Genomic DNA, 931,584 nt, shown 5'->3' with positions numbered 1-931,584 from the left:
GGGTTCTGTGCTCCCAGTGCCTGGCTCTGCCTCTGGTGTGATTGGGCTCCTCAAGGAAGGGGGGCTTCCTATCCCCTCCAGCGACCCTCAGCCCTGTGACCAGGTTTACTGTCACTACTGCTCATGTGAGAACCAGTCTGCGCTGCAGTAATAGGAAAAAAGTTGGCAAGAAGGAGCCAAATGAGTGAACTTGCTGCCAGGCTTTCGGAGGGATAGAAGAACAAACACTCAGGACAAAATAGACTGGGAGAGGGAAGCCTGCCCTTTTGTTTACTGACACACATCTCTGCTTCAAGCTCTTTTGAAAATGACTATTTTATTGATAAAATGAATGTGATGAAGTGAATGGGGGGAGGTGATAAAAGAATGAATGGAGATTTACCTCTGAGCATCTCTGTAATTGAATGCTGATCTGCAGGATGAATAGTGGAAGCAAATTATCCACCACGGGCCAACTCTCTGCTTTTCTTAGGGCTGTGCATTCTCTTCTCCCTGCTCAATAGGGGCCGTTGTCTGCTCCACCAAATTAGCCAAACACAGATAATGTTGTCAAAGAATGGCTCCATTAGATTCCCAGACACCTGACACGAAGACAAAAGCCTCTACCCTCACAGCTTTTCAATGTCAATTTTTTCCTACATGACTCAAAAAATAAATTTGTTTTGTGGGGCAGAGATGATGAGTTTGACAGGTTTTCAGTATAGAAGATAAAAGAGAAGTTGGCCGTATTGGCCGGGAGGGATTCTAGCCAATTTCATTAGGTGCTCCACTGTACACAGGTGCTGTAGGCAACTTGGTGACCTGGCAGGGACCTTCCTCCTGGGGGAAGGGCTGGGGGCCTGGGCTCCAGTCCCCACGGTGATGTTACCTTGGTTTGTGCCTTCTGTCCAGAGAGGATGCTGATGATGCTGAGATCTGGAATAGGGCCTCTGAGCTCAGAAGTCTGGTAGGAAAAAAAAAAAAATAAACAAAGAGTTCCCACTGTGGCTCAGTGGGTTAAGAACCTGACTAGTATCCATGAGGATGTGGGTTTGATCCCTGGTCTTGCTCAGTGGGTTAAGGATCTGGCATGGCTGTGAGCTTTGGGATAGGTTGCAGACGTAGCTCGGATCCCACATTGTTGTGGCTGTGGCTGTGGTGTGGGCTGGCAGCTGCAGCTCCGATTCAACCCCTAGCCTGGGAACCTCTATATGCCACAGGTGCAGCCCTAAAAAGACCAAAAAAAAAAAAAAAAAAAAAAAAAGAAAAAAAGTCTGGGAGGGTTGGGAAGGGGCTCCACTCATAGCCTCCACGTGGTTGAGTAGAACTCCGAACAGGGCTCAGATAACAGTGCCACAAAAGACTCAAGTTCCTTGAGAGAACTGAGCCAGCAAGTAGGTCACAGGGTCTTCTGGAAGTGGGACAGCTCTTCCCACGAGGAGAGGGCAGGAAGGCACTGCTCCCACGGTACTGTGTGCATTAATTTCAGCACCCACTGAAGGAAGGCCTGAGAGAGCTAATGGTCTCTTTATACTTTTCTTTGTATCGAAACAAATCTTATAATGACAAGGAATCCTAACAATAATAACTCCATCATTTCACCACCCTGATACAACTGTGAATATCTAGTCTCCTTTTTTTCCCATGTGATGTGCGGAAGATTGGTTTTTCTGCTTGTTCTTTCTTCGCCTCTGGCTGGAGCCTGGCCCGCACCTTCCTTACGGGGCATGCGCTGAGTTGGGAGTCCTCAAAGGGGAGGATGGGGGCAGAGGCTGTTTCTGCAAAGAGGGTGCAGGGTTATGCCCAGGGCAGACTCCGGCCCAGTGGGGGCCTTGGTCTTTGCTGGATGTTTGCTGGAAAGACCAGGCTCTGCTTCATGCTCTCCCAGGGCACCTGGCTCTGAAGCCTTCTCGAGCTTGATGGGTAGCAGCCAGGGAGATGGGGACGAAGGGGACAGGATGATGGCATATTAGTCTGAAGACCAAGGGGCGGAAATGGGGTTCTAGGAGGGGCGGGGAGAGGGAAGTCAGAAACCCAGGAGGCGGTGGGGTTGGCGCTAGAAGAGGGGCAGGGTTAGGAGAAAGGCTCTCTGCGCCTTATGAAGAGTGTCCCAACAGGAGCAGTTCTGAGGATCCAGGGAAGAGGTGGGAGACCCCTGTCTGGACAGACTCTACCCAGATAACCATGGGTGGCTGGTGGTGGCTGATGATCACTGATATGGCTCCCCTGGGCTCCTTTCTAGAAATCACAGGGCTGAGCAGTTAATTAGAGATCAGACTGTTTTATTCCTGTTATGGATTGTTCTATCTTGCCAATTGATCGATTGATTGATCGATTGCTTCTTTTGAGGGCTGTACCTATTGCAATTGGAAGTTCCCAGGTTTGGGATAGAATCAGAGCTGCAGCCTCCGCCCTCTGCCACAGCCATAGCCACAGCCATGCCAGATAGGAGCTGTGTCTGCGACCCACACTGCAGCTCACGGCAATGCCGATCCTTAACCCTGGACTGAGGCCAAGGATGGAACCTGTATCCTCGTGGGTACTAGTCAGGTTCATTACCACTGAGCTGCAATGGGAACTCCTCTCTTGCCTTTTTAGGGTCTAGTGGAAGGAGATAGTTTTACTGTGTGTGTGTCTAAGACCACTAGTCTAAGGTCACCTGCCTTTGTGTGGTGGGATCCGGGTTTTCCGCAGCCACATAATGTTTGGCTGAGCTGACTCCCCGCAGTGTACCAGGTACAACACTAGATCCCCAGTCTGGTGTCGGTAGGGTCTCGAGGACAGCCAGACAAGGCTTTAGAGACAAGGGCTTCTCTCGACTGTGCCAGGACAGGCCAGATCTTTATCTGGGTGGCTGTGGGCAGCCTTGGTCCTGCTGCCTTCCCCTAGGATGAAGGTGGGGTCCTTGAGGGGACCAGAAAGCAGGATCCAGGTTAGGCATTTTGAGCAGAAAGTGACTGACTGCAGGGATTTAGGGGGTCACTGTTGGAGGTGGGGTGGGGGGAAGCAAAGGTCAGAAAGACCACATGCAGGAAATATGAACATATAGGAATCTCAGGAAGCCACAGAGGAGGAACTCCGCCACCTGCTGCGCTGTAGTAGCAGATTCTCGAAGGGAACCTGGAAGCTACTGGCAAAACCTCAGATTACCTACTCCCAGCTTCCACCAGAAAAGCATGGTGTCTGCCTCTGCTTAGCCTTCCAGACCTCACACAGTGGCTCTCACTGGCAGAATCTAGCTGGAACCCTGCGGGCAAGGGACTCTGGGATTCTCCTGTGATTCTGTGCAGAAGGGGCCACAGTCATATCACAAAGATGACAGTCAGTTTGGTCCAAGGGGCTTTGTAGCCCCAAAGCCTAGCATAGTGCCTGGCACAGGCTAGGAGCTAAATGTACATTTACTTGAAGAATGAAGCGTGGGTAGGTAGAAATGCTATTCAGAGGGGCCTTTCCAGTCCACCCAAAAAGACCACGTTTCTGCTGCCCAGGGAGGAGTGAGTGGTTGGCTTCCAGAAGACTTGTTTCCATTTAGAAAGGGAGAAGGGCTGGAACTTCAGAAAGTACTCCTGGGCCTACATCATGAAAATCACGGCTCTTGCCTTTAGAGTTTCTTAAATCCAGAGTGGAGAAACACAAGGCCTGCAGGGTAGGTGTGTCTCTGGGGATTGGGTGGAGGCATAGAGCCTGGACTCAACTGGGATTTCTCGTTTCCTGCCTACCGGCCAGGTATGGGCAGATCTTACACACAAACTGGCATCTTAGACAATTGGCCAATTGGCCTGGAGTTGGAAGAGGCAAGTTTGCTCACAGACCCAGAGCTCAGTCTTGGGACAGCCCAGTGATGAGGGTTGTCTTTATCTAGCCTCTTTTTTTTAAAATTTTTAATTAAAAAAAATTTTTTTGGTCTTTTTTTGTCTTTTTAGGGCCGCACCCGCGGCATATGGAGGTTCCTAGGCTGGGAGTCAAGTTAGAGTTGTAGCTGTCGGCCTGCACCACAGCCATAGCAACGCCAGATCCATGCTGCGTCTGCAAACTATACCACAGCTCACAGCAACGCTGGATCCTTAACCCACTGAGCAAGGCCAGGGATCAAACCCACAACCTCATGGTTCTTAGTCAGTCCCCTTTCCACTGCGCCACCATGGGAACTCCCATCTAGCTTCTTGATTGTAAATAACAGACAAACCCACTCAAGCCAAAAAGGATGTTTACTGACTCACGTAGCTGAGAACTTCAGGGGTGTTGTGCCTTTGGGCGAGGCTGGATTGAGCAGCACACATGACTCTCTTTGTCTCACTTTCCCCTTCTCTTGGCTCTGCTCTCTCTGAGAGTCCTCAAGTGTGGGTCTCCTCCTTTCCTGCTTCCTGCCCGGAGTCAGAGAAAATAGAGACCAGAAGCTTCAAACTCACATACCCCTAGCTTGGCAAGTTAGTGGAAAGTCAGCTTCCTCTCCATGTGTGAATATATAAACTGAAAACGATTGGCCTTGTTGAGTCAAGTATCCACCTGGACCATTTGTGCTCTTCAGGGAGACGTGGTACTGTACTTGTTTCTACCTGGCTCACCTGCTCACGTCTGTGGCCACAGGCTGGGGCTGGGGGGGAGGGGAAGGGTGATGGGGAACCTCCCAGGACCACATGGAGAGCAGGAGCGATGGTTCCTCAAAGGGATAGAAATCGCTGCAAAAACAAATGTGTTTCTAGAATGAAAGAGAAGAGCAAGGGGCCTGGGCTAGGATGACGGTGACTCCAGGCAGAGAAGAAATGCCATATACGAGCCCTCAGCTTGGTCAGCATCATCTTGTGTGGCTCTGAGAGCTGGCAAGTGTCCTGCAGGTGGGACCACCCAGCAGCTGGACTTCTCCCTGGGATATTATAAAAGTTCGCACTGCCCTCAATTAGGCCACATTTGCCATGAACTTGTGCGTTTGTTTGTTTGTTTGTTTTTTGGGTTTTTTTTTTTTGCTTTTTAGGGCCACACCCACGGCATATGGACGTTCCCAGGCTAGGGGTCAAATTGGAGCTGTAGCTGCCAGCCTCCGCCACAGGCACAGCAATGCCAGATCCAAGCTGTGTCTGAGACCTACCCCGTAGCTCATGGCAACGCTGGATCCTTAATCCACCTTGCAAGGCCAGGGATCGAACCTGCATCCTCATGGATGCTAGTCAGATTCATTTCCACTGAGCCACGACGGGAACTCTGCCATGAATTTATGTTTAAGTGCTGTGTCTGGTCTTCTCCTGGACACTGTGCTGGAGGATAACTAGACTTTGCGGTTGCATGAGTGTGGGTTTTTTTTTCCTTGATTAAAATCAGTTTATTTTCTACAACTGAAATCTGCCATACAGTGTGTCCCCGCTTGACAATATTTTCTGTAGAGAAAAAGATTTTCATTCCACGGTGAGATAATTAACCTTTAAAATCTTTTTATTGATATTTAGTTTTATTGATTATTATCTTCAGCTGCATGAGTTTTAAGGGGAAATGTACCCCATTTAGGAAGGAGCCACAGGCTCTCCGCCCTCTCGTCTTTCTGTCTTGATTCCTTGGCTCCTGGCAACCTCCTACCTCGGAATGACAGCATTAGGCATTTATTCAGTCAACATTTACAAAGAACCTACTGTGTGAAAGGCTCTAGGATCAACCAAACAAGCCCCGTCCTGGCCCTTACAGGGTGTAAAGACCAGCAGAGAAGTCAACCAAACCCAACCCAACGCAACCCGAAACAACAGCAGCATCGTCCACTTGGGAACGCATTAGTCGGAGGTGATGGGGTAAGGGCTCCAAAGGAGAGGTGATCCATTCAGGACGGATCCAGCTCTGGGGCAGGGGGGTCTCTTGAGAAGGGGCTGCTAAAATGAGAGCAGAAGGATGGCTGGAGTTTGGATTTGGATGAGGCCAAAGGGGTAGAGAACGGGGGAAGTGAGTTTGGATGCCAGGGCTCTGCGCAGGGGAAGTGGGGCCCCTGCCTGGCGGGGCTGGGAAAATAGGCTGGAAGGGGCAAAATCTGGGGGTCTGAATGCCATGTGGGGGTCAGGGTCTTCACTGCCACTCCTGCCCGCGCCCCCGCCCCGTGTGCCTGTCAGTGGGACCTTGGTTCCATCCCACCAGAGCCCTCAGCAGGGAGGACAAGGGGTCACTGTTCAGCTCCCTCATGCCCCCTTGAGGTTCTCCCCACCCCCACATCCCCTGGCAGGCCAGTGGGCCTGCCCCTAACTGCCCTTGAACCTCTCAAGTCCGGGCTGGGCTGGCCTTGGGGTAGGGGCGCTGCTGTAATTATGCTCACTGTTTGTCAGTCTCCCCGGCTGCATATGAAGCGGAGCAGGAGGAGGCTGGGATGTTGGGTGGGGAGAGAAGGGGGTGCTTGGAAGAGGCTGTAAGCAGTGGAGGTGGTGCCATGTGTTGGATTCAGGATGTGGTTGGGAGGTAAAACCACGCAGCCTTCTGGGTGGAGTTGGATGGGGTGTGGTGGTGAGGAGGAGAGAAGAATAAAGATGGTTGCAAGGCTGCAGCCTGGGTGGATGGCAGTGCCATTTGCTGGGGGCGAGGAAGGCTCGGAGGAAGCCGACTGGGAGGAAAGGAACACAGGCACACACGCTCTATCTTGGACATTTTGAGTTGGAGGTGATGTCAGCGCAGCATTTGGAGGTGATGTCAGAGAAGCATTTGGATACAGAGGTCTGGGCTAGAAACGCAAGTGTGGGAGCTCTCAGCACAGAGATGGTGAGTGACGTTGTGGCCGTGGGCGCCTGCGTGTGGGCTTGGGGGAGACCAGGCCTGGGTCCCGAGTGTCTGGAGCCTTTGGAGGTCAGTGGGAGGAGAAGGAAGCAGAACACAGATAAACCCGACGGGGCGCAGGCAGCAACCTGCCTGTGATAAATCATGCCTGGCCGCCCAGGCTGCAGATGTGCGTTCTGAGGACCCCCCTGGGCACCAGGGGCCTGTCGCCGGGTGATGGATGAAGGCTGCTCCCACCCACCCGCCTCCCGCTGGCACATGCTTCCTGCCACCACCAGGCAGTCCCTCGGGAATAGAGAAAATAGCTGAGCAGGCTCGCCGTGACAGCCTTTTAAAAGTGACTTTTAAAACTTCTTATAATTGTTGATTAAAAGGCCCATTGCTTCAGAGGCTCTGTTTGTGGTGGGAGAGGGAAAGTCATTTCAGAAGGAATTTCTGGGGAGGTGAAGCGTTCTAGCAAATTGGCCAGGCGGTGTTTGTAGCTCCAGGCTTATATTTCAAAAGCCATTAAAAGCCCCTCAAGAAAGTGCTGTGAAGTACTCATTTTGAGAAAGGGAAATATTTTTGGGGTTGTGGTGGGGGAGAGAAAGTGCCAGCTAGGGGGCTTGCAGTGGGCAGTGGGAGGGGGAAGCCGAGGCCCCCGTCCACTGTGGCCTCGGGGCAGGACTGGGCTCCCAGCTGTCTATGCCGTCCGCTCTCCTGACCGTCTACACCACTACCTCTGCGCCCTGGCTTTTACTGCTGGCCCATTTGGAACAACCACTACTCGAAACTGTCCAAAGTTAACACATTTTGTGGATTCCTTTCCCTAAATCTTTCTGGCTTCCAGGATTCCTCGCTGACCTCCTGTGGCCCATGACCTCTGCATGGCACATGCGTGCTCATGGCTAGGGACCCTCATCCTGCTGGTTCATGCGTGTTTCCAGCTTCCCCTAGCAGGCTGTGTATATGGAGAGAGGAGGATGCTCAGGGTGCTGGGCTGAATCCTGCACAACCTCAATGGCTCCTTTCCCCCTCGTTAAGTGGCCAGGGTGCTGTGGGGATGTTGGTACTCGGCAGCCATTGTGTCTCTGTCCTGAACCCTGTTATGCCACGCATGGGGCTGCCCTGGCAAAGGCAGGAAGGGCGAATGCATGTGTGAGTGTGTGTGTGTTCTCAGCTTTGCTGTGGTTGTCAGGGTCAGGGCAGCTGGCCAGGATGGCCAGGGGAGGACCTAGCTTCACTGCCAAGCTGACATAAAGCCATGCCCAGCAATCACATTCACCAGAAAGTCTCGTATATTTACAATAAGAGAATCTGGTGTTTCTAAAAACTTGCTGGGAGTTCCCATCATGGCTCAATGCTAACAACTTAACTAGTTTCTGTGAGGATGTGAGTTTGATCCCTGGCCTTGCTCAGTGGGTTAAGGATCCGGCATTGCCATGAGCTGTGGTGGAGGTAAGAGGCCTGGCTTGGATCTGGTGTTGCTGTTGCTGTGGTGTAGCCAGGCAGCTGCAGCTCTGATTTGACTCCTAGCCTGGGAAATTCCATATGCTGTGGGTGTGGCCCTAAAAAGCAAAAAATCAAATAAAACAAAACAAAAAAGCAAAAAACTTCCCCTTGCGGATGCCTCCTCTGAGACCTGCTGCTACCCTCAGCCCCCATAAGCCCGAGTTTATTCCTCTGGGAAATGAGGCAACTGGATTGGCTAAATTTCATATGGTAACATTATGAACAAATCCTTTTATTTTCCTATTGCTTATATATTTTTAAAAATTTTAAAATGATTCTTTTTCTGTTATAGTTGGTCTACAGTGTTCTGTCAATTTCTACTATAAAGCAAAGTGACCCAGTCACTCTCTCTCTCTCTCACACACACACACATAAATTCTTTTTCTCACATTATCTTTCATCATGTTCCTTTACAAATGTCTAGATATAGTTCCCTGTGCTATACAGCAGGATCTCACTGCTTATCCATTCCAAAAGCAATAGTTTGCATCTATTAACCCCAGATTCCCAGTCCATCCCATTTCCTCCTCCTTCGCCTTGGCAATCACAAGTCTGTTCTCCAAGTCTGTGAGTTTTTCTGTGGAAAGGTTCATTTGTGCCGTATATTAGATTCCAGATATAAGTGATACCATATGGCATTTATCTTTCTCTTTCTGACTTAGTTCACTTAGTGTGAATGTGTCTAGTTCCATCCATGTTGCTGCAAGTGGCATGATTCTGTTCTTTTTTATGGCTGAGTAGTATTCCATTGTGTATTTATACCATATCTTCTTAACCCAATCATCTGTCGATAGACATTTGGGTTGTTTCCATGTCTTGGCTGTTGTGAATGGTACTGCAATGAACATTCAGGTGTGTGTGTCTTTTTCAAGGGAAGTTTTGTCCGGATATACACCTAAAAGTGGGCTTGCTGGGTCATATGATAGTTCTATATACAGTTTTCTAAGGTCCCTCCATTACTGTTTTCCATTGTGGTTGTACCAATTTACATTCCCATCCCAGCAGTGTAGGAGGGTTCCCTTTTCTCCACATGCTTTCCAGTATTTGTTATTTGTGGAATTAATAACGGCCGTTCTGACAAGTGTGAGGTGGTACCCCATGGTAGTATTGATTTGCATTTCTCTAATGATCAGTGATGTTGAGCATTTTTTCATGTGCTTGTTGGCCATCTGATCAGTGATGCTGGCCACATTTTTTCATGTGCAGATGGCCTGTCTATTCAGGTGTTTTGCCCATTTTTCAATTGGGTTGTTGGTTTTTCTGCCACTGAGTTGTGTAAGTTGTTTGTATATTTTGCAGATTAAGTCCTTGTCAGTTGCATTGTTTGAAACTATTTTCTCCCATTCTCAGGGTTTTTTTTTAAATGGTTTCCTTTGCTGTGCAAAAGCTTGTCAGTTTGATTAGGTCCTATTGGTTTATTTTTGCTTTTATTTCTGTTGCCTAGGGAGCTGACCTAAGAAAACATTTGTATGGTTGATGTCAGAGAATGTTTTGCTTGTGTTCTCTTCTAGGAGTTTTATGGTGTCTTGTTTTACATCTAAGTCTTTAAGCCATTTTGAGTTCATTTTTGTGCATGGTGTGAGGGTGTGTTCCTGTTTCATTGATTTATATGCAGCTGTTCAGTTTTCCCAGCACCACTTGCTGAAGAGATTATCTTTTCCCCATTTTATATTCTTGCCTCCTTTGAACATACCTTAACATAATAAAAGACATTTATGACAAACCCACAGAAAATATAATACTCAGTGGAGAAAAGCTGAAAGCCTTCCCACTAAAATCTGGAACAAGACAAGTTTGCCTACTCTCACCACTTTTATTCAACATAGTGTTGGAAGTCCTAGGCACAGCAACCAGGCAAACAAAAGAAATAAAAGGTATCCAAACTGGAAGAGAAGAGGTAAAACTGTCACAGTTATGCAGATGACATGATATTGTATAGAAAACTCTAAGGACTCCACATGAAACTACTCAAACTGATCAATGAATTCAGCAAAGTAGCAGGATACAAGATTAACATTCAGAAACCTATTGCATTTCTGTATATTAACAATGAAATATTAGAAAAGGAATACAAAAATACAATACCTTTTAAAATCACACCCCCCAAAATTAAATACTGAGGGATAAACCTGACCAAGGAGGTGAAAGACTTACATGCTGAGAACTATAAAACATTGATCAAGGAAATTAAAGAGGATTCAAAGAAATGGAAAGATATTCCATGCTCCTGGGTTGGAAGAATTAATATTGTAAAAATGGCCATACTACCCATAGCAATCTATAGATTCAATGCAATCCCTATCAAATTACCCATGATATTTTTCAAAGAACTAGAACAAACAATCCAAAAATTTATATAGAACCATAAAAGACCCAGGATTGCCAAAGCAATCCTGAGGAACAAAAACCAAGCAGGAGGCATAACTCTTCCAGACTTCAGACAATATTACAAAGCCATGGGAATCAAGACAGTATGGTACTGGTACCAAAACAGACATTCAGACCAGTGGAACAAAATAGAGAACCCAGAAATAAACCCAGACACCTATGGTCAATTAATCTTCATCAAACTCATTTTTTGAATCCCATTCCTCCAAGAAGGAGGGAGTCCCATGATGGATGGTGTGGGAAACAGGCCTGCAGGTGAGATGAGGGCATGGCAAGGTGAGACAGCAGGCCTGCTGGGCTGCCACTGGTTTTGCTTCAGCTCAGGTGTTGCTGGGGTCCCACGTGAAGGAAGAGCTTTGGAGTCAGCATGGTCCTTGGGTGACAAGCATGTACTGGGGGAGAAGTTTGCACACCTGGCCTGTGGGTGTGTGCTGGGTCCTGGAGGTTGAGTTTGCAGAGGTTTGCTGAGAGTCTGTGGGAAGACCCATTGACTGCTGGCCATATTTGGGGAGCACAGCAGTGCCTAATGGGTGAGGGCTGCTTTGGGCTCAGAGAGAAGGTGTGAGGGGCTGAGCAATGAGGGTTAGAAACAGGCCCAGGGGACAGACAGGGCTGGCACTGACTCCTAGGAAGGGCTGAGAGGAGGAAGTGTTGTGAAGGGGACAAGGAGTCCTGGGCTCCACGCAATTGGGTCTTTAATGGAGAGGGAGTGCGCACCATTAATTCCTAAGATTTCTCAAAGTGTTTTAGCTTTGCATGTTTATCTGGTAGCGCGGGTTCATTTCTCTGTGGTTGGGAGAGAGACTTGTGGCTGATTTGATAGACAGCTGTGTAAGGACATGTTGTAAGGTGGCTGGCAGAGGAAGGAGTTGGTAGCAGGGAGAGATGGGGAGGTGCCTGGGGCAGGGTCCTTGGGGATTCAGGAGCATGTCAGGGTCTTTGGTGCCTGGGGGAGCCTGGGTCTCACAGAGAGGACCTCGGGGGACTCCCCTCCCCTCTCTTAACTACCTTCACATGCCTTGTGTCCATGTGGATGCCGGGCCTGGGCGGTACACTCCCCTTATTTATCGGCGGTTTACAGGCAGGGCTTTAGGCCTCACAGAAGAGGCAGCAGTGTTTCCTAAGACCTCCTGTGGACATCTGTCTCTCTCTCTAGAACTTTCTCTAGATACCATCTCTATCCATATCAGAAGCTTCTCTTGGGTACTAGCTCTGAGAGATGCTTTGTTAAAGCTGCCTATGGCCTGCTGAGTAATACTGGGGACTACCCCCTCCTGTGCTTCTTTCTTGAACATTCCTAGTCAACAGGAGCATTGCATAGGCTGGGAGAAGTCCACTGCAAAAGGATTCTGTTTGACATTTTTTTTAATCCTATGTTTCTTAAACCCATTTGACCACAGATCCCTCTTGCTACAAAAAGCCTGTTAAAGTCCTTTACAAGTCCCCCTGCGTCCCCCTACTCCCAACGCACACACCCAGGGCCCTCTGATAGCACCGTATTCTCATGCTACCTGCCTCATGGACTCACTTGCTCTGAATTTCCCCCATGGTGAAGACAGGCAGGGTGTTTATCATCTGGCCTGCTGTGGCCTCCCCCCCCGAGCTTGGAGCAAACCCTCTAGAGCCAGAGTACAGATGCCTCTGTGCACTCACTCCGACCACTTGGCCAGCCCCTTGGCCAGCTTGAGTTTGTGGACCGATTACTTCTTGGTTCATGCTTCCTGGTTCATCTGTAGCATTTAGTCCATTGGCTGGTCTGTGTGCTCACCTTCATGGCCAAATGAAGCTCATGGGGGCCCAGGAGGCTTGGTGGAGGACCGGACGTGAGCAGAAATACTCCATCTGCCAGGTCCCCCTGCCCTGCAGCAGTGCAGGCCCCGGGCTGTTCTGATTGCTTGTTTTGCATAAACTAATGAAATATTAAAGGAAATTCTTCCACTTCGGAAGACCTTTTCGTCAAGGCACGGGGCAGACTGAACTTGTGATAGAATTCCCCTGAGCCTTGAGAGAGAAGCAGAGGGAGATAGAGAGGAGGCAGGAAGCACTGCAGAGATTGGCGCTCCCCTGATAGGGCCAGGAATGGCTCACGGTGGCTGCCTTCTCCCACCTTGTCCCTGCTCAAAGTGGGCACCGCTGACCCGGAGCCTAGGAGGACAGTGTTCTGGCAGGTGCTGGGGTGGAGTCATGGAGTGGGGTGGTGGTGGCTGGTAACATGTCCTTGGGCCTTACTTGCCCCTCTCAGGGCTTGGCTTTCTTTCTCCACCTGTACCACTGCGTGGTACACCAGATGCTCCTGGGCTTTTCAAGGCTTAGGTAGTGGGATTCTGCTTGGAAGCTGGTTTGCCTGTTCACATGTTTGTGGTTTATGTTGCCTTGATTCCTAGTGAGACACATGGGGCCCAGTGGCTGTTCCGGATTGGAAGGCTGCACCTAGAGTGCCTGGCCACACATGCCTGCAGACCCAGGCTTCCCGCTCACCAGGCAGTTCTGGAGTTGGGCCAGCCATGGCTAAGAGTCCATGTGGCACTGGCCACATTTCTGAGCTGACCTCCTGGGGATGGCTCTATGACTTGCCTTCTGATGGGCGTTCCCGCCGTGTTATGTCTGCTTCCCTGTATGTGTCTGGAGTGGGGTCTTCTCTGGGCACAGACACTGGCAGCCTCCTGGCATTTCTAAAGCAGAGTGGCAGCCTCTCCAAGGCTATGCCTGGCCCTCTGTCCTGACTCCACTGCCCTGGCCCTTGGCTTGGACAGATCCAATCTGATCCCAGGTCAGAGTTGACCCTGGAATGGCCAGAGCATCTGCAGGGCCTGCATCTGTGTCTCTTTGGCCATGCAGCTCCCATGCTCAAGGCCACGTGCACACTCATCTCACAGGGAAAGAGTGAGCGGCCCGCCTTGGATGATGGATTAGCATCATGTATTTCCCTTTGCCAAGGTGTCTCAGAAGCACACAAGCAGATGGCTTCTTGGGGGATTCCTCCAGGGAACTGAATTTCTACAAATCCAAACAATGTGTGGAAATCCAATATTCAAGTGAGGGAAGAAGTTAGGAAAGAAAACACGCTCTTCCCCTCCCTTGCCCCCTCCCCCCAGTTAAAACCTGGCTATAGAGCTGGAGGGGTCAGAAACAGCTTGTCCTCACCGGTGGTGGTTCCCTCTGTAGGAGGAGAAACACAGACCTGGGGCTGCTTCTTACCTGGCCAGGTGAAGAGGTCTTCAAAGGGTTGCTGCCAGGATGTGTGTGTCTGGGGACGTGGACTTCAATTCAGATCATTGGGCTTTGCTTAAGTGACTGCTGTGTGCTAGTCCCAGGCCTGGTGCTGTGCGGAATGGGGTCTGATAGCTCATGGCTTAGAAAGCACTTGCCATGGGCCTGGATTTTGCTCTTGGCTCTGCCGTGTTCCAGTGGTGAGACCTCAGACCAGGGGCTTAGGTTCTCCATCTGTACAGGGGACTCACGGTTCCTCTCTCAAACGGTTGTTCTAAGAATCAAATCAGTTAGGGTGTACAAAGCGCTTAGCATGGCCCTGGCTCACGACACCCTCTCATTAATCACAGACGCTCTCATTAATCACAGGGCCCCAGGTCCCCACGGCTGGCAGAAGGGAGGGGCCTGCCTTAGAGATGACAAAGCAGAGGCTGAGAAAGTTTGTGTAGCTTTTCCTAAAATCACTTGGGTTGTTACTGAGAAAGCAAGGCTAGGGCCAAGGTCTCTCAGTTCTCCAGCAGAATGCCCTGGCCCTGCTGAGGGTCCTTCTTGAGGTATCAGGGGTTAGGAGCCCACCCTGTAGCTGCTGATCTTTGGCAGAGGTTGGACCATTAAGAACTCTGGCCATTAAGCCCTGAGTTCCCGTTGTGGCTCGGCAGAAACAAATTGGGCTAGTATCCATGAGGACGCAGGTTCGATCCCTGGCCTCATTCAGTGGGTTAAGGATCTGGCGTTGCCATGAGCTGTGGTGTAGGTGTAAGACACAGCTGGGATCTGGCATTGCTGAGGCTGTGGTGTAGGTTGACAGCTAGAGCTCTGATTAGACTCCTAGACTGGGAACCGCCATATGCCATGGGTGCGGCCCTAAAAGAAATAAAATTAAAAATAACTAACTAAATAAATAAAGAACACATCTCCAATTTTTTTTTTTTTGTCTTTTGTCTTTTTAGGGCCGCACCCTCGGCATATGGAGATTCCCAGGCTAGGGGTCCAGTCGGAGCTGTAGCTGCTGGCCTACACCACAGCTCACGGCGACACCATATCCCCAACCCACTGAGCAAGGCCAGGGATCAAACCCACAACCTCATGGTTCCTAGTTTGATTCGTTTCCACCACGCCAGGACGGGAACTCCCACATCTTTGATTATAAGTGTGTTTTTTTCCTTCCTGGGGAAAAGTGTTTCTAGAATTCCAAGGACTTAGAAGAGCTACACAGCTCATCCACCAAGCTGGCAAAGACAGTTCCTCTGTGGCAGGAGAAATCCGAGGTCCCCCTCCTCCCCCCTGCTGCCGGAGTCTGACCTTCCCCACTCTGCGCCTTGCCCGTGTTTTACAGGGCACTTGCTCTCTGGCATTTGGTTTGATCCTATTAACGTTTTGAGCAAATAAAGCTTGGATTGCTGCTTTGGGCTGTGGAATCAGTGCTGATTTGGGGAGGGATGTCTAATTTAACATAATCCCGCTCCTTGGACTTTTCTGCGGCTTCCACTGGATTCCCCTCTGGGAAGATGAGCTCAGGGAGTGGAGATGTGATTAAAGCAGGGGCCTCGCCTCCTCTCCTAACCTTGGCACCATCATTCTCCTGGTAAGGATGGGATGAGAACCAGGAGGAGTGTTGGAAGCACAGATACTGCTTTTATGTTAATTCCTACGTGGAGATGGATGTGTATGGATGAGCAACCTTCGGGGGGACACTTGAGCTCTGGGGGGTCATGGGTGAGGTATCAGCTGGTTTCCCACAGAATGAGGGCAGGACTGGAGGGTATGTTTGTTTGTTTGTTTGTCTTTTTGTGACTGCACCTGCGACATATGGAGGTTCCCAGGCGAGGGGTCGAGTTGGAGCTGTAGCCATCGGCTTACACCACAGCCACAGCAACGCAGGGTCCGAGCTGCATCTGCGACCTACACTGCAGCTCATGGCAACACCGGATCCTTAGCCCCCTGAGTGAGGCCAGGGATCAAACCCACATCCTCATGGATACTAGTTGAGTTTGGTAACTGCTGAGCCACGACGGGAACTCCCATGGAGGGTATGTTTTTGATCACATGCATGAGGATTCCTCCCCCTTCTTTCTCTGAGCAAGAAGTTGAACAATATAACTCGTTACTTCAAGGATAAAATCCAGTTGAACTGGTGTGTGGGGCCACATAGACCCCCCATGTTTGTCCCAAAGGTATCATTTTTCTTTTCCTAACTGTACAGAGTCTGATAGGGGATTTTTTCCTCCAAGTTAATGGGCTTGAAGGGGCAGTATTGGTGGGGCCAGGGTGGGGCCGAGGGGACAGGAGGGCTGCATGGGTCACTGCAGAGGAGGAGGGGCTGCTCTTGGGCTGATTATGGAGACGCATCTCCAGGAGAGGTGATGGATTCCTTCTGGGGCTGTTGACAGGGCTGGGAGCCAGGCAGGAGGAAGGTAATTATATCATTTCATGTCACTTTTGTCTCAGGGGGTCAAATGAGCTGACTCTCCAAAACTAGGGTTTACGTTTGACTTTTTAATTTACGGGCTGATGCAGATGTATGCTAGTGTAATCCTTAATTTGTCTGGAGCAGCTGAGGTGTGCCTGGCTCAACGGGCAAGAGAGGAGTAACATGGTGGTGACATGGAGGGTCTCAGCAGTTATCGGGGAGCGTGGGACAGACTGCCATCTGCGATGATGCCCAGCAGGATGGGAAAATGGGCGGACGAAAGGCGGGGGGAGAGTCAAGGGCAAACACCTCCATGCCGGCTGTAAGGGCTTTATGGAGGAGGAGGGAGAGGTGGCCTTTGGAAGATGGATGGATGGGATTTCCATGCGGTGGAAAAGATGGGGTGAGCAAGGCCGCAGGAAAGGTCCCCCCAAAACACAGGTATGGAGACAGAGATGAGGGCTACTTGGTAAGAGGTTCTGCAGGGGGACCTTCTGAAAGTGGCTGGAAAGGTTGAGGCCCTAGGGCGCTTAGAAGATGCTCAGTGGGCATGTATTGAATAAATGTGCAAGATAATTGGCTGAGTCTTCATTCACTGACAAGTACTTACCGAGTGACTACTCTGTGCTGAATACTCAGGGCTGGATATGCAGCCGGGAACAAAACAGAAAAAAGTTACTCCTTTGTGAGTTCATGTTCTAGCAGAGGAAGGTAGACAGTAAAGAAATAAATATGGTATATGAGTCATCAGTGTAGTGTGTTAGGATGAGGCAAGTTCAAGGGCAAAAAGTGAGAAGAGGGTGGGGACACAGGGGTGTCTGTGTGTGTTTGCGGGAGGTTGCAGTTTTGACAAGAGCTGCAGAAGAACCTCTATGAGAAGATGACAATTGAACAATTCGAGACGGACAGCCATCAGCCAGGAGGGAATTCCCATTGTGACACAGTGGAAACAAATCTGACTTGTGTCCTTCAGGATGCAGGTTCGATCCCTGGTCTCAGTGGGTCAGGGATCTGGCCTTGCCCTGAGCCGTGGTGTAGGTTGCAGACGAGGCTCAGATCCAGCATTGCTGTGCCTATGGTGTAGGCCAGCAACTGTAGCTCTGATTTGACCCCTAGCTTGGGAACGTCCATATGCTGCAGGTGTGGCCCTAAAAAAAAAAAAAAAAGAAAAGAAGATGAAGTCAGCCAGGTGGATATTTGCAGGCAGAGCCTTCCAGGCATCAGTGCCTGAGGCAGGAGAGGGCCTGGTGCTTTAAGGTGGGCAGGGCAGGGAACAGCAGGAGGGCCCTGTGGCTGCAGCAGCGTGCCTGGGGACAGTGGTACAGGATATCAGAGAGCCATAGGGCCCTTGCAGCCCACTGTCGGGTTAGGACTTCACCCTTAGGGCTGTGGGGATCCCTGGGGCAGAGCTTTGAATAGAGGAACAATGTGATGTGACTCCTGTTTTGAAACTATCGTTCTGTGCGTTGCAAACCTGACCTGAAAACCTGGACGCAGGGAGACCGTGTGAGAGACTGCTGCAGCCCTGTGAGAGGTGACAGTGGCCTGGGTGGGAGCCATGTCCTGGAGGTGCTGACAAGCAGTTCCATTCTTGGATGAATTCTCAATGGACTGTATGTGGGTGTGGCAGACAGGGACAGTCCAAGATGAAGCCACAGTTTCAGGCGGGACTGACCGGGATTGGGAAGGCTGTGCGGGGAGCAGGTTGGGATTGTCTTAGGAGGTGTTTCAGGCATGACAAGCCTGAGATGTCTATTGATCTCTGTGCAGAGATGTTTGGGGCAGCTGGCTTTCCGCAGAGAGATCTGGAGAGATTGGGGCAGGAGGTGTAAGTTTAGGGGCCTGTAGATTGTCATAACGCCACGAGGGAGGCCGGGATCACTACTGTCATTAAGAGGGTGTCAGGAGCATTTTTTGAGTGCCAGGCATTCTCTTAAGCACGGCCTGCATTCCCTCTCTTTGTCTCTACCACAACCTGATGAAAAAGGAGCTGATATTTTCTCCCTTTCACAGAAGATGAGCCTGAGGGTCAGAGGTGTTAAGTACATGACTCAAGATCACAGAGCTACTGAAGGTCAAAGCCAGAATTTGCATGTTGGTCTGTCTGACTCCAAATTTTCAATCATTGCAATCATTGTGACTTTCTGAGTTGTGGACCTAATTCTGTACGTGGGAGGGGACTCACTGAGGTGTTTTGAGCAGAGAAAGGACTCAGAGCTGGGGGTTAGGAAGAGGCATCTGGAACCTGGGGGCCACTGAAGAAGGTACCAGGGAGGTGAGAGATAGACACCAGAGGCAGGGAATTTTGGGAGGGTTTGGACTGGCCGGTGGGGCTTGGAAATAGAGCTTAGAGAAGGGATTTCCTGAGACAGGGAGAAACCAAATCATGGCAGATGCAGTGTTATGAACTGAGTTGTTTATATCCTCCTGGAATTCACATGTTGAAGCCCTAAGGCCCATGTGACTATTTGGAGATGGGGGCTCTAAAGAGGTAGTTAAGGTTAAGTGGGGTCATGAGAGTGGGGCCCTGGTCTGATAGGATTAGTGTCCTTATGCAAAGTGATTCTGGAGGCTCTCTTCCTCTTTGTGTGTACCTGCACTGAAGAAAGGCCCTGTGAGATCAGAGGACAGAGCCAGGGGAGGCCGTGTGCAAGTCTGGAAGAGAATTCTCACTGGAAACTGAATCACCATGGCCTTGATCTTGGACTTCCAGTCTCAAAAACTGTAAGGAATAAATGTTTGTTGGTTAAGCCACACAGGCTGGTGTTTGTCTGTCTGTTTGTTTGTTTGTTTGTTTGTTTTTAAGCTGGCATCCCAAGCAGAGTAACACAGCCAGACTCTTTGGTATTCTGGCTTTTCCAGACCTGTGTCTTCTTGCCAGGATGCAGGGCCTGGCCTTTTGGTAATGGGTCTCTTAAGGAACTTCTCTTTCCCTGCTCTAAATATTTCTGAATGGAAGAGAAGAGTCATTGAACAATTATCTAGTGATTAGCTTCGTTGTGGAGACCAGAGAGTTTCTGGAAGAAAATTGGTAAATTCTTTTCATTCTTAATAAAGCCTGACATTATCTTGCTAATGCCTGATATTAAGAGTTCAAAGTCATCTCTATACTACTGATCTTCAAAGGAAAAGATTTCCTAATTTGTTTGACAAGTCCTGCAGAACTGCAGGTGAGGTTCCTTTCAGATGGGAATTTTATTTTTAAAAAATCTTTTAAGCGTTTTTGTTCAAAAAGTGGTGTAGCTTTTTTTTTTTCATTAAAAACACCAGAGTGTGGGGCAGCAAAGCAAACAAATAACAAAAAGGATGCTTTTATAACATTATTATCACTGTTGAGAAAGAAGAAAATCATTCCAACAGTATTGAAAACTCCAAAGATGAAATAATTTCATTTTCTTCTCTAAAGGCTTTAAAAGGCCCTGCCTGTTTGTTCTATCTCTCATATCCAGTGAAGCTTGTTACTTTGCAATGGCCCAGGGGTTCACTATTGCAGAAAGATCAGGCCAGATTTCTGGGCACCTGGCTTAAACAGAAAGGTGGAAGCATCAAGGGGTTAAAAACCTTTCCTTACAAAAGTGATGTGGGCAAGGAGACCCTTCCCTGAGCCAGAAAGAGGAACAGGGTACCATCCCTCCAACTCAGAGCAGAAGATGGCAGAGCCCTAGTGTCCCACTTCTGCTGCCACTCTCTTCCCAGAAGATTGTGAAAAACATCAAAATGGCAGGTCTGTGAAGAAAGTACAACAGGAGTTACCATCATGGCTCAGCAGCATAAGAACCTGACATAGTATCTGTGAGGATGCAGGTTTGAATCCTGGCCTTGCTCAATGGGTTAAGGATCCAGTGTTGCTGCAAGGTACGGTGATGGTTGCAGATGCAGCTTGGATCAGGTGGGTACAGCTGTGTTGTAAGCTGGCAGCTGCAGCTCATATTTGACTCCTAGCCCAGGGAATTTCCATATGCTGCTGGTGTGGCCCTAAAAAGAAAAAAGAAAAAAAAAAAAAGAAAGTGCAATATGTTTAGAAACACATGCAGAGGGAAACATCTGAGGAGTAAGAAAAGCTTTGACTGTAAGTGGGGGAAGAAGCCATCAAGGAGAGCCCACCACCAGGTAAGCAGACTTCCCTTTTCTGGAACTCCGGTAGTCTAGGAGGTCAGGTTCAATTTCTCTTTCCAGTGGATTGGACTTTTAGATAAGGCATTGTGGCTGCCTATGGCCTCAAAGCACTAGACCACAATCTAGGACCCAATTCCAGCTATAAAATCACCCTAGTGTGGTTGGTAGAGGCCAACTATTAAATTTAGAATGGGTAAGCAGTGAGGTCCTGCTGTATGGCATGGGGAACTATATCCAGTTTCTTGGGACAGACCATGATGGAAGATATTGTGAGAAAAATAATGTATATATATTTATTGAGTCACTGTGCTGTACATCAGAAAGTGACCCAACACTGTAAATCCACTATACTCCAATAATATTTTTTAAAAATTAAAAAAAATACCCCTCTGCCAACAAATGATGTGATGGTAATTCACATCCGGTGATTGGGAAATTTTGCAATATTCCAGCTGGGAGTTTTCAAACATTAAATAAATTGGCATCACAGCTGACTCGTCCCTACCTCTCTTCTACTTCTTGCTCTTGGCCTCCATTGCATCCCTGGGTTCAGTGGCAGCATGTGCATCCCTGAGTATTCTGAACCCAGTGAGGGGCAGAGACCCTCATTTCCATCCCTGGTCTGGAGAAAAGCAAGTTCTGCTGCCGTTGGGGCTAATTTTCAAGGAGGCACAGAGAGGCATGCTCAGTGTGGTCAGCCTCTTGGGAAGCGGATGTTTCTGGGATCTTAATGTTTTCTCTCCTTTTCCTGCAAAAACCCTTTCTCAATAAAAATGAGTTGTCAGCTGCTCTTGAGACCCTATAAATTGATTTTGGCTCTGTCCATTACAGGTAGCTTCTGTGAGAAGCACCTGTATAAATCTTACTCAGTCAGGGAGTGTTTAAAATGGCAAATTTCAGAGTAAAGGTTTAACCAAAACCATAAATAAAACTTCAGAAGTAATGGAGGTGTTTACAAGCATCTGTGGAATTCCGTGCAAGAACAACGAGCGTGGTTCCAGTGCCAGGAGATTGACTGAGGTGCTGTGTTTGCCACGCGCAAGAGCGAATATCCATCTTTATTTGGTCTCTGCTCAGGGAGGCTGAACTTAGAGGTGCACCGACGTGGGCAGAGCTCTGTGGCCAGGTTCTTGAGAGAGTTCATCACTGTCAGGGGCTGAGGCACGTCCCGGCTCGGGTGGCTGCCAGTGGGAGAGGAAATTTCCAAGGACCAGGGCCAGGGCCAGGGCCTCAAGTCCCAAGCTGCCAGGCCTACTATGTGCCTGTGTGGTGGGAAGGTACTAATATCACAGTGACAGCATAATCCCAGCAACAGCCCCTGTGCCAGTTCCCATTTTCCAGCTCAGGAAACCGAAGCAAAGAGCGGTTTGTGACTTGTCTAAGTCCTAAAGCAAGCCATGGGCAGAAGCTGAAACAGAGCTGGTGGCTCCCAGTACCTGGTCCTAGTGGTCCCAGGCCTGCCTTCTCCCTGCCACGTTTCCTTCTACCCCATCTTCCCTCCACCTCTCCAGCAGGCAGCACTGAATGTGCTCCACTCCAGGACCTGGGCTGGTGCAGGGGTTGTGGGAAGACACATCAGTGTGCAAGGGTTTTCCTTCCCCTTCTCTGGCAGACCCTGTGTTCCCTTTGCTGAGAGCTGCACATACAGAAGACAGTGTATAGGACAAAGCCTCAGTGACTATCATGCATTCATTCTTCCATTCAGTAAGCATCTATTGAGCACCAGCTGTGTCCTAGGTTTTATGCAAGGGGCTTAATATACAATAAATATTCAGTAGAAGGGAAAAGTTTTAAGGGTGGCTCAGCAGGGGTGAGATGGCTCGTGGGTGGGTGAAGCCTTCCTGGGAAGGTAGAGCTGTGCCGGACCTCAAAGAAAGGCAGGGCTTGGGGAGGACAGTCAGCTTTCAGGTTGGAGGGCAGAATAAGCAAAGGCTGGGAGGTATGAGCATAGGTAGGCAGTTGTGTGGACTTGGACCAGCAAGGCAGATGGCAGGGGGTGACTCCTGACCATGTCCCCTGTGGGGTGGGCCAAGCCTTGTTCTCCTTCGGGTCTTGTAGCTCTGGGTGTAGACTCTGACCTGGGGTGTTTGCAGGGCTATACCACGGAAATGCAGGCCTCCCATGCTGGGGGCGGGGGTGTGTGGTGGGCATGAAGCTCCCCTTTCTTCCCCTTCTTTCTCATCTTCCTCCCATCTCTGGGACCAGAGCAGGTGCCTGCTCCTCCAGAAAGCCATTCCATTGTAAACCTCTGAGCCCCCTTGCCCCAGTCCTCAGCCCTCTACCAGGAATATCTGGACCAGACTGTGACCTTGTCCATGTTTGTTTCTTGTCCTGGTGTCCATCTTATTTCCCAGACCCCCTGGGTTCTCTGAGGACCGTGTCTCATGTCCCAAAGACCCCAGCACAGGCCAAGACACCTGCTGAGAGCTAAGAGGTAACACAGAGGATATCCAGTTAAATGTGAATTTCGAATAAAATATAAATAATTCTTTCAAATAAGTATGTCCCAGATATAGCATGGGCTATTGCATGTAATGTTTGGAATGTAATTACACTAAAAAATTATTTATTGGTTATCTGACATTCAAATTTAATTGAGTCTTTTTTTTATTTGAAAATAAAAGCTGGCAATGCTATGCTAAAAGTCTTGCTGATTGGTTATCGAAACTTGAGAGTTTCTAGTTTCTGGAGCATTCAAGTCTTAAGATTTTGACTTATTGGAGTTCCTGGCATGTCTCAGTGGTTAATGAGCCTGAGTAGCATCCATGAGAACATGGGTTTGATCCCTGGTCTCGCTCAGTGGGTTAAGGATCCAGCATTGCCATGAGCTGTGATGTAGGTTGCAGATGCAGCTTGGATCCCAGTGTTGCTGTGGCTGTGGCGTAGGCTGGTGGCTGCAGCTCTGACTGGACCCCTAGCCTGGGAACCTCCATATGCTGCAGGTACAGTGCTAAAAAGACACACACAGAAAGAATTTGACTTGCCTAGAAGTAGAGACTAAAACAGAAATTAGGAGCCTGAGTGCCGCATCGGCCTGCTCATGTTGGCAGCCCATTTTTCTTGTTTGCCAACTAGGGGGTCTCGAGTCAGCTACTTCCCTCCGAGTTTCATACCTGTGAAGTGAGAAGGGTGATAGTCCCTGCCTTATGAGTGAGGAATGAATGAGGCCATGCCTGGAAAGTGCTAGCCCAGTGCCTGGCCCTCAGTGTCAGCAGAATGGGGTCCATCATGACTATTGAGTGACTTTTCTGGGGGCTCCGAGGTTCCCCCACGAAGTCCCTGCTCCCCCACCTCCTGCCTCTCCTCCTTGAGGCTGGCCTCTCTGGAGGGCCCCCTGACCTCTGAGTCCCTTGATCATATTTTCTAAGCAAAAGCTCTAGATTTGCTTAGGCTCATGCAGCTCTCCACCCAGGGCAGCTTGGTTTATAACCACGGATGGGGGTTGGAGAGCAAATCCTTGGGTAGACTTTCTAATGGGACACAGATCATTACAGATGGGACTCAGGTTTTACAAAAGAGTCTAGGAGGTAGATAAATTAGATCATGAAAAGTGCATAAGGGACATCAATTATGCAGGAGGCAGAAGAATGATTATAAAGTGATCTGGCCTCAGTATGGGCCCATGAAACATTTACCCGCGGCTCTTAGAAAATATCCCTTGCTCCCTGCTTCAGAGAAGTGGGCTGGTGTGGGAGGCGGCTCTGCCCAAGGGAGGCTGTAAAACACATGACACTCTCCTTGGCTGTGGGCATCTGGGGGTCAAAGGTCAGCTGGGAGGCATAGAGCGCTGGACCTGGGCTTATAGAGGGAGAAGAGTCCTGGGGGCGCTGGGAGCCCAAGGGACCAGGTGGGGGCTCAGCGGATGTGCTTCCCCCTCTCCTGACCCAGAACACAAAGGTGCACACCAGCTCATGATGGGGGACTCGTTAGACACCGCGTCCCCTGGGTCCTCCCAGATCCCCCACCGTTGTCATGCTTGTCCGCCTTCCATCCAATAGCAGCACAGACCTGGCTCTCGGTGGGCTGGCCTCTGCCAGACTGCCCTGGCCTGATGCTGCTGGTGAGCATGGGCATCCAGGGAAGTGGGCAGGTGATCCGGCATGTTGCCTTCCTCCACGAAGTGTTACCCAGCATGGCTGGTCCCATGATGTCTCTCTCTGCAAGAACCCACACCTTACTCTGAGCCATACGTGCAGGCTTCCTTGAGGGTCCGTCCGCCCTCCCGGGACCATGTGCTGTGCTTCTGGAAGACAGCCACCGTCTTCCTCCTTCTCTCACCCCTGGGGGCTTTGGGCTGGGCACGTGGTGTTCCAGCTGAGCCTGGTGGGTGTGGGGAGGGTTTAGTTACCAGCTCAAGGGATCCTGACACACCCTCCCAGGCCTTCCTGCCCTGTGGCAGGTCACCCCTGGCCATTAGCCTCTCTGGGATTTAGGGTATGTTTCTACCTGGAGTCTGTCTCTTTGCTTTAAACCCCCATCCCTTGGAACACGGTTACCAGTGGCCCTCAGGAAGAAAAGGCAGGTGACGGTGGCTGCAGGGGTGCGGTCCTCAGCAGCCTGCTCTCAGTGGGCAGAGCCAAGCAGGGTTTGTGATGAGTGTGCTTGGTGAGCTGAGAGCTTTGTGCTGGGAGACAGAGTGGGAGGTGCCCAGGAAGATCTGTTCCTGCTGGAGGTCAGAGGTGAAGGGGTGTATTCCTTGTCAGCTGGGTTGTCATCACCCCCCTGGCCCTGGTCCCCTGGGCCTCTCGTTCTTTGTCTCCAAAGTCACCATTTCACTGAGTCCTGCTTATTTTTACCTTGCTGCTGGGCCAGGATAACAGAGGGGAGATAATAGCGATGCTTATCACACTATGCATCTAAAGAGAATTCTCTGACAGGTGCTGGGTAACGGAGCGGCGACTTCTCCCCAGGGTGGAGAGGTGGGTGTGGGACCGCTAGCCCTGCTTGGTCTTTTAGAGGTTGGACTTGGGGGGCAAGCACTTGGCCTTCCTGGTCTCAGTTTATGCATCCTTGAAATAGACTTAGGCTGTGGTCAGCTGAGCCATGAATAACAGCAAGTCAGCTTTTCAAAGGGCAAAGCCATTTGTTCCCAGGGTATACCCTGCTCATCTACTCTCATTGGGTCATTAGTATTGTTAATGACAAGAGCTAACCTTTATCTAAGATTTCTCATGGTGCAAAGTCTGGGCTAAGTGCCCTGCGTGTGCTCTCCCACTTGAGCGCGCCACTCAGTGGGTGATGGACCTGAGGTCTAGAGATATTAAGGGACATTCCCAAAGACGTTCCAGTGGAATCAGTGAGTGATGGAGGCAGGTTTGAACCCGAGCTGTGAGCATTTGGGAGATTCTGTACTTGGGTTCTTCCACCTAAAGGGAGCTTCTAGAGTTTTGGGGATCACTTCTCTAGCTCTAAATTTTGTCATCTTTTGTGTCTGGGGGGGTGATGGTGAGGGCCTGGTTTCATTCTCGCTTTGGGCTCCTAGAGTGGTCTTTGTGACTATGCTTGGAATGCGAGTTCAGGCAAAGTGCCATGATTTCTGAGGGTGATGGCTTGGGTACCTGTTGGTGAGTTTGACAGAGTGTGGTTACCGCTGGCTCTCCTGGCTTGCATCTTGCAGCTTGGACACCAGAGAGGGAATGAAGACATTCCTTCTGTCTCGCACTGGAAGCTCACATGGAGGTGTCTTCTTGGCTTGTCCTGCCCTGGGGCAGTGAGAGGGCCTAAGAGGTGCCTGGTTGAGGTCACAGCTCCGAATCTGGCCATGTGCAGTAGCAACATAGCAACTCCACTTCCAACTCTATGGCTGCAGATGGGGAGGGTGTCTGGGGACTGATTCCTTACAGGAGGGGTGCCTTTTCTAGAAGAGGGAAAGAACATGGCTCAGAAAACTCCAATGGGCCAGCATACATTGTAACCACCAGCAGCAGAGGTATAGCTGACAGTTTGCGACAAAGGAACAGTGTCTAATTTAAATGTGTATTTCTTGATTATTAGTGAGATTTGATGGCCATTTTTATTTCTTCTCTTGTGAATCGCCTGTCAGTCTTTGCCCTTATTTTTTAAATTTTTTTGTAGCTGTTGCTGAGTATTTCAGAGGAGTATGGGATATCTGAGTTTGCTATTTTCCACCGCTTTTGGTGTATAATTATATTGACTGTTTATTCCTGCCTAGAGAAAAAAAAAAAAACAGCTGAGTCTCCAGGAAACCACTGTGGAAATTCACGAGAAATGCTCTCTCCTTAATCAAATTTCTTGTATTAGGAGAGGTCATTAAATATTTTATGAGTGAATTGTAATTGCTGATTAGGGCCAGTATCAATAGCCTCAGATAATCAGTGCGTGGACTAATTAGAAGGTACTGAGTGGCTCCCAATGAGTTGTCCATAGTGATTTGGGAATTGCTGTAATTGTTGGCAAGCTGAGCTGGGGGTGGGCATGCTGGGCCGGGGGTGGTGCGTGTGTGTCGGTGTCAAAGCCGACTTGATGGGCAGGGTAAATGCAGTGTGGCAGGAATTGCTCCTGGTTTGGAGGACTCCCTGTGGGTGAGCTGTCTTGCCTGGTGGGCAGCCATGGGCTGGACCGCACCATCTCCAGCCATGGTGTATCTGGATTAACGAGGTCTCACTCTGAATGGTAGGTATTTCCAGCCTGAGAGGTGGGACATCCCATCACTGCCTCATTCATCTATCTGCTTGTGTATATGTCCCTCCAGCCCCTCCTACCTCTTCCAACACACATGCGTGCGTACACACACACCCTCACTTTGTGAGAGTCTTGTTCCACCTCTACCTTGGAGGCAGCTGACCATGCTGTGGTGAGAATTACTGGCTGCAATACGTCAAGATCATATTAGCAACCCAAATCCAGCCATCCAACATGTGTGGCTGGTGGGAAGAGGGAGGGGACTTGGGTCCTGGGGCCTCCCGTCTCAGGGGGAGTCACGTTGAGTTAATCCCTCCTGGAGACCCCCTCAGCCATGGGGTACTGCTTCCTTCCTCCCCGGCGAGTGGGTGGGCTAGAAATCCTCAGAGGACCCAGTGGAGAGGGCTGAGACTGTGCTGTGTGGAGCCACAGGTGGAAGGGTGGGGTTCAGCTCGTGCCGCCAGTGGGAGTCCACTCATGGCAGCACCTCTGTGAGGCAGCTGGCTTAGGGGTCAGAATCCCAGCCCCAGCTCCCACCAGTTCCGGGAAAGTCTCGGCCCCTCCCTGAGCCACGGTTCCCTCTTCTATAAATAGGGGATAAGGGCGCCTACCTTGCGGCTGCTCATTTTAGAAGTGGTGCCACTTCTGGAGCCACTTGGACGGCCTGGCTCCCTGTCCACGTCTCACATCTGTGCAGCCGCTGCCACAATGTTTAACCTCTGAGTCTCAGCTTCCTGACGTGCGAAGTGAGGATTGTAACAGTACCAACTCCCTGGATTACTTGGAGAATTAAATGAGTTGTAAGGAAGCAGGAACTGCTACACAAGGGCTTGTTAAATATGAGTGCAAGTTGCCCAAGATGTGCCAGGCAGCACTAATCAAGTGCTCACGTGCCCGCTGTGCTAGATGCTGGGGACACGTGTGAAGAAGCCAGACCAGATCCCCCCAGTCCAGTCAAGGGGAGACCCGGAGACCAGCCAGGGAGCGGGAGCATGGCACGTGGTGGTTTGGGCCAGGACGAGGAGGCAAGCAGGGTAAGGTGGAGGAAAGACGGGATGGGAGAGAAGATTGTTTCAGGGAGGCGGAGCCCCATGGAGCGGACACCTTAGTGAAAGCGGGAGTGAGTCAGGGGAAGAGGCAGAGGGGAGAGTGGGCAGAGACCTTGAGCTGAGGCTGTGACCGCTCTGCTCCATCCCTCTGCGACCCTTCCCAGGCTCATGGTCACTCCTGCCCTGTCCCTGTGTGTCTCCTCCCAGGCTCATGGTCACTCCTGCCCTGTCCCTGTGTGTCCCCTCTCAGACTGGTGCACACTTCTGCACCTTTCCTCCCAACTGCAGTGCCTGCAGCTTTTGGCTGGCAAACTGATCTCAGGCTGCTGGGGATTCTTTTGCTTCATGGTGACAGCAGAGGACACCAGGGACTTTTCATCCTCCTCCACCCCCCCACCCTGCAGGCAGCCTTTATTTTTTTAATTTATTTATTTTTTGCTATTTCTTGGGCCGCTCCCGCGGCATGTGGAGGTTCCCAGGCTAGGGGTCGAATCGGAGCTGTAGCCACTAGCCTACGCCAGAGCCACAGCAACGCGGGATCCGAGCCGCATCTACAACCTACACCACAGCTCATGGCAACGCTGGATCTTTAGTTAGCCCACTGAGCAAGGGCAGGGACCGAACCTGCAACCTCATGGTTCCTAGTCGGATTCGTTAACCACTGCGCCACGACGGGAACTCCAGGCAGCCTTTAACCACTGACTGCTGGGTGCAGGGGTGCATCCTCCAGCCCCTCTGCCCCTGATGGAGAGTGACCTCTGCTGTTTCCCTGGCTCCTTAGGGGTGTTGCGTCCAGTTGTGGGACTTGGCAAGATGGTGCTCGCTTGCCTGGCTTCGTCCCCTCCCGATCCTCCTGGCTCCCTTCCTTACTGGCTTTGTGGGAAAGCTCCCCTCATAAATCACTTTCACTTGAGCCTCCTCTCAGCTTCTGCTTCTGGGGACCCTAAATCAGACCCCGAGTCAGAAATGAGAGTGACATGCTGAGGGCATAACGAGAGCCCGGCAGAAAGCCGGGGAAGCCTGAATGGAAGAGAGGCTGCAAAGGTAGGCCGGCTGGATCCTTTGGGGACTTGTTGGCTGTGATAGATTTGAATTTTCTCCAAGAGCAGTAGGAAGTTATCCGAAGGTTCTCGGCAGGGGAGTAACATTATACAATTTATTTTCTAAGAAAACATCTCTCTGGCTCCAGTGTGGAAACAGACTATTAGGGGACACAGACAGAAGCAAGGAGACAGTTAGGAGGCTGTGGAGTCATGATGGCCTTGAACTAGGAGGGTGGCTGAGGGGGTGGGTTTGAGATTTGTCCTGAGGATTGGCAGGTGATTGGCCACTGTCATGTTTAGACACATGGGTTCAGTTTATAGTTTGCCCCAAGTCTTAGCAAGTCTAAGAGTTCTAAGTGGGGGCTATGGGCTGCTGGTATTCCTGCAATGTTTCTCCTCCATGGGTCATTTCCTGCTCCACCGTGGACACGAGACACAGACACAGACACCGCTCCTTCCTCGGAACGCAGGAGCCGCTGCTGGAACCTTCCCCATGTCACTGTGTACCATGCAGGAGTCAGGCAGGAAGAGCCCTGGGCCAGAGGCTGAGGTCAGACCCTGCCCCTCTCTGGGCCTGGCTCCTTTGCTTTGATTGGAGGGAATCAGACATGGGAGACCCTTCTGAGGCTCTTCAGAGGCCTTTAAAGGGAGGTTTTATTGACAGCTCACCTGCGATTGGCAAGGCCGAGGTGGCCCCTGCTGACACCCCACCTTTGTAACATGGTCGGAATGGACTGGGGTGTAGCCCGGCCTCCCACAGACCTTCCTGGGGACCCTCCTTTAAGGGGCAGGGCTGGACAGAGGCCACCTGAGCTGCGATCACATTGAGCTGGAATCCATTTTGCTTCTGTGCATAGAGACACCATTTCCTCAGAAAGCAAGACAGTCATTCTGAGTTATGCTTCTTCCAGGTATTAAATATCTGCAGTATGTTGGCTTGGACTTTCAGACCTCCAGGGGACCTTTAGAGGAATAAACTCCTTCCTTTACGAGACATAAAGTTCATGGTGGGCTTTAGAGGGTGGTGGGCTTTCTTTGAGAAACCTCCAGGCTACACATCTTTCCATTATCTGAGTATGAACTAGGTTGCTGCAGGTGGCTGGAACCAGGCAGAGTCTGTGGTTGGGTCTCCAGGACACATCTGGAGGGCACATGTGGTGAGTCTGTGTTCCTGGGTGCTGGGCAGTGCCTCTGTCACCCCATGGACCCCTGAGAGGCTAGGAAACCCCAGATCTAGGACCCCCTGACCAGCCAAGACCCCACTTTCCCCAGAAGTAGCCAGCAGTGTCAGGGGATCTGATCTGTCTATGGGAACTTTTAAGATTAAAATATCCAGGAGTTCCTGCCACGGTGCACTGGGTTAAGAATCCGATTGCAGTGGCTCAGGTCGCTGCAGAGGTGCTGGTTCCATCCCCAGCCAGGCACAAAGGATCCAGCACTGCCACAGCTGTGGCGTAGGTTGCAGCTGCAGCTCAGATTCCATCCCTGGCCTGGGAACTTCCATATACTGGAGTGCAGCCATTAAAAAAAAAAAAAATCCAGACCTTCAATTGGAAATTCCACTTCTTAGCATCTACTCTAGAAACAATCCTAATATGTGCAAAGAGACATTTATTCCAACTTGTCTTTTTTACAGTGACAAAAATGGAAAGAAGCTTAAATGCCCTGAAAATTACTTACACTATGAAATAGTCACATTAGGACCTACTATTAAAGGTTAAAATTTCTTCAGCTAGATATGTACACATGGTTCCGTAAAGACCCCCAAACTTTATTACTAAGTGACAAAAGTAAGTTGCAGAATAATTTGTATAACATACCATTTATGTTAAAATGCTCCCATAAATGATAACTTCAGTTCTCCACATACATAAGAAACTAGACAAGGCAAGCTGGAAATTGTGATTATTTTGGGAAGGGGCTGGGATTGGGGTGGCATCCTTAAGGAGAACTTCTGTTTCATACCTACAGTTGAAGTATTTTAAAAATGAGAATTTTTTTTGGGGGGGGAGTTCCCTGGTGGTCTAGTGCTTAGGACTTGATGCTTTCACTGCTGTGACCTGGGTTCAATCCCTGGTCTGGTAACTGAGATCCCATATAAACCACTGTACACTACAGCCAAAAAAAAATACATAGGTATATTTTTCAAAACTGCTATTATAATTAAGAGGGTTAAGACAGAAATAAAGTAATTGATGCCTAAATAAGAGCTTTGTTAAATACAGTGAACTATCACCTTGCGTTCCACTACTAGCATTTTGGTGCATTTTCTTCCAGACCATTTTTCCCTTATGCATTTTGACACAGTCTTAAGCATATCGTACAGCTATCATTTCGTACCCTGCTTTTTCCTCTTAACATTTTGTTATAAACACTCTGTACTATTTCAGACTCTCCCTCAGTGTCTTTAATAGCTGTGTAATTTTCCATTTGTGCATATATAGCCATTTCCTATTTTCCTTCCCACTTTTTTTTTTTTTAAGCCTGCACCTGCTTCCTGGGCTAGGGGTCTAATTGGAGCTGCAGCTGCTGGCTTGTGCCACAGCCACAGCAATGCTGAATCCGAGCCATATCTACAACCTACACTGCAGCTTGCAGCAATGCTGGATCCTTAACCCACTGAGTGAGGCCTGGGATTGTACCTGCATCCTCAGGGATACTATATTGGGTTCTTAACCTGCTGAGCCACAATGGGAACACCCTTTTCCTTCCCATTTTAAAAGTGATATTTGTTTGCCTAGGAAATCTTCTATCAGTTTATGAGACGATTAAAGTCATAACTGTTCCCATGCCTGGTGCAGTGCAGTACGTGGAGTGTGATCAGTGTGTGTGTGTGTGTGGGTCTGTGTGTGTGTGTGTCTGTGTATGTTCGAGAATGCACACACGTGTGTGAAGGAGGATGATGGGAATCTGAGTCCCTTCCCGAGAATGGACCAACCCTGGCTGTCATGGGGTAATTCAGGCAGAAGAGGCTGGGCCACACATTTGAGCCAGAGTGGCAGGTCAGAACAATGGTGGCTTTTGGATATACACATCTCTTCTATGAAATAATGACAGCAGATGGCATGGGAGCCTTCCACACTGGAGTCCTGGGCTGGAGACTAGCTCGGCACTAATTCTGTTTCCTTCTCTGGAAAACATATTTTATCAGCTTACAAACTGTTTCATGATCTGAATACGGACAAGGAGATTTTCAGAGGTGTGTTCTCTGCATAATTGTGTCCAGGCAGACCCTGGTGGTTTGGTTCCCAGACAGGATCTTGGAGGCAGTCAAGGAGCCGATATGCCCATCCCTCTGCTTGGTCTTTGTTTTCTGCCTGAGAAATGAAGATGCCTGTAGCAGGAAAGAGACATGAAACCCAAAGGGAAGTTTAAGAGAGGTTAGGAAGGCACCCCTTACAATGAGTGGGCTGGATGAAGAGGACCAGTGGGGCTGGTGATGCATCTGGGTGTTGGGGAGCTTGCAACTGCCTCTCCAGGAAACCATTAGAGCTGAAGGGAGAGCTGAAGCCATAGGGAGAGGCTACTGAACAGAATCTGTGGCCTTAAGCTGGTTTATATACTGAGATTTAGTTGAGAGGGAGCTCGGAGAGTCACCCTACAACCTCTTTCCTTCAGTCGCTCCATCTCCTCCTATTGGCAAACCCAACCAAAGCCAGAGGCAACAGCGGAGCCTGGGTCATGTGGTCCGTCAGGCCAGCTACCTGGGGCACTGAGCAGTGTTCTACTCCTTTGTCAGGGAAAAAAACTCTGGCCCCAACACCACGGAAAGACAAAGTCCCAGCAGTGATGTGATGAGATTGATCCAGTTTTACTCCCACTGGGAATCCAATTAGAACGTTAGTCTCTGCAGCTGTGCTTCATGTAGAGCAGTGGGGAAAATGAACAATTAATTAGCATAAAACATAGGAGCCATACCTTGCTCTGTGGCTTGTCATGAAGCATGAGGTGACAATCATAGCTTTGGATTTTCTTTTCTTTCTTTCTTTGTCTTTTTAGGGCCACACTCACGGCATATGGAAGTTCCCAGGCTAGGGGTCCAGTCGGAGCTGTAGTTGCTGTCCACAGCCACAGCAATGCAGGATCCAAGCTGAGTCTGTGACCTACATCATAGCCCATGGCAATGCTGGATCCTTAACCCACTGAGTGAGGCCAGGGATCAAACCCGCGTCCTCATGGATTCTAGACGGGTTTGTTGACCCCTGAGCCAGGACAGGAACTCCAGCTTTGGCTTTTCGCCAGCCATTCCGTGTGCCACTCACTGATGCTTGGCCAGTCAGTACCTTGGCTGGTTGGTTTAGCACTTTTTTAACTTTGTGATTAGAACTTTACACGCTCCCATTGATCAAGTGATGAGGTAACTGGGAAAATAGGTGACTGGCATACGCAAAGATGGTCGTTTCATCTGTGTGATTACTGAGTCCCCTGACGAGGACATCTGTGGGACATGGACAGTGTCACGCATACTCAGCTCACTCTGAGTCGTCCTTCCTCATCGGTGTCTGTGTCACCCATATTTCATTTTTGTTCTCTGTATATTTCTGATAAGCCATCTACCTGTTAGTGACTGACCGGGATAGATTTACCAGGCTCTTTCTGCTTCCATGTGATGGGGACAACAAACATCTATTTCTCGAGTTTCTGCCCATTGGAAGGGTCTCCCCTGCCCTTGACTTTCAGGGTCACCCTTGAGTGGGATTGCAGTGTCTTGTCTGTTCACTTGGGACTCGGTTCGGCATACTGTGCAAGTCAGCAGTGAACCAGGCCTGTTTTTCCCTCTTTACTGATTGGAGGGAGCTCCCCTTGAGGCATGGGTGTGGGGGGAGGCAGATGTGCTGAAGTGTGGGAGTAGGTACCACGGGAGTCTGAGCCACCTGCTTTCTGATCTGTACAAGCTTGATCTTATATATATACCATTTCCATTTGACAGTGGAATTCCGTTCTGGGCTTCCAACTTTATAATTCAGCAGATCACACGTACCTCAGGTCAGGATGGGTGGTTTGTATCACAAAGTCACTTGCTGTCCTTGGTATGGTGTTCAGTCTTTTCCATGGGTTAGCAGGAAGCCAGAAGCTGCTTTACAAATGGAGCACTATTACTAGCAGAATTCCTGACTCTGGGATCTGTGCTTTAATTTTTATAGTAGGGCTTGCTAGGGGCTCTATAAAACATTTCTATCTGCCAAAGATATTTCTAGTGCAGTTGGAGGTACTGGCTCACCACGTAACAGCCCCAGAGCAGCTTAGAGCTAGAACCTTCTGTGGAAACTTTTCCTGATCCAGAACTCACTCAAAACTGGACGGCTTACCAGTTATCCAGCCAGAAGTCAGAACAAGATGTGCCCAAGGGTGTTCTATGTTTCCTCCACAATCCAAAGAGGCTGGAGTAAGTATTATGCTTTCCTTTGCTGTGGATGGTGGAAAGAAAGCAACATTTCTGTCACTTTAGCAGGAATATACCTATGTTCTGGATGACAGCATCCTTAGAAACTTTACTTATATGTCAGGCCCTTGAATTTTTGCAAGGCTTATCACCTATTTTCTGATATGCCTGTGTCTTATTAAAATATGTATGGTGCTTATTCATTCCTTCTCAGCAGGCCCAATTAGCATAATTATTTCAGTGTAATAGGCTATTATGATTTTCTATGGGATGCCAAGAAGTTAAGACTATACTGTGACAGAGAACAGACTACATTGTAACAGATAAGTAGATTAGACCTAACTTTAGGCTAAGACAGTGAAGGTATACTGCTGTCCCTGCCATGTGAAAGCAAATTGTTTCTGATTATTTTTAGTGACAAGAATTTTTTACATCACTGACTTCACCTGAGATTTTAATACAAGGGAAATATGGTTTCTTTGTATAAGGATGAGGATCTACTTCAACCAGCAAGGACATTTTGAGAGAATTTAGGGGTTCAAATTTCTCAACTACCCGAATTTCTCTATTCCACATACAAGGTCTTTATCTCCCCAACCAGTGCCCTTAGCTTAGCACAATGTTTTTCAGCCTCAGTACTACTGACATTTGGGGCTAAATAATTGTTTTCTGGGAGTTCCTGTCATGGCTCATTGGTTAACGAATCTGATTAGTATCCATAAGGATGCAGGTTCGATCCCTGGCCTCACTCAATGGGTTAAGGATTCAGTGTTGCTGTGAGCTGTGGCATAGGTCACAGACTTGGCTTGGGTCCTGTGTTGCTGTGGCTGTGGTGTAGGCTGGCAGCTACAACTGTGATTCGACCCCTAGCCTGGGAACCTACATATGCCACGGGTGCAGCCCTAAAAAAAAAATGTTTTCTCTGTGTGTGTTCACATGTATGTGCACTTGTGCCTCTGTGTGTGTGTGTGTGTGTGTGTGTGTGTGTGTGTGTGTATGCCTCTCTTGTGCCTTGTGGGATGATTCCAGCATTTGTGGTCTCTATCCAGCAGATAGCAGTGGTACCTCCTACGGTTGTGAGGACCCACAATGTCTTCAGACATTGCCAAATGTTCCCTGAGAGGCAAACTTCTCCCAACTGAGAGCCACTGCCTTTGCATAAGAGACCTGGAGAAGCTCCATATTCATGGTACTCAAACTCTGTGATGCTTATGCTTAAGCTTTGTGCTTGATCCTTAGCCATATCTGCCCTGCACTTATAGAGGATGAGGAATTCTTTCAGAAATTACCATGTCATCTTCCTGATTTTCTACTTTTTTTTTTTTTTTAAACTCAGGAACCTAAGGTCTTCATCTTGTTCTTTCCCCATGTAGTCTTCCTACGGTAGTCAGGGCAGTTGGCTCGTTCCAGGGTCTTTTTCATCACCATACCATCTTCCCTTAAAACACTTATCATGCTCTTATCAGATAGATGAGGAACACAATTGCCAAACCCTGTTGTTAGTGCCTATTTTTCAGGGTTCTTTCTTTCTTTCTTTTTTTTTTTTTTAGTATTTTTTCTTTTTTATATTAAAGTATAGTTGATTTAAGATGTTGTGACAATTTCTGCTGTACAGCAAAGTGACCCAGGCATACATATATATACATTCCTTTTCTCATATTATCTTCCATCATGTTCTGTCTTAAGAGACTGGATAAGTCCCTTGTGCTATATAGTAGGCCCTCCTTGCTTACCTGTTATAAATGTAATAGCTTGCATCTACTAACCCCAAACTCTCAGTTCATCCCACTCTCTTGGGGCCATTTCTAATACCCAGTGTTGTTAAAGTCAAAAGAAAAGTGGCACACTCAGAAGAATAATTAAAGAGAGGTTAATTAAAGAGCTACTTATAAATGTGTGGGCAGGACGAAGGGGACCAAAGCAGACAAGGATGGTGAAGCACTTGGTAATGAGTAGGAGCAGTAAGTCATTCTCTTCTCTGGACTAAAGAGGAGAGGGAAGGAGCTGCACCTGGAACCCAGTTGAAGCTGAAGACAAGGGAGAGGGGTCTCAAAAGTTGTTGTAGTCTTAGGTGGAAGTGTAACTCCTGTTTTTTTTTTAATAATTTTTATTTTTTCCATTATAGTTGATTTACAGTGTTCTGTCAATGTCTACTGTACAACAAAGTGACCAGTCATACACGCATACATACATTCTTTTTCTCATATTATCCTCCATCATGTTCCATCACAAGTGACTGGATGTAGTTCCCTGTGCTATACAGCAGGATCTCACTGTTATCCAAATGCAATCGTTTGCACCTGTTAACCCCAGACTCCCAGTAATTGGGTAGTGACTGCCTGAAAGGAGAGGGGATGGGGAATAAGTTCTCTAATTTCCTTCTCTTCCTGTCCTCTCATCTCCTGGTGCATCCCAGTGATTGACCTAGAATCCAGGGGGAAGGAAATCCATTTATGCCATCTAGGTAGGTCAGCCTCCTGGGGCACAGAACAAAAGCAGAGAAGACTGGACAGGAATATGGCAGATAAACCAGGAATATTGCCTGAGTCATGGTTTGTTTGATTTTTTTTTTTTGTCATAAGAACTTCTAATACAGTAATTTTATCTCCCTAGTCCCAAAGGAATTTTAAAGATCACTTAATCACTTTTGAGCGGTATATAATGAAGGCACAATTTTATTAATTTTTTAATGTCACAATAAAACTTTATTGACAAAGCAGGAAAAAAAACAAACAGGCAGTGGACTGGACTCAACCCACAGGCCATAGTTTGGTGACCTCTGAACTATAGTATGATACAGTATAATATCTCTTAGATATACCTTAATTTACTCAACCATTTTCTTGTTTGTGGGCATGTAGATTATTCCCGCAATTTCCTTATCCTAATGAAAAATTTAAACACATGTCTCTATGATTATAATTCTGTGTGCATTTCCAAGATTGCCCTTAGAATAGATTCCTAGAAGTAGAATTTCTAGATCAAAAGCTACAAATGCTTTGAAGACTTCCTATTCTTTTGCTACTTATGGGGGGTATAAATTATTGTGTCCTTTCTGGAAAACAGTTTGGAAATGCCTAATTGATGCCTCCCAAAGATCTTACTAGTTCTAAATGTGATTGTTGTAAAGGAAAACAAAGAAAGCTGAATGGATTTATGTGTGTATGTTTTTTTTAAGTTTTGTGTGTGTATATCTGATTACAGAAGTTCAACTTGAAAAAAATTTTATTACCAATTTGGATTTCTTCTATTTCATAGTTTTTGTTTATAGCTTGGCTCACTTGTTTCTTTTCTTTCTTTTAATCATTTTGTCTTTTCCTCTCCAATTTTGTTTCTGTGATATGTATATTTAGGTAGTAAAAATCTAAGAGCATATGATCTAAAATCAGACTGCCCAGGTTCATATTCTGATTCTATTACTTCTGGCCAAGTGACCTTACTTAAGCTTCTTATGCCTCAACTCTCATATTTCTAGAATGGAGTCAATATGACATCATATTATTGCTTTGAGAAAAGTATATAAAACACTTTCTGCATTTTTTAGTACATAGTAAATGTTCAAGAAGTACTACCCATGACAATGATAACGAAGACACAATTCTCTCATTACCTAAATGTTCATTATCTGTCTGGTGATCAAATATTTTTTTTTTACCTCTATTTTCTTTTAACTTTATTATGGTACAAATTCCTTGGATGTTATTTTGGTATAAGGTATGAAGACAGGCTCTAAATCATTTTCCAAATAACTGAATAAATATTCCAATATATTTTATTGAATAGTACATGCCTTCTTCCCTAGTGTGTGCCATAAGCTTTATTACATATTTTCCTCTTACACATTTTAACATCTACTTCTGGGAAACTTAGTGCTTTAAATTTATCTGCTGTGTCATTACTGACATAGTTATAATGACTACAACATTTTGAAAAGCAGTAATGCAACTAACTTGCATGACTCTAATTTCTCATTTTTCTTAAATATTCTCATAAAATTACTCCCCCAGTGGCATTTTATAGTCATGCTGTCAATTTCTGAAAAGAATTGCTGTTATTTGAATTCAGATCAGAAGTAAATGATACTTACAGAATAACTTGAGAATTGACATTTCTATAATAAGATTTTTTTCCATCCTGAAACATGATGTGTATCCTCATTTATTCAATTCTTCTTCCATACTTTTCATGGAGTTGTTATCATTTCCTATATCATGCAAAAATAGATAATACTGAAAATTAATTCTGTGTGTGTCATTCTAAAAAATCTCCACGATGAATACACTTAACTCTTAAGACTGTAAGAGAGAGGTTTGCCATTATACCCATTTAACAGTTGTGTAACTGAGAATCGCGGATGTTAGTTGCTTTGTCCCTGATCACACTAGGTCCAAAGTCAAAACCAGAGTCTGTCTCCAAAAGCCCATATTCTTAATTGAGTAAATAACCCTGATATACTCATCATGTATGTTAGATGTTAAAAAATTCTTTGGGAGTTCCTGTTGTGGCTCACCACAAACGAATCCAACTAGTGACCATGAGGTTGTGGGTTTGATACCTGGCCTTGCTCCCTGGGTTAAGGATCCGGCGTTGCCGTGAGCTTTGGTGTAAGTTGCAGACACGACTCGGATTCCACGTTGCTGTGGCTGTGGCGTAGGCTGGCAGCTGTAGCTCCGATTATACCCTTAGCCTGGAAACCTCCATATGTCGTGGGTGCAGCCCTGAAAAGCAAGGAAAAAAAACCCTTAGAGATATTATATGATTGTGGCTATGTGAACGAGTTAGTTTTCCCCTCCAATATTCCTTTTAATTGGTTACTGCTAACACAAGAAAGAAAAACGATTGCCTATCATTGTTGAACTCTTATAATTTGTAAGTAAAATCTACTTTGAGAGATTAAGAAGAAATACATAAAATTGTGTACAGATTAGATAATTTTAATTTAATATTAATTTTAATTAAAAATTAAGATTAGTATTGTTAAAGTTTATATTATCAAGTTTATTCCACAAATAGCATTTAATAATATTAATTATGTTGGAATAAATTAAACTTTTTCCCATTTAACAGCTGATAATAATTTAATAATAATAGAAAAAAATGGCTGACATTTATTTTGTGTTTTCTCTATGCTAGGTGCTATAGTGAGCACTTTGCAGGCATTAGTTAATTTAATTTCTTTTTAATTAGTTATGCAAGAAAAAGCAGCTTTGCCAACAAATAAATATGACATCTATCATGTTTGTAGGGGACTGAATATATATTAAAATGCAGATTGAAATTTAATTATGTGATTCAACATCAAATAGACAAAAGCTGCTTTTATGACCTGGTGTTTTGGATTCTTGCATTTTGCACGAAAAAACACAAATGGTTTATTTTGACTATGTTTTAAATGACAAAATAAGAGAGATGGCCTCAGGCTGTTATTTGTAAGCATTTTGTCACAAATAACATACTGTGTGTATGGGGAGTCTTAATTCTCAACAAATAAAAAGCCAAATTGGGTATAATTGGCACTGTATTTTCTTCCTAAACATTCAGTTTGAAGAAGTAGAGATAGCTGGATGTTCTGTATGTGATCTCTGATCAGATGGTGCAACTTCCTTATCTGGCAAAAATCATCCTCGGGTGATTTTGCAGAATTATTGTCATTTTTTATGGTCTTCATTAATTTGTTGTATTTTAGCATCAGTGTCTCTTATGCTTCCTGATTTTAACCAATGGCCCATTATGAATATAAGTTAAATAATGTATAAGAATAGGACGTTTAAGCAGAGTGTAATGATCACGCCCTCTATCGCAGTTAGCACTTGTTCAGCTAGGTTCCAAATCGATTAAGAAACTGATTTGTTAGCAGATTCGTCTGATCTCCACTAACTGCCATTCTTGCTGTCTTAGTGCACCTTAAGGAGTTCTTTAACTTTCTTTTCATTGAGGTATAGTTGACTCACAATATTACATGAGGTTCAGGTGTACAACCTAGTGATTCTCAATTTTTCAAGGTTCTACTCTGTGCATAGTTATTATAAAACTTTGGCTGTACTCCCTGCGCTGTACAATAATATGTCCTCATCTTCTACATGGTAGTTTGTACCTAGGAGTTTTTAAACTTTTGTAATTGTTTTATGTTCCTATTTCTTTGAAATGGAAATGGAAATCCTTGTTCGTGGACTTGGACCCTCTCTGCCATCTGTAATCCTCCCAAAGGTTCGTAGTTTCTCGTTGGGTCAGACAGAGCAGGAGGCACCTTTGGCCCTGCTCTAGTTTTGCCGAGGGTGGTGCTGTGGGGGTGCAATAGCTTGCAGGAGGCAGGGCTGACCAGGCCCCAGGAGTGGGGAGGCAGCCCCCAGCAGGCCACGCGTCCAGCCTGTGAGAGGTGGAGGCAGCATTGCAGTCGTACTGAGGAGGAAGCAATCCCAGAGATTTACCAGCTGTGATGAGATCAAGTGCTGTCTTTTCTCTCCTTACAAATGATTCCAGAAAAGGTTTGCTGGGGAGCACAACCCATGTCCCTGTCCCCAGGCATGGTGGACCCTCCTTTCCAGTGGCAGGCACGATAGCTTTTCCAGTCAGCTGTGCTGAGTGGCCTGCAGAGGCTGGGGGGAGGAGGGATGACAAATGGGCATTTATCTCTGGAGTCTGGGAGTCATTTCAGATCCTGACCTCTGCTGTATACCTGGGACCTTGTGTAGATTTAGGTATATGTGATTCTGTTGTGGATTTAGAAAGCAGACACCCAAAGAAGCTTCCTTGAAGCCAGGAGCTGCTGTTAAGGCCAGTGGAAGCTCAAATATGCAGGCTGTGTCCCACTTGGAGAAGCAGTGTGGCTTCCCACATGATGAACTCTGTGACCCGAGGACAGACCCAGAGAGCCTCGAAGACCTGATGTAAAATGCAGCAAACAACTGCCATCTTTCTGGAGCATCAAGATGCCCCCAGCAGTGGAGTTAACTTCCTTGCATTGAAACAGTTTTCAAAGCCTTTTAAATTGGAGCTTTATTCTCTTTCCCCTTTTTTCCATAACAGAAGGCTCTCTGTTCTCTGAAGGAAGATTCAGGGTAATCTTTTTGCTGGCTGGTGGCTCTGTCTGCAACCCTGCATAGCAGATAAGCCAGGATGGCAGCAGTTTTAAGGCAGACATAAGAGCAACCTTGACACCAAGAAGAAACTCTTTCTGAAGATGTGCCTGCAGCCACGACAGGTCAAGTGTTTTGGTGCTGAAGGTTTTCTTCCACAAAGCATAGGGAAAATTCTGTTCCCCAGCATTCAGGGAGGTGAGGTCTCTGGTCTCCCTCTTGTGACCTCACTGTGGATAGAATATGAGCACCAGGTGGCTGCTGCCGCCCTGGCTACTTGGAGCTGTGATTCTTGTCTTTTGTGGGTTCACAGAGCCCTCTGGGAATCATTGAAAGTGATAGGTCAGCTCCTCCAAAAAATGCCTACTGCACAGACGAGCTGAGTTCTACTGACATTTTAGTGGTGGAGGGGGGATTGGTGTTCACAGACTATCCAGGAATCCATACACCTGAAGTTCAGGATGCGGAGGTTGACATCTGTGGTCCCGTGTGGTACAGGGTTGGACCCATCACCACCCCTACCAGCTGCCTGTGGAGAGATGGGTGCTGACTCGGTTGTAGACCCCAGCTTATGTCAGGAAGATTCAAGTGCAACAACACATCCTTTGGGTGTTTCTCCCTTGGCTTCTTATCTTTTTTCTCCTGTTTCACAGACTCACATTCTCAACCCAAGTATTTGTCGAAGTTCTGATCGGAGGCTTTGTCTCTTCTCTCTAGAGCCCCTCCCTGAATAATCTTGACCATGACCATCGCTTGACCTTTTGGCCATTGATTTCCCGGCTGGCTTTTCAGTCCTGTTCTCTCTCGAGCTCACCCTCCTTTCCAGCTGCCTTACAGATGTCTCTTAAAGCCAACACTCCTCTGGAGCCCCCACCTCTCCTGCAACGCACCTGTGCTTCTTTCTCCATGCTGCGCCTCCCAGCTGCCTGACTGCTGGAACTGAAACTGACAACACTTGTGACTTGAACCTTGCCAGATCCCAGATTGGGACTTGAACCCACGGTTTTTAAATTACAATCATTCACCTGATGTCTGGCCTTACTGAGGTTCAGGTTCTTTGTGCCTCTGTGCAGAAGGAATTCAGCGAGAGACAAAGTGATAGGCAAGAAAGAGATTTATTAAGATAAAGCACTTGTGAGAGATGCAAGCAGGCAGGCAAGCAGGCTCTGCCCAAGGCTCAGGTGGGCTACAGTTTTATCTTCCAAGGGAAGTGGGGGTGGGAAAAGACCGCCTCTTTCTCTTTCTTCAAGTAGTAGCTCCTCCTTGGTATCTGGTAAGAGAGAATTTGACCCTTTAAGGTCAAACTAGGACTGTCAGGGTGCTTCAGCAGATCAACAGAAGGGTGGTCCTTAAACCCCTGTCCTTGGTCCTAAGGGTGATTGTCTTCCTTGAACTTGAATGCAGCCTTGTTTTCTCTTTCACTTAATGCCCTGAGGCATATCTCGTGCCTTTATCCCTGGTTTTGTGGTTAAGCAAGCCTGCTTCATTCTGCAGGCTTTCTGGAGCGACTGTTAACTTACAGAGGTCTTCCAAAGTTCCCTAGGTTTCCCTGTCTATGGTCCCCTACTGGGACTTCTACAACTACTGTATAACTGTCCTACTCCATCCCTATCAGAACCACGGGCACCACCACTGATGCCCTCCAGGCTGTCCCTGCCTGTGTGTTCCGTTCTCTCCATCCCAACATCATGGCGTGGTTCTGGCACCATTATCACCCTTGGGGAGGTTACAGAATTCTCCCATGAAGTTGCCTATCTCACTGGTCCCTTGAGTCAGATTCTAAATAGTAGCCATGTCACCTCCAGACTGAGCAGCCCCGTTTGGTCCCCATTCCCCAGAGACCTGTAGATCCATGACACAGACGCACTCAGGCTCACACAAGCAGGACCCACCTGTAGTAGATGTGGCTCCTGTCCTGTTCACACACATCCTTAGGTCTTAGCTTATTAGCATCCTCCATCTCCCAGGACCTGCAGCTCTGTGCATGAATATTGGGCTCTGGCAGCAGAGCCAACCCTGCCAGGGCACTGGAGGGACTAGAATCACCAAGGAATTAATGCCTCCCTCATGTCTGAGAACGATCCTCAATAAATAAATGACTGATAGGAGCTGATATATCAATGCCCCAGCTTCCTTGTCCCTTGGGTGCGGTAACTCTGTGGTGCATGTTCTGCTTTGTCTCCCTCAGGGCAGGTGTTTGCTGGGACCACCTCCCAAATAGCTTCTTAGACTCAAGTTTTTATTTCGGGGGCTGCTTTTGGGGGAACCCAAATTAAGTCACCAATGGGCCTTTTCCTTCTCTGTACCATTACCAGAGGCTCTGCCTTCCTCTACCTATCTCCTGGTTCCATCCAGCAACCTTTGTACCCTGGCTTAAGACAGGAGCTCCATCCAGGATGTGTCCCCATCTCTGCCTTCTAGACTCCCGCCCTCTTTAGGTGAACCTGAACGAGGCCTCTGCCAGGAAGCCTTCCCCAGGACCACTCCCAGCACTCTGCTCACACCTTCTGCTGGTTCCCCTCTCTGCCTTATATCATTGTTTATTGGATTCGGTGTCTGTCTTTTCTGTAGGAATGAGGCCTTTCTAAATATTTTGATCCCCTACAGCCCTAACTCGGAGCTTGGTACTTGGACCTTCAACCAATGCTTACTGAATGAAACTCCCTTAGCTCCTCCAAATTATTGTGACCCTCTCCTTACACCTGCTTTGCCAAGACATCCATCCTGAGACTTGGTTGCCTAGTGCATTCTCTCCTTGGCAGCAAGTTGAGTCTCCTCCTTTGAACTGTCTTCCAAACTAGAGGCCCAGGGGATGTCTTAAAATTTAGCAGGCGGCTATTATGTTCTGGTAGTGAACCATGTGCTAGGCATAGGGCCTACAGGGAGGAAAACACAGGGTGAGTCTTCAATTCACAATGCTTATGGTTAGGCCATTAATTCAGGCTTGGCAAACTTATTCTGTCCTTATTCTTCTCCTCCCCCTTTCCCTCCCTTCCTTCCTCCTCTTCTTCCTCCTCCTCTTCTTCCTTCTCCTTCCTTACAACCCTGGAAAAATTTAAAACCATCCTTGGTTCTCAGGCAGTTCAAAAACAGGCAGTGAGCTCCCCCCTGCATTAGTTCAATAGTTCACCTCAACAACATTTGTTAAGCGCCTTGCCTGTGCCTGGCACCTCTATGGCAAAGTTACTCCTTCTGATGGGTCCCCTCCCAGGCTGGGTGCATGTCTGGCAGGTTGCGAAACATTCCTGAGAGGTTGAAATGAATGGACCACGGTGCCGACCGTAGCCCTGGGCTGGGTTCCTTTCCTGCCCCCCTTGCTCCTTGCCTGCAGGGCTGTTCTCTAACAACCTGGCTTTCTTGGCTTGATTGTAATTTTAATTTCAGCTGCAGGTCAGCTGTCGCTTCCTTCCTCGGTGGCTGCCCTTCTTGATTGAATTTTCTGTGTAATGGCCTGATCTTATCTCTTGCTTTTCTGACTCCATGTTAACCTCCTACCTGGCCCCCATCCTTTACCTCTTCCCATCACATTGGTTGCATGCCCTTCTCTTGTCATTACTGCCTCCCTCCTCCGCTATACTCTGCCTCTGGTTTCATCCAACTCCCTTCCTGACTGTCAGGGACCTTCCCCAAGAATTGCCGATGGCCTCTCCTGTGTATAATCAATGTCTTCTATGACTGGTCTGCTCTGCAGGGGCCCAGGTCCTGACATCAGCCTGAGGTCACAGCCGGTCAGTGTCTGATGAGATGTCTGTTTACTGGCTGCAACCCTGCATGCTTCATCATGGTGGTTGGCTCTGTGATGAATTCAATCCCTGGCATCCTGGCCCTCTTTGTCTCAAAGGAGTTAGCCTTGCCCTGGTAATTGGGTCTTTGCAATAGATAATAAGAAAATAAATAACACTTTCTATGAAAAAGCCTTCTCAGAGACACAGATAACAGTAAGTCTTACACCTTAATCTGTTCCCCTGGCCCACTGGCATTCTTCACTTGCAGTTACCCTTTCTACAGAAATCTGCTGCAATGAAGAGGAGAAATTATTTGCACATTTCCAAGTTTCCTTTGGCTTGCAGAATTCATTGCCAGCTTTTATAAAGTGGTGGGCTCCCTTAGTGCATTGTAAGTGGTCTTATTTGCAAGGTTTTGATTCAGGTATAGCTTTTCAGGCGCGTAGGGAGTGCATAAAGCCAGACATAGTCATGCTCACCTGGAGAAAACTGTTACCCATGTATGCGAGGAGAAGATCATCTGCAAGTCCGATGTGGATGTTCTACCCCCAGTCCCACAGGGCAGTAAGTACACATTCCAGAATACAGATTTCTCCTACTCTTTATTCTTAAGGAGCTCACCTGTAAGAACCTGTCTTTGCAATTCAGGAAAGTCAAGATCTGAAGCTTCAGGTCGAATGAGATTATGATCCATTGAAGGAATTCATGGTGGTATTTAAACAGACCCCTCGGAGTGCGCTCCCCACTGATGAGGGCCTTGTATCAGCCTCCTCTTTGCTCAGAGGTTCCTAACCTGGTGTTCTCAGCCCTCTAGAAAGGCCTGCAGTTTTATGTGTCTCTGCTTCTTTGCATAGTTCTGGGGAGAAAGTCTAGGGCTTTCTTTGGATTTGCTCAGGGTTTGGGACCCCCAAATCCTCACCCATGGCCTGGTCTTAAGAGTTGAGATGCAACATGAGGTTGGATCCTTTGGTTTCCTCTTTGCTGGGTACCAGCTTCCTCTGGAGCATTGCCTGGTGCATAGTTGGTGCTCCTTGTATATGTATGGGTTGGATGTTCAATAAGTGAGTGACTAAAATGGCTGCACCGGGACTTGAACCTGGGCTGCTCTTATCCCAGAGCACTCTGCTCTGCATCCTCCTAAAGGAAAAAGGCTACTCAGTGTTCTATGAAGGCCGGGCTGGGAGCTGAGCAAGAGGGGGGGGGGAAGGTTATATTCACCAAAAACCCAACTTGTGAATCAAAGACCCCCATTGCTGCAAAAGAAATCTCCAAGCAATAACCAAAGCAAAGACTGCAAGAGGAAAGACAAATTGGATTTTCTGAGGTGTTCTCTTGGAGCAGTTACCTCTGAGCCTCAGGAGGGTCTGGGCTCTTGCTTCTGAAACAAAGTGCTTCTGAGGTGACCGTAGCAGGAAGCAGCTGTCTCGGGCTGGCTTAGGCTCAGGCGTTAGTGAGCAGAACACGGGCCAGCTGCTGCCACGTTCTTTTCTGTTCCAGAAGGACTGCCGGGAGCTGCTGTGGGCGCTGAGTGAGGCAGCTCACTGAAGGAAAAGAGGCACTGGGCTGAGGGTCAGAGGGCCTGGACGCTTGGCACATCTTGGATCATCTGCTCCCTGCTCTGGATTTTGGTTTCTCTCTGTAGGTTTGTTCACAGTATTTGTTTTCATTCTTCCCAGGATTAGTTGGGAGAGGCAGTGAGGAGGTGTGGCTGGGTTTTACAAACTATAAAACACAGAAGGCACGTGGGGAAACAGAGACCCAGCTGAATGTGCTGGACAGGGTCCCCTATTTGGGGTCTGGGTTGGGTGTGTTTGTGCCCTGTAGTCAACTGGTCCGGCAGATGCTCCTGGTGAGCAAGGGCTCTTGGGAAATGTGTGGGGTCAAAGTTGGCAGGAGCCTGGGTATTCAGGGAGGGGGCTTGGAGGGGATGTGGCCCTGTCACAGGACACTTGTTGGCCACTGAGGTGGGTGTGTGAGGAGAGTCATTTGTCAGGAAAGAGGAGGAAGGAAGAGCCAGGGCTCCATTTGTGCCCTAAGCTGATAATCCGGCCTGTTTTAGAGTCAGTTATTCAGCCATTTAATTCATTCCAAAATGCTGAACTAAAGAAGACAGGCTTAGCCCACCTCCAATGGCAGAGCAGGTGCTGGCTCTTGTTGAGGGCAACCATGGCCAGTGGTCTATCTCAGAGTTATGTTCCAGTTAACAGAGAGACTTATGTCCAAAGAAGCTGGGGATTTCCTGATTCAGAATCCTGGATGGGAGATAAGCGATTCTCAGCATTTCTGGCACTCCTGAGGTTTGGTTTAGACTCAATGACACTGCAGATAGTGTGCCTGGACCCTAAGTCTACTTCCAAGGGAAAGGGCAAAACTCTCAGGAATGGGATGGGGGCCCATTGAGTTGGAGGTTTTGTGCCATTCTTCTCAGAATCAGAAAAAATGATCTTTGTGGTTGTCTTGTCAGCATCTACCCACACTTCTCCTGGTCTAGCAGCCTCATGGTGTGAGTGGCTCTCATTGGTCCAAGTCAGTCAGAGAAATCCCACTCCCATCTTGTGGAGGGTTGGATGGAAAGATGGTCCAATCAGAACCAAGCTTAGGGCTTTAGGTTTGAGTTCAGGGATCCGAGAAACGTTACTCTTTTTCCCTCTGGGTGTGAAAAGTGAAGCACAAAATCCTGGGTGCTCTTGGCAGCCCTTTTGTGACCATGAGGGATGCTGATCTGAAATTATGGAGGGCAACTGAACAGAAAGGATCACAAATGGAGCTGGAGTTTCTGGAGATACAGATCCATAAATCTGTTTTATTATTCAAGTCAATTTGGGTTGGCTTTTCTGATTCTTTTTTCAAATTGATGTATAGTTGATTTACAATATTGTATTAGTTTCAGCTGTGAATCACAGCAAAGTGATTCAGCTGGCTTTTCTGATTCTTGCATCAAGTGATTTCTATCTGACATGAAGAACCAGCTGTTCTCAGCAGCCTCTCAATCCTAGAAGTTAATGATTTTCTTTATATTTTACGCCCTGGGGCTAGAATCCGAAGCAGGTGGAAATGAACATTTGAGGCTAACATTCTCCTTAGATACCCTGGCTTTGTGTTGGAGATTGGGATGCTGGAAGCTGATCTACACTGGCAGCTCTTTGACCAGGTCAGCTCAGATCCCTTTACAGGCATGGAGATGCCCTCTTTGCATTGTTGGGGCACATAAGTCTAGAGGCTGGTCTAGCTTGTGGTTTGTTGGGGATTGGAGGCGGTCTAGATCTAGATGAATGCAACTTGAAAATTGTTCTTCAAATGGTCTGTGGATTGGAAACTACTAATGAACTGAGAAAATGGCCTCTGCCAAGTTGTGTTCTTACCTCCCAGAGTCAATTACATTAAGTCTTAGAGGTCAACCTTGTACTTAAAATTGTACAGTTCCTAAGCCCTTATGTCAGGGGAAGCTAAACGAACAAGCTTCCATTTTACAAATCCTCAGACGTTTCTACAAAGGCTCCCTTCACTGTCTCCGACAGTAAGAATATTAGTAAATGCAGCTGACAATGTGCAAAATGATCATGTGTGTCGAGGTCTTGGAAGATGTTTTCGCTAGAAACGACTGGTGTGATGTGGACTAGTAGTGCTAGAGATGGAGGGCTAGGAAGCCTGCCATGGGTTAAATGCCATCATTACTGGCTCTTTCAATCAGGAAATAGCTGTCAGTCATCTGCAGCCTGCCCCACACTGGGCTGGTACCCAGAATCCATGTGTGCTGGATGATGTTAAAAGGGGAGAGGAGCATCCTTTGACCTTGAGGAGCTGCCCTGTCAAGCTGGGAAGAGAAGGCACATATACCTCCCAGCCAAGGTGCATTTTGCAGATGTCTATATTCTCAGAAGCCTGGGAGAAGGAAACAATGGTTGGGATCTGAGCTTTCTCAAGGGAAATGGGGCTTGAATTAGACTTCAAAGGAATTGAGCGAATTATTATTTGGACTGGAATTATGTATTATTGAATGAACCTTGAAGCAGCCATTCACTGGCTAGGGCTTGGAGATTTTTATTTACTGAGAATGTTGGAAAAAAATTTATTATAACAAGAATTGGCCTGCCCTGTATTTGTCCTATATTTAAAACATGTAATTTTTCAAAGTAACAGCAGAGAACATGAAATTTAAATGTAGGCTTCTTTATGAAGTCTTGGAAATGACTTTTCTTCCTGGATGGAATTGGACTATTGACTGTGTTAGGTTTGGTGGTGATTGAGCAAATAGTATTTTCTATTTGATCTTATTATATTTTAATCACATTGCAAGAAATGTCAGAATAGCACAAAATGAGAAACTTCACAAGCTCATATTTCATTATGAAGTCGGTTTGTACAGAGCTTTGGAAGGGACCTCACTTGCATTGATTTGCTGCGGTGATCAATTGTGGCTCAGCTCTAACAGGCTGGAGCCAGTGAGCCAGGAGCTTCTGCCACACTGAGCCTGAAGGTCGCATCTCCACACCTCTCTGCTTAGAGCCAGCCATGCTGTTCGCTCTTTTACGGTGTGCCTTGAATCTGGAGGTCAATGGAGGAAATGCCACTTGCTGTGGCTCTGGTTTGCTAACACATCAGGCCCTCATGGCTGAGCAAATACTGCCTGTGGGCTGAATTGCATTTTTGCGATATTCATTTTCCTTTCTACCCCTCCCCACTTCTTCCCAGTCGAGCAGTTAGGAGCTTGGGGCTTCATTGCCTCAGTGGAGTTGCATGGCCAGGCTGCAGGCAGGAGTTGCCTGTGTGACTTGTTGGCTTTTATTTTCTGCGAGCTCAGACTATTGGTGTCAGATGGAATTTTTGGAAAAAGGCACAATGCATAGGAAAAGCAAGAGGCAGAGAGGTTCTGCTTATCACCCTTAAGCGGAGATGGTCCTGTCTCAGCACCTGAGGATGGGTGACAAGTCCCAGACTTGATGCCTGTCCAAGGATGGAGCTGAAGCCCCAGCGTCCCACATCCCTGGGCAATGGCATAGAGGCAGCCGAAAGCTGCAACTCATCAGACAGAGGAGGCAATGAGCAATTCAGTGGGCAGCTAGTGATTCCAGAAAGTAAAGTCTCAGCCCCATTTCTGGGTACCACATAATTCTGATGGGACTACAAGAATAGGAGCCTCAGGCTGACCCCATGGACCCTTGATGTCCAGTGACTCTTTGGTTTCTATTCACCACTGAAGAGGCTCGTGGCCAAGGCTGACCACTCTGGTGTCCTTGGTCTGACTTTACTGGGGACCTGATACCTTCTCAGGATGTAGCTGTCGCAGGTCTTCTACACTCTGCCTGCCTCTGCCAGCGCCTGCCATCTCCAGGAGCAGCCCTTCTTTCATCCTGCCCTCTTAGGCTTTCTGAGGGGTCCAGGGAGGCTGAGCAAGGGATGGAGGGGGAGTTGGAGAGGAAATGCTCAGTCTGTCTAGTTCTTCCACAGCAGCCCAAAGCAAAATACATCTCGGCATTTAATGTTATTTTTTCCGCCATGCTAATTAAACAGAAAATCATAATGGAGAACACAAAAATCATCCTTCAGCCCATCTACAGGAGAACATAGAATGTCCTAGTGTTGAAACTGCCAATCAGCTCAAAGTAGCAGTTCATGTAACTTCCAACGATGTTGAGTATCACTGTGTTTCCCTTAAGTATTAACAATAGCCTGTAGCTTCCTATGAGTTTGCTGCAGTGCCTGGGGGTGTCTTGGTGTACAGTTTGAGAATCATAATAGGGTTCCATTGCATATAAATTGCATATACTGTTTCAGACTTTGACTAATTGCATGGTACTATATTTGCATATACCATGTATTATTGGACCCTATTGCTGGACTTTAAGGCCATTAACACATTGTATCTATTATAAGCGTTGTTACAATAAAAAGCTTTGTAGGTTAAGCTTTGAGCACATTTCTTATTTATTTATTTATTTTTTGATTAGGATAAATTCCTAGAATGGAATGGCTTGGCCAAGTGTAGTCCCATGTTTAGGGCTGTGTATATGAATCACCATCTTTCTCTGAAAAGATTTACAAATGTATACTCACATCATATATCAGCTCGTTTTCTCTACCACCACCAACATTAAGAAGTGTCATTCTTTTAAATCATCTGCTTAGTTAATTTGCATTTCTTTGGTTATTAGAAAGTTTGAATTTTTTTACATGTGTATGAGCCTTTTCTGAATTTCCTGTTTATATCTTTTTCTCATTTTCCTATTGGAGTGTGTGATGGTTTTTAAATATGCCTATATATTCCTTGTCACTCTTTTTCTCAAAAGGTAGAGCCCAAGTCCCATCCCCTTGCATGTGGGCTGGACGTAGTGATCCCCTTCTGGCAGAAGTGATGGTGTGTGTCTTCTGAGACTTAGCTAGAAAAGATATTGCAGTTTCCACGCACTGACATGATTTGCTCCAGGGGAAGTCAGTGGCCATGTTGTGAGGACACTCAAGGAGCCCATGAAGAAGAAGTGAAAGCCACGGGGAGAGGAGCTGAGGTCTCCTACCAACGGCAGTACCATCTTTCCAGCACATGAATGAGCCTTGGAGGTGGATCTTCCAGTCCCAGCCAAGCCTTTGGATGACCACAGCCCTAGCTGACACTTAACCACAATCTCATGGGAGAGTAGTTTAGCTAAGGTCCCAAAGGGGAGAACAAAACTTTGTCTGCCAAGTACTTCACATTCTAAACCAAGGGTTAGGCCTGTGCCATCAAATATGGCAGCTACCAGCTACATGTGGCTAGTGAGCACTGGGCATGGAGTACAAACCAAGAGGCCCTGCAAGTGTAAAATACATGCTGAACTCTGGAGACGTAGTATGAAAAAAAAGAGGATTTCTTTCTTTCTTCTTCTTTTTTTTTTTTTTTCTAAATGGGAGTTGCAACATTTATTTCAGGTTGTCTTGTGTTTTTTTTTTTTTCTTTTTTTGTATTTTTTTTTCTTTTTTGCCATACAGGTAGTACGTGAGAATTCCTGGGCCAGGGATTGAACCTACGCCACATAGCAGCACCCAGAGCCACAGCGGTGAGAACACAGGAGCCTAGCTCATCAGAGAACACCCCAAAAAAGGATTTCATTAGTGAATTTTTGTATTGATTACACATTGAAATAATACTATCTTAGCTTGGTTGAGTTACATAAATCCAGCAGTAGGGTCTAGTGATATGGGGTATATACAAATATAGCAAATACTTTTTCTTGATTATTGATAAGAGTACCTTAATAATAACTTAAAGTTGATGAACTCAGCCATACACTGATTCTCGGCCTACCTGTGTTAAATTCTTTGAATCTTAGTGCCCTGCCTATAAAATAGGGATAATAATATGATATGCTGTGGTGAGTAGGTTATAGGATGAAATTAGACCACTCAAGGAAAGGGTTCAATGCAGGACCTGATATATGTTGAGTGCGTCAAAAATATTTGCTGCTAGGGAGTTCCTGCTGTGGCTCAGCGGTAATGAACCCAACTGGTATCCATGGGGATGTGGGTTCGATCCCTGGCCCTGCTCAGTGGGTTAAGGATCTGGTGTTGCCGTGAGCTGTGGTATAGGTTGCAGATGTGGCTCGGATCTGGCATTGCTATGGCTGTGGCATAGGACGGCAGCTACAGCTCCGATTTGAACCCTAGCCTGGGACCTTCCATATCCTGCAGGTGCAGCCCTAAAAAAACAAAAAAAATTTTGCTGCTAGTGTTTTCACTAATACTCAAAGGAGGAAAAAAACCCAAGCATCACCCACCCTGACTTCATTGATTCAGACTAACCAAACCGTGGGTTAAGAGGCTGTGCACACAATACCTTAATGAATTGTTTTACCAGCTCTGCCAGAGCTCCAGGCTGCCCTCATTCCACAGAGGTGAGATCTGACTGCCTTTCAGATGTGTCGCCCTTGGATTTGAAATCCCTTGTATGCTGTACAAATTAGTTAGCTTTATTTTACATTGTACACATGTGGAGTTACTACCTCTTGATTTCAACATTCAAATTTATGTGGAAATCATGCAAATGATGCTTGTCTGTATCAACTGGAGCCTTGGGTGTCTGTCTGAGCTCTGCACTGCCGCACATAAGGCTCTTTGTTTATAGTTTCAAGCTCGGCAAAGGCTCAGGGCACCCCAACCCCTCTCCCCCCAGATCCTGAGCCCTCCTGGAGGGCGGGGCCCCTGGGCTCAGTTAGCTCAGCAAACATGTGTAACACGATGCTAGACACACCTTTTCCCATGATCTCCAAGTTTAGCGAAGGCCCCAAAGCTGGAGAACACAGGACCCCATACACTAAAGCGAGGGGTGAGGCCTGGGCGGCTCAGTGAGGTGGCAACATCCACACCGGGCTACTAAGCACTGGACGTATGAGTCTAGACTGAGAGGCCTGTCAGTGTGAAATGCACAGTGGATTCCAGGCACTCAGGGATGTAAAATTGCCCATTGGTAAATTTTTATATTGATCACACATTGAATGATAGTATCTTAGCTAGATTGGGGTAAATAAAATACACTATTAAATTTAATGTCATCTGTTTTCTTTTTGCCTTTTTAATTTGGCTACTAGGAAATTTAAAACCACACCTGAGGCTCACATTATGGTTCTTCTGGACAGCACCAGGTCAGGCCATCTGCGTGGGTCTTGCCAAAGAAGGGGGTGTGTGGGGAGGGGCTAGAGAGTCTGGAGTTGTGGGGGGCGCTGGCCATGATTCCTATGAATCTAAAAATCCAGATGGGACTCCAGTCAAAAGAAGAGAGTCAGAAAAGAAGAAACCCAAGAAGGATCCTGCCTAAGAGCATTGTCTCCAAGGGGTGAGCTGAGTCTGCCTCCCATGGGTGGGTGTGGACAGCAGGAGGAGGCACTGTCCCTGCCAGAAGACTGCAGGTGACAGACCCCCTCCCCCAGCAGTGGCCAGAAAAGATGTTTCTGAAATAGAGAAGTAACCCTGTCCCAAAACTCCCAGAAAGACTCAGCATTTAGGACTTGTTTTATCCAGACAGCACCACTGATGTATCACAACCCTATGTTTCTGGCCTCTAACCTCTGCTCCCCGCCCTCATCTCCATCCTGGAGGGTGGGATGCTCGGTGTGGGGGGAGGTGAAGAGGAGGATGGGTAAAGAGGAGGCTGTGGCAACCCCTCGTCCCTGGTGGGCAGGAGCTCGAGAAGGGGTACCTTGAAATTGGATGAGTTTGTTAGTGCACCAGTTTGTTTGTTTATAAACCTGACAAAAAGAGCCTATTCATTGATTATTCTGTGATCTCTTTTTTTTTCTGTTGGCTATAACTTTATTTTTTTTTCCCATTATATCTGGTTTACAGTGTTCTGTCAGTTTTCTACTGGACAGCAAGGTGACCCAGTCACACATACATACATACATACATTCTTTTTCTCACATTATCCTCTGTCATGCTCCATCACAAGTGATTAGATATAGGTCCCAGGGCTATACAGCAGGATCTCACTGCTTATCCATTCCAAAGGCAATAGTTTGCATCTATTAATCCCAGATTCCCAGTCCATCCCACTCCCTCCTTCTCCCCCTTGGCAACCACAAGTCTGTTCTCCAAGCTGTGATCTCTTCTTAACCCAGCAGCCAGAGTGAAGCTCTTAATAAGTGAATTGAATCAGGTCCCTCCACTGCTTGGACCCTTCCAGTGGCTTACCTGTCAACTTGGATTAAAAGCCGCAGTTCTACAACAGTCTTTAGGGCTCTCCCTGAGCCAGCCCCTCCTGACCCTCTGGGCCACATCCTCCACTGCCATCCCATCGCCCCCATTCTTGCCACACAGGCTCCCTGCTGCCCAGGGCAGGTGCCCAGCCCAGAGCCTTGTGTCTGCTCCTCCTGCTCTAAACGCTTTGACCCTAGATGTCTGTGCAGCTCAATCTTTCCCCCTCTGCGTCTCCACTCAAACTCCATTTTCTCAACCAGACAAAAATGCTAGCCACACTCTTCCAGGCTGCCTCATCCTTTTTAACATGCTCTGTATTTTATTGTTTATTGTGGCTCTGTCCCCCTGGAACATAAGCTCTCTGAAGGCGTTGAGGTGGTTTTTGTTGTGATGTGTCTTGCTGCCTGTTTTGGTCATTGGTATATGGATGCATCATAGGACATAGCAGTTGTTCAATATCTGTGGCGTGGGGGAATTAAGGTGATCAAACTGAGGTGAGATTTGCCAGAGGTTTTTTTATTTTCCAGGTCAGAGAAGAGGGACTGAACACAGAGATGATGAAAAGAAACATTTGTGAGAAAGAATGAAGTTGTTTTCTGCTTGTACTCTCCTAGGTAGGATGCTCCTCCTGGGGTCCAAAGCATTGTGGAAGGGTGTCTCTGCCCTGAAGGTGCTGATAGCACATCAACAAGGAGAGCACAAGGGCTGTGACTATCCAGGAAGGCTGCTTTGGGCAATGGCTGGACTTTGAAGAAGCAAATAGAAGCCCATGAGGTTAAAAAAAAGGGAGTGCACATTTTAGAAAGGGATGTGTGCCCACTTTGAGATGTGCTTAGGTGTGGGGTGTGGTCTAGGGTGTGTGCGTGAGGGCAGGTGGGCAGGGGAGGAGAGGGCCTGAGGGTCTGATGGGAGGGGGACTTGTGTACTATCGCTTGGGGTTCAGGGCCATTTCTGAGCCCAAAGAGCTAGTGGGGCAGATCACAAGGGCATCCAGGGTTTGGCAGGTGGAGGGACGGGTTATTTGGCGCAGCTATTGTCCCAAACAGGCTCTTGGTCATTAGAATATTTAGGGGGAGTAAGAATTCTATTTACAGCCAACTGGGACAGAATCAGGGTGCTAAGCTGGTGACAGTTCTCCATCTCCAGGAATGAAGATCAGTCATCACAGTTTAGCACCGAATGGGGTCCCACTGGGAAGCAGTGGGGATGTGCTCACTCTGTTGGTGGATGTGTTGTGGGCTTGGTGGTACACCAGTGAGAGTCTGACTGTTGAGGCCCAAGGAGGGGTAGCCATCCCCTCTTCCTGGCCTGGGACATTGGTGATGGGTTTTCTCTTGTTTTCACATCCTCATTGGTGGCAGGCATCCCACACCTTTATTAGCATATTCATCACATTTGCAGATCCCTATATAAGATAGCACATTCTCCAGGTGGACTGATGGAAGAAGAAGAAGAAGGCGGCTGTCAGGAGAAGGCTGTGTAACAAACCTCTCCCCATACTTGGTACTTGGCAATGACAAATGCTCTCAGGCTCAGGAATCTTCAAGTTGAATGTGGTTCTGCTCATATCCTCGGCATGTGGCAGGGTGTGGGCTGGGGCACTCTGGGCTGCAGGTTGGATTCCGGTCTGTTCCGTGCATGGTCCTCCTGGGGCCCAGGATCCAGGGGCAGTGGCCAGCCAGAGTGGGCTCTTCTCCTAGTGGGTACAGAGCACGTGATCCAAGCAGAACCACACCCGCATATTTAAGGCCTCTGTGCCCCTCTCTTCTGCTAACCTTTCCCTGGGCAAAGTGAGTTACATGACCAAGCCCAGCACCAGTGGGGCAGGGGCTCATGGTCTGCCAAGCGTGGGTGGGGGTGAAGATGTACAGCCACACGACCACAGGCTGCAGTTCATAGAAAAGCATCACTAAGTTTAGAAAGTGGAGGTTTGGTCTTAGGCATTAGCAAGTGTCTTCCTCAGAGTCTGTTGTAGGCTGGATAATGGCCTCCTAAAGTGTCCTAATCATTAGAACTTGTGAATATGCTGTGTTCCACGGTCAAGGGGACTTGGCAGATGTGATTAAGGATCTTGAGATGGGGAGATACTGTCCTGGATTTTCTGAATGGCTTGATATAATCACAAGGGCTCCTACAAGAGGGAGGCAGGAGGAGCAGGGCCAAGAAGGACATATGATGCCAGATCAGAGATTGAGAGAGGAGTAGCCAGGCCACTGACTTTGAAGGTGAGGGAAGGGGACGCGAGCCAAGGAATGCAGGCAGGCTCTAGAAGCTGATGAGGAAACTGATTCTCTCCTGGAGCGTCCAGTAGGAAGCAGTCCTGCTGACACTGGTTTGTCTCTGTGGGGCTCATTCTTCTGACCTTCTGACCTTAAGAACTGTTAAGAGAATAAATTTGTGTTGCTTAAACCCCTGAGTTTCTGGTAAGTTTTTGTATTTCAGTAAGTTTTTTGTGTGTTTTGCTTTTTTAGGGCTACAGGTGCAGCATATGTTAAGTTCCTAGGCTAAGGGCTGAATTGGAGCTACAGCCACTGGCCCATGCCACAGCCACAGCAATGCAGGCTCTGAGCAACATCTGTGACCTTAACCCACTGAGTGAGGCCAGGGATCATACCTGCGTCCTCATGAATACTAGTTGGGTTTGTTTCTGCTGAGCCACAGTGGGAACCACTATTTCAGTAAGTTTTAACTGACTCCAAGCCTTGAGGATTCAAAAAAAAAAAAAATTCCTGAAGTTTGAGATACTGTGACATTTTGCTGGCATATTTGGGGACATGTTCAAGGTGAGGGGCGTGGCATTTTCTCCCGGGTCACTCTACCCAGGTGTGCTGTCCTGCTCTTGTCTGCATCTTGCTTCCTCCTGCTGCAGGTGTGGAATAATGCCGTCTCTCAAAGGAGAGGGGGCTACTAAGTTCTGTTCTGTTCATGATAGGTGATTGGCCATAATTTTGCTTCTTATTGGTGGCTGCCATGAGCTTAAAACCTTATTAGGTTAAGAATTCTACTAGCATTCCTACTTTACCGATTATATACATACCTGGAGGTAGGGTGATGCATTAAGCCTTATCTATGGGGGAGTGTGGATAAAGCAAGGGGACTATTTGTGGATATGACTCAAGAGCTGGCTGCCTCGGGAAGGGTGGTCCTTGGTCACCTCCAACCACATATGCAAAGGAATTAGAAGCTGACCAAAACCTTATGGGGTATTCTTACTTCATTCTTCTTCCTTCCTTTCCATCCCTCCCTTGCTTACTCGCTTCCTTCCTTCCTTCCTTCCTTCCTTCCTTCCAGCATGGGATGACATAATCAGATCTGTCTTTTAAAGGCTGGGAGTTCCCGCTCTTGCACAATGGGATCAATGATGTCTTGGGAGTGTTGGAATGCAGGTTTGATCCCCAGCCCGGTACAGTGGGTTAAAGATCTGGCATTGCCACAGCTGCAGCTTAGGTCTTGACTGGGCCTCAGATCTGATCCCTGGCCTGGGAACTCCAAATGCCATGGGGCAGCCAAAAAAGAAAAAAAGAAAAATTAGAAAGCTAGCTTGCTGGTGACTGTGTGAAGGATGAACTGGAGCAGGTCAAGTCGACCAAGGTTAGGAAGTGATGAGAACTTCCACTCGGGCAGTGACAGCCAGGAAAAATGTGAAGTAGAATGGTCAGGACCAAGTGAGTTTGGAATTGGACCTTCTGGGTTTGAGGCGCATGGTGGATGTAGCCTGCCCTGCTCCCTCTGGGCCCTTCCTTCCCCCAGCTGGCCTGACTCTAGGTGGATAATGGCTCACAGCTGCATCCCTTCCAGGGCATTGCTCTTGGCCAAAAGGAGCTGCATTTCCCAGGGAGCCACAAACTCAGGAAGAAGTGGTTACTGGGAGGAGAGCGTGGTGGCCAGGGAAGGCAATCTGAGTTTGCCTTGGCTTTGGCAACACAAAAGTCATTGGTGACTTTGGCAGCAGAAGTAAAAGGAGAGGCAAGGTGTGGGGTGCAGTGCCAGGAAGACTACCTGGGAGGCAATGAGGAGGAACTGGACCTGGGTCTTGAAGGAAAGGTAGGATGTGGGGCATGGGAAGTCCTGCCGCCAGGTGGGGAGGACACAAGCAGAGGAACCCACTGCAGCTCGTGGAAATGCTGGATCCTTAACCAACTGAGGATTAAGGATCCTGGAGAAGTCACCTAGTTAGACTGGAGGGGGAGGGAAGGTGGAAGAGATGGCTGGAAAGAGAATGGTGTCCAGGCACAGCTGTCTTAAAATGGTCGGCTCTGGGGAGTTCCCGTCGTGGCTTAGCAGGTTATGAACCTGACTAGTATCCATGAGGATGGGGGTTCGATGCCTGGCCTTGCTCATTGGGTTAAGGATCTGGCGTTGCTGTGAGCTGTGGTGTAGATCACAGACATGGCTTGAATCTGGCGTTGCTGTGGTTGAGGTGTAGGCCAGCAGCTGTAGCTCTGATTTGACCCGTGGCCTGGAAACTTACCTATGCTGCAGGCGCAACCCTAAAAAAAGAAAAAAAGAAAAAAGGAAAAAAAAAAAAACCCCAGAAAGAATAAAAACTGTCAGTTCTGGAGAGCAGAATCAATCAGGCTGTCTCCATGCAGGTGCCTAAGTTCGTGGGTTTAGGATACTGCCCACTAGTGGACACTGGGCATTTCGCCCCTGGGGACCTGACTGTTCACAGGGATGTTTAGATGATGTATTTATGAATGCGGGTGTAATGAATTTTCTGAAATGAGTTCCATTAAGCCAGTTTAATGTTTGATCACTTCCCTCTCCTGCCTAGTAAACTTGTTTCTAATCCTTTTATTTTAATTTTACTGAAATTATTTTCAACGAATTTAATTTTATGTTGTGTAAATTGTACAGGAAGGCTTTAATACATCTATCAAATTGTATCCATTATAACTTGTGACATTATGAATTTTCTTTTGTGACCATTGCTTCTATCAAATCCAATTTTCCTGGACAAATATTTGCAGGCCTAAATTTTATCAAGACAATTTGGTATATATATATACCTCTAACAAATTGTGCAGTGTGAAGTTTTAACCATTAGCAGTTCTATTTTGAGGAGATTATTCCTTCTAATAAAATTCATTATGACTAGGATAAAAGATGAATAGTTTATACTTTTTTCTTCACTAGTTTATTACAAAATTATAGTAGACTCTGTGAGATGCTTCTGGTTGGTTATCTTGTCCAGGATTGGGTGATTGGACTGTGAAGTGTATTCTTGTGTTTTTTTCTGATTACTCAGTGTGCTGTGTATAAATCCCCCCGCTGGCAGCAGCACTCATTTGGGCTGGGGTATCTTCAGGGCAGAGGCAAGCAGGTAGCGGGATGGGGGGGTGGGTGTTTCCTCTCAGCTTTGCATCAGTTCCTGGCAGAGCACTCATTCTGTGCGGTCCTTGTGCTCACACTTTACAGACATTGTCTTATCAAATTCTCCTTTCTTATCCCATTTGACAGAGGTGCAGACTGCAGCTTAGAGAAATTAATGGGCATAATTGGGACTGAAGCCCAGGTTTCCTGAATCCAAAGGCCATCGTTAAAACAACCGGGTTAAGCTGTGTTTCACTGTATTTGTGTGCTCAGCAGACAACATTTGCTGCCTGATGCTATTTTGGGGAGGGGGGAATTGGGTTAGTTATGACCATAGAATGCCTGGTTCAGACCCTCCCCATCATCACAGACAGATACACACACACACACACACACACACACACACACACACACACACAGGCTCCAGGAGAGAAGTAGTAGTCCCAGAGTCAAGTAGTTATTGGGTGGTCTTGCTGGCTAGAACCCAGGCTTCTAGCCCCCATGCCAACCTCTCGTGGGGGTCTCCCTTTGGCTTAACTCAGCTGCAGGCACAAATGTCTTCAAATCTTGCCCAGTTTCCGGGTGGCCAGTTTGATGGGGACAAGGCAGTGTGAGTTTCTGAGCGGGGACTCCTGGATACCAATTTCCAATATCTCAGAGAAGGTGGGAGAAGATCCCCCAGCGATGGGGACTATTAAATCACTACTAGAAGTGACCCGTCTGCCGGTGCCACTTGGCCACCCTGGGTCCTTTGGGCTCCTGGCAGGGTCTACTTTCCCCATTAGAAGGAGCCAAAGGGGGTCTCTAGATCACTGGCGCTATTGGTGGGACACTGAGCAGAGAGCAGAAGGCAGGGGGCTGCCTCTTCCGTTCGTGGATCTTGGAAACTCAGTTGTCATTTTGGCCGCCATCCTGAATAATGCACTGAGGTATTTCTGGTCCTAAAGGGACTGCAAAGAAAGCTTTTGCTTTGCATTATGATAACGTACTTACTTTTTCTGATTATGTAAAGAATGCTGGTTCATGGTTGTGCAGTATTCCTTTAAAGAGGTTATTTCATAATGACCATCACAGTTAGAATTATAATAATAGGAGAATTAGAAAGCGGTCTTGTTTTTTTCCTTTATTTCTTTCTTTCACCCAAAGAAAGGAAGTGTGGAGCTCAGAGCATGAGAAAATAACTATACCCACGACAAAATTAGACGGAGAGAAGCTGAGTGGCTGCTGGCAGGCTGGGGTGGAATTCTGGGGGATGTGTGCTGGCAGCAGTGACCCTCAAAGCCCTGTCCCTCACCACCTGCACCGGTACAAATAGTCACAGTTCCATATGCAAGGGAAGAGGACGTCGAAAGCCCTGCATCTCAGTTATTTTCCACGGACGCTGGAAAGGAAAGTACGTGAGGAGAGGAGGAATGTGGCTGGGGGGTCCCTGGGGAAACTAGTAGGATCAGCCAGGGCCTCCTTTCCTTAGCTGCCCTCCCTGTGCTCCTAGGAGTCTGGCCAGGGCTTAACCATAAGGTGATGACTTTGCTCCTTGAAGCTGGAGGTGCTCCTACTGTTTCTAATATTCCACCCCGAAGAGGTGGTCCCACAGCCAAGGACTCTGTTCTGATAGACTATTTTTTTTTTGGTCTTTTGTCTTTTTAGGGCCATACCCGTAGCATATGGAAGTTCCCACCTTAGGGGTCACATTGGAGCTACCGTTTCTGGCCTATGCCACAGCCACAGCAATGTGGCATCTGAGCCGTGTCTGCGACCTACACCATGGCTCACAGCCCCGCTGGATCCTTAACACACTGAGTGAGGCCAGGGATTGAACCTGCATCCTCATGGATACTCGTCGGCTTCATTAACCACTTTGCCATGACAGGAACTCCTCTGATAGACTATTTTTAGCAGGTCAGACAAATGCAAGCCCCAAGGCCTCTTTGCCAGCCTGCCTTCTGTGTCGTCCTCTCTGGGGCCCTATGCAACCTTCATGGCTTAGCGTCTCAGGTGACCAGTCTCAGGGGTGTGCCTGGGAGGGCGGGACTGGCAGGATGGCCACGTGTCTGGCAGCCCTTTGCCACCCAGAGCCACAGCCTCCATTAGCAGCAGAGACGTAGAGCGAGGTCCACATACAGACCTGCCGGAGAGTCTTCCTTTGTTCGACTCCATTAGCAACGGTGAGATAAGAGTCCCAAACCCACCTGTGACGCCAATCAGCTTTCCGCAGAAACAGGTGGTCTGCATCCCTTTCCTAGAGAGTTTGGGGCAGCAAGAAGCGATGGCTGCTGCATCTCCCAAAGCATTTTCTAACAGGACCTTTTCTTCCAGGTGGTCTCTCTGCCGCCTGATACCTCTCAGACAGTCAATAATTCCAGTTTGTTGATGGTTATCCTGGCTCCCTCCCCCTCCATCTGCCACCAGTGTTCGTGCCTCTTGTGGCAGCCGCCCCGCAGAACGTGGAAGCATCTGTCTCTCTAATGACTGGCCGTGGCAGTCCCAGCCGTTCAATATGGCGCGATGAAGAAAACATTGAATTTCTCCAATACGGGGCCCTCCCAAGCCAGATTGGACAACTGTTCCTTTGGACGCTTGTGTGTCACCCTTTCCTTATATAACCAGGAGAAGCAGTTCTTATTCCCAGAGGGATTATATTTACAAGATGGGAAGTTGATAACCAGGCCACTACGATGACCAATGGTTCTGAAATACACTGTATTGGCTTGGATGAACCTATGCTGCCTCCTGTGAGAGGGAATTCTTCCAGAATGTCCTATCCTTAGCCTAAAGGGCCTGTAGAAGTCTGAGGGAGAAGTGGGGGCCTGAGTCCTCTTCCTAGGGTTGTCTTGGGGTCCGAGAGAATGAGTTTTGGGGTGAGGACCCTGGGGACAGACACTGAATGACAGGTAGGGGCTCCGAGGGAGGGTGATCCCTGAGGCTGAGGGGAAACTGGGCCCGCAGCAGCTTCATGGAGAAGGGGGGTCCATGTAGGTGGTGGAGGATGGGAAGGGCCTTGGTAAGGAGGGAACTGGGGATTCAAGGGTGGCACAGGTCCGCAAACTGTTGGAGTGAAAGTGAAACGTGGTGTGTGGGGACCTGGGTGGAGGGAGCCCCTCTGTGCATAGGGAAAGGGCTGTGCATGCATCCTTAGTCTTCTGACCTTGACTGGGCCACATCAGTCTGTGGTCACGTGTGCCAGCAGGGAGGAGATGTGCCTCCTGCCTCAGCCCCATGGCCCAGGAGGGAGGGGTCTTAGAGATAAGGACTAACAACTGGAGGACTGTTATTGAGGTGCTCTGTGTGCCGGGCACTGGGCCCAACACCTTGGGGATGTTTTAGCAGAAGAGTCACAAGGGCTAACTGGAGTGCTAGGAGCCTGCCATGGAGAGGTGGCCAAGCTCCTTGGATGCCCCTGGAGGTGGGACCCTTACTCCCATTTTACAGACCCATTCTGCCTTGTGCTTCTCTCCTCTCATGGGCCAGGACTTGGACCCAGAGCGGCACAGCTGCCTTTGCCTGCCCACAATGCTTCTGCTCAAGCTGAGCCCGCTTGCCCTTCTGGGGTGACACATTGGAGACCACGGCTGTGGTGAGAGGGAAGGCTGGAGTAAGAAAAATCTCCTTTCATGGCACAAAAAGGCAGACTGTGTCAGGGTCTAGAGCAGCAAGAAATGGGCCCAGAAGTTGTGCAAGGAATCTCCAAAGAAGCACCTTCCACCACCATGTTTTTTCTTTAATTCCTCCTGCGTTAGGCTTTTATGAATAATTAGTTGGAGGGGCAGGCTAACACCTGGATTTTTTAGGTAATTAGTAGGTGAGACACCTGCCAGAAAAGAGGATTTCTTGGGGTCCTTTGGGGTCCTGTGTCTTCCCAGTATGGTCCCCTTCTGGCCCCACTTTGCGGAAGACTCAGCATGCTTCCACTTTCTTCTTGACTTGGAATAGGGGCCTGTCTCCAACCCCCTTCTCCACCCCCACTCCCACACCTCCCAATAGTCTGTAGGCAGCTCTCCCCATGGTGGAGTGAATCCCTGCAGAGCTGGACGAGGAACCTCCAGAGAGAAAGAGGATTGTGTGGCCCATTCTCCTTTGCAGAACACACTTAAGAAGCAGCTGGATTAAAGGAACTTTGTTATGAGATTTTCACCATGTCTTTTGAGCTGTTACAATACCAGGCTTAAGTATTTCTCCCCTAAACCCTACGCAGGTCACTTCTCAGGCTCAGGGTAATGTAGTGATGATGTGATGCTTTTGTTTTTGATACTTCCACTTCGCAACAGGGCTGAGAAGGGTGGCAGGGACTGTGGGAGGGAAGAGCTGGATTGTCAGAGACAGCTGGTAAAGATGGTTCCCAGCTCTGGCCTCTGATCAGCTCAATAGGCCAGTGAGCCCTGCTGTATGCCCTCCTCAGGAGTCAAAGGATGGGCAGCTTGGGAAAGGGCAGGATGTGAACTCATTCTTAGGGATTAGGGTCATGGGGGTGGGCCTTGGCCCCTTGATTTCAGCCTTTGGGTGGTATTTCACTTACTAGCTGGATGCTTGAGCAGGTTGTGTACTGCTCAAAGGTGCTCAGTAGAAGGAGCAAATAGGGGCTGAAATCTAGTCTGCACTGTGATACCAACCTGTGTGTCCTTGGGGCTGTGTCTGCCCACAGGGGCACATTTTCTCATTCATATGAAAGAAGAGCTGGTGGTGGCACTGGCTAGGAACCCTCAGGCTGGTCTCAGAGCTTGGCCTGCTCATTCAGAATCCCTCCAGGAAAGAGCACCCTTGCCCTAACTCCATCCTCTCTGGCTTCTCATTTGCTCCTGCCCCTGGTTCCTCTGAAGTTTAAGCACTATTGCCTTCCTCAAGGTGCCTGGAGCCCAGCCAATGGTCTCTGCCAGGCAGCCAGCTAATGGAGAGAAGTTCCTCTGGCTCGCTGCTACCCATGAACAATGTGCTCACAAAGAGGTTCCTCTGCCTCTGACCACCATCTCTTTCTGCCCCGAGGCCTGGCCCTGGCACCCATCATGCAACCCTCACAAGGCCCAGGGCTCTGGTCCCACCACCTCATGCATTTGTTTCCACCCGTGGCCTCTAAATTTGCATCTTCAGCTCCAACTTTGAGAACCTCTCACCCACAGTCTCAACTCTCTCCGTTTCTCCTTTTGCCTTTTCCCCATAGGGCTGGGTAGGCAGGGCCTGGGGCTGCTGCCCCCATTTCAGAAGGCCTGACTGGGTCATGATCTTAGGTCTGTCTAAATTTATGTAAGAATGCTTTTGACCATCTCTGTTGCTTTCAGCCCAGAGCAAAGCCTCTTTCTACCTAACCTGTCTGTTTAACGACCTGAGCTGGGGATGCAAATACCGAGTTAGCTAGTTAGAACCTTGTATTGGTCTTCTACGGGTAAGCTCCTCCCAGAGATCCTCGGGGGCAGGAAACAATTTATTGAAGGCAGAGTTTAAGGGCTTAAAACGGTTGCTCAGCCATCTAACTGCTCTTGGGACTCCCGACCTGTTACCCAGCCACCAAATCAGTCCACCTAAAGCCATTCTTTGGCTTCAGTCCACTACCAGCCCCATTCCTGGCTTTCCCCAGGCCCCAGGCAAGGTCTGAGCCAGGAAGAAGCAGGAGAAGACAGTCAGGAACACACAGAATTTTCCCAGCAGCTCTTGAGGTGCATAATCAGAACAAGAGAAAAATTAACCCAGACTCATTCTCTAATCGCTAGATCTTATTAGAGCCTGATTACATAATCTATCTTGGTTTGTATTCTCTCTTAACCTGTTTTTTAATTGGTGATAATAGAGCTTGAGAGTCTCGCGTTGTACTCATGCATCTGGCTAGGGCGGCTGGGTGGAGGCAATTTATTTTAAGCATAATTCTGGGAGGCCCAGAAGTCTCTGTGCGAACCAGAGGTTGTTAGTACTTGTGGTTGCTTTGCGTTGTGGGATTTGCCATCAGGATCGATCAGCATTGCACTAAATTACCGAGTGCCAGAGCTTTGGCAGAATCATTGGGTTCAGGTTCTCTGGGGGTAGTCCTTTAGCTTCCATGGACCTTACAAAGCTCGCTAGAAAAAGTTGGGAAGGGGAAATTTTATGTGTTTATAGAATAATGTGGGAGGCACACTTAGTGTATTGGTCTATCCCTGTTCCCCCGAGTTCAAGGCCCTGTTTTCTTTGTTCCCACTGCTGCAGATGGCAGGAGACTCTAGTCACTAAAGGAGACCTATGAGAGAAGGTCCACATTACACAGTGAAAGCAACTGGAGGGCACAGGCAAGGATTCTCAGCTACGTGCCTTATGGTCAAAGAGAAGCTTCTAATCTATCCTCACAGCGCCCCAAGTGGCCAGGAGGTGTTAATGGAGCATTTCCTCCAAGCCCCTTAGGAAGCTTTGGGTTGAAGTATCTTTTATCTACTCCCTATTTCCATAGCTGGATGAGGTCGTTTAGCAGCTGGCAATGATCCATCATTATTATTTTCAATGCCTAGTTTTGACATTTTATTACCTAATGTCTGTTTTTTTGTTCTTGATGAAAATAGAACACAGCTCTTTGCATACTGTCAATATCTTTTTGCAATGTCAGTTTTCCTTTACACTGGTTCTTGTTCATTTAGCATGGAATTAGTGTTTCATTTGGTTACCACTAGCAGTTTGTCTGGCCTTTGGGGAAAGAAATGGTTTTTTTTTCTGCCTGGGGGTAAAATGTCACTATATTTGGAAAGCAATTTCCCCAGATTCAGGAGCCAAATTTATAGTATGATTCAGATATTAAATGCTTTCTTCCCCTCTTTCTTTCTGTCTAATTTTCCTTTAGAAGAAATATATGAATGGCCATTTGCTTATGTCAGCCTCAAAGGACAGAGCTATGTAGGTTCATGAGCTTAAATTTATAATCTATAGCAGAATAAAAAGAGAAAAAGAGCAGGAACCACACACATGCATAAGTCCTGCTTGCTAACAATGTGCTCCTGAGAATTTTACATACACATCCACACACACACACACCCCCACACACACAGAGTACAGTTTGGAATCCATGATTTGTCGATGTCAAATCCTTTGAAACAAAGAGTGACAAGACAGGCCTCTAGTACAAAGCTTTATTCTGAGTGGTTCAAGGATAATGGAGTGGTCTCAACTAAGTGGAGTCCTTAATATTAATTTCCTTTGCCTTATTTTTTGAGGTGTTAAAACAACTTGATTTGCCCAGTATATTAGCATTTATTTCTAGGCTTTGAAAGCTAATCCTGCTTTGAAAGGAGAGTTTTAAATTTGAAATATGAGGCCTGTATAACAGTGCCTTGAAATCATTAACTGTCCCTTCAATATTAATTGCAGGCATATCCATCATGGGGACCTGTTTGTCATCAACGTGAGGGGAATGCAAAAGCAACAGCTCCTGGAACCCCTCCAGGGGTAATGTTGTCACTCAAAACTTTGTTCTGGAATCGATCTGACCTCAGAAATGGGCTGTACCTATTGACAAAACGACAGTTGGTAGTTTTAACAAAGCTGACGAGCGGCAGTTCTCTCAAAGGGAACAGGAATTGGTTTGTAGATGAATCTGCCAGGCAGTTTTGGCCCTGGTTTGGCAAGGTTTTTCGTGAATGAGTCTGTTGAGCCTGAGGGGTCAAAGGGCAGGGCACCTTGGAATTGGTGTTTAATTCCATGTTTCTGCCAAGGAGATGGCTTATTTGCAATGCAGCCCAGCTGCCACAGGCTTGGTCTGCTTGGCAGAGGTGACATTTATATTTATTTGGGCTCTGGCTAAAGGCACATTAATCTCTATATATACTATCCTTGGATATATATACATTTTAACCACTCCCCACGTTCCCCAAGAGCCTCCACGGCTTGCCTTCTTAGGTGCTCATTGACCTGTGTGCTATTGATTACTTGTTGGGGCTGATGACTTTTCACCCTCTTGCTCTTACTCAGCAGTTGTGCCTGTTAAATTCTAATCTGGGTCTAAAACATCTTTCAATAAAGCCAAAGCTTGAGGATCATCCAGTTGGAAGGGAAGGTGGATCCATAGAGGGCCCTCTGAGTATTTCCACTGAAAGGGCCCTGCCTCTGTTGAGGAGCAAGCCCCGCACTCTGCAAACCTTTCTGGTCATGGCAGAATGGGCCAGAAGTGGGTGTCCCTTTTTAGATCTGAGTTTTGGTTCTTACCTAAGCTACTCTGGTTTCTTACACAATGCCATCTTCCTGGTAGAGATGGGGAGGGAGGCCAGAACTGAGTCCTTGCCTGAGAGTCATTCCTAAGACTGAGTCATGCCTAAGAATAAATAGTCTTGACCCCATGGCGGGTACAATTTCCCAGCTCTCAGCTTGTCCCTTTGCCAGGCCAGGGGATTTTCTGGGGTGATGCAGTCCAGGTATGGGAATATCCCATTCACTTAATTCTTCAATAAATTCAATTTAACAAACACTTATTGAGTGCCGGCTCTGTAAAATTACCATGGAAACCCAAGTGGAATCTTTAAAATCCTCTGGGGGAGTTGTTCAGAGTTCCCACATCCACTGGCACTTCAGTCATCAGGGAGGGTGCGTTCTGGTCCAGCCCATGCCTGGTTGTATGCTTGCATTCAGCCTGAACAGCAGAAAGGCGAGACAGATGGAGGAAACTTTGTAAAGCCAATAATATGGCTTTTTGTCCCTGGCGGTGTAATGTTGGGCTCCCGGGGAAGAGAGGTGAGGAGCCAGGGCTTTGATTTCTGTTAGAGCAAAGAGCTAGTTCAGTCACAGCTGCCTCTGCTCGATAGTGTCATCACCCCCACTCTTGACACCAGGGCAGGACCTACAAAGCGATGTCTCTGTGCCTGGTGACAGCCTCATCTGTGCACCTTGCAGAACAGCGGGGGCTGTGGCTTCACAAGATCAAAGCCTCGATTATGTGAGCCACTTGTCACACTGCGAGAGCAGGGCTTGTCTCTGACAGAGGGCTAGAAACCACAGCATCATGGTCCTGCTGGGGTCTTAGAGGAACCAGGAGACCCCTTGCTGTTTGTTCTTAAGAAGACAGTAGTTCCACCTGTGCTGAGAAACATTCCAGCTTAGAAAAGGGGAATGTGAGGTTTTGACATTTAAGATCATTATTATGATTATAAATCTTTGAGTTGCAAGTGACCAAAAAAAAAAAAAAAGAAAGAAAAAAAGAAAGAAAATTAAAAATTAAATTGGCTGAAATGATGGAGGAAATCTGGTATGATTAATGGAAAAGTCCAGATGTAAGTTCAGGTGAGGATGAATCCAATAACTCAATGTCATCAAGGACACAGTTTCTTTCCATTTTCTGTGCTACCTTTTGACTAGTTTCCTAGAAAGGCCCAAGCTGGCTACCAGCAGTGCCTAGGGCAGCAGGCTTCCTCCTCCATGTCCTGCAGGAAGTACAAACTTCTTTGCCTTGACTTTCCAGGCTGTCCTGATATTCACCTTGATTGGACTGGCTGGGCTCACGTGCTCACTCCTGAACCAATCAGTGGTAGACAGGGGGAGCTCCCAAGATCCACCCTTGGGATACATAGTCATCTTTTTCCCAAGTGGGAATGAGGAGCAGTTGAGGGAGTTTAGGTTCAGGGAGGCAGACAACTAATGTTCACTACAATTTCACAAAGGGCATGACTTCAGTTTACCTATATCTTTGCCCGCTAGTATCTGTTTACAGATAATTAAAATAACAACTTAGGTTCACAAATGTTGGCAGCTATCATTTATTTGGGAATTTTCTATTAGATCTAAAAGAATCCAATATGCTAAGCACTTCCCATGATTTGCATTATTTAACCCTGAAATTATGATCCTACATCTTCATCAATCCTTTTGTACAGGTGGGGAGACCAAGGCACAGAGAAGTGAAGTGACTTGTCCAAAGTTACACAGATAGTAAGTGGCAGAGACAGTGTTTGAACTCAGGTGTGACTCCAGAGCCCATGCATTTAAAGGCAAGATGCCAGAAGCACTAAATTATACACATTCAAGGGTGTTCTCTGGATTCCTGAGTTCTAGGCCTGTTATTGCCCCTGACCTGCCCTAAGACTTTGCTTGGGTCTCTGCCTTCCTCTGAGCTTCAGTCCCTCACTTGGAAAAATGAGGACTTGAACTGAATGGTTTCTTGGGTCATTTCCAACTCAGAGATCCCAGGACTCTCTGAATCTGAGCTGAGCTTGGGATTCTTTGTTCCTGAGAGGGAGGGATTGTTTTCTTCCTGGTCTACTTCTTTCTTGAGAGAGATGATTCCTTTCAGAGGCTCTTGTTTTTCCCCTAAATAAAAGGAATACTCAAATATTTTCTTTGCTGATCTTAGCGCATTTAAAATCAGCAAACAAATCGCATCCTGAGATGAGTTACCAGTGGGTGGTGGTATATCCACTTGGGGTATGTCACTTATTGGCCAATGGATCCTGATCTCCTCTGTGTCCACCCCATCATCATTCAGACAGGCTTCCTTCATGGTGTGCATAATGTTCCTTCAGGGCCTCCACAGAGCCCACGGGGCCTCAAATTCACAGAGTCCAAATGGAAGAGCCACCCCCCCCTCCCACTCCTTCCATCCCAGAGCAGAAAACTTTTAATTTTCAGTAGCTCATTGTGCCTTTCATCTGGTTTTGCCATCATGATGTCATTTTCCACTCTCTGCCTCCTGGGAGACACCCCTGAGGGCTCAGGGACTCTTACCATCCAGGTATAATATGTGTCCCCATAGGTGGGTCTGTTGCTGTGCAGGTACCAACTTTGGATTCCTGCCTAAAATCTGCCCAGTAGCAATTGCATCTGAGGTTTCACCTTTCCTCCATCTGTGTAGGTATCTCTGCCATCAACCTTGAAAACAGCTTTTGTTTTCTGATATATCATGTCTCTTTTCTTTTGATGGACATTGGATTTTCTTCTCTTGGGTCAGTTGCGTTTGTGCTTGGCTTGCGTCTGTGCGCCATGAGGCTCCAGGGGCAGGAGATGGCACCTCTGATGGTGGATGGGTGGGGCCAGCCTTGACGATGGCCTGCTCGGCGCATTCCACAGAGCAGCCCTGCTTCTGCCTTGGCATTGTGCGGGCCAGGCACCAGGATGATTGACTGCATCTGTGTTCAAATTAATGAGCTGCTTTGTCACCATGTGGACCTGCTGGAGATAAGAGGGTGCAGGTGTCCATGATGCTGACGTAGTGACCCCCAGGCACCCTGGCTCTGTAGACAGAATGCCATGTTTATGTTTCCCTTCCATAGGGTCCAGAAACAGAAGTTGATGCAGTGTGGTCTGTCATGATGTAGAGCTGTTTGTCCTAGAAAGGTGATGGCTCTGGGTGACAGAGAGTGATGGAGTCTTCCAGAGAGGTCAGAAGCCGACTCTGAGCTATGAAGCATGGCACTGAGTGTCTTCTTCAAGACACAGACTTCTCCTCAACTCCATCTTATATCCACCATCCATCCTCACTCGTGGCAGCTGGAAGGGAGGTCACATTGGCTCCTTCGGTCATCCTGGGTTTGCTTTTTAAAGAATGACCCGTGGCAGAGGAAGTGCTTGAGAACCCTGTACGGAGTCATGGGTATGGGTCTTGCAGTTTCACTGAGACAGCCTGAGCCTCAGACTTTCCAGCTGGGGAGAGAGGTTCTGTGGTCCCTTCGGGCTTCCTGGCTCTTGAAATCCATTACAGGGCATCCCAGGTGCTCTCGGCACCCTGTCCCGACCCCTTTCTCCCAGTGCTCCCATTCCCTGGCTACTAGGTGCTGTGAGTTCTCTAGGAATTCTCTAGGAATTGCCCTACGCTGTATGGGAGCTACCTCACCTAGAAAGTTTTGTCACCACACGGGGAACAGTGACTGACTAACAAGGGGGTATGAAAGGCCAGCCCCCATGCCTCAAGGTGGGGCCAACTTCACGAGGGCGGTTGGTGCTTTTGAGCATGCCACAGTGTCAGGCGGAAGCCTCATTCCAGCTGCAACCACAGGCTTGCTTGCTCCTCCATCTCCCGAGTATTTGTTGGGTTTAATAAGTATTCTGGAGAATGTTTGCTCAACAGATCACATGAACCCAAATCCCTGCCTTAGTTCTTGCTTCTAGAGGCCTAAGTTACATGATCACCAAGAGCAGGATTGTGTCATCAGCATAGGATTAACGGGTGGCACGCCTTCTAGTCCTGCAGGTCTGTCTCCTTCTTTGCCTCCCCCAACTCTGGCTCTCTTTCCCCCTCCTTTGCTGGTTCGCATACCTGCACTCAGTCACCTTACCTACTTACCCAATTACCTATCCATCCACCCTTCTGCTCGTCTGTCCACACATCCCTTCATCCAGAGACTGACATTCAAACCCTCCTGTCTGGGGAAAAATCCAAGATTCAGACTCTGCCTAGGTGAGACGGCTTGGGGTCATCTATTGCCTCTAGGCTGGGCTTCATTTCTCTTTCTCTAGAGGATGAATAAATCTTGGAAAGGAGAAGCAGGGGGGTGCCATTGCTCCCGGCCAAGAACACCCATCCAGAAGTGGGAAATGGCCTAGCCTGGCCATCACGACATACCTATAGTATGTTCTCTGCCACTTCGTGAGCTTGTTTTCCGAGAGGCTCACCACCTGGCCCTGGGTCACTGTAGAGGTAGGAGAGAGATTGCTTTTCACTTACAAATGGTGTAGAAAAAAATTGAGCTGGAATTATCCAGCTGCTGCATGAGTGCTTTATTGATTAAAGAGCACCAATCAAATTAGCTGTCAGAAGAGAATGCAGATGGCACCATGTGGAATGGATTTTCTATATCTCCTAATTGCATTATTTCAATCAGCGGGTGAACATTGCGTGGCCTGCGGTGGGATTTGGGGGGTTTGGGGAGAGGGGGCGGATTGACACATGTTGTCTGGGCCAGGCTGAGGATATGGGTTTGGTTGTCACAAGCATTTTCATATCAAGATGAAGCTTTTACAAAACGGATCTGGATTGCTTTATGGATTAAGGCAGGGCAGGGGCAGGACTTCAAGCCTGTGCTTACAGGAGAAAATGCTTCCCCAATCCTTGTGGTTGGAAGATGTGTCAATCCTGGTGTAAGTGGATTGAAACAACGCTCTTCTACCTTTGGAAATGGCATTGCTTAGCACTTAAGAGTTCAAGTTCTGGTCCAAATCCCAGTTCTATTCCTTACTTGTTGAGTCAGTGTTGGCAGGCTACTGAACTTTTTCAGTTTTCAGTTTCCTCATTTGTAAAATGGGGCTGATAAGTGCCATCTTCATAGAGCTACTATGAGGATCAGAGGAGATTAGGAAAGCAAAGTGTTTAGCAAAATGCCTGGCACATGGTTGGTGCTCAGGAAATGTGAGCTCTTCCTCCTAAAGGCCATTTGCCTTTTCTTAGGGCACTTGGAAATTTAGATGGATTCCTAGGCCTGTGGAATGGCTGGTTTAATGATGGAGAAAGACCTAAATGCGTGGATTCTGCTTTTCTCAGAAATTCTTTATTTATTAAGTTTGTATCCTTTTATTAGTTCTTCTTTGGATTTGCCTCTTCCTCTGATGGGGCAAGATAAATATGTGAGCTCTTCCAGCCTGGTGGTGGCGTGGTCCTGTAGCTGGTCCTCAGAGGCTCACCACCTGGCCCTGGGTCACTGTCGAGGTAGGAGAGAGATTGCTTTTCACTTACAAATGCTGTAGAAAAAAATTGAGGTGGAATTAGATGGAATTGAGGTGGAATTAAATAGAGGTCCTCATCTTCTCTCCACTCTCCAGTGCCCTCTGGCAGGCTCGCTGCCCTGCAGATGCTATGTCTTCTCAGTTACAAAACTGCTTGATGTTGAAAAACTCACCAAAGCCTTTATTGGTTATATAGGCTCTGTGTGGCCCCAATTTTTGGATTACCTACAGATTGGGATTATGTGTGGTCTTCCTCCAGGCTAGGGTGTTCTGTGTAACTTGGAGTGTAATAAGAATTTGGATTTGGTGACTTGCAAAAAAAAAAAATACAAATGTGTTGTTGGCTGCTCTATAGCCATCCTGTTGCTGACAGCCATGGGCTGAGGGGCACTTCTCCCTCCATGGTGGGAGGTGCTGGCTGAAGGCAACTGCTCTGTGAACTGCAACCCAGTGAGACCCATAGCGGCAGCAGCTTCTCTCTGCACTGGGACTGCTGCAGCTCCCAGCTAAGGACCCCATAGAGTTCAGGGTGGAAATAGCTGAGCAGGAGTGAGGAGGAGAGGTAGGTGAGATATGTGGGGCCCCTGTCTAGGCCCTGATGCCTCACTGAAGTAAGAGCTCTATTGATCATTAGCCTTGGGCCTGGAGTGGCATCCATGACTCCTATACCATACTTGGTGCCCTGGGATTTCTTTGGCTCTTCATGTTGTGGTCACTTGCTCTTGTTTTCAAAAATCCTCTTTTTCATCTCCCATTAAAGAACCTTTTCCTTTCTTTGGCAATTGCATTACCTCCCCCAAAAGAAAGGAGGTCTCAGTAAGGGACAGCCATAAGATGGTGTCAGGGTCCACCTTGCCATTTGGAGAATAAAAATGTTCTCTGGGCCAGAAGAACAGTTACTCTCCCCTCCACCACCATGGCCAGGCAGAGTGGCATGATACGGGCAGAGAAGGGAATTGGGAGCTTTTTCAGCCCTCAAAGACACATTCACATGAGGTCCATCCTTAGGCATTGGGGTCACAAACAGGACCTTTGCCAGATCTGTCAAGGTCACAGGAGGAGAGAGGAAGTGTTGAAACCATATTCTCATTCTACATGCTTCACAGAGGGAGACCAGGGTTTGCATTATAGAATGTTCTTTGTTTTATAAGAAAACACAAATAAGAAAACTCCAGTGAGTTCACAGTTCAGAGTACTAAAATCTTCCAAGAGAAAACCTCAAGGAAATCCAATTAGGAAGCCTTTAAGCCAATAAATCTGTGTGCTCTGGGACTGTGCATTGTGAAGGAGAGCAGGAGAGACTGGGAGGAAGAAGCCCAGTGACTCTTTCCATCTCACTTGGCAGGAACCCTGGGTGAGGGCAGCCCAGCCAGGATGCTGATGAAATGCTTCTACTCAATGAACCGGTGACAGGTTGAGCATGTGTGAGAGCTGTCTGGTTACTCCTTCATTCTCCATGGGATCTCCCCTGGGTCATATGCCACTGGAATCTTGTCTGGACTGTGATGCTGTGGCCCACTCATTGTGTATCCAGGTGGGTGACAAGAAGGGCCATATGTAATGTACAGCTGATAATAACTAAAGCACTAATGTCTCAAAATAACTTACCTTTTTATTTCAAGATTAGTGGACTCAAGCCTGCTGTTTTAAATCTGATTTTCCTTATGCTATTGAGAGGTGCCATTACAGAGTTTGGGGAGTTGCATGTGACCCATGGATTCTCCCACTGACTTTGAAGCCTGTGATCTGGAAATAACCATGGGAGTGGGTCAGACACTTTTACACTTCTGGAATTAAAGTAATAATTGGACTTTACAACAACTCCTAAGAGGCCTTCTTGCCTTCAGTCTTGCCTCCTCCAATTCATCTCCCACTCTGTAGTCAGAAGGATTTTTCTAGAATGCATCTGAGCTTGTCCTTTGCAGTTTCCTTTTCCCAAAGAACAAAGCCCACAATCCCTAGAAGCCCTGTTGGCATGGCCTGAAAGACCCAGCGTGATGGTTTCCAAGTCCCTAACCTCCAGCCACAGTTCCCAGGTAGAATGAAGGCCAGGGCTGGTTGAGTGTGGGTAGCACACAGCTCCAACCACTAGTTGTCTTTCTCTGCATTTCCAGTTCTTAAGACCTGTCTTATAGAGTCAGAGGATTGGTGGTAGAGATGTGAATGCTAGCTTTGGTGATTCTGTCATGACTTAGTTTGGTTTCTCTCTCCCTCTTTCAGGTTAGCTGGAGCATTAGGGCAGGGCTTCAGGAAATGTTTTTCTGATCCTTACTAACTGAGGGGTGGGAATAATAAAGTGCACATTGCTTTGAAGATGTGGGGCAGCTCTTCAGCTTGCAGAGGCCCCAGTTTGCTTGTGAGAAAATAGACCTACACTGGCAGATTGGCAAATGCTTTTCTGTTGCTGTCACTGCAAAGAAATCTTTAGACCGTAATTAATAGACTATGACTCAGAGGCAGGAAGGGAGCAGCAGAGATTAAAAATGGCAGAGGTTGTTTTGGGACAGATATGTATTTTGGCAAAGGAAAAGAAAAAATATAAAAAGAAAGAAAAAAAGCCAGCATGGAATATTACTCTCACACTCTTGCTGGTTTGCTTAGCATACTGATCAGCATACACACAAGGCACTTTCCCTGAATGCAGAGGAGTCCAAAGAGGGAAAATATAGCAGACAAAGGGAGCAGAGGGTGGATGCATGGATAACTGGGGCTCTCGGAGAAGAGAGTAGAGCAGGTGAAATAGAAAGAATAAAGATATCATAGAAGAAAATATTGAGCTGAGAGAAAACCTACCTAACATATGCAAATTGAAAGGGCTCACCATGCTCTAGGTGAGATGAGTGGAGTGAGATCTATATATAACTATAGCTTGGCAGCATCTTAAAATAATTATTTATAATGAAAATATCAAGCATACACAAAATAGAGAGTATGGCAACCTCCCTGCCCTTGTGCCAAACACCCAGATTTTAAGAATTACCAAAATGTTGCCACACTATACCCCCCATCCCACTTTCTTTTCTCTTCTTTCCTTTTTTCCCCTTTCTTTTAATTTTGGCTGAAGAATTTTGAAGATGATCTCAGACACAATACCCTCCTCTCTACATGTTTAGTATGTATCTCTAAAAATGTGGATATTTTCTCACATAGCTACAATGCTATAGTCACTGTACTATAATTAACAATGATCTTTGGCATTGTCTAATATCCATCAATAAGAAAATTTCCCTGAATATCTATAAAGCGTCTTTACAATTGGTTTGTCTAATTATGATCCAAAGGTGACACATTACATTTGTTTGCTATGGTGGTTTTACGGTATGTCCTCAAATTTTTTGCCACTCTTCTCTTTAAAAGACCATTTCCCCTTCTCTTGAATGTGGTCTGGATTTAGTGACTTGCTTTTAACAAGGAATGTGATAGAAGTAGCTGTCCATGACTTCTAAGGCTGGGCCATAAAGACATTGGTTCTTCCACCTTGTGCTGTCTTAGAGGGTTCATTGTGTGGGAAGTTGGTTGCCACATTGTGAGAACACTCAATATCCTGCAGAAAGGTCAACATGGGGAGGCACTGAGGCCTTCTGCCAACAGTGGGTATCAACTTACCACCCAAATGAGCAAGCAAATTTGGAAGCACTTCCTCATTTCCAGGCAAAACTTCAGATGAGTCCATAGCCCCAGCTCCCATTCTGACTGCAACCTTATGAGAGACCCTGAGCCACCACCACCTAGCCAATCCATTTTTGAATTACTGATCCACAGAAATTGTGAGATAATAAGTATTTGGGTTTTTTTAAAATGTCTGTTTAAATTTAAGGCATACCTCATTTTATTTCTTTTTTTCATGCAATAAAAACTGAGCTAGATATTTTATAGAATGTCTCATCATCCAGATTTAGCTATTAACATCCCTCTGGTGCCATTTAACTTGTTACTCTGTTTTCTTTGTTTGCTGCAAATGCAAGTTATGTCTAGAAGCTTGATTTTGGTTCAATATTTTTGGCAAGAATACTTTATGGTGGTGCTTTTTGCATGAAATGATGAGCACCTGGAGGTATCTAATGTCTAGGTGTATCATGCTTAATAGTGTTAAGACTAGTCACTTAAGGATTTAGGAGGTTTGGCTGCATTTTTGAACTCCAGGGGAAAAGTGAAAAGTCCTTTGTATAAGCACATTGTTAGAAAAACTAGATTACCGACGATAAGACACAGTTGGAATCCAAGAATTTTATAACCAATCAAGCTGATCTTGATTTCTGAGTAAAGACAGCAGAATGACTGATTCTGACATGCAAAAGTTCAGAAATACATATCAATCACATATACCTCTTGGGGGAAAAATTCCTTGAGGATGTGTGTCATTTATTCAGGCATTCATTTATTAATTCATTAAATATTTAAGAACATTTCATGTGCCCAGGCACTATACTGGGTAGGAGCTAGAGCTTAAACTGTCCAAGAAGGAATGAAATTAAGGAGTTGAGCACAGAGAAGCCATGTGTGGAATGAAGCTTGAGCCACGGATGCACAGTGAGCAATCTAAGAAATCATCTTTGATCTGATTGTAAACTGTCCAGGTTGGGCTGTTGTTCCAAGCCAGCTTAGGTGGGTCCTTCTTCAGGGGTATCTGATTTCAGGTGGGAATGGAGAGCTGGGGAGCCCCTGGGAGGTGGGTGTTGCAGGCCGAGGCTGCATCCCACTGCTGCCTGAGGATCTGACGTGTGGAAAAGGAAAGAGCATCCTTGTGGAAAAGTACAGGGCAGATAGCAAGAACTGAGTGCCTGACTCAAAGCAAGAAGGGAAGCCCAGGAGGAAGGCTGTGCACAGGGAAGGGAGCAGCGCTGCTGTGAGGGTAGTTCTGCTGGGCACCATTTGGGGGCCAGAGCCTACAGATGGGTGGGCTTTCTAGAAGTTTCTAGTCCTGTTCCTAGGGTTAACCCTGTTAACCCTGTTCCTGGGCTAGGGATGGGAAGGGACATTAAAGGGGATATGGAGCAGATGAGCCCCAGAAATATCCAGAGAGCAATAGAGATGGCATCCATTGTCCCCCCGGTTCTGCCTGCTGTCTCTTCTGTCAGGAGTTCCAGTGTGGAGTTACCAGTGAGTGTGGCCTGAATCTTTCTCGGGCCCATGAAGCAGTCTCAGCTATAGTCAGGGCACTGGTTTTGACTACCACAGGCTTCCTCTCCTTACAATGGCAAGCAGGCCCAGGAGAGCCCTGGGTGGTCACAAACTGCCTGTTGGAAGGCTTTCTTCTCCTTTGCCAGTGGGCTCTGGATTTAATTTAGGAGGTTCCACCACTGGCTCTTAGCCCAGGTGCCCTGTGGGGAGCATGTGAGCTGGTTGTATGTCAATCACTGGGTACCACACTCTGCTGGGGTGAGATACCGTGGGAGCTGGGGTGTCTCCTGTGCTCTGGCAAAAGGGGATGGACGATGCTTTAGAGAAGCTGAATCACAGAATGAAGAAGAAGAAGGCACTCTGATTTTAGAGCTCATTAGAAAGTGACTTCTTTCTCTGTTTGGAAATCTCTGAGCAGACTTAAGGGGAAGCACAGGCATCTTCATAGGCACTGCCTGTCTGCTTTCTCCCTGGGTGAGCTTCTCCCCACCTTTGGGCTCTACAACTCGGTGGGCATCCCACTGCCCTCCAGCCCTCTTTTTGTTCCGCTTTACCTCTTTTCCTTTTATCTTTATTGCTACTCTCAAGAGATGGTATAAAAATAACTGTGACCCCATAACTACTCTGGCCCCCTATCTTAGCTGAGCTCCAAGTCTCCTGTCTGTATCCCACCCCTCCCCCACAGATGCATAAACTCCCAGCCTCTCAGCTCTCTGAAAATCCTCCCTTCCACTTCTAGCTGCTGTGTACAAAGAGAACAAAGCAGATGTCAGAGTGTTTATGGGTGAGATTGCTGTGTGTCCTTGGAGTGTCTCCTGTGATGTTTGCATCTTTAGCCTGCTCTCTCTCCTGTGATGGGTGCAGCAGTGCTGATTAAAACAGTGCTTTGAACCCTCACCAGTGCGTGGATGACTTCCTTTGGGTCCGTCCCTGCCTTCAGGCCAGGCCTCATCTAGCCCAGCCCCCAGTGTGAAGGAGCTATTGTTGGAGGTCCTTGGACACAAATGATTTGATCTCAACCTCCCTGAGAGAGCCCTCCAGTGTGGGCCTCTGTGTCAGGCAAGAAAATTGTACTCATGCTAAATTGGGCCTGTTGTTTCTTCAGCCCTTGTCTCCGCTACTTAGAGAGTCAATTCCTTGCATGAAACCCCCACCCCTCACCCCTGAATGCCTGGGGGTCCCAGCAGATGGGGGTCAGAGCAGCTCTCTGGAACTGAAGTGTCCTAGTTAGGGCCATAGTCAGTATCTCCATGCCCAGGGTCCTCCCATCTCTTTTCTTCTCTGAGACACATCCAAGGCATCTCACATACTTTTCTTGGTCGTATTTCCCACTCTTTTTTGTTTGTTTGTTTCATTTTCTGCCTTTCAAGTTCTACTGTGTTCATTAATTGCTCCAGAAGCCAGACAGATGGACTAATTTCTTTAGCCAAATGAAATTTTAAAATCATCTCAAAGTAAATGGGATGCTCAGATGTTTCAGCTCACTTGCATGTCTCTTCTCTATGGCTAGTTTGCCATCACAAAAACTTGCTGTTTTTCCTGTTTTTAATAAGCCATCTGGGCCTGGCCATACCTCCCTCCAGAAGGTGTCTAGCAGCTTTGCTGGACTTGGCGAAGGACACTGTTGACCAGAAATGACCAGTTGGATTGTGAGTTCCCCCAACTTGTGTAGAATTGGGCATGATTCAGGCTGAATAAGACATGCCAAATCATTCTATCCCACTCCATTGTGTGGCTGTGGGACCCACAGCCTTGGAGGGCAATGGCCCAGGATCACACAGCTGGGAATAAAAGCTAGATCTCCTGTCTCCTGGTTTAGCTATCTTTCTTTCACCTACGGAGCCTGTCACAGATAAGGAGCTTAGTAAGGTGTTAATTGGAAGAAAAAATGGGTGATCTTCTTCAAGAGGAATATTAAGAGTCTTGATGAGGTGGGCATGATTGAGAGACTTTGAACTCCTACTCTCTCCACTATGGAACTCGCCAGCCTTAGAAATAAGAAACAAATCAGACTGTATCTTCTTGTACCACTTCAAGATCTGGTCTTTAGTCTCATGCCCCAAGGTCTCAGTCTGTTCATATAAAGAGAATTAAATCCTATAAAAGACTGCTTTAGTCAGGCTAACCTCGTATTAACTTCATTGAGATTTGTACTATAAAAGTCAATTTACAAATTGTAAGTGGTCTACCAGATGACCAGGTGGTCATGTTGCTCTGCTAGAGATTGTTGGAGGCCATGGAACTGCTCTGATTATCAGAATGTTGTTAGTGAGCACAGAACAAAAGCCAGGGGGTGTTGAATGTTCTTAGGATGTTGCCACTGAGCTCACCCCTCTGTTGCTGAGACGCCTTCTTCCAGTGCCTAGGGCCATTGGAACCAGACATCCATCTTTTCAGAAACTGACATCCATCCCTCTGAATTGGGGAATGGGGTAGTGCAAAGAACAGTGTTCTATCGCTCCTTGCTTTCTAAAGCATCTAACTTTGTTTTTTGTTTGTTTGTTTGCTTTTTAGGGCTGCTCGCATGGCATATGGAAGTTCCCAGGCTAGGGGTTGAATCAGAGCTGTAGCTGGTAGACTATGCCACAGCTGCAGCGATGATGGATCCTTAACCCACTGAGTGAGGGATTGAACCCGTGTCCTCATGGATACTAGTTGGATTTGTTACCACTGAGCCGCAATGAGAAACTCCCCTGAATCATCTAATTTTGAAATGTCTTTTCTTTTTCTTCTTCCTTTCTGCCGTTATTAGTTGGGTGTGTTGGTGGTAGGTAAATTTACCATGTGGTCTGTAGGTGGTAGAATACTGAGGTGGGAGAAATGAACATTATCCAGAGATCCTGGGCTTGAAGTTAGATGCGGTAACTCGATATGACTTTGGGCTGTTTCTTTTGAGAAGGGATGAGGTGGTGACACGGTGTTAGCTGGAGGAATTAGAACAAGTGTATGTGAGAAAGCCTCCACAGTGAGCACTTATTGGTCTCTTAGTGGGTGCCAGGCACAGTGCTAAAACTTCACATGCATTATCTGTTTATTCCTCCCAGCAAGCCTGAGTAGGGCTATTATGCCTGTTTTACCAATGAGGATATGGACACAGAAGTTTAAGTAGCTCTCCCAAAGTCATGTTTTGGTCAAGAAAGGACTCAAACCTTGACAGTCTGGCTCCAAAGCCCTAAGTTATGTGGCTGTCTAGATAAGTGTGTGTGTGTGTGTGTGTGTGTGTGTGTGTCTATGTGTTTCTGTGTCTGTGTGTATGTGCATACATGTCCATGAATCTACACATGCAGGCATTCATTTGCCAATCAGCCAAGAAGTTGTGTGTGATGGGCTACTTTTATTATAGCTACTTGGCTTCTCCTTGCCTTTTCTGCTAAGTGCCCCTCTTGTCTTTTGGGGACCTTCCTCTACCAAATTTCAGGGACCACTGCTCACAGAGCTATACCAAGGGTGGCCACATGGCTGAGCTGGGTCTCCTGGACACTTTGCCTTGGACTTTGAATCTGGAGGGAAGTTTTCCTGAGCTCTGTGCCCTGAGGAGATGGCCTGTGACTCCTGTCATGCAGGGCACTTCTCTGGCTGGTTAAATTCCTATCCTTCCCAAGCCCTTGGATTCTCTGTGCTTCCCTTTAACTGTCTGATAAATTCCTTTCTTTTTCATCTTTTCTTTTCCCAGGATCTTTCCTTTTCCGTTCTTTCTTTTTTCTTTTGTTTCTTTTCCCCTTTCTGTCCCTTCCTGGCTTCCCTCTGATAACACAGCGCTGACACCTAAAGAACATCTGATACTCTCCCTGTCCCCACCTCCTTTTCTCCTCCTTAATAATTCACTTCAGTTGCAGACCATTCTGTCTCTAAGTCGCTTCGTACCACATTGCAATTCCCAAGAGGAAATTGACCACACCGAGGACAGTTGTAGGTACATAGGGTGATTTTAATTCTATTTAACGAAGAAGTTTTCCTTCAAGGACCTAGGAATTGTAGCCTCCTTCCTGTTCCTTCTTTTCAGTCCTACCCCGCCTGCGTCTGAAGGTATATCTTGCTTAGGAAATGTGGAGTCCTGCTGCTAGTGATAAAACTCAGGGTAACTTTCAGCACCTTGTTTCCAAAACATACGGTAGTAGGTATCCTTTCTGGGAGGTTTTTTGGGGCTGGCCCCCTGGTTGAAGGTACCTAGATTCCCAGGCATTCTAGCTGCAGAGGCTCTGACTTGAACACCTGGGGTCTCTGCACCTGCACCTGGGAGAATTGTGCTCCAGAGACTCTCATCCTTGATCCCTGAGCTGGGAGGGCCATTTGCAAGGTTGTTTGCTGAACAACAGTCTGCTAAGTGCTAGGGAGGAGCCCTCTTCTTACTCACTTCTGTATCTCAAATGGCCACTCCCAGGCTTGGAATGAGACAAATCTGTTGAGTGAATGTTAAGTACAGCTCCTTTCATCAGGTGGGGATGCCATCTCCCTTGCAGGCTCTCCCCTGACTCTGGGACAAGCTGTGGACAGAATATCCAAGAACTGGGTGTTCCCCTCACCTTGGCCCCTTTCACCTCCCCATTTTTTTTTTCCGCTTTTTAGGGCTGCACCTGTAGCATGTGGAAGTTCCCATGTTAGGGGTCGAATCAGAGCTGCAGCTGCCATCCTGCACCACAACCACAGCAGTGTGTGATCTGAGCCACATCTGTGACCTACACCACAGCTCACAGCAATGCTGGATCTTAACCCACTGAGCCACACAGGAACTCCACCCCCGTTCATTCTTTATGTGCACAGAGGGCTAGAAAAAGCTGTCTGAAAGCTATCAGTGCTTCTCTCTTTCTGTCCTTTCCCTGCCAGACCTAAAGTTCCTGATGGGACTTCAAGACGTGGCAGTGGGCTCCCCCAGGCCAGGAACTGCCCCTGTCGTCTTGGTTCCCCTAATTCAGTCCTGGATTTTTTTGTCCTTTTCAGCCTCTGCCTGTTCCTCGCCTCCTTACTATGTTGTGGTGAGATTCCAAGGGTTTATTTCAGTTCTACGAGGCAGGATGATCTCTGCATCATATCAGAACTGCCCTTTTTGAACTAGTGCAGAATTGTTCCAGGGTCCAAATTTGAGGAAGGAGTTTATGTCCTGCTTTAGGATGCTAAGACGTTGGGTGGGTCTTCACCTCCTGGTCCCTTACAAGACCTCCTTATCCCACCTCCACCTTGTAGGGCAGGCTTTCTTGGTGCTGGGCTCTTAAGGGACCATCCTTTGGCTTGTTCCTTCACAGCCAGCCTCACCCCACAGCCCTTGGTGACTGTTCCCAGTGTCTGTTTGGTGGGAAGCTGAGTAAAATGTTGATAAAGACTTTCTCCTGCAGATGGTAGGGATGCATTTACTGCACAGATACAGCCCATCAATGGAAGAGGAGCTTGTGATGGCCTTTTTTTCAGCAAAAAGTCAAAACTAATGTTCTCATCTGTCTGCTACAATTTCTTAGCCCCCCAGGAAGTAGCCATCTCTATTTCAGTTTCCACAAGGGTCAAACTAAATCTCCTTCTAGTCATTAAAATGCTTTTCGTGGTTGCCCAGTTTGCTGCCTGTCGGAGTTTTTCCATTTCATTTTCTGTCTCGCTACTTCTGAAAGTTGATGGCTCTCTGGGTCCCTGTACCTTCTCTTTGTCTGGGACATAGTTAGCACTGGAGGTGGGATGTGGTTTGTATAATGCGAAGATATGATTGAGAATAAAGTGATGGCTCCCCACCTGCCACCCCGCTTTCGAATGTATAGTTAACACACCGACACACCACTGGCTCCAATTTGCAGCTCGATAATAATTCAAACATTAACATAGGAGGCTCTGGACTTTGAAAAAAAAATGAGACTGCTTTTATATGAAACAGTGCTTTATCTTGCATGTGAAGTGGTGATATGCCTTTCTTAATTTCGTTCAGCAAAGGATGGGAGCAAAAGAAAGAATTGTTCAAACTGGCTTTATTTTCAATATTTGAAGTCTGATTGGTTTTACACATTGAATCCCTTCATAGTTTTTTTTGAAGCTGAGGGTGTATTATTCAGCTGGGATCCTCTTCCTCTATTCAGAGCCAACTGCCCTGCCTCCCTTTATTATTTTCAGCGCATACAATACTAAAATATGTTAAACCCTGCAACTGTAAGACATGCCCCTTGAGCCACAAAAAAAAAAAAAAAAAAAAACTTCTGCTTCTTATTTTGGCTCATTCATGGGGATGAAGGAAATTAGGATAATTTACACAGCAGCATTTCCTGCAGGAGAGGGAGGATGGCCTTGGTACGGTGAGGTGAAGCTGCCCTTCCCTATGGGGTGCATGGGTGGGGCGGGGTGGGGACACACCAGCTTCAGGACCACCTTTGCAAAAAGCATGTTTGCAGGCACTACCAGCTATGTTGTGCTCAGGGGTGGATGCCATCTCTTGCTATCAAGTGTCCCCATGGCCCCATGGCCCCATCTTGTCGTCGGTGTCCAAGATGAGAGCCACAGGGTTCTTGGTAAGGTCTAGATGAGTAGGATGGTCAGGTTGGGTCATGCGGTCACTTTTTGGCCTGGTGTCCCTCTTGTATGTGTGGGTGAGGTGGTCAGGCATAGGAATACTGACTAGTTCATCTGGGTATCAGTTCTAAACAGAGATGATGACATTAGCCACCTCTTGATGTCTCAGCTATCAGCGAGCTGATCACCCAGCATTCTGGAGAAGGTGAAAGAAATAAGTATGGTCTAATGATGACTGTGTACCTACTTTGCTTCATCTGGACTCTGGGCTTCAGAACAAAGATGAAGGGAGAGAAAGGCTGGGGTCCTTGTCCTTTAAAGTCTAATCTCATGCATGCCATGGACACTCACACAATTTCTGACCTGGACCATATCCTCTTCATTGTCCCCAAATACATCTCCCCGGCGTCAACAAATGGAGGTTCATCTGATGCCCAACAGGAGGTAAAGTGCCCTCTTCTCCTGATTGATGCAGTTTTGGAGTCCTGAAGATAGCTTCGTCCCTCGCACCTGGACACCCTCTTTTGAATATTAGGAAGGTTACTGTTAACATCAACGCTTCATTGATGTAGACCTGCATCCTTCTCCAAGTCTCCATATCTCTCACAGTGTTTTATTTTCACTCATCACCCTCCTGTGAGTGCCAGGGTGCAGTCCAAGCCAACTCACCCAGAGATGACAAGACCCTGACTTGTAACCCCAGGCTGTCAGCCAGGACTTGGTGAAAGGCAGACGGAGGCAGAGGCAGGATTTTGAAGGCTGATTGTCTCTATGAGTAACCATTTAAAGGCATGGCATGTGTGTCTGAGAGATATGTGACTCCTAAACAAAACAAATCACAGATCTGAGGAGTGAGTGGCTCGTCTCTGCTGGACCAGTCATTTACTGACGGATAACGTGGTATCTTGGTAATAGGCCATTTTCCCCATCACCGCACAGAACTAACCAACCTCCAAGTTGCATCTAAGTTTTCATCTCTGGATATAGTTTGAGCCTTTTTCTGGCAAAGTCAACACAGTGAAACACTGCATTTTGAAATACCCTCTAAAGATGATCTAAATTTTATATAAAAATGGAAAGGACCTGGAATAGCTGAAACAATTTGAAAAGAGAACGATGGTGGAAGACTTACACTCTCTGGCTGTAAGACCGTAAAGCTGCAATAATCAAGATAGTGTGATATTGGCATAAATGTAGACACAGAGATCAATGAAACAGAATAGAGGCCAGAAATAGACCCTTGCATATGTGGTCAATTGATTTTCAACAAAGATGCCAAGTTAATTCGATGGATGAATGATAGACTTTTAAACAAATGACGCTGGAACAGCTGGATACTCATGTGGAAAAAAAAATGATCCTCAACTTTTACCTCATGTTATACACAAAAATTAATTCAAAATGGGTCATAAACCTAAATGTAAATGCTGAAAGTATAAAACGCCAAAAAAAAAAAGGAGAAAATCTTTATGACCTTGGGAAACACAAAGATTCATAAGACACAAAACCCACACACCAGGAAAGATAAAATTGATGTTTCATTTCATCACAATTAAAATAATCTTCCTTTTTTGAAAGCACTGTTAATGCAGTGAAAAGTCAAGCTGCAGAGAGGGAGGATACTTTCAATATATATTTCTATTTTTTTCATTTTTGAAAGTTATATTAAAGTATAGTTGATTTGCAATGTTGTGTCAGTTTCTGCTGTACAGCAAGTGACCCAGTCATACGTATATACGTATATATATATATATATATACATTCCCTTTCCCATGTTATCGTCCATCATGGTCTATCCCAGGAAACTGGATATAGTGGATATAGTTCCCCATGCTATACAGTAGGACCTCATTGCTTATCCATTCTAAAGGTAATAGTTTTGACAAAGTTTTTTTATTCAGAACAGACAAAGAACTCTTACAAATCAGTATGACAAACAGTCTAATTTTTAGAGGAGCAAAGGGTTAGAACAGATGCTTTACACACAGAAAAATCTATGAGTGGCCAGTAAACATGTGAAAAGATAATCTGCATTGTCTTTTACTAGGAAAATGCAAAATAAAACCACAAGGAGATACCACTACATGCATATTAGAATGGCTACAATGAAAAGAATACCTTGTTGGAGCAACTGGAACCCTTATACCCTGTTGGTAAGAATGTAAATGGTACAACCACTTTGCAGAATAGTTTGTCAGTTTCTTATAAAGCTAAGTATACACTTACAATAAGACCCATCAATTCCACTCCTAATTTATTTACCCATGTGAAATAAAGACATGTTCATCCTAAAATGTGCACATGGAAGTTCATACCAGCTTTATTCACAACAGTTAAATACTAGAAGAATCCAAATGTATACCAATAGGTGAATACAAATTGTGTTACTTCCACATAATGGAATACTACTCAGCAATGAAAAGCAATGTGTCACTGATACATGTATAGATATATCTGATGCTCAGAAACATTATGCTAAGTGAAAGAAGCCCAGACACCAAAGAATAAATATTTTATGATTTTATTTAAGTTCTAGAAAAGACAAATCTAATCTATGGGCATAGATGGCATATCAGTCAGTGTTTGCCTGGGGTTGGTGGGATTGACTGGGATGAGGCACTAGGGAACTTTTCACCCTAAAGGAAGCTTTCTGTATTTTGACTGAGGTTGGTGGTTGCATGAGTGAACAAATTTGTCAGAGTTCATCAAAACATGTTTAAAATGGTGCATTTTATTGTTTGTGTGCTGTAACTCAGTAAATTTAATTTTTTTAAAATAATGTGGTACAAAGCACATTTAAAACAAGTCAGCTTGTTTCATTCTAATGAAACAATAGTGTTATTCTGAAAAAAAAAAAAAAAAAAACGGTGTTTCCCTCAAAGGCCTCTTTTTAGAATTTCTAAAGTTGGTGCCCTATCAGAAGTATTGTCCATGAGAATGAACCCTCAGGTCTTGCGCTCCAGATGGGTGTCAGAGAAACCATCTATAGGCTATCAAATAGCTGCCTGTGGGGTCATTCTGTCTGGGGATGATCTGACTTTCAGGGACCAAGTAAGGGATTTGCCAAATAGCCAACTGGCCAAGGGACAGATACTTACACTGGGTGGAATACTCATTTGGAAGATCTTAGTCTAATTCAGATATTTAAGAAACACTCTATCTAAAGTTTCCTTTTTAAAAAAATGGAATTGGGCTTTGTGGTCCATAAAAGTTATTATTTGGTATTGATTTCCATTTGATGTAAGCCTCCTAAGGGTAGGGACTCTGCTATTCTTGCCTACTGCCGTGTTCCCAGTGCTTTGTGGAGTGCTTGGCCCATTGAAGTTTCTTAATAAATATTTTTTGGATGATTGTATGAATGTATAACATTAGACTTCAAATAATAAATAAGTCTGTCCAATGTCTTAGTCAAGATAGGCTAGGTTATGCTGCAGTAACAAACAGCCCCTAAAGCTCAGTGTGACTAAATGACAAAGATTTATCTTTCTCATGGAACTAGTTACATGGTCCAACCTGACTGTAGGGCAGCTGGGAAACAGTTTCACATGTTCCCAGAGACAAAGGAATGTGAAGTGAGATTTGGTGAACACATAGCATTGCCTCTGCTACAGTCGGCCTAGAATAGGTTAAGTTTACAGTTTGAGTGATGTGAAGAGAAGTCCTCTTGATAATCCTCTATCAGATGCCAGGATCTCTTATGCTTTTCTACTTCAGCTTGGAATGCCCTCCATTTTGTTGTTGGCTGAGCTGAAATTCTGATCCATTCTTAGATGCTCAGTTAGGAGGTACCTCTTTCAATGATCCATTCTTGGTCCATGGCCATGATTAACTGCACCTGCATTTGCATGTTTAACTGCACTTGGTCCAGCACTTGGGTACATGTAATCATGTGGTTTCTTTGTTTTTTCTTTTTCTTCCTTTTGACAGCTGCACATACTATGTATCAAAGTTCCTGTGCTAGGGGTTGAATCGGAGCTGCAGCTGCAGGTCTCTGCCACAGCCATGGCAACGCTGCATCTGAGCCACATCTGTGACCTGGGGTGCAGCTTGTGGCAATGCCAGATCCTTAATCCACTGAGTGATGACAGGGATTGAACCCACAGTCTCATGGACACTGTGTCGGGATTTTAACCCACTGAGCCACAATGAGAGCTCCATCACATTGTTTCTGATGACACCATGTATCTAAGGATTGTCTCCTCACTTGATTGGTAAGGTCTCAGAGAATTAACACAGTGCTTTCTTCTGTTTCCTCTTCCAGCAGAGGACTGAACCCAAGGTGGATGGTCAATAAATTTGGATTTTTGATAGACATTGGTTGAACAAACCAATGGGAAGCACCCACTCTGCAGAGCTGAGCAGCCCAGGTTTTGTACATCTGGGCTGTGCATGCATCTCCTTGAATGGTTGGGGCAGAGCTCTCAAGGCTTCCCACCATGTGACGTGGGACTGGTATTTGTTTATCTGGCCCACACTGCCCAGTTCCTAATGAGAAATACCAAATCAAGTGAGCCCTGAAAAATAGAATCCTGTGGGCTGTGACTGCTTGTCCTCTGAGAGATTTAAGAGCTCTGGCCCCAGGTCCCTTCATTACCAGCCTAAGCGACATTAATCTCCCCCTTTCCCCTAAGTTGAGGCTGGAGCATAATGAACAAAAGGCTTAATCACTCTGGTATCAAGATATTCCTTTCCATCTGTGCAAATGTTCTTGGGTGTGTAATGTGAACATGCTGCACTCATTTGGAGCCATTGTTCTCTCTAAATGAGAAAATGCAAATGAGGCACTCAGGGTACCACGCCATAACTCGCTGCATAAAATTCTTGACATCAACATGAAGCTACTTAGCATAATTTTCCTGTTAATAAACTGCCAATTTAGTCATTTAGGTTTCAGCTTCTAAAGAATGCAACAGCATCAGGCTGGATTTTTTTTCCCCCCATATATGCCCGAGTTTATTATTTTGATGTTTATGTTAAAACATAGGAAATTGCAGTTTATGCGATTATTTGGCGATCTTCTATCCTAATTTGTTTACTTTCATAATTCAGGGACTCTTTGCTCATTTGAAAGGCAAAGCATAATTTTTCAGAGCATTTTCTTCTATTCAGGACAAAATTTCCATATTTAAAATGACTGAGGAACATTTTGAGGATCTCAATGAATAGAGTCTATCCTGAAGGCATCTAACCAGGGGGCCATGCTTGCCCTGGCCCCATGATGGGATCCAGAAGGAGACAGGAAACCCCAGAGCTTGATGGAAGACTCGGAGGGGCCCAGGGTTCTCGATCAGTGTGGAAGCTTCATGTCCAGGGGTCCCCACCCTCCATGTTCTCTACTTGCCTGGCCATGGCCCAGCCATGGTAACCACTTGTTTGTCATTTACCTCTTTATTCAAGGAATATTCATTGTGTGCCTATTATGTGCCAGTCACAGAGATGCTGCTGGAGTACCCTAATAGGGGAGATAGACGTTACTTAATGAATCATATGACCACAAGTTCAAGTGCAAAGCAGGAGAGCAAAGCAAGGATCTGGATGAGGTCCTGTCTTCAACAGCTCACCGTCAGGATTTACTCACCTAATTATGACTTGGCCAAAGTTTTATGAAGTTTAAATTTTCTGCCAAATTTTTCCACTTCTCCAAAAAATTGTGAAGTATAGATACAGCTTACCTATATATTTTTTGATCACCTACCCATGTCAGATAGCTTCTCAGCTTCCCAGTGAGATGGCTGGAAGGCAGCCTGGTCTGGCCAGTAAGAGCCTGGGCTTCTGGATTAGGCCAGCATCAGTTAGAATCTGTCTACTTCTCAGGCGTGCATCTCAGTGCATTCCCAGTTGTAGAATGAGCAGCTGAGTCCCAGCGTTGTTTGAGGATTACATGCAATGGTGGAACCTCTATAAGTCATGGTTATTCTATGTTCCTGGAGAGGAGGGATCGTGCTGGATAAGGGCCAAGTCTGGTATTTTTGTATCTCTCCTGTGTCTGGGCCAGGGGTGAGTTGGAGGGCTGTCCTTGCAGAACCACCTCTGACCATTTCATTATTGTGTGATTGCAACCTGGAGCCCAGATGGGCCTCTCCTCCTATTTCCAGCTTCTCACCTCCTCCTGGGTAAGTGGGCCAGGGGCTGAGAGAAGCACGCCCCTCCTGGCAGGCTCCCTGTTACTGTGGGGAAACCAGGCAGAAACCGGCTCTGGTTCTCTACGTGGGTCAGCATCCACTGTGACCTAGTGTTCAGGGCAAGGATGCCCTGTCCACCACCGTGGACTAGGAGGAGCAGAAATGGCTTCACCTGGGCTACTCCCCCGATTTCAGTGCTGGAGGAAAAGAAGAGATCGCATCTCTCCTAGTTGGGTTGTTTATCTTCTCTGAAGTCCTCAGATCTTACTCTGGTGGGGAGATCAAGGACTCAACCTGCTCCGCTTCTCCCAGCCCCATCTAGGGCCCAGCAACTTGGTTTATACTGCCAGACGAAAGCTGCCCGGTGAGGGGGTTTGGACTGGACCAAAGAGGGGGGAGGATGGAAGGATCCCCCAAAGCCGTGTGATAGCCAGCTGGAGCTCATGGTTGCTTGAGTCATTGCACATACCCTACGTTGCTGGGAATTCTGCGGGCTTTTGTTGTCTTTCTTTTAACCCAGGTCCTCTGCATCCCCTTTCTGTGCTTACTTCCTATGGTGCAAAGGCAGCATCAGTGGCTCTGGCCCTCCAGGGAGCATAGCCCGGAAGGCTTAGGGCAGCAGAAGCCCGGCGTGGGAGGAAGATCCTGAGCTATTTCCTTCCTCTCAGGTCATGCTCTGGCTTTGTTTCTTTATGGATCAGTCCAAAGCAAAGGTTGGCATGATTATGCCACCTTCTCATTTATTCTTTGTTCATTCTAATAAGCGGCAGAGTTGCAGCGATCACAATTTGAAAGATAATCTAAAAATAAGTATTGTCTTTATAGTTTTTAGTTTTAATTTTCATGCTCAAGTCTTGAAATAATAAAGCTTTTCTTCAGTCCTCACTGCGGACTTTGTCCCTATTTCAAGTGGATTCACACAGGCCTTTGTCTCTGTTACCTGTTATCCCTGGGGAGCAAAGACCTTCTCATGGATTTATTTTTAAAACATCGATTGAAATATTGATGTGACGAGTAGAATGGAATTCTAGCCTTTCCAGCAAAGTTCAGACACTAGGTTCTTAGGCACTTATCTGTCTTTAGCCAGGGGCAGAGAAAGAGGTGGAGCCACTGTGAGAACCATGTGTGACCCACAGGGCATGTCCTCATGTGCCTGGTTGTCCTGTGGGCAGCTGTGTCTGCTGGGGCAGAAGCCTGGCTGTGCCCTGCCAGTGGGGTCCATCCTCCCACCCACCTCGCGAGTCACCTGCCTCAGACTCAGGGGCATTGAACTTTGAGAGCCCTTTGGGGGAATCCTGGCCCTCGTGCTGGCTGGGCTTCAGTGTTACAATCTGCCTGGAAGGACTCTGGGACAAATCCAAAGTACTTCTCTCATCTATGGTCTACCCAGGCCTTTTGTGTTTCTCAAAGTGAAGCTTTAGCTCACAGTCAGGCAGAGTACTGAGGGCTTTATGCATGATGACTCATTTAATCCCCATTCTATGGATTTTGAGGCTGAGCCCCAGAGCACTGCAGTAGGTTGCCAGGTCACACAGCTGATGGCACTAGGGGCTGGGATCTGAACACAGTGGCCAAGCTCTGGAATCTGTGCCTTGGGTCCCTTCGGCTGGAGTACCTCCCGAGGGGAGGGGTGCTGTTCCCACCAGCAGGGGCTTCGCAGACAGGCTGCAGCGAGCAGGCCAACTCAGCTCCTCTTTCCAACCCCGCCAGGCCTATTTAGGAAGCGCCACAATTGCCATATCAATACTGGGACGATGTCATGGATCTCAGTGGCATTTAGATCACAAGATCCCATCTGGAGCTATGCCCCGAGATTTATGTTCCCCACATCCATTAGAGCTAATGGGAAACGTCTGCATAAATCTTGAGCAGTGATGGGGAGTTACGACTCTTGAGTTGCCCTCACTGCATTTTAACCACTGGCTCTGAATCTGAACGCTCAACCTCTCTGGTTATCACATATCCTCTTACACCTCAGCTGTTAGTTTCTGGTGTGTGTGTGTGTGTGTGTGTGTGTGTGTTGGGGAGAAAAGTCCTGAGCGCTGGGCTGGAGATTTTATAGCTGTGTGACCTCCGGTAAGTTGCATTGCCTCTCTGATCTGTCCTCAGTTTTCGCACCTGTGAAATGAATAGAACACCTTCATCTGCTGTTTTGAGGAGTTAAAGCCCTAAGCTCAGGGAATGCCAGCAGCCCCTCCCCTTTCATCATTCTTCCTCTCAGCACAGGGGACCCAAGAGAGGCTGTACTGCTTTTGGTACCTAAATTCTCTGGCTGAGAGGTCTGCCAGGTGTTCACACTGGCCAGAATCTGGAGAGGCTGCAGAGCTCAGAAGCCAGCGTGGCTCCACGCACAGAGGGCAGAGAGAGGCCATGGCCGCTTCTGTTCACTTGCTCACTGGTACTTGTGTTTGTTCAGTCATTCATTCCAAACAAGTTTCTCTTGTTTTTAGCAGCATTTATTTGAAGTTTGGGGACAGAAGTGAGATAGTTGTACCCTGATGATGTGACAGGTCGATGGTTCCTCTATGCTCACCTTACAAGATTGTCCTAAGCTACTCAAGTGCCTTGCAACCCACAGATGCTAAAACTGGTCCTTTGATCTTGGTTCTTTTCCTGTTTGCTTGTGCTTTTACCACCACCACCACCCCCCCGCTTTTTGTACAAGCCAGGAGCCTGTGTCCAGGTCATGCTTCTTAACCAGTCTCTGGATACCACTGTGTGGTCAGGCTGGGGCTGAATTCTGTAGAATAGGTGGTGGATGAGGAAGAAGTGGTGGCCAGCACCCCAGGAATGTGGGCTTTGTGCGCCTGAGCTGTGTTCAAGTTCATGTGTGTCTGATGAGGGCCCCTGAGGATCCAGGCTAAGAAGAAAGAGAGAAATTATGGCTGTACAATTTATCATCCAAATGGGGACATTTGAGCGACCTTGAGTGCTATTAATAATCACAGTGGACAAGAGGTGTCCACCAGGCAAACTGATGCATCTGGTCTCCTGTCATGTCAGGCTGGGAGGAGATGGAAGGGTTGATGAAGAGGGGAATGTGGGCTGAGCTCCAGGGAGGAAAGGGTTTCGTGTCCAGGTCACAACCCCCAAGGAAGGGATGGTTTGGTCAGGTGCAACCAACCATCCTAAAGGTGAGTACTTTGGTGCATCTGGCTTTCCCTTTTTCCAAGGAATGGGCATCGGGGAGGGCTGATGGCTGACAGTGGCCAAGAGGACTAACTTCCTGAGCATGGGGCTGGAGTGTTGGCCCCTGGCTCCTGGGCACTGCTATGGGAGCCCCTCCAGGTCAGCCTCTATTCTGCCTTGAGACCCTGGATGCAGATTTCCTGGACTGCAGAGCAGGAAAAGGGGCATCCCTAGGCTCTGCAGGCTTGTTTCCTAATCTCCGTGTCTGGTCTTTCTGTCAAGCATGCTCCAGGGAGAGCACATTGCTGCCACAGACTTCCCCAGATGGGTCAAAGCCTCCCCAACTCCAAGACCATGAAAGTAAAAGTGACCAAAGCTCCTGTTGTGGCTCAGTAGGTTAAGAACCTGACATAGTGTCTCTGAATAAACAAGTTCGATCCCTGGCCATGCTCAGAGGGTTAAGGACCTGGCGTTGCTGTGGCTGTGGCATAGGCCTGATTTGATCCCTAGCCCAGGAATTTCCATATGCTGCCGATGTGGCCTTAAAAAGGAAAAAAAGTAATAAATAAAATACAATTTATGGCCTTCATGAGGTGACTAGTTGGCCATCCTCCTTGATGGCTCTTTTGAGCTGGTGGGGGAATGAGTATTGCAGATGGAGCTGCTGAGTCTGGAATCCATTCATCGTGGGATCTCTGGCCCTTCAGGTGGCTTGAGACAGGGGCCCCTGGGTGGGTTGGGGGGAGAGCAGAATGAAGGGACAGTACGATCAGGGCAAGTCACCCTCCCGAGAAGGCAGATGCAGGAGCTTCTACCTTCTCTGAAATACTCCAGAGGCCCAGGCCATTGCTCAAGGATGCCAAGTGTGGCTCATGGCTGCATCGCTATATTTCATCAGGGAAAATAAACCATCTCTAAAAGTGCCCTTCCTGCTGCTGAGGAGGAATAATAGATGGAGGAAAATATACTGATGGAGCCAGTGTTTTTAGAATAAGTGAAGCTGGTCCTTGTAGAGCACATATCTCAAGCAGAAGTCAAATGTGGAATTGGTACATAAGGGAGAGAAAGCGGTTATCTGACAAAACCGCCAGCTGGTGTCTCAAGATTGGAGCTGATTCTAGTGAATAAATGGGCTCTTACTTGGACGAATGTTTGGTCCAATCGCTAGACAAACCCTCATTTGCTCCCCTGTCTCCCCAGCATCTCCTAAAGTGGTCAAAATGGGTTTGACATGGGTTGTCTGTAATCTGGGGAGATTCTTTTCAGCCTGTTGGTAACAGCTGTGCCTCATGTTGGTAGTGGCCATGTGCCTAAAATGCTGCGTAGAGAATGATTTGTTAGTTGCATCCCTTTTTCACGCTCTGGGGAAGTTTGTTATGGATTGATATTAACATCAGTAATGACAGCTAGTGTTTATTGGGGGACCAACTGTGTGCAGAGGCTGCCGGGGGCAGTATGGCCATGAATGTGCCACCATCAGAGCCCCTTTATTATCAGGGATGGGCTTTCTCATGGAGGAGAGGGCCATTGCCAGTTTTCCTTCCCCCGGAAATTAAGGCTGGCTTGGGTGTTCCCCAATCCCATCTCAGAGACACCCAGACCAAGGTGACAACCCCCACCCCCCACCCCCCGCCCTGCTGCTGCCTCATGTTTGGGCCAGATGGACTGGTCAGTTCCAAAATTTTAAAAGGAGAGAATAACCAGCAAGGATGATAATGTCAGGACCCAGAGCTGTAGCTCCTTGGGCTGTGGGTTTGGGGAACACATGGTCAGGGGCTTCTGTGGTCCTTTGTCTCTCCCACATGACAGGGACCATGAGCTGGTGGTCTTGAGCAGCCTGTGGGGTGAAGGGTGTTGCTGCAAAGGAGCAGGGCAATGCCTGGGCCTGGGAGGGACAGTGGTCAGGTCCATGGGTCTGGTTCAATGTCTCAGGTCCAGCAGTGAGGCGGCTGGCAGGTAATGGGGCACAAATCCAGGGATGAGGCCACCTGGGACATGGCCCTACTGTAGCCCCTCCTATTTCAAAGTAGAGCAGAGACCCCCCACAGGTGGGGGTGGGTCAGAGCAGGGAACCCAGGAGAAGAAAGGGACAGTGCCAGGAAACTTCCCTTGACACGTCTGCGGCCAGGGTCCAAATAAAAGCAAACCATTTTGAGGGGATGGAGGCCACCTGGACATCACCCTCACACCTTCCCCCTTACTTCCTCCTTTCTTTCCTCCCTCCCGTTCTTCCTTCCCCCTCACTCTCCCTCTCTTCCGCTTCCATCTTTTCTTTCTATGCCACCTCTTTTGACTGACAATATTGGGCACCCAGCTCTATTCTAGGCACAGACCCTGATGTCTGGCCACACCTGGGGATGTGCTGTCCTTGGTCTGGGGTGTAGCCTGAGCACTGGGCATTTTAACAGACCCTTGGGTGATTCTGCTGCTTCTGTTGGATGCCCAGGTGGGAGCCAGTGGTTTGAGAAGGACTGAAGTTTACGTGAGTGCGGGGAAGTGGGAGAAGGCCAGGGCTTCTGAAGAAACTGAATGGGGTGCAGAGAAGGAGAGTGAGCCCCAGGAGAGGAGGCTGGGGACTGCGAGGTGAGCGAGCAGACACTGGGGGCAGGGATTACAGTGGACAGAGTCCTGAGGCTGCAGTAATGTCCACAGGGAAGGTCATGGTGTGGAGAGAAGACAGTGGCCGCCTTGGTGTGCTGAGAGAAGACCCTGAAAGACTGTCAGATGTGCTCAGATTGGCTTCAGGAACACCTGCAGGGCAGCCCCTTGCCCTTGAGACCCCCAACCTGGTGCAGCTTCCAGGGAGGGGGGACAGCTAGGTGAGAGATACAGGGCCCAGGCCCGCTTCATGTCGCCTTAAGAAAGGGGAACTGGCAGGGACGATGTGGTGGGTGTAGTTCCATGAAGCAGACAGCTGCCTTTCCCTTTTTCTGGTCCAGGGGAGACAGAGTTGCTTGGCTGTGGGCCTCATGGAAAACGGGGCTCAGTGCCTCCTTATTGCTTGTGAGGTGGTGTCCCGCCCCCGATCCCCATGAGCTGTGACCTGCTCAGGGCTGTCTTTGTACACACCTCACAGTGGCTTGGAATTACTTCTGGACTCTTGGTCTTTCTCCTCTGGAGAAATTTGTGTTAAGTTCTTGCAGCAGAACCTCCCTAAGCCATCTCTCTGCATCCCAGAGGCCATGAGCGGGGCAAGGGTTCCCTCAAGGCCAATGGCAGACAGTATTTGAAACCCGAGTCTGAGACTCCAGGGCAGTCTGTGGAGATGTTTTCTAAGCCAATTGCAGCCTTTCTTCTGCATGCATCATTTATTTCCCTCAAGTGTTTGGTGCTATTTGGTTTTATTGTTGCATTTAGGTCCTGGGAGATGATTACGTTCCATGAAGTAGCGTGATTGATTGACCTTTTGAAATGTCAGCAGTCACTCCCCCGGCTCTAGGGCATTCTGTGGGCTTCATCAGCCCTTGCCTCCTGGGCCAGGTGAGCAAACCTCTTTTATAATTGGCAAGACAGCCGTGAGAGGGGGGCTTCCAGTGGGGCAGGAAGCTTGGCGTCTGCTCATGGGCCAGATCCTGGGGGAGCTGGGGCACAGAATCATCCCTGTTATTTAAACAAACCAGGATTGGGTTGGGAACAGGAGAGCAGCAGTGGGGAAAGCCTGTGAGTCAGCAAGTCGCCTGGATCTGAGTCGGCGCTAATTTAGTCCTCTGACACCCTCCTTGTTGTAGAATAGGGGAGTTCACCTAAGTCCTGGAATTGTCATGGATGCTGAGCTCCTGCTGAAAGGAATGACAATGTGCTTCTGAGAGAAGGATGATGAAACATGGGAGAGTCTTTGTGGGTGTGGCCCCTCCTGCGCCTTCTCACCCCATCAGGGAACTTGGCCCACCTGGTGTGGGCTGTGGCCTCCTTGAGGCCTAAGTGGGGTGTGTGTGATGGCAGCCAGAGGATCCTGGAAGTTATTGTTGGGCTGGGGCCCCTCTGTGTGCCCCGCTTCAAGTTACCTCTTCCATGCCATCCTTGCCCTGAGCAGCACACCCAACGCTGTGTTTAACACTGAGGGCTCTGGCTCAGCAAGACAGAAGGATGGGATTAAACTATCCTATTTCTGTCGTGTTGGATGGAAGAGCCACATGTTTGTTGGAAGAGCCACGTGGCAGGGTGCTGGCTGGAGGTAGACACTCATGATTATTTATGTCTGTGCAAGTCTGTAATTCACACAGTAAAGGTTGGATGAAATCTCCTTCCAGCCATCAGAAAACCCAGTTAAGTGGCACTTGGGAAATTTCCCTGCACAAAATGGTCAAGATACTCAATGCTGACTGAAAGCCTTATGAGAGTCTTAAACATCTTCAGATTCATCAGTTGTTAAGTCGTAGTACATGCTATATTATTCTTTGAAAAATTGGCAGTTCCAATATGGCAGCTCTGGTAAGTTTCTTTTAACCTAGATGGTTAACTAATCAGAACATTGTATTCCTAACCCGTTAGCAAAAGAGCTTAGTAAAAGAGATATTATCAATTAATTTTCTGTTATTTTAAGTTTCATGCCATATGAATGATTCAAACAGCTGAGAGGTCCTAGAGCCGCTTGGGAGTGAGGTGGGGGGAGAAAGAGAGAGGGAGAAGTCAGACTTTTTGGAAGAGGACCCTGAATAATGCAAAGGAGATGATGAGGAGATGGGTGAGGCTCTGGCTGGGTCGGAGGACCCATCATAGGGAGGGAAGAATAAAGATGTTATTCGGACAGGTATTGTTTCTGTGAGTGCTGCCCCACATCCCTGGCTTGCCCCTACTGAGCCCCCCAGCAGGGACCCTGCAGGATCAGAGGAACACACAAGGTGAGCCTGGATCCCGTAGTGGTTGGAGGGGAGCAGGGACAGAGGCCTGGTGGTGGCCAGGGCCCAGGACAGACAGGGGCTGGGTGTTGGGGAGGAAATCTCTGTTCAGAAGGAGGTATATGGAGTCTGCAGGCAGATTCTTGTCATTTCTATAACCGTGGCTAGAGTTAACCTGTATAGTACACAGTGCTCTAACCTTCATGTCCCCTCCCAGTCCCCTCGCTTGAGCCAGTATCCACAGTGCTCTAACCTTCATGTCCCCTCCCAGTCCCCTCGCTTGAGCCAGTATCCACATAACCTGTGCAATTTGACTCCAAATAAATATATGCATTGTCGCCTCAAGTTATAACTCGCAGAGGGTGGGGAATGCCTTTTCATGGTCCTAGATCACAGAAGAACCCTGATTTTGTTGGCCTCCCATCTCAGGCCAGCAGTGGGTGTGTCTTTAGGATCTACCATGTGACCTGCCTGACACTGTGCCTGGCACGGGGTGATTCTGGCACTGGCGACATTGAGGGACCACATCCAGCTGGTGATATTTGTGGAGGAAGGCAGCCCTGAGTGCCTGTGAATTTGGCTCAAGAGAAGCCCCTAGCTCTATCAGAGAGTTACCTGGGTGCTCTTACTGTATCAGAACACAGTCAGTCTTGCACCTATGGCCCCCTTCATGGGCATCCAGGGTTTAGGACCAGCGTTCAGTGCCCCTGGCTCAATCTGAGCTAAGGCTATGGGTCTGTCTCTTGGCTGAGGGCCCGAGTCTTCATTTGTAGGGAGGCACAGGAGTCATGAGGTTGAAGTCCTGGTCTCTGCTTATCTGCTTTAGGTCTTTACTAGAATCCCAGAATTGACTGTCAGTTTCATGAAGCTGTCAGTTACACCAATTTTTAGGCATAATTAACCCCCAAAAAATCAGATTAAAAAAAAAAGCCATAATAATCAATCCACCGACCAAAACCCTTTAAAGAAGTTAGTTATGGGACTGGATTTCCCGGATTCCCATCCATCATGCAGATGGAGCTATTTCCTGAGCTTGCCTCTGATTTCCATTCATCGGCCTCACCTCTGTAGGCTCTGCCTGCCTCGGGGGTTGTGGCCGACTCAACCTGGGCACGATGCTTTGTCTCCAGGTTGGTTTCCCTTCTTGCCAAACAGGCACAGACTCTGCAGCTCTTCCCACCGCCCACCTCCCGCTCCTGCAAGGGCTCCTCTTGGTGCAGGGCAGAGGCTCTGCTGTGCCCCCACCACCCCACAGTCTGGCCCACACCCGTGCTATAGGTAGCAGCTGTTTACAAGTGTGATTTTTCCTTGGTACTCTTTTCCTGTGTTGTCTTTAATGGAAATTAAGGACCGCTAAGCTCTGCATTGACTAAGGAGACACTCTTGCCATTGCACTGGTCATGTTTCCTGGAGAAACTGGGACTCTGCTGGCCCCAGGCAGCTTCCCTTGCCCCATGCTTTGTCTGGTCTCTGGACGTGCACTGGGATTGTGGTCCATGTGCTCACATCTGAGCCCTCAGTGAGTCCCTGGCTTTCACTTCCTGCCTGGCATCCCTCAGCATGTCTACCTCATTTCCTGCTTCTGTGTCAGGCTGAGTCTAGGGCTCTGAGGTCTTTCAGTCTCCTCCATCTCCTCTCTGGAGGTTTCCCCAGGCACAAAGTCCTTCTCCATCCCATTGGCCCCTTTCTTTGGCCAGGGAAGATTGTGGTCATTTATACGCCTTGTCTCGTGTCCTCCAGGTGTCTGGTGTGGAACAGTCAGCTGGCCCGGCTGCAGTGATCATGAATGAATGGGCGTATATGGATGGAGACAGTCCTGGGGTGTAATCCTGACTCTTGCCTAAGTGACAATCCGTGGGCGAGGAGAGCCCCAGGAAGCTGTGGCTCAGACTCACCCTGGCTGTGGAACTGTTTTTTCTTCCCCGGGTCCTTAAAGCTGATGTCTACATGGGAGCCCCTTTATAATAATCTAATTGGAATGGTAACGGATGTAGCTTTCTGCCATGGCTAACAGCAAGATTGGAATTTGAGGAGATGCAGAGACAAATTACCTCTGAATTTTCTTGCAGCCATAAAAGCTTTTACTGTATAGTAATTTTCCATTTTTGCTGCAGGCATATTTGCATATTGCTTAACAATTTATCTCCTGTCATTTGTCAGATATTATCCATCTCCTGTTAATAAGCTAAGACAGGCCATATTAAGACTTTGCAGGCCCGCCGTGCTCGTCGTCAGCCCAGCTCTCCTGCCCACGGGGCCTCTCTTCTGTGGGAGGGGACGATGTGACAGGACTGTGACTTGACTCTGTGTCCGGGCTCTGTCTGCTGCCCCTTCCATTCCTGTCATGATGTAGAGAGAAGACAGCGCCATGGCATGGTGTGGCCTTGCTCCTCATCTCCAGAGGAAGCCCTGGTAACCCAGGTCTCCTTAAGCAAGAGCTGGACTCTATGTGTGAGTACAAACAGCTTTGCTCTGGATTCTAGTCTAGCTCTTACTCTCATTCTCTTTAAGATTTTGCCTCTTTTCTCTCACTGGAACTCAGTTTCCCCACTTCTGGAGTAAAGGTTCTAGTGAAACTGACAGAACTTAGGACTTGAACCTCGCCAGAATCCAGATTGGGACCTGAACCCATGTACCGGGACTCGAACCCAGCCTAAAGCCAGATTGGGACTTGAACCCATGGTTTTTAAATTAGAATCACTCACCTGGTGTCTGGACTTACTGAGGTTCAGGTTCTTTGTGCCTCCACACAGAAGGAATTCAGTGAGAGACACAGTGATAGGCAAGAAAGAGATTTATTGAGATAGGATGTTTGTGAGAGATGCAAGCAGCAGGCAGGGAGGCTCTGCCTCAGGATCTGGTGGGCCCCAGTTTTATCCTCCAAGGGGAGTGGGGTGGGAAAAGACCGCCCCTTCCTCTTTCTTTGAGTAATAGCTCTTCTTTGGTATCCGGTAAGAATTTGATTCTATAAGGTCAAACTAGGTCTGTTATGGTGCTTGTTCAAGTCAGCAGAAGGGTGGTCCTTAAACTTCTGCCCTTGGTCTGAATCTGAATGCAGGCCTCACCCCATCCTCCACCCAGTGACCTGAGGCAGATCTCATGCCTCCGCTAGTCAAGCCCGCCTGCCTCATTCTGATGGGCCTCTTGAGTAGTTACTACCTTACAGTGATCTCCCAAAGTCCCCTGGGTTTCCTTCTCTCTCTGTGGTCCTTTATTGGAATTCCATCCCTATCACTAGGATAGGGTTAATTAACTAGTTCTTCATCATCTTCCTCTTCCTCCTCCTCCTTCTTTAAATATAAAACTAATAGCATCCTTTTTTTTTCAAACTAAGATTTCCATGGAACCTCAGTCATCTGTAGAACAGGCACTGTGAGCTGTACTGGGGAATGAAGGGAGGACAAGTCCTGTTTTCCTATTTCCAATGACCTCTCTTGTGTCCCCACACAGAACAGGCCCCTGGGTTTCTCCTGGATTCATGGGATCCCGTGGAGCATGGGAGGAAGATGCCTGGTAGAACACTCTCTGTCCTGCCTTCTGCCCTAACTCCCTTGGGCTCTGGGGTGATCAGCACCTGTCGCTGTCCTCGGTCTGTGCCTGGGCTGAGGAGTGATGCATTTTCCAAACTTTAGATGCTGGGCTTTTGCTCACTCTGGGCCCTGAACTGGTAGCAGCAGATTCAGCTGGCCATTGGTAGACAGATTTTGAGAGGAAAGAAGAATGGTTTGATGCTGAATATATGATTAGATTTGCATAATTGAATTGAAATAGAATTAAAGGGTCATATGTTTACACAGCGATGCCTAAAATCAGATTGCAGTGATGTGTGCTCAGTACTTAAATGGGATCCTCAGGGACGTGTGGCTCTCGGCTTCCCAGAATCTCTGCAAGAGCCGCAGAGAAATTTCTGAGGGGGTGGGGAATGCCTCTCAAGGGGTTAAGGAGTGCTAGTGACAACAGTCGTTTGCTGAGCACTTCTGAGTGCCAGGCCATGTGCTAGGAATTTGGATAGATTTCCTTGTGGGATTCTCCTATCTGTGACATTGGTACTATTACTCTTTGCCTTTAGCTGATAAAGAAACTGAGTCTTAGTACACTTAAACTCTTAAGAGATGGAGGTACGACTTGAACCCAGATAAAAAAGCCGTAGGATCCAAGCCATTCTCTGCAGAACTGAGCGGGTGGGCGCAGGCATTCTGTTGGGAAAACATGCAGACGTGTCCTACTGTGCACTTTTGGTGACTGACCCTCTGCCTTGTGCTGCCATTTCTATTTAGAGGTTTGATCTCTGCTCTTAATTTTGATCTGAAAGGAAAATGTCAAAACATACCAATCAGAGGACATGTTCGGGGAATGAATGATGAGTGATAAAGAATAACGGATGCCTGTGCAGCAGCGAGCTGGGTCCTGCAGCCGTGGTGGACTGGCAGGGCCTGTGTGCAGGTTCAGAGCCCCAGGCTGTCCCCTTTTACTGTGTATGTTTTTCTGACTGGGTCCTCACCTGGTTTTGGTATTCAGCATGGAACATCCTCCCTAAGGCAGTCCACCTGGCCAAGGCTCGACATTTGGCATCATCATGATTGAGAGACTGACATCTCTCAGTCACACAAATGTGCCTCAGGATCAGTCTCTGACTGAACTGGCAGAGAGAGGTCTGTCATTGTCAAGGTTGTAGGGCAGCTCTGTCTTTTTGTCATTCTGGCTTTGTCTATGTCTGGAAGAGAATCAGCACCCCGTGGAATTTCCAAATGAGAGCTGGGAGAGACTTTGTTCAAAGTATCCCTGGATCCACTCAAAGAGCCTTCATACCATATCTCATTGGAGTCTTACAAAGCCCAGCAACATGGGTCATGCTGTACCCAGTGTGCAGATGAGAAACCGAGGCCGCAAAGTGACTTAATGAAGGCCACACAGTAGCTGGGATGGCATAGCAGTGAGAAAAATGGGCCGTCTGGTTCACCCCTTGGGTCTGCCACTTGGGAGCTGTGTGATGGTGAAAGATTGGGGTGTTGTCTTGGGTTTGCACTCCATCCTGGAGTGTAATTATGCATCCAGGTACTTATATAGGTGGGGTACATTTTTCCCTCTGCATGTCAGGGATGCTCAGCCACAGAGATGTTAGTGGACCCAGTGTGAGCAGAGACTTTCAATGTGCTTCTTTGGTTTGGCTTGCTCTCCTGTGCTACCTGATGTGTCCTTTATAAAACTTGCCTGGTTGGAATTCCCGTCGTGGCGCAGTGGTTAACGAATCCGACTAGGAACTATGAGGTTGCGGGTTTGATCCCTGCCTTTGCTCAGTGGGTTAACAATCCGGCGTTGTCGTGAGCTGTGGTGTAGGTTGCAGATGCAGCTTGGCTCTGGCGTAGGCTGGCAGCTACAGCTGCGATTCGACCCCTAGCCTGGGAACCTCCATATGCCATGGGAGCGGCCCAAGAAATGGCAAAAAGACAAAAAAACAAAAACAAAAACTTGCCTGGTTGGTGAGGGGCTGCTGATCCTTCAGCATGGACCACAGATAGAAGACCCAGGGGCAGACATGAACCTGATGAGAAGCCTGAAGTCCAGTCTGCTGCAGCTAAGCCCAGATTAGATTAGCCAAATGGTAGCTGACCTGCATACCTGGAAAAGAAAGATTTATTACATAAGGCAGTGAGATGTATGAAGTTATTTGTTATGCAGCAGAAACTGACTAGTGCAATGTCCTTGGGCAACCCACTCTTTGGAGCCTCCATTTCTTTATGGGTAAAGTAGAAACATCAATATCAGCCTTGTAGAGCTATTGTGAAGATTCCGGCAGGTTTGGTCCTTCCTGGCTTCCCAGCCCCCAGTGGGTCTGTCTGGCTAAAGCAAGTAGAATGTAGCATGGATTCCTCAGGCCCTGCCCAGGACTCAGCTTAGTCTGAGTGACATCATGGAAAGTGTCATGGCTAATGCATTTTCATCCCTATTATTTGTTCTAAATGTTATGCCCTTCTCCTCAGAAAGTCAAAGGCTGACAGAGGGCTGGAGACTGGAAGCATGGATCTCAATGGGGAGTAGGCCTCCATGACACCACACCACTGACTCCCTTACCTTCTGGCTGCATTAAGATTCTATCCCATAAGGTGCTGGCCTTGTCACCATCATCCAGAGAAGGAGAGGTCAGTGCAGTGGATGCCTGGACCTCTTGAATAAATCTCTCTTTCTGAAGAGAAGGCAGAGACTCTCTGCCTGAGGGCTGTGGATTCCTCTCCTTTGTGGAGACCCAAGGGTCTCAGAACCATGGCTGGGCTCTCTCGGCCTCATTATACCTCCTGGTCATTAGTCTCTCCAGCCCAGGAGGGAGCTCTGGCCATCACTGTCAGTGGATCTGAAGCTCAGGCTTCTTGAGGAGCTTTTGAGGATAGACCCAGACATTCTCCCTTTCCTGGTAGTCAAGCCATCTCCCACACATGGGGTGCTGGCTCTGCGGGCCTCGTGCTGCGGGTGTGTTTGCATGCTTGCCTGTGATAGTCACAACACCGTCATGCAGTACTAGTGCCATTGCGTTTTTACAAAAGAGGAAATAGGACAAGAGAGGTAAAGGGTCCTTCCCAGGGTCACCAACAGAACTGGGATGTGGAGACATGTCTGTGACGTCATACTGTGCTTGTGATGGCCACAGCGATTGTCTTTGGCTGGGTCTCTCTGTCTTTCTCGCCCTGGAAGCTGGCATATGAGGCCCAGCCTTTCAGTACAGATACTCTTATGTGGCTCTGAAGTTTCTGGCTTCTGGAACATTGTTCTGCCTGTTCCCTTGATACCACCTGAGTGCTTTCTGAAAACTCCCAGGATATGAGTTTGAAGTTAGCTTATCAAGTTGTTTTCTCTGCATGGCTTTGACTTTGACAGTCTGGGTTCAGAGACTGTTGCCCTCTTCGACTTCTTCCATGGAACCACTCACAGAATGGGCTGGTCCATCCCCACTGACTCAAGTCAAAAGGAAAGAAAAGAGACTGGCCTCAAGAAAATTCTTAAACTCCATTGCAAGTAAAGCTGTTATGCTGATCATTAAGGCTTGGAGATGGGCCCTCAACTATTGGAGTTGTCTTTTTTAGGAAAACCCTTCTTCCGCTGGTGGCAAGGATGGACACTGGGAGAGGGTGCTGAGGCAGGCTTCAGGGACAGGGATGGAGCTGTCAGAAACTTCAGTTGTCCTGGCACCTCAGTGGCTTTGTGAGGCTTGGCTGGTAGGTGGTCTCACAGCTTGGTCAGAAGCTGGTGACCCTCTCTGGGGCCACGGGCAACTGGTCTTCACTTCCCTGCACCTGAGGGCCTGGCACGCTGGTGCCTCGGAGAGGATCACTGTGTCGTGCTGGAGGGGACCCCTTTCAGATTGAGTTTACACCTTCAGGCTCTTAAAGAGGAAGGGATTCGGACAAATGGGGCTTCCATTTTCCTTCCTCATTTGTTGTTGATGTGCCTCGGGTTTTCGCGGTACAGTCATGTGAATGGGGAGGCGAGTGGAGGCTGTCTTTTCTATTGCTTTTAAGGGTGCAGGTGTATTTTGGGGGAGGGGATGTCAGCATGGTCTGGGGCTGAGGGTGGGATGCCCACTGATTCTACTCTTTGCCTGCCCAGTGTCCTTGGGGAGTGTGCAGAACTGGGGGTGGGTTTCAGCTGGGGTGGCCTCAGAGGAGGACCTTGGCTCAGGCTGTCGGAGCCCTTCCTCATGGCAGTGGGGGGCGGGGGGAGCAGGATTCCTGCATGGCGCCTCCTGGCTCCATACTGACAGAGAGCACATTTGCTGCTTATGTAATCCTTGGCTATTCACTGGCAGGGACAAAGAGGGGAGCCACACAAAGGATGTACCCACAGTTGCCATGACAGTTCCAAGCCCCTCCTCGCTGCCCTCCGCTAATTCTCCCTAATCATCCTGTACTTCAGGCACTGCAGCCGAGGTGGCTGCATTTTCCGGCCCAGGATCTCACACTAGGCATTGGAGCCCCTCTCAGCTTCACACCTCAGTAATTTCACACTGGGGTTTCAGACCCCCTTCTCCATGTGCATGCATGCATGCCTGTGCCCATACTTGCTCGCACACACACACACGTGCACACCCCTAGTGCAGGGACCCTTGCGGGAGTACTTACCCCCAGGGGCTGCCAGTTGAGGCTACTCCTCCCTCTCCACTGCCTTCTTGCCTAAGCCAATGAATTAGAGCCATGGGAGGAATCCGTCTCTGTATCCATCTTCTTGCCCATCCACGTGTATAGCCATTCACTCAACAGTTACTTTTTTTGAGGACTGGCCACTTGCCAGGGGAGTGTGCACCCCAGGCTGGTTAGAGTGGACCTTTTGACAGAGGAGATGCACATGAGTAATCGAAACGAGTAAGGCACGGGCTAAAGGGAGAGAGCAGGTACAGGCTCAGACCCAGGGACAGAAACACTCAGAGGAGCCCCGGGGGCAAGGGGATCATGAGAGGGATCACTGCCACCAGAGGTGTGGCATGGGGGGCTGGGTCTGTTCAGGGCCCTGGAAAGGGTCCTGGGGGCCTCAAAGTGGCCATTGTGTGGAGCAGATCTCCAGGACAGTCACCAGGACATCAGTGGGACCCTGAGGAGGAGCTGGGAGCTGGGTACCAGTCCTCCCCTCTGAGATCCAGACAGAGTCTCCTCTGCCCCCAAACCCCACGAGTGAATGTGGGAAGAGGGGGAGGCACAGTGGGGAGTTAAGAGCCTCTGAAGGCAGGCGGAGACAAGTACTGTTCCCCATGAACTAGGTGTGTGATCAGAGTCCTGCCTTTAGCTTTCAAACCTCTGTGTCCTCCCCATGGTGAGGGCGACGTGCCCACAAAGATTAAATGAGGCAGTAGAGAGGGCGCTCAGAGCACAGACTCTGCCACTGTAAGTGGAGACAGAGGATCGGTTGAGGTGTGGCTTTACCTCCAAGCAGAAGAGATGGAGAGAGAGGTGGTTCCAGGACTGGTCATGCAGAGAGCCATCCGAGAGCCACGCTGGGATCTGGTCTCTGTTTCGTAAGCAGGATAAGCCTCCCAGGCTGACTGCACAGTCTTGACTCCCACCTTGTCCCTCCCTTCTTCCCACATGTTCTGTTCACTTCTGGTTTCCAGGGAGGGGACCCCTTTGGTGTGAGGCTCTCCTGACTCTGGCTGGAGCCTCTGAGGACAGGATTGGTGCCAGGCTCCTGCTGAGGATAGGTTTTGAGGGTGTGGCTGAGGCAGGTGCTGCACTTGCATTTGGTGGTCCCCAGGACCTCCCTATGTAGTCGCCACCGACTTCTAAAGCCCCGGCCGCTGTCATGGCCTAGCCTCTGTCTCTTCCACCTCAGGGGACAGGATGCTTGGAGGGAGCTACATGTATGTACAAATCCCTTGAAAGAAGTGATAACATATGGAAAATAAAAGTCCTGCCTGCTTTGGGAAGCCTGCATTTCCCTCTGCTGTGTGACAGCAGGGCTGTGCCTCCCTGTGCCCTGAGCTTGCTGTGCGGGGTGGTGGTGCTGTGGGTTGTGCTGGGTCCTGGGACTGCAAACCTGGTATCCACTGTGATAGTCATAGTCTGGAAGCAAAGGGGAAGAGGAGAATATGCTTGCAAAGTGACTTGCTGGTAAGTGCTCGGGAGCCAGTAGCCTTGAGATCCTCATGAGCGAGAGGGGGAGGAATAAAGAGGGCCAAGGCCAATGGCACTGTCATAGCAGGCCTGGCAGGGCCTCTGTGTTCATCCCCATGGCTGATGGGATGGACCTACGTGGGGTTCCGCCACAGCACGGGTGACTACAACAAGATGGATGGTAACAGCCGGAGCAGAGAAGCCAGACAAGGAGCGCTAGGAGGGCCCTCGGTTGGGCCCAGGGCCATGCATGTGTTTAGGGCAGTGCTGAGCAGTGCCTGTCACCCCTGCTAGACTGAGCTCCAAGAGGGTAGGAACCAGGTTTAGTTTTCCTTCCCATCGTGTCCCCAGCACCCAGCAAAGTACCCGCACATAGTGCATGCTCAGTTAAGATCTGGTGAATGAATGTTGCAAAGCGAGTGGACAAGGCTGGGGAATTTCTTTGGGGTGGGGTGGGGGTGCTAAGGAAATTGTGGATCCTTGAGGCAAAGGTGGCCTTAGGCCCGAGGTGGACCTGGGCCTTAGCAGCGCTCACAGATGAGGCCCAGCCAGGGACAGTGTGATGCAGATGTGACACCCTTTGGAGGGCAGGTCCTCAGACTCTGCTTCTGGGTTCTCCCCCATCCCAGGCACCGGAGCAGCATGCGATGGTCTCCATGGCTTTGCAGGGGACTGGAGGGGATGCTTGTCCAGGTCTCGGCACAGAGCTTGGGTAGAGCCTGTGGTGTCCAGCGCAAGACGTGTGTGTCCAGAGCAAGGTGGCCATCAGAGCGCTTGGGAAGACAGAGCCAGGGCAACTGGGTCAATCAATTTATCAATAAAACATGCTTGCTGACTTTAACCCATGCTGATCCCCCTCCAACTATCAACTATCGAATCAGAACCCCCCTCTTCCCTCTGGGTGGAAACAGAAATGAAATTTTCCTAAAGAGATAGGTAGGGTGTTTCAATTTGGGAGGATGCAACAGATTTTTTATAATTGTATAATTTGTATATAATTCCTTGTAATAAAGTGTGATGATAATAGTTCTGTTCTCATAAAAGGCTTCCTAATCTTCTAATTATGAGAGGATGTTTTCTGGGCTTCAGAATAGTCCATCTTTAGAAGTTTTTTTATTTTTAAATTTTTTTTAATAGAAGAGTCACTGTCAAGTTTAGATTCTGCTGGCTCCATGCTCTTCAGTGGGTCCACATTTTCTGAGTAGAGCAGAGACCATGGCCTTGTCCAGCCCTTGGCCCTGTCTCCCAGAAAGTTGGCCAAGGGGAAGAGAAATTTCTCACAAATGGAAATCTTTCCATATCTGCTAGAAGTGTTATCACTTGAGACAAAGTACGCAGCTGACTTTATTCTACATTTATTAAACACTAACTGAGCACCTACTGTGTGCCAGGCACTGTTGTAGGTCTAGCATGATGGAGCTACCTACATATGGGTGAGAGAGAGACATGAATCGACTACTCTAAGGAATGTGACAGTGCAGCTGTGATCCGGGCTGTCAGTGTGAGGTGCACAGTGCAGCCAAAGTGGATGATGGTGGGCCTGACCTAATTGGGGAGATGATGTGGGGGGTAGGGGGGAGGGTGCTGAGAAAGTGAGCTTTGAGTTGGACTGTGAAAGATAAGTGGGAATTAAGTAGATAAAGTGTGGGTGCTCCAAGCTAAGGGAGCAGCATGAGATGGAGGAATTTGACTTGTTCTCTTCTCGCACTTGAGTTCCTCCCCTGGCCCCCCACCAGCCAGAACAGCAGCTTGGAGAATGCAGAGCTTGTGCCCCTGTCTGAGAGGTCAGAGCCCCTGAGTGCCTCTCCCATCAATGTCCTTCAGAAAGGTTTCTTTTGCTTCAGCTTGTCCACTTGGCCTGCAGCCTCGGCTCTGTGGACTGAATCCAGCTGTTCTGTGCAAGTCCAGGCCACTGCCACCACCATCTCTCTTCCGTCGTCCACCTGGATTGCCAGCAGCTTCCTCACTGTTCTTCACAGCCAGAGGGATCTCCATGTGGGACAGATCTCATCACATCACCCCCTGCTCAAACCCTTCCGTGGTTTCATCTCATCAGTGGATGGAGTCTACACTCAGTCCCTTCTCTACCCTTTCCCGACTCCCAGTTTGTCTCGGGCTCGTGGATGAGCCCAGTTCTCCCTCTCCTCAGGGTCTTTGTATGTGTCATGTACTCCTCCTGTCCCAACCCTCCAGCCCTATCCCTTATCCATGGGACAGATTCCTTCCCATCCTTCACTCCTGAGCCTGAAAGTCACCTCTTCCAGGATGTCTGCTATGACTCCTGCTGCAGCCCCCCTCCAGCTCCTGGATCTAGTTCTCCACTCCACTTTGCTACAGGTGCTGGTATAGTTCTGCTTTTCAACCCTCCAGGCCGTGCATCCCCAGAGAACAAGAACATGTGTCTCTTCTTCACAGCACAGGGTGTCTTCAGGGTCTCCACTCATCGGCACACAGAGCAGGCTCAGTAATGAGTGACTGGTGAAGTTACAGCTTGGTGGCCGGGCCCTGCTTCTTCCTTCTCTCTGGGAGTGTTCATCACAGCCCCTTCTCCCTTCCCAGGCTCTGGCTTTCTGTTGACATTGACTGTGGAGCATCTCTTGGGTGCTATTTCCCTGCTGGTTGAGGGAGCTTGTCTGGGGGACAGACAGCCTGCCCTGCATTGACCCCCAGCTTTGAGAGTCCAGCCTCACTGGGATGGGTGTAAGCAGGTTTCCTTGGAAGACCTGGACTGGTGAGAAGTTCAACAGGAGCTCTGCCTCAAATCCTTTCTGGGACAGAGGGGAAAAAAATCAGACATCAGTGGGGAAAGGATGGGATGGGTCCCTTCCCGCAAGGTCTCAGCTCTGGACAACTCAGTTAGAGCTCTGTCTATGATCACTGCCGACTCCCTGGCAAGACAGGCCAGCTGGGTGGGCCATCCATCTGGCAGGAATCTGCCCTGAGTGTTGCTAGCAAGGCAGACCCCTGGGACGAGACATTAGAGACACATTGTTTCCGGAGGCTGCAACAGAGTATATGGCTGGCAATTATCTATTTCTGATCCATTAAAGAAAGCTTTGACATAGGAAATACCGATTAGGAATGAAATTGTAATACAATCAAATTGCATTTTTATGGAAAGTACTACATTTTTCTCTAAATAAAATTCAGTACAAAATTTTATTTGCTTTCCCCCCCAAAATGCCTTTCCAAATTGATTTTTTCAGAGAGACTGTGAAAACCAACATGGTTAAGGGAGAAGAAAGGTCTAAATCAGAGCCCTCTGATCTGAGCTCAGCCTGGCTGATACAGGTGAGCTCAGGATACCTTGGGCTCAGGGCTTCCCTGATTCCCAAAGCATTTCTAGCTAGTTAGCTCATCTTTCATGGGGTGCTCGGGAAGATGGCACAGATCCTGAGATACCCCCGCTGGGGTGGAGGAAACGTGACAGCAAATGATGGCTTGTTCTTTCTGAGTCATCCCACAGTAATGGAGCAGCAGGCAGGTGTTCAGAGACAAATTATTAGAAGAAGCAGATAGGAGGTTTAGAATTTGGAAATTGCTAGAGAAGATGTGCAAATTACTCTCTCCATGGGCAAAGGTTTGCAGAAAGGATTTTGAGCTGTCCATGCATACTCTCCCAAACTTCATATGAAAAGTCACAAATTTGGTTCATATATAAAGCGGAAAATTCAGGGCCACTGTTTGCCCTGCATTTTTATATTTGGAAACAGCTGGCTTATCATTGTCATCCACCCAGATGCTTGATATTCCTTACATGGGACCAGCTGTGTGCACACACACAGACATTGCAAGTGGTTATAATAACTTATAATAACTATAATTAGCCATTAGGCTTTCAATAACTGTAATCAATCATCAGATATTTATTGATCTCTTCTGCTAGATGTATGCAAGGTATGAGAGACATAGGTCACGTCCTTTACTTAAGGAAAGTGACATCTCTTTTGAGAGACAGGCTCAATAAGCATGGTATGCTTCGCTCTTGGTTTTCTCTCTTGTCCTTACGATGACGTTCTTCCTGGGTCTATGATAGGAAGCAGAGAAGGCTGGGCAGCCAGGAAGGCTTCTTGGAGGAGGAAAACTAGATCCACATCTGACTTTATGAATGGAATTTAAGATAGTAAATGAGAAGAGGGGATTCCCTTAGGTCGGGGAAAGAAGATGAGCATGTTCACAGCAGGGTACATGAATGAAAGTGAGGATGAGTTGATGGAGAAAGGGAATGTGGGTGGGGAATTTAAAGCACAGAGACCACTAGCTTGATTGTGACTGTGGGTTGAATTTTGGGGAGCAAGCAACATTACACTTGACTCTATGGGGGTGGGGCCAGAGGGACAGGAGCTTGAACCCCTAATGAAGAATTTCCCTTTATTCAGGGAACTGAGGTTCCCAATGAGGGGTGAGAGTTTGTGCAGGAGGGCATGGGGGTGGAGGGGGGGCCTTCCTCCCACTGACATGCCCAGCACAGCACTGTCTTTAGATGGAATAAATAATGGTTTTTACATAGGTACCCACAACTTGCTTGAACACACTGAGGTTGCTGTGAAAAGAATGTGATTTCATCAAAAAGACGCACTAAACTTGAAGTCACTGTGTGGCACTATGGGTTGTCTGGAGCAGTGTTTTCCAACCTTAGATAATTACTCTCAAGTTGAAGGCATTCATTTTGCTGTTAGGAAGAGGGCCTCTTGCCTCCACGGTTGGGGACCCCTGCCCCAGGTGGGGTCAACCTGGGAGGTGTTTGCACAAGGGCAGGTGCTGGTTCAAGGTGGGCTCTGAGATGATGGTTCTGGAGCTGAGTCAAGGGCAGATTGGAGATGGGGAGAGAGGAAACCAGCTGACCAGGAGGGCCATTAGGGAGAGATGGAGAGCACGGGGCTAGGAAATTGGGGTGCAGGGCATGAGAAAACCTCAAAGGCCATAAGGAAGGGTGGGTGGCAAGGGGGCCATCTGCAGTGTTCTGCTCCCGGAGGCAAGCAGGGGCCTCAGTGCCACTTTTCTTCCTGCGCGGTGTCACCTCCCCTTAGGGTTCCTGTCACCTTGAGGGGACGGCTGCCACCCACGCCAGGAGATAAAGGGCCAAGCAGTGTGAGGAGCCCACAGGGTTTGTTTTCCAGGCTCTGAAATTTGATTTCTCCCCCGCCCACCAAAGCAGAGTGCTGGGAGGCTGGCTTGGGGTGACAGCTGATGGCATCAGAGGCCTCCCGAGGAACAAAACAGAAAGTCAGGGAAGTTGACAGCGAAGCACTTGTTTCTACCCTCAGACCATCCTGAGAGTGGGCCCTTAGTGTTTGCCATCAGTCACGTGTTTACCCAGGAAGTTGGAGTAATTGAATTTAGAAAAAAAAAAAAAAAAAAACACGCGAGTCCCAAGTCAGGCTTCTTTATCCCTTGAAGGTTAAATCCAGTTGTCTGGCTTTTGTGTGAGCTCTGTCTACAGAATCTTCCTTCTGTCCTCAGAATGACACGGCTGAGAAAAGAGGAGAGCAGCGACTATTTGGAGGCTAAGTCAGACAGCATTTTCAAGTCAATGGCAAAGCACAAAAGCCTTTTTTGTTTTGTTTTGTTTTGTTTTGGACAGGGAGAATGAGTTGTCCTCCCCAACATACATTCTTTCTTTAGAACTATCACTTTCCAGCTGGCCCATGGCTGCATTTCCCAGCCCCTCTGCCAGCTGGCTGTGGCCTCTTCCTAAGAGCTGGCCCATGGAAGGTGAGCTCAGAGATGTGACCAACTTCCAGGATGCACCTTTCAATCGTATGTTGTAATTCCCTCATTTTCCCCCTGCCCCTTTTGTCTGGATGCAGACATGATGGGGTGAGCTGTCCAGGACCCCAAGAAAAAGGCATCCCCCTTAGGAGAGTGGGACAATCAGATGGAGGGACACTGGGTCCCTGGCACTGTGGAATCACCACTCCGGCCTGGACTGCTGACAACTGCACTGTTGGGCAGGAGAGAAACAGAGTCTCCCCCTTTATATTTTTGTTCTTTTAGGGCCACACCCATGGCATATGGATATTCCCAGGCTAGGGGTCAAATTGGAGCTACAGCTGACTGCTTATGCCATAGCCTCAGCCATGCAGGATCCAAGCCATGTCTGCAACTCACACCACAGCTCATGGCAATGCTGGATCCTTAACCCACTGAGCGAGGCCCGGGGTTGGACCCGCATCCTCATAGATACCTGTCGGATTCATTTCTGCTGAGCCACAGGAACTCCCAAGTCTCCCTTATTGAATCTACTCTTATTCTGGCTCTCTCTTCACCGCACTTAGACCTGGATCACCATTTATAAGTTTTTTTCCTTTGAAAGTTGACTGTGTGATGTTGGAGAATGAGGAAGCTCTATAAACAAACCACTTTGAGGTTTTGGCCCCTCAAACGTGTTTGGATGTTCTATCTTGGGGCATTTGTTTGTGAGAGGGCAGAAGGAAAGCTTTTCTAAAGACCTGCCAGTTGGCAGTGCGTTTTGAAAACTCACCATCCTGGGAAGCCCCCTTGGCTATTCTCCAATTTCATTCCAATTCTCACCACCCTGGCTCAGAAGTTCATCGTCTCTTATTGGACTGAAATGGAAACTCCAGGAGAAGAGGAATTTTTACATTCGCTGCCTCTCCACATACTACAAAGAGCATCTTGCACATAATAGGTGCTCCATCGTTGCTGACTGAATTACCACACGTGGACCTCAAACTTTGTCTCCTGGCTTTGGAGCTCACTGTTCTCTTCCCCTAGTCTAGTCTACACAGGCATTTTCTTAATCTTGCTACCATGCATATTTTACTGCCCAGCCTGCCCCTTGTCCCAGCCTGACATTAGCTCCCTGCTGGATAGCGTTATGCATCTCAAGTTATGACAGATAGGGCTCTGTTTCTCCTACATGTGCTCTTGGGCCACAGGCTCAGTCCTTGTAGAACTTGCAGCATCCAGCTCATGGTACCATTGCCTACATCCATATCTCTCTGGTTTTGCTGCCTCTACTTATAATGCCATTCCCAACCCCTTCACCTGGGGAGCTTTCCATCTGCTAAGATTCAGCCCTTACTGGATGGCCTCTTCCCACCCACCACTGTCCTGCAGAGCTGGCCCTCCCTGCCCCATGACACAGTCACACTTCCTTTGCAAAATTTCCTTCCACTGAAGTCAGCTCTCTGGAGTCGGCCCATCTGTCACTGTGGCTGCCTGAAGGCAGAGCCCAGTTAAACTCCAGCTTAATTCCTGCCTCCTAGATCAGAGTAGACATCAGTGAAAGTAACAAGTGAGTTTCGTCCTGTCCTGACTCTGGTTCTGTCCTGTCCTTGTAACCTTGAAATTGTTGTTTCTTTCATCCTTCTGGCTTTAGTCCCTTTGTGGGTGAAATGGGGGTAATTACTGTCCTTCTGCTCACCTCACCTGGCCTTTGTAAGGTTTGAAGGGACACACATGAATAAGTGTTCCCTTCTGCCCGGAATGGACAGACACATCCGTTCCTAAGGCCTGATCCTGAGGTGGCTTCTGAGCCACATCCAAAAAATATGATCAATTATGGCACTGAACCAACTAAACTGCTCACAGGCTGGGGCTCATTTATTTGTACAAATACTTGTAAAGCACCGACTATGTGCCAGGCACTGCTTAAACATCTTATTGTATCATATATTCCTATCTGCCACTCTCAGAGGTGGAGACTTCTCTTATCCCCATTTTTCAGATGGGTAATAAGCTCTCAGAGAACTGAGCGCTTGAAAACACTGAGGGCTGAGTTAGTGAGCAGAGCTATTATTTTTCCAAAGCCAGCAGGGGCCAGAGGGCTGGTAGCTCTGTCATGGCACGTGTGTGGGATGGTGATAATTGGGATTTTCATTTGGCATCAGAGGAGAAAAGGGAAACCCCCAAACAGAGTCTCACGTGCTGGCCGCTGGACTCCCTTCAGACACAGGGCCAGTGATCTCACAGTAATAAACGCAGACCTCTTAATCAGGTGATCTGACAACTGTGCCATTTGCCAGGGAAATTATGCCCCCTCTAAAAGTAATTGTGGGGAGAATAAGAAAAATAAATGAGTTGGGAGTATGTCAGAGCTGATAAGCCTCAGGGACATGGCTGGAACACAGTGAAGATGGGCTTCTTAAAAGCACTTGCTGGCAAAGCGGTTGGGACTGATTTCATATACATCTATCACCGGGGAATTGCGGCCAGCTTGCATCTTGCCAGCACTGGTCGTGAGCCTACATCCTCTGGCTCAAACCTGGCTAGGTGTCTCAGACTTGCATTACTGTTATGACTGGCCCACAGTGGATGCCTAATAGGGCTTGGATAATTCCACTGAATCATCTGTAGGTGAAAGGAGAGAGCTGAGGCAGTTCTAGCTTAAGATAGAGCTTGCTGAAGTGCTGGAAAACAGCACGTACATTACAACTCTGTCTTGTAGTCAGAGCCACAAGGAGTAATTATATTAACACAGCATTCCACAGTTTTTGAGTACGTGCACAGCTCCTGTTTAATCTGTTTTGTTCTGCACTTCTAATTTGTGTGTGTGTGTGTATGTGGGCTCACATGTAGATGTGCAAGTACTGGGCTCTTGGTGACCACTGCCATTTGTCAGGAATTTTATTCTTTGGGCCATTTTAGCTTCCCCTTCCCAACTCAGCCACCCAAGAACCTTGGCCCCGTGTAAGATGCTGTGTTCCTTTTGAGATGCCATATTGAAAGCCTACAGACTTTGAACTGAATTGGGGCGGGGGGGGACAGGGTTTGCCACCTTCAAGCTGGATTTCTAGCAGAAGACAGTGTACTGTCTGGAAGAGGTGCTGAGTCCTTGGGGGCAGCTTCCTGACATCAGAGGAGCAGTCACCCTTGCCCTTTGAAAATCAGAACTGTGTGTTTCTGTTACCACTGGTTGGCTGACCTTGCTAGGGCTGGACAGGCCCCCTGTGTACTTGATCAGGAGTTCAATGTTGGCAACTATTTGCTAGAGAAGAATTTATAGGCTCTTTGGAACAGGTCCTCTGGGTATAGACTAAAGCAACGTGGCTGCCATTTAAATCTTGTCGCAAATAGATCTCAATCCCTGGAGCTTCTTTTTGGGAAGAATCAGGATGCCTAATAAAACAATGAATAATAATTGGGGGAATGCTCATTATTTACAGCTGCCCCGGGTCATCTGTAAATTATGCAGCCTGCAATTACACTTGATTTCTTCTTTCCATGGAGCCATCTCTCCAGACTCCCTCACTGTGGGTGATATGTGAGCACCAACTGATTGTACTGCGAGGGCAGTTTGCCGTTTCTGGAAATGCTTCGAGTCCCCTGGTTGAATGCGTATGTTCCACAAACTCTGTATCACATCGATGAGTCCCTGGATACTTGGAGGCAGAGAGGGAGATCAGGGCTTAGGCTTGACAGACAAAGCATGCACCTCTCTCCACCAAGCCAGAGAAAGGCTTCAGTGGCTACCCGGGGAGCAGCAGTGGCCTGGGGTGAAGGAGGGGTCAATGCCAGCAGTTGCCTCTCTGAGCTGCAGAAGCTCAGGGTAGCTGAGAAGCAACAAGTAAGGGAATGGCAGTGGGGATGCAACACCTCTCAGAGGCATGCAGCCAGTTAGCGGAGTTGGGTGTGAGCCCCGCTCTGGGTGGATGCTTCCTCCTCTGCATCCACTTGGTTGATCAGGAGGGTGGGTGGGTGCAGAGGCCGGCAGAGGTGGAGGTGCAAGGCAGCAGCTGGCCGGGCAAGGTGAGCCTCCCCTCTTGCCTTTTGCTTACCCGTCACTTTCAGCTCTGTGCTTGGCATGTAACTGAAAACAAGACCTTTCCCTAACGCGGAACTTAATGATCCCTTTAATGTCCGAGTCGTAGCATCGCTTCTCTCTCTCGCCTGTTCCCTGTCAGCCATGGGGCATTACACCGGTGATAAAAATGCCTTTTTTGTATGGTCCACAAACTCACCAAGAGGCTCCTGGTAGCAGTATAGCCATCCAGCATGAAATCAAGAGGCAATCACCGCGGATGAGGCGAGATGAGCTCTGCGCGGGAGCAATTAGCAACGCAACGCATCCTGGGCCCCGTCCTTCACCATCTCCTTGCGCGCGCACCCCCACCCCGCCGCGCATTGGGGGGACAGGGGCAGGGACAGGGAGGGCGCCCACCTCCCACCGTGGAATCCCGCTGCCCAAGTCCAGTTCTGAAGTCACTGCTTTGCCTTTTCTGTCTGCTTGCTGGGCAGCGGCAGACGCTGCTTCATCGCATCTTTAATCCAACTCAGTGCAGCATTCCTGACCCAGATGGCCCCTGGGAACGAATGTCCTTGGTTATGTTTTTAATCCAGAAACTATCAACCACAAAAGAGGTATAAAAAAAGGGAAAGAATTGACCAGTTATGAATATGCATTAACATGGTGCTGCGTTTGGAGCTGGGAGCAGGAGTCATTTATTTTAAGCAAATCGGATCTTGATACATGGCCTGAGAACGTGCCGACCGCCCTATCACGCAGACACGCTGGGCGAGTTTGATTTATATGGTGTGGCTGGGAGAGTTTTTTCCCCCAATTAAAAACGAACTGAGAAAAATCATTAATTTAACTACTGTATATTAAATTTGCATTAAAACATCCGTTTGTCTATATTTATATGTGAGTTATCGAAAATGTGAGCTCATGAATTCTAATTTTTGAGATCACATGCCAAATATTGAAGATAAATTTTATTTATTTCTGCAATTAATTCTATGAGAACAAATAGCTCTAATTTAGGGGGTGGCAGATGTAACTGTCCGCCGGTGCCCTCCCTGCATAACAAACATCACATTCATCTTTTCTCATTAGAGTTTTCCTGTGCCTGGTCTTAAGATATGCAAACCTTGGCTATCTTTCTGTACCTTGTGCTTCCAGCCACCCTCGGCAGACATGCCTAGAAAAGACTTAGGAAAATATGGATGATGTCAAAGCTGTTTCTTCTGCTTCTCTGTGATGTGCAGACACTTCAACCCCACCCCAAAGGCTCATTTCTTCGAAGGATAGCTTGGTGTTAGCCACTTGGGTGGAGGAACTTGTGGCCTCAACATCAGTACATGGATGGTGAGGAAGGGAGGCTCATCCAGGGTCCCCCACCTGAGCTCCAGGACCTCAGGTTCAACTTAGGACTTTGCATTCCCCCATTCTCTCTCTGCAGGAGGCCACTCCTCCTCTCCCCTGCCCCCAGCTCTCTGCCTTTCCTGGGTTGGGCTGTGTGTATTGAGTATTGGAGACTGCAGGGCGGTCATAGCAACTCAGGACACACTGCTTCTCAGGGCTCCAGTCACACAGCTGCAGTGACAAACTGCACTCCAGATGTGTTGTTCTTAGCTCTGTCCCACAGCATCACCCAGGTGCTTAGAACAGGGAGCGTGTTTACTAGAAAGGCTTTCTTTGGGTAGATGGCTGCACTCATGGCCAGCGCTTGTGTTAACATGGAAGTACTCTGCACCCATTGAGTTGTACACGCGGCTTGTGCCATTTTTACCATAAGTTTGAGACAGTTCCTACCATCAAGGAGCAAAACAGACAGCGACAATGCAGTATGAGGGGTGCTGTGATCAGGGCCAGACCAAGGGTGCTGGGCACACAAACTGGGAGGAGCCTGGCTTCTCCTTGGGAGGCTGCCAGCTGCTTGGGGGAGCTGAATTCCTATTTTTGTCCTTGTAGGGTTTTCAGGGCATCACAAATGGCTTGGTTCTACTATAATGGTTGTCATGTCCATACAGGGGCTGATGTGTTACATCTGCTCCCTTCCCAGTAGAGTGCGCTCGGCTGGGCTGTCAGGGTGCAGGATGATGGTTGGGCCAGGAGGAACTGCCACACAGCAATGGGGTCTTTCAATGGCAGCACAAGACACAGAAAGCCTCATTTGTCCTGCATCTCTCTACAAGCAAGGCCTCCCATACCTCCATGGATCCCTTAACCAGAAGCCACATTCTGCATGCCAGGAGTTCATTTCCTGAGTGTCACTTGCTGATCTCATCCCCTGGACCTTATTCCAGGGCATTTCCAAGGGCAGTTTTGGCCTTGGCCTCTACCGGGGCCAAAGGGCCTCTCTCAGCAGTGTCCTCTATACAAGAGGGACCCATGGCCAAGTTGGAATTGCTGGACCCTTCAGAGACCAGGCCTGTCCTGCTGTCAGTGAAACAAATGCTTTTCTAACCCAGGAGCTTCCAGCAGATGGAATTTCCTCTGGCCTTCTCTTCCTCTCTCTCTTCCTCGGGAGACTCCCAATTCCTCCATCTGAAAATCACACTTGGTAGTAATCGGTTCCAGGAACATGCAAGTCAAGTGCATCGCATTATCAATGTCAAGGTTTTCATTTTTTTCTTTTCCCTCAGGAACAGGATGATCAGACAGTCTCCCCTCTGATTTTCAAAGTCAACAGCACTCTTAGATTCGGCTTTAGAATATATTCACATATCCAGAAATGAATCACAGACTCAATGGGGCTCCAGCTGAGGGCTGGTGGCTCCAGATGGGGAGCATCTGACTCAGGGCTGCTGGAGTCAGGGCGGGCCGTGACACCACCTTTTATTTCTCTGAGCTTGGAGAACATACACCTGTCGGGCGGAGGTTTGCCCTGCCTCACTCAACAGTCCTGGCCTGAGCCTCATTAGCATTTCATGGCAGCTTAGGAAAAGCAGAAAGTGACCACTGGCTGCAGTCTATCCAGGGCCTTCCCTCCCCAGAGAGCTGGACAGATGGACACAAAGCCAGAAGGAGGCTAAAGCTGGGGCAGGTTGCCCCACTCCAGGCGGCTGGCTTAGTACTACAAGTGCAAATCACTGAGCATGAGAATTACCTTAGGAAGCTGGCCTGTCAAATATGCCTGCGCCACTCTGCTCTGCCGGCCCTGGCTATCTCTGCTTCATCCAGACATCCAGGCCTCAGCAGAGTGGCCACAACACCAAAGCTCCAGAGCCCTACGGATCTGAGTTCATTTTTAGCACTGCATCCCCTTGAGCAAGTCATTCCCCTGCTGAGCTTCAGTTTCCTCTCTCTTGAAGGAGGGATCATGAACAGTGTCTACCTGAGGACGACAGGAGGTCATGCATGGGACTTTATCAGCATAGGACCTGGCACCCTGTAAGCTTTGCAGATGTGGCTGCTGTGATGTCAGTATTTATCCTGCTATAGCCAGATGATCGCACTACTTTGTGTTCGCCCTTCTTCCCATCCAGAAGATGGAAGGGGTGCCTGTAAGGAGGCACTTCCTCCTGTGGGCTGATGTGAGGTTTTCCTTTGATGATTGCGTGTTGAGGACTCCCTGGGAGTCAGGCTTGCCTGGAATCATGAGTTGTTTCTTGTCCTTAGTGACATTCCGGAGGAGACCACAGGGTGAGATTCTGTAATCCTCTAAGTGGGCCTTGTGCTATGGGAACTGTGATTGCTGTAGGTTGAGAGGAGCCTGTGAAAGTCTGCCTGGAGGAGGTGGCGTGAAGCATGGCTGGAAGGATGAGGGCCACCCCTTTATGGAGAATCCGGAGTTTGGAGCTATACTTATGGCCCCTAAGCTCGGGTGTTGCACATCTGGCAAAAAGCCTTGGTTCACAGGTGTGCTTCCTTCAGCTGCTTGCTTCTGGGGGTTGGGGGAGGGTGGGATGGGGTAGGGATGAGGAGAGGATGGTGTGCTTCTTGTATATCTTCAGAATCCAGCACAAGGCCTCATAGTGGGTCTTAGTAATGTCGAAGAAGTGAATGAAAATGAGAGTGAGTGAATGAAAGAGGAGGCATGAAATATCATGCCATTCTGTGGAGTGTAATCTGGGATTTACTGTATAGACTTTGGGATGTCAGCAAAGGTTTTTGAAAATGATCAGATTTATGATTTATGGAATCAAAGCAAAAGAAGACAATTATCTGCCACTCTCATGGTTGATCTTATCTCTTCGTCTTGACTTTTCTGAGTTCTTTCAGAGTCTTACCCATGATTGTGCAGGTATCTTACCTATTGGGGTCTCCCTAGGGGAAAACGGCTTGGGATGGTGGAGGCAGGAAACTACTTGGCTGGAGGGAGAGGAAGGCTAGTACCCAGGCTGTTGCCACAGTCTGGGGAAGGGGGACCTAAAATCTGAGTGGACCTGGGGCAAGAGACAGTTAGAGAAGCTAAGGGGCAAGCTGGAGTTATAAGCTAAGAGCTCCTGCCGAGAAGGGCAGCTCCCAGCCCACTCAGGACCTGAGAGATGTCTGTCTGCTAATAGGTGACAACATGGCCTTTTTGCAGCCACTTCCAGGGAGTTTACATTCAGTAATTCCCATGTGAGGCTTGGAATTTATCCAGCCAACTTTTCAGCTCTCTGGACCTGTGTCCAGGAGGTCACCTCTTGGCTACCCAAGTGATGGGTTTGTCTCCTGGGACTTTTCAAGAGTTTAGTACCCAGGTTGCTAACCAATACCTCAAGACCAGCATCTAGTCCTTGGATGTTCGAGGGGCCACAGATCCCTCTGTGCAGGAAGGAGAAAACGTTCTCCTTGGACTGCCAGCCTTAGAAAAGTCACCCTGCACCATTGCACTTGGCTGGCGTGTGGGGGATTGGCTGGTCAGTATTTCCTGACACTGATCTGAAACTTTTCCTAAATGATAAAGGTGGCTTATTCTGCCCAGACTGTACAAAATGGTTTGTGCTGAACCCCTGCTTTCCTTCTGGGGGTCAGGAATTTGGGTACATGCTAGACAGAGGGTGTCTGTGTGACCAACTCAAATCAAAACCTTGGTCTTAGAAGTTCCCATTGTGGTGCAGCAGAAACAAACCCGACTAGTATCCATGAGGCTGTGAGGTTGATCCCTGGCCTCGCTCAGTGATTTAAGGATCCAGCATTGCTATGAGCTATGCTATTGGTCACAGACATGGCTCAGATCTGGAGTTGCTGTGACTGTGGTACAGGTCAGCAGGTGTAGCTCCTTTTTGATCCCTAGCCTAGAAACTTCCATATGCCGTGGGTGCAGCCCTTAAAAAAAAAAAAAAAAAAAAAAAAAGGGAACAAAACAAAACGCTGTTCTTAGCGAGAATGTTTGGAGCTACATCATTGACATGACACTGCATTTTCCTTACTGAGGGAAGAGTGAGCTCTGCGTGATGCCTCATGGGATGGGGAGAGCATAGGAACGTCTATACACACATTTCTCAAGGAATCTTGCTTGTGCCTTTCCCCTGAGGACCCAACAGTACAGCTTTACCGTTTTACCGAAATACCGATGAGCTCTGAGTCCAGCTCTATGCTGAGTATTCTAGTGAATCCATGTGGGGAGGGTTCATGGGGGCCTCTGCCAGCCCCACCATATTACCAGTCTCTCTTTCTCCCAGGCTGTGAGGACAAGAGGCCAGCCCCACACTCCTCTTGGTTCCCTCTTCCCTTCACCTGGCCACACTTGTCATCACTGCCCGTGGTGCCTGCCTGGATCTGACTGCTAAAGACCAGTCAGATGGCTCCGGGAGGTCTCACAAAGAAAGTCGTCATCATCATAATAGCAATAGAAACCATTCTCCTTTATTGAGCATCTCCCTCTGGAAAGCACTGAATCAAGCTCTTTTCCTCCAAACTGCAAATGCTGAGAGTCAATTCTCCACTCTCATCTTTTACAACCTCTGAGTGGCATTTAATAAAGTGAATCATCACTTCCTTCCATCAGAGTCCAGTCAGGAGGCAGTCAGGACAGCAGAAAGTATACCAGGCATTGTGATTATTTGGTCGTTACTGATCCTAACTGCACTATTACCCCATGGCCCGGGAGCAGAGGGAAGAGGTTAAGATTCAGACATCTGAGCAGAGGCAGCACTCAAGGGTGCTAGACCCTACTGCCACTGTCAAGGTGAAGACCATGGCTGGGGTGAGGCTGACAGGATCAAGAAGCTTCCTCATCTAGGCTTCTCGCTTCCCTCTAGTACCTCAATAGAGAAAACCTAGCAGGAATCCAGGTGGCCCAGGAAAACTAAAATCTCAAGTTCTAGTCCTGGCATCCCAGAGCAGAATCTAGAATAGAGGTTTGGGGGCTGAGAGCCAATAGCTTTTTCACTAGCATGGTCTACCCTTGGATTGTTCATCATCCACACATCCACTGCCATGCACATAGGTGAACTTCCATACACCTTGTGTGTTTTCCTCCTTTGGACAGATGAGGGTGCTTTCCCCTAAAAAGGGAAGGCACAACAGCTCAAGAGTCCCTGTATCCATACCTGGTGAAGCCAATCTTTTAATTCAGTTCTGGTTCCACACAACTATCTGTAATGTAAAACTAAATTGGAAGTTAATCACCACCGATAATTCCTCATATCCAATATGGGAAACAAGAGCAAGGAGAGATGAAATTAAGTGATTATATAGACATATAAACAGGCAGGAAGGAAAACAGGCAAAGCTGCAACAATCTGGGCTTTTGTAACAAGTCAAAAGGCTGTAATTAATACAATTTTTTTCTCTCACAGCCCATTCCATATTGTGGTTCTTTACTGTTGGGGTATTGCAAACCTTCATGCCTGTAGGTCTTAATCCACAAAGGTCTTGTCTTTTTTGGTTGCAAGGCTTTTCCATTAAATTGAGGTGGTCCCTACTGGATTGTACATAGTCCTCCCTGGATTGTACATAGTCCTCCCTGCTCCTTCTGTGCAGCTGCAGCCCAGTTTGGGCAAACAGGTTGTATAATCCCAGTCCTCTCTTAGTTGCAGGAAAATCTTCACTGTCCAGGGAGCTGTCTCAGCTTCTAATCCTGTGGCTTCCTTTTTGTGCCTACCTATGGTGATTCTTCCCTTAAGTTCCAAGATTTCTGAACCAGGAGAGACCACATTTGCAAGGATGGAAAGAAAAATTCTGTGAGTGGATTATTAGCTGTAATAAGAGAAGCCATTTCCACCCTTTGATTCCAGACCCATGTGTTTTGGCTGTGGGGAAAATAGTACAATGTGTTGGTTGCTGATCTGGAGCGTACACTGCATCCTGTAAGTCAGAATCCAAGCCTTTCCAGATATGGGCATAACTGATGCCATACCTCTGGGTTTTCCAGTCTCTGACCCCACTACCCTAACCCTGTCTTGCTGCTTCTTCTCAGTCTCTGTTGCTGGCTCCTTCTCTTCTGCCAGCCTCTAAACATTGACTTATCCTTGATTCTCTTTCCTTCTGCATCAGTACTCCACCACAGATGATCACATCTAGTCTCAGGGCTTTATGTACCTTCTATAAGGTAATGATCCCCAAATTTATATTGCTAGCCCTACTTCTGCCCCTGAAATCCAAACACGTATGTCTAACCATCTACTCAATAGCTTCACCTGCATGAGAAATAGGTATCTCAAAATGAACATGGCCAAAACTGAACTCTTGATTTCCTCTCTGGGCACCTCCCCCCCACCCCACAGCCCACATACTCATACAAAGACCTGCCCTTCCTCTATGCTTCCTTATGTCAGTTACTGCTCCTGACATGCATATTGTTGCTGTTCAGATCTATAGATTTGGGATTATCCCTGCTTTCTTTACTTTATTTTGCTTCATCTCCAAGCCCTCAGCAAATGCTGTTATCTTCACCTTCAAAATAAATCCAAAATCTGAGTAGTTCTTGGTGTTCTACTTCCAATGCCCAAAGCCATTATTATCTTTTGTTTGATTGACTGGGTTGATTTTCTTCTTTTTAAAATGAAGTGTAGTTGACTCACAATATTATATTAGTTTCAGGTATAAACATAGTAATTTGATATTTTTTATAGATTATGCTCTGTAAAGAGTTACTTTAAAATAATTGACTCTATTCTCTGTGCTGTATATAACATCCTTGTAATTTATCTATTTTATACCTAATGGTTTATGCCCCATAATACCCCTTACCCATTTTCCCCCTTCTTTACCCCTCTCCTCTCTGGCAACCACCTGTGTGTTATGTCTGAGTCTGTTTTTGTTTTGTTAATTTGTTAGTTGGTTTTATTTTTTTAGATTCTAAAGATAAGCAATATCTTTGATTACTGTAGTTTTGTAGGGTGGTCTGAAGTCAGGGCTTGTGATCCCTCTAGTTTTGTTCCTTTTTCTCAGAGTTAGTTAGGCGATGTGTGTGTGTGTGTGTGTGTGTGTGTTTGTGTGATCCCATACAAATTTTAGGATTACTTGTTCTAGTTCTGTGAAAAATATCATGGATGTTTTAGTAGGGATTGCATTAAATCTGCAGATTGCTTTAAGTAGTCTGGACATTTAAGCAATATTAATTCTTCCAATCTATGAATGTGGGATACCTTTTCATTTCAATGTGTCATCTTCAATTTCCTTCTTCAATGTCTCATAGTTTTCAGAGTACAGGTCTTCTACCTACTTGTTTAAATTTATTCTTTTTGTTGTAAATGGGATTTTTTCTTGATTTTTCTTTCTAATTGTTCATTATTAGTGTATAGGAATGCAACAGATTTTGGTATATTAATCTTGTATCATACAACTTTTCTGAATTTATTTACTAGTTCTAATGGTTTTTTGGTGGTTTCTTTAGGATTTTTTATATATAGTATCATGTCATTTCCAAATAGTCACAGTTTCACTTCTTCTTTTCTGATTTAGATGACTTCTATTTCCTTTTCTTGTCTGATTGCTCTGACTAGGACTTCTAGTACTATGTTAAATAAAAGAGACATTCTTATCTTGTTCCTGATCATTGACAACAAGCTTTCAGCTTTCCACTGTTAGGTATGTTAGCTGTGGGTTTGTCATTAATGGCCTTTGTTTTATTGCCATATATTCCTTCCATACTAACTTTGCTGAGAGTTTATCATATACAGATGTTGAACTTTGTCAAATACTTTTTCTGCGTCTATTGAGATGATCATATGATTTTTATCAATGATTTTTATCATTATGTTAATGTGGTATATCACATTGATGAATTTAAGGATATTGAACCATCTTTGCATCCCTGGGATAAATTCCACTTAATCATCATGTATAATCCTTTTAATGTATCATTGCATTTGGGCTACTGATATTTTGTTGAAGATTTTTCATTTATGTTCATTGGGGATATTGGCCTGTAATTTTCTTTTTCTTTTTCTGTGGTGTTTTTGTCTGATAAATGTTTGGTCAGATTTCCCTTGTGAAGCCATCCAGTACTGGAATTCTGTTTGTTGGGATTTTTTTTTTTTTTGATTACTGACTCAATTTTAATGCTAATAATTGGTCTGCACAAGTTGTCTCTTTCTGATTCAGTTTTGGAAGAGTCTATGTTTCTAGGAATTTATTGAATTTGTTGTTGAACTTGGCATATTTGTAGTATTTTCTTATGATTATATTTCTGTGATATTTCTCTTTCATTTCTAATTTTGTTTATTTGGGCCCTGTTTGCATCATTTATTGCTACAGCCTTCCAACATTTCTTCTCTGCTTCCTTTGAGTTTGTTCTCAACACAATAACCAGTGTGATCCTTTTAAAAGTACTTCATTGTACTTGTCACAACCCAACATAATCTTTGTCCATTTGTTTACTATGTGTCTCTTACATTAAATATAAGCTTCATGACAGTCAGGACTTTATTGGTTTGTTCACTGCTATCTCTTCAGCATCTATAGTAGTCCATGGTTTTCAGTGGTTATTTGTTGAAGAAATAAATCAATAAACACAACATCTTATTTAATCCTCACTATTACCCTTTGTTGGAGCATATTAAAACTCAGAGCAATTAGGTAACTTGATTCAAGTCATTAAGCTATTAAGTGGCAGATTTGGGATGTGAATTCTCTTTTGAGTCCAAAGTTGTAGATCTTAATATTCTGCCAGACACTCCCCTATTTATGTCTACTTCCTAGTCGGCTCAGGCCTGATGAGAATATTTTCCTAGGTCAGAAATAAAGGATGTAAATCTCTGTGAAGCCCTACTTTATTCATCAGCAGGATATATATCTCCCAAGCCTTCAGTTAGTGTCTTCAGTGGATTGGAGCCATCTTGGTCCTTAACTCTACTCTAGAGTCTCTCCACTCTAGAATTTTCTGGTGTCTAAGCAGACCCATCCCTCTGAGGTCAAAGTTGGGTAGAGACCTCAGATATCATTAATGTACAGTCTCTGGTCAGTGAGGGTAAAAGGTGTTCCTGATTTTGTATCTATGGCCACACAGGGGCCAAATCAAAGATAAAGCTGCCCAGATCCTATGGAATTTTGCTAAATGACCTCCCAGACTCAGGACATAGGTCCTTAGATTCGCATCTTAGGAAAAGAGTCCTAGCAGAAGAATTTTTATTTGAGAGGAGAGTAAACTTTTTATGGATTCATGCTGATGTGTGTGAGAATGATTCTCTATTTGAAGATTTCAGCTTTTAAACGGAGGCACAATTTGTCAATTTTGGTTTCAGTTTTACAAGCACTATCTTTTCCGAAGACTAAATTTGTGTGAGCACGAATATACTAATGAAACATGACATTTTCCTCTATTAAATGCACCTTCTCCGGGGAAGGGTTCTAAAAGAGTTCATAAAACTTCTCATGGCATTTGGGGAAGCACATCATTATATCTATAGATGTTTGAAAGCAGAGCTAAAGCCCTCGTGGTGGAAAAGTACTCAGAGTAATTTAAAGTATTAACATCAAAAGACTAAACAGAATACGGAATTAGATGAGAGAAGTATGGGGATATGCACGTTTTTCCCTTCCACTCTCTGATAAGAGACTGGCTTGCAAATGTAAGAAATTTCCATTATGACAATATTCACAATTTAATTTTCAGGCTGACACAAACTTGACTCAATTCTATCCTAAGAAGCCCTGAAGAACAATCTATCTTTTAAACATCTGAGCCTGTAGATTTAGTCAAAATCAGAACCTCGTGGTGTTCATGCATCTTCCTGTGATAGAAAATTGGCAATATTAACACTAAAATTTTTTGCTCTTAAACTCCAAACTGGTTATTATTCAACTCTTTCTAAGCCTAAGGAGAAGGCATTTCTAAGAAAAAGAAAAATGCAGGGAGAACAATTACATTTCAAAGCATTTTTGAAGAACTGGAATCTTGAAAGAAGAAGCTAATTAATAAAAAGTCTTGTTAAAAGCAGGATTACTTTCAGAAAGCTAAGAATACATGGAATTTAAAGTATTCTTGACAAAAGGTATTGTTATAAGTTTTCTCCATCTGGAGATAGTTGAAGAGTAACCAGAAAATCCCAAGGGTAGTGCTAGTTGATGGGGTTACAAGATAGCAAAAGCAAACAGACAAACAAAAAAACCCCCCCAAAACCCCTTCATTTTTCCAGCCTAATGTTAGTATTACACTGTTTTATTAAAAAAATCCTTAGGACGAGATACTTCTTAGAAAACAAATATGATGAGTAGATATTAATCCTCTTACCCACTATTATATTTTGCTCTGGTCTCTAAAATGCCTCTGTATCCTCTAGTCCAGTACAAATGACACATTCTGTTTAATCGATTCATTTATTTGAGGGTTCCCCCAGTCACTTGAGGTTTGGCCATGGAGACTGGGGTGGGGAGGATTGTGTCTGGACAGACGTCACCAAGGACAGGGCTGGGGAGTGTCCCAGCTGGTCCCAGGACCTGTCTGACTCCCCCAGGGCTGATTGCCATCCTGAGAGAGTCCGGGCCTGAAGCCCAGGAAGCAGGGCTTCCCACCACTGAGGATGTCAGGAGGTGGGGGTGGCTTCTTCCTGCCCCTCCCTAAGATGTTCACTGAGATCCACCCATGAGAGATAAGGGGGCTGTGCTCACTGCCTCCTTGAATTTTTGTGTATCCCTCATTTTTGTGTATTCCTCATCTTTTGTGTATTCTCAACCCCAGCCAGTTGAAGGTGATGCTGATGGTCTTACTGTGCAGCCTCTAAGGGTTAACTCTCAGGTCCTGAGGCCAGACCTGGCAAAGGACCCTCACTTGGCCCAACAGGTGTCCATGACCCTCCCCCCTTCCTGCCAAGAGGCTCTGCACAGTACGAGGCATTGACAACAACCAGCCCTAACACTGACATATCGCATCGTCTCATCTGATCTTCGGAAACACTCCCATGGGTCAGTGGCACTGGCCTTCTTTAGACGGAAACAGGACAGAGTGTTGAGTGGCTTGCCTGAGGCCTACAGTGAGCAGGAGGCCCACTGCTCCCTACCCTCCCACTGCCACCCAGGTTACAACAAGTGGATGGTTTTAGATTCAGTGACTTCTGCTCACACCATCATGTTGAGACTGGGAGACAAATATCACTGGCAACAAATAACACTTTTTTTAGAGTGTCAATTTAAAAACATCCTTCCTGCATTTTAAATTATTCCATGTCCCCATTTCCATTCCAAGCGCTTTCTCACATTAGACCCTTTGTGCAAGCTGTTCCTTCTGCACTAATGCTTTTCCTTTAGAACTTACGGAAAACAAGTGCTTCTCTTTCTTGTCTCTGTTTAAATGTCATTCCTCTGAGAGGCCTTCTTGGACCCCCGCCCCCAGTCTAACCTACTCCTGCAGGCACCATCGTTTCACTGTTCCCTTTTCTTTTTAGGACAAATCACAACCTGATTTTAAAATGTGCTGCTTCATTGTGTGCATCATCACTAGAAGGAGGTCTCCAGGCAGGCTTGTTCCGTGCAGTGAGCCCAGCACCTAGACTAGTGCCTGAAACACAGCGTGAATTCAACAAATGTGTAGTGAATAGATTTCTTGGCCAAATTAATGAATACGTGATGATAATGAGAAATCTGCCAGCATATGTCGAGAAGAATATTTAATTTTCTACCCTGATGCCTATGAGCAGGTTCTCTTCTTTACCCACACAGTTCAGGGGATTGCTCTAATTGCCTTCAGTTTGCATGTCTTGAGCACCTACTGTGTGCCAGCCATGGCGAGCTGACATACCCCATCTGTGATCTCCAGGCAGTAGAACAAGAAAGGGCTCTGCTAGTTTCTAGTAACCCACATACACACCCATACGGAAGCCTCCTTGGTCTTTCCTGCCTGTGCTTTGTCACGGCTTCTTTTGTTTTAATGGGATCCGAATCAGTCAAGTTTTGCCTCCCTTATTTATGGCTGTATTCAGGAAACCTTTTCTTCTTTGGGTTACTTTGTGTGAAGGGTGGCTCCTCGCGATGACCGGTAGTGTTTGAAAGGATCCTACTCCAGGCCCCCCATACCTGCAGTCCAGAACTGCAGTGACTGCTGCCATTAAGAAGACAGTTGAAAGCTTTGAAATGAATGGAAGTATCTTCTAGAGGGGAGGGTACTGTTACTCAGCTGATGCATTTTACTTCGCGGAAAACCAGAACAGCCCTAAGCACGGAGACCATTGTGTGTGATAGAAGCAGTGGTCCACAGATGTTATTGTGCAAGCCCGCCACTCATGGAGGGAGACAGAGGTGCCCTCAGATGATAGAGCCATCTGGAAGCTCCCCCACACAGGCTACCACCCTTTGTACTGTGGGGCCGCCGTTGTTGCTACCTCCCTGCCTTGCTCTGTAATTATGGTTACAGCGATTACAAACATTTAATTAGAGTCCCAAGACTGCTCATTATGGAGGTAAAACCAGTAAGAATTACACTGTAGAAAAATTATAGTAAAAACACAGAGACAAGTAGAGCCTGGCGCTGACACGAACTTGGAGAGCTTGCATCTTGCTTGCTCTGTTTTCTTGTTACCTTTGTCCCTCTAATACAGCTCTTATCAACCTTAGCCTTGAATTAAGGCCCCTTTTACTTACATGTTTCTCCTTTACTAGATCATGAGTCCCAGGAGGCAGAGAAGATGTTTTATTTATTTCCTGGCCATAGCTCTGTGCACAGAATCGAGCCCAGATAAACATTTGTTGATTTGCATGGAATTAAAGTTTGCTATCTGGAAAAGTCACCTAAATTGGAGAGTTTAAAATGGAGGCAGACAAGTTAAATTGGAATCCACACTTGCTGGTGGGCTTCCTGACATGTCAGATTCAGGATGTGAATTGACTCATCAGATGATCTTGGTTATTTTTGTTGAAGGGGTTGGAGTGACAGGAGTGCTGAGAAGCCATCCTAATTTGAGGGGAAGAAGATCCAGCAGTGAGCAGCAGCCAGGGAAGTCGAGCCAGGTGGAGATGCCCCCTTCTCCAGGAAAGGCTCTGCATGGCCCAGTATGGAGTTGCCCTTGGGTGGGGTCAAAGCCAAGGCTACTAGCCCACAGAGACCAGAGCTGGAGTGACCTCACCCATGCTCATGGCTACCCTGTTGTACCTGCTTCGAGTTGATTCTTCTGAGAACCTGTGATGGGAGGTACAAGCCAGCTCTCTCCTTGGCCCCCTGGGCACAGCTCTGGAGGGCTGTGAGAGAGGGACCTCATTTCCACACCCCCTGGATGCTGGCTTTGGCTTCACTTTGAACTCTGGACAGAAAATTTGTTCCTCTGACCTCTGCTGTCTCAATTGCATTGATATTTTGTCTTTAATCTTTGTCTCTCATTTCAGTTAGCATGAGTTGTCCTTTGGACAAAAATCATTTATCCAGCCATTCATTCATGAATAAGAGCATGAGCTTTGGAATGACACAGATAGGAGGTTTATCTGGGTCCAGCTGCTGTATCAGTCGGGATGGGCTAGGCTGTGCTGTAGTGATAATCACAAATCTCAAAGGCTTAAGCCAAAAATGATTCACTGGACTGAAGGGGCAGTCACACTTGGTCCATCACCGAGTGTGGCAGCAAGAGGGAGGGAATGTGGCAAATCACGTTTTTCTTTTAGAGTTGTTCTCCCAGAAGTGACACACGTTGCATTCACCTAAGTTTTTGTCCAAAACAAGTTCTAAAGATCTGCTCAATTTCAGTCTCACCAAGTGTCTGGTTGGAGAGCCAGAACCTTGACCCATAGCTCTGATGACTACAAAGCCTTTTGCTAGCTTCAGGATGTTGTGAGATCTGCTCTAAGCCTTAGGTTTTCCTATAAAATACAGGTAATGGCACCCTCTCTGGTTGTTGTGAGAATTACAAGAGGTGATACACATGTATTAGTTATCTAGTGCTGTGTAACAGACTTCAGTGGCTTAAACAACAGGCTCACATTTGCAGTCTGACAATTTAGGTGGGTGTCATATGGACAGTTTTTTTGGTCTTGGCTGGGTTCTCTCACCATGTGTGATTAGCTATAGGTCATCTGGGCAGCTCTGCTGTTGGAGGCAATCTGGCTGTCAGCTGACTTTCACTGAGGTCTTTCATCCTATAGCAGGCTCACCCAGGCTTATTCTCATACCCAGTCAAGCAACCCAGAAAAAGAGCTGGAGAATTGAAGGATCCTTGAAGCTTAGACTCAGAACTGGCAGAGCATCATTTCTTCTGCATCTTATCAGCGAAAGAAAGTTCATAAGGCAGCCTGAGTCAGAGGGTCTAGAGACAGATTACATACCTTTTTTGTTTGTTTGTTTTTATTTTTTAGGGCCGCCGTACCCATGGCATATGGGAGTTCCCAGGCTAGGGGTCAAATCAGGAGCTACAACTGCTGGCCTACACCACAGCCACAGCAACGCAGGATCTGAGTCATGTCTGTGACCCACACCACAGCTCATGGCAATACCAGATCCTTAACCCACTGAGCGAGGCCAGGGATCAAACCCACATCCTCATGGACCATAATCAGGTTCGTTACCACTGAGCCCCTGTGGGAACTCCAGATTCTACATCTTGATGGTTAGAGCTGTGAAGCCACACTGGAGAGACTGTAGACACAGAATTTTGTACAATTGATCTGTCAAGTAAAAGAAAAAATCTATGCAGGAGGCTGCACACAGAAAAGAGTTTATTTGGGGCCTGAAGAATTGCAATTTGGGAGATACAGAGCTAGGTAACCCCTAAAGAGTGTTCCAAGGAAGAGAATGTATCAGAGGCTTATAAAGACAAATAGCTGTGAGGTTGTTAAAAGTTGCCCAGTGAAAATGGAGACTGATTCTGATGTAAGTCAGCAAATATTTGCCCTTGAGGAATCACAAGGTGTCTCAGGGCAGGGGTCTAGAGTTTCTGGCAGGTGTTCTGGATGACTTCATCAGGTCAGTAGTCTGATTGCATTCTGGCTGAAATGAGCATAAGTCATACTTCCTTAATGGCCTCCTGGCTCCAGTTTAGAGCGCTTTCTTAGCAGCACCAACTCTATTTAGATTTTCCTTCCACAGAGCTTCCGTAGTCTGTCCTCTGCCAGAATGATTCACTCGTCTTTTCCATGCAAAATATATCTATCTCCTCTAAAGAGCCCCTACCCCAAGTTTTATCCAGTCATGGAATAATTTTTCAAAATCCAAGGTCATGTAATCTGCATAAAATTCACATGTAACACTTCTTGATCTGGAAACCTAAAGAACAAAACATACAAGTGATCTGTCTCCCACTCACCCAACATACAGTGGTGAAACAGGGACAGCCTAGTAGGATAGCATCATAGCAATCAATACTCCCATTTGATACAGTTTAGCCACTAATTCATAATAATTCGGAAATTATTATGCTGGACAGAAGGGGTGCCTGGGCTTCCCACTCTGGGGAGGGAGTGCTCCTTGATTAGACCTCAGTTCTGCTCCCTGGAAGTGATGCTCTACCTCCTTGTTTTCTCCAGCTCTTGGCTCCATCATTTAGGCTCTTGGCTCTGCCCTCCTATACAAGCTTCCTTTTCCATCACATTCCATGGCTACTTCTAAAGAAATGGTTTGTGTTGGTGGCTCAGTAGCTCTCTCAGCTTGTTTCTGGCCATAAAATATTAGGGATCAAACGTCATTTTGCAATTTGGACAGTCTCAGTTCTTTTAGCCCAGGCTGACAACACTTTTATTAGTACAACTCACGTTAGCAACATTGTGGAGTTCCTATGTATGTGATGATTGCTCACTTCATGCTTAAAAAGCCACACTCATTCCACCATTATTTCAATGGGCACCTCTCTCTTTAAACTTATTGCCGTGTTGAGATTAGGCTTTTGTGGAATATTGCCCTAAGCTTCCTAAATCCCATTGTTTCATTTGGGAACTTCTACTGGGCAGTGCATTAATTCTTTTACATGTCTTAACAAAAGACCTGACAGCCACACACTAATTTGATCTATGGACTCAGGCCACATTATTTTTAACAGCATTATGGAGAAAAATTGACAATCAGATGCACATATTTGAAATCTAAGTTTTGACATAAGTATTTACCTGTGACACCATCAATACACTCAATATAAAGAACATATCCATCATGTCCAAAAAATTTTGGGGACCATTTGCATTTTTCCCTCCCACCCATGCTAGCCCCTGCTCCATCCTTTGCAATTACTTTCTGCTATAGGCCTCTATAGGTTAGTTTGTATTGAACAAATGGACCACAGTTGCGTTTCCTAGAATTTTAGATAAATGATACAATATATACTATTTTTTGTTTAGGTTCATTTGCTTAGCATGTTTATTTTGAAATCATTCACATTACTGCATTTATCAATATTTTATTCCTGTTTTGTGTTGAGGAATATTTCATTGTGTAGATAATAGTAAAATTTGTTTGCCCATTCATCTCTTTCTCCCTCTTTTTTTTTTTTTTTTTTTTTTTTTTTTTTTTTTTTTGGTCTTTCTTTAGGACTGCACCTGTGGCATTTGGAGTTTCCCAGGCTAGGGCTCAAATCGGAGCTACAGCTGCCTGCCTACACCACAGCCACAGAAGTACCAGATCCAAGCCACATCTACAACCTACACCTCGATCATGGCAACACCAGATCCTTAACTCACTGGGTGAGGCCAGGGATTGAACCTGCATCCTCAAGGATACTAGTCAGATCTGTTTCTGCTGAGCCACAACAGGAACTCTGCCCATTCATCTCTTGATAAATATTTTGGTTGTTTCCAGTTTCTGGCTATTACAAATAAATCTGCAATGACAATCCAGGTACAAGTCTTTGAGTGGACCTGTGCTTTCATTTTTCCTCACTGAATACCTAGGAGTAGAGTGATTGGGACATATGATGGATATATATTTAACTTTGTAAGAAATTGCCACACTGTTTCCCAAAATAATTGTACACATTTATATTCCTCCCAGTAACCTAAGAGTTGCAGTGTCTCCACATCCTTATCAACACTTGGTATATGGCAGTCTTTTTAATTTTAGCGATTTTATCAATGTGATGTGGTGTCTCATTGCGGTTTTAATGTACATGTCCCTAAAGACTAAAGATGTTGAATATCTTTTCAGCGTTTAATTGCCATCCATTTTCTTTCGTACATGAGTGGACAAATATCTCAACCATTTTAAAATTGAATTATTTGAGAGTTTATAGTGAGAAGCTTTTCTATATTGTAGGTACAAGTCCTTTATCAGATACATGATTTCGTAGTTACCTATATTTTCTTCTAGTCTGCGGCTTGTATTTTGTTCTTTTAACAATGATTTAGAAGAGCAGAAATGGAGTTCCTGTCATGGCGCAGTGGTTAACGAATCTGACTAGGAACCATGAGGTTGCGGGTTTGGTTCCTGCCCTCACTCATCGGGTTAACAATCTGGTGTTGACCATGAGCTGTGGTGTAGGTTGCAGATGCGGCTCGGATCCCGCGTTGCTGTGGCTCTGGCGTAGGCCAGTGGCTACAGCTCCGATTCAACCCCTAGCCTGGGAACCTCCATATGCCGCGGGAGCGGCCCAAGAAATAGCAAAAAGACAAAAAAAAAAAAAAAAAAAAGAGCAGAAGCTCACAATTTTGATGAAATCCACTTTGTTCTTTTAGGAATTATATGTATGTTTACCATTGTATTTAAGATCCTATCTCCCAGGCTCCCTAAACATCACCACCACCCGTTTTCAGGCTGCCCACTCAGGTTTAGCCTGGATCCTCATTTCTTTAGACTGGCTCACCACCAATATAAGCGAAACTCTCCAGTATTATATTAATAATCTCCCATTGCATAGCATTGAAGTGTCAAAACTTTACAAAAAGTCACAGTCTGGGAGAGCATAGGTAGACATAAATAGTGCATCAAGCGGAAGAGTTCTTTCTTCCCATCTTCAAGATAGAACTAAGATTCAGTGATTTTAAGGAATTTGCTTAAAGGCACAGAGCTGTCAGTTTGTTTTTTAAGGATCATGTATTTACCATTGTAGCTAAGATCTATGCCTAACCAAGGTCATGGAGCTTTCCTGGTATGTTTCCTTTTAGAAATGTTGTAGCTTTAGGTTTTACACTAGGTCTATACTCCTTTTGGCTTTTTTTTTTTTTTTTTTTTGCATGGTGCATGGTATGGATCAAAATTCTTTTCAATTTTTATTGATTGATTGATTGATTGCACATGAATATTTAATTGTTCCAGCTCATTTACAGAAAGATAATCCTTTCCCAGCAAATTGCCTTTACACCTTTGTCAAAAATCAATTCATTGACAAGAGCACTTCCAGGCTGACAGAGGAAGGACCTCTGAAAACCCCCTCCTTCATAAAAGCAATGAGAATGCTGATAAAAACCTGTCAAGATTAACTTTTTCAGAACTCTGGAAATTAACCAAAGGCTTGCAACAATATCAGGAGAGTTTATTAAAGAAAAACGTATTCTTGGTAGAAAAATCAAGCTTTCTTGCATTTTAGCTTGCTCTTTCCCCTCTCCCTTTTTTCCATCCCATCCTTCAGGAGCAGGACGCAGGCCGCAGCTCAGGTGACTTGGAGCCCAAGATGGAGAAGGTGTGGCTAGCAGACGGGGCGGGGGAGGGGGAGGGCATACAGATCCCTAACAGTGTGAGCATCCTGCCAGCTGTGCTCGTAGCTGGACACAGGGGCCGTGTGGGAAGGTGGTGAGAGGAGGCCTGAGCCTGGGAAGGACCCAGATCTTGTATAGCTCAATAGACCAAGCCTGGATGTGGGCCTTTTTCTTGAGGTTACTGGGGAGCCCATGATGACTTTTAAGCTGAGAAACCAGAGCAGTTCAGAAGTCCCTCTGGTTGCTTTGGGGAGATTAGCTTGGGGCTGGGAGTGGGTGGGACCATAATCCCAGGAATAAACTACCTTCCCTGAGATTCACTGTTGAAAGTAGAGGCCCCGGGACTCTCAGTATTACTTCTTACTCTGGGGCTCATCTCCTTTGATCTGCCTTGTTACCAAAGCGTGAGGGTTGAGGGAGGTCCCATTGTGATTCATTGGGAATGAACCCGACTAGTATCCATGAGGATGCGGGTTCAAGCCCTGGCCTTGTTCAGTGAGTTAAGGATCCAGTGTTGCTGTGAACTTTGGTGTAGGTTGTAGACTCAGCTCTGATCCCGAGTTACTGTGGCCATGGTATAGGCCATCAGCTATAGCTCTGATTCGACCCCTAGCCTGGGAATTTCCAAATGCAGTAGGTTCGACCCCCATTGTCCCCCCCCCCAACCCCTCAAAAAGCAAGCATGAGTGTGGATATCTTAACAGAATCCTTTACTTGTTCCAGAGTCTCAGTAGGAACTTGCCTGAAGGGAGGCAGGGGGACCTCGTGGGTCCTCAGATGCCCCCAACAGGTGGATCGGCTCAGAGGGCAGGACACATCCGAGCCCTTCCTGACCCCAGACCATGGTAGGTCTGTTCCCTGGCTGAAGGATGTCCCACTACACAGGTCCTGGTGTCTGTTCTGTGACTTTACAGAAATCACTGTCCTCTGGAGCACTTTTGTCCTCAGCAGGAACAGGTCCCTTTGAAAATGCGCTCAAGGAGAACAAGCCCCCTGGGGTGCACGGCAGATGCTTGGTGCCTTACTGCCCACGCCCATACTTTGCTTCTGGCTGGCATCTGCCCCATACACTTGCCTGCAAGAGCAGGGCCCAAGTGGCTGGTACCCCAACCCCTGGGAACGTGTATTTAGAAGAGGAACCCAGAAGGGTCAGCTCCGTCCAGCCCTCGTGGGTGACCTCAGGCTGCTGAAGAAGCAGTTTGGGAAAAGGATTTTTCTGGTGCTCCTTAAATCCTATCAGTGAGGCAGCCAATTATGCTGCCTCTATGAGGCTCTAATTATTAAAATATCCTGAATTGTGATGCTAATAGCAAATTTGCTAAATGGAAATGAATTTTTAATATCATAATTCGCCTTTTCCTCTTCATCGGATTCATTTTCTTTCTAGATGTCACTTCGTAAGAGCGAATGAAACTTGGAAACATTTCTTGCCCTTTCTGCTTGTGACAGATTTAGTTAGATTTCATCACATCTTGGAATTTTTCAGGACTTGTTAAAAGCAGCATACCCAATGGGTCCTGCTCATTTATTTTAGTGATGACTGACCTCACCCCTAAGAATCATTCTGCCTTGGGCAGCCTCCCCTCCAGCTGGATGGGACCACAGGGCAGAGCATCAGGGATGCAGCAGAGCTGGGGAGGTCACCCAAGAGGGACCCTCATATCCCCAGGGCCAGCCAGTCTGTGGCTGATGATGAGGTCTTGTTTGTTGCATGTCTCAAATGCCAGGTGGTCTTATGTGACCCCAGCTCCTCGGGCTCTGAGTCCTTCTTGAATGTTTTGGAAGGTTCCTGTGAGTGCTTCTTGGACTCGTGCTTGCAGCTCATTTGGCCTGGAGGAGAAGGATATCTGTGGTGGAGGGGAGAAATTGCTTCTCATTTCTTTGTATACCTGTCTGCAGGTAGCACTTAGTGAAACAAATTCATATTTTTCCTTATAACAGTCCCCTGACCAGACAAAGGTGTTAGAGAAAATCTGATTTCCTTACATCCCTGTGGCTCTCTTCAGAATCACTCCTACCCTGTGACCCCTACAGCTCTGTCTTCTTGTCAGATGGGTGATCTTCTGGGGGTACCTCAGGCCCTGGTGTGACAGACAGCAGAGCGCCCCACCCCCACCGCCCAGTCCACAAAGATGCCTGCAGCAACTGACCCTGGGCAGGGAGCCCAACTCAGCAGTAAGTCCTGTGTGTGACTTACAAGTATATTCAGATGTTGAAAATCATCCCCCCAAGCTTTGGTTACAAGCTTAGCATCTGCTGGACCTGTCACAGGGAGCCCCTTGGCTAATCATGGGTTCACACACCACACATGAGTGAGTGAGAAGTGTTAGCAGGCATGAAAGGTGAGGATGAGTCCCTAATTTATCCAAATGTGCTGAATGCATTTCACTCATTCATTCAACAAATATTTGTCATGTCCGCTGCATGTCAGTTACCATTCCTGAGTGAATGGACAAAGCAGTGAAAACAAAACGGGAAAGAATCTCTGCTCTCATGAAACTTACATCCCAGTAGAGGCAAAATATGGGAAGTATAATGTAAAGTATGTTAGATGCAAGGAATAAGAAGGAAGATGCAGCAGGGAAGGGAAAACAGGCTGGGAGTGAGATGCTGCAGACACAGTCATCAGGATGATGATGGAGCAAGAACCTTGCACATAATTTGGGGAAGAGCATTCTCGACAAAGGCATCGCCAGTGCAAAGGTCCTGGGGTGGAAAAAGACTTAGTGGGTTTGACAAGCTAATGCCCTCAGCTGGAACTGAGTGAGTCAGGGGAGAGTTGTGAGAGATGAGGACAAAGGGCGTTTTATGGGCTATCGCAGTAGGACTTTGCTTTGACACTGGGCAATATGGGAGGCCCGGGAGGGTTTAGAGCATTGAAGTGACATGATTCTCTTTATGTTTTCAAAGGATCATTCTAGCTGTGGTGCTCAAATTAGATTGTAGGGGGACAAGATTAGAATCAGGGCGAAGACTAGTGCACTAGATGGCAACACATGGTCTCATTCTAGACAAATTTGGAAGATGGTGCCAATAGAACTTAGCTGATTTATTGAAAGTGGACTGTAAGTAAAAAAGCAGAATGAAAGATAACTGGCAGGCTTTTGTCCTGAGAAACCAGAAGCACAGTGCTGCCCTTTCCTGAGAAGGAGAAAGTGGGGGAAGGGCAGGCTTGCAGAAGATCAGGGATTAGGTTTTGGACATGCTCAGCTGTCAATGCCTATGATAACCTAGTGCGGAGATTACATATGCAGTTGGCTATGGGAGCTAAGGACTCAGAGGTGGATACAGAAAGGAAGATCACCAGCATTTTGATGGTGTTTATGGCCAAGGGACTAGAAGAGAATATAATTCAGATATTGGGGAAAATCATGATGCTTTAAACATACATCTGTGGCAGTGTTTTCAGCATATAAAGGACAAAACTTAAGATACTTTTTTGTTATGGGGACAACTTTTTAATTTCTATTCAGTTTCTTTGTCCAATTGTGTGTTTTGATTCTGAATAAAAGGAAAAACATTTTCACTGGTTTAAAAAGAGGTGATTAATATAGCATTACCTCAGAATCAGATTCAAACTGTGATCCCCACTTGAGGTGTTTCAGGGAGAACAGCCCAGGAAAACAGCATTGCATGAGACCGTGCTTCTATGCAGTTATAAAAGGGGGTTAAAGCTACCAGAGTTCTGCAAATAGATTTTTTTTTTAAACTGTGAAGAGTTGAGAAAAAGCTTTTAACATTTTAAATGTCCTTTAACCATGGATATTTATTTCTGTGCACTTATTTGCATATAATTAGAATACCTACAGGTTCTAAGGGGAAAATACCTCCTTATTCTGAGCTATAGAAATATAATGTTGGAAGCTTTTCACAGAGTAGGGAACTAGAAAATAGGAGAAAAGTATCAGAGTTCAATTACTTTTATAATTCACCAATATTTTCAAGGTTTCCAAATAGATTTTTTAAAAACTAGCTATAGGGAAGTGGTTCTAGATTTTCCATCAATTTTCCAATTAAAACAGGAATTGGAAGGGGAAAAAAAGCACTTTGTTCACTGAGGTGGTTCTTTACATTGAAGATGCTATAACACGAATCCCATAATAGTACAATATAATATCTGAGCAGCTTGGCTGGTTCACTTGCAGATGAGATTCTGCTGCATCTCATAAGCTATTTCTTGAGTGATTATCTTTTTTTTTTTTTTTTTGTAATTGGCACAAGAGTTATGATAGGACAGTCCCATGGCTGACTTTTCTGTGGGGGCGGGGGACTTTGGCTAGTATTAATCCAGTGAGGTCAGGGGCCATAGAGAACACCACCCCTGAGCTGCCAGTCTTGCACGGCCAGGTGTGTGGTGCTCTTAGATTCTGCATCAGCCCAGCTCTGCCAACTTCAAGTTGCCTCGAGGCATAAGGAGGAAAAGGCTGTGCAGAGGCATGACTGTGCTCATTGCTCTGCATTTCCTTGCTGGCTGGGTGTTTTCAGATTTGAATGCAGAGGAGGAGGAAGAGACCCCTGCAGCGCCCTCATCCGCCTTCTGATGTGCCCTAACTCAGCCAGATATTTCTGGGTCCAGTGCATCTAACTCCTGATTTTGCTTCTGGAAGAGGATTTCTGAGCTGTGGTCCTAGTTCTTCAGTCACAGGAGTGTAGCTGCTTTTGCAGTCCAAACTTGCATATCAAAACAAACTTGGAGGTGCTGAGAAAGCCATTGTCAGGGGTTAAGCCTTGCAATAGAGATGTTGCGTGCTTTCCTGAACTCCCAGGCGCTCCCTTATTTCTCAGACCTTGCTGTCAGGTCCTGGGCTTTGTCTAGTTCTGGCTGGTGGGCTGTGAGTAAGAGGAATGGATATCAGTTCCAGGTTGGGGCATTAAAAGTAGGTGGATATCATCAGGGAAATTAAGATAAGAAAGCGATACCGCTACACAGCTATTAGAATGAGCACACTCTGGACACTGATAACACCAGATGCTGATAAGGATGTAGAGCAATGGCAGCCCTCATTCATTGCTGATAGGGATGGGAGATGCTACCACCACATTGGAAGACAGTTTGGCAGTTTTTTATAAAACTAAACATACCCTTTCCACACAATCCGACAACCACATTCCTTGGTATTTACCCAAAGGAGTTGAGAACTTATGTCTACACACAAATCTGCACACATATGTTTATAGAAACTTTACCCATAATTGCCAAAAATTGGAAGTAACTGAGATTTCTTTCAGGAGGTGAATGGATAAACTGTGGTGCATCCAGACAATGAAATATTAATCAGCACTAAAAACAAATGAGGTATCAAGCCATGGAAAGACACAGAGTAGCTTTAAGTGCATAATACTAAAATCTCAAAAGGGTATGCATTGTATGATCTCAACTATATGGCATTATGGAAAAGGCAAAACTATGGAGAAAGGAAAATATCACAAAATATTCGTGTCCACCAGGGATTGGGGAGGAGAGATGAATAGGCAGAGGACATGGGATTTTTAGGGCTGGAAAAATATTCTATGAGACTCTAACATGTCATCATGCAATTGTCCAAACCCATGGAGTGTCCAACATTAAGAGAGAACCAGAATGGTAACTATGGACTTTGAGTGATATAATGTGTCATTGTAGGTTCATCAGTTGTAAGGAAGGTACCACTACGGTAGGGGAATGTCAGCAATGGAGGAGTTTATGCATATGCATGGATAGGAACTATATGCAAAATCTCTGTACCTTCCCTTCAGTTTTGCTGTGAACCTAAAATGCTTTAATAAATAAAATCTTAATATGGAAGAAAGTGAGGGAGGAAGGGAGGAAGGGAAGGAGGGATGGAAGGATGGAGGAAGAAAGGAAAAGTGGGTGAAGTTCCTTATTTTTTTCTTCCTACTGTAACAAGATGGAAGAGGACAGAACTGATTCATAAATCGCCATGAGATGTGGCCTGACCAAACCTCAGTGGATACCTGATGAGAGTGAGAAATGAATATTTGTTGAGTTAAGCCTTGGCAATGTAAGGGTTTAGATGTTCTCGCAGCATAATGGAGCTCATCTTAATTAGTACAACTCCTTTCTCAAAGCCACTCTGACACTTCATGGAGTCTTCATCATTGGTGTGGTTTGGGCCCAGGAGGACATATGCTTTGGAGAAGGTGCCTCAATCCACTCTGTTTGGGACAATGATAACTCTGTGTGTTGATGACAGATTTTCTGAGTGGCCGTAACCAGATGGGTGTTGGAGTTAACCTCTTAGCTCCGGCCAAATGGATGCACAGGTAGGTTGATATGCTTCACTTTTCATAATTTGCATGAAATTAAATTGATCTCAATCCTAATCAAGGAGACATGACCTTCAGTAAAGAGAACAACATCTCATATAAAATCGTGTATATTGGGTCATCGTTCATCTACCTTTGAAGTGATCCATGGCTCTCTAAGCTAATAAAACACCTTGCTAAAATCAAACGATTTGTCCAAGCAAATAAAAACCCTGACAGAGTTACTGTATGCCATTTCCTAGGGAGCTATAACTATGATAGCTAGTTCATTGAGAACTAAGTAGAAAACCCCAATACTGACAAAGCTGCAAAGGAGAAATGAATCACCACTGGGGGGAGTCTGTGCCAGGAACCAATCCAAGGTCATAAAATATATGGACTCTCAGTGCAAGAGGACTTCAGTGGGCAGCGAGGCTGGTTTCTTGCCTCGGGTGTGCCAAAGCTATCATTCACTCGACTTCACAGGTCGACAGAGCTTCCCTTCTGCTTCCACCTCATGCTGGGCTTTGTGGGAGGAAGGAGTAGGGAGGGCTGTGTCTCTCTTAACTGGAGATCTGGAGGGGAGGGGAGATGTATTTTGGAGTGTGATGGGTTTGGGAAAGCAAATACATAATAATGAAAAATTAAAAGGGAGGAGCTACACTGGATCTTATCTTCAGATCAGGGTCCCCTCCCTCCAGTGTCTTCATCATCGGTGTCATCTTCTTGACTGGGGTAAAGGCCTCAATGGGGTCCCCTTAGAGCATCTTTGACAGGTGGTCATTTGATCTATGTCCAAATATTTCCATTGTCTGGGGACTTATTACCTGTCAAAGAAGGTCTGTTGGACAATTCTTTATAAGGTTGAAACCTGCTTTCATCTAGCTTCCACCTGCTGATATAAGACCTGCCCTCAGGAGTTCCCATCATGGCTCAGTGGTTAACAAATCCGACTAGGAACCATGAGGTTGCAGGTTCGATCCCTGCCCTTGCTCAGTGGGTTAAGGATCCGGCGTTGCAGTGAGATGTGGTGTAGGTTGCGGATGCAGCTCGGATCCCGCGTTGCTGTGGCTCTGGAGTAGGTCGGTGGCTACAGCCCCCATTTGACCCCTAGCCTGGGAGCTTCCATATGCCGTAGGAGTGGCCCAAGAAATGGCAAAAAGACAAAAAAAAAAAAAAAAAAAAAAAAAGACCTGCCCTCAGAGATAACATAGGGCAGATCCAATCTATCTTCACACAACAGCCCTGTAGATATTTGCTTGTGGCAGCCAGGCCATACCTCCCCAAATATACACATGGCTCTACACCTTCACTCCAAAATGAGCATCACAGCTTGAATCGAAATCACAACAGGGCTTCTAGAACCCTCACCTCCTAGATGGCCTCTCTGACTTGCTTTAGTTGTCAAAGGCCCTGGGGAGAGCCTGGCTCTTTACATTTGGCCTGGCCGCCATGCTGCCTGAAGGCATGATTCTAGTCCATAGCAGGTGGTGGAACACTTCTGACTTTAAAAGTCTCACTGCTCAAATTTCCCTGTCCTACAGCAAAGTCACTGGAAAATCCCATTTCTGGCCTAACTCCTGCATAGTTCAACTATGGCAGGCAAGCAGGCTATGCTATCGAAATGGTGTGTGTAAGAGCCAATCACCACTCCCCTCATGCTGTAGGTAACATTAGTAAGGCCTGTGTGAGCCCTCTGTTCTCCAATGAAAAAAGTTATTGTCTTGGCCCCATGAAAAAGTATCGGTGAAGAATGGTCCATTGATAGCTTTTCTTCTTCTTTTTTTTTTTTCTTTTTTTCTCTTGTCACTTTAGGGCCGCACCCTCAGCATATGGAAGCTCCCAGGTGAGGGGTCAATTGGAGCTGCAGCTGCCAGCCTATGCCACAGCCATAGCAATGCCAGATCCAAGCTGTGTCTGTAACCTACACCACAGCTTATGGCAATAAGCAAGCCCAGGGATGGAACCTGTGTCCTCATGGATCCTAGTCAGATTTGTTTCAGCTGACCCACAATGGGAACTCCTTGCCCATTGATATCTTAACAAAATTAAAAAAAATAGTTTAAGACTCTCAAGAATTTGCAAAAATAGTGCATAGAGTTCACGTGTGTTCTTTGTATTGCTTTCTCCAATGATAATTACACTACCCTAGTACATGGTCAAAGTCAGGAAGATGGTATTCGTACAATACTTTCTCAACGGACTTATTTGCATTTTCCCAGTTTTAACATGCATTCTTGTGTGTGTGTATGTGAGTGTGTGGTTCTGTGATATTTTATCACATGTGTAGATTGAGTAACTGTCACCACAGTCAGGACACAGAACTGCTCCACCACCACAGTATCACATTAGTTGCTCTCTAATAATCACATTTCCCCCCAGTCCTGGCAGCTTCTGATCTATTTTCTATCCCTATGATTTTGTCACTTTAAGAATGCTGGATCAATGGACTTGCACAGTGTGTAAGCCTTTGAGATTGGCTTTTTGCACTCTACATAACACCCACGGGTATCTTCTGCTTATATGTACCCATGGCCCGACATCACTGGATGGTTTTATATTTTTATCCTGGATGATGTGGCAAGGCCTCCTCAATGCATACAGAAGAATAAGTCAACCGATGGTAGAAGAATGACTCATGCCCCGTAAGGCCCGTACAGGGAGGATTGGTAGCATGAACTGGGTGACCCCAGGGAGGCTCCCCTGGCACCGCACAGCCTCTGCATTTGAGTTCTTTACTTCCTCTTCTAACTATCTCTGTGCTTGAAAACACTAATATTTTTTTCATTGCTAAAGATTTCAGCCTTTTCAAAAGGTGAATATGAAAACTAAAAGTAATGTCAACCTATAGGTTTTTTTTAGGGAAGCATTTTAGCAGGGATAATGGCTCTCATATTGCTAACTCCCCCCATGGTGTATGCCTTCAAAGTTTGTATGTACTCTGTGATTGCCCGATCCGGAGAAGGGTTGTAAACATTGAGATTCCAATCTGACTTTGTTGAACTCAAAAATAACTAGCCAAATAGTGAAAATATCCACAATGATTTGGCAAATTGTACTCTTGCTGCTGAGTGTGCCAACTGTAGATGAAAAAGTAAAGTATGTCAAAATTGAGGATTAGATTTTAGGAATGAAAATGACTATTTAGCTTATCTATCTACAACATTGCAGTAAACAAGAAATTTGGGTTTTTTTTCTCCCTACCTTTTGAGAAATCTGGGAGGTTTCATGGAATGAAAAATTTCTGAAGCAGTTCTCAAAAAGTCAGAATTTATTGGCCATAGATTAGCTAATTTGTTTCAGATGTCAAGCAGAGTAAAACTCAAGACATTTTATAAAGGTAATTAAACACATATATATGGCTGGATTCTGGTAATACAATTATTTTTTAAATTCAGCAAACATTTACAGATGCATCTTGTGCAAATGCCTCTCTGATAGGCATCGACCAAATATTTGTTGAATAAATGACAAATAAATGTATGAACAAATGAACAAAGACAAGTTAATAAGAACGTAACTAGATGTGGAGTCTTAAATAAAACATAATGCAAACTTCAGTATAACACAAAAGTCCATAAAGAATCTGAATCCTTTTACTTAATAGTACTTAATAGCAGTATTTTTATAAATAGAGCTTTGTATTTTGTATAAGCCAATTATATGAAATGATTAGTAAATATTATAGATGATGTATTATACAACTACCAGAAATCACTTCCCATATTTTCTCATCAGAGAAAATAGTGATATTATTTCCTTCATTAGTACTCCCAGGTTAGGTTGTGATAGAGCAAAACTCACTGTAATACTAACACTAATGCTAGTACTAAGTAATTACCTTTTTGAGTCTTTGTTAATACTAGGCTCTGTGCTAAGTATGTCATGATCCTGGTACTGTTTAATCTTCACCACTTTATGAAGCTATAACCAATGTCCTTACAAATGAGTTAACTTAGGCTCAGAGCACTTCAGTGGTGATCCCAAGGTCAAAGTGACAATAGTGGTAAAATCAGGGTTTGAATATAGGTAATTGTCTCCAAAGTGTGAGCTCATAATCTCCTCTACTCTTCTCATACTCTTTTGTGTCTATCTGTTCATTAAAGCCAGTGTGAATGGCATTTGAAATGGACCTGGTTGGATATATAGTAGCTCCTTAGAAGCAATAATAATTGCTTTTCTTCCTTCAAGTATTTCCTAACTCAGACCCCTTCACTGATGCACCTAAGTTAGTGATTGTGGCATGAAGCAACTGTGTAGGCAAGCTGCACAGAGAAGTGGTTGGCCTAAGGAACCAAGTGGTCACATTGACGCCAGTTTCCACCACCTGTTGACATAGCTCAGGGAGATGAGAGAGGATGGGGGCCTTGAGAATTCTGAGCGTGTGAACTGAGAGGACCTGGGCTGTTAATAGACACATGGTCCCATGACAAGTGTAGCCAGTGTGGCCTTGACCACATGGGTATGTCCTGCCTTCATCCCCATAGGATGCAGAGGACAAGTGGCCAGCAGCAGGGCAGCAGTTAAGGCCAGCCTCTGCCCTTGACACCCACTAGTGGAGGAGTGATGCCTTTCTAACCTCAGCTTAGGTATCACGTCATATGGAAGGATTTCCCTGATTCCCATAGACCAGGTTGGGTTTCCCTAGCTGGATGCTCGTGAGGCACCTGTATTTTTCCAATTCACTTGTAATTGATTTTTAAAACTATTTATCTGTATTGTGAGCTCTAGGAGAGCAGGAAGAGGGTATACTTGTTCACTGTTTTCTCCCCAGTCCTGTCAGAAGGCCTTGAACACAGTAGGCTGCTTGGTAAATAGTCATTAAGTAATTTGTAATTGTTTCCCAAGCAAGGGAAGAAAGGAGTGATCTGCGGACATTGTATGAAAGGAATGATGGTGCCTAGAGTTTTTCTCCCTTTCTGAATTTGAGCATCCTGAGTGAGCAGGACTCCTGGCTTTATTCCCTCAGACCCTAACTCTTTTTGTTGACTTATATGTTTATCTCTTTTTCCCATTCCTTGTTGATCTCTTGCTCTCTCATTTATTTTTTTCCTTTTACCTTCTCTCTGTTATTTTGGTTTGGTTTCATCTGTCTGTTTCTCTGAAAATCTTTCTGGAGGAAAAATATTATTGATAGCTTAGGAATTGATAGGGTAAAAGATACTTTTCTCAATAACTTAGGGACAACTACTAGAAGAATAAAAATAGAATGTACAACTTTCGTATCAGGAAAAAAATTCCACCTACTTGACAGAGTAGAGGAAAAGAAGGAAAGATAACAAAGAAGGCACAGAAAATTTGGAACACACACAAAAAAGCAGAAATAATTACTGATATAGAGGAATTACAATAAAAGCAAATACTTAAAACTCTTCAAAGTGTTAAGACTCTCTAATTGAATTAAAAAGATAAAATCAAGCAATATATTACCTCCAGAATACAAACTGAACACAAAAACTTAGAGAAAGGATAGATAGGAAAAGGTTCATCAAAAATAAGATAAAAATTAGAAGAATTAATATTGTTAAAAAGACCATGCTACCCACGACAATCTACAGAGTTCAATGCAACCCCTATCAAGTTACCAATGGCACTTTTCACAGACTTGGAGCAAAAAAATTTTTAATTTGTATGGAAACTCAAAAGACCCTGAATAGCCAAAATAATCTTAGGAAAGAAGAATGGAGAGGGAGGAATAAGGCTTCTTATCTTCAGTCTATACTACAAAGCTATAGTGATCAAAAGAGTATGATACTGGCACAAAAACAGACACATAGATCAATGGAACAGGATAGAAAGCCCAGAGATAAACCCACACATTTATGGTCAACTAATCTACAGTAAAGGAAGCAAGAATATACAATGGACAAAAGACAGTCTCTTCAATAAGTGGTACTGGGAAAACTGGACCATTACATGTAAAAGAATTAAATTAGAACATTATCTAACACCGAATATAAAAATAAACTCAAAATGGATTAAAGATCTAAATGTAAGATAGGATACTATAAAATTCTTCGAAGAAAACATAGGCAGAATACTTTTTGACATAAATCACAGCAATATCTTTTGGGGTCTGTTTCCTAGAGTAATGGAAATTAAAATAAAAATAAACAAATGGGACCTAAATAACTTGAAAGCTTTTGCACAACAAAGGAAACAATAAACGAACACAAAGGCAATCTACAGACTGGCAGAAAATATTTGCAAATGATGCTACCAACAAGGGCTTAATTTCCAAAATATACAAATAGTTCTTATAACTTAATATCAAAAACAAGCAACCCAATAAAAAAATAGACATTTCTTCAAAGAAAACATGCAGATGGCCAACAGGTACATGAAAAGATGCTAATTATTAGAGAAATGCAAATCAAAACTACAATGAGGTATCACCTCTTACCAGTCAGAATGGCTATCATCAAAAAGTCTACAAATTAAAAACATTGGAGTGTGGAGAAAAAAGAACCCTCCTACTCTCTTGGTGGGAATGTAAATTATTACAGCTACTACAGAGAACAGTATGGAGGTTCCTTTAAAAACTAAAAATAGAGTTACCATACGATCTGCAAGCCCACACCTGGGCATACATGTAGAGAAACTAATTTGAAAAGATATATACACCCCAATTTTCATAGCAGCACTATCTGCAATAGCCAAGACATAGAAGCAACCTAAATGTCCATCAATAGATGACTGGATTAAAAAAATGTTATATTTTTACACAATGGAATATTAGCCCTCAAAAGAATGAAATAATGACGTATGCAGCAACATAGATGGCCCTAGAAATCATCATATTAAGTGAGGTAAGTCAGACAAACACAAACATCATATGATATCACTTATTTGTAGAATCTAAAAAAATGAACTTATTTATAAAACAGAAATAGACTCATAGACATGGAAAATAAACTTATGGTTACAAAGGGGATAGTGGGGGAGGTGGAGAGATAAATTAGGAGTTTGGGATTAACGAATATACACTACTATGTATAAAATAGGTAAACAGCAAGGACCTACTGTATAGCACAAGGAACTATACTCAATATCTTGTAGTAACCTATAAGGGAAAGACTCTGAAAAAGAATGTATATAATATATAATTTATACACACACATATAGGTGTGTTTTACCAATATATAACATCTTTATTTTTCTCTTAATACTTTATGCTTTAAATTAACATCTTTCATATTACAATTTTTATCTAGACTTTCTCTTTAGCTTCTTAAATTGAGGTATAGTTAATTGAGGTATTGTGTTAGTTTCAAGTGTACAGGAAAGTACAGCAAAGTGATTAAGATATGCATATGTATACACGTATAATAATCAAGAAATATAGTAATTATGAACATGTATGTCCCTGACAATATGACATCAAAATACATAAAGCAACAAGTGACAGATCTAGCACAGAAATAAAAAATCATAGTTGAAGATTTTAACATACCTTCTCAAAAACTAGTACTTGAAGCATATGAAAGTAATATAACTTTTCTGCCCCTGTCTTTCCCAAGAAAAAGTATTTTCTTTTCATATACACATGGATATGATACGCCATAAAAGACACTTTAGGAAATTTAAGTCAGTCTCATACACGCAACACAATGTTTCTACCACGGTGCAATTAAATTTAAAATCTCATGTCCTAGAAAATTTTTAAATGCTGGTATATGTCATTTGACTATAAAAGAAATAAAAAAGAAACTATTAAATACTTACAGGTGAATGGCAAAGAAAGTACCACATGTCAAATTTTGTGGGTCATATTCAGAGCAGTACTCGGTGGTAAACTTATAGATTTAAATACGGCAGAAATTAAAAAGAATGCAAACATAGAGGAGAGATTTGTGGTTGCTAAGGGAGAAGGGGGAGGCATTGGGATGGACTGGGAGTTTGGGGTTAGTAGATGCAAACTATTACACTGAGAATAGAGAAGCAATGAGGCCCTGCTGTAGAGAATTATAGCCAGTCTCTTGGGATAGACCATGATGGTAGATAAGATAAGAAAGGAAATGTGTACACATGTATGACTGGGTCACTTTTTTGTACAGCAGAAAATGGCACAGCATTGTAAGTCAACTATACTGCAACAAAAAATTTTTAAAAATAAGTTAAAAAAAAGAAGAATGCAAACAAGAGAGTTAAGCTTTCTGCTTACAAAGCTCAAAAGAAATCAACTCAAGTAAGATGGGCAGAAACAAGAATATAGGCAGAAATCAATAAATATAGATAAAAACAAATAAGATATTAACAAAACTGAAAATGTCTTTAGAAAGACTAACAAAATAGATAAGCCTCTGGCAAGATTCATGGGGGAGAGTGAGGGGGAAGGAAATATGAATAAACAAAATATGAGTGAGAGAATGTTATATATATATATAACTATACAGTAATAAATTGGATACTTAAATGAACAAGACAAAGTTCTGAAAAAAATGTAAAAATGCTAAAAGTGGCCCAAGATCGTAAAATTATAACCCTTAAAGAAACTGAAATGGAATCATCACCCTTTTAGAAAGAGCACCAGCCCCCCGTAGTTTTACAGCTATGTTCTGTAATACTTTCAAGGAAGAGATAATCCCAACCTTACAAGGTTGCTGTAGAAAAAGAAAGAGAGGGGACATTGTTCACACTGATCTATCAGGTTAGTGTAACCTTAATTCCAAAACTGGACGTAAACCACTCAGAAAAAGAAAATTAGAGCCGAATTTCTCTACGAGCATAGATGTGAAAATCATAAATACAGTATTAGCTTATGAAATCTAATGGTTTATCATTTAAAACAGATACAGTCAAATTGAATATATCAAAGGCATTCAATAAAGTGTAAACATCAGAAAATCTACCATGATGCCATATATCAATGGAATAAAAGAGAAAAATCTCATGATTACTTCAGTACATGCAAATGAAGCATCTGATAAAATTCATTGTCCATTCATCACTTTCAAAATACTCTGAGAAAACCAGAATAAAAGGAAAATTTCCAATCTTAACAAAGTCTATCTGCCAAAGACTTATTCTTAAAAATATGGTTTCCGAAGTTCCTGTTGTGGTGCAGCAGAAATGAATCCAACTAGGAACCATGAGGTTGTGGGTTCGATCCCTAGCCTTGCTCAGTGGGTGATTTACATGTAGGAATGCAAATAGATCTTAATATAGAATTGAGGAAAAGGAATGAAATTTATAATCTTAGGGTTATATAAACAAACATAAAAAACAGTAGATTTTTTCATAGATATAGACATTTATGGCATTGATAAATGTGGTAAAGAGGGGACCTATGGGCAAAGAAGAATAGCTATGGAAACAGGGAACTAGGGGAAATAAAATACAAAACCTATCATAGGTGGACCAATGGAGACTTTGCATCGAACTGAGCAACAGGAGCCACTCAGCTCTGTACATATGTGGGCCAGAAGAGTGAAAAATCTCCCACCTAACCGATGTAATGAGGTAACCTGGGTGCACCCCAGAATCTCCTGGGACTAATTTTTCTCCTGGATATCTCAGGCTCAGAGCTACCAATCTTGCTACAGCACAGCTCTCCACTGTGTTTTGGGGTCCACCATCCCTCTTCCAAGCTGTGTGAGCTTTTGATACCCTCGGCTAGGTACTGCCCCAGGAGGGCTCTCCTGGAGGTTTAGAGCAGTGGAAAGGCAAAAGAAGTTGGTGGTGGTCACAGCAGAGCATAGCACATTAGCTAGACTCCCCTTCGAGCTCCTGACTCGTATATGTAACTAACGGACACTTCAAACTTATAAATGTCCCAAACTGACATCTGGGTTTTTCTACCCACTTCTCTGAATTGGTGCCTCTCCTGATTTCTCCTTCTCAATATATGAGTCTTCTCTTTCATACTCCATGACCATTCCATCATCAATTCTGGTCAACTGTACATTTAAACTATAGCCTGAATCCAACCACAGTTTAAATGCCACCCTAGTCCAAATACCATCTGTCACCTGAACTGTCCTAACCTCCTCACTCATCTTCCTCCTTCTATTTTGCCCTCTATTATCCATCCTTCACCCAGCAACCATAATGACCTTTTAAAGATATAAAGTCACTCTCCTGCTCTAAAACATTCTGTAGCTTCCCCATCATGCTTAAATTAAGATGCCAGTTCCTTATCAGGATTCTTCAGTCCCCACCTGGTCTAGCCTCTGGCACCCTCTCTGGCTGCAATTCCCACCACACTGCCAAGGTCATTCATCTAGCCCCAGCCTTCTCTTTGTGGCTAGAGGGCAGCACTACTGCTGTTACCTGATTTTACACGTTGTCTGCTCTGCCTGGAGTGTCCTAGCAGCTGCTGGTGGTGCCTTGACTGTAGCCCCCTGTGCCACCAGATAGCTATGCACACAGCCCAAATTCCACCTGCCAGCATCTGCTTCTTGTCTGGGTACTCTGCCTGGAGAGAGCCTCCTCTGCCTCTGCAAATGGCCAGTCAGAAGTTCCGGAGAACTACTGCCCTTGAGAGCGGCCCTCTACCAATGAGATGGGAGTTGGTGTATTAATACCCCAGCTCCCTCAGACCTTTGAGCAGGAAGGAGATTTAAAGGCATGTGTAGTACACTGGACCCCAGAGGTCCTCCTGCAGGATTGGACTCCATCTGCCCACCGTTGGGACTGGCTTGATGACATACCCTTTAGAGGCTGCCATCCCTTCTCTCTTTCACTTTCCCACTCCTTTACCAGGGCTTCATTGGGTCACCTCTTAAATACACTACCTGCTCGTGAATCTCTGGCTCAATTCTGTGCCTGGGAGAACTCAAACTGCCAACCCCAACAAGCCTCAGTTGAAACATCGCCTTCTGGAGAAGTGGCACAGCATGATGCTTAGGAGAGTGGATTCTGAGGTCAAGTTGCTGGGGGAAGAGCCTGGCCCCACTGCTCATTCACTCACATTGTGGACTTAGGCTCTTGTGCTCCATTTTCTCAGCTGTAAAACAGGAGTAATACTAGTAATGAGGCCAAGAGCTATTTTTGTTGGAGTGTTCAGAGATTGTAAGATAACATTTATTGAATGCTTACTGCATGCCAGGTTATGTTCAGTGCACCATATTAATTAATGTATTCCATCCTCATAGCATCATAGCACTATGTAATATTACAGTCCAGGGTTTCCGTCGTGGCTCAGTGGTTGACAAATCCGACTAGGAACCATGAGTTTGCGGGTTCGGTCCCTGGACTTGCTCAGTGGGTTAGGGATCTGGCGTTGCCATGAGCTGTGGTGTGGGTCACAGATGCGGCTCAGATCCTGCATTTCTGTGGCTCTGGCGTAGGCTGGTGGCTACAGTTTGGACCCCTAGTCTGGGATCCTCCCTATGCCACGGGTGCAGCCCTCAAAAAGACAAAAAGAAAATAATATTGCAGTCCATTCTGTTTGTTCATTCTTGGTTTTCCGTCTCCCTCAACAGGACCCTTGGTCCCCAAGCACAAAGACTCACTGTGTGGCTCCCCACCACACATCAAGCTCCTGGTACAGGGCCTGGCTCAGTGTTGGTACTCAGGCACACTTGTTCAATAAATGACTCTTAGTCAACACCTTTCTTAAAAGGCCCTTGAAGAGTTCGCCCTGTACCTCTCACTGGACAACAAGATGGCATGGTTTGAAAACTGCCGCTGAAAGCGTTGTGTGCATCGTGGTGGGGGTGGGGGGGTGGTTTTGCAGTGATTTGATTCAGCATCGAGCTTCCAGAAGCTCACTCTGGCAGTAGCTGTGGATGGACCCTGTAGCTTGGGGCTGGAGAATATGGCTTAGCCCAGGGAAGGTGACAAGTGAAAAGACGAGATGTCCTGAGATTCTGGACACAGACAGCCATTGTGGGGAAGGAGAGGAGGGTCTGGTAGGAGAGGGAGGACAAAGGGAGAATCCGAGGTCTAGAGCCTGGTTCTGGACTAGATGGAGAAGGAAAAGAAACAGGGGAGGAAACAGGCATGGGTAAAAATGGTGGATCTAGTTTGAACTGTGTTGGGTTTGAGAAATGCAGGTCACCTGGTGGGGATAGGCATTGATGCCCAGTTAGCTGTACTGGCCCGCTGCTTAGGACAGAGGTAGGACTGGAGACAAAAATCTGTGGATATGATGTTTCATGGAGAAGGTTGAAGCAATGGAAGGGGGTGTGATCATCAATCCCCATCCAAAGAGAATCCCAAGCAAACCGGAGGCCTCTCTGGAAATCCAGATGGGCCAGGGCAGCCCTGAGACCCGTGTTCCACTGGGAAAGTCCTGACTCCTGCATCCCCATGGATTCCTTTGCATTTGGACCAGCAAAGATGTTTGTTGTTCTTCTCCCTTCCCTTACCTGGTACTCCTGTGGCTCTACTCTCAGCCCCGAAAGGACTGAGGCCAGGCTAGGAGAAGCTCCTTCCACATGGAGGAGAAGCCCAGGAGGAAGGAGAGCAAGAAGACTTCAATCAGCAACATCAATGAACTGATGGTGGAAATGGGAAATGCAGGCAGTGACCACTTGTGACCCAATGCTGTCTGTAGAGTGAAGTCTGTCCCCAGAGTTTGGGGGGCGGAGGAAGAGCCTGGGCTCTGCACTCCGACCATTTTGGCTTAGCATCCCTGTTTTGCAGCTTAGCAGCTCGAAAATCCTCGGTGTTACTTCTCTGACTCCGATTTGTAGTGTGCAAAAGAGCAAACAAGTCATACTCACTCTGGTGAGGATTAAATAAGATAACTCATGCCCAGGACGCAGTCTGAGTGCCCAGTATATAATATGTCTCAGTGAATGGAGGCTGCTATGACATCAAGCACCTCAGGCTATAGAATGGGAACTGGTTGGCATAAGGCTACTTGACCTGTGAGAAGCAGAGCTTGGGATGTTAGAAATTGCCTCAAATACAAACTCAGGTTAATTATTGCTGACTTTCTGCCTAGAACTTAGCAAATTAACCCCCCCCCCCAGGAATATTCTTCCTGCCTAATGGGAGAACCTTTTTAGCAAGTCCAGAGCTGATGAGGAAAGGTTAAATGAGCAAATGAGTGAAGGCATGAAGGTATCCCTTCACAAAGGAATAATGAACTTTCTGTTACGGCCTTTCAGCTCTGACCTTTCTCTGATTTCACACAGCAAATTGTTGGAGTCACATTTGAGCTGCAGTCTGCTGCGTTCTCCCATTAGCTGGTGTGTGTGCCTGTGTGTGTGTATGTGTGTGTGTGTGTGTTGAGGTTAACATAGGAATAAATCACAGATGTTGAATCTTCTTGCTCCCTGACAGGCCAGTTAAGCAGAAGTTCTCAGAGACATAATTTAACGTGCACTTCTTTTTCAGCTTCCATCAGTCTCAGCCTGGACAGTGGTGGACTGCAAAGTGCCTCATGAATTAATAAAGAGACATCAGCTTAGCCAGCCTTCACTGCTAGAATGACTTCATTTTAGGACTGGACCGCAATAAATAGGAAAGAACTCATTTCCCGTCCAAGACACAACATGGTTAATCCTCCACAGGAGAGAAGGTTCTAGTCAGGGCTTGCGGTGGAGTAGAGAGGGGTCCTTTCCTGAGAAAGAGATTTTCAGAGCCAGTGTTCAAAGAGTGTGGGGTCCTGGTGGTGTGGGGTCCACCAGGTCCACGTGCCTGGTGGTGCAAGCTTCACCTTGGAAAGTCTGTCTCCTGAGGCGATGAGGCCCTAGGGACCAAATGCTGTGTGAACTACATAAGTCTGCATCAGGTGGATGGTGTTTGAACTGGAAGAGATTTTAGGATTCCTTCTTCTCCCATTGCCTGAGCTGTCCACTCACAGAAGGAGGAACCTGAGCCCTTTTGTTGCTGAAGGACTTTCTTGCATTAACAGCTCCCACCTTGACTCAACATGTGTGTTTTCTGGGCTATAAACATGCGTGTGTGGTGTATGACTTGTTTTCTGAGGCCTAAGGATGTATCACCTGACACTCACAGGAAATGAGCATGCCTGTACATGGTCAATTCCAGGCTTGCATGGACTGTGGATAATTTTATAATCAAAGTGAAACACTTAATAGATGGGAATTGGGCAAGGGATGCATTGTCACCATATCTGTGGGTCCCTCTCCTAACTGGCCATTGTCTCAGGTGTGTTTACTTAATACATGTATTGGAATGTTGTCTGGATATCAGCATTCATCCGAACAAGTGTGGATCCTTATTTCTAATTTTATTTATTTATTTATTTATTTATTTATTTTTGCTTGTTAGGGCCACACCCGTGGCATATGGAAGTTCCAAGGCTAGAGGTTGAATCTGACTGTGGCTGTTGCATCTGAGCCATGTCTATGACCTCCACCACAGCTCATGGCTATGCTGGATCCTTAACCCACTGAGCGAGGCCAGGGATTGAACCTGCATCCTCATGGATGCTGGTCAGGTTCGTTAACTACTGAGCCACCATGGGAACTCCCTTATTTCTAATTTTGAAAAGTCAGCGCTGAGCCTTTTCTCAGGCCTGCAGTGTCAGTGCCCAGAAGACCCCTTGCGGCCAGGAGAACTGTGGTTGATGAGTACCCCAAGACTCAGCGACATGCTTGGCTTCTTCCAGGCCTAGAATTGTGCGGGATCCACCACGTGTCCGAGATCAATGCCTCCTTGGTAGAGTTGATATGTGACCCTTCTTTCTGGAGGTCAGGCTAGAAAGAAAGGGTTCACTCTGGAAAAGGCTGGTCCTGACAACTTTAGTCTGTATTGGGATCACTCATTATTGAACCATGCAGCCATTCATTCTGTGCTGCCCCGAGGTTTACTGAACTGAGTGGGATTGTTTGCCCTGGTATTATTTGTGCCCAACTTTCCCCTTATTTCTGCTTTTTTATTTCTCTCACCTCCTTTGTTCTTATGCTTTTAGCTGCCATTCATTGGCATATACTTCGTTCTAGAATTATCTCTCTTCTTTTCGTAGTTATTGCTGCTAATTTCTTGTGAGTTGGGAAATCGGGTCATTTAGAGTGTTGAAATTGAGTATGGCCTTAGAATAAGAGATTAAATAAACCTGAGGTGGGCAGAGTGAAGCTAGAGTGAATGGATTTTTGATTTCTAATGAGAAATATGCCTTATTATATTAAATATAATTAAATATAATTATTATACCTTTGGTTAATGGCACATGGCCATATGTTTGTATTTTGCTTTCTTCCTGGATCTTAGTGGTATGCTATATGCTAGAGAGGAATGAAAAAGTGACTTACATACAAATTTGGGATGTGATTCTTCAGATTCTTTTTCCAGAAAGATTACCATCTAGGATTTTAATACAAGACTTCGGCTGTTGGGCAGGCCCTCTGCTGTCTATACCACAGTAGGTTTCCTTGTCTCTGTTCCCTGGAAGGCAGGTGCAAAATTGAGGAAGGTTTAGACCATGTGGACATGCTATTCTTTTATAGGGTAATTTTCTCATAATCCTTTTTCAGAGAGAGGGTTGGGAGAAAGAGTGACTTTTAGAACTTAATATACTGAGGTGATGTTGACCCAAAATATGAAATATTTAAGGGAGTGTTTGGGGAGTAGTGGTGTGTTCTGGTATTCAGGATGTATCTTTCGACTGTTTCTTCTCCTATATCTTCTCATGACCAAGGGATTAGACCAACAAGGTCAAGACCAAGGGATTAGAAGAATCAGTTGGATGGGGTGTAGGTGTTACTAAATTAGACACCAATTGTCGGAACCCTTGATTACAGTGGACCCTTGATGCAGCCGGGACACAGGACATACATCTCCTTTAGAAGACCCCACTCCCTACTTCTGCTGGTTTTCTCTATGTGTTGTGCTGTGGATGGTATTAGGGGATTAGATCTAGGCGACTGATGATCTTACCACCGCTTTTGCAGAAGCCAGGATACTTTTCCTTGGGTCCCTAAAACAGGAACTGGGGTAGTTTTCTATATCTCAGAAGACTTTGCTAACACTACAAAGGGAGTGGGAGACCACTTCCCAATTGCATCCCTCTCCTGTTGTCCTCTGCATCCCCCTCATCCTCTCACCTCAATAAATGGCACCACATCCACTTGGCTCCTCAAGCCTGAAATCTTGGTGTCATCCTTAGGTCATGTCTTTCTCTCATACCCAATATTCACCAGTTCTTGACATGTCTATCTCCAAAATATGTCTTCAATCCATCGCCTTCTCTCCATGTCTAAGGAACCACCGTCCATCTTCAGTGTTTTAGTAGAAAACTTTAAGAGTCTACTAGCTGGTCTTCTTCCCCTTGAGCCCCCTCCGAGCTACTTCCCACCAATAACCTCAGGAATTGACATAAAACCTTAAATTAGCTCATGGCATCCCAGTGCTTTCAACCATCTGATGCCTTTTTTTTTTTTTAATCTTTTTGTCTTTTCTAGGGCCACACCCACAGCATATGGAAGTTCCCAGGCTAGGGGGTCTAATTGGAGCTGTAGCTGCTGGCCTACGCTACAGCCACAGCAATGCTAGATCCAAGCCATATCTGCAACCTACACCACAGCTCACGGCAACGCCAGATCCTTACCCTGCTGAGCGAGGCCAGGGATCGAACCCTCAACCTCATGGTTCCTAGTCAGATTCGCTAACCACTGAGCCAAGATGGGAACTCCTGATACCTTTTAATCACAGAATAAAAGACCAAGACCAAGACCTAACCAGGGCCCAGAAGCCCTGTACATCCTGGCCCTCCCCAACCCTCTGACTTCATTCCACCTATACTAGTCTTCTTAGTGTTTCTAGAACATATGAGTCTGTTCCTACCTCATGGCCTTTGGCTCGTTGTATCTTCTGCTTGGACACTATTTCCTGAGATCTTCTGTCAAATCCAAGCTCAAAGGTTACCTCCTAAAAGATTCTGTTCCTGACCTCTAATCTAAATAGAGTACCCCTCTGCACTTTTCTCTAAGTACATTGTTGCACTCATCATAGTTTGTAATCACTTACGTTTGTTCATTGTCTGTTTTCTCCCCTAGACTGTACATTCTAGGAGGGTAGGGATCATGAGTGTTTTGTTCAATACTGTATCCTCAGAACCTTGTGTCTTAGTTTCCTGGGGTTGTTATTACAAAGTGCCACCAACTGGGTGGCTTAAAACAAGAGATATTTATTCTCACACAGTTTTGGAAGTCAGAAGTCCCAGCTCAAGGTGTTGGCAGGGCCATGCTCCCTCCACAAGCCCCGGGGGGGATCCTTCCTTGCCTCTTCCAGCTTCTGGTGGCACCAAGTGTCCCTTGGCCTATGGCTACAACACTGCAGTCTTTTCCTCCATGATCACATTGCTTCCTCCTCTTCTGTCAAATTTCCCTCTCCCTCCGCCTTATAAGAACACTTGCCATTGGAATTAGGCCCCACCCAGATCATTCAGGATAAACTCCTCTCTTTTGCCTCTGATTTTGTCATATCGTTTGTCATATAGGATCATATCCACAGGCTCTGGAGATTAGGACATGGACATATTTTGCGAGGGCACTAGTCAGCCCACTGTACTCAGTGAAGTTTCTGGCACCCGGTAGGTGCTCTAAAACACTTCATGAGTGAATGAATGAATCATAACAGCTAGGGCTGCTGTGATCAGAGAATCCAGCCAGTTTGGCTCAGTGACCCTCATCCTTGATTAGAAATATTTGCCTTCAGGCATCTTTTCCAGGTGGTTGCTGGGCCTGCATCATCAGCACTTGCCTGTACACCTGAGCCGTGTGCTTCCCCCATCATTTGAGTACCACACCTATCTCTTGGGGCTTCTCTTTGCTCGGAGACCTTCTGTATCACCTGCTGGGGAGGAAGAAGCAGAGTCCCTAAAGCAAAAGGATGGCAGAAGTATCATTTAAGTTTTTGAAAGGAAACAATATCCACTCAGATGGGTCACTTGAAGAGACTTTACTGGGAAGACTACTTATGCGAGTGTGGGCTAGGGGAAGGGAACAAACAAGGGATGATGCGGATCCCAGTGGGGAGGTCTTATCACCCTTGGGACAAAAGGGATCAGGTGAAGAAATATTGCTAAAGGAGCCCCATGTGAGCTAAGCCATGGAGCTGTCTGGCAGGAGCTATACTCGTAGAGAGAGAGGTCAAAGCTGGGAAGGAGGAGGGAGAGAAATACTCAACCTGTCTCTCCCTCCATCCTCTGATCCCCATGGTCTATAGCTGTCAGCCTCTGGGGCCCAGAGCTGGGAAGAAGACAGTGTAGATCTGGAGGAGAGGCAAATGGAAAATGACCAGCAGGCTGTCAGCAATGACTCTTATTTGAGGCAGTAGGCAAAAGGGACTCTTGCTCATTCGAAATAAGAACAAGTAAAAACTTGGGTTGATGGCTCCTTCTGCCCCTCCCCCGCCATCCTGCTCGCCACAGCCCTCCGCCTTGTGAGCAAGGCGACCACCTCAGTGGTTCCAACAGTTGCGACACTGTTGCTGTCACACTGAAGTTTGGAGATAGGAAGAACCCAGCTACTGAGTCACATTTGTCAAGGGCTCTGGAGGGTGACGATGCTTGTGGAGAGCAGGGACCAAAGCCCAGTGAGACTTCACAGTGGGCAGGGAGAGGATTTCTTTAATTCCACTGTGGGGTTCATGGGTCAGTCCCAACCCGCCAAAGGGTTAGAAAGAAAAAGAGAACTTTTAACTTCTGACGTGGAAGCTGGAACCAAGGAACGGATGAGAACTGGAGTGGTCTTTCAGCACAGAGGCAAGTTTGAACCTGAGCCACCGGAAGGGCTGCTCCAGCTGGATGCAGATTCCATATCTTTCCTGGACACCTGGGTGTCCCAGCTGAGGGAACCCACTTCCTCCAACAAAGCACATCCCTGTGGCTCTGCAAAGGGCACATTTTATGAAGCCCAACGCCTTTACCCTTTTCTTACCATTTTATTCTGTTAGCCACTTGAATTTAGGAAATCCTTTATTTTTTTATTGACTGGAAGAATAACGGGAGTATTAGAAAGGGTAGAAAGGATAAGCTGCCTTCCTGCAAAGCAGTAAGATAAGAATAGCTGTCTTCTGTCCTTGGGTCTTCTTTCCTGCTGTTTCATATCTTCCTGAGCTGCCGCCGGGCTCTCCCCTCTCTCCTTGTAAGCAGGGGGCATGCTGGCTTCACTCTGTTTTCTCTCTGATCCTCGTGAGCTCTGAGGCTCATGCTGCCTTTGGGGCAGGATCTCACTTCATTAAACGGAACAATCAATTAGTCTTATTCACTCTGTGCTACGTTGTCGGGCAGCTTCTTTTAAGATAGGGCTTAGTTCTTGTGTCTATTGACAGTATTATGGAAGGAGCCCCTGTCTGGTGGATGACCTGCCCTGCCCTGGATGGTGGTAGAACACTCTGTTCATTGTGAAAAACTCCAGAGGGCCACGAGGAGAGAGCTTGCTTACCCCCTAATTTTAAGAATCAAGACCCAAGGGGCAGACACGAGGCCACACATCAGCCTGAAGGAGGGTCTGGAAGGTCTCCTGAGGCTCAGGGTCTAGGGTTCATCCCTACGCAATGGCCCTGGGTCTTGGAAAACTCTGATGAGCTGTCATATTCTTTCTTCACAATGGAAATACCTTTAAGGTTTTTGATGATTATAGCAGTAAGTAAAAGTTGCTCATTGCCACATTTCAAACAATTGAAGGCTGTGTGAAATTGCCAGTGAAATCCCTTTACCCTCACAACCTACAGAGGTAACAAGTTTTCAGAGTTTGTAGGGTATCATTCCAGATTTGTTAATGTTTATGTCATTGTTTTAAAGCCAGGGTCAAACCTTTGCACACTTTATTCTACTTAGTTTACTTTAGAAGGGATGGGCAGTTTTGCTTTCCACATAATGCCTTTCTGAAGAGATATTCAGAAGTTAAATATGCAAAGGTCAATAATGGACATATGTTTTCTAAGGTAATTGCAGTCTCAAGAGATCTGAAGAATTCTGGCATCTCATTCACATTCTTAGAATCTGTTCTTCTACTTTGCAGTTGAACACAATGCCTACAAGCTTTAAGTGCATGAGCAGCAAATCAAAGCTTTCTCCTTGCATTGGCCCAGTAATTTCTTTGTTTCAATTTTATTAGGCATGTGAGACCTTGTCTTCTTGTTGTAAATATCAACATTTTAATTTCCCTTCTTATTATTCATTTTCATAAAACAAAAGAGCATGATGCAAGAAAATATGCACGATAAGTACAAACCTGCCTGGCCATACTCCTTAACCTGGTTTGAGGGCAGGCAGACAGTACCACCCTGCTGATCTCCAAAATGCATCCTTCCGGTGAGTTCTGAAGGTCTAAAGCTGGATTTGAGTGGTGGCTTAGCAGTCTCCATGTGTGGTATACATAAGTATGGGTTATTCACAAGTTGAAATTACAAAGTCAAGGGTACCTGGCTTGTGGGTGTCTTTGCAGATAGTGGAAGCTGACTCAGCTCCTTAGGAAGAAGATGAACTTGCTAAAAAGACTGGGCAGCTCACTGAGGGGCTGGAGGCCAAAGCATAGGTCCAGAGCTCTGTTTTGAGGAATAATGGCCAAGCCCATGATATAGAACTGTGCTGATGAGACCATGCCACCAGGAAGCCCTCGGTGTTGTAGCTGGCTGTGCTGGGACCTCAGATTTGCTAAAAGCACCCTGCCATAGCACTGATAGGATTTCTGTGTCAGAAGTTCAGCCTTGCAGGTCCTAAGGCAGGCTGTTTCAAGCATGCTTCTCACCAGCAAAGGGCTGCCCCTCTCTGAGCCTGTCTCCCCACTTTCTTTTTGAAGACTTGTGTGGTGTGTCTCTTTGGTAAAACCAAAAGTGTTACATCCATGTGTCCCAGATATGGAAGAGGCTGGGAAGGGGATTTCTGCTTCTGCCTGTAGAGAGGGGATCATAAGACAACTAATTCCCCAAACATTAAAATGGTGTTCAAGGAGTTCCTCTTGTGGCTCAGCAGGTGATGTACCCAACTAATATCCTTGAGGATGTGGGTTCGATCTCTGGCCTCACTCAGTGGGTTAAGGATCTGGTGTTGCCACAACTGTAGTGTAGGTCACAGACTCAGCTTGGATCTCGTATTGCTGTGGCTGTGGCCGGCAGCTGCAGCTCCGATTTGACTGTAGCCTGGGAATTTCCATATGCTGCATGTGTGGCCCTAAAAAGCTGGAAAAACGTGGGGGTTGTATAAAAGCCACTGAGACTGCAGGGAAAAAAAAAAAAACCTACAAGCACAAATAGCTATAGTGGATTATTTTAAATCTGTGTATTGCATTTTATTCATGTAATTCATTTAGCAAATTCCTTATTAGCATGCATTCAAATAATCTTTATTTTTGCTGTTAAAAATCATACTAAAATGAACATGTTTGTATATGTGTGTGTAAACACACACATGTGTACAGAAATGTGCAAATATATTTGTATGCATTAACTTATTTTTGTAGGATTAATTCTTAGGAGTAGAAGTGCTGGTCACAGGATATTTAAAATCTTATATTTTGATACATATCATGACACTGTCTTTGTAAAAGCTTATCAAAGTGCTTCTCAACAAAGATAGGTCATGAGCAAAGAAGCTGCCAAGTTTAGAGAGTTTTAATAATATTATATAGATACATATATAGTATTCCAATGTATGAAAAATTAATCATTAGCACATGCAGGTTTCCACATGCTAGCTTTATTAACCAGAATATCTAGAATAAATAGAACAGCCTCTTGCTCTACTGAGCCTAATAACAGAAAGTTTACTGTGCTGGTAATTTGTGGGTCTAAACGTGGATTTTTCCAGGCTATCAGTGTGAGCACCGTGTGATGACTTCTTTGTCATTCATTTCTGCGACCCTCTTTGAGCCCTTAGGTGTATTTAACTCCAAGTTGTTCAACCAGCCCCAGGGCTGCTGCCTATGGTTGTGCAGAAATGACTTTCTGACTCTAGGAGGTGCTATTTCACAATGTAGCCTATGGAAATTGTGCCCTCCTGGAATTGTGCAGTAGATTAACCGGCACAACAGTACATGGCATCCTCTCCAAGCTAAGCAAAAGGAGTCACTTGAAATCCTTCCCATGCTTCTTTTGGACTTCTAGTTCATTTGTCAAAGGCAACCAATTATAAAACATTAAGCCCGTTTCCTTTCCTGAGCAGCCAGGTGACAGCTCCTAAATACATAAGAAATGCATCTTGAATTCTGTGATATTTTACATGCCCCGCTCTGCCCAGCAGCCAATGGTTTCTTCTTCCAAGTGACATATTGGTGATACATATATGTAGGGTGACTCTGACTGTGTTCAGTATCTTGAGCTCATCATCTGTTATTCCATTCTTATTGTCATCCTAGGCCCAGACAGTATCAAATTGGAACCAGTAGTGTAGAAAATTACAAACAAATCAAAAAAGACTACAGCTGTGAAATGAATCAGGCCATCGCTCCACATTTAGTATTTTCCCTGATGTAAAGCCCCTGCTTCTTCCTTCGCCCTGTTAGGAAGTCTCAGAGCCAGGAGGGTGCTGTGATAATTAGAGCTAAACTCTGACCTTGCTTTGGAATCGGGTACAAGGTGTCCCTGAGAGCATCCGATTCTGTTGTCCTAGAAAACCTGTCACATCTTGGAGGCCGTGGGGTGGCTCACCAAAGTGTGACAGCGAGGAAACGGGGACTGACATGTGGTGATTTATGTGGCTATGAGTGGCAATTTCACTTTTACGGGGCACCGGGGATAACCCGTTCCCCCAGGTTTTATGAGATTCTCATTAATCACACCCCTCCAGGTGGATTTGTGACCAAGGGGATAATGAGAGGATGCCATGTTGCTAGTTGGCATGAATGTAGGCGCAGCTCTGTCAGGGTGGATAATTTCATGCATCAGCAGAGTGAGAAGCCTTAATGAATGGCATGTGGGCAAGGCACACCTTGTCACCATGATAACTGTAGGCTCCTTTGTCACTGCACTGTGCCCGTTGTCACTTTTATGTTTGCTTAACACACCTGGGGTGGAGGTGAAAGGGGCCCGCCTTTTAATGTGAATAAGAAACCAGTGCAAATTTTTTCTTTTTCTACAAAGTCCATTCTGACTCTTCCTCCCACCACCCCCCAGGCTTCCTGAGAGTCTGGGCAAGGAGATGGGGGCTGGTGAATGTCCCTGTCTTGGGTGCTGACCCTTTGAAGCCTGTGGGACCGGTCACAATGGGTGTCTCCTCCCCAGGCTCGGCCCTGGGCTGGAAGCACACAGGGTGGTAGAGAAAAGCTTGCTTCTTCCACTTGCTGTGGGACTCCCTGAGCCTGGGCGGTCAGAGGTCACATGGTAGAGGAGGAGGGAAGCCCTCTGAGAAGGTGGTGTTGGAGGCCCTTGTCCATGCAGGCTCCTCTCTACCCCTCTCTGCCCTCAGTGGGGCTTCCTTGGATGGGCCTGGGTGAGAGGGTCCTCCCCTTCCTCCCCCAGGGACTCTGCCCTGCCTAGAACTTGCTGTCTTGACCTAGACCTCTGGGCTTGTTTTGGAAGCTCTGAGGGCAGGGCGGGGGCCTCTCTCAGGGTTGGGGCCGAGGCTGCTTGGAATTGTGCCTGGGAAACCTCATCCTTCTCCACGGCCACCCTAGGAGCTTCACACTTCTCTGCTGACTTGGGGCTGTGGAAAACCTGGTGGTTTGGTCACAGAACCTCCCCTCTCTGACTCTCAGCATCCCCGCTCATGTACTGAATTATCCAATCAATGGCCACTAATAGATCTATTGCTGTGTGGGTCTAGGAATTGAGGACATAGTAATGAACCAAATAGATAAGCGGCAGCCCTCGTAGAGTTTACACTCCAGTGAGGAGCGAGAGACAAAAGCAAAATATAGAGTATGTTGAAAGAAATTAAGTGCTATGGGAGAAAAATAAAGCAAGGAAGAGTCACGTTAGGATGGGAAGGAGTTGAGGTTTTAAGGCTGATCAGGAAAGGCCTGGTGGAGAAGCAGAGTCTTGTGGAGGAGGAAAGGAGCCCAGGGTATCTGGGGAGGAGTCCTCAGGCAGGGATGTGCCTGGGGGGTTCAAGGAGGCCAGTGGGGCTGCAGCTGAGGGAACATGGGGGAGGAAGGGAGACACAGAGAGATGATGGGCTGATGGTGTGGGGTCTTAGAGGCCCTTATGAGGACTTGGGGTTTTCCTTGGAATGAAATGAGGAGTCCCTGGGGGAGGATGTCAAGAGGGGGAGTGATATGTTCCAGCTGGTCCTGAAGAGGAATCTCTGACTCCTGGGTCAAGAATAGTCCCTGGGCGGGGCCAGGTTAGGGGGAGGGGAAGCAGGTGGCCCTGATATGGCTGAGTTGGCGGTGACCTGCAGCAGTGCTGGCAAAGCTGTAAGGACGGTGACACGCTGTCTGATTTTGAATCCATTGGGAAAGTGAAGCTGAAAAGATTTGTTGGTGGATTGGGTTGGGATGTGAGAGAAAGAGCTGTGGATGACTCCAAGGTCTTGGACTGAGCAACTGAAAAGATGGTGCGGCCATGATCGGATCTGAGGATGACTGAGTGGAGCAGCATTGGAGAAAGAAAAGGCAGGAATCAGATTGGAGCTCATTCAATCTGAAACGTCTATCAGCTGTTCAAGGGGAACTGCTCAGGGTGGTTGATACAGGAGCCTGGAGTTCAGGAAGGAGGTCCAGGCTAATGACACAAATTTCAGAGTTGGCCTCTTACACAGGTAATAAAAGCCATGCAGTGGAACAGCTTCTAGATATAGGAAGTAAAGATACGGAAGAGTAGAGATCCCAGGACTAGGACCTAGATCATGTAGATGGAGGAGATGCAAGTAGGATCCAGCATAGGAGATGCAGCAGGAATGGCCAGGAAGGGAGAAGGAAACCCAGAGAGAGAGTGTGACATCCTGGAAATGGGAGTAGAGGTGTTAAGGCCAGCAGGTGATCGGCTGTGTCCAGTTCTGCTGATCACTGGACTGCAAGTTCACAAGCACAGGGACCTTTTCTTATAGTATTCTATGCTTGATCTCCAGACCTAAGCTGGGACCTGGCACAGAGCAGATGCTCAACAAATAATTTGTTGAATGAATAAGTAAGTCAAGTAGGATGAGGACTGAAAATTTGCCATTGGATGTAGCAGCATGGAGGTCACGGGTGACCTTACAAGAGCCACTGTCATGGTGTGGTGAGGACGAAAGCCTGTTTAGGATGGGATTCAAGGGATAGGAAGGGCGGGCACAGGACAGAGAAAAGAGAAGTGAGCTTATTGCTGGAGAGAGGATGGCATGGAGTCTAGCCTGTCTTGTCACATCATTAATGGGGTCATTGCACTAAAGCATGGCTTTCACCTTGTCACTGCTGTCCCTCATGCCCCCACAGAATGAAGTCCAAACTGCCCTGCCGCAATCCAGCTGCCATCCATCTTTTCATCCCAGCTTTTTGCTATCCCTTTAATGCTTTTTGCTATCCCTTTAATGCTTTTTGCTATCCATTTAATGCTTTCTATTCCAGCCAAACAATGTAGGTCCCAGCCTCCTTATGAGCTGTGTAATCATGAGCAAGTCACTTAACCTCTCTGATCCTCAGTTTCCTCATCTGTGTCGTAGGGATAGTTACTATATTTGCCTCATGGGGTTATTAAGGAAATTGAATGCTAGTATTCAGTTGGTATTCAATAAATAGTAATCATTTTTATTCCTGTTTTTGCATTTTTGCTTTTGCTAGTTCCACCCCCACCATAATCCATCTATTAAAATCCTCTTCAAGATTCTACTCAAGACTGTCCATTCATTTATGAAGTTAATAATAACAATAACAGCATATATTTATATAGTGCTTAATCCTTATTAAATGAGTACTTTGTATACATGAGCTCATTTAATTCTTGGAGCAGCCCTGAAGGGTAGGTTGTGTTATTGTTCCCCCTTTGTAGAAAAGGAAATCGAGGCACAGAGTGGTTAGATGCCTCGTATCAGGTGGCTCAGCTCTTAGGCACAAAAGCCAGATTGTTTCATTCCTCTGCTATCCTTTAAACCTTTATTGAATGTTGACTGCAATCCAGGTCCTGTGCTGAGGGTTTAGAAATGAAAAAGATTTTTCTGTGTCCTCGAGGAGCCCACAGCATGGTCTTTCTGACCATCTGGACCAAGGCACCTCTGCTGAACTCCTGCAGCCCTTACTGCCTGTCCCACTCACAAGGTGTGAAGGCTTCTGAGTGTTACCCTGATGCATGAGCCTGCAAGCTTCTTGAGTTCAGGTTTCTGTTCTGGGACCTCTGAGTCTTGGAATATTAGTCTTGTCTTACATATCACCTGGTCTCAGTAAATGTCTTCTATGAAATGGCCGTTTGTCCTTACAGCCTCTCAAGGTTGTTCATTCATTCATTCAACCTTTATTTATTGAGGGACTATTATGGACCAGGTGCTGACCTGGGCCCTGGGGATTTAGTGATTGACAGGACAGAGTTGCTGCCTACGTGGTGCCATGCACTGTGAGGTGGCATCATACTGCGGGGTGACTTCCTCCTCCCTCACTTGGAACAGTCACACCCACAGCAGGACTTCTTTTACCATTTGACTTCAGTTGGACTCACTTGGGTTTTGCTGGGGGAAGAAGGAGTAGGATTATTTTCACTGTTTGTCTCTTCAAAGTCAGGAAGGAAGAACCAGGGGAGTTTCAAGAAGCCGCTAGTGTTCCTATCACCTTCCTATATACCAACAACAGGAATATGTCTTTCAGTCTTTTCCTGATTGTCAGAGCAATTGGCTTACTTCATGTCAAGACCACTGTTACCAACACAGGGCCCTTTGAAGGCCACCTTTTCTTCTCTGACCATAGGAGTCCTGTTAAGTTTTTGGCATTCGCTCATTTGGCAGAGCCCCTCAGAGTACATCAGCATATGACTCATTATTGAAGCCTCCTAAAACCAATGAATCCTCCCTTCCCAACTGCCTTTATATGTAAAACAGCAGGTGAATGCTTTCTGCTCTAAGTTAGATGTAACGAACAGATGGGATGGAGTATGATGTCTATGGTCTCTTTCCTATGTTTTTTAAAAAAGAATAAAATAGATGAGATCAATAAAATGCCAACTACCTTTACTCTCCACAAAGGATACAATAAATGAGATCCCAAGGTAAGAGTCTCTCTCTCCCACCCCTCCCCCCCAACACACACCCCTAAGCTCTGGGTAAAGGAGGCAGTGCTGTCCGTTTCCTAAGGGAAGTATGTTTTCAGACTGCTTGCTGCAGAGTATGATGGTGACCTCTAGAGAAGGTCAGACCAAGAATGTGGAGAAACAGGCCACAAGGACCCCTCTGTACAGTTCTTTTCTCTCAGTAACATGTCTGACATATTACAAATCTCAGCTGCTAGCATCTGTGTGAACACCTCCCAACTGTGGTGTTCCAGAGGATTCATATTTTTACTTAAAAAATTGACAAGTCAACTTCTACTTCCAGAAAGATGGAGCAGAATTTTTCCCTCTTCTTCCCGCTGAGTACAACTAGAAACCCTAGACATTACAAATATTAGAAGACTCTGAAAGGTGAAGAGAAAAAGGTGGACCCAGTACAGATTTCAGGACCCAAGGAATGTCACAGTGGTGAATTTTCTTTTTGCCTTATGTGTGCTGGACTTGGAGATAAGAAGCCAGAAACCTAGAAATGTCACCAAGTACAGACAATAGAGCCCTTAAGTAGCCTGTATTCTCTAGCTAACAGTCCAAGAAAGGGAAAATCAAGCAAGACAGAACACTTCTAGATGATAACCATCCTCCTCTAGGCACACACCACAGCAAAATGATTGCGCTATCCCTGGCTACATCAATAAAGGCCAAGTGGGGAGCCTCGATCTCCACATTTGCCAGGCTGTAACAAGGTGCCTCAGTCTCTTTACCAGAATGTGTCAGAGAATTCGAGTAGGGACTTCCACACTTGTCCAGCAGGAACAAGGAACTCCTCCTCTTTCTTGCTGTCACAGGAGGCCTAGTGAAGTCTGGACTTTCAGCAATGCCTCTCTTGGTAACAAGGCTACTCTTCCTCTACTTCTCCCCACCCCATGGTGTCAGTGGAGGCCGTGTGATGACTAGGAATGAGGCACTTCTTTCCTTCTCTGCCAGGGAGGTACAGCGAAAGCCTAGTAGGGAGATCAACTGCCTTCCCTACCCAGGAGCAACAAGGAGTGCCCCTGCTTAGGTGTCAATGGAAGCTGAGTAGGGATTTCTATCCCCCTTGGCAGTAACAAGAGGGCACTCCTCATTCTTCTCCTACTGGAGCGATGTCAGAGGAATCCAGCAAGACAGATTTTAATAAGATCAAGCTGTGTTAATTAACCCAATTGTGGTAATCACTTCACAGAGTATACATATGTCAAATCATCATATTGTACACTTTAAAAATACACTGTTTTAGGAGTTCCTTTTGTGGCTCAGCAGATTAAGAATACAACTAGTATCCAAGAGAATGTGGGTTTGAGCCCTGGCCTAAAGTGGGTTAAAGGATCTGGTGTAGCTTTGAGAGCTCATATCCTGTGTTGCTCTGGCTGTTGTGTAGGCCAGCAGCTGCAGCTCACATTCAACCCCTAGCCTGGGAAGATCCATATGCTTCATGTGCAGCCCTCAGGGGCTAATAATAATAATAATAATTATAACGGTAAAAAATACCGTTTTATTTTTCAGTTATAACTTGGTAAGGCTGAAAAACAAATGAATAAAATCCAGAGTCTCAAAACATAATATCCAAAATATCCAGGTTTCATTAAAAAATCTTTCCTCATAAAAAGCAGTAGGAAGATCTCAAACAATGAGGAAGATCATAGTTGTTAACTCTGAGAAGAGTGAGATGTTAGAATTATCTGATAAGATTTAAAAGCAATTAGTATCTCACTGCCTCAGCAAGCAATTACCACACTTGAAACGAAAAATTGGAAAGTCTCAACGAAGGAATAGAAGATATAAAAAAGAACCAAATGAAAAATTTTATGGAAAAATTCAATAACTGAAATAAATTTAATGGATGGGCTCAGTAGTAGAATGAAGAGGATGGAAGAAATAATTAGTGACCAGAAGATTTTCCAATGTGAATAACAAGGAGAAAAGTAGGCAGAAATTAGCAGAATATCAGAAAACTGTGGGACTGTGACAATATCTCTAACATTTGTCTTAGGAGAGTCCTGGGAGGAGACGAGAAAGAGAACAGGACTAAAAATGTGCTCTAAGAAATGATGGTGAAAAGCCAAATCAGGTAAAAGACAATTTATAGATTCAAGGAGGTTAGTGACTAAAATAGGATAAATCCAAATAAATCTACACCAACATATTATCATCAAACTTCTGAAAACAAAAGACAAAAGATCTTGAAAGCAACGAGAATGAAAGGACTCTTTACATGGTAAAAACAATTTGAATTATGGAGGATTTCCCATCAGAGACTACAAAAGTTAGAAGGAAGTAGCAAAACATTTTTGAATCAATGGGTGGTGGGGGGAAAACCTCTCATCCTTAAATCTTACAACTGGAGAAAACATCTTTAAGGAATGAAGGAATAACCAAAGTATTCTTAAGAAAAGGAAAACTAAGAGAATTTGTCTCTAAAGAACTGCTCTAAAAGAAAGTCTAAAGGAAGCTTTCAAATAAGAGAATAAAAAAGGAATTTGGGAACGTCAGGAAGAAAGAATGTGCAAACAAAAATATGGGTAAATTCAGCAGATTTTCCTTCTCCTCTTCAGTTCTCTAAATTATGTTTGATGTTTGAAGCGAAAATCATAACACTGTCTGATGTGGTTCTAAATATGTGTGGGGAAAAGATTTAAGACACTATAAGTGGAAGGGTAAAGGGATTTAAAGCAAGATGAGGCTCCTTATACTTGAACAGGTAAAAATTATGAAGCCAGTAAACTATAATGTTAAATAGAGATGATGTAATACTTAGTGCAACCACAAAAGAAACCCTGCATCGATGTCAATATTCTGGTTGTGATGTTGTCTGATAGTTTTGCAAGATGTTATCTTTGGAGGAAACTGAGTAAAGAGTACACATGACTGCTGTGTATTATTTCTTACAACTGTATGTGAATCTACAATGAATTAAAATAAAAGGTTTAATTAAAAACCCAGCGAGTGCAACAGCATTTAATTTTTTTCCATTTAAAACAAAAAACTGGGAGGCTGTTGGTGTGTTACAAGTGAGCACACACTGTGGCTTCGGGGGAGGTTGGACGAGGTTGCTCATAGTCCCATCATTCAGGTTAGCCCTTCGCTGAACAGCACTGATTGCTGGCATAGTCGAGACTGTTACATTTTAATTTTTTTCTTCTTTGTCAAAATATGTTTGATTTGGGCCCATAGTAGATGGCGTTTAAAGACTAGAAACATAAGGAACTTGAAGATGAAGTACAAGATAATTAAGAGCAAAAAATGGCAAGACTGTACTGCTACTTCAAAATTACCTTCCCCCATCTGTAAATTGCATTCATCTGATTAAAAAAAATCCTTATATAGAACATCAAGATGTCTTTGGTACTTCAAAAAACAGTGTTAAGAAGAGAAAATAGAGTGACAATTATATCCAATTTGGCTTTTCATTTATTGAGAATAAAGGGTCTACCCACACCACAATGTGCTATTTGCAGAGTGCTTGCAAATAGAGGCCTGAAATCTGTCCCCTCCTGCCATTGATAAACAAAGCATGGAAATTATAAAAATAAAACAGTAGTGTTTTTAGCATAAAATTCCATGATTTCCAACATAAATTCTTGGAAAACAGTTTTTTCTGCTTGTACTGGTGCTATGTCATAGAGTTAATCCCAAAGCATTTTTAGTATACATATAGTTCCCAAACCAGATTTGATACATCATTTTTTTAGTATATATATTTAGTATAACTTAGAAAATTTTGCTTTCTATTATATCACTTTAAAAAAGTTTAAGGTGCACTTGTTGTTAAATGACACAAAGTAGAAATTTGTCTGTAATGACTGTATGAGTATTTTTAATGAATGCATTAAAACAAACTATAGTATACATATTTAATGATACTCTTAAATAATTTGTTTGAAAGTTCAAATCACTTCTTTGTCAGAGACCACAGAATAATGGCAAAACCAGTTTAAAATTTTTAAAGAGGATAGTAGTGAGAGGCGTTTGCAAGTCACACATCTCTGGGCAGTGTGGCGGGTGTGCATGCATTTGTCAGCTTTAAAGCGTCCTGTACACATCAGCTGTTATGTGCCCACTGGCACTTATCTAGGACAATTAAGAAATAAGGGTCCTTGTTAATGACATGTCCTCCATAACTGAAAATTACTATATGTCTGAGCACTGGATTGGTGTCAAGAGACTTCAGCCTCTTACTAGCCAGGGGTTCTTGGACAAATAAAGTGGGATGATGACAATACTAATAGATACCTCTCTCCCACAGTGAGCGCCTAAGGGAAGTCAAATCAGCATTTTATTTACATTTTAGCTTCTTTGTCCTTTGGTATGTTTTCTACTCCAAGTAACAGAAAACCCCAGTTCAACTAGTCTAAATCATGAGGAAAATAGAAATCTTGTTAGGCAGCTTCAGAATTAGTTCTTACAGCAGCTCATTTCATCAGTTCACGAAGGTCCTAGGTTCTTTTCCCTTTCTGCCACCATTCATGGGTCAACCTGGCTACTCTCAGCATCACAAGATGGTGACCATGGATCTAGGGGACCCTATGGTTAATGAGGGTATCAAGAGAGAAAAGAGGCACCGTCTCTTCTGGTGAATGTCTTTATCTCCCCAGCGAATTCTCTCTCACCCCTCAGCCAGCTCCCAGCAGGGAGAATGGGAGCACCATAACTGACTTAGACCATGATGAAGCAACTGACATCCTACAGGTGGAGAAGAAAGACTTCATGTTTGCTTTTGATATGACAAGGTTTCATGAGGAGGACAATAAGATAAACATACCGATAGGTTCAGAACAAAAAGTTTTCCAGGTACTAATTTGTAGAATGTGACTTCTGAGATCTGGACTCGCTGCCCCATACCCTATGGAATTGCATAGTGGTCTGGAAGGCAGGCTCTGAGTCCCATGCTAGTTCTGCCATTTGCCTGAGATAAGCTGTGTAACGCAGACCTAATGACATAGTTGTGAGGATTAGGTAAAACAGTTTCTATGAAGTGTCAGGCCCAGGGCCCAATGCAGAGTTAGCAATCCGTAAATTGGTTCGATGCTGGTATGAGGCAGTGATGATGATAATGGGCTAGTCATGACCTTGGATCTCTCAACAGGTGAATAGCTGTCTTTCCTGCTCTCACTCTGTCCACCAGCCACCATCCCCTCTACCCAACTATTCTCCACACAGCATCCAGAGTGAACAGTTAAAAACACAGAAGAGACAATGTCATTCTTCTCAGCAGCCTCTCATGGCTCCCACTACACCAAAAATCACATCTGAAGTCCTTATTCCTCACAGTCTATAGGGCCTGTGTGGTGTGGCCCTTGCTCAGCTCTCTGCCTTCTTCAACAAATCTGCCTGGATCCTTCTGTTTGCTACATTGGCCTTGGATCACATCAAGCCAGTTCCTACATCACATTTTTTATGCCTGTTGGGGTTTCAGCTGGAACACTCTCCCCACTGGATTGTCTCATATCTTGTCCCTTCATTCATGTCTGTGCTCTGAGCACCTCCTCAGAGAGAACTTTGTCATCTGCCCTCTTAAAAATAGCAACCACTCTTCCAGTTACTCCTTCTGGATTGTCTAGAAAACAACCCGAGGCAAAAGCTTACATGCTGTCACTTGCTGGAGGAAGAATGCAATCCCAGGGAAGCAAGAACAAGGAAGAAGAAAGAACAAACATTGAATGGGCCCTGGCTTTGTAATCAGTGTAGCCGAGGGCTCAGTCTCCAGGGATGTCTAGAGACAGGGCAAAGGGAGCTCTGCATCTCTGTATAGACCATCCAGGGAAGGAAGGGAGACTTGATCTGCTGGCTCCCTCCTCTGCCCCATCTCCCACTGGTCAAGGCCACTCTTCAGGTAGGAAATCCCTCCACTGCCACCACGTCTTTGATGTAGGGAGTAGCCCCTCCAAGCATCCTCTGGGGAAGCCAGAGCTGCAGGGGTCCAGTCTGATCGATGCGTAGGGATGGAGGTCAGCGTCTCCTTGTCATTTGGTGACATATGCAGGGCTTCCTGGTCTGAGCTGGTGGCATTAACAGCAGAGGGACCTGGCTTGAAGACTGTGCAAATAGCACAGAACAGTTGATGGGGTCACGCCAGCCAGGAAGGAAGGAAAGCAACCAAAGCCCTGGGGGATGGGGGCAGAGAGGTCAGCGTGGCTGCTCAGACTTGGGTGGTAGATAAACTAAGTCCGGCACCGTCTAAAACCATCTAATACATCCTCATCTTGCCTGGTTCTCTACATAACACTGAAGATGACCTGCCGTAATACTGCATATTCATTCAAATGGAGTGGACATTCACAAGAATGGACTCTCCCTAAGTAGGAGCTCATCTTTTTGAAGGTTCTCTTTTTCAGATTGTCATGCTCTTTGCCACTCTTTACTAATGAGCTGGAAAACAAGGTCAGAACAGAAATATCCCTTGTGATTAGAGGAGGGCGGCCCCTCCCTTGGCTGTCCTCCTCCTATGTTCCCTCCTTCATTACTCTTCCCACTCCCAGTGTGTGCTTTGGCCTGGCCTTCTCATCCCAGATTCTCCTTGTGCACATGGAATTCTGAGAGTGGCTGAGCTTCATTTCTTCTCATTACCAGGACCATGAATCTAGGCCCTGGGAGTTAGATGGGATTTTTGTCTTTGGAACAGTCCCAGGCGAAAGGGTTTGGTTGTTGATCTCCCTCCTCGTTCCCCATTGACAATTCCCTCTCCATCACTGCATCTCCTCATTTATCCAACTTCTTAATTAAAACTTCTACCCTATAGCACTTCTTCATGGCCTTGAAAACTTTCCCAAATCAGTTTTCTCTTGAATCAATACCTTAGCTCCATACTGGCTCCTCTTCTCCCTAAATTAGAGTTAAAAACACTCATTTCTGAGTGTGATTTTATTTTATTTTTATTTTTGCTTTTTAGGGCCACACCCGTGGCATATGGAGGTTCCCAGGCTAGAGGTTCAATTGGAATTACAACTGCTGGCCTATGCCACAGCCATAGCCACAGCAACACAAGATCTGAGCTGCATCTGCAACCTACAACACAGCTCACGCAACGCCAGATCCCCAACCCACTGAACAAGGCCAGGGATCAAACCTGCAACCAAGTGGTTCCTAGTCGGATTCATTTCCACTGCGCCACGACAGGGACTCAGTGTGACTTTAGGTCAAGGATTTTGAATTTGTTGCCTCCATTGCCTTGATTTCTAGATGAAAACGAATCATCACTTAAGAAACCAGCATTGATATTAGCCTCAAGGGAAATCCTTAACATCAGAGCTCTAGATCAGAGGAGCCCTAATTTCTAGCAATAAAGGCATCGACTTGCAGAATTGAAAATGACCTCAAAAGCTCATTGAGGATGACCATTTCCCTCCACCCATTTCCAGCCTAGCCTTGAGAGATGAGGAATTAAGGCCCAGAAAAGGTGGGACTCAGCCAGACTCACACAGCCAGAGAGGGGCAGAGGCAGGCGAGGGACGCAGGCCTTATGCCTGTCTGTCCAGGGCCCTCCTAAGATCCTGACTGCTTCTTCAGTGACCTCATCATGTAGTTTGAGTAACCTCCGATGCGGCGCAGTGGGTTGGGAATCCGACTGCAGTGGCTTGGGTTGCCGTGGAGGCATGGATTCAATCTCCAGCCTGGCACAGTGGGTTAAAAGAACCAGCATTGCCATGAGAACTTCCATATGCCACAGGTGCAGCCATAAAATACGGCAAAAAGAGGCTCATAATGTGGTTGAAGATTTACTAAGACATTTTTGGACTGGCAGCAGAATGTTAAGTTATGGCAGCCAAGGAAGACAGCTCCGTGTCTTTTCCCACCTGATCATGTGATCTCCGAGTCTGGTTTCTGAACAGGTATTTCTGGGCACTGTCTGATCAGCCCAGGGTGGACCTGACCCACAGCTAGTGACAGGGAAACTTTGGGCAGAATCTGGAGGAGGTGCTTTGCTGCCTCCTGATCCCCACGGCTGTGTGTTACTTCTGAGTATCCTGACATGCACCTGCAATCTGAAATGACTTGTAGGAGACACATCATTTGGCAGCAGTTTTTGGCCTTATGGTTATGTTTTTGGTAAGATCAGAAAATGAAGAGTTTTAAAACTGATCAAGTTTTAAAACTTCTTAATCTTTAAAAATACATTGATTGCCTTCTTTGTGTGTCTCTGAGTTTTGCCTGGCTAAATCACTCACCAATAACTTACTGCCAGGGGCAGTAGTTTGAATTTATGTTGCTTTTGAGCTTCCTTCTTTCAAACTTACTGAATTGTATGATTTCAAAGCTTAATCAATTTTTTTTAAAAAAAACTAGGCATCATAGTTGGCTACTGAGAATCATCAATATGCTCGTGAGTTCTGAAGCAGGGTTTCAGGCCAACTCTGAAATTCTCTGTGTAAAATCTAGCCTACTTTCCAAGGTGGGAGTATTATTAAACCAAGAATTGCCCTGAGAGGTGAAAACACAGAGCAATTCAAAGAGGTGTCAAGGTCTGCTGGCGTCTGATGCTGCTTCCCTGCAGGCTTGTTTTATTTCGTCATTCACACTTCATCTTTTTTATTCCAAGGTGACTTTTAATTCCAGTCTTATTTTATGCACAGTGGTCACAATAGCTCACTTTAGAGGTTAGCATTATCTCAAAGGGATATTTCCTACATCCATTTTGCAGCAGCTACGTTTCCCCCTTCTTTGGAAAGCAGAGAAAGTTTGTGAAAGTCCAGTGCCTTTCCTGCATGAAACAGAGCTATTTCTGATCTTGGTTGATCCACAGACCCTGACTTACATGTGACCCTGAGTTATTAAAAACACATACCCCAAGGCCTGCCTTGGTTATGTAATAAGCCATTAGGCTGACTCAGGGACTTTGTGCTCAAAATTGAGAACAGAAACCAGCTTTTCCAAACACCTCTAAGTCTGGGAAGGGAGCTGAACCCAGCCTTCGAGCTGTGAGGCTCCATCTTTATTTATTTGGCTTTGTAGAGCTGTACCTGCAGCATATGGAAGTTCCCAGGCTAGGGGTTGAATCAGAGCTGCAGCTGCTGGCCACGGCCACAGCAATGGAAGATGCGAGCTGCGTCTGTGGCCTACATCACAGCCTATAGCATCTGCTGGATGTGAGACCCCATCTTGATCACCAACTTAGAATTAAATTTCAGGGGGAGGCTCAGCATGTTTCCAAACTTCCCTGCTTCTTTTTATGCCCGGTCTTTCTTGTTTCCAATAAGGAAAGTGCCGTTCCTTTCTGGGTCCAGCGACAGAGAATCTGGCCTCAAGCCAGCCTTGGAGGTTCAGTCATGGGTGGCCTTGGCAAAGATTCATGGTCAGTTTTGAGAGAGCATCCTGCCTGCCAAGGCCAGGAGCACTGAGCATGGAGTAGTCTTTTTATCCTTTTGAGCACAAATCATGGTACCCACGGGGAAGTCACAGCAGAGTGAGACCTGGAAGTCACCCAGGTTTCTTCCAAGTCCTTATTTTACAGATGGTGAAACATACCAAGAGCAGAAATATGACTGGTTCTCTGGGTTACAAGCTGAGCGGTAGTAGCGGGAGGATTCCAGGACGAAACCCATGTGAGGGCAGGGACCACGCAGGCCCAGCCACTGCTGTCTCCTCGGCACCTAATACAGGGCCTGGTAGACAGCAGGGCCCGATAAATATGCTGAAGGAAAGGACAAATCTGATACCTCTTCCTCCATGTCAGCTCTCTGAATTCTTCCTCTTCTCCTGATATTTAACTAATCTTAAACTTAGAAACGCCGCTTAGCCCCTCCTCCAAGCCAGGAAAGATTACAGGGACATGGACAAGACACTGTTCCCCTAGGCCAGGAAGTCACCTGGTGCCCACACAGCCAGAGCAGGAGGCTTCCCCAGAAAGGACCTTGCAGATGACTAACCACCAGCCAGAAGTGGCTAGAGTCTTCCTTCTAAGTTTGATGCCAGGTTGGAGCTACACTATGGCCATTTGGGGGGGCCCTGTTGCTACCAAGTTGTTTCCAGTTTATTTGGGCACCAAGACTGATCTCTAAGCCAGTTAATAAATAAAACCGTCCCTGGGATGTGGGTTCCAAAAGTTGTGGATGTTGAAGGGGGATCCAGAAAGGTTTGGGAGCCCCAGGTTTGAGGGTGAGGTCTGGGCCTCACGAGGGGTTCTAAGGAATAAGAAGGGACCCTCTGGTCATAGCTTGGCCAGGCTAGGCAAATGTCACCTGTAACGGCCCCCATATGCCCAGGATTGCATAAGATTCTGCAGTGGGAGAGAGCAGATTCGGAAGACAGAAATAAAAACTGCTCTTTCGCAGGTTGTTAGCCCTCAGAGAGCAAGAATGTCCCTTGACTTTGCCTCCAGGGACTGCTCTCTTGGTGCGGTGTACTGGTCACCCTCGGCTCCCCAAGCTATGGCAGCATCTTGATCAGCGGCGCATCTTGAGAGCACAGCCTTGGGGAACCCTTTCCCGGGAAAGAGCCAGGAGGAGAGGGGAGGAGGGGTATGTGGCGGGGTGGGAGGACACGTTGCCTGCCGGGCTCCACGCGAGCCAGGCCCGGGAGCGTACCCCCTCCCGCGCGGCTGCAGAGATCGCCCTGGAGCGCCGGGAGTCCTCCCGCTCCGCGTGCGCGCCCGGCCGCTCTGCGCACCTGCCGCGGGCCCCGCGCGGGTCTGAGCGGCGGGCGGGCCGCGCGCACAGGTGGCGGCGATTGGGCAGGCGGGGCCGGGAGGGTGACGTCACGAGCTCCGGTCCCGGCGGCAGAAATAGGGCAGCCGCGGCGGCGGCGATGCCACAGCAGCGGGCAGCGGCAGCTCGGAGGGCTGGAGCCGCGACAGCTTCCAGAGCGCCCAGGACCCGCCGACAGCCGGAGGGACCAACCGAAGGACGCGGGGCCGGGTCTCCCCCTCTCGCCCGCCGAGTCCGGCCACCTGGTCTTCCTCTCGGCCCCGGCCGCCGCAGGTACGCGGGCGCAGCTTCGGAGCGGGCGCGGGGAGGGTGCCAAGCCGCCGCCGCCACCAGCCGGTCCCGCCGCGCTCCACTGGGGTCCCGGCGCACGCGGCCCCGCTTCTCCCTGCAGGGCCCGGCCGGCGCTAGCTTGTCCTCACCGCTGCGCCGGGTAAGCCAAGTTTGCCCGCTTGCCGGGAGGCGGGCACGGGACCCCGGGACCCGAGCTAGGCAGGGCCAGGACTCGGGGTAAAGGCTGGGGCTCCGAGGCAAGTGGCCCGGGTCTGCAGTGAGGACCGAGTGACCGGGCTGGCGCGCGAAACGCCGCGCAGAACCTCTCGGGCCGAGCCCGCAGCAGGCGTCGGTCTCTGAGACCCTGCAGGTGCAGTTCTTGGGCTCTGGATCCCCAGCGGCCTCGGCGAGCCGGGCGAGCGGCAGCACCTGGGCTCGGACTCCTACCCTTGGCCCGGGCTGGAGCGCCAGGCGGGCGTCCTCACTATCCCTTTCCTCCAGCTTTGCAGGGAAACTTGCGTCTGCTCGCTGCAACCAGGAGGGCCCGCGGCGCCCGCCTGGCCCTCACAACCCCGAGGGCCGCTGCGCCCAGAGCTGAGCTGAGTGCTTGGACTCCGCGGAGGAGGCGGGGGAAGTACTCGGAAGCCCACCCGGCTTAGGCAGCTACCAGATCTCGTTCTGCCCGGCGACCGCTGTGTCAAGCCAAAGGCCGGTGTTATCTGCTCGGGAGTCACTAGTGAGCAGTTTGGGAGATGTTCAGGCAGGGGGCTTGGTCCTAAGAGCTTGTAATGTGGGTGTTCTCCGCACCTCTCTGCGCCAACCAAAAACCCGTTCCAAGTTTCGGGGGACCTAGGCGACTCGGGCAGAGCGCTCCACTTTGCGGGCGCGTGTCGCCTGGAGTTTGGGGGCGAGCTTGGCGCAAACCTTAGGGCCTCCCTTCAGCTGACAAAGTGGTGCCCGGAGCGCGTTCGCCCGAGGCCTGCCACCTGAGGACTTAGGCGCCCGCCCCTCTTGCAAGAGCAGAAACGAGCTGGAAGCAGGGTTTCCACAATGCCCGGAACGTGGCGAGCATTCCGTACAGCGCGTCCATCCATGGAAGTTCACGGAGATGGGCAGAGTTGACCCCTGCTAGGTCTGTATCCAGCCCAGAGAGTTGGTCCCCATGCAGTGCCCAGCCGACCTCGCTCCAGATAACTGTCGCCGACATTGATGAATAGCGCTTCCGCAGCTTCTCCTCCGCTCCCCTCTAGGTGTCGCTTCCGCAGAGGTTTCCGCCAAGGTTTCCGGCGAGGGGAAAAACGATGCCAGAAGCTCTGGTCTGTTCCCTTCGTAAATTTGTTGCAAACCTGTGCACCAGGAATTGTACCAGATGGGCCCCTGAGGCACAGACATCCCTCCCCATTCTCTGCGCCAAAAGGAAACCGAATCCTCTGTAGGAGATGGCACGGTGACCTAATAAAAATGTGCTCCAAGTATGGGCCTGTCTCACAATCCGTGAGTGGAGTAAAGGGATCAGGAAGAAAGTCGGATTTTTCCCAAAAGTCCCAAGTTTTTTTTTCCTACCACGAAGGTTCGGGGAAAGCCAGAGATGACTATTGATTGACTCTTGATGTCCCTGAAGACTGTGACTCTTAACAGTTCCTCTTAATCCTGGAATGGTCCAGCCAGGCTCTGGGACTGGGCATTGATCACGGGGAGGGCTCACCCGGGAAGCAAATGGTCAGGGGAGTGAGCGAGGTGGCTTCTCTGACTCCAGAAGCCCAGCAGCCCTCAGGCAGCAACTAATGGAAGACCTGGGCTAATGCCCCACAGGGCTCATGTCTGCTCCCTGTCTTAGTTCTGTAAGAAGACACTGCAGCATTACTAGATAATTTCTGCTCAGACACACTCAGATAAATGTTCACTTTCTTCTCATCCTAGGGAAAAAGCCTTCTCTCCAAAGACTTCAGACTGAGCCAAAGGCCATGTAAGAAAATAGTCTTTGATGTAGTGTATTGCAGTTGCTTAATAAAAATTGTTCCGTTGGCTTTTTCTCTCTTCAGAAAAAAATTTTTTTTTATCACCCTCAGTTGTTAATTCCAGGAAAGCTTTTTGTTCCTGAGAGGGGCTCGCTTGTTCTGGGTATCTGGGAGAACTTTAATACCTTTGGCTGTATCCTGGAGGTGTTTGAAGGAAGGATAGGTTGGATTTTGCTACCTTGACCAGCCAGCCACTTAGAATTATTTTCCTTCTAAAGGCTGCAGACTTTTTTTTTTTTAATGATTTTCATGATCTTTTGTTTGACAAGATTGTATTTCAGAAACTGGCATTGACTAGTCAAGATTCTCTAAAAATCTACCTTAACGGCTCCTTTGCCTTTTTTTGTTTGTTTGGGTATTTCTTTGCAAATTCAGCATCATGTGATGCTGTGTGCTTACTAATTCATCAAATTGGGCAGTTATTTCAAGAGCACATCTTTCCTTACATTTTCTATCTCAGTGCATAACACAAGGCATGAGACTTCAAGTAAAACAGAACTTCAGTAGAGAGAACGTGGTACTTACAAGGTACGATCCCAATATTGAAAGAGTGAGGATTTCTGTGTGTGAATTTCATGGTAAATAAGAATGTCAGAGATTTACACATTGCACATAGAGTAACTTAGACATCAAATTTATCAATGTTTAAAAAATTAACCTGAAGTATAGAGTAGGTAATTAATGGGAAATGCAATATAGCTTCATTATGGCTTGCTTTGGGGAAGCTTGATATGTTTCCACGCCTAATTTCCCTGGGTGGGTATGTTAAGGGCTATTTTAGGAAGATTGAACCCCTTTCTTTTTTTCCTAAAACACTCACAAGTCAAAATTGAAGTCCTATACCTTTCAAAAGAAACTACCATATGGCCTCTTGGTGTTAGGTTGAGGTTGATAGGCCTTTTTGTCTGTGACCACTGGGCAGACAGATAGAAGAGAACTGTGGGGTTTTTGTGGTCCCTAGTTGGTTTCTATTTGTTGGCTGCCAACATTGCTTGTGTAGAATGCAACGCACCTAAAAGTAATTGGCTAGAGCATACACTTTGCTGTTAGAAAGGCTGGAAATTCAGGTGCCCCAAAACCACAAACCTTGCCATTCTCTTCAAGATTGGGAGTTGTTGCTTGGTTCTGCCAAATCATCTTTATAATTTCTGGTCCTTTTGGTTATAAAGAGAAGCTATTTCTGTGTGACTACTCCATAATGTCTGGTTTGATAATGTTACCATATTCCGGGAGACAGGATGAGAATGAACTGGTGAATAATCTTCCCCAAAGCTCCGAGGGTCAGAATTCTCACTCTTGGAGTTCCTGCTGTGGCAGAGTGGGTTAATAATCGGGCTTGTCTCTTTGGAGGCACAGGTTCGATCTCTGGCCCAGCGCAGTGGGTTAAGGATCCAGCATTGCCACAGCCGTGGTGTAGATCACAGCTCTGGCTCAGATTAGATCCCTGGCCCAGAAACTTCCATATGCCACAGGTGTGGCTGGAAAAAAAGCTTCCCATTCTTGCCAAGCAAGGCTGATTCCTGGAGGAGGAAAGAGAATTTTGTATTTAATGTTGGTGCTTCTCTCTGGCCTTGGACCTTGTTTGATAAAGAGCTTACATGTTGGCGCATGTTCCCTGTTGGGGTGGTTTGGAATTTACATAGTCATACTTATTTCTCCCTGACCATTTGCATGCTATGTTACATTTTTTCTAGTTTCTTCAAAAAGCAAGTCAGTATTTGGAATGTTACATTCTACAGATTTATAATACCTCTATAATTTTAGATGCAAATACAAGGTAGTACAGATATCAGCTTGTAACACCAGAAAGTCCTGTGGTTTTCACAATAGACGGGTAGATGGTTGAGAAGGGCCCGTCCAGAACTAAAAATGCAAAATCAATGTCTAAACATCAAATGCTTATAGTTCATACGTAAGTTTGTGATAATGTAAGGAATAAAGTGATTGCCTAGAGGTCAGGATGCCTGGGTTTCTGTCTTGGTCTGGCCACTGAGCTGATCTCACATGTTGTGTGAGTTCCTCAACCTCTGCTGTCTTGTCTGTGCAGTGGCCAACCTCGCCCCGATTCTCCTGAGCATAGGGAGACATGAGACTCAGGTGGGAAACCCAGCAGGAAGCAGTGAAGTACTTCTCTTGGAAATGAGCTGTCTTAAATATCAAGTGATGGTGCTTTATGAGTTGTTTGAAAGGAAAGGGAGTGCCAGATCTTTTATGAGAACAGTCTCAGGTAGATTTATGACCAATCTTGGGACTCCAGCATGGATAGAATGAAGCTTATAAACCTCAATTGATTTCAAAAGGTTGAAAAAGAGGGTTTGTGACCTTACTGAGGGTGCCTTCCCATTTCTGTAACAGGAAGATTATTTTCTTTTGTCTGAGGGCCGGTGGGGCTATTTTAACTTGAGAAGTGATTAATTTTTACACAGGTCCCCTTCCCCTAAAGTGACTGTCTACCAGCCTGGCATGCTCCATGCCTGGCATCCTTTGCATCTCCTCACAGTTTCTTTATTTCAACCACATTCCTTCTCGGCCAATAAAGACAGCAGCGATGAGAGCTGAGGGGAGCATGCTGAGTGGTCCTATCTGGGGTGGGGTGTAGACGGGGGCAGTTTGGCTTCCCCAGCTCTGCTCCTCTGGCCTTGCCATGAATGCTGGAGGAGCCCTTGGCATCTTTCAGAGGAGAGACTTGGAGTTCATGCCTCCAATCTTGATCTACTGAGAGTTTTTTTTCCCCCATCATCTTAAAAACAACTATTCATCCACATAAAACATTGCTAAGAAGCAGCAGAAAAAAAGCAAAACAGCAGAGGGCGAGGATTAAGAGTATAGACATTGAGTCCTTCTGGCTGGCTTTGAGTACCACCCCTGCCACTTATTTGCCACATGGCAGGGTCCTCAGTCCTGTCTGTGACCCATCTCTGTTGTCTGACCAGGGGCATAATCACGGCCCTCTTCATGGAGTAGGAGTGAGGATTGTGAGTTAATACCCGTAAAACATTTAGAACAGTGCCCGACACATAGTGATTGCTGTATAAGTGTTAGCCCCCTAGATAGTCTCTCTTTGGTTATTAGACAGATCATCAACATTGATTTAGATGCAATATTAATTCTTTTTTTTATGAACCAAACTGTCATAAAACTTGAGTTGTAAATTTTGAGGCTGTTGCTGCTGTAGATGGAATGAATTGTCAATCACCGTGTGTGTAAATGACATCTAAGATGCATCCGCCGTGCTAATAAAGTTTGATCGAGTGGTGGCCAAGCTGAAATAAACTTGGCAGAGAGGTTGCCTAGGAATATTTCAGGAATTAGCCCGGCTCATTTGTTTCCCTGTCTTCCAGTAAAACTATAGGAAACTCAACACAAATCCGATAAAATCAGACACAACTCCAGGTGCTGCAGGTTTAATGGCAGAAGTCTGGGCACAAGCTTTTTTTTTTTTTTGGTCTTTTTAGGGCTGCACCCACAGCATATGGAGATTCCCAGGCTAGGGTTCAAATCAGAGCTGTAGCCTCCGGCCTACACCATGATTCATGCTGAGTCTGTAACCTAAACTACAGCTCATAGCAATGCCGGACCCTTAACTCACTGAGCAAGCAGGGATCGAACCTGCATCCTCTTGGATACTAGTCAGATTCATTTCCGTTGAGCCACAGCGGGAACTTCTGGGCACACCCTCTTAAATGAAGTGATTTGGTGCTTGCCAAAACAGTTGAAATGGATGGAGTTTATTCTTATGCTATCCATTAATAATAAAACATCAAAAATAATTGGTCTTGGATTACTAGCCAAATTGAAATCTACATGCTAGATATTGTGGCTTGACTATTTCATAACTCCAAGAATTGACATCTGTATGTTATCTAGGGTTGACTTTAGATTTTCTTGCTGTTTTTAGTTTATCTGGGCTTGAAGGCATGCCAAGGGAGACAAGAACACCCTTTATTCAAGTGTTTACTCCCTGAGCGCTGTTCATTGGAGGGTAAGCAGGGAAGAATTAGTAATAGTAGTATAGGAAGCGGTGTCTTTCTAGTTTGAGCTTAAGGTACTGTTGCTGGTTTTAAAAAAAAATTCCAAAAATCTAGTAACTGCTTTCTGCAGGCTCTGGAACATGGCACTGTACTCAGAAGAGAATAATTTATAGAGAGTGGGGAGTTGGCCTATTTATTTTTAGAAAAACTGGTTGCAGTTAGGGGAGTCATTTTTATTCTCTTTTAGTCCTGAATGTGATTTTTCCCTCCTCCTCATCCCTGTGGGAACACACACCCTAGCTGGAGCCCTGGATGGGGGGCGTGGTGCTGGGTGCCTGCTGACAGCTGCCGCCCTCTCCCAGGTGGTGGCGGAAGCCACACGTTCTGCTGCTCCACTCTGCCTTCTTCAGAGGGTGCTGACTGATGGTGCTGAGACCTGACCTTCAGATCTTAGTCACCTGCCCTATGTCTCTGGTACCTCTAGCTTTCCATTCAGAGGTCAAAGATGAACGGCTGAAGAAGCAGAGGTAGGGGTGGGAGCCTGTGAACCCTTAAAAAAAAAAAAAAAAGAAAAAGAAAGAAAAAGACACCTTCTCTTAAAAGACAGTCATAACGAGGGTGGGGAGTTCCCGTTGAGACGCAGCAGAAACGAACCTGACTGGTATCCATGAGGACGCAGGTTCAATCCCTGGCCTTGCTCAGTGGGTTAAGGATCTGGTGTGGCCATGAGTTGTGGTGTAGGTCACAGACACGGCTCGGATCCCACGTTGCTGTGGCTGTGGTGTAGGCCAGCAGCTGTAGCTCTGATTCACCCTCTAGCTTGGAAAGAAACCCTCATAGGCCACAGGTGCGGCCCTGGAAAAAAAAAAAAAAAAAAAAAAAAGGCATTCATAACTTAAAACCTTGCCTTTTCATGGGTCAGTGTTATGTGCCCGCAATTTTTCGTCTGACTTCTCTTCCTGTGGGCATTTCTGTCTCAAGTTGGGGACGCAGAGCAAATCTGGTGCAGTGGCTCTGTTTGGGCCTGGAAGGCAGCCAAGGGAAACTTGGAGTGTGGCCCGAGTGTCTTTGTTTGGCGGCCCTGCCCCCAGACCTGGTGAGATCTCCTCTTGGGTAAAGTAGGGATCTGCCAAAGCTGTTGGCTTTGGGGGTGAGCATGCATGGGCCACCCAAACAGGCTATAAGGTCTCTCAAGTAGCTAATCATCTCTGGCTCGGACACTTGCTCTGGACCGTCCTGCAGCCGGGTCACGGGGGGTGCTGGCCTCCAAGATGCTCTGTGTTTTCATATCCCCAGCCACCATCAGGATGCAGTGTGGACCGCAAGCAATTAAGCACTAAATTGTGTGGTGCGCTCAGAAATCAATAACCCTTAAAGTTTCCTCGAGTAAGAGTTGTAAATTCTGCCTGATGAGTTCTATCTGGCTATATTTCTTAGAGATAACTGAAATTAAGTTTGGGATATGTTCACACTAGAAACCTGAAAAAATACGTTTAATTGGACGATAGCAGTCGTCTGTGTCTTTCTCCCCTTAACACAATATTTCCAGCACATGATAGGGAAATGAATTTTTATTATAGCTGATCTTCTGGTTTTGTTTTGTTTTTTTTTCACCCATGTAATTCTTCGATTATTTTCAACTGCCCATTTCTTGTCTTCTAGGATGTTAGACAGTTGATCAAGTGAACCTCAGGGAACACCTTAAATATTATGGAAAATCCTGTTATCCATTGGATGCTTGGATTTTGCTGCAAGAATGACTGGTCTTGAAATGAAAATAGTAGACCCTTTAATGCCATTTTGAAGTTCACATCTTGTAAATAGAGGTATTAGCTACAAAGGGGTCCTGCAGATTTAACATGATTGCTCATCAGCATTTAATGAGCGCTAGTTGTGTGCCCAGCTGCAAGTGCTTTCTGCAGAAACTGAAGCATGGACATATGGTAACCTAACAGGTGTCTCAGCCTTCTCGCCCTCATTTGTTTTTGTAGATGTAGTGGTAGGTGCATTTCAGGTGGGTTTCTACATACCAGCTGGCATTTATCCACTTCTTACTCTGTGCCTGACATTGCCTCCTTCAGTCCTTCCAGCAGCTCTATGAGGTACATACCCATTTTAGAGATGAGTAAACCAAGGCTCTGAAGTAATAAGACTTCTCCACAGTAGAACAGAAGGGCGGGTGCCAGGATTGAAACTCAGGTTTATCTGATTCTGGAGAACAAGTGCTCACTAACCACCCCTTGACTTATATGTACATTTTGCAATGCTTCATTCTGAGCATTTGTCACTTTCTTAACAGACTCCACAAAATGAAACCAGGACGCTTTTGGCTGCATCTCACACTGCTTGGAGCCTCCCTGCCTGCTGCTTTGGGATGGATGAGCCCAGGAACCAGCAGAGGACTGAACACGGGTGGGGGAGAGTCCCCGGCAGAGGTATAGTCACATAACGGCTGACATGACATTTAAAACTCATTGCTTTCCAATGTTACAGCATCTGATTTCCTTTCCACCTTTAGTTTCTATTGCAGTAGAAATTAAAATCCTACCCCCTTTTTTTGGTAGGAGTCAGAAGGAAGCCATGTGTGTTGATATGGAGGGAGGTTGCTAGCATGCTGGAACTCATGGTTTAAAATCTCTCCAGTGCCGAAAATGCATCCTCACATCCAGCTGGGGTTGCATGTTTTGTCTTCAACACAGACCCTCCAGAAAGTGGCCTTTCTCTGTGCTTAATAGCACTCGGAAAGGGTGACCCATTGGAGGAGCACACCCATGTGAATTAATGAAGTCTTTTAATTATAAAATATGATTCCAAAGTAATAGACTCCTTTTCACCTATTTAGATGAAAAGAACCAGGCTGAGTAAGAACCGGCAAGTAAAAGTCCTAAGGGAGGCAGCCTTAATGAACAGATAAGAATGATTAATGGCGGGTTAGGTATATATAAATGCTTCTAAAGTGCTTGAAAAACTTGTTCTCAAATACCTCTCAGGAGAGCCTTGCTATCCTGCTAATTGCTTAGTGAACTCTGGTCTGAAATAGGAAAGATGAGCCATAAGCTGCATCTAGCCCTGCTCAGTTAGTAGGTCTCATGCATTTGGGGCTCGTGAGGGAGGGAGTTTTTCTGCAGGAAATGGTTCCTCTATGCTGAACCTTAAGAAACGACTACAGCTTTTCATTAAAACTACCTAGGAGTTTCTTGATGATGGGGTGAATACTAATTCCTACCTGAGAGCTTTCCAGGGCATCTCAACTCCCATTGTTTTCCTTGATGGACACCCCTTCCTTTTCTCTGTGTGTGTTTCCCGTCCTGTGGAGTGAGGAAGAAAAATCACCTCAAAAAGTCAACACTACCGGAGAGTGAATAACGATACACAGTGGATGGCAGGATTAATGTGTTATTTGATCAAAAGACATGATTTCTCTTTCATTATTACTTAATTGTAATGCAATCCCAAACCTACAAGCCTTAATCTTCAGGGAGCTTCAGAAGTAATTTAATGTGCACACTTTTCCTGCCGAAGTTAGCATGGCTTCTTTTTGTGGTGAGCAGATGATTAAATAGAAACACTATCTCTCCCATCTAAATCCATGAAGGACACAACTTAATGCTCTTTTGAAAGAGTCTGAAGGCTGACTTGCTAGCGAGCACAGCATTTCCCAATGGGAACAGTTTAATTGTTACACTCATATCCATACGGAGGGAAAATGATCCCTTAAATCCTAGAAATATATTGTTGAATATGTAATAGCAAAGAGGCAAACACACAGGTATGTGTATTTCGTCTTACTATTGGGGCTCATTGGCCCACTGTTTTAAATCACTTATTTCAATTACAAGTTGAGCCAATTAAGGTGGGATTCAGCTGGAGGGAAGCTGAAGGTAAGTTGATAGCAACGTAGGGCTTCTTTGTTTTACTTGCACCAACAAGAAAGAGCAGATGCTGCTCATCCTCAGGAAGCAAGGCTTTTTGTTTGGGGGTGCTGTTTTGGTCCCACATCTCCTCCCAACTGATAGAGCCCCAGAGATGCCGTTGTCTCCCAGGTTTGGGAATTTTACTCCTTCGGGAAAAGGAGATGATGCCTCTAGGGACTCCCGGAGGCAGGAACAACTGCCCCATCTATCCAGTTCTCTTTGCTGTAGACTGAGTTTTTGGGAAGTGTTGTAACTTCTGCTCATCGAGTCTGCTTCTGTCAGCTGTTAAATGAAGCCCACGACACAGGATAGCCTCCAGAATGTTCAGAGAGAATGAGCAGAACATGTATTGTAACTGGCTGGTCTGCTGGCCTCAGGCATCCTTGATACATGGCCCCTCCCTCGCCAGGGTCTTTGTGTCCTGGTGCTGTTCCTTCTTTCCACAGAGGAAAGGAAATCAGCCCCTCTTACGAGGCCCAGCTCTGGTTCTTACCTTTTCTCTAGAATCTTCTTTGACCGCTCTTGATCAAGTTTGCTCTCTTGCTCTGAATTCTTTTACTAATCTTGCCTGCCTTCTTTCAAAAACAAAAACAAACAAGCAAAAACTCTTCTGTTTTTATTTTAGCATAGGAATGCAGGCTATCTTCTTCATCTTTCAGTGTGTAATAATTTTATGAGGAAAATAGAGGCTTATTGAGTTTCTGAGTCAGTTGGTATTTATTTAACATTTGGTCCTAGGCATGAAGTCACCTTGGTACTTTCAAAATTCAGGCTGGACTATCATGTATTTAAGTGAGTTTTTCATACCGCGTTTCTGGTGGGTAATGAATGGGCCCTCCAGCAAACCTTAAGAGGCTTACGGGCCAAGCCAAGGTTGTATCTCCTCCACATCCAAGATAGACCTGTGTGTTCTGGGTAGTTTCTTCTTTGAACTGTAGCTCTGAATATATCCAGAACTCACAGCCCAAACCATATTAAACTCCTCTAGTAGCTTCTTCAGTCTTTATTTATTTATTTTTTTTACAAGAATCAAAACCAACAGAGTTTCCTGAGACTCAATACATACATCCAAAATCCTATCTAGGAACTAAATGGTAAAATGTTGGTGTGTGTGTGTGTGTGTTTTTCCTGAGAGTAGTGCCTTCCAAAACATTCATTGACTTAAGATTTTTGAAGTACTTGGAAAGCATTAATAAGATTTGGTTTGCCTTTCAAGTTATTATGCCAATTACTTGAATGTCCTAAGGGTAAATAAGGACTAAATGACCAATGTGTGCATGTTTGCACATTTTTAAAGCAATGATAACAAATGTGAATTTTGTTAAATTATTGTTTTATGTACGAAGACTGCCGTTGAAATAGCTTCAAGGAGTTTAGCATTTTACAAACGTAGACAAAAAGAAATGTAGCGGGGTGGGGTGCCTCTTTAATAAGAGTTGAGTAGCAGCACATGGCCTGGAATAGTAATGCAGTTCTGAATTCAGAGGAAACAATTCTGGGAGATACAACTTATTGAAATTCTGAAACTGAGTTATATTTTCCCCTTCTCCCTCATACTCCGGCCAAGATAGATACAGTAGTAAAATCAATAGTGATAGAATATTATACTTGGGGGGGGGAACCAGGAAAGGGAGAAGGGATGTGATAACAGTCCCTAGGGACCTTCCCCCTCTTGAGGGGCAGGCATTCGTGGGAAGGTCCCCTTTCCCTTGAGCCCTGGAGGCTGTGTTGCCGTCACTCATGGGGCTTTGGGATTGGATGATGGCTGTAACACAGCCTTACTCATCCTTCCTGATTTTACTGAAATTTTCCTAAATTACTCTTACTCAAAGTTTCCAGTCATGCACCAAAGAACTGTAAATATTAATATTGGTTCCATTTAATATTGTTAGCTTTGTATGCCTTGGTGCTTGCAGAACGGAGATAGGCTTTTGAGGTCAGAAACCATTTGTTTTCAGTGTGTGCGAAGAATCTTTGAGGACGAAACACCAGCGGTTAGCAATGGTATTGGGAGAAAAGGTGCTTGCCATCCTCCCTTGGCCCAGGGCTCAGCCTAAGAGAGCAGGATCCCACCCTGGCTGGCGGGCCCTCCCCTTTCTGCAAGCGTTGGCCCCAGATGCCAAAGGCGCTCCTGTCCCTGTGAGGACAGCTTCAAATTCCAGAGAATTTAAATGCTCTGGCTTCTTTCTGCAGAGTTTGGGCATTCAGGAGGACTCAGGCTGCTGAGACTAGGCATTATTCTATTTTATTTTTTGTCTTTTTAGGGCCACACCTACAGTATATGGAGGTTCCCAGGCTAGGGGTCAAATCAGAACTGCAGCTGCCAGCCTGTGCCACAGCCACAGCAACGCGGGATCCAAGTCATATCTGCGACCTACACCACAGTTCATGGCAACACTGCTCCTTAACCCACTGAGCAAGGCCAGGCGTCGAACCCGCGTCCTCATGGATACTAGTTGGGTTCGTTAACCACTGAGCCACGATGGGAACTCCATCATTTTAAAATATTTTTATTCCTTAATGTGTCCTTGTTCTTACGCATTTGATTCAATTTAAGGAAATACTTCTCTACCCTTTCTAGTGCAGGTCGCCCCTCGCCCCTAGACTTCTTTTTGATTGATAGCTGGGGAGAAGAGCTGACCTTTGGTGGGGTTGGAGGTCTGCCCCTTGGCATCCCGACTTACTCTGGCTCCTCACTCTACAGGCGTGGAGAAAACCAACTCCCTTCTCCCTGGGAACAGACAGGGTTCGGGCTGGCTACTCAGCAGCTTCCAAGCCTCGTCTGCAGTCTAGGCCTGCATGCAGCTCGCAGCTCTCTGTTTTCTGCAGAATCTCCTCTCCTAAACCCTCCCTGGTGCCAGCTCTAGCGTTTGATTCGCTTTCAAAGACAGACAGACCTCTGGGAGAGGTGTCTCAGCAGGAGGCGTCCTTGGGCCTTTCACTGCGTGTGGTGCCCTGGAAGACAGATGACACCCCTTCTGCAAGAATCGGGGCTTCTCCCGCAGGGGCGGTGCTGGCGGCTGGGGGGGGTGGTGCGCCTCTTCTTTGGTCTTGTGAACCCCCAAAGGCCTCTTCTTTGGTCCTCAAACTCTCGGCCATGGCTCTCTGCTTACTACTGTATGTCAGAGGGCATGGATATTAGTTTCTTAGCTAGAATTGGGAGAGCACAATGTCCCACCTGCCATTGTGGTTAAACCCATACTTTTCAAGGTGATCGGTGGTGGCAAATACTCTAAGTCCCAGGGGCATTGGTTGAGCCATTTCTCAGCTCCTTAGGAACTTTACTGGGCTCTGCCTACTCCTGCCCAGTGTCTCTCGAGCTTCAATGCCCTTGTGAACCACTGAAGGCCTGTTAAATGCAGATGCTGAGGCAGTCGATGTGGGGATATTGAGAGTCTGCGTTTCTCCTAAGCTCCGGGTGAGGCTGATCTTTCCTGTCCCAGAGGACACTGGGCAGAAAAGCCTTAGAGGTGTCCCCTCCCCTCTAGAAGCACACCCAAGAAGGAGGATCCAGCTGGTAATGAACTCTGGCCTTTTTCAGCTTCTTGCTTACGTGATGATGCTGATGGCAGTCAGGAACAGGAGAGAAATACGCAGGCTGCCGTCATGTGGGGAAAGGAAATAGCTTGTCATGAAATTGGCTTGGAGGGAGGGGAGCCGGGCAGGTCGGTGAGGGGAGAGGTGAATGGAAGCAGCCTGGGTTTGCAAGTCATTTTCACCTGTTTTCAAGCAAGCAGGCGGATAGGTAAACTTAGATCTCTGAACCCAGGGTTCCACCCTGGCTTACCTGCTGGTAAATCCGAAGCCCATCATCCTATGCCCTCACCATTATCACCTCTGTGCCACCCATCCTGGTGTCCTACCCAGTTTCTGTCCCCAGCGTCCAGGCAGGCTGCTTTGAGGAGCACGACTGCTGGGCTGCTGCAGTGTTTGGAGTCTTGTTTTATTTTTATCCCTCAACCGGGAAGTCACTGTCCCTATTCCTTGTGTGGGCTCTTGCTCCTCTCTCGCCACGCTCGGCACGCCTTCTGCTTTGTAGCTAGTGCTCCGTGTGCCTTTTGAGTATTTTGAGATCATAGTTGACAGTGTTTTAATTGGCTCTGAAAAGCTCTGCGACCCAGGAAAATAAACATTTATGAATTCACAGCTAACCGTTATTCTTCTTCCTCTTAATTTAGCATTTACTCATCTAACTACTTTATTTATGCCTCTGCTGCTAAGTAATTGGTGCTTCTCTAGGAAACTCCCCCCACCACCCCGTAATCAGGACATGAGGCCATGCATTCTAAATGGGGCTCTGATTCCCATTTTTCGGGGGAGTTGGCAGCATCAGCTCTGCCAGGCCCCAATCATCTGCTTGATTTGTCCTCAGTGACTTGGGGGTTGTCTCTCTTGTTTCCCATTTGGAGAGAAGTAAAAGCCATGTTGGCATCAGACAGGCTCTAACAGTCCCCCATGCGTGGGCTCCACTTCCCTGTCCTGCAAGCCAGGGCCATTGTCCTTCTGCCTCCACTGCTGTGGTTTCTGCTGTGAGGCTCCTGGGCCTCGTCTTGTCACCAGTCCCCTGGGAGGGGGCCGGTACTGGCACCCAGGGCAGGGGGCGAGAGGGCCAAATGAGAAAACCATGGTGGGGCTGGGGGTGTGCTGTTGGGAGAGGAAGCAGCCCTGAGCTGAGCCCCAGAGGCTTTGAAAAAGCCATCTGCCTCAAAGAGGGCCTGGGCCTTCTCTTGTTGGTGGCCACTGGCATTTGCATCTTGGTCCCAAGTGTTCCTGGAGTCAGGAGAGCTTGGATGCAGGAAACCCAATCTCTTCCTCGTGGGATCCTGGTTCTAGAACCTCAAGTTTTCTTTCTTTGACTACGTAAAACCTGGGTGTCCTCATTTACTCTTTTGTGTAATGGGGCCTCCAGCTCACCCTGGGGACCGAGCTCCAAGCTCTGCTCAGGTGTTCAAGGGACTATAGTGAAATTCGGAAAATAAAATTAGGAGTTCCCACTGTGGCTCAGTGACAGTGAACCAGACTGGTATCCAGGAGGACGTGGGTTCCATTCCTGGCCTCGCTTAGTGGCTTAAGGATCTGATGTTGCCGTGAGCTGTGGTACTGGTCGCAGATGTGTCTCGGGTCTGGCGTTGCTGTGGCTGTGGCGTAGACCGGTGGAGGCAGCTTCAATTTGACCCCTAGCCTGGGAGCTTCCATATGCTGCAGGTGTGGCCCTAAAAAGCAAAATAAATAAATAAAATAAAATAAAATACATTTTGCTTCAGCTTAATTTTAACAAGTCTCCCTGACGGCGCTTCTGGGCTAGCAGAGAGAGGTGACACAGCCCCCAGCCTTGGAGGGACCCCCGCGAGGTGGAGAGGGGCAGAATTCTGGTGGGAGGGAGGGGTGGAGGGGCAGGGCAGCTAGCAGTTTGCCTGGTGCTTCTTCCTCTTCTCCAAGGGATGGTATCACGTACGTTGCAGAGGAAATACTCCCCGAGGAAAGAGCCTGGGTGTCGTGAGGGAGGTGGGAAAGAAATGGGGGGGGGGGTGAAGCGTGACTGTTGGGTTGGTGAGTAGAAGCGCCCGGCTCTGGCCATTGAGTTGGGGGTGACATGGGGCATAGGCCAGATGCTGGCCGTCCACCTGTGCTTGCTAGCTCAGCCTTCTCTCTGCAGAGTAAAGCTGTCAGCCCTTAGACCCGCTCCTAAGACTTGCAAAATGACCCACTGGGGAGAGCCAAGATGGGCCCCTTTAGCACCCGAGTAGCCTCTAGGTCAGAAGTGCATTCGGGCCCAAGCCTGTGGGTTTCAGGGTGGGAACACGGGACGCCCCCTCCCCCGTTTGGGCTGCACATCACAGCTGCAGCCTGGCACAGCTAGTTCCGTGAGCTGCTCCCTCCGCTTCTCTGGGCTTCGTTTCCTCATGTGGAGACTGAGGGGTGCTCAGGAGGCCAGCCCCCATCCCCTTCTGGTTGTCTTCATATCTGAATTCTGTAACTGCTGGCTGGGCCCCTTTAAAACAGGAGCAGAAGCCTCAAAGTATCCTTTAGGATATAATCCTCCTTCTTTCTTGATCCTGTATGGCCAAGCAACAGGTGTCAAGTCTGAAAGTCTGGTCCTCCTTGCCGTGTCTAAAATCTCCTTGCCTGCTCTTCTGGGCAGAGCAGCAGGTGAGGCATTCTCTGTGGGGCCTGTGGGCGGTGGAAGATGTGGGCTGTTTGACCAGAAATGTGCCCCTGTCCCTCCCTCAGCACACACCTGGGTTCAGAGAAGGCTCCCCCAGGGGTTGTTCTGATGCCACAAACACCAGCAGCCTGTTGGTGTCAGGGAGAGGAGTCCTTGGGCTGCTGAGCTGGAAAGGAACTTGAACTGACCGTCTTCTTCAGTGTCTAACAAGGGCCAACCATCTGCTGGGTGCTGGGAGGGCTTCCTACACCTTTTGACTTTGCAGAGCTGAAAAAATGAAAACTTTTTTTTTTCTCCTCACCCTTTGTTCTGTTGCAACATGAGTATCTAGACAAAGTTCTCAATGCTATTCAGCAGGATCTCCTTGTAAATCTATTCTAAGTTGTGTCTGATAAGCCCAAGCTCCTGATCCCTCCCACTCCCTCCCCCTCCCATCAGGCAGCCACAAGTCTCTTCTCCAAGTCCATGATTTTCTTTTCTGAGGAGATGTTCATTTGTGCTGGATATTAGATTCCAGTTATAAGTGATATCATATGGTATTTGTCTTTGTCTTTCTGGCTCATTTCACTCAGGATGAGATTTCCTAGTGCCATCCATGTTGCTGCAAATTGCATTATGTCATTCTTTTTTATGGCTGAGTAGTATTCCATTGTGTATATACACACATCTTCCTGATCCAGTCATCTATCAGTGGACATTTGGATTGTTTCCATGTCCTGGCTATTGTGAAGAGTGCTGCAATGAACATGCGGGTGCATGTGTCTCTTTTAAGGAGAGTTTTGTCCGGATAGATGCCCAAGAGTGGGATTGCGGGGTCATATGGAAGTTCTATGTATAGATTTCTAAGGTATCTCCAAACTGTTCTCCATAGTGGCTGTACCAGTTTACATTCCCACCAACAGTGCAGGAGGGTTCCCTTTTGGAAAAATGAAAACTTTTTAAAGAATAAGTTCAGCTCCCTTTTATACCTTTATTTATACTTTATCATTCCTGAAAAATAATGAAGGCCAGACTTGCAGAACAAAGGGTACTCCTTCCCACGCAAGCCTTCTACCGACACTTTCTATGTTGTCTGTGCCAGGGTGTTGTGTCTGCGGACCAGTTTAGAACATAACTGTGAATCACAGGAACAATGGTCGAAGGTCACAGAAGCATGTGGTCATGTGGCCTTGGATTTCCTGGTGAGCTGGAGGCCCGGCCCTGATGAGACACTAGGTGGTAGACTTAGATCCGTCGCCGTTCTTAGCAGTATCTCTGCCCTATTTGACATCTAGAAAGATCGAGCTCCAGAGTCGATAGGTTAGATGCTCGTCCCAGGAAGAGGCCCCGGAGATCTGTGCGCAGGTGGGGGAGTCACCCTGCAAATAGGTTTCCGTTGTCACCTCCAGCGCTCCTCTCTATGGAACTGACAGATGTGGCTGTTTGAAAAGGGAAGAGGGGTGCAGGATTTCTTGTTCCTGGTCTCAGAAATTTCCTGCTGTCTCTTTCATCTGCTCATCGAAAATGACATACCACTGCTATTTGGTTGGCGGTTTCTTCTTCCTAATTAAAGGCAGTCTTGTTTTACTCCTAGTCGGGGAATAAGAAAACACGGGAGCGTCTGCTCTTGGCTGGAGTGAAGAACGAAGAGTGAGTGGCCTGTGGAGCCAAAGGGTGCATTTCGGGGAAGAAGTGGAGGAGTTGGTGCAGTGGGTGCCTGGGGTTGACCTGCAGGGAACTGCCATGGCCTCCCTCTGGCTCTAGGAAGTTCTAGGGTGGCACCTGGGGGCTTGATTTTTCACCTGGCGGCTGAGCCCTGATTTTCTCCTTTCCTCCAAGAGGGGCTTGAGTTGAGATGGAAACCTTTCTGAGGCCTTAGTTGAAGAGGAAAGCTGCCACTGTTACTTTCATTAAAATACTTAAAACATTAAGGGTCTGGATTGGGAGAGAAAATTTGTGTGTGTCTATTTTTTTGAGTTGAGAAGGAAGTCATCCCTGTAATTCTCAGAAAAGTCCTTTTCAAAGAATATTATGGATGACCAGCAAGCCCTTAATGGAGTAGGAAGTGGCTTAAAGAACCACGTTGGCTGGTTCCCTAGCCAACTGTGAGGGAATTGGCAGCTTGGCCCAGCAGCAGAAGTGGCAGATGCCAGCGTAACCAGCCAGGTTTTGAGCCCCAGTCTCTAAAGTATGACCTTCTTTTCTGACCACACGTCTCTCATCTCTCTCTTTTCAGGCTGAGGGTCCTCTGTGCTTTTGGTGGCTTGTTGACTGGTGGTGGGCAAGCTCCTAGTGTAGACAGCCTGATGCAGGCAGCTGTCCTGCTATGTCCTAACTGGATGCTGTGTGTCCTATTTTTCTTCTTTCTCCTCCATGATATTCATTGTTGCTTTTCAACCCCATAGTTGGTTTCTCCAGCTGGGACCCAATCATTGGTGCCCTGCCTGTCCGAGCTGCTTCCTTAGTAATCTCCAGGTCTGCTTTGACTCAGGGTCCCTTCGGGCTCAGGGGCTCAGATCTGCTTCTTCCCATTTAGCTGTGTAGCTGAGGGAAGTTCCTGGCTCTGTCCGACCTTAAGGTTAGAATCAAGTAAAATGCACGTGATACCAGCCCTGATATCAGAATTGTTACGAGGACTGAGATGTTGCACGTAATACTTGACAACTTGCTTTGAACGTGCAGGTGGAGCTGTGTTTTCATGCCCATGATCTCAGAACCCTGCTAAGTACCCACCAAGAAGACTGTGTACTTCTCTTGTGCCATAGCCTGGTATGTCATCACCAGCTGCAGGACTTGTCACTCAATGTTTAGCAGGGTGGCTCTTGGGGTAGAGAAACCTCTTTCTGGTGGAATAGTACATAACCTGGAGTCTGGACACCCTGGGTCCCCAGTGTCTAGGGGAGCTTGGCACACAGTAGGATATTCATATATTTATAAGTGAATGAGTCAGTCATCTCTTATTATTTGTTTTAGCATCATGTAGGGATTTAGACAAGGGGACTTGGGTTTCTAGAACTCCTTACAGAAGAAACCCCAGGAGGGACCTGACTGTTCTTTGATTTCCACTTAGAGTAGAATCCTGCCAGTTTCAAATCTTTCCAGTATCCTTAGTGAATCAGTAGATGCTTAAGATAGTCCTAGGGGCTGTATTTAGGGGATGGGAGTGGAATTCCTGTTCATTTGCTATCCCCTTCATCAAGTGGTTTTGAGGCTCACCTTATTCCTTCTGTGAAGAGGCCAGCATACCAGGCAGCCACACTAGACCTTCACCCAAAATGGGAACCCAGAGAGTGCAGTGCAAACTCAAATGCAGGATCTTTTGTTTATGCTTCAATATTCAGGGTCAGCAGAAATAGTCTGTGGCTCCCAGTGGGTGGAGGTGGCCGCCAACTGTCCCTACAAAGGGAGGAAAGGATTGAGGCAGTGAGAACAGAAGTTATCTTTGGGGATGTGGTTCAGTATGTGTAAGACTCTGGACGGCTTTTCTTGATGCTAAGTCTTAGGTCATTTGGAGTAAAAGCTTGCTTAAGCTGTTCTCTAATTTAAAGCTTACTCTCTAAATAAAGAAAGCAGAACTCTTGGTATTTATTTCCCTTTCTTGCCTTGCATTTAAAACATGCTAAAAAGCATCCTCTTGTAGGAAAGACCTCAGGTTTCTGTGGTTCTGCTGATGCCACATTTCGTGCATCCATTCCAGGGAGGTAGACTTTGATGTGGAGACACTGGGAGATATGACATGGGAGAGGCCTGCCAGGTGATGCTCTAATTGGAATGCTTCTAAAGTATGCCCCACTGTGCCTCCTCTTCCTCCTTCACTCTCTTCTGCTTGGTTGTTACATATGCTTCTGTTTACACTTCTGCATTTGGCTGTGAAGAATGGGATTCTATGCCTCATGCTTGGGTCTTCAGCCTCTGGCAGGATAGCTTAAGAGCATGTCTTTGTGTCCCAAAGAAGAACTTCCCACCTGACCTTCTCAGGATGCTGGGTACATCCTGATATGGACCTTGGGCTATCTGGGCCAGCTGGGACATGTGATGGTCTTAACACATAAGTATCCGTAGGTGTCCACTGAGCATCCACTGAGCACCCCGCTGTGTGCTTGGCTTTGTCTTAGGGCCAACTGGTTGAAGAGAAATGGGATTTGTGATTCTACTCTTGGGGCTTGAGGACCAATGGGGCATGAGGGCAGGGTAGGGAATTGGGAGGGTGATGGAACACGTGGTTATTGCTGAAAAGAATCTGAGTTAGCAGAAGGAATTTAACACCTATGTCACCCTTTGCTTAGAGGAGATGAGGTATCTTTATTGAGTAATAATGAGGAAGTAGCTCCTGTCTTACATGGTTCCATTGGTCCTCCCCTGACCCCAGAGCAGGATGCCTTTTCTCACAGTCCAGACTTTCTCTCTCCAGAGGGTTTGTGGCAAATGGTGGATCCAGTGTCTCAGGTCCACCCCGGCTCATGACTCAGCTGCTCTGGAGCCCTCAGAGAGTTCGTTGAGGGCTGGAAGAATCTGGCATCTCAGAGTGTCACCTCCACAGGCTGAACACAGTGGTGACTGCTGTAGCTGATGATGTTCAGGACTCAGAACCTCAACCAGAGCCCGTCACCCCAACATACACACACACTTCCAGAACTTGTCCTCCTGAGCAGGGCCTGCACCCCTCTGGGCTCTCTCCTGAGGTGGTTCTGCTTGATACGACCTTGACCTTCTTGTTGGTTCGGAAGACTTTGGCAATGGGAGGGGATGGCTGCTTATCATTGCTCTGTCTCATCTTGCTCACAGTGCTGTGGCATGTGACATTGTCACCTCAGTGCCCAAACTGTCATACCTGGACATCTTAGCTCTTGCTTTCAAGTCCCATCTTGAGATGGGTGTCCATTCTTGTCCAACTGATTGTACCAACTGGGATTTGGTAATTTGTAGGAAGAAAACAGTTCTATGGCCATTCTGACCAGGACAAAGTTAAATGTGATTCATTATATATTGGAGATGAAAATGCAGAATAAAATTTAAACCTCATCTCATTCAGAATGACTCTTCTTGGGTCAAGAAAGGAAGGTCCTGAGGTCCACTATGTAGGAAACTCGTGTGTGTGGTGGGCTGACGTCTCACCACAGGATTGAGAAAGGAAAGGAAATAATCACAAACAGAGCTCTAAGAAATCACCTATGCACCTGCACACGGTGAGCATTGAACGTGGTAGGGAACACGTGTTCAGTTAGCAGTGTGGGCCCAGCCATGGGTACACGAGAGTTGAGGCCAGAGAGGCACTGGGTGGGAGGCAGGCTTGGGAAGGACCTTTTTGAGGTGGAGGGCCTTGGAGAGGCTGGCAGAGATCTGGGTATGGAGAACAGACAAGTATTTCAGGAGGAGGCACCCTCCACGTGTTGCTGTGGGCTGGGGCAGGACTGTGTCTGAGGAGGGGCGAGGAGAACACAGACTGGTGGGCGTGGATACCGAGGCCTGGCGGCCGAGTGATGCATCAGGGACCTTGGTGGCCACAAGCAGAATCACCTTCCCGTGTGTTTGTGTACAAAGAAGGGTTATCCTGAGGCCTCAGAGACACTCTGCAGCCCAGCAGGCTGCCTGGGCGGGCACAGGGCAGAGCGTGGTCAGGCAGCCCGTCCCCTGTGTCCCCTGTGTCCCAGCTGCATCATCTCTTGCCTCTGCCTCACCTGTTCTCTCTGAAGGCCAGCCTTTCCGCAGACCTGCAAATCCTGTCTCACAGCCTTTGCTCTGTAACATGAGTCCTGTGGTGCTGGCCCTGGCACTACACCAACCCCCAGATCCAGGGCCCAGGACCACCCCCTCAAGGTCTCACTTCTGTGAACCTGGTTGGCTCCACTTGGACAAGCGTCTGCCGGGGTCCCATCATCTGTGGCCAGCTCCCTGGAGGTGAAGTTACATTCGGGGGCTCTGAGCAGAGGCTGTGGGTGTGGGCCTGGGAGGCTGTAGTGAAAGCGTGAGAGAGCGGTCATCATGGGTGAATGGGGCTGGTGAGGCCAGGAGCCAACCTCCCTCCTCTCGGAGCGCAGAGTGATGGGTGCTGTTTTCAGAAGCGTGGGCCCTTTATGAAGCTGAGTTTTCCCATCTTCACGGCTGCGGCGGGCGGGGGAGGGGCGGGGGGGAGCGGTCGGAGGATGTGGTCTTAGATCTCTCTCCAGCTCTGTGTGCCCAGTCCCCTCTCCCTGTCTCACCATCACCACACTGCCTGGCCTGTCTGCCCCTGGGCAGCTCGGAGGCCTGCCTGCCCCTCCCTGGGTTATGCAGACAGCCAGGCTCTGAAGGATGCCTGACTTCCATGGACTGACTCAGGTCATGCCAGCCCCCGTCCTGACCACCACCCCCAGTCCTCCTGCTGCCTGTGTTCACACCCAGCCCCCTAAAGGGGACTCAAGGGGCACAGGCTTTGGGGACGGGAGGTGGACATGTGACCCCAGAGCTCGCATTTCTTGTAGGGCAGGACACTCCTTTGTTCAGCTTTGACATTTAGCTGGAGTTGTTCTTGGGAAGAGAGAAGGATGGCACAGGGTGGGAGGAGGGTGAGAGGATGGGGCTTCATGGGTTTACCAGATGTCTCTTTTTAGAGGGTCCACCACCCTGTGGAGTCCAGGGAACAGCATCACCATTGAGCTGCCTTGGGATAATTGGCCAGTCATCACGGAAGAGCAGACATAGTAGGTGTCCCCCCTCCCCCTTCTGGGACTGAGCTTTGCTCCCAGCTAGGTGCAGAGTCTTGTTTCGTTAGGAACGTGGTTTTGCTATCATGCCTATTTCTGTATAACCAAGAGTTACAGAGTGTTGGGGAACCGAAGATACCTCCAAGGTAGGGGATGTCAGAGCAGGGTGGCGTCAGGAGCTCAGAGCTGGGAGGAAGTTCCTAGTAGGAATTCTAATTCCTGGTATAGCATCCTTTGAATTCCACAGCTGTTAAAGTGGATAACATTGATAAACAGCTATCATTTTGTCAAAGGTTTTCCTGAAATAAGAACACGACTTCATCAACTTCTCAAAAAGATCCTGACGTCCCATTACCTTGCTTATTTTATACACGTGGAAACCAAGATGATGGGTGAGTTGTCTGAGGTCTCCCATGTGTTGAGTGGTGGAGCTGGGCTTCGCACTGGCTTCTGACTGTCCTGCTGTGCTTCTCACAAGCTCCAGCTGTGCTTTTGACCTCCCTCCCTTACATATGCTTAAGGCTAAGGAAAGGACATTTGATGATGATGAGCTTTGAAGGCCAAAGCCGACATTATCACATCAGAGAAGGTATCCCCACCTCTGAGAGGGCAGCAGAGCTTGAGGTAGCCTCCTGGGGCCAGACCGTGGGCAACCTCTTGACCTCGTCCCTGTGGTGGGTGTGGCAGAGCATGCTTTGTCCATATTTGTACCCAACACACGCACCTTTCTCTTCTGCCACCATGGGAAAGGGCCTCTGGGGCACCGTTGAACCCAGGAGAACTAACATCGCTCAGTCAGTTTTCTTCTGTTTTTCAAGGAGGCCTGGTGGGACTTTACAGCTACTGTCCTGTGGGGCCCAGAGCATCTGCCCTCAGGTGGGGCAGAGCCTGGCCAGGCTCCCCCGCTATGCCTCTGCGCATGGAGAGCTGGGTGTCTGGGCTCCTGGTGGAGACCTAAGCATGATGGCGCATGATGCTCTCTGTTTCTGCTTCTGAGAATTGGCCTTGGAAAGCGTCTAAGGGTTTATGAGTAGAGTCTCCCTTTCAGAAGCTGGTCTCCAGGACCATGACTTTAGGGAAGAGGCAAGATTCCCAGCATCGGCGACCGAGACGATGGAGGTGGTTACTGTCAGATACCAGTTTCTGGAGGTTCAGGAATCCTAGTGGGGATATGGTGTTTGCTGACTCTTCTACCAGCCAGTGGAAGAGAGCAAGGGGGTCGGTGCTAGGTTACAAGCTCCCTCTGGTCCTGCTGTTGGGGGGCTGTCAGTGAGAGCAGTCCTCTCTTTGCCAGCAGTGGGAGCGCTAGGGCAGCGCCAGGTACATGGAGTGCTGAGGTTGGCCAGCTGTATGAGCAGATGGTGGCACCTGGATGCTGACCTCATCCAGGTAGGGGAGGAGGGCAGGGCAGCTCTGGGGCGGGGTGGGGGGTGGAACACCGAGGGGAAGGAATCCCAGCATTTGATTGTGCTGGGTCCGGTTATTCAATGGGCAGCCCCAGGGGGTCAGAGACAGTCAGAGAAGACAGCCTGGGTGGGTGTAAGAAGAGGGGCGAGGGGACAGCTCTGGCCGGGTGTTGGTGGTTCATGATTGACATTGTGCCAGCTGATGGACCCGTCCGTCCATCCTGTCTCTGCCCATCATTGCCCACCAGGGCAGCAGAACTGCTGGCCCCTCCCTGCTCTAGACGTCTCGAAACACAGATGAGCACCTCTTCAGTTCTGGGCACTTTGCTCGGGGCTGGAGGCAGAGTGATGTCTGACAGTCCGCCAGATGCTGTGAGTGGCACCTTGTCAGTTTCAGCAGCCACCGAGCACCCTGCCTCTGTCAGGCTCCTGGCGGTCTTACAGGCGCTACCCTGAATCCCACCTGAAGCTGGGGAAACTGAGCTCAACATCAGCCCCTTGGAGCTGGAGACTCAGGGTGCTGGGGCCCAGGTGAGCACTTTAACGGCCCCTCAAAGCCAGCTGCTTGGCATCAGGACAGTCACCTCATTCTCCCCATCCCTGGGGAGGTGCCCAGCTCTGGCTGCCCACCTGTACCCAGTGGCTGCTGAGATCTGCAGAGATGTGGATGCTGGGGTGATACTGATCCCCAGGGAAATAGAGCCCAGGCCTGCCCAGCCATCCCCCCGCTTGACTAAGTCTTGCTGGGAAAGAGAAATGGGTGCCACCGTGTACAGTGTCTGCCTGGGAGAGCCCTGCCGACCCTTGCAGAAGCCGCGGCAGTCCAGCAGAAACTGGCCGGTGCCTCCACCCAGCAGAGGGAGGGCCCCATTCTGGAAGTGCCGCATTCTGGGGGAGGGAGTTTGTAAGATACTTGGTTAACCCAATGGTTCCCAGTCACGCCCACACAAAGGAACCTGCTTTGTAAAAATACAGACGTGTGTGTCCCAGCCCTGGAGGTGATTTAAGTGGTCTGGGGTGTGGCCTGAGCTCTGGGTTGTTGAAACAATCCCTGTTCAGAAACCACTGGATGAGCCTTCGGAAGAAGTGCAGACAAAATGCCCATTTCTCTCATCATTGTCCTCAGCAAATGCTCTTCAATGGGGGAGATGCACCAGGCTGTTGGAAAGAAAGCTCCCAAGTGCGGGGTCCCTCTGGGAGGCCTGGGTGGCTAAGACGGGCCTGGCTTCTGGCCTGGCTCCTGACCTGGCAGGTGGAGGGCGGGCATCTCTGCAGCCGAGAAGTGATGTCTGTGACCTTCACACACACCTTCTTTTCCCACAACCACCTTCCAGATAGCACCTTGGAGGTCATCTCTCAGCAGGTGCAACCTCTCCACTTGGGTGCAGCAGGAGAAGGACAGGGAAAAACTATCGGTTTGGCCTGGGCCTCTCCGAAGGGCCAGCCACTAAGTGATGGCTGACCAATCAGTCCAACTCTGCTGACCAATGAGTGCCTTTCTGTCTCTTTGACTCTGTTATAAAAGAAAATTGAAAAAGAGCCTTATTGTGCCTTAAAGGCTTTTTAATTATATATAACTCATTTAATTTAAACTACTTTAGGTTCCATTTTTAATACAAGTTAATAGTGGTACAATGAAAGTGCTTTCGAATCAAAGTGTGTTTGTGGATTTATCTCCCTGTGCAGAAGCAGATACCCGTGGGAGCCTGGGCCAATTACTTACTCAGACAAGAATCAAAAGTCACCACGTCCTGAGTGGGAGGCATGGTGGGGAGGCTCTTGGGAGGGAAGAGGCATCGGAGGCTCCTCGGGGGGGGGGGTGCCGTGAAGATTGAAGGGGGTGGGTGTGGAGAGGGCTCTGCAGACAGAAGAGCCATTCTGATGCTCACTGCCATTTCTGAGTCATAACTGCTTCCCTTGCTGGTTGTGACAGGTGGTGCCGCAACTATGGATGATGAGATGATGATGGAGACAGGGGTGGGGGGGTGGCTCCAAGGGATGACTGAATGGTCCTGATCAGGGGACAGTTGCACTCTACACAGCAGGGGACACGTCTGTACTCAAATAACAGCCCCTGGAGGGAGGCTGTCTGACCACCTCATCTGAAGTAGAAAACCCTTTCGCCTCTCATTCTGTCTCCCTTCCCTGCTTGCTTTTGACCATGGCCCTTCTTACGATGACATGTTCTATACCTTTCACTTGCTTGTCTGTCTGCATGAGATCATAAGCTTCATGCAGACGGGGGCTATGGTCATCTCGTCATTGCTGTATCCCCAGGATGGTAAATATTTATTGAATGAGCAGCTAACATGGGCAAATGAAGGTATGAGTAAATGAACTGGGGAGGAGACTTGGCAGGAGCCTGGCTGGGAGCCCTGGGTGAGGGGCTGGGCGTCCTGGGGAGAATCACGGTGATGAGAAGAGCAGGAAAAGGCCTGGCAAAACTGCTTCTGCCAGGGTGAGCCTGCAGAGGCTGGAAGTAATGAATGAGGATGTGAAGGAGGACACCCAGGAGGACAGAGGGACCACTGGGCAAGCAGGAGGACCAGAGGGGACATGTTTCTGGGCAAGATGAGACACTCCAGTTGTGACACTTGGACTAAGGGCTCTTTACTATTTATTTTGGGGAATGTGACTGTGCCTGTCCTTAGACAGCAGCCTCTTTGGGTGTTTCTAGGCTTATTCCTATCAGGACTGCCTGGTCCAGCCCTGGCCTGTTCTGCCTTTCCTGGTTGCCCATCTTCTTACCTATTCCAACCTCTTCTCTTCCTCACTTGTGCCCATAAAGAGATATGTCTGTGCTGGAGACTTAGGTTCAAATGAGGGGGGGCATTAGCCAATGACTAATATCATTTTGGTCTGCCACGCAAATTTCAGCTACCCTTTCAAACTCAGCTTCTCAAACTGTAAGCCTGTGAGCGATGCAGAGAATGATGGACAAGCCTTTTAGAAAATAGGCAATGGACAACTTCCTGGTTACTTTGCTAATGTGATGGAAGGGGCCAAATGGCAAATGAATGAATGTAAAAAAAAATACAGCTTGATTGTTTGTCACACATTTATTATTCAATAAATATTCTCTGGCTGGGGGGAGGTGAGCGTAGAACCTCACCATGGCCCTGGAACTTTTTGTGCCTTGAAGTTAGATCATGTGTCTGTGACCCAGCCCCACTCCATGTGTAAAACCAAGAATCAAAAATAGACTCAGACATGAGAACTGCACTGCAGGGCAGCTGTTCTTCATTTGTCTTTTAATTTTTCAGACACAGGTTATTCTAAACCTCATCGTGGGCTTGCAGCTGGCAGAAGGACAAAAGTAACAGATTTGAATATCACATTAAACAGGTTGATGCTAAGTTCCATTACCTATTGGATGGTACCTGAAGGGGATAATGAAAAATTACAATGTAAACTACTGTCCCTTTTCCTCCCAGAGGCCCTCTGCCCTCCCGCAAATACTCACAAGATGGTCTTAATTGTCGTGTTGCATGTGGACGGTTGGAACAGAACCAGCACAGGACAGGACAATGGGTGGATGCGAAGCTTCTCAGAATGAGGAAGGCATCCCAGGATGTCCCTGATTCTGTGGAAACTTAGCCAAAAAGGGAAAATAGAGAAAGTCAGGCTTATGAGAGTTAGTGTGTTCCACCAGCCTAGAGGGGAAGCTCACTCACTCTGTGATCTCCTCAAAAGATCATGACATAAAATGATTTCATCCTTGCATCCTATTCATCTAGGGCCGGGATAGGCCAGGCCCTGAGCTGGGGCAAGAGAGGAATGAGATGGGGCAGTGGGGAGACAGATGCTTCTCCAATGATGACGGTCTTAGGTGTTGGGTGGCTCAGCTCTGCGGGTGATGGGCTGGGCTTTGTGGAGCCTTCCTGATGTCTCTGGAGGTGAGGACCTTAACGGAGTGGTCCCTGGCTGCTGAGTTAGAGCCCCAGGCTGCTACTCCTGCTTGCCCCGTGCTTAGCATAGTCCTGCGTGGTGATGGCTTGTTCTCAAGCTGAAATGTGGATTCTTTCCAAATCAAAACCTTAGTTTGTAATTGGTTGGGTTGTCAGAGGAAAGAAACTGGAAGGTGCCCCGTCTTTCCCTCTTGGTCTTTTCATCTGGCTGTGTGCAGGTGGTTATGTTTTAACAAGGTGAAGTGATCAATTAGTCACTCACGTTTATTCCATCCAATGTAATTTAATGTTTTCTCGTACTGTCACCTTGGTAGATTCGCCATGGAAGACAACCTTACATTCAGAGCCAACTTTTCTTTTTAATTATAAAGTAATAACCTTTACAATATAGCTTTAAATAATACCGAGAATTTTAAAAATCCCCAATTCCTCATGTGATACTCTGTTCATTCTTTATTTTTAAAAACAAGAAAATTAACACCCAAGTCATCTTCGTTTCTAAAGGCCTGGTGAATATCCTCATCTGTTCTTTTTTCTCTGGTGTCTTGTAGTCACCGTTCTATCTTTCTCTTTAGAGGATCACACATTTGTCCTCGACAGCGCCCCCTCTATTCCGCACCAGGAAGCACTGAGCAGAACTGCCTGTGGGATTCTGCCTGTTTCTGAGTTGTCACCTGAGTCACCCTGGCTGGGTTGGCTGGTCCCCCCCTTCCCAGATGGGTAACCTGGAGTGGGAGGAATCTGGGTGGCTCCCTCAGGGCTGCAGCTGGTGGAGCACTTTGCCAATAAAATCAGGCCATTCAGACCTCCTGGAGGCTGTGAGGGTCTTGTTTCAGTATCCCTCATGAACGTAATGAAATTGATGTTCCCACACATGTGCCACAGGGAGGCTTTCGGTGGGTTTATATCAACGACTTTATGTGATTATAGTTGATTTATAATGCTATGCTAATTTCTGCTGTACAGCAAAGTGACTTAGTTATATACATATGTGCTTTTTTCCAGTGACTTTTTTTTAAAAAGTACCTTAATCATAAAGAGATTCCTGTGATATTTTTTCAAAATTATCCATACATAATCTCTTCCATTTGTCTTGATAAGCCTCTGTTAAACACTTGTGTCCTGTGTAAACACCAGTTTGCTTACACTGATCCATTTATTGCTGGGCAGGAAATAGAAGGGGCGCAGCACCTGCTCACTGTATGGTCCACGTTTCAACCCCTAGAAGGTCACTTGTATCACCTGTGTGGTCATGCCTCCCCACCCCTACCCCTACCCCTTCCATTTTTGGTGTCCTGATAGAGGCCAGGGAGGCCTCAGTGGATGAGCCAGCCTGCGGGCTGAGAGGCTGAGGGTCCACGCCTGTACCTAACTACCTAAGCATCTTGAGATATGGGGCTGCCTGCTGTGCCTCTCCCGCCTTTAAGGCAAAAAGGCAATCTGCTGGCAAGGACACACACCTCTCTACCCACATGGCTCCCAGCACATGGGCTCTTCTCTGTGAGATGCGAGATGAGCTCTGTCTTCCTCAGGGCCAGCAGCCCCTCGTTGGTAATTTCCTTAAGTGCTTGCAGTGGACTCCACTTGACCAAAACTGATGTTCAGACTGCTCCTACGCCCCCTGGAATTCCTGTTATTAGCTGGATTATTCACCTTGGCTCTCAATCTAGCTCTTGAGTTTAGGGTTAATCCCCTAACCCTCTCTTCATCTGGCTTTGATGGCCCTGACGTGACGTGCTGGGAAATCTACCAGTGCAGTGGTTTTTCTCCTGCCATTACCAAACCATTGAAAAGAGATATAGTGTACAGATGCTCAGGGTGTGCTCAGTTAATGGGAGCCAGGGATGGAATACATGCTATGTAAGCCTTCGCTCTGTTTAGCCGTGTTCTGTCTGTCCAAGCGAAGGCTTTCATTGCAAGATGGTGACTTGCCAGCAAAAACCAAAGTCTTTAAGAGTCAAGTTTTTAAAATTCAGATGAATAAATGAAAAACTGGGGAGAAAGGTTGTTAAAGAAGCATTAGTTTTAAGAGCATCTCAGATGGGAAAACCTTAGACTTGAGATGTCAGAATTTCAGTAGTGAGGAGTGCTGTTGGCAAAGCTTCCAGCCCAACTGTACCAAATGGTTTAGCAATTGGGCTTCTCTTGGAAGCTTCTTCAGGCAGTGGGAGGCTGAGGAACTGTGAGGCAGGGGGCTTCCTCAGTTCCTCTAATGCCGAACTGAGGTGCTGCCAGTCTTGGGATCAATACCAGGACATTGGCAGGGGCTGGGGGCCCCGCAGTGGCCCACCTCAGCCGGCTGTGCCCCAGCTGTACCTGACTCACCTCTGCCTTGTTTCCAAAGACCCGGCCATGTCAAGCTCTGTTCAGCTTGTCGTTTTCATGGTCTTCTCTTCTGAGGAGTGGGTGCTTGATCCCCACTTTGCTAATCCACAGAACCAGTTATTTTTCCAGAAGCCACTGAATCCCATGACGTTTCTAGTGACAGACTGAGACCTTCTAATCAAGGAGATCAATGGACGAGGAGGGGTGAATCTGATCTGTGGCTGAGCTCCAACACCCTTTTCCTGAACCTCATGTTCAGCCTAGGATCCTGGCCATGGCCTGCGATGGACCAAAAGGATCTAGGCACGGAATAGGAGCATCTTCATTTGTACTCTTTTAGCACCTCTCAAACTCCTTTTTTGGTAGCTGAGAATCCATAATAGATTTTTGGATTATGAAAAATATTACTCAGCACTCACATTATATTGATTCAAAAATAAAGATTATGCAGTTCTGCTGCACGATAAAATACAGCTTTATGGAATGGTAATTTTTTACTTAAGTTCTTCTACATTATAGTGGAAGATAATGGATTCAGGAAGGGCACAATGAGGAATAAAGCTGTTGTATTGTATTGGTTAAATGACATTTTAAATGATTTGGCTGTCAACTTCGTGGAAAGGTTATGAACAGTAAATGAAAAATCTAAAATTAATTCCCTACTTCAAGAAAGTGTGATTTATACCATAATAAAATTAGATTTTTAGTTAAGGAAATTTAGTCATTAAGTAATGCCCATGTGCTAACTCTCATTTATAACCATCTGGTTTGAAGCTTCTGCAGAAAATAATTTCTTCCTTAGGCAAAGCATCCGGGACCTTGGTGTCATTTCTGTCAGTGAATTCTGTTCTGTACAGGTCTGCTACAGCTTTTGGGGGCGTGCTTTTTCAAATACTGAGAAGACATTCTTATTTGGCCACAATCATTGACAGAGACTTTGAGATTTTACCATCTTTCTCCCTTAGTAGTAGTTACCTTCATTAGTGGCAGTAAAGAGGGTGATGGCCACCATTTAGGGACCTCTCTATGCCAACCACCATGCTAAGCATGGTACAGGTTTATTATTATTTCATGAAATCATCCCAACAACTCTATGAAGAAGACACCATGTCTGCCCTTATTTCACAGATGAGCAAGCTAAGGCTCCAAAGGTGATGGGGCCTTAGCTGTCGTGAAAGCCAGCATCCAGCCCAGATCCATCTGACTTCAGAGTCCTACCTTTTAGTCCCTGACATGTGTCTCATAAATATTCCCCAAGTATTTGTTTTGAGGCAGCAGGGAGTCCTGGTAGGCTTTCTGAGACTTGAGCCTAACCTTGACTTAGTCACTTAACTACTCTGTGATCATTCAGCAAGCTACAGCTTTTCCCTCTGTAGAAACTCCTTCACCTATAAATTAGGGAGTGCGATTTGTTCCTTCTAGTCAACAAGTTTCTGCTGTATACTCTTGGGTGTTTGTCCTATTATATTTTAAAATAGTTGATGGAAGCACATCAAATATATTGGAAAGTGCACACATCTTAAGTGCAGAGCTCCATTCATTTTTACAAAGTGAACACACTCAAGTAACTACCACTAAGATCCTAATTTAGAACATTCACCACACCCCAGAAACCACTTTGTATCCCTCTGTCATTATCCTCCCAAAGGCGACCACTCATCACCAGAGATTGCTTTGCTTGTTTCTGAAATGTATAAAAATAACAACCTATACATTGTACTGTTTTGTATCTGTCTTTTTGTGTGTGTGTGTGCAACAGTATGTCTGCAGGGTTCATTCAAGTTAATGCATCTTAATGAGTCAGTTTGTTTGCATTGCTGTGAGATTTCCATTGTATGGCTATGCCAAACTGGATCCATTCTACCATTGGGGGTCATTTTGGTTGTTCCCTGTTCTTGGCTGTGATCAGCATTCTTATACATGTTTTGACACTCAAGAGAATGTACTTAAGTTGGACTTTTATCTGGAAGAGGAATTGTAGGGTCAGTAAGGCAGAAATAGCACTACTTATTTAAATAAATTTAATATAAGGAATTGGTTAACAAACATTAAAGGGTTAAAAAAGGACCACTTTATTAACTAATGTTAACTAAGAGCAATAATTGGAGGAAGCAGCACTTGTCTCCGGGGGAGGAACCCCGGAAGCCTGAGGCTCAGGATAATCCTGCTGGTGCTGGTTCCTCCAAGACTGTGAAAACTGTAGATATTGTATTATATTAAATTATAAATAATTATAAATTATATAGCACATACAAATTATGTATATTATATATAATATATATTATAAAATATATTTGTATTATTATATATTATTAAAATTGTAGTTATTTTATAGCTCTGTATCCTTATAAGCATTTTGTGTTTATTACTGGTTTTGCTTTGTTTTATTATTATTTTTTTCTAAGGGGTGTAGCTGTATCCCATTGTGGTTTTAAGTCATGAAGTTCCTATTCAAGCCTTTTGCTCATTTTTCGGTTAGGTTATTCGTATTTGTCTTACTTGTCTGCAAAAGCATCTTCTATATTCTGAATGAATGCTTTGTTGGGTATATAGATATATTGCAAATATATTCCCTTAATGGCTCAACTTCTCACTGTCTTAATCATATCTTTTAAGGAGCGAAGTCTCCATTTTTAAAGAAGTCCAGTATATAATTCTTTGCCTTTATGGTGCTGCCCCTCACATCCCAGATAATGTGAGAAAAAAAGGATGTATACATGTATGTATAACTGGGTCACCTTGCTGTACAGTAGAAAATTGACAGAACACTGTAAAACAGCTATAATGGAAAAAATAAAAATCATTATAAAAAAAGATTTAAAAAAAAGTTGAGCCTCAACCTGGGAAAAAAAGAAAAAGAATATCGTTAATGTGCTCTATGTGTCAGAGTTTTAAAAGTACTTAATCATGATAGTAATCATTTATTTATGCATCTAACAAAGTTATTAAAATGAATGGATGTAAAAAAAGAAATTTTTACTCACCTAAAGGTCATGAAGATGTTCTTTCTCTGTGTCTTCTAGAAAGAAACGTTGTTATTTTACCTTCAACGTATAGATCAAGAGTCCACCCAGAAATGGTTTTTCTATTTGTTGTAAGGTGGGAAGTCTTTTTCTGCCTGTGGGTATCCAGTAGATCTAGCTCGGTCTGTTGTCAAGCTGCTCTTTTCCATTGCATTACGTGGACATCTTTGTCATAACCCCAGAAAGTGGATACATGTGGTTTCTTGCTTGACTTCAGATTCTGTATACCTTTCTTCTAACCACCATCCCCCCTTTTTTTCTTGATCAGCTTTCTTAGGGATCGAATTTATTAATCTTTTCAGAGAACTGAATTTTAGGCTTATTTTTTCATGGTACAATTATTTTCCTCTGATTGATTTCTGCTCCTGTTGTACCTCTTTCCTTCTACTTTTTTGTGGTCCTAAATTGGCCTTTTCTAGCTATTAAAGATAGAAGCTTAGGTCACCTTATTTTTTTTTCTAACATAGGTACTTAAGGCTATCATGTTCCTTTAAACACTTTAGCCACATATCACAATTTTTAAATGCTGTTCATTCATCCGTCATTCAGATTTCCTTTGTGTGTGTGTGTGTGTGTGTGTGTGTGTGTGTGTGTGTGTGCGCGCGTGTTTATATCCTTTGAGAATTTTCTCTTTGGAAATTATACAATATACTTCCAAATCCATGAGTAAATATTTGAAGATTTTTCTCCGTATCTTCTGTTAACTTATTTCTAATTTAATTTCACCTTAGTCAGAAAACAATGTGTGTGTTATCTATGTGTTTTCATAATTTGAAACTTGTTGAAACTTCCCAGGTGCTCAGAATATGGTCACTTTTTATAAACATTGGACACTTGAGTGCACATCAACTAGATGAAGTTTGTTATTTATGAGGGTCAAATATACTATATTGCTACTGTTTTTTTCCTCTACTTATTGCTATCGTTTAGTGGCAGAAGTTTTCTTAAATTCTCTGATTATTGTGAATTTGTTACTGTGGATTTCTTCTTTTAATTTTTATTTTATTTTATTTATTTTGATTTTATTTTTTATTTTTTTGTCTTTTGTCCTTTTCTAGGGCCATACCCATGGCATATGGAGGTTCCCAGGCTAGGGTCTAATCAGAGCTGTAGCTGCTGGCCACATCCACAGCCACAGCAATGCCAGATCCTTAACCCACTGAGCGAGGCCAGGGATGGAACCTGCATCCTTAGTTCCTAGTCAGATTCATTTCCACTGCGCCACAACGGGAACTCCTAATTTTGATTTTATATATGTTTAGGCTGTGTAATTAGGGGTGTACAAGCTTAGCATTGCTATTTATTCTGTTAAATTGTCCTTTTATTATTATGAAGCATCCCTCTTTGTCACTGCTAATGATTCCTGCTTTAGGGTCAACTTTCTCTTGGCTGGAGTTCATTGGTTTATCTTTTTTTTTTTTTTTAACATTTGGCCTCTGTTTTGCTGATAGGCAATGTATAGTTAGATATTGCTTTAACTATTGTGTCATCCTTTGTATTTTAGTTGGATTATTTGGTCCACTTTTACTGTAAATGGGCTAAATCTAACACAATAGTCTCTCTTCTTTATCCGCCCCCCACTCTTTTTTATCTTTTTTGGATTCATATTTTGTGATCCCACTTCTTTGACCTCATAGCCCTACTTTCACCATTTTTTTTTTGTTTGGATCATAAATGATTATAGCACTTAAATTCCATTTGACCTTCTGAACTTTTGTGGTCATGTCGTCATGCATTTTTGTTCTACAGATAGTATTCCCTTTGAGGGCATTATTATTGTTGTGTTAAGCCGCCAAAATTAGACTATTCATTTTTAACCCTTCCTGGTTTTCTTTAATCTTTCTTGCATAACTATGCATTCATCTGAAAATTTTTCCTTTTGTCCAGAGTATTCCCTATATTGTTCTTAGTATTCTGCTCGTAATATATTCTCTCAGCTTTTGTCTGTCTAAATAAATCTTTATTTTACCCTAAGACTATCCATGTGTTCACTGGATATAAAATAATGAGTTTTTTTTTTTTTCAGAATTTCAAAGATGTCATTCCATTGTCTCCTGGTTCCATTATTTTCTCCCGAAAAGTTGGCTATCAAATGTCATTGTCACTCTATTATAGAGTAATATGTCCTCTCCATCTCCCCCACCTGCCCTTTGGCTGTTTTAAATGTTCTTTTTTTGTCTTTGAATATTCAACTGAATTTCCATGAAGATTTAGGGATGGTTTTCTTTGTGTTTCTCTTGCTGAGGGTTTGTAGATATTCCCAAACCTCTGGCTTGATACCTTTCATCAATTTTGGAAATTTTTTGACCAGTGTTTCTTCAAATATTGATTCTGCCCAATTTCCTCTCTCCTTTTATATTGTAACCTCAATTACATGCTTGTAGGAACTTTTTTACCATGTCCGTCATCTCTCATACTCCTGTGTCCTGTCTTAATTTTTTCCTTTCAGATTTTTAGTCTGGTTATTTTCTACTGACTTAGTCTCTATCTTATTAATCTCCTCTTTAGGTGTATTTAATCTTCTGTTAAATTCATCTCTTGAATATTTCACTTATTTTTCAGTTCTAGAATTTCCATTTTCTTCTTCTTCTTCTTATTTTTGCTTTTGGGCTCTCACCTGTGACAAATGGAAGTTCCCAGACTAGGAGTTGAATCAGAGCTGCAGCTGCCAGCCTATGCCACAGCCAGAGCAATGCAGGATCCAAGCTGCATCTGTGACCTACACCACAGCTCATGGCAATGCTGGATCCTTAACCCACTGAGCATGCCAAGGGTCAAACCTGCATCCTCATGGATCCTAGTTCTGTTCATTTCTGCTGAGCCACTATGGGAACTCCCCAATTTTTATTTTAATTTTGATTTTATGGTTAAATTCAACATCTTTTATTTCCCCAAACCTATTGGTCATAATTATTCTAGAGCTCGTGACTGGTGATTCTAAAATCTGGCTAACCTATGGATCAGTTTCTGCTTTGTATATTATTTACTGCATTTTAATCATTTGCTTTTGTTTCCCTCTATGCCAAGTAATTTTGGATTGGATGCTGGAAATTATATGTTGTGAAAATATTCAATAAGCAGAAACCTCAGTTAAATAGAGGTGGGAGACCAGAAAGAGAAGCTTTCACTCCTTGTGATGATTATAGAATCCAAAAGGAAGAAGAAAGACTCCTTTTATTTCCTGGTAACAGCTCAGCTCAGCTCAGCCAATGAAAAGCCATGAACTCTATGTTTACTATGGCCCTTCCCAATTTATATTTCCCCTCTATAAAAGAGTTTTCAAAACTTCCCTTGCCATGTGGGGACTTGCACATGACTCTTCCTGGTTGTCATGGTTTCAGATCCTGAGCTTCAGTTCTCTGCTGATCCTAAATAAACCTTTTTTTTTTTTTTTTTTTTTTTTTTTTCTGGCTAGAGAAATAACTGGCTGTCTGTTTTGGGTCAAAAATATGAAAAATTGTAAAGTCTCTGGATGACTTTATTGTCTTTCAGAGAGGATTTAATTTTTTTTGTTAGCCATAGAATCCTGGCAGATCATCTTGATCTACTCAGGAACAGAAATTCTTTGAGAATAAATGATCTTAACTGAAAGTCAGCTGCATTTTCCAGGACTACTCTGTCTTCAAAAGCTTAATTTTTGTCTTCCTAGGACTTTAAAACTGTCAAAAATCTGTGCTTATTTTTTTAGCCTGTTTGAGGCTGATTCTTTGCTTATTTCTCAACCTCTTGCTCTTTATATGTTCAGTTCAAGCATAAGAATTTAACTCAGGAGAAAGCCCTGTGCAGAATATAGGGCTCACTTCTTTCTGATTCATTTTTCTAGGATTGGAGACCCTCAAGTTCTAGCTGCTTTTGTAGATCCAACTCAGTAACTCCCAACTCAGTGAGACTACTTTCTCTTTGGCTTCTATGCAAAACCACACATGCCCCGAAGGGAAAATCTGGCATTAGATATTTGGCTCACCTCAGTAGCCTTTTCTTATCTCCAAATACTGGCTAAGTTCTGTCGGTTTTGTTGCTTTCATGTGCCTTCAAAAGCTTTTTTTTTTTTGTTATTTATCCAGCTTTTAAAGTTATTCTTAACATGAGGATCAGTCTAATACAAGCTATTTTTTCAATAGCCTGAAGCAGAAGTCTATTTCACCTAATTTTCACACTATCTTTATGAATTAAGTAGAGATAGAATGTTATAATGTGCATAAGCTTTGGAATTAGACTTTGGAATTTAAATCCTAGCTGCTACTGACCAAAATGTGGAAACTTGGACAACTTTTAACCTCTCTGACCCTATAATTCCTCCTCTTTTAATAAATATCTGAGAAATGAAGTTGCAGAAACTTTAAAGATCAGGTAATCACACTCTTTTTTAAACTATTTCAGTGCATAATAAAAAGAAAACTTCCAAATCCATTATATGCAACTGGTATAATTTTAATTCCTAAAAGTGAGGAAAAAATGACACCTAAAAATTATAGACTAATCTCACTTATGAATATTAATGCAAAAATGTATTTAAAATCATAGCAAATAGAATCAAGCAGCATGTTTTTAAAAATTCATCATGATGAAGAAAAACTTATTCCAGAAATACAGAGATAGTTGAATACTAAGAAATCTACTAGATAAGTCATCAAATTAATGGAGCTAAAGAGAAAAACATCATGCGATCATAAATGCAGAAAAAAGTATTTGATAAAATTCAACACACATTTGTTTTATTTTCATTCAACAAATATGTATTGAGCATCTGCCCTATTATAAATAACACTGAGGATGCAAGACTGAAAAAGATACTGGCCCCATCCCAACTCATATTCCAGTGGAGGGAAACAGCCAATAAATAAACAAGTAAGAAGCCAAGCTAGAACATATATTTATTTTAAAAACTCAACAAAATATGTGTAGATTCCCCTAATATAATAAACATACTTTTGGCCAAAAGCCAGTTTTTACTTAATTGGGGAATGCTAAGGGTTTCTTCTTAAAATCAGAATCAAGACCAAAATATCCCCTATGTTCACAACACTTAATGTTACATTGAGGAATTAGCTTAAAGAATAAAACTAGAGGCAAACTGGAAGAAAGAAAGAAAGAAAATCACTGCCCCTTACAGATTATATGTACAAATGACCCCAAAATCATCATTGGGAAAACTATTATAAACAATGAGAAATTTAGTCAAGTGGTTGATAATAAAATCAATATATAAAAATCACTTGCTATCATATATACAAAGAACAGTTGTAAGATAAACAGTTGAAAGATAACTTCCATTATGATAACCAAAGATACGTAACAAAGAAACTTTCTGTTGTACAGTAGAAAATGGACAGAATACTGCAAACTGCTAAAATGGAAAGAAATAAAAATCATATGAAAAAAAATTTTTCAAAGTATGTACAGGCAGAGTCCCCTGGTGGCTCCTCAGGTTGCGTATCTGGCATTGTTGCTGCTGTGGCGTGGTTCAATCCCTGGCCAGGGAACTTCCACGTGCCATAGGTTTGGCCAAAAAAATAATAATGAATAAAAAAATAAAACTTTCTTTTATACACACACACACACACACACACACACACATATTCAGGAAAATTATACTCTTTTTTTTTTTTTTTTGGTCTTTTTGCCTCTTCTGAGGCTGCACCCATGGCAAGCGGAGGTTCTCAGGCTAGGGGTCTAACTGGAGCTGTTGGCACTGGCCTACACTGGAGCCACCGCAACGCCAGATCCGAGCTGCATCTGTGACCTACACCACAGCTCATAGCAACGCAGGATCCCTAACCCACTGAGCAAGGCCAGGGATCGAACCCACAACCTCATGGTTCCTAGTCGGATTCATTTCCACTGTGCCACGATGGCAACTCCTGGGAAATTATACTCTTGAAAGAAATAAAAGTAGCTGGGAACAAAAATTATTTAAAATACCTTGTGCTCAATTTCCCCTGTGGCACAGTGGGTTAAGGATCTGGCATTGTCACTGCAGTGGCTCAAGTCACTGCTATGGTGTGGGTTTAATCTGTGGCCTGGGAACTTCAACATCCTGTGGGTGAGGCAAAGAAAAAAAATTACCATGTTTTTAGACAAGGAGATACAACATTATATAGAAGTCACCTTCCCAAAGTTAATTTATACATTTTATGCAATTACAATAAAACCTCCATTAAGTTTTTTTTTCCCTAGAACTATAACAGTTGATTCCCTGTTCCATTAATATTAGTTATTCCAGGGATGGAGATGCCTGCCCTTAGAGCAGAGAACCGAGGAGCATTGTGGAAAGAACTGGGTTTACTTTGTGTAAGATGTGCTTCATGGCTTTTGTATCTCTCGTTACAGTTACTGGTCTCCAAGCTCCCTCTTGAACATGGAGCTGCTGAGTGACTCTTCTGAAAGCAGCACTCCAGAAGCTTGTTTGATTAATTGTGTTGTGCTGATGTGCTGCTCGTCTATACCAGTGTATCTTCATTGGTCTCCACTTGGGCTTTTGACTCATTGTAGGACGTGGCATTTGTGTAATTAGAACTTGACCGTCTTTTCAATGCCTCCCCAGGTTCCCCTCTGATATTGCCTCCCCTCCTGGCCCCATAAGAATGCTAAGCAAGAAAGCTAAGATATGGGAGTTCCTGTTGTGGCTCAGTGGGTTAAGAACCTGATGCTTTCTCTCTGAGAATGCGGGTTCGATCCCCGGCCTCACTCAGTGGCTGAAGGATCTGGCCATTGCCACAGGCTTCAGAGTAGGTCGCAGATGCAGCTCAGATCCAGTGTTGCCATGGCTATGGTGTAGGCCGGCATCTGAAGCTCCATTTTTTGGGGAAAAAAAAGAACACTAAGATGAGAAAGACAGTGTCATGTGTTTAAAAAATGCTGGTGCCGAATGATCTTCTAAGTGTTTGTGTTTGATCTTTTCTTCTTCAGTTGCTAGAATGTATTTTCAGCTTATTTTCAATATTAGGCTTTTTATCCTAAACGGATCATTTATAATGGATTATAGATACTAGAAACTTTTTTACTAGTTATGAAACCAAAATACGTTTCAGCCTTCCCCCCCTGCCCCCGCTCCCCACTCCCAAAGGTTTCTCACTGGGCTTTTTCCTGCTTCCTGACCATACCCTGTACTTTTCTGCTGCCCTGCCTTTCCTCAAGCCTCTCTCTCTGCCTGGCGCACCCTCCCTCCCTCATTGTTGTCTGAAAGCCTTCCATTCTTCAGTGCTATTTTCAAAGGTTCTTAAAAAAAAATACCAAAAAACAAACCCCCCTTTTCTCATGTTTTCAGTTGAATGTGAATATACTGGTGTTTATCAAGGCAAAATCACCCCTTTTTTTCTCAGTGATTTGTATTTGTTCTGTTCCCTTCTGTTCAATTGTGAATATTTTTAATGCAAGGACTCTGTTTTGCCTGTGTAATTTTTGAAACACTTCGCTTGTTATTGCAGGAACATGAGATTGAATGAAAAAAAAGCCAAGGGCCTAATTTAGTCCAGTGGCGTGGATGGGCTACCCAAATTGCCCACACTGTCCCACTCTTTGGAGACTCTTAATGGGCATAACCAGTCCCCTGATCATGCCAGTGACTCACACAGAAGCAAGACTGATCTTTCCCATGACACCACAGATCAGAGCCTGATGCTGCTCAGACAATTCTGGCCCTGACAACTTCTTGTCCCCAGGCCCTATAAGGACCTGCAGTTGAGGAGGGTGGGAATTCAACCTGGAACAAAATCTTTCCTAGCAATTGGTACCAGTCCAGTTTCTACATAAGGAAGACTGTGAGAGTTGACTCTGCTCATTAAAAACTGCATGATTAACAGTATTTTCTGCTTAAGCCACCAAAGCCATAAGTAGTTTACATTCACAGATAGGTGTGTATGTTGAGAGTGCAGTAGACCCAGCATTGCCAAATTTCTTATTCTTATGAGATTGTTCACCTTTCTGTGAATAAATGTCTAACAAGAGGTGCGATATTTGCAAGTATCCCTGTATATGAATTATCCTTCAAAAAACACCCTATCTTTCTTTTCTTGCAGAAATCCAGAAGCTTTGAAGTCACAAGAAGAGCAGGTAAGGAAGATGTGTTCATACCCATTTTATTCTCATTGTTGACATGTTGGACGTAGTTTGTTGAAGTTAATATGAACTCTAGACTGGGGGCAGCCTGTTCCTTGAAATTTCATGTGGCCTTTTCTGGGTGCTAACTATTTGGCGCTTGTCTCTAGGGACTGCAGGAACTAAAATTTTCTGGTTTTCTTACAAAACCTACGTCTTCTACCTTTACGTATTGGAGATGAGTCTGGGGAACTGGTTTATTCATGATGATGTTTACAGTATCTCAACAGAATCCTCATTTGTGAGTGCAGTTTGAAGTAATTATTTAGTCCCACCCAGTGAAAAGAACATTAACAACAAAAAAATGGCTTATGGTTTGAGGTATCTAAATATCTGGTAAAAGGTGCCCCTGTGAAAAATATTTCTGATTAGATTTTTACAATTTAGGTTAAACTTAAATATATAGAAGCAATTGATTTCCCTTTTGAATACAAAGGTTTTCACCTTAACCACACCTCCTTCTCCGTGGTATTGTCTAAAAAAGAGGGCCATTCATAAAAAAGTGAGCAAATTCCATATTGATTCCCAAATCTAAAAATCTTACCTACTGGTTAGTTTTTATTTTATTCATCATAACAAAAGACACAGAATGGCCATGTTGCTAAAGTGTGTTTCTAGAGCTTGGAGATCTAAACCTTCCATACTATCTATACTGATGGATTAATAGGCCTGGTTTGTGCTGCTGTCCATGGTACTGGAATCTCAGTTACAAATGCTCTGGATAATCTAGCTCGAAGGATGAACTTTCTGGCTTTCATTCATGTTTGCCATTGATTCTTGTTTTGGACTCAGTATCCTCCGAACTGCATGCGTAGGGCAAGCTGCATTGTTTGGACATCAAAATTAGATGAGACTCGATGAAAGTGCGTGGGGCAGGGAAGGCATTTTTCTTATTGAAAGTTGTGTTTGCAATGAGTGTGATGACCATGTAAATTGGAGAAAAATAGCCACTAGGAGAGAAGCTGGCTTAACTTAACTTTAGAATCCTATTCTATTCATGTCACTACCCCTAGGTGTGACTGCTCAGAATTAATTTGCATTATAGAATCACATATAGATTCTCTTGGAATCTTCCTGTCCTTGTGTTAGAAATGTCTTTAAATGGTAAGACTAGGATATGCGATAACTATGTGCATTTTTGCTCAAAGGCATTAAAAGTTCTTATGTTACCAGATATTCCAATTCCCTAGATGACTGGGTGTCTGAGGAGGGCAAATGCATGGTCAGGTTGTGTTCTGTTTATCCATAACCCCTTTCTCTCTTAAGGCAGCATCTTTCACAAATAGCTGACTGGAAGCATATGCCTTGGGGTGGTACTGGGAAATTTGTCTTGACATAACATAAAATGTTTTCTTTCTGTTGTGAACTGGTGTCTTTCTTCCTTGTTTCTGTCAAAGTTGAGTGTTCAAGAATTCCTGAAATAGACCAGTGCCTTAATGTCAGTGCTTATAACCCAGCAGGAAAGAAGGAAGATTGGGACCTTGCATGTTGGTTCCAAGTATTTTTGAGCCTGAGATTAATTGGCTTTGGTAGTGGGGTTGTTAATCTTCTCCAGAACAATGTATGGTATAAAAATAGTAGAAGCACTGTGAATATTTCAATAAACTATTATTCCTACAAACACAAATAAGACTTTATTGTCTAGCAACAAGCACTTAAGATTGGTTTCTGGGGGAGTTCCCGTCATGGCGCAGTGGTTAACAAATCTGATTAGGAACCATGAGGTTGCGGGTTCGATCCCTGGCCTTACTCAGTGGGTTAAGGATCCAGCGTTGCAGTAAGCTGTGGTGTAGGTCGTAGACACAGTTCGGATGCTGCGTTGCTGTGGCTCTGGCATCGGCCAGCGGCTACAGCTCCGATTAGACCCTTAGCCTGGGAACCTCCATATGCTGGGGGTGTGACCCTAGAAAAAGACAAAATAGAAGAAAAAAAAAACCAGATTGGTTTCTTACCTTTGAGTTGATCTGAAACTGAAAGAGGAGCAGTAGATAACACTACATTTTTCTGCTCTGTTTACCAGGCCCAGGATATTCTAGAAAGATCTAGAGAGGTAGCCTCTGGAACACAAAACCTAAGATACTTGCCTTTTTTGTTTTGTTTCATTTTAATACTACATCTGGTTTAGGATATCAGCTCCAACCAGGTTCATTGCTACAAATGGATGACTAATTGCACCTTCATACTATATGACTTTTGCACACTCTTGATCAAGTCTATAAAGTAAGGAGTGAGGGCGCTAATATTAGTGGTGGAAATGGAGTCTAGACTAAATCCCAATTGGGTTGGAGAGCATTAGAGTGACATTACTGTCCTGTGCACCTCAGACCGGTTCTCTGCCTTATTTCCCCCTGTGCCCCTCCCAGCCGTGGACCCAGTGATGTCATGGTTCCCAGATTATAGCCCATTATTCTTGCTTCTAGACTTATACTGTTTCTGAAGCCTGCATGCTCTTTGTCCCTCTTGTCAGTGAAATGCATCTGCCCCTTACCCCTTGCAACTCTCTTTCTGAAGAGTTTTACTTACCATACTTTATCTGAGAATTAAGGGCTTCAAATTAGGTCATTCATTTCCTTAGAGCAGACACCCTCCCCTCATTCATTCCTAAATTCCTCAAGACCCTAGCCCAGGGTCTATAGTTGCTCAACAATTGTTTCTTGAATAGAGTGCAAATTTAAAAATTGCTTTGTGTGTTTACTTTTCACTCCGACCCTGTCCTAGTGACAGACAGGTGAGGCAGCGAGTCATTTGGTTCTACTAAGGCACTTCTGGGGAGTGTTCTGTGGATACCCAGATATTCCTAGTTGATGCATTGATGAAAGTGCTCCCTGCTCAGATAAGGGGATGTTATAGACTGAAAATTGCATCTCCCAAAAAGATACGTTGAAATCCTAACCCAGAACACGTGAGTGTGACCTTACTTGGAAATATGGTCTTGGCAGGGGTGTGATTAAGTTAAGATGAGATCATACTGGAATAGGATGGGCCCCAATCCAAGGAGTGAGATCCTTTTGAGAAGAGAGACATTTGGACACAGGCACACAGGGAGAACAGTATGTTTTGATGAAGGTACAGATTGGAGTGATGAGTCTGTAAGCCAAGGAACACCAAGGATTGCTGACAATCACCATAAACTTGAAAGAAGCGAAAAAGAGTCTTCTCCTAGAGCCTTCAGAGGGAGCATGGCCAGGCCACCACTTTGATTTCTGACTTCCAGCCTCCAGAGTTGGGAGAGAACAGATTTCTCTTGTTAAACCACCCAGGTTATGGAACTTTATTAAAGTATCCCTAGAAAAATAATGCACTTAGTAAATACTGGACTCAATCTCAAGCTTGTCATTTTTATTGCAGATCCTCTCAGGTCTTTAAGATGCAAAATAGAACTTTCAAAAGGGGGTGTAATACGCAGCATTTCCCTAACTTAGTTTCTCATGGCATCTTGATTTGTTGCTTTTAATCATCTCTGAGTTGGCATTTCATGTAGTGCCCTCTGCAAGCCCTGCTCTAGAGCGTCCATGAAGAGGGACAGCTTCGTCAGAGCCCAGGATGTGCCCCAGCACCAGCACCTGTCTTCCAAGGACAGTGCATGGAGAGAATGGGGCCATAGTTATAAAGATAATTACATCTTGGTTGTTGTGAAGTTTTCAGAGAGCTTTCATGTTCTTTACCTCCCTAGACTCAGTAACGAGTGATATGAGCGGAGCAGATAGCACCTTAGACAAGACTCCTTCCTTTCTGTGCTAATTTTAATAGGAATAAAGTCCCTCTGGGCCCATGTCCATCTAATACATGGAACTGATCTCTAATGGGAAGGGGAAGGGGGCTTCCATGGCTTGATATCGCTTCATCATCCAAGGATTTCTAAACATACATGGCCACTGCCAAGCCCAGAGAGCTGAGAGGGACTCTTGGAAGAAAGCTTTGTTTCTCATTTGGATTTATGGTAAGGACTCTCAGGGGAACCTGGAGGGAGAGAGTGTCAGAGGTTGTGACAGGACCGCAAGACTGGCAGGATGTCTTTGAGGAAGGGTGTACCTACCCCAGCGGGACCTGCTTCCACCTTCAGAGCAGTCCTATGTTATGCTCCTACCTTGGGGTCCACCTCTGCCAGCTGCACGGTGAAGGAGAGATGGCTGCTTCTTCATCTGCTTTCTAATGCAGGTGTTTTTACACCTCCCCTAGACACCTACAATTTAATTTCAACTTTTCCTGAAGCTTCAGCAAAAGGTGCCAACCTCACCTCTCTGAGACACTCCCTTGTCCCCTCTGAGAGCCAATGCTGATCATGACTGCCAGAATTCATCTCCTCAGACCAGTACTTTTCTCTAACTGATGCCATCACATCGAATTACAGCCATGAGAGAACACTTGAGTGAGCTGAGCAAGCAGCCGGGATAAGTCATCCCTTGTCAGCCATCCCTTACAGCATGGGGTTATCCATACGCTATTCCAGATGTCTGTGATTGTGCTCTGATTAGAGGCTATGGGTTTGGGGGTGGGCACCAGTGTCATGTTGCATTACCCACCCTCCCAGCGATGGCTCACTCACACATTCTGGTCTAGACCAGCCTGGCTGGCTTCCGGCAGGGCTGTGAAGGAGACCTGGGCGGAGAGATGCTGCTGTCTTCGTGGAAAAGGAGAGGAGCGTGACAGTCACACAGCCAGGGTGGCTCTGGCTGCTTAGCAATGCAAATCTTCTATATAAACATAACCTGCCAGTCCTGACTGTGTAACTAGAGCCTCACTTTGTGAAAACCCTTGGAATTAGTCCCTTAATTGGCAGCTGCCTCTAATCGCCCCTTTATAGTTCTGTGCATCTGGGTGAACTTCAGCTATCAAGAATTGCATTCTGTTTACCATTAATTTTGATTTTGTTTAGCAGATGTTTTCTGGATCTCTCATTTGCCCACATAATCTATCTTGGTATAATGTGAAGTGGCTGACTCTCTCTGATGAAACACATTAATAAACTCCTGGCTTCTTTGGGGGTAACTTCTTTAATGGCTGCAGATGAAGGGAATTTAAAAGGAAGCAATGCAGATTTGATAGTGCCTGGGGTAGTGGGCCCTTTTCCAATCAAGACTGCCATCTGGGGAAAGAAATGAATTTTCTTTCCCCATCCTACCCTCACTCTGTACAGTGGAGCTTGCTTGTTCTCTCCTGAAGTCACTGGACTCCAAAAAGTTGGGCGTGACATCTCTCTCTGACAATTTTTAACCCCACAAAAGCTGACTCTTGCTGAATAGTGCCTCTGTTCTTTAGCTTCTGGAAAACTGTATTGCACCCAGTTGCCCCAGGTGGAGTGGGGAGTGGGTGACACAACTGGCTGATGTGTCCTTGTATATGATATGGTTGTATATGATAATTTGATACGTGGTTTTGATCATGACCAATTGGCATTAGAATTACACCTCTTCACTTACTCACAGTGTGACTTTGAATAAGTTACTTAATCTTATTTGAAAAAAAAATGGGGCTAGGAATAAAACAGACTATTAGTCCCAACTCTGGGTTGTAAAAGCCCAACTTGCACTGGCTAAAGAAGCTGCAGCGTCTAAGGGTGGATCTGGCTTCAAGAACAGCTAATATAGCATTCTTACACTTCCCTCTCCTTCTTCCTCTTAACATGTTGGCCTCTTCCACACAGCCTTGCAGGATGGCTCCCAGTAGCTACGGCTCGCAGAATCCTGACTGCTCACCATCCAACAGATGAAACTGCTTTCCCCAATATGACAAAAAGAAAAAAAAGTTCCAGTCAGGAGTCTGATTGGCTGGCCTTGTATCATGACTCAAGCCCTAAACCAGACACCGTGGCAGGAAAGGGTTGGCATACTGTGATTGGCCAGGCGAGATCACATGTTCTCCCCTTGGGCTTTGCAGTATGGACCACACTCGAATGCTGGAACATGAGTACAGGTTTGGTCCACAGAGGATGGATGCTAAGCAGTAGGCATTGATGGACATATTAGGACACAGCCTCCTGGACATATTAGGGGAAGGATTCAGCATGAAGAGCCCTTGGCACTGTGTGGACAGTAGAATCAGTACCCAATGAACTTGGTTGGTAGTCCCACTATGGCTATACTCATGCTATACCTTCAGATCTGGCCTTAGACGTAGAATGAAGAATGCCTCAGTCACCAAACCCATTCCTCTATCTCCAAGCCAACTTACAGGTGACCTTACATGTTGAAACCTTCTGACTTTGCCCATGAAGGATTTTCTGAAATTTAGCCCATTCCCATCCCTCCCCTCCGTCAGAGTCTTACTTTAACTTTCTGCTCCAATTCTCTTATTCTGGAATCAGAATAACCAAACAGCTCTCTTCTTGAAGATGTCTGTAAGAACTTAAGGAAAAAGACATAAAAACTCGTCTTCCTAGATTATCGGTTTTCTGGGCACTGAAGTCAGAAAACGCCGTGAGTATCACAGTTACTATACTCGGCATATTTCCTTTAAGTTACTTCAGTGTAATAAAGCTCTTCTAAATACAGACAAGGGCCCTTCACAAGGACCAAGCACAGCCTTTAGCCAGAGGATTCTTGGGCTGTGAGTTACCCCAGGCTTCTGCTCCCCAAGCTTCGCCAAGACAAATTCTAAGAGTCTGGACCTGAGAAGACCAGCCATGGACTAAGACAGCCTGAATGAACTTGACTTCTCCCTACTGTCCCTTACATGTGGTCCCTTAATCAAAAGTCTTCCTGGCTCTGCGTGAGTACCTGTTCTCTCCTATCACCTGGCTGATTTCAGTTTTCTCCAGTGATTTGGAAGAAGCAGGACCTTGCTGTGTATATGTGTATACCTCAGGGCTGATGATGGGAGCCACTCATGCTGCTGTGTGAATGTGTGTGACACCTCAGCTGGAGCCCCACTGCCACACCATACAGCACTGGTCGTTGTGGCCTGTGCTCTTGGGGCTGCTCTCACATCTTCACTTCTCATAAAGTAAAATTACGGGTGTAGGGGCTGCCAGGTTGTTTGTTTGTGGGACCCCATAGCTCCTGGGCACCCCAGTCATCTGTTATGCTCTTCTCACCGCTGCCCTTGGAAGGGCTCCCTCTCCTTCATGACCATGCTCAAGGAGCTACCCCACTCTCTTGGATAACTTGTGGGTCTCCTCTGATAAAAAGTCCTTGAGGAGTTCCCGTCGTGGCTCAGTGGTTAACAAATTTGACTAGGAACCATGAGGTTGCAGGTTCAATCCCTGCCCTTGCTCAGTGGGTGAAGGATCCGGCGTTGCCGTGAGCTGTGGTGTAGGTCACAGACGTGGCTCTGATCCCGTGTTGCTGTGGTTCTGGTGTAGGCCGGCAGCTCCAGCTCCAGTTGGACCCCTAGCCTGGGAACCTCCATATGCCACAGGAGCGGCCCTAGAAAAGGCAATAAAAAAGACCAAAAAAAAAAAAAAAAAGTCCTTGAAAGATACTTATGCAAATGAACTAGCTTTCTTTTTTTTTTTTTTTTTTTTTTTTTTTTTTATTATTATTTTCCCACTGTATAGCAAGGGGGTCAGGTCATCCTTAGATGTATACATTGCAGTTACAGTTTTTTCCCCCACCCTTTCTTCTGTTGCGACATGAGTATCTAGACAAAGTTCTCAATGCTATTCAGCAGGATCTCCTTATAAATCTATTCTAGGTTGTGTCTGATAAGCCCAAGCTCCCGATCCCTCCCACTCCCTCCCCCTCCCATCAGGCAACCACAAGTCTCTTCTCCAAGTCCATGATTTTCTTTTCTGAGGAGATGTTCATTTGTGCTGGATATTAGATTCCAGTTATAAGTGATATCATATGGTATTTGTCTTTGTCTTTCTGGCTCATTTCCCTCAGTATGAGAGTCTCTAGTTCCATCCATGTTGCTGCAAATGGCATTATGTCGTTCTTTTTTATGGCTGAGTAGTATTCCATTGTGTATATATACACCACATCTTCCGAATCCAATCATCTGTCGATGGACATTTGGATTGTTTCCATGTCCTGGCTATTGTGAATAGGGCTGCAATGAACATGCGGGTGCATGTGTCTCTTTTAAGTAGAGCTTTGTCCGGATAGATGCCCAAGAGTGGGATTGCAGGGTCATATGGAAGTTCTATGTATAGATTTCTAAGGTATCTCCAAACTGTTCTCCATAGTGGCTGTACCAGTTTACATTCCCACCAGCAGTGCAGGAGGGTTCCCTTTTCTCCACAGCCCCTCCAGCACTTGTTATTTGTGGATTTATGAATGATGGCCATTCTGACTGGTGTGAGGTGGTATCTCATGGTAGTTTTGATTTGCATTTCTCTTATAATCAGCGATGTTGAGCATTTTTTCATGTGTTTGTTGGCCATCTGTATATCTTCCTTGGAGAAATGTCTATTCAGGTCTTTTGCCCATTTTTCCATTGATTGATTGGCTTTTTTGCTGTTGAGTTGTATAAGTTGCTTGTATATTCTAGAGATTAAGCCCTTGTCAGTTGCATCATTTGAAACTGTTTTCTCCCATTCTGTAAGTTGTCTTTTTGTTTTCTTTTGGGTTTCCTTTGCTGTGCAAAAGCTTTTCAGTTTGATGAGGTCCCATGGGTTTATTTTTGCTCTAATTTCTATTGCTTTGGGAGACTGACCTGAGAAAATATTCATGATGTTGATGTCAGAGAATGTTTTGCCTATGTTTTCTTCTAGGAGTTTGATGGTGTCCTGTCGTATATTTAAGTCTTTCAGCCATTTGGAGTTTATTTTTGTGCATGGTTGAACTAGCTTTCTGATGGGCCTTGGTGAGCCTGGGCAGGGTCAGGAAGACAGGTGCATTAGCTGTGTTGGCAAGGAGTTTCTTTGGGGCTTGCCATTGCAAAATTTGCACATGGGTCCTATCTCGAATTTGTGGGGAAAGAGTCATGTTCTCTAAGGTGTCGTACACAACCCCCAAAGGATATGAACCATTGCAGGTTCATAAGGACAGTATGACGAGCCCTTCGAGAGACAGCGTTACCTCAAATCTCACTGACCTTGCCTGTCAAGAGCCAGAGAGGAAGGCAATGGCTCCCCTGCTAGACCTGCCGAGGTCCTATCCTGCCCAGGGCATCACCTCTCTCCTCTGAGATCCCAGCACTGAAGGCTGATGTTTGTCATCTTTGTCCCTTGCCTGGCCCCCAAGCAGAAGAAGTTTCTCGGCTTTTCAGGAACCTTTGAAATGATCTGTTGCATATAAACACTGAGGTCCTTTTCAAACTCATTAAGCCATTTGCCCCAGCAGTATTAACGTGCCATCAGTGAGTCTCTGGGGTTAATTATCTGTGACTTAAAAATCATTTGTTTCTGTCTCTTTTATCTTATTGCTGCTCAGTGAGCTTTCTTTCCTAGGAAACAAGGTACAGAATTCAACTGACCATTATGGTCTAATTCCTTTCTTGTCATCAGAATTAGTTCATCTTTTTAAAATTCTTAAAACAAAACCCGCCGCCTTATTCTCAGATTGTGTTGTCTCTTAACAGCCGGTCTTTCATCTCATTTTCAGCGGGCACAGAGCCAAACAGGGCATAGTCTGTAAGGTGAGACATCTCATCCGGAGGAGTGAGGCTGGTGCTGTCTCTCCTGATGGGCCCCACTCGCTTCTGGGCGTTTACCGCTCCTGAGCCATTGCGTTCTTTCTCCCTGTGTACACGCTGTGGCGAAGGTGTACACAGTGGCCATGGTGAACAGGTCATGTGCCCCTGGAGGGCCCTTGCAGACCAGGCAAGCAAGGTCCAAGTTCCTGGGCATTACAACCCACTCAGTGATCTTTTGCATACTCCTATTGTGGTTATGATTTTTGGCCAAGGCTGTCGTTGGGTTCTAAGAAACGCTTCAGGGTTTGTGTATGAAAAACTTCTTGCAAAATGTTGAATTTTGCATGAAGTCACATTAGTGTGCAAGAATCCTGGGTCACAGAAATGAGCAGGTGCAGAGCAGCCACTGGCTCTGAGGGATGTGGACAGTGACCCATAGCCTCTGGGAAGTGAGTACACTCAACAGGGGGTGGTGTGGGCCCGTGTGTGAGTACAGTCAGCATCGTTGGATGGCGCATGGCACTAGTTCACCCAGGTACCTCAATCGGTCATTGCCTACCCGTCCATTCGCTGGAGACCTCTGTGGCCTGTTCCCAGGCCTTCGTATGCCCCCCCCCCTAGAGTCTGGGAACCTAGTTTGATCACAACCACTTCTAAAAGAGAAATAGCTCAGGAGGAAAAGTAGGTGCCATTCTTAGGGTTTCATGAAGGTTTATTGGGTGCTAATGAGAGTTTCCTTGTGTGGACTGGAGTTTGCTGGGTGTGTGGTGATGACAAGGCACAGCCCTTGCTTTTACAGAGCACGTGTCCACAAACATGCCAGTTGAGGAGACTGCAGGTGTCCTGTACACCAAAGGGCACCTGGGTGGCCGGCACCCTGGCCAGGCGCCTCACAGCAGGGCCGAAGCCCAAGTGGGAGAGAATTTGCAAACCAGCTCAGGGGCCCCGGCGGAATAGTGCTCCGAATGGCCTGGTGGTTGTGATGTCTCAGGGTCTTCTCTCTAAAGGATGGTTCTGTTGGCAAAGTGCCAAGACCAGCTCAGCAGGATGTGGCTGAAGAATGGGTGCTGTGGAACTTAAGGAAAAAAATTAACATAAAACAAGACACAGAGACAGTAAAGGTGGGAACCGGGGGGGATTCAAGGTCTCAGGGACCAAGAACCCTGCCTCAAGAAACCACACCGCTTTTATTGTGCTCTTTTAGATGAGATCAAGTGAGGAGTGGCTATGGGTGGATGATACAGGGTTTGTTTACTATTATATAAGTTCTTTTACTATATCAAAAGCCACTTAGCTGATAAAAGGTTAAGCTTTTACTCTGACCTTTAGGCACATTTCTTAAGCTTAAGTCATTTACCAGCACTGTGACTGCTTTTCCAAGCAGGAAGATTGGATAAAGTAAAGAATGAAGATGGGCTAAAGTAAAGGACAAGACGGAGTCTTCAAAGAAACATGTCTGGCAACAGCAGAGGGTCTCCTTTGGGGCAACTTGATTTGTGCAGACGTTTTGGTTGTTGGAAATAGCAAAACACTCTAACTAGCCCAAACACAAAGAGGACCTCATTGGCTTAGTTAGCTGGACAGCTGGGCAGGGGGTGGAGGGGCAAGGGGTGCTGGCTTCAGGAAAACCTAATGTAGGTACCAGGACCTGGTTTCACTCATCTCACCCGCTGCGCCAGCCTCCCCTCCTTCCAGCTCCCAGTCCTGGAGAAGAGGGAGAGCTTCGGGTCTGCTATTTTCTGCAGAAGTGCTAAAATCTGTTTAGATTGGTTGCTCTGGGGTCACATGACCCCTCCTGAATTGGTGCCTAGGGCCAGGGAGGTGCTCCATGCTGCTGGGTCCAGCAGTCACCAGCCGTACTCTGAGAGTGAGAGGGAGGCAGAACTCGCAATGGCACCTGGGACTCTGCCCACCCAGAGGCCAGGATGTAGGAAGGTGCGTATTGTCAGTAACTTGGTTATTTCACCTCCATCTCTACATCCCCACCCCGAAGGGGCGACAAGTGCCTGGCAGGCAGGCTGAGCTTCAGCAGGCATCTCGCTAGCATCTGGGGAAGAGCAACTCTCCCCTCTTCCAAGAAGGAAACAGGCTGAGAGCACTGGTGAGCTGGGGTCCCAGGAGCATGTGAGGGAATGTGGCTTGGAACCCAGATCCCTGAGACAAATACAGGCATGTTTGGTTTTTTAAGTCCTGCAGCAAGAGCATCTTCTGCTCCGCCTCCTCCTTTGACAGACCCCATGGCCCCATGGGGTGCAGGGAGGCTCCCCTGGGCTGACCCATGGGGGTGTTACTACATGTAGGGAGCCTCAGCATGGTCTTGTTTCTTTAGCTTTTCAGCCAAAGGATGAAAGGATCAAAAGCCAATGTGCTGGGAGTTCCCATCGTGGCTCAGTGGAAACGAATCTGACTAGCATCCATGAGGACGCAGGTTCAATCCTTGGCCTTGTTCGGTGGGTTAAGGATCTGGCATTCCCATGAGCTGTGCTCGCAGACACAGCTCAGATGCCACATTGCCGTGGCTGTGGTATAGGCCAGCAGCTACAGCACTAATTTGATCCCTAGCCTGGGAACCTCCATATGCCGTGGGTGCAGCCCTAAAATGACAAAAAACAAACAAATAAATAAAAAGCCAATGTGGGGCCATTTCGCCCCCACCTTGGTAACTTCAGTACTTACCTCCACGAGGCTTCCAGAAACTTTATTTTCTGTTTTTTATGAGATCACCTTCTTTATCAGGAAGAGGTGGTGTGGGCTGTCTGTTGCTGCTGCTTCCTCATGGGAATTATGTGGCTGGCGGGGACACAGACGGGGTGAGGAGACTGGGCCTTATAGAAAACCAGTCACTTGTTCACAAGCTGCTTTTAAATAATCAGTTTCTCATTTGTCCATACATTGATTTGGGGGCAATGGCTTCACTTTTTTAATGTCAATTCCTTACCTTGGAAGAGTTCTGGATGGAAACATTTTCACACTCAGTCTCTTATTTAATCCTTATAAACCCCCTTTGTAAAACTGCAAAGCAGACTTGGCAATTTTATTTTATTTTTGTCTTTTTAGGGCTGCACCCACGGCATATGGAGGTTCCCAGACTGGGGTCGAATCGGAGCTGTAGCTGTTGGCCTACGCCACAGCCATGGTAATGCCAGATCCGAGCCGTGTCTGCAACCTACACCACAGCTCACGGCAACGCTGGATCCTTAACCCACTGAGTGAGGCCAGGGATCAAACCCACAACCTCAGGGTCCCTAGTCGGATTTGTTAACCACTGAGCCACGATGGGAACTCCACAATTTTATTTTTAAATAGAAGAAAGTAGAGGACCTTTGGAATGCTATGAGAAACTGATCAAAGAATTAAAATGGGCTTGACTGAGGTCATTCAGGAAAGCACGTTTTTGATGGCCACGCAGCACTGTTTGTACGGTTCTGAATTTGCAAACGCGAATTCATCATTCCGCTGCAGGATTAGGGGGCTGAGAACCCGTGGGGCTGCTGCGACCAAAGTTGAACCAGAGACCTCCATGGTCAGAAGAAATGGGCCTGAAAGGAGAAAATCACAGGTCTGGAAAAAGAGTTGTGGGAGTGAAAATACATTTCAATCTGTTGGTTTTACTAATTTTAGCAGTTATTTGTGCTCTCTCTTTGCTGGAAGCAGCATTCCCATCCAGCTGCTTGGCTGCTTCATTTGAATTTTTATCATTTGTGTGAATCACTGCATATTTGGATACAAAATGGGAGTCCTGTGGCTAAGAGGAGACGTTTATCTGACAGGGTCAGATCTAATCTCATGCTTAGAATCTTCAGTTGAAAATAAAATGAGTTGAGGGGTTTTTTCTGCTTTTTAAAAAAAAAAAAAAAGATAGCGGGTCTGTAAAGCTGGCTAGCATATCATTTACCCCCCTTTATACAAAATTTATCTTATACTTGAATAGCGTGACCAGGCTGCTTTTTGCTCTCAAAGAGCTTTTTCGTTTGTCGCATTTCGGAAAACCTGTGAGTTGGGTTGGTGAAGATATTATCATTGGTAACTGACCGACAGGGGCATTGATACGAAGAGGTGGCCAGAGACTTGTCCCAGGTTACACACAGCTAAGGGAGGCGGGGCTGGAGCTGTGACTCTCGGCCCTGGACTCCTCCTACCAGGCTTCCTCTAGGAACGTGAGTTTACAGCAGAAGTTTTCCAATTAAAACCCAGTGGGAAGGCATGGAATTTTCAGTCCTGTTTTGGTGCTTTTAAAAATAAATTACTGTGAAGACAACTTTTCTTATCTGTCAATGTAATGATCCTATACCTTGGGGATTCAGAATATTCAAAATGTGTATGGGGGAAATGGTAAAAGTTAATCATTTTCACAGTACCTGTCTGTGGTGAGGTTTAATTATCACTTGACATATTTCATGGTTTAAAATGATGACAGTTTAAAATAGAGCCAGGGAGAGCCAGAAAATCCATTCATTATCAAGTGTCAGTGCTGCCTTAGGGTAACCCCCAAACACAGATGCTCCCCACACAAGTGGTGCTGCAGCCTGTGTGGGTGACTGCACATGGTCCCGGAACTGAAGCCCAGGTCGGGAACTCCATTCTGACCCTGCTGTCATCATCCAGGAGGAGCAGGGCCAAATCTACCAGCATCATTTGCTTCTTGGATCATATTCCAGATGTGAACTTCCCTGGTGCTGTCCCAGCCCAAACCTGTCACTGGTCTTCTGCAGAATTTTTGATGAATAAGACAGTTCACTGTGATGTGTGCTTTGAATGAACGAATGAGATCTCTTTTGACGACAAGGAGAGACAAACATTTCCATGCCTCTCTTAGGGAATTGCATGCCTTCCCAAGATGAGAAGGATGAGAAGCAGCTTCCTGTTGTGGCGGTTGTTTAATAAGCTCTGCTCTTTGTCTGTGTCAGCAAAAATTAAACAATTGTTTCTTACCTGTGAGATTTCTGTAAGAAGAGCTATCCCAAGTGGACCTGTCTGTCCTGATCTCAGATTTCACACCGGAGAGTCCTGAGAAAGGAAGCAGATGAAGCCATCTCAGAAATGCAAATGCTGCTTGACATCTATTAGCTCAATGCTTATCCATCGCTGACAGCAGGATCCATTAGGATGCCTGTGTCACGGATCAGAGATACTTGGAATATAGTGAGAGACAAGCCACTGCCGGCTGAGCCCTGTTGAGACGATCCGAGAGCACGCTGGATGTGCCGAGCATGCTGGTCCAGGCACCCCTCTTCCTCTTGTCCCGCATCACTCTTTGGTTTCCCAGGCCAGCCCCACAGCCCGTCTTCATGGTTGCATCCCCCTCCCCCACTGAGCAGCTGCCTGGATGCTCTGTATGGCGGTGGTCATGCCCTCTTGGGAAGTCTAGCTCTCTTCCTGGCACTGCCCTTCATGGAATCATTCCAGTGATCCAACAGTAGATCTGGAAACCCCTGCAGGGTCAATCTGTATCTTCAAAGGGTCTCACACACATGTCAACAGGGGAAGTGACCAGACCTGAGGTCTTGAGGCTAGTGAGTAGCCCAGCCCATGTGTGTAGACCTCCGAGCTCTCTGTGAGTGTTTTCTTCCTTTTCAACCCTTTCTTCCTACTCTTGGAGTGAGGCTTTCCTTCCTCGAAAGGATGGCTCAGGGTCCAACATACCCTAGGTACTCAGCCACCATTTCCTAGTGATGCGCCTCTTGGTTGAGTTTCTGGTTTAATTCTCTGCTCTGACTTTTATTTAAAGTGTTTCTAAATAACCTGGTTTTCTGTTGAGGGAGGGAGACTATTGAGGATGGAACACGTGGCAACAACGGTCATTGTTAAAGCCCCACCCCCGCCCCCGTAACCTTTACTGAGTTAACTTGTTTCTATGCTCAGTAGTCCAGTGGGGCTAGCCAGTGTGACATAAAACATTATGGGTTAGTGATCTGGCTGGGTGCTTCAGTTAGTAGGCAGTCCTTATATTGACCCTCACTGTAAAAGAACATTCAGAATCTGTCCCTGTGTATTGCTGTTGTGCCCGCCCTAGGATCCTTGTCCCATTGACTCTCAGCTCTAACGCATGTCCCCAAATGCACTTCTAAATGGCCAGCCCTTGAAAAGCTTAAGAAGAACAGACATGGAGTTCCCCTGTGGCTCAGTGGTGATGAACCTGACTGGTAACCATGAGGATGCGGGTTCAATCCCTGCCCTGGCTCAGTGGGTTAAAGATCCAGCATTGCCATGAGCTGTGGTGTAGGTCACAGACACACCTGGGATCTGGCATGGCTATGGCTGTGGCAAAGGCTGGCAGCTGAAACTGCAGCTGCAGCTTCAATTCAACCCCTAGCCTGGGAACTTCCATATGTTGCACCTACAGCCCTTTAAAAAAAAAAGGGAGAGAGAAAGAGCAGACATCTCTGTGGCTGCCTCAGGTGGTAGAGGTAGCAGCATGGAGGACTGAAAGGGAACATCAGAGGGCAGACACTGAAGCTCTGAGTTGAGGTGAGGATGCCAGCCCAGGCTGTTGGTCTTGGACAAACCAGGGCTTCTGTCCTCTTGATAGAGATAGTGAACAACCACTGGGTTTTCCTTCCCCCACATCCCAGGAGGCTGGAGGGAGAGCATTTTTCGGCCAGAAGACCTGATGACAGAGATGAAAAGGCCACTGTGGTGGGAGCACAGGGGCGTAGGAGCAGGAGACTTTGCCCACAGACTGCCTTGCCTGGCACCCAGTGGGTACCGGCAACTCTGTGGCTCTGCTCATCTCTTAAAGGGGCTGGAAAGGACTTTGGCCCACACATGCCTCTCCTGCCTCCTGGCTGATACCCTAAACCCACAATTACGGCTTCAGTCCCTCTTTCCCCATGAACATCTTAAAGTCACATTGGATCCTGAAGGCGCTGCAAAACTTCCCGTGAGCCACAGCATACTTTGGAGCCTGTCTGCCTCTTTGTAAGAACCAAACAGAGGCTTTTCCTAAACCCCTGAGCCCAGTGTCTGATCCGTATTTATTCTGTATGACAGGTCTCAAACTGGTGGTCTGTGGACTGGAATCAGCCAGTGGCCATGTCGTTTGATGTACATAGTGTTGACCTCCAGGGGTGGTTTGTGTTTTTATCTTAATGTGAGTAAGTTGTCAACTTTTAAAAACAAGGATGCTTTACTTACAGATCCAAATAGGCTGATGATCTTAGAAAAGTGAAAGGCTTTGTTAGCTCCAGACCATGTGACTTCATGGCAAGAACAGGCTGGAGTCAGTAACCATGTCCTTCGAGCGCATACACACTGTGTTTTGCCACAGTCTGCAGTCCTCCCTACTGCCTCCTTGATACTGAGATGGCGTGTCAGAGGCAGTTGTGAAAAATGAGTACAAACAAATTGAAATGCCAGAAGAACCATGCTCATTAAGTCACCCGAGAGGCCTGTGTACGTATTTGAGTTTCAATCCCTGTTTGGTACACATATACAGAACTTATTAATAGCAGCACAGGGGAACAGATGTTGGTAAGGATGGAAGCAGGGAAAGAGAGCAGGAAGCAGGGAGGAATATAACGTCAGGCCTGGAGGAACCCTTACCTACTTACTCTCCTCGAGCGTCTCCGGTGAAGCTGCTATCTCCAAGTGGGTCTTTGGCTGAGGCAGTTAAGGCTTCAATTAAACTATTTCATTTTCTGATATTTATGCCTCAATTTGTAAACATTAACTCCAGGCTATACATTTGCAAGTGAGTTTCCAGCTTGGTCATTAATAGTTGTGCTTCTTTCTGTAAGTTATGTCTTTAAAATGAATCAGTTGCTTTGACCATTTAAAAAACAGTCCACATAAGTTGTAAAGTAATTACTTTCCAAAGATATTTCCCACTGATATTTTGTTACATCTAAAAATACAGTTTCAGTACTCAGTAGACCAGAATAGTTCTGATTTACGTATTTTGGTTCACTGGGTTAAAAAAAAAATGTTTTAAAGTATCTTTTAATCAATGTATTTATTCCAAAGATTCTCTTGGCTCCTCCGGAAAGAGTCATATGGTGTTAGAAAAATAACAAACATGGTGTGTTCTCTGAGCTGATTTAGAATTTAATGAGAGATAACATCACAGCCTGATTGTGAGCATGGCTAACTTTTAATCTGGGCTGTGAAGTGTCCTAGAGCTTGAAGGAGTGGAGGAGCATATTAACCTCCTCTGTGTGATTTTTCTCAATGTGCAAAATTCACACGATAAACAGTTACTGCCCTTGTGTGGTGAGAATTAATGCTTGCTGAATAGCAAGTACTGTTTTCATGAAATAGTCTTAATTGTTCGCCTTGTACATTTTCTGCTATATAATTTTTCTTATTTTTCTTGCCTCTGTAATTGGTGGTTATTGGGTTCTCATTATTTCTGTAATAGTCATTTTATAAAAACTATCTTGTGATTCATCTTCCCTCTTACACTTGTTTTCCCCCAAACATCATTAGCAGAGGCAAGAAACCGGCAAACATTGCTCCCTCTAACAGAGTTGGGGCTTCAGGCAACTTCTCCTGGCTCATCCCTTCTCTTTAGGAGCAGTGATCCCCAATTTGTTGGCTGTCATGCTGTGAAAGGACTTATATGAAGCCAAGGAAATTGACTAGGAAAACACCGGAAGTAACAGAGGGCACAATATAGGAGGAGATGTGATAGCAAGATGTGCACGGCCATCGTAGGTGTGCAAGGGACCCCACGCATGGCCTGGATCTCTGTAGCAAAGTGCAAGAAAGCAGACACAGAGAACAGACGTGTGCTTGTCAGGGGGGAGCAGGGAGGGAATGGGATGGACTGGGAATTACGGGTTAGTAGGTGCAAAGTGTTATATTTAGAATGCGTAAGCAATGAGGTCCTGCTCTATAGCACAGGGAACTATATCCCGTCTCTTGGGGTAGATCGTGAGGGAAAGTAGTGTAAGAAAGGGAATGTGTGTGTATGTATGTGTGTATGAATCAACTAGACTTCAATAAAATATTTAATATATAGCTATATTTTATAACATATATATGTATTTGCTCTGTGTATATATATATATATAAGAAAGTCCATTCTGTACATATAAGAAAGTCCTCAGAGTCCATTCTGCCTGTAAGTTGGCTCCTCTGCAACATTTCTTACCACCATTACCTGGGGACTTGGTCTCTCTCTTCTTCCTCACACCAGCTACTAATCTCACTGTGTGGTTTTTTTAAACTTACATAGCCAGACATTCTGAGTGTGACCCAACTTACTAGCTCTAGCTATTACTTTGGGCAAGTTGCTTAATCTTCTGTGCTTTGCTTTTGTCCCCTCTAGACTGATAGTCATAATTCCATCTCATATGGCACTTGAAGCAATTAAATACATATGAAAGAAGCTTAGTATAGCACTGGCCCACCTTCTGAGAAGACCCTGTATTTGCCATCATTGTTAGCTGGTATCCACCCACCCTGGGACTGGGCTTGGCTGGGTTGTGTCTTGTAATGCTAAGTGAGCCTATAGTAATGGAAGCTAGGACATCTGCAGTGAGCATTTGCTGAAAGAAATTGGGTTAGGAAGCCTGAAATGAATTGTGGAATTTAGAAATAATTTAGACCAATTTATTGTCTTTCTTAAATGTTTTCTTACTACTTAAATCTACATAATCACATTTTCCCACTCTCGGGAAGCGTGGACAATGAGAAGGTAAAAAGTGTAGAGCTATTTGCGCAGGCTTTTGTTTCTGGTTGTGTAGCTAGATTCCTTAGCTGACTCTCCCACTTAAAAAATTTTAAATGATGGACAAAACATTTAAATAATCTTTTAGTGACATCAGCGAAACGGCAGGAAAGTGAAGATTTCCTAAGAGATGAGAAATTCAGGGAAAGTTGAAAAGCAGGGCTCTGAAGCAGCCTTGTGCTTTGAGGGTATTTGCCCAATGAAGGTGACCCTGAGTTTTGAATTTTTATGAAGTCAAGAGATAGGGGGGACAGGAGCCAAGCCCAGGACATATCAGTCTATCTGGAAACCCCATCCACCTAAACAGGGCTCAAGAGGCTCTGTGTTTAGTGTGAGGGTGGAAGATAAACACACCTGTCTCCATTCAGGGATAAGTGAAGAAAACTACCTGCTCCCAGCCTTGGTAGCAAGTGGAGGTCAAAATATCTCCTCTGAGAACTAGAACCATGAGCTGGGTTTCAGCTAAATTCCTACAGCAGACTGGTCTGAGAGGACCTCGGGCCAAGAATTTAGTTCAAAGTTGTCCGGGTCAGCAGTGCTCCAGGCATATGGTAGAAGAAATGCAAATCCTGTCTAGAAGAAACCTTCTTAGCAGAGGCCTCGGGTGCTTTTTGACAGGTTACCATCCAAGGAACATGAGCTCACTGTCCAAAGCCAAAACTCAATAAAAAATAATAAAAAAGACACGAAAGTGAAACCAGTAAAGACAGAAGTTCAGATATCGGAATTAACAGACAACAGCATTAAAAAATAATAAGGTTGGCTATATTATAAAGATATTAAAAAGGAAGTGAGAGTAAAGCTATAATCCCTGACCTTGATTATTTGACAAATAACCAAGTATAATGTCTAGAAATGAAAAATGTAATTGAAATTTTAAAAACCAGTGGGTGGATTTAAGAGCAAGTTGGACGTAACTGAGGAGAAGCAGAAGGAAAGTCTAAAGCCATGACCCAGATTGCTCACAACAAGTAGTAAAGACGTACGTTCTTCATATGTACATGGGAAGTTTCAGATTCTTGCCACAAGCTAAACCACAGAGCAGTTCTTATAAAATTGCTGCCCTGCTGCAGATAAGTAAGAACTCTAAGAAGGTGACTAGAAATACTCCCACACATTTGAAGATAAAATACTTTTCTAGTTATTGCATGAATCAAAGGAAAAAATGAGCATTTCTAGCTAAAGAATAACAAACATTATGTATTGAAATTTGTGGAATGCAGCTAAAGTAGAAATTGGAGGGAAATCCATCATCTTAAGTAATTCCATTAAAGTAGAAGGCAGTCCCAAATCAATGAATTAAACACCTGACTCACGAAGGAAGGTAAAGACTAGCAGAGGAAACCCAAATAAAGGAGAGGGGAGGAAATACCGAAGCACATCACAAAGGAACCATGAAATTGACACAACAAATACAACAGAAAGGATAGAGCCAAATTCCGATTCTTTGAAAGGACTAATAAAATGGGCAAGCCCCTGCAAGAGAATAAAGAAAAGATGGAGGGAGGGGAGAAGAGAGTATAAGTACATAATAGGAAGAATAAAAGGAGATGTAATTATTAAAGCTTCAGAAATTAAAGCAGTAATAGGTTTTGCCAGTACATTTGAAAGCTCTAATGGTCAAATTCCTAAAAACAAACAAACAAACAAAAAACAAGAATAAATAAAACTGCAAAATTTAGAAATTAAAACCTAACCAGTTTTATGATCATTAAAGAAATAGAATCAGACTTCTTAATTTGAATTCTTCCCTCGAAGATGATACCAGATCCACATACAAGTGGGTACTAACAAACAATCAGGAAATAAAAATTTCAATCTCACATGAACCATTCGAGAATGCAGAAAATGTAGGTATAATTATGAGGCTAGAATAAACTTGACACCCAAACCTGGCAAGAATGGTCTAAAAAAAGAAAGGCAGGCTTGAAACATAGCTGTGAAAGCCTTAAGCAAGAATTAGCAAGCTAAATTTAGCAGTGTGTTAATAAAAGATAATAAAACATTATAATTGGGGTTCATCCCCTAAATTTATATCTAGGTCGTCACTGGAAATGACCGGGTGTATTTCTCCACAGCAACAAATTTAAGGAGAAAAGGCATATGATCATCTCACTAGACATAGGAAAAGCATTTGGAATATCTAATATTATTTCAGAAAAGAAATCATTAGAAAAGGGCTAGAGTAGATGGGAACTTATTTAACTTGATAAAACATAATTTAAAAACTCAGCAGTATACCATGTGATCCAGCAATCCCACTCCTGGGCATCGATCCAGAGAAAAGATACATAAAGAAGATGTATATATATATATACACACACACACACATACACACACACACACATATATATATAAATATATATGAATATTACTCAGCCATAAAAAGGAATGAAATAATGGCATTTGTGGCAACATGGATGGGCCTAGAAATTTATCATGCTAAGTGAAGTTAGACAGTGAAACACAAACATCATATGCCATCACTTATGTGCAGAATCTAAAAAAATGATACAACGAACTTCAGAAACTGACTCACAGACTTTGAAAAACTTATGGTTACCAATGAAGATAGGTTTGCAGGGGGAGGAACGGGCTGGGGGTTTAGGATGGAAATGTTCTAAAACTGGATTGTGATGATGGTTGTACAACTACAAATATAATAAAATTCATTGAGTTAAAAAATATAAAAACTCAATAGCAGACAAATGAGTGAATATATTGAGTATAATGAGATTTCTTATTGTTTTTCTGAGAAAACTGTTTCCCTGTTAGGAAAGGGGGTTACAGATATGAAAAGAGGTACATCTAGAATGTAGCCTTTGTCGTTGGGTTGGGGTTGGAAATATCAGTGAGAACTCAGAGTGTGTATGTATGTGTATGCCTGTGTGTGTGTCGTATTTCCTAGCTTTCTTTGCCTCAGATGGGCCAGATGCCTGATACCCCAATAGCAATGAAAACTCTTAATGTACAGATTCTCCTCTAAAGGGAACCAGACTTTTTAGATAAATGCCTGATTCCACTGATGGAGCAGAAAAGGTACACAGTGAATCTGGAATATTATTTTGTTCCAGAAAGTAAGGCAGTAATCAAAAAATCATGGAAACTTGTCAAAAGCATATATTTGTCAACTTGAAAAGGTGCACACTGGCCATATCTGGACAATTTGGGCTTAAAAGAAGGTAGCAATGAATTTGTGGCAGATTTTCCAAAGACGGCCACAACAGTATTTCGCATTTTGTATATTGTTCTTACAATGAGCCTTTGAACCCCTCTCCCTGAGGGGTGTAGTCTGTGCACCTTCTTGAATCTGGGAAGGCTTGTGATTTGATTGAGGTGATGCTGTGTGACTTTTGAGCCTAGATAATGAAAGACATGGTAGCTTCTGCCTAGCTGGCTGGAACACTCTTGCTGGAGCACTGAGCTACCAGATAAGCTGCGTCACTATCCCGGGATCACTATGCTATAAGGAAGCCCAAACTAGTCCATGTGGAAGAACTACATGGAGGGACCCTTGGACCTCATGAAGAAAGAATAATGCTCCCTCCGTCCCCAGTGGCTTCAGCTCACCCCTGTCGTAGCTTCAGCTACCATTTGACTACAACTACATGGTGGTCAAAACCGCCCAGCTGCACCCTTCCCAAATGTCTGACCTACAGAAGTAGTGAGAAGTAATTGTTGTTCTTACATGTCACTGAATTTTGTGGTGATTTGTTGCTTAGCCATAGTTACTCATAATAGTTTTGGAGACCTGGGTGTGAAATGGTGCCACAACAGAGCATCAAAGCATGTGACACTGGTTTGGGACTGGATGGGAAGATGAAGCAGGAAGGGCCTCAAGAGTTTGCTGGTGAGAATTTAAAGGCAAGAAAGGAGAACGTGATGAATAGTTGGGTGAAATAGGATGGTTTGATAATGCCATCACCTCGGCTAATACAAAATAATAGGAAATATACCAAATGAACTCAGTGATTCGGCTAAACAGATTATCAGGCAAAATATCAAAAGCACCCCCTGGCTCTTGCTTGCCTGTGTTAAAACATGAGGAGAGAAGTGAGCTAAGGATATAAAGGAGCCAGGACTCATTGACTTTCAAAATGAAACTGTTCCTTATTCTGTCTCTTGAAGATGGCAGCAAAAAAGTGGCCAAATTAAGAAAAGATTTCAGTACAAAGGCGTGTAAGAGTCTTTTTTAAAACTTCAGAAACATTTATCATAGATCCTTGCAACCAGATTTAAAAATTTTTCAAGTTTCAAATTTTTTTAAAAAGCAATAAAGAGCTCTTCTAAATATTTTAAGAATGGGCCTTTCTGTTGATGAATAGGGCTTCCAGTATCTAAAGAACACTGGCCCATAGTAGCCTCACACGGGCCCCAAGATCCAGAAGGGTTTATCTTAAAGAAATTTCTGGGTTTGGCTTTTTACCAAAAGAATATGTGTTATGTTTCTCCATAGAAATGGAACCAGCAGGATGTTATACAGAAAGAGATTTATGTTAAAGAGATTTATGTTAAGGAGTTAAATCATGCAATTATGAAGGCTAACATCTAAAATTTGATCATGCAAGCCAGCAGGCAGGAGACCCAGAAGACAGTTGTAGTTTGAGTCCAAAGACCATCTATTGGCATGACACCTTCTTCCTCAGAGGAGGTCAATTTTTGTTCTAGTTAAGCCTTCAACTGATTAGACAAGGCCCACAACCTTGTGGAGGGTAATCTGCTTTACTCAGAGTCCTCCAATTTAAATGCTAATCTCATCTAAAAAACACCTTTACAGAAACATGCAGACTGACCAAAATCTTGGCACAGTTGCCCAGCCAAGATTATTTGATACATTAAAAATAACCATCGCATGGTATATTATAAACTGACACGTTAAAAAACCACTAGGGGAGTTCCCGTCATGGCCCGGCAGTCAACGAATCTGACTAGCATCCATGAGGATGCAGGTTCGATCCCTGGCCTTGCTCAATGGGTTATGGATCTGACATTGCTATGAGCTATGGTATAGGTTGCAGGCCTGGCTCGGATCCTGTATTGCTGTGGCTGCGCTGTAGGCCAGCAGCTACAGCTCCTATTCAACCCCTAGCCTGGGAACCTCCATATGCCATGAGTGCAGCCCTAAAAATCAAAAACAAACAAACAAACAAAAAAACAAACACAAGACTTTTTTAAAAAAATCGCATGAATTTGGATTGAAAAGGACAGAGACAGTATAAGATGAAGAAGCCTGTGAATGCTGTAACTTCTGTGGGTAGGCAACAGTCTCAAATAACTAATCAGCTACAAACATAGGCTATTTTTTTTTTTTGTGGAAAAAAGAATACTTAACCTGCTGAATTTTAGAACTACTGTGAACCAGTGATTGAAATGTGCCTCACAATTTTTCTTTTTAAATGGAAATATCTATAAATATTACCCTATGCTTATCTTATTATTGTAAGTTGGTATCTAGAAGGGTGGTGGAGATTATGTGTTGCCTTAGTTTGTAGGACTTCAGATTAAGAAGAACAGTAGTCAAAGAGCTGAACCAAGGAATTTCACCTGAGGATCTGTAACTGAACCTGAACAGGATCCTGGATTTTGTGTTGATGCACTAATAGGCTTGGAGACATTAGGGAGAGGATGGCAGGTGTGCACCTAGGAGGTATGTGAATTGTTGTAGTCAGAGGGTGGAATATGGCAGACAGTATTTTCCAAAGATGTCTGCAACAATAACTCCCATCACATATCTCTCACAGTGTTCTTTGACCTTTCTTCCATCAAGAGATTAGATCTATTTCCCTTCCTAGACATAGATCTTGGAAATTGATCTGGGCAGGCTTCTGACTCTGAAAGAAGTGATGCTACATGACTTCTAAGGCTTGATGATAAAAGGTAACAGATCTGCCTTGCTGGTTGGATCACTCACCCTAAAGCCATGAGCTATCATGTAAATAGTCTGATTATTCCAAAGTCATCATCCTGTGAGGGAACCCAAAAGAGCCAATGTGGGAAGACCTCATGGGGAGACTCAGAGACTACACAAAGAGAGATGCTAAACAAGCTCCCAACAGTTGGTCATTCCCCTACTGCTCCAGTTCCAGGTGTTGTCTGACTTTAACCCCATGAGGTACGTGAGCCAGAATCAGATTTCCAATCCACAGAGATTGTGAGAGATAATGAAATAGGTGGTGTCGGTTCAGCCATTAGATTTCTGAATGATTGGTTACACAACAACAACAAAATAACTAGAACAGGATTATAACGCATTGAATGAAGTAGGAATCTGTGAGTCCATTCTTATATAATAGAGGAATAAATAAATGGGGATAAAGGAAATCTCTTCCTTCCTAAAAGATGCCAGATAAGAAATACAGAAGGAATGATGGGGTTTGTAAAGTCATCAGTGGATACTGACAAGCAATAGCCAAAATTTGATGAAGAACAGAATATTATATATTCTGAAAGTACTTCTTCACCATTGTTTTTGCTTTTTTGAGGGGGCTGGCCACACCCGTGGCAAGTGAAGGTTTCCAGGCTAAGGGTCCAATCAGAGCTACAGCTGCCAGCCTACGCCACAGCCATAGCAACACCAGATCCAAGCCGCATCTGCGACCTACACCACAGCTCATGGCAATGCTGGATCCTTACCCCACTGAGCAAGGCCAGGGATTGAACCCACAACTTCATGGTTCCTAGTCGGATTCATTTCCGCTGCACCACAGTGGGAACTCCACCAGTTTTTTTTAATTGCAAAGGGAAATTACTAACTCTCCTTTGGTGGCATTGGTTGATTCCACCTTATCCAAGTGCCTGAAGCTAACATCACTGGTACAGGGACAAGCTAAAATCAGGAGCCTTTTGATATGATGTACTGAGAAGGACAAAATGTCAGATTTGTAGTATTCTAGTGAAAATTTTATAACATGAATCTTTTCATGAGGAAGTATAAGACACATCCAGGTGGAGGGATATTCTAAAAAATAAGTTGCCTGTACTCTTCAAAAATATCAAGGTCAAGAAACACACAGAAAGGCTGAGGAACTGTTCCAGATAAAAGGAGACAAAAGAAACATAACTAAATCTATGATCCTGGTTGAATCCTAGAGTAGGAAAGAAAATGGTTGAATCCCAGAGTAGGAAAGAAAATGGTATAAAGAACATGACTGGAACATTCAACAGAATTTGAACATGGATTATAGATTAGATAACAGTACTATAGCAATCCTAATTTTTATAATTATAGAAGGATATTTTGATCTAAGAAAATGTATGCTTAGGGTTAAAGTCACATGATGATCACAAATGGTTCCCCTAAAAGTGTGCGTGTGTGTGTATGTATCTGCGTGTACATGTGCATGTATATGTATTCATTTATTCACTCACATATACTCACAATAGTGTGTGTGTCTGTGTATATATGTGTGTATATATATGGAGAGAAGGATAAATAATAATAGGGCAAAATGGTGAATCCGATTTCTTAAAAGTATAGTATTCTTATTCTATTCTTGCTGTTTTTGAAATTGTATCAAAATTAAAAGCAACACAACTACGGCAAACACTGTTCTTAATAGAGAAATATTGGAAGCATTCACTTTAAGATCATGAGTACGGTAAAGTTCCTGCTATGTTTCTTTTATTGAACATTGCACTGGAGTGTATAGCTAATGCTATAAGGCAAGAAGAAGACATTAACAGCATAAAAATTGCAAAGGAAGAAACCAAATGGATTATTCACAATGATATGATTATATGGAGAATCCAAAAGATTGTAAATCAATCACTTATTAGGATTCACCTGTATATTTCAATAAGTTTGTTAAATACAAAATTAATATACAAAATCTGGTTGCATTTCTGTACAACAGCAAGAAAAAGTTTGATTTAAAATGATGCCAAATTACTGATATCAGAAATAGAAAGTTTCTAAGAATTAACATCATGAAAATAATTAAAATATATAAGATAGTCATGGGAAAAAGGACAATTTCTTGAAGGACCCAAATTCATGAGTAAGAAGGTTCAGTATTGCAAAGAAGTTTATTCTCCACCAAAGGGATCAGTATGTAAACTTTCTATCAGGTGCATGTGAATGTTGGTATGTAATTTGACCAGGTGGTTCTAAAATTTATATGGAAACCAAAGAACCAGATACAGCGATGGCTATCCTGCAGAAAGAGCACACAACAGGGGACTCTAATATATACACTGCTGGGGAGAATATAAATTGTTTGACTCCTTTGGAAAACAGTTTGGTCTTATTTAGTGTAGCTGATTATGCTTCTTCTATAGGAACCGGACATTCCACTCCTGATATATATATATATATATATATGTATATATATGTATATATATCTGAGAATATATATATTCTCAGAATTTCTTGCATATTTATGCTGGGAGATATGAATGAGAAAGTCCTAGCAGCTTTGTTTATAATAGTTCAAAACAGCGAATAAAGGAGTAGCAACAGAAGGATGTATAAGTTGTGATGCAATCTACAGGGATGCTATAGTGACCTGTTCTCTAGTGATATATAGAAATATAGATAGCTAGATGGACAGGGAGTCCGATACCTAGTGAAAATGAATGCATCACATCTACATGCAATAACATGACTATAACATTCTAAGAACATAATATGGAGCAAAAAGAAGCATCATGAAAGTATGTCTTTATATTAAATAAAAGCTATATAGTTTACTCTGTCATCATATTGTTATTTTATATGCCCCATATATTTTATAAGTACTTTGTTTCTTTTCAGGTGTTAATTTGAAATTTTAAGCAAATTTGAAATACTTTATCACAGCATCAGTCACAATAATAAATTATCTTAAACTGAGAAAAAGCAACTGAGTAAAATAGTTATGATACATCCATGCCATGGCGTACTAAGCAGCTATTTAAAACAATGTTGTACAGCGATGTTTGTTGAACGAGAAGGTGTTCACAATATACTGTTAAGGAGGAAGAAGGCAAGTTATAAAAACAGCATATACTGTTGGATTCTATTTTGTAAAAAAAATATATATATAAATGAGATATACAAGTATATAGAACAAAAAATCAGAGACATTTCTAAATAGGCTACTTGAACATTTTTTCTTAACTATCTATATTTTCTTTTTTTCTTTTTTTTTTTTTTTTTTAGGGCTGCATTTGTGACACATGGAGGTTTCCAGGCTAGGGGCTGAATTGGAGCTGTAGCTACCAGCCTACACCACAGCCACAGCCACACCAAGTCCAAACCATGTCTGCAGCCTACACCACAGCTCACAGCAATGCTCAATCCTTAACCCACTGAGTGAGGCCAGGGATTGAACCTGCATCTTCATGGATACTAGTGGGGTTCATTTCTGCTGGGCCACGACAGGAACTCCACCAGCTGTATTTTCTAATTTTCTAGTATTTTCTCAGAAAAAAAAAAATGTGTGTAAGGGAGTAAAACCTGCTGTGAAACAGAGACTAGTGTGTGAGAACGTTTCACCATGTGCTCAGCTCTTTCATTCATGCACTTGTTCCTCCATCATCCATTCACTGAGTCTCTGTTGTGTGTGTGAGGCCTGCTTCTTGCCACTAGGAAAAGAAAGATGAGCAAGGCATAGTCTCTGCCCCGGAGAAGTTCAGTCTGTGTATAAATATACAGTGACCTATGTCCTATAATGACTCTCATTGATACTCTCATTAATACTAGAGCGAATGCTACCTCTTCACCCCTTTCAGTCACAGAAAGTCCCATCTTTTCCAACCCAATTCCTATCGCTTCTGTTCTCCTTCCTTGCTTAATAAGAGGCAGTTTGGTCCATGCATTAAAAGGATGAAGAGGTGGTTGCATGGAGGAAAAGCCAGGGCAGCTGGGAGTGAAGAGGTTACAGCACTAGTGGGAAGAGATGCCTGGGAAAGCTGGGAAAGGAAAGAGAAAAAAAGATATTACCATCATTTATGTGTGTATATCCCAGTGGCTATGTTAGAAAAAAGCAAGTAAAGAAATTGTGTTATTTATTAAAATTATTTTTGACCTTGGGGTTATGTTCCTTCAGCTACATTATTCTTCCAGGTCTGGACCTATGGGTCTGGATTTAATGGTTATACCAGAATTGTAGTAATGAATACAGAAGGATGGAGTTATCCAAGACTTTTATCACTAGGAATAAAAGCAAAAGGGGAAGGGAGAAGAAATACATCAGCGTATAAGGAACTCATTACTGTAGTTAAGTGTATTAGATGAGAGCAACAATAAATTTTCCTTGCAACTTACCCTGAGGCTTGCTTCTTCCCTGTGCCTGGACTTGTCTGTGTTTGGGCCAGATTGTGGAAGGCAGAGCAGACTGGCTGGGAGACAGCAGAGGCCTTATTGACTGACTGACCGTTTTTGAAACTCAAGAGATACAGAGGCAATTTGCATCGACTATGACATTTTGCATGGATAAGCGTTGAGGTCCCACTGTGCAGCACAGGGAACTATCTCCAGTCTCTTGTGATAGACGGTGATGGAAGATAATAAACAAAGGGAGTGTAAACAGACGTATCACTGGGTCACTTTGCTGTTCAGCAGAAGTTGGCATAACGTTGTAAATCAGCTATGCTTTAATAAAAACATAGTAAGAGAAAAAGAAATAATTTGCATCTCATAGTTGAGAATGATTTGTTAACTTGAACATGCAGACTCTTATTTCATTGGAGGTTTTAATTTAGGAAAAATTTTTTTATTTCTTTTTTTGTTTCTTAGACTACAAACCCATTTATTCTCCAAAGTGGCTTGCTCTGGCCTGAGGGTCTGCTGCAGAGGTGTGGGTGAGGGGGCCACAGCGCTGCTGCCCTGGACGTTCTCCCTGCTGAGGGAGGAAAGGACTGGGGAGCCTCAGTGGGGGTGGGGGTGGCTGGAGGTTCCACAGGGGCAGAATGGCTGCCCTCTTCCTCAGTGGGGAAGCTCTGAGGTGTATGCGCATGTGCAGGATGACATCTCTAACGTGAGCTGAAGTCGATGATGAGGCTCAGTCCTCCTAGCTGGCTTTGCTGGAAGTCAGTCCTGCCCAAAGTGGGGTGGCAGTGATTGTGTTCCTGGAGAGCTCCTGCATTTCCTGTCCCTGCTGTGACAAATTGCCACCTACTAGGTGGCTTAGAACAGCACACATTTGTTCTCTTGTAGTTCTGCAAGTCACAAATTCAAAATCGGTTTCAGTGGGCTAAAATCAAAGAGTCAAGCCACATCGTGACCACAGGGGGTGTTTGGGAGAGCTCCAAGTCCATGATAACCTCCCCTCCCCAGGCCCACTTTCATGTCCTGCACTAACTCTTTGGTTCACGAGGTGTTGCTTGTTGCTGGGCAGGAAGTCCCTTGAACCAGGGCCTGGAAATGTCACAACAGAGATGAGGTCTACAGGGTTTGTCCCTGGTGGGGTTGAGGGGTCCACTGGTCCAGATGTGCTTCGGGCTCTTGATGGCTGCTTCTCTCCAGGAGTTCCAGGGCCTTGGAGCAAAGGGCAGAATCAGGCTTGGTATCTAGGAGGCTGGTGGGCCAGCCCACCTGGGACCAGCCTCTCAGAGCCAGGACAACTGCAGGCGACAGCGCTGCTATGGACATTAGTGAAAGCTCTGACCAGGGTCTTCAGAGCAAGCCCAGCTGTGTTTTGCGTGCCCGGAGGATTTTTGCCCTCTTGTGTTTGGAGAATCAGAAGTCCCCCTGGGGTGGATAAGGCCTGACTGTGGAGCCAGAGTCCTGCTAATGATGGCTGGTGGGAGGGGTCTTGGTTCTCCCTAGTAAGTGTCCCTTGGGGGCTCTTTCCGAAGCAAGACACCCCCCTCCCTGGCCGTGTTGTATGGGAGGCTTTGTTACTTGACTACACACCTGCTCAAGCTCAGACCTGGAGAGTATATTGAATAAAATTATCTCACTATGAATTTATAAAACACGCAGCCTGGAGGGGATAAGGTGAGGGGCAGTTTGCTGTGGTTGTAGATTGCTGGAAGGTTAAAGGTTGCTTGGTCCTCGTGACCTCCAACAAGCATGTGGTGATGCTTCCTTCTAGAGACTCTAGGGGAGAATCCGTTTCCTTGTATTTTCAGCTTCTTGAGGTTACTTGCCTTCTGGACGCCGGGCCCACCTCACTCTGACTTCTGCTTCTCTTGTCACATCTCCTTCTCTGAGCCTCCTGCCTGTGCCACTGTGGTTGTATTGGTGTCACTAGGATGGTGCAGGACAATCACAACCGCGCCCCCATACCTTTAATTGAATCATATCTTCAGAGTCCCTTTGCCACGCAGGGGGCAGTTCACAGGGTCCAGGGATGGGGCATCTCTAGGAGCAGATTCAGCCTCCCACAGTGCTGGCTTAGGGACCACCCCTCGTTCAGCTCCCCGCCCTGGGACGTTCTTCCTTTCTCTTCCCTTGCCAAAAGGACACGGATTATTGAAGTGTTACATACCGCGGTGATGGATGCCGGGAATGAGCTCACTAGACTCCTTTCTACTATCAGTCGTCTGCGAAGAGGACTGTGACGAGGCAGCTGATGACTGCCATTCCCATCACTAACCTGTGATTTTGTAAACTGAAACTTGCCAGGCAATTTGGAAAGGATCATCTTTCCTTTTCTCATTTCACACTGATTTATTTCAGGTCATAGCTCCTAGTCTTAGCAAACAAAATGACTTGCTGTTTACTCTATCACTGTACATTGCTCTGAGTTGAGAGACCTCCTTGAAACAATATTCCTTTAGGTAACCAGTTCAGCCTGGAGGGGTTTGAGGTCTGTCTGCAGGGAGAGCCACGCCCCCGACCAGCTCAAGCCCTAGCTCTTCCCGGCTGGTCTTTAATAACAGAAGCAGGATGCTCAAGCCCTCCTGAGCCCCTAGGAAGAATAATTCTGAAACACGCCATGTGGATCTCTCTCTGGCAAGGGGACCACCAAGGTCCACATTCCAGCCACTTCATTCCTCTCACTTTGCATGCCTCTCACTCTGGAGGGCAGCCCTTTCTCCAAAAGTGGTATCTTGTAACAATTACATAAGGGAATACATCACTGAAAAGGTTGGGGAGATTTTTGATGGAGAGATGTTGAAAAAATAACAGTATGAAGACCAAGTCACATCAGTGGCCCCCAGAGAGACACTAGGAGAAGTCACAAAGGCTGGGGCCCATCCTCTTTTGCATGAGTTCTCCTGGCAAAGACCATTGGCTCCACCGAGGGCCCAGCTTCATCACCAGGCTCATCGCCCAGGTGTTGGAGTCTGGCCCAGTGTCGGTCTAGGCACTGCCTGCTGTGGTCCACACAGTGGGCCTCGGGGCACATCCTTTTGTTGTATCTTTGCTCTTGCAGATCAAGTAAGTGTAGCAAGATCCAGACCCAGGTCTCACCTGGGAGCTGCCTCAGTCTGAATCTCTGCCCAGCTCCGCTTGCCAGGTCTCTGCAGTGGGGTGTGGGGCCTGCGTGCAGCTGTTAGCAAGGGGTCCTTGGCTGTCTTCTGCCAAAGTGTCTTCTGTATTTGGAGACTTTGCAGGGATGGAGCACTGGGGTCAGGATGGGGTACCTGACTCTAGGTCCCTCTAACAGCAGCCCAGATGCACAGCAATTTCTAAGGGATGGGGTGGAATTCTGTTTCTGTGTACACTCAGTCTTCTCTGTGACACAGGAGAGCGTATTATGCCTGTGTCTCACCTTCCTGCTTAGACTGCCATGTCCTTGAAGGCAGGGATGATGTTTTTGCTTAACTTGTGCTTAGAAGGTGCAGGGAGTTCCTGTTGTGGCGCAGGGAGTTCCTGTTGTGGCGCAGTGGAAACGAATCTGACGAGTAACCGTGAGGATGTGGGTTCGATCCTCCCTGACCTCATTCAGTGGATTAAGGATCCAGTGTTGCCATGAGCTGTGGTGTAGGTCACAGATGCAGCTTGGATCCCACGTTGCTGTGGCTGTGGCCAGCAATTATAGGTCCGATTTGACCCCTAGCCTGGGAACTTCCATGTGTTGCAGGCGTGGCCATGAAAAGCAAAAAAAAAAAAAAAAAAGTAAGGTGCCTAGACTAGTACTGAGTACAAAACCCCATGTCGGAGTTCCCATCGTGGCGCAGTGGTTGACAAATCCGACTAGGAACCATGAGATTGCAGGTTTGATCCCTGGTCCCTGGCCTTTCTCAGTGGGTTAAGGATCCGGCATTGCCGTGAGCTGTGGTGTAGGTTGCAGATGTGGCTCGGATCCTGCGTTGCTGTGGCTCTGTCATAGGCCAGCGGCTATGGCTCCGATTCAACCCCTAGCCTGGGAACCTCCATGTGCCACGAGAGTGGCCCAAGAAATGGCAAAAAGACCAAAAAAAAAAAAAAAAAAAAAAAAAAAAAATTAAAAAAAAAAAAAAAAAAAACCATGTCGTGTAACCTGGGATCGTAGGTGCCCCTGAGAACTGCTGTGTGAGCTGTCCTCGAACAGCCAGCAAAGGGCGGGGAGAGGAGGCAGCAGCTGGGAGACCTGCAAGGTGGTTTTCACCTGCTCTAACCTTGAAATTGAGTGTGAGCAGCAGCTGCCGCACTCTCTGGATCGTGCTGCAGCTTTGGAAGATGCTGATGCACTAGTATTTCCTGCACCCTTTTTTCTCTGTCAGAGCAGTGCTTCCCACCCTCAGTTTTACAGCACCCCAGGGTGTCTCCTGTTGTCTCAAGGGCTGGCATGGGATTCTCAAAGCCATTTGCTTCAAAATAAAAACACATATGCAGAACATAGCAGTTTCAGCTGAGTTTGGAGGAGGGGAAGGAAGAAATGTCCCATAAAATCCAAATAAGCAATTTGGGTTTCATACTCCAAAAGGTTGGATTTTGCTGCCTGAGAAAAGAGAAATGGATACACGAAGCTGGAGTCTTCTCCTGGTGCTTTGGATCCATGTTTGGGAGCTGCTGCACAAATGCTGCTGTACAGGATTTGTTAAAAAAAAAATTGACTGCTTGATCTTCCTTTTCTATAGAAAGTAAATATTATTATAGGTGAATAGTGTTATACAGAAAGCCATTCAACAGAGATCTGAACCAGCAACTCTGAAGCAGCACTTTGGTGAAACATAACATCACTATTTGCTGTGCCTCATGGGCTCAGGAATGAGCTCAGGACTAGAAATTCTCTGACTGGTGTGAGGGGTTTCTAGCTACTTGATTCATCACTAGGGAAGCAGTGGTACCTCAGTGTCCTCCTTCCTAGTGGAGATGCCAAGAATAGGTACCTCATGAAGTTAAGAGATGAAATAAGGGTTTGTGAAAACATTTGAAAGGAGCTTGGCACCTAGGAAATAGTATGTACGTGGGTGCAAAATAAAATATTGAGAGCCTCCTCTGTACCAGGTTTGGTGCTAAGTTGGTGCCTAGTAACTGATATACAGTGGAGGAGACAGAAAAGGAGACAGCTGAAACAAAATACCCTGTGATGAATGTAGTTTAGCTCAGAATTGTGGGAAGATCTTTCATTAAATCCTGGATTCTGGTGCAGGCATTTGTTGTTAGTGTTTTGTGGAAATCGTTGATCTTTTCTGAGCCTCTGGATATGTGTTACAGTATGCTGTGCTACAGTAACAAGCAGGCCCCACAGTTTCAGTGCTTTAACACAATGGACCTTTACTTCTTGCTCCAGGAACAGCTCTGGGCAGATGTTTAGATTGTCAGCTGCCCTCCACGTGGTCATTCAGGGACCCAGGCAGATGGTTGCCCTGGGCATCAGTATTCAAGCCAGCCTGTGAAGAGGTGGAGGCCCACCTATGGAAGGTCTCACGTTGGCACCTGGAGGACACTGTCACTGCCCCGTGCATTCTGACAGGAGGGCTCATCCATCTCACTGTCAAGTCTAATAGCAAGAATGGCTGGGAGAAATCACTCAGTCTGTGTCCATAGAAGGAGAACAGATTTTAATAGACATCTCAGTTTGCTCCTTTCTAAAGCAGAGGGTGATGTCCCCTGCCATGCTGACTCATGTTGGGTGTCGAGTCACCTGAGCTGAAATGAACCAGCTGGACCCAGGCACAGAGGCCTAGGCTCACCTAGCAAGGTGGCTGTTTAGCCAGCATTTCCTCACAACTCTTGTGCTATCCCTGCCCAAATCAATTCCAGAAATGTTCACAAAAGTCATGCGTGCCAGGCCCTGCCCTGGGCACTGAGGACACAGTGGCCACATGTCAAGGGCAGATGTGAAATAGAGCCGTAGTACAGGGTGACACCCACTGTGAGAGCACACATGGAGTGTCTGATCTGGACAAGGTAGTCATGGCGTCTTTCCCCAGGACGGGACATCTGCCAAAGTGCAGAAGCAGTTGCCCTGATAAGGCCAGGTTGAGGACGTGTGTCTAGAGTAGAGAGAATCGCAGGAGCAAAATCCTGGGGGAGCAGGAGGACAGCTTGGGTGAGGAATGGCAACACAGCAGGGCCAGATCTTGAGTCGGGGAGGGGAAGCCAAGGCCAAGGGGTTGGTGGCAGTGCAGAGCTCTGAGGGTCACGGTCAAGCCTAATGAGTAGCTCATCTTTCTCTGGGAAAGGCCCCTTCACGAAAGGTGACATATTTTCTGGAGCTACAGTGATGCGTGTCAGGAATTATTACTAGAACAGCTTGAAAGCATGTGGTATTTTACCTGCCTCCATGGCTCCAGGACCACCTTCCCCCTGTCCATGATGGACACATCCAACCACACCCCTGAGCTGAAGTTTGGCCCTTACCAAGGTTATGCTCTGGGGCCTGAACTAAGCTTGATGGGCAGGGGTCAGCCTTCTTCCCAGCACAGACTGTCTGGGTTGGGGAGCTGAGTTAATGAGATTTATGTCTTTATAGACTGGTAGGTGAGCACCAGTGCTCCTTGGGGCCAGGAGATGCAGGCCAAGCAATGCCAAGGCTGCACTGCTATGTAGCTGACCCCAGGCCACCGGTGGGGGGGAATGTCACTGGGACCCTCCCACCTGGGCCAGAGCCACACATACCTGGCTGGGCCTCGAGCCCTGCTGGTCATTAGCCCACAGTCCACTCAGTCTGTGCACACTTGTGTTTTATTTTGCACCTTGAGTTTTCCCAATAAGGAGAAGAAGTAAGGAGGAAATCAATACAAGGTGAATTACTCTTGGTACCCTGAGTTCCCGCAGCTATTCAGTCTAGGGCTCTTATAGGATCAGTTCTGGCCTGTGTTTTCAGAGATGATTCCTGGTTGTTTAACAGCATTATGTGCCTGGAATGCTTAAAACCCTGGTCAGTATTGCAGTGAACACACCTATGGACACACACGTATGTGTGTGTGTGTGTGAATGTGTGTGTGTGCTGGGGGGAAACCGGGAGGGTTACAATGGAGAGGGGGAGAGAGTGTGCACAGCTCCCTGCTCCCCCCTGCCCTGTATGGGGTTGAAGCCCAGTTTTCATGAGGCATCAGGAGCAGCTTTTGGTGAAAGTGATGTTTCTCTCTGGGGCATCAAGCTGCATCAGTCCTCCCAGAACCTTGACTAATTCTTGATTCTCTGGTTCTCTTAGCCTAGCATTAGACCAAGTACCAAAACATACCCTTCCATTTACAGAAAAGTGGAAGGTGCTGAGACACAGAATAAAAATAAAGGATAATTTTTCATCTTCCATTGAAACCTCTGGTTTTCCAGCAGCATAGAAACACAACAGGCTGCAGAGGGAGCATGCGGTGACTGAGAAGTGGTGTGTTAGCCGTCCTACGGGGACAGTGCCAGGGGTGCTGAGGCTCTCTGGACGCCACTGTGCTTATGTGGGCACTCACAGGGCAGTGTGCTGGCTGGGAAGGAGGAGGCCCGGGACACCTGCTTCTCGGGTCCCTTTAAAGATGAAGGAAGACCAATGGCATCTCCAGCCACCTGAGTGCACAACCTTACAAGTCCCCTTGCTCCCACATCGGCAACATCTAGGTTGGCCACCAGTTCAGCTCCTTGTCCTCCTCTTCCAGGTCCAGTCTTCCTTGGCCCTTCTATCATCATCTCTGGTTCCCTGCATGGTCCCAGTCCAGTCTGCCCAGTCCACCCAGCACAAATCCAGTACTGGTCCATGTTATCTCCTCACACTTGGCCCGCTTGGTTTGGGGGTGGAGTGTGTGACATAAGCGCATTCTCATGGAAGGATAGATGGCTGGGAATCATCCCTGCCCCTCTGACCAAATTCCATGGGCATCTTGATCTGTCCTCACCTACATCTCCAATGACGAGTCCCACCCCCAGTCCACTCCCAGCTGTAGCATGCTTCCTTTTTCTGACTATACCCTTGGACTTCTACCTGTGAATACATTTTCTATTTCCTGCGAGATCCAGCTAAGATTCCATCTCAATTCCTCTCTATTCATTTACTTTGTCCTTATTACCCCAAACCCACCCCTCATTGTCCCCTGATTGATAAATAGGCTACTACCCTGGGCTTATGGATCACCTCATCTCCCCAGTGTGTGGCAGAGAATGAAGAGAGCTACAGCGTATTGATCACTTATTCTGGGCCAAAGATGGGGCCAAGCCCCTCTTAAATGTCACTGCACTTAATATGCTCAATAGCTCTGTGTGGTTAGCATCAGGGTCTCATTTTAGTTAGGAAACCCCACTGCCAAGAATCAAAGCCATTTACTTGTAAAAGCAATGCCTCACTGTGTGTGGCACATAGTAGGTGCTCAGTGGATAAGTTAGTAAAAGAATGAATGAGCCATGTTCGCTGTTGTGACTCAGTGAGTTAAGGACCCAACATTGTCTCTGTGAGGATGCAGATTTGATTCCTGTCCTTGCTCAGTGGATTAAGAATCCAGCATCACCACAAGATGCAGTGTATGTAGGTCAGAGATGTGGCTCGGATATGGCATTGCTGTGACTGTGGTATAGGCTGCAGCTGCAGCTCTGATTCGACCTGTAGCCCAGGAACTTCCATATGCCATAGGTGTCCATGACTATAAAAAAATAAATAAATAAAAAGAATGAGTGATGTCTTCCCCAGACCCTAGAGCCTGGCATAGTATGGAGCACATAATACATGCTCAACCAATATATCTGTGATCAACCTGTTTGAAAGGGCAAAGAGGAAGGGACTACGGCCAGCTCATGCTGGTTGGTAGAGTGACCCAGTGCTTCAGCTGTCAGTCTAGAGACGACAGCCTCAGGCAGAATTTCCTTATCTGTATGATGAGGGTCTGTGCTCAGATCCTGTAAACGATGAAATTCTCAATGTTTTTATTTTCATTCCCTAAAGAGGTTAATTGGGCTGCAGTGCTCTTTAACTGGCAATTACACAGCTGAGACATAGCTTGTTAGCAAAGACGCATCACTGCCAAGGCCGGTGTGGTTACTGATGACCATTCGCGAGTCTCAGGAGAGCAGAGACTGGGAGGGGATGGCTTAAGATGAATACAGATTCTCCCCCATCTAACATCCAGTGAGAAAGCTATGGCTCCAGAGCTGGGAAACCTTAGTGGGCAGGATGTGTTAATCCTCCTAATTTAGCTCTAATCCTCCCCAAAGCATCTCTTCATTCACCTTGTGAAATACGGAGCTGCCTTTGAGTGGGAGCTCCGCGTTTCCTCACGAGGAAGCAGGGACCAGCTAAGCAGATATGGACACGGGTGGTGCCAGGAGAAGGAATCCAGCTTGGCTTGGGGTTGGAATGTGCATGATATGCACATGGAGGTCTAAATGGCTGCCACGGATCATTTGCATTTTTAACCAAAGGGATTCATAATTAATGGAAGTCCTCCAGTCCTTCGGGTAGACTTGGACTTACTGTCCCTGGGGCCATTGTGCCAGAAAGGCTGGAGCACCAGTCTTGTGGGAAGACTCCACATGGCAGCTTTAAAAGGTGGAGCCTCAGAGACCAGTTTGATCCTGGAGGGTTTTGTTCAAGGGTTCCTTATCTAAAGCTTATACATGCCAAAATAGTAAGATTAGGTGTTCTAGATGGCTCTAAAGGGACTGGGTACAGTGAGGTCAGTCCTGAAATCTAATGGTCTGAGCCAGTGCTCAGGGGGTGGCGTCCTTCCTGAAAGGGGGTGTCTTAGGTGGGACAGATAAATCCTTGTGTGCAGAGGCGATGTGTTGGCGTGATCATCCTGAGTCCCACTCTGCACTCGAGCTCAGGATCACGTGAGCCCTCTTAGGGAGCACTTCTGCAGCGGCCTCTGTGTGCCAGGACCATGGCAGCGCTCGTGCAGAGTGTCGCGGGTGGGAGCAAGCACATTTTCTCTGGTGCTCTGTCTGCAGCAGGCTCATCTATGCCAGGTGCCTCTCGACCTTTATTCCCCGAGTTACAGCCGTCTGTGACAAGGCGAGGTGACAAACGGTGTGTGTTCCTCATAAACTCCTTGGGGCTGACACCGCTCTGACCCTTCCCGCTTCTGCTGCCAGAGGCTGTGACTCTGGTTTTTTGCCCTTCCGTCATCAGAAAGCCTTTTCCCTTTACATTGTCAGACTTTGGAAAACCCAGGGTAATAATGATTTATCTTCTTAAACCTTCCAATGGCCTTCCATTATGCTTAGGCTAAAATCCAATTTCTTCCCAGAGCCGACAAGGCCCTGTATGACCTCAGCCCTGCCTGCCTCTCCTCCTCATCGCCTCCCTCTCTCCCTCCCGCACCCCATGCTCTAGACACAGTGATTTGCTCTCTCTCTGCCCCTCACGGAGAACAACCTTGACTCTTCCCTGGGCCCTTGCATTTGCTGTTCCCTCTGCCTGGAGAGTCTTCCTCACATCTTTCACAGCTGCTGCCCACTCCCCAGGCAGTGTCCCCTCAGAGGATAACTCCCTGGAAAGGCCACCGCTGACCTGATCATCTCATGGAGCCCCCGTTTCCCTCCACTGTCCATTACTTTTAGTTTCGAAACAGCAGTTATGATTAGTCAAAGCCATCTTATTCACAGTTTACTCTCTGTCCATGTGCTAGAATGTAAGGTCCAAGGGGAAAACATCCTGCCATTGTAGCTGAGGTGCCTAGAGTATTGTTGAATGAGTGAATGAGTCAATGAATGACAGAAATGATGGTAGCAGCGACTATGTATTGAGCATCTCTTATGTATTAGGCTGCATACAGTAACCCACTTAATCATTATACCGACTGCAATTGACCAGTGCTGTTACCTTCACCTTACATACGAAAAAAAAAATCAAGATTCATAGAGCATAAGTCCATTGTCACGTCTATAGGAAACAGCATCACCACGATTCAAACCCATATCTGTCTGGCCTGGAAACACTATCTGTAAAGAACAAGTAGTAATTTAGTCCCTTGTCCACTGTCCAGACCCTGGCACTCTTAGCTGACCTGGACTCAACTCGTTAAGGTCCTATCTCCAGATAAAGTCACATGAAGGGTTAAGACTTTAACACAGGGATTTGGGGGAGATGCAATTCAGTTTATAACACTTTCCATGGAAAACATTTTTGCAACTCCTTCGCTCTACCCAGCTGATTAGAATACACAAATTCCCAAATTCCCAGCGGTCGCCTCAAAACAAAATACTGAAATATGTTCCCTGCCCTCAAGGAACTTAGAGTTTCAGATGATCAAATCACTGAATGGTATGCTCTGCTAATGATAATGGGCCTTTAGAATGAATTCTAGACACCCCTGGCGAAGCCCTTGGGCTCTGAGAGGTCACAGGGCAGATACATACTGAGAACATGTCAAGTGGATAATTGATTACCGTAATTTAGAAAGTGGCAGCCACTGAAATATTAAATGTGAAAGATGCGACTGAAAATTGTTTAGGCTGCAAGTCACATCAGAGAGCTGTCTGCATCAGCATTATGCCATCGGCTTTGGCCTCCAAAAATTAGGCAGAATGTGAAAAAGCTGGAAGGGGTCCAAGAATGAACAACAGAGGTGAATCGAGGGACAGAAAATGATGCTGTGAGGGAAAGCGATAAGAGCTGTGTTTTTTAAAATTTTAAAACCCCAGTGCCCGGGAGATTATGGCCAGTGGGTAATTTACTGTCTTCGAGGGTGGTTAAAAGAAGAATGCTGACCAGCTGTTTAACATTTTCTTGGAAGATTTAATAGGAGTTATGGGCTCAAGTCCAGCCAAAGAAAGGTGGAGGAGGCAAAGAAGGGATCATTTTGATTTTAACTGTGATTAAATGCTAAATTAAACAAGCAAGAGAAGTGCACAACCCGGTGCACGTCCCGGTGACTCTATGTCTATGTCTTGAATGGTTACTGTGCAAGTAAAAACTCAAGGCTCTCTCTCTTGGTGGAATTCTCACTACCCACTAACAATTTCCCCCACAGTTGTATGTGCCTGTGGGGACTCTAGGGGCCTGGGGACCCATAACCTTCTCTTGCTTTGTACAGTATCTTCTGAAATGTCTGCATCTTTGTCATAAAGGGAGCTTTACATCATCTCACTCTGCCTCTTGGCATCCCTCCTCCCCTGCATCACTGTGCTCATGGGCCACCCCTGCAGTTTATAAACCCAGCTGTCTGAAGGCAGGAGATTAAGCCAGATGACCTGTGAAATCTCTGTGTGGCCAGAACATCTAACTCAACAATGGGAATGGTATCACGGTTGGCCACACTGCCTCACCATGAAAGGGAATTTACTAAATATTCTTGCTAAGACATTAATGGCCATGCAGAGTTAATAGGGTCCCTCTTGGGGAGTTCATTTAGGAAGAGTTTGTAGGATAATGGGAAGCAAAATGGAAAAGGAAATAATGTTTATTGAGCATCATTTTTCTTTTCAAATATAGTGTCCCTGCTTGTATCATCTTGTCAGTGACTCCACAAGGCTTTGGGGAGCCAGCTAGATGCAGGACACTCAGAGGTGCTGAAGAGAGGGTGGGAAAAGGGCAGAGATCCTGTCATTAGGGAGCTTGCCATTCCTCCTCAATTAGGATTTAAAATCGCAAGTGACAGAAATCCAACCAGAACTGTCTTTACCAAGAAGAAAGGGCTATGTAGTCACAGAGGCCAATGATAACTGGCTCCAGACAAGACTGGATTCAGAGCTCAGTAGGGAAGCGAGAGATGACCCCTCTCCAGCTGCTTAAACCAAAATCCTGAGGTCTCCTCTCACTGGGCCACCTTGCGTCTTGGGCCCATCCTCCAACACCCATTATAGAGGAGGCAAGACTGCACCTCAGAGCAGCTGGAGACCAGCCACGCCCCCCTGCCCCCCTGTGCCGGGGATGAGGAGAGTGTGAGCCAGAGTGGGGCTGGGGTGGTTACTCTACAGCTGCTTCAAAGTTCCCTCACCCTGGGAGTTCCCGTCGTGGCGCAGTGGTTGACGAATCCGACTAGGAACCATGAGGTTGCGGGTTCGATCCCTGCCCTTGCTCAGTGGGTTAACGATCCGGCGTTGCCGTGAGCTGTGGTGTAGGTTGCAGATGTGGCTCGGATCCCGCGTCGCTGTGGCTCTGGCATAGGCTGGAAGCTACAGCTCCGATTTGACCCCTAGCCTGGGAACCTCCATATGCCACGGGAGCGGCCCAAAGAAATAGCAAAAAGACAAAAAAAGAAAAAAAAAAATTCCCTCACCCTAAGAAGGAACAGTGGGTGCTTGATGACGGGGCGGGGGCGAAAGAAGCAGTTACTTCTCACGACAGCAGAGGAGGAAACAAACCACAGCAAGGTTAAATGATCCATGCATGGTCCCAGGAAGGAGCCGAGCTGGACGCTGAATCCAGGGTGTTTCCTGCACTGTGCTCCTTTAGGATGTAGCCAGCAGTATTTCCCCAGTCCTCTCTGCAAAAACAGTCTTCCTCCGTATCAGCACCCCAGATGGCTCACACACCCCTGCCCTTCCACCCATCAGAACTGATCTCACCCATGTCTCGTTCTCCAGCACCTAGCTCTTTGTTTTCCAAAACGCTGCATGATTCTAAGCTACTAATTATATATAATAAAAATATACATATATAATACACACGCACACAGGACTCATAAAAGCAACCCTGTCTTTTAAAATCCCTTCACTGAACACTTTCCACCTTCCCCTCCTTCTGACCAGCACTTGAGCTCAGCATTACTCCTCTAACAGCAGGAACCAAGCAGCTCCCTGATCTTAGCACGTGAACACCACGCTGGACATGCGCTAGATGCCCAAGAATGTTTGCTGCCTGCTGGAGGGGCTGTTTTCTCCTCCCAGAGTATTGTGCTCCCCTCACAGCTTATTAGTGTCCTATGAGAGCTCTGCCTATTACCTGCTGCCTCAGCGTCTGCTAGCCCCGACTCCTGTCCCCTGCCACCGGGCACCCCAAGGGGCAGCCCTGGGCTTCTCTTCCTGGTGCTGCCCCAGCACATGGAGTCTGCACCCAATGTGGGCTAGTCGACTGGAATGGCTTCCTTGAGGCCATGCAAAGGTCTGCAGGGCTGCAGGGAAAGATGCAGGCACAGCACCTGCTCTGTTGCCCGGGACTCTGCTTTGAGGTCTAGTATCTGAGTAGCTCCTGCCCATCAGCCTTGACGCTGTCTTCCCCTCAAAGCCTGTATGTTTTTTGGTTTGTTTTTTTTTTTTTGTCTTTTGTCCTTTTAGGGCTGCATCCACGGCATATGGAGGTTCCCAGGCTAGGGGTCTAATCGGAGCTGTTGCTGCAGGCCTACGCCATAGCCACAGCAACGCCAGATCCAAGCTGCATTTGCAACCTACACCACAGCTCACGGCAACGCTGGTTCCTTAACTTACTGAGTAAGGCCAGGGATCAAACCTGTAACCTCATGTTCCTAGTCGGATCCGTTTCCTCTGCGCCACAGCAGGAACTCCAAGTCTGTATGTATTTTTAAGTACGTGTGTAATACAGTCACATTGCAAGCAGGAAATGGGGAAGGATGGAGGGAGGGAGAAAGAGGAGAGAAAAGCAGAGGAGAAGAGAGACGAGTGAAGGAGAGGAAAAGGAAAATTGAGAGAAGAAATATGGACAGCCTCTTCCTATCGCCTCTTTGGTTTATTTCCTTCCAGGGTCTTTTCATGTACATCTGGTTTATATTGTTACTTTTTTTTTTTTTAATGAAGTGGTGCCCACAGTCTAATTTAGCTGCTTGTTTACCCCAAGTCATTTTATGTAATTTTTTTCTATAGAAAATTTACTCTCAATCTTCTGTAGCTCCCCTTGGCGGGGCTAACACCCACATCTCCTGCCTAAGTGTCGTAATTAGACCCAGAATGAATGTATGTGACTAGTGGGGTCGCTGGCCCTGCGCCCTCTCCCTCTGATTAGAAGATCTTAGAGATGACTTATTTTTGAATTCTTGTTCCTGACTGCGCCTCTTAGAGCAGAAATGATTCTTGCTAAACAACAACATTCTCTATAAAAGGCAGCTTGCTGGGGAAGGAAGGATAATATCTGGTTGAAAAGCATAGCTAGTTATTGCATGAAAAGCAGCAGAGGGGCGCATGCAGTGTTATTACTGCCATTGCCCTGCTCTGAAAGGCATGTGGCCGCCCAGCACCTGGAAATGGCCATGGCCATTGGGCTGTCCTTTGCTCCTTTGGGGAAAGCCGCCTGCAGGAAACATGGCCCTTGGGGACTGGCGACACAAGAGCCCCAAGGCGCTACCCCGCACAGGCTTCCTGAGGTCAGCTAACCTCCTCACAGGTCCCGGGTGCTGGGGTGCATATGTGGGAGGGAGCCAGCCATAGGGAGACTGTTGGTGCCCACTTCGTCACTGTGGGTCCAGGGAGCGGTGGCATATTCTGGCTCAGAGAAGGGAAGTTCTGGAACAGAGCTGCATTGTGGGTTTTTACAACAATGCAAACAAATGGTAGCCTTTCGACGGTGCCATAAACAGTGTTAAATGGTATAGACATGCAACGGAATGTTAGGGACAGAGGTGAAATGAGGACCCCATCCTTGCTTGGGGCGCCTTGGTCCCTACCTGCTAAGTGAGCCTCAGGACCTAGAGCTTGATTTTGTGAAAATGCTGTATTCTCTCTAGGTCTCAGTACTTTTATTTGTAAAGTGTGCTAATAACAGTCTTTCTTCTCTCTCTGGTTTGATGAAAGACTCAAAAAAGGACTAACCACATACAAAGATTATTAGTAATTGTGTTGCCTCCTTTGGTGGTCGGGGCATAACAATCCTTATAATTGAGCTTTGAGAGAGCTTTTTGTTTGTTTTCCAAAGTGATATATCTGCATTGTAGTCATCTTGGAAAATACAACAAAGCGCATAAAAATATTTTTAAACTACCATCTGGACATGAAACACCACTGCTGTTTGCATGTACATCCCATCAGGCTTCTTTCCTATGCACAGGTTAGAGCAACAAGTGTTTTGTGTCTTTGTCCTCACATCCTCCTCTGTGTGTTGCCAATTTTATCCTTAATGTAGAGTTTTAGTAGGGAAATTGTTAGACTTGGAGCATCAGGTATGTAGAGCTGGAGAGCTTTAGAAACATAATGTCAAATTGCCATTTTGAAAGGTTATTTTAATTCACATCTCCAGCAGAAATTAAACATAATGCCATTTTCCTCTTATCTGTCCTTTGCTAAGTGTTAATATTTTTAAAAAATCTTTCCTAATTTGATAGGATAAAAATGGTTTCCTGGTTTAATGTGCCTGTCTTTGATTGCTGGTGACAGTGAACCTTGTCTTCGTCTAGTTATCAGGCCTTTGTATGGATTTCCCATCAGCTTGACTGTTCCTTTGCCTTTCTTCTACTTACATATTTTTATCTTCTTCTTACTGATTTGTAAAATAATATTTTAGTGTATTCAAGACATTGACTTTTCAGCATATATTTTCAAATGTTTTTCCAATTTGCCATTTGCCTTTTAATTTCGTTTTTGATAGGTTTGGCAGAAAAAAAGGGTTTTTTAAATGTTTATTTAGTCAAATTTTTCATTTTTTAAAAATAGTATCTGCATTTGCTTATTTGCTAGGAAGTCCTTCCCAAACCACGGATGACATAAATGTTAAGTTGTACTTTCTTCTAACATTATTATGATGCCAGTTTCTACCTTGTTTTTTAGTCATTTACCTTGAATTTAATGTTTGCTGTGAGGCAGAGATCTAATTACCTCCCATGTGGTTAACTAGTTGTCCCAACCAACTCTGTAAATTGAATGGAATAAGCCTTTCTTTTTGCTTGGAAATGGCACCCTTATCATGTATAAGTTTTTCTTTCTGGATGTCTTAGTCTCTTATTTTGATCTGTCTGTTGCTACTCCCCTGCTCTCCTGTTTCACTTTCCCTAGTTTTACAATGCAGTTCAATGTTGGATCAGTACACTCCATACTGCCTTTTCAAAATATTTTTCGTGAATGTTTTCCACATGCATTTGAATAATCTTTTTTATGTTCCCCTGTTGGAGATTTATTGGAATTGTGTTAATATAGGTTAATGTAGAGATAATTAAAATTTTTACAAAATTCCATTTCGTTGTCTCTTATTTCTCTCAATAAACTCTTGTCCTTTTCTTTGTATGGGTTTTGCACATTCCATAGTCATTTCATATTTCTGATTGCTGTTGTAAACTGTATTTTTTGGCCATTATATCTGTTTATCTGTTAATCTATATCATAAACAGTTGCCTTACTGCTTAATATTTTCATTTTACTACTTTTACTCTATTACTTCTTAATAATTTCTAATAGTAATTTTTTGAATTGCAGATTTTTTCCGGAAAAGAGGATTAGTTTGCTTTCCTAAGTTTTTTTTAACTGCTATTTTATTTTCTTGTCTAATTGCCATGACTAGACTTTGCTGGAAACAAAATCATAACATATACTATGCAAGTGTCTTAATTCTAAAAGCAAAGGCAATGCCCCTAAGTAATTCATCGTTGAAAATGTTGGTTGGTATTTTGAGGACAGTAGTATTTATCATGTAGAGCAGGCATCATATTCATACTTTTCAGTAGCAGCTTTACAGTAGGAATGATTTGGGAACTTTGTCATATGCCTTTTCTACATCTATGAAGTATTTTCTCACCTTTGGACTGTCAATGTGTTAGCAAAGACATTAAGAATGTGGTTCTAGATCTAAATTCCTCGGTAAAGATTCTGGCATCCTCAATTACTAGACGTGGGGTTTTGGGCAAAACTCTTAATCTTTGTGTGTCCTAGTTTCCTCACTTTTAAATTGGGATAATAATAGTTCTCAGTCAGTATTGGCCGTGAGCTGTTACTGCTATTATTACCAGGAATATGATATCCATTCCCCCCAAATAATCACCAGATTCCTAGTATTGGTGCTCCTTGGTCATGATATGTTCCGTAGGGTTTTTTCTTTGCATAAATATTCATGAAATGAAGCTATAGTGTTCAGTTTTTGTGTTTTACTTCTCATGTTTGTATCAGTGATCACTTACTTTGTAAACAGATAGGAAACTCCTTTTTTTCCCCAATATACTGAACTATTTAAATACTATTTGCCAGCATATCTACTCTCTGTCTGATGTTGTTATTAACAGCCCTGCTTTTTCGTAAAATGGTTTTTCTGATACTTATTTATCCAGCAAATATTTATGGAGTGCATACTACGTTTAAGCACTGATTTTTATTTGTCCATCTTGTAATCTTTCTGTTTTATATGTTTTGATTATTTTTTAAAAATGCAAGATATTATTTGTTGAGCCAATCTAAGGCTTTTATTTTATAGCAAGGGTATTTAATTTATATATGTTTATTATATATGTTGTGATTGGAATTACTTCTTTCAGTTTATTTTGTTTTCTGTATTTATGCTTCTTTTTGTCTGTTTTTTATATTTTACTCAATGGACAATCATTATTTTATTTTTGTGTTTTATTTCATATGTTCTTTTTGTAGTTTTTTAATTAATTAATTAATTAATTAATTAATTATTTATTTATTTGTCTTTTCTCTTCTCAAGGTCGCGCCCGTGTCATATGGAGGTTCCCAGGCTAGGGGTCAAATCGGAGCTACAGCCACCGGCCTATACCACAGCTCACAGCAATGCCAGATCCTTAACCCACTGAGCAAGGCCAGGGATCGAATCTGCAACCTCACGATTCCTAGTCGGATTCGTTAGCCACTGAGCCATGATGGGAACTCCCAGTAATTTTTATTCCTGTTTACCAGTAAAGCTTGAATGTCTTTCTTTACTCTTCTACAATGTAATTCCCCCCAGTTTTATTGTGATGTAATTGACGTATAATACTGGTAAGTTCAAAGTGTACCCTGGGTTGATTTTGGTACATTTATATATTGCAAAATGATTACCAACATAATATTAGCCAATACTCCCATCCCATCACATAATTAGCATTTCTTTTTTTGTGGTGAGAACATTTAAGATAAATTCTTGTGCAATTTTCAAGTATATAATGCAGTATTATTAGCTATAATCACCATGCTGTGTTTTGGGTCCCCAGAACTTAGAGACCTTATTAACTAGAAGTTTGTGCTTTTTGACCAGTATCTCCCCATTTCTCCTTCTGTCGCCCCCCCCCCCAATCCCTGGTAACCACCACCACCACTATGCTCTCTGTTTCTCTAAGTTTAGCTTTTTTAGATTTCACATGTAAGTGATATCATACAGCATTTGTCTTTCTTTGTCTGACTTTTTTCACTTAGCATAATGTCTTCAAGATTCATCCAAGTTGTTGAAAACAGCATGATTTTTTTTTCTTTCTCATGGATGAATATTATTCCATTGTGTATATACACCACAGCGTCTTTATTCATTCATCCACTGATGGACACATAGATTATTTCCGTATCTTGACTATTGTAACTAATTCTGCAATGAACGTGAGAGTGTAGATATCTCTTTGAGATTCTGTCTTCTATTCCTCTGAGTATATACTTAGAAGTGGGGTTGGTAGATTGTAAGTTACTTCTAATCTTAGTTTTTTGTGACAGTACATATTATTTTCCATAGCGACTGCACCAATGCATATTCGCAGTGTAGGAGGGTTCGCTTTGCTCTACACTGTCACCAGTATGTTTCCTGTTCTTAAATTTCACACAGGGTACTCTTAAGTTTTTGAAGCATTTTAAATTCATCTTTCTGTAATCCATTCAAATAATGTCTTTTGAATTTAAATATTAATTAATTTAAATAAATTGTTAAACTCCTTTCTGTTTCTGGTTTCTTTCCCTATCTCTCTTCTGCTTTTTAGTTTCTAGTATTATTAGGGATTTGGAGCCAAATCAATTTGTTAAAATTCTGGAGTCTTTCCTTTCAAAAAAAGTTGGCATTTATGAAGGAAATTGAGGACAATACAAATAAATGGAGAACCATCCCATGTTTATGGATTGGAAGAATTAATATTGTTAAAATGTCTTTACTGACCAAAGCAATATTCAGATTTAATGCAATCCCTATCAAAATATCTATGACATTTTTTGCAGAACTAAAACAAATAATCTTAAAATTTGTCTGGAACCACAAAAGCAATCTTTTTTTTTTTTTCTTGGCCACCCTCTGGTATATGTAGTTCCCAGGCCAGACATCAGATATGAGCTGCAGTTGTGACCTATACCACAACTGCAGAAATGTTGGATGCTTTGACCCACTTTTCCATACCAGAGATAAAACCTATGTCCTGGTGCCACAGAGATGCCACTGATCCTGTTGCACCACAGTGGGAACTCTTCACCAAAGCAATCTTGAAAAAAAATAACAAAGTCAGAAATACCATGCTGCCTGGCTTACAACTATATCACAAAGCTACAGTAATCAAAACAGTATGGTACTGACACAAAAATAGATACAGAGAATGAAGAGTCCAGAAATAGACCCCACACACATATGGTTAATCTATGTCAAAAGAGAAAAATGTGTACAATAGAACAAAGACTGTTTCTTTAATAAATGCTCTTGATAAAACTGGACAGCTGCATGTAAAGGAATGAAACTAGAACATTTCCTCATACTATATACAAAAATAAACTCAAAATGGATTAAAGATCTAAACGTAAATATAAGACCAGAAATCATAAAACTCCTAGAAGAAAAAATAGGCAGTGCACTCTTTGGCATGGGTCTTAGTAATATCTTGGGGGTTGTGTCTCCTCGGGCAAGGGAAACAAAGGCAAAAATAAATGAAACGTCCCTAATCAAAATTAAAGTCTTTTGCACAGGAAGTAAACTACTAATAAACAAAAAGACAACCTACCGAATGGGAGAAGATATTTACCAATGGTATGTCAGATAAGGGATTAATATCTGAAATATAGAAAGAACTCATACAGCTCATATCGAAAACACAAATGACGTGATTTAATATTGGGCAAAAGGAGTTCGCTCAGTGGTAATGAACCCAATAAGCATCCATGAGGATGTAGGTTCAATCTCTGACCTTACTCAGTGGGTAAGGATCTAGTGTTGCTGTGGCTATGGCATAAGCCAGCAGCTGCATCTCTGATTCAACTCCTAGCCTGGGAAATTCCATATGCCACAGGTGTGGCCCTTAAAAAAAAAAAAAAGCAAAAATAAGTAAATAAATAGATAAAATTGGGCAGAAGACCTGATTAGGCATTTTTTTTTCATACATGAAGATGCTCAACATCTTTATCACCAGGGAAATGATATCAAAACCACAGTCAGATCTTACCTTATACACATCAAAATGGCTATTGTCAAAAAGACAACAAATAATACATGTTGGCATGGATATGGATAACAGAAAGCCCTAGTATACTATTGGTGGGAGTGTAAATTGGTACAGCCACTTTGGAAAGCAGTGTGCAGGCTCCTCAAAAAATTAAAAGTAGGAGTTCCCTGGTGGACTAGCAGTTCAGGATCCAGCATTGTCATTACTGTGGCTCAGGTCACTGCTGCTGCATGGATTTTATCCCTAACCTAGGAACTTATGTATTCCTCAAGCGTGGCCAAAAACTAATTAAAAATAGAACTATCGTATGATCCAGCAATTCCATTCCTGGGTATATATCCAAAGAAAATGAAACTACTAATTTGAAGAAATAAATGTACTGCAATGTTCATAGCAAGATTATTTACAAAAACCAAGGTAGGAAGCAACTTAAATGTCTACCAATAAATGAATGGATAAAGAAGATATGGTGTATATATATTATATATATAATGAAATATTACTCATCCATCAAAAAGAATGAAATGTTGCCTTTATTTTTTAATTACTCAATGAATTTTATTACATTTATAGTTGTACAATGATCATCGCAACCAAATTTTATAGCATTTTCAACCCAAATCCCCAGACCATCCCCCCCCAACCTGTCTCACTTGGAAAGCATAAGTTTTACAAAGTCTGTGAGTCAGTATATGTTCTGCAAAGAAGTTCATTGTGTCCTTTTTTTTTAGATTCCACATGTAGGTGATAACATATGATGTTGGTGTCTCACTGCCTGACTGCCTTCACTTAGCATGATAATTTCTAGGTCCACCCATGTTGCTGCAAATGCCTGTATTTCTTTCCTTTTGATGGCTGAATAATAGTCTATCGTGTATATGTACCATGTCTTCTTTATCCACTTCTCTGTCAATGGACATTTATATTTTTTTCCATGTCTTGGCTATGGTATAGAGTGCTGCAGTGAATATTGGAGTACATGTATTGAAATGTTGCCATTTGCAACAACATGGATGAACTTGGAGGGTATTATATTGAGTGAAATAAGTCAGACAGATAAAGATAAATACTGTATGTTTTCACTTATATGTGGAATCTAAAAAATCAAACAAATGATTGGAACAAAACTGAAATAGACTCACAGATACAGAGGACAAATTAATGGTTAACAATGTGGAGAGGGGTCAGAGGAAGGGCAAGAAAGGGGAAGGGAATTAAGAGTTACAAACTTCTAGGTATAAAATAATAAAGATACAGATGTAATGTGCAGCACAGGGAATATAGCCAATATTTTATAATAAGTTTAAACAGAGTAAAATTCACAAAAATATCAAATCACTGTGTTGTACACCTGAAGCCAATATAATATTGTAAGTCAATATTCAGTTAAAAAAATATGTTGACCGTTTTCTCATCAACCAATGTAATAGCATATATTTAGATTTATCTGTTGTTTATTTAGTCACATGACTTAATGAGGATTCTTTTATGGTTTCAAGAGATATTAACTTTTTCTTCTAGGTTAATTGTCTTAATACTATATTTTCAAGCAATGCTTTTGAATGAAGAGTGCATGAATATTCTATGATCTGAAATGCTGCATATCCAAGAAAATAAAACTTTATACATGAAAGAAAACATCTTAAATAAAATTATTTACCCTTACAACTATATAGACATTGCTCCATCATTTTCCAGTATTTTGTGTTTTAGAATAAAAAATCTAAGGGAGCCCTGATTTTGTTTCCTTGCAAAAAAATCTGTTCCTTGTTCTTTATTTTCTTATTATAATCCCGGAACCACTTGTACTTTATTTTTGTCCCTCACATGTTTTATTTAGAAAGTATAGGTATATATTTCTTACAATTTTTTCTCCTTCTGGAACATAGTGAGCATTTTTATTTGGGCTTTTATCTTTAGAAAAAATTTCATCAACTATGTCTTAATTATTCATTCTGGTTTGTCTTTCTGGATTACCTGTGTACATGGATCTCTACTGCCTGTCCTTCTCCTCTGTTCTCTCTCTTCTCTGTGCTCTTAGAAAGCTTCTTCATCTTCTGCACTGCTGATTTAGTTTTGTATCATTTCAGTTCTGCTCTTTACTGGCTCCTATGTGGGTGTTAATTATACACATTCACTTTTGGCTTCTTGAAATCTCCCTTTTTTTAACCTACCTCATATTAGACTTCACTTTGCCCTCCATCCCTTTCTATTGAGTTTTTGATTTACTCTCTTGTCTTTTTACCTCTTCCTCCGCTATGAATTTCTGCTTCTTTCTCAGAAACCATGACTTTTTGAATGCCCCCGAGGTGCAGAGTTTTTCATAAATTTTCTTCTCAATCCTAAAATGGGCTATTTTCTGATATGATATTCTCTTTATGTGCAAATACCAGCCCTACACTCATCCTTTCTCCCTGGCCCCAAGCTTCCTGCTGGGTTTAAATCCTTTACTCATCACTAAAAGTGGAACAATCCATTCCTACTTTTTGTTTGCCAATAGACAGGGTGTTTAGATGCTCATGTCCTTGTTGTCTGCAGACATGAGTGGCTGGACACAGGTTTACTAGAACCCAGTTCCACCTGCAAGTTATAGGAAGAATTCAGCTCACCGTAAATGTTAAAGCAAGTACTAGCAGCTCCTCCAACAAGCACTGGACATATAGATGGATGCAGGACCAACTGCATTCAGAGTTTACTGCTGCTAGGCTCTCTGCTCTCATGCGCTGTGTCAAAATGAATTCAATGTATCACTGCTTGCTTTAGCAGCAAGGCTTCTTCTCTGTAGCCAAAGGACACAATTTACCTTTTGTCCCCTATAGGAATTAATAAATCATTTTTATTTATGAAAAAAAACAGTTCTGCCTTGTTAGACTATATGTGATGTGAAAATGTATAGGTGTGTGTGTGTGTATATATATATATAAATGTGTATATATATAAATGTATATATATATTTATGTTTGTCTATATGTGTGTGTATGAACACACACACAAATACATGGCACACTTAAATTTTAGGATTCAGCATCATCAAAGCAAAATGCCCACTCCACATTGGCTATCAGAGGTGCAGCTTTCTGAAGGAGATCTGTGAGATTGTGGGAAATCATATCCATTTTCTTGGCATCACCTGTTTAATCCTGTCTCTGTGTTGGCAACTAAGGCTCTTATCAGCATCGTGTGCCAGAGCCATTGCTCTTCTTCCTGAGTATATAGGTATCTAAGTGTGTGTGTGTGTGTGTGTGTGTGTGTGTGTTTATACATACATATATGCGCATATTTATCTTTTTGCAGTACACAATGCATAATTTATGATACAGGGTGAAAAAGGACTATAAAACACAGGCATGCTGCCTGCCGGAAGTGCTGTTGAGGATATATAACAATATAATTGAGTGATATATATGGTAAAGATCTACTGTATCAAATTCTGGGGAGAAGCAGCACATTATTCTGTGTCGTATTTCTGTATTAAAAAATAAATTGAAAAAAAACGTATTGGACAATAGCCAATTTTAATCTCCAAATATCCAGTCTGGTTGGGATGCAAGCCCTCTTCGTAAGGCCATAGATCTCTCTTCTTGCATGTCTGTTCATTACCAGCATCGTTTGCCAATCGGCTGTACTTGTCGAGTTCCCAGGAGAGAAGCCTGTGAGCTGGGGGGACACCTGTGTTATCAGAATTGAGTCTCAGCCTGTGCTAGACTGTGTGTGGCAGAGAGAGCAATGACAGGGCCTGGGAGCACTGGAGCACTGGGAGAGAGCATAGCCAGGCAGAGAGCACAAGTGCTGTGGGTCTGAGGCTTTGGAGGCCGAAGTAACTGCCCCCCAGTGCAGGCTCCCGCAGCTGTTCTCACGGGTATCCTTGGCTCCAAGGTCAGTCTTTATCAGTCAAGCTTGATGGATGAGGTCGCTTGAGGGGAAAGGGGGATGGCAGAGATCTGGCAGAATGCAGAGAACGGCAGACTTGGTAGGAACCCAGAAGCTGGCATTGCATCTGGCTCCCGGCACCTGGCTCCCGGCAACCCTGTTCCTGCTCCAGCTCTGGTTCCTCCTCTTCACTATCCCTCCACCTTGAGCGACACTCAGTTCCACCTTCAATTCTCCCCCATGTCGTCTTGGTTCACCCACCACTGTCACCGCCAGTTGGCTGTGTCCCCTCAGCCCTGAAAGTTTCTCTGTCTCATGGCTTCTGCTTCCTCATAAGTGAGGTCTTCTCTGAGGGTCTAAGCCTCTCTGGAGTCTTATATTAATGCTTCCTCTGAGTCTCAGATCTGGGACAAACAGGTTCGTGCACTTGGTAGCTTTTTTTTAGTTTAAATTTGTAAAACAGAGACTCCAGTTGACTGAGCTCATCTCTTAGGACATGTCGCTGGAGAGCCTTTGAATTTGTTGCCTTTGAGTCATGTGTGCTCCCTGATCCAATTCACTGTGGTCATGAGAAGGCACAGGGAACAGAGTATGGCTGCCTAGTGCTACCCTTTTAACTGGGTCTGCGGTTGAGACAGTTTTCCTTGGGAGGGGCTTTGAGTGTGGTAAGAACAGTAAGTGACAGGACGGATGTCATTGGGCTAGCTACTGGGAGGGAGGGAACTGGGGGCACAAATGTGTGAGTCCAGGTTCTTGTCCTCAAGGACTTGGTTAGAAAGAAGATCACACGCAACTCCAACAACCAGGCAGGTCAGGCTTCCAATCATGTCTTGTGCCAGGGCCACAGGCCCCTGGTAGACCACCCATGCTCCACAGAGATGCCAGCCTAGCTCATGAGGGTTCAGAGGATCTTGGCCCACCGTTTCTTGGCTGTGCTTAAGATGTCCTTGAAAGTGCAGTCTCTGACCTTGATGGAACTTAGGAGATAAGTCTCAGGCCCAGTAATGGAAGCACAAACCCTCTAGGAGGTGGACCTGAGAGATGACCAAGCACCAGTTGCTACAGAGGCATTGTAGGAGGGGTTTCTAAAAGGCTGCCACCCCCAGGGCTGTGTGGAAGCCTTGGGTGAGTTGCTGGCTTTCACATCCCCCTCTCACAGCTGGCTTCCATCTTTTGCTCTGATCCTGATTTTGGAACCAGTGTGACTCTGACAGGGGCAGGAGGACAGGGACATAGAGCTTCCTGCCTTCCAGAAAGGTCCTCCCAGGGCTGCTTAAAGGCTGCACCCTCGGTAACTCGCACATTCAATTTTGTTGCCATTTGCCTTGAAAATGTTTTGTTTTCTCCCAATTCTCTTGGAGCAGGAGATAAAATCTGGGTAGGGAGCGGAGTCTGTGGTTTTTCCTTCTGCTGGAAAAAAATGGATCTTTCAGCAAGCTTGTGTGGCCTGTTCTTGGGTAGGGCCAAGGACATCACTGGACAGGGACCCTAATAAACTCCAGAGTCCTGAATTCATCATGGGAGCTGACCGGAAAGTACCATCTGGTCAATGTGAAATTGCAGCCCAACCTGGGGATATGCATGCACAGTCCTTGGGGTTTGAAAGGTAATATTTTCTAAAAAAATCAGTAGAATCTCATTTGACTTACCACTTGGTGTTTTGGGGTCAGTGGCTTTTATTACTGTATGATCCCAACAAACTGTTTTGTAAAGAACCATTGTGTATGGGTGTCAATATAGGCCATAGCCTGTTGGGAGGAGTTCAGCTGGCAGGGGGTCTGGCAATGTAGGTTGCATGATCCGGCTGTGCCATTTAACTTGTAGCCTTAGGCCAGTTGGTTAACCACACTGAGCTCAGTTCCCACTACTGTAAAATGGGACTAATATCCATGCCTGCCTCATAGGGCTAATGTCAGGATTAAAGAAGACTACACACACACACACACACACACATATACATACATACATACATATATATATATATATATATATACACACACACACACATATATATATATACACACACACACACACACACACACATATATATATATACACCTTGGCACAGGGCCTGGCATCCAGTGGGCCCACAAAGCTTAGCTGTGATTATTCCGTGTGAGTGAGTGGACCAGATCTTTTGCTTGCTCTCCATCTATGAACTCCAGATCTTGTGCCAAACATTGGTCCCCAGAGCCTCGTAGACCTTTGACATGTACACGACCTCAGAGGTCCTTGCCCAGGTTCAGATCAGGTGCTGCAAGGTCAAGGCCCTTGACCAATGGGCACCACCCCCAGGGCAGCAGGAGAGCCAGGGCTAGCACACCACACAGCTTCAAGCTGGCTTGGTGTCTTCTCTTTTCCTGGTTGCTAACATACATTATCATATTAGGCCTATTATCCATAATGAAACAACCCAGATGTTTAGCCCACCCAGATGCTGGTGCAGTCCTGCACCAAAGGACTCTGTTGTTATGAAAGGACTCCTTTCCAGAAGAAAACAAGTGAAAGTTCCCATGGTCATATTCCTGGGCTGAGAGCAATAACTGTTTGAATCATGAGAGCGAGGACTCAGTGGTCCAGCCCCTTAAAAGATTTTCTCGGGAGAAACCGAGGCCTGCTGAGTGATAGGCATCTCAGTGCGGGTATCCAGACTGCTGGCAGTAAGGAGCAGGGAGAAGTCAGGTGTCGGACACCAAGACTGCTCTTTGATAAAGAATCAGAGGAGAGAGAATTAGGAAAAGAAAAATCTAAACAGAACATAGAAATGAGGAATGGCGAAGGTTGGTCAGGTCTTCGCTGTGTGTGAAGAGTCGAAGCCCAGAGGAGAGGTGGCAGGGGTTAGGGCAGCAGGGGGGCAGGCAGCAGCCCTGTGGCTCTGGCATATGCATGGGAGAAGGGCTCGCCCGCCATTGCAGGGGGCAGGTCTCCCGTGGTCTGAAGGAGGCTTCTCCATGTGGTAGGGTGGCAGGAAAGGGCCTGCGTGTTGAAAATATTTGCCAGATTTTTTGTTTCTGTACATTGTAGTTACTTTCAAAAGGGAGCATTAAATCATTGAGATGGTAAAGGCAGTGTCTGAGCTAGTTCCAAAGCAGCCTTCTGAGCGGCCTGCAGCAATGACCCAATGGGCCCAAACTCTTTCCAGCCAGCTCAGGGAAGCTATAAAGAACCAGGACAGCATGCTGCTTTGTTCATGGGTATTAAATTTCTTTTTGTTATTACCTACTTTCTTAAGGTCCAATCTAATTTATTTCAGATGAATCTTGCAGAAGTACTTGCTATTTTTTGTTGATTCAGCTGTTCATTCCTCCAACAAATGTTTATTGAATGACCCCCCTTTATGCCAGGCACTGTTCTGGGCCGTGGCACAACTCTGCTTTCAACCTGATTCTCACCTTTGTGCCCTGCCTCGGCCCTCAGGTTTGTGAATATTTCCGTCACATCGGCTCTCTCAACCATGCCAGGTGGATGATACCTCTGCCACACAGGTGAGAAAACAGACTGAGCATGATTGGTGGTTGTATGAACTGCCCAAGTCAGTGCTGAATCAGAAGCCAGAGTTTTCATTCTGCCCAGCTGAAGTTCCGATCTTTCCTCTCTCCCTCCCTGTTCATCAGCTCTTAACTGTCCCATCCTTCCTTCCTTCAGGGTTGAGCTATTGACTTTGCAGGGTGACAAGTTGATGGAAATCAGCGCCTCTGTGCTAATGGGTAGGAAGCGATAGTAACTCCCTGTTATCGTGTGTGTGTTTGCCTTACTACCCTGTGCCATGTCTCCAACTTGTCAAACTAACCTCCCATTGTCAGCTCCGACAGACTTTGTGTTAGCTAGAGTTGGGGATACACCTGGACTAAAACTTTACAACCAGCTAAGGCATTTTTCTGCCGTGTCACAAATCCCTGGGTAACCAAATGCATTGACAGAGCCTTTATTTTATTTTATTTTATTATTTATTTATTTTCATTTCCCCAATACATTAATTTTTTTCTACTGTACAGCAAGGTGACCCAATTACGCATACATGTATACATTCCTTTTTCTCGCATTATCATGCTCCATCATAAGTGACTAGACATAGTTCCCAGCACTACACAGCAGGATCTCGGTGCTTATCCATTCCAAAGGCAATAGTCTGCATCTATTAACCCCAAGCTCCCAATCCATCGCACTCCCTCCCCCTCCCCCTTGGTAACCACAAGTCTATTCTCCATGTCCTTGATTTTCTTTTCTTTGGAAAGGTTTATTTGTGCCATGTATTAGATTCATACACATTGGAATACTACTCGGCCATAAAAAGAACAAAATAATGCCATTTGCAGCAACATGGATGCAACCAGAGACTCTCATACTGAGTGAAATAAGTCAAAAAGAGAAAGACATATAGCATATGATATCACATATCAGAGCCTTTATTTTTCATCACATAATTGGCAGCCTATTCTCTAAGAGCTGGGTTTGGGTGACAGCTCTGATGATACTGATGAATGGGGACTCCCTGAAGTTAAAGGTGCTTCCCCAGCTCTGAGGAGACCTCCCCCCCACCCTCCCCGCTCCACTTGCCACTTTGTTGGGACTGGCAGGTAGCCCCTTGCTCACTCTCTGGGATTTTGCAGTTGTCTTGCCTGAAATAACTCTACTTGAAGAATATATTCCTGGGCAAGTGGGATGGGTATTTTTTGATGGGGGTGGAGAAGAGAGGTAGTTTATTGGATTTTATCTTGCAACTGATTTGTTTCTGCCAGACGTTGATATGCAGCCTGATGCTGTGATTTCAGGCCTCGGGAGTATTAACTTTATAAACAACCTTCCATTACTTCATCTGCTAGTAGGAACCTTAATTTATCACGTACATGTTAGAGTTGCAGTTTCTCATCCAGGAATAAGGAGAAAAAAATCAGCAGCTATAGGGAATACATCCCCTCTTTTAAAAATTGGTTCTAAGGAATAACAGAGAATTTATTCTAAAATATCTTCCTCCCAATGGAAATAAAAATTCTGCTTAATGGCCAGGAATCTCCCCTGGGCTTTGATTAAAAAGGAACTGTGGGAGTTGCCATTGTGGCTCAGTGCATTAAGAATCCATTTGGAGTGGCTCAGGTTGCTGAGGAGTTGCAGGTTTGATCCCCAGCCTAGTGCATTGGGTTAAAGGATCCTGCGTTGCTGCAGCTGTGACTTGTATTCAGTCCTGGCCTGGACACTTCCGTATGCTATGGGTGTGGCCATAAAAAGAAAAAAAAAAAATGAAGAACTGCAAACATGGGCATTTCTTCTCTGCTGGTCTTCTGAACTAGTCAGACTTCAGGAAGAAAATCTTGTCTTAGGTTCTCAATGGGGCAGGGACCTTCTAGTACACAGAGCCTGTGAGAGCCGGCTGCAGCCAAGGGGTCCTTTGGGGATGCTCATTGGTTCAGAGACCTACTGGGGACCAGAGATGGAGCAGCAGGGCAGGACCCTCCTTTGATCTTTAACCTCAGACACGATGCCCCTCCTCCTGCAGTGTTCTTATGTTTAAAAACAATACCCTTCATAGGTTTTTTTTCTCATTATAAAACCAGAACATGTCCTCTGTTTAAAAAAAAAAAAAAGAATATATCTGTAGAGAGGGAGACAGAAATTACTTGTAATCTCACCACCCAGAGATGGTCTCTGTTATCATTGCGATTCATGTCCAGCCTATTCTCTTTTAACACATTTCTGTTGATTCCGCAAAATTGGGATCTTTGTGTACAAGCTACTCTGTAACCTGATTCTTTTCATTTAACACTGTAGTTTTCATTTATTGCTATTAAAAATACATATTCTTAATCACAACCTTGTGAATCAACTATAGTCAATAAAACTATTAAAAAATAAAATGAAGAAAATGGCAAATGAAAAAAAATAAATACATATTCTGTATCTCTCCACCAGGAGGTCACTGTGGCATGGTGATGAGAGAGCCTGCAGGGACCAGCCCTCACTGAGTGCTCATCCAAGAGGGGAGAGGCATTAAACAAATAATTACTCCAATAATCATTTGATTACAACCATGCTAAGAGCAAAGAAGGAGAAGGACAGGGGACCGTGGGCACCTGACCTAGTCTGGGCATTAGGGAGGCTTCACCGAGCAGGGGGCATGAAGGCTAAGAGCTGACAGCTGAGGAAGCGCTGGGAGAGTGGGAGGGAGACAGGAGCTCTGGGGGAGCTGAGAGCAGCCTGGGTAACTTAGAGAGTGAGGGAGCAGGTAGCCCAGAAAGTCACAGGAGAGGTAGGCAGGAACCTGATCCCCCAGAGCACCAGCTAAGGATGTTGGGTTTATCCCAAGAGCAGTGGTAAACCACCAGTAGCCTTTAATCAGGCATATGACTTGATAAGATTGGCAGTTTTAAAGGATTTTTCTGTTGCAAAGAATGGGGACCCTGGGGCAGCAGTGAACGCTGAGTTGGGAGGCTACTACGATAACCTGGAGAGCAATGCTGGTGCTTTGGAATAGAAGGATAGCGGAGATGGGGAAGTGGGTGGGTCTGCCTGTTCTCCTTTGAGGAGTGCACTGATCAGATGCGTGACTTACTAGATTGGAAAGCAAGGAAGAGTGCGGCAACCAGGACGCTTCCTGGATTCCTGCCTTTTGCAGCTGGTAGAGGCACCAGAAGCTGAGACGGGGACCTGACGGAGGACCAGGATTTGGGGGTGGATAATGGACTGTGGTTTAGACAAGCCAAGCTGGATGTGCCTGCCATACAGCACACAGGCTACTGGCTACCTAGCACTGGAATGAATGCAGGAGGGTCCTGGGCAAACATAAAGATGTTGGAGTCATCAGCCTATGGGCAGCAAAAGAAGCCATAACTAGCTGAAAATGTCTGGGGCCTGAGGGTGGAGTCTGCACAGAAGAAAGCCTAGGACAGGACCTGGGTGGCCCGAGCCTTTGGGCTCCTCTGTTGGAGGGTGGATTCCCTGGGGGCTGGGCCTCCTTTGCTCCTTTAAGCCAAACCTCACCCACCCACCCCCTCCTGACCTTGCCTGCCTTCCTTCAAGACAACATTCTGCTTTGTGAATTCAAGTGAAGCCAGTCCTTTTGGTTCCTGAGAGCTTTTGTTAAATTTTCAGGAATTTTATGAGCCGGTTGTTTTAAATTGGCCATCACAGGAGCACTCCTGAGAACTCCCACCATGGAAATTGGCAAATGCTACAAATTAGGGCTTTTCTTTTCTTTCTTTCTTTTTTTTTTTTTTTTTTTTTTTTTTTTTTTGTCTTTTTCCCTTTTCTAAGGCCGCTCCCATAGCATATGGAGGCTTCCAGGCTAGGGGTCTAATTGGAGCTATAGCCACCAGCCTTTGTCACAACCACAGCAACACCAGATCCAAGCCACATCTGCAACCTACACCCCAGCTCACAGCAACGCCGGATCCTTAACCTGCTGAGCGAGGCCGGGTCAAACCCCCAACTTTATGGTTCCTAGTCAGATTCATTAACCACTAAGCTACAATGGGGAACTCCTAGGGCTTTTCTTTTTCTTGCCCCTTTCTGGAGAGCTGGTTGTTAAACATTGACCAGCACACTACTCTTTATAAGCACCTTTGTTTCTAGCGCTGTTTTGGGAGTTATTCCCCATGGAGTATGAGAAGGAGAGTTCTCTCTGATGGCTTTGATACCTTTCCCAAAAGTCTCTGATTTTGTCCTAAATCACCAGCCCCTTTTGCTTAAGAGGGAGTGAGTGATGTGTTTAAGTAGAGAACTTCCCCTGTCTCTGTATCAGTTCTCTGTTGCTGCTATAACAGATCACAAACCTGAAACAGCACAAAGCTATTAGCTCAAGGTTTCTCTAGGTCAGGGGTCCACCTTGGCCTGGCTGAGTTCTCTGCTGAGGGTCTCACAAGGCCAAAGTCAAGAGCTTGGACAGACTGGACTCTTGTCTGGAGGCTCTGGAGAAACAAAAAACCCACTTCCAACCTCATTCACATTGTTGGCAGAATTCAATTCCTTATGAAAGTGGTGCCGAGACCCCTGACTTCTTGCTGGCTGTCAGCTTGGGGCCACCCTGCTCCTAGAGGTCATTTGCATTCCTTCCCCTGTGGCCCCTCCATCCTCAGGTCAGCCACAGAACATCGAGTCTTTGTCACACTTTGAACCTCTGACCTCTCTGCCACCCGCTGCAGACAAGTCTCTGCCCTTAAGAGCTCTTGCCATTAGATCAGCCCCACCCAGATCATCCACCCTTCTTAAGGGTAACTGTTCTGTCTTGGTTTCCTAGGGTTGCTGCAACAAAGTACCAGCAACTGGCTAGTTTAAAACATTGGAAATTTATTCTCACAGTTCTAGATGCCAGAAGTCCAAAATCAAGGTGTCGGCAGGGCCATTCTCCCTCTAAAGCCTCTAAGAGAACATTTTTCCTTGCCTCTTGCAGCTTCTGATGGCCCCAGGCATTCCTTGGCCCTTGGCTGCACAGCTCCAGGATCTGCCTCCATCTTCACATGGCCATCTTCTCTCTGTGTCTCTATTCTCCTTTGCCTATGTGTCCACGTCCAACCTCCCACTTCTCATAAAGACAGTAACCAGGTTGGCTTAGAGTCCACCCTAATGACCTCATCTTAACCTGATTACACCTGCAAAGCCCCTCTTTCCAAAAAGTCACATTCACAGACACCAGGGCTTAGGACTGCAGCAAATCTCTTTGAGGGACTCAGGTCAACCCATAACAATGCCATGGACCACGTAAGAGAATCAGGACAATGGGACCTCCTCACGTTGGCACGTTCCAGGAATTAGGGCTGATATGCTTTGGGGATGGGTACACTTTTAGCATTCTGCCCGCCACAGTCTCCAAAGCTGCCTTTAAGGAATTGTCTCATTTGCTGGCTCACCTAAAAAGAGATTCCATGCCCCCTAGGACCCTCCTTGGATGGCCTCAGTTCACACCTTTTCTTCCCTTCTCCAGTTTGGGGTCTACCTTCCAGAGAGGACTTCCTTATAAACCCTCCTGCTCTTTTCTTGAGACACCCTCAGGAGAAACTGACCACCTGAGCTGATGAAGGGGGTTAGCACAAGACCTAGGGATAAGAAAGAAGTCTCTCATCCTTCAGCAAGACCAATTTTGTGCTGTACTCATCAGCTAAGGAAAGCTGGCTCTTGCTTTTTATTTTTGATTTTTTTCTTGTAATTGTGGAGCGTGTCGACCTTGCTCCCCATTTTCCCTCGTGTGGTCGTGGTTGGAGGTTTTCCTTTCCCCGGCCCCCTCCTCACCCTGCTCATCTCCCGCTGGAGGTGCTTCTGCGCCGGCCGGAGTCCTCCGCCTGCCCACCTCTTTGCGTCCTGCCCTCTCTTTTCATCTTCCCCAGGAGCACCTCTCCCGCTGTGAGTGATGACTGAAATTACACGGCACTCAGAGTCTCCCTTTATCTCCCCCTCTCCTAGATGTCAAGCAAATTCAGAAGTGAAAGCACATGTTTTGTGAAGCAAACAGGACCTTGGCAGTGTCCGTGTTTTACAGGAGTGTGGAGAACCGACCGGTTTCCCACTGTGTGTCCAGTTTGTTCTCTTCTGGGCAATTTCCTTTGGAGAATTTAATTATGCTAAGTTATTATGATCATCCGCTCTATCCAGAAAGGTTAGCGAGGAGAGTTAATCATTAGGAAATCCTTTCTGGAAATGGGCTTGGTTGTCTTACCAGCTTTTATAGCTTCAAAGGTTAACACACTAATCAGTTCGATTTTTTTTAAAACATAGCTATTTTGTAAAATAGCCTCAGATTGTGAGCTTGGAAAATTAACACCACTGTTATTTTGTGTTTTTGCACACTGACCTTTGCTCCCTAAGATGATGTGACACGCCCACAGTCAGGTGCCTGGGCCTTCTTGTTCCCGGGACAAAGTTCCAGGCCTGTGCATGCCGATCTGGACCCCTAGGGCTCAAAGCTCTGCATTGTAGGCCATTGTGTGAAGAGAGCATGATGAGGGCTTCTTCTGAGGAGGGAAGCGAACTCCCGGCCTTGATCTCCTTGACTTTGCTCACTGTCAGAGTCAGCAGCATGAACACCTGAAGACCAGGGCTTTTTCGTGTGACCAGGGTCTGCTCTGAGCCTCGCTGGTCTCTGAAACCGGGACAAGTTGATGAACCCACCGTGAACAGCGTGTCCTTCTCTGCAGAGTGTGGGTCCACCTGCTCTTGCAGGGCCATGGGGAGGGTCGTGTGAGTTCACAGAGGTGGACATGGGCTAGGGGAGGGGAGAAGGAGGATAGGGAGCCTGACTCTGAGTGAGATGAGAGACTCCTCAATTTAGAGTGGAGCTCAAGATGGGCTCTTTGGAACTCCCTCTTTCCCCTTCAGCAGAACAAATATTTATTCAACACTCCAGGTGTTTATAAAGCACCCCATACTCCCCTGGCTTTGCTGGCCCACAAGGGATGACAAAAAGGAAGCAGGCAACATTTTGCAGCCCCTCATGTCTAGTGGTAAAGATAAGGCTTGTGCAGAAGTGGGCTCTAAATATAGACTGGTTGGTTCAGTAAATGAATGTCAAGCAGAATTTGAGTCCTGCCTTTCCAGGATCCCAGTATCAAGCTAAAGTGTGTGCTGTGGGGGTGGGTAGAGGTCATTGCTGCCTCAAGGACCCCGAAGGGGTGAGAGAGGCATGGGGTGGCGTGGCCACGGCTGTGCAGCAGAGGCGCCACATCCCCAACACAGGGTGACCCAGTTTAGGCCGTGCCCAGCACAGAAAGAATTTAAAATCAGGAAAGAGTGTGCTTCCCTGAAAAGAAATACATTTTCACTGTTATGAATAGCAAAGTTTAAGGTAACTGAAACTCTTGGAGGTTGTTGTATTCCTGGGTTTGAACCTGGAGGAGCAGTTGGCAGTTATAATTTGTGCAAGTCTTTGCTGGAAACTCCACCCCCATAGCCCTGATCACGGATGTCTGACTCTTGTATCCACTCACAACAAAGTGAGTCTTCCACCTGTGTTATTAGGGGAATACTGCCAGCCTCCTGGGCCCCTCAGGACCCAGTGACCGGTGTCACCAGGAGTAGCCTCTATAGAAATGGTCAGATCCCTCCAGAGAGTTCAGCAAAAACTTGGCCTCTGGTTAATCTTGGAGCTGCTTTCCTAGCGTTAAACTGGCCATCTCAGAACCAGGTTAGACAGGGAGAGAATAAGAGCTACTTCGCAGATCTCCTATGTGTGAATTTTTGAACATGGCCATGAAAAGGGCTGAAGTTTAGCCAAACTGCAACCATTTGTCTGAACGTGGCATTTATGGCTGGGATCCATTCTGAGTGGTCACTGCTTATGCCACAACAGTTGTTAAATATTTGGAAATTACCAGTGGATAGAAGTAGTGGGTCCAAGCACTCTGTGTGTGTGTGTGTGATTTGTTGATGGTAAGAATGTGCTCAGTTTGGGGAATCTAAGGAGTTCCTCTCTTCCCCATCAGACTTCCATGTGCTCATGTGCTGTTTGTGTAGACATTCCCTCTAAACACAGAAGACACATGCTGCAGAAACAATGGAAACCTCTTCCCCGGGACTCAGCCCCGCAGGCACCACCACTGAGCCCAGCTCTGGGAATTATCCAGGACTTCCCCTTCCCCTCTGAGGAGGAGCTCTCCCTGCATGGAGGAGGGCTTACTTGGCACTCGGAACTCAGACCCATGTGAGTTCCAGTCCCAGGTCTGCCATTTAGGGAGCTGTGTGACTTTGAGACGGTCACCTTCCTTGAGTCTCCCCTCTGACGAGATGGGTATAATTAAGCCTACTTCGTAGAGGAGGTATGGAAATCAGAATAAGTCATATAAATCCGTGGGAACACTGCTTAACACAGTACCCACTCAGTACATGGTAGTGATGGCTTCTGATGTTACTATTGTTGTTTGTCTGAGGGGCAGAAAGCTCAGCTCCCTACTCAGGCTCTTTACCCCATTCCCCAGGCCTCTCCCCCTGATATCCAGATGTGCGGGACAGAATGCCCTTGACCCAAGGAAAGAGCAGACTGTGTCTTGATCAGATCCAGAATCTGTAGTGTCACATACACAGAAGGCAGCAGACGGGGTCCTGGAGCTGAAAGCCTCTGACCTGGCACAGGGAGGCTGGAGTGCACCCGCAATGTGCTGACATCCAGCATCTTTGATGAGCCTGGAATATGATTCGACCGAGATGCATGAACTTGCTGCTCTCAAATGTTCCCTGGGTCTGCCTGTTCTGCCCACTAACTTTTTGTCCTTGCCCTTTAAGTGGAAGGCAGATAGAATGTAGTTCTATAATTTTATTTTATTTTTTAAGTAGGAAATACTTCCAAGAAAGCCAGGATTTAGAGAAAGATTTAGAGGAAGGAGATTTGCAGGACCAAATTTATCCAGAAGGTGCTTCTGCAGAGCCCACACCAAGTGGTCTTTGCAGTGGGCTTGTCTGTGACTTGTGGGGTCTGTCTCCAGGCGTGGCATCAGCCTCCACACTGGGGCACCAAGGGGCTATGGAGGGAAGGCAGCAGCTCCCCCATAACATTTTGCAACACGTCCCTCGAAGATACAGACTGATCAGAGCAGTGCGTGCTGGGCAGATGCGGCTTCAGGATAAATCCCTTCCCTCTGGGGCAGCTGACATGCCAACCCTCCTCCTCAGAGCTTCCCGAACTGCCAGTGGTGTTTGTCCTACCTTCTCTCATCTCTTTCTTCAGTCAGGTAACATGTGAGAAAGTTTTCTGTCCCCAGTGCTCACTCTTCGGGGTCTTGCTTAGTAAGAATCGCAATATAGATTTTGATAAGAACTGGGATTATTATCACAGACTCTGTACATCAAAGTTGTCCTTTTACAAATAATATACCTTTTAAGGTTTTTCCCATCTTCCCAGAGCCTTTTTCAAATTTCATAAATGGACGTCATTCTTCCCCCCCAGCCCACTGCACTCAGTCCACACCAATGCATCTGCAGTCTATTGAGCACCTGCTGGGTTGTCTGGTGAGGTGCTGCTCTGGCAGAACCAGAGCCAGAAGTAGGTGTAGATACAGCCCCTGACACCACGGAGGCTCTTGGTATCAACACAGTGCGGGGGGAGGGGGGAGATATAGGCAAGAAGGAGATGTACCCATGGGGGCAAGAGACCCTGGGGCTGCAGTGGGTAAGGCAGGCCCCCTGCAGGGAGAGGAGGCAGATTGGTCCAGGTGGACTAATGAGGGGAGAGGATTAGCTTAGGGCCCTCTGAGACCATCATGGGGGCAGAGGAGGGTGTGTGAGAGGCAGCAAGGAATCGGGGCCACTGACACCAAGAGGTGTCTCTGGGTGGTCCTGGCTGGTCCCAAAGGGCAGTGGACAAGTGCAAGTCTAGGTTCTGAGTGGGGCAGGCAGAACAGTGAGTGCTATAGGCTGGCTGAGTGGGAAAGAGAGTTCCCATCGTGGCGCAGTGGAATGGAATCCAACTAGGAACCATGAGGTTGTGGTATCAACCCCTGGCCTTGCTCAGTGGGTTAAGGATCCAGCATTGCCATGAGCTGTGGTAGACGTTGCAGACCTGGCTCAGATCTGACATTACTGGGGTTGTGGTGCAAGCCAGCAACTCAGCTCCGATTAGATCCCTAGCCTGGGAACCTCCATATGCCGCAGGTGCAGCCCTAAAAAGGAAAAAAGTCCAAAAAAAAAAAAAGAAAAGAAAAAAAAATGATTTTTGTCTCCCTTGGACTCGCTCTCCTCCTCTAGGTCAGCTCCAATCTGGGAGGCAGGCAGAGGTGATGCAGGATTTTCTTGTGCCCCATCCTTGCCTGTGTGTTTCCTGTAGAGGCCTCACCCTCACTTTCATCCCATGTGAGAGATGGTGGGGGGGCCATCGCTGGGTCCTGGGTGGATTCAGAATCTCATTCGGCAAATGTAGGCCTTTGCCTAGGACACAGGTTTGGGGGCCTTAAGCCTCCTCAGGTGGCAAGGCCTCATGGCCAGGTATGGAGGAGAAGCCAAGTCCCCAGTGGCTTTTCCCCTTTGAGCTTAGACTTCTGCAGATCCGGGCTGGGAGGGGTTAGCCTGAGAGAGCGCTGAGTTCCAGACCCACGGATAGCATCTTAAAAGGCAATCTGTATTGTAATCCCCAAGATTGCCTTGTTTGTTTGTTTAAATGTTTCACACTTGCAGAAGGTACACCAGAAATACATTGTGTATAAAGAACCTGAATATTGATGGCTTTGGATTTCAGGGCGTAGCTGTGGGCTTGATGAGTGGTCCAGAAGGTGGTCCTTCCACACTTGGAAGCAGAGCTGCCACACAGCACGTCTGCCCCTTCTCTGCCCTCTGAACCAGAGAACCCAGAGTCCCCCAAAGACCCCTACGCTGACCCTCCTGAGGCCACAGCCTGTGCAGATGCTCTTGATTACTTGAGAGGAGCATCTTTCTCAGAGCAGGCAGAGCCCGGTGACTCCCGCTTTAAACAGAATTCTCACCACCTCGATGATGTTTCATAGCCCATGAGCAATTAGAAGCACAAAAAGAGCTGCCAGAGGCAGCAGGTTCTGGCCACAGTGCAAGGGACAGATGGCAGTCCCAAAGCCAACTGCACAAGTTGACAGAAGGTCACCCGTGTACTCGGAGTTGGCCCAAACGTCCCTTCAGTACCTCATTGGGCCCTGGGGTGGCCCTGGGAGCAGAGATGGGCCTCTCATTGCCATTTACCAGGATGATCTGACTTCTCCATAAGCCCCCAAGGCCTATTCGGTTCTCTCTTCTTAAAAGGACTGGAGGTGTGGGATGCCCTAGAGAAGGGACTTATCCAAAATGACCACACTTAGAGTAGAACATTTTTGCCATGCAGAGGTCTGAAGTGCCGTTGTTTGGATCGTTTCCTCATTTGCTTAGAGCTTTAGGGTGTGATGTGTAGCCCTTAATATTCCCAGGATGCATGTTCATTTTTGTTTCGTTCTCCTCCCTATCAGGGAAGACGATTGCCTTCTAGGTATGACCACTGCATCTGAGACCCTTGCTCTTTGACCTGCAGTCACACGGAAGCCCTGGAAGCTAGCTGCAGAGTTGAGCTCCCCCCAACCCCGACCCCCGACACACACACACTTTGCCCACAGGGGCCTGGGCAGGTCCCTGCCTTGCTCATTAGTTGCTTGCGTCTCCCACGTCTCGCATCAGCTGCCATCCGTCAGCCCTGGCCAGTGTGTAGGCAGACCTGCATGTGTGTTTATCCTCTCATAGACGATTCTGGTGTTTGTGTCTCAGACTGATTGCTGGCAGGATGCTACAGGCCCAGGCAGGACCCATCCTTCCTCTGTGTTGGTTCAGCACGGATATATTTGGTTTTCTGCCTCAGGATGAAGACAATTGTTTGCAGCCTCACCAGTCAAAATATTTGCTAAAAGTAATCTGTGATTCCAGGGTTGGGAGGAGGAGAGAAACACCGTTCACCTGCCAAGCTGATCAAAGCCTTTGCCTCAGATGCCTTGGCACACGTGTCCCACGACTTTCTGTGCGGGGACATTGTGCTCACACCAAAGTCACACCAGTGGGTTTTCTCGGGCTGCGTGCCACCTTCTTCTCAGTGTTGTAACAGAAAAAAAAATGCGTGCCTAAACCAGACCACGCTCTTCAAAGGGACGTCAGGATTTCACAGTGTTTCAGATACAGTGTGGTCCCATGGAATCCAGATTTAGGTTGATCGAAATCTGTGTTCAGAATCCTATCAGGTCTAAGGACGCAGTTGTTGAACATTTTATCTTCAAAAAATATGACTACAGTGTGTATTCTGTGCCAGCAGGATATCCAAATGTCTGTGAATGTGTTTCAAGTGTGAGAGTCCGTGTGTGCTCACGTCTTCCGTGGCATTAGTAGCGGCCCCAGCCATTCAGTGCACTCACTCCTGTGCAATGCTGGGTTTGGGATGCATTCAAGGAGACTAAATTACACATTGGTACAGCACAATTGTAAACAAGATAGCACCACGAGTATCATCTTGGGCAGGATAACCCAGCATTAAACCCTCAGAGGCAGGTAATCGTTGTGAGACTATCACATATGAACTCCTGTATCGTCGTGGCACTAGAGAAGTGGAAATGTCCTGCTTGTCTTCTTCGTGCTGTTGTTGAGATGTTGAAACAGCTGCTGTGCTTAGCCTCTCTGTTCCTCAGTGTCCTTCACTGTGAAATGGGTCATAATACCTTCCTCCTAGGGCTATCTTGGCGATCACACATCTCAGTATAACTAACGTGGATAGAAAGTGCCTGGCACATAGTAGGTCTCCTCTTCTTGTCACACACTCTAGAGTTCTGTGCTTCACTGTCAGGGTTTTCTTTCTTTTAACTTTGTGTAGTTTGAAGCCACCATTGGTTGGAGGCTCTTTTTTTGTTGTTGTTTTTGTTTTTGTTTTTGTTTTGTTTTTCATTTTTCTTTTTTTTTTTTATTTGTTTTTTTAACCCCAGAAGAAAACAAATATTCAAGCAAGGGGCTATAAGACTCAACTTTCAGAAGGATGATCTGAGTTGACACTATCCCCACTCTTAATGTGTGTAAATGCTGGATAAAATATTACTGGGGGAAAGAAAAAGGGTTGGTTGGTATTCTAAACAAGTGGCAGAACCTGAAGGTAAGGGAAATTCCTAGGTGCCAAAATAAACAAAGAACTCTCAAACATAGTGGTTAGTGAGAAAGCCATGTGTCAAATCCAGGCATAAGCCATGAGGGCTCAAAGCAAGGGCTTTAACATTTATCCCAGGACAGCAGATGCGAGCTGCCTGCACAATAGAAAAAGGCCCCTACATATGACCAAAACCTCGAGGATTGCCAGGGACTGAAAATTTAACCTGCTGGGCTAGGAAAGGGCAAGTAATTTGTGATCTGCTGGGGTTTTCCCACATTAGTGTGAGTGTCTGCATATGCACCATTTATGTGGTGCTAAAATTCTAAACCTAGGAATTAACTTGAAGTTATGTCCCAAGATCAGTAAATCTATTAGGGGTCCTAGAAGAAAAACATGTAACTGCATTTTTAAGGAAATAGCTCTACACCAAAATGTGTAGGTTTCCCAAAGTAAAAAGAAAACCAAAGCCTAAAAATACAAAATTGCTGATCATGAAGAAGCAATTTTCCATGAGGAAGAGCTAACAGACTCAGCACACTAGAAGATTAGCTATTCCAAAATCCTTAGATAGTAAAATAAGATAAAGGTAATTATTTAAAAATTTATGCTTGAAATAATTAGAATAATAAAAAGAGAGAGGAGAATTATAAAGGCAGAATTGTAGGGAAAAAAACAGGTAAATTTTAAAAGATAGAATTTTAAGAAATTAAAGTTATTAAAATTGATAATGATGGATGGGTTAAAAAGCATATTAGGCATAGCTAAAGAGGGAATTATTAAATGGAAAGCTAGATCTGGGAAAATTATCCAGAAAAGAACTCAGAGATATAAAGATGAAAAATGTAAAATCGATATTGAGAGAATATTAAGACCTTGAGATATTGTTAAAAAGATACTATTAAAAGATATTTTTGAGATTTAGGAAGAGAGAATAGGGAGCTCCATAAGGAAAGTATGAAGGGAATGGGGAAGAGGAGACATTGAAAGTGAAAATGGATAAGAATTTCCCAGAATTAAAAGAAAATATACATTTCTGGACTGAAGAAGCATACCAAGTCTTGAACAGGCTGAGTACTGGGTATATCACAGTGAACTACAAAATAAAAAGCAACTAGAGAGGAAAAAAGATTAATTACAAAGGAACAAGTAGTGACTGCAAAACTTTTTAAAACCAGCAACACTGGAGGCCAAAAGGCAATTGAACAACATCTTCCAAATTATGTAGGAAAAATAGTCAACTTAGAATTCTGTTCAACAGTGAGGGTAAAGATAGTTCATGACAAATATTTGAGAGGTTACCATTCACAGACCTTCTCTGGAAGAACTACTAAAGGATATACGTTAGGATGAAGGCAGCTGAACCCAGAAGATAATAATGGAATACAAAAATCAATGGCAAGAAAGGCTGATAGGCAAAAATATGGGTAAATACAAGTAAGCATTGACTGCAGAAAAACAGCAATTTTAAGATGATTAACTAGGGGTGTTTAAATATGAGATGGGAGGAGATAATGATGACCAATATTAAAGCATTTTCTAATTATTGTGTTAGAAAATGATAGGCTTCACTGGACCTTGGGTTTTTAAATCAAAATTAATATTGAAAATTTAAAGATAACTTGTAAAAGAATAGAAATAGAATGTAACGTCTAAACCAGAAGGGAAGAGTGGAAAGGGGGTTTGGTTAAATACTCTCAAGCATTTCTTTTTTTCTTTTCTTTTTATCTTTTTAGGGCTGCATCTGTGGAATATGGAAGTTCCCAGGTTTCCAGGCTAGGGGTCAAATTGGAGCTGCAGCTGCCTGCAGCCTACACCACAGCCACAGCAATGTAGCATCTGAGCCGCATCTGCAACCCACACCACAGCTCAAGGCAATGATGGATCCCTAACCCACTGATAGAGGCCAGGGATCAAACCTGCATCCTCATGGATACTAGTCAGGTTTGTAACCTGATGAGCCTCAAGGGGAACTCCCTAAACTCAACCATTTTTATAGGATGCAAGAAAGTAGACAAAATGAAGGAAAGTAAAAGCATAATAACGTAGTACTAATATGCGACAATAAAGAAACCAATACATAAATTACAAAATAAGGTGGCAAAAATAAGTCTGAATATATCAGTAATAATTATTAATGAATTGGATTGATCTGTTAATGAACAGTGATTTTTAGGTTTAATTTTTAAAATCTAGAGATTGCTCCTTAAAAGAGTCATGTCTAAATATAGTAACACAAAATTTGAAATGAAATCTCTGAAAAAAGGTATATGTGCTAAAATAAGAAACATACTTTATAGTAGCATTAATATAAAATTATATTTTTAGGCACAGACACATGATTGGGTTTACTGCACACTGACAAAAAAACAATTCACTGTGAAGACGTAACAATTATGAACCTACATGCACTTAACATAGGTGCTAAACAGACAGAAAGCAAACCCTAGAAACTTCCAGAGGAAAATTGACAAATCCACTATCATGATGGGATATTTTAACATATGTTTCATAAAATAAGGCAAGCAAACAAAAATCCATTAAAATATATATATTTTAAAATATAATTAATAAATTTAATCCAATCACTATATATAAAACTGTACACCTAGTGTGCATACTTGCATGTACAATTTTAAAAATTAACCACAATTTAGGCCACAAAAAAGCTTCAACAAATATGAGTAATTGCTAGACCATAGTCTTTGACTAACATGCAATAAAATGATAAATCAGTTGCAAAAAGCCCACTACAAATACATACCTTTAGACAGTTAAAGATATACTTCTAAAATAGAATGCTGTACACATACAACTTACATAATGTTATAAATGAATGTTACTTCAACTAAAAAATATGTATATACTTCTAACTCAAGAGTCAGAGAAGTGGTCTTAATAAAAATTACTAAATGTTTAGATTTGAACAATAATTAATTTATTATATATCAGGGTGTATAGGGTGCTGCTAAAGCTATACTTGAAGGGAAAGTTATAGCCTTTAATGTAACATTAGAAAATTAGAAACGCTGAAAATTAAAGAGCTGTGTTCAATTCAAGAACTCTGAAAATAATAAAAATAAGAGTAGAAATTAATAGAAAATAAAGAATCAGTTGTGATGATCAATGAAGCCAAAATCTGGCCTCCTGAAAAAAATAAAATAGACTACATTAAACTTTGGAAAGACTGATAATAATAATGTTCATATGCCAAAGATTTCCATGTGCCTTTCGCTTAATTTATTTAAAGGCTAAAACAACCTAAGAGACAGATAAGTGTGTGTTTTACCACATGACTATCGGTGCTCCGTGAGGCCCAAGCAATACAACTCCATTGTAGGACGGTCCATTTGTGTGTGTGTGATTATTTTTAAAAAGCAACAAAACAAAATAAAATCACAAATGAGGCCAAAAGGATGGGAGGTGACTTATGAGGGAATATACATAATTATGCATAATTAGTAGGGCAGGTAAAGCGAAGCTTGAAAAGGAAAGAAAGGAATTTGGCAAAGTGGAGGATGTCTGACGCTAAGAACTTGAAATGAATTGATGGTTCCTGGCAGGCAAGGTTAGCATGATATGGGCTTTTCCTGGCAAAAGGGATGAGCTGTAGGAGATGACGTCATTGGTGGCAGTGTTTGGGCTGGAATCTTGCTTTCAGGGCCTTTGGCTTGGCTTGTGAACATGAGAATCTATTCAGATGTCGGCGATGAGTGGCTGCTTGTCCTTTGTCAGCCCCCAGGGAGGACTCTGGGCCATGCAGGCGGTCAGGAGCCCCCTGGGATAACATGAAGCTGAGAATGTAGGGTTATTTAGAGAGTGATGTATTATGTATTCATTACCCAGCCAAAATGGGCTGTGCGTGCTCTAAGAGGGACTTTTTCTCCCCAGAACCGAATCTGGTCCTTAAGCTTGTGCACGCTTTGGTAGTCTCAACCTCAAGCTCTCCTTAGGGTCCTGGACAACATCTGAGATGATAGAACCTCCTGGATGGGCCCTCAAAGACCACCGAGGGCTACTCCCTTTGAAATCGGAGGCCCTCCCTCATGCCACCTGAGGTAGTCACAGTGACAGTGCCTTGCGTCACCCACCACGTGTATAGGATGGTTACATGACCAGGTTGCTGAGTTTCCCCCTCACTCTGTGTCACAACTGGCCCTTCCCAACACACAGTGCAGTGAAAGTTTCTGAACAGAGGCCAGGTTTCCATGGTGGGCTAGGCTGGGTGGATGGTCCCCAGAGGTTAGCTAAAAAGCAGGTTCAAGCCCCCACCCCCTCATTTCAAAAGTCTAGACTTTGGTGTTTCTCTTAAGAGTCTTAGATGCCCCTGGGCCTAATGGGTAGCACCCTGTGTCAAGATGGATTCAAAGGAAGACGGGATCAAGCTTCCAGTGGCACAATTTGTGCTTATTAAATGCCAGCTGTGCAGCCCCTCCCGGTGCCTGACCCTTGGCACCAAGAGGGCTTGGTGAGATGGCCTTTGGGGCGATCCTACAGCAGGAGCTTCTGGGCACCTAGGCTCTGTGGATCTGATGGACTGTGTCCAGAAGGAAGATCAGAGGCTGGAGAAGAGGGGTAGGGGTCCAGGGGCATAGGAGGGATGAGGTGCCTCCCTGGGAGATGGGGAACATCCTGGCCCCTGTGAGATTAGGGTGAAGGTGGATCCTCCGAAGCACACCTGGTTCATTCACAGCCTTGCACGCAACCTCCGCCCGCCACCTCCCCAAGGAAGTTCTTGCTTCAATGTTTTCATTTTCCTCAAGGATGAAAATTGGCAATGGTTTGGAAGGTTTTCTTCCAAATACACATTTTTAAATAACATTTATAGAGGAAAACATATGATCTCCACTCTGCACATGGTGAGAAAGTCTCCATCATCCATCTGTATAGGTTTCTTTAAACAGTGATTGTCTCTTTTCTCTTAGGCTATTTTATTTTGTTTTATTTTCATTCTTTGGTATCTTTAGGGCTGCACCCATGGCATATGGAGGTTCCCAGGCTAGGAGCTGAATTGGAGCTGTAGCCTCTGGCCTACTCCACAGCCACAACAACAGCAACGTCAGATCTGAGCCACATCTTTGACCGATACCACAGCTCACGGCAATGCCAGATCCTTAACCCACTGAGCAAGGTCAGGAATCAAACCTGAGTCCTCATGGATGCTAGTCAGACTTGTTTCTGCTGAGCCATGATGGGAACTCCAGGATTTTTTTTCTTAAAAAAAAAAAAGAAAAAGAAAAAGAAAGTAAGAAAAGGAGTTCCCATTGTGGCACACTGGAAGCAAATCCAACTAGTATCCATGAGGACTTGGGTTCAATCCCTGGCCTCACTCAGTGGGTTAAGGATCTATTGTTGCCATGAGCTGTGGTGTAGGTCATAGATGCAGTTTGGATCCTGTGTTGCTGTGGCATAGACAGGCAGTTGTAGCTCCTTTTCAACCGCTAGCCTGGAAACTTCCATATGCCGTGGGTGCGGCCCTAAAAAGAAAACCACAACAAAAAAATCCTAAATAGGAAATTCCCATTGTGGTTCAGGAGGTTAAGAACCTGACATAGTTTCCCTGAAGATGTGGGTTTGATCCTGGGCCTTGCTCAGTGGGTTGAGGATCTGGCATTGCTGCACGCTGAGGCTTAGGTCACAGGTCAGCTCACAAGCCTGTGTTGCTGTGGCTGGCAGCTGCAGTTCTGATTCAACCCCTAGCCTGGGAACTTCCATTTGCTGTGATTGTGGCTGTAAAAAGAAAAAAAATCCTAAATAACATATTTGTATCAAAAAATTGAAATTATTGGAGTTCCCGTCGTGGCGCAGTAGTTAACGAATCCGACTAGGAACCATGAGGTTGCGGGTTCAGTCCCTGCCCTTGCTCAGTGGGTTAACGATCCGGCGTTGCTGTGAGCTGTGGTGTAGGTTGCAGACGCGGCTCGGATCCCGCGTTGCTGTGGCTCTGGCGTAGGCCGGTGGCTACGGCTCCAATTCGACCCCTAGCCTGGGAACCTCCATATGCCGCGGGAGCGGCCCAAGAAATAGCAAAAAGACAAAAAAAAAAAAAAAAAATTGAAGTTATTAACAGCAGTTAAAAACTATGCACATGCATACCCACAGTGACAGATACTCTGGTTTAATACACCGTTGCTTAGGAAATGGTCTGACTGCTAGTTCCTTAACTGTCTTTGTGTGAGACAGGACCTCTTCCCTCGGGGAGCACCCATTGTCCTGAGTGTGAGAGGACAGTGCAGGCGAGACCGTGGATGTTGAACCTCACATCTGTGTTTGCTCCTAACAGTGGGGAATCCCAGGCCCACAACAGCAGAGTGGGAGGTTGGAGACACAGGGTCCAGGATTCTCTGGAGGTCAGAGGCAGCCTGAGCTGCTGGTCCTTTGCTGTGGTTCTGCAGAGGGCTCAGCAGAGCCAGGCGTTGGGGTCCGCTGAGGGAGAGATGGCAACAGAAGGCACCTGGGGCTCCTGCTGGGTGTTGAGCCCCCAAGGGGGTCGTCCCCCTTCCCTGGCTGACTCTCCTTCACTGAGTGGGGACTTGCTGGCAGGCTCCCCGGCACTGAGCTAACACCTAACACGTTCCCACCCCAGCTCAGTATACACACTCCTCACGCCCCGATGAGATAGGAATTCTACATCTAATAGTGAAAATCTGAGGCTCAGAAGCAGTCACTTATCTGAGGTCACAGAGGTGGACCCACAGGAGAAAGGTCCACCAAGACGGGGACCTTGCCATCGTGTATCTAGGGCCCCCGGTGAGTGATGCTTAACCTCAGAGTGGCTCATGCTCCATCATGTGCAAGGAAGGATGGTGACAGCTCAGACTGCGGGAGGAGGAGAATATCAAACAGGCAGCAGATAAATCGTGGGCGTCGGCACCCCTGGGAGTGGCACGTGCTCAGGGCCCAGCGCAGCAGGATGTCAGCGCACGATGTGGGCACCGAGGCCACGTGTCAGTCCCGCTGTGCTCACATGGTGAAATGCCCCCAGGGGAGCATCCTCTGCATTCACGGGGTGCTTTTAAAAGGTGTCATTCCAGCCACTGACAATGTGGAACCAAGGAAGAGTTGGTCTGGTTCATGTGGAGCATGGGGGCTGTCATATTAATGAAAAAAAATCAGTGAAATTTTTCCTCTCATAGATGGGAAATCTGACACTGAGGAACTCAGAGTAATCTTCTCTTGCTCCCATACCGCGAGAGTTAGACATCTTGGACCAGCACCGAAGTTGCTGGATTCCTAAACCAAAATGCTATTTCTGCACCAAATGCTTCCCCTTGACGCTGGTGAAATGCACCAGAGGTCATTGCCAGTGGAGAATATTCAAATAAAGGAGATAAATATGAATTTATAGTAGATAAGTACAAAATAAGTATATTTGCTTTTGACGGAAATGATCCATAAGAAAGAAAAAGGCCGTGCTTGCTCTCCTGCTCCACCCAGCCTCTGCCTCTGCTCCAAGCTTGCTGGCGTGTTGGGTTCCAGGGTCAGACCTGGTTCCCTGCCCCGGCTCCTGTGCAGGGCAGTGTCAGTGTGTGGAAATCTCTGACAGAGCACAGTCTTTTCCTCAGAAGGTGGGAGAACTGCAGGAGTCACGAAGGAGCCCCTGATGCTCCTCCTACCACCTGAGCCTCCATGTCCTCATCGGTTAAATGGGGATAATATTGCTTTGTGTGCCTTTGCGGAGTTTCACTACTTAAGCAGCACCGAAGTGTGGTCTAAAGCTCTCCCTCCCACCCCCCGTCAGTTCTCAAGCTCAAACCCATGTGAGCCCATCTCCTGGCTGTGGGCCTCGGCTTCCCTCTGCTGATGATGAGCTGGGGGAGGTGGTCTCTAGACCCTTCCAGTAACACGTCACTCAGCTGCAAAGCGTCACCTGGGTTGTTTTTGCTTCCTTGGTGCCAGCCAGGGACTGGTGTTGGGTAATGGATTTTTCACAGGGAGACACATTTTTCTTGAACTTAGCTCCTCAAAAGCATTTTCAGGCATGGTCAATGATGGAACTAGTTTTAAAGAAACTGAAGTACAGAACTTGCGGGGATTGGGGGACCATGTGTGCTGGAGTTCTGCCCCTTGCTCGCATCCCTTAGACACATCAATCTCTTCCTCTCCTGGGCTCTCCTTCAGCCTCTCTCTGTCTCTGTGCCTCTCCAGCATCCTCTCGGTCCCTTCCTGCCTCCCTGTACCCCTCTTTTCCTTCTCTCCCCTCTTAGGTCTCCCTCATACTCTCAGAGTCTCTCTCCCTCACTCGCTTTCTTGGTCAGTCTTTCTCCCCATCGCTCTCCGTCTTCCCCTGCCTCCTTCCCTGTCCCCCCACTGTCCCATCTCTGAGCCCTTCTCCCCCTGACACACGCACACACCCACAGACACACACTCGGCTCTCTCTCACTCATTGGTCCTTCTCATCAGAAAGACATTCTGATGCTTACAGGAAGGTTGCCTTTTCACGAGTGTGGGCTAATCCTGCTGTGGCTGCTCTATTCCCAGGGGCAAGCCCTCCCTGCTCAGGTTGGAGATATGTCCATTTACCAGTAGGAAAACAGCCTGGTCCAGGATTGCAGAGAACCGCTATTTACCATTCAAAGGAGAATTGGCTTCTGCAAGAAGCCCATTGCCACAACTAGTTGGTTGGGTTAGAAGGAGGCACTCGCTTGGAGAATGGTGGCTCAGGACTACCATGTGCCCCTGCACAGTGGACCTCAGCCCCTCAGCCTCCCTCATCCTCCGTGTCTGATAGCCAGGGACTGGCTGACTTTTCCAGGGAGAGTGTGTTTGCTGAGAACCTGGGCCTTGGCTGCAAGCCCGCAGCAGAGCCTGCGGCCTGCCTGGCCAACCCACTCAACACAACAGCTTATTTGCAGCAGCCTGCATATTGGCATGGGATGTGCTGATTATAAATTATTTACCTCTTATAAAGTGGCCTTAAAGGACCTCTGCAGAGCAGCAAATCCTGGCCAGGCTTTCTACTTTGAATTGCTACAAAACTGAAGTTAAATTAGATTTTACTTTCAATGTTCCCAAACGCAGGCATTGCTAAGACAGGCTGGCCATCTTCCCAGTTAGCCTGAAGTGCTGAGGTTTGGCTGCATGGGAAGCGGTGCCATTATCTGCCCCGAAAAAGGGCTCACTCCTGCCTTACCCATGAGTCTCTAGACAGACGTTTCTTTAGCATCAGCTCTCAAGAGCCAGCTGGGACTGTGAACTTAGCCTCCTAGCTTGTTCCAAAGCATGTTCCCACAGTGCAGGCTGCTGTAGGGTCCTCTCGGCAGCCAGGGAGAGAAATGCTTGCTTCTCTGGAATGTCTCAGAAATATTTTTTCTCCTGGGCAAAGAAATGGCACGACCCAGGGCAGTCGCATTTCATTTTTAAGCCAAAATTCATGGCTCTTGTCAAGAGTAATATAATCACATTGAAAATCTTGACAAAGAGTTCAAAACCAGAGAAGATCATGGAAAGTTCTTTGCGTGAAGGTCAGATCATGCCTGAGTTGAGCTTTAGCCTGAATTGCATCTTTCTGGCATCAATAATATGAATTGTTACTTAATAAATAAATACAAGGTACTTGCATTTTTTTTTCAGTTTTATTGGAGTAGAGTTGACTTACAGTGTTATGTTAGTTTCAGGTGTACAGCAAAGTGAATCAGTTATACATATCCATACAGCTCTTCTTTTTTCCCGCGTAGGTTATCACAGAGGGTGCTTGCCTTTAGATAGTTCCAAGCTGTCACATTCACGATCTCAATATATCCTTATGATGACCATGTGAGGTAAAAGGCAAGGCAGCCCTATTTGATAGAAAGGAACACTGAGGACCTCATGCTGACATCAGGTATAGAACTGGGGCTAAATTTGAAGTGTCCTGAATGCTGGCAGCAGGCTCTTGTCACGTTGTTATATTGTCCCTTAAGAGATAGTAGACACTGTTGCTGAGCAGCGTGCAAAAAAATGTCACCACCAAATGCACATAAAGCCATGGAGGCCTAGAAGGTAGAATCTGTCTTGATGACCAGGCAATAGTAGGATAAGCATTCTCAGATGGGCTCTTTTAAATCTTATACAAAACATGTTTTTCTTTGACACATAATGGTTCTTCTAAATGTAGGAGAATATGGCTCTTCTTACAAATAAGCTAGTAAGTAGCATCTGCTTTTGTACTTGGCTAGTCAGGAAAGTGGGGTTTGAACACTTTTTCTTAAAAAAAAAAATATTACGTCCTATTTGTGTAAGTGGCTTCTCCTGCAGTGTCTTCAGCGTTCTATGCAAGAGGCCTTTGAGTGAACTATCCTTCTCAGAGAGCTTTTGTCTCCCCGCATTTCCATTTTCTGCAAAGAGGGGGCTCAGAGACAGTGATGGTACCACTTCTGCTGCTGCCTTCCATCCACTTCAAGGAGATATGCTGGGGAGATGAAGAAATTGCCCAGTTGGCTATGTAGCAGAAGCAGGTGCCACACCCAGGGGACAGAGACCCCTCGTGGATCCATTCCTTGAGCAGAGGGGCATGTAGGGGCGAGTCTGAGCTCAGGGGATGGCAGGGCCACTTGGGACACTGAAAGGCAGGAGTATGTCTGGAGCTGGGACCTGGAGATTTGGAGTGGGGAAGGAAAGAGAGACCCAAAGAAAGAAAATGCGAGTGGACATCCTTGCTGGAAGGCCTGGCAGGCTGCAGGCAGGAGCTGGGAGCTTTGCAGCCAGCACCTCTAGTACAGACTCTAGGGAGACTTGCCTGGGTGAGGGAGGCAGGGGGTAGGTCAGCAGGAGGACTGACATCAGAGGAGGATTCACCTTGGGCTGAGCTCCCCTCTGCCCCTGCTCCTGTCCATAGCCTCCCACCTGCCCTGGAGACCTCCTGGGGTCTCTCACTACCATGCCCAGTTACCTTGCCAAGCCACTAAAACTGGTAGTGAGAAGCTCTGTCAAATAGTGGCACCACAAAAAAAAAAAAAAAAAAAAAAAGCTTGGCTGGTGACTTTGCCTGGTCTTCCAGGTTAAATAAGGAGGCCAGGCTGAGTCCAGGACGGGTTATCTGTGGTCCAAGAACAGGTGATGGCTAGCCCAGCCCTAGGGGATTTGAATGGCCTTAGAAGGTCTGGCTTTAGAGAAAGTCTAATTCTAGCTCCAGCTAGTATATCCTGACCCTTTTGCTGGGGTGGGCCCTGGGCCTGTGCTCATGGCAGGGCACACAGGTGGAGGTGTGTACACACAGCCGCTGAGCAGAGACCTGCCATTGGCCACACACCTTTTCCTGAGGGCATACACTCTCTCTGATGATGGCTTTGGCCCATGAGAGCCTGCAGGCTCTGTATAGCTCTCCCACGTGGCCTGTATCGATCATCTGCATGGGGTCAGTGGTGGTCACTCCCAGGGACACAGAGCCCCCTGGGTTCCTGCTCTGAGCTTCCCTTCTCTCGTGGAAGTGCAGCTGCCCCTTGCCCTGGCCAAGGGATGATCCATGAATCTCTTTCCTTCAAGGAGGCCTGGGGCCCCCCACTCTCTGGGGCACTGTCTCTTCCTCACCCCACTGCTCTGCATCGCCTGACTGTGGTCCTGCTTATGATTCACAAATGGTTTTCTTTCCCACCTGGAATCAGCTGCATTCTGCAGCTCCCCTCCTGCTTCTCACAACAGATCGGCCCCTAGAGCAGAGATCCCCTTCTCTCTGCCTGATCTCCTGGGTTTGGCGCTGTAGGGGTCTCTCTTAGGTGCCAACGAGAGGAGCCCAAAGGATATAAGCCCCACATTGTCCATGCCTCAGGCTGCCATCTCTGGGAGCAGAACCTTTCCCTCTTGGTTGCGGATAAATTCTGATTACTCCCCACAGGTAGGGACTGTGCTGACTTTGTCACCCTTGTGAACCCAGACAGTGGCACAGCGCCTGGCCCACAGTAGGCACTCAGGAAACATTGGCTGAATGAATGTACACATAAAACGTTCTTTTGAGCGGAGCGGTTGACCACCTGTGTTGAGTTCTTCCCATGGTGATGCCTGGTAGCTCATGAGTGATCAGGATGAAAAAAAAAAAAAAAAAATCTCCGACCCAGCCCCCAAGCAGGGCTCAAACATCTGAAGGCCAGAGAGACCTGGACCACACACCTGCAAGCTTGTGGTGACACCAGCATGGACCCCAGCCCCTGGTGGGCTCACTTATTAGACCAACAGCCACTGTCCCTCTAGCCTGGACCCCAGAGGTGTTTGGGATTGCCAGGACTGCGTCTATGTCACGGACTGGCCCATCACCACCCCCACCCTGCCCCAGGTCCCAGATGCAATGTGCTCAGTCAGGAGCTGCTCCTTTTCTTGAAAGTGTTGCAGAAAAGCAGGTGAAGTCTTCGGGAGAGAAATCACATGTTAAAATTGAGTTTCTCTTCCTGGGAAAACAGCGGCCCATCACACAGTGAAGCATTTCTTCAGGGTCATGCGGAAGGTCATTTGAGAGCAGAGGCTCTAAGGATGAGACGTGAGATTGTGAGGGAGCAGCTGACAGTACCACCTTTTGTTCACCCATCCACCAGTTAAGGAAGATCAGGGTGGTTTTCTCCCTTTGGTAGAAAAAGAAACTGGTTCTCAGCTTGTGCCCTTGTTACAGCTCCGTCAGCAGCGGAGTCAGGGAGACTCAGGCTGGTGCCGCCTGGCTTGTTCACTGATCCAAGGAAACACTTATTTAGCACCTTCTGTGTGCCTGGCCCTGGGCTCGGTCCTGGGAGCCCTGCAGTGAGTAAGACACACAAGGTTCCTGCCTTCATGAGACCTTCTCTCTGGTGGACAGAGACTGTCAGCAACTAAACCAACTTAAAATTTTGAGTGTTAGGTCGTAATAAGCGCCACGAAGGAAGTAACATAAGATTGTCTGAGAACATGTCATGAAGAGTTCAGAATTTTTTTCAGCATTTTCATTTTAACTTTAACTTTCATTTTAAACTTCTCTAGATTATTTCCCCCCAGCATTTGAAGTATCTATTTGTTGTGAATTATCCAAATAAGTTCAGTTTGCATGGAAAATGTTCAAAGATTGGTGCAAGAGGCAATTGTTTCTACATGTATACCTCGGGACACACCCATGGGCTGCCTTGGAGGGGGGTGGCTTCTCTCCACACTTTACGGGGTCAGTGCACACCAGAGTCCCCCTCCACACCACCCAAGGCAACAGTCTTTCCATTCCACAGTCGGGGGCAGCTCAGGGGCCTCAGCAGCCTCCAGCTGAAGCTGCATTAGTGTGTGTGAGCAAATTACCCCAGTTATCAGGCCATGTAGAAAGCTACAGTTTTGCTCTTCATGAAAAATTAAAATCTTGTCCTGATCTGATGGAAGGAAACGGATGAGGCAGCTTAAGTGAGCACAGCCATTGTGGATCAGGCAGAAGATAAACTACGCATTTTCTTGACTCAGGGGATCAATGGAGAATCTTAAAGAGAAAAATCACAGAAGAAATTAAGATTAAATTTGCAAGCCCGTAATATTGGGAATGCATTGTGAAACTGCAGCAAAAGAAGGCTCTCCCCTGGAAATGCATTATTTATCCCCTGCCTGTTCCTACAGTTACAGATGCTCCTTCCTGTAGTGTGGACCCTAGTTGGTTATAGAAGCAGACCAGAGACAGATGACTTGGAGCTCACCAGTAAAGTTAGAATTTCAGATGAGCGGTGGAGATATTTTTAGAATGTTTGTATGTACAGTCGCATCATAAATCGTGAGGATGAAGGTAGCTGTGTGAGTCTCAAGCCAATTGGGGCCACAATGCGGGTTTTGTACAGCACACATTTTATTAAGAGAAAAGTCATGGAATTGGTTATGTGGTTCATTCCCACATGTTTTTCATTAGTAAAATCTTGGAGGAACATCAAAAGTGGTTTGGGGTTCAACGGGGACCTTCAATGGAAGAACATAATTTGCTTCCTAATGAAACTGGCTCACACAATGATATGTACTAGAGTGAGATTCAGAAAGAGAAAATTGTCCCACTGGTGTTAATGGATCGGCATCTGCCTCAGATGTCATCGCTGTCGAAGTCACACTGGCCAGACAATGAGAACTTTTCCGTAATTGAAGCATAAAGTAATATGAAATGTCCCCAATGAGAGGCGTGCCTCTGTACCCATGAACTGAGTTATCAATTATCTGGGCAAACTTCTGTCTGAATTCTCTGGGAAGCTGGCACTTCTCAGGGAAAAAAAAAAAAAAAGGATTTTGCAGAATTTTGAACATAAAGTTTGAAGAAGATCCTTTCAGAAAAGTTGTTGCGCAAGCCAATTAAAATTTCAGCAGGTTTCTTTCTCAGAAGAGAAGCAGACGAAACATTAAAGGGTCACATCTGTCGCTCTGTATCTTTCTGAAAAGAGAAATCCTGGGCCTTGGTGAAGAGCAGAGGTCTGGGAATCACACAGAACAGGACCGGTCCTAAGCCAGAGCCTTGGGCAAGCCGCGCATGCTCTCCAGCTGTGGTGCCCTCATCTACAAGGTGGAGCATCAGAAGCCCTATCTCCACGGGTTTGCTAGGAGGATCCAGTGAGATGTGTGAAAATCACTGAGTGAAATAAGCAGCCTAAAGTAAATGCCCAACAGGGTGGCCGTCTATGGAAAGACATGGAAGGAGTGGAATTTGTGAGAGTAGCAGAGAGAAAAATGGTAGAACAAGTTATTGATCCTTTAGGAAAGATGAGACTTTCTTCCTTGAGAAATCAGAGCAATTTATTCTTATAGGCCAATGAAGCTATTAGCAAATTTGGGGAATGTATTTAACACCCTCCCTCCCCTGTCCCTTCCTTCCTAGATTTTTTCTCTCGCTGACTTTGAGTCACTTGAGCAGTTATTTTGAACCAAACTTTAAACATAGAAGGTAAACATGTGCGTATCAACGATATTAGTCTGTTGGCTCCTTGAGCAGAATGATGATGGTAGAACACACAATTATTTAATAATAAAATGATTTACTAAGCACGTAGTACGTACCAGGCACAGCCCTGGATTTTCGAACACTTTGCCGAAGAGGCCAGGTTCATGGGTATAAGCTTCAGATGGGTGAGATGCTGATCCTTCTGAAGGATCCTATGACTCCAGCCCCAGCAATGGAGTATTCTTGACACAGACTTAGCTTGGTCCCTCATCCAGCCATTCTCCAGGCTTTACACTGTGACAGTTGAAGGATCTTACCAATTCATCTTCCAGTTATAGTTATGATGTACGTATGTAAATCTGAAGATCACTCAATGGGTATCCCACTGACCTGAGAACAGTGGATTCACTCTCCTAGAAAGGACTACCTCTGGCTGCTGAATAGAGGAGGTGCGATAGGTGGGAAAACGAGGGCTCGGGACCACACGGTAGAAACATTAATGAGACAGACTTCTCTTTCCTCAGAGAATGAACACTCATTGGTGAAGATGGTAAATTTGACACACCCGATGCATATTTTTCCGAGTCAGTGTTTACCACGGAAGAAAGTGGCTGGGCTATAAAAATTTCACAGAATCATTTTCTCCACCACGACTTCTCTCCAGCTAGCTTTCCTATCACTCATGAATATTTATGCCTTGTCTGCCTAAAAATGCTTGGAAGGGGAAGAAAAAACGAAGTTTGTTCTCCATCTCCAATTTTTCTCAGGTATGAAAGCATTGGTATAAGATAGTAACAACGTACGGCTGAATCAAGTGCTTAGACCAATGTTCATTTAAAGCTGAAGTGTGCTGTGTATTAACACCGAATCGTAATAAGGTTTACGGGAGATAAGCACATGGAGCAGGCGGGATAAACATGAGATCTATCAGCCTCCGCTTCCTTCATCTTTTTAAAATCAAACTTAACGTAATTTACTTGAAGCTGAGTGATGAAGCTTCGAAAGATTTGAAGATGGATTCCATTTGGTTCAGATACTCATCAGGACGCTTATCTGGGCGCTGTGATCTTGCTTTTGCCCCATGAATTTACCTTCGCACACCTTCCTCTGCCCTCCAGGCCCCTCCTGCCTCCACTCCTTGCCTCCTCCACCCCCTGCCCCCTTCTCCATGGGCCCCAGGAAGCAGTCCCTGCCAGCCCAGACAGTGCCTGAGGATGGATATTAAAAAGGCAGTTCTAGAGTTCCCGTTATGGTGCAGCCAACATGGATCCGACTAGGAACCATGACGTTGCAGGTTCAATCCCTGCACTTGCTCAGTGGGTTAAGGATCTGACGTTGCTGTGAGCTGTGGTGTAGGTCACAGACGTGGCTTGGATCCTGAGTTGCTGTGGCTATGGTGTGGGTGGGCCAGTGGCTGCAGCTCCAATTGGACCCCTAGCCTGGAAACCTCCATATGCCACAGGGTATAGCCCTAAAAAGACACACACAAAAACAGGCAATTATGCCATTTTCTAGAAAGAGTGGACTATCACAGACACAGGAGAGTGGGATAGCAGAAGTGGCTGGCAAATGCACGTTCCTTCTCAGGCAAATTTTTGGAGTGGGGGGCAGGGAGCTGATTATGCAAACCACTCCAAATTCAATCTTCTGGTTTATGTTATTGCTGGAGCCCCTGATGGAAGCCCTGCCCAATAATTCAGACTGGCCTATTACTTATTCTTTATCCAGAGGAAATAAAGAGAAACAATTACCTCGGTGTGACATTCTGCCATCTCTACAAAGCCACCTGCACCTGCGACTTGGCCAGCCGCAGAAATAACAAGTTAAATGCTAAATATTTCATAGAGAAGAGCATAGCAGGGCTATTGAAAATAAATTTAAAAGACCTTCCTGTATTCTGGTCCTATATCTCTGGCGTAAAACTTCTTCAGGGATAAAATAGCTTTCTGACAGGAGGGTTGTGATGGGAGAGGGGTTCGGCCCTGTAAGGGGGTTGGAGGGGGCGAGGAAAGTAGTTCTAGAAAACCCACACAGCTTGCTGTTATCAGACACCGCGCCCCCTGGTGAAGGTGTCTTGGAAAAGATTGAAGTCAGACTATTACTGCAGAGTCCTTTGCAGTAATGAATTTGAAATCATGAATGACATGTTGTTGTCTGCCCTTCTCACCCACCTGTTGGCAGGTAACTGGGAACCTTGATGCAAGTGTCTAAAGGGAGCAAACTTTTGGGAAGTTAAGCCTGGAGTTTAGTTTCCATTTGTAGCTGAGAACACTCCCCGACTTTAATGTCTGTCAAGGCCGGGTCCCGGGTCCAGCCTGGGCTGGACGTGAGGCTTATGGCCCCCTTGAGACAGGTGGCCATTCTCTTTTGGTCTCTTGCCACTGAGGCTAGGCTGTGTGGATGTTATGAGCTGCGTTAGGATGATTCGGGGCCATGGGATGATATAGGCTGCGGGAGACCTTGTGAGGCTGACTTCTGCCCATGGGGTGGTGGGATCATGAGAACCATCAGTTAAAATCATAAGACAGGTTCCCGTGTAGTTTTGCGTTCCAGTCAAAACCATGAAGAAATTACTACTTGTTGCCCTTGAAGAGTGCTACTAAGACAGAGGAAAGATAATTTAAGAGTGATCATCCACTGACCCTGGTACTCAGAGTGTTCTCTCCTTACATCAACCACTCTTGGCAATTAGATGTGCTTTCCTTATTAATGCTGGGGTAGGGAAGCAGAAAATGAAGGTCTTTCTTCGCAAATAGCTGCTTAATGTTGCAGTGCCTGCCTATAAGTCATGAAAGCCATGGAGGTTTGCCCATCCCTGAGCAAAGGATGCCCTTGATGACAGCTTTAGAAGAGGATGAGTAACACAGATGAGGAGGTTCTGGCATCACACGCTCCCCAGTGCTACCTCACGTGGGCTGGGGCAGAAAGAGCCCGAGAGTCTGAGTCTCCACCCCATGTACAGAGGTCCCACATTCTCTTGCTGAGTCTGAGCACCTGTGCTTCTCAGCAGATCCTTGGCTCCTTCCCCGCTTTGTCCTTCCCCCTCAGGGAACTGATTGGAAGAAGCGCAGGCCAACCACTGGGACATTGAATGTGTGTGTCTGTGCATCCCATTCCCAGCAGTGCACTCAAGACACCACCCTAGATACCGTGCACCTCATGTTGCAGTTTCCCAGGGAGACATAGTAGCCCTGAAGATGGGGACTAGCTCCATTGCAGCCTCCTCCTGAACCTGGGAAGAAGGTTCAGCAGGAAGAGTTGAGGTAAGATCTGCCACCCCTGGGGTGCGATTGCTCTAGAAATTCTATCTTGGTTATTAGACCTTCCTAAATTCCTAAATGCAGAAGACAATCTATGGAAGTGTATGTAGGTTGTGGCCCTGGTCTGGGGGGAGAGGATGGGCCTAGCTGACCTCTTGACCCCATTACCACTTGGGCAGCTGTCACATCCAGCCGCTGAAGGCGGCCTTACCTCAAGCCTGATCTCAGACTCATAGAGGCCCCAGGAGGGACACTCTGGATATGACTAGGAGCCACCCTGTCCAATCTGGCAGGCCACGCAGGGTGCTCCATCACTGGCGCTCTGCAGACCAGGAGCCGTGGGGCTGCTTCCTGGCCAACTGCCGAGCAGCTGATAGGCTTTGATGTGTCACCTCTACCAAGCACCACTGATTCTATTTTTTTCTTTTCAAATCAGAGCCTTTCCAGTAGCATCCCGAAAACTAAAGGAAGAGAGCACTAGATTAGAATGTGTCAGAAAGGCAGGTTAGCTTCTCTAGAGAAGGAATTGATAGCTACCCCTCCTGGGAGGGAACATGTCAAAAGGAACAGGGCCAGGAAGTCTTCTCAGAACTGGAGTGTGTGATAAAGTCCAAAGCCGGGTCACAGGCACAAGCCCCCCTGCCCCTGCTTGTGGGTGGTGAATCCACGCAGGTAAGCAGGGCATGAGACAGAGCATAACGAGCACAGGGGCCAAGGCTGCTCTCCTCCAGTCCCTGCTGCCCCTGAAGGACCTTGGGAAAAATCATATCCCCATTTCACTCCAGTTTTATTCATCTTCAAAGATGCAGGTTGGATTCAGTGGCCAAGATCTGTCCCTGACGTGCCAGCACTTGGATGGCCTCCCATCCTTCATCTCTAAGCTGATTCTAAAAGTTGAGGACAAATAAATTACCTTTATATTATCATAACAATGAAATACCGTTGCCTGGAGAGTCAAATCATATTCTAGTTTTTCATTTTATTCTCTATACCAGCCTGTTGGCTCCTGTGTCCCTCCGTGAAGACTTTTTTCTGGCATCTGGTTCAGATAGAGATTCCTTTTTCACCTTCCATCAGTTGCCTTTCACGTGTCCTCACATGCATTCATGTCCTCTCTTGCATCATCCGTTGTCTCTTTTGGCTCAAGTCCTCTCTTTTGGAGTCACTTTTTCTTGCTCCACCCTGGCATGTTATTTCTGCTTGCACCATCTTTCCGGGGATGACGCTTCCCTTTTGCTGGAGTACACCCTGATGTAACTGCCCCAGGAAGCGTGTACAGGAGTTCAACTTTCTACCCCTCAAATGTCTGAAAATGCTTTCACTCTGTCTTTGGAGTCAATAAATTGGGTATAAAGTTACACGTTGCAAATTTTCCTTCTAATAGTCAAGGTAGGTTAACTCCAATACCAGTGGCCTCACAGAGCTGATTATAAGCTCACATCATAGTCTGCTCCCTCCTCCAGAATATCGGGTTGTTCTCTCCATTCAATGAAACTAGAAAGACTCCTTCTGTGTCGTAGCCTCCAGGAGCACTGCAGACAAGGATAAGAGAGGACGGAAAAGGCCCGCCAGCTCATAGCTGACCCTAGAGGGGTAAAGCCTAGAGGTGACATACCATTCTATCCCCTTCTCTGCGAGAACTAGTCAGATGGGCCCATCTAGAAGCAAGGAGGATGGGAAATGGAGTTTGTTTAGGCTTGTAGAGAAAATCACAGTTCATACTTTTAAAGACATCATCTTCAAGTAAGCGATGTCTTTGGTAACAAGCCCAGTCCAGACTGATTTTTGTTCCTTGTGAGTGACCCTGTTTTAATCTGTCTGGTAGCTATTAGGATAATGTCTTTGTCTCCTCGAAGGTCCTTGAGAGTAGGGGCTTTGTTTCACTAGTTTTTCTGTAGGATCTCTTGCTGGCCTGTAACAGAGTTGGGATTAGAATGAGGCCATTGAGGACCTCACTTCTAACACAAAAACTCAGTAATCAAGATATATACATTTAGGGCCATACCCATGGCATATGGATGTTCCCAGCCTAGGGGCTGAATTGGAGCTATAAGTCGCTGGCCTACACCACAGCCACAGCAGTGTGGGACCCGAGCCACATCTGCGACCTACACCATAGCTCATGGCAACACCGGATCCTTAACCCACTGAGCGAGGCCAGGGATCAAACCTGCATTCTCATAGATACTAGTTGGGTTCCTTAGCATTGAGCCACTGTGGGAACTCCCAATATAAATACTTAATGCAGTATTTTACAAAGTAAATATTATTACCAAAAATCCTTGAAGAACAAAGTAATATTCTTGGTGTTATAAAATTTTGCAATGATGTGTCTGGCTTTGTGGCCCTTTCTGTGGGTTCTTCCATCTAAAGGTACATAATCTTCCTCAAATGAAAACAGTTGTAATTTTTTTTTAAACAATTCCCTCTTCTTGGTTTTCTCTTCTGTCTTTCTGGAAATCTTAATTGGATATGTGACCTCCTAGATCAGTAATTGCTGTCATACTTTTCTCTCCAAGTTCCTGTTTTCATATATTTTATTTTATATGCTGGAAAATTTCCTTGGTTTTATCATCCAATCTGAGCACTGACCTTATTTCAAGAATTGTGCTTTTAGTTTCCAAGCATACCTTCTCATTCTCCAGTTTCTACAAGTGATAGAAACTCTTTGAGGCTACTAGGTTGGTAATTTTGGGTTTTCTGTTTGAATTCTGCTTTTATGTTTCATTTTCTTCTGTCATGTGCAATATTTCTCTGTGTAGTTTTTTCCTTTTTAGTGCTGGACCCGCAGCATATAGAGGTTCCCAGGCTAGGGGTTGAATCAGAGCTATAGCTGCCAGGCTACACCACAGCCACAGCAATGCAGGATCCTTACCCACTGAGCAAGGCCAGGGATTGAACCCACAACCTCATGGTTCCTAGTCGGATTCGTTTCCGCTGTACTACAATGGGAACTCTGTGTGGTTTTCTTTAATTGCCCTTTTTTGTTGCTCTGTTTTCAGGTTGCCCTGTCAGTTTGGGGTTGTGGGTCTGGTGATTCTTGGTTGATCATCCATATATACCAATGACAAAGTTACAAATGCTGACAGGAACCTCTGGTTCTGGGCAGGCTTGTTGGCTGATGGTTCCCCTTGAGGATGAGCAACCTATGAGCCAGACAGACCTTGCTGGGTGGCCCCAGGTGTCAGAGTGAGGAGGGTGCCAAGGTTCACGTTAAGTGCCATGGTTCTCCTCCGGTGGTTTACGCCAATGCTTTGGAGGAGAACCCTCTGGGTGTTTTCTGCAGGAGGGTGTTTCCCACACACAGATTATCTCAGCCGGGCCCCTGGGGGAGGGAGAGGCTGTGCAACTGCTGCCCTTCTGCACATGTTCCGGGCTATGGGCTGAGCTGCCCTCCGCCCAGCTCACAGTGAATGTGCTTCAAGAAATGTCATTACATCCCTCGCTCACTGAGGGTACCACTCCCATTCTCTTCTTTCTTTTTTTAAAAATTTTTTTAAATTAAAATATAGTTGATTTGCAATGTTTCTTCAATTTCTGTTGTACAGCAAAGTGACCCAGGGGCACACAGTTCCCTGGCTGTACAGTCGGAGCCCACTGCCCACCAATTATTACCATTCTCTTCATTTCTGTGATTTATTCTTTTAAGGTCACCTTAGTCGAGTCTCTGGAGGAGAAAAGGAACAACTTGGGTGCACCTCCCCCATCATTGTGAGCCATTCTCTGTTGTTTCTGACCGGTTCTGGCGTCAGCCCTTGGCAGCTCAAGCTTAACCTGCAAAGCAAAGCAGACCCTCAGACGCATCTGCTTCTCCTCCAGCCCCACCCACCTTGAGGAACAGCCCTAAAACCCACCCACAGGCTTCAGGGAAAACTGAGTTGTCTGTCTGCCGTTCCTCCCTTTCCCATCTCCAGCATCGAGTCCACTTCGCTCTACCTTCTGTGTTTGTGTCTCACATCTGCCCACATCTGCGGCCCCACCGCCACTGCCCTAGGCCAGCCAAGACTCTCATCCCCTGTGTACTGGCCCCCCTCCTGTTCCTCCCACCCCCTCCGCTGCCCATTCTTCCCGAGGCAGAGCAATCGACCTCAAAGGTAATTCCACTTATCTCTCCATCGCCCTTTTCAGTAACATCCAAACCCCCACAAAGCCTGACTGCACAAGCCAGCTCCTTCCCACCTCCCAAACTGTCCTCTGCCGCTGGCTGCGGCCACTCTGGCCTCCTCCGTGGAGCCATGCTCCCCTGCCCCCAGCCCTCCACACAGCACCCACTTTGTCCCCATCAGTCCTGCTCAGGGTCCACTCCCTCTAGGTAGGTTTCTCCCAGTCATTCTTTTCTTATCCCTATGCCTATTCCTTTTCTTCACAGCCCTTATTCCAATTGATATTTACAAACAAATGTAAATATATCATGTTTGATTTGCTGGTTTATTGATGGATGGTGTGCTGGATTTCAATCCTACTGGTTTTCTCCTCCAGTGTATACTCAGGACCCATGGTGCCCGGGGCAGTGGCGCTTAGCAAAGTTTTGATGGTGGCTGAGAAAGGGGGCAGGTGCTCAGCACACATGGGTCTCAAGCCAGCATTTGGGTTATGGGCCTTTGTCTTCTTTTGGGGCTGATCTTTCTGGCAGATCTCCTGACTCCGTTGCATCCCTGGTCCATGCAGCTCACGGTTTTCAGAGCTGGGGGTCGGGGGAGACGGCACAAAAAGGAGAATCCAGCCCTCCCGGCCGGCCCTCCTGCCTCTCTCAGTCAGGGCCTGAGCTGTCTTTGCAACCCTCCATCCCTCTGTTCTCCTCTGCTTCCTGCCCTCTGACCTGGTGACACCACCAGCCACCCTCAGACCCATCTTCTGCCTCCAGGTTATCTGTGCCTTTGTTCAGATCCCCTCTGTAGCAGACCTCTTTCCAGTCCTGTCCATCCTTTTGAGCCTGGATGAAATGCTACCTCCCATGGAGAGGTCTTCTCCTTCCCTCACTGGTGGGGACTCCAGCCCTTTCCTGCGTCTTGTTACAGCTCGCAGCTCACCTGGCCCTGCACTCAGGCCTGGCTGGGTAGGTGGGTGAGTTTCCCCCGGTGAGCTGTAAGATCCGAGAGCTGATGTGGGTCATGGCTGGCCTGCCTGCTGAGCACCCCTTGGTGGACACTGCAGCACAAGGAGCAGGTGAGGGGAGTTCACTGGCGCACAGAGAATCTGCAGCCTGGATGTTAGGCCTGCGTGTATGGCTTCCCGACTAGCCAGCCTGGTACTTGCATGGGCCCATTTCTGTTAGGAGGCCAGTGTGGCGAGAGCCCCAGGAGGCAGTGGTCCCACACTCCGTGCCCCTGCCTTAGCAGGCACCTCTAGTGTGACTGTCCGAGAAGCTTCCACGTGACTCCGTGAGAAGACAAAGGTGTGGCAGAGCCACGTTCCCCTCTTACATCCTTAACTCAGAGTCATCCCTGTACCATTAGCCACCTTAGGAATAAACCAGAATGCAAACAGCCATGAACTGAGTCCAGGCATCATTCCCAGCTGCCCAGGATAGTGCTTCCAGGGTCTGGTCTACTCAGCAGATGGCAGCATCTGTGGTCCATGCGTGACTCTCTGGGCAATAACACCCATGTGGCACTGAGGAGGGCTCAGAGTGCCCTGGGGTACCAGAGGTGGTAAGGGAGGTGGGTGAGTACCACTCATGACTCACCAGGGTAGGAAGGAACCCCTTATTGTCAACTTTCAGCAAGAGGAACCGCCAAGGGGCTGCAAAGTGAGACGCCTAGCACCCGACACACCTTTCTCCTGCCGAGACACCTGCTTGTGGCAGGACAGGCAGATTGCTCCATAAATGATGCGCCTGGAAGCAGTCTGCCAGGCGCAGCCTGTGTGGCGTGGAGGCTGTTCCCTATGAGTGCCCCATTCTGAAGGCAATTAGTCTAATTGCTTTTGTTATTTCAGAAAACAAATTAAACCACCCAAGTGTTTCAGGGCAGAAAACTGTCTGCAATGTATAAGAAACGTTTCAGGAGCGTTTCATTCACATTCAGCAGTGTCTGAGCAAACAGGCCTAAGGGGTGCGGTGATCAGGAGGTCGGGACTTTTGCGGGTGAGCAGTGTGCCCCCTGGGGCTTGAGGTCATGGGGCGGGGTGCTCTCTACCGCTGGCCATCTCTGAGTGTCCTTAGGTTTTCTGCTGAGGCCTGGGAGCCATCCTGAACTCCTCCCCCACCCCCACAAGTTCTGTGAATGCTGGGTCCTCTTTGCTTCCCAGGGCCCAGCCCCGCCCTTTGCAGCCAGGATCACTGAGCTCCCATCTTCCTACCATGTCACAGCCACCATGGGGGCTGCCTGAAGCACAAGTAATACCAATCAGATCCTAAATTCCCACTTCTGAGTTAAGTCCCCAATTCCGAAGCTCTGTGGCTTCCTATAGGCCACAGGAAAACCCTTAGCATCAGGGAGCTAGAGGGCCAGTCTCCACCTGAAGATCCAGCTTACCTGCAGGTCTTGAATAAATCATCTTGTTTGATCTTGCTTTTGCTCTCTGCTTCATGCTCCTCCTCCTTTGTCCCAGTGGGGTTTGATGCTCACATGTACACACACCCCCACATACATGCACTCTGACCACAGACCGCTCCCCATTCCTCAGCCGACACCCCGGGCATCCTTGCCTTGCGCAGCTTCCCTAATGTGGCGTGTGGAGTTAGGGCCTTTCTCCCTGTGCCGTGCTGGGCTGGGGACTCATCACACGCTGATGCTGTGCAGCATCCATTCGTCTCTCCACTGCTCTCATCAGGCTGTGAGCAACTGAGCAGGCAGGGACCCTGCCTTGTCTGCTTTCTGCTCCTGGCAGGTGGCGAGAGATCTATCACTTGGAGAGAATTCAGTCCATGTGGGATGGATAAATGGATAGACAGGTGGATGGATGGATAGTGGGTTCATAAGTAGCTGTGAGGACGGGTCAGTGCTTTTGTCCCAAAGAGTTCTCCCACCTCAACCTACCTCAAAATCAGGACCTACCTCAGGGGAAGAGAGAGAGATGGATTGACTTAGGGACTCTGTTCTTCCCTGGGTACCACCGTTCGTGTGTGGGGAGCGGAAGGTGGTGAGAAACTTGTTCAAAGGGCGGATCCGCAGTTTGCTGATGGAAGCTGTATCCCGTTGGCTTCCACTCGGAACCAAGTGGGGCTCACAGATGAGCCCTTCTCCCTGTTCCACGGCTAAAAAATTGAGCAACCTCCTGCTTAACCTCTCCCTGAAGCACTGGAGCCTGGTCAGCATAGGGAGGGAGCTCTGGTCTTGTGGACAAGCTGGCCACCCCGTCTGTGTCCCTGTAGGAAGAGTCTGAAACACAGATACACCCATTCAACACCCATTCACCTAACGTTCTCCTTGGTGATGTGCTGGGAAATAGAGGAGGATGCAGACAGGTCTGTCCTGTTCTCGGCACTCACATGCTCTGCAGTCCAGCACACAGACCACACACAGACTACCTGCACCACGATCACTGGGAGGGTTTCTTTTCTTTTCTTTTTTTTTTTTTTTTTTGTCTTTTTACCATTTTTTGGGCCGCTCCCACGGCATATGGAGGTTCCCAGGCTAGGGGTCAAATCGCAGCTGTAGCCGCCGGCCTACACCAGAGCCCCAGCAACGCAGGATCCGAGCCGCGTCTGCAGCCTACACCGCAGCTCACGGCAACGCCGGATCGTTAACCCACTGAGCAAGGGCAGGGATCGAACTCGCAACCTCATGGTTCCTAGTCGGATTCCTTAACCACTGCGCCACGACGGGAACTCCTGGAAGGGTTTCTTAAAATCAGCTTCTGGGCCCCCCTGCCAGTCCTGCTGAATGAGTTTCTGGGGGTGAATCTGAGACGGGGATTTTCAACCAGCGCCCCTGGAAATTCCTATGCGAGGGAAGGTTTAAATGCCAGAACTTGCATCTCATACATTCTCTTCCCTCTTAGGCCCAGGCCTGGCCTTCTGGAAACCCGTCTGTGGGTTCAGCAGCCTTCCCCTCTGCTCTTTAATCTTCTTCTCCTGCCTCTGTAGAAATACATCCTGATCCCATCTCCTAAAAAGCTACCTTGCATCTTCAACCGTCAATATAATTACTTGGAAATACCATGCCCCAGAGAGAAGGACTTTTAGTCACGCTTGTCTGCATACCACTTCATCAGATGCATCATTAAGGCTTTTTTCTTCCCATCACAGTGTTATCTTTCATTCCGCTCACACTGGGTGGTCACAGGTCCCCTGCCAAGGCCTGGCTGGAGGTGACATGCTCCCTGGAACAGCAGTGGCACCTTCCCCAACACGGCTGAGCCCCTGCCTGTGCTCCCAGTGGGTGTGATCTCACCGCCCCCTTCCTAGAGCAGAGACCGGCTGGTTCTAGGTTATATGCCTCCTGGAACTCAGGCTCTCTGTCCCTGCTGGTTTGCCCCTCTCTAAATCCTCTGCCCCACATGCTCGAGCCTGCACCATGGGCTCAGCACCTGCTGGGGGCCTTGCAGGGCACATGGCTTGGGGCTGCCTCGGGAAGCTCACCACTCTTTGGGGAGAATATGTCACAGGGGAGGTAACAGAGAGTGATAGCACGGGGTGCCTCAGGGAACTCAGAGGAGACAAAGGTGGGCCAAGCCACATAGGAGCGGCTTTGAGAGGCAACCAGAACTATAGCCCAACTTTGATGGGTGGACAGGAGGCAGAGTAGGGGCTCCAGCTGGAGGTGATGATGGACATAGGAGCGATCGGGCAGGGCAGAGGCTGGGCAGGACAGCACGGTGGCACCTGTCAGGGACTGGCAGTGAGAGACCCAACTGTCCTGCAAATGGTCCTTTCACCCAGGGCAGGGGAAATGCCGACAGGTGCACTTTGCTCCACAGAACGTCCAAATGAAGGCAGGCCTGGAAAGATCTGGTTTATATCACTAGTTCACTCGGTGCCGTTTCATAGGAAAAGCATAAAACGTAAGAAAACAGCCTCTGCTTCCACATTACCTTTGGGAATTTCCCCCAGCAAACTTTGCAGTTGGGGTAACCTTGACCCTGGCTCCCAGCCCTAAAGTCGCAGCCCCCTGCTTCCTGTACCACAGCTGCGCCCCCTCTTTGGGGGCTGAGACATCCATCCTGCTGTGGGAAGGGGGGGCTTGTGGCCAGAGAAGGGCAGGGAGGGTTCCTGCTGCTTCGGCCACAGCAGTCCAGGGAGCTCGCCCACCAGCCCGGTGATGCTTTGCTGTAAAACTAGTAAATGCTTTTCTTTTCTTTTCTTTTTTTTTTTTAACATTGTAATAAAACCTTTAATTATCTGATGTTACAGATAATTTTGTGGAAGAGAAACTATTTCCTTTGGAGCACTTGAACATTTTAAGCCCAGTTGTGGGTTTTGGGGGGGTATTTTTTAGGATATCTGGTGTTGGGAGTGGGACTATCTTTCTCATTATTTCACCAGAAAAACCTGAATATAGAGTCCACCTCTAGAAGAATGGTTTGTCACTGGGGAAATGCAGCTACCCCAAAAGGTAACTTGGGCTGTTTGGGGCTGGGACTGAGGTGCCCTGTGCAGACGGCGGGCGCCCTGTGCAGAGGGCGGGCACTCATGGTGGGCACTCCTGGCGGGCACGTGTGTGCTGCCAGGAGTGGGCTTTCTCAGACCATCTGGGGAGGCCCTGAAGATGAGAGGGGGTCGTGTCATGTCAGTGAACACACACTCCCCATTCACTGTCCCGCGGGGAGGTGAGTGGACCCGAATGTAGAATGACTCAGCACAGATGCGATGGGATTATTTTGTGCAGGAAGGTGTAGGGCTGCCCCTCAGCCTCCACCTGTCTTTTCAGTGCTTTCTGTCCTCCAGGTGCTCTTAGCCCTAATTGATTAATTCAGTCTTGTGGCAGCCACTTGGGTTCATCTGCTCTCAGCAAAGGGTATGAACCATTTACAGTCTCAGCGTGTGTTACGTCCAACGCCTTGACGCAGGATATTTGCACCTTACACCTTAATCCCCGTTGTGGTATGGAATGCTCTGTCCCCTATGTATGTAAAGATTTTGTACCAGGAGGTTGAGAGGCCAGGACGAGATGAGAAAGGAGATGGTGCTTTGGGTAGTGGGCCTTTTCCCACGACTTGTTTCCTGGGCTTGAACCATCAGAAAGCAAAGTGAAGCTTGGAACGCTAAGGGTAGTGTTCAGGAGGAGTTATTCTAACACTAGTTAAAAACAGCAAGGAAGGGAGTTCCCATTGTGGCTCACTGGGTTAAGAACCCAACTAATAGCCATGAGGATGTGGGTTTGATCCCTGGCCTTGCCCAGTGGGTTAAGGATCCAGCATTGCTGCAAGCTTCAGTGTAGGTCACAGATGCATCTTGGATCCATGTTGCTTTGGCTGTGGTGTAGGCCCCAGCTGCAGCTCTGATTCAACTCCTCGCCTGGGAACCTCCATATGCCGTGGCTGGAGCCATAAAAAACAAGACAAAATAAAACAAGACAAAACAAAAAACAGCAAGGAAGATTTTATTCAAGACTATTGAGGAGTTCCCTGGTGGTGCAGCAAGTTAAGTACCCCGTGTTTTCACTGCAATGGCTCAGGTTGCTGCAGGGCTGCAGTTTCGATCCCTGGTCAAGGAACTTCCTCATGCTGCAGGCGTGCCCCCCCCAAAAAAAAGACTGTTGATACACTCACACGTGGTGGAATACTACTCTGCCCTAAAAAAGAATGAAACGTTGTCATTTGCAACAACATGGATGGACCTCGAGGGTATTATATCTAGTGAAATAAATCAGAGAAAGGTAAATGCTATATGTTATCACTTATATGTGAAATCTAAAAAGTAAACTAGTGAGAATAACAAAAAAGAAACAACTCCAGCAAATAAAAGTAGTGGTTACCAGTGGGGAGATAGAAGAGAGAGGGGCAATATAAGAGTAGGGGTTTAAGAAGTACAAATTATTATAATAAAATAAGTTACAAGAATGTATTATGCAATACACAGAATATAGCCAATGTTTTATAATAACTAAAAGTGGAGTGTAACCTTCAAAAATTGAGAATCACTATATTGTACACCTGTAACATATAATATTGTACATCAACTATGCTTCAATAAAAAAAATAAAAATAGGAGTTTCTGTCAATGGCTCAGCAGAAACAAATCTGACTAGTATCCATGAGGATGCAGGTTCGATCCCTGGCCTTGCTCATTGAGTTAAGGATCTGGTGTTGCCATGAGCTGTCATGTAGGTCACAAATGCAGCTCGGATCTGACCTTGCTGTGGCTGTGGTGTAGACCGACAGCTGTAGCTCCAATTTGACCCCTAGCCTGGGGACCTCCATATGCCACAGGTGTGGCCCTCCAAAGACACAAATAAATAGATAAATACAAATAAAAGGAGACCAAAGAACAGGAAAAAAAATATATATATATATATATTTTTTTTTTTTTTAAACTTCAAAGACTTTTGCACTAGGGAGTTGAGTGACCTCAACTCCACATCACCAGGGACTAGGAGGGATTTATAGTGAGCAGGCAGACTGAGGGAGGGAAGGAAAATTGCTAAGACCACTTTGTTTAGGTATCAAGGGTGCGGGGGGACCCGAACTTGAAAGAATGTGAAGAGCTGGGGGACTCTGGATTAAGTGGCCGACTGGGATTCTGTCCTAAAACTGGGCTCAGCGTAGTGGAGAAGAGGACTCAAAGGAGCCTGATTGAAATTTCATCAAATCCTTGTCACCATGTGTTCAGTGATCATGAGTCCCAGCCTGCTGTCACAAAGGATGTGGAGTGGCTGCTGGCTGTGGTGCGTTCTTGTAGGTACCACATGTATTCCTAGCAGAGACAGTTTAATTCCTGCAATCTACGAGAGACCTCGCTTGGTTTCCTCAGCCAGCCTCAGGAAAGAAGAGGCCACACCCTGTTTGCTTCTGAGCTCCAGGAGGGCGCAGGATCCCTAGAGCATGTCTCACCTCCGTGTGCCCCTGCCCTCTCCGTGTGCCCCTGCCCTCTCGGGTTACAGAAGGTCCCACTGCAGTGGCTCAAGCACTAGGCAAAGATATGTTCACACCTCTCTGTGGGTGGGAGTGGCCCCAGGCTCCAAGCATCAGTGATGTCATCAAGGACCAGGCTCCCTCACCCTGCCATCCTCCAGTGGCCAGCTTTGCCATCCTTCTGGTCCCTGCTGGAAACACACACCAACATCATAACATCCACGGAAAGAAAAGGCTGCCTCTTGATCCTTAACTGCTAGGAAGACTGCCCCTCACACTTCATTGGCTGAGATGGGATGTATGTCCCTTTCTGAACCAATCATTGGCATGGAAATGGGATTTGGGGCGTGTCCTTAATCACGTGGCGAGTCAGTCTCCGCCTCCTCACCTGTGCTGCCCAGAGTCAGCCCTAGGCGAATGGAATTCTGAGCGACAGAATGGGGTGGGAATAGACTAGAAGCTCAGCCAGGACGGAGTGAGAGAGAAGGCGAGCCTGGCAGCACAGGGGGGGCTTGGCAGTGCTTTTCAGGGACCCCCCCCCAGGTGTCGGGGAGAAGCGAGTGCGGAGGCCCAAGCCATGCCCCCTCAGGATGTGTGTGAGCTCCAGGTCAGCCCCATCCCTGGCAGCTGTCACTCTGATGGTTCTATCTGCCCTCAGAGCCTCCAGGGCAGGAAGGGACATGCAGGGGATCTGTCAGTGGCTCTCTGGCCCCAGAGGGGAGCCACATCTGCATTTCCCCATGCTCACCACCCCGTCCTGATGACGTCTGTGACTGTCTCGGGGTGAGGCCAGATGGCTTGTGAGAGCAGATATCCTTCTTCTGGCCTGAGACACTTGTGTACTTCTCCCACGGCGGCTGGCTGGGGGTCATATGCTTGGCAGGACTCTTCCTCCAAACCCACGGTAGACCTGGAGCTTTCCTTATTCTTGCTGGAAGCTGGAAGGTTCTTCGGTGTGGCTGTGTGAATGAGTAAATATCGTCTTACTGAACTTCCTAGGTCAGTTGGTCTTTTCTTTTTAAACATGTTGGGGGCAGGAGCCGGGCAGAGATCCCAGATGAAGGAAAATTGATGAGATTTAGGAAGTTCCTGTTGTGGCTCAGTGGGTTAAGAATCTGACTAGTATCCATGAGGATGTGGGTTGGATCCCTGGCTTCACTCAGTGGGTTAAGTAAGGATCTGGCGTTGCCATGAGCTGTGATGTAGGTTGCAGATGTGTCGTGGGGTGGGGTAGACTGGCAGCTGCATCTCCAATTTGACCCCTAGCCTGGGAACTTCCATATGCCACCCATGCGGCCCTAAAAAGCAAAAAAAAGAAAAAGAAAAAGAAAGCAAAAAAGGGAGTTCCCGTCGTGGCGCAGTGGTTAACGAATCCAACTAGGAACCATGAGGTTGCGGGTTCGGTCCCTGCCCTTGCTCAGTGGGTTAAGGATCCGGTGTTGCCATGAGCTGTGGTGTAGGTTGCAGACGCGGCTCCGATCCCGCGTTGCTGTGGCTCTGGCGTAGGCCGGTGGCTATGGCTCCGATTCGACCCCTAGCCTGGGAACCTCCATATGCCGCAGGGGCGGCCCAAGAAATAGCAAAAAGACAAAAAAAAGAAAGAAAAAAGAAAATGTATGCAATTTATTACCAAGGCTGATCAATGGAATAATAAATTATCTAAATGGTATAAAATGCTTAGATTTGACTAGCGTACCAGTGAATGGGGTTGAGTGCCTGATCCATCTCCAAGGGTGCTGGGGTGTCATACATGAACCCCCATATTTATTTCACTCGTCACCTGGAGGGTCTGTAACTTGTAACTACAGTAGAATTTCTTTGGCATTTTTTTTCATGTTGTTGTTTAGAGGGAAAAACAATCAAATCTGCATTCATCTCAAGATGTTTCAAGGACAGATTTGCAGCAGCAAACGTTGGTGAGCTCCAACTAGGAGATGACACTGCGGCGTTGGGCTATGGGGCAGGAAATTCATAAACACCCCAGTAAACAACTGAGGGATTGAACTAAGTCCCTTGCAAGAGACCAGACTGCCAAGAATGTGCGAATCACCCGTTGTTCTTGAAGAACCACTTCTGAAGGCAATCAGTCTGTTGTGACAGGAGAGGATGGATGGCAGGTCCCAATATTGAGACACGGATTGAAACCCACACTAGTTATGGCATTTTCCCTTTAGATGGGAAATTTTCATAGCAGAGCAGTGTCGACAGATGGAATTTGAGTAAGTGATTTGCAAGCAGCCCCCAATTCACAGGAGGGTTTTGTTCCCAGCAGTCTGGCGTCTGGTGTGAGGCCATGGTTTGGACCTTTGGAAACGAAAATGCATTTTTTTTTTTCCACAGGCATTGTCCCCAGAATGGAGGTTGATTTCTAGACGAGTCTCCAAAACTTGATTTAACCCTTGCTGTAGCTCAAAAGATCATTTACACGTAATTACTATCAGGGGCCCCCTGTGTTATAAGTAAAATGGTACCATTAAAGTGGAAATTGGGAGTTCCCTTCATGGCTCAGTGGTTAACGAACCCAGCTAGGCTCCATGTGGATACAGGTTCGATCCCTGGCCTTGCTCAGTAGGTTAGGGATCCAGCACTGCCGTGAGCTGTGGGGTAGGTCACAGGCACCGTGTGGCTTGTATCCCACATTGCTGTGTCTGTGGTGGGTGTGGCCCTAAAAAGCAAAAATAAATAAATAAATAGATCGGTAAACACGTGAATAAAATAAAGTGGAAATTGGTTTCTTTCTGGTTTGCTGTAACCTGAAGAAGTTAACCTCATGCACGAGTGGGAAGGGTTTGACTGACAGTTGGATTCAAGCCCTCGTTTTGCCAAATGAGGACAATGATGCTCAGAGAGGTGCGATATTTGACCTGAGGTCACACAGCCACGGAGCCTAACACCCAGGCCTGCCCTAACTCAGTGAATAAGGCCTATGGAAAGTTTTCATGGACACTTAAGATACATTCAGGGTTTCCCAGATTGCATGGGGCCCCGCTGGAGGGCTGTCGTTCCGTTTCCCTGTAAAATATGTCCTGTTCCTTCTTTTTTAAGTGGAGATGGGGCCTAGGACTATGATGAGGCTTCTCTAGGAAGAGAGGCCTGAGGCTCACAGGCAGGATAAACAGCGGAGAAATGAACAGAGAAGAACAGCAGGGTGAATGCGAGGAGCTGGAAACAGCAGGAGAGCAGGACCTGGGACTGTGGGGGGGGGGGCAGCTCAGAAGAAGCCTCCAAGAGCCTGCAGGGGCTGGCCAAGTCCACACCAGGGGGCGCTGTCAGCCCCATGCAGCTTTGTTGCTGACCTCATTGAGCTTCGTGGCATAGGGGACTCTGTCCATGGCGGGCAGGGGAGAGTTCTCCATAAGGGAAGAGGAAGATGGTCAACCAGAAACACAGCTCACTGGTCAAGTGTGCATAGCCCAGAACCCCGCAAGGTAAAACAAGAAGGGGGTTCCCCTTGTGTCTCAGTGGTAATAAAACCAACTAGCATCCGTGAGGATGCAGGTTCGATCCCTGGCTTCGCTGTGGGTTAAGGATCCGTGTTGCCGTGAGCTGCGGTGTAGGTTGAAGATGTGGCTCGGATCCTGCGTTGCTGTGACTGAAGTGTAGGCCAGCAGCTGTGGCTCTGATGCAACCCCTAGCCTGGGAACTTCCATATGCCTCGAGTGCAGCCCTAAGAAATAAAAAACAGTGTATAAACAACAGCATCGCAGAGCCTAAACTGGCATCCAGTCCGAGCAGAGGCCCTATTGTCCTCACCAGGCCCTCAGTTCCAGAGGCAGCCTCAGACACAGGAGCCCGCCTGTCTCTTCCTCGTCCGTCTAACCCATTGCCTTGGACTGTTCTGCTTCAGCAAAAGGACTGTTTTGTTTTGTTTTTAATTCTCCACAGTCCCCTCAGCAGATGTTTGATAATATCTATTGATTGAATTTACTCATGTTTATAGATTTCTGAGAGCAAAACAGTATTTTAAAGGTAATTCAATTTTAAATTTACACTTGAAATTCCAGACAAATGTTTTTTTAAAATCTAGAATTTAAAGATCTATTCACATTGGGTTGTCCTGCGTATTGAGTGATTCTTGCTATGGTATTAATTCCACATGCAGGTTCTTGGCTGGGGGGTGTGCTGATGGGCAGTCTCCCTCCCCATCCCTTGCCTGGATCCCTGGTTCCCTCCCCATCCCTTGCCTGGATCCCTGCATCCCTCCCCATCCCTTGCCTGGATCCCTGCATCCCTCCCCACCCCTTGCCTGGATCCCTGGTTCCCTCCCTACCCCTTGCCTGGATCCCTGCATCCCTCCCCACCCCTTGCCTGGATCCCTGCATCCCTCCCCATCCCTTGCAATGGGAAAGATTTGGGAAAGCACTCACAAACACTTTGTGGGTTTGTGTTCATCCTTGTTTCAGCTTCAGAGTAAATTTTTTGTGCCCTTTTTGCATTAGCCTCTTAGGCCCAAGGAAATGGGAGGAAACAGTGAAATCCCCTCAGTGTCTGAAAGTCTGGTGGGTGAAAGTTCCCCTGGAGGGTTCAGCCCAAAGGTCTTTTTCAGGGAAGAGGAGTTGACAATGCCCCTCCCCTCAGGCCAAGATCTAAGCTTTCTGTCCCTCAGCAGGAGCCTACTTTCAAGGGGAGAGAAGCTGAGATGCCCACTTCCCCTTTGGTTCTCCTGACCTGCCCCTGCTGGTGTGTGGCGGTGGCTGGACCTCTCCTCCATCCCCTGCTGGCCTAGCGCATCATCACGATGTTTCATATCCTTCCCAGGACACTGGCCAAGACCTCCGCACAGGCAGGTTGTTCAGCAAACCCTTGCAGAAGTCATCTCAAAAGTTGCAGGCTTCAAAGCGCTGGACTCTTCCCTCCCCCACCCCACCCTGTGTTTAATGACAGTGCTACTGGCACAGACAGTCATGCCATCCCTTCCTGTCCTCGGGGGCCCTTCTAAGTGGCCAGCAGTTGCCCATCATCCCAAGGCACACCCCAGAGGCCGGGTCCGCCCCACTTCTCAGCTGGGGTCAGACTCAGGACAGAAGTCTTGCCGATTGCAAAGAGGCCTGCTTTCCGACCCCAGGGAACCTCTCTGGAGCTGCCGTCAAGGAGAGCCTATGGGTCCCTTGCGAACTGTATGGGGTGGGACACTGCCTTGGCCACTGCCAAAGCTAGCGTCAGGCTGGGGTACAGACAGGCTGGAAGCGGGAGAGCCGTGGCTGTGTCTCTCCAGAGCAGGCGGGGTGACGGCTCGCACGTGTTCTCTTGGACCGCGTGGACTGGTTGGGATTGTAAAACCCCACACAGATATTTCAAGGCTTCCATTACGATTTTCTTAAGGACAAACATCATTCTTTTTTTATTATTATTATTTATACATAAATAACTGTTTTCTTGAGCAAGCCCAAAGAAATGAAGCACAGATGGCGATAATGCTGCAAGTGTTTACCGCTCTCCTCTCCGAGGACATCAGATTAGCCTTTCTCTGGGCGGAACGTGTAATCTGCTGGAAGACAATATCATCCTTTTGATCTTGCAATACATTTTTCATATCTTTGCCGCAAAAGCTGATTATTATCGTGACATTTTTAAACAATGACTGTTCGCCGTGCAGAACGGGATGGGGAAGCTCGGCTGAACGTACCGATGGATGGATGGATGCGTGTCGAAGGCCAGGGTGTGGGAATGAATTTTCCCGGTGTTTCTCTTGCTGGGTGACATCGGCGTTAACCCCTTCCTCCCGGGCCGAGGTCTTGTGCGCTAATTGGAATCTGATGCTCAGCTGTGCGAACTGGCCTCCCCTCACTTGCATGCGAAGCCCGTTGATTAATGGCCTTGTCCACTCCTTCCAAGGTCGCTGTGCCCCCTTCTCTTCTGGAAGTTAAAGGATTCTTGATTAAATGGCAGAAGCAGATGGAATTGGGGAAATGTATGAGGAAGGGTTTTTATAAGCCGCATAGGGCAACACAGACCCGAGACACTGATGATTTCTTTGTAGATGGAGGCGCAGGCGACACAGGCGGCTGCGGAGCGTTTGATTGGCCCCACTGCCTGGGCTCGCTAACATGGAAACTGACATTTCTGAAAGGCTCCTTCGCACTGCTCCCTCGCCTCCCTTCAGGGCTTTACAGCATTTCAAAGGGAAAGGCGTTGGATGAAGGGAAAAGCTGCAGAAGTGGAAAGGACACAGATTCCAAACCTGTTCTGTTTCATTTTGGCTCCAGAGAATTTTGTTTGTGCGGGGACTGGGGCGAGTCGGTCTGAGTCAGGTGCACCCACCTGCATGGCCCAGGAGGTAGGTCTCTGATGTCCTGCCCAGTTGCTGAGATCAACCCAATGCCAGGCCAGAGAGCAGTGCAGGTGCGAGGGCTGGGAGCAGCAAAGGACAGGTGAACGTTGCCCAAGCTGCTTGCAGCTCCGTGGCATGCAGCATCTCACAGCCAGGCCATTTTGCAGCAGAGTTAAAATTCCCCTGCAGCCACAGGGAAGGAACAGATAAATCATGAATGAATTTGAAATGATATTTCTTTCTCTTAGCTTTCTGGGTTTTGTTTTTTTCTTTCTTTTCTTTTTTTCCTTCTCTACCTCACTGCCTGCCCAGCAAACGATGTTATAGAAAATTGTAGGTTGTAAATTCCACCCAGAGCATGAAGCTGCATCCTTGCTGAGGGTCTGTAGAATGGCATATCCCCAGGCCTGTTTCCTGGGGCCTGGCAGTGGGTTCCTCACTGTGCAGCTCTCTGCAGAGCAAAAGCAGGAAGTCATTGAGATGGAAATGGGTCAGATGGGGGCAGAGGGCAGGCATCCTGGGCAGGGGTGTCCTCCCACCATGGGCATGCCAGGTGCGCATGCTCTGCTAGCATCTCTGCTTAGAACCTTGCGTGTGACAACTGGACCCAATGGAGCCTTGTCCCTAAGCTGGGCCAGAGCTGGTAAAAAAAGATCTCAGGCTTCTGGGGCCTGTTACTTGTGCCCAAGGTTGTTTTTTATCAAAACAAAACCTGGTGTGATTTTGTGCCTTGACCATTGACAGCTCTTTCTAGGGAAAAAAGAGAAAACTGAGAGCTTCCTACTCTTGGGTCCTAAGCCAGAGTGTCAGTGATCACCAAGGACCACCAGCCTGAGCAGGGGAAGCTCATCTCTGGGTCTTAGGAGCGGGGTCAGGAGGCAGGCATTAGGTGCTCAGCCGCATTTGTAAGCTGCACTTGACTTCGTTTCTCCCCACCGGGGGGGTTTGGTCTGGGGTGTGCGCACGCATTTATGTGAGTGTGTGTGTGTGTGTTGCATGGTGTGTTCCACATGTGATGGAGAAGTCCAGGCTCCAGCGGGTCACCTGACGGCCCTTGGGGTCCTAGAAGAGAATCACCTCTGAAAGCCTGATCCACTTAACTGAAAAACCTGAGGCTCTTTGCAGGAAACACCCAAGCTACTAATGTCCCTGTTCCCAGAGGAATGACCCCTCCCGCACCTCCGCCATCGGCAGAGCTTGCTGATGGGGAGACGCCAGGAGGGCTGGACCTGAGGAGGAGGGCTGGCCCCCCAGCCCCTCCGAGGGCCTCCCTGCAAATTCAGGACAGTGCCCAGGCTGAAGGGCCTCCTGTCCTGCCCAGGGAGTGGGGACTGGCACAGCCTCACAGCCCGGGGGTCCCTGTCCACAGGTCGGGGGTCATTGCGGGTACCAGGCTAGGAATCTGGCTGGCAGTTCCCGCCACCAACGCTCCACCTTTGCCTGTTCACTTCTGTCCCAAGACCTTTGGTGTCATCTCGTGCTATGGAAGCCTCCTTGGTTCTGGTCTCTGTGACACAGATCTGCCCCCGCTAGACTTTTCTCTCTTACAGGCCTCCTTCAAAGACTGCCCTCAGCCTCTACCAGTAACATCTCTGTGCCTGAGCCTTTCTGAAAGGGCAAATTTATTTATTTATTTATTTTGTCTTTTGTCATTTTAGGGCTGCACCTCCACCATATGGAGGTTCCCAGGCTAGGGGTCAAATCGCAGCTGTAGCCGCCGGCCTACGCTACAGCCACAGCAACGTGGGATCCGAGCCGCATCTGTGACCTACACCGCAGCTCATGGCAACACCAGATCTTTAACCCACTGAGCGAGGCCAGGGATCGAACCTGTGTCCTCATGGATACTCTTCAGGTTCATTAACCCCTGAGCCATGGTGGGAGCTCCTAAAAGGACAGATTTTTTTTAAAAGGCCATTCCAATAGGTTAAGAAATATAATCAGTAAAGTGCATGTACACACACGTTTAAAAAACAAACACTGGAAACCATGTCTAGTCACTTATGATGGAGCCTGATAATGTGAGAAAATAGAGTGTGTACATGTATGTGTAATTGGGTCACCATGCCGTACAGTAGAAAAAAAAATTGTTTGGGGGAAATAACAATTAAAAAAAAAAAGAAAAAACGAATATCTTTTATCTTTCGCTGTGTTGGCGGCAGTGGCAGCGGCAGCCTCACCCAGGGGCACCATGCCCACCCCGTCCCATTCCTTCTTTGAGGTTAAACATTCCTTGCCTAGTATTTTCTTAGGAAATCAAAACACTTCCCAGGATTAATATGTCTGGCATTTTAATGGATTGGTTTATTCTTTCGCTGTAGCAGAAAAACCAGGAAATACCTGGAGAGGCGCCCAGGGAGGTGAAGGAGCTAAGAGGCGTGGGGGCCAAGGGGGGAGACCGCAGGACAGGCCATAGGCAGGTGTCCCTTTCTCCCTCGCCCCCGAAGCTCTGGAAGCTTCTCCAGGCAAGGGCATCTCTTGCTCACTTCTCTGCCCTCCCTCTAAGTATGGGGCCTGCCACTGGGCCTTTAACCAGTCACGTGGAGTGCGGCTTCTTGTGCGGGAAGTGGCAAGCCGGGTCAGGTCAGACATGGACCTCTCCCAGGGCCCTCCAGTGTATGGAGGCTTTGGGCAACAGCAGGCATTATGCCTAAAACACCTCGAGGAGAGCCCGGTGATGGGCAGTTCCTTTGGAGCCATCACTTCTTGTGGTCTCAGCGGTCGCAGGCTCAGTCTGATCACCCAGGGACTGAGGGCACTAAACCAGAGCCTTCACACCCCAGCCAGCGACTGGCATCCATAACAGCTCAGTTCCAAGCTGGCAGGATTTGGATGGCTGCTGGTGACGGGGCATGGCAGCCGTCTTGCCAGGGCTTCCCGGGCTATAGGCTGTGCCACCTTTGGGGTCAGAGAGATCTTAATTGTCTTGGCAAATGTTTCCTATGTCTGAGCAGCCGTCTGCCCTCTGTGTAAGTCTATGAGCTCCCGTAGTTCCTGCTACAGGTTTGAATTCAGGGTTGAGGCTGGCTTCATGGATTGGATGCGGAGGAAGGGATTTCATTGGTGGGGACCCATCATGAAAGAGAATCCGACTCCTGCACCCTTTCACACGGGGCCTGCCCAGGAATTCCTTCCTTGCCAAGCTTCATTTTTCACAGCTCTGCAACTTTACTTAGATGTATGTGTTTTTGCTTTGTAATCAGATTTTCACCAAACTGATATATCATTAAACCTTTGTTTTTACAATACATGCTTTATTGCAAAACCAATTTCAACGAAGTATTGCAGATGCAATGTAATTTTTATGCCTTAGTTATTTTTTTCTTTTTTTTTCTTTTTTGGTTGCTAGGGTACCAAACACTTTTGAGGAAGTAGCTTGATAGTATCTATAATATGGTGGTTTTCTGGATAAGGGATTGCATTATCCCCCTGTAATACATTTGGGCAGACTGTATCCATCATGGCTTGGGCTAGATAAATAAATTAAACCTCGCTGATTGAGGAAAGAAATGTGCTATTTCTCTTGCTGAGAATGGTTTATGCTTCTCTTCTGACAGCTGCTGTGTTGCTGGTATACCCTCATCTCCACCAAACTTAGTCACTTCCACTCCTTATGGAAGATTAAAACGCTGCAGTGGCTTTCAGACTGTGACCGCCCTGCCTCTGAGGCTGGTGACCACCCCTACCCTGAGGCCCCAGCCCCTCAGCCCTGTCCCTCTCCCTCATTAGTCATGAGCTGAGCCTCGGGACTCCTCCTGGGCACTAACCATGAGCTACACATGGTGGGGACCACACCCTCGTCCAGGCCCAGACTGTGGCTCCCAGCCGTGGACTCAGAGGGGTTCCTTCTCTCCCATCTCCTTCCCCAAGTTGGCAGCCTGGGCAGGGCAGGTGGCAGGGCCAGCCCAGGGTCTGACCCATTTCAGGCTTTGATGCCCTAGGAGAGCCCGGAGGAGTCAGAGCAGAGTCCCCTCTGTGAGGCGCCTATGCCAGGCACAGCTAGGAGCTGCTCCCAGGCACCGATGCCATCACTTGGGGAGGAAGTGCACATGCAGCCAGCCTTCTGGTCTCCGTACCTGAACTTGGAAAGCTCGAAGCCGATGACTGTGCGCTCAGAGTGTTGTCACAATGAGGCCGTGGGGATGCTGATGACACAGATTGCAGATCTCAGGAGAGGGGGCATCAGTTAAGTCTTTAGTGAGCATCTCTTTCTGGGTTCATCCCTCTGGTGAATGAGGCTTCCTTGCAGGAGAGAGAGGAGGCGTATGTCCTTTCTGCTCTCTCATTTGTTGTCGCTGGATCTGGAGGAATTGGTTCACTCATTTGTTCATTCATTTTTTCACCCATCCGTTCATTCATTTTGGAGCTCACATGTGCTCTGGGCACTGGCGTCTATTCAAGTTCACCAGGCACTGTGGGTGTCCTCCCACATCCCTTCCCCTCTGCCTCCCAGGCTTGGCAGGAGCATTCAATGGCGCAGTGCCACACAGTACAGGGAGAGCCTGCAGTGGGGAAGAGCATTGCCACTGTCATGCCCGTGGTTTTTAGATGAGGTCAGCAGAGCTGTGTCCTGTGTGGTCTCTCTAGGTGGGAGTAGCGCCAGCACACCTCACTCAGCCCTCAGGGACCTGGCTTTCCCAGGGAAAGACCACCAACCCCTTTTTTCTGTATAAGAAGGACTCAGCATTTGCAAAAGCAGGAGTTCCCTTCATGGCTCTTCATGGCGGAAACAATCGAATCTGACCAACATCCATGAGGATGCAGGTTCGATTCCTGGTCTCACTCAGTGGGTTAAGGATCCGGCGTTGCTGTGAGCTGTGGTGTAAGGTCTCAGATGCGGCTCGAATCTGGCATTGCTATAACTGTGGCTGTGGCGTGGGCCAGCAACTACAGCCCCCATTCGACCCCTAGCCTGGGATCCTCCATATGCCGCAGGTGCAGCCATAAAAACCCATTAAAAAAAAAAAAAGAATGGCAGAGCATTTCCACTCCTCCCTTTTAGAAAAGTCCCTCTCTGGGTTCTGGGTTCTTTCTGAGATGGACTCCCAAAACTACATTGAGCTCTGTTGAAACTCACTAAATAAATCCCTCCCAGCTGGCTGCAGAGGTCATTGGAATTGTGAGCAGTTCTTGTGAAAGTTAATTTAATGCATTCACTGTAGACCACTTGCCATTCCTGGCACATTCATGGTTAAGATAGTGGATTCTGGACCCAGACTGCCTGTGTTCAAATCCTGGCTCTGCTATTTATAAGCTGAGCGATCTTGGGCTAATTGCTTAACCTCTCTGAGCCTCAATTCCCTCATCTGTAAAGTATACGTAATAAAAGTACGTACTGCACAAGGCAGTTGTAAGGATTAAGTGAGTTAATACATATAAACCTCTCAGAACAGTGCCCAGCACCTAGTCAAGCAGTGGATGTGTGAGCCATTGTTAGTGTTTCTGAAGGAATTTCCATTTAAATGAGAACTGTCTACAGAAATTGCCTTCACAGAAATCTCTTAGCTCAGGAAGATTTTCCCAGCTGCAGATCCCACTAAGTATTCCTGTGTTGTTTTCCTTTTCTTGTTTGGTGCCACACAAATACCTTTGTCATCATTTAAAAATCCAGTTCTTTGGTTTGGTCCTTGAGAGATACGAGCAAAGGATGATGGAAACCGAGCAGTCTCTATCTTCTTAGACAAGCTTCTTCCCGGGTAATCAGACAGGCCAGGGTGACTTTCAGCAGTGCAGCTGGAGATTTTATGTTTTAAGGGGCGCCGGGCCAAGCAGCGGACCCCAGAGACTGCTGACATCTCTGTTTCCTCGCCACCTTGGTCTGCAAGAGTCACGGCCCACCATTCTGCCCTGGTCCTGGCTCTTGGCCCCAGGGGTTTTGTACATTCACAGGCTGTGGCCTCCAGTGCGTCCTGTGGCCCCCAGGTGAGCTGATATGAGACTGACCTAGAATTGGGGACCTGGGCTATGTCATCAGGGGCCACGTGTGACTTGCACGATGAACGCCCGCTTCTCTGCAGAGTTGGGGGCTCCATCCCCTGTGCTCCTGCAGCCAGTGCCTGGAACTGTGGAAGCCCCGGGTGCTCAGCGGGCCCGCCTCCCAGCCAGGTGTGGAGGAAGAGGGACTCTGCCTCCTATGTCTACACCCTCAGTGCCTTCTGCTCCTGACCCAGGGGTGGGGGGTGATGAGGCAGACAGAAGGCAGGACGCGTGGACCTTCTCTTTGGCTATAGCCACTTTGGTGCTTGTAGCTCCTGGCAAGCTCAGTGCTCTCTTTCCAGAGCTCAGTGCTCTCTTTCCACAAGGAAGGGTTACATCAATTTCACCGCCAAAGAAATAGAGAAATCCAGTTCTTCTGCCTGACTCTGTTGATGCTGCTGCCTTCTGAGTTGCCCCTGGGGCATCAGAGAAACCCCCTCCCCTTTAAAGTTTCTGGTTCTTATCTGTAAGATGAGACCCTCTCTCCCCAGCGTGGTGCTCCCTGGAGCCTGGCCAGTGGCTCTGTCCGCAGGTGTGTTTGAGCCCTGTCCCCATTCACCACTGTTGACCTTCTCAAGTTTTCCTTTTGTTGGAAGGAGACCCTCAAGAGACGTCCTGATTGACATGGAAACCTTGACCCTCAGCCAGTGCAGGTGGAACGCGTCAGCATGTCCAGTCCCCGCCTGCCAAGGTCAACTCAACCTGCCCTCCAGGGGCTTTGCCGAAATGTGGGGGCGGGGGGAGGGCTTCTCCTTCCAAGTTGCTCAGGCTCCATGCCGGCTCTCTCTCCGGGTTCCCCTCTCTCCCTTTCCTCCTCCTCCATCCTCTGCCCCCTCCCCCCCGCTTTCCTCCTCTCCCAAGCTTGCCCTCCACTGGCCCCATAACCCCTAGTGTGAAATGCCAGGCCACCCGGAATCCTCAGAGTCCAGATCTTGTCTGGCGCGCACTAAGTGCGGGCGTGGTCGGCCTCTCTCCTCGTCGGTCTGCAGCCTGCTCTCCTCTCCTCTCTGAATGCCCCAGCTTCTTGATGGATGCGATCTGAAAAGCCAACTGTAGACTCCTGCATCAAGTCAGCTGCTTGTGGCACTGAGATGACAGGTGCGATGTTTTCCTGGGGATGCTGAACTGGGAAAAGCACCATCTCCCGTCGTAATGGAGCTAATGGCGTTCCGCTCAGGACAGCTGCACTTACATCTGGTGTTAAACCACCGTTATTTAAACTTTATGAAGCGAGAGGATGCCAGCTCGGCCACTTGCAGCATATAAATTATGTCGATTGCACATGCACTTTTTTTAACCCTGGTTCTCCTGAATTATGAAAGACAGACAAGACCGATGATGGTTCTCAGGGCTCCCCTGGGCCCCGAGGGCTGTGTGTGCAGGAGCCCTTGCTTGAGGTGTGAGCAGATGGCTAAGTGGAAGTGGCAGGGCTGGAGCCCCAAGCCGCCCCCATCCATGAGGGCGCAGCCCTGGTGAAGCCCATCACTTCTGAGGGGCCCATGACTCTGGGCTCAGTGGGTCCCCTCAAGGGACCTCCTTTGCCACCTCCTTTTGGGGAGACCCGGGTTGTATGTCATAAGGAGAATGGAGGTTACAGCTGGCCTACTTGTCAAAGTCTCCAAGACAGAAACCGACTTCGTGATGGCAGGTTTGCCTCCCGGGTTTTTTCCCCCAGAGCGTAAAAACAGAGGAAGCTGATATTTGTGTTTGGTGTAGCAACTGGGTGGGCTCTAAGCAGAAAGGAGCCTCTCAAAGTCAGCTGGGAAGAGGTGTTCTAAAGCCACTGGGGTTGTCCCTGCCAAACTCAGAAGACCTTTGCATTTCTAAGTTGAACTTGACCTAAACCCAGAAGGAGGAGCTGGGACTGCGACTCTAGCTAGACAGCTGACCTCAACGCACCCACCATAAAGGCTCCGTGGACCCCCCTCTAGAGCAGAGGGCCTGCGGAAGAATCCTTGCAGATCCCTTTTGCTCAGGGGAAATGCAGTTTGCGCTCCATCTCTTTTTCTTTGAATTGCCTCCGTTTGCCGATATTTAACAGACCTGAACGGAAAATGAATTGATCAGTGATGCCGGGGGAGGGAGTTGAAAAGAGAGTGCCTGTGGGAAAATCAGCCGTCTCAGAGATGTCGGGGAGCTTTCCTGTGGACTTTGAAATATTGGAGAGAAGGCCGTGGCTAGGGTTACCCTCACCCTGTGCTCCACCTGGGCTGGAAGCCTGTAGAAGGCCCCCTCTGGACCCCTGCTCTCGGCTCTGCTTCCCAGGCTTTCGCCGTGTGGGATCACTCCTGATTACTTTATTGGGTGACAGATGCCAGTCTCCTGGCCCCATCCCCCTGGATTCGAGCCATAAAACCTGCCTCTCTCAGGACACAACCCACCGCCCGGGACTTTAAGAGAAATCCCACATGTGTCCCAGACTATTTGGCAATAATTCCACGGGACCCTATCCGTTGGCGTTCAAATGCCCCCCAAACAAGGCATCAGGCTCAGGCCTTTGGCAGAGCACGGCAGGACCTCATCACAGTGCCCACTGTCCCTCTGGCAGGGCTGGTCTAGGGCGAAGCGGTGAGGTGCCTGGTAGAGCAAAGGCACAGCCACTCCAGAGCTTCTGCGGGGTGCAGCATGGAGAATGTACACTTCAGAGGAAAGGGCATGCCAAGGGGATCCAAGAGGGGGGAATCAGGCACACCCCACCCCTTTTCAGAGTTTGCCTGTGTGCCTAAAGGCCGCCGCGGCAATGTCATCTTCTCTGGGAGGAAAAACCCGTTCAAACCATTGTCAAAATTACCTCCCTCCCCAGGATGAATTCGTCAGTTGGCCATTAAACATCTGGGTGTGAATGAGTCCATCACCTGAAACATTGGTGGCCGCTGTGGTTTCCAAAGAGCATTGGGTCCGGGGACCTGAATTTAAATCCCTGTCTTATCTCTGTGAGTGGGTGTCAGGCTGTTCTGGGTACCTGGGGAGGTTTCTGGGAAGACAAATGTTCCGAGCCCCCCAGCCTGCAATCCTGAATCAGCAGAACATTTTTAGCAACTGCCGCAGGAGGTCGGGGCCACCGTTTGAGAAACACTGGCGGATGTCTGACCTTGGGAGTTGGCAGCAATCTTTCTCTGCCTCAGCCTCTGTGTCTAAGGCGGGAGTGTTGATGTGCCCCCAACAGTGTCACTGGGAGGAGACAGAGAAAGGCCAGCACCTGGGGTGGGGGAGCTGTGACCCCGGGGAGGTCTGACCTTGGGGTGGCCCCACTGTCAGCCCCAGGAGCCCCTGAAACTTACCCTGTGTGCTGTGAGGCGTGCACACTTGCATGTGTCACTCAGGGCATGAGCACAGTGGGCGGGTGACAGGAGTGACACCCGGGCCACAGGCTGCCAAAAGCCTTCTGCACACCTGAGCCCCAGGTCATAGAGCTGGCAGCCAAGCCCCTGGCATACGACCCTGGCTTCTTCTCCCCTTCAGACGGTGGTGCTGGCCCACTGCTCAGCTGTGTCCCTGAGGAAGGTCACCTGGCCCTCGGAAGACAGAGGGTGTGGAGAGAAGGTTGGAAGCCGTGACTGTTGCAGAGTCGATAGAAACTGTCGGAAGGGCAGCCCCGGGGAGGGAAGCGGCATATGGCTTCAGCAGGGGCAAATTAGTGCAGTGTTACCTTCCTGCTACTTTACGATCCCTGTTTACTGAGAGTGCTTAATTTAAAGTGTCTTCTCGGCATCTCAAGTGTGAGCAAAGACGAAACACAGCTACTTTCCTGCAAATATAGGAAAGGCGGGATACTCGCACATTGCACACACAGCGTAGAAATAACAGTGTCTTCGTTGACGTTATTTGAGATAAAAATCTTGCCATCTGTTCCCAAGAAAGCAAAACAAGTAAGTTCTGTTGAAAACTTCTGCTGTTTCCGCCAGCACGGTCGCTGGCACTAAAATGGTGTTTAAAAAATAATAACCCGGGTACATTGTTGCTCCTGATGCTTTATCCAGTTTGAGCGGCAGGAATCTTGACCGTGGCTCTCACCGGGGCTATTGTCTTTTCCCCTGGGCAGCCAGGGTGCTACGCTCAAGCTCAAGGTTGGAATTTTCGAGGCGATGCCTTTTGTCCTGCTTTGATTTTTCCGGTAAAGGGTGGCCTTGAGAGAAGTCAGAATAGCACCATGGCTTTGCAGGGAACTTGGGTTCCCGGTGGCTCCACGGGGCCTCGGGCAAGTTCTTCCCTTCCTCTGTGCCTTGGTTTCCCTAACTAACACGGAATGGTCAGGATGCCAACTTCATGGGCATGCTTGTCACATGCCCAGCACACAAGTTCCCTGGTGTGCTGGCCATGACTGCCCCTCCTTCTGCCCCAGGCACACCTCTGCTGTCGTGGTGCACACACGGGAACTCCATGGAACAGCCAAAGGAGCCCAAGATGAAGTGTCTAGGTCGGGTCCTGCGAAATCAAAAGGAAATGGGACCTTGATAATAGGAGCCCCCACCCCCACCCCCCATCCCTTCACCATCCATGAGCTCCTTGGTCTTCCTGGTCTGAACGCTGTAGACCTGTGCTCTCCGCATCCTGTCTCCTGACCCCACCCTACCCCTGCTGCTCTGTAGCCAAATGACTGGTGGTCAGAGCACCCGGCGATGAAGGTCCAGCAGGGGCCTGGATGGGCTGGGCCACACAGCTAACGAGAATGGGGTCAAGCCTGGAACCTGGACCCAGCGGGGCATGGTGGTCCCTGAATGAGTAGACCCATCCCCCAGGGGGCTACACTCAGATGTGCAGCTTCATGGAGGACACTGGGGTGGGGCTGCGAGATGGGGCAGCTGCTGAGAGAGAGGCCCATCCCCGGGCTCCCACCTGCTGCAGGCCGGGAGGGGCAGCATGGCGTGTCAGGACCAGGCTCTCCTGATGTGGGGGTGCCCGGAGAGGGGGGGCAGGGCTCATGCAAAAGAGTGGAGCAAACTTCAGAGGAGAGGGGTGGGGACACGGGACACATGACGGCCGTAAGTTCAGGAACAGAAGAGGGCTGCAAGGTCCTGGTCAGGTTGCCCTCAGAACCTGCCTGCGGATGAGGGTCTGGGGGCCCTGGTGGGCTCTGGGGGCCCCTGGAGTAGGGCTGATGCAGGAGGAGAGTCACCTCCGGCGGAATGAAGGTCATGACTGGTAGCATTTTTGTGCCCTGCAATCCATCACTCAGAAATCACTGGCCCTTGAGTTTACAAACCACATATAAACTTCGAGTATCCATTAAAAGAACTGCCGCGGGACACGCGGTTTGCCTAGAACAGCACCCCGCCTGCCATCTGCTCCCACATGTAAATTATCTGTGTTTTATAACCCTTCGTGGAAGTTGTTTAAAAATGGTTGTCTTTTTTTTTTTTTTTTCTCTCCTCTTCAAAAACTCACGCATAAATTCCAAGCTCGATTAACCCGGCCCCAAGAATCTCCCTCTGTTTTAATGCTGCCGCACCCGGGCAGGTGAACACACAGATCTGCCAGAAGAAAACCCCAGCTGAGGAGCAGCCTGATGCACCCCCAACACCCCCGTCCGGTCGGCACTGGGGGGATCTGCCTGCCCCCAGCCGCTGGGGTCTTAGAGACTCTCCAGCTGGGGCTGCCTGGTCCCTGGGGATGCTCCTTGACCCCAGGAGTCCCTGGACAGAGGGGCTGGCTGAGATAGTATGCCCAAGACAGTGGGCACCAGGGCAGGCAGAGCCTACCCAGGTGGGAGAGGAGGGGCAGAGGGAAGCCCCGCCCACCTGCCTGCCTTCACTTAAGGCCAGCGCAGCTCAGGGGATGCTCTGACCCCACCCAGGGAGACTCACCCAGCAGGGCCCTGTGAGTTGGCGTCTGCCCCTCCCCTTCTCTGATTTTTAAAGGCGATGTTAGAGGAACGCGGACTTGCTCTTTAACTTGAATGTGAACCCTGAATGAAGTCAGAACAAGAACGGGATGGCCGCGTCTTCAGACCAGCCTTCTGAGAGGGGCCTGTGTTTTCTCACGCGCTCTCTGGCCCCAGCTCTCCTTCTCTGCCCTCCATACCGAGCTCAAGGGCAGACTGGGGGACAGTGGGCTTGGACAAGGACTCGAGGCAGCCAGGCGTCCGGCTCTCCTCCCTGGGGCCCAGCAGTGGAGGCTGTGCTGGAGGATGCCATGGGCTCAGTGGCGCAGGGAAGGGACTGCTTGTGACCTCCTGTGCCCTGCAGGAGCCCTCCTTCACCTCGGCCCCTGCCCAGGCCGGAGAGCCCGTAGGCTAAAGAGAAAGGACCCAGAGCCCAGGAGCTCCAGCTCGCTGGGTCCTGGCTGGCCAGGGCAGCAGCTGGAGGCAGACAGTGATCGAGCAGGAGACAGAAGACCCAAGGGCATAGCGTAGACCTTCCTTGATTGCCCAGAGTGGAGCAGGAGTGGGAGCAGAAAACCCATGTGGTCCCTGAGAGGGAGACCTGGCCACACTCTAGCTGCAGGTGGCGTGGGAGTTGGAGCCCCGGAGCTGGCTTTGCTGGTGATGGGAGTGGAGAAGCAGGCGGCCCATTTCGCTCAGTACATCTGACCACCCAGGCAGCGTGCAGGGCAGGCCCTCTCCTGGGGGCTGTCTCAGTGAGCTGGGCTGCTGTAACCAAAGACCACTGATGGGCAGCTTACCGCAGACGTGTATTTCTTAGGCTTTGGAGGCTGGAAGGCTGAAATCAGGGTGCCAGCATACTGGGGTTCGGGTGAGGACCCACTTCCAGGCTGCAGGACGCCAACCTGTCCCTGTGTCCCCGCATGGAAGAAAGGGCTAGGGAGCGCCCCCAGGCCTCATTTATAACAGCAATCATTCTCTTAACGAGAATGGGCCCTCGGGACCTAACTACTCCCCACAGACCCCACCCCTAATACCAGCACCTTGAGGGGTGGTTCAACGTAGATATTTGGTGGGGGGTGGAATATTCAGTCATAGCGGGGGCTGTGAACAAAAAGATACCTCCCTGTCTGTCTGTCTTAATCTTTTCCTTTTCGTTTCTCCCTTCCTTTCTTCCAGTTGTTTAGTCATTTAAGAAACACTGTAAGGGGGAGTTCCCACTGTGGCTCAGTGGGTTACGAACCCCACTGGCATCTATGAGGATGAGGGTTCGATCCCTGGCCTCAGTGGGTCAAGGAGCTGGTGTTGCCGTGAGCTGTGGTGTAGGTTGAAGATGCAGCTCAAGTCCCACGTGGCTGTGGCTGTGACTGTGGCCGGCAGCTGTAGCTCTGATTGGACCCCTGGCCTGGGAACTTCCATATGCTGCAGGTGTGGCCCTAAAAACAAAACAAAAACAAAAACACAGAAACACTATAATAAGCTGGGGATAGAGAGTCCCCAAGACAGACACGGTCCCCCTCCATATGCCCTGGCCTGAGAGCCGCAGCCCGGCGTAGGTGTCAGGCAGGAAGAGGGGGTGCTATAGGAACATATAGCAGGGACCCCAGTCTCAAAATGGAGAGGTAGGAAACTGTCTCAGATGACGTGATGTCTAAACGGAAAGGCAAAGGTGGGACCGGGCGGGGTGGGATTCCGAGCAGACAGAAGGGATGTGCAAAAAGCAGGGTCGGGGAGCCTGATACAGAGTTGAGGGGGGGGTTGTCTTTAAGGGCACTGAGGTCTGGCTGGCCTGTGGCACCAAGGGCAGAGGTAGGGGTGGGGCCTCCCGTGAAGCTGGAAGGCCCTGGGGCAGGAATTGCCCTACCAGTGCCAGAGCCCTTAGACCATCAGGCTGAAGCCACAGAGGAGCTGGCCTGGGAGGGTGGGATTCCTTAATGATTCCTGGGGTCCCCACCAAGCACCACCCCCCATCAGGTCCAGCACTCAGGTCGCAGAACGTTATTGGGAAAGCCTAACACCCCTGTCTCCAGCAGGACAGGTCCGAAGGGCCTGGCACCTGCCTCGTTCTAAGGAGCACATTCAGGGGCAGAAAGGGGCAGGGACTTCCCCAAAGTGGGTGCACGTGGCCCCCAATACCAGAAAGTGTGAGAAGCCTGTTCGATCTTGGATGTTTAGATCGTTTGGGCTTTCCTTTCCCAGCTGGGAACCCTTAAATGTTGCCATTTCTTCTTTAAGGCACATGAGAAGAATTGAACTCCCCTTATCACTCTCTTGCACCTGGAAGCATCTTAGATGGGAACAGTTGGATATTTTTGGACCTTGAATGAATGTAAATTCCACATTTAGACTCCACCACCCATGTTTGATTTCTAATTAGAATGTCACACTTACCTTATGAACACGAGGTGTTGTGCTGCAATCCTTCTGCGCAGGAGGGTGGGGATGGGCGGAAATAAAGGTGGTCCATATGGAACCGGAGTGATATTTCTGCAGGTGGATTTAGAGGTAATGATCTCTGATAAGCTGAGTCTTCAGAAGTACTCTTTAAAATCATCCTATTCGACTTAATGTGCTTTGTTCACATTTCACAAGATAGGCAGGGTACCTCTTGTTGCTTTTAGGAAGGTACAACGTATGCGATTATACATGCCAAAAGGGGACATGGTGCATAAAGCCTGGAGATATTGGTGGTTTGGGCTCAGTGATAAAATGCAACTTAGTCACTGAGTGGCTTTGTCTGGGTGACCATGAAAGCCTCATTGAGCCTCTCTGACTCAGCAGAAAGAAGGACGTGTGTTTGGGGTCCTTTGATGGAGGGTCTTTGCACAGATGCCTCTGTGGCTTTTACCTCTTACTTCTTCCACCAGAGTTCAGGATGATATACCATTGCATGGAAGCTTTTAACAAAATAAATCAAAGAATGACACCCGTGGTGTATTGTATTGGTTTTGCTAAACATGCTTTTATTGACTCTGGTCAAAAACAGATGAGGGTTTTTTTCCTTAATCTTGATAAATAGAGGTAGATAAAAAGCATCAACATCACATCTCTCAAGAAAAGCTGCGGAAGAGGAAATTCGATAAAAATGGATCTGACTCTGTGCTAGCCTAGGCTGTTTAGCAACTTTCATTCTAGTGACTTAATGGCGAGATCGCGCAACTGTACAATTAGCAACAAAGAGAAATGACTGGGAGCTGAAAGGGACGTCTGTGCTGTCAATTTGCAGTCCTGCTGCATCTTCTCGTAACCAAGTAGAGAGAGAGAGAGCTGAGATCTTGTTACCCCGTGGCACGGATAGAGAGCTGTCCTTAGCCAATTAGCCGGGCGGGGGGAGCTTCTTGCCACCGGACATCAGCAGATGAGATGGTTGCATGGAGATGCCTCCTCGTTTCTCCTGGAGGATGTTGCGTGGCCCTGCCTCTGATGTGCATGGCTGGAGTACTTCTTAGAATTTCCAATCTAGGGAATGCGACTCCTGCAGGCTCTGTGTGACAGAGCGGAGGCAGGTCTCTGTCCTCATGGACCCAGCATCTCCCCATCAGGGGGTGATGCCAGAAGCTCACTAGTTGACTGGCATGGCGGCCCACACCCATTCAGAGACACGATGCTCCATCGTCGAGTACCCCCCTGTCCCGGGCCCTGCCACCCTGCACTGAGACTGGGCACAAGAGAAGCTGGGCTCGCCAGATAGACAGTGGCCGTGACTGACACTGCTGTCAGTATGGATTGAATCAGCCAGTCTGACCACACCGGAGCATGCCTCTGGGAGCGTGTGATGCGGCATTGTGGGCTAGGCATCAGCAAAGCTGAGTTCCTCAGTCCTGACCTTGCCACCAGCCATCTTTGCGTCCAAGTACAAGGGACTCAATTTCCCCAGACCTATTCCTGAGTCTCTTATCCCTGTCTGTCACAGATGCTTGCCTCAGGCCCCAGCCCAGCTCTCCATCATTTGTGGTGACAGATTATCCACCTGTGACCCTCTGCCTCTGAATCTGCTTATCGTCACTAAATAGTTCTTGGTCCCTGAAGCAGACACCACCAGTGCCCTTAACCCTGGCTTCTCACAGTTTCCTATACAATGAAGGCTTCTCCTGGGTCCTTGCCCTGGATGCCGAGATGTGCTCTGTCCGTGCACAGGGCAGGCCAGAGGTGCTGGGATCGTAATGTCCCTGAGAGCCACCTTCAGCCAATGGCGAGTGAGAGCTGTTGGATAAGGAGCAGCTCTGCACCCTCAGGTGGGACCTGGAGCCATGCCCTCCCTCCGTCTCCCAGAGGTGCCTCCCCAGCCGGTGTGAACCCCAGTTGCCCACGGCGATAACCTGCTCATTAACGTTCTCTGCCCTGGCTTCTGTCTCTTCCTTGCTAATTTCCTTATCCCCTATGAATGCTTCCAGGGATCCTCTCCCAATAAGCTGTTTGCACTTAAATCCTTGCCTCGGGTCTGCTGCTGGGAACCACACCAAAGCAGGCACCACCTACCCCAGTTCCAAATGCCTGTGCTGCGTAGGCCCTGAAAACGAGGGTGTTTCCTTCTTTCTCCTTGCTGTCTTCTGGAACAGGGCTGACCTCGTCACAGAGACAGGAGGCCCAGGCCAACAGGGAGTTCAGGTGCACACACATCTAGCCACTAGGGCACGTGCCTCCTCTCTGCGGTGCCACGGTGGGCCCAGCAGAGGCATGGTGTGATGACGAGTGGGGGCTGCAGTGCGGTTCTGAGGCTACGCCTGGACCCCTCCTCCATGCCAGGCCTTGGCTGCATTCCCTGCAGTCTCAACTGTCTCCTCTCTCCTTCCAAGCTCTCAAAGGTTGCGTCTGCCAGTGGAATGAACCAGGCCACTGCTCTGGGTGTCCCACCACTTGGAGACCCATCCCACTCCTTGGCATGTCCATCCGGTGTTCTACAGGGAAGGAGCTGAGGCCAGTGCCCACCGCTTCCTAGATGCAACAGAGGTCTCGGGTCAGCCTGGCATTGCCATGAGCATCTTTGTCGCCCAGGCAGATGGAAGGGCTCAGAGCAGCCCCAGTCCCCGTTGGCTGATTGATTAGGGCTCCACATGGGCCTCTGGGGCAGACTTTGATCCTCTCCACAAGCAAGTGCAAGTCCAGATCCCTCCCCCACATCGGTCTAGGAGACATTGTGCAGGAAGCCTTGAGCTGCCCACCACTGCCAAGGTGGACAGAGCTTGTTTCCATACTCCCACCACGCCCCCAAGGCCCTTGCCCCCTCATCAGTGCCCTGGAGCTGTTTAGTGAAAGAGGGCACCCCTGGCACCCAGAGCTTCTCCTGTGCCACCTGCTGGGCTGGGCCTGCGGTTCTTCCGGGGCCAGCTTGCTCTTCCTTTCCCTCCTCCCACTCCATCTGTCCCCCAGCTGCAGAGCCCTGCTCTCTAAGAACTGTGGGGCCTTAGAGTGACTGAGCACGTCATCTTTGCTTACAACCAATAGATCAACATCTAAATACTCCAGGGGAGGGGTGGGGGGCAGGGGGCGGTGTCTGAGCCCTAATTCCTATGACTGAGGGAGTAATTTCCTAATGAAGGGATTTCCACCAGTGATGCTGCTGGGCTTGGGAGTGGGTGAAGTTGGGCCAAGCACCCAAATACCCTTGAACTTGCCCCCTTCCAGAGAGCTTTCCACACAGCACAGCCTGCTCTGCCCATGTGCATCCCAGGCCGGCCACACGACCAGGTCCCGGCCTTCTTGGGATAGTGATGCCGTCTTGCAGTCATAGACACCAGGGCCAGAGCTGGAATGCCTCTCATTCTAGACCTTGCTTCAGAGACAAGGCAGTTTCAGCGCCACGAGGAAAGGGACCTTCCCTAGGTGTCCCAGGAGTCGGCACCTGAAGCGGATGCACGAGAGAAGGAGGAGGAGGCAGGTTCTCCAGGTCCTGTAACCTCTCCCTCCTGGAGGGGACAGTCAACCTCCCACCCGACAACAGGCTGTAAATCCTCCTTCTCACCCGGACCCCTGAAATAACTTGTACTGATTTACAGTAGAAACCCCCAGAGTAACCAGATGTTGGCAGATCTGGGCCTGGTCATGTCAGAAGGCTTAGCCTTTGGGATGGTTTAGCAATGGGATCCTGCTGTATAGCACTGGGAACTCTGTCTAGTCACTTATGATGGAACATTTAATGTGAGATAAAAGAAGGTATACATGCATGTGTGACTGGGTCACTATGCTGTACAGTAGAAAAAATATATAAATAATTGATTTTAAAAAAAGAATGTCTTATGTAAACGCAAAGGGTAATAGATTGAAAGGGCTCACAGAGTTCTAGAAAAAAGGAAAAAAAAATTCGAGGCAGTCTTGTTCTCCGCCCATCAGCAACCCCCACCCGACCCAGAGGCAGCCCGGATCTCCTGGACATCAGCCAAGGCTGGGAGACCAATCCCTTCAGCGCCAACATTCTGCTCCCAGGCGTCCCATCCCAGGCCACCAGGGGGTGCTCGTTGCCACTTCCCTGTCTGACTTGCCTTCTCCAAGGTGACAGTGTGACCTCACAGGTTCATGACTTACATCTACACTGACTTTTACCAGAGTGGGCAGGAGAAGTAAAAACGGTGTGTGGGTTTTCAGCAGCTCTGAGCATCCAAACTCATCCAGCCCTTTTACATGTACTATAAATCATTGCGCGTAAACCGCGTCCTTTGCCTGCAGCCCTCACTCCTCTTCAGATCTTCCCCAAAGGGGGAGCTAACTAGACCAGTTTTGTTCACCTTCTACATTTCATGTACTTGGGTTGCATGTGGTTTTCTTCATTATAATATCCTTCTCATATGGTGTAAGCCCCACTGCCAGGACACTTAGGATAATGATGAATTTGCCCTTCTGTCTTTCCTGAAAACTTGCCCCCGTCAGCCTCCCTCTGTTGCTCACTCATTGCTTGTGATCCTGTGAAGGCACAGATTCTGCAGCTTCCCCCACGGCTGCCTCTTTTCCGCACCCCCATATCTATTTCTCCACCTCGTCTTAGTGACTTGAACGTATGTCCCTGACTTCAGGGACTTCGCAAATTCTTTTCTATTTATAACCCCTAATATGTTTCTGTCCAGTGGTACAGTATATTCTTCTTCTGATCAATACTGTCTAGCCCATAGACGTAGCCTGCAAAAGGTTGTGAGATATATAGACACAAAAATTCTGCTAGCATCCAGGAAGAAAAAAATCAAATCAACTCATGACTTCTTGTCTATAAATACTAAATGCCAGAAGATCATGGAGCAGTGATTAGAGAGTTTTGAGGACAAATTATTACAAGAAAAGAATTTTGTGCCTTGGCTAAGTATTGTTCATGTGTGAAGACAAGAGACAGGCATTCTCAGATATGTCATAGTTCAAAAGCAGAGCACGTCCTCCTGCTTTTCCTCATTAAAAAAAAAAGTGCTTTGTCATACTCCATCCCATTGATAAATGAATCAAAATCAATATTCAGAAAAAATAAATTGTGTCCTAAAAGAATGGGTGATGAGATTCCAGATGAGTTAATTACAGAATTAAGTGTATATAATTAGAGTAACATACTGATAATTCAATAATAATAAGAAATAGGAGTTCCCATTATAGCACAGCAGAAACAAATCCAACTAGTATCCATGACGATGCAGGTTCGATCCCTGGCCTCGCTCAGGGGGATAGGGATCTGTCATTGCTGGGAACTGCGGTGTAGATCACAGACATGGCTTGGATACTGCATTGCTGTGACTGTGGCGTAGGCCGGCAGCTGTAGCTTGAATTGGACCCCTAGCCTGGGAACTTCCATATGCCACAGGTGTGGCCGTATAAAGCAAAAATAAAAAATAGAGGAGTTCCCGTTGTGGCTCAGCAGGTTACAAGCCTAACATAGTGTCTGCGAGGATGTGGGTTTGATCTGTAGCCTTGCTCAGTGGGTTAAGGATCCAGCGTTACTGTGATCTGTGTCAGAGGTCTTGGATGTGACTTGGATCTGGTGTGGCTGTGGCTGTGGCGTTGGCTGGCGGCTGCAGCTCTGATTCGAACCCTAGCCTGGGAACTTCCATATGCCACAGGTACAGCCCTAAGAAGAAAAAGAAAAAAAAAAAAAGGAAGGAAGGAAAGGAGGGAGGGAAGGAGGACCAGGAAGGAAAGAAAGAAAAGAGGAAACTTGGCCCATGGAGCTGAAAAATGGAAAATAATAAAACAAGGAAAAGGACAAAGGAAGGAAACATGGATAGCAGAAAAGGTGAAAACCATGTAAAAGAACAATCTTCTCTCCCGATTCTATATTCAAGTCACTGCATCCATGCTCAGAGTTTCAAGTACCAGCCAAGTGCAGGGACTCACCTTTATAGCTCCTACTTAGACCTCTGCTCTGGTACCCAGGCCCATAAGTCCACCTTCCTGCTTAGCACCTGCACTTGAACATCTCAAAAGCAACTCAAACGCATAACCTCCAAATCTAAACTCATCATCTTTCCCCATCACCAACCCTCCTGCCAAAACAAAAGCAAGGTTTTTATATCTCAGTAAATGATACCACCCTTCATGCATGTACAGAAGCCAAAGATCTGGGAACCAACTCCATACCTCTTTAACCAATAGCTACCCAATCCATCCCATCACCACATCAGTTTGGCTCTTGCCCTATATGTCTCAAACCCATCTTCTCCCCATCTCCATTATGAGCAGTCTATCAAAGTATGGTTACTTCTTAACCAGACTCTCATAATCACACCAACCAAACTCCCTATATAACCCCTCTTACTTCCACTCAGGTACCAGAGTGGTTTTTTCCAAAATGCAATTGGTAATTCTCTCAATCAGTTATGGTGCAGGTAAATGTTTATAAGTAATTCTCCAGGGGGGAAAGCCCTAATATGTAGCATTTGCCAGTTTCCATGCTGTGGCATCTACCGCTGTGGGTGATTTCAAGTGACCAGTTCAGTGCTGTCACTGAACACAGAGCTGGGAAGTGATACGCCCAGTTCTGCTCTTGTATGCAGAAGTCTGCAGCACATCACCACCTGTAAATGCTCTACTCATCATCTTTCATGACTTTTCATTGCTTCATGACTTTTCATTGCTTCTGGAATGAAGGCTCACATCCTCAGAAGAACCTACAAGATGCTTCATAGTCAGAGTCCATGGACCTTTCCAACCTTGTACGGTATTCTCCTGGTTCTCTGCACCTAGCCCCACATGCTGGCAGCTAGCTCTTTCCTGCTACTAGGTCGTCATTTGTCTGGAATGCTCCCAGTGCCCCTGACCCAATCTGGTTCACAAAAGATCCTTTAGAGCTAAGCCTAAACGTCTCTTCCTCAGGAAAGCCTTGCCTGATCATTCCCCCAAACTAAATGAAGTCATTCCGTCACAAACTTTCATAGCACTTAGTAACTCATAATGCCACATGATATAAAACATATACCACCATTATCAATTCACATATACTTAGGAAATTATCAATTGACTAATGTCTCTCTTTCACACGACACTTTAATTTCCAGGAGGGCAAGCTCTGTATTGGTTTTATGATCATCATTGTATTCCTTAGTGCCTAACACTTGGCACAGAGGAAGTACTCAATCCATTTTTGATGAATGAGAGAATGAAAAGACATATAATTAAAATCAAATGACACAAGGAGGTTAAAGGAAAAAGAGTAGGCAAATATCCTTTAGTCAAAAACATGAAAGGGAAGGTAGCAGTTTTATAGGCAAAGCAGATTTCAAGGTAAAAATGTTAAATGAGTAAAAAGGATGTTTTATGGTGATCAAATCCACAAAGAAAATGCAGTGGTCAAAAAGTTTTATGTACCAAATAATATCAGCCATTAATGCTAGAAATAGAAGGAAAAATAAGCTGTAGTGTGAGGCTTTGACATACCAATAGAGCTGAATTGAAGGGCCAGGAACAAATCTTAGGACATAAAATAGTGACATAAAGACATTATTTCAGAACCGTGAGAAAGGGATAGGTTGTTTTCCAATGGTGCTGGGACAAATAAGTGTTTGTTTTTTAAAAATTGAAATTGCTCCCTGCTTCTAATTAGATTAAATGGCTCTTCTAAAATTTGTCCCAAAACACTCTTATAGGACATTAATAACTACAACAGGAAAAAGGATCTATAGTCAAGTAAGTCGGGAAACATGATATGCAAGGTCAGCATATCTCTTTACTGCAAACATTTCAAAATCTCTTTTGCTACTGTGAACTAGATAATTTCAAGAGAGGACCAGAGTACACACTGTTCCCAGAAGTAATTGACCACAGAACATTTCACGAGACTGGTATTTCATGTTCTTCAGAAACCACTTGGAAAATGAAATGGCAGCTTAAAAAGTAAATAAAATGATAAAAGACCTCAATAAGTATACACAGATTTTTATATACTTTTATCAAGGTGAATGAGGATCTCCTAAACCAAACAAACAAACAAAAAAAAACAAAAAAAAAAAAGGAAGACACGTTTAGGAAAATGGTTGATGTATTTGGTGAATATCATAAGCCAATGAAAATTTGACAGGAAAAAACTAGTTGGAGTTAAGAATGACTTTCCTATGTAAAGAGTTCTAAGTAACCAATAAGAAAATAGACTACCATCCAAATAGCAAATTTGGTAAAGAGCATGCATAGAAAGTACATACTTGCATTCACCTCCATCCACCAAATATGCATGACTGTTAGATATTAGAAAGATGCTTAACTTCACTCATAATCAAAATAAGGCAAATTATGACAGTATAGTATGTTTTTTTCAGTATTAAGTTGGCCATTTTCAATGATAAAATTCAGTTTCAGCAAGGTAAAATGAAATAAACACTATCAAATACAGCCAATGGGAATACAAAATGATACCAACCACCTCTCTTGAAAGTAATTTGGCAGTACCTATTTATCAAGTCTCTTTTTCCAAATGCCTTTGATTCAGTAATTCCACTTCAGGCAATTTATTGCAAAGAAACAAAAATCAGAGATTGCCTAAAGATTTATGTACAGGAATGTTTACTGTAGACTTGTTTATAATAGCAGAAATATTGGAAGCAGCCCAAATGTCAAGTGTTGATTGGTTAAAGAAATTATAGTATGCCCTATATGATGAGATATTATGCAGCCATTAAAAATTATGGCTTGCAGAAATATTCACAAAAAGAACATTAAATTGAAAGGCATGATGTAAAACTCCATCCAGATTCCAATTTTATAAAAATGCATATGTATGTTTATGTAACTGGAAAATACTAGGGTGAAATACACTAAAATGTTGAGTTATTCCCTCTGAAAAACATTCCATTTATTTTCTAACCATCCCCACATCGCTACATGCAATCCATCAACCGAGTCTTAAGAACACTACTTCCAAAGCAAATCCTGAGTCTTGCCGACTTTCTTCATCCCCAGCACCGTGCCCTGGTCAGAGCCACCAACATCTTTCACCTTGACAAACAGCGCAGCCTCTCACTGGCCTCCCTCTCCACCCCCGCCCCCTTTGCCCAGTTATAGGCCAATCGCTGGGCTGTGCAATAGCCAGAGTAATCTGTTTCCAGGGGAAATCAGATCACATTACTTCCTGCTTAAAACCCTCCAGAGTTTTAGGCTTCTTCCTTTGCCAGGGCCCAGAGGCCCCTTAAGGTCTTGGCAGGCCTGTCTGATTTCATCTCAAACTGCTCTCTCTTCGCACTGCACTGTGGTCTCTCTGGTCCCATCTCTCTCCCTCAGGTGCCCCGCCCTGGCCTGGTGTTTGCTCTCCTTCTGCCTGAGATGCTGACCCCTGCCCTTTACAGTTCCTTGCTGTTAAGGCTCAGCTTAAATGTGACCTCCTCTGAGAGGCCTCCTGGTCAAATCCATGTCTTTTATTCTCTTCATAGCGTTCACGACCGCCTGGCTTTTTCCTTATGTGTCTGTCTGTTTGTGTATTGTCTACACTTCCCCTACTAGAATATAAACTCTATCAAAGACTGCTGTATGTCTTTAAGTCACTTAAAACCCTGCCTTAGTACGGAGTAAATGCTAGCTGAATGCGTGAACTAGAAAATGAAAACAAAAACATTTCATCAAAACCAGAAATAATGCCATTTGCAGCAACAGGGATGGAACTTGAGATTCTTAGCCTAAGTGAAGTAAGTCAGAGAGAGAGAAAGACAAATACCATATGATATCACTTATATCTGGAATCTAATATATGGCACAAATGAACCTTTCCACAGAAAAGAAAATCATGGACTTGGAAAACAGATTTGTGGTTGCCAAGTGGGGGGTGGAAGGAGTAGGATGAACTGGGAATCTGGGCTTAACAGATGCAAGCTATTGCATTTGGAGTGGATAAGCAACGAGATCCTGCTATATAGCACTGGGAACTATATCTAGTCACTTGTGATGGAGCGTGATGGAGGATAATGTGAGAAAAAAGAATGTATACATAGGTACGTGTAACTGGGTCACTTTGCTGTGCAGTAGAAAACTGACAGAACACTGTAAACCAGCTATGATGGAAAAAATAAAAATCATTCAGGAAAAAAAAAAACTGAAAAAGTTAAACCATGGCGGGCTACTTGACCAAGAATCTTAAAAATAAATAAAATAAGGGTTCCTGTCAAGGCTCAGCGGTTTGATCCCTGGCCTCACTCAGTGGGTTAAGGATCTGGCGTTGCTGTGAGCTGTGGTGTATGTCACAGACATGGCTCAGATCCTGAATTGCTGTGGCTCAGGCGAGGCTGGCGGCTGTAGCTCTGATTCAACCTCTAGCCTGGGAACCTCCATATGCTGCAGGTGCGGCCCTGAAAAGACAAAAAGAAAGAAAGATAAATAAATAAATAAATAAATAAATAAATAAATAAATAAATAAATAAAAGTTCTCTGGAAAACCTGCAAGTTGAAGGGGGCGTCCTCTCTTCACATGGGTGCCCTGTTGCCAGAAAGTGGGAAATCCCTCCCCTCTCCTCTCCAGCCTCCCAGACCACAAAATGACATTAATATGTGTCGGCAGGTGGAATGGATTTGTGGTGTCCCCTGCTTCAGAAACAAATAACACTATTAGGCTTTTGCAGGTCTCTGGGGAACTTATCCCGGCTTGGGTGAATTCCAATGAGCTCCAGTTTTAAACATGTAAGATTTCACCTCTGGCTTTCTGCTTGCGAAAGAGAGAGCAGCTTAGGTGTGTGCTGGCCTCTCAACTCCAGGAATTTCCCTTTCCGAGAGTGACAGCCTGGGAGGTCAGAGGACTTAGCGGAGTGCCCTTTAAGGAGGGAGGACCCAAGGAGCGCTCTCCCCTCTTGTAAGCCATTCCTTAGGACTGCGTACAAAACGTGGACCATGACCTCACACCGCACGGCGCTGGAGCATGTCGAAAAGTTGCCAGATGTATTATTTGTGGTCTTGACTCTAAAAGTCCCCATGGGACACTGATGTCTCATGTTTCTGCGGAATCGATTTGAATCAAGTGTCATCCAAGGCTGCCGTGTAGAAACAGATTGCTTAGCTAGTGAGTGGGCCTAACCAGCCACCCAGCATCCCATCCTATAGAGGCTCCCACTTGGCATTGGAATATAAGGTCTCTGAAAGGCAGATTTCTGCCATTTGGTTCCCTACTGAATCCCTTGTGCCTAAAACCTCACATGCACACAGCAGATGCTTAATCATAGTGTTGAATGAATAAATGAGTGATGGCATTTGCCTCTACTTAGTGAAAACTCCCTGTGTGCCCTGCCCGGCTCAGTTCTCACAGCAGCTTGTACTCGTAGTCCTCACACCACTCCCACGTTATGTAGAGGTTTACCTGATACATTAGCAGTTACAGATTTCTGGTGTAGCACAGGCTCTTTGAAAGTTAGAGTTTATTTCCTTTGTAAGGATCCTATCTGAGCCTCATTGTGTTGAGTGGATATTGAAACCAGCCTTGCCCAGCTCTTGTGGGATATAGTGAGGCACCAATGAGGAAAAGGAACGATTGGTTACCTGTATAACCCTTTACTAGGTTGGGTTTAATCCTCAATAAGGTGAGTCCATCAGCATTTAGCCCAGTTTGTGGTGGTTTGGTATGTATACTTGGGTACTTGGGGAGATTTTGCATGTAAATGAGTTATTCCATATAAAATGTTTCCAGAGTTGCCATTGTGGTACAGCAGAAATGAATCCGACTAGTAACCATGAGGTTGAGGGTTGAATCCCTGGCCTCCCTCAGTGGGTTAAGGATCCGGTGTTGCTGTGAGCTGTGATGTAGGTCACAGACACGGCTCGGATCCTGTGTTGCTGTGGTGTAGGCCGACAGCTGCAGCTCTGATTCGACCCCTAGCCTGGGAACCTCCGTATGCCATGGGTGCAGCCCCACCACCCCCCAAAAAAGCAAAATAAAATAAAATGTTTCCAGGTATCTTGCACACAGAAAGCACTCAATAAGTACCAGCATCGCTATTTGTTACTGGAAGAGCCCCCAAAGACTCTTGTTGGGCCCTGAACACAAATTGTAATCTGTAGCCATGGAGGCCAAAGAGTTTTGCTTAGTGTGGTGTTAACAAATTACCCCCCCAAACTTAGCAGCTTCAAAGCAATGACCTTTGTATTTCGGGTCATGATTCTGTATGGAATTTGGAAAAGCTTCAGCTGATGATTGTGTTTGCCTCAGGCAGTGATGAGAGGTCTCCTCGGTGGCATTCAGAGGCCTGCTGGGCTACACTCAAGGGTCCTAGCCAGTGTCACTCAGATGTCTGGCACCTTGGCAGGGTCAGCGGGACCCCTCTTCTCCTCCTACGTTGTTCTAGAGCATTTCCGTGAGTCTGTTCTGCAAGACAGACCTCTTGCGTGGTGGCCCAGGCCTCCAGGACACCCTTGTGGAACCATCAGGCCACTTGGCCTCAGGAGTCGCAGTGGTGTCTGATACCTTCTCTTGGTCAAGCTTGTCACTGGGGATGGACCAGATTCGGGAGGAAAGAAATTAGCCTCAGCCTCAGAGAGGCAAAGGAGAATTTGCTGCCCACTTTAATCTGTGCTCTCTTGGTAGCATCTGCCTGGAGTGATGCAGAGTGGAAGGGAAGGCCATGCCTGGCTTCCATGGGCAAAAGCATGGGGTGAGACCCACTGTTGGCCTCTGGAGCGGGGACACGGGAATGTTGGCAACCGTGACTACACATCCCCCTCAGAACGTGTACCCCATGCCCTCGCTATAACCCTCTTTTCTTCCCATCAACATTTTGTTCCAATTGTATTTCACTCTTGTCTACCCAAGTTCCATTGCAAATTTGTTCACTATTCCTTGGCAGAAACGGTGGGGCCCCAGCCCTGTGCCAGGGATTCATTTCTTTAGTCGATGCCCTTTTTCTCTCAGCCTTGTCCATGCCTTCTTGGACAAGCCTTCTAAGGACTCTGCTGACCACTCTCGATAGCTTTCCCAGGTCACAGTTAAGCAAGGCCACCAGGGATCTCTATGTCTGGTTGTGGCCATGTCCTTTAAGAAACAGTGAGAAGGGAGTTCCCGTGGTGGCTCAGCGGAAACGAATCCGACTAGTATCCATGAGGCCGTGGGTTCGATCCCTGGCCTCGCTCAGAGGGTTAAAGATCTGGCATTGCCATGAGCTGTGCAGATGCGGCTTGGATCTGGCACTGCTGTGGCTGTGGTGTAGGCTGGCAGCTGTACCTCTGAGTCAACTCCTGGCCTGGGAACGTCCATATGCTGCAGGTGTGGACCTAAGAAGAAAAAAGAAGACTAGAAAAACAAATGATTGTGTTACTTCTAAGTCTGACCAGCAGACTCCTACTGAAAAGCACATCAGGAATTTGTGGAAGGAAGAAAAAGAGGGAGGGGAGAAAGAGGGAAGGAAGGAAGGGAGAGGAGGGAGGGAAGGCAGGCTGTTTATTATTTTGGAAAACCCTATTGCATTCTTTTGTTCTGTACAGTAAGATTTTGATATGATGAGTTTGCCTAAAACAACGCCTGCAGTGAGCCGAGGCATGCCCGAACAGTTATTTCTTCTCTTCTTTCGGGAGTTCATGAACGCATCTGTAACCAAACATCTAAGTGTTCAGCCTTGTCCATCCCTCTCCCAGGTCCTGCTGAGATGACAGTGATGAACTGGAGACTTTATATTCATTTCCATGGCAACAAACATCCCTGTCCCAGGACCACTTCCCAAAACCTTTGCAAATGCCGCTTTTCCATTAAGCCCAACCCCTGGGAGATAGCAGAGTGTTTGCAGAAGCAGCAAGACCCAGCCCACAGTGCCACCGTGGCCAGAGCAAGAAAAGGCTTCAGGAGAAAAATACATAGCTCCGTGTACCTGGGAACAGCAGGTGAAACAAAGACAATTAACTAAATTGGTTTTTCTCCAATTGTTTCTTCTCTTGTAAAGTTTGCCCCTAGTGTGAAAAAAAATCTCACTTCCAACTTTCGTTCCACACACACAGGCAGCTTTATATCTCGAGTCTGGAAATTTCCCAGACAAGGAAAAATGGTAGCTCACGTTTCCCTAGTGCTGTGTGTATCTGGTGGCCACCCAGTCTGTCTCCAGGACTAATTATGAGCGTTTATTTACAGCTCACGCTGCAAAGGCCGACGCTGGGCACTGTGCGTCGGTGACCAGTGACCTGCCATTAATCAATCATCAGAGTTCTAAAAACAAGGGAATGTGAACTCGGTATAGACCCAATTAACCTGAAATAGGAGAGAAAGGACTTCATGCTCTGAGTTACCTCATGGTGTGGTGTGTGCCAGTGGCTTCTGGGAGGTCACTGCGGGACCTTGACTGCAAGCTGAGAGCCAGCGCCCTGCAAAGAATGGGTCCCAAGCTCCTCCCACTCCGTCCTGCTTCCTGCAGGCCAGCGGGAATGTCCAGACACCTGTGACAGCATGGACCCCGATGGCCTAAAGGGGCTTTAAGCTTCAGAGTCTCAAGTGCCATACACCCGGGACAGACCTCATTTTGAGCCAGGCAGGTTCCGAAGGAAAACGAGCTTGGACTGAGCCCCCACCCTGGACATCTTGTGTCTGTGTGATACTGTCACCGCTCCCCTTTCTTCCCATTTCCCTGGATGCTGGTCTGAGCACGCGGTCTGGCCCCAGGCACTCCCAGCAGAGAATCCTCCCTATCTGTTGGCCGGAACACGGGAGAACGAGACCCACCCTGAGGGCTCCATCCTCGGGCAGAGGAAACGAGGTCATGCCCAGAGGCCAGTAGGCTCAGGGCCCGGCACACAGGACAGCCATCCCACGAGGTGCCATCACCGTCGTTATCCTCGCCACCGTCTGAGTTGAGAGTTAAGGGCGAGGCTTCTGGGCATGAGAGTCTCTGTGCGTCATGGGCTTCCTGAGATCAGGTCTCCGCTGACACGGGCCACCCAGGGGTATAAACCAATTGAACGACATCCAGGACCCAGGTCAGGCCACTGCCGGGACCAGCTTTCCTCCTTGTTGTGGCATCTGTAGGATTGAATCCCCCCTCCATCTGTGGGATCCCTAAGAGCCCACCTCCAAGGCAAGAAAGAGAAACTGAAACCCCTGCCTGTGGACAAGGAGGCGCTCACCCGTTTCTGAAAACCACAGCCAGGCCTTAAGGAGGCAACTTAGAGTACTGGTTGCCTTTAACGTGGTCATGGAGCAGGTGCTGCTCCTGTATCACAGTTACCCCCCCACTGTGAAGTGAGGGGCGGGGGGGCCTTGGGATGGTCCATTGCTTGGGCCCAGCTTGGGCTCCTCAGCCCCTGTCTGCACCAGGCTGCCCATCACTTCCTGTCTGCACCAGGCTGCCCGGCTCCCAGGGCCTCACGGCTGTTGCCAAACAGAGATGGGCACAGCGTCCCCCGTCACGTGTCTCTCATGTGAAGAATCGTCTGGGCCTCCCTGTGGATGCTGGAACCTGGAATGGCCCTCGCCAGTCCCACCTCCAGCCCCACCTGCTGCGTTTCCTGTTTTGTTGGCTCTGGGCAGGGTGCTCCCCGCAGGGGTCCCCAAGGCTCCAGTCAGCAGTGGTGGCCAGGTGAGGTCAGCAAGGTGCTGGCTCAGAGGCCCTGGGACAAGACAGACAGCCACAGACCCCAGCCCAGGCAGCACAGCAGGTCCTCCTGCAGCGATGTGCTATGAGTTACACCATCATCCCGCAGCCCCTGGCACGACAGACCAGAAGCCCTGCCCCATTCCACACATGGTGGCCGTCTCTTTCACATACTCCCCAGGTTTTCAGAGTTTGTGTATGTAACCATGCGATTGTTATAAGGATTAATGAAATCCATCAGAATGCACTATCTTAAAAGAATCTCACTCCCCATTGGCACACGTCAGGCACTGTTATTCACACGTTACTTGCAACCTCACAACTTACAGAAATTGACATCTGGTGTCAGAGGGTGATTCTTCTCCCATTTGGGGCTTCGGCAGAGACCTTGGCATAACTGCCTCCCCAGCTCTCGCTTTCTCTCACCCTCTGGGCACACCCGACTTTCCAGAAGGATCTGTCGAGAAAAGCACATGTCCTCTGTACCTCTGCTGAGACACCCACACTTCTCTGGTGCCACGTGGCCAGGCGAAACCTCTGAGTAGGTGTATTACCTTGGCACAAGCAGGGCTGCCGCCCAGGTTGGGGCAGGAGGGATCTGCCTGGACGCAAAGCCTTGTGTGTCCCGACTGCAGAAGCTGGGGCCCTGCGGGACTTCTCAGTGTGGTTCCACAGCTTTGCACCCTAACGTCAGCCTGGGTGCAAAAAAAGATACATTCCCAGGCCCTGCCCCCAAACTGCTAAATCAGAATCTCTGGATGTGGAATCCAGGAATTTTCAATTTTACCCTGAATACCCCCGCCCACTGATGTATTCTCCTGGTGGGGAGCACTGGTGAGGAGTGCTCCTGCTAGCTGTCCCCTTGCATCCCCGCACCATGAATCCAGTGTCTCAGGGTTTGGGGAGCCCTAGCAGAGGCAGCAGCCCTGCGGATGGCCCCTGAGATGCAGAAGGGGGCTCCGTTCCGTCAGGCTTCCAGTTCATCCCTTGAGAACAGGGTCGGCTGCAGAAACTGCTAGACCAAGGAGCCCTTCCAAGTACTGAGAACCTTCCAGTGGCTCCACGCTGTGCTGGGTGCTGTATGTGGGCCATCTCTCATCCCCAGACTAGTTGTCATCTCTGCTCTACAGCCATAGACACTAAGGTTAAATGACTAGTCCAAGGCCACACAGCTGGTCAGAGCAGAAGTAATTGTAATCCTGGGCCGGCTGACTCTCTTCAGGTGACACTGCTGGAATCTTCTGGAGGAGACAATATGAGACAGGCTATAAAAAGGAACACTGGCATAGTTTCTGGTTGAATACAGCCAGAATTAGGGAGTTCCTATTGTGGTTCAGCAGTAACAAACCCAACTAATAACCACGAGGATGCAGGTTCAATCCCTGGCCTCTCTCAGTGGGTTAAGGATCCAGCATTGCTGTGAGCTCTGACATAGGTCACAGATGCAGCTCAGATTCTGCGTTGCTGTGGCTGTGGGGTAGGCCAGCAGCTGCAGCTCTAAGTTGACCCCTAGTCTGGGAACTTCCATATGCCGTACATGCAGCCCTAAAAAAAAAAAAAAAAAAAAAAAAGAATAAGAAGAAAAAGAAAAAAGAAAACCAGACTTCCCCTGAGCCTTTGAGCTCAGAGATAAATGTTGAGAATGCGCCAAGACAGGCTAAGGCTGAGGTGGTTTTCGGACTCAAAACATCAGCTAGCTCCTTCCAAAACCTGTGCTGACTCTGGAAGGATGAGATCTTTTAGCTGGAGTTTGGACTCTTGCCTTGGGGTGGCAGCGGTTTTGTTAAACTGAAGCAAGTTCTCTGTGTGGGTCATTAAGGCGGGGATTGGCAGCATTGTCTACCTGAGGGTCAGGGCACAACAGGACGATGGGCACTGAGGTACCCAGCCCCCAGGCTGCCTTTGCCACCCCTTCTGCCACCTGTGCCTCCACTCCATGGCCACCCACTGTCCAGAGCCACGTGGATCATCCCCCAGCCTGTGGGGCAGCACAGCCTCCTCTGCCGCTAATTGGCCGTGGAAGCTGTTTCGAGTAATCAGAATTGCTAGCGGCTCCCCTAATGGTCTCTGTCAGGAGACCACCTTGGAGAATTCTCCAATTAGGGAGCAGCCGAGCCAGCAAGGCAGCGTGGCCCGTCTGCCCAGAGCCCCTGCGCGTGACAGCGGCTCGTTACACAGGACACCCAGGTCCACTGGTCCCGTCGGTCGGCACAGCCCCACGGAGGGGCGGGAGGCAGGTCTCCTCCTCGCATCCTTAGGCTCCCAGCTGCTCTGTGCTCCCCCACTTCATGAGCTCCCCCTGTGGCCCAGCATAAAGGGCCACGCTCACCATCCTGCTAGCACATTCCACGTTTCAGGAATTTCTGTCTGAAAGAGCTGGTTTCTTTTGAGATCAGAGGCCCGCTTTTTAAGGATGGTGGACCAACTTAGGGAAGATGTGAGCTACAAGGGAAGTAAAGAAAGTCTAGTTCCACCTGTTCCTAAACAGCAAAGGAGGGGGGCGAGGCCAGGGAAAGGAAGGGCTTGCCCCGTGGGGTCCTCGGTCCTGGACAGGAGGGCTGGAGCCCACCCAGGTCACTTCTGCTTCCCTTCACCCCGCCTTCAAACACAGACCCTCTTTTTCCATGCCTCCGTCCTCACAGTCAGGCCTGGCTGTGGGCCAGCAGGAGACCCCTGCACATACCACCAGGCTGTGGAGACATCCGTGATACAGTCATGGCCCTGTGCTTTTCAGGAGCATCTCTTCTGGAGCCTTCATCTATATCAGAATAAAGGTGCCCCTAATGGGCATACAGAGCCCTATGGGGTTTTGCCTTGGCAAGTAGGTGACATCTTTGTGCAAAGAAAAGAGTGTCCCTTCATCCCAGCAAATTCACCCCCATACCCAGAAATACAGATTCTGAACTAGATTCCCGCCCCGCACTGGACATATTTTTTTTTTTTGTGCAGTGTGCCACCTGCACCGCTGTCTATGGTAGCCATAAGCTTTGAGGGCCGTGGCCATGTCTGTCTTGTTCTCTGCTGTATTTATTCCCTGGACATCATGCCCAGTCCATAGTGGGAAGACACAGTTATTCAATAAGTGAAGGAATTCATTAATGCTTTCACTTAAATTTCAAACTTACACTTTCAGAGAGGGACTCAGAAGGGCCATTCCAAGAAATGAATCTCCAGCGGTGGAGATTCAGATGTCATCAGAGTCTTAGGAGGTCAGTTGGGCCTTAAATCTTTCCTCACAGGAGTCTGCTAATTACTTTGCCAGGTTTTCTGCTGAACAATCTAAACTCACATTCAAAATAGTTTTCCCTTCTGTCTCTTTCTTAATATCTCAGCACAGCTCCTGCTGTGGACAGTTGTTCAACCTCAGGCCTGGCAGTTGAACGGCTCCACCACCCAGGCAAGAACCTCATCTTATGTGTGCCAGCAGGAGGTCCAGCCTCGCTCAGGGTCTCCTGCCGAAGGGCAAGACCAGTGGGACAGGCCATCCGAAGACCTTGAGAATAACTTTGGGGACGGATCTTGGTTATTAGCTAGAGCTCACTCTTTTTGGTCACTTTAATGAAATTTTCATATTAAAAGGATGCACAACCTAAAACCTGTGTGGCAAAGTGTTTTTAAAAATTGGTAACACCATCTCCCATGAAGAAAATCTGCATCAAAGCACTTCTGGTGCCTGGAACATAATAATGCTCAATAAATGGGAGCCCATAAATCTTTTATATCAATAGCCACTTGAAATAGGTTAAGCCACAGTCTAAAATTCGGGCACAATCGGATATAGATGAGAAATTTTGCCATGCAAAGGATCTTTTGATTTTTTTTTTATAGATTTCCTCTCAGTAGAATAATCTCTTTTTATTGGGAAAGGAGACAACATCTAGCATTTTCAGCCTGATGTGAGCTGGGGACTGTGCCAGGTTTTAAGTTCACCGCTGTATTCTCTGCCGGACTTAGGGGAAGGGTTTTTCCCTCCCGCTTTCCAGATGTGGAGCTCAAGGTTGTGGATCCCCAAACCAGCATCCTTTTTCTTCTCTGGTGTTGAGAAGTGAGCCCAGAAATGGGAATGGTCCATAGTGAACTCAGCCGATATGGCCCACGTAACCACATGGTCAGGTCACGGCCAACCTCCCTGTGCAAGACCCGCCTTCCTTTGGCCTGGGATGGACAGTGGTACCTTTCAGAGACTAGCTTCTTCTAACCCATCCGTATTGCAGCCTCACCAGCAGGGAGGCTGTGTGGACCAACAAACAGAAGGGAGGTAGTTATAGGGGACCCAAGTCCCCCTGAATCTTCTAAGTATCAAAACTGAGTGGCTCCAAACTCAGAGTGCTTCAAAATAGGCCATTTCCTTATCTCTAATATATTGAATGAAAATACCTCTTCTCTTCCCCATCTCCAAAACATTTCCATCAGGTTGTCTATTTCTCAAGTTTTCGGTGAATTTGCTGCATTGTCAACTGGTCCCGGGAGAGTGTTTTCATCCTTCGGACATGATTATTGCATAAGATTTCCTGGCATGGCCTCCTGCGTGGCACTCTGTCTCCACTAGTAACCAGAGGGGATCCTTCTGCACTGACTCTTGGAACCGCTAGGACCTTGGGGGGCGCCATCTGCCCAGAAGCGCTGCCTGCCTCGGGTCCTAGCCTGTCCTGAAACCAGGGGCACAGGCGCTCCCCCTAGTGGTGTCACGCAGAATGCCCTTTCTCATGGGCAGCCCGTGCGGGTTTCACAAAGGCAGGTGTGGCCCCGCTTATTCCCGAGTGCCCTTTGCCCTGGAGCGAGTGGTGACATGATGGGTGAGTTAGGTCAGCTGGTTACCCGCTGGGACCACAGCCCTGTTCCCCACCTCCACTCTCGGCCTCAGCACATGGACTGGGAGTGTGGAGCGGCTGTCGTCCTATGGGCATCCAGCCTTCAGGGGCTCTTTTGTGCTCCTTTGTGAAAAGGTTCAGACCCAGTCTGCTCAGTCGTGTCTTCTTCCCGCCCTGTGCAGGTCCTGTGGCCTCCGTCGTGAGTCATTTGGGGAACTCATTCTCAGAAGGGGAGAAAGCAGTCTGTGTTTCTCAGCATCCTTATCATCACCGCACCCCACTTCCCCCGCCTTCACCGTGGACCACTTTATCTCTACCATCATCCCACTGCTACTCAGTCCCTCCACCAGCCTCACTGCACCACTGTCCCTGCCTCCCCACCCAAACCACATCCCCATAACAGTCCTCATTCAAAGTCTCCCTCCATCTCTCCGACCCCCGACCATCGCCACCCCCTTTCTGGCACACGGCTGTTTGGAAGCTTCTGTTTGCCGTGTGGCGGGGCCTTAGTTCCTTGTGTCCCAGAATCAGGAAGCATCCCTGCTTCTGAGGGTCCAGGACAGAGAGGTGGAGCATCTCTGTGGGGAGCACTGTGTGTGGTCCCTTGTGGATGCCGGTGAGGATGGGAGGTATTGGGGCAGAAGCCTCCGCGGGGGGCGGGGGGTAGATACACATTCTACCTCCTGAAATGCAGAGGGGCCACCAGGGGGTGCCCCCTGAATGGCTTGAGGACTGACATTTCTGCTGATGTAAATGAACGCAGGTTTGGAGAGCAGTGCTGAACAGTCAAACAGGATGCACTGCCCAGGAAACAGGTTGCTGCGTGCACAGGCAGCCTGAGGACAAAGCAGGCTTTCTAGCTCCAGCCTTTTGTGACAAATGCCAGGGGAACTTTCCCTTTCCCCTTTATGGTCCAGTATAGAAACTTCACAACTGGAGCTTGGCTGCCTGAAAGCCATGCAGCTCCGGTCTGTTCCCTGTTCATTTGGCCTCAGGCTCCCAGGCACCAGACTGGGAGTCTGGTTCATGAGAATAATAACCTCAGCCCTGAGGACCTTGAGGGGGTATTTCTAAGCTCTAACAGCTTGTACAAGGAAAGGAAAAATAAGTTTGGTGAGAGCGTCTTTTAAGGGAGCCTAAGGAACCTAACTAAACACATCATTTTCAAATGAAACACAAATGTCCTGATGCAGAGGTGGAATTGTGAAATTTCACAAATTTCCACAGTTGAGAATTGTCTGAGAATAATTCTTCCAGGCTAACCCTCGTTTCTTCTTTATCTCCTCTCATTTCCCGGGTGATGTCATCTAGTCCCACGATTTTAAAATCTTTCTAGTCTCTGTCTCCAGGTCATTCTTCCTTCCTGATCGCCAGGCTTACAAAGCCAGGTGCCCCTTGATTTTCTCCATTCAGACACTTCATAGACACCTCCGCTGTAGTGTCATGGGAACAGATCTCTTGATTTAACCCCCAAACCGGATCATCCCCCATCTCGTCATCTCAGTGACTCGTAAGCAGCCCTCACCTGCTTACTCTTGTTACTATTCAGACAAGAAACTCAACCCGTTCCTTCGCTCACAGCATCGTCTGCTGTATCAGCAAGCCCTGCCTGAGAACACAGACACCCCCCACCCCCACCCCACCGTTTCTTCCCCCAGTCCCACCCCAGTCCAGGCCACCAGCATCTCTTGCTGGGGCCACTCCAGCAGCCTCTAAACTGGACTCTCTGCTTCTCCTTCGTTGGAGCGCCTTTTACTTGGGTTCACTTACCCTCTTACCCTCTTGGATAGCTGGCTGATGCCTTTCAGTTTGGTAAACTTGCAGTCAGTATCTTTTCAAACACTCCTTCTGCTCAATTCTTTCTCACCTTTCCTGAAACTCCAGTTACAGGTATGTTAGTCCTCTTTGGATTACCCCCAAGCTCTTGAGTGATCTGTTCAATTTTTTTCATCATTTTTCTCCTGTGTGCTTCCACCTGGGCCTTTTTTTTTGTCTTTTTGCCATTTCTTGGGCCACTCCCGCGGCATATGGAGGTTCCCAGGCTAGGGGTCCAATCGGAGCTGTAGCCACCGGCCTATGCCAGAGCCACAACAACTCGGGATCTGAGCCGAATCTGCGACCTACACCACAGCTCACAGCAACGCCGGATCGTTAACCCACTGAGCAAGGGCAGGGATTGAACCCGCAACCTCATGGTTCCCAGTCGGATTCATTAACCACTGAGCCACGATGGGAACTCCCTGGGCCTTTTTTTTTTATTCTTGACTTGTCTTGGAGTTTATGGCTCTCATTATCTGCTGTGCCCAGTCAGCTTATCTTGGTAAAGTCCAGTTAATAAATCCTTTATTTCCCACATTGTGTTCTATTAAAGGCTTGTTCTTCTCTGAATTTGGTTCACATAGCCATAGATTCCTTCATGACTATGACATGACTTGAAAAAAAGAGAGAAATTTTAGTTCTTCTGGCTTTGGGGGTTGTTATCATGGGAACAGCCATCTTTGAGAACTTTCTCTGGTCTCAGTATCATTCTGCCTGAAATTTTAGATGCACTATTTTAAAAACTAGTTTCCTTATTACTGGAAAATTGTAAGAACAGTACAAAGGACTCTCATACATACTTTCACAGAAGACTCCTCTCAAGCTTCACCACCGGCCCTACCAATGTCATTTTCAGTAAGAGAAGTCACACCAGATGATCCATTACATGGACTTAGCATCTGTCTGCTGCCGGCTTCAGTTCAGGGCCGTTCTTCAGTCCTTCACATTTTTTAAGATTATAGGCCAGTCATTTTCATAATGTCTCTCAAGTCAGGTTTGTCTGATGTTCCCTCATGATTATACGTTGAGATTATACATTTGAGGCAAGAATATAACTGAAGTTACAATAAGCTCTTCTCCTGTGTCCTGCCAATTAAGAATTACTGTCATCTTGTCCTGCCGCTGGAAATGTCACCTGGTGTCGCTTGAATGGGGGTGGTGTCTGCTGGCTTTCTCCACTTTCAAGTTGTTCTGTTTTCCCTTAAAATGAATAAATGTTTTCTGCTGAGATGGTTTGAAACGATGGCGACATCCTGTTATTCCTCTTTCATCTACTAATTTGAGCATTTCTTGATATTTTTTGGTCTGAAATAATTAGTATTATGATTGCCAAATGAAATTTTTCTAATTCCTTAATGTCTTCTATTTGTATTAATTAAAATTCTACTCTAAGGAAGAATTTTCTCTTTTCCCCCATTTATTTGCCCACTTGTAGAAAATCAGTGTGGATTTGTAGAGTTCTGGTTATTCAACAGGGCATTATGTGCTAATATCTTTATTTATTTTCATGCTAAAAATGTCCAAGAGTTCACCAGTGGGAGCTTCTTCAAACTGGCTTCTGTGTCCTTTGGTATGTCGCATGATTTGTTTAAGTTTTTCCTTACTTTCTGGCACAAGGTATTCTGAGCGATTCTTACACTTTGCCTGTCCCTTTCCTGGAATAAGCCATCTCTTCAAGAGCCTTGGTTCCCATGAGTGGTGAATTGCATTTAGGAACCAAGACATGAGAGTAAAATGTGCTCCTTGCTGTTGGGGTTTTGCTGCTCCCAGATCATCTCAGAGCAGAGACACAGAAAGTGCGTGCGTGCGTGCGTGCGTGTGGTTCATTCTGCAGGGTTCCTTCTAGCTTCCCTCTTTTTATATTTGTAACGCTCCCCTTCAGTGAGAAACCTGGATCCTATTCTCCTCAAGGTATTCATCTATTGCTGGGGCCCCCTGACCCCACCTTCTTCTGCAGGTCCTGACCTCACCTTGCCACCAGCCAGTGCAGCTGCCTATCAGAATCAACTTGGCCATCCTCCTCTGGTCCCCTTCCTTGTGGTGCTCTGCCCCCACGCGGCCACCATGATGCTCTGTGGCTGACCTCTTAACCATGCGTCTTTAAAGTTACACTGTCAGGAGAGTTGTCTCTCCTCGGAATAAAAAAAGCAAAACTCATTCTGACCTGTTTAAAGTTCAGATGATAAGTATACTTGTCACAACTCAAAGGTAATTTTGTTTGGGTTCATAGGACCCACTTAGAAGGATATTGTGATTTTTCATACCATCTAATTTTCGCACCATAACTAAGATTGAGCCCATACCTGTTACAGAATGTCTTCTGCCCAGGCTTTAGGTGGAAATGTGTCAATGAAAGTAAAACCCGCACTTTTTGATGCTGCTGCCTCAGGGGAGCAGAACTAGCCAAAAGCAGGTTTGTTCTGGTCAATATGAACTAGAGATCAGATGACTTTATAGGTCAGAGACCCACACTGTGCCTAAAGGCATTGCTTACTCAGAAGATACTTTAAAGTCAGTCTTTTTTATTTCTTTATCAGAAGTGGTCCAAAAGGGGCCAGTCATTGACCTTGTACTTGTCACCAGCTGTATCTATATACTGAGGATGATACTGCTTCTGAGAGGCCCTGTGCTGGGCTTTGAGGTGGGACATAGGTTATCGGTGACCGCTGTGTCCTTTTTTCCTCCACTGCATCCCATTCATAGATGTCTCCTTATTTTTTAAATTTCTGGTGATGGAAGAGCTGAAATTTGCTTTAAACATGCAGGTGGACTCAGGAAAATTACAGTAGATTATCTGGCAATGACCCCCAGCCTTTGCTGAATCTCTTTGGTGGCAGGAACAGTTCTCAGCCACTTTCCAAAGAGCTAAATGGTGCTGTGTTGAAAGTCATGTTCATGTATTTATCTCAGTTTTTGAATTGTTATGTAATATTTTTAAAGTCATAATCTAACTTCCGCCTCTGGCAATGTGGCAGAGAAATATATTTTTAAATCCTTTTAAGCATTGACGTGCTGGTAAGAATATAAGAAATAGTTAGAGACTGAAAAAGCAAGTGAAATCTGGAGCCTAGAGAGGTAATATAGCCATGAAACCGGCTTTACCCGGAGGGCTTTTGCCAGACTGGGGGAACCTCAGCTTTGGTTTGCACACAACATAATTTGGTCTATCAAGGACATATCCCAGGGTCCTTCTAAGGTGACATATTTGGAAACAACCCCCCCCCCCATTATAAACCTGGGATTCCAAGGAGTTATATCTGCAGTGGAGAGGTAAGTAAGAAAAAAAAAAACACCTTGTCCCACATTTGAGACAAATATGTTTATCTCAAATCTGGCACAAAATTAGAGAGTGAAGAGGGGAAAAGTCCCATGATAACACAGAACTACATGCTGACTTCCACAAGAACCTGTAGCTCAGATACAAACTACCTAGGTAACCTGCAAAACTCAAACCTAAAATTGAGTTTAACCTAAAATGATGGGGCCCTGGGGGTACCTAGCACAATCAAGATGAGCCCATCTTCAAACTGCACCCAGAATTTTCACAGATCAACTTTCAAGAAAGTGAGCTCATTCTTTTTTTAAAAAATTGTAAGGAGTTTCCGTCGTGGCTCCGTGGTTAATGAATCTGACTACCATCCATGAGGACGCAGGTTCAATCCCTGGCCTTGTGCAGTGGATCAAGGATCCAGCATTGTGGTGAGCTATGGTGTAGGCCAGCAGTTACAGCTCCCACTTGACTCCATATGCCATGGGTACAGCCCTAAAAAACAACAAGAACAACAACAAAATTTAAATACCATGGGGGAAGCACCATGTAAAAACCAGTGTAAATAGCGAAGTCACACAGAATATGAAATATATATGTTTAATATTTTTTGAAGATTGAAAAAATCAAGAGATTCCATAAATGGCCAATCATTTTTATGAAGAACCAAGAAAAAATTGTAGAAAAAAATTTTAAGTTAAACACTCAGTGGGAAGGGTAAGAGTAGATTAGAGAAAGCTGAAGAAGGAATTCAGGAGCTGGAAGATGAATTTGAAAAAATTATACAGAATGCAGCACAGAGAAACCAAATGTGGGAAACCTGAAAGGGATAAGAGATACTGAGACAGAACAGAACTCATATCATGTGTCTAATCAGAATGCCTGAGGGGAAAAAAGGAAGAAAGAAGGGAGCAGAGATAACATCTAAAGGAGGATGGCAGTGAGTTTCAGGAATTGATGAAAGACATGAATCCTCACTGCCAGGAAACCCAGTGAATTACAGGTAGAACAAATGCAAAGAGATATGCATGCTTACATCATAGAGAAACTGCAGAAAACTGAAGAGAAGATCTTCCAACTATCCAAAGAGAAAAGAGAGATTACCTACCAAGTGAAAAGGATGTCACCTGACATCTCCACAACCATGGAAGCCCAAGAGCAGGGGAGTAAAATGTTTATTGAGCTGAGAGGAAGATCTTTAAACACAGAAGTAATTCCACAACATAAGTGACTCTTTAAAATGAGGGTAAGATGAATATTTTAGACACACATACCTAAGAGCATTTGAGGCATGAGAAGGAATTATGATGAATAAAGACAGAATGAATATATACTGTTATCATATATTTAGGTCAGGAAAGTAGTGAGTGGAGTTCATGTGCTCTGAGGTTCTTCATGTGGAGCTTAAATTTATTGGTTACCTTTAGATTTTGGATTAATTACATAATTTTTAATTGATGGAATTAAGAGTAGAAGAATAAAAAGAGTATATTTAATTTGTATGTGAGCAGAAGGGGAAAAAAATGAAAAGGGAAGTATTCGATCTAAAGTAGGGAAACAAAATAGGAAGAGGACCGTGGCAAAAGGCAATCAGCAACCTAGTAGGAATGCAGAATGTGTAAATAATGGGGTTCCATCAGTAAAAAGAATGAATTTCAGGTCTATGCAAAGATGGGGATGAAACAAACCATAGAGCAGGAGCAAAAGAGGTAACTCGGGTAAACAAATACAGCATGATTCATTTCTATAAAGTTCAGAAACATGTAAGAAAAAGCAATATGTTGCATAGAAATACAAAGATGAGCTCAAACTATGAAGAAAATCAAAATAATAATAAACACAAAATTCAGAATACTATTTACCTCTGAGTGGAAACCAGCAAACAGAGTTGGAGGGGGGAATGAGGAGAAATTCGAAACCCATGAAACTGTTGTCTTTAAATGGCCTCTCTCTCTCTTGAAATGGGTAGATGAGTACACAATTGTTTATTGCACCGTCACCCTTGGGCTGTCTGCAGAGTATTTAAGTATTTTTTATACCTACTCATTATTTAATAAGAATAACTTAAACATCTACAGTTATTTTAATTTGACTTTGATGTGGTGTGAACTAGGGAGCTGATGTTATTTTCTTCCAGGTGGATCGCCAGGTGCCCCAGCAGCATTCGTCAAATGATTGTCATTTTCCTAATGCAGTAACTACTCTTGCCATGTATCGCATTTTCAGATACACGGGGATTTATTTCTGGACCCTCTCTTCTCTTTCATTGCCACCTCTGTGGCCATTGATCTGTCTGTTCCTCGGTCGTTATCTTATTGATTTGATCACAGCAGCTTTCCAGTTTGATGTTCCGACATCTGGAAAGGCACGTTCCCCCTCCACTACTCTTTCTCTTGTTTTTCTCAGTTATCTGGGGGCACTTATTCTTCCAAATGAACTTCTCGAGATTGTTTTATCCAGGTCCCAAAGGACTGCATTAAATTTGTAAATTTATGGTAATGTCTTCCCAGCAAGAATAAGAAATGTCTTTGCATTTGTTCAAATCTTATTTTATGACCTTCAATAAGATTTTATAGTCTTTTTCATATCAGTCCTATGGCTTCCTTGTTAAATTTATTCATAAATATTTTATGGTTTTACCATTATTATGAGCGGACTGTTTTCCATTTTCTATTTCTAATTATTTTTCTAATGAAGAGAAGAATGGTGAATTTTGACATATTTATCATCTGTCCAACCACCTCATCATAATTCACTTAAAATGTTCCTATTTTTTCACTAGAGTCTCTTGGTGTTCTAGGCGTACAGATATACCTTCAGCCAAAAGAGATCATTGTCAGTTGCCTTTTCCAAATCTGTACTAGCATTTCATTTTCTTGTCTTACTATACTTCCTTTTTGAATAAAAATGGTGATGACAAGTATCCATGTCTAGCTCCCGATTTCCATTGAAACAGCGATTGGCCATTTAAGAGGACATATTGAGACGTTTTCCTCTATGCTTTGCTCCTCAAAGTTTTCGTTTGGCATGACTGCTGTATTTTAGAACTTCTTTTTCCTAGTTTTGCTCTGGGCTTTGCGATATATACTCTACTTGATCTCGGACGTGACTAATTTGCCTGTCAATATGGACAATTCTGTTCTTAAAAATCCTCTGATTTTCTTTTTAGTTCAAGAACCATGACTCTCTTGCAAACCCTCTTTGCACAGTACACAGTTCTCCTGGCGTTTTGCATTCGGTTGGCTCCATTGAGGTTGTCATCCTTCTCCTCCAATAACTCTAATTCTGTGGTTCTTCCTCCCACTGGAGGCTGGACCCCCAATGTAGATGCTTATGGTCCACGGCCTGCTTCCTGGAGCTCAAGTTCAGATACTGAAATGCCAACATGCAGTCGTGGTCTCACGACCAGGCCCCTATAGTCTTGAGGGCCTCTGTGTGGGAGCATAGAGGTGGCCAGGACTACGGAGACCCATGAAGGAAGCCTACTGCTCTGTGGTCAGCATGTGTCCCCCTAGTCTCAGGGACACATTAGGCCAGGAAAGCCCACCCATTAGGCCAGGAAAGCCAGCCTCCCTGAGCCCTTAGGCCCACCTGCCTGAGCCTCAGCAGCTACTGGGCTCATGCAAATCAGAGGAGCTACAACATTATCTACTTGGTACTATTTCTTAAGCTTTATTGGACATTTTCCAGCTCCTGTTTTTATGGCTGCTAATCCCACTGAGAGAAAAGGGCAGACCTTGGAAAGGAGAAACTGACACCCTTCTGATTAGAAGATACTACATTTTTCTGTGCTAATATTAGATACGTTCATTGAGCTCCATCTTTTTATCTTGACAAGAATAATCAAGAAGCACGTATTAGTCTCTCTGGTTGTGAGATACACCAATGACAGGTGCTCTGCCAAGGTAACGTGTCGACTTGGAAGCAGCACTTATACAGCAGGTAAAGGACCCTAGAAGGATTTCACCGCATACCCTCCGCACTCATAAGTCTCAAGTTTCCAGGAGCATCCTGGTGGCTCACGCTGTGCATCGCCGTAATAATCCTGCAAATAATTGGAGGCAGCCAGAGGTGTCACGGCCTTGAATCATGAGCTGGTAGAGAAGCAGGAACAAACCCACATAATGAGGCATCAGTGAGAGAGTGAAGTCCCATCGAGAACAGTGAAACCTGGCCCCTGAAAGCTGGAAGATGCTGGGAGCCCCGAGCAGCTAGGGAAAGTGACAAGGGAGCTTGGTACCAGGAGGACACCTGAGGGCTCTGGTGGCAGAGAAGAAGACAGAAAGACAGGTGCAACTTGGAGAGGCTTCAGGCAAAGAACCGGAACTTAGGGGTGGGAATGGGAGGACGTGCTCTTAGACAAAGCTATTTTGGAAAAGGAAGTCTCCCAAGGGCAAAACACCTATTGAGCGTCACATTTCTATGCGGCTTTTTTCCCAAGAATGTCTCTGGAATAACCCTTTATAGGGCAGCTGAGATAACTCCATAGGTGAATAGAGGCAAAACGGAAAAGAAGGGCTTGTTATCGCGTTACTACAGCCTAAAGATGTTCCCGTGAAAGCACAGGCTCTCCTGGGCACCCTCACCTCACAGATGTGAGCTTATGTTTCAGAATCAAGGAATTTCTGAACAAGCCCCTCCCGTTACCAAGAAGGAAACAAAGGCTCAGGGGTGAGATTGACGTGCTTTGTGGAGGCCAGAGAGAACCCAAGTCTCTAGTCTCCCACCCTAACGCTGCCCACGGCCTCCACACACTACCACTCGTGGTGTCCCTCTGTGTGTTTCTTCAGAAGCCTTCATTTCTAATCGCTCAGCTCTCTAGCCTGCCGTCGAGGGTCTCTGCAGTGTGCTAGCCAGATTCCATATTTTACCTGGCATCTTCCCCAGCCTGCTCTGTGGCAGGCCCTGTGCCAAGCTCTGGCCATAAGAAGCAGAACCTGGTTCTTGGTCCTGAAACCAGAGAGACCCCCCCCCCCGGTCCTGCCTGACCCTGGAGCTCTGAGCGGCTATGAAGTCTGGCTCCCCGGGCCCCGCACCAGGGCCTGCTCTCCTGTCTGGGGAGCCACAGTGTTGCTAAAATATCAGCTACCTCTGTACCCTGACGCCAAAGAGAAATGCAGAGATAGGAGTTCTCTTCATGGCTCAGCGGTTAATGAACCCAACTAGGATCCATTAGAATGCAGGTTCGATCCCTGGCACCACTCAGTGGGTTAAGGATCCGGCGTTGTCGTGAGCTGTGGTATAGGTCACAGACTTGGCTTGCATCCTGTGTTGTGGCTGTGGTGTAGGCTGACAACTGTAGCTCAATTCAACCCCTAGCCTGGGAACCTCCATATGCTGAGGTTGTGGCCCTGAAAAGAAAAAAAGAAAGAGAGAGAGAAAAATGCAGAGATAGAGTTGGAGGAAACAGGAAAAAAAAAAAAAAACAGCTTTAATTACCAGGCAAAGAGGGGAACACAGCAGGCTAGTGCCTCAAGGACCATGCCCCCTCCTTGGAGGGTGAGTTTCCCAGTGTTTGAGGAGCAGGTGAGATAAGCTCATGGACATTTTCCTGATTGGTGGGTGGTAATGTCACTGGCAGGCAGCATCATCAGCCTCCGGGTTCCAACTGGTCTGGGGTCTACATGCTTGTGGGTGGCATCCAGTTGACTTCCTCTACCCAGCGGGGGCTTCAGCACCTGCAAAATAGCTCCAAGGACATGGCTCCAAATATTATAGTCTTTGGAAAACCAAAGGTCCTTGACTTTGTTGAATGGCTAAATTATTATTACTGTTTTCCTTTTTCTCATTATTTTCTCACGTCTCTGGGTAAATGGGTTTTTTGACTATCGATAAAAGTCAGGGGATGGGTCGGGGTCCACTCTGGGAAGGGGCCTGTTCGGTCACAGCAGAAGCAGAGGGTCCCCCCATTAGGGCAAGACGTGCTAGGTGCTGGCAAGCCACTGGACAAAGCTCCAGGCTGCTTCTAAGTGGAATATGCCCGCGGGAGGCCTCAGGGAGAAAGCTCTGGAAATCACGAGTTGGGCAGCTTTCCTGTCATCCTACGATGCAGTGGGAGAGATGACAGAGCAGTGCAAAGGGCTCCCAGAGGGAAGAGAAGCACCAGGACTGATGGAGGTAGGTGGGGGTGACATTGGCAGGACCAGGGCCCAGGTTGTGGTGGCCTCTGAAACTGAGCTCTGGGGCTCACCTGGCAGGTCAGAGGCCCTGAGGGGATGGGTAGAGCCTGAAGAGTTTGGGCTAGAGGCCACTTGGTCACTGTGCCCTGAGAGTGTGTGATTTTGGATTCTCCTGGAAGCTGGGCAGGCTGTACACGGGTCAAGCAAATTCCTGATATAAGGAAAACTGCAAGGGAAGCCTTTCCTAAAGATATGACAAAGCGTGTGCTATTCTAAGTCTGCATTTTAAAACCAGGGGATGCTTGGGAGTTCCCGTGGTGGCTCAGCGGAAAGGAACCTGACCAGCATCCATGAGGACGCAGGTTGGATCCCTGGCCTCGCTCTGTGCATGAAGGAATTGCCATGAGCTGTGGTATAGGTCGCATTCAGGGTTCAGATCCTGCATTGCTGTGGCTGGGGTGTAGACCGGCAGCTGCAGCTCCAATTAGACCCCTAGCCTGGGAAGTTCCATATACTGAGGGTGTGGCCCTATAAAGCTAATTAATTAATTAATTAATTACATAAAAATAAAAGTAACCAGGGAATACTTTTGATATAAATATATACCCCTTCTCATGAAGGCAGGCCTCCTGAAGACTGTAACTAGCCCACGCTGTGTACACTCACATCAGTAAAACCAAATGGCCTTATTTTTTCGGTCCTCTTCATTGAACCTCTCGGTCATTCCAAATGCCTCAATGAAGCACTTCCTGGGTGCCACGCCCTTCATGTGAATTATCTTGTTTGATCCTCAGCCCTGTCAAGGACAAACTACTGTTACCCTCACTTTTAGGTGGGCAAGTAGGCAACTAGCCTGGAACCACACCGCTAACAGGGCAGGGAGCCTGGGGCTGGGTCAGTGTGAGGTTTATCCATGTGTTGCTGAAAACCACACGGGGGTTCGGTTATGGGTTCACATGAGCCCTAGGGTGGGTCTAGACGCAGCACGCACAAGGGGAAGCAGAGCCGTGTCCGCACATACGCAGGCAACTCCAGTTCATCCTCCAGCTCCCTGCCCGGTGCCTTTCCCACGGGAGAATTCAGCAGAGTTGAGCTCAGAGGGTTGGGGTCTCGCTTCCTCTCTTCTGGGGTCTTTGGGAGTCTGGGAGCTCCAGAGGAAGGAGAGGCCCCAGAGAGGCAACAAGGACTCCGATGACATCTGTCACTGTAGGCACTTTGTGTCATCAGGAAAATTATCCAAAACTTGGGAATTAGGCAGAGGGAGAGTGACAAGATCTCCCAGTATCACTTTGGAACATTTTTAACAGGCCCACCTAAAAGTGTCTACTGATCCGTGCTGGGGAGTTACATCTTTGCTCAGCTCACTGTTTTGTGTTGATTAAAGGCCCGGGCTATGCAGTTACAGATTTGTTTCCAGGAAGGATGTGAGCTTATTTTTTTCTGGTGGAAAAAACTTACCCCCAATGGCTATAGTGTCCTTGCCCCTAGGTCATCCCCCAGGTGTGTGCCCCTCCTGGCCGGCTCGCCCCACCTTCTCTCTCCAATGCCCCAGACCTCCTCCAGCCTTCCTTTGAACCCGCCTCACGCTCCTGCAGGTCCCTCGTTACTGAGTTGGGTAAATCTTTAACGCTTGCTCCCCTTGTTCTCATCAATCTTTGGAAAGTGTATGTGGGCATCTATGGTCTTCATTTCCGACTGCAACTAACCACCTCCGGAAGCCCTGCCTGGGGCCATTGGACCGGTGTAGCATCCTAGTCTGTGCTTTGGTTTGCTACTGAGTTGGTTAGAATCGAACTCCTTAGGCAGAGTGAGAGCCCACCGGGAGCTGACCGTCTCCCATCCTTCCTTTGACTTAGGGACGTGTTTTGAGGCCAGTTTGTCAGAGCTGAATTTAGGATCGTGAGCGATCCATACCAGTTATGGTACCTCCTGGTGATGGGTAACCATATGTTTCTGCTAAGCTTTGGGACCTGGAAAATCGGTCGAGTGCTTCCGAGCTGGTTAAAGTTCTGCTTTCATGAGGCACACGGTTGTCTCGGCTGAGGTTGTGTTGTGCGGTCACGGAGAGCACATCACGTCTACCCACCAGTCACCCGAACCATTTCAGGGGAAGAGGCCAGGGGAGCGGGGCAAGGAGGCACTGAAGGTGGGCGGGGTGGGGCGGGGGTACGGGCCAGCTGTCTGTGCGTGACAGCTGAGTGACTTTGGGATTCGATGAGATCCAAGCAGGACGCCCTCCTGTGACACTGACAACCTCCAGCCCTCAGAGAAGTTGCTCCATCAGCTTCTGAGCTGTATGTTCTTAGGCTGTGTGAGCAGCAGAGAGCCTAGAGGCCAGGGCTCCTGATGTTGGCTTATGTCAGGATATTGGAGAAGCTCAGATTCTAGACATCTGTACCCTCCTGGCCCAAATGCCTTGAGGCGGGGATGGTCTTCCTGGCTGAGTGGATTATCCCAAGTCCGAGGGATCTGGAGTGGGACTCATTCAAATCAGGCAATACCACCTACCACCTACTTGCCATCTGACCGTAGGCGTATCACTTCTTGACTCTTCTTTTCCAGTCTGTAAAATGGGCACATACATGTGCCACAAATACATTCAGAGCGAGGCCTGGGTGTCTGCTTCCTGGGGCTGTTACGAGGATTACATGAGGATTAGATGAGCTGGTGGAAGTATCAGGGACGTGCCTGGCCCTTAGTGTGCCTTGGTGACAGGACTTTACCGTTTGCTCAGTGAACAGGAGTCCCTTGAAGCATCAGCCTTTCTGGCTGGGTAGCAGAAATCCCATCTCCCTGGGAGGAGTTGCACATTTTCTTTCCAACCCTTGAGTGTGCACGAGACTTTGCAGGGTGCAGGTGGAGCGGGGGCAGCCATAGCACCCAGGGCCCCTGGAGGGTGTGGATGTTGCCACTCGGGGGTGGGGAGGCAGTGCTAAGAGCCCAGGAGGGCTTCTCTCATCCCCATCAGCAGCCTGGGAGGTGCCAGGATGGAGCCTCCCTCCAAACTCAGCTCCTAGGAGCTCATCGAGGTTTCCAGGGAACCAGAGCCACCCCACCCCCCAGAGGTACAGTATTGACCACAGCCTGGTTCTGGCCTAGCGAGGTCTGCGCAGGAGCCATCCTGGCCTCTCCTTGTGCCGCCCCTTGCTCTGCATGCGGGGCTCTGGGTCCCCAGGCTGCTGATCTCCCAGGCTTGGGGCTCTGTCCCCTGACTTTCAGGTCTCAAGTCAAATCTCACCTCAAATAAGTGTTTTTGACCTCTAGATTGAAGCCGGCCCACTGCAGCAGCCTGTTTAACTCCTTCCCAGCCCTTTCCCAGGCCCTGTTTGTCGTGTGTGTGTGTGTGTGTGTGTGTGTGTGTGTGTGTGTCTGTGTCTGTGTCTGTGTTTTCCTACACTCTAAGTGCCCTGAGGACAGTGTCCCAGTCTGCCTTGTGTCCCCAGCACCTAGAATAGGATCTGGCCCACGGGAGATGCTCCTTAAATATTTGTCGGATGAACAGGCAGATGGAGAGCTGGCCAGCGGGGCCCTCCCCGAAGGGCCCCGTTGTGAGCACCCATCCTGCCTGGTATATAGATGTGCTCTGGCTGAGGACCTGGGGCGCCGGCTGGCTCTTTTGCACAAACCCAAATTCTGCAGCCACTTCCAAGGCACTTGGGTCATCTCTGCAATGACAGAGTCAAAGTTTACCAGCCACTCTATCCCTGGACCCCCTTGGGCATGTCTGGGAGTTAAGTTGTCTTGGAAAGAGGAGGCACAAGTCCCGGGACCACTCCTCCAGCCCCAGGCTGCTGCAGCCCACGCAGCCACGCCGCGGTACACACACCACGCTTCCAGAGGCAAGCCCTCGCTCTGGGTCTTTAAAACACTTGGCCACGACACAGGATAAGGGCCGCAGCTCCCTGGTGGATCGGTACTGATGCACAGAAAATAAAGCGTGTAATCCGTGTGTAAAGCACCGTGTCTGCCAACAGGTGGGCCCTTCATTCCTGTACAAATACCTTCTGTCTGCAGAAGCTGGGGACCGCTGCTGTGCCAGGCAGGGATTCGCAGCAGGCAGCAGGGAAGCCATTAGCCTGCAGGGCAGCTAATTCTTGGGGCTGAGCATGCTACCTCTGGTCTTCCACAGCCATATCCCCCTCTTCTTGGCCACCTTGGGCCCTGCAGAGCATGCAGCCACCTAGAGGCAAGCCAAGCCTCCCTGTGGCTTTGGGATGGGGTGGGGCAAGGAAGTGGGGGTTTCGGCCCCAGCCCTTTTGCAGGGTGACTGAGGCCTGCCCGAGGGGGCCTAGGCAGTACCACCCACGGAGACCTGAACAACCTCTCCAGGCCAGGTAAGGGGAGGGGGCTCCCATCAGTAGGCCAAGGACAAGTTCTCAAGGAACAGTGCCCTGGGCAAACACACCTGTGGGCACTTAGCATCCCAAGGTGGAAACCTACAGATTTCCCCTCGAGGGCCATTCAGGCGCCAGCCCTGAGAGAGGAGCGCTCCTTGGTTCACTTTGCGCCAAGGAACCAGTTACAGAGACTGAATCCGCGTTGAAAAGCAGTGTGATAACCAGCTTGTCCATCCTCTGCGCTGTGGTCAGAGGTGACAGAACAAGGAAGGCGCTTCCACTCCTGGTCAAGCAGGAGGCTTGCACCTCTGTTCAGTTCTCCCTCTGACCCCCAGCCTGGGGTCGGTGGGCTCACCTGCGACCTGCTAACCTCCACGGCCTCCACCTGCATCCTGAGTTAGCAGTCCCGAGTGTGTGGCAGTCAAAAGGAGAATCCTCATTTGAATCGCAGAGGGAGGCTTGAGCCCCGACTGATACAAATGGACTTGTTTCTCCTGCCACCATAACGTTCATGTAACAATTCCCATGTCTGGCCATGTGCAGTAAATTTAATTAGGGTTGAAAAGCAGCTTATTTGGTGAGATGATCAGTTTCCCACCTGGGAAAACGACTTTCTTTATGACTATAAATTAAGCACATTTTATCTTTTTCAGGCATCATGGTCGTCCTCGTAGATACTGTAGGCAGTTGCTGGCAGTCTCACTTGGTTACCTTTCCCATTACTGTTTTATCATTGTCCTGGTAGGACTGGGAAATTCATTCTGTTTTCATAACAAGGAGGAAGTGGTGACAAGGGGCCCATTTAATGAAACCACGCTTGGCCGGTGCCTTGGTGCCCCGGGGCCAGGACCCCTGGCCACCCCTACGCAAAGCAGGCTCAGCTTGTTTTGGGGCCCGCTGGCCACAGATGGAAAAGGACAGGTGCAGGGCTTTCAAGCTCCTTTGGTCCTAATTGCAAATAATTAAGAATCAAATATTTGCCAACCACCTGTTTCCATGTCAGAGAGAACCTGAGGGTTCTCGGCATCTTCCGTGAACACAGATTTGCACAAGCGTTTCCTTAGCGCTGACCCCTCGGAGCAAAGCCTGGGGGAGGCCCTCAGAGCCACACCCCGGGCTAATCCATTGTAGGCAGCCGAGGTGCCATGCACAGTGCTGGTCCTCAGAGGTGATGGCTGCAGCGTGGTGTCTCGGAGGAGATGGGTCAGCAGGGGGGATTCTGCCGGCCCCCCGCCACAGCGGCTGGCTCTCCTTTGATGCCTGGGCTGGGTTAGATGGTGGGTTAACACCTTCCTGCTGTGCCACGCAGGTTCTAGTCCTCTTAACCTCAGAGAAGGCCCAGCTTCGCGGACAGTTACCTCCCCTTCACACCTCCATCCTTCTGGCTCCCCTGCTGGAGGAGGCAGGGGAGATGCACCCCTGAGCAGATCACTGCGTGTGAAGCCCCCTCCACCCTCCCATCCCAGCCCAGCCTCTAGCCTGGAGGTTGCACATCAGAACAGAGCTGAAGATGGGAATCTATGAGCCTCTGGCCAAGACAAGCATTCCCAGACCCTGATCATCACCCGCCCCTTTCATTGTAATGCCGTTGCCCCTCCTTGAGCACCTTGGTCACTTCCTGCTCCCTCCTTAGGAAGGGATGCGGCCCACTCCTCACCCTGCCTCTCTAGGGCCGATAGGCACAGGCGCAGGTACAGCATCAAGGGACTGCGGGGGGGAGGGGGGGAGAGCTTCCTCATAACCTATCCCACATGCAAATGAGGTATCCTGCCCAAGGCCAATCAGAGGCCTGAATATGCCCCTCACAGAGACCAATCAACATTCAGCCCTTACGCAGGCGCTGTGGGCAGGGGCGGGAAGAATGGGGTTCCCACTCAGGTCCGCAGCAGGGGACTATCAAAGAAATCCAATTGAAAGCGGGGCCAGTCCCCACTCACAGGGTGGCCCGCTCGGCCCCCGAGAGTGTACTTTCGCTTGAATAAAGTCGCTGTAATGCCAAAAAAAAAAAAAAAAAAAGACGGTGTCTTTGAAACTACTGTGTTTCTTAAACCCTCAGTGTACAGGGTGGTGGGGGATGAGGGGGATTGAGGAGCAAGGCCCTCCCCCTGGGGGGCCTCCTGAGGCCAAAGAGTAGGGGCAGACCCTCTCAGGGTCAGGGTTTCAGAGAGGGGCCCGGGGACCAGAGGGGGCAGCCGACCCCAGGGGTGAGTAGGATTTGATTTACGCAGACAGAGAGCCCAGTGTGGGCGAGGGCGGAGGAACTGAGACCAGAGGCTCGGAAACGAGCGCCGTTTCTGCAAAATGGGGCAATTCGTGGGTGTCCTTCTCATCACGCAGGGAAGTTTATTAAGGTGATACAGTGCCAGTGCTTGGTGGCCTGGCCTTGTCTTGGGAAAGAAACAAAGGCTGATATTTTTAGAGCTGTGTTAGTTACTTCCAGTAGCCGCCAGCACTTTCCAGGGTAACCCATTTTCCAACGACCCAGGAGAATCATGCTAATCAAACACGCTCTGTGGCAAACCAGCCATAAACACGGGGAGGGGGAATGGAGCCCTCAGCCTTGACAGGAGGGTGCGAGCTGGGGCCCATGAATGCCACCGAGCCTTCGCAGTGACACGCCAACAATTAGAAAAGTGGATAAAAGAAATTCACATGCCCACTTAGGATCTGCACTTTTACACTGCTCAGAGATATTTTGACCTTCTAGTTTATTATGATTCAAGAAAAAGTCAATATTTCTTAGCTTGCCAAGGCTGGAAGAATTTAAATGAGTTATTGAATCAGACAGTTAATCTACCAATAACTGATTTTTTTTTTCTTTTCAAATCTATAATGATGAAAAGCAGACCTAACCAAAAACAAGGGAAGGAAGTTGTGGGTTTTTTTGTTGTTGTTCCCCTTAGGCGTTTTAATCCCATGGGGTAGGAGTTGAGGCTGAAAGTTCAGTCTTGACTGCCAGGGCCATTCTGTCTTGCCAGCGTTTTGAAGGAGATTTAATTAAAACTTTAAAGCAAAGACTTCTGTGGCCGTAAAATCTGCATGCGTTTTAATTATTTGTGTGTTGATAGCCCTTTTATAAATCTCAACTTCCTGTCTGTGGCCACCAATGGCACGTGGCACTCGTCCAGTTTTCTGGACTCTTTGGAGGAGTGTCATGTTGGTTGGCTGCTTCCACAGAAGTGTACCTTCTCAACAAGAAGCCCCTCTCCCAGCTGCCCTGCTGGGTGGCATGTGAGCTCCGGGTACCACAGCCTGAGATCATTATGGGCATGTGATGGATGCAGGAGACACATAGCAACACGGCATGTGGGAGACCCAAGGCATCATAGCAGCTGCTCTTTCCACGGTCTCAGCCTTCTTGCCCACAGCAGCAGCATTGTGCTACAAGGACTAAGCAGTGGACAGAGGCTGCTGGTGCCACCAGTGCTGTTGGGTCCTGTGAATCATATTCTCCCCAGAGAAAAAGCTCAACCTTGGGGCTCCCTGCCTTGGCTGCCCCCCCCCCGCCATGGCCCCCCGATCCTGAACACTTAAGAGTGCTACTTTCTCCTTCCTCCACACTTCCTCCCTAGACTCTGCAATGGCTCCCCAGTGCCTGAGTCTAATGAGGCAGAACCACGCCTCGCTACCCCTCCCCCACCGCCACCTGCCTGCACAAAGCTCCTCCCCATGCCAGGGCTCCTCCCTGAGGCAACACAGGCTCCCTGCCCTGCCATCATGGGAGCCTTGGCTCAAGCCCTCGGTCCCTTGGAAAGCCCTCCTTCTCTCCATCAGGAGAGCCCTTTGGTACTTGGCTGCTTCCGTGTGGTCCTCTGTTCCCGCCTCGCTCCCAGGATGGGCAGCGGCTGTGTCGGAGTGTTTGGTAGGAGCCAGCTCTGCACAGCAGGGCACTACTCGCAGCACCCACAGCCAACTCCCATTGGGCGGGGTGGCAGGGGCTACCTAGGGAGTCCCAAGCCCCGAAGCCTCAGTTTCACAGGCAAATGGAGCCTCTGCTCACTTGAAGGAGCCATAGATGTGGCCCATGCACCCCACCCCAATTGCGCGAGGCTGACCCTCTGTGTTTGGGTTCCTGGCAGGACTTTCCGGCCACGTCGGGCTGCCGGCCTCCTGCGGAAAGATGTTCTGCAGCCGTGGGAGCAGGTGCACGCTCAGCAGGGAGACGGGGGAGCCTGAGTGCCGGTGCCTGGAGGCCTGCAGGCCCAGCTACGTGCCCGTGTGCGGCTCCGATGGGAGGGTGTATGAAAACCACTGCGAGCTCCACCGTGCTGCCTGCCTGCTGGGGAAGAAGATCGCCGTCTCCCACAGCAAGGACTGCTTCCTTAAAGGTAGGAATGGCTCCCTGCCTCTGTGCTTGGGGGTTTGTCGTGGATTTTCTAATGCCTTTCGGACCAACTGCCTTGGTGCTGAGTCTGCAGGTTAAATGTGTTTTTTAAGAAATAGACTAAAAGGGGAGTTCCCATTGCAGCTCAGTGGTTAATGAACCTGACTAGGATCCATGAGGACGTGAGTTCGATCCCTGGCCTCACTCAGTGGGTTAAGGATCTGGCATTGCCGTGAGCTGTGGTGTAGGTCACAGACATGGCTTAGGTTCCATGTTGCTGTGGCTGTGGTGTAGGTTAGCAGCTATAGCTCCAATTCGACCCATAGCCTGGGAACCTCCATATGCCGTAGGTGTAGCCCTAAAAAGCAAGGAGAGAAAGAGGAGGACAGAAGCCTTAACAAGATGGCAGCAGTGATGTTTCATGTCTGCTATGTCCACCTCCAGAGCCCCGTGCCCTTGGAGGAGATCCCCTGGGAGAGCAGAACCCAGGGAGACCCCGCTAAGCCTGGGCTGATGCATTGCACATGTGCAGTAGGAACCAGCCCGCAGAGCACTGCCCAGGTCTCTCATGCAGGGTGGACCCTGCCAGGTGGAGGCAGCGAGCGCACTGGCCCCTCTGGACCATGGCTCATGAATCAGGAGGCCTTGCTGTGCATAGAGTGTGGCCAGAGAAACCTCAGCACAGTGGTTCCCAGCTTGGCAGGCACTGCAGCTGTGGCCTCGAGGGGTCTCCTGACCTGACTTCTGAGCAAGACACGAAGTTCTGACGTGGACATCAGAATATGTGTGTGGAGTTGGGGCCAAAAGTTCATGCTCTGGTCTGGGCTAGAGTGAAAAGGGCTGTGCCACCTCCCCAGAGGTGGCAAGAGCCTTGAGGGCAGGGCCTGTGGCTCCTCGTGTAAGAATATATTCTCAGCAGGTGGCTCAGGGCCTTGCACCCGGGAGGTGTCAGCAACACACAGATGTGAGAGTTAGACGGCAAATTCCCATGTCCCTGTGGCCCCAGTGAATGGTGCGTGCCACAGCCCGTAGAGACATTTGCCCTCCTGAACCCAGATGGCTATATGGGAGTAAAGCAGGCGGTGTGAGACGGCAGGTGGGCACAGGCCCACTTGCCTGAGCTGGGGAGGGGGCACTGGAGGTGAGGAGCCACCAGTGGGCTGCACGAGGTCTGCAATGGAGCCCCCCCGGCCCTGCCACGTGCTTGCGACACCAACAGAGCAGGGCTTCTGTGTGGTCACAGCTCGCACAGAGCAGAGAGCCGAGTCCCAGCCTCACCCTCACAGGTGAGGGGGCCGCGTGATGGGAGGGTTCACAGTGGAGGAGCCCAGGTCTGTGGCCTCCTGCCCCTACCTCGCCTATGGGCCTGGCCAGTGGGGTGGGGGGCGGTCGTGGAGTGGGCGGGGCTCCAAAAGGTTGAGGTGCTCCTGTGCTGGGAATTGTCTCGGGACCTTTCGTGGCTGTGCTTATGACACGAATGCTGGGGTGCTTCAGAAGGCATGAGGCCTGTTAGGGAAGTGAGGCCAGAATGAGCCCATGAAAATGTCCGTGGCCTGAAAGCAGTGCCCAACCTGGGCCAGCTGATGCCTCGGCAGCCGCGAGCTCTAAACACTTGACCGCTTGCTCCAGCTTTATTGGCCATGTTGCATTTTATAGACTGATGTTCCATTCTCCCGTTTCCAATATCCCTCAAATTGCATCTTTCTAAAGGTTTTTATTTCTGCATCAGAGTGTGCACAGCCTCCCTCGCCATCGGTTATTCAAACGGCGTTTCTCATTTCATGCGAGAAAAAATCAACCACCACAAATCCTGCCTTGGTGGGGGTGCCGGGGGAGCACTGGAGAGTAGTGGGGGGGCAAGCCGACTGGGTCTCCATTTCTGCTTCATGCTGATTGAATTTATCCAGCGATGCCTTCCGAATCTGAGTTTTTCACCGATTTTTAAAATTCCCATCCATTTGCTGTGGCAGAGCCGCTCTCTGAAAGATCCCTTTTTGGTGGCAAGAGGTACCTGCAAGGTCCCAGATGGACCTGGGCTTGCAGCCCAGCCCTGTGACTTTGGGGGCCTGAGCCCGCCTCTCTGGGCCCTTTCCTCGGCTCAAAGAAGGGGCTACTGGCAGGTCCCTTCTGCTCTGTGGAGGAACCTTGATGAGATGCCACACAGAAAGCACTTAGCACGGATCAGGTGCATGACGCGTGTCGGGTATCAGTAACACCTGTTGTCATCATTGATCTTATCCACCATGGCCTCGGGCCTGGAGCAGGGAGATGCGCAAGCCATGGGGGGATGCCCGAGGATAGGAGCTCTGCCAGCAGGGCCCACGCCCAGATGGGTGGCTTCCTGGCAGATGGAGAGGGAGGAAGGGAGGCGCGGTCCTGGGGAAACCCACCTGGAGCCAGGGCTCCCTTTCTGCAGACTTGGCCCTGTGGGTCTGCACCCCTTAGAGAAGCCTCCGCTGCCTTCTGCTCGGGTCTGCTCCAGTTCCTGGAGACGGGAAGGTTGACGGGCCTCTCCAGCGTTGCCCCAGGGAGTACCCCCACTGATCCCAGGGCCTGGGCTGCCCCGGAGGTAGGCTGTCCCCAGGAGGGTGCTCAGGGCATGCTCTCGTCTACCTTCTCCAGGACCACGGCTCCACCTGGGAGGAGGAGGTAATGGATTGATGGGGGCAGGTGGCAGGGGATTTTTGGAAGAAAGGAGTGTGGCTATAAAGGGCAGCTTCTTGCAGTCCCCACCCCAGCGTGGCAGCAGGGTATCCAGTGACCTCAGAGCTCCACAGATGACAACCCTCTTTGGTCCCACATTTGCAGGGAGTTACTGATCCCTAAAGCCAAAAAACACCTTTTTTGTCCCCAGGCAAAAATTTTGAGACAAAAACTCTGAAGTCATCTATGTTTCATGATCTTGTGCTACCACCCTGGACAAAGAGAACTTACGACTTTCTTCTCTGGGGCTTCCGCTGCCCCTAGAAGTCACTGTTAGGACAATGCCTATGGGGCCAGAGCATGTGGAACAAGGGGGGACATGGTGGTGGGTTCCTGGGCTGGGCTGCCACAGTTCAGAGCACATGTTCCACCTCCAGAGCCCCTGCGCCTTATGGGGGGACTTCCTGGGGACACCACCCGGGGGTACACAGCGCTCGCCCCTCTGCAAGGGAGGAGAGGCAGCATTCGAAGCCCATGTATAAGAAAACCAGTGGTATCACATTCCAGTTGCTATGGCAATGGGATTCCATGTGAATACGGAATAAATACATCATCATTTAGGGATCATTAGCCTGTGAGAAAATCAGAACAGAACCCAGCAACCTTGCTTCAGGGGGTGTTGGCAGCTTTGACGCCACCTCTCCTGGAGTCCCAAGCAGGGTCTCTCTCACTGACAGTCAGGGGGACGAGGGAGGCAGATGCTGTCTCTGTTCCTCCTTGGGGCAAAATTAGAGTCACATTTGTCCTCCGCACCAAACGCCACCAGTGAACACCAAGATCGTGGGTGGATTTCTCTGTACCTTGAACTTCGAGATTTTGCATCTTAAAAGTTATCTTGTGACTTGGCATTCCTATGTGTGTACTAGTTGGCACTTTTAAAGTGATTTTTCTGACTCAGTTCTGAATTCCTGCTTTATCTCCTACGCTGTTGGAGAAGACAAGGTCGCCTCTCAGCCCGTCATCAGCAGCCAGGCTTGTATTATCCCAGATGAGGCTGTGTCATAGTCGGGCAGTTTTCCAAACAAACCATGAAATTGTGGAACAAAGGAGCCTGGTCGGGGTTCACTTCTAAACAGACCCTTAAGCTTCCTTATCCTCCATGGAGTTTGTGGGTGTATTTCGTTGCCTCAAAGGTGAATTCCTAGGCTTCTGAAATCAGAGGAAATAATTGCCTTTTTTTTTTGCCTTTTGTCTTTTTAGGGCCACACCCGCGGCATATGGAGGTTCCCAGGCTAGGGGTCTAATTGGAGCTCCAGCTGCCAGCCTTTGCCAGAGCTACAGCAATGCCAGATCCAAGCCGTGTCTGTGACCTACACCACAACTCACAGCAACGCCGGATCCTTAACCCACTGAGCAAGGCGAGGGATCGAACCTGCAACCTCATGGTTGGTAGTTGGATTCGTTTCCACTGCACCACAACGGGAACTCCAACAAGTGTCATTTTTTAAGAATTAAACACACTATATGCTCATACTAAGAACCTTTTTTTCTTAAGTGTTGCTAAACACAGGAATAAAAACCCAACCTTCTGTTACAAGTTAGCGGCGGATAGATCTGGTTGCCAAAGACTTCTTTTCTTCTTACTGGTATTTAGAGGCTGTTACTTTGCATCTCGTTGCTTTAGAAACGTAAGTTGAGTGCCACGCATCCAGGGTATTTGCACACTTTGGCAAGTCTCTTCTGCCCTGCCAGGGAGGCTGCTCACATTAGCAGCTGTCCGCGCAGCCTCAGCAGGAGACTCCGCTTCCCAAGGTGTGGCAGTTACAGGTGCAGGGTCGTGGTGGCAGCAGCCATCCTGGGGGATTTGGTTTGACTCGGCTGGAGCAGGTCCCTACAGCAGGGAGATGCTGGAGCCAGAGGGAGTATCCCAGGGGGTCCCCACTGAGGGAGCAAGTGACCCAGGACCAAAGGCACCGCTTTGGTGCTCCATTCCACGCTGCCTTGGAGAAGGCACATAAGCTCTCCTGGTCTCACTTACTGAGTCTATAAAATGGAATGATGACCACGTCAACCTCACAATGTCATGAGCAGAAAACGAGCAGTGCCAGTGGCGAGTGCCATACTCTAAGTGGTATCAGCAGCACTCAGGATGGTGGAGATGTCACTACAAACCTCAGGGCACAGTCCAGGGACAGATGCAGGAGGCTGTAAGGATATGCGCTCAGAGAGCGGGGATGTGGCTGCTCCTGTGGAGAGGAGACTGTTGGTCCTTCACGCTTGTTTTGTCACTGCAACTTGACCTCCAAATGATCAAACTTCTGTCACCTTCTCCAACTGCCTTGCTTTTGGAAAGGAGATGTAGTGTCATCCAAGTTCACTCTGTATCTGATGGAGAAGGAAAAGAAGAAGAGCTCCCAGTTCTAGATCGAGAGGAAGTTTCTGGAACACATGAAAGGCTCTTGGGAACTGTCCCCTGAGACTGAGAAGGGGAATATCTAGAGCAGGAGCTGGAGAAGAGACATTCAAGGGCCTCCCAGGGGGTGCACTTGAACTTCCTGCTGATTAAAATGCACCCCATCCGGGAGGTAGGGGGGGTGCTGTGGGTGGATGCAGACAAGCAGGTGGAGGCTTGTGTGTCTCCCCAGGTCATCTGAACTCAAGCTGACTGAGTGAGTGTCAGCTTAGCTACTCCAACTTTCCTGCTGCCCAGATGGGGACCCTGGGGCCCAGAGAGGGCTAGTACCTCCCCCAAGTCGCACAGGCTCTGCCAGTGTAGCCCACCCTTCAAAATCACCCCCAGCTTTGGGGCTCTTTTTCATGAGGTCCCCGCATGGCTTAGTCACAGCAGATGTGACTGCTTTATCCTTTTCCCCCAGAACAGTTTGTGGAGGGAGCTGCTGGGCTGGGCCTCTGTGCTGTGCAGGTGAGCAAGAAGCCAGCTGGGAGCTTCCCCAGGAAAGCTGGCTCATCATCCCAAACTCACGGGGCCTCCAAGACCACTCTCCACCTCTAAGGAAGGAGGAGGAAACAGCACCTCCCAGAGGCTGCAGGAAGAGCCTGGCAGCCAAGCAGCAGAGCCTCTGCCGTGTGCCTTCCTCTAGCTCAGTTTGGCTTTTTGGCCCTGGCCTCTGCTTTCTCTCCAACCCCACTTCCTGTTTCCAGTTTCTTCCCGTTGTCCTTCCACCCCTGGCCCTACCCTCTTCTGTCCAGAGACCCCGCTCTTCCCCCAGCCCTTGCGAAGGGATCTCTCAGCACCCTTCCTGGCCTTCACTTTGAGCTCCACACCACACCGCCCGGCTTCACAGATGTCCTTGAATGTCCACTGTGTCACTTGACCGTGACCCCAGACCTGCCCTCATGGAATTGACAGCCACAAGAAAGGTTGGGCTCCAGCCCCCATCACCCTCACTTTCTGTGCCATCGTGTGGGACTGCTGTAGCCTGAGACACCCCAGGACCTCAAGGAGCAATGGGAATCTTCATGGACCCCTCCTTGCAGCCTCTCCTGTAGGTTCTGCCAGCCTCAGTGCATCGCCAGCAGCCTTCCAGCACAGCAGCCCTCAGGCCCCAGGCATCTATCTATAGTATCTGCTTCCAGGATCAAGAAACAGGACTTAAACATCTGTTCTCTGGATATTTCCCGTAGGTTTTATGCAAAAGCACATGTCACGGTGTGAGCACCCTGCCGTGTGCAAGAATTCTATCAGTTCAGCACGTGCGGTGTGCTTCCCAGAACGACCACACTTTGGATGAATTAATTATATCCCAGTAATTAAAAATTGCTAATAAGTTATTGAGCTGAGAAAGTCTCGCACTGCATTGATTCCGCTTATGGAAACAAGTAGCAACCTTCTGGACCCCCACAGCGTGTCCTGTTCTTTCCTAGCACCCCCCCCGCCCCCCCCCGCTTCTCTCTTCAACCCCTCCTTCCCTGTGTCCGCTGACAGGCTCCCACTCTCTGGCTTCATCCCTGCATCCTTCTAGGTCCCATTTCTCCTCTCCCCTTCCCTCTCTCCCAGGCACCCAAAGCCTTGCCCACCCTGGCTGCCCCCACTTCTCCTGCTCCCCCTCGCTCTGCCCACCAAGGTCTGTGCCTGGCTCCTGTCCCCATTAAGATCACGGTGTCCTTCTAAATGCCAAGTCCAGGTGGCACTCCCCCCCCCCCTGCCACCGGAGACTGACATCTTCCTTGCTTCCCTCTTGCAGCTGAACCCTGCCCAGTTTACTCCTTGTTCTTTCCAGATTATTCACTCTTATCTCAATATATTTTTGATTGATTACTGTTCTCTACCTCTTTGCTGTCACCCACACCCATCCTACTATCACCTTCTACCTGGACCACCTCTGTGACCCCCTCCCCAGCTATTCTCCCTGCACTCGATCGGATACTTCTTCAAACTCACCTTCCATGTGGCTTCAAGAGTGAACCCTCCAAGAAGAGCTAACTCTGACCATGGTGCTCTCCTGATTGAACCCCTCCATCCATCCATCCATCCATCCATCCATCCATCCATTCAGCGACCATACACTTCCTGTGGGTCAGGTCCAGTCTGGGCTGTGGGGATGCAACAGTGCACGGACAGGACTCCTGCCTGCGTGGCTCACAGACAGTAAACAAGAGATGAGGTATCTGGTGGAGAAGAAGAAGGGAAAGGTGTGAGTGAGAGCGTCTAACATGAGAAGTGACTTTCGAGCAAAGGCCTGAGGGAGGCTGGGGGGTTAGGGGAGGCATTTGAATATCCAGGGTGGGGAAGAGCATCCCAGCAGCAGGAATAGCAGGTGCACAGACCCCGGCGTGAGGGCTCTCCTGGCATGTTGGGGGATCTCCTGGCCTGTTTGGGGATCACCAAGGGGGGCAGAAGGGGACAGAGGTCAGAGGTCAAGGGACAGAGCATCCAGGTAGGACTTTGTCAGCAGTGAAAGGCTGAGCTCGTGGTCACCACGCTATGTTGTCTTTCTCGTTTCTTCCACACCTACCCAGGGAAGGCCTGGAGGGGACCTCCCTCTTCACCCCCACCCCAGGAAGCTGAGTGGGGTATCCTGTGGGCTGGAGCTCATCACCAAGCATTTCTAGCTTCACCCATTAACTGAGATAAACCCACAGGGCCCGGGCAACTTCCTGCCTAAGCCCGGGACTGACCAAGGTGCCATGAGCTTCTAACAAGAGCAGGTCCTCCCTCTGCTGTAACTGCAGCTTCGCTTGCATATCTTCCCATGATCCTGGGTGTCCTTACCTGTAGGGAAATGGGATGAATCTTCCTTTCCTTTGCTTGTTGGAGAGCTTCCATGGGTTTCTTAGATGAGTGAATGCACAGACTGATGATTCTGTGTTAAGTGAATAGGACTCATGCCGTCCCACGGAGGCGCAATGCGCAAGGACAGGAAGCCCTCGCCCTCCATGCGACACAAATCACGGGTCCCAGCAAAGGAAGCGGTGGATTCATAAGAGCGATCCTGCTCTGGGTGGGGCTGGGGGTGCGTATGGAGAGTGTTGAGGGAACATGAGGAAGGAGGGGCCAGCAGGACATGGGGTGGGTGACATGGAGCCTCCTGCCCCCGCAGCTTCCATGCAGGAGCTGCTTGAGGAGGGCCCCACATGGACAGAGAGAAGGGGGACCCTCGGTGCAGACTGCTCAGCACCATTTAATGGAGCCCACAGCCCACACTCGGGAGGCTTTGGGTGATGATCAGGAGTCAAATGTTTAATTACTGGAGCGAGGAGACGTTGATTTGGGACTTCTTTAAGGTTCTCCCCTATTGCGCCTTCAATTAAGATCAAGGCCCCCGTGTAGCAGCCGCTAAATGACACCACATATTGAATCTCTGTGCTCAAGCAGTTTATCTAATTATCTGTGTGACAAACTCAGCAGCTGTCAGACCAGCCACAACTCAAATATGTTGACTCTGGGTCCCCGCCTAAAAGTGTTTCCTGCTTACTAACAGCCTGAAGGGAAGGACTTACTTGCTCTTTAGTCCATGTGGAGTCCCTGGGGCTTCCTCTGGCCCCCACCCCCATAAGGGGCCCGTGGCTGGGAGGACAGTGGGCCTGGGAGTCCAGCGGTCTCCATGACCGTCCTACAGGTCAATCTGCTCTTGGTTCTTTTTTTTTTTTTTTTTTTTTGCCTTTTTGCCTTTTCTAGGGCCGATCCCATGGCATATGGAGGTTCCCAGGCTAGAGGTCTAATCAGAGCTGTAGCCACTGGCCTTCGCCAGAGCCACAGCAACGCGGGATCCAAGCCGCACCTGCGACCTACACCACAGTTCACGGCAACACCGGATCCTTAACCCACTGAGCAAGGGCAGGGATCAAACCCTCAACCTCATGGTTCCTAGTCAGATTCGTTAACCACTGCGCCACGACGGCGGGAACTCCTGCTCTTGGTTCTTGACATGCCCTTACCTACAGCCCCAGCGGCTGCCATGGGCACCCAGAATCCCTGCCTTCTTTTCTAGACAGGGAAGCAGAGGACCAGTTTGGGCCATTTTTTTTTCCCCCCAACAAGAGGGAGGTGCACTGATCACTGTGCCAGATTAACTGAACTATACTGGGGGCTTTGGGGGACAGACCCACAGAGTGACCCAGGGAGAGGCAGGAGACTGCTGGCCGCCCCCAGCAGAGCAGGCTCATCAAATGCACGGATCGGGAGCAGGGAGTGAGTATGTGTGGCAAAGAGTTCCTGTGGATATGAGTCCTCAGCCGGGAGAGCCAAGGGGCAGAGCTACGGAAAGCTGGGGCCCAACCCCTTGCAGCATCCTGGGGCGTGGGAAGCCCCCCCCGCCCCGTGGTTCCTGTCGTGGGTGGACTTGGGCCGTGCCCTGTGCCAGGTACCACGGGAGAGCGGGGTCCACCACACAAGGTCTTCCTTCTCGAAGCTCATGGCAGAGCTTCCCAGTGGTCCCTGGGCTTGGGCCCCTCGCCCTGCAAAGCCCACCCTCTGCCTTGCTTTTTCTTGTGCTCACTTCTGCTTTGATGCGTTCCGATCACTCATGAATGAAGGTAATTGGAGTGAAACTGTTTTCTAAAAGCTCTTCTAAATGAAAGTAACAAAATCGCTTTGCTTGCAAGCAATTAAAACACCAGACGCCACGAACTCTGTCCAGTTGCAATGAGCAGGAGTGGAAGCTGTGCATTTCTCTGTGTCTCCGGATGGAAGGGCTCATTCAGTGACCCAGCAGGCATGTCTGTTTCCTGGTCTTCCTCAGGGAAGTGCCCTCCACTGCCTGTCCCTGTGTCCACCGCCCCCACACCGTGGTCCCCAGCAGGTGCCTCTGTGAGCCCTGCCTGCCCGGCCGTTCTGCTCGGCTGCGTTCTCTGATCCTCCGCTTATGCCTCATTTTCTCTCTCACTCTCTCTCTCTCTCCCATGTGCGTGGCTCACTTACTCTTCTTATTCAAGTTCAAGGTCTTTTTTATGGGCTTTGCAGAGGCCTTCACCTCACCCAGGCAAGTGGAGCTTTGCACACCCAGCTCTGCGTAGACCCTCGTAGCTGAGAGTTTCAACTTCTCCCCATCTGAGCGTATCCAGTGACTTCGGGGACCCTAGGTCAGAGCGGCCCCAGAGAATGATGGGCCTGATTGCAGAACCTTCTCCAGTTGAGGGGTGATGGGCAGGACAGAGGGGCTGAGGGGGGAGCTCTTCCCCAAGCTGCAGAAGGAGGGAACCCCAGAGTGAGGAGCACATTTCCAAGTGGACACCAGGGGAGCCGGGGAGGTGGTGGCAGGAAGGTAAGGTTCAGTGACATCGACCCAGTTATGTACATAGTTATCTGAACAAAATTCCAGATTTTCTTTTTTTCTTTTGTCTTTTTGCCTTTTCTAGGGCCACTCCCACGGCACATGGAGGTTCCCAGGCGAGGAGTCTAATTGGAGCTGGAGCTGCCGGCCTACACCACAGCCACAGCAACATGGGATCCAAGCCTCATATGCGACCTACACCACGGCTCACAGCAACGCCGGATCCTTAACCCACTGAGCGAGGCCACGGATTCACCCCCGCAACCTCATGGTTCCTAGTTGGATTCGTTAACCACTGAGCCAAGACGGGAACTCCGTGAACAAAACTCCAGAGTTTCAAAGGTGCCTCCTCACTGGCCACAAGTGCTGATTACAAGGACATTACAGCAGCTGCAGTTGTGGCATTGAGTGGCCGTGACACAGCGGGAGCCATAATTCCACAGTCGGACTGTTTGGCCAGGGCCACTAGGGGAATAAACGGAGGTGAAGCCTGCACAGACCCATTTGAACATTAAAGAGAAGTTGGCACATTGACGCACACTCCACTTTAAACCGCAGTGGCTGTCTCCATGGGGTGGGTGCCACAACCAGTGTCGTGAGCATGTTGCAAAGAAAAGCAGTCCTGCTTCCTGCCACCAGCGCCCGCCGGCCCTGCTCTCAGGGGAAGGACGTGCCTGCGTCTCTGTGCCTCCCTGGGTCCCCTCCGTCCCCGTTGTGGTCGCCTGTGTTCCGTCTCACCCCACCCCCACCAAACTGTAGTAGCCTGAAGGTTTCGCTTACATGCCACGCTTGTCTCATAAACACACTGCTCACGGTTTTAAAGGAACAAAGTTTCCATTTTAAAAAGTTTTGTGGCTCTCAGGTGAACAGTTGTGTGCATCTGGCCAACCTAACAAGCAGGAGCATCCGTAGGGAAGGAGGCAGAGCACACTGCTGGGAAATGGGGTTTCTCTCCTGTGTGAAATGCCGACAGGAGCTCAGGTACTCATTCAGAGAAACAGGTGGCTGGAAACCAGATGCACCCTTGCACGCGCCTGCCTAGAAAGCTCAGGAAGAATCAGCTCTGGGTCCAGCGGCGCCAGGACTCAGTTGGCTCCAATTGCAATCATCAAGATTTGCAACACATTCGATTTCTCACCCTTTGGGGAGATTGGATGCAAGGGAAGGTGGGGTAACAGCTAACTGTAAGGCGTCATTCTTTCTTCACTCTTTGTCATCGGTGTCACACAGCCCTCCCTAGTAAGGACCATTATTATCCCTAGTTAGCAGATGAGGAAACCAAGGCTCAGAGAGGTTTAGTGACTCACCCAAGACCACCCAGCTGGTGAGGGTTAGAGCTGCGATTCAAACTCACATCTCTTGGACCTTTTTATTTTAAAGCTTACACGTTGTCTTAGCTCCCCGTGCCCTGCCATGTCTCTTATCCCTCGAAACGATTTTTATTATTCCCGAAGAAAAGGGGCTTTCGAAATCATCAGACTTCGAAAGCACCTGAAGATGTCACTCCCCAGCCTGGCAGATGGTGTAGTCACATCCCACTCTGAGGGAGGCATTTTTCGCAAAAAGGATCTGATGGTCACCTTGCCATAGCCACTCACGCCTCAGCAAGGAAATGGCGATATTTTAAAAAACATTTCTTCCTTTGCGATCTTTGCTCCTTCTGCTCTGCCTCCTGTGTATGTGCTGGTGTTGAGAAATAAAAAAGAAAGGAGACGTTGCAGTGAGCCCCGCCCGTCTGGTCCTGGGTCGGGATGAGCTGGGAACCCTGTGTATGCTCCTCAAAAAGGCTGCTGGACAGAATGGGCTGGAGGCTGAGCCGACGATCAGACCTGCTGCCCGGTGCGGTCCCGGGGGGACCAGGAGCCTGGGGGACGGCCCGAGATGGTGGCCCTGGAGAAGGGGATCGAAGCGGGTTTGATGGGGGAAGGGGGACATGCCGCAAGGTTGCACCCACAGCAGCAGGGTGCGCCCTGACCTCCTCCCACCTGTTCGCTCACGTTCCTGGTGCAAGTAAAACATCGGGCCTGGTCCTCAATATTTCATGGACTGAGTTTCACTCTTAGGTTTCAGGATCATTAGGAAAACATCTCCGGTTCTTACATCGAGCCATTCATGACTTGACAGGTCTCAGCAACTCAATGTTTTCATTTTTTTTCCACAAGCACTGTGCGTCAGGGCCTGGGGACTCAAGAGGGGTGTGAAGCTGCCCCAGCCCTTGGGGAGCTCATAACAGAGACTCCAGGTGGGGAGCACCCCAGTGGGGGACCTCCATTCTCTTATGGAAGGAACCGGGAGGCCTCCTGGAGGAGGCGCCATCCCAGCTGAGTTCTGACTATCAGTAGAAATGGGTTAGTCAAAGGGACGGGAAGGGGCTTTTGAGGCCGGGGGTTAGGTGTGAGGGCAGTATGGGGAGCCACAAGCCGCCTGCTGTTCCCCCAAACATGAAATTCAAGGTGAAAGAAAGCAGCCAGAGCCAAGTCTGGGAAGCAGCTTTGGCCAAGCCAGGGCTAGACCTTGAACGTCAGGTGAAGGGGGTGGGCTTTGTTTTACAGGCACGATTTAGGGGTTTTAAACAGTCTGGCCGGTGTTGAGAAAGATCACCCAGCCTGGCCATGGGGAGCTGCTTGGGATGGAGTCCAGGGTGGAGGCACTTAATGCATGCCGCAGGGAGCTCCGGGAACCTGAATTCAGGGAGTGGCCAGACTGGAGAACTCTTCAGGAAAAATAAACACAGCAGGACCAGGGGCTGGATGAACACACACAGGGAAAAGGAGGTGGGAGCATCGTTGAGGCTCTCGGCCCGGGGATGCCTGGGGACTTCTGGGCGAGAGCTGTGTGAGGGAAAGACTCACCCCATCTGCTGTGACTGTAGGGGGTCTAAGGCCCTGCGGGAAGACTGGCAGGAGAGGGTTCCGTTTATATAAACACCTGCCCTCTAGACTTTAACCGTTCCTGCCTACAGAGGCTCTCCCGCATTTGGGGGATGGGAGAGGCAGCCCGCCTCCTACTCCTACTGGGTTACTCAGGACTCTGCAGACACAGAACCAGGAGGGCGTGTGTAGAAAGAGATTTGCTGGAAGAAATTGGCTCATGTGATTATGGAGGCTGAGAAGTCCCAAATATGCAGATCGGAGACCCAGAAGGAGCTACGGTTCTGTTCAAGCCTTAAGGCGGCCTGCTGGAGAATTCTGTCTGACCTGAGGGATGGCTGGTCTTTTTGTTCCACTGATTGGATGAGGCCCACCTGCACTGTGGCAGCCCATTGGCTTCACTCAGAGTCCACTGACTTTGAATGTTAATTGCATCCAAAACACCCTTACAGAAACACCCAAATAATGTTTGACCATTAACATGGGTGCTGTGGCCCAGCCAAGTTGACACATTAAATGAGCCACCGTCTCCTCACCCCAGGACTGCCCTACCTGCCCTCTTCAAACCTTAGCCAGTCCTTGTCTAACCAGAAGTACAGGCCATTGCTGGGTAGGTCTGTATGAGGTTCTTCGATCAACAAGAGCCAAGCGTCCCATCTGGGCCAGGACCTGAACAGCCCTGCGAACCTGCTGGCCCTTGGTGGGGGGCGCACCCCATTGCCACCCCATCTGGAAAGCAGGGCCCTGGGTTGGAAAAGCAGCCTCGCTTGGACAGCCAGGGAGAGGTGTGCGCCCCAACCCTGGACTCAATCCATGTCCTTGGGCTATAGATGGAGCGTTGAGTCTCAGGGTCTTTACACCTGTTACCCCTGAACTGCAACCCAGCCCGGCACCCAAGAGGTCCACAGAGGGTGGAGGAGTGGCACCCACCCCAGATGTCCCCACTGTCCCACAGCCACCAGCCTTAGAGGTGCTTTCTGTCAACGTCCGCTTTCCCAGTAGCATTCTTCTCTCCCACGAGCTTCTTAGTTTAAACAATAACTGTCTGGAATTATATGTCAACACTCATTGATATAAGACGCAAATTTGAGGGGAGAAAAATCAAAGAGGAACAAAAGCATCAGATTTCTCGGAAGACCGGGGAGGTACACAAGTGGCTGGGGACAGTGACAGGGCACAAAGGCTGCTGATCGGGTCCTAAAGTGGCTCCGTTCCAAGGATACCTTTTTCGGGAACCGCAGACCTCAGCCAGGAAGCTGCCTGTTCCGAGGAAGAGGAATCACGGTATTTAATCAGCTGCTTTGGTTGACTGGAGCTGTGGGGGGGAGAAGCGGGAGTGGTGGTCCCTCCTGGAAATCGACAGTGAAAGGGGCAGCAGGAGGGCTGCCTCTGAATGAGACGGCGACCAATTAACAGAGCAAATGTTTGAGGCGGCCCCGCTGAGTGATGGGAGGCCTCGTCTTCTCCCAGAGCCCCAGGAGCTGGTCAGGCAGACAGACAGGTACACGACTGAAGTTAATTGGAGAAAAATGCCTTCCTGGGAAGTGGGAGCTGGCTTGTCATTTACTGGGACCCAGGTTTGGTTTGGACAAGTATCTTTGCTGGATGTGAGACAGGCCCTGTGCTTTAGGTAGGCTCCGTGTCCCCTCCACTCAGCACCAGAGAGACTGGGCAGCTGGGGTTTCTCACCACGGGAATCTCAGAGCCAGAGGGCAAGGCTGGGCATCTGCGCATCTGGAGAAGTTTACGGTAGAGGGCTGTGCCTGGCTCCCCTCCTCTGGCTGGGCTGTGTCCCGAGAGCTCCTGTCAGGAGTCCAAAGGGCCTGGGCCACAGGGATGAGCGGGAGGGAGTTCAGAAGAGGCTGTGACGAGGGACGTTTGAAGCTCGGGGCCGGCAAATCAGGGTGGGCTGGGCTTGCTCTGATGGGTAGGCTCATGCCAAGGAAGAGGGTCATTTCCAAGTGGGCCACATGGACACGGACTGGCAGCTGAAGTCAGAGGCCAGCCAGAGTGGGGGATGTTGATTGAATCCCCCCCACCACTGGGCAGGTGCAATCTCCCCACACCCCACTGTCGCCTCCCCGCTGCCCCTCCTCCAACATCTCACTCCCCATCTCTGCTTCCCTTCGCCACTCCTCTCCCCCAGGATTCGGACCTGAGTGCAAGTGGCTGGAAAATTCCACGTTTCTCTGTGAACTGGGAGAAACTGGCATAAGCAGTTCTAATGATTTAACCCGTCTCACTGCGTTTAGACGCAGTTGCAAGCCTGAACTGTCGGCCCTGCCCTGAACATCATCACGGGCATGGGCCAGGGGGTGCAGCCCCTTCCCTGGACCTCTGATGGCTTGTGGATGGCATTGACCCCACGTGCGCCCACAGGGTTATCTTTGGTTGGAGGAATTCTTCTCTCCAGTTTCTCCATCACAGTCTAGATTGTACATAAGTGACAAACTCGGCAAATGCAGGAGTTATTTCTCAGTGTTCCTGCCCCCTCTTTAAAGCAGGAGGAGGTGGGGATGGTGGAAACTAACCATCAAGGGGGCAGGGGCACGGGAATCACCCCTCCTTGTGAAGGGGATGCTGAGGCTCCAGAGACCTGCTGGGCTCTGCAGCAGCTCAGCAACCTACAGAAGGGCATGTCTCACCTGCACCATACACCCAGCATGGGTCAGCAGCGCAGCCCAGCGCAGCCACACAGACCCACCTCAGCTCCGGCTCCCCCAGCAGAGGGGGTGTAGACAGTGAGCTCAGCTCTGGCCAGGCCATTCTCTGGGGTCCCCCTCACACTTCAGGTCGCGTCACGTGTGGGATCACACCTGCAAGTTCCATCAAAGCATGTTCCCAGGTGGGAGCATGCTGGAGAAGCAATGAGCCGCATTCCCCATCGTGTCCTGGCCCCTCTGTAGTGCTAGGGACAATCCAGACAAAGAACCTAAATCCTGAAAGTGGAACAGAAGGGCTGATGAGTTTCAGGGCAAAATTCGTCTCGCCGTATGCATCAGAGGAAAACAGTCTCCTTAGACATCGTTTCCGTGCCTTCTGGTTATGAGAGCTACATTGAACTTTTGCCCACCAGGTATCCTGAAGAAGCAAACAGAAACGATGAAGCCCCAAAGAGAAACCGTTCTTTTCAGTTTCATGTCAGAGCCGGCTGAAATGTTTCTCATAACAAAAGCAATTACATCCATCATACACAAATTGCCTCCTAATGACCAAATTGTACATCCCTGAAGCCTCCGGGTGTTTAAGAATATCCACAAAATTAATATTTTATGGCCAAGAATCAGAGACGTCACAATGTTTGCCAAGGTTTCTGCATGGGGCCTGAGGATGAGCCTGGTGTAACCAGCATGAGTTTATAAAGCCTCAGTGTTCCTCTGTAGCCCTTGGCATTGTAATGATCAATTAATTAGGAGATAATAGGTAACATCGTCCCTCCACTGAACTGCAGAGACCAGGTCCGCCTTGCTCACTGCAGTATAGCCTGGACTGGCGTGGAGTGCGCTTGCCATTAACACCTGCTCAGGAGAGGGAGGGGCTGTGGGAAAGGGACCCTGCTTTTCATTCACCTTGGTCAGCAGAACAGCAAGCAGTTGAGGGTTACCAAGCTGAGAAGGGACTGGGAGACCCTCGATGATCAGGACACCGTCTGGTACTCACACGACAGTGTCGCCTCTAGCAGGATGTGCCCAGGCGGCACAGAAGTGCTCCCAGGCCACGCCCACTGCCGCAGGCTCACCTCTCCCTCCAAGGTCAGGCTCTGTGAGGCTTGGCCATGGCAGGTGTGCCCATGCAGTGTTGTTCCACCGCACATTCAAAGGACTGGAACAGAGGCCACTTGGTGAAAGTGGAATCTTTTTCTTCATTTTTTATAATACACAGCATACAGACAGAAGATGCAAAGTGTTCAGATGCCATGAAATAATCCTTGAGACGAGCCATGCCTTAGGAATTAGGCTTTAGAAACACCCCCTCTCTCCCGCCCCGCCACCAAAACTCACATCTTCCTCCCGGCCCTGGAGGTGACCGCTGTCATCTGACATCTGTGATCATCATGTTCCGGTTTTTCTTTATAGTTGTCTCCTCGAAGGATGTGTGGAGACACGGTTTGCTTTTCCCCCGCTTTGAACTTCATATAAATGGAACTGCGCCGTAGGTGTTCTGTTTTGATTTGTTGTTGTTTGTGGTCGTATCTGCAGCGCTGATCCATACTGAGTATAGCTGTGGCTTGTGCGTTTGTGCTGCCGAAAACCCTTTATATGAATCTACCACCATGTATCTGTCCTGCTGCTGACAGCCACCATCACGTCCCATTTGAGGCTATTCCAGGCAGTGCTGCTGGAATCGTTCTTGCATCTGTCTTCCACTGCCCAGGCGTGGAGCTTCTCTAGTGTATATACGTGGACAGTGCATTTCTTTACCCTTCTTACACATTGTCATGCTATTTTCCAAAACTGTTGGCCAGTTTTACCCTGAAAATAGCAGCATCTAAGAGTTCCTGTCCTTCACCCAGCTGACACTTGTGACAGCTAAACCTGTTGAATGTTTGCTAGTCCGGGAGGTTTGAAACGCTTTCTCATTGTGGTAACTGAGATTTTCCGAGTCACCAAAGAGGCTCAGAATCATCTCATTTGTGTAGGGTCCATTTTGATTTCCTGTTGCCTTAAGTATCTGCCCAAGTCTTCTGTACATTTTTCCGTTCATTTGTTTGTCTTTTTTTGTATTGATTTGTGAGAGTTCTTTATGTATTCTGGGTACTTATTCTTTATCGATTGTATTTATTACAAATATATTCTTCCCATGGTGGCTTGACTTTCCACACTGTTGTGGTTTCTTTTTAAGGATGGAAGCTCTTCATGTTGATATAGTTGAATTTATCAGACTTTTCCTTCATGTTGCAGTCTATAAATGTAGCAAATCAACTTGTACCAGTTAAACATAGACAATACGACATGTCAATTATATCTCCGTTAAAAAAAACTTTTCCACCATAGTTAGTGGCTTTTGTGCCTTTTTAAATCATCCTTCTCTGCCCCCTAAATTATTCTGTATCATCTTCTACTTTATAGTGTTGCTTTTTGCATTTTTAATGTAATACTTTTATTGATCTGTAATTCACTTACCATGCAATTCACCCATTTAAAGTGTACAAATCAATAGTTTAAAATATATCCCGAGAGTTGCACACCTATCATTATAAACAATTTTTAACTATCTTCATCACCTCCCCAAAGAAGCCCTGAACCCACTAGCAGTCACTCTTCATTCCTCCCTACTCCCATCATAACCCCTACTAAGCACAATAATCTACTTTCTTTTTTTTTTTTTTTTTTTTTTCCTTTTTAGGGCCACACCCATGGAAGTTCCCAGGCTAGGGGTCGAATCAGAGCTGTAGCTGCCAGCCTACACCACAGCCATACCAATGCAGGATCCAAGCCGCATCTGCAACCTACACCACTGCTCACGGCAACACCGGATCCTTAACCCACTGCGAGAGGCCAGGGATCGAACATGCGTCCTCATGAATGCTAGACAGATCCGTTAACCACTGAGTCACGAGGGGAATTCCCACACAATAATCTGCTTTCCATCTCTACATATTGGCCTATTCTAGACATTTGAGAGAACATGTGGTCTTTTGCGACTGGCTTCTTTCACTTAGTGTAATGTTTTCAAGAGCCACCCATGTTGTAGCTTATATAAGTATCTCATTCCTTTTTATTGCCAAATAAAATTCCATTGCATGGATATAACACATTTATTTATCAGTTTATCAGTTGACAAACATTTGAGTCATTTCCTCTTTGGGGCTGTTATGCGTATACTGCTATAAAGATTTGTGTACAAGTTTTTGTGTGGCGGTATGTATATATATCTCCACACAAAATAATATATGTATCATTTACATATATATATATGTATATATATATATATATATGTAACCATTTCTTTGGTTATTTACATAGAAGTAGAGTTGCTGAGTTACAGCTGAACTTCTGTGTTCAAGCTCTCCGCTGCCAAAATGTTTTCCAAAGTGACTGCACCGTGTCTCCTTCCCACCAGCGGTACACGGGGATTCCAGTTTCTCCTTTGCCAACACTTGTTATTAGCTGTCTTTCTAATTACAATCTTCCAAGCAGGTGTGAAGTGGTATCTCATGTGTTTTTGATTTGCATTTCCTTGGTGGATAATGATTTTGAGCATCTTTTCGTGTAATTATCGGTTATCCATGTATCCTCTTTGGAGAATTGTCTGTTTTTATCTTTTTTTTTTTTTTTTTTTTTTGGTCGTTTTGCTTTTTTTCTAGGGCTGCACCTGCAGCATAGGGAGGTTCTCAGGCTGGGGGTTTAATCAAAGCTGTAGCCGCCGGCCTATACCACAGCCACAGCAATGCGGGATCCGAGCCATGTCTGTGACCCACACCACAGTGCAAGGCAACGCTGGATCTGTAACCCACTGAGCGAAGCCAGGGATCGAACCTGCAACCTCATGGTTCCTAGTCGGATTCATTAACCACTGAGTCATGATGGGGACCCCATCTGTTTTTATCTTTAACCCATTTTTTAATTGGACAATTTGCCTCTTCCTTATTGAGTTGCAAGTGTTCTTTATATATTCCCGATACATTTCTCTTATCATATGTATGCTTTGCAAATATTTCTCCTTTCACTTTATGTTATCTTTTGAAGCCCAGAAGTTATCCATTTTGATGAAGTTCAATTCACCGATTTATTCTTTTGTCAGTTGTATTTTTAGTGTCACATGTAGGAAAGCTTTGCCTAACCCAAGACCACAAAGACTTACTCCAGTTTTCAAAGCAGCCTTTACATTTAGATCTTACATCTTAGCATTTACATTTAGATCCTGTATTAAGATGTTAAGTCCGGAGTTCCCGTGGTGACTCAGTGGTTGACAAATCTGACTAGGAACCATGAGGTTGTGGGTTTGATCCCTGCCCTTGCTCAGTGGGTTAACGATCTGACGTTGCCGTGAGCAGTGGTGTAGGTTGCAGACGTGGCTCAGATCCTGCGTTGCTGTGGCTCTGGTGTAGGCTGGTGGCTACAGCTCCGATTCGACCCCTAGCCTGGGAACCTCCATATGCCGCGGGAGCGGCCCAAGAAAATGGCAAAAAGACAAAAAAAAAAAAAAAAGATGTTAAGTCCATTTTGACTTAATTTTGCATATGTTATAAGGGTCCAATGCCTTATTTTTACATGTGAATATTCATTTGTCCAAACACCATTTGTTTTAAAGACTCCTCTTTCTCTTTGAGTTGTCCTGGCACTCTTGTTGAAAATCAATTAACTGTTACGGTAAGGACTCTTTTCTTAGAATCTCAATTCTGTTTCATTGATCTCTGTGTCTCTCCCTTGGCTAGTACCACATTGTTCTGATAATTGCAGCCTTGTAATAAGTTTTGAAATCAGGAAATGTGACACCTCTGACTTGGTCATTCTTTTGCAACATTGTTTTTGCTATTCTGGGTCCTTTACTTTTCCTTATGAATTTTTGGGTCAGCTTATTAACTTCTGCAGTGAAGTGAGCTGAGATTCCGGTAGGTAGTGCTTTGAATGAGCAGATCTATTTGGGCAGTGTTATCATCTTAACAGTATTAAGTCTTCTGATCCATGACCATGGGATATCTTTCCATTTATTTTGGTCTTCTTTAGTCTCTTTCAATATTTTTGGTAGTTTTTGGTGTATAACTTTTGCATTTCTTTGGTTAAATTTTTTCCTAAGTCCTAGGTACTTTATCTTCTTTGGATCTGTTGTAAATGGAATTGTTTGCATACTTGCATTTTCAGAGTGTTTATTACTCATGAATAAAAATACAGTTGACTTTTGTGTATTGATCTGATACCCTGTACACTTGCCAAACTTCTTTATTAGTTTTTATAGGTTTTTTGATGTGACTTAGCATTATCTATATATAAGAATGTGAGTATAAATATAGTTTCACTTCTTCCATTCTAATCTGGATGTCTTATAATTTTCTTGCCTAACTGCCCTGACTAGAACCTCCAGTACAGTGTTGAATAGAAGTGGCAAAAGCAGACATCCTTGTCATGTTCCTGATCTTAGGGGAAAGCATTCAGTCTTTTGCTATTAAGTATGATGTTAGCTGTGGGTTTTCCATAATATTTATTGTCAAATTGAGAAATTCTCTTCTATTCCTACTTTGTTGAGTGTTTTATTACAAAAAGAATGTTAAATTTTATCAGAGCTCCCACTGTGGCTCCTGGAAACTAACCCAACTAGTATCCATGAGGATGCAGGTTCTATCCCTGGCCTCGCTCAGTGGGCTAAGGATCTGGCATTGCTGTGAGCTATGGCTATAAGCTGGCAGCTACAGCTCCAATTAAAAAATAAAATTTTATCAAACATTTTTCTGCACCCCTTGAGATAATCATGTGGTTTTGTTCTTTTTTCTGTTTATATTGTACATGACTGAATTGATTTCGTATGCTAAGTGAGATTTACATTATCTGGATAGATCCCATTTGCTCCTGGTATATAATCCTTTTTATGTGTTATGGAGTTTGGTTTGTTAGTATTTTGTTGAGGATGATATTTTTGTACCTATAATCATAAGAGATAATGGTTAGCAGTTTTATTTTCCTGTTAACGCCTTGTGTAATTTTAGTATCAGTGTGATACTGGCCTCATAGAATGAGTTTTAAATGTTTGGTAGACTTTATCAATAAATCCGTCTGATCCTGCACTTTTCTTTGTGGTAAATTTTTAAATAGTTAATTAAAGCTTTACTTGTATAGATTTTCTGTTTTTTCTTGAGTTGGTTTCAGTAGTATGTCTATTTCTACAAATTTATCCAGTTCATCAAAGTTATCTAATGTGTTCGTACACAGTAGTCCACTTTATTATCTTGTTATCCTTTTTATTCTGTTAAGTCTGCATAATGTCCCCTGTCATTTTTGTTTTTAGTAATTTGAACCTTCTGTATTTTTTCTGATCAGTCTAGCTGAAAGTTTTTTCATTGTGTTGATTTAAAAAAACAAACAACAATGGTTTGTTTTGTTCACTTTCTTTATTTTTTTTCTATTCCTTATCTCACTAATTCCTACTTTGATCTTTACTCTTTCCTTTCCCTACTTGCTTTAGGTTTATTTTGCTCTCCTTTCTAGTGTTAGGTTATTGATTTAGGACTTGTTTTTTCTTTTAATAAAGGTGCTTACTGCTGTAAATTCATTCCCCTCTAAGCACTCCTTTAGCTGCCTACCAGAAATGTTGTTGCATCTTCATTTTCACCCATCTCAAAGAATTTTCTACATTGCCTTGTAGTTTCTTCTGTGATTCCTGGGTTACTTAGGAGTGTGTTGTTTAAGTTCCGCATGTGTGTGAATTTCTGAAATTTTATTTTTGCTATTGATTTCTAATTTTATCCCATTCTCGTAGGAGAACATGTTTTGTTTTATTTCAGTCCTTATAAGTATATTAAACCTTATTTTACGGTGTAGACTGTGGTCTATCCTAGAGAACATTCTCTGTACATTTGATACATATATGTATTCCGTTGTTGGACAGAGAGTTCTGCAGAGGTCTCTTGGGCCTAATTGGTTTATAGTGTTGTCCAGGTTTTTTCTTTCCTCGTTTATCTTCTCTCTCGTTGTTCTATCCATTAGGAAAAATGGGTATTGAGTCCTCCAGCTATTATTGTTAAGCTTTCTATTTCTCCCTGAAATTCTAGCAGTTCTTGCTGCCTGTATTTTGGGGGTTCTGTGGTTAGGTACGTATGTGGCTATAATCATTACATACTCCAGATGAATTGATTCTTGTATCAGTATAAAATGCCCCCCTCTAGCTCTAGTAACAGTTTTTTTGTTTTAAAATCTATTTCGTCTGATATTAGTACAACCACGTCAGCTTCCTTCTAGTTCCTTTTCCCATCCTTTTTCTCTTGACCTATTTGTATCTTTAATGCCAAAGTACATCTCCTGTAGACAGCGTATGTTTGGATCTTATTTTTTTTAAACAGCCACACAATCTCTGCCTTTTGATTGGATTGCTTAATACATTTACATTTAATGTTGTTACTGATACGGTTGTATTGGCAGTCGGTATTTTACTTTATATTTTCTATGTGTCTGTGTCACTTTGTTCCCCTATTCCCCTTGTATTACTTTCTCTTGAATTAGGTGATGATTTTTAGTGTAGTATTTTAAGTCCTTTAGTGAAATGTTACTATATTTTTGCAGGTCATGGCTCAGGTAAGGCTCTCACTGTTCTTACTGAAATTTAGTAGGTTTTCTTTTTTTACAAAAAAAAAAAAAAAAAAAGTTTCTTCGTATGTTGTATACCCTTAACACAATGTCTAGGCATTTTAAACTGGTTTGTAAAAATCATGTAACCAGTATGATTGTTTCTCTGAAAAGCCTGTACACAGAATTCTTCATGCCATCATTCCAGAGATAGAATCCCATGGTTATGTTTAGCCTACTGAGAAGCACATTTTTTGTGAATAGTATAAAATGCATGCTATTTTCCCCACATGGGTCCCAACTTGTGCTTACGTAATGTATTAAAAAGTCCCCATCTGTTGCCCCCAGAGATCTGCAGTAACACCCCTGACCTATAGCAGATGCTTATGTTTTCAGGGGCCTATGGCAAAACCCTTTCTTCTTTTGAGGGATTCTTACACCAAGAGCACACTGTCTCAGCCAGTGGAGTTTTGTGATAGGTTTTGGTATCTCATTGGGCAAGCCCTCGTTCATCCTGTTTTGGAGCCCTTCGGCTGTCCAAGGTCCTTTCCACCCATCAGTAAACTGTAGACTCCGTTTGTCAAGTGTGTGCCCCCATGTGCAACTACACACGTGCATGGCTGCACACACCCTCTTGGAAATTTGATTGTTTTGCTTTGAATCTATGGGTCGTTTGGGGGAGATCTGACATCCTTACACAACTGTATCTTTCAATCCCCAAACCTACCATATCCCTCCATTTGTTTCAGTCCAGCTATCACTTGATACTTGTGGCATATCTGCTCTCCAGGCCTTGCTCACAGGGTTAATCTCACTTTAAATTATATCAGTGGGAGGAGTTCCTATCGTGGCGCAGTGGAAATGAATCCGACTAGTAACCATGAGGATGTGCATTCGATCCCTGGCCTCACTCAGTAGGTTAAGGATCTGGCGTTGCCATGGGCTGTGGGGTGGGTCACAGACGTGGCTCAGATCCTCCGTTGCTGTGGCTGTGGTGTAGGCCGACAACTGTAGCTCCGATTCGCCCCCTAGCCTGGCAACCTCCATATGTCTCAGGTGTGCCCCTAAAAAAATAAGTAAATAAAATAATATCAAAGGGAGAGAAACAAAATGAACCTTAAATTCTGTTACTGATTCAGATGCGACAGAAAGCCAGATTTCCAGATAGGTAGATGTTTGGGGAGCTGCCTCTAATGGATCAACTGTACCAACAGAAGCGAAAATAGAGGAAGGTGCATTTTTGTCACAAAGAGGAACTAACTCTGAAGCTCCTCCACCACTTTCTCCTCACCATTTTGTTTCCTTTCATGCTTTCATCAACATTCCAGCTGTTTTCCGACAATAGGGAACTAGCACGGGGCTCTGCTGTTTCAATCAAGGCAGGAAAACCTTGATTGGGGTTTTTTTTTTAAGTAACCTCTGTTCCTTTTTTTATTGTTGTTTTCTGATTACAAAGGTATTATGTATTATTTGAAGAAAATTGAGGAAATACAGAAAAGCACCAAAGAGAAAAATCGAATGTATTTACAGTCAGAGAGACCCATGTGTGATGGGCTGGCGTATTCACTCTAGAGGGTTTTTCTTGATATGTGTACACGTATATACACACCCATGCACACGCTTTTTTTCCCTCCAAAATAGCACTTTAAACATGATCTCTTCATTCAGGGATAAATCAAACCATCTCTCTCTTAGGAAAAGCAACTCCAGCCCAGGCGGGGGCGGGGGCGGGGATTCAGGAGTTCATTGCAGGTTAAATGGACAGAGAATTCCTTCACGAGAGGCTTGGTTGGGTTATGTGCCAGCTCACTCTTGGCCCTCAGCCCACTCAGTTTCAGATGGTTATCTTCAGATTTTCACCGCCTCTAGGTTTTTTTGCCAACTCTAAGATGTCGGGATTCCAAGATCTCCCTGCCAGAGGCCTGAATGGTTGAAATGAGGATATTTTGTTTAATTTCCCACCAAGAACATGATTGGAAGGGCCCGTATTTGACCAGAATTAGGGATGCTGTTGTTATGTCCACCTCGAAGGGAATTACCAAAAGGGCGTTCCATCTGCCCAACGTACTTGTTCAGAGAAGATACAGGATTCAGAGCCTGTCTCTGGCAGAGCGTCTGTGTGCCCTGAGCTCGGGCCCCTTGGCCAGACCCTGCCTTCCTCCCTCCAGCTCGACCACTCTCAGAAGCCCTCCCTAAATAAAGGACCTCAGTGTGAACAAATGTGTCACTCTGGAGAGTGACTCAAGAGGAGACATGTGTACACCTGCCTTTAACTGTAGAATAAACTCATGCCCAGGCCGATAAGGCTGAGTGTGGGGGCAGCTGGGGACCTCCCCAGAGCCTGTGACATCGCCTTAAGATACCACCCCCCAGGCGGGGGATGGGGGTGGAGGCGGCGGCTGCTGCTCAGGGTTCCCTTGACCACCGACCTCCAAGTCAGGTCTGGCGGAGGCACGTGACTGGGCCCTTCCATTTGGGCTGCTGTCGTGATCCCTGCAGGAGGGAGGCAGAGCTCAGGGGGAGGAAAGTCTGTGCTTCCCCAAGGGTGGCGGGTAATTTTGAAGCTCTGCCAACAGCTCTCTTTGCGCTGCAGGGAGGAGCGCATCCCCTGTCTGCCAGATGATGCTTTGCGCTGAGAGCTGGAGGACTGGCCACTGCCACCCACTGTAGTAAACCCCACAAGGGGACCAAGGCATACTGTGGCCCCATCCCAGACTACCTGGCCTGGGTTTTGATCAGGGCTTTCCATGCAGACAGTGTGGGGGCTGTGGAGCCTGCCCCGGATGGTCACTCCGTGTGGGGCCAGCATCCCAGACGCAGTGCCAACCTGCTTAAAGACTGTTCCAGGCTGTGTCAAGTCATTAAGGCCAGTTATTCATCCCCTGAGAATACTGAGACCTCTCAGCTTCTTCAGGCTCCCTGGGGAGCCGTGGCAGGGAAGCCTGGGCAGATCAGCTCAGCCCCAGGAGCTCTCACGTCCTCGTCCTCACGCTGGTGCGGCTGCTTATTCACACCCATCCCCTCTCGCACGCACGCAGTGAGTCTCCTCTTCAGACACCTCGCTACACAGTCCTCCCGCATGGCGCTGTCACCTGTGGATTTCGCATTATCACTCTTGAGATGTGTTTCAAGGTGGAGTTAATGGAACAAGCCCTCCCAATGCCCATCACTTCCCTAAGCCCAGGATTTAAGGTGCCTGTCCCCGTCAGTGCAACAGGGCGGTGGCTGGCACCAGAGTCAGTGCTGGATCTCTTCCTGCCCTGCACCCGTTCCTAGCAGGTCGGCCACAGTGTTCCCACCAAGAGGCAGCCAATAGGAGAGCCTGAAACAAGGCTCTTCCCTCCCTCTGGGTGTGGCTAGAGAAGTGCCCTCCTTGTCAGCCTCATGAATTCCTACTTCTCCCCCTGGAAGCCCTGTTTCCACCCTAAAATGCAGATTCCTGGAAACCTCCAGGGGTCTGGAGGGCCGTGCTGTTCGGGAGGGGTCCCCCTTCACCCCAGCTACGTGGTGTTCACACTTCACCTGACTTTCCTTCCGGCTAATTACTCACTTAGAGCTGGCCCAGAGCACAGAGGAACCTCTGTAGTTGCCCTCTTGGCTTTGTCCCACGTTTCCAAGTCCCTTCATGGAAGCCTGGCAGTGGGGCTCCAGGAGAGGATGTTGGGAAACCTGTCAAAGTGCAACCGGGCGGCCTGAGCAATGACCCAGTCCTCAGGGGCTCTCCAGGGAAGGACACCCCACGGAGCCCCAGCGGGACCAGGCTGAGTCGCGTGTCCCCGCCTTGGCTTCCGGTGTTTAGGGGAACGACACGCAGGCAGCCTCCAGGGAGGGAAGGTAGGACAGCACCTGCTGTCTAGAAATTCTGTCCCTTGAGACAGTAAAAACCGCACTGGGGGTTTTCCCCAGCCGTCTCCAAATCTCAGCATAAAGTATTGTCTCCCTTGTAAGAGAAATGAGAAAAGTCTCCTGGAGTGTGAAGTTTGATGTGGGCCATTGGGACCTCTGGCAGGTGGACATCGGGCTTGTGGGTAGGGGGCAGGGGGGCAGATTTCAAACTCTCTGCTGGTCAATGTCATGCAGCTCCTCTCCTCCCCATCCCCCACCCCCGCCTTCTGGTTCCTAAAAGGGTGAGCCTTCCAACAGCTGGGGCTCTAAGTGCAGCAGGGGATGGGGCCTCCCATCCTGGGCGGCCCCTCCCGTGAAAGGGGGAGGACCAACTGCCCTGGGAGGGAGGCTGACGTTGCCTGGAGGGCCCTCCAGCCCGGAGCCCAGGCGTCCATGTGCTCCAGTAGATGCTGCTGGACTCCAGTATTTTCAAAGCCCCAATCCGTTGATTAAATGATATTCCTCTAACAACCAAAGCCCAGTGATTCCCTGCGGCCATCTTTTCCCATCGCCCTTCAAAGGGGTCTAAGAACAAAGGAGACGGTGACATTTCCTTGTCGTCCAGCTGAAGTTTATGCACGTGAATCAGCTGCCACCTTCTGTATTAGTCTGCAGGCTCATCACAACAGATGGGAGGCTCCTCTCACCCCCAGAGGGCTTGGGTGGTGCAGATAAGTGGCAGTGCTGCCTTAGGGACACCCAGGCAGCTTCCCCCCTCCCAGACAGGCCTCAACCTGCCGCCGGTGTCCCACACGCGACTCAGGCCTCTGAGGTCACGCTACCTTTTCACTCACGGGGGCTTTAGGGACACAAACCAGCTCCAGCTTTAAATTCCACGAGGACCATGTGGGAGAAAGGCCTCAGGAACAGAAGTGTTCCTTGTCATGAATGTCACTTAGCGGGGGTGTGGTGGCGGTGAGACAGCAGAGGCAGCTTCCAGGCAGCCCTGAAGCCCATTCAGCGCTTACTGATTAGGGGTGCTGAGGTCCAGGCTGGGGGCTCATTTCACTCCATCCCCAGGGCTGGCCCATTTTGGTGGCCTCAGGTAGCCCCCTTCTCACTGCCTTGTGGCCCTCGGGCTGCTAGGCCCCCTCCTCCATGGGCCCATCTTGCCCATTGTTACTCAAGGCTGCCCGAGAGCCAGGCCTGTGCTGGGCAGGGAGGCAGCTGCAGTCTCTCTGATCACAGGCCTTGTGTCCAAGCCCACAGCTGCACTGGGACCCGGTCTGCACCAGTCATCTCATCCGAGATGGAGCAGCCGCCTAACCCGGGTTGACTTAGCACACGGCCTCCCCTTGGCCAGCCCTGACCTGCCTCTGTCCCTCCGGGAGCCAGAGGCCCCAGACTAGGATGGGCCATCCTTTGAACTCTCCAGCCTCTTCCTTCTCCCCCCTCCCAGCCCCACGGCTCCCTCTGGGGTAGCCTGGCCCAGAGCCTTCGCTGGCTCCCTGCCCCAGCTCGTCCCTCCTCCCTCTCTCCTCTCTCCCTCAGCATCACGTCCTCTCTCATCTCCCGTCTCGAGCAGGTGAAACTATGTATCCAAACCCTCGTGCCACCCACAGAGCCCTCCTTGGCCCACACGGCTCTCTCCCCAGCCCGTCCTCAGGTTCAACCACCGTGGCTTGCCCTAGACACAGACCTGTCTGGATCTCTCTTCCAGGCTGGAGCAGACCGTCTATTCCTTTGAGTCTCCTCCACCCAGCTTCCTGCAGGGCCCAGGGCTAATGTTTTTAAAAATTCAAACTACCCTGGGGACAGACTCCTTAATTGACCCAGATGATTCAGGCTAGTGGGACAGGTCCCAGGGGTCAGATGCCAAGTGATGGAACCCCTCTGGCAAAGAGGAGTCTGGGACAGGCTCCGCCTCTGTCTGGCTGTCCCCCGCCCATCCTGCCAACCCCGGCTGCGTTATCCAAGTTGCCTTGGCATTCTCTGATCCATGAGCTGAGCCCTCCTGGAGGCAAATGGCTTGCTCCTCTGCCCCAGAGAGCTCAGAGTCTCCTCGTGCAGACAGAAAATAACTAGGGCGCGATCCAAGAGGATGCTCGCCAGGACAGGGTGTGGGGCTCGGACCACACGCACGGCAAGCGTTTGAAGGAGATGGAACAGTGAGCGCTGGGGGGCCTGGGGAAGCTTCCTGGACGAGGCGGGATTGGAGCCCAGCAGGATGGTCTTGGGCCAGAGAGATAGAGAGCCAGGCCCTGCCTCAAAAAAGGATATTGACCAGCAGGCCCTCGCTGTCACCTGGCAAAGAAGTGCTGCTCCTCCACCTCTGTCAAAACCCTGCCGCCCTGTGTCCTTGCCACCCTGGTCCTATGCCCGCAGCTCGGAGGCTCTGGGGCTTTGGAAGGGGGGAGGGGAGTCACATGAGTTCACTGCAGGTTCACCTGCTGATGCCAGGTGACCAGGTGACTAGGAGTCCACCCATGAGATCGAATGACACGAGTGCTATTTAATGATGCCATTTCAGCCCCTCACGCCATGTGGGGTCTCCAGAGTCTCACCACGTAGAAGACACACACCTGTCAGAAAGGGACCCACCTAAGCTGAGCTTTTGTGGAGAATGGGAAAGCACCCTCCTCCACCAGGATGGCGGGACCAAGGCCTGGGCCAGGCTGGGCTGGTGTTTCAATCTCCTGGGGTGTGACAGGGGAACAGACCTGGTCCCCTCCCTGGCCTCTGGCAGTGGCTTCACTTTCCCCTTCCGTATCCTCGGGGTTGGCCTGATTATTTCCTCTGTCCCCTTCCCATTGTGACATTCCGTGACTCTTCTGTGATGGGCATTACAGGTCTCAGTGGGGGGCTCAGCCCAGGTCCTGCTCAGGAAAATAGGAGCAACAAGCCCCAGGGAGGCGGCTGATGGATGGACGGCTCTTGCTGTGCATTAGCAGGATGCCGGTTGTCAGATGCAACAACTTGCATAATTGGCTTCTTGTTTTAAGAGGCATGATTCTCTTCAGCCAATTCTTAAATGCCAGATGTGCACTGAGCTTTGAAAGGTATAAAGAGATTAACATTATCAAGGAAAGGGCAGACTTGGGTGGCTTGGAGGCTGGTGGCTTTCAGCAGACCCCTTGCAGGCCTGCTTGCCAGACCCCGTGTGGTGCTCAAGTCCACCTGGAAGCTGGCGTCAGCAGCTTCTCCATCTACTGGGATGGCTTCTCCATCTATCAGATGGTCACCTGTATCTGGCTCAAGACTGGCTTTTCCCACTGAAGTGCCACCCCTTTTGTAGAAAAAAAAAAAATCAGTTGGCATCAAGAAAAATTGTGCCCTGCCAACTGATCTTCATTCAGTGAAATACAATGATTAGAAGGGGCCAGTTGACAAGCCAGCATGTCCACAGTTGGGCCACCAGGAAAGGACCGAGTGGACTTTGGCTTGAAGGGTCCAGGTGCATCTGACAACAAGGCCAAGAGCACAGATGAATATGCTCGGCCTATAGTTCTGTTCTAGTGCATGCTTGTCTTCTAGCTCAAGGCATCTGCGTGCCACACACCTCCGGTGCTGGGGAATGAGCTGGGTGGGAGGCCCGCCTTCTCTTCTGGGTCTGCGTCCTGCTCTCTGGACCTCAATTTCTGCAGGGTTAGAGAGGCCCCGAGACCTCCCTAACCTCAGATACCCACAGCAAGTTTAGGAGTCCCAGGATCACCCTCCTGTTTGATCATTTGCTACAAAGGCTCATAGAACAGAAAAGCCTGTACACTCATGCTTATGGTTTATTATGGTAAAAGGATACAGATTAAAATCAACAGAAGGAAGAGCCACAGAGAGAAAGTCTGGGAGGCTCCAAATGCAGAGCTTCCTGTCATCCTCCCCCCAGGAGCTGCCCACACATGCCGGCTTCTCCCAGCAAGACATGTGACAACACATGCAGTATTGCTGGCAGAGGATGCTCACCTGAGCCTTGGTTCCAAAGACTTCACTGGGTCAGCCACATAGTTGTGGCTGACTGCCCACATGGCATGATGAGTCTCCAGCCATCTCAGAGGTGGGGGTGATGCCATGTAGCCCATGGCCCCCATCCAAAATCGCATTGTTAGCATAGTCTATCTGATGTGGCCCAAAGCTTGCAGGTCAACAAAGACACTTATGAAGCCAGATATTCTAAGGGCTTAGCCGTCACTTCCCAGGAGCCAGGGGCAAAGGCCAGACTCGCCCTGGATGAGTCTCATTCTCTACTTCAGTGTCCATCTGCATAATGAAGGGGTCCCCTAAGACCCTGGTCTCCTGGTTCCTTCAGGGTCTCAGGCTCTGGAGTCTTGATGTTGCCTGCGGAGCCTGGATTTATCAACAGCAGAGCATGCAGAGCAAAGGTGCAGCCAACTAGCCAAATGCAGTGAGACATTGTATCAGGTTTCTCTTCAGGTACCTCCCGTGTCACCTGTGGAATTGCGTCTGATTTGTTCTCTCCCAAGGATCATAGCTGGCAGGCCCTTTAAAACCATTAGCTTTAATTTCCTTTTCTACTCTCCTGATCTTTGATTCCGTACTCCTGGTGTGGCCACTGCAGAAAAGCCCACAGTGGCAGGGGAAGCTGCTTCCTTGAACTTGCGAACGCCTTTCATCCTGGAGTCGGAGGGGAGCTGAGGGGAGGGAGCGTGACTAAGCCGTGTCTGTTCCGTGATTCTGCTCGCTGAAGGTGTCCCAGAAGAATGTCCAGGCCACGTCGGGGAAGCCTTTCCACATTATTATCTAGACACCCAGGGGCTGCCGGGAATGGAGTTAAAGCAGCACAGGCCCGTTCTGTGAGGCTTTGGTTGGATTCCTAAAAGCCTTCTAGGAAAAAAAGGATGCCGTATGGCTGTCTCTTTGTTTACTTTAGGGCTGATGGGAGACACTCCGGGCCAGAATCTTCCACATTGTTTCAGAGACAATACTTCCAACCCCACCCATCTGCAGGTCAGGTTAAAAACAGTGTCCCCCACTTGAAGTCGGCATCACTGACTGAATGGAGTCTCCCCTTGTCACAGGACGAGTGATTCTGGACATCTTGGTACCCGCCCCTCCCAAGCAGCCTTACGCAGGTGAGCGGTGGGCTCTGTTCCTCTCTCACCAGCCCTGAGCTGAGCTCCTCCAGAAAAGAAGGACCACTGTCCTCCACCAGCCTCTCCCCCAGAGATGTTACTAGAACCGTCCTCAAGTCAGGCCTTCTCGGGAAGGGTGTTGAATCACAGGACTCATTTCCTCTCATCTCACAGAGAGGATACTGTTTCGTATCAACATTGCAATGCAAATCCAAGTTCAGGTGGGTCGTTAGTGAGCAGTAAGGTGCCCTGCCTCAAAAAATTAAGCAAATGGAATTTGTAGGATTGTTTTTCACCTTCTCAGGCTAAGATGAGTGCTTTAAGTAAGCCTAAGTTCAAACCTTCAAATGTGAAAATGGTTTCATTTCTACAGATGCTGCTGCTGCTCTGTACTTGTATCAGAAACTTCCAGAATGGTCACCCCCTGTAATTTTCGCGTGAATACCTGGAGTGAATTAAAATCCTGGAGGCTGGGTTTCACGTGGCCTCTGTGTCACAGAAACATGTGCTTTGGGACCTCCCAAGAAGGGGTGAGAAGGGGGGCCAGGGGAGCAGGTGGAAGAAAGCTCCCAGGGGCCGGCGTGGACTGTGGGTTATGGGATTATGTTTTCGTAAACTGTATTGCCGCTTTCATTCTCTCTCCCTTCAGGCTGCGGTAACAAATTACTGTAGATTAGGTGGCTTAAACAACACTTATTTATTTCTCCCAGTCCTAGAGTCTGGGAAGTCCCAGATGAAGGCGTCACAGCTTTGGTGTCTGGTGAGAGCCCGTTTCCTGGTTTACAGGTGGCTGCCTTTTCACTGCATCCTTGGATGGTGCAAGGCAGAGGGAGACGCCTCATCTCCTGTCTCTGCTTTTAAAGGCACTAATCCCATTTGTGAGGGCTCCACCCTCCCAACCCAAAGACCCCCCACTTCTAAATACCTAAAGACCCCCCACTTCTAAGTACCCTCACATTGGGGTTAGCATTTCAACACATGAAATTTGAGGGGACACACACACTCAGGCCATAACAGTCATCATTTATCGAGGACTTGCTGTATCCTTTCCACTACGTGGGGTGGGGGACGGTGGTGACCACGACACAGCATCTTACCCTTGAGTTTCCTGTGCGCAAGTAGAGCGAGCAAATGAGCACATGAACAGACGAGTGTGTAAGTGACTCGAAAAAGAAGCAACTACGGGGATGCTCTCATTGGGGCGATTCACGGCTCAGGCCTCCAATGGGAAGGCCTCTGTGAGGTGACACTTGGGGTGAGAGCTGAATGTTCAGGAGGAGGCTGCCGTGCGAAGATCCGGGGAAAGAGAAATCCAAGCTGAGGCTTAACCCACGCAAAGACCTTGAGACCAGAAGGCACTCGGCCCCTTCAAGGCACACAAAGGCGCCTGTGACTGGAGCATCCAAAGTGAAGTGAAGGCTCATGGGAGATGAGGACAGGGGAGAAGCCAGAAGCCCAGGTGGAGGGGGCTTGTAGACCCGTCTGCTCCAGATAGGAGAGGACATGTGGGCGGAACCCCCTCCCTTGGCTGGTCCCACCAGAGACTGCGAGATGTGAGCTTCGCAGGCTGCGAGATACTCATGCAGATGCTGCATGGCAATACCTGTGGCCCCGGGCCGACCTTTTCAGCGCCGGGTGTTCTGATTAGCTGGCCATGCTCCCACTTCAGCACACGTGGAAGACACTTGGTTCGGGAGGCGGTTGAAATGGCCAGCCCATCTAATAACAGAATATTGAAAAGGTCACGGCGGTACAGCTGAGTCCTCCAACCTACAAATCACACAGAGTGTCTGCTCAGATAACTCATTGTCCTGACAAATCAAGGAGCAAGGACTGAGCTGCACAGCTGATTAGGCTCATCGGAAATCAGAGGGCCAGGGAGAAATCGATGAGAGAACATCACTGCCCCATGCAGGGGGTCAGGGCAGCGCAGTGCTGATTAGATCAGCAGGTGGGGACGGCAGGCTGCCCCCTGGCGGCTGCTCTAATGATAGCCGCTTCTGGAGATGGGCTAGAGCCAAGGAGCCTGGGACATGTCCTGCTGCCCTAGGGAGGGAGGCCTGGTCTGGCTGGTCCCACCAGGCCAGTAGTTTAGCCTTTTTTGCTTTACTACAAATGTATTAAAAAGCACCTTGCCCTAAACCGGGGTTAAATAAAACAGTTGTCATTAAAATCCCTAAAGGTTTTTTTTTCCATTAAGAGTTGTTTTATTTATTTATTTATTTATTTATTTTCTTTTTAGGCCCACACCTGCCGTACATGGAACTTCCCAGACTAGGGGTGGAATTGGAGCTGTAGCCGCCTGGCCTACGCTGCAGCCACAGCAGCGCAGGATTCCAGCTGCATCGGAGACCTACACCACAGCTCACAACAACGCCGGATGCTTAAGCCACTGAGCAAGGCCGGGGATCAAACCCACATCATCCTGGATACTAATCAGCTTCTTAAGCCCCTGAGCCCATTAAGAGTTGTTTTAAAAATTAGCTTTAGCCATGACCAGCCTTTGGCAAAAGAGTGAGCAAAAACCATCCAAACTCAAACTCCTCATAAAGTGAGGACAGGTTTATGGCTTCATTTATTATGGAGCTCCGCAAACAACGTTAAAGGAAAATGACTGATTTAATTAAAGACCGGGCAATTAACCTTCCGCATGCTAAAATCTAGGGCTTCGCGAGGGCTTTCCACGGAAGCGTATCTTCATCTATGAGACAGCAGCCGCGGAGAATCTTAATAGATCAGCGAAGCCGGATTGGAACGGAAGGCTCACCTTAAAAAGAAATCTAAGACGATTAAGACAGGAATGAACATCAAAAATGACTCTGATTAAGCCACGATAAAAGATGCTGGCAACTGAAAGGGAGAAACAGGATACACAGAATATATTTTTTAAACCAAAGGCACAAAGATTTCAGTGGGCTTTGGAGATAAGGGGAACTGACATTTTGAGACCAGTTGATTAAAAGCTTTTCGGCACAAATGCTCATTTTCACTGGGGGTTGAGCACAAAAATCCATGGAGTAAATTGAAATTCTAAGTGCTAAGAGAAGACTAAAAGATTTACTGCCACAGATTCAATTAAGTGGCTAAAAAAATGTACCGTCTCCTTCAAGATTCATTTTGGCACCTGCCTCGTAACCACAGTTTCCCAAATGCTGTTTGCTAATGTGTGTCTGGAGGGGAGACTCGTGTGGGAGGGCCAAGGGGTCTTGCTTATGGGGTCTTAAATCACGACCCAACTGGAGCTGGAGGCCCCCACCCCAGGGCACCCGTGAGTCTTCCCTTCATGGCCCCAGTGCCACCTAGAACAGGAGGTTCCTGTCCCCTGGCAGCGTGGCCGTGTTCCCTAAGGAGTCACAGGTCAGGGGACAGCAGGCTTCACGAGCCACCACCACTGCCCCCCTCTGCCCCAACAGAACCCAGCTTTAGAGCAGTTTGGGGACTCTCAGAAATCGAGTCTGGCTCAGGATGTCCTTTGAACTTGTCCCTGCTGGGCAATGATTGGACACGTCCACCCCAGCAGGCACGCTTGGTCCTGTGTGTCTCAGCTGTCAGTCTGCCTGCTGATGCTGGATTTTGCTCTGTGCCGCCTTAGCCAGTGTGTTCAGGCAGAAAGGGTTATTTAAAGATCTGTTCCTGATGCCACTTTGAAGGCCCAGAGGTGGGCTGCACACAGCAGGAGGGCCGGCGAGTTATGGCAACGTGGCAAGTGTTCATTTAATGCCCTCTGTAGCACAGTCTCTGAATTAACCCAGCCAGAGAAAACTGTCGTTAGCTCAGGATGAGGCAGTCTCGGTGGTGAGAGGCCTGCACACAGCTGTTAAGGCTGATGGAAGGACGGGGCGTGGAGCGGGGTGTGGGCGGCCTTGGTTTGAGGCAACCCCCGGGTGGGACATTGCAGCGGGACCAAGCCAGTGAGTGGGAGCAGGTTCCTCTGGTCTCCAGCCTCCCTCCCGGCTCTGAGGCGGCCCTCCCCTCACAGCCAAGTGCACTGTCTCTAGGTTCAAGATCAACCTTGCTTGACCGCCTACATGGATGCTGAATGCTGTTGTTTTTAAAAGAAAGAGCAGAGGAGGCAAAATGCAAAGACAGCCGAGAGTTAAGGACTTCAGTTGCAGCTGCCCGTAGGAATTCAGGGCTGCCAGGTTTCTGCAGCTGCACTGGTTGGAGGGGGCTTCCCTGGGGGCGCCGAGAAGGAAGGAAGGAAGGCAAAGAGAAATTATGTCCAGGTAGGGGGGTTGCAGGGGTTCTGGAGAAAAGTGGGTATTGAGAGGGGGGCTGCTCATGCCTAATGTGCCCCAAAGGAGAAGCAGGGCTGAAGATGGAGATCCGGGGCTTCCCAGAACCCCCTCTCCTGTGTCACCCCCCACCCAGAGAAGCACAGAACTTGCCTCCTGTGGGAAGGCACTGGCACTGCCAGCCGTGTGCCCACCAGTACTGAGCCATGAGGTTGTCTGTATGTCTGTTTTTTTTTCTCTGTGGATCATCCAGATTGGGAAGAGGAAAAAAAATAAAAGCAGATTATTTTTTTTTCTTTAAGAATCATAGAGCAGGAGTTCCCGTCGTGGCGCAGTGGTTAACAAATCCGACTAGGAACCATGAGGTTGCAGTTTCGATCCCTGGCCTCGCTCAGTGGATTAAGGATCCGACGTTGCCATGAGCTGTGGTGTAGGCTGCAGACACGGCTCAGATCTGGCGTTGCTGTGGCTGTGGTGTAGGCCAGGCAGCTACAGCCCCGATTTGACCCCTAGCCTGGGAACCTCCATATGCCGAGGGAGCGGCCCTAGAAAAGGCAAAAAGACAAAAAAAAAAAAAAAAAAAAAAAAAAAAAGAATGATAGAGCAGAATGAAAACCCCAAAACAAAAGTAAAGCAGGCATCCATTAGCAAAGAGGAGAATCAATAAAACAGATGAAGTTTAAAACAAGAGGTTTAAAAAGCAGACAGCTACACGAAACAAGAGAAAAGGAGTTAGAGGATGAGACTTTAAATTCCAGATAGTAAATCTGAGACAAAATAGAAAAGAAAGGAGTAAAAAAAAAAAAAAAAAAAGCAGAATGTATTTTGAAATTAAATATTAAAAATGGAGATAGGGTCAAAGCATAGACATGAAGTAAAATTCAAATACAAGTAGGAGATGGAGTTTTTAAATACAAACTACGGACACCTAGCTGCTGAGCAAAGAGGAAGAGGCGGCTGGAGGTGTCCGGGGGCCCTTGGTGAGTCTGTGAGGATGACGGTCCTGGAGTGGGATGCAGCCTCCACGCCTCCTGCTCACAGCCCCCGCTGCCTTTGTCCCCAGCATCCTTCGGTTTGGCTGGAAGACAGCTCTCCTCCCCTTACACAGGATCACAAGCAGGCTCAGAGGTCTCGGGGCCTGGACCATGAGTATGTGGCCAGCAAGCCCCTCTTGGCCCCCCAGGAGGCAGTGCATGCAGGAGAGTGAGAACTAAGAAACAAGAGTGCCCATTGTGGCGCAGTGGAAATGAATCTGACTAGCATCCATGATGAACACAGGTTCGATCCCTGGCCTCGCTCAGTGGGTTAAGGAGCCGGCGTTGCCGTGAGCTGCAGTGTAGGTCACAGACATGGCTCAGATCCCGCGTTACTATGGCTGTGGCCAGGGGCTACAACTCCAATTCGACCACTAGCCTGGGAAACTCCATCTGCCGAGGATTCGAGGGTTTGGCCCTAAAAACATACACACACACACACACACACACACACACACACACACACACAAAACTAAGAAACAAATACACAAGCAAATGAACGAGCAAAGACTTTCCCCGCCCTTTCTCCGGAGGGGCGGCTGGGCTCCACGACCAAATCTTCAAGCCCAGGTCTCAGCTCTGTCAGATCCAGTGCCCACTTTTTATAACAACTTATTTGTAACTCCTTCTTTATTACCCTGAAATGAAAATCAGAGATAGTATAACGTGCATACACCTATAATTTCAAAGGCGGATGCCCTGATTGAAATGTAAATGAAAAATACAAGGAAAGTCATTTGTAGTAAAATACTCCATATTTTAATATGTGGGTGCTCATGCGAGATCCCAACAGAATTCCTAATGAGGCAGCCAGGTGTTGGGCATGAAAACAGCCTCCACCAATGCCACTGATTCAGGAGGACGGAGTTGGCAGCTCATACCGAAAACAAGGCATTGCCATTGGCAAGGAGGTCTGAGGTCATGGAAGACAGCTTTGGAGAAAGTTCTCACGAAACCATGTACACTCTTCCCTTGGTTTTCGTAGCAGTTGTATCTCAGGAAAAGTCCAGCTCTATTAAAACCATGCACAAGATACTTTGTGTTAATGCATAAGCAACATTATGTTCTGGCTCAAACATGAGTATCCCAAATGGGGACATGTGACAAGTCATTGCTGTGAAGAATGCAGTGCATCCTGTGCCTTGCAGGATATCTGACACCCCTGGTCCTTTTCCAGTCAATACTAACAGCAACCTCCCCTTCCCTCAGTCATTGTGATGATCCAGAATGGGCCAGGGACTTCCAGAACAACCGCTAGGAGACAACCTGTGTCTTAGACAGGGAAGCATGGCTGACGAAGAAGGCATTGGATGGTGCCCTCGGATCTCCGCGTGGCTCTCTGGGGACACATCCCGAGCCTCACAAATGGCAGGGAACTCCTTTTTTGTGAAAGAAGACTTTTAGGAGCAAAAGCCAGAAGTCCTACAAGGGAGCCTCCTGAGCTTTGGCCAAGGTGTATGGGTGTGATGCTGTGTGGAGCTTAGTGGATGCCTGGCTAAGGAACAGAGAAGTGAGTCTCCTGGAAACAGATGCTGGGGCAAAGGAGAGGTGTGAGCTCAAGCAGAGGCCGAGGACCCACCAGAGAGCCTGTTGCTTGTTGTAGAGGGAACAGTAGATGATGGAAGAGACGAAGCTTCTCAATTAGAGTAGTAAATAAATAGAAGGAATTATTGTAATTGACGTCGTGTCTCATGATGACAGATAGAGTTGGAAGAAGGGTTTCCTGTTCCTGGCGTGGTGCTCATCTAGATCCAACGGTTTTCGTCTAGTTATTAGGAAGCTCTGGAAAGAAGCCAGCACTGCACCGTTGGAATGGGAGCCCCTCCTTGGAAAAGTTATTAGAGCAAGAAGAGGTTAGGAGTTGTGTTTCAGACTCAGTCTCAGTTGGAAGGACCCAGAAAAAAGCTAAGCGGATGTTCTTCTTACTCTGGGTCATTTAACCCACTTCTAAAATTGGCTACTTGCTCAGAGCAGAATTTTGAGGTTTATAAACTCCAAGGAGAGGGGAAAAAAAAAAGTTAATACACAGTTGTGTTATTGTGATTGAGCCATTTTATTCTCAAAGATTTAATTCCCCCAATTTTGCTTTAGGGGAAAAAAATGCTACGCACGGTAAGATGGCAATTAAACTCCCTGTGTGAGGGAGTATTACTCACGGTGATAACAGGAAACATGACAGAGAATGGGACATGTCATCTCAGAAGAGATGAAGAGTCTTTGCAATTACTCTGGAACTTTATTTATTATTTTTGAAGGGTAAATGCATTGTTGCTCTTAACGGCCTGAATTAAAGTGAATTTTGAAAACATAGCCTCTTCTTTGAGCTTATTTTTATTTTTACTGAGCATAAGTGGGTGATGTAAAGAGAAGTTTACTTTTTAACTGTGTCATCTCTTATTTCCCTCAAGCCATAATCACATCAGTAGGAACTTTCCTAGGGGGGTTTTATTGCCTTGTCTGGTTTCCTTTTCCAGTCTATCAAACTTTGTGAGCTTAAGAATTGTTCACCAAGAGTGAAAACTGGTGTATTGCAAAAAGGTTTTATCGCCTGAAAAACAAACTCTCGGAGACACCAATAATAACATTTATGTTTTTTAACTTGAGATCAGAAGCGAGAATATTTTCAGATTCAGATTCTGCAAAATGATCGTTGGACCAAAACACATTTCCATGTGTTAAGGTCAGATCTTGGAGCCAGCTTGGAATTAAACAATAAAAGAGTTTTTAAAAGGTCAGAGAACAGCTAGGTGCTTGGGAGGGGGGCGGGCAGTCACCCAAAGTCTTCCTTCACATTTTGGAAAAAAGAAGTTGAGACGATGGTCCCCGGGGTATATGATGCAGGTGGATGCTTGGGGATGCAAAGCGGGGGCGGTGTGTGTTGCCCTCAAGCCCCTGCAGGTGGCAGAGGGGGCTGCCCTGATCCTCCCCCCATCGTCAGAACCATTGTCCCCAGGAGCACGGTAGGAAATCTGCTCAGCTTGGAACCTACCTCCCAGCTGTTAGAAAGTTGCAGGTGTAGGGGCCTGGCGGCTGGCTGGAGCTCTAGATGCTGGCCCTGTGCGGCCAGGGAAGTTTTAAATCTAGGACCCAGTAGCACTAGATTCTGGTAGCATCCGAGACCCAGAGAGTCAGGGAGAGTGACCTTCTGCCCCTGTCGTGTTCTCCTGAGGGATGCTGAGACCGCAGCCAACAAAGGAGCAGAAAAACAGGGTCTCAGATAAGAGTTCAGTCTAAACCCAAGCATAGTAAAAAAAAAAAAATGCTGTTTAAAAAGAAAGAAAGAAAGAAAAGAGGACAGGGAGGGGGGCAGGCTTTTGTTAATTAAAACACTCTAAATCTATAAGAACCAAAACACTAATAATACTATGAAGTAGCTAAATTCAGGAATTTTGACACACACTTCACACCTGTAAAACTACTACGCCAAAGAAGACATGGGACATTACCATCCCCCCAAAAGTTCTCCTGTGGTCCTTAGTCTGTCACCTCACCCACCAGGACACTTGCTAGCCTGAGGTCTAGTCGTTATAGATTAGTTCTGCCTGTTGTGAGGCTTCTAAGTATCATCATATAGCATGCATTTGCTTGCGTCTGCCTTCTTTTGCTCTGCTGGATGATTTTGAGATTCGTCACACCTACTCATCAGTGTCCTGCCAGTCATTAAATGTCCACGGATCTCACCCTGTGGACATGTGGTGAAAAAGCTAGCCGTGGTACCAGCCTTCTCGGAGGTAGCGCTGCCCCTTCTGATCTGGCTTGTCCAAGGCCAGAAGTGTGTTCCAAACCAGGACAGCAGTGCAAAAGGCTTGGGTGGCAACCCTGCTATCATTGTGAGAAAAGCTTATGGCATGGCCACGAAGTGTCCTTGGTGGAGGGAAGGGCAGAGTCCTACTGCGTTGTCACAGATCAAGCTCTAGCTCCAAGAGCATCCAGGGACACCAGAGAATGTTGACAATAGGTTAAGAGTAAAAAGGTTACAGAACAGCATGTATAGGTTAACCGCCCCCCCCCCAATAGTTCTTTCCATGAACACGTGTAACTGTCACTAGACTCTCACTCCAGGGATGGGTGTCACCGGAGACTTATTTCCTTTCTGGGGTTTTTCTTTACCTTCTAACTCATCTTCAGGCAGTTGTGTTATTTTGTACCATTTCATCAAAAAGAATGATCCCAGGAAAATTCTTTCTTAGGAAAAAAAAAGGCCTTGAAAGCCTTTGCACATCCATCACCTGCCACAGACTTGTCCTCAGAGAAGAGGAGCCAGGTGAGGCCAAGCCCTGGGAAGGGACGAAACCCCAGCGGGACAGGCAGCATCACCCAAGTGAACCAGGTCGGGCAGGCACAGCCTCAAAGTATTGGGGGGAGGGCCTGGGTCCCCCTTATCTTCCTCTACATTGCAGGGCCTCCTTTGCTGCTAGAATCCTGCCCTTTGATCCTTTGGGAAAGTGATGTGTGCACCATAAATTCTCTAGTGAACCTTTACCGTTTCATGTTGGAGCTGATGGGTTGAGATGGGCGGTGAGTGGGGGCGATGCCCGCCCCCAGAGGCACCCACGGCCTAATCCCAAAACCGGGGAACATGCTCCCTAACATGGCAAAGGAAGCTGCAGCTGTGATTAAGCCCTTTGGCACCAGGAGCCTAGCCAGATGGTCCCAATGTAATCAGAAGGGTCCTTGCAAACAAAAGAAAACAGAAGTACCAACACCTTAATTTTAGCCCAGTAAGAACCATTTTTTGGACGTCTGACCTCCAGATTTGTGAACTAATAAATCCGTGTTGTTTTAAGTCACTGAGTTCATGGCAGTCTGTTCAGGCAGCCACAGGAAATGACTGCAGGCCAGCAGTTGTCTGGAGAGAGAAAGACCATGTGAGAGCTGTGGGTAAGGTTGTGCCCCCGGGGGTGGTACCAGTGGGCCAGGCAGGCCGAGCTGAGCCCAGGCCACCTGCACACGCTGCCAGGCTGAGCAGAATGGAGGGAGCTCCATGCCGAGTCAGAGCTGCACTGTCATCCTGCCTGCACGTGATCTGGCCCTGGATGGGCTCCTCTGCCCACACACGACCACCGATGGGCCGTGGCCAGAGAAGATGGGAGGGGACATGAGATGGTTGATCCCAACACACTTCCCCTGGGGGACCTCCATGTAGGTCTCTCAGAGCCCAAGTCACTTGTTCCTGCCTCAGGCTGGGAAATGGGGGACTCGTAGACAGTGGGGCAGGAAGAGGCAAGCTTCAGCAGTGAGTCAGGCCAGAAAGCCTGTGAAGGCATCAGTGACTTTGAAGCCAGTGGGAGGCTCTGAGGCAACAAGAGGGCACTGTGGTTGGGTGGGGGCTGTGGTTCTTAGAGTTCTCACTTGGGGAGAATTCGGTTTTGCTTAACAAGGATGATGTCCGACAGAGCTCGAAGCCTTCGCTGAAATCAGCATCTTCTGAGCTGCTTTCTGTAAAATAGCAAAAGCCCAAACACAGCTAGAAATTCGTTCCCTGGCTCCCGACTGAGTCCATGTGCCTTTTTTTACTTCCTGCCAGTTAGTTTTATATATGATTACTCATCGGCATAACCTGGGCACCAGCACTGAGGATCCATCCCGGAGAGAGGGGAGAGTGACCCGCTCCCACCTTGAGGGCACCTGGTCTGGAGGAGACAGACAGCAAACGGGGAGTGTGACAAGGAGGGGCAGGGCTCCAGGAAGGAAGTGAAAAAGTACTAAAACTACCATCACATTTGCTCCTCTTAGCCCTCGTCTGAGGTTATGGTGCCAATCTCAAATGTTCTTTCTCCTCCCCAAATCACCCAGTGATCTGATCTGGCTCCTGAGATCAGTAACTTGCCAGTTGCTGCCTGAGGGCTGCCTACTGGTACCCATGCACTCCGGCTCTGCACCCGAGCCCTCTGGGCTATCAGACTCCAGGGCTGATGCAACTTTAGCTGAGCTCTGTGCCCCCTTCTTGCCCTAGACCATAAAACTGGCCTGAAATTGAGAAGGAGGATCAACGCCCCTTTATTCCCATAGCTGTGAGCAAGTGCACTTTGGGAAGGACTGTTCCAGACCCAGGGCTGTGTGATATGGCTGAGAAGGTCTTATGTGCATGGCCAGCATCCTCGTGAAAGTCCCAGAGGCGGCTTCAGGGGGCCCCTTTTTAAAAAAACCTTATAGACCCAGGGATCCCTGCAGGGGAGGCTAGAATTCAGACCTTAGGCAGCCATGGCTGGAACCATGACAGTGTGCCCTTCACTCCTTTTTTGATTTAAGTCTCTTATTGCCATTTTGTTAACTGTTTGAGATTTCTTTTTGTAGGTCTTTTTTCTTCCCTTCCTCTTTAGTTCTCTTGTGATTTGATGACTATCTTTAGTATTGTGTTTGCATGGCTTTTTCTTTTTTGTATGTGTCTCTATTATATAGATTTTTACTTTGCATTTAATATGAGGTTTTGATGTAGCAGTCTAAACATATACAAGATTGTTTCAAGTTGCTGGCCTCTTAATTTCAAATGCCTTTTGATACCCTGCATTTTTACTGTCCTCACAACTGCTGGCTTGTGTGTGGATGGTTTCCTACCTTTACTTTCTGTTTACCTTTATTGGTGAGCTTTCCCATTCATAAGTTTCTTGTTTCTAGCTGTGGCCTTTTCTTTTCCACCTAGAGAAGTTCCTTTAGCATTTGTTGTCTATCTGGTTTGGTAGCACTAAATTCTCTTAGCTTTTGCTTATCTGTGAAGGTTTTGATTTCTCTGTTGCATCTGAAGGAGAGCCTTGCTGAGCAGAGAATTCTTGGCTATAGCTTTTTCCCTTTCATCACTTTAAATATATCATACCACCCCCTTCTGGCTTGCAGAGTTTCTGCTAAAAAATAAGCTGATAACCTTATGGGTATTTTATCGTATGTTACTTCTTTCTTTTCCTTTGTTGCTTTTAATGTTTTCACTTTGTCTTTAATTTTTGTCGAGTTGATAAATATGTGTCTTGGTGTATTCCCCTTGAGTTTATCCTGTATGTGATTCTATGCTTCCTCAACTTGAGTGGGTGTTGCATTGCCTATATTAAGGAAGTTTTTGGCTCCCATCTCTGCAAATATTTTCTCAGTCCCTTTCTGTCTTCTCCTCTGAGACCCCTAAAATGAAAATGTTGGTACATTTAATATTGTCCCAGGGGTCACTTAGACTGTCCTCATTTCTTTTCATTCTTTTTTTTTTTTTCTTTATGCTATCCCGTGGCAGTGATGGCCACTACTCTGTCTTCCATTTCATTTATTCATTCTTCTACCTCATTTATTCTGCAATTGAGTCCTTCCGGTGTATTTTTCATTCATGTTATTGTATTGTTCATCTCTGCTCTTTAAATTTTCTAGCTCTTTATTAAATACTTCTTGTGTTGTCTGAATATGCAACTCCCGTCTTTCTCCAAAATCTTGGATCATCTTTACTATTATTATTCTGAATTATTTTTCAGGCAGATTGACTATCTCCACTTTACTTCACCATTCTGGGATTTTATCTTGTTCCTTTGTCTGGAACATATTTCTCTGCTGTCTCATTTTGTCTGACTTTCTGTGTTTATGGTCTCCATTCTACAGGCTGCAGGATTGTAATCCCTCTTGTTCTAGTATCTGCACCATGGTGAGTGAGGTTGGTCCAGGGGCTGGTACAGGCTTCCTGGTCCCTGCCCACTAGTGGGCGAGGCTGGGTATTGTCCCTCTGGTAAGCAGGGCCATGTCACCAGGTGTGCTGAGAGGTGGCTCTGGGCTCAGGACAATTTTAGCCAGCTTGTTTGCTGATGGGTGGGGCTGTGTTCCCACCCATTGGTTTTTCAGCCTGAGGCATCCCAGCACTGGAGCCTCCAGGCTGTTCGGTGGACCAGGTCCCAATGCCAAAATGGTGACCTCCAGGAAGCCCATACCAATAAGTATTCCCTAGGGCCTCCGCCACCAGTGCCTTTGCCCCCCTAGTAAGCCACAGTTGACCTTCACCTCACCAGCTAACCCTCCAAGACCTGTAGGTAGGTCTGGTCCAGGATCCTAGGAGTCACTGCATTGCCCTGGGTCCCGGTGCACATGAGACCTTGTGCACACCCTCCAAGAGTAGAGTCTCTGTGTCCCCAGTCCTGTGGAGCTCCTGCACTCAAGCCCTTCTGGTCTTCAAAGCCAGATGCTCTGGGGGCTCCTCCTACCAATTCCAGACCCCCAGCCTGGGGAGCCTGATGTGAGGGTCAGAGTTCTCACTCCGGTGGGAGAACCTCTGTGATATGATTATTTTCCAGTTTGTGTGTCGCCCACCTGGCAGGTGTGGGATTTGATTATTTTGTGGAAAAAAAAAAAAAACCCTACTGTCTTGTTGTGGCTTCTTCTTTGTCTCTGAGTATAGAATATCTTTTTTTGGTAGACTCTAGCCTTTTTTTTAATCAATGGTTATCCAGCATGTAATTGTGATTTTAGTGTTTCATGAGGGGAGATGTGCTCAAGTCCTTCTACTTCTCCATCTTGTCTCCTCCCCCCAGTTTAAGTTTCTAGTCTCATGGCTTCCCTTGCTGCTGCTGTTCACAAAGTGTTTTCTGATCTCCTGCTGCCCAGGTTCCACCATTTGCCCATCGACAGATTCCTCCCACTGACCTCTCTGGCACCTGCTCCCACCTGAAGAAGGTTTAAGGGAATCCCCTGAAATTAGAGGCCAAATTTAGGAGACAGCCTCCAACCTGTCCCCTTCAGTTTGGCTTCTATGGGATGTGGCCAGACTGATGGTCAGGAGCCTGGCTTGGGCCACCCAGGCTCACCATGACATGCTTCTTTCTCTCAGTGTACCCTCTAGGCACCTCCTCCATGTGGCCCTCCAGACCCCATCACTACATCTAGGTTCAGCCCCTACCTGGGAATACCCAAGTGCCCAGAGGGGTCAAGGCTGGCGATGCCCCAGTTCTGTCCCCGAGGGTCTGGCACCCAGTAGACACACAGTATGTTTGTGATTGAATCTATGGTAAATAAGAATTACTTTGCAATATAAATAGCTCACCCCACATGTCACTCTTTTAATTATGAAGACTTCTTATAGCAGGCCCCTTGGTTCTCAGCTACGGAGAAGCTTTGGGTAGTGAATCATCCCTGGCCTCAGTGACCCAGAAGGCCCCTCGGGAGCCTGGCCATGCCTCTGTGAAAGGCCTTGAGCATCTTCCTCTTAGAAGATAAAATGCCACCCAGACTGGGTTGCCTAGGTGGCCTGGACACCCACCATCACTGAACATCAGACAGTTCCTGACACCTCTTCCCACAGACCAGGCCACAGCCATGGGTGTTGATTTCAGACACCAGGAGTGCAAAGGAGATCTCAGAGCAGCAGGAAAAAAAGAGTTCTGAGTCTGAGATAAAGGATTATAAACCTTTATCCTGGCTGTTAAAACCTAAATGGCTGGAGGATTTATTTTTGATCCCCTTTTACCACTGAATTTGGCATTGATAATGCCGGTTCTCAGTTTCCACTAGAGCTTGGCATGCCTCCTGAGGCTGAAGAAGGATTCAGTCAAATTCAATTTAGTTCCATACTAAGTATTGTCTACTTGCTGTCTCTCCTCAAACCTTGATAAACCATCAGGGAATATCTGTGAACTAGAGTGCTCAGACATTGAGAACACTGACCTCTCAACTATTCTGGATAAATGTCTAGCACAGGCTCCTTCCACCTGAGACTTGTATTCTGTATACTCAGTCTTTTCATATGCAAACCACTTACTAACAGCTGCTGAGGACCAGTGAAGTCACCACAGCTGGAGCCTGACTGCTGCTGACAACAGGGCTTCCTAAATTCAATTAGAAATGGACAGACTCCATGGTTGGTGTGACAGGAGCCAGCAGGCACAGAAGGGGCATGAGGCTCACACCAGCATGGGCAGTGACATTTCCCACACCTGTGCACATACACACCCTGCTGCCCTCACTTGGCTGCCATCAGTTTGTTCTCTCTTTGGTGGGGAAATAGTGCTCCTGGGGCTGAAGGTTTGGTGTGAGGGACATGAGATCTGCATGGGCACAACCATGACCTTTGAATTACAAGGTTGTCACAAAGCCATCAGCTAAAGGGCTGCTTACTTATAATACTACCCATGGGTGGTCTTATTGATTACCTGCCCAGTGCCCAGCCATCAGCTGGCCCACTCTCTTGGTCTACATCTTGTGCTGTAGTAGGGATGAGCTCAGCCTCTGTGCACAAGGAGTTTATATGGTCTGATTGGGAAGGTAAAATGAATCCACACCCAGCTCTCGCGGGCAGGGCCAGAGGCTAAGTGACCACAGGACTGCTGGGGACAGAAAGCAGAGAGACATGGGCCTGGGTCACCCAGGCTCTCCATGACACCCTCTCCATCTCATAGCTTCAGTGCACACCCAACCAAGAGGGCTGAGCTGGAAAACCCCCAGATCTACCCCACTGTGTCCATCCTGCTGCAAATACATGCCCAGGACTGTGCTTAGGAACCGCACAATCATGTTCCCATTTCAGCAGCAGGGATTTTTTTTGCCCTCCTTTGTTCCAGAGCCAGTTGGGGTGGGCTTATCGGGCTTATCTAGCTCCTTCTCTTTCCACCCTGGTAAGAGCTGCCCACCATTCCAGGGCGTCGCTACAAACTTCCCGAGTTTTGCTTTGTTTTGCCATAATCTCTCAATCCTTAGGATAGTTTGCATAACAAGGATTATTTTACAAACGACAAAATAAGCTTCTGAAAGGATATGTGAGCTGCCTGAGGCCATCCAGCAGGAGCAGAGTCCAGACAGAGACCCAGCTGCCTGAGCCTGCCTGCAGCGCAGAATGGCTGGGGCCACCTGTTTTCTAAAGCTCACTCCTTATTCCTTTGCCCCTGTGAGTCATAGCTCTGGCCGTGACTGGTCCTCAGCATGGGAGGCAGCAAGGAGGACCCTGCACGGCTCAGCATGTTTGGGGTTCCTGCCACCACTGCAAAGAATGAACTCTAGGAACGTGGTATAGACCCAGGGCCCTGAGGCCAACAAAGCCCCAGTAGGCAGCATCCTTCCTGCTTCTGAAGTTGATATCTCAGGAGTGCGTCTGTCCATACAGCTCCTCACAGTCTGTCCTGTAACACTGTCAGGTGGCAACTTTCTGAACAAAACTTTCCAGAAAGCGTCAGGCTGTCATTTCACGGCTCCGACGGCACCCATCCCCTCCACCAGGTTTTGGTCTCTCGAGGTACCTGTGCAGCCCTCCCATAACACTCCACATTGTCACCATCTGAGAAGTGATGCCCACCCGCCCTCCACCAAAACCCCAGAAGGCTGGAGGGGAGCCAAGCCTCCTCTTGGACGTGGAAGGGAGCCCTCGTGCACCCCTCAGGGTGGGGGGCAGTCTGGCTCCAGCCCATCTGCAGACCTTCGTTTCCTCTGCTGGAGAGGGGGTTTTTGTTTGTCACCAAAATTATCTCCATAGTTTAAACATAAAGAATTCAAGAAAAGTTGCCAGTGCCTGCTCCCCCAGACCATCACACTTCACTTCCAGGCTTGGCTATGAATAGCATTGATAAAGCCTAATAACATAAACACCACATATTGAGCTAATCGAAATATATTTCTGCTGGGAGGAAGGGTAGACAGGAGGGGGTGTCTGTTTATAGTGGAGATGGGGGCAGGAAGAATTACGCAAAAGATGACTAAATTCTCATCTTCCGTACTCGAAAGTTATTGGATAATGCCTAACACTAAAAAAGAAGAAGAGGCGGAGTTCCCATTGTGGCTCAGTGGTAACAAACCCGACCAGGATCCATGAAGACTTGGGTTCAATCCCTGGCCTCACTCAGTGTGTTAAGGATCTGGTGTTGCCATGAACTGTGGTGTAAGCTGCAGACTTGGCTCAGATCCCACATTGCTGTGGCTGTGGGGTAGGGTGGCAGCTGCAGCTCAGATTCGACCCCTAGCTTGGGAACTTCCATATGCTGTGGGTGCAGCCCTCAAAAGGCAAAAAAAAAAAAAAAAGAACAAGAACAAGAAGAATCAGCTTCTGAGTGTTTTCTAGGTTAACTCCAAAATAACTAGATACAAATGTTGAGAAGGATTGCCTCTAGGAAAGGAAATAGAAGGAATGGGCAAAGGCTCACTGTTTTTCATAAAAAGCCTGAAGTAACTATTGAGCTTTTTAAATTAAGGGCTTATGTAACTTTGTTTAAAATATAACTTTTTTAATGTATGCTAAATATTTAAAGATATAAGAAAGACTAGATTGGAGTTCCTGCTGTGGCAAAGCAGGTTCAGGGTCATCTCTGGAACACTAGGATTCAGGTTCAATCCCCAGCCCCGGAACAATGGGTTAATGATCCGGTTTTGCTGCAGCTTCAGTATAAGTCACAAGTGTGGCTCAGATTTGATCCCTAGCCTGGGATTCCATGTGCCACAGCATGCCCAACAAAGAAAAAAGAAAAAAAAAAAAAAAAGACTAGATCATCCTGAAAGAACAGCATCCTCTAAATAGGAACCACATGCAACATGTCGGAAAAAAAAATTTTTAATTGCCATTATGACTAAGAATTCTAAATATAATTTAGACAGGTGAAGAGAGAATTAAGGATTTGGAAGACAGCTAAAGAAATAACTCAGAATGCAGAATCAAGAGATAAAGAGAAGGGAAATTGGTAACAGCAGCTCAAATAGGGATGAAAGAATGAAAAGGTCCAATACATATATAATAGGAGTTATAAACAATGAATATAGCAAGAGAGAGAGGCAGTACGTGAAGATAATGGCTGGGAGTTTTCCAGGGTTGAAGAAAGACTTTAATTTTCAGATTGAGAAAGTATAGAAAGAAAGAACTTGCCAAGTTCCAGGCAAGATAATAAAGCAAGTCCAAAGTTAAACCAATAATGGTGAAATTTGTAGACCATCAGAAACAATGAAAAAAGTTGAAGAGCAACCAGAGATATAAAGTCATATATCTACCAAGGGGAAATGCTTTGACTGGCAGAAGACAATCGATGCTGGAACACAGTGGAATAATACTGGAAACCGTCAGGTGGCCTGGAACATACGGAGTGGAAACGCAGTGAGGAACTGGTGAGGAGATGCGGGCACAGTTCCCCTTGTTCACCAAAATAAAAAATGTAGAAGGCAGGTACTGCTGGTTGTCTTCCAATATCCATTTCCCCGCCTCCATCTTTGGTAACAAAGTCTTGAAGTTACCTGGACACATTGCCATTCAGATAAAAGATGACATTCCTGGCCTTCCTCATCACTCAGTTGACCTCGCAGCTAATCTGCCCTGTGGGTTGAAGCAGAAGGGCTGCGTGAGATTTCCAGAAAGCTACCTTACAGAGCAGAGGGTGGGCCCTCTCCTTTCCCTTCCTCTGTATTGCTGCCTAGAAGGGGGATACTTTAGCTGGGGTTCCGGCTCCATCTGGGACCAGCAAGCCAAGGGCTTCACCCAGGGGATAATAGAAGGGTAAATTAGGATGCTCCCGGGTCTTTGACCAGCTGGCGGAAACACCACCCCAGCTCTGAATTTCCTACCTCTAGATTTTTTACATGAAAAGGGTGGCAAAAACTTATGACTTGTTTAAGTCACGCTTTGGGGGGTGCCTGTTATAGCGAATATCATCTTAAAGGATGCTGAAGAGCAGGAATGAAAACAGGAACCCAAACCTTGGGAGAAACCTTGAAAGGGAGGGGGTAGGGGAGACCCGAGGGAGGTGGTCAGACCTGAGAGGTTGGGGCTGAAGGAAGACCTGCCCGTATTCACAGAGTGTGTGGGCCCTTCTTGGAACAGCGAGTCCTGGGCAGGCAGGAGGAAAGAGAGGCTGACTGTGGTTCCCGCACAGCCACCCTGGCCCCGAAGGGCCCTGTCTCCATGCCTCCAGTAAGCATCACCCTTGGGAGATGTGTGACTTCATCTCTAAGGACAGAAAAAGCTACAGTCCACGCCATCAAGTGGTCCTCTATGGTCTGACCACTCACAGCTGGCACCACAGCATTCCATTTCAAAGTACGGCGCTGTGCTGCTATGCCCGTCATGTCTTTGGTGCTGTGGGTTGATTGTATCTGCCAGTGGATGGTTTCTGAACTGTTTGAAGCTCAGCAGAGAACTGAGGCCCCAGAAAGGAGAAGGACACACAGAGAAACCCCTGTGCCTGTGCGTTTGCGTGCATACACACGCACACACGCACACAAGTACACACATGTACACACAGGCTTCCAAGAGGTGGGGCGAAGCTATGGAGTCAATTTTCTAGCAATCAGAAGAGTGTTGTTCTTTATCCCCTCGGGACTGCCCAGTGTTCCTCTGTGGGTTTCTGATTCTCACACAGAGGCCGTTGTCTACACCCCCAGCCTTTCCTCTGCAAAGAGGAGTGAAGTGGTCACAAGACGTGTTTCACGCTTGCCCTGTGGCTTTGCGAGGACCATTCTGAGATTGCCCTGGATGTGGTTACAAACCCCACAGGCTCTTGTGTCCTGGCTCTAACTGGCAGTTATTGAAAAGATGATGATGCCTTTGATGTTTTAATTAGTCTGCTTGCAGGAGTTCCCTGGCTCTGCTTGTTGATTTCAAAGCCAGCCAGGCGTTGTGAGCAGCAATAAGTCACAGACTCCGGACAGTTTCTTTGTGGCATGCTCCGTGCTAAAGACTTTGCGTACATCATCTCATTTAATCCTCACGATTGCCCAGTGAGGGTAAGCCCTATAACTGTCCCCCCTTTTCACACGAGGACACTGAATCACCGACCCGCCACTGGCCCCTCCACAAGGAAGTGGAGGAAGCAGAACGGGTGAGTTCAGCTCTGTCAGATTTGAGAGGCAGGGGAAGCGAGGTGGGGACACTCAGCTGAGAGTGTCCTGCTCACGGACTCAGCCCAAGGGACACCCCGCAGCCCTTCTGGCCTGCACTGCCACACCTATCTAATGTAGCCAGGCTCGTGGCCCCTCTCCCGTGGCACAGGCTTCCTCCCTTCTGGGAACCCCAGCAGCTTCTGTGGGGTTTTGATCACCTCCTCCAGGGAAAGGGGCCAGGAAGCCCCCTCCAGAAGAGGGACACCAGGGGTGGCCTTTACTGGTCTTGTGGCCCAGGCTGTCCCCCCTCCACTCCCCACCCAGCGACTTCACGTCCTGAGAAAGAGAATGAGCTTACGCCCTCCCGCAGACCCGCCCCAGCTCAGCCACGTGCCCGCTCCATTTTATGGACTCCATCGCTTTATTTCTTGCTATTAAAAGCCAAGCTTTTAGAGCTTTGGAAATAAATTTTTTTTTTTTCAAAAAAGCCTGTCTTCTGCAAATTGAAAGCCTTAGCTTCCAGAAAATTGTCTCGGCTTTGAGTTTGCAGGGCCAAGAATTTGGCACCTGTGTGCTCTGCACGCCGTACCCTCCCCCGAGGCCGTAACACTCAGCCTGGGGTCTAGTTTGAATGGTGAAAGAAGGTGGGAGAAAAAACAATTTGCTGAAAATGGAAAGCCCCCAGCTATCATTTTGAAAGACTGTCCTGCTCTCCTGGCTGCGGCTCTGGATAAGACTCGGCCTTGGGTTCCTTGTCTTTTGAGGGAGGGGTTGGACTTGCTGGTCTCCCCGGTCATCCCTGGCTGTGACCACCTGTGATTGTGGCGTTCCAGCAGGATAGCTGGGGCCCTTTCAAAGGGGACATGGGCGAGGAAGGGTCTCTCTCCTCTGCAATCTGAGGCAGTTGGGGAAATCCAGGATCCGTCTGAGCCTGCCACGCTGCATGAACAAGATTAGGCCCGAGACAAATGCTCTTGCTTGAAATGAGCAGCCGGCCATCTCCATCTGCGGGGAGGCAGAAGTGGGGTTGTTATGGGCCTGATTTGTGAACTTGAATGAGGGCTTCTAGAAAGCGCTTTGGAAAATTCATTGCTGTCTCTGGCTGCTGCTGACCCAGTCCATCTTCCATCTTCGGACTGTGTGGATTTCACATTCCACGCGTTCATCAAATAGAGTGGACTGTGAGGCGGAGGGTGGGAGGCAGGCGGTGGCGTGGGACCGCGGGGTGGGCACGGGGAACGTGCCTCTGGGCCTGAGAAGCACAGGGGCCACACTGCTGGGTGGGAATTCAGCAGCTGGGAAGTTCCCATTGGTCTCCCACTGCCTAGGACCAGAGTCTGCCCCTGCTTGCTTTCTCCCGGGGAGTCCCCAGACAGATTTCTTTGGACCCCGAGGGGCTTTTGTCCTAATTTGCAGAGTTTTGAAAGCAAAGGGAGCTTTGCAGCTGAACGCTGGTCTGCCCCTCTGCCCTCCTCTGCCACCCTCGGTGTGTCCTACGCCTGGCGGGGGAGAGGCCTTCTGAAGGGTCCAGGTCCTGTGAGCAGGATGTGCAGCTGGAGCCAGGCCCCCTCAGCCCCAGGGGAGGGGTAGGGAAGATTCGAGAACAACCAAGAGGAACTGGCAAGTTTGACCAGGCTCACCTCAAGCCCTAGTTATGGGGGTCGAAGCCACCTGGCTCCTTTCTGGAATAAGGTTTTCTCCATCAAAAAACCATTACAGTTCTCTCTTTTGTTTGTTTTTTTATGAGGTTGTTTTTGTTTGTTGTTGGGTTTTTTGGTGGTTTTTTTTGAGATTTTGAAAGAATTATTTTGGAACATAGTTGATTTATGTGTTAGTTTCAGGTGTACAGCAAAGTGATTTAGTTACAGATATACGTATATTCATCCTTTTTCAGATGCTTTTCCCCTCTAGGTTAATACAGACTATAGAGGAGGGTTCCCTGTGTTATACAGTAGGTCCTTGTTGGTTCTCTGTTTTTATATATAGTAGCATATATATGTTAATCCCAAACTCCTACTTGATCCCTCCCATCGTCTGTCCCCTTTGGTAACCATAAGTTTGTTTTCAAAATCTGTGAGTCTGTTTCTGTTACGTAAACAAGTTCATTTGTATTATTTTTATTAGACCCTACACATAAGTGATATCATATGATATTAGGCTTTGACTTACTTCACTTCGTAAGATAATCTCTTGGTCCATCCACGATGCTGCAAATGGCATTATTTCATCCTTTTTTATGGCTGAGTAATATTCCATTGTATATATACACCACATCTTCATCCATTCATCTGCTGATGGACATAAATGTTTCCATGTCTTGGCTGTTGTGTACAGTCCTGCAATGAACATTGAGGTACATGCATCTTTTCAAATTAGGGTTTTCTGTAGATAGGTGCCCAGGAGTGGGATGGCTGCATTAACCATTTCACATCTGGTGGCACCTAGAGCAACTTTCTGGATCAAAGTGTAATTTTAATTTAAAAATTGAACTCATAGAGAAAATTAATCTCCTGAGCTATTGTTTTATACCCTTAGAGGAATTTAACTAATATTCTCACTGCCAAGCCTCAGTTTGTTTATCTTTAAGACAAGGATGATGCCCCATGCTCAGCTGTGATTCTCAGTCAGTTAATGCATGAACTGAATTTAGAATGTGCACATGACCACAGGGGGTATTTTGGTAGCACCAAGTCCATGTAAAGCCGTTCAGGCCATCTTTCCTTTCCTGCTCTAATTCTTTGGTTCACAGGGTGCTGCTTGTTGTTGGGCAGGAAGTACCTGAAACCAAGGCCTGGAAGTGTCACAACAGAGTTGACATCTGCAGGGTTTGTCCCTGGTGGGGTTGAGGGGTCCACTGGTCCAGATGTGCTTTGGGCTCTTGATGGCTGCTTCTCTCCAGGAGCTCCAGGGCCTCGGAGCAAAGAGCAGAATCAGGCTGGGCGTCTAAGAGGCTGGTGGGCCAGCCCACCTGGGACCAGCCTCTCGGAGCCAGGACAACTGCAGGTGACAGCGCTGCTGTGGACATTAGTAAAAGCTCTGACCAGGGTCTCAGAGCAAGCCCAGCTATGTTTCGCATGCCCTGAGGATTTTTGCCCTCTTGTGTTTAGAGAATCACAAGTCCCCCTGGGGTGGATAAGGCCTGACGGTGGAGCCAGAGTCCTGCTTCTGAGTGGCTGGTGGGAGGGGCCTCAGTTCTCCCTAGTAAGTGTCCCTTGGGGGCTCTTTCCGAAGCAGGACACCCCCCCTCCCTGGCCCCGTTGTATGGGAGGCTTTGTTACTTGACTACATACCTGCTCAAGCTCAGACCTGGAGAGCATATTGAATAAAATTCTCTCACTATGAATTTATAAAAACACAGCCTGGAGGGGAGAAGGTGAGGGGCAGTTTATAGGGACTGTCGATTTGGGGAAGTTAGAATGGTTGGTCTGATGGCTTCAGATGGAGAGACTCGCCTCGAACTGAGAAGGGGGACATGACAGAGATTCCCAGCTGCCTATTTTCTTGAGATTTCAGAATATCAAGGACAAAGAGATGGTTCTAAAAGCTTCCAGAGAGAAAAGACATGTCCTCAGCAAAGCGTCAGAAGATCAGTGTCCCGAGATAGGAGTTAGCAACCATGCATGGAAGACAGGAGAGAGGTTGCCTTCAAATTTCTGAGGGCATACGATTCTTAACTAGAATCCTACACCAAATAAGGATGTTTTCGGAGATGCGAGGGCACAGAAAATTACCTTCTTTCTTCACTTAAAAAAAAAAAAAAAGTAATCCAGTAAAACAGGAAAGGAATTTAACGAGAGCTGGTCCAAAAAACAGCAGGACGGACCCAGGTGTGTAATGAAGCAAAATCCTAGTGTGACAGGGGGACAGCTCTGCGAGGAACCTGGGAGGTGATCCAGGCAGGTCTGAAGAGAGGAAGCCAGAAGGTTCTGAGAAGCAAGTCTCAAGAACAAAGCAGATCGCATTTCACAAAAATAAGATTAGGAAGCTCTGAGACCTCGGTGATTAAAGAAAGAAAGAAATCTTTTAATACATTTTTAAGGCAGTTACGAATTCTGAGAAAAATGAATGGCTGGACAAGAAAGACATGGTCGCATCTTAAAGAAACTAAACTGGAGTTCCCCTTGTGGCTCAGCAATAACAGAGGCAATTCAGATCCATGAGGACACAGGTTCGATCCCTGGCCTCGCTCAGTGGGTGAAGGATCCGGCATCACGGGAGCTGTGGTGTAGGTTGCAGATGTGGCTTGGATCTGTCATTGTTGTGGCTGTGGTGTAGGCTGGTAGCTGCAGCTCTGATTTGACCCCTGGCCTGGGCACTTCCCTCTGCTGTGGGTATGGCCCCCAAGAGACAAAAAAACAAAGAAACTAAACTGTCACAGTTTGAAGCAAAAGAAGGAAGATGAAGAAAGAGCTGCTGCACTGCGAGGCCTGAAACAGCATCCTTAAATGACACAGGCAAGTCACGGGAGCGGCCGCCTCCTTCCCCAAGCATTGTCACCATGGGCCCATGCACCAGAAGGTTCTCAGTGCTGCTTATTCACTTGCCTGTCTAGGTTCAATGAATAGAAAGTGACCCTTATGGGAGTTCCCGTCGTGGCACAGTGGTTAATGAATCGGACTAGGAACCATGAGGTTGCGGGTTCAATCCCTGGCCTTGCTCAGTGGGTTAAGGATCCGGCGTTGCCGTGAGCTGTGGTGTAGGTCGCAGACCCGTGTTGCTGTGGCTCTGGCGTAGGCCAGCAGCTGTAGGTCCAATGCGACCCCTAGCCTGGGAACCTCCATATGCCGTGAGTGTGGCCAAAGAAAAGACCAAAAAAAAAAAAAAGTGACCCTTACTACTTCTAGTTACAGAGTGTAACGAGGTAAGAATTAACGTGGTTGATCATTTTAATCGGAAGTAATAGGGCAGGACTGGGGATTGGATTTCTTCCACAGGGAATGTGCGAGAAAGACCGCCTTTATACTACATTACTTGATCTTAATGTGCGATTGAAATTTCAAAACATGTTTAAAAGTGGCGCCACGTTGAACCTCTGAAGTTCCTACCCAGCTCTGTGCCAGGCTTATAAGAATTCACTGCCTTTTGCCGTATTTCTATTTATTTGCGCGTCTCCAAAGATTGCAGTTTTGAATTGCTCGATGTATTTTCTCAGCTGAACATGTCGAGGTGGTTATGCAATGAAAACGCCCCTGTGTACGTATATATCCGGAAAGAGCGTGGAGGTGATTAATTCAGTTCAGGGTTGATCAATAATCGTATTTGATTTGGGCTTTTTCCTCTGCTTCCTCCACCATCCTGCGCGTGGATATTTATTACCACCCACTGCGACTCTGGTCTTGACTAAATAGACGTTGCTTGGAGGAACTTCCCAATCGGGCGATTGGATTCCAGTGGCGTTGCTTGTGGAATGACAAGGCAGAATTAGGTCTTGCAGAGTAAATAGAGAAGCCCATAAATGGAAACGGCGCTGTTAATAAAAATGTCTCTTACCGCCTTGAACCCACAAAACGAATAGCACCCCACGCAGCCCCCCCGTCATCAAAACTTGATGTTGCAAGGTGAGGGCCAGAGGCCTCTTTCAAATGTGCTAAGCAGTTGGACCAAAAAGTGTATTTTTGCCTCATGATTTTAGATCTGAGAGTCTCCAACCCCAGGGTTCAGAAGCCAGACACTGTGTTCTGAAAAGGCGCCTCTAGTTCAGGTTCTGTGGGAAGCTCCAAAGCTGCTCAGATGTTTCTAGGACAGAGTGGTGGCTCTGGGCCAGCCTCCCAGGGAGCCCAGATGGGGCCGGCCGCGGGCGGTCTCCACGTCTCTACTGAGCATCCAGGCTCTGTTGGCACAGCTGGCAGCCCAGAGGAGATGTTCCCTGTCAGAACCAGCCTCAGCCCTCCCGGTCCTCCCCACAGAGGGCTCAGAGGATGGGTCCCGAAACGGTCTTTTTCCAGAGTTGCTCCGAAATCTGTGCCCTGCTTTACCTCTTGCTAATTCAAATCAAATGCATTTATCCTGGGCAGGTGGGCCTGGGCAGGTGGGCCCCCGCATTATAATGCATAATGATAACCCACACGATAGGCACAGCTTTCATCCTGATGAGAGGCGGGGATGCTCCCAGGCCCGTTTCTCCTCCGAAGGAGGGAAAGGCCCCAACGCCCACAGTCACAAGGACAGGCACTGGGGTTTTCCAGGGAGAGTGGGAAAGGATCCGTGAGCAGATGGAAAAAGAGTCTTCCATGGTCACAAAGGCAGAACTCCAGGTGCCGTGAGTTCTGTCATTGCCCTAATGCAGCAAAGGGGACTACGTGGGAATAGAGATGGCCTCGTTAGAGGTTCCGGAATTACGGGTGATTATTTTTTCTTTTTTCCACATTTTCTCATTATCACCATGCACAGGGAACGTTCAGGGCTCCAATTTAGTTATTTGCATTTAATGGAAGTTTTCCCCGTGCCTTGAGGTCTTTATAATTTTACAAACAAGAGAGCGATCCAGCCGCATAGGGATGAGGGTGTTGGGACAAGGCTCAGCCACATGAGGGTCGAGCACCTTCCCCTTCTGGTCCCATGAAGTGACAGGTCTGGGCAGCCTCGGGGCCGCCCTCGTCCCTGCGCCAGTACAGTCCTGTCCCGTGAGTACCAGCTGCTCCTGGTGTCCAGGCTGCAGGAGAAGCACCCAGCCCGCCCCCTCCCACCCGGCCGGGCGCACACACGTCTTCTCTGCATCCCTGCCCTCCTCCTCCATCCCTGCGTGTGCCCGCAGCTCCCCCGGGCTGCCCTCCCCCAAGATGCCTGCGCTTCCTGGGCTCCTGGACTCACTGAGACGACAGCCCCTGCCTGAGCCGACAGGCAGAAGCCGACTCCAAATGTGTTTCCTTCCTCTGCTGTTTGGGGTGAAAATGTAGCAAATGAGCAGGTCAACAGCTTGCCTCCTCACCGAGGTATGACAAGCAGAAGACCAACTGCTCGATCAGGGATGAATTACACAAGCTTTCCACATGCTTCTCGCCAGTGTGCCTTGCTCACATGAAGGCACGGTTTCTTTTTCTCTGGTTCCGAGCTTTCTTTGCACCTGCCCCTCCCTGGGCTCTGCCTGTGCCCCTGCCCCCCAACAGCATCTCCTCACACGTCTCCCCCTGCCTCTCTCTGACCACGTGAGGGTCCAGCACCTTTTCCCTTCTGGTCCCACAATGCCATTCCCTGAACTTCCAGTGATGCCGCCACAGACACTGCAGCCCCCCTTCTCCTGGGGCGGGGGGGTCCTTCCCAGCTCTCCTTCCTGTCCTCTGTCATCATGGGACCCCTTTTAGCCCCCTCTCAGCCCCCTCTGCAAGAGCTCTGTGCAAGCTGCCAGCACAGGAGATGGGCACCTGAGAGATGGTGCTGGAGCAGGTCCTAGGCAGTGCCATGCACCCGGGCAGGTACCCACACTCTCGTGGGCCTGGGTCGGGGAGAGCAGTTGACTGCAGTGCGCTGGAAGCCTCAGGAATGTCAATAAGCTAGTTACTCTTACCCTTCTTGCTTCACGAATGGGGTTCAGAGAGGGGAAGTGACTTACCTAAGGTCACACAGTTTGTCAGTGGCTTATCCAGGGTCCACCGCTAGGGTTTCCTAGAGGAAGACTGCTTCATGGTGGGCTTGGAAGGGCAGAGGGTACATGGGCAAGCAGAGGGTAGGGCACGGGGGTAGTGGTGCAGAGACGTGACAGGTGTGCACAAATGCTATTAGCTGGATGTGCTCCACTTGCAAGCTTGAGAGGAATAAGTTTTCGTCCTTGAAAGGTCCCCAGATGCTCCCCCCACCCCCTCCCTGCTCCTGCACACACACACACTCTCCCACACTCACACATACATACACACATACACACACATGCATGCACACACATGCACGAACACACACTCACACTCACACAGCAGCGTGGCAGAGAGTCCCAGGACCACCAAAAGAGACTGAACTTTCTGTGGCTGTGTTTTGGGGTTTAGGAGTCAGTGGCCAAGCTTGCCTGATAGCCAGTGGGAAGCCAGCTCATGGTTAGGGACAGTCCTCTTGGCCTTGACTTAGATCTTAGGTGGTTAGTGCAAAGGTGACTGAGTTCCTGCCCGCATCTTCTGTGCTCTCCAGTAGTAGTTTGGGGGAGAGATGATGGCTGAAGAGCCTGGCTCCTCCACCCTGAGCGGGTGACAGGAACAGAAGTGGGCTGGTGGCTCCCTGGACAGTAACTTCAGAGGACCTTCGGGGGTCACAGACCTGGACTCGAGCAGTGGGTCTGAAGCCTGGCTCTGCTTCCATCTACCCCGGGGGCTTTTGAATACACAGGCCTGGGCCCCATCCCAAGAGGGCTGATAAGACTGAGACCTAAATGATCCTTGCTGCCAGCTGCTCGGGGCCAAAGTGTACGTTTTTGTTGAGTTATCTGAGTGAATTATTTTATTCCTGTTTTATGGCCCGAACAAACCCACATCATCATTTTATTAATGTCTCTGCAATTACTGCGTAACGATCCCCAGCTTCGTGTGGTCTGTGATATGAGGATGCTTAATCAAATATCTGCATGATGGGCCTTTAAGTTCTCTGGGGCCAGAAGCTTTTCCCATCAATTAAGCTTCAACAAAATGAGTTTTAGGCTCATCTGCAACTGTATTTTTATGTTTCTTTTATGGCTCCCCTGCCTTCTCCTGGTGTCTTTAGCGATACCAGAAAATGTGGTGTGGGGCTGAGGTATTTATTAGCAGCGTGCAGAGCACAGGTTTGTCGTGGTCATTGTGAAATACACCTGCTTTGAAGTAGGGTCATTTCCATTTCCATTACGGTGTCACTTCCTGGGTGATGTCCCTCCCTCACCAGTGCCACCAGGGAGAGGGGAGTTCATCCTGGGCCCCGTGGCCTCCTTGGGATCAAGGCCTGCAGGTGTTTCCTCTGGAAAGAGACTAGACTCCCAGAAACATCCATAGACCCCACGCTTACCCCCACACCTGGAGATCTTGGACTCTGACCCATTAAACGCAAACAGAATTGTCAGGCCATCTAGGGGGCACCTCTTCCATGCCAGGCGAGATGCCACCCAGGAGACAGAGATGGTCAGCCCCCTGGCACACATGAGGACACGTGGCTTAGGGAGAAAACGCCTGAGCTTCTAGCAAGCAGACACTGCTCTGCTCACACACATGCCCCGAGCAGGTGCGCCTGGCCCTTCAGCCTGTCCTGGATCACCTATTGGGGAAAATAAAGTGACAGAGAGAGAGCTGGAAGGAAGGGCTGTCAAGCCACACTAACTCCAGGCCCCACACTTTCATGCACTGAGCAGAGCTCCGTCTCCATCAGCGCACGAAACAGCAGACCCCAGGCAGCCCAAGCCGGCGCTGGACCCAACCAGGGCTCACAGCCAGAGCACCTTGTGTTCAGGCCCAGTCATCACCGAGCCATTCTCTCTTCTGCCCCCACTTAGGCAAGGGAAGTGGGTTTGACTCGAGGAAGGTTCCAGATGGAGACAGACGAAGGCCTGTGAGCATGCATGTCCATGTGTTAGCTAACCCGGCACTGTTCTATGGCATCCTGGACTCGGAGTCAGAAGGAAACTTAGAGGCTGTGTGTCTCAGTAAAAGGGACTGTGGACAAATGTCATTTGTCCCACCATTCCTTCCTTTATTTGGCACCAGCTTGCTGAGTGCTAATCATGTGCCAGGACCCCCGCTGGCTGTCAGTCCAGGACCGAGGGGCATGGGGGACAAGCAGGGACGGTAAACGCTCTGAAAGGGGTCCCCAGGGTGCTCTGAGGACACACAGGAGGAGCATAAACCCAGCCTGAGCAGGGCAGTGATCCGCAGGGGAAGCCACGTGCCAACTGAGACCCAAAGGTGGTGAGGAGTTTGCCAAGAGGGACACTGTATGGCCATGGTGCCCAAGGGTGGTGCCAGGCCCATTTGAGATGCCGAAGGTGGCTCAGGGTCCCTGGAGCAGGTGCGTGCATGGGGAGAGGTGAGGCTGAAGCAAGGAGGGCATCACAGGCCAACAGGAGCAGCTGGGCTCTACCCTCAGAGCAGTGGGGAGGCCCCGCGATTCCTCCAGCTGCTGCGTGGAGGCGATCCGTCGGGGCCGGATTGGAGCTGCGGGCTCACCAGGGCGCCGTGGTCATCCAGGCCGAGTCTTTGCTCTAGAGTGGAGGCAGTAGGAGTGGGCAAAAGGGACACCAAGATGTCAAGAAGCACTTAGGCAAGAATGGCCTGAGCCAGGACTCTTGGGCTAGGAATTCGGGGCGGCGGGGGCAACCTCAGATGTGCGTTGGGGCCGCTGGGGGTTTTGGTGCAGGGGCCACTGGCTGGGGTTGGGCTATAAAAGATGGAGCAGTCTCCACAGCAAGTTGATCTGGGGCTATGATGAGTCGGGGGGACAAGGTGGAGAGGTGGCAGGCCAGCCACGGCGTTTGAGATTGGGAGCCCAGGGGAGTAGAGACCTCTCCAGCCTTCCCCTGCTCTGACCCTTCATCAGAGGGACCAAGTGTCTACTGGGTAGCAGCCAGAGGCTTCACCCAGCTCATGTCACCCCCCAACCCCCAAAGAACCAAAGCTTCTGGGAACCCAGAAAGGCACTGGGGCAAGAGAAGCTATCAGATACCCCAGCAATGATCAGGTGTGAAGGGCCCTGCAGAGGCCAGGGCAGGAAGATGCAGCATGGCAAAGAGGCCAGTCCTGGGGGCCATGCTCATGTCCTACCCCCCAGGAGCTGGCCCAGAGGGGGTCACTGGCATGAACAGGCCATCATCACCCCTCACCGGGGCCCCCGAGCGCAGAGCGTGATGTGGGCAGGGCCACTGAGTGGCCCACGTTGCCACATCGCGGGGCACTTAGCAGCTTCCAGAGCACACGGGCTGGGCTGGGCTGGAGCAAGAGGGGTGAACCAGGCCCCCCAGAGACTCCCTCATGGCCTACCCAAGGCAGGCAGGGCCACTAGACGTGACTGGCTCCACCCAGCCCCCTCTCCCAAACTCATCTGCTGACCACCTGTCCTGCATGGGTGAACCAAGGGACCTAGGTCCCCAGAGGCTCGGCCTCGCACTCATACACCTGTGGTACATACCCCATAACCCCACCACCTGATGCCGCCTCGTGCCAGCTACGTCCCAGCACCCTCCTCTGGAGCCGCACAGGTATACCTGACTTGCAGACGAGAGGCGTGACTGTTGCCGATACTCAGTCTCCATTTCTGCAAACACTGTCTCCCGGGATGCTGATCACATATCACTTCAAAGCTAAATCCACTCCACCGAGCTGGCTGACCTTGGAAAGGAAGCTTCCCCAGCGCTTACGTTGGCTTTCTGATGAATGGGAGGACGGTCCCTCACTCCCTGGTGCGTATTTCAAGCTCGGAGAGGTGTGCCGCTCTCACAGGCAGCCTGAAACTTGGAGGCACGAGCTGGGAGCCGAATCTCCCAAGACCCGGGCGGCATTTTAAATGTAATTACAGCTGCTTGTCCCGTGCTGTGGGCCCACTCGCAAGCCAGCCGACTCCCGCCTTTCATGTTCACATTCAGTCCCACGTGCTCTCTGGGGATCCATTCCTTTGCTAAGTCATTTAAAAGCTAGGATCACGGCCATTTGCTCAAGGGACCCGGATGCCCTCCTTGAAGACGCTGCAGGCCGCGCTTGCACACTAACGCACCGCGGTTAACCAGCGGAGCCTGCGCTGCCAGTTCACCTCGTCTCCTTTTGTTTATTTATTTATTCATTCATTCATTCATTCATTTTTTGTCTTTTTAAGGCCGCTCCCGCAGCATATAGAGATTCCCAGGCTAGGGATCGAATCGGAGCTACCGCTGCCGGCCTACGCCAGAGCCACAGCAACACAGGATCCGAGCCGTGTCTGCAACCTACACCACAGCTCACGGCAACGCCGGATCCTTAACCCACTGAGCAAGGGCAGGATCCAACCCGCAACCTCATGGTTCCTAGTTGGATTTGTTAACCACTGCGCCACGACGGGACCTCCATGGAGAAGGGACTTTTGAATGGAAGCAGTAAAGATTATTAGTGCGGCAGATAATAGAGATCTCCGGTCGGCTCTTTCTGCCCTTGGTGACGCCCCGGGACCTATGGGGCCTGGGCTGTCAAATGCCCCAGAGGTCAGACCTGGGGGGCGTAAGGCCCTTCTCAAGGCAGCTGAGTCCAGTCCACCCCGCCCTTCTCAAAAACAGCCCTGCGCCAAGGCCGCTGGTGGAAAGAAGCAGGAGCTGCCTGTGTGTTGGTGATGATAAGATTTGCCCAGGAAGAGGCCCTCACATCTGGGCAGGGTTTCCACATCCTCCTCGTGCTGCAGAAAATCCCATCCTCTCCCCATCACGTCTCCTTCATCCTTCCCCACAGATTTGTTTATGTCTCGTGGGGTGTCTTTGCAAGAGCTGGAAGGCTGGAATTAGAAGGGGAGGGAGGCAGAGCTGGGGTAGGAAAGGCTGCCAAGGGCCTGGGCACAACATGCCAGGCAGGCGATGGCCCGGCTCCATCCCCAACACCCTGGCCTCCAAGACAGACCCCTGTTACTGTTCTTTGGCCTCAGTTTCCATGTCAGGAAGATGAGGCATCTGGCCTACATCATGCCAAAGCCTTCACCCCGTGCTCTTAGGGTCTGCGGCTGTGATTTGTGCAGGTCAGGCTGTGTAGGGGTCTCTAAGAGGCGAACAGGCCTGGGCCGAGCTGCTGGCACAAGACACTCAAATCCACAGCCATGTGCGCATGCGTGTCTACCTGTGCAAGGACTTTTTATCCAATGTCCTCTGGGTACCTGACCCCGGGTGGCGTGCTGAGGGTCCACATCGAAATGAAACAGCGTCTCACCCCACGCTCCTGAAAATCTTACCAAGACACTGTACTCATCAAACAACACGCCTAGTGGGAAGAGCATTCATCCACATGAGAGTGGAATAGGCTTTATCGGGCGGATGGCTTCTGTTTTTCTTAGGGATCATTGTCATCTCTTAAGTGCTGGGTTTCGAGCCTCACCAGGGGGTCTTTCCGCTTTGCCCTTCACCATGGAAAGTTCTTTAAGAAATTTGTACACACCGTTTTCAAAGCCCTACTCAAGAAAAAAGGCAGGTGAGCCTCCCCTGCACTGAGGTATACGGAGCTAGTCCTGTGACCCATGGAGGCTGCCCCTCATCCACAGAGGCACACACAGAGCATCTGCCGCAACCTCAGAAGAGCCTCGAGCTGTGGGCCTCTGGCCCACCTGTCCACCCCCCGAGTGTGCTCCCTGCTGTGCTCCTCTGGGTGCTGAGCCCTCTTAAAACACCTGATCCCCGCCGCTCCCATCTCCTCTGGGTGCTGAGCCCTCTGAAAGCGCCTGAATCCATTTTCGTGGCACGTAAGGCCATAAGGAGGCCGTTCTTGGGATCTGAGAACTTATGAATAAGGAGAGCGAGGTTCAGGCTGAGCAATTTCCCAGCGTGCGAGTCTAATGAGAGTCAGCGTAACTGCAAATCCCACAGCAGTGTTTGGGGAGCCTGCAGCGCAGACGGCGATACGGCTTAGCTGTGTCTGGAATAACTCAATTTGCTGGAGGAGGGGCTGTCTGAGCAGCAGAGGCATTGTACCCTGGACTCCCCTTCCGTCCTCCCTGCCCACCCCCCTTTGCTGTTCACCCCGCCCCTTCCAGCTCCTCATTGCCAGGCCCTGGGTCTGGACACAGAGCCAGGACCACTGCGGCCCCTTCACCAGCCCAGACACGTCTTGCCTGGAGCTGACTTGCATGGAGACAAGAGTGTCCAGGCTCTGTCTGTGGGTTGCCTGAATGCCGATGGGTTTCCAGTGCGGATAATCCCCAGAACAGCGGTGCAGGTGCGGCGGGGGGGTGGGGGGGGCATCCCTTTCTCCTCCAGGCAGCTCAGGCACCGGAAACACCCCGAAAGGCCGCCCTTCTCTCTCAGAATCGTTGTGGGGTTTTCTCTTCCATTGTTTTGACCTGGGATTTACTGCCCATCATCCAAGTTGCGGTACATCTTCAAACCTCGGGAAACTTTTCCTAGTCATCTCAGGTCTGAAAACCTCTGTTCGGGTAATTCTTTCGGAAATGCCATTTCCTGCCAAGCCCACATAAAGGCACAAGCCCCTGGCTTAGAGCAAACCCCGGCTTCTGAGAACATTCTCAGGCAGTTTCCCTCTAATACCTTCCCTTCTAAAGTAAGTGGCCCCACGAGCCCTGCAAAGCTTCTGCCGGTGGAAATGTGGACGTGTTCCCATTTGAGCTGTTCTTTCCTGGAGACCCTGGTTCCATGGCATTGATTTGCCGTCCGCACACCCCTCATGCCAGAGCAGAAGCATCTCTGCTTGTTGTCTTTAAGAGCCAGTGGTTCTCTGGCTTGCTCAGAAGCTGGGGATTCCTGGGTCCAAGCCAACAGCCCCAGACAACACTAAGGAGGGAAAAATTTAGCCCGGGATGTGCCGGGCATGGGAGACACCAGCTCAGAGTCCTCCAGGTCCCAGCCACCTCTACCAGGGCTACCAGCAAGGACAGAAACAGGATGGAACCCAGTTCTGGAGAAAGGGGGAGAGGGGTGGGTCATGCCCTCACCCTGGTGGTGCCCACGTGGGGCCTCTGGTTCTCAGTGGGGTGGGCATGAAGGTGAAGCCCCTTCCTCAGGCAATGCTGCTGGTGCCCGGCCCAGGGCATAGCTGGCACCTTCTGTCTCCCTGTGCTTGTTCATCGCAGGCTGGGCTGGTGCACAGGTACGTGTGTGTGTCCTTCAAAATCCCAGAACCAAGGCGCATCAAAAGGAAAGGCCGCCACCTCCACTCACTAAGATGGCTATGGTCAATAAAACAGAAAATAATAAATGTTGGCAAGGATGAGGAGAACCTGGAACCCTTATGACACTGAGGGAATGTCACATGGTGTGACTGCTGTGGGAAATGGTATGATGGTTTCTCGAAAAATTTTAAATAGAACCACCACGGGATCCAGCAGCTCTATTTCTGTAATCATATCCAACTTCCGTTTCTGGGGCCATATCCAAAAGAACTGAAAGTAGGCTCATGGAGTTCCCATCGTGGCTCAGTGGACATGAATCTGACTAGCATCCATGAGGACACAGGTTCGATCCCTGGGCTTCCTCAGTAGGTTAAGGATCTAGTGTTGCCGTGAGCTGTGGTGTAGGTTGCAGATGCAGCTTGGAGGCTCAGATCCCACGTTGCTGTGGCTCTGGCGTAGGCCAGCAGCTACAGCTCCGATTCAACCCCTAGCCTGGGAACCTTCATGTGCTGTGGGCATGGCCCTAAAAAGACAAAAAAGAAAAAAGAAGGCAGGGTCTTGAGGAGACTTTTGTGCATCCATATTCATAGCAGCTTTATTTATTCACAATAGCTGAAACCCAGAAGCAACTCAGTGTCCATCAGCCAGTGAATGGCGAAGCAGAATGTGGTATACATACAAAGAAATATTATTCATCATTTAAAAAGGCAGGACAGGAGTTCCCGTTGTTTCCGTGGCACAGCGAAAACAAATCCAACTAGGAACCACAAAGTTGCAGGTTCAATCCCTGGCCTCGATCAGTGGGTTGAAGATCCGGCATTGCCATGAGCTGTGGTGTAGGTTGCAAACTCAGCTTGGATCTGGTATTGCTGGGGCTGTAGTGTAGGCCGGCACTGTTGCTCCGATTGGACCCCTAGCCTGGGAACCTCCATGTGCTGCAGGTACGGCCCTAAAAAGCCAAAAAAAAAAAAAAAAAAAGGCAGGACATTCTGACATATGCGGCACCATACATGAACCTGGAAGACATCATGCAAAGTGAAAGAAGCCATGCACAAAAAGACAATACTCAGTGATTCCATTTATTGGAGATACTTAGAGTATTCTAGAGTCACAGAGACAGAAAGTTGGGCGATGGTTGCAAGGGCTGAGGGGAGGGTGGCCTAGAAGGTGGCTGTTTAATGGGAACAGAGCTTGCGTTTTACATATGGAAAGAGTCGCGGGCATGGGTGGTGGTGGTGATAGTGGTACAGCATTCCCAGTGTAGTCCATACCGCTGAACTGTAGGCTTATAAATGGTTTAAATAGTAAGGTTTTGCATTATATGTCTTTTAGCACAGTAAAAAAAAAAAAATTGCAGGGGAAACCAAATTTCAGTTGTTCCCTGTGAGAATCAAATCCATGTTCTCATAGCCGATATTTTATAAAGTCCCTGGACTGTCTGGAAATTAATAGGGGCCTTAACCAAAACTGGGTTGTAAGGGAGAAATCCAAGAAAAGTCCTGGGCATTTAACATGTCTTTCACTATGGAAATATTTGGGCACCCGCTGCCCACAGTGGTCAGTCGTCAGCCCCGGCACGTGGGTCCTGCGAACACAGCAGCTGCAGATGCAGCGGGTGATGGGCGTGTTCCGGTGACACTCTGAATATTCAAGTGATATTGCTTCTATAGGGACAAGTCTCCATACTGGTGAGTTATTCTTGATAAAGTTGTAAACCAGATTTACGATATACAGCCTAGGTGCCTCCTTGGAAACACCTTGCCAAACCCTGGGGCAGGGGGCGGGGGACAGAAGTGTTTTGTATGTGTTAGGTTCTAGTAACCGCAGAATAGTAACTGGATATTTCACTCCAAGACTGTCCACAGGGGACATTTGAAAACGTGTACAAGATGCCAGCCCAGCAACTCTGTGTTGGGCAGGACTTTGCTTCAAAGAGCAGGATCACCAAGGGCCCCTGGACCCACCTGTTAAGCCCAATCATTGTGAGAACCCAAAATACCCTCATGGAATTCCAAAAATGCATCCTGGGAACAGCAGCGCCCTTCTTGAAGTCAATGATGGAGCGCCTGCCCTGTGCTGAGAGTCCCAACAGAGCCAAGTGTTTGCTTTGCTTTCCTTTGTCCCAGCCACTGACGGAGCCGGAGTGACAGCCTCCAGCCCTGCGGCATCTCTGATCGAGGTCTTCCTCAGCTCAGGAGCCATGCAAAGACCACAGAAGCACAAAGCTCAAAGCAACAACATTACTGGACATCTCTGACACCTGAGGAGCTAAAGTTTTTCCATCTTAGTAGCAGGACTCTTCCCTTTGGCGAGGTATTCGGGGGCACAAAGCCTCTTGGCAGTTCTCAGGAACAAAACCGATGGAGTTAGAGCAGGTGTGCCCACTCTCTCCCCGCCTCGCCTGCCCCAGCTCCCCCATCACTGGCCACCGCCTGGTCCAGCACTCCTGCTTCTTCTCTGGGTGCAGGTGAGGGCAGGGTGGGAAGCGGGCAGGGGGCTAAGCTTCCAGGCAGAGCAGCAGGGGCCCCAGGGTCTGTAAGGAGTCAGTATCCTCCTTCTAGAAAGCGTGGGTGACCTGGTGGGGCACCGGATTGTGTGGGTTACCCGCAAACACAAGAGTGAAAACTTAAGTTCTTAATGCCCTGTGGGCTTTAGCATTTGTTCAAGTTATCAAACATTATTCTTGCACGCCAGGGCCACGTGATAGATGTGCCAGTCAACCGTAAAAAGTGTGTGTGGATCCCTCTCCCAGGAATCCAACCAATTTTGCTTTCTCTAATAGGAAGAGAAGAGAGGATTGTAAATGTCATACGGCAGATTGTGTAGCCACATCAATGGAACCAGGCATTCATGAGCAAATGTACCATTTATCTAGGAAAGCTCTGGGTGGTTTTGTTCATTTAAATCACCTGATGCTGGGGCAAAAATTGAGATGCGGGTTTGTCCATGGATTCAGGTGTAAGGGGAGGCAGTAGCCTCCACCCAGCATCTGACCAGGCTTGATCAGCGATGGTGCAGCAGCTGGGGCAGGGGGAGCGTGGTCTACGTGGCGTGTGTATTGGGCCAGGCCAGACAGGAGGCCACATGGAGCCTTGGATGTACAGATCCGGTGGGTGGGCCCCGAGTGGGCCCTGTCCCTTCAACCCAGAACCTTCCAAAGAAGCTGGGAGGACACCCAGGACAGCCCAGGGGAACAAGCAGAGGGCGCTGGGCAAGGATGCTTGGCCAGCCTGATGCTAGGTCCCCTCTGGGGTCTGGAATGATGAGAGGCGGCTCATGAGTGGTGGTGGCCTGTTGCCGATTCTGGGGTTGGGACTAGCGAGTGAAGAGGGGACCCAGGTGGAGCCCAGAGTGATGGCAGTGTGGGAAGCAAGCCGAGCACCCCAAAACCAGGGCAGGCAGCAGCTCGCCAGGGCCCTCGGGGCCCGTGGTGATGTCCAGTGTGGGTCCCCAAGGCCACTTCCCTAAGGGACTGAAGACATTCACGCAGGAGATGCATAGGCGTTGGAGCACAGTCTATGGAGGAGACGAGAGTGAGTGGCTGGGAGCAAACAGAAGCAGCTCCTTGGAGCTGGGCCTTGGCGGAAAAGTCAAGTTTGAGAAGAGGGCCTTCGAGGCAGGGGTACCTCGGAGCAGATCTGCAGGCCGCCCCATCACAGCTCAGGCCATGTCATAAACACCTCCCAGGGGGCCTGAGTATGACAACAGAAGTCACAGGCCCCAGGGCACAGCCAGCAGGGAGTCACCAGGCAGCATGGCTTTGAATACACATGTTGGTGTCTGGGGATTATGAAGCCACCGCATCATGTGTGCTTAACAGTCGCCAGGAATTTTCAGACCTTTGTGGCTTGGTCAACACCGTCAGTAATCCTACCTCATCTTAGTGGAAACGTTTCTGAAAGATTAAGCCCATTGGTTTTGGCATTTATTGTTAATTGAATTTTCCCAGAAATGGCAGCCGAAAGATTGTTCATGTTCATGAATTTACATCAAGTTAAACATCTGTTCCTCTTAAGCTAGACTCCAGTAAAGTTATGGCGGCTCATAAATTAGACCACGGAGGAAAGCGCTTTTTGCTCCGTGCACAGCTTAGCAGTTTCAAAATAGACCCCAGAATGACACATTGCCACGGAGGCGCATGTAACACAACCACGTTCAGCTGCGATGTTAGTGCCAGACGATTAAGCTAGGGTTTTGCTTGGGCGGAGATGATCACAGCTTTGTCTGCGACAGTGACATTACGTATCAGGACAGCTGAAGGCAGGGAACCAGGGCTGCTGATGTTTGGGCGGGGGTCAGGGGAGAGGCTGCCTGTGAGTGGATCCAACAGCAGCCAAGAGGTTGTGGACACATCTAGTCTCTCTGCCGGGCCCCCTCTAGGGGTTCTTCCAGGTGAGGGGCTCGGGATCTGTGCCTAGGTGCTGGGCCACCCCAACAGGTGGAGGAAGAACTGGAGTCCAGAGGGTGTGGCGTGACGGCGTGGCTGACCACTGTGCGACTTCCAAAGGGCTGGCCTGTGTGTGGCTGGGAACGAGCTGCCCTCCCCCAGATGCTGGCATCTCAGAGCATCCCCCACCAGCCCGCGCCCAGCATTTTGTCCCCCTGCTCCTTTGCCCCCACCCATCCCCAAAAGGAATGACTTCTGTAATGGCAGAGGAGTTCTCTGTGATATCAAGTAACCCGTGTCCCACAGACCCCTCTCCAGGAAATTCAGGGTTTGCGGGAGACTCTGGAAGTGCAAGGCCACCCAAATGAGGGAAGCGCCAGCATCGTGAAGATCCGTCAGGGGGCTGGGCTCTTGCTAGGGGCCTTGGGATCCCCCTCCCCTGACCCCCCAATTCTGCCCATGTATGAAGCTCTCCCTGGGAACACAGAGTGTTGCCCGGGTCAGCCTCGTCCTCAGTTACTGATCAGAGCCTTGGTTTGAGACCAGACCTTTCCCAAAGCTGTGCGGTGGCCAAATTCACCTTCAGGCCTCCCCACTTAGGCTGCCGTTCCAAGAATAGGGCCCCCTGCCTGGCCTTTTGGTGGGGTTGTCTGGAGACGTCCTGGCCAGTGATCTGGTAGAACCAGAGGACCGACCCTTTCATCGTCCTTCTTTCCAGAGGCAGGTCCCAAGGACCCCTGACCCCAGGAGGCTTGGAGGAGACATTTCCATGCCAGCCAGTGTCCAGCAGGGCAGCACCCCTCGGTGGCTCCCAGCGCCTTTCCGCCACCACTCCCAGCCTGGCTGTGCTGGACCACACTCTGTGGGGCCACCTTTGCAGGTTTTGGGGTGCTCCCACGAGCGAGGCAGGCCCCCTCCCACCAGGAGCTGATATGATGAATGACACAGGCTCCCAGCCCCCTTCAGTGTTCCAGACCTCGGTCCCTGGCGCTCAGCCTGGCTGGGATTGTCCCCTCCTCAGGGCAGGACATCAGCCACTCTCTGAACCCCCTGCCACCCCTTTCCACCAAGAGGCCACAGTTGGCCAATCAGCAGGCATTTAATGAGCACCTTCTGCATACAGGTGCATCGGCCAGGTGCTGGGGTCCCACCTGCAACAAGGCAGGGCCCTGGCCTCCAGGGGCTCCCACCCGATGGGGCAGCCTGACACCAACAGTGTGTGAATAACGAAGAGTGAAGGCTGGGGAAAGGGGCAGGGCACGGGGGACCCCTTTAGATGGTGGGGTGGCATTTTGGAAAGGGAAGCAGTCAGAGATGGCCCCTCCCCATCTCCCACACTACCGGCCACCCTAGCGCCAGGTGTCTACAGCCCAGCCCCTCTCCTGCCTCCAGGTGGCCCCAGAATCTGGGACCTGGGCCTCTGCGGGGCCTTGACTGTATGGCTGGTCTGGCTCTTGGGTAGATCCTGAGCTTCCTGCTGCCTGGCCGGCGCTCCTACCTGCTCCCGCTGGACAACCCGCCTTTCCTTGACGCTCCGGAGCCACCAGCCCCTCCCGCACCCGGGACCGAAGTTCTGTCTGTCACAGAATAAAGGCCGTCCTTTTGAGGCCCCATCATACAGGCGCCCACGTGGCTGATAGACTATTCACCATGTCTCCCTTGTTTCTCTTTGTTTTGCAACAGAAAGTGTGCCTTTGACGGACGTTTAATTCCAGAGGCTGCTACCTGCGTCCTATCTCTCTTTGCTCAAAAAATTAAATGCGGATGTGCCTGGGCTCCGGCTCTAATAATCTCCATCGGCGCGGAGGGAGTGTGGCTGGAATAGGAGAACATTAGAATCTTCAAAGAGGGACAATTATGGGGGGAACTAGATTAATGAGGTGTCATAACAACTTAGCCAGATCTGCGGCTGACCTTTCTCGTGGAGAACGGACTTGATAAATGTAGTTCATTACCAAGTTCTGACATGAAAATAGGATCACCCTCTGGGCTCCTCCGCAGGCTGATCAATATTTTATCGGCCAAAGCAGGCCTGGTCTGTGAGCAGGAGGAGCCCCGCACACACGTGCTGACGGCAAGCCCGAGGCCTGTGCCGGGGGCTGGCCAAGCGGGGCCGGTGCTGCCACACAGAGGGCACCGCGGCCGGCAGGGGGCGGAGGGCTGGTCCCTCCCCAGGGTCAGTTGGGGATTCTCATCACAGTCAGCCTGTGGCCTAGCCCCTCCCTGAGGGGCCTCGGAGCTGGATGTTTACGGGGATGGGAAGGGCTTCAGTGGCCAGCTGTGCCACCCCAGGCATCGGTGACGGGGACAAAGACAGAGGCTCCAGGTCTGTTTCATGCAGAGAAGCTCTCAGGCCTGGCTGACTGCTTGGATATCACAGAGTCCTCTCGCATCTCCTTTTATATCAGGACCCTGTCAGGTGGCAGGAGCTGTTGTTGCCTCATTTTTTTTTTTTTTTTTTTTTGTTGCCCCCTTTTTTTTTTTTTTTTTTTTTTTTTTTTTGGTCTTTTAGCCATTTCTAGGGCCACTCCCACGGCATATGGAGATTCCCAGGCTAGGGGTCTAATCGGAGCTGTAGCCACCAGCCTACGCCAGAGCCACAGCAACGCGGGATCCGAGCCGCGTCTGCAACCTACACCACAGCTCACGGCAACGCCGGATCCTTAACCTACTGAGCGAGGCCAGGGATCAAACCCACGACCTCATGGTTCCTAGTCGGATTCGTTAACCACTGAGCCACGATGGGAACTCTTGTCGTTGCCCCATTCTAAGGTAGGAAGTAGGGGCTGGGGGGGGGGGGGGCAAATGCCTTTCCTAGAGTCGCCCAGCCACTCAAAGGCAGGGCCAGGTGGTCACCTGCCACCCTGTCCAGTGCTCCGTCCAGTCGTGCAATGACTGTCATTCATGAAGTTCAGGTGCACGTAGCCCCCCTTAATGAAGCCTGTCTCTACTTTATGACCCCAGGAAAGCTTGTTACAGGGTGGTCGTTCCCCCGCCTCCAGCATCTTCCTGAGAGACTCTGCCCTGGAGCCACAGGACTCGGTCTGCAACCACATCCACAAGCCTTTAAGACTGCCATGCTGCGTCCCAGTGGCTTAGAACTTGGGACCCCACAGAAAGATGTAGCAGACGCTGATAACACCCCATCCCATTTCCCGCCATCAACCCAGAGGTCATGTGCAGCTTTGGTGGATCATTCCTGTAACACTTGTAAATAGCTTCCAACCTCACCTTCAGCCTGAGGGCCTTTTCTGGCCTCAGGCAGGTGCTGCAGAGTCCGAATGTGCTGGATTGGGGCAGGGTTGATGCCCCCAGAGCCACCCTCAGCCTCTGAGCCAGGAGTTGGTGGGAGAGCACGCCGCCTCGCACCTCTGTGGAGCAGCTCCGAGGCATCGGCACCGCAAGCGGCAGTGACAACCCACATGACGATAAGAATGACCCCTTGGGTATGGAAGCTCTTGCCCAAATTGCATAGAGGGAGGAGGAAGACCTGAAAACAGGCTGTGTGGGCTGGGACTCGGGCCTGTGCAGCAGACAAGACCACCAGAGCTCGGCGAGTCTGGCCCAGCGCTGGGATCACCTGCGCAGGGGGCCTGGCTTCACCTCCAGCCGGCCTCCGGAGGCAGGTTATAGGTCCTTTCTTTTCTGTCGTGGACTCATCTGTACTTCGCAAGTGCTTGTCAGGGGACACGTCTTTCTTGTACAGTATGACAAAGGTTCCAACCTGGCAGCAGATTGGGAGCCTGCAGCTAAAGACCGGGTCTGGCAGATTCACAAATGTGCTCGGTGAGGCGCTCCATGCGGACCCCCTGTGACCAGCAGGGTCGTGGTGAAAAAGATAAACCCAGGGATGTGTTAAATTGGCATCTTCATACGCCTTGCTCGGAAGCCATGCATCCTGGAAACCCAGAGGGACACTTTCGAGAGGACACTCCTTGCTGGAGATGAAGCTTCAAAGGACGTGCTGGGAGTCTGGATTGAGGAGTCTCAAGTGACCCTCTCCATGGGTGGCGAAAGGCTGCATTAGGGTGTCTTTCCTCTGGTGCTGGTGGCCCCCAGAGCTATAAGGATATTAGAGGAGCTCGGGAATGTTGGACCAATGATTTAATTAGTTGAGGTTGAAACACATATAAAGTTAAGCAGTAAAGCATGACTGCTCCAGGGATAAAGCAGGACTTCAGATGGTCTTCCCGGAGCCACCCGATTCAGCTCGGGACTCACAGGCACAGTGAGATCCCCAGTAAAGGAAAAAAGGACAGCAGGAGTTTGGCAGAGTGTGAACTGCAGGGCCTGGCATCCTGCCTGGCTCCACATGTCACTCCAGCCTTGTCCCGTGTCCCCTCCCTGCCTCACTGCCGCCCCGCCCCACCAGCTTCCTCAGGGGCTCCGGACGCACTGTGCCATCCGGATGCCCCTGCACCTGCGAGGCCTGCAGCCTGGCACCCCTTTCCTCTGCCTCCTTCTCCCTCAGCTCCCTCATTCTGCAGGTCTCATCCTTAGGGAGACTCGCCTCCCCGCCGGCTGTGTGAGCTCTCCCTCATGGGCAGCCTTGATGCCCAGGATGGAACTCCCTCAGAGCCTCGATGTGTTACTCAGCAGCATGCATGGTTTATGAGGAAATGCTGATAAAAGGACAGGGAGGGCATGGCTGGTGTGAATCCCAGCAGGGAGCCAGGCTCGGGGCTCGGGGAGGTGGCCCTGGAGACGGGGGCCCTTCACCCTTCCCCCCATAAGTTGATTTCTAGACCTGTACGCGCCTTATTGACTAGAAGGCATGAGCTGGGCAGTTGCCAGGATGGAGAAGCCACTGTGAGTTCACGAAGAGCTGTAGGGAGGTGATGGGAGGGGCGGGGCCTGGGGAGGATGCTGCAGCCTGCCTGGCAGGACCCCATTGCTGGGTTCCCTGGCCTGCAGGGTGGCCAGCCAGTGATGTCTGGCTGTGGACCCCTGGCCCAGGACAGCAGGCACCTCAGAGATCTGTGCCCACCAAGGATCGTGAGGAAGATTGGGGGTTGAAAGGACCAGTGAGGTTGAGACATCTCTGCCCACCTGACCTGGCCTGGCCCATCCTCCAGGTGGCCCTGCTGTGGTTTTTTAGGTGCTTCATTGTCCCTTTGCATTTGTGAGTCAAGTCTCCGATCAGCCCCATTTCCATCTGCTGTGTGTGCCAGCTCCCCAGCCTGCAGGCGTGAATGCCTGTCCGGGACAGCCTGACAGGCTCTGAAATCCAGGTCCCTGCACATCCTCCACACAGAGACTCCCCACTGCCATTGCCACCAAAGCTCCTATCTCCCCTCATCCCCAGCATCCAGCTGCTGTCCATTCACCAGGACCAGTTTTCCAAGATGTGGGCCAAACACTTCCTCTGCCTTCCGCAGATGGACCTCTGCCCGGGCTCAGGAAGCAGAAGAACCCTAGAAGCTGCCACGTGTCCCCCTGGGACACGGCCATTGGTTCCCACCCTGCGCAGCTGTACAGACCTGAGTATCGGGTCTGCCAGCCAGGGGCCCTGAGAGCTCCCAGGAGCGGATCGCCTGCTGGGCCATAGTGGCAGGCTAGCGAGCTTGGGGGATGGGCAAGCTATTCCTAGCAGAGCATGGAAATTCCCAGCGAGCAAATAGATTTGATTATATTGAACAGAGCAATTGATTTTTTTTCTAAATAAACATGCAGGAGGAAATAGAACGGGCATCTGTTTCTCACAAGAATCAATTGACCCTGAATTGGAAGAAAATCTGGCAATGCAAACATGCACAAGAGAAAGTGGTTGGACCATCCAGGCTTGTCTAGTGAGGGAGGCAGAGAGACAGACAGACGTCCCCCCACCAAGCAGCTTCCCTGTGTGTTGCTCTTAAGCAAATACGGTTCCAGTAATGGTACGGGGAAGAGTAGCTGTCATTTCCTAAGGCTTTACTGGGTGCCAAGCCAGTGTTAAGCTTTTATGTACCTATGTTTTTTAACCCTCTTTGCAGCCCTGTGTGCATGGCCCCGTTCTCCCCATTTCACAGATGCCATCACTGAGGCACCTTATACAAAGTACACGCTCAGGCAGCCGCAGAGCTGGGACTCAAACCCAGCGGGCTCCAGAGCCAATGCTCTTTTTTTTTGGTCTTTTTGCCATTTCTTGGGCCGCTCCCACGGCATATGGAGGTTCCCAGGCTAGGGGTCCAATCGGAGCTGTAGCCACCGGCCTACGCCAGAGCCACAGCAACGCGGGATCCGAGCCGCGTCTGCAACCTACACCACAGCTCACGGCAACGCCGGATCGTTAACCCACTGAGCAAGGGCAGGGATCGAACCTGCAACCTCATGGTTCCTAGTCAGATTCGTTAACCACTGCGCCACGACGGGAACTCCAGAGCCAATGCTCTTCAGCATGCATTATGTAGACTCTCCCACCCTGAGCTATGCGCCAGGGTCCTGCTCTGGTCCCTTCCTTCCCAACGGCACTCTGTCTTCAACCTGGAAAGGAGGTTGGGCCCACACCGTGCTCCAGGACTCAGCAAACCCAGCCGCTAGACGTACACACTCCATCCCGGGAGGTGGGGAGGTGGGCCTGGAGGGGCTCTTGGGCGCTGCAAATAGCTGCATAGCCCTTTGGGGGGAACAAACTCACGCCCTGTTCCCAGCGAGATAAATGATGTCATGTCACAGGGCATCAGCGGCCCCGTTTGCCAGAACCCTGTGTGGTTCTGATGCTGGGAGCAAGCACGGCCGTGATAAAAGGCCTGAGCATAATGGGCTGCGTGCGTAGGTTTTAATTTCGTCAAAGCTGCCTTTTGTTTCTTGGTCATCAGCTTGTATACACGTGTTCGTTTTGAAGTAATCCAGCTCTGGGACTGTACCTAATTATCTTAAGCAGGGCTTATTAGTCCTGTTCACTGAAACTCCCTCATCTATGAGGCCACGGATGCCAAAGCAGCCTTGAAGGTGGGATTAAGGCAAAGACGAGCTATTGCAGAAGGGGATCTGGGCCGGCTTTCCTAAAGCCACGGCGGGGCTGCCGCTGGGACCTCCCCTGGAGGTATGGCAATCACTCTGGCGTGTCATAGGTGCTGGCATATCATAGGTGCTCAATAAACATTTGTGGAGGGACAGACAGACTCCTTCCAGTGTTTGTATCATGTGTAGCCAGTATCTGATGCTCAAGAGATATTTCTGGGGTATTCTGGTAGGCAGATGGATGAATGGCTCTCATCTCCTCGGGTTGCACCGTGCATGCACGTGGTGGGAACCCGGTAACTTGATGGGTGGGATTCATGGACGCTTTCTCAAGCCTAAGGGAGGCGTCTCACTGCGGTCACCTCGTCTTCCCTCCCAGGTGACCCGTGCACCATGGCTGACTATGCCCGCCTGAAGAAGGTCCTTCTGGCCCTGCAGACCCGCCTGCAGCCACCCCACGAAGGGGACAGCTGGCCGGACCCTGCCTCCCAGAAGCGCTTCCTGGTGGAATCTCTGTTTAAGGACTTGGATGCAGACGGGGACGGCCACCTCAGCAGCTCTGAACTGGCCCAGGTGGGTACAGCACTGGGTGAAATCTCCTCGGGGAGGGATCCAGGGCTCCATTTGGCCGGTGAAGAACAGAGCCACGTGGGGAGAGCCATTTGTAAGCAGCTGCAAAACAGGATGCTGAGGCGGCCTCGGCCCTGCAAGAAAAAGCCATCCCCTGGGAGTCAGAGAGGCTGTGTTTAACACCTCCTGAGACCCGCTGACAAACACTGATGTCACTGGCTCCTCCCAGCCTGCTACCTTCAGCCAATATTTGTAAACAAGCTCAGAGGCTCACTGGCACAACCCACACTGGCAGGGGGCGGGGCTCTGAGGTGTTTATTAGGAAAGACGTCTTTTCTTCCCTCAGCAGGTCTGGTTGGAGCCTGGGTGTCCCCACCTCTTCTCCCCTGTGACCTCTCCCTGGGGCCATGTCCGGGTATCAGCAGCCCACACCCCCAGCCCGCTGGCCTGCAGGAAGCCTGTGGCCACCCCCGAGCACTGCTCTTTCTTTAGAGAAAACACTTAGATTGAGCCCCATGGTCTGCCTCCCAACCATAGCACACGTGGCCGTGCGAGGTGGCCCAGGGGCAGTGAGTGTCTGCAGCCAGAAGTAGCAAGGAGGGAGCAGCCCAGGGCACCAGCACGCCAGCTGCAGGAGGGGTGCTGGTGGCAGAAAGGCAGACTGGGTGCGCCTGAAGATTTGCAGTCCTGCTCCTGCTCTGCTGGGTTGCCTCTGCGGGCTCTGGAGGCACAGCAGGTGCAAAGATACGGAGGGAGGAAGGGGTGAGCTTCCGCAGGCAGGGTGGGAAGGCCCAGCAGCTCCCCCCCAAAGACCACAGAGTGCCCCCCCCACCAGAGGGCAGGTGGTAAGGATCAGTCCCCATCTTTGACACTGCTTTAAAGAAATCCTTCACGTGGCACGGCAGTGACCTCATCAAGGCTGTCACCAGGTCACCAGGAAGGACCAGGCTGGGGAGGGCCTGCCTGCTTGGCGTTAAGCGAGGCCCTTTACCTGTGACGCCCTACACAGATGTGTCTCTCCCTCTATAGGGGAGGAGCTACAAACGCAGACATTACTGTCAAACTACCCGAGTTCAAGTCCGCCTCCGGCATTCATAAGCTAGTGGGTCTAGGCAGGCAGCTTCACTTCTCTGTGCCTCGTTCCTTGTATGGGACTATTATGGGGTCCCCAGGAAGGTTAGAAGAGCTGAGACATGTGAAGTGCTCAGCCTGGCACGTGGCACATTTCAGTAGGTGACAGCCATCAGCATCATTGTCATCGTCACCTTTTTCGTTGCTATTATTTCCCGCTGAAACCTCTCAGCCACCCTCTGCTGTGCAGTGGATTCTACTGTTATCTCCACCTCACAGATATTTTTTGATTAGGAAGCCTCGGCTCCAAGAAATCCGGTCCCTTGCCTGCGCGCATGCGCTGCCTGGGATGCGGTGGACTAAATGAACCCCAGGGGCGGATGCGCATGGACCCACTCGCCTCACAGTGCAGGGGGCTCCTTCCGCGGGCTCCACCGGATCCCCTCAAGGTCTGCGGGGCCAGCAGGCACCCAGACACTTGACCTTCTCAAGTGCGGCCAGTCCAGAGCCTGCTTCCAGGGATGCACGTGGGACATCACAGCGCCTAAGGCACTTACAGACCAGCTCTGCCTGCCCATGCCTGGGCAGCAGGTGCAAGTCCATCCACAACCTGCACCCCGGGAGACCTCCCAGATACACACCAGCCCGCACGTCATCACCTCCATCAACACTCAGATGCCAGCTATGGCTAAGACCCCAAGGGGCAGGGGCAGGAACCCACAGGTGTCCCCAGCTGTTCTGGGGAGAGTTCGAGTCCTGTTAGCAATGGTTACTTGAGAGAAGAGCCATCTGGCGATTTCCGGGCCACCATCTGGGCAGGGAGCAGGGAGGGCAGGGGCTTGGCCTTGCCCAGGACTGAGATGCCTGTGGGCTCTTGGCACCCCAGGCCCACGTGGCTCCTGGGTAGCTGCCAGGTAGACAGAAATTTCCTGGGCGCATTGCTCTAACCTGGCAGCGATGTGCCCAGAGGCACCTAAAGTCATTAACAAGTGTGGTAATTGCACTGGGACTCCCTCTTTAAAATGTAATGTATTTAAAGTCCATTTCATAAATCTGCCCAGCAGGGCCTGGCTAAAGTGGCCCTTTCCTTAACACCGTATCAGTGGCATCAGGGAAAAACGTGTCGGTCCTATGAAACGTTAATCAATTTCCAATGCAGAAACAGACAAAGGGAAATTTCTGTCTTTGGAAGATTGATTTCAACTGTTATGGTTGATCTCCCTTTTATCGACCAGTCCTGCTTGCTGGGTGAAGGGTCATTTTTTTAACATTATCACATTACATTGCCTTTAATATTAGCAGGCCCAGCTGAGACTGTTAAATAAATAGAAAATACCTCTGGTCCCCTCTCCCCCACAAAATAAAATCACTGCCCTTCTTCTGAGATAGCATCTTGCTCACAAGTATCTCATTCCAGACACATGTGCCCAGAGGTGACTGGTGGTGCTGGAGAGGCCTCTGCCCTGCAGCCCAGGCCACATGCAGGGAGGGGTTCACAACCCCCCACCTGGGGTCCCCAAGACAAAATCCCAAGGGTGTTGGTTTGTGTTCCTGGCTGGCCAAGGCAGGCAGAGGCGGGGGCTCAGGCCTAGGTCAGTGGCATGGCAGCTTCTGCTTTCCGGAAGTGCTGTGGCTGGGACGCGCTGCCCTGACAGACTGGCAGGGGTGGGGAGGGGGGCATGATGGAGCAGGGGCATGATGGAGCAGGGGCCCTTCCTGCCCAACATAGCTGAGACCCCTGAGTGCAGCCACTGTTTGCTGGGTTTATCTGATCAGGCCCCTTCTCTTCCCTGTGTCCCCCATCTGCCACACGAAGAGGGAGACCAGGCGACCACAGGATCCTTCTCACCTCAGATTGCATGGGGACTGCTGGCCCAGGCAGGGAGAAGACAGCCTGGAGTGCGAATCCCGACTTGGCCGCCGTCACTGTGTGACCTAGGGAAAGTCTCTTCCCTCTCTGAGCCTCAGCTTTCTCATCTCTAAAATGAGAAGGTCAGGTGTTCCCATCGTGACTCAGCGGAAATGAATCTGATGAGTATCCATGAGGACGCAGGTTCGATCCCTGGCCTCGCTCCGTGGGTTAAGGATCCAGTGTTGCCAGGAGCTGTGGTGTAGGTCACAGATGGGGCTTGGATCCCGTGTTACTGTGGCTGTGGCTGTAGACAGGTGGCTATAGCTCTGATTGGACCCCTAGCCTGGGAACCTCCATGTGCCTCGGGTGTGGCCCTTGAAAAAAAGACAAAACAAACAAATAAACAAAACCGCCAAAATAAAAAAAAAATAAAATGAGAGGGTCAGGCAAGCCAACAGCAAAGAGATTTGGCTGCTCTGCGTGGCCCACTGAGCTGTTGCCAGGGTCCTTACACACACACACACACAAACACACACACACACACACACACACACACATAGACCAGTGACTGCGCCCCACTTGGCTTGAGCCACTCCAGCAATGCCCGCAGCTCCGAGCTCGCTCCGGGCTCTACCTTGTCCCTTTCCTCCCCTGCAGCACGTGCTGAAGGAGCAGGACTTGCAGGAGGACTTCCTGGGGTGCTCGCCGGGCGACCTCCTCCGCTTTGATGACTACAACAAAGACGGCGTCCTCACCCTCCGAGAGCTCTGCACAGCCTTCCGTAAGTCAAGCCCCGTCGGGGCTCGCGGTGAGGGTGCAGGCAGCCCTGCGCCAAAACAGTCTAGGGGCCTGGAGTCTCTCCTTGGTTGTCTTCAAGGCTGGCGTATTTTCTGGGTGGAAGCAGCTGAATTTGTTTTGCAACAAGCCTGAGCTTTAGCCAAAGAGTAAGGTGGACGGGGGCCGGGGGGGGCACCACTCTGCTCCTTTGGGACAAAAGCTCTTCTCATCGCTGTGTCTGAGGAACCCAGGACCGTGATTTCAGCAAGGCTGGGAGGTCACTGCCTCTCGTCCTTGGGGGATTCCATGACGGCTCACGGAGGGAGCAGATGTTGGGGTTCCTGGGTGACCTGGCCCCTTCAGGGAACGCTGCCTAGGGGCAGCTCCTGCAGGAGGGTTCTGGGGGCTTGGCCAGGCAGGAGAGAGGCGTGACTATTCAGGACCTGGAGAGTGAGGGTCCAGGTTGACCAAAGGGGGGTGGGGATCCCTGGAGAAGCAGAGAAAGGGGGCGCTCTGTCTGAAAACGGAGGAGATGCTCGGAGCGGACCTTCTGAGGGGTCACGGGTGTGTATGGCGAGCAGGTGGGGTGACTGAGGACTTGGCTCTTCTCCCTGAGCTGCTCCTCCAGGAAATGACCTCATGTCAGCTGGAGCTGGAGCTGGGACAGGGCTTCCAAAAGATACGAGATGAGGCATTCCCGTCGTGGCCCAGTGGTTAACGAATCCAACAAGGAACCATGAGGTGGCGGGTTCGATCCCTGGCCTCGCTCCGTGGGTTAAGGATCTGGCACTGCCGGGAGCCGTGGTGTAGGTTGCAGATGGGGCTCTGGCATAGGCTGGCAGCTACAGCTCCGATTCGACCCCTAGCCTGGGAACCTCCATATGCCACAGGTGCAGCCCTGAAAAAGACACACGCGCACACACACACACACACACACACAAGATGTGCGATGCAGAGAACTCCAGAGTTGGGGGGGGGCGGGGCCCTACCTCAAGACAAGCGACCCACAGAGGGAAAGCCCTTCACGTGGACAGCACACAGGCGCTGCTTAAAGTGGCTCCTGTGTGTGCCCTGCGTGAGACACCCCTGGACATGACCTGCAAGCTCCCAGCTCCCAGTGTCAAGCCCTGGAATTGGGCAAGCAGGGGTGAGATCCCCCCGACTCCCCATCCCCAGGGTGCCCTGTGTACTCAGAGCCTCAGGTCCTGGTGTCCTTGGTCCGGGCCCCAGCCGCAACCTGGAGTTCCGTTTTCCAGGAAGCTCTTCTTGCTTCATGTCGACAGCTCTGTGCGCCGTTGTTATTCTAAACATCTGCAAGGCCCGAGAGACGGCCTCGTGATTTTTTGGCCAGAAGGACTCTCGTGACAGGTAGAAGAGGGACTCGTGTGACCTAAGAGCAGAGAAACCAGTGGAAACATCCACGAGCTGGATACGAGCAGGGCATCTCCAGTCCACGGTGTCCTTGTTACCCGGGGCCCAAGTCCAATCCCCGTTATGGGGCTCTGCCTGATGTACAGCAACTGGGCCGGGCTCCCATCCTCTTCCTTCCTGCCCACAGTTAAGCTGCATGTCCGCCGCTGGTAGTTCCTAAGGTGTGAGTGCACGGGAGGCTCCGTCTGCTGTGGAGGTGTTTGTTTTGTGGATTGAGCAGCTTATTCCCTGAAATAAATTTCTACAGTTTCGAATGTACAGAAGCCCGAGCAACTCTGGAGACCTCGCTCGTGAGACGCTTGTTAGAGTTTCCAGATTTTTGCAAGGCAGTTACGTGGCTGGTAGGTTCACATCAGCCATTGTGGCCGTGTTTGCAACACAGAAATGTACACTATGCGGGTGCTACCAAGGGGCTAGGAAGCTTTTTTCCTTCTAGTGAGTCCGCTGTTGGGCACCGATCTGCCCACACTGCATGAGCCCCTCCCTCCCCTGCCCCAGCATCCGCCTCCCACCGTATCCTCTCCATCCACCTCCCCAGTTGGAACCCCCTTGGTAACACTCATCCCACAGAGGTGAATAAGAAGAGTCGATGTCAGGGCAGATGGCAGGGTGTCCAGCCCTCCGCGTCACGCTTTCCGGGGACAGTTCTCGGACCTGACCAGCAATGCTCTCTGGCTCAGGCCCCGCTGCACAAGGAGCTGTAAAGGAAAAACAAGTGCATGTTAAGAGCTGGGGGCCAGGGCTAGCCTTTCAGGATTTGGGGGATACACCTGGCATCCCACTCAGATGTCCCATGATGGCATCATTAGGCAGAGAATGGCTCTGCTTGGGCACCGTCCTGCCACCTGGCAACTCAGAAGGCTCTGATCCCTGAACCCGTTTCATAGGAATTGGTCTGGGACCAAGCAGGAGCTCTTGGCTCTACCCTCAAGAAAATGGGAGCATTGGGAGTTCCCGTGGTGGCTCAGTAGTAATGAGAATGTGGGTTCGATCCCTGGCCTCGCTCAGTGGGTTAAGGATCCAGCGTTGCCGTGAGCTGTGGTGTAGGTTGCAGACACAGCGCAGATCCCACGTTGCTGTGGCTGTGGTGTAGGCCAGCAGCTGCAGCTCCAATTCAACCCCAGCCTGGAACTTCCCTATGCCACAGTACGGCCCTAAAAAGACAGAAAAAAAAAAAAAAAAAAGGAAAGAAAATGACAGCATCTCTGTTGCCCCTGATGAAAGACAAGGCCGCCCTGGTCTCCCGGATGAAGGTCATTATAAACAGGAGCTGCCCGTGGAGGGGGAGCGGGGGCATCGGCGCGTCTCCTCCAGTTGTGTGTCTCACGCAGAGTGATGCTCTCTCTGTTTCCCTCATTCCTGGATTATTATTTGAAAAGCTTTATAATCATCATTTTTTAAAGCAAATTGGATTCTGCTGTCGCCTTGGACTTGTTTTGAACCAGGCAGCCAAACCATTCATCACAGCCCAGCCCCCAAAAATAGATATGCAATAAAATGTAAACCCTCGGCCATTAAGGAAGCCGCAAAATGAGTTAACCCCGCCATAAAGGCCCGACACACGACCACTCGGCGTGCACGGGATCAATGGTTTTTCAAAGTCACAGGAACGCTCGACGAAATGCCCATCTGTCTGGGAATGGATTTGTGGTTCAGGGAATGTTAAGTAATTGAAATAAGACATAGAGGTACAACTTACTACCCAGAAATCAATGGGCATTAAAGCAATCCCACTAAAACTCAGCAAGTACCAGCTCAAACATTTCAGCAACAACGTCTTGGATTTAATTTTCGAAACTGAAGCTGACAGGCTGAAAAGGGTTGAGACTTTAAAGCTGTATTTTCTAGTCTCTGCTTTTTTGGGGTTTTGCCTTTTGTCTTTTTAGGGCCGCACCTGCAACAGATGGAGGTTCCCAGGCTAGGGCTTGAGTGGGAGCTGTAGCTGCCAGTCAACACCACAGCCACAGCAGGGTCCGAGCCGTGTCAGAGCTCACGGCAACGCCGGATCCATAACCCACCAAGGGAGGCCAGGGATCGAACCCATGTCCTCATGGATGTGAGTCAGGTTGGTTAACCACTGAGCCACGACAGGAACTCCTCTAGTCTCTATTTTGCCAGGATCCTTGGTTACCAGGCTGGGTGAGATCTGTGGGGTGACTCCTGGCCCTGACTCGTTTGCTCGATTACAGGATGGGTTTGGGGGGAGACTCTTCCCTGGAGAAATGGGTTATATTTACAAGTTTGGGGTGTTGGGGGTGTCTCCTAAATCCCACTTTCTCATGCAGCTGACCTGGCTCAGGCTGGGCCAGTGTGTGCCATTGCCTCCAGTTGGCTGGGGATGATGCCAGGAGTCCCAGGGCTGGTGAGCTGGTTCATGGTGAGGGCTGCACCCTCTTCCTGGCCCTGCAGAACCAGTGTCCCTCCTTCAGGAGGAGGGCAGAGGACAGGTCCCTTAGCCATGGAAGTCAGTTCAGCCTCTTTCTGTCAGAAGACGTGAAGGCTGCTCATCACCCATCTCTGTGTCGTGACAGCAGTGAAATATCAGCCCCCCACCCCCACCACTGCCATTATTTCTCACCCAGACATTCTCTTCAGGTCGCTTTTGGCTTTCCAAATCACAGGCTGATCTCGGACCTAAAGACACAGCATCCTTTCAGCCTGTGCCTCCGCCCCCGCCACCCTCCCCCACCCCCCTCAAGCAGAGACCCAGGCTCCAAGGTCACTGGTGAGCAAGACGCATGCCAGCCCTATCTCTTCATCTCCACATATTAATCTCCAAGTTGCTGGCCTAAAAATCTTTTCAATAATGCATGTTTTTATACTTTTCGGAATGCTTGGGTTGGGATCACGGGAAAAACATTTGCTTAAACGGGGATTTTTCTCTCGCTTGAAATTCATCGCAAGTTCCTTCTGCTTTTTAGAAAGATGCTTGTCCTTTTAATTAATCCTCTGAGAGCGCTGTGCTGCATGCCCAGGAAGCGGTTGCGCAGCTCACGGTGCAGGGTAAAGGGCTTCCGTGCTAATGTTTCAGGATCACGAATGCACAGTGTCCGGGAGGAGAACCCATGTCGGGGGACCGCAGGGAGCTGTGGGAGTCAGCCGCCCTCCCTCGGTTCCAGGCAAGCAGGAAGGAAAAGAGGGGTTTAACCTGATGATAGCGATACCTCCGTATCCAGGATACAGAGGAGGGGGTCACCTGGCGAATTTACAGCTGTGTTGTTGTTGTTGTTTTTTGCCATCATTGCTGCGTAATGAAAGGATGGATGCGGCTCCACCTGGCGCAGTGGTATCTTCTGGAATCAGACACGGTGCTGGGCAAGTTAGCGTAGTCGCTCTCACAGCCACTCAGGGATGAGCAGACTGGTCAAAAAAACAACAGCAACCAACCCTCCCCCAAATCTACCTGCGTCTTTATCTGTGTAGGGCGAGTTTAGCCCGTAAGAATACCACTTTATCCTACGCAGTTGGTTTCCTTAGTTTGGGCTAGCAAATAGCAACATTTCAGTTAGCATGAGGTTTGTCAAACATTTTATCTGAATCTCTTTGGCGCTTGAGTTTGGAGAGCAAGAGTTACCTGTGTGCTGGTGTCGGTGTTGGCGGCGGCTAAGGCCAGAGGTGTGACGACTCCCCCAACCCCAAAGGGAGAAACCGATTGCCTCCTGCTGGACTTGCAAATCAAGTGGCAAAAAGACCTGAGTCACTGCCCTTGGTCCTTCCTTTGCTCAAGGGCATAAAAGAGCTAAGTTGTAGGGGCCGCGGGAAGAGTTGAAAACTGGAAGGCATCAGGTGTGTGCGTCTCACTCCCCCTTGGCACGGACTTTCTCCTCCCCTCCTGTAGAGGGAGGGGCTCTGAGGAGGCTTCCACGGGAGCTTGTCATGCGCCCTTGAAGCCAAAGTCAGAGTGCCATCAGAAAGCTCTTTTGCTTGTTAATATCAATTTAGCTAGTAATGGGCTCTTACTATTCAAGTTCTATAAAACGATACCTAACATTTATCATGTGTCAGCACCATGTAGTATGTTCCAGTTTCGCAGATGAAAAAATTGAAACTCAGAGACGTTAAGTAGCTAACCCAAAGTCACACAGCCAGCAGGTAGGAGAACCAGAATGGAACCAAATGCCTGATGCCAGAAACATCTCACACATTTAAACACAGGCTGGCAACTTATCAGCATTCTCTAATAAAGAGGATCTCAGACTGTCCCCACAGTGGGTTTCCCTGCATTTCAAGTCCCAGCTTAATGGTCTCTTCCTCCAGGAAGTCTTCCTCCAGGAAGTCTTCCTTAATTTCTCTTCCCTCTCCCAAGCCCTGCACACTTTGTTCTGTGTTCCAACAGCCCTGGGCTCATCTCTGCACAATAACTCACCTGTGAACTGCATCAGACCTGATTCGAATCCTTGTTCTGCCACTTAATAGCTGTGTGACCTTGGATGGGTATTTACCAGAGGTTAAGTGGAGGTTCTAGTTCCTTATCTCTAATAACCACAAAGTAGGGTTACTCGGCACTAAATGAGATAATACATGTGAAGCAGTTAGAATGGTACCTTGTGGGTAGGTGCCCATTAGCCAGGTAGGTGATGACACTGATGCTAAAGAGTCTGTGCGTTCCCAGCACCCGTCCCTCTGTGCCATGTCATTGTCAACCAGCGTGTCTTAGTCCCTAGGCTCCATGTGCTCCAGCCAAACGTAGGGTGTGGTGCCCAGAATGCCCCTGGTACATCTTTTATCTGTAAGGGGGTTAAATATACGGAGAAATAAATACACTTGGCACACAGAGGGGTCCAAACACAATGTGACTGTCCCCAAGGCCCAGGGAGCAGAAGAAGTGCCCTGCTGGGGCCCCCCAGCTGGCATCACTGGTGGGGGGGGGGCACCAGCCAGGCCAGACCAGGCCAGGGGGCACCCCTGTGGCTGCCCCCAGAGCCCAGACATCCCTGTTCAGCTGGGCGAGTGACTGGGATATGAGGCGGGCTCCTGATGCACCCATGGGCCTTGATGGATACCAAAGCTGCTTGTCTCATCCTGCTCCGGGGGCTGCTCACTGGCCATTCAGCCTCCTCAGGACAAGTGTCCTGTTACCGTGTTCACTCACCTGCCTGATGCTGCATTATCCCACTTCCAACAGCTCAGTGTGGAATAAGGGCTGGAGCTCAGAGCTGCTCATCAGCCCTCAGCCACATCCGGGTGAGGCAGCAGACCCCGGCCATGAGGTCCAGGCTCGGCCCCGTGGTTCCTGGCCCCCACCCCCCACCCCAGGTGAGCTCTGTAGTCTCTCTGCACATCCATGCATCTTGTAAAATAGTTCCTTAGTGTAGGATGTGAGTTTGCACTTCCTCCTAGACTCTGGCACAGGCCCCTGCAGCCACCTCCTTCCCACTGAGGCCACATCACAAAGCTGACACCGACAGAGGAAGACGCAGTATATCCTGCTGAAAACTGGAGCCCCTGGCAGCCTGAGGTCTCCAGGCTGGGCCCCGGCAGGTGGGAGGACCCCGGCCCCCTGACTCAGGCCAGTGCCAGAAAAGGCAGCAGCACCATTCCTGGCGCACTGTGGGAACCCTGGGCACGGCTGTGAGAGGAGAGAGCCTCTGGGTAGGCAGCCACAGCCCCTCTCTCTCCACCAGGCACCCGTGGAATGCAGGGTCCCTTTAAGGGGCAGGCTGGCGGCCAGAACACTTTAGGGGAGCCTGGCCAAGGCAGGAAGGCCACGGGTGACAAAAGGATCTGACACAGATTGGGAAGCTTAGAAAGAAAATGTTAGGTCAGCCAACACTCCCAGAGCCTGCTCAGGCCAGCACTGGGCGGGGGACACAGCTTGGGCAAGACGCCCAGGCCCTGCCCGCAGGGAGCTTGCAATCTGCTGGGGAGGCAGTTGAGCAATGCAACTGCCACCAAATAAACAAAATAGGAGCTGAGACAGAGAATAAATGGGTATAGACTTGACGGGACCTATTCTCCATCGAGAGATCAGGACATTCGAGGTAAGGCCTGAACACTGCACTGGAGATAACCGGGCAAAGCGGGGGAGCAAGGACCCCGGACCAAGGGGGCAGGACATGGGCCTGAAGGGACAAAGGACTTTGGGTGAGGGAGGGGGCTGCCACAAGGGGTGGGCTGGCCCGTGGCACCTCAGAGGGCAGAATTCAGACAGAGGGGCCACCCAGGAAAAGGGCGACTCAGCTTGATCTGCGGAGCCTCCCGCAGTTGTAGGACAGGGCAGGGTGAGGCCTGGCACCGCAGGTGCACCAGCCCCCGCAAGGCACAGGAGAGGGCACTGAGCATCAGCTGGAGGGCAGGAGTTGGCCTTGGAAGCCCCTTAGGCTTCAGATCTCCAGGGCTGACACTCAGGACCTTAAAGTGAATAGGGCTGTTTTCTTCGGTGTCAAGGAACTGACGCTCCAGTGCCTGAACTGTGTCTTTAATTGTTTTTTATATTGCTCAATGAATTGATTACATTTCTAGTTGTACACTGATCATCACAACCTAATTTTATAGCATGTCCATCCCATACCCCCAGCGCACACTGAATGGGAGAGGATATTTGCAAATGAGTCAGCTGACAAGGGATGAATCTCCAAAATTTATGAACTCTGTCCTTCGAGGCGGCCCCATCTCTGAAGGCAGAAACACTGCCGAGAGCCTGCCTGCCCCTCCAACAGCCCAGACTGTAGAGGAAAGACCCATTGGCAGCCCGATGGGTGGGGAGGGCGGTGCAGGGTGTTCAGTGAGGGCTTCCACCCTCATGGGGACACGGGTGGTAAAATAGGGCCCCTCCATGCTTGTATCAGGGCTCTGGGGTGAAACCGTCTAGCCTCGCATCACACTGTGGCAAGGTCACTTCCGAGCCACAACCGCCACCAGCCCGCTGGCTCACCCTCCTCCCACGTGTTCCTCTTGAAAGTTTCACCCCAGACCCCCTCTTTCCCATCTCCAGTGGTTTGCTGCTGACAGCGGCATGGTCGGACCCAGCACCTTCTAGCATCGTCTGGAGGTGAGTCTTTAAGCACGTTCCATTTTGAAAGATCCCAGCTGGAAGCTGTCAGTGGCCTCGGCGCCAAGCAATTGAATAGCAGAAAATGCACTAAGTACAGGTTGTTATTGAAAATCTATTATATACGAATTGCAAAGAAAACTCATCCAAATATGATGCTTTGGTGATTTTTTGTTTTTTTAAAAACCCTTCTCTGGGAGGGGGAGGCAGGGGCAGGGTAGCACCTCGTTTGTCACTGTTTGGAGTTAGAACCCCCAGCAGGGCTGCAGGTCAGGCTCTGGGTCTTCTCGCGTATCACGTATCACCGGCCCAGCCTCTCGTTATGCATCGTGGTGAAACTTGAAGTTTCCCAGAGAAGAGAAAGCTCTCGGAATGTTAGTAAATATGCAGAAATAGCTGTAGAGGAAACAAAGAATTTCATGACAAAGATATAAAATGAGAACAATTTAAATGTCAGCTTTTTACCAGGATGGCACCTCGTGGTCCTCAGAAAACTCAGTGTTTTTCAAAGCCTTTGAGGACTTCAGAGGAACTGACAGTGCCTTTAAGCCCTGAAGGTGGCTCTGCAGACTCCCTGCTTGCTGCCAGGCCTGGGCTGCTGGGAAGGCTGCGGTGTGAAGGGGTGAGCTGTCAGAGCCCAGATCTCCAAGGGGCTCCTCAGACGCTGAGGCTGCCCTCCCAGGCTCCAGGTAGGAGCCCGGAAACAAGGCAGGGTGACTTTCCCCCGCCTCGCTGCCTCCTTGTCCTACCAGCAGCACCTGGGGGCGTGGCCTGGCAGGGGCTGGGGGGCTCTGCAGCACCTAAGGACCCCCCCCAGCCCCCCCACTGGGGCTCTAAGGCGTGGAGAAGCCCACAGGGTGTGTGTCCGAGAGGCGAGCCCTCCAAGCTGAGTGCGCCTGGGCAGGGGACCTGGAGCAAACATTCCTATCTCTGCCTTGTGGACTCGTCTTCCTCTCCAACCACGTGTTTTTTCAGGCTCTGTGACATTCCTCTCCCCCTGTAAGATGCTCCCGCCCCTGGACACCACTCTGCAGCCCAGCTCGGGGGCTGGACAAGGAACGAGGTGCTGGGGAGCAGAGGGCCCTGCTCACGTGCACACAGGGGCCACCTGGATGGGCAGCATGTGGGCCACGCTTGGGGATGCGGGCACCCGCACACCCCTCCCAGCACTGGGGTGGCCCCTGGCAGGAAGTGGCTGGAGTGCCAGGCTCTGAGCAGTGATTGGACCTGGGCAGGCAGCGAGAGGCATCTTCTCCTGGGAGAGTGGAAGGGAAGGGCAGGGGGCATCCAAGTGGCTTCCACCTGCCTGAAGCGGGCACTCAAGTGGCCCAGGAGGGGCTCGTTGGAGACCCCAGACCACAGGCAGGTGAGCCCTGCTTCAGCCACACCTGCTGGCTCGCTGGTGCTCAGCTTATCATGAATGTCACTCTGCAACTCTCCAGCTCCCAAGGCTGAGGGTGCCTCCCACCCAGGACCCAGCCCCTCCCCGTGGCCTCTCGCTGAGCTGAGGCCTGAGGGTGGGTAGTTGAAGTCAGGGCAGAGGCTGCGTCACCAAGAGGGCCTGATGACAGACGGCAGCAGAGGGGACCAGACAGTAGCAAAGCCAGGAGGCAAAGAGGGCAGAGGAAAGGGGGGGCTGCCTCTGAGAATAGGCAGGGTTGTCATTGCAGAAATGGTGACATTGCCGACGTGGTGATATTGCCAACATGTTGACGTTGCCGAAATGGTGATATCACCAATACGTTGATATTGCCGATATGTTGATATTGCCATAATTTGGGGGCATTTTGTTCCAGCTGGAGGACAAGGGAGCAGGAGGAAGGGAAGCCTAGCGCTTTCCATAAAGTGGATATGCAGCTGATATATAGTAGGTGCTTAATAAACACTTGTTGACAGGATTAAAGACCATGATAGATTTTTCTAAATTGTGGTAAAGAAAAAAGGTGCGAGGTGGTGGTGGCGGTTACCAGAGATAATGAAGAACACAGGCGGGGGGGGGCTTGGCTGGTGGCGGACGTTTCCCTGCTGCCCACACGTGGCATTAGCCCAGGTTTGCTGCCTGCTGTGGTTCCACAGGGATGTCAGGTCATCTGGATCCCTGGGCTGGCAGAGAGGCACCCTCAGCTGAGACAGCTCCCACCCATTCTTGGCTTCACTTGCGGCTCTACGAGTGGGGACCCATTTCACCCCAAAGCCGGCCCTCCACAGGGAGGGCAGAAGCCCGTGTAAGTACAGCACCTGCCAAGGCCTTGACAGGTGTCTCCAGGAGGCTCCAGGCTGGACGCTATAAGGAGGCCCCAGGCCAAGGGGGGCACTGGGATTAAAATGCCCTTTGCAGTAAAAGGGGGACCTGGAGTTCCCATCATGGCGCAGCGGAACCGAATCCGACTGGGAACCATGAGGTTGCAGGTTCGATCCCTGGCCTTGGTCAGTGGGTTAGGGATCCGGCGTTGCCGTGAGCTGTGGTGTAGGTCGCAGATGCAGCTCAGATCTGGCGTTTCTGTGGCTGTGGTGTAGGCCGGCAGCAACAGCTCTGCTTAGACCCCTAGCCTGGGAACCTCCATATGCCACCGGTGTGGCCCTTAAAAAAAAAAAAAAAAGACAATAAAAAGGGGACTTGGGAGGTATCCGCACTGACAGAGGAGCCTTCATTCCAGTTCTGGATAGGAGCCAAGCCTCCTCAGGGCTGTGCACTCCCAGCCCCAAGTTCCTGTTTTAGCCCCTCCGGGATTTGGGGGTTCTGGGGGCCTCGGACCTTTGCCTCTACTTCTGGAGGCTGCTGTTGTTCTTGGACCCGCAGGATCCAGGACAAGCAACATGCATAACCAGTTTGTTGAACCACTGGTGGACTCAGCAGAGTTCAAGGTGGAAAACCAGTTTTATTCTCTTCTGTGCAAACTTCCCAGTGAGAATCCTGAGGCTTCTCCTGCCTATAGCGTGGAGGGGGCAGGGGGACAATAGGCAGAGGACAGCTGATGTGTTGGGCCACCAGCGCTAAGTAGCCTTCTGTTACTCTTTAAACATGGGGCTACTTGGCAATAGTTTTCTTTCTGTCCATCTTCTTTTTTTTTTTTTTTTCTTTCTTTCTTTCTTTTTTAGGACTGCACCTGCAGCAACGGAAATTCCCAGGCTAGGGATCAAATTGGAGCTACAGCTGCCAGCCTACGCCACAGCCACAACAATGTGGGATCTGAGACACGTCTGGGACCTACACCACAGCTCACAGCAATGCCAGATCCTTAACCCTCTGAGTAAAGGCCAGATCAAACCCAGCATCCTCAAGGATACGAGTCAGAATCATTTGCACTGTGCCACAATGGGAATGCCGGCAAGAGTTTTCTCTTTCAGGCTTCCGCCAGGATTCCAAGCTCCCTGGCATATCCTGGTCTTGTTCCTCGGCCCTCCGCAGGACGATCTGTCCAGGGGAGGTGGGAGGGAGGCTGGTGAGCAAGCCGCCCCAGGCAGCCACCGGCTGAGCGCTTGGAGAGCCGTGCTGCACCCATGGCACAGGTGTTTGTCTTCAGGTGCTTCAGGCACAGCAACTGTTTGTACACTTGTCAGCTTTGCAAATCGAAACCAGATGGAAGTGGAAATGGGGCCCAAAGGACTCTGTCCTTCCACAGGGGGTGAGTGAGGCGGCGAGGGTGGGCAGGTGGCCCCTCTGAGTACCTTCTCTGGCTTACATGTCTTCCTGAACACTTGCAGGCTTTTCCAGATGCAGCCCTGCTGGCCAGGCGCTGCGGGCTCTCCAGAGCCCACACTGCATACCAGACGCCACACTGCACCTGGCAGGGCCTCCCTCCCAACCCCAAGTTCTGAAGATAAAGAGGTCGAGGTCTAGGGAGGCTGGGGGCCTGGGAGGGGCCCATAGCAGCTAATACAGATCCCAACCCACCATCAAAGTCTGCAGCTTCAGACCTGAGCACTTAGGTGCTGGTCACATGCCCTGCTCCAGACAGCACCCTTTGGAGTCTCATTTCTCCCCCCAGAGGCTGAGATCCAGAAAGATTCCCCATGATCTGTGACTCCAGGATGGGGCAGAGAGGGGGGTCAGCGAGGCCTGACCATCCCCGAGGCCCGTGCACCACGCGCTGCATCCGAGCAGGACCCTTCACGCATGCTCTTTCCTGATTCTGAAGTCTGAGAGCCACAGGTGCTTTCAGACAACATTTATCAGACCCCTTCCGATGACACCATGGAAAGAGCCCCATAGGACAGGTGGCTTTCGGCTGGGAAAGGGGGCAGGTGGAGCCCCAGGGAGCGGGCCTGTCCCTCAGAACAGGCGTCCCCAAGCTCCCTGAGTGATCAGGTTCTCTGTGGAGGGATGCTTTCCTTTCAGGCTCAAACCCCATCCAAGAGCAATCCCTTCTCAGTTCCCACAAATACGAGCCCTCCCAGAGCCCGCTCTTCCTAGGCCTATCCAGCCCTGGGGTGGGGCCCAGTCTTCAGAAGCCACCTCTGTGCCCAGCAACATGCTGGTGCTTGACAGCAGGATGGCTTGGGGACAACACCGCCGTCCACGAGTCTTCAGACCAGCCCTCCCCTGGGGTCCCCGGCTGACACATGGTTGCAGACTGATGGCCCAGGAGGAGCAGCCCCAGGTGGCAACTGCCCAGGGCCACAGGTGGGGCTGCTATTGCCCAGCACACAGGGCTTGGGGCTCAGTGGGGGATTGAAGAGTCACTGGAGGCCACCCATGGCTGGCTCAGACAGGACAAAGGTGGGTCAGAAGCTGGGCCAAAAGGACTAGAGGGCAGATAAGAGCATCGAGGAAGCCCTAGAGGCTGCCCAGGACCTGGGGGTGCTGCATGCACAAGTAGATTGACAAGTGGACTCAGTGACAGTGACACTTGGGCCATCTCTCTGTGGCGACAGTGCCCGTCCTGTCTTCTGGACCGCATCCCTCACCCAAGAGGGAACAGGGTAGGTGCAAGGCAAGGGCTGCCTTGGGAGCCCTGCCATGTCCTGCCTGGGCCTGCAGTGGTGCACCCTGTCCTCCTGGGGACTCTGGTGGCCTGAGGGTTGCGGCACATGCAGAATTACCGTCTTGTGCAGGGGGGTGCAGTCAGTGCAGCCCCTCCTGATGAAGCTCAGGGCCTTGGGTTTGGGAAGCCACCAAAAATGGGGACTGTTCAGAAGCAGGCCATTGGCTGCAAGGAAAGCTGTGTTTGGAGAGCGAGCAGCAGGGGTCACGCCTACAGGCAGCCTGGTATATCTAACCCTAAACACAAAGATCTGGTCCGCCCCGTGGGTCTTCTCAGCAATCATGCCCTAAACGGAAGCTCTGCTCTTTTTTCCTGGGCTCCCACCCTCCCCAGCCCCGCCGCCGTCACAGAGCATCTCTTGGCAGCTTAGAAGGGCACACTCCTCTTCCCAGACAGGAAGAAGGGGCCGTGGGAGGCCTTCTGTGTGCCACTGGTGTGGCTTCCAGGGTAGCAGCAGCTCCTGCTGGATGGAGAAGCTGTCGGGAGTCCCCTGGAGTCAGCCCTCCCTCATTCAGAGGCCGATTGCTCACTTTGGATTATTCATGCCCAGATTCTCAGCAGCCTCCCAGCCTCCCTGCCTCCCTGCCTTCCAGCCACCGCCTGGTTAGAGTCTGAAAGCCGCGCTTGCACAGCGGAAGCAGAGACAGGAGGAGGGGACACTCAGAGTGGCTCAATGGGCTACGGAGGAATGACTCTGGGCAGCAGTGGTGTGGGAGAGGGGGGCGGAACCAGGGAGAAGCAGACCCCGGAGGAGGGATGAGGGTTGTCTGTCCTTGGGAGCCCTGCCTGAGCCTCCACCCTCGTGTGTCCACCTCCCTTTGAAGTCGGACGAGGTTATTGATCTTGTTTTGAGCGAAGGGCACACACCCAGCCAGAGCCCATGATCCTTGGGCCCTCAGACTGCAGGCCACAGCCCCTCTGCAGGCAGCTGTGGCCCGGCAGCTGGGTGGAGGAGATATTCACAGGGCCCGAAGTCTGAGCAGCCCCACTTGAAAAGGCCTGTGTTGGACTAGATTGTCTGCAGCAAGCCTTCCCCTTTGGAGAGCAGCAGCTCAGAAGCTGGAGGCCCTGCAGAGTCCATAACACCCACAAACAGAACACCTTCCAAGAGGCGCAGGGTGTGGGCGGTGGCCTTGGCCTCATAAGAGCATGGGATCCTTGTGGAGGCCCAGCCAGGGGGGGTCTCCCCCACCCCAGCCCCATTCCTCACCCTCAGACAGGGATGCTGTGACACATGGCTGTGCCAGGGTGAGTGGCCTGGCCAGCAGCCGGCCCTGCCATCTCTGCAGAGGACAATACGCTTCCAGAGTGAGCAAGACAGCTCCCACAGCTGTCCAATGGCTTAGCTCCGTGACTTAGTTTCCTGGAGGAAGCATACCTGTGACAGCTGTGGTCTTTTAAAGTCATAAACCATCGGTTAGGTTGCTCTGAGTAAATACAGGTTTAAGGAAACGCGTCTAAATAGGCCACAGGTGCATGTCTGCTCTCCGTGCGCAGTCATGCTTAATACTTGCTCCAGGCAAGTGCTGGGCCGGGCCCTGGGAACATAGTGGTGACCACAGCAGGCCTGGCCCTGTCAGCCTTCTGCAAGTTGCTTGCTGAGCAAATAGGGTGGGGCCCACCCGGTGGAAGCCCTCCCGTGACGGTGCATCTCCTGCGTGGGCTGAGCCACTGCCTAACCCGTGGATCAGAGGCCCAGGGGCTCTGGGGCCGTGCAGCTGCGGGGCCCACCCTGTGTTACAGAGCTCGCTTCCAAGGCCATGCAATTAATCTCCGGGAATAATGGTGACATCAAGAGCCGATGCTCATTGAGTGCTCAGTACTTGCCGTGGCTCTGTTCTCAGTGAATCCATTAATCCTTGCAAGAGTCTGTGAGGGAAGAACTATCATTGGCCCCTTTCTGCAGAAAAAGCCCACGGGCACCAGTCACTGGAATGACGTGGCTGCCTCTTAGTGCTGGAGCTGCAGATCAGGATTTGAACCCAGGGGCTGGCTTCAGAGGCCAAGCTAGGCTACACAGCTGTTCAGATAACTCTAGTGCCTGGATACCCACAATGTTTCAGCAGGGCCCTTGTGGAACCCTAAATTTGTCAGGTGTTGGCCCTGTGGGTACACAGGGTTGGAGAGAGGGGATGTATTTGGGGGGGGGCAGGGCACAGCTGGCCCATCCCCTCCCACTCCCACCCCAGCATCCTGGCCCACAAAGATCACTGCACTGGAAGCACCCCTGCTTTTAGAGTCTGCCCTCCCCAGAGGTCTCTGAAGGACCGTAGCAGGACCACAGCGGTTAGCAAACACTTCCTGAGGCTCCTGCGTCCAGCCCCTGGCTTCTGTGGGCTGTGAGTGACAGGGCCTGGGGCCAGTCGCATGTGGCGGGCAGGCAACACAGGCTGGGACATTTGTCACCCCTAATCGCATTTACTGCATGTTAACTGGTTTTGCATTATCTTGTCTAGTGACAACAATCCTTAGGTAAAGGAGACTGTTTATCCCCATTGCAGAGATGAGGAAATTGAGGCACTGAAAGATGAAGTACCTTGCCCATGGTCAGCTGGGACCCCGAAAGTGGAGGGTTTGAACCCCAGCACTGCAACGCCCCCACCAGCACATCTATGATGAGGCCGCGTGTGATAGGGTCTAAGCCCAGGCTTGAGGACAGATAGGAGTTTCTCCTCTGTCCCCGGGGCTCCCCACACTCCATCATTGTGCCTGATGCCCAATTCAATCATGAAACAGTTTTCTTTCTTTCATCAGGGGACTGATTCCTCCTCTGTCTGGCAGGGATGTTGTAAAAATCAATTAATACACGTTCATGAACGGCTTTGCCATCTCGCACGTGAGACAAGACGCATTCGTGCAAAACCGCTTGGGGTGATGCTCTTTGGCATGAAAAAAATGGTCCTCCTGGCTCCCGGAGAGAGCCTTTTTGCAAACTGTTTTGCATCAAAGGGCGCAATTACTGATTCTGGAGGGCCTACCTGGTGCGATGGAGACAGCCAGGTGCGGCCTGCCCATATGGCCTCAGCAGTGCCCTTGTGCAACCTATGCCCAAGCCTGCGCGAGGCCCCCACCATCCCCAGCGCCCCCACCCAGGTTAATCTGCAGGTGCACAGCACTTAACCTTGAAAGCAGGGTGCAATCATTCATGCAACAAATACGTCCTGGCAAACGCTCTTCCAGGCCAGCCATTCCGCGGGTTTCAAAACAGACACAAATCCTCAGTCTCAGGGAGCTTGCATTCCAGTCAGGAGACAGAGATAAACAAGAACAGAAACGTGGTTAGAAGAAGAGAAGAGATTTTTGAGAACAAACAACGCCAAGGGAGAGGGAGGGCCGGGAGGGGCAGGCAGGGGTGGCTGGGAAACCCTCTCCAGGAAGGGACGATCTGAGCGGGATTGGGGGGCGGGCACTGGCCACAAGGTCACCTGGGGAGGACACATCCCAGGCCCTCAAGTGGCTGAAGTGGTGGTGGAGGGAGCCCATGAGGTCAGAGGTTCTGGAAGGCCCCGGAAGCCAATGTGAGGACTCGGTTTTACACTGAGTGAAACAGAAAGGGCCGCGTTGAGAAGTGATGTGATCTGACTTTACATTCGAAAGGAATCGTTCTCGCTGCTGTTTGGAGAAAAGACTGTGGCAGGCCAAGGGTAGAAGCCAACAGACAAGTCGGGAGGCTGTCGCGATAATCCAGATACGAGAAAATGGTGGCCAAGTTCAAAGTGACAGGCAGGACAGGAGTGAGCCGTGGGTGTATTTTGAGGAGCAGCACCAAGGAGATTTGCTGATGGGTTGGGTCTGGTTCCAAGACAAGGGTCCAGAATGACTCTGAGGTTTGGGGCATGAGGACAAGACGAATGGAGTTGCCATAGAGTGTGATGGAGAAGGCTGGGGGGTGGCGTAGCTTTCGGAGGGAAGGTCACGTGTTCCTTCGGGGCATGCTGGGTTTGAGGTGCCCATCAGACGTCCAGGAGGCAGTGCTGAACAGGCAGTGAGAGACACACGATGGAATGAGGGCAAGGCCCGCCCCAGAGACGGCGTGTGCCAGTCCTGAGCACAGACAGGGTGGGAAGTGGTGAGGTGGGATGAGAGCGGGAGGGGTGAGTTCAGATGGAGGAGAGACTGCAAGACTGAGCCCCGCAAGTCTCCCACATGAAAGGTCAGGAGATGGGGGGGGGCAGGATGGGGGCAGTGGCTAGTGAGAAAGAGCAAGAGGAAGATGTCCAAGAGGTGAGAGGGAGACCAGGCCAGCGCCATGGTGCGGAAGCCAAGAGAAGGATGCATCAGACGGGGTGACTCGGGCCGATGCAACTGAGAGGTCAGTCAAAACGAAGACAGGGAAGAGGGCGCTGGATGGAGTTTCAGGGTCCGTGGTCTCCTCCGAGAGCAGTCTCCCTGGGATGGCAGGGGAGGGGGCCAGAGTGAATGGAAAGATGGGAATTGGGGAAACGAGGCGTGCAGAGCTTTTCCACGGAGATTTGTTGTGATGAGCAGAGGAAAAGGGCAGTCGCTGGAGGGACGGCAGGTGGAGGCAGCAACGGCGTGTTTGATGATGGGAGCCATCAACCTTCTGGGGGAGATTGGAGGCCATGGGAGGAAGAGGTGACACGCTGGGAACGACTTCAGTGAGCAGGTGAGGGCAGGTGGCATCTGGTGCCGGGCGAGGGGCCACCCTTGAACATGGCTGGTATATGCCCCTCCGCAGGAGAGAAGCCTGCGGCCGAGCACGGGTACAGGTAGGTGAGTGGCAGATGTGGCAGGAACGCATGCAGATGACTGTTTTCTCAGGGAGCCAGGAAGCAAGGTCCTGGCCGAGGATGAGGATGAGGAAGGAGATGTGGAGGCTGGAGGAGAGAGAAGGGCTGGAACAATTGTCTGGGAGCGCAGGGGGTGGCCAGATGGAGAGAAGGTAGTGTGGTCCCCGGGCAGCGTGAAGCACGAAGTCCCAAACTCAGAGGGACGCCGGTCAGCAGGGTGGTGTCCCCAGCCGTGTGCAGCTATTCAGACGTAAGCACGTGCACGTAGACAGGTTTAACCAGGGCTGGGGCAGGGCCAAGAACACAGGGAATTGAAGGTGTGTGCCAGCTATGATTCCAGTGACTTAAATTCCATGGAGCTGAAGCTGGGGGAGAAGGACGTGACATCATCAAAGGGCCGTTGGACAATTAGATGACCAGTCCCAGGAGAGTTGAAGAGTTCAGGGAGTCTGGGTACCAGGAGGAATAAACCAGAAGACATGGGGGGAGATCAGAGAGCAGGATGCCTGAAGCTAAGCTTTCTCAGGATGCCATTATTTCTAAGGATGATGTCTAGGCTCTGGGCTGTAGCCATGGGAAGGAGGGCCATTGGCTGGAGAGGTGGCAGGGTAATCCGTTGGATGCTCATGTCACCCAGGGGATATAAACACAGGAGGAGCGTCAGAGAGACGGCCGTCAGCCAGAGGGTACCAGCATCAGAAATGGGGCAGGGAGCGACCCAGACTCAGTAGATGATGCCACAGCGGGGGGCAGCAGCAGCACATGGAGCCAGCAGGGGCGTTTCCATCCCTCCCCGGGAGCAGGTTCTGGGAGGTAGAATCCTCTTTTTATTCCAGTTTTACAGAAGCGGAACTGAGGCACAAGAGTGTCAGGAAGTGGCGGCAGAGCAGGGAAGCTGCCTCCACAGCTGGCTTTCTGGCCAGGGCCCGAGGTCCCAGGGAGATGTGGTCCCTGCCCCCACGGACTTCACTCTCCCGTGGGAAATCAGTACCTGTGCAGAGACAAGGCAAAAAGGCTCTGAGATGGTTGTCAGCCACATGCGCTGAAATCTGACGAGGGGGTGACACCTCTGATCAAAGAGACGCCAGAGGTCTTCAGAGAAGGATACGTGGCATTTCAGAGACAAACGTGGGAGTAGGGAAGAGCCTAAGCAGAGAGGCAGACCTGGGAGGACCCCAGACTGTCTAGCATGGCCAGTGTCTCCTCGAGTCATGGGTAAGGAGGAGAGAAGCACCAAGCGATGCTGGAGGCAAAGATCAGAACCAGAGCAGCCACGGCTGCTGTTAGTCAGGGAGGCTAAATGAGGTCGTAAATATTCCCAGATCCCACGGCCTTAATGTACAGGGATTTATTTCTTCCCTGTGTAACAGCGCAATTCTGGGGTTCGGTCCATGGCCACATACAACACAGTGACCCAGGCATCTTCATTTTCGTGGCGCTACAGTCTCCCAGGGCCTCAGATTCCTTTACTGGATGCCCTGCCCTTGGCCAGTATATAGAGGGACTGATGAAGTAGAAGATCTGTTTTCTTTTTGGTCTTTTGTCTTCTTAGGGCCCCACCCACGGCATATGGAGGTTCCCAGACTAAGGGTCCAACTGATGCTGTAGCCTCCAGCCTACGTGACAACCAGAGCAACATGGGACCTGAGCCACGTCGGTGACCTACACCACAGGTCACGGCAACACTGGATCCTTAACCCACTGAGCAAGGCCAGGATTCGAACCTGTGTCCTCATGGATGCTAGTCAGGTTTGCTAATAGCTGAGCCACAATGGGAACTCCTAGAAGATCTTGTAAGAGACTTTGGAGGAGCCCAGCAAGGGTTTGTTGCATCTCTTCTGACATAATCCATATGGCCACACCTGACTGCAGGGGCAGCTGGGAAATGTAGTCCAGCTACATCCACGGAGGGAAAGGAAGCAGGTTAGGCCTCCAGATCCAGGCCATGGGGTCTGGGCTTGTCGGGGAAGTCAGGACAACCCCTAACCCTAACCCTAACCCTAACCCCAGGGAAGCAGGGAGGGGTGTGCTCAGAGCCAGTGTGAGAAGGACCAAGAGATACCCACAGGGGAGTTGATGGCCTGGAGAACTTGGGATGGGACAAGACCTGGACATGCAGGCAGGAGTGGGAGCAGAAAGGGCCACAGAAAGCCATGACATTGAGAGGCCCTCGTGACCGACCAGTGGCTGGGATCGGAGTTGCCTCCCGCGGGGCCAGGACAGCCGCCTGCCTCCGCGTGTCCACAGTCAGTCAGGGCACCAAAAGGCAGGCTCGGGCCCCGGAAGATGGAGCGGCTGCAGGTGGCCCGTGACAGTTCTCGCTGATCCACAGCCCGGCCTCAGAGAGGGGGGGACGTAAGGACCCCTTTTAATTTTCTTCTTGGGCCTCCACATGACAAAGGAGAAATATCACCCAACACTATTATCTCTCAGAAAATACTCTCTGGAACCATAAAAAGGGAAATACAGTGAAGCCAGACCACGGAGGCTGCCCCTTAAATCAGGAGCTTCTAAATTATCACAGTGGCGCTCTCTAATTCCTGTGGATGAAAACATTAAAGATGACAATGTCCCTTTAAATCAAATGCCCTGAGAGTCTCTGTAAAGAGTCTGTGGCCTTTTTTTTTTTTTTTTCCCCTTAGGAGGATTTTTTTTTTTTTGTCTCTTTTCACCTTGTAATAAAATATAAATCATAACTTGTGGGGGCAAGCTCTACAGAGCAAGCTGTGAACATGGGTTTTCTGAAAATGAAGGTGTTTTGTTAATGGGAATCAGCTCATCTCGGGAAACGTGAGATTTTCAAGTGATGAATTTGCTACTTAACTTCACACTCTTTTTTTTTTTGGATTCAAGGGCTGGCCTGTGGGTCTAGCGGTGGCGAGGAATCATGATGACATGCTCTAGGAGGCCGGTGGGGGGGCTCCCTGGACCCCTCCTGGAGGGGGCCACTGGCCCAGGCTATGTGGGGTGGGACAGAGCCCCAAAGCCCACCTTTAAGGCACAGGGAGGCACAGTCCGGGGAGGAAGCGCTTAGAGGGAGGAGGCCTGGGGCCAGGCCTGGCAGGCTGAGCTCATGGGTCACACAGAGACCCCAGGGGCCATGCGGCCCTAGGGGGAAGGGACGGAGCCTCAACTCAGCATACCAGGTGGACCTGTTCCAGGCTCTGGTGTGGAAAGGGCATTAGGGACAGAAAGAACTGGTGGGCTGACCCTGGCAGGGGTCAAACCCAGGATGTCTGGCCCTAGCTCTACTGCTCCCGTCTCTATGCTCTGGCTCAAGCTGGGTGGAGACTCGAGGCCTGGCCAGGCATGAAGTTGACTAGACAATTGTAAGCAAGGTAGGCAAGCGGACTCGGCTATTTCAGAAAGGTCTTCAAGGCTTGGCTCTGATGGACAAGGATTTGCCAATTGCCCTGTACGCCCTCCTCCCTGCAGCCCCTCTTCTCCCCGAAATAGCCCAGCATCTTAAAGAGCTCATGTGCGCCCCTTGATGCCATGGCCACACCGCTCACTCCTGACCCTGCCCACTGCGGCCTGTCCACCTGTCACCACCTCCACCTGCACCTGTACAGATGAGGAAACTGGGGCCTGCTGAGGTTGCTGATGACCCACAGTTGGCATATGTCACGGACAGGCCTCTGTCTTTAGCGGGTTTGACCTCTGCAAACCCTGCAGAGCCCTGTCTTCGAGTCTCTCCTTTCCCTCCCCTTCTTCTCCTTCTCCTCCTCAGTGAGTGAGTTTCCCTCATCTGCCGCCTCTTACACTCTTCTCTAGAGGGCCAGGCAGCACCTACCGGAGGCCATGCAGGCTTAATGCTGACACTGTGATGCAAGAACAGCCTTAGACCAGTGAGTGTGGCTACGTTCCAAGGAAGCTCTTCACAGACGCAGGCACAGGCCCTTCCTGTGACACTGAACCAGCTGCTCTCCTCGGGAGGGTCTTGCCCCACTTTCAGCCACCGAGTTCCCAGCTGCAGATCTTCACCAGCCCCCCCGGTGTCCCCTTGGTCACCCCTGTGGGCTCCACACCCTTAGGTGACCGAACGCCCCATCCTCTGCCAAGCCCAGCTCCCCCCGCCTCCCGTCTCACCACCGTGTTTTCAGCTCCTGCTGTCATTGCCCTTCATTTAATCTGACTGCCAACCAAGTGCCTCCCAGCAGGTAGTTGGCTCTTTGAGATGCTGCGATCATCAGTGGGAGAAAGCTGCAGGGTGGGGAAGGGAGGTGGCGACCAAAGGCCCCTGGAGAGACCGCAGTCCCGGGAGACACTGCACCCAGAATAGGAAGCCTCCACTGAGGGCCTGCGTCGCTGCCCACCAGGCTGGCCATCAGGCCAGCATCACCCTTGCAGCAGGGCCCCACAGAGTCACGTTGAAGGAGGGAGATTCTGCCCATGGATTTGCCAGGGCCAGGCAAGACCCCACAGGTGAAGATCAGATATTCTGGAGCCATGCACACCTGTGTCCCGTCCTGCCCATCTCCACATGTCCCCAGGGTCACTGAGCAGAGGGCGGGCTGGTTCTCAGCACTGTCTATGAGTACTCCAGACCCCCTCTTCCCGTGGTTCCTGCTTTGTTCCCCTCCATGAGCCCATGCAGCCAAGGTCTGCTCATCAGGGCGGCAGCTAAAATTCAGGGCCCTCAAACATCCCTGTCAAGATCCACAGAAAGTATAACTGGGGGTCCCCAGATGCCTGGGTGGGACCACCTCCTCCAGGGCTGCTGACATGCCAGCAAGCAGGGCTCTGGACCAAGAGGGAAGACTCCGTTCTGGGCTATGTCCTGTCTCCACTCAGAGGAAGCGGGCAGGCTTCCGGAGACCTTTGCAGGACCTCTGCCCTCCGGCTCTGCTGTCCCTGCCAGGTCTGGTCTGGGTCTGGCACTGGCGTAGAGGGTTAAGCAGTGGGTGCAGATGCTGAATATACTCTCTGACTGACGCAGCCCTAAACGTCCTATTCATTTAGACTAGCAAAGGGTCCCACATGCTTCCCGCTGGGCGCACGCACAGATAAAATTGCATCTTCCTCATTCGCTCTCCTCCTCACGGTCCTGGGCTGGGTACGCGGTAATTAATCACCAAGCCGCCCCTGGGCAGGGCACACCTGGCCTAAGGATGCCCCTCCCAGGGTCACATCTGCACCGCTACTCACAGATTAACCACCAAAGATTTACTCCAGGGCCTCATTTTTCATCCTGGTCGCTCTCATGGGGATGGTAGGTCATCAGAACCGCCCCCTCCCGGTACCCAGGCCCTGCTCTTGGCACATTTGGGAAGGCACTGGAATTTATCTTGCCCACCTGAATACAAATGCAATTGAGATGAAATTCTTTTTGTTTCAGAAGCCAGCGCTCCATTTCTGTTTCTCATCAAGTGCCCACAGAGAGGGAAAATAAACAACAGTATGCCCGGCGGTGGCTCACACCCCTTACTGCCACCGGGAGTCCTCATGTGACTTTCCCAGCCAAGGGCTGGTGTCCAGCTTCAGCCAAGCCTGGAGGCAGAACTTGGGGTCCATTGTGCCAGGACACGTAGCTCAACAGCCCAGGAGGCAGTGAGCTGGGAGACAGGCGACCCCACCTGCAGGACACCTGTCCCACCAGCCTCTGGTCCCTCACTCACTCCTGGGGTTGGAAACACTATCTTGGTTTTTTTTTTTTTTTTATCAGCAGAGATGTTGGGGAAGGAAGACACACCCAGTCATTTGCTCAGGAGGGGGAGAAAGTGGCGGCCCAGGCCCTGTACTTCGTGGCTCCCGACCCATCTAGGGAAAGGAGGCCCACAGGCAGAAGGCAGCACGAGAATATGGACTCCTGAACCGAGGGGGCTGTGTGCTAGGTGCTACAGAAATGCTATGAAGGTCAGCAGGCTTCCTAGGAGAATATGGACTTGAGATGGGCTGGAAGAATGGGGGTGGGGCAGACAGGGACGGACCGAGAGAGAAGGAAGGAGTTCTGCCTGAAGGTGCGACAGAGGTTCAGAGCAGGGGTTAGGAGAGAGGGCTCAAGAATTTATCTTCATTGGCGTCTCCCTTGTGGCTCAGCAGGAACGAACCCGGTTAGTAACCATGAGGACGTGGTTTTATTTCCTGGCCTCACTGAGTGGGTTAAGGATCTGGCATGGCCATGAGGTGCGGTGTAGATCACAGACACGGTTCAGATCCCACACACTGCTATGGCTGTGGTGTAGGCATAGGCCGGCAGCTGCAGCTCCAATTCAACCCCTAGCCTGGGAACCTCCATATGCTGCATGTGCAGTCCTAAAAAGAAAAGAAAAAAAAAAAAAAAAAAAAGGCAGAAGAAAGAAATTACCTACATTCAACACTGGTGAAGTGCCTGCTGTATTGTCTTGCTGATCTGCATGACAAAGGCCTGAAACTGAACAGATCAGTGGTGGGACAGCTGGAAGGGAGCCTCCAGGCCAGGAGCACGTGCCCTCCAGCTCTGTTCTGCTCTGCCCTAGGGCTCCGGACCTGGCAGCCTCCCGCTCTTATCCCACCTTTTTCTCTTATCCCACCTTCCAGGGTGGTAGGGGTTGTGCTCACCCTGTGGGCAGGGAGGGACGTGGGTGTCCCGTGCCTGGGTTCCACAGGGATTTCTGGCATCATTTAAATGTTGGGGAGTTCCTGTCGTGGCACAGCGGAAACGAATCCAACGAGGAACCATGAGGTTGTGGGTTCGATCCCTGGACTCGCTCTGTGGGTTAAGGATCCAGCGTTACCAGGAGCTGTGGTGTAGGTCGCAGATGCGGCTAGGATCTGGTGTTGCTGTGGCTGTGGCTTAGGCCGGCAGCAATAGCTCCAATTAGATCCCTAGCCTGGGAACTTCCATATAGCACGGACAAAAGGCAAAAAAGGAATGTTGGCAGAGCAGCTGGGAAGCCAGTGGCACTGAGCCGTCTTGATGAATGCCCTGAAGACTGCCCCATCAGAGAGGGGTAGTACCTGGAAGCTCCACTCCCCAAAGGGCCTCTTGGACGCCTTGGCATGCCTCCCCAAGCCCCAACTGCAGGGGAGAACACAGCACCACTGCTGGGATGTGGAGGGCAACCACGGATGGGCTCTGACGCTAGTCTTTGGAAGGAGGGCAGAGGGCTGGTCCTGCGATCCAGGGACAGTTGGCAAGGTGGCAGGAGATGCAGAGGCGCGGGGTGCCCCTTAGTCCCCAGGTGCCCCCTTCAGTGCTGTCCAGCTGTCCTGACAGGGGCTGCCCCTGGGGTGGGTCTGTAGAGCTGGACCACAGCCTTTCTCACAGGTGCACCTGGCCTTTCAAAGTTCGGTGCTTTGTTTTGATGAGCTTCTCACTACAGGGCTCTGACCTGTTTGAGGCCACTCGTGGCTGGGCAGGTTCTGTGTTTGGTCTTAGGGCCATTTCATGAGACGCTGTCCCCATGAGAGCAGCACCATCTTGGACAGCTCAGCACATGAACGGGCAGGAGGGCCTGGGGGTGCAGGCAGCAGCTCCCCGGGTGCCCGGCGTCCATCCCCGAGATGCCACGAGGCCCCAGCCTCAGAGAGATTGTCCTTCTCAGGGCTCCCCAGCCAGAGAGAGGTAGAGCTGGGATGCTTAAAAAGTCCATGATTTTTGTTAAAAGGGCAGTAACTATTTTTGACCAGGCCATTCCTCTGTGCCAGAGACTGTGCTGAATAGTTTATATATGTTAGGTTTTCTGTCTGCAGCGACTCTTCATCATGGCCTTTTGCAGATACTGAAGTCAGGCAGTAGCAGAGCTGGCATTAAACCCGGGCAAGTCCAACTCCAAAAACCCACAGCTTTTCTGCCGCCTGTATTCTCTTCCCAGGGAGAGGGGCAGAAGGGATGGAGGCTTGTGGTGTGGTGGTCATGGAAGGCTCCTCAGAGGCAGTGGCATTTGGCATCTGAATGGCATCCAGAAGGATACATGTGATTGAACCAGATAGCTAGGAAGAATGGTGTGAACAAAAACAGGGAGGCTGGAGGGCGCAGAGTATATTCAGGGAAGAAGGCACGGCTGTTTCCCAGAGCCCGGGGTGTAGGCAGGAGGGGGCAGCGGGAACCAGAGTGGCGAAGTCACCCGGAGCTCACAGGCCGCCAGTGCCAATGCCAGGGACAGCCAGCCACGGGCAGAGGAGAGGCAGGGCCGAGGCTGCGTGGGTGGACTCCCATGCCTGCATCTTAGAAGCAGAAAGGGCCCAACTCCTGCTTCCATCACGGGCCAGAGCCCGAGTAGCACCCCCAAACTGACACCCATTAACAACGGCGTCTGTGGCTGTGATGCGTAAACTCCCAGCAGCCACGCTCCCTTCCGCTGCAAAAGAGATGCTCTCTAAGGCTTAGATGCATGAGGAGCTGGGGCTTTGTGGCTGAGAAGCAGTGGCATTTGGCCTCATGCCATAAAGATGTGACCACCAGTCCACGACACCCAGCAAGGCAGGGGCCACCCAGAGTAGAGGGTTTGTTTTTCTTTTTTGTTTGTTTGTTTGTTTGTCTTTTTTTGCCTTTTCTAGGCCTGCTCCCACGGCATATGGAGGTTCCCAGGCTAGGGGTCTAATCGGAGCTGTAGCCACCGGCCTACGCCAGAGCCACAGCAACGCAGGATCGGAGCCACGTCTGCGACCTACACCACAGCTCACGGCAATGCCGGATTCTTAACCCACTGAGCAAGGCCAGGGATCAAACCCGCAACCTCATGGTTCCTAGTTGGATTCGTTAACCACTGCCCATGATGGGAACTCCAAGGGTTTGTTTTTAAGTGAGAGAGAGGGAAAGAAATTTAAAATCAATACGTCTCGAATTAGGTTTTCCTTTTATGGGATTAAAAACACTCCACTCAAGCCCAGAGGAGGAACGGGCCCTGTAGGCAGCATCGCAGCCCCCAGAGGCTCACGTGCACACTTAGTAAACACGGAAAACCAGAATCATTTCTGCAGAGCACCCCAGGGCCCCCTTCGAGCCTGAAAGAGCTTCTGCACGTGCGCACACAGCACACCACAAGCTGGGCTCAGGGCCCACGGGCCCTGGGAAGGGCTCCTGGAACATACCTTTGGAGGCAAATGTTTAGGGACACTCAGTCCCTCCACCAAACTCTGTCACTGCTGACCCCCTCTGCTCCCATGAACTTGATGTGTGTCAACAGCTGTCTCTTGGAGAAGCGGCAAATGTCACATGAGCCCTGCGAGACTGTGGTGTTTGTCTAAAGAAAACTACTTTCCTGGAAAGGGGCTGTTTGTTCCATGTGGTGAAAGGATCAGTACATATCTTTCTAGAGCAAGGTTGAGGTCTCAGAGCACTAGGGAGAGTGTGACAAAGCCCTGGTTCTGAAACTGACAGCGCTAACATCCTGAATCCCGCCAGAACACGAACTGGGACTTGAACCCACGTGCTGGGACTCGAACCCAGCCTAAACCCAGACTGGGATTTGAACCCACAGTTGTTTTTTTTTTATTTTATTTTCCCACTGTACAGCAAGGGGATCAGGTTATCCTTAGATGTATACATTACAATTACATTTTTCCCCCCACTCTTTGTTCTGTTGCAACATGAGTATCTAGACATAGTTCTCAATGCTATTCAGCAGGATCTCCTTGTAAATCTATTCTAGGTTGTGTCTGATAAGCCCAAGCTCCCGATCCCTCCCACTCCCTCCCCCTCCCATCAGGCAACCACAAGTCTCTTCTCCAAGTCCATGATTTTCTTTTCTGAGGAGATGTTCATTTGTGCTGGATATTAGATTCCAGTTATAAGTGATATCATATGGTATTTGTCTTTGTCTTTCTGGCTCATTTCACTCAGGATGAGAGTCTCTAGTTCCATCCATGTTGCTGCAAATGGCATTATGTTGTTCTTTTTTATGGCTGAGTAGTATTCCATTGTGTATACATACCACATCTTCCGAATCCAATCATCTGTCGATGGACATTTATTTTTTTTTTTTTTTTTTTTTTTTTATTTTTATTAAATTTTATTTTCCCACTGTACAGCAAGGGGGTCTGGTTATCCTTACATGTATACATTACAATTACAGTTTTTCCCCCACCATTTCTTCTGTTGCAACATGAGTATCTAGACATAGTTCTCAATGCTATTCAGCGGGATCTCCTTGTAAATCTATTCTACGTTGTGACTGATAAGCCCAAGCTCCCGATCCCTCCCACTCCCTCCCCCTCCCATCAGGCAACCACAAGTCTCTTCTCCAAGTCCATGATTAATTTTCTTTTCTGAGGAGATGTTCATTTGTGCTGGATATTAGATTCCAGTTATAAGTGATGTCATATGGTATTTGTCTTTGTCTTTCTGGCTCATTTCACTCAGTATGAGATTCTCTAGTTCCATCCATGTTGCTGCAAATGGCATGATGTCATCCTTTTTTATGGCTGAGTAGTATTCCATCGTGTATATATACCACATCTTCCGAATCCAATCCTCTGTCGATGGACATTTGGATTGTTTCCATGTCCTGGCTATTGTGAATAGTGCTGCAATGAACATGCGGGTGCATGTGTCTCTTTTAAGTAGAGCTTTGTCCGGATAGATGCCCAAGAGTGGGATTGCAGGGTCATATGGAAGTTCTATGTATAGATTTCTAAGGTATCTCCAAACTGTTCTCCATAGTGGCTGTACCAGTTTACATTCCCACCAACAGTGCAGGAGGGTTCCCTTTTCTCCACAGCCCCTCCAGCACTTGTTATTTGTGGATTTATTAATGATGGCCATTCTGACTGGTGTGAGGTGGTATCTCATGGTAGTTTTGATTTGCATTTCTCTTATAATCAGCGATGTTGAGCATTTTTTCATGTGTTTGTTGGCCATCTGTATATCTTCCTTGGAGAAATGTCTATTCAGGTCTTTTGCCCATTTTTCCATTGATTGATTGGTTTTTTTGCTGTTGAGTTGTATAAGTTGCTTGTATATTCTAGAGATTAAGCCCTTGTCAGTTGCATCATTTGAAACTATTTTCTCCCATTCTGTAAGTTGTCTTTTTGTTTTCTTTTGGGTTTCCTTTGCTGTGCAAAAGCTTTTCAGTTTGATGAGGTCCCATGGGTTTATTTTTGCTCTAGTTTCTATTGCTTTGGGAGACTGACCTGAGAAAATATTCATGATGTTGATGTCAGAGAGTGTTTTGCCTATGTTTTCTTCTAGGAGTTTGATGGTGTCCTGTCGTATATTTAAGTCTTTCAGCCATTTGGAGTTTATTTTTGTGCATGGTGTGAGGGTGTGTTCTAGTTTCATTGCTTTGCATACAGCTGTCCAGGTTTCCCAGCAATGCTTGCTGAATAGACTTTCCTTTTCCCATTTGATGTTCTTGCCTCCCTTGTCAAAGATCAATTGACCATAGGTGTCAGGGTTAATTTCCAGATTCTCTATTCTGTTCCATTGGTCTGTCTGTCTGTTTTGATACCAGTACCACACTGTTTTGATGACTGTGGCTTTGTAGTATTTCTTGAAGTCTGGGAGAGTGATGCCTCCTGCTTGGTTTTTGTTTCTCAGGATTGCTTTGGCGATTCTCGGTCTTTTGTGGTTCCATATAAATGTTTGGATTGTTTGTTCTAGTTCTGTGAAAAATGTCGTGGGTAATTTGATAGGGATTGCATTGAATCTGTAGATTGCTTTGGGTAGGATGGCCATTTTCACAATATTGATTTTTCCAATCCAGGAACATGGAATATCTTTCCATTTTTTTACATCTTCTTTGATTTCTTTGATTAAGGTTTTATAGTTCTCGGCATATAGGTCCTTTACCTCTTTGGTTAGGTGTATTCCGAGGTATTTGATTTTGTGAGGTACAATTTTAAAAGGTATCATTTTTTTGTATTCCTTTTCTAATGTTTCATTGCTGGTATACAGAAATGCAACTGACTTCTGAATGTTAATCTTATATCCTGCCACTTTGCTGAATTTATTAATCAGTTCAAGGAGTTTTGGGGTTGAGTCCTTAGGGTTTTCTAGGTATAGAATCATGTCATCTGCATACAGTGACAGTTTGATCTCTTCTCTTCCTATATGGATGCCTTTGATTTCTTTTGTTTGTCTAATTGCTGTGGCTAAGACTTCCAAAACGATGTTGAAGAGCAGTGGTGAGAGTGGGCATCCCTGTCTTGTTCCAGATTTGAGTGAGAAGGCTTTCAGTTTTTCCCCATTGAGGATTATATTTGCTGTGGGTTTATCATAAATGGCTTTGATTATATTCAGGAATGTTCCCTCTATACCCACTTTGGCGAGGGTCTTGATCATGAATGGATGTTGAACTTTGTCAAATGCTTTTTCTGCATCTATTGAGATGATCATATGATTTTTGACTTTTTTTTTGTTAATGTGGTGTATGATGTTGATTGATTTGCGTATGTTGAACCATCCTTGTGAACCTGGGATGAACCCAACCTGGTCATGGTGTATAATTTTTTTGATATGTTGTTGGATTCGGTTGGCTAAGATTTTGTTGAGAAGTTTTGCATCTATATTCATCAATGATATTGGGCGATAGTTTTCTTTTTTGGTGGTATCTCTGCCTGGTTTTGGAATGAGGGTGATGGTGGCCTCATAGAATGTCTTTGGGAGTATTCCTTCTTCTTCAACCTTTTGAAAGAGTTTAAGGAGGATGGGCACCAATTCCTCTTTATATGTTTGATAGAATTCACCTGTGAAGCCATCTGGTCCTGGGCTTTTATTTGTAGGGAGTGATTTTATGACCTCTTCAATTTCATTTCTAGTGATTGGTCTGTTCAGTTGGTCTGTTTCTGCTTGACTCAGTTTTGGCAGGCTGTAAGATTCTAGAAAATTGTCCATTTCTTCCAGATTGTCAAACTTATTGCCATATAGTTGTTCATAGTATTCTCTTATGGTTTTTTGTATTTCTGCTGTATCCGTTGTGATTTCTCCTTTTTCATTTATAATTTTGGTGATTTGGGTTCTTTCTCTCCTCTTTTTAGTGAGTCTGGCCAGGGGTTTATCAATTTTGTTCACCTTTTCAAAGAACCAGCTCTTGGTTTTATTAATTTTCTCTATTGTTTTTTGAGTCTCTATTTTATTGATTTCTTCTTTGATCTTTACAATTTCCTTCCTTCTGCTGACTTTAGGACTTCTTTGTTCTTCTTTTTCTAATTCATTTAGGTGGAGGGTTAAGTTGTCAATTTGGGATCTTTCTTCTTTTTTGAGAAAGGCCTGGATTGCTATAAATTTCCCTCTGAGCACTGCTTTCGCAGCATCCCATAGATTTTGAGAGGTTGTGTCTTCATTATCATTTGTTTCAAGATAGTTTTTAATTTCCTTCTTGATTTCCTCATTGACCCATTGGTTTTTTAGTAGCATGTTGTTTAGTCTCCATGGAGTAGGTTTTTTCTCTTTCCTTTTCCCATGGTTGATTTCTAATTTCATGGCATTGTGGTCAGAGAAGATACTTGAGATAATTTCTATGCTCCTAAATTTATTGAGATTCGCTTTATGTCCCAATATGTGGTCGATTCTTGAGAATGTTCCATGAGCATTTGAGAAGAATGTGTATTCTGATTTTTTTGGATGTAGTGTCCTGAAGATATCAATTAAGTCTAACTTTTCTATTGTTTCCTTTAGGATCTCTGTTGCTTTATTGGTTTTCTGTCTAGAGGATCTGTCCATTGATGTGAGGGGGGTATTTAGGTCTCCTACTATGATTGTATTCTCATCAATATCTCCCTTTATGTCTGTTAATATTTGTTGTATGTATCTGGGTGCTCCTATGTTTGGGGCATATATGTTGATGATAGTAACATCCTCTCCTTGGATGGATCCCTTAATCATTAAATAGTGTCCTTCTTTGTCTTTCTTTATGTCTTTTGTTTTAAAGTCTATTTTGTCTGATATGAGCGTTGCAACTCCTGCTTTTCTGTCATGTCTATTGGCATGAAATACTTTTCCCCAGCCTTTCACTTTCAATCTATATGTATCTTTTGTCCTAAGGTGAGTTTCTTGTAGGCAGCATATTGAAGGTTTTTGCCGTTTTATCCACTCAGCCATTCTGTGTCTTTTGATTGGGGCATTCAGTCCATTGACATTTAAGGTGATAATTGATAGATGATTATTTATTGCCATTTGATCCTCGTGTTCCAGTTGATTCTATGGTTCTCCATTCTTCTTTTTTTTTTTTTTTTTTTGGTTGGATGGTCTCCTGTTATTATCTGCTTGAGTGTATTTTTTTTTTTCATTTTTTGCAAATGCAATATTTGGTTTTGGCTTGTGGTTGCCCTGTTTTTTAAGTATGCTAACCCCTTCCCATAATTGTGTGTTTTAGCCTGATGGTCCTGTAAGTTCAAACACTTCATTATTATATTAAAATTAAGAAGAGAGACATACATACAAACAAAAAGGGTTATTTACCTCCTAACATCCCTTGCCCACATTTTATGGTTTTGATGACTCTTTTATTTTTTTCCTTTTTTTTAATTTTATTTTGTTTGAAGCATGTTCATGATTAAATCTGTATGCTGGCTTATTTGAGTGACTGCTCTCTGATTGTATCTTCCTCAGTCCTAGTTCTTCCTCTTCTTCTTCTTCTTCTTTTTTTTTTTTTTTTTCTTTTCTTTTTTCTTCCCTTTCCTTCCTTTCTTTTTGGTTTAGAGAAGCCCTTTCAATATTTCCTTTAACCTGGGCTTTGTGTTGCTGTATTCTTTAAGTTTTTGTTTGTTGGGAAAAATTTTTATTTCCCCTTCTATTTTAAATGATATTCTTGCTGGATAAAGTATTCTAGGTTGCATATTTTTTCCTTTGAGCACTTTAAATATCTCTTGCCATTCCCTCCTGGCCTGTAGTGTTTCTGTAGAGAAATCAGCTGATATTCTTATGGGGGTTCCCTTGTAGGTAACATTCTGTTTTTCTCTTGCTGCCTTTAGGATCCTCTCTTTATCACTAACTTTTGCCATTTTTATTATGATGTGTCTTGGTGTGGGTCTGTTTGGGTTCAGTTTGTTTGGGGCCCTCTGTGCTTCTTGTATCTTGAATCCAGTATCCTTTAGATTTGGGAAGTTTCCAGCGATAATTTCTTCAAATATATTTTCCATTCCTTTATCTTTTTCTACTCCTTCTGGAATTCCTATTATGCGTAGATTGGCCCGTTTTATATTATCCCATAGGTCTCTTATATTGCTTTCCAGTTTTTTGATTCGGTTTTCTGTCTGTTGACCAGATTGAGTGATTTCCATTATTCTATCTTCCATATCACTGATTCGTTCTTCTGCATTATTCATTCTGGTTTTTACTGCCCCTAGTTCAGTTTGCATCTCTGCAAATGAATGTTCTAGTTTTTCTTGGCTCCTCCTTATATTTTCTAGCTCCTTTCTGAGGGTATCTGCATTGCTGTTCATATCTTCTCTTAATTCCTTCAGTATTTTCACTATTTCTCTTTTGAACTCCAGGTCTGTCAGACTGCAGAGATCAGTTTCATTGTTGACTGTTTTAGGTGAGTTCTCCTGTTGGTTTGACTGGGGGTGGTTTCTCAGCTTCTTCATCTTGCTTGTTGTCTTCTTTCTCCTGAGGGAGTTGTACTCTCCGTTATCGGGTAGTGTTTGCCTTGTCACTGCCCTGGAATATTTCCTGAGGGCTGTCGTTGTTGGTCAATCTTTTTTTGAGGCAGTGTGGCTTTTCTGGAGTGTTGATGGGACTAACAGTGTTTCTTTGAAGCAAAGGAGGACTTCCTGAGGGCAGACAGGACTGGGAGGTCCACCCCACGATGGTAGCAGATTTCACTTGGTTCTCAGCACCCCCTGGGGTCTTGGGCGGGTAGCAGGGCCCTTGGAGACTCAAGAGGTTCCTCCCCAGGGCAGCCCGACTCAGAAAGACCGTCTGAGATCTTTTCCCGATTCCGCCAGGCTTGTTGCAGCTTTTCTGGGCTGCAGGGGGTCCTGCCTGGAGCTGGCAGTCCTATGCAGCTGGTCCACTAGGTCTCAGCACCCCTTGGGGTCTTGGGCGGGTAGCAGGGCCTTTGGAGGCTCAAGAGGCTCCTCCCCAGAACAGCCCGACTCAGAAAGACCGTCTGAGATCTTTTCCCAAGTCGGCCAGGCTTGTTGCAGCTTTTCTGGGCTGCAGGGGGTCCTGCCTGGAGCTGGCAGTCCTATGCAGCTGGTCCACTAGGTCTCAGCACCCCCTGGGGTCTTGGGCGGGTAGCAGGGCCCTTGGAGGCTCAAGAGGCTCCTCCCCAGGACAGCCCGACTCAGAAAGACCGTCTGAGATCTTTTCCCAAGTCGGCCAGGCTTGTTGCAGCTTTTCTGGGCTGCAGGGGGTCCTGCCTGGAGCTGGCAGTCCTATGCAGCTGGTCCACTAGGTCTCAGCACCCCCTGGGGTCTTGGGCGGGTAGCAGGGCCCTTGGAGGCTCAAGAGGCTCCTCCCCAGGACAGCCTGACTCAGAGAGACCGTCTGAGATCTTTTCCCAAGTCGGCCAGGCTTGTTGCAGCTTTTCTGGGCTGCAGGGGGTCCTGCCTGGAGCTGGCAGTCCTATGCAGCTGGTCCACTAGGTCTCAGCACCCCCTGGGGTCTTGGGCGGGTAGCAGGGCCCTTGGAGGCTCAAGAGGCTCCTCCCCAGGGCAGCCCGATTCAGAAAGACCGTTTGAGAACTTTTCCCGATTCGGCCAGGCTTGTTGCAGCTTTTCTGGGCTGCAGGGGGTCCTGCCTGGAGCTGGCAGTCCTATGCAGCTGGTCCACTAGGTCTCAGCACCCCCTGGGGTCTTGGGCGGGTAGCAGGGCCCTTGGAGACTCAAGAGGCTCCTCCCCAGGACAGCCCGACTCCGAAAGACCGTCTGAGATCTTTTCCCGATTCGGCCAGGCTTGTTGCAGCTTTTCTGGGCTGCAGGGGGTCCTGCCTGGAGCTGGCAGTCCTATGCAGCTGGTCCACTAGGTCTCAGCACCCCTTGGGGTCTTGGGCGGGTAGCAGGGCCCTTGGAGACTCAAGAGGCTCCTCCCCAGGACAGCCCAACTCCGAAAGACCGTCTGAGATCTTTTCCCAATTCGGCCAGGCTTGTTGCAGCTTTTCTGGGCTGCAGGGGGTCCTGCCTGGAGCTGGCAGTCCTATGCAGCTGGTCCACTAGGTCTTAGCACCCCCTGGGGTCTTGGGCGTGTAGCAAGGCCCTTGGAGACTCAAGAGGCTCCTCCCCGGGGGAGCCCGTCTCAGAAAAACCGTCGGAGAATTAGGTCGATCTATTCACGGCCTGGCTAGGCTTGTTCTAGCTTTTCTGGGCTGCAGGCCTTTTCTAGGGGGCTGGTGGTGTTTGGTGCTGCTCTGTGGAAGTGTAGCCCCTCCAAAGGGCAAGCAGGCCTGTGCAGGGAGAGCCCCTGCGGTGGTAGGCTTCAGGCAATTGTTGAGGCCAGCCCTCCTGGATGGCAGGCAGCCCCAGGTTCGGCGAGAGCGTAGGGAGTGGCGGGGGTGGGGGGAGGGAATGCACTGGGAAGCACAGCTTTCTGCTAGCTAGCGGGCCTGTAAGCTTGTTGTGGCGTGGGGGGTATTCTATGGGGACCCACCCCTTCTTCTCTCCCCTCCCCAGCACGGGCGCAGACCAGGCTCTTCTCTCAGGTTCCCTCTGAGGCGGCTTTCCACTTCCCCGCCCCTAGAGTATTGCTCCCTTCCTCTGCGACAGCTTTGTTTTCTAGTCTCCCAGGCAGTCTCTGCCCCGTCAAATGGTTTAGAGACCTCCCAAGCAGTTTCCGCTCTTCCCCGCCCCCCTAGCCCGGGGACTAATCTCTGGAGCCGAGGTCTCGGTGCCCAGCCCCCCCCCCAGGCGTCCCCCGGCCCTTTCTTGGGGACTAACCTTCGGAGGCGAGGTCTCGGTGCCCAGCCCCAACCCAGGCGTCCCCCGGCCCCCTCTCGGGGACCAACCTTCAGAGCTGAGGTCTCGGTGCCCAGCCCCCACCCAGGCGTCCCCCGGCCCTTTCCCGGGGACTAACCTCTGGAGCCGAGGATTCGGTGCCCAGCCCCCACCCAGGCGTCTCAATTTTTGGTGACTGTGCCCGTAGTTCAGATGGTCCGTTGGGTTCTTGATCGTTTTTCCGTACTCCGACTTACTGCTACACTCTTCTCTGCATCTGGAGATTCCTCCGGTTCGTTTGATCTTTCCCCCGGTAGGAGACTTTCCAGGGTGCGGGATCCCTTTCTCCTCCGCAGTTCCCTTTCGGGAGCGCCCGTCCCGCTCGGATTCACCTTCTCTCACTCTCCTCTTTTCTCCCGTTCTGCCCAATAATGTCACGAATTTCTTGCCGTTATTGGAGTTTAGGTTCCTCTGCCAGCGATTGGTTGTTGTTCTGTGCGAGTCATTTCTTCTGTAGATGTGCTTTTTTTGTTGTGTTTGTGGGAGAGGGCGAGCGTGTCCCCCTACTCCTCCGCCATCTTGTCCTCTCTCCTTGTCGATGGACATTTAGATTGTTTCCATGTCCTGGCTATTGTGAATAGTGTTGCTATGAACATGCGGGTGTATGTGTCTCTTTTAAGTAGAGTTTTGTCCGGATAGATGCCCAAGAGTGGGATTGCGGGGTCATATGGAAGTTCTATGTATAGATTTCTAAGGTATCTCCAAACTGTTCTCCATAGTGGCTGCACCAGTTTACATTCCCACCAGCAGTGCAGGAGGGTTCCCTTTTCTCCACAGCCCCTCCAGCACTTGTTATTTGTGGATTTATTAATGATGGCCATTCTGACTGGTGTGAGGTGGTATCTCATGGTAGTTTTGATTTGCATTTCTCTTATAATCAGCGATGTTGAGCATTTTTGAACCCACAGTTTTAAATTAGAATCTCTCACCCTGTGTCTGGACTCACTGAGGTTCTGGTTCTTCACGTCTTGGCACAGAAGGAATTCAGCGAGAGACAGAGTGATAAGCAAGAAATAGATTTAAGATTGGATGCTTGTGAGAGATGCAAGTGGGCAGGCACAGAAGCTCTGCCCCGAGGATCCAGTGGGCTACAGTTTTAGCATCCACGGGGAGTGGGGGTGGGAAAAGCCCGCCTCTTCCTTTCTGGGAGTGGTAGCTCCTCCTTAGGATGCGGGAAGCTGTGTATTCAAATCAGCGGAAGGGCAGTCCTCAAACTCCTGCCCTTGGGCTGAACCTGAATGCAGGCCTCACCCCATCTCCCACCCAACGACGTGAGGCAGTTCTCAAACCTCTACTAGTCCAGCAAGCCTGCCTTGTGCTGATGGCTTTTTTGAGCAATTTATTAACTTACACGGGTCTCCCAATATCCCCCAGATGTCCCTGTGTCTCTATGACTTTTTTTTTTTGTCTTTTTGCCATTTCATGGGCTGCTCCCACGGCATATGGAGGTTCCCAGGCTAGGGGTCTAACCACAGCTCATGGCAACGCCAGATCCTTAACCCACTGAGCGAGGCCAGGGATCGAACCCTCGATTCCTAGTCGAATTCATTAACCACTGAGCCACGACGGGAACTCCTCTCTACTATCCCTTCCTGGGACTCCTACAACTACCTGTGCCTGCTCCATCCCTATCAGTTCCATGGAGCCAGGCCCAGGCGAAGGTTCAGGGCAGGTGGCGGTAACCAGGCAGAATCAGCAGGCTGCACCCACTGGCACAGTGCCTCAGCGATCTGTGCAGGGGCACCCTGGGGTGGGCCCTCTCCTTGGACATCTTCTGGGGTAGGAGGCCCAGGAGCCACTGCAGCGCCTCCACCTCGTCTCACAAGGAGAGTCCTAGGGGGAGAACACAGTTCTACTCACAATGGGATTAAAATACATTTTGAGATTTCTAATTACATATTTCAATTACTCGGTGAATGTTAATTGGAGCACTGCACCTGTGAGCTGGCAGGAGACCAGAACTGACAGCTTCTCCAAATGGCCACAGGTTCCCTCCCCCAGAAGGCACAGTGATACGCGGGGACTCCTTTCGGGCCCCAAGCATTTAAGGAATTTCTGCCACAGTCTCAGCCCTCAGCGTGGGGCTTGGTGCTTCTGCCACTGCTCCTCTGTCCCCAGCCTTCGCACACACTTTCCTCTGCTTAGAACCCCCTCCCCGGGTCCCACCCTTCCGTGTCCTCTGGTTAAACTCCGCTGGGATGCAGCTCAAGTGTCTCTGCTCAGGGTGGCCTCTGAGGACGCAGAGCAGATGTCCCACCAAGTATTTCCTTATGGCTCAAGTCTGTCCTCAGCTTCCTCTGCTGCACTCGATTGGCTCCCATTGCACAAGCCCATGCAGGTCCTGGCAGCTCGTTAGTGCTCCGTAAATTCACGCTGCAGGGGGAAAAACAGGCACTAATGTTCCTGCCCATCCCCCCACCCCCCACCACCCGCCACTTGGGAGGCTAGTCTCTGGCCTGATCGACAGTCTCAGAGCCACAAACTCTGATCCCAGACCCAGGCTTGCCGGTCTCTTACACAGTGAAATCTTGGCCACTCCTCAGGCCAGAAGTCCTGATCAACCTCCCAGCCACACTTGCCTCTGACTGGCTCCCTTGAGACCCAACTCATCCCTGGAAAAAACAGATACCAGGACAGGGGCCCTACCAGCTTTGACTTTGAAGTGGTAACTCATGAGAAAGGAAGACCCCTCCCTGGCCACTTTCTTTCGGTCTGCAGTCCCATCACGCTCTTCCTCTTTGAGCCTCTTGTTTCTGTTGTTCAGCCCAGATCTCAGGAGGGACCTGCACCAGGACTGCAGAAGCCTTTAGGGAGCTCAGGTGGGGCGTCCCGAAGAGCTGAGTGGCTTCACCTCTCTGAGCCTCCATTTTCTCATCTGTACAATGGGAGTCCAAAGAGTACCTCTTTCATAGGCTAGTTTTGAGGTGCAATGAATGGTGTGTGTGTGTGTGTGTGTGTGTGTGTGTGTGTGTGTGTGTGTGTGTGTGTGTGTTTAGGGCTGAGCCAAGGGTGAGGCAGGAGGCCCAGGGAACATTGGCTTTTATTATCCCTCTGATTAGCCTCCTAAATCCAATCTATTTGGGAGCATTTCCTAGAAAGAAGGTTCCAGGCCACAGTCAGGAGGATTCTTTCGGGGCCTCTGAATCCATGACCTTCTAGTGGACCTTGGGGCTATTAATGCACATCACAGACACCAAGCAAGGGTAAGAGCCAACTGGCTCAGGGCCCCAGCTGTATGGCTAGTGGAGGAGGCAGGATGTGGGTGACTCCCCACCTCCACCCACAATTCTGAGCCTCCCCCACTGTGTCCCAGGGCCAAAGAACCAGAGTGTGGGCCTCTCTGCCCACCCCCCAAGTGTTGACCTGGGTTGCAGGTGCCAGGCACGGGGCAGGCCAGCAAGATTCAGCAGCGAGCAACACCAGATGTGGTTCCTGCCCTCGAGAGCTTATAGTCTGAGGAGAGAGATAGAAAAAAACAGGGGAGGCCCACTCTAGATAGGATAGTTACAGGGTGCGGGTACCCCCAAGAGAAATAAGGTAAAGGAAGAGACTTAAAGGATGAGAAGCAGCCAAAGTCCAGGCCAAAGGGCACAGCCCATGCAGAGACTTAGACGTGAGGTTGTGCTCGCTGTGGTCCAGGAAGAGGAGGCAGGCGATGCGGCTGGGGTGTGGCGGGCAGGGAAGCTGCCAGTGGACAGCTACTACTGTAGCTACCTACTGTATATAAAACAGATAAGCAACAAAGATACACCATATAGCCCAGGGATTTAGACTCCCTATCTCATAATAACCTACAATGGAATATAATCTGCAAAATCACTGTTCTGTGCATCTGAAACTAGCACACTATTGTATATCGATTAAAAAAAAAAAAAAGCCAAGGGTAGGAGGGTGGATTATATGCTGTGCCCAGGGGCTAACTGCTTAGCAAAGATCCCTGCAGCCCTGGCAAGGCTTGCTTTGGGGATGTGGGGTGTCAGGCTCTGTGCTGGGGCCTGGGAGACCAGGCAGCCTGGGTCCCTGCCCTGGGGAGCCTCCCCCTGGTGGGAAGTATCTTGGAGTCCTCCTTCAGGACTGGGGGCTTGGTGCAGCCACATTTCAGAAGCAGTTTTCAGAGCAGGTAGAGGATGATTTTCATGCCCCGTTTGCACCCACCTGGCCCAGCCCACCTCCCTCGTGGCATGGACCGTGGCTGGGAGTTTGAGATGCTTGCAGTTAACCAGGCTCGCGCATGTTCGTGCCTGGGCTCAAGGCAGAGAGCTCTGAGCTAAGGGCAGCTGGAGGCGGGCTGGATGGAGCCCGTGGCTTGAGATTTCAAGCACTTCCTCCCCAGGCCCACCTGCCTTTTTCCACTTGAACCAGCTAAAGTCAGGTTGCTGCTGGAAGCCAGGGGATGCTGAAATGATTGGCCAAGGTCAGGGCAGGGGGCCCCATGCAGCCTGGGGGGTGCTGCAGGTTGATTCACCCCCGTGAACTCAAGAGGGATGCTTGTATAAGTTTCCTTGAACAACCGTAAAAAACTGCTGAGAGGTGGCTTAGAACAATGTAAATTTATTCTCTCATAGTTCAGGAGGCCAGTAAGCAGTCTGAAAGCAAGGTGTTGGCAGGGCCAGGCTCCTTCCAAAGCTTCTAGGAGAGGATGTTTCTTTGCTTCTTCCAACCTCTGGCGGCCTCAGCCTTCCATGGCCTGTAGCATCACAACTCCCGTTTCCGTCTTCATGTTCACATGGCCTTCTCTTTGTTTCTCTGTGTCTTTTCCTCTTTGAAGAAGGCCACCAGTCATTGGATTTAGAGCCCACCCTAAATCTAGGATGATTTTATCCCAAGACCCTTGGATAATTACATCTGCAAATCCTATTTTCAGATCAGGTCATATTCTGAGGTTCTGATGGACATAATTTGAGGGGGTTATTATTCAACCCACTATAGCACATGAGGAGGTAGGCATGAGGGGGAGTTGGTGCAGGATGCCTGCTCTGTGCTATCTTGGCCTCCACAGATGCCTGTCCTTTAGCACCTCCACATCCCAACCACTCTAACTCTCCACAGATCCCACTGTCACTATGTTCTTATGCTCCCTTGGTTCCATTTGAGGAACTCCTGAGCTTCCTAGGACATATGTGCAATGACCAACCCAGGCTCAGCCTTCACCTCCTCCCAGGCTCCTAGGACCCAAGATTAGCTGTGGACTAGGGCACAGGACGTCCAGAGAATACAGTCAGCAATAAAGTACTTCTCTACAGAAAGCGACATTCTTCTGCAGGCACCCCTAGCATCACAGCAGCACTTGAATTATAACCACACAGTATCAGTGCATTGTCCAGGGCTGACAGGGACCTGGGGCCTCCCAGTGCAAGGTGGTTGGACAGGTGTGCAGCTGCATCTTCAAGAGATGATGTCCAGCACCCCCACCCTGGTCTGGGGGCCCAGGGAGCTGAATTTCAGACCCAGCAAGGCCATTAGCACCCTGTGTACCTGCAGGGCTCTTGGATTACTTGTCCACAGGAAGGGCAGGGGACAGGGTGGTCTCCAAGGACCCTTCCTTCCCAGATGTCCTGAGTGGGAAACAGAAATGCCTCTGCCCAGCTGTCAAGGAATGGCTGGAGCTTTCAAGTGAGAGCAACATGCAGACCAGGCAGAAGCCCCCTCCAGAGAGGGTTTCCCCCTCTGGCATGTCCCTCTGAGCCCAGTGCCTGGTGCCCAGTCTTCCGCTATGATCTTGCTCACACCTCTGATGTTCCCCAGAGGCTCCTGCTGCCCCTCTACTGGGATGGCCTCCTAGGTGGGCAGGGGACAGATCCTGCTTCCCTTAGACTGTGGGCTGGGGGTGGTGAGGGGAGTTATCATTAAAATTCACCTGAGTCATGACAGAGCAGAAAGCCTAAGCTGGTGTCAGCCTTGTTGGAATGTGGGAAAGAAAGTTCCAGCAGAGGCAGAGCCCTCCTGGTACACTTATGAATGGAATGGTTGTTCACATGGCCAGCAGGTTGGGGGTAGGGATAACAGTTAAGACTGCAGCCAGGGCGTGGCAGAAGACTGGTGAGCCAAGGATGGCAGGAGTAACACCAGGGCTTACACAATCCCTTTTGCTTCAAACACGTATGGCTTATTGTACCCAGGAGCTGCAGAGGACACAGGCATTTAGATGGGGTGTGGGCACCCAGCCCTCCTGTGGACTGGTGCCTCCTAGCTGGCAGTCATCCACCTCCCCAGTGCTGCTGAATACACTACTCTAAGCCCATCAGCCTCTCGGACTCTACATGGGCCACGAGACCAGGTGCCCATGGATATGCTGGGGACACCCCTGGAGGTGCCCATGCAAACCATTTAAGGTCCCTGGGAAGAGTTTCCATCTATGAAGTAGGCACCCTGTCCTGCCATTTGAGGGCCATGTCGTCCAGCCCATGAGACTGAGCCAAGAGCAAGAGGGTGGGCACACAGATCTGGTTTCAGGGATGAGCACAAGGTGATAAAATCCATTGTCACTTGGGCATCTTCACAAAGGGGTCCCCGCCTAACCGGCTCCTCTTCACCTTTGGCTTCCCAGCAACACTGTGTGTCCTGGGCACAAACCATCAGTGACAGTTCAGAATAGGGCTTCAGGGGGTTCCCATCATGGCGCAGAGGAAACAAATCTGATTAGGATCCACGAGGGTGCAGGTTCAATCCCTGGCCTCGCTCAGTGGGTTAAGGATCCAGCGTTGCCATGAGCTGTGGTGTACGTCACAAACATGGCTTGGATCTGGCATTGCTGTGGCTGTGGCGTAGGCCAGCAGCTACAGCTCCAATTCAACCCCTAGCCTGGGAACCTCCATAGGCCACAGGTTCGGTCCTAAAAATGAGGTGGGGAAGAGAAAAGCCAGGGCCCCCAATATCCTTGAGAGAGCCACAGGCTGCTTCAGCCAAGCCTTGGGTTCACTCCATGGGCCACATCAGGCTGAGGAAGGCCCTGGCCTCCAGCAGGCTGCTCCCAGACTTTCCCTTTGGAAGGCAGGTAGGATCTGATAGGGAGTGGTAAGAATATATTTTTTTCTCTTTGTGGATTTTATTTACTGATCGTCCCATGTCTCAAATTCTAATGTCTGTCATTTTTTTTTAACATTTTTTTTTCCCACTGTACAGCAAGGGGGTCAGGTTATCCTTACATGTATACATTACAATTACAGTTTTTCCCCCACCCTTTCTTCTGTTGCAACATGAGTATCTAGACATAGTTCTCAATGCTATTCAGCAGGATCTCCTTGTAAATCTATTCTAAGTTGTGTCTGATAAACCCAAGCTCCCGATCCCTCCCACTCCCTCTCCCTCCCATCAGGCAACCACAAGTCTCTTCTCCAAGTCCATGATTTTCTTTTCTGAGGAGATGTTCATTTGTGCTGGATATTAGATTCCAGTTATAAGTGATATCATATGGTATTTGTCTTTGTCTTTCTGGCTCATTTCACTCAGGATGAGATTCTCTAGTTCCATCCATGTTGCTGCAAATGGCATTATGTCCTTCTTTTTTATGGCTGAGTAGTATTCCATTGTGTATATATACCACCTCTTCCGAATCCAATCATCTGTCGATGGATATTTGGATTGTTTCCATGTCCTGGCTATTGTGAATAGTGCTGCAATGAACATGCGGGTGCATGTATCTCTTTTAAGTAGAGCTTTGTCCGGATAGATGCCCAAGAGTGGGATTGCGGGGTCATATGGAAGTTCTATGTATAGATTTCTAAGGTATCTCCAAACTGTTCTCCATAGTGGCTGTACCAGTTTACATTCCCACCTGTCATTTTTTTTAATTGTAATTGATACACACCCCACACAGAAAGCACATGCATTTCAAGTGTACTGTTCAGCGAGGTAAGTAGGAGCACCCCCTGTAACCACTGGCCTGTTGAATGAATAGAACGTCACGCCCCCAGCTGCTCCGGCTCCTCCCAAGTGTAACCCTTAGCCTGCCTTTCTACTACTTTACAATCATTTTGTCTGTTTTTAAGCTTTACATCCATGGACTCATTAGACCGTGACCCTTTTGTGTCTGGCTGCTTCCTCAAAACTGTGTTTGTGAGTCTCATCTATTGAATTTCATCCCTAGCAAAGGTGTGTTCCTGTTCATTTGTGTTTAATAGTCCATTTTAAGAATCTGCCACAGGAGTTCCCACTGTGACTCAGCAGAAATAAATGACTTGTATCCATGAGGTTGCAGGTTCGATCCCTGGCCTTGCTCAGTGGGTTAAGGATCCGGCGTTGCCGTGAGCTGTGGTGTAGGTCAAAGATCTGGCATTGCAGTGGCTGTGGCATAGGCCAGAGGCTACAGCTCTGATTCGATCCCTAGCCTGGGGACTTCCATATGCCGTGAGTGCAGCCCTAAAAAGACAAAAAAAAAAAAAAAAAAAAAAAAAAGATTCTGCCACAGATAATGTACCTAGCTTATTTCCAGTTTGGGGCAGCTGTAAACAAAGTTCCTATGAACATTCTTATGCAAATCTTTGACAGGCATTTTTTTTGTGTGTGTGTCTTTTTTTGTCCTTTTTTAGGGCTGCACTCGCAGCATATGGAGATTCCCAGGCTAGGGATCTAATTGGAGCTCTTGCTGCCGGCCTACACCAGAGCCATAGCAAAGCCAGATCTGAGCCGTGTCTGCGACCTACACCACAGCTCATGGCAACACGGATCCTTAACCCACTGAGCGAGGCCAGGGATCAAACCCCCGCAACCTCATGGTTTCAAATCGGATTCGTTTCCGCTGCACCGTGACGGGAACTCCCCTGACATGCATTTTTATGGGAAATGTATCTTGGCATGCAACCGCCAGTCCACAGTGACAAGGTTTTGGCCGTTGGTCTTCAACATGCTTCTATTAGGAGAGTGGGGACTTGACCTTGTTGGGGGTGTGGGAGATGGCGCTTAGCCCCCGAAGCACCTGTTCAGGGTCAGCTAGTGAGAGGTCCTTGAGTGGTCACAACTGCTCCCCACACAGTCTTGAACCTCTGGCTGTTCCTGCAGGCCCCTCCCTGCCTTTGGGCTCCTGAGAGCTCCCTGGACCAAGGCAAAGGCATGCAAAGCAGCAACCAGGAGGGTAACCAGGACCCGACAGCCCTTCCCAGACTCTTTAGACAGCCCCCTGCTTGGAGGGGCCTTCCCCTCCCTCTTACTCCCTCCCTCCCCCTCGCTTCCCCACCCCCACCTGTCTCTCCACTGAGGTCCAGCATCCAGCCAGTATGGCCCCTGTTGGTAGCCAGCCAAGGGGCAGGGCTATGAGCACTTCCTTTGGCTCCCACCTGGGGGGACCAGAGATGCCTTTCACTCCTTGAGTACCAGGCAGACCCCACTTACCGGGTCGGCGGGGGGGGGATCGCGTGGTTTCTCTCTGCCGACTTGAATTATGTAAAGTATCATGTTTGTTAACTACGTACACACATAAAACTAGGTGCATGTTCCTTATGCGTTGAGCTCTTGTACCACCATAAAGCGAAAAACAAATCGATCAATGAAATAAAAACAAACTACAAAACCAATAAACTTCAAATTAACGACATTAATTTAATGGGGACAAATGATAGTGTTTTTCCTGAAACTAAATCAGGGCTCACAGCTTGATGCTGTGAGGTTTGCTGCGCCCCACTGTGGGCTGGGGCAAGACGCTCACCACTTCTTCTCAATGATGTAAACCGCTTTGAGATCCTCATGCCGGCACTGTCCCGGCCTCTCGGAGCCTGTGTTGGCTCACGTGTAAAGTGGAGAGGGGAATAGGATTGGCTGTGAGAACTGAGCCAGTTGGCACAGAGCCAGACTGGGGCAGACGACCCAGGCAGCCACACAGCCGTCCGCCCTCAGAAGGCCCCGTGCTTGGTTTAATGCGCTCCCATCTCTATCTTGAAATTCTTATTACTTTTCTTGAACCAAGGCCCTGCATTTTCTTTTTTTTTTTTGATGATGGTGAGTGCTGCTTTAATTTCCAAACCATGTAGGTGGGTAGGATAAATATACACAATCGCTTGTTTCTGAACAGCAGATATTTGGGATTTTGTTAAACACATTTTGGGGTTTTGTTGTTGTTTTGGCTGCACCGGGGCACGCAGCCTGCATTTTCATTTTGTACTGCACCCCGCAAGGGATGAGGCTGGTCCTCTGGGTAGCACAGAGCTGGGCACACCATTGGCACTCAGTAACCATTCGCTGCCCTTGCTGGTACCCTCTTCTCATTATTAAGTTCGATTCCCTTAGGGTGCTGTCCTCTAAGACAGTTTTATCTTCCCATTACTTACGAGAGGTGGGAGAGGCCACCTCATGTGTGTAATTGCACCTGACTAATTCCTGGAGTCGCGTGTGTGCTCTCGGGCAAGGACGCAGGTCCGTGGATGGAGGGATTCACCCCTGCAATCACGTGGGCAGGCTGAGCACAGTGACCCATCCCGAGCCCTCTCACTCAGGACCAGATCCCCGGGCTCTGCTGACATTCAATCACTTTTATTGCAACTGGTGCGAAATGGGGCCAGGCGGGACACTGCTATTCTCTCGAAACCACTTAAGTAGGTGACTAGAGTTTAAGGTAGCAGGTTATGGAGTTGAAGACACTTTAATGGATTAGAAGCTCACACAGAGTTGCTAATTTAATTTCCCTTTTTTATTGCTGTTCTCAAAAAAAAAAAAAAACAGCACAAATAGCCCTTTTCTTAGAGTAAGATATTAATAATCAAGGCATTCAGCAAGAGCAGGAAAGGGCAGGAAGATTTTGCAAGGTGTCTCTATTTGTCCCTGATTTCTGGAGGCTCTCAGTTGGCCCATATAGGGGACAGACCCCGGGGACCAATGGCTTGAAGTTCTAGAAGGTGGAAACAGCACTTAGCCACCGTGATCAGACCCAAGTAACACCCCTGCCTCCCCAGAACACACCTCTGCAACAACCCGCCACCAGCTCCTGGCCACTGGTCTTTGGTTGCCAAAGAGAGAGTACTTACAGCTCAAAGGCCTCAAGAGTACCTAGGCTTCAAAGTGTGGGTATTACATCACAGGGGACCTTGCTCCCCAAGGAAAGATAGTCTTTCCTTGAGGGGCACAGCAGGCTAAAGACTAAACTTACTGGGGGTGCCCGTGGTGGCTCGGCTGTAAGGAAACCGATTAGTATCCATGAGGATGCAGGTTCTGTCCCTGGCCCTGCTTAGTGGGTCAAGGATCGGGCATTGCTTGGATCTGGCATTGCAAGGATCGGGCACGGCTTGGATCTGGCATTGTTGTGGCTGTGGCTTAGGCTAGCAGCTACAGCTCCAATTCGACCCCTAGCCAGGAACCTTCATATGCTGAGGGTGCGGCCCTAAAAAAAAAGACAAAAAAAAAAAAAAAAGACCAAACTTCTTGCTTTAGTGGTAGTCAGGCCTCGGGGCTAGTCTCCTGGTGGAGGGGCAAAAGGGAGCTCCCCATCGATTGGCACCCCCAGGGTGTTCCCAGACCATCTTGGCTGAGCAAGGAGTGGGGCGAGGAGCAGAGGCCGACCCTCCCATTACTGCCCCTATTTGCACTGGAGTGCTTTTCCTCCTGCCACCACCTGAAACCTGAGTTTCCCTTTGGCTCCCCGAAGGCCTAGGGACAAGGAAAGGGGCATCTCTGCTGCTGTGTCTTCCCAGCAGCCGTCCCTTCCTGGGCCTGCTGGGTTCCTACAACCTCAAGGTCAGAAGTGCCTCTGAGGTCATCAGCGGCCAGCGTGCCCTGTCCTGCACCCCTGTGGGAGCGTCACCAACTTCTGTAGGCAGATCCCCCAGGACCCCAGGCAGCTCCCATCTCACTCCACGGGAGCCACAGGTACAGGGGAGCCACAGGCAGGCTGCACAGGGCCACCAGCCTGAAGTCGCACTGTCCAGTATGGTAGCCACTAGCTCCACCTGGATGCTGAACCCCTGAAATGAGGCTCGTCAAGAGTGTGATGTCCACACCAGATTTTGAAGCCTTAAATGGAAAAAGAACATAAAATATCTCAAAACTTTTGTATGGATGACATGTTGAAATGATAGTTTAGATACACTGAGTTCATCTATATATTATGGGACTATATTACGGGAATCAGTAGCCCCCATTTCTTTTCACTTTGTGTGGCCGCTGGAATATTTAATTCACCTAGGTGGCTTGCACTGCATTACATTCCCACTGGACAGCACTGCTTTAGAGAGGACAGAGGAACTGCTCCAAAGTCACCCAGGAAGGTCAGAATTCTACAAGGCGAGAGGGGACTGAAGTTTCCCCAGCAGGTGACTTCCCAAACGCTGGCTCTCGCAGGCCTCCTGCACCTGCTCCTGAAGTGAGGCAGCGCTCTTCGGAACTGCAGCCAAGATGCTCCCGAAGGGGAACCCAGAGGCTGTGCTGTGACCGATTTTATCAGGCCCAGAAAGTCGCCCTGGGTTTTCAGGGGTCACCTGAGTACTAACAGGTGGTCCAAGTTTTCATATGCTCTTCTGAGTCTTGGTGCAAAATCTGGAGAAACATTCACAAATCTGCTGCCCCACTGGTGCCCCGAGACGCTCACCACTCTCAGTATCGCCTGTAGTGCTAACAGCGCAGTGGTTTGCAGACTAATAAATCGGAAGAGTTATGATTCCTTTAAAATGCAGGCCTATCTGGGGTATCCACTTAAGGACGCACATGGAATAAATTACTTTTGGATGACACTTTTTAATTGAATTGAACTAACAGCTTAGTAATATGTTGCAATAAGAAGAATATTAGGATGATTAAAAGATCTGAAAACTCTTGTGAAATTAAATGATTAAACATAATGCTGAGTAAATGAACAAGCCTGTGTATGTTCATCAGGTGCGGGCCTCGGCAAATGACCATGTAACTAAATGCGCATTACGGCCCACAGCACGCCTGACTTCTCTGGCTCTCGGGCCGGCCGGCTCTCCATCAAGCGCTCCTTACCGCCACGCTGGGCAAGCTGCTTGTTCCGCAGATAAACAGCCACGCTAGTCATTTCGTGAGCGTGATGGTGGCAACAGCTATTATTTCTTGGCAGACGCGCATTCCTCCATCGTTCATGTTCTGTCTTTGCTTTTAACTAAAATGAAACTTTAAGGGACAGAATTTATCAGAATTCTGGTTTCCATTCGGATCACTGGCATTGACCCTCCAGACCCTCCCCTTTTTTGAGACGTCACTCCCTCCCATTAACCTTGTTACCTCCACATGCTTAATTTCCTCAGGACTGTTAGTTGGGTTAGGAAGTAGAGGATGAAAATGTCGCGCAGGAAGAAAGTGCTGATTCCCAGGGCCGCGTGGCCGATGCTGGCAGCCCTGGGGTGGGAGAGGAGCAAGCAGCTCCTGAGTGGGGCGTGTCTCGGAAGGCGGAGCGTGTCCCGGGAGGCGGGGCGTGTCCCAAGAGGCGGGGCGTGTCCCAAGAGGCGGGGCATGTTCCAGGAGGCGGGGCGTGTCCCAAGAGGGAGGGGCGTGGCCTACCGGCAGGAGCCTATCCCCCCCAGAGGGCGTCTCCCACATCCCTCCATCCCACCTCGGCAGCCAGCGCCTCACGGCTGCTTTTTGTGTGACCTAGAAAACTGATTAACTTCCTTCCATGGCTCATCCTCCTCCTGCCCCGAGATAACACAGGTAATTTCTTTTCTGATCATATAAATCTTTCATGCCCAAGTGTCGCTCGTAATTAGTTGCATAAAAATTCAGGTTACGACTTAGGGGGTTATTAGGAAACATGCAAACAGTGAAAAGTTTGGTTTTCTCTAATAAAAACTCTCAAGGTCTCAGTGACAGAGAGCAGGAGGAACGTGGCATCTCATGAAAGGTAACATTCAGTTCATCAGTGAACCTCGCTTGCGAGACTGGATGCTGAATGTATTTTTGAAAAATAAAAATAAAAGCCCCAGCCCCTGCTGGCTGGTCAGCCCCTTCCTGCACAGCCACGGTGGCCTCTCCCAAGTCCCTTTCCCTCAACGGGGCTAAGAGCCCTGTGCTTCCTAAAGCAAAGCTCCGAGAAGCCCAGCAGAGGTATGTTCTCAAATGAAAACATATTCCTCCAAAGAAAGTGCTGACCGACCTGGTTTTGCAGCACCTCCCATTGGAAAATAATACAGTGGAATTCCATTACGCTGATGGCTCCTAAGGAGCAAGTCAGCTTTCTGAAAGTTCCCGATAAAGCACAGCAGTTGTCTCAGTGGTTTAGTGTAATCGACTAGCAGGGTCGCAGGATTCATCTTCCCCCCACATGGCAAATTCAGAGCCTTAGAAAGGAATCGCATTCCCATAATTACCCAGGAGACCAGAAGCTCTTCAAAGGCAGTGTTGGCGGCCCTTCCTCTCCAGACACTGTCTTGTCCATCTGGCTCGTGAAGAAGTACCAGCCGGACACGACGTTAGACTGTAAGACACCCCTTAGAGAGCCATGGGCTTGAACGTCAAGGACAAGAGTAAACTTTCCCAGAGGCAACCCGTCCTGCTGACCCAGGCCCATGATGGTTTATTAATCTTATCCTTTCCAGATGTGCCATGCTTCCTCGACCCTAGATCCAGTAATTCAAGAGGGCTGGGCCTTGGATCATTCGAGGTATTTTACACACTGCCAGGCAGGGAGATGCAGGATGGATGCAGGAGATGCAGGGAGTGCTTCAAGGAATCCCAGCCCCCACATTGTCACCTGCGGTGCAGAGACCAACCCTCCCCTTGGCAGATGCCATTCCTTACTTTTCTTCAGGGTGCTGAAAACCTTAATTTGTCAAAACTCTGAAAGCCACAGGCTTGAGCCAACAAGGAGAAAAGCAATCAAGACTTTGTCATCAGAGGAGGCAGATGGCCCCACTGTCCTATCAAATTTAGTGCGAAATGTACTTCGCCATTATCATAACCATGCCCTTCGGCTGCCACGCCGTTTCGGGAGTGGAGCACTCATACATTCTGTGGCACTCTCTCTTTATGGGGAGGACAGGATCCTGGTGCCCCTTGTCGAAGAGAGAATAATAGCTCAATGCAACAGAACGTCTTTGAGATGCTAATGCACGCTCCCCGCAACTTCATTTTATTTTTTTCTTATTGGCTTTTTTATATGACATTTCACAGTCCTGTAGCCTCAATAGCTAGATCGGCATCATAAAAATGACAACGCAGTGATTTAAAGAGGAAAGTCTATCAGAGCGAAATGGATGGTATGCTTTGCAAGTATCACTTTAGCACCTCTTACCTGGGGTCAGTGTTCATTCTCAATCCTTCATTAAAGCATCCTGTTAAATCACTCAGAGAGGGGCCACGCTCTTCTTGCCCATCTCCATGTTGGATTAGGGAGATAATGAAGTGGAACCAAACTGGAAGGGCCACGTTAGGCACCCATGCCCTATTGAGTTAGGGGCTACCAGGGAAGGGTGACCTGAATGAAAGACTTGGAGCGGGAGAATGAGAAGACCCAGGTATGTGGGCATTTAGGTTTCCATCCAGAAGTTGGTAGTGAGTGAGCAGTGGCATCCAATGCAGCTTCCTCTCTCTGGCAGCTTTATAAGCACAGCGTTTCCACACCAATACTCATAAAAGTCCAAGCTGCAGTCGGCTCTGCAGCCTGTAACCCAGCAAGATGAGAGAACTTGTAGAACTCTGTGGACCCCAAAGTCAGCTCAAAGGCAGACACGTTACCAAGTCCAGCAAAGCTTAAATGGAGCAGGGCAAAAGCCTGGCCTCTTGGTAAGGGCTTGGACTGGAGCACCAGGCTGACTGAAAACTCCCAGAGCATGAATTTCTGAGAGCTCATCCCTCAAAGCCAGCTGCCCCTGTCCAGTTATCGTGAGACCCTGAAACGGTGATGTTCCCCAGGGCTTTCATTCATTTTTCGTCTTGAAATATGCTCTTTGTTGCAAAGTAATATACGCTAATTGTATACAGTTGTACATTAGTTGAAGGATAACCCCTTCCAAAATTCACTGCCCCCCAGACCCATGCTTCAGGGACCCCCTCCCTTGACAGAGTGATGGGACCCACCCAGGCTTTCTTTTTTTTTTTTTGTAATGATTTTTGTTTTTTCCGTTGTAGCTGGTTTACAGTGTTCTGTCCATTTCAGAACCAAACAGCAAGGTGACCCAGTCACACATACATGTACACATTTTTTTCTCACATTATCATGCTCCATCATAAGTGACTAGATATAATTCCCTGTGCTCTACAGTGGGATCTCATTGCTTATCCATTCCAAAGACAATTGCTTGCATCTATTAATCCCAAATACCCAGTCCATCACACTCCCTCCCCCTTCCCCTTGGCAGCTGCAAGTCTGTTCTCCAAGTCCATGATTTTCTTTTCTGTGGAAAGGTTCATTTGTGCCATATATTAGATTCCAGATATAAGTGATATCATATGGTATTTGTCTTTCTCTTTCTGACTTACTTCACTCAGTATGAGAGTCTCTAGTTCCATCCATGTTGCTGCACATGGCATTAGTTTGTTCTTTTTTATGGCTGAGTAGTATTCCATTGTGTATATATACCACATCTTCCTAATCCAATTGTCTGTCGATGGACATTTGGGTTGTTTCCATGTCTTGGCTATTGTGAATAGAGCTGCAGTGAACATGCAGGTGCATGCGTCTTTTTCAACGAAAGTTTTGTCCGGATATATGCCCAAGAGTGGGATTGCTGGGTCATATGGCATTTCTATATTTAGTTTCCTGAGTTACCTCCATACTGCTTTCCACAGTGGTTGTACCAATTTCCATTCCCACCAAGAGTGTAGGAGGATTCCCTTTTCTCCACACCCTCTCTAGCATTTGTTATTTTGGACTTACTAATGGTGGCCATTCTGACTGGTGTGAGGTGGTACCTCATAGTAGTTTTGATTTGCATTTCTATAATAATCAGTGATGTTGAGCATTTTTTCATGTGCGTGTTGGTCATCTATATATCTTCTTTGGAGAAATGTCTATTCAGGTCTTTTGCCCATTTTTATGTTGGGTTATTGGCTTTTTCGCTCTTGAGTTGTTGAAGTTATTTGTATATTTTAGAGATTAAGCCCTTGTCAGTTGCATTGTTTGAAACTATTTTCTCCTATTCTATAAGTTGTCTTTTTTTTTTTTATGGCTTCCTTCACTCTGCAAAATCTTGTCAGTTTGATTAGGTCCCATTGGTTTATTTTTGCTTTTATTTCTGTTGCTTTGGGATACTGACCTGAGAAAACATTCATAAGGTTGATATCAGAGAATGTTTTGCCTATGTTCTCTTCTAGGAGTTTGATGGTGTCTTGTCTTAGGTTTAAGTCTTTAAGCCATTTTGAGTTTATTTTTGTGCATGGTGTGAAGTGTGTTCCAGTTTCATTGATTTGCATGTGGCTGTCCAGTTTTCCCAGCAACACTTTCTGAAGAGACTGTCTTTTCCCCATTTTATGTTTTTGCCTCCTTTGTCAAGGATTAATTGACCATAGTTGTCTGGGTTTATTTCTGGCTTCTCTATTCTGTTCCATTGTTCTGTATATTTGTTTTAGTACCAGTACCACACTGTCTTAATCACTGTGGCTTTGTAATATTGCCTGAAGTCTGGGAGAGTTATGCCTCCTGCTTGATTTTTATTCCTCAGGATTGCTTAGCAGTTCTGGGTCTTTTGTGGTTCCATATAAATTTTTGGGTTGTTTGTTCATTCTGTGAAAAATTTCATGTGTAATTTGATAGGGATTGCACTGAATCTATAGATTGCTTTGGGTAGTATGGCCATTTTTACAATATTAGTTTTTCCCACCCACCCAGGACCATGGAATGTCTTTCCATTTCTTTGAATCCTCTTTAATTTCCTTGATCAATGTTTTATAGTTCTCAGCATATAAGTCTTTCACCTCCTCAGTCAGGTTTATTCCCAGACATTTGATTTTTTGGGGATGCAATTTTAAAAGATATTGTATTTTTTAATTCCTTTTCTAATATTTCATTGTTAGTATACAGAAATGTGACTGATTTCTGAATATTAATCTTATATCCTGCTACTTTGCTGAATTTGTCAATCAGTTTGAGCAGTTTGGGGGTTGAGTCCTTAGGGTTTTCTATATATAATCATGTCATCTGCATACTGTGATAATTGTACCTCTTTTCTTCCATTTTGGATACCTTCTATTTCTTTTGTTTGTCTTATTGCTGTGGCTAGGACTTCCACTACTATGTTGAATAACAGTGGTGAGAGTGGGCATCCTTGTCTTGTTCCAGATTGTAGAGGGAAGGGTTTCAGGTTTTCTCCATTGAGTATTATATTTGCTATAGGTTTGTCGTAAATGGCTTTTATTATGTTAAGGTCTCTTCCCTCTATACCCACTTTGGTAAGAGTTTTTATCATGAATGGATGTTGGACTTTGTCAAATGCTTTTTCTGCATCTATCGAGATGATCATGTGGTTTTTTTACTTTTCTTTTGTTAATGTGGTGTATGATATTGATTGATTTGCGAATGTCGAACCATCCTTGTGAACCTGGGATGAATCCCACTTGATCATGGTGTATGATCTTTTTTTATATGTTGTTGGATTCAGTTGGCTAAAATTTTGTTGAGAATGTTTGCATCTGTATTCATCAAAGATATTGGCCCATACTCAGGGTTTCTTTTATGCATGTACAAACACCCACACAGGTATTTGTGTGACTCAGGATCAGATTCTACAGATTGTTTTACAACTTGCTCTTCTCACTTAAAACTTAACAACTCAGTGCAAATAGATTTACCTGGATCCTTCCAAATAGCTATATATTATTCTACTTGGGGCTGAAACATGGTGTATTTACCCAGTCCCCTGGTAATGGGCATCATGGTGTTCTTAGTTTGTCATTACCATGATCAATACTGCAATCAGCATCATTAGTCAAAGACATCTTTGCATATAAATCCATCAAAATTCGTGGAGGCTTCTGGAGAGGTCTGACCTGACAGCTCCTCCCAAAGTGACAGGCTCTTATCTCTGTATCTTATGGTTTCCAAAGCTAGGGCAGGACTAAACAGCCCACTCCCTCTTCCCTGTCTTGGGATGAAGAGAGAGTCAGCTGAGATTTGCTCTTGAAATTTGTTCCTGAGAAGCTGGGCTGCAAAGACAGATGACCTCCAGATTGACTTCCAGAGACTTCAGAAGCCCCTGGGACTTTTCAGTCATCCAGGAATTAATACGCATGAACCCAGTGTCCCAAAACAATTCCCAGGCCAGGTGCTGGTAGCTTACCAGACTCCTCCTCACAAATAGGCGATGGTACAAAAAGTGAGCTAGTTAGAGCTCTGGGTGTTGCCAATATCACTGTCCACCACGTGATATGAGAAGGCACAACTTTGACCAGCTCTGTGTTTAAAACTCAAAGTCTTCTGCCCTGAGACTGGTGACCTTGGAGCTCAGGCCACAGCGGGTGAAGCTCTGAGGAGGGGTGAATCTAGCCTCTGATCTTGGTGAGCAGTGTCCCTTCTAAGCCCTGTTGGTGGATTCATCCTGAGTTATCCTTATGTTCTGATAACCAACCCAGATGTGTCTGGCAACTTTCCAAGGTGACGCCCTCTTTAAAGCTTGTGTTATGATCAACTGGATTTTTCAAAGAAATGAATGCATATTGGCTACGATTTTATCTAAGCCCATTGAACTGGTTTTGGCTTTTCTTTTCCCTTTAAATGTGAAATTGCTCACTTTCAACTCAAGAACTGGTGTTAGTGAAAGCAAATTCCTCCCCGAGTTGCTGGCAAACCCGGCACATCAATGATCTTTTATGCTGAGGCTGGATGTGGCCCAGATTCCTTCTCAACATGACCAATTAGATTGGCTGCACACATTGAACCCACTGGCCATATCTGCCAGCACAGGCATAAGAGATGGACCATAATGTGACAGGTGAGTGCTGGCAGCCCAACATCACACCAACACCTGTGGTGCCCAGATTCACAAGCTTATTTTATTTTATTTTATTTTATTTTATTTTATTTTATTTTATTTTATTTTATTTTATTTTGGATGCACCTTCAGCATATGGAAGTTCCCTGGTCAGGGATTGAATCCGAGCCTCAGCTGCAACCTACACCATAGCTTCGGCAATGCCGGAACCTTAACCTGCTGTGCTACCATGGGAACTCCTTAATTTAATTTTTAAATTTAAAAAAACTTAGAGGACTAATTCAGGGTGGCCAACTTTTCATTTATGCAAGTAAGAACTAGTAGCTTCTACTATTACCACAACATCATTTTAAAAAGGGCATAAGTCAGAAAGGAAGTAATTCCAGATTAAAAGAAGGACCACTGGCAGCCTTAGAGTAACAGCAAGAACATTACACACACACACCCCTCACGCACTCCAGAAAAGACATTTTTCGTGGGGTGACACTAGCCCTCAGACCAGAATTTGACCTTGTGCCACATCTGGAGGAAAGCATCTGATTCCAGGTGGATTTCCCAGCTCTGTGTGGTACTGGCACTGGGCCACTCACAGCATCACCCCAGCCAAGTTGGGCCTGATATCTCCTCTAGTTTGGCTGGTGGAGGAGAAGGCCTCTCCCATTTCCCTAGTTGCTTTTAATATTTTCTCTTTGTCTTTAATTTTGGTCAGTTTGATTAATATGTGTCTCAGCACATTCCTCCTTGGGTTTATCCTATAAGGAACCCACTGTGCTTCTTGGACTTGAATTACTATTTCCTTTCCCATGTTAGGGAATTTTTCGGCTATTATCTCTTCAAATATTTTCTCAACCTGCCCCGTCCTTCCGGGGCCCTAAAATGCAAATGTTGGTGCATTTAGTGTTGTCCTAGAGGTCTCTTAGACCGTCCCCATTTCTTTTCATTCTTTTTTCTTTATTTTGTCTTGTGTAAGTGATTTCCACCAGTCTGTCTTCCATCTCACTTATTCATTCCTCTGCCTCATATATTCTGCTATTGATTCCCTCTAGCATTTTTTTTTTCATTTCAGCTATTGTGTTGGTCATCTCTGTTCTTTAAATCTTCTATTTCTTTGTTAAACATTTCTTGTAATTTTTTGGCTTTGCCTCCAGTTTTTTTCTGAGATCTTGGATCACCCTTACTATTATAACTTTACAGTCCTTTTCATGTAGGTTGCTTATCTCCACTTCATTTCGCTCTTCTTCTGGGGTTTTGTCTAGTTCCTTTGTCTGGAACATATTTCTCTGCCATCTCATTTTGTCTAGCTTTTGGTGTTTGTGGTCTCTTTTCTGCAGGCTACAGGGTTGTAGCCCCTCTTGCTTCTGGTGTCTGCCTCCTGGTGGGTGAAGTTGGTCCAGGGACTTGCACCAGCTTCTTGATGGCAGGAACTGGTGCCTGCCCACTGGGGAGAGGAGCTAGATATTGTCCCTCTGGTAGGTGGGGTCATGTCAAAGAGTGGGATCAGAGGCGACTATGTGCCTAGGAGGACTTTAGGCAGCCCATCTGTTGATGGGTGGGTCTGTGTTCCCACCCTGTTGGTTGTTTGGGAACTTCTCAGCACTAGAACTGGCAGGCTCTTGGGTGGGACCATATTTTTTCAAAATGACAGCCTCCAGGGGACCTCACACTGATGATTATTCCCTGAGACCTCTGCCTTCAATGTCCCAATCCCACAGTGAGCCATAGCCAACCCCTAACTCCCCAAGAGATGCTCCAAGATCTCCAGATAAGTCTGGCCCAGATTCCCTTATTTTTTTTTTTTTTTTGTCTTTTTGCCTTTTCTATGGCAGCTCCTGCAGCATATGGAGGTTCTCAGGCCAGGGGTCCAATCGGAGCTGTAGCCACTGGCCTACACCAGAACCACAGCAACGTGGGATCCAAGCCACGTCTGCAACCTACACCACTGCTCACGGCAACACCGGATCCTTAACCCACTGAGCAAGTCTAGGGATCGAACCCCCAAGCTCATGATTCCTAGTCGGATTTGTTAACCACTGAGCCATGATGGGAACTCCTGGCCCAGATTCTTATGGAGTCCTCACTTTTCCCTGTGACCCAGTTCATGTGAAACCTTGTGTGCACCCTCCAAAAGCAGAATCTCTGAAGCCCCACTGGCCTTCAAAGCCAGATGCTCTGGGGTCTCCTCTTCCCAATTCCAGACCCCCAGGCTGGAGAGCCCGACCTGCAGTTCAGAATTCTCACTCCTGTGGGAGAGCCTCTGCAATATAGTTATTTTCTAGCTTGTGGATCATCTACCCAGCAGTTACGGGATTTACTTATATGGCAAAAGTGCCCTTTTTACCATCTCATTGTGACTCCTTTGTTTTCTTTGGGAATAGGATATCTTTGTTGATAGTTTCCACCTATTTTGTCCAGGATTGTTCAGCAGTTAAGTGTGATTTGGGTGTTTTCATGAGAGGAGCTGAGCTCAAGTTCTTCTACTTGGCAATCTTGTCTCTCATCTCAGGGCCTGTAGAATCAAAATCCTGAGTTTTTCTTACCACTACTATTCCTCCTCCCAGGAGAGTAGTCCTGAGAAATGGGGTCATGGAGAATCCATGGGGAGAGGCAACACAAGGACAGAGCCCACTCTGCCCAGCTGACAGGCCACACCCTCCACCTTTGTGACTTATGGGGACCTTGGTGCTCTCCAAGGGCCTGGAGGAAGTGTCATAACTACCCCATCTGATTCCTATGAGCACCAAGGTCCCCATGAGTCACAAAGGTGGAGGTTCTGACTGAGAGCACCCAGTGCAGGGCCAGAACCAAAGGGGAAGCCTGATCACTTCTCTTGGCTAGTGACCCCTACAGCTGCAGCTGCTACAGGCTGACCACACCTGATCCACAAGGGGACAGCCCAGTTCCCTGGAGACAGGGGTAGATGATGTCCTTTGCTCTCCACTTCCAGGGAACCACACCCCCACCCCCACCCCCACCAACTACTTAGTCAGTGGGGGGCTGGGCAGAGGTAGGCAGTTGCCTACCCTCTTCTCACAGAGAGACAGAGAAATCCTGGCCCTTCCCCATCCCCCAGGCTTCACTGACACCTAGGCCTTTGTTTCCTGCCATTCTAGATTTACCACCTTTTCTCCAAGGTCAGGAACAAGTGTGGAGAGCAGCTCTGGGGGAGGATGGTGAGGCTGGGGCTGCTAAATGGACCCTGCCAGAGCCAGGCAGGCCCACAGCTCACCAGGTATCTGCCCTCAGCTGCTCCTCAGCTGGGAGCGGGCCAGGCTTTCTGAACCGCATACATTTTAATGGACGCATTTCACTGGTGATTGCCCTGCGTGTGTAGGAGCTCATTAAACCAGTGTTGTTTCAGGACAGCAGGAAGCCGTTCTGCCCACAGCTTCCTGGACTGTCTGTAGAAACGCCAGGAGAAAGGAAACTTATTTCAGCTCCCAAGGTCGTGTCATGGAAACAAGCATTCAGCAGGCTTGTTGGCTGCCCTTGCTGTGGTCTCTGTACCCCATGTTTGCATGCAGGGGCCCCCACATTGGGCCCATGCTTAGCATTGTGGCCAGTACTGGCCAGGCTCATGATGCCCAGCCGGGAGCTAACAAGAGTGCTGTGGTCATAGGCAGCCCTTTGGCCACTGTACTGGATACTGACTGTGCCCTCGCCCTTAATGACAACCCCCTTGTGGGCCTGGCATGTGGGGCAATGTGCTGGGACTTGCAGGGCTGGCCCCAACTGGGAATTCCAGGGGTCATATTAGCTCCAGGAACTGAGGGCCTGGCTCCCAGCAGGCACCTAGCCCATGAAGTGTGGTGTGAGTGTCCGTGTGAACGGATGGATGGATTTTCATATTCATGACTGCTTTCCAGTCTAAGAGCGGGCGCAGCTGGCTTCCGAGACCATAACTCTACTCTCCTGAAGTGCCATGGATGTAACAGAAGGAGCCTGTGACCAGTGACTCCTGCTATTTCCCAAGGACCACTAGGCTGGCCCATGGTCTGCTAGGGGACCGCGGTGTGTGGCATCCATGGAGCTGAGGGTGGGTGGAGGCCTCCTGGCGTCAGGGTCCTTTCCCCAACCCCAGCCTTCCCCAGGCACCTGTGGATGAGGGCTCAGGTCTGCAGAGGTGAGGTGAGATCGGAGGTACCTAGGATCAGGATCTGGGAGGGTCATACATTTAGCTGCTGTCAGATCCTAGGCAGGAACTAGTTTCTCAGAACGCTTTCCTTCCTGATGGGCCAGAGTGGAGACGGGAGTGAGGCTGAGAAGGGTCACCTTGGCATAGATGGGCTTGCAATGGGCAGGAAGGGTGCGCTCCCAGAGGTGCTGCACACACAGCCCGATGTCAGTATAAAGCAAGTGGGGGTGTGAAACTGGGGTCTCCAGGATTGGAGAAGTGGGGACAGGGGTCCTGGGATATCTGTGTAGTTTGTTCACATGAGTGGTATTTATAGAATCTACCTGATTGTTTTATTCCAAAGACTTCTGATGCTTTTGAACTTGAACCTGAGCCTATTTGTAAAATGTGCAAAAGAAAGACCAGGCCTGGGCCTGGCACAGCTTCACGTGCACGTTCCTGAGATGCGCTGTGACCCAGGCGAGGCCAGAACACATCCCCACACGCTGCGTGCAGGCCTCCCCATGTGGGAGCCATTTGTCACACGCTGACCTCTGCCCAGGCTGTGCATGTGCCCCCCCTTCACCTGGGACACTGGGACCCCTACGGCAGCCCCAGCCTGCACGAAAGTGTTCACCTGTAACCGTTAGGTCATTCAGCACCGCAACCGCAAGCAAAACACACTTGAGACCAAGATAAATCAGGGTCTCTTGCCAGGGACCGTGGTGCCATTGCTGTTCCTAGGGCTTCCCCTGCCCCTCCCCCAGCCTGGCTGAGGGGCTGCCAGGGAGGGTGCAGAGGCACCACACTTAAGTCCAGTTTCCTTTCTCAGACTCATTAGCTGCTTGAGGATGAGATCCAGATCCTCTCCTGGATCTGCCACTGCCCCTCTCTCTCCAACCCCATCCACACAGATGCTAAGAAGTGGACAGCAGCGTGCAGAACTGCAGGGTGTTGGTCCTGCCACTGTGCCTCTCTGGGCCTGGCTCTCTCCATCCCCCACGTGGGGACAGGCCTGCCAATGGCACAAGACACAGGAGTGCTGGCCCTGCAGGGAAGCTGGGGGGCCTGCCAATCAGGCATCTCCTGCCTGCCTGAGTTCCCGGTGGGGTCATGACTCCCCTGCATTTGGTCTGGAGGTCAGTCCTCCGAAGTGCAACCCCACCAAATACCGCATCTGTCAAACTGTAGAGGGGTGTTTAGTTTCACCACTGCTCTTGGGGTCGTTGGAGTTTCCGTCTTTCTGGGGGCTTATGCCTCAAGTGTCTGCTCTGGGTCCAAGGTAGGATATGCATGCGGAGACTGTGTTTTGGCTCAGGCTGCTTGAGAGCTGTGGCTGGAACCCGGTGCTCGTGGGCCTTAAACACCAGGCAGAGTTCTGCTCCCTCCAGAGACAGTGGGTGGGGAGGAAGCCTCAGGGTGGGGCGGACGCAGGGTAAGCTGGCTGTGGATGGAGCCAGTCCCAGACCAGAGGCTGCCATTTGGGCCAATAATGAGGTTCTGACCGTAGCAGCCTTGAAGAGATGAAGAAAAAGGGGTGGACTCAGAGGGATGCGAGGCCAGTCTGGCTGTGATTATAAAGATGGGGCGAGGTGGATGCGACTTGGGCTCATTCATCCCTAAAATGGACCGTTCACTCAGCCAGCCCGCAGACTCCACTTGTGCAGCGCAGGGCCGGCACTCCAGCGTCGAGTGTAGCGAGAAGCAATTTGCTCTGGGTCAAGATGTAGAGATTTCCAAACTGACAGATCGCAGAGGAGGCTTTGGAGAGGAAACGGAGGCATTTTTCTTAGCAGGCTCTGTCCTTGGACAAAGCATACATTATAGGGTTCTCTCTGAAAGATAATTTAAAGAACCTACCCAAGACAAAAGAGACAGATGAATATCCCATGCCAGGAAAAGAGATTTCTCATATCCCGACGTGTTGGTGCCATACATCTTACCCGACACTGGGAAGGTTTCGGCAAAGGCAAGGGAGTTGGTGTCTGTGTCACAGCTATGAGGATGACAACACCCACTCCTCCCCAGTCTCCTGCCTGCATGGGGACCCTGCCACCCTAGAAGCATCAGGGGGTTAGCAGGAAAGCCTGATGGCCAAGCCCAGGAGTTGGATGGCCTTGTCAAGCTGGGGTGAGGACCGAAGGTTGTCTTCTAACCTCCACGGTATAACCATCAGGATTGGGTCCATTACCCGCCCTGATGTCCATGAGCTGCATCCGGTCAGCTGAAGACCTGAATAAAACAAAAAGTCTGCACGAGAGCCAGTTCCTTTTCCCTGACTGCCTTTAAGCAGGCATGTGGGTCTTTTCTTCCCTTCAGACTCGAACTGAACCATCGTCTCTTCCTGGGTCCCAAGGCTGCTGGCTTTCAGGAGTGGACGGCTTCTCCCCGTTGCATGCCTGAAGCACTGTCCCCGCTCTGAGAGGGCACAGCCCGAGCTGCAGGCTGGAGGTGGAGGGAGCTGATGCACCGGGGACAGGCCCCCTGTCTGGCTTCTGCTGCTTGGACACACCCCATTCCCCCGGACACCAGAGGCTTGGGTCTGTTCCTGTGCTCTAACTGAAGGTTTTTAGTAACAAGAGTGCCACCATTGAGAAATCTCCTTTGCATCTTATTCACCAAAGAGACCCAGAATGTGTTTATAATGTACACTTCTGACCACATGCCTCGGGAAGGTGTGGAGGCTGTCAGTTACGACAGACCTGGCACCCCAAGACTGTGGGGTGGGGGGTCCCTGGACCTCTCCTCCCAGCTCGCCTCACCTCAGGGAATGGCTCTGTGTTAGGCAAGCAGGTCAAGCCAGGATTGCAGGAAGGCGTCGTCCTGAAACCCCTTTCCTTTGCCCCCATATCCAACCTCTTTCCAAGCCCCATGCCTTCCTCTTCTCCGCATCCCCGCAGTCACCCCCTATTTCTCCCCTCAGCCACTGCCACTGCCTCCTGGATGGTCGCCCTGCATCCTTGCCTCACCCCCATTGGTCCTTTGTCCCACAGTAGCCAGAGTGATCCTTTGAGCATGCAAATCAGATCACAGGCCTCCTTAACCTAAAAATCCTTCCCATGGTTTTCCATTGACCTAAATTGAAACCATTGCATTCTCCTATAAAGAACTATGGCTCCCCCTGTTCCCCCTGGCCTCTTCCCACCTCTCTGTGTCTGTGCCGTGCACCCCAGCCTTTATTCCCTGTGCTTCGGCCACACTGGCCTTCTTCAGTTCCCAGAGCCTTCGAAGCCCCCATCCTACCTCAGGGCCTTTGCACGAGCTGTTTGACTAGAATGTCCTTATCCCATCCTTGGCCTGACAGGTTTCTTCTCCCCTTACAGATCTCTACCCAAGTATCTCCTCCCCAGAGTCTTCCACCACTGCTCTCGCTTGCATCTCGATGGGGCTTCCCACTATTCTCTCTCTTATCTTGTTCTTTCTACCCATAGAACATATGATGCTGTGTATCTATTTCCACATTCTCTCCCAGCCCACCCTCAGATGCCCCTCCCTTGGGCACAGAATTTGGACATGATCTAGTAGTGAAAGCAGTAGAAACGGCTGTGGGGTAAGTGAGTTCCCTGTGCAGAAGGTGTCTGGGGATTGGAACAGAAGGTAGACCTCCTTTTATCGGGGGATTCTCAGAGGCTTCCCGACCTCCCAAAGGTCTCATCCACGTCTCATTACAGTTTCCTCCATAAAATAAATTAACTTGTATTTCTTTCTCTTTGGGGGTAGAGCTGAGGAGGGTGTGTATTAGGTAATCAACACCAGATAGTATAGAAATCCTAAAACCTCGGCAGAAGAATGCAGTGAAGGCTGATTTCTCACCCCCATCAAGTCTGATAGAGTCAGGCAGCTCTCCTGGAGCAGCAACTCGGTGGCTCTGTTCTTGGTTCTCACAAAAGGCAATGGCCATACCATCTCCATGGAAGGAAAGAAGAGAGGGTGGATGATAACTGCCTCAGTTGGGGTTCTTCTGAGTGCCAGAACCAACAGGATAGATGGATGGATGGATCGATGGATCAGTGGATCGATGGATCGATGGATGGATGGATAGATCGATGGATGGTTGGATGGGTGGAGAGAGAGAGAGATTTATTATGAGGAATTGGCTCACATGATTATAGAAGCTAAGAATCCCAAGATCTGCAGTCAGCAAGCTGCAGGCCCAGGAGAGCAAAGGCATAGGTTCCAGTCTCAAACTCAGCAGCCTTGGGACCCAGGAAGAGAGGGTGTTTCAGTTCAAGTCTGAAGGGGAGAGAAGATCCACGTCCCCTCTTAAAGGCATCAGGGAAAAGGACTCTCTCTGATGCAGACTTTTTGTTTTATTCAGGTCTTCAGTTGACTGGATGTAGCCCATGGACATTAGGGAGGCCTATCATCTTTGCTCAGTCTGTTGATTCCACTATGCATCTCATCCAGAAACATCCTCACAGATACACCCAGAATAATGTTCCGCCAATTTTCTGTGACCCTTATGGCCCAGTCAAGATGATACATAAAATCAACCATCGCAATGACAAGTCGTGCAGCCAATTCATATTCTTTCAGTCAGAACCAGTCAGGCAGCTACATCCTAGCTCCCAGAGGGGCTGGGAAATGAACCAGCATCTGGGCACACATAGCATGGCACCCTCTTGCTGGTTAGGTAAAAGCTGTCTGCTCATCTCCACCAACAGCCTGTTCGAGAGATTCTAGATCCATTCTTTGACATCTATATGAGTTTTTGCAAGTTCTGTGTAACTGGCATATAATTGCATCAGATAATACATTCGTTTCTCTGCAGTCACCAAAGGACAACTTAGGTTGAAATACTTTCCTTTTGAAAATATCTTGAGCAGAGGTGCATCTATCACCTTTGGGAGATGGCAGGGCATGGAGACACATAGACCAGCCGGCCTGACCGAGGCTCCCCCAGGCACCAACACCAGCTAGGGAGGCGGCGTGGAGGCCACACACCCTGCTGACCAAGACACCCTGGGCTCTCCACCTCAGCATGCTTCTGCTGATGTCTCTGCTACCTGCCACACCTGTGACACCCCAGGGAATCCTGAGACGGTGGTGTCGCAGCCACTGGGCTCTGAGCTCAGGTCTACCCTCCTCCTCATTTGCACACAGAAATCACACTGCAGTTCAGTTGTCCCAAAGCCAAAAGGCTTCACTGGCCAGAGGAGGCAAGACAGAGCCCTAGAGCTCAGAGGATGCCCAGGTGACCTTGCCCTGCACGGACGCCTCCTGCAAACAAGGAGAAGGCTACACCAGACTTGGGCTTGTTGGGAGTGGGACATGGGTCTGCCTTCTGCGTCCAGCCCCACAGAGCCCAGTGCTGGGCACACAGGAAGAGCTCTATATACCAAAAGGTGGCAGTCAGGCTCTGCAAGAGCCAATGCTCTGCACTGAGGTCTGTGGTCAGGCTTCTGTGGCCTGCTGTCCCCCTGTGTGCCCCTTGACCCCCTGATGAGCCAGGAGCCCCAGGTTGATAGCCTCTAGGCCTCTTCTGCTTGCTGGCCTAGTCCCACTGTATCCTGGCACATAGTAGGTGCTTAATAAATAATTGTTGCAGGAACGCTACCCTCATTGCTCACTTGCTTAAAGCTATGTCAGTCCCTTTTGTGTACTAGGAATTGTTTTAGATGCTGGGATACCAAAGAAATAAAACAGATAGGGTCTCTGTCTTCGCGCAGCTTCTAAAGGTATCTGTTTACATCTGAGAGCAGAGGTGATTACTGAACTGCAAAAATGATTGAAGCAACCCCAAACAACATAAGTCAAATGAGAAAGTCAATTCCCTGCAGATCTGGAGAAAGTCAATTACCCCAGATCTTAACTAGTAAGTTTATTCCCATCCCCAGAATGAAGCAAGCAAAAGGGACTATGACAACGGCACACAAATTGAATCTGATTCTGCGTAAAGAGGCAGGAAATTTTGAACGAGTGCAGGTCTGGTTAGCCCAGAGCCACCTCTGCAGGCTGGACATGCCCCAGTGCTCAACATGCAGGTCAAAGTGAAAGGCCCCCAACCCCCCTGTTCCCAGCCTTCCTCCCATAAAGTTCCAGCAGATGTTTGAAGGGAGCCCAGAGCAGCAGGCTCTGGTGCCTGGTGGCAGGGAGGAGGGAAGGCACAGAGCCCTCCCATCACCTCCTTGCAGGGTGAGCCAAAGCAGCCACACCCTGTAAACGCCAGGGGAAGCCACTGGGTACAGGGGATGTGAGATGTCACCTGTCCCCTACTTGATTGGGAGACCTTAGTTTCTGTCCCACTCACCAGCTTCACAGCACGGGGCACACCCACTTAGGCAACTCCCAGCCCACCTGGGTGGTTCCCCCAGGGCACTGGAGACACATCATCACCGTAGGAGGAGGACCATATAAAATGAGCTACAGCTGCAGAGAGGTCTCTAAGCTCCCAGCCCGGGGTCTCTCACCAGTTTGCCCTGGTTCCCAGCCAGCTGCTGAGCCCAGGTTTGCCCTGAGCCGGGCTCAGTCAATACGTTGATGTGCGGACCAGTAGCCTGAGCCTTTGACACAGTCTTTCCACCCAGAGCATCATTGGAAAAACGACAGATGTCCAGGTGGCAATGTGTTCCATTCGTGCATTTCTAGCATAGGAAAACTAACGCCAACTTGACAGGAATTTGAGAAATTTAATTTCTATTGCCGTGAAGCACCAGAAGCCTGCTCGAGAGGGTGCTGATGGGTTTATGAGTGTCTCATCGAGTTCAAGTCAGTGTGAGAAATAGCGCCTGAGATTAAAGGAAAGCTGTAATGGGAACTTAAACCCAATTCTCCCGCGACTCACATGTCATGGGCTCCTGCTTCCAGGAAGGGTGCTTGTGTGCCTGCTCACGGGGGGCCCGTTGATCCCCTGCGCTGCCCCTTCCGCAAGCTCCAAGGAGCAGGAAGAGCCTGTGTGCAGAGAGGGGCATGAGGGCCGTGACTACAAAGCCAAGCACACTGCCACTCTGGTTTGAAGGGCTTAGACAGCCAGCAAGGAGTCCCCAGGACTTGGCCTGAAACCCCCCTGCCATGTGCCCAGCACCATGCCAGGCACTGAGCACCAGTCTGCTCTGCCAGGACCCCCTGCCGACGTGCAGCCCGCTAAGTGCATTGGGAAGTTCTCTCATGCCGACCCACCTGCGCTGACTTTGACAGTCCTGGCAGTGCCACCTGAGGCTCTTCCAGGAGGAGCAAGGGAAGCCAAATGATGCCCAAGGGCCTTGCCCATCGGGAGAAAGGGGTCCCAGACTGTGAGGAAGCCCAAGTTCCCTCTCCCTGGAACTGCCTACGCACCGGGCAGCCTCCCGGAACAGCGACTGCCCAGCAGGTGCCAGACAAGCTCCCCAGCCAGCCCTCCCTTTCCAGGGACACCTGCCTCTTTCCACAAAGATATTCTCACCCCAGACCTGACATAAGCCCCAAGCCCGGCCCTCTCTCCCATCCCCACCACACTCTGGGCACAGGGAGGATTTTGTGGCTTGGTCCCTAGAAACCGTGGGACCCTTCCCACAGAGTGGCCCATGGGACTGCAGGTGGCCAGCACCGTGGGAGCAGCAGAGCCATGGCCTGCAGCTGAAGGACCCCTCCTTGGCCCCTCCACAGGCCACTCCCCAGAGGGCTATGTTGTGGCTTTTCCACCTCCCTCTCCTGTGACTCTTGGCCCCACCAGAGAAGAGTCCAGGCCTGGACATTTACGAGGCCCCTGCTGTACCAGTGAACCTGGTCAGGCGTGGGGTTCAGCCCACAGTAGAAGTTCAGTCACTCTGGGCTCACTGAACACACATGAGGGCTGTCACCACAAGTCCCAGGCTGCCTGGCCCTCCTCGTGCCCCCATCACAACAGGAGGCTCCAGAGGACTGTAGGGTCCCCTCGGCTGGGCCACACCACTGCCACCAGGCCCTCCCCCACTACTCTCCAGCGGTGGGGCAGGTGTGGGCAGGCTGCTAACAGAACTCAGGTTTCCTTCTTTTTTTTTCTTTTTTTTTTTTTTTCATTTTAAGGGCCGCACCTGCAGCATATGGAGGTTCCCTGACTAAGGGTCTAATCAGAGCTACAGCTGCCAGCCTACCTCACAGCCACAGCAACACGGGATCCAAGCCGCGTCTGTGACCTATACCACAGCTCACAGCAACACCAGATCCTCAACCCACTGAGCAAGGCCGGGGATCGAACCCGCAGCCTCATAGTTCCTAGTTGGATTTGTTCTCACTGCATCACGACGGGAATGCCCAGGTTTCCTTCTGATGACTCGCATTGTCTTCACAACCTGGCTCCACCATCTTCCCATCCTCATCTGGCACCAGGTCAGGGCTTCCAGATGGGCTATGAAGGGTCGGAGGGGCTGGAAGGGGCCTCTCTGTGTCTCTGTGATGGTCTCAGGGTGTCAGTCTGCCCAACACACCCTTTCGGTCATGACATGTGAGTCCACCCCCAGCCACCCAGCAAGCACCTGGCTCTGAGGTGGCCACATGACCCAGGCCTGGGGTCAGTGACTCCACTGCGTGGCCTTAGTGACTGCTTGGTGGACGAACCCAGGAGGTGATCCTAGGCAATCAGAGTTCTCCCCATTGCTTTTAACAAGGGCTCTTGGGAAAGATTTGAGCCCTTTCTCTGGGACCCCGGGCACAGGGACACTGTGAGCGTGGAGCTGCCCCTGGATGTCTTGCAGCCAAGCAGAGAGTGCCGTGGTCGAGGACCCTGGGGGCCTGCAAGCTGCCCGCACCTTAAATTTCCCAGTTCTGGGCATTAAGAGCCTCCCCCTTCCTTTTTCCCCTAAGCTGGTTGAGTACAACTGAGAGCTTCTGTTACGGAAGCCTGAAAAAGCCCTGACAAATTCACCAGTACACCCTCTTTCAATCTTCTTCACCCAGTGTCTGTCCCAGCATCTCCTGATGTGAAAACTTCAGGGTCCCAGAAACATGAGGTCATCCCAGAGGTAGGGACCAAGAGTGTGAGGGTCTCAGAACAGACAAGGAGAAGGCGCCCAGCAGGCATATGCTTAGGCCGAAAACCACAACGGGAGGGGAGCAGTGGGCCCCAGGTCAGGTTGCCTGGGAGGAGAGTCGGGTCAAGGGCACGGACTGTTCGGAATTGTCCGTGGTGAATCTGGGGCTGATGGGGGAGTCGCTAGTAGCCTTTGAGCAGGGCTGTGATGTATCTTATACGCTGAGCGGTGACCAGGACACTCGTGGGCATCAGGAGCATCTTGGAGGGGTGACCACGGTGGAGGCTGTTGAGAACCTGGGTAAAGAGGAAAGGGAGGGTCCAGGGGGTTTCAGGAGGGGCCCCCCCTTGGGGCTTGGTGACTGTTCATGCTGCCGCTTGCACCATCACACCCAAGTGGGCAGATACTAGAGGTAGGTGGCATTGGGGGACAAGGGCAGCAGCAGCCAGTAGCTCCTTGCAGGACTGAGGAGGGTGAGTGAGGATATCAGCCCAGAACCAGATGCTCGGAGTCCCAGAGCCTAAAAGCTGGCTAGACCCCCAGAACCCTCCTAGCCACACCCACATTTTATGGATGTCTAAACTGAAGCCCAGGGACAGGAAGGGACCTGCCCAAGGCCACTCGGGTGTCACCAGCAGAGCCAGGCCTAGAGGCCAGGTGTCCAGAGCCATCACCTGGCAGCCTGGCCTCTGCCCTGTTCACTCGAGACCCAGCCTGTGACACTGCCTCATTTTTTCCCCGCCTGGGAGGTCACTTGGCAGGGAAGTGCGCCCTGCGGGGGAAAGACATGCTGAACAGTAAATAACCAGGAGTGAAGAGTGGTTCCGTGGCCATAAATCTCTCTAGAATTTTAAATGGATCTGGGGAATATTGACATGAACTAAATCTAATAAAACATTCATTTAATTAAACTTTAAATGATCCAAATATTTGCTGTGTGGTTAATATTTGTGTAGCTGACAAGAGCAGAATTATGATGGTTTTGTCAGGATTCGTGCATTCTAATTTTGCATGAGTCTTTCCTGCAAAAAGCGCGCCTCTTCAGACATACAGATGCTCGGGGGCGCACTCAGGGAAGATGCGGGAACTGCTAGCCCAGTGGTGGCGGGTGGGACACACACGTTTCCCACTCGGGTCGGTTTGTGTGCTTCAGCCCTGTGCTGCCGGGTCTTGCAGACAGTTTTCTACAGCTATTTAAAATGCGTGGCTTTGGGGCCACTGGGAGGAAGGGACTCCTGCATCGCACAGAAGCCTTACATTCCCCTGCTCCTAGCCTGGTATTTAGGGCCCCCCAAGACCCCACCAACCAGCCTGCCTCACTTTCCCCATCCCCCACCCGCAGCCCCCTTTCCATGTACCTCCCCCTGTCTCCAGTTTCTTAAGACAATGCTTCTCAGGTACCACGGAGCCCCAAGCTGCTTGTTAAAACCTGATGCCCATCTTGCCACCAGAGTCTGTATCTGCCTGGGGCAGGCATCTGTGTTTTGATCAGTCACCCCCAGAGTTGAGATGCGGGGGGGGCAGGGGGCCCGCACCTGGGCAAGCAGAGTTCTGGGGCCCAGGGGAGCTCCTTCTTCCTCCCAGGGCCCCTCCCTGGCTTCCCACTTGGCCTTTTCCTTGTACTTGCACTGGCGCAAATGTGCAAAGAAAACACAGGTTCCTTTTGTAAGATACCTGACCTCTTCCCAAGGCCCACCCACCAGCCGCTGGGAGAAAATGCACTTTGCACAATCCACTGCAAAGCTTAGTCCAAGCTGATCATTTTAACAGTCCATATCAGTAATGCCCTCGTGAATAAAAATGCTCTGGGTCTCCAGTTCCCAGCTCCCCGAGCTGGTTTCCGAGTGTGGAGAGACGCATACGGCTGTTCTCTGCCACCTGCGCTTCCGCTGCAAGGCCCCAGGGTCGCCCTGTCTGCAGGCACACATGGCAGAGGCCAGCCCTGGCTGTGCTCTCAGTCTGGGTCTGGACACTCTTAGCCTGGCGAGCTCCAAGTCTAATGCTCCCCCGCAGTTTGGCCTCCCAAGCCACCACTGGCGCTAGGCACCCCACTGGAGGCCGTACGCAGGTCCGAGAGTATGATGCAGTCCTCGGGTACAAAGGCACAGAGCCCCTCATGGCCCAGCCAATGTGCAGCCAGGAACCCCGGAGCCTCTCCATGCCTGGCACCTGCCACTCCTGTGGGGTCAGCCCCCTATTCTCACATGCCCTGGGGACCATTTCACACCCCTTCCTGCTTCCACAGAGCAGGGAGCCTCATGGCTCATCCAAGGAGGAAGAGGTCCCTCCTGTGCGCTTGGGGAGAGCTCTGGGTTCTGCGTGCAGAATTCTAGCAGACTCCTCTCCCCCTCTCCGCCTCTCTGCCTCTCCAAAGCCTGAGTCTTGCTACAGACGGCTAGTGCCTTCTCTGCCCTGAGCAATAAGCCTCATGACTTGGAGGTGGGAGGGCAGCAAGCAGAACATGATTTAAGAGGGAACTTGAAATGCATCACTTTAATGTTTGTAAAATATTATGCCGCTTGCGTCTGCATCAATCACCCGGTGCTTATCTTTCCTCGTGCCGTTCCTTCACAGGGAGTCACATTTTTCCTGTGTGTGATTGTCCCCTCTCCACTGGCCTGTTGGCTTTTTTTCCTTCTTTATTTTCCATTTTCTCCATTTTTCATCCATCCATCCAACAAGCACTGATTAAGTACCTCGTATATATCTTGTTTGTCGTTGTGTGCCCAGGGCCAGGCCACTGCATGTTTATGGAGAGGAAGCGTTTTGCTGCTCAGCATCTGACCTCGCTGCACCTGCTTTGCAGTGCGTGGCACCTGCAGCCACTTTGGCTCCCCTTCCCTTCCCCCCTCCCACACACGCTGATCAGAGGGTGTGAACACAGATATATCACCTGGCTATGGCTCAAAAGTGTCCCACTGAGTCACAGAGCTCAGTTTCCAACTCTGTGCTTTGCTCCACACCTGTCAGGCACCCCCGCCCCCTGCCCCAGGTCCCAGCATCTTTGCTGGTGACCCAGAGTAAACACAGGCCCCCAGAGCCAGCACACCTCCCTCTGCTCACGCTGCCTCCCCAAGCTCCCTAAGTAGATTTGGGGACAGAGCAGTGGGGAGGCAGTCCAGTCAGTGGGCTGGTACCTCTGCCTCCAAGCCCCATCCCATGTTGCCATTTGAACACCATGAGTTTGATTTTGTTCATAAATCCTGAAAATTTCAAAAGGCCTGTGATTGCAGGGAGATATTTTAGACTTTTCCCATTTGCCTGAAGAATGATCAGTCCTTTTGTTGTTGTTGTTTTTAGGGCCACACCCACGGCATATGGAGGTTCCCAGGCTAGGGGTCAAATCGGAGCTGCAGCTGCCAGCCTACACCACAATCACAGCCACAGCCACAGTAACGCGGGGTCTGAGCCATGTCTGGGACCTACACCACAGCTCATGGTAACACCAGATCCTTAACCCACTGAAAGAGGCCAGAGATCGAACCTATAACCTCGTGGTTCCTACTCGGATTTCGTTTCCACTGTGCCATGATGGGAACTCCCAAATGATCAGTCCTAATGCCAGTTATCAAGTGTAAATGGCAAAGATTAATACTTCGTGCAGCTCAAACTACATTTCAAATAATTAAAGGCTAAACAAAAAAAAATTCAAGGCCACAGTGCATGGTCCCTGAACAGAAGTCCAAGTTCAAAGAATCCTCAGACAGAAACAAACCTTCAAAGGTCAGCCAGTTCCTTCCCCAGACTTCAGACGGCACAACCTTTAATTTCCCCCCCGGTGGATGAGAAACCTGTCAGCCCAGCCAGCAGCGCTTGACTGCACTTAGCAAGGCCCTGACTTCGTGGGGCCTGGCGAGCACAGAGCAGGGCCAGCACCTCTGGCTCCCAGGTCTCAGCGTGGCAGCCCACGTAGCCCAGGCAGCCCACCTTCTTGGCGGACGCACAGATCCACAGCCCAGATGCCTCCCCTGTGCTCATTGTGGTTCCCGACCTGACCTGATGCACAGAGAGCCCTTTGAGCATTTAACCAAATGCCCCCGGGAGATGTGTCCATCTGAACATGTGTCAGCGCATTGTGGACGATGATCCGGTCCCCTGACCTGCCTGGATCCCTGAGGCTATATCGCTTCGAGGAGCGACTCCAGCCCCTGGGTCTGCAGCTAACAAGCCTTCTCCTTTTCCCTGCAGAGGTGGTTCAGCTCAGCCTCGCCCCAGAGGAGAGGGTCAGCGTGGCCACAGTGACCGTGGGGCTGAGCACGGTGCTGACCTGCGCCATCCGCGGAGACCTGCGGCCACCCATCATCTGGAAGCGCAATGGGCTGGCCCTGAACTTCCTCGATTTGGAAGACATCAATGTAAGTCCCCTGGGTCTGACCCTGAGCTCAGTGCCCCCCTCCCTGGGGAAGCCAGCTGCGTGAGATGCCGTGTGGCAGTGGCGGGGCCAGAGAGCTCTCTTGTCACTTCCCACACGGGTGCCATCCAGCCTGTTGTCTGATACTGGACGTACCAGTCCCGCCTCAAGCAGAGACTAGGACAGATGTAAGCTGCCAGCCGGGCCCAGAATAAGATGAACTGGGGAGGCTCAGTGAGCAGGGCAGGGGAGAGGGGCTGGCTGGGTGCCCCTCCCCCGGGGGGGAGACCCTGAAGCTGGTGAAGATATAAACAGCTTGACCGCCAGGGGTGGGGCATTCCCTGTGGAGGGCAGAGGTGAGCCTGGGGGAAGGGTTGGCTGGAGGGCAGGAGCAGGTGCAGCGGTGGGGGGGTGCCGGGGGGGAGGAAATGAGATCAGCTTGGAGGGCCTGCCGGGGGAGCTTGTTTGCTGGGTGAGGGAGTGTGGATATGAGGAGCTGAGTGGAAGAAGAGTGCTCCCGAGATCTCGTGACCTCCCGGGGACATGTCAGCACTTTGAGGGCCACATCCCGGGCTCCGAAGGCGCAAGCAGCCTGCCCTGGGATCCCAGCGTCACCCCCACTCTGCCTTTAGGACTGAGCAATTTCTTAAACTGACTTCAGTGAATTAATCTATTGGAAAGGCAACATTAGCGGTACATCCTTTCTGGTAGACTCGAGGAATAAAGGGATTGAGTCAAGAATATGTACTGGAGTTCCCGTCATGGTTCAGTGGTTAACAAGCCTGACTAGTATCCATGAGGTTGTGGGTTCGATCCCTGGCCTTGCTCAGTGGGTTAAAGATCTGTCGTTGCCATGAGCTGTGGTGTAGGCTGGCAGCTACAGCTCCGATTCAACCCCTAGCCTGGGAGCCTACATTTGCTGCGGGTGTGGCCCTAAAGAGACCAAAAAAAAAAAAGAGAGAGAGAGAGAGAGAATATGTACTGGTCCTGGCTTGGCACCAGGGGGGAGGTGGCTCCCCAGAGGTTCATCTCAGAAGATGGAGTGATGTCACCCACGTAGGATCCCGTGAGGATGGCTCATCAGTTTTGAGCTACAGTGACAGGAATGTAAGTTTCAGGCAGAAGAGGGGCAGCGCTGGTCTCCGAGGTTCAGGACAGACCAGCCCAGAATGGGCTGCTTGGCCCCAGAAGGAAGACCTATGGCACGAGTGGTCAGTTCCTGCTCAGAGTTCTAAGGGGCTGGGGCAGAGACAGCTGGCCTGGGCTCTGTGACCCATGAGTGGGACTATCACCAAGGGCCAGGGTGTACCCCAAAAAGAGACCAACTGGGGCTGCTTAGGTGCAACACCATCCCAGCCACCAGCCCTGCCCCACAATGGAGTGAGCCATCATAGGAGGCAGTGAGTTCCCCATCCCTAGAAGCATGCAAGCCCAAGCAGGATCATGGTAAAAGTACTGCTAGCCACAGAGGGCAGCTAAACCCCTTGACCGTGAAAATCCCTTCCAACCCTGAGACTGTAAGGTCCAGCCTTACATTCTGCAGGAACCGTAAGCTAGGGACGGCGCTACTCTCTAGGTCCCTTTGGATGGACCCTGAAGACCATGGGAGAAGCAGATGGGAAGCGGGGTCACTCTGGAGCCCTACCTGGGGCAGAGCTGGGCAGAAGTGCCTTTCCCTCGCTCTTATCACTCGGGGCAGGATCATGTCCTTGCATTTCCCTCCCCCCCCACCCCACCCCGCCCGCCACCCATAGTGAGCATGGCCCGTATCCCACCCATCTCTGCGTGTCAGTACCGCACAAGCCTGGTGGCTGCTGGATGGTCAGATGCTGCGGGAACAGAGCGCTTCATCTTCTGAGCCTACGATGCCCGGGGCTTGTCTGGAATCTTAGCAAGGGAAGGCAGTGTCCTGTTTGAAGAGTAGGGGATGTGTGGACGTGTATGCATGGGCACGTGTGTCTGCGCTGGGGTGCACATTTGTGTGTGCACATCTCTCAAGGTGGGTTGTTTGGCCAGTAGTGATTAATTCAGAACTCGGACAGGCCCGCCTGTGTCTGTCTGAACATTCGCTCTATTTAAAGACGTGAGAAATAAAAGCAGAGGCAGGACTCCTCTTAACGCACTTACCATCGGTTAATTAAATTACTTTGAGTGTTTTCCCCTCCCTCGAACAGGCCTCCAGCACCAACTCAATTGCGTTTCTACTTTTCACAGTGAGGTTAGCCATTTGGGTAATTGTGGGTGCAACTGGAGATTAATGGCCTCGCGTTACCTCCCAGGAATCCCTCGCTGCTCTGGGCAAGTCAGCAGCCTACACACAGGCAGGGCCCTGTGCTTCGCAGAAATGCCCGAGTGAGGGTGCAGGGCAGTGCCAGCCAGAGGGATCCTAGGCTGATGTGTACATGCACGTGCACACACACACACACACACACACACACACACACACACACACACACACACACACCTGCCTTCTGGAGGGAAGGGAGGCAGCGCAGCCTGCTCATGAAGGGCTCTGTGGTCAAAGGGGCCTGGGTTTAACTCTGAGGTCTACCACCTACTAATTGAGTGACCTTGGAAATGCCACCTGACATCTCTAAGCCTCTGTTTCTTCCTCTATGGAAAGGGGGTAAACAATCATTTCTGCGACCTAGGGTTATAGTGAGGATTAAAAGACACACGTGGGAGTTCCCATCATGGCTCAGCAAAAAGGAATCTGGCTAGTATCCATGAGGATGCAGGTTCGATCCCGGGCCTTGATCGGTGGGTTAAGGATCTGGCATTGCCGTGAGCTGTGGTGGAGGTCACAGATGCAGTTTGGATCCTGCATCCATCGTTGGATGTGGCGTAGGCTGGCAGCTACAGCTCCGATTTGACTCCTAGCCTGGGAATCTCCATATGCTGAGGGTGTGGCCCTAAAAAGACAAAAAGAAAAGAAAAAGACGGGAAGCTCTTCCCATATAATGTTCCAGGCTATTATCACTCTCATTTTCATTATTATCATTGTTATTATTACCCCCCGCCCCTGCCAGACAACAGTCTCGACCCCTTGCAGCCCCAGTCCTCAACCAGCAACCAGCGCAGTCTGGCAAGGGTCTCGGTCAGACAGGGGTGTCCCTGTAGTCAGGGACAAGGCCACACTGTCCAGGTCAGCCTGGATTCGTTCAGGGGGATCATTGACCTCCAGCAAGTCCAAGGCTGCCCTGGGTAAGCTGTGGACCTTCTCTGAGCCCGTGGGGGGATCGGGGCTGAGGACGCCCTCCTCGAGGGGGCACTTTCAGGCTAAGCGGGTGTGTGGAAGCCTCGCCCAGTGCCCAGCGCACAGCAAGCGTTCATAAGTGGGTACAGTGAGCAGAGCGCAGCCAGGACAGGGGTAGAGCTGGGTCCTCACAGTTCACTAGGGCTTTTCTGAAGCAGGATCAGATGGGGAGAACAGCCCAGGAGGGCAACCCTAGTGGAGCAAAGATCCGAGATCCATGGGTTCAGCGCCTGCCCCTGTTGGGGAGATGGCTCGGATTGTCTATGTCGGAAAATGAGACGCATGAACAGGGAGAGATCTCAACAAGACTCTTTACTTCTGCAGAAGGGCGCGTGGGTGCTCAAAAAACAGGCAAAAAAGAAAAGACCCTCCCTGTTTATCCCTAAGGCACGCAGGTGAGGTACCTGTCCCCTTCCCATTGCTCAGGTCAGGGCCACAGGCTTCCAGGCTGGCTAATTTGAAACAAATTGTTCCTGGGAGAGGAGGGGGTCTCAGGGGGGCATTTCAGCAGAGCCAAAGGGAGTAACCAGCATTTGCTTTGATAGAAAAGACATTGTTACTTTCCACACCCCCACCTGCCACTCCTCCCACCCCTCCGCAGATGGAGAGGAGGCAGCATCACCACCTTGTCATTAGCAACCAGCTCCGAAACGCTGCGCAACCAGGGGAAGCGGATCAGCCTACAAAACCCAAGGCGGGGAGATTAGAGAGCAGAGAGAGGTGTGGGCCCCCTTTCTTTGTCATTTGTATGAGACATCTTGATTGGCAACAAAATATTAATCACTTTTTCACTGCTCTCTTAATGAGAAGCTTTCATGGGCAACAAAATATTAATTTGTCTTGTCTTATCTGTTAAGAATTCTGTTAATGAATTCAGTCATGGAGCTATTACAGAATGCCATGCTAATGACACATGTAATTAAACTTTTCTGACTTGCAAACATCAAGGATGCCTCGAGCATCAGAATAATATTTGAGCAGAAAATAAATGTACCCTTCTCGCCCGGAGCCCGGTGAGAAGGAGCCGCTCAGATTCCCCAGCGAGCAGTGTCCCTGTCGGGAGCAGTCATGGGTCCCCAGTGTGTACATGGTTGTCCAGACGGCCTACGTGGGGAACCGTGCTCGGACTCCCTTAGTAAGTACCTACAAGTGGCCAGCCCGGTGCCAAAGCGTGGAGCAAAGCCCCTCCCCCCAGCCGCCAACACAGTCGCAGCAGAGCGCAGTGTCGCAGGGTCCAGGGACCTGGTGTACCTCCCCCGCCCAGGGGTGCCTGAGTCTGTGCCATGAGGGACCCTACCTCAGCTGCCCCCAGGGAGCTCTAGGGACCGGGAGTGCAAAGCCCCCGAAGACAGGCCCTCCACAGCAAGGGCAGGAATTGTGCCTCACCCCCCAGCAATGGGCCCCTGCATTATGGTACCTGCTTCTGTCTGTGTGATGAGAAATCAATAGTTCCCCAGAGCTCATGAAGGGCGGCCTGAAATTCGTTTACTTCCTGGCCAACTGCTGGGTTCGTTACTGCAGCAGTCGTAGGTCTTGGCGGCTCCAGGCCTGGTTCTGCGGCCCCCACCTCCACCCTAAGGAGCCCCAGCAGCTGCTCCAGTTCAGGAGCAAAGGGCAAGGGACAGGCATAGCAGTTCCCTGAGCACTGGCTGTGCCAGTCTTGGGCCAGGCTGCTGGCCAGCAGGGCACCTATGCTGGCGTGACAGCCCACAGCCCCTAGGGGTCCCTGTGCTCAGCCCCTACCTGTAGCCCTGTTCTGCTCAGGTAGCAAAGTGCCACGTGGAGGAAGGGCACCCTGTCACTCTCAGGGGCTGCAACCAGAGCCCATGGGGGAAGCTTATCCTCAGGAAGAGCCCTGCCCCAGGAGGCAACAAGACACCTGTCACCGCAGGTACCCGGACAGAAAGAGGACTGACCGAGTTACCCTTTGAGGGCTCTCCGGGCCCCAGGGTCACTCCAGGCTGTGATAAGGATGTCGCGTGGGAGGCAGGGACCTGTGGGACATGTGAATCCTGCACAGAAGCCAGGAAGCTTGCTTTTTCCTCGGGGACCACAGAGCCTCCAACCTCCTGTCTCCCAGGGACTCAGAGCCAGGTTTCGGGGCTGCAGTGGGGGCCCCTCTGAGAGGCGGTGCCATACACTCCCGCCTTCACCCTCCCCTCCATCCTAAGTGTTCCGGCCGTGAAGGAGAGCCTGCCCCACTCCTCACAAGTGGAAGTGCAAGCCCCTCCCGGGCCTCAGCGCCCTGCCCAGACCACACAGCAGCTCCTCAGGAATTGAAGTGATGGTCCCCAAACCCAGTGTGTATGTACACGGTGCCCCAACCCTGTCATCTGCCCTGGCCTCATAACTGTCTTTCTCCCTGTCCCTTATATCCTCAGGGACAGGGGCTGCCAGTGAGGGGAGCAGAAGCAGGAAGACGACATCCCCAAAGACCTAGAACATATCTGACCCCTGAATCCTTGCTGGTGTTATTGCTGATGTTTCTGCCACTGGTGCTCAGGCATTGCCACATCCAGGAGCCAGTTTCTGGGCTGGTGCCCTCACAAGCATCATCGCACTTAGTTCTTATCACAGCTCTGTGAAGCAAGTAGGGTTCAGACTCAGAGGGTTCTGGAACTTGCCAGGGCCTGCACCAGCCTGCACATCTCCACCAGAGCTCTCTGGGTTCCCTGCTCTTAGGACATTGCACTCAGCTTGGCCAAGGGGAGCAGGGCCAGCCTCCTGCTTCAGCCATAACCACTGCAGTGCCCAGGCCCAGTGGACTTGTCCACTCAGGCTGTGGCCCGTTGTGTCTGATGCTCTCGGTCTCATTAGCCCCTGGCCTCTGCCACAGCCAAGAGGGGGCAGAGGGCTCTGAGACCAGCACATGGAATTGTTTGGCCAAGATATTCTCAGGGAGAGGAAACATTTTTCTATTGTATACTTAAAATTAAAAAAAAAAAAAAAAAAAAAGGCCTGTAACAAACCCAGTATATTTCAAATGACTTGAAAGAGCCACTCTTTTTGTTGGTTTTTGCCTTTCACCAAATCTCGCTATGTGGGGCTTTCAGATGTCGGCAGGCAGAGTACAGTGATAAAAGCAGAAAAACAAAATCCATTAGAAGAAAGTATTTGTGGCAGCGCTGGAAGGATGCGTTAAAAGGTTCACTTTTTTCCCTTGCCTAAATGGTGTACAGCCACGAACAAATAACTCTAATGAAGCATATGCTCTCAGCCAGCTCTTCTTTGGAAGTGAGTTATTAAAAAGACCAAAAGAGAATGATTTAGGAGCTCATGACTCATTTAATTTTTATTGTCTTTCTATGAACCAGTCATGAATCCATTGTAAAAAGATGAGAGGCGTTCGATTAGCATGGAGAGCTGTTTGCAACATGCTAGACCGTGGTTGTCGGTTCTGCATTAAAATAATCTCATTAAACGCCTGGGTACATTTTGTTTTAAAGTCTCAGAAAACACTATATTTGAAACACTCCAAGACTTTGGCTGCCCTCTCCAGCTCGTGTCCAAAATATCGGTTGCTGATGAATATCCGATCCTTTGGGATTTTGCAGTGAGCTCAGGCCACCGGAAGACTTGGCAAGACCTGTCCAAGAGACGGAGCCTTGGTGTCCAGGGTACTTCAGCCTGTGGAACTCCCGGGGCCACTCTGCCCTTCCAAGGCCCTCTGTAGCCTTGGCTTTCTCAGTGGCTTCCTCGGGTCACCTCTCTTTCCCTGTAGTGCTGGCTTCAAGGCTTCACTTGTGCTCAGTGACCCCATCTGGCCCCATCTCAAAGGTACAGGCTCCCTCAGGAAGATTCTAATCTAGCTTTCAGACCCTGAAGCCGCACACCAGGAGCTGCCCTACCTGGACTCTGCCCACCCCAGACCCCTCCCAGGGGAGCTCACATTCAAGCTGTTCTCAGGCGTCACCTACTGCAAACAGTACTGCAGGGCTGGTCCTTATATACACCTCTTGGCACAGCGGGGTAAGCAGGTCTGTCAGATAAGTTCCTAGAAGTGTAATGTCTGCATCAAGGCTGTGGACATGTTTTCGGGTTTGAGAGATATTGCCAAATCTCCCTTCCTAAAGTTACACCAATTTAGACTCCTTCCAACAGTGTATAAGAGTTTTAAATGTCACATCAGGACAGAATTCCTGATGGTAAGCCTTGTGGGTCCCTGGAATGAGCCATGGAAGGAAATCGAATCAAATCCACCCTGGAGGGTTTCAGGAACAGCAAGAATACCATTCAGACTGTGAGTGTGTTCCAGGTTAGAGGAGCCAGGAAGGGCCTCTTGGCCTGGGGATGGTGGTGTAAGTGTCTCTAGGCAGGGGTGCAGGGTCCCCAGATGGAGGCAGCACATTCAAGAAGGTCTGAAACTTCAATTGACCCCTGCAGTGCAGTCTAGCACCTGAGTCCCTTCCCATGGCAGCTGGGCACACTGGGCTGATCAGCTAAGGATCCAAAACCCCATTCTGGGACCTCAGGCCTCCAACTCCAGAAGCCCTCAGGAGCCGCCACTCATCCACATAGTTCTCTGGAGTCCTGTCCAGTCAAGAGGTGCCTGCCCTCTGGCCTCTGGGAGTAGACAGGCTGAGGGGTCAGAGCAACGTCTCTGGGGCAAGCCTTCTGGTTACAGGTGCCCAGGCTCTGTGTGTCCTCAGACACTCAAGCTTGTCCTCAGGTCAGATGCTCTGCATCCACACAACTGGGTTGGAATCCACCCATTTTAATTTTGGAACCAAGTACAAAGTTAGAGACAGCAGTTGACACAAGACTGCCCTCACTCTGACACCAACTGCAAGTTGGGAGAGGTTCCCACAATGGCCTTTGGATTCAATAATTTAGCTAGAAGGACTCACAGAACTCACTGAGATTGTTAGACTCATGGTTATGGTTTATTAATGAGAAGGAATACAGATTAAAATCAGCCAAGCGGAGAAGCCAATAGGCAGAGCCCAGGAGGGTCCAAATGCAGAGCTTCCATTGTCTCCTGGTAGAGTCACAGTTCCCAGCATGGATGTGTTACAATCTACCTATCAGGGAAGCTCACCCATGCCTGGTGTCTAGAGCTTTCATAGAGCTCGATCCCATACCACCTGCATGGCTGACCCCTAGTCTGTAGCCCCTCAAGTGGCAGAACGGGTACCTTGTGGCACAGAGGTCCCATTGTAAATTGCATTGTTAGCTGGCCTGTCTTGCCCAGGCCTAGAGTTCACCTCCCAGTAGCTGAGGGCAAAGGCCAGACCACTCCCTGGGTAATATTACTTCTTGGCTTCCTTTCCCTGTGGCTCTGCACAGTACTAGGCTGACACACCTCCATTCACTCAGCCAACACTAGCTGAGCTCCAGGTACATACTAGGCACCAAGCCACACAATGGGGACAATAAAGGGGCACACAGAGAGACACGGAACCTCCCCTTTGGCACTCACAGAACTGGAGGAGACTGATCACATAAATCCCAGTCAGCCAGTGACCACACACTCCCCACAGTCCTGGGGAAGCCTGGAGCCCCCCTCGCTGTATCTTCTCCCTCGACTGTGGCTCCCTGTGCTGGGCCGGGCCTGGGCGTGGGCAGGACAGACCCACCCTGGGCTGCTCATGCCAAACAAGACTGTTCACAGCAGCCCTCCCCTGGGGGCTTGGCAACCACTTAGGCATTGCCTCAAGTTGCAGGGACTCCTGTTCTAAGAGGACTTGATCAAGAGTACCGCTAGTTCTGCAGGTCCTCAGAGAATGGCAAGTCTCTCCTCTGAGGAGCTAGAAGCAGGGGTACCAGCATGAGAACCCCATGGGGGTCCAGGGGCTCAGCTGCAGAAAGAGTGGTGGGTTGGAACGTGTGTATACGGGTGCTCGTGTTTACTGCATGTGTTCATGAGGATGTTTGCCTGTGCTCCCCAGTGATGCATCTGGTCCTTGCTGGGTCTGGATAACAGATGTGGGTGATTGCATGGATGCAGACATCTCTGAGCTCCAGCCATCACCAAGGCACTGCATCGCTCAGTGTTTGAGTCCATTGTGTTCGAACATTCATGCGGGTGAGATGCAAGTGTTATGAAATTCTGGAGACCGGGTCAAACCAGCCTGGGGGGAAAGACCCTCTCCTTTACTCCATCTTCTCCAAAGAAAGCCAAGAGTGCTTCTGGAAAGGGCAGAATTAGAAAAGCTCTGAATAGGAGTTCCCGCCATGGCACGGCAGAAACGAATCTGACTAGGAACCATGAGGTTGCGGGTTCAATCCCTGGCCTCACTCAGCGGGTTAAGGATCTGGCATTGCCATGAGCTGTGGTGTAGGTCACAGACACAGCTTGGATCTGGCGTTGCTGTGGCTCTGGCAAAGGCCAGCGGCTACAGCTCCGATTAGACCCCTAGCCTGGAAACATCCATATGCCGCGGGTGCAGCCCTAAAAAGGACAGAAGACAAAAAAAGAAAAAGAAAAAAGAAAAGAAAAGCTCTGAGTAAATGCCTCTAAACTAAATTTTAACATGTAGCATTGACAGTACCATTAACCCAACCTCTAAAGTCATCTGCAGTCTCTGTTTAACACTGAGTCACGAAATAGCTCTGATGGCTCATTTTGGTTTCACTTAGACCTGACTCACATGTATCACTGTGACAACCTCCCCCATCTTGCCTCTGCTTAAATATTGTTTAATACTTAAGTCTCGTTTAATTACTTTGTTTCTTAAGGGCAGATACTTAGAAAAGAGCTTTTGAAAAGGCAAAAACCGCATCTTTAAGTAAGATCGTCTCTGTTCCGAAGACAGATGTGCATCAATACAAAGAATGGTCTCATCTGGCATCTGTTTATTTCTGGAAGGAACCTGGATTTTGTTAATACATTTCTATGCATCAGAGCAAAAGAGGGGGGAGAAAGCCATCCATAAAAAGACAATTACAGAGATGCAATCAAGCATTGATAACAGTATTCAGTCACATCTCAGAGAACCTTCAGGAGAGGAAGGATTGCAGGTTTAGTTTTAAGTAGTATCTTATAAATCAATTTTTAAAGTAATTTCCTCACATCCAATGAGGTAAATTTGATTTCTGTAGCCAGTATTCATGTTCCAGAAAACAACATGCACTTTTTTTCTAAAATTATATGATGCCTATTGTTTCAGCCCAGAGACATTATTTTATTTAGCACAGAGTCCGCTTCTCTCCAGAGCCCCAGTCACAGGCTGGTAATGAGACAGGTGCTTAAAGATGAGTCATAAGGCATCCAGCAGCCCCTTGGCCTTGAAGAGCAGCCACACATCCTGCTGCACCTGAGTGGTCACCCAAGCGATATGTCTCTGCTCCCGGGAGCGGCGAGAGAAAATAGGCAGGGGTTAAGTGAGTCTGCCAGGGCTCACAGAAGCCCTGAGCACAGTCTGGGATCACACACATGAGCTCTGCCTGCCCCTCTGAGTTGAGCCCTCCCAGCGTGCCCAGGCCTGAGGATGCAGCACGGAGATCGAGACGGGGCGAGGAAGCGGGGACAAGACTTGAGACCAGTTCTTTGCTTCCCCACCAGCCACTTTGTTTGGCTGTGTGATGGGCAGCATTTGGGGGCATGGAAAGGCAGGAGGTGGGCACCTCCATTGTCAAACCCAAAGAACCGGAACCAGGACATGGCACCTGCAGAGAGCCTAGCTCAGCACTTTGTACAGTCTGCTCAATGAGTATCTCCTGAGGGTCCACTCTGTGTCGACCCTACGCTGGGCACTGGGGATGCAGCCGTAAGCATGGGACTCCAGGGTCCCTGGCCTCCCGCCGGGGCTTACCTTCTAGTCGGGGAGACAGGCAGCAAAGAGTATGCTCAGTGATAGTAAGTGCCAGCTGCCCCATGGTGGTGATGGATAACAATTGAGCAGACTGGAAGGAGTCAGAGCAAGCAGATGAATAGTCTCGGGGTGTGGGGACAGCAGGTAGAAAGTCCCTGAGGAGGCAGGATGCCAGGCATCTTAGAGCAACAGCCAAGGGCCATGGTGCTGGGGAGGAACGAGCAGCGGAGACAGGAAGGAGACAGGGTGGAGAAGGGACAGCCAGTCATCCCTGCAGACCCTCTAGGGCTGTGACCTGAGCGCGGAGGGACATAGCTGGCTACAGTGTGGAGGACAGAGGGCAGAGGGGCGGAGGTGGCGGTCCCACCATCCCAGATGAGACGCTGGTGCCTGGCGCACAGTGGTAGCAGCGGAGATGGTGAGAACCCATCAGACTCTGAATCTAACGCGCAGGAGAGCTCTGCTTTCTCACCCCGTGGGGACTGAGCTTTCGATTTGCTTGATGGTCCTCAGGGTTTTTTCTGAGGCTTAAACCAGGTTGAGATACAGCAACATCCCCAGCACGCCGTTCGCCTGTGAAGGCTGCGAGCTGGTGCTCTTCCTGGGCCTCTTCATCTGCAGGAAGCACGGCCGGAGGAAGGCTGTGGTCCCCATGACCGCACAACGCCATCAAGACAACAAGAGCAGGAGGTGCCAGAACCTGAGACTGGCTTGAAGCGCCTCCTGTGAGGAAAGGCTGAGGGTATGAAGACGCCTCAGGAAGGCAGCATGGAAGGAAATGCCAGAGTTCCCACCATGGCACAGTGGAAACCAATCCGACTAGTAACCATCAGGTTGTGGGTTCACTCTCTGGCCTCTGGCCTCACTCAGTGGGTCAGGGATCCAGCATTGCCATGAGCTGTGGTGTAGGCTGCAGACGTGGCTCAGATCCTGCACTGCTGTGGCTGTGGTGTAGGCCCGTAGCTGTAGCTCCAGTTCGACCCCTAGCCTGGGAACCTCCATATGCTGTGAGTGCAGCCCTAAAAAGCAAACAAACAAACAAAAATACAGAAAGAAAATGCTAGTGGGTCCCTCAGCACCAGACTCCCTGCAAACAGCTCTGGTGTTGGCCCTTTGGGATGGTGTCTGTCCTGGAACTGACCAAGGAGGGTGTTTAGCAACCAGCAACCCAGCCTTCTTTCAAGATGCCATTCTGCCACTGAGACTCCAACCAAAATGTATTTTCCTGCAGACTTACACTTTGAGATAGGAAACAGCTTAGATTAGAAATAGGTCAGCCCAGAATCGACTAACCATTAACTTTTCATAAGCAACTCCGGTATGAACTCTTGATGACTCTGTTATGACACAGGACAAATCAACTATCTGGTGTTTTATTTTTATCATTGAAGCTTCCACCAAGTGATGGGAATGGGGCTTTTTAAAGCTGAGCAACGTTTCGGAGACAGCTCTAGAAGAACCAGCCGCCTTCTCCAATATTTTCCTCTCTTGGGAGCACTTCTGGGTATTTTTTTTTTTCCTCAATCCTGAAAGCAGGCTGCGTGCATCCATGCTCCACCTTCCAGCCTGTGGAACCTTTCTCAGGCCTGTACCCTCATTGGGTTAATTAGGCAGAAAGCCTCGTTAAAGAACTCACAAAGGTTGTGGCCAGGCCTCTGGAGTGTGAGCACGGCAGAGGGTCTGCATTTCAGGGGAGCAGGAACACAAGTACAAAGACCAGAATCTGCCCGGTGGCCCCTGGCCAGTCCTTGTGCCACACTGACCCCTGGCCTTCTGTCCCTTCTGCCACTGGATTGCTTCTGTGGAAAGCAGAAGCTCAGCAAGGGCACAGGGGTGACGGGAAGGATGGTTTGATGTTGTCTGCAGGCGGTCAAGAGTAGTGCTGCATCTTCTGTGAATAACAAGAAAAGTGGTACCCACACATGTCAAGCTTCCCACATCATTAAACGTACCCACGGGCATTCTCTTGCCAGGGCTTCCCAACACCAGGTGAGGCTGACGGAGCCTATGCATCATCCACAACTTACAGGTGGGGAAACTGGTACCCAGAGGGACAGGTGGATATTGCTCAGTGACAGAGTTCAAGCTAAAACCTGAGTCTCCTGAATGCCAGCCCTGGGCTGCCCCATCGGTCCTCACAGCCAGTACCGCCCAGCCCTGTTTCTTATGAGTGAGCCAGGACCTCCTCTGTCCCATCAGCTCTGAGCACCGCACTTTGGAGATGTTTGGTAGCTAAAGCTAAACCTGATGGACGTCTCCCTGAACCATGGAGTAATTCCATTCCCCAGCATGTCTGCGGTCAGGGCCTTGAGGGGCTGGTATTATGCCTGGTTCTGCAGGAGAGGAGGCAGCTGGCTAGAAAGGCCCTGGGGGCATGTTTCATGCCCAGCGCTCCCCAGGGGGCTCTGACCATCTCCAAGCCCCCTTGCCTTCATCCCTGCCCTATGTGCTGGCCAAATAGGATCCCACATTGTGAGGCTGCAGAGGTCACAGGGACAAGTCTTACTGTGCCCTTTTTCATGGAACTCCTGGCATCAGCCGCTCTGGCTTCTCTTTTATATTCCTGCCCTTGTTTTTTGCGTGCCCTCATTTTCTTGAGTTCTATTTCCCTTCTCATGAATTTTCTGCATCTCTGCAAGCTGCCTGAAATTATTTGGGAATGAAGGTGATAACTAAGCCAGTGGTTGGCAAACTACAGCCAATTGGCCAAATGTAGCCACCACCTTATTATTTTAGTGACATTCAATAATTTCGGTACTGGTATGAGTACTTTCTTTTTTTTTTTTTTTTTTTTTTTTTTTTTTCTTTTAGGGCCACACCCACAGCCTATGGAGGTTCCCAGGCTAGTGGTTGAACTGGAGCTACGGCTGCCAGCCTATGCCACAGCAAGACGGGATCTGAGCCACGTCTTCGACCTACACCACAGCTCACGGCAATGCTGGATCCCCAGCCCACGGAGTGAGGCCAAGGATCGAACCTGCCTCTTCACGGATGCTGGTCAGATTTGTTTTCACTGCGCCATAAGGGGAACGCCTGGTTTGGCTATTTTTAATCTACAAGGCAAGGTTGAGTTGTTGACAGAAACTCTATGGCCCACAAAGCCCAAAATATTTGCTGTCTGGCCCCTTAAGAAAAAGTTGGCCGACCCTAAAGGAGGCCGCCCTCTGGCGCTTCTCAATAGGTGAAGAGCCCAGGTAACCAGCCAAGCAGCCGCAAAATGAATAGGAGGGGCAGGTGAGCCCGGTTGTAGAAATGAGAGGGCGTGGCCTGGGGGAGGCGTTCAAGGGGGGGCCTCCCAGAGAAGGTGAAGGAGGCCTTAAAAGGATGGAGAGGGTCCAGGCAAGCCACACAGAAGAGAGAAGGGGATTCTGCTGCCTAGCGCTGCAGGCGGCTCTGGCTGAGCAGGGTGGGAGCGGACAGACAGGAAGTCGCTTGCCGCTGCAGGATTTCTGTTCTCCTGCAAAACCGGAGACCTGGCTATCATTCCCAGCCTACTCCAAAGAGAAGCCAATCTTGTCTTCCTTGCCCGCAGGACTTTGGAGAGGACGACTCCCTCTACATCACCAAAGTGACCACCATCCACATGGGCAATTACACCTGCCACGCCTCCGGCTACGAGCAGCTGTTCCAGACCCACGTCCTGCAGGTGAATGGTTAGTAAATGGCTCCATGCATGTCGTCCCCCCAAACGGTTCCCCAAATGCTGCTGAGAACAACCCTCTGCCCCTCCTGCCTTCTGTCTTCTTAAAGAAATACCCCGACCCCGACGTATCCCACCTCTCCTGCAAGTAAAGGGGAGGGAGGGGAGGGGCACAGGGCAGAGTCCGCCCACTCATTTCCGGCTCTGGCTTCACCCAAAGCCTCTTCTGACGAAATGTGTCCGAGTGGGAAGGGGCGAGTCATTTAAGCGGGTCGCGCTCAGCAATTCTGGCAGGCCCCTGTTGAACGCGGAGTGGGACCTGCAGGTGACGTTACCAAACCACACTTGCGAGCACCCACCCACCCCCATGAGGTAAAACCAATCTACTGATAACAAGGTTGTGGTGAAAAAAAGTGTAGCATTTATCGCAGGTTGGGAAGCAAGGACTTCAGGCAGCTAGTGCTTAAACGACCAGAACTCTCCAATGGCTTTAGGGGAAAGCTTTTTTTCGAGATTTTTTTTTTTTTTTTTGCTTTTTAGGGCCACACCTGCAGCATATGGAGGTTCCCAGGCTAGGGGTCCAATCAGAGCTACAGCTGCCAGCCTACCCCACAGCCACAGAAACGCAGAATCTGAGCCATGTCTGCAAACTACATTACAGCTGAAGGCAACACCAGATCCTTAACCCACTGAGCGAACCTCATGGTTCCTAGTCGGATTCGTTTCTGCTGTGCCACGACAGAAACACTTTTTTTTTATTTTTTTTAATTATAGTTAATTTATAATGTGCCAATTTCTGCTTATAGCAAAGTGACTCAGTCATACACACATACACACACACACGCACATATTCTTTTTTTATATTGTTTTCCATCATGGTCTATCCCAGAAGATTGGATATAGTTCCCTGTGCTATATAGTAGGACCTTATTATCTATCCACTCCAAATGTAATAGTTTGCATCCACTAACCCCAAACTCCCAGTCCGTCCCAGTCCCCCCTCCCTCTTTGCAACCACAAGCCTGCTCTCTACATCCATGATGTATTTGTGTTTTCTGGTTATGGTTCATTTGTGCCATAGTTTTGATTCCACATATAAGTAGTATCATATGGTTTTTGTCTCTTTCTGACTTACTTCACCTAGTATGAGATTCTCTAGTTGTGTCCATGTTGCTGTGCATGACATTATTTCATCCTTTTTATGGCTAAGTAGTATTCCATTGTGTATATATACATCTTCTTTATCCATTCCTCTGTTGTTGCGTTGCTTTGGGTTGCTTCCATGTCTTGGCTATTGTGAATAGTGCTACTATGAGCATAGGGGTGCATAAATCTTTTTAAATTATAGTTTATGCCCAAGAGTGGGATTGCTGGATCATATGGTAGTTCTATATTTAGTTTTCTGAAGTACCTCCATACTGTTTTCCATAGTGGTTGTGCCAATTTCATTCCCAACAATGCAGGATTCCCTTTTCTCTATACCCTTTCTAGCAATTGTTATTTATAGACTTATTAATGACGGCCATTCTGACAGGCATGAGATGGTACTTCATTGTAGTTTTGATTTGCTTTTTTCTAATAATTAGTGATAGTGAGCATCTTTTCATGTGTTTTGGCCATCCATATGTCTTCTTTGGAGAAATGTTTATTTAGGTCTTCTGCCCATTTTTTGACTGGGTTGTTTGTTTTTTGTTGTTGAGTTGTGAGAGTTATTTGCATATTTTGGAGATTAATTCCTTGTCAGTTGCATTGTTGGCAAATATTTTCTCCCATTCTGCAGGTTGTGTTTTCAGTTTTTAATGGTTTCCTTTGCTGTGTAAAAGCTTGCAAGTTTGATTACGTCCCATTGGTTTATTTTTGTTTATATTCTATTGCTGTGGGAAACCGACCTAAGAAAGCATTTGTATGGTTGATGTCAGAGAATGTTTGCCTGTGACCTCCTCTAGGAGTTTTACAGTGTCATGACTTATGTTTAAGTCTCAAAGCAATTTTGAGTTTATTTTTACACATGGTGTGAGGGTGTGTTCTAGTTTTCATTGATTTACGTGCAGCTTTCTGGTTTTCCAACCACCACTTGCTGAAGAGACTTTTTCCCATTTTATATTCTTGCCTCCTTTTTCAAAGATTAATTGACTATAGGTGTTTGGGTTTATTTCTGGGCTTTCTATTCTGTTCCATTGATTGATATATATCTTTTTGTACTGATATGACACTGTTTTGATTACTATAGCTTTGTAATATTGTCTGAAGCCTGAGAGAGTTAGGCATCCTGCTTTTTGTTTTGTTTTGTTATTGTTGTTGTATTTCCCCCTCAGGATTGCTTTGGCAATTCTGAATCTTTTATGGTTCCGTATAAATTTTTGTATTGGAGGTTCCCATTGCGGCACAGCGGCAACGCATCTGACTAGTATCCATGAGGATGCGGGTCTGATCACTGGCTTCATTCAGTAGGTCAGGAATCCAGCATTGCCATGAGCAGATACAGCTTGGATCCTGCATTTCTCCGCCAGCTCCAATTCATCCTCTAGCCTGGGAACTTCCATGTGCCACAGATACAGCCCTAAAAAGCAAAAATAAATTTTAAAAAAATTTTTTGGATTGTTCTAGTTCTGTGAGAAATGTCATGAGTAATTTGATAGGGATCACATTAAATATGTAGATTGCTTTGGGTTGTATGGCCATTTAATATTAATTCTTTCAATCCAGGAGCATGGGATATCTTTCCATTTCTTTGAATCCTCTTTAACTTCCTTCATTAATGTTTTATAGGTCTCAGCATATAAGCTTTACACCTCCTTGGTCAGGTTTATTCCCAGGTGTTTGTTTTGCTTTGTTTTTGGTGCAATTTTAAAAGGTATTGTTTTTTCATATTCCTTTTCTATGTCATCATTAGTATACAGAAGTGCAACTGACTTCTGAATGTTAATCTTTTTAAATTTTATTTTATTTTTTTAATTATTTCCCCAATACAATTTTTCTTCTACTGTACAACATGCTGACCCAGTTACACATACATGTACACATTCTGTTTTCTCACATTATCATGCTCCATCATAAGTGACTAGACATAGTTCCCAGTGCTACACAGCAGGATCTCATTGCTAATCCATTCCAGAGGCAATAGTTTGCACCCATTAACCCCAGGCTCTCAATCCACCCCACTCCCTCCCCTTTCCCCTTGGCAACTACAAGTCTCTTCTCTAAGTCCATGATTTTCTTTTCTGTGGAAAGGTTCATTTGTGCCATATATTAGATTCCAGATATAAGTGATATCATATGGTATTTGTCTTTCTCTTTCTGACTTACTTCACTCAGTATGAGAGTCTCTAGTTCTATCCATGTTGCTGCATATGGCATTAGTTTGTTCTTTTTTATGGCTGAGTGGTGTTCCATTGTGTATATATACCACATCTTCCTAATCCAATCATCTGTCGATGGACATCTGGGTTGTTTCCAGCTCTTGGCTATTGTGAATAGTGCTACAATGAACATGCAGGTGCATGCATCTTTTTCAAGGAAATTTTTGTTCGGATATATGCCCAAGAGTTGCATTACTGGGTCATATGGCAGTTCTATGTCTAGATTTCTAAGGTCCCTCCACACTGTTCTCCATAGTGGCTGTACCAACTTACATTCCCACCAACAGCACAGGAGGATTTCCTTTTCTCCACCCCCTCTCCAGCATTTGTTCTTTGGGGACTTATTAATGATGGCCATTCTGACTGGTGTGAGGGGGTATCTCATGGTAGTTTTGATTTGCATTTCTCTAATAATCAGTGATATTGAGCATTTTTTCATGTGCATGTTGGCCATCTGTACATCTTGGAGAAATGTCTGTTCAGGTCTCTTGCCCATTTTTCAAATGGGTTGTTGGCTTTTTTGCTGTTGAGTTGTATAAATTACTTGTATATTCTAGAGATTAAGCCCTTGTCCGTTGCATTATTTGAAACTATTTTCTCCCATTCTGTAAGTTGCCTTTTTGTTTGAAGGTTAATCTTATATCATGTTACGTTGCTAAATTCATTGATCAGATCAAAGCAGTTTTTGTGTGGAGTCCTTCAAGTTTTCTATGTATGGTCTAATGTCATCCACATTTAGTGACACTTTGACCCCTTCTCTTTCAATTTGGATACCTTTTATTTCTTTCTCTTGTCTGATTGCTATTGCCAGGACTTCCACTACTATGTTAAATAAAAGTGGTGAGAGTGGGCATCTTGTCTTTTCCAGATTTTAGTGGGAATATTTTCAGCCTTTCTCCATTGAGTATTACATCGGCTGTGGGTTTGTCATAAATGGCTTTTATTATGTTAAGATATGTTCTAAGAAAGGTTTTTAAAGACAGGGTGAGGGAGGGGTTGTGGGTATGTAAATCAGCTTGTGGACATCCTTCTGATCAGTTGGTGGTGAGGTACCAGGAGTCAACATCATCAACCTTCTGGTTCCAACCATCTGGGGTCTACCTGCTTGTGGGCAGCATACAATTAACTTCTCTCACCTGGTGGGGCTTTCAGTATCTACAAAACAGCTCAAAGAACATTAATATTATCTATAACCCTTGAGCGGGAACTAAAAGTCCTTGACTTTGTTGAATGTCTAAACTATTATTATTTTGTCTTGCTTGGCTCTTTTTCATTCTGCATTTTCTCACGTCTCTGACTAAATTTATTCTTTGGAACTCAGAGAAGGCCTAGGAATCTAAAGTTTTTCTATAGACAGGAGGCAGGCAGAGGAGGATATGGAGGGGGTGGAGGGTCTCTGCTGGGAGGGGCCCATGGAGTCCTGCTCACTTACGGTGTCATGGTGATGGCAAACTGCTCTGGTCTTGATCCAGCGAGGAGCAGATACTGTTAGGAACACCCCACTCTTCCTCCAGGTGCTGTGGATCAAAGCACCTGTCCAGTTAGAAGGTTTTGCTTCCTCCTACAGGGGTTGGTTCCCATGTCCCTCCTTGAAGGGCTCGAGGAGCCTAAGCTTGGACCTGGCTAAATAGAACTACAGCAGGATTAGCAGGTTTTCTTTGCTTCTCACAGGCCTCTGTGTTACCAGGACTTGTAGAAACTGAGAATTAACCCCTCTTGATGGCTACATCAACAGTTACAATAGCCAGTGTTTTCTGAGCACTTTTTCTGGCCAGTTTCTAGGCTAACACATCACATAGACTCTCCCAATTGGTATATTAACCCACTTTATGGATGAGTCCCTAGATGAGATTACTTACCTGGGGCCACACCACTGGTAGGTGTCATTCTAGACCCAGGGCTTGTGCTCTGCCTATCACTCTATTGTCCACTCCAGTCATAACCAAAAAAACAAGCCATCAGAGTGCCATAGCAGATCAGCACCCCAGGGAAATGAGGTTTGTCCAGCCAAGCACAGCTGGCATCATTGCTATCACTGAGCAAGTCTGAGCAAAGTGTCTGTGCCTCAGGGAATAATGTGAAAGCTCCACGTTAGCCCCAGCTCCTTTGTGCCCACTGCAATCCAGGGCTTCTGCTCTGAGATAAAGTGTCCATGGCGTTGAGAATGATTACATCATGAGGTTCATGTCACTTATCGCTGGGATCCCATGGGATAAGCCATTTAAGGAAAAGGGAATGAGCTCAGCTTACCTCTGCATTTGTCCTATAGAATGTTTTAGAAATTTTTATATTCATATGTGCCTATGCCATATTTTATTAGTACTTCCCTTGAGCTGGCACATACTTAATCCTCTGGGGTTTGTGGCTGTGCTTCTTGGCTTGAATCCAGGTTTACAATGAAGTTTCTGGATTTCATCAGAAATGACCCAGGGGTTCCTAGTTATAACACCCCCTGGGTGAGCCATCCCAGGCTGACATTCAGAGGCCAATGTGATGTACAGCCGGAGGGCAGTGTCTAGGCTGCTCCCTGAGCAGGGCCGCTCCAGGGGCAAAGCGTTTGCTCCGCAGCATGGAGAGGGCTTTCCATCTATAGCTGGCAAGTGGCGCCAAGCCTCGTACAGTGTTGGCAAATAGGTGGTTGCAAAACACCTCCACATGGTTTGGCTCAGGTCCCTCAGGTCCTCAGACCAGCCTCAAAAAAGGGAACTCATCCAGCATTCCCAGACCTTCAGTCCATCCCTTCTCATCCTGCCCCCACCTCATAACAACTGAGGGCACACGGAGAGGGCTTGATCCTGGTGCCCTTCACTTCCTTCTGAGCAAATACGTGGGGAGGTCAGGAGGGGATCTACCTGCCCAGAAACCAGCGTAACTCAGAAGGGGCTTCTGGAAGACACCTGATTGTCTTAAATACCTTTAATACCTTAATGGCAGGTCCACAGTGCTAGCAGAGCCCGTCTGCCTCATGTCCCCCCAGAATTCTGAGACAGAGCTCACACTGTGGATAAGCCAGTTCCTCCCTCCCGTTCCCAAGTCCCAGAGCACAGCGCAGGCCCACGGGTACCAGGCGATGTTGCTGGGCTCCAAACAGAAACTAGGCTGCTTCCTGTTGCTACTCCAGGTGGGAAGCAGCCTGTGCAGCCAGCTCTGCAGAGTTATGTTCACACCTCCCCACCCACTCCCACTCCACATACCCACCAGCCCAGCCTTTGCCAAAGAGGCTGCTTCAGGCCCAGGATTGTCTAACAGCAAAACCTCCCCACTGAGATCCAGAGAGAGCCCCCTTGGGATCTATTTCCTAACTGTTGAAAGATTTAAGACTTCGCTTCCAGCCAGAGTACTAGAGTCAGAGGCGCACTCTAGGAGTTCTGTATTTTGTGGTGAGTTTTCTACCTCATTATATGGCTCACTGCGCTTTGCTCCATGATGGCTGGGCCATTTGGGTGGGCCTGGCCCCAGGAGCTCATGAAGTCCTTAGGCTGGGCTGATCCCCAGGCCTTCGAGGGTGGCATCTGGTTCCATTAACCAGCTCCCTCCTGGGGGCACCACACTAAGTAGGCCCAGTGTTGCCACCAACGGACACGAGTCCATTGCCTGCTGTCCAGGGAACAAGAGGTTTTCAGAAAATTCCAGACATGAAGCTTGCTTTGTGGACTGAAAGGGAAAACCAGCCTATCTTTGTGGGAAGGTGTCATTGAAGGTAGAAAAGTATGCAAGACCCACTTAGAAGAGGAAAATTGACTGAATACCTACTAGACATCGTCCTTGTTTCACAGATGAGAAAACTAGGGCTCAGAGAGATGAAATGATTTGTCCAGAACATGCAGCCCTACCGTTAGTAATGGCAGAATGGATCTTGACACCAAAGCTCAGACTCTTGATGCCCTTCGTGCCCCATCCCCTACCCCACCCCAACCAGGACATCGCATGGGTGCTGTTGGAGAATCCAGATGTGGGATGCAGGTGTGGTCCATCGGCAGGTCAGTGTCTCTGCTGTAGGGGGCACACTCTGGGGGACAAGGGACAGGAACCCTGCCTCGTTGATCCTTGGCCCCTGGTGCTGAGCTCAGGCCTGGTCAGAACACACTGGCCTAACGAGTATATGAGGAAGGACCCACAGCATAGACATAAGGGCAGCCCCTGCCTGCATATTGCTGTGCCAATTTCCAATGCCACGCTGATTCCCAGGGGAGGCCCAGGAGTCTGCACTGCTGTGGAAAACTCACAGAGGCGGTGGGCGTGGGGAGCATACAGGCAGCAGCTTGGTGTCAGGAGCTTTGGGGCAGGAGGACCTGGGAAGGCTGAGAAGGTGTTGACGGGGCTGACACAGAAGGAACGATGCCTCCTAAAGCATCTGATGAGGAAGGAGGGAGAGGGTAGTAACAAATGCATCTATGGGATTTGTTCCATTCCGCCATTCATCCTAAGTGTGAGTCAAAAGCGAGAAAAATGTCCCTGAGCATCAGACACATATCCTATCTCATCAGGCCTATAAAGCAAGAGGTACTGTTGTTATTCCCATTTGACAGGTGAATTTACTCGCCTAAGAGTGTGCGTCAAGGAAGTACCAGCACTAGGACTTGAACCTACGTCTCTCTGGCTCAGGGTTCCTGTCTTGACCCTATGACAGAGCTTGGGTAGATTTCACTGGTGCGGTTGCCCGGCTATGCTGTGGGGTTTTGGTCCCCTCTTGGCCGGGGAGGCAGCCTGTGGCTTACTGAGCTGAGGCCGTGCGCAGGACACACAGACAGGGAGCGATGTTCCATGGTGGTCGTTCCCACCAGCTTCTCCTCGATCAGAAGGAGGACAGGAAGGGGCTCAGAAGACTCCCGGTAAATGGCAGATGTGCTAGGGAGGGAGTGTGTGGTCGGTGGGCCCAAGAGACAGGAGTACTCAGGCAAACAGGAGCTGAGTGGGGGCTCTTCCACCCAAGGCCCAGGGCAGACCCCAGCTGGCAGCACCTCTGTCATAGGGTCAAGACAGCAACTCTGAGCCACAGAAACTTAAGTTCAAGTCCTAGTGCTGGTACTTCCTGGACACACAGTCATAGGCGAGTAAATTCACCTGTCAAATGGGAATAACTATAGTACCTCTTGCTTTATAGGCCTGATGAGATAGGATATGTGTCTGATGCTGGGGAAATGCCTGACCAGATAGAATCCAAAGTCCAAGATGGGACAGATATGGGGGAGATTTTGTTGTGTTTCAAGCCGTATTTACCTGCTGTTGGTGGACACAGATGGCCTGAGCTGGTGGCCCTTCAGAGAGCCTCCAACCCAATACTCAGATGGGAAAATCAAGACCCAGAGGAAGTTGTCAAGCCAGGAATAAAGTACGGACTTCTCCCTGGAGCTGCGCCACTCCCTGGTGGCAGAGGCGGGACCCCATATGTAGGCTGGGCCACCATCTTCTGGGGCTTCTCCATCGACCTTGGCGTGGTTTGCTGGGGGACTCTCCAGGCAGCTACTTCCTCTCTCAAATTATTAGTATAACTTCCCCATAGACCAGGCCTCCCAGAGATGAGGCCCAAACCCTGACATGATTTATAGCTTCATGCAAACCTCCCACGTTGCTTCCACAGGAAGGAGCACAAAGTTCAGACATAAATGATTAATCCATTCAATTAAAAAACACCCTCCACCTCCCAACACTTCAGACAAGCAACGCTTCATTCCCAAAACACAGTAATAATCTCCAGATCTCCTTACTACTCCAGCTTGGTACCTTTGTGTACCTGCCTCTTACTTAGGACATATGTATGCTGCCTTTCACCTTGGAGATGATCGATGTTTGCCAAAGAAAATAGGCCTTTGTGTTCTGTATTCAAATGTTTTCACGGGAAGCTTTTGCAAACTTAAAAGGAAATGAATGTGTTTACCCAGGATCTATTCATTTCGAATGATTTGTAGCGCATGAATTAACACAAAAGAAGAGAGGGGATCAGGGCCCAAGGAAAACAGTTGAGTCTCTGCCCTTTGCTGACCGGAAGCTGCATCCCCACCCCATCCCCACTCTAGGGGGATACACAGTTTCTCATTCTCTCACAAAGAAAATCTAGGACTTCTTCTGACAGGGCCCCAGCCAAGCTGGGGGCCAAGGGTACCAAGGTCTTGGACGCCTCCCTGCCCAGCATCTCCAGGAGCTCCGGGCAGAAGGCTGGATCCTGGCTGCAGGGCTCACTCAGAGCCCCAGGCCCTTCCCACACCAGCTGCAGTAGTAGCAATGCCTCCTCACATGTGCGGACAGCTGGTCCTGGAGGCAGTGGCCAAGCTCCCACCCAACTGATGGGGTGATTTTTTTTTTTTTGTAATAAATTATATTGGAGTATACCTGACTTACCAGTGTTGTGTTAGTTTCAGGTATACAGCAAAGGGAATCAGCCCAACCTATACATATATATCCATTCTTTTTCAGATTCTTTCCCCATATAGGCTATCACAGAGTATGAAATAGATTACCCTGGACTGTATCCTTGTTACCAATCGATTTTTTTTTCAACAAGAATCCATAACTTTATTAATGATAGAAAGAGTACAAATTTCAAAGCACACTGGAGTTACTCTTTTGAAACACCAAAAAAATTAAAAAGGGCCCTCTTTTCAGATGGTTATAATGTTAATTCCGTGATAGCATTTACAATATCATAACTGTTGTTCTTCAAGGCTCCGACTGCCTTTGCGCTAGACACATTCGCTTGTGACATGACCAGTTCTGTGTCCTTAATTTCCACACCTGTTGCATCAACCTCTTCCTCGTCACTCTCCTCTTTACAGTTGGACTCTGTTTTCTTAAATGCTTGAGACAGCGTCACCTTGAACTTTGAATTTCTCAGCAGCTGCTGACTGTGCTTGCTAAGTTCTCAATCTTGGCTTCCCCAAAAGCTATGTAGGTATTTGAAGCTGGGCAGTTATTCACATCTGGTTTTGTGATGACAAAGAGGATGGTCTTAGATTTCTGGATAGCAACTCTAGTAACCCCTGTAACCTGCCGAAGACCCAGTTTGGACATAGCCTTCCATACCTTCTTTCCACTCTGGCTCTGTTTTGCTTTACTGACTGCTGCTGCCAGTTGGGCTTGTTGTGTAGTTACCTGTGTAGAATCCTGTTCCTCAAGCTCTGGTACTGATTCATCACTGTCAGATTCTGTTCCAGACCCTGTCTCAGCCTGGGGCTGTGGCAACTCCTGCTCGATAGCAGGGGTGGTTTCTGTGGCCTCACCAGGCATTGTGTGCAGGGAACGCAGAACCAAGATGGTGGCAGAAAGAGCGAGCAAGAGCGTGACCCAAAGCTGTTGCAGAGGGAAGCCTGGCCCAATCAATTTTGTATATAGTAGTGTGTAAACACTAGTCACAACCTCCCAGTTCATCCCTCCCCCCACTGTTTCCCCTTTGGTAACCATAACTTTAGTTTTAAAAATCTTTGAGTCTGTTCTGTTTTGTGAACAAGTTCCCCTGTATCATTCTTTATTAGACTCCACATATTAGTGATCTCATATGATATTTATCTTCCTCTGTCTTACTTCACTTGGTATGCCAATCTCTAGGTCCATCCCATATTGCTATAAATGGCATTATTTCATTCCTTTTTAATGGCCGAGTAATACTCCATTGTGTGTGTTTGTGTATGTGATTGTGTGTACATCAAATGTATATGTGGGTGTGTGTGTGTGTGTATATATGTATGTGTATACATATGTATGTGTATATATCTCAGATCTTTTTATCCAGTCCTCTGTTGATGAACATTTAGGTTGCTTCCATGTTTTGGCTATTGTAAATAGCGCTGCAGTGAACATTGGGGTGCATGTCTCCTTTCCAATTACGGTTTTCTCCAGGTATATGTCTTAAGAGCGGGATTGCTGGATCATGTGGTAGTTCTGTATTTAGTTTTTTAAGGAACCTCCACACTGGACTCCACAGTGGTTGCACCAACCTACATTCCCATCAACAGGGTAGGAGGGTTCCCTTTTCTCCACACCCTCTCCAGCATTTATTGACTTTTTGTTGATGGCCATTCTGACTGCTGTGAGGTGATATGTCTCATTATAGTTTTGATTTGCATTTCTCTGATTCAATTAGTGATGTTGAGCATCTTTTCATGTGTGTTTTGGCCATCCATATGTCTTCTTGGGAGAAATGTGAATTTGGATCTTCTGACCATTTTTTGTTTGGGCATGAGTTGTTTGTATATTTTTGAGATTAATCTCTTGTTGGTCACTTCATTTACAAAGGTTTTCTCCCATTCTGTAGGTTGTCTTTTCCTTTTTATAACAGTTTCCTTTGCTGTGCAAAAGCTTTTAAGTTTAATTAGGTCCCATTTGTTTATTTTTGTTTTTATTTTCATTACTCTGGGAGGTAGATCCAAAAAGATACTGCTGTGATTTATGTCAAAGGGTGTTCTGCCCATTATTTTCCTCTGAGTTTTATAGTATCCAGCCTTACACTTAGGTCTTTAATCTACTTTGAGTTTATTTTTGTACGTGGTGTTAGAGACTGTTCTAATTTCATTCTTTTACGTGTAGCTGTCCGGTTTTCCCAACACCACTTACTGAAGAGGCTGTCTTTTCTCCATTGTATATATATTCTTGCTTCTTTTGTTGTAGAGTAATTGACATAGGTGTGTGGGTTTATTTCTGGGCTTTCTATCCTGTTCTTCTGATCTATATTTCTGTTTTTGTGCCGTATCATACACTTTTGATGACTGTAGCTTCACAGTAAAGTCTGAAGTCGGTAAGCCTGACTCCTGCAGCCCCGTATTTCTTTCTCAAGATTGCTTTGGCTATTTGCAGTCTTTTATGTTTCCACACAAATTTTTAAATTTTTTGTTCTAGTTCTGTGGGGAAAAATGCCTTTGGTTGTTTAATAGGGCTTCTTTGAATCTGTAGATTGCCTTGGGTAGTATATTCATTTTGACAATGTCAGTTCATCCAATCCAAGAGCATGGTATATCTTTCCATCTGTTTGTGTCATCTTCAATTTCCTTCATGAGTGTCTTACAGTTTTCAGAGTACAGGTCTTTTACCTCTGTGGTAGCTTTATTCCTAGGTATTTTATTCTCTTGATGAGATGGTAAATGAGGTTGTTTCCTTAATTCTCTTTCTGATCCTTTGTTCTTAGGGTATAGGAATGCAAGAGACTTCTGTGTATTAATTTTGTATTCTGCAACTTCATCAAATTCATTGATGAGGTCTAATAGTTTTCTTGTAGCATCTTGTATGTGTAGTATTTTCTATGTATGATTTTCTATGTATAGTATCTGTCGTCTGCAAACAATGACAGTTTTACTTCTTTTCCAATTGGGATGCCTTTTCCTCTCTCATTGCATATGGCTAGGACTTCCAAAACTATGTTGAATAAAAGTAGTGAGAGTAAGTATCCTTTACTTGTTCCTGATCTTAGCAGTTTTCACCATTGAGAAAGATGTTAGCTCTGGCTTTGTCATATATACCCTTTATTTGTTGAGGTAGGTTCCCTCTATGCCCACTTTCTGGAGGGTTTTTTCAAAAGTGGGCATTATGGAGTTCCTGTCGTGGCTCAGTGGTTAACGAATATGACTAGGAACCATGAGGTTGCAGGTTCGATCCCTGGCCTTGCTCAGTGGGTTAAGGATCTGGTGTTGCCGTGAGCTGTGGTGTAGGTTGCAGACGCGGCTCCGATCCCACATTGCTGTGGCTCTGGCGTAGGCCGGTGGCTACAGCTCCGATTAGACCCTAGCCTGGGAACTGCCATATACCGCGGGAAAGGCCCTAGAAAAGGCAAAAAGACAAAAAAAAAAAAAACGGTGGGCATTGTATTTTGTCAGAAGCTTTTCTGCATCTGTTGATATGATCTTATGGTTTTTATTCTTTGGTTTGTTAATGTGGCGTATCACAATAATTGATTTGCAGATTATTGAAGAATGTTTGCATCCCTCAGGGAAATCCCACTTGATCACAGTGTATGATCTTTCTAATGTATTGTTGGATCTAGTTTGCTAATATTTTCTTGAGAATGTTTGTGTCTATATTCATCAATGATATTGGTCTTTAACTTTCTTTTTGTGGTGTCTTTTCCTGGATTTGATATCAGGGCGATGGTGGCCTCAAAGAATGGGCTTGGCAGTGTCCCTTCCTCTCCCTTCTCATTTCTGCTTTTATTGATTTGAATCCTCTTCCTTTTTTTCTCAATGAGTCTGGCTAAAGGTTTATCAATTTTGTTGATCTTTTCAAAGAACCAGCTTTTAGTTTCATTGATCTTTTCTGTTGTTTTCTTTTTTTGTTTTTGTTGTTGTTATTGTTGTCTTTTTGTTGTTGTTGTTGTTGCTATTTCTTGGGCCGCTCCCGCGGCATATGGAGGTTCCCAGGCTAGGGGTTGAATCGGAGCTGTAGCCACCGGCCTACGCCAGAGCCACAGCAACGCAGGATCCGAGCCGCGTCTGCAACCTACACCACAGCTCACGGCAACGCCGGATCACTAACCCACTGAGCAAGGCCAGGGACCGAACCCGAAACCTCATGGTTCCTAGTCAGATTCGTTAACCACTGTGCCACGACGGGAACTCCCTCTGTTGTTTTCTTTGTCTCTGTGACATTTATTTCTGCTCTGATCTTTATGATTTCTTTCCTTCTGCTAACTTTGAGTTTTCTTTGTTGTTCTTTCTCTAGTTGCTTTAGGTGCAAGGTTAGGTTGTTTATTTGGGATTTTTCTTGTTTCCTGAGGTGAGATTGTATTGCTATAAACTTCCCTCTTAGAACTGCTTTTGCTGCATCCCATAGGTTTTGAGTTGTTGTGTCTTTATTGTCATTTATCTCTAGGTGTTTTTTTTCCTCTTTGATTTCTTCAATGATCCATTGGTTGTTTATACCATATCATTTAGCTTCCATGTGTTTCTGTGGGTTTTTTCTTTTTTTTTTTTTTTGGCAGTTTTTTTCTTGTGGTTGATTTCTAGTCTCATAGTGTTGTGGTTGGGAAAAAATGCTTGGTATGATTTCAGTTTTCTTTACTGAGGCTTGATTTGTGGCCCAAGATGTGATCTATCCTGGAGAATGTTCCCTGTGAGCTTGAAAAGAAAGAGTATTCTGCTTTTTTTGGATGAAATGTTCTATAAATATTAATTAAGTCTCTCTGGTCTAACATGTCATTTAAGACCTGTGTTTCTTTATTGATTTTCTGTTTGGATGATCTGTCCATTGCTGAAAGTGAGGTGTTGAAGTCCCCTACTATTATTGTATTACTGTCAGTTTCTCCTTTTATGGCTGTTAGAAGTTGCCTTATTTATTGAGATGCTCCTATGTTGGATGCATATCTATTTACAATTGTTATATCTTCTTCTTGGAGTGACCCTTTAGTCATTAGGTAGTGTGCCTCTTTGTCTCTTGTAATAATCTTTACTTTAAAGTCTATTTTGTCTGATATGAGTATTGTTACTCTAGCTTTCTTTCAATTGCCATTTGTATAGAATATCTTCTTTCTTTCCCTCACTTTCAGTTTGTGTGTGTCCCTAGAACTGAAGTGACTTCTTATAGACAGCATATATATGGGTCTTGGTTTTTTTTATCCATTCAGCCAGTCTGTGTCTTTTGGTTTGAGCATTTAATCCATTAACATTCAAGATAATTATTGACATGTATGTTCTTAGTGACATTTTCTTAGTTGTTTTGGATGTGTTACTGCGGGACTTTTTTCTTCCCTTCCTCTTTTGTTTTCTTTTGGTTTGATGGCTATCTTTAAGTATTTCGTTTGAGTCAGTTTTTCTTTTTTGTGAATGTATCTATTGTAGTTTTTTGATTTGTTGTTCCCATGAGGTTTTGATGTAGATATAGTATTCTTTATCTATATGAAAATGTTTTAAGTTGCTGGCCTCTTAATTTCAGATGCATTTTCAATATTCTGCATTCATCCTCTCCTCCTCTCACAGTTGTTGGTTTTGATATCATATTTGTCTGTGGATGATTTCCTACTTTTCTTTTTCAACCTAGAGAATTCCTTTTGCATTTGCTGTAAAGCTGGTTTGATGGTGCTCAATTCTTTTGGCTTTTGCTTGTCTGTTAAGCTTTTGATTTCTCCATCAAATCTGAATGAGAGCCTGGCTGGGTAGAATACTCTTGGTTGAAGGTCTTTCCCTTTTATCACTTTAAATACAGCTTGCCACTCCTTTCTGCCCTGTAGAGTTTCTGCTGAAAAATTAGCTGATAAATTTATGGGGATTCCCTTGTGTTCAATTTGTTGTGTTTCCCTTGTTGCTTTAATATCCTTTCTTTGTATTTAATTTTCATCAATATGATTTATATGTGTCTTGGTGTGCTCCTTGGGTTTATCCTTATGGAACTCTCTGCACTTCCTCTATTTGAGTGTTTCCTTTCCCACATTAGAGATGTTTTCAGCTATAATCTCTTCAGATATTTCCTTAGGCCCTTTCTCTCTCTCGTCCTTCTGGGACCCCTCTGATGCAAATGTTGGTACATTTAACGTTGTCCCAGAGGTCTCTTAGACTGTCGTATTTTCTTTTCATTCTTTTTTCTTTATTCTTTTCTGTGGCAGTGATTTCCACTACTCTGTCTCCCACTTTAGTAATGTGTTCTTCTGCCTCAGTTATTCTGCTGTTGATTCCTTTCAGTGTAGTGTTCATTTCAGATAGAGTATTATTCATCTTTGGTTGCTCTTTAAATCTTCCTCCAGCTCTTTGTTAAACATTTCCTGCATCTATTCTTTTTCTGAGATCTTGGAGCATCATTACTATCATTACTTTCAGTTATTGTTCAGGTAGATTGCTGTCTTCTCTCCATTTAGTTGTTTCTGTGGGTTTTTATCTTCTCACTTTGTCTGAAACATCCTTCTCTGTCATCTCATTTTGTCTAACTTTCTGTGTTTGTGGTCTCCTTTCTGCATGCTGCAGTGTTTTAGTTCTTCTTGCTTCTAGTGTCTGCCCTCTTGTGGGTAAGTTTGGCCCAGGGGCTTGTGCAGGCTTCCTGATTAGAGGGACTGGTGCCCTTCCCATTGGTGGGTAGAGCTAGGTCCTTGTCCCTCTGGTAATCAGGGCCGTGTCAAAGGATGTGTTTAGAGGTGACTATTGGCTCAGTCCACCTGTAGGCAGCCTGTCACCTCTTTCCTCAGCATATGATGGTCTTTTCCACTTGGTAGGAGGTATGATTGCTGTTGTAGTAACCTGAGCCTGTGCTGGATTTTGAGTGGGGCTTCCTGTTTTCTCTGTGGTTGTCAGTGTCCTGTAAGGGGCAAGGTCTGCTCCCTAGTCATTGGAGTAGGAGTCCCCAAATCTGTTTCTGAACTGTGGTTCTGATCTGCAGTGAGAGGTTAGGTGGGTTTTCAGCACTCCCACTGGGAGTGGAGCCGGTGAGTATTCCTCTACTGGAGCTGTTCACCTATGTGTGAGCTCTGTTGTGTCACCCTTTCCTCATCGTGTGGGCCCACTGAATACACTTTTTGACATGCCTTCAGCCCCACCTTAACCGTGGGTATATCAGTAATTGGCCCTGGTATCTCTCAGGCTTTGTTTTTACTGTTACCAGTGCAGATCCACCAAGATTGGGACTCAGGACTGCAGTATTTGTGCTCCTGGACCCACTGTGGGATCTAGGGAGGAAGCTCAGACTCTGACCTGCTCCAGCCCAAGTATACGTGCCCACAGAGCCCAGAGCTGATAATGCCAGACCTATCTTAGGTGTAGGAACACACATTGTCCATTCAGATGTTCCACCAATGGTGGATTTATAAGGTTGGCAGCAAAGGTGTAAATTCATGATCGGTCACCCTTGGCTGTGGTGATGGTGGGCCGTGTGTGCTCCCAGGGAGTCGGGGCAGTGGTCGGTGCCTGATCTCAGGCCACTTGGCAGAGGCAATGTCTGGCCATGTGCGCACCCAGGAAGGAGAGGGGAGAGGTGAGTGCCTGCATGATTATAAACCCTCAGGGACAGTGACAGCAATGGGCCTCATACATTCCCGGGAAGGAAGGGGCAGTGACCATCACCCACTCATGAGACCCTCAGTGGATGCAGTGGTCTCCTCCTGCCTCTGGAGCCCAAGATGACCACAGTGGCTAGTACCCACCCCTGGAGCTCATACACATGGTAGCCTGTGGCCTGAGAGCCCACACATGAAGAAAGAAGCACCTCTGGTGGTACTGCCTCTCCCTTCTTGTGACCACAAAACAATGGCACCCTGCATCTCTGGTGGCCCCAGCCTTCTTCCAAGTCTCCATCAGTTAAGGTGCACCACACCCGAGCCACTTCAGGTTGTCTCCTCACAGCCACCCCCAGTCCTCTCCCCGGGTCCGACCTCTGAAGCCCAAGCCTCAGCACCCAGCCCCCACCCACCTCAGCAGATGAGCTCCTCAGACTAGGGTGTACTGGGCAGCAGCACCAACTGACTGTGCAGGTCTTTCGCTGGTTTTCCCTCTGCAAACTTGTTGCCACAATCTTCTCTGAGGCCATGAAGCACCCCGCCCAGTCCTGGCTGGTCTACCCACTAGGGAGGGGCCTTCGCAGTTTGTGGAAACCTTTCCTCTTTCATAGCTCCCTCCTAGGGGCGCTGGTCCCATCCCAATTCCATTCTTTTTTTTTTTTTTTTTTTTTTTTTTTTGTCCTGCCCAGTTGAATGGAGATTTTTCTTGCCCTTTGGACATTCTGAGATTTTCTGACAGTAGATGTTCTGTAAGACTCATTCCATGTGTAGCTGTGTTTTCGATGTAATCGTCAGAGAAAGTGTGGTCCACATCCCACTCCTCCAGCATCTTGCCCCCTACCTCAGATTGATTTTATTTTTCCATTTTAACATCCTTGAGCCAATTTTCCACTTAGCAGGTGGTCACGTCAGGGTAAGATGGGCTTCTCAATTGGGCTTCTTGATGCCCTGGGGCTTGCCTTTCATGTCACAGGCCCCCTTGTGCAGGGCATGGAGCTGGGGAGACCCAGGAGCCCTCTGGCCCTGCTCTAGCTCAGGGGACTGGACTGTCTGCTGGATCCTCTCCCATTGCTGGTGGCCAGGCTATACTCTTTCAGTCTCCTCTATGCAAGTGTCTCAGGAACAGTGAGAGGGGAGGCCCAGGCCACTGGTTCACAGGCATGCCAACAGCTTCCATTTCCATGAGTCCAGAGAACGTGTTTGCAGATGCATGCATGCACACTGTGATGTGGGCTCTGCCCCACTCCCTCCCCATGTTCTCCAGCCCTGTGAATTCTCTCCTTGCCATGCCTGCCCCACACTCTTTTTTTTAGATCTGGAAATCTCCTTTGTGTATTTTTTTTATTTTATTTATTATAGTTGACTTACAATGTTCTGTCAATTTCTGTTGTACAGCAAAGTGACCCAACCGTACACACACACACACACACACACACACACACACACACACATTCTTTTTCTCACATTAACCTCCATCATATTCCATCACAAGTTGCTAGGCATAGTTCCCTGTGCTATACAGCAGGATCTCATTGTTTATCTACTCCAAATGCAATAGTTTGCATCTCCTAACCCCAAACTCCCAGTCCCACTCCCTCCCCCTCGGCAACCACAAGTCTGTTCTCCAAGTCCATGAGTTTCTTTCTTTTCTGTAGATAGGTTCATTTGTGCCATATATTAGATTCCAGATATAAATGATACCATATGATATTTCTCTTTCTGACTTCAGTTAATATAAGAATCTCTCTTTCCATCCATGTGGCTACAAATGGCATTATTTTGTCCTTTTTATGGCTGAGTAGTATTACATTGTGTATATGTACCACATCTTCATCCATCCATCTGTTGATGGACATTTATATTGTTTCCATGTCTTGGCTATTGCAAATAGTGCTGCAATGAACATATGGGTGCATGTATCTTTTTCAATGAAAGTTTTGTCTGGATGTATCCCCAGGAGTGGGATTGCTGGGTGCCCTGCCCTCTTTACTCCCCTGCCCTGCACTGATTGTCCCCTTGGCTGAGAATCCTCCCTCCTACCTCACAGCCTCCCTCCACCCTGCTTTGCTGCCAATACCACTTCATCCTTCAGAGCCAGCACCATTCATTCAGCAAACATTTGCTGAGTTCTTCTTCATGCCACTCAACAGACTACAGGCTGGAAACACAGCAGTGGACAGACCAAAATCCCCATCCTCCTGGAGCAATTCAAGGAGTGGAAAGGACTTAGGAAAAAGCTTAAAAACAGGAGAGGGTAACAAGAGTCAGAAGGTAGAAACTTAATGTAGAAAGGCAGGTGAAGGTCTTACTGAAAAGGTGATGTTTGTGAACAGTTGGTGAGAAAATCAAAGCTACCTTCCAAAGGGTCTTGGTCTGAGCACCTGGCCATTCACTGAGAGGAGAGGGTAGAGGAGCTAGCTTGCGGAAGAAAGAGCAGGCGCTCATGGGGGCATGATGAAGGTGAGGGGTCAGCCAGCCTGTGTGGTATCTAAGTTTAGAGTTGAAGACAGAGGTTTACAGAAAACTCAAAACAGGGCATTCTTCTGGAGAGGTGAAGGAGAAGGGGCTGGCAGCAGCAACAAGGGCCCAGGCAGACCCCTGCCCCACCTCCCAGCCCATGGGGTGGGGGATCTGGGGGGCCACAACTATTTAAGAGGCTGCAGGAGAAAGAGTGTCACCAGGTTTCCCTCTGAGCAAACTCACAGAAGGAATGAGGATAGAGACATTATACTGGTGGCAGAACATGAGTTTCAGGAGGCATGACGGAAGGTGTTGGGAATGAGGGACACCCCAGAGGCCGAGGCTCTTGTGAAGACTGACAGGCTCTGAGTCAAGGGTGTGCAGGAAAGGGTCCTGATGTCCTCAGTTGGAGATGAGACGGGCAACAGGGGCCTCTGGGAGGTGGAGCCTGGGGGTGTCCGAGGGCCATCTGTAGCTCTGCTTATGGAGGGATCTCCATTCAAGGAGGAGTGGGCATAGCCCCAGGATGACTGCGGCTCCTGGAGGCGTCACTGTGCATGAGCAGTCTTCTATCCCCTGCCACTGGAGGCCCGCTGTCTTTGCCCATGTAAGGTTTTTAGGTGAATGGATGATTCCATACCCTTGACTTTGAGCTGGGTTTCATTTTATTCTAGAAGATTGCCCCCCCCCCCCCCGCATTTCAGTGGAGCATTAGCCCTGAATGCGTCTCCAAGAGCTTCCAAGTCAGGACTGACTCAGGGTCTCACATGGAACCTAACAGGTAAAAGGAAATCCTCCCGCCCCAACCCAGGCCTCCAGAATCAGACACTGTGGGTGAGCCCAGTGTTGTTTTAATAAGCACCCCCCCCGCCCCCGCAACGGGGAGATGCAGATACCCACTCAGATTTGACAACTCCTTGGGTCCACAGACTCCTGTCAAAGGGCCAAGGCAAAGGCCAGTCTTCAAGGCCAGTGCTGGCTACTGGGCACCTCACTGAGGAGGCCAGTCCACGAGCCACCAGTTTATAGAGTTCCCAGTTCACTGGACAAATCTATTATCAATAAAGCAGGAGGAACCACAGGCGTTCGGAAAGTTGGTATTGCCTTTGCAAGGGGAAGAGAGTGGATCTGAGTGCTCCATTCTGATAAATCTTCTCAGACCCCTGTCCCCATGTCCCCAGCACGCTCTTGTAGTAAGGCTCATCACACCTGCAGTTGTGTTTGATCGCCTTTCCCCTGACAGAAGGCTTCTCGAGGCCAAGGACTAGGCAGATCTTTTTCACTGCTTTGTGCATAATGCCTGACACTTGGTTGGGGTTGAATAAATGTTGGCTGCACAATATTGAGTTGACAGAACCTTGTAAAATCAATCAAGACCATTAAGACGGTGAGGGTGGGGAATTCCCTCAGCCCTCCCCCCTCCCCGTTTGCCGTCATAATACTTGAAATACTTGGTAATACCTGGTATGGAAAAATGACAGTCATCACTCTCGCTTTCCAAATCTCCTTCTGCTATTCTCGCACAATTGACAAGTGAAGTGAGATGAGGAGTTCTTCATCAGGTTAAGGATCGGGTGTCGTCACTGCTGCAGTGCAGGTTCAATCCCTGACCTAGGAACTTCCACGTGCAATGAGTGTGGTGGAAGGAAGGAAAAGAGGGGGAAGGGGGGAGGGGAGGTGGAGGGGGTGGGGGGGAGGAAAGGATGGAAAGGAGGAGGGAGGGAGGAGATTAAACACTCGGCTTAATTTGGAATATCTTGATTCTTAACCACAGTAAGTCTTCCTATCCAAGATCCTACCTCTCCAATTTTTCAAGTCATTTTTTAATGTCGTCAATGAGATATTATCGTTTCCTTTACTTCTGTCCATCTGGTTGCTGCTGGTATATAAATAAGCATTTAATTTTGTCTGTCTGGGTACTGGCCCCTTTCCTGTACTCACTTAGTAAAGCTTACTCCTTTTTGATTTATAATCTGGAGCATTTCCCGGTAAAATAACCTTTTGTCCATCTTTTTTAATATTTGTCCCTCCCATTTCTTACCTATTGACAGTGATGTCCAGCAGAATGTTGAGAGTCTGGTCTTGCCTCCTTTCCTCTTTTCTTCTGCTTTTTTCCCTGACTTAATGTTTCTGAAAAGAATGGTGCTGTTTCTTCTTTTTATAGAGATATGCTTCATTGTAGGAAGAGAATATCATTCTGTCCCTATTTTATTGAGGCTTTTCCCCAAGAAATGGATTTTGAATTGTTTCAAAGGCCCTTTTAGTGTCTAGCAAGAGAATCAGATGGTTTTTCTTTTTGACTGCCTTTGACTCGGATATGACTAATTATAGATTTCCAAGTAGTTATTGAAACAGATTACACTTGGTCACAGTCTGTTCTTTTAATACCAGGCTAGGTTTGATTTGTTACTATTTTACTTAGAATTTTGGTATATCTAGTCCTGAGTGAGTTAGGTGTGTGGTCATCTACTTTGTGCTATTTGGCAGGTTTTAGTATCTGGGTTATACTCACTTCATGATAAAATTTGGAACATCTCCAGTTTTATGCTCAAGGAATTAGCCATTTCTGAAGTATCCATTCCTAAAGTATACAAAAGAATTCCCCTATGAAACTGATCAGGGTGCTTCTGGGGTTAGCAGTGTCCTTTTTTAAAACAGCTTTCTTGAAGTATAATTGATATACAAAAAATGACACATATTTAATGTATACGTTTTGATGAGTTTGGACATAACGCATAGCCCATGATCCCACCATGACTGTAATCAAGGTAAGAGACATACCTATCACCTCCACAAGTTTCCTTGTGTCCCTTTGTTTTCTTGTTTTTGTGGCAAGAAATGTAACATGAGATCTTCCCTCTTAATAGATGTTTAAGTGCATGATACAATGTTGCTGATTACAGATCTCTAGAGCTTACCTTGCAAAACTGAAAGGTGGTGCTTTAAAGGGCCTTAAATAATCTCTTTTTTTTTTTTTTTTTTTTTTTTTTTTGTCTTTTTGCCCTTTCTTGAGCCACTCCATGGCATATGGAGGTTCCCAGGCTAGGGGTCGAATCGGAGCTATAGCCACCGGCCTACACCAGAGCCACAGCAACGCAGGATCCGAGCCTTGTCTGTGACCCACACCACAGTTCACCATGGCAATGCGGGATCCTCAACCTGCTGATCAAGGCCAGGGATCAAACCCACACCCTCATGGTTCCTAGTCGGATTCGTTAACCACTGCGCCACGACAGGAACTCCAATAATCTCTTCTTGATTCCATGTCAATACTTTAAAGTTTCCTTTCAAGTGATTTATTTCACTGAGACTTTCCTATTTATTACCTATAATTTAATATAGCATTCTCATTTTTTTTTTTGTCCTTTGTGTCTTTTAGGGCTGCACATGTAGCATATAAAGGTTCCCAGGCTAGGGGTCGAATCAGAGCTACAGCTGCCAGCCTACACCACAGCCACACAACGCGGGATCCGAGCCATGTCTGCGACCCTACACCACAGCTCACAGCAACGCCGGACCCTTAACCCACTGAGCGAAGTCAGAGATCAAACCTGGGACCTCATAGATACTAGTTGGGTTCGTTAACCACTGAGCCACGATGGGAACTCCAGTATTCTCATATTTTAATGTATTCTCTTTTTTTCCACTGATCAGACTTGCCAGAAATTCTATTTTGTTCTATTTTATTCATTTTTACAAACAGCCAGGCCTTAGATTTATTGGTTCCACTCTTTTTTTTTTTTTTGGCAAATTTATTCATTCTTTTCTGCTTCTCTCTCTACTGAGTCTTTCCTCACCTTCTTTAGATTGACTTTGTGGTTGCTTTGCAGACTTGTGTAAATAAATGGGATCTGTATATCTGGAATCTAATATACGGCATAAATGAACCCTTCCACAGAAAAGAAATTCATGGACATGGAGAACAGACTTGCTGTTGCCAAGGGGGAAGGGAGGGAGTGGGATGGACTGGGAATTGGGGTTTAATAGATGCAAACTATTGCTTTTAGAATGGATAAGCAATGAGAGCCTGCTGTATAGACTGGGAACTATATCTAGTCACTTATGATGGAGCATGATACCGTGAGAAAAAAGAATGTATATATTTATCTGTGACTGGGTCACCTTGCTGTACAGTAGAAAATTGACAGAACACTGTAACCAGCTATAATGGAAAAAAAAATAAAAATCACTAAATAAAAAAATGAGGGAAAAAAAAAAAGGTGATCTATGGAGTACCAGCTGTGGCTCAGCGGGTTAAAAATCCGACTGCAGTGGCTCAGGTCACTGCAGAGGCACAGGTTCAATCCCCAGCCCCGCACAGTGGGTTAAAAGATCCAGCATTGCCATAGCTGTGGCGTAGGTCACAGCAGAGGGTCAGATTCAATCCCTGGCCCAGGAAGTTCTATATGCCTCAGGTGCAGCCATGGTTAATTAATTAATTAATTAAAAGTGGTGATCTAGCAAGGGCCCAAGGATATTAACTCCAAGGTCCTGGCCACCCACATGCTAGAACCCTAGGACCACTATCTCCATCACCAGCTCCCCACCAGTTTGGTGGTCCTAGGCACCTCTGTCTCTGTACTTTGGAATTCGAGGTGTTTGACCAAACTCTACTCTCTCTTCGACTTGAGCCCCACTCCTCCCTCTACTAAATTCGGGATGTAGGGAAGTTTCCTCGATAAGTTCCTTTCCTCTCTGAACCAAGGGGAGTGAGAGAAGGGAGGTCCACTCGTGCTCCAAGCAGCCCTCAGGTGTGCCTCAGCTCGAGTTCCACTTACCCTTCCTCTACCCCCAGTGGCCTGACCTGTGACAGGGACCTTCTGCCACACCTGGGACTCTCCCCAAGGACTGCAAACAGAGACCAAAGAAATGACTCATATTTCTGTGTGACTAGTCAGAGGTGCCTCTGAGTTCATGGTATGGAAACCGCTCTGGCCATTCTGAAGCTGGTTTGTGCCCTCTGTAGGTTCTGCGTTTGGCTTTCTCCTCACCCTCCAACTTGACCCCCTAGGTCCACCAGCAGAAAGACTTGAAACTCCAGATGAGTGGATGAGATTATTATCAGCCCCCTGAGGGGTTCTGACAGAAGCTGCAGAATCCGTTTCTCATGGTGACGTGAGAGAATTTTTCTTCAGTCCCACCCGAGCTCAAATCACTAGAACTCTTACTCAGGTTCCAGCATCCCTGTCACCGTCCCCTTCTTCATACCCATCAGTCTGTTCTATCTCTGGTCCCAAGAACAGCCTCTCTCCTAATATCCTGGGTCACGTTCTTTCATCAGACCACAGGAGCGTCCAGATAACTCTAGAAAAATGTAGTTGCCTTCTTTAGGAAGACTCCATCCCCACCTTTCCAAAAGGTGGTTTCGTTTAGTTGAGTGTCCAGTGCTTTTGTGTGTGTGTGTGTGTGTGTGTGTGTGTGTGTGTGTTTGCCATTTCTAGGACCACTTCCGTGGCATATGGAGATTCCCAAGCTAGGGATCTAATTGGAGCTGTAGCCGCTGGCTGACACCACAGCCACAGCAACTAGAGATCCGAGCCTCATCTGTGACCTACACCACAGCTCATGGCAATGCCGGATCCTTAACCCACTGAGCAAGGCCAGGGATCGAACCTGCAACCTCATGGTTCCTAGCCAGATTCGTTAACCACTGCGCCACAACAGGAACTCCAAGGTGCCCTTGCATAAGCTCTCACAAACCCGTTTTGGAAGGATGTAGAGTAAAATGCATGACTAAGTAAGAGCCCTCAATTCCGTGGAGAAGGATAACTTTGGGGAGAGGAGGGAAGATCCTCCAGATAATCCTCACGGCTTCCAGACACCTGCCCCACAGCCAGCCACGGAAGAGAGGGCAGAGGGCGCTGATACCTTGCCCACCCTGCTCATCTGATGAGTGGGTTGGGTCACATCCCTAGCCCTGAACTTGACCACCAGGGCGCACAGCTGAGTCAGGAGCCAAGAAGGGCACAGCTGCCCTTCACTCATGGCCCAGGGGGTAAGAAGTGGTGAAATAAAAATGACCCACTGGAGGAGTTCCCATCGTGGCACAGGGGAAACGAATCTGACTAGGAACCATGAAGTTGCAGGTTCGATCCCTGGCCTTGCTCAGTGGGTTAAGGATCTGACATGGCCATAAGCTGTGGTGTAGGTTGCAGATGTGGCTCGGATCTGGCATGGCTGTGGCTGTGGTGTAGGCTGACAGCTGTAGCTTCAATTCAACCCCTAGCCTGGGAACCTCCATATGCCGTGGGTGTGGCCCTAAAAAGACAAAAAGACCAAAAAAAAAAAAAAATGACCCAGTGGAAAATCAATGGGCTTCCGCAGAACAGTGATGTAATGAGTAGCCCTGCCAGTCAGCGCCCATAAGTGCTTTGTGAAGTACTTCCTGCAAGAAACTGTTTAATTTGGACCCCCGTCCAATGGCTTTCCGATAACAGAAATAATGTATCTGAATTTTATTCATTCAGAAATAAATTCTGACGGTTGTTGCTCTTTACGTGGAGCAGCTGAACAGCGTTAAATATTTGGATGTCTTTCTGATCATATTTAGAATAATGATGAAAGCCATGAATTACAGGGTACAAAGCCTGACACGTTTATTGCCTGCGATCCATTTTATAGCCCTTTCTTTTAGAGCCTGAGTTGCTGCAGGATGATTGCAAGCTGATTATAGGCAGAACTCCAGATTCAGCCCCCTGGGCAGGATCTCAGGGTGGGACCACAGGCCGAGGCAGGTGAGGGCCTTTTCTTACCAGCACTGACTCTTCCCCCACAGTGCCACCTGTCATCCGCGTCTATCCAGAGACCCAGGCACAGGAACCTGGGGTGGCAGCCAGCCTGAGATGTCACGCAGAGGGCATCCCTATGCCCAGAATCACTTGGCTAAAAAATGGCATGGATGTCTCAACTCAGATGTCAAAACAGCTCTCCCTTTTAGGTAAGACCCCCCCCCTTGGGGTATCTGTCCCATCATGTTCAAGCTGACTCTCTCAGGAATGGAAATGAAAAGGGCGATTTATTTCTAAGTCTGACATCTGGGGGACCAAACAAATATCTTCCCCAGTTTTCCTGCTTTCCGGCTGTCACAGATCTTTCTGAGCACAATGGTAGAAGCGTCAATGAGGTCCCAGGTCACCTGCAGTTCATTTCACCTGTTCCAGCCCTTGCTCATCGGGGTACTGGCTGCCCCCAGTCCTGCGAGGGACTAGGTTTTTAACCTCAACATTCTCAATAGGAGGAAAAGGGGAGGAAGGGGGTGGAGGTCCCAGCTGATAGGGCCACCCTGAGCCCTGTCCATTCTACAGCCAATGGGAGTGAACTCCACATCAGCAGTGTCCGGTATGAAGACACAGGGGCGTACACCTGCATTGCCAAAAACGAAGTGGGCGTGGATGAAGATATCTCCTCCCTCTTCATTGAAGACTCGGCTAGAAAGACCCGTGAGTCCACTCTTGCCTTTGACCTCTTCACTGAACTGGTTGGGAGTGTTGGGTGTCAAGGGCCACAGCCCCCAACCATGAGCCCCCAAAAGACAGAGGTAAAACTCATAGCCTTCTGTGCCCAAAGCTGGGGACAGAGGGTAGCCAGAGGTGAGTAGACCTTTCCTGGCAACGTAGATGACTCTGGAAACACAGGGAAACCCTAGACGGCAGACAGAGCCCAGGACAAGGAAGTTTCATACCCTGTTGAGTTCTGCCTCCATCTTGCTGGGTCTCTTATCCACAACAGGGCTCATGCTCTCCAGCCACCAGCTGCTACTGCCTTCTCATGGCCCAGGAACCCTTCCCTGCACTCACACACACATGCCTTCACTCCAGGGACAGTTGCCCACCTAGGGTGCTAAGCGGGCTCTCCCTTGTAGCCACTGCTCCCTAAGAGGGTCTGTAGGGGTGATTTCCTGCAGGTGTGATAACCCTCGGAGAATCCTAGCAGAAATCGGCATGCTAGGAAGAAATCCAGGAAGGGTAGGAGAGATGTTACTTCCTCTTTATCATCCACAAAAGACAGGAATCCCATTAGCTTCTATGATCCTGGGACCAGATTCACTAGGGAGGGTCCTGAGCCCTGGGAGCATTTGTCCCCGTCCAGAGTACACGCTCGCTGCCCAGTACTGCTGTTAGCACAACGAGTGGTGCAGGTGCTATACGTGGTTGACCAGATACCAGTATGTTCATAACTGAATCACTACAGCAAAGGTTCTGACATGGCTTTCTTTTTTTTTTTTTTTTTCTTTCCCTCGCTCATGTTCCTGATTCACTGATGCTTTCCCAATTCGCTGATGCTGCAGTTGCAAACATTCTATGGCGAGAAGAAGGTACCAGGCTTACTTGTTCTGTGTCGTGCCTGTGATAACGGGCCACCTTTCCATGAGCCACCGTCAGCAATTCCAGACATCAAGCAGTCTGCACAAGTCGAGTCCACGTTCCAAATTAGGCAGCAGAGGGGAAGTCCCTATCCTCCTCCAGTGGCACACACTGAGAGTCTGATTTAAACCTTCTAATGTCAGAGTTCCCACTGCGGCTCGGCAGTTAATGAGCCCGACTAGCATCCATGAGGACACAGGTTCGATCCCTGACCTTGCTCAGTGAGTTAAGGATCCGGCATTGCCGTGAGCTGTGGTGTAGGTCACAGATGCAGCTCGGATCCTGCGTTGCTGTGGCTGTGGTGTAGCCAGCAGCTACAGCTCCAATTTGACCCCTGGCCTGGGAATCTCCCTATGCCACAGGTGCAGCCCTAAAAAGCAAAAAAAAACAACAAAGAACAACAACAACAAAAACCCTACTAATGTCTTTGATGGTCATCTGCCCACTAGAATTATAAAAAGAAAAGTTTCCATTTAAAACTATTTTGGCAGGGGTTCCTGGTCAGATCTAGGCCTTAAACTTTTTTCCATTGGCTGATATTGATGTTGGGGTTTGGTATATACTTTAAGGAAATGCTGGGGGGAAGAGGCTACCATGATTTCTGAACATGTATGTTCACAGGTAGATTTTTTCAAGAATGGGCTTTTTTTTTTTTAATTTGTGTCTATCAAGTGATCTTTTTTTTTTTTTTTTTTTTTTTGCTATTTCTTGGGCCTTTCCCGCGGCATATGGAGGTTCCCGGCTAGGGGTCCAATCGGAGCTGTAGCCACCAGCCTACACCAGAGCCACAGCAACGCAGGATCTGAGCTGTGTCTGTGACCTACACCACAGCTCACAGCAACGCCGGATCGCTAACCCACTGAGCAAGGCCAGGGACCAAACCCGCAAGCTCATGGTTCCTAGTTGGATTCATTAACCACTGAGCCACAATAGAACTCCTTTTATTTTTTTTTTTTTTTTTTTTTTTTTTGCTATTTCTTGGGCCTTTCCCGCGGCATATGGAGGTTCCCGGCTAGGGGTCCAATCGGAGCTGTAGCCACCAGCCTACACCAGAGCCACAGCAACGCAGGATCTGAGCTGTGTCTGTGACCTACACCACAGCTCACAGCAACGCCGGATCGCTAACCCACTGAGCAAGGCCAGGGACCAAACCCGCAAGCTCATGGTTCCTAGTTGGATTCATTAACCACTGAGCCACAATAGAACTCCTTTTATTTTTTTTTTTTTTTTTGCCACTGATCTTTAAATATTAGGTTGGGCCCATACAAAAGTGCCATTTTGTATATCAAAAATGGTCAAATACTGGCAGTTCTCTTGTGGTACAGCAGATGAAAGATCCAGCTTTGTCACTACAGTGGCCCGGGTTGCTGCTGTGGCGCAAGATCAGTCCCTGGCCTGAGAACTTCCATGTGCTATGGGCACAGCCAAAAAAAAGGTCAAATACTAACAATATCATATGGTTCTGAAAACCATAGGCACAGGTGGCCACTGGGTTAGAGAGCTTGGGTCACTGCACGGGGTATGTGTGCATTCGTGGACCCCAGCCCTAGCTCTCAACACCTCCACCAGAGAGTCCAGGCTCCTGAGATAACTTATTTTCCTGCTCGGTGGACAGAGGGAGGGTATGAGAAGCAGCAGAACATACCATGTGATTTGGGGGTTAAGCACAAAAGCTCCTCCTTTAAAAATTGGCGTATTTCCTCATTTTTTCCTCAAGAACTTTGCGCACTGCTACCTGTGGTCTAGCACGTGCATGCACCCACAGACTCGGAGTAACTCCTGAGTGTCAGGTATTGATGCTCATACAGTAAGTCTAGTAGCCGCACAAGGCAGAGCTCAGAAAATGAGGAATTGCTGCCCATAGGTTTTAGGGATCCTTGGAAAGACAGGTTATAGCAATAGTCACTAAGCATGGACAGTGGTCCCTCGCTGCTGCCTGAACCCAGTGTCTAGGCCACAGTGCACAGAGAGCTTTGGCTCTGTGTCTTTGAAAGGTGTTTTCAAAGGGATGTTTATTACAAAGGGACTCAAGTTTCAAAAGTAGAGATCAAATGAACCTTTCCCCAGAAAAGAAAATCATGGACCTGGAGAACAGACTTGGGGTTGCCAAGGGGGAGGGAGGGGATGGATTGGGAATTTGGGGTTAATAGATGCAAACTTCTGCCTCTGGAATGGATAGGCAATGAGAGCCTGCTGTATAGCTCTGGGAACTCTATCTACTCACTTACGATGGAGCATGATAACGTGAGAAAAAAAAATGTGTGTGTGTATGTGTGACTGGGTCACCTTGCTGTACAGTAGAAAATATAAATTGTAAGCCAGCTATAATGGAAAAAATAAAAATGATTATAAAATAAAAAAGGGGGGGGAGATCAGCAGAGAATGCAGGAGGCCTTGGAGGATGTGAAATGTAGCCCAGAGCTAAGGCTGTCATTTATTTGAAAATTTGCATTGATGGCAAGCCCTGGATGACCTGGGCCAGGTATACGTGTCTGGGAGCACAGGCTGGGGATTGCAGAACCCTCTGTGTATACTGACAGCCCTCGGCAGTGGCTCTTCACACTTGGCCCCATCTCCACCAGGCCTCGCGCTCTGTGCCTGTAGCAGATGCACCCACCCTGCAGGTTTCATCTGTGCCCGATGTGTCCAGGGACCCTGGCTGGGGACCCGCTGCTGGGAAGGATATAACCAAGGCTGTGTTTGCTCCTCCCAGGCCTCGGTGTGGGAAACCTGTTCTACGTCTTCTCTGACGACGGCATAATCATCCTGCACCCAGTGGACTGTGAGATCCAGAGGCATCTCAAACCCACAGAGAAGATCTTCATGAGCTACGTGAGTGTCTGTGCCTGTGGCACGTCTATATCCCACACACCACATCCCGGGAGGCAGCCTTTCACCCTGTGGGCCACGTGGTGCTTCAAGTCCAGCTGCTGTGTGGGCTGTGGTTCCAGATGTGCTCCAAGGCTAAGGAAGGAACATATGATAAGGCTGAGAGTGGAAACCCTCTTTCCTTCTTCCAGCAGCCACTTCCATGCATGGAGTGCGAGGAGAGGCCGAGGGCGAATGGGTGGGTTCCTGGCCCCCATACGTTCACCATTCAAATGACAGAGACAGCAGTGTGAACAGACAGCTGCCAAACAGGTGCTACAAGAAGGCTGTGTAAGGTGCACTGGAATGTGGAAGAGAGAAGCCTCTCCAGCCCTGGGGAGGCAAAGTCAGAGCAGGCTCTGGGGCTGGTGAGGCCTGGGCTCAGCTGTGGAGAACCAGTAGGAATGGGCGATGGGGTTGTAGAGGAAATGGCATGAAGGCGGAGAAAAGAGGCATAAGACATCGTGTTGCTTTCAGGGAACTGAGCATCTTCTGCATGCCTGGAGGAATGAATGGCTATGGGAGGGGCCTAAGAGTTAGGATGAGAGTAGGTCAGGGTCAAGGCTGAGGACCGCTAATGGGAAGCACTGAAGGACTTCAAGGGAAGGACTCCCAGGACCAGGGTGCTTCAGAACATGTGCAGGGCCTCATGGAGGGTAATGATCAGAAGGGCTGCACTAGGAGCTCAGAAGCCGGTGAAGAGGCTGTTGTAATTATTCAGGTGAGGGAGGGGGTGACCTGTTTGAGCCAGTGGCGGTGGGATGGGGCACACTGAGTGGATCCTAGATCTTGGAAGTCACTAGTGATCCCCAGGGAACGGGGGAGAGAGCATCAACCATGTGAACAACCCAAGCATCAGAGCTGCTGTGAGCAAATAAGAGACAGGTAGGAAAGTGGCAACATGACAGGCAGTGGGCAGAGGTAGCAGAGAAGAGGCAGAAGAGAAAGGCCCTTCCAGCCCTCAAGACCCAGCTGTCAGGAGGCATCCCCCAGGGCTGTGCTTCTCCGCCCCCACCCACGGCTCTGTCCTTCCTGATACCATCCCGCTGGTATCCCACTTGGCCTTGTGCTGGCAGTTTCTTGCACAGGTCTGACCCTTTCTACTAATCCCTAGCTTCTTGGAGGGTAGAGCTGTGGCATTAATCCAAGAGTCATCCAAAAGCCCCCGCATGCCCTCTTCTTGAGGACATACAGTGAATACACTGGAGACCAGTGATAGGCTTGGAGCTCATGAAGCAAGTGGCCCAGGCATGGTCCTGACAATGTTGCATTTCTAACACTTGTCACTTGGGAACTGTTTTCCAAGCTATGTTATTTGAATTCATCATTTTCTAAAATTTTTACGAGTTTTCCCTCCATGTGATAGCCATGAAACCATCTAGAGTGATCCTAGTTAATTTCCGGGAGTTAGGTTTAAATAATTGTACCACATCACATTGACACTAGCATCTCATGTATTTGCACTAACTTGACCTATAGCTCACCGGGGAAATCACTCAAGTCCTAACCAGGGCTCAGTTCTCCAAAGGAGCTAGAACAAGTCACAGGAAGAGAGGTCCTGTAGACGTTTCAGGCAACACAAGACCACCATGAGATGCGGAACAGTCCCAATAATAGTTTTCTCACCTAGAAAATGTCCAGACCCCTCACAGGAGCATTATAATGAACTGACCCTCTTTATAAAGTGCCAAGTGAGTAGGAGGTTGGTATATCTCGTCTCCAGCCTCTCTGCTGGATTAGATGTCTGCTTAGTCCAGCAGGAAGCAGCATGATTAGTAGGTAACGGCATAGGCTTTAGAAAGAACCAGGATCTGCACAGGTGGGTTCAGATCCCACCTCTGTCACTCAGGTTGTGTGGCTTTAGAAAAGTTACTTAACCCCTCTAAGCCTCCGTTTTCTCATACGCGAGTTGGAGTTATGATGATGACAGAGAATGGCAGGGATAAAAGGAGAAAGACCTGTTTCAAAGCTATTGCAGGCATTTAGGAAAGAAATAGGGTTGGAGATGGAAGGTCAAAGAATTCAGACATGTAGGAGGCAGTCTCTGTTGTCCCCATGACTAATGCACAGTGAGTTGTGTGGGAGAAGGAAGAATCAAAGATGGCATTGATGCTTTGGACTTGGATGAGCAGATGCTGATAAGGAGCAGAAGAGGAAGCATGCCATGTACATGGGATGAGTGAGAAAGGGAGAGAAAAGCCAAAGATGGGTCGGAGGAGTCCCAGGAATCAGAGTGTTCGGGACCTTGTTAGCATCGGGAGAGATCTTGGACCTTGTTCTGAACAAGAAAGTGTTATTGAGGTGGACAGTGTTGAGCTCACTGGTATTTCACACTGATCCCTGTGGTTTCTGTGTCAAGAACTAGTAGGTGGAGGCCAGGGTGGAACCAAGGAGCACAGTCTGGATGCTAGAGCAGTTCCTTAAGGGACAGATGTGGCTTGAGCCAAGGTGACAGAGGTGGAAGTGGTAAGAAAGTTCAATTCCAAGTATGTTTTTGAGGATAAAGCTGAAAGGACTTTTGATGCCTTGGATGAAGGCTGAGGGCATAGGGAGAGAAAGCAGAATCAAAGATGACCTCAAAGACTTCATCTAAGGAAGTCAAACAAAGGAGCTGCCATTTTTTTAATGGAATGAGCGAAATTGAGAATGACTTTGAACTTTGGGTGGTCTAAGTCTGGAGTTGAGAGAAGAGGGCTGAGTTGGAGATATGCATTTGGGAGTTGTAAGCACATAGACTGTATTTTCAATTAAAATTTTCACTCTTTTTTTAAAAATGTGGAGTTCCCATCCATCGTGGCTCAGTGGTTAATGAATCCAACTAGGAACCATGAGGTTGCAGGTTCGATCCCTGGCCTTGCTCAGTGGGTTAAGGATCCGGCATTCCCGCGAGCTGTGGTGTAGGCTGCAAATGTGGCTCGGATCCCATGTTGCTGTGGCTCTGGCATAAGCCGGTGGCTACAGCTCCAATTCAACCCCTAGCCTGGGAACCTTCATATGCCGTGGGAGCAGCCCAAGAAATGGCAAAAAGACAAAAAAAAAAAAAAAAAAAAAAAAAAAACCAAAAAATTTTATAAGAGCGTACTCGACTTACAGCATTGTATTTGTTTCAGGTACAGCAAACTGAATCATTATATCTATAGATATATCCATTCTTTGGCAGATTCTTTTCCCATACACAGACTGTATTTAAAGGCATAAGTTTGGATTTTAAAAGGTTGGCAAAGGGAGTGGACTTTATAGGAGTGACCCCTGAACATTCCAGCATCTAGAGATCAGCAAACAGAGTAGGACTAAGCAACAGAGAAGGATCAGCCAGTGGAGAGGATGGTGGGCAAAGAACCCAGGAGTAATCAGCACAATGTCAGATGATGCCCCAAGTTCAAATAAAATGATGACGGAGGTTGAATGTAATACCTGAGATGTCAGCATGGAGCTCGGTGAGAACACTGGCAGCTCTGTGCTGAGAACTAAAGCCAGGGAATTAAGGAGCATGTGAGAGGTGATGAAGCCAAGAGAGTACATAGGTAACAACTCTGGATAGTTGTTTGTACAACAGATGGGGATGAGGAGAGAAGGTCACTCAAAGGAATAGAAAATCAAGACCTGGCAGCTGCTGAGAAACCAGGAGAGGGAGTTACAGCCTCAGGAGGATGGGCAGGAGGTGAAAGATGAAGGGAATGGGGAGCAAAAAGCTGGTGATGCTATGTGCGTGCCCTGCTCTGTGGATGCAAAGGATTCTGAGAGGAGAAGAAAGAACAGGGGAGGGTCAGGGGAGAGGGAAGCCAGTGATGGTGGGGATGGGGGACAGGGGATGGGGAGACCTATGGCAGCCTGTCTCCTTTACAGGAAGAGATCTGTCCTCAAGGGGAGGAAGGCGCCCCCCAGCCCTGCCAGTGGGCATCAGCAGTGAACGTCAGGCACCGCTACATCTATGTGGCCCAGCCGGCACTGAGCAGGGTCCTCGTGGTCGACGTGCAAGCCCAGAAAGTCCTCCAGGTACATCTCTCTGCGGGAGGGAGGGAGAGGCCTCCAGTTCGAGGGCACAGCCTGCCACCTCCTGCTTTGCTTTCTGCAGACTCCCCAGCTCCTAGCAGAGGTGGTCAGACTAGGGGGGGAAGCAAAGGAGGGTCGTGTGCATTTTTCAGCAGGTATTTATCGCCTCCTACGTGCCAAGCATTGGTCTAGGTGTGTGGAAAACATTCACAAATGGGCAGAACTTATATTCTACTTAGGGGAACAAACCATAAATCAGCATTTTAGGGAGTGGGGCATTGTAAGAGCTGTTTACAGGTTGAATGGGACAGAGGAACTGGAAGACTATTTTCAAGTGGCCCTCGCTCTTGAGATGAACAGAGTCTGAGATCTCAGTGCCAAGTGGGATTCCCACTGTGGGGCTGGAGCACAGGGATGAGGGGGAGAGTAGGACGTGGGCGAAGTTGGGCAGAAACAAAGGCCAGTGAGCTAGCAAGCCACTCAAATGTTGTAGTTGGGGGAGTGACATAATCTGACATGTTTTTAAAAAGTCAATCTGCCACTCAGTTAAGAGCAGACTAGAATATAGAGCAGAGATGCAGGCACCGGAATAATCCGGGCAAGAGAAGAGGACAGCAGTGGAAGTTGTGGGAAATGATCAAAGTCTTGATATAGTGGAAATGTGAAGCTCAGAAGATTTTTCTGCTCGGTTGAATGTAAGGTTTGAGAGAAAGGAAGAGGAAGAAGAATTTCAGCAACTGTAGAATGGTGATGCTGTTTACTCTGTGTGGTGGACTGAATAATGGCCCCCAAGCTGTTCACTTCCTATGAATGTCACTTGTAAATGGTGAAACAGACTTGGCAGGTGTGATTCAGGATTTTTAAGTGGGGAGTTATCCTGGATTATCTGGGTGAGTTCTAACTGCAAGCTCAAGTATCCCCCTAGGGGAGAGGCAGGAAGAAATGTGATGACATTGAAGAAGAGGGCAGTGTGAGGACTAAAGCAGGTGCTCCACCGCTGGCTTTGAAGATTGGAGGAAGGGGCCATAAGCCAAGGAAGGCAGCTCCAAAGGCTGGAAAAGTCAAGGACATGCATTCTACCCTCCAGTCTCTAGAGGGAGCACTACCTTGCAGACATATTTATTCTGCCAACGAAATTCATTTGGAACTTCTGGCTGCAGAACTGTTTTAAGCCACCAAGTTTGTGGCAATGTTACTCTCACAATATGAAGTAATATACTCTGATAGAGGCTCTGAGCAAGGCAGGGGATCCAGGTCATGGAGCAAATACAGGGGAAAATTAGGAATTTGGTTTTGGATCTGTTCAAGTTTAAACTGCTACATATAGTAGAGATGTCAAATAAGCAGTTGGATAAATAGGTCTGGAGTCAAAGGCAAGATCTAGGCTAGAAATATGACTGTAGGTATCATCACCATATGAACTGCGTTAAATCCAGTGAATTGGAGGAAATCTCTGGGGGAGGTACAGATAGAGAAGAGGTCAAGGTCGGAGCCCCCAAATGCTCCAGCACTTAAAGATCAGGAATGAAGGAGGAAGCCAATACAGGAGACCAAGAAGGAGTAGCTTGAAAGGTAAGAAGAAAATGAGGAGAGGGTCATATTCCAGAGAAGAGAGCATTTTAAGGGAAAGTAAGTGGCTAATGGTGTCAGATGTTGCTGAAGGCATTTGCATGTAATGAAGACTAAAACTAACCATTAAATTTGGTACCCCATGGATCACCTTGGCAGGAACAGCTAGGATGATGATGGAAGAGTGCAAGCCTGAAGGGGAGGATTCAAGTTAGAATCTGGAGTGGAGATGGTGAACATAGATAACTGTTTGAAAGGGGTTTGCTGTACCTATGAGTAAAAGCAGGCAAATGAGGTGGTTACTGGAAGAGGATGCTGAAGAAACCTTTAGACTAGGTGACATTCCAGCATTTCTATACTAATAGGGAAAACGACTCCCACCATTCTTCCCCTTCTGCTGCATTGTTGACATAGGCAGTAGTCAGTGGAACCAGGACAGACAAATGGGTATGCTAGCCTTACGTAAAAGCACATTCTTTCATCGTAACAGGAAGAAATAGAAAGTTTTCAGGCACAGGTACAAATAGGTGATACAACTGGTGGTAGCTGGATGACCCTCTTCTGCTTGCCTCTGTTTTCTCAGTGAAATAAGAAAGAAAATTATCACCAAGGCTGGAAGTCTGGGGAAGGAGGTGAAAGTTGGATGTGAGATTGAAAATGACCAGGAAAATGTGACAGGACTGCAGGGCAAGAGTGGAATCTAGGACACCAGACTCCCAAGGCTCTGCACTTAAGGATTGTGGGTGCAAATTTAAAGTCAGACAAGTGAGCAGAGTTGTATCTTTTTTCCCCAGGATGCTCCACTGCCCAGGTGCAGGCTCATTGTAGAGAGAGAGTTGTGTGAAACCAGGGCTGTGGTTTCTCCTGGCACATAGGACAAGAGATTTTCTCTCTCTTTTCTGTTATTGATTTCCTTGGCCAGAGAAATAACTCTGAATAATTTTTAATCCTCAGAAATTTATTGAAGCATGCTTTATAACCCAGCTTATCAACTTTGGTAAATGTTCTATGCGTACTTTTTAAAAAATTTTTATTATAGTTGATTTACAGTGTTCTGTCAATTTCTGCTGTACAGCAAAGTGACCCAGTTATACATATACATACATTCTTTTTCTCACTTTAGCCTCCATCATCTTCCTCCATCATCTTCCATCGCGTGACTAGATATAGTTCCCTGTTCTCTATAGCAGGACCTCATTGCTTATCCACTCCAAATGCAATAGTTTGCATCTACTAACCCCAAACTCCCAGTCCATCCCACTCCCTCCCTCTCCACCTCGGCCACAAGACTGTTCTCCATGTCCATGAGTTTGTGTCTTTTCTGTAGATAGGTTCATCTGTGCTATATATTGGATTCCAGATATGTGATATCATATGGTATGTCTTTCTCTTTCTGACTTCAGTTAGTGTAAGAATCTCTAGTTCCATCCATGTTGCTACAAATGGCATTATTTCATTTTTTTTTTATGGCTGAGAAGTGTTCCATTGTGTATATGTAGCACATCTTCTTAATCCATTCATCTTTCAGTGGACATTTAGTTTGTTTCCAAGTCTCATTATAAATAGTGCTGCAGTGAACATAAGGGTACATGTATCTTTTTCAATGAAAGTTTTTTTGTCTGGATGTATGCCCAGGAGTGGGATTGCTGGATCATATGGTAATTCCATATTTAGTTTTCTGAGGTCCCTTCATATTGCTTTCCATAGTGGGTGTACCAATTGACATTCCCACCAACACTGTAGGAGGGTTCCCTTTTCTCCACACCCTCTCCAGCATTTGTTATTTGTAGACATATTAATGATGGCCATTCTGACCGGGGTGAGGTGGTACCTCATTGAAGTTTTGACTTGAATTTCTCTAATAATGAGTGATGGTGAACATTTTTTCATGTGCCTGTTTTAAGTTTGATTAGGTCCACTGCTTTATTTTTGTTTTTATTTCTGTTGCCTTGGGAGACTGACCTAAGAAAACATTTGTACGGTTAATGTCAGACAATGTTTTGCCTATGTTCTCTTCTGTGAGTTTTATGGTGTCTTGTCTTAATGTTTGTCTTTAAGCCATTTTGAGTTTATTTTTGTGCATGGTGTGAGGGTGTGTTCTGGTTTCACCGATGTACACATGTAGTTGTCCAGTTTTCCTGGCATCACTTGAAGAGACTCCCCTTTTCCCATTTTATATTCTTGCATCCTTTGTCAAAGATTAATTGACCATAGGTGTCTGGGTTTATTTCTGGGTTCTCTATTCTGTTCCATTGCTCTATATGTCTGTTTTTGTACCAGTACCACACTGTCTTGATTACTGTAGCTTCATAATGTGGTCTGAAGTCCAGGAGAGTTATGCCTCCTGCTTGTTTTTTTTTTTGTTCCCCCTCAGGATTGCTTTGGCATATAACGTTTTGAATTGTTTGTTGTAGTTCTGTGAAAAATGTCATGAGCAATTTGATAGGGATTGCATTAAATCTGTAGATTTCTTTGGGTAGTATGGCCATTTTAATGTTACTAATTCTTCCAGGAGCATGGTATATCTTTCCATTTCTTTGAATCCTCTTTAATTTCCCTGATTAATGTTTTATAGTTCTCAGCATATAAATCTTTCACCTCTTTTGTCAGTTTTATTCCTAGGTATTTAATTTTGGGGGGTGTGATTTTAAAAGGTATTATTGTATTTTGATTTTCCTTTTCTAATATTTCATTGTTAGTATACAGAGATGTAACTGATTTCTGAATGTTAATTTTGTATCCTGCTACTTTGCTGAATTCGTTGATCAGTTTGAGTAGTTTTCGTGTGAAGTCCTTAGGGTTTTCTATATATAGTATCATATCATCTGCATACAATGACAATTTTACCTCTTCTCTTCCAGTTTGGATACCTTTTATTTCTTTTGTTTGTCTGATTGCTGTGGCTAGGACTTCCAATACTATGTTGAATAAAAGTGGTGAAAGTGGGCATGGTTGTGTTGTTCCACACTTGAGCAGGAACACTTTCAGCTTTTCTCCATTGAGTGTTATATTGGCTGTGGGTTTGTCATAAATGGCTTTTATTATATTAAGGTATGTTCCTTCTACACTCAGTTTGGTAAGTTTTTTATCATGAGTGGATGCTGGATTTTGTCAAATGCTTTTTCTGCATATATCAAGATGGTTTTATGTTTGACTTTTCTTTTGTTAATGTGGTGTATGATGTTGATTGCTTTGCCTGTGTTGAACCATCCTTGTGAACCTGGGATGAATCCCACTTGGTCATGGTGTTTGATCGTTATTATATGTTGTTGGATTTGGTTAGATAAAATTTTGTTGAGAATTTTTGCATCTATATTCATCAAAGATACTGGCCTATAATTTTCTTTTTTGGTAGTATCTTTGTCTGGTTTTGGTATTAGGGTGATAGTGGCTTCCTTGAATGTCTTTGGGATTAATTCCTTCCTCTTCAACCTTTTGGAAAAGTTTAAGAAGGATGGGGATAAGTTTTAATTTTTATGTTTGGTAGAATTCACCTGTGAAGCCATCTGTTCCTGGACTTTTGTTTGTAGGAAGTGTTTTTGTTACATACTCAATTTCACTTCTGTACGTGTACTTTTAAAGAATGTATACTCTAATATATTTTATGTATAGATGCCATTTATATCAGGTTGGTTCATTGCATCATTCAGATAGACTAAGTGATTTTTCTGTCCACTTAGTGTACAAGCTGCTCAGAGGTGTGTTGATGTGTCCCACTCTGTGGATTTATCAAGTTCCATCCATTTTTGCTTTAAAATTATCTTCCTGGGGGCTAGACTTCTTTCTTCTTACAGACTATCCCTTTTCTTACAGATTATCCCTCTTTATCTCTGGAAAAGCTTCTTGCCTGGAGGTCTATTTTTATCTAATATTAGTATAGCTAAATCATATTTATTTTGGATTGGATTGGTGTTACCATGGTATAATTTTTCCATCCATTCACTTTCATCCTTTCTATGTAATATATTTAAAGGTGATCTTTTAGGAAGTTCACATTGTGCCTCCGTGCATTAAGAACCCAATATAGTCTCCGTGAGAATGCAGGTTCAATTCCTGGCCTCAGTCAGTCGGTTAAGGATCTGACGTTGCTGCAGCCCTGATTCGGGTGCTAGGCCAAATCAGCCCTAGCCAGGAACTTCCATATGCCAAGATGTGGCCGTAAAAAGAAAGATATATAATAGGAGTGATCATTTATAAAGCCACATGTATTTGGATTTTGGCTCTTATCTAGTTTAATAATCTTGGCCTTTTACTTGAATTATTTGAGCCGTGTATATTTTAATGAAAGTATATGGTTATGTGTACCATCTTAATTTTTTTTATTTGACCTACCTGATTATGTTGCTTTTTTTCTCCTTTTTGCTTTCTTTTGAATTGTCATTTTTATTATTCTATCTTTCCCTATGTTAACCTGTTGTACATGCATTCTTTTATCATTGTTGGTACTACCACCACAGAGATTACAACATGCATCCTTGCCTCCGTACAGTCTCATAGAAGCTATTACTTCACTTGCCCAATAATGACAGAACTTTAGAATACTTTAACTCCTTTAACCCCTCTCCTGCCTTTTTCACGATTGTGCAAATAAATTTTAATTCTCCATATAATTTAACCCCAGAAGACATGACTATTATTATTTTGAACAGTTGATAGTCATTTATATTCACCCATTTATTTACATTTTCCATTGCTCTGTATTCTTTCCTAAAGTACATATTCTGTCTGGGATCATTTTCATTCTCTTTTGAAGCAGTCTCTTTGATAGTTCTTTCAGTGCAGGTTTGCTGGCAACAGAGTCTCAGCTTTTGTTTGAAAATTTGCCATTTATTTGTTTAAAAAAAAAACATTGGCAGTTATACCTTTTGGCATTTTAATATGCCATTTCATTATCTTCCATTGTTTTTGTTAATAGTCTTATTATCAAACTTTTGAAGATAATGTATTTTTTCTCTCTCTGGCTACTTTCTAGATTTTCTCTTTGGTCTTTAGCAGTTTTTCTATGATGTGTCCTATGATGAGTCCAGGTATGGGGTGTTATTTGTATTTATTCTGATTTGGGGTTTTCAAAGATTCTTACCTATATGTATTGACAATTTCCATCTGATTGGAAAATTCTCAACCATTATTTCTTTGAATATTCTGCTGCCTCATTCTCTCTCGCCTCTTCTTTGGGAACTCTGGGGGAAAAAAAAAAAAAAAGATCTTCCATTGTGTCCTACACATCTCTTTCTCTTATTTTCCATCCTTTTTTGTCTCTTTGTAGTTCAATGTAATTCAATTTGGATTTGTTCTATCAACTTGTCTTTCAGTTCACTAATCCTATCTTCTGCTGTGCCTATTTACTGAGTTCTTAATTTCAGACATCGTAATTTTCACTGGGAATTTCTATTTGATTCCATATATAAAAAACAATATATAAAATGTATGAAATTAAGCATATTATATTTATATGGATAACTATATTACATTTGGTATATTTTACATAATTATAAAAAATTATATTTTTATGGATCATCTGTGGGTCTGTTGCTATTGTCTTATTTATGTTGTTTTCATTCAAGCTGTATCTTGGGATACCTAGTCATTTTTTCTGAATGTCAAACATTCCAGCTAACATTTTAGAAACTTTATATGGCTCTCATCCACTGCAGAGGGTTTACCCTTTCCTCTTTCATGGAGAGAAAGTAGAGAATTAATCACTTAAATCACAGACTAAGTTGAATCAAGGCAGAGTTGAAGCTTTCATAAGGCTTAATCAATCTATGATTGACTCCTAGTCCTAAACAATAGCCCTTTGAGAACCTGATATGTTCTTCAGGACATTTTCCCTTCCATGTCTTTGCTCCTTAGTATATTGAGACTGTGGGAAACTCTTCTGACTCAGTCAGAGTGAGAATATGAAATATGATTGGACAAGGTTAAGCAAAAAGGAGAGAGAATGCCTGCAATCCATACATTAGGGATGTTTGTGAAGAAGGCCGACAAATGGGATAGCTGGAGCAGAATGTGTAATCAAGAAGGTTGTTTTTTTTTAAAGAAAGAGAAAAGTGTAAGAAACCAGAGATAGTGTCAGGATGGTATCATTACCAGTGAGTTAAGAAGCTGTGGGTAGAGGAAGACAGTGCCAGATCCTGAAGCCTTTGGTAAATGAAGGGAAGCAGCCAGGAAGCGGACAGATGATAGGAACAAGGAGGAGTAGCTGGAAGCATGAACAAAGGACCTGGGGTATGTGAAGTGTAGGAGAACAGAAACAGCCTCTACTTGAGGCTTTGGAGGACAGGGGGTTTTAATTAGAGCCATAAAGTAAAAGGAGACTTCAAAGATGGTGATGACTCCAAAAGAAATCTACTTCAGCAGGGCTGGGCAAAATCAAGAGTTCGGTTTTGTCCACAGTTGGGGTTAACAGTGGAATGAATTCTAAAGTCACCAGAGTATAGTGGGTATTAGGTCATGGCATTGGACGAGCTCACCCAGGGAAAGGATGGAGACAGACAGTCAAAGATGAAGATGTGGGACATGCCAGCATTTAGAAGTATATAGAAGTCAGGATGAGGAAGAGAAGCCAGGGAGGTGGGAGGCTGAGAGAAGAAAACCTTTCCAGAGGGGAATGGTCAACCAAGTAGCATCTTGCTGAAATGTCAAATAAGAGGAGAACCACCACGTGCTCTCTGAATTTTCCACGAAGCTCTAGAACAGTTCAGGGGAGGAGTGAATACAAACAGTTAAGGAGAAGTGGTTTCAGGAACTCTATAGACATTTCTTTACCAAAGTTTTAACCAGCAGGGACAGAAACAATAGGGGATTTTCCCCCTCAGGTCAGAAAGGGTAGAGAATATAGTGGGTTAAATTAAAATTTCAGAAATTTGTTGACGAGGTATAAGTCATGGTAGCTGAAGTGGGGAGGAGGAAAGATCATTGAAACCAAGAAGAAACTAAGCAAGGAGGACGTTCAATAAAGGCACCAAACTTGGGGAGTCAGAGTGGCAGAGAAGACAGAGCATCTTTAGTGAACCAAGGAAGAGGCTAGGGCTTTGGCCACTGCCAAAAACAGCAGAGGTCACAGTGGCATGAGCATCATGAAACAGTTTTGGAACTTATAAAACTGTACTATGAGTAGTATAAAAAGAGTCTCCATGTGACAGGGCCCCTGGGGAAGCTCTGTCCTTAAAACACATCAGAATTGCAGTTACAGCAGTAAAAAAGGACTTTGCTTGATGCCACAGTCTGAGTCTCAGAGGCTCCAGGTGCATAATGTGCAAGATAGAGTCAGCGCAAAGGTAGGGGACAGGTGATAATGAATGATTTCAAAGTCAGTCTCAGATGACCCAAGGGGAAGAGCTGGGGAAGGACGCCAAGAGTTCAAGAGGCCTGAAAGGCTTCCAGGAGAAGTGATAGGAGGGTCCTGAAGCTGGTTCTTGAGGGGAAATCTGAAAGCATCAGTGTTTCAACTTTTGCCAAGATGATCTGGGTCCCCTTTAAGTAAGACAAGCAAGATGTTTTTAAAAGGGGGAACATTATTGACCACCAGCTTTATGCTTCTGAAAGCAAACTCAGAGAGGAAGCTTCTGCCTTTGGTTTCCAAATGGGCTGATTATGCAGGCTGCTGGGCTGGCTTTCTACACACCCAAGAGTGGCCTAGAAACGAATCAGCTTCTATAACAATGATGACCAATTTGTCACTGTTTTTTTCAAGTCCATAGGTGTCGACCCTCTGCCGGCTAAGCTGTCCTATGACAAGTCACATGACCAAGTGTGGGTCCTGAGCTGGGGGAATGTGCACAAGTCCCAACCAAGCCTCCAGGTATGCTGAGTACATGGAAGACAATGCCCACCTGCAGGAAAGGACTGATAAATGTCTCCCACTTCCCTAAGTGGCTTATCACATTCATCCAGAGTATGTCCCTGAAGGCTGAAGAGAGAGTAGGAAACATCCTCAGGACAACGCCCTTACAGGCAATTAATAGAGTATCTTCAGCCAGGCCTGCTGTTAAAGAGAATAATACTGACAATAGATAGGATTCTGATATCACAACAACCAGAATGCAGCTCCTGAGCCACATCCAGCCCCAAGACACCTGTCTGTCCTGCTCCAGGAGCTCCTGGGCCAAGCAGAAATGAGCCTCTGGACTCTAAGCAGTGAGAAGGGACACAGGGCCTTCTTTACTCAAGCTGTGTGGCAAGCACCAGGTAATAAGGAAGGAGAAAGAAAAGAAGCAGCAGCTATTATGTTTATAAATAAAAGCCATTACTGAGGATGCACAGTGCTCCAGGGCACAGGAAAGTTCAGTAATTGGGCCCCGGTCCAAGCTAGGCAGACATTCAGCCACTGCACCATCTTGCCTCTTGCGGAGAGCATGGGTCCAGCAGATGTGTAGGATCCCATTCTCTACCAGTTGGGGAAGATCAGCACGTTCCTGTGTTGAGTGTTCTGGCTCAGCCTTTCTCATCAGGGATACAGGAGAGGATTAAGCCCTACAAGAGGGGATTTGAATGCCTGTTTCCTCAGTTCTCCCAGTGATGATGCTTAGAACCATTCGAGCTGCACAGAATTTCTTGTATACAATGGCTACCTCAGGATATTAGGGGTTTCTTTCTCAGAACCCCAGCTGGAAGAGCTGCAGATAGAGCCAAGTTCACCCTGTCCCTAAGATTGCTACAAAAGCAGGGACACCCACCCACACATCAACACTTGACAGACACGTCCTCGTGGGGACATGTGCTGCTGGGGCAGGGGAAAGGCAGCACTTCACCTCCTACAAACCAAGACCACTGTCACTCAGAGGACACCATCAACATGTCCTGGGCCCCAGCAAGCTTATGAAAAATAAAAACAACTCGTTAGAGGATCTGGAAGCCAGAATAAAGGTCTCTCAGACAGGATAGAAGCCCAGAAAATTGGTTCCTCTGGCAGCTCTACAAAAGCATGTAAGGAAATTCAAGGAAAAGAGTCCACCAAAAAAATATTTCTCTCCAACTAAGAATTAACAAAAATCATTTCCTAATTTAAAAACAGCAGTAGATGGGTTGGAAAATGCATGGTTTTGACTGAGATCCAAAAAAGCCTGAAAGATAATAAGAAAATCCTCAAATGATAGACTATAAGAAAAAAATAAGATATAAAGTCTCAAAAGAAGTTTCAAAGCCAAAAGATATTTAGAAAGAGAAAAGATAATCATTGGGATGGAGTCGGACAGTAAATAAATTTGGAATAACATGTCCAAGTTGGAAAAGTACAGCATGTAGATTGAAAGGGATCTAGAAGTTCCAGACTAACTTCATGAGAAATAACACATCTCTGATCTTGGTAAAACCCTGGACTTCCAAGAATGAGGAAGTGTCAGGACAGAAAGAGCAAGAATAACAAGTTTCAGGACAGAAAGAACAAGTCACCTTGTGAAAGAAAGAACAATGGAGTTGACATCGGACTGCTCACCTGCAACAGTAGCCAAAGACCATGGACTCACATCTACATGCTACCAAGACAAAAGGGCTGATATCCAAGGTTTCATGTACCTGTCAGGACAAAAAAAAGACCTAAGGATATGCAAGAATCCAGAGGCTGTATCATGGAAAATACCAGAAAAACACCAGGTAAACCAGATCAGAGATATCAAGATGGAGAAAGATAAAGAGGAGACGGTCATAAGAAAGACACCTAGAGAGGAATATCCAAAATTAAAATAAGATGGATGAGGAGAGGCTATCAGGAAATGTATAATAAGTGCTAAATAAGGACATTTAAATTAGGAGAAATGCACTGAAAGAGAAATTCTGATACCAGGCTCTAACTAAAGATGATAAATTATTTTGGTAAGAGTAGGGAGTGGAGGAAAGAAGAGGGAATAAAAATACTCAAAAATCTCATTGTTTGGGATTAAAAGAGGGATATAGAGAATGTTGTTTGAAAGGAATAGTTGAGGTAGTTAAATATCTAATTATTCCAAATGTGACAAACCGATTTCTCCTATGAAAAGCAGAGATGATCACGTGGGGTTTGCAAGGGAGGAAGAGAAAAAATGTGTAACATAAAATAATAAAAAAAGGTTGAATTGAAAAGAGTGGACATAGTAATCCTAGGCAGACAAAAAGATGCATGTGTGTAATGTGAATATCAGACAAGGTCAAAGTCAAAGTTAAAAACCAGCATAAGGAGACACATTATGTGAAGACAGCCAACAGATAGCTAACATCACTAAATACATAAAACAAGAATGATTAAAAATACAAGGAGAATTTGACTTACAATGTACTTAAATTGTGCATATTGAGACAGAATAATGGGATGGGAAAACTGAATAATATGAATAAGAAACTTCATTTAATAAACATATAGGAAATCTTTCCTCTGCCAAATAGAATTTTTTCCATATATAAGTGTATTAGTAACCATATAATAAGTGTATTAGTAACCACAAAAAAAAATTTAACAAACTTTATAAAAGTCAGTGTTAGATGCTACGTTGTCTGATAATTAGAAACAATTAAAATGTGATCTAAGAAGGAAACACTCCTAGATCACTACTGAATCAAAGAGAAAAATTAAAAGGAGAAATTACAAACTGTCTCAAAAGCAATGAAAAAAGAGAGTGCTTCTCATCAAAACCTATGGGATCCAGAGAATGCTATATACACAAGGAGTATTTGTGTCTTAAAAGCCTGCAGAGGAAGTATTTGTATTAAGAAATTAGAAAAAGAACAAAGTAACTGGCAGGAAGAAGTAATTAGAAACAAGACCAAAAAAAGAACAAAGAGAAACTAATAAATCCTCTACAACCCTGATAAAGAAAAGAGCACACAAAATGAGGAAGGAGAAAAGCACTATTACTGCAAATACAGGAGGATGAAAATAATTCTAAAATAATACAGTTGGAATAATTTGCTATTTAACTATCTCAACCATCACTTTCAAACAATATTCTCTACATTCTCTTTTCTGTAAAAGATGACATTTTTGAGTATTTTTATTCCTTCCCTACAACAAATTTTAAAACCTAGAAGAAACGGATGATTATTTGCAAAGTGCAGGAAAAAAATCTAACTTGAGAAAAGGAAAACAGAACAATTACCATAGAACAGGTTTTTTTAAAGATTAAAGATCTCCATAGAAAAACTGTACAGCTGAGTTTAATCAAACAGTTCAAATACAGATAATTTAAATATGATTTGAACTATCCCAGTCCAGATGGGGGAAAATGTGCAGCTCCTTAGTATTAAAAAAATAAAACTATCAACTAATCTCACTTATGAATACAGAAGCAAAATTCTAAACATGGAATTAAAAACAGAGTCCAACAATGCATCTACGTCCTCAAGCAGGGAACAAATTCCCAGGATGCAATGATGGTTCACTCTCAGGAAATCAGTCAATGTTATTCATAACACAAATTAAAACAAACTCTAATATTTTCAATACATGCTAAAAAGGCATCTAACTAAACACAGCAGCCATTCTTAATTTTGAAAAAAAAAAGAAAAAGCTAAAAACAGGAATGAAAGGAAATTCCTTAAACAAAATGAAGACCGTTTCCCAGAAACCAAGAGCAAATCTTACCTAAATGACAAAACGCTAAAAGCATTTTAATTAATATCAGGAATTAGACCATCATGCCCACCATCACCCTAATTGTAAAGGCTGAGAAATGCACTATGACAAGAAAATGAAATAGATTGAATAAACCCACCTTCCTTGCTGTGGGCTCGGGTTCAGGAAACCACTGCTTGCAAAAACTGCTCCTGGAAATGTCAACTGGCAGAGCTTTTGTGGTGAGTAATTTGGAAAGAGGAAGCAGACTCCTCAGGACATGGCTGGCACACCAGCAACTGGACCTCTCAGAACGTATCCAAAGGGGATCATCGAGCGACAGGCACAAAGATTCAACTACATTGTGTTATTGTATTGGTTATATTTATAAAACATTCAAAATAATATCCTAATGTTTGTATTTTTCTTTCTTTTTTTCTTTTTTTTTTTTTTTTAGGGCTGCACCTGCAGCATATGGAAGTTCCCAGACTAGGAGCCGAATCAGAGCTGCAGCTGCCAGCCACAGCCACAGCCACACCAGATCCAACCTGCATCTTCGACCTACACCACAGCCGTAACCCAGTGAACGAGACCAGGGATTGAACCCACATCCTCTTGGATAGTAGTCGGGTTCTTAACCCACTGAGCCACAGCAGAAACTCCTTCTAATGTTTCTAAATATCCAACACTAAAGAACTGGTTACACAAACTTTGTCATGACTAAATGAAGGTGGTTCCATAAATGAGGCTGATTCCACCAAGGCCTTCCCCTAGGAGTCGGCATTTGAACCTTGGGCTGCTTCTCGAATCCTGCCCATCACGGTCTTGCCCAGCCCACTCCCAGACCCAGCTTATAGCTGCCTCTCTGCCCATCACACTTGATATCTTGGGCCCCTTCCTTCCCAAGTGTCAATACATCTGGCTTCATCCGCCCTCTGAAGCAGATGCCCAGCCCTTATACCCACACTGCCCACCCAGTGACATCTCCTGATATCCAGCCACCTACATGCCTCTCCTGGACCAGGCCGATAGAGCCAAGCAATTTGAGAGGCTCACCTACTTATCATTTGGTCATGAATGTGCCCAGCCATGTGCTAGGATACAGGCCAAGAAGAAAACTCATGACTCATTGGAGAAATGAGGCTGACTAGCCCACATCTGCTCAGTGGCCCGTGCCACTGGGTTTTGATGAAGTAACCTCTGAATATAGGGTGTCAGGGTGGTGAAGTGTGAATGACACTGACCGCTGACAGCCTGTAATTTTCCATCTCTATCATAAGCTAAAATGACAGGCCTGATATCAAGAAATGATCACATGGCTTCTTGGAATTCTCTGGCATTTTCACCTAGATTCTTTAAGACCCACTTTCCTACCACTGATATTTTTGTAATGCCCTGTTCTGAGGTTTTTCCCATGGACTTGCCATAGAAGTGTCATTTGGCCATTTTTTTTTAATCACAAGAAAATAACCTAGCTTTACAGCTGCCCCAAGACGGACCATCACAGCCCTCATCCTTTTAATCCGGCCTTCTGCCTGCTGACCCCCTGAGAAAAGCATGATCCGAAAAACTCAAACCTGCCTGCCCAAAGAGGCAGGCCAGTGCTCTCTGTCTCATCATTAAAGCCCAAAGGCTGGCCCACTCTTAAAACGAAAAGCATCTGAGGCCAAGCAACTCACAAAGCCCCACCAGAGACTGTCCTCAGGCTCAAGCTGCAAAACTCTGCCTCCTTTCTTCTGTGTACATGGCTCCAGTATGAAGGTGAGGCAGTGGTACCTCCCTCTGCCTCTTGTCCTGCTCAGAGTCCAGGCTTGTCCTCAGAGTCCTCTGGCCAAAACTGCCCCACCCCCAAGCTGGCCAAGCCTCTCATCTGGCCGCAGATCTGCCACGTTTCTGGGCAAGCACCTAGAGCTTGAGGCTGATGAGCACAGGCAGCAGGCAAGAGGACAGCGGCTGTCTGGTGGTGTCTCTGGTCTGCCTGCGGCACCTATGGGCTCAGCCGCTGATGGACAGAAGCCCAGCCTGACCACAGGGGGCTTTCTGGCAGGACCTCCAGACCACACTGTCATCCTGGCTCACCCCAAACAGCACTTGGCTTCATTCTGTGCTATGTGTCCCTCCCCCAACATAGACACAGCAGGGACACCCATCAAGGAAGACTCAAGTCACCTCCTGCCAAGTCCAAGTGCCACCTCCAGGAGAACGGGCAGCCCTGCTCTGTCACTATCAATTTGCACAAAACACAGGGCCTAGTTCTTCAGCTCTCAGAGCGAGTCCCCTTTGTGAAACTGGACCCCTCCCAATGTGCAGATCACAGGCTTCTAAATGACATGGCCGGCATCTCCGAAAGGATGCCTGCTTTCTCTAATACATTATGGAGTCATAATTCTCTGAAGGCACCTCTGCAAGCAACATGCAACAGAGATACTCAACAAACTGACCCAGGTACCAGGCATCAGGGGGAAATACAGAGAAGAGTCAGCAGTTGCACCATTCAGTGTTTTCCTGATTTAAAAGCACTCTCTCCCTTTCCCAGAGTGGCCTGGGTCTCTCGAAGGCGAGATTCCCTGGGGTGGGGGAGGCTGTCTCTGAGCAGAGGTGTTTCGGTCCCAGGGACTCCCCCCCACCTCAGAAACCCTAGCACGGTCCCTGCAAGCCCTGGCTCTGCTGTCACAGCACAGGGGCCGACACCGAGTAGCACGGTCAGTCGGGGACAGGCCGGACAGAGCAGGAGGGAACGATCCAGTCATGCACTCCCAGGAAGGATGGGCCCCTGACCACGACGTTCCCAAGCAGCCTCTGCTCTGCTCCTGCCTCCCTGCTAAGACTGTGTCCTGCCCGTGGTCTGTCCCTCTCTCAAGCAGCCTGCAAGGATCTGCGGGTTTCCAGCCCTCACCGGGCCTTCCGGTCTGTGTTACAGGTGATCACAGAAGCCAGCACCGGCCAGGGCCAGCACCTCATCCGCACGCCGTTTGCAGGAATGGACGATTTCTTCATTCCCCCCACAAACCTCATCATCAACCACATCAGGTAAGACCAGCCTGCAATGGCCTAAGCTACCCCATGTCCCCAGCTCAGCCCAGCACGGGGCACCTTCGCCCAGGGTGGCCCTGCTCCTTTTTCTTTCTCTCCACACACCTCCTGGGCTGGCTTTCACCTCATCAGGGAGGGACAGAGAAACAGCCCCACTCCTAGACCTAATGATAGCCATCAAGGAAGGCACACGGTTCCTATGCCCTCGGGGACCCAGTGAGGTCAGGAAGCCGCATCCTTGGGTGAGGACAGGAGAGGAAAGGAGCAGACAACCATGGTTAGTTGAGTACCTTCTCCTCACTGGACACAAAAAACTAGTAGAGGTGGGTTCAAACCTGTTTCAGAGATGAGGACACTTGGGCTCAGAGAAGCTAAGGCACTGGCCAAAGTCACACAGCCAGGACCTGGCAGCATCAGCGTGAATGTAAAGCCAGTGCCCCCTTCGGCCGTATTCTCTGCTGACCACATGCTGTGGTTCCACTAGGAGTCCCCAGAGCAGCGGTGCAGGGAGCCCGCAAGGGAACAAGGCTTCCTGGGTGCCCGGGTTGCCTCCATCCAAAGGCACAGCTTCCTAACAGCCGTGGCCCCATCCCAGCCTGGCCACACCCCCTCCCTATTTATTTCAAAGCACCCCTGATGCTTTCTGTAAAGACGCCACTGCCAGAAGGCCGAGCGTGCCCTTTTATAAATGCATCAAGACTCCAATGTCTCAGGGCAGTATTTAGGCCTGCCTTTATTCTGACGTCAAGCACCTTGTTGCAGGAAGAAATGCCTCATTTCTGCGAGCCGAAGCTGGCCTTGTAAAAATAGCACTCGCCCATTTATCCTTGCCCAAGAGAGACCACAACCACATTATGGCTTCCCCATCTCACTGCAGCGGGTACCTGGGGAAGAGCCTCTGAAACGGCTGTAAATGGTAAACTCCCTCGAAGCTGGATTCAGCTACGAGGTGTGCAAACTCAGATGCTGCAGAGCCTCGTGTGGCTTTTTACCTTACAGTTCCCTGTCAGTGTGGGCTTTTCTTTCCTGCTCTTTCCACACTCTGGCTCCTTAAGGATGCTTTAGAGATGCTGTCCAATGGGCATTTTCCCCACGCCGAGGCACCATTTGTCATTCAAGAGAAAAGTGTGTAAGAGCTTTTACGCCACTCCTATGAGTATACACAGCACCCAGAGGCCTCGACGACTGAGGGGTTTAGGCAGAGGCTCTCATGATCAGAGGAAAGTGCTGCCTGGAGTCAGGCTCCTGGGCTGCCAGCCTCCAAAGAAAAATGTTCACCAAGACCAGGTATGAGCAGCGACCACCTATGGAAGCTCCCTCTTAGATTTAATCCTCCCAACAGCCCTTGGAAGGAACATCCCTCATTCGATGTGCAGAGGCTCAGAGAGACAAACATCTTGCCCCTGGCCCGGCAGCCAGGAGGGCCCCGGAGCAGCCAGGCCATCTGGCTGCAACAGGAAAAGCTGCCCTCTGCCCCAACCAAGGTCCATCCAACTGGCATGGTCAGTGTGGCCAGAGAGAGGGGACTCTCCTTCGCCTTCCTCTCCCAGATAAAGGGTCACAGATAGAACAGGTCTCCTTGTTCTGCTGCCTCTGGCTGCCCAAACTCTGACGCACCAGTTAGTGCAGAGAATAGCTCGGATGGAAGTTCATGCCTCCCCTGTCCTCCTGGCAGGCAGAGTCCAGGCAGACGGCTCTTGTCCTTTCCCTCCAGCCACAGGCCACCACTTCCCAGCTGGCAGAGGGACTCAGGGAAGCTGAATCAAAGGCATCCCAGAGGGAGAAGCCCGCTGAAGGCACTTTGAGCCTCCTCCTCTGTCATTTCGTGCATGATAGGAGAGCATACATCCAGGAACATTTTGCAAGCCAGCTGCCTCTGGTTTGAGATGATAGACAATCACTTCCCAGGCCATGCCCGGCAGAATGGCAGACCTTTCTAGAGGCTCTTAGATGACGAAAGGATTAGGATACAGGGTGCAGGCGTTTCAGACAATTGACAGATCCCCCCTCCCCAAAAAGGCCTCCTTCCCCGCTGACCTCAGTTTGCATCCTCCCAGATTCGGCTTCATCTTCAACAAATCTGACCCTGCAGTGCACAAAGTCGACCTGGAAACGCTGATGCTGCTCAAGACCATCGGGCTGCAGAGGCACGGCTGCCTGCCGCAGGCCATGGCCCACAGCCACCTGGGCGGCTACTTCTTCATCCAGTGCCGGCAGGACAGCCCCTCGGTGGCCCCCGCCCCGCAGCTGCTGATCGACAGCGTCACGGACGCCGTGGTCGGCCCCAACGGCCACGTTACCGGCGCCCCGCACACGTCCCCCGACGGGCGCTTCGTCGTCAGCGCCGCCGCCACCAGCCCCCAGCTGCACGTGCAGGAGATCACGCTGCGGGGGCAGATCCAGACCCTCTATGACCTGAAAGTGGGTCGGGGCATCTCGGACGTGGCCTTCCAGCGCTCCTCCACCCAGGGCAACCAGTACTACGTCTACGCCTCGCTGCAGGCAGAGCCGGACCTGCTGTTCCTGGAGCTGTCCACGGGGAAGACGGGCCTGCTCAGGGGCCTGAAGGAGCCGCCCGGGCCCCGCAGGATCGTGAGGGACAGCGGGCTGTTCGGACAGTACCTGCTCACGCCGGCCCGCGAGTCGCTGTTCCTCATCAACGGGAGACAAAACGCGCTGCGCTGCGAGGTGGCGGCCGTCAAAGGGGGGACCACGGTGGTATGGGTGGGCGAGGTATGAAGCAGCCACGGAGCATCGCCTGGTCCTGACCCCGTGGCCCCAAGCAGGCGCCCTGTACATTTTTACAGACAAAAGCAAAAACCTCTATCCGCTTTGTGGTTCAACACTGGTCTCCTTGCAAGTTTCGGTTTGCGCTGCTAACGAGATCGGGGTTTTCGTTCAGAGGGATGATTTCGGCCTCGAGCTGCGACGGGAACGCGCTGCCGTGGCAGAGAAGCCTTTCTGCGCCCAGCTACAAGCCACGGGACCTGGGCGGCCAAGGAACTAGCAGCTCCCGCTGTCCAGGCGGATGGTGTGGTCAGTGGCCTTCGCATAGACATTCTTTTCCACCGGGTCTGGCCAGACCTCACCCCGATGGAGTGACCTGAAGCGGGGCCGGGAGACACAGGTTCCCAGGAACAGGGCTTTTCCTCCCGGCGTGAGAGCCACATCCACGCTTGCTCTGGACTTCATTTTCTCCTTCGCAGCTGCTGCTTGCTTTTCTTTCCATTTGACTTGTTGTAAGCCCGAGGGAGAGCCAACAGGACTTACTGCATCTTGGGAGATGGGGAAATCACTCACTTTATTTTGGAAATTTTGATTAAAGAATACTTTTTTATAATCTGAAATGCTAGGAAGCAGAAAGAGGCTCTCTGAGGTCCAGCTGTGTTCTTCCCTGCCTTAGGCCAAGTCTCTGAGAGTCGCCGCATCCCACAGCCAGAAAGAAGGCCGATAGTCATCAAAAGATTGTGGTCCTCTATCCCACCGACACCCCGAAGTGCACATCAAGCCACCACAATAGCAAAGGCTCCGTTCTGGACCGGGACCCCCCCCACCCCCCCAGACCAGGAAAACCCTGCGTGCCTGCTTTTCATCACTGAAGGGGGACATTTATTAGCCAGCCCAGTACTACAGAGTCGGGGCCGGCCAGGATTACCTGGAAGGGTGTGGGTAGCCTGCGGAATAGCCATCTCCAGGCTCAATGCAAAAACCCCAAGGATATGAATGGAGTCCAGGCAGGTTCCTAAGATTATCCCTTTTAAAAGCCGATTTCTTTTCTGCCTGTGGCCCTTGCCCTCAGCTCTGGCCCCCTAAGCCCTGCATCATATCATGCCACAGACAGCACCTCTCAGAATTTCCTTATACTCGGGTCCCTCTCTCCCCACTCGCACACACTCCAAAGCTGAACAGGATGTGGGCAGGCACTGCTGCCTTATTTCCAAATGTCTCAGGCTGCAGTGGGCTCTCCAGTGGGCATCAAAGAAGTACAACCCAACAGCACGGTGAACACAGCCCATGTGGGAGAAGCTCAGCAAGGATGAGGCGCCCTTAGGTCTTGAAACACCCCCTTTGTCTCTCATGCCCATCAGCGGCCAAAGCACACCTGTATGCTTTCGAACTTGAATGATCATTTTTCAAAAGCTGCCTAGAGTTGGTCCCATCCAGAGGTATTGGCTAGTTTAGATGCCTTCACCTGCCAAAGTGGCCGTGATCTTCCTGGGCTGCTGAGGAAGGGCCCCTTGCAGGGAAAGGAAGACACAGCCTCCCCTGCCTCCCTGGAAATAGAGCTTCTCGCTCCCACCTAAATGCCCAGCCCACCTGCCCCATCAGATTTCCTGAGATAAGCCAATCCTCTGGCATGTCTCACACATCTCCGTCCACCAAAAATACTTGTCACCAACAACTCCTAGGAGTGTGCCTCGATGTATACATTCATCAATATTTTTAAGGTAAAATAGGTAGATATCGGTCGAGGAAACTGACCTCAAAAGCCTAATATTTAGTTTCATGATAACTGGGAAGGATGGAAAACACAACTCTTTTTTTTTTTTTAATTCCTGCCTCAATTTCTGGACACATTGACTTCCAAACTCCCCATTCTATTACTGAAACCCTCCAACTTTCATGGGCCTTCTCCTTTTGGAAAACTCTTCTCAATTGTGGCAGCCCCTGGAAGAAAAAGTCTCTGAGCCCACCTGAGGACGAGCCCCAGCCAGGCCAGAACATCGGCCCCTCTGGGTGGCAGGATTCTGGAATAAAAGGCCAGTCCAGTCCCGACCGGCTGTTTAAACAGGGAGCGACTTGGACAGCGCTGTTCCTTTTCCCCTGTTCCTTCCACTTCTAAGTGTGTCTGAAAGGCAGATTTGCCCCTCGTTGTCATCACTGTGCTGTTACAAAGCTGGAGAGGGCCAGTGTAGGTCTTGCTGCCAGCACTTCAGACAAAGTTAAATAGGAGCAGGGAATCACCAGCCTGCAAACTGTGACATTTGCAAATACACAAAGACAGGAGGGTCAATATTTTTTCAGCAGTGCAACCAATGGAACTGCTTGGGTAGGAGGCAGGGGAAAAGCTGGCTGGGATTGCCATCTCCCCCTCTTCCCACACTTTAGCCCCAGAAGAGGCTCGTGGAACACAGTTGGAAAGCGGCTGGGGTAGGAGGTTGTCACAACGGCCATTGATCCTTCTGATCATCACAAGTGATTGACTAACTAGGATGTTGCACATTGAAGAAGTATTGGTTTTATGAAAAGAATCACCCAAAAAAGCCACTTGTGTAATGAACTCTTTCACAATTCCTGGATTTTGAAACACAATTAACTTCATGAAAATTCAACACAGATTTTTTTCTTCAGACTAACACACACACACGTAATTTACACTTGTGGTGACATTAAAGAAATGGGGGAGCCTTCATTCTCCTTCTGCCCCAGGGAGCAGAAACCCCTTCCCCCACATGAAGATTCTGGGTCCAAAAGCCCAACCAGCCACCCACGGATTCGTGGCCAGAAGAGGGTTCTGTCTGCTTCTAGATGCCTTCATGGACTTCCTGCACCGGTAAGCATGGGTGTGGACCACACGCAATGAGGCAAATGCCGTCATCCCAGCCCCAGTCACCTTGACCCAGCAAGCCCTACCTGAGGCTGGCTCAGGCTCCTCTCTGAAGGCTCCAAGTCACTCCAGAGTCCTACTTCTTTCTCCAAACCCCCAGAAGTAGCTGGAAGATCCCTGTAAAGCCTTGGCTGGGGCCACAGCGATACCAAGCTTCCGGTTCCGTACCATCACAGGGGACAGAAGCTCAGTCCCTGCAATTCCCACTCCTGTCCCGGCCGTCTCCCCAGCCAGCTCCAGGTAGGTGCCCTGGAGGACGGCTCTGAACCCCAAGTAAAGCTGAGAACCCCCTGCTGCCCTAGGGCATTGGAACTGCTGTGTCTTCATTGAGGAAAGCAGCCTGGCTTTGTGTGGCCGCAACTTCTTTAATGTTGACCAATAACCTGTGAACTATAGGAGGTTTCAGAACTGAGACGTGAGAAAGAGTCACGATGGATATATTTTTCTACAAGGGGCTTAAAACATAATCGATTCATTTTCCACGATGTGTTTCATTGACATACCATGGACCCTGCACCGTCCTCATTACCAAATCCTACAGGAGCATCGATACTGCTTCCGACTCCTTCCTACGCATCCACCAATCTACCTCACACCTTCCTCCCGGAACCCAGCATCCCCAGATGGCCAGACAGGTGACGCAGGATGACAAGGGTGCAGACGTGAAGTCTTTTGCCATCCTCCCCCACCCGGGACCCCAGATCCCACTCCAAGCACAATCAGAATCCATGGGGACACAGCCCCTTGCTGTCCACAACCACATGCCCGAACCCGAGCTCACAGCCCTTTGCGGTTAGGTGACCAAGGCTAGAAAGAACTCAGAACTGTCATGAAAGTCGGCTCTTAGCAGACAGAAACTGTGCAGTGGGAATAGAAGCCATGCTGTCGCGGCCAAATCTCGCCCCTCAGAGGGCCCGAGCTACCCTCTGCCCTCCATCCTTGCTCTGTTCTCTGCTTTCCCACTCCCTTCCTCCGCCTTGGGCCTCCTGCTCCTGAGCCACTCCTACAAGGCTCCTCGCCTGACCACCACACCAGCGCCACCTCAATGGCCTGTACATCCTGCTTCCTTGTTTGGGGATCCAAGTAGAAATCACTCCAAGGTCCAGAAGCTACTGTTGGCTCCCAGATGATTGGCACATCAGCAAAATTATAGAGATCATAGAACAGAGAGTTTAAAAGATTCAAGGGAGGCGTTCCCGTCATGGCTCAGCGGTAATGAACCCAACTAGTATCCATGAGGACGCAGGTTCAAACCCTGGCCTCGAACAGTGGGTTACAGATCCAGCATTCCTGTGAGCTGTGGTGTAGGTCACAGATGCAGCTTGGACCTGGCATTGCTGTGGCTGCGGTGTAGGCTGGCAGATGCGGCTCCGATTGGACCCCTAGCCTGGGAACCTCCATATGCCGCATGTGCGGCCCTAAAAGGACCAAAAAAAAAAAAAAAGGATTTGAGAGAGAAATATATAGTGTTTATCCTCAGGGTGTGACTGCAAGACCCCAAATACCTGGTGGAATACAATCCACTTCCTGCTTTCGTCTACACCAGATTACCTGCCAAGCCACGTGAGGATTTGAGCACCATATCTGGGCCTTCGGGGTTTAGGCACCAGCCACCCAGCAGACACAGGGAGTCCAGCAGGCATGGTCCCACACCTCCTTTGGACCTGTGAGCAGCACTGGGAATGTAAGCAGACACAGTGTGTTCAATTGTGGAAGCTCTGGGGAGAGCAGGGACCTCCTGAATTCACAGCACCGAGTGTTGGGCGTGAGCTTGTTTATTGGACAAAGCTGCAATTCACACACCCCTCTTTCCAAGCTCACCTGGACTAAGATGGGACCGTCCCTTTCCCCTGTGGCCCCAGAGAAAAGGCCACCCACCCCCAGTAGGCTGTAGAGGGCTCAGGCTGTACTCCACAAAACAGTAACTGCTGACCCCCCTCCTGCCCCCAGCCTTAGTGGCACGTGGTTCTTCACAAGGCCCCATGGCAGGATGGGATGATGCTACCTGGGGTTTCGGGGGGTGGAGGACAGCCCTCGTCAAGATCAGAGCTTTGTTTCTGAAGAAGAGCAATGGGTATCAGCTGGATATGGGGCCCAAGAGCTTTCCAAGGAGAATGATCTAAGTCTCAGCATTCATCCACTGCCCATCGTGACGGCCACCATAGCTTTAAGAGTTGTTGGCCCCTTTGCTACTTCAGCTGCTTCAGAGAGGTGAGGACAGCAATCTGCAAGCCTCCCGCCCCCCAGGCCCACAGCACAGCCTTCTGTGATGCCCCCAGCTACTCTACCCTCTGTCTCAAGAGAATCAACTGCCCAGACTAGCCCTGAAGATGTGGGGGTCTGGTCAGTGTCCTCAGGCAAGAGGAAATGCATCTGATTAGACCCTCCAAACCCACCCCAAACAGGTGACAGAAACTTCTATCCTATCCAGTGTCCCACACCCTCACCACTGGCTCCAGCGACTGGCCAGCCCCCCTCCTGTTCCTGGTCCGACCCCTTCGCACCCCACCCTGCCCTCCCTCGCTGCTTGTGCTTCCTAAAGCCCGTGTGAGATGATCTCAAAGCAGACTAGGCATGGAATACTGCTGCAGTGGTCACACACGCTTGTGTTCATGCTAGAGTGTCCTGAACGACCCTGGAGATACAAAGTCACATACACACACACACACATACACACACCCGCCATTTGTCCCGTTAGGATTCTCATCCTCCCCGCACCTCAGAAAACTTCCAAATTGCTTATGTCGAGGCAGATTACATTATTTTGAGCAGTTGTGTAGACTCCAAAATATATTTTCTGGAATCACTGGTATTTCTCAAAAGGCCTCCTGTAATTACTATACATGTGAATTTTTTCCTTATTTATAAAATATATATAAATTATTTTTAATACATCAACTTTAGTAGAAATTTGTACCAACACAGTAACTGTCTGTGGCATCGGAAATAAGTTTGTGTTTACTTTGACGTATTGCACACTATTGGACACGCCATGTATTTGCAGTACCACTTGATATAAAGACGGTTCACAGATTATCATACAGTGTTGTCATTGTAAATGGCTCTTTTTCTGAGAATTTTACAATAAAACTTGAGAAAAGTTACCTTTTTGGGTGCCAGTCTGTGTGCCCTTCTTACAAGGAGCCCTGCCTAAGACGGGGCCACTCGGGGCTTTGTCCCCCTCCTCCATCGCTGTTAATAGGTCCATGACAGTCAAGGCAAAGGGGCCCCAGCTCTGTCCCCATTCAGAGAGGGACTGGACAAAGCAGGTACCTGACCCCAGAAGTCTCTCTTCCCCACGCTGAAGTTTCAGCTCCCAAAATGCACAACCACTTGTGCATTCGGTACAACATCTGGTACAAAACTTGGCATCACCTCTTCTGCAGGCCCTTAAAAGCCACTCCAGTCCCCAGAGTCTAATCCATTCTTAACTCCCGTCATTTCTTGGTTCTCACGGGGGCAGACTTTCCAGCTAGGATGGAGACGGTGCTTGGCAGTCACCAGGTCAGGGACGTGGAGTTCCTGCTCTGTGCCAGCACTGGGCTAGGTAGGGGGCCAGAGGACTGACAAAGACACAGTCCCTGCCCTTGGTAAACTTCAAGGTCACTGCACCATGACCATTAGAGTGGGTTCTCCAGAGAAACACAAACTCTGTGTGTGTGTCTCCAGGGAGAGGGAGATATATTTCAAAGAACTGGTTTGGGGCAGCTGTGGAAGGTCCACATCTGCAGAGTAGGCAGTCAGCTGGAGGCCCAGAGGAGACTTGCAGGACAAGCCCAAAGGCAGTTTGTTGGCTGAGTTGCCTCTCCTCGGTGTGTTTCTCTTGAGGTCTTCACCTGTTGGGTGCAGGGTGGAGCCCACCCCGCCCCACCCCCTCAATGGAAGGTGATCTGCTTTACTCAGGGTCTACTGATTTAAATGGTAATCTCATTAACAAAAAAATACTTTCCCAGAAACCTCTAGAATATCTGGGTGAAACATCAAGTGTCTATCTGGGTGCCATGATGACACAAACAAGATGCTGCTCCCCTCTCCTGGGGAAGTCATCTGCCATGTGCCCCGCCTGCAATAAGCACTGATTAAGCATCTGTTTCAAACCTTACCATACCCCAGCAAGGCAGGAGTATTATTATGATGTCCATTTTACGGACAAGGAAACTGAGGTTCAGAACAACAGAGCCACGATTAAAAGTCAAATCTGCAAAGGCCAAAACACATGCTCTTCCCACTAAACCTGCTCCCCGCAATACCCATCTTGACAAAAAGCCTGAACCACAAGCTGTCCTAGCCTCACTTCCATGCAGACCCCCAGGTGGCACAGGCCACACAGACAAGGGCTACTCTACCCTCTGTCTCAAGAGAATCAACTGCCCAGACTAGCCCTGAAGATGTGGGGGTCTGGTCAGTGCCCTCAGGCAAGAGGAAATGCATCTGATTAGACCCTCCAAACCCACCCCAAACAGGTGACAGAAACTTCTATCCTATCCAGTGTCCCACCCACTCCCCCACTAACCAGGCTGAAAGGAGGCCATGTAGGGCTCTGGTGTGCCCACATCCAGGAGAAGGAGGAGGAGGGCAGGCGCTCCAGCCAGAAAGCCTTCACAGCCTTTACAATGTGTCCACTCTCTCCTTCAACCATCATTTTCCAAAAACTACCTCTGCCCCCCAGGTCCTGCCCACATGGAACCCACAGTCCGCTGGAGTTATATGGACCCCAGAGAAACCACCAGCACACGGGGACGTGTGGGAGCCTTGGTGAGGAAGGGCTCTCTGGGAGAGGTGCAGCAGAAGTCAAGAGGAAAACTGGAGTGGAGAACAGAGGGAGTGGGAGCCTGCCTGCAGACAGGAACAGCAAAAGCAAAGGGCAGACCCAAGAGAGAAGACGAGGACAAGGGCACCGCAAGCATGACAGCTCTGGGAGGGGAGGTCACTACACAGGGCAAGGCTGAAGGCTGCATGGTGGGGTGCCATGTTGTCACAGAGATAGAGAGCATCCTTCAGGCTCTGGGGAGCATCCTCCCAGCTGGGCACTGGGGGTGCAGAGTGTCAGGCTAAAGTGAAGGAAAGAAAGAGAGATGCTGCCAAGAGCCGTGGCTCTGTCTGCTAGCCTGCATCCAGGACCCAGATGCTTTGCAGAGCCTGCGACCACTCTGCTCAAGGGGAGGCTGTCTTGAGGAAGTGGGGAAGGGCTGCCAGAACAGACAGAGAAAGCAGGTGGCCCTAGGGGAGGCGGGAAGAAGCTCATAGATGGCCATGCATGGCTCTTTTCCTGTGAGCACAGAACCCTGGGAATGCGTGGGCCAGAGAGAAGCTTCTATCAGGGGCCACAAGGGGCAGGAGCAGGTGGGAGAGAAGTGTCCAGACAAGCTGGGGCTGCAAGGGGAGGGGTGGGGGCATATCCAGGCAAGGATGAGCATAGGGTGCTGGGAGTGAGGGGACAGGCAGAGAGAGAACTGAGAAGTAGGGGGTATTCAGGCCCTGGGGTTAGGGGGGGTGGTGGTGAAAGTACCACGGCAGTCCCAGAGTCTAAATATGCATGGGGCCAGGGGGCCAAGAAAGAAGATTGGATGGTGGCTAGCAGATGGCTCCAGAGCCATAATTCTCCATTACCTAGGGCTGGCTCTGCCTGAATCCAAAATTAATGTCAGTCCCAATGTTCACAGCAGCACTATTTACAGTAGCCAAGACATGGAAACAACTTTAATGTCCATCAACAGATAAATGGATAAAGAAGATGTGAGACATATACATCCTGGGCATCCATCCAGAGAAAACCATGATTCGAAAAGACGCATGTTCTCCAATGTTCATTGCAGCACTATTTACAACAGCCAAGACATGGAAACAACCTAAATGCCCATTGACGGAGGAGTGGATCAAGAAGACGTGGTACATATACACAATGGAATATTACTCAGCCATTAAAAGGAGCGAAATACTGGCATTTGCAGCAATATGGATGGACCTAGAAATTACCATGCTAAGTGAAGTCAGTCAGTCAATGAGACACCAACATCACATGCTATCACTTACATGTGGAATCTCAAAAAAGGACACAATGAACTTCTTTGCAGGACAGATACTCACAGACTTTGAAAAACATATGCTTTCCAAAAGGACACAGTTTGGGGGAGGGGGATACACTGACGGTTTGGGATGGAAATACTGTAAAATTTGGTTGTGATGATCACTGTACACCTATAAATGTAATAAAATTCATTAAGTAATTTTAAAAAAAGGACATGTGAGACATACACACAACAGAATACTACTCAGACATAAAAAGAATGAAAAAGGAGTTCCTGCTGTGGCCCAGTGGGTTGAGGACCCAACGTTGTCTCTTTGAGAATGAAAATTTGATCCCTGGCCTTGCTCAGTGGGTTAGGGACCCAGCATTGCTGCAAGCTGTGGGGTAGGTTGCAGATGCAGCTCAGATCCCATTGCTGTGGCTGTGGCAATCCCTGGCCCGAGTACTTCCATATGTCACAGGTGCAGCCCTAAGAAGAAAAAAAAAAGAATTAAATAATGCCATTTGCAGCAATATGGATGGACACAGAGATTATACTAGTGAAGTCAGTCAGACATGGAAAGTCAAATAACATATAATATCACTGATATGTGGACTCTAAAATAATGATACAAATGAACTTATTTACAAAATAGAAACAGATTCAGACATAGAAGACAAACATAGTTACTAAGGGGAATGGAGGGGGGAGGGATAAATTAGGAGTTTGGGGTTAACCTATACAAACGACTATAGGGAAAATAAACAACAATGAACTACTGTATAGCACAGGGAACTATATTCATTATCTTGTAACAACCTATAGTGGAAAAGAATCAGAAAAAGCATATATATGTATACACACACACACACACACACACACACAACTTAATCACTTCTTTGTACCTGTGAAACATTGTAAATCAACTATCCATCAATTAAATACAGTTAAACTAAATTAATATCAAAGTTTTAAAAACTCATTTTGATGCAATAAATACTACTTTATATTATATTCAAGTCCAAACAGCTATCATCTATGTGTACAAAGGTACCATTTTTATCTGTCCAAAGAAAATTAGTTCATCTCCTTAGCTCTCATTTCTCCAAGGACATTGACCATCAGAGTTCATCCCTTCAAGCCAGCGTTTCCTGTCAAAGTGAAATCCAGTTAGGAGACAGGAGATGTTGGCCAGCAGTGGCCAGAAGACCTGCTGGGCAGTGTCCTGTGCAGCCCAGGAAGAAGGATGGGAACAGCCAACATGACCCACCCAGTACACCATGAGCAGAACGCACCCCCCAGACAGACCAACAACAGGGAGACTTTCAGCATCCCTGGGGCACAAGAAAAAATGTGACTCACAGACCTCCTGGGGGAAGTCTACAAGGAGCCACGGCCCAGTGCTCATGCTGATCAGGCTTTCTGAAAACCCAAGGACAACCTGAATCAGCACCTGCTGATATACTGCTAGGTAATCACTGTTGCTTCAAGACGTAAGAAAACTCATGCTGTATATTCACATCTTTGTAAAAGAAAACTAGGAGGGAAATGGGCCCAAATGTTTATCACTGAGTCCTGGGATTATAAGGAGATCTGATTTTCCTCCATACATGTGTTTGTATGTTCTCAAATTTCTACAAGGAGCTATGTGCATCACATTTGTATGAAGAAGAGATATCTGACACTGACACTCACTCATGAACTGCACAGGTACAAGGCAGAGAGCCACGCTTTCCCATCCACTCTTGCTCCCTGTGGGGCAGGCGAGGACAAGAATGTGTGTCTTTGGTGAATGGGAGCACTGTGACTGGAGATGCTCATCTCCCAGCTGAAAGCCATGACCACGGAGGGGAACCTGCCTTATCCTTCCTTCCTAGGCAACTGGAGGAAGAAAAACAAAACCCATGAGGGTTGATGGAAAGATGATGGAATCATTCCTGTGGTCCAGCCACCACCCTATAAATGCCACATCAGTTCCAACCACAGAACCGATGGTCAGACTCCTCTCCCTGAGCTTATGGAAGATTTGGTCTCTCGGGGGATCCCCCCATTAAAAAATACTGCATAAAATCCTTAAGGGAGAACTTCTTAAACATCGAGGGGGTGAGAAGAGTGGGGGAAAATGAGTGAGAACCCAGAGACGGAAGTAGAGCTGTGAGGCTGTTTTCCTGAGAGCACTTGTCCATCCAAGCCAGCGGATGGATGGATGGATTCTCCAACAGCCTCACGGAGAAACGGACAGGACCTACGCAAGGTGGGAGTCCAGTAGGACACTGTCTCCCTCAGAAAGCTGGTACCTCAAAGGGCTACACCCTCAGGCTAAGGGTGAACCAGAAGTCAATTAGTTTATCCCCACCCCAGCCCCAGGGAACCTCAAGAAAAGGTGCTTAGTGCTGAGAAGAGCAGGACAAAAGGGCTCTGGGGCATCTTATCACATCTACAGACCAAACTCAAATCACCCACGTTCAAAAATCTTAAGCCTCAAACTTAGCTTAAAGATGTCTTAGCTAAATATAAAATAGGTAACAATCACAAAAAGAAAATGATCACTTCAGGGGACTTTGGGACATGGTCCTTTGAGCATCCTTAGCAGGTCATATTGAGAGCTAAAAGAGCTGCAAAAAAGGAGTTCCCAGCATGGCACAGTGGAAATGAATCCGACTAGGAACCATGAGGTTGTGTGTTCGATCCCTGGCCTTGCTCAGGGGGTTAAGGATCTGGCGTTGCCGTGAGCTGTGGTGTAGGTTGCAGAAGTAGCTCTGATCCCAAGTTGCTGTGGCTGTAGCGTAGGCTGGCAGCTATAGCTCCGATTGGACCCCTAGCCTGGGAACCTCCATATGCCGCGGGTGCATATGGGTATGGACCTAAAAACCAAAAAATAAAAAAAAGAACTGCAAAAGAAATAACAAACTTCCCTTGTAGTTTCGTTGCTAATATTATTATAGTACACATATTATATATACACTGTAAGAGTGATACACTTTATTTAGGACTATTTATATTGTTATTTGTAAGCTATCTTATGTATTTAGCAGGATAAAGCAAATAAGAAATGGTATATATCAAGACAGGAGATTTTACTGCAATAATAATCGACTTCAGACCCTCCCTCAGTGGCATGAAACAACAAAGATTTATTTCTTGTACATGCCATAGATCCAGCAACGGTTGTCAGGATGCTCTGATTATTACAGTTGCTCAAGGACCCAAGCTGATAAAAAAAAAAAAAAACTCCATCTCTATGCATTTCCACAACTGCTGAGACCAGGGAAAAGAGAATTAAAACCAGAATGAAACAATCTAGAGTGGAAGTGAAAAAAATGCTACTTTTTCTCACAACTCAGTGGCCAAAACTACATCATAGGGGCAAATACAACCACAAAAGGGCTGGGAGGCTCAGAATTTTATATGCCCATGCAGAGCTGAAAACAGAATACCAGTGAGCAACACTAAAGACTAACATAGGATTGATGTTATCACACAAAAAAAGATATACAAGCATAAACTCAAAACAAGGTCATAAAAATCCTGAAGTTTTAGAGTGTCCACTGTGGCTCAGTGGTAATGAACCCAACTAGTATCCACGAGAACATACGTTCGATCCCTGGCCCCACTCAGTAGGTTAAGGATCCAGTGTTGCTGTGCTCTCTGGTGTAAGTTGCAGACAAAGCTCAGATCTGGTGTGGTTGTGGCTGTGGCATAGGCCTGAAGCTATGGCTCTGATTTGACCCCTAGCCTGAGAACTTCCATATGCAGCAAGCACGGCCCTAAAAAGACCAAAAAAAAAAAAAAAATCCTAAAGTTTAAATACGGATTAGAAATATCAATATAAACTCATATCTATGTCTCCACTAATAAAACTCTCAAATTCCAAAAAGGAAAATTGCTAAAGCTCATTCAAGAAGAAATAGATGGAGTTCCCGTCGTGGCACAGCGGAAACAAATCTGACTAGGAACCATGAGGTTGCAGGTTCAATCCCTGGCCTTGCTCAGTGGGTTAAGGATCCGGCATTGCCGTGAGCTGTGGTGTAGGTCGCAGACACAGCTCAGATCTGGCGTTGCTGTGGCTCTGGCGTAGGCTGGCAGCAACAGCTCCGATTCAACCCCTAGCCTGGGAACCTCCATATGCCACAGGTGCAGCTCTAAAAAAAACAAAAGACAAAAGAAGAAGAAGAAGAAGTAGATAACCTATGTAGCTCTGCCTCTACTAAAGAGAATTAATTCGTTAATTGGAAAAACTTCCCACAAAGAAAATTCTGGGCCACATGGTTTTATTCTGCCAAAAAGTACCCAGGAATACCATCAACAAAGGTATATAAGTTGTCTCTGAAGGGAACTCTAAATGGCATGTGGAAGCTCCTGGGCCAAAGATCGAATCCATGCCTCAGTGAGCAATCTGAACTGCCAGAGAGTCATTGGATCCTTATCGCTGCACCACAGTGGGAACTCTCAATCTTTTCTTATATTATTTTCCATCATGTCTATTGATAATAATGTTAATTTCCACCAATAACTACCATCTCAATCATAACTTGAAGAGGTGATTTTTTGCAAGCTAATTCTCAAATTTACAGAAGACTGAAAGGCCCCAAACAGCTCAGAAACTCAAAAAAAGGTGGAAGGTACTTCCTCTATCAAATAACAAAATTTAGCATAAAAACGTAGTCATTAAGAAAGTGTGGCCTAGAGCAAGATTAGGCAAATAGATTAGTGAAACTGCAAAGAAGTAGAAACATGTAGACATGGAAGAATTTTTTCTCTTTTTGGCTGCACCCATGGCATATGAAGTTTCTGGACAGGGACCGAATCCGAGCTGTAGGTGCAACCTATGGCACACAACTGTGGCAATGCTTAACCCACCTAAGCGGGATCCTTAATCCACTGCGCCAGGCTGGGGATCGAACCTGCACCACCTCAGGGACAACAAAGGATCCTTAACCCACTGCACCACAGTGGGAACTCCAAACATGGGAATTTTATATATAGCAGAGGTTACACCCTAAACTAGTGGGGAAAGGATGAACTTCCTTCAGTAAATGCCAGTAGGGTGACTGGCTATCCACATGGGGAAAAAGATGGGCCCAATGTCTTATCTCGTACACCAAAATCATTTCGAGGCACATTACAAAAAGGAATGCTTATAAGAAAAAGAAAACATCTTTATGACCCTGAAGCAGAAAAGAATTTCTTAAATAAGATATAAAAAAAGATTAATATGTTTAACTACATCAAAATTAATAATTTAGGAGTTCCCATGGTGGCTCAACGGGTTAAGAAGTCAACCAGAATCCATGAGGATGCAGGTTGGATCCCTGGCCTAAGTGGGTTAAGGATCTGGCATATGCAGCATAGGTCAGAGATGGGACTTGGATCTGGCTTGTGCTGGCTGTGGCATAGGCCAGAAGCTACAGCTCCAATTCAAACTCTAGCCTGGGAACTTCCATATGCCACAGGTGTGGCCCTAAGATGAAAAAATTAATAATTGATACTCTTTAGTAAAAAGACACAGCATCAGGTAGAAAAAGACATTTACTACTCATATATCCAACACAGGACTGATATCCACTCAGTCATAAAAAAAAATAATGAAATAACAATGCCATTTGTAGAGTTCTCGTTGTGGCTCAGTGGTTAACAAACCCAGTTAGCATCCAAGAGGATGTGGGTTCAATCCCTGGCCTCGCTTAGTGGGTTAAGGATCCGGCATTGCCATGAGCTGTGGTGTAGATCGTAGACACGGCATGGATCCCATGTTGCTGTGGCTGTGGTGTAGGCCAGCAGCTATAGCTCTAATTAAGCCTCTAGCCTGGGAACCTCCATATGCCACAGGTGCAGCCCTAACAAAAAAAAAAAAAATGCTATTTGCAGCAACACAGATGGACCTAGAGATTATCATACTAAGTGAAGTAAGCCAGACAAATATCATATGATACACCTATATGCAGAATCTAAAAAAAAAGATATAATACAAATGAACTTATATGCAAAACAGAAATAGACCCACAGACATAAAAAAAGAAACTTATGGTTACCAAAGGGGAAAGAGGGGGAACATATAAATTAGGGACAAATTAGGAGTTTGGAATTAATTTACACACTACTACACACTACTCCATATAAAATAGATAAACAAGGACCTACTATACAATACAGGGAATTACACTCAATATTTTGTAACAACCTATAAGAGAAAAGAATCTGAAAAAGAAAATATAAATATATATATATAAAACTAAATCACTGTGCTATATACCTGAAACTAACACAACACTGTAAGTCAACTATACTTAAATTTAAAAAATAAAATAAAAAGGACTAATATACAAACTATATATGAGTGCCCCAGTGGCACAGCAGGTTAAGGATCCAGCGTTGTCATTGCTGTGGCTCTAGTTACTGCTGTTGCACAGTTTCGATCCCCGGCCTGGGAATTTTTGCATGCCATGTGCACAGCCAAAAAGCAAAATCAAACAAAATATATAAACGACTCCCACAACTTAATAAGAAAAAGATTTACAGACCTAGTCGAGCCTTGGGAAAAAGACTTGAAAAAGCACTTCAGGGAGTTCCCGTCATGGCGCAGTGGTTAACGAATCCGACTAGGAACCATGAGGTTGCGGGTTCGGTCCCTGCCCTTGCTCAGTGGGTTAACGATCCGGCGTTGCCGTGAGCTGTGGTGTAGGTTGCAGACGCGGCTCGGATCCCGAGTTGCTGTGGCTCTGGCGTAAGCCGGTGGCTACAGCTCCGATTCAACTCCTAGCCTGGGAACCTCCATATGCTGCAGGAGCGGCCCAAGAAATAGCAACAACAACAACAAAAAAGACAAAAGACAAAAAAAAGAAAAAAGAAAGAAAAAGAAAAAGCACTTCAAAAAAGAGAAAATCCAGATAGCAAATAAACACATTAAAAGATGCTCATGCATCTTAGTCATCAAGTAAACAAAATAAAATTGAGGGATATAAGTGTATTTAAGATACAAATACATCCCAATATGACTTGTAAAAATTAAAATAACTAATAATAATAAATGATGGTGACTATGCAGAGCAACAGGAAGACTCACCTATGCTGGTACACTGCATACGGGTACAACTACTTTAAAAAAACAGTTTGGCATTTTCTTTTTTTTTTTTTTTTTTTTTCTGTTTTTTAGGGCCTCACATGCAGCAGATGGAAGTTACCAGGCAAGGAGTCGAACCAGAGCTGCAGCTGCTGGCCTACACCACAGCCACAGCAATGCAGGATCCAAGCTGTGGCAGCAACCTATGCCACAGTTCAGGGCAACACTGCATCCCCAACCCACTGAGCAAGGCCAAGGATCGAACCGGTATCCTCATGGATATCAGTCAGGTTTGTAACCCACTGGGACACAACGCAACCTCCAGCTGGGCATTTTCTTAAAAAGCCGAAGATGTGCCCCAGCAATTCTACTCCTAGGGACAGACACAATAGAAACCCACACCTGTACATACATAATATAACACAATAAAAACCCACACCCATACACAATAAAAACCCACACCCATACGCAAGATACATACTCACCAAGAGTGATTGCAGCATTTGTTGTACTAGCAAACCCTGAAAACAGTGTAAATGTCTTCTAGCAGAAGAAAAGCTAAACCAATTATGGTATATTCATATCATGGAATATAAATAAATTAATTATAGCTATACACAATGTTATAAATAAGTCTCACAAGGAAAGAATTCAAAATCAGTCAAAACTAAACTAAATTGTACTTTATCAGACCTATAAAGAGATGCAAAAAAAACTGCCACAAAAGTCAGAATATTGAGAAAAGGGGAGAGATTGCTATTGAGAAAAGGCATGAAGAGAGGTTCTTAGGTTCTGCTAATGTTCTATCCTTTGACCTGGTGGTGATTATTATTATTCATTAACCTGTACATTTCAGTTATAAATACCTTTCTGAATTATATTATATCTTAACATAAGATGGAACTTTAAAACATTCATTCAAAGACTTCTGTTCCTGGCAGTATATAGTGAACCATATTTCCAAAAAAAAAAAAAATCCATTACCATCTGTAATGCTGGGGAAAAACTTAAATGCATAGCTGAAGACGACAAAACCTACCAAAAAGAGAAAGATAAATTAGAGGAGAACGTATGAACAAATTGGGGCTTGGATTTCGATACACAAGTAGGAATAGGAATAAAATCTGGGACCTAAGTAAGGTGAGGAATTTCATCAGGTAGATGAAACTCTTGAATAAACCTCAGATAGTTAAAGGGAGTCCCCTGTAAGGAAAGAGGTTTCTAGAGAGAAGTTTACCCAGCGGTTCAGAGAAACAAGGAAAAATATTGGACTCTGTCTGAATGGGAGAAAATACAGTTCCTGTCGTGGCTCAGTGGTTAATGAATCCACCTAGGAACCATGAGGGAGCGGATTAAGGATCCAGTGTTGCCCCGAGCTGTGGTGTAGGTCGCAGAAGAGGCTCGGATCCCACGTTGCTGTGGCTCTGGCGTGGGCTGGTGGCTACAGCTCCGATTAGACCCCTAGCCTGGGAACCTCCATATGCCACGGGTGCAATCCTTGAAAAGACCAAAAAAAAAAAGAATTCATAACCGTGGACCTAGTGGGTATGTAGATTCAAGTTCAAATTCATATAATTCTGTGGTTCAGGATCCCCAAAAATGAGAAATAGGTAATAAAATTTTGTACTGGACCAGGGGTTCCCCTGGGGCATCTAGCAGGAATAAATAAAAACCCCATTTTTTATTGAGGGACATGCCCTCAGTTCAGGCCAAATAGGTTCTCACAGATAAACAGAGGTTTAATATGAGCTCAAAACTAAAAATTACTCAACTACAGGAAAAAAAAACAAACAAACAAAAAAAAAAAAACCACCATGAGCAAGAGTCAGCAGATATAAGAGACAACAGGATAAAGCCCATGAGAACTTCAGATACTGAAATAGTTTGATAGAAAACATGTTTACAAAGTTCCCATTCTGGCTCAGCAGGTTAAGAACCCAACCTCTCTGTGAAAATGCAGGTTCGATTCCTGGCCTCACTCAGTGGGTTAAGGATCCAGCATTGCTAAAAGCTGCAGATGCAGCTCAGATCTGGTGTTGCTATGGCTGTGGTGGAGGCCAGCAGCTGCAGCTCCGATTCAGTCCCTAGCCTGGGAACTTCCATATGCCACAAGTGTGGCCCTAAAAGCACCAAAAAAAAAAAAAAAAAAAAGCAAACACATAAGCTGGGGAAAGAGTAACCCAAATTGAAGCATTCTAAAGTCCTTATACTGTTCAGCAGGAGGAATGAGATTTTTTTTTTGGCTTTAAAATTAAATGTAAAATTTCCAAAACAATAGATGGAGTAGAAAGGAATTGATACACTCAAAAGAATAAACCTCTGTATCAATTCAAAAGAGGACCAAAAAAAAAAAAAAAAGGAAGAAGAAAAACAAGTTGCAAAGAAAGAGCATGAAAGCGAGTTCCCCTTGCAGCTCACTGGGTTAAGAACCCAACATAGTATCCATGAGGATGCAGGTTCAATCCCTGGCCTCACTCAGGGGGTCAAGGATCCCACATTGTGGTGGCTGTGGCATAGGCCTCAGCTGCAGCTCCAATTTGACCCCTTGCCTGGGAACTTCCATGTGCACAGGTGTAGCCTTAAAAAGAAAAAAAAAGAAAGAGCATAATAAATAGAAATGACAAAGGAAGATGCTTGAAATAAATCCCAATGGCAATAATCACAAGGAAAGATACTTGCCAGTAAAAAACAAACAAAAAACCAAAACCAGAGATTGTGAGATTATATTTGAGAAATACAGTTTTGCTCTATGTTGTTTGTAAGAGAAACTAGTAAGACAGAAGCATGTATAAAGACAAAAATAAAGGATTAGAAAGCCCAAATGTCCATCAGTTTGATGAATGGGTAAACATCGGTATATCTATGGAATGTTATTCGCCTGTTTAAAAAGAAAAAAACACACAAAAGTGAAGTACTGATTCATGCTACAATGTTTTCAAGGTTGGATGAACCTTGAAAACCTTATGCTGACTGAAGAGAGCCAGGCAAAAAAAAAAAAAAAAAAAAAAAAACCCACCACATATCATACAATTCTATTTATGCGAAATGCCCAGAATAAGCAAATCCATAGAGACAGAAAGTAGACTTGTGGTTGTCAGGGGCGGGGAGAGGAAAATGAGGAGTGACAGCTGATGGATACAGCATCGCTTCTGGGATAGATGAAAATGTTCTGGAAATACATAGTGGGGATGGTTGCATCTCCGTGAGAATCCATAAACCGTAAAGCACTTAGCTGCATGTTTAAAAAGATGGATTTTATGGTATATGAATTCTACCTCAATATAAAATACACAAATAAAAAAATATTAAACGGTGGATTGGAAATACAAGCCAAATAGGATTTTTGTTGTTGTTGTCTTTTGAGGGCCGCGCCCACAGCATTCAGAGGTTCCCAGGCTAGGGGTTAAATCAGAGCTACAGCTGCCAGCCTATGCCACAGCCACAGCAACACAGGATCCGAGCCATGTCTGTGATCTGTACCACAGCTCACAGCAACGCTGGATCCTTAACCCACCGAGCAAGGCCAGGGCTCAAACCCGCATCCTCATGGATCCTAGCTGGGTTCGTTTCCGCTAAGCCACAACAGGAACGCCATCAAATAGGAATTTTTTTAAAACTGTTCTGGTCATAGTAATACCTGACAATGGACTTTAAGGCAAATAGCAGGGATAAAAAAGAGTTACTACATGATAAAACTGACCATGTACCAAGCAGATAAAACAAATTATAAAACCACAGCCTCAAAATATATAAAGCCAATTTGATAGAGTTACAGGCAGGAACTGAATATCTACCACCAAGCCAAGAGCTCTTAACATAGCTCTCTCAATAACTGTCTCAAACAAATAAAAATTGATAGGGATACAGATTTGAACCACACAACGAATAAGCTTGATTGATAGATGCATATAGAACCCTGCAATTAGAGAGAACAAAGTCTTTTCAAACTCACATGAAACCATACAAAAAACCAACCATGTACCAAGTACAAGGACACAAAATAATTTTTTCACTGCCATGGAATCAAAATCACAAAACATTCTCTCGGACCACAATGCAGTAAAACAGAAATCAGCAACACAAGAGGTAACCAAAGAATTTCTATACACTTGGAGACAAAAATGTGTCATTGCAAATAATTCATCAGTCCAAAAAGAAATTATAACGGACATTAGAAACTATTACAAATTGGGTTGTTCGAGACATATCTATGTCTATTATTTGATATCAATTAAAGATAGAAATCAAATTGTATGGTGCACATGCACATATAATTACAGATAGAGAAGAATACGTGCATTTTTTAAATGCCTGTATTAGAAAATAATCAAAATGCGATCTTAGCATTCAACTCAAGAAATTGCCAAAAGAGGAGTTCCCACTATGGCTCAGCAGGTTAAGGACCCAACTTGACATTGTGAGGATGCAGGTTTGATCCCTAGCCTAGCTCAGTGGGTTAAGGATCCAGCAGTGCCCAAAGCTGCAGCACAGGTCACAGTTGCAGCTTGGATCCGCTGTTGCTGTGGCTGAGGTATAGGGCCCAGCTGCAGCTTGATCTGGCCCCTGGTATGGGAATTTACATATAGTGCAGGTGCAGCCATAAAGAGGAAAAAAAAAAAAGAAATTACAAAAACAGTAAACTTGAAGAAATTGGAAGACAAAAAAAAAAAAAAAAAAAAAAAAGGTAAGAGCAGATTTTTTTGGGGGGGGGTGTCTTTATTTTTATGTTTTCTTCTAGGTCCACACCTGCACCATTTGGAGGTTCCCAGGCTAGGATTCCAATCAGAGCTGAGCCATCAGCCTACGCCACAGCAACACGGGATCCGAGCTGTGTCTGCGACCCACACCACAGCTCGCAGCAACACCAGATCCTTAACCCACTGAGCAAGGGCAGGGACCGAACCCGCAACCTCATGGTTCCTAGTCGGATTCGTTAACCACTGTCCCACGATGGGAACTCCAAGAGCAGATATTTTTAAAACAGAAAACCAATGGGGAAAAAAGGATCGATAAAATCAAAAGATGGTTCTTTGTAAAAACTATTAAATAGCAAACCCACAGCAGGTCTGATCAGAAAAAAAAGAGTATAAAGAGCATTAGGAATGAAAAAGAAGACACAGTTATCACAGATTTAGCAGAGATTTTTTTTTAATATAACAGATGACTACAAACAATTTTATGCACTCTGTATGGAAAGGTAAATGAAATGGATCATTTCCTTAAAAAATGGTTTGCCAAAATGAACTCAAGAAGAAATGAAAAACTTGAATAAGTCTATAAAAGAAAGCAAAGCAATAGTTAATCTATTCACAAAAACAGAACCCAAAACACCAGGCCCAGACAGCTTAAGAGGCATTTTTATCTTATACAAAATGTTTCAGAAAATAGAAAGAAGGAAATGCTCCTCAATTCATTTTACGACACTGGTAAACTCTTAAAACAAATGCCAGCCAAGAATAGTAAAGGAAATGAAATTTATGGGCCAACCTCACTTATGAACCATAGATAGAAAAATTCCAAATAAAATGCCGGCAAATCCGATTTTTAGAAGATAATTCCTCATGACCAAAAAGAACATATTCCAGTCACACAAGTATAAATAAATTCTAATCTACTAGTATAATTCACTATATTAACATACTAAGGAAGAAAAATCTGTGATTAGCTCAATGTATACAGAAAAAGCACTTTACAAAATTCAACACTCATTTATGATTTAAAAAAATAAGCTCTTAGCTAACTGGGAAGAGAAAGGAATTCCCCTAGGAAATAAATCGGTTTTTAGAATTATCTCTAGTAATGTCCTTTGGGTACAATTAGTGGCTTTGGAAAACTGAGTGGACGGGGGACCTCCCAGTGCCTGCCTGGCAGCAGTTCATCATTGCTGCTGACCAAGGACTGGCTGTGTGTGTCCTTGTCTTTCCTCTTGTGAAGAGAAATTCATGTAGGGCTCCATCCTGCACCTGCCTCTCCATCCGTCATTTGCTGGGGGAAGGGGAGGGCCAGGACTTGTCATATGAGTTCACAGGTCATCAGATGACATGAAACTACATCAGGACCTAAAGGAGAGCCTGTACATCTCTGGAGATTTCCTGGGATTTGATCAGGAAGGAGCAGGCAGGCGTGCCTTGACACGTAACCCCTGGGGAGAGGGTACCATGTTGCATGTGTGACGAAGGCTGACATAGATCTTTGGTAAATAGAAGGGCAGACTGTGGCTGTTCACAAACCTCATTTCTTCTTCTTCCTTCTTCCAGGCACACAGGTCCACTACAGAATCCAGCGTCCATCGCAGTTACATGTGGCCCTATGACTGGGTCCTGGCCCTTGGAAAGGAGGCAGAAGTGTGCACACCACCGCCAGGCCTGACCCATGAAATCCTCCCCTGCATGACCTTCCATGTTCCTTCCACCTCCTTCCACCTCCATGGTGGCCTCGGAAGCTACATTTTGAAAAGAACCTGGGTCCTTTGTGGGATCATTTATACAATTTTCCACCCACCAGAAATACATGATGTGAAAATTAATCAAGCAAGAAATAAACTCACTTTCTGTTACAAACACTGAGATTCTGACACCTGTAACAGCATCTAATATTATCTCAACTTACAAAGGTAGCTAAAGCCTACATCGTATGTAAGGTGATATGTTAAACTCATTCTCTTTATTTGTTGTTGTTGGTGTCTTTTTGCCATTTCTTGGGCCGCTCCCGCAGCATATGGAGGTTCCCAGGCTAGGGGTCTAATTGGAGCTGTAGCCACTGGCCTACCCCAGAGCCAAAGCAACGTGATCTAAGCCACATCTGCAACGTACACCACAGCTCACAGCAACACCAGATCTTTAACCCACTGAGCAAGGCCAGGGGCCGAACCCACGACCTCATGGTTCCTAGTCAGATTTGCTAACCACTGAGCCACAATGGGAATTCCAAACTCATTCTCTTTAGAATCAGCAACAAAGCAAGAATTTCATTGTCTCATGGAGGTTCCTTAAAAAACTAAAAACAGAACGACCATTTGATCCAGCAATCCCTCTCTTGGGCATATATCCAGAATAGATGAAAATTCTAATTCAGAAAGACACAAGCACCCCAATAATCATAGCAGCGCTATTTACAATACCCAAGATGTGGAAGCAAGCCATGTATCCATCAGCAGATTAAAATGTGGTGTATATATATACAATGGAATATTACTCAGCCATTAAAAAAGAATGAAATATTATCATTTACAGCAACATGAATAAACCTAGAGAGTATCATACTAAGTAAAGTAAGTCAGACAGAAAAAAACAAATATTATATGAGATCACTTATATGTGGAATCTAAAATATGACACAAGTGAATCTATATGCAAAACAGAAACAGACTCATAGAAAACAGACTTACAGTTAACAAAGGGGAAAAGGAGGGGAGGGATAAGTTAGGACTATCAGATAAACAGAAAAAATAGATATAAAATATATTTTTATATTTCTCTCTATAAAATACATAAGCAACAGTGATTGACTGTATAACATCTTCTAGTAACCTATAATGGAAAATAATCTGAAAATATATACATGTATTTGTATAACTCAATCACTTTGCTCTAGACCCAAAACTAATACAATAAGGTAAATCAATTATACTTCGGTTTAAAAAAAGAGGGGGAATATTCACAGTCTCCCCCTCCTTTCAGTATGGTGGGGAAGGCTCTAGCAAGTTTAGCAATGAAATGAACTGTTACCTAGATATGGCCAGATGGATGCATGGGTCGCAGACATGCATGAGAATGAAAAGAAAAAACAAAAAAGTTATTATTTATTATGTAGGTAAGTAAGTAGAAAATTGAAGACTCTTTAAAGACACACTATTAAGGAGTTTTTGCTCTGGCTCAGTAGGTTAATAATCCAACTAGTACCCATGAGGATGCAGGTTCGATCCTTGGCATCACTCCGTAGGTTAAGGATCCAGCATTGCCACAAGCTGCAGTGGAGGTGGCAGATGGGACTCCGGTCCATTGTTGCAATGGCTGTGGTATAGGCTGGCAGCTATGGCTCCACTTAGACCCCTAGCCCCAGGAACTTCCATATGCCAAAAGTGTGGCCATTAAAAAAATAAAATTAAAAGACACACTATTAAGAACAAACACAAGCATTTAGCAACTTTGCCAAGAGACACAGAAAAGTTACTTGTGATTTTCTATAAGAGCAACAATTTGGAGATGTCATCTTTAAACAATCTACAAGTTCTAATACCACAAAAAAATGAAAGGTAGCAAAGAATAAATCTGACCCAATGGTATATGTTTTATAAAGAAAATTCTATGTTTGTAAAAGACATTTAAGAGATTTATGCAAGAGTAAGAGGTGGTATATGTTATGTTCATGAATGGAAAGGCTTAATATCCTAAAGAAAATTAATCTATAAATTTTCTGTAATTCCAAGCAAATTCAAATATGACCAAGAATAGCCAAGGCAATCGGGGGGGGGGAGTGGTATATAGATTTCTTATAAAGTTAGAGCAATTAAAATCTAGTTGTGTTGCTGCAGGGAAGAATTAATATGTCAGTGGAAGTGAGTAGAAAGGCCAGAAATTAGATAGATAGATAGATAGATAGACAGACAGACAGACAGATAGGGCAAGCCAGATACACAGCACAAGAAACAACATTTTTTTAAAAATCAGGGATGGAGTTCCCATCATGGATCAGTGGTTAACGAATCCAACTAGGAACCATGAGGTTGCAAGTTTGATCCCTGGCCTCGCTCTGTGGGTTAAGGATCTGGCGTTACTATGAGCTATGGTGTAAGTCGAAGACTCGGCTCAGATCCAGCATTGCTATGGCTGTGGCGTAGGTCGGCGGCTACAGCTCCAATTAGACCCCTAGCCTGGGAATCTCCATATGCCGTGGGTGCGGCCCCAGAAAAGACAAAAAAAAAAAAAAAATCAAGGACTAAATAATATGCAATTCAATCAATGGTTCTAAGATAATTACCCATGTTAAGATAAGATTAAATTAGAGAAAACTAAAACCTTTAGAAGGAAACATAAGATATTCACGTAAGTGAGAAAGTTTTCTTAAGTAACTACAACTACAAACCATAAAAGATAAATAAATTTGACTACATCTTATACGCATAGAGATATTTGTACTTGCTTGCTTGTCTGTGCACAAAGAAATTCAGAGGAGCTCCCGTCATGGCTCAGCAGTTAATGAACCTGATTAGTACCCATGAGGACTCAGGTTCAATCCCAGGCCTTGCTCAGTGGGCTAAGGATCCAGCATTGCCATGAGCTGTGGTATAGGTCACAGATGAGGCTCGTATCCCACGTTGCTGTGGCTGTAGTGTAGGCCAGCAGCTGTAATTCCAATTTGACCCTTAGCCTGGGAACCTCCAAATGCCACAGGTGCGGCACCCGAAAAAAGAAAAAAAAAAAAGAAAGAAAGAAATTCAGAGACAATGCCTAAGAAATGAATAAGGATGCTGGAGAGCTGGACAGACGGGGAATAAGAGTGAGAAGAAAATCAGTTCATTTTTAATTATGGTATAGTTAGCCATGTGACTATTTAAAAATAATTTGAAAATGTCTATACTTCAAAAGATTCCATAAGGGGAAAGACAAGACAGAAACTGAGGCAACATGTTTGTAATCTTATTTTAAATTATTAGTATATTGGACTACATGAAGAAATTCTTAATAAGGAAAAGACATTCCAATAAAAACTGGGCAAAGGAAGTTCCCACCATGGTGCAGTGGGTTAAGAATCCAAATGCAGCAGCTCAGGTTGCTGCAGAAGCACAGTTCCATCCCTGGCCCAGTGCAGTGCATTAAAGGATCTGGTTGGAGGATAATGTGAAAAAAAGAACGCATATACATGTATAGAAGAAATTGACAGAACATTGTAAGTCAACCATAATAAAAATAAATTTTTTAAGATGATCTGGTATGGCTGCAGCTGCAGTGTAGGTCACAGCTGCAGCTCAGATTCGATCCCTGGCCTGAGAACTTACATATGTCACAGGTGAGACCACACACAAAAAAAGAAAGCAACTGGGCAAAGGTATGAATATGCATATCACAGAAGCAAATCCTAATAGGCAATAATAAAATGAAAAGTTACTCAATTTCATTAATAACCAGAAAACTGCTCTTTAAGTTTACACTGCGATACAAATCCACCCTCCTAAGACTGGCAGTAATTAACAAGCCCAATAACATCCAGGGCTGATGAGCTCCTGGGGAAACAGGGTCTTTACACACTTCTTGAGGAAGCGCAAATTGGCACCACCACTTTGGAGAGCAATTTGACAAATTCTAATTAAGTTAAGGATGTGTATGTCCTGTAATCCAGCAGTTACATTTCTAAGTTTACACCCTCAAGTCTCTATGACATATGCACAAAGTAACATTTAAAGAATGTTCACAGTACCACTGTTTGTAATAAAGAAAAATTGGAAACAACCTCAACGACCATTGGCAAAAAAAAAAATGGATGAAAAATTATGGTCCATTCGCAGAATGGGAATGTTGAATGAATTAGAGGTCCATATATTAATGTGGATAAATCTCAAATACATAAGGTTGAATTAAAAAGCAACTTACTTAAAGAGGTGCATATCATTTATATAGTTTTTTAAAGAATGAAAATGTACTATAGATTGTCTGTTGCTACATTCATATGAAATGATCATACAAAAACATAACATTAAGACAACCAAAAAAAAATCCCTATCAGTGGTTAGTTCAGGAGTGGAAATGAAGAGACTAGAAAATGGAAAGGGCATATAAGATAACCAGCAGTTTTCTGGTTATTAATGAAATTGAGTAACTTTTCATTTTATTATTGCCTATTAGGATTTGCTTCTATGATATGCATATTCATATGGAAAGGGCATATATTAACTCTACCTGTAATATCCTATTGATTATTTTTTAATGTAAATAAAATATGGCAAGATACTGACATGTGATAGAGCAGACTAGCAGATAGCAGGTGATAGGCAGATCAAAGTTTGCCACATACTTCTCTATACTTTTCAGTATAATGAACACATTTTTAAAGATAGACCCAGACCATAAATAATTTAAGAATCTTGAGAGAATTGCAACCTTTATCCTTTACTCCACGTCCTATTTTTAAAAATTAATTCATTGCTATACTTTTTTTTTTTTTTTGTCTTTTTTTGCTATTTCTTAGGCCGCTCCCGCGGCATATGGAGGTTCCCAGGCTAGGGGTCTAATCGGAGCCGAAGCCACCGGCCTACGCCACAGCCACAGCCACACGGGATCCCAGCCGCGTCTGCAACCTACACCACAGCTCACAGCAATGCCAGATCGTTAACCCACTGAGCAAGGGCAGGGACCGAACCCTCAACCTCATGGTTCCTAGTCGGATTCGTTAACAACTGCGCCACGACGGGAACTCCCCATTGCTATACTTTTTATTATTTAAAGTGCATAATGCAAGTATAAACCATAAACTGTAATCATCTCTTCTTTAATACAAATATGGCTCTGGATAGTTGGTATAATTTTCTAATTTTTTAATAAATAAAACTTCATTGCAAAATTACAAAAAGGAAAGAAAAAATAATAATGCTTAACTTTCAAGATGATCAAGGCCACAGACTTCTCCTCTGGCAACAAAGTCATAAAAATATTGGCAAAATCTATAATAATAAATATACGCTTGTGTTTAAAACAAGAAAAGAAACTCTGGTTAACCATAAAATGTGAGAAATCCATGAAAGACCAAAAAATGAGAGAGAGAGAGTGAGAACTGAAAACTGAAAACAAAGGGATGCCACTGGCCAGAACATGAAAACAATTCACTTGTCCAAAAAAAGAAGGAAGAAAAAGAGAAAATGGTGAAAAAACAAAAGTGTTTCATGCTTATGGTGGAAACTCAAAGCCAGAGAAAGCCTGGGTCAGTGGTGACTAACAGAGACACTAACAAGATATAACCCTGCATGTTCCCACCACAACCCTGGATGGGCCAAGAAGCATCATGAGGATGTTGGCCTCCATGAAAGAGCAGTAACTGTGGATGCTTAGGTTAGAGAGATAGGTACCATTCCAAATACAAAGGCAACAATGCCAGTGGAAAGAGGATAAGGTCACTCATGCCCAGAAAAATCAGCATCTGAGTTGTCCTTCTCAGTAAAACAGCAATGGTGGTTCCCACCCATTCTGACAAATGCACTGTTCACACAGCAGGCAAACACTAAGGGATGCTCAACTAAACATAAGTGCACACAGGAGTCCCTGGTAGCTCAGTGGATAAAGGATCCAGCATTGTCCCTGCTGTGGCTCTAGTTACAGCTGTGGCTCAGGTTCAGTCCCTGGCCTAGGAACTTCCACATGACATGGGTGTAGCCAAAAAGAAAAGGTAACACAGCAATGAATCACTGAGCCTCAACACCCTGAGAGAGAAAGAAATGTAGAAATAGGAGACCTAATTCAAAGGAATAGAGTTAGGAGAGCATTTAGGACAGGATTTCTTTTATCATAAGAATATTATACAGTAATTCCTGTCATAGCTCAGCAGTAACAAACAGATACTAGAGAGACTAGTATCCCTGAGGACACAGGTTTGATCCCTGGCCTCACTCAGTGGGTTAAGGATCCGGCATTGCCATGAGCTCTGGTATAGGCGGCAGATGCAACTCAGATCTGGCACTGCTCTGGCAGTGGTATAGGCTGGACACTACAACTCTGAATAGATCCCTAGCCTGGGAACATCCATATGCCATGGGTGCAGCCCTAAAAAGACCAAAAAAAAAAAAAGAATATTATACATACTTAGAAAACTATAAGAATAACACATTCATTAAATAAAAAGGTTATGAAAAAATCACATCTTAATAAAAATTAAACTTTTGATATTTAAAAGACTCAGTAAAAGGGCTGAGTTGCAGAATGAATATATAAAAAGAAGGAACCAGAGGCCAGGATCTCTTTTAGAATAGGACACCAAGGAATAGAAAGGTAGAAACTACATAAGAAAATTAATGAGAAGGAAAAAAAAAAAACATTAAACATCACCTACAACCAAAGATATGTATGCAACTGTAGAAGGAAGGGTGAGCATAAAATAAATCTCACACATACCTACCAATATGAAAACTCAAGATAAAGCCTCTGTGATTAAAACAATGTGATGCTGTGCATGACTAGACAGGCCAGTGGAACAAAAGAGAAAATCCAGAAATACTAAAATTTAGTTTACAACAATGCACTAACTCAAAACAGCAGGGAAAAGATGGGCTTTAAAGGAAAAAAAATAGTGTTGGTACACTAGATAATCATAGAGATGATAACAATCATTGCCTTACACTAAACTGCAGGATAAGTGGCAAACAAATCACAGAGTTCTAAAAGTTAAAAATGAAACCATAAGAGTATTAGAGAAAAAAAAAGGGTTACTATCCAGCATGATTGGAAAAGTGGGGAAAATTTCCTATGACTCAAAATCCAGAAGCAATTAAAAACAAAAAGAGATCCTGTACCCAAAGAGAAAGAATAAGCCACACTGAGACAGTAAGAGGGATACTTTCATGACATAAGCAATTACATACCCTCCTGGGTTCATGTGAAACTAGAAAACAACTATATCACAAAGGCTCTCCCATAGGAGTGAGAGGTCCAAACCCTATGTCAGGTTCCCCAGCCTGGGGGTCTGGCATTGGGAGGAGGAGTCTCCAGAGCATTTGGTGTTGAAGGCCAGTGGGGCTTGTGCACAGAAGCTGCACAGAACTGGGGGAAACAGAGACTCCACTCTTGGAGGGTGTACACCAGGTTTCATGTGCATTAGGTCTCAGGGCAAAGCAGGGACTCCATAAGAATCTGGGTCAGACCTACCTTCAGGTCCTAGAGGGTCCCCTGGGAAAGCAGGAGATGGCTGTGTCTTGCTATAAGGAATAGGACATTGGAGGCAGAGGTCCGAGAGGATAATCATCAGTGTGAGTTTCCCTGGAGGTCGCCATTTTGGAGAAATCTGGCCCCACCCATCAGGGTAAAGAAGCTCCAAGCCAAGCAACCAAGAGGGTGGGAACACAGTCCCACCAATCAGCAAACAGACTGCCTAAAATCCTCTAGACACAGAGCCGCCTCTAATCACATGCAGAAACAAAGCCCCACCCACCAGAGGAACAAGACTCAGGCCACTTACCAAGGGATAGACACTAGTCCCTCCCATCAAGAAGCCTGCCTCAAGACAGGATTAAGATGGTGGAATAGAAGGGGACTGGAGCTCAACTTCTCTCATAAAAACAACAAAATTACAACCAAATGCTGAACGACCTTCAACCAAATAGACTGGAAACTTTCAGAAAGTTATCCTACTTCAGAAGACAAAGAGGAGGCCACATCAGGAGGTAGGAGGGTCAATTACACAATATAAGCAACCCCATACCTGCTGGGTGGGAAGCCCAGAGACTGGAGAGTAACTGTATTACAGAGACTCATCTACAGGAGTGAGAGTTCTGAGACCCACGTCAAGTCCCCATGCCTGGGGATCTGGCAATGGGACAAAGAGCCCAGGGAGCATGTGGCATTGAAGGCCAGTGGGGCTTGTGCACAGGAGCTCCACAGGACTGGGAGAAACAGAGACCCCATTCTTGAAAGGTGCACACAGGCTTTCATGTGCACTGGCTCCCAGGACAAAGCAGAGCCTCCATAGGAATCTGGGTCCAACCTGACTGCAGTTCTTGGAGGATCTCCTGGGAAAACAAGAGGAGACTGTGGCTCATTGTGGGGGAAGGACACTGGAGGCAAAGCTCTCGGGAATATTCATCAGCATGTGTTTCCCTGGAGGTGGCCATTTTGTGAATATCTGGCCCCACCCATCAGTGCTGAGAAGCCTCAGGCCAAACAATAATCCAGGTGGGATCACAGCCCCACCCATCAGTAAACAAGCTGCCTAAAATCCCCCCAAGCACACAGCCACCTCTAACCTCACCTGGAGACAAAGCCCAACCCACAAGAGAGATAGGAATCAGCCCCACCTACCAATGGGCAGGCACCAGTCCCTCCCAACAGGAAGCCTACAGCAAGCTCCTGTATCAACTTCAGCCACAAGGGGAGCAGACACCAGAAGTAAGAGAAGCTACAACTCTATCGTCTGCAAAATAGACAAAAACCTATAAAAATGAAAAGACAGAACTATAACTCAGATAAGGCAGAAAGAAAAAAAAAACAGAAAAACAGCTAAGTGATCAGGAGATTCTCAGCCTCCAGGAAAAAGACTTTAGACTGTTGATGCTGAAGATGATGCAAGACATTGGAAATAAACTGGAGGCAAAGATGGATAACTTACAGGAAACAATGAGCAGAGAGATACAAGATAAAAAACTTAAGCAAGAAGAGATGCAAAATACAATAACTGAAATAAAACATTCACTAGAAGCAGCCAACAGCAGAATACAGGAGGCAGAAGAATGAATAAGCAAGGGAGAGGACAGAATAGTGGAAATCATGGATGCAGAACAGAAAAGAGAAAAAAGATTGAAAAGAAATTAAGAGAGTCTCAGAAAACTCTGGGGCAATATTAAATGCACCAACATCCGTATTGTAGAGGTGCCAGAAGGAGAAGAGAGAGAGAAAGGGACAGAAAAATATTCCAAGAGATAACAGCCAAAAATTTCCCTAACATGGGAAATCCAAGAAGCACAATGAGTACCATATAAAATAAACCCAAGGAGGAACACCCTGAGACACATATTAATCAAACTGACCAAAATTAAAGACAAAGAGAAAATATTGAAAGCAGCTAGGGGAAAGAAACAAATAACATACAAGGGAACCCCGATAATGTTATTGGCAGATTTTTCAGAGAAGGGAGTAGCATGATATACTTAATGTGATGAAAGGAAAAAACCTCCAACCAAGATTGCTTTACCCAGCAAGGCTCTTATTCAGATTTGAAGGAGAAATCAAAAGCTTCACAGATAAGCAAAAGCTAAGAGAATTCAGCAACACTAAACCAGCTTTACAACAAATACTAAAGGAACTTCTCTAAGCAGAAAAGAAAAGGCCACAACCAGAAACAAAAATACCACAACTGATAAGGGTCACCAGTAAAGGCATATATACAGTAAAGATAGGAAATCATCCAAACACAATCACACTACCAAAATCAGAACTCATGAGAAGAGGAGGGTACAAATGCAGGACACTGGAGATGCACTTGCAATTAAAAGACCAACAACTTAAAACAGTCTTGTATATATAGAGACTCCTATATCAAAACTTCAGGGCAAATGAAAACCAAAAATCTACAATTGATACACATACAAATAAGAAAAATCAACTTAAATACAACACTAAAGATAGTCATCAAACCAAAAGAGGAGAGAACAAAAGAAGAAGGGAAGAAACAAGAGCAACAAAAACATATCCAAAACAGTTAATAAAGTGCAGTAAGAACATACATATCAATAATTACCTTAAATGTAAATGGACTAAATGCCCCAACCAAAAGACATAGACTGGCTGAATGGATACAAAAACAAGACCCATACATATGCTGTCTTCAAGAGACCTACTTCACTTCTAGGGACACATAAATTGAAAGTGAGAGGATGGAAGAAAATATTCCATGTAAATGGGAATCAAAAGAAAACTGGAGTAGCAATACTCATATCAGACAAAATAGACCTTAATAAAGCATATTTTAAGAGATAAAGAAGGACATTACATAATGATCAAAGGATCAATCCAAGAAGAAGATATAACAATTGTAAATATATATGCACCTAACATAGGATCACCTCAATATATAAGGCAATTGCTAACAACCTTAAAAGGAGAAATTGACAATAACACAATAATAGCAGGGGACTTTAACACCCCACTTTTTCTTGTTTCCTGAGGTAGGCTTGTATTGCTATAAACTTTCCTCTTATAACTGCTTTTGCTGCATTCCATAGGTTTTGGAGTGTTATATATTTGTTTTTATCTGCTTCTAGATATTTTTAAATTTCCTCTTTGATTTCTTCAGTGATCTATTGGTTGTTTAGCAGCATGTTTAGTCTCCACATGTTTGTGTTTTTGTGGTTTTTTTTCTTGTTGTATAGCATTGTGGTTGGAAAAGATGCTTGATATGATTTCAATTTTCTTAAAGTTACCAAGGCTTGATTTGTGGCACAGAATGTAATTAATCTTAAAGAATGTTCTGTGTGCACTTGAGCAGAATGTTTATTCTGCTGCTTTTTAATGGAATGTCCTATAAATATCTGTTAAGTCCATCTGGTCTAATGCTTCATTCAGGGCCTGTGTCTCCTTACAGATTTTCTGTCTGGATGATCTCTCCATTGCTGTATCCCCCACTTTAACACCTGCTTTGACAACAAAGATACAATACTCCAAAACTTATGGGATTCAGCAAAAGAAGTTCTAAGAGGAAAGGGACAACAAAATACGACATTCCAAATGACAACAAAGATATGACACTCCAAAACCTATGGGATGCAACAAAAGCAATTCTAAGAGGAAAGTTTATAGCAATACAAGCCTTCCTCAGGAAACAAGCAGTTCTAGGGGGAAAGTTGATAGCAATACAAGCCTACCTCAGGAAACAAGAAAAAGCTCAAATAAACAAGCTAACTTTACATCTAAAGCAGCTAGAGATAGAGGAACAGACAAGACCTAAAATTAGTAGAAGGAAAGAAATCATAAAGATCAGAGAAGAAATCAATGAAATAGAAATGAAGAAAACCATAGAAAAGGTCAATCAAATGAAAAGCTGGTTCTTTGAAAAGATCAACAAAACTGATAAACTCTTAGGCAGAATTACCAAGAAAAAAAATAGAGAGGACTCAAATCAATAAAATTAGAAATGAAAATGGAGAAATCACAATGGACATCACAGAAATACAAAGGATCATGAGACTACGACATGCAACTAGATGCCAATAAAATGGACAACCTAGAAGAAATGAACAAATTCTTAGAAAAGTGCAATCTTCCAATACTAAGCCAAGATAAAATAGAAAAGAGGAACTGACCCATCACAAGAACTGAAATTGAAATTGTGACTTAAAAACTTCCAACAAACAAAAGTCCAGAACCTGGTGGCTTCACAGAATTCTATCAAACATTTAGAGAAGAGCTAACACCAATCCTTCTGAAACTATTTCAAAAAACTGCAGAGGAAGGAACATCCAAACTCATTCTATGAGGCCACCATCACCCTGATACCAAAACCAGACAAAAATACCACAAAAACAAGAAAATTACAGGCCAATTTCACTGATGAACATAGACGCAAAAATCAACAAAATACTAGCAAACCAAATTCAACATTACATTAAAAGGATTGTACACCATGATCAAGTGGGATTTATCCAGGGATGAAGGGTTCTTCAATATCTGCAAATTCATCAGTGTGATACACTGCATTAACAAACTGAAAAATAAAAACCATATGATCCTCTCAATAGATGCAGAAAAAGCCTTTGGCAACATTCAACACCCATTTCTGATTAAAAAAAAAAAAACCTTAAGAAAGTGGGCATAGAGGGAACATACCTCAACATAATAAAGGCCATACATGACAAACCCACAGCTAACATCATTCTCAATGGTGAAAAGTTGAAAGAATTCCCACTGAGATCAGGAACAAGGCAAGGGTGTCCACTCTGGTCACTACTATTCAACATAGTTTTGGAAGTCCTAGCCACGGCAATCAGAGAAGAAAAAGAAATAAAAGTAATAAAAATTGGAAAGGAAGAAGTAAAACTATCACTATTTGCAGATGACTTGATACTACACCTAGAGAATCCAAAAGACTTTACCAGAAAACTGTTAGAGCTCATCCATGAATTTGGCAAAGTCACAGGATACAAAATAAATTCACAGAAATTGACTGCATTTCTATATACTGACAACAAAAGATCAGAAAGAGAAATTAGGGAAACAATACCACTTACCATCACATCAAAAAGAATAAACCTACCTAAAGAGACAAAAGACTTGTAGTCTGAAAACTAGAAGACACTGATGAAAGAAATCAAAGATGATACAAATGGATGGAAAGACATACCATGCTTTTGGATTGGAAGAGTCAGTATTATCAAAATGACTGTACTACCCAAGGAAATCTACAGATTCAATGCAATCCCTTTCAAATTACCAAGGACATTTTTCACAGAACTTGAACAAAATATTTTAAAGTTTGTTTGGAAGCACAAAAGACCCACAACAGCCAAAGACATCCTGAGAAAGAAAAACGGAGCTGGAGGAATCAGACTCCCTGACTTCAGATTATACTACAAAGCTAGTCATCAAAATCACATGGTACTGGCACAAAGACAGAAATATAGATCAGTGGAACAGGACAGAAACCCCACAATTAAACCCACACACCTACAGACAAAGGAGACAAGAATATACAATGGAGAAAAGATAGCCTCTTCAATAAGTGGTGTTGGGAAAACTGTAAAGGAATGAAAAAGAATGAAATTAGAACACTCCCTAACACCATACACAAAAATAAACTCAAAATGGATTAAAGACCTAGATTTAAGACCAGATACTATAAAACTCTTAGAAGAAAACATAGGCCAAACACTCTCCAACATAAACAACAGCAACATCTTCTTCAACATCATCTTACTCCTAGAGCAATGACAGCAAAAACAAAAATAAACAAATGGGACTTAATTAAACTGAAAAGTTTCTGCACAGCAAAGGAAACCCTAAGTAAAACAAAAAGACAATCCACAGAATGGGAGAAAATCTTTGCAAATGAATCAACTGACAAGGAATTCATCTCCAAAATTTATTAACACCTCCTACCACTCAATACCAAAAAAAACAAACAACCCCATGAAAAAATGGGCAGAAGATCTAAACAGACAGTTCTCCAAAGAAGACATACAGATGGCCAAAAAACACATGAAAAGATGTTCAACATCACTCATTATTAGAGAAATGCACATCAAAACCACTCTGAGGTATCACCTTACACCAGCCAGAATGGCCATCATCCAAAAGTCTACAAACAATAAGTGCTGGAGAGGGTGTGGAGAAAAAGGAACCCTAGTACCCTGTCAGTGGGATTGTAAATTGGTGCAACCACTGTGGAAAAGAGTGTGGAGATTCCTCAGAAAACTAAAAATAGAACTACCATTTGATCTAGCAATCCCACTCCTGGGCATCTACCCAGAGAAAACCACAACTCGCAAAGACACATGTACTCCAATGTTCATTGCAGCACTATTTACAATAGCCAAGACATGGAAACAACCTAAATGTCTATCAACAGAGGAGGGGATAAAGAAGTTGTGGCACATATACACAATGGAGTATATTCAGCCATTAAAAAGAAAGAAATAACAGCCTTTGCAGCAACATGGATGGACCTAAAAATTATCATGCTAAGTGAAGTCAGTCAGATAGTGAGACACCAACATCAATGCTATCACTTAAAAGTGTAATCTTAAAAAAGGACACCATGAACTTCTTTGCAGAACAGATACTGACTTACCGACTTTGCAAAACTTACGGTTTCCAAATGAGACAGGTTTGGGGTAGGGGGATGTGCTGGGGGTTTGGGATGGAAATGCTATAAAATTTGGTTGTGATGACTGTTGTACAACTATAAATGTAATAAAATTCACTGAGTAATTAAAAAGAAAAAAATTCAATTACAGAACTTCTTTGGCTCAAGTACTATAAATACATTAAAAAAAAAAAGAAGAAGCCTGCCTCAAGACCCTGTTCCAACTTCACTCACAAGATATCAGACACCATAAGCAAAAATGCTACAACCTGTAGCCTTCAAAAATGAGACCACAACACAAAAATGAGACAGCAGAGAAATACATTCCAGATGAAGGAACAAGACAAAACCCCAGAAGAACAGCTAAGCAAAGTGGAGATAAGCAAGCTACATGAAAAATATTTTAGAGCAATGATAATAAGGATGATCCAGGCTCTCAGAAAAAAAAACTGGAGGCAAAGATAAATAAATTACAAGAAACATTTAACAAAGAAATAGAATATTTAAAGAATAAACAAGCAGAGATTTTTTAAAAACATAGTAAATGAAATGAAAATTTCACTAGAAAGAAACAGTAACAGAATACAGGAGGCATAAGAATGAATGAGTGAGGCGAAAGACAGCTGAGTAGAAATCACTGATGGGGAACAGGATAAAGAAAAAAGAATGAAAAGAAATGAGGACAGCCTAAGACAGCTCTGAGACAACACTAAATGCACCAACACTGCATTACACAGGTCCAAGAAGGATAAGAGAGGGAGAAAGAGCCAGAAAAAAATATTTGAAGAGATAACGGCTGAAATTTTCCCTAACATGGGAAAGGAATCACTCACCCAAATCCAGGAAGCACAATGAATACCACATGGAATAAACCCAAGGAGGAATACCCTGAGACACATATTAATCAAACTGACCAAAAGCAAAGACAAAGATAAAATATTGAGAGCAGCTAGGCAAAAGTAACAAATAACCTTCAAGGGAACCCCAATAAATTTATCAGCTGATTTTTCAGCAGAAACTTTGCAGGCCAGAAGGAGTAGCATGACATACTTGAAGCGATCAAAGGAAAAACCAGCCAACTAAGACTACTCTACCCAGCATTCACTTGTTCAGATTTGAAGGAGAAATCAAAAGCTTTACAGAAAACCAAAAGCTAAGAAAATTCAGAACCACTAAACCAATTTCACAACAAATACTAAAGGAACTTCTCTAGGCAGAAAAAAACAGGCCACAACTAGAAATAAGAAAATTACAGATAAGAAGGATCTCCAGTAAAGGCACATATATACTAAAGGTAAGAAATCATCCACACACAAATATGCTATCAAAACCAGCAACTGTGAGACAGGAGGGTACAAATGCAGTATACTGGTAGAGATGCATCTGCAATTAAGAGACCAGCAACTTAAAACAATATTGTGTGTGTGTGTGTGTGTGTGTACACTCCTATATCAAAACCTCATGGTAGCTACAAAACAAAAATTTACAACAAACACACACACAAGTAAGAAAAAGTAATTCAAACACAACACTAAAGATAGTCATCAAACCACAAAAGAGGAGAACAAAAGAAGAGAAAAAATAAAAACAATGTAACCATCTCAACAGATGCAGAAAAAGCTTTTGACAAAATCCAACACCCATTTCTGATAAAACCTTCCAGACAGTGGGCACAGAGGGTACCTACCTTAACATAATATAAGCCATATATGATAAACCCACAGCTAACATCATTCTCAACAATGAACAACTGAAAGAATTTTCACTAAGATCAGGAAAAAGACAAGGATGTGCACTCTTGACACTTTTATTCAAGTGTCAAGAGTTTTGGAAGTCTTAGACATGGCAATCAGAGAAGAAAAAGAAATAAAAGGAATCTATATGGAAAAGAAGAAATAAAACTATGAATGTTTGCAAATGACATGATACTATATATAGAAAATCCTAAAGCTGCTACCAGAAAGCTGTGAAAGCACACCAGTGAATTTGGTAAAGTTGCAGAATACAAAAATAATACACAGAAATCTACTGCATTTCTATATACTAATAATGAAAAATCAGAAAGAGAAATTAGAGGAGTTCCTACTCTGGCACAGTGGGTTAAGAATCCGACTGCAGTGGCTCAGTTCACTACATAAATCCAAGTCCAATTCCCAGTCCAGTGCAGTAGTTAAAAGATTTGGCATTACTGCAGCTGCAGCATAGGTCACGCCTGCAGCTTGGATTCAATCCCTGGCCCAGGAACTTACATATGCCACTGTTGCAGCCATTAAAAAAAAAAAGGAAGAGAGAGAGAAAAATTAGAGAAACAATCCTACTCACCATCACATCAAAAACAATAAAATACCTATGAATAAATGTACCTAAAGAGACCAAAAAAACCTGTACTCTGAAAACTATAAGAAACTGATGAAAGAAATCAAAGACGACACAAACAGATGGAAAGATACACCACGCTCTTGGATTGGAAGAATCAGTATTGTGAAAATGATGATACTAACCAACACAATCTACAAATTCAACTCAAACCCTACCAAGTTACCAATGGCATTTTTCACAGAACTAGAACAAAAGAAATTGTATAGAAATACTAAAGACTCCAAACAGCCAAAGCAATCCCAAGAAAGAAAAATATAGCTGAAGGAAAAAGGCTCCCTGACTTCAGACTATACTAAAAAGTTATAGTCATCAAAACAATATAGTACTGCCACAAAAACAGAAATATATGTCAATGGAATAGGATAGAAAGCCCAGAAATAAACCCACATACCTATGGTCAACTAATCTGTAACAAAGAAGGCAAGAATACACAACGGAGGAGTTCCTGTCGTGGCTAAGTGGTTGACGAATCCAACTAGGAACCATGAGGTTGCAGGTTCCATCCCTGGCCGTGCTCAGCGGGTTAAGGATCTGGTGTTGCCATGAGCTGTGGTGTAGGTTGCAGACGCAGCTCAGATCCCCCATTGCTGTGGATCTGGTGTAGGCCGGTGGCTAAAGCTCTGATTAGACCACTAGCCTGGGAACCTCCATGTGCCATGGGAGCAGCCCAAGAAATGGCAAAAAGAAACAACAAAAAAAGAATACACAACGGAGAAAAAACAGTCTCTTCAATAAGCGGTGCTGGAAAAACTGGACAACTACATGTAAAAGAATGAAATTAGAACAGTCTCTAATACAATGCACAAAAACAAACTCAAAATGGATTAAAGACCTAAATCTAAGGACAGATGCTATAAAACTCCTAGAGGAGGAGTTCTCATCATGGCACAGCGGAAACAAACCTGACTAGAATCCATGAGGACACAGGTTCCATCCCTGGCCTCACTCAAAGGGTTAAGGATCTGGCATTGCCATGAGCTGTGGTGTAGGTCACAGACGCAGCTCAGATCTGGCATTGCTGTGGCTGTGGTGTAGGCCAACAGCTACAGCTCTAATTTGACCCCTAGCCTGGGAAAATCCATATGCCATGGGTGTGGCCCTAAAAAAGTAAATAAATAAATAAAACTCCTAGAGGAAAACATATGCAGAATACTATTTGACATAAATCACAGCAACATCTTGTTTGATCCACCTCTTAAAATAAGGACAGTAAAAACAAAAATAAACAAATGGAACCTAATTAAACTCAAAAGCTTTTTCACAGCAAAGGAAATCATTTTTAAAAATGAAGACAACATATAGAATGGGAGAAAATCTCTGCAATAAATGTAACAAACAAAGACCTAATCTCCAAAATATACAAACAGCTCATACAATTCAACAACAACAAAAAAAAAAAAAAGCAATCAGAAAATGGGCTGTAGACCTAGACATTTCTCCAAAGAAGAACATATGGGTAGCCAACAGGCACATGAAAAAATACTCAACATCACTCATTATCACAGAAATGCAAACCAAAACTACACTGAGGTGTGAGGTACTGCCTCACGCTGGTCAGAATGGCCATCATTAACAAGTCTACAGATAACAAATGCTGGAGAGGGTGTGGAGAAAGGGGAACCCTCCTTCACTGTTGGTGGGAATGTAGATTGGTACAACCACTACGGAAAACAGTATGCAAGTACCTCAGAAAATTAAACATAGAACAAACATATGATCCAGCAATCCCACTCCTGGGCATGCATCTGGACAAAAAATTCATTCAGAAAGATACATGCGGAGTTCCCACTGTGGTGCAATGGGATTGATGGCATCTTGGGAATGCTGGGACACAGATTCTATCCCCAGCCTGTCATAGTGAGTTAAAATCTGGCATTGCTGCAGCTGCAGCTGCAGCTTGGGTCACAACTATAGCTCATATCTGATCCCTGCCTGAAACTCCATGTGCCACGGGGTGACCAAAAAAATTTTTAAAAAGATACATGCACCCTTATGTTCATCATAGCATTATTCATCATCATAGCCAAGACATGGAAACAACCTAAACATCCACTGAGAGATGAGTGGATTAAGAAGATATGGTATATGTATGCAGTGGAATACTACTCAGCCATAAAAATGAATGAAATAATGCCATTTGCAGCAACATGGATGAAAGTGGAGATTATCATAATAAGTGAAGTCAGAAAGAGAAAGACAAACACCATATGACATCACTTATATGTGGAATCTAAAATGTGGCACAAATGATCCCTATTTACAAAACAGAAACAGATCACAGACATGGAGAGCAGACTTGTGGTTGCAGGGGATGGAGGGAATTAATGGGATAAACTGGGAGTTTTGTGCTGGCAGATGCAAACTATTACATTTAGAATGGATAAGTAGTGGGATCCTACTGTACAACACAGGGAAATATGTCCAAAATCTTGGGTTAGAACATGATGGAAGATAGTATGAAAAAAAAGAAAATACATATGTGTTTGTGTGTGTGTGTGTGTGAGAGAGAGAGAGAGAGAGAGAGAGAGAGAGAGACTGGGTCACTTTGCTGAAAAAAAGAAATTGAAGGAACATTGTAAATTAACTATACTTTAATAAAAGAATTTTAAAATTAAAAAATAAAATCACAAATGGTGCTGGGGTGTTCCCGCTGTGGCTCAGCAGGTTAAGAATCTGACATGGTGACTATGAGGATGCAAGTTTGATCCTTGGCCTTGCTCAGTGGATTATACGGCACTGCCTCAAGCTGCAGCATAGATCACAGATGTGGCTTAGATCCAGCATTGCTAAGGCTGTGGTGTAAGCTGGCAGCTGCGGCTCCAATTTGACCCCTAGCCTGAGAACTTCCATATGCCATAGATGTGGCCATAAAAAGAAGAGGGAAAAAAAGGAAAAAAAGACCCAAAAAATGTGATGGGAAAACTGCACAGTTACATGTAAATGAATGAAGTTAGGAGGTCCTGCTGTGGCTCAGCAGTAATGAATCTGACTAGTATCCATGAGGATACAGAGGTTTGATCCCTGGCCTCACTCAGTGGGTTAAAGATCCGCCATTGTCCTGATCTGCGGTGGAGGTCACAGATGCATCTTGGATCCTGTGTTGCTGTGACTGTGGCTGTGGTATAGGCTGATGGCTACAGCTCCAACTCGACCCCTAGCCCAGGAACTTCCATATGCTGTGGGTGTGGCCCTAAAAAAGGGGGAAAAAGGAAATTGGAACACTAACATCATAAACAAAAATAATCTCAAAATGGACTAAAGACCTAAATATAAGATCAAATATTATAAAAGTCTTAGAGGAAAACAATCACAAAACACTCTCTGACATAAACCACAGCAATATCTTTTCAGATCTACTTCCTAGAGTAATGAAAATAAGAACAAAAATAAACAAATAGGACCTAATTAAACCTAAAAAAATTTTCACAACAAAGGAAACCAAAAACAAAACAAAACCTACAGAATGGGAGAAAATACTTGCACATGAAGTGACTGACAAGGGATTAATCTCCAGAATACACAAATAACTCATGTAGCTCAATATCAAAAAAAATGCCCAATGAATAAATAGGCAGATCTAAATAGGAATTTATCCAAAGAAGACATACAAATGGCAAAGAAACACATGAAAAAATGCTCAATATTGATCATTATTAGAGAAATGCAAATCAAAACTACCATGAGGTACCACCTCAGAGAGACTACAATGGCCATCATCAAAAGGTCTACAAACAGTAAATGCTGGAAAGAGTGCAGAGAAAAGGGAATCCTCTTACACTGTTGGTGGAAATGTACATTGGTACAATCGCTATGGAAAACAGCATGGAGGTTTCTCAAAAACCAAAATATAGAACTAGCATATGATCCGACAATCCCACTCCTGGGCGTATATACAGAGAAAGCCATATTTTGAAAAGGTAAGTGCACCCCAAGGTTCATTGCAGCACTGTTTACAATAGCCAAGACATGGATGCAACCTAAATGCCCATCAACGGAGGAATAGATAAGATGACGTGGTACATATGTACAATGGAATATTAGCCATAAAAAAGATTGAAATCATGCCATTTGCAGCAACATGGATGGACCTAGAGATTCTTATTAAGTGAAGTAAATCAGACAAAAACAAATATCATATGATGTCATTTATATGTAGAATCTTTAAAAAAAAGATATAAATGAACTTATTTGCAGAAGAGAAACGGATTCACAGACTTTGAAAACAAACTTACAGTCACCAAAAAGGGCAGGTCAGGGCAAGGGATGGACTGGGGTTTGGGAGTAGCATAGGCACACTGCAGTATATGGAATGACTAGCCAACAGGAGCCTGCTGTATAGCACAGGGAACTCTACCTAATATTCTGTGATAACCTATACAGGAAAAGAATCTGAAAAAGAATGGATATGTGTATATGCATAAGTGAATCACTGTGTTATACAGAAGAAATTGTCACATTACAAATGAACTACACCTCAATAAAACTTTGAAAAAAATAATTTGACCACAACAAAGTCAAACTTCTACACAACAAAAAAATCAAGAGGGAGTAACTGTCATGCGCTCCCCAGGCGGGCTCTGGGGAAACCAGCTATAATGGAAAAAATAAAAATCATTAAAAGGAAAAAAATCAATAGCTCCTATATACTAACACTAACCAATTGCAATATATAGTAGAAAAATTAAAGTATCAGTACCATAATGCATCTTGGAATGTACCTAATAACAAATGTGCAAGAAATAGTACAGCAATAAGATTTAATTAAAAGATAATTAAGGAATTCTCTTGTGGTGCACTGGGTTAAGGATTGGGTGTTGTCTCTTTAGTGGCTTGGGTCACTGCTGTGGTGCAGGTTCGAGCCTTGGCCTGGGAATTTCCATGCACAGGTGCAGCCAAAAAAAAAAGATAATTAAAACATGACCTAAATGGAGAGACAAATCATTTAAGAGACTGGGAATATTTACTGTAATAAAATTATAAATTTTCCTCCAAATAGTCTATAAATCCAATACGATCACAATTCTAACATCGACAAGATTTCTCAAGGAATTGCTTAAGGTAATTCCGAAATGCCTATGAGGATGGGAGCAGGGGCAAGTGGATGAAGGCCGGCAAAATGTACACATTTCCAGTTATAAAATAAATACTAGATGTGCTGGGGTTGTGGAATGGAGAGCCTGTAAAATTGGATTGTGATGATCATTGTACAACTATATATGTAATAAACTCACTGAGTAATAAAAAATTAAATTAAATTAAATTAATACTAGGGATGTGATGTATAACATGATAAATATAATTAACACCACTACATATTATATAGGAAAGTTTTTAAGAGAGTCCATCCTAAGAGTTATCACAATGAAAAGATTTTTTTTCTATTTCTTTAATGTTGTATCAGTACGAGATGATGAATGTGCACAAAACATTGTGATAATCAAATTCATTAATTAAATGCATATGAAAATGTAAATACAAAAATGGTACAGCTATTTTGCAAGACAGTGGGGCTGTTTCTTGAGAAACTAAACAAATTCTTACCATGTGACATAGCCACTGTACTCCTTGATATTTTACCCTTAGGAGCTGAAAACATGTCCACGTAAAAACTTGTCCACAGATGTTTACAGCAGCTTTATTCATAATTTCTAAAACTGAAAGCAGCAAGATGTCCTCAGTGGATGAATGGATAAACTATGGTACATCCAGACAATGTAATATTATTCAGCACTAAAAAGAAACGAGCTATCAAGCCTTGAAAAGAAATGGTACAACCTTAAATGCAAATTACCACATGAAAGAAGCCAATCTGAAAAGGCTATATGCTGTAGGATTCCAGCCATATGACATTTTGGGAAAGGCACAACTATGAAGTCAGTAAGTATCAGTGACTGCCAGGGTGAGGAGGAGGAAGGACGAATAGGCAGAGCACAGAGGATTTTTAGGGACGTGAAAATATACTGTATGACCACATGCGGATATATACATGTCATTATGTATTTGTGCAAAACACAGAATGGACAATACCAAGCGTGAACCCTAATGTAACCTATGGACTTTGGGTGACGATGACATGTCAACATAGGTTCATCAGTTGTAACGAAGGTACCACTCTGGTGGGGGATGTTGAGGAGAGGGGAGGCTATGCGTTGGGGTGAGGGGCAGGGGGGCCAGGAAGTAGATAGGAAATCTCTGTACCTTTCCCTCAATTTTGCTAAGAAGCATAAACTGCTCTAAAATTTTTGTCTTAATAGAAAAAATACCAATTTTTTAAAAATTTAAATATACAAACATAGTAAAAACAAGTTTGAGAAACAAGAGTGGGATTTCTCTTGTGGCATAGCGGGTCAAGGATCCGGCACTGTCACTGCAGCAGCTTGGACTGCTGCTGTTGTGCAGGTTCAGTCCCTAGCCCAGGAACTTCCAAATGCCATGGGTACAAGCAAAAAAGAAGAGAGTAGCTTGCCCTACCAGACACCAAAACATATTATAAAAACTATGGGAATTAATACTGTTTGTACTAGTGTAAGCATGGGTGAATAGACAGAAGAATATAACTGAGAACTCAGAAGTGGATTCATGTGTATTAGAGGCATTTCAAAAGAGTGAGAGGAAACTGGACTTTTTAACAATGCTCTCAAGCCGGCTGATCTCTATTTGGAAAAAAAATAAATTATGTCTACATATTATTTGCAAAAGTAAATTCCAAGCAGGGATAAACTGGGACTATAGGATTAACAGATACAAACTACTATATATAAAACAAAGAAGAATTTATTGTATAGCACAGTTAACGATATTCGATATCGTGTAATAACCAGTAATGAAAAAGAATCTCAGAAAATACATATTTATATATATATATGAATTACTTGTTGTACACATGAAATTAACCCAATATTGTAAATTAACTATACTTCAATTTAAAAAAAAATTAGGAGTTCCCATTGTGGCTCAGTGGTTAACGAATCCAACTAGGAACCATGAGGTTGCGGGTTCGGTCCCTGCCCTTGCTCAGTGGGTTAAGGATCTGGCATTGCCGTGAGCTATGGTGTAGGTTGCAGATGCGGCTCGGATCCCACATTGCTGTGGCTCTGGCGTAGGCTGGTGGCTACAGCTCCGATTCAACCCCTATCCAGGGAACCTCCATATGCTGCCGGAGCGGCCCAAGAAATGGCAAAACGACAAAAAAATAAAAATAAAAATAAAACAAAAAAAATAAAATAAAATAAAAATTAAATTCCAGATAAAGACCTAAAATTTTCCCAAAAAAGTCAAAGCTTCAGAAGAAAACGTGAAGTTAGAAAGTTCTCTCGAACAAATAATAAACAGATATAAACATATATTTAAAATGTTTAAATTTAACTAAATAAAAATGTAAAAGTATAAAAGGAAAAAATAAACAACATAAAAAGTCATGCAGCATACTGAAATGTACATGATGACACCTAACAAAGTATTTAGCCCATATAAAGAGCTTCCAGGAAAAAAAAAAAAAACAATAAAAAGATGGCTAGACAGGTAATTCATTAAACAGAAAAATGCATAAACAATAATATGGAATTATGCTATCAGTCCCTTGCTAACTCCAGCTTCTGGTGAGTACTGGCTTTCCTTGGCTTATGACTGCTTGACACTCATCTCTGCCTTCATGGCCGTAGGGTCTTCTCTGTCTCTCTCACAGAAGGATATTTGTGATGGCTTTTGGGACACACCCAGATAATCCAGGATACCCTCCCCACTTCAAGATCCTAATGTAATCACAGGGTTAGCCAAATAAACATTTATCCTCTGGTCATGGAAAGTCATGTTCACGGTGTCCACAGATTAGGATGTGATTATCTTTGTGAGAGGGAAGGGGTATTATTTAACCTACCACTGGCCAAATGACTCCAGTTTCCTTGGTACAGAGTGGGCTTAATAATAACTAGTCAGTAGGGCTATTGTGATCACTGAATGGGTTAATACATACAAAGCACTTAAATCATGTCTGGCACACAAGAACTGCTCAAGAATTTAGTACCTGCAACTACAGGTAGTAACAGTAGTAGTATTAATCAGGAGCAAGAAAAAGAATATTCATTCATTCGAAAAGTAGTTCTTGGAGTTCCCGTTGTGGCTCAGTGATTTAAGTACCTAACTAGATCCATGAGGATGCAGTTTGATCCCTGACCTCGTTCAGCACAAAGATCCAGTGCTGTCATGAGCTGTGGTGTAAGTCACAGATGCAGCTCGGATCCCACATTGCTGTGGCTGTGGTGTAGACCGGCAACTGCAGCTCCGATTCTACTCCTAGTCTGGGCACTTCCATATGCTGTGGGGGTGGCCCTTTAAAAAAAAAGAGTAAGTTCTTATTTTGCAACTTGAAAAAAACCTCTGAAGATGGATGTGGCAAAGGTCACACAACAATATGAATGCATTTAATACTACTGAACTGTACACTTAAAAATGATTAGGATGGTAAATTTCATGTTACAGGTATTTTACCACAATAAAAAAATTGAAGAAAAAAAAAACAGTAGTAGCATTGAAGGCTTTCTGAGCAAGACACAAAAAAATCCAAACCATTTAAAAAATTTATTTTAAAAATTGAACCCCATTAAAATTTAAAGTATCTATACAATCAAGACCAGTATAAACAAAGTGAAAAGATACACTTCAGAAAGGAAGAAGATACTTGCAATGCACTAATGGAAGATGAGAATCTACAGTGTATAAAGAGTTCCTATAAATAAGATAAAAGCAATCCTATTAAAAAAATAGGAAACAGGTTTAAACAGGCAAGTCACAGGAAGGAAACATAAATGGCCAATAAATACGAAGTGATACTGAACTTAGCAAGGCATCAGGGAAAGGCATTTAATAGGGAGATACCATTTCCCTCCATCAAGTTGGCAAAACATGAAAAAGTCTAACAATGCGCCGATTGCCGGCAATGTGCCGATTGCTCATGCAGTGGTGAGCAAGTAGGTCATTACAGCTGATGTGGAGATCAATTCAAAAGGCTGTTCAGCAATGTTTACACCGCAGTTCATCAAATCTCCAACAATGATTACAAGATCCATCATGATTTTGCATGCCAACAAAAGAATAACACTGAAATAATTGTAACACATCATGCATTTCAGAGATGTGGAGATGAGAAAAAGGTACCTCTCAGACTACATGAAATACAGTCACAGCGAAAAAATTGAAAATAACCTAAATGTGCATTCATAACAGTACCAGCTCAATAAAATGCAACTGTATATGCATATCATGAAATTCTTATAAAAGTTAGAGGTCACCCAAAAGAAAATATTGCTGAATAAAAATAACACGATGCAGAATCCTATCATACAGTATAACATTTATATTCACATGCATACACACACACACACAGAAATCACATCAAACTTTTTAAAAAATACCTTTTATGGTAGATGGATTGTATCGATGCCTCCATTTTTCACACTTTCCTGAATCGAAGGTGTTTCATACTGCCTGCTCATACTGACTGGGCCTACCAATGTGACTTACTTGGCAATAAAAAACTCAATAAAAGCAAAAGCTTCATCAAACTCTCCTGGTGTTGCCTTACAGACCCTCTCTGTTAGACACAGAGAATCTAAGCATCTTGTCTGACATGGCCAGAGTAACAGCGACTAAGTGTTGCAAAGATGAAATTCTTTAAAAAGTATGGGTATGGCTTTGGGCCAATGGAATTGAATGGAATCCGATACAAAGAAAACCCACAAAGTCCCTGAGGAGATTGTATTGTCCTAAGTGCCTCCAGATTGGGTTGAAATTGTTCCAAATGTGAAAAGGCCTCAGGATGGGAAAGAGGCTGAGAAATTGTTCAAAGGGCATGTTTTCTCTTTAGGAGGGGTTGAGAGCAACAGGAAAGGAAGATTATCTCAGAGCGTGAGGCCAAGGGCCTTAGAAAATAATAGACTAGAAAATAATGGACTAGAAAGCCACTCCCAGTGAGCAGAATTAGATGTCAATCAAAGGACAAGAACCACCCCTGCCGTAGCAGGTACCTAGTAGTCGAAGTTCTGCCAAAAATAGGGGGACTCAGCATTATTTTTCCAGCTTCCTTGTAGAACCACTATGAAGAGTGATTCCATATGCCCCCCATTCTTTCCCTTTAAATGGGCGTGTCCATTGCAAGTGTCCCACCCCTGTCTCACCACATGTTTGGAGGCAGAGAGCAGGAACCCACCTTTTTAGTTCATAGGTCCCCAGATAAAAAGAAACCACATGCAGATTGATGTGGATCCTGAGGTCCTAGACTCCAAGCATGACAACATGACTGGAAAACCTTGGGGGGAATCCTAGAATGGGGGTAAGCATACTTTGCATATGGGAGGGATGTGGCCCAAGAGTGGACTATGGTAGACTCACTGCATTAATGACCCAGTGTTCCATACCTCTCTCTATCTATGCCTTCTAGCAGTGCCCTCACACTGGGACTCTGGACTTAACCGTGGAATTGCTTCAGCCACTGGGACAGCCGAAGTCTTCAAAAAAAGACTTTAAAAGCAATCTTCGAAAAGTGCCTATGTGGGAGTTCCTGTCACGGCAGAAACGAATTCGAATAGGAACCATGAGATTGCAGGTTCGATCCCTGGTCTTGCTGGGTGGGTTAAGGATCCCGCATTGCTGTAAGCTGTGGTGTAGATCGCAGATGCAGCTTGGATCTGGCATTGCTGTGGCTCTGGTGTAGGCTGGCAGCTACAGCTCTTATTGGACCCCTAGCCTGGGAACTTCCATATGCCGTGGGTGCAGCCCTAAAAAGCAAAGGAAAAAGAAAGTGCCTATGTGTTTCCATTTCTTTTCTGGCCTCATAATGAGAATATTCCCAGAATGTCCTAATGGAAGGATAAGTGGGGAAAGGAAAGTCATTCCAGTCCAGATCATCTGGACTACAGACTACAACCATCCAGCCAGCAGACCCCTAGGTCAGCCCCAGTCAGCTGAACTCCCAGGAAACCTACAGACTCATGGATAAATGGTGCTTGTTTTAAGATACTAAGATTGGGGAAGTGGGTTAAGTAACAGGATGGTATTCAAAGGGGACTTGAGACTTAAAAGTGGTAATTTTCCTTTTTAAAAAATATGATGAAAAATAAGATACAGATTGTTTATACAATTAAAGACTGATTTTTTTTAAGTGGCAAAGGCTACAAACAGCTAATTCTTAAAGAATAAACACAAATTCCAAAAACCTATAAGAAAAAATATTCAGTCTCAGACAAATGTAGCTTAAAAGAGTACAAACCAATTTTGCTCATCGAATTGGCAAAAATAACAAGATTAGGATCCAGGTTAAGGATCCAGTGTTGCTGCAGCTGTGGTACAGGTCATAACTGTGGCATGTGTTCCATTCCTGGCCCAGGAACTTCCACAGGCTGCACATGTACCCAAAAAATAAGATCACTAATGGTTAAATATTTGCAAATCTATAGGGGAAACAGGCACACAAGAAAGTTCTGATGGAAGTATAAACTAGTATAGCCACTTTGTCCATGTCTGAATATTCTAAGGTCATAAACTTTTTTCTTTTCTCTTTTTTTTTTTCCCCCGCCACCCTGCAGTACATGGAGTTCCCCAGCCAGAGATCAAAACCAGAGCCAAAGTTGCAACCTACGCCACAGCTTCGGCAATGCTGGATCCTCAACCCACTGCTCCAGACTGGGGATCAAACTCACATCCTTTCCACGGCAGAGACACTTTCAATCCCTTTGCACCGTGTCAGAACTCCTTAAAGTCATAGATTTTGATTCTTAGTATACATTCAGAACCAAAAGACACCAAAAAGCACTGGGCCTCACTACCACACCTCCCACCAGACCAATAAGTAACTCTCAAAACAGAAAACCATACATATGAAGAGACATTTCACTGAAAAGGATTATACAGATGGCAGACAGGCGCATAAAAAGACGTTCAACATCATTAACCAAGAGAGAAATGCAAATCAAAACCGCAATGAGCTATCACTACTCCGATTAGAACAGTAACATCAATAATGACATTGCCAAATGCTGACAAGGATGTAAAGAAATTATCTCTCAGAGTTCCCATCGTGGCTCAGTGGTTAACGAATCCAACTTGGAACCATGAGGTTGCAGGTTCGATCCCTGGCCTTGCTCAGTGGTTTGAGGATCCAGCATTGCCGTGAGCTGTGGTGTGGGTTGCAGACACGGCTCAGATCCCACGTTGCTGTGGCTGTGGTGTAGGCTGGCGGCTGCAGCTCTGATTGGACCCCTGGCCTGGGAACCTCCTTATGCTGTAGGAGCGGCCCTGGAAAAGGCAAAAAGACAAAAAAGAATTTAAAAAAAAAGAGACATTATCCCTCTCATACACTCTCATACATTGCTGGTGGGAACATGGGTACAGCTCTATCAAAATGTACAGGTACATCAAAAATGGAAAGCCAGGAGTTCCCGTCGTGGCGCAGTGGTTAACGAATCCGACTAGGAACCATAAGGTTGCGGGTTCGGTCCCTGCCCTTGCTCGGTGGGTTAATGATCCGGCGTTGCCGTGAGCTGTGGTGTAGGTCGCAGACGTGGCTCAGATCCCGCGTTGCTGTGGCTCTGGTGTAGGCCGGTGGCTACAGCTCCGATTGGACCCCTAGCCTGGGAATCTCCATATGCCGCAGGAGTGGCCCAAGAAATAGCAAAAAAAAAAAAAAAAAAAAGAAAAAATGGAAAGCCATTTGGAAAGCAGTTTGGCAGTTTCTAAAAAAACTAAAAAATATACTTATCGTATGACCTAGCAATTTCATTTGACTCATCAATGCCAGAGAAATCAAAATCTATATTCAGACAGCACTTCTACATGATTGTTCATAGCAGCTTTATTTAAAATAGCCAAAAAATGGAAACAACCAAAACCTCCCTGAATAGTGACTGGTTATACCATGATATATTCACACCATGGATCACTACTCATTAATGAAAAGGAACTACTGATACACACGACAACAATACAAAACGAATCTCAAGGGCATTATGCAGAAAGAAAAAAAGCCAATCTTAAAAAAATCACAGAAGACTCTGTAACATTCTCAAATGGCAAAACTATAGAGATGGAAAGTACAGTAGTACTTGTGAGGGGAGGGTTGGTTAAGGAAAGGGAGATAGGTTTGCCTGTAAGAAATGAGCAAGGGGGAGAGCTTTAGAGCAATGGAAGAGCTCTGTACCCTACTTGCAGCGGTGTCCACACAAATCTACACAACTAAGAAAATGACATCGCTATACACACGAATTATGCCAGTGTCAGTTTCTTGGTTTTGACATTGTACTTTAATTATGTAAGATACAACCATCAGCGAACCTCAAGGAAAGGTCCATAGGACCTCTGTGTACTAGCTTTGCAACTACCTGTGAATTCACAATTATTTGAGAATTAAAATGATTTAAAATAAAAGTAATTTTAAAATACTAAATTTAACATAAAAATTATGCTGTGATATGACATAAATGATAAGTCCTTATGCTATGACATATATGATATATGCTCTCATAGCTTATCTCTAGACTGTCTTACTGCAGAACTCTACACTACGTCACCAAAAATGATGTTGTGGTTTGGTGTCCCTGTTAGGCTGAGTGATGGTCAGAGCACAGGTTCACTCGGTCTTACAGAAGATAAACTAGCCAAGTTGCTTCTACATCAGTGTTTTTTAAACTATAGGTTGAGATCTATTCATAAACTACGAAGTAAAGTGAGTGGCGAGCAACCAGCATTGATCTTGAATAAAATAGAGTAGCCTCAGAAACATGAGAAGGCAAAACACGTAGTAGGGACAAGTAAAATTTCTCACAATTTTCATGGAGGTTTCATATGTGGGTGGGTACAACGGGTCACTGCATAAAGTTTATTTCTTTTTTTTTTTTAAATAATTTTTTTTATTTTCCTACTGTATAGCAAGGGGGTCAGGTTATCCTTAGATGTATACATTACAATTACATTTTTCCCCCCACTCTTTGTTCTGTTGCAACATGAGTATCTAGACAAAGTTCTCAATGCTATTCAGCAGGATCTCCTTGTAAATCTATTCTAAGTTGTGTCTGATAAGCCCAAGCTCCCGATCCCTCCCACTCCCTCCCCCTCCCATCAGGCAGCCACAAGTATTTCTTATTGGGGACTACCAAAAATACATTTGAAAAACATTTGTCCTAGAACCACCCCTTTCAAAGCTCACAATGAGGTGTGTACCAAGAATTCTTTGCTGGAACATGGGAAATACAGAAAAATTGGGAACTTAAACTTCCCTCAGCAACAGGGGTGGCGAAATAAATGTGGTATGGTCACACCAGAGAACAGCATTCTATTACTAGTCTTCTATCGCTGTCATAACAAATTACTACAAACTTAGTGACTTAAAAGAACACTACCGTACTATTTGATAGTTCTGGAAGTCACAAGACCAGGGCAGGCCAAGTCTCTTCTGGAGGCTCTTGGGGAGAACTCAGCCCCTACTCATTCCCTTTGATGGTAGAATTCAGCTCCCTGAAGTTATAAAACAGAGATCCCTTTTCCTCCTGGCTGTAAACTGAGGCCCATTCATGGTTTCTAGAGGCCATGCATATCTGGGTTCATGGCCCCCTTCCTCCATCTTCCAAGCCAGCAAGAGCAATCCTTTCCACATTGTTCCTCCCTTACCTACCTTTCTGTCTTTCTCATCCACTGGAAAGGACTGGTGAGTTGACTGTGCCGACCGTGATAATCCAAAATAATTTCCCTATCTCATGGCCCTCACCTTTAACCCCATCTACACAGCCACTTTGCCATGTAAGGTGACACAGTCACAAGTTCCAGGGGTCATTGTGTGGATATCTCTGGAAGGGAAGCTTTACTCTGCCCACCACAACCATGAAGCAGTCTTTAAAAATGAGGTGGGCCTCCAGGTATTGATATGGCTAGATTGCCAAGATATTTAGTTCAATGAAAAAAGAAAGTTGTAGAATGAGACATGGTATATTACCTCTTGTGGGTTTTGTTTCTGGGCTGCACCCACAACATGCAGAAGTTCCTGGGCCAGAGATAAAACCCATGCAACAGCAGTGACAATTGTAGATCCTTAGCTGCTAGGCCACCAGGGAACTCCCACCTTTCATGTTCTTAAACACACATATAGACACACAGTGCTACCTGCATAGACACTTGCATACAAATACTACAGATTTTCCATGGGTACATATAAATGTATGTAGATGTGCAGAATAAAGCTCTACAAGGATATACACCAAACTGATAACCATGAAAACCTCGAGGAAAGTGGGGAAGGAATCAAGATTGGGATGATCAAAGGGGACTTTAGCCTTATTTAGTATGATTTTCCTTTTTAGAAATGAGAATACATTCATGTACATTTTATTGGAGTGATTTAAATCATACTGTTAAAATAATACAAAAGTTTCTAACAAACTACTCCTCAACAGCTCAGAAGAGCCAAATATATATTGACTCTCTTAATATGCATTAGCAAGTCAAGGTTTTGTAAATTATTTCATAGAAGCAAAGAAAAAATAAGAGAAAACATCTCCAGAAACACATCTGTCCCTCCCCTGCCTGACAAGTATCAGATAGAATGAAGTATTCTCAGCACCACAAGAGTGGGTCTAAAGAAGAGAGTAGCAAGATATATTAAAAGTTCTAAAAGGGAAAATTTTGCAACCTGGAATACTCTACCCACCAAGATTATCATTTAAAATAGGAGAAATAAAAAATTTCTCAGGCAAACAAAAACTGTAAGAATACAGAAAGAGAAGTTCCCGTCGTGGCGCAGTGGTTAACAAATCCGACTAGGAACCATGAATTTGCGGGTTCGGTCCTTGCCCTTGCTCAGTGGGTTAACGATCCGGCGTTGCCATGAGCTGTGGTGTAGGTCGCAGACGCGGCTCGGATCCCGCGTTGCTGTGGCTCTGGCGTAGGCCGGTGGCTACAGCTCTGATTAGACCCCTAGCCTGGGAACCTCCATATGCCGTGGGAGCGGCCCAAGAAACAGCAACAACAACAACAACAACAACAACAAAGACAAAAGACAAAAAAAAAAAAAAAAAAAAAAAGAATACAGAAAGAGTAAACCTATCCTAAAAGGAAATATTGAAAGGGGAGTTCCCATTGTGACTCAGTGGTTAATGAACCCAACTAGTAACCATGGTGTTGCAGGTTGGATCCCTGGCCTCTCTCAGTGGGTTAAGGATCCCGAGTTGCCGTGAGCTGTGGTGTAGGTCGCAGATGAGGCTCGGATCCCTGGTTGCTGTGGCTGTGGTGTAGGCAACAACTGCAGCTGCGACTGGACCTCTAGCCTGGGAACCTCCATATGCCATGGGTGTGGCCGAGAGAGAGAGAGAGAGAGAGAGAGAGAGGGGGGGGGGGGGAGAGAGAGAGAGAGAGAGGAAGAAAGAAAGAAAGAAAGAAAGAAAGAAAGAAAGAAAGAAAGAAAGAAAGAAAGAAAGAAAGAAAGAAAGAAAGAAAGAAAAGAAAAGAAAAGAAAAGAAAAGAAAGAAAGGAAAAGAAAAGAAAAGAAAGAAAGAAAGGAAAAGAAAAGAAAAGAAAGAAAGAAAAAGATTGAAGCCTTCCTCTAAATAGGAAAGAAGTAGGAAGATAAAGGATGAAGGAAATCACAAGTGGAAAATAATCATTTAAATAAGCCAGTATACAAGAGGACCCCTTGTGACGGAGCAGAAACAAATCTGACTAGGAACCATGAGGTTGCAGGATGAATCCCTGGCCTCACTCAGTGAGTTAAGGATCTGGCATTGCCATGAGCTGAGGTGTAGGTTGAAGACGTGATTCGGATCTGGCATTGCTGTGGCTGTGGTGTAGGCCGGCAGCTACAGCTCCGATTCGACCCCTAGCCTGGGAACCTCCATATGCCGAGGATGCAGCCCTAGAAAGAGACAAAAAAAGCAAACAAAAAAGAACACATTTGGTTCTCCAACTGGCCCAAAAGCCACCCTTCCCAGCAGCTGAGCAAAGTACACACATGCCCCTAGGCCTCCTGCCTCCTCCAAGCGGGCCTGGGAGCAGTGAGCATAGCATGGACACACAGAGCTCAAGGATACTTGGCTTTTAGCCCAGGGACTTACCATTCCCCCAGCCCCACCTCCCTAAACACACACACTAACACACACAGAGAGAAAGCTGCATTTTCCCCAGGCCCTGGACTTATAGTAAATCCCATTGTCTCTAATGTCCATAGGAAGAACAAAGCCCACCTTATTTTTTTTGGGGGGGGGGTCCTTTTAAGGCCACACCCACGGCATATGGAGGTTCCCAGGTGAGGGGTCAAATCAGAGCTACAGCTGCCAGCCTACACCACATCCAGAGCAACGTCTTGACCTACACCACAGCTCACGGCAATGCTGGATCCTTAACGCATTGATCAAGGCCAGGGATCGAACCCACATCCTCATGGATACTAGTCAGGTATGTTACCTCTGAGCTACAAAAGGAACTCCCCCTACTTTATCTCTTACTTCACAGAATCTAATTCCTGAGTATAACCCCTAGGTTTCTACCAAGAAGTCTACAGATCAAGAGTCAAGAGAATCCCCAGGTCCAGAGCAGGGCAGTGATCTCAGACCACAATGGCAAGAGCACAATGCACCTGTCGGCTCCATCCTCCTAGCCCAGACCCCTAAAACCTGCTGTCCCCCATGCCCCTCCCCTACCCAATGGCTCAATCAGGACCATTTATTCTCAGCCTCGCCCTTTCACAAAAGAAACCTCACACCTTTCCAGACCAAGTGAGTTACAAAGCAAACAAAAACTCTTTCTGAAGAGATTATTCGGTGAGAAAACATGATTTAATAGGCTGATGTAGGCTCATTTAGCATGAAGTCATACCACATATCAGCACCTGTGCCTCACACATACGTCCTCTTGTAATTCTTTCCACAAACAACCCTGTGCCAGAGGCTTCCTAAGTCATGGAGGTGGTCAGAGGCCGAGCCAGAATTTTGACACAATTTTTCCAAGTGTGGCACAAAATGCAACAATTACAATGGGAAAAGAGTGATAAATTCGACTCAATAAAACATTAAAATGTATCTATGCAAAGAAAAAAGGAAAACTGAAAAAACATATACAACAAAAGTCTAAGCCAAGACTCACAAAAACAAGTAAGAAAAACTCAAAGGAAAATTAACAATAGATAGGAACAGTTTATAGGATAAAACATACAACTGACCAGTTTCCATTGCCTATTTTCCTGCCTCCTTGCATATACTGGCTTTGGCAAGATGATGCCTACCAAAAGAAAAAAATCATACACATTTGACCTAGTAGTTCGATGGCTAGGATTTACTCTCTGAACTTAGTTGCAAAGGTTCCCCAAGAAATATGTGTAAAATCATCACAGTATTATTTGTAAGGGGAAAAAAATGGAAAAACAAAAGTGACCATCAGTGGGACTGACTAGATAAAAAGTATGGCATATTCACACTAGGACCTCTATGCAGCCATGAAGAAGGATAGAATAGATTTGTAGGTACTAACAAGGCAAACTCACCAGGTAACTGTTATCTGAAGGAAAAAAATACCAAAGTGTAGGAAAGTATAAGCCTTTTTGAGTTTAAAAAGAATGTGGATTCATATTTGTTAAGTAGATGCATAATTTTTCCCAAAGGGGATCCATAAGAAGCTACAACAAGAGAGAGAAAGTGGAGGAAAAAGGATTCAGAGCTTTTAGCATTTTTCCCTTTCTGTAGGCTGAGGTTTCTTACCTTAAAAATGTTTTGTTTTGTCTGTCTTAATAATATCAACAAGGTTTTTCTGGATGGGAAGGGTTTTTCTTCCTTGTAGCTCCCTATATTAAAAGAAAAATAACCGACTACAGATATAACTATGTGATCACAAGAGGTTTTGAAGGTAGAACTGGCATCCTGCAGCACCTGGTCAGTTTCCTCTTGCCTTTGCTGGAATCTCAGGCCACGAACTTCTATCCAACTCACAGGACCCCCAACCTCTTCCACCTGTGGCACCTTCCAGCCCACTCTCCTGGCTCCAGACCCCAAGCAGGACAGTCACTGCCATTGCCTTGTACCAACCCTGCCTAAGAAGGGCAAAAATGCCAAGAAGAAGCCCTCCAACTTAGTTCTGCCCCCAACTAAAGGCAGCCCAAAAGAAACCTTATTCCTACACAGAGAAGTAGACTGGCCTCCTTGCTCCAAGCCGGTGCCTGGTGCCAGGAGTCTGAGCATGAAGATGAACCTTCAGTGACAACACCCTACACAGGCTCTGCCAGGTAGGGTCAGGCCCGGTCCAGGACATAAAACGTTTAAGGAAAGCCAGAGGCCTCTGATTCCTTGGGATCCCTGGGCTCATCTTGGGTGAATGTAAATACCACACCTGAAACCCCAAGTCCCTTTAAAAACACTCATCAGTTCCCTGGGCATGTTCTCCTGTGTCATTCCACACGATGATTGTGACACCTAAATGATTTTTCTGGAAATTACAGCTATTAGCTGACTCTCCATGTTCCTGTGCATCTGATGGTGCTGAACTTCAGGCTGGAGTGAGAGCCCAGTTCTGGAGCTCACAAGCCTGTCTTCCAGGCCTGCGTGTGTGTCAATTTCACCTCCTCGGGAGCTGCCCCAGGTGGGGGCAGGGGGTGAATCTGAACCTGCCTCCAGTCCACAGCTGCCCTTCCCTTGGGCAGCTGCAAGATGACTAGATCTCCACGCCCCCTCTCCAGAATCTTCCCAATGTCTGTAGAGGCCTTAGCCGAGCGCGGTTACATACACCATCCAGGTGGTCCCAGTGCCGCATCGCTATCTCAAGACTGCATCCTTGGGCAGCATCTAGCACAGGGAAGGCAAGTGGGGTGATGCTCCAAGGACAGGGTAGAGGGCGAGAGACCCCCAGTTGCCAGGGTCTGTCTTCACAGGTCAATCAGCGGTCCTGTCTTCTTCAACACCACCTCCAACAACGCGGCACCTGATGGAACTCGTTATCCCAACTGCATCTCCCACCTCGGGGGTGAGCTCCAAATGAATTTGTCTTCATTATTCATGCTCCCCTTGCTTTTGGCTTCCAGGGCCGTTGGAGATTTTTCCTTCTATGCCTAACAGTTTTACTGTCAAAGAAAAACTCATGTCTCCCACCCCTGATCCTCTCCTGGACACCCTCGTTAACTCCTGGCAGCGACAGGTACCGGCATTCATGCCCCGGCTTTGAGGGTGAGACAGAGTGGGCATAAGGAGCCCGCGGTCTGGAGAAGGGGGCCAGACACGGAGGAGATGCAAGCTGATGGGGCCGTAAGGCGGGGTTTATCACACAATGAGCGCTCAAAAGGGCTCTGGCAGCGTCACCGCAGAGAAGCTGCTTGGTGTTAAGATCAAGGCCTACTAGTCACCCTGGTCTGGCACTCCAGCCTCACGTCAGGGCTCATGAGCCCAGGATCAGTGCTCCTCGCAGTCACTGCGGCTGGACAAGGACACCAGGCCCTGCAGCTGAGCCAACCTCCTGCGTGAAGCTGGGTCCCTTGGCACACAGACATCATACCAGTCCCCATGTAGCCACTGGAAAATGCCAAGAGAGAAAAATGGGGCCAACCACAGGAAAAGAGATGTGCCTGAGACAGTCTCCAAAGAAGCTGGCTGAGGCCAGTGCAGAGCTGGAGAGGAGGCAGGGGACCCAGAGGAGGAAAGGGACCAGGCCAAGGTGGTCATCTGAGACTGGGGAGGTGGTAGCCCAGGAAACTCAGGAAGAGGGCAGGGAACAGACTTGCTGTTTCCACACAGCATCTGACCCCTGAACCAGGATCTCCTTCCCTTCTCTGGGATTAGGGTTTGCCAGGAACTCACCTCCCGGCCGTAGCTCCTAACCCATGGTCAGACAGCTCCCGAGAGAGTGAGGACCAGCTCTCTCTGGTCACTCCAAGGCGTTATTCTGGTTTGCCTTCGACAGGGGTTTCCTGGACATGAGACATCAGTGGCTAAAACCAACCAAGTCCAGAGCAAACCTCAACAGACTCTATGGAGAATCCAGAACATAAGAGAAGCTCCCCAAACCACTTTTCAGAGGGAACACCCTGTCACCTTCCTCTGCAGCTCTTACAACCCCAGAATTTACTAAATCGCAGGGCCCCAGGGAACAAACACCTCACCCTAATGACCAAGTGCTTCTGCAGAAGCACAGCAAGCACTGCCTCAGCAGGAGGCAAGGTGATGAGTCTAACCCCCAACAGAGCTCCCGGGCTCTGTTTGGCCCTGGAGCCCTGCCTCTCTGGCCCCAAGGCCAAGTGCTGACCTTGGAGGAAGGAAGTGAAGCATTAGTGCCCTCCAGCACCACCATGGATCGCAGCTCTGCAGATAGAAAGGGGTCACTTTTAACACCAAAAGAGCAGAACTAGAGGAATTTTAACACAAATGCAAGCTGGTGGGGGCCGGCGGTCGGGGGGAGCAGTCTTTCTAGGCAACAAGAGACCTTCCTGGTGCCTTCGCAAACCTCACCCCAAGGGCGTGTGTACCCCTACAGCCTTGGGCCCAGGTGTAAAAGGCAATGCCAGTAATGGGCTACAACTTCTTTCCAAGCCAACAGCACCCTGAGCTTTGGCCAGGTGACCCCCAATGAGCTTCCTCTGCCATGACAGGCCCACTCGCCACTCTGAGGACCCGGACATCATTCCAGCCCAGGAAGAAGGCTCCGATATGGGGGGATGGGGAGCCAGAGGCACACATCTGCCACAGCTCTGCAAGTCTGGCGCCTGAGGGAACCAGAGAAGACAAATATAAATTTTATAGATGAGCAACCATGCTTCTGCTGTGAGAGTTGCTGTGAAGACCACTGTGGGCCCTAATAGATTCCATAACGGGAATTCCATTTGTTAACCAGTCAGGTGTTATTTGAAAAGTGTGCCTGTGGCTCGCGGGCAATTGAATGTCTTGACCTTCGGTTCCACTTTACTAGAGCATGTTGATTTGATGTATGAATACATAAGGAAGAATGAGATGAAAGATGGAAATACTCGTCAGGACACACCACACTTTGCAAAGCTGGATAAACTAGACGGAGATCGCACCCTTCAATGCGTTCCCGACTTTGGCTCATTGTAATTATGTTCCTTTTTCTCACTCGTTTCAAAGAAAACTAGCTCCTGAGGCTTTTGAGAAGAAATACTACTCTGGATGCACAATGGAAAAAAACCAAAGGACAAAGAATTCTCTGACTAGCCAGAAAACCAGTTTGCCCTGTCCTGAGGAGGGAACCTGTCTTTGGAAATGATGCACATTCCAGCTGCCTTTGCCAACCATCCTTCAGAGCCCTCCAGAACTTAAGGACAAAACACCAGGGACAGAGAATGAGGCCCCAGCAGGCAAGCTATGAGCAGAGTTTGAGAAACATCAAGTCTTCTTCTTTTTTTTTTTTTTTTTTTTTTTTGGTCTTTTTTAGGGCCACACCCAAGGCATATGGAAGTTTCTACACTCGGGGTCAAATTGGAGCTAGAGCTGCTAGCCTACAGCACAGCCACAGCAACTGGGATCCAAGCCACATCTGCAACCTACACCACAGCTCACAGCAACGCCGGATCTTTAACCCACTGAGCAAGGCCAGGGATCAAACCTGCATCCTCATGGGTGGTAGTCGGGTTTGTTATTGCTGAGCCACGACAGGAACTCCCAACATCGGGTCTTATCTCCACTAACAATTTCCTAACCTCAGAAGAGTTAAACCTATGCAGCAGCCTTCCCATGGGATCTATAGCCCTGGGTGTTTGGAAAAGGAACAGAGAAACTCGGAGCTCAAGTGTTTTTCCCTCGGGCCATTTGGAGCTCTGCCCATCACCCACTCTCCTCCATGAAGTCAGAACTTCTCTGTACCAAGGGACCATCTGGGAACTTGCAACTAACATCCACAGTTGACTCTTGGACACCTGGGACTCCACCAACCATGGATCATGGAGTATATGGTACTTACTATTGGAAAAAAAATCATGTCCAGTGGACCCACGCAGTTCAAACCTGTGTCACCTGTACAGTCAGAGTTAGGAGCATGGGTACCAGAGCAGAAAAAGAAAAACTGGCCACACAGCACACAGACGCAAGGCCCACCTTCCAGGGCTGGCTGTTTCCTGGTAGGTCTTCTTGCCTGGGGAATTTGCTAGTGTGCTCTCGAAACCAGCAGGCCTGAGGTGGGGCGCAGAGGGGAGGGTGCTGGTGGACACTTGAATAAGCATTTTCCAACGGATCCTTGGAGCTCAGGGAGCAACTTCAGAGCCGGCGGGGCTACTGCACAACCGGTTCTCACACTATTATCTGATGAAGTATGTTCACTAGGTTGCAGATGACTATCTCAGGATGCAGTTATGTGCCCATGAAATCAGATTGCTAATAAAGAGCTTTTAATGTTCAGTATGAATCTTTGAGCAGTAACTGTTTACCTCAAGTTTTTGTGCTAAATATCCCAAAATGAATCCCTAAACCAAAGAACATCTGTCACAGCAGCAGCTTTAGTCAACATTGGACAGCTGGGCTGATCCCAAGTCCCTGCCAAGCATAGAGAAGTTGTCTTGGACACACACACACACACACACACACACACACACACACAGCACAGACAGCCTTCTCCTGCTGAGGTGTACACAGTTGATAATACAAGGCCACCCAGACCTGTCATGAGAAGGTCCTTTCTCACCTGCCCCAACCACACACAAACCCCTTAAGCCCACCAAACATCTCTTTTTTGGGCATGGTCACACAGCCTACACTTTAGGCAGCGATAACCCGAAGTAAAAGAGATTCTTCCCCAGGCAGAGAGGCAGAGAGCTGGCTGGAATCCCCTTCCCAGAGTCCTTTTATTGGACCACAGAGTAAAGTGCGCTCAGAATCAGAATCATTGATACCTCTGCTCCAGGTAGAAGAGAGACCACAGACCCCAGGGTCTGTCTGGTCACATGTGAGAGACTGAAATCTAAAAGCAGTATGAAGGAAGTTCCTGTTGTGGTGCAGGGGAAACATATCTGACTAGGAACCATGAGGTCGTGGGTTCAATCCCTGGCCTCACTCAGTGGGTTAAGGATCCAGCTCAGATCTGATGTGGCTATGGCGTAGGTCAGCAGCTGTTGGTCCAATTTGACCCCTAGCCTGGGAACCTCCAAATGCCACGGGTGCAGCCCTAAAAAGCAAAAGGATAAAACAAAGTAAAACAAAATAAATAAAATAAAACACAATATATACCACATCTGCCTACTGTGGTATATATATACAATGGAATACTACTCAGCCATAAAAAAGAACAAACTAATGCCACCTGCAACAACATGGATGGAACTAGAGGCTCTCATACTAAGTGAAGTCAGAAAGAGAAAGACAAATATCATATGATATCACTTATATCTGTAATCTAATATATGGCACAAATGAATCTTTCCATGGAAAAGAAAATCATAGACTTGGAGAATAGACTTGTAGTTTCCAAGGGGAGGAGGGGAGGGAATGGATTGGGAGCTTGGGGTTAACAGATGCAGACTATTGCCTTTGGAATGGATTAGCAACGAGATCCTGCTGTGTAGCACTGGGACCTATGTCTAGTCACTTATGATGGAGACTGATAATGTGAGACAAAAGAATGTATACATGTATGTGTACCTGGGTCACCATGCTATACAAAGAAAATTGACAGAACACTGTAAACCAGCTATCATGGAAAAAAATTAAAATTATATAAAAAAATAAGATAAAAGCAGTATGAGTTATGGATTCTAAATAATAACTCAACACTATACTTATCCTATACGTAACATTGCTGATGTGCCAGGCCTAGCGGTGAGCACCTGCTTTATCTCATTTCATCGTCACAACCACCCTAGGAGGCTGCGGTCATCAGGCCCCAAGAGGAAAGTGACGTGTCCAAGGTCCCAGAGCTAGTGAGTGGTGGAATGGGGAGTCAGAGCTGCCGTCTTAATCATTGAGAGCCTTTCAGCAGTTTAAAAATGACACCTACACGCCTCTGAGAGACAGCTCTGTGAGAGGAAGCATTAAATGAAAACAGATGCAAGGGCCATGACTTTCCTAAGCTAGGTGTCACCCCTCTCTTAATACCAGTGGACACTGTTGGCCACACTTCTTGCACATCAAAGCCCACGTGCTTAAGCCTTGATCTCTGACCTTGAGCCAAGGACTCGATAGCTGGCACTCTCTCGGTGCGTGGCCTGGGGCTCCTCTTGCAAGATGAGAGCCCAACCACAATATTTACATAACGCGTGTCTTGACCACCCCATAAAGCACAAAATGAGGCAGAAATAGGCAAAGAGGCTATCTCTGTTCCATGGCAACCTGAAACAACACGTGTGGGTTTAGGAAAATGAAAATCTCAGATCAGAGCTACCAGCAAGGGCATCAGGAACAAAGGAGCCCTCGAGTGCAGCCAGGAAGTCCGGTGGAGGAGCCAACTTCAGAACCAAACAGGGAAACCGAGTCCTGACCTGAACTTGCCTGAATGTCAACGAGTGCACATTACACATCCAGTTCTCAAGGGATCATGTGGTCACCCCTCCCGGGGGGGGGAGGGGGCACGTCAGCTGCTGAGCCAGGCTAGGAGCGCCCCCTCCCTCCGCATATACTGATCCCAGCCGTCTGTGCACGTGGCCAGCTCTCGAACACAGGAAGCAGCGGAAACCCAGGGCAGATGCCAGGGAGAGTAGGCTGCAAAGGGCTGCACCCTGTGATTCTTCCCAGGGAGGGAGGTGATGAAGGCGATTCATCCCACACTTAGCAAATGCATGCCAGGCATGGTGCTGATGCTGGCAGCCCAGTGGACCTGGGCCTGCCCTCAACCACCCACGAGCGAGGAGGGCAGCCAGGCAACTGAATAGACACTGAGAGCCCGATGGGATACAAGACGCACAGGAGCCTCTGGGAGGACAGGTGGTCACCAGACCCGGCAGAGGCTGAGTGCTGGCAGAGTCAGGGAAGCTTTCTGCAGGAACCCCTAAGCTGAGGCCTGAAGGATGAGACGTTACCTTGGCAGGGAGTTCCTGGGACGGCAGGTTAAGAACCCAACTAGTCTCTGTGAGGATACAAGCTCAATCCCTGGCCTCGCTCAGTGTGTTAAGGATCCAGCATTGCCACGAGCTGCTGCGTGAGTCACAGAAATGGCTTGGATCTAGTGTTGCTGTGGCTGTGGTGTAGGCCGGCAGCTCCAATTTGACCCCTAGCCTGGGAACTTCCATATGCCGCAGGTGTAGCCCTACAAAAAGAAGGAGGAGAAGGTGGGGAGGAAGAGGAAGAAGAAGTTATTTTGACAAAGGAGAGCAGATGGGGTGAAGTGTCCCTGAAAGGGAGACCAGTACGTCCAAAGAACTACAGGTGCTGCAGCAGCTGGCATGTGGTACGCACTCCATCCCAAGCCCTGGACAGGAGGAAGAACAGAGCATCGAGGGGCAGGGTGCCTTGCAGGGAAGGCAGGTCTACCATAGCTCAGCTGCCAAGACCCAGCCTCCTCTGAGCTCACCCTCCTCGTGATGTTCCATGGGGTCAAAACCCGTCTCAGGCCAGCCTGGCTGTCTGCGCATCCCATAGGGGTCACCCAAGGAGAGCAGCAGACCTGGTTAGCTGGGGGTTGAGAGAAGGTGACATCAGCCTTATCAACTGTGGCCAAGGCGAATTCACAGAGGTAGCAAGGAGAGGAGAGCTTGCCAGGGGCCAGAGGAGGGAAGCGTGGAGGGTTACTGTTTAGCAGGTACCGTGTCTCCTCTTTGGGATGATGCAGAAGTGCCGGCGGTTGCACAACATTGTGGCTGTTATGTCACTGAGTCCTATACATAAAAATGGTTAAAATGGGAAGTTTTATGTTACATAATTTTACCACCCTTTTTTCAACTGGCCAATTGGCCAAAGCAGGCCATCACTTACACTGCCAGTCCTTCCTAGCTCTGGAGAATAATCAACAGTCTAGACATGAAATCAGATACATAAAATGTTCAAGTCTAGTATGTGACACATAGCAGACACCCAATGCATGATGGTTATTACTTTTTTTTTTTTTTTTTTTTTTTTTTTTTTTTGCTTTTTAGGGCCATCTCCGCAGTATACGGAGGTTCCTAAACTAGGGGTTGAATCAGAGAGGTAGCCACTGGCTTGTGCCACAGCCGCAAGAACTCCAGATCCAAGCCACATCTGCGATCTACACCACAGCTCATGGCAACACCAGATCCTTAACCCACTGATCGAGACCAGGGATTGAACCTGCATCCTCATGGATGCTAGTCGGACTCGTTTCCACTGAGCCACGATGGGAACTCCAGGATGGTTATTTTTCTTACTATTATTATTGAATCCTCATGGCTTCTCTTGCCCCCACCTAAGTTAGGAATGAATGTACTTGATATTAATGTTCCTTAAGCCCTGCTAGAGAGTTTCTATGATAATTAAGTATTAATTAACCACCATGGCAGAACTCCCATTCTAACTCCACATCATGCCTTTTCAAATTTAAGTTCGGCTTCTCCTTCCACTGCTGCCTCCCGTCTCCCCTCATAAGCTGTTTACCATCTCAATTATTTTAGTTCCAACCACTGTGATCACTGTACTTAAAATTCAATCAGGCTTCTAATTTTAAGCATCTTTTTTGTGTATAGCGCCAACAATTGACAAGCCTCCTGAATTTAACATCTGTTCCCAGCAGTAAATGGTTTTAAATTTGAGAAGTGAAAACACATATAAGGCAATCATGAGCAGTTCTCGCACTGTGATTCATGGCTGTACATCAGCCACTTCGCCACGACAGCCATGGTCCTGACAGATGGGACTGCAGCCAGCATCATTCCCGCCACGTGGGGGCTGAGCAAACCCCATCCAACCCTGTCAAAGGCCGTCAAGATGCCTTTTGATGAACAGTGGGAAAAAAACCACCTACTGTGCACCAGGAGATCTGCTGGTCATTCTTCTTGGCGATCTCTCATGTAATCCTAGAGTAAGCTGACTTTCCCCAGAACCTGGAGTCTTATGCACTCAGACAGCCCCCTCCAGGAGTCTCAGTGACATCCACAGCCAAGACACCATGGAAGGTGGCCCCCACACCGCCTTGGAGTTTCTGTGACAGTACAGATGTCTATGCCCAGGCTTTGCTGTACAGAGGGTGGGAATCCAACCAGAACCTGGCCCGCTGGCTCATGGACTAGGGTACGAGGTTACCAGAAAAGGGGACACAATTACAACCACAAGGGTTTTTCCTTCCCACTCGGGAGCTGATGCAGCAGCTGGGACGGCAGAGGAATCATTAAGCAGATGGAAAGCAAGCAGCCCTTTCTTTGGCCTCAACCAAATGTTCATTAAACGTAAATTGGTAAACAGTGAAGGGAAATAAATACGAAATGCTAGAAATATACTCTGTTATTAAGAATGTCTAAAATTTTCAATTGGAAATTTTAAGATCTGTAATTCTCTAGGACAGAGTTCCTTTAACAGCCTGGCTTCCCCCTAGGCCTTCTAGCACCACAGCACCATAATTTTAAAATTCTCCCATTTCTTTGGCCTCTGTTCAAAAGGCTGCCTTCTCTGAAACCTGGCTTTCCATGGGGGACGCCACTCCCCCCAGGCTCTAGAGGATGGGAAGAGGGGTCCTTTCTCTCTCTGCTGTCACATCCATACTTTCCCCACCTTCAAGAGCTTCCGCACTGTGTCACCCAAGGATTGGCAAATCGCTCATCTAAGACTTGGGCACCTGGCCCCCCTCTTCCCCTTCACCTCCACTCCTTGCCCCCTCCTTGGTGACAGCCACCTGGATAACCCATCCTGCACCCTGACCTCCACGTCCCAGCCCACCTCACTCCAGTGTCCTCCTCTTCCACACCATTGCAGCTTGGACCTTGTCATCTACCAACCGGACCCCTCTGTTAACATCATTAACTCAAATGTCACCCTCTGACCCCACCCTCCTCTTCCCAACATTTTATTGGCCTACTTGCCCTCTAGAAATTCAGTCACCAGCCCAGGGCCTCCAGTCCTTCTCATCCCTTCTTTTTCTGCCTAATCCAGCAGTGCAGGTGCCTCAACAGAGAGGCTAAATCAACAGATTTGTCTTTTTCCTCTTGTAAATTGGAATGCTTTTATAGTCCATCAGTGACTAGAATGCTGGCTTAGACTTGGGGTGTGTGTGCCCATGATTTTTTTTTAATCCCCATAAGAAATTATATCAGTCGATACAGGGGTGGACAGGCAAGGCCTTTGCACATTCGAGCACACATTTGAAAGGAGGAAAGAGAAGTCTTCTTTCTGGGAAGACCATCCCAAGCAACACAAACGGTACATCCAAAGACTAGAGACGGCAGCATGCTTGGCAAGTTCAAAGAACAGCAAGGAAGCCAGCGCAGCAGGAGCACAGCCAACACAGGGGAGAGAGGTGCCTGGGGGAGGCAAAAGAACGGATCAGGCTGGCAGCAGGAGGCAGACCACGGAGCCTCCAAGGCCACAGGAAGACCCTGGCTTTTGCTCTGATGGGAAGGTTTTGAGCAGAGAAGTGAGGCAGCCCAACTTGCATTTTGGTTTTTGTTTGTTTGTTTTTCCAACTTGCATTTTGAAAGGCACACTCTGACGGCTGGGTCCAAAAGACCCTCCAGGACAGGGGAAGCGTGGAAGCAGAGGTTGCAAGTAGGAGTCTACAAATGATAATCCAGTTAAGAGACAGGAAGACAGAAGGGTTGAAAAATAGTCAGACCTACTTTGAAGACTGGGTTTGGAAGGTTGAACCAACTCGACAGATAAAGATCGGTGGATAGAGAGATAGATAAGTGATGGACAGCTGATAGCTGAAGAGCTGGTAGACGAAAAATCAATAGACTGAAGTAGCTGCATACACATAGCCAAAAGCGCATGCCCAGTTTACGGTTGAGAGAAGCATGTCAGAGCAATACCTGTGATCCTACTTACACTTTAAAAATATACGTATTCGGGAGTTCCCGTCGTGGCGCAGTGGTTAACGAATCCGACTAGGAACCATGAGGTTGCAGGTTCGATCCCTGGCCTTACTCAGTGGGTTAACGATCCGGCGTTGCCATGAGCTGTGGTGTAGGTCGCAGACGTGGCTCTGATCCTGCGTTGCTGTGGCTCTGGCGTAGGCCGGTGGCTACAGCTCCGATTAGACCCCTAGCCTGGGAACCTCCATATGCCACAAGAGTGACCCAAGAAATGGCAAAAAGACAAAAAAAAAAAATGTACGTATTCGGAGTTCCTGTTGTATCTCTGCGAAAATGAATCTGATCCATGAGGACGTGGTTTCGATCCCTGGCCTCGATCAACAGGTTGATAATCCAGCGTTGCCGTGAGCTGTGGTGCAGGTCTCAGACATGGCTCAGATCTGGTGTGGCTGTGGCTGTGGCTGTGGCTGGCAGCTGAGGTTCCAATTTGAACCCTGGCCTAGGAACCTCCATATGCCATGGGTGCAGCCCCTAAAAAAAATGTACATATTTATACATGCATAGGAAGATATTCGGAATGATACACAGTCAAGTGCTAACAAGTGACTTCCTCTGATGATCAGGTTTAGAAAGGGCATGGGGAGCCATCATCTTTTACTTTGTATGGGTTTTGGCTTAAACAATGAGCATATATACTCATTACTCCCGCTGAAGGGGACACGTCATTTGGTGGTGAGCATCCCTCCAGAAGAGGCGGTGACCCCTGGGCTAGGTGACCTCTTCATGGCTAAGTCACCAAAGGCAGTCAAACATCAGAGGGCATACTGGACCTAAAGATTCTCTCCAAGCCCTGGGCTTCCTTCCCAAGATAAGCAACCTTGCAGGATCCCCTCACCTCCTGGAGCTGCAGTTCCCTCGCTGGTGACACAAGGATGATGGGACCTGCTCCAGTGGAGGCTTAGAAACAGAGTGTGCAGCACAGCACAGAGTCACTCCATAAGCCTCAACCCCTTCCGCTCCCCGATGAGGACTCTGGGCAAGTCTAGGAGGTGGGGATGCTCCCCCAAGTTCCAGGGAGAGAAGAAGGGTGTGGGGCTAAAAGGGATGCCAGCAGCCCACCCCCAAAAGCGTGAGGGTCTCCCTGAGAGGAGAGGGCCATGCTGTGTCCCCCCCGACCCACTCTGGGGAAACACAAAGAGGACTTAGAAATACCCCCAGCCCACGAGCAAGAGCAAATGGCTGGACTGGCGGGACTTGCACGTCCAAGTCCTAAGTTCCTGACAATGTGTGATCTTCCTCTCTGGGCTTGAGAGAAGGCCATGGAGAGAGGGAAAGGAACGTGCGATGCTAAAATCACGACTACTTTTGGAGAAGCTATAAAATGTGCATGCTCTTGCCAAATGAATGTCGAAAGAGCTTTGATCTCCATTTTGGCTGGAAATGATCCGTTCCCTTCCTAATGCAGATATATGGTTTTCGTGTCTCAAATCTGCCCAGTCAGATGCACGGTACATGCTTAACTATCTCAAAATGATGAAAAACGGAGCCATACATCTATGCTTTGACACGACATGGTGATTTGACCCCCAGACATAACGTAATGGCTTATTAACAAAGCTTTCCAAATCTATTCGCATTTTTTTCCAAAGCTCTTCACTAATGAATAGCCGTTCACCCAGTGATCATTTTTGAGTCATTATGAAACTGGGTCACATTATTTTCCGATGAGAACATAATTATGTCCATTAAAATTATTTGTATAGTTTTTAACCTTCTGCCAAAAATAAATGAGGCCCGTCAAAGGGTACCACAAACTTTGTGACAATACCTAGAGGTTATCTCCTCTGCCGGCAACTTCACTTCCCAAAGTTGATTTTGTCAGCCAGGGATTTTGAATTCGTCCTTCAGCTTTTTCAGAGCCCCTGGGAACAACTGGTACAGAGGACGTGCTGGGAGGCTGGGCCTTCGGGATCTTACAGGACTCACACCTCCCCCTCTGCGGCCATCAGGACTCCCCCTTAGCCTCTGGTCATCTCCAGCCGGGCCCCCTCACCCACCTTGTCCCTCCAGTCCACACCCCCCGGCCAAGTCCCAACACTCAGCTTACATCACCCCCAGTCTGCTTGAACCTCTACCCTTCCCAGCCCTTGCCCCACCACCTTCAACTGGGACCTACCAGAAGGCCAGCCCTCATCTCACTCATCCCTGTGTCCAGCAGAGCCCCTGAGACCCAACTTGCATTTCCCAAAATGTCCTTGCCCCATGGAGGAAGAGGTAGAGAGCTTGCTTCGTTCACATTTCCATGTGAGGAGTAAGACCGAGTAGGCTGAACCTAAGAAAGACTTCTAATAAAGGCATCTGTTTTTGCTGGGACTATCTTAGGGCGCATTAGAGCTTGGGGGGCAGGTGGGCCGTACCATCCCTCCCCCCATGAGCAGTCCCTCCAGGCTTCTGGAAGATGGAGATGAGATGGAGGCAAGTGTCCATGGATGCTCTTCATATATGAAATGGATGAGTAGCAAGGACCTACTGACTAGCACAGGGAAATCTACGTAATGCTTTATAGTGACCTATATGGGAAGAGAATCTGAGGGGTTCCCCTTTGTGGCTCAGTGGGTTGAGAACCCAACATAATGTCCCTGAGGATGCAGGTTCCATCCCTGGCCTTGCTCAGTGGGTTAAGGATTCGGTGCTGCTGCCAGCTGTGGCATAGGTTGCAGATGGATCTGGCCTTGCTGTGGCTGTGGCTGTGGCTCCAGCTGCAGCTCCAATTCCACCACTAGCAGGAACTTCCTTATGCTGCAGGTGCAACTCTAAAAAAAAAAAAAAAAAAAAAGAATCTGAAAAGGAGTGGATATATGTATAACTGATTCACATTGCTGTACACCTGAAACTAACACAACATTGTAAGTCAACTATACTCCAATAAAATTAAATTTAAAGAAGAAACTGCTAATTCCTGTCCTGTGAACTGTATTGCCATGTGAAAAAAAAAAAGTTGAACAGCAATCTAATTTGTTTTATGAAATTATCATAACTCTGACATCAAAATCCGAGAGAAATAGTAAACAACATGGATTTGCTCACTTAAGAAAATACGGTAGATCCAGCAATCCCACTCCTGGGCATCTACCCAGAGAAAACCACTACTTGCAAAGACACGTGTACTCCAATGTTCATTGCAGCACTATTTACAATAGCCAAAACATGAAAACAACCTAAATATCCATCGACAGAGCAGTAGATCCAGAAGATGGGGTACATATACACAATGGAATATTACTCAGCTGTTAAAAAGAATGAAATACCAGCATTTTTTGCAGTATGGATGGACCTAGAAACTTCAGTGCTAAGTGAAGTCAGCCATACAATGAGACACCAACATCAAATGCTTTCACTGACATGTGGAATCTGAAAAAAGGAGAGACTGAACTTCTTTGTAGAACAGACGCTGACTCACAGACATTGAAAAACTTATGGTCTCCAGAGGAGACAGTTTGGGGGGTGGGGGGATGTGTTTGGGCTGTGGTATGGAAATCCTGTGAAATCAGATTGTTATGATCATTATACAACTACAGATGTGATAAATTCATTTGAGTAATAAAAAAGAAAGAAAATAAGGTAATAATCCTAAATAAAATACCAGAAAATAGAAATCAATGTAATATTAATTACATATTTTTTAGGGCCACACCCACAGAATATGGAAGTTACTGGGCTAGGGGTCGAATCAGAGCTGTAGCTGCTGACCTACACCACAGCCACACCAATGCTGGATCCAAGCTGCACCTGCAACCTACACCACAGCTCACGGCAGCACTGGATCCTTAACCCACTGAGCGAGGCCAGGGACAGGAACCTGTGTCCTTGTGGATACTCGTCGGGTTCATTACCCCTGGAGCCATGACAGGAACTCCCAAAAGAATAATATTTAACAATAAAGTAGGCTCTATCCTACAATTGCAAAAATGACTTGGTGTTAGGAAATTAGTCGTATAATCTCTCAGATCAGGGCATCAATTTTTTAGTGACACCCTAATGCTTAGACTCTTCTTAAATTCAACATCTTTACCTCATGAAAATTCTAAAATCTGGGAATAGAATGATACTTTTTGAACATAATAAAGTATATATTATATAAAGAATTCATCTTCCATGAGTACCCTGTTTTTATTCAAACAATTTGTATTTAATTATATGACACTATCAATGGGAAGAAAATATATAAATATTCCCCTTGGTTATTCTATTCCTTTCACATTGTTGAAATCATATCTTTCAATCAATGCATAAAGTTAATATTAAGTAACTCCTTCCCACCAGGCCACCATTAACTTGGTGCATCTTAGAACCAATAGTTTAAATTTGAGGAATCAGACTTCTCTCAAATGATGAGCACAAATCACACTCACCAGCTTAACACTTGACTGTTGACATTAAAATCAGGAAGACAGGAGTTCCCATCATGGCTCAACAGTAATGAACCTGACTAGGAACCATGAGGACATGGGTTCAACCCCTGGCCTCGATCAGTGGGTTAAGGATGCTGCACTGCCATGAGCTATGGTGTAGGTCACAGACATGCCTTCGAGCCCATGTTGCTGTGGCTGTGGTGTAGGCTGGCGGCTACAGCTCCACTTCGAACCCTATCCTGGGAAGTTCCTATGCTGTGGGTGTGCCCCTAAAAAAAAAAAAAAGACAAAAAAAAAATCAGTAAGACAGGGAAGCATGTTATCACCATTATTTTCTCAGACTCTTCAGAAAGGCCTGATCAATACAGTAAGAAACAGCATTTAATGCTATAAATGTTCGATTTCCCTGTGTCACAGTGGATTAAGGATCCAGCATTGTCACTGCAGCGGCTCGGGTCACTGCTATGGCACAGGTTAAATCCTTGGCCTGGGGAACTTCCACATGCTGTGGGCACAGCCAAAAAATAAATAATTTTTTTTTAAAAAAACTATAGCCAGGAGTTCCCGTCATGGCGCAGTGGTTAACGAATCCGACTGGGAATCATGAGGTTGTGGGTTCGGTCCCTGGCCTCGCTCAGTGGGTTAAGGATCCGGCGTTGCCATGAGCTGTGGTGTAGGTTGCAGATGCAACTCGGATCCCAAGTTGCTGTGGCTCTGGCGTAGGCTGGTGGCTACGGCTCCAATTCGACCCCTATCCTGGGAACCTCCATATGCCGCAGGAGCAGCCCAAGAAATGGCAAAAAGACAAAAAAAAAAAAAAAACTACAGCTATTAAAATGAAACTGTACAATCATTTTCATTCACTCACTTAGGATAAGACTGTATTTCTATAAAATTCCAGATAATTTAATCTAAAAAACTATCAGAACAAGGGTTTAGTACTGTGTTATTAATAAGTATGCAAAACTCACTAGTTGGCAAGAAGGTGGTAAAATAGACATACTCACATGTTCATAAGAATTTAGTTTGATACAACCCTTTTGGAAACAATTTGGCAAGAGGTAGCAGAGATCCTAAAATATTCTTACATAAATAAATAAAAGTTAATTCCCGTTATGGCAGCTACTATTGCTTTCTCAAAAGCTATTCCTACTTCTTTCCTACTAACAGAACCTCAACTTTAGGGAACAGGGTCCACATCTAAGCAACCATGGTAGTTTTGTTACCTTTTGCCAGTGATGTGTGTAGGAATATGCATTTGACTTATAAAAGCAAGTCTGCTCGAGACTTTAAGCTCTGCATAGAAAGCACTTAAGAAAAAGGTCCCTTTTCTTCCTACCCCTTTCCTTCTTCCTTGAGAGTCTATCAAATAATGATGTGATACTTGGAGCTATGGCAGCTATTTTGGACCATGAGGACACACATTGTCCATACACTGAAAAACAGAAAGTACCTGGGTTCTTAATGATATCCCTTAGCCACTACTCCAGCCTGTATAGCCTTTCCTCTAAAATTACATCTGAATACATACTAGCCATCCATCATTCATGGCCTCCTGACATCCTTTTTTATTTATTTAATTTTTGGAGGTGGCCACATCCACAGTATATGGAAGTTCCCAGGCCAGGGATCAAACCCACACCACAGCAGCGAGTGACCCAAGCCACAGCAGTGAGAACACCAGATCCTTAACCTTTTGGCCACCAGGAAATGCCAATATCTGATATCTTTTTAATATCTTGGTAGTTTCACATGAGTCTTACCACCTTGCACTAAGAATCCAAGGATCCACCTATCAGACTTTCCTATTGCTAGACTGAAGACACGTGTCCCAAGGTTTGCCAGGAGGATTCACCCATATGAGACCTGGATTCAGAAGGGAGAGGTGAAATGAGAGCCATGTGTAAAGAGTACAACTTTCTAATACTGTGCTATTGAAGGCAACCGGTCCTCCTAAAGAACCTATGGCAGATTTTCTAGAGTCCAGAACCTGGGAGTCATGAAGCAAAGCCACAGGAAGTGGCAGCAGCAGCATTTCACTAAAAAGTCCCACAATGGGATGGAACACAGATCCCAGCTGCACTGTCCCTGGCAGTCATACGCAAGCCTGGTTCTCTGCATCACCACCCTAATACCCCAGAGATATCTATTATCTCCTGTAAAGAGTCCTTCCTGCTTAAATATCCCCAGTGGACTCTTTCATTTGCAAACAAGAGCCTGAACCTTTAATTCTACCTTTAGCAATCTATTCCACAGAAAATTATACAAAATCTAGAAAGAGCCTTATACATACAGAGGACTATTGCTATATTAACCATGGTGCTTGAAAAAGCTTTTAAATAAGTGTCCCACAAAAAGAAAAGGATTAAGCAATTTATAATAATGCCACTTGAAGTCTATAAAAATATGTAAAATATGAAAAACTACTAAAACGATAATGCAATAGAGCAAAAGCATATATAATTTGATCAGAGCCATGTTAATGGCCAGGAGAGTCCCATAAGCAGGCCTCCCCACTTTTATTTGTCCAACAAGTACCTCCTATAGCAAACGCCTTAGGGGAGTCTGCACAGCCCATGAGCCATCCCACCCCCCCTGAGAATGTGCCTTCCCACAAGGGCGGGTCCCGGCAGCTACGTCTGTGCCTCCTGACCACAGGTGACTAGACCTGGGGAGACCACATGAACCAAGATGCATCAGTGAGCATCCTCTCCAGGTATCTGAACTCAGGATGCTCACGTTACTTTCCTCACGTGACTGGAACTGTGTGCCAAGTGACAGCTCCAGGGGTCGGGGGGCCATCTTCCTCTTTACGCCCTGAGAAGGAAAGAAAGCTGGTCTGCAGAGAAAGAGGTACTAGGGAGGGGGGAGACACTGGGGAGGAAGAGGAGGAGTCTGGAGAAGGGGGAGGAGCCAGAGGGAGGGGAGAAAAGGAGGCTAAGAGCAACTTTCCAAGTTCTACTTTCAGCCCGTTCCTGAATCCCAGCTTCCTCCCTGTCTTTGGGGTCTGAAAGAAATTCCTGCGTCCTTTGAACAATTTTTTATAAGGATTTTTATTGGCTTCCATTACAGCTGGTTTACCGTGTTGTGTCAATTTTCTACTGTACAGCAAGGTGACCCAGGCACACATACATCCATTCTTTTTTCTCGTACCATCACGCCCCACTAACTAGCAAGAGGGGGCTTCTGTTCCTCAGAACCAAAGATGGTTACACTAGCACTTTTCTGAAGATAATGCACCATCGGAGGGCACCGCACCCTCAGCATCCGTGACTTCTTTTCTGTCCACCTTCACCTTCCCCGAGGCCAAACCTTGTACTGCAGCCTGCACAGCCAAGCCGCAGTCACTCCGGCAAATTTGGCCAAAGTGGCTTAGAGACCAATCTCCCTTCATGGGACTGGTCAGGGTGAGGGATCAGAACAGGATGAGAACAAGGAGAGTCTGAAGGTCACTACATAAGAATCTACGTAAGAATAGATTTGTCTTTACTGGAGAAGGGGCATTTTGAAGACAAAGCAGAAATGGGAGCAGATGCAGGAAGACCCAGTCTTCAAAGACATAAACAGGGAGTTCCCATCGTGGCTCAGTGGTTAATGAATCTGACTAGTATCCATGAGGATGTGATTTCAATTCCTGGCCTCGCTCAGTGGGTCAAGGATCCATCATTGCCATGAGCTGTGGTATAGGTTGCAGACACAGCTGGGATCTGTCACTGCTGTGACTGTGGCATAGGCCAGCAGTTACAGCTCTAATTAGACCTCTAGCCTGGAAAACCTCCATATGCCGTAGATGCGGCCATAAAAAGACCAAAAAAAATGCAAAGACGTAAATGGATAAAAAGAGAACATTTATGAAGTTTGCTGATAACTCCTAATTGGTGGTCCCATTAAAAAAAAAAACCTTCGGAGTTCCCTGTGTGGTGCACTGGAAAGAAATCTGACTAGGAACCATGAGATTGCAGGCTCCATCCCTGGCCTCTCTCAGTGGGTTAAGGATCCGGCGTTGCCGTGAGCTGTGGTGTAGGTTGCAGACGCGGCTCAGATCCCGAGTTGCTGTGGTTCTAGTGTAGGCAGCAGCTATAGCTCTGATTAGACCCCTAGCCTGGGAACCTCCATGTGCCAAGGGTTCAGCCCTAAAAGGACAAAGACAAAAAAAAAAAAAAAAAAAAAAAAAAACCGACCTTCAGCAAAGTTGAGTGTTAGTCCCATCCAGGCTTTGAGAGATTTGTGCATTTCTTCTAGATGCTTAACTGTACTGGCAGTTAGTAAAAAGAGGTCCAGTTGTCTCTCTCTCTTTCTCTCTCACTCTCTGGGGGGGGGAGGTATATTTCACAGGGGAAAAAAATGATCCATGCACTTCTTAGATTACAGATTTGTGCATTTTCTGAGGAAACCACTGCTGGAAAGCGAACATCCCCCAACTCCCCAGGGTGCGGAACAAGCTATGGTGTGCAGAAAAGCCCCCTCGTCCTTCTGCACCATTTGCAACAGAACCTCTCCGGGAATCCTGCTTGAAATGTAATTTGGTTAATGGTGATGAGCTGACTGCTGATCAGGATGATTAAAGCCTTTGCTGATGCAGAAAATCCGGAACTTGGAAAGGACCAGATCTGGCATGTCGCCCCCAAGGGCCCTGGGCAGTGACAGGGCCTCGCCAGGATGGAGGCGTCTGTTCTCCCCTCCTCGCCTACAGGTGCCCTGTCACGAGGGTGACCAAGAGCTTCCCATCCCAGCGCCCATTCCTGCCACCTCCAGAGAGACGATTCAAATCCAGGCCTTTCTTCTCTCTGAGACTCATTGTTCCCAAAGGAGACAGGCTTTCCCCATGACCTGGGACTGCTGAGAAAGGAGTCTGGGCTAGGAGAGAAAGCACTTTCTGGAAGGTCCGTGTCTGCGTGCATGAGGGTGGGTCAGGAAGAGGGTCCTAAGAAGTCTTGTCTTTCCGTCCTGTCTCCCCATCCTGTGAACTCAGAACCCTTTCGACGGCTTCGCCACCCTCTTCTCCTCAGTCACGCGGAGGAGACTCGATTCCTTGGTTATTTGGAAAGTCCTGTGAGGTGTGTATAGAAGGATGATGGAGTCATAAAGACGCCCCCACACGCGGGCTAACAAACACATCATCCTCTGCACCCCATGCACATCCTGTCCCAACCTGCCCCCTGAAACTGAAGGGGGTGGCCCACCAGGGAGCCGACAGTTCTAATGAGGCGGAGAGACTCAATTAGCACAACCAGAGCAACGAGAACTCTCGAGAATCCAGCGAGAGCCTGGAGCATCTCCAGACATGTCCGTCAGGGGAGAGAAACGTGCCACGCGGGGACCACAGGACATGCTGACCTCAGCAGGGCTTGGCCAGGGCTTGTGGTGGAATAAACGGCTTCATTCATCCTCTCTCCATCCTCCATCAACCCGCCACCCAATTACCCACCCGCCTAATCATCCATCTTCCGTTGATCCACTCCACCTACTTATGCGTCTGTCCCACCAGCCACCTGTCCATCCTCCTTTCAGCCATCCATCTGCAGATTCGCCGTCCTCTTTTTTTTTTTTTTTGGTCTTTTTGCTATTTATTAGGCCGCTCCTGCGGCATATGGAGGTTCCCAGGCTAGGGGTCGAATCGGAGCTGTAGCCACCGGCCTACGCCAGAGCCACAGCAACGCGGGATCCGAGCCGCGTCTGCAACCTACACCACAGCTCACGGCAACGCCGGATCGTTAACCCACTGAGCAAGGGCAGGGACCGAACCCGCAACCTCATGGTTCTTAGTCGGCTTCGTTAACCACTGTGCCACGACGGGAACTCCCGCTGTCCTCTTTTGCATCCCCCTTTTTATTCATCTGCTCTTCCACCCAACCAGCCATCTGTCCGTCTCTCTGAGCTCCAATCCAGCCAACCATTCATCCAGCTGCAATGTTCTCAATTTCTAGGTTCATTTATGTCCACAAAAAAACCATCCTGCCGCATCTCCACTCACCCATCTATCCAACCAGCCTCCTGCATGAAGGATCTACGCCAGGTTCTGTGGTTACAGGAATGAGTATGAGCTGCTTCCCACCCAGAAGGACCTCTCGGTCCAGTGAAGAGGGGCCTTTGGGAATAAAGCCAAGGCAGTGAGTTCCTCTGGAGACCTGAATGTATTCTCTGTCTGGGATCCTCAAGCAGCTCATTCTGGTTGCCCAGCCCTGCCTGCCCCATCCCAGCCTAGCCCAGGGACAGTCTCCGAGCAGACCCAGAAGGCAGAAGAGGGGAGTGACATCCCATGTGAAGCTGCCAAGGACTGACATCCGGCTGCCCAGAGCAGAGCTGCTCATGTGCGGGAGCAGGCGGGGGCGGTGTCTCTTTACAAGACGCAAACGGCCCCTCATCTACCCCGCTCCCTCCTTTCAGCCTCTAGAAAATATAAAATGTGAGTCACAGATTGAGTATTAAATTTCCTACAGAGTTCCCGTGGTGGCTCAGTGGTAAAGAACCCTACTAATATCCATGAGGACAAGGGTTTGATCCCCGGCCTCACTGAGTGGGTTAAGGATCCAGCATTGCCGTGAGCTATGGTGTAGGTTGCAGACGCAGCTCGAATCCGGCATTGCTGTGGCTGTGGCGTAGGCCGGCAGCTGTAGCTCCAGTTCGACCCCTAGCCTGGGAACTTCCTTGTGCCACGTGTGCGGCCCTAAAAAGAGCCCCCCAAAAAATTTCTAGTGACATTAAAAAAAGTTTTTAAAAAGGTGGAATTAATTTTAGCATATTTTACTTAACAAATATATCTAAAATATTATCATTCCACATGTATTCTGTATAAAAACTCGCAAAATCATTCACATTTTTCGTACAAAGTCTTTAAAAGCCGATGTGTATACTTATAGCACATCTCAATTCAGACAAGCCACATTTCACAGCAACATGGGATCCGAGCTATGTCTGCGACCTACACCACAGCTCACGGCAACGCCGGATCATTAACCCACTGAGCAAGGGCAGGGACCGAACCCGCAACCTCATGGTTCCTTGTCTGATTCATTAACCACTGCGCCACGACGGGAACTCCTGTACTTGCTTTTCTTCTTCTCTGTTTCACTCTCCACGGTCCCTAACATCTGTTCCCTTAGAATCATTCCCAAATAGAAGACAGACTAGAAGGCAGACTTGCATGGAAGGGATTCTACACACCTTTCAAACAGAGATAAGGACCCCATTACTGTTAGTAAGTAGAATGGTAATTTATTTTAATTTTTTTTCTTTTTTTTTTTTTTTTTTAGGGCCACACCGGAGGCATATGGAGGTTCCCAGGCCAGGGGTCGAATCGGAGCTGTAGCTACCAGCCTACACCACAACCACAGCAACGCGGGATCCAAGTCCCATCTGCAACTTACACCACAGCTCACGACATCGCTGGATCCTTAACCCACTGAGCGAGGCCAGGGATCGAACCTGCGTCCTCATGAATGCTTGTCAGATTTGTTTCTGCTGAGCCACGACAGGAACTCCTCAAGTGCTCGATAGTGACACAGCTGGCACCTAGCACTTTTTAAGGCCAGACCTAGACATAGGGTCACCCTAATAATTTGGGGGCCTTTTCCAATTGATATTTGTGAAGCATTTGCAAAACCTTTCATCAGAGGACTAGCTGAGCAACGTGACAGGAAGGACAGGAAGACAATGGGCACTGCAGATAACCAACCCCTCCTCCATGGTCCCAGCGGAAATTAAGGTCCGGCCCCAAGTCAGCGCTATCCCTCTACCAAACCCAGCCCCGCAGTGGCCAGACAGGCCTCCTCCAAACAGTGTAGTCACCCTGAGTTATTGAACTATACCCCCTTGGAAGGCCATCCCCACTTCTTAGAAGCCCCCAGGTAATTGCTCCCAACCACAGTCAGTCAGATCCACCATCGCAGCCCTCTCCACACGCAGGGTTCTGCCAGCTCCCTGAGAGATGGGGCTCCAGGACGCCATCCAGCCAAGCTGCCTCTTAACCAGCTCTAGCCCCGCGCAGATTCAACCTTCTCTCTCTCGGGTGAATTCGCCCTTCTCCAGGACCAGCCAAGGAGGCTGGAGAAATACAGAGCTATTGGTCCCCAAGTCAAAGACGACCCAGTTCTCACATACTTGGAGATTTCATGGCTTCACAGAAACCGCCCAGGAGCCTGTGGGGCAGGGAAGCCCCTCTCATCCTCAAAGTGAAGAAATAACACTCAGAGAGCCGGGGTGACTTACCCGAAGTCTAGGGTGCCAGTGAAAGTGATGCGGCAGACTGGAGCCCAGGCTGCCCACTGTCTACACTGCCGCCCCCTTCCCTCGCACACTTTCCCACAGGCAGCCCCCTGCGTGGAGCAGGGGTAGGGAAGGCGGTTTGACACTGAGCTGAGGAGGCCCAAAAGTCTCACCCAAGGTCCCAGAGCCAATCCACTCCCAAGGCAGGCCCACGAGGAGGAGACCTCCCCAAGTGGTCCCACGTTCCTCCCATCCTGCCTCCCAGAAATAGCACGCTCTGGAGAGCATGGCCTACAGGTGTCTTCAGCCCAGAACTTCACCCCTCAGGGCCTCCGCCCATCCTGCTCCTTCTGCCTGTAACAGGGTTCCTTCCCATTTCTACTCAGAAAAGTCCTTACCGCCTTCAAGACTTGGCCAGAGCTCAGCTCAGTGATGCCTTCCCAGCAGCAGAAGACCTGCTGCACCTACCGCTTTCCCTGTGCACGATGCACCTGCTGGTTCTAGGGCCCCTCTGCACTCTGGCCTCCCCCAAGAGCAGATACAGAAACTGTAACCAAAACAGTGCCTGGCAAGCAGGTGGCTGGCACACAGTAGGACTCAGAAAATCTTTATTAAATAACCAGTTGAGAAGCTTATGGCCCACTGACGGCCTGTGTCATCAGGGGGGCTGTCTGGGCTCCTCACTCTTAATCGCAGCCTCCTCCCTCTTCTCCAGAACCCCACATGCCTGTGGCCCCCGAGCCTTGGTGCAGCACGGCCCCTGCGAAACCCGTGCACACATGTTCACAGGCAGAGTCCCTCCTGGGGTCCCAGCTTAAATCTTTAACTCTGCCTCCTTGGCAGTAGACTTCCCAGGGATCTGTAGTCTCTCCCCCATGCCACCCACTCAAAGTGACATCCTCGTTGTTCTGGATGGGAGATATCAAAAGTCACAGGTAATTTAGTTTGCTTCGGAGCATAGTGGGAGATTATTTATCTGGGCTCTCTAGAAAATGAAGGCTGTAGTAGATCTCACTGATGCTATTATCCCACTGAGAGGCAGAAATAATCCTGAAGGTGGCACGTTAAATCATTGCTTTATAATTTACTAAAACAAAACTAATACCCAAAGAAATGTTTTCTCCACCAGTTTATAGCAATTTCACCATTAAACTGTCTTTGATTGCAATTCATAACAATGAATAAAGAAGAGGAAAAAGGCTATCTTCAACCCCGCCAAGGAATTTATTTTTCTGAACACTTAACAATTTTCTCCAGAAGGAAAAGCAGTGGGCGTCACTTTCAGCAGAGTGACAGCCCAGCTAAAACGATGCGTGACAGAGACCAGGGTCACGTGTGTGAGCAAACAGCTTGATCCTCCCGTCTCCCCAGAGAAAGCCACCAAGTCCTCTTGCTGGGACCGAAGTCTCAATGGCCCTCATGGTAACAGCCTAGATGGGGCAGCACAGCAGTATTCCTGGGCTCTGGGGGGTCAGGAGCTTTGGCTTTCCAAGTCCAGCAGTATTTGGAGTTCCCATCGTGGCTCAGCAGTTAACAAATCTGACTAGCATCCATGAGGACACAGGTTCGATCCCTGGCCTTGCTCAGTGGGTTAAGGATCTGGCGTTGCCGTGAGCCGTTGTGTAGGTCGCAGACGTGGCTAGGATCCTGCGTGGCTGTGGCTGTGTTGCAGGCCGGCAGCTACTGCTCTGATTCAACCCCTAGCCTGGGAACCTCCATATGCCATGGGTGCAGCGCTAAAAAACAAACAAACAAACAAAAAACACACACAGTCCAGGAGTATTTATGGTAAGGGCTCCTGGCAGGAGTGGGAAGCCAGCTCCCAGGTGGAGATGGACTCTGGGAGTGTCTAGACATCAAGCCACATAGAGGCAGGTGACAGTCACAAAAGAGAGGGGCAGGACCACTGGTCTTCAGCCACAGCTCGCGCATGGAAGGAACCCACATCCTGGTGTCTGGAACCCCACCCCCAGAGGCCAGGACCTGCACGCCTGGGCTCTCGAACCCCAGAGTAAGCAGCTCCACACAGTGTGGGATGGACAGACAGGCAGGAAGTAGGGCAACAAGCCACCTGCTCAGCGGAAGGCAATCAATCCCGCCCCGCTTGGACACTTCCCTGAGGCCTGTGTATTCTGTTACCACGTGACTCTCAGCCCTCTATCTCCAGCCAGCTCTCTACCCCAAGTGCCAGACGAAAATAGCCAACAGCCCCCTCGACCTTTCCTCTCAGACACTGCAGCATCATTACAAAGTAAGGGCCATTTAAAACACGACCATCCAGGAGTTCACGTCATGGCTCAGCGGTTAACAAATCCGACTAGGAACCATGAGGTTGCAGGTTCGATCCCTGGCCTCACTCAGTGGGCTAAGGATCCGGGGTTGCCGTGAGCTGTGGTGTAGGTCGCAGATGTGGCTCGGATCCCGTGTTGCTGTGGCTCTGGTGTAGGCCAGCAGCTATGGCTCCAATTCGACCCCTAGCCTGAGAACCTCCATAGGCTGCAGGAGCAGCCCTAGAAAAGACAATCAATCAATCAATCAATCAATAAAAAACTCGACCATCCAAATCTGAGCTACTGATTCTCTCCAGCTAGTGATTCTCTCCACTGAACCTGACTTCCCCACCTGAAGGGAGTGGCTCCTTCACGCAGCCAACCACCCTGCTGGCAAACCAGGCACCTGGGAGCTCCCCTCAGCACCTGCCCCACCTCCCACAGCATCCCCAACTTCCCCCAGGTCCTGGCGAGGGACTTCTTTCACATCTCGCAAATAAGTGCCCCTCTCTGCATCTTGCATCTTCACCTCCACCATCTGGTCCAAGCCACGACTGTGTCTCATCAGGACACCTGCAGGCATCGGCTAACTGGCCTCCTCACTGCCATTCTGGCTCCTGGAGGATCCCAGGGTCACTCATCCTCTGCTTAAAGCCTTCAGCACAATCCCATTGGTCTTGGGATAAAGACCCCATTTCCTGCCCAGGCTCCATGGCTCTGTGTGGACTGGCTCTAGCTTCTCTGGCCCATTCCGCCTCCCACTCCCAGGAGCCCCTTCATCTCTGCACACCAACCACCAGCCTTCATTCGGTCCCTTGAACTCACCTGGACCCTCCCGTCCCAAGGCCCATCACACCCCATCTTTCTTGCGTCATCATCTCAAGGTTTCACTTCAGGTCTCAGCTTCAAGCTGCCTTCCCATGGCAGGAGGTCCTCCCTTTTTCTTACAATGCTCGTCCAAGTTTACAAGGCTGCTCTCCTCCGCGTGGTTATTAAAAGACTGGCCCACCTGAACCTAAGCTCCATGAGGGCAGGGACCATCGATTTTGCTCCTCATGATGCCTCTAATGAACAGTTATTATCGAGATGGATAAAGAATAAAGGACAAGATCAGGGTTCCAAGACCTGGGACCAAGCACCATTTCTCAAAGGAAGAATACGCAAGACTTAGTCCAGATGTCAGCCCCCAGTGGCCCTAGACTGACTCCTGGTACCAAGAGCACACAGACTCAGGACACCTGCCCTTCATCTACTTCTCCCTTGAGTGAGAGTATGGGGAGGCTCCGGGCCACTGGTCCATATGCTTTCAGATACACACCCCACTGTTCTCCCAGGCGCACCCCTGAGGCACCAGTGACACCATGGGAAAAGAAGCAGTAGGCTTCTCCCTCAAAAATTTGGGGTCCTCTCAACCAGAACCACCTACCCGTACCCATGGGCAGCTCTATCTGCCTTGTCCATCCCCACCCCACATGCAGCCCTCATCTTGTTGGCCCTTCAAGATTCTTCAGCGAAAAACACCACCCCTGAGCCACCGCCAGGAAAAACCCTGAGTATGGGAGGTGGTTCCGGCTGGTCCCATGACCAGCAAGCTTGACAATATAATAAAAGGAGCTCCCTGGGTGTCCATTTGCTGACAGTGAAGCATCCCCCAGGAGAAGATCTGTCCCGAGAGAAAAATGACCAAGCATGACGAACTTAACCCAGAGACCAAGCCCAGTGATGTGACCAGCTCCGTTCCTGGTGATGCGACCTGGGTGCAAGAGAAAAGAGGGCTCTCCATCAAACCCAAAGCCCCTCCGCCACAAACACTGCATTTGGGCAGGATGTCGGCAGCCGGGCTGCACCACACTCCCCCCAACTGAAGAAGACGTCAGAGTCTTTACTTCCGCATAAGCTGGAAGCCACATGCGCGAACCGGAAACACGCAAGAAAGTGGCTCCAGGAGGGAGGGCAGCAGCCTCCAGGCTCAGCAGGGCCGACGGGATCTACTAGAGCCCAGCAGACGGGCCCAGAGCCAATGAAGAGAACACAACCCAGGCACTGCCCCAGTCCCTGACCCACCCTGTTCATAGACATAAACGGCAATCACGAAATACTTGGGCAGAGCATGTTGGGTCCTAAGGGTCAAAAAAACACGTGTGAAGATGTGCCAGCCAGGAGAGAGTTTAAATCCCCCGGTTACTTTACAAAATTTGTAAAAATCGAAATGGCTCCCGGACAGAGTTCCCGTTGTGGCTCAGTAGTAATGAAAGCAACTAGTATCCATGAGGATATAGGTTTGATCTCGGGCCTCAGTCAGTGGGTTAAGGATCCGCTGTTGCCGTGAGCTATGGCGTGGATCTGGTGTGGCTGTGGCAGCTAGAGCTCCATTTTAGCCCCTAGCCTGGGAGCTCCCACATGCTGCAGGTGCAGCCCCTAAAAAGACAGAAAAAAAAAGGGTTCCTGGAGACTCAGACCCTCCAAATCTAAGTCCAGGGAGATAGGTTCATGGATCATTATTAAAGTGCTGAGAAAAGGTACAAACCAGGAGACTATTAGCCATCAATCAGACAAATGAGGCTGCAGCCCCATTGGTAACAAGGAGATACAGACACAAGCCAGCAGCACCTGAGGCTCAGGGACACTGGCTCAGATCAAGTGGGTAACAGGGAAGAGTCAAAGCCTGAGCTTCACACCTCTCACCCCAACCAGACTCACCTTGAACCCTCTGCCCTTGGACTTCAGGCTCAGGAGGCAGAAACTGCCTCGTTCCGAGCAGGTGCTAAGTATCAAACGTGCTGCAGTGACAGGCTGATGGCGTCAGCAGTTCTCATAGCTTTGTGCTCTGATGAAGGCACCCAGCCAGGCCAGGGGACAGGGAGGATCGAGTCCCTGAAAGAGCTGTTCCTGGAGCAGGCCGATCTCCTGGGGAAGAGGAGGACATGATATCAATGCACTCTGCCCATGTTGAAGTTTGGGTTGAGCCCCAAAACTTAGGGCACCATGGAAAAAAGGCCCACAATTTCAAAGATTACAGCTCTGCCCCCTTAGCAAGACATTGCCAAGCAGGCCCTTCTCTTCCACCTGGTCACCCCACCTGCCCAGAGAAGGGAGGTCAGCGCTGTTAGAAAGAGGGAATTTGGAGGTCCCCTCAGAGCTTAGAGGTAACAAAATTGACTAGGATCCATGAAGACAAGGGTTCGATCCCTGGCGTTGCTCAATGGGTTAAGGATCCAGTGTTGCTGTGAGCTGTTGGTGTAGGTCACAGACACAGCTCAGATCTGATGCTGCTGTGGCTGTGGGGTAGGCCAGCAGCTACAGCTCTGATTTGACCCCTAGCTTGGGAACCTCCATATGCCGCCAGTGTGTCCCTAAAAAAAAACAAAAAGAAGGGGGGGGGGAGTTCTCAGAACTCCAGACTGTCCCTTCCCAGAGGAGAAATAGAGTGGGTTCTCGGCCCCCAGGTCTGTGTGCAAGTTTTGGGGTCACTGTCAGGAGGGAGATTCCAGCTCATCCCCTAGATGTTGCCTGGACTGTGGAATCGCAGGGCCTGGTGCTTCTGCAGCCCGACAAGTGTGGTGGGGACACAATTCCTATATCCTCTTTAACCCATCACTGAGGCCTCCAGAGTCTCTGTGAATGATCCACAATGGGCTCAGCCACCTGTCTGCCCCCTGCCTAGGTGGCAGATACCAACCTCACCTCAAGCGCCCCCACACATGGACCGGGCACACTCTGAGGAGATGCCCCAACATGGAACCACTCCACAAAGTCCTCTCCATCCTTGCCCAAGGGCCCCCTCCGTACTGCTCTTCCAGGCTGGGCTGGAGTGGACCCCAGGGAAAGGCCAGGCCTTTTTCAGACCCCCAGGAGAATGCCAGCCCCAGAGGGGCAAGGACAAGGCAGATGCCCCCATCCCTGCTCCCCACCCCAGCATCGCCATGGGCCCTTGTGGGAGCAGATAACCTTTGGGATGAACAAAAGGAAGAGAAGGCAAGGACAAGCCTGTCCCCTACTCCCATTTCGCCCCCAGCACTGGTGACTAAGCCACTCTCTCGCTACCACATAGCGGATGCCAAGCTTGAATCCCCAAGAAGGGACATCGTTTTATTTTCCTTTACAAATCATTCTCCTGGGGGGAGGCACAAAATTGAACGGGAATAGTTGAGTTTTAATAATTTGGGGAGTTCCTGTAGTGGCTCAGGGGTTAACGAACCTGACTAGCATCCATGAGGACATGGGTTTGATCCCTGGCCTTGCTCCGTGGGTTAAGGATCCAGCCTTGCCGTGAGCTGTGGGGTAGGCCAGCGGCTTCAGCTCCGATTCAACCCCTAGCCTGGGGACTTCCATATGCTGTGGTGGGTGTGGCCCTAAAAAGACAGAAAGACTAAATAAATAAACAAACAAACAAACAGGAACATCAGTATGGAGGGAAGAAAAAAAAAAAAAAAGTATGAGGCGTTCCCATCCTGGCTCAGCTGTAACCAACCCAATAAGCACCCGTGAGGACGCAGGTTCGATCCCTGGCCTCGCTCAGTGGGTTAAGGATCTAGCACTGCCATGAGCTGTGGTGTAGGTCACAGATGTGGCTCAGATCCTGCGCTGCTGTGGCTGTGGCGCAGGACAGCAGCAGTAGCTCTGATTTGACCCCTAGCCTGGGAACCTCCATATGCCACAGGTGTGGCCCTAAAAACCAAAAAAAAAAAGGAAGAGAAAAGTCAGTGCCCAGTGAGCGCACAGAGTGAGGCGAGTGACAGGCTCTGGTTCCTGCTGGTCGCACTGCCTCATCCACTAGGGGAGAAGCATAGAGCCACCCCAGGGGGGACTGAGACCAGAGCCCCAGCTGCCAGTGAGACGCCTCAGAATCCAGCTGGCAGAAGACAAGGCGGCACAAGTTCCCTGCCAAGCTGACCTCTCCTGCCACTCATTTCCCACTTGGGGCAAAAACTATCTTTTCTTTCCCAGACCTGCAAGCACCTGAAAACTAATTACGGCCACATCTATGCCAGGACAAGCTGGGCCAAGGGGCCCAAAGAGGCCCGGGGCCAGCCAATCCCTCTCCCTTTCAACACCTCAAAGCCTGGGGTGCAGGCCTAAAGACCTGGGGGGTCCCCATCATCCCTGTGTCCTGGGAATACCCCACCACGTGGACACAGAGAGGAAGCTCGGCCAGAACCCAACCCCGGACAAAGGACACGGAGGAGCATTCGCCTCGAGTCCCCTACCCCCAATCACAGCGCCTCCTGGGCCACGCTCAGCACCTCGGCTCCTGCAGGAGTGGAAGCAGGATGTGCGGACTAGGAGGTGGATCAAGAATCTGGCACCATGACTAGGAAAGCAACCTAGCAGCCAGGATGGAGACCCGGCTGAGCAAGGCAGGGACCCTGCAATACAGGGACGCTGGCCGCTCTCCCAGACCACAGAGGTCAGGCAGCACCTTCTCCCTCCCCTGCACAGGCCCGCAGCTGCCACAGGGATGGCAGCCACCCACGGGGAGCCATGACTGAAGCCACTCTACCAGCCAATCCCGGTGCCCGAGTGCTCCTGCAGACAGCCCTCTGCGCCTCCCTGGCCCCAGCTCCTCCATCCATCCATCCATCTTCCTGCACTAACATCCCACTTGTGGGGTCTCACCATGTGCCCAGAATGATGCTGAGCCCTCGCTCACAGTCTTGTTACCCCTTCTCATCATCCCTGCAGGCAGGGCTATTATCATCATCTCCATGTGACAGAGGAGGAGACTTATATACTTTGCCCAGAGGCATCCAGCAGGTGCACTGCCGAACCGGGACGGAGGCCAAGGTGGTCCAGTTCCCACCTTTTCCCTCAGCCTCCAGGTCCTATCCCACAGCTCTGACCCCCATCTCCAGAGCACCAGACCCCAGAGGGCATCAGGCCTCCTTCCCAGGGAGCTGCCCCTCTGGCTTCTCTCCCCACCCACTGCCCTGCGGTTCCCCCGCTTCGAAGCCCCTGGGCTCCCCGGGGACACACTGACAGGCAGGCCCACGCTCAGATACTTTGAGCTCCCTGGGCTGCAGAGTGGCGTCAGGCTCCCCAGATATTTACTAATAAATCCCTGAGAATTTATAATAAAGGTGATGGGCCCTGACTGAGGGGTCCAGGACAAAAGGGAACCAATGACCTGCCACCCTCCACTAGGATCTTAAAACAGATGTCTGAGTGTGTAAAATGATGGCTTGTGATTGGAAACTGCAGACGCAATCACAGCCGTCCCTCTTATCGCCACTCAGAACCGAGAAATGCAGCAAGATCTCCATGTGAAAGTCCGTTCTTGCCATCTTGACCCGTGTCTGAAGCCAAGGTTACATTTGGAGGTGGTGTCCTGGTAATAACCCTGCAACCCCAGGAACAACAGAGGAAAGAGCTGGCGCCAAGTTCCCGTTGTGGCTCTGGGGTAATGAACCCAACTAGCATCCTTGAGGACACGGGTTCGATCCTGGGTCTCACGCAGTGGCTTAAGGATCTGGCATTGCCGTGAGCTGTAGTGTAAGTTGCAGATGCAGCTCGGATCCCACGTTGCTGTGGCTCTGGCGTAGGCCAGCAGGTGCAGCTCTGATTCGACCCCGAGCCTGGGAACCTCCATATGCTGCAAATTCAGCCCTAAAAAAAAGGCCAAAAAAAAATTTTTTTAAATGCAAGAACTGGCACAAAGTACCACGCAGAGAGCAGGTCCCCGGGGCTCACCTCTGACCCCAGTGTACATGGTTGAAGCATCCACAGCACCTGTGCTCTGGAGTTTATACTTTAGGTGACTCGAACCTGGACCTGCAGCCTGGGTCCCTCCCACCCCTCCAGAACCCAAATCAGCCCAATTCTTGGCACATTTATACAGGCCCACTAGGAAAGTGGGTTCTTGCACATTTGGGTGAGGTTATGCCTGGTTCTCTGCAATTTCCCTGGCCACCCCCGGCAGGAAGCCGGCAGGGCTTACATCACAAGCCTCCTCTCACAACGGCTCCCGGAGGCGGTGGAAGGAGGGCAGGAAGGAGCGACACAGAAAAGGGAATCTGGAAACGTGGAGCTCCCCTGCCCAGAGGTCTCAACGGCAGTTTCCTGGCATCTGCGCTCAAGCCCAGAAGCCCTTCCTGACAGACCAGCCCCTGGGGCTGCTCAGAACACCATCCTGGAAACCCTCAGCCCCCTCAGCCTGGTCTCTGCCACCTGTGTGTGTCCTGGAGTTTCTGAGACACACACACAAAGGGGCCAGGTATGGGCTGAATTGTATCCACCAAAAAAAAAAAAAAAAAAAAGATATAGTGACATCCTGACCTCCATATGTCAGAATGGGACCCAAGCAGGAAATAGGGTCTTTACAGCATCAGTCAAGGTGCAATGAGCTCATTAGGATGGGCCCTAATCCAATATGCCTGGCATCCTCATAAAAAGGGGAAATTTGCACACAGAGACAGACCCACACAGAGGGAAAAGATATAAAGACACGGGAGAGGAATACGCTCAGTGGTTAACGAACACAACTGGGATCCATGAGGATGCGGGTTCCATCCCTGGCTTCGCTCAGTGGGTTAAGGATCTGGCGTTGCTGTAAGCTGTGGTGTGGATGGAAGATGTAGCTCAGATCCCATGTTGCTGTGGCTGTGGTATAGGCCCGTCAGCTGGAGCTCTGATTGGACTCCCAGCCTGGGAACCTCCCTATGCCGCAGGTGCGGCCCTAAAAAGCAACAAACAAACAAAAAGCCACTGGGAGCCCACCATCCAAGAAAGAGGCAACACCTGAGGCCACCAGAAACAGGAGCGAAGCACCGGCAGAGTCTCCATCCCAGCCCCAGAAGGAAGCAGCCCTGCCCACACCCGGACCCCAGACTCCGGCCCGCACAACAGTGAGGGAACCTTTCCAGTGTGCGAGTCCCTGGGGTGAGGGACTTTGGAACAGCAGCCCCAGGAAACGAATGCACCCACTGTCATGGGACACCAGCAGGGCAGAGGCGGCCCCCAACAGAAGCCACCTCTGGGACCCAGGAAGAGCTCTCCCAAGTATGCACGTGGTCCTGTTTTTGGCGAAGTTGTCCCCTGCGCCATTTTAACACAATCAGGGCTGAAAAGAAAGGATGTTTAATCACCACCAAGTGGGCCTGGGAAATAAGAAAAATGTTTGAAAATGGTATGAAGGGGGCATCACCAGAACCTCTGCAGACGCTCCTTAAACCACTGCCCAGGAAGTTCCCTTGTGGTGCAGCAGGTTAAGGATCCAGTGTTGCCACAGCTGCCTCACAGGTTCGGTCCCTGGCCCAGGAACTTCCCAAGATCACTTATGCCGCCAAAAACAAACAAACAAACAAACAAACACACTGCCCAGCTTGTCCACCAAGAGCCCACGGCCAGAAGGAGGTAGGAACATCCATCTACCTTCTCACCAGGAGGAGAAAAGTGCCACTGATAGCCACGTAAGGCCACTAGATGCGGAGAGAGAGAGACCCACACAGAAAAGACACAAAGGACTGTCCCCAAAGACGACTTCTATGTGTCCTCCAACTGGGACGGGCAACTGGGACACCCCCGCGCTGGACGTTTCCTCCCAGATGCAGGGCAGGTGTTGCTCTTTGACCCTCCCTTGGGAGAAACGCCGAAGTCACCCAGGTGTCAGGGAGCTGGGGAACGCCCTTGACCCTGCAACTGGGAGTGGAGGAAACCCCAGCCAAGCCCATGTTATCCTGGACATGGGAAGTTCAGGAGCTGGCCGGAACAAGGACAATCGGCCAGCATGTCCTTGAGCAAGCGCTCCCAGAGAGCCCGGGGCCTGAGCCCTGCCCGCCCATCTTCACCAAACCACCTGCATCCTCACCGAGGCCTCTCCTCCCACACACCCTCAGCCCTCATCCTGCCACCTTGAGCTCCCCCTGCCACAAAGGCCAGGAGAAGGTGGGGGCTGAACATAGGTCACCGTGACTTTTTTTTTTTAACTTTTTTTTTTTTTTCTTTTTAGGGCCACACCTGTGGTATATGGAGGTTCCCAGGCTAGGTGCTGAATCAGAGCTACAGCCGCTGGCCTACACCACAGCCACAGCAATAGCAATGCGGGATTGGAGATGAGTCTACAACCTACACCACAGCTCACAACAATGCCAGATCTGCAACCCACCGAGCAAAGCCAGGGATGGAACCCACATCCTCGTGGATCCTGTTCTGGTTCTTTAACTGCTGAGCCATGAGGGGAACTCCTGCCATGACTTTCTTAATGTATAAAACGGTGGTTTTTCCTAAAAAGCAGATTCCCTCTGATTCTACTCGTAGCACATGGGATCCCTGCTTAACCACAGAAACTTGGCCAGGTCTCTGGCCACTGTCGTTCACAGTGAACCACACAGCCCCCGGAGCCCTGTCTCCCATGGATTAAAGGCTCTCTGCCCTGGCACCCACTCTCCTTGAACCAGCCTTCCTGCCGCCCCCCTCCCCACAAACAGCGGGACCTTTACAATGTACATCAGCCAAACTGCACCCTGCCTTAGAAACTTACCAGGGCTGAGCAACACCCTCAAAGGAGAAAAGCAGGGCCCTTTTTGTCTTGTACAAGGCTCCAAGCCCCAGGAATTCCCGTCCCAAACACTTCCGACCTCCCCTGGGGATGCTGCTGGCAGGGCAGGCGTAGCTGCCCCCATCCTACAGCGGGAGCCAGCTATCGGCACAGGCCCAGAGGCTGGGCTTGTTGCCACAGGCAGCCCCCCACCCCCAGATGGGAGACACCTGCTGAACCACCCGCCCTGGCCTGCCTGTTCAACAGAGGCACGGCTCAGGCACAGGTGCCGGAGCCAAGGCCCCGCAGACTTCAGGGCTGGCTGGCTCCACGCATGCGCCCAGGTGCCCTCAAGCTGCGGGGGGGGCGTGCGGGGTGAGGGGATGCTCCGCCTCGCTCCTGCATCCACAGGCCAGATTCCAGCTTGCTCTGGAGACCCGGTCGAGAATCTGACCTTGCTCGCCACCCCCCCCATCTCTGGTGGTTTAACACCTTCAATTTCAAAAGGCCCTGAACCCTCATATAAAATAATGGCTGCGAAACAGGGGCGTGGGCAGAGGTAGGTTTTGTGACTCCACCCACAGGCCCTCGGGCCCTGGGGTCACCTGCGCGCCTTTGCTCGCACCCTCCCCCACTGTCCAGGCCTCCTGCCCCGACCCTTCCCTCCCCTTGTTGAAGCAGCCACCCCTGCTCACCCTTCCCTTGTCAGCTCCCATCCTACCCTGCAGGTTAATTGTCAATTAACTGTGCATTTCTGAGCCCTGGTAAGTAGGCAAAGGGAGACGTAAAGACAGCTGGGGCCCCTGCTGAAATTTGCTTCCCCAGGTCAAAGCAGAGCCCCACAGCTGCTCAGAAAATGTTTGTGGAAGGGACCAGTGGCCAAGAAATAAAATCCAGGCTCACCATTTGTTGCAAACCACCGCGCCCGGGTCCCCTCGGGCAGTTGCCATGGCTCCCAGGTGGCCACAGCGGGGCAGCCTTCTCTGGGAGATGGGGCCATCACAGCAACGCCAGATTGTCGAGAACCATTTATTTTGTAAACTCAAATTAACAGGAAGCAATTTCATTAACAGATAGTGCTGCTTGATGCGTTCGTTCCCATGCAGGGCTTATTTTTAAAGGGTCTTTAAAAGCTGTGTGGAGCGGGCTGAAGAGCCGCGTATGATTTAATGGAAACTGTGGGACATTATGTCTCACCTGGGAACATCCGGAGACCAAGGCCTTTCCCTTGAACTGTGAGGACCACCCCCACCCCCCATGCCACCCCGCAAGCCACGGCTCTCTCCTCCAGTATAGGATGTGCATACCGGAAGCTCGGCTCTGAAGGCCGGGGCCCAATGTGAGAAGCGAACTCAACGCAGCAAAGGCTTCTCCAGGCTGGAGAAGCTCTCAGCCCGATCAGGGCAAAGACATGGCAGAGAAAGAAATCACACACTTACCGACCCTGCGAGGGTCAGGCGGGTGAGATGCACCGGGGAGAGAAGAGAAGCCGCACACGCTGGTGACCACAGGTCAGGGCAGTCACAGAGCCCTAGTCAGCTCAGGGCCAGGGGAAACTAGCTGGAGTATTCGAAAAGACATTGTCCTGCCGCTTCACGTAGTCTCAAAGGTCCAAACCCAGCCAGGCCTTTCCAAAGGAACCCTGCCTCTTCGTCTCGTCCTACCCCCCACAACGCTGCTTGAATCTCTTCCCGCCCAACCCCACCCACAACCACCTGCACCATCAGCTGTTTACCATGTCAATCAACAGCCTCATTTAATCCCCCTTTACCTGGTACCCGGGGTCTCTATCCCCAGAACAAAAGCATGACCAGGAACTTGCTAGAAATACAGATCTTCAGACCCCATTGCAGACTCCTGAATCAAAAACCCTGAGGGTGGAGCCCAGCAAAACTGGGTTTTAACTCAGCTCCCCCAGGGTTTCCAGGGGCAGAGTTGAGCCTCAGAGGAGAACCCAGGAGCGGATCCACAGCGAGGGGCCTCACCGCCATTCTCTCCCCTGCCCTTTTCGTTCGGTCTCCGGTACCCATTCTCCTGATGTGGCATTAGAGAAATCTGGAAAACAAGCTGGCCAAGATGGAGCTCAGAGGGGGTGGGCAATGGCAGGATAAAGGCCTCTTTGAAAGTGGCAGAGAAAGCCCAGAGAACCTCACACACTGGGGGACCACTCAGCACTGGGATAGCTACCCCAAGGCCAGGTGAGGACACGAAACTAGGTGTCCAGAGGCTCCCATTTACCCAGTCCTTCTGAACGTGATCTTAATCCCCAGTAGAAGAAGCCTGGGATTCAGAGGTCATTCACCTGTTTCCTAGGAATCTCTATCCACAGCTGAAAACCCTACCCACTACAGAGGTCAGCGTCAGCCTCCTTCTCAGGTTACCAGTGGGATCACACCCAGTCCACAGCAGAGGCTCAAGTCAAAAGGAGTGGCGGGAGGAGTTCCCATTGGAGCTCCGTGGGTTATGAACCCGATGAGTATCCATGAGGAGGCAGGTTCGATCCCTGGCCTCACCCAGTGGGTTAAGGATCTGGCATTGCCATGCGTTGTGGTGTAGGTCGCAGATACAGGTCAGATCCCGTGTTGCTGGGGCTGTGGTGCAGGCCAGCAGCTGTAGCCCTGATTTGACCTTTAGCCTGGGAACCTCCATGTGCCATGTGTGCAGCCCTTAAAAAAAAAAAAAAAAAAAAAAAAAAGGTCGCATCTCTGGCACTAGGTAGGATGGATTCATGTGCAGTCCAGGGTCAGGAAACCACAGTGCCCCGCCAGCCCAGGGGCTAGTGACCAACTCCCCAGAAGGAGGCTGGTGCCTCTCTGCTCCTGAGGCTGCTTGTCATGCCCTTCAACATTATTCTTCAGGAATCTGGGCTACTGGCAGGATGAGGACAAGAAAGAAGGTCCCTCCTCAGCCCTGGGACTGCTTGAAGCCGGGTCCACTGCTTGCAGCCGGGTCCACTGCTCCCTGCACTGTCAGTAGGGTCAAAACCACACGTTACATGCCTCGTGGTCACAATACCTTTATCCTCCTTTTTTGTCTTGAATATCTTCCACATCCATCATTTCATGTGGTCGGCAGAACTGGGGTGATCGCAATTTCACAGATGAAGAAACGAAGGCTTAACTAAGAGGTTAAGTCTTAACAACGAGGTTAGGTCTTTTTTTTTTTCCAGGGCCATACCCACAGCATATGGAGGGTCCCAGGCTAGGGGTTAAATCAGAGCTGTAGCTGCCACCCTACGCCACAACAACACCAGATCCGAGCCGCATCTGCAACCTACACCACAGCCCACAGCTCCTGGCATCACCAGATCCTTAACCCACTGAACGAGGCCAAGGATCAAACCTGGGTCCTCATGGATGCTAGTCAGATTCGTTTCTGCTGAGGTGCGATGGGAACTCCCCAAAGAGGTTAGGTTTTTCCAAGTCAAAATATGGTCTGTGATCAGTATCGCCTGGGAATTGTTAGACTTGGGGTCTCTCAAGCCCCTCTCTGACCTACCAAATCTGAATCAGCCTTTTAGAAAGAGGCCCAGCAGAGTTCGAGATACACTAGACGGCGTACTTACCCAAGTTCTGAAGTCGGTCCAATATTCTTCTATGATAGATGCTGCCACACTTTGAGTGATAAGGACCTAAGGGGTTACCAGCAAAAGTCCATAAAAGTTCCCCTCCTTTCTAGCCTGAGGCTCTGTTAAACCACACCTGCTTTGCTCCTGGCTACCCTGAAGGAGAGGAGATGGACGTCTGCAACCTCCGAACTCTGGGACTCCTGGAGTGAAGCCTTCACCGTGTCTGGCCCCAGGCAACGGAAGAGCAATGCTGCCCTCATGTGGCAATCTTCAACACTGCAGCTGGCACGACACCACATCAGATTCTCAGGAAGCCAGGGCCAAGCTAAATAATGCTGTACAGTAGAAAATTGACAGAACATGGTAAAGCAGCTATCATGGAAAAAATAAAAATCACTATACAATAAAAATTAAATTAAAAAGAGAAATTTGGTACAACTCACAAGAAAAAATAAATAAATAAACAAATAAATAATGCCATATGCAGAGCGATGGTTTCAGAGGGCAAAAAGCCCCATCCATATTTTGGGCATGCACTTTCCAGAAGATTAGCATTCTTCAAAATAGCTGGAGTAGGGATTGCTGGCTCTGCCACCCATCACCTCTGTGAGCTTTGTCGGCCTTGTTAGAGACGATTTCAAGTATAGTTCTTTTGTTCTGAGGGGTTTTTTTTTTTCTTTTTCCTTTTTCTTCCTGTCTTTTTTTTTTTTTTTTTTTTTTTTTTTTCTTTTTGGGGCCGCACCCTCAACATATGGAGGTTCCCAGGCTAGAGGTCGAATCAGAACTATAGCCGCTGGCCTATATCACAGCCACAGCAATGCAAGATCTGAGCCGCGTCTGTGACCTACACCACAGCTCATGGCAATGCTGGATCCTTAACCCACTGATCAAGGCCAGGAATCGAACCTGGGTCCTCATGGATGCTAGTCAGATTCCTTGCCCCTGAGCCACGATGGGAACTCCTGTTCTGAGTTTTTTATTCACTGAAAATACTACGTGTGTGTATTCAAGTATTTCGCATTGGCTGCAGGGAGCAGCTGAAGGATGTCGACTAGACCAAGATAGGACCCATCACAGAGGAAAGGCCCTTCACCCAGCTTTAGGACTGCACGAGCCCTCTCAGTTTTCTGAATTATATCCCACATAGTCCTCCTGGTCCTCCTGGCATCTCACATGAGTCCTAGAAGTCTGCCCACTGGCATTGCTGAAAGGTACCCTATCATTTGGGCCATCCTTTTCTGGAACATCTGATCCAGCTCATTCTCAGAAATGTTTTGCTGGGGATTACATCTTGGAAGCTGAGATACTGAGCTATTTTCCAAGAGCTTCCAGGAAACTTTCCAAGTGTTTCCAGTTTCTCTCCCCCAAGCATTTAGAAAAGTCTTGACTGTGGAGTAGTCAGCTCTATTTTAAGTTTTAAAGTGCTTGTAGATAAAACAAGGTATTCGAAGGGTAAGGGCTGGCTTACTTGTGATAAAAGTATTTAAGTGCTCTCTCTCCCTCCATTGATCTGGGGCTCCAAATCTTACAAGTCCACCTGGCTTTCAAAGGATGTAAACACAGACACAAGTAAAGCAGACCCCCAAACACAGCTCTCTATATTCTTTTTTTTTCCTGCTTGTTGTCCTGGAACCTGGAAGATCCCACTTAGTTGAAAGTAAATATTCCCGGAGTTCCCGTTGTGGCTCAGTGGATTAAGAACCCAACTAGGATCCACAAGGATGTGGGTTTGATACCTGGCCTCACTCAGTAGTTAAAGGTCTGGCATTGCTTCAAGCTGTGGCATAGGTCACCGATGTGGCTCGGATCTGGCATTGCCGTGGCTGTGGCAGAGGCTAGCAGCTGCAGGTCCAACTGGACCCCTAGCCCAGGAACTTACATATGCCACAGGCACAGCCATAAAAAGGAGAAAAAAAAAAAAAAAGTAAATATTCCCCCTACTCCCACTCCCTGCCCTTACAACATGTGTCAAAACTGGAGTGACAAAATAGTCAGGATTAGACTGTCCCTTGCTCACAGATGTTGGACAGCTCTGGAAAGTATATTTTTCACATCCTATGAGGGCTTCCCTTCCCTGATTCCCCAGAAATTTGCTCCCTCCTTTATCATCTTGGAAATGTTGCTCCTACCTCATCCTGGCCATTTTTACTTTTTTTTAAATTGTTACTTAAAAAAAAAAAAAAAGTGGCCATTTTTCCTTTTTGCCTCCTTGTCTGCTGCTCAAGGGGTCCCCTCTTTCATTTCTACACTTTCGGCACCTGCTCCAAATCGCCATACCCAGCTCAGAGGATCACACCAGCACTGAGGGTCATATCCCAGGGCTGCTCCAGCCAGAAGCAAGGGAGCATCACCCAGGGAAGGAATGCCATGGTCTCCGGGTAGCTGGTGGAACCTCTGCACACAGGACAGCGGGCCTAGGTGGCTGCCCAACCTCCTTCCTCCCAAGCCAATCCCTCATTTCAGCGAGGCCAAGCTTTCCGTCCACACACTCCCCCTCCTGCAGCCTCACAGCACGCTCGTGAAGCCCAGCTCCCACCCACCCTTTTTTTTTTTTTTAATGATTTTTATTTTTTCCATTAGAGTTGGTTTACAGTGTTCTGTCAATTCTCTCCTGTGCAGCAAGGTGACCCAATCACACATACACAAACACATTCTTTTTTCTCATATTCTCATGCTCCTTCACAAGTGACTAGATATAGTTCCCAGTGCTACACAGCAGGATCTCATTGCTTATCCATCCCAAAGACAACAGTTTGCCTCTATTAACCCCAGATTCCCAGTCCCTCCCACGCCCTCCCCCTTGGCAACCACAAGTCGGCTCTCCAAGTCCATGAGTTCCACCCGCCCCTGCTAAAGCATTCCCACGGCAGCTAAGCCTGCTGGCCACCGCCACCTCTCCTCCAACTCCCCTCCTCCCTCGTATGCCCCATGCAGGGTCCTTCCCCTCTAGCAAGCTCCTCGTTTCCAGTGCCTCTTCCTGACACAGCCAAATGCTCAAGGCAGGAACACACCCTGACCCCCCAAACTTCCTTCCACATCCAAACGTTGCTTCAGGATCTGTCGGGTCCTTCTTGTACAACTTTCTCATCTTATCCAGATGCCCACGAACATCTGCACTGACTCCTGCAGACCCGAAGCTCCATGTCTGTCATCCTAGGTTTGAAACCTCCGAGCCATTCATTTTAAAATATATTTCTAGTATGTTTAACCTTATAACATTCCGAAATGCTTATTACAGAAATCTTAGAAAATACAAACAAGCAAAAACATACAGACATCAATTACAATCCCATCTGGGGAAGAAACCATTTCATTTTTAAAAACTATACGGTTTGGTTTCGATTTTTACGTAAACACATTTCATGTTCTTTCCAAATACAGGAAGCTGTGCATATTATTTTATAATCTGCAATTTCATATAAGAAATGATCTGTTGAAGCCACTTAATGATCAAAACCGATCAAGTATATGGAAATGAATTACCAAAGACCAGATCAATAAATTGGTATCAGGCCCTTGAAGCCTAGACTGTTACCTTGTCATTACCCTATAAAGGTTATCTACTTCCCCAACTGCTGAGAGCATAGTTTTATTTTTTGGTCCTGCTCATTACATGTGGAAGGTCCCAGGCTGAGGAATTAAACCACATGGTACCACAGCTATAACCAGAGCCACAGCAGTGACAATGTCAGATCCTTAACCTTAATCCTCTGTGCCACAGAGAACTCCAGCATAGTGTTGTTTTGCTTTTTAAGGCCGCCCAGTGGCATGTGGAGGTTCCCAAGCTCGGGGTCGAATCGGAGCTACAGTTGCCGGCCTACTTCCCAGCCACAGAACGCGGAATGCAAGCTGAGTCTTCGACCCTCACCACAACGCCAGATCCTTAACCCACTGAGCGAGGCCAGGGATCGAACCCGCAACCTCATGGTTCCTAGTTGGATTCGTTTCCACTGCGCCCCGATGGGAACGTCAACATAGATTTTTTTTAAAATCACTCCTGCATCTTCCCTCTTCCTCAGAAGAGGTTCATTCCCCTCAAACATAGAATTTTTTCCAAAAGCCCCACTACTAACTTCCACAAGGCCCAGCTCATTTTGCACATATCACAAAAGAACCCTTAAAGCAGTCCCCCTTCCGGCTAAAAGGTCTAGCCCCAGGGCACCACACCAGGACTTCAATCTCAGCCCTACCACCTTGGACAAAAACCTCCAAAAACCACTTGAGACGTTTGAAGAGCATCTCAAAAGCCGCCGTCTAAAGCCTCCATGTGGCTCCTCAACACTGTAGAAGCTGTGAGTGCTTTTCTCGTCAAGCCGGAGCTGCCCCACTGCAGCTTCACACCAGCCAACTCTGCCTCCAACACCCTCTTCCCCAGTGACACGTGCCGATGCCAATAGCTCTCCTGGGTGAACGGCTGTTACTCCCCGACACACCCATAAAATGCCTGTACTCTGGAGAGTCATTTATTGGCTGGGCCAGGCTTCCCATTCACATTTCCCAGTGTGCACCCTCCTCCCAGCCAGAGGCCCAGGGAAATGACCTTAGAGCAGACACTGTGTGAAGATGGTGGGCACAGGCCCTGTTGGCAGGCCTGGCCAGTAAGCTAACACAGCCGGAGCAGGATTCCAAGAGCTGCAGACCCCTCCCCACCTAGGCCCCAGGCTTTGGACCGCTGGGGTCTCTTGCGACGGCTTCACCCCCCTTTCAACACAACACCGCCTCACATGTGCACCCCCACACACGCAAGCATACATACACATCACCTATCCGCCGTCACTAGCACTAGTTGGGCCATGTCTTACTCTCAGAAGGGGCAGGCCCTGGCCTTTGTGGGGCCATAACCCACTTCCTGCTATTGTCAAAACCCTCAAAACAAGGCCCAGTCACAGAAGCAAGGCAGGGATTCCTCAATCAGAGACCTGGGCCAAGACCCAACATGGGGTGTAAGCATGGAAAGAGAACTTCTTGCCCCCCGGTATGCAGTGCCTCCAACGGTCTTCAGAATGGGGAGGTCTCTGACAAGCTAATGACCTGGAATTTCGCCAACAGGAGGCTTACCTGTAGAGGAAAGTTTTTATTGAAAACACACAAACATCCACACACACACCCACCCACACACACACACCCCTCATTAGGAAATTAAGAAAACCATTTCTTTGAGTGTAAGACAGGTTTCTTTTTATTAAGTTCTCCTAAATGTGTCTCATGTTTACTGAATGTTTTTTTTCTTTTGTGTAAGAATGTAATTTGGAGCTTTTAACAAACGCAATCTGGATAAATGCTTGTCTGCACACAAGTCATCAATTACCACTCACTGGCCTGGCCTCCATGTAAGTCCAATGGGTCTTCAAGCCTGTCTAAACAGAGAGCACGCAGACCACGTCATCTTACTTCTAGTTTAAACTTTAAACGTCAAATTGACCCCCATTCCAACACCCACACCCTCCCCCACACACACACAAAAACTTTGAGAAGAAATGGCCATTAAGGACTGAGTCAGTTGCATAAGAATTGGCTTAATCCTGCAGCCAGCACTCCAAAGCAGCTCTTGGCCTCACAGCAGGCCAGCTGGAACTCGTGAAGCAGGACAGGTAGAGAATGGAGAGAGGATGCTCTAAGAACAGGGCCAATCCTAGTGCTGCGAGGCTCCCACGCATGCTCACACTCCATCATAAACTTCCACCTTCCTCCTCTCGGCAACGTGTATAATAGCACTTCAGAGCTTGTAACAGTGCACAGATGGACAGAAACTTCTTCTAAATATGCAAGGTATAATCTTATTTCTAACACCATAGGCCAAAAGTAACAGAGAAGCACTCTGTTATACAGATTAACAATTTTTACAAAAGTCCAAAACGCAACCAACAAAACTTCTAACAGTTCCTAAGGCAGGTATCAGCTCTGGCCTCTAATACTACAGGCTTCCCTTAGTTTCCAAAATGCCTCACTATCAACACTGCCCAAAGGGCAGCCGCGGGGAATGCTTTGGTGTTCCTGACATTGGCTGCACAGCACGAATGAGGTGTTGCTAAAGTCAGGCACCACACTTGAACACAAATTTCAGACTCATCTAGTACAATCCAGTGCATCTTAGTTTTTTATATGATCTGTCAGCTGTTTAACACATTAAAAAATGGCAGACTCATGACAGATATTAACACTTGACGCGTAAGTGATTGTGAATGAGCTAAAAGTTACTTTTAACTCTTGTCCTAGGACTTCAAGCTATACCTCAAATTTACATAGCACATCTCTCACCTGAATAAGCAGGCCAGGATACAAATCTTTACACCATAATTAACAAGAATCAATTCCTAGTTAAATTTACCATGCCTATAGCCAACAGTACATCTACCCAAATCTAACCCTCTGAAGAGAAACTTATGTAGACGTTGATGCTTAGGGTGTTAGTGAACATATCTTCAGGAACGGACATTCTCAGTTAGAGCCTCTAGGCCCAAAATCCTCCATTAACTTGCTCCAGGTGAAAGGGTGCATGTTCCCAAGAGCAGCACGTGGCATTTGTCATGGGAGCTCCTTTAATGGGGGAAGAGGAGACAGGTGTTGGAGTCACCAAGTGGTGACACGTGAAGAAGCTCAGAGCACACCTCCATTGTTCCGTCAATCCATGCCATGCTCTGGCCCTCAGAAACAGAGGCAGAGCGTGCCCCCAGCCCCAGCCCCAGCCCAGGCAGGGAGTCTTTGTGGCACTGTCCACAGCAGATTTTTGAAGCACAATTAGAGTTCCTGCCATATATGTCATAACAAAAAGTCTGCTTGATAGCTAGGTATAGCTATAGCTCAACTTTCTAAAACAAACTTCTCTTTGTATAAGCATGATTAAACAAAAGGAATAAAGCATAAGCTCAGTATAACTAACTGGGCTTCTAAATAGTACCATTATGAAAAAGATACAATGCACTTCATTTCTGTATCTAACTATTTAGAAGTCAAAATGCTCCATACATTACCTATATCCCGTCCCCCAGAATCCCCTAAAAACTGACTAGGAAATCTCCAGTATTTAATTGCTCTAGTTGATATTTAGAACAAAGTTGACAACTTAAAGCTTTATAATAGTCTGTTTTAATATAAACAATTGTTGGAATCAATCAATGTCCATTTCAGGAAGCTTCTTGTCTGAATCCGAAGGCACAGCTGTGTCTGTACCCTGCTCAGAAGCCTGAGGGCCTGGGCTGTCTCCTTGTCCATCCACTGGTCCATTTTGCTCTGCATTTTTTTGCTCCTCTTTTGGAGGTTCAACTTTGGGTTTGGGCTTTGAAATTATGGGGTTACAGATATTCGTCAGCTCCTAGAACAACAGGAAAGAAAACTGGTTTCTCGTAAAATAACAAATTTTACATGACACACTAAAATCCAAGTCTACCCTCTCCCACCCAATCCCCAAGCCATGATAAGCGAAGTTACAATGAAACTCTCTCCTAAATGTCACTTTAAGGATTACTAATAATAAATGAGGCTGACAAGAAGACTGTTAAATCTTTCAAATCAAAAATTAATTTGGAGTTCCCGTTGTGGCGCAGCAGAAGCGAATCCGACTAGGAACCATGAGGTTGTGGGTTCGATCCTTGCTCAGTGGGTTGAGGATCTGGCGTTGCCATGGGCTGTGGTGTACGTCGCAAACGCAGCTCAGATCTGGTGTTGCTGTGGCTCTGGTGCAGGCCGGTGGCAACAGCTCCAATTAGACCCCTAGCCTGGGAACCTCCATGTGCCAAGGGTGTGACCCTAAAAAGACAAAAAGAAAAAAAAAATTTTTTAATAAATAAATTACTTTAATTTTAGCTTCAATCTCTTTTGCCTTGACAACTGGATCCACGGTCAGACTCTGCTTGTTCTGCAGATTCAGCTTGTTATTCATCCACTCCATGGCCTCATTCATGCTTTTTTCCACCTTCACCATGTCAGCAGCATCCAAATGGTCATACTGGTCCTCCTGTAAGCAGTGGCCAACCAGAAGAGTGTCAGAGGATGATGATATTCTCCCTACGTCAACATCGCCTAGTTCTCCACCTTCTTTCCAAGTTACAAGCTTCCCCAGAATGAAGCGTGTCTAGCCTCACAAGCTAAAGAGACATCCAATTTCTTAAAAATCCAATAAAAGAAAAGTAATCCCAGTTCTTTAAACACTAAGGAAATACATTTAAAAGCCAAAAGCATACATAAGGCAGCAATTTAAAGGCTTCAACAGGAGTTCCCATTGCGGCTCAGGTGAGAAATCCAACTAGGAGCGACGAGGATGTCGGTTCGAGCCTGGCCTCGCTCAGTGGGTTAAAGGACCTGGCACTGCAATGAGCTACAGTGTAGGTCACAGACTCGACTCAGATCTGGCGTTGTTGTAGCTCCAATTCCACCCCTAGCCTGGGAACTTCCATATACTACAGCTGCAACCCTAAAGAAAAAAAGAAAAAGAAAAAGAAATAAAGGCTTCAACAGTATAAACAACACATGCTTGTAACAACTTCACAATGCAAAAAAAATTACATGTCATCGAATACGAAACCTGAGGTGTAGGCATCCTGATTAGGAACCAAAATAATTTAAAAAATACAATTTTTTAAAGGATGCCTTTCACAAGCATTTTTAAATTTAAAAAAAAAAAAATTGAGGGAAAATTCTCATGGCACAGCAGCGTTATCATTGCAGCGGCTTGGGTTGCTGTTGTGGCACAGGTTCAATCCTTAGCCCAGCAATTTCTACATGCTGGGAACAGCTCAATTTATCTGTCTTAAATTTTCTAACACTGACAATCATCAACAACCTGTAGTAGAGAGTTAACCAAATTATTAAACTTCAGAATCAGACCTCAAGCCAAATCCCAGCTCCCCCAACAGTAACCTTGTGTGAGGACTAAAGACATCAGAAATTATCTATAAGAGTTGGTATAACGACCTACTTCATAAGGCTACTGTGTGGATTTAATGAGATAATATATTTACGGGTGTCTATCGCATAGTACTCAAAAAATGGAGTAGTTTATTGTTGAGACAGTCCTACCTCTGCATCGCAAACCAAATTATTTGCCTACTGTGTTCTAAGAACGGAAGGAGTAAAGAAAACCAAATAATTTTGCTCAATTCCAGAGTCCACTTATTATTGAAGAGAAATAACAAATCCCAGGGTTCTTAGTAAGCGTCTATAAAATATATTATACTAACATCCAAACAGAAAACTATTATTATTAAACAACAGCTAAAGAGAAGAGAAAAAAACTGCTAGGTCAATGTCTCAAAACTCAACTCTACAAATATAATAGCAGAGAAGTGGGGAGAAAAAAAAGGATACCTTGTTCTTGAAAGAGCTGATTACTTTCATATACTGTTGGATTTGTTTCCCTAGTTCTTCAAATAATTTTGGTCTTTCTTCAGATTCCTGGAATCGTATCTTAATAGGCTGACCTAGATTCTTAACAGAAGAAAGAATACACAAATTCTTCAGGGGGGAGTTTAAACTATCAGAGTAATATTTTTCTACTAAGATTATGAATTAAAATACATTTGGAATTCCTTGGTGGCCTAGTGGGTTAAGGATCCAGCATTGTCCCTGCTGTGGCTCAGGTTACTGCTATGGAGTGAGTTCAATCCCTGTCCCAGAAACTTCTGCAAGTCTCAGACATGCCCCCCAATCCCACCAAAAAAAAAAAAAAAAATTACACTTAACCTCCATGCTCTATATTTAAGTTCAATACTTTTCCCCAGGCCAGTGAAATGTAATCTCTAGGCTACATGAGAATATACCTCAATATTATTCCATGTGGAGTCATTTCAATTGTCACCTGAGCGCTAATTCTCAAATTAGGAGACAACCAAAAATTAGGTGCTACCTGATAGTGATATACAACACTATATATGAATACACTTGGGGGAAAAAAAACATTTTAAACCTGTTATCTGAAAAAGCCTCTAGCTCTAACGTTCAACTTACAAAATAAGATTAAACATCACAGAGGTGAAAATGGACAAAATCCAAACTGGAAATAAATGCCGCAGGACAAATGATCCAGTTTTCTCATTAACTAAGTAAGGAAGGAGAAATGATGGAAGCAGAACTACAGACACAAATTTAAGAGACTTATCCACAAAATGGAATGGACCTTATTTGGATCCTGAGGCAAACAAAGGTAAAAAATAATTTTACCAAACAGCTGAACCTAAAATCTGAATGAACATATGGTGATATTAATGGTGACAATATCACGGAATTTTTATGTGTGTGATAGCTTAAGATTACATTTTTTTATTTTTATTTTTTCTATTATAGTTAATTTTACAATGTTTTGTCAATTTCCGGTGTACAGCAAATTAACCCAGCCATATATATACACACACACACACACATATATATATATATATACATTTTCTTTCTCCCATTATCTTCCACCATGTTCCATCACAAAGTTACATTTTCTTTTAAATACATACTGAAATATTTAGGAATTAAATATACCCTGGGAGTGCAAAAGAATAGAAATGAAGCCGACTGGACATAAACTGACAACAGTTGAAGCGATTATTCTATTTGCATGTGTTAGGTATCTCCCATAATAAAAAGTAAGTAAAAAATTCAATGGGGGGAGCTCCCATCATGGCTCAGCGGTAACAAACCCAATTAGTATCCATGAGGATGTGAGTTCAATCCCTGACCTCGTTCAGTGAGTTAAGGATCCGGTATTGCTGGAAGCTGTGGCATAGGCCACAGATGCAGCTCGGATCCCATGTTGCTGTGGCTATGGCACAGGCCAGCAGCTGTAGCTCCGATTCGACCCCTAGCCTGAGAACTTCCCAATGCTGTGGGTGCGGCCCTAAAAAGAAAAGGAAGAAAAAAATTCAATCAGAAGGATCTCACTGGAGGTTTTTAAATATTGCTGCCAGAATGTCAGGAAACTACAGTTTCCAGGGCACTGTCCTTGAGCAATTCCACTCCAGAAGTCAGAGTCCCAGTTTGACAAGAAACTAAGCAACCCAAAGAAATACAAAGTCATTCTTGCGCATTTACATCTTTCTCCAAACCAAAGGCCTCAACTTTAAATAACTCTTTGTACTTTTAACTGTGAGGTGTAACCATCAGATCGTTCAAATATAAAACCAGAGGCTTCTGCTCTACTGAGAATCAAAGCCATAAGCACAGGCCTCGCCCAACTGCGCTGCAGGTGCCTTTAGGACATGGACACATCTTGCCAGTCTTCCAACCTCTGACACCAAGAACACAATCTGCAATTCAGTGAAATATTTCAAGCCTAAATAAATTTGTAGAAAGTTGTTTTGTTAACATGAAATTCTAAATGTGAGAAAGATAATGAACCTAAGTGATAAGAAATACAGCTCTTGGAGTTCACTTGAGTCTCACAGAGTTAAAGATCGGCATTGTCACTGCTGCCTGCGGCTTGTCCACCCCTTGCCCAGGAACATGCGTACCATCCCCCCCCCAATTCCTCTCAATTTTGAGATCCTCCCCATGGAACCGAGAGCATGGATTCAGCGTATTTCTGCTTTCAAGAGTCACTTACTTTTAATTCAGCCAATTTATCAACATAAACTTGCTTTGGCTGGTCTTCGCCATCCTCATACAACCAATTTTCAGTATCTTCTAGTTTCAGGGTGAAAGTGTTACGATCCTAAACATGAAGGAAACATTGTAATCAGGTCAATCGAACATCAACTGATTGACGAATGAAAAAACAGGTACAGACTGTGATATATCTGGACTTGCTTTAAAATATGGTCAAGTGGGGTGACTGGAGTATAGAAAATAAAACTGACAAAACAGTATAGGTACAGGGGTGATCATTATGTTATTTTCTCCACTGTGGGGGACCTTTGGATATGTTTGAAAATTTCAGAATTTAAAAATAAGTGAGTTACAATTACAGAGTTAGTCATACTGTGTTGCATATATGAAAGCTGCTAAGAGTAAATCCTGGAAATGCTCATCAAAAGAAAACGTCCTAGGTATGTGTAGTGACAGACGTTTAACCAGACTTACTGTGGTGATCATTTCATGATGCACACAGGGGAGTTCCCGTCATGGCTCAGTGTTAACAAATCTGACTAGGAGCCAGGAGGTTTCGAGTTCGATCCCTGGCCTTGCTCAGTAAGTTAAGGGTCCAGCGTTGCCGTGAGCTGTGCTATAGGTTGCAGATGCAGTTCGGATCAGGTGTTGCTGTGGCTGTGGTGTAGGCCGGTGGCTACAGCTCCGATTTGACCCTAGCCTGGAAACCTCCATATGCCGAGGGTGCAGCCCAAGAAAAAAGACAAAAAAAAAAAGAAAAAAGAAAAAAACATAATGTACACAAACATCAAATTATAATGTTGTACACCTGAAACTAACAAAGTTATATGCCAATTATATCTGAATTTTTTTTAAGAAGTGAGGTAAAAAAACAGGGGAACATGAGCTGATTTAAAAAAAAATACTAGGTTTGGAGTTCCTGTCGTGGCGCAGTGGTTAACAAATCCAACTAGGAACCATGAGGTTGCGGGTTTGATCCCTGGCCTTGCTCAGTGGGTTGGGGACCCGGCGTTTTTGTGAGCTGTGGTGTAGGTCGCAGACGCAGCTCGGATCCCGCGTTGCTGTGGCTCTGGCGTAGGCTGGCGGCTACAGCTCCAATTAGACCCCTAGCCTGGGAACCTCCATATGCTGTGGGAGCGGCCCTAGAAAAGGCAAAAAGACAAAAAAAAAAAAATACTAGGTAAATAATAGCATGCAAATGTATCAAAAAGTGATACACCAAAAAAAGAATAATTCACAAAGACAAACCTTTGGGAAACACTCCACTAACAAAAAATAAAATAATATAAAACTCTTCTCCCAAAAAAGTTTATTTTTCATCATTTTATTGTCAACCCAGATGCAAACTTCCCCTGTCACTACATTTAAGGATGTTCCCAGAAACACCTAAGCCGGAACACTGTGGCACATACTTACATCTTCACTCACAAACTTCTCATACTCGCCACTAAGCTTGTCTCTCATTTCGTACACATATTCTTCCACCGCGTTCTTAGCATCATTCCTCTCCTTCTCCAGTTTATCCTGCATGATCATCTTACCCTGTGAAGAGTATAGTTAGACATTCAGAAAACTAAGACAATGACCTCTTAATTACGTAATATAACTATAAAAGCACAGAAGCCTTCTCCCTCAAATCTTTTTAAATCATTCAAGAGAAAAGAGCTGGAAGCACTGGTCACCAGTCAATTAGGGAGATCAAGGGAGAGTTCTGGGAGTAGGCTTAGAAAAAAGAGCAGGAGAATACCAAGATACAGAAACTCAAAAGCAAAAGTAAGGAAAATAATTCAAGAAAAGAAAACTTTAAGAAACAATTAGCGTAATTTCACAAGGTAGGTATCACTCTGCTTATAGTACATACCCAAAAAAATCAAATTATTCATACAGTATGGATGCTAAAGTTTCCATAAAACAAAATTATTCTAAGATCAATGCATATATCATAAGAAACCTCAGAGACAAAAATTAACCAAGTAACTGTGCTCCAGGGTCCCAAACCTAGCATCACTCACCCTAACTAGTTACATCTTGAGTGGCAACAGGGGAAAGAACTAATAAACAAGACAGTGCTGTCATTAATGCTAATGTGATCTCTCCCACCAATCAACTTCCCTGACCCTGGCCTCAAACATCCCCACCTCTAGTGAACAACAAAGCTCACACCCCCAAACATGAATGACACTTCCTCTAAATATCAAAGATCTCATAACAGAGTTTTTAGCAATAAAGACCTAAGACCATAAAAGAATTCTGATGTTACATGGGATCTATTAAATTCACCCTCCAGTACCCCAACACTACAACTGCTCTCAAACTCCAAACAACCTAAAATGCATAAAGGTCACGCAACACAGAGTTTGAACACTATGATCACATTCTTTTTATTTTTTTTGCTTATTGTTCTAGAAGACTTAAAATAACCACCTCATTTTCAATGTACAAGTTGAGCATCTCTCTGTCTATCTGCCATAATAGCTGATTCTCAATTGGCAGGTCCACAGTACTAGTCTTCACTTTTGCCTTCTTGGCTTGAGGTGGTTGGTCCATCTTTTTGTCTTTTGATCCAGCTTGAGAGGTCTAAAATAACAGAAAGCATTAAGAATAAACAGACTCAAAAGAAAAAAAAATAAACAGACTCAAACTTCCAAATGGGTCACATTTCAAATGCTTATTTTGCCTTTTTTTTAGTTTTCTTACAATATCTGGAAAATCAAAAATATAAATATTATATGAGGAGTCAAATCCACAGAGACAGAAAGGAATGGTGGTTGCAAGTAGGTAGGGGCAAGAGTGATAGAGGAATGAGGAATTGCTGTTTAATAGGTACAGTTTCAGTGTGACAAGATGAAAAAGCTCTAGAGCAGTTCCCATCCTGGCTCAGCAGTAATGAACCTGACTAGTATCCATGAGGATGCAGTTTTGATCCCTGGCCTCACTCAGTGGGTTAAGGATCCAGTGTTGCCATGAGCTGTGGTGTAGGTCACAGGCACGGTTTGGATCCCGCACTGCTGTGGCTGTGGTGTAGGTCGGCAGCTGCAGCTCCTATTCAACCCCTAGCCCAGGAACTTCCAAATGCCACAGGTGAGGCCCTAAAAAGATGGAAGAAAAAAAAAAAAAAAAACGATGGACAAGTTCTAGAGATTGACTCCACCACAAAGTGATTATACTTAACACTACTGATTGATTACACATATATACTTATAATCCAACACATACATACACACACATACTTAACATATAAATACATACATACCTACAAAACAACCGCCCATAATACCACTGTCAACATATAACCATTATTAAATATTCTCTAATTCTTATTAGAGAATTAATTATTCTCTAATTAATATCTAATTATTCCCTTAATTAATATTTAATTAAGAAATTAAATATTCTCTAATTTCTTCCACTCTCATCTAAACACACAAATATGCATGGGAAATCAGTGGGGAGAGCATATGAAACACAACAGCAATATGACTTCCAGAGTACCTGTACTTACATTTTTTTGGTCATTTTAGGGCCTCACCTAGGACTAGGGGTGGAATCAGAGCAGCAGCTGGCAGCCTACATCACAGCTCACAGCAATGCCAGATCCTTAACTCACTGAGTGAGGCCAGGGATCAAACCCGAGTCCTCACAGACACTAGTCGAGTTGGTAACCCACTGAGCCACAACAGAAACTCCCTGTCTGTACTTATTTACATTCTCACAAGTAGTAATTCTCACAAGAAGAAAGGGAATCCATTCCACCGTACCAAGGCTACAACAGGAATTTATTTCCACGATTATTTTTGTTGGGCCAATAATCTTTTTTTACCACTTATAAGGCATACTTATTTCTTCCAAATGCCTAGACATATTTTATCCACAGCTCTCTTGGGATGTGAGTGATTTCTTTTTCATCCAATTGACTCCTCCAGTTTTTTTTCTAATTTTCCAATTTTTGTCTATGCAAGTTTTTATTGTTGAATCTATCCATCTTTTTATTTGTGATGACTTCCACTGCTTTTATGCTGTGAAAGCTCCTGCTGATCAAGAGATTAGAAAAATAACTCATTCCAATTATTTTTTATTTTTTATTTGTAACTTTCAAATTCATCGGGAATACCATTTGCTCTATGACATATGCCAAGATTTCAGTCATGTCCTCACCTCCTGTCCAAATCCTAAGTCAGGGCTGAAACTTATGTATTACTTGTATTTCCCTTAGAAACGACACATGAAAGGTGTCAGTTCCCAAGCCACCTCATGGAAGGAATTTAAAGAACAAGCTCCATAAAACTGCCCACAGCTCCATGGCTTTGGGTGAGGGAGGTTGGGGTCCACCTCTCCTTTCTCCTCTCCCACCTTCACAAACACAGGAAATAAGTACTGCTCTCTCCCTCTGCTACCCCAACCCAGACAGTAACAGTTCGTTCTTCCACCCTGGAAAAGGCCTGGAGTACACTAAAGCATCTGTGAGCATGGTTTCCTCTGCCCGTTATTTTCCTTTTTAAAATTACTTGCACAGCTAAAAAAAAGTAATTAAAATTAATTAGCTGATATGAAAATGGGTAAGAGACTTAAGCCTCCTAAAGGCTCTACCAAACTTTTTTAAATGCCACAATCAGAAATACCTTAGAAAGTGAGTTTATACACTGCAGTACCATAAGTGATTTGAAAGAAAACCTATTTTCAATGCTGACAACAAAATTCAAACATGAAAACTTTAAAGTTAGAGTTGGGAGGTCCCTTCGTGGTTCAGTGGTTAACAAACCCAACTAGGATCCATGAGGATGCGGGTTCGATCCCTGGCCTTGCTCAGTAGGTTAAGGATCCGGCGTTGCTGTGAGGTGTGGTGTAGGTCACAGACGCAGCTCAGATCTCATGTTGCTGTGGCTGTGGCACAGGCCCACAGCTGTGGCTCCAATTCAACCCCTAGCCTGGGAACTTTCATGTGCCATGAGTGCTGCCCTAAAAAGCAAAAAAAAAAAAGTTAAAGAACAGGTTGTAAAGGATCCAAAATTTTTTCATATTCATTTAAATACCTAGAATAAATATCATTATTTACAAAATATATTTCAATACATTACTATTATAAATGGTATACTGCAACAAAAAGACAAGTTTCAGAGCTGACAAAATTTGAAAAAACCATGTTTCATTGTTTATTAGTAAAGAGTAAATTATGGGTAGGATGGCTATTAGTAACAGCCATTCAGGAACCAGCCTCGTGATGAACCACTCACTAGCCTAGTAAGAACAAGGCTTCTGAGTACTTACTTTTCACAAACATCCAACTAAACTTTCAAGACCATCTTGCCAATAGTACCTTCCAAACACACTACAAAGCCTTGCTTTAGGACGGTTCAAATAAATGAAGATTTCTAATCTAACTCCCTTCCAAGACATAATAGCTCAGCCAAAGTGTGTAACATAAAGAGGCTGCAAATCACACTCTAAAACACAAGTTATACCTCCATTTCTTCAGTCTCTGCCTTATTTTCTGCTGGTGTCTGCTGCTGTTGCTCTTCAACATGTGGTTCCTCCTGGTCCACTTGCATCTTCTGAAAAACAGGTCACACCAAATCCTGAAACTAGGATATACTAGTGAAAGACTATGCAACCTTCAGGACACATTGGCAAAATCACCCCATATGGAATTCCTGCTCAATCACCAGCAATCAGACAACCCAGACTCAAATTCCAGCTATTGACACCTATGTTACACTTAGAATACGGAATTTTTCCTCTCTGGAGCTCAGTTAATACATCTGTACAGTTGTGACAACACCTGCCCTGCCCTTATAATAAGTAAGAGTGGCTGTACGACTACTTTGTAAACCACAGCACTAAGTACACAGAGCAGCAATACGTAACACAGTAAAATCTGGACAGAGCATGAGTTTCTCCTAGCTTCCTCACGCCTAGGCTTCCTCAGCCTTTCCATTCTGAAGAGTACATCATTATGTGCCTTAGGAGAGATGGACACCATGAAAATTCTGTTAAAAGAACAAAGCCTGAAGGTACTGATAAAGAAAGGAGAAGCCTGTAGAGACCCCGCATCACACTGGCTTTCAATGCCTACAGCACATTAGAATGACCTAGGAGGCTTTCAAAACTGATACTTGGGCCCTGGTCCAGAGCAACTCGAACAAAGTCTGTGGGAATGAAACCAAAACATCTCAGGTTTTAAAAAGCTTTGACTTTGATACACAATAAGGACAAAACTCACTGCAACAAATGAGTGTGAATTCTATGCTACCTGTGAAAATAATCGATTGAGATTCAGCATTCTCCAGTAATTAGAAAGAACCAAGAATAACTCAAATTAAGAAGGAGGAAGCCAACTATGTTCCATTTCTATGTAAATTCTGTATAAATATTTTGCAGTAGTTTACACATGATGGGGAAACGAGATGCATGCAGACCTACCCTCAGCAACTTTATCTCCCAATCTTTTTTGCCAGAATTTCTACACAACTGTCACCTCTGAACCATTATAAACGGCCAAAAATGGCATAAAATTGTCCGCATTACCTCTTCCTCCTTTGCATTCTGATCTGTTTCCATCGGTTCCTCATTTTCCTCAAACTTGTGCACTTCCACTAGAGATGCACTGGACACACTGAAAATGCCATGGACATTTACTCGAACCTTGACTTTCACTTTTGAACTGGAGCCATCAGACTGAGGAGTGACTTTCTGAACTGAAAACTGAGCTAGGGACATATGAAAGACAAAAGAGAGCAAATAACCTAAGAGGATGAATTCAAATACAAACATATGCTCATACTGCCAGGTTACATCCATTTTCAATGAAAGGTCAGTAACGTGATACTTCGAAATTCGCAAAGTGTGCATGCTCAGAACTTTGTTAAATCATCAGAATTCCTGAATCTCACATATAGTCAAACTCTTATTATCTTGTTCCACCTAAGGATTCGAGTATCTCCTAACCCTTCAAACTGTCATCTTTATGTGCTACTGCCCGTGAAGATCCTAAAACAGATTTGCCACATTCTCCTCTACTGAAAAATCCCAATGATCCCATACTGCTTACCACTTAGCCATTTCCAGATTCGGCTACTATACCAAGGTTTTGCTTCTGTTTTCTAACTCATAAAAATTTGTTAAGTATTATTAGCTATCATACTTACTGCTATTTTACAAATGAGGAAAATGCAATAGGTAACTTTCCAAGCGTCTAAGTGCCATTCAGGATATTCCTAATACTTTACCCATGTATTCTAGGTCTGTAATTATCATGTAACTCTCTCCTCCACTGGTATTATTTCCAGATTCTAAGTTTCTCTCAGAGTCAATGAAGACTCAAGCCAACATGGGTCCATAACCTATGATACTGATAGCACAAGTTCCTGATTATTTTTTGCATATACTGTAACTCTTATGTTAGAGTCAGACCCAAAGCTCTTCAACTCTTTCTGGTAAATAGCACCACATTATGCACAAGGTGTTAACAATCATGTGTATTAACCAAGAACTACAGCCCACAATAGAGAGATTCAATTAAGTAATGACCACCTTGCTGGTTCTAAATCTAGTAACAAGAGGAAAGAGGGTTTTCCTGTGATCTAATATACTCAAATTTCAGCAAACTGTACTTGCTTTGCTATCCCAGTTCGCCCAAGTACACTTTTTTTTTAATTTAAATCCCTAACTCTTTGCTTACCTATAGCAGGATCTGGATAGGGCAAATCCTGAGGAGAGCTATAATAGGCCTCAAGAGTAAAAGGTTCCTTTCTATAAAATGTGAGTACTTTAGAGAAAGGAGCAGCATGATTTTTTGAAAAGACTTCACAGTCACTAAATGGAGGGAAAAGACAAAAACACAAATTTAGGACATTTCTAACACTTTTAGCCATGTATTCTAGGCTTAAAATTATTGTACAGCTCTAGTTACTCTTATCAACTGGTATCACTTCCAGATTATAAGAGTTTGCAAGGGGGAAAAAAATGTGCATGTGTATATACAGTGTCAGTTTTAAATATATATATACATACACTTCAATCAGTACACAAAAGCCACCAATTATTTCAGCAGGATCAAATATAGGAAACTAATAAGGACACAAACTTATCCTGTGACTAAAGTAAGTAATCACTTTGTTTCATGCACTATTAACAAAATATTATAAATTTTTAAAAAGTTGAAATCAAGAGTATTATTTTACTCAACCTTAACGTTTAAGTATAAAAATATTTAGTAAACATTATTACCTTGATCCTTCTTCAGCTGGAGAATTCCATCTCAGAGATATTGGATATGGTACTACATCAGTGATAGAAAATTCTCTGACTTTGAAAGCAGGCGATAAGATTGCACACTAGAATAGTAATTTTTAAAAATTCCATTTGGCAAGTAGACATCATGAACCAATTATTAAAAGACCTAATAATAATAACTTCAGAGGCCATCAATGATTTTTAAATATTTACATTAATTTATAGTATATAAATAAGTGGTTTTATAAATATCTATCATTTGTCAAATTACTTATAAAATCTAGCTACTCTTTTTCATTTTTCCATTAACCTCAACCTTTATTTAACGATTGTAAAAGACTACTTCATACAACAAATATGCCAAATTCTAGTGGTGTTTCAGGTTTACCTATGTTTTTAGTAAACTACACATCTTACTACATGTTACAGAGTAAAATTCCATTTATGAATGCCACCTAAGACGTGAATTTTAAAACAAAAGTTTCAGAATCTTAAACCTTAAGATTACTCTGAGCTAATCTCAGACTAGCTGGATACATAAAACCGCTACTATATTGTTATAATACCTATAAATGGCTACCTGTGAAAAAAAGCAAGCTCACCTGCAATGCACAGCCTCGAGTAACAGCTTCATCAGCATTTAGTGTTGTACTAAGTTCTTTACCAAAAAATTTGCTGATCTTCTCTTTCACTGCAGGGATACGTGTTGCACCACCAACTATCTCCACTGCATAAATATCTTCTTTCTTTAACCCTATTTTAAAACAATTGGAACCATTTAGATTTTTTTAGATCTGTAAATTATACTGAAATATAAGATCAATATAAATCACAACATTAACTCAGATATTTAACAAAACCTGGCCATTCCCCCCCCCTTCCACCACCACCACCACAACATGCACACACAGTTATGTGCCATCTGGATGCAGGGAGTTATGTTTTGACACTCAAAATGAAGGCAGGGACAACAATATCAGGACTTAAGATGTGAGGGCCAGGAATACCTAACATCTTAAGACTGTATAAGAAGAGCAATCTCAGAAACAGTCTCACACAATTAGCTGTTAAAACATCAACAGTTAAACTAGCCATTTAAAAAAAAAAAAAAAGAAGGGCCTCAAAATATTAGATTTTCCGACATGGGATGAAAAAAAAAGGGGGTATTCAGATGCACATCTAGCCACTTCAGCACTCCATCCAAAGCATAAGCTTAGTCCCGACTATGACACAGGTACAGTCTTCTTATATCAGAAGAAAAGATGGTACACACCAAGGCTCCACAGCACTCATAAAATAGCTCTGGTTTCCTGAAACAAACACTGACAATTTGTTGAGAAGGACTATTTAAAGAAATGGGCTGTGGCGGTATAGAAAGAACATGCCCACCTGTCATACTCATTCTGACTTAAGAGCTGAGCTTGTGTTAAGATTACAGTACATCTCAACACTATCAAACAGTTAGCAACAACACAAGAGTGGACTCTAGGGAAAGCTTGTCAAGGTTTTGCAGTATCAGTCATGTATTTTTAAAGTAAACTTACACCAGACAACATTAAAGCATTCTATTCAATGAAGTATATGGTTATCCTATCTTCCCTTATTACTCAGCAAAATATTCACTGGCAGAAAAACCTCTAAGACTACCACAGCAACACTGCTAAAGACAATTACTACCACTATGAAATAACTGAGATTAAATCCATCTCTGAATCTGAATTAGGTTTCCTAGGAAAACTATTAGATTTCCCCAGAAACTATCATCAAAAATAACTTGAGGTGGGGTGGGCGTGGGGGTACACTCTAGGGGAAAGGTAGAGATGAAAGAAGTTTAATACAGCACTGCAATAATTCATGCAATGAAAATTTGTAAAACTGGGGGGAAAAGCAATTAACAACATTTTCCAAAGAGCCTGAGATGAACAATTCAATCACAAATATACTTACTGGCCTGTTCCAAAACACTGCGAAGCGGTGGCTCCACTCTAGCTAAGAGATCATCACACATCTCCAGAAATTTGCCTCTGTGAAAAAAAAAAAACAGTAAGTTAAATCACATTCCACTTTTATGTGGAATAAATGGTTATAAACATTTATAGGATAGGAGTTCCCACTGTGGCACAATGGGATCGGCAGCATCTTGGGAGCACTTGGTCACAGGTTCGACATCTCGGAACCAGCATGATGGGTTAAGGATCCATCATTGCCATAGCTGTGGCTTAAGTCACAAATACGGCTCAAATCTGATCTCTGGCCTGGGAACTCCTTATGTCGAGGAGTGGCCAAAAATGGGGGGGGGGGGGGAGACAGAGAAAAACAAGTACTGGCAAGGATGGAAAGAGATTAGATCAGGCAAACATTCCTGGTAGGAATAGAAAATGATGTAGCCACTTTGTAAAAGAGTTTGGCAATTACTCAAAATATTAAACAGTGTTCCCACATTACCCAGCAATTCCACCCTAGGTATCTATTCAAGACAATGGAAAATAGGATCAAACGAAAACTTGCACATGAATGTTCACAGCAGCATTATGCGTAACAAGCAAAAAAGTGCAAAAAATCCTAAAGGCAAAAAGGAATGATAACAATAAAAGGGATTAATACATGTGGGAACACGGACAAACTCTGAAAACACTATGCTAAATGAAATAAGCCAATCACAAAAGAATATGGGGTGGTTTTTATGAAGGTTTTTTTGGCTCTTGGGCCAGAGATCAAACCCAAGCCACAGCAGGGACCCAAGCTAGGCAGTTACAACAATGGATCCTTAATCTGTTGCTCCACAAGAGAGCTCCAAGAACATATATGACTAACTTGATTTATATGAAATGTTCGGAACTGGTAAATCCATAGATTAACAACTGTCTACGGCTGGGGTGGGGGGGAGCCAGGGAAAGACAGCTATTGGGTACAGGGTTGTTGGTTTTTTTTCCCTTCAATTAATACACTTTGGGGGTGGTTTTTTTTTTTTTTTTTTTTTTTAAGGGCCACACCCGCAGTAAATGGAAGTTCCCAGGCTAGGGGTCAAATTAGAGCTGCAGCTGCCGGCCTACACACAGCCACAGCAACGCAGGATCCAAGCTGTGTCTGTGACCTACATCACAGATCATGGCAACGCCAGATCCTTAACCCACTGAGTGAGGACAGGGATCGAAATCACTTCCTCATGGATCCTAACTGGGTTTCTTACTGCTGAGCCCCAATGGGAACTCCAATTTAGGTTTACGAAGAAATAACACAAAGTACAGAGAACTCCCACATACCGCTTACCCCCTCCACCCAGCTTCTCTACTAACATCCTGCATTACATACATTTCTAACAAAAGATGAGCCAATATTGATACGACAGTATAAATTAGGGTTCTACAGTGTTTGACAAATGTGTAAGTATTCACCATTACAGTATCACACTGAATAGTTTCGCTGCTCTAAAAATCCTCTGAATTCTATCGATTCATTCCTCCCTTCCACCGAACCCCAGCCAACCACTGATCTTTTCACTATCTCCATAGTTTTGCCTTTTCTAGAATGTCATGTAGTTGGAATCATGCAGTATATAACCTCTTCAGACTGACTTTTTTTTGCTTAGAAATATGCATTTAATAAGGTTCCTCAATATCTTTTCATAGACTGATAGCCATTTAGACTTTATGTAGTGATAAAAATATTCTAAAATTGTCTTGTGGTAATGGGTGGTAATATATTAAAATCTACTGAATTATATACTTTAAATGTGTGACTTATGAATTACATCTCAAAAAAAAAAGAAAAACAGTATAGAGGTAGAGAATTACACTCACCAGAATGGTAAAAATTCAAGACACCTAATACCAATATTGGTTACCACATATAGCAACCAAAACTCTGATTTTGGTAGCAATTTTAAATGACAGTTTTATTTCTAACAGCAAAAAAACTAGAAAGAGCCAGTGTCCATTAATAGGAGAAAATGATAAATCTACAATGTCATACTAGGAAACAGTAGTGAGAAATAGGAAAAAAAATAATAAACCTACAATGTCATACTAGGCAGCAATATACAAGAAGGAACAAATGATAGATGCAACAACTAAATGAATCTCAAGTTTTATACTAAGCAAAACAAATCTTACACAAAAAGACCAAATACTGTATGATTCCATTTATAAAAAATCCTAAAATAAGTAAACGTAATCTATGCCCCATCCCCATCCCCCCAAAAAATGAAAACCTAATCAGTGGCTACCTCAGGTATGAAGGCCTGAGAAAATCTTTCCAAATGATGATGAAAGTAGTAGTTTACAAAGATGTATGGAATTGTTGAAACGCAGCAAAGTCAAACTCTATTTAAAATGCTTAAATGTGTAGATAAACATTTGTTACTGGCTCTTAGATGCATTAAAAAATAAAATTTATGGGGAGTTCCCATCATGGCGCAGTGGAAATGAATCCAACTAGTAACCATGAGGTTCTGGGTTCCATCCCTGGCCTCGATCAGTGGGTTAAGGATCCAGAGTGGCCGTGAGCTGTACTATAGATCGAAGACATGATACGGCTTTGATCCAGCGTTGCTGTGACTGTGGTGTAGGCCAGCAGCTGTAGTTCCAATTCAACCACTAGCCTGGGAACCTCCATATGCAACAGGCGCGGCCCTAAAAAGCAAAAACTAATAATAATAATAAAATAATAAAACTGATGGGAGTTCCCATCATGACTCAGTGGAAATGAATCCAACTAGTATCCATGAGGATTCGGGCTCCATCCCTGGCCTCACTCAGTGGGTTAAGGATTGATCCATTGTTGCCCTACCCAGGCTAGGGTTTGAACTGGAACTACAGCTGCAAAACTACAAATGTAGATTTGCTTTCATTTCTCCTGGGCATATACCTAGGAGTGGAACTGCTGAATCATACGTAACTCTATTTTACTCATTTTTGTGTAAATTACGTATTTCTGAACTTTTAGAAGGGAAGTATGCACATCCACTAGAGATGTACTGGACACACTGAAAACAGTATGGCAACTCCTCAAAGAGCCAAACATGACTACCATATGACCCAGCAATTCCACTCCTAGCTATAGAACTGAAAACTAGCCCGGCTAGTATCCATTAGGATGTGGGTTCAATACCTGGCCTCGCTCAGTGGGTTAAGGATCTGGTATTGCCATAATAAGCTATGGTGTAGGTCAAAGACAAGGCTCAGATCCTGCGTTGCTGTGGCTGTGGTATAGGACAGCAGCTGCAGCTCTGATTCAAACCCTAGCCTGGGAACTTCCATATGCCACAGTGTGGCCCTAAAAAAAAAAAAAAAAAAAAAAACCACCAATTTATGATCAATGACTAAAGCAAATTCAGTATAATTCTGCATTAAAGCGATTTGCCCTGAATTTAGGTTTATGAAAACTGTTAACTCATGTATAATACATGCACATGTAAGGAACTACAAATTTCCTGGAATATTCCATTAACCAGAACAAACATCATAGTCTATATATTAAAATACCCAAACCCAATCATCACATAAAAGGCAGAATCCTAAATGCCCTCCTAATTTTACCTAGAGAACTGAAGTTATCATATAACAAGCATGATGTTTCCAGCAATTAACTAATAGGCTAAAATAAGTAGAGAAACATCACAGTTCAGTTCACGATCAAAATACTGATATGGGGAGTTCCTGTCGTGACTCAGCGGAAACGAACCTAACTAGCATCCATGAGGACGCAGGTTCAATCCCTGGCCTTGCTCAGTGGGTTAAGGATCCAGCATTGCTACGGCTATGGTGCAGGCTGGCGGCTACAGATCCTATTCGACCACTAGCCTGGGAACCTCCATTTAGGCCACAGGCATGGCCCTAAAGAGACAAAAAAAAAAGTGTGTGTGTGTATATATATTAATATGGTTACCTATTCATAGTTCCAGATACATCAACATCATTCATAAAACATTCGATGCTCAAGGGAAGGTCTGAAGCATTTGCACTCATCAATTTCTTGAGTTTCTCACATTCCTGAGACAGTCGTAATAATGCACGGATTTTGGACTTTATGTCTAGCTTGTATTTCTTTCCAAATTCTTCACAGAAGTGATTTACTAGCACCTCATCAAATTTTCTGCCTCCAAGTGTTGTGTCAAATGCAGTGGCCAGAACCTTCGGAAAAAGATAATTCAAAAATGAACCAATCAATTAAATTTTTATCATGATATATATTTAACTGGTAAATGATAAATTATAAATATAAAAGGCAGGGAAGAGATACCAAGGGTGAAACATGGCAATATGCGTCTGTCATTTAATCATGGGTTACAACTATAAAAAAGAGATACTGTAATCCCCAATTTAGAGATGATGCTACAGCCCTGATGGATCAGATAATCTGCGGGTCACAAAGATATTAAGTGGCAGAAGCACAATTCAAAACCCAATCTCAAGTCCAAAATCTATGGCTTCTCCACTACACCAATCTGAGTCCAAACAACTACAATTCAAGGCCCAATACACATGTACACAATTCTGATCTTATCGCTACCACAAAATTAATACCAAAGGTGCAATTCACCACCAGAAAACAGACTAATTAGCCTAGGTTATCCATTTCCAAATCTCTAGCAGATTAGAAGCAAACCAATCAGATTCAATAACAGAAGGTTGGCTAAATAAGTGATGAGCCACACCCTTAAAACAATCTTTCCAAAGAATGTTAAATGTTCTGAGGAAATGAACTCATGAAAAACACGACACAGAACTGAATACAGTATAATTCTAACTTTGTGTTCATAAAAAATTAGAATGAAATATACCAAACAGCAGTAAGATAACAAATGTTTTTTCTTTATACATGTTTCCAAATTTGTTATGATTTTATAGTAAGTATTTCGATAATTAAATTTTAATTATCATTGGAAAACTCCAATAACAGCTGATAGTGAAGAACAATGGGGGGGGAGGAAGCAGATACACATCACTTTGACTCAAAGACAAATATGGCTAATATTATTATTCCTAGTTTTATTATGGCTAAATTATGGCTAATACCTTCTGTCTAAAAAGGTAAGAGTATGGGTTTTAGAAGTAACCCCATTATAGATTAAAGTACAGCTTAAACTCTGAGAATTACACGTGGTTCACTATTAATCATAAAACTCAGGAACTTCTTCTTTCTCAACCATCCCGAAGATCTGCTCTATATACTTTTTAAAAAAGACAGAAACAAATAAAATATAAAGCAGAACCAAGTCCAGCTCTCAAAGAAACAGGACTGTAACAAAGAGAAACTCAAATTCCCTCCAAACCTAACAAATACTCACTTCAGGAAAGTGAGTATCCCAACCACCCCCAAAGGCAGGGGAGGAAACCCAATTTAGACTTTGGCACCAGGAATCTTGATACAGAATCCAAATACAAAGCAAGTACTCGAAAAGTCCTTGGTCCTTAAGCTAACTCTCGGTAAAATCACCAAGCTAGAGAACTGATTTTCTGTCTGACAAACTAGCACATACCATCCAATTCAACTGTGACCATGATCACCTGCTGGTTCCTCCTTGCCATTAACACTGCTAGACTTGTGTGTGTACAAAACTCCTTCCTCCAGAGCTCTAACCTTGCCAGAAATCTAGAATATCACTCTTAATCTGGTTTCTTTGGACCATCAAAGTTCTGATCACTCCACCCTGTTCCCAGGACACTAAAAACCTTAAGGACAAGAAGAGAATACTTTATTACTCTCTCAATCCTCAGTGTATGATATACCAAGGGCCTAAACATTAAAGAATCCTAGTAAGCCTGCAAGGCAAGCATTATTTTCCCCACAATACAGTTAAGAAAAATGGACTCAGGAATCTTAGGAGCATTTTCCGCCAGGTCTATGCTCTTTGCTTCACATCGGATCTTTCTTCCGCCCCAGCCCTACACACCTAGTTTCTAGTTCAAATGGCTCAGAGGATGTTTCCATTAATGAAACAAAATTCTTGAAACAAAATTCTTTAACCAACTATTTTGAGTTGCACTAATAAATTTCTAATTGCCATACACTTGCAATACAGTCTTCTGGAAAAATACACTTACCTTAAGTTTTCCTCTATTAAATGCACACACAGAAACTTGATAAGAAGAATGCCCCATGTCTACAAAAACTACATTTCTTGGCTTCTCTTCTAAGGCAGGAAGATCTTGCTTATAGATTCCATATGCAAGAGCAACTACATAAGAAAAAAATTCAACAAAATATAATTTAAGTAGTAAACTTAAAATCCTTTTAAGTAGGAAGAAACAGACTCCGTATAAAGCAAACAGGGCTGCATCATATGCTGTTTTAGAAAAAAATCAAAACGTTTGTAAGTTTCAAATGATCTATTCATGAAGAAGATTAAAGAGTTAATGCTTACTGCACTTAGGCTTCCTTAGTGTTTCTAATTTCCCATTTCAGCGGCTTTTTTTGACAATTTTTCCCAATTTACTTCCCACTTTTCCTAAGATTTTTTCCAATATCAATTCTACCCTTGTGACATCTCAGCATTCCCATAAATTCTGCTCCCTAAGATGCTGCTTTTTATATACCCCATCCTTCTGAATCCACCAGTCCACAAGCTGAAGAAAAAGTATTTAAACCAAAGCAATGCTATAAACACACAATGCATTACTTTCCAAACAAGTATGTGATTAAATACCAAAGTAAATGTTATGAGAATACAGAAAAAGCACTTGTCAGATAATTCTTCATATGTGACAGAATATCCAAAAAATACTATGACACACAGGTGGTAAGTGCCCCAAGCAAAATAAGGAACAAGAAACCCTAGGGTTTTAAGATTTCACAACTTCAAGACTGAGCAAGTCAAAACTTCATTAATCCCTGCTCCCATGGAAAATAAAAGGAAAAAAAAAAAAAAAAAAAAAAAAAAACCAATCCAGTTAATGGACTCTTACCTGCAGTAGTTTCATTCATTAATCGCAGGCAATTGAGACCTGCAATCTGTGTTGCATCCATCACTGATCTTCTTTCTGCATCAGTATAGAAACAAGGAACCTATTAAAAAATAATTGAAATTTTACTATATTATGGAGATTCCTTGTTTAAAATGCACCTGTCAAAAAAATAGGCAAATCCAGAAATGCCTTCATATACCTATAGTAATTTATTTTGTATATGGACCAAAGAAGTATTTCAAGCCAGTAGGGAACTCTACAGTAGTCTTGGCACAAGTGAATGGTCACACAGAAAAAAATAATAAAACTGCATTCCTAACCACACAGCTAATAGCAAAATGTATTTCAAGTCAAGGATTTAAATGTTTTTAAAAAATCATGAGTTCCTGTCGTGGCTCAGTGGTAATGAACCCACCTAGTATCCACAAGGACCTAGGTTTGATCCCTGGCCTTGCTCAGTGGATTAAGGATCCAGCATTGTCATGAGTTGTGGTGTGGGTAGCAGACGTGGCTCAGAGCTGGTGTTGCTGTGGCTGTGGCATGGGCTGGCAGCTGTAGCTCCGATTAGAACCCTAGCCTGGGAACTAACATATGCTGCAGATGTAGCGCTAAAAAGACCAAAAAAACCAAAACAAGAAAAAAAAAAAAAAAACTTGAGTATCAGAATGAAAGGGAACCTTTACCATCAAATAAGAAGGGATTTTCTAAAGATAACACAAAACCCAAAGAACTAGGGGGCACAGCCGCCAAGAAAGGCAGGTGTCCACTAGCAGGCAGTGCTGGGTCCTTGGCTGGGATGGGGGCCACGGGCGGGACAGGCAAGACAGCTTGCTGCCTCCTGCTCACTGCAGCAAAAGCAGCAGGCGCCAGCAAGGCCCACAGGAAGTGGAGGTGTAGCCTGGCAGGTGGGACACTCAGGCAGGGCCATGGCTCGCTGAACCAAGAGCAGTGCTGTTCTCACACCAAGAAGAGAAGTGAGAACAGCACTGTGGTTGGGCCTCGTGATCTTCATGAACCTGCTGGCCCTGTGTGTGCTAGCCTCTCCTGTTTGGAATCTATTCATGTCCTGCTTCGCTGCTGACGGGCTCAGGATCTACTTCACCACCATGATTCCCTGAACTTCTTCCAGGATGCAGAGAAGCAGCTGGCCATGCTCTGCCTTTTCTGGGTCCACATGGTTCTTTGCCTCAAGATATCTTCGAGATGCTGGTGAAGCAGACTCAGGAGCTCTGGTTTGTGTGTTTCTCTCCAGTATTCATTCTCCTGCAGCTGCTCATAATTCACAGAAGGGTCAACTAGTCTTGCAGAGCTAAGCTAGAATGCTGGACCCCAAGCTGAGGTCCCCTTTCTACTGAACCAGAGAAGTCTGGGTCTGAAGGCCAGCTCCTGACCTGCTGAGTGCCCAGTTTTCTCTGTCTCTATGATGTCTGAAATTGTTCAGCAGGGCCACAAAGAAAAGCTTTGATCCTTAGAATGTATTCCCTCTTTGTTTGTTTAGGGCCACACCCGTGGCATATGGAGGTTCCCAGGCGAGAGGTCCAATGGGAGCTGTAGCCACCAGCCTACACCACAGCCACAGCCACAGCCACTCGGGATCCAAGCCACATCTGAGATCTACACCACAGCTCATGGCAACGCCAGATCCTTAGTGAGTGAGTGAGGTCGGGGATCAAAGCCGCAACCTCATGGTTACTAGTGGGATTCATTTCCAATGAGCCACTAAGGGAACTCCATAGAATGTATTCCCTCTTATTTTATGCTCTGGATAGCTAATCCTGGGTTAAAATCCTAAAAAAGAGCCCCAAGCCACACAGTCCTGAACTCTGACAGTCAGAAACTGCATATAAGCAAAACGTCCTGATGGACTCAGTATTTCATGGGTCCGAGGAAAATGCCCGATGTGCAAAGGCTGCAAAGCCGGACCCAGGGTTTCCTCTGGCCAGCAGGGCTGACCTGAGAGCTCACTGCCCCATTCCCCTAGACAAGACTTCCTTAGATCCTGGAGCTCTAAAAAGTGCAAACCAGCTTGTGTTTTCACCCCTGTGTCATTGAGGAGGATACCCCTTTCTTCACTCCAGCCCAGGCAAACAGGAATATGATGAATAAGGATGACTGGGACTCTACCTGGAGATCCGTCACTTGAGAAAAGAACCCGCTTTCAAGGCACGCTTGGCTTCCCATGCCAGCAAAACGCAGTGCCACAACTTTTCCACCACCTTGTGGCCAGCACTGTTAGAAAACCTGAGACAGTTTCAGGCCTCCCTAAGGGACCAAAGAGACGGACAGGTGTTCTGATGCTTGCAGGCACTGAGACCTACAAATACTAAGTTTACAAATGGTCTCAGTCCACATCTGTCAAACTGAGGTCTTTGGTTTAATGTCAGTAAGGTGCCAAAGGAGAACATTTGCTGAAATGAATATGAGAAGTTTCCACTGTGGTGCACTGGGATCAACAGCATCTTTGCAGCACTAGGACGCAGGTTTGATCCCCAGCCCAGCACAGGAGGTTAAAAGGATCCAGTGTTGCCACAGCATAGGTTGCTCATATAAGCCGAGCTCGAATATGATCCCTGGCCCAAGAACTCCATATGTACCTGGGCAGCCAAAAAATAAAAAAAAATAAAGAGAGGAGTTCCCTGGTGACTCAGTGGGTTAAGGATTTGGCATGGTCACTGCAGTGGCCTGGGTCACTGCTGTGGCAACAGGTTCAATCCCTGGCCTGGGAACTTACCCATGACTCAGGTGTGGCCAGAAATAATAATAAAGAAAATAGGAGCTCCCTGGTGGGTCAGTCGGTTAAGGGTTTGGCATCACTGCTGTGGCACAGGCTCAATCCCTGGCCCGGAAACTTCCACATGTCACACGCACAGCCAAAAACATTAAGTAAAATAAAAATAAAATAATGTTTGCTGGGGGTGGAGGGGGCAGAGTAAAAAGGGAGGTGAGGAGGATTGATATATCTGACTCACTTAAAAATTCTAATGACCAAATGGAGGAAAATATTTGCAACTCACATCATAAAAGAGCAAAGAGTTTCTCAAATATACAAAGAACTACAAATCAAAATGACCACAAATTCAAAATAAAATAAGCAAAGGACAGGAACATTTCACAAAAAGGGAAATAAAAAAATGACTCAAAAATTTTTAAATGTTCAAGTTTACCTCAAGAGTGAAATATTATAATCACATACACTGGAGTTCCCATTGCGGCTCAGTGGTTAATGAATCTAGCATCCATGAGGACGCAGGTTCAATCCCTGGCCTTGCTCAGTGGATTAAAGATCCGGTGTTGCCATGAGCTGTGCTGTACATCACAGACGAGGCTCAGATCTGGTGCTGCGGCTGTGGTGTAGGCCGGTGTCTGCAGCTCCAATTCAACCCCTAGCCTGGGAACTTCCATATGCCACAGGTAGGGCCCTAAAAAGAAGAAAAAAAAAATTTTAAGTTAAAAAAAAGTCTACTGGAGTTCCCGTCGTGGCGCAGTGGTTAACGAATCCGACTAGGAACCATGAGGTTGTGGGTTCGGTCCTTGCCCTTGCTCAGTGGGTTAACGATCCGGCGTTGCCGTGAGCTGTGGTGTAGGTTGCAGACGCGGCTCGGATCCCGCGTTGCTGTGGCTCTGGCGTAGGCCGGTGGCTACAGCTCTGATTCGACCCCTAGCCTGGGAACCTCCATATGCCGCAGGAGCGGCCCAAGAAATAGCAACAACAACAACAACAACAAAAAGACAAAAAATAAAACATTAAAAAAAAAAGTCTACAGTGGAAATAGCCACAACTCTGTAAATCAACTACACTTCAATTAAAAAACAATCTGGAAACAATCTGAATGTCCAACAAATATGAACTACTTATATAGATTATGGTAAATACATAAACTGGGACACCACGGCCACGAAAGGAGGACAGCACCTCTTTACTGCTATGGAACAAATACAAGGTAAACTGCCCAAAATTTACTAAAAGAAAAATCAAAGTAAAAAAGGACCCATACATATTTTGCTTGGATACATAAAAATCTCTGGAAAGATCTGTAACAAAGTGGTAGAACTGCTAACCTATGGGGCGGGGGGAGAAAACCTACTTACTAAGTACAAGAGTGTGCTAAAACTTCCCATATACCCTTTTACATATTTGATCTGATTTGATCAGGAGAGTTATTATTACCTTCCCCCCAAAATAAAGCTTATGTTTTAACAAAAATCACCTTGTAAATAAAGTGAAATAGGAGTTCCCGTCGTGGCTCAGTGGTTAACGAATCCGACTGGGAACCATGAGGTTGCAGGTTCGGTCCCTGGCCTTGCTCAGTGGGTTAAGATCTGGCGTTGCCGTGAGCTGTGGTATAGGTCGCAGACTCGGCTCGGATACCGCGGTGCTGTGGATCTGGTGTAGGCCGGCAGCTACAGCTTTGATTCGACCCCTAGCCTGGGAACCTCCATATGCCGCAGGAGCGGCCCTAGAAAAGGCAAAAAAAAAAAAAAAAAAAGTGAAATACACCCAGGCCCTAGTTACAAAGCAATCAAAGCAATCAGATACACCACAGTACCAAGAGCTGGAGCAGTGACTGTGCAGAAAGAGCTCACAGAGAGGCCAGAGACAGAGAGCCTCAGATAGGCCTGAAGGCAAGGCAGCCCCTTTCCTAGCATCTGGGGATTTGAATGATGAAGAGTTCCCTGAATCAAGAGAAAAATCTCCCGTGATTATGGGAGTGGCTCACTGAGCCCAAACTGTCTGTACAACATCATTTATGCTGAAGACATGGTGGGCCTACGCGAACGACCCTCAACAAAAGCACAGACGTCAAGGTTCAGGCAGAGCTTCCCTGGTGCATGACATTTCCTCTATGTTATCAAAACTTGTGGCTGGAGGGATTAAGCACTTCTGGTCTGACTCTGTTGGAAGGGACTCTTGGAAGCTTATATCTGGGTTCCCCCAGATACTGTCCATGTACCTTTTCCCTTCACTGATTTTGCTTTGCATCCTTTCACTATAATAAATCTTAGCTGTGCGTATGGCTATATTCTGAGTCCTGTGAATTCTCCTAGCAAATCATAATTTAATCCATCACCTTTTTAACTTGATCCCAAAATCTGAAAAAGCCACTCAGGCACTCTTGCCATTTTACACGAATTTTACCTCTACACAGAGCAAAATTCAGAATCAAAGTTAGGACAATAGGATCCCGTTGTGGTGCAGTGGTTAACGAATCCAACTAGGAACCATGAGGTTGCGGGTTCAGTCCCTGCCCTTGCTCAGTGGGTTAACGATCCGGCGTTGCAGTGAGCTGTGGTGTAGGTTGCAGACACGGCTCGGATCCCACGTTGCTGTGGCTCTGGCGTAGGCTGGCAGCTACAGCTTTGATTCGACCCCTAGCCTGGGAACCTCCATATGCCGCGGGAGCGGCCCAAGAAATGGCAAAAAGACAAAAAAAAAAAAAAAAGTTACGACAATAGATGGGGGATACAGGGACAAACGTTAAAGCCCAAAAGAGATTTGAGTAAAGGCAGAAACCATCTACGAAATACACTGCTTATACTGAATCTGAGCTCTATGGGGGAAGTTGCATTTTTATTCTTTGCACCCCCAAAATGTGGATTATGACTCATAATCCAACTCTTTCTGACAACTCTTCCTGATAAACGTCAGTACTACCTTTACTAGATAGCCGCGAACCAAGGAACACATTAGATAAATGACTCTGAGGTAAAATAAGCTACCCAACAGTCCTTGCTTTGCTGACCTCTGCACTACCATATTAAGACAAAAGAGGCCAAAGAGCTAAAATATCAGACCCCAATTGCAGAATGAGGAGATTCTGTGGCAAAACAAACAAAGCCACCCAAATTTCAACCATCCCCAAGGACTCCACTATACTACAAGCGCAAAGCTACAGCCAGGCTTCCATCTAAACAGACACATGGAAAAGATGAAGTCTACTGCCGTCGTACCTTCAGTGCTAGATATAGAAACAGCCAAGAGGAGTTCTCGTGTGGCACAGCAGGTTAAGGATCCAGCACTGTCACTGCAGCAGCTCCCGTCGCTGCCTGTGGTACCGGTTTGATCCCTGGCCTGGGAATTTCCACATGCCAGAGGTGCAATCCCCCCCCACCACCCCCACCCAGCCAAAAAAAAGAAAAAAAAAACAGAAAAGGAAATGATAAAGATACAGAGATAGAGATGGAGAAAAAGCAGTGTTTTCTTTTCTTTTTGCTTTTTAGGGCTGCACTTGCAGCGTATGGAAATTCCCAGGCTAGGGGTTCAATTGGGGCTGCAGCTGCTGGCCTACGTCACAGCCATACAGGAGCCAAGCCGCATGTGTGACCTACACCACAGCTCATGGCAATGCCGAATCCTTAACCCACTGAGCACGACCAGGGATCAAACCCGAATCCTCATGGATACTAGTCGGGTTCCTTACCACTGAGCCTACCCTAGGAACCCTAGTTTGATATCTTCTTAAACTCACCATTAAAATCTAAGGCAGAAAGAAATTTTATTAGCAATTGACACCCTTCTTTTTCTGCTTCTTCATGCAAGACCCCAGTAATGTGTAAAGATTAGCCTCACCGAAACAACACAGTCCACAACAGGCTTCTTAAGAACACTTTCTGCCGTCTCCTTCAGTTTGGACAACAGCATAGCAGTCACTTGTTCTGTGGTAAAATTTCGCTCTTCCTCCATATATTTCACCTGCAATAAAACAACAAAAGGATCTAAACTTACTAAAAAATGAACAATCTCTAATATTATCAGTAGAACATTATCTCAAGAGGTGAGGACAACTATGTAAATGTGATGTTGTGACCACCACCAACACTTGAGACAAGTACCTGAGCAGAAGCAAACTGGTGTGTGTAGCTCACCAGGTTCCACACTGGCCCTTCCATCAAGACGTCTGGCAGTGGAAACTATTTTACCATCTGACATACTATGTGTTTCACTTTGTTTACTATCTTGACTTTATGATTATTGACCCAACTAGGATCCAATCTAACCCAAAGACATGCTTTTCGTCAATTTGTTCACTGCCATAGTCCCAATATCAAGGACAGACCTGACGCAATAAATCCTTGTTGAATTAAAGAATAAATGACAAAACTTCAAGATATCCTACAACCTGGATAAAAGCTTACAACCTCGATAAAGAGTCACAAACTTTCGTTGTTGTTAATTTTTTAGGGCCACACTCGTGGTATATTGAGGCTCTCAGGCTAGGGTCAAATGGGAGCTTCAGCACAGCAACATGGGATCCGAGCTGCGTCTGCGGCCTACACCACAGCTCACGGCAACGCCGGATCCTTAACCCACTGAGCGAGGCCAGGGATCAAACCCGCATCCTCGTGGATACTAGTCGGGTTCACTACCACTGAGCCACAACGGGAACTCCAAGAGTCACGAACTTTTAACATTGAATAGACTGCCTAAAGTAAGGCTGCATTCCACATGCCCATACTCTGCAACTACAATCTAGACCAGAAAGTGGCACTTTCTCCTCTTAGTTCCTGCTGCACCTCAGCTTGAACACCACATTCTCCTTACCTCCTTACTCCCCAGGCCAACCGTAACTTAAATTCTGCTTTAAATTGTAACAGTTTCTCACTTTACTGCATGATAAAGATGAGAAATCTACCTTCCTGGTGAAGCTACTCTTCTTCTCTCATTTGGTCAATTCCTCCAACCTCATACTTGGATCCACTTGTTTCCAGGTCTTCTCCCTACTCTTTCTCCTTTGCTCTTGTAATGCTTCTAACTAAATCTGCTAATACCCATCCTATTTCTTTCTAGGTATCCCCCATTTCCTCCGCTCCTTTTCCTTTTTTCTCCTCCTGCACTCCAGATTTATCCATTATTTGGTCCACTCAAACTGTTATGAAATTACTGACGAAGATACCCTAAGTAAACCCAGCAATCATTTTTCAGTTAGCAGAATTTACTTCCAATTTCAACTAAATTCTCAGCTACAACAGCACAAATGACTACCTTTTGCCCGTAACGCTCATCATCTCTTGGCTCTTGACCGTGTTCCCATGGTCCTTACGTCACCAAACGGGGTGTCTCAAACACCAAATTTTCTCTCTCTAAAACTTGGTTGCCTGGAAAGCTCACACACACTAGATTCCTCTTACCACCTGTGAGGGCAGGAGAGGCAGAAGTATCCACCCTATCCATCCTCCAGCCTCTAATCTCTTGTGTATGACCAGTTCATTACATGTTTCACAAAGAGACTCTCCTAGATATCCCAGAGATAGCAAGGACTAAAGTCCCCTTTCCCTGTTGTTGGAAAGAACAACACTTCTTTCCAATCCTAATGTCAAGAGTATGACCATGTATCTGGCTAGTGGCTTTAAAGTATTGATTTCTTTGCCTGGTCTTCCACGAGTCATTCACTAAAAATCCTTCCAGAAAGTCTGAAAGACTGTTGCATCAGCCAACAACACAAGGAGCAAAGGCAGTTACTTCACACCATCACTACCTAGCCATTCAACCCATGTTAACAGAGCCACCTATGGCTCCCAAACAAAATCCAGATGATTCAAAAAATGTCTAGTGGTCTTTACCAGCCAAAAGCTTTCCAAAGCACTTAAAAGCATTTTCATTACCACTGGAAATTAGAATGGTATGATATAGATTATAAAAGACTGTATTTCAAGCATAAGATACTACTTTGAAAACCTTACCTTTATTCCTGTTAATCCAGTGGGCAACTGCACAATATCATATGCAAGTTTAGATTTTTCTGCCTCCACAAACGGATCAGAGAATGCTCGGCCATGGAATCTTTTAAATCCCTGGACTGTATTCTTTGCATTAGATATTACCTAAGAGAAAGAATATCAAAGATTAGAAAAACTAATAGCATTTAAATGAAGGGGAAAAAATGCAACAATTTCAAGATGAAATTAGCAACATCTTCATTCCCCAAAGTTTCCTTCCGAGTTTCAGTTTTCTTCAGCATTAAACCTTTCTGAACAACACCTGTCTAGCACGTGAAGTAAGGGTGAGAGACTTGTACAGATCACACAGACCAGAGCCCAGTCTGAAGACAGGTCATTACCCCTATAAAAGCATTTTCCGTTCTTAAACTTTTAACAAACAATTATATGAAATAATTTTTATCTTTAAAAAATTACCCATAGTTTGTGATTCAAACTTTCCAGGAGTCAATCTGATAGTACGTATCAATTCAGGCATTCTAGTGAAAGAAACTTATCATAAAAGCTAAAAAAGATGACATTAAGCACCCAAAGATAAGTGCAAATAAACTGACAGAGTATTACTTATCACAGCAGAAAACTGCAAAGAACCTAGAGGGTCATGGTCAGGGGAATGGGTAAATTAATTATGGCATTATGTGTGGACAGTGGGTAAGAGTATTTTTTAAGTCTGGAGACAAGTATCTATATGGTATGATGGCACTTTCTTGGGGTGGAGGTGGGGGAGAGAAAAACATTTATATGCTTACAAAGAATACAAGAGAGTACACATTAAGGTAATAGTCATTTTTGGATAATGGTAGTATAGCAACTTCCAAATTCCTTATACTTTTTCTATATTTTCTAATTTCTCTAGAATAAGTATTATAACTTACGGGGAAAAAAATGCTGGTAAAGACATTCAAAAAATTTAAGAATGAACTTCTGCTTAAGACTTACAGGCTCCTCTTTTCAATGCAGGAGTAAGCGCCACAAGCCCCAAGGAAAAACTGCAGGGATCCTCTACATCAGCTATGTCAAAACGCACACACACAGGTTCTTTTGTAAAACAATATGAGGCCTCCCAAGTCAAGCCCTGCTTCAGTAAGCTGCCAAGTAGAAACCCAGTATCACAGTAACTATGTCAACCTAGAACTAGGCAGCCAGTTTAGTACAATAACCATTCTCAATAATGAAAGCAAGTTTAAAAACAGGAAGAATGCACTAGAATTTTAGAAGGAAAAGACATGCCAAAATCTCTCTGTACTTGCTATCCATTATCTCCTGAAACATTCTGAACTTTCTGAAAATGAAATTATAAAACCCCCAATTTAATTAAAAATCAACTGGCCAAGCACCATTTTTGGGGCTTAGGAATCTTAGGCCAAACCAGGTGCAGAAAAAGGGACAGCTATTCATTCTACTGTTGCTCCAGAATGAACCACTGAAACATGTAACATTCAAATCCTTAATTTTATAGTAACCTCAGGCGCTCAGGAAAATAGAATCCTTCAGGTTCTGCTACTCCAAGTTACTCAGAAACCAGCAAATATGTTAGGTTTCTGATTTAAAAGTAAACTAACAGCAGGAGTTTCCTAGTGGTTCATCAGGTTAAGGATCCAGTATGTCACTGCTGTGGCTTGGATTGCTGCTGTGGCGCAGGTTCGAACCCTTGCAGGTAACTTTCCCTTGCCACAGGTACAGCAAAAAGAGAAACTAATGGCAAGTCTGCTTCTCCAAGTATGCTTTCCTTCCTTGAAAATCTTTATCAATAAGATCAAATCTAGAGACAACACAGACCATAAATATGAATAAGATGAAAATACAAGATAGACTTTAAAGAATATCTAAAATACCGAGGAATAAGCAAGCTTTCTTAAACAGTATCTGGGTAACATCCTAGTAATCTGCATTAAACTAATTACACTGTTCATGCTATTTTAGAAAGCTATTTGCTTCTCACTTAAGTACATGAGACCAGGGATCAGGTTTGTCTCTTAGTTGTACACCTAGGGGCTCTCAGTACTGGGCACATAATAGGCACTGATATAGTTGCTGAATGGGAAGGATGGTCAAACCAGAAAAATGAATCACTTTGGGAAAAAAAAACAGAATTCTACCTGGCTTTTAGCTGCTGCTCCAATTGAACGATTCTTAGGTCCAAAAGAAATGCAAGCCCTAGAAGATAAAACAAACATTAAAGCATCACACCTTACTGCAACATCACATCCAAAATCAAGGCTGACAAGATTTCTGACTTTTAGCCAAAAAGCCCTAAATTTTAACAGCACACAACGCAAGTCTGTGATTCTGACCTTCTACTAAGTGAAACTGTCCATGGAATGAGATGCTTCTTAGAATAAAGAGAGTCCTACATTTAGATGTTGAAGCACGAGTTTGATATAATCATCTGTCTAAACTACTGCAGAGAAGTGGACTAACCAGTCTCCACTATCCTCTACTCCTTCAAGTCTGGTGTTAAAAATGCCAGTATAAAATAATACCCACCATATCAATGTATCGATTAAATGTTCTTTGTGTTTTAGAACAGCTCATAACTTAACCAAGAAAATAGTCTATAAACCCTGAAAACAATTCATGTCCTATTATAAATAAATAAAAAGTTATTTTTCTAGAACTAGCTTCCAAGGACTCCGTTTCTGACAAGAAAAGAAAATTCATTCCTACTTCAAACACAGTCTTCCAAATCAATTCATATACTGCCTACTGGTTTGATATATATACTGCTTATTTTAGAAAGCAAAATTGAAACCTGCTAATAAAGGTATAAATACTTTAGAGCACTGTGTTTAAGCTTAAAAAGTCAGTTATACCAGAGTTGATGCTTTTGCTATCATGGCCTCTTTGCTTCCCAGTTTTTCCCTCTAATTAATCCCTCTGGAAACTTGCCCCATGTTCCCTTTACTCTCATATATTTGTCACTTCCCTTTCCAGTACCTGCTTTCTCTCAAGCCAAAAGAGGATCAAATTCACCCATGCCATTCCAAAAAATCCTAAAAGACAAAGCTCTTCCCAAAGTCTATTTCCTCAAGTCAGTAAAGCCTTCTCTCTCTCCTACTGTAGTAATAATGACTGCATAAATTGCTTATGTGTACTATCTCATTTAATCCTCGAAAGCACCCTATCTTATCCCCACTTCAGAGAAGAGGAAAGAGTCCAAAAAGGTATTAATAAGTAAATTTATCCAGAGTCATACCATCTGAAAGCAACTGAAGTCAAGACCATACACAGGTCATTTCTCCATACTTAACACTCCAGCTAGCTCTGACCCTCCCTCCTCTCTATCCTCCCTGGATGCCTAACTCTTCCAATTTAGCGCAATGAGTAAAAATAGGGGCTCTGGAGCCATGCTGCTTTGGTCCAAATCTGACTACATTAGATGACCTATTAAGTAGACCTGGGGTTGTTTGGTTTGGTTTGGTTTTTGGCCACCCTGCAATATATGCAGTTGCCAGCAAGCATATGGAGTTTCCAGGCCAGAGATCAGATCCAAGCTGCAGCTGTGACCCGGCAACACCAGATCCTTAACCCACGATGCTGAGCTGGGGATTGAACCTACATCCCGGCACTCCAGAAACACTATCAGTCCCATTGCAGTACAGTGAGAAGTCCAGATACTGCTTTACTTAGATAAACTTAACAGCCCTATACAAACTGGCAGAAGGTTGGGCTTCTCTGTGCCTCAACGGCCCTTTCCTACCATGGTGTAAGAACCCCTGTAAGCCAATTTCCCAGAACAGTTGCAGTCAGCATTACCCTGTATTTATGGCACAGCCTGGGATCCCATTAGATTTCCTGTGAACCCTAAGCTCTACGGGACTAGAACATGGTGGATGAAGTCCCTCAGCCTTTCTGCAAAAACATCACACTTTAAAAAAAAAAAAAAAAAAAAAAAAAAACTCCCTGAGCACGACTTAAATGTCTCTCCTATCACGGCCCATACTGCCAAAGTAATCTTACCCACACCTTGCACCTTCTCCACTTCTAGCCTAGGCATGCAAACCTACATTGTCCTAAAAGCCATCAGGTCTGAATTTCTAAGATGTATCCCACCAATACTACAATCCCAACATACTGAAAGCCAATGTTATTTACCTTCCATTGTTACCTGAAGCCCTGTTTTCAAGGCTTTGTCTCCTCAAAACAATACTAGCTCTAAGAATAAAATGTTTTCAACTTTACTGTATGTCCTGCTGAAGGGCTGATTTCTTATTCCACCTCAGTAATTTTGAATCTGTCTTGCTCCTAATTTCCCTCCAAACAAAACTAATTAGCAGCAAATAAAGCCTAGATACCTGAATATAGAACCGAAGGCCTTTCACAATCCCACCCCCACCCCCACTTTGCAGCTGCACCTCTTGCACACAGTGCCCCAACACGAGTCAGACAGTCTTCCAGACTTCCTGCTTCACTCTACCACTTTTGCCACCTGAAATGCCCTGGTCCTTCTAAATCTCACTCGTTCTCCAGAAATACCACACACTTTCATAATACCTTCCCAATCTTCCTCAAGTAAAATCGGTTTCTTAAAGCTTTTTAGACTTGGCTTAAAACTTGTGGGACTCTGGGCGACACAAATTAAGAACACTTCAACTATGCACCATGAAATGTTCTACTACACAGAGCTGCCCCAGGCAATACTCTTTGAAGTCAGTTAACATTTTTACTTACTCTTGAACTGGACATCTGCCTTCTTAACAGTAAAAAGAAATGTCCCACACATCTTGAAAAGCTAACTAAGTTTGTCTCAGTTCAAACTGTTCGTCTTCTTGTTTACCTATACATGCACACTACAAACAGTTCCCAACTTCTTTCAAAGCAAGCAAATGTCACTTAATGGAACAATCTTTACCACATAATACACACTGAAAGGGTTTTAAAACTAAAAGCTTACACAAAGAAATAATATTTGGGTTTTTTTTTTCTTTCTTTTTAGGGCCACACTTGGGGCACAGGGAAGTTCCCAGGCTAGGGGTCAAATTGGGGCTGCAACTGCAGGCCTATGCCACAGCAAGACCAGATTCGAAACACATCTGTGACCTACACGGCAGCTTGCAGCAATGCCAGATCCTTAACCCACTGTGTGAAGCCAGGGATAAACCTGTATCTTCATGGATACTAGTCAGGTTCTTAACCCACTGAGCCACAGTAGGAATTCCCAAGAAACAATACTTAAATGTGAAGAAAACCCTTGGAGTTCCCTGGTGGCTCATGAGATTAAGGATCCAGCACTGTCACTGCAACAGTTCGTTTTGTTTTGTTTTGTTTTTGCCTTTTAGGGCCGCACCCGCAGCATATGGAAGTTCCCAGGCCAGGGGTCGAATCAGAGCTGTGCCGGCCTACACCACAGCCACAGCAATGCGGGATCCGAGCCTCGACTGCACCCTCCACCACAGCTCACAGTAATGCTGGATCCTTAACCTACTGAGCGAGGCCAGGGATTGAACCAGCAACCTCATGTTTCCTAGTTGGATTCGTTTCTGCTGCACCATGACAGGAACTGCTGCAGTGGTCTGGATTGCTGCTGTGGCGCAGGTTTGATCCCTGGCCCAGGAACTTCTTCATGCCACATATGCAGCAAAAAAAAATAAAAACATAAATGTTAAAAAAACCCAAAAAGATTAGGTCAAATATCAAACCCAAAATAGAGCCTATTCAGTGCTATTGCAAACTCACTGTAGAAAATTAGAAACAGGGAATTCCTACTGGGGCACAGCAGAAACAAATCTGGCTAGTATCCATGAGGATGCAGGTTCGATCCCTGGCCTTCCTCAATGGGTCAGGGATCCGACATTGCCATGAGTTGTGGTACAGGTCACAGAAGTGGCTCAGATTCCACATTGCTGTGGCTGTGGCGTAGGCCCGAAGCTACAGCTCCAATATGACCCCTAGCCTGGGATCTTCCATATGTCACGGGTGCAGCCTTAAAAAGGCCAAAAAAAAAAAAAAAAAAAAAAAAAAAATCCAGTGTTATTGTTGCAAGCTGCAGCATAGATCACAGATATAGCTCAGATCTGTAGCTGTGACAGAAGCCTCAACTGCTCAGGAACTTCCATATGTGGATGATGCAGCCGTTAAAAAAAGAAAAAAAAAAAAAAAGGAAAGGAAAGGAAAGGAAATGTGTACTACTTTCCACTCAGCAGGAAATTACAAAATTTGGAGACAGCCGGCATGCAATCCATATCTACGGCAGGGCAGCCCCTCGTTCACCCAGGCAGGTCAAGCTCCCTTGTCCCACAGCTTTCATTTTGAGCCTTCTCAAGCCAGGCAGTGTGCTAAGCATTCCACATTTGATTCTCCCAAATACTGAAAAAAGAACTATAACTGACCCAATTTTACAAATGAAGAACTGAATGAAGTCAAGTTAATGGGCCCAGAAACAGGACTAGTAAACATCAGAGTCCAAGATTCAGAATCAGGACTGCAGTTCCCATCGTGGCACAGGTGAAATGAATGCAACTAGGACGCATGAAGTGGCGGGTTTGATCCCCAGCGGTGGTCAGTGAGTTTGGGATCTGGCATGTCCATGAGCTGTGGTGTGTGTCACAGATGCGGCTTGGATCCTACACTGCTGTGGCTGTGGTGGTATAGGCCGGCAGCTTTAGCTCTGATTCCACTTATAGACTGGGAACCTCCGTATGCTGCAGGTGTGTCCCAAAAAAAGAAAAAAAAAAAAAAATCAGGACTAACTCCAAATCCCACACACACATACTTTTGTACTGCCTATCAAACCCATTAGATTAATTCCTACTTCTATACCTTCACTGTCTCAATCCTTTCTTCCAGGTATTTTAATCCTATTTCCTCAAGTCCCACTCCTGCCTTTCCTTATCACTCCAGCCCCGACTGAACTTGTACTTAAGGTCTGTACTTAATAACCCTGTCCACAGCTATACTCTTATCCTATTTACTGTTGCTTCATGGCATCCATATTTTCAACTAGAACGATTCCACCGCAGGACTCTATCTTACGCTTCCTCTATATCCACGCAAGGCCAAGTCAATGCTGCTACAACAGCAGTACTCAAAGACACTTGCTGCTTGACTAGCACTGCCTCTCCTCCATTCCAAATTACAGGCTGGCATCACATGAAGTTAATTCGAATCAAGTTCAAGACTCCTCTGTTCTATTCTTTAAGTTCTGGAAATACTCATTTTTTAAAACCAGAGAATGGCATTATCTTCCCTGGTTAAGAGATACTACTGACCAAACATGTATGAGCATTCTGATGGGATATTAGGAAGAGCTACAATCAGCACTGCTCCTTAAACGGTACAGTTTCATGTTTCTAGGTGTGTGTACAACTACTCTCAGGACATTAAGATGGCTGTTGCTTTAAATCAATTTCTTAAACAATGTAAGAAAATGAGTTTTTCAGAGAAGCTACAAGACTATTTAGACTATCAAATAAGAAATGTAGTCAAAACTGGCCTGCTAATGGTTATTATGTTAATCAGGGAAAACCATGGTCACTGCCCTAGCCATGAACTAGCAAGTACCCAAACAGCTGATATCAAACAAACCCAACAACTCACACGTTCAAGACAGCCAGTTCCTAAAGAATCACAAACTCCTCAGTCAGTAGCATTTACACATTAAAAGCTACACATCTGATGAACCCTAAAGGCAAACTTCCATTGATTTCATTGTCTCAATATACAGTCCATTAATAAAGAAAACAACAAATACAAAAAGGTAAGTAATAATAGCAATATTAGCAAATACTTAAGGAGTATTTACTACCTGACAAATATTATTCTAAACACTTTATGTACTTTTAATAACTCATAATTTTCACAAACCAGTCAAACAGAGAAATCACTTACGTTTCTGGTATAAAATAACGCCTTAAATTTTGTAAAGTATCTTGGCAATATTCTAAACATATATATATCCTTTGTCCACTTTCACATCTGGAAATCTAACCAAAATAAAAGTGTTAACATGTAAATATAAAAGACTACTTGTTGAAGACTATTTCCTTTTTGTTGTTGTTGTTTTTAGGGCCACACCCTCCGCATATGGAGGTTCCCAGGCTAGGGGCTGAATCAAGAGTTGTAGCCACCAGCCTACACCACAGCCACAGCAACATGGAATCCAAGCCATGTCTGCGACCTACACCACCGTTCATGGCAATGCTAGGTCCTTAACCCACTGAGCAAGGCCAGGGATCGAACCTGTGTCCTCATGGATGTTAGTCGGGTTCATTCACCACTGAGCCACAACAGGAACTCCTGAAGACTATTTCTAATTACAAAAATTTAAGCGTTAAACTGAGCATTTGAGGAGAGCATGTTAAAGCGATAACATGGTCTCTCATATATTCAAGGAGGTAGATACCCATTTATTGACCTTGAGAGATGTCTAAAATATAAGTGAAAGAAAATAGTTCATAAATACAGTACAGTGGAGTTCCCGTTGTGGTTCAGCGGTTAACAAACCCAGCTAGTATTCGTGAGGACTTGGGTTCAATCCCTGGCACTGCTCAGTGGGTCAAGGATCCAGCATTGCTGTGAGCTGTGCTGTAGGCCACAGACGCAGCTCTGATCCTGTGTTGCTGTGGCTGTGGCTGTGGTTTAGGCCAGCAGCTGTAGCTCTGATTCAACCCTTTGCCTGGGAACCTCCATATGCCTCAGGCATGGCCCTAAAAAGACAAACGACAAAAAAAAAAAAAAAAAAAAAAAAAAAATGGCCCTATTTGTTTATATGAATATGCCCCCTATGTCTATTTGTAGAAGTCTGGGAAAAGGCATGCAATTATATACAGCAAACAGCAAATAATTAGAGAAGAAACTTAATCTTACTACTTCAGCACTTTTTTATTTGGTCGAACCTACACCATATGGAAGTTCCCTGGCCAAAGATGGAACCCACACCACAGCAGTGACCCATGCCACTGCAGCGACAACACCAGATCCACTGTGCCACAAGAGAACTCCAAGCACTTTGATTTTTCGTTAAAGCAAACAAGTATTTGGTTAAGTCAGTAAAAAAAGAATTTTTTTTTTTTTTACTTTAGGAAACCCAATTTAGAACTCAATGACATGAAGTTTTGTAGAGTACTCCTACCAATTCTGTATAAAAGGCTGTATTTTAGTTGCTGCATGAGTTTCCACAAGTGATAAATTAGACATGAGAAATGTCAGTAGTCTGAAGCTTTAGCTAACAAATCAAATTTCCTTTTCTTTGAACCCAAAAGATCCAAGTCATCCTGCAGCTCTACTTAGATCTACACAATACATAGACATTCACTCCAGAGAGGAACACTTTTCTTACACAAATAAGGTCTCAGATGTTAATCTGCCAATTAACCAGAGCCTACACATACTTTCAGCTTTTGCTCTCTCAAGGGTAGTTATCAAGAGACAATTTCATCTCTTCAAATTACTAATATATTGTTTTATTAGGAACTAAGTCACACAAAATTACCCTAAGTAACTCACCTCTACCCTATAAATTTTACACAGTATGGCCCAACTAACCCCTGTAATGTCTGCAGTCCGTTAATATTTTAATTCCAAAGAAGCTTTAAGCTTGTACCCTTTCTACTGTAATTATCCAACTAAATGTAAAAATAGGCTTTCCACTTATCCCAAAGCCTATGGTCAAGAAATGTCAACACAGACACTCATAATTTAAAACTCCCAAGTTTATCTCTAAGCTGCCCACACTTCTTTCCCATGCTACCACACAGGTGGAGAGCAACATCAACTCCCACATGGACCAAATACTGCACTAACTTCCTAAGCGTCATCCTGATTCTTCTCTTGCCCTTCTCAAATCTATTCTCCTCAAAAAGAGTCAACTATATTTTTTAAATATAAGTTGAATCACCTCCCACAGCACCTAGATAAAAGTCCTTAACATGATTTACAAAGCCCTGCCATAACCTAGCCTGCCCTGCCTATCTCCTCTCCAGATTCATTCTTTCAAGTGGCTATAATCCGCTCAGTCTGTCCTAAGTACCAAGCTCTTCTAGCCTCAGGGCTTCCTCACCTGCTATTCCTTTTGATGGGCACAACTCTTTCCTCACACCAATGGGAAAATGCTCCTCCTCTAGACTCATTTTAAATGGCACTTCTTTTAGAGCACCTTCCATCACTACCACCATCCAGTTTAAATGAGGTCCCCCTGTCATCACTTTCTGTACTTTCCCATGGGGGCCTTTACCATAGTCAGTAATTATATTTTTGTTTAGCATCTGGTTTTCTACACTAGCCATGTCGACAATGTCAGGATCAGAGTACCTTCACTGCTTAGTACAACGGCATTTTGGAAGCACTCATTATCTGCTAAAATGAAACCTAAATATGGTGAGAAGCAAGGGTCTCTTCTGGGTAAGACTCAACTGGCTCATCAAGAATGGAATTCATATTCTGTTGCACCCACAATTTGAAGTGAGTTATTCCCATCATAGCCAGCTCTCCAGAACCTGCATCTCATTCCACTCACATTAAAAAGTTCATGTGTACCTGAGATGTAAATCCATTCTTCCATAACCATTACTTAAATAAAAACTTTTTCTTCTACTTAGCCAAACTCCAACAACAGAGAAAACTAAGCTAATCAAGACCACAGTTAAAAAATTATTTGAACATATGGCATCCCTCTAAGTTCCCAGGAAATACAGGAAAAACATATAAGGAAAATAAGCTATTTAAATAGATATTCTTATCACAATTACATGGTATGTCTAGTCACCCATCCAGTCTTTGCGACAAATTTAACTGTGATTTGGGAAGATTAAATTCTTTTCTGAAACAACTCTCAGTTCCAAATGAGAGTCATGGTAAAACTGCTGCAGTTACTATCTGCCCAATGGATGGGGAAAAAGGAGCATAAGAGTCTAAAACAAAGGACAAGTACATTTTGTTCCAATATCTGTAACTCTCTTCTTTTTGGAGCTCAAGTCTATTCAATCCTAGGCAGGAAAAGACCAAGAAGTTACAAGTCTAGCTCAGCATACTAGACCCTTGGGTCTAATTTCTTGGGGAAGACGATCTCTGATCTCTCTACAGATGAAGCTAGCTAGGATGCAGAAAGCAACACCAAATAGGAAATTAATGCCTAAATACTTAAAAACAAACTTTAATGCTTTAAAAAAAAACCTTTTGGTATGCAATACACTTCCCTGGAAATACATATTAGATCAACCGTTGAAAACTATTAAGATGGGTGAATAGGGGACTGGGTTGTTATTGCTAATGAGCACAAGATTTCTCATTGGGGTGATGAAAACGTTTTAAAATTGTGTGAATAGTTGCCTAAATTTGTGATTACACTTAAAAAAAGTGTATATTTTAAGAGGGTTAACTGTATTTGTGTGAATAACGTCTCATTAAAATGGAAAACTACAAATAAAATTGAGAAAGGAACATCAGACTATGGTTTTGAATCTGGGGTGGATTTTCCCGGAAGCGCTTGAGTTAGGTGTAAAAAAAGGGGGCAGAAGGAGTTCCCTAGTGGCTCAGTGGGTTAAGCAGCTGGCTTTGTCACTGCAGTGGCAAGGACTGGATCCCTGGCGTGGGAATTTTCACATGCCACAAGGACGGCGAAATAAAATAAGGAGCAGAAATTTGACAAGTTCAAGGGAAACGTGAGTCTTCTGGGTAGCAATGATCAGCCTAGTAAACAGAGCAAGAGACTTGGCCAGAAATCTGTGGCTGAAGAAAACCAACAAAAGGGGGGGGGGGGGAATAGGCCTTAGAAAAGAGGCCCTTTATGACACACATATATGATGTATCAAATATGAGAATCTAACAAATATGAAACTTCAAAAAAATTTTGTCCGAAAGGAAAACAATAGATTGAAACATATCTCTAGGAATTCAAAAAGTAGACTCTTAACTCTAACCAAGGAAAGGCCTGGGTGAGTCATGATTTTTTTAGCGCTGTGTCTATACTGGTCCCATAACTTACTATAGGTTCTAAAAGTCGAAGTGAGCCCCTGAGTCATTCATTAACAATTGCGGCCAACACCCCGGATGGAATGCATTACCCTGAGAATGGAACGCTGTTAAGGGTGGATGCATACAGAATGATAACAGAAAATGACCCAACGTGGTTCAATTTACTGAAACGACGTAAAAAATCAAAGTGAATGCAAAGATATCCAAAAGCCATCAAATTTTATTAAATCCATTTCTGCTATCTTTCCGTGCCAACCCAACCTCAAGATCTCCGGTGCTCCGGCTCCCTCTCTTCCGGGCGCCACCCCACCCCCACTCACGTGGGACTCTGGGCGCTCTTAGGGCCGGCGACCGCCAGAACTCGTTCAACTCAACTAACTTTTATTAAGCGCCTGCTGTGTGCAAAACTCCGAACTCTGCGCTGGGCTGAAGAAACGTCAGTACTCCCTGCGCCTATTATGTACTCTCTAAAAGAGGAGCTCGGTCCACCCCACATCCCAGGCCTGCCTTCCCCCCAACTTCTACTCAATACATCCGCAGGTCCAAGTATCCATTCACAGCCTTCCGCCAGCCGGCGGGCCACAGAAAAAAGGCCTCGCCCCTGCTGCAGACCCACACGGTGGTGGTCGCGGCCACCAGTGACCTAAAACCCAATGGAGGTGCCCTACCCACCACGGCCTCGGCTCGGAACGGAGATTACTGCCCGGCCCACGTTCCCCAAACCGCGAGTGGCACAGACCAGAACAAGTGCTACCTCCCCACCCCCCAGTGCACGCGACTGGCCTGGCCCACACTCACGGCGTGCAGCGGTCGCTGTACTCATTAGCGATCGTTTCGATGCCACCGGCGCGGGCTACGGCGACGTAGCAGCTCTGGAACCCAAGGTCTATGCCCACCACCGACATGGCGCCGGCTACAGCTCGGGCTCGAGCCCCGGTCCGGCCGGCAAGACAGGACACGGACCCCGGCGGGGCTGGCGCGCGGAAAGACGGCCGTGTGGGCCGGGGAACCCGGGCTAGTTGGGGAAGTGAGGGTGACCACACGAGCCCCTCGGTTCTTAGAAGGAGAGCCGCGGCGGAGGGCACTGCTCAGACCGGCTCCGGCTCAGCGGCCGCAGAAGGTGCGCCGGTAGCGGGGGCGGAGAAGATCTCGAAAGATCTCGTTGCGACGAGAGTAAAGCTGCAGCGCGAGAACTGCGACGAGATGTTCTCGCGAGACCCCGGCACAGCTGCTTTTCCTTCTGAAGCCCCGCCCCCCGGTTGCGTACATGTTTACGTCACGTCCGGACCCAAAAACCTGGGAAGGGACTAAGCCGCAGAAAAGATGGTAGAGAGGCGGGGCTGGCCAATTGAGCCTGCGCACAGAACCGGCAGCCGCGCTCCTCGCGGCGGCGCGGAACCGAGAAGCAGCTCCTCTTCCAGAAGGAAATAGGAGCGCCGGTTTGAGGCAAAATACTGAGCAAGCGCTGTTGGCCTACTTCCGCCGTTTTTCTTTATTTCAGAGAAAGTTCCGGTTGTGGCACCTCCCGCGCCCCATCTTGTATTGAGCCCGGTAAAATGGGACCGCGCACTAATCCTCAAAGTTGGGAGAGCCTGGTCATCTCGCCTTGGTGGGGTCTGGTGTGTAGAAGAAAAGATTGCTGTTGGGCCCGGGCCCTGAACAGAGGTTTAGTTCAGGTTCTGTTAAAATCAGAGACAGCGCCCTTTGCGAAGGAGGGGAGGAAGTGACTCTCAATCCCACTGCCTTGATTTTTTTTCCCTCAGTCTTGCACCGTTTTCTAAACCGGTCCTGTCCTTAGATGCAGTTGCACCTAAAGGACCTACTGCACTTTAGCCTTTCAATCCCCAACCCATTTTAAGCACCTGTCTTGAACTGGATGCAAGAAACACGCATTCATAGGTACGTTCAGACATATCGGTAGCGCCAGGATTACATGAAGCAGGCACTCTCCCCTGCAGGGGCACCTGGGTAAGCAGGGAGTTGCGGAGAGTTATGATGTGTTCCTGGTATAGAGAGGAAGCCAGCTGGCAATCAGGAAGCAACTCTACGTAATGAGCATTTCTAATAAATCGCTTGAAGAAGTCTTAGAATACCAGGAATCTGAATCTCTGTGTCTCCAGTAATTTGATATGATTTCTTGTTCTAAGTATCTATTTTATGATTTTTTAAGGGCCCCCAACATTGTGTAAGCTTCAACCCCACAAAACCTGAATCCAACCAGTAACAGGAGTAGCTAAACAAGTAAATGGGATCCCCGTACAGGGTGGCAACTGTTACAACACAGAATGCTGGACACTAGGAAAAATAAAAGGCTGCTTTCAAGTTAGAAAAAAAGTAATAGCTAGCTAGTCTGGGTTGAAAAGAACTGCAGGAAGTACTGCTACTAGGTAGGCTGAATTGAAGACCTCCATCTCAGAGCTCAATCAATTATATTGGACCACTTAATAAAGTGGATAAACAAAGACAAAAGTAAATTTTCCCAAACCTCTGCGTTTGCTGTGTCAATGAAAAATCAATTACTTGTTCTAAGAAAGAAATGGAGGAGTTCCCTGGTGGTTCAGTAGGTTGAGGATCCTGCATTGTCACTGCTATAACACATGTTGAATCCTTGGCCCCGGGAACTTTGGCATGCTTCGGGTGCAGCCAAAAAAAAAAAGGAAAAATTTTATTTGAGCCAGATTTGAGGATTATAATCCAGAGGAGCATCTCAGAAAGCTCTGAGAAGTGTTCCCCTCTTTAGAAGTCTTGGCACAGTTATGTTTTTAGAGACAGAGGGCTGTACATTAAATGACATATTATTGGGAGTCCCCATTGTGGCACAGGGCAAACAAATCTGACTAGTATGCATGAGGATGCGGGTTCGATCCCTGGCCTCACTCAGTGGGTCGGGTGTCCCGAGTTGCTGTGAGCTGTGGTGTAGGTTGCAGACGTGGCTCAGATGCCAAATTGCTGTGGCTGTGGCATAGGCCAGCAGCTGTAGCTGTGATTCAACCCCTAGCCTGGGAACTTCCATATGCTTTTTAGTGCAGCCCTAAAAAGCAAAAAAAAAAAAAAAAAAAAAAAAAGACAAAAAATTCTTGTCTTGCCATAAAATAGGAATCTTATTTCACACCTGCTACCTAAAAAGCCACCTCAGTATCCAGGAACATTGCTTAAAATACATGTTATATGTCTTTAAACATGCTAATTACCACTCAGTTCTCACACTGTGGCTAAATCAAACCTGTTTTTGTCTTCAAAAAGAAGTACTGAGGAGTTCAGGACCTGCCATTGTGCTAACCTGAGGCTGTAATAGGAGGTGTGGAGTCAGGAAAAAAAGCCTTTGAAAAAGAACACAAAGACAAAAAGATGCTGGTACACTCATATTCAGAGCATTTTTGTTGTTGTCTTTTTAGGGCTGCCCCTGAGGCATATGGAGGTTCCCAGGCTGGGGGCCCAAGTGGAGCTGTAGCTGCTGGCCTAAACCACAGCCACAGCAATCCCAGATCCTTAACTCACTGAACAAGACCAGGGATAGAACCTGCGTCCTCATGGGTGCTAGTCAGATTCCTTTCTGCTGAACCATGACAGGAACTCTGACAGCATTATTCACAATAGCCAAAAGGTGGAAACAATCCAAATATAAACTGATGCAAGAATGTGTTTTTAACATACGGTATATAGTTACAATGGGACGTTATACAGCCTCAAAAAGGAACAAAAATTCTGACATTCTACAGCATGGATGAACCTTGAAAACATCATGCTAGGTCAAAGAAGCTAGACACATAAAAACAAATTTTGTATAATTCCATTTATACAAGGCACTGAAAATAGGCAAATTCATAGAAAGTAGAAGAGTGGTCACTAGGGCCCTGCTGGTGAGAGGGAATGGAGAGTTTTTGTTTAGCAGGTGTAGAGTTTCACTTTGTGATGATGAATGAGTTGCGGAGATGGACAGTAGTGATGGCTGCAAAACAATGTGACTATATTAAAACCACGTACCTATACACATAAAAATGGTTTGGGGGAGTTTCCTGGTGGCCTATGGGGTTAAGGATTTGGCGTTGTCACTGCTATGGCTTAGGTTCCATCCCTGGCCCAGGAACTTCCTCATGCTATGGGCGTGGCCAGAAAAAAAAAAAAAAAAGTTTTGCAAGCAAGCTCCCTAGTGGTCTAGTGGTGAGGATTCAGCACTTTCACTGCTGAGGCCCTGTTTCACTCGCTGATCTGGGGACTGAGAACTCATGTCAAGCCGCTGCATGCCAAGGCCAAAAATAAAAATAGTCATCTTTTTTATAAATGACTTAAATGGTAGGTTTTGTTATGTATATTTTACCACAATTTAAAAAATAAAATAACATCAAAAATTGACCTTGAACTGCCTTCCTTTATCTCCTATTTTTCTTCCAACTATGAGGATATCAATAATACCAAAGACATTACTGGCCCTAATTATGGCAAGAGTCGTATCTGTCTGCTGTGGATTATTAAGCACTGGACAAACAGAAGCCAGGCTTCAAGCAGGTAGGGGATCCCTGGAGAAAGAGAACTAGGCATGACTTTCTTGACATAAAAGAAGCCATTTTTGACCTAAGCCATTTTATGATCTAAGCCTGATCACAGTGCTTGCCCTTGAATGGGTCTCAGTAATTAAGATCGTAAGGGAAGTGAGAGAACGCAGGAAAAAAGGGAAAGAAACAATAGTTCGGCCATAAAACAGAGTTCTACTTCCTCCTTAAGTGACAAAACAGTCTGATACACATTTTTGAGTTCTGCCAGGACTAAGGCCCCCACCTAGGTGGAGAATGTTGAACTTCTCTCACCCTTTTGGCTTCAATCAGCTAAAGCTTTGTCTCAGTTATATGTTGAATTATCTGCTCAAGCCTTTTCATGAATCTGCATACACCATTCAAGCCTCTTCAGGGATATGCAGGTACCCTTAGCTTAAAACTTCCCCCAATTTTTTTTTTTTTTGGCCACACCCACAGCATGCAGAAGTTCCCAGGCTAGGGACTGAACCCACACCTCAGCAGTGACCTGAGCCACAGCAGTGAAAATGCTGGATCCTTTCATTGCTAGGCCACCAGGGAACTCCAAAACTCTCCCAGTTTTGCCGTTGGGAGACACTGCTTTGAGAAAGATCCCGGAGTTCTTACTTGCTGCAAGTAAGAAATTCTTCCTTCTCTGGATCTTTGGCTTGTTTGTGTCTTTTAGCTGAACAGCCACCAAGAGGGGAACTGAGTTTTCAGGTAAAGAGGCTGCCCTAGGCTGAAGTGCCTAAACTCCCTAAAAGATCCCTATGTCTGGGTGGTGGGCTCTGTCTCTGTCTTCCACACTGCGGGAGGCCTCCACAGCCTTTAGCTAAGCTGGCCAAAAACACATCCATATCTTTTTCTGTTCCAACTTCATACCTACCTGCCTTATTTGCCTTGGCACTGCTTTGATTTTAAAATACTATTGGTCCTATCAATCTTTTTAACCATTTGTCCTTCTCAAAATAAAGTATAACTAACATTAGTCACAGAGAGTACTCATCCTGCTAAAAATAATTTCCTTGATCATCCAACTTATAGCTCAAGAGGCTATTTTGGGATATTTAAATAAATGAAGTCAGAAAAAGTTATTTAAGAATTCTAAAGAATTTAAAGGGGCAAGTTTCCAAGAAGCACGATGGTGAAGCAATAAAGTTGCCAGAACATTTAATGTTAGAGGCCCCAAGGGTGGAACACAAGTTCTTTTCATTTAGCAGCGTATTTTAGGAGGAATTTGCCTTTCTCTGGTACAATGATTAAATTTAGCTCTAAACAGATAACAAGGTCATTGTTTGTTTGTTTGTTTTTTCTTTTTTGGCTGCCCCTTAGTGTATGGAGTTCTGGGGCCAGGAATCAGAGCCAAGATGCAATTGCAACCCACACAGGAATTTTTTTTTTTTTTTTTTCTTTTTAGGGCCGCACCCTCGGCATATGGAGGTTCCCAGGTAGGGGTCAAATTGGAGCTACAGCTGCCAGCCTACACCACAGCCACAGCAATTCGTGACCTACACCACAGCTCACGGCAATGCCAGATCCTTAACCCACTGAGAAAGGCCAGGGGTCGAACCCGAAACCTCATGGTTCCTAGTCAGATTCTTCTCGCTGTGCCATGACGGGAACTCCTACACAGCATTCTTTAATCCACTGTGCCACGCTAGGGATTGAACCTGTGTCCCGGCGCTGCCAATCTTGTTGTGCCACAGCAGGAACTCCTTTTTGTTTTAAATCTACAGTGTTCATAGCCTGCCCACCATAAAAGTTTCTCAGTCTGTTGGGAATTCATAATCTTCCTTGCCAAGTGTCCAGTGGAATCCTGCCTACATCTCTAGCTCCTGCAGTGTGTGCCAGATACTGTGCTGAGTGATTTGGGTATCACAATTCAAATAATATAATATCAGAGAGGAAGAGAGAAGGAGGAGGGAGGGAAGGGAGGAAGAAAAAGAAAACCAGTTTAAAGTTTGTTTAGTTATAAATACAAGAAGTTCCGGCTAAAGAGTTGTAGATCACAACTGAATCTCCTGCATTTTTCCCTCGAGCATTTTTCTAATCATAATACTCTTCTGACATAGAAAGTACCATTCCAGTCTGCTTCTAACTCCAAATTGGCTGAAATCCTGTGTCCTTCCTCACTCTATCGTCCTGCCTGCTTACGGAGTAGCCCTATGATCTCATTCTGAGGTCCTTCCGCAAAGTTCCACTCTCTTGCCCTTATTCGGGCTGATTTTCACTTATGCATTTGTCCTTCGTTGTCATCAGTCCCAACCCTTTTCTTCTAAGTAATCTTAAAGTGCTGGGTGAACTTCGCACCGATTTCTCGAGACCAGGCAAGCAGATCAGAAAATGTTGACCCTTTCTTCTAGGTCTCTTGATCACTGATAATTTTCCTGGCCTGACTCACCTCCTTAATTCCGGCCTCCACCCTCTCCTCAACCAGCCCCAGACTCGGTCTTCATCCACCTCTAGCAGCTGACATTCCAGCTCCACCCCAAAGTCCTGCCTGTGGGTCTGGTCTGCTGAGAGCAGAAACGTGACTCTGAACTGCTCTACTCAGTTAGTTCTGCTCTGGCTTGTCCTGTTCCTGAGTACAGAGGAACCCCCCCCGCCCCCGCCCCCAGGGAGCTATGCTGCCACAGTAGCCACTGCCTGCCGTGTCATGTCTACAAACGACAAACCTCTCTTTACCATCTTTTGTTCACACTATCAGACCCATCAGGACTCAGTGTACCCTGTGCTGGTTTCCCTTCAGCCGCATACAGCTCCTTTGTCTCAGGACAGAATGCTCGCGCTAGGACTCGAGGACAATGATTTTAAAAGGTCCTGTGGCCTCTGATAATACTTCACTTTTCAGGTTTCCTGACTGAAGAGGCATCTGGAGTGTGAATATGTCTAATTGGAGAAACCAGTGTTACGGGAACAGCATTCCTAGGAACAATTTCACGTGGCATTCCGCCCATGCATTGCTTCACAACCGAAGGAGGACCATTAATTTTCTTGTGGACATGTAGCCAATGTCCAAATGCAATGTGAGTTCAAAATCTAAATATATCACAGACGATTCCAGTTTGACACTTGAACACCAGCCGTGCGAGCCCTAACTCAGAGGAGAGGGACTAACATGTTTTCCTGGCAACGGCACAGGAATGTATCCCCATGGCTAAGGGAAGCAGCAACAGCAGGCATCAGCAGGCTGAAACAAGAGAACTGACTAGAGCTCACTTTGGAGTTTCTCTTCCAGACAAGACAAAGACAAGCCTGAAAAAGGTAACGAGAAGCAGCTTCCTCTCTGGAGATAACTGTGAAACACAAAGCATGACAAGAACGTTATGTATTCTGGAAAGGCTTTCAAAGAATCAGGTGCTCAGCAAAGAGTAGAAATGTGGTTAAAAAATCCTTCTTCACGACTGGATGACTGGTCCTTTAAGCCTACTATGTAGTCTATTAAATATGGATATATTTTGTGCCATTTCCACTGAAGGCAAAAGTTTGTTTTTGAAAAAGAGCAGTGGCCTTAAAGATCCCAGCTTGGTTCAGTAGTCTGTGCCAGGGAGCAGGGCTTGGGATGTCTTTTTTTTTTTTTTTTCTTTTTTCTTTTTTCTTTTTTTTTTTTGTCTTTTTGCTATTTCTTTGGGCCGCTCCCACGGCATATGGAGGTTCCCAGGCTAGGGGTCGAATCGGAGCTGTAGCCACTGGCCTACGCCAGAGCCACAGCGACGCGGGATCCAAGCCGCGTCTGTGACCTACACCACAGCTCATGGCAACGCCGGATCGTTAACCCACTGAGCAAGGGCAGGGACCGAACCCGCAACCTCATGGTTCCTAGTCGGATTCATTAACCACTGCGCCACGACGGGAACTCCCTTTTTTTTTTTTTAATGCCAGTAGTATCAGCACATGTTGTGAGGAGGCAGGAAGGAGTAGCATGTTCATCTTTGATGTATCATCTTGCCCCTAAATGAGATGAGATCCAGGGGGGCAAGAAGCCCCCATCCACTAAAAGTTCTCTTTCAAGTCATTCAGAATGGCAGTGGAGTAACTAAAATGCCTCCATGAAGGCATCTCTCTAATGTTCTTTCTTGGAGGGCTTCTTCTCTAAAAGTAAAATCCCCTTCCAAAGTAGAGGCGACACAGTGACCATCGGGCATCTGCATGTAAATGACCTGAAAATGATTGACAGAAGTTCACAAAGGAGCTCCTTTCGTTCTCCCTTCCAACTCTCTCTCTCTCTCTCTCTTTGACACACACACACACATACACACCCCACTCAGCTTTTACTTCGGATTCCTTAGGTGAGTGTCTTTCTCTAGAATTTTCGGGAGAATTTCCTAAAGCACTGCGATATTTGAGAGTTGCTGGTACTTGCTAAAGCAAAGTTGGTCATTTGCCCTCTGTGAGGAATAGCTCTCTTGACTAAAGGCGTGGCTTCTGGTAGCTGAGCCACCCTGTCACAACGACAGGAGGGAACACAGTGTAATGAAGCTGTAATAATTACAACTGTGTACCAGGAAGGACAAAGACAAACAGAAATAAAAGTCCAGAAACAGGAGTTCTCCAGTGACCCAGCAGGTTAAGGATCTGGCTTTGTTACTGCAGCATTTGAGGTTGCTGCTGTGGCTTGGGTTCAATCCCTGGCCTGGGAAATTTCTCATGCCATTGGAAAGGCCAAAAAAGAAAGGTGAAAAAATGGTTAAAATAATAAATTGTGTGTTATGTATACTTTCCCGCAATAAAAAAATTATTTTTTGACAACTTCGTAAGAAATATCCTTAATACCTGTGACATCAAATATTATATATATATACATATATATATATACACACACACATATATACACATAGTTATCATGTCAATCAGAAAAAATAGGTCAGGAATTCCCATCATGGCTCAGCAGTTAACAAACCCAACTAGTATCCATGAGGATGTCGGTTCAATCCCTGGCCTCGATCAGTGAGTTAAGGATCCGGCATTGCCATGAACTGTGGTGTAGATTGCAGACACAGCTTGGATGTAGCAATGCTGTGGCTGTGGCATAGGCTGGCAGGTGCAGCTCCAATTAGACCCCTAGCCTGGGAACTTCCATATGTCACAGGTGTGGCTCTAAAAAAAAATAATAATATCAAAAGACCAGAAAAAATAGGCCAAAGATTAGAAAACGACATTTACTAAAAAATTCATACAGCAAATAAATATAAAATGTTCGGCCTCGTGTGGAATTTTTAAAAATACTAATTAAAACAATAATGACATTCTATTTTTTCATAGCATATTGGAAAAACAATATAATATGATATAAAACAAATTGCAGTACCCCTTATTGGTGAAGGTATCAGGGAAAATATGATCTGGTTCTGTTTTCCTAGAGAGAATTTTGGAAAAAGTATACACACTCTGTGACAACAATTCTACTTCAAGGATTATATCCTTAAAAAACAATGGACAGGGAGTTCCCGTCGTGGTGCAGTGGAAACAAATCTGACTAGAAATCATGAGGTTGCGGGTTCCATCCCTGGCCTCCCTCAGTGGGTTAAGGATCTGGCATTGCCATGAGGTGTGGTGTAGGTCGCAGATGCAGCTCGGATCTGCCATTGCTGTGGCTCTGGCATAGGCCGGCAGCTACAGCTCTGATTAGACCCCCTAGCCTGGGAACCTCCATATGCCAAGGGAGCGGCCCTAGAAAAAGGCAAAAAGACAAAAAAAAAAAAAAGGAAAGAATATATTACAGTTATTATAAAATGTACATTGCCTGACACACAGCAATTGATCAGGAAATATGAGAGATGGTTGTTACTGCTGTTGCTCAAATAGGATTATTCTGTGAGATTTTTCCCATTCCCAGTTGTCCCGAATTGGGAATTAGGGCCCACAGGTAAGAACAGGAAAGTGCTAACTCACCCCCACCCTTAAGAAAATTGCCAGGAATTGGAGCCAGCCACCTCCCCCCAGAGAGTAACAGAAACAGCCTAGACATTTCCAGCCTCCTTCCTACTCCAACCCACCCAGCCTCCATCTCTGTGGAATGGGGATGAGTGAGAGGGACAGGGTGACTTGCTTTGTGGGGAATGCAGAATTACTTCATGGTGAGAAGAGATTTCCTCCTCCCACCAAAGAGGGGCAGAAGGCATTGTCTCTCTAGGGAAGACAAGTGAGAAGGGAATCCCTTGCAAAGATGGGAGAGGGAGTTCCTGTCATGGCTCAGTGGAAATGAATCTGACTAGCATCCATGAGGATCCAGGCTCCATCCCCAGCCTCACTCAGTGGGCTACGGATCCAGTGTTGCCCTGAGCTGTGGTGTGGGTGGCAGACACAGCTCGGATCCGGCATTGCTGCGGCTGTGGCGTAGGCTGGTGGCTGCAGCTCCAATTCAGCCCCTAGGCTGGGAACACCCATAGGCCTTGGGTGCGACCCTAAAAAGCAAAAAAAAAAAAAAAAAAAAAAGACTGGAGAGGGGTACATAGGGTACATAGGGAGGGGAAACCTCCATTCTCGGCCTTAGTTGGCCGCATGGGGAGGCAGCATGCTTACCAGTTTCCTCCTTTGAACAAAGGAGGAACAAATAGGAACAAAAGAATACTGGAGAGAGCTAGCCAGATGAAGGAACCACGGAAGGATAGTGGCATGGCGTGACAAGGAAATATATAGTTCTTCTGGATCCCCCGCATGGTGGAATAGGTGGCTGAATTTGGACGCTTTCACCGGACCCAAGACGGCTGCTGGCTGGGAGACACCCTTGGAACAAGAGGCAACAGTGAAAAAGGAATGATGATGGGGGAGCTGGGATCCTCCTCATCAGGGAGCTAAGGAGTGGGGTCCTCCAAGGACATCTCTGCTGGGCACGTGCCACACAGTCCGTTAACACAGAGGCCCATCAGCATAGACTAGAGAAGCAGTGACAGCTGACAGCATTACGGACACTCATTACAGACTCTTGCTGAGCCACAAAGGGAACTCCAGGGTTATTTTGATTTTGGTTTCTGTCACTTGCAACCTGAGTAGCCATGACTACTACATTTAAAACCCACCTTCCAGAGTTCCGGTGTGGCTCAACAGGTTAAGAACCTGACATAGTGTCTGTGAGGATCCAGCTTTGATCCCTGGCCTCACTTAGTGGGTTAAAGATCCCGCATTGCTGCAAGCTGTGGGGTAGGTCACAATTGGGGCTCGGATCTTATGTTGCTGTGGCTCTGGTGTAGGATGGCAGCTGCAGCTCTAATTTGACTCCTAGCCCAGGAACTTTCATATGCCACAGGTGCATCCCTAAAAGGAAAAAAAAATAACAATAAAAATTTTTTAAATTAAAAAAAATAAAACCCACCTTCCAAATGCAGTAAGTATCTTCATATAAAAATGCTTGGGATTAAAGTTCACTTTGAAGATTTATCAATGATAAAAAGCCCTTCATATGCACGTTCACCAGATTTACTGCAAAATGTATACAAATATCAAATCGTTATGCTGTACACCCAAAAGTAATATAATGTTATATGTCCATTATACCTCAAAAAAAGAAAAAAGGGAGTTCCTGATGTGGCTCAGTGGTTAACAAATCCAGCTAGGAACCATGAGGTTGCGGGTTCCATCCCTGGTCTCGCTGAGTGGGTTAAGGATCCGGCATTGCCATGAGCTATGGTGTAGGTGGAAGACGAGGCTTGGATCTCGAGTTGCTGTGGCTGTGGTGCAGGCCGGCAGCTACAGCTCCGATTAGACCCCTAACCTGGGAACCTCCATATACCATGCGTGGGGCCCTCAAAAGACAAAAGACAAAAAAAAAAAAAGAAAAAAGAAAAAAAAAAAAAAAAAGAAAAGAAAAGAAAGAAAGAAAAAGAAGCATTCGAATATTTAAAATTCAGAGTCAGGGCATATATGGTTTTTCACAAAAATAATCATGGTCCACCATGCAATGAATGGAAAGTTCTAGTACCTAAAGTGGACAAGATTTACAGATGATGGCAAAATTGGAAGCAAATCCTAACAATGTCCAGAGTAAACTCAAGTTTGATCATATTCTTGAAAGACTAATAAGAACCAGATGTTGCAACAAGAAAATCTTGATAGTGAATTTACCGATAACAAGTACAAGAAAAGGATCCGTTGACAATTCCAGAGCCTGTCTGGAACCTGAGCTGATGCTTCTCACACGCAGAAAAAGATACACTTCTCAACCCTGAAGTCCTCTTAGGCTGAATCTGCTTTTTGTGGAGAAAGTCTATCTTGCTATTCTTGTTCATAAAACAAAGTATATTTACTGTTCTCTTTCTGCTTTACACACCACTTAAACTGAATCCCGACTTAGTATTTTTCTGATTAGCATTCTTTTTTTTTGTCTTTTTAGGGCTGCACCCTCAGCATATGAACGTTCCCAAGCCAGGGGCCTAATCGGAGCTGTAGCCACTGGCCTATGCCACAGCCACAGCAACACAAGATCCGAGCCACATCTGTGACCTACATGACAGCTCACGGCAACACTGGATCATTAACCCACTGAGCAAGGCCAGGGATCAAACCCTACCTCATGATTCCTAGTCGGATTTGTTTCTGCTGTGCCATGACGAGAACTCTCCTGATTAGCATTCTAATGAGAAATGAAGTAGCTTGGTGAGTTTGGTACTAGTAGTACTGGTACCCTAGAAAAAATAAGCAAAGTTTTTTCAGTTGTTTTATCTATCACACAAAGGACTCTTAATAATATATTACTTGATTCATATTTTTTAAATCTTAAGATATATACTCATGAACAATACTGATTTTTTTTTAATCTTTTTAGGGCTGCACCTGCAACATATGGAAGTTCCTAGGCTAGGGGTGGAATCGGAGCTGCAGCTGCCAGCCTGCACCACAGCCAGAGCAATGCCAGACCCCAGCTGCGCCTGCAACCTACACCATGGCTCATGGCAACGCTGGATCATTAACCCACTGAGTGAGGCCAGGGATTGAACCCACCTCCTCATGGATACTAGTTGGGTGGTTATCACTGAGCCACAACAGGAACTCCAACAATACTGATTTTTTTTTAAAGTTTAATTTCTATGTGCCTAAGGACCTAACAGTAAATTGTGTTTTTCCGTATGTTTTTTACATTCACCAAAAGTAAAACTTTCCATTAAGTCAAAAACTTGGAGTTCCCATCATGGCTCAGTGGTTAACAAATCCGACTAGGAACCATGAGGTTGCTGGTTCGATCCCTGGCCTTGCTCAGTGGGTTAAGGATCCGGCGTTGCCGTGAGCTGTGGTGTAGGTCGCAGATGTGGTTCAGATCTGGCGTTGCTGTGGCTTCGGCGCAGGCCAGCAGCTGTAGCTCCAGTTCGACCCCTAGCCTGGGAACCGCCATATGCTGCAGGAGCAGCCCTAGAAAAAAGGCAAAAAGACAAAAAAAAAAAAAAAAAAAAAAAAAAAGTAGTCAAAAACTTAAGAAATAATTTTGTCTAGACTGAATAGAGAAAATGGGTCTGTATGAAACTCAAATTTTCAAAAAAGAAACCAATTCTACAGGAAATCTGACACCTTTTTTAGGTGCTGATAACAGCTGCAAGGAGCTGTCAGAATTTCACAGTAGAAGAGCAATGTCCACTAAGAGCCAAGAAGGGGGATAGGAGTTAGGTGGACAATGTGAAATGCAAAAAACTGACACCTTCATTCCATTCCAGATGGACTGATGTGATGGGGGACTCTCATTCCTCATGACTCCTGTTGCGTAACAGTATCTTGTGATTTGTCACATCATGAAAGAATATTCTATATCTTGATTGAGGTGGTGGGTCAGTCTTTTGTGGTTACATGAGTGTATATATTTGTTTAAATTGGTCAAATTATGTGGTTTAAATCTGGGCATTTTAATTGTATGTTAAATACTTCATTTCTTAAAAATATTACATATCTGGAGTTCCAGTAGGGGCTCAGTGGTTTTGAGCCCGACCAGAATCCATGAGCACACAGGTCGATCCCTGACCTCACTCAGTGCTAAGGATCCGGCGTTGCTGTGAGCTGAGGTGTAGGTTGCAGGTGCGGTTTGGATCCCATGTTGCTGTGGCTGTGGAGCAGGCCGACAACTACAGCTCCAATTCAATCCCTAGCTTGCAAACCTCCATATGCAGGGGGTGCAGCCCTAAAAAGACAAAAACAGACCAAAAAAAAGAATTTAGAGCACAGAAATTTATCATCCTCACCAGAAAAGGGAGCAAGAAAGAGAGCAGAGATGGGGATTTTCATTTCAGCTAGTTCTCTCTTTGTTTGCCTTATGACCTTTCTAAATATTTGGCCACTGTAGGCCTTTGCAAAAACTGTGTTACCTCTGATATCTAGGTATGAAAAATCTACATAGAAAGATCTTGTTGAGACGTCCTATGCTAGGATATATAATGTATATCTTTTGCTTTTTCTGCTCAGCATTCATTCTCTAAAGTATTGCTCTCGTCTTCCTCATTCTGGTTGCCTGCTAATGGTAGAATCTTACCCCTGACTGGGGGCCTGGGTGCATCTCAGTAAGAAGCCAAGAAAACTCATAGCTGTGAACCTCACTGTTGAGATCAGGGCACACAGGTACTGCAGGGGGGCTGATCTAATACCTGCTGGCCATCGCCTAAAGGGGGAGCACTCAAGTTCCCATGACTAAGAGCTAGACTTTTCTGGTTCAATGCCTTCTCAAGGCTTGGTGTGCACTTCTTGTTTCTAGGTTAGGAGCTAGCCAACAAACTACCAATAACTTCTTTGTTTATTTAGCCAAAGTTGCATTTTGTGCTTCTTGCAATTGAATCCTAAAAGACATAAGGGAACTCATTCTATATTACCTCAAAGTACAGTCACCCCTCAGGTATCCTTGGGGAACTGGTTTCAGGATCCCCTCCACCCCATACACACTCGAGTTCCTTATATAAAATGGCACAGTATTTGCATAAAATCTACAGATGTCCTCCTGTATACTTTTTTTTTTTTTTTTTTTTTTTGTCTTTTTAGGGCCGCCCCCACGGCATATGGAGGTTCCTAGGCTAGGGGTCAAATCGGAGCTGTAGTTGCTGGCCTACACCACAGCCACAGCAACACCAGATCCAAGCCATGTCTGTGACCTACACCACAGCTCACAGCAATGCTGGATCCTTAACCCACTGAGTGAGGCCAGGAATCCAACCTGTGTCCTCATGGATGCTAGTCAGGTTCTTTTCTGCTGAGCCATATGGGAGTTCCCTCTTGTATACTTTAAATCATCTCTAGGTTACTTACAATACCTAAGGCTATTATGTAAATGCTATTTAAACAGTGTAAATACAACGTAAATACTATGTAAACAGTTGCCAGGGCAAATTCAAGTTTTGCTTTTTGGAACTTTCTGGGAATTTTTTTCCCCAAGTATTTTTGTTCTGCAATTGATAGACTCCATAGACCTTTGACCCACAGATAAGGAGGGCCGACCATAATTAAAACTAGCTGGAGAGGAGAGGAGAGTTGTATTGTGGAAAAAGCTCAGGCAGGGAGCCTTAGATAAATGACTTAAAGACTTCTGCATCTCAGTCCCTTAATTTGTAAAACATGGATCCTTTGGAGGCAAGACACAGAACCCCAACCTGAACCCTATTAATCACAGGAAAGCTGTGATAACCCCAAAAACTGAAGGAAGAGACAATCAAGTCTAGGTAGGTCATTCTTGCCTCTCTATCTGCCTCTCTCTGCACGTAAACTTCTCTCCTCCACCAACAAATCCTGTATTCACAAGCACACAGCTTCACAATCACTTCATGAAGGCACATCACAGCAAGGCCTCGATCAAGGCCCGGGGACCCTCAAGAACCCAAGCAGCTGTGTGTGAAGATCAGAGAATGTGACACAACGTTTGAGTAGTTTTCAAGCCCTCTTGAAAAGTGGAAATCATTGAGGAAGGCAGCTCTTACGCCATTCCAGGGAACTTCAGGTACCACTCTCACCCCCAAGCCAGAGGCGGAAGCAAGGGCCATCCTTTTCTCACTCGGAGGACCACAGCCTCAAACCTACAAAGGCCCGAATGCCTTTCTACTAGTCCCCTCACATGGCCACTACACTTTACAAACCAAATGATCTCCCTGCTCTGAACGTCTCCCTTACTTAGCCAACTTGGTTAAATTCACTTATCCTACTGGAAGAGGAGCTCTTTTTATTATATGCAAAGGCATATAAAGAACACACATTTGATTTTGCACCAGGATGCAATTTTACAACGCTGTTTTCTGAACAACAATTTGAGCAGCAAAATGCAATTATTGAATTTTAACCCATAAAACAACATAAACATCCATGAGTCCACAGTACCGTTGAGTAAATGAATGGGGGGGGGAAGAGGCAACTCTTCCTTATAATTCCAATTAGTGTAGAAGCAAAGAGGGAAATGGAAAATCACCATCTGCTAAACATCAGAGTAATGACTATTGTAAACAAGGTCCACTGAAAGTAGTGGGTGACTCTGAGGACAAACAATTTGCAAAGTCTCAGAATATCTCCTTCAAGGTATCTATTAACTAAAAAGGGGAAAGATGGCAACTTTATAATGAGCAAACTTGATGAAGCCACCTTAACCAAGGTATCAACGTCAACATCACGAATAATAAATGACATGTTGGCATGAGGAATTCTTCATTTTTGTGGTGTTCTCCCAAAAAGCGTTAACATCCCTTCAGTCATAAGAAAAACACCAGATAAACCCAAATGGAGGGACATTAGACAAAATTGTCAAAAGCGACAAGGGCATGAAAGACAAGGAAAGACTAAGGAACTTGGAGACAGCAGCAGACTCAGAAGCAACTGCATGTACTTTCTGGGTAATATAATGGAACCGAAGTAGACATTATGGGAAAACTGGTGAAATACATGTAAGGTTTTTGGTTTAATTAACTATTAAACCAAATACTTGATCAAATGTTAATATTTTAGTTCTGATCATGGTACTATGGTTATGTAAGATGCTCACATCAGGGGAAGCTTATGAGGTACACATGGACTGCAGTATTTTTACAAATTTTCTGTAAATCTACAGTCAGTTCACAACAGCAAGTTCAAAAGCAGAGGAGTTATTTCGGGACTTGGTTAAGGATTCAGTGTTGTTACTGAGTGGCTTGGGTTCAAGCCCTGGCCTGGGAACTTCTGCATGTGGTGGGTACAGCCCACAAATAAATAAATAAACAGATAAGTAAATAATTACATAGTAACAGAGTTCCCTTGTGGCACACCGGGTTTAGGATCCAGCATTGTCACAGCAGTGGCTTGAGTCACTGCCGTGGTGCAGGTTTGATCCCTAGACCGGAAACTTCCAATGCTGTGGGTGGGGCCAAAAAAAAAAAAAAAAGAATAAAACCGTGACTATAAAGTACACCTTCTCTGTACTTTTTTCCATTTCCAGAGCTCACTTATAGCCTAATGCCTTATTCTGATTCCAACACGATTTTACTATATTGTACAGTCACACTAACGTTTGTGGAATGAAAACCTATAGTCTGATGACTCCTTTTAATATAGTTGTGGTCGAGAAATAATACCTTTACTACTTTTGCCAGAGACTCACATTCCAGAGTTCTGCTTTTAGGCAAGACGGGGAGACTCCCTTTAGAAGGTACCCTCCACTTCGCCCTTGATTCTGCTTTTCTGAGTAAACTGTGTGCCTCAAGTTCCTGTCCTCTGAACTTTTTCAAGGAAACCTTTAAACAGGTGTAGTAGCAAAAATAATTATAATTGAAATGCCCTTACCATCTAAATGGATAAGAAATGGCATGAAGTAGCAAGGGGATAACAGAAGCTTAAGCTTATCAGCACAAACTGAATTTTATTTAATTACAAGTGATATAACCTATGTATACAATTTTTCCCTTCCAAGTTTTTTAACTGCTAAAATTTCTCTTACAGAAATTACAAACACTGTAAATTGCACTTCGCTAGTAAATTATCAAATTTGCCTGTCAACAGACACAATCTGTATGGAGCCTTGAAATGATGTTTTGAGAGTTTATTGACAATCACTGAAAGCAGATAAAACAGGAAATGACAGATCCTTAAACTCATAACACACATAAACATTTAAATAGAAGTCCATCTTCTTCAAAAGTAATCTTTTACTACTTTTTCATAGAAATATAAAAGATATCTGTAATTTTAAAAACCTCTATTTCCTGCTGTATAGCACAGGGAACTATAATCACTTGTGGTGGAGCATGGTGGAAGATAATGTAAAAAAAAAAAAAGATGTGTATAAATGTATAACTGGGTCACTCTGCTGTACAGCAGAAATTGACAGAACATTATAAATCTACTATACTAAAAAAATGTATTTAACCCAAATCAAAATTTTTCTACAAGTGATACCACTTTCCAAAAAGTTCAAAAGACCTCGCAAAATAATCTGATGTTAAACCAAATAATTTCACCAGGACAGAGTATTTCACTTTTAAGAAATATTGTGCAGTATTTCTTTTTAAACTTTCACACTAGATTTCAACTGTTTATATACCATGTAACTGCAACAGATTAATCCAAATCATTCACATTTATGCAGTAGACTGTCATCTATTACCAGTTACCACAAAAACTGTCATACCACAATTGCAAAATGGTAAAAGGCAATCTCTATGAAAACTTAAAGAAATTGTAGTAAAAGGCAACCAATATTACTCTAATATTCTGTAAAAATTACCTCTCTTCTTCCTACCTCTTTCCCCTTCTGAATGGTATTTTGTAGCACATTAACACACAAAGGGATTTATATCACTTTTACTTAAGTTAGCTTTTCTTCGGAGCTGTAGCTTCCAGTTTATGCCACAGCCACAGCAACTCAGGATCCAAGGGCTGCATTTGTGACCTATACCACAGCTCTTGGCAACAGTGGATCCTTAACCCACTCATTGAGACCAGGGATCAATCCCACATCCTCATGGACACTAGTTGGGTTCATAACCCACGAAGCCAGGATGGGAACTCAACTTAGTTTTTCAAATGACTGTTTTCTTTTTTGATACACTGGATTTATCAACAGAAAACCAAGATTAGATCCCTATATAGTTTAAGAATTTTTGTTCCCTTTTAAAAGTTCCTCTAGAATAATTTTCCTCGGAAAAGGGTAACTCTAAGAACCAGAAAAAAATGAATGATATGATACAGTAACTAGAAATTTGTACCATCCAAAAGGTATAAATTTATTAATAGGTTCCTTGAACTTTCAATTTAGGACAAGAAGTCAGAGTAACTTTCTGAACATAAACATAAAAATAGACCACATTTATTAACAGTAGGAAAACTCCTAAGCTTATAGTAACAATGTATTAAATCTTACATAATAACATACAGCCAAAAGCTTTAAAAATTCACTGTCAGATATTTTGATGCATTATCCAAAAAACATGGCTGGTACATAGCACTAACATATCATAAAGTATGGCATTTATTTCACAGGGAGAAAACATAAATTTATTGGATTTCAGCTGTGATTAATTTTAGAGATATATTTTAAAGATAAAAAAGAAAAACAAGATTTACCCTTAAAAAAGTCTTTATAATATAATCAATTACTAATACTCTTTATGTTCTTACAATGAAAAACATTTAGAAACTTTTGGACTCCAGAAATTTTGACCAGTTAATCTATTTGGCCTTAACACATTCTAAATTCCCTTCTGAGAATCACATTAAAGTTTTCAGTCCATCAGTCCAGTACGGTTGGAGCAATTCTATTTCTTTTTCTTCTTCCGTGATGGTTCATCTTCAGAGCTGCTATCTGTGCTGGTGCTGCTGCTACTGGAAGAGCTGGAATCTGAGTCTGAATCAGAGGATGAGGAGGAGCTGGTGGAGGATGAAGATGAAGAACTGGAGGAGCTTTCATCAGTGTCACTGTCCTCTGAGGAGGAAGAGGTAGACGACTCTTCACTCTCTGATGAAGAATCACTGGCTGAACTGTCACTGCTGTTGCTACTGGAACTGGTCACACTCTTAGACCTATTAGACAATTATATGCACGAGAAGCTGACATTTAATAGAATGTCGAAAAGCAATTTCCCATGAATAGTGTGTGTGTGTGTGTCTGTGTGTGTGTCTGTGTGTCTGTGTGTGTAGCTTTGTTAGCATGCTCTCCCTATTCTGAGGCTTTGGGGATTGCCTAACTAACCCCATCGTGCCCACCCTCTTCCCTCAACCACAAGGTCTTTTACTTCAGCAATTTAACTCTCTTGGATGGAGTTCAAGATAAGTGTATCTACTATATTTCGCTCCAGAGTGAATGATGTTAGAACAAAGTTGTAGATTAACAACTGGGTTTATATAAACCTCCTGTGGAGTAGTAAATGTTTCATAACCTTAACTACTTTATCCCAGATTTAGCTGGTCAATTATCTCTTACTACTCTAATAACATTTCTTAATCTAACCCAAGAGAAATTATTTACTATTTCCAGGTATAAGAACTCTAGAAAGTTGAAGAAAAAGGAGAAATGACAGTAAACAGAGGAATGTATCAGAAAACAGGGTATTTAATCATGAATTGTAAATGAGACCTTAGATCCAAATCTTATTATTTTTAAATCATACCCCCCATCCCTCTGACTAGTATTATTTACTACTTATATAATACTCCGAAAGCCATACATACCTTTTTTTCTTGGTCTTTCTTTCTACATTAGTTTCTCCAATGCTGATGAACATGAGGGGGGAAAAAAAGCTCCTGTTATCAGGATTATAAATAGCTCAGACAAACCCTTCTGCCACCCCCAACGCTGTTTCACACTGGAGAAACACTTTGTCTTTTATTACATGTATGGAGAATCCAGGGGTTTTTGTTTTTGTTTTGTCTTTTTGTCTTTTTAGGGATGCACCTGCAGCATATGGAGGTTCCAGGCTAGGGGTCCGATCAGAGCTGTAGCTGCCGGCCTACACCAGAGCCACAGCAACTTGGGATCCAAGCCTCATCTGTGACCTACACCACAGCTCACGGCAATGCCGGATCCTTAGCCCACTGAGAGAGGCCAGGGATCAAACTCACATTCTCATGGATGCTAGTTGGTTCATTAACTGCTAAGTCACAATGGGAACTCCCAAGGCTTTTTTTAATAAGCAAGAGGAAAGCTTCCTACTGCAGGTGTATGTGGTACATGCAGTCAACTTAACCAGCACTTAGGCAAGTCAGATGTTATCAACCATATTTTAGAAGCCAGGGAAGTTAGCAGTTAAGATGAACAAAGGTACCAATGGACTCTTTTTTAGCGTTTTTTTTTTTTTTTTAAGGGCCGCACCTGCAGCATAGGAAAGTTCCCAGGCTAGGAGCTGAATCATAGCTGCAGCTGCAGGCCTATGCCACAGCCACACAGTGCCAGATCTGAGCTGCATCTACAACCTATACCACAGCTCACAGCAATGCCAGATCCTTAACCCACTGAGCAAGGCCAGGGATCAAACCCACACCCTCATGGATACTAACTGGGTTCTTAACCAACTGAGCCACAATACTAACTCCCTTTTTTTTTGGTTTTGAACTTTGGTTGACATGACTAAATCAGCTACTTAGTGAAAAACAGAACAAAGCAAATAATAGCCCAACAGCTGTAATTTATAATCTAGGTTTCCAGAATTATATTAATGAATGGCCATTTCACATAAAAAGAAAAACTTTTAATTTAAAATAATCATCTCTTTTTCTTCATGTACCCTAAATGTTCAGTTGTGTACTTAATACTTCAAGACTTTGTTCCCTCACATTATTTATAAAGAACAAAGGCTGGCAATTTCTGAGTAAAATATACAGATGGCTTGCTGCTCTATATCTGCCAAACAACATGCATACTAAATCAGGATTACAGAATTCATCAACAATTACAGAATTACTTCTACTACTATACTATACTATACTATACTATACTATACTATACTGTACTATTACAATAGCACTGTCCTATAAATTTAACTTTTTTGGGGCTACGCCCATGGCAAATGGAAGTACCTGGGCCAGGTATGAAATTGGAGACACGGAGGCAACCTACACCACAGGTGTGGCAATGCTGCAACCTTAACCTGCTGTGCTACAGAGGGAACTCCTAAATTTTACCATTTTTTTATTATGAATTTCTCTTATGTTTCCTAGATAATGCCTCTATCCTTATTTCTTAAGTCTTCAAATATAAACATGTATTTATATAAAGTTGTTTTACACAATGAATTACTTACTGAAGTGTCATTTTTGCAGTAAAATAAGTGGTAGATATACATCTGTTAAGCCACACTATAAGAATTCATGATCACTTAAATTCACACATTTCCATCATTTTATTACTGAACCAAAAAATCAGCAGTCTTTATGTAACAGCCGTAACTAAAATTCTATGTATTTTTAAGACCAAGATACTGTGTAATACAACCAGAAAAACAAAAGTAAATATCAAAATGAAATTATTCATAACTCTTTATTTATTAATTTATTTATTTTTGGCTGTGGCATGCAGCAGCTTAATGTAGGGTCTCAGTTTCCAGACCAGGGACTGAACCACAGCAGTAAAAGCAATGAATCCTAACTACTAGACAACTGGGGGACACCTTCATAATTCTTTATTCTTATTAATTTATTTTTTGTCTTTTGTCCATTTTTTTTTAAGGCCGCACCCATGGCATGTGGAGGTTCCCAGGATAGGGGTCTAATCGGAGCTGTTGCTGCCAGCCTACACCAGAGCCACAGCAACGCAGGATCCGAGCCGCATCTTCGACCTACACCACAGCTCACGGCAATGCTGGATCTTTAACCCACTGAGCAAGGCCAGGGATCGAACCCGCCACCTCATGGTTCCTAGTCGGATTCATTTTCACTGTGCCATGACGGAAATTCCAAATTATTTATTTATTTATTTAATTCTTTATTCTTTAGAACAGAGGTCTTCAAACATTTTTTTCTTACATTCCTAATAAAAGAATTTTGAAAATTATGTTTTTCCCCTCATACTTTTTTTTCTCTTTTTAGGGCTGCACCCTTAGCATATGGACGTTCCCAGGCTAGAGGTCAAATCAGAGCTGCAGCCACCAGCCTAGGCCACAGCCTCAGCAATGCTGGATTTGAGCCACATCTGCAACCTATACCACAGCTCATGGCGATGCCATATTCTTAACCCACTGATCGAGGGCAGGGATCGAACCCACATCCTCATGGATACTAGTCAGGTTTGTTAACCACTGAGCCACGACAGGAACTCTCCCCTCATGCTTTTTAATCCAAATTTTTTTTTTTTTAATGGCCACACCCATGGCGTATGGAAGTTCCCCGGCCAGGACTCAGAATCTGAGCCACAGCTACAACTTATGCCAGATCCTTTAACTGATGGCACCAGACCAAGGATCAAACCTGTAGGGAACCAAGTCTCTACAACTGGATTACTAAACCACTGCCCCACTGCAGGAATTCCTAATCCTAAATTTTAATATTTGCAAAGGCTATAAAGTCTGGCATGTTATATATAAAATATTGATATTTATTTATTTTTTACATTTCCTATTTTATTTATTTTAATACTTATTTCCCCAATACATTTTTGATATATTTTTTAATTGCTAGACCATTCTGATAAATGTAAATACCGCAAAGTTCAATTACCTATCTTTTTTTTTTTTTTTTGCTATTTTAGGGCTGCACTCATGGTATATGGAGGTTCCCAGGCTAGGGGCCAAACTGGAGCTGTAGCTGCTGGCCTATGCCACGGCAACATGGGATCCAAGCCGCGTCTTCGAACCTACATCACAGTTCACGGCAACACCAGATCCTTGGCCTACTGAGCAAGGCCAGGGCTCGAACCCGCATCCTCTTGGATCCTAGTCAGGTTTGTTAACCGCTAAGCCATGAAGGGAACTCCCATAATTCATTTTTAAAAAGAACAAATGAACAAACTTTCCACAGCTGGTACTTTTATATTTTGCTTTTTCCTCTTTGAACTTGTACTTTTATTCTCCTTTCCCCCATAAAATATATACTAATATATTTTTATGCCTGAAAATTTTAGTGAGGAGTTCCTGTTGTGGCTCAGCAGAAACGAATCTGACTAGTACCCATGAGGATGCAGGTTTGATCCCTGGCCTCGCTCAGTGGGTTAAGGATCCCAAGTTGCCGAGAGCTGTGGTGCAGGTTGCAGACGTGGCTCAGATCTGGCATTGCTGTGGCTCTGGCATAGGCCAGCAGCTGCAGCTCCAATTCGACCCCTAGCCTGGGAACCTTCATATACCTCAGGTACAGCCTTAAAAAGACCAAAAAAAAAAAAAAAAAAAAAAAAAAAATTTGTGATGACTTATTTCCCTGCAATAAAAAATACAGATATAACTTGAAACTGTATCTTTCCAAGGTTTTATTTTTTATTTATATTATTTTTTTATTTTTGTCTTTTGTCTTTTTAGGACTGCACTCAGGGCACATAGAAATTCCCAGGCTAGATGTCAAATCAGAGCTACATACAGCCTCTGGCCTACGCCACAGCCACAGCACCACCAGATCTGAGCCATGTCTGCGACCTACACCACAGCTCATGGCAATGCCGGATCCTTAACCCACTGAGCGAGGCCAGGGATCGAACCCACAACCTCATGGTTCCTAGTCAGATCCATTTCCACTGCACCACGACAGGAACTCCTCTCTATCTTTTTTTTTTGGTTGCGCCCACGGCAGGCAGAAGCCCTCAGGCCTGGGGATCAAACCTGCATCACAGCAGTTACCTGAGCCATAGCGGTAACAACATTGAGTCCTTAACCACTAGGCCACCAGGGAACTCCTGGAACTATATTCTTAATGACACTGATTTCTTTTTTCCAGTTTATGTATCCATGGATCTTACTGCTTGACTGTGACAGGGTTCAGTATCAATTTAATTCCTATACTTAATTTTTACAGATTGAACCCTGAGAAACATTGTTAACCTAAACAAGTTGATGGGTATAGAGTTTTCTTCCAGCTTTGCTGTGGTGTTGCTGTGGCTTCCGGTGTTGCTGTGGCTGTGGTGTAGAGTTCTGTTGCAGCAATGTCACTCACTTCTTTGCATTCCTCCTATGTTATATCCCACAAGTCACATCACATAATGATGTATCATTAAAATATACTTTTAAATTGACAACTTAATTAGATCCTCCTTCAACTTTGCTGGGAAAAAAAATTACAAAAGAATTTGCTCCCAATAATTAGGGCCTTTCCCTTTTTTTACAAACATCAGTATTGTGAAAAATGTCTAGGATTTTATACATGAGGACAATATACCAAAGTAAGATTAGAGACAGGTAAGAGGTATGCCTTTCTTTTGCGAAATTAGAGGTTAGGCAAGGTCTCATACAGATTTATTTTTGGAAAAAGCATATATGAATATCAATGATCTAGAAAGTGATTACCTTACAGGCCTTGAAGAGCCTTCCTGTTCACAAAACGGAAGACTGCTGCCTGGAAAGGCCACATTTTTAAGACACTATTATACAGCTGACAGTCCTCATGAAGATGCTGCTTCTAATTTGCAGCACAAAGTAGACCTGACACCTTCCTATTTCAGTTTCTCTAAAACATGTATACTTACTTAGTTCATGGGAATTTAAAAAGCTTTATTCAAAGGCATAAAAGAGTAAATAATAATTTTTCAGCTTCTCTCCTACCCAGTTTTCCCTCTAGAAAGGAACCACTCTTATCAATTATATTTCCAAAAAAACACTCCATCTCTCCTTTTTTCTTCCTTTTTAACATAAATGATAGTATATTATATATACTCTTCTCTCCCTGTTTATATACTTAGTGTAAGTATCGCGGGTACTTGGATATCTTTCCACATTAGTTCACATAATCTATCTCATAGTATTCTGCTGTCATTTCATTGGCAATTGAGGCAATAAAGCAAAGTGATTAAGCCCATGGACTCTGGAGACAGGCTAATTGGTTTAACACTTAACTTTTACACTTACTTGCTGTTGTGACACTGAGCAAGTTACTGAATCTTGCATGCCTCAGTTTCTTCCTAGGTAAAATGGGAATAATAATAGTACTTACCTTAACGGTATAGATATGATGCTGAAATAAGCTAATACTTGTAAAGAGCTTAATTCAGTGCCTAGTACACAGTAACACTCATTAAGCATTAGCTAATATCATAACCTAAATCTGGATAACCACTATAAAATATTTAGTGTCATAATAAATTCTATAAATATTCCTTTAAATACTATATGTAAACTTACCTTTGTTGTAATAATAATCTGTTTTCCTTTTCTTTTAAAGCTTTCTTTAGTTCTGCTGTTCTTGAAGGCCTATGGAGGTACTTTCTTTTCCCTGTGCATTCATAAGTCCAGTGTCCAAATTCCAAGCATTTCTGACATCTCACATGTTGCTTATTTGCTTCACTACAGAGCAAAAAATAGAACACAGGCCTTAAATTTTTTATTTTATTTATTTATTTATTTGGTCTTTTTGTCTTTTAGGGCCTCACCCTTGGAATATGGAGATTCCCAGGCTAGGGCTCGAATCAGAGCTGTAACCACCAGCCTACACCAGAGCCACAGCAACGCTGGACCTGAGCCTCGTCTGCAACCTATACCACAGCTCACGGCAACGCCAGATCCTTAACCCACTAAGTAATGTCAGGGATCAAACCTGCGTCCTCATAGATGCTAGTCGGGTTTGTTAACCACTGAGCCATGATAGGAACTCCCCCAGGCCTTAAATTTTTGATTTGACATTTTCTGCTATGGAAAACATAAACAATATAAGCATAAAATGACGTTTATGTTTAAGGTACAACTCAAAAATAGACATTTTAAATAATTTGTTAGGCTTAATCACAAGGCAATATAGTAAGTGGTTAAGAGCAAGGACCCTGGAGTTAGAAAGTATTAAGTTCAAACGTTCTTTCCCCAATTCCACTCCAGTAATGGCATACAAGGTAACTCAGACCAAGCCTTCAGCTCAGAACTAGAAAAGACAGTCAAAACATTTTAAACAATCTAATTGAGACATAAGAGAACTTACAAGGGGCTAAAGCATAACCAACCAAGCCAAGATATGGAAGAAGTTGGAAGCCCAGAGTGGTCAGCCCTATATTTAAGTTAACTCTTGTGCTGGAGGTTTTTGCCCAACTCAGGACAGTAAGTAAGCATCACTTATGAGAAGTAAGGGAGACAAATTACACATTTAGAAGTAGGACTCCAAAAGGGCTTTACTTAAGAATAAAGCATCTGCATGTAGCGTGCAGCCCAGCTTCTAGCCACCTAGGGGACTAAGAAAAATCTCAATCCCTGAAATTGAATTTAGATGTGGCAATTGAAAGAGCTCTTTCATGGCACAGCAGGTTCAGGATCTGGTGTTGCTGCTGTTGTCACGAAGGTTAGATCCCTGGCCCAAGAACTTCCACATGCTAGGTGAAGGGAAAAAAAAAAAAAAAAAAAAAAAAAAAAAGTGGCAGTGACAAGAAATAGAAAAAGAATTGGAAAGATAAAAAACTTTTAATAAGAATTTGTGAGTTTAGCAAGGTTTTATACTGGAGTCAACAAACTCTGCAAATATTTGGAATAAATATTTTAAGCTTTTAGGCTTTGCATACCAAGAGGCAAATTTCACAAAATTACATGGGTTTTTGTATAATAAGAGAGAAAAAAGGAGTTCCCATCGTGGCTCAGTGGTTAGCGAATCCGATCCCTGGCCTTGCTCAGTGTGTTAAGGATCCATGAGCTGTGGTGTAGGTTGCAGACGCGGCTCAGATCCCGCCTTGCTGTGGCTGTGGTGTAGGCTGGTGGCTAGAGCTCTGATTCAGCCCCTAGCCTGGGAACCTCCATGTGCCACGGGAGCAGCCCAAGAAATGGCGAAAAGACCAAAAAAAAAAGAGAGAGAGAAAACAAATTTCTACAAGTTTTTTTGTTTGTTTGTTTTGCTTTTTTTTAGGGCCTCACCTTCGACATACGGGGGTTCCCAGGCTAGGGGTCTAATTGGAGGTACAGCTGCTGGCCTACGCCACAGCCACAGCAATGCCAGATCCAAGCCGCGCCTGCGACCTACACCACAGCTCACACCAACACCAGATCCCCAACCCACTGAGCAAGGCCAGGGATCAAACCCAAAACCTCATTGTTCCTAGTAGGATTCATTTCCACTGTGCCACAATGGGAACTCCTCTACAAGTATTTTATTAATGAAAACATTTCACACAAAAGAGGTTTATTAATGAAAATGGAATTCTTTTCTGGGAGATAATATTTCACTGAACTGAGGTTCAAAGCCAGTGTCCCCTATCATCAAATCGATCATATAAGGAATTCCCTGTGGCACAGCAGGTTAAATTTCTGGCATTGTCACTGCAGCAGCTCAGGTTGCTGCTGTGGTGGAGGTTTGATCCCTGGCCTGGGAACTTCCACGTGCCCCAGGAGTGGCCAAAAAAATTGATCATATATATATATATACACAAACACGTATAAACAGCATTCTTAGCTTCCAAGTCTACAAGAATAGGCAGCATGTAGGACTCTGTGGACTATATAGTTTGCCAAAATGTATTAGTTATAAGGTTAACACATAAAAAGTGAGTTTCTATTTAACAAAAATGGTTAAAAATAAAATTCTAAAAAGTGATATTTATAATATCCTAAAAAATAACAAATACTTATGAGTAAAAGAAAATATGTGCAAGAATTCTATATAGAAAATAAACATTACTGAGAGAAATTAAACATCTAAATAAGTAGCTAAATAAAAGGATTACCATGCTGATAGACTGAAAGACTCAATATTGCAAAAAAAGTCTATTCTCCCCAAACTGATCTATATATTCAAAGCAAAGCCAATCAAAATCTCAATAGGTTTTTGTTTGTTTGCCATAGAACTTAAATTTATTCCTTAAAATGCATATGGAAATTCAAAAGGCCAAGATGAGCCAAAATACCCTTATAAAGGATCACGTGGAGAAGACTTGTATGAAAAGAAACTGACTTACAGTGGTCATTTTGTAATGTATGGAGAAATTGAATCACTAGGTTGTATGTCCAGAACTAACAGTACTATAGGTCAATCAGACTTCAAAAACAAACAAACGTGGAGTTACCATTGTGGCTCAGGGGTAACACTCCGACTAGTACCCATGAAGATGTGGGTTTGATCCCTGGCCTCGCTCAGTGGGTTAAGGAACTGGTGTTGCAGTGAGCTGTGTGTAAGTCACAGATGTGGCTCAGATTTCATGTTGCTGTGGCTGTGGTGTAGGCCGGCAGCTGTAGCTCCGATTCGACCCCTAGCCTGGGAACTTCCATATGCCATGGGTGCAGACCCCCCCCAAAAAAAGAAAAAAAAATTTGAATGAAGGCAATCAAAAGGCACAAACTTCCAGTTTTAAGATAAATAAGTACTTAGGATATAACATACAACATAATTAATAGAATCAATAGGGCTATATATAATATATGAAAGTTAAGAAAATAGATTCTGAATTTTCACCACAAGAGAAAGAATTTCTTTGTTTCTTTAATTTTGTATCTATATGAGATGATGGATGTTCACTATACTTATTCTAACAACCACTTCATGATGTGTGTAAATCAAATTATTATGCTGTACACTTTAAACTTATACAGTGCTGTATGTCAACTACGTCTCAATAAATCTGAAAGAAAAATATAAAAGACACTGACTTATGATATGGCTGTAATAATTAAGAATGTGAGATTGGCACAAAGATATACAAATAAGCCAATGGAACCCAACAGAATGTCCAGAAATAGACTAATGTACGTATGAACAATTTATCACAACCACAGCACTAAAGAGCAGTGGGGCAAAAGACATTATAAATGGTGTAACAACAACTAGTTATGCATATAGTAAAAGTAAGACTTAACCATACCCAACACTGATTATAGACTTGGCCAAATAAGGGTTAGAAGACAGTACTAAAAAAAGTGACTTTTTTAAATTTTGTCTTTTTAGGGCTGCACCTGAGGCATAGAGAAGTTCCCAAGCTAGGGGTCGAATCACAGCTACAGCCACCGGCCACAGCCACAGCCACGCCAGATCTGAGCTGCATCTGAGACCTAAACCAGAGCTCACCACGGCAATGCTGGATCCTTAACCCACTTAGAGGAGCCAGGGATTGAACCCACATCCTCATGGATACTAGTTGGGTTCATTACCATTGCACTACAACAGGAACTCCAGAAGTGACATATTCTTGAGTTTGGAATTCTTTATTGCCTTTTTTTTTTATTTAGGTCAGCACCTGAGGCATATGGAAGTTCCTAGGCTAGGGGTTAAATCGGACTACAAATGCCAGCCCATATCACAGCCACAGCAACAAGGGATCCTCACGGATCCTAGTCAGGTTCATTAACCACTGAGCCACAACAGGAACTCCAGGTTCTGTAATTTTGACAATAGTTTATTTTTTAGCCCTTGTCCAAAATTTAAGCCAATCCTTATGTGAAGAACTAATGTTTCAAGTAAGGAACTAAGACTCAGTAGATAAAGTATTAAAAGGTAATAAAGAAGTCAGGAGTGCCCCTCGTGGCTCATTGGGTTATAAACCCAATTAGTACCATGATGATGCAGGTTCAATCCCTGGCACCACTCAATGGGTTAAGGATCCAGTGTTGCCGTGAGCTGTGGTATATAGGTGGTGGGCACAGCTCGGATCTGGTGTTGCTGTGGCTGTGGTGTAGGCCAGTAGCTACAGCTTTCATTCAACACCTAGCCTGGGAACTTCCATATGCTGCAGGTGCGGCCCTAAAAAAACACACACAAAAAAAAGATAATAAAGAAGAGTTATCTTTTTGCCTAGTAACAGTTCATAAATGTCAGTAAACAACTGCCAGAAGCATGACTCTAACTTTAGACACTCAGGCAGCCTTTAGGGATGCCCATGTGGTGAGGAACTGAGGCCTCCTGCCAATAGCCCTAAATAAGCTATCTCGGAAGCACATCCTCCAGTCATGGTCAAATCTTCAGATGACTGTAGCCCCTGGCAACATCCTGACCGCAAACATATGGGAAGAACTTGAGTCAGAACCAATGTGTTTAGTCACTCCCAAATTCCTGATCCACAGAACTGAGATGTTAACTACTAGAAGTCACTAAATTTAGAGGTAAGTTGTTGTATAACTATAATTGATAACAAAGCAATTAGTAAGTATTTTGTGGGTTGGTATTTGAAGGTACATAAATACCCTAATTTTTAGTTCACTTATTCACCTATCAGCATTAACTCACATTTTTTCTATTTTAATCAATGAGTTATAATCCATTACTATGATCTATTTTGATCCTCAGACTGTCCTAGATTTGGTCAGCAGGAATCCTTCCTAGTTGGATTCTGCGTTCTTTTGACATGGCTCTTTCATTCTTCGAGGACTTCCTTGCTTTCTGGTAAAACAAACAAACAAAAAAAAAAACCCAGGCTCATGTTGTATTTTCCCTGTCCCAGCTGGAAATCAGCCTGATGGAACCCTGATTATATTCAGATTCAAGATCAAGGCACACATGTGCTCACTGTTACTGCAATGTTATTTCCAACGACTCTCAGTGAACAGAGCAAGGGAACAACATACACAATGATCATATAGACATTTACAGCTATATTTCACTATGTATTTTGAAAACCATGAATTCATACCAATATATTTAATTCCAATCTAACTGCACAAAGTTTACTCTATTTTTTCCTCTCCAGTGAAAAACCGGGCTTCCAGTATCCTCAATAGATTTACTTATTTGGTCCATTCTTCTCATGCAGCCAAGTGCCCACTGCCACCCCTCCCCCCTCACAGAGGCCCTCTTTACTCTGCTTGGGATTAGATACCCTGCCCTTTGCTGTCCTCTCCCACCCTCCTGTGGACATGCTCCTCACCCCGCTTGGGCAAGGTCATGCCCCTATATGGTTGACTTCAGCTCTAATGCTCCAGGGCCAGGTCAGCCCTCTGCATGGACCCCTATTCTGCTCTACACCACCTAATGGCTTTAGGACTGACTTGTTCAAGTAAGGAAAAGGAAGAGAAAGAACTATAAGAATATTTTTTAACAAGGAGTTCCTGTCATGGCTCAGTGGAAACAAATCTGACTAGTATCCATGAGGATGCAGGTTTGATCCCTGGCCTTGCTCAGCGGGTTAAGGATCCGGCATTGCCGTGAACTGTGGTGTAGGTCGCAGATGCAGCTCAGATCTGGCGTTGCTGTGGCATAGGCCAGCAGCTACAGCTGTGATTTGACCCCTAGCCTGGGAACCTCCATGTGCTGCGGGGGCCATCCTAAAAAAGACAAAAAAAAAAGAATACTTTTAACAAGATTCATAAAATCCTTAAAATTGGAAATAACATCAAAGCAGAATGATCTGGGGTATAAAAGATAGTGGAATACTTCATAGTAACAAAAATGAACAAACCACAGGAGTTCCCGCTGTGGCTCAGTGGCTTAAGGACCTAACGTTGTCTGTGTGAAGGTGCAGGTTTGATCCCTGGCCTGGATCAGTGGGTTAAGGTTCCGGCATTGCTGTATGTTGCTGCTGAGGTTGCAGATTTGGCTCTGATTTGACCCCTTAACTTCCATATGCTGCAGGTGTGGCTGTAAGAACGGAAAAAAAAAAAAAAAAGAACAAACTACAGCCTAATTTAACTTAGGTGGGGCTGAGATATAAGAAGCCAGACTCAGTCTAAATTGTCTGATTCTGTGTAAAGGTCAAAGACAGGCAAAATCAAACTAGCGCTGGGAATTCCCATTGTGGTGCAGTGAAAACAATCCGACTAGTATCCATGAGGTTGCAGGTTCAATCCCTGGCCTCATACAGTGAGTGGGTCAAGGATCTGGTGTTGCCATGAGCTGTGGTATAGGTCGCAGACACAGCTCAGATCCTGAGTTGCTGTGCCTGTGGCTCCATTTCGACGCTTAGCCTGGGAACTTCCATATGGCACACCTGCAGCCCTAACAAGCAAAAAAAAAATCAAACTAGTGCATAGTTAGGTGATAAAAGCACCAACAGAAGCAAGTAATTACCATAAATGTTAGAACAGTGGTTAGTTATCTTTAGGAAGGAGGAAGGAGGTTGTGACTGGAAAAGGGCTTTGTGGTTTCCAGTAAAATGGCAACTTTTATTTTTTTCTTTTTTGCCCATCCAGCAGCATAAGGAGTTACCAGGGCTAGAGATTAGATCCCAGTTGCAGTTGTGACCCACACCACAGCTGGTGCAATGCTGGATCCTTAAACCCACTGTGCCACGCCAAGGAGCCAGTCTGTGTCCTGCAGCTGCAGAGACGCTGCCCTCTAGTTGTACCACAGCAAGAACTCCTTTGTTTTTGTTGTTTTTGTTTGTTTTTGGAATTGGCAACTTTTAATTATTTGATCTGGGTAGTGGTCACATGGAATGTTCCCTTTATAACTATTTATTGACATATTTATGCTGTATGAACTTCTTTGTACATATATTATAGTTCACAATAACAACTTTTTTGTCTTTTTGCCTTTTTCTAGGGCCACACCCATGGCATATGGAGGTTCCCAGGCTAGGGGTTCAGTCGGAGCTGTAGCCACTGGCCTACGCCAGAGCCACAGCAATGTGGGATCCGAGCCACGTCTGCGACCTACACCACAGCTCACGGCAACACCGATCCTTAACCCACTGAGCGAGGCCAGGGATCAAACCTGCAACCTCATCGTTCCTAGTCGGATTCATTAACCACTGAGCCACAACGGGAAATATATTTTTTTTTTACCTCATGGCTCATTCACTATACAGCTTTAGGCTCTTTAGCAAGCTGGTTTTTGAACTTCAGTTTCCTATTCTAATAAATGGGACAATACCTACTTCACTAGGTCATTATGAGAATTAGGTAAAACCATAATCATGACTTATTCCTACTGTGTGCCAGGAATTTAGCTAAGTACCACTTATGCATAATTACATCTAATCCCATTAAAAACCCAAGGAGTTTGAGAACAATATCCCCATACTACAGACTGAGATGTTGGTACAGCAAGAAGTATGGAATTTGGCAAAAAATAATACACAAATAAATGGGAGATATTAATATCAATCCACACATTAGGTTAATCAATTATTTGGGCTAATGATACACAGCAATTTAAATTTTCACAAAACATGTTTGCAGGATGAGATGCTGGATTCTTAATTTTGACCTAGAGCAGTCACCTTTTTATCTTTGAAGAATTTGTAATTGGTGTTCAGGAAATATTTGTAAAATGAATGACTATTAAAATAGGAAAGAGTTTAAGAGAATATATATTGTTTACAGAATGCTTTTCATTAATTCCCATATTGTGGGCCAGGTTCTATAATTTTGACTATTATCTCATAGTTTATTTTTTAGCACTTGTCCAAAATTTAAGCCAATCCTAATGTGAAGAACTAATGTTTCAGGTAGGGAACTAAGTCTCAGTAGATAAAGTATTAAAAGATAATAAAGAAGTCCGGAGTGCCCCTTGTGGCTCATTGTGTTATAAACCCCTAATAACCATGAGGATGAGGGTTCAATCCCTACGCCCACTCAATGGGTTAAGGATCGGGTGTTGCCGTGAGCTGTGGTGTAGGTCGCAGGCATGGCTTGGATCTGGTGTTGCTATGGCTGTGATGTAGGCCGGTAGCTACAGCTCCGATTGGACCCCTTGCCTGGGAACTTCCATATGCAGTGGGTGTGGCCCTGAAAAAAACCACACACACAAAAGAAAAGATAATAAAAAAGAGTCATCTTTTTGCCTAGTAATAGTTCATAAATGTCAGTAAACAACCATGACTCTAAATTCAGAGCTTATCTGAATACATAATATTGTAGCAAATTTTTAAGGCTATCAATAATAAAACACTCTATGAACTTAATTTTAAATTGCCCACTTTTCAGACATTTTATACACGATTGTAATAAGCATTCCAGAAATAATAATTTCATAAACATTAAAGGCTAATTATTAACAAATGTAAAATAGTGACTCTCATACAAATATAACACACACACATGTCAAAGGTTTTATTTAATTAATAAGGGAACCAGTAGGATGTTGCAACTGGTTCAAAAGAGAATCCAAAGAGCACACATACACGGGCAATCAGGAAGGCGGGAAGTAAATTTACAAATACTTAAAAACTGGTCAATAGCCACAGAGCAAGAATTTACCACATTTCCATGGATAAGATTCTTTTCTACCAGCTTTCTACAATTCAGAGTTTTTGTTTTTTTTGTTTGTTTGTTTTGCCATTTCTTGGGCTGCTCCCTCAGAATATGGAGATTCCCAGGCTAGAGGTCTAATCCGAGCTGTATCTGCCAGCCTTCGCCACAGCCACAGCAACGCGGGATCTGAGCCAAGTCTGCAACCTACACCACAGCTCACGGCAACGCTGGATCGTTAACCCACTGAGCAAGGTCAGGGATCGAACCCTCAACATCAAGGTTCCTAGTCGGATTTGTTAACCACTGCGCCACGACGGGAACTCCTACAATTCACAGAGTTTTAAAATAGCTTAATGACAATGAGGCACTGGCCCTTATAAAGTCACAAAGACAGAAAGACTGGACTACAGGACACCCAGTAATAATCTTTTTTGGTTTTTTTTGACATCTATTTCAAAGCCTTTTACAACATTTCCGAACAATGAAAATACAGGGGAGGGTGGAAGCCTCTCAGAATCAAGGAAATAAAGTCTTCTTCTCCAACTCATAGGTTGTTTTCCCAATATTACAAAAACTTACTACTCAGGATCCCAGCCAATAAAAATACTGTCTACCAGCCCCGTGGAGTTTGTTTTTTCTTGTTATAAACAGAACATTCACCAATATCTAAAGCCCACTTGCGGTGGTCTAAATATTAACCAATCACCCCTAAAAATACTTAAACCTTCTACAAAGTAGGCTGAATAAGACAGAATAAGACAGACAATTTCAAAATAAACAAGATCAGTATTTATTTCTATTCAAATGAATACTGTATTTAATATTATTCCACTTCTATATTCTAAGCTAAGGCTTTAAAAAGTGTTTTAATAGCACAGCCCTTTTATGTGAAACAACTTCTTTGATACCTAAAATATTGAGACACACCTGCCACATTGGCAAGGCTGGTTTTTTTAAGCCTGTTGTTGGCAAAGGTGGAGAGTGGGCCCTCTGAATATAGTAAGATATACATTCCTTCTTTTTTTTTTTTTTTTTTTTACGGCCACTCCTGCAGCATATACAAGTTCTGGCTAAGGGCTGGATTAGAACTGCAGCTGTAGGCCTACATCACAGCTTGCAGCAATGCCAGATTCTTAACCCACTGAGCCAGACCATGGCTTGAACCCGCATTCTCACAGAAACCATGTCAAGTTCTAAACCTGCTGAGCCACAACAGGACTCCAGATAAACACTTTTTTTTTTTAAGGGTTGTACCTGCAGCATATGGAAGTTTCCAGGCTAGGGGTGGAACCAGAGCTGCAGCGGCTGGCCTATGCCACAGCAATGCCAAATCCGAGCCACATCAATGACCTACACCAAAGCTCATGGCAACACTGGACACTTTAATTCACTGAGTGAGGCCAGAGATCAAACCCACATCCTCATGGATACTAGTCGGGTTCTTTAACCCACTGAGCCACAATGGGAACTCCCAGATATGCATTCTTAGTTGCTGGTTAGGTAGTTTCCGTTGTGGCTCAGCAGGTTAACAACCCAACTAGTATCCATGAGGATGCAGGCTTCATCCCTGGCCTCATTCAACAGGTTAAAGCCCTGAGCTACAACGTAGGTCACAGATGTGGCTTGGGTTCTGCATTGACTGCTGTGGCTGTGGTGTAGGCCGGCAGCTGCAGTTCCAATTTGATCCCTAGTCTGGGAACTTTCATATGCCAAGGGTGAGGCCCTAAAAAGACAAAAAAAAAAGAAAGAAAGTTTCAATTGCTGGTAAGAATGCAAGCAGCAGAAACTTTCTGAAGGGCTACCTGGTAACATATAACAAAAATGTACATACCATAATAAATAAAAAATTAAAAAACAAATGAACAAAAATGTACATACTAAATAAAAAATGTAAATGATTATCCAGAAAATCCCTAAGAATCCAAAATAGAGCTACGAGAACAAATACATGAGTTTATTAAGATCACAAGATAGAAGGTCCATATAGAAAAGTCAAAATACTAGCAACAAACAATTGGAAATTAAAATTTTTACAAAAAATACCATTACAATATTTACTTTACCCTTGTTAAATTCCTTCTTGTTAGACTCAACATAGAGTTCTAGCCTGTCAAGAACTTTTTGGATCGGGATTCAGTCATCCATTGTATTAGTTATCCCTCTCAGCTTTGTGTCCACTGCAGGTTTGATAAATATGCTAATGTGTCCTCATCCAAGTCATTTATAAAAATGCTGACAAGACCAAACTCAGGACCAGACTCTGCAGGCCATCATGAGATGCCGCTACATATTCATTAAACCCATTACACAATATTCTTTGTCCATGATGTTCAATGGATCTACCTAATTGTCCTGTTTTGTTCAGGGATACCCTGAGAGACTCTCCAAAGTGCCTTACTGAAATATAAATACATAAAAGGTAACAAGGCACATCATCTGTAATGATGTGATACCTGGTGATTTTGGCTTTTCTTTCTGAGTGGATCCAGCCAGATTTTGCCTGGAATGGATGTCAAGTTCACTGGTCTAGTTTGTGGAATCTACTATTCACACTATGAAAATCAAAACAGCATTTGCCTACATCCAATCCTTCAGCACCACTTCTGTCTGCCAGAGTTCCTCAGATTACCAGCAGCAGCACAGCCGTCTCACCTGGAAAATCTCTGGTATGTTGGGGAGCAAATACCTGGGCCAAGTGCCTTAAACATATTCAGACTGGATTAGGACTCTATAACCTAGTCCTCAAGTTTACTGGGTTTCACTTCTACTCTTCTCATTCTGCATATAATTGTGTTTAAGTCTGATTCAAAGTTAGGTTCCTGAAAGATGTTCTGAATGGGAAGTTCAAAATTTCCTCTTTTCCTCCAAAGACTTTTAAAAAAAGAATGTCAATAGTACTTTCTCGTATATAACCTGTAGTTTAAAAGTGTTCTTATGAAAGTGATATATGCTCTTTATAAATAAAATTAAATCTTTTTTTTTTCACTGCTCCTGTAGCATGTGGAAGTTCCTGGGCAAGGGACTGAACACATGCCACAGCCATGACCCAAGCACAGCAGTGACAATGCTGGATCCTTAACCTCCTAGGCCACCAGGGAACTTACAAAGTTAAATCTTTTTGATAAATATAAAATGCAAAGTAAATGCTCCTATTCTGCCTTCCCCTCACCCCCAAAAATACTGGACTGCCCTTGCCTCTAAAGGGTCTCCCTCTCTGACTACTTGGGGACTCCTGACAGTCTGTAAACCATGACATGTTTTATTACACACCATGTTTGCTTCCCAGTAAGACCAAAACCTCCTAAAGCTGAGTTGTCTTTTACTTCGGTGAAGCTCATGTACTACATAAAGACACACTGCAAAAATGGAACATTTGTTTAATTCTGTGATACTTCCAAAACGTATGCTAAAAGTACTAGAAGTCTTACTTTCACTTCATATTTACAGTGGATATTGGTTGGTTTTGTCACTCTAGCAATCATTACCTCCTCTGACCAAACTACCACCACCACTGAGCTCTTCTTTGGCTTATAAAGATCCGTTCAATTATGCTAGGAAAAAAAATGATATCCAAATCAATCATAGCTTCATAATCCCATAGACCTGGTTCAGGGAAGGGCATAGAACCCAACCTAGACAGTGAGATGCTATCAACTTGAAGCTGAGAGGACATAAAGGACCCTAAATACAACAGCCTCTTAGGACCAAAGGAGTGAATCTATCCAAGTATGGAACCAACACACAAAAGAACAAACCTGAGAGTGAGAGATTAGACCCTGGTGACATTATTAGGCACACACCTATTAAGTACTGTCACTCCATTCTTAATCTCAGAACCATTTGACTTCAAAGTGCCCTTCCTCCAGCCAGCATACTACTTACTCTGATTCCCTAAGTCTTTATCCTTACGCTCAAGGGACTCTTTTCATGGGGCATGAGAGGAAGAGTCTGAAGAAAGGGAGACGTGGATGATCAGAGTTCTTAAAATAAAAAAATATAAATATAAAAAGAAATATAAACATACATTCGAGCAGACTGTGGGCAATAAATGAGAAAATGGTGAGGGCAAAAATGGCTGAGAGTGAAAAAGCGGCAGACAGTTAAGTGTGCAGGTTAGAAGAAGAAAAAAAGACTACAAGAAAGGGGCATCTGGGGAGTTCTCTTGTGGCACAGCGGGTTTAGGAAGCATTGTCACTGCAGTGGCCCAGATGGCTACTGTGGGCTCAGGTTCCATCCCTGGTCCTCGAACTTCCACATGCCTCAGACATGGCCAAAAAAAAAAAAACACGTTGGGGGGCATCCGGCATGAACTCCCTCATTATCTCCTCACTGCAAACCTCTTGTTGCGCGCCCTTTCACTAGCTCATTAGCTACAACTGGCCATCTTTCGGTTCTTAAAAACGAAGTTCTTTCCTGTCTCAAGGTATCTACTCCAGTCTAGATGCTCTTTCCTTTAGTCCTCTCAGGACTGGCTCCTTTCTCACACTTCAGATCTCTTCCAATGCCACAGAAACATTTCTTCAGAAAAGTCTTTCCTGGCCAACCAACCAAACGTGGATCTTTCTCTTTCCATCACCTCTTATTTCCTCTTCAAAGCTCTTATCAACTGTATTTACGTAAAATGTTTAGTTTATCGACTCCACCAACAGAATGTAAGCTTTCTGAAAGCAGAGGTTTTGCCTTGAACACTTCTTTTTCCTCATACCCCAAACTTGACATAGAATGATAGGCAATGCTTATTAAATTCTGCTGAAGAGAATGAACGGCAGAAAGTGAGAAGATAGTTCGGGAAAAAGTCGGCGTCGTAGTCAGCTGTTTCTAGGGAAGGTAACAGGAAGGGAGCAGGTAAAGCCAGATGGGCTGGAGGCCCTCACAGGAAGCGGAAGGTTTACGTCGGCGAGAAAAGGGGGTGTTGGATGAGGGCTGCAAGCTTCTCCCTGTCACGCGTGGGGTGGGCGGCTAACTTGTCAAAGGGGCATCAATCGCTTAGTGACCAACTCCGGGGCGTCCCGTAACCGGGAGCCAAACGCTAAACTCTCTTCAGACACCCCTAGGTCCCGCCTAGCGGTCCTACTCAGCCGTCGTCCACGAAATCGCTAGTCCACCGGACATCAAACTTAACGCCCGGGCCCCAGCCCCTTGCGGGGAGGCAACGTATGAGAAAAACGGCACCTTCGGCCGAGTCACAAAGAGGATCTGACACTGGCCCAGCATCCCGGCGCCCGCTCACCAGCTGGCTGACGCGCTTCTCCCCGCCCCCAGCCCGCCCCGCGGCCCGACTCCGGCCCTCACTTACGCTTGTCTCCGGGCTATGAGCCGATGCATGGGAGTCGCCATCTTAGCGCAGCTGACGCCCGCCGCGCAGGATTTTGGGAAGTTCCTCCAAGGGGGCGGGGCCTTCGAACCCTGGAGGCTGTCGGCGTGGGCGGAGCTAGTCCCGCCTGGCGAGTCGCGGGGGCAGCTTCTGGGGCAAGTAGGGGGTTGGGCCTGTGTCGGGCCCTTGTTTGAGGAAGAGGAGTGAGGTCGGTTGTCTCTTCTGAACAAGGCTTTTGAAGGGTGGGGTCATGTAATTGCTAGGAGAGACAGGGAAGAACATTCTCCAATGAGGTGTTGATCTGTTCCTTCCCTTTTCTTTTTTCACCTGTGGAATATGGAAGTTCCGAGGCTAGGAGGTCAAATCCTGGCTGCAGCTGCCGGCCTACGACACCGCAACTGGGAACCCAAGCCACGTCTGGAACCTATACCGCACCTCACATGGCAGCGTAGGATCCTTAACCCACTGATGGAGGCTAGGGCTCGAACCCGTGTCCTCTTGGATACTAGTCAGTTTCAGTTATTGCTTAGCCAGGGGGAACTCCTGGTCATCTTTATACACAAATGAATTTTTATATATAAATGAATGAAACTGCAGTGTTGAAGAAACTAGAAGTTGTCTGGAGAGCAAAGTGAAAAACAATGAGTTAAACAAGAGTAAGACCATCAGATGAGGAGTTCCCGTCAGTGGCTCAGCGGGTTATGAAACCAACTAGTATCCATGAGGATGCTGGGTTCAATCCCTGACCTTGTTCAGTGGGTTAAGGATCCTGTGTTGCCTCTGCTGCGGTGTAGATCAAAGATGTGGTTCAGATCCAGTGTGGCTGTGGCGTGGGCTGGCAGCTGCAGTTTGCATTCAACCCCCAGCTGGGGAACTTATATATGCCGCAGGTGCGGCTTTAACAAAACAAAACAAAACAAAAAAACCGTCCATTGAAAAATGCTGACCTTATCAAACCATCAAGTGCAATATATGTTAATTACTTACATTTTTATGTATATCATAGTGATGTTATAAGGGTATAGGTAAATTTGATTTGTCAACTGGAAAGAGTAACAAATATTAATTATTTAAGGATATTTTAGCATTTAATGACAGATCATGGAGGTTTAGTCTCCTAAATCCATTTTGTACAAATTTTTTTTTCTTTTGTCTTTTTGCCTATTTCTTGGGCCGCTCCCTTGGCATATGGAGGTTCCCAGGCTAAGGGTCCAATCGGAGCTGTAGCCGCTGGCCTATGCCAGAGCCACAGCAACGTGGGATCCAAGCTTCATCTGCAACCTACACCACAGCTCACAGCAACGCCGGATCCTTAACTCACTGAACGAGATCAGGGATCGAATCCGCAACCTCATGGTTCCTAGTCGGATTCATTAACCGCTGAGCCACGACGGGAACTCCGATTTTGTACCAATTTAATTCATTTAGACATTCTGTTTTCTTCCAAAGATCTGCTTGTGCCAGTATTTGTATGGCTTTGATTTCCATAGTTTATTTTTAGACTATTTTGATGTCTGGTAGGTCAAGTCTCTCCTAAATAATTCTAGTTCTCCTCAATTCTCTTTATTGCTCTTAAACATTCATTTTTCTAGATGAAGTTTGTTCTCAAATTTTCAAGTTTTCCACAAAACAATATTAAGATGTATTTGTCAACGAATTTTAAAGGAAATTGCACTACAGCAAATGTGAAAAGGCAAGAGAGAGTAAGATAAAACAAATAGGAGGAAGCAATTATTACTATTATTACTATTATATATTTTTAGGGCCACACCCTTGGCACATGGAAGTTCCTAGGGTAGGGCTCTAAATGGAGCTGTAGCTGCCGACTTACACCACAGTCACAGTCAGGCTGAATCTAAGCCAGATGTGCAACCTACACCACAGCTCACACCAACCCTGGATCCTTAACCCACTGAAAGAGCCCGGGGATGAAACCCTCGTCCTCATGGATACTAGCTGGTTTTGTTCCCACTGAGCCATGAGGGGAACTCCCAGGAAGCAAGTATTACTATAATTATTATTACAAGTTACTTGGATTATAGATAATAAATGCTATTAGAGCACATTGATAAATCCCCAGCACTGGATCTTACTCCCAAAAATTCTGGACAAAATCAAAAATGAAAACCATAGAACTGCTAGGTAACTTCTGTTACATGGACATTGTGGTATACACTTGATAAAACAATTCCCTTTCTTAAGAAGTCCTGAGAGTACTCTGGAAAGATGATTTCCGTACTAGGCAAAGCCATAATAAAAGCCTAGGGTCACAAAACCGATGTAACTAGATACTCGCAAGGAAAGTCATGCCTAACTATTTAGCTCACTTGAAGGGAATCAGTGAGTATGTGGACACACACTCATTCATGCAAAATTTAACAGCTAGTACTAAGAACCTGTCTTTGTCCTCCTCTGAGGATTCATAGGCTATTAATAAACCACTACAGACATGCCTTAAGCGGTGCAAGCATAAGTCAAGTCATAAGTCGCTGGAGACCTGAAAGTCTTAAAACAATTGCTGGGAGAGTTTGATAAAGCCTTTCAAGGGAGACGTATTTGCCTCAGAAAGAATTGTTGAGCATGGCCCGGAGCCTGTGGTGTGGGAGACTGCAAAAGTGGGAAGAGTGCAGTGTTATCAAGGGTATTATTTGTCATGCTGAGGAATTTGCATTTTATCTGAGAAATGATAGGAAAGCCTTACATTGAAGAAACACTTAGAGTCTTTTTAAGAGTCTCAAAGCTGAGTTCTCTCTCTTTTTTTTTTAATTACTCAAATGAATTTATCACATCTGTAGTTGTATAATGATCATAACAATCCATTTTCGCAGGATTTCCATCCCATAACCCAAGCACATCCCCCCAACCCCCAAAGTGTCTCCTCTGGAGACCATAAGTTTTTCAATGTCTGTGAGTCAGCATCTGTTCTGCAAAGTTCAGTCTGACCTTTTTTCAGATTCCATGTGTCAGTGAAAGCATTGGATGTTGGTAGACTGAGGAGTTCTCTTGTGGCACAGTAGGTTGAGGATCTGGCGTTATCACTGTAGCAGCTTGAGTCGTTGCTGTGACACAGGTTCAGTCCCTGGCCTGTGAACTTCCACAAGCCACAGGCGGGGCCGAAAAAAAGTGTTAAGACTCCAAGTAGAGAGACCAGTTAAGTGACTTGATCTGTAAGAAGCCAAGCCACATAACTCCATTAATTATGACATAGATTCCATAATCTCTGTTAATTTGAGATGGTATAAAATTTGAGGTAATATTAATGTAATCTTAGGAAGAAATCAAGATATTATCAGCTCCTTTAGAAAATATTTTTTTTTTTTTTTGTATTTTGTCTTTTTTTTGTTGTTGTTGTTGTTGCTATTTCTTGGGCCGCTCCCACGGCATATGGAGGTTCCCAGGCTAGGGGTTGAATCAGAGCTGCAGCCACCGGCCTACACCAGAGGCACAGCAACGCGGGATCCGAGCCGCGTCTGCGACCTACACCACAGCTCGCGGCAACGCCGGATCGTTAACCCACTGAGCAAGGGCAGGGACCGAACCCGCAACCTCATGGTTCCTAGTCGGATTCGTTAACCACTGCGCCACGACGGGAACTCCAGAAAATATTAAGAAAAGAGAAAATAATAGCAGTAGGGCTAGAAAGACCAAAATTAGTTAAAAATGAAGAAATTAATAAAACCCATAATATTAATGGTGTTTGCAAATTTATGTATATGTCAGATATATATAATAGTTATTTAATTAGTTGTTCAGCTGTAATCAACATTTAAATGCTCAGGAAAAATTTTTTCACCTTTTACAAGACGTGTTGGTTTCATATCTTTATTATTAAGATAAAAGAACAGGAGTTCCCGTCGTGGTGCAGTGGTTAACGAATCCGACTAGGAACCATGAGGTTGCGGGTTCGGTCCCTGCCCTTGCTCAGTGGGTTAACGACCCGGCGTTGCCGTGAGCTGTGGTGTAGGTTGCAGACGCGGCTCGGATCCCGCGTTGCTGTGGCTCTGGCGTAGGCCGGTGGCTACAGCTCTGATTGGACCCCTAGCCTGGGAACCTCCATATGCCGTGGGAGCGGCCCAAGAAATAGCAACAACAACAAAAGACAAAAGACAAAAAATAAATAAATAAATAAATAAATAAAAGATAAAAGAACAGAAGTTCCATTGTGACTCAGCAGTAACGAACCTGACTGGTATCCATGAGGACACAGGTTCAATCCCTGGCCTTGCTCAGTGGGTTAAAGATCTGGCATTGCCGTGAGCGGTGGTGTAGGCTGGCAGCTGCAGAATCCAATTCAACCCCTAGCCTAGGAACTTACGTAGGCCACAGGTGCAGCCCTAAAAAGAAAAGAAAAAAAAAAAAAAGGATCACGGAATGGACGCTAATATTTTATTTATTCAAAAGAGAAATGAGGGTCACTGTTGGGGACGTTGGTCATCAGAGCCTTGACAGAGCAACTCATCCCCATCACTCACTGCAAGGCCAGAGGGCACACCCCCCCTTAAGGTAGAGTCTATGTGGTGTTATTTTTGTGCTCTTGTTTGTAATTTATGCAAATCTAACGCATATATACTAACCTAACACATAAATAAGGAGAACAGGAAGGAGATGAGAGATACTGAGAACGTAGAAATGAGAGACTTAGTAATCAGTTGGTTTTGGTGGTAAGAAAAACGTACCTAGGAAGGTTTCAAGATCTGTGGTTTGGATGACTAGGTAATAAAAGTATTCACTTCAGTATAATTATAACAATAACAGCAACTACTACTTTGACAAAGATAAACTGATCCTAGCAATTGAAGGAAGAAGGTCAAACAATTTTTTTTCTTTTTCTTTTTTTGGCTGCATCCGAGGCATATGCAAGTTCCCAGGACAGGGATCCAACTCACACCAAGACAGCGATCCCAGCTGCTGCAGTGACAATGCTGGATCCTTAACCTGCTGCCCACGAAGAGAACTCCTGGACTATTTCTTTCTTTCTTTTTTTTTTTTTTTTTTTTTTGTCTTTTTGCCTTTTCTAGGGCCGCTTCTGCGGCATATGGAGATTCCCAGGCTAGGGGTCCAATCGGAGCTGTAGCCACCAGCCTACACCAGAGCCACAGCAACACAGGATCCGAGCCGAGTCTGCAACCTACACCACAGCTCACGTCAAGACCCTTAACCCACTGAGCAAGGCCAGGGATCGAACCTGCAACCTCAAGGTTCCTAGTCAGATTCGTTAACCACTGCGCCACAACGGGAACTCCAACTCCTGGACTATTTCTAACTAATGGAATACTACAACTTTTTAAAATTTTCAAATACTACTTGAGTGTCTGAAAATGTGTCTCTAGAGTTTGATAGTGACCTAATCACTAACAGTTATTGTCTTTGTGTGGTAAGATTATAAACTACACTTTTTATTTCCTTACTTTCCAATTTATTTTTATTTTTTTATTTTTATTTTTTTGTCTTTTTGTCTTTTCTAGGGCCGCTCCCGCAGCATATGGAGGTTCCCAAGCTAGGGGTCTAGTTGGAGCTGTTGCTACCGGCCTACACCACAGCCACAGCAATGTGGGATCCGAGCCATGTCTGCGACCTACACCACAGCTCACGGCAATGCCAGATCCTTAACCCACTGAGCAAGGGCAGGGATCGAACCCTCAACCTCATGGTTCCTAGTCGGATTCATTAACCACTGCGCCACGACGGGAACTCCTCCAATTTTCTTTTTAAAACTTTATAAGGTACAGTTGACCTACAATAATCTGCACTTTTTTTTTTTTTTTTTTTTTTTGTCTTTTTAGGGCCACACCCACAGCACATGGAGGTTCTGAGGCTAGGGGTTGAATCAGAGCTGTAGCTGCCGGCCTACACCGCAGCCCCAGCAATGAGGGATCTGAGCCCCGTCTTCGACCCACACCACAGCTCACAGTAATGCCGGATTCTTAACCCACTGAACAATGCCAGGGATCGAACCTGTGTCCTCATGGATGCTGGTCAGATTCATTTCTGTTGAGCCACGTCGAATTCCTGCACAAATTTCAAGTGTATGATTTGATAGGTTTTGAAATATGTTATGAGCCGCAAGAGAGGTCTGATAGGTTTTAAAATATGTAGGCACTCGTGAGGTCATCACCGCAAGCAAGATCATTAAACTTCCCACCCAAAGCTTCCATGTGCCCTTTTGTAATCCTTCCCACCCAGTCCTCTTTGCTTACCCTACCTCCCATCAATCCTCAGACTACAAATACAGTTTATTTAACTCTGTGCAGTTTGGATTATAGCCTGGGAGTCAACCACTCAGTAGTTCTGAGTGAGTGTACTGCTCCGAAGAGGTGGAGGAGAAAGCAGTTTCTGTGTGATTTCTTTGGCAGTCAAGACACATCTTGGTAAAAGATTCCTGCTAGTTGCAGAGAAGAGATAACTCAAGTTAATAATGTTAGTGCTTTGCTGTGTATGATAAGAATCTGGGTTCATTAAATTCTTCCTGAGAGACATGTATCTAAGAGGACTGCTGTCCAAAGCACAGGGCATCCAGTGGAAATGGGTGGTGAGTAAAAACGCTCTCTTGTTCTTCTTTGTTTAGAGTACATACAAGTTATATCTGACCACAGTGGGATTCAACTACAAATCAACATCAGAAACACCTCTGGGGAAGTTCCTGTGGTGGTGCATCAGTGGGTTAAGGATCCGGTGTTGCCGTGAGCTGTGGCGTAGGTCGCAGATGTGGCTTGGATCTGGCATGGCTGTGGCATAAGCCAGTGCCTACAGCTCCGATTCAACCCCTAGCCTAGGAACCTCCATAGGCCATGGGTTTGGCCCTTAAAAGACAAAAAGACAAAAAAAAAAAAAATCAAAGATAAAACAAACCATATTTGTGGGATGCCTCCAAATCATAGAGAAAATATTAATAAATAATAATTACTAAATATTGGAGGAAAAAAAGGTCTCAAGTCAGTGACTTCAGCTTGCACCTTAAGAAATGAGAAAAAGAGGAGTAAATAAATCCCTAAATAAGCAGAAGAAAGGAAATAAGAAAGATCAAGAGCAGAGACCAATAAAACAGAAAACAGACAAATAGAGAAAGTCAATGGATCTAAAAGGTGGTTCTATGAGAAGATTCATAATATCAGCAAATCTCTAGCCAGACTGCTCAGGACAAGAAGAGAGAAAAGACAAATTAGTAATGTCGGACTTGAGAGAGATGCTATCACTACAAATTTCACGTACATTACAAAGGCACTAAGAGTAGAGCTCCTGCTGTGGTGCTGTAGGTTAAGAATCGACTGTAGGCATTCCCATTGTGTCTTAGTGGATTGAGGACACTTTGGGCTCTGTGAGGATGCAAGTTTGATCCCTTGCCTAGGTCTGTAGGTTAAGGATCTGACATTGCTGCAAGCTCCAATATAGGTCTTAGATGCGGCTTGGATCTGGTGTTGCTGTGGCTGTGGCCTAAGTCCTAGATGCAGCTGGCATAAAAAAAGCAGAGGGGGACATTTCTGCAGAGGTGCCATCCCTAGCCTGGGACCTTCCATTAAAAAAAAAAAAGGCAGTAAATAGGTGTTCCCTTGTGGCACAGTGGGTTAAGCATCCAGCACATCACTGCAGTGGCTCAGGTTGCTGCTTTAGCAGAGGTTCAATCCCTGGTCTGGAAACTTCCATGCTGTGGGCATGGCCAAAAAAAACGGGGGGGGGGGATAGCTTAATCACTTCACCCATTTAATAAATTAGGTAAAATGGAAAAATTCCTTGAAACCCTGTTTCACTCAAGAATAAACAGATGACCTGAATAAGTGTATATTTAGAAAGAAATTGAATTTTTAGTTAAAAATCCTCCCACAAGAGAACGCCAATTTTCAAAAATGTGATTCTGTACTTTTATAAATATTTAAATTTATAAACTACAATAGCAAATATTATCTAATTTTTCTTTGGAATTTTTCTTTGATCCATGAATTATATAGAAGTTTATCATTTAATTTCCATATATTGGGGGAGTTTTCAGAGACGTTTGTTACTGATTTCTAGTTTAATTCCACTGTGCTCAGATATACCTGGAAATACCTTGGATGACTTGAATCCTTTTACCTTTATTTATTTATTTATTTATTTATTTATTTATTTGTTTGTTTGTTTTTTAGGGCTGCACCCTTGGCATATAGAAATCCCCATGCTAAGGGCCTAATCAGAGCTACAGCTGCTGGCCTACGGCACAGCCACAGCAACACAGCATCTGAGTCACGTCTACAACCTATACCACAGCTCATGGCAGCACCAGATTCTTAACCCACTGAGCGAGGCCAGGGATTGAACCTGCATCCTCATGGATCCTAGCCAGGTTCATTAACCGCTGAGCCACGAAGGGAACTCCCTCCTTTTACCTTTATGGAGACTTGTTTTATGATCTAAAATATGGACTAGTAAATGTGCTGGGTACACTTTGAAAAAGAACATATAATAGCCTTCTATTGTTGGGTGGAGTATTCTATAAATGTTAATGCACGCAGATAGTATGGATAAGGATTAGAAATAAAATTGAACCCATATATATATATGAACCAATATTTTTTAAAAAGTAGACTTTACTGTTCATTACATTAGTAGTTTAAAAATTCTTTTCCTGGAGTTCTCGTCAGGGCTCAGTGGTTAATGAATCCGACTAGGAACCATGAGGTTGCGGGTTCAATCCCTGGCCTTGCTCAGTGGGTTAAGGATCCAGCGTTGCCTCGAGCTGTGGTGTAGGTTGCAGACACGGCTCGGATCCCACATTGCTGTGGCTCTGGCATAGACCGGTGGCTACAGCTCTGATTAGACCCCTAGCCTGGGAATCTCCATATGCCGAGGAAGCGGCCCTCGAAAAGGCAAAAAGACCAAAAAAAAAAAAAAAAATTCTTTTCCTGTGTGAATTGCTTGAAATCATATGAAGGAAAATTATCATTTGGATTGGTATAACTATTCCTTCAAGATGGTTCTCAAAGATCCTTATGTCCTGTTATTTATGCCCTGTAAAGTCCCTTCCCACACCAAATATGTGCTAACCTCTGTCACCAGCAGAATAGTACAAAAGTGACAGTGTGTGACTTCAGAGGCTAGGTCATAGAAGGCCTTACAGTTTGTGCCATATCTCTTGAAACACTCACTCTAGGGTGAACCAGCCCCTGTGGCAGGAGAATACTCAGCAACCTTGCAGAGAGATCCTTGTGGAAAGAAACTGAGTCCTCCAATAAGCCATTAGCCGCAGCCTGCCAGTCACGTCAGGAAGCCACCCGGGAAGCTGATCCTCCACCCTAGTTAAGTCTCCAAATGACTACAACCTTTTGAGAGATCCGAGCCAGAACTGCCTAGCAAAGCCACAGCTGAATTCCTGACCCGCTGAAATTGTGAGAGATAATAAAAGGTTATTGTTGTTGTAAGCCAGTAAGTTTTAAGCAATTCGTGATGCAATACTGTTTCGGTTTAATTTTTGGCCGTGCCTGAGGCATGTGGAAGTTCCTAGGCCAAGGATCAAAACCTCGCCACAGCAACGGCCCAAGCTGCTGCAGTGACAACACTGGCTCCTTCACCCACTGTGCCTCAAGGCAATTCCTGTTATGCAATCATTGTATTTATTTATTTTTACTTTATAATGATTTTCATGTTTTCCATTATAGTTGGTTTATACGCAATAATTTTAAAAACCAAACGCTCATGTGTTTTTAAAGCAAACATTTATTAAAAGTTCAAATTCAAGTTTCTGCTCAAAATTCATCCCCTTGGAGTTCTTCCTGCCAACCTACTGGAATAGTCCCTGAACTCATTCTAGCCCTTTGTTCTGCTTTTTCTTCTTAACATTTATACCTGGAAGTTTAATATATGAATTGTGTGTGTGTGTGTGTGTGTGTGTGTGTGTGTGTGTGTGTGTGTGTGTGTGTGTGTGTCTTCTCCACTAAAATGGAAGCCCCATGAGAACAAGGACTGTTTTGTTCACTGCTGCCCCTACAACATAGACTGCTTAGAATGCTACCTAGTATATCATAGGCACTTCACCAATAAGTGCTGAAAGAATGAATAAATGAATAATAATAAAATCATGAATATTCTTGTTTGCCTTAATAGTATACTTAGATTTTATTCTGGGGTTGGGGATATGTATAGAGATAGTGATGTTTATATGAACTTGCACTAACTACTTTTCTTAGTGTTTGCCTTAGAATCATAACATTTTTTTGTTGATTCCCTTTTTTTTTTTTTTTTTTTGGTCTTTTTGCCTATTTCTTGGGCCACTCCCTCGGCATATGGAGGTTCCCAGGCTAGGGGTCCAATCAGAGCTGTAGTCACCAGCCTATGCCACAGCCACAGCAACGTGGGATCCGAGCCGCGTCTGCAACCTACACCACAGCTCATGGCAACGCCAGATCCCTAACCCACTGAGCAAGACAAGGGATCGAACCCGCAACCTCATGGTTCCTAGTCGGATTCGTTAACCACTGGGCCACGACGGGAACTCCCAGATTCCCTTTTCTTAACAAGGCATTGTGGTAGGTAGGCAGCCTCTAAAATGGCCCCATGACTCCCGAGTCCTGTCCTCTTAAGCTTCCTGAGTAAGGCTGACTTGGGCAACCAACAGAAAATACTGCAGTAATGAATGTGATTTCTGAGGCTAGATCTTAAAAGACATGGAAATTTTTATTTTATTTTTTCTTTTCCTTTTTTACTTAGGGCCACAAGTGCAGCACATGGAAGTACCCAGGCTAGGGGTCGAATGTGAGCTGTAGCTACCGGCCTAAACCACAGCTCACAACAATGCTGGATCCTTAACCCACTGAGTGAGGCCTGGGATTGAACGCACAACCTCGTGGTTCCTACTCAGATTCGTTTTCGCTGCGCCATAGTGGGAACTCCAATCTTACTAATGGATGTGGAACCTCTTCCCATGTAGTTATTGGCTATATGTATAAACCCTTTCTAGAAGTGTCTGTTCAGATCCTCTGCCCATTTGTAAAAAGCTGGGGTTTTGCCTTTTGTCTTTTCACTTTCTTGATGTCCTCTGAAGCTCACAATTTTTAACTTTTTTTTTTTTTTTTAGGGCTACACCCTCAACATATGGAGGTTCCCAGGCTAGAGGTCAACTAGGAGCTGCAGCTGCTGGCCTACACCACAGCCACAGCAACGCTGGATATGAGCTAAGTCTGTGAACTACACCACAGTTCACAGCAACACCAGATCCTGAACCTACTGACCGAGGTCAAGAATTGAACCTGAGTCCTCATGGATAATAGTTGGGCTCATTACCATTGAACCACAATAGGAACTTCCTCAAATTTTTTTTTTTTTGCTTTTTAGGGCCACACTCATGGCGTATGGAGGTCCCCAGGCTAGGGGTCCAATCAGAGCTACAGCTGCTGGCCTACACCACAGCCACAGCAACACAGGATCTGAGCCACATCTTTGACCTATACCACAACTCGCGGCAATGCCAGATCCTTTTTTTTTCTTCGTCTTTTTGCCATTTCTTGGGCTGCTCCCGCGGCATATGGAGATTCCCAGGCTAGGGGTTGAATCAGAGCTGTAGCCACTGGCCTACGCCAGAGCCACAGCAACGCGGGATCCGAGCTGCATCTGCGACCTACGCTACAGCTCATGGAAATGCCAGATTGTTAACCCATTGAGCAAGGGTTGGGATCGAATCCGCAACCTCCTCGTTCCTAGTCGGATTCGTTAACCAGTCAGATTCGTTAACCACTGCGCCACGACAGGAACTCCAAATTTTTTTTTTTTTTCCAGATCCTTAACCCACTGAGCAAGGGCAGGGATAGAACCCGAAACCTCATGGTTCCTAGTCGTATTCGCTTCCACTGCACCATGACGGGAACTCCCAAAATTTTTAATTTTGATGAAATCCAGTTTATTTATTTTTTCTTTTTTTGCTGGTACTTTTGGTGTCATCTGATAAACCATTGCCTGATTAAAGTCTTGATGATTTAAGCCTGTATTTTAAGAGTGTCACAGTTTTAGGAGCTCCCACGTGGCACAGAGGGTTAAGGATCCTGTTTGTCTCTGCAGTGGCTTGCTGCTGTGGTGCAGGTACAATCCCCCAGCACAATGCAGTGGGTTAAGGATCCAGCATTGCTGGAGCTATGGCTTGGTTTGCAGCTGTGGCTTGAATTCAGTCTCTAGCCTGGAAATTTCCATATGCCCCAGGTGTGGCTGAAAAATAAAGGAAAAAAAGATGTGTTATAATTGATGGTGATACCAATATGTGCGGAGTTTTAGTTGGACAGCTTTTGACAATGTAAGGTGGTTAAAGTCTTGTCGCAAATATCCTTAGCATGTGTCATCAAGCCAATAGCATCAATGGTGAATTTCATTTGCTCTTCTGGACTTAACCATCATGAATTCCAGGAATTTTTTTTTTTTTGTCTTTTGAGGGCTGCACCCATGGCATATGGAGGTTTCCAGGCTAGGGTTCTAATCTGAGCTGTAGCTGCTGGCCTATATCACAGCCACAGCAGTGCCAGACCCAAGTTGTGTCTGTGACCTACACCACAGCTTGGCAACGCTAGTCCTTAACCCACTGTTCAAGGCCAAGGATCAAACCTGTGTCCTCATGGATGCTGGTCAGTTTCATTTCCACTGAGTCACGATGGGAACTCCAATTCCAATAATTTTTAAATTATTTTTATTTTTTTGTCTTTTTGCCATTTCTTGGGCCGCTCCTGCAGCATATGGAGGTCCCCAGGCTAGGGGTCGAATCGGAGCTGTAGCCGCCGGCCTACGCCAGAGCCTCAGCAACTTGGGATCCGAGCCACGTCTGCAACCTACACCACAGCTCATGGCAATGCCAGATCGTTAACCCACTGAGCAAGGGGCAGGGACCGAACCCGCAACCTCATGGTTCCTAGTCGGATTCGTTAACCACTGCGCCACGAAGGGAACTCCCCAAGAATTTTTTTGAAGAAATAAACCTGAGGAGTTCCTGTTGTGGCTCATTGGAAACGAATCCGACTAGTATGTGTGAGGATGTAGGTTTGATCTTTGGCCTCACTTAGTGGGTTAAGGATCCGGCATTGGAGTGACCTGTGGTGTAGGTCGCAGACACGGCTTGGATCCCGTATGGCCGTTGCTGTGGTGTAGGCCAGCAGCTGTACCTCCAATTCAACCCCTAGCCTGGGAACCTCCGTATGCCAAGAGTGTGGTCCTAAAAAGCAAAAAAAAAAAAAAAAAAAGGAAAGAAAGAAAGAAATCTGAATATCCTGACTTGCTGTACCACACAGAAGTTTGTTGGCTTAGTAATGGTAAAGTATTATTGTGATTATTTGAGATCTGGACTGAGATGGAAATTTTTTTGAAATTTTGATAAAATACATATAACATAAAATTTAACATCCTTAACCAGTTTTTAGTTAAAATGGTTTTAAATACCTGCATGCTGCTGTGCAACCATCACCACTATCCATCTTCAAAACTTGCTTCGTGTAGGAATACTGAAACCCTATACCCATTAAATAATTCCTTCAACTATAATAAAAACATTTTTTAAATAATTCCACATTCCATCCACCCAGCCCTTGACAACCACATTCTCTATGATTTTAACTATTCTTCGTATCTCTTCTATGTGTAATCATAACAGTGTTTGCCTTTCGCGACTGACTTATATCACTTTGCATATCTTCAATGTTCATTCATGTTGTGGCATGTGGTCAAATTTTCCTTCCTTTTTAAGGTTCAGTAATATTTTGTTAATGAATATAACACATTTTGCTTATCCATTCATCCGTTAATGGACGCTTGAGTTGCTTCCACCTTTCAGCTACTGTGAATAATTTTGGCAGATGGAAGTTTTTGTGAACTAGAAGTGCCTCAACCACTGTTGAACACCAAATGGCTTGAAATTAGCTTTTACAGAAGACTCAATCATACTTCTTAAGGAGTTCACCCTAAATTACATGGCAAGCTTTTTTTTTTGGTTGTTTTTTAGGGCCACACGCGCAGTGTATGGAAGTTCCCAGGTTTGGGGTCAAATTGGAGCTACAGCTGCCGGCCTACACCACAGCCACAGCCACAGCAACTCAGGAGCTGAGCTGTATCTTCGTTGTACACCACAGCTCATGGCAATGCGGGATCCATAACCTACTGAGAAAGGCCAGGGATCAAACCCGCATCCTCATGGATACTAGTTGGATTTGTTTCTGCTGTGCCACTAGGGGAACTCCTGCAAACTGTTTATATGTGAAATTTAATAGCAGTCAAGTCATTTCAGTAACAGTAATTTTTTTTTTTTTATGGCTGCACCTGAGGCATGTGGAGGTTCCCAGGCCAGGGGTCTAGTTGGAGTTGCAGCTGCGGACCTCCACCACAGCAACTCAGGATCCAAGCCACCTCTGTGACCTGCACCACAGCTCTCAGTAATGCTGGATCCTTAATCCACTGACTAAGGCCAGGGATCGAACTCCTGTCCTCATGGATCCTAGTAGGGTTTGTTACTGCTGAGCCAGGACAGGAACTCCAAAAATAATTTTTTTTGAATCACAACTAATATCAAGTTGCTTTATACATTTTGTATGCTGTCAACAGTTACAAGTAAGGAGTTCCCTGGTGGCCTATCAGGTTAAGGATCCAGTTGTTGTCACTGCTATGGCTCAGGTCGTAGTTCTGGATTGGTTCCAACCTTGGCCCTGGAACTTTCACATGCTGCACACCGCCCCCCCCAAAAAAAAAAGTTACAAGTAAAATTTCCACTACAACACAAATTTGCAGCATATATATTTTCTGGGTCAAACTACAGTGCCGATAGAGGTTTTGGAACTTTATTTCAGATCAAAAAGGAATTTTCACATTTCAAAATTCATTTAACTGTACAAAATCCATTCACTTTTACTCTTCAGTTAGAAGTGATTACTCTTCAGTGTAATGATGTATTCTAAGGCATATAGCAGCAGAAGAATCTAATAAAATTACATCATTTCTTCCAAGCATTGAATATTCTTTTTTTTACATTTTTTATTATAGTTTTTGTTTTTTTAGGGCCGCACCCAAGGTGTATGAAAGTTCCTAGGCAGAGGGTCAAATCAGAGCTGCAGCTGCCGATGTATACCACCAACACACCAACATGGGATCCGAGGTGAGTCTGTGATCTACACCAGACCTCACCAGAATGCTTGATCCTTAACCCACTGAGTGAGGCCAGGGATCAAATCTGGATCCTTACGGATACTAGTCAGGTTCATTACTGCTGAGCCACAACAGAAATTCCCTATTAAAGTATAGTTGATTTACAACGTTCTGCCAATTTCTGCTGTAGAGCAAAGGGACCCAATCATTCATATATATATATATATATATATATATATATATATATGTATGTATTTATTTATATTTATATATTCCTTTTCTTATCTTCCATCATGGTCTCTCCCGAAAGATTGGATATAGTTCCCTGTGCTATACAGTAAGACCTCATCAAGCAATGAATATTTTTAATACCACATACCAGTGGATTGCTTTTCAATATTTGGCAGTACCTATCCATGTGATAGATGTTTTCAAAAATGAAATACATAAAACTTTATTTCAGGTAAGCATTAACAGAAGAATATCTGAAATCCCATTTGATGATGGGAAATATTAACTTTGATTCCCAGTTAAGTGAAATGTTATCTCCACTCGCTGTCCCAAAAGAAAATTTATTATCCTCATTAGTAGAATTGAATTACAAAGCTTAATTACTATATTTTGCATTTCATGAAAAAATTATGGGAAAACATTTATATCTGTTATTGTGTACCTCCACAAAATCCCTCATTTTTCCACTTGGCCTGGAAATTCTAAAGTATTTCCTATCTGGTCTTTACAGGGGGGGAAAAAAAGGCTAATTCCAGAGAGAATGAGAGAGAAAAGACCTAAAGATCAAATTTTGGGACACCTCTGTTGAGAAGTCAGGGAAAGGGAAAGGATCTCCTGCAGATGAGACTGAAAAGCAGCATCTCAAAAAGCAAGAGAAGAAAGCGTTTCAAAAAAGAGAAAACTGGAGTTCCCGACGTGGCTCAGTGGTTAACGAATCCGACTAGGAACCATGAGGTTTCGGGTTCGATCCCTGGCCTTGCTCAGTGGGTTAATGATCCGGCGTTGCTGTGAGCTGTGGTGAAGGTTGCAGACGCGGCTCGGATCCCGCGTTGCTGTGGCTCTGGCGTAGGCCGGTGGCTACAGTTCTGATTCGACCCCTAGCCTGGGAACCTCCATATGCCGAAGGAGCGGCCCCAGAAAAGGCAAAAAGACAAAAAAAAAAAAAGGGAAAATTGTTCACCTGTGTTAAACACTACCAAGGTAAAAACAAAGATTCAGCTTTTGGAGCTGGCAGTGTGGGAATTGTTGGTGATCTTGATGCGTGGTTCAGTGGCATGGTGGCAGAAGGCAAAACAGAGAGGAAAAGGTGAAAAAGATTAAATAATGCATCTGAAGTGCTCAGCATTGTACCTGCCACATAGCATGTAGATTAATTATTGTTGAAGCAGATATTGTTTATGCCCTGCCCATGTCTCTTCTCTCAACCACTTTAGGAATATTGGTGTAATATACTTGTGCAGATGTTCCTGATATTATTTGCCCGAAAACCTTCTCTGGCTGTTGTAGTTTGTGCTACTGACATGTAACAAGCTGGAGCTGCTGGAGAGTGAGCATCCCCAGGAGCAGCCCTCAACAGGGATCAATAGGAGTAGTTATGTAATACTCCAGCTCCCTTGCCCCTCAGATGCTAGAACCGAGATACATGTTGTCCAGTTTTCCCCAGAGTTCCTCAGAAGGATTAAGAATGAGAAAACTTGGTACTTGCCTAAATGGAAAAAATCATTCCTAGAAATTTAATTCATAATCATGACATCCCAAGTAAGGGTGAAGATTTGGCTTGTCATGGCCACAAATGTTCATATTCTCCAACGTGGGCTAAACAATGGCTGCAAAGTGAGACACTGAGAATTGACATGGTCTCTATCCACATGGGTTACTGTGATCATTAACATAATTTAGTGTTTCATTATCATCTTCAACATAAATGCTATTCCAGGAACATTTGATCAGGAATAGAAAAATTGCAATTTTTCATTTCTGAAACTGCTTGAAGTCCCATTTAAATGAACGTTGATCTGCTCAAATTGTCAATAGATGACTCTAAATGACAGTTTATGGAGTTCCCGTCATGGCTTGGCAATAATGAATCTGACTGGTATCTATGAGGATGCGGGTTCGATCCCTGGCTTCACTCAGTGGGTTAAGGATCCAGCGTTGCTGTGAGCTGTGGTGTAGGTTGCAGACACAACATGGGTCTGGCACTGCTGTGGCTCTGGGGTAGGCCGGCAGCTACTACTCCAATTTGACCCCTAGCCTAGGAAATTCCATATGCCGTGAGTGCGGCCCTAAAAAGCCAAAAAAAAAAGCAGTTCATGTTCTGTGGAATACAGAAAAATAGCTCCTCAAAGATGTTTATGAACTACTCCCTGAAACCTTTGAATATGCTGTGTTACATGCAAAGTGGAATTAAGGCGGTGGATGGAATTAAAGTTACTAACTCAGGGAGTTCCCGACACAGCTCAGCAGTTAATAAACACAACTAGCATCCATGAGGACTTGGGTTCGATCCCTGGCCTCACTCAGTGGGTTAAGGATTCAGCATTGCTGTGAGCTGTGGTGTAGGCCGCAGATGTGGCTTAGATCCTGAGTTGCTGTGGCTGTGATGTAGGTTGTCGGCTACAGCTCCAACTGGACCCCTAACATGGGGACCTCCATGTGCTGTGGGTGCAGCCCTAAAAAGACAAAAAAGAATAAATAAATAAAAGTTACTAACTCAGTTGGCCTTAAAATAGGGAGATTACCCTAAATTATCTGATTGGCCCATGATAATCACAAGGGCTCTCAAAAATAGAAGAGAGAGGCAAAACAAAAGGTGATTTAAAAAGAAGTCAACCGGTTTTTGCAGACTACGAAGATGGATGAAGGGGACACAAGCCAAGTTGAGTGAGCAGCATTTAGAAGCTGAAAAAGTCAAGGCAAATGGTTCTCCCCTAGAGCCTCTGGAAAGGACAGTCTTGCCAGCACCTTGATTTTAACACAGGTAATCCTGTGTCATGCTTCTGAGATATAAAATTGTAAAATGATAAATATGTTAAGCCCCTAATTTTGGGGCAATTTGTTACAGCAACAATAAAAACTAATACATTCTTCAAGACTCTTTAAAAACTTTACCTTGCATATCCACTAACTTATTATACCATGATTCTTACCCAATCCTAATCAAGCTCCTTAAACTGAAAAACCCCCGACACCATATCCCCAAACCTTATAAATCCCCCCACCACCACCAATTCCCCTGGGAAATACTACGGAAACCATCAAGGTTCTGGTCTCCTTTATCAGTAAGTAAGAAACTCAGTTTTGCCTTATCAACACATTATTTTGGTGGTATTTTGGGGGATCCAGCATTTGACAATTGTTTTCTCCATGTGCCTAGAATAGTACCTGTTATATAGTAGGTGTTAATAAATGTTCGATCTCTAATGGAGGATTATGTGAAAAAAAAATGTATATGGAGGTATGGTTGGGTCACTTTGCTGTGCAGCAGAAATTGACAGAACACTGTAAATCAACTATAATAAAAAATTTCAAAAAAAAATAAATGTTCGATCTGAGTTTCTAAAATAACAGAGTAATATTTATTAGATACATTTACAATTTAGTACTTCCTATGTCTTGATGTGACTTTCACAAAATCATTTTAAAACCTGAATAAAACCTTGTTCATGAATGTTCATATAAGTTTTATTCATTATCATTAAAAACTGGAAACAACCCAAATGCCCTTCAACTGATGAATGACTAAACAAATATGTTATAGGAGAAGAGTACTACTCCGCAATAAATAGGAATAAATTCCTGATACATGGAACAAAAATATTTGAGTCTCAAAGACATTAGGCTAAGTGAAGGAGGCCAGATTCAAAAGGCTACATCTGTACAATTCCATTTATGTGATATTCTGAAAAAGGTGAAAGTATTGGGACAGAAAGCATCAGTGGTTGCCAGGACCTGAGGATGAGGTGAGGGGTTCGTACAAAGGAATAGGAGAGAATATTTGGGAATCATGGAAATGTTCTGTATCTTGATTGTGGTGGTGGTTACACAGTTGTATGCATTTATCAGAACTCATAGAACCATTTATTAAAAAGGATGAATTTGAATGTATGTAAATTTCATTGTTTAATTTTTTACTGAAGTAGAGTTGATTTACAATGCTGTGTTAGTCTCAGGTATACAGCAAAGTGATTTATACATACATATTTTTTGTGCGTAAATTATACCTCCACAAAAATCTGACTTGAAAACACCCTAGAACTCTACTAAGAATTGCTGCTCTAGCAGTTCCTGTTGTGGCTCAGTGGTTAACGAACCCAACTAGTATCCACGAGAACTTGGGTTTGATCTCTGACCTCGATCAGTGGGTTAAGGATCCAGTGTTGCCGTGAGCTGTGGTGTAGGTTCCAAACACAGCTCAGACCCCGAGTTGCTGTGGCTCTGGCGTAGGCTGGTGGCTGTAGCTCCAATTTGACCCCTTGCCTGGGAACCTCCATATGCTGGTGTGGCCCTAAAAAGACAAATAATAAAAATAAAAATAATTGCTGCTCTAATAATATATTCTGAATAATCTGGATATTGCGTGTTAATAAAGTAGTCATACTTTTGAGATTTTTTTTTCTCTCAATGTTTTATGGTTGCTATTTTCTGTGTAGTTGATTCATGCTGTTCTAGAACATGAAGACAGAAACTTCATTTTGCCTGGACCAGGGATCAGATCCAAGCCACAGTTGCAACCCCAGATCCTTAACCCACCTTGCTGCACTAGGATCAAACCTGTATCCCAGGAGTTTGGCTCAGCAGTTAACGAAACTGACCAGGATCCATGAGGACATCAGTTCGATCCCTGGCCTTGCACAGTGGGTTAAGGATCCGGTGTTGCCATGAGCTGTAGCATAGGTTGCAGATGTGGCTTGGATCCCTCATTGCTGTGGCTGTGGCTGTGATGTAGGCCAGCAGCTACAACTCCCATTAGACCCCTAGCCTGGGAACCTCCATATGCCACGGGTGAGGCCCTAAAAAGTTCAAAAAAAAAAAAACACAAAAAACAACAAAACCCACCCCAACCTGCATCCCAGGGCTACAGAGATACCACTGATTCCAGTGCACCACAGCAGAAACTCCAGGAAATTCTTAATTGCAGAATAATGGCAAAGAAAAGTCTCCGTTTTCCAACCCCAGAACCTGCCCCCCACCCTGCCCCCGTTTTGGTTTTAAAGTAAGGTTTCATTTTACATTGAAAAATTATCGTGATCCTTTATGGAACAAAAAGTATGTTATCTTTTGGTCAAATAACATTTACTACAAAATAAGTAAAGGAGCCTCCTTGTAACATTTGGGAAATATCTTCAATGTTTTAATACTTTAATTGTTGTGTAAAATGGTAATCTTATTGTCACTCTCCACCTTCACTCTGTTCCAGTACAGCCTTGTAAATCTTCCTAGACAGAATATGAAAAAAGCAAATTAAATTGGCACATCTGTGGAGGTTAATTTGGCAATATCCATTCAAATGGAAAATACCTTTTGACCTAAACATTGCAATCTAAGGATTTATAGGTATAGTTGTTCTTCTTATGATTACTAGTTGCAGCTTAGTTTGTAATTTAGTAAAGACTTGACAACAACCTTAATGTCCACCTGTAGGGGATTTGTTAAAAAAATATATATATGCTATTTACATAAAATAGAATATTATACTGCTCGTAGAAGAGTGAGGCAGTTCTTTCAGTGTTAATATGGAAACATATCCAGATATTTTGATTGAGAAAAGGAAGGAACTTAATAGTATATATAGTATGTGATCACTTGTGTAAAAAATATGTATAACTGGACTTTAAGATATATTTAGGGAGTTCCCCTGTGGCTCAGCAGATGTGAATCTGACTAGTATCCATGAGGATGCAGGTTTGATCCTCCGCCTTGCTCAGTGGGTTAAGGATCCAGCATTGCCATGAGCTGTGGTGTAGGTGGCAGATGCAGCTTGGATCTGGCATTGCTGTGGCTCTGATTTGACCCCTAGCCTGGGAACCTCCATATGCTGCGGGTGCAGCCCTAAAAAGACAACAAAATAAAAAATAAAATAAAATATATTTATAAATGTTTTGGGAAAGCTACTGAGAAAATGCTAAATGACTGCCTCCAGAACTGGAGTAGTTAAAATGGTAGGGATGGGAGCATCGATTATTTTTCACTGTTTTGTCACAGTTCATTTTTAGTTTTACATGAATACACTTCCAAATAGATATATAAAATCTACATCAAGTGTTTAGCTTAAAGGCGTGTTTAGCAAAATTCTGTGGTCACTTCAGAATTTTGAAAAGGAAGAAACTTCTATTGATGCTGATGAATTACCAGCTTTAGGGCTGATAAAAACATATTCATACGCACATTCCTTATAGTTTATCATAAATCTCCTCAAAAGCCTTGCATTTCATTTTTAGACATCTTTAAAATGCTTGCTTCAAAATTAGCTCGTAGAAAGTGAAAAAAACGGCTTCACCAGGCTCCTTTATAGAAAGACATCATCTAAGAGGCAGGAAATTATCAAGTGTTTTCCAAATAATAACCCCAAAGTCACTTCTCTGGACAGTTAACCACACTGGGTTCTGTGAGACCCTCTGAAAATTCTGTCTAGTCTATAACTATTACTTTACTCTCAATTACAGCTTCCCCGAGGATGTTAGAAGCAAAGTGTGGAAAACGTTATCTTGACGAAAAGTATTCACGGCCGAAGATGCTTAGATGACCAAGAAAAAAAAAAGGCCTGCCTGGCTTCGCGGGTGATCAAGCCAGGTTCTGGGCGGCCTCCGGTAGAGAAACTCCCCGCAGCCTTCCTTTCTCGGCCGGACCCGCGAGGGCCGCTGGACTGACTCCGGGCTTCAACGTCAGCAGGAGGCCGAGGGTCTAGGGGGGCTTCAGGCTCGGCCACACCCCCAGAAGGGGCCGTCCGCCCAACCCCCTGAGCCCCAGAACCGGTAGATCCGGCTCAGCCCGGCCCCGCCCTTCCGAACCTCGCTAGCGGCTACGCCGTGCGAGGTGCGCGCGCGGGAGGCGCAGGCCCGGTCACGCTCCGCCCCCTCGGCCCGACGCGGCCGCCGGGCCCGAGGGCTCGGGCCTAAGCCGCCGGGGCCAGTACCCGGCCGGGCCACGGTCTTCGGCCCCGAGCGCCGCGCACGTCACCACCCCCCGACGTCACCTCCCGGCACTGCAGGCCCCGCAGCCCTCCGCTTTTCTGGAGGGGAGGGGCCCGGCGTCGCCACGTGACGCCTCGTCCCCGCCCGGCCCTGGTCACATGGGTGGCGCGGCCGCTGCGTCAGTCACAGCCCTGGCTGCGGGAGTCGAGCCGCCGTCGCCGCCGCCGCCGCCAGCGGACGGGGCGGGGATCCCGGTGCCAGGTCCTCGTCAGCCCGCCTCAGCCGGCCCTCCCGGCCAGGCCTCGACCGTCATGGAGCGGGGCGGGACCTCCGCCTGTGCCGTGTGAGCTGCGTCGCCGCCGCCTGCGCTTTTCGAGACCTCCCGAACCCTCGCCGCCGCCGCCGCCCGGAGCCCCTCGCCCTTGGCAGCCTGTCGCCGCCCCTCGGGCGGGCTCGAATGCGCGTCCGGTGAAGGTGCAGGCCCGGCGCTGCCACTGCCGCAGCCGGGAGATGGTTCGGGCCTAGCGGAGCCGGGACTGGAGGTGAGAAGCACCGACGGACTGACGGAGGGCCGGGCCGGGCGGCGGGGGAGTGGGGGAGGGGAGGACGGGGTCCGCCTCCGGATTCGGAGGGACCCTCCGGGCTCGGGCTGCTCGATCCGGCATCTCTTTTCGCCTTCGCATTCCAGCCCCCTACCCTTATACACACACAAAACATTAATGAAATGGCTAACCCAATCCTAACAAAAATTCCCAGAAATCCATCTTTTCCCAGTTTTGTCTTTCCCCTTCCATTTCTCAATCCATTCTTGCCCTCAGAAATTCCTTCGACTGCATCGTTGCTTTTAAAGCCCCTCCTGAATTTCAGGGTGTTTCTAGTTGAAGAGAAAAGAGGGCCTAGATGCTGGCTAGCATTACCCAACTAGTTCTCGCTTTCCTTCTCGCGATCCTGCGCACGTCCTCCTCCTTCTCCTCCTCCTCCTCCTCCTCCCCCTCCCTCCCCCGCAAAAAGGAAAAAAAAAAAAGGGAAAAAAATTTCCGCCTTCGGCTGGTTAAGGGGGTTGACTAAAAATGGGAATGTTGGGGGTGTAATACTGGAACACCCCCCCCCATAACTTCTGAATCGGTCCAGCTCGTTACCCCGATAGCTTGTATTTGGATATGGATGTGTAGGCCTTTCCTCCAGCTGCCGGTGCTCGGGGTTAATCTCGTAATTGACGTCAGTGCTTTGTTCCTTCCACTTTGCTGTTCCTTCCACTCTTTGAGGATGGATCATGGGATCCAGGAGTTGGAGGAGTCTCCTTACTGCCTTTTCTTTCGCAAAGACTGTCGTTTATAGGAAGTTGAAGATACAAATCTGCGATGCTTGCGTGTGGAGTTCAGACTAAGATGCAGAGTTCGATTTAGGGTTCTCAGAGTCATTTCAATTCAGAATGGTGCGATTTCTTTCCTGCTGGCTAGGGAGATTTTAAACTAAAGCTAGGCCCTTTTCCAGTTATCAGTATTTTTCCTGACGGCATCTAGTCTATAGTTGTGAATAGGATGTTTATAAATGCGGTGTTTAAATTGTGTCTTATTTTTGAGAACCCACGTGTTAAAAAGCTCAAAGCTTTGTTTCCATATTGATTTTGCAAAGCTTTGGAAAGTGCTCCTTTTGTGTACTTGTCCTTTAACTTGTCAAAGTTGAAATATTTATGAGAACTTTCTTAATTTGGCATTTAATAAAGAGCCTCTGTGGCCTGTGAATCTGCCTAGAATCATCTTCCATCATATGCGTATAAAGAAGTGTTGGCAGGTTGCCACCTGGTTTTTGACAAAGCTGGCTTCTTTAAATTTCTCAGGTTTATTTTCTACTTATTCGTCCATGTGTCCTTCAGTCTCCAAACATGAAAAAAAAAACCTTAAGAAATTATTGTAAATTATCTTTTAGCATTAACTTAATTGGAAGCAATTAAAAGTTAATTTTTTATACCAACAGTTTCAGTTTGTGATGGTTTGCAGCCTGATGACTGGTTTTTGTTAGCTCTTCAGGAACAGTAGGCAGGTAGGATGTTTGTAAATGACCCAACCTTTACTGTTTTTTTTTTTAAAAGAGCTTAGCTGTGTTCATTGGCAAATGGTCTACAGGTTTGGAGTGTGAAGTTGATTCTACAGTGCTTTGGTGAAGCTGTGTAATTAAGAATTCTTAAAGATAGGATATTTTCATTCAGATTCACTTTCTACTTGTCATAGGACATACATTCCCTTCTCTGTGTTCTTGAGTTCTTGTACCCTCTTTGTGACATTCTGCTTTTTGTATTGTAATTTTTAAAAATAGGTCTGTCATGTCTTTAGAGCAAGATCTATATTTATACCTCTCCCTATGCTCCCCAGTATTTTACACAATTATTAGATTGAATATGTGATGTCCAACCCAAGATTTCACAAAAGGGTAATCTAAAAACAGCTGTATGAGCAAGTTATCTGTATTTGAAGGGGAAAAGTAACTCTCAGTTGCAGAAGATGACAGAAGGTGAAGCCTTTTAAAATTATGTATGTTAACCTTTTTTTAAGAGTTAAGGTAAATGTCACGGTTTTTTGTGTACCTGAGAGGAGCATAGAAAACAGGTATTTGATCTTTTGTGGCTGTCTGGTTTAGAATGGGATCCACAATGTATGAGGCCTTCTCGTCCTAGTATTTTTCATAAAATCGAAAGGATACGCTTAAGTATTGAAGGGACACCTGAACAGTGACCCAGAAGTGCAGTGTGTATTATAAAAATTGATGGCTTCGATTTTATTTTTTATTTCAGCTCTGTGCTACAGATGTTTTACAGTAAAAACTGTCCGTATCATGTAAAGGTTTCCCAGCTTTGGAACCCCCTATCCTCATTTTGTTTGACCTGTTTCCTTTTTTATTTCCTCTAAGTTGAAACGATTAAATTTGATTTCTGGGAGTCTGTTTGTCAGTCTCAGTTATTGTGAAATAAGGTGTAGTCAGTGACGAAAAACTGCTTAAAGCTAACCTGACTTGTTACCTTGCTACTTTTTTGGTTTAGGAAAAGCACCCCTGCTGTAACTCCCCACACCCAGTGACTGACTGGAAAGCCAGTATGGTTTGGCTACTCATATACTGTCATGATTTGTCCTGAGACTGGGGCTCCCTTGGGCTGCTTTGGGCCTGAGTGAGTCTGCCATAATTTTGTCAATTTGGAGCTGCCTAGTGGGTTATGACATTTTACTTTGACTTTTCCTTTTCTTGTCATCATTAGGATAGTTTTCTGGAGAGGTGAGTACAGGCCAATACTCTGCACAGGCAGGCCTTCCCACTCTTGCCAGTTTCTTTCATTTCTTCTATCTGGAATATCACTTTTCCTGTCTTGTGCCCTGTGGCTTAACATTTACCATCTTTTAAGTTTTAAGGCCCAGTGCAAGTATTGTTGTCTTCTTAAGTTTTGCTTGAGTCCCCACCCTGCTCCACTTGTGACCAATGTCCTTTGAATCCCTGCATCACTTTGTATTGTTTTTATTTGTTCAGCAGCTAGCTGTGGGACTGTATTGCGCTGGCTGACATTGAGCATTATCAGGAAGACTCACTAGTGAAATAAAGGCTGTTATCTCTAAAAAATAAAAATTAAAACGTAATTCAATTTAAAATTTGACTAAAAAAATTAGCATTTCTGGAGTTCCCGTCGTGGCGCAGTGGTTAACGAATCCGACTAGGAACCATGAGGTTTCGGGTTCGGCCCCTGCCCTTGCTCAGTGGGTTAACGACCCGGCGTTGCCGTGAGCTGTGGTGTAGGTTGCAGACGCGGCTCAGATCCCGCATTGCTGTGGCTCGGGTGTAGGCCGGTGGCTACAGCTCCGATTCGACCCCTAGCCTGGGAACCTCCATGTGCTGCGGGAGCGGCCCAAGAAATAGCAACAACAACAACAACAAAAAAAGACAAAAGACAAAAAGACAAAAAAAAAAAAAAAAAATTAGCATTTGGAGTTCCACTGTGGCGCAGTGGGATCAGTGGCATCTTGTGAGCCCTGGGATGTAGGTTCCATCCCTGCTGGGCACTGTGGCGTTGCCGCAGGTGCAGTTTAGGTTGCAACTGTGGCTCGGATCTGATCCCTGGGACAGGAACTCCATATGCTGTGGGCCAGCAAGAGGAGAAGACAAAAAATTTAACACTAACTCCTAATGTCATCACATAGCCAGTCAGTGTTCAAATTTCCCTGATTACAGTTTTTGTTTTAACGATTTGTTTGAATTAGGATCCCAATAAGGTTCATACATTGTATTGGATTGGTATGTGTTTCAACTCTCTTTTCCTTTTTCCTCTGTGAATTCTTGTCTTGTCTTTTTGTTTGGGTTCCCATACATTCTCTTTGTTAAAGAAACCAGGTTTTTGTTCTATGAGATTTCTCACGGTCTGGATTTTGCTGATTGCATCCTTGTGGTTTAATGTAATATGTTCTTCTGTTCACTGTTTTTCCTGCAAATTAGTAGTTACATCTAGAAGTTCGATCCAATTCGGGCTTGAATTTTTTTTAATGGCAAGAATATTTCATAGGTAAAGCTGTATACTTTATATGTATTCTTAAATCCTCAGTCTGTCTTCTCATCCTACTATGTCAGTGAAATTGCTTTTACCAAGGCCACCGGTGACTTCTCCATTACCAGTTTGTATAGTCATTCCTTACTCTTTTACATTTTTCTCTGCCTGATACTGTTAACCATAGTCTCCTCGATATTGTTTTGTTTGGTTTTTTCCTTGACCTTTATGACTCCCTTTACTGGTTTTCTTACTGCTTGCTGCTTCTTTGCAGACTCTTAATTCTGTGCTAATCCCTTTATATTGATAGTTATGTATTTTTGCCTTGACTCTCTTTTCACCCTTCCAGGTGATTTCATCCATTTTTGTCCACTTCATTCATTCCAGGGTAGCCTTAGCTACCATCTTGAAGCATTTTGAACTCACCAGAACTCTTTCATCCAACTGAATACCCCTCTTTAGATTGTCCATTAGGTACTTTGTTTTAGGTAGGAGAGTGACACATACCTGACTTAAGCAAAAAGAGGAATTTATTGGGAACATAAAGGTATCCCATAAGTTCTCAGAAAGGCAGTCATGCCACAGGAGGACAGCTAAGACTCCGAAAGAGCTGGATTCAGGGGCTCCATGTGGGACAGGAATTGCCTCTTTATATCTCACAGGATACTCTCCCCCCTCACCCCGCAAGATACTCTGTGTTCAGTTTTCTCTTGCTGCAGAACAACTTTAACACTCATATCTATTGAATTTTAAATCTTACAACTTCTGGCATCAGAGAGAGACCTCTCTGATTCCCCATCCCAAAACTCAGGAAAGGAACTCATTAGGTTCACCTCTGGACCACAGCTTTGGCTAGGGGTCTCCATTGTAATAACATGCTCTAGCAGCACCATCCCAGAGAGAAATGGAGTAAAGGACATCAAAACATGGTTGTCCACTTCATTCACTCCATGGCTATTTAGTACACACACACAGTCCTACTGTTTCCTATATATATAAAATATTTTCTTTAACATAATCTATCTGTATATACCAGCAGACACTCTAATCTCTTTTATGGAGACAACTCAAATTCATACCTACTTACCATATCCAGAGGTCATTGTTCTCTGAGTCTGGATTCTAAAAGTGATAAATATGCTTTGTCACACGTCTGAAAATTTTGGGCTAAATACTAAATTTAACCGTCTCTAACGTAACTTATACACGGTGGGAAAAAAGTATCTAAAGCTATTATGAGGGGAGAAGAGAGTTTTGTTCCAAAACCTAACAACATAACTTGCTGGACAGGTACAGAAGAAGTTGAACCACAGAGCCAGCACATTGTCTGCGCCTTTATTTGTTACTTTCTTGCGAGTGGATTAAGTTCTTTGGTCAGCCAAATGAAGATTTTCAGTTCTGTCCAGAAGGAAGATTTTTCTCTCGTCTTTGGTTGAGGTTTACACTGAGAGGACATTTGGAAGAATTTTGGAGGAGGGCAGTTCTTTGTTGCCTTAGTGCAGGGGTGGACTCACTATGCTTAGTAGTCCCAATTGCCTGCTTTTGTATGGCCTGAGACCTAAGAGTAGTTTTTACATTTTTTAAAATGGTGGGGGAAAAGTCAAAAGAAGAATATTTTGTGGCATGTGAACATTGTAGGAAACACAAAATTTAGTGCCCATGAATACAGTTTTATTGGAGCACAGACAGACAACATACCCATTCATTTATGTATTGTATGTAGCTGCCTTTGCTGCTGCAGTGGTAGAGTTGAGTGGTTGTAACTGTGGCCTGCAAAGCCTAAAATATTTAGTGTATGGCTTAAAAAAAGTTTGTCGACTTTTGTCTTAGCAGATCAGAAGGCTCTTAGGGGATTCTTGAGTCAGGATTGGCTTAGGGTTAGTAGTTAGTTAAAAGGTCCTATTTACTGTGGTAGTTGTTAGGGTTTTTCTGTTTGTAGATTACATGTATATGTATATATCTCTGTGTGTATGTGTCTATATCTGTGTATACATTTATGTGTGTGTATACATATACATTTACATATACATACATAAATAAAGCAGGTGGGGTCTGCACATTGGCCTAGTTGAGGTTAGGATTCAGGTAGTCAGCTGCACCCTGAAGGTAGGGATCACAGTGTAGATTACACTGAAGCGTGGTTGCTCTTAGTACAGCTGTGTGAATAGGGGAGAGAATTTTGAGAAAAGCTAGGGTAAGTGAGGTGAGACTAGAAGCTGATCACATAGTTCCCGTAATGTTGATCACGTACAGATTAACTATTCTACTACTTCTCAGTCTCTCACCCCTAAATTCTGCTGTTTTCCTCACCTTGGAGATTGCAACGAATCTTTCTTTTTTTTTTCAGAAATCTGAAAATTGTCCTTCACTCTTCTCTTTTATATATCTCACAACTAATTGGCCCCAAAGTTCTTCCTTTTTTTTTTTTTTTTTTTTTTTTTGCCATTTCTTGGGCCACTCCCGTGGCATATGGAGGTTCCCAGGCTAGGGGTCTAATTGGAGCTGTAGCTGCTGGCCTACGCCAGAGCCACAGCAACATGGGATCCGAGTCGCGTCTGCAGCCTACACCACAGTTCACGGCAACGCCGGATCGTTAACCCACTGAGCAAGGGCAGGGATCGAACCCGCAACCTCATGGTTCCTAGTCGGATTCGTTAACCACTGCGCTATGACGGGAACTCCCAGTTCTTCCTTTTTAACATCTTTGAATTCAAACCCTTTATCTACATCATCCACACTCCTATTAACTGCTCTAATCCAGGCTTCGTTTCTCACCTGGATCGTTGAAACAGGTTTCTCATTTGTTTCCTTATAATCTACCTCACCCTATACCAGAGTGAAATTTTTTTTCTAAGTTGCAGATTCACTTCTTTTAAAATTCCTTAGTAATGTTGCATTTTCTATAGTTTTTTTCTAACTGGGGATTCTACATTAATGAGATTTACATAACTTCTAAAGGACTGCCTTATAGCCAGGTAATCCCTTGGGAGTTTGTTGCTGTGTTTAGATTTTGTTTATTACTGTGTTTGTGCCAAGTTATAAAGCATTAAACTAACAGTGCTCATATAGGGAAAGCTGTTGAGTTAAATTGGATCCTGTCATGGTATATGTTAATACAGGCAGGCATAGTAGGCCTGGCATAGTAGTTACTGTCATGTTTTCACTGTGAGATGTATCTGGTAGATCCCATCTTTATAATTAATCAACTGGAAACTGTTTGCAGCATGAGTGTTTGAGTCCAAACTTGAGCAGTGGTTATACTGGATACACATTCAATGTAGATTTCATTAAGGTACTAAACTACAGATGAACAAGACAGAGTCGCCAGAGTTAACAAGTGAGGCCAATTTAAAATTGACATTTAAGGGGAGTTCCCGTCATGGCGCAGTGGTTAACGAATCCGACTAGGAACCATGAAGTTGCGGGTTCAATCCCTGGCCTTGCTCAGTGGGTTAAGGGTCTTGACGTGAGCTGTGGTGTAGGTTGCAGACTCGGCTCGGATCCCGCGTTGCTGTGGCTCTGGCGTAGGCCAGCAGCTACAGCTCCGATTCGACCCCTAGCCTGGGAACCTCCATATGCCGTGGGAGCGGCCCAAAGAAATAGCAAAAAGACAAAAAAAAAAAATTTTTTTTTGACATTTAAGGACTGGTGAGGTTGTATATATAAGGTTATATTTCCCTAAATTAGCCAATAAACACTTGCAGTTATTAAATCTATTTAGTATGACATTCATAAGCGTTTTTTTGCGCTAGTGTTATTGAAGTCAAATTACAGAAGTGGTTTAAAAATACAGAACTAGACCTAAGACTACATGTTTTCAGGATTGAGTACATCTTCGGTCTAGTTTGTGCAAAACAGGATAATTGTTACATTAGAGTTAAGTTTTGTTTTTGTTTTTTTCTTTTTTGGCTGCATCCATGGCATATGGAAGTTCCTGTGCCAGGGAATGAATCTGAACTGCAGCTGTGGCCTACACCACAGCCAGATCCTTAACCCACTGTGTCGGGCTGGGGATTGAACCTGTGCCTCTGTAGAGACCAGCTGGATCATTAACATACTGCACCACAGTGGGAACTCCTAAATTTTGTTTTATATTTAATTTTAAAATTGTTTTAGTTTTACACTTACATAAAAGCTGTAAACGTAATGGGTTTATACCTAATTTTATATCCATACCAAGTTCTTAATATTATAATTTTTAGGAGTTCCCATTGTGGCACAGTGGTTAACGAATCCCGACTAGGAACCATGAGGTTGCAGGTTTGGTCCCTGGCCTTGCTCAGTGGGTTAAGAATCCGGCGTTGCTGTGGCTGTGGTGTAGGCTGGCGGCTACAGCACCATTTAGACCCCTAGCCTGGGAACCTCCATATGCCTCCCTCAATTTCTAGGGAGTGGCCCTAGAAATGGCAAAAAGACAAAAAAAAAAAAAGATTATAATTTTTAAAAGGTCATCACTCAACATCAGGGAAATAGAATTTTCTCTGAAAAGCTATCCTTATATCTTTCAGATTTGAGAAACAAACATATAGGTCTGGTCTGATCCTTTGTATTTCTCCAGTCTTGTCTTTCATTTTTTGCTCTCCCAATCCTGTTTTCCAACTACTGTTGAGCTACCTCTTTTCCCTGGGTTCTCTTTTCAAGGCTGTTGCACATGGTGTTCTCTCTGCTTAGAACTAACCTCCCTCCCTCCATCTTTTTCCTTCCTTTCCCTCCTTCTACCCTCCTGCCACCTTTCTGTAGTCAGGTTAGGGCTTGCTGTGACCAGATCTTGAAGGTGATGGGTAATTTTTTTTTAAGGCTGCACTGCAGCATATGGAGATGCCCAGGCTAGGGGTTGAATCGGAGCTGTAGCCACTGGCCTACACCACAGCCGCAGCCATGCCAGATCAGAACTGTGTCTGCAACCTACACCACTGCTTATGGCAACACCAGGTTCTTAACCCACTGAGCGAGGCCAGGGATCGAACCTGTGTCCTCATGGATGCTAGTCAGATTTGTTTCCACTGAGCCATGATGGGAACTCCAATTTAAATTTTATGTCCTTAGTCTCAGTGCATTGTGTGACACCGTGTATGTACTGGTTAACACAGTATTAACATTGTACCTTATAGATGTATTGGTCTATACTGAAGAGAGATTTTATTTTATCTATTTATTTATTTATTTTTTGTCTTTTTGCTATTTCTTTGGGCCGCTCCCACGGCATATGGAGGTTCCCAGGCTAGGGGTCGAATCGGAGCTGTAGCCGCCGGCCTACGCCAGAGCCACAGCAACGCGGGATCCGAGCCACGTCTGCAACCTACACCACAGCTCACGGCAACACCGGATCGTTAACCCACTGAGCAAGGCCAGGGACTGAACCCGCAAGTTCATGGTTCCTAGTCGGATTCATTAACCACTGCGCCACGACGGGAACTCCCCTGAAGAGAGATTTTAAAATAAAGCCTTCAAAATTCCTTCTGATTTCTGTTTAAATATGTTACAGGTGAAAATTAGAAAATATTTTGATAATAGGTTTACTCTTATCACTCACAAATTGATTTTAAAAGTAAGTAATCTTTGTGCCATAATAAACAGCTCATTTATAAGTTTGTATTACAGTGATTAAAGAGCAGTAGCCTTAAATTACTTTTTTTTCGGCCGCCCCTTGGCACGTGAAGCTCCCCGGGCCAGGGATCAGCTGGGGAACACTGGATCCTTTAACCCACAGTGCCAGGCTGGGGATCAAGCTTGTGTCCTGGCGCTATAGAGATGCCAGTGATCCCTTTGCGCCACAGCCTAAATGCCTTATTCACATTTTAGTAGAATCTTATTAACAAGAATTTAGGGTAATTAGGACAAGGGCTAAGTTCACAAGCCTTGAGTATGTGCCTTCTTCCTTCAGTACGTTAGCATTTTCTTTCTAACCTTTTAAACAATATTCTAAGGAACTAAATATATTTCAGGAAATCTAGATACTTTGTTACCACCTGTCTTCCACATAGGCAGAGGAAGATGAAATTGATAAGAAATAGTTTCTTGTTACTGTAAAATCTATGCAGGCTTTGCTATACTATGTTTTTTAACTTTTTAATTTGCTATATGCATTTTTAAGCAGTAAAAATTGCTTTTATTTTGCCATTTGGCCCTGTGTTATTTTCTCTTGGCTTCCTCAGGTACTATAAATGAAAGCAGTCTTGTAGTACTCTGTTGAGTAGATCATTCCTTTCTGGATGTTGTTACTGAAACATTCTTCAGTTTTTACACTGTCTCAGTTTGCCAAGTATTTTTCTGAGATTTTACAGTCTAGCGCTTATATTTTGTGAACACTTGAGAGTACAGAGTTTCGGTAAAAATAGAAATTGATCATTTCTGTACATGTGTTTTTTTTTTTCTTGTACATATGTTGTTTTTCTTCTAGATAAACACTTTTAGAAGAATTGCCTTAAAAACAGCAGAATTCATTTATGTCAGTATTAATGCTTTATTGGGTTGATAGTGTATTTTTTAACTCAACAATTCTGGTTTTAATTTACAAAGTCTGCTTAAAAGTAAGATGCAGAGAAACATGGTATAAAATACTTTATACATTCTAATTATACACGTATGATACAAAAATGTTTTCATTGCATAAAGATTTTCACATGTTGTTTAATGGAAAACAACTAAAATGTTAGATAAACAGTCCAGTAGATAAAATTTTACCATTTATCTTTTAGATCATGTAATTTTTCTTCAAAATCTGTACATATTCTTGGGATGCTTTTACAAGTTCATGATCGGTACACCTTGGAGGAGAAGCTCTATAAGATCCAGATTAATAGTTAGCAGCATCTTTTGCTAGTTCTCTAGTTATGTTTTCTTGCCACTCCTGGTGAATCTTGGTCAAGTAAGTCTCAATGCTTTTATTTGAAGGAGGTAAACGTGAGGTAGAAATCACTGCATTTTCTCTTGGAGTAAGATTTCCACTAAACACTGAACTCTTAGGAAGATTTCCAGCATAGGGTGGCTCCAGGACTGGCCTCATAGTCAGTTTGGAATAAAGATCTATTCTGCTCTTTCTCCACCAGAAGTTTGGTAGTGGTCTTGGCCAGCCTCTCATTAGTCTTGTTTCGTTTATTGTCCAATTAATTTCTTACTTTTAATTATTTCAGATAGAGTTGCTTATATGTTTCCAATTCTGTTTCCTTAGGATGTTCTTGAAAAGTTTCCACTTTGGAGAGTTCAGATTCAAGATCTCTAATTCTGAGTTCCCATTTCACTTCTTATTGAAACACAATTATTTTCCCATAACTGCACCAAGTTTTCTTGAGATACTGCTTGTGTCTCTAGAAATAAGTTGACTTTTGTTAATTGTTCTATCTCCCGTCTTGCTCTTTTTTCAGTCTCCCATTTATGATGCTCTATTTGACTGCATTCTACCATGTTCATTTCTATGTGACTCTTGAGGTTTGTGTTGACAGTGTATTGAACGCAGTAAAAAGAAGACCTGTTCTCTTACTGTTACCAAAAATAAAAGTCTTAGTGTTCCCTTGTGGTGCAGCAGGTTAAAAATCTGGCATTGTCACTGCAGCAACTCAGGTTGCAGCTGTGGTGTGGGTTTGATCTCTGGCCTGGGAACTTTTCCCATGCTGCAGGTGTGTGCAGCCAAAAAATGAAAATTAAAAAAAAAATTAGCAAAAGTGTTAGGAAATGGGAGACTATTTGTGGGTAGACAAGGGTAGGTGACATACCTGAAACCTAACTTTTAGTGACTGCTCCCATTGACTCTGACTTTTTTTTTTGAACTGTTGAACAAATGGTTACTCATTTTTGTTTTTAAAGTTTTTTGTTTTTTGTTTTGCTTTTTAGGGTTGCATCTGCAGCATATGGAGATTCCAGGCTAGGGGTCCATTTAGAGCTACAGCTTCCGGCCACACCCACAGCAACATCAGATCCGAGCCACATCTGCCACCTACACTACAGCTCACAGCAATACTGGATCCTTAACCCACTGATCAAGGCCAGGGATTGAACGCACAACCTTATGGTTCCTAGTCGGGTTCATTTCTGCTGTGCCACAACAGGAACTCCTGTTTTTAAGTTTTTATTTTATATTGGAGTATAGTTGATTTACAATGTTGTGTTAGTTTCGGGTGTATAGCAAAGCAGTTCATTTATACATGTACATACATCTCTCCTTTTTCAGGTTCTATTCCCGTATAGGTTATTATAGAACATTGAATAGAGTTGCTTGTGCTATACAGTAGGTCCTTGTTGATTATTTGTTTTATATATAGTAAGTGTGTATATGGTAATCCCAAATTTCTAATTTATCCCTCCCCTGCCACCTTTCCCCTTTGGTAACCATAACTTTGTTTTCTATGTCTGTTGAGTCTGTTTCTATAAGTAAATTCATTTGTATCCTTTTTTTGGTGGGAGGGGATGTGTCCATGGCAGACAGACGTTCCCCCATCAGGGATCAAATCCAGGACACAAATCCACAGCAATGACAACACCAGCTCCTTAACCATTAGGCCACCAGGGAACTCCATTTTTTGGGGGGAACTCTGTTTTTTAGATTTCACATATAAGTGACATCGTATAGTTGTCTTTCTGTGTCTGACTTCACTTAGTATGATAATCTCTAGGTCCATCCATGTTGCTGTAAATGGCATTATTTCAGTTTTTTTTCTGGCTGAGTAATATTCTATTGTATGTATGTACCACATCTTCTTTATTTTATTTTTATTTTTATTTTGGCCACACTGCATGCGAAAGTTCTCAGGCCAGAGATTGAATCCACACTTCAGCAGTGACTCAGGCTGCTGCAGTGACAACGCTGGATACTTAACCCGCTGTGCCACAAGGGAATTCCGTGTACCACCTCTTTATCAGTGGACATTTAGGTTGCTTCCATGTCTAGGCTATTGTAAATAGTATTGCAGTGAACGTTGGGATGCATGTATCTTGTTGAATTATGGACTTCTCCAGATATTTTCCCAGGAGTGAGATGGCTGGATCATATGGCAGCTCTATTTTTAGCTTTTTTTTTTTGTTAAGGGCCACACCCTCAGCATATGAAGGTTCTCAGCCTGGGGGTCAAATTAGAGCTGTAGTCACTGGCCTATACCACAGCCATAGCAACGCCAGGTCCCAGCTAGGTCTGTGACCTGCGCCACAGCTCACGGCAACGCCAGATCCTTAACACACTGAGTGAGGCCAGAGATCGAACCTGCATCCTCATGTATAGTAGTGAGATCGTTTCTGCTGAGCCACGACAGGAACTCCTATTTGCAGCTTTTTTTTTTTTTTTCTGTTTAGAGCCGCTCCTGTAGCACATGGAGGTTCCCAGGCTAAGGGGTCTAATTGGAGCTGTAGCTGCTGGCCTGTGCCACAGTCATAGCAATGTGAGACCCAAGCCGCATCCGTGAACTACACCACAGCTCATGACAACGCCAGATCCTTAATCCACTGAACGAAGCCCGAGATGGAAGCTGCAACCTCATGGTTCCCAGTCAGATTTGTGTCCGCTGCGCCGCAATGGAAACTTCATATTTCCAGCTTTTTAAGGAACCTCCATACTGTTCTCCAGACTGTTTGACTCGAGGCAATGAGTATAGTTGTGACCCTTATAAAATCCGTGAAGTGTTTTGAGTGTGTATCTGCAGTATGTCGCCATTGTATTACTTGCTGGAAGGGAGATGGGAAGTTGAATGATGTCCCATAGTTCTTACTCTTCAGAGGCTTGTGATATGGAGGTGAGTAGGGAGGGTGGATAGAAGAAAAACATTTTAATAATCCTAAGGTAAGGCAGGTGTTGGGCACCAAATGAAATACAAAGAAGTGCTTTGGCAAGTGAGTGATTTTAGTTCTCAGAGGATTCTTGAAGAGCTTCTTGCAAGAAAAAGGATATGTGGTGAACTTTGAAATGGACGTATTTAGGGATGGGGAAAGGAAGGACGCTATATGTAGAGGGACTAGTTTGAGTAAAGACCTAGATCTGAACATAAGTAGTTTTTTTTCCCAGGCTCGGTTAAGTCCTCAAGGCTTTGTAGAAGTAGGTAGGAATTTAGCTGCACACAGGTTTGAAACCTGAGGTAAAAATTTTGTACTTAGATTTTCCATAGAGCTTTGAGCTATTAATGACTTTTAAGCAGGAGAATGTCTTAATTAGCCCTGTTTTATAAAGATATAAAGGTAATTATTTATGCGTATGGCACATAGGTTTCTAATAAGATACCTTTGTGGGTTTTAGATATTTGTATGCTTTCAGAGTAAAAAACTGAATCGAAAGACTATTTTCTTCTTTATAAAGGGATTCGTGAAATGACTTTTTAATCATTCTTTCCACCTAGACTTCTCAATTTGGTTTGTCTATATGTTTTCAGAGTTTGGTAGTGCAGTTTTGAGATCAGTTTAAACCAGCTTAATTTGGTTTAACATTTATCAAATATTAATAAATGCCCAAGAAGTATATTTTTATTTGGTTTTGTCTCTGAAACAGCTATGTGGCATAACCATACAGGACTACTTACTGGGGGAAAAAGGGAAAATTTACTTTTATTACTAAGAGAAACATTATCTAAAGAGAGGCAGCTGGTTACCTCTCATTTCTTCTCTTGAATTGAAGTTTTAAATTGTCTAATATTTTAAAAAGAACAACTCAGTTCATTAGTAATCAGTTTGGCAAATACTGTTTCAAATTCCTGAACAATCTAATATCTGTTTAATTGCTGAATGGCATAATAAATATTGATTGTGATACTGTCTGGTTTCTAAGATGAGGAAATACAGTTTTGCTTTACGAGAAAAAGCTTCATGGAGGAAGTGAATTGAGTTGTCATTTTAAAGGATCAGAGTTAACACATTAGTAAAGAAATACATTTCAGTTCTAATCAGTCTGAAATAATTAAATGCAGATGTTAGGAGTGTGCTAAACTAAGGAGTTCCCATTGTGGCTCAGTGGTAATGAACCCGACTAGTATCCATGAGGACATGGGTTTGATCCCTGGTCTCACTCAGTGGGTTAAGGATCCAGCGTTGCTGTGAGCCGTGGTGTAGGTCGCAGATGTGTCTCGCGGATCTGGCATTGCTCTGGCTGTGGTGTAGGCTGGCAGCTACAGCTCTGATTTGACCCCTTGCCTGGGAGCTAACATATGCTGTGTGCCCTAAAAAGAGCAAAAAAAAAAAAAGTATGCTAAATTAAAATGTGTTGCAGATTAGTATCCAGTTTTAGTTTTATATAAAGTACTAATTGTTTTAGTTTTGAAATATTAGTATTTTGTAGTAATAGGTAAAGAAAACCATGATCTCAAGGTATTATTTCCTAGTGAGATAACCAGTCCTTTCTAACCAAGTTATGAACTTCATTATTCACTTAAGTGATTATCTAGGTATGTAGTGTGAAAAAACAAATACATTCTCTGATTATTTTCTAGGGGGAGATGAAATATTAACAAATATCAAAATAAGTATATACTTAATTATAATCAAGTGCCCTGAAAGAAAAAGGAATTGTCTGCATGAATTTCTTTTTTTTTTTTTTTTTTTTTTTTTTGTCTTTTTGCTATTTCTTTGGGCCGCTCCCGAGGCGTATGGAGGTTCCCAGGCTAGGAGTCGAATCGGAGCTGTAGCCACCGGCCTACACCAGAGCCACAGCAACGCGGGATCCGAGCCGCGTCTGCAACCTACACCACAGCTCACGGCAACGCCAGATCGTTCACCCACTGAACAAGGGCAGGGACCGAACCCACAACCTCATGGTTCCCAGTCGGATTCGTTAACCACTGCACCATGACGGGAACTCCTGCATGAATTTCTTGAAGCCCGAAAGAGAGGCACAAGTTCTGGAAGCCCCAGAAAGGCTCTTGGTGGGAGCTGGGACAGGAAGGTAGTAAGATATAAAATGAATCTGTTAAGATAGGTGGGGTCACATCAATGGAAAGTCAGATTATAGCTTTGTAGCATGTTAAGTACCTTAAAGTTTATCCTAAGGTAAGTGGAAAGGGTACTAAATTTTTATTTCAGGAGTTGATGACATAATGTGGTTTGTGTTTTTAAAAGGTTACTTGGCTGCTGTATGAAATATGGATTAGAGAGAGATGAGGGGAACTGAGAGTCCCAATTAGACGGCTGCAGCATTTGTCAAACTCAGAGATAAAATGATGGCTTGTTTTGAACAGAGGCCATGGACAAGGAAGTGTACTGATAAGTTCAAAATATATTTTGGATACTGTGGTTAAGGATTGAATGTGGAAAGAGGTTGAAGGAAGGATTTGGCAAGACTGGTTGGCTGGTAGCACTAGAATCATTGGAGCAGGAGTTGGAGGTAGGAGAAAAGAGATCAAGAAATCAATTTCAGGTACATTAAGATAAGATTGGTATTCCTCAGTCAAAGGATATGATGAGACATGTCTCTGAAAATGTGGTTCTGTACTCAAAAAAGAAAGATGTGATGTGGAACATGTTTGGGTATTTGGAATGTAGGCATATAGATGGTATTTTAAGCCATGAGAATGTAGGGAAAGAATGTAGACTTATCAGAGCCTGAATAAGACCCTTGGCTGAGTGCAGAGGAGTGCCGGTTTTTAAGAACTTTGGTAGGTAGAATGGGAGGAGCCAGAAGTGCTAGGAAAACTGAAAGGGCCGGGGTTATGGAAACCATAAGTATGTTATGGAGCTATCAGTGGCTGAATATATTGAATGGTATGTCAAGTAAAATGATCAAGCGTGTGTTGAATTTAGCAACTTGTAAATCTCTGTGGTCTTGGCAGAGGAGTAGAGTGTGGGAAGCTGGAAATAGAGTATCAAATAGTGATTGGATACATTATGGAAAGCAATTTTTCTGTATCAGTTAAAATTGAAGGAGTTCCCGTAGTGGTGCAGGAGAAACGAATCCAACTAGGAACCATGAGGTTGAGGGTTCGATTCCTGGCCTCCCTCAGTGGGTCAGGGATCGGGTGTTGCTGTGAGCTCTGGCGTAGGTCACAGATGCGACATGGATCTGGCGTTGCTGTGGATGTGGCATAGGCCGGCGGCTACAGCTCCGATTAGACCCCTAGCCTGGGAATCTCCACATGCTGAGGGGACAGCCCTAAAAAGACCCAAAAAAAAAAATTGAAGATGCTCATTCCCTGCAACCTAACAATTCCACTCCTAAGTGTCTCTTCCAGGAAAACTCTCACTCACTGGTTCAAGGAGAAATGTATAGCAATGGTCATCACAGCATTGTTTGTAATGGCAGATAAAGGGGAACTACCTAAAAATAAATATCCATCATCTGGAGAGTGGATAAGTAAATTGTGTGGATACACAGCATTGAAAATAAATAAAATACAGCAACATGTATCATCAGGATGGATTAACCTCAACATAATGCTGAGACTTAAAAAGGCTTAGTCAGGTTTTAGAGTATACCCTTTTTAAAAGTTGATAAAGGAGTTCCCGCTGTGCACAGTGGGTTAAGAATCTGACTGCAGTAGCTCAGGTTGCTGCAGAGGCGAGGGTTTGATCCCTGGCCCGGCATATTGGGTTAAAGGATCTGGTATTGGTTCAGTCTCTTGCCCAGGAACTTCCATGTGCCTCAGGTGCAACCATTAAAAAAAAATTTTTTTGGAAATTATGCAAAACAATTAGTGTCTTACTTAGGGATACATACATATATAGTAAAAGTATAAAGAAATTGTGAGAATGATTAACACCAAAATTAGAATAGTGGCTACTATAGGTGTCTTGGCAATGTGTATTTCCCAAGATGGTTCATGGATAACACAAGAGATCACTATATTGCTCCTTACACCTTTTTGAGTAACTTTTTTTTTTTTTTAATTACAGTTGGTTTACAATGTTGTATTTGGGTAACTTTTTAATAAAAGAAATGGATGCAGAGGAAGTGGAGAATCCTTTTGGCTGTAAAGAAGAACAGAAAAGATAGAGTGGTAGCTGGAGAGATCTGTGGGGCCACAGAAGACTTTTTTTTTTTTTTTTTTTTCCCCACTGTACAGCAAGGGGATCAGGTCATCCTTAGATGTATACATTGCAGTTACAGTTTTTTCCCCCACCCTTTCTTCTGTTGCGACATGAGTATCTAGACATAGTTCTCAATGCTATTCAGCAGGATCTCCTTATAAATCTATTCTAGGTTGTGTCTGATAAGCCCAAGCTCCCGTCCCTCCCACTCCCTCCCCCTCCCATCAGGCAACCACAAGTCTCTTCTCCAAGTCCATGATTTTCTTTTCTGAGGAGATGTTCAATTGTGCTGGATATTAGATTCCAGTTATAAGTGATATCATATGGTATTTGTCTTTGTCTTTCTGGCTCATTTCACTCAGTATGAGATTCTCTAGTTCCATCCATGTTGCTGCAAATGGCATTATGTCGTCCTTTTTTATGGCTGAGTAGTATTCCATTGTGTATATATACCACATCTTCCGAATCCAATCATCTGTCGATGGACATTTGGATTGTTTCCATGTCCCAGCCACTGTGAATAGGGCTGCAATGAACATGCGGGTGCATGTGTCTCTTTTAAGTAGAGCTTTGTCCGGATAGATGCCCAAGAGTGGGATTGCAGGGTCATATGGAAGTTCTATGTATAGATTTCTAAGGTATCTCCAAACTGTTCTCCATAGTGGCTGTACCAGTTGACATTCCCACCAGCAGTGCAGGAGGGTTCCCTTTTCTCCACAGCCCCTCCAGCACTTGTTATTTGTGGATTTATTAATGATGGCCATTCTGACTGGTGTGAGGTGGTATCTCATGGTAGTTTTGATTTGCATTTCTCTTATAATCAGCGATGTTGAGCATTTTTTCATGTGTTTGTTGGCCATCTGTATATCTTCCTTGGAGAAATGTCTATTCAGGTCTTTTGCCCATTTTTCCATTGATTGATTGGCTTTTTTGCTGTTGAGTTGTATAAGTTGCTTGTATATTCTAGAGATTAAGCCCTTGTCAGTTGCATCATTTGAAACTATTTTCTCCCATTCTGTAAGTTGTCTTTTTGTTTTCTTTCTGGTTTCCTTTGCTGTGCAAAAGCTTTTCAGTTTGATGAGGTCCCATGGGTTTATTTTTGCTCTAATTTCTATTGCTTTGGGAGACTGACCTGAGAATATATTCATGATGTTGATGTCAGAGAGTGTTTTGCCTATGTTCTCTTCTAGGAGTTTGATGGTGTCCTGTCGTATATTTAAGTCTTTCAGCCATTTGGAGTTTATTTTTGTGCATGGTGTGAGGGTGTGTTCTAGTTTCATTGCTTTGCATATAGCTGTCCAGGTTTCCCAGCAATGCTTGCTGAATAGACTTTCCTTTTCCCATTTGATGTTCCTGCCTCCCTTGTCAAAGATTAATTGACCATAGGTGTCAGGGTTTATTTCCGGATTCTCTATTCTGTTCCATTGGTCTGTCTGTCTGTTTTGATACCAGTACCACACTGTTTTGATGACTGTGGCTTTGTAGTATTTCTTGAAGTCTGGGAGAGTTATGCCTCCTGCTTGGTTTTTGTTTCTCAGGATTGCTTTGGCAATTCTGGGTCTTTTGTGGTTCCATATAAATGTTTGGATTGTTTGTTCTAGTTCTGTGAACAATGTCATGGGTAATTTGATAGGGATTGCATTGAATCTGTAGATTGCTTTGGGTAGGATGGCCATTTTCACAATATTGATTTTTCCAATCCAGGAACATGGAATATCTTTCCATTTAGAAGACTTTTTTTAAAGAATATATTTGAATATGACGGAAAGGATTTATTAAAGAGGGAAAAGTTATAGTTCCCATTGTGGCTCAGCAGGTTAAAAAGCCAATGTAGTGTCCATGAACATGCGGTTTGATCCCTGGTTTTGTTCAGTGGATTAAGGATCCAGCATTTCTGCAAACTACCATGTAGACCGAAGATGTGGCTTGGATCCAGTGTTGCCGTGGCTGTGGCGCAGGCCTGTAGCTGCAGCTCCAATTCTGCCCCTAGCTGGGGAAGTTCCATATGCCACAGGTGTGGCCATAACTTGAAAAAAAAAGAAAGAAAGAAAAAGAAAAAAAAAGGAGGTAAAAGTTGGAGTTGCTGGAGAGAAGTTAGTAACTGATAAGGGTCTAGGAGAAGATTGCAAAATGGGCATAATTTTTCTCTGATAGAAAGGTACTTTTTTAACCAGAGGAGAGAAGAGAATGGATGGAATGCTGATATTTTGAAAGTTGATGATTGATTGATGAGATTTCTCTCTCTCTCTCTCTCTCTCTCTCTTTTTTTTTTTTTGGCCATTCCTGAGGCATGCGGAAATTCCTGGGCCAGGGAGTGAACCTGCACCACAGTAGGACCTGAGCCACTGCAGTGACAGTGCCACATCCTTAACCCACTGCTCCACAAGGAAATTCCATTTTTCAGTAGGCTATTTCCAAGACACTAATTGAAAAAGGAAACATTGTAACAGGTTCTGAACACTTGAAAGAGGTGAGTTAAAAGTCAGGTTTTACTCTTTAAAAAGTTTTAGATTTTAAAAGGTTATAAAACTAATACATGTTTTTGTTAAAAATATTATAGAGGGAGTTCCCGTGTGGTGCAGCAGGTTAAGGATCTGGCATTTTCACTGCAATGGCTTGGGTCACTGCTGTGGAACAGGTTCCTTTCCTAGCGTGAGAACTTGCACATGCCTTGGGCATGGCCCTCTTAAAAAAAAAAAAAAGACTAGAAGATGAATTGCCTTTTTTTTTTTTTCTTTTTTTGATCTAAAAAGACACCTGAGGCATATGGAGGTTCGCAGGCTAGGGGTCAGATCGGAGCTACAGATGCCAGCCTACGCCACAGCCTATGCCACAGCACCACCAGATCCGAGCCATGTCTGCAACCTACACCACAGCTCACGGCAACACTGGGTCCTTTACCCACTGAGCAAGGCCAGGGATTGAACCCACAACCTCATGGTTCCTAGTCGGATTTGTTCCCGCTGTGCCACAATGGGAACTCCTGGAAGATGAATTTCTAAATGTTCATTGGGAAAGCACATTTTTTTTTAAAAAAAAAACTCATGAGGAGTTCTTTTGTGGTGCAGCAGGTGAAGGATCTGGGGGCTTGAGTCGCTGCTGTGGAGCAGGTTCGATCCCTGGCAGGGAACTTCCATGTCCCTCAGACACAGTCAAAAAACAAAAAACAAAAATAAAACCTTGTGAGTGCTATAATTTTTTTGTGGTGGTAAAATATCATGTAACAAAATTTACCGTTTTAATTATCTTGTGTCCAATTCAGTGGCATTATGTACATTCACAATGTTGTACAGCCACCATCACTGTCCATTTCCAGAACTTTTTCCTCAAACAGAAGCTTCATATCCATTAAACAATAATTCTCTATTCCTTTCCTTATGCTCAGCCCCTTGCAAGGCACTGTTCTACTGTACATCTCTATAAATGTGCCTTTTCTGCATAACATACCTCATGTAACTAGAGTCATAGAGTATTTGTCTTTTTGTGACTGGCTTATTTCACTTAGAATAGTATCCTCAAGATTCATCTGTGTTATAGCATATGTCTAAATTTCATTCCTTTTTAAGGATGAATGATATTTCTTTGTATGTGTGTATATACCACCTCTGGCTTGTCCATTCACCTGTTGGTGAACCCTTGGGTGGCTTCCACCTCTTGACTTTTGTGGATAATGTTGCTGTGAACATTGGTGTACAATTGTTTGGGTCCTTGCTTCAGTACTTTTGCTATATACATAAGAATACAGTTGCTGAGTCATACGATAATTTCATAGCAGCTGCACCTTTTTATATTTTCACCAGCACTGCACAAGGGTTCTCATTTCTCCATATTCTTGGAAACACTTTTTTTTTAATTTTAATTTTTGGATAATAGCCATTTTAATGACATGGTTTCTCATGGTTTTGATTTGCATTTCCCTTATAAGAAATGATAATGAATGTTTTTGTTTGTTTTTTGCTTTTTTAGGGCCATACCTGTGGCATATGGAAGTTCCCAGGCTAGGGATCGAATCAGAGCTGCATCCAGTGGCCTATAGCACTGCCACAGCAATAGCAATGCGGGATCCGAGCCCATGTCTTCGACCTACACCAGAGCTCATGGCAACGCCATATCCTTAACCCACTGACAGAGGCCCGGGATGGAACCTGCATCCTCGTGGAACCTAGTCAGGTTCGTTAACTGCTGAACCACGAAGGAAACTCCTTGATATTGAGCATCTTTTCGTGTGTTTGTTGGCCATCTGTGTATTTTCTTTGGAGAAATGTTTGTTGAGGTCCTTTTCCCAGGTTTTGATTGAGTTGTCTTGGCATTCTTGTGGAAAATCTATTATAATGTAAGGTACATTTCTGGACTTCCAGTTCTGTTTTGTTGATCTACAGGTTTTAGTAAAGTTTGAAATTGGGACGTGTGTGTTTTCCAACTTTGTTCTTTTGTAAGGTTGTTTTGGCTGTTTGGGATCTGTTGAATTTCCACATGAATTTTAGCTTGTTGATTTCAGTAAAGAAGTCAGCTGGGGAGTTCCCGTCCTGGCTCAGTGGTTAACTAACCAGGCTAGTAACCATGAGGTTACAGGTTTGATCCCTGGCCTTGTTCAGTGGGTTAAGGATCTGGTGTTGCCATGAGCTGTGGTGTAGGTCGCAGACTCGGCCTTGGATCCTGCGTTGCTGTGGCTCTGGAGTGGGCTGGCAGCTATAGCTCAAATTAGACCCCTAACCTGGGAACCTCCATATGCTGCAGTTGCAGCCCTAGAAAAGACAAAAAAACAAAAAAAAAAAAAGTCAGCTGGGTGGAATATTGATAGGGATTCTGTCGAAACTGTAGATCAATTTAGGGAGTGTTTTCATCTTAGCAAATTTTCCAATCCATGAATATGGAATGTCTTTCCTCTATTTCGGTCTTTTATTTCTTTCAATAATGTTTTATAGTTCCCAGAATGCTGTTCTTTTGTTAATTTTTTTTTTTTTTTCTGGTTCTAGTTGTAGTACAGTGGGGTTAATGATCAGGCTCTTCTCTGTGGCATTGCTGGTCTGATCTCTGGTCTGGCACCATGGGTTAAGGATCCAGTGTTGCTGCAGCTGTGCATAGGTTGCCGGTGCAGATTCGATCCCTGGCCTGGGAACTTCCACGTGGGTGTGGCTGAAAAAGGAAAATAAAAATTTTTTTCTGAAGTATTTTATTTCTTTTGATAATATTGATGATGCTGATCCAGTTGGTGAATGGAATTGTTTTCTTTATTTTTGTTTTGTTTATTGCTCTTATATAAAAATACAATTAGTTGGGGGTTTTTTGTGTATTGATCTTGTGTCCTGCAGCCTTGCTGAACTCGTTGATCACCTCTAACCATTTTTTGGTGGATTCTTTATGGTTTTCTATGAACAAAATCATCATTTTTCTTCTTTCTTTCCAATATAGATGCCTTTTATTCCTTTTTATTACCTAACTGATTTGACTAGAACCTACAGTGCGGTATTGGATAGAAGTGATGAAGGAACATCCTTGTCCTTGATCTTAGGGTGACAGCATTCAGTCGCACCAGTAAATGTGATAGTTGTGTTTTCTTCATAGGTGAGCTTTATCAGCCTGAGGAAATTCCTTTTTATTCCCAGTTTGTTGGGTGTTTTATCAAGAAGGGATGTTGCAGCTTGTCAGATGTATTTTCTGTGTCTGTCAAGATGGCCATTTGGTTTTTGTCCTGTATTATGTTGTTAGCCTGTATCACTTTAACTATTATTGAATGTTAAGCCAATCTCACATTCCTGACATTTAGACCTGGTATATAATCCTCTATAAAGTTGCTGGATTTGGTTTATTAGTTTTTTGTTTGTTTGTTTGTTTGTTTTGTTTTGTTTTTTAGCCACTTCTGTGGCATGTGGAAGTTTCTGGGGCAGGGATCAAACCTGAGGTATAGCAGTGACCCAAGCCTCTGTAGTGACAATGCCAGATCCTTAACCTGCAGTACCACAGAATGCTATGTCAGTTTTTTGGGTTTTTTTTTTTTTTTTTTGCTTTTGTCTTTTTAGGGCTGCACCTGAGGCATATGGAAGTTCCCAGGCTAGGGTCGAATTGGAGCTGTAGCCGCCAGCCTACGCCACAGCCACAGCCACACCAGATCCAAGCCATGTCTGTGACCTACACCACAGCTCATGGCAGTGCTGGATCCCCAACCCACTGAGCAAGGCTAGGGACCAAACCTACATCCTCATAGATCCTAGTCAGGTTTGTTAATCACTAAGCCATGAAAAGGAACTCCTCTCTGTCAGGTTCTTAACTCACTAAACCACAATGGAAACTCCTGGCTTGTTACTAGACATTTATGTTTTTGAGAACTTTTTTTAGGAACGATATCACTCTACATCAAGATTATCAAATAGTCCTTGCTTCTAACAAAACATCTGAATCACTATGATTTGAAGAACTCTATATTCGTAGATAAAGGGTCATCATGTGAATTGCTGTCTTAGCCTCTTTGATATTGATTATGGAGAAATAAGGAAGGACATCTTTTTCCCCCCTGCATATTCATCCAGTAACTAGTTGTTGATTAGGTACCATATGTGCTCTGAGTTATTATTGATGCTTTTCTGAGATTGCTATTCTTAATCCCTCTCATTTCCTTCCTTTTCCCCCCAAGAGGTCCTAAGGATTTTCAGAGAGATATAAATGACCAGGAAGTAACCTCTTTTTAATTTGTCCAATTCCTCTGTAAATGCTGTTTCCCTTGGATGGAGCTGTTAGTAGTGAGTAGGTGGATGAGATTTATAACAACTGTGGTGTGTAGCAGAGGCTGTCCAGTAAAGCCAGCCCTTTCCTTCCTTTAGTGCCCCAGTCCCATGTCCATAGTGGAGTTCGCTTTTGATCCTTTGGCTACTAGGTAACTGAGAAATAAAGTTATAGGTGGCATACTGTATGTAGTATAGACAGTTTAAATTTTTTATTTAGATTGATTGTTACCCCACAGAAATAAAGAGTGAAAAAGTCCAGAGAGGCTGAGCAGATGCAGATCAAGGTGAAAGGGTAAAAGGCTGCGAGAAACAAATCAAGAGACTTGGAAAGGGTGTTGACAAACTTCAACGGCTGCAGTGAGGTTTTATCTCAGACTGAGGAGAGTTTAGGTGTGGCTTGCCCATAGAGTTTGGGAGTGGTCCTGAAGGAAGAGGCAGAAGACCTGAAGGAGGTGCTCAGTGGATGGAGGATGCAGTTCATCATAAGATGTAATCCTAACCTTATGTTCCTCCGTTAAGTCCTATGGTAAACTGAGATAGCATAGTTATTACATAATCAAAAGATTTTCACTTTAATAAAAAGTGGGCCAAAGGTGTGAATAGGCATGTCGCGAAAGAAATATGAATGGCTGAGGTGAAAAAGATGTGCAGTCTAGCTATCAGAAATTAGTAGAATGTAGCTGACTTAGAGCTTTATAAGGTCAAGGACGATCTGGGTGTCATTCTCCATTTTATCCCTGGCTCCTGGCACAGTGTCTAGAAATAGTGTGTAGGCTCATCATGTGTTTGTTGAATAAATGAAATAAAACAAATGACGGAATAGTTTTTTTTTCTTCTTAGATTTAAAAAGACTCATAGTGCCTGAGGGTGAAAATGGCATGGTTAAGGTGTAGTCTCGTTGGTGGACCGTCAGTTAACACATTTTTCTGTATAGCATGTATCCTTTGACCTAGCAATATCATAGTGAGAAATTTATGTGAAGCTAAAATAGTGTGCACACACACATACAAATAAAATGATTATAATGTTGGTTATTCTAAATTCTGGATACGAACCAACTCTCAGAGCCTTTCTGGTTAAGTGAATATTACGCAGTCAATGAAAGAATGAAAATTTAGGAGCTCCTGCTGTGGTGCAGTGGATTAAGTATTCAGCGTTGCTGCAGTTGTGGCATAGGTCGCAGTTGCGGCTCAGATTCAATCCCTGGCCTGGGAACTTCCATCTGCCATGGTTGCAGCCAAAAAAAAAGGGAAAGAAAGAAAATTCGTATGTAGTGATATGGAACTATGTTCATTACTTATTAAATGAAGTAAGAACTGTATGTGTAATGTGTGACTCTTCACAATATCTCTTTCAGGAAAGTGAAATTATTGGTGAATTTTACTTTATACTTTATAGTAACCATATCAGAATTTTTGAGCAAGAAGCAAGCATTACTTGTCTAACTGGAAAAACCCATCAAGGTTTATCTCTTTTGAAAAATACACAAGTGGAAGAATATTCTTGGAGTTCCCGTTGTGGCTCAGCAGAAACCAATCTGATTAGTATCCATGAGGACGCAGGTTTGATCCCTGGCCTCACTCAGTGGGTTGAGGATCCAGAGTTGCCTTGAGCTGTGGTGTAGGTCTCAAACGTGGCTCGGATCTGGCTTTGCTGTGGTGTAGGCCAGTGGCTACAGCTTCAATTGGACCTCTAGCCTGGGAACCTCCATATGCAGTGGGTGCGGCCCTAAAAAGACCAAAAACATTTTAAGAAATAATAAAATAAAATTGCTTATAATTTTGCTGAACCAGGAAGAAATAAACAATATGAACAGATTAATTATATAATGAAATTAAGTAAATTTAAAACTCCCAACAAAAAAAAAGTATGGGACTAGATGGTCTCACAGGTAAATTCTGCCAAACATTTGGAGAAGAGTTAATGCCTATCTTTCTCAAACCATTCGAAAAATTCCAAAGGAAGGAACACTTCTGAACTCATTCTCTGAGGCTGACATCACCCTGATACCAAAATTGGACAAAAGACAACACAAGAAAAGAAAATTACAGGCTGACATCACTGATGAACATAGATCCAAAAATCTTCAAAATATTAGCAAACCGAATTCAATAATACATTAAGAGGATCATACATCATGATCAAGTGGGATTTATATTGGGGATTCAGGTATGGTTCCACCTCTGAAAGTCAAGCAGTGAGGTACACATCAATTTTTTTTTTCCCCTCTTTTTAGGGCTGCACTTGCAGCATATGGAGGTTCCTAGGAGGCTAGGGGTCCAATTGGAGCTGTAGCTAGTGGCCTACACCACAGCTCACGGTAATGCCAGATCCTTAACCCACCGCGTAAGGCCAAGAATCAAACCTGCATCCTCATGAATGCTAGTCAGATTTGTTAACCACTGAACCACGATGGAAATTCCCACATTAGTAAATTGATGAATAAAAATCACATAATCATTTTAATAGATGCATAAAAAGTGTTTGACAGAATTCTGCATCCATTTATAATAAAAATCTTTCCACAATGATTGTATAGAGGAAACATGTCTCAACATAATAAAGGCCATATATGATAAGTCCACATTGTACTCAGACAAGAATGCCTACTTTTGCCATTTTTATTCAACATAGTGTTGGAAGTCCTAGTCACAGCAAACAGGGAAAAAAAAAATGAAAGGAGTCTGAATTGGAAATGAAGTAGAACCGTCACTGTTTGCAGATGACATAAATAGAAAATTCTAAAGATGCCACCAAAAGACTAATGGAGCTCATCAGTGAATTTGGTAAAGGTAAAGGATAAAAAATTATCTGCCCAATTGAAAAATGGTTGGAAAACTTGAATAGAATATCTTTCCAAGGAAGATACACAGATGGCCGAGAGGCACATGACAGATACTCTACATCGTTAATCAGGGAAATACAAATCAAAACCACAGTGAGGGAGTTCCTGCTGTGGGCTAGTGATCTGGCTTGTCTCTGTGGTGGCTCTGGTTCAAACCCTGCCCTGGTGCAGTGGATTAAGGATCTGTCCTTGATGGAGCTGTGGCGTGGGTCATGCTCCAGCTCAGGTTTGATCCTTGGCCCAGGAACTTCCATATGCCATGGTTGCAGCTGAAAAAGGAAAAAAAAAATAAAAATAAAACACTACAATGAGATGTCACGTCACACAGAATAGTCATTATCAAAAAGACAGCAAATAGTAAGTGTTGGCAAGGATGTGGAAGAGAGAGAACCCTCATGCACTGTTGGTGACAATGTAATTTGGTGTAGCCACTAAGGAAAACAGTATGGAGATTTCTCAAACAATTAAGAACAGTGCTACCATATGATCTAGCAGTTCCACTCCTGGGTGTTTGAAGAAAACAAAAGCTTTTATTAGGAGAGATATGTGAAGTTCCCATAGTGGCTCAGGTGGTTAAGGACCCAACGCTGTCTCTGTGATAATGTGAGTTTGATCCCTGACCTGGCTCAGTGGGTTAAAGATTTGGCATTGCTGCAACCTGTGGTGAAGGTTTCAGATGTGGCTCAGTATTGCCATGGCTGTGGCATAGGCCTCAGCTGCAGCTCCAATTTAACCCCTAGCATGGAAACTTCCATATGCCACAGATGTGGCTGTTTAAAAAAAAAAAAAAAAATATGTGCACCTGTATGTTCATTGCAGTGTTATTTGCCAAGATGTGGAAGCAACTGAAGTTCCCATCAAAAGATGAATGGATAAAGAAGATGTGTGTGTGTATAAAATGGAAAATTATGCAACCATAATAAAAAAGAATGAAATTTGGCCATTTGCAACAATATGGATGGCCCAAGAGGGTATTATGCTAAGTGAAATAAGTCAGAGAAAGACAGAAATAGTAGGGAGTATCAGAGGAAAGGAAGAAACAGGTGAAGGAGATTAAGAGGAACAAACTTCCAGTTGCAAAGTAAATGTGTCAAGGGTATGAGTGTGGGGAATGGAATATATTCAATGACTATGTAACATCTTTGGCGACATCATATCTTAATTAGACTTACTGTGCTCAGGTTTCAAATGTAAAGAAATATCAAATAGGAACTCACATGGTGTTGTAGGTCAATTATACTTCAAAAACAAACTCTGGAAAAAGATCAGATGGGTGGTTACCAGAGATGTAGGGTGGAGGAGGGGGAATTGGAGGAAGGCAGTCAAAAGGTACAAACTTTCAGTTATAAGTAAGTGCTAGGGATGTAATGTATAGCATGATAAATATAATTCTCATGGCTGTATGTTAAAAGTAAATCCTAAGAGATCTCATCACAAGAAAAATATTTTTTCTATTTCTTTAATTTTGTATCTGTATGAGATAATAGTAATTAAAAATTGTAGATGAAGAACCCCTTTCTGCTTGGTAATTTTCTTTTAAAAATTATTTCATCTAGTAGTCCCACAGATTTTGTTGTCATAGTGCCTTTTTTTTTTTTTTTTTTTTTTTAAGGGCTGCACCCATGGTGTATGGAGGTTCCCAGGCCAGAGGTCCAGTCGGAGCTACAGCTGCCTGCCTACACCAGAGCCACAGCAACACAGTATCCAAGCCACATCTGTGACCTACACCACAGCTCATAGCAACACCGGATCCCCAACCCACTGAGCGAGGCCAGGGATCAAACCTGAAACTTCATGGTTCCTAGTCGGATTCCTTTCCACTGCACCACAACGGGAACTCCTGCAGTTTGTTATTTTTAACTGTGTCAGTGCAGTAGTTGCAGATGTCCTGAGGGATATGTTATAAGATAGTTTTGCCTGTACAACAGAGATACACTTCAAATTGAGTCATGTTTAAATTTCATAACAATGGAGGGGGGCTCAAAAGGATTACTGAAATTACTGCTTTTGAGGAAGCTTTATTTTAGGCAGAGAGATTGATGTTGAAAGACACAGGAGAGAAAAATAGAACTGATACATTAGATGTGGAAGTAAATCAGATCAGAAAAAAATTAAGAGAATAAGTGCTACAGCTGGGATATTATTTTTTATAAGCAATCATTTAATTCAGTTATGAGCTTCTTGGCACCTTGTCAAAAGGGGAAACATTCACTGTCATGACTTTAATTGTTAAGAAAAGAAAAAGTTTCTTATTACTGGATTATAGGAGGGTTTTTATTGTGGGAATTGTCTGGGTTTTGTAATAAATGTTCACATATTTTCTGCGTGATTATTTTAGTGCTGTTGAATGCATAAAATTTAAGTCAGTTGAAATAAGGCATTTATGTTTTCTGATCTTTCAAGGACTGAATTTAAGAAATGTAAGGAAATTGGTAGTTAACATAGGATAACAGATACAGATAACAAAAGATAAAGGTAACTCCATATGTTGCAGTACCTTGGCTCTAGAGGTCTGTTTGAAACTTGATTGTTAGTGAGGTATAGTTATTAGTTGTTCAGGTATGCTGGAGACAGTAATTGTTCTTTGGTTTTATTCTCTGACTACCAAAGTATAGATAATTTATAACATTTAATAATGAAAGAATCAAATATTTTTTGTAGTTCTGATAGGAGACTAAAGGAAGCACACACTATTTCCATAACCTCAGAATAGCTTATATTCTTTTATAAGTTTACTAGAAAATTGTGCAAACAAGAAAGAACTTGAACACACATTTGGATACTTAGAACTTAAAAAAAAGAAACCCACTAAATTCCTTTATTTGCATGCTATTAAATTGTGCAGATCAGAAAGTTTTGTTTTTGAATGTTTACTTGCACTTATAAAAATCCTCAAGAGTATGTTGATTTTGCTATCCACTCTCATTTTACAATTATAGTTTCCCCCAGTCTTGATTGACTTTAATTTTCTGATTTGATTTATGAATCACAAGGCTAGATACTCCACAGTATAACCTAATTTTTCTCTTTGGTCTCCGATAGGACTTTCAAAACAACAAAACAGAACATAACTAGGACAGATGATTTTTATCTATCTGCAGGGAAGTGTGTGTGGCAGTCTCTGATAATCCCTTGTCCCAAGGTTTTGATAGCCTTTTTCATTATTTTCCATTTAACTACAATTCCTACTATAAATAAACTGTTTTCCTTGGTTTGTTCTTAATGCAAATACAGCATTCTGTCATGATTATAGAAATGACACCCTCATTTACCCTTTCTCCCGAAAGACTTTTTCTTTTTGATACAATTTCGACTACTGTTACTAACCCAAGTTAATTTTAGATTCTATTGCTGAAAGCCTCAGTTTTGCCATTTATTGAGGTGTGAATTGAAATATTAATGTATTTAGAGCAGAAATGTCGTTTTTTAGGGTATCTAGAGCAACAGCAAAGCTGAGGTCAAACTGCCATAAGGATGGACACCAAGGAAGCTGTGTTTGGGACAAAAGGAAATCAAGATAAGGTAGATGCAAAGTAGAGAAAAGAACTGGACCCTGGGGGGAGGGGGGTGGTAGGTGGGAGTGGGTTATATGCCTCTAATGGCAAAGACTAGTTAGATTTCTGAAGATGAAGCCACAGAAGGCTTATAGGAAATACTAAGAATTTGGGTTTAAGTACCACCTTCACTTTGAGTGTATTAGTTTTAGCTGACTTGTAGCTAGCAGAACACTTAAAAATTCCTAAGGTTACATGTTTCAGTGGGGTGGATCCTAATATTCTGGGCTAGTGATGCCTGTGTGGATATGTGGAAGATGCTATTGGTGTTAGATGATAAAACCATTGCCAAACCCACCTTCAGTACTCATGCGTGTTATTTCTGGGAATTTGAAAGGAAATATCTGACTGAAGTATTGCACTGACAAAATGAGTACAGAACGTTTAATTTTTCCTTTTCTTTTTATGATGTGAAGGTTGTGTCTCTCTTCGTAGCAACATGAACCGTGAAGACCGGAATGTGCTGCGTATGAAAGAACGGGAAAGGCGGAATCAGGAAATTCAGCAGGGCGACGACGCCTTCCCACCTAGCTCTCCTCTCTTTGCTGAGCCATACAAAGTTGTAAGTTGCCCTTTGAATGTTTTTTCCTCCCCTAAAATGACCTTTTTTTGCTTTTAAAATGTTTAAACTTAAATTTTTATATTAGGGTTATTATTATGTTACAACTTGCAATATTTTTTCTCTTCCTCATAATAGAATGTACTTTTTTGGTGTAAACTTTTCATTACAGCACAAAGTATGTACAGAAAAGTACATGAAATAGGTGTACTTGGAGCTGAGAGAATTTTCACCACATGAGCAACCTCACATAATTAGTACCTAGATCAAGAAATACAGTGTTACTTGTGTGTGGCAGGCGAGGCTCGGATCCTGTGTTGCTGTGGCTGTGGAATAGGCCAGCAGCTACTCTGATTCATCCCTTAGCCTGGGAACCTCCATATGCTGTCAGTGCAGCCCTAAAGAGACAAAAACAAAAAAAACAAAATTGAAAAAAACAGCATTACTAGAGCCCTAAGGTCATCTTCACACACCCCAACCCCACTGCATTCCTGTACCCTTGAAATACGGTCTGGATTAGCACAAATGTCCGTGTTCCTGACTCTGCCACTAACCCTGGGCAGGTAATTCACTTTTCTGAGCCTTGAATTAAATTTAAAATTTTGTGCTTATCATCTGCTGTTAACATTGGCTGTTTGGGTATAACATCAATCAAAGACAGATATTTCAGGAAGTTTGTGGTGGCCTAGTTGTTAAGGATTCAACATTGTCACTGCTGTGGTGTGAATTTAATTCCTGGCCTGGGAAATTTTGTATGCCACAGCGGGCACAGCCAAAAAAGACAAATATTTCATAGATTCATTTGTTTCTATTTCTTAGTATTTGCTTACTTATTTTATTAAGTTTCATTGACTGTTAGTATATTTGAATAAATGTGTCTTCAGTATCAATCTGTTTCTTTTTTTGTTACCATATACTAAATTCTTTGATTTTCTTTCTATATGTTTAATGCTTAATTAACTATCAAGTTTAGGAGTTCCTGTCACGGCTCAGTGGTTAATGAACCTGAGTAGTATCCATGAGGACTCGGGTTCGATCCCTGACCTCACTCAGTGGGTTAAGGATCCAGCATTGCTGTGAGCTATGGTGTAGGTTGCACACGCAGCTCAGATCTGGCATGGCTGTGGCTGTGGAGTAAGCCAATGGCTATAGTTCCGATTGGACCCCTAACGTGGGGACCTCCATATGCCATGGGTGCGGCCCTAAAAAGATAAAATAAGATTAAAGCATGTTGTTAGAAGTGTTGACTAATTGCTAATTAACAATTGGTTGACCAATTGAACTAATTGTTGTTGTTATAACTATCAATTTATTTGATTTGGGATTATATAAAACACTGAATCTGATGACTGATGTAGCTGTAATGGCCACAAATGTCACTTTAATATTTTGGTTTGGCTTTATACTTCACTGGAATAATAATAATTATTATTATTTTGGCCATGCCTGTGGCAGTGAAGTTTCCTGGGCCACAGACTGAGCCTGCTCCACAGCAATGATAATGCTGAATCCTTAACCGCTAGACTACCAGGAAACGCCATAGAAGTATTATTTGTATTGTTGTTGTTAAATTTTTTTTTTGCCTTTTTTATTGAATTATTTATTGATGTATAGTTGATTTATAGTGCTTCAGTTATATAGCAAGGTGATTCAGTTATATATATAATTGGAAATACTATTATAATAATTTAAATGCTTATACTGTCTGTAATAGCCATAATACTATGTATTGCCCTAGTAATGACCATTGTTGGCTTTATAGTATAAGATTGAGAATGTGGAGTTCCTGTTGTGGCTCAGTGGTTAACGAATCCAACTAGGAACCATGCAGACGGAGCTTGGATCCAGAGTTGCTGCGGCTCTGGCATAGGCTGGCGGCTGCAGCTCCAATTAGACCCCTAGCCTGGGAACCTCCATATGCCAAGGGAGCGGCCCTAGAAAACGCAAAAAGACAAAAAAAAAAAAAAAAAGATTGAGAATGTGTTAGATGTTTTCCTGATGAAATACAAATTTAACGACTTATAACACGTTATAACATTTGGTGTTTGTAGAAATCATTCGTGAGATCTATAAAAAGCCATTTGTTCGGAGCTTTTAAGGATTTTCCAATGAAAGGCAGTTTTACTGATACCATTTATGAGTGTAAAACAAAATTTGGGATTAGGTGTTAAAGATACTTTGAAAAACACAGGAGTTTCATCTAGAATCTTTGCATCATACTGCCATTTATTTTTAATTACACTGTAATAAATTAGATCAATTTCTGATCTTGATGTTGTCCATAAATTGCTGTGTATTTACCTTTCTTGTTTAATAGGGATTGGACTGATTTTCAAATAATCTAAAATCTTTACTGATTGATGTCAGTCTCAAATAGTGGTAGTTTTTAGGCTTTTTTTTTTTTTAATGGAAATATAGTTGATGGTAGTTCAGCCTTGATTTCTTTTTCTTTTTTTTTTTGGTCTTGTTTCAGGGCCCCACTTGCAGCATGTGGAGGTTCCCAGGCTAGGGGTCCTATATCTGCCGGCCTATACCACAGCCACAGCAGTGTGGGATCTGAGCCACATCTGCAACCTCCACCACAGCTCACGGTAATGCTAGATTCTTAACTTGCTAGTCACATTCGTTAGCCACTGATCCACGACGGGAACTCCTCTAACTATAACATTTAATTACAAAGAATATGATATTTTACTCGACTGCCTATTAAAATGAGAATTGGCTAATCTCCTGACTTGGAAATTAACTTTGTAAACATGTAATTACTTTTTCTGCTCTTCCCAAGATTTTTACAGTATATTTATTGGCGACATTTGGGTATTTAAAAAATCTGGGAGTTCCCATCGTGGCTCAGTGGTTAATGTATCCGATTAGGAACCATGAGATTTCAGGTTCGATCCCTGGCCTTGCTCAGCGGGTTAAGGATCCAGTGTTGCCATAAGCTGTGGTGTAGGGTGCAGATGCAGCTTGGATCTGGCGTGGCTGTGGCGTAGGCTGGTGGCTATAGCTCTGATTAGACCCCTAGCCTGGGAAATTCCATATGCTGTGGGTGCAGCCCTAAAAATACAAAAAAAAAAAAAAAAAAAAAAAATCTGTTGTCTGTTGTACCTATTTCTCAGTGCACTCTAGAATATTTGTGTTTTAACATGGAGATTTCTCACTTTCAGTGTATTTTTTTCCACCATAAAAAATATGTGCTTGAGTTTGCTTTGAGATTTTCACCTTAAGATATGAGATGAGACCTCCTTTTGAAAAGTCCCTTTCCAGATTTCCTATTGTATCTCAGCAGGTTAAGAACCTAACATAGTTTCCTTGAGGATGCAAGTTCGATTCCTGACTTTGCCCAGTGGGTTAAGGGTCTGGAGTTGGTGCAAGCTATGGTGGAAGTTGTACAGGTGGCTCGGATCTGGTGTTGCCGTGGCTGTGGTGTAGGCCCGCAGTTGTGGCTCCAATTTGACCCCTAGCCGGGAACTTCCATGTGCCTCAGGTGCAGCCATAAAAAGAAAAAGACCCTTTGCATTTGAAGTTTCTAAAGTTAGTTTAGAAGCATCTTTTATTTCTAGTTATGCTAATTTAATAATTTTCTTTTACTTTTTTTTGTAGACCAGCAAAGAAGATAAGCTGTCAAGTCGTATTCAGAGCATGCTTGGAAATTACGATGAAATGAAGGATTTCATAGGAGACAGATCTATACCAAAGCTTGTTGCAATTCCCAAGCCTACAGTACCGCCAACAGCAGATGAAAAATCAAACCCAAATTTCTTTGAACAGAGACATGGGAGCTCTCATCAGAGCAGCAAATGGACTCCAGTAGGACCTGCACCCAGCACTTCTCAGTCTCAGAAAAGGTCCTCGGGCTTACAGAGTGGACACAGTAGCCAGCGGGCCAGTGCAGGTAGCAGTGGTGGCTCTAATAGTAGTGGCCAGAGGCATGACCGTGACTCATATAGCAGTGGTGGGAGCAGTAGCCGGAAAAAAGGCCAGCATGGATCAGAACACTCCAAATCACGCTCTTCCAGCCCTGGAAAACCCCAGGCTGTTTCTTCATTAAGCTCCAGTCATTCCAGGTCTCATGGGAATGATCACCATAGTAAGGAACACCAGCGTTCCAAATCCCCTCGGGACCCTGATGCAAACTGGGATTCTCCTTCCCGTGTACCTTTTTCAAGTGGGCAGCACTCAACTCAGTCTTTCCCACCTTCCTTGATGTCAAAGTCCAGCTCGATGTTACAGAAACCCACTGCCTATGTGCGACCCATGGATGGACAAGAATCCATGGAACCAAAGCTGTCCTCTGAACACTACAGCAGCCAATCCCATGGCAACAGTATGACTGAACTGAAGCCCAGCAGCAAAGCACATCTCACCAAGCTGAAAATACCTTCCCAACCATTGGATGTAAGTCACAAGTTCAGAGCTTTTTAACATTGTAACTGTGTGGAGCAGTTGACCCTGAATTTATGATTAAACTTGAACTGTCTCTTTTTCTTAGTAGTAAGGAATGTAAAAAATTTAAAGGAAGGCTTGTGATTGACTTCCAAGTGAATGTAGAGCGCTTAGCTACCCCCTTCAGCAGCAGAGAAAATGTCATTCATTGTTCTCAAATGTTAATTCACTTACAGAATTAAAAGCATAATCAATCAGTATCCTAGATTTCTTCATTTTGATTTTATGGAATAATGCACTTGTGTTCTTTCGTTTTTAAGAAAATTGACTTCTGTTCTTAATGCAATACTCATCAATGAGGTGTGGGCATGGTTCAGTGTGGTTGATGTTGGAACTTTTTTTGGGTCCATGGAGATTGTAAATTTTTCTGGTTTGGATGCCATGATCCTTTTCTGTGGTTATACTTAAAGGTTTGAGGCAGCTGCTCCAGACATAGTGGTTTGAAATTTACAGTATTTATAACTTCATTACCAAAGAAATGAGTATTTGTTGTGAAATAGGTGAAATTTTCTCTTTAATGTAGTTTTTGCAATAAAAAATTTTAATGTAATGTCAATAGTTAAAGTCATAGCTCATAACTTAAAGTGGTGGGGGAAGGAATCAGGGATAGGTGAAATGCTCTTTTGAGGACATTTAAAAATCTTGGCTGTGGCCTTAGGAAACACACTGTTCATGGCATTTGTCATTGATTACTCCTCTCAAGAGAACAGTAAAGTGGTAATTTGTTCTTTCTTCACACAATATAACATGGTCCTTGGAGTCACTTTACTGTAGCTCTCCAGGTCCTGTTTGAGCCTCACAATAAACAACCTAATATTGATTTTATTGTTTGCTAGTTTATGTGAAATAATTGATATCAGTATCATGATATGCTTTGTATGTAAATAAACTTTTTAAGATTTGACATATTGCTTATCTGAAAAAATTACATTTAAAAAATTATTTCTGAGTTCCCGTTGTGGTCTAGCAGGTTAAGAACCCGACATAATGTCTTTGAGGATGCGGGTACTATCCCTGGTCTTGCTCAGTATCTGGTGTTGCCACAAGCTGTGGCATAGCTCACAGATGCAGCTTGGATCCCTAGTTGCTGTGGCTGTGTTGTAGGCCTGCAGCTGCAGCTCCCTTTCACCTCCTAGCCTGGGAACTTCCATATGACACAGGTGTGACCTTAAAAAAAAAAAAACTTAAAAAAAAATTTTTTTTTGTTATACTTGATTTACAGTGTTCTGTCAATTTCTGCAGTACAGCGAAGTGACCCAGTCATGTGTGTGTGTGTGTTTGTGTGCAATTTCTTTTTCTCATTATTTTCTATCATGTTCCATCATAAGTGACTAGATATAGTGCCTGTGCTATACAGCAGTATCTCATTGCTTGTCCACTCCAAAATTTTTTCTAATCTAAGTATGAGGTAAGATTTTTAAAAACCTTTTAAAAAATATAAAGTTCTTCCAATCATAAACAGTTTGATTATTAAAATTTTTTAGTGCTTGAAAAATTTGTAGTTAAGGGACTTCCCGTTGTAGTGCAACAGAAGTGAATCCAACTAGTTTCAGGTTCGATCCCTGGCCTCACTTAGTAGGTTGGGGATCTGGTGTTGCCTTGAGCTGTGGTGTAGGTCGCACACAAGGCACCAATCCTGCGTTCCCGTGGCTGTGGTATAGGCTGGCGGCTATAGCTTTGATTTAACTCCTAGCCTGGAAACCTCTATGTGCCAGAGGTGCAGCCCTAAAAAGCAAAAAAAAAAAAAAAAAATTGTAGTTAAGGAAATTACTCAAAAAATTCTAATTAGTATTTAGAGTAGTGGGATACTAAATACTCCTTCAAATTTCAGTTTCATTTCTAATGTTAAATTTGTGCAACAGATGATCAAAACGTAATAGTAAATGACTCCACATCTAATATATGTTTCTTTTCCTCTTTCTTTAGGCATCTGCTTCTGGTGATGTAAGCTGTGTAGATGAAATTCTTAAAGTAAGTTTTTCAAAAAATAGTTTCTCTTTAATTAATGATGCTCTGCTGCCCTCTGTATTTCACAGAATATCTGAAGCAACAGATTGCTTACATGTATAACCTCATAATGTCCATCGAAGATAACTGACTTTTTTTTTCGCTTATATTCATACTTAGGTTCTGAATTACTTGGTTTGTTTACTATTTGCCCTCAAAAAACTGTTCCTTTTTTTGGGGGGGGGGTTTAGTTTGTAAGTAAAAACAAATTCTACAGTTTGCTTTGAAAAGAGGAAGAAACCAAATATAACTATACTTTCTCAGGTTTATTAATCATTTGAAGTGCTTAAAAAAAAATCTCAGTAGTTATCAGTCAAAGCATTGTTTTGAAAATAGCTTGTAGTTCATCTGTATATACTGCTCAGATCCTACAATGAAAAGCCTTCTCTGAATACTGCACAGTTTGAGTGTTTAATGGAATATGTTTAAACTTGACACATGACCAAAGAGTACAGTCTTGGGGAAAAAAAATTTGTCTATTGGAAAAATAGTCCAGTGAATTGATGAGTGACAGTGACTGCTTCTGGCTCAATAGAGAAGAACCATCACTTGCATATTAATTGTACTTTTTGCATATGCTTCTGAATTTTTCTGTCTATACTTGGATTTTACTATGGATACCTTTCAAAGACTACTTGGATTGGCCGCTTCTGCTTTATTCTCTTCTTTCCTTTAGCCCTCTGCAGTCTTTTACCTCTGCCATTCTGCTGAACTTGTTTCTCCAAAGTCATTATCTTCCATTTCATCAGGGGCTTCATTTGAGTTCTTTTTTTTTTTTTTCTTTAAGGGCCACACTTGTGGCATAAGCAAGTTCCAGGCTAGGGGTCAAATTCAGAGCTGCAGCTGCCGGCCTACACCATAGCTACAGCAACGCCAGATCCAAGCCGCATCTTTGACCTACAGCACAGCTCATGGCATCACCAGATCCCCAACCCACTGAGCAAGGCTAGGGATGGAACCCTCATCCTCATGAATCCAAGTCGGATTCGTTTCCCACTGTGCCACAGTGGGAACTCCCTCATTTGAGTTCTTTGCTTTTTCTACTTTAAATAATTTTTATTTTTTCCTTCAGGAAACCTCATTCTTCCTTCTTTAACTGTTTTTATACTTCGTTGTCTTTATTTTGCACACACTTTTCTTGTCTCATACTCTTTGTCCTTTGGGAACACTTGTGTCATCTCTTAAAATTATGGTTTCTTACCACTCCCCTTTCTCTTTGATGTGATTTTCCTCTATCCTTTGGGCTTTATCTGTTAGCTCTTCAGTCTTTCGCTCCTCCTTTGACCTCCTTCGTGTTTTATTTTTTGTCTCTAAATTGCTTCTTAGCTAGGTCTCCGTTTGTTTCTCCCTACTTCTTTAGACTCAGCATGTCTAAAGCCGTATTTATCAGAGTTCTGTTAGTAGGACCACCATTGTTCCTTGCTTGTAAGTATAGAACCTGAATTATCTTTCACTTCTTTCTTTGATGTTCTCTTTAATCACAGAACTACGTGTAGGCTTTGAAAATTCCTTGAAATTATTCCTTCATTTCCAGTTTGGGCACTTTGAGCTTCAAGAATTGCAGTATACAGTCTTCACTCTGCCTTTCTGCTTCCAGTCTCTTTGCTCATCTGTCTTCTGTATTGTTACCAGAGTCTTTGCTTTAATCCTTTATTTTCATAAATCGATTTCCTTCTTAGAAGTTTTCAGTGGCTTCCTAAGGCCCAAACAAAGAACAGTGTCCAAATTTAACATTCCAAGGCTTCCACGGCCTTCTCCCACGACTGATTGACCACTCTTGCCCAACTGATTTCCCTAAGCTGTACATTTTCTTTCCCTTTCACCTTTGTAGAAAGTAAATTTTCATGGAATGTGTTTCTCTTTCCTCTTCATTTATATATAGATTCTGCTTTTTATTAGAATTCCATGGAAATTCTTTTGCCTGTATCAGGTCATCAGACCACAGTGATAAGACTCTTTCCTTTGGATCTCATATTACATTCATTTTTCAGTTGCCATGTACGCAAAAAATGTAAGGGAGCCTATAGCCTATAGCTTTACTCTTAAATCCGCAAAGATGCACATGGCACCTTACTACCTAGAAGAAATCTTAGATTTTCTTAATATTTAATTATCTCTTTAATGTTACTGACCATTTAGTCTACATTTTATACAGGCAGGACTTGGCATATAGCCCTGGGTGTAATAAGTGCTCAGTCATTTGATGATAGGGAGTTAGATTTTCTGTTGAGTATTTTGGTATTTGAGGTATAAAATGCCAACATTGAAAACCTGGAGCAGAGTTCCTGTCATGGCTCAGCAGTAGCGAACCCAGCTAGTATCCATGAGGACTCGGTTCAGTCCCTGGCCTTGCTTGGTGAGTTAAGGATCCAGCGTTGCCATGAGCTGTGGTGTAGGTTGCAGACTCGGCTCGGATCAGATGTTCCTGTGGCTGGCAGCTGCAGCTCCTACTCTTCCCCTAGCCTGGAAATTTCCAAATGTCGTGAGTGTGGCCCCAAAAAGACAAAAAAAGAAAGAAAGAAAACCTGGAGCATGTCAGTTTCTGTTTCCTGCCTCTTCCCTATGTGCAGCATACAAGGACATATAGAAAGTTCAGCTCCCTTGGTGTTTCTTTGCTATTTGTAGTCATGCTGCTTCCAGGAACCCCATCACAAACTTAAAGAAAAAAATTTTTTTTAATCTAAAAGTGATGTATGCTTATTCTAACCAAATCGTTTATTAATTCAAGGCTTACTAATTGAGTGTCTATATGTGTGAAGCACTGGGGATATAGTGGTGGTAGTAGTGTTGCAGCCTTTTGAGCTGACATTCTCAAGCAGGGGGTATGTAATTACTTCAGAAAGTGAAATGCTATTTATTTATTTATTTATTTATTTATTTATTTTTGTCTTTTTGCTATTTCTTGGGCCGCTCCCACGGCATATGGAGGTTCCCAGGCTAGGGGTCCAGTCGGAGCTGTAGCCACCGGCCTATGCCAGAGCCACAGCAACAAGGGATCCGAGCCGCGTCTGCAATCTACACCACAGCTCAGGGCAATGCCGGATCATTAACCCACTGAGCAAGGGCAGGGACCGAACCCGCAACCTCATGGTTCCTAGTCGGATTCGTTAACCACTGCGCCACGACGGGAACTCCTGAAATGCTCTTTAAAAAAGAAAGTGTCGTGGAATTCCCTTGTGGCACAGAGGTTTAAATCCAGCATTGTCACTGCAGGGGCTCAGATCGCTGCTCTGGTGTGGGTTCAGTCCCTGGCTTGGGAACTTGCGCATGTTGCAAGTGCAGCCCCCCTCCCCCCCAACAAACAAAAAATAAAGCATGGTGAGAGGATAGAGAGCATTTATAGTGCAAATGCCTATTCCAGGTGGTAGAAACCTCTTCTTTCAGTTACTCTGTCGTCTGAAGGGAGCCACTGTTAACTAGCTTCCAGAGATTTTTTTCACACACAAGCATTTATTAGGGCATATGCCATAATTTGTATTTTCCACTTAATAATTGTGGATATCATGTCATATCGGTAGGTAAATTTCTCATTTTTCTGTCTACTTGGTGTTCCATTGTATGAATGTCTGATAATTTAAATCCTGTGTTGGATATTTAGGTTGTTTTTATTTTTAAAGTGTGAGCCCCTTGATCATGTTTCCTTACATAATCCTGTGGGTATAGCTATAGAGTAAATTCCTGAAAGTTATACCACCTTTAATTTTTTGTATTTTCTCAGTCTACTTGATGGCTTACTTTGAACTGAATTCCAGAAATGAAATACTCCCTCCTTATTCTAAGTCTGCCTCTCTTTCCCCTGCTTCTTTGACATGCACATTGTGATCATATCCAAACCTCCACTTGGACATACTTGGCATATGATTAGACAGAAGGCATTGAATGAAATCAGATCTGTGGTCTGTCTTCCTCTTCATGTGCTTTTTTTAGTAGCTCTCTTCTGATTTCCTCTACCTGGCCAAAATTTCCTGTCAGTGAATGCGCTGTGTGGCCAGACTACCTAGGATGAAATTTTGTGTCCATTGCTTACCAGGTGTGTGACCTTGAGTAAGTAACCTCTCTGCGTCAGTTTGGTCTTACCTGGAGTTAGGGTATTAGTGGTGTCTACCTCATAATGTCATTGTGAGTACTAAATGAGTAACAGACAGCTAAAATAGCACATTGAAGATACACAGTAAATGTCAGCTGCTTTTCTTACTGTTAATCCTCTTCCTCTCACTCCCCAGCAAGCTCTTCCTCAGTGTGCATTTTACTGTGTGCCTTGTATTTGATTGCAGGCTGATTTCTATAACTATTCACAGGTCTTATCATCTTAACTACGTAAGCTCCTTGGAGCCAAAGAGTGTAAATTTTTTTTTTTTTTTTTTTTTGTCTTTTCGTCTTTTTTTTTTGTTGTTGTTGTTGAAGAGTGTAAATTATTTATCTTCCTATTGCCTACCCCATATACTTTGCACACATTGTGCTTAATTAATATGTATTGATTAAATATGTATACTTTTGGAGGAGCAATCGTGAAACCAGCATTTATAATACAAATCTGGTTTTTAGGAGTTTCCGTTGTGGCGCAGTGGTTAACGAATCCAACTAGAAACCATGAGGTTGCGGGTTCAATCCCTGCCATTGCTCAGTGGGTTAATGATCCGGCGTTGCCGTGAGCTGTGGTGTAGGTTGCAGACGCGGCTCGGATCCCGTGTTGCTATGGCTGTGGTGTAGGCTGACAGCTACAGCTCCGATTAGACCCCTAGCCTGGGAACCTCCATATGCCGTGGGAGCGGCCCAAGAAATAGCAAAAAAAAAAAAACCAAATCTGGTTTTTAGCTGTGTAATTTTTATCCTTGACCTGCTTGAAAACAAACTGTAATAATTACATTTCAGGAGATGACGCATTCATGGCCTCCCCCTCTAACGGCTATTCATACACCATGCAAAACAGAACCTTCCAAATTTCCTTTTCCTACTAAGGTAAGTAAATAAAATGTGTCTTTGATACTGTAAGGAAATTAAATGGCTTGACTGAAATTATAAGCATTCAAAATTGTCTTGCCATTCCCATTCTAGTGGGAGATAGTAAGTGAATAGATAAGTTTGGTAGTGATAATTACTATTAAGAAAACAAAATGAGAATATGGCATGAAGAGTGACTTGCATTGAGAGATACTTGGAAAATCTTTGACGGCAGGCAGTATGGGAAGGTGACTTAGAAGGCATCAGTGTTTGTTGCAAACCCTTGTGATATTCTAGGCCACAAATGGTTAGGGCTTCCCAAACTGTTGATGAGGAACTCCGTTCCAGAGGACACAGCAACTAGACTTTTCTCCTAGGGAAAATGGTTCCTCAGATGACATTCCAAGCTCATCTAAAACCAGCAGATTTGGGATTTTTTACATTAATCTATACTCACACAAATAATGCAAGAATATGTTCTTGTTAGTAAAGTTTGAGCAGGATCCCTAATACTAGCTTTCCCTATATACTGCCTCCTCCATCTTACCAGAGCCACTTCATACATTCCTTTGCAAGTCTTTTCATGTGCATTTACATATGCATATAATGTAATCATCACATATAAACATCTCATTTATTTCTGCACAGATATATTATTCTGTATTTTAATTAGTCAGCAATAGGGACCTTTCCACGTTATTTTATGTGTGTATGTATATACATATATACACAAACATACACAGATTATATAGAGATAATTATTACATAAAGAGGTATTTCAGTTCTTTTAATAGTATCCATTTTATATATATATTAGTTTATTAGCCCATTTCCCTTTGGTATGTAACTTGTTGCCAAGTTTTCACTTCTGTAAACATTGCTATAGGGGATATCTTTGTTCATGCCTTCTTGGGTGCATGTAGGTTTATTTTGTGTAAAAAGCAGGAAGTGTAATTTGTTGAATATTGTATAATTGTTGGGTATTGAGGGTATATGGTTAACATACTCTCAAATTCCCTCCATCGTGTTTGTACTAATCAGTACTCCCACTTGTGTTCCCTATTTTTCCTCACATGCACACCACCGTTTGTTATTTTGAGCACCAATCTTTTGATCCATTTCCTAGATTGCTAGTGAGGTTCATCATCTTTCCACATTTGTCATCTGTGTGGATGAATTGACCTCCTCCGCCCTTGGGGCTGCATCTTTTCACCTAATGAGTTTTAGGATAATTTGTTTTGTTTTGTGTTTTTTGAATTCTGGATTCAAATAATTTATTCCACATGCTGCAAATGTTTCTCCCAGTTATAGAGCCCTTTTAACTTTGATGGTCTAGAAGATTTTAAATTTGATGAATATATTGATCTTTCTCTTCTAAAAAGCTTTTGCTTTTTAAAATCTTGTTAAAGAAGGCTTTTCTTCTCCACGGTCATAAACATAACTTCTTACTTTTCTTTTAATGTGATTACAGTTTCGTTTACTTTATCTTTAGCCCAGTTTGTTTTTGTGAGTGATGTGAGATAGCGGTAAAACCTTCTGCCCATATGTGTGCCATACCACTCCTTCACTTTATTTGCAAGATATTTAATGTACAGAGTTCTCATAGACATAGGCACCTGTGTAACCACCACCTTCATCAAGAGTTAGAACATTTCCATCACCCCCAGAGCTCCTTCATGTTCCTTTGCAGTCTGCCTCACCCCCACCACTGGCCCCACACAATTGCTTACCTGTTTTAAGTCACTCTAGGTAAGTTTTGCTTTTTCTAGAATTTTATATAAATGTAATCCATACCATGCGTACTTTGCAGCCTTTTGCTTAGAATTTTGGAATTCTTCTATGTTCTTAAATGTATCAGTAATTTGTTCCTTTTTATTCATGAGTTCATTTTTATTCCTTTTGTATAAAAATACCTAAATTTGTTTACTCATTCACCTGTTGGTGAGCATTTGGGTTGTTTCCAGATTTGGGCTGTTAAGAATTAAGTATCTAGGAGTTCCCATTGTGGCTCAGCGGGTTAAGAGTCCGACTGGTATCCATGAGGATGTGAGTTTGATCCCTGGCCTCGCTCAGTGGGTTTAAGGGCGTAGGTCGCAGATGCAGCTCGTACCCTCTGTTGGTGTGGCTGTGGCAGAGGCCCGCAGCTCCAGTTTAACCCCTAGCCTGGCAACTTCCATATGCTGCAGGTACAGCCCTTTAAAAACAAAGAAGAAGAATTCAGTATCTGTAAACATTCATTTATAATTCTTTGTGTGAATTTATGTTTTCTTTTATGGTTAAACCTGGGTCTATGGTGAAGAGTAGAATCACTGGGACATATGTTAAGTATATATTAAATAGATACTAAACTGAAAACTATTTTGTAAAGTGATGATAGCACACTCCTGCCTTATTCCGCTCTAATTTCCCAGCAGCTTATGATAGTTGCACCTGTTCTATATCCTTTTCTACATTTGTTTTTGTTGCTCCATTTTCTGCTGTATTACTTCTGGGCATGTAGAGGTATCTCATACTGGTTTTCCTTTGTATTTCCCTGATGACTAATGATGTTGAACCTCATTTTGTGAGCTTATTGGCCATTCTTCTTTTTGAAGTATCAGTTCAAATCTTTTGCTTCTACCCTGTGTGGGTATGTGAGTGATGGGGGCGGGGAGTGCCAGGATTGAATGGGTGATGTTTATAGTTTCTTTTTCTTTCTTCTCCTAATAATGTCTTTGCTTTGATACAGGGTAGTGTTGCTTCTTAAAAGGAGCAAGGAAATGTTCTCTTCTTCTCTATTTTCTGAAATAGTTTGCAAAATGTTAGTATTATTCTTCCTTGAATGTTTAATGTAAGTCAGCAGAGAAGCTATCTGTACCTATAGTGTTCTTTATTGGAAAGTTTTCAATTAGAAATTAACTTTATTAGATACAGAGCTGTTCAGTTTTTCTATTCTTGTGTCATTTTGCTAATTTGTTCACTTCAGTCAAATTTATTGACAGTTATTTATAATATATACCTATTCTTTAATGTTTGTAAGAGCTGTAGTGAAGTCCTTTATTCCCCTGCTATCAGTGATTTGTAGTTTCTCTTTTTTTCATTTTCCTTGAGTAGTCTAGTTAGATGTGTATCACTTTTACTGGTCCTTCCAAGAACCATCTTTTAGTTCTTACCAGTTTTCTCTTTCTTTGCTTTTTGCCAGGCCCTTGGCATGTTGAAGTTCCTGAGCCAGGGATCAAACCCGTGCCATAGCAGTGTGACCCAACCACAGCAGTGACACCAGGCCCTTAACCCTTTAGTACATCAGGGAACTCCAATTTTTATTTTATTGTGATTATTTTTATCTCTACTTTTTTTGTTTGTTTGTTCATGCTCTCTTTTTAGGCCTGCACCTGCAGCATATGGAGGTTCCCAGGCTAGGGGTTGAATTGGAACTGTAGCTGCTGGCCTACACCACAGCCACAGCAGTGTGGGATCCAAGCTGTGTCTGCAACTTACCCCACAGCTCATAGCAATGCCAGATCCCTAACCCACTGAGCATGGCCAGGGACCAAACCCACATCCTCGCTGGGTTCATTAACCACTGAGCCACAGTGGAAACTTCTCTTTCTGCTTATTTTGTTTTATTTATTTATTTATTTATTTAGTCTTTTTGCCATTTCTTGGGCCACTCCCGCGGCATGTGGAGGTTCCCAGGCTAGGGGTCTAATCGGAGCTGTAGCCACCAGCCTACGCCAGAGCCACAGCAGCACGGGATCCGAGCCGTGCCTGCAACCTTCACCGCAGTTCACGGCAATGCGGGATCCTAACCCACCGAGCAAGAGCAGGGATCGAACCCACAACCTCATGGTTCCTAGTTGGATTAGTTAACCACTGTGCCATGACGGGAACTCCTCTTTCTGTTTATTTTGAATTTTATGTGCTCTACTTCTGATTTTTAGGTGGAAGCTTAGATCATAGATTGTAAACATTTCTTGTTTTAAGGATTTAAAATTTTTAGTTTCTAAGCCTTGCTTTAAATGTATCTCACAAATTGTAATGTATAGTGTTTTTGTTATCATTCACTGCAAAATATTTCCTAATTTCCTATGTGATTTCTTTGATTCATGAGTTACTTAGAAATATGTAGTTTTGGGAGTTCTCATGGTGGCTCACTTATAACAAACCCAACTAATAACGTGAGGGTTCAATCCCTGGCCTCGATGAGTGGGTTAAGGAGGGTTGTCGTGAGCTGTGGTGTAGGTTGCAGGCGTGGTTCGGCTCTGACATTGCTGTGGCTTGGTGTAGGCCGGCCACATGTATTATTTTATTTCTATTTTTATTTATTTATTTTTGTCTTTTTGCCTTTCTTTCTAGGACTGCACCTACGGCATATGGAGGTTCCAAAGCTAAAGGGTCAAATTAGAGCTGTAGCTGCTGGCCTACACCACAGCCACAGCAACACACGATCCGAGCCACGTCTGCAACCTACACCACAGCTCATGGAAACATCAGATCCTTAACTCGCAGAGCAAGGTGAGGGATCGAACCTGCCACTTCATGGTTACTAGTCAGAATTGTTCCCACTACACCACAACGGGAACTCCCAGTTGAACCATGTTTTGTTCCTCCTCATAGTTTCTCTTGTTTCACATCCTTACCAACTCTTGGTATGGTCAGTCTTTCTAAATTTTAGCCCTTTTAGCAGTTGTGTAGAGGGTACCTCATTGTGATATTCATTTATATTTCCTTAGTGACTAAGAATATTGAGCATCTCCTTATATATTCATTTTCCATGTCTGTCTCTTCTTTGATGCATTGTTTGAATCTTTTGTCCATCTTATACTGGGTTGTTGCCCTCTTATTGAATTTTGAGAGTTTGTTTATTGCATTTTTGTAAGTCCATTATTAGATAGATTTGCGAATTTTTCCACCCATACTGGCTTTCCTTCTCATTCTCACAGCATTCTCTCAAAGAGTAGAAATTGCTAATATATTTTTTTAATAACAATTTTTATTTTTTCCATTATAGCTGGTCTACAGTGTTCTGTCAGTTTTCTACTGTACAGTATGGTGACCCAGCCACACATACATGTATACCTTCTTTTTCCTCACATTATCATGCTCCATCATAAGTGACTAGATATAGTTCCCCGTGCTGTCCAGTGGGAGAAATTGCTAATATTGATGAAGTCTAATTCTTCAGCTTTTTTTTCTTTGACAGATCATGTTTTCAGTTTCTAAGAAACTTTTTTTTTTTTTATTGTGCCCATGGCGTGCAGAACTTCCTGGACCAGGGATTGAACCTATGTAACAGCAGTGATAATGCTGTATCCTTTAGCTGCTAGGCCACCAGGGAACTCCAAGAACTCTTCACCTAACCCAGATTCTTCATTTTTTTCCCTAGACTTTTTTTTTTGGTCTTTTGTCTTTTTAGGCCCACACCCACGGTATGTGGAGGTTCTCAGGCTAGGGGTCAAATTGGAGCTGTAGCTGCTGACCTACACCACAGCTCACGGCTACGCCAGATCCTTAACCCACTGAGTGAAGCCAGGGATCGAACCCCAGTCGTCATGGTTGCTAGTCGGGTTCATTAACTGCTGAGCCGCAATGAGAATTCCCCCTAGACTTATTGTGGTTTTAGGTTTTATGTTTAGGTCTGTGATCCATTTTAAGTTAATTACTATACATGGTGACAAGATAATAGTTGATTTTTTGTGTATGGATACCCAGGTTCACCATCATTTGTTGAAAAAGCTTGTCTGCATTTGCCTCTTTATAGTTGCAGTTGACCATATATGCATGGTGCGTGTTTGACTATGTTCTGTTTCATTAATCTCTCTCTGTCATGGTGCCCAGTGTCATGGTATCTTGATTATCTGACACCAAGAGTTATTATAAAACTATAGTAATGTAAATCCTATAATTCTTATTTTTCAAATTTTTGGGGGGGGTCCTTTGCATTTGCATATGACTTTTACAGTTGGCTTGTCAATTTGAACATAAACATTTTCTGGAATTTTGATATAGATTGCATTGAATCTTTTGGTCAGTTTGGGGACAGCTTGACGTCTCAACCATAGTGAGTTCTCTGACCCATGAATACTTACTTGTCTTCTCTATTTAAGTATAATTTAATTTCTTTTGTCTTTTTTTTTTTTTGTCTTTTTTTTTGCCTTTTCTAGGGCCGCTCCCATGGCATATGGAGGTTCCCAGGCTAGGGGTCTAATCGGAGTTGTAGCCACCGGCCTACACCACAGCCATAGCAACTCGGGATCTGAGCCACGTCTGCAACCTACACCACAGCTCACGGCAACGCCAGATCATTAACGGTACAGCCTTTTAGTGCTGTAAATTACCCTCTAATGTTTTGTTTGCATCCCACAAATTGGGATTTCTTTCTTTTCTTTTCTTTCTTTTTTTTTTTTTGCTTTTTGGCTTTTTAGGGCCGCATTTGCAGCATATGGAAGTTCCCAGGCTACGGGTCAAATTGGAGCTGCAGCTGCTGGCATACAGTACACCCACAGCAACTCGAGATCTGAGCCACATCTGTGACTTACACCACAGCTCCTTAACCCACTGAGTAAGGCCAGCGATCGAACCCATGTCCTCATGGATAATAGCTGGATTCGATACCACTGAGCCACAGTGGGAACTCCTGTTAGGATTTCATTTTCATTCAGCATAACTTCTGATTTTTTATTCTTTGTTCGGTGGGTTGTTTTGAAGTGTCATTTTGTTTTCAAATATTTGTAGGTTTTTCCATATTCTCTGTTACTGATTTGTGGTTTGATTTCATTATGGTCCGAGAACATATCACCATACCCTTTTTGGCACCACTACATTTCTCTGCTCCCTTTTATACACAGTGAGATTCATGCCCAAGTGCAAACTATTGGCCTTAGAATAGAGCACAGTTAGTTCCTCCTTTTTCACTGGAGTGAAAGGAGAATGAATGGGTGTGGTTAGCAGTAGGTTAGTGGATTTTCCAATGATAGTAAAGTTTTTACTGCCTTTACTCATATTCACTGTATGTTTTGAACAGTCCCTGGCAGCATTCTAGATGCTGTAGATACATTGAACCTCTTCGATGGTGCCAATGTATAAAACAGTTCCTGGCACATTATAGGTGTTCAGTAGGTCTTTGTTGGATATATATATATATATATATATATATATATATACACTCAGGTAACTTTTTTGATATTTTTGGAATAATTCCATTAGCTACTTACCAATTATTGCTTTGGTTTGGTTGCTTTTACAGGTTGAATTTTGCTTTTTTTTATAGCTCATCTCATTCTCTGAATTTTCAGTGAATACAACTTTATGTGTTGTATAGCTTAAGGCTTTGGGGAGTTCTTTGTTGGCTCAGTGGGTTAAGGATCCATTGTTGTCACTAAAGTGGCTCAGGTCACTGCTTTGGTGTGGGTTTCATCTCTGGCCCAGGAACTTCTGAATGCCATGGGCACAGCCAAAAAAGAAAAAAACCCAACGACTTTATGTGAAGCTTTAGCATCTACTTTTTCCCCTTTGTGCACCACCGTATGGACTAGATCTAAGGAGAGGACAGAGAAGGGACAAAGGTTTGATACTTAGGGAATTTGGAGATGGCATCCTAAAGAAGGTGACAACAACTGGGGTTAAAGGGGGAAGTACAGGAATGCCTGAAGCATGGGGGACCATGAGGAACCCAACAGAGAGAGTTCATGCCCATCAGCACTCTGAAAGAGCAGTTTGCAGTGTGGGTGAGAAGTTGAGTTTAAGAACACATTTGGGTAACTAATTTCGTGAATCTCTATCATTTGCTTAAACATTCTTTTTTTTTTTTTTTTTTTTTTGTCTTTTTGCCTTTTCTAGGGCCACTCCTGCGGCATATGGAGGTTCCCAGGCTAGGGGTCTAATCGGAGCTGTAGCCGCCGGCCTACACCACAGCCATAGCAACTCGGGATCTGAGCCACGTCTGCAACCTACACCACAGCTCACGGCAACGCCAGATCATTAACCCACTGAGCAAGGGCAGGGACCGAACCCGAAACCTCATGGTTCCTAGTCAGATTCATTAACCACTGCACCACGATGGGAACTCCCCTCAGTCCGTTCTGATCTTGCTTCCACTCGTAATGTTTCATCAACACCATTAAGATCACCAGTGGCCCATTTTGACAAGTCCAATTAATGCCATTTTTTTTTCTTTCTTTTTTTTTTGTTTTTTTTTTTGTTTTATGTCTTTTTAGGGCTGTCCCCTCAGCATGTGGAGGTTCCCAGGCTAGGGAGTCTAATCCGAGTTGTGGCTGCCGGCCTACGCCAGAGCCACAGCAACGCCAGATCCAAGCCATGTCTTCGACCTACACCACAGCTCATGGCAACGCTAGATCCTTAACCCACTGAGTCAGGGCAGGGATTAAACCCACAACCTCATGGTTCCTAGTCTAGATTTGTTTCTGCTGCACCATGGCAGGAACTCCCTAATGCTTTTCATTTGTTACTTTCATTGGGCTTCTCATGAGGATCGAATATTGTTTAACATATTTCTTCCTTGTCTCCCACTATATGGTGCTCATCTAGATTTATTTTGTTTCTTGATTGTTCCTTTTCTCCTCTATCTACCTCTGCCATTAAAAGTTAAGTTTTCTGGGCACTGTGATGAGAACTGAAAGAGAATGCAAAAGAAAATATTCTTCCCGATGTCCAAACTTTTGGTGGTGGAAATGGAATAATACAAAATAAAAAAGAATTACATGTTAATGTTTAATTGAATGCATAGTTAAACATGAGGAGAACTTATGATTGTCCTTGCTAGTTCTCTACCAAAAAGCAAAGACAAACCATTATTGCTCAGCTGGTTAAGAACCTGATGAGTTGGGTTCAATCCCTGGCCTTGAGCAGTGGGTTAAGGATCTGGCATTGCTGCAAGCTGCATATCGGAGTTCCTAGTCTAGGGGATCAAATCTGAGCTACAGCTGCAGGCCTACACCATAGCTGCAGCAATGCCAGATCTGAGCCTCGTTTGAGACCTACACCACAGCTCATGGCAATGCCAGATCCTTAACTTATAGAGTGGGGCCAGGGATCAAACTTGCATCCTCATAGATACTAGCTGGGTTCATTATGCTGAACCACAACAGGAACTCAAGAATTCTTTTCATTTTTTAATAAAGTTCACAGCAGCAACCTTTTGGCCACTGCTCTATTCAAAGACTTTTTAGAATTGCTTTATTGAGCTATAATTCACATACTATGCAAATCACCCATTCAGAGTGTACAATTGAATAGTTCTGAGTATATTTATAGACTTGTGCAACCAGCACTCCAGTCAGTTTTAGAACATTTTTATCACCTCAGAAGGAGCTCCCTACTCTTTAGCTATCAACCTTTGTCCCTCTATCCCCTTCCCAGTCCTACTCAACCACTAATCTGTCCTCTGTCCTCTTTACAGATTTCCCTTTTCTGGACATTTCATGTAAACAGAATTATGTCATACATAGCCCATTCCAAAGGGATTCTTGCACTTGGCAAAATGTTTTCAAGGTTCTTCTGAGTTGTAACATGTATCGATAACTTCATTCCTTTTTATGGCCAAATAGCATTCCATTGTATCCATATGTATTACGCGTTGTTAGTACATTCATCAGTTCGTGGACATTTGGGTTGTTTTGAGCTTTTGGCTATACTATTTATAATGCTGCTGTAAACCCTTGTATTCAAGTTTCTGTGTATAGGTTTTTATGTTTTTGTTTTGCTTGTTTATTTGCCTGGGAGCAGAATTGCTAGGTCATATGGTAACTCTATGTTGAAATCAACTGAGGAACTGCCAGAATGCTATCCAGAGCAGCTGGCTGCACCATTTTGTATTGGCTTCCTATTTCTCCACTTGTGGTTATCTGTCTTTTTGGTTTTAGTTATCCTAGTAAGTGTGAAGTGGTATATCGATATGGGTTTGATTTCCATTCTCCCCCAATGTCAAACATCTTTTCACGTGCTTTTTGGCCATTCGTATATCTTTCTTGGGGAGATCATTTGCCAGTTTTTTCATTGGATTACCTGACTTTTTTTTTTTTTTTTAATCATTGAGTTTTTTTTTTTAATGCATTGTGGATACCAGTCTCTTATCAGATAGGATTTGCAAATATTTTCTCCCAATTTGTCTGAATTTTCACTTTCTTAATGGTGTCCTTTGAAGAAGGACAAAAGTTCTTAATTTCAATAAAGCTCAACTTACCTGTTTCTATTATGTCTTGTGCTTTTGGTATCATATGTAAGAATTCTTTGCCAAACCCACGGTCATTAAGGTTTGCATTTTCTTCTGAGAGTTTTGTAGTTTTATCTTTTACATTTAGGACTTTGCTCCATTTCAAGCTAATTTTTTTATATTGTCAGGGGTAAGCTTCCACCTGCGTTCTTCTACATGCGGCTCTTCACGACTTGTCCCAGCACCTTTTGTCAAAAAGAGTATTCTTGCCCTGTTGGATTGTCTTCACATCCCTGCTGAAAATTAGTTGACTATTGATATAGGTTTACAATATTTTTTTAAACAGAAAAACTGTGTTTTAGCTTTCATACTGTTTGAATTTTTCTTTCACAGATAAGTCTGTCATTAAAGGAGGATTGTGGGGTTCCCGTCGTGGCTCAGTGGTTAACGAATCCAACTAGGAACCATGAGGTTGTGGTTTGATCCCTCAGTGGGTTAAGGATCCAGCATTGCTGTGTGCTGTGGTGTAGGTTGCAAATGCGACTCGAATCTGGCGTGGCTGTGGCTGTGGCTGTGGCATAGGGCAGCAGCTGTAGCTCTGATTAGACCCCTAGCCTGGCAACGTCCATATGCCTTGGGTACGGCCCTGGAAAGACAAAAAGACAAAAAATAAAAATTAAAAAAATAAAAAATAAATAAAGGAGGATTGTTCTTATTTTTAAGTAAACTTTTAAGGATGTTAGGGATGTTTGTGTAATCTTAGTACTGCATTGTGTACCACATCTTAACGAAGGAAATGCACAGTTCGTTCATGTGAAACAGCTGTTCTGATCTTGAAAGTTGAGTTTGGAAAGTCATGTTTCTCACACAGACAATGACATTTTGACTTTCTTTTTACTGATGCTTCCTGCATGCCAGACGTTAGGGTAGTATATGGCGCTTACAAAGAAGCATATTGACAAATCTCATCTTCAAGTTGCTAACTGTAAGATACTGGGAGCAGGTAGGGGAGTAAAATGACATGGGAATAATCGTGTAAGGTTTGCTAGTCCATAAAAGTGGTTTTTTTCCTGGGTTGTTTTTTTTTTTCTTTTTTTTTTTTTGGTTTGTTTTTTGCTTTTTAGAGCCACCCCCGAGGCATATGGAAGTTCCCAGGCTAGGAGTCTAATCAGAGCTACAGCTGCCAGCCTATGCCATAGCCACAGCAACGTAGGATCCAAGGCATCTGAAACCTACACTACAGCTCATGGCAACGCCGTGTCCTTAACCCCCTAAGCAAGGCCAGGGATCGAACCCACATCCTCATCAATTCTAGTTCCTTAACTGCTGAGCCACAAAGGGAACTCCAGTGTTACATTTTGAATCCATATAGGATGTGCAGTTACTTTCACTCTAGAATATGGTTTTTAGTATTTTTTTTTTAAATAACATTTTCTTAAGATCAAGATAAATTAGGATATGAATACTGTGGTTGCCACTGAAAAGAGATGAGTGATAAAGGACTGTTTTAGCTTGTAGCTATAGCTGTAACTTGTTATAGTTGTAGCTTGTTGCTTTTTGTATTAAGCTCCGGGAAGCTGTTTTGGCCACAAAATTGCTGAGGCTGTTCAGATGGTATCATTCAATTCTTTCCATGTTTTTTCTTTTATTTATTCATAGAAACTCAACAGGATCTTTCATGAGTTAGCTGGAATTGAATAGTTGAATTTGAAGTATTTTTCTCTAATGAACCTTTTTTCTCCTTAATGTCACTTTATAATTTTACATCATTTTTTCTTAGGAGTCTCAGCAGTCCAATTTTGGTCCTGGAGAGCAAAGTGAGTATTTCTTTTACTCTTGGTTTCCAAATTGTTTATTGAGCATTCATTTCTAATGGTCATACCATATATTTCTTTAATAATTCTTTTGTATGTCTTATCCCAATATTTATGATCCAGTGATTAGTGATGGGTTTAGCTGAATCTTGGCCTAAAAAGTGAAGAATTACAGATCCTTAGAGATCAAAATTAACTATTTTTATTAAGTATTTAAACTAATAATACAGAGTCCCAAGAGCCAGTCTTCTGTCTTTCCATCTTCTTCATGAAGATACTTGGTTCTGTGATGCTAAAACTTCAGGCAAGAAGCAGTCATTGTTGCTTACCAAGGCTCTTCTCTTCCTGTATCTATATTTATTTATTCTTCCTGAATCTTTTGGGTTGAGAAGAAAGTCTGTTGTCTGCTACACACCCCCCTTCTACCCTCATTGTTTTGGCCTCTCAAAAGAACTTGAGGGGAAGATAGTTTTGACAAACTCAAGTGTGGTTCCAAGAGAGGATGGCTGAGTGAATTGATAGCAGTAAGGATAGGAACCTTGCAGATTTTGTGCTTCACCATATAACTCTCTAATAAAGCAAATGTTCTCAGCTAAGAGCAATAACTTCCTAAATAAGGTAGATTTACACTGGTAATAAGCTAATTTGGGACCTTTTTTATCCTTAGTTTGTTGTCCTTAGTGGACCTTTTTTTATCCTTAGTTTGTTGTCCTTAGTGATCTTAAAGCAAAGACACAAAAACCAGAAGAAAATTTATTTAAAGGTTAACAAACTTTATCTTTGTATCAATTTGTTAATTCTGCTTTAAAGCTGCAGTTAAAAGGAAAAGGCACACAGCGTTGTTGATACACGGTAAATAGCTAGCTGTAGGTAGACCAGAAAGTTTACCTTTTCTATGAAAATTTTTCAGGAATATCTCATCCTGGAATTCCCTTGTGGCGCAGCAGGTTAAGGATCCAGTATTGTCACTGTAGCAGCTCAGGCCACTGCTGTGGTACGGGTTTGATCCCTGGCCTGGGAATTTCCACATGCTGTGAGCGCAGGCAAAAAAAAAAAAAAAAGAGAGAGTATTTCTCATCCTTCTACACCTCTTCCCTCATTCTCTCTCCCCAAAGGTAACTTTTGGCAGATGGAATCGCAAGATGCACCTACTCTTTATTACCTAGTATTTTTCAATAAATTTATTTAGAACTTTTTTGCTTTTTAGGGCCATACCTTTGGCATATGAAAGTTCCCAGGCTAGAGGTCGAATCAGCTATAGCTGCTGGCCTACACCACAGCAACGTCAGATCCAGGCCTCGTCTGTGACCTACACCACAGCTCATGGCAACTCCAGATCCTTAACCCACTGAGCAAGGCCAGGATCAAACCCACATCCTCATGGATGGTAGTCAGGCTTGTTACCACTGAGCCACAGTGGGAACTTAGAACTGGTTTTAGATCAGTGTAAAGCTCAATTCATTCTTTTTAATGATAGAATTTTGTTATATTGTATGAAAGTATCCTTTTCCTTTCTTTTCTTTTCTTTTTTTTTTTTTTTCTTTCGCTTTTTAGGGCCGCAGGAGTGGTATAAGGAAGTTCCCAGGTTAGGGATCGACTTGGAGCTACAGCTGCTGATCTGTGCCACAGCCACAGCCATGCCACATCCGAGCTTTGTCTGCAAACCACACCACAGCTCACCACAGTGCCAGCTCCCTGAACCACTGAGTGAGGCCAGAGATCGAACCTGCATCCTCATGGATAATAGATTTCTTTCCACTGCACCTCAACGGGAACTCCTGAAAGTATCATATTAACTAGTCTCCTGTAGATGGACATTTGTTTCCAGTTTTTGCTGTTGCAAAGCATACTATAGTGTATGTGTGTGTATTTCTCCAGATAGACCTCTAAGTTAAATTCCTTTCCTTATACTTGCTAGGTCAGTGGATGTGTGCATCTACGGTATTGATAATATTGTCAGATTCCCCTCTAGAAACATTGTATGAGGTTATAGTCCTACCATATGAACGTGCCTATTTCTACCAGTATTTCATATTATTATATTTAAAGTGTTCCAATTTGATGGATGAGGAATTACATCCCATTGTTTTGAATTATATTTCTTTGAGGTTATATGGATAGAATTTTTTTTTTCCTTAATGGCTTCACCTGCAGCACGTGGAAGTTCTTGGGCCGGGGATTGAATCATAGCCGCAGCTGTCACCTGTGCCACGGCTGCAAAACACCAGCTTCTTTAACGCTCTGTGTCAGGCTGAGAATCAAACCTGCACCTCCACGGGGACCTGAGCCACTGCAGTCAGATTCTTAATCCACTGTGCCACAGTAGGAACTCCGCTACACATTTTAAAATACAGGGAGATCCTGTCGCGGCACAGCAGAAACGAATCCAACTAGGAACCATGGGGTTGCGGGTTTGATCCTTGGCCTCGATCAGTGGATTAAGGATCCGTTATTGCCATGAGCTGTGGTGCAGGTCGCAGGTTCGGCTCTGATCTGGTGTTGCTGTGGCTCCAATTGGATCCCTAGTCTGGGAACCTCCCTGTGCTGCCAGTGCAGCCCTAAAAAGACAAAAGACAAAAAAAAAAAAAAAAGTGTGTGTGTGTGTGTATACACACACACACACAGATCTGCTGTAGTTTCTGACTTCTCCATTCTTTTTTGTTCTAGAGAGATATAATCCTTCTTCTAAAACTTCAAATGGGCACCAGTCTAAATCGTAAGTTTATTTCTTAGTAAGTTTAATGTTTTTTTTTTGATAAAAGTCTAACTATAGTGTTTGGATATTTAGAACAACACCTAGAAATACGTACTTAATCTTATTTTTTGTTCTTGTTTTTCAGGGTTGCACCTACAGCATATGGAAGTTCCCAGGCTAGGGTTCGAATCAGAGTTGCAGCTGCTGGCCTGCACCACAGCCACAGCAACTCAGGATCCAAGCCACGTATGTGACCTACACCACAGCTCACGGCAGCGCTGAATCCTTAACCCACTGAGTGAGACGAGGGATCAAACCCATGTCCTCATGGATACTAGTCGGGTTTATAACCTGCTGAGCCATGACGGGAACGCCATACTTAATCTTTTAAGGCAAGGGTAGGCAGCCTTTTATGTAAAGGGCCAAAGAGTGAAATACTTTAGGCTTTAGGGGCCAAATGGTCTTTGTCTCAACTATTCAGCTCTGCCATTGTAGCATGAAAGCAGTCATAGACTATGGACGTAAAGCTTTCTTTTCCATACAGATCTATATTTGTCTTTTAGGCCATAGTTTGCCCACCCCAGCTCTGTGATTTTTTCCTCATTCTTCAGAAGTATGTGTGTTTGTGTGTGTATGTGTTGATAGTTTGTTTTTAATTAAAAAGATGTGAAAACGCAGGATTCTTCTTTGTAAGCCCTCCATTTAATTACTCAAAGCAACATAGTTTGTATTGTTTGTAAGTTTTCCTATCTTTATTTTATAAGTAGACCCAGGAATGTATATCAGAATGTAATAGGGTGGTATATTGGATGGTAATAAATTTCAGCTTAAAGAATGAATGAGGTACAGAATTTCTGAGACAGTAAATTAACCCAGTGATTAAAACAAAATTCTGAAGGATCCATGGCCACAGAGCTAGCTAGCTTCTTTATGCCATAACCACAGTTTATACTGCTGACTTCAGAGTCTTCAGCTGAACAGGAGAACTGAGTGAGCATGAAAATAGATGACTGCAAGAAGTTTACCCTCACTGCTGAAGAATTCAAATTATGCAAAGCCCTATTTATCGTATTTATTCATATGCAGAAAACTGATGGGAGCTTACCATATATGTTCATATCACTTTGGTTGCTGAGGGAGCACAAGCATGCAGGACCTTGAGCAGTCTGGTAAAAGCTTTGACATATTCACATGTGTAAACAGGTTCATTGAGCTGCCATTATTAAATCATAAGGGCTGAGAGAATTCAGAGTAAGTACATTTCTTTACAGGAAACGAGTCATAGAGATGCACTAAGCCCTGTCCAAAAGAAGTCTTTTTATCTGTCCCACTTATTTGGTCATCTTGAAAACACTTTTCATTTCTGTAATCATCTAGTTATTTTGTTTCAGGGTGATCTTTTTATATGATACTTGGAATTTGGGATCAGATTTAGAAACTTAGGTTAAGCTTTGAGGGGGAGGAGGTATAAGTAGTTACTGGAGTGAAAGAAGATTGCCTTACCACTGATTGGAGACTGTTATGAAATTTTAAGAAGAAAGGTAATGGAACTAGTGGTATTGAGAAATGAAACATTTTTCTAGTTGTAGTTCTCCCTAAGGTTTGTATTAATTTTTCCTTCCCTGCAAAAAGGCAAGGAATGATTTGTAGTTCGTTACCCAGTTTTAAATTTTGATTTTTTTGGCCTTAAGGAAAATTTAAATCTGTAATTTTACTTTCAAAAACTAATTCTAGAAACTATCGACTTAAAGTATTTATTGGTATTTTTAAAATTGGTTTGAATTTTGATCAAGAAAGATTTGGAACCTGGAATTTATTTTTAACTCACACATGGTTATTTCTCTTGTAAGCCAGAATTCTTACCCAGATTTGTTACATCTACAGAGCAGACTCATCTTTCACAGCACGGTGTTTATGAACTAGAGCTTTGACTTTGTGTTCTGGTTTTCACAATTACCCAAGTTTATGTATCTTTTCATGGAACATTGGGATTAGTGGAAGAGAATTACTGATGCTTTCATTGTATCTTCCTTTTTTTAGGAGTTATATTTTGGTAGTGGACTGTTGGATATGAGTATGGTAATTTGTTTTAATAATACATGTGTGTTGCATTTGGAAAAAAATTAGAGATAACAAGTGAGTATAAAAGTTTGTAGAAGGTAGCTTTTGTATAATTAGAAAGGAAAGATGAATATGTATGGAAAAGTTAGAGCTTCCAAAATTGTTAAATTCCACTTTTCTCAATTTATACTCTAGATGTGAGCCAAACTAGACAGAGTAAGACTCACTGGTTCTTTATTTTTCAATTAAGTCTTTAGCTACCACAGTGATTATTTCTAAAATTATTGGTAGGTATTTAATACTCTGGCATGCCATGCTGAAATGTTCCCAAAATAATAGTCCTTTCTGCCTCTTCCCTCTAGCATGTTAAAAGATGACTTAAAACTAAGCAGCAGTGAAGACAGTGATGGAGAACAGGTGTGTCTACTGTAGTATCATAGGAATTGTAATTGAATAATACGTTTATGATCCGGTTGTTTAGAGTAAGTTCCTTCCTGCTTTCTGACACTGGAATTTTGTAGTTTTCTGCTCTGTCTTTAAATCTGCTTTTTTTTTCTTATTTAAAAACTAATGCTATGTATCAGAACATAGTCTTGAAGCACAAAATGATTGACAAGAAGAACTGTTACCAAAGATTTTAATCTTATCCTGGCCTTTGGGTTTTTTTTTTTTTTGGTAAAAACAGTATTTTGTTTGTGTTAATTGACCTTTGCTGCATGCATGAAAGAAGCCAGTTTTTCTACTAAGATGTCAGGTGTTATTCACATTAAGCAGATAGAGTGCTGTTTTTTCATTCATAGATTTCCTCTTGTGTTTTAATTTTAGGATTGTGATAAGACAATGCCAAGGAGTACACCAGGAAGGTAGGCATCCTTTTATTTGTTTTATTTAGAGTGGTGAGGTCAACCTGGTAACACTGTAGTGATAGAGTAATTGACCTTAATAGTAAATATTATCAGTTGTGATGGTGGTTGTACAACTTTGTAAATTAACTAAAAATCTTGAATTCTATACCAGAAATAGGTGAATTTTATGTTTTGTAATTTATACCTCAATAAAACTTTTTAAAAGATAAGTACTAGTGGCTGAACAGCATATCAGAAAATTCTTAAGGAAGTATTTATTTCACTTATTTTTGAAGTTCTGGATTCATGGAAAAAAAGATAAGTACTAGTGGCTGAACAGCATATCAGAAAATTCTTAAGGAAGTATTTATTTCACTTATTTTTGAAGTTCTGGATTCATGGAATTTTAAGAACTTACCAAATAATAGACATTTTAAATAGAGTTGGTTGTCAGATTTAGATGCTTACCTATTGTCGCTCTAATAAAACCCTTTTGGTCATTTATATGTTTTCTCTCTTCTAGTAACTCTGAACCTTCACACCATAATAGTGAAGGGGCAGATAACTCCAGGGATGATTCTAGCAGCCACAGTGGATCCGAAAGCAGCTCTGGATCTGACTCAGAGAGTGAAAGTAGTTCCAGCGACAGTGAGGCAAATGAGCCGTCCCAGAGTGCATCTCCTGAGGTGAGAGGAAGGCAGGGGTACCTTCCTTGGGCCCTCTCTAGGCCCCTGGTGAAGGTCAGTTAAGACTTGATTCAGGTATAAAGAGGAAGAAAAGAAGGTTACCTATTCTAACGAAAAGAGATTGAACTATGTGTCTTAGAGGAAACCTAGCTACTTCTCTTTTCTTGTTAGGTAAATAAACCTATTTGGTCTTGATTAGGAACTATTTGAAATCATGTTTCAGGTCACTAAAATACTGGATTTATTTACTTTGTGTTTTGTTTTTGTTTGAGTCTCTTAATTCATGTTATTTATGTTGAAAAAAGGTTTAAAAATAGTCTAATTTCACTCGAGTGATAAAATGTTAAAAATCTTTACTGGTACTTACATCATTTGCTTACTTTTGGAACTAAATATATTATGTAGTCATTTGTAATTTTGCTTTTGAAGTTGGATTCTTGACAGATATTTGAAGACAACGTACAGCACTAAGCTTATCTTCCCATTCAGGTTATTAGAGGGAGCTATTAGTAGGTATTTTTAGCCCTTTGCTTTGGTTCAGTGAGAATTATGAAAAACAAATACGTTTGTGGCATTAGACATTGTGTTTTTCCTCTTCCTTGAGATTATGGAGAAGGGAGAAAGTTTCAGTACTGAAGTATACTTGTTTCTCTTTCAGCCTGAACCACCACCTACAAACAAGTGGCAACTTGATAATTGGTTGAATAAAGTTAACCCACATAAAGTGTCACCAGCTTCTTCTGTGGACAGTAATATTCCATCATCTCAAGGCTATAAAAAGGAAGGCCGAGAACAGGGCACAGGGAATAGCTACACGGATCCAGCTGGTCCTAAAGAAACAAGTTCCGCTACTCCTGGACGAGACTCCAAAACTGTCCAAAAGGGATCAGAAAGTGGGCGCGGGAGGCAGAAGTCGCCTGCGCAGAGTGATAGCACAGCACAGAGGAGGACTGTAGGCAAAAAACAACCCAAAAAGGCAGAGAAGGCAGCTACGGAAGAGCCCCGTGGAGGCCTGAAGATAGAAAGTGAAACCCCTGTAGACATGGCCACCAGCATGCCCTCCAGCAGGCACAAAGCAGCCACCAAAGGCTCAAGGAAACCCAACTTAAAAAAGGAGTCCAAATCTTCCCCTCGACCTTCAGCAGAGAAAAAGAAATATAAGTCAACAAGTAAATCTTCCCAGAAATCAAGGGAAATCATAGAAACGGATACCTCATCCTCAGATTCGGATGAAAGCGAGAGCCTTCCTCCTTCCTCACAAACCCCTAAGTACCCTGAGAGTAATAGGACTCCCGTTAAACCCTCCTCAGTGGAGGAAGAAGAAAGTTTTTTTCGGCAACGAATGTTCTCTCCTATGGAAGAGAAGGAACTTCTTTCACCCCTTAGTGAGCCTGATGACAGGTACCCACTTATTGTGAAGATTGACCTGAATCTTTTGACTAGAATACCAGGAAAGCCTTACAAAGAAACCGAGCCACCCAAGGGGGAAAAGAAGAATGTGCCAGAAAAGCACACAAGAGAAGCTCAGAAACAAGCCTCAGATAAAGTGTCCAACAAAGGCAAGAGGAAACATAAGGTTTGTAAAGGATTTTTGTTGTTTGTTTGTTTGTAAACATCAGCATCTGAAATGCAATGGCAATCTCAGTAAGCCAGAAAGGAACTAGTTGAGTTCATAGCTAGGAGGAAAAATAGAGATGAGCCTAAGTCTACACATCTGAGTCTGCAGATGAGCTCTCGAGGACCACTGTGCCTCTGCCTGTCTCCTTAGGAAAAGTTGAAGTTTCAAATCAAGTAAGAAATGAGTCATTGCTTCTGTTCACAATGTGTGCTGCTCACGTGAGAATGAAGCAGAGATTCAAATTGGCCTTCATGACATTTCTTTAAATTTTGGTTTCAAATGTCTTTAGTAGGGCTATGTACTCTATAGGTTGTCACAGTTTCTTAACACTTTCTTCTCTTTTATACCCAGACCAAGTCACAGTTTTTAAATTACTAATTTCAGCAAATAAATTGACTCAGCAAATTCAACGTGTCATTAAGAATTTTATTAGAAGTTCCCTGGTGGCCTTGTGGTTAAGGATTCGGCATTGTCAGTGCTGTGGCTCAGGTTCACTACCTGGCCTGGGACTTTTTTTATGCCTTGGGCAGCCAAAAATCATAAAAAAGAATTTCTGGGAAAAAAAGAATTTCACCAATCTACAGTACGTCTATATAGATGGAGATTCTTTGGAGAAAAAAACAGCTGATCTTTCAGCTCTAGTGAGAAATCTTTATAGGAAGGTACATTTTAATAATCTGTATTAGGAGTTCCCATCACGACTCAGTGGGTTAAGAACCCAAATGGTATCCATGAGGATGAGGGTTCAATCCCTGGCCTTGCTTAGTGGGTTAAAGGATCCAGCGTTGCCAGAGCTGTGGTGTTGGTTGCAGACAAGGCTCAGATTTGGGGGCGCTGTCGCATAGGCTGACAGCTGCAGCTCTTACTCGACCCTAGCCCAGGACCTTCCACATGCCACAGGTGTGGCCCTAAGAAGAAGAAGAAAAAATATATATTAAAGAACAGTGTAATTTCCCCGATAACAGATATATGATTATTGTAAAGACTGAAAACGTGAGCAGTGAACAGAATAGATATCAGAATAGCTATGCCATGTGGACTCAGAACAAAATCCCAGTCCCCGTTGGGATTGGGAACTCATGTAGGAGGAGAGGAAGAATATAGGATTTTCTTCTTTTTCTTTTTTTCCTTTAACGGCAGCACCTGTGGCATATGGAAGTTTCTGGGGCTAGGGGTCTAATCGGAGTTACAGCTGAGACCTAGACAACAGCCACAGCTGAGTGGCGTCTGCGACCTACGCAGCAGCTTACAGCAATCCCGGATCCCTAACCCACTGAGTGAGGCCAGGCATCGAACCCAAATTCTGAGAGACAATGTCAGGTCCTTTACTCACTGAGCCACAACAGGAACCCTTTTTTTTTTTAAGCATTTTTTAAAAGTGAAGTGAGCCACAGGTTTTACTTAAAAGCACAGAACTGTGTGCTACTGCTGATGTATATTTGGACAAACTAGAATAAGACTTCATCTTTTGTATCTTTAAAGGTTTAAGTTTCTTAAAAATTTAAATTTCTAGAAAACTGAAGTTTATTGCTTTCAGTACTATAGCTAATGAGTTTCCATTATTGTAGTAAAAGGATGCTTTATTCACCTAGTAAGCTATTTAGGGCTGCTAGCCTCTAGAGCCCACAGCCTCAGATTGCTGTACTTAGTTTCTGGATTTAATTCATAGAATTGCATGAAATAACAGCTTGTATATGATAGTCTTTAAAAACTAAAATGTTTCTTACAGAATAAAAAATGATCGTTTTGCGCCTCTTTGTAAGATTTTCACTTTTTTTTTTTTTTTTTTTGTCGTTTGAGGGCCGTACCCGTGGCATATGGAAGTTCCCAGGCTAGGGGTCTAATCAGAGCTGTAGCCGCTGGCCTACACCACAGCAATAGCAACGCCAGATCGGAGCTGAGTCTGTGACCCACACCACAGCTCACGGCAATGCCAGATCCTTAACCCACTGAGCAAGGCCAGGGACCGAACCCGCAACCTCACGGTTCCTAGTCAGATTCATTTCCACTGCACCACGACGGGAACCCCAGATTTTCAGATATTTAAAACATAATATAGAAAGTGAAAGTCATTTTTACTCTGTTTAAATTTTTACAATATGTATGACTTGCAATTTTAAAAAAATCCCCTTCCTTGTCACTGCAGTGGCTTGGGTAGCTTCTGTGGTATGGGTATAATCCCTGGCCCAGGAACTTCCACATGTCTTGGACACAGGCCAAAAGCTGTTCCAAAAAAATCCTCTTCCTCTAAGTGCCCGAGTTTCCCACCTCCTATCTCCACATCTGTTGGTAGTTATTCCTCACAAGGTTTTTATTTCAATAACTGTAAGTCAAATTTTTACTTTATAAAATGTGTAACACCAAGTAACTTGGTGATGATTTTTAAGTCTTGCTTTGGTAAAATTGTCAGGGGCAAGATAAAGTAGATAGCACTGAAAAGAGTCTCAGCTGAAGGTAGTGAAGGGTGTTTTCACATGTCTGTCTTTAATCATTTGTGTACAGAACTAATTTTTTTGCTATGTCAGAATTTTCACAATATTTGTGCCCTGATATTTAAAGTAGTAGGAAAACTTAGATTCACCAAGCAAAGTAGCGTTGATGGGACCATAGCTTTTGTTTCAGAACAAGTTTTTCACAAAACCTTATAAGCAAAAAGTTGGATAGTAGCAAGTATCAGTCAAGATGTGGAGGACTATAGTGCAGGTGGGAATGTAAAATGATGTAGCCACTTGGGAACATAGTTGAGCAGTTTCTGAATAAGTTAAAATATACAATTACAGGAGTTCCTGTTGTGGCACAGCGGAAACAAAACTGACTAGGAACCGTGAGGTTGCAGGTTCGATCCCTGGCCTCGCTCGGTGGGCTAAGGATCTGGCGTTGCCATGGTGTTGCTGTGGCTGTGGCGTAGGCTGGCAGCGGTAGCTCCAGTTCGACCCCTAGCCTGGAAACCTCCATGTGTCGCAGGTGTGGCCCTAAAAAGCAAACACACACACACTATTACCTTATGATCTAGCAGTTCACTCCTAGGTATATACCCAGAAAGAATGAAAACACATCCAAACAAAAACCCATGCTTGAAAAGTAGAGACAACTCAATTGATGAATGGATAAATAAAATGTGGTATATCCATACAGTGGAATATATTCCTCCATAAAAAGAAAGTACTGATAAATCTTACAACATAGATGAACCTGAAAAATATCACCCTAGGAGTTCCCATTGTGGCTCAGCAGAAACGAATCTGACTAGCACCATGAGGATGCAGGTTCGATCCCTGGGCTTGCTCAGTTGGTCACGGACCTGTCATTGCCATGATCTGTGATGTAGGTCACAGATACGGCCTGATCCTGAGTTTCAGGGACCCAGCATTGCCGTGAGCTGTGGTGTAGGCTGGCAGCTACAGTTCCAGTTCAACCCCTAGCCTGAGAACTTCCATATGCTGCAGTTAATAGCCCTAAAAAAGCAATAAATAAATTAATAGGAAATTTTATGGTATGTGAATTATATCTTAGTTATAATCTCATCTCTCCCTCAGTCATTAGGCTGAAAAGATGTCATTTAAAAGATTATTTCAGTTTTTCAGCTTTTAATCTAAAGTAGGAGCCTCCCAGTTCCCGCTGTAGTCAAGCGGGTTAATGATCCAGCTTGTCTCTGTAGAGGCACCAGTTCGATCCCCAGCACAGTAGGTTAAGAATCTGGCATTGCTGGAGCTGTGTGACATAGGTCACAGCTCTGGCTCAGATTTAATCCCTGGCCCTGAAATTTCTGTATGCTGTGGATGCAGGGGCAAAAAAGGAGGCCAAAAAAAAGGGACAGTCCCTCTCAGACTTAAAACTTGCTTGAACATTGTTTAAATGAATTCTGTCACTTTGCATTTTATCTTCTTTCTGAAGTTGAGGGTGATTGGTGCTGGAATTAGATAAATAAAAATCGGCTTCTTTCTTCTGTTTCTCATCCAGAATGAAGATGATAACCGAGCCAATGAGAGCAAGAAACCCAAAACAGAGGACAAGAATTCAGCAGGCCACAAGCCACCCAGCAGCAAAGAGTACGTATGCAAAGCATGTTGCATGTGTGTCATTTTTTATTGGGTGCTCTCTAATGTGCTCTTAAAATATTCCTTTTAGTAAACATGTCATATACATCTATATACAAACATATACCAAATAGTAGGAGGTTTTGCTTTTAGCTGATTGAAATGGAAAGTGTTTAAGACTCAGTCACTTCTTCCTGTCTTTTTTTTTAGTGGAATAGGAGAAGAATTAAAAGTAAACCTTTACCACTTTCAGCCTCATTGATAAGCTTGTGTATAACTTGATAACTTGCAGGAGACCTGTGAGCACTAATATCTTCATTCACCATTCATCTTGTTCTTTCTTTTTTTTTTGGCTGCCCTGCAGCATATGGAGTTGCCAGGCCAGGGATCAGATCCAAGCTTCAGTTGCAGCCATGCAGGATCCTTTAACCCACTGAGCTAGGTTGGGGATCGAACCTTTGCCCCAGCGCTCTAGAGACTTGGCCAATCCCATTGCTCTGCAGCAGGCACTCTTGTTGTTCATTTATTTAACCAATATTTATTGACTACTTCTTTTGTGGTAGGCCAAGCTTTAGGCACTGGGTATAGAGCCATGGGGGAGAAACAGCAGACATGATGTCTGCCCTTGTGAATTTACAGTTTTATTTTGTTTTGCAGAAATCATGTTTTCTAGTAATCAAATAGAAATAAATTTGTCTCGAAAGCAGTCAAAATCAGATAGGAAAAAAATCCATCACTCTGTGTATGACTGTGTGGAGAAATGAGGGTATTTGTTTGGTTTGGCAGGTCATCTAAACAGAGTACTGCAAAAGAAAAAGATTTGTTGCCTTCTCCGGCTGGGCCTGTTTCTTCAAAAGATCCAAAAACAGAGCATGGCTCTCGGAAGAGGACTATTAGTCAATCTTCTTCCTTAAAGTCAAGTAATAACAGCAACAAGGAGAATAGTGGCAGCAGCAAAAGCAGTTCCTCCACATCAAAGCAGAAGAGGACTGAGGGGAAGACTTCCAGTAGCTCTAAGGAGGTCAAGGTAAGGTGTTGGGGGCCTGAGTCTTTCGAAAATCAATCTCCCTGCCATGCGACTTCTCCAAGTCGACAGAGAAATTTTGTGCTTTGAAAATTTTGTAAACATCTCATTAATTTTATAGACTTGTGCACTTTTATTAGATTCTACACTACATAAAGGGATGGAACAACTACTTGGCTTTGTGAAGAAGAAAAAAAATTTTCTTTAGCTGAACTAGCATTGGAATTATTTCGAGAGTATGATCCTAATGTAAGGGAATATTCTTAATGTTTGTTGGTGGCGAATTAGATCAGAGAAGCCTTCTCAAAGCTGTACTCTAGGCTCTCAGCCTGCATTTGTTTTCCACATTATTTGCATTGCTGTGAGCTGTGGTGTAGGTCACAGACATGGCTCAGATCTAGTGTTGCTGTGGCTGTGGTGTAGGCCAGCGGCTGCAGCTCCTATTCGACCCCTGACTGGGAACCTTGGCAAGTATATGTGGGTTTATTAAAGAGGAAATGTATAATTCACTTAGGAAATATGCTGTTCCTTCTATCGACTAAAGAAAAATTAGATACTATGAAAAACCAAAATTATATGTAATTTTTATTTTGTTTTATTTATTTTATTTTGTTTGCTTATATCAAATTTTTGAGGTATGTTAGCATAATTTTTGTTTATTATAATCTCATGTTTTGAATATGTATAATACTGCTACTTGTGATCCTCTTGTTTTAAGAGCCATCTTTCTTTTTTTCCCCATGATCAGCTTCATGAGGCTTATCATTTTTTCTTTTCAAAAAACAGCCCTTCTTTGTTTTGATTCTCTGTAGTTTTTCTTTTCTTTTTTGCCACACCCACAGCTTGTGAAATTTCCCGTGCCAGGGATCAAACTTGCACCACAACAGCAACCCAGGCTGCTGCAGTGACAACACTGGAGAGCTTCCATTTTTGTTTTCTATTTCATTAATTTGTACTCTGTAATTTCCTTTCTTACTTCTTTTTGTTTGTTTTGCTCTTCTGTTTATTAACTTTTAAAGATAGATAATTAGTGCAAGTTTTTTTTTAATTAAAGTTTAGTTGATTTACAATGTGCCAACTTCTACTGTACAGCGAAGTGGCCCAGTCATACATATATATGCTTTCCTTTGTTGGGGGGGGGGTCTTATTTTAGGGCTCTACTAGCAGTATATGGAGGTTCCCAGGCTAGGGGTCAAATCAGAGCTGCAGCTGCCAACCTGTGCCACAGCCACAGCAGTGCTTGATCTTAGCTCTATCTGTGACCTACACCACAGCTCACAGCAACATTTGATCCTTAACCCACTGAGGGAGGCCAGGGATTGAACTGGCTTCCTCATGAATACTAGTCAGGTTCTTAACCCACTGAGCCCCTATGGGAACTGCCATCTAAAGAGTTTTTGTTCCCCAGAGAACACTTTTTCCAGCCCGGGAAATTTATTTCCATAAATAACATCCCTTGTTATTTATCCATCTTTTGTGTGTATGTGTCCTTTTAGGGCCTCACCCACTACATATGGAAATCTGAGCTGCAGCCTCCAGCCTACACCACAGCCAAAGCATGCAAGCCACATCTCTGATCTGTGCTACAGCTTGCAGCAATGCCAGATCCTTAACCCACTTAGCCACAATGGGAACTCCTGTACTTTACCTTTCTTATATTGTGTTCCATCACGTTCTATCACAAGAGATTGCATATAGTTCCCTGTGCTATCCAGTAGGTCCTCATTGCTTATCCATTCTAAATGTAATAGTTTGCATCTACTAACCCTACACTCCCAGTCTATCCCACTCCCTTCCCCCACCCCTCAGCAACCCCAAGTCCATTCTCATGTCTGTGAGTCTATTTCCCTTTTATAGATAAGTTCATTGGTGTCATATTTTAGGTGACACATAGAAATAGTAGCAGTGGTATTTGTCTTTCTCTTTCTGACTTCACTTAGTATGAGAATCTCAGTTGTATCCATGTTTCTGCAAAGGGCATTATTTTGTTCTTTTTATGGCTGAGTAGTATTTCATCATGTATATGTACCAGTCTTCTTAATCTATTCATCTGTCGTTGAACATTTAAGCTGTTGTAAATAGTGCTACAATAAACATAGGGGTGCTTGTATCTTTTTGAATTATAGTTTTGTCCAGATATATGCCCAGGAGTGGGGTTGCTAGGTCATATGGTAGTTGGAACCTCCATACTGTTCTCCATAGTGGTTGTACCAATTCACATTCCCACCAACAGTGTAGGAGGGTTCCCTTTTCTCCACACTCTCTCCAGCATTTGTTATTTGTAGACTTATTAGTGATAGCCATTCTGACCAGTGTGGGGTAGTACCTCATTGTAGTTTTGATTTTCATTTCTGTAATAATTAATGATGTTGAGCATCTTTTCATGTGTATACTGGCCATCTATATGTCTTTGGAGAAATGTCTATTTAGGTCTTCCACCCATTTTTCAATTGAGTTGTTTGTTTTTTTGTTGTTGAGTTGTATGAGTCATTTTTATATTTTGGAGATGAGGCCCTTGTTGGTTGCACTGTTTGCAGCTATTTTCGCCCATTCCATAGATTGCAAATTTTTTAAAAATTAGACTTAAGCCTTTTTTTTCTTTCTCTAAAATAAAGCAGTTAGACTATGTATTTTCCTCTAAATACTGCTTTAACTGCATCACCAAGATTTGGTGTATATAATTATTTTATAACTCAGTTTAAAGTGTTTTTTAATTTCCTTTGTGATTTTTATCTTTGACCCATAGGTTAGTTAAAAATGTTTTACTTGGCGTTCCCATGTGGTACAGCAGCTTAAGAATCCAGCATTGTCACTGTAGCAGCTTGGGTCTCTGCTGTGACACACGTTCGATCCCTGGCCTAGGAAGTTTCATATGCTGTGGTCACAGCCCAGGAAAAAAAAATGTGTTGCTCAGTTTCCAAACAAACATTTTCTGGTTGATTTTTGGTTAGTACTTCTATCTTAGTCACATCGGGGCCAGAAAGTGGCCTGCAGGTAGCAATCTTTTTGTTAAGAGTTACTTTATAAAACAGTATAGTATATAGTAGATTTTTATAATGGTCTGTATTTGGAAAGAATGTGTCTTCTGCATGATAGGGACAAGAATCTACATAATTCTTTTGGATTAATCATGTTTTCATACCTTCTGTATGCTGATTGATATTTTGTCAGTTTGTCCTATTTGCTGAGAGATGTTCAGCCAGGTTTTTTTTTAATGGAGCTATACTCGATGTATAATATTTACATTAGTTTCATGTATACAACATAACAGTTGCATATGTGTGTGTGTGTATATATATATATATATATATGTTGAAAATTATCACCGGAGGAAATCTATATTTATCTTCTCTTTACCACATGTGGTAATTTTTCTTTATTTCCAGAAACTTCAGTTTTCCTTCAGTAAATTTAAACATGGGCACTTAGAGATAAGTTTATAGAACTTAGAGGGGAGGCGTCCAAGTAATGTTAGATTACAGCAATATTTGGGATGACATCTCGCAAACACACAAACTGTACCATAAAGAGCTTAGTATGTTCTCAGATCTCAGGACTTTTATTTCCATTCTTAAAGGAAACATTGATGGGTGGAACTGAAGGGCTCTTACACAAACAGAAAAAAATGGTTACATAGTTTCTTTCTTTTAAGTATAGTTTAAGCAGAAGTAATAAAATACACATTTTTGAGTTTTCTAATGTTGAGGCATTTGTGCATTTTATAGGATAAATTTATTTATTTGTGGTATTTTATTATGGAAAAATGTGAATCTGGTTTATTAAACAGAGAGCTGGATGAAAAAGCAGTTTGGAGAAAGGGGCATAGCCCTTGCATAAAAGTCCTCATTGTTAGGAGACGTGTTGATAGCCAGCAGAAAAAGTTTAAGAAAGTAGGAGTTGCCGTTGTGGCTCAGTGGCTTAAGAACCCGACTAATATCCATGAGGACGAGGGTTCAATCTCTGGCTCCACTCAGTGGGTTAAGGGATCTGGCATTGCCGTGAACTGTGATGTAGGTGGAAGATGCGGCTCGGATCTGGCACTGCTGTGGCTGTGACGTAGGCCGGCAGCTGCAGCTCCAGTTCGACCCCTAGCCTGGGAACTTCCACATGCCATGGGTGCAGCCCTAAAAATATATAAATAAATAGATAAATAAATAAATGTTTAAGATGGTTGCTAGGCTTTGAAATCTGACTTCTGGGCTTAAAGCCCAAATTCCAGGAATACCTCTAAAACCCGTTTGAACTTGGGCTAGTAACTCAACCTCCTTGAGACTTTTTATTCTGTCCTATTAGCAGTACATATTTCATAGGGTTATTGAAGGATTAATAACTACTTGGTTAACTTCGTGCCTGGTAAGTAGTAAGCACGTAGTAAATGTTAGCTACTATTGTTTTCATTTAACCAGGAATTAGTAGTAAATTTTATCTTAAGCGGTACTGCTCTATTGATATTAGGTTTGTGTCTTCCTTATGTTTTAACAAGTGCCACAGTTAGTGCCTGGCACATAATAGACATCTAATATTATAAAGAATATCTGTGGTTATATAAAATGGGCTTGTTCTGTGAAAAAGGGCATTTACATTTGAAAATTTTATAACAAGAAAATATAAGTACCAAAGGCAGTGGGATTTTGTTTGCTTTTTAACCAGTGGCTCAAGAAATAACTTTTAGCTTAATTTGAATCTCAAAATTGTATCTGTTTTTTTTTTTTTGGTCAGGAAAAGGCTCCAAATAGCTCTTCTAACTGCCCTCCATCTACACCAACTCCTGATGCTTCTAAGCCTCGGAGAACGAAGCTTGCCTTTGACGACAGGTGAGATAAATATGGTTTTTTTTTTTTTTAATTTTATTTATTTATTTACTTATTTGTTTTGGTCTTTTTGCCATTTCTTGGGCCGCTCCTGCAGCATATGGAGGTTCCCAGGCTAGGGGTCCAATCGGAGCTGTAACCTCCGGCCTACGCCAGAGCCACAGCAACAAGGTATCCAAGCCGTGTCTGCGACCTACGCCACAGCTCAGGGCAACGCCGGATCGTTAACCCACTGAGCAAGGGCAGGGATCGAACCCGCAACCTCATGGTTCCTAGTCAGATTGGTTAACCACTGCACCATGATGGGAACTCCTAAATATGATTTTTATGCATTCAAAAAACCGTTCCTGGAGTTCCTGTTTTGGCTCATCGGTAACACACCCAACAAGTATCCATGAGGATACGAGTTCGTCCCTGGCCCTGCTCAGTGGGAGTGAGTTAAGTATCTGGTGTTGCCATGAACTGTGGTGTAGGTCGCAGACGCCACTAGGATCTCACATTGCTGTGACTGGGGTCTAGGCCAGCAGCTGCAGCTTCAATTCACCTCCTAGCCTGAGAACTTCCATATACCACATGTGGGGCCCTAAAAAGACAAAAAAAAAAAGAAAGAAAGAAATCATTCTAGGGAGTTCCCTGGTAGTCTAATGGTTAGGACTTAGCATTTTCACTGGCTGTGGCCTAGGTTCAGTCCCCGGTCTGGGAACAGAGATTACACATCAAGCTGCTGCACATTGTGGCCAAAAAAAAAGAAAAAAAAAAGAAATCACTCCAGTCAACGTATAATAAATTCATTTTAGTTTCTGTCAGTGACCAGAAGAACTCATTGTGTTGTGACCACATAATATTTAGATTTTAATTTGAAAGGCTCCCACTAGCCCAAGTATTGCTCCTTTGACTTAACTCCATTATTGTCATTGGGAATGTAAATAATGTACCTTCCAGTAGAATCTTACTGATGCTGGCTTTACTACTTAAAATAGGAGCCTTGTGGGAGTTCTCATTGTGGCTCGCAGGTTATGAACCCGACTAGTATCTATGAGGATGTGGTTTCTATCTCTGGCCTCTCTCAGTGGGGTAATGATCTATCTGGCATTTCGGCATGAGCTGTGGTGTAGGGTGCAGATGTGGCTCGGACCCTGTGTGGCTGTGGCTGTGGTGCAGGCTGGCAGCTGCAGCTCCGATTGGACTCATAGCCTGAAAACTTGCATATACCACAGGTGCGGCCCTAAAAGCAAATAGCAAAAAGTTTTCTGAAGTTCCCTGGTGGCTCAGTAGGGTAAGGATCTGGTGGTGTTACTGCTTTGGCGCCTGTTGGATCCCTGGCCCTAGAACTTCAGCATGCTGCAAGTACAGCCAAAAAATAAACAAGAAATGTTTTTCTTAAAATAAGAAATAATAAAGAGCAGTGTGGGTTTTTCCCCTTCATTTTGATAAAAGGTTATTTTCCTACCCACATTTTATTTATTCTAAATCTTTTAAACAACTTGGGTAAAACTGCACTTAATACTAGGGAGTTTGATTTCTATTTGCCTAAGTAGAAAACATTCCAAGTTGCTCAAAATAATAGATGTTCTTTTTTTTTTTTTTTTTTTTTTTGTCTTCTTGCCATTTCTTAGGCCGTTCCCACGGCGTATGGAGGTTCCCAGGCTAGGGGTCAAATCGGAGCTGTAGCCGCCAGCCTATGCCAGAGCCACAGCAACGCAGGATCCGAGCCACATCTGCAACCTACACCACAGCTCACAGCAACGCCAGATCCTTAACCCACTGAGCAAGGCCAGGGATTGAACCTGCAACTTCACGGTTCCTAGTCAGATTCATTAACCGCTGCGCCACAAAGGGAACTCCCAGTATGTGTTCTTAATCCAATATAAACATTCATCAGAAAAAACTGGGAGTTCCCACCGTGGCTCAGTGGTTAACGAATCTGAGTAGCATCCAGGAGGACTCAGGTTCCATCCTGGGCCTTGCTCAGCAGGTTAAGGATCTGGCGTTGCCATGAGCTGTAGCGTAGGTCACAGACAAGGCCTGGGTCCTGCGTTGCTGTGGCTGTGGCCTAGGCCAGCAGCTACAGCTCCACTTCAACCCCTAGCCTGGGAACCTCCATATGCCACTGGTGCGGCTCTAAAAAGCAAAAAGAAAAAAAAAGAAAAAACTGAATCGAATGTTTAGTAATAACTCATTTTTTTTACTTGAAACCATGAAAGTCGAGGTATATTAGAGACTAAAATAAACTAGTATTGTCTTATTTGAAATACTTAACATTTTATTTATAATGAAAATTTACATTGCAGAAATTATTCAGCAGACCATTATTTGCAAGAAGCAAAAAAACTGAAGCACAATGCAGATGCATTGGTATGTAAATAATTCTCCTCACATTTATATAGTTAATCAAATTAACGTAAATCTTGTTGTTTGTTCCCATAGTACATCAGTGTAGCTCTCATTACTTCTCTTTTCTTCAGTCTGATAGGTTTGAGAAAGCTGTATACTATCTTGATGCTGTGGTATCTTTCATTGAATGTGGGAATGCATTAGAGAAAAATGCTCAGGAATCCAAATCCCCATTCCTTATGTATTCCGAGACAGTGGAGCTCATCAAGTAAGTGGGAAAACTTACCACATCATTGGCAATAGTATTTTTTTCTGGGAATGTATTATATATGATCTGATTCTGTACAGTAAAGCTAAAGGGGATCCTTAGTCCTTTATCTTCCTTGGGTAAGGAAAACTAGGCACTTCAAATGGGTATTTTTTCCCTTTATTTAGGTTTGATTCTAATGTTTAGACAACTAAGGAAGTCATAAGACAGAAGAAGTGTTATATTTTGTGTCATTTGTTTTTTACATTACCTCCCAGGTATACCATGAAGCTAAAGAATTACTTGGCACCAGATGCTACAGCTGCAGATAAAAGACTCACAGTACTTTGGTAAGTGTGTTTTACCCTCTGCTAGATGACAAAGCAATTCCATAATAAATTGTGCTTTCTGTGTTCTTAAAGTTTTCCTTGAATCACCCTTCCATAATTCAGTCATAAATCTATTCTTTTTTTTTTTTGTCTTTTTGTTATTTCTTTGGGCTGCTCCCACGGCATATGGAGGTTCCCAGGCTAGGGGTCGAATCAGAGCTGTAGCTGCCGGCCTACGCCAGAGCCACAGCAACGCGGGATCCGAGCTGCGTCTAAAACCTACACCACAGCTCACGGCAACGCTGGATCCTTAACCCACTGAGCAAGGGCAGGGACCAAACCCGCAACCTCATGGTTCCTAGTCGGATTCGTTAACCACTGCGCCACGATGGGAACTCCATAAATCTATTCTTGATGTGTAGAGTAGAAAATAACTCAAATTTCCTCCTGAAAGATTTTAGTCATGGGTCTCTGACCCCTTGCCCTCTTGACAAAAGTCTTAGTAGAGTGGAACTGATGTTAGAACTCTCCTTATCTTCAGTGATCACTTTTCCAGGCTCTTCTTTTGGTATCCTCTCTCTCTGTTTACACGGTACACATACCTTACCTGAGGGGCAAACACTTAGCTGGCTCAGAATAAAGAATATGTCTTGTTTGCTTGTTCCCAGAGAGATATTATCAGTTCATGTGTTGTGGGTGTTTACTTTACCTGGCACTGTATTTATTAACAGCTGGGAGTATAGCTGCGGAAACAACTGACACGGTCCTATGTGTCATGAAGTCTAGTGTCTCATGTGAGGAGACAGAGTAATCAAATGACTACACATGTTTATGAATTAAGTACTTTGAGGGAAAGTTTATGTAACGGTTAAGAGTAAAGTGTAGGGAGACTAAGTCCTTAGGTAGAGGAATCATGTGCAAGAGCTGGATAGTGGAAAGAAACTGGAAACTTTCTGTCAAGGCACTAAAGACCAGAGAGAGTAGGCGTTGGTGATCACGCAGGGACTTGATTAGCCTTGTTGGGCTTCATCAGAGTTTCATCAGAGTTGTAATGTTCAGAGTCCTCGCTGAGGTTGAGTTCCTAGTTTTTTGTTTTAGATTGTTTATAATTTGATCTAGATTCTGTTCCACAGTGATTTTTTTTTTAATCCATATGTTATAATGACGCATTGGTGTCCCATGGGTGACGTTTTGATAATTTGAGTATCAACAAATAGAAGGCCAGTGCCAGGTCTCTTCCCCTCTCTTCCTCTCCCTAGAGTGTGTCCCCTTTGAGAATGCATGTTTGGTTTTGCCTAAGGGTTTCTGTTGTTGACCTCATGCCATGATCTGTTCACATGAGCCAGGCCTGTCCTCTTGCACTATGCAGAAATTGTCTGTGCACTTACAGCCAGAGTCTGCTGACCTGATAAACACGCTGTCCTTTTCCGTTGCTTAGCCTGCGATGCCAGTCTCTGCTGTACCTGAGGCTCTTCAAACTGAAGAAGGAAACTGCTCTGAAGTATTCAAAGACGCTGACAGAGCACCTGAAGGTAAATGTGCAGAAGAGGAGAATCCATTTCCTAGGTGACAAAATTTGTGAAGTCTTCTGTCCCTACCCCAGAAATGCCCTCATGTTCTCCCTGCCACAGCAGGGGAGGAGCTACTATCTGGGAACTTTAAAATGTGCACATATCCTATTGCAGAACCTATGTAGCCATTTGCAGTAGCTCTTAATAACATTTCAGTGGACGTGGCCTATTTTATCACAAAACCTAATTTATACTTTTTCAATGGTCTTTTTTTTCACTACCATCCTTCTTTGGACTATTTTCTTAGTTTCCTAAAATGTCTTCCTATGTTTTTTCATGATGGGTCTACATAAGTCTGCCTAAACTCTTTAGTAGCTCACTATGGCCTGCAGGGTCAAGTCAGAGCTTCTTACCCTGACCTGCAAGGCCTTCAGGGTGTCTGTGTCTGTCTCTGTCTCATTCCTTATCTGAGCCTTTGCTCCAGGAAAACTGTACGGGTCACATACCTTCTCTTTTCTGCAGCCTTTGTACATAGTCTGACCCACCTCTCTCTGCCGTCTTCCCTCCTCTTTATCCAGCTGAGTGTTACTTTTTATCTCTCCTTTCACTCTTCCAGAATACCCCTCAGGCATGGCATAAATAAATAAATAAATAACTTCTATTGCACATTTGTACACACACACACATAAACACACATGCATATGTTTTGGTTTCTTGAGTTTATAGTTTCTTGATAGCAGTACTGGCTCACTGCTTTTCAGTGTATTTAGTACTTTGTAAGTAGTGTGTGTTGTTTTAATCAAATACATCCTCTTTTCTCCACAGAATTCCTATAATAATTCTCAAGCGCCATCACCAGGCTTAGGAAGGTGAGCAAATTTTATTCTATAAAATATTATGTGACAGGCTTATTTATTTTTATGCAAATGTGGAATGGGTTTGGCTACTTTCCCAAAATAGATGACAACTTCTTTTTTTTTTGTCTTTTTAGGGCCACACCTGTGGCATATGGGAGTTCCCAGGCTGGGGGTTGAATCAGAGCTATAGCTACTGGCCTACGCCACAGCCACAGCAACGCCAGATCTGAGACACATCTGTGACCTACACCACAGCTCACGGCAATGCTGGAGCCTTAACCCACTGAGCAAGGTCAGGGATCAAACTTGCCTCCTAATGGTTACTGGTCAAGTTCGTTTCCAATGAGCCATGGTAGGAACTCCCCAGCCATTTGTTAAAGCAAAGAGTCTAGGTAAAATGATTACTCACAATGACAGAGTGAACTAAATATTTGTTTAAAAGAAATTGCACTTCTTGGAGTTCCCTGGTGACTCAGCATGTTAGGGATCCAGCGTTGTCACTGCTGTGGTGCGGGCACAGTCCCTAGCCTGGGAACGTCCTAATGCTGACCCAGCGCACCTCCCCACCCCCACCAAAAAAGGAAGGAGTTCCCATCGTGGCTCATCGGTTAACGAACCCAGCTAGTATCCATGAGGATACCAGGTTCGATCCCTGGCCTTGCTCAGTGGGTTAATGATCCAGCATTGCCGTGAGTTGTATTGTAGGTCACAGACGGGGCTTGAATCCTGGGTGGCTGTAGCTCCAATGTGACAGCCTGGGAACCAAAAAAAGGGGGGGGGGAAGAAATTATACCTCTCTGGAAACCCTTCTAGTTTAAAAGAGTCTTTGAATTTTAAAAGCCTTCGTGTAGAAGAGCCAGTAGTGCATTGATTTCCTCCCATTCACCAAATCCGTATGAATCAACTTCCTGTTTCTCTGTAGCAAAGCTGTTGGGATGCCCTCTCCTGTTTCTCCAAAGTTGTCGCCTGGCAATTCGGGAAATTATTCCTCTGGGGCCAGTAGTGCCTCAGCAAGTGGTTCATCAGTGACCATTCCACAGAGGATCCACCACATGGCAGCCAGCTACGTTCAGGTTACATCCAACTTCCTCTACGCCACTGAAATTTGGGACCAAGCTGAACAGCTTTCCAAAGAGCAAAAAGGTAGGGAGGTCTCTGGAGAAACTCTAAGGGTCGGAATGGTTAAGAGGAGCTTTTACGATACAGTTAAATAAGTGCCTGGTGTGAGTTTAGTTTCGTATCTGGTCTAGAGTTAATGGTAATCAGTTTGCTGATCTCCATTGCTTGGCCGTCATACGAATGTACTGGATTTGTCAGAAAGTACCTTGCACAGTAGTGGCGGCACAAACTAAACAACAAAGTTTTTGAGTTAAGACAAACATGCCTTTGTTCAGGCACATTTAATTCCAGCTCATCCTGTGAAAGTAATAAAATGTATGTTTTGCTCTGGGATGATTAAAAGTAAATTTGGCTGTAGGCATAGGATTATATATGGAATGTGTGCATATGAAGTGTTTAATATATAAGAAAGCATTCTCTAATATTAGGTCATTTGAGGTCTTGTACCTTTGTTACCTCCCAAACTAAGAGCACTGAGAATTCTTTGGAAAAGTACTAAATAAATATTTTTTTGTTTTAGTAGATATTGGTAGCAAATAGATGTATGTAGACGCTCTTCAGGCAGCTCCTTCATAGAGAAATACCTCAAAGTAGTCAACCAATCAAATGTCCTTCAGTCACGTGGTTAGATACTTGTAGTATGAACAGATAATCAGAAGAAAATGAAAAATTCCTATCCCTAAAGCAGGGTAATGGTGGGAGAGAGGTAGAAGGGGAACCCCAACCTAGAATATAAAGTTGTGTTTTAAAAGCCTGGTTTGTCCCTAAAATTGTATTATCCGTACTGCTGAGCTGAAACGTTTCTTTTCACCTCTCTGTACATTCTGTTCCCTGATGCCAGTTGCCTAACATCGTTTTTCCTTGTCTTTTCCTTGCTCATTCCCCTCCTCCTTCTTTCCTTCCTTCCCTACCTGCTCACCTACTGCATACCTATTGTGTGGCGGTTTTCAGACCTTGACTGAGGGAAAGAGGATGCTGTAACGAACTGCATGTGTCTTTTACTCAGGTTCAGCTTCAACAGCACAACATTTTGCTCATCTTGTTTTATCCCTTGCCTCAGTTCCCCACCCCCGCCCCCATCCTATTTCTCTTTACTCTGTAACTTTAAAGTGTGTATCAGATACTACGACATTTCACTTGAACATACTTTGGTTTGTATCCTTAGAAGATAAGGACTTTTCAAAAACATGCCTTCATCACAGCCACCAAAATTAACAGTAACTCCTCTGTCATCAGCAACGTTTCCCATCAGATTTCCGTGTATTTTAACAGTTGGATTTGTTTCTAACAGGATACTCTTAAGTATCCCCTCTCCTTCACTTAGTTTTTTTGAGGGGTGGGGTGGGGCATCCGTTGATGTCAAGAAGAAACTGCACCATAGAATAAATATTCTGGATTCGGCTGGTTACTTCCTCATGGTACCATTTAGCTTCTCCTTATCCTCCTCCTTTCCTTCATGCTGATAGTTATGTCTCATGATTTGATTAGATTCCGGTTAATTGTTTGAGATGAGAACTTTTCAGTAGATGTTTAACATACGCTTTTAGCGGCGTGCGTTGATGATCATTACCTCCCTCTGTTACTCCATGAGGAAATAGAAAATTCATTGGGAATTTATTAGCTGGAATTCTATAAATAAGATCCTTTTCTCCTCAGCTGATGACTTCTTGGCCTTAAGTATACTGAGGTCTTTCTCATCGCCGCACATATGAAAGCTGTCCTTACTGAGTCCTGCACCCCTCGGCCCTCTCCCAGCACCGCGTTGCTCTCGGAGGCTGCTGCCCCTCCCCCCCCTCCGTACCCCACCTTACGTGCACCTCAGTCTGTTCTTGTTCACGTCGGAGGAACCTTTCATTTCTATCTCTTAGGTTTTTAAATTTTGTCTAAAAAATGAGATTTAATTTATCAAAGTTGCGTGGCACATGGTTACAGCAGAAAAGTTGTACATAGGCTGTCGTAAGTGTCTAAACTCTCAGTGGCTCTCACGGGGAAACATGCGAGTAGCATCCTCCTTTTTTGTACCATGTGTTTTGAGTAACAGTACATTGTAGCGTTAGGTCTCCATTTTAATAATGTTTGCTTACTAGTAATTTTCGTCATTAGTTGTCTGCTTATATGTACAATCTAAATTCCTGACCATATGTATATAGTCTGTTTAAAGTGTTCTGTGACTTAGGGAAAAAGATAACTTGAGAGATTATGTATGGGATGGTTTGCTCTAAAACATCGTTACCATTTTAGTACAAGAAGGGAGCGTTTTTGACTTCATATGAATAGCATTTTGCAGTCTAGACTAAAAACTTGAAAGCAGTGATTCAAAAGAATGTGCGTTTTTTAATGCGTGTTTTTGGTTTTCTAGAATTCTTTGCTGAACTGGATAAAGTAATGGGCCCTCTCATCTTTAACGCAAGCATCATGACAGACCTAGTTCGTTACACCCGGCAGGGACTGCACTGGCTTCGCCAGGACGCCAAGTTGATATCCTGAACTGAACACATTATCGTTGCCTCTGGTTTTCTCCACAACACTGTGTCACATCACGAAGGAAAACTGCCATAACACACCACCTAGTCGACACTAAGAATGAGGAATGGTTTTCTCCTCCCTGGTTCATGTGTTGTTTTTTTATTGCCCAAAGCCGTCAAGTCATTTGACCCCTTCAATATTCCCAATATGAAAAATTATTTAAATGCTTCTAAATCTGCAGCACATTGATAAGATGGTTTCAGTTATCTATAGTAAGATTGAAATTTCCATTGTAATTCATAACTAATCAGATGAAATTCTATTTATTTTAATTTTTAAACTTCCCAGATTGGGGCTAGTTTGAGGTTATTTCTGCCTATAAATTTACTCTGTTGAATATTTAGTGTAAATTTAATACAGGCGTTTTTATTTATATACTTTGAGAGATTTGTTACCTAATAACGTCTTTTTGTGGTAGCTCTTCTAAGAGTAAGAGTTGGTTCATCTAAAATGTGGACATATTCTTTCTACACCTACTACCTGGTATTATTTCGAATCTTAACTACAATTTTGTTATTACAGAATTTACACTTAGTACTAAGGATATTCTTCTATATATGAAAAATCACTTAAATATGAGAAGATGGCATTCTACGTGGCTGTGAGATGAAATGTGTCGGATTTGGTATGCATTATTTCGAGAACTGTGAACATGTGTTAATAACACTATAGCAATCACGAGGTGACTGTAACTTGCATTTAATGCATTACAAAAGAGGGCAGGCAGACTTTCTAGGAGAAGCTTATCATTTGAAGGGTTTCATAAAAGGACAATCTTGAACTTTATGGATTTTATTAAAACCATGTGTTCCTTGTTACCAATAATTTGACACTTAATTGAAACATTTAATTGCTATTGAACAAAGGATGATCTCACTCCTGAGGGTAAAAAAAAAAAATCTGTCTTCACAATTCTAATTTAAAAATGTGTGCCCACACTAGATTGTGATGCTCCCATAGGAGCATGCAGTGACTGATGCAGGACTGGGCTGGAGCCTTGGTGTGTGCTTGTGTTATGCAATTTAGAGTTCTGATGCCTGATGTAGAGATGATGAATTTCTCCTTTTAAACTTACCTTGTGTTTATTGACTACCTTTGTTTTATGAAGGCCCTCATCAATGATGTATGTTTCTGATGGGATCAGAAAACTCACACTAGAAAAGTACCTAACTTGGTTCAACGTGAGCTCTCTTCAGAGGGAAGGGGGAGCAGGGGTAGAGCTTAAGAAGCCAGCTCTGTAAGAGTTGTATATCGAAGTACCTTTCCCTATATAAGGTGCATATAGGAGTCAAAGGTGATAAATGTACCTTCTACTTTTTGTTTTTAGTGCCCCTATCATGTCTGGTGTGCCTTAAACCTTACCTTTAAATGAAGATTCTGTGGATTGTTTACAGATGAAGTTTTACACTAGGACCAGATCGCCCATGTGGTTGGTCTTCCGCAGTAATAATGTTAAATTCTCTTTCCTTTTCAGTCGTCCTTTAGGATCACATAGGGATTAATTCTTTCAGAAAAGTTAATGCTTTGGTACATGACTTAGTCTAACCTGTTGGGTAATGCTGCTTCAAAAAATACTTTGTCGTCCTTTCAATTCCAAAAATGAATTCAGTCAGGAAAGAAAGAAAAAAAAAAAAAGGATTGCCCTGCTATTCATAGATAATTGCTAAGGCTTGAAATGGGAAAGAAGGGATAGAAGATCTCCAAGCCCAGTGGTGTCGTGAGTCCTCTGTGTCTGAGTCACTTTCATACTCATTCTGAAGTCTGTGGACTTTGATTGTCCTGTGGCCTCATGGAACTTCTTTAGTGGTTTTGTACCTCAAGTTGTTTCCGCATATCACTGAAGATTGAAATCTGCAAGTACCGGTGAATTTAACCATTTCCCTTGGAGAAATTGCCTCTGATACCTTTCAAACTTTAATCTTAGTGGTTTATAAACAGTTTTCCTTATGAGGACAGCTGCTCAGTGATCCTGGTAGCTACTCAGTGAGAAACTTGCCGAGGTTAAGTAGATGTTTGTCCTCATCTTCTTTAATTTCTCTGACTCTGACTCCTTAATTTTCAGTGATATCTTAGAAATTGAAAATGTATCCTCTCAGCTTTCAGACTTCCAGCAACAGCAGCCGGGGCGGCACTTCTGAGTTCAAGTGTGTTCTCGTCTTTTGTGGGTACTGAAAGGTTGCAGGAGCATTTCCTGGGTCGCACTGATCATTTGTTAAAGCAGAATTTCCTGCATGTTTTACGGTGCTGCGCTAGAATTCTTTCTCTAAAACTGTTAATTCTTGGAAAATGACTTTTTCAAGCTTTTTGTTGTGGGGGGTTTTTTCCATCAGGTCATAATGGGTAATGGATCAAAATCTTTTTCTGAATAATTGAATTTTCAGTGGAATGGTCTGGAAACACCATCCCACTCCTCTGTATCCATACCCTCAGAAGTTTTGTCTTCATCTGCTCCAGTGCATTTGAACGCCTTCATAGACAACCATTCCTCCTCCTTCAGTAGGTGTCTTCAGTGTTGTCTAACCGTTTAAAACTGAATTTGACAAATGGCTAACAACTTACTTAGTCTGAAACTTGTATTTAATAGATCGTTAATTATAAAAATAGCAGCTATTTAAAAAATTACTCTGTTGACTGCTCTAAGACCACACTTGTATGCCAGGAGGCAAAAGCCAGCACCACTGGACTCTTTACAGGCACCCAATGAACAGATTACAGTGGATGAAGTTTTCACACAGTGTAGTCTCGCCCAGCCTGGGCTGGGCTGTGGGGAGCGCTCCCCTCCAGGCAATTCAGGCTCCCACAGTCCAGCCCAGGTCCTGTCTGGCTGGGGAGCATTTAGCCCGTTTCTTGCCTCAGTGCTACCTTTTTCTGGGCAAGTAGTGAAGAACTGCCTTTATCAGCAGCAAATACTTGAGATAAATTTACAGCTGTAGTCACTGAAGAGTAGAGAAAGTTGACTCACTGGTTTCACTCTCCAGTGTAAAAGCTGTTTAAAGTAACACGTGTGCACGCGCCGACACATGCCTGTGCTCTGGGGCACTCTTGCCCTCATGGACCCACAGACACCTGGGCTGCACTTTGAACGACACACTCGTGGCTTTATTGGGTTCACTGTTGTTGTTTTTTAATTGTTGTTTGTTTCTTTTCATTAAAGAAAGGTTTAATCAGCTAGAGCAGACAGCATCGTGTTGTATTTAATGAGAGAAACGTTGAGAAATTACCTTTATTGAATAAGCTCGCATTGTGAAGCAAAGGCCTGCAAAAACGCACCTGTTCTAAAGGAAAGTTCTGGCTCTGGAGGCCGACAGTACTCTGCGGGGTTTCAGGGCAGCCCGTGGTGGCGCCAGTCAGCAATGCCTGGTTGTGTAGAGGAGAGGTACACTGTGCACTCTTCTGAGGGCGAGGGTATGCAGCTTCGGATTTAAAATTATGTACACATACACACTTTATATATATGTATGTATGTATGTATGAAAACATGAAATTAGTTTGTCAAAAATGTGTGTGTTTAGTATTTTAGCTTAGTGCAACTATTTCCACATTATTTATTAAATTGATCTAAGACACTTTCTTGTTGACACCTTGAATATTAATGTTCAAGGGTGCAATGTGTGTTCCTTTTAGATTGTTAAAGCTTAATTACTATGATTTGTAGTAAATTAACTTTTAAAATATATTTGAGCCCTTCTGTAGTAATAATAGGGCTCTCACAGGGTGGGAAGAATTTAAATTTTCCTCTTGCTAATTGAAGAAAATGGCCTCATTATGTATTTTGAATTATAAAAGTTTGCCTCTGGGTCCCAGGAACATCTACTGGGAATGATGTTTTCGGCAGATTGTGAAGAGTTTGGTTTTGTTTTTTGTTTTTGTTTTTGTCTTTTCTTTTATCCTAAATAAATTGGAAAGCAAAACATGTCAAATCCATATAACTGCTATAATTCATATTCCCTCATTATGTGGAACACAGATTTTATTTCAGTTTCATGTATCTATGTTGGAGGGGCAGACTTTTTTCCAATTATAAATAATACTGCACATCTAAGGTTGCTGTTCAGTAAACATAAATAGAAAAGTGTTGAATGACTTGGAATATGCAGTGACAAGAGGCCAAATTGGTCATGTTTGTGAGCATATCTTCCACATATTCACTAATAGAGAAATTCATTTTAGACTTCTAGACCCTAGAACCAAGCTGACAAATGACAGGAAGTAAGTTATTAACAGTTGGCAAAACAGATGCAGATTCTATTCACTTGAACCCTCTGGTTAATTAGAAAGAACTTACTGTCTCTAGAAAAGCAAATGGAAAAAATATCTCCATCTCTTCTTTCTGATGGAATTTGGTCACAGAATAAGGCACTGAGGTCAAGTCTTACACCAGGTCCTCTAGATCTCCAAGCAACCTAAAATAGCAGTTGACTTTCAGGAATGTCAGCTTTGACCTCTCCTTGCCACCATTGCTCAGCTAAGCATGAATTCCCATTCTTAAAAAGAAGCAGACAGAAAAACTCTCTAAATGAGCATCGGGAAAACGCTCCCACCCAGAAATTCTAGTAATACTCAGTTTTGACCTCTTACTGCTTCCACGTGGGGCTGCTTTTCAGCTTTTACCGTTGGAGATTTCTACCTGCTATGTTCCTCTCTGGAAAATGTCTCTTTGGAAATGCTGCCTTGCAAATCAATGCCATGATTATCCATACTGTTGAGTTTGTTGTTGCTGTTCCAGAAGTGTCCCCATCTTAGAACTTTATCCACACACCTGGCATATCATTGACATGAGCATTCAACAGTACTGGGGTCAGGGTGGGGTGGGGCGGGGTGGGGCAGGGCTCACCAACAGAGCTGGCCCAGTTGGTAGTGCCTGCAGAGGCATCACCTTTGAGGGCCAGGTGTGGGGTTGGTAAGCACAGTTAGGAAAATTTCTATCTAGCCTCCGTTTTGAATGGTTTTAAGAAATTTTGTATATGGAGGATAGAAATGCTTATATATTTATTGAAAATCCTTTTATCTTATTTGAAATTAAAATTATTTGGTGAATACTGGTTTGATAGTTGGGGAGGGTTTTGGAGGGGAGGTAATGCCGCTGATAAATTAAAAAGCCTTGTTGATTCTGCAGAAAGGTACTGTTAGTGTCTGATAGGATGCCTTTGTTTTGTACATGATCCAGATCTTTGTTTTACATTTCTCTTATCCAAAATATTTAGGCATCTGACATTTTCAACCAAAATTTCAATTATATACTGTGATTTTTTTATTTGTTGCAATACATTAAAAATATCAGAGGTACTTTGGGGCTCAAAAGCTAGGATTTCTAAGTCAGTATGTGCATTTCACATAATAAAGCTGTTAATGGTGAGCAAAGTATTATATACTAACTAGATTTTTCCACATCTGTATAGTATATTATATGTATTTTGTGGTATTGAGATTATAGAACGTTTAGAGTGTCAAACATGCGTTTAATGTGTATTTTTAAACAAATTTATGGCAATTAAAATATTTGGAGACAAGGGTATCACATTTCAATTTGTAAAGATCTTTTTAACTCTACTGTGTCATTAAGATGCTTTGTATAATGCCAAACCATAGCTGGAGAAACCAAGTTTAATAAATATCAAATAGATTTTCTGTATTAAAGTTTATAAACACTGTGCTCTCTACACTTCTTCAGCTCTTTCTTTGCCCTCTTTGTATAATTCCTCTTTCCCATTTAAGAGTCCATTTCACTCTTGCAAAGTCTGGTCCTGCCAGTACAGATCTTAATTTCTGACTACAGAAATTCTGAACTGGTTGGCCAGGGGTCCTCGTGCATAGCTCAGAATTTGCCACGCTCCAACAGAAATCTCAGACACCTTCTTTTTTGTGACTCTTGGTGGCTTGGGCTTTTATTGTTTCGTTTCACTGGTTGTTCTTCCAGTTCTGCCTCTATTTATGAACAGACTGAGGTACATCATCAGGTAGCGAGTTGCAAGCATTCCCCATCTTTGGTACCTCCCTGGAGAGTTCTTTACATGGAGTGAAGGAGTAGCGTCCAGTTTATGAACTTGGCAAGGCTGATCATTAGCTATTACTAAACTTTTGCCTGGAGCCTGCTGTTGGTTATTTCTTGAAAAAAATGCTCTCACTGCACGTTCCAGATTAAGAAGTTAGCACATTGTTATTAGGCAGTGCGGTGTTTTCCTGTCTTCCACAAAATGAATCCTTTTCCTCAAAAGTGTGAATTCCAGGCTGCCACAGTTTAAATAATAGTACACATAGAAAAATAAACTCTTAAGTTGACAAGTTGTTAGGCTTATCTACATATGAACATTCTAAGAAGAAATGGAGACCGATTTAAAGCATACATCTGTCTTTAAAAACACAAGGTTGCTTCACTTAAGTGTCTCCAGTCAAATGCAGTTAACCAATATTCCATAGAACGGAGCATTGTCGCAGGTAAGTGCTGTCCTCTCCCCCTGGTATTTACATCATTCCTGGGCCACACTTAGGGAACAGCGTCTTTTTCTAAGGGAAAAGAAAAAGTGATATTGGAGACAAAAGTCTCGCAGTGCCCAGAGCCACCTCTGCTGCATTTCCTTCCTCTGGCTGATACCCAATCTCAGCGTGGAGCAGAGAAAAAGGCAGCACTCTCTCGTGGTATCTGTGTGGAGCCCTTCCTGGCCCTTAACTCTTGTCTTCTCCGTGGAGCTCCCAGGCTCAGCCCAGGCGGTCCTCCAACCCAGTTTGCTTCTTAGGTCTGTGCGTGCACTGCTCTCTCTTTTGCCCAGCTTCCCAGGCCCCTTGCCCCCTTCCCAGGCCCCAGGTTTGGGGAGTACCTGCACAGCCTCGTGAGGCACTCCGAATCATCTCTGCAAGAGGCTCCAATGGGCCTGAGGGAAACCGCTCTCCAAAATGGAGTCATTCTCCTCGGCCTTTTCTTGGCGGAACTCAGTTCCGGTATCGGGGAGCCGTGGACCTGAATGGCAAAGACAGATTGACCTCAGGTATGTTGGAGATGACACTGCTGTACACCTTGTAAGAACGATCACCCCCTGGATGCTGTAGACTCAGAGCAGAGGGACTCTTCCTCAGGACCGAGTCTGGCTCTCAGGTTCTGCTTACAGTTCCACCACCGCCACCATCCACCCACACCCATGTGTGTAGCCTTCTTTCCTTACCTGGACTGCCAGCAACAGGCAGATGACGAGTACTGCAAAGAGTTTAAGGTGCCACATCTTGATCGAGGGGGGGATGCTGGAGCCTGAAGAGACAGTTCCCACTTCCTTTTATAGACAAACCCGCCTCTGATGGTTGCCAGGTGAGATGGGGGCAAAGTTTATATTTGCAGTCAGGGTCGATTTAATAAGTTAATGTCTACCAGAGAGGAATGTGCCCAAGGCCTGCCCTTCAGGCACGTCGCATTTACTGATCCCTCGTGGACTTTGAGTGATCATGTTGCTGGTTTGGACCCTTCCCTCCACTACCTCCTCCCCTTTGAAAAGCCACGTGAAGCCACTGAGGGAGAGCTGGGCACCCAGCCATGATTTGATTCCAAAATAGCTCAGTGAGTTCACGCCAGTCAAAATAGAATTCTAATGAGGTCTTCAGAAAGCGTGTTGACCCCTTTCCTTGTGTAGAAAAGAAGCGCTGATCTATTTTGTTACAGGCAATTGGATAGGGCCCTTCCTTATCTCCCTTCTGTGGGAGGGTGCTTCTGCAAGCATGAGCTACAGTGCCCCAGATCCCCATTTGTATAGATGGACTGTCACTCTAATTATCTGCTCCACATCTCCCTACGAGAATGGAAAACCAGCTGCAGAAAGTTCAAAGTCTGGCCAACCTTCCATCTCCCAGGGGAAGGGCAGTCAGGACGGACTGGTGGTGGCTCAGTCATGGGTGAATTGAATGAAGGAGTATAGGTTGACTTTGCTTTTTAAAAATGTGAATGAAGAGGAGTTCCCGTCATGGCTCAGTGGTTAACAAACCCGACTGGGAACCCTGAGGTTGCGGGTTCGATCCCTGGCCTTCCTCAGTGGGTTAAGGATCCAGCGTTGCTGTGAGCTGTGGCGTAGGTCACAGATGCAGCTCAGATCCTGTGTGGCTGTGGCGTAGGCCGGAGGCTACAGCTCCGATTAGACCCCTAGCCTGGGAACCTCCGTATGCTGCGGGTGTGGCCCTAGAAAAGACAAAAAGACCAAAAAAAAAAAAAAAAAAGTGAATGAAAAGATAGCAGGGGCTCCTAACTCAGTGGAAAAACTTAGTGGTGGTGACAGATGTTGCAAACCTTGAATTACTAGCTTTGCTGCCAACAGTTAAGCCTTTTAACAGAGCACCTTCCTCCAGCAGCCTCAGGAAGCAGGCACAGGGTTGAGATCTCCCCAAAGCCTGAAACATCTGTCACCATAAGTAGGAACCCCTGCAGGTTTCTAGCCCAAGAAGGTGTCCCAAAACCTTGAATGGTTATGGGCAGTCATTAAATGACACAGGCATTTTAACAAATTTGTTGGGAAAGGTCTGAATTCTGAGTAAGGAGGTTTATAGGACTTTAGATCTTCCTATGACCTGGAAGGAAAAGCCAAGAAGACAAATGCAACAAGTTTTTCTGCCTGCTCCTCCCTGAACGATTTGCTGATAGCTCTTCCTAAAACCCTTCTCATCTTCACAGGTTGGATGTGCGGTAAGAGCCTACCAATTCCCCAAGTAGACCAGGAGGAGACGTGGCACAGCTGAAGGTGAAACAGGGTGGTCAGCAATCCTCTTGCCGACAGAGAAGAGGGTGGTATGATGGACCTCAGAGCTGGGATTGGGTGGGCTGTGACCACAGATTTGCCGGCCTGGGTTTAGTCCTCTCAGGCCTGGAGGGAGACACTGCTGCTGGCACTTAAGGAGCACTGAGAAGCAGAACTATGCTGAACTCACCCAACCAAGGCTGCAAGTTTGAATCTAGTTAGCTGTTCCTTTACGCCTATGCTAGGATCAGAATGACCCCAAGTAGGGGCTTAACGGGGAACTTTTGTAGGGTGGGGGAGAGTCTATGTGCTGACCTAGAGAACATTGGGTAAGCACACAAATCTGATTGAGTAAGCAAAAAGACTGAACCAAGTGATGTCCTAGAGCCAGCTGGGTCTGTGGCCTGAGTGCCAGCCTCCCCTTAATGAGCCTCGAGTGATGTGCCAAGTGGGATTTTGAAAGTGCTTATTCCAAAGACAGAAACTGACAGAAACTCTCTCCTAATCCTCTACTTCTGCCTTTCCGTACTTCAAAATCAAAGTCGACTTTTTTTTTTTTTTTTTTTTTTTTTTTTGTCTTTTGTACTTTTAGGGCCATACCCAGGGCATATGGAGGTTCCCAGGCTAGGGGTCGAATCAGAGCTGTACCTGCCAGCCTACACCACAGCCACAGCAATGCCAGATCCAAGCCATATCTGCAACCTACACCACAGCTCACAGCAACACCGGATCCTTAACCCACTGATGCAGGCCAGGGATCGAACCCGCAACTTCATGGTTCCTAGTCAGACTCATTTCTACTGTGCCACGATGGGAACTCCAAAGTAGCCTTTTGTGTTAACTAGTAAAGCCACTACCACAGGTAAGGGAAGGGCCTGAGACTCCCTGAACGAGGCCCCTGGGCCCTCTGTGTGGGGAGAAAAAAAAAACGTCATTCATCATCATGGTTGTGACTCCACTGCAGAACTTTGTGGCTCAAGCCGCTCTCTTGTATGCCATCCCTCGTCCCAAAAGGATCCATTAGGTACTCTCTGTAGAAGGAATCACTGTGAGGGAAAGTATTTCGACATGTCTACACCTCTGTAGTGGTTTAAATTAAATGCGGAGCAAAGATCACACTTTTAAAAGCAGTGGCATCCAGACAGCATTAAGCTCAAGGAACAGAATTTGTCCACAGCCATCCCACATCCCTTGAGTAGCTGTGAAGGCCTAATCTTAAAATGAAAAAATAAAAACAATTCAGGAGCTCTCTGCCGTCAAGTATTTTGCTGAATGAATCAACACAGAAGTGCATATTCCTTCCTCTAGCAGAAAGGTCTAGGTAGCCTTGAACAGCTTCAGCCATAAAGAAGTGCTTGCCGGAGTTCCTGTTGTGGCACAGAGGAAACAAATCCGACTGGGAACCATGAGGTTTCGGGTTCGATCCCTGGCCTCGCTCAGTGGGTTAAGGATCCCGCCTTGCCGTGAGCTGTGGTGCAGGTCTCAGAAATAGCTCGGATCTGGCATTGCTGTGGCTGTGGCTGTGGCTGTGGCTGGCAGCAACAGCTCCCATTAGACCCCTAGCCTGGGAACCTCCATATGCCATGGGAGTGGCCCTAGAAATGGCAGAAAGACAAAAATAAGAAAAAAGTGCTTGCCTGGGAGGCAGGAGCCAGGAGCCTAGGGAGAGTAGCTGACCAAAGGCTGGCTCTGCCCCTTGTTGGGCTCTAGTCTCTTGTTCTGTCTGTGAGAGAGGAGATCTCTGAGCTTCTCAGGCACTGATATTTAGGGGCTTGAATGATTAATTTACAAGAAAATGAGACTGAAGCACGTTTGGGAGTTTCAGCTTGGTAATCCAGGGATTTTCTGTTTCTGAGGTTAAGTGCCTGGGATGAAATGGGAGACAGAGGGTGTAGCTACATGAGCAGCCGTTTGAAACACATTCCAGGTGGAGAGATCATTAGGGCTTGACAGTAACTGGAGACTTCTGCCATCCCTGAGCAGGGGGTTCCTAATAAAAAATGAAAGACTCTGAAATGGAAAAGCTTTTCCAGGTAAAACTTCAACAAAAGGTCAAGGTATATTTGCTCAGTTGCTGGCTAGAACTGGCACAGACTTCTGGGCCTGTATCTCTCTTGGCTGACAAAGAGTCCCGTTCACTGCATCTTGCAGCCCAGAGATAAAAGCCCTTGTGGAAGCAGAAGCACTGCTGGGAAACTTAAGAGGGCTAAATGAACACGTGATGTGCCCCAGAAGCAGGTGAAGGAGCCACACCCAAGGCTGGAGGGTCCGGGTGGATGGGTTATAGGCATAGAGGCCCACAGCCATAGCCCCTTGAGGCTTCACCATTTTCCTTTCCCACAGATAGAATAGTCCATAAAATGAGCCGGATCCCGTACCATTACAGGAGAACTGAGCTATGACAACCCCTATTCCACACTATGCCCACCCCCAGCACCCTGCTAGACCCTGTGTCCCCAGGCTTAGAGAAGAAAGCCCTTTGGCGAGGGACAGGCAGAAGCTCAGTGTGTGAAGGGCTTATATAGAACAGTCTTCTGAGTGGAGCACTCCTGGGATAAAAGACTTCAGACTGATAGGCCCAGTGCCTGGCCCGGGCCAAAGAAGGGTAAGTTTGATTTTGAGCTATTATCTCCAAAGGACTCAAAGAACAGGAATAAAAGTCTAAGGGTAAATGAAACCAAGATGGGACTAGGGGAGTTCCTGTCTTGGTGCAGTGGTTAACAAATCCGACTAGGAACCATGAGGTTGCAGGTTCGATCCCTGGCCTTGCTCAGTGGGTTAAGGATCTGGCGTTGCCGTGAGCTTTGGTGTAGGTTGCAGACTTGGCTCGGATCCTGCGTTGCTGTGGCTCTGGCGTAGACCAGCAGCTACATCTCCAATTCGACCCCTAGCCTGGGAACCTCCACATGCTGCGGGAGTGGCCCAAGAAATGGCAAAAAGACAAAAAAAGAGATGGGACTAGGGCAGTCATGGGCCCCGGGAAGGTTGGAGCTACAATGAGGGGGTGGAAATGGCCTGTCAAGGCAGTGATCAATCCTCCCTTGACCCATGAACCTGTTCAAATTATGCAAGGTTAAGGGTGTGTACATTTACACCTTCAGGTCCACTGCTTTCATCAGATTCTCAAAGGTGTCTTTGACGCAAATACACAGCACTTAGACAGCAAGGCTTGTGAATAAACTTGGACAAAGAGCCAAGAAAATGAGACTGTGTTTGGTGAGGCAAGTTTTCTTCACATTGCTGTCCTTTAAGCCCACACAGACTCTTAAATATCACTCATTCCCTATGACCTCAGCCCTGTCTATGGCTTTGTCATTAGCACATCTACCTATGGGGGAGTAGCTCAAAGTCAAGGAATGAAGGGTTTCCTGCCTTTATCACACATTCAGGAAGCAAGAGTTAAAGGATGAAGGCCCAAGTCTGTCAGTCTCAGCTGTACCTCCTTACCCGACTTGACCAACAGTGCACTCTGTCTTACTGAAGTGTGTTTTGAGGTACTTTAGCTTTGGTTCCTGAAAGGCTGGAATAATCATTCAAACATAAAGGAAAGATATAGCCTGGACCATTATCTGAGCTAACCTGTAAAAGTTGCTACGCTGGACCAGCAGGATGTGTCCTTAGAAGAAAGCACGTTTCAGAGTTCCCATCATGGCTCAGTGGTTAATGAACCCAACTAGCATACGTGAGGACTAGGGTTTGACCCCTGGCCTCCCTCAGTGGGTTAGGGATACGGCTTTGCCATGAGCTATGGTGTGGGTCACAGACATGGCTCAAATCTGGCCTTGTGGTGGCTCTGGTGTAGGCTGGTGCCTACAGCTCTGATTTGACCCCTAGCCTGGGAACTTCCATATGCCAAGAGTACAGCCCTAAAAAGACAAAAAGAAAAAAAAAAAAAGGAAATTTCTAGAAATGGAGTATTGAACCAGAAGCACAAAACTGTCAACACCTACCATCTCATGGTGAAGGGAAAAGGGTACCTTTTCTCCCCGAAGGATGATTCAAAGGCTCTAAGACAGGGGTAACATTTTCCATGAAGGGCCAGAGGAGGAATATTTTAGGCCTTCTGCGCCATACATGGCTAAAAAAACCACTGTTAGCCACCCGGTACAAACACAGTCGGCTTGCTGACCCCAGTTCTAGAAACAAAGGGGTCACCTCACCCCCTCCTTTGACAGCTGACTTCATCAGGCTAAGGCAGCCTTGCCTTAGGAGGAAAGGGGGTATAGCATAGCTTTAAGCTTTAAGAAGACAAACTTTGGAGTTCCTGTCGTGGCTCAGCAGTAACAAATCCGACTAGTATCCATGAGGATGCGGGTTCGATCCCTGGCCTTGCTCAGTGGGTTAAGGATCCAGCGTTGCCGTGAGCTATGGTGAAGGTCGCAGACGCAGTTCGGATCTGGTGTTGCTGTGGCTGTGGTGTAGGCCTACAGCTGTAGGTCCAATTAGACCCGTAGCCTGGGAACTTCCATACGCCTCGGGTGAAACCCTAAAAAGCAAAAAAAAAAAAAAAAAAAACAAACCAAAAAACACTCCACAAACTTCAGGGCCAGTCTCTACCATTCACAACCTAGACAATTGTGGGCAAATCACTTCACCTCTCTGTGCCTGTGTCCTCATCTGCAAAAGGAGTTTAACAGTAATACTTCAAAGGTATTTGTGAATAAAAAACAAAAACCAAAGGCAGTTGAGGTTTAAAAGAGCTTATTCATGTAGAGGGCTAAGAAGAATACCTGACACACAATAATTACAATACAGTTAGGAGATTTTATTGTCATGGGAGCAGAGGGCAGAAAGCCAACATTCGCTGTAGTCCGTGTTATTCACAACAGGTCAAGTACAGGAGTAGCTGCAGCTACATTCTTGTGGATTACAGAACAAAAGGTGAGCCACAATCCTTCACCAAACTTACACTAGCCAAAATGGTTCAGGACTCATGCTGGGAGAGGAATTCATGAACTTGAAAATTACCAGTCACATCCAAGGATTATGCTCACAAAAACGCAAAATCGTAACAGTGCAGCCCATAGAAAGTTTATTGTGTCTTCAAGACACTACAATGTGGACTCTTCTCCCAGAGATGGGTCTTTCAGAGACAAGGAACCATCATCCTGATGAGTTGGTCATTTGTCATTTTCATAGGCAGCTGGATTCTTCCTCTTGGATTTCTCAAACTCCTGGGTTCCCCATGTGTAGACAAGATAAAACACTACAAATGCTATAAAAAGAATAAGAGTAAGCAGAAAACACACATAAGACACATGGGTCCCAGTCCTCTTATAACTCACAGTATATTCTGATTTCCTGCCTGTAATTTCTTTTTTTTTTTTGTCCTTTTGTTGTCTTTTTGTTGTTGTTTGTTATTGTTGCTATTTCTTGGGCCGCTCCCGCGGCATATGGAGGTTCCCAGGCTAGGGGTTGAATCGGAGCTGTAGCCGCCGGCCTACACCAGAGCCACAGCAACGCGGGATCCGAGCCGCGTCTGCAACCTGCACCACAGCTCACGGCAACGCCGGGTCGTTAACCCACTGAGCAAGGGCAGGGACCGAACCCGCAACCTCATGGTTCCTAGTCGGATTCGTTAACCACTGCGCCACGACGGGAACTTCTCCTGCCTGTAATTTCTAAGAAAACACTCTTAAAACAGATGATCAAGAAAGGTTACATTACACACCCATTTTGCAGGTATGTAAAAAGGGTTTACCCAGGAAAATGTGTGCCTATCCCTCCCCTGTTGCACTTTTTAAAATACTGAGATAACTGAGATAAAATTCACGTAACATGAACTTTATCATTTAACCATTTTGAAATATATTTCTATAGGTAGCAAAGTCACAAAGATGTGCAATTATCCTATTAGCTGCACCCTTAATACAAAACAGTTCAGCGCTAAGGGAAAAGTGGGTAAAGGTGACCTCAGAGGAAGACGTTGGCGTCCCAAGTGACCTTGGACCAGTCATATAAGTTCTATGTGACTCACCCCTGTCATCTGGAAGATGGGGACGATGATATGACCAGTTCAAGGGCCTTCAGGAATATTCAACGAGAAAACGTGTGTACAGAGAGCTGCAGAGTGCCTACTCGTAGCAGAGCACTGAGGGGACCCGCAGTTCCCACTGTGACTAGGAGTCCAGCTCCCCCCCCACCGCCCGCCCAGCCAGGACACTCACGCGGCGCAACACGAAGGATGCACGCCCGAGTGCGGCGCAGCACATTGGGGATGCCCTTAGTGAAGTAGTGCGGGAAGGCGCGCTGCTCGAAGGGCGACAAGCTGTAGGTGATCACATGGCGCATCCGCGTCAGATGCCCAAACTCGCGACCCATGATCGCACCTGCGCCTGCAAGACGGAAAGACAACAAGCGCTGGGTTCAGGCTCCGGATGCGCCGTCCCCAACCCGAGGTCCTCCCCAAAGCTCCTGATCCCTCCCGGGGCCACCGAGACCGAGCAACCGGACCCTACTCTCCAAACCGAGGTCACCTCGCCCTCCACAGGACGGGATTCACCGGCTTCCGCCTGCCACTTCCGGTAGGATCGGGCGCTGCGCAAGGAGGCGGTGAGGTCACTTCCGGGAGGACCCATTCCCGGCGTTCTCCAGGGGAAGGCGCCATTGCTTCCAGTGTGGGAGTTAAGTACCCCCTTCAGGTGACGTGTGATGGACGGCGCCTGCCCGGGGTCCGGGCAGAGCACGGCTGAGCGGGCGCTGGAGCTCCGGCGTGGCTCAAGGTTTTCCTCGGGCCTCACCTCTCCCGGAAGACGCAAGAAGCGGCCGGAAACGAGCGGACTAAGAGTCGGAGAGCAAGGGGCCCGCCGACCTCAAGCGCCGCGCTGGCAGCGCGCTTAGGGCCCGGCGTCATCGCGCGGTGGAGAGCGCCCCTGAGGTCGAAGGAAGTCCAGCCGCCTTGCACCTGACGCGAGGTTTTACACGGTCTTGTTCTGTAGCAGGATCGGGGCTCGTTTATGTTCAGACCCTTCGAGACTCCAGGACACGAATCAGGGACACGAATCTGGGGCTTCTCTTGGCAATCTGGATTATATTTCACTGGTAGGGTGTAGGTTTTCCCGAGAGAGAATAAAAACGTTTCCTTAAACTCAGCCACGGGAGACCTCAAATAATTGTCCAGCAACTGATGAACTGCTGTTAGTGGTGGCAAGAGGCGACCTCCATAGCCCCCGCTCCCCCACCCCGACAGAGTTCAGCCTAGAGCGGGATGTCACGTGACCCACAATTCATTCCATTTCCAAGGAAGGGAGGCAGGAATGTTGCAGGTGATGCCGTTTTTTGTTTTTGTTTTTGTTTGGAAAATGCTTTCTACTTAAGGCGGCTACTGCCGCCCTGTACAGCTGACTGACTTTTTCATTTGATGCAGCGTATCTGTGAATGTTCCGTACACGGAATTGCTGGTCATATGTCATTTAAGACCAAGCTCGTTTTCAGCAGTTTGGTTGTGTTTTATAACCCTTCCTAACCAAGGGCCAGGGAGGCTGAACAGGCGATAAACCTAAAATTTACAGATATACCTCGGTTTTATCAGCCTAGGTACTGAATAGACGGCTTCTTTATCTTGTACCTTGAGTGTACTCAGCTATTTAAGGTGCAGCCTTGTCTTCTTTCTCTAAAACATTATCTCTAACCTAATCTCAGACCAGAGGCAAGAACATACTTGAAACAGATGAAAACACAAATACCCTAGAAAATTCTCCCACCTTCTGGACGATCGATGAAAAATAAAACTTTGATTTTCCAGCACCTGAAAATATCTAAACCTTTCAACTAAAAGTATGTATAGATAAATGTGGAAAGTAAAGACATCAAGATACTACATTTTAAAATGTCAGGATCAAAGGTGACGTCCTACTTTTTAAAGCATGTTGCAGTCTTCCAATTATACATCCTTCCTAAGCTCCTTTTCAGAACTAGGGAACTTAACAGTTCTCTGCTCTCTGGAATTTCAGTGCCAGTTGTGACTTTCACCCTCCGAAGTAACTTGCAGTAAATAATTATTCTAAGCACCTGGAAGCGGAGAGGTGGTGAGAATGAAAGGAGTAAACCTAATACCATAAATTGCATACCAACAGATCTGCGTATCATCATGAATAATAAATTAGCTTTTCCGCATGTCATGGGAATTTCAGCAAGCACCTAAGAAACGTTTTAAGAATCCTAATCTCTCACAAAAAAATTGGTGTTTTTAAGGTCATTCCTTAATTCCTCTTAGCCTTTCAGCTGCACAGCTAGTCGATTAGTATAGCAACTTGAGATGTTTAAGTAAATCTCAGGGGAAAAGGGAGACCGAAGCTGAATAACCAAGTAAATCTGTATCTAATTAGGACAAATTGAATAAATAGGGTGTTATAGCCGACACACAGCTGATAAAAATTATCTTCAGCTAGGCATCCTTGAGGTCTGATTACAGAAATGAACCTAGCCCACCCACACACCTAAAATTTATTTAAGAAACCAACCTTTGCTCTTCCTGGTTTTTAAGAAGACTGGTATGGGGAAATGTGTTCCCTGCTAGTTCTTCCAAACTATGGCGCTTCCCAGAAAATTCTTCCTTTGTTTTTGCTGCTTTGCCTTGTTCTGTTTTCCTGTTAGCTGTGGTTCTCAGGCTTCTAGAAGAGAAGCTCACTTTGCAACTAGTGCTGTGTTGGAATCTGAGGCTGAGCCTTGGTCCTTGCTGCGGCCTCCAGATGAGAGACACAGATCTGGCCTCCCTTCCCCCCTCTTCAATGTTCTGTATGATGGGCATGGGGGGTTGCCCAGGCTGCAGCCAGACTCCAGAGCTTTGCGCTACATGAAGAGGCTGTATAAAACATATGCTACCAAGGAGGGGATCCCCAAAGCCAACAGAAGTCACCTCTACAACACTGTCCGGCTCTTCACACCCTGTGCCCAGCATAAGCAGGCTCCTGGGGACCAGGTGACAGGTGTGTAGGAGTATATGGCTTAATGGGTGGAGGGAGACAAAGGGTCTGCATTTCAATTGCTGAAAGAAGCTGGGCCTTGCTCCTTGACTTGTGTTGTACTTTGTGATACTCAATATCCAAATACAAGCAAATGCGGTACTTGATCTTGTTGTTTTTGCCCAATGCTCCCGTGAGTTAAGGTGGGCTAATATGATGCAATTTTAGAGCTAGAAGAGACTTGGAGTTCCTGTTGTGGCTTGGCAGTAAGGAACCCATCTAGTATCTGAGGATATGGGTTCGAACCCTGGCCCCACTCAGTGGGTTAAGGATCCGGCATTACTGTGAGCTGCGGAACTGTAGGTCACAGACGCAGCTCCAGTTCTACCCCTAGCTTGGGAACTTCAATATGCCGCTGTGGCCTTGATAAAAGAAAAAAAAAGACTTAGTGGCTCTAAAGGCTGGGGAAAGTGCTGACAGAGGTGAGCGTGTTGTCCAGGATCACAAGTCAAGACTGGAAATGAGGTATTTTGATTTCCATTTGCTTATTTTTCCTATTCTACCAAATGCTGGCATGGAAATGTGCCTAAAATCTCAGCTGTTGGTCTGCTTTATTAAATTGGATATTTTCCTCATGTTTGTTGCTTTCTGTGAGGAGAAAGCTTAAGTCCCCATGTGGAACAGTCGATCCTTAGAAGAACAAAGTGTTCATCAGTGATCTTACGTGAGTGTGAGAAGGGAGCAGCGCTATTAAAAGGAAAAAAAAACTATATTCACTAACCCGAAACTGAAAACCCTTGTAACCCAGCCGTTCGTATGTAGCTATTTAAAATCCCCCTTCCTTAAAGTCCTGTATTGTTATAGTAGGTTTAGAATCTCCATTTGTTGTCAATCTCAAGTGTTCTAAATCAACTTAGACAATTAAGTCTTCTTTGATTCAGTTGTAAGGACTTAAGAGTGTTTTCTTAACAAGTCTGGTGTTTGTTTTGTCTCTTTGCTTTTTCTAGGGCCACTCCGCAGCATATGGAGGTTCCCAGGCTAGGGGTCGAATCGGAGCTGTAGCCAAAAGCCTACGCCAGAGCCACAGCAACACCGGATCCGAGCTGCGTCTGCGACCTACACCACAGCTCGTGGCAGCACTGGATCCTTAACCCACTGAGCAAGGCCAGGGATCGAACCCGCTACCTCTTGGTTCCCAGTTGGATTCGTTAACCACTGAGCCATGACGGGATCTCCACAAGCCTGGCGTCTTTATTATAGTTTTTTTTAAAGACTCTCCAGGAGAAAAATGCTGGGTTTTTTGTTTTGTTTTGTTTTTGTTTGTTTCAGCCTTCTCTATGTTTGGAGCAAATTATTAAGATTCTGAAACTTCAGAGCGTAACAATTTCCTGTTTTAATTCACCACCACCCAAGCTGTTGTGAATTTCTGGTGATAAAGTATCCAGCTGTAAGTGCTAGGACTTAATTACAGTACTAATTTCCTGCGTTTTCTTAACCTCCATCCCACCCCCACTTTTGAGGCCTGAGGAAGTGGGAAAAGAAAGGGTTCACGAAAGCACAGTCTGAGGAACTAATTCCTTGGTTTGACTTTTGATTTTGTTTGATTTGTCTCCAGCATTACCGGTGGATTCTCTTTTTTCTTCTCAGGAACCCTTCCATCAGGGGACCTGCGGTTTAACCTGGATCGTGTTACTGCTGTTGAACATTTACTCAAGTCAGTCTTGTTATACACGTGGAACAACTCCATTTCTTTTCCCTCCCCTGTTAAATGTGAGTGCAGCCTGGTGGTAAAAGAACCAGAGCTTTCTAACAAGACTCTGCCTAAAGCTCCATACTCATTTACCTTGAACTCACCATTCACATTTCAAAAGAAACATAAATGGATTGAGATTGATGTGACGGCCATCCTTCAGCCCCTAGTGGTCTCCAACAAGAGAGAGATTCACATGTCCATCGACTTTACGTGTGTGAAAGACCAGCTCCAGCATCTTTCAGCACAGGAAAGTCCATGTAACATGACTCTTCTGGCAGCCCCCTCACTGCTTTTATATCTGAACGACACAAGCACACAGGCCTATCACAGGTGGTATTCCCTCCCCTGGAAAAGGAGGCCTTCCCAGGGTCCTGACCAGAAAAGAGGGCTGTCTGAGGGTGTACCATCCTCTCGTCACCGGAGAGCTCAGGACACTGTAAGCTCTGAATTGAAGAAGCCTCTGGTTCCAGCTTCATTCAATCTGAGTGAATACTTCAAACAGTTTCTTTTTCCCCAAAACGAGTGTGAACTCCACGACTTTAGACTGAGCTTCAGTCAGCTGAAGTGGGACAACTGGATTGTGGCCCCACACAAATACAACCCTCGCTACTGTAAAGGGGACTGTCCCCGGGCGGTCGGGCACCGGTATGGCTCTCCGGTTCACACCATGGTGCAGAACATCATCCACGAGAAGCTCGACTCGTCAGTGCCGCGACCATCCTGCGTACCTGCCAAGTACAGCCCTTTGAGTGTGTTGGCCATTGAGCCCGATGGCTCCATTGCTTATAAAGAATACGAAGACATGATCGCAACAAAGTGCACGTGTCGTTAACACAGGCTCCTCTGAACTCGCACCTGGAGCCTCTTGGGCAAAGTGTACGTCTCGCACCTATCGGTGTGCTTCTGGGAGAGTTTCATGGGTTTGATCTCTAAATGTAAGGCGGTGCGTGTTGTGGGAGGAGGAGCCTGTGTAGACGAACACACTCTGTGGCATCTCGCAGTGTGAAGGGATAACTGCTGCCTTTCTTGTTTGCAAATGTAAATGAAATGTAGTTCATTTGGAGCACTTAAGTTTTTTTTTCCCTAGCCCCCCCCCTTTTTTTTTCTTATTGTGGGGTCTCGTTTTTGATGTGAGAAGAAAAATCTTAATTAGTGTAAATCTTGATGAGAAGGGCAGCTGTAAACAGTTCAGAGTGCTATAGTCTTATTTAATGGAAGAATAAATTCCTGTGAGTGGCATAAATTTTCCATGTGTGTGGTGTTAATTAAAGATTTGCTTTTAAATGGTCATTTGGGAGGGAGAGGGAGTGTGTCTAAAAGTTAGCCTCATGAGCCCTTTGTGAGAGTGAGAGAGGCTAACTTCTCTGCCCAAATCCTGACAAGTGAGCGTTCCTAGAGAGTATGCAACTTTATGTTGGTAATTAGTACTAACCCTGCTCCTTCAATGGCTTGTGTAAATCAGTTGGCTCACATGAAGCAGTAACATTTGTCCCATTCATTTAAAGGAAATAGCCTTGAAAAATTTCCCAAGAAAATTCAGAGTTGAAGATGATGGAAAGGGATTTTTTCCCCCATGTATTTAAAGCCTCTGATTCTTTGGAAGTAGGTCAAGAAACGTTGTTTCTTGGTTGGTTGGTTTTGGCGGCTTTCCCTCAGCTCCCATCCCTCCACTTCCACAGAGTTTTTTCCAGGTGGATTTAGCACTGTTACCACTAAATTAAGCTGGCAGTGACGAGGTCATTACAGAGCAGGTCTTGTTAGGTAGGAGGGCTTTTTTATGTGGGTTTTCAATAAGTCTGCCTTGAGGGAGCGCTGGAGGCACAGAGTTGGGGCTGATGCAGTGATTTCTGTTTGAGAATTTGTAAAGCCCTAATCTACCAAGCAAAAGTAACTCAGATGCAAGAAGTACTTCTCATTCTTCTAAACAATCTTTGCTGGTGCTTAGTGTCTAAAGGAGTCAGCTGGGGAGTTCCCGTCCTGGCTCAGCGGAAATGAATCCGACTAGGAACCATGAGGTTTCGGCTTTGGTCCCTGGCCTAGCTCAAGAGGTTAAGGATCCGGTGTTGCCGTGAGCTGTGGCACAGATTGCAAGCATGGCTTGGATCTGGCATTTCTGTGGCTGTGGCGTAGGCCGGCAGCTGTAGCTTCAGTTAGACCCCTAGCCTGGGAACCTCCATATGCCCATGGGTGTGGCCCTAAAAAGCAAAAAAAAAAAAAAAAAAGTCAGCAGGGATTTTGATAGAGACTTTGTTGAATCTATAGTTTGGTTTGGGGTGTATTGCCAGCTTAATAATGCTAAGTATTCATATATCCACAAACGTGGGATTTTTTTTTTCCATTTATTTAGGTCTATTTTCATTTCTTTAAAAAGTTGTGTAGTTTTTAAGGATGTTTTGCATTTGATAGTTAAATTTCATTTCATTTTTTTTTTTTGGCTGAGTCCAAGGAGTGTGAAAGTTCCCAGGCCAGGGATTGAACCCAAGCCACTGCAGTGACAATGCCAGCTCCTTAAGCCACTGCACCAGGAGAACTCCTATAGTTAAACGTATTTCTAAATATTCTTTTTTGATGCTGCAGAAGAATGGAATTGTTATTTTTTTGTTTCCTGGTGTTGTGTAGTCTTTACAGACCTGCACATACTGTCATTAATGGTCTATTATCTGCTAATGATTTTTTTCCTCTAAAAATACTTTTTCAGAAAAATGGGACTGAAAACAAAAGTTTTAGGTGGCCCAGTTTGCAAATAACTTTCCCAACCTAGGTAACTTGAAGGAGTTGTTTTTCGTAGGTAAATGAGGCTGTAAATGTGAGAGAAGTGGTTTATCAAGGGTTTTGTATCATCCTTTCTTTCTTTCTTAGAGTGAAAAATAACTGGCAAGGCCAGGGTACTAGTGCTGGTGCTGGAGTAAAACTGAGCTTATATGAAGGTAAATCTCCCTTAAACATGGCTGTTTTCAAATGGCCCACATGAAATCTCGATCAACTTTAAGTATTCCTCATAGTTCCCTGATTACACTACACTGATATTTTCCCCCCTTAAATAGAATTTGTTTGGCTTTATTGTTTGTTTTTATTTTTTTCATGGCCTCTTTCTGCTGCTGAGAATGGAATGTGGTCTGTAATCAGGTTTCAAAAAGAAGTGATGGGTTAGTTTTGGCGGAAGTTAAACATTAGGGTCAATGCCAAAATCAGGAGCAGATAGTTGTACAGCTAAGTTCTACAATTGACTTAACACATGCATAGTGTGTTTTGTCCTTTTTTTAGGGCCACACTCACAGCATGTGGAGGTTCCCAGGCTAGGGATCTAATCGGAGCTGTAGCCGCTGGCCTATACCACAGCAACAAGGGATCTGAGCCTCAGCTGCTACCTACACCACAGGTCAGGGCAACGCCGGACCCTTAACCCACTGAGCAAGGCCAGGGATTGAACCAGCAACCTCATGGTTCCTAGTCGGATTCGTTAACCACTGAGCCATGACGGGAACTCCCTGCATAGTGTTTTGATGCTATAGCTGAGTAAGCTAAGCATATCTTCATGAACCTTAAGTTTGGCTTTTTCCCTTCCCCCCTTAAGGCTTTATTTGTAAATCTAGTTCTTTCATTCATAGGAAATACCACGATTGAGGAGGATGTACTAATCCTCCAACTGTGGCCTCCATAGGAAACCTGTTTTTCTTCGGTTACTCTTACAAAAGCTGCCATTTGAGAAAATAGATGAGAAGGGACAAGAGTGATTTAGATCTGGAAATTCAAGGATGAGGCTGCATCTCCCTTAAATAGATGCATTCAGCTTTGGTATTTAGTGCAGATGAGATAGAAGGTCACCTAATGTGACCAGTGGCTTAGTTACTATGCTAAGGAACAATGGGCCGTGTCAGAAGCTGGGCTCACCTTCAGCTCTGAGTTTCCTGCTCTTTATCAGTTCAAATCAACTCCTATGTTACGTTGAATACTTTGTGTTTTACTAATCGGCTTCAAGAACAGCAGCCGCTCAACGGGATTTAGAATTCAGTTGAGTCTGTGGGAAAGATTAAGTTGCTCTTTTGTAAGGTAGGGAGGAAGTATTCATGGCCACATAAGTGATAAAAGAAAAATGATCAGACAAAAGCTGGTTTATATCAAAATTTTTAGTCAATTTTAATTTACAACCTTGGAGGGCTTGTATAAAATAAGTGAAATTCAAACATTTAAAATACTCTTTAGAAGACTGGGGATGTGAGTCCCAAAATATTTCTTAAGTATAGAGATTGAATGGGTTGATAATGTATGAACCAGAATACTCTTGTACTCTTGTTCTCTAAACATAAGGAAAAATAAACACAACCAGGAGATTCAAACACTTCATCCTTTACCATAAATGACAAGCCAAGTAGTTCTCTGGATGTGGTTAATTACTTCCTGATGGAGTCATCTTTTCCAAACACCATATTTACTGGTCAGTTTTTGGAAAAGGCCCTGATGTGTCAATACGACTAGGACTGTTTGAATACACATTTAAAGAATAGGATTTTATAGATGGCCTGATAGTATTTCTTTGTCCTAGCTTATTACATAATAGAACTTGTACAGAACTGAGTAATTTTACATATGTGGATAAGTCAACTGTACATTTCACACATCTTATTAAAAACAAATGCTTCATTAACAGTTTACAGAGTGATTAACAGACCTGTCTTTGGCGCTGGTGTCTTTCCACATTGGAGTGCTTTGATAGACGGGGTTAGGAATTCACAGCCTATGCTTGGATGTCACTCTCGGAAATAATTAGCTCATTGAATAAATATTTATTGAACAGTGACTATGGTCCAGATCCTGTGTGTGCTTAAGAACAGAGTCTAATGTCCTCACCTCCAGGAAAATACATCACCTACCAGAAATGGAGACTTTTTTTCATTACTCTAAACTGCATTAATGAGTATTCGTCACCACAGAACTTTGTGTAGAGGAATACATTTTCGGGTGGTACTACATCAGCAGACTGAAAGAAGACTAAATTATCTTACCTTTAGAATTTCTTTTTATTTTTAACAAATTTGTTTAGAGTATTGGTGATTTACAATGTTGTGTGAGTTTCAGGTATAAGGCAATAGAATTTCTTTTTAAAAATTTTTTTTATTACTCAAATGAATTTCTCACATCTGTAGTTATATAATGATCATAACAATCCAATTTTACAGGATTTCCATCCCATAACCCAAGCACATCCCCCCACCCCCCAAACTGTCTCCTCCGGAGACCATAAGTTTTTCAGTGTCTGTGAGTCAGCATCCGTTCTGCAAAGGAGTTCAGTCCTTTTTCCAAATTCACATGTCAGTGAAATCATTTGATGTTGGTGTCTCATTGTATGGCAGACTTGACTTAGCATGATAATTTCTAGGTCCATCCATGTTGCTAAAAATGCTGGTATTTCGTTCATTTTAATGGCTGAGTAATATTCCATTGTTTATATGTACCCCATCTTCTTGATCCACTCTTCTGTCAATGAACATTTAGGTTGTTTCCATGTCTTGGCTGTTCCATATAGTTTTGCAATGAACATTGGAGTACATGTGTCTTTGCGAGTCGTGGTTTTCTTTGGGTAGATGCCCAGGAGTGGGATTGCTGGATCAAATGGTAGTTCTATGTTTAGTTTTCTGAAGAATCTCCATACTGCTTTCCACAGTGGTTGCACCAATTTACAACCCTGCCAACAGTGTACTAGAGTTCCTTTTTCTCCACACCCTCTCCAGCACTTATTGTTTGTAGACTTTTGGATGATGGCCATTCTGGCTGGTGTAAGGTGATACCTCATAGTGGTTTTGATTTGCATTTCTCTAATAATTAGTGATGTTGAACATCTTTTCATGTGTTTTTTGGCCATCTGTATGTCTTCTTTGGAGAACTGTTTGTTTAGAGCTTCTGCCCATTTTTTGATAGGCTTGTTTGGTTTTCTGGTATGGAGCTGCAGAAGGTGTGTATAAATTTTAGAGATTAATCCCTTGTCTGTTGATTCACGTGTAAAGATTTTCTCCCATTCTGTGGGTTGTCTTTTTGTTTTGTTTCTTTGCTGTGCAGAAACTTTTAAGTTTGATGAGGTTCCATTTGTTTATTTTTGTTTTTATTATCAATACTCTGAGGTGAATCTGAGAAGATGTTGCTGTTGTTTATGTTGGAGAGTGTAGGCAATAGAATTTCTTAATTGAACTTTTTTTTTTTTTTGTCTTTTGTTGTTGTTGTTGTTGTTGCTATTTCTTGGGCCGCTCCCGAGGCATATGGAGGTCCCCAGGCTAGGGGTCGAATTGGAGCTGTAGCCACCGGCCTCCGCCAGAGCCACAGCAACTCGGGATCCGAGCCGCGTCTGCAACCTACACCACAGCTCACGGCAACGCCGGGTCGTTAACCCACTGAGCAAGGGCAGGGACCGAACCCGCAACCTCATGGTTCCTAGTCGGATTCGTTAACCACTGCGGCACGACGGGAACTCCTAATTGAACTTTTTAACGATAAAGACTCATGTAATTGTAGGAAATAATAGATCCCGTGTATCCTTTATCCAGTTTCCCACAGTAACATCTTAAAAAACTATAGCATATTGTCACAGCTAGGATTTGATAGTGATAAATGAGAATGTTTCACATGGAAACCTACTTGGGTCAAGGAAAACGTAGACACATCAATAAAGTTTTGATATCTCTGGATGGAATAATGGTTCTACATTTTTCTTCTTACACCATTTTGCCTCTGCCTTCGAAACTTAATTTTTTTAATTTTTTTTTCCATTATAGCTTGTTTACAGTGTGCCTTTGAACCTTTTAAAATTGAAGTATGGGAGTTCCCATCGTGGCGCAGTGGTTAACGAATCCGACTAGGAACCACGAGGTTGCGGGTTCGGTCCCTGCCCTTGCTCAGTGGGTTGACGATCCGGCGTTGCCGTGAGCTATGGTGTAGGTTGCAGATGCGGCTCAGATCCCGCGTTGCTGTGGCTCTGGCGTAGGCCAGTGGCTACGGCTCTGATTCAACCCCTAGCCTGGGAACCTCCATATGCCGCGGGAGTGGCCCAAAGAAATAGCAAAAAGACAAAAGAAAAAAAAATTGAAGTATGGTTGATGTACAAGATTATGAGTTACAGGTATATGAAACAGGAATGCACAATTTTAAAAGTTATACTCCCTTTCTGATTATTATGAAATACTTGCTATATTTTTTGTTTTACACAGTACATCCTCATAGGTTATTTTATGCATTATAGTTTGTAGGTCATAATCCCCTCTCTGTATCTTGCCTATCACTCCTTCCCTTTCCCCACTGAAAACCATGAGTTTATTCTCTACATTTGAGTCTTTCTTTTTTTGTTACATTCACCAGTTTGTTGCATTTTCTTAGATTCCATATATGAGTGATATCATACAGTATTTATTTTTCTCTGACGTATTTCACTTAGCATAATAACCTCCAAGTCCACCCGCGTTCTTGCAAGTGGTGAAATTTCATTCTTTTTTTATGGTTGAGTAGTAGTCGTGTGTGTGTGTGTGTGTGTGTGCATATACATATACCATATTTTCTTTATTCATCTGTGGAAGGACATTTAAGTTTCTTCTCTATCTTGCCAATTGTAAATAATGCTGCTATGAACATTGGGGTGCATGTATCTTTTCAAATTAGTGCTTTTGTTTCTTTTGGGAATATGCCCAGGAACAGAATTCCTGAGTCACATAGTAATTATATTTTCAGTATTTTTGAGAAAACTCCATACTGTTTTCCACAGTGGCTGCACTAATTTACTTTCCCACCAACAGTGTACAAGGGTACCCTTTTCTCCACATTCTTGCCAACATTTGTTATTTGTGTTCTTTTTAATGATAATCATTCTGACAGGTGTGAGGTGTTAGCTCATTGTGGTTTTAATTAGCATTTCCCTGATGATGAGCATATTTTCACATACCAATTGGCCGTCTGCAGGTCCTCTCTGGAAAAATGTTTATTCAGGTCTTCTGACCATTTTTTAATTGGGTTGTTTATTTGTTTGGTCTTTTGAAGATCACACCCATGGCATATGGAGGTTCCCAGGCTAGAAGTCCAATAGGAGCTATAGCCGCTGGCCTATGCCACAGCCACAGCAGTGTGGGATCCAAGCCACATCGACCTACACCACAGCTCACAGCAACGCTGGACCCTTAACCCACTGAGCAAGACCAGCAACTGAACTATCGTCCTCATGGTTACTAGTCAGATTTGTTTCCACTGAGCCTTAACAGGAACTCCAGGTTATTGTTGTTTTGATGTGAGTTGTGTGAGCTGTTTATATAATTTGGATATTAACCCCCTATTTGTCGTATTCTCCCATTCTATAGTTTTTCATTTTGTCAGTGGTTTCCTTTGCTGTGCAAAATCTTTTAAGTTTAATTAAGTCCTATTTATTTTTACTTTTATTTCTTTTACTTTAGGAGATAGATCCAAAAAAAAAAAATTGCAGTGATTTATGTCAGTGTTCTGTCTATGTTTTCCCCTAGGAATTTTATGGTTTCTGGCCTTATTGATTTTGGGGTTTTTTTGTCTTTCTTTTTTTTTTTTGTCTTTTTAGGGCCGCACCTGCAGCACATGGAGGTTCCCAGGCCAGGGGTCAAATTGGAGCTACAGCTGCTGCCCTATACCACAGCCACAGCAACACCAGATCCGAGCCAAATCTGCGACTTACACCACAGCTCATGACAATGCCAGATCCTTAACTCACTGAGTAAGGCCAGGGATCAAACCTGCAACATCATGCTTCTTAGTTGGATTCTTTTCTGTTTCGCCACGACAGGAACTCCCATTTTGAGTTTTTGTATAAGATGTTAGAGAATGTTCTTATTTCATTTATTTTTACATATAACTGTCTAGTTTTCTCAGCACCACTTTATTTATTTATTTGTCTTTTTGCCTTTTCTAGGGCCACTCCCAGGGCATATGGAGGTTCCCAGTCTAGGGGTCTAATTGGAGCTGTGACCTCCAGCCTACGCCAGAGCCACGGCAACGTGGGATCCAAGCTGTGTCTGTGACCTACACCACAGCTCAGGGCAACGCCGGATCCTTAACCCACTGAGCAAGGCCAGGGATCGAACCCACAACTCATGCTTCCTAGTTGGATTGGTTAACCACTGTGCCACAATGGGAACTCTGTCAGCACCACTTATTGAAGAAACTGTCTTTTCTTCATTATATATTTCTGCCTCCTTCATCATAGATTAATTGCCCATATAAATCTGGATTTATGTCCAGTCTCCCTATTCTGTTCCATTTGATCTATGTATCTGTTTTTGTGCTAATACCATACTGTTTTGATTACTGTAGCTTTGTACTATAGTGTGGAGTCGAGAGTGTGATTCCTCCAGCTCTTTCTTTATCAAGATGGTTTTGGCTATTTGGGGTCTTTTGTGTGTATACACAAATTTTAAAATTATTTATTTTAGTTCTATGAAAAATACTCTTGGTATTTTGATAGGGATTGCACTGAATTTGTATATTGCCTTGGGTGGTATGGTCATCTTAATAGTAATTCCAATCCAATAACATGGTATATATTTCCATCTGTTCGTGTCATCTTCATTTTTTTTCAACAGTGTTTTTCAGTTTTCTGAGTACAGATCTTTTATCTTCTTAGGTAGGTTTATTCCTAGGTATTTTATTCTTTTTGATACAGTGTTAAATGGAATTGTTTCCTTAATCTCCCTCTCTAACAGTATAGAATGGTAACAGATTTCTCTATATTTTGTATTCTGCAACTTTACCAAATTCATGGACACACTTTGGTAGTTTTTTGGTAGCATCTTTAGAATTTTCTATGTATAGTATCATGTCATATATATAAACAATGACATTTTTACTTCTCCCTTTCCAGTTTGGCTTTCTCTTATTTCTGTTTCTTGTCTGATAGCTGTGGCTAGGACTTCCAATACTATGTTGAATAAAAGTGACAAGAGCAGGCATCCTTGTTCTTAATCTTAGAGGAAATGCTTTCAGCCTTTCACTGATGGGTCTGATGTTAGTTGTGGGTTTGTCACATATGGCCTTTGTAACATTGAGGTATATTCCCTCCATACTCACTTTCTAGAGATTTGTTTTTATTTTTTGTCTTTCTAGGGCCACAACTGTAGCATATGGAGGTTCCCAGGCTAGGGGTCTAATTGGAGCTGTGGCCACCAGCCTACATCAGAGCCACAGCAACATGGGATCTGAGCCATGTCTGCAACCTGTACCACAGCTCACGGCAATGCCAGATCCTTAACCCACTGAGCAAGGCCAGGGATTGAACCTGCAACCTCATGGTTCCTAGTCGGATTTGGTAACCACTGAGCCACGATGGGAACTCTTTTTTTTTTTTTTTTGTCTAGATTTGTTTTTAAATCATAAGTGCATGTTGGATTTTGTCAAAAGCTCTTTCTGTATCTATTGATATGATCATATGGCTTTTATTCTTGAATTTGTTAATATGGTATATCACCTTGATTTTTGGATATGGAAAAATTCTTGTATCCCTGGATAAATTCCACTTGATCATGGTGTATATCTCTTTTAATGTATTGTTGGATTTTATTTACTAATATTTTGTTGAGAATTTTTGCATCCATGTTCGTCAGAAGGTTTGAGCCTTTTCAACTACAATTTTATTTCTTCAATAAATATTTATTGGGCGTATACCACATGCATGAGACTCTTTTAGATGC

At 46.1% G+C, this 931,584-nt stretch overlaps 7 protein-coding genes, 1 long non-coding RNA gene and 1 pseudogene across 16 annotated transcripts; 3 read left to right on the top strand and 6 right to left on the bottom strand.

Annotated features, from left to right (window-relative positions):
* Positions 6,289-616,343, top strand: FSTL4 (follistatin like 4). Of its 2 annotated transcripts, none has more exons than XM_021084753.1 (16): positions 6,289-6,702; positions 191,143-191,278; positions 224,266-224,299; positions 385,826-386,074; positions 464,886-465,079; positions 468,657-468,780; positions 541,756-541,922; positions 556,461-556,581; positions 583,057-583,218; positions 583,586-583,720; positions 584,569-584,595; positions 587,358-587,476; positions 591,359-591,508; positions 600,771-600,878; positions 607,519-607,628; positions 609,689-616,343. In XM_021084753.1, exons 2-16 carry the CDS (start codon positions 191,153-191,155, stop codon positions 610,368-610,370), a joined length of 2,508 nt encoding a protein of 835 aa, XP_020940412.1. In that variant the 5' UTR covers positions 6,289-6,702; positions 191,143-191,152; the 3' UTR covers positions 610,371-616,343. The 2 variants fall into 2 exon arrangements, with proteins under 2 accessions (XP_020940412.1, XP_020940411.1); XM_021084752.1 differs by lacking the exon at positions 6,289-6,702 and adding an exon at positions 182,633-182,857.
* On the bottom strand, positions 566,520-567,166 carry LOC100525913 (annotated as a pseudogene).
* Positions 614,841-705,391, bottom strand: LOC110259479. The gene is made up of 3 exons (XR_002341905.1): positions 704,832-705,391; positions 696,621-696,827; positions 614,841-614,915 (listed from the first exon to the last, which is right to left on the bottom strand). It is a non-coding gene; the product is annotated as an uncharacterized LOC110259479 (long non-coding RNA).
* HSPA4 (heat shock protein family A (Hsp70) member 4) lies at positions 712,116-757,504 on the bottom strand. Its single transcript, XM_005661654.3, has 19 exons — positions 757,045-757,504; positions 746,436-746,493; positions 744,301-744,441; positions 742,190-742,312; positions 735,622-735,721; positions 734,761-734,894; positions 732,602-732,846; positions 728,663-728,739; positions 727,318-727,469; positions 726,710-726,816; positions 726,162-726,295; positions 725,009-725,190; positions 723,946-724,035; positions 720,911-721,063; positions 719,903-720,028; positions 718,485-718,592; positions 716,264-716,383; positions 714,753-714,914; positions 712,116-714,272 (listed from the first exon to the last, which is right to left on the bottom strand). The coding sequence occupies exons 1-19, from the start codon at positions 757,149-757,151 to the stop codon at positions 714,069-714,071; spliced, it is 2,523 nt and encodes an 840-aa protein (XP_005661711.1). The 5' UTR covers positions 757,152-757,504; the 3' UTR covers positions 712,116-714,068.
* ZCCHC10 (zinc finger CCHC-type containing 10) lies at positions 774,510-797,374 on the bottom strand. Its single transcript, XM_003123930.3, has 4 exons — positions 797,115-797,374; positions 782,918-783,079; positions 777,339-777,380; positions 774,510-776,690 (listed from the first exon to the last, which is right to left on the bottom strand). Exons 1-4 carry the CDS (start codon positions 797,153-797,155, stop codon positions 776,426-776,428), a joined length of 510 nt encoding a protein of 169 aa, XP_003123978.1. The 5' UTR covers positions 797,156-797,374; the 3' UTR covers positions 774,510-776,425.
* On the top strand, positions 819,297-907,161 carry AFF4 (AF4/FMR2 family member 4). 6 transcript variants are annotated; one of them, XM_021084748.1, is made up of 22 exons: positions 819,514-819,891; positions 850,798-850,889; positions 851,338-851,483; positions 855,084-855,878; positions 857,853-857,897; positions 862,806-862,892; positions 874,805-874,841; positions 877,506-877,554; positions 879,957-880,011; positions 880,420-880,457; positions 880,963-881,125; positions 881,784-882,701; positions 886,704-886,792; positions 887,567-887,807; positions 892,524-892,618; positions 894,907-894,970; positions 895,081-895,217; positions 895,475-895,546; positions 896,964-897,057; positions 897,862-897,905; positions 898,816-899,036; positions 901,372-907,055. In XM_021084748.1, exons 3-22 carry the CDS (start codon positions 851,361-851,363, stop codon positions 901,497-901,499), a joined length of 3,495 nt encoding a protein of 1,164 aa, XP_020940407.1. In that variant the 5' UTR covers positions 819,514-819,891; positions 850,798-850,889; positions 851,338-851,360; the 3' UTR covers positions 901,500-907,055. The 6 variants fall into 6 exon arrangements, with proteins under 6 accessions (XP_020940409.1, XP_020940406.1, XP_020940407.1 ...); XM_021084749.1 differs by having other exon boundaries at positions 819,764-819,891; positions 851,357-851,483; positions 901,372-907,161; XM_021084750.1 differs by lacking the exon at positions 850,798-850,889 and having other exon boundaries at positions 819,297-819,891; positions 851,357-851,483; positions 901,372-907,161.
* LEAP2 (liver enriched antimicrobial peptide 2) lies at positions 907,760-908,777 on the bottom strand. The gene is given in 3 exon segments (NM_213788.1): positions 907,760-908,042; positions 908,354-908,493; positions 908,696-908,777. Coding segments are annotated over 3 exon segments (234 nt in total). The 5' UTR covers positions 908,753-908,777; the 3' UTR covers positions 907,760-908,005.
* LOC100524308 (cytochrome b-c1 complex subunit 8) lies at positions 914,991-916,862 on the bottom strand. 3 transcript variants are annotated; one of them, XM_003354278.4, is made up of 3 exons: positions 916,723-916,862; positions 916,414-916,581; positions 914,991-915,461 (listed from the first exon to the last, which is right to left on the bottom strand). In XM_003354278.4, exons 2-3 carry the CDS (start codon positions 916,565-916,567, stop codon positions 915,367-915,369), a joined length of 249 nt encoding a protein of 82 aa, XP_003354326.1. In that variant the 5' UTR covers positions 916,568-916,581; positions 916,723-916,862; the 3' UTR covers positions 914,991-915,366. The 3 variants fall into 3 exon arrangements, with proteins under 3 accessions (XP_003354326.1, XP_005661707.1, XP_003354325.1); XM_005661650.2 differs by having other exon boundaries at positions 916,700-916,788; XM_003354277.4 differs by having other exon boundaries at positions 916,705-916,786.
* GDF9 (growth differentiation factor 9) lies at positions 918,777-921,734 on the top strand. Its single transcript, NM_001001909.1, has 2 exons — positions 918,777-919,173; positions 920,797-921,734. Exons 1-2 carry the CDS (start codon positions 918,777-918,779, stop codon positions 921,732-921,734), a joined length of 1,335 nt encoding a protein of 444 aa, NP_001001909.1.

This window comes from Sus scrofa, chromosome 2 (assembly GCF_000003025.6).
Source record: "Sus scrofa isolate TJ Tabasco breed Duroc chromosome 2, Sscrofa11.1, whole genome shotgun sequence".
Lineage (NCBI taxonomy): Eukaryota > Metazoa > Chordata > Mammalia > Artiodactyla > Suidae > Sus > Sus scrofa.
Note: the sequence above shows the minus strand (reverse complement) of the source record. Positions and strands in the feature narration are given on the sequence as shown.

Coding starts and splice junctions, on each gene's coding strand:
- FSTL4 (XM_021084752.1), top strand. CDS start 182,685: ATGCCACAGCAGCGGGCAGCGGCAGCTCGGAGGGCTGGAGCCGCGACA. Junction 182,858..191,142: donor CTCGGCCCCGGCCGCCGCAG/GTACGCGGGCGC, acceptor CTTTCTTAACAG/ACTCCACAAAATGAAACCAG. Junction 583,219..583,585: donor AAAACAGCTCTCCCTTTTAG/GTAAGACCCCCC, acceptor TCCATTCTACAG/CCAATGGGAGTGAACTCCAC.
- GDF9 (NM_001001909.1), top strand. CDS start 918,777: ATGGCGCTTCCCAGAAAATTCTTCCTTTGTTTTTGCTGCTTTGCCTTG. Junction 919,174..920,796: donor TCCTGGGGACCAGGTGACAG/GTGTGTAGGAGT, acceptor TTTTCTTCTCAG/GAACCCTTCCATCAGGGGAC.
- LOC100524308 (XM_003354278.4), bottom strand. CDS start 916,567: ATGGGTCGCGAGTTTGGGCATCTGACGCGGATGCGCCATGTGATCACC. Junction 915,462..916,413: donor CATCCTTCGTGTTGCGCCGC/GTGAGTGTCCTG, acceptor TTCTTTTTATAG/CATTTGTAGTGTTTTATCTT.
- AFF4 (XM_021084750.1), top strand. CDS start 851,361: ATGAACCGTGAAGACCGGAATGTGCTGCGTATGAAAGAACGGGAAAGG. Junction 862,893..874,804: donor AATTTCCTTTTCCTACTAAG/GTAAGTAAATAA, acceptor ATTTTTTCTTAG/GAGTCTCAGCAGTCCAATTT. Junction 897,906..898,815: donor CCATCACCAGGCTTAGGAAG/GTGAGCAAATTT, acceptor GTTTCTCTGTAG/CAAAGCTGTTGGGATGCCCT.
- ZCCHC10 (XM_003123930.3), bottom strand. CDS start 797,155: ATGGCGACTCCCATGCATCGGCTCATAGCCCGGAGACAAGC. Junction 783,080..797,114: donor CTCATAGCCCGGAGACAAGC/GTAAGTGAGGGC, acceptor TTTGCTCTGTAG/TGAAGCAAATAAGCAACATG. Junction 776,691..777,338: donor AGAAAGACCAAGAAAAAAAG/GTATGTATGGCT, acceptor ATTGTCTAATAG/GTCTAAGAGTGTGACCAGTT.
- HSPA4 (XM_005661654.3), bottom strand. CDS start 757,151: ATGTCGGTGGTGGGCATAGACCTTGGGTTCCAGAGCTGCTACGTCGCC. Junction 725,191..726,161: donor CTATCCAGATCCTGCTATAG/GTAAGCAAAGAG, acceptor ATATGTCCCTAG/CTCAGTTTTCAGTTCAGAAA. Junction 720,029..720,910: donor ACTTGTACATTGAAAATGAG/GTGGTTATTTTA, acceptor TACTCTTCACAG/GGTAAGATGATCATGCAGGA.